At 37.2% G+C, this 1153433-nt stretch overlaps 11 protein-coding genes and 2 long non-coding RNA genes across 53 annotated transcripts; 4 read left to right on the top strand and 9 right to left on the bottom strand.

The window, feature by feature from the left end:
- Nucleotides 1–109745: 109745 nt before the first annotated feature.
- Nucleotides 109746–154512, bottom strand: LOC148052358 (uncharacterized). Of its 2 annotated transcripts, none has more exons than XR_015699027.1 (4): nucleotides 154468–154512; nucleotides 132808–132921; nucleotides 116137–116288; nucleotides 109746–110858 (listed from the first exon to the last, which is right to left on the bottom strand). It is a non-coding gene; the product is annotated as an uncharacterized LOC148052358 (long non-coding RNA). The 2 variants fall into 2 exon arrangements; XR_015699029.1 differs by lacking the exon at nucleotides 154468–154512 and adding an exon at nucleotides 154149–154367.
- A 3780-nt stretch (nucleotides 154513–158292) lies between these two features.
- Nucleotides 158293–234200, bottom strand: GRB14 (growth factor receptor bound protein 14). Of its 14 annotated transcripts, none has more exons than XR_015698640.1 (16): nucleotides 228753–234200; nucleotides 228210–228432; nucleotides 225494–225626; nucleotides 190410–190584; nucleotides 182307–182428; nucleotides 180257–180331; nucleotides 173537–173674; nucleotides 172388–172498; nucleotides 172102–172197; nucleotides 171438–171518; nucleotides 169089–169205; nucleotides 168936–168993; nucleotides 168759–168846; nucleotides 164881–164974; nucleotides 161799–162052; nucleotides 160680–160811 (listed from the first exon to the last, which is right to left on the bottom strand). XR_015698640.1 is itself a non-coding variant. In XM_087730617.1 (16 exons), the coding sequence occupies exons 2-15, from the start codon at nucleotides 228413–228415 to the stop codon at nucleotides 162579–162581; spliced, it is 1545 nt and encodes a 514-aa protein (XP_087586743.1). In that variant the 5' UTR covers nucleotides 228416–228432; nucleotides 228753–234200; the 3' UTR covers nucleotides 161951–162052; nucleotides 162536–162578. The 14 variants fall into 14 exon arrangements, 12 of the variants coding, with proteins under 12 accessions (XP_087586738.1, XP_087586740.1, XP_087586749.1 ...); XR_015698641.1 differs by lacking the exon at nucleotides 160680–160811 and adding an exon at nucleotides 162511–162629 and having other exon boundaries at nucleotides 161925–162052; XM_087730617.1 differs by lacking the exon at nucleotides 160680–160811 and adding an exon at nucleotides 162536–162629 and having other exon boundaries at nucleotides 161951–162052.
- A 14099-nt stretch (nucleotides 234201–248299) lies between these two features.
- On the bottom strand, nucleotides 248300–334683 carry COBLL1 (cordon-bleu WH2 repeat protein like 1). 5 transcript variants are annotated; one of them, XM_087730611.1, is made up of 14 exons: nucleotides 334379–334683; nucleotides 285264–285443; nucleotides 278285–278486; nucleotides 277100–277328; nucleotides 275363–275401; nucleotides 274388–274482; nucleotides 274021–274260; nucleotides 265112–265256; nucleotides 264432–264500; nucleotides 259380–259638; nucleotides 256684–256769; nucleotides 253668–255292; nucleotides 252869–253051; nucleotides 248300–250835 (listed from the first exon to the last, which is right to left on the bottom strand). In XM_087730611.1, the coding sequence occupies exons 1-14, from the start codon at nucleotides 334450–334452 to the stop codon at nucleotides 250749–250751; spliced, it is 3513 nt and encodes a 1170-aa protein (XP_087586737.1). In that variant the 5' UTR covers nucleotides 334453–334683; the 3' UTR covers nucleotides 248300–250748. The 5 variants fall into 5 exon arrangements, with proteins under 5 accessions (XP_087586737.1, XP_087586732.1, XP_087586733.1 ...); XM_087730606.1 differs by having other exon boundaries at nucleotides 334242–334420; XM_087730607.1 differs by having other exon boundaries at nucleotides 285264–285440; nucleotides 334242–334420.
- A 28792-nt stretch (nucleotides 334684–363475) lies between these two features.
- On the bottom strand, nucleotides 363476–388850 carry SLC38A11 (solute carrier family 38 member 11). The gene is made up of 12 exons (XM_087732987.1): nucleotides 388686–388850; nucleotides 386077–386194; nucleotides 385592–385666; nucleotides 383189–383323; nucleotides 381412–381477; nucleotides 379572–379678; nucleotides 378951–379030; nucleotides 370749–370819; nucleotides 369625–369786; nucleotides 367761–367873; nucleotides 366956–367087; nucleotides 363476–363831 (listed from the first exon to the last, which is right to left on the bottom strand). Exons 1-12 carry the CDS (start codon nucleotides 388728–388730, stop codon nucleotides 363586–363588), a joined length of 1350 nt encoding a protein of 449 aa, XP_087589113.1. The 5' UTR covers nucleotides 388731–388850; the 3' UTR covers nucleotides 363476–363585.
- Nucleotides 388851–431264: 42414 nt separating this feature from the next.
- LOC104009969 (sodium channel protein type 2 subunit alpha-like) lies at nucleotides 431265–510355 on the bottom strand. Of its 4 annotated transcripts, none has more exons than XM_087730450.1 (29): nucleotides 510125–510355; nucleotides 502040–502290; nucleotides 501212–501463; nucleotides 494511–494827; nucleotides 490769–490886; nucleotides 489779–489869; nucleotides 488115–488243; nucleotides 487513–487604; nucleotides 486195–486467; nucleotides 485829–485892; nucleotides 484804–484945; nucleotides 484445–484651; nucleotides 481278–481577; nucleotides 476841–477188; nucleotides 474894–475026; nucleotides 470998–471236; nucleotides 468089–468262; nucleotides 466502–466858; nucleotides 463967–464452; nucleotides 453792–453912; nucleotides 453052–453206; nucleotides 451834–452007; nucleotides 445585–445707; nucleotides 443313–443594; nucleotides 440091–440144; nucleotides 438690–438827; nucleotides 436877–436981; nucleotides 435488–435758; nucleotides 431265–434582 (listed from the first exon to the last, which is right to left on the bottom strand). In XM_087730450.1, exons 4-29 carry the CDS (start codon nucleotides 494775–494777, stop codon nucleotides 433390–433392), a joined length of 6036 nt encoding a protein of 2011 aa, XP_087586576.1. In that variant the 5' UTR covers nucleotides 494778–494827; nucleotides 501212–501463; nucleotides 502040–502290; nucleotides 510125–510355; the 3' UTR covers nucleotides 431265–433389. The 4 variants fall into 4 exon arrangements, with proteins under 4 accessions (XP_087586576.1, XP_087586572.1, XP_087586575.1 ...); XM_087730446.1 differs by lacking the exon at nucleotides 487513–487604 and adding an exon at nucleotides 487325–487416; XM_087730449.1 differs by lacking the exon at nucleotides 487513–487604 and adding an exon at nucleotides 487325–487416 and having other exon boundaries at nucleotides 494511–494786.
- A 9913-nt stretch (nucleotides 510356–520268) lies between these two features.
- Nucleotides 520269–603894, top strand: SCN2A (sodium voltage-gated channel alpha subunit 2). Of its 5 annotated transcripts, none has more exons than XM_087730550.1 (27): nucleotides 520269–520540; nucleotides 542107–542425; nucleotides 545571–545691; nucleotides 548230–548317; nucleotides 550066–550194; nucleotides 550861–550952; nucleotides 551866–552138; nucleotides 555690–555753; nucleotides 556320–556461; nucleotides 557305–557511; nucleotides 558927–559217; nucleotides 562424–562771; nucleotides 563799–563931; nucleotides 565586–565824; nucleotides 566786–566959; nucleotides 568682–569038; nucleotides 570655–571134; nucleotides 585564–585684; nucleotides 586055–586209; nucleotides 587191–587364; nucleotides 589515–589637; nucleotides 594074–594355; nucleotides 594891–594944; nucleotides 596004–596141; nucleotides 597864–597968; nucleotides 598989–599259; nucleotides 600558–603894. In XM_087730550.1, exons 2-27 carry the CDS (start codon nucleotides 542159–542161, stop codon nucleotides 601751–601753), a joined length of 6024 nt encoding a protein of 2007 aa, XP_087586676.1. In that variant the 5' UTR covers nucleotides 520269–520540; nucleotides 542107–542158; the 3' UTR covers nucleotides 601754–603894. The 5 variants fall into 5 exon arrangements, with proteins under 5 accessions (XP_087586676.1, XP_087586671.1, XP_087586677.1 ...); XM_087730545.1 differs by having other exon boundaries at nucleotides 562424–562804; XM_087730551.1 differs by lacking the exon at nucleotides 550861–550952 and adding an exon at nucleotides 550673–550764.
- A 2613-nt stretch (nucleotides 603895–606507) lies between these two features.
- CSRNP3 (cysteine and serine rich nuclear protein 3) lies at nucleotides 606508–721105 on the top strand. 8 transcript variants are annotated; one of them, XM_087732528.1, is made up of 7 exons: nucleotides 606508–606575; nucleotides 639742–639912; nucleotides 685975–686145; nucleotides 701811–702070; nucleotides 709094–709390; nucleotides 710945–712393; nucleotides 720589–721105. In XM_087732528.1, the coding sequence occupies exons 2-6, from the start codon at nucleotides 639765–639767 to the stop codon at nucleotides 711986–711988; spliced, it is 1920 nt and encodes a 639-aa protein (XP_087588654.1). In that variant the 5' UTR covers nucleotides 606508–606575; nucleotides 639742–639764; the 3' UTR covers nucleotides 711989–712393; nucleotides 720589–721105. The 8 variants fall into 8 exon arrangements, with proteins under 8 accessions (XP_087588654.1, XP_087588653.1, XP_087588652.1 ...); XM_087732527.1 differs by lacking the exon at nucleotides 606508–606575 and adding an exon at nucleotides 606700–606835; XM_087732526.1 differs by lacking the exon at nucleotides 606508–606575 and adding an exon at nucleotides 625436–625569.
- Nucleotides 721106–726131: 5026 nt separating this feature from the next.
- On the bottom strand, nucleotides 726132–753326 carry GALNT3 (polypeptide N-acetylgalactosaminyltransferase 3). 3 transcript variants are annotated; one of them, XM_087733305.1, is made up of 11 exons: nucleotides 753203–753326; nucleotides 744134–744732; nucleotides 742580–742752; nucleotides 741194–741343; nucleotides 740702–740936; nucleotides 739815–739932; nucleotides 739230–739430; nucleotides 737989–738120; nucleotides 736949–737050; nucleotides 734220–734372; nucleotides 726132–733735 (listed from the first exon to the last, which is right to left on the bottom strand). In XM_087733305.1, exons 2-11 carry the CDS (start codon nucleotides 744643–744645, stop codon nucleotides 733613–733615), a joined length of 1899 nt encoding a protein of 632 aa, XP_087589431.1. In that variant the 5' UTR covers nucleotides 744646–744732; nucleotides 753203–753326; the 3' UTR covers nucleotides 726132–733612. The 3 variants fall into 3 exon arrangements, with proteins under 3 accessions (XP_087589431.1, XP_087589432.1, XP_087589433.1); XM_087733306.1 differs by lacking the exon at nucleotides 736949–737050; XM_087733307.1 differs by lacking the exons at nucleotides 726132–733735; nucleotides 734220–734372 and adding an exon at nucleotides 736098–736545.
- A 741-nt stretch (nucleotides 753327–754067) lies between these two features.
- TTC21B (tetratricopeptide repeat domain 21B) lies at nucleotides 754068–799730 on the bottom strand. Of its 2 annotated transcripts, XM_087733695.1 has the most exons (29): nucleotides 799697–799730; nucleotides 799353–799482; nucleotides 798166–798276; nucleotides 796277–796443; nucleotides 793909–794031; nucleotides 792545–792702; nucleotides 792061–792145; nucleotides 790405–790503; nucleotides 789613–789805; nucleotides 788479–788576; nucleotides 787769–787969; nucleotides 785809–785938; nucleotides 785194–785351; nucleotides 783625–783849; nucleotides 782624–782862; nucleotides 782237–782309; nucleotides 781090–781200; nucleotides 777940–778078; nucleotides 776066–776172; nucleotides 773347–773535; nucleotides 770134–770244; nucleotides 768944–769025; nucleotides 768046–768196; nucleotides 767361–767522; nucleotides 766761–766956; nucleotides 764605–764829; nucleotides 761730–761850; nucleotides 759345–759412; nucleotides 754068–758379 (listed from the first exon to the last, which is right to left on the bottom strand). In XM_087733695.1, the coding sequence occupies exons 1-29, from the start codon at nucleotides 799715–799717 to the stop codon at nucleotides 758302–758304; spliced, it is 3951 nt and encodes a 1316-aa protein (XP_087589821.1). In that variant the 5' UTR covers nucleotides 799718–799730; the 3' UTR covers nucleotides 754068–758301. The 2 variants fall into 2 exon arrangements, with proteins under 2 accessions (XP_087589821.1, XP_087589822.1); XM_087733696.1 differs by lacking the exons at nucleotides 793909–794031; nucleotides 796277–796443; nucleotides 798166–798276; nucleotides 799353–799482; nucleotides 799697–799730 and having other exon boundaries at nucleotides 792494–792560.
- A 2283-nt stretch (nucleotides 799731–802013) lies between these two features.
- On the bottom strand, nucleotides 802014–906867 carry LOC104009974 (sodium channel protein type 1 subunit alpha). Of its 6 annotated transcripts, none has more exons than XM_087731664.1 (28): nucleotides 906375–906867; nucleotides 898122–898201; nucleotides 873156–873471; nucleotides 864526–864643; nucleotides 859573–859663; nucleotides 858639–858767; nucleotides 858029–858120; nucleotides 856650–856922; nucleotides 851092–851155; nucleotides 850352–850493; nucleotides 849990–850196; nucleotides 849115–849420; nucleotides 848001–848381; nucleotides 846684–846816; nucleotides 845583–845821; nucleotides 843112–843285; nucleotides 842137–842493; nucleotides 840947–841429; nucleotides 837618–837735; nucleotides 835959–836113; nucleotides 833144–833317; nucleotides 831848–831970; nucleotides 815800–816081; nucleotides 808566–808619; nucleotides 808086–808223; nucleotides 806280–806384; nucleotides 805633–805903; nucleotides 802014–805275 (listed from the first exon to the last, which is right to left on the bottom strand). In XM_087731664.1, the coding sequence occupies exons 3-28, from the start codon at nucleotides 873417–873419 to the stop codon at nucleotides 804107–804109; spliced, it is 6042 nt and encodes a 2013-aa protein (XP_087587790.1). In that variant the 5' UTR covers nucleotides 873420–873471; nucleotides 898122–898201; nucleotides 906375–906867; the 3' UTR covers nucleotides 802014–804106. The 6 variants fall into 6 exon arrangements, with proteins under 6 accessions (XP_087587790.1, XP_087587792.1, XP_087587786.1 ...); XM_087731666.1 differs by having other exon boundaries at nucleotides 848034–848381; XM_087731660.1 differs by lacking the exon at nucleotides 858029–858120 and adding an exon at nucleotides 857839–857930.
- LOC148052357 (uncharacterized) lies at nucleotides 906774–973386 on the top strand. Its single transcript, XR_015698770.1, has 7 exons — nucleotides 906774–906909; nucleotides 944111–944199; nucleotides 951401–951448; nucleotides 963636–963742; nucleotides 966610–966771; nucleotides 967894–967988; nucleotides 972659–973386. It is a non-coding gene; the product is annotated as an uncharacterized LOC148052357 (long non-coding RNA).
- Nucleotides 937377–1019915, bottom strand: LOC104009975 (sodium channel protein type 2 subunit alpha). Its single transcript, XM_087731667.1, has 27 exons — nucleotides 1019841–1019915; nucleotides 991531–991854; nucleotides 989099–989217; nucleotides 988692–988781; nucleotides 987673–987801; nucleotides 987134–987225; nucleotides 985843–986079; nucleotides 982176–982239; nucleotides 979649–979790; nucleotides 978583–978789; nucleotides 977415–977705; nucleotides 976392–976772; nucleotides 973393–973525; nucleotides 972344–972582; nucleotides 970339–970512; nucleotides 968805–969161; nucleotides 966413–966862; nucleotides 958124–958241; nucleotides 956065–956219; nucleotides 954659–954832; nucleotides 949578–949700; nucleotides 949029–949310; nucleotides 946509–946562; nucleotides 945559–945696; nucleotides 941981–942085; nucleotides 941298–941568; nucleotides 937377–940944 (listed from the first exon to the last, which is right to left on the bottom strand). The coding sequence occupies exons 2-27, from the start codon at nucleotides 991801–991803 to the stop codon at nucleotides 939761–939763; spliced, it is 5982 nt and encodes a 1993-aa protein (XP_087587793.1). The 5' UTR covers nucleotides 991804–991854; nucleotides 1019841–1019915; the 3' UTR covers nucleotides 937377–939760.
- Nucleotides 1019916–1097989: 78074 nt separating this feature from the next.
- Nucleotides 1097990–1139100, top strand: XIRP2 (xin actin binding repeat containing 2). The gene is made up of 9 exons (XM_009462079.2): nucleotides 1097990–1098283; nucleotides 1115062–1115215; nucleotides 1119708–1119865; nucleotides 1122710–1122853; nucleotides 1128876–1128983; nucleotides 1129306–1129378; nucleotides 1130053–1130183; nucleotides 1136470–1136603; nucleotides 1137510–1139100. Exons 1-9 carry the CDS (start codon nucleotides 1097990–1097992, stop codon nucleotides 1139098–1139100), a joined length of 2787 nt encoding a protein of 928 aa, XP_009460354.2.
- The last annotated feature ends 14333 nt before the right edge of the window (nucleotides 1139101–1153433 follow it).

The following is a 1153433-nucleotide window of genomic DNA, read 5'->3' as shown; positions in this document are numbered from 1 at the left end:
TCACTAGGCAGTAGAGGATCACCAGCATCCATCTTTCAAAAGAGACATACAACTGAGGCCACTCAGGGCCATTAAAGATCCCATGGTACTTTTGCAAGAGCAAAAATAACAATGCCAGCGTCTTGGCCAAATTCCAGCCTCTTTAATTGCATTCTGTCCATCTATATTCCCTCCTTAGTTTCAGCTGGAAAAATTAGCCACCATTTTCCACTATCTTATTAATCTTTTAATGTAGAATTAATTATAACAAAAAGACTATAAGCACAAAATATCGACACAGTTATAATGAGAGTATCTTTGCTCTCCATAAAAAACAGAAAATGCACCCCTCTTTTCACAGTAAAAGTGTACATGATTAGCACACCAAAAGTAACCATATAACTATGTTCCATTTTTAAAAGAGAATAGCCAAAATATGTCTAAATTACAACAACAAAAAAAAAACCAAACACCAAAAAAAAACACAATAAAAAGAAACAACCAGAAAGAACCCCCAAACAATACAGTAGCATTATGAAATAATTACTACCTTTACTACCTTTACCAAGTATCTTCCCCACCTAGCACAGTCTGGACAAGCTCTCCATTACTATTCACCATCAGGAACTTCCTAGAAGTCTTGGCCACTGGGATTGATTATGTACCTTTTGGAGTTGGAGACAGGACTATAAGGTGTCCAGCTACCTTGAGGGCCTCTACCTAGACTCCTAGCAGATGATTGGTCTAGAAGGACAGATAGTTATTTTTCAGTTTCCCCACTTAAAATAATGTATCAGCTGATGCAAACATTCCAAAGGGGGAAAAAAAAAGGCCGGAGATTTTGAGACATTTTAGTAAACATTTTTGAAACACTGCTACTGTCTAAGCTATACATACAGAGCTCTAGGGGAGGACACCACATGGTTTTAATGTGGGATCATTCTAAAATGGTGCTCTTTAGGTCGATCTAGGCACTTAGGTATTATCAATTAATGTAAGCCATATCCTAAAATATAACTTAATCCAAGTAATTTATAATGGATAAAAAAAGATGACCCTTCTGCTTCTTGAGGACACTAAAAATCTAGACAACATCTTCATAGTTTTGTCTTAAGAAAACAGACACCTTAAATGCCTTCCTTTCCATGGTATGGAGTTTAACATATCATAGAGGAGACAGTGGCCTGAGAAGATTGATGGTCTCATCCAGGTGGTACACAGCTTTGAGTAACAATTTGGGATAAAGGCGCAGGATAACTATGTCTCTGTGGAATACAGCGAAAGGGGGTTCAACCATGAAAGCTTACAACTCACTCACTCTTCTAGCAGATGTGATTGTGATTAAAAAGGTTGTTGATGGCAACAAATAAAAAGAAGAGCACTCTAGGGGGCCCAGAGAGCAAGTCCATTAACTTCATCAGCACTAGATTGAGTTCCCATCTCAGTATAGTCTTAGGAAACAGTGAAATTACATTTACCCATCCTAATTGTGGGATTCACTGAAAGTGTAGGGTGATGGGTAGAGAATTCATAGCTACAAATAAGGTCATGTTGGTATCTTTCTGTAGAAATAATTCAGTCATTTGCAGATCATATTAGGTCAAGTCACTCATGGTACTATAATCAAAGCTACAGACTGGAGAGCTTCTGAGTGATGATACATGACAGGAGATTTTTTTCAAGAGCCAAGAGATCTGAAAGGAGAGAGAAAAACTAGAGAGGATCTTGCAATAAGTTCAACTGACCAAAGAGCCACTATTGTTTAGTTGAGCTCAGGGCAATCTTTATATTGTCTGGGCTCTGTTTTGCCTCTTCAGAAGTGGCAAAGTCCCTCATTTGCTAAGACATGTAACAGTGAAAAGTTGATATTTGGGAATACCTAGAAAGTAATAATTCATCAATGATAGGGAGTAGCCCAGATGACTTCAGAAGCTTTTTCCTTCAGTCTTCATGATAATTTGGGATTAAAAGCAATACCTTACTTTAAAAAGTAAGGTATTGTTAGATATTATGGGTATTATTTTCACTCTGAGGTAGCAATACTGATTCAATACCAAAGTTCTGCTGCTCAGATCATCTGCGAAGTTCAACCATCCTGGAAGGCATCATATCTGCAGTGTTTCTTTCTTGGCATTGAGAGGCAGAACAAGCAACTGAGTTTCTGTCTTATTCCTGAATTTCTCCTGATGGTATATTGCTATATGAGCTGTACTCATTACACACCACATATAAGATGTTTCTTCATGAGCAGCCCACTCTAGCACACACATGCACATTTCTCTTGAATCCCTGACATACATGACTACATTCTTTGAGCCTCAGTGCTGGAATAAACATGTGCAAATGATGACTGATGATTTCACTAGCTACAGAAAATATTTGAATACTCTCTTTACTCCTAAGATTTTTTTTTTCAAAGCAGACAGCTATTTCCACACATATTTGCAAGAAAAATTGGAAGCCTAATGTTCTATTAAAAACTTTTTTCAGTGAACAGAAGTGGAGGTAACTTTCATCAGGCAGCCCCCAATGCTGTATATACAGCATGCAGAAAGTAATTTTAAACAATATGGGGAAAATTCTTTCATTAATATAGCAATACTTTTTTAAATGCCCAGAAAATCTTTTTAATTTTTTTGTGTTAAATTTTTTAGATGCTATACCTATCCAAGTTCTCAGGATAACTCTGCCATCACTCTTGTGACAAGAATATTCTTTTAAGTATTTCATCTCTCCCACAGAACATTTAATTGCTTTTACGCTTTGTTTGTGCAAGATGTACAGACAGGGAAAGTTGAAAATGTGTTCAGAGACTCCAGTAAAACTCTTTGTTACACGTCACTGTTGAATGCATGATTTAAACAAATAGATAAATACACTTCTTAGTCTAATCTTTTACAGTTATCCCAATCCTGTAACAAGGAAAGACCAAATAATTTTCAGGCAAATGTATGCCCTTTCAGCACAGGTACTACTAAGCACTGGAAAACACCTGGTGCCCTCTTGCTCCCTGGTACCATTTTTTTCAGCAACTAATTATCCTTAATAATTTGCATTGAGTAGGAAGAACTGTTTGAATTCATTTAAAAAAAAAATGCTCTTTGCAAAGGATATCTCAAAATTCAGCATGTCCTGTCCTGTAGATTCAAATTAAAGAGCTTATAACAGTTACCCCTCCATGGCTTACCCAAACAAGAAATCTCTACCTATCAAATCTAGGTAGTAGGTTTTAGACAGATAAAATAAATCTAGCAGTTTAATCTAATTTATGAATCTACATAATTACGAATAACTGAAGGAAGTTAAAAGGAGAAAATTCCAAATGAATGGTAGAGTGCAGACCAATTCCCAGGTAAAGCAGTACACACCCAATGGCTTGCCACAAATTAAATCTGACTGGAAAAAAAACCACTAAAAAAAATTACTCTTCTGGCAAGAAATAGAGGTGATGATCTAGCACCTCCTATGAGCCCATGATTAATTGCCAAAAAAGCCCTTTACATATTAATAACTTTCTTTTTTTGATTCTCTTGAAATGTGCTTGGCTATTGAAAACAGAGATGTTTTCAATGTCGTAATAAAAAATAAAAAAAAAAAAAAAGTGGTCCTCTCCAAGGAAAGTATATTTCATAATTAGAAAGCCAGCTTTAGCCTCATTTCTACTTTGGGGGTCAGCCTGGATGACACAAGTGGCCATTTCTGGCTGGACTATCTACAAATACGTAATTGGAGTGTAAATTATTTTCACTATATAAATAGCTCCTGATGATATCACAATTTGTAAATACTGCAGTTTGTTTTCCCAGAAGCAGCTTTGTGCTAGTTGACAGTTCTGAAAAGTTTTTGCATTTGATTATGCTGTTTTCCCCTTTATAGCTCAATAGGAAATCATATGCCATGTGCCCAGTATGAATTGGGTCTGCTTTTCCAAATGCTCTGTTACATCCATGACACATAAGTGCCTTTAACATCCTTGGGTGAGAAAGCAAGCTGCTTGCACACATACTTATTATTTTTAAGTCTTTATTTTTATGTAGCTGCAATAGTGTATTTCACAGCTGGCTGATGAAGCACACTAGAATTATTTGGAATTCCTTAGTGCTCCTTAAAAGGCAATTAAACTGAAAATAGAAATGACCGCATGTGGTCAGGTGCATTTCTGCTACTGTATTACTCACACTGTTGCCAGCAGAATGTTTAAAGACAGCTTGTACCAGCATACGCTGGTGCAGCTGTGCTAATGGCTTTCCAAACTTCACTACTCAAACTTGCCCTAGAGAAACCTTAACAATGTATCTGTTTACTAAGATTTTTCCATTAACCTTTCCAATATCATGGCATCTTTCTAACTTGTTTAGTGATTATAATAACAATATGCTGTATAGTCTATATGCAAAGACCTTTAAATGCACACACAAAGTATTCTAGCAATATTCTGTCCTTCTTGAGTAGTAAAATAGTATCAACAAATGGCTTGGAAGGAGAATATCCTCCTTTTCTAAGTACAGAATACATTGAACTTAAACGCATCACAGAAAAGGCTAGAAAATCCTGTGCTGAGATACTCCAGAAGTTGGCACAACATACGGTGAGATGAAATGGGATGAGTCTCTGGGGTAATGTGGTCCCTCAGAGAGAAATCATCTTCTGTTACCGTGTAAAAATTGCCTTTTCTTGAAAGACTAGAGAACGTTATATCCACCTCCCTTCATCCTCAAGAAGAGACAAAACTGTTACTATTTCCCTGTCTATTCCTTAGGCAAAAATACACAAGAACAAGAGCTTACCAAGGAGCCAACCAGAAGGGAGGGCATCTTACAGAAGGGAGTGTAAGATACTATACATCCATACAAAGTACTACATTCAATATAAACATTTTCTTCCTCGCGCCTATAGAAAAAGCAAGGGAGGAGGAATAAAGATACATAGAATTTATTTACCGATGTGAATATTGTTAAAGTGATGCTCGGTTATAGAAAAGTCTTCTAGAAATGATAAATGTTCTCTCTCTATGTAGCAGTTTTTGGAGAAACATCTGTAGAATCCAACTGAGTTAGATCTTATCCAGTTCTGTAAGACTTGTCATAGGGAAGAAATGGAAGCATCTAGGCTGACATAACCATGCAAACTAGTGGGGTGATCTCTGGGACAAAGAGAGCACTGGTCATGGATGGAAAGCTGCCTCTTCCAGAGGAGGAGCAATGGGTCCAGGTGCAGGGACAAAGCCGCAGTTTGAGATTTGAGGTCTAGATCAGGAAACCCAAGGAGCACCTCCCTCCACGCACGGATGCTGCAGAGGTGGCCAGGCTGCCAGAGGAAGGGAGGAAAATGACCCAAGTCTCAGTTACAGGAGTGAGAACTATGGCTTGGCAAAGTAAAACACAGCTGAAACAAGAACTAAAGCTGTGATGTATCAGTTTGAAGTTTTGTTTCTAAGTTTCTGCACTGAAACTGCCATTGTTGAAAAGTCATATTATATTTGCTTATCTACACATAAAAGTCTTGTTAAGGTTAATGAGAATTCCTGTTAGATAGATGATAACAGACTTTTTCATTATTAGTACAGAACCAAAATGTTTTCCCATGTTTCAGGATTAGAAAGCAGTAGGTGTCCTGAATTCTAGCTCTCTGAAAAGTCTCATGAGAAGTTCATATATTTAGATCAGCAGCAATGTGGAAGGCTTCAGTTAATCATATTTTGGTCCTAACTGCAACCCAGATTAATTGGAAATACAATAAAAATAGCCTGTTTGAGGATAGGGTGAGGCACTGAGCAGATAGATTTATCACATCTTTTTTTTATTTTCCTTATTATTTAGATCCAGATTCTTTCTAGATTTTTTTTAAGCTGCAATATCAAATGGCATTTATCTAGGCATTTTAAAATCATGCCAAGATAAAAGCTAATCTTTTTGTAATCAGTATGCAGAGAAGAGAAGCAGTAGTAAAGCAGTTGCTGCATGTTTGCTGACAAAATATTTAATCCAAACATTTAATTTCAATCTGCCACTGTTCTCAGTTGGTATAATTACTTTAAGCAAATATCATGTAGGAAGGAACAGAAAATAGTCTCGGCTACTGAAATGTAAATAATAAAACATAATCATAATCAAATGTTTAAAGCCATATAATTCCATTTTAGGAACATTTCTGTGGACTATTTTAAATGTTTAAGTGATTTTAAATTATTTCTGACGTAATGGCCTATGATACTGCCTATATTGGCGAGCAGTGGAAAAGGTTTAATTCTCTCATCTGTTCATACACATCATACTTCAAAGATACTACAGTGAAATTGCACTGCAGTCCATGGAAAATTGTAGACTTTTGCTTTTCATGTCAATGAATATTAAAACCAATACAAATTTAAGGCAGTGATCATCACAGGTTTTTGTGCTTTTTAATCAAATTAATATAAACAATTTGTGTCACTATTTTAAGCTTACTTGCAACCTGATTAGCTCAGACATAGGGCAAAAGAGGCCTCAATTTTTAGGCTACAATTTTGCAGCAAATTTTCTATTTTCTGGAAAATCAGGGACTTAAAAATACCACTCCACCCCAAAAGCCACTTTGATTTTCTACAAGAAGTTAATCAATCCACCAAAAGTCTTATGGCCCTACAAAGTGTTAAGAATGTGAATAAGGCTAATTTCATTGATGACTAATTCTGTTCTTGTAGTTTTCCACATTCTTGAATCTATTACAATGCTTGTATATAGCACTGACGGGATTTTAGACTCTGTTCTAGAAGTTATATAGCTTGTAATACTTAAATACAATATACAGCTGCAAACCAGATGTATGAGTCATTCAACACACAAAAAAAAAACCAGAAAAAATCTTTCTCAAAGTGTTACTCTTTAGCGCTATTCTCTAGTGAGTAAAATTTACTTTTGTGCAGACGATCGTCACAAAGGAAGAGCAGAACTCAAGTCCCGCTTAAACCCTGATTTGCAGATTATCGGGGAAAATTGCAATTACTTTGACTACAAGGTTTTTAGATTTTTTACATTTTGTAAAAAAAAAAAAAAATCAGTTTAATCTCATGTGTCTTAAACATATGAGGAAAATTATTACAGTGATCAGAGGGGCCAGAGGAAAGAGTAGAAGAATCTTTGCTGCATCTAATTGACTGCAATGTTTTTTAATGAAGATCTGTACTATATTTTAGTTTTAAAGTTTGATCCCCAAAGTAACTTGCCTTCCCATCACTGCTTATCCTCTTCAAAGACTTCCTCTAGAACAGAAACAAGCAAGGGGGTTACTGTGGACTACAGAAGACCATTGAAAATCAGTCCCCTCCTTTCCTTCAGCAGCTCAGGCCAGTCCATAGCTCTTGCACATCCTTGCAGACTGGGTACGGGGGAACCAGGCTCAATACTTGCGCTGCCAATTCCCAGCCACGCTACCAGTCTCTCAGTTCACCTAGACACATAGCACTGTTTGCATGTATAGGAGGTGAGAGAGAAAACATTTTTAGTAGTGATGTTGAGAGAGAGGCATTTTTGTTTGTTTCTGTACATAGCAAAAGCACAACTTCATTTCAAAGCAAAATGACGGATGTCCTTAATTTGTTACTCATGAACTGTATGAGCAGATGAGATAATCCAAACCAGAGAGGTTATCCAGACTAACTAGATATAACAAGGAAATCAGAAACAATCCAGAAAAAAGAAATGCTGCGAAGTAAACTAAGCAGGATCCAAAGACACTCTTAGAGCCATGTAATCTCTAACATAATTACAACAATATTTCTTTGACGTGAAGTTACAATTTTGTTTACTTCTTAAACAGACTTGCTTGTATTACAGGTCAAGCACACATATCAAAAACAGCTGGCTTTTGAGCAGTGATTTCTGTTACTTCTCAGGTTTGTTTACATGGCTAAACAGGTAGTGCTCATCTCTCCTTCCTAAACCCAGTACAAAATAAAAGCAGTGTAGCAGGGAGGAGGAAGGCACAAGCTGACAATGGCAGGCAGAGTTCTTTATTTATTGCTCCCAGCAGGTGTCAGATGCCGCAGTTTCTTTACAACCATCAACACCCTGGGGCTTTTTAGTTCCACATATAAGACAAGGAAGATGGGGGATGGCAACTAACCTCAAGGGATTAGGTACCTGAATCCTATCCCAACTACTAGCAGACTCCAGCTGTGTTTAAATGTTTTTTGAAGAATTTCTGATGTTCAGTGGTTGCTGATTACTTCCAGATTTTAATTCTACACCAGTGGAGATCTGCTACAAAGAGTTTAGCAGTTGTTGTTAAAAATTGCAATTGCACCAAAGAAATGTCTTCTTTAAAACCAGTTTCAAAAATATTACAGCAGTGTTTAAAAAAAAAAAAGAGAGATAAACCTACAGACTCTTCACAGTGAAAGGAGAATGAAGCATAGTGTGGGGGAAGGGAGGAGAGAGGGCAGGGAAGAAAACTGGGATCATATTAGCTTTAAGGCCTTCTCAAATTTTCCTTGTAAATGTTACGGTGATATTTTAATCTTCACAGGGAGGATTTAGATAAATGTTCTATTGACAACATTTTCTTTCTGTTGAGCTTACCTAATTTAAACTTCAATCTGAGGCATGTTTGGGCCTTTCCTCCATTATTACATATCGATATAAAAGTGTGTATATTTAGATATATCTTGTATTTGAGTAAGTTGGGTCAATTTGGATATTATAAAATGAAATAAGATTTTTTTAACACACACACACAAAATCAAATTTTGTTCTCAGCTGCATACATCTTTCTAGTAAGTCAGAGGACATTCAGTGAGTTGCACGAAGATAAGTTTCATGAATCTGAGCTGCTTAGTCTAGAAAACTACCTGTCACGTGAGTTTCCTTCAGCTTCTTAGGGAATGAAAAGAATAATCACCATATTTATATCTAAAGACTTCATTGTTTCATCAACAAAGGAGGCTGGTTAAGGAGAGAAAAGCCTTCAAAGAAATAATGTAACATATATAAGTACCTTTTGCATATTTCTCCACTGAATTTAAGACAAGTTTTGAACACAATTCAATAAAAGGGAAAGAAAGACTGCTTTCTTTGTAAGGGGTGGGTTTTTTTTGTTTTCAGGCGTGTACATAGTTTTAAATAGCAGTCAAGTCTAAACCAGACATTTTTAATAGTAGAAGAATTTAGAAGACTTATTCTTTCCACCAATTTTTTTTTAAATGGAAGTGCAAAATTCATCAGGCCAAGTTCCTTCCCATAAAGAGGAAAAGGGGAAGGGAAAAGTGGAGAATGAGAAATGGGGAAAGCCAAAAAAGAGATAAACTAATGGGAGATTTTCCAATACTATGCTACATTCTTAAGCAAGTGTGAAGATCCTTAAAATCTTAGTAGTAAGACAAAAGCACACAAACTAAAAATCACTTCATCTTCAGAAGTGTTTACCATGTTTACATAGACACTATTCACATAGCAGAGTTCAATTCTGACATGAACATCTTTTAGTTTTGCAAATATCCAGATGCAAAGCGATACAGAAGCCTACATCTTTATAGCAAGCTCTGGGATGCTACAAAAATAAATTATTTGAGCAGGTTATAGCCTAAGCAGCAAAAGCCAGATAGTAATGCATATTCACACAGTGCAAACCAGACAAAATGTCTTTCACGGCATTGAGGTTTTTTGGCAGCCTTTTGGCAGTACAAATTGAACGTGGGAATAGATTTCAAATCTTTTCAGATCCAAAATGCAATGAATCTGAATGTACAGGCTCCTGATGCATCAGTAGCATTATTAACTATTATCTTATTATGACATATGCATTCATTAGAGAGGAGTTGTTCTGATTCTCTGTGAAATAATTTTCTGATGGCGAGCTGTATTTGTAGCACTAACTCTTGGCAGCACGCAACATACCACAGCTGGCATTGTCCAAGAAGGGATTATTTCATTCCACTACATCATATCACAACCGACTGTACCTCGTAGTACAAATGCAACCTTGTCATTGCAATTTGTCACACTTTTTTGTGTGCATTATAGCTCACTGAAGTCTCATCTCCTGTGCTGAATAGCCCACTGCCATATAATACACGACACTGTAATGAAAAAGGCAAGATCCCAACCAGGGAGATATTGGTCATAGCTGCCATTACAGAGCTGGCTGTCTCCCAGATCATGCATGTTCTAGAACTGCATCCGGAGCTCGAGCAGAGGACAGTTTTGCTGCCACCACCATGCATCTGCTGTCCTATTTGCTGCTCGCTGCTTAGTTACCCAAGAAGCCAATATACAACTGAAAACAACAAAACCTGTATCCCCATTCCCATCCTTGTCCACCTTTTCTCCCAATTAAAATCACCTCTGTAGGATCAAGACATGTAAAGATCAAAATGAGAAGGCAGGAATAGTTAGGCCTGGTCACCTGGGAAGTGGCTGGGAGACGGCACACGACACAAAGTGTGAGGTGCCCACTTCTTCTTGGGGGCCCCTTTCAAGCCCTGCCCTGCAGCCAGGGTGAAAACCCAGCCTCCACTATGCATTGAGTTAAATTATAACTATGCTGGGGGGTGGCTGTTTAACCAAGACTCAGTTCTTAGTTTAACTTGCACTGTAGATGGATATTAAAACAGTGTAAAAACAACATACAGCAAGAAAAGGGGTAGAGGTGGGGGGCTCCTTGGGATTTTCCCAAAGCCATGAGTTCCCCTCCAGTTTCCCATCCTACCGCTCTCTCCTGCTATAATGCCTGATGCTACGCAGCTGCGTTGCCTTGACCACTGTTTTTCATAATGGCGAGTACTGTCTCATTGTTTCCTTATATTATCCCTGTTCATCCATCCTTTGTGTACACGTGTAAACCTTAGACTTACACCGTAGGTTTTCCTGTGCAGTGACTGTCTTTGTTACACGTTTGTAAAGTGCTTCACTCAAAGAGTCCATGGCCTATACATGCTAATGTCATAAAATTATAAGAATAGGAGGCAGGTTACTTAGAGGGAAGTGCAGGAATTTTTCAAACAGGTATGTGCAAATCAGGAAAAAAACAGTGAAAAATTCTTGATAGTTAGCAGACTAAGTGAAATACATGACTGAGCAATTGCTTATTGTATTATTTTATATCATTGTGAGAAATCTTTTAACAAGCTTCCCCACTCAAGAATTATTTCCATCTCGTTAACATGGAAGCTAACACAAAAGTTTCAATTTTGTGTAGGATATCAAAAAATTCAGCCAGCACAGCCAAATAATGCACAGCAGGGAAACATTTGAGATAAAACTAAAGTGTAATTCCTGCTATTTCTAACATACCTAATGAATGCATTTTAATACAGCAGCACAGTAGAGATTGAGATTTCTTGAATCGTAGACACACAGAAAATGTTTGTATGTAAAAAATTTTATTCATGTCCTACTGCCTCTGATTTTCTAGCAAAACAAAAATTTTACAATACATTTAGCACTACACAGTAAAATATTCTGCTTCACAATGTTAAAGTGTTTCTGTTGCTCTTAACAAGCCCAACAGGTGCTTTCTATCGGTGAGAACTTACTTTCTAATCCTCAAAATACAGGGTATTTCAGATTCAGATCATACTACTTGGCAGATTTCACAACACCCTTTCTGTACAGAATGCTTTCCAAAGCCAAATTTCAGCTCATTGTCAAAAGATGGATGCAGTACGATAACTCACAAAAGAACTTCATAAATGCTCTGAATGATACAGTTAATTTGACCCCACATGACACGTTTTGCAAGACATCCCCCCCTCCCTGCCTGCATAGTGCTCCCTATTCCTTGGCAAATTCAGAGAGTCTTGAGCTAATCACTTCACAGTTATCTCTGAATCCATCACAGGGCCAGGCTGCAAAGGACTTGTCAGGGCGCTGTGTTTTCCTTCTTCATTCTGCTTCCTTTTAAGTTAGTAGTAGCACTTTACAACAGATGAACATCAATTAATAGTAAATTACAATGGGATTCATGTGGGATCACATATTATAACCTCCTTGATGCCAAAACCTTTCACAATGATGAATGTTTTACAGTGAATACCAAACACACTTATAATGATTTTGCCATTTCCTGAAAAGTGTTGCCAATCTACCTTTCATTCCAAAGAAGCTGCACATCTTTATCTGTTTGAAAATACGAACTTTTGCTCATGAGATCTACACAAAGGCTCTTTTATGTAGGTCAAAGGATGCTTCCCCCATGCCCATTTAATATGTTTTCTGTGAAGTTCTGTGTGCTGCCCTTAGGGCCATGCACATGCTGGCGATATGCATGCAAGTTGCACAGCAAGTTCTTCCTCCCCCCACGCCAGAATCGTAATATCTACAGTTCCACCTGCCCTCTAATGAAATCGTGTACCTCCATTTATTTCTCAAGCATTTTTAAGTGTCACACATACAGTAAACCACTGCTTTATGAATAGGTCCCTAAGACAAGGACACAGTTTACAAGGAACTTAGCATTTCAGCTATTTTCATCTTGACAATGACTGACATGTCTCTCAGAGAATATTATATATTTAGAGTACTTTTGAAGGCGCTGTACTTAAGAAACATGTCTCATCAATTGGATGAACTACTGAACTAAGACTTAAATGTTTAAAGAAGGGTCAAAAAGGCACCCTGCTACAAAAGTGTGCAACCTACACCTGACTAATATCAGAGCAGAAATCCACACGCTGAATAACTTTTGCAAGTTTTCTTTCCGTTTAAAAAAATCTTATACTTTATCTCTGAATATTTATCAGACCTGAAACTGAAGTCTTAACAAAGTAAAAGCCAAACTCCAAGGGAAAAAAAAAAAAAAAAGAAAAAAAATAACACCACATTCTTCATAAACTTCATGAGAATTTCCTCAACACATGCATCTCCATTTATACAACAGATCAAGGAAGGCTAGAATCCAATTTCAAATCAAATAACCTCCATATCGATGTGTGGTGTAGTTGACGGTGCACTCTCATCAACTCTGTGCTTTCTGGTGGGTAATGTGCACAATATAACTTAGAGTAGCCATTTGGCAGAAAACTGCTGTAGTCAAATTGAAATAGCCTTTAGTACCTTGGTTAAAATGGAGAGCCATAATGTATGCTTGTCATTTGATGAAAAATAGTGCCTTTAAATTAAGAAAAAAGAATTTCCCATGAAGATACGATGCAGCGCAATGACACAGATGTCAGGATCTTATTTAAAACTGTAAAGGCACAGGGCAGCACAGAGGCACAATTTGTTAGGAAACACAAGACCATGTGCCAGTGACCAGAGATTTGCTGCTGGATTCTTGTCATAAAGGTAGTGAGAAAATGTGAGTTACCTACAGGTAATTGCTCGCTCCTCAAGGGAAGTGACAGCTTTAAACTGATATCACAATACAGAACAAACATATATCTCACCAAAAGATGTAATGACCATATTTGATCACATGATACAACTAGAGCAGCCTGATGGGACATCATACATTTAAGAAAAGTACAGTTGTTTTTAAAGCAATGAAATATATCTGTTGGTCCACATAAATAAGGGGTCAGTTAATATAAACAAAAATTCCCACCAAAAGTATATTAAGGATGAGATTTAAAACCACTGAGGGTCATGGAAAAATCTTCCACTTGCATCAACAGATTCTTTCAAATGTCCAGCTATTTCACTCAAATAAATCACATGGCTAAATCAGGGCTCTGAAACAGCAGTCTTAAATAAGAACCTTAGGAGTTTCAAGAAGCTGAAATTGTCTTTTCTCTTCCTAAGCAAGCAGCATGCTGGGCTGTTACCATCAGTATCTCAGCTAGTAGGTTGAAGACAGCGATTCGTCCCCTGTCCTAGGTACTCATTAAGGCACCCCTGAACAGCCCAGCCAGCTTTGGTTCTCCAGTACCAAAAGATGTTGGTGAATTTGAGGGAGTCCAGCAGAGGCCACCAACACAGGCAGGGACTCGGAGCACATGGCCTGTGAGGAGAGGCTGAGGGGCTGGGGCTTGTTCAGCCTGGAGAGGAGGTGGCTTTGGGGGGACCTCACAGCAGCCCCCTCTGCCAGTGGGGAGGTTAGCTGGTTCCAGATCCAGGTTCCTTACTGAGGCTGAGGCAGGAGAATGAGACTAAAGTGTCACAGATTAAATCAGGAGACCAGATATAATGAAAAGAAAAATCATTAAAAGGATAATTAGGGACTGGAACAGGTTTCCCAAGACAAGTTGTGGAATCTCTGTCCTTGGGGAGTTTCACGGCTCAACTGACCAAAGCCCCACAGCCAGTGTTGCTCCTGCTTCAAGCAGAGGTTGGACTAGATGACCTCCTGAGGTGTCCCCCAGCCTGACCTAAAAAAGAAGCACAGCGACACAGAGATAGTTTCCTTTTATTATGTGACAGCAGACATGTTAGGGAAACTACAGTGATAAAACCAAATAATAGCTGTTTGTTTTGTTTAAAAATCAGCATTCACTGCTGAAATTTATAAGGCCTTTAAGAAGTTTGTATGTTAAACACTTGCACTTTCCACTTTGCTAACAGTGCTGGTATGAGAACATATGAAATTTGAAAATCTGTGTTAATTCAGTGAAAATCTGTGTTAATTCAATGCCATATGGCTATGGGCATTCATCCAAGAAACTGGCATCTAAACAAATGATAAGAAGAGGTTTCCAGATTTGAAGGTTCAGTGGAGAATCCAGTTGACTAGCTGCTTAAAGACTCAATACCAGAGAGTATCAGAAGTAAATTAACCTTGTATGGGTCCTCCTCCCTGTCTTTACTTTGGGAAAGGTCCTCTCTCACTCCTGATGGCAACAGCAACTCCAGAAGTGTTTGCAGGGGTTTTCATGCCTCCCTGTCTCCCTAACACTCTCTGAGAAAGGATTATGTTCTTCCTCCACCTCACCCAAAACAATGGCAGGAAGCAAGACAGTAAAAGGCAACAGCGTACCGGCCAGTGCTACATAATTTTCTGAATTTCCCCACCCAGGATGCCAGAATGCAAAAGGAGCAGAATAACACTACCCAGCACTACTGGGAGAAATGACTGCTAACTGCCAGAAATAATCAGAAGAGGATGAATTTGAAGGAAGAACGAATATTCCATGGTCCACAATAGCATTTTATGTGATCTAAATGTTAGGCAAAGTTTTGTCAACTATTAACAGTGACCAATACAGGAGGCCACCAACACCACATTAGAACCAGGCAGGATTTAAGTGAGGACCAAGAACTGTATGACATTACCTTGCTTTTACTTTTCCCTGGTCAAGTTTAAAGAAGCTGCTTAAGAACATGTGAGCAAAAGCATAAGCTGGTGTGCACATATACACAGGAAAGATAAAGGATATGGTAAATCAACAAAAACTGTGGTTTTTTCTTCAGATTAATAATTCTGTCGCTGTATGGTGAATCTGACTAGAAAGTCTAACTGGAAGCAAAAAAAGATACCAAGCTATATCAAAGCTGTACAAGTACTATTTTTGATAATGTAACAGAGTAACCAGAAAACCTACAAACTTCCAGATTCTGTCTTCAGGAACAGCAAATAAGTGGTCCGACTGGATCCGATGGGATTAATCAGCATGTGAAAAATCTCTCCTCTGTGCATCTGAAGGATTAGAACTCTAATTTAGCCATTTCACAGGAAAACAATTCCCTCTGCATAAGTGGTTTTGGCAAAGATGTGGTATTACTTTATTTTAATTAATATATTTTAGAATTTTGATTCTTGACTCCCTGCTGGAGATGTATGAACATTTTAAAGACTTGTCAGACTTTTCAAAATTCATGTTCTCGTTTAAGCTTCTATAACTATTAGCGATGGAGATTTTTATCTGAATCAGTTTGTTCATTACTAACCGCTAAGAGATGTTAGAGACGAAATACGCCTGTGATCTTAGATAAAAGTATTCTGTGCTGTTCACAGTTAACTCAATCACTCAAAGAGTCGCATCAGACCAAGTCAATACATGATGGGAAATCTCCAGAGAAAGGTCTCTGTGAAAAGTGGTGTTGGTAAGAAAGTATGTAACATTTTTGTCTTCAGAGTCAGTAGTGACTCAGTATCTGGCAGAACAGAATTGCTCAAACGCATTGTCACAACACCTAAAACCAAGGTTCTGACCCTTTCTCAAAATAAAATATCCTCTAGATCTTTTCTTAATAATAGGAGGTTATCCATGATCTCCTGACCAGATTACATGCATAGAACTTTTTACTTAATTAAATGTAAACTGTAATATATCACTGTATATCCTAAATATATAGAATTTACACATGGGCCAAATTCTTGTTCTTCAACTAAATCTAATTTTCACTGGAAAAAGTGAAATTCTTCTTACTGATTTTACTGATAGTGTGACCTGTTTGTCTGAGAAAACTTAGTACATATCCTGGCCCCTAGGTTTCCTCCTTACAAGAACAGTACAAATAGCAATAGTAAAATAGGTAGGGAGTTAATTATTACCTAGCTATTTCATCTGTACTACAGAATTAATTAAAATAATTGTAATTTTATCTACTACTTGTTTTCTTCTCACAATCAAAATTTAGGAAGTCTTTATAAAGGTGAACAAAAATTCAGAGTAGGAAAACATAAATATTAACAACAAAACAGATAGTGAACTCTTGTGCAATATATATACTACCAAAGCTTCAGAAATTTACATTAAAAAAAGTGATCCTTTGACATACAGCAAAGACTACTGTAAAAGATGTTACAGAACAGGACTATGACTGCAAAATTATCTACTTTGTATTAGGTGTTAATAAAAAGAATTCAAAGTAAAGGACAACTAGAAGTATTAAAAGAAAAACAAGACATTTCTATTCATTTATCAGAAAATAATATACAAAGGTATTCCTATGAATAGAAGATCTATAGAATAGGAATTCTCTTAAAAGAGAAAAACCTCATTACAAATCCCAAATATTATAACAGAATATAATTTTTGTTACAGGGAGTAGGAAGAAACATTATTGGGTCCATGATTATTAGTTAGCATGTTAATGAAAAGCAACATTGAATAACATTTAATATGCTGAATTCACTAGGAGTTAGGTACCTGAATATCTTTCAAATGTAGCAGTAAATACAGTGATTCTATCAGCCAAAACTCTTATAAGCAGGAGAAAGGGGAAAAAAGAAGGAAAAAAAAAACCCAAACCTTGCTCTTTTTGCAATATTTCCTTAAATTGTCTTATCATGAATCACAAGTTGAATTCAAACCAATTTTATTGGCAATTCAGACAGGGAAAAAAAAAAAAATCACACTTGTCTGGCCCTGTACTTGGTAGTGGGCAAAGCTTAGGGGAGCATACAGCACTGCATGTGAAGCAATCACATATTATCTAGAGGATTCTCGTCTTTCAGGCTGCGTGAGGTACATGTGAAATTCCATTACAGAGTTTGCATCTCCATCATTTATTATCTACAGAGACAGACTGACATTTCTTGCAATCGGGGAGGAAAATACTGTGCGAATAACAACTCAATTATGTCTTAAAATTAAGTTTGAGAGAGAAGTTTGTGCACTGTACAGCTCATCCAAGTACTTTTTCAGAGCCTCCTAGCTCTGAGAAAGCAAATTGTAAGAGGATATTGTGAAACAGAATGTAGATAAATATGAAAAATCCTAATGAAGCTGAAAGGTACATTGTATATTTTAAAACATATTTAGTCATTAAATGTCTTCCTTAGAAGAGAAACAAATTAAGAGATTTCACTAAGATGTTGGGGGAATAGAGACTTGATAGAGGGAGTTTCAGAGGAGGATATCTTATGTGTCTGAGTCACGCAGTTTTCAAGCAGCACGTCCTCCTTTCTTTAATTACTTGTTCCAGAATAGCAATCACAGAAACTTTATAATTTTATTGGGAAAAAATCAGTGCAGTCTCACTTAACTAGAGCTATACAAAAATTTTAATTTTAATTTAGTACTTTATTTCCTTTTAATATTTAAAGGGATAATGTTAGGTTTAATTAAGAAAAAAAAAGGAGGGGAAAGAAAGTATTATGATATTTACTTTCTGTTGTAAAAATAGCCCCAAAACAGTAGCTGGTACCCTTTCTGAAAACACTTGTCACTATTACATGGGAACAACACGCAGCTTCTGAGTGGGCTAGAAGTGCCGTTCCATCGTTCATATGTGACGAAAACCCAAATTCCTCAGAACTTAGCATTCTGCACAATTGCTTTGTACCCTACCACCAGCAGAGCCAGATTTGAGAGAAGATTGTACCCAGTGCAATCCATCAGAGGGGGATTCCAATTGCACTGAACAACTGCAGCTGTTCTGATGCCACCACAGGCAAAGGCTGAACCAGCTTATTCTGACTCTGTGAAAACTATTGAAATGTCACAAAACCGGTCCATGCTCTGATACTTATTAGAGCAGAGACAGTAACTGTACTTTGCTGCTGCAAGTATCCCTCAGTTTCGTTTTGGCACTGTGTTACTCTGTGTTCTGTACTTTCATTTATCACTGATGTGTGAATAAGTGCTAAATGAAATTGCTCTTTTTAACACAGGACAAAACTGGGGCCTGGAATTGGACAGGGGGGTCTGTCAGTGGCAACATACCCTCAAGAGTCTTGAAGGAGTTTGCGCTGTTCGTCTCTCCCTAAAATTTGTGAACGGGCAGGCAGACAGCATCACTCCTCAAAAACAGTGGCTTCAAGTCCTGGTTCATCACTGGGCCAAGCCTGGCTATTCCACCAACAGCAGATCTGCTGCCTGCACTAGACTCCTCTGATGCCTGCGTACAGGGAAGGCAAGGGTAGGACTATATCGGGGGAAAAGGAGAGCAGACATCCTTGCTTCCATTTCCTACTGAATGATCTCATAGAAATAGCAGATCTGAGCTCAAAATTTGCAAAGCACTCCAGCAGAAGTAAGTGATTTTCAGCAGAAAGAAGAGAAAAAGCATTTTAGATGCTGCGCTAGACTCTTCTAATTCTTGGCTACTGCGTAGCCAAAGCTTGTTTATTAACACGTCATCTGGTTGATTCCACATTCCAGTTACTTGTCATTAGTGAGAGGCTAACTAAGATTAAAGACTAGGGATTTCAGCAGCTGTGATTTGGTGGTTGGGTTTTGTGGGTTTTTTTTTCAGTTTCTTGTTTGGTTTGGGGGGGGTTTGTTTGTCTTAGCTATGGAAAGGTTTGAAAAGCTAAATGAAATGTGACATGCTTACTAGAGAAACTTTGATTTAGCCAGCAAGAAAGTGTGGCAAGGACTGTATCTGCTATATCATCATGTGTTTTCTGTTTGGCATTGGCAATAAGCAAACCAAAAAAATAAAACATATTTACAACAACTGAAAAGAAAACTATGAATAGAGAAATTACCATACCAGTGGAAATGATCTGCTCTCACATTGTGAGACCAGCTGTTCTAGTCTTCATCATTTGTACATTTGCTGTACGAAGGGTGAATATACCCCATTATTGGAGCTGTGCACAACCTAGCCTGACCTAAATGCCAAGAAATAAGCAAGTGAGAGTGAAGCATCAGTGGTAAATTGGAATCTAAGGCCTTTTGTGCTTGTTAAATGGTGGAATGATTATAATTGGAAAAAGTGATGTGCATTAGTTCTGAGTGAATGTACAAGAAATGACAAGCGTGTAACTTAATGATTACTTCACAACACCCAGGACTGCCTTCTAGTCTTGCACCGAGAGGCTCAGCCCTACAGCAGAGAAAACTGCATGTCTTCTCCCACTATTCATGGGCATCCTTCACAGGTCACATGGAAATAACCCTGAAGTGATAAGTCTTGGTTTAGGAAGTCTGCTGCTTAAGCTTGTATAAGTCATTGTGACAGAGCGGTTTTTTCTCTCTCCACAAACCTTTGTCTGTATTAGTAGCAACTGGGCAGAGTCCAGCTTTAAATGAAAACATACACTCATTGTTTATTCTCACAGGTAGTAAGTACATTAGCAGAACTTTTGCCAATCAACATCCGTTAGACTTATTCGATTATACACCATTTCTGATATGATTATTTTTCACATTTCCATTCTGTAGATCACCATGATGGTAGCAAAAAACCAGGAAAAAGTTTATCCAAACATATAATGAATAATTTCAAGTGAAAAAGAAAAATAATACTTAATAATTACAGATTAATTAAACCTCTTTTTACAGATGGCAGAAATTATTTCCCGGGATATTAGAAATTCAGTACAATTAATTCTTCTTCATGTTAAAATAACTCCTGTCTAGGAAAAGTGTTGCCAAGCATTTCCTGGATGATAGGCATGTGCTTTATGGCAGGCTCATATAAAGATTCAGGGTTAAATGCTCAATGAAAATGTATGCTACATAAATCTACACACAAAAGTGGCGGGCAAAGTGTCAAGAAGCAATCATCTCCAAAGTCAGTTTACCCTCACAACAGGGACCTTGTCACGGTCAGAGTTAAACAGGCTCTGGATAAGACTGAACTTCTGTCTGCATGAAACAGTCAGAACTGGGGAGTTTACCAGGAAATGGGAACTTCACAATTAAGCAATATAATTAAACACTCTGATTCTAGTTACTTTTCACAGTGAAGCACTTGAAGTATCCATATTCCCAAGTAATTAAGACCTGTTTTTAATTAAATGGAAACTTGCAATCCCTTTCTACATCACTAGGTGGGGTCCATTGGAAACCGATGCGAAAGCTTAGCCTAGGAAGTATTTCCTTGGCATGCTGTGATGATAGAGACCTCAGTATTATATAAAAATGTAAAAGGTGATCTTTAAAAAATTAAATTACTAATAGAACATCCTTAATCTCGTTTAATACAGATATTGAAGCTTTCATAAGTCAAGAGGTAGCCGAATACTGTAGACATTTTACAGATGTCCAAAATTAAGTCAGAGTCTGAACGATTGGTACAAGCAACACATGCATGAGTCCCCAGAACCCTCAAGTCCCACAAAAGGACTTGTGACAACTCTTAATGTTTTGCCAACTCTCACAACAGACGAAAACACAGTCCTATTTCTATAAAAAGTCTTTCTTGTTTCTATGGTGGAATGTCTCAGGAACCAGGGCAAGTTCAGAAGTCAAGAGTAACTACTGCCTTCACACTTCTTACTTCAGATATGTCAACATTTCAGGACAGCCCAGAGGTTCCCGGGTTTGCCCTGTGCCTTCCCATGCAATGTTTGCAAAGATGGACCATCAGGGAAAGAACTATTCTCCCTCCTTCTCTTTCATTAGTAATGTTCATTTGAATATGATTTACTGTGGAAAAGGATGTTAATAAGAAATGCTTTTTTACATTTATTAGTGGAGAGATTGCCTGACAGTTGGGAAGGAGAATGTATTATAAAGACGATAGTGCAGGTAATATCCTGTATATTGAGTCTAATCACCCATTTAAAGTTAAAACAGGAGTTGTTAAGAATATAGTGAATCACACTCTAATGATTAGTGATGAGAATCACCTAGATAATGAAATTGGTATTGAGAAACAGATTTTTCAGCAGGATGATTATCCTGCAAGATTGATTAAAAGGATAATTGTAGAACAATGTAACCTTTTCCATAATTATAGCACTGAACTTGTTTAAAGCCATTTGTCATAACAGTGTGGCTCTGCCGTATCACAAAGAGACTGACCACTGATTAACATGATATTTATTACCTTCTAGGAAAGTGAGGTATTGCCACACCTGTACAAGGTGGTTTTAATATCTCTGCATCAAAAGTTAAGGATAGAGTAAACCCACTGCAAGTATTCAGAGCTATAAAATTCCAAGTGGTTGCACATTTCCTGATTGTTAAATCTTGAGGATGAGTTTTCCGTCCCTTTTGCTGTGAGATCCCATGAGACTAACACTATAGCACTCTTTCACTTGTACTGGCATGTTTACGAGACCAGACTGCTTTTCAACAGTTGGCACAGCAAAAGAAAACATCAGACAGCTTTAAAATTGTACTCAAAGAACTTCCAAAAGCAAAAGATCTGCAGCTGGAAAAGCTAAAAGTTCCAGTGTGTGAGATATAGCTACAGGAAAAAAAAAAAAAAAACAAAACCAAAAACCCCACAATTTTTTTTTTAATCTTTCAATGAGAAGTTTTAATTAGCTGCAGTGAGAAATTCCCTAAGATTTTAAACAAATTTCTGGCATTCTTCACAACAGCATGAAATCTTTCAAAATTTTAGTTACACATTCAAATAGTAATGTGTTAATATGGAAGAATCTCCTCGTGACTAAGAATGATGAAGTTGGGTAGCCGGCTTCCCAAAGGAAACAAGTATGATGCTGCTGACACCAATGTGGGCTACAGCATTCAAGGGACAGAAACAAAATACCTAGTATCCACAAGTCAACTTTGTATGTTTTCTCCATAGACTGGATTTTTTCAGACAATGCTGTCTGTTTACAGATAAGTTTCTCCCTTAGCTTTGTTATGAGAGAAGTGCTTAGGTTCACTAGTCCATGTGAGGACATTCAAAAGTATGAAACAGAACCCACAGCTTCACATGAGACAACACTTACAGGATGTGTATGAGAAATACTCTCAGACAGATTAAATGGCTGTGAGTTAAAATGCAACCAGAGAGTCACAGGGAAGGACTTCCAGCTAATCATCTAGTCCAGTCTCCTGTCTCAAGCAGACATACCAGTAGCAATGCCAGAACAAGCCATGTTTCCAAAACCTCCATGAATGGAAATTCCCCAGCCTATCTGGATAACCAGCACCAGCACTTTGATATCTTCCTAGCGAAAACATTTCAACTAAGTATCCCTTCTTTAACCATCTGGCATTATGGAGAAGGGTTTGGCTCTGCTGTCTTGTCTCTCCCTAGTTGTAGGATGCTGCTGCTTCAGCTCTCAGTTCCCTCTTTGCCAGCCTAAACAAGCCCAGCCCCCTCAACCTCTCATCTTAGGTCAAGAACAACAGACCCTTTGCTTCTTGTGGGTCTGCTGGATCATCTCTACTTTCTCAATATTTTTCTTGCACAAGGGCAGCCCAAAACTGGACACAGTATACCAGATGATGCCCAGCCTGTGCCAGGTAGAGGCGAGTAATAATCTCCATCTGCTAGCCGTACTTCTCCTAGTGTAGTGAAGGGTGCAGCTTACATTATTTACAACGAGCACACACTGTTGGTATCCACCATATTCCCAGGGCTGTTAGGCATTCAGTCAGTTTCCAGTCTGTACTGTCACATGGAGTTACTTCTCCTCAAGCACAGAACCATTAAAGTTTTTGGGGTTTCTGTCAGCCCACTCTCCCAGTTCCTCAGTTTAACTCAACTGAGTTATGGGATATCAACCCCTATCCCTCACTTAGTGTCCTCTGCAAATTTGCTGGGGCTGAGTTTTACCTCATCATCCAGGTCGCTAATGAAGACACTGAACTCTGCCAGCCCCAGTATCAACCCTCAAGGTCATACAGAGGTTTCATCTTAAAGTTTGATATATTGTTCCTTTTTCTTAAATTTCTAATTTGAGATAAGCTGAACACTCTGTGGTATCATAAAGCACATTTTATCATTAAAAAATGTGTTAAGAATCTACAGATTGGTCAGGTGTGGAGTGATGGAGGAGGGGAGAAATTTCTTGTTAACTCTCTGTTTTGGTCAGGCAGCCCTAACTATCAGAGATGCAATGGTTTTCAGCTATGAATAATATTGTCCTCTCTAAGAGGCTCAGATCAAATAAATACAATGCTTGGCAATAAGACTAATAATACATTATTATTGGGCTACTATATTTCAAATTTTTAGACACCACTCTGTGCTAATATATTTCAATTCACGTGTCAGTAGATTTGATGGAGAGGAGCATATACAGGCTGAGAAGTTCTTCATTCTCCTCATGTGCTTGTAGCCTGTAGAATAATAACTATGGGAATCCACCATCTGGTGAACATATGTAAGATTTGACTCAGCCCAGGGGTAGGACAATAAGTGGCCTACTTCAGGTGAGTAACTGTAGCCCCTCTTATCTGCCTGAGGTAATGAAGGATTCCTTCCCTCCTCAGGTGGTAGGCAATAGTTCATTAGGGGGCCAGCAAGAGGCTTTATTTATTTTAACTCACCTAGGGCTCTTGCATTCATTTGCAGAAGCCAGCGGCAGCAATTCCAAACACTAATGAGTAATGACATGGCAGGAGGAAATATGTGGCACACAGTCAGTGTGTGGCTCCACAACATTTGAGTAGGTGCTGAGCTAAGAAGAACAGCCTGACAGCAGGGGCTCCTGCAAGACCTCCCACTAGAGCCGTCCAATGGATGCTGCTGGAGCAGGAGCAGCCCCTACCACCAGGTAAAGCTATCAAATGCGTTTGTGTTACAGAGGGGTAAAAGATGACATAGGTCAGCAGGAAACCAAAATAAAAATAAAAAGGCATATTAGTGCATGCCTAATTATGGCCAAACCACATCACTCATAGCCTAAATATAACTCATTGATTTCCTCTCTCACCTTTGGACACAGAACACAAATTAACTAAACAGACAAAAAATTAATTTTCCAATCAGTTTTTCCAACACAATCCATTCCAGGCATGTGCATTTGCTAACTTCACATTGGGAGTGTCTGGCATCGCATGGCAGGAGGCAAAGGCACAACCTATTCCACTGTTCACAAAGAGAAAGATTTCTTGAAGGGCTGGCTGCTGAAAGAGAGGACTCTGATACGAGGTAGTGGAGGCTGAATTAAAACCCGGGGCAAGGTAGCCTTTTTGCTTATATTACTTTGTGTGATTCATATTTATAATGATTCCCTCCTGCTGAAAAGGCCTGGCTGCCTGTTGTTTCTGCTCAGTCATCCCCATCAGTTTTACAGATGGATTTTACTGGAGTGGGAGAATTAGAGCAAGAACATGATTGTTATTGTTTCACAGTTGATGAAGAACGACAGTAGAAAAGTAGTTAAGAAATCTTATTTTGTTGTCATCTTTGCTGTGTGAAATTTTACACACCTACCTCAGACAGTGGGCAAAACCTTGCCTTAAGGTTTTCATTATGTTTCTCAAGGGACGAGTGAAATTACTTGGTTTTCACTCTTTCGGGGTATCTGCTTCAAAGGTTAAAATACAATGGAGCTTCCCTGAATTTTCTCTGTGTAGACACAGATAGCTCTGCACAGACAACAGCACAAAGATAGAGAGATCCATAAAACTGACATTTATTTTTTAAAACGTGTGTGTGCCAATGGAGGTTCATTTCTCCTGAAGCAGATGTGTGAAAAATATTGCATGTCTTTTGTAGAACAAAAGTGAGAATTAATTTCAAAGCTCTGACAGATCTAAAAAAACCTAATATTATAATTTGTTGAGGAAAATCATCCAACAGCAGATTCAGACAATGTGAAAAAATACACAGCACGTATTTGGGCTGAAGATCTTATACTGCTTTACAACTTTGGTTCTATTGTCACTTATAATAAAATCAGGGGGAAAGACCTTGAGAGATAAGCTGCTTATTTATTTGTTCCTGAAGCTTTGATAGCATGTAGGTTGCTGTGTGATCTTTACAAACTCAGAGGTGCTAAGCACAGCTTGTTTTTGAAAGTCAACACCAGCAAGAGACAGACTTTTTGTAATAACACCCGGTGAGCTGTGGCACTTGTATACTCATATATTTGTCTGTGCCAAATCCTTACCTACTCTACATTAACAGAGCTCTTTTGACTTCATGCTGGGGATCTGGACCAGTATCCATTTCTTGAATATGTATATCCAACTAGGACAGACATACTTGAGAGGATATTGCTCATCCTCACACTAACCAGACAACTCCAAATACCTTTAAAATAGAAATAAAAATAGTAATCTCTTCCTTTTCCCAAATCTCACAGGATAGAGGCTGATCAGATGAGAAAATACAGGATTTCTTTGTCTGCCCCCTTTTTTTTTTTTTTTTGAGGATCTAAAGGAACAGGTAGATGGTCTTGGAGGAAATTATTGAGAAAAAGAGTCAAAGAAATGAATTTGTCAATTGCCCTAATTCCACATGCAAACTGACCTCAGATAACCCACACTCAAAAAGGAAACACCATTTTAAATAAATCCTGCAATAATCCTCATTGACAGCACACGCAAAATCAGGTAGAGGATTTATTGGGAAAAGGGGATTTGGGGTAAACTTTTCCTTGCATTATCCTACATTATTGCTGATTTGCAGTGTGTGTTTGTAGATGATTCAGATGCAGAAGTCTGAAAGCAACCCTACACCTGAGCCAATTTTACCTCTCCCAGGACAGATCCCATGGCCCAAGGGGGCTCTCCCTTGACTCCTTGGCTTTGCCCTACTAGAGGGTTATGACACGATTCTAGAAGAAGTTCACTCTCGCAGAAGGTTGTTATCTTACAGGAAGGAAGGGATGACACCAAACTGCTGCAACTAGTCTGTAGAGAGCTGGAAATATCAGGATAAGGTACTGATATATACGTGTATGACTTTCACAATTCACTGGTATGATGAGCTGTGATGATCAAGAAGGTTGGGAATACCACAGCCTAACATATGCCTTTTCCTTTTCATTTTTAAATTGCCCCATTTTCCCACTTTTCTCCCCACTTTTTCCTCTCTTCTACTCTGTGCACCACATTCTGAACTACATCGCAGCCCAAATACATGCTATTCATGCTTGAAGCCCCACCCAAGCAATGGATAAACTGGAGGGTAACACGCTGTTTCTATACCAAAGGCAGTTTGACACACTGCACCATGCAGGCTGTTAATTTTTACTTTTCTGTCCTATGAGGAAAATAGTGATTTAGTTGTATAGTGGAGACGCAGTTATCCAGGAGGAAAGCACTTATACTGATGACATCAAGCACTGGCATAAATGCACATCAACCACTGTTTCTGCTTTAAAATGATTTTTTTGGACTCAGTTGGCAGGGTAATATTTTCTTGTTTTTCTTTTCTTTGTGAGTCTGTGATAGATTTCACAACAACAAAGCAATTCTGTAGCACTTTTATAGCCAATGAATTGAGGAAAATGAGGGGTCCTGTCCATTAGTTCATTTTAAGTCCAGAGTACTGGCAGAATGGCAAGTATGGGAAAAAAGGTATGAAAAAACCCACACCCCATAATACAGAAAACTTTCTGTAACATTCCATAATAAAGAAAACTAGCTGTCCACATAGTTGCACAAGAATTTCCTACTGCAGAACACCCATAGTACATTTCCATCGACAATGCCACCTCCCATATATGCTGAAGGCGATATGAAACACACAAATGTGACTTCTAGGGAAAATTCCTCCAAAACCTAACCTGTAAATTCTACATTTTAAGTCCTGAAGTTTATGCTCCCACTGTCTTCCTTTCTGTTATAAACTTGTGTGGTCTGTTGTACATGTAAATAAATATACCTTTCTTAGCAGTGGCAATGAGTTCCACTGTTTCAGATATATATATATACACACACATATATATATTTAACAAACATTTTCTCCTATTTTAAATTTTCCATTGTTCATTTTAATTGAATATTCCTTTCCTATTAAGACATAAGATGCTCCTCACAAAAGTATACAACACAAAGGGTGATCTAAAAAGAGACATGTACTTAAAAGAGTTTTATTGTACATACCTTTTCCATGTCTCTTCTTATTTCTATTCTGTGCTCAGTCAACAACTAATGTTTTTCTCTCTTTCCCTATGTAAGCATGTTTCAACTAAACTTTAAATTGTGCATTTCTGTAGACCCTCTATTCTTTTCATTATTTATACCAGGACCCAAATGACCAGATCTGAACATAGTAATCTAAATGAGACAGAAAGTACGCTTTTAGCATGGATTTCTAACTTTTTCTGGTGTTATTCCACATTCCATTCCACGTGCTTCCTAACAAGAGGGAGGTGACTGAGCAGTCCCCTCCAATCATATGCTAATTCCTGCACTGATACCATGAACTAGAATGTGTATGAATAGTTCTTTTATCTGTCCTCTTTTGAAAGAGTATTTGTTTTGTTTATGAGCAATATAGTCCATCTGATACACCAATGTCTGTTGTTCTGATTTTTCTTTTTCTCTTTCGTGAAATTCTCCACAACCATGTTTCTGGAAGTGACTGACCAACAGAATTTTGTATCATGCAACAAAATTTGACTTTATTAATTACTGTATGTGCTTTTGTTTTACTTATTCCATCTGCTTATTTTTGCAGCTCATTAAAAAATATTATTAAATTTAATAGAGAAACTTGAGGCACTTCTTACCCATTTTCCTAGCATGAAAACCTTCCAGCTAATTGTTGATTCATAATAATACTTTGTCTTTCTGCAAATATCTTAGTTTCTTCTTCAACAAACTAACTTTGATGAACAGGTCTTAAGAGTTCGCTTAACATTTCTATAAGGCCAAATTTCATGTTTGTGAAATCCCCTAGAGCTTGAGATTTGAATTTTCAAATGCTAGATAATTGAATGGCGCAGCTTACATTTTATTTAGGCCTACATGAGCCCCTGGCAGTGACTTTGAGAAAAGAGCCCACAGATTCCCTGTCGGTGTATCACTGTTTGCCTCAACATGTTGGGAGCACTCAGCAGTGGCTATTCCCTTATGACAAACTGTCATGCAATTAAAAGAAAATACAAAAATTACCAAAAGGAAAATGTTAATATTTCAAAATCTCATGTCAGAGGAAGTATGGTTAACCAGTCTGTGCATGCTTTTTACAAACTGTTATTTAGAAATAATTGTATTAAAGAGATTGTTCGAGTCTTTTCTTTTAGCGTTAAACTCAGCATGACCATGTGTGAAACGATCCATCAGATTTCATCAAAGTTAGGAATCCCATATGGCTTTTATTGCCACAGTTTAAAACTTCCTATGATTCAAAATACGTCTACGCTGTTCCTAAAGAAATACTTGAGCTAGATTACAACTTGCTTGTTTGGTGTAGGTAGCACAAAACCTACCTGAGAAGACAGATGAAGGTTTAGGCTTTGTGTCACATGGGAAGATCGTTGTTACCAGACCTAACAGCAGGTCCTGGGCTAGTTCATGTGAAACTGAGCCCAGGCTGGGTCGATATATCTGAGCTCCTTCTTTGATGGTAACATCAGCCTACCTTTTGTGAGCCCTAAGTGTAAATAATTGTTAAGGTACTGAAATAGCCCATGAATTCCGGTTATTGCCTGTGTACGGATACATACACTTTACAAACAAGTAAAACAAGTATTTCTAAATATTCAACACATTTCTTTTTTGTACCCAAATTGAATTTTTTTTTTCAGTTCTGTTTAATGACTATTCTTTTCAAAGGAAACCTGTTCTTAAAACCTCAAATGGGTTTCAGTGTTTTCAGCTTAATATTTAGATCTTTAAACCTCCATATCTGAAGAACTTTATAAGCTGCACTTGAAACCTGATTTTTTTTCTTTTTTTAATTTCTCTTCCATGTCACAACTTCCAGGATTTTTGTGAGAAAATACACCCTTTCAGGAGATGTTCCTGAGTATGTTTTATTTCCTACCTAGTTTTGTCAGAGTGTAATATTCTACAATACACTATGAGTACATACGTATTCTACAATACAGTATGAATGCCAGCCATTTGAGATCCAAGTCTTTCAAAGGTGGCAAAGATCTAGAATAAAGGACATAAGAAACTCCAGTCAATAATTCAGGCATTACAACTTAAAATGTTGCAAGACTGTCATTCATTTAGTGAAAAAAACTTTCAGATAAACTCACTTTTACATCTCTTCTTCAAAAAGTCTTAATCATATTTTCCAACACCAACGAAGTAATAGAAGCATTTCTTACTTAAACATATTACTTACATTCTGTAAGTAACTTAGAATCAAATTAGTAGTAATTGAAAGGACTGAATATTGCATCCATGAAAATGGCTGTACTTAATATAGCTTATATCAGACTGACAATACGTTTGCTCACTTGCGCTTTCTCAAGGAACATTTATCATACAAAATCATATACTAGAACAAAAGAATATCCTCTTCACTTCCTGAAGTGCTGTCCAAAGTACAAAATAACATAAATGAGAATTCAAATGTTTTCTTGGCACCAGTTTTTCAGATTATATAATAGTATCCCTTGTGTTTCAGAAAATGGCAACTACAATTGGCATGGGATGTTAAAAAAAGAATATGTGAAAGATGCTGACATACCTGTTCTGATCCAAGTTGTGCATTTTTTCAGCATGCTTCAGTGAAATGTGATATGGACAAGTTACTCTTAAGATGAAAAGGTCTTCAAATAAATAATGCATGTAAATTTCACGTTTTACAGTAATGGTTTGCATTTTATTTTATAAAACAGAAGTATTAATAACATTTTGTTTCAGTACATAAAATTATAATAAACTATTTTCACTCTTCTACCATTGGTATTTATCTCTTCATCAAAATTTAGGGGAATAAGATCAGATATTAGATGGCCATTCTCCAGACAGAACAATGAATATGACACAATTAATTAATAATTCATTAGATTATGATATGATTAAAGGTGAACTAGAATAACAATAATCTTTAAGACTGCCTGTTGTAAATCAACTGATTTCCAGGGGAAAAAAATTTAAAAACCTCCAGCAGTAATTACGAAAAACATGTTTTCAACGTTTGTAAAATAGTAAAACAGGGTGCCAAAGAAACCACAAATATAAAATGACAAGATTGCCATTAACTTCAGATTATGTAGTATTTAAAAGACCTTTCAAATATCATTTATTTACAATAATCTCTCTTATGTTAGTACACAAAATTAGGAGACCAGAGTCCTATTTTCCACAGACTACCTGAAAAACACAAGAAAATTGCCTAATATCTCTTGTGCCTCCATTTCTAGTTTCTTATCTGAAAATGAGGATGATACCTAAGTGCTACCTTTACAAAGGTGTTAGGAGGGTTAGATAAGTACCATCTATAAAGCCCTTGGAGATCCTGAGATGAAAAGCTCTGTAAAACGCAAGAAAAGCTCTATATAAGTGCAATATTATTACTGTAGTTCTTACTATGTTTATTTGTTTACTCTCCTCTAGAGAACATAATGATTCTGAAGAGATTTACATTTGAACTTTGTAAGAATTCTGTTATCTGTCTTTAGAATTGCTCTGAAGGGCTCTGTAGACGAAAGGTAAATGCTCACAAAAGCACACTCAAATCTTCCCGAGGATCCCATCCTGCAAGATATTCAGTGTCTCTTGAGCAGCGCGGAGCACTCTCAGCTGACTGCACTCATCAGGTTGCAAAACTTGGATTTCAGGTGCCATCATTGCTATGAACAAGAATCCCAGCACAAACATAATTCTGTATTTCTTTTTCATTTGCTTGTTCGACTCTCATGGATCAGGTGAGCAGATATAGTTATCGAGTCCACTGCCTCGGTGCCCAGCAGAATACTGATGTACTCAGCAAAGTACAAGCAGCAGGTCTTTTTCTCTTTACTGTCATTGATGCTGCAAACCATCATGGAGAAAAAAATGCCCACGTGTCACTGGAGGTATTTTTTTCATTGCTGGACATTGTGGACAGATTGAACATCCAACTGCCTTATGTCCTTTTTCCCTTTGACTTCTGAAAAAAAAACTTAAGGACATTCAAACAGTTCTATGTGGCCTTTTAATGCTATTCCTATCCTGAAGAATGAGAGCGTGGAAAGTGGGACATGGATAAGAAGGAAGGATAAATAAGTAGGAAAGGAAGCTGGCATCAACTTAAACATAAAATTAAGAGAGTCAAAACTTTTCAACAAGGACATGCTATTTTAGAGCCTAGTCTGGTAGCCTTTAACCAGATATTTCCTGAGGCAGCAATGGAAGCAAAAGGACTTCCAAAAAAAACCTAACTGGAGCACTTATGGGAAAGGAAGAAAAATGTTATTTTTGGTCTTGAGAGGGAATCTCCGAATACTTTGCACACTGTGAAAATCATTGCTCTGAGTTTTACTTAAAGAGAAAATTGCTCATTTCTAAGGTTCAGTAAACGAACATAATTGAGGGGCTTTTTCTTCTCCATTTCCATGGAGAATGAGGCTGTTTTGAAACAAATGAATCATAGGTATAACAGACTTTCAATTGTACAGAAAAAAACTGTAGGTAGTCTTCTGAGTTTTCTCTTCAAAAATATCTTTGGGAAGAATGCTACCTATCTTGGAAAAGTAGTTGTATCAGAAGATATCGTCCACGCTAAGAGCAGAGTCCAGGACACTGTGTTACCTGGAGGATCAGGGAAGATGGGCAAAATGTGTCTCAGCAGCCTTGTTTTTGTTTGGATTTTTTGTTTGTTTGTTTTGTTTTGTTTTCCTTCGTTTTTTTCTTCCATTATTCACATTGGCAAGAGGGTATTTCTATGTCTTAGGGCAGCCCAAGAAAATGGAAAAAAGTTTCTTGCCACACTTAAGCTGCATTTTAGGCCTTGAGAGTATTCACCTATAAGGAAAACTCCTTTTAGGGCAGTCTTGGCTCAACAATGCTCTAATTTGTGCCCTATACATTGTTATGCTCTGTTTAATGTCTGGTAGATCAAGGATGTATGGGGAAGTGGAGTAAATGAAGCTTGCAACAGGCAGTAAAACAAAAAATGGTCATAATTCAAGATTATTACTATTAGAAAATTGCTATTAAAAGTTGGATTTTTAAAAATAACTTGTGACTTCATTACATTTAGTGTTTGCTTTAAGTTCAACTTGCTATAGTCTTCTTCAGCTTCTTTCAGACTTATCTTTGGTAAGTGAGTGCTTCCTAAAATCCACTGCTTTGCTGCGAGTTATTTTTTCCACATCTCCATTGGTCATTTTTTCCACATATATTCTCATTTTACTGTGAGAAAGGATAATAAAAATTGAAAGGAAACAAAAGGAAAAAAAAAAAAAACCAAACCAAACCTTATATTGGTTTTCTTTATTTCCTTAGGACATAGATGATAGTGGATAAGAAATATGGAAAGTGAAGTCATTCCAGACAGTCAAAAAATGCTATTCAGTCAGTAAATCGGGAAGATACACAGCCAGGTGAATGGTATCTCATATGTATCAACATGAAACCTCTGCAGTGAAAACTGGCAATATTGTTAAGTTGGTCCTTAAAATTAGAAGCATCTATATTTATCAAGTTTATATGTGGTTAAAATGTCTGATTTAAGAAAAATATATAGTTGACAATAACAGAGTAATTACAGTCACCGCTTCAATCTGGCTGTATAAATCATCATGATTCAACCTACAGTAGTAATAAAAATAAATTATATTGGTTTTGGTTCATTACTGCTGATCTAATAAAATGCAATGAATTAAAAAAAATTCCTGAGTGAAATAGTCTCATAAAAATAAAAATTTACTAATGGCTTCTTAACAACTTATGCGAATGCAATACAAAAGAATTGTATTTTTAATAAAAATCACCTTTTGGTAAGAAATTATTTTAATTTTATTCCAGTTCTCATAATAATTTTGTCCAACAAGTGTTTTCCCTCAGAGACTGCCTCTTCTCCATAATTCAGATTTCACTGATTTAGTAAATGAGACAGGAGGGGGAGTTTATTGATATAAAAATTTAATTAACAAGATTCATTCTCAGAAAAAGTTGTAGGGTCAGGTGAAATGATACTACTCAGGTCAGAAAATGGAGAAAACTGTGAAATGTCCATATAAAATATCTCCAAGCAAGTTTCTTCTCTACACGTCCCTGTACAAGTAGACTTTGAACAGTACTGCCCACTACTATTATCTTTTCGCATCCTATCAGGAGAAAAACAACTTTATTTATTTTCCCCACCAAACTCACAAGGCAACTGCAAGAAATTAATGTATAGCTCTTTTGAACAAGTCTCCCTCATTAACTAGACCCATTAACTCTCTGCTGTGATATAAAATTTGCAGGCACATTCAGGTGCTATAACACCAGCTTTAGGTGAGATTACTCATTCAAATGTTTTCTTTAAATCCTGCATCAGACCAAGCTGTCTGAATACGTCTGTTTGATGAACAGCACGGTGGCCATATCAGCCTGCAAGGAGTAAGGCCTGTGCCCAGATACAGTCACCCAGAGCTTTGCACCAATTTCAGCAAAGCTAAGATGTTTTGCTAAGAATCAAGCCCTCCACTCCTGGTGCTGGCAGGAGTAGGCCAGATTATCAATCCATTAAAAAATAATATTGAAGTTAAACTCTAGAGGTTTTCCCACTCAATACAGTATCAGGAGCTGGTAACAGAGCGTTCAGATGTTTCAGTTACATTGGAAAGCAGTATGCAAATTGCCTTTCTGATGTTCCTTTATAAACCACGTCACTGTTACAAGAAACAGCTTTTATTTTATCTACATGTCAAGACTCCACTTAAGTATTCCAGAAGCGCATAATCATGCTTTGAATATAGCTGGAAGTTTGCTACCGTCTGTAGAAACGGCTCCAAAATGTAAGTATTCATTTCCAGAACTCAGCTGCAAAACCAGAAATCACAGATGATAATCTAAGCCCCCAGTGGGAGAGGATATTATGAATTATTTTGGCACTTCATAATCATTGCTAAGTAGTAATGTACATTCAGTAAACATCACTAACATTCTTAATTAAAAAAATCAAATTAGTTGACAAATTTTTGGTTAAAGGATAAAATAGTCTAATGAGATAATGTTATGGAGAGATGCCAAAAATATTTGTGGGTCTGTAGAAGACAAAACCACTAAAGCACCAGAGCATTTAGAATTAGTTGGAGACTTAAATTTTTGTGGAGGAAATGAATTGTTCATTTCCTGCAAGGAAAGATTTAGAGAACCTCCGGATTCAGCTAAAGCAGAGGATCAGTCTGAGCTCTGTAACCACGGATTTCTATATGTCTGGAACAAGCTATTTCCCAGTCCCTCACTGACACCTAGTCAAGGATGAGGGAAAGATCGGCAAACAGCAGAAAGGGGAATAAAAGCAAGTGTTTAGGAGACCAGTAAGAAATCTAAGTCGGTGTAACAGGCGAACCCGTGCAGAGCTCAGCAAAATCTCTCTCACTGCCAGATGATGTGCATGCAGGACTGGGCACCAAACCTGTTACCCATTAGTACCAGAAGCAGTTTCATTATATCTGCCATGGTAAACGGTATCACATTTTGATTTCTGAAAGCACAAAGAAGGTATAAAAACTCTCTGAATATTCTGTATGAGTCCCACAATTTACTGGAAGATTCAAAGTTAAAATGAGAGATACCCCATTCAGATGGCCATTGCAATAACTGCTGTATATCACATATACTGTGTATGAAAAATCAGGGAATTGCAGTCATTAAACAACAGAAGAAAAGGGCAGAAAATTTACTGGAAAGAATAGTTTTTCACTAATGGTGGAGCAGTTACTCTCTGCAAACTCTAAATACCTTGATAGCCCTGGGTAAGGTTTTATAGAGAGAAGAGAGGGATTTTCAGGGAATGAGTAACTGTCATTCAGTAGGATATGTCCCATTTGTATTTTTTCTTAAGAATAGTAAGATATCAAAATTTACCAAGGGAGTGCACCGTTAAATTGTGAAGGCCCATTCTCTCAAACACCTCGCATTGTTCTTACACAAACATGGATAGGTCATATAGCATAAGAATAAGTTTTTCTTTAAGAATCCAAATTTGCTCGCATTTAGAAATGCTCACGTATCTTAGCAGTAAACTACAAAATCTACAAAACCACAGCATATTCTGGGTATACGAACACTTACTTTGCTGTTTAATAGAGAAAACAGAAGTGTTGGAAGCAACAGGATCAAGGGAATTAGAGGAAATGCTCATTAAAACAAATTTAAAAGGTCTAATGATTAAAATATTGATTAATTAGCCAAACATTGATTAAGTCACACTTTATCAACTACAAAGGTTCTAATTACTGCACCATTATTCCATAGATTGACCTGTTCTGTCTTGTCACTTACGATGAAGAACAATTTTTATTAAGTGGGTTTTGGATTTTTGACCTGTAAAATTTTAATAGGGAGTGCAAAGAGGGTGTCGTGTGTGGTTTGGCATTTTAGTCACTGAGGGACTCATAGTTACTGTCTCTACTTAACCAAAGGCACAGAAGTACAAGAGGGATGTGAATACTCAGGGATTAAAGCCCCCGCCCCCAACTTCCCAATCATGAGAGAGATGCATTTGAAACTGCTCTAAGTCTGCTTCAGTGAAAGGAGAAGTTGTATGATGCTGAACTGTAACGATGAATAACAACAAAATGTTTAAATGGGGTACCAGGATATTGACCAGCCAAATCCTGTTTGCTAAGATACACAATAATTTAACAGGGAAGTATAAAATGAGAACCTCTTCTTAATTTTTTGTACCTACTCCAAAGCAACCCAGCCTACCCTGGAAATGTAACCCTTTCATCATAAAAAAAAAAAAAAAAAAAAAAGAGCAGTAGCAGTCAAGACCAAATAGTAGTCATAGTAGTTCATCTACCAAAATATTTCCTGCTACAGCAACCTAGGTCTCAGAAAACTGCCTCACACTTGAAAAATATTCTCCAGAAAATTTATGGATGTCTCACATAAGACTATCTTGCTGATTTCAATAACTGTCCATTTAAATCTGTTGATGTAGCGTTTAAACCTTGCTTCACAAAAGAAAGAGGCTAATACACACACAGGGTTACACTCTCAATATAACTGTCTGAAAGTGATGGTCTGGATTTACTCCTGATGAGATCAGCTCTAAGGCCAGAAAGCAGATTTATAGTGTGAACATAAATGAGCATGGAGGAGGGAGACCTTTTTGATCATACATATGCTTGTCAGGCAAAATGTGCTCAAGACCTCATTGCCAAATAAGCAACAGCAAGTGAGCCCCTTGCAGCCAGAGGAAAATGACATCAGGAGGACAACTCTAACAGATGCACCAGGCTGACGAGTTCAATAGCCAAACCCTGGTAAAGGGCCAGGAAAAAACTGGCACTCAGGTGCTAACACAGGGGCTGGGCTATATTTCCTTCAGCCTAAACTTACGGGTCTCACAGAGGGGCAACAGTTTAGAAATAGCTGTATCATTCTTCAGCAGCTTAAAGGAAAAAGAGGAGCTAGCACCATGCCAAGGTCTGAAATATCCTACTACCTTAGCTTCTGCATATTGAGGAAATAACTGCTTCACACAGATAGTGGTACTCAACAGCAACTGAGGAATTAACACTGTAGTAAACAGGTAGATGTCCTTGGCCTTTCCACTCCATCCTTCTGTTACACTGTCTATTTTAACCAAAACAATTCCTTTACTTCTACCGTCCACAGCAGCAAAATAAAAACTGCTTCATTTCCATTATACACCATATGGCCTCCTGATCTGCCTTCTCGATTTTTTTACACCAGAAAAGCTGTTACATTTATAATACAATTATAACTTAAATCCACAAAGACAGTTTACAGCATAATCAGACAAGTCTGCCTCTGTGTTATCCTGCTATGCCAAGGTTTATGGGTTTTCTCAGATTACTCAATGAGAGGAAAAAAAAAAAAAGGAAAAAAAAACCCACCACTTTCTTCAGAACCCTCCTCCCTTCCTGCATTTATACCTACCCAAGCTTGCATCAATACAGTAAAAAATTCCATGTAGTTAAGCTAAGTTACCGTGCTCTTCACTCCTCCCAGAAGCGACACCAAGAGGCACAGGGGTTTAATGCCTACCATAGCGCAAGTCAAATCATGGACTTGCTTTCAGTGTTGCACATGGAGAACAGACTCAGCTGTGGCAGGCGATGACACCAGGTGGGAGAATGGTCCTGAGGCACCACAAGAAGGTTCATCTCAACAGAGCCCCCAGGCCTCAGAGTCCAGCCCTGGCTGGACATGCAGTCTCTCCCCATCCACACAGGTCTTCTCAACCCCTGTCATACCATGCTTGGGATTGTGGCAGCCAGTGAGGCAAAACAGCTTCCTCGTGAGGTTCACAGCACTGCACCACCACTCCTGACTTGCCTTTTTCCCTTCAGGGTACGACTTCCCAAGGCTAATATTACTTCATGTTACTTGTAAAGGATAGTTTGTGTGCGTGTGTTATTGCTTTTATGCTTTGAGAAGGCAATAGAACAATTTGCCCTGGCAGTGATGCAGCACTTCCTCTCACTAAGAACACAAGAATATGATCCTAACTGGAAAGAGACACAATAAAACAAGGGTTTAACAAAGCGTCCCTTTGCCATCACGATGGGATTTGCAGTCCATAAGGTTGATTTTATTGTAACAACAAAGTGCAACTATTGCTTCAGTGTCACAGCAAATATCCAGAGTCACATGTGTGCAATATTAAAAACTTAAATCCCACAATTTAATGAAATATTACCTACTACTTACAGGTAGCTCCAACCTACAAGCCTTTACAGAGTTTTTGCAAGCTGTGATAGTATACTGAATGTATACCAAATTTAAGATACTACTAATGCACCAGTAAAGCACAGAAAAACTGTAGTGAGCAATCAGCAAGACAACTTATCTGCCTAAGGGTGCTTCCAAAGCAGAAATATTAGTTCTTGTTTCCGAGAGTAACAGAGAAGGCTGTAAAAAATGCCTTAGTAACAAGGAACCTTTTGATCATCAGTGATAGTGAGAAAACCTTTGTAAGATTTAATTTTATTTATTTCTTTTAAAGATTCTTGACTTCTCTGCTCCATGACGACCTTGACTACTTACTGTTAAAATTTTACTTCCTTCCACTTCCTCTGCTGCCCCCTTCCCCAAGAGTACATTCTTTGTATTCTTTACCTCATGATTTTTAAGATAACCTATTCTCCTGCTCTTCTATTTAGCAAGTGCCTTCCTAATTAAATAAGTTGTTCTCCCCTCTATCCCCAAAAGCATATTAACAATGAAATACTGGTGAGTAATGTGAACAGTAAGTACTTTAAGGCAGAACCTATTTTTTTTTTTTGAGCGTTTAGTCCAAAAAGATCCCATTCTTGTGTGATCCTTAGATACTATTGCTAAACGTGACACTAACGATAGTGATGCTTCTACAAATACGTATTAACTTTCTCTATTAAGGTGTATCTCCCTGTCCAAAACCACTCAACTATATCCCATTATGAACGTTATTGGTATCATTTTAGAAAAAAATGCAAGTGATACTGATTTACACAATCTAATAGGTAACAAAAATGCTGCAAACACATATTTCTGGCTATATTTCACAAGTTATCAGAGTGATTTCAGACAAATTGTGCTTAAAAATGTAAATCGAGGTAGCTCTACTGGTTTAATCCAGAGCAATTATTTTACAGGCAAATAACAGAATCCGTGAATTGTTCAGCCACAGTTGGAAACTGTCTTGTAAATTCATGTTTGCATTTCGATCAGTATTGTTTCCATTTCCTCTACAAAAGGGCTGCTAGAAGAAAACCTGTAGACGAAGGCAATGTAAGCTTGCATTGCATACCATGAGATTGGTACAGGGTCTAGGACTTCCCATTCAGCCAGGACTGATGCTTCCATTTCCTGAGCATAGGGCAGGACAGGCATCACCTGGCTTTCAGCTCAGGAAAATACACACACACACATATATATATACACATACATATACATATTTGATACGATCCAGAAATTATGGCTGCAGACTCCTTTCCCACCTCCCAAAAATTACCCCAAGTGGTAATGACCCCCTGCAGAGTAATAGCTGCCCAGAATATAGTTGAAAGCAGAGTATCTCCAGTTCCTTTTCACATGTTCTTTATCTAACTCCATTGCCTCTACTAACCACTACATCAGACATGGAAAACTTTGGGCACGTTTGAGATGACTTGAATATAAAAATGACAATTCTTTTTCCTGTGTACAGATGCACTATTTTAGATTTTAAATACTAACTTAGAAAGGCATGTTTCTGTTTTGCATTCTAATTATTTAAGAGTCTATGGCTTTGTTCCTGTCACATTTGGTTCAAGTATGCTATGCGATTCTTAATATTGATTTTCTTGAACATTCTAGACATTTTGTATGTTTTAGAAAATGGTTTGTATCTCATGCATGATTAGGGAGATTTAGTTCCTGGAAGAAAATAGTTCAAGCCCTTCTTTTTAAAAATAGGCACATGCAAAAGCAGCATTTACACGTGTCTCTTCAAGCAGACCCTGGTGAAACATAGTCACAGAGAATGAAGTTGATCCCTGTGTGTAGTGAGAACATAAAGCTTATGCACCACTTAAGTCTTTAAAATAGGGTTTAAGTAGGAGTTAAGCGTATTTTTTTCAGGCACTCTTCATGGGGTAAAATTTACCAACAGAAGGCCTGAATAACTTGAGCAGAGGGCAGTGGGGGCCACACAAAAGGAAGGAGTAGGGAATCATGCTTCAACATGGTAACTGTTGATAAAGGTCAGCTTCCTACTGACAATAAAGTGCACTCGCTGTATTTATCTGGCAGATCCCTGTGACAATGGCTGGTAATCTATGGATAGCTTTTTAGAAGGGTCTGAGCAGCAGTCTGCGCTCAGCATTCCTATTATTCTCTAAAAAGTTTCTGTATTCAGTGCTTATTTCCCCCAAACAATACAGTAAAGTAGGAGCATCAGGAGCCCATAAAATGATATGCAGTAAAAATATAAGATCTAAAATAAGTTCTTAACAAAGCATAAATTTTAAGTTTTAAGTTGTGTGGCTGGTAGTGCCTAAAATCATATTTCCTCCATTGTCAGTGGGGAATTTTCCCTTGAGACAAAAATCACATAATCACTCAGAATAGATGTTGCAATCATCTGCCCAAAAATATCTGCAGGAACTAACAGAAAAAAAACAACAAAACGAGCTAAGAAAACACAAACTGATCAAACCGTGTTCTGGTTTAGACACAAATCGGCAATAGTTAGGCTATTTGCCACCATAAGCTAAATGACATGGCTCCTTTGACTTATGCCACGGGTTTTATGGTTTTTTGCTCACAGTTGACTTAAATCATCTTTAACTCTGAACTCTCTAGCTTTTATCAGTTTGCATCATAACCTTAGTGTTATTCAGGTTTATTTTTTTAGCGTGTACATGTACCCACCCACTCACATACACACACACACAGACAGAGAAAAATAAGGAAATTTTTATCATTATAGTATTTTGGCAGCATAATGGGAATAGACAGCAACTACTTTGTGTTACAAATTTGAATGTGAAATTTCAGAAAACCTCCTTGCATTAAAAATGAATTAACTGTGTGATTATTAATTGTGCATATTCCAATCCCTTTGTGCTGTACTGCATGTTTCTTGAATCTCATTTGAATCCTTTGGCTAAGTAATGTGTCAAGGGGGGTGCTAGCCTGAATGCCTGAGTTATTTAAAAAGCAGGACAGCACTTCCAGATTAGAATACCAATGAGTGGGGTTAAAAAGGCTCTACTGTAGTTGGAGGGCAGCTCTCAGTCTGAGTAGTACCTGAAAGGACCTCTATGGACTAATTTTCAGAATCACATTGTAATGTGGGCTCATGTCAATCATCAGAACAGACAGCTTCATCCCATGATATAAACTAGTTATACATTCAAGAGCTGCCAGAGGATCTTCATTAAAAAGGGACTTAGCATTAAAAGAAGAAGGTTGTTTTATTATAATACTTCAAACACAGTTTTTTGTTTTATATGTTCTCAGAAATCTTTTTTGTTCTTCTTCACAGTATCAAAAAAGTGCCACAGAAGAAGCAAAAACATTAAATATTCCAATTTTTAATGGGAATCAAGGTAGCTTTCTGGTTTAAGGCATTAAAAATCATATACATTTTTCTAAATATATTCATGTCTTTGAATAACAAAAAGAAGTCTCTAGATGTAATAGGAGGATGTTTTTAATCTTTTGTGAGAAGGGATTTGCAGAGCTGACTACTCAAGGTACAATATCTACTGGCAAAGTATATCAGTGAGAGCTTTATACATATAAATTTGTATAAAACCTTTGGGCTATCCACAAGCTTCCAGATACCAGTTAGATATTACAATCCATGTCATTAAAATTTAATATGATTGTGTTAAGAAGAAAACATTAACAATATCCGTGTAAGTAAATCATTGACACAGTAATCTAGTATTTCAAGAAACCTTAACAGGGGTTTATTAAAAAATAAATAGATAAATGTATCTATTTACCTATATGGGTGTCATTTCAAAGAACCTGATTTAAATATAATTTCGCAAGTCATGCAACTTCTTCAAAATAGCTGGGAGTATTTTGATCTAAAATCGCTGTTGCCTACCTACTTCATACCAGGATAAATAGTTTATAGGAATCTAATTGAAATGAGAAGGTCTTCCTTTATGAGGAGAATACAGCATCTAGTCTAATATGTTTTCTGATCTGTCTTTTTAAGCTATAGTACTTATATTCTGCATGAAGGCCTGAGAAAAGATCTCCATTTGTTTGTTGGTTTTTTTCTAATCAGCTCGACAATCATCAAATATAAGACACATTCTTAGCAACAGTAATACTGAGCATTTCATTGTACAGTGCTTTCCATTTTCTATTATTACCGTCACAATTATTAGCTAATCAATTATTAACAAGTTAATGAGTTTTCCTATTGCCTTCATTATCATAATATCTAACACCTCTCAAACATTTAAGAATTCCACATCTGAACAGCCTGTGAAGCAGGAAATACTGTCACCCCCATTTTAGAGATGGGAGACTGAGGCACAAAGGTTCTCATTCCTGTATTCATGTTTTATAAAAATGGTAGCATTAAAAGGTAATGGGATTGCTTTCAAAACAGTTATTCTAGTCATCATTGACAAGAAGATTAAGAAACCTAGCACAAAGAGATTTAAGTAAATTTAACAAGGTTACAGAGGAATCAAACTCTTAATTAAAACTGAGATATTCTTGTCTCCTATTTCTCTGGACAGACTACTAGACTTTCTATATTTATTTTTCATGTAAATCAGTTATGAAGGGTTATAACAGTAACAGTACATGATATGATATATGATAATACAATATATTGCATTTTTCAGTGATTCTCTTCAGACATTTCTCTGGAAGCAGTATCATTAAAAATGAGTTTCAAGAGCTTAGAAAACCCTCCTGGTGAGTGAGCTCTAGCAAACTCACATGAACCCAGAGATATCTTAATTAAAGTCTTTCTGATGTTTAAAGATAAAACAGACATAACAATCCTTGCTCTTTTGGGTTCTTAAAAGAACTCTTTTGAGGCCACCTTCTCTCTCTCTCTCTGCCATGCTGAAGCCTTGAATTACACATAAACACGCACAAAATATCCACCTCAAAAAACACTCTACAGAATGAGAGCACGACAATTACTTTGAAGTGCTAGCACCTTTGCTAGCCCCCGTCCTTGGAGCAGTTAGCAGTTCAATCTTTGATTCGGCCTTTATCACTGCCTAACAGGTAAATGGCGTTCCAATCTTAAGCCCAAAGTACACACATTTGGAGGACTTGTTCAGCATAGTTCAAATCTCTGGCACAGAGCTCTTTACAGCACTATCAAAACCAAGAAATTAAGGGAACAATGAAAGCCTGCATTGCTGCAACAGATTATATATAAAGAAATACACGGTGGAAATAAATAGGATTGTAAAGGTCTCGCACACAAAAATACTCAGTGGGACTGTAATTGCTGCCAACCATCTGTTGGGCGTCCATAGCTCTCACTAAACTTGTGGAATTTCCAAAGATACTCTGTACCTCACAAGATCAAGCCTTATATTAACAACATCTCATACTGAGCATGCTTTACGAGTACCTTCCAAAATGGTACAACAGTTGACAATATCAATCTTGTTTACGTTATTTGGATCTACAGAGGGTATTGCAAGATGCCTCATGTCTCAGCAGATGTCTCTGTCTCTGCAGAATTATAAAAGAAAGCCTGCTGCAGGGCTAGTCCAACTTTCTATCTTCGGTTTTTGGAAAGCTACTATGCATTGTGTAATTTTATATTGCTTGCAGGAATTTCCAGACTTTATTCTAGATGATACTGCTTATTTATTACAAATTGAATTTTTATTTTTGTTAAACCATGCAGATGTGTGATAGATTCCCATCAAATTCAATATCTGATCACCCTTGGCACCTCATTTGAGGTGCAATATATTCTGTCCATTTTCTTCCTTTATGCTCATGCTCACCTTGTCCATCTTTCCCCCATTTTTTATATACTTATTACACCAACTTGGAGGCTTCAGCACCTTTTTACATATACAAGACCTTTTGCAGGTGACTTCCAAAGGGGAAGCTGTACTTGTAGTTCAAGATTAAACACTAATCTTTTTTATTTATATTTGGTTTACATTTACATTGTAAAATGTTTATACTGAAGATAAAACTTACAATGCCATCAATCTGTCATCCATGAAACATGTGATGCAGTCTCTCTACTTATGGAAAGAGGCGAGACGCAGGTACACAAAGCAACTATTTTGGACCCAGTGAACAATTCTGGAGACAAAGGACTTAGTATCTTTGATGTCACCAGATTATAAGAAATGGTCTTCTAATTTTAGCTGTCAGTGTCTTAATGTTTTCAGAGTTCTATTTAGCAGTTTATATTGGCACCTGCAGTTGAAAGCATGTGGAAAAAATACATCCTTAAAGTAAAAAAAATATAAGTTATGCAATCCATCAAGTCTCGGGCTCCATGTAGAGTGAGCACTTAGTGAGACTTGAATGAAAGGAGATTATCAGAATCCTTTGGAAGGGGAGTATTGACACTGCTCAGAGCACAACACTGGAAAAGGCCTATATGTTAATAAAACGGCAAAATCTTCAACTGCTTCTCTGTGCAACAGTAATTTACCTAAGATTTGACTAAGTCGATGGGTTTCACAGACAGACTGTAACAGACAGCCACAAACCGCAGGTTCCCTGGTGCATGCTGGTGCCCAGTAAGAAATGATTTGCTACAGAGACCAAAAGCTTCTTTGAGGGAAATAAAGGCAAAAAGTGAATCCAGGACAACCAAATGAGATACAGGCAACACCTTGAGGTAAAAAAAAATCTGACAGGCCTGTTAGGTCCTGAGTAGTCTCAGCTAGCGCTTGGTTCTATCCAAAAATGATTGAGAAACAGATAAAGACACTATAACATCCATGCTATAGTAGTAGGCATTTCTCAATTTTTCAAGAGCACCTATGGCAGCATTAGTAAACTGCCACTTTTCACTGCTTATTGCAAATAAAAGCAGCTTTTGTCAAAACAGCCTCAAAGAAAGTGGCAAGCTGACAATTCCAGAAATGAAGGTTCCAGTTCTCAGGTTGCTGAGAATTCTTAACACCCTTCGACAGCAGCTAAAAAGATACATGTAATATTATATGACTATTATTTAACCAGTATTTTGTATTGTAGAATATAGAACGTTCCACATTTCATATATGAGATTGAGAGACTGCTGTTAAAATTATCTTCATAGAACATGAAATTAGCAGAAAGAAATAAATATGACTAAAACAGTTATATCCAGTTATACAAAAGCTCCAAAATAAAATATGTTGATGCAGAATTGATCTTAAATTTTTATGTCTGAATTCAGTCAAATTTTCATCAAGAAACAAAACTTCAAATCACTCATCTTCTCAGAAAAGCCGCTAAAGCTTCCAAAGACATGTGTTTTCTAAACAGTGATAGACACTTCAGTAGCTGGAAATATCTTTGTTTTTAAGTAAGCAGCCTACTTTGTCTACAAATGGTTTAAAGGGTTTTTGAGAAACATTAGGAAATTAATCATCTGAATGAAGCTGCTTTAAGAAAAAAAAAAAATAGGGGAAAAAAGAATGTTTGACCATATTTCTTACATTGTTGTTCCGCTTCACACTATTTAGGGAGTATTGAGTTTCCTCCATACTTCCTCATTTATTCAAATTTAATATGTTTTAGCGTTCTTGATACTATGCTTTACTACTTTGAGCCTATTGCTGCATTTCCACCAAATCCTCTTCTGTGTCCTCTTTTGGAAAATCTTTAGAAAAGCTGTGACAGCAAAAGAGGGGAAAAAAGAAAAAGAAAAAAAAAAAAAGAAAACCCAGTCTTGCAGATCTTAGACTATTTTTTTTCAAAGGCATGTAGCCATCACCACACCAGAGCACCTCACACAGGTTTTTATTTTTTTCAGAAAATGCTTTAACACCAGGATTTGATGTCTAGTCTCTGCTTCACAGGCATATCTCTTTAAAGGAGACTTTCCTCTCTGTCATTAATGTGTAAGTCAGTCAGTCAGACCTTTTTAATAAGCAGTTGAAGAGCCACTATCTTTAGCACATGAAACTAACAAAAGCCTCATTAGTCAAATGAACAAAGAATAGTTTGAATATCAATGTATTATTTTAGAGGAAAGCCTCCTCCAAGAGAATCTCAATGCAACCCTTTTTACTGGAGTTTCTCGCGTCCAAATTTTAATGCTCTGGACCCTACCTATGAAAAATTGATGAGCAAAAAAAGCTGTTAAAAGACGACATCCATTGCATGTCATTTTTACAATGTGTCACTGTATTCGACAATAATTCAAAAAAAAAAAAAAAAGGAGTGTTCTCTACTTCTTAAAACTTGTCCAACGCAACTTTTTTTTCTGCTGTGTCAGTGATCTGTTGCACAAATAACCTTGCATCAATTAGCAAGGTTATTTAAATGAGCTCTGAGCAGCAGAAGGGTTTTTATGTCAAAGTTTTTACATCAAAACTATACAAAATTCAATAAAAATCTCCTGTTCTTGTCACAAGCATAGAGTAAAATCTCTATTTGGAATGTCTATAAGCAATCTGGAAAAAAGTCACAAACATTCCATATAAAGATTTCATGAAACTAAATTCAGAGACAACAGCACACCAGATCCTTAATTATTTATTGAAAGAAAGGAGAAAAATCTGAGCAATTATTCCACAGAGATAGTGCACGATGTGTTTTGTTTATACACTAGAAGGTATCATTTATCCACTTTTGTCAAGAAATGCTCACAAAACACACTGGAAGTTCTATACAGCATAAACATACAGAAGGTTCCCACAGAAACAAGCAATTTTGGTACCATACACCTTTTGTTTCATGTGTCCTAGACTTACCATGCAAATAACAGACAACTCAATGATAATATATTATTTTTTATTGGATGGCATAATTAAAAAATATATGTGGATCCATCTGTTTCCAGCCAGAGATGTTACAATAATTGATTCTTAGACAATCTTGCAGTAAATCACAGACATGTGATACCTGGCATACCTGTCTATTAAAATCCTGCAGAACGTAATCAGCATGTTTCTCTTAAAATGTAGCACTATTCTCCAGACAATATTCTGTCTCAAAACAGCACTGTGAATAAATTCATACTGAAAGTGAGGACAAAAAGCTGCAAATAGATGTAAAATGCAAGGTTGGATAATAATTATAATTAAAAAGTTAAGACACTCGGGGGAATGAAAGTGTAATAACGATCCATCTAGATGTGTTGTTAGGCACTAAAATTACAAGTGCTTTCAACCTCCAAAGTGTGCCTTTAAGGCATATTAACATAGGTTGAAGAGTTTTGTCTTGATTCTGTGACATGGAACAGCAAAGATTAGTAGCAAATCTTGCAGGTACAGGACGAAAGTAGATGAAATTTGTTGTCATATCTGACTATTACAGCAAGTCCATAGCAAGATGCAGACACAGAGAAAAGAGAAAGGAAAAAAATCTAAACTGATTCTAGAAACAAATACTAAGAATGAGAAATTACACAGTTCTTTCTTTTGTTAAAGTAACAAAAGTGTTGACTAGAGAACTTTCAGGCAAAACACATTGGAATTAAGGAATGCTTCTGATACAGAATTGCAGAAAAGCCTGCCCTGTAAAGGTCAAGAAAATATAGCACTAACAGTGGCTAGAGAACCGGCTTGGATATCTGATACAAAGGTTACTTGTGGGGACGTAGGGAGTTGATAAGTGGGATGATGCTGTGAGCATTAGAATTTACACCGTTGGGGGTTTTTTGGTTGCATTTTTGGTTGTTTTTTTTTTTTTCTCCTTTCTGTATTGATGACCTGGCAGAAGAAATGTGAAGAAAGGTGAGACAGTTTTTGCTGACACAAAAATGGGGTGGGGGAGTCAGTCAATACAAAAGTGAAGAGCAATATAGGTCAGAAAGTCTTAGGACAAACTAGGAGTCTGAATGGATAAAAATTAGTTCCAAAAGTCACCATAAAAATCATAAAATAATGAAGCAAGAGATGAGAAACATGAGATCAAAATTAATCTCCTTTGCACAGAATGCTATAGGAATATGATAAAATACAATGTACCAGCTTTTAGAGTATTATATGCATCACTGGTCATGTTGCAGTGATTCACCATGGTGAAAAGGCAAAACAAATTCTGAACTGGATAAGCAGCAGACGTCAGTCAAGGAAAGCACTCCATAATGAGCAAACGATACAGCCAGTGTGGAATAAGACCAGTAAGTCATCACCTCAGTAAAGAAAGAATAATTTAGAGTTGCTGAGCATACAACAAAGGAGAGCAACCTTACATGGTAAGACTGGGATGTGGAAAGCTTGATTATTTATCAAGCTAAGGGAAATTTTGTGGCTTTTTTTTCAAAAGCGAAGGCCATTAAGAGGAAACTCTATTAAGGTACACACACAATCCTGAAGGGAACAGAAAGGAGAGATGCTGCAGGCTATCTGAGCTGGTGTTAAATAGAAGTACAAGGGGTTATGAACTTAAGCTGGGGGAAGAATCAGACACTAAAAGAATTTAGGTAGAGTTTTCTTGCACTGCTGCCCTTAGTGGAAAAACCTACCAAGGCCAGACATTGTAATAAGCAGTATACAAAAGGAAATATTGGACAAGGAGGAATAAAGTATGTTGTGGTGTGACTGTCCATTTAAAGCACTATGGCAGCTCCAGGAGGGTTTTTTGCCCTCGATCTGTCAGAAACTTTCCTAACTTTCCAAAAGTTTTAAGGCATTTAGTTGCCTTTAGGGAAAAAAGTAATTAAATGGGCCCAAATGCTTGAATTCCTAGCACATGATTCAAAAATATAAACGTATGATACCAATATTGCCATGCACCATGTAATACAAACCATAGAATAAACAACATATTATACTAATTCATTTGCTGATGGTAAGTGCCAGGATAGAAAGTACTAGAGACTGGGAACTCCTCATTCTTAGAACAGGTACAGCTCAAGGACTGACAGGTTAAAAAAAAAAAAAAAAGAAAAATCTCTTAAGTTCATATTCATTTGAGGTTAAGAATACAACCTCCGCTTTCTTACCCAAACTTTCCTAGGTACCAGGACAGGCTCAAGGTCATGCCAATGCTATTGAATTCAGGACAGAGAGAATCTATTCACAAAGTACCAACAAAAAACCAATCAGATAGAGGACAGCACCTTTTGATTACTACCAACACATAATTAATTTAAACCTAAGGGAGACTGGCAAATGCTCTAAAGTCAAATATTAGATCCTTCTCTAAGTTTCCTCCCTCGCAGAGACAAATCTTTTTAACATCTCAGTTTTTGCTAAAGCTACTTCTGAAATACTTTGCATTTTTGTGTTTTCACAGCCCTCTTCTCCAAAGACTCTTACAGCCATGCCCCCTTCCTCCTTCCTAGAACATTTTCTCTAAGACAAAACATTGCATTTGAACTGAAACTACCTAATAGGGCACTTGAAAACAAAATAACAATCCTTAACAGACTTGGGCTGTTTTACAAACTTCTGCTTTTTCTCATTATTTTCCCTTACATACACCCACTCTGTGTGGCAGCACTGTTAACTTGCTTTTCTCTTTGGCCAGTTTGGTTACACCGGACATTTTGTTCGCTTCCCCTGACATGCAAATAGTCAGAGTGCCCTCCTACATTGGCAGCTGGGCATTAATGTGGACTTCACACTTCCCTCCTGCTAATGTTTGTGATATCCCCTTATCTAAATATCCTCACATAGACAGTACTGGAGCCTGCTGGAAGATACTGAGGTACGTAGATCTTTGGGCTAACACAGTAAAGCTGCTCTTATGTTTTCACATATGCCAGGGAATTCCTTTTGTTTTACTACAATATTTCAGAAATCAAACAATTATTATACAAACACATTTTTAACATTGCATTTCATCGACTTCTTACAGCATTACACAGGGATTGAACTTAATGTGGGTGGATTTGAAAATCAGAGAGCTTGATCTGTTCACACAGAGCATTTTGCAAACAGGACTGACAATTCAGAAACATATTTTCATTTTAGAGCAAAAGCCAGGCTAACAAGAAAGCACCCGTGCTTTATGGCCTCTCTTTAAAATAGGACTATTTTATCCCAGAAACCTACTGCCTGAAAAACATATAAAATACATACTTTTTATAATCCATTTAAAAGGAAAATGACCTTTGTACCCATATTAAGACACATAGGCATTCAAATACAAATTAAAGTTTTGTTACTGACTTCAGTAAAACCATTGTTTGTTACAGGTGCAATTAACTGCTGCTAAATACCACATCTCAGGACCACCCACAAAATCATGTGTTTAGAGATTGTTAAGCCTGAGCTTTACAATTCATATGCTCCAACTTAACATCGGAAGTTTGAGTTCTTACCTTTGGACATACTTCATTATTATTACAGTAATGCATTAACTATTTGCTCCTAACAAATGACAAACTGGCAGGTTTGACACAGTGCAATGCTGAAGAGCACAAGTGACTATTTTTCTTAACCACCAACTACAAAAAAAAAAAAACCACCAAGTTTTGAAGAGGAAAATGCACTCCCTAAACATTTCAAAGTACAGAAAATTGTCTTTGTCTATTATCTCATTGATTTTTTGAACAGCAAGGCTGTCAGGAGGCCACTGAAGAGCCTTCTTCAATCTTTTAGCAGTTTACCCACATGATCGCAAAATACTTTCATTTCCTAAGTCAATTTGGTTAAAAACTCACTTTGCTAACAAGTCATTTAGAGACAGATCTTGGTTTAAAAGAAGTGTTTAAAAATACACTAACCAGACAGCATATATTAAGTAATAAAAATGTACACCGCACACAGTTAAACAATGCCTATTTTGTTTTCTGTTCTACAATAATTTTTAAAATACTTAGCACAATTTTAACGGATCTCTCACAAAGATGTTACATTTTAAATGTAATTAACAAACTGGACTAGTCTTTCAATAACTTTGAGCTTTTAACTCCCCCCCCTTGAAAAGATAACTCCTTGATGATTCTTTGCACACTCAGTTTCATACTACCAACAAGAACTTGCTTAAGAAGGTCTTTAAAAAAAAAAAAAGAGACATTCATTAGAAGCTGGACTAAGATCTCAGATTCATTTCACACAGACCACAGCATGGATCTACTTAATGGTTACTTTAGTTCTCTATAGACAGATTCCAACCTATTCAAAAGGGTTTCATACCTCATTATCATTTATCTAAGCACTCCATTACCATCGAATTTACCTTCACCATATCAAGTAGAGCTCAGAATTAAGAAGGTTTAGTTACAAAAATGCCAAGAGCAGAAAGCTGACACATGCTATGCATATCGTAATGAATGACCTACTTTAAAACATGCCTATATGTTAGTTCCCACACCATTTTGCTGGTTATTTTCCACAGAAATTTTTGAGTCCTTAATTAAGCAAGGAGAAAGCCAAAGGCATGGGTTCATTTGCAAGGAACTTGTAGATGGCTGGCTGGTGAGTGTTTCTGTAAAACAGAGAGAGCAAAGGAGAATGTGTGCAATGTACTGAGGCAAATGGAAGAAGGCTCATCTTAAAAAAAAAAAAAAAAAAAAAAGTCCATCTCACTGAATTACAGCACTATAGTTCTCTAACATTTGTATATGCATAAGTGACAGTTGCAGTCTATTCATCTGTGTAAAAAAAAAAAAACAAACCAAAACAAAAAAACAACAAAAAAATCCCCAAACCAAACGTATTTGAATTTCAGATGTTAAACAAAAATCACTTATCTTCGCAGTTTACATAACTTTTGGGGTAGGTTTTGCTGTATACTGAGGGCATACCTTCCAACAAACTGGGTGTTGCGTTTCTGAGATTTTATCAATATCAGATTTTTACATAAGTATCATCTAAACTGTTACATTTAAAAATGATTTAGCAAAGAAAGCAGCTTATAGCATTTTGAGATGGTTTTTCAGACTGATGGGGCCATTATGCATTGCACAATTGTGCAGCTTGGTTGCTACTGCCAGAATGAACTTCCAAAAGCAGTTATAGTTTAAAACTTTACTTTCAAATTTATTTCACACTTTAGCTTTGAGAGGAAGTGTGTTTCTCTATATGAACTCTCAGACGGCTATGCTGAGCAAACTAGGTGTTTCTTCCTTTCAAGTTAAACCCTTTAGATTACTTTAACACAGTTCTTTGTGGTTTAATTTATCATATGTTCTGGCACCATTTATCACTAAATGCAGGATGATGAAGAAATGGCTCTATTAAAATGGAATAACTACTGAATTAAAAAGCTGTTAAATGAGTTGGAGTGCGGACTCCTGTTAACAATATGTGGGAAGGGTGTTTGGCTGAAATAAATTACTTTCACAGTAATAATTTGAGAAGTGCACCTTTGGAGAAACATGTTCAAAAATTCACATCTTTATTTCCTGACTAAAATCACATTCACCACTAATAATATTTTTAAATTAGCTTCACAGCTAAGGTGAGGAAAAATTTAGTCTCAAATACTTTGGTTCAAAACTAAAATACTTTTTATTTTAAAAAGTATGAATGGCAGTTTTAAAAACATACATGCAAAATAAAATAGATGATTCCAATTAAGATATATTTCTCATGCTCACCCTTAACTTTCTGAAAATACTTTTACAATCTTTCAATGTAGTCTGCCATATAAACTTGTAAATAATATATAGCCCTGTAATTCAGAGTAGTCTGCACTGTAACTCTGAAAAAAAGTAAACAGCCAACTACCTAATGAGTTGAGATATACTTTCATTTTATTGATTGCAATGGAAAATGTAGGTAAGAGAAAGTACTGAATAGATATTCAGTAAGTCCATACTAATTGACATAAACTGTTTCAGATATAAAAGTACTTTTTTTTTTTTTTAATTCTAAAAGAAATTCAGTTGGACACAACAACTTATAGCATTTATTATTAACAAAGTATTTGCCAAAGCCCAGTTCCAAACAACTATTTAGCATTGTAGATCACTACATTCTTATTCTGGTGCTTAATCAACCCATTTCTTGTGGTTAACAACAGCATTTATTCAACCCTTATTAGGAAATTATTTAGCTCAATAAAAGGAAGTGTCTATCCATCACTCAAGCCCCTCTCCTGCACTGATTGATTTCACTGGAAGCAAAAATAATTTCCCAGAACTCACGTGCATCATTTTTTCCCCTTTGAAATGACCTCCTGAGGGATATCTTATAGTCACAGAGTGGCATCTTTATGGTTTTAATTGCAGATTTTATTGTATTTCTATGATGTCTTACTAAAAAGCTGCATTCTGGCTTAGTTTTCAGGCTCTACTGTGGCACAGAGTAGAGAAATGGTTATAACACACAACTCTCTGTCCACACACAATACTGACAAAGTTGACAAAGATCACGCACAAGATGACAAAGCAGAGGCATGTCATGATTACACACTCCCAGACATTTTTAAAAAAGCTAACCATCCTATGCAAATCAGCATGAACAACAAAAACCCATAACGGCCAAAATAGCCACTGTATTTAGTACAAGGCAATATATTTACACTAAAATGGAAGATTATGTTACCTGAATATTAGACAGTCTTATACAACAGACAGTAATTTAGTGATTGCAAGAACCACTCAACACTCCTAAAGAAAAACCAAATAGAGGGCCTTTTCACTTCTCCTCAAAAAATGAAAATGATTGTTAAGTTTACCTCAAACTATTGTGTACTTTATGTACCAGAACTACACAGGCCACAAAGAACACAAAGATTCCTATTTGGTTTTAGACTTGGTTGGCAGAAAAACTCATTTTTACCTCCAAAGGCTGTGTGATTGCCGGGCCTGTTGTGAAATCCAGGGCAGAACTATATACATTAACCTTTACACTCGCCCTTCATAGTCATCTGCATATATACCATCTTGCTTCTTTTTGCATGTAGAAGAACAGAAGGAGTAAGAATAGTAGTGCAGTGACCCACTTTCGTACATCCTTCTTTAGCTTTGATATAATATACTGCAATTTTTTTTCCTACACTAACTGAAGGCCCCTCCATGCTTGTATACATTCATCTTGTACTCTCCTTTGTCCACACGTTACTGTGAACTGTGGTCATCCGGTTCAGCACAGTAGCTAATTCTGCCCACCGTCGTTCCTTTACTGGCTAACTCTCCATCAATCTGCTTAGGCTGGAATTAATACAGAAGAAAAAAAGATCATAGTTTCTTTTCAAAGCACTGTTGAAGTTCAAAGGGTTTTGGGTTTTTTGGGGGGGGCTTTTTTTTTTTTTCCCAGAAAATTATAAAACTGGAAAGTTAAGAACAAGTGAATGCTGCCTGCAGTTGGAAATCGTATTTAAGAATGAAAGATACATCCCATACAGTACTTTCCAGCATGACACTGTGGATAAATTGAAGTATGAATTTAATCTCAAATGTTTGGAGGGTTTTTTTTAACCAATAATCTGTAGATAATTTAGCTTAATTTCCTTTATATCTAGTAAGCAGTTGTTGCATATTATAAAATATATCTGATAAAAACTTACTTCTTGGAAGTTTTACCACATTTTTAACACAGCATATAAATATAATTTTTACTTTCCTAAGCTCTTGCCAAATATTGCCTGAATATTTTATATGTGTTTTTTTTCCCCTCATACCCTCTTCTCTCTCAACTTTGACAGATATCTTCCAGTGTAAACAGAAATACAGTAAATCTCAATCTTTCCCAGTCAAAATCACATATTGCAATTTGAACAAATGTATCTTTATTGCTACTCATTGTATACCATGCAACATGGCCACTCTCCGAAATGCACAGGAAATTAAAGGGTTTACTGCTTTGAAATGATATTTTAAACAAATACTAGTGAGTCTGTCTGTCCCAGCAGTAACTTCAGAACTTATCAACTGATTATCATCAAATTTAGTTTAGAGATAAAGGTTTCAGAGGAATTCAGTTTCCTATTTGTATGATAGGAAAAGGTGGCCAGACAGAGAAAAATCATCTCTTCAGAGTACAGGAGGACAAAGCTGCAGGAGGAGCCAAGATGCCAGTCAGCTCCCAAGGCTCCAAGAGAGAGAATTGCCACCCCCAGCTGCACAGTGCATTGCAGTGGGAGCTCATGACCAGCCCTGAAATACAGACCAGGTCCCAGAAGTTCCAGTGCTCACATAGCCACACAGTAAGCTCTGATGCCCTTTCCTTAAAATAAATAATTAAATAAAATAGAATAAAGTTGCTGTTCTACCTGTTCTCTTCTATTTGGCTCTGGCGATTCCTGCAGATTCAAAGTGGATTTAAGGAATAATTATAAAAATGACTGTCAATTCATCAACACTGAAACCAGAACTCTCAAATCCTAAACCCATTTAGCACAAATGCTTAGAATGGAGGAGCTTTTACAAACGCTCTACTAGGCATAATCAAACATCTTAAGCAGGAATAACCAGAGTAAGCTACTGAACTGAGGTAGCAATGAAATGGGAGAATGTCCAGTTTCACAGCAGGTAATTGTTTTAAGTAAAATTCTTTGAAGGATATATTTTCATTTAAAAAAAACCCAAACAAGTATTCACCAACTTTTTATTTCTTTAAACTTTCCCTTATAAAGGTCTCATTTTCTTTAAGATACACACAACATTTCTTTGCACTTAAACTAGTCATCTTGATTTCTTTTTTTCAGAGTTTTCAGTCATTTTTTATTTGGGTTTCTTTTTTCATAGATTTAGCTGTATTTTTTCATATTTGGGGGAAAAAAAATTCCAAAGAAAAAAACACTCTATTGACAAAGAATCCAAAAGACCCTAACAGCTTTGAATGAACACAGCTCTTTAATAGTTAATATTCCATCCATTTAATATCTCTAATTATTTTCCCTCTGCAGCTTTGATGGGTAGTTATAGCCTGGAATAAAAACACTGTGGTAAGGACAACTGCACAGCAAGGTTAAGTGCCTTCTTGTCTTCAGTACCAATAATTACCTTTAAACAAAAAAAAAAAAAAAAAAAGCTGTTTTCAGGTTTGACAGTTAATTTACTAATGAGTATGTGGACCCAATTTATAATCAAGTAATATTGACCAGAAATAATCCTGCATTGGTACTCATCTGAATTATTTTATTGTTCCAGTCTCCTATTAAATAAATTGGAAAGGATTAATTTTACAAGATGGATTGTCAGAGGCTGCTGCATAAACTAGATGCGTGTCAGCACTAAATTTAATTATTGATCACAATACAATAGTGCTGAGTATTCCAATCCCCAAACAGCTTCCAGTAACTATCAGCAGATTCCAAATATAGAAACTGAAGGAAAAAAATTTGATTGCAGATGACTACATTTTAAAATAAATAAATAATTCATTAGCACCCAATAAAAATTTAATTTTAAAGTACAATTCAGATCACTCACTAGAACGTATAACAAGTAATCAGAAAATGAAAGTGCCTCCCTTCGAGTGACAAACTAATGAAGTAGTATGATGTTCTTTTGAGTGGGGGATTCCTATGATTCCCCAGTTCTGGAAGAGAAATTATATTTGGAAATGGAGGTTAGTTGGAGCAGAGTCCCTCATTACAACCCTTCTTGTTGCAAAACAAATGCAAATATTGCAGAACGTATAGCAGAACACTGTACTTATGGAAACATATCACAGGAAAGAGATAAGGATGCATCTTTGGAAAGAAACCCATTTTCCAGCTCTTATTGTGTTCCCTAACTGAAGAAAGCAGTCTAAAATGACAATCACAGTGCTTTCTAGAAGTAGTCAGTAGTGGATAGATTTTCTTTTCATTTTAGAAAGTTCAGAAGATGCACATGAGAAATGGCTAGCTGTTTGAGATTTTGCATCTAGTCCTTAAAATCTCTCAGCACAAAACACAGAGGTACGGCCTAATGAAACACTGTTGAGTTACTTTGTGAAGAGTTCTAATTCCAGAGTAACAAGCGACGATCAGAGCTATCTTAGATATAGGAATAAGGAGGTCTAGCAGCAGGAAAGAAGGCAACAGCGTACAATTATTTTTCTTTTAAACACAATGTCAAATAGTAATATAATATTGGTATGGTCATTGAAAAGCAATTTTACCAGCTTTATTCTATGGAGTTACTGTTTAAATTCATAGACTTTATTAATTTTCATATAAATAATAGTAATGAAGCCAGCATTTTTCTAGTGAATTTTTAACATGCATCCTGACAACATTTCAACTTCCTCTGACCTTTTAAACAATTCTTTCATAACATATCTCTGCTTAGCTTACAGAAAAATTAATTTTCCAAGCCAGCATCAAATATCATGTTGTACAGACAGTCTGAGGCCACTTTAACATTATCATCATAAACATAATAGGAACTCCAAGCTAATTTGAAGATTATTCCAAAAATAAACAAGCCCTTCCAAAATTACAATATTTTTTCAAAGCAGCTACAAAGTTTTAACTTTTACTCACTGAAACACAGATCAATGTTAACTCATAAATCTGGGCTTCATCCAACACCTATTGAAGTCAATAAAATTGCCCCCTTGACTTAACCATGTGCTGGATCATGTCCTTTGTGACAATTATAACACGCCTGCCAAATGTTACATCCCCAGACCAGGAGTATTTTAAATTGAGCATTAAAAGTTTTTATTAAACTTTTGCTATAATCCAAAAGCCCAAACACAGTTTGCCACTAAGCCCTGCTCCTGGAGAGTCTCCCAGGAGCACTAAACTCTTCTGATGAGTCTAAAAGAGCGCTTGGCACGTTCACTGGTTTTAACAAGGTCTGTGACTGCCTTTGGCAGCCATTGAGTACCTTTCAGCATAACCTGCTCTAACACATAGCCATGCTAGGTTAGGAGTATTCCACTAACTCAGAGAAATGAATTCCTTCAAAAAAATCTCAAGTTATTACAAACTTCCTTAATGTATGCCCTAAAGCCAATTCGAAGCTTAAAAGCAACATTGTACGGGCCTTTACACACACAGCCACTTTAATCTGGGAAAAGACATGGGTTCTCAGCCATTCCTCATGATACTGAAGCCTGGATACAAGGTAGACAAAATCCTTTCGATTTTGAGGTACTAATAACAGAAGAGATTCCAGTCCATTCAATTCCCTTCTCCAGCTACAGCAAGTTGTGGACATGCTAGCATTTAAACCAATGTCAGCATTTAAAAAAAAAAAAAGACAAAAAAAAACCCAAAACCACATAACAAAAAAACCTTAGCGACCTCAAAACTGAGTTACAGAGGATGAAGGCTAGAGAGCTAAGAGAATCTTTTATGTATGTCTAAGCATTCAGGAACATATTTTGAGTTATAAATTATATTATTTTCAAATATAGAAGGTATTTTTTTTAAATTGTCTTCTCTAGAAAGCATGATTTCTCAAGATGGTTAAGTAGTCAGTTGAAATAGATTAAAGCGTCCCTCCTATCATCTCACCCTTAGCATTCCTGTAAAGACCTAAGCACTTACTCAATTTTAAGCACATATGCTGTCCAGTGAGGGGAAAAAAAGGACTATCATTTGCTTAAAGATAGTGTATGAACCTTTGCTATATTAAAAACAAAGTCTTTTGAAGTCTCAGTAGCATTTTCCAAACACTGTAAAACAACTTTTAGAAAGGCAGTTTTCACCTCAACTCAGTTCACTCAGTGCACATGCAAAGGAAATCTGTTTATATCCCAAGAGATTCACAACACACAAAATAATTATTCACTGACAAGACTGTAATTTAAACCTCACAGATGAAGGGGGGAACGAAAGGCAGATGTTTTCAGCAGGAACTATATGGGAAAAACAGTCCACAATCAATATTATTCTTTCATATTACTATTTCAATAATGCCTAGAGGCTGACAAATGTAAGGGAATTATCATGATAGGTCTGTGTTTACAATTCCCTAAGTCCACCCTATGATACTCTGGCCTGGAAAACCTCCATAGCTGTTGTGCCACCCAGCTCCTTATTCCTCTGCCTGTCATCTTCTGATTGAATGGATGCCTCTAACACAGCAAAAAATCTCTGTGGCTTTCCTCCACAGTAGTTCCATCATGGGTGAAAACCATCTTTTTATTTTTCATCATCCCAGTAGCTCCTGTGAGATTTGAACCAGCAGATGAAGGAGCTTTGCTTCACGACACTTACTGCCTGCCCATTGGGCTACAGACTGTTGAACTTCTGCCAGTTAGACAAATATTTTTGTTGTTATAGATAAAAACTGGACTTCTACTGCCCTTCACAATCTTGGTGGCCAAGTAGGAAGCGATGGTGCCATGGGCTGAAGAGTTATAGTGATGTCTTTAACCCCCCGCATTGGGGTTGTAGGAAAAAAAAAGGTCTGAATTACAACTCAAGCAATAAGTGTTTAGCAATTATTGGACAATAACCTACTAATGAAGATTTGGCATCTCTCCAGAAAGGCGATTTTAACATTTGCTGAGGTTCTGAGCCTAGTCACTGGCTTAGAGGCATATGGAAAGGACTGCACCACTAAACATGGAAGCAGTCACGGTGTAAACCAGCAAAGAGGGAGCCCTGCAGCCAGTACTGCAGTATGTGATGGAGTCCCCACCCTGCCTCAGGCAGTGCTGGTGAGAAAGGCACATCACTGCCTATCATGAATTGCTAATAGGGAAGGTTATCAACCCTTTCTTCCCCCAATAAATACAGATTTGAATCCACAACTAATATGTATCACGCAATTTCATGAAGGTTATTCAACAATTTGAAGCAGAATACAGCTATTTCTGATTTCTTTTTAAAAAACCAAACTATGTATATGAGAAGCTTCCTTTCACAAATGACAGAATGATGGGAGATAATATATATAATGCTTTAATTTGTAAATGTCAAATCTAAATTTGTGAATCTGTTAATTTGTAAAAACTGTAAAATAGCAGCAGTTGTATAGATCAGATAAAAACAAGAAGGCACTTAATATAATAAAATATATATCTGTTCAAAATCAGGTTCACATTATGAGAATTTACTTTTACCTTAGATTCAAGTCTTATTTTCAACTCAGAAAGAAATAGCCACATTTAAACTACTTTTTCCCTACAAACCACCCAGAAAGGCATACTATTAATGTGCTTGAAAAAATAATAGTCATTGCTTGTAAATATCCTGTAAACATTTTAGTCTGCCCAACCATGAAAAGCAAGAACTTCAAATATTTTCACATAAAATTAAATGGTCAAAATTTCAGCCCATACAGCTCAAACCTGAAAACCAGTGTTGACTTTTATCATTGCTCTCACTCAAAACAAAGCACCTTTAAGGAAAAAAGAATGAAAGTGGTAACTTTCACCTTTACCATAATCAAGGGCACCAAATGAATGGCTTTGCAGGGGCTCCAAGAATGGTAAAATTGGCCTTACCAAGTTTTTTATTCTCTATACCTCTTTATTTTTCTCTTCAAATATGAACAAACTAAAAAATCCTACATGGAGGAAAATGAGGAAATCCACCCAGAGAGAGTCATGGAGAGCAGCTTAGAGTTAAATAATGGAACAGCTTTGTGGTTACCATTCACACAGCTCTCGGAGTCGGGGCTATCAGGCAATGAAGTAGAATAATGAAGCTACTCCTTCAGATAAGAGATCAGCTTTATAAATATGATCTTTTGTACAGCAGCTGTAGGAGAACTGTACACTTGAAAATAAGCTTGTCATATCTCTGAGAGTAGGTGAAGTGGTTCGGGTTTGTGTATGCTTATGAGTTTCTGGGAACATTAGTAATTTTATAGAAATAAAAACAGAACAAAGAAATTCTTTAGGAGAGAAAGCTGTCTAGCGTACACAAGCTGGTGGCTGAATACATACATACGTGGTCAGCGCTAGTTATATGCATGTGACTTGAGAACAGGGCTGACAACCTTCATTTCCAAAAGCACAGGGCATCTTTTTGCTTACATGGTAGAAACATTCCTTCTATAACAGCAGCATAGGGGTATATCCTTTTTCTGAGCTAGCACTAGGCTAAGAGGGCAATACCTAATGAAATACATAAATAGATCCGACATCCTGTCCACGAGGGACCACTGGGCAGTAGCAAACACACAAAATATCACGTTATGTGCTCAGACATTTTGTGTATATGCAGCATGCAGACATTTGCCAAGTGGTAATACTAGAATGATATTTGCACACATACTGAGCAATATGTTTTTATTCCTGCTTGTGCCATATAAATAAATTCCTAAGAAATAGTGAGAACCAGTTCTTGAAATTTTTGATGTGGATTAATACATAACTCTTTAAAATCTTATCACGCAAAGTCTACTGCACAACTGTTTATTTTTTTTTCAGGGCAGGGAGTATTTGTTTTCTGTTTTGGTTGGCTATTTTTGTTAGTTTAAAAAAATGACTCTGCATTCCCCCAGTTTCTGATATATGCTTTTTGTTTTTCTTGTAACACTACTGCAGTTCTTTTATTGCTATTAAGCACAAAAAAACCCAAATTATTGAAATAAACTTTTACGTTATTAAGAAAAAATATTTTTCTTCTATCACTGCTATCCAATACCAGTGGAGTAAGCTCATCACAGTGATTCTCAGTTCACAGATTTAAAATTCAATTTTAGGATAACAAGGTTTTCCTTCTTCTGCCACCACAACTCTGAAATCGATGTTGGTGCTGCAGGTGGCAGAAGCCACGTGAACAGCAAAGCCACAAGCACTGTCTACACATAAGGTGGCAGGGAGTCTAGAAGGAGCATCAGCAGAAGAAGTGCGTGATATGGGTAGGGGGCTTTAAAAAAGCTTTAAGAAACTAGGAACCAATTTTGCAGACACAAAGAGGAGAACGTTATGGATCAAGTGTAAAAATCATGAGGCTTCGGATATGGAGAAACAACTGGCAGTTGGAAAAATACACTAAGTTACTGCGTGGGAAGAACAGATGTGGTCCAGGGGCTAGACATTAGACAGATTTAAGGAGACACAGATCCTGTGCCTTTTCTTCTACCATTGACTTGCTGACTGATTTTAGAGAAAAACAGTCCATTCTTATGTGCGCTCATTTCCTTCTCTTGTTCACCTCACCTACTTGGATAATAAATTCTCCCATGACAAAGACTGCCTTTTCTTGCATATTTGTGCAGAACCTAGTGAGATTTCAGTATCTTCACAGACACTCTGAAGTGGAACTATAATATAAATGATACAAAATAATAACGTCAACTACACAAAAAAGTTACATTTCCCATTATCTTTTTTATTATTGCCTAAGAGACATGAAATATTTTGTGAGTAAACAAGTAAAAAAAAGAGTAAATTTTAGATCTTAATGCAATAAATAAGATCTACTCCACTGCATAAATAAATTTTAATTTATATTACAAAACAAATACAGAGTATGTTTTATACATTTAAGGAAAAATTTTAAAGGCTTCTTTGACTTTCAGTGGAAAACTAGCATGCATCTCTTGTGTCTCTAAAAATGTTCTGTATCTAGTTTTGAAGAAAGAGACAGAGAAACCATGTCTGAAGAAAACAACTGTAAAAACACCTCTACAATAGTGCTGCCTTTTCTGTTATTTCAGTGCTTCACCACACTCTCCAATACTTTCATCATGTACTTCATAACATTTTAAATAAATTGATACAAAGCAACAAAACTTCAGAAGTAACTACAGTCATTGAATAATTATGAGATCAATGCACCATTCAGCAATTCTGAGAACACAAACGACCTTGCAGAACGGATCTCCGCTAGCACAGAGCAAGTGCAGTGCCATGAAAAAAAAGAAAAATAAACAAATAAAAGGGGAGGAAAAAAACCCAGTGGAAAAAAAGCAACCCAAATCTGAGTGAATCCCCTGCATATGCTTCCTCCCCCTGGCTCTGAGTAAGGGCTAACCAGGGGAAGCAGAAGAACAGAGGAACAAAATTATGTAGTGGGATCTACAGCCCCTATCTTTTCTACCTTACTTTCTATACTAGAAGGTTTCATCAAACTGGCTTCATCCAGACTGTCACCCTTTTCCTCTTCTCCTCCTCTCCTCAACACCACCTCTTTTCTCTTTCCCTATAGTCACTCTGGATTTCCTCTCTTCTCCCCAAATAGTCTCTTTTTCTTCATTCTGCTCATCTTGATTGGCCATCCCTTTTTTTCCCCCAGACCTTTTAGGACACTTAACCCATAACCTTTTTCCTTACCCTTCTCTGCTCTTTCATGGTCCCTTTCAAAGTGAACTGAAGCTGCTGCATCACTGATGAACAGTTGGTGAGGTTGCCTCTTTCTCTCCTATGCAAAGCAGCACTCACAGCAATAAGGGGAAGTAGGCAAGAAAAAAAAGTGTGCAGATGCAAGGACAGCTGCGAGGAGTGAAACTGGTATGTGGAGGCTAGAGGGAAACAAGAGAAGGTAGAGCTGGCAAGAGAAGGAATTTAGGCCAAGCCAAAGGGATTTGGAGAAAAGATCAAGAAAAGAGAGCTAAAAGCAAAAGGGATAGCTCACTATCATCCCACATTCATGTCAGAGGAAAATGTATAGGAACTGAAAGAAAAGGAGACCAAATCAGAAAAACTACTCTCATTCTTAGGCGGGGGGGAGGGGGGGGGACGACGACGGGGGATGGGACACGGGACACCAAACAAACAGAAACCCCACACACACAAGGGAAAACTAGCCCAATGACCAGAAAGAGAATAGAAAAAACAGTGAGAAAAAAAAAGATGATACAAAATACTGGGAGTGAAAGAAAGACATTATTAAACAACTGAGCAAGAGTAAACAAGAACAACAAAGAACAATTGTTAAAAACTATTCAAAGGTGAAAATACTGTTTTCCCACCTTTATCTTCCCGTTATTTTTTCCATCTTGAAAGCCAAAGAAGGAGAAAGGAAGGAGTGCAACAAGGAACCTGGAAAGAGATGTGGGAGCAGTTGTCTCTCACATCCGTGACAACCATCCTGACTTGTAGCAAAGACTTTTTCTGTGTTAATGACCCATATGGTCACTACATGGGCAAGGGCTGAGGAGCACAGATGGACTGGAAAGACAAGACTCTGAATGCGGTGATAAGGACTTTTTTCTTTTTAATTTTGAAAAATAGTTGCCATTGTTAATGTTTGTAGTTTAGTAGTTCTTTCGGCATCACTGCCACATGCATCAAATTATCACATCTTTTGTTAACAGAAATACTTTTCAGAAACAACTGGAAAACAAAATTTGTTTTTGCATTAAGCAGCTTTTTCTAGCTCTGAAACTTGACACATGGGTTTGTTTTAAAGGTTAACCATATTTTAATTAATACTTGGTATTAAACCTGAAAGGAAAGGGGAAGCAACAGTCTGTCTCTCCACTTGCCAGTGGAAATGGTGACATAAAACCAGAAAGCAACCCGCCCCCAAAATAGAACAGATTATAACAGGAAGGAGTTGATAGAAAGCTATTTCCTTACCCTGATAGAACTTTCAAGATTTTTTTTTTTATTATCAGACTGTTTCTGATTCCCAAATCAGAAATATAAAAACAACTTTTTTCCTAAAAAACGACAAAACGAATCAAATTTACCTACTTGAAGTGTTCGTTGTTTTAACAATCTGAAATATCTAGCTTGGTTTTGGTTTTTTACTAGTTTGTCTTTTTAAACAATATATAATTTTTAACCCAAACTGAATTTTTTCTTGACAAAATAAGCCATTTTCTCCCCACAAAAATGAGAATGAGAAATTAAAACTGATCCTTTGTCACAAATCTGTTTGAGTTCAGCAAAATGCCATTTTCCAACAAATTTTAAATACAATTTTTGGCCAAGAATGCTCTTTCTCGATTGCTACTTCATCTCACGTGAAGATGTCCAACAGTTATTTACTAGAGAGTAGATGATGGTGCTCTGAGAAGGAGTGTCACACACTTCAGCACACAAGAACTTGTCCTGCTAACAAGTCAGTTTACCTGTCTGCTAAGGGAGTGTGTTTGCAGATCATCTCCTGCACTTAGCTGCCTGCAAAACACCCACATTCATTACATACTACAAAAATATGCTTCTGTTCCCAAAGGCTGCAGTGATGCAATCCTGACATTAACTTAAACTATGTCTACCTTACACACAGAAGCAGTTCAGTATATTTCAACTCTACACAACATAGTTTTAACAAATTCATAATCCATCATTCATTTTCTACTGTGGAGACTCTGTATTCTCTAGCCTGTCTTTTATATTCTGTTCCCCCATCCTTACTGCATTCTATTCGTTCAGTTTATCTTTTTATATTTACTATATGTGAGAATTATTCAAACAAGGGAAAAATAAAGACACTTTTAGCAATGATTTCTATTCTTTACATAATGTTCTGAAAGGTTCCACATGACAATGCTGGCAGATGTTGATGCATGCAACGTTTTAGCTAAGCCAATGATTGACAGGTACACCATTATTTCTGCAATCTGGACTGACTGTTACACAGAGTAAATGCTAATCCTTATCCATTCAGTTGTTTCTTCACATTATTCATTTTTTTTCCCTCCAGTGTAGGAATGACTTGTTTGTTGCACTCCTAATCCCATGCCTTTGTGCCAATGGACACCAGACTGCAATGAATACACCTGGTCAACTATTCTCTGATGAGACTATGGAAACGATATCCATTGTAGCAAATGCCCGCTAGTAAAAGCCATGATGTGTGACTCATGGGGAGCCAAAGAACAATTCTCCTAGCTTCAATTAATTGAGCTATACCTAGAGATTTTGTGTGCTTATGTAGGTATCTCATTTTATCAAGACTGCTTTGCATGCAGAAGAGATGCCTCACAATATATACCTATACTCTAGCCTGTGTTAAATTAGGTCCTCTACTATATGCATGCTCAGGAGATGGAAGACTTTTTCTGAGTTTAATTGGATGTTAGCTTCTGAGTGTTCCAAGGAGTGAATTGTGGGGGGCTTTGATGCCATGGCACATAAGGTTGGATTAGCAATAAGAAGTGAGCATATTCTGAGTAAGCTATCCAAGAAATGCATTTGCAGCAGGAAAATTACCTTGGGACAACCAAAAGCAAATCTGGAAGGGGTTTTGATTTGACAATATTTTTCATCTTAAGTTCTGCCCTGAACAAGTCAGTTTCGTGTAGCACAACAGAGAGAAAGCTAAGTTTAACAAGTTGTATAAGACTAACTAATTTACAGAAGGTAAAATCTGTGACAAGAAATTCTTACACTAAGTGTTGTCAGGACTTTTATGCAGAAGTCAGAGACATGCATTATAACCATTGTCAAACAAACAGACAAAAAAGTGGTGCATAGATGACGATCCCATTCCATTCTTTGTTTCTAAATTTTGGTACTCCTGTGAAAAGGGTGAGCTGAATTGACAACAGGTCTTGGACCTGGGCAGTTTTCACCTCCCACTGTTACTCTTTTGAGCTTGGGTTCCTTGTGTTTTGTTTTACAGGTAAGGAAGAAAGTGACAAATTCAACAGACTAGAAGCAAAACTATGAAGACCACATTTTGTATGGTATTCTTGTCTAATCATTGTAACTGCAGCTCTAAGGAAAATCTGTCCTTTTTACCTACTGTGCAGAAAGCCCAAATTTTCAATTATTTTAATGAATCAAATATTTTATGTTTTTGCTATACTTTATGACAATTATCTATCCTACAGAACATTACAGAATAATGGCCAAAAGACAAACACATTGCACCTTGTTGGGTCCTCATCTGCTCCAAAGGAAATAGAGGCTATTCCAGCTTCTTTTAGACTTGATAGAAACATACAATGCCTATGAGGTTAAGGGATACTGCAAAAGGAAATCAATGGCAGACTGCCAAACAGTATTTGCAATATTAGGAGATGTATCCATGCACTGGGTAATCTAAACATTACAAACTTAAAGATAAAGTTCATTTGCTCACTAAACCATAAGAAATATATCAGTACGTCTTTCTGAAGGAAAACATTTCCAGTAAAAATGTTGGTGAGTTATTCTGTGACACTGCTTTACAGATTCTGATTTTGCTCCTTGATCCAACATGCTACTTGCCCACTGATAAATTATGGTTTGATGTTTAGGGTAGTATACTAGTTAACAGGTTACAAAATGAGATAAGTTGTATTACCTCTTTTGATATGTTTTGAAGTGCCTCTTCAAAACAGAATATTTGGCTGTGTCTAGAAATAGTTAATACAACAAGCTGAACTACTTTGCAGGGGGTACATTTAGCACGTATGATTATATTTTCTCCCAGAGCATGGATCTGGTAAGTTGTAGATTCAGCATGTAGGTAAAATTTTGAGACTAATTCAGCAAAAAAGTTCCCAGCATAGTGTGTACAAAAATCATGTAAACCTCAGATAAACAGACTGTCTTCAAAATTAGATGATCTAGGCAGCATTCCAGAGCATAATTGTAGTGCCATGAACCTGAAGTGGCCCTGAAGAGAGAGATTCTTTGACCAGCAGTTAAATCTGTAACAATCCTTTGAGAAACTTTGATTCAGTGGGGTAAGAAAAGAGAGCAGCCACCTGGCAGATGGCAAGTTGAGTTGACTGCAAAGCAAATTTCTACTAATGCTGAATGACAGCATACTTTAAGATTTAAAAGATAAAGGATGTTTATAATCAAAACCTGCATTGTACATATCTGCCAGGTGTCATGGGGTTTGATAGTTGGCATTATTAGAGTAGATGTCGTCAATCCAGCAGCTGGATTAGAAGCTGAGACCAACATTCGCAGCAGCCCAAACTGTGTTGTTGGCTTGCCCCTGAAACCCATGCAATTGTTGGAGTTCTTGTTTCTCCTGTCGTTAAAAGTAATCCTGACAGTAAATAAACTGGTGGTTAAAAAAATCCTTTTTCTTCCTAAAAGAGCCCTGAAATGATTGCCTGAAGATGGGTGTCCTTCAATAGATATGTCCTCTAGAACAAATTTTCTAGCAAAGTTCTCAGAAATAAAAGCAACTCTGTATGATCAGTGACCATCTAGAGTTGCCAAGGAATAAAGCAATCCATGACTGCTATGAAAAGCCATCACAGTTATCCTCACCATGCCCCAAGCAGAGGAATGCCTATATAATTGTGGAATACATCACTGAGATCTAACCCATCAATATTTCTATAGCTTTGAAATAAATGAAGGTTAGTTTGAAAGCTTTCAGACGTTCTTAATGGGGAGGCTGATCTGCTCTGGAATGATGTCTCCCGGGCTTTTAAGTGAGCCAATACCTGCTAAATATTTCATAGTCCAAATCTCTGTTAAAGGAGGAACAGATCCAGGTACCTCTTTACCATGTTTCTGAATTTCTCAGGTGTTAGTTCAAGACTGTGAAATGGACTCCCCTAGAAACCACAAACTATTACAAGCCACATCATCCTCTTTCCCAAGGGAAAGCCCCATTTCTTTACCTTCGTGTTTTTGATATAAAAGCATAGCAACACGTACAGCTGATGACAAACTGTATTTGATAGTACTGTCCTTAGTAGTTTCCTAACTACTAGCTGTGATTTAGCTAACTGAAAGCTGCAAGAGGGGTCTGTCTCAGTTCTTGCAATTCACCATCTTTATTGGGCAGAGATCTGAAGTTTATTTTTTGCACTGTCAGTAAAACAGGTAATATATTCAAAGCTTTTCATCAGCATCACATACACTGTCCAATTGCCAGGCAAATGAGAGAGAGTAGCCAAGGTCTGCCATAGGCCTTCACCATAAGAAAGTGATATTTGCCAGTTTTTTTGCAGAACGCACAAAGCTTGAGACCTTCCCTTCTATAGGGAACATTATGTCAATGCCCAGAGCACCTGCAGACAGAGAAAGAGGACATTTCCTGCTGAAGATGGTGATGGAGTCACCTGTGCTATTTTATGTGATGCCAGTTAGTTTCTGCCTCTCAGTGCTTCTGCATGACTGTCAGCGAGTCACTAACATAGCTGCATTGCACACTGTGTTACTCATCCCTGGATTTTGAGTCCAGGGAAGGAAATCAGATTTCAAATGAAGTTTAAAGTAAAGTATGATGTGGAAAAAATAGAGTCCCCAGCATGAGCCTTATGGTGCATACCAACAGACCCCTTAATTCCTCACAGCTCTTAACCTTTTGGTACCCTACTTTGAACTTCTGTAAAACTAGGATGCTGACCTGCTTCGTGGGTGGGTGATTATAACACTGAATTAATATTTGTAAACTACTGCGATACATTTGAATGAAAAATGTAGAACTGCAAAGAATGATGATTATGATGAACCTTCAATTCTTTTTTAAGTTGGTCCATCTGTCATTATAAACCATCTTGAAGTACGCTATTATTCAAAAAACTTAAAATTTGTTGTGTAATACTAGTTATCAAGACAGGCCACTGTTTTAACTTAGCAAGTAGCTAAAGGAAAAAAACTTCATTTATACTTTACAGTCCTTTTCTATTTATATGGCTTTTATACCATGGTAAATGGTACAGCTGTTCTATAAGATACCCTGTATTGTTATATAGAAGAACTTCAGATTTAACCTGACCTACTCAGAATGGATATCTACACTACAGTATGTTATGAGACCTTTGTGATAGTTCTTTGATAATTTTTTGCAGACCTCCATTAGAAACATGGAAAAGCTACTTCAAGAGTGCACACTTACAGCTTACTGTTTACCTATACACTCATAAGATCAAAACCCCTGGTCTTACTGTTTTTGTTAACAAGGAGCACTAAAAGTCTTCCCACATACTGAGTTTTGGTTTCCATTTTACAATCTGAGATGACAGACGGCACAAAAATGATGAGAAAACTGTGGGGAGGCTTCCAGAAGATTGATTCTCTCATCAGCTGATTCTTTTCTAGTTAGTCTTTTATTGACTACAAAGGTATAGCCAATGCAGAAAAGGAAAACCGGACTGCCCTGTTTAATCCTAAGGGCATTGGCAAAAGGTGATCACTTTTTGAGAAAACAGAGGCCTACAAGGAAATCAGCACACTGTATGAGCCGTTAAGCTGATTTAAACACACAGGGGATGCCTGGGGTTGAGCTCAAGATCTCTGAGGTGTGAGATGAGAATGAAACTATTGCACAGACTAATATTACTGAGCTTTAGTAGCAGGTGGTATAGTTGATCAGTCAGGAACCTGTCACTTGGAGAATAGGCCAATAGATCTGAGAGACATGAAAAATCCGTCGTTTTTCCCCCCCTCTTCCTCACCAAGAAGAAAAATATTGCAATTGTGAACTTTAGCAATTACTGGCTAAAACTTTTCACAGTTTATGCAGTTATAAGTAATAGGCAGAACCAAAATATAGTCACAGAGCACACACTGGCAGAATGTACAAAAAAATTTAAAATTACATTATAAGCATTTGTATCCACAATTGCAATAACACTGTCTGCAATTCTGACACGTCGGATTCCAACAGAAACCATGATCAGATGACAGAAAAAGAATTTCACATAGGAATATATGATGCCCTAAGCACAGTGATATTTACTTTGTATTAAAATCTGTACTTTATCTTCTGAAACACATATCACAGCACCTATATTGTGTGCACTCTTCGAGGCTGTTCATGCCAACTTTAGGGAACTTGCAATGGTTTCTGGTATGTGCTTCTCCAGCATACAAGAGCAACCATTGAATGGGTGAAAGTTAATGCCTGCATGTTTCTAGGATTAACAGACTTTTCACCATGTTTTCCGCATATATTGCATTATTCTTTGATTCAGAACTCAATTTTCCTGCCCTTTTTCCCATGTTATCTTCACTCTCCTACAAATTTTCAGATAAAAACCTATTACTGCTAATTGGTAAGCAATATAAAAGTGTCAAACCTAAGCAAGGCAGACAAAAAAATCTTTCACATTCCATAGGCCCAAATTTCAGGTGTCTTCTTGCATAAGCACATGTGTAGATGCACTTCTGATAAATGAAAAACTTGTTCATGGATTAGTTGGTTTTAAAATTTCAGCATACAAGTGTACATCATTGGTGTATCTTAACAACAACTGGCTGACGTTAATAACCAAAATAATTGCAAGTTCTTTGAAGCTCATATTTCAAAATCCAGCATCTATAGATATTAGGAGAACTTGTATAATCTGTGAATAATTAATCTTGACATTCAAAAGTACGATACCACAAATCAAACAGCTATTAAGTACATAAAATCCAAGGTTAAATATTTCAAATATATTTTTTTTTTATGGAGACACATAATTCAAACTCTCTCAAATAAAAGAAATGTGGACACTATACAAACATCTGGTACACCAGTTACAAATGCACAAACATTTCAGATTCATTTTTAACTCAGTGCGTTAGTCTGGCTGAGATAAATTGCATGCAAGGCAGATTATCCCGTGAGAAAAAGTTGCCCTCTAAACTGCATTTAACAGAGTACATCAATGACTATCTTCCAAAACTGTCAAAAATTTGGAAGAACATAGTGTAGCTTTCCTGGATGATATTGTGGAATATTGTAATTCTACATGATAGAGGTCACCATACAGCAGCTACCACTAGCCAACTGAATTAGCTGCAGGACAGAACTTTTCAGATAAGTTTCTTGACCAGAAAATTTCATATAAGGTCAGATTTCTGTCACTACACTTGAATGTCATGTTGCCTAATTTCACAATCAAACATGTAAAGCACAGTTACTTACCATAACTTTAGTTAGCTTATTAAATTTGCTACTGCTGTTTCAACTAAAACTACACACCTTTTGTTCTGAACTGAATTTTGACTACATGCATAACAGGTATTAGCTTAAGGTCTTCATACAGAGAGAATCATGTCTTCAATCTTTCTCGTAAGTAAAGCGCCAAGCACACTGCCAGGCTAAGAGAAATATGTTTATTTTAAATTACTACTAGCATGAAAACAAACAGCATTAACCATAACTCTGTACCACCTCTGACTTGATAGGAAATACCTTCACTCTTATAAAAACAGAAGAAAACTCACAAACTGAGATAGCAAGAACTACCAGAGAGAACACTCATGCTCTGAGTCCATCTCCAAAGCTGCTGCCTTTTTGGGTCTTAGAGTCAGCAGTAAGCACTTTTTAAGATTATGCTTATGGAATCACTGATTTCTGGAAGGATGTTAGGGTAGAGCCCTAACTAGATAAAATTTTGCACGTATTATATCAGTACATCGTACTAAGTGCTTCAAATAAACTGAAAAACCAAACACGTGTCACACAATATGTCACTATCAACTTGCTATAAGAAAGATTCATATGAAACTATGTGTCATCAATATGTTGTTTCCCAAAAATAATAATTTATGGGTACATTTTTCAGAGAATGACTGAAGGTTTCTCTCTTCATACATTTAAATCTGAATCAAGCAAACTGCAGAAATTTACATTGACGAAGGGATGGGATTACCTGACTCTTGTATTTTTTTTTTTCGTCTCGTTGTTTCAAAATTAGCTCAACTGCCCATATATTTGGACTCTGTATATGATGCAATAACTAGCTTGGTGCCAATATAGCTTTTTAGACATGGATAGGGAACATTTTCCGAGAACAATACTAGAAACACAGGCGCTTCAAAATATAAAGCATATAAAACTTAATTTCTTTCTAGCTGTTATCTTCCTTAGAAGATGGTATTGCTTTTTAGACTATCCAGGCAAAACCATACCTGAAACCTTCCAAAAGAATGAAGGTCTTATGAAATCCACAAAGATGACAGATAAACTGCAGAAGTGTATCAGATAGGTATAACCAAGTACATGTACCCAAAATACGTTGGTAAATCCCTGTGATGTCTTCAAACCCACACAAAATAGTTTGGTTTTGAGAGCGGAAAACTGTGACAAGACAACCAATGCAACCTGTATTATTGGTCTCCTTAGCTTTGCCCCAACTGAAAGTTGTCTTCCAGTTGATCATTTTTTTTTTGTATAGTTCATACTATGCTTGCATGTTTACAATGAGCCTCGTATCGTGATCAACCATCTAAGTAAACTTTGTAAAGGAAAAGAATGCTATTTTTCCTAAGACTGTAGCATGTAAGTATTTTACTTCACTGAAGAACAGGTTACTGATCCATTCTGGTACACTAGGTGCTATGCCAACCTCTTTCTTTGTGGTGCATGTCGTTTGCATTTGTTACAGTCAGTAAGTGCAGAACTTGGGTTTTTATCTTATATCTTCACCACTAGAGATTCCTGTTCAGTCACTGATATGCAGCTCAGGATAGCATCCCTCTGAGTGGCACTGTAGAATAAACTATACATAAAAAGCAGGTAGATGACTAAAACTCACATTTCAGAAGTAGAAAGTAGTCTTTCACTATCAGACCGGGGGAAACCTACTGTCTTCCTTTAAGGTTTTCCTTAACTACCAGCCATTTTCTTCTAACTCCCTCCCCACAAAGATTAATTTACAACAATTCTGTGTTTGCAGATTCTCCCATTAGAGATGGTGCGTAACTTGTGCATGTATATCTGATGGCAAACCCGTATCTGCACAAACTCAGGTTATTAAAGTGAAGTTGTAGGGTTGCTTCCGTTCCCACTGCCGCATTTTGGGCTTCCCCCTCACCCATCCCCTGGTGCATAATGCCTTTTTTCAAAAGATTAAGAAAAACCCTTCCTGATCATTGCTCAGTCCTCAGAACAGAGGTGTCAGAACAAAATTCTCCACCCCCTAACCTTGATCTTAGTGTATGTTTTATCCTACCCCTTCATGACAATGACACCAACATTAAAAGAGAACAAAAAAGGAGCAGTAGCAGCAAGAACGTTGAAGAACTTAATGATATAAAGATTGTTAAGAGAGACAAAACACACCACCTTTTTTCTCGCCCCCCCCCCCCCGCCGCCCCCCAGGAAATATGACAATTATTTCAGCAGGTTCAAGATGTTAACCTCATTTTATAACCTTAAAGGTGATGACAAAATACACATCTTCAACAATGATAACAATACACACATATATGTATAAAGCATTTATATTTTTGTAAAGCAAGATTTACTCCTAAAAAAGTAAACTCCATATTAACTCGCTCCCCCTCCCAACACAAACTTGTGAAAACAGGTGAATGACACATCCTTTTCTTGTCTGTGTACAATAACAACACGTCAATTTTAAGGCCTAGAATAACCCATAATTATTTATTTTTCTTTTCTTGTCCTTTAAGATAGTCCATGTTTTGGCTGGTCACTGATGACCCCTCCTTGCCACGGCACAAGTTGCTGAGGCTGTGAAAGCACGCAGGAGTAACCAGCCAATGACATTACAGAACAATGAGAAGGTCAAAGTTGCATTGCATATTGCCGTCCTTCCTCAAGCACTGCACACGGCATCCAAAGGGGAAAAATTAACCCTTTACTCATGCTCCCTTATCCTATTTCTTATTACTTAAGTAAAATAGAGCAGGATGTCCTGCTAAGCCAGAGCAAGCAAAGAAGGATAAAATTCTCAGGAAAAGGTGGTTATAATTAAGGGTATTGCTTGCCCCCTCATTCTGCCTTTTGTGTAAAAAAAAAAAAAAAAAAAAGAATCCAAAAGTTGCTAGTGAGGAGGACATGGAAGTGTCTTTTGTTATCCAAAGAAATGAACTATAGTTTTCATCCCACTAGGGGTTTCCACAGTAAATGGAGCTTTTCTTTCTTTCGGCCTTATTTTAACATTTCTCAGACTGACAAGCTGTTATAAGCACCAAGTTATCTTCTATTGGAACCGCACCAAGGAAAAAAGTCCTATCTTTATCCCTCAAGACAAAAAGAATTAATTTTAACGTAAAAGCAAAAAACGATGCAAGTAGGGAAACCATCAAATACTGATTTTCAATACAGGCATAGCAAGAGCTTATAAAAATGCTGTGCGTAATTTATTTTCATATTCACACATATGCATATAGATATACATGAATAAATTGTATATCATATATGCATATATGTTTGTGTGTATTTCATAGGTTCAAATAAAGTGATTGCTGTGCTTTTCTACTTAAATTCCAGGCATCTGATATTAGTTTCTTAAGTTAATGAGCCTGCACCTTATCTTACTGCCCATATTGTGTATGTTTTGCAAGCTGCCAGCTGTGCATCAGAGCTGCCTCATGATGTTCATGTTTGCTTATAGGCAAAAAAATTGAACAAGCATTTCTTAAGAACCCTGAAATTTACAAAGTAATAAAAGAAATACCCCTTATTTTCTGGTATCTTTGCTACTTATTCTATATTCATTCTGCAATTTTTTTTTTTTTTTTTAATAAAAGAAAAATGGCCAGAATTAGCTATGCTTTCATTGGAGGGAAAAAAAAAAAATTTAGACTCACAGATTCACAGGCCTGATGCAAAGACTCCTTCCCCCATGATATAAGCAAAACTGAGTCAGGCCAGGCAGCTGCTGGCTGGTAGGGCACTACAGCCAAGGAAATAATTCCATCTGAGAGTTCCCCAGCTGAATGGAGAAGCTAACCAAGGACAGTGGGAGCCAGAAAAGGAGGAATGAAGAGACATAAAACACCCCCCCAGAGAAATGTCTTTTGTCAATTCTCCTTAAGCTTAGCTCTTTCATATTTTTCCCCACTGCCAAGATTAGCACAATATACATATACACATATTTTCAGCTACAACAGTATCAGGAAGAAAGCACAAAAGCAGCTATTTGCATAGCTTTAAAATGACACCACTCCTGTTACTGTTAACAGGATTTACGCATTCAGAGGCTTTCCCACCCAGCTAAATGGAAACTTTTCGTTCATTTCATATTTGAGTCAACAGGAGCTCTCTATTTCCATCCGGATTTCTGTTTGAGAAAGAGAATTCAATAATCACTTCCACTTCTCAAAATTTGACTTGCTTGGGGAGTAACATATTTCACTTTTGATAGAAAAATAAAATATCACCAGTGTTCCATTATTATAAATTGTCATGGCACAGGATGAGAAAGTAGGGTTTATGTACAGTCTATACCTTTTAGTAATAGTTTTATATGTGAATTGTTTATTCAAATTTGGGTAGTTTAAACACAGAATTGAAAGAAATAACCAAGCACTTGTAGAGGATATTAGTACTATGGTCAAATGCTCTGAGACAAAGAGCTATAAATTTGTGAGCCATCTTTCAAAAAAAAAAAAAAAAAAGAACAAAACCCAGAGCTAATTAGTATTTATAATAAATAAAATCACTCCTACATGCCAGTTGCTCATCTGGAAGAATGTTACCACTGCTCCAACTGCAGAAAAGGCTATATGTTAGATGTTTTGCTTTAGTTGTAATGGGGGGGGAGGGGATGGGGGGAAGATTCATTAGAAATAAAGGCAAGAGGATAATCAGGTGCAGAAAAAAATGCACTGGCCCTTTGTGCTCTAACTTTTTTTCCTACTCACATATCCACCATTGATTTCCAGTATGGAGAAAATGGAGAACTCTGGTCTTTTTTTTTGTTTTCATTGCTCTGAATGTACTAACCAAGGATCAGAAGACCCACCACTGACTTTAGTGTTTGGATTATGCCATAAGAGCAGCATTTAGTTTCTCATAGCTTTAGGTGTGATATGCAGAATGAGAAAGAGATAATGGGATACACTTGCTTTTGCATTATGTCCCCCTTGGTGTCTGCAATTTCATGAGTAAGCTGATTGTCCTTTATGTATTACAATTCTTAGAGAAAAGCAGAAAATATATATTAATTATGCTGGTGCCTATTGGATAAGCTTTTCTGAATGAGCGTTCACACTCCTTGCTGAGGGAAGCAATCTAGACAAATTAGAAAGAGGCAGTAATCAGCACAGGTTGGCCCAGTTCCAGAGCTAGGTGACATGGCCAAAACACAATAAAACAAAACTACCAAGTTAACCTCACAGTAATTTTAGCAACATTAGAGAGTCTTCAGCTGAGGTGCACTGACACTAAGTGGAGGTTATTGAATTTTAATTTCTTTCTTTAATAAAACGTATCTAAATTCATCATCCCTGAATAGCAAAACATATCAATAGCCAACTAGAAGATCATGCACAAAAGACAAAAGATCACACTTCTCAAAGTCTGAGAGGCTTTATGCATACTCGTGCCACATTCTTCAATCTTCAAAGGAGGTCATTCATATAAATTCAGTAAAGACAGTAATGTGTGAATCTGATGCTACCCTGACCCCTCTTTCCACCTTCGAAAGCAACTCTAAAAGCTTAAACGGTAAAATTCAAGCAAAAAGGCACCTCCACTGCTGCCAAACAGATAGATAGCCTATGCCTGAACTCAATTTACAAAACAGAGACATCACTGTATGTTAGCCACTTTAATAGATTCAAGTTTATTTTCAGAATATACACCTACCTTCAGCAAACTGCAAAGCACAAACAGAATAAAAATGCTGAGAGAGACAGCGACCGATAAGTAAAACAGACAACTGAAAGAACAAAATTAACAAATCACAATAATTATTTTATTTTCATAGCAAAGGAGAAGGTTTTCCTTCAGAATTTGCCACAGCAGGACCAACAATAATGCTTGTAAATCTACTAATCCAGAAGAAAAAAAAAAAAAAAATATATATATATTGGACTTGTTCGTGCACATTATATTGCAGAAACCTGTCAGGAGCTCCGATATAGTCACCCTCAGGTCTAATTCCATTGTATCAAATGAAACACTACAAGCATTCATACAAGACTAACCCTACTCAAGAAACATCAAGAAAAACTTATAGTACTGTAGGTGTCTGGGCTTAAGTGTTGCTAGAACAGTAACAAGCTGCAAGCAATCTATGAATCTAGAAATGGCAGTAAGTAGGATTGCTTTCAGTTTATGAGCTGGTAAGCCTGTTTCATGGAGCAGTTCACAGTGACTGACAGTTAAAACATTGGATCATCCAGTAGTGCTTGTGCTACATGCCAAGAGGCATGGGGCCATGAAAACTGATGAAACTAAAACACACCAAAAAAAAAAAAAATTACGGCAAATGTTCATTTGATGTAGCCACCTTTAGAGAAGATGAGCAAGAGTTGGAGAAATAGTTCTATGCCATAAGTATCACTAGAAGGGAGCATACAATAAAAGTAAGGAAAATGTTTCTGACTGGTTACTAAAACTGTGGAAACACTAGCAACAATCGCTTGTTGGTACTAAACAACCCGCTCTCCCCCTCAAAACATCTCAAAAGTCTCAGGCTGCTATTTTTGCTACTTTCTTGGAATTGATTTTTCTTCTTTTCCTTGGAATTAATTGCAAGTTAAATTCAAGGTAGAGAATCTTTTCAGAGAAAATCTTTTTGGTGCTTCTTTGTGCCATAGAAGAATTCGTTTGACATATTCTAATGTGCTTAATTTTGAAGGCAGTCAATATTCTTTGCGATCATTTCATGAGTGGAACAACACAATGATCTCTAAGTATAAAGAGGGGAATTTCTGCTCTCCCTACTGCCTGAAACAAGCAAGGTGCAAAAGGATAGAATGGTGAGTCACATTTCTTTCCATTCACTCAATAAATCAAATGCAGAGATGAAAACACACAGAAGATATTAAGACTAAACTTGAAAGAGTTATTGATGAAAATATCTCCAGAAAATGGAGAGGAAGGAAGTGCTCTACATTATTGTAAATGGATGCTAGCAGCAAACTTGGCTAGGAATATTTTCATCAGTGTTATGTATAAACTGTACTGGAACAAGACAGAATAAAAAATGGAATACTAAAAAGAAAAAAAAGATCTATATAAGTCTTAATTATTTTAATTCCTATTATATCCAGTTTACCAAAGAAACTCAAGGAAGAACGACTCTGAACTGAGTTTATATTCTCTTACTTAAAGCTGATTACCAGTTTGGTATTGGGACATCATGATTTTAAGATTACTTAATACACACAGAAATTTTAAAGGACAACATTCCCCAGTGGCTTGCATATTCTTTAAGGAGGATATTAACCCCTACACAAAGGTCTGGTAAAAACTTTCTCTCCCATTTTGGTCCACCAAGTCAGGCATAAATACAGAACAAATTTCATGCAGACTTGCTGCACAGATATAAATTTCCCTAAATAAAATTTATGTCTATCTGGCATTTAGCTGAACATCATCTCTTCTTCATTTTTCTTTCTTGCACAAATTAGAAGAAATTGCTTTAGAAAAAACTAGGAAGAGGCAAAAAAAGATATCAGTAAGAGAAAATTCCAGCCTGAATGTGCTGAAATCTTAGAAATCAAGTTCAACTAAATTAGAATAAGCTCTAAGGCATGAGAGGTGAAATGGTTTATTCCACTAAATCCAGGATGACAGGAAGAGAGTCATGAGGATAGACAAGATGAGTAGAGTCATTTTTCTGTTGGAGCACAGCACAGATAAAATGATTTCTTTAAAGGACATTTTTTTAACATTGTCAGTTTCTTCTTAAAAGTCCTGGTTTTGCTTGGAAATGTATCCTTTCCTCTAGATTAATCAAGCTTCTCTAAATTAAGCCTTCAATGTACTAATATATGGGGAGAAAAAAAAGGCTTTTGATGGTCCCTATCAGCAACAACACAAGATAAGCCACAAGATCTGCTGTCTGTACCAAGTCCTCTCCTGTTTCTTTAAATTACCAAGCTGTTTTCCTTACTTATAAGATAAGCATGCAAATTCTTGGAGCACAATACCTCAAGAATGCAGAATATATAAATTTTGGCATTCAATTGGGAACATGTCTTCAGGAAAGAAGAATAAAGCTGTCACCATTACATAAGGTTTGTTCATGCTCTTGCAGGCAGAAGGAGACTGGTTTAGAACAAGTCCTTTGTTGCTATATAGTATCATGGAAATTTTGAAGGTTGAGAAGAACTGTCTCTTTTGTTCCCAACCTCTGCCTAAATCTGGAATTTTTAGGAAAAACTGAAGAACCTCCTTCCCAAAATGAAATTTCACTACTTCTTTAAGAATGTATACTATACAATTTAGCTGGCTCACATAAAGTACTGTTAGGGATATTTATTAACTAAATAACTGAAAGTTATTTACATTTTAATACCAATGTAGTTACATATGAAGGGAATAGCATCACACTGCATTCAAGATCCTAAAGAGCCTGAAGAAAAAATTGGACCACTAATAGAAAGCCTTCTTGTAATATAAACCAACAGGAAAGCCAGCTACATGCAGCTCAGAAGCAGTACTTGCACTGGACTTCTGCAAAAGTGGAAAAATTTTGCATCCTTCAAAAAAAAGAAAAAGTTCATACCCATCTCTATTCCTCATAATGCAGTTAAGGTAGTACACTGTAAAGGATTAGCAATATATATGGATACCAAATCCAGATTTTTACTGAAACTCTAGATTTTTTACATAGAGCCTTACTAGACAAACAAAAGCGAACATCTTGTGAAAGTCAGCAATTCAAAATTTTCAGTTGGTTTGACTGAATTGCATCCAAATACCTGTAGACAGGCATATGCACACCCAGGTATTCTACATGCAGGAATTATTAAGGCCTAGGACTACATCTTTCAAAATGTAGACTACTATTTTTGTGTGATGTGTTGCACATTACTGAAATCCAAGAGAAATATTTTAAATAACAATTCAAATACTCTTTCACTGATTATTTGGAGATGAAATTATTGCTTACGGAAGGAGCTGCTCAATTATTCCTAAAACCCTTTTCTGAGAGGAGAAAGAGGAGAGGCAAAAAAGGTAGAAGATTTTTTTTTTTTTTCATGAAAATTCCTCATTTTTCTTGTATCCTAATATTTCTAGTAATGGATCACATCAGCAGTTCAGTAGTATTTCTACAGTAAGAGAGAGCAAGCATCATTTTCTGCTCTTGACAAGCTCCCCCTTAAATGTGCCTCTTAGATGTGATGCCCTATGTCACCGCCTAGCTCTGTGCAGCCTCTGTTTCCATGGCTGCTTTTAAAGGTTTTAAAGCCTCCTTTTCACCTGGAAATGTAAATTAGGAAACTCTATCAGGAGGATTGCCTAGTAAGTATTTTTAATCAAAAACTAAATTTTAGGGGATACATTTATAGCAAGCTTCCCTTAATACAACCCAAAAAAGTTGCAAGCACATCAGTTTTTCACACATAAAAACTGCATTTGTGTGAATAAACAGGGCAATTTGCAAACGTTAACTTGACCAGTCATCTGGTTTGTGTGTACAAATGCAGATTTGCTGTGTGTGTAGTGCCTGAGCTAGCAAATTTCCATGCAGAAGTATAGAAACATCAGTAGTTCTGTAGTCAGATTGTTAAGCAAAAGTAAAAACATTTCAAAACCAGTCTTTCACATTAAAGAACAAAAAGATTCCCACAAAAAATGACATAAGGTTCAATAGGATTTATCAGTTCAACAATACCCTATTGTGAACCCGTATCTTCCAGAACTGCCAGAAACTAGGATCTTAAAAACAAAACTTGAAATGAATGCATTCAAGAGTAGAAAAAAAGTGAAAAATAAATAACGATGCACAAGATTGTCTATCCTGTTGGCTGAAAAACATCACTGAACTCTAATATGTTTAATGGATAATCGGTTTGTAGCACAGGGTGTAGCATAAATTTACAGACTATGGTATGAAACCAGCTCTGAAATTGTTACAATTATGGAATACCAAAGTAGAATGGCTTCCACAGTGCCTTCAAGCACCCACTCTCCAGCCTGAGCTCCTTTCAACACCTAAACCAAACCTATAGGGCTAGATCACTACCGCGGTGCTTGTCCTTTAGTAGTAATACATGCATCGCACATACATCCAGCACCCACATGCTGATGCATGAACATGTTCCCAGAAAAAACAAAAACAAACAAACAAAAAAAACCAACCAAAAAACCAAACAAACACAAAACATCACACATGAGTGAGCTACAATCATGTAAGATTCCTTTAAGTATCCAAGGAGTTGCTGAACCCTGGACCTACACCAAATTATATCATCTTCTGACCCTAATTGTCACAGTGATAAGCTGCTTGGGCAATAGCAGCAGTTTGAGTTTGTCCCAAGTCATATAGCATCAGTTGGAGGGATTGGCTCTTGAAGAGAGCTGTGGCTTAAAAAGCTGATGGAGCTTTTCATACACTCACTGAACATCAACTGTTCAAATGCCCTCAAAGGATGCGCTCCTGAGTCTCGTGGCATTTGGCCAAAAGCAGCAGGGTTCTCTATCAGCAGCAATGAGAGGGAGTAAACTTTTCTCCAAAATGGGAACTGATGTCAAAAACCAGCCAGTCCTCTAGGATAAGACAGGCAATTTCAGTGGCATATGTCTCAGCTAATTCTGATCTTTCAAACACTGGCTAAAGTTATGGGGCAATATCTGTGGAAATCTAACCTCTCAAGGACACATGCATAGGGAAACAGATGGCTTGCAACAGACTGTTTAATCCCTAATCAAATAACAGAATCAGCACTTCAGAATGACTGCTTATATAGACACTTTTGTTAGTGAGTGTGGCCTACAGACAGGCAGCTTATGCAACAAGACCCCCAGAAAAGCTTATACGATATAGTAACAAAATCTAGAAGTTCAACATCTTAAAAAGCAATTTTCTAAAAGTACGCTATAGTTATAAACAAATCATCTGGTCTTTTCTGGGACAATTGACTTAATTTTATATATTAACTTTTATTAGTATAAATAGTATTTTAAAATATGTAAGTAGTAAGCATTTTACTTATTCCTACCTCCTTCATAAAGAGCCGTTAAGCCTCAAAACTTGTCATTTTTATCATCTTCTGAAACCAGTAAAAATCAGCTGATGGAAAGTGATCAAAGAAGAAACCAAACCAAAAAAAAAATTATTTTCTTAACCTTTAAAAGAATTTCATGTCACAAAATGGCACACTAGAAAGCCCAGAAAGCACAGAGCATAAGAACAGCTCAAGAAGCAATATACTCCTGAGAACATACTGTTGAGAAAAACAACAGCTTCACTACCGCGTGAAACTCAGCATCTCTGACATTACTGAATGTAATCTTAGAAACACACCAAAAGAATTAGCTGTTTGCTTACATGAATATCGGAGGGGAAAAAAGTGTTCATTTTACATCCTAGTATTTGATATTAATATTGAAATGTTTAAAAATATTTTATTTATTTGACTACTGAAATAATAATGAAATCCTCAAAGACCCCAGGTCACCTGCCTGCTGTATAACTGCTCACCAGTGAAGCCAGCTCACCCTGGGAGGTGCAAGTACCTCTCCAGCAGCACATGACTGCACCAGGCTCTGTACTTGCCTTTACCCAATGCACCTTCAGTTCTAAATCCTCACCATTATGAGCATCTCATACTTTAAATATTACCACTCTTACCACAACTCGTATCTTCTAAAGCATGAAGTCAGTCTGTTGCCTAGTAAAAATCCTGAGAAACTAAGAAACATTTTAAAAGCTAACCTATAGAACCAACAACTGCATTATGTTGTTGTTGAATTTCAACTTGTTTGGTGTTGAGCACAATGAAGCAATGGATCTTATCCCTAGAAATCTATACCTTCAATTTAAGGGGCCGGGAGCTGCTTTGTTTATCTCAAGATCAGGCCCATAATTTATTGTGTTAGAATTCAGTGAAGGTCCATGGTAGAAGTATGTGCGATTCATGTCTGGGATGACCTTTTTAGTCAACAGGAAGATATAATCTAAATATCTTTAAAACAGTTTAGTGCATGAGGAATCCTGTGATTGGCAGCCACCAAGCAAACTGAATCCCATATCCTTCTAAATAAGCACTGAACTGATTTGTCCAGCTGCAGTGATTCCATGATGGCAACAAACTATTGTAGCGTATTGTGTATAAAACAGACATCCATTCATAATTTTGGGAGATTGTATCATTACTGACAAGAAGAAGGTCTAATTCCTGAATTGCGGAAACATTTTATTGTTCCAAAACTCCCCTTTTAAGAGTTGCATTTTCTTTTTTCGAGTTCCTTCCTGAAAACTATTGCATGGTGTTACTGAGTCATCTCAAAAGCAGGAACACTTCAGCAGTGAACAAATCATATATAAATAATGTAGATCAATAATTTTCAACATGTGGTCTGCAGACTCTTTGGGTTCACGCAACCTTGCTATGAAAAGCAAGCCTACTGCAGTAAGTTAACCTTTGCTGCACAGAGATACATGCCTCCACTGAAAAGTACTAAGGGATCCACAAATCAAAAAGGTTATAAGCCACTGATGTAAGTAATCTGTAAGCAGTTTTAATGCTTTGTAGATTATAAATGCCATTTCCATTTACTATTTAAACAAAATGTAGAGACTTAGGGCCTTGCTAACTTATACAATGGAAATATTGAAAATTCAGAGTATGATTGTACCAAACTGTCAGCTGATTTAGCCTAATAACGCTCTGATGAAGTAAAAACCTAAAATTTTGCACCTGTTCTAGTTTTGCACAGCCCTTCATAGCTTAGCTCCCTTGATATATTACTTTTTCATTCTTGTTAGTGACAAACAAAAGCAGCAGAGCAAAAAAAGATATTTTAGTACAGCTAGGAAAAAGAGATTATCTTTGAAGAAATCAATAGAATTAAATTCTGACAAAAAGCATATAGAATCAGTGAGCCTGTTAAATATAGACAACACTGACAAATAAACAGTCTATATTATTTGAAGAGCTTATGGGTTTCCTCCCCCCCAGTACTATTGAAACGATGTCCTTATCTCAAGTACTTTTCACATATCAGAGAAGTGGTAAATTTCACAAAGCCTGCACTAATGTTTTGCATTTCCATTCCAAGTGAAATGCACTTCAGTAAGTAAACATGAGTATTCAATAAAACTGTTGCTAGAGACAATAGGGAAAAAAAAAAAACCTGTTTCAAAATACATCGATAAGTAAATCATTCTAAAAGCATTGGATAACATTGTGAAACACTGAAGAGCCGAGTCACTCAAAGCTGAGATTAGGGTTAGTACAATTTTTAGTACTCAGGTTTGGGTTTTGGGTTGGGTTTTTTTTTTGTTGTTTTTTTTTTTCCCCCCAATCCTCATTATGCTTGACAAACATAAAACAAGATGTTTGTATTATAATATTTTATAATTCTGTAGATACTTAAGTGCATCAATTGAGAATAATCAAATCCCTCTTAAGGACTGAGAGCATACTAAACAGCATGCACATATTCTTTTTCAAATGTTTCACACAGTTGGGGTGCGTGGGGTGGGGGAGGGCAGGGGGGTGACTCACTTAAGAAATGTTTTGCATGATTTTGCCAGCCCTGAAATTCATAGTGGGTTGGGTTTGAGCACCTCAGGATTTCTATTCTCGGAACTTATTAGAAATTCATAGACAAAGTAACTTCTCCTCTTACTGGAGTACAGCACAGGGGGTCACCATCAAGAACCATGGCCTCTGTATTCTAGTCACTAATTTAAAAATATGTCATGACTTCGCAAATGGTGTATGCACATGCCTAACTTCACATGCTACCAGATAGTCTCACTGGATTCAGCAAGGCCATCTACAGTAAGTTAAAAACAAGCAAGTTTTTAAGGCTTGGTGCTGTAAAGACCTACATATTCTCTAAGATGATGCAAATGAAGAAACAAACAAGGTGAAGAGTGTTAATTCATTCATTAGAGTCTTAATTTATCCCCTAACCTATTTCTACCCTTTCTTCACCAAGACTTATCTGCTAAACATCTTACACAATGAATATTTTTAAATGGAGTTGAATAGCTATGCATAATCTTTCCATACCAATGTACTTCATGTGAATCTTCTGAGATAGCAATTGTCTTACATAAAGTTTACAAAAATTGGAAGGGGATTTGTGACAGTGGAGGAAGAGCTTCTGATGGCAGAGTGTCTCAGCAGAGACAAAGAACAACATGGGCTGGTTCAGTGTTGGTGTGTTGTTTTCTGGAACAAGCATTTAGATCCTGGGTCTCATTTCTAATCCATCCCTCTGAATGGGACTATTATTCTTGACCTTTTCACTGTAGAATTCCTGATAAATTATATGTGGTAGGTAGGCAGGAAAGAAGAGCCCTTAGAGTAAGATTAATTTTAAACATATTAAAAAAAAAAAACCAAACCACACACACACACAAAAAAAACCCCAAGGAGATGACAAATGCAGTTTGCTGAGCACCAGCCCGCGTTGTTCTCTTAAATAGTCATGTTCCGCATCACACTTCTGCATGCTGCCCCAGCTACTGCTTCTGAGACACCACCATATTCAGCCCTTGGCAAAATGATACATGGCAGTGGTCTATATTTGTATCTCAGTAGCAAGGTCCTCAACTATAAAAATCCTGGTTAATCAAAGATAATAAAAACAAGATGTAACACGTGTCCTGCGGTAGAGAGAAGTCAAGCAGGACACTGTTGTTTCTCACTATCTTAAAAACCAATGGTCAGATGCCCTCAATCAAGGCAGAGGTCAGTCTTAGAGCAAGTTTGACTTTTTTCATTGTGTCTCAAATTTTTCATTTCTTCTGTCTCCCTGATTTAAAGTTTGAGGCAGTTTTTTTCATCCTTTTACCCGTTTCTTCCAGACAATCCACATTTTGACAGACTAACTTATTGAGTGTAATCAGTTTTATGTTTATCAAGCAAAACCTTCTAAATACACCAGCCAGTAATCTTCACTGTGGTCTGCCAGTCAGATTCAGTCTTCAAAAATCACTTTAATCAGATTTTTCCATTTCTCTTCAGTGCTCCCATCAAATTACGTTTGAATGGACTCTGCAGGTCATATGGACTAAGTTGAGCCATATGTGAGAAGGAAGAAAAAGATGGGTAATTTGTCTAATGTCACTCTTCCAGCTAAAGAAGGGGTACATTTGAAAATGGTCCAGCAATCTACAACTGCTGAAAATATCCTTATTCTGTAAAAAGCTTAAAAACATTTGCAAATAACAACAAAATGCTAGTAGTTACTCTTATTTTACCAAAACGCTGAGACTCTCACCAACTTAGGCTGATTATAAATGCATCCAAATTATAGCTTGTCCCCTTGTTTCTTAGGGCTGAGTAACCAGGGGAAATGACTCAGGGAACACTTAACACAAAAACCTAGGGACTAAGATACTTTATCCAAAATTTCTCATTCTACAAATACTTCTGTAATGTTCAGTAAAAATCTACTTTCTACAGAAGTTCCTTTCAAATATTTTCTTACATATAAATGAACTTTGGTTCTATTAAAGGGTGGTTGGCAAAATCCTCTATGACCATACCATTTATGTCTGTGGTATAATTTCTACCATCCAGCCTATTCTAGATTGTTTCAATAAATCTACTTTCTGCATTCAGAAAACTGGCTGCTGTGTACTCTTCTCAGGTACCTGGAACTATGGGTGCTGTAGACTTTCAGCTTCCTCAGAAATTACATTCTCATTCTTCAGCCCCTGCCATAGTAATGATTTTTTGTTTGCTTTTTACTGTAAACAGGCAATTTTCACTTTCCTTTTTTTTTTTTTTTAAACTGCCGAAAATAATCATGAAAATTTTATCATAAAGCTCTGGTTACTGGTATGTCTTAAAATAGGATAAAAAATAATTTTTGGCTCTCTTTATCCCTTTAAATGGCAGTGTATTTTTGGGGGCAGAAAGATAATAGGAATAACACAGGAATGCTTGGCATTCAGGTTGCTTGTTTTTCTAAAATTGTTTACTTAATGCTTCTCCCCCATCCCTTGGGTATAGTTCTTGCCAAGACGTATAGATTTATATTCACTCTATTTTTCAGTGCAACTTTTGGAAAGCTAACACGTACAGTATGCACTAAGAGCAACTTCTAAGCTGCAGGCAGAATAAAACAAATCCAAAAAGTAAATGTACCTTTGAAGAAAATTGTTGAGTGGATTTAAGTTACAACAATAAATAATAAAGTCTCTCTGAAAGCTAGAGAAGCACATGTGTCCTCTTCATTGATTTTATCACTTCATCACACACAACAAATCTGTGTCAACATGAGTGGCAAGTCTCTGAGGTAAAAAATGTACAAGTCAAGGCCATAAAAGCAGACCACATGCTTAGGAATTTGTCTATTGTAACCATAATGAGGTGGCCTGCTGTCTCTAAGGAGACAATTCATGATACAGCATATGCCCAGAGAGAAGTGAAAGACTATTTTATGAATCCGATACAGTCATCTGTAAGTCAATGAAGATTCAATTTCTTAAAGAGACAGAGAGGAACAAAGCATTCATGTGAAGAGCAGAGTCACGAATAACCTGTTTATATGTAACTAGATATTGCCCTGCAACAATACTATAAGCTACTAGAATCAGCACAGCTACTCATGTAAGTAAAGATTAATCATGTAGTCCTTCAAGAGGAGGCCTTTGATGCATAACATGATCTACTCTATTTACATAAATAGCATTTTTCAGCACTCTATTAATCTTGACAGTACTTCAGAGGGGCTGCCAATATTAAAACCCATTTTCTGGAACATACTGAGGAATAAAAAGGCAAAGCAATTTCTTCATGTTTATACTGTGCCTTACTTCTCTTCTACAATACAAAACTCACTTTGGGTGACCAAACTACGCTATGACCACTGTACGACGCATACAGCATTAAAGTGCAAAAGGAAGCTGCAGCCTCAAAACCGCTGAAAATTAGGGTATTATTTACAGAAGTCTGCTCAGAGAGGTGTAAGCTGCCCCATTTCACCACAATGATTGCTAATAATGAAAAAAAAATTTCTTTATGGAGAATTACCGATCATCTGAAATGACATTTCATGTGTTTAATGGGGTGGGAGAGGGACAGAGAACTGAATGTAGTGTTTTAACAAACCTTTTATTTTGGAAACAGGAGGCAAGGAAGGGAAGAACTGATTTAAGAAAGTAAGAACTGCAGGAGAAAGAGGCGTGTTTGAATGTCCTATGGGAATGGAACACATAGTAGAAAATAAGTTTCTTACATTTTGCTCCTCAGCAGACAAAAGGTACTCTCTTTTAAAAGACAGGCAATGGTGAAAGGGTTTTTTAATCATTATTTTTCCTACAGGAAGTTATGCAGTAATGTAACAAGTTCTGTTCCCACATTCGGAGATTTTGTTTCAAATCCTGTGAATGGAGTTCATGGGTATAGAGGACTCTCCTGGAAGTTTACATAAAGTATCCAATATCTTTAGTCAGCTCCTTGCTTTCTTCTTTCTCCCCGCTGGTAGAGTGTCACACAAAACAGCATTTTGGATTCTTCAGTAGTCATTCATGTAAGCACATTTAGTTATAAAAGTTATTTCCAAATGCTTTCTCTCACGTATGCAGTTGAGAGAAGCAATACCAATATCAACTGAGTAGTTGATTATGGATTTATAGACTATAAATGTGAGGGCATATGGTAAGACTCCAAAATGGATATCAAATGTTCACACAGCCTCACACAGATCATGAAGTGAAGTGTAAAATAGGACACAAGTGACTTGGATACAGTCATTTAGCATCTGCTCCAGATGTATTAAATCAGGTTGGACATTACACAGTAGCATGATACAGACACAGACAAGCAACCACACACATAAGACAGCTTGATTATGTCCTAGCCAAAAATGAACTATCATGCAGGAGACCTGGATTACATGACAGGCATTCCCTCTCCATGATGCTAGTATTAGGTGGAACAAAAATGTGTGTCGCTCCTGAATGTTATATCCATAGTCCGTATCTTTACTTCCTTACAAGTAGAAAACCTGTTTCCTATGCATAGCACCTAGTGTAATGTATGCATCAACAGTAACTCAACATACTTGCTGTTGAGAGATACAGTTGATCATAAAATGTAAATCAAAGTAAAGCCAAGAGCAGGCACCTTAAACCCCTGAAGTTTTCTTCACTTCACCTGGACACCAAAACTGTGCCTTTGACAAGCACAATCACTTTCTTGGAAAAGGATGCATTGACAGCATATCCAATTTAAAGATCTAGAGCCTTCACGTAAGAAACAATCATCACTCAAAATATAAAGGGAAGGGGCGGGAGATGCTGCTTTCTGATGCAGTTTTACCTTAAGGCTTATTACAAACAAGCCAGAAGCAAAGGAAAGAATTGATTACATGAAGCAAAGGTAGCAGCATCAGTACTGTTCTTGGCAGAGAGTAGACAGTAATCATTAACATAATTTACATGAACTGTCTGGGGGTAAGTCAGAATTTCTGTAGCTTACAAAACTGGATGGCACACAGTAATGCTAAATAGAAGTGCTGGTTCTTGAGGGGTTGGGGGGAGCATTTAGTATGCCGCATGTTTGTTCACATTAGTCTCTGTAGTCCAGGCAGATGGATGTCAGTCTCTCTCTCTCTCTCTCTCACACACCCCCACATTAGCAAGGCAGAAAAAAAGAATATTTTACTTCAGTGCTGTAAGTTTACTCTTGCCACCTGTTTTTACCATTACCAATTAAAATTGATTGTTTTCTTATCACAGGTAGTTAATAATTTGGTTGCTTTGAATCTACTCTCTCAAATTATCTAAACTTGGGGACTGAGGTATTCACCAAGTCAAAACAAGTATCAATAAGATGTAGAGCAAGAATTCAGGGGACTCCAAAATGCAGAACCAGTACTGCTAGGCTTGACTGAAAAAAAAAAAAAAAAAAAAAAAAAAAATCTTCTTTGTCTTGTGATAGTCATCTTTTTGCTTTCCTCTCCAGCCTCTTTTCACCTACTGTTCTTTTGTTTCCCTGTTCTCCAATTTTCTCCTTTTTGGTTCTATTCTCTTATTTTTTGAATAGTTGTGTGTTCTCACTTTGTAGTTCCCACTCCTGTTTCTTCATCCAGCACAAGTTAAATGGTTCCATTTTTCAGCACGAAATGAGCTGATACAAAGTCAGTTCAGGGTGTTGTCACAATTTAAGGGATTAGTAACAAAGAAAACGAGAGAAGACTGGTCACAAGTGCTGCTGCCTAGCCCCGTGGATGTGTGGTAGCCCCTTGTGAACATCACTGTCAGCTTTAAAACCCATAGAGCCGTTATTAATCTGAATCACAAGAACACATTTTCACTGTTGAAAGAAATGCTGTCTTCTTCACCTATTTTTGTCCATCTGCTCTCCATGTGCTTCTGACTAATACTGGCCAAGCTGCAGATAGAGAAAATACCATCTTCTGCAGAATCCAAACATAAGGTAACTGATTCATAATTCTTTGGCTATGACCTAATATATAGAACTCAATCCTCAGCTGTCTCCAGCCTTTAACAAAAGCTTTCAAAGAGCCATCAGAACAAAACAACTGAAATGTAGGTCTGAGGGACCAATCCAAACAGTGTTTCATTGAATATTAAAAAAAATAGTAAATACTTTTCCAATAAGAATTGGCAATATCAGTAGATTTTCTAGTATCTTACAGGTTGTTCTTGAATATTTGAGAGACTGAAGGATATTAATGAAAAACTTTGAATTGCAGAAGTTTCATGACTCTTACCATGAATTAAATTTTATTCTATTAAATAATGTAATTTGCTACTTATTTGTTATACTCATGTTCAGAATTTCAAACTAGCCCATTACAGAGCAGAACAGGTATCACATTACTTCAGTGAAAAATCATGCACTATGAAAAAGAGCACAAGGTTGATGTGAACAATTTACAGGAAAGCACAGACTGAAATTTGTTTACATAGTCATTTTTTTCCAACCCTCCAGTCCATCTACAAATACTGTGTTTGTTAATTTATTTATTGCATACTTTTAGAATACTTCTATTATGCTTCTATAAACTTACTCATCTTGGTTAAAAGGTTAACATTTAATTACATAAAGCAATTTTTCCCTCCACACAGAAATTTTATTAAAAGACAAGCAGAGTTGGAGTGTGGTGGATCTTACATTACAAAATGATGAAGAAGTTGGAAGCTTCAATGTTTGCTTAGAAGTGCATCTTCGTTATATCCGATGTTGTTAAGAGCAAGTTCTGCTCTAATTAAGCTTCATCCTTGCTTGTCCAATTGCTTTTGCTCATGGATGCATACCAATTTGTATATTATAAAGAATCTTCTATTGATTCTATAAAGTTGACAATTTGCCTAATGGAGGGCAAGAATAATTTGTGACTGCAACTTTCCTTCCTTTCCAGAGTGTGCCTCTACAGAATTTGCAGATGACGTATGATCAGTGCACATTAGGTTCAGAATGAAAACATTTGTCAGCCGGATATCTAATGGCCCATTTTGCAGTGAATAGCTGATGTTCAAAATCTGCCAGTTTTCATGGGTCTTTTAATTACAGCTTTGACGGGTAAGGTTCAGTTTACCTCATATATTTACCTAACAGGTACAAAAGGCCTGAAGTCTTTTTTACTCTTATGTTCACCTTGCAAAGCTTAAATTTGTAGAAGCTAATCAAACATATTTCCTTTCCAATAAGACTGACAACTAGAGGTCAGAGGCAGAACTTCTATACCTAAAGCTTGAAATACTAGACTGAATTGAACACCTGAAACCCAAAGGACTGGATTAAATGCAGAGAAAAGATGGTTTAGCAATTTTTCTTTCACCTATTTAGAAAGGCAGACTCACGCATCAGTCACGTGATGTACGTGTAAGCCTGTACCCATTCAGTTTTCAGCACTACTGAGTACTGTATTAAAAAAGCCCACACTTCTCCAATTCTGGTGACTCTTTTCCCCTCATATATTATCATGCAGGAAAAGGATTTAAAATGGATTCAACACTACAGTAGAATTTCCTGGTTTGGATGCTATTTATTAATATCTGAGAACAGCACACTGAAAAAAATTCTTTTTAGAGAGGTAAGAAGGCAATTCACTGTCCTCACCTCATCTTTTAATTGAGCACAATTAAGCTGCTATGTTGCTTAAGCAAATCCAAAATCTCAGCATTTAATTTGTTTAATTATCTATGAAGTATCTTCACAAAGATTCAACCATTTGTGTTTCTCTGTCTCACAGAAAATATTTCAAAAATGGAAATACAGAGGCAGAGATTTTATGTTGTGTTAGATGCTGTCAAAGAGGTCTCTCTTTCTCTCCCTTTCTCTGTTGTTTCCAGCCATCCTTCTCTCCGTTCTCCTTTGTTTGCTAAAGTAGCTTACTGACTGTAATAAAGGGAGCCCAAGTGTCAGCTTGAGACTGCCAGGAAAACTAACATTCACATAAACCATTTTTTCCACTTTTGTTAAGCTGCTTATCAAAAGAACTCTCCCTCTCTCTCTCTCTCTCTTTTACTCTCTCTCGTCTTCTGTCCTTTTTAGGATATCTTTCTAATTTTATTGAGACTCCTCTGTTAAGGCAGAGCACTATAGTTCAGTAACTATAGGAAAGTGAACCCAAAAGAGCCAGCTTGAGACTACCACAAACCATTTTTACTTCTTATGTTAACATTTCATCTCAAAGGACTCTTTTCTCTCTCTGTCAGTTGCAAGGCATCTCTTTGTCTCTATTGTGCTTACTGTGCTAAGGTGCCTCATTGACTGGAGTGAAGTGAACTCAAGCATGCCAACTTGAGGCTGGCACACATTTTTTAATTTGGTTGAAGTTACACCCTAAGGGACTCAGTTTCTGAGCAGCAATGCTCCTCTCCCCCCCACCCCATGCCTACTCCACTGAGGTAACTCTAAGATATATTTGCTGTAATAATGTTTTCTATATTATACATTTAATTTGACAGAATTTAACAGATCATATCCCTGCAGAGGTCATTCAAGGATATTTCTTTTACTTCTCACCACCTTGTAGAGAATGTGGGATACTGAAGTAAAGTGAATACCAAATTGCCAAACATACACATGGCTCCTTACCTGCCAAATAGCTTAGGAAAACTTAACAGTAAGGCCTGTTTTTAAGAGAAATACTTCTGAAAATAAGAGACCCAAACCTTTTTCCTTTTTTGCTGGGAAAAAAGACCTACCCAAAAGCCCCACTTTAGCCTGTGAAGTTTCATGTCAACTGAAATAATCAGTATATATTTCTAAGCTAAGTCCTAATCACTTTAGTTTGACCTTTTTATAGTATCCCTCATTCCGTTGAGGATTTACTTTTGGTGACAATCTAATGATTAAATGTAAAACAACTAAGATGAGATCAATTATGGCAACCAAACTCTTATCCCTGGGTGGAAAGATGCAAGTCTAAAGACGAGGACTAAAACTGACTAGACTGCAAATTCCCAGGATGGAGTTTAAACCAGCTGCTGTTGACACAACTAGCAATCCTTCAGCACCCAAATGTTTCACTGGAAAAACAACACAGAAGGAGGAATCCAGTATGCAATATTTGCCATCTTTTTTTTGTTTGTTTTCAGTGATGTCCTTAACCTGCTTTCTATGTCTTTCACAATTTCTGACAATTTTCCGTTAGCTCAATTTAACATTTTTCTCACTCTTCTGTATTGCTAAAATAAGTCATTCAGTTTTGAATTGGAAAACAAGAAGTTTTTGATAACACTGAGCGTATCTTTCAGTTTGTTGTAGCTAAAACCCTACACATTGCTGGCAAGAAAGATCTATGTGTCTTAATTCCAAAGTGCAACAAAAAGAAGCTTGTTTACTTTTGCACAGGTCTGAGATTAACAATCAACTTACTCTATGACAAAACTGAGCTGCAAAATTAAAAGCCAATAATATTACTCAGAAAAATCTGTACTACTTTTCCTTTTTTTTTCTTTTTTTAAATGTCTGTAGATCATGCTAAAATTTCAGAAACATTTGTAATGTTGACAACAACCACTGCCAGTAACAAATGACCATAAACACATGCCACTTAATTGTGAATGCAGCAGAAATTTTGCATAGATGTTTTACAAGCTTTCAAACACAGTTTGCCTCCAATTAAAAAAAAAAAAAAAAAAGAAAATTTCTTTCTAAAAGTTCCTTGGCTTTTAGAGAAAATATTATGATTTCAGGGCACACAAAAGTTAATACCACTTCTTGTCCACTATACCCGAAAGCAGCATTGAGTACAGAAGTTATTTCATTTTTAAGTCATTACCAATAAAACCCTTAATCTTTGTTGCTACACTAGGGGCCTTTCCTTATATCCTTTTCCTGAATACACCACTGTGCAATGGTGCTAGATTCACTGAACATCAGCCCAAGAGAGCAGCATTAAAAAGGTAGGTCCTTCCGTATCAAAAGGGCTTAGTTTTTCCATAGTACATTTGGGACTCATTCTATTCGTCTTCTAGTTTCGGAAGCTTTAGAGTTCAGTCAAGTCTACATTTTTAGGTTTTACTCTCGTACTATTTAAGAAAAAAAAAAAAAGCTGATTGTTCATATATAATCCCATTCCTATAGAAGTTGAGGCTTTCAGAAAGGAAAAAAAAAAATCCTCCCCTGCCTTCCCCCTGCCCCCCCCAAAAAAAAATTAAAAAACAAAACAAAACAAAAAAAACAAATATTGCGAAATCTGTGAAACAGAAGATCAGAAGAAAGGACGGAAGTCAGCCACATCTTCTATGAAGAACAGTACAGCACCCCTTTTCTACAGCTAAGAGATGGAAAGCATGCAAGTTACCCTAAAGGAAAAGAATCAGGAGAAAGGTGTAAGTTTAAAGTACCAGATCTAAAAATTAATAAAGGAGAAGGGAGTAAATATCATAGAATCATAGAATTGTCTAGGTTGGAAAAGACCCTTAAGATCATCGAGTCCAACCGTTAACCTAGCACTGCCAAGTCCACCACTAAACCATGTCCTCAAGCACCACGTCTACACATCTTTTAAATACCTCCAGGGATGGGGACTCAACCACTTCCCTGGGCAGCCTGTTCCAGTGCCTGACTACCCTTTCGGTGAATAAATTTTTCCTAATATCCAACCTAAACTTCCCCTGGCGCAGCTTGAGGCCGTTTCCTCTCGTCCTATCACTTGTTACTAGGGAGAAGAGACTGACCCCCACCTTGCTACAACCTCCTTTCAGGTAGTTGTAGAGAGCAATAAGGTCTCCCCTCAGGCTCCTCTTCTCCAGGCTAAACCCCAGCTCCCTCAGCTGCTCCTCATAAGACTTGTTCTCTAGACCCTTCACCAACTTTGTTGCCTTTCTTTGGACATGCTCCAGCACCTCGATATCCTTCTTGTAGGGAGGGGCCTAAAACTGAAAACAGTACTCGAGGTGCAGCCTCACCAGTGCTGAGTACAGGGGCACTATCACCTCCCTGGTCCTGCTGGCCACACTATTCCTGATACAGGCCAGGATGCCATCGGCCCTCTTGGCCACCTGGGCACACTGCTGGCTCATGTTCAGCTGGCTGTCAACCAACACCCCCAGGTCCTGTTCCGCCAGGCAGATCTCCAGCCGCTCCTCCCCAAGCCTGCAGCGTTGCATGGGGTGGTTGTGACCCAAGTGCAGGACCCGGCACTTAGCCTTATTAAATCTCATAGAGTTGGCCCTGGCTCAATGATCCACCCTGTCCAAGTCCCTCTGTCTTATGTCTTGTAAACTTTCAGAAAGTTTGATTTTCAGATCATGCTCTAATTGAAAACACTCTTTGCTACGTCAGTGCTTATTAACAAAACTGAAAACTACAATTTCCTGAATAGTTGAAGCCAGGGACACACAAAACAAGCAAACAAAACCCCAGAAAACCCACACCCAGCCATGACCAAACAGTGACTAACAACAGGGCTGGTGGCAATTTTCTAGAAAATCTAATATGATCCAGGTACATAAAAACTTAGCACAGAGTTTCAAGAACCTAGCTAATGTTGCCAACAACTACTTGCAAATAGTAAATTAACTGTAAAAAACACACATCATCTGATTGTAAACAGAATAACCATTTTATATAGATACTTCATGAATTTTAATAACCAGTTTAAGTCTTTAATTCTCATACGTCAACCAAAGTACCCAAAGTCACTAGTCTTCACGAAGTTCTTCAGGGGGAAAAAAAAAAAAGAAAAAAAAAAAGCATCACAATTCCTGTGTAAGTCCATGGGCATTCTGCCATTGTTCTTGGTAGAATTACCTTTCGTTAGTGTTTTGAGAGACTCTTAGTTGCAGAGACAGGCATTTTCTGATTTTGGAGTAAAGAAACGTTTACCTCGCATTGCGCCAGCAGAAAAGCCAAGTTTCACAAGCTGTAACAAGGTAAATCAAGTATGAATATTCCTTGTGACAAAGCAAATCAGTCTCCTGGATGAAATGACTGGATGTGCCCTTTTAAGTAATATCTTGCATAGGTTCATAGGCCACAAGAAGCTTTCTGAGAACTTTTTGAGCTCCCTTCCCTTTTAAAATTAGTTAACAATCATTTACTATTTACCTGCAGGAAACTAAATCAAATGTTAAAATGCTCTAAGCCTCCAAACCTGTCTCTGGCAAACAGCAAAATAAATACAACTGACCAATTTCAGTCAGATTTCTTTGGCAATTTTTCAAAGACAGGAAGAAGCATGACATGAGTACTCTGCCAGGCCTCATGTGTCTCTGTGAATATTCTGTAAACAAAAGCACTTCAGCGCATCCCCAATCAAAGTCATACCAGCTGTTGTTCTTCCTGCACTTATTCTCTGCGGTGAAAGGGAAGACAAAAATCATACTGCCTGGACAAGAAAGGAAAAAAAAGAAAAAAAAAAAAGGCAAAACAACACACATCAGGGAGAAAGGATATTGATGGCTATCTCAAAAAAGAAAAATTTGCTTTTCAGCGGGCATTTCGATACCTTCATAAAGAAGGGCCACGATGACGATGATGGTGCCATAAAAATAAAACTGTATCAAGCTAGAACTTTCATTTCCTTTTGACTCATGCAATTTTACCAGATTTCTGTAAAGTTCACAGCGCTTCAGGAAACAACAGAAAGACACATTAACTCTGCAGTAGTTCATAGAAACTTTCTATGAGATAGAAAATGTATTCATGTTGAAAATATTGAGTCACTAAGCCCTTAGACTGCATTCCAAAAGTCTACCAGAAACATTTCAATCAAGAGTGCGAGTATGTGACAGCCAGGCCATTTGGGCTAAAAAGCATTGTGCAGAATTATGTTGGCGAATCTAGTGCCCTCTAAATGACCTCATATTATGGCCATAGTATTAAGTCATGGAGAAACCTGTAAGTAAGATGAATATTTTTTTTTTCCTTAAAAAAAAAAAAAAAAAAGGAAAGGGAAAACTCAAGTTCCCAGTAAGAATGCTAAATTACCCCCTCTCCCAATGGAATGCTTCACTTTCATTTCCAAGTAGCAGTAAGCCTATTGACCCCCACGGTGTTATCCTTTTCACTGCTCTTGCAGTACTTTCTTTAATCTCTTGGATCAAAGATTGGTCAATAAAAATCATCTCTGCTTTTGTGGGGAGCAAACAAACTGCACTGAGTCCTATGATAATTGTAAATCTTCACTAAAATCCCTGAGAAAAAAATAAAAAAAAACAACAAAAAACCCAGAAACCACAAAACACACATATGTTGACATTAACTTTGCAACTGGAAATGTTTGTGTTTGTTTTGTTCTATATTAAATGTTCTGAATGATTTTATTTTGAATCAGTTGTTATTGTTTTATATTCTTTTATACTCATTGCATTCTTTACTTAAGTAATTTTAGGCCTTGAAAAACTAAAGCTAAATTATGTTTATACCCTGTTATACAATATTTCTAATCAATTGGTTTAAGTCCTAATTATAGAAAAACCTCTGAGTCCTCCACAAAGGTTAAAAGATTGGACAGTATTTTAACAACAGAAATATTTGTTGAGACAGTTTTCAACAGCCTCCAGACTATATGGCATCCAAGGGCTTTGTGTTACACCTTAGGTATCAAATCTAATGAGAATCTGAGCCAGAAGAAGAAAAAGAAAATAAAAACAAAGACCCCAACAGAATTTTTTGCTGGAAAAAAATCATCCAGAGGTATTATCTCCTTGCTACTTTAGCTTATAACCTAACTCATTTTTTAATTCTCTTTCAACTTTAACCTATGCCTCCTATGTGCAGCATCCATATCCTGACCTTATTATTCCAGAGTATTTCTAATATCCATCAGCTTCCTTGTCATTTAAACAGAACAGAAGTGATTTCTGTTTAGCAGAAAACTCCTTAAAGTCATTCATAATCACTGATCACTGCATCTTCATCTGCCCTGGACTCCCTGATGAATCCAGAGCATTTCCCTCCTCCTGAGTCTCAAGAAAAACACAGACTGTGGATTGCCCTGGTGATCCAGCTGTGACACAGGTGCAACTTTGAGTGTTTCCACCAGGTCCCCCATCCCAAGACAAAAGCTTGAAAGTATGTACATTACCTACATCATGCCTCGCTATTGCATTTTTATTGTCATCCCCAAACTGCCCTCTTACCTCACCTATGAGCTGTTCAAACCCACATTGCTACCAAGAAGTCTCCCCATTTCACTCACTGTATTTGCCTGCCCTCAGACAGGTTGTCTGCAAAGCTGCTAATAGATTCTCAGTCCAGCACTTTTCACTAGTAGCTCTAGTAAAAAACAATGCATATGCCCAGAACGTTTTAGTCATAACAAGAGAGAAATTCCAGTGTGCTGGGCTACATCTTCTCAGAGCAGGGATCCCAGACTTGAACCCTGATTTCAGGGAGACTTAAGCCAGGTCTTAACTGTGCTATAAATCATGTCCTTGCTTATCAGCAATTTCCTACTTTATTTTAGAGCTCTACACCATTTTTTGGCTCACATTGAAAATAGACCGGAAGATTCAATGGTGAAGGGGACTGTTTTCTTATTTGTTCTATGTGGTGCCTTGCATGCACTCTGGAGTGATGTAAAATAACACAGGAGGCTAAATACCACCCATAAATACTGAACTATAATTATTTTCTCAAACATTTATTACAAGGTCAAAAGTTATTCTACTAGTGCATTAATTTGAAAAAACAGAGCTACACTTCCAAACCCAGATCCCTCAGTTGAAGATGCTAAGGCTAAGAGAACAGCTTGTGTCCGCACATCATACCCCTGTGTTAAGGATCATGGAGATGCACTCTGCAAATCAGCTTTGGCCCTTTGGTTCCCAGGGAGAGCCAAAGGTGTTCAGAGGACAGGCAAAGCTTAGGTGAATCCAGATTAGCCTAAAACATAAAGGGCAATCTTGCATTTCCTGCATGAACAAATTGCCCATTATTTTATTTAAAAAACTTTGAGCATGCAAGTAATGTGCAGCTAGGTTTCTTGCCCAAACCCTGAACAGTTCCACCCCCCCCCCCCCATCAAGGGAAAACATTTTATTACTTGGAAAAAAGATCAAAAAAGTAATTTTTAAGCACCTAGGAATTAACAGATTGCTACTGAAGAAACAACCTTTTGTTCTAAGATGTAGAAAGGGAGCCTGCTGGATGTTTCCACAATAATGTCAGTGATATTAGTGCACAGAGAAGCTAACAAAAGGCAGCCATGCTGTCTGCTGCAGCACCAGAAATGGAGCAAAATACAGTAAGGTGAGGGGAAAAAAAAGCAGAACAAGCTAATTTCAAGATCATTTTCAAAAACAGATTAAAAAAATATGAAAATAGAAATTGATACTTTTAGGATGGGCTAAGCTGACACCGATTTAGTTACATTGTTACAGTAACCTCAGAAAAACATTTCTTTGTTTAGAGGGACTTCATCATGATTCAAAAATAGTACATAATTTATATTTTTTCCTGAATCTCAGTGCATCTGACACATATATCACACACAGCACAAAGCATAGACAAACACACATCTATCGATATATTCTTACTGTTACACCATTTATAAGATTTCCCATACATGATAACAGCTACTCATTTAAAATATCATGGTTTGATTTTGTTTTTTAAATAAAGCACTCAGATACTAAAAATGGAATACTTCATATAGAAAATAGGTTGCTATTCTCTAAAATTGCCTCTAATGTTAGCTGAATATTAATAAAATCCATAAACCATTAGTACATTATAGCTGCTTTGTTCTGAATTACATAGACCTTTTATGTTTATTCCTCAGTGAAAATGCATAAAAAAAAAGAAATCCTCTCTAATTGTGCTCTCTGAAGATAGCTGGTAAAATCATTTCTAGCAGCAATAAATCAATTGTAGTATTAAAATGACCTGCCAGGTGCATCTTCTGGGTATCAGACTAATTAAGGGAATGTATTAATTGCAACTATTCATCAACACCACCAATGTTGTTAGGTAACCCTTACAATGAATCTTTTTACCATATTATCTAGCAATGAAACTGCAGTTTGACCAAATATAAGGGACTGAACAAAAAAAAAAAATTTAAACCACTATGCACAGCTTTCTTCATTATATCACTTTGATCCCAATTCTTTGCTAGTAAATTAACCAAACGCAAGAAGGTATAATTATATGTGCATATGTAATTTATACATATACATATCTCTATTTCAGTAAAGACTTTCACAAGGTTTCAGAGAGTGATGTGGGTTTTTTTCCTCTCCCCCAAATATAATATAATGATATAAATTCATATGCATTTTCTGTAGCTATGAGCCAAATGTGACCAAATTTGGATCATCATACAGGCCTTCACTGGAAAAGACCGTTTACTTCTGAAAGCATGGTTTACTAGTATCTTCATTATTTTTCCACCTGGACTTCCTTATCACTTTAATCGATACATTCTTATAAATGCAGATAACATAATTCCAGTCTGCTGTTTTGTATGGGTTGCTGGTTCTCCCGGTGTTACCTTCCTTGCTAAAAATAAAAGCTGTTCTTCAAACTTCTAATATGTTTTATCACCTTCTTCCACAAGCAAAAATTCTGGATTGCACAATAACTTCATACATTTCAGGCAAAATGCTGGAAGCTGCAGGATGCAGTAAAACTCCCACCATACCAATTTCTCTGCCTTGCTTTTTAGTTTAGAAGAATAGGAAAGGGATATGATGATAGGCTGACAGAGGGGAAAACACATACATGTCTGAGTTCAATTAGCAAAAATTCAGAGAGAATAGTAAATACGCACACCAAATCTAAAAGACGTGAGGACGAAATTTGGCCCCCCATGTCAAAGTTCACATTCCTCTCCCCAGCGTTATGTAAGCACTCCTATCTAGGAGGCTGATTCCTGTTGACTCGCTCTATTCTACACCTTTTGGGTATTTCTAAGTCACCCTGGTATCTAAGCACTAAAAATAGTTAGGTATAACTATGGCTTTTCCATTGCCACGCCCATGACTATCACCATCATTCTCTGTCCCAGGTGAACCAGAGATTAAGTAGCACCTGTAGATACATAGGAGGTCATTATTGTGCCCAGACAAAATTTTACAAAAATTTTCTCTGCTGCCTGTATTTCCATAGATGGGCAGTGAGACAGTGAAACCAGTCATACTTTGCACATTTGGTCATTTGTCTATAAACCAGTGCTTGCACACTTATACTATAACAAGAATGCCTTGGTTTTACTCAAAACAGGAGGGGCTGGAGGAGACTTCATAACCCTGTGGCTCCTGCTCAAGCTTTTGCAAAATTACTTGAGTCCTACTTCTGCAGAAAACCAAGAGAATTATGCACCATGTCCTCAAGGCTACAGTACTAAATATAGGTAATCAAAGCTAGAAGCAAGATCCAGAAACACCAGCATTACAGTGCAGATGTCCTGGCAGCAGCTTCCCAGATGACTTTAAGCCAAGTGCCCAGTGCCAGGCAGAGAGCACGCCAGGTACTGGGGCTCATGGTAGCCAGCCTGTTCAGCGCCCACGGCCATGCGCAGCACCATCAGGACGCTCCTCTTCACACACAGCTCTGCAAATGCGCCGCAGCCCTGACCTTCAACACTGCTTATTGTGGTTTTGAATGTTTCTTGAACAGCGACTGCCAGAATTGTCAAAATGAATGAAATTGAGAGAAAATAGAACCACAGTGAAAAACACTCGATTCATTTTTATTTATGACTCAAAATAAGAATACACACCTTCTTACTTTTAAAGTCTGTCAGATAAAGTAATTTTAAAATGATGTAGATGATTCACAATCAGCGATGAATTTTAAAGCCAGCCACCTGTCTCCAGCTTGTGTCAATATGTCTGAAGAAATGCTCTCAATCGCCTTTGGTATTCAAAGAGTTAGAAATAGAAGTTCACAAGTAAGATATTGTTCCTGTCTTTCCCTTCACTACCCAGACTGCTTTCTGATCTTCCTTTTGTCCTCAATCCGTTCCTTATCCCTTTCACCTCTCTTTCTCACTCTCACTCCGTCCCCTTGATCCATCAGACACAGCCAAGCTATCTGACACCTATGCCTTAAAGTAATTTTGGACAGAAGCAAAATGCCCTAGAATCCTTAGTAATCCTCCTCAGATCCATGTACTGAGCCCCGGTTTGGCTCTTTTATAGCCACAAACAGTCTTTCAGCTAGCTAGCCTGGAAACTGAAAGCTGTTTCAGTAACAGACGAAGGACAACAAGTCCTGAAAGAAAATGAGCCTGCTCAGGAAGTTAAAGAAAAAAGGAAAAAAAAAAAAAAAAAGAAGAAATATCTTTTTCAGCGTTAACATTGATATAAGCTAGAATGAACAAACTGATCAATAAATGAACATTAAGGAACTCTCTAACTATAGGAGGTAAATGGGCAGACAGTGAGTTCATGGGGGCAGGATCTGTCCTTTCCTTGCAGTTGTATACACTCCATGTCCTGGTACAAGACAATGGTTTATAAATACTGGTGGTTTTGTGAATTATTGAAACAGCTACAGCATTCTGTAAGCCCATAGAATAATGTCTTTCACCCCTTATCATTCCCTATTGAGTCAAAGTGTAGTTTTTGACATACCAGAGTGAGATTTTTCTTTGTCCTTTTCCAGTACAACTAAATTGAAAGCCATATGGAATTCAGAGAGGTAAATAAAAAATAAAACACAAAAATCAATAGACTACTGCCAAAACCCTGTGGATCGTACTAAAGTCAGAGTTAAATTACCTTTCATGACTAAGCAAGAATCTAGAAAAACTGAAAAGACTACTTGTACCACACTGAGTTACGGAGCTGCTCTCCCCCAGGCTTGGGGTGTACCAGCACTTACACTCCTCCGGTACAAAAGGTAGATTTCAGTGACAAGCTGCGTGTCCTAAAGCTATCTCATCTTTAAAAGGAAAAAAATATTTGACAAACTTATACTTCTCAGTGTGGGAATGTAGCAGTTCCTTCACTTTGCAGTCTAATACAAGGCCTTGTTGTCTCTCCACTTTCTAATCTTTTCATAGAATCATTTATGTTGGCAAAGACCCTTCAGAAGCCAACACTCCGAGCAAAACAAAACCATTGGATGCATCCAGGGAACATAATATGTGATGAAGAGCAATGAAGGATCATCTTAAAATTATGATTATTTGTACTAAAAGAATGTGGGGGATTTTGGGAAGGGGGGATGAAGGAGGAAAGAGAAGAGGAAACTGAGGAGCCAGAAGCTGCTTCTTTCTACCAAGGCCCATCAGACTTTGGCAAGTAATAGGATGCGGAGCCAGATACCATGCACAGACTATCTCAGGGTAAGGGCTTAATTCTTCCTCAGCTCTGCCTTGTTGTTCCCATGGTAAATCCCCAGGGACAACGGATCAGAAGACTGGCATCAGACTTACTTTAGCATAATGAGGAGCAGAACTTGGCATCGAGTTGTAGCAAATACAGTCAGATGAACTAATTGCCGACATGTCTATCTGCTGACGATGTTAGATTTTTGCAAGTTAAAAACAGAAGCTCACCCATTCTCTGCAATTTAAGTGATCAGCTGTTTCTAAATCTACTAATTGGTATTTCTCTGCAATAAAACAAATTAAAAAAAGATACTGTATGAAACTTCTTTTTAAGGAAAAAAAAAAATCATCACTGAAGGAAGTGGAACATACCTGTTACTAAGAGATATGATACAGACATGGCCAGCCCCTCTCCTTCCCCCAAAGAAGCAATTTACAACAGTGAGAGGATGTAAGTCAGGGGATCAAACACAAGAGAAGTTTAAAAGCAGGTTTTGGCTGCAACAGTGATGCAACCTAATGGGGGCAAGAACAACTTAATGCCACACAAATCCATTTTTCTGGTAGGGCCGTAAGGCTCTGAGGCAGCCTGACAGCTGATTCCACCTCTCTGGGATGTCAGTAGGCAATGCTTTTTAGAAAAGCACAGCCCAGACTTAAGAAGCTTTACTCACTCTTACTTCCTCATGATGAGTTGCAGTATGTGCCACATCAAGAGGCAAAGACTTTCAAGCATTGCCATGTCCAGTGCTCCTAGCATTAAGCTCTTAAAAAAGACTGGTTTTTTTCCTGAAAATCCTGCTTCTAAACTCCATTTTTGTTTACAAAAAATGGAAAAAGAAAAAGATTGGGTAATATAAGCTTAGCAAATTAAAGAAAAACACACTACCACAAAATCATCATCACAAAAGTCACAAGATTAGACAAGTTCATGATTTTGGAAATAACTGATTTTTGACTGCTTTAGTCTGGCAATAATGGCTATTTGAGAACCTAACGTGAGGCACATAATTTTCTGTTCATATCTGTATGTTCCCCTATAATTAACAGAAAAAGTTTAGGAAGAGCGTATATGAATTTCTGTTTTGCTTTATTTTGCCAAAACAGGCATGGTCAAGCAGGAACTTGACCTTAACTTTTGTGGATGGCTGACTTCAAAACACATTTGCTTAGTCTGCTTTACAATAGTCATTAGCTTATTCTCCAGTACTATAAGTAACGAGGTAAAATTTTTAGTCACAGCCACTCTAGACATCCTCCAATATAAATGGCACATAGGTACTTCTTTTCCAAGGTTCAGTGCTATGTGATAGTACAGAAATCGGGTATCCCTGTTTTAGCTCTTGCCTACAATCTAGTCAGTCAAGATACATGTACAAAGACATCAAAATATCCATAATCTTGCACTCACTAATATACCCTATACTCTGTTTTATTAAAAAGGCATTTGGCCTTATACACTTTGTCCACAACAGCAGCAGATCCACTACAAAGCAACAACAAAATCCATAGCTATAATCTGACTGTATCGGCATACCAGCTTCCAGCCATTAGCAATAACTGAGTTTACTAGTTTGTTTCTCTTCCTCTACCTTAGTTAGAAAAGAAAAAAGCTTTTTTTTTTTTCCCCTCTAAAACCTATCCGTCAATTCCAAAAGCATCTCCTCCTTACCATGTTTGTTCCAATAGACTGTTGTTCTCTTTACTCCACTATTCTTCTCCTATACAGTTATATTTTAAAAGCAGCAGTTGCTTTCTTCTAAGTTTTATATAGATTTTTGTCTTTTACTTATGGCAGTGCTTTATCTTTAATATAGTTGTAGGACACACCACATTTTGCCCCATTTTCACATTTTCATTTTGTAGCTGCTCTTTTTTCTGAGAAGTGTCATGCTTCATAGCAATTTTTTAAACAAATGCATGAAATCTAACAAAGTTTTAATTCATTAATAAATGTGATTGACAGATATATCACATAATACAGGTATAAGACAACTGCCAATCTGCAAAAAAATTCTGTTGCTAATAATGAACCATTATTTAATGCTATTACATCGCTGAAAAATTCTAAACAAACATTTTATTTAAGCATATTTAAGATGGCTGGACCTCTTTTAGCGAAACAGCCATCTGTCTTCCATTGCATGTGTAGCTATGAAAAACAATTGTTCAGGACTTCAGTGGCCTTGCCCAGTGCACGAGTCAAGCCGATTTTTGCTGAATCAGGGTCTTAGTTCTAAATGATACCAATTTTTCTTTTCACACTTCAGATCTCCTCTTTAAAAAAAAAAAATAAAATTATCTGTTCAGAAACACTGGAATAGTAGAACCTCTGTCAGTGAATTTGAGAGAGAGAGAGAGAGAGATCTACTTTTGTCAGAAGTTTCCAGTAGAGTTCCTCTGGTTAAAACTCATTAGTCTTAAAAAATAAAATGGAAACACAGAATTCCTGTGATGAAGAATAATAAGCCAACTATTAGATTAGCAGCATAGTAACTTCCATATGCTAGAAAATATTTACAGTATCATCCTGTACTGTTAGTTTTCACTCCTATGATAACAGAAAATTATCTGCGAGGGGCATGGCACAAATTCCTTCATATTTTTTTTCCACTTTGGAGAAAAGTACATCAGAATTATCATGTCAGACAACTAAGAGTTTCTGTAATGACAAATGTCTTTTTGAAATATTCTGGGCCACAGAAGCTGAGAAAGTATGGCAATTTTGAATGGTCTTTATTTTCTTATTAAATCCTAAAGGACTGTTGGTGTTTGTGTTTCCTATTTCCTATAAAAATATCTTTTTATCATGAAAAAAAAGAATATTTTGCTAAAGGAAATTCTTACAACAATAATGGTACTAGTCCATTATAAAAACTTAACTTTACACAGTATGTTTTATTACTAAAACAATATATTGCCACTGAAGTAAATTATTATTCTCTCAGTTCTTTTTAGTTGACACAACACTGTCATTAGAAATCTTGTTTCCATGTTAATGTATCACTAGAGATACAGCTATCTCTTCATGTAAGTTGTATATACACTTATATCCATACATTTCATTCAAACTACAACTAAGCATAAATGCATTTGTATTCTTGCCTTTTGTCCTTTTCATCCTTATTTTCCTCAGTAGTCCAAACAATTGAGAATTGCACATTTCATCTGTTGCTAGTGCCTCAATAATTATGATGGAGCTATAAAGGAAATGATACACTCCGCGGATGATTAAATCAGCCTAAACATTCTACTCTCATGATTCATTGTGGCATGAATGAAGACACCATATTCTTAGTCTTATGTCTGTCCTGCTAATTTTCCTTAGCTTCATTATTTTTTTTGCCTGGTATCTTTGACCCTTCTTTTGCTTCTCCCCATCATCTGTCTTTCTCTTTTTTCTTCTAATTAGGCCACTTCTTTTTTTCTGTCCTTCTTGCTCCAGGTATACTCCTGTCCCTGCTCTCACCTCTTTTCCACATTATCTTGTTCTAAGCACAATACCAATGCCACTTTCCCCCCCCCCCCCCCCCCTTTCTGATTTGTGAGTGTCTTTCTTTCCTCTGCCCCTGCCCAGGCTTCCTACCCCCTGCCTAAGCTTTTCGTTTCTCCTCTATTATGAGGTATGGTCTCTCTTATATTTCTAGCCCTAAAGTTCACTGAGCTTTTGGGAAGAGAAAACTACAGCTGTGGTGAAACAACATAGGTTTGTCCAAAACTACTGCTGGCAATTCAATTCAGTTATCAGCTTTGTTTGTTCTCAAGTAATACTATAATTTCCCTAATTACTGGAAATTTAGAAATTAAATTAAATAAAAACATTAAAAAAACCCCACCAAGACAAATCTCTTGAGGAAAGACACTTACAGAAATCCTTTTGCCAGGAGTTTCACAGACTGCCTACGCTGTGTGGTTGCTTTTTAGAGGATTATAACACAGTAAAGCTCAACAGAAATTGCTAGACTTAAGTGATGTAGATTGAAGCATCTCTACTAACAACAAAACTGCACTAACGTAATCCAGGTGAAGAGCTAGTTCTTAAAGTATATAGTTGTATGGTTATAACCCTCATGTGTAATATACACCCTCTACATCTATTCAGTTCAGCTTTTCTGACACTTAATATTTCAAATCAAGGAGAATTTTATTACATTATTTTGTTTGCAGTACTACATAAAGTGTAAGAAGACTGAGGAAAGTGATGATCAATTGGCAGTCATTTGCAAAGACCTTACATAAAAGCACACCAAGGAAGAAATGCCGCAATAGTACATTCAGTCTCATACTTAGTCTGTCTTGAAGTATGCTGCATTAAAGGCTATTGTAACATTATCAGTACTTACATTCTTTTGTAAACCAAAATTACACACCTGCACAATGCTCCTTACAGAACACCCTCTTTTTCAAGACAACTCTTGAAACTAAATGTAGACACTTCTATAAATCTTTTCCGATTTGACTCCTACATTTTAATTTTCTTGTAGCCTTCTAATTTATATTTTATAAAGACATTCCTATTTCTACTGCCATATTGAGAATATTATCTTCTATCTATACATCTTTTCAGCAGGAACACCCATTGCTACAATACCCTCTACTGCGTTATATCTTGCTACAAAACAAAAAGACAGGGAGATTCTTCTGGAAAATTAAGTAATCATAAATTACTATTAGATTGATGGATTCTTTTAAATGCTGCCTTTAGCCTTCTTTTTGTTTTGCCTAAGGGAAGAAGATAGAAATAGGCCTTTGCAAAATAATCTGTAAAGTCAAACAGAGTTTTGTTGGATTAATAGCTTCACAATTTAGTATCTTTTCCTTCTTTTCTTGACTAAAAATATATTACTTGGCAATATTTCCAAAACTAGGTATTCATATATCCAAACAGAAGCTGCCAGTTCTCAGAACTATTAAACACCTAAAGAAATCTTAATGATCATATGGAATACATTGAAAAGAGTCTAGCAGTTCCTCAGGCATAAAAGGTTTATTTGGGCATCTAATTTTAGGCATCCAATATTAGAAGTTTTGAGGTGTAGAAATTATGGTAAACTTTACAGGGAAAAACATACCTGGGCATAAATATATTAAGGACTGCACAGAAACCATTACAGTCATTACAGTTACGGTCTGCCACTCTTCATATTCAGTAGAAACATACTTGAAAGCAATTCAAAAGAGATAAATTGCAAAATGTGAGAAAGAATGAAGAATCTAGACTTTACTAAAAAATGGCATAAACCAGCATAATGTTAATGAAGAAACAATATCTAACATACAAATTCTGAAAGGACTTTATTAAAGACTGAGAAGCAAATACATAAGATGTTTGACTGCTTCTGAATGCTCTACACCGGATGAAGTTTTGCATTGACCCATAAATTAGAAGCAGAATTTGAAATCTCACATTGCACTAGTCTAGTTGATGCACTAGATTTCCACTTTAGGAAAACTGTTAGCACAAGCTCTGAAAAAAATTATATTCCATTCACTGCCCCTATATATTTTAGAGTCACTTTAAGATAAATAGTGCTGTGATAAGAGGAAAAAAGAAAAAGCATTAGCACTTGCATTTCAGCAAAACTATTTTATTCTGAAAAGTTCTGCAGAAATTACACTATGCCAGTGATATTTAATTGTAACATAAAAATTAAACACCATTTACTTGATATAAAATTGGGATAGTATGCAAATTAAGTAAGTTTCAATTCATGTCTTCTTACTCACATCTGTTGGCAGTTTAAATAGTTTTAGTGTCATTAATTGTTATAAAAGTGCAAGATTTGCTGTATGCTTGCCACTTAGGACCAAAGGCACAGAAGTCTAATTGAACTAAGTAATTAGTAATTTGTCATTTCCTATTGTCAGCAATTACTTTCCATTAGAAATCCTCACTGAAAATTCTAATTTGAAGTGAGGTTTGCATTTTATTGCTGTCCATCCAAATTAGTTTAAAATTGACAGCTACATTTTCATTTAAAAATTTAAAGATATTAAATATGCTTGAAGACACTGAAGCATATTCTGCTCCATGTGTAGTTGCGATAACGTATCTGGACTCAAAAGAATGAGAAGGAAAATCCAAAATACTTCTTTCTTTTCTTCAATTACGAAGTATGTATCGGCATTACATAGTAGGACACGTCACACTCTTGCTCATGCGAATAGTCCCCTTAATTGGCAGTTTAAATGAGTAACACAGAGTATGAAACACAAAATTAGATAAGGATTCATTGGATTTCTTATTCACTTTTACACAGGGACTCAGAAATAGGTATTGAAGTTGCAGGTGTAACAGGAATAGAACTGTGTATTTTTCATGCCTTGTCCTAGAGTATTTTCCTTGTGGTTTTACTGCAAGAGCAATTATTCTTTTGTTATTTTTCAGACTTGTTAAAGCAATCAGCACTGTCCAGTTGCAAATGCTCGGCGTGCAGCACGAGGCAGCACTTGGGAGGGCAGGAGTGCTGCAAGTTCCTCAAAAACGCACAGGGCTGATTAGCCATGAGGAGGTAGAGATTTATAATTAAGACACGTCAAACCAATATGTACTATCAGGGCTCATAACATGAAACTGCCTAGCAAGCAGCAACTTGGTGCCTCATAAAATGCTTCTGCTGCCCAGTCTGATCCAGTCCTGAAAGTAGGGGACAACTGGATATCCCAAAGGGCAAAGTGGTTCAACTTCAGTCTGTTGGCAGAAAGGCAAAAATAATAATCATATAAACTCACCACTGTCCCAGAGATCTTTGGCAACCAAGTTACAAATCTGAAAGCATAGAGCATGGGGTTTTATTGTTTTTAATGTAAAAAAATGCTCAAACCCCAAAATAAGATCATGCTTAGTGCCAGTTGACAAACATTTCAACACCAAAGCTAAGAGTTTAGCAGAGATTCATACTAAATGAGTTCAGAAGATACCAATTGGGTATCAGTTGCTATCCACTTGTAAGTAAGCCTCTCATAAAAACACATACAGAAGATAAAAGGTATATGATAAGTTTTCACCATAAAATGAGGGGAGGGAATTTGATGTATAAAGAGTTGGCCAAGTGTGTAGTGATATTTTAATATATTAATTTATAGAATTAGAAAACTATTAAGACCAGAAGACAACAGAATTGCACAATTGTATGTCTAATAATAGAACTGTTATTAGAGGTAGTAGCAAGCACATTTGCACTTCAACTGCAGTTCTATGGTATACTGCCATCTTTCTTTTTCTTAATTTATGTGATACAATAATTAACCTTTAAATCTAGCAATGGTGATGAATTTCCCTTCAACAGTTATTCTACATTCATATTTCCTGAAAGCACACATCTTTCACTGAAACTCTCTCTGATAACTAGTTAATACACATCACAGATTACTAGCACTCTATATTAAGCACACATTAATTACTGTTAATTTAGAACATAATTCCTATGAAGAAACATACCCACATGCTTACAAAATCTCATCACAATTAATGCTATGAAAAAGAAAAGCAAAGAATTCTAACGATTCATCGCTAATAAATAACAGGCATTGTCCACAATACTTTTATAGCTGAAGTAGACTGTACAAGGGAATCTCTCAGGCAGTATCATAGGCCTCTTTCCTTAAACTGATTTAAGCACTACATTGACTAGGAACAGATTTGTTCCCTATTTGGGGGAAGGACAGGGGAAGACGGTAAAAAAGAAAACAGAAGGGGAAAAGGTCAACTGGACTCTCAACACAAGTCCACTGGACTGGCAGAAACCTCAATCCACCCCCACCCTCCTGCCACGTTCCACTGCAATCAGTTTTACTTCATACTGTATTGGTAGGAGCTGATTATAATTAGATGTTTGATACATATTAAAGAAAAAACTGATCTCCAAATGCATAGACTGCTTCCTAATTATGTGTTTCCTAATTCCGTGGGGTATTCAAAGCTAGGGTTTGGAGGTATTTTCAGAATAATAAAGATAGTAGGTATATTGCAAACCGTTTTTCTGCCATTTCTGCAGCTGTGTTTAATTGCCAATAAGGCACTGAACAAAACAGAGAATTAAATTAAAAGTTCAATAAACACTGATCAATATTCTTGTAAATACCAAGTCTATAAAATGATCTTCTCTTTAAATGTAGTTATACTACAGGTACCGTGTAGATGATCCTCATTTGAATTTCTTGTGTTGAAAGTCTAGTTAAATTTCTTTCCAGTAAAAACATTCTAAATCTAGGAATGCTGTCAAAAAAATTATAAACCTGCCTTTATTCTTAAACTGTTGCTGTCTTCTGATTTCGCATTAGCTCACAATCAGCTGAATAAAGAAGTCATCTTCTGTCTAACATGTAAATAAATCATCAGCTTCAGTTACTTTACCACTAGCTGTTTGTCATTCAGAAAAATAATGGTTAATCAATGACTAATCAATGAAGATGTGTAACGTATTAGTTTGCAGTCCTTCATCATCCTATTTTCCTCAATTGCCTGGGGGTTTGTGTTCAGTACTTACAGAATCGATTACAATTGTGAGTGATCATTCAGCTCATGTTGAGAGCTGTCAGCTGTGCTTTCTGCTAGGAGTTTTTACCCTCCTGTTTAATACGAGATGCTAATATTTAGCTGCATCTGACAAGCTAGACACCATAGTAGAAAATTTTATAAGTGCTTAAGTAACTAATTGCAACACTACATGTCACTTGATGAAACTAAACTTTTCCTGACTTCACAATAATCATAAGCATTACTGGCTTGCTGTGGAAAATTAAAGGAAAATAGCTGTCTGCTTGAGTCTGATCATGCCTGCAGGGAAGGTCTAAGAAAGGCAACTGACAATGATGCCTTTGTGCATAACTACAGGGGGAAAACAGATAATTCTTCAATTTTCATATAAACTGACATTCTTCACCATATGACATTCATGTGCGCGCTCAATTTCCTACTAGAGCCACTAGAAAAGTTGGACCCACAGACTTTTGATACACAACAACATAAATGAGTAACAAAGGTTTCTATAACGAAAGTAATGTTACACTGCTTGACAAGACTGTTTGCTTTGAAGCAGATTTAAGCTTGTCACCAACATAAGGAGAAAAGATTGGCTGTTGTTCCCACACACACGTCAAATATATTACTACCAATGTATAGGTTTATTCACTTTAATTATCGTTTTCATACTTCTCTTAGAAAATGCATGTCAGTGGTAGTCACAGGGTGTGATGGTGGAAACTAATAATTGTTAATGTATTTCATTAAACATTTAGAACTGAGCAGTATTGATTAAAACGGCAATGTGGAAGTGCTCATTTCTAGTAGTTTTAGCTCCAACAGCTCCCTCTTGTGATTGAAAAGTCAAAGCTCCCTTGCCTAAACTGAGCTACATTTGGATGTCATGCTGAGCTTACCGGCACTCTTTCCATAGCCAGTATTAAGAAAAAGAGGGAGAGAGAAGTTGCCTTACCAGAAAATCATGCTAATATATCTTTTTAACTTAAAACATTGCAATGTAATTCAATAATCAATGTTAATATCCAAATTTAATCTAGAAAATTAAAAAAGACTCATTTCTCCATTAATTTAAGGAATATAACTCACCTAAGAATTATTTTAATATTGTAGGGTTTTGCTCAGTTGCCTTATTTTTAGCTGATGTGATAGGCAAGGAAGATAGCAATAGATTTCAGGAAACAAGCGCTTTCCTACCACAGAGGCTAAAAGCTGCACTGATAACCCATGGTACTGAAAATAATCAGTGCCTGGTTTTTACATAGTGCACAAGAACGGTCCAAACACATCCTCTAATTCAAAACAATAAAGTGACCCATTTAAAATAGCTACAAAGCATTACTGTAGCAATTATTACCTTGCTACAGAGAAGAGCATTCCCAGCATTAAATCTTATTGTATTTCTATGTTTTTGTCCCTCATCTGCATTGGAAATAAAATCACCTTCTACAAAAGAATAGGTATTCAGAACTTTTTTGTTTTATATACAGACAGATTGATATAGACCACCAATTTTTAACATGATCAGAGAAACTGCTAGTGTATTTTCGTATCGCTACATACAGCAAAAATAAAACCAATTAGCTATTAGTTATGAGCCTAGTACTAGACAAATAAAAATACAAAGCCTACAAGTTATGTGTAGCAACAACCTCCCTACCATCAAATAACAAGAAAATATTGTAAAGGAGTACAACTTCATGTAGCTGTGTAGTCACATTATGCACAACAGTTGTAAAAGCATGACAACAATCATTATATTTAGCCTCCATTTTGAAAGAAACTGGTGTTTTAATTTAAGATCACTTAGCCAAGCTGCCCCCAAGGATCTGAATAAAATTCCTACTGGTAGCTTGGTTGTTTTCCCCCTAAAGCTTCCTATAGTACACAGAAATATTTAGACATGGTCAATTCATCTTAACAACATCTTGAACACCCACCCCAGCTCCCAGCCCTTCAGAATGACAACACAAATAATTGCTCTGAAATCACAAAGTAAAGGAAACAACACTTTAAATCATGGATGGCATTTTTAGTGCAAACTCCTATTTTTTCTCATTCCTTAAGTTCCTGTCAAAGACTCAAAGAACACAAATAGGCAAAACGGATTCATTCCCTCTCAGTTATTTGGCGTCTACAGAATATTTTGTTGGACCAGTTAAGATGAGAACAAAAACACTTCTCTGCTTATATCAAGTTCATACTCTGAATTACCTTGCTTTGTCAGCTGACACTTTTTCTTTTGGTCTGGAAGGCCCCAGCTCATGGTAATACTATTATCAATAACAGCCAGAGTATAGTGACTATGTGTGACTAAAATCTTCTCATTTATGACTCTGCTAGCCAAACTGTGTTCTGACATCTCATGAAAATACATTTCTAACATACTTTTCTTGAGTGAAATTGCTGATCTTGTGTTTAAAATGAAACATTTACACCAAAACATCTAAGCAATCGTATTACATAAGTAAAAAAGACAAAAGCGCTAATTTTATCCAAACATTTGATAAGAAAAGTCTTATGAACTATTATATGATTCCTGATGCACAGACATTTTTCTTTTTTTTTTCCCCCCTTTTTTAAAAAGATATAATCACTAAAACAATGACAAATGAAAGACTCAGAAAAGGTTATGACTTGACAAAGTAACATTTTTAAAACTTGGACACCAATCAAATTGATATAAGCATCAGTGATGCAACACTTTCTGACACTAAAGTCTTTACCACTGTCTAAAATATATAGAATAGCCTATTGTGATTGCTTAATGTCAACTTTTGTTCATAAGCTCTTTCATAAAAGTGAAACAGGGAAAAATGATTTAAAAGCAGTTCAATTTGTCTATTTACCTTAATCTTTAACTATTCCCATATGTCTTAGCTACATGATGTATGACTCGCCATAAACCAATTTTTCAAAGATATACAAGACAGAAAAAAGTCAGGCTCCTAACCTTTTATGCACTGAACTTTCATAGACAGCTGGCAAAACAAAACACTTCTAGGCTTCAGAAAAATCTAAAAGGTTATTTTGCTCTCCTGCTTTTATGAAACATTTGCATCTGTTAAATAAGATACAGTTGAAATATTTCATCATGGCAAACAATCTCAAGGGAGAAAGATCTTTTTAAAATTTGAATTAAACTAAAAAGTTGATATCTGCTATTTTAATAGAACAATTAGACTTCCATTTGGGAAGCAAACACTAGAGTTGTGCGCTCTTTTCTGAAAACCAGCCTGTGACGCCATATGAATCCTGACATTAAAAATTGCAAGTGGTGTAATCGCACTTTATGGTCATATGCATAACTCAAGGTGCTTAGTCTAATGACTGTTTTTTTATGTATTTAGTAGTAATGCTCACTTTGATATGCATCAGTCTGAAGCACAGGGCAATGTGACGCACACTTTTGCTTTAGTTTAGCAAGACCTTCACTGGCAATTTAGAAAATAAGAAACACTCTGCAGAATAGAAGTGTCTGACTTACCTAAAATGGTTGGTAGACCGGAGCAAGGTGGAGATGTGTTAATTAGCAGGAAGTTTTTGTTCCATCCAAGAAGTCGCAGCACAGGATCCATTTGGGCATTGTGAGTAAGCAGGGTACCAGGTAGGATTATTCAGAAATTTATTACTCCCACTCTAAAAAAAATTAAAAACAAGAACAGAGAATGAAATATGCATAGGTGGAAATGCGTTTAGTGTTCTTTTATACAATAAAAAACATTTGTAATTCTGTGTACTGTGGTAAACCAATTAAGAAATATAGTCTTCAATTTATATTAAAAAATGTCTTTCATAATTTTTGTTTCAATTTTAAATATTTAAATGAACTTCTACATTAAAGGACAGAGTTGTGAACTTCATAACTCAAGACAGTTTCTCATATCAACAGGAGCTAAAGCTTTTCAGTAAGTTTAGCAACATACATACTGTCTGTAATTTAGCATCACTATGCATTTCAAACACATTTGATGTCAGAGGCAGACCAGGTAGAGATATCTGACAATGGAGGGGGTGGGCTGTGTGTAAGTTTTCTAAGATTGTATTTTCAGAAACCTCACTGTCATAAAATCTGTTTGTGCTAAAACAAAACAAAGTACAAAACAAAGTACATATATGGGGGGGGGGGGGGGGAGATGGACCACAAAGCACCTTTTAAACTTACAACTTTAGAGAAAGAAAAATAGTTTTAATCCAGAATACATATTTATATATATATATATATTTTCTGAATCCTAGAATTAAAAAAGACTTTTTTAAACTTCAAGTAAGCTTGAGAAACTGACTGCAGATCATGTATACAACGTAGGGTCAATGCTGTATTGAATTTCTAGACCATTTTCAGACTACCTTCTGGCAATGGAAGCATTTTGACCACTGACACTCCCTATGGGTATATCTGACTATCCTGGTACAATGCACCATTCCCCATTATTGAATCTACAACAAACTGCTGTAGGTTATTCATTGATTGAGTGTTTAAGTATATTCTTTGGGAGCAAATGGAGAATGAAATCTGTAAACAATCACGCACACAAAATCAGCAGAATTCTTCACTCGGATATGGTTTTCAGTTTCAGCACTTAATTATCTGTATTCTTTGATAAAAACTCTGTCACTTTAAATGAAGATGCACAGGAATTTTGCTTTTAAAAGACAAACCAAGCTACAACGTGGAGCCGCACATTTTATCTCAAAGAAAAATTAAGCCATCATTGGCCAATATGACTACATAGGGACATAAGGTTTAAGCACATCTGCCATACTTTATGCTAACATCTTTATCTAGATCAATTACAATATGCACTATCACTGTTAAATAACCAATATAGATGCAGACTGCAGCTCTATAATATTCCTAATGGAGGTTAGAACAGATATTAAGAGCTACATTTTCATAAGCTCAAGCAGTAATTGTGTGTGCTTGTACGCCTGTGCATATCTTCAATCAAGCTGTATTTTGATATCACGGTGGGAAAATGTTCCTTTTTCCACTTTAACCAGTGCAAAAACCTCTTTCATTCTCATATGTGTATATGTATATGAGTTCATTTGTATAGTTTGTCTGCCACTATGTATTTATAGCTATTACTGAATGAGTGGTTCATACAGTACTAGGGAGCTAAAAAAAACCCCATAAGACATTTGAAGCTTACTTTATCATAATTTCCACCTTTGATTTAAAAAAAAAAAATACAAAAAGGGGTCATCCTGAGAACATATACAAATGATATGATTTCAGCTTGAGAAAACTGTATTTGTATGTGTCACATTTCTTAAATTTTTAAGATTAATTTTACTGTAAATCTACAATGCAGCTTTATTATTCCTTCCCATACTCACTGAAAAACTGTAACTACAATATCATTACTTTCTATTTCAAAATAGCACCCAAATGCCAGGGATACAGGAGTCTTCGTCATGTAAAGTCTTTTCCATACATGTAGCAAAGATTTAACTGTGCTCCAAAGAACTCAAAGCTGAGTAGTTTGGAGCAAAGCACACACCAACAACATGTTGAAAATAACTTTTTTGCTCTATGAACTGAACTTCAAACTACGTTATGATTCTGTTACACTGAAGTATTGAAGAAGGAGGGTAACCTGAATGCTCTGTGCACTAAGACATTACAATGTAAGTTGAGCATAGACTAGGTTAAAAAAATAGTGTTTGATCTGTCTATAAGCCACCTAGGTATGCATATTCACAGACAAGAAAATATTAGGGTGCAGCACAACAGAACTCCACAGGTATCTTAATTTAAGCATTTTAGCTGCACATGCGCTGCAAAACAACACTCCCCTGTGCCTGCTGGCATGCAGACACATGTGTGGCTGTGTTCAGACTGGAGGTTGGAGTGAGGTCTTCAGCAGGGTCCCCTTGGAGAGAACCTTAAGTTCACAGTCAATCCAGAAGGATTCAGTTTAGACAATCAGGGAGTAAGACTGCAAGTTGCACCATGGAGAGCATCTGTTCTGCAACTCAGACGCTCCCAATAGGCACTTTTGAGCGGACGCTCAAGTGTGTTATTAAATTGTGGTAAGGTATCAATTTTTCCTCTGCTGTCTGACGAGGTTCAAATGCATGCCTCCTACCTCCCCAGGGGGCAGCTCAGCCATCTGCCAGTAACCCCAGCCTATGCTTTCCCTTCCGCTTTAGTGGAATCATGCACGCATACTTGATAGGCTAGTCTGGGACTGGGCAGATTCACATTCAGAAATCCAACAGTACCAGCCTCTAGATGCTTGCCTAATTCCATAGATGTCCAAAGCCATGCCCAGGAATGGCATTCAGTTGCATCCCGTTACAAGTACTTTTGTAGGACTCCTAGAGTATTTTGTCTGGTCTCCAGCTGCCGCTTCAGAAACATGCAGATTTCCTATAGTACATCTTCTGGCCACATGCAAATATGTTGAATGGTCCAAGACTGTATGAAACAGCACAAAGAATCTACACTTTGACACAACCTACACTTAAGCCAGCAGTAGCCCATAAGGTTCCCAGGGCGTCTCAGATACCAGAAACAGTCTAACCATATTAGCTTTCTTGAGATGTGATGATGAGCACAGCCAGGGTAGCCACAGATAATACGGTTTCATTTTTTTAGCCTGTAGTTCAGGTATCTCTTCACAACATTCATTGGACTATGGAGTCTTAGTCTCTTGTTCTGCTTCTAAATACACCCAGAAGAATCTTATTCTTGAGCACTGAACAACCATGTATTCCTATTAGCCCACCAGGAAGCTGCTTTTATGAATGAGATTTCATGCACTTTGTATGAAACAGTTAACAGGTAAAACACAAATAGTCACTCGACCAAGAAGCAGAGCACAGATTTCCCATTCCTAGCAGAGTGCCCCAGCCAGGAGTCCTGCTTGTTCCCTTCAGGCCAACACATCTTTTCTGCAAAGAAGGAGGGGAAGAGCAACCTAGATATAGTATAAGATAGTGAGGCTTCTTGCTGAAAAAAAGAGGTATGGGTTTGAACCTGATGTAGGTTCAAGTCTCTGCCAGTCTGACCGATGCTCCTTCTACTGAAGACCTCATACCAGTGGACAGAAATTCCTTTCAGGAAAGGAATATCCTGTTTTGCTTTTTGTAAAGAAACCACACCAAGGACCAAACACCAAAAGATAACTTAAGGTTATAAAGATCACATAGAGGTAGATGTTCAAGTTCTGAAAAATTAATGCAGTGCTTCAATACCTCTTGTAGTCATGATTTATTGACTAATTTAGATAGTCACCTTATAAGTGTCTTTGCATAAAAGAGATCAGTAAATCTGATGGTTTACACTATCAGTAAATCTCTATCAGTCAGAGAAGCCAAAGTAGAGGTTTCATGTCGCAAATGAGGCCCCTAGATGTCAGGTATTGCTACATCCAGTGTCATAACAGCTATACTGTGACCCTTTAAGGGCACGTATACCTGCAGGTCCAAACACACAACTAACTGTGTAGGCTATACAGAGGACTTGGAAGCACTTTAAACCTCACCTTGAATCTCTTGTGGCTGACTAACTTCATGTTAATTCTGTTATGTCATAGGGCTTCCTTTGGAAACCTTTGGAAATAAGGGCTTATATCATCATGGGAGTTTTCATAATACTTCAAAGCAAGGCAATCACAAAAACATATAGCAACAAGAAGAGTAAAAGTTCGGGGGTTTTGTTAGGTTGTTTTTTTCATAATCAATAAATTCTATGGCAATGGTAACTATGCTTCCTTTGTAAGCTCATCTTGTAAGGTTAGGCAAATCTAATAACAGCAGTATTTAAAAAAAAAAGTCACTCTAAAGTTTTGCATTCTTTTATTTTAGCTGGTAGATGAAAAAGAGAAAAAGGAATTTCTTCCTCTGCACACTAAACATGTACCACAAAGCAAACTATCTTCATAAAGAATTTTTCCTTTGGGACAGTTCTCTGCACATATGTATCTTTAAATTATATTAACATGGAACAACTAGGACATTCAGCACCTTTCTGCACAAAAATCTATTATGTTCTATTTCCCATCCTGAGGAAGACATTAAGACTGCATGTAATCACCTTGTCACTGTTCCATTTTAAGTGTGCTCAGAACTTGTGTTGTAAACTCCCAAAAGTGGGGCTTAGTCATTTGATAGCAGACATTTTACTCCAAGTCTAGTTTGTTGATTTGTTGAAAGAAATTGGCTCTGCTGCAATATTCATTTCAAAGTTGTTTTGTTTTAAACACAGGGATCACTTTATGTGTGATTACATCAAAAGGGCCACATGAGAGAAGTCTGAGCCCATTTGGGTGAGCAAGTTGAAATCTGGCAGGGATGCAGCGCTTGCCATTAAGGCTGCACTGGGAAGAACTCACAATCAGGAAGTGCAAGGCTTGAGATTGCACACACTACATGAGCTCTGCTCCCTGATACGTGTGTATTACAACACAGTCTTGAAATATATGGTCACTTTCTTTTTCAGTCATGATAGGTACTTTCTATAGGTAAACGTGTGTAGCATCCTATGTTACATATTCCAGGCAGAGAAAGTCCTCTAGAACATCCACAACACACATGTACAATAAGGAATATCATTCTAGAACATAGCAAACCAAGAGCAAAAAACTGTTTTACGCTTTCATTCTGCCAAATGCCTAGTTACCTGTTCCCACCTTTTTTGTTGCACCTAAGGGAGTCCTCACTGACAGCTGAAAAGAAATTTGTACTGTGGTTGCTACTTAAGTCCATAAGCTTGCCACAGAGGAGAAAGACTTACATCTTTAGGGCATACCACTGCCACTGCTGAAAATACGTTACTAGGATCATCCCAGGTTTTACCAAGCATGTGTTAGTAGGCACTGTTTTAGGAACTATGGGGTAAAGGAAAAACAGATTAAGTTTGCTTTTCACAAATAGTCATAGTCAAGAGGGAGACAATTATTATTTTGCTTTCCCTTTTTGGGACAAAAAGAATGCATGATACACAGAACACTCTCTGAAGATTATTTATTCAGGGGTCTGGCTTGAATCCCTAGTACCTAGAAGTTACCCCCCACCTTCTCTTTCTCATCAAGGAAAGCTTCTTCAGTTCCAATTATTGTGAGCTGGAATTTTATCTATTCTGTAAAATTCTGTAGTAAGAAAGGCTGAAGAAACAAATTTTTTGATAACGCTGTGTTACTGCTTCTACTATGAAACTTAAGGGGGAATGGCAGAAGCATGCAGGGCAACTTGCAAGAATCCTGGTGAATCATGGAATCGTTTAGGTTGGAAAAGACCCTTAAGACCAAGTCCAACTGTTAACCTAACACTACCAAGTCCAACACTAAAAATGGTGATATATGAATAGTCTCTGCCTGGACAACGGTTAAAGTCTCACATTTGGGAGATAAGACCTGAGAATTAAGTAAGAATACCCTCAGAGTTCTATACCAGGAAACCCAAAGAGCGAAACACCTCAGAAACAGCCTTTTGAAAGAATTGAGCTCTGATCCACTCAAACCCCAATAAGAACAATTTCCTTCTTAGGAAAGTATTTGAAGAGAAAAAAATGACAGATAAGAGGGAAGATTTCTATATTTTTTGAAACTTTATTACTTCCAATTAGTAGATTTTCTGGGCACAAGATAGTTTCTTAATAATCTAAGACTCTTTTCTGCGTTAAAGGTTTCTTGATCTTGCACCTTGACAGATTCAAAAGGCCCAAAATAGAAGCAATACAAGCATATATCTTATATCTTTAAGTGTTATGTGGTACTAAAGGAGAAAAGTAATTTTAGAAGCTAGACTATGACACCTGAGTACAATAAAGTGACTCCTGAAGGTGCTACATTTCCTTTGTATAGAGTATAAATGAGGTAAGTGCATATTTTTTTTTACATCACAGCTCAGAAAATAACTGTTGATCTAGAACAGCTGGAAAAAATTAGTTATTGACACATCAGTTTAGAAAAGGCTTAATACAGAAGGACAAGGAAAGATGCTGATGTTAAACATGCAACTAACAGAATGACGCTTATTGCAAATTTAATTACCTAATATGTATATCTGAAAGTTGTCTGAAAATAATCACTGACGACTTATTGTAGTTACTGAAAAATTAGCAGCTCCAACTGCTAAGGATGAGAAAGGCTGGCAGGGGCAATGCTTGCTGCTGTCAGAACGAAGGGAGAAGCTGGTGGGAACATAGGCACATTTTGGTTAACTAAAGTAGGATTATTGCTAAGGTATCTGGTGCAGATGGTAGGTAAATAGTCAGTTCTGATGGTGGATAAGAGCTAGGAATAGCATCTGGTAGACCCTGAAGAACTTTCTCTTCTTCCTTCTTCCAATAATTCTGCTACTTCCAAGTTAGAAAGAAAAAGACAAGTATGTCTAATATGGTGGGGAATCCAGAAGAGAAATATAAGGCCACCTGATTGTTGCTTGCAAAATTGACCTTTTACTAACCTGTGAGAAACTAGCCAAAGTAAACAGACTTTGCCCGTAGCCAGCTGAATGCACAAGGTGAGCAGGGATGCCTGTGATTGATAAAACATACAACACTTGGAAGCCCTGGAGCAGAGCGACTAATCCATGAAATACAAACCTGAAGACAGACAGACAGAAAAAAAAGCCTCCCAGACCAGACTTCGAGCTCCTCCCAAGCATGAGATCTGTATAAGTTTTATCCCATACCTTTTGATGAAAAACGGCTCTGATGATGGCATATCTACATTGTTGTCACAGAAGTACCTACCCACATAAGAACCACCAGCCACCAAATTAGCTTGGTCAAGGCCAAAAAGGCAACATAAAAGTCAGCAAGAGCTATTTTAGTCTCCCCCCAAAATACTCGAATACTTCTGTATTAATGTCAGCTAAAAAAAAAAATCATTGAAAATTAAACATAAACAGGAAATTATATATATGCTACTAAGTACAGAAGTCAAGTTTAATTATGTTTAGGCTGCTTGGTTCAAATGTTGCTTCCAGACATCAGATAACACAATTTAGAAATCAGGAAGTCTAGATTGTGATTACATTTACCCCATATAAATAGTTGCAAAATTTCATTAGAACTATTTAAATGGAAGTGTGATTGCTGTTACAATAATTCATTCTTATCTATTGCTTTCATTACCTAAATAATCTCCAAATGCCAAGGCATAAGACAATGCCCACAGTCATACCACAGGATTGTCTTGTTCCCCTTTCCATTGACTAGGATATGCATTTATCCTTGTTAGGATTAGCAGAAACGAACAAGGGTTGCATAACACAATCTTACCTTGCCTTATTTTTTTCAACTGTAGCATAAATAAGGTCATCTCCTCTGTAACGCAGAGGCTGGGCATGGAGAAGAGCCCATTTAACAGTTTTCCTTAATTTATGAAATTAAATTGGGGCCCTTTCTATCCCATCACTCTCCAGCAAAAGGGAGCCCAGAAGGGGAAGAATCGTAAATTTGCAAATCAGATTGAAAGGGTGTTTGATTTCTTAGGGATCTGAGCTAGACACTGTCACTTAGGAGAAAAAAAAAAATTCCTTATGAGTGATCTACTGCACAGCAGGACTTTGGTTGTGGTTACTTGCAACCTGCTCCCTGACAGCTACTCATCCATTCTGTGCTCAGTGAGTCTCGGAGCAGAAGGAAACGCTGTCCTGAATGCTTGCTGTTAAAATTAAACTGTTCTTAACAAAACAAGTGGACATCAAGCATCCAGCCCTATAAAAACATACACAAGAGTCACTTGGCTCCTTCAAATGCTGTTTAAAGTACACTGAATTTCTGATCAGCAGATTATTTTTCTTCATACAGGCACAACTGCAAAGGGAGCATTTGTTTGAAATCGATCTCCCCAGTGCAGGTTTTAATGTGTTGTTAAACTCAGCCATTTAAACCAGAACCAGTGAAATAAAACTCTGATGACTCTTGAAGAATTTAAGATTAATGCAGAAGGAAATTACCTTGCCTAGTCATGCCTACTTTTATTAGTACCCTGCAGTTGTGTTTCATTTTGGACATGGCAAAAGTATGATTTGAAAGTCAAGAAGGCAACTTCTTGTATTTAATTATTGAACACAGAACAATGCTAAAGCTGCATTTTCAAAGTTTGTGGTGTTGTGTTTTGCAAGTTTTATTTAACAAAACTGCAGTCATGGCAATAAAACATTATGTCTTCCCATGATCATGCTGAGAAATGACATGTGTATTTTTGAATACATATGTCCAGCAATCATTATACCAGCATTGCAGAATTTGACAATTTGCTGCTTCTTCTCTTATTTTTAGATTGGATTTTTTTTTTTTTTTTAATACAGTGAAACAGATGCAGTCTTCAAACATTCCAGTAGGTTCCACTGAGCACACACAAGAGTACAAACTTTAGATTATTCCTGGCGTATTACTTTCAATTTTTATTGTAGTATGTGGTTTTAAGTAGAGAGCTAGTTTCAGCTTATGGTGAAGCTGGTTTTATTTATAAGGCTACAGCGTACAGGGAATTCATTAGCAAAACGGCAAAACAAACTAGACCAACTGGGTTAGAGAAGTTCTTAAACATTTATTGAGTTCTTCAGATGAACTGTACTCCCCTTGGCACATCCCAGCACACCATGTGAACTTCTCCCCAGTTCTCTGCTCATGAGAGCTACACAGCTATACTCTTGTGCAAATGTTTCACTGCCTAATCATTAGCTACATAGCTCAAAAGATATCCAACATATGAATTAATTTGATTTTAAATGAGATACCTTTCTGCTGCTCACTTAGGCCTGCCTTTAAATGCAAAGCTGAATTGAATGAAGCAATTTTGTCACCCCCTTACACTCTTGTCCTTTCCCTACCCACAAAAGTAAGCCTCCACAAAACGCTGTATCAAAATACATGTATACTAAATAGCAACAAGCTGGTGGAAGGAAGTACACTGGTGAGAAACACTGAAGAACAACAATTCTTATTTTAGCATTGGTGAATATACAGGGACAATACAAGAATGGGATTTGGTGCTTCATGATTATATTGATCACATGACCAAGAACTGGAAGAAACAGACCAAGTAGCACTATTAGATTTCTAAATATTTCCTAAATATTCTTTTCTTCCTTTTCTGGCCATAAGGAAAAAAAAGGAAAATATAAACTTTACAGAAAAGAGGAGCAAACATTCTTAAAAGTACTTTAAACTCTTCATAAAGAAACAGGAGACAAATAGTAAAAATCCTCTGAAGTACAAAATGCTTTCATCATGAAAGAAGCTATTACATGCTGAGATTCAAACTTCAACTATGAATTACGCAGAACTCCTTTTAGCTATTTGTGTGCGTGCAAGTGTTTAGCCCAAGGTCGACTGCTCTGTAGAGAGCTAAGCAAATGGTGACTGCCTGAGTCTATGCTTAAACCTGTCTGGTCCCCACTGAAGGTCTTTACAGCACTCAGCATCACCAGACAGTATTTTTGGGAAGAAAATGAAGAGTAGATTTTCCATTTGAAAACAGCAAAGATTTTTAGGAAGGCAGAATGTAATTACTGAAGCTGGAATTTGGCCAGGTCATTGGCATTAACTTTCCTCCTCTTGCAAAAAGAAAAGTGCCATGAAGTCTTTAATGACCACAGGTGGTCAGGACCTTGAATTTGCATCTTGTCTGAAAGACCTGAAGTGTGTTATGCAAGTATGCATGGAAAAAAAAAAAAAAAAAAGTCTTGAGCTGTCAAAAAGGGTAATTCTTCTAGTTAAATTTAAATGTCAAGAGACTTAAAAAAAAAAAAAAATCTAGCACAGTCTGATCCCTGAACCCCTAAACTCAGTGAGCACTTTTCATTAAGTAACTAAAAGGAATAAACAAAAACAAATTTGAGAAGTTTTGATTTTATGTCCCAGAAATTTTACATGTCTGTCTTCGCTGCAGATTAGACCTTCATCTGAATAAAGGAAGCAAGAACACCAGCAATTTATTAAATCCAGATTCTTGGGGGGGGGGGCGAGGCGGGGGGGAGGAGGAACAGAGGGAGCTAGAGAAAGAGAAAACACTGCAACACTTGAGCATATATTATGAGGGATAAAGAGGAAGGCAGTTATCATACTGATAATTTATTTTTATATTCAAAGCCATTCACTTGGAGGCAGGGGGAGGGAAAAGCTGTGGGATTTTTCAGTTGCTTTATTCAACAAATCACAAGGTGTAACTGAGCATGACACATCATTGCAATGCCCAGTCAACCTCTAAATGATAAACCAATCCAGTCTGCTGACCAACGGGCACTTGCCTCAGGGCTAGGAGAAGGGACTCAAACTCTTGGAAACAGATTTTCAAACAAGAGCAAGGCTGATCCTTAGCTTTTTTTCCTGCCATCACCTGGAAGACGTATTTACTGATATTCACCATTTTCTAGTACACCAGAGTCCTGAGCCGAAAAAGGCCATTAGATCAGTAACTAGCATTCAGACTTTAGCAAGGGATCTGTCACACCAGAAGTGCCTGAAAGCATTAGAGGTATGACATAGTTTGGCACCACAAGCCACTCTCATCCTATCTGTGCTGGAGAAGACAACAGTCAGCAGTTCCAGATTACTCCATGACAGTCATCGCCTCTTGTTCTCACCAAGAGAGAGGACTGAACACACACTGGAGTCTTCACCTCAAGAGGCAGCTGTGACACACCAAAGCAATTCCTGCCCCCAAACTCTGGCAGCAGTAGGGACACGAAAGTTTTCTTCTCCACAGCTCCCTTTGGGATCAGCCCTTCCTCTCCCTCTAATAAGAGCCAGCCATGTCCTTCTTCTCAGTAGTACAGGACAGTGCCAGAGCTTGTGCTTACAAAGACAACATAGGAGTGGAGGTAAGCAGGTGCCTGGTGGAAAAATAATTAATACACATTCTGAGGAAATGGCAAGGGATGGATTCAGATACCCTGGGAGAATGAAAGTAAAGAAGAAAGAAACTTGTTCCCCCAACAACTGTATCCATCTCAGGACCTCAAAACCAGCCCTTCTCTCCAACTCTTCCTCAAAACCTGTCCCTGCCATCGCCAAAAGTATTTAAGTTCTGTTTATACCACAAAAGTCTTATGTCAGCTGAACATCTGATACATCAGTCTTCAGGACTTAAAAATTGTGTACAATTAAATCTACATGCAACTTCAGCTTTATTGTGGAATGATTTCAGAAACATTTGCTGCAATTCTCCATTTGCCTGCTTTCAGCCTTTTGCCAATATTGAAGACTCCCCTTCCCTCTTGCTGCTTGCTCTTAAACTCTTGCCATGTCTAATATTTCATTTGCATAGCCAAACTATATGTAACTACAATGGGTTGGGTTTTTTTAAAACTCATCTTCAAAAGTCAGTTCCACACACATATCCCCAACAAGATTTTTTTTTTCTTTATCCAAACTCCCCTTGGTTTGTTACTGTAAAGTGGCTAGGATTGGATGGCAAGAACGGCTAGATTTTACCACTACTTTGGCCTGAGTAATTAGATAATTCCTAGGTTCTTGAAGATAACTTCTTTACTTCTCTTTCTGGTCATATTTTTTTCTTAGCAGCCATCAGGCTTATTACACAGAACATAATCCCATCCCTTTGAACACAGTAGGAGGAAATCAGACAAGGAAAGTATATTTCTTCATAGTGGAAGACTTCCTACCGAAACAAAAAAGTTTATCCCTGTTCAGCTGATAGAAACAGGCTATGCTGTTGCATCTGTAGGCTTGGGGTTTTTTTTCCCTCCTATATTTACACACTACTGCATATAGCTGCAATTAAACTGAATTTGCACTGCTTACCTGTGGCATGAGAAAGGCTCTCTACACCACAGTTCATGTGCAGTCCTGGACAGCAGCTGATTTGCTTAGCCAACAGTTACATCTCCATTCAGACATCATTAAACAAGCATTTAATCATTCCCTCCTGCAGCCTGTCAGAAGGCAGCTTGCACAACCAATAACTCTTGGGAGATGTCGCGATTGTACTGCCAAGGGTTGGGCAACACTTACTGATGTGAAACAGTGCTAAACTTTGTGGTGTTTCTGCTTATCTGTGTGATATCTAAGTATTTCTAGGGTTCCTGCCATTGCAGCATGTAAGCCTATACTTAAAAGCTTCTCTCTGTACTCTGAAAAATTATGTTCAATCTACAACAGGCAGGAAACAGCCAAAAGCACTGAAAGCACAGCAGGACAGGGTTGGGGACATCAAAGGAGCAACAGTTGTGTCACCAGCCAGGTTAGCAGAGCCAGCAGGGAAGCTGCACAGAGGATAGAGGACATTAGATGTAATGAATTTCAAATTTTGAAAAGTACTATAAAAATTCAAAATCAGACAGATATAGTACAGTTTGAACAAAACTAAAAAAACCCAAATATACCACAGAGAGGAGGGACAAGTATTTCAGAAAAAGAAAATAGGAAGAGTTAAACAATGCAGGCTGTGGTGAACAAAGAACAGCATGCAGCATTTATCTAGGCACGCTAATAGCGTCACAGTATTACCAGTTATGGTCAGGATATCCAGAAGCAAAATTTCCCTCAGCTCACACACAAGACTAAACACTCAGGAGAAGATCCAAGTCTCCAAATATACTTATGCACCTCTGTTCACTAACAGTGGTGCTGTTGTACTCATGATGTTCTACAGTTGTAAGTAGAGGAGATGACCCTTCCTTGGAAACGATTTTAATCAAACCACATAAAATTTGATTTTTAACAATGGTGAGAAGACAGACAAGTTTCCAAGCACAGAAGCCCTTCTTCAGGTGTTTTGACTTGTTTCTAAGTTGAGAGCTATTACTCTAAGTTTCATTTGATTAATTTGGAAGAGGAGATGATCTAATCCCTCTAACAGTTTCTCTTCAATAACAGTTTCTGAAACAACAGCATCAAAAGCACAGTCTACCCAAGCTGCAAAAACATAAAAACCTGAAGACCTACTGCACAAAAGTCCCAGGCCTCCAAACACATCAAAAATTGCCAGAGGACAAAGACAGGCTCTCAAACACTGCCTCACTTGCTCTCAGAACACCTTGATCAACCCAAGGACACCTTGCAGATACTCCTTCAACCCAGACTCTTGGGACTTTCCTAAATCCTCTAGGAGATGCATGGCTCCTTCAAAGATGTACTATGTACATACTCAAGATAAAGAAGCACCCAATACATCTATATCCTAGACTGTCATCTACCAGCCTTCCTTAAAACCTCATTAAGCATTACAATTTATACTAGAGAAGATCACACCTCTTCACTTACAGTAGAAGATTCTGCTTTTAAGTCTTCAAACCCCATAAGTATAAAGCAAAACCCATCACTGGAATCAAATACCCCACAAGTCATCCTTTACCTAATGGAAGCAGGCAATCACAGAGCAGTCAAGACAGAAGATGGCCATTAATTGCCATACATACATCATGCTAAAATTATTTATGCCTCTTAAAAAGCTATGTATGGTTTCAGCTAATTCCTGACAACTACTGTGAACCCAAATGTGAATACAGAACTGATAAAAGGGACAGAAATACTAATAATTACTGCAGAATATTGTTGACAAAAGAACCATTCCATATCTAACTTCTCAGCCCTGAAGTGAGGAAAAGCTGAAGAAACAAGAAAGAGACAAGACCAGAACTAACATTCATAGCTCTATAGTAACAACTGTAGTGACAAAACAAAGTGATAATGTTTTTTTGGACTATTTCAGTTTATTCACTAACCTTCTACCCCCAAATATTGCCTTAACGCTCCATAAATGATAATTATCTGTCTCTTTCTCTGTGTCACAGGGGTTAATGACCTTGTCACCCCTCTCCTTGTTAATACTTCCCCTTTGCTCCACAGGTCCAATCACCTTTTCTTTCAAATTGCCTAATAGATGAACATAATCAAGTTAAGCTCAGAGCAATTGTTCTCAACCTATATTTAATTTTGAAGGTTTTTTGTTTCTATTTCAGATACTAAGAATTGCTTTGTGTTCAAAATCTTATTTGTCCCTCCCCTCCAACCCTGCAACTGTACCAGTTGTTTTCTTATCAGTCTTATCAAACAGCTTGAGATAGGGAATAAAATTCATTCAAACTAACCAAAAAAGCTGAAAACCATAACGTTACCTTACTTAAGCCTTCCGGTATGTGGAAACTTTATCTAAAGAGTCAATTTATATCTGTAACCTGAAGTTCTGGAAGAAGAGATGGGAGAGCACCACAGTTTTCTGTAGTTACTTTTTTCTAGATCAATAAAACAAAAGCTAAGAACAAGATGTATCTAATGCAATGATAATAGCTCTAAGTCTGATGCAGAGTCCCACGTTAAGAAAACTCCCTCCCCCTCAATCTCCAAACCAAATTTATCATGGCTGCAGCAGCAGGCTTTATGCCAAGCAAAACACAATTTTCCAAGTGTCAGTTGTACACAGCTATGGCTTTAAAAAAAAAAAAAAGATAAGCTTAAACCTTTTTCCACCTTATTTGCAATGAAACTTGAGCTCCTAAGGTATCACAGCTCATTCAAAATGATTGATAAAGTTTCTGTTGATGTCAGACTCTACTTTAAGCCAAGCCATCAGAGACACAGACCTTTCCTTCCAAGTACAGAGAACTGATGGCCAACTAATGTTAAGAGTCCCTCTCCTGCATACTGTTTCAATGTTGGGCCATCAGGCACACTGTGACAGGATAATTCAGTGATGGGGTCCAAAGAATCAAGCTGAATTTTGCAAGTCCTAATACACACTACTATCTGCTGGAAAGATGCATGCGCTCTGTAATATCAGTGGCTCCTTGGTAATAAAACCACTGAAGACTTTAAGTATCACTTTGAAGTTAATCATTGTATCAGCTACTCATTTTGGAGTTTTATTTTTCCCTTCAAACTGGCACTGATATTTCAGGTCCTTTCCCCATACAAAGTGAGTCAAGTTATACATTTGTCATACTTTACAGTTATATACTTAAACAGCATATATTTTAATAGTTAGGCCAAGATTATCAACAAACCACTCCAAATCACTTCTGCAGCTTTCAATTTTAAATGCCCTGGAAAGAAAAGTAGCTATTTTGCAGCTGAGGCAAGACTGATCTATTGCTTCCTTCCTCCCTCAATACTTTGGGTCTATTTTATTTCTGCTGGAAGCAACTATCGATTTATGTTTGCCAACTTGCTTGTCACTGACTAGGCATCCTCACATAAGCACACCAAGCTATCCAAGAGCTGTAGTATCCCTGCTTTCCATCTCTCAACATGCTTGTAATTGAAGCTGCCAATAGTACTGAATTTTATGGTTTTCGATGGCAGCTATACCAGCAGCAAGAGAGAAACCACCAAACTCTGTTCAGCACCTGCAATATCAATAAGGTCTGAACTCAGGTCTCCTAAGGTGAAAGGAGAGTGTATCAAGCCCACCATGCCACCTAGCCCTCAGTGTATTAAGATATTAATTAGTCACTTTCCTTATTATTCAGTCAAAATATGCTGGATTGAAACAAATTAGATTTTTAGCACATATTTCACACATTGGATCAAGTCTTGCAAGGGTTTTCTTTTATTATTTATAAGATCATGTGCTGTCTTCCTGCTGCAAATGAGATGGTCTGCATGAGGAAAAAGGTAAAAGAAAAGCAGAGAAATGAAAATCAGATATTCCCTAATGATATTTAAAAATAGAAATTTTGCTACTGTTACATACAGCATGTTCCATCTTTTGAGATTTAATGGCTCTCTTGTGGTTTAATGGAGAATTACTTTCAGTAATTGATTATTAAAATTTAAAATTGCTAACCATCTTCATTATTAGATGAGCGAACATGTTATCCTTGTAATTAAAAAAGCTTGAGATTCACTTTCATCCTGTTGACAGAATGGGCAGATAAGCTCAGCACTCCAGTGTGATGGTTTCAGGGTTCTTGTTTGACAAAAATAGCCAGCAAGTTATTTGATGATGAAAATACAGAACATCCACAGAGACTGAGCAAAAAAATAATGAACAAAGATAAAATAATAATAAAAAGCCCTACAAACTAATTGAAGTTTTCAGTCCAAACTATCATAGGCAGAATGCATAGAGTATTTTCCAGTGAATTTCAGTTGAGTTTAAGAAAAAAAGAAAAGAAAAATATATGTTATATATTTGTAACACAAATGATGTGCATGTGATACATTGGAAATTTTTTTCTAGATGCAGGGCTGTTTTCACCTTTTGGAATTCAGTGTTGGACTTCTTACCTGCAGTTGTACAGAAACATGTCTGGGATGAGCCTGAAGACTACCATCTTTCCCCTTAAGCAAGCCTTACAGCTGAATGAAGGGAAGTAGAGAGACCTGGTACCTTCAGTCATCCTAGATCGTAAGGAAGGAGAACCAATTTTAAGATAACCTCTTAAGCAAAAGCCAAAGAGCTGAGGGTTTGCACAAGAAAAGTAATTCTTCAGCCTTTCTGTTGAGACCACCACCAACATTTTAGGTCCTAATTTTAATACCATGGGCAGAACACAAGAAAAATGAAAAAAAAAAAAAAAAGAAAATATATATGCTTAATACAAAATTTTAAATTTAAAAAGTGTACCACCTTTCTGGAACTGTCTGCATTATGCTGCCAGTTCCCACACTTTACAAAATGATACAGGGTCATCAAAAGCTCAAGACTCTTATACAGCAGCAGAGCTTCAATCAGCCTGAAAATTATTGTTTCATCCTATGTATTTAATAGTAGTTTCTTTGCCAAAGACATCACTTGCATGAATCTATGAGTGTATTTTCTCCAGTTTGTTCAGCGAGATGAGAAAATTACCACCTACATTACTTATCCTGAAAAGCACAAAGAAGCTTCCAAAATATATTGCAAAGATGTTGAAGAACAATTTTCCCATTGTAATTGAGTAGAAAAATATGCTCTTTTTGCCACCACATTGTGTGATCTTTCTAATGAAATGGTAATACCAGTGTCAAATCATGGTGCACTATGTCAGGAGCACAGTCCACAAGCCCTGGCATATTTCTAAACACATTCTCCTGGCTATTCCAGGTTCTGTTTTCTTCCACTTAGTTCTTGCTCAAGACAGTTCTTTTCACCTCCGCCCAAAGCATAGGAATGCTACTTACTGTATGTATATGTCAGCATAGGTTGCACCGCCTCAGCACAATGCAACGTCAGATTGAGAATAATTAACGGCAGGCATTGACATATCATTCACCAGTAACACCCCGGGATGTAATGTCAATAATACTTTCAAAATATGCCATGGAGAGAAATCCCAAATCCTTAGAGTATGCTCCAATACATAGTGTATAAAGTAGTACCAGTTTTCCTCAATATAACTACTAGCAAATGAAGAACAGTTAATATATTAACTGTAAAATATATACTGTATTACTTTCCAGTGCTAAAATATGTTCATGTTTGTTACTGTATCCCGAGTGGCTTAACCATAAGCAGTCTTTCTAGGCACTATTGCTGCACTAATTAGTGCTTAAAGGTGTATTATATTGCATCCCTAGTCTAATGCTACAAGAATTATGCAAGAGGGGCGCTAAACTATAGTTTGAATCACAAAGTAGGATCAAATAAACAAAGCTCTCTAACTTCCGTGCACCTACAAATCTCTATTAGCTAAAATGTATTAGTAAAACACAAAATACAGAGCTGTCAATATCTGGTGACAGAGCCCCTTTCTGATCCCATGTCTGTAGGACTAGAGAAACATCCTTTAAGGATCCATTCTTCTATTTACATTATCCCAATGAGACAAAAAGATTTTAAAGAATTTTCTTATTTGAAAGGAAAAAATGAGTATGGTTTTCCTGTCTAACAGGATGCAAGACGTACATAGCCATTCAAAAAACCTATAGTTTGTTTTTAAACATAGACAAGCTGAAGCTTAAAGTGTGATGGGTTATGATTTCATGTGGCTCCTGTTACACATATAGCTCTGAAGATTACCTACATTTTACACAGATCTTAGTTTCTCTTCATCCTCCAAACTGCAAAAGTATTTCCATTAGAAATAACAGAATCACAGAACAAATCAGAATGGATTGCAATGAAGGAAGAGTTCACTATTTCAAACTTTCCTGCAGGAATCATTTTGCATTTTTATTCATCCCTTATTTGAACATTAGACACCTTGAGACTCACTGGCAGGTAACAAAATTCCAAAGTTAAATTATTTCTGAGAGCGAGTACTGTAGACTTAGGACCAGGGAATTACAAATTGAGATGCCGATAGGATTATTCACAGGGACAGAACCAGAAAACTGTATCTTTAATTATAAAAATCAAGATCTCCCTGAGGTTTCAAAAGTTATGTGAAAACTGTTTGTACATACCTGTGATATTCCACAATGTTAACAACTCCACTGTCCATTTTACTTCACTGCACCTGCACTTCACGCAAGCTATTTAACGCCTTAGCAGTGCAAGGATGAGGACCAGCTTCCACCCTCTTTCGTCACAGGCAAATCCATGTCAAAGGTATGCTAATGCTAAAGACATGGATGGGTTTGGGAACATTAAAAAAAGAAATCCTGAATAGCTCTGTTTTCAGTTTCAACCCGTGAGGCATGCAGCGAGCGGAATACTGGCAGACATGAGCAAGGTCTTAAGAGATACAGCTACTTTTGCACACTCAAAATATCATCAGATTACCTGTTAGTCTTGGATTACAGCTGAGATTAAGGTTAAACAAAAGGATGTGAAAAATAAGATTTGTTGATTCATTTGGGCAGGCTTTCATGGATAGCAGGAATTATTTTGTAGACTTCCAATGGATTATGCTTCCTTTTGGTCCTGTACTGTTCAGTTATGAAGGCTTGGAGAGATGGGTGTTGAATGCACTACATTTGGTAATCTCCAAATAGTCCCACAACAAGTACTGTGGGGGGTAGGGGGTGGAGGGAAGCAGGAAAGGGCCAGGTGGAAGCAAGTCTCAAAAGCTTTGTATAAGTAGTAATCCCAGTATGGTCCAGAGAGCCTAAAAGCTGAGTTAAAGAAGATGGGGAAAGAAAAGGGCAATTTATGTTTGCTGTAATCTTCCCTCTCCTTTAAGGGCATTGGATTCCTGGTAAGCAAGCTCTACCATAAGCAGTGCCAGCATGAAGCATCTTTTCATGTGTCTAGATGTAGAGATCGTAACTCTCAGATTTGTTCTGGGAGAAGACTGGGGAGATTGAACGCTCCAAAAAGGTACAGATATAGTTTGGCAGAAGAGCCTCAAGATCCAACTATCCATGATATGCAGTCACACAAAGCTAGTGCAAATATCCATACAATCACATGACTATATAGAGCACATGTAAAAATCAAAACCCTGTGCAGGCTTGTGCTTTTCTTAAGTGACTCATCACATTCTCCTGTATGAAAACACTAAACCCCTTAAACTTCACCAAAGGATCTATTTCCATAAGACAGTTATTAAAATTACAGATTGTTCTAATTCAGTATGTCATTAACTAATGTTGTTGTGGCTAGATTACAAACCCGTTGTCACCCCCACATATGATACACTGGATATCGGTTGGATGTTTGGCTCTGTGCCTGGTTACAGCATGGGAGATCTAAACCTTCAAAGCTGGCCTTGTGTCCCTCTTCCCTCCTGAGAGGGTTTCTCCTTGTCCTTACATGGCTTCGCTGTGCTCTTATTATAGAGACAGAATACCTAAAATGTAGTGCAAAGACAAGTAGATCTCTATCAGCAAGGACAGAGTAGAAATGAACTAATCGGGCAACATATTTTTTCCAGAAGCCTATTAGTGTTAAACTCACATCTTCCTGCACTTACATTATATAACGTACATGCAATGCTTATGCATGCAGGAAACCCTTTTTCCTCTCCTTGTTTTGGTAACTGCACGCTCAGTCTTGGGTCCAACATGCATGACCCTGCCCAAACTGACTTCCATTCCACTAATATTCTAAACGACTAGCTTAGAGTAAGTAACTTATTGGATTTTATAGTTTTATATACAACAAGACAGCAAAAAGAACTAATGGTTTTCCTTCTCAAGTGAATCAGCTGAAATTACCTGTAATTTAACATGGATGTTTCTTTAACCAAGATGCAGAGAAAAAATTTGATTCTTAAGCTTGCTTAGAAGCAGTATCAGAATTCTACTTGTACTGACTACAAAAAGCTGGTTTTATATTTTAAAGAAAACTTTAAAAAATACAGAAGCATTTACAATGGAAAATTCTACATTAAGTTTCATAGAGAAAAACACAAACGTATAAAAGCAGGGAATTTACTTTCAACTCTAATTAGAATCTCAGAGCACCAAGAGAATACCAAAGAACCCCACCACACCAAAAACCGCATACATCATCTTTTTTGCTTCTTCTGGATGCAGATGAAATCTGATACTAGTGACACTTGTACTATTATTATATATTGTTAAACATTACCATTATAATTTTTCATTCATATCTACATTAATTCAGGTAATGAAAGAATCTATCACATGGCGATTAACACTTCATTTACAAAAGGATGCACAAGTGCTTAGGTACTGCATTTGGAAAGGGTCATTTAAGACATTAGTATGTTTTTCAATAGCTTAACTACCAAGACATATCAAATTCACATTACAGCTGAAGTACCAGTTTGAATATTGTCCCAAAAAGATAAAAGGGGAAAGGTGGAGTACTTTGAAGGCTTTTTTTCCAGATGGTGCCAGTGACACAGACAGATATGATACAATCTTATTCTACTGACACCTTTCAAATAAGCCTGAAAAATCGCATTAAAATTAATTTGGTAATTTTGTTAAAAACTAATAACTTCAGCTGATAATTATAAGAAGCCACCACAGAACATTTTTCTCCCTATCAAGCTATAGTCTGTATGTGCTCTAGATTTAGAAGCCTATGCCACAACCTGTGCAAGTACAGTAAAGCAAAGTATCACCAACTGAACATAAGACTTCATTAAGAGAGGCTTGCTTTAGTTTTATGATAAACTATTAAGTGATTGAAAATTTTACAGTTATCTTCACCCAGAAAGTTTCTGATAGGCTTTTCCTTTCTGTTATTGTAACCATGACAATTGCTAACTATAATATAGCTATCCATTTTAAAATATCTTCATTAACATAAAGAGTATCAACTTCAGCCAATTTTGGTCTTGCTGCAGGGAGTACAGCCTTCAAAAGATTGATAACTATCTCAGCTAACTAAATTTTCATGCCATAGGAAACCAAACAATTGGTTTACTGATGCATTCAGCGAACAGGATTTATGAAATTCCCTCAGTCAGGTTTTTCCATTGCTTTAAATCTATACCTGCTCAACTTGCAGGATCTGCTTTAGCTTGCTAAACTCCTGCAAATCCAGTTCTATTACAGTGCCAGAGGGATTTATATGTGGGTTTGCTTTTATAAACCACAGGCTGAAGACAAGCGGTGTTTGACACCTATCAGAAAGCAACCCAGTCTGGCACACTGATGACCATGAATCAGAAGTGGGCAGATTTACTGACAGACACAGGGAGCCTTCTCAGGGTGTGTGGAGCTTCAGTCAGTCACCCACCCCCACCACCTCCAGGGAACTCAAAGCTCCACAAGACCAGTACTACAGCACTCATGCACCCTGGGGCAGGGGACAAGTCAAGCCTCTGAACCCAAAAAGCAGCTCTAGAAGTTCCTGACTTCCATCAGCTCCCTGACTTCCTGCTACCACTGAGCAAGGAACTCTGCTTAACCCTACCAAAGACATCGGGATATCAGGTCCTTCTCCAAATCATTACTGAGCTGCAAAAAGGAGTCTCTTGGGTCTTAGATCAAAGTACCACAAAGTCCTCTATCCTACATGCTCCCATCCCTCTGCTTTTGTTCTCCTTTCCCAGCAGAAGAGAGTCAATGGTCCTTAGCTGGCAGTCAGCTCCTGTTTAACTAAGTTGTTCATGAGCAAGAAACATAAGCTACTAGCAACACTTGGATTTTGTGAAGGTACCAAGCACCACTGCAGTGAGATGTCTCCAAATAACCAATTCTAGTTTGGTTGTTTTAGCAGAAGAAAGAGGTGGAAATAAGTAACTAAAAATAATTAAAAACAAATTAAATACACTTAGGTAAGTCCTGAAACAAAGAATACCAAGTACACTCATATCAACACTTTGCTAATTAAGCAGTAAATCCACCAACTGTACAGTAATTAACTAGCATCTAGCCCACAAGGTTTAAACAAGTTTTTCCCTCTTAAAATAAACAGAAAACCTGATGTACATGGATACACAAACAAAATATTCTTAGCTCTATAGAAATCATACAACATACTATCAGAAAGTGTGCAAACTGAAGACCGAGTCTGATAGCATGCCTAAAGCATAGCATTTGCCTCCACGGGAAGCAAGATGATGGGTGTACAGATGTGCAGAATCTGACCAACATGGTTTAGGTATCAGATATCATTTCATGGGAGGCACAGTGAAAGCAACAGTTTTTATTTGCTGTCTCTGCTGAAAATATTTTTTTCCCCTCTCCACAATATTTTAGGAACCTTGTCACCATTCCTTTTTGCACAGAATCAATGAATGAGTTTTGTTTGTGGTTTGTTTTGTTTGTGGGGGTTTGGGAGGGGTTTTTTGGTTGGGCAGGGTTGTTTTGCGGGGTTTTGCTGGGGTGTTGTGGGGTTTTTGTTTGTTTTTGTTTTTTTGTTTTTTGTTTTTTTTTTTTTTTTAATTCAGAGTGGTCACACACACACACATAACTCACCACCTTGGGAGCCACATACCCTTCATGACAAAGTGTTCTTGGACGAACAGAACCACATGGTAGCCCTCATTGAGGGCCACAGGGAAGAGTAGTTAAACTATGGTTACGTTAACTAAAAACACAGTGCATTGCAAATAATTTGTTTTCTATTGCTTATACAAGTTACATTTTTTCCACTCCGTACATTTGCACACGTACTGTGATTGCAACATCTAAACTGTTGTATACAGTTTAGCACTCAAAGCTTATAACTTAAGGAGCATGACAAATCATAAATATACACAGAATACTGAGAATATTAACCATCACTACAAAAAAAATCTGTGCAATGATTATAAAAGTATGCTGACCTCTGAATTTGTGGCTATTGTTTAGTCATGGACTTTACAAGCATTTTGTTGTTGCTTTATATCATACCAAATAGTTTAGGTTACAGATTTCTGGTTTCTCAGTCCTGCCTTTGCAAAAAACAGTGCTGAAAGCCTGTAGCCTGTCTCAGACTGCAGACCAGCAGCAGAGTACGTTACAGTTCCCTGCTGTGCTCAACACACTGATGTGAGAAGTGTAAGAGAACAAGGACAAAGCTTTGCCTCTCCAGCTCTGACAGCTCTGGAGTGCCCCATATAACAGCCAAGGCAGCAGGGCTTTTATTTAGCTAGACCAACCTAGAACCTAGAGTACCAACTGTCCAGAAAAAGGACACCATCTCTCATTAACTAAGAAAATGAATTGAACTATCATGTTTTATTCGGAGCCAAAGCAGTGCAGAAAAGCAATTCAGTGGCTGCCAGGAAGAAATAAGTGCTGCTTCCAAAAGATTGGGTAAAGAATTGCAATTTTAACAATTGTCTTGTCTTTTGGGGGGGGGGGGGGGAGAGAAACAACAGACAAACATTTTAGCATTGTAAATATGTGTCTTATTACACACACACGTTAAAAGCTGCCAGCTCAAATGGGATGTTTTCCCCTTTCTGAAGGATTTTGAAAGAGACACCATTTTGATTAAAACCCAGGGGAAAGTTGAAGTCGTAAGAGCAAAGGGAACAGGTCCTGCTCAGAACACTGAAAAACAAAGATCCTGTTGTTCATAACTGCTCTGATCCCAGGTCACGTTAGCTTTTTGTGGCATTAGACAACGGCTGCTTAAAAACTGTCTTTCTGCAGTCCAGGGGACAAAAACACAGCAGTGTAGATCATTACTTTTCTGATAACGCTAAAAAACCTAGGGTACAGTCGAGCTGCTAATAAAGCCTGCAAAAGCCATTTTCCTCACACCCCACATACTCTGCTGGTGTGTCTTCAAGGCAGAGTTATTCCTTTTTAATCATGTATTACCTGTTAGGAGCTCTTCGTCAAAAGATTCCCAGCCTCTCTTCCTTTGCTGTGTAGGAGGTAGCTATCACCCAGTCTTTTAGCTTTCTCCCTCAATTCCTGCAGAAAAATCTCACCCTCCAATCCTTGAGTCACAAGTGTCCCTCTCTGCTCAGGGACCGTCACCACCTATCTTCTCTTGTCTGGTTGCCCAGCATATTTGATTCTCTCTCTGTTGAGGTAGAGCTGAACAGAGTCTTTTACACCTGCCTCCTTAGGGCTAGCAAGACACGGGGCTCAGCCAACCAGGAAGGTTTCTAGGCTTCTCTTCCGCTTGATGAAAAGGAAGTTGTTCCATAACAGCTGCTTAAGTAAGTATTACTAAAGCTTATGATCCTTTTGGATCTTCACACCACTTTTACAGATTTTCATCAGTAAACCAAGTACAGATCTGTGACCTTCCTCCAGTCTTTCCTACACTGGAATTTCAAGTGCAATAATTGCCACATTTTGTTTCAATAGGATTTTTACTGCTATTAAATTTAAACCAAGTATGAGTTGCAAATTGCTTCTAGCCTAGGGCAGACACATCTTACTCCAGGGCTTAATATTTTATTTGACCCTAGTTTGACTTCATATCAGGATCTACAAGACTAATCAGACGGGTAGCTTCAAAGAAGCTTCAGGCATTAGCTTTTTAGGCCTTTTCCTTAGAAATTGTTCCTCTAAGAACAACCACAACACAAATAGTAGTCAGTGTAAGAACAACAGGGCAACTGTTTCCACAAGCTTTTCCTTTTCTTCCAAATAGGAACACAAGATTCAAAGACCTGCAAGTCCTCTATATACGTCAGTGACCTTATCTAAGAAATGTTACACGTAAGGCAGTAACACAGGTACTGTGAGGTAGAATACCAACGAGCACAAGCAGCTTAATATGTGCAATACTCAATTTATCCTCTTCAGGAATTCTGACCTCCTACAAACAGAGTCAAGAACAAACCCAGACTGCACCTATAATAAATACGCCTATAAGCAGCAATAGTCATATTTTGCATTTACAGTAAACTCTTTAATGGATGCAGATACACAGCACTTAAAAAGTCTGAAAGCTTGGGATCTTCTTGTTCAGTTCATTGCTTAGCATCTGAAAGGGCTAGAGGGAATCTTTCCCCTACACATTTTTGACCTTTTTGCCAAAATTCATATACTTAGTATCTTATGTACTGTGATAGATGAAGCTGCTTTTTCACCTCTGTTTGCAAGCCATCCCTAAAACTCATGACATTATTAACCTCTGTTTTTCAGCATCTAATAGATGTCACCAAAAAAACAGTTTTAATAAATGCATCCTGAAACTTTCGGTTTGGAGCTAAGGTACCATATGTGAAAAGGAAAAATAATGATAAGTGATAAATGGGATAAAGATTTTAGGGAAATTTTATTGTATTTAATTAATCTACCATTTTTACTAAGTTGCTTTCAAGTGAAATGGCTTTTTACCAACTCCTTTTGAAAAGGTTAGAAGGGTATTCCCTGAGCTACAATCATTAGCATATAGATGTCTCTAAGTGTTAATTTCTGTTTTCACTGAATGAATGTAATTTAAAATGAGGCCCTTTCAAATCAGTTAACTTTGGCCATTTGAGAAAGATAAGAAAAACGGACTCAAGCATGAACCCCAGCAAAACTTGCTTCTTAAGGATAAATATATGTCACTATTTAAGAGTCTCCATTGCCACATGCTGCAAGTGATAGATTTCAGGAAAATTATGGGAAAGGGTGGGTGCTGGGATTAAAGTCCTACCACTAGATGATAGAATCCATTAATAGGGTTAACAATAAAAAAATAAATATAAAAATAACCCTTCTTTTTTTGTTAAGAGAGTTGAAAACCAGCCTAGAAATTAGAGTTGTGGCAATTAGTTTTATACCTACAGCAAAACTCAATGAATTTCTTCTTTTTCAGTTTTATGAAACAAAGGAAGAATAATTTAGGAGCTGATCCAACTCCTAAATTAATGAATGGTATACCAACTATCATCATTAGCTGGATCAGGCTGAGGAGTGTTTTGAAGTTTTCTTTTTAAAATAACCTAATACAGGTTCAGTATGATGTACAATGAACCTCTGACACAGCTGTCCTTCCAGGCATGCCACACTCCCCAAGAAAAGAGCGTTTCTCTTCAGCAGATCTCCAGCATATATACACTCTATAACATAGTTAATATAGACAGAGAATATTTGTAGTTAAACATGTCTCATTCTCCATCGTAAAATCATATCCGCACCAGATCATAACTTTCCTGAAGTTACATTTTTCTCAAAGTGATCATTTCTTGCTCAAATATCTTTTAACTCATGAGAGGGGAAAAAAAAAAAAAAAAAAAGGAGAAGAAACAACCAGCCAACTTCAGTCTTGGAGAACATGTTTTCTCATAAGAAATATGAAATTTGGGCAAATGAGTCACCCTAACCTACAGAAATTCCACCTGTTCTGGCAAAGCTACAAGGCTTTTGATTATATTTAGTTTGCACATACTGAAATGATCATTGCCATATTTCAGCAAAGTCCTCAGAAAGTGTGTTTGCTCTGAACATACCAGAATCTGGAGAAGTTAGACCCAAGACACACTTTTCTTGGCAGCAGGAAATTCCTAAGTTGTGGCAGACACTAGAAAGGAAACCAGGAAGACCGTTCTTTGTTTTTACCCATACAAGATAGCATTCTATTAGGGAAAGGAACAATGCAATAATCAGAAATTCAAAAACAAGAGTCAGTAAGAGGAAAGACTAATGCCTTCTCAGCCCTCTTTCCACAAAGAGAAAGCAACAGCAGCCAGAAAACTGAGTCTGACAGATGAAAGTTGAAGAGACAGAAAGTCAGACCATGAATACATCACACACATCAAAAATATGAATCAAAAAGATCCCCCAAACCCAGGTTCTACATTCTTGTTAATCAAGAGATTAATAGTATTCTCCTAAGTTACACCTTTCTGCTACTTCAACAAGTTGCTCTATTAAGTGAAGATTCATACTGTAGGATATACTAGATGGATTGGCCAAGAGGGAAGTCAATACTGTTCCCTACTTCATAATCAAAATCAACCAATTATACTGAAATAGCATTTAGGTTGCAAAGTCAACATTCAACAGGGAGGAAACATTACCTTAAACAAGCACTAACAATTACACATGCGACCAACCTACTGTTTTGAGTTCAAATGAAGTTGTCTTCCTGAGAAACATAATGTCAGTGCAAGTTTTCCCCTCTAAATACTCTAGTCAATGTGTTTCAGCCATGCTCAAGATCGGTTCTCTTGCCTCAGCCTTCCCTCTCCTCTACCAACAGCCAAAAGGCAGGCCAGCTGACATCAGCTGTAGTATGGACAAGTCTATTGGGACTTAGACTAAGAGCAGCAACATGGTATATGAAATAAATTGAACAGATGGTAACATTCAGATTTGATATTCTTTTTTACCCCAGCCACTTTTCTGCATCAGACTTGCTTGAAATATGCCAATTATGCAAACCCTGGAAATGAGCTTTATACTCTTTGAAAAAACATACGTACACAATCCAATCTAATATTGTAGCATCAAATATATAAACAGACCAGCCCCTAGCTGGTATTGCTATGAATGCTTGCTAATAAATCCAGCTTGTTTAAATAAGTCATGCAGTGGCACTGCAGGTACTTCACTCTCTGCTCTTGTATACGAATTGGCCACAGAGGGAGGGTTTTCCCACTCACAGAATTCTTCATAACATTTCCCAAATTTATGCTATGTAGGAACATTATCTACACTGCATATTGGCTTCAACAGCCCTGTTCTATGGATAAGAAGCATTTACGTGTAAAAGGCTGAGTGGAAGTTATGAAATCACCTTCCACAGTTATGAGCATATCTATGCCATCCTTTGCTCAGTGCTTTAAACAAATTCTAAATTAGAGTTTTATTTTGGTTTCAATTTGGGAAGATATTCAGGAAAAGCATGATATACTTTTGACCCTTATTTAAATCCCTGAGATGCTATTTTGCTTTTTAATTTTTTCTACATATAGTTCCCATACAGTTTCAAAAAAGTTCAATAGCTAAATTTCTTCACATCATCTCTTCCACAACAAAAATGTAAGCATGTTTTTAACAGAGCTGTAATAAAAAATGCCATCATATTCTGTATTATTTGCAAGGCCCTTCATGTAAGCAGAATCCTTGTGCTCTGTTCTTAGTGTGTATGAAATGTGCACAGTCTTTAGAAATGCAGATAATCAAAAAAAGAGCCACTAGGGAAACAAAGTAATAACATTAGCTAATGCCACACAGTAATGTTTATTTAACAAATCTGTGTTGCATGCCTGACATTTCCCCTGGCATCAATTTATTTTGTTTTGCTTTTCTCTGATAGCAGCACAAATGCATTTAAAATGTAAACTTATTTTACACCTACCAAAGTGTATACACAATATAATAAAAACATATACATCTTTTTTAATATCTTGTGGGAATACATACTGGAGATGTGCAGAAAGCCTAACAGCCAAAGTAAACGATCTAGATTATGGAAAATGTTCATTTTTAGCTTTCCCAATAGCTACTAAAACTGCAATTGTCAGTGCACTGTACATCACTGCATTATGTTATTTATAAAGTGCCACAATGTGACAAAATGATGCTATCCATCAGGACCCAATCTTAACTGAAAGTGGCAGGGGAAGTGGAGTGGATGGAAAGATATCTTTGCAGTCCATTCAAACTGGCAGTTTGGAATAGTTACAAATAGCAATTTTCAGAAGTTTAATTTACTGGTCATTTGTAAAAGTGTACACAAACGATTCTAAGAACCAAATTAGAAGAAAAAGTTTCTACTTTCAAACTTCTCTGCAACCAAGCTACTGCTTGCTCCACTTTCCTCCCAACCAAATATCATACCATATCATTCATGCCACTCTTGCTTTCTTCATTAGAGTCCTAGATTTGTCAGCCTTTCTTTTCAGGATCTGTACCTTTCTTCACTCAGAAAGCCAGCCCAGCCAGCTGTCTCCAAGAAATCCTCTTTAATTTCCCTTTTCTTTGTTGTCCAGCAGTCTTTTATCTTTGCTGCCTCACTGGACTTTTTCAGAACACTGAAATCCCAAATTTTAGGTCTTCTTTACTAAAAAACTCAAGTTATGTCAGAGAAGACCAAGGACAACATCGGACAACACACCAGGCAGGAGGACATCATCTCTCTCATACACCCACGTACTACTTTCCCAGTAACTAAATTTTTTTTGAAAATAGAGAAATAAAAGAGTGTCATTATAATTCAAAATAACGAGAAAGAATAACCCTAAGCATGCACATGCAATAACTGCCTACAAGTTAGGTACTACCACTCCAGAAATGTCAGTTCAATGCTCAGCAGAGGTCAGAAAACTGCAGAGAAGCAGAGTATTAAAACCTGCAAAGAAGGAAAACAAGAATAAAAAAACCTGCAAAGAAGGAAAACAAGAATAAAAAAATAAAAATAAAATAAAATCTCAAAACATGGTGTGACTTCATAAATCCAAATACACACAGATCTTTCACTCTGAGTACAGCTTGATAACCTCATTAAAGGAAAGCAGAGAGTTCAGAAAAGCACAAGAATCATGCGGAATATAGAAAACATCCAAAAGGGAGAGTTCAACTCTTCAACTAGTCTCTCTCCCAGCAATGGAGAGTTACACCCCCATCTATGAAGTAACAAATGGTGAGGTAAAGGCGATGATGAGTCACCTGCTCACTACTTGTACTTATAAACATCTGGTAAGCATACCAAGCAGCATGTTTAAAAACCCACAAAGAACACCTTCTGCATAACGAGAAGTACAACCCTTTGCCTGAGAGGTGGTGGAACTCAAGAGCATAAATGGGACCAAACAGAGTTCATGGTGCAGTAATGACTAATTAAGAACAGACAAGATGCAAGCTGCTGTAAGGATGTTCTCTAGTGACAGACCAGTTGCAGAAGGATGCTCAACAGGGAGGGTCCCTCCATATAGTTCCTGTCTCCTATTCCCTCTCCCAGCATTTACAATTGACCACTGGTAGGAAGAGAACATTAAGTCCATTTGACTTAAATTAATTTGGAGACATTACCAAAAATCATAATGATCATTTCCCCACCCTGCCCAGTATTTTGGGGATGAGGGGAAGAGAAATCCTTACTCTCAAAGTGCTGTTCCTAAAGGCAAAGGGTATTCATTTTTTCAAATGGTTTAATCTCATTTCTTCAATGCTCCATTTTGCTTTCTCCATATCTCACACACAACCAGTCAGCCTGCATTTCCACCTCTGGCAATCATTAGCAGTTTTTCAGGTGCAGGAATTTGGGGCAGAAGGTTTCACAGGAGAGAGGATACATCAAAATTATTCTTGATCCAAAGGAAATTATAGCCTTCAACTAACCTGCATGGGCCCATACCTCCAGTTACAAGCCAAAGTATTCAGGAATTGAAGAATGAAAGTAAGTTGACTGGAAAAGGAGGTTTAACAAGAAACTGTACACATGTAGGTAGTTTTGACTAGACTATGAAATTAATACTGCAAGGTTTATGTTTTGTTAAATTGTCCTTAAGAATAAGGCCTGGATAAAGAAGCTATTTTATAACATGAGAGTCTTACCGCTATTGATGCAGCAGAATCTGGAAGGATACGCTAGGATATGCTGCCATATGGTCATATTTGCTCAGTTGCCCAGTTCCATCTATTTTGTTCTCCAATACAAGAGCAGCTTGTGTTGCACACAAAAAAAAACATTAAATGAAAAGGTATTCTTCTAGGTATAATGCATCATTTAAAAATCTGTTAGCCCAGATATAAATATCACTGTTTACGTATTTGACTGGTAAGTCCTTTACCTGGCATAAAAACAGAATGTGAGTGCTTACCCAAAGACATAATGTGTTTTGCATTACAAAAAAAAAAATTTTTTTAAAAGTCTGTATGCAATAATAGTCAAAGCTCAATGCAACTAAATGTACTAATAGCACATTGATATATTTGGTACACTGCTATTCGCTGTTAGTATGTACACAGTACGTAGGTTATACTTAAGAATATTTCCTGCTGGGTACCATTAATATGACACTTGAACAAGTTCTATGCGATTATTTTGAGTCGGTCATCTTAAAAACAGTTTAGCTAATGTCCAACGAAAGGCAAACAACTGAAAACACACCTCTTTATCTGACCCCAGCGTATCACACCAGCACAATTCTTTTCCTTCTATCACCAGGATCAACACTGAGTATATTGGCAGATATCTCAATTACAAAAGTTGAAGACACCTTCAATGTCAGGCACCTAGTTCTTTGGTACCCTCTTCCACAGTTTCATGTATGCTTGCTCTCTATTACCTCTGCAGAAAACTTATCTTGTTCAGTCAGCAGAGGAAAACTGAAAATCTTACACAAGTAAGAATTTTAGTCACTATATTTATTCCACATTCAGCAGCTTGATATAATGAACCTTTATCATTCCTTCTAAAGATGTTTTTTCCAGCACAAATACTGGGCAATGTAGAAGTGTTTATGTCAGACTAATGCATTACTGGGTGTAGTCTACATTGCTTGCTTTCTCTTCTTCAGCACCAGCGTTGTTTATCCTCATATAGCATCACTCTAATCCTTTCTCTGCCACAACCGTTTTTTCCTAAACTCTTAGTTGCCCTTGTCTAGGTCTGTTATTGGCTCTATCCCAAGTTCAAAAACCTTGAAAAGTTACAGGCAGAGTTACAGTTACATGAACTTTCCTATTGGAAGTCCATGGTGTAATCATTATATGATTTTGCAAGCGTCGGCTGTAGAGAATGTGCCAAAGCTGCTACTCCTTGAAGCCTCACTTTTTCTTGGGTTTCTGCTATGTAAAGCATCTCCTCTGCATATATGAATCCTTTGGTTTGGATGCATAAGGTTGTTTTTTTTAATGTTACTCATTGCCTAAAAAAGATTTTTATACACTCATATTGAGGGTTGTTTCCCTGCCCCTGCTTATGCCAAAGATACCAGAATGCATTACAAAACATAAAACCAAGGCAGGACTCTAATTCAATACACAGGAAAGTAGTAAAGCCCTCAGACTGACAGAGAACTGCTGCTGACACACTTGATTTAGATAAGAAATTTACTCTTACTCCTCTTCCCACTACCCACAAATAGCATACACATATATTATCAGGGACATGAAAATCTGTTTGAGACCACTAATTAGAAATAAAGAAGTACTTTGCACAAACATTCTTCTTTACCAGATGGTTTCCACTAATATTCACTAATAAAAAGCCTGTCTGAGGCACTTTATGTTCAGTTAGATTGGAGGAGGCCAGAAACAGCACAACTATGTCAGCAATTAATTTCATTAGAAAGATTCTGTGTCAGTTCTGTCCAGGAACTCCGTAGTTTTTATAACTTCCTTTACTCTGTGCAGATTTCACTTCTGCAATGCAACATACCTGACAACCTTTCTGTAGCAAAACTGTATTTTTGGGCTGTTAAAACAAAGTCTTAAATAGAATCTTATCAATATTTGAACATGCATGTATTAATGTGAATCCTTGAGTATTCACCTCATAGTTCTACCTCAGTCTTCTATTTATTATCAAAGTAAACATACTATCTACCTATCAAAAGTTTTGACCCACTGTACTATGACAGAGTTCAGTCAACATATCAAAATATTTATCATAAATACTGTTTCTATTGGCAAGGTACTGATTTATCTCAAGTGTCAAAGCTCATCAAATGATTTTTGGCAACAGTCCTTTGTCTCTCCTGTTCCTTATTACATCACCACTCAGACAGGAAGTCAGAGGAATGTATTGTCTATGAAAAATATTTTAACTCAAGTAATAGGGAAAACAACACAGCCCTGGCCATTTGTCAGAAAAGCTAAGGTAACATACACATTTAAGCATGAAATGCAATCCCTTCCCAAGCAAATATAAAGTATTATCATGTAAAACCTAGAAGCTATGTGCTAAATATGACAAAATACAAGTAATCAGATTGTACATACACATTTTGGATATGAACAGTAGCCACAAAAATCCCTACCTACTCAAAAAAAAAGAGGGGCACCCCCCCAAAAAAAAAAAAAAAAAAAAATCACACTATGTTTCTTAACACCCAAGAACCATTCCAACCCAAGGTCTTGTCCCTTGCTCAGCTCTTCTCAGTCACCTGATGACTTTTTGCCATCTTCCCATGTTCTTTGTGGTGGGATTTCTCATTACTGATCTTTAAAATTATTCTAGCTTCTGAATATCATCTTATCTCCATCTCCACCCACACAGAGCAGACCAAGTGAATCGTTCCTCCTCCTTCCTCCCACACTGATGAGAAAAGAAACCTGAGGTCACAAGTCGTTGTTTCTTGTTCCTCAGAGTCTGTATCCACAGGCAGAGTACTCAAGTCTCTCTGTACCAATCATGCTTCTTCAAACTGGGTTAATATTAAGTCCCTACTTTACCAAAACCAACTTAAATATGCATGTACCTTGAATGCACTCTGACAGAAACATACTGAAAGAAGAGATTGTCCGAGATCTTCTTGTGCTCGCTGTGAAGAATTTATTATGTATCCAGGTACAGCACGAATAGAACAGGAGAACCTCTTCACCAAGACTAGTGTTGGAGCCAAGAGATTTAAACTCACATCACTACTCACAAGAAACAGAGGTTCTTTGCAAGAATACTGTACAGAGGTACAGTCTATGGACAGGTCATTTTGTTTCTTTAATGAGGAAAAGAATGGCACTATTGAGCTTATTTGACACTTTGAGTCATTATGTAATGTGTGCATTTTTAAAAATAATCATCTGCATTATGAAGTTTGTGACATCACGAAAGATTCTTTAAAGTACTTTTTAAACTGTCCCAGTTAGATATGTGAAAAGAAACTATAAAAAATCAGAATGAAAGAACAATTCTTAAATTAGTACAAGGGCAGAGCAACAGCTTTTTTCAAAAATGGCTTTTATGCTGAACATGTTTGCAGTTTTCAAATTTATGGGTGTAGCTGTCAACATGTATATTCACTTTTAGAATATCGTCCTGGCTTAATGAGGTCTCCTGGAATGATTTCTTTTAATAAAAAGTTAACATGCTTACATATCTGGTTTCCACCTTTCTACTTTAAAAAAAAAAAAATCTACACTACTCTTTAGCAGAGAGATCACAGCAAAGTTTACTTTAAAACTTTACAGTGCATTCAACTACTTCCACACTTCAAAGTCAGGCAGCTTCCAATGAAACGTTCAAGTAACAATTGTTATAGCTAACCCTTAACAAGTATAGATCCATATCCTCAGCATAAGAACCCTAAGCCAGAAAAAAGTCACAAGACAATTGCATTTTAGTTACAACTACATGCCGTCAGCAAATGGTGCCACATTACTAAATAGAAATAGGACTTCTTACTAGTCTCTCCATCTTTGGTCAAGCCCCATAACTGCGGCACATACCATGCATCTACCTCACTTCTTTCCATCTCACCATCTCTCCGCCTGTCTCCAGTTTATGCTGTTGCTTCTGCTAGACAGAGTATAAGAAGATTAGATTCAGAAAGCAAACACATACACACACCCCCTCAGAACAAGACTTCCCCTTCAACATCAGGCTACTGAGTGAGGAGTTCAGAGTTATTCAGTAAAAATATTGGTGTTTCACTAGCTCAGAATTGCTCCATGAGACTCCACACGTGACTGACAAGAGTTGGTGACAATTTTCAAATTCATACACATCTCTGCAAGAATGCCTCATAAACAGATTAAGACTTCACCCCCACCCAAAGCAGCTGAAGTAGTTGTTCTTCTCTAATGTCTTCCCTTCCATTTCATCTTCTCATTCACTCTTCCACTTTTTAGTGTTTCTCAGGGTTGAAACTGCCACAGTCTACTTGGCTAAACTGCCATAGTTCTCTAGCTTTTACTTGGAGCTCACTTCCTCTAACCTCTTCATCATCACAGCTCTCTTCTTCAGGATCTCTCCATTTGTTTCGTTTTTCTTGTCTTGAGCTACCCACAACGAGTCTGATATGCCATAAATACAAAACACTTCACTGTAAAGACGTTGAGCTACCTCAAGCCCGATTTCTTTGTCTGTAAAACCTAGTAATAGCAGAATTTCTCCACCACCACATTTCTTTGTGGGGAATCTGTACAACATCAAATGCATTTTTCTGCTACTGTGATGACTTCGAAAGCATCCTGAACAGTCCATGTGAATTAATCCATTCAGTATCATGCTTTCAGCACTAGATTCATCAACTGTAGATACAGAACCAACGCTGCTTCCAGATTACATCAAAAACTTGTTAAAAAGAACTGCAAACCAACAATGCTCTTCATAGAAAAGAGGAAAATACCCTCTTCTTTATAAAGACTAAATTCTAGGAAGATAAATGACTGACCAAAAAAATATTTCAAAGAGAAAGATGAATTTCTGCAAGTAATAAAAAGATAATCTAGAAAGAATTATATACAGAGGGAAAGAAAAAGCTGAAAGCCTAGAAGAATATCAATAGTTAAAGTTCTTGCAGCTCCTTGGATCAACGTGATTGCAAAAGCACGTTCATTCTTCCCCGTGTCTCTAAATTCATGCTGAGTGATATGGCCTTATTTCAAGGGGAAGTAGGAGCAGAAGTGGAACACACGCTCCTGCAGACAAAGGAGCATTTCACTTCATCACAGAACAACCTAGAATTCCTTTGTTGCAAACCCCCATTATCTTAAGCAAAGGGGTAATACAACTCAGCTGTACTTCTTTGCCATGGGGAGGCCCTTTTAAGGGCCACCTGTACTGCTGATACTCTTTGAATTAGTGTGTTTTATTTCTAGCAAAGAAATAGAAACAATTAGATCATTCTCATAATGCTTTTTAGTTCCTAACTCTACAGTGCTGAGAAATGATGAACTTTTTCTTCAAACATATCATACACCTTCCACTTTCACAAGGCCAAGGCCACTTCAATTACAGATCCCTACTCCAAATCCTTTCTTGTAAAGGAGGCTTTGGGGTTCTTTTCAGCTGTTTGGGTTTTTTTGCTTGTGGTTTTTTTTTTTTTTTGTGTGGTTTTTTTTTGTTTGTTTGTTTTTGGGGTTTTTTGTGTGTGTGTTTTTTCTTAATCACACAATACAGGATAATAAGTGCAAATAGCATTATCAATGTAAAGAGGCAAAACATTCTTAATTTTTAGTTCAACTTCATATACTGCTCTTCATTTCCCTCAAAACCAGAAACGGATATTGTTCAGTCACAGTGAACCCAGTGACCACAGCCCATCATTAAATATAATATCAGCTACAATTTCCACTTCAGCACCAACTGAAGTATCACCTTATTACACTTTGTGAATTTCCACAAGCCCTCCAAGTTATTTTTGACGTCTTTGACTCTGATCCTGCCAACACTTACACACATTATCTCAAGCATACTGAAATCCATAGCATTATGCACAGCACACAAACAAGTGCATGCATCATTTCAGAAATGAGGACTTCATTAATTGTTCAGTACAGAAGCAAACCCTTTCAGATGTAACGTGTACAGGTTAGGAAAAATCACTCCAATAGCATATCTATTGTTATTCCAAGTGTTAATATCTCTTAAAATTCCTTCCTTACCCTTCCATCCTCCTACACATATCACCTCCTTTACATTCTCCTTAAATGCCTAAAAATAACTAACTATGCATATGGTCTGAGCACCACAGCCCTATACCGTGTAACTGGGGAGAAAGTATTTTAGTTTGAATAGCTGACCTCACATCCATCATCAGAAGAGATTTTTTCCATGAGTTATTTCCCAGAACTTAAACATTTAGCATAGGCTGTAGATTCACCAGTTGCAGAGTTCTGCACAATTTAACAGAATAAGTTTTTTGGTTAAAAAATACCACAACAAACTACAAATAAACAAATAAAAAAACCCAACCTGTGAAAACTTCATGCATTTTTTTCCTCCCACCTGCATCCTCTCGCCTTGTAAAAAGATTTGAAATTGTGTATTTCCTTTCCCTCAGTTTAAGGATTTTTCTTCACATTAGAAAGTTTTTGCTGACATTAAAAACCAATCTAAACTCATGATCCCACTTGGGAGCACATCAGCCTACCCCATATTCAAGAATGAAAGACTAAGGACTCATTCTGTTGTTCAGCTTCAGCCACAAGGAGAAAAGCAGGAGGCACCTCATTCAATGTCCTCTCAATTTTTTCTACCAACTTCCTTACCCTAGTTAATGCTCTTTCCTCTGCTCCTTCTCTTTCCCCAAGCAGGTAGCCGGCATAATAGAAGGGGAAGCTGAAATACATTTGTGAAAAGTGGTATTTCAACTTAGCTCAGAGCAAGAGGAAAGCAAGAATGGAAAGTTGTACATCTGAGTCAATGCATCTCCTAGAGAACTGGAAAAACGCTTCCAGGACTGCGCTCTGCTAAGGAAGTTCCTAGGTCACAGTTTAATTTCACACCATCAAAGAGGCACGCCTGCTACTTTGGATAAAGAACAACCATTTTTACTTAGACTTACCCTCCACAGTGCGATCCTAGCCATGCAAGTTCAGCAGTGATGGGAAGACAAACACCTTCCTTAGGTCTTACTCTAGAAAAGGCTGCACTCCAGTTCTGCTGCCTACTATGGCCAGGGTTAGAAACATGCACTGCACTTCACATAACTGAAGCCTAAAGAATACTACGTAGAGCTCAGCACTTGAAAATAAAGGCACTCTAATTTATAAACAGAACAGAAAAAAAAAAGGGCAACACAACAGGTACCTGACAACCTCCCCTCGTACTTTCCCCTCCCTACCTCAAGCCCCTAATCTTAAAAAATAAACAACTTCACTCACTGTTCATGCTGACCTCAATTTGATGCATAACATGCCTTCTTTAAGCACACACCTACTAGTTAAACCCAGAGCACACATGTTTATTAAGGGGAACTCATTAGCTCTAACAATCTCCAGCTGGTGGGGCTCATCCCTTTCCAGGAGGCAAAGGGCACAGTAGCAGCTCCTGGGCTGCTCCCACCCTGCTTTGCACAGGGCCCTTAGGAGAAGCTGGGGCAGGTCCTCACCTTCCTTCAAGCCTCATCTACAGCAACTCACTGCCATGGGGTGCCTGGGACCATTGGCCATGGCTGGAGGCAGGGCTGGAAGGAGAGGGAGAGAAAAGTGAGCTTTGGCTCTCCCTGCTGCAGAGTGCAGTGCCTGAGGGGTGCTGCCTACCACCTACCCTACCTGCTGCGCTGGGCACCGGTGCAGAGGGACGGCAGCACACAGCTCACCCCGAAAGCCTCCCCCACACCCCCAGCCTGTTCCAGCTCCCAGCACATAGCCAGGTTGCCTCCTGTACCCTCTCACAGAGGTGTTACAAAACACTTAACACGTCACATGTGCCCGCATATGAGCAGATGCCAAAAGCTGTGCCAGCTGGCCCAGCGGGCTCCTTCCATGCCACAGCTGGTGCCTGCTGCCTTTGCTCTCCAGGCCACTCCTGTGCTGCCACAAGGGTCTGCTTCTCTCAGGGAGATGGAAAGCAAAAAGCCAGGCCCTGGGATTGCCTCCCTACTCCCTTAATGGGCAATAAAGTAATTTATTTTCTTTCCCCAATGGGAGGGGAGGACAGGCCCATCTCCTCCAGAGCCAGCCCTGCAGGTTCAACAGCATCAGGCTGCTCCCGCTCACCCTGGGCTCCAGAGGGTCCCACCTGCCCCCACCCCCAAATCTGCCTAACTGCTGCCTTGAGCACAGCTGTGAGGACACAGGCTCTTCCCACCACCCGCCTCGCACGCAGGCACACCACCTCGAAAAACTGGTGTGGGGGACAGTCCCTGTTTTGGAAACTTTGGCTGGCATTTGCCACGCTGCCCGGCAGGTCCCTGGTGGCATTAATGTACCCGAGCGGTTTGATGGAGACCCCAGGGTTACTCACATGCCTAAAATCCAGCACATGCTTAAACATTGTTGAAATCACATCTTGATATGGTTTAGTTTTTAACCATAAAGTTTAGGGGAATCGTCTGTATTATCAGCGTTAATCGCATAAAGTTCTGTTTTGAAAATACGACTCACTAGTGGATAGAGTTTTCCCAAATTGCTTAAAAGATTAATAAAATAATCAACTTAGCAGAGGGGAAAAAAACCACAAACTATTCCTGTAAGGAAATCACTTTATTGCCTATACATGCGAATGAGCTGTTTTAATACTCAGGTTCACTGCCTCCTCTGCATTTAATCTCTTCTCTTTTATGTCCTACTCTGATTTTTTTTAAAAGACTTTCAGGCTTTTTTAAAATTAATTATACAAATCATTAGTATTAAAAAGGTAATATAATGGTTTCAAGAACAAGCTTCACAGACTATCTGCATATTTAATCATCTCTGCTAATAAATTTTTAATCATTCATTGAGTTCAGGTTCTTGTCTTGAAGCTTAACTTGATAACAAACCTAGCAACTGGTAGAACTAATTGGTACAGAGTAAGTGAATAATTTATAAGAGGAAAAAGCACTGGGTGTTCTGGAGATGTGCAGAGACCACAAGTCACAGATATTTCTGGGAGGAAGCAGGAAAACAGCGGCTGATTACAGGAATTTTGTGATACACTGCTGACATCCAGAGGCCAACAGTCAATACTGTTCACATATGTGAGCCAGGCTGTAAAGCGCACTGTAAAGCTAGATTCATTAAGTTTTAAATATTCATGCATTTCATTAAAGTTAACATTAATTGCACTACCATACACATTGATTATGCATAGACCGTAAGTGTTTAACCTCTGAAAGCTTGCAAGTATATTCAAGTAATGGGGTATGTCCCATCTTCGATGATTTCGGTGAAAGCTTCAGCTACGAAGCTGAAATGAGAAATGGAATGCATTACAGTGCTAAGGAACGGTAGTTTGAAATATCAGGACAGTAACAAAAATAATTATTTTACTAACCAAACAGAAATGCTGATGTAAGCTGTAACTTGCTTAGTATTTTTCTAAACTAAAGTAACAAAGGTAACAAAAATTACGTATAAGATTTCTTCCTGACAAGTGCTAGACTGATTTGCAAGCTTCATCTATTAAATAGGCTAAAAAGTTAAAATAAATTAATCTGTGGCTGAATGGCCTCTATATAGATGAAGATGACTAGCTTTAAACAATGTAACAACAAAAAAAAAGGCTATTCTCTTGAAATAAGCTGATTTATGTCTTAAAATTAGACATCCAAACCCACTTACAGTACAGTATAATTCTACCTCCAGGGAAGCACAAAATGCTACAATTCTTAAACCAGGATGTAACAGAAAGCATTTGACAGAAATTCAATTATCCTTGAAAGATCCCACTTGTAGTTAGTTACGTATGTAATCCTCTTTTATTTAATGGGTTAAAGCTCTCTTTCAAAACATTTAGTTTGATGAACTGAAGACTTGCTACATGTCAAAAAATTCATTAAGTGACTTAATAAGATTGTTAAGTAAAAACACTCAGAAGTTAAAAAATGTCATTTAATGCTGCCCATGCAACCTTAATTCTGGCCGCGTATGTATATGCATTATGAAACACCAGTGAATTAACTTTTAATCTCCTTTGAGCCAAAATGATTTTAAGATTGGAAACTAAGGCACAAAGGGCGTGCCAACAAATACAATGCTGAGCTTTAGAGCAATCGCTGCTAGCTCACAGCTTGCAGAGCATACCCCTGCAGGGCTAACTACCCCAGATAGAAAGATGGGCTTGTATAAGTTACACTGCTTCTGGTACCTCTGCATGGCAAGCTTAGTTGTCTCTTCCTTGGCACTGCACTGCACTACACAGATACACTCACAGAAGTCTAAAATTTTAAATGTGAAGAAAGTATGAAGTGTTTTTCAAATATCATGCTTCAAACCTAGGTGCTTTGACACGGATTTTCCATCAAGAAGTTTAAGACTGTAGATTCTGGCCTCCTCAAAATAAAGGTTAAAACATATCACTTCCTTATGTATTAAAAAAAGCCCTCTGCAAACAATACCAATTTCAATTATTATTTTTTTTTAAAATCAGTTCTTAAATCCTCTGCGAGATAGATATAAAATTGTCCACATTTTGCAGAGAAGCAAACGGTTGGAGACAGATAGACTGGTTTGCCCAAAATAGTACTGATTTCTCCCCGAGCTGTTAACAACTCCTGATTAGCCAATTTTCTTTGTGAAGGTGGGCACCAAAGAAGTGTACTATTCCTAATTAGAAGCCACAGCTAACACACTGAAATTCTGTTTAAACAGCATTGCCTACACCCTCAAAGAACTTTGTGGTCAGACATATCCTGGGTGGTATCATAAAAAACCTTGTCATTTTTCTGACAAGAAAATACTGGCTGCTAGCAAGGATCTTGCAAGTCATGTATCAACCACCTGTACCATTTAGCATGTTTTAAAGTAGTCTGGGATATCAAATAGTTTTGTTTTGTTTGTTTTGGGGGTGGTGGTGTTTGTTTTTTTGTTTTTACACATTAAGACTACCTCCTTCATGCTTCTTCCTCCAGTAATACTTAAACAAAGAGGTAGCCTGCTAAGTCATTTAAACACCAAACTAGATTTTATTAATTTTACTGGTTTGGTTTTTATGGCACAGTCACAACCAACCATACAGTTCAGGAAAGGTATGCACATTTGTAAAAAACAGATTTTGTATTCTCAGCAAGATTTCAGTTTAGAGAGCTGTCAAAATGCAGGAGGCAACATTTTACAGAGTAAGAATGCTTTGAATACTTGCCAGTTAGAAACTTTCAAATGTCCAAAACCCATGCTCATTAAGCAATACTTCATTTTACTTGGGGTTGTTTTGATGTTGTTTTTTGTTTTTTTTTTTCAATTTCACTTGTGAAAAAACCTGAAAAAGCAGGCAAAGATTCTTGATGGTTGATGTCTCTCCACTACATGACATAATCTCCACATTCTCTTTTCTTTTCTGATAGGCCCAAAGGTGACAGGTACTCACTCACGGAGCAGTTAGCTTCTCTATCAAGTATGATAGCAAATACATAAATACAAATAAAAATTATGGCAAGGCTTTCATATGTCCAAGTAGAAATGGACTACAGTAGACAATTCATTTCGTTTGTTAGAAGATGATCAAAAAAGCAGGGATGCAGAGGAGAATGTTTCTCCTTGTGCCATACCAATCTCCAGAATAACAATAGGCCTGAGAAGTAATCGCATTATTAAACTAAATCTGAAGAGGTTTTAATTAAAACTATATTTTTGTAATTACAATTTGAAATTATATTTGAGGTTTAAGAGTTAAATTTATTAGACTGTGAAGAGTTTTACAAGGCATTCCTAATGTAATGAGCTTAGGCACCACATATGTTGCATCTTTGGTACACGTTATGAAGAGTTGCTTTTTTAATGAGCTTTAAAAACTGTATTTGCATACCAGAGGAAAAGGTCAGTAATGTGTGGATCAAGTCAGTAAATTAAGTATCACAGTATTATGTTATTATGATTGCCTTCCACAGACACACAATAACAAAACCATAGGCTACAGTTACCATACTATTCTAACGCTTCCATCTACATGACCTTGTCGGCTTACACACGCTGGCGCTGCTGTGCCCTGGGTCCCATCTTACTCCGTTCCTTGCCCAGGCCTCCTTCACCTTCTCTCCCCACCAACTCCTATCGCAGAACAGCCGATACGTCTGACAGTCAGAGAATCAAAGCAAGCACAGGAAAGAAGGGCTGCATGCAGTGTGATGGTCCATCTCCAAGCACTACCTTGCACTCCAGCGTTCACCTCCAGTAAAGATACCCAGGGCCAGGTCCTGAACCTGTATAACAAGATCAAATCTATTGGACAGCAAAGCATCAGGACAGGGACACCTCTTTCAATCCAAACCCCATTCCACTCGAGCCTTTGTTCAAGGATGCAGCTGTATCATCTCTCTTTCAAAACACAGATACCGAAAGTATTTCAAATGCTATGGTCCAAAATTTGACTCAGTCTACCGTAACAGGTCTTCTGAGTTGCGATGTTACATGTTTGGTAATCTCTAAAGACTGGTTGACTGGTAGCTATATTGAAATTTTTATTCTGTGATAAATAATAAAATAAGCTAGGAACTGACTGCAAATACACTCACACCAGGTTTTCAACAAAGAGTACAGTTCACTGGATTTACCTTTATTTTTAAGTACTCTAAGTATTTGTAACTATTGTAAATTTGTACATATTATAACGTTACCTTTAGTTTTTAAGGCAAATTGAAGTTGATTCCCTCCCCAACTCTGCAACAATACACAGTACTTCACAGGTCTCTCTCCCCCTCTCTCTGTATGTGAGACTGCAGTTATGCACTAAACCACATTATGCACTACATGAAACTTTATGCATGTTTATGCGTATCACAGCCAAGTAAGTGACACTCCAGCTCTGTATAAAGATGTAGATTTAGTCATTAGATTAAAAAAATCCTTTAAAATACTACAACAGTAATAGCACAACTCAATACAACTTATCAGTTATAAGCAGTTTTAATGGTTTTTCACTTTTTGTATATGATAATCCCCAAAGTAGCATTCAAAAATAGAGTGCAAAATATTTATTCATTTTATTTACAAATAAAATGTGCAGTTCAGCTTCTTATCCTCACCACAGTAAATGTTATTCTTCTATGTGATGAACAGAAATTATGAGAAACATTTGAAGAGACAAAAAGTTCATTTTAAACCTAAGAACAAAGATCTTCCCTTCAGTTATATTTTTGTAGAACTTACACAATATTATTTTTTTTAAAATTGTTTTCAGTTGGAAAGAAAAAAAAACAAAGTCCAAGACAACACTAAAGAATTACATAGGAAAGAATGTTTTTTTAAAACAATAAAGTTAATTTGACTGTGACAATCACAATGCAAAGTTCTTATCTTTATAGAACGTATATTTTTTTGCAGCTAAAACATAGAATCTTTACAATGTAATACTTTTTCCCTTCTTGCTCTACAAATTGCCTTTAGGGGAAAAAGTATTCTGGTATCTTCCTTTTCCTCTGACGAAACAACAGATGCTTTGGTTAAAGAGCAATTCGTGCGCAATAGTGTTTTAACTTGCAAGGCAGTACTCCTTTATTAAGTTGGTAGAATTCCACTAGCTGGATGAGATCAGTAAATCTGGTATGACCATCATCAAGGGTATAGAAAAGCTTCCCATCATCTTCCAACTGTAAAAATGGAAAAACAACATAGAATAAAATCCTCTTTTGCTATGGTAATTCTTCCCAATCGAAATACTTGTTTGAGAAGTCTTCTTGTAGACCAAGATATTCCTAATACAGTGATCATTCACAGCAAGATCAAAAATAAATAACAGAAAAATAATGCATTCTTTAACTTCCCTTTTAAGTTAGGTACATGCCTAAAAGGAAAGAACAGTTAAATAAGTATAGGAATATTCTTTCTGCACTAACAATATTACTTTATGCCTTTGCTTTGGATGATAGCTGGAGTTAATATGAACACTGAGTTTTTACAGAGTGACAAGAAACAACCAAGTTTCAACATACTCATAGATTTCAACCTTTGCTCCATTCATATTCTGTGTAACTGCTACGTTTTATATCACTTATTTTGTAAGGTACAATGAGGCTACACACTAGTGCATTGGTGTACTGGATGATATGTGCTATACAAGAAACTGCCCATCACAAAGTAACATGCTTGATGTAGTAATATGTTCTTTGCTGTAGGAGAAAGAACTGCTGCAGCTCCAAACGCATGTATCAGCATAGATACAGGAGAGAAAGAAGAAACTGCAAAACATACTTTGAAAGATTACTTTTGACTTTTAGATGCTTAAAAATTTAGTCAGTGTTTCCCTGTTCTAGGTTACTGAACGTCAACTCTTGCACAATTTGTATTGCATTGGTGACTATATACTTTCTCGATTTATTTCCTCTACTGCTGATACGTCTAATATCAAGAAGCTTCAATGCAATAGTGACTAATTAGTATTAATTAATGCAAATAGAGGGGGGAAAAACCTATTTAAACAATTTTAAAAAAGGGAAAAAAGATACAAGACTGAAAGAGTAGTGAACAGAAGATCCTGAAGTAGGGCTAGCATAGAGTAGCAGATGGTGTGCTAAGGAAAGATGCAACTATCCTCCTTGAGTACAGGGGAAGGGAGAAGATATAATTAGCTCTCTTACCTGTAATTAAGATTTCTCATCTGAAGCAGCTGTTGAACTGCTTATGACTCCTGGTCATTCTACCCCTTTCTACCATGTCTGGAAGTAGTTTGTAATTTCTTTGTTCTCAGACTTTGGTCAATCCAGGTCAAACACTGCTAGTTAAGGAATTACCACTGTGTGCATGTGCAAATTCCTGTGCTCCAGCCAAGAACCTGAAAATGGATTATCATCCATTGGGCTTCCCTTATGCATGCAATTTTCCTGCCAACACACTGAAGACAAGGAAGAGTTGACAATTGAGATGTCTGTTGACGAGGATTTCATCTTTAGCTTATTTTTCCCCATCCAAGTTAATCCCAAACCTTGAAGTGAATACCAGACAGATTGCTAATTCTACAGCAATCAATATTTTGCAAAGTAAAAATTCATATCAAAGTTATGTTGCCCAGGAACCTAACACCTTCTGCAAGCTAAGAAGGCTGTTATGAGAGAACATTTATTGGAAAAAGACAGCCCCAGAAATGTATATCAATTCTTCTTCTTTTGCATGGACTACAGAACAGCTAATTTCAGGATACACTACACTGAAGTTAACTTGTATCAGCTCAGAGCAGTAAGGCTGAAAAATACATTTAAGCTATCAAGTTCTCCAGTTTTCACAGTATGGGATCCCAAATGTATCCCAAAGGTTTTCTTTTCAACTTTTTACAACCAGTTCCCTGACACCCACCTGCTATACCTGTTGTACATGTTACCTATGTTAACATGATGCACCTGTTAATGTGGGGGAAGCTTGAATTAGCAGCCTGCATGCCCTATCTGAGAGGAGACATTTGAACCTGAAGCAACCTAAAATGTAAGAGAAAAATAATTCATTTAGAGATGGAATGATTTTTAACTTGTAAAGAGACCCTCTAAATGTCATTTATTTATTTAGTAGGAAAGTTCATCTTCTCTTCCCAATGACTGGAAAAAGGCAAGAATTTAGAGGAACAGTAGGATGTGAAGTTCAAAAAGGTAACCTTGATCTCCAACTAATAAGCTACCAACTTACTGCAATAACACAAATTGCCTTGTTTCTTAGAAAATGGTAACTTCATTTAGAAGATCAACAGCAACTGGAAGCAAAATCTTTCCCCCCTCAAAAAATACTTTCCTGCATTCCTTAGAGAGTATTGTTCCAGAAAAAACAGAGCATGCAGTAAGTCAGGGCATTGAGAAAGGCATGAGGGGTACTGAATGTGACTGGAAATTAAATGACAGAAAGGAATTGAAATACGACTATGTTTGGGGAACTAACAGTTTCCATACTCTCTCTCTGGATTAAGTTGTTCTCCATACAGGTTTATTTTCTGGTAATTAGCATAGGATAAATTGCTCTACTTTAAAAACAATTAAAAATTTTTCCTTCAAATAAGGTTTTGCACTTGAAGTGGTACAGGTCTTCTTAGACCACCAGCATGGAAATACTGACACAAGTTTGTAGAAAATCTATGTCAAAATAAAGAATTTCTCGTTCCTACAAAGAACCTACAACAGAAGAGCAAGGTTTTAGCATGCGTGTATACGATTAACTCCTCAAATGCACTGCTCACATCTGCAGAATAACATTAGAATTGACTGGATAATTTTTTTGAAGGGAAGAAGAGAATCATCCAGCTCAGAGGAAGGTGAAGATAACTGCAGCTTCCCGCTACATCTGGTCTTAGAGAAGAGAGGGTCTGTTTCTTGATAAGGAAAGAAAAAAGTGGTCTCTTAAATTTGAGAGTTAAATGACATCCCAATGAAGTAGAATCATATAGTATTTGTACAAGTTCAGAAGGTTTTCTATACCACACAACAGTTCTCCCAAAGTAAATACGAGAAGCAACCACAGTCAATAGAAGCACAGAGATCTTACACCTGAGATTCTGATCACAGAGCTTATGCTCATGCTCACATGGGATCCAGGCCATAGCTATCACTTTTAGATGAAGGACTGCTCCATTGTTTTCACCTAACACAATGAAAATCCTGGGCAATTCTTTTAACAAGCATTGATTCATTCCTTTCCTCCTCCCAAATAATGCTTCTGTTTTATTCTACAGGAACTTTTTTAGGGGAGGATATCAGCTACAAGCCCTAGGTAATGCATACAGAAATTTGGTGAACAATTATAGGGATCACCAGATCAGAAACAAAAAAAAATATGCCACTACACTCATTTCTACTGAGAAAGAGCAGGATCTCCTAGAAACTTCAGTAGAAAGAAACATGGAGGCCAGAGTATTATGTGGTCTGGAAGAAAGGTTCTTGAGAAGAGAGAAGAAAAATCTACAGGTCTGCTCAGTTATGTCAGGCATCTGTGGCTAAAACACATAATGCTAAAGTGTTTCTCATTTCAACAGAAGCAGCCTGTAAAAAAAAAACCAGTATAAACCACCTCTAGAGGGAGTGGAAGGGATGGGGAAAGCTAGCCGCTCTGGCAGGAGAATTGGATGATATCTTCAACGAAAACTGATGGAAATATGATTTCAATTCAGAAAATTTCAGTTTACCTAAAAGTAGCTGGACTAAACAAGGATATCAATTTTTTGCTAAAATTGTCCCCCTGAAGAACACCTGGACATGAATATACCACAATAACATCAATCAAGAAGAGAGGTCAGCAAAAACTGTTTGACTCCAACTATTGAGAGAAACTCTACTGAACAGATGAGTCAGTCAGATACACACACACACACGGTGTAGGCAGCCCACCTAAACAGATGATTAAAAAGAAATTGTGCACGTACTGAAAAATGAAAAGGCAATATGACCTTTATTAATACATGATTTTTCATGCCATCAGGGTTGCTTCTATTCCAGTTCAAATAGATTTGTCTATTTTTTCAAGACACTTTTTAGGATTTCATAATACTAGTCAAGCTTTATAACAAATCAAACAGCAAAGCTCAAAAATGTTCAACTCTACTCAAGAATACTAATTATTTTTAGGGATACAGGTATTATGTTTACATCTTCCACATAATGGCAAAAGAAAAAAAACAGCAATATTCTACCACAATTATTCAATTGTTTTATTTTACAACTGTATATATAAACTCAAAAATTTACTTACTGGTACAATTTGAAAATGCTTTATTTTTAATCCATGACTCAATGACAATACAAATGTTTTGGGGTTACTTTGGCTGTCACGTACCAGGAATACCCTAAAAGAGATTGAAAATTTTCACAGTAAGATCACCCTGGAAAGCCTTTTGTAAACGTCCAGTTACAACTGTTGTAAATTCATTACAGAAGTGTAAGTGAAAAGCAAAAATAATATTAATTACGTAAGTTATGCTTTTAATCAGTATTTCTTTGCAAATGTGTCACTGGAAATACTTTTTCTTAAATTCTTCTTCACCTTCTCTTATTATGTGAAAAATATGCATTCTCAAAATGAATGACACTAGGCACTAGTTTTTACACTGCATAGAATTACAATGCATCTCTTTAGACAGAAAAGCACCCTCAAAGTTTGTGCTTTGAACAAAATTTTTCTTTGGACTCTGGCAGTTACCTAAACCACAAGTGTTATAGGGAAAACTTACAAGGTAGTTCAACAGGAAGTTTACCGAAAAGGTAATGCAAGACATACCAGAAGGATTTTCACATCTGGCCAATATTCATAAATGCACAGTCACTTCTGCCCATCAGCAAAATTCCCACTGAGACAGAGCTACACTCTGCTCACTTTATGGCATCATTATTCAAATCACAACACTCTCCATGGCCAACAGTGTCACTGCAGCTAGTTCACTGATAACTTTTTCCAGCCAGGTTATGGGCAGACATAATTTTGCCATAATCCTGGTAAAATAATCCGGTACAGGTAAAGGATGATTACCAATAAGAGACAGCTTTCATTGAATAACTGGGTTTGGGACAGTGGCAGAGAACAGTTTGGAGGACAGAGGGAAGCACTTGAGTCACAGCTTTGTAGTGGAGAGAGTCTGAACTGTTTGTACTGTGCAGGTCTGGAACAGACATAGCTAACCAATGTACCGAAGATGGGAAACAGAGGGACAGCCATGGGCAAGCATGCTCCTCTTTCAGGACACAAAAGAAACCGGCAAAATGGACTTGCAGGTATCAACCATGTGAGCACTCGTGGCCACCTACTTTTGCCCAACCACATACCAGGAATTAGAGTGCAACTATTATATGAAAAGAAAGGATTTCAGGAGAAGAAAGCAGACAAAGGCTTACAGTGGATTCTCACTGACTAATGACATGGGTCCAAACCACTAATTTCATCCTCAAAGTTTTTAAGAGTTCTATTTTTACAAAGTAAGAAAATACCTGGAATTAAGAAATTTGGAGTCCATCATCATTAACATCTCTATCAAAATCCCCATCCACTCTAATTAGTAGCTCTGATACTAATTCAGTTATTAAAGAGGGATAATTGCCAACTCAGCATACGGCTTGTAAGAGCACATGGCAAGCATAAGGACAAGTAAGAGTTCTCAATAGACTCGGGCTCTCCTAACAAGCTCTCTCTCACCACCTAGTGGCCTTTCACCCTCTCCAGGACATGAATGAAATTTTTCAGAGCACAGTTAGATCCTTTGCATAAACTTAAATCTTTTATATGTTTGTCATTAAGGAGCAGCATTTTATTTCATTCAAAAAAATGACACTATAAGAATGTGACACTTTGCAGATATCCAAAATGGGGTCTCTACACCCAAATACTGGGATCCGCATTAAACAATATACAAAGTAATCACATTGGGTAGGAAAGAAAATACAGGTTGATTAGGATTTATGTTCCCATTCATCAGTTATTTTGAAGTCCATTTTCTTACTTTTTTCCTTGTTTTAACAGCAAAGATAAGCAACATTTGTCCTCCTTTCACATAAAAAGATCTTTACTCTTTTCTAACCTTATCATAATAGATCTACTTTAGTTGTCAAAGAACCTTTAAAAAGATCACTTCATTATGAAGAAAAGGTTGTAGTTCACAGAATCTTAGAAATGCTGGTTGGAAGGGAGCTTTTTAGACATGCTGGATGACTCCAAACAACTGCTCCTTCATAAACTTATAAGGAACTCTGAATGACCAGTTGCATTTTGTCATGGGCCTTTTGGTAATGCTTTTACCCCATTCATCAATCAGATGCCGATCTGTTTGCAATCCTGTCAACCATTTATCACTGAAAAGTCTTCAAATGTCCTTTAGGGAGTAAAGTACGAAATCTACAATATTGCTACATAAACTTCTTTAGGAAAGTTGGTTTTACACCAGAACAGTAGATCCAAAAACTTTATTCCTTCATAGCACACCTTAAGATTGTTGCTGTCCTGTTATTGGGTTATTCAAATACTGAGACTACTGTAGATCCTTTATATAATAGTCCCTTTATCTTCTATAAGCCATCATGAACAGCATATTTGTTGGTACATATGGTATTACAGAGGTCCTACCACCTCTGTCATATATGCAAGAGATCTCCCTGCTTGGGATCACCTTAAAAGGCTCAACGTGGATTATTTTCTCCGCCCTACCCCCAGAAACTAAAATCTTATTATTCCCATGAAAAACTTCTATATTTCTGGTGATAATACATTCTTTCAGCCCGTCAAAAAGCACAGCATTTGTCACATGCTGTAATGTATTCATGACTTCATTGTAACTCCTGAGTATCTATCTGACAGCATATGAGCGCTCATTGTACCATGTTCTAATCAATTCTAGACAGTCCACACAAGAGTATCATCCTCACCAAAACCACAATGCATATCTATGAATAGATCCAAGAATATAACATAAACAACACTGTACTAAACTAATGTTAGCAAGGTATTCACTTTCTCATCTCAAACACCATTGCTATTTACTCATCAAATCTACTGGGTTTCATTTAACAGTATGTGTGTGTACCCGCTGAAATGCACTGGAAGATTCATCAGCCCTAGAATGACATACTGCTCACAAATACATGTTGGCTTCACCCCCGTGTCCCGTCCCTCTCATGTAACAAATGCAAAAATGAATGCAGAGTGCAGAAGCAGTTTCAGGATGATTAGCTGGGATTAAAAACAGGATGCCTGAAATAATTAAAAAATAGAAGAAAAAATACAAAAGGAGAAGTCCAATGAGCCATCCTTGCCGAGTATGACTCTTTTTGTCTCCCTATCCTTCCCGTCTCTTTTTTTTTTTTTTCCTAGAGCCCTTTCTGCAGATGTAGAAAACATTATTACAACGTATTTAATCTAAAACTGCAGGAATTTAACCAGTAATCTGATATTACAGGTATGTAACTGGAAACAGACTCAGAGAAACTGAGAGTTTTATGAAATTACTCGTTGAATGAAGGAGGCCTAAGTTTACATTTAATACAGGAGTAAGGACAAAACTACGGAAATCAAAAACAGGAGGATTTGAACATAAAATAACTACTTGTTTTGTAATTTTTTTAAATTAACATTTAAATGAGAGAAAACCAAAAGTGAATAGTCTTATCCTAATGTTTATTGTTTACCATTAAGGGATAATACAATTTTTAGTCATTTCATGAGGAAAAGCATACTTTTTTTCAATGGCTGTCTCTGCACAGTTCCTCTTAGAATAAGCTTAGTCAATGTTTTCAGGCTTTCTTTCATTCTTTCATCACTAATAAGAGATACAAAAGACACTGGTGCCAAAGTTGACAGTTCCCAGAGAATATTGTGCAAATACAGACCTCAAGTGCCTGGCTCTGAGCAGACATAAGTAATCTGTCAGTGACAGAATCGAAGTGTTAGATCACCACTTTATTGCTTCCAAAAGATATAAAATAGAAACCAACTGATCCCCAGATAGCCCTATATAAAAGAACTTCTATTTCTATTAGCTAAGTGCAAAATCTTCCTTCCTCCATCTCCCCCCCCCAACAAGTAGTACATGAAAATAGCAGTTATTGACTAGAAATGTGTTTCAGAAGTTATGTAAAGAATTAACTTACCCATCTACAAGTCCATGCTGCAAAATAAGTCTCTGAGCCTCTTCTCTAGAGATTTTATGATGAAACCATGACTGAGATCTGTGTATAGCTATAGAAATAAAGATCTTTAAAAAACATTTTGCCTTTATTGAAAGAACCAGCTATTATTTCTTTCGCAATGAATTAACTCACACTTACCCACGTTAGACATGTCAATAGGACTACCATGTGAGTTGAGTCGTAGACACCCTCTCCTCTGTATGAGAGAGAAGTAAAAACATGATTTCAATGCTTTTTTTGTTTAAAAAACAATCAGAAAATACTATTCTGATAAAGCAAAGGTGTTTATACCCGCCATGCTAATCCTTCTTCAACTGCAACTGAAAGGGCTTCTGTTGGATTTTCTATAATTCTGCTTCTGTGTCCTGAGAAATCCATTGCTACTAAAGAATTTTCTGAAATGCTTCTCTGCAACAAAGAAAAATAAATTTAGTTTGTTCATTTTTTTTAAAGATTCATCATTTAAAAGTGAGCTTCTGAGAAAAGATTATGTTTTGTAAGTGCTGTTCCAAGTATCTGCAGTGTTTCCCATCAGAGCCAAACTCATTTTACCCTAGGGAGCATTTGTAATTCCAGTTTGCTGCTGCAAAGCTCAGTTTTACAGTCTGGCAAGACAGATCATCTTTTTGCATGACTGCAATGGATGATAAATACATCACTTTACCATAAAATCTATTTATATTTTTAACTATAACTAGCCCTTTGCATGTCAAAACAAGTCAGGAAAATGTTATTAAGTTGTCCAAGTAACCGAAAAAAGACAAAATACAAAATTCTTATACATAACCATCAAATTAACAAAGATTTGAAATATTTTACTATATGTCACAAATTTGTATCTTTTCTATATAAACTTTCACTCAAAGTTCACCATATTTAAGCACTGAAAACAGTCATTATCTATGGAGTTTAACTTCCTTTTAATATATCCCTTCTAACTCTTATCACAGATGCGACAACTGTAGGATCTGTTATAAAATAATGCTTTTTTCTCCCAGTGAAGATCAAGTTTGTAAAAACAGAATAAAAAGCATTGAAGTTTGACAAAATAGTCTTAAAACTCACCAAAATACTTCTCAGAAACCAAGGTTTACAAAATCAAGTTTAATACAGATTGTAATGGTTCAAATGTTGGCAAGCACTGGAATATCAAATAATTAAAGGAACATTCTATAAGTTAAAGTAACATCTGGACCAAGAGAGGCCCAGATTTCTGTTAGGGTTAGCAAAGCTTCCCAGTCCAAAACCAAAGCAGCTCTGTTTTGTTCCTTTTTGGTTACAAGCATGAATATAACTAGAAATGGAAGACAGCAATTCTGTAGTTCACTGTAATTCTTAACACTGTAGTCTAAGGTCTGCCTGAGTAACTGTAACCTGTAAAGAACTTTGTAAAAGTAAAAAAGCAAGGGCAAAATAAGAGAAAATGTTTGCCTCTAGGAGAGTGGAGGGAACTCCTTGTAGCTGACATGGTTGTGAGTTACTGAGGGATGTGAAACATGAAAGTGGTTCCCCTACGAACTATGTTCATTAGCCTGTGCACTCAATTCCCAAGTTTATCCAATTTGCTGTTTAATTCATGAATTATACACAAGTAGAAAAACAGTGCCATGCTTAATACTGGTTATAGATTCTGCCTGTGTTAGAAGCTACATGAGCTAAAATGCACGCAAGTGTAAGAGGAGAGAGAATCAGTAATGGCTCCCAGATCCATTATAAAAGCAGCAGCTGGCTATTGCAACAGCTTCACATAACAGAAAGGAAAGACACGTCAGTGTATTAAGCACAGTTTTGAAGCCATGCTTATTAGCAATATCACTGAAAACTATTTTTGTGAATACCTATAATAGCAAATACATATTTTAGGCATTTTAACAGCAAAAATAAAAATAAAGATCAAAAAATCCACCATAAAAATCACTGTCACAAGTCCCAGCAACAAGTAATTTTTATCCAATTTAGCCAACAAAAAACACAGAAGTGACATAAGTCATCCATGAAAACGTCTGAAATCAAATGACTCACAAAGAACTGGGATACCATAAGATATTAAAGAAAAGGACAACCTGCTCCAACCCCAACTATCTGACTGAGGAGATGGACACAGCATCTAGTATAGGCTGTTGTTCCTCCAAAACCCAGTTCTGCCAAATTATGGTTTTCCTCTGAAGTCCAGTCAGTATTACAAGAGCTGAAATTCATCTTAAGTACTTAACATTTTATATTAAAAAAAAAAGTATTACTGTGTACTGAAAAGGATTTGTTATAGCTTTCTTATTCACCATTTACAGAATGCGTAACCTTAAACGCTTTGCTTCTTTTTTAATGCATTTCTAGTTCTGCTGCTCTGTTTTCAAAATCCTCTTTCCATTCTTTTTGACGGTGGTAAGCCAATGAACTCCCAAAATATTGGAGATTTGAGAAAGTGAAAAAGCCTGTTAACTGGTCTGAACTACCCGATTTGTATTAAGCAAGTAAATGAATCAATTAGCTCTCCAGTCAACCCTGACAGCCCTAAAGTTTTCCGCGAGCATTTGCAAAGATTTGCAGGATCAGGTCAGTGGTATAACAGACACAAGTTATTTAAAAATAGCATGATGGCAGAAACAATGTATTTATTCATGGAGCTACTGTGGGACATACCATAGGTGTTATATTCAAAGGGCTGCAGCCACTTCTACCTTGATATGGTTGCATGTAATTCTGATACAGCTGCATCCCATACTAAAACCAGAAAATAACATGGTTAGCATTTTAAATTATAAACCTAAGCCAAGTAATTTATTTTTCCAGATGTAAAAGATAACACATGCTTTTCTTTCCCATTAAAAACCAGGGACAAATGCTGTTAGGATAAGGAAATGCACAACATCGTCATTGTTGCTGCTGCCTTTATAAATGTAGGCTCTGCATTAAATACTACCCATTTAATACACCAACTGACCTATTCCTATTTTGTCACAAACAGATACATTTTAAAAACATACTAAAGTTCCCTTCTTGCGTATTCTTGTAGCTTTATTCAACGTTACTCAACAATCTCACTGAATTCAACATGGTTACATATAAGCATATGCTTAATGTTAAGTTTAAGTATTAGCAGGAATTAGCTTCAAGACATCATCCCATCCCCTACAATGATTCCAGTAATTTGGTCTGTTGGGATGAAGAAAAATAAGCTTTCAGAGTACAAAATTGATATTGCTATCGCATGGGAACCTAGAATTACGTTACTTCTCTGCCACACAGTAACAAAACTTCACATAGTAAACTTAAGCAAGAAGTTAACTCCCCACAGAAAAATTACCTTAAGCAACCTAACTGCTGTCATCCAACAGGTCCTACTTTGTTCATCATCTGCACAGAGCTGTTTCAGGTCTCTGGTTCCTCCTGATTTGTTAGGCTAGAAGGCCACAGCACATTTTTTTAGCATTAATGCATATCTTGAAGATAATACCTGTTGAAATAAAAGCCACTAATTCTCCTATTTTATAATAGACAACTGAATATTGCTTTCAAAAACCTTAAAGAAACTTAAGCTTACCTAAAAACTGTGGCTTGCTTTAATATGTATCAGAATAATAAGCTTGTACCTTAAAGCAGAATCCATAGTTTGTTGGTGCTCCAGAAATCTTTTTGCCTGTCAAAGACATGTACATATCACTATTGCTGAATTCACAGAAAAACTGCAGATGCCTTGGCTCCTAAAAAGAAGAGCAATGTAATACAATTAGACTATTTTTAGCCAGCCTCTCCAGATAAGAAACTCAGAAGAGTATAGTAGTTATCCTGTTCCAAAATACAATGTTACATACTGCAGTTTTAACTGTGACATCATGAAATTTAGAAAGAGACGACTCAACATTAATTTTATAATGCAGAGAAAAAACACCTCAAACTAGTCAAAGAGTTCATTCTTCTAGAGAGGGAGAAAAACCAAAGTACAAGTGATATCATTCCTGGGAAAACATCCACTAAATTCAAGCCACAATAATATTAGAGTGGGAGTCAAGTTTTGAGAGCAGTATGCATTTCAAACATCAAAATAAAATATACTTTCATAAGCTGAAAAACAACATACTGTAATTATTACTGTCCAGTACGATTTCTAACCATTATCTCCATCCTCTAAGGTTAATTAAGTCAAGGAAGCAAACAAAAGAAATTTGCTGAAGGATACAAAACCAGCTCAATGAATACTCTGGTAGTTAACACAGAAAATTCAGAACAAGAAAAAACATTGTTTTAAGTGGTTCATGTAAAAGTTGTCTCAACTCCAGTGTATCCTGTTTAACATAATCAGGTTTAAAGTACTGCCATCAAAAAGTTGAACTAGTAAAATGAAAAACTGTCCAGTGACAAAATTTGAGAACTGTCAAAATCTTCCTGTAAAATCCTTTTATACATAGGTTTTTGTTTATTTTAGATAATGAAGTGTTATGTCCACCTTTCAGAGCATCTACATATACTTCAGAATTTTAACTACTATTTGAAAATTCATTTTAAAAGGGCACTCTTTAACTGATAGGAAAAATATTTTCTATCTTCTGTTTCTATGACAATACTTTCCCAATTTTATATCTCAATACCTCTCTAGATTTTGTCTACAATAAATAGATTTTTCCCCCTTTTTATCACTATAAGTTGAAATTCAAATTTTGGTTATCATTACAACAAATGATAAATACACATTTGCTCTAACTTCATAGCTCTCTCTGCCCCCCCGCCCCCCCTTCTCTTACCTTAGATGTACCTTTAGTGGAAAAATAAAGGCCAGATCTTCTCAAAAGAAAGTACAATTTTTTCCATGATTTTTTTCCCTGCTCCTTTGCATGCAAATAACCATGAATCTCAGGATACGTGCTGGAGCTTAGGAACATCTGAAACAAAATATCAGACATGCAATTTTCTTTTCATCTGAAACCACCTTTCTGTTTCATTAACATACTCAGACAGGACTAAGGGGAATAAACCCCTAAATCCACTATCACACCACAGTAATTCAGTTAGATTGCATCTAATCCCATTAAGAGCACCTCTGATTTAAGACATGTAGAATGTTACACAACTCCAAGGTATGCTAAGCAAGTTACACATTTATATGGAACATATGGTTTGAAATGAGAGCATTAGTTATGCAATATGTTGACTTCAGCAACAAAACCAGTGTAAGAAGTTCTGATCCCATGCCTCAGACCCTATTTATATAAAACTGCAAATCAATGCTACCAAAAGAAGGAAAAAAAAGGCCATCACTCCCCCCTCCTGTGTTACAAACCAGATAAGGGAACTGATCTGAGTTAAAATTAATTCAGCAAACAAATCACAAAATCTGAATCACAAAACCATGCAGGTCAGGCAGATATTACCATTTTCAAAAGGAGGGAACAAAGGCCTCAGGACCTGAAGTGGTGCTTAAGCAGGAGCTTTAGGAGCTTTAGTTGAAGCAAAAATAGGAGAGGCTGGGCCAGTCACCAAGACAGCTCCTGTCTGTGCTCAAGGTCACGTGGCAGAGAGTATTGAAAAAAAGCTGCATCAGGAGGAAGGAAAGAGGACTTAAAAGTCTGAGAGATCAGCCATTTTGCCTCCAGAACTGCAAGAAAAAGGTGCGCACCCTCACAAGCCATAGAAAAGGCAGAATGATATGGTTAGACAGAAAAGGTAACTAATGCACTGAGAGAAGCTAACTGACGCACTGCCTCTACTCAAGGTATTCAATGGCTTCTCTTTAGCCGTTTCAACCAGACATCGTCGGAGTGCAACACAGCTGTTATCTTGCTAAGACCAAGTACACAGTTTTACTCAGACTGCAAGAGCTGGCAACTGTGGTAACGTTATTCTAATTCCATGTAATGCATTCAGTTTTATTACTCTTCTTCCAATAAAACTACTCAGAACTATGACTCACATCTAAACAGACTAACCTATTCTTCACATTCCATATATGCAAAGGAATCTGTGTTGTTACCAAGCTCTTCAAGGAACCCTGCCCCAGACTGGCCTGCAGAATCATGAATACTATCTAGGCTTATATAGAGGTAGGGAACAAGGGATTTTCTGGTTGATATCTGCAGCTTTCGTGGCTGCATTTTCCTCCTGTCCACTGCCACTTCCAGAAAATCTGATTTGAGGACACAAAGCAACAGATTACCAGGCAAGAGACAGACTGGGCAGTACCAGACTGCAGCAAAATGATGAAATGAACATGATTTTGGAAGTACACCAAGTTCTTTGGCCACTAAACAACGCAGTCCAACCAAGATACACAAGGTTTCTTTCACTTTTATTGTCTTCCTACCTTGCAGCCAGATGCATGACTGTACCACCTGTAGACCAACCTGAACTAATTAAATTCAGCTGGTGTGAATGCAGTAATATGGGCAGGCTTCATTTCACAGAGGAGTGCCCTAGCCCACAAGTAGGAATGCATTATGAATAGCTTCACCGCTATTCACCTGAATAGTTAAATTACAGTAGGACTAGGTACATCTATCTACATGCGCTGCTGGCACACAGCTGTGTGCAAATGCAGTTTAAGCTGTTTCAGCCACACTGAAGCAGACGGGTATGTCCTGGCAGGTGTTCCAGCCTGTTAATCTTCCCATTTGCCATGTATTAACAGGTTCACTGATGGCGAATATAAAGGCTAAATTGAAAAAGTATTTTAACACCATAAACAAAGTCAAATGGAAGCTTTAGGAAAATCTAAAAGAGTCAATGTATGTAAAACCAAAAAAGCATCCTTTCAGGCTTTAGTATCTCTGCTGAAGATGAAAGGAGTGGCTGGCTCCCAGCCTGCACAAGTGTCTTCCCCAGGATTTCTGCCATAAGAGCTTCAAACCAGAAGCGCTGTCATGAAAAATGCTTTTCTTACTCAGCAGAGCAAACTGGAGGAGCAATACAAAGCTCAGCTTCAACAGTCACTGTTGTACCCATGCTATCAATTAAAATAAAGTAGCAATAATGCTAGGAAAAAGGCAATCCTAGATCCATCTTTTTCTTTCTAAGACAGCTGAGGACTGTATGAGACAATATAACATGAACGAGCTGCAGTCAAAACCATTAACTGTCACAAAGAATGAGCAGTAAAAATACTTCAGAGAGAGAACTGAATGTCTGTAATAAACACCTAAAACTAAAGATAGTAGAGAAGAGAACTTCCTTGGGTTTTTTTGTTGCAGGTTGGCTTTGGTGGTGTTTTTTTGTTTTTTTTTTTAATGGAGGTACATGCAAGTTTATTATAGGGGGGATGAATCACTGTTTATGCAGATAAGAAGTAACCAAAATAGGACAAAAATAAGAAAAGTCCTTAATGTAGGAAGAAGAAGTGGGGAGAGTTAAATGATGGTATGCTGCAGACAGGGATTATTGGTCACACAATATGCAGAAATAAGCTCTCCCCCATGCAGTGAAATATACAACATGATATGTAGGGTGGTGTCAAATGTCACCATGGCTTTCAGATACTAATATAGGACAGCATCAAGGACTCGATTACGATTTGATTAGCTGTAAAACCAACCAATTTAAAACTAATCTGAACAAAACCCAAAGCAAATAAACATCTTTTGTTGGGGGGGGGAAAAAAGAATCAAATCAATCAACAAGTGAAAAAAACAACAGAACAGGAAGAACATTGCACCGTCTCAGATGAATATAATAATAAAAAACACAGAAATACTCGATGTCACTGAATGCAATAAAGATTGAGAGTTGCACTCCTAACTATACAGCTTATTTGTCTGCACCTTCCACATTTTCAATGAAAGAATGGCTGCAGCAGCAGAGACAACAACATTTGCTAAGGTGGACGATTCTCGAGCACTTACACACTATTTTGGAGTTCAAGAAGCCATCTTTTTCATAAGAGACTGTGAATCAAGTTTGAATGTGATGACTGATTTCTTCAAAGATGTGATGACAGCTGGCCATGATCCAACCAATGCTACTGGGAATGAGCAGGATTTTCCCCTGAACCTGCTGATAAATTTTGGGGGCACCAAGGAATTCCAGTGAAGAACCGCTACTGATTCTCAGTTTGTCTCCTATAGACTTCAGTCAATCTGAGGGGCTTAGACGGGGAGAAAGGCCAGCAAAACCTGGAGTGGAAGATGGGGAAAGGCAACGGGCAGACTAGAACATGTCTAGGAGATTGACAAGAGACTGAAATTCAGCGCATGGCTATTTCAGCCTGAAGACTGGAACGGAGTCAGATGAGAAACTGGTCAGGGAAAGAGGGACTTGCTGTGGCAGAGAACTTAAAGAAATGAAAGCTTGAATCTTAAATCTGTGAAGGCAGAGAATGGGAACAAGTAAGAACATGGGCCAAGAGATGGCAATGGGGAAAGGGCAGAAGGAAAAGACGCTATCAGTAATTCTACCTTTCACAATATTATGAGTGTTTGTCTTGGTAATCCTGTTCTGTCTTTAACTTAATTTTTTGCATATATAACATTTATCTTTTTTGTTTATTTAGGAAAGACATCTGCTCCCTTCTTTAGTACATTCTACATCAGGTGCAAGTTTTTTTCATTGCTCTGGAAGATGGCTTGGACATGTGCTATCTACAATAGCTTTTTTTAATATATTCACATTACACATAAAAAGCTATTAGAAGGAAACAGCCAAATTGGTCAATACAAGACTTGAACTCTGAACTTCAAGTCTACCTACAGAACCTGAATATCAACTGCATCTATTAAACAATAAGGAAGAGCAGGGGGAATAGGTCTATTCTTAAAGCAAAACTGGAAAAAAAAGTGTAATTACCCAAGTAATTTCAACCTTCTATTTTGAAGACGTCACTGTTAAATTTAAAACATTGATAGACATACTGCAGAGTGAAAAAAATTCTGCTACAAATACAATTAAAGGTTAAAAAAACAGAATTACAAAATCAGAGAAATGTTATTCACAAACAAAAAGAAAATGAAAGAAACCTAGGATAAAATTTTTACCTTTCAAAGTAATTAAAAAAAAAAATTATTGACTTCAGTGAAGCTACGATTTCACCTACTAACTCAGAAGGACTCAATTCTGTCAATACTATCTATGCCATGCAGTCTCTTCATTGGAAATGCTGTCATGAATAAGAATACAAAAGGATCTAGTACGTAGGTGAATTCATGTAAAATAAGAGCTGCTCCAATAAGCAGACGATGTTTTAAACAAGTCACAAGCCCCATTTAAAACTACTTTCCACAACAATTTCACATCTAATTAGACCAAGTGAATTAATTTGTTGCCCACCTATGAAAGTTGCTAATTCTCAACAAACAAACAAACAAACAAACAACACACCCCAAAATCTGAAAATAATAGACTATTCCATTACTACGGGGAGAGGCCTCAGATTAAAATCTTCAAACTACGTTCATTTTTGACATGTTTTAAAGCATCCAATTTGCAAAAATAACCTAAAGCAAGTTCCAAATGATCCATACTGCCTACTGCTAGACCTGTAAATAGAGTGTTGTGTCTCAGAGCAGCCATACTCCAATCAATACAGTGAGGCACTTTTTTTAGGCTAAAGATCGTCATGGCAGAGATTAAACCTCTTTCTTGGGTATACATAGACATTTGGTATATGTCAGACCTAGTAATTTTACTTAGCACATGCTAAATGGATAGGCGACAGGTAAATTTTATTTTTGTTTTGAGGCTATTTAGATGCTCTGATTTAAAGTCATCAGCCAAAATAATCGCTCTTTCACTTTCAATGAAAGTCAAGAAAAACATACTTGAAAAACATTTTACTTGCTTACAGCTCAATCCACAAAAAGCTATAAAAATATCAGAAGTGATTTTTTAATCATCTGTAAGCACTGAGTTGTTAAAACTAATATCTCTCTTGATACTTGACCAACCACATCACAAATAATAATGCAAGCCCATTAACTTGTCTTAATGAAAGTTTCCAAGGAAGTAGTTACACACTGTAAACAATTTACCCAACCGCTTCTGCTGAAATGTGCAGAACAGCTGCACAATCCACAAAGGTATTCTCTACTTTGTGCCTAATAAGTTTTATTCGACAAAATACAATTAAACAGACAATAAAACACAAAATAGCAACAGAGGAGAGTTTGTAACAAATTTTTCAAGCTATCAAAATGGGATGTAACTATATATATTTAGAATGAGTCTTAATCTTACCCACAAGCTCTGCACACGTTCTACATATCACAACATGGGCTTAAGGAAGTTCTGTGCAAGAATATATGGCAAACAGTTCCATTATGAATGTCTTTTTATTATTTTTTCAAATGACCAAATTAAATTTGCAAGCAAAAAATATTAAGTTCTATTAACACAGGGGACAAGATTTTCTAAATTAAATGTTCATGTTAGACTGCAAAATCTATTTGCTATTTAGGTAGCAAAAGTGAATCAATTTTCATCAGATATGCAGCACCTTTTGAGATTACAAAGTTTTTATTCAGGTTTGTAAAAATTATTTACAGAACCTAGCATGTGTCAACTAAATTTGATTTGAAACATTTTTTACTATATTTGGGATAATCTTAACCTCCTGACTAACATCCACTTCTATAAGGATATAACTATTTAACACAGAAGAATGTTTTGATAATTAGTTCTTTAACATTTTTCATTTACTGGTAGATGCTAAGGTAGAATTTATTATACAGATGCAAAAAAAAAAAATAAATTGTAATTTCTATATTTCTTTTAGTTCTATCTTAAATATCTTGTGTTATTATCTTGCCTTTCCAATCATTCTTTATCCCCAAAACTCACACATAGGGTTGTTGTCTTAAGACCAGTGAAAGTTCTTCTATTAATTAATTTTTCTAGTGACAAGCAAACGAGTGATGTCTATGTTTCCACCTTTATTACTCATTTATCCCCTCTTTGAGAAGTAAGACGATGATCCCCGATACAGTCATTCTGTGAAATTATTCCCACTGTAAATTAAAATCTTGTGTCCACTTAAAAGATGACTAACACTGAGTGACCTACCATATATTTTTTTTGAGGCTACAGTAGCCTTCAAGCTAACAAATCATACTAGTCAGTCTAAATTTTCTACTCATGCAGTTTAACCATTTAACTCTTTTTTATATCCATTTGTATCGCATTCCCAGTTCCTCAATATTCTACCAAGGCCTGCTGTTAAGTATGTGTTGAGTACTGTACCTTTTTAAGGAAACACGGTCTTTCACCTGAAATAACCAATAAAGGTATTAACCTTTTTTACTACATTTTGTCTGGTTTGGCACCCCTTGATTCTGAAAGAATATGCAAGTTTCCAAGTGTGGGCATATAATAACTGTCTGGAAGGGACACATCATATCTCATAAGGAAGAAAAAGTATTAACCATGTTTTGAGTTATTCAAAACCTAGCAACAGATCCAAGAGTGACAAAGAGCTATGCTCACACAACACAGACAGCAGGAAATTCTGAGCTATGCTGTCTCGTCTTCATTCAAAGATTACATACCTGTAATATCCCAGAGTGGCTTACAGCTGCATTGGTCTCACTTGGAAAAGATATCATATGATCTGGAAAAAAGCTCTGTAACAACAATAACTTGTATCAAAGTTCCATAAAAATAAATATAAAACTTGCTATCTCTTTTGGACATACAGTTAAAGTTCTCAGCGCAGTGCAAGACACTGCGGATTCTTTGATCCAATAATTTAAGCTTACCTTAATATCACTCCTAAATTTGTGACATCCTATATATTATTTTCTGGAAAACTTAGAATTTTGAGAAAACATCAATGGTTTCTGGAAGCAATGGGGTTTCAAACACCAGTGCAAGTCATACTGCAGTACTTGGCCCTTAGCGCTGTCTTTCTAGCAGTAATTTCTATTGCTGTTGACATATAAGCTTGCCTGGGGCTTCAATACGCTATAAAGTAGGGAGGATATACACCAAGATGCTGAAAAATCTATTGTTTTCTATTGTTTTTATTACACTAGAAACCCAGTAAAATATTTCAGAATAGCTTCCATTAATAGAGAACAAGTTCTCTCAGTTGTTTTTTTTTTAATTGTCCATATTGTATGATATGAATATGAATTAATATCAAAATCTGACTACATCAATATGGTGTGCTTAAGAAGTCCATATTTAAAGTGCCAATTTCATTATCAAGGAAAGCTCAAGAGGTAATTTATGGGTCAGCTGCAGCTGGGGAGCTCAATATAGTCATGCAGATATGAACCAGCCAAGAGTTTGACCATTACTAATAACGTTTTCTCAAGGCTTGGACAAATCTGAAGCTAATATTCCCTTGACCATCCAATGTCCACTGATTTTCATTTTTAATAAAACTGAACTACCGGTAGGGTTAATTCCTATCAACTTATTTCTGATAAAGCATTCTTCCTACACCTGGGACCAGAGTACCTAAAAGAATGACTCAACAGGAAGAGTAAGGACTCTGATTAGCCACAGCTGCTGACGCTAGCCATAGCTGCATGTCTGCCACACTCCACAGCTGGTTCCACTCACTGGTTAACCAATACACAAACATACTTATTCTTTGAAAGCTTCTCTACTAACTGTAGACCATCTCAAGCTTACAATTTTTCACTACTGCAATGATATCTCCATGTCAGGGGAGTACATGATTTGCCCAGAGAAACACAAGTGGAGCAAGAATAAAAACCCCTCAGATCTCTTATATCTTTTGGTATCTTAATATTTACCTTTTCATCCTTTTCACAGGTAGATAATTTGAGTTCCCTTCCACTTTTCACCTTTCAAGTCCTCATACATTTCTGCTATTTCTCCCTTTGACATCTGAAACAAGCTGGCTTTATAAGAGACAGCGTTAGGAGTGATCCAAAATACACCATGCATTTGAGCAACCAGATGGTGAGTTTCTCCTGCTGAGCCAGGACTGCTTCCACGGCTTTTGCCATCAGCCAAGGTCTGAATCAGCAGCATTAACCTTTGGCAACATCCTTGAGTTACGAGTTGTCTCTGCTCTCTTTACATTCCTTACATACACTAACTTTGGCTTCACTTTCACTTACTCCTAATAGGTTATGTCTGCTCATGGCCTTTTGTGTCAGTTGTCATTTAGCTGCAGCTGTGAGAAGCTGCCATTGGGCAGCACTGGGCCATAACATTCGATTTTGACTTTAAAATAAAATCATCTTTGCTACAGATGCCCCTCCTCACACTGCTTCATTTTATATTTTGTTGTCACTTCATGGAAACCTCACTCAATTTCAAAAATTTTGTTTTGTCGTAGGTCCACGTGCAAACTTCCAATAAAATTAAACCCATGTCTGCCCCCCTCACCCAAAAAAAAAAAAGTATTAACATGGATGTTTTACAATTGCTACAAAGGGACCGGCCAACAGTTACACACACTACAATATATTCCTATATCCCATATATTCCCTCCCAGTTATTCCTTTTGACTCATGTTACACTAACAGCTTTACACTGTGCCTATCTGTGTGTAACAGAAAAGACTATTTTGCAGCAACAGCAATTGCACCACTTCATAGATATAACGTTAGGACTTACCAGTGGATTTTTAAAAAACTCATACTTGGCATAATTTTTTCTAAAATACAGTTTGTTTTCCTCTTCCATTACCCAATTTGACTGGACTTCCATCACTAATTCATGGTCCTCTATAGCTCTTCCTGTAAAAAACCCAAACAAATTAAAAAAAAAGTGACACATAACCTGCACCTAAGAGCCTAGGAGTAGAATATGAAAACACCAAAGTCAGAAAATAAAAATATTATTAAATTAAATTAATCTGCATGAATACAAAACATGAAACAAGCAATCTGAAACAGTCCGTTAATCAGGTCTACGTTACATCAAGTTACTGTTCCACCTTAGTAGGGCCCAACTTCTGAGGTAGGTCACACGTGGGGTTTTTTGCTCATGTTTTGTGGTTTTCTATTACAGGGGCAGCTGAGGGCTTTATTCCATTTCATAGCCCTGCAGAAACCAGGAACTGCTGTGTGACACATGGGACAGCAGGCAGCAGACCACTTTAACCATTCACTCAGCCTGTCTGGGGTGTCAGGAATGTCTTTCTAACTCTCCTTTCTCTAATGCATCATTCGTAAAGTGAAAGTTATCTGTAATATAGAAAAGCATTAATTTGTTGTCTTCTCCTCAGGTCCCTACTATGGCCTGAAGCACTTCTGAAACTGCAAATGAACTTAGGGCATTTCAGTGTTTTAATGTTTTTGCACAAACCAGGGATCATGAGAATTTTAGCAGCCGTAGAACTAGCATATGCAACAGGAATGGTAAAAGTAAGCCATGAAAAAAACTAAAAAAGAAAACGAAACAAAAAAAAAAACCTACAAAGTGAATCCTAATGTGTAGTTTGGCTTTGCAGTGGGGTGAGGGGAAGAAAAGGCAAAGAATTCAGTTATTCGTACCACAGCAGTGGCGTTCAGAATTGGTATTATCACTGCTTTAGAATGCTTCTGCTGCTCAGATTCGTAAGTGAATTTTTCGATTTTACAGCAATATGAAATGCACTTAGAGGAAAGATATAGAACTTTCCTGTAGATGAGTTGTGTATGTTTACATATTGCATACTCTGAGTAATGCAATGGGACTACTCATAGTGCAGGAAGTTAAGCATAAATCCTGAAAGACTATGGATAATTTCTGTACAATATCACTTCTACTGACTTTTTTTTTTTTTTAATAAACTTCAGCAGCTTATGAAATCATGTTACAAAAAAAGGATGAACATACTTTCAAATGAGTATACAGTTTTTGTGGCCACTTGTACTTTGTTGTGGACTGAAACTAATGAGAACAAGACGGAGTTGAACAAAGTTGTAGATTTCATTTAAATGATCATTAGCACCTCCAAATTTAAATTACACTCCAACAATGAGTTACAGGTTAAGAATAGGTTTGAGATCTAAACTTATGTCTCCCTGCCAATTACAGGGTTTTAATATCTAATTCTGATCATGGTTTCAAAGGGAAAAGGCAATTAAAAATATATTATAAAAACCATGTAACTCACGATTTTCAGATCACATTTTCTACACTTCCTTGCATTATCACACGGGAACTTATGATAAACTTTAAATTAATGTTGATGCTCTCATATAACTGCCTGTTGTTAGAAACTTTATAAAAAATCATAACAGATTAAAGAATAGTATAGATTTTTTAAAAAAACTTAATTAGGCATAACATGAAATTAATATAAATGGTAAATCCTTTAAAGTGGTCCTGGCTAAACGAAGAGCCTAACTTTCATAAAGTGTAGCACGCACAACATTCTAAGAGATAAAAATCAAACCTCAAATTTGAAATCATTAAAGCCTCTTTAGAACTACAGCATCTTTTTATTGATCTTCTCTTGCCACCTCTTTCGCCAGTCACTGCTTCATGCTTCTGCACTGTCCAATCTGGTGGGTAAGAGCCTTATTGTAGCCTGCAAATCTATAAGCTGCTTCTGGAAGTTTCCAGCTAGCAAATTTAGAGACAACACACTCATACAGCTAAATTTCACCCCAGTAAGAAAATATCAAGCTCACAACTAGCAGAAGACAAAGCACTCTCATGATCTACAGATCAAGTAGGGAAAAGTTAAACTTCCATTGAATTTATCTCATTCTTCGTTAAATTTAGCTCATTCTTGAGCTTATAAATCAGAGATTACGGATGCCACATGAAACTCACATTTTGTAACCAGATCAAGTGAAGCAAATAAAAACATAAAGCAATTCAGAAAACAAAAAATACCCCAAAAATACTGAAAGAAAAGTGATCATTTTAAAATCTTGTACAGGCTGCTTTACTCCAAAACACATTCTTCAGATGCAGGAGTAAAGAGACACTAAAGAACTGAAGCTCTTACTCAAAACCAGCATTTCTTTTTCCTTTCAATTTTATAGAGAGAAAATGCTCCTCTGGGATGACATTTAAAACTTAAATGCTTGGCATTGTGACATTTAAGAAAATACCATTTCCTCAAGACTTACTTCTTGGTACAAAAATAAGACATTCTGCATCACCCCAGTGGATGGATAAGGATGCTGTTAATTCTTTACTTTTAAGGCGTCACAACACGGAGTATTTTACAATTGATTCAACTTTCTTGAAGGAACAGAAACACTGAGTTAGTGCCCTCCAAAACACAGCCCTGTAATCAAATCCCTAAATGTTGCCATGAAAAAGCTGCACTTGGGTTTAGTTAGATCATTTTTTCTCTTCCAGCTAGACTGGAGAGTTTCTACCTTTCTCTCTACCCTCTCACTACTATTACTATCTCTAATGTGAGGAGCACCTGCTACAGTCCAAAACAGTCTCCTGAACTATGGGAAGTAACTAAAGCACATGAAAGAAGATCTAATACTGAAGTGCATGACAGAAAACATTTCAAATAGCCTCCTCTCTTGCCACCCAGAGTGGGAAAAAAATTTAAACTAAATAAAAAACAGAGAAGCCATTGCCCCATACTACTGCACAGACAGTGCTTTGTGAGCCTTCCCGCAGGCTACCTAAAAGAATGCAGATAGTGAAATCAAAATGAGGAGCCCTAGAGCACGTCTATTGAGCTGTAGAAGCAAATGAAGAACTGTTTACAGCCAACACAAAGATTTCTCACTAGAAAATGAAAAATTTCAGGATGAAGACAGTGTTTTCCTTGAAAAGGAGAACACCTACAGAAAACTGATCTGTTTTCACAGCCTGCCCTGTACAGGGGAATTGCAGTGGAAGTATGGGACTCCAACACTAAGGTACCTGGTGGTAGGGATGATATGGCATCATTCAAATCTCGGCATACCTCAGCTGCCTTCAATAATCTTAGACAAGGTGAAAAACATCCAAGAATTTCTTTGAATTCAATAGCTTGGGACAAAAAGGACACATACCAGAAGCACACAGTTCTGAAATATATTGCAATTTATAGTGCTGTAATAATCATCGTACTTCCGATATTTGAAATAGAGCCCAGGCTACTGCAAAACTTTGGAGGTAGGTAGGAAGGCTGAGCATCCGGGTGGTGAGGCTATGGCAACGGGCTGTGCGCAGCATGGGTGCCCCAAAGGAGGCAGATGGGGTGCACCCACCGGGAAGTGGCACGGGTGGAGGAACCATCTCACCTGCCCACTCACCCCGAGTCAACACCACCTGGTCAGCACTTGCCATGCAATGCAGTGAGGACACGACCATGCTTAATGTTCAACAATATAGTTCCATGCTAAAGGTCATACAGGTTTGTGAAAACAGAAATATACAATCCTCGTTCTATGCTTTCTTTTGGGTGGGATTTTTTTTTCTTTTTTAACCTTCACATGCAGATACCTCCACACAGCAATGAAGGCACACTCCAGTGCTGTAATTAACATCTGTCCTAGAATCATAGAATCCTTTAGGTTGGAAAAGACCCTTAAGATCATTGAGTCCAACCATTAACCTATCACTGCCAAGTCCACCACTAAACCGCGTCCCTAAGAACCACATCTACACATCTTTTAAATACCACCAGGGATGGGGACTCAACCACTTCCCTGGGCAGCCTGTTCCAATGCCTGACTACCTTTTCAGGGAAGAAGCTTTTCCTAATATCCAATCTAAACCTCTCCTGGCGCAGCTTGAGGCCATTTCCTCTTGTCCTATTGCTTGTTACTTGGGAGAAGAGGCTGACCCCCACCTTGCTACAACCTCTTTTCAGGTAGTTGTAGAGAGCGGTAAGGTCTCCCCTCAGCCTCCTCTTCTCCAGGCTAAACAACCCCAGCTCCCTCAGCCGCTCCTCATAAGACTTGTGCTCTAGACCCTTCACCAGCTTTGTTGCCCTTCTTTGGACACGCTCCAGCACCTCAATGTCCTTCTTGTAGGGAGGGGCCCAAAACTGAACACAGTGCTCGAGGTGCGGCCTCACCAGTGCCGAGTACAGGGGCACTATCACCTCCCTGGTCCTGCTGGCCACACTATTCCTGATACAAGCCAGGATGCTGTTGGCCCTCTTGGCCACCTGAGCACACTGCTGGCTCATGTTCAGGCAGCTGTTGACCAACACCCCCAGGTCCTTTTCTGCCAGGCAGCTCTCCAGTCACTCTACCCCAAGCCTGTAGCGTTGCATGGGGTTGTTGTGACTCAAGTGCAGGACCCGGCACTGAGCCTTGTTGAACCTCATACAGTTGGCCTCGGCCCATTGATCCAGCCTGTCCAGGTCCCTCTGCAGGGCCTTCCTACCCTCCAGCAGGTCAACACTCCTGCCCAACTTAGTGTCATCTGCAAACTTACTGAGGGTGCACTTGATCCCCTCATCCAGATCATCGATAAAGATACTGAAGAGGACTGGCCCTAGTACTGAGCCCTGGGGAACACCACTTGTGGTCTTGAATAAAAGGAGAACACTGTGCTCAGCTCACTAAGATTCATGCAATCATATCTAATTCAGGAATATTCAGACAGCTGTTAGGTATTAAAGAAAATGTTCACTAATTGATGAATTAATTATTAATCCCCATCATACTGGAATTTACACAGACACACACTCACTTACAGTACTTCTCCTTTCTGTAACCATTCATTTAACTTGGAAGCAGAAAAAGACTGTCCAGATTTCCTTAGGTAAAACATACAACAGAATAAGAAATAGCAAACAGTACAAAACTAAATAATCATTTGAAAAATATTTGTTCATGCTACTCATCCAGTGCTTAAGAATATACTTAATGCAAGTCAAGATCAGTATGTTAAACCTTTCAAACAAAACCAGATCTAACAGTATCATAAAAATAAATCCATTACTATTCAGTATTATTAAAAAAAAAAAAAAAAAAAAAAAAGGCCTCTCAAGTTGTTCCTCTCCTTGGCTAGTAATGTTGAATTGCCATCCTCGTCATCTAGGAAATAATTTTATTTTAAAAATGAACAATTCACCTTTTTCTAAAACTCTGCCCAAAGCAGCTGGAGCAATCAGAAGACTGTATGGTGAATGCAGGTCTTCAGACCTGCACGCCAGCAATTTTGAGAATTTCAGAATCTTAGGAAAAGCAATTTCACTAATGATTTGACATTGAAATCTTTCAAGAAATCCTTCAGACTGAAGCACTATTTGACAAAAAATGTATCACGCAAATAAATAAACCTGGAGAAACAATGCCACTATTGTTCTGGCATGGTTTGTCAAAAGTGTCTTCTTCAATAGTTACTACACTACTTAAACACCAGCCACACTATAAAATACAGAAAACACTTCTACTATTTATATAGTAGTGTTGTCTAAAGCCATTTTTATACCTCCTCTTCTGTAGCAGTCAGTCATTTACAGCCTCGACCCAGATTTAACTCTGACCTTACTCTGAGCTGGAAGCATCTTACAACTGATACATTCAGTGCAAAAGGTTATAAATATCTTTGAAATGTTACAAAGCAAGAAAAAAAAATTGAAAAACGTTTGTGGCTGCCTTCATAGGATAAAGGAGCAGAAAAGGGCAGAAAACAGTTTTAGCTTTTGTAGTTCATCTTTAAAATATGGCTGTTAAACATAATACAGTCAAGCTTATTTTACACAAATGCATGAGTCCAGATTCCCTAGATACATACACAGGACAGGAGTTTAACAATAGCTTTTAGCCATATAAATATATATAAATATCCATGGGGGGTGTGTGTATGGGGGTGTTTGGTTTTTTGTTGGTGGTGTGGTTTTTTTTAAATCAACAGTACTGGAATTACCAGGTACCACTTGCAGTCTCTTCTGAGAATTAAGGACTCCAAGGAGTTTTCTATGTATTTTAATGCAGGAAGGCCCCCAAAATGTCCTCTTTCTCAAGCCACACTTTGCACTAGCAGCTGGAACTGCCCTTGAGGTTGCAGAAGAAGTACTACCTTTGGTAAATTTAGCACAGTGCCAAAGTTCAAGAATAATATGGAAACTTTGAGTGACATGAAATTAAAATGAGATTTTTTTTATGGCATTTGTCTTCTAGTGGATTTTTCTGATATAAGTCCCTATCAAAACCAAACACAATACAGTACTGAAATGTAGTGCTGTAAAAAGAAGTAAGATTGTCTGACGAGAGTATCAGTTCAATACTACATCCTAGCAGTGTGCTTCTAAACTCATCTTTTGCTGAGTGAAGTCTTTCCTGTGTTCTGCATTTTTTACATCTCTGCAAACATCCCCTTTCTCCCTGTCCTGCTTTTGGCTGGGATAGAGTTAATTTTCTTCCTAGTAGCTGGTATAGTGCTGTGTTTTGGATTTAGGATGAGAATAATGTTGATAACACACTGATGGTTTAGTTGTTGCTAAGTAGTGCTTACACTAGCGTCAAGGACTTCTTCAGCTTCCCGTGCTCTGGCGGGTGCACAAGCAGCCAGGAGGGGGCACAGCCAGGACAGCTGACCCAGACTGGCCACAGGGCTGTTCCATACCATATGGCGTCACGCTCAGTATATAAACTGGGGGAGTTGGCCGGGGGGGCATCAATTGCTGCTCAGGGACTGGCTTGGCATTGGTCGGCAGGTGGTGAGTGGCTGCATCACTTGTTTTTCCTGGGTTTTGTTTCGCTCTCTCTCTCTCCCCCTCGTTGTTTTCCTTTTCATTACAATATTATTATTATTATTATTATTATTATTATTATTATTATTATTATTATTATTATTATCATCATCATCATCATCATCATCATCATCATCATATTTTATTTCAAATATTAAACTGTTCTTATCTCAACCCACGAGTTTTCTTACTTTTGGTCTTCAGACTCTCTTGTGGTGCTTGGTTGTTGACTGCGGCTAAACCATGAGGCTCCCTATATTTAATTTTTTTAATGTGTTTTTATACTGCAAAATTACATCTATACACTACAAAAAGGAACAAAGACCAGAAGTTTAAATTATAGTTGTAATCTGAAACCTCAGATTACACCTTTTAAACTGTATAATAGAAAAAGAGGTTTTTTACTACACTAGACGAACACTGATGATGCGGAAGGAGTTCAGAGCGTTTCGTTTCCAGAAACTTAAAATACTGAGCATAAAGTCACTTCAACACAGTTCACTGGTCCATAACTAGAAGTTTAGAAGAATGGTTTTGCTTTGCTTTTTAAGTAGTGCTGTCCCAGAGTTCACAATGAATCTAGCCAAGCTGATTGTATTGAAGGAAAACACTGACAGCCTACTTTGATGTTGTTTCTGAAGACTTAAGTCCTGTTGTCCAGATAGAATAGCACTGTGTAACTGCCTTCTGTCCCTGATGTCAGAGATTTCACTCAGGTGTGTTGGGAACAACAAAAATTTTATTTGCAATGAAAATAACCCAACTCTTGCTAGAGATAAGCAGGAAATACCAGTAAAAGAGGAAGAACTGCCAAAGAAAAGCAAGGAAGAATGAGGAAGAATTTGCAGCGAGAACCTTAATGGTCAGCATCTTCCAAATCATTCTTACAGATGCAGATCAAGCAGTGTGAGGCAAATGTACTATGACAAAATGTACTTCTATAGCTACGCTTCCAAAAAAGAGAAACAGAAGCAACAAACTCCTACAAGAATAAATTCACACAAGCCCTCCCATCATTTTGCTTCCAAGCCTTTCTATTACAATTGTACTTCTATGTGAAAACGAAAACCAAACACCTTATTTACTGCCATACCATTGTATAGTATTAGTCTTACCTAAACCTGTGTGGGTAAGTTGTTCAAATAGAGTCCAGCTGTGGTCATCAATATAGTGGTTCTTCAATATCAACAGCTGACATACATCCCTGGCTGTTATATCACTTGGTACTTCCAAAGCTCTGCTAGTATCATCTTCACTATACACTTTAATTACCTGCAATAAATAAAAAAGCTAAAATATCCGTAAGTTTAATCTTTGATTCAGTTAGTCCAAATACGTTCCTGTCTGAGCTTCATGACTGAGACAAGAACGTATACACATAGGACGCAATACTAAAGAGAGCCATTTATCTGTAGTGCAATAGTGTAATTGAGGAAAAAACAGCCGAGCAAAGCACATCCCACTTCGAAATTTGGTTACTGGACATCCCTTGCCACAGGACACTGGACAGATTGGTTCATTCACTTTACAAAAATGGTAATGGAGAGGTAAATAAACCCGGTGAAACTGTATGTTCTTATATAAGCTAAAGAAGAAACCACAGAGGATAAACAATGAAACTCAAGAACTCTATGACTGCAGCACTGTAGAAAGATTTGATAAAGTTAGAGTTAGCTCAGAGAACAGCAAACAAATTTGAGATGCTCACAATTCTACAGACAATAAAAACAGGAGATGCTACAGAGCTGCTTCAAATTTTGACAAGCAAGAACTGGAACTATGAGTAAAAAAAAGGCATATATTTACATACATAAAGAATCCAAAACACCATACATCATATGAGGACCAGGAAAGTAAATAAAATGTTCTAGAAGATGTACATGCAAAAAAGCTTATCACAAAGTAGACAATTTTTATCATGTTTTATCTCAGTAGTTTTTCCAAGTATCTTCATTCTATTACGTATGTTGCGGGGGGGAAGGAGGCAATATAAACTCTCATGACTTATCCTTGTCATTTTCACTTTCAAATTTCAGTTAAAAATTTCTTTTTCAACATTGATGCACATTTTAGAGTCCAGAAGAATAGGTATCCATTAAGTTCTTGAAGAGGTGGAGCTAAACCTGCTTATTCTTAGTTTCAGATGGAGAGGCTGAGGAAGTCTTGTTGCATACTGACTGTTTGAAAGAAGGCATGACCATTTAGGTGTTTTTTTCTGTATTTTCTTTCTGTGAAGGAGAATGAATCAAATGAATCAGATGAATCAGTGGATTGGATGGAATTGATGCAAATCACTAGTGCTCTGTCTTCATAAGCTCTGCACAGTGACTAATCCCATTAAAGTCAACACAGAAGGGGTTTTTTTTGTATACAAGTAGAAAATAATTTCATATTCCTCACAGCAGTCAAGAAACTCAATACTCTGTTAGATTGCCTCTATTTCTCACTTTTAAAAAGTAGACAAAACACAAAAAGTGAAAAATATTGAGGCTCCTGACACAATGATCAACTCTTATCTGTGGTACTGTGTGTTGGAATAGTAACATAGTTCCCATAGAGATTAAAGCACAGACGGCCTTGTTCATCTCCAAAAAGTGCTTTTTCTCTATAGAACTACATATACAGCAGTTCTGTTAAAAACTTTGGCCCAACATATTAAATCAGCATGAAGTCCACAACGATTTGCTTTAATATTTCAGCTAATAAATGATGACAGCTCAAGAGTTCCACACGAGGTTCAGCCACCCTTGCCACGACACCAATCTCCAGTATATGGCAAACATTAAAATCATGCTTCTAAAGTGGTGAAAATCTCTCTCTGCTCGTGAATTAACCATCCCAAAGCAGAGCATTCCAGGGGAAACAGGCAGACCTTGGAGAAAGTCAATCCAAAGTTTCCACAGGCCTAAGCTACAGCCCAGTACTTACATTTAATACAAAAGGCATAAAGAACACATCGATATTGAATTGAATAATCAATACTGCCAAAGCAGCCATGGTTGATGGCTATGGGTGGTTTTATAAGATGTCTGTGCTTTGGTAGCGTTCCCACTGCTAAGCAAATGAGACTGGTAGCAACGCAGCCTGCTTGCAGTAGGGTCTTGTTCCATACACCCAACTTACTCAAACTCCTACTCCAGTCACACAGAAATGATGTTCTGCAGTTCAGGATAAACTGCCATGAATTATTTAAATTCCTGCAGTATTTACAAGGATTCAAAGACGAAATTCAAGGAGGTGTCTGGCAGGGCGCACTGTGAATGGGACGGAGGGCTATACAGGTGAGCAGACAAAACAGCATCCCATCACCTTAAAACAAGTCCTATTCTGGGCAGCACTGAAGGTCAGGGACAGCTTCATTAGCCTCTCCAGTAAGTCTGTGTCAGGCTGAATCTAAAAGATTTTACAGGCTGAAGAGCCAGAAAGGAGACAGTACAGAAGGCGAAAGGAAGGCCTTAAAGTGACTTTCCTAGTATTGGACTAGATGATCATTGTAGGTCCCTTCCAACCAATATATTCTATTTCTCAATATTCTTGCAATAAAGCCAGGGTGAGAATCCACACCAGTGTCCTGGCTAGGGACCCTGCCAGCACATACTAGCAACTACAGTTTTCTCCAGGTACTCATTGGGTTAGGTAGTGTGCTTATTTTACAGCAAGGGCACGTACAGCCCATGCTGAGGCCCTTGATGGACGATTTTTACAGAAATTCTCTTTAAAAGGTTTACAAGTAGCAGTGCAGATGACTACACTCTTATTGCTGAAGAAATAGAAAAAGACTTTTTAAAATGCTGAAGAAAGCAACACAAGTCATGATAATGAGCTGCCTGCGGCCATTCAACTCAGGGAGTGGGAAGCCTTGGAGGTGGCCTTGGACTACAGAAGCACAGCTAAAACAAAACAAAACAAAACAACACAACGAAAAAGCAACAGGAAAAAAATGCAGAGTTTATATTCTCTGTCAGTATTCTCACTCAGCTTTCTCAGTATAGGGAAATAAATGCTGTGCAAGTGTAGGACAACGGATCACCCCAGCTCCCAGCTGTGACGCACTACCTTATAAAACACAAATGCTGTGCCTTTTTCCTCTTCCTTGCAAAAAGGATTCAAATACAGCAAGAGACAACAGACAGGCAATCGCCTAACAGACCCTTCTCAACTTCTGTTACAGCTTTAGTTTAATGACTTTAATGTGATGGTATAAATTTCTGTTGTGTTTGAAGGAAAGCCTCTTGCAGGATTTGCTGGGAATGTATTTGTTCCAAGGGGAGTGGATCACATGAAAAAGGATAAATTCAAAATCCCATTTTTCCTTGGAAATACGTTGCAATAAATACTTTTCTTCCCAGAAGCAGAGGATGCTCCAAGAATTAAAGGGTGGCTGGATTATGCTAAAGATGCAGTTATGCTGACCTCCTATAGAGATGAGGAAGCTTGAGTGACCATTTCTTTATTCTTATTAGCTGTTATCATCATGCATTGGGCTGGCCAGTCATCCCCACTCTCTTCCATTTTTTCTCCTGAAAATTTGTCTAAGAAGTAGCACACAACAAAAGAGTTGCTAATTGAGAACAAGTTGTCATTACAGTTTTCATTACCATACACTCTCAAGCTTTGTTCTAAAGCAAGCTATTTAACTTCCCTTGACTACACCTATTAGTAGACAGTTAGAAAAAGTTGCCTCAGTAGTGCTCAAATCTTCTTCTTTCCTGTCTAGTTTATAAATACAAGGAGATTTTAGTTCTTCCCAAGATCAGAAAAAGAGATATCTCAATAGCTTCTATTTACACCACTGGAAGTAAGAAATTAGCAGTTCCAAGATCTTCTTATAAGAGGAAAGCACCAAGCTGAGCATGACAAGCATCAATTATTTTCATTGCCCATGGGAGCAGGCAAGGAGGGACAGCTTTCCTACGTGTCCTCTTTCCATTTTCAATAAATTAAAAATCAGCCAAGATCCCAGAAGTATGTGTAATGCATCTTTATTCCTCAAAAAAATTATTTTGATAAGAAATGCTGCTTCAAAATAAAATACATTATTGTTTGTATTTCACTAATCATCTGAACTCAGAATGTAAAATCAATGTTGACAAATATAACCTAGTATTTAACACAGAAAAGGAAAAAGGAGACCCTAGCTTTTATACTAAAAAATAATCAGAAGGAGCAAAAAAATCAGAAACTCTTTAAAAGAATAAGTAAAAGAGCACATAAGGTAATCAGCGTGGGAGGAGGGAGGAGCAAGAGAAGGCTGGACTCTACTCCCCCGAGTCTTCTTCCACGCTCAACCGTCATCTCCACTACAATAATTAAATAATGTGTTTCATAGACTTTTTAAGAGAGGGTGTCCAAGTCTGATTCTTCAGAATCTTTAAGCCATCTGTTTTGGAAGTTCCAATCTGCAGAAACAGCACAAACATATGGAAAGACCATACCCTGCACTGAGGAATTTCAAATTTCAAACTAAGTCCTGACGTGTGAAAAAAGCCAGGTAGATCCAACAGAAAAAGAACCACTCATCATATGGAGTCCATATTTAGGTGCCTACATCAAAATGACCTGACATTTACATGATTTTTAATGCTCCTGTGTAGCCATTAAGACAGTGGATGGTCAGGACCTTTAAAAAAAAAAAAAAAAATCAGGCCACTTTTATTTAGAAAGATACAAGCACCTAACTTTAGCTTATCTTTTCTACAATTATTTTTCCCCCATGAATAAAACATCGCACATTTTGTACTTACATTACAATTTCAGTCACATTTATGTTAAATACACAGTTATTGTATGCAAAATGAGGCCTTAAAAAGTCTTACACTCCAGGGTGCCATACTTCCCCTGAGATCCTGCCTGATACTGTGCTAACCTCTGTCTTTAGTGTTAACTAACAGGCTATTTGCCTGAAGCATTTGTTCTCCAACTTCCAACCTTGCCCCCTGCTAGACAAAGTTTTTTGCTTATTGATATTGGCAGAGGGTAGGGGAATTTGGAGTGTATTTGAACTACAATGGAAGCATTTGGAAATTTCTAGCATTTTGAGCTATTTTATGACTTCTAGAAATAGTCTGTCTTGTTTTTAGAGAGAATCAGCAAAATTCTGCGTTCATAAAAATATTTAAGGGCAGGTTAACTCACAACTAGTTAAAAACAAAAGCGTGTTAGTAAAGTTTACTGTCTTCATTATCAGGTGTGAATGCAAGACTTTCAGGATTCTCAGCTTGCAGAAATCTGCATCTGTCATTAAAAAAAAAAAAAAAAAGTGCGCACAATGATAAACTGTAGCTGCTCATTGTAAAGCAACTATGTTCTCAATTGCCACAACAAGAGCTTTAAAAAATTTGTCCTGTACATGTCCCTGCAAGGAATGAACACAGAGAACTGAAGCACAGGCACAAAACAACAGAGGATTCACTAATATTTTAGGCACCCAAATCCAAAATGGTGGTCACTAAGCCTGTGAACCTCTCTTCTGAAGGATGGTTCACAAGGCACCACAAGTTTTCCACACAGGCTTGTCTATGTATATAATTGGGCAGGTAGGAACTGTCACCCAGTGATTAGGTACAATTAGCTGGAAGCCTATCCATGGGGGAAGAAGGCCAATCTGAGTTCCAGCATGCAATCCAAAAAACAAATTTATGTAAAATACAGATCCCAGTGAATCCTGACTTCTTATTTGGAACACAGCATAGCTTCAAGAGGCAGAAGGAACACTGCTACCACATAGAAAAATATACGGGATATATACATACAGTAGCTTAGGTGACACCAGCATTAGACTTAAAATCTCTGTCATGCACAGACTCCCTGTATTCCTGTCAACTGCAGGAAGGGAAATTTTAAGATCCTGTTGCCAGCAACATCTTCTATTCTATGGCTCCAATATTCAAGAATACCTTGCTTTCTTCTCAAGGTACAAAACAGAAAATTTATAAAAAACAGCCAAAATAGGCAGACTGGTCACTTCAGAAGTGACATGAAATGAAATGAAACTGTCATCTTCTTCAATAGGACAATCAAGGCTATTAAAGAAAAGTTAAGCACCTTGTACGGTTTGTGAAGCCATATATTGAAGACTTGGGAGATCACTTTAAAGAAACTGAAGGTAAGCCAAGTCACTGACTACAAGGACAGCAAACATCAAAGAATGAAGTAGTTGCCCGAAGAAGGTAGAGCTGTTCTTCCAAGTGACGAAAAGTGAACTTTGCATACACTTACCTATTATTAACAGATTGAAGTATGGTCCCACAAGCACTAAAAGATACAAACCCACTAATAATCAATTATGTCTGTCTGGCAATGAAACCAAAGTGCCAAGAAAGGATGAGCAAAGTCTAGGAAAATTGCCTACCTTTCCTACCACAACCTAGAAAAATCTCATATTGTTTCCAAAATCTAACTATTTTTAAAATAACATTTCAAAGAGCAAAAATAATGTCAATTTCCAGCCTTTATTTAAATATAAGACCACTGACAAGAACAATTTCTCTAGCAATTCTTGAATTTGTTGACTCAAAACACAATGAATTTTTTTAGACCTAAATATTCTGTTAGAAGATATTAAAAAAAAAGTTTAATTTCACGGTAACAGTGTGCGCACACTATCAACTAAAACAATTTCTATTCATTTTCTGCAGTAGTCTTCTAATAAGTTTACTACGGCACTATGGCAACTGTCTATATTATACAACCCATACAGTCACTCCCCTCCCCCAGACTCTTAGTATGGCCCTACCTAATCCAGCACAAGATTGACCACCCCATGAATGGAAAAATCACACATAAAAAAGGAACTAAATAGCAATATGAAGAAGTAACAAAAAATATTTGAGATGATTACCTACAGGCAAAAAAGGTCCAATTCTTAGTTTTGAAATATGTATTTGCCACCCAACTTTGGGCAAGTCAGTATTAGTCCCTCAGTTTCCTTTTTGTAAAACGGGGCAGGGGAACCGAAATCTGTTTCTGTACAGCAGGGTAACAGATTGAACTCATTAAGATTTGTAAAGCACTTAGACTTGCTCATATGACTACTGCTTTAGATGTGTAAATATGTCGTATTATAAAAAGGAAGGTTAAATTATGCAGATCTCCAAATTATAATAAGCTATGTGCAAAAATACACCAGCAAAGTTCTTTCAAACGAAGGTTATGACAATCACATTATAATGTTACAAAAAATGGCAGAATGAGGACAATGCTGACATGCAATCATTTCAAAGACAACGTCAGTAAAACTGAAGAGAAACAAGGTTTGAAAGACAACAGGAAAGTTAAAATATAAATATCATTATTTAATCGTGAATTTGATACATTCACTTTTTCAATATTGGTCAACAGAAGCAAAATATAGTTATGAATAGTAATAAAATAGTTACGGAAGATTTCATTTCTCTGTATAAAACTGAACAAAACGCAAGGTCTAGAGAAAGCAACTTCCATGCTTTGGACAATTAACTCATAGTACAACTACTCTTAGAGCAGCAAGTGAGATTATTGTTAACTATACGATAACTATAATTATATGATACTTTGCTCAAAAAGTTACTATTGGAGAATTAAAGAACAACAGCTACATTGTGAAGTTCAACATACTGTAAGTAAGAATTGCAGTAATAAACAACATGTAGATGAAACATAGAAAGTGAAAGATTTATCACCATCAACACCTATTACTACAACAAAGGACCAAATCAGGAGAAAGAAATGCAAAGGGATCTGCAGAAGTAAAAAACACAGTAAAGTCCTTAAAAAGAATGCACATTATTTATAAAGAAAGGTGGGGGTGGATGGGGTAATTTATTTAAATAGAGAGTCTCAAATTATTCTGCCTTACCAGAGATCTTTTTCAGACTATGGAGATTCCAAACAAAAGCAGCTAAAGAGGCATTTCAAGTACAACTGGTAAGATGTGTATGAATAACTAGAAAGCTATGAGGAAATTTATACATCTTTAGCAAAAATTTCAAATAATACGATTCTATGAAATAGCAGAAATGAAAGAAAATTAGCAGGTTTGCTAGATGATTAAGCAGTCAAAGGATCACTTATACAAGATAAACACACTGCAGAGCAGCTAAATGATTTATTTGCATTAATTATTCACAACAGATATGGAAGAATATGTTCCCAGATCTGCTCTTTACAGGTGAAATAAAATTGCCAGTTTAAAAAGAGGTGACACTGGAAATGAAGAGGCAAAAACCAAATAGTTAACAGAAGCTTATACAGTCTAAAATTTAAAGAAACTTAAATGGCAAACCTCAGTCTATCCTACCATTAAAAGAAATGGAGGCTTAGGCTCCATCTATTACTTCATCTGACGTGTACAGGGTATAAACTTCTGTTCAGTCCTGAGAAAAAGGAAAAGCCCAAGGGCTATTGTGGCAGATGAATTTTAGGCTGTTGCATTGTGAATTTGTAAGCCACTGTTGCCAGGCAGGTAGGTAAGAATCTACTAACATTACTTCAATTTGTCTCTTCCTAGAAGAAAATTCACTCTTAAATTTATGAAAACTTTTCCCCATCTTGTTTAGAGTAATCATCATACTTCTGAAAAATCTTAGTGGGGTAATGCAGTTCACGTTGATTGGTATCAATAACTTTTCCCAAGTCCTTTAAAAGAAGGGCTATTATGAAGATTAAATAGTCATGGAGTAAGAGACTGCAAAACAAAGATAAACTTGGAATGAACGGTTCATTTTTAGAACAGCTGGCTATAGTCAAGTAATTTCAGACTCTTACTCATACTAACCTTTACATCAGAATGGAGAACCCGTGTCTTACAAGCCATGATAAAAATAAGTCTTAGTTATTTTTCATTACATTATTGAGTAATGCTAAGTCTGTACGTTAACATCTGACACAAAGGTATTTGAAAAACCTCTTGGGCCTGGGAAAGGTAAAAGGTTCCCTAGTCCTGGAATATTATACATATTTTTCTATGTACCAGTTACTTAACAGACAGCTAATCAAATGTAGGTCACTTCTGAACCTCAGTGCACAGTACACGTGGATCCCCGGTTAATCTAAACCCAGTACACAGACATGTAGTTCTCAATTAGGAAGACAAGAGAGTTTTACATCTTCCTATCCACTAAAAATAAATAAATAAATGATGATGACAATCCAGTGAAACTTGGGTAAAACTCTTTAAGCAAGGGAAAGTAATTGTAAAACTCACTGGAGAACACAACATAACCCAATTTCTGAACAAGTACACAAGCTATTCTCCCTTCTAGCCACACATCACCACTTCTTAGTGTCAGAATCACCATGCTCTTTCATATAGTTCAGCATGTCCAACCAATACAGCTCACAGTACAAAGCTTACGTTATTCAGGCCAAATGTACATGCTTTATTACCATTATCTTCACTCGGAGCTACCTTAATATTTCTCACAAAATCCATAGAAAACTGCTAAAATAACTAGCAAAGTACAAAACTCATCGTGGTAGTGGCTAAAAGTTTCATATTTTGCCCCAAACCAAGTCCTTTATGGTAAAAGTTCAAGCCTTATTGTTTGATTTAAAGAGATCAATATTCAGACTGGACTTGATTATTGCAATAAGGTTAATAAGCATGTACTTTCACACGAACTTTTCTTCATGAAAATTTAGTTTAGTGCAGGCAAACAGCTTATTAGCCCTACTAGTAAACTTACGTTATTTAGTATCTTCAGTCCTTTGCTTCCACACTGCCTGCTAAGTCTTAACTTTACATAGCTTTTATATATTTAATAGTAATACACAGCTTTACATTTTACTATATACAATAGCAACATTCAGAACGCACTTAGCATATATTGATGGAAAAATATCCAGTTAGACTAAGTGGACTTAAAAAGAGGGATGGGATGGAAAAATCATGCTAGAGGATTCAAAGAATCTGACTTGAAGGAGGAATTTCAGTATTTCATTTTAAAAAGTTTGTGAAATAGAAAATGAACAGAAAATGAAAAAAGTTCCCAGTGCACCAGTGTTCTTTATCCCCCGAACAAGAAATATGGTAGAAATTATCCACATACTATTCTACTTTCCCAAGAAGTCATGGATGAAGATCAGGACAGAAAGAAATTTCAATATAAAGTCACTAAAAGACACTTCTGGGTTTTGTTTTCTGTGTACAACGAAGTTAAGGGCAGAATGTTATCAGCCTCATGTTTGAATAACTTGTCCCTATTTATGTCAAAGCGCTAACATTATTTAAATGAGGCTTTCTGTATTTAATAGTGCAGTTTGTCCAACATATCCTTCGCTTGTCAGAGATAAATAGAATGCTGTGTTCCGGCACAAGAGAAAGCAAATCTGTTACTGCCACGTTCTGGCTGCACTCTATGTTTCTGAAGAGATACCAGCTATAAAAAGAAGTACCTATTGTTTCTACCAGGTTTTTGACACTATGTTGCTGGTTTCTCAGTAAACCAGATCTCTTGCTGAAGCTCAGGAAGACCAAATCTCTGAATAACACCATTAAGAGACCAGTTAGATTCCCATTCCCTTTGCAGCAGTCCTAAAATAAAATTTTTAAATTTAAAAAAGAAAAAATTTCATAAAACGTTCTTTCACTTTTACAATTTTATACAGAAGTTCTGGCTTGAAATACCACACAGCTTCAAAGCAAAGAATGCCTTTGTCATCACCTTTATCACCTACGTATTCACATGGAGGTCACTAGAGGAGAAAAGAATGTAGACTCTGTAAGACTAAGCAAAGTTTAGATTTTTAGCTAAAGAAGGCACAGTTTGGAAATTTCTCGGAATTTCTGGAGTGGTACAAGGAATGTCTAGAGCAAATACGACAAAGGCTATCTAGGTTAACCCAGTGTAATAAATAGTTGTTTTAGAATGCTGAAGCACTTTGCCATTTGGTGTAGACCAAAACCCCCGCTTTGCTGGGTCAGACTACAACACCCTTCCAGGCCAGCACTGTCTCTGGGTATCTGTTTCTAGTCACTGATGGTATACAACAGCAAGGTTTAACTGCTGTAGAATAGTTGTTCTGACAGAACATTTTATCCCTCAGCACTTTTCAACTTGTCTTTCCTTTCATTCACATAGCATTGTTCCCTCTGGCCAAAGCATAAAATCCAAATAAAGAGTAAATCCTGCAATAAAGCTAGTAAGTGTACTCAAACCATGTAAAACCTTCAACTGTACACTGTCATGTTATTACAGATTTGTCAGCAAGTTTTGCTGACAAATCCAAACTACTACAGGAACAGAAAAAAAGACCAGGAGCACCTGGGCATGGAAATCAGACCCTGTAATTGTCGGCAAAAATGTCATAGTCATCTAATGCATGAGATGCTCACTAAAACAAGTGAACAAAGTGGAACAAAAAGATAATGTTAAGTGGATGATGTAGTAATAAGGAGAGACTAATCATTTCAGAATTTCAGTGTATTTTGACATATTTACCTCTAACCATTTTTTCTAAAATGGAAATTAGGTATGTAGACTGAACAGCCTTCAGTCATACGGGAAAACTGAGAAGTCAGTAGCACATTTCTCATCTCTACACATGCTGTGATACCCTACATTCAGAGGTCTTCTGGGTTGTCTGGCTGCTGCTTCTCTTCCCCACACACAAGCCATGTTCACATCATCATAAATGTATTTTATTTGTGTTATGATCATCCTAAAAGTCTCATCAAAAAAATTTGGATACCCAAAAGGATGGTGACAGACACCAATCCAACAAGTTACAATCAACAGGACCAAAGGAAAAATTACAACATTGAGGGCTTGCATACGCAGCTGGCAGATAATTTGATGAGCTAGATAAATCTGGCTGTCAAGCTAATACAAGACAAGCAGAGGGCTCCAATTTGTATTCAGTCTAGATATCATTTAATTGCTAACCTCTTGGAGAAGTGAATTAACTGGTTCAGAAAAGCAGTCTAAGTGGTCTAAGAAAAAAGCACGATGTTATGTTCGGGCAAAGGTCGGAGGTGGAAATGATACAATATGCAACAAGAATGATGAAATGAAGATTGTGAAGAAATCAGAGTATGCTGAGGAATCAGGGAAAAAAGAGGATTCCAGTAGGAAATAAAGGAAAAGCATTAAGTGTGTCAACTGAACACTTCCTCCCAGGCCTCAGTCCTTCCTAAGAATTTTAGTGGTGCCAAACAGAAAAGGTATCAGCAAAGACACAAATAGCAGGAAGCTGTAACCTCAGGGATGTGCAAGGCATGGGAAAGAAAGGAACCAAAGATGTCTCTCCAAGTTAACATTTTTGATGCCCAAACATGTGTATTGGTAGAGATATAAGTCAGCAGTCCAAGACAGCCATTAGGATCTGCCAGAGAGAGGAGATGACATATGTTATGAGAAATATGATGAAATATGATTATGAGAGCCTATCAACTCTGGCTCAAGAAACTAGATATGTATTTGTGGAAAGTGTGACTTGGGAGTCTGACTCGCCTTGCTTTGTACTGTTCCCTAGGCACCCATTATGTGCTGTACTGTGCCAGAATAAATCTGTTCTCATATAACTGCTTTAAACTATGAAAAAGAGGTTGCCTTGAAATAACGTAATCATAAACAAAGGGTTGAAAGCAACTGAATAAGGGCAACTTCAAAAAAGAAACTTTAGGAAGTCACTACCAAGTGTAAGAGACTAAGATGGACTGGAACCAGGGTAAAATTTCCAGTTTTACAATAGAATTATATTGGTTCAGAAGTTTTGATCATATAGTCATAACTTCTTTTTTAGGTCCTTAAGGCAGCTGGTGTTTTGTTGGATTGGTCCTGCCTCTGTTCCTGACCCACCGGCAGAAAAACAAGGAGTGGGGCAGCACAGGACATGGCCAATACTCATAGCAACAGCATGAAAATGAGGAAGAAAGAGAGCTAAAATATGAATAATTCCTGGGTGCACAGTGATGAATTTTCTTTTTATACATTAGTATATCTTCAATTTATCCAAAGAAAAAAAAAAATCTTCTAATTTTTAAGGTACTTGCTTATGTATCGTAGCATGTTGAAAATAACACATACTGAAGACATGTAAGTAAGGGAAATATGATTTTTTTGCACAGGACTGACGCCAACACCTTGTGTGCAGTTTGTTGAGTTTCTCCCTCCCTGCAGCAATGCAGCATAATCAGTATGGGGTTTACTACCAGTAGAAATAACTATTCAGCAATAGCTCTTGATATACTTCAAGGCTAGATAACACAAGTCTGAAGGTCAAGTTCTGACTTCTTGAAGCCTAATTTATTCAAGAGGAGACTAAAGTACTAGAGCTAGAAAATGGCCAAGCACTTTCTTCAATTGATGAAAAAGCTGGGTTTTTTCCAAAGGATTTCTGCCAACAGAAAAGGATTATGAACAGAGTAGGGCACTAAACACTGCCAATTTCCTTGGTTACTGTATGAAGAATGTTAGATGTTCAAAGAAGGCAAGAAGAAACTGAAAAACATATCAAAGATTTTTCAAGATCTGAAGACAGAGAGGAGACAGAGTGCAACATTAATTGTGCCACTAAACCTTGTCAAACTATACAAGGGACAAGTAATGACCAAGTGTATTAAACCATTGAGATTTTAAAAGACTTTTTAAAAAGCTCTGTACGCTTATTACTCACTCTCTCATACACACACACACACACGCCTATCTACCTTTCATGGCAACTATACAGCATAGTGCTATACATTTTAAATTCCAAGATCGTTGACAATTTTGTGTACAAAATATTCTGTAAAATTTGATTGCTTGTAGAGACTGGAATGTCACAGGATAGAAAAAACCTCCCTCTCCACCCCAGTAGCCAAACCATAGGGATTGCTGAAGTTAGTTCCATTTTGATTTCATTTGTACATGTGGGATCATTTTTATACACAATAAAAATGGTAGGAAGCTTTACTGGTTTCATGTTATTCAAGCAGGAAATACGACTGGCCAGCCGGTATATGACTGTTACACCAGAATCCATTTTTAGGTGCCTGCTTGAGTATAAAGAGTACATATTCAAAGCAAAAATTGGTCCCAGCACCCTTCTCAAGTAAGATCTAGATTTATTTGGCCACCGTCATCAGGGAGGGGAAAAGCCCTGCAATACCTTCCCCTGAGGAGGCCCTGTCAAGTAGCTCTGTCCTGAACAGTCCCTGGACCTAACCAGATCTCTTCCACAATGACAGAAAATGCTAGTCTGCCACCCTCCTTCTTTCCTATGATCCACAAACTGAATCTCTAGCATCACCTCAGCCTCTATCATGAGTAGGTAATTTAGTATCTGCAAGTACAGTACGACAGATGACTGAATTCTAGGCAGTTCACGCATCTTTTCATACCATGAAAGTTGCATGCTCTCTCAAACAAGTATCTGAGGGAGACACTTACAAAACTAGTTTCACAAGTTTTTATGTATTATCAAGAAGAAGTAAAAATTCCAGATCTCCCCAAACAAAATCCAGCTATCTTAGCACATGTTAAATACATAAAGGTGGCAAGACCTTTCCTTGAGCCTACATACTAGCTTAGCCTTCTAGCAATTTTAAACATAAACTTCTTCCAAAAAACACACCACCAGTCTCCTGAATTCAGTTTCCCATATATATTCCTCTTCCTCAGCCTTCCTCAACTCTTGTTCTGACTCAAAACCTTTACTATTTGTATCAAACTCTGCAGATCTAGTAGCAGCATATCCTGATGCTTTTTCCTAGTAATTATTTCTAAGATCTAATTCTATACTGAATTTCCAGCCAGGCCCATCTTACTGCTTTACCTGTGGTCATCCCCATTATCTTCTCTCAGATCCCTCAATAAGTCAGGAAACAAAACATTCCATTAAGAATAAGACCTTAGAGTGATTAAAATAATTCACCTCAACCACCACAGTTTTTCTGACCACTGTTCCTAAAGTGTTTAAAGCACTCTCAAGTCCATCCCCCACTTAAACCTCTCATCTGTCTTCAAATCTCTGTGGGATGTTACCCTTTCTTTTACTTTATTATTGCATTTATTATGTTACTTATTATTGTATTCCCGTTATTTTTATCACTGTACAAAAGACAAAGAGGGCACGGGTGTTGTTTATGCATCATTAAATGACTATTTTTCAAACTGTCCTTACGAAGAGATGTTTCATACATGAATGCCTGCAGTTATTTTGTAAAAGGTATCCATTTAATGACACCATTATCATGTCACTTAAAGTGCCTTATGTAAAATTCCTGGATTAGCACATTGGCCTTTCATCTCAGGGAACCCAAATGCAAAACCGAAAAATTACTTTCATGCTCTTAGCCTTGCAGACAGACATTACTAATTCTCAGTACAATTTGGCTTAAGTGACCATTTTTTCTTGGGGGAGGGGCGAGTGTTGATTAAAGCAGCGTGTGATTTCAGGCCAGAAAAATAGATGGAATAAAGATGCAAGAGAATCTTGAAATTTGCATGCTTACACCAGTCCTAGATTTGAGCAATCTAAACCACATCCTCATTTTCTAATCAATATTTCTTCCATTTCAAAGACACTATGCAATCTCTTCAAGAATCACTGGAAACCATTCAGCTGCAATACATACCTACCGCCTATGTACACAGGGCTTTTTAACACTGTGACCTAGTATGCTATGAAGTTCCCAGCTGCTGTGGAAAAAACTACGACTCTCACTGTTTATACATCTTGCATCCAACATCAGGTGTGTAAGTACTCTTCCACTTATCACATAACAAGCCTAGTAGACTTGTGGGTGTTTACCTTGAATAAACGATTGGTCTCTAACTGACTGTAAAACAATGTTTTGAACGCATTGTGGCCTTTTAAATCTAATTACTTAAAACATTTTTAGAGGAGTACAAAGTTACTCATACAAAAGATAAAGAAGACATTTACTCTGTGTTGGATTAATTATATGTCTAGCCTATATACACACTATAAATCTGGTTTTAATAGTATTCAATATGCATAATTCCCCACGCTTATTAAGCAAGTCTTTTTTCCGCCTGTGCTAAAAGACCCCTTGGAATGTAAACGAGGCCCTGTATCTTTAGTTAAAAATATATTACTTAAGAATAAAACACGTCAACTGTGATAAGTATTTCATATCAGATTTTAAAACAGAAAGAAGCATGAAATAACTTTGGACAAAGCGTATGAGATACTTGGAATGAAAATGAGAAAAACCCATGTATTCAAGAAACTGGCACAACAGCCAGATTAGCATATTGATAATGCAAAATTTTACCTTTTGTGAGGGAGGGAAAAAAAGGAAGGAAAAAAAAGACTTGCAATTTTTGCAGTACCATAATTAAACTTGACTTCTTAGGCAATTACCCATTCCATGAATTTAAGAAATAATCATTGGAGATGATCGATAGCCTAAAATAATACTTTATGAGCTAATGCTTAAGTTTCTCTTGATGATGCAGTGCTAACATAACTTTTTTTACATTTCCAGGTCCTCCTTGCATTGCAAAAGTAGAAGTTGCACTACTTTAAGTCAAAGGTGATGTCTAAGGTTCTAAAGTCCATGAGAAACAAAACAAATTTACACATGCACATGCATGCACAAATGTTACCCCTCACAAGCAAGATTCTTTCTTGCCTGCCTTCCTGCCTTCCCTCCCTGCAGTATTCCAGTTCCAGAAATTAGGGTATTGCTACAGAAATAACAAAAGCAGCTTCTGAGTAGAGAGCAGAGACCCTTTCAGGAGGAATTCTACATGCATAGATACAAACATCACAAGCGTAAACAGGACTATTAAATTTGGCATACAGTGAGCCCTCAGTGAGGGCACATGCCGTTGAGAATTTTTGCAACCGTGTGTAACCCAATACCTACCTACAGCAACATCCTGTGCTGCTTCCTCCTCCTGCTTCCATCATTTTTATTTTGGGCTTACAAAGCGCACAGATAAAGAGAAGCAAAGCCAATAACTCTTTGACAGCTAATTCAATAGTAGTGTGAAAATATGTGTGTTTTAAAACAGGAGAGAATGCACAGAAAACGATCTTACTCACCGTGCATTTGTCAAAAGAGAAAAACCCTTAAGTTTCCTCGGAGAATGATGCTCACTTCTCAACAGCAAAAAAAGAAAAGCAATCCATTAAAATATACCATACAGTTAAAACTGAGTTTCCTAGCCTTCTGAAAGCCAGATTGAGCAAAGTTACACATCCCTCCCCTCCCACATGGCTTGAAGCACTGCTGTGTGCATACCAGGAGTCCAATGCAACTACATGCTGCAAGAACAAAGACCTGCATCTCCTAACATACAAATAACCAAAGAACAGCCAAAAATAAAAATAAAAAATAAAAAATAATAAAAATAAAAATACCTATGACAACCGAAGATTTGAGACTGGGTGGGGTGTTAGGGGGAGGGAGAGAGGAAGGGGAGGGAACCACAGGATTGAGAGGATGAGAGCTGAGAGGTTAAACATAAAACACAATTTTTAAAAGAGTATTTTTGAGGAGTGTAACTGAGATATACTAAATTGTTAGGACAAAACTGTAAGAGCACATCTTGCACACATCCAAATCTGAAAGGGAAGTTACTATACCAGAAAAAGTAGTATATGATCATGTAATTAAGACAGTAGTATAATCTAATCAGTACCAATCAATCACACTAAAATTGTATGTTCACAGGCTCTCCCTCCAACTCAAACAATGAAGTTATCTGAAAGAATACCATACATCCCAAATCAATAAGAGCTAAGTGTTCATATACTACTTTAGACCCATTGGGCTTATGCCATAAGAAGTATATGCTGTGTCCTGTGTAAATTGCTCATGAGAACCATTTAATACTGTAGCAATATCTCAGTGAGATTTCATTTTTCACACTGCTGGTATATTAAAAGCCTCTGAGTAAGAGAAGAGTCTATTAACAGTGACTCAGGCACATTCTGCAGCAATGAATTTTTGAAAAATATCTACACATTTACAAAATAAATTGAACTAATGAATTACGTACAGTTTGTTTGAACTAACTTCTTAGAAGTTAATACATCTGGCTTAGCAGAGAGTCATATTTCCATACTTCACTTCTGTGTGTATTTTTAACTTCATAGATACCCCCCATGCATAGCGTTACAGCAGGCAACCCTCGTGCACATAGGCGTAATGATCTTGCATTGCTTCCACTTTTTAGCAAGGTAACAAAAAAAGGCAAGCTACAGTGGCTACAGAGAAACACTGTACAGTGTTACCCTGATTTCCAAAATACATCATGGACCATCCACTATTAAAGGTGTTAGCCAGAAAGGGTGAGGAAAAAGTATGTTGTGTTTAAGGCTGATCCAAACCCTGTGGAAGCAGACTCCAATAATCCTCCACTAAGAACAGTACCTTAGCCTTCTACAGAGGCACATTTTGATGTACTGACACTTTACATTCAAAAACTACATTAATCTGTAAGCAAAATTGATTTCTTGCACAAGGTACAGAATTATAGTAAGAGAAAAAAGCACAGTAAAAAATATTCAATTATGTACACACATATATTTACGCATATTATGTAAACATATATTTCACATAATGAAATAAAACAATCTACATTTATTAGAAAATAAATTCTTATTACACTAGAGAAGTAAAAAAATTAGGTGAAAAATTAAATATAGCCCTGTTTATTTTAAACATTCTTTATTTACACTAAGCAAATGTATTACCAACCCATACTAAAATCAGAATTACAAGACTGATTTAAATGCCATACCCATTTCTGCAGAGTTACTGGAATAACTGCAGACAATGTTACTCTTCTTGAAGACACACTCATGTCTGCTTTTCACAGAACTCATCAACCTTCATCCAGGTGATATAACATGAAGCAAAGTAGTTAGCAATGTTCCGTGAAGTCTAACTTCTCATAACCCAAATATTGCAGAGTCAGTGCAAAGAAAAGACTAAGGATGTAGTAAATGTCACTCTGTTTATGTGAATCCAATCCTACTCAAAGCCAATTACAGAAGACACTGGGGTAGGACTAACTAAAAATCAACCAACCAAAGAGCTTGAAAACTTGTCTTCTGTCCTTGAAAAGGCCCACACTGATATCTCTGGCTATAAAAGCAAGCAGAACAACATGCATTTCTATCACTCAGAACCCTGCCTTCACTGTCAAAACAAAAACAAAAACCAAATCATTAAAGACTGTATTCTAGCACTTTACACTGCGTGGTTATAGCGGTGTTGGGTTTTTTTCCTGGCTTTTTCCAGCAAACAAAATATTCTTGAGTGCTTCTGATCTTAGGGTTCCAGAAAAATAGCTGATCATAAGAATAGAGGCACTGAATCCATGGAGTTTAATTCTATGATTCTTAACTATCTTTATTCAAAGCAGCAGCAAAACTCCCCTTATATTTAAAGTAATGCAATTTGTACCTCTGCAACGCAACAAAGGCCTGAAAATGTGGCACATGTAATGTTACAAGTGAGTGGAATTTAAGACTGTTTTATGAACTCAGGTTGTTTATCACCCCACTCACATATTTACTTTACGTGTCAAATATCTGCATAACAAGTCTGGTTTCATTAACGTGGTTCTACTAAGGAAACCAGGGTTTTTTCTTTCCTTCTTTGCCAAAAAGGGTAAGATTTTATATTGTTTATATGATAAGGCAAGCTATAATCTTTTTTTTAAGGTCTCGTAACGTGCTTAATAGCAGAAAAACAGTTTTCTGTTTTTAAGCAGCATGAGTAAGCAATAATCCTGTTGTAAACCAAATTATTAAACAGATGTTAGAACGGTGATATTGGATATTTCTTTTATAACTCTTGAACAAGCAGTTAACATCAGAAACACTGCTTGCCATAGGTGAAGACCGCAGACATTCTGCAAAAATTATTTCTATTAAGTATTCATAACATCTCCAACAATAATGTATCAGATATGCAGACTACTGTAGTTTCATAGAAAGTTACTGCAAGTGTATTATTTAGCACGCATCTGATGTGTATGTCCTAGAAGCATTCAGAACTGGCTTAGCAAATATTACAATAAACCACGCTAAAATTCACTAGATGGTATTGACAGCGTTTTTCCCCTCAGTAATTGGATATAAGCACACTCTGTAGTAATCCCAAAATGTCTAGAAAAAAATCTCATCTCCAGGACATAAGAAACAGTATACTGGCAAGTTAAAGATAAACAACATGATTTCATGTAATTTTCTGCTTTAAGAGTTTTCTAAGTGGCAAAAACTACATAACGAGTCACTGGCACCAGTAAGATACTTCAGAATCCATGGATTCAAAGCACCTATTTTCATGCTAAATTACTTTCCTGAAATCCTAAAATCAGTAGGGCTTTGGTAAATTCTGTTGATGAACAAGAAGAACAAACACTGTAAATACAAAAAGAATACAGTTCCCTACCAAAAACTAAAACCTGCAACGCACTGGCATTTTACCTGCAGCTCTCAAATAGTAATAAAATACTGCCAAGGAATAGGAAGTAAAGACAAATATTTTCCTAAACTTTCAAAACCTGTTGTCCTTGATTGAGACATTCAGGGTGGAAAAAACCTGAAAAGAAAGTGATGCCAAGTCACAAAGAGAATTTGTTTGGAGACAGACATTTGATCCTTGTTCAGTTAGCTTTAAAACAAGAGCTTTTAATAAAGCTATAAAACCAGTTAAAATACAGTAGATATTAGCCATTTCCTTGGCTCAATAATAAAGGTTCAGTTTTAACTTTAACTCATTTCACATTGAGTCTATAGCAGCAACAGATGCACAGCAACTAATCTAGGTTTAAGGTATTATATTTATTTACTTTTATTTTTCTCTCTTAAGCTCCAGTCCAAAATCCTTATGACTGTTTTAAGAAATCAAAAGAATAAAAAACTATTCTAGAGATCAAGTTTAAAGTGTTAATTCTGTAACATTTGGAATGAACATCCTTTTCTACTAGAGATAGCTATGATAAATGTCAAGTGTTTGCAATTAGGTTTTTACCTTTCAGGCACAAAGTTTTTATTTCCTATGGGAGCATGTTCTCAAAATTCTATAATACAGCTTCAAAATTTTGCTGTAAGATTCAGAAAAGAACTTGTGATACCAGAGCCTGATCCTGTAGGCATTTTGCTCCCAGGAGTATTAGACATGCATATGTTTGCAGCACCAGAATAAAAAACTCCCTGTACAATCTTTTTTCCTTGTATCTTATGGAAAACTGTTTGGGAAACAGTAACTGTAAATCTCAGTGCATTGCATTAGTGGCTTTATTGGGAAAGAAACAAAAATAACCCGAGCCATTTTTCCTTACCCCTGGGCACTGAAGGTCTTTGGCTCTTGAAAAGCACGTGCAACTTTTTATTCTATGAATAATACTGACCTATTTGTCTGCAAGGTGAAGCAGAGGATTATTTTCGTCAGTGAGACTATCAGTATTGTATCTTCTCCAGCCAGATATACAGACCAGACCTATTTAAGCAAACACTTAAGTGTTGTGTTTGACTTTGTAATAAAAATCCAATCTTCAGATCTGATTTGATTTTAAACAAAAATACTACAGTAATTTACTTATACTAATGAAAGTACACATCAGTTGCACCCAAGAGTACTAAAGATGACATTGAGGAATACCTTCATCTCTTAAATTTCACTAACACCGATTTAATAAAATAAAATAAAACAAAATAAATGACACTTCAACTTCTAAGTGTAAGCCTTGTACAATCACTTCACCATCTGAAAGCCAAGAGGAGTTGTGTTGATAAATGTGAGATACAGAAAAGCTTTGAAAGCCAATTATGCCTTCAAGGAAACATATATAATCACTTTTTTATCTACAGGTAAAGGATTTGACTTGTCCATGGCAGGTTTGCAAAGAATTTTCCTGGTGCTGGTAGACAGGAAGGAGATCAGATCCAGCTCACTTGCCTGAGAGTTCTGTAAAATGAATATGTTCATGCAGCTTTTCACTCCTATTTTTGTCACTAAGCTACCAGATACAGTTCTGAAAACACTGTGCAGATACTTTCTAGATACTTCAAAATATAAACCACTTCTACTTCTTGCCACTAAAGAAAGCATGACTAAATTGAGTGGGCAAGAATTGAAAAGCTCTTAGTAAGAGTTAGTATCTCCAAGTAAGGGTTTTATAACAACATATGGAATAGAGATACCCTGCTAGTAGAGGAAGGTCAGTGATGTACTTAAGGCACTGGATATGGAGTCACAACAGCTGATCTATTCCTGGCTCTGCCAGACACAACGCAGGAATGTGGGCATTTATAGGTAACGAGCAAATCAGACTCAGCTTTTGCTTCTGTAGATGAAAAAAAAAACAACAAAACAAAACCTAGAGAATATAAATTCATTAAGGTTTATAAAAAACTTTGATGTTATTTTTTGTACTTGCTTTTTTCTTTAGGCTAAGGCAGAAGATTATTCCACAAGACCAACATTAAGTCAGGTAAGTTATTTGTGGTACCACCTTCACGTCCTTGACAGAGCGCTCCCCTCTGCCTGGCACAGGCGGTCACTTTGTATCTTTACCAGAAGAACAGTCAGTTAATAACCATCAACATGACTGTGGAAACACATACAGGGTTATTTTTTGCATAGGTACATTTGCATATGTTTGGCAAATAGCTATTTTTTTTTTAAAACCACCCCACAAAAGAAAGGTTTCAAAGTGATTGAGTGAGTTGTTGTCTTTCTATCGTATAGTCCTTTATACAAAGAAATGTAACAAGGTCTTATTCCTCAAAGAGAACATACAGTACACCCTCTTAGAGGGTTGATAATGATGGATTCCCATGCAGAAATAGTTGCACTAAAATAGACTATATTACCTGTAAAGAACATACATACTATAACATACCGAGGAACTTCACAATGAAGTTTGAGCCATCATGACCTCTCTTCTTCTGTCTCTTCATACAATTATCCACCTATTAAATGCTTCTATTTTAAGAGACTAATGCACCACAAAAAAAGAACCAGCACAATTAATAGTTTCCAGCTCTTCCTCTGCTAACCTTTCCAGGGATGAGCGAGGCATTACAAACAACACACCATGCTGGAGCACTTTAACGGTAAAGCAAGATAACCCTGGATCCCAAACCCTACACTGAAAAGCCATCTCCAACTACGTCACTTGACAGTTCTCAGCAGATCGCTGTCCTTTTGCTGGCCAAGAAACATGTATCACATGAACTCTGCAACTCCTTCTTTTAAATGTTGTCCTTGAATTACTAATCCATGTGTCAGCTTCCTTCTTCCCCCTGGTTATAGCTATGATATAACTGGGTCAAACTGACCCTTAAACATTCTTAAAACAAGATTCTTGGATAAAAAATCTCAGCAACTGTACTTTCTGACAGTCAAGATTACAGGCTCGTTGTATTAGAAAAAAAATTTGTTATCAAGTGTTAGTTTTCCACAGGAAAATATGTTTAATAATACACATAGAACCAAAGCAAACAGACACACAGGTTGCAGGAAGAAAGCGAGTGGACAAAGACACATAAGGCAGCTTCTTAGTGCCACAGCTGAATCACCGGCTTCAGTTTTACTGTCTCCATACATTTGTCTTCTGAAGGAGCTAGTTTCGTTTGAGAAAAAGAACTCTTTCTCATGTTAGTATTTCTGTTACACAGAAATCAATCAACACCACCAGTCAGTCAAGCAAGTACAGAAGCTCCACAAACCATGTATTTTCCTCACTGTACGTTGAGACTGCTTGGACTGAACCAGTAACGCGTTTTATCTCGGAATCACAACAGTATATATTCTCCTAAATCTTATTTAGAGGAGTCTATATGAATAATTTCCCAGGTCATGATTTTTGTACTTAGGTAAGTACAACCCCTACTTCAGAACTGTAATGCTGCTGGAATAGTTTAGGAAGAGATTAAAAGAGATTCATTTAAGGTTTGTACCAATGTATAAGCCCCAAATACAAAGACTGGGAGTATTTTTTCATCACTTCTCTACAATATCTCTATAGAAAAAGCCTAGACCTACTCAGTCCTTCCCTCTCCGCTTACATACTGCTTATTTGCAGTTATTCTACAAATGCCCCTCCTTTGGGCCTGAAAATCTGAGTAGTTTCTGGTTTATAAACTCATTCAGGATTTGGGAAGCCTCCATCCCAGAAGAAAAATAACACCCAACCACGATGAGTTCATTATTCAGCTGTTCCAAAAAACTCTTACTTTAGAATATCTTATGTATTCTACATGGATTAGTTGACACAGAAGTTACACAGTCCAATTTTCCATAAAGTCTATTCCTTATGGAAGTTTTTGCCCGCTACTGCTGAAGTATTAATAGGAACATTACAAGATTGACATTATCTTTCATACCAACGAGTCTTCTACCAGTTTGCCCAATGCCTGCTAAAAAAGAACAAAGTTACAAAACCCCTACTGGATACTTAACTTACTTCAAAAATGTATTAATGCTTAATCTTCAATGTTATCTCAAGGGCAGAAGTACAAAAGATAAAGTACAAAACTTTCTAAGAAGTAACTTAAGAGGAATCCTTTTCCAAAATCCTTTCAACTCCTGATCTTACATTAAGGAAAAAAAAAATAAAAACCCACACCAAAACCCACCGCATATGCTTTTCATGGTTGCTCCTCATTTCCATGAATGAGAAGGATACTATCCTAAGATCATACTAATGAGTAGTTATGTGGACATGGGTAAAAATGAATCTCATTGCCCAGTGAGTTGCCCAGAGGAGACAACACACAAACCTCCTTTGAAAGCTCCATGTTCTGAAGTGACCTGAATACAATAAACTCAAAGTAATTTACTATTACAAAAGTGACTAATCATGGACCAGAGCCTATCAGAATACTGCCAATTAAAACTTTTAGCTGTGAAGTATATCTCTTTTTTCAGAATTATTAGTTATAAAAACACTAGGAAGAGCCAGCTTTGCTCCATTTAGGGCAATGACTTGCTAACCAGATCACTTCAAATTGAGGAAAGGATTTAAACCTTCATCTTCAGCATCACCAGCAAGACGCTTAATCTTCAACTCTGTAAATCACTTCTTTTTCCCTATTTGAGAAGTCTAAATGACCTTGCTCTCTCCCAGGTCTGTCCTAACCGAGCAATTCATATTTTACCTAGAAAATTAACATCTTAATACAAATCTTAACACATCACTACAGCAGAAGTAAAACAGCTTTCCAGGACAATCTGAAATTAGACAGCTGTTACCTCCTGAACAAGACACACAAACACCCCATACTCTGAGAAAATTTCAAAGAAGAAAATCACTTTAAAATATAATGTAATGAGAACAATCAGATATTAAGTGCAACCAGTCAAAAGAACAGATATAGAAACTTAGTTAAAGTATGAAAATCAGGATATGGACACTTTTGCTTTAGCCCTAATGAGTAATTATTGTACTAGACAGAAAGTAGGCAGATCCTGTCTGCTTACCAAAATGGAAGATACTATTCCTGTATCCTAATGCTACAACGCACTAATCAGAGAGGGGCTGATGTTGGAGAAAAGCCTAATAATGAAAATCACACCAGCCTGGAAAAAATCTCTTACCAGATTATTCATCTCCCGTCCAATGATTATGGAAAGGTTCACATTGCAAGAAAAATGGCAAAAGCTGAACACAGCTCTAAATTTCACAGTATCAAAGAGCACAATGCAGTTTTCCATCCTTGTCAATTCTCCTCACAAACTTGTGGGTCTTACACACACTCCTTGCAAAGCTGCTCAGCTGCCTATTTTCACAATCAATAGGTTCAAAAATTGAAAAAGCATACTGATAACGAAGTTCTGTCAATTGAGTTATAAGAAAACCTTCATATTGCATGGGCTTCCTTGCCACTACATAGCAGTTAAATTCTAGTGATCATGAGAAGAAATTCTTGCAAACTTCCAGCCTGTTTCTCCACAGTTGATACCATTTCTGTGCCATTATCAAGTGCTTGCAGCTGCTCATAAACTCCACGTCTTAATGTAATCAGTAACAGGAGTTATCATAACACAACTAATATAAAAAGGCTATTTATAGCCTAAGAATGTACTCATTGAAAAATCCAATTCTGATCACAAGGCAATCTACTGTATCTTGTTTTCCTGGTGATACAATATCAAGTTAAGAAGCAAACAGATAGACATACCAGTATGCAGCATGTGCATATATACCAGAAATAGGCAGGAACTATCCATCAGTATCCTAATTAGAAGCACAGGCATACCTCTAAGATAACCGATATACATTTCTCTCTCTCTCGAGACTTAAGTATTAAATATAATGTACACTATTGGGCTAAAATATGAGCTGATTAGCTGCAAATGAATGTTCTGTGACTGAAACAGGAGAAAAGTTCATGCTGTTACTAGAGCAGAGAGGTCTAATTTCTTCTCCCTCTTAATTCCTCCTCCCACAGCTGCCCTTCTTGGAAAATTGTCTTTGGCCTGATTAGCATTTTTTTTTCAATCTTCCCATTTGAGGTGACTCCCATCAGGACTCTAACATGAGAGACACACTTAAGTATGCCGTCTTGAAGGTTTCCCTTTATCTTCAGTCCCAAATTAAAGGCAGTCATAAAGGCATGAACTCCCTCAGAAGCAGCAGCTTTAAACATGTTGAAGACAAACAAGGAGAACATGGCCAGAGGTCAACCGTCATCTCCCACTTATCATTGCAGGATCTCACCACTTGCTAGAGATATATCCCATCTTGTTAAGAGAAATAATCAGCTGCTAGAAAAGTTTGGAACCCCTGAGCCCTGAAATCCCCAACTGGAAGCTGTATCTGTTCTTGCCTCTGCACCCCACCCCCACCCCCCCGCAAAAGAGATCAACATCAGTGATCAGTAACAGGATTCTGATGCCCTTCCCCTGCCTGGCCACCGTGGTTCCTGCTATGCAGGTACCAAACAGAAGACTAGTCTTATCCTAAAGATACTCATCTAAGTAATCTGCAGATGTCAAGACACGGATATCAGTTGTCCGCTACTATACTGTATGAAATAGGGTGGTGAGAAAGGTGAGAGATCTCAGGTTTATTGTCAGTTTCTATACTTTTTCTTACGCAAGGGAAACTTGGTCCTGAAAGCACAGGCAAGTAAAGCATGGAAGGGATGTAAGGAGTCAACTTAAAACATGAGGAGTCCTTTTTCTATCCAAATAGTCCCATATCCAATTGGTCCAATTTCCATTACAATTCTAGCTAGATCTCTTAAATACATTGGCGCAGCATAAAGATTACCACTGCAAAGAGTTAAGAATATCATGAAGCAAAAACTAGGGGAAAAAAACCCCAAACAATACTGTGTTAGTGGCTCTGGAATTATCATGTGAAGGAACAAGTAAGTCCTCAGCTATCTATTGTAAATAACTTACAAGAAGATACACATGTATAATCAATATAAAATTGTTTTACCAAACACAAATATCTAAGACTATACTATATGCATGTTCAAGTTAATTCCTCCTGGTGAAAACTAACCAGGTTTAATGTTGATGTTTATGTAGAGGTATGTTTTGTTTGTGTAAAATCTAAATTATTCTTATTGTGACAACATTTACACACAGAAGTAGGATGGGGATATTCCTCTGCTTGTTTCTATAGTTCTCAAGTTCTTACTTGAATAGATAATAACTCTCAGGACATCAGAAATGCAACAATCCAAGGATATCCTAAAAACCGCACCAAAACTCCTAACAGAAACTGATGCAAGTTTGAGCTCCATTCTTCAGTTAATGCCCCAACACATAACAAATTTTTACTAGGATAAAATAATAAAATTTCTGACCATCTTATGTTAGTTCAAGTACTGTAAAATGTATGGTAAACTACTTGGTATTTTCTCCATCTGTTGCACAGCTTTTAATTCAAAGGAGGTGAAAGTTGTAAACCTTCAATAAGAAACATCTAAGTTGCCAGCTTTACCAAACCTGTAGCGTTTCAGGTAATTTAACTATTCATCATTGACTACTCTCATCTCATTCAATACTACGCAACTATTAAATTGTTTACGTTATAAAAATAGCAGAACATGAAATAAAGCAGATGTTCACAATACAGGTCAATGAGATGACAAAAGTAGAGCACAACAGGACGACACAGGTTTTATAAGACCAGAAAAGAAAGTTGAAGAAAAACAACATGGAGACAAAACACAAGAAATAATACAAAAATACATAAGACTCAGTCTCATTTTTATCTGGTTGAAAATGAAAACTGCTGTGGCTACAAAAAAAGAAAATTATCTATGGAGCTCTCATACACATGCGGACATGAGCTTTAATTCTCAATGTACATGCTTAAAAGCACTGTCATTTAAGTCTTTTAAAAAGATTGTAAAAACCAATCCTTTGGGGAATAGAGAATCTCTCAGTACTTTGGGAGGAGTACTGCTTCAAAAAGCAACAGAATTTGGGTCTTCTAGTTTAATAATGCCTTTATACAGCAATCCACATAATTTCTTCAGTATGAATCATAATGTTAATCTAGAATAAATTATACAAATTATGAATGTTACTAAAAACTATTCTGATTGACCTAGACTGTGTGTCCCTGGAATTCAGATGGGAATATTTCTCTGTTCTGATCAAAAGACAGTTCAGACAGTGGTCCGTAAAGGGAAGATGTCAATAGCATTCTGTTGTTACAATACTGACGGCTTGCATGCCCCACTTATCATAGTATCACTTACTGACAATGCCCCCAGTGAGAAGCCACCTGGAAAAAGATCTGTCAATAAAATGTTTATTTAATCATGGATCTGTCTATGGCAGGTACGGAGCTTCTACAAAATGATCTAAACTTCTCAGTTCACCAGCCTAACCCGAAACAAATGCACCCATCCCTGGGAACAATTATGAATAAGAACAGTGTTAGTATCTATCACATCTCATTCCCTTCTGAAAAGTATGAGGATTCAAGCTCCATTCATCAGAGTTCAATCTTTTAAAGCCAAACTCAATAAAACTGAGTTATTAAAAGTGACTCAGCAACATTAGAGAAGTTCCCTGCAGTTTCAGCTGGCTTTAACTGTCAAGTCTCTTGTATATTCAAAGAAATTGAGACTGCTTTTATAATTATCTGCTGTAGCCACCTCATAATTACATAGTACTATAGAGGTGTCACGAGACCAAAATACCAGGTAGTCAGCGCAAAATTCAAGAGATGAATATTAAAGAACCGCTTTTTGGAGAACCAAGGTTTCCAAATTTACAGAGAAGGTTTTCTACACAAAGAATTAGATCTACTGCAATGTACCAGATGTTTCTTGTTCCAAATATAACTTCCCAAATGGCAGAGAAGAGGCAGTTTCTTGTATTGAGAAAACAGTCCTACCAGAAAAGATAAGAAACTTCAGTTTTGACTTTCAGGCTGATGAAGCCCAAAACAATCAAAATCAAAAGGATGATTAAAATCATTCTAATTTGACAAACATTGGCAAAACGTCTACCAGAATCTTTGACAGTACTGATGATTATTTTTACTTTATATAGCTACAAATAGTAAAAATTTAAGCCTAACATTTGCCTGATGTAAGTGAATTAAACAGTGAGCTTGCAGAGGCAATATCTTAGTAACGGGAAAAGTTAGAATGACCTTGTTTTCTTGCTCATTAGAAAGGGAAAAAAAAAAAAAAAAAACCAACCATGCTGTTTTTGTGGTTAGAATGTTTAGAGTCTTTGCTTGGGTTGTTTTTGGACAGTAACAAAGTACAAGGTTAATTTGTAATAGCATTGAAGGTTGATGTGAAGTTTGACAGAAAGCAATTTATTTTCTCCATAAGAAAGATACACTAATGAATGAACCAATGTAAAGAAGATAAAGTAAAATATAAAAAGAAAAAGAAAAGACACAAACAGGTGATTACTCTGAAGTTTCCCCAGGCTGATATATCAGACAGCTTGTGCTAGGCCACCTCAATATAAACCAGGCAATATTCCTTATTGCTAAAATGAGAAATTGTTCAAATCTGCCTCCTGATTTTTACCTATATAGACCTGTGACTTTCTGCCACAGTGTTAAGGTGATTGGTCAAAGCACAAATGTACATGCATTAAAATGGAAAGTTTTAACAGGGCTCTAAATAATTTTATTCTAATGGAATAGCAATAAATCTTTCCTTGGTGGGAGGGTACAGCCATTTAAATGAAGAACAGAGCACAGGAAGTGGAGCAGAAGACCACCAGATGAGACACCATAAAAAGGAATCCAACTGAATCAAGTCTTATATTAAAGACTTCACGTAAAAATCTTGAGCTCTTTATGTTGGTTCTGTATAGGATGTTTTTTCTGTTAATCTGTAAACTGGTTGGAAAGACTTTTTCCCTTCCCTTCTGCTTTTCAAACTCTAAGTCTTTTTTGTGCAATTTAAGGGGAAGACATAAGAAAAACAGATATATGTTTAGGAGCTGGAAGGAAAAAAGATTGAGAACTGATAAAGGAGGATATGTGCAACACTCTCCAACCTGGAAAGAAAGCTGGGAAGAAACAGACAGACTGGAATTACAGAGTAAATTTAACTAATGCATCTTCTAGTTGGAAGAGATATTTCAACCCTTAGAAATTGCTTGCAAATTCATGAATTATTACATTTCAATAAAAAAAATCCTTTCATTTTTGCATTGTTTAAAAGTCAAGAGCAAACAGGTATTTCAGCCAAAAAATCTGTCATGAAAAAGTCTAAGTACCAGATACTTAGCCATTTATGTCCGCTAATAGAATTATGTGCAAAATTTTGAAGAATGAGGTTTCAAGTGGGTACACTAGGAGACTCTGAACTATAGCTGTAAAAAAAATAAATGGTACTCTAATTACAACAGTCAATACTCAATATTATTCATAAACTTAGAATAGCACACACTTAAAGACACATCTGCTCTTTGACATAAAGTTCCTCTCAGTTCTTCTTTGCCAAAGAGCTTTACATTAAAATCTTTGTTAATGTAAAAAGAGAAGTGATGTTCCACTACAATCAAATGTGTATTTGAGGTCTCTTTATACAATTGATTTCCTGGAAAGAACATTGTGGGAGTATATTTGGATTCTAAATGATAAAAATATCTACTTGTTTAGAACATCAAGAAAGACAAAAGAGGCAAGATAAAATTCCAAAGAGTTGAGTGTTCTTCACCTTGAGATTTACTTGAGTTTTATTTTTGCACTTCTAATTTAATTTAAAGAAACAAGGCACTAATTACCTTGAACTACTTTTGTGATGAAACACTTTTTGGCTTATCCTTGAGCAGGGCAAGAACTGTCACTCCAGTGCAAATGATTCAGGTTTTGTTTTCAGAAAGACTTAAAAAGTAAGCTTTCATAAAACTATAGTAACCTCTTTTTAGTTCATTTCACCAAAGAAAACCAAAAGTATACTAAAGAACAGATCATATTTTCTTACAGTTAACATTTTTCCCTACTAATATCCATTTTGATCACAATTAGAGACAACAGTACAAAGCATTTAATAATTTCAGTTTCTTGTCACTTCTTAGAGAACACAGACTCCGAGACACAATTAGATTTTCCACACAAGTTCACATACTCTACCTAATAACAGCAAATGATCGATCCCTCAGAGAAAGGCAACATTTCCCACCATGAACCTAGCTCACCATACTGTGTTGGACATGAAGGGAAAGCTGGGGTTTTTTGCCTTTTCAGATGAAAGTCTTCCACCCTGAAGCATAAAATTCAGTTTATCTGAACATATGTAAATATAACATTGTTCATGCCAAAAGCACCCAACTCCCTCCTACATTTCTTCCAAGGATACCAAACTTGATGATTTCTTACAGAACGCATTACGCAATCCACAAAGTGGCCTTGCCATCCATACGTTCAGCTGCTGATTTCACTTCCACATTATTCCCTTGAGGATGAGGACATTAAATACATAATCCCACTCCCACTTGTGAAACGTCTCAAAGTTCCACCTTCCCAAACACGGGTGTGACAGTGTAACACCAGCTCCACAGGGTCACCTCCATGAAATGCTCCACTGAGAACAGGTCATCTGGGGCACAAGTCTGCATGTTCTCAGCAGCTCAATGCAGGTCTGTCCTTTCCATTCTCCCAGCTCCCAGTCCTCCCTCTAGGATAATAAAATTTGTCACTATACTGACTCTATACTTTTACTCCTTATTTTGATCCCCATCATTCCCCCTCTCTGCATTTTTTAACTTAAAAGAGAAAAAAATAGTCAACATTGCCTCTTACAGAAAGTTTGTTCTAATTACTGTTAATGCGTCGCGATTATGAGTCTGTGAGGATATAACACAAAACTCTTCCAAACTGACGGGGGGGGGGGGGGGGGAGGTGGAGGAGATGGACAGCTGTCTTGATGAGGCAGACCAAATAACGTTCAGACACACAGATGTCCTACTTCCCAAGCACAGGGGCAACTCACTATTCTGCTACGCGGCTTTCACCAATTTGCTTTTATAAACTTAAAAATAAGTTAACCCCACAAACAGACATGCTGTTCAAGCAGCATGTTCAATGTTTTGAGAGGCTTATGATAAAAGATCATCAGAAGACAGTAAGAACTTCAGCTTAGAAAAACACGAATTCAAAATAATGTTAATAATCTATTCAGAAGAGGAAAGATTTCAGATGTCACAGGTGCTATGAATAAGAGAGTAGATATTTGTGACAACTTCTTTTTTCCCTGGAAGTGGAAAATCTTTTCTGGAGAGAAAAACAAGACAGAAGAGGCATAACTACTTTTTTTTTTTTCTTTTAGTAACACCTATTTTGATAATAGTTACCTACTACACTGCTAAATTCACTCTGTAATTTTTCTTTATTATGCCTGAAACTAAAAGCACAGCAGAAAAAGAAACTAAATCAGAAAGAAATAAAAGAAGAATCACTGAAAACATATGCAGATCATCAGAGAGGCAACAGAAAAAATTCTGGCAGCTGTCAACACTATAAAAAAAAAGCGTAGCTGGTTTCTCTTAAGAGTTAGGAAACTATCAAACTGTAACAGTAATATTCATGACCTTGGAGGCTACATTCAATTAAATCTTTGTATATGGATTAGGTATTTGCAGACAGAGCTGTTACAAAGTTGGGAAAATAAGAACACAGGGTGGAAACATGACATTTCCAAGCCTCAACAGCTAACTGTGGGAAGTCAAAGTCACAGCCAGTTCACTTCTCCTCTTTGCACACCTGCTTCACAATCCCTCTCTCTCCTTTTTAAACCTAAGTGATTTTATAAACGTATTAGAAGACTTCAACCTGAATTTCAAAGATAAAAGTTTAACTCAACAGTTGCCATTTGGCCTTAACCCTTAATAACTTTAGATGAAGAATGTAAGAACAGTCATGCTGAGTCTGACAAAAGGTCTGCTTAGCCCAGTACCATTTCTCCTGCAGTGGCCATAAATGGATACCTAGGTGAAAGGCTTATGACAGAAACCATGGTCTTGTTAAAATGCCTCCAGAAAATAACAGGAAGACTCCTCTCAATTTTTCTGGTAACTGGAAAATGGATCAGGCCCTCCATAGACACTATGATTATTTTAGCTCACTTCTGTCAGTAAACCAGTTGTTCTTGATCCTGCTTTTACCAGAGAGAGCACTACGTTCTTAAATGGAAAACCAGGAGAAATGGAAGGACTGTGAGCAGAAATTGTCGCAAAAGGTATGACAAGAGCATTTGTGAAGAAACAGAAGTGAAATCAGTGAAGCTATGAACTTCAGCTTCTGAGAGACTGAAGCTAACACTTAGCTGGCTTAACTGATCAAGCCAGTCAGTAATTTTAAACATGACAGGCCACAAAAGCAGACAGTTGACCTTTGTGTCTTAAGTCATGCTTGGGAAATCTACTTTCGAGTTGCAAGCACAAAGATTACCACAATGAGTGCAATTTAAGCCAGCAACATGAGTAATTTAAACTAATTTTTTTTAAGTGTGACTTCTAGTCCTTATGTTCTGAAAGATAATGTTATCAATTCAGTGTTTTTCCTGCCTCTGCAAAGACAGCCAATACTTCCACCTTGCCAAAAAACGAAACTAGCGCAATTTTACCCCATTGCATTAGCAATGTTTAGATACACAGTGACCAGAAATGCTTCAGATTAGTATTGCGGTTGTAGGAAAGAACGAAAAGCAATAAAAGTAGTCCAGAAAGACACCATAGCTATTTTTAGAGAACACGCAAAATATGGCAAGATAGAATCAGTGCAGTTTCCCAAACACATACATGTTTTTCACTGGAGAAGGAGGGAGAAGGTTCCTCCTTAAGGTGCCGGCCAAGACTTTGGTAGTAAAGTTCTCTGGCAGGTGCACAGAAACAGCCATGGCTGGTCAGCATTAGAAAAGTTAATACAACTACAAGAAACTTCAACTTCCAGGCAGTTTCTTAATGTAAATCTAAAATCTGAATAAGTAGCAGCAGTGAAAGTTCTTACACCTCCAATATCACCCCTAAAACTGTTAAGACAGGGATCTTGCAGACCACCAAAAAAGAGAATGTGAAGGAGGTGGTGCCCTTAATCCCACAGGTGTTCCTTGTCAGAACTCTTTTCAGTCTCAAGAACAGAAAAGAGAAATGAGACAGGTAAGCTTTCAAAGAGTGAAACAGATCTACACCAGTCATCTCCATTAATTGGAAACTCTTCCTCTTTAACCTCTACCCCTGCTCAGGTTAACAAAGACATTGTGTATGAACAATACTGAGACAGAGCACTGCCAGGTCTGTCTGCCCACACAGAACTTCCCTTGGCTTACAGTTTAAGGTATTTATGGAAATACAGCAACATCAGCCATACACAGATAAACAAACATGCATATAAAATACAGCCATGTACACAGAATTTGCTCCTTCCCCATCAATTTCAGTTTTATTCAATTATCCTAGCAAAATTAGACCTTCAGACAAAAGAAGCTGCTCAGTGACTGCTAAAACCCTCCATGTTATAGCACTGATGACAGTAATTGGAGGTGGGGAGGAAGGGAAGAAAGAAATTAACGTCTCATTTAAGGACATAAAGTACTGCCTGCCTGCCCCTGGTTCTGCTTTACCCAAAAAATTTGCAGTGTCACATGTAGACTCTGCGAAAGAACAGTCACGTCTTAAGTCACAGATTGTGCAACCTCATTTCCTACAACCATCGATGACCTACAGAGAAAATTTCACCAAATTACAGAAATATGGAACACCTTTATTAGAAAAATAACTTAATAGGTAACTGGGCTTTTCCTCAAGCTTTCATGAAACCAATTTAGAATTTGTCAAATAATAATTTATAAATCTTACCTGCTTTTTTCTTGAAGTTGCCTTGGGCAACAGACTGGCTGACAAAACTGATGTAAACGGAGAGCAACACAGCTCGGGAAAAGGATTTGGAATTGACGGGATCTCCAAAATACTGTCATCTTTCTTTTTTCTCCTATTTCAACAAAATACATAATATCAAGCAATAATTGTAACAACTGCTGTTAAAATTGCAATATCCAACCACAATGCATGAAATACTAAGGCGCTAATACCATGATACTTCCTGGTTGCAGCAATTAGCTTTTTTGTACAGTTATTTTTTTTTAATCAGTAGGCTGAATCTATTAACATCCAGTGCTTAACACTACTTGAAATCAATCCAAGTATTCAGCTCTGAATATAAAGTTGTTTGAGTATGTGTAAGTCTTTGCAGAGTAAGAGCACAGATATATTTATATTGGCTCCTAAAGACATTAGTAAATATTTTGTTGTCCCTGTGTTCATGCCATTCCCTGTGTACACATATTACAACAGTGGATGCATGTAACTTCTCAGTAACACTTCCTGAGTACATCACAACTGTATTTTAAACAAATGGAAAAACTTTCCCCCCCCCCCGAATCAGGAGTCAAAGTGACTGACAAGACAAAATAGTGCAAAGAAATACACTCATTTCTCTTTTTAATTGCTTTTGTATTTGAATCTCCATAGCTCCATCATAAAATCAATGTCTCAGTAGTTTCTGGCTACTTAAATCTGATTGTCTTGCAAATATCACCAAGCAGCATTTATAATAGTGAAGATAATCGCTACTGCACTTGCTGAAGAGCTCAGTTATGCACTGGTTTAAAGCATCACATGAATAATGTGGTTGTTTAGACTGCTAAGTATGTTACCAGCATTATGTGGTTTTCTCACGTAAAATATTGAACAGCACTTTGTCTACTTGATTTGGAGAGCAGTACCCAAAGCACCCCAAGTATTTCAGTCTGCCAACATATAATCAGATTTTTCAACATGTGTGAGTTGATGGCTCCAAGCTTAATATTTAACTTTAGTACCTTAACTATTGTCATTCCAGATTTCACATGCTAATTGGTACAAAGTGGGGAAAACCATCATAGTAAGGTAATTATGCAGAAGGAAGATGCTTTACTTTCTGGAAATCCTCACCAAACATTCATTTGAAGTGATATTTAGCATTAAGAAGGAGTGAAAAATCCTGTATGCAGTATTTTTAGATTTTCTAAACTTCAGTCTACCAAAACTGATCAGACGCTTCATGAAAAACCTAGCTCACAGTTTCCTTTACTAAGAATAGAGACCAATGCCTTTAAGAACAGCCTGAGAGGTAACAAATACAGGGTGCACATCACTGACAGCAATTACAGTGGCATCGCTAACGGTGAAGCGGTTTCTCTCACGAACATCATAAGACAGAGACTGCAATGAGAAAGTAGTGGCTCGGTTCAGTTTGACAAGGCAGGCTCGGCAACGTCGTCTCTTTTCACCTCAAACTGGGAAACCTCAAAAAAAAAAAAAAAAAAAAAAAAAAAAAAAAAAAAAGAGGGGGGAGACGCATCCGCGGCGGAGGGAAGTGTCTGCATGGCCGGGAAACAACTTTTGAGTTCCAGGGAGGAGCGGGCCGGCCCCGGGCCAGGCCGCCCCCCTCCTACCGCTTCGCCCCCTCCCCAAACCGCCGCTACCAAGCCGCAGGGCGCCCGCACCCTCAGGCCCCGCGCTCCCGCCCGCAGGACGCCGGCCAGCCCCTAGACGGCAGCAGGCGGGCCCTCGAGGGAGCGGGCAGGGCTGGCGGCGCCCGCCCGGGCTCCGGCCTTACCTGTCGGGGGGCGAGGGCGGCGGATGCCCCCCGGGAGGCCGGGGAAGCGGGCAGGGAGAGCCCGCCGCGCCGCGGAGGCTGCCGCCCGCGGGCTCCGCCGCCCGCCCTGCGCCGGGCGGCACACCGGGCAGCGGGGCGGCCATCGGCGGCGGCGACGTCCTGGCTGGGCGGCCGCCCGCGGGGGAAGCACGTCGGCGAGCGGCCCCGGCGCTGCCGGGCGGAGGCTGCTCTCCGCTCCCGCTGCGGAGGAGGCGGGGGGGGGGGGGGAGCGCCGCCCGGGCGGCGAGCGGCACCGAACGCCTTCCCCGGCACACGTGCGCGGGCGGCGGCGGGGGCGGGCGGCCGCCGGCTCCGCGCTGCGACGGGGAGGCAGCGCGGGGCGGGCGGGGAGCGAGCTGTGCCCTCCCGGCTGCCTCCGCCACGCCGGGGCGGGGGGAGCCCTTCGCTCCGCTCCCAGGCGGCAGGGCGAGGCGGGCCCCGGCAGGTGCGCGGCCCCGGGACGCGAGGCCGCGGTGTCTGCCGGCCGGCTCGGGGCGTCGGGCCGGGCCTGGCAGCGGGGTCGGGGCGGCTGAGGGGAGAGGGCGCCGGCGTTGTCTCCTCAGGAGGCGGCGCGTGGCCGCCCCGCCGAGCGGCCCACAACGGCCCAGCGGGCCCCGGGCGCTGCCCGCCGTGTGCTTCGGCCCCTTCGCTGGCGCGAGGGTCCCTGCGCCGGGCCTGGCCGGTGACCTCCTGCCCCGGCCGCCGCCGGCACCCCGCGCAGCGCGGCCCAGCCGCGCACCGCCGCAGGGGCCTGGCGCTTGCCTGAGCGCCTGACGAATCATTAACTAAGGTGCCCCATCGCTGTGTGAGGTCGGGAATTTATGGTTATGCCCTTGGAGAAACCAGGAATGAACAAGGCCGGGGGACGGACATTACCTTTGTGCCAGACAGGCAGCTCGTGGGGAGGCTTGGGTTCCCAGCTGGGTCGAGGACTCGCGCTCAGCCGAAGCTCCAACAAGAGCGGAAAGTGGAAAGGTTTTTCTCGTGCCTTGGGCTCTTCCACAGCAGCCTGCGCCGCTGAGGCGGCCAGCTCCTGCCCTGCTCTGTGTGCACAAAATCCTATGTGGCAATTCCATGGCCATCCTTACCAGCGTTCATCCTGTTGCAAAATAAAAATACCCCTTCCCTGTACGAAGAACAGTTCGACGGCAGCAGAGTGGGTAAAACCCTGTAAGTCAGTCAATTTTATAGAAAGTCAAATAATGAAAGCCCAGCCCCTGGTAGAAACAGCTGTATTTAGAAACCTGACTGTACTTGGCGTACGCAGGGGCAGTACCTGAGATGTCAGACTGGTGAAAATACAGAACGTTTTAGGACGTGTGCTTTGCTCTTTTCCTGAACCCACCGAAGAAATCCTCACACACAAGCCAAAATTTCAATTCTGGAGGAAGATTTTTCTGACATAGAAGCAATACTCACAGTTTTCATTTTGGCTGAGTCACAGCTGATTTTGCAGGACGTTTATTTTCAATGAAATGAAGGATTTCTTGTCCTCTGAACAGCTCATTCTCTGTTATGCTGACAGCAGAAGTGCAAGTCCGAGTTGATTAACAGTTCTTATATACGGAGACTGGCAAACATTCTGGAATTTTACAGTCTCAGATGATTGACTGGATTTGCTTGTTGTTTGCAAACAGCTATCTTTTTACACAATTGGACAGACCAGACCACTGTTTTTTGCCTAGTTGATTTACTGGCATAAATGTGGCATGTTAAACCTCACTGTCTTCAAAAGAATAGAAGGAAGGACAACTGGTGTAGGTGCTCTAGGTAGAAAACTGAGGTCGGGAAGAGATAAAAACCTTCAAGTGGCAATCATATGCTGATGTCAGTCAGCATTTTAAAAGTTCAGCCACAAAAAGAAAACATGTTTTTACTTTTCACCCAGTCTTTGCAACTTGTTACATCGCTGCAACCTGACATACATGGTACGTTTTTGAGTCTTAGGCTTAGTCATGTAATTGTTTTAAAATGGCAGGCAAATAAAAAACACAATTAGAAGGAATATTAGCAAACAAATTAAATACTTCTGTGTTTGAAAATAACTTTGCTGGGATTCTAATGAGTCATGACAGCAAAAATGCCACTTGTAGGAAAGATCAATAAAAAATGTACCGCTATTATAATTTCACTTGAATGTAGTAATTTAAGAAACAAATTGACTTAAATTTTTTTTTTTTCTACTTCTCATAGTCTGTCCTGATGCTTGCTGCTTTCAGTGCTTTCTGTGGGAATAGCATTGTATGAGAAAAATACAGTCATTGGAAAATGGAGGCACAGAAAGACCTATGTGATTGTTCCAGTGTAACACTGGAAACGTTGTGCAGGTGAGAATGTGAAACTTAAAAGTTTCTCCTGACTTACTGTCTCTCCTTGCAAACAACCGTAAGGGTAAAAAGGATTGCCTGAGCTTGGCTAAAGATATCTGAGAGCATTTGACCTAGACTCTGTTCAAATGCAACCTTTTTTAACTCTTTCTTTGAACAAGTACAAACCCAGTAATCTGTGGACAATTAATAGTGTTGATATTAAAAGGCTAGCAGATTTCTGCTAAGTCCTGACACCAAAATACTTGCTGAGCTGTGTGACTTGGCTTCCTTTTTATCATAAATACACCTAAGCTGCCTAGTCTGTTTTTTGATACTTGCTGTGTTTCTGCAGCACAGTGGTCCTTGTTCCAAGACATACATTTCCCTAAAACTAAATTTCTGGGCATTCTTCAATCCTCAACTCAGTAGTTTTGTTTTCTCTTTTAATTTAATCTTTCTTAGCCCTAATCAGGTCCAGGTGTTTATCAAGTAAAATTAAAAATATATACTGAGAAATACCCCAATGCATTCAAGCTATTCAGTATGCACCCCACTTCCAGAAAATCAAGCTCTCCAGTTCTCAAAAGCTTGTGCGCTATTTAGAACCACTGCACTTGATTAATGTGACAAGATTATGCCTTTAATTAGAGTAAACTTTCACAGTTATTACTGACAAAGTGAAGGTTTAAAAAATCCAAACTATCTGTGATTATCTCTGAAAACTGTAGAGGGGTTTTGTTGGATTTTTTTTATTTCACCCTTCCACCCATACCCCCTTGCTTTTATCAAGATACTTTCAGTGTGGTTTTGTATGTATAATGGCTTCTCCATAAAAAGCTTCACTATAATTTCTTAAAGATGGTTCCACTAAGAGAACTAATATCATACCTTTACACCATCTTCTGTCATAGCCACAGTAGCAGAGAAAAGAATTATCTCTATTGAAGTACTAGATTGAAGCCACAGAAGTACCTAGTTTTTCCAGTGCAAGGCTAAGTCTTGTCACCCAATACAATGTTTTCTCTACAAGCACCCCAAAACAAATTGCATCAAATGTAATGATACAGAGGATGACCTTAAGGAAAAACAAAAAAGTGATTTGTCCAGTAGAAAAGGCATGCCCCAAGATATAAGCCTGAATTTGTAATTTATGTGTATTTATTATCTCAATGTACTTAGACTATGTTGAGCACATATTACTGTCCTGATACAACGAGCTGTGCATTCTTGCTCTTTCCTGAGCATTTCAAAAGCCCACTTTTAACTTTGAAAACTGGCCCATCTGTTTGGGCAGTACTTCATGAGAGCCAAATTTATCCAATGAGCACAAGTAGAGAGATCACTAGCTTACTTCTTGGCAGTAGTGCATAACTCTCTGAAAATTATCTGTGGTTGAATGTTTTGTGAGGAGTCTTGCTATTATTATAGCTCACATTGAATGTTAAGTTTAGAATTACTGTTAAAATGTGTATCTTTTATTGCAGATAAGGGAAAGGTTCCAAGGGATTAAATCAGTACCGCCAGTCTCAGTCATTTCCAGAAGCTGCTTTTCAACTTAATCTGAAACTGCCTCTGTGTGCACAGAGCACAGCACAGTAACACTCTGGTGTTTCCCCTGACTTATTTTTCCTTTTCTGCACTTACTATCAAGAAGCAGATTTGCACTGTCTTTTCTGTTATTGTTTGGGTTGGGCTTGGGATTTTTTTACCTGTTGAAAAGCATGAATACTTTAGTGTACTTTGGTAAGAAACTTGAGTAGAGGGATGGATTTTATTGCTAGCTTTGACAACAGTGTTTGCTATTTCAATAGCAAGTTGTGTGATTCCCTGTGACGGCTTTGTCCTCAGCCCAGAACATCCCCCTGCTGGAAGTTTGCCTTGAACTGTAACAGAAGAACAGAATTAAATTCTGTGCGGGATTTTGAGAATGATACCCTTCAAATCGATCAAGTCAAATCAAGAACTTACGATTTCTGAAAGGTCACTGTAGCTAAAAACAAATAAATAGGTTCAGCATCGCGTTGACTGGATGGCATATAGTGCCTGTGAGATGCAGGTCAGACAACGTGACATACTGGCTTCTGCTCCTTCACGCTAAGGCTGCATGAAATCAATCAATCAGCAGTGTCTATAATAAACTGTGTATTAGGTGATGCGATCTGCACTGGCCAACCTTGAGCTTCTATAAGGCATAAAGTTCCTTCCTAGAGAGAACTGTAATAGTCCAGGGTGAATATTACATATGTATGGAATACAGTGGCGAGGTCTTCATCTAATGGGTCTAAATCTACCGGACTAGATGTCATCTTCTGGGTTGTTATGGCTGAATGAACCGCATGGTATACTTATGCAGTTATTTGTGGAAGTGAATTGACGAGTCTCAGGGAACTGATTTAGCAGTGGCAAATATTTATAATGATAGTATTGTAATGGAAGAAACATTTTTCTTTTAATACATTTCTCTGTTCTTATTAATCCCTTATAAATATTTGTGATAATTAATGCTTTATTAGTTCCTCTGAAATAACTGCTGTGAAGAGTGGACAACTTTAAACATCACATCAGTGATAAAATATTTAGAAAAATTAAAGAGGCAATGTTTCACAACAGCAGACTACTGCTACTACTTTTTACAGCCCTTTTTCTGGAACTCCACCTTACACAAAGAACAAATTTCTGACCTTATATACTTTCACAGTACTGCACACAAACATGTAATTATTATGGCGGGAAGGGTGCAGGTGACTATGCTATCTGGTACTCCTTGTGTTTATCCAGCAAACAGAAGTCCGGTTTCCATAATCTGAGTTGTTGGGAAAACAGATTCAAGATCCTTTAACACTAGTCATTTTGTAGAGTGGGAAACAAAATACAAGCATTTAAAAAAAAAACAAACCACAAGAAATGTAGAGCTAAAATGTCTTCTCACAAACAGCCACACCACTTATAAGTCTCAGCCATTTCTGAGCTGCTGCCAAGGACACTGAAGCAATAGTACCAGACAAAGCACAGTAAGAATCTCCACGTATATGCAAAGAGGAAGGGAGATGTAGAGTTATTTTGGGCAAAAAGAAACAACATACCTGGTCAGACTCAAGGCAGGCAGCATTCCACTTTTGTTATCAGAGTACAAGGCTGATACATGAAATTTAAAGACAAAATGAATTCTGTATTTTGAAAAATTGATGTATAGAGATTTGTTTGCCTAAATGCAGGCATCTAATATCAATTTAGATACCTAGATACCTCCCTAAGATGGCATGGGTTTCCCGTTGATCTGATGTCACATGTGACAGCCCGGTGTGGATGTTTCAGATATCCTTGGACATTAAATATGGCACTAGACACTTGTATTTAGGTGCCTGAATTTCACTCATGTTGTCTCTTTTCTGCTTCTGTAACGTGCAGCTCACAATAGACTATCCATGACTTCAGGAAACAAAATTAAAGTCCAGTAACTTCAGGCCTATTGCATTGTGAAATTGGGTTTTGGAAGGTTTCATTAGATCGAAGGAGATTTTTCTCTAATTCTGGGAATAGTAAGAAATTAAAATGTAATTCTATGCATATCTGCATACATGTGAGAAGAGGAAGAATTTTTCTCTTCCAAAATCACTAGAAGAACGTAGCCCAGATTTGCACCCCCAAATTTGCACCAGCCCTGACTGAGCAAAGCAATTGCCAAATCAGTCTACCTGTGCATGTGCAATTTGGAATGCCTTGAAAATGGGCTCTGAAATGGAAAGCTCTGCTGAACCTTAATGACAGAGTAATTACGTTCCTCCCAAATGACAGAAAGTAAAATAAACAAATGCTTATCTGGCCAGCTGGAATTCCTAAGGTAGTAGCACTGTATGATAACATATCTGCCACCATTTTAATACATCACCTGGTAGGACATTTAGTACCCTTTGGAATGAATTAATCCCACAGGGTTTAGACAGAGAAGGGGCATTTTCTCTGTCTCAAGAGTTTTTCCAAGAAATCTATATTCAGGGAATGAGGTATTCAATAAAGCTTTGAAAAACCAACCTACCGTTCATGTTTTAAAAGCATTGTGCTGACTACTTGGAAGTTATTATATTAAAAGGTTATTAATGCAAATGTCTAATTCAGGAACCCTATCTAACAATGACAATCTCAGCACATATTATGAACCTAATTATCACAACATCAGTGCACCTAACATTTTAATGTATTTATTCCCTTCATATGGATGAGTAAATGTTTGCATCTTTATGTGCCTGAACATGTTTAAAAATTAACCCTAAGTGGGTATTCAGAGTACCTGACTTCAGACACTATACCAGGTTAGACTGGCCATTTAACATAGAGGCATAGAACTTCCATGGGGAGAAACAGAAGACTCCAGAGGTCAACTAAAAAACACAGAGGGGTTTTAGTGCTGACAGCCATCCCAGAATAACTTTTTGTTTCCTCTGACTACATGGGAAACCTAGGGAGAACTGTCTTCTGATTTAAGCATCTCAGTTAGCTGTTGAAAATTAGACAATGCAATTAATTTGCTAAGTGATTTTCTCAAGATGTAATGGAATTTGTGGCTGAGTAAGGAATGCAAACTCTGAGTCCAAAATTAGTACTCTAACAATCAGGCTGTCCTTCTTTGTAACTATAATGAAGGTTTCTTGTTTCTAAAAATAAAAAAGGTAAAATGTATTAATACTTCAGTACTCCTGACAATAAGTCAGCTTTAAATCTGGTCCAAAAGGTGATTTTCCTTTGAGCTGAAGAAAAAAGTACCTTCTCCTTTGATTTCATGTTTACTGAAGCTGTGTTCTGTGAGTTGTTTAGCAGCTACTCCACTTCATTTAAAAAGTGATTTTTTTTTCCTAATAGTCCTAATTTTACCATGACAAATAGAACAATTTTATAACACTGAATGCAAGCAACCTTCTAGTTCACTTTTGTGTATTTATGAAGGAGACATGACACAATACGTGAATAATAACATACAAGATAATTCCAGACAATTGTGTTACACACAGCGACCCTGTAAATTCTACTTAAAAGTCAAAAAGTCTTACAAAATTTTCCCTTGGGGTGGGAGGGAAAATGAGAAAAATGCTGGCTACTGAACAAGTTCATAAATAATTTGCACCTGACTTCAAAGAAATTTAACATCTGATGTATCTGAAGCATTTGGGAAGCAGGAGTACAAACTGAGATCACATCTAAAATTAGGAAAACTGTTATAGCCACGCAACCCTTTTAAATTCAACCTTCAGTGTTCTCTGTCAGTTCCATAAATTTAGCTCAATCCATTGTACTTGTCAGAGAATTCAAATATGAGAAAGCAATACACTTTTTTTATAAAACAATAGCAATGCAGTTTTCAGACTTCTAACCCACTTGAACTTTCATCCTATCATCCAAGAAGAACTACCGGACTAATACGTTCCCTTCTCATAAAGTCCAGGTTTTGTAACTCCACACTAGACACAAAAGTTGGTATTCTTTCTCATGACTGGATTTCTGTGCTACTGGATCACGCAAGATGATATACCCATTCCACAGAAGGAATGAGCACACGGTCCCATTTCTGTCAAATTAGCCACAGCACAAGATAAAGAATCTGTAGCAGCTTTATGTTTCTGTGTTGACTTTATGCAGGCTGTGGGAGAACAGGCAATATCTGATCTGGCAAAAAGCCTACTGGTAAAAATTCAACCCATTGAAAATCTCTTTAACAAATCTGAACTAACAAAGTGAGTTTGAGGATTCTTCTTCCTGTGGCAACTCTTCAAGGCCTCAAGCCCATTTTAGCATGTTGTCAAGCCATAGCCTCAGAGCCAATACCAAGCCTCTGACCAAGAAATCACATTAGAGCCAGAATGCGTCGCTGAAGGTGATACATGAAACTTCCTAACTGATAAATTGTACTTTGTGAAAGTGTCAGATGGTGCCTTAACTAAATTCCAATTCGGATGCCGCCAGCCTGCATGGTTTTAGTTGGAGAGGTTACTTTGCACTGTAGCTGGAGGTAGCCCGTTGAATATTGCATTCGGTCCGAATGTAATTGCAGTTTAGCAAGGGGTGAAGAGAGTTAATTGTTGCATGGGCTAAGTTTTGCTTCATTGCAACTTGGATTCAGGCGAAAATGGATGTACAGTTTTAACAGTATTTTGAGTTTCTGTGGGGAGTAAGAGGCCACCATCTAAATATGAGGCTTCCAAACATTCTGCTTTCAAAGTGGCTTCAAAAGAAAGGTATATTCCAATCTCTTTTATTAGCACAGTCCCTTCAGAACCTTTCTCCTTTTATTTATGCGAAGGGAAAATCTACCATTAAGTGATTTGTTAAGACTTTAAAAACCCATTCCATTTTCTACAGATAGTTTGGCTGGCTCTCAAGCAAGAACGTAGGCTTCTATTATAACATATTGGGAGCTTTTAGAACCAAAGCAATTCATAATAAATTTATTCAAATTGACACATTTCTGGTTACAATGTCTTCATTATTTCTTCAGAGTTATGAAACATGAATTATATCACTGTAACCACAAGACTAGTCAAGGAAATCTAATTTGCCGTGAAGTCTGTTTGTACAGTCATCATGTAGCTCGAGGCATACATTCGATTATTTTCTTATACTGTTTCTTATATTGGTGTTATTCCAAAGGCTATAGTGGTATTATAACCTCATTACATCTAATTTTGAAAAATATTCTTACACGGCAGGCTCTAAAAATATATAGCCACATAACAAATTAGAAATAATTACATCACTAAAATCTATTAAGCATACATTGAAGAGAAGTGTATTTCAGATTATTTCATATATTTCAAACACTTTCTGTTTAAACAGTACATGCATTTTATCATCATAGCCAGTAAGCTAGCCAATATTTTATTCAATTCAAGTTAAAGCTGAATTAAATTCCTGAATCATGAGAACGGAATCATTAAAACGATCAACACAAACCAAAAAAGGACTTTTTAAAGCAAAATGAAAAGGTTCTCCATAAGTATCTTTTCTCTCTTATACTTCGTTTATTAAATTCTTCTAACAAGAATGAAGTGAATTATAATTAAAAAAAAAGAAGCTGATAGCCTCTTTTACAGCTTCTTAGGATGGAAAGATTTTTTTCTCTCTCATTTTGCTGTCAGAAATGAAAGCCTGAGCTGCAATTATTAAAGGTCTGAATTTGCATTTTTCAGCAATCCAGAGAAATGAGAGCAGCTATTGTTATGATCATTATCATTATAAAGTTCTTTGTCTGTAGATCTTCTAACAAACTTGTTGGTCAGCTGTTTGTTAGATGCCTTGCCAGTTATCAGATAATCTCATAGTAGATCAAAAAGAACAGCAAATTAAAATGATAGCTTTGTATACTCACAGATGGTAAATTCTCTATAAACGAAAGCAACTGGATGCAGTGCCTAGTGCTAGAAGCTAATGCAGGAAATTTGCAGAAGCTAAAAATATATTGATGGATTTGTTTGTAAATAGCTGATAGGATCTTGTCTCCAAACCTGGTTCTCTTTCCCCCCAGTCCTTCTTGTTGAGACAGCTGGACTAGACAACCTCTCAGAATTAAAAACTCCCCTAAGCCAAGACCTCTCCAGCTTACTGTATTTTGAACAGCTATTTGAGGAAGAATGTTAAAGACAAAAAGACTCTTGATAAGACCTTGCTGGCCTGAACTACCAGGGAGAAGGACCAACTTGAGAGAACAGAGAATGCAAAATCCCTTCTGGAGTAGTAGAAGAGGGTGTCTTCTCTGCTAAAAGTCAGACAAGTTCAGTTGGCTCTTCAGGTAACTGAGCTGATTGAGTAAAATAGGCAACCCCAGTCTTATTCTACGAATGAATCTTTACAGGCCTGCCTTGGAACATCTCCAAAGCCACCTCAAGCAGACACCCACTGAAATGGTGTCAGGAGCTTATCTGCTAGAAGTACCTGACAGGAAAAAGTAAAAGCCAAGCAGAAGTTTACTGTTCCTAGGGAGGTTGGGAGGATGTGTATTTTATTTCCAGTTTTCCCTTACAAAGTGTATTTACTTGTATTATTTTTCACTGTGATCAGATATGTGCATATCCCTAGTCTTCATGTGAAGCCAGTCTGGAAAGACGAGTCTCACATAGCATCCTCTGATGAGTCTCTGCCCTGTTTCATTCCAAATTCTGTTGCTGCAGCAGTTGCTGTGGAAGACTTCAGTGGAGGGCCGCAGCTACAGACAGTCTTCTTGTCACCGGCAGCCTTTTACAGAGCCTTCACCCCAGGGCCTGTGCAACCAACTGCCCGTGTTCAGTGTGTTACAAGGGAGAACAGGAGCGATCAAGTGAGGTAGTGGGTCCTCATGCTTTTGTTTTGGAAGTGAGACAAGATTATATTCCTCTGCACAGGCTGTTAGGTAATCAACACCATGGGAATAGGTGTTTGCTTCCTTGTCCTGCACGGAATGGGAAAACAGCTGAAAGACAGTATCTGCATTTGGTGGAGGTTCCCTCACCACCTCTTTGGCTACCTCTGGCAGACTGGTGGCATGGTCACTCTTCAGAAGCTCTTGGTCCACCTTGCTGTGTTATATAGGCACTGCAAGTGACTCATGGATGTGCTAGAAGGGCCTCCCAAATACATGAGAGGTGGTGTGACACCGCGGTGAGGCAGGCATTATGCAGAACTCTTCTGAGTCTGCTGCATAGATGTAGACAAAGTCCTCTGACCTGAAAAGGTCTTCTGAACTGCTTGGCAGCAGTCATATAGACCAGTTGAGGTATTGTCATTCTTTCCAGAGTTCAGGGAATTAATGCATTTCCAGTGTCCGGCGGCTGCACAACTAGGGGAACAGAAATAATTTAAGAGGTACCGCAATTTGTTTTCATACTAGGATTCCATTTTTTAGGGAGTAATAGTGAGAATATATCAAATTGTTGACCCTTTGCAATCAGGCTTCAACATAAATTAACTGTTGTGTAAAAAACTGAATTTAATGTTTACAGTGCAATTTGTCACCGAAATGGAGGCTCAATTAGAGTCTCAATGATTTACTAAAGACATTTTAAACATAATGTCCAAACAATGCTACATAAATTAAACATGATGTAATTGAGTGTAACACTAAGTGGCTCATCACTGTTGATTCATGTGGAAATCAGAGAAATTTTACTGATCATTATGCATTCATTCAGTATTAATGTAGATACCATATGTGCTTCCATAGGGATTCTACTGTTACTCAGCATTCATTAAGTTTTAATGTACCATTAAAAAGGCATCCAAAGACCCATATAAAAATGGTGCCACAAAGGTAGTGCATTTAAAGAGAGTTAAAGAAACATGTTTCACTTTAACATTGCAATACAACATAAGGTAATAATGAATCAGCAGAAATAGTTCAGGAGAAAACACTGTGCTTGATTGCAGGCCAGACTAGAAAGAATATCTGAACTAAAGGCAATACATTCTCCATGTTCTAGATTTCTGGACAGCTACCTGTATTTGTAGGCAAAAGTGCTCATTATGCAAGTACATGGTCTTGATTCAACTGATGCTTTACAGCAACCTTCAGCATAGTGATTGACTACAGTGAAAATTTGATCTTAAAAAAGGGGAGAGGGAGTACAACTCATGGCCATATTGCCTACTGCATTCAGTTTGGTGGATGGGGATTGAAGGGGGATGAGAAAACCACAGCAGTCTTAATAACGCCCACAGCTCCCTCCTTTTCCTGCTAGACCTGGTGTGCATCTGCAAGCAAAATGTTTTTCCAGGGGTGAACTCTAGCATATCTCAAGTATTACATTGCTGTAGCTCCTTCCATTCAGGGGCATACTTTCCATCAGAGCCAGCTGTCAAGACCCTAAGCACATCCTCCCTTGTCTTGTGGGTTTGGCTCTCTGAGCTCAAGGCCAGGCCACTGCAGCTGGTAACCTTGGGAAGAGCTCTTCAGACAGCTCGGCGGGGAGGCTGTAGTCAGGGCTGTTCCCTTGCTAGGGAGCTGCTCTTGATCTGAGGCTCTAATGCTTTGTCCCCACTTGAACTACGGTTCCTGCTGCATCCATGCCTGTGTCTGGCCATGGACCTGCTGGTCTGCACCCAGAGCCACAGACGTCTCCTCCTCACTATGGACTTGTCTGGTAATCTGGACTCTTGGCTGACCCTAGCTGCTGTCTCGTGGATGCTGACTTACACCACTGGGTTCTGACTTGCCATCCCTTTGGGAGCAACAGCTTTTGGTGCTCAGGTGGGAGGTAGCATAAATGTTTCCTTCACCAGGGTTTTTTTGTTGTTGTTGTTAAGCTTCTTCATTTCTTATCTCACTGTTGGAAATCTTATATATTTATGCCTTCATAACTTCTTGGGAAAATTGCTAATGGATGAATTAGATCAGATGAGCTATTCTAATCAAACATAGTATGTCAGTAGGAATTTCTATTGAAATCCACTATCAGAAAAATGGATTGAAATTTCACATGTAAAGGTGGCACATTTTAGCTGCCAAAACATCTCATTATTTTAAGTTGAAACTAATGAATAACTATCACAGTAAACTGAGCATCCTATGTATCATATCCTCAAGTGTTTAAACTCTTTTTTTTCACTGGCCAGAGAACTGAAAAGATCATCTGTGAATCAGATGATCAAATCTGTAAATAAATAGGACTTAGCAAGGTTCTATTCAGCTGGATATTTAGTACTTTAGAAGTGTGACACACAAACTTCTCTCGGACTCTTGATCTTGTACAGAAGATAGGTGTTATCCTGCAGGTCACTCGCTATGGCAAACAGCTGCAAAAGGAGACAGATTTGAAAAATAAATGTGGCTAAGAGAAAATATCCTCTTCCCAAGATATTGAGAGAAGTGAATCATAAGGCATGCTCTATATCTTTGTTTTGACAAACCTCAATGACATCTAGCAGATAAAAAGGCAAAAGTGTACATGTCTCAAATGCCTATGGTACAACCCCTTACATTATGTAAAGACATGAGTAGCATGGAGAGCATGAATGGGGATTGATGAGTTAATGTCTCTTTCAGAGAAAGAATAGGAGAGGATAAAATTAAGCTAGCAAGTGGAAGTTCACAACAAACAAAAAAATGGTTCTTCAGATAGTGTGTCATTAAGTCAAGGAACTCCTTGTCACACAGTACTGCCACTGCTCAAAGTTTACAGCAGTTGAAAGAATGAGTAGCCAAGTTCTTGTTCAAGAAGACTATGAAATACATAGAAATCATCTTCACTTAGGCATTCTCAGAGCAAGAAATTGCTGAAGGTTGAGCATACCTGGGGTAAGTATTACTTTGTGTGTTTTATAATCTTATGTTTTTCCCTAGGCATGAATTTTTGATCATTGACAAAAGCCAGGTAACAGGCTAAATGAACCTTCAGTTTGACCCAGTACAGCCATTCTTCCATTATGCTCTAAAGCTGGAACAGACTATTGCTTGAAGATACAATGATTAATCACTTGCCTTGGTGTAGCAACTTTTTTTGTGTTGAAACATGGTTATGTCATCCCAATCAGTCTTCCTTTTTTTTTTTTTTTTTTTTACACTAAACCAACTTCATTCCTTTAATCTTTCTTGACATGTTTTCTAAAGGTCTTATAACTCGTTTTATTCTCTCTCTTGCCCAAATTGCCTTCCACCTTTAGATTATCAATCTAAAGAGTCAGAATACAATCTAAAATATCTGCTGCTTTTAACTGCTGTTTTTTTGCACCCCCCACCCCCCCCGAGACAAAATCGTTCCTGCTGGGTTGCAGCTTGATTTCTGCTATGTTGTTTTCCCCACTGATGATCAAGCAACTTACATTTCACATCACCACCAAATTATGTTTTTAAATTCATGTAATAGTTACACAAGAAAAGACTCACCTACTTCCTTTCCCTGACAATATGGTCTAGCAGACCCTTCCTTACCTCTCTTTTCAGCCTTTTATCTTTAGTGGACACCAAAGAATATGCCTTTTACATCTACTGAACTTCCAAACACACCTGACAGCCTAGAATATTTTTTTTTATTTTGAAAATTCTCATTTTTTAAAAAGGCATTAATAGCAGACACAGTTTGAATAAAAAAAAAAATTAAACCCACCATTTCCAGGTAGAGCCCTGAAGCCCACTTCCCGCAAACCTCCCTCTCTCAGGGTCCCTTGTCCTGATGGGCCAGCCCCAGGTGAACTCTGTGCATACAGCTCATGCCTGTGTCTCCTGATAACTTCTGGTAGAGCTCTCTCACACAGCTATGTGCAAGAGAGTTACCATACAGTTATCAGCAGCTACACAAACTGTAATGCTCTCCTTCTCCTACCCCTCCGTCAACTTGGTAAAGGGAGACTCAGGTAAACAGTGTCTCTATCAGAGACTTTTCTGTCCTCAGCACTCCAGAGATGGTTAAAACATGCCAGCTCTAAGAGCTGAGGCCACCAGCAGCTCGACTGCCTGTTGGCTGCCTCCCAACAGACCTTCTGACCATTCAAGAATTGACCCTAGCAGTACTGCAGCTTTTCATAAGGGTTAACAGTATGCTAACCCTTGAAAGTGAGGCCCCAACTGTGCAGCTGTCTGGGTGCCCATCTTTCTCCCAGTCCTCCACAATTTAAAAAGGAAGTAATCTGCAATCCATTTCTTCAGCTTTTGCTTCATCTCTTTGTATCGCTTAGGTACTGGAGTTCAGAATTACAGCAGCTTGGCACATACACTGTAGGGACTTACTTGCTTGGTACGTGCACTTTGCAGCTGCAGGTGTCCCCCGGTGTGATCCACATTTGTGTGGCCAAATACACTTCAGTTTGCAGAACAAGTGTTTAATTAGCTTTTAGCATTTAAAGAAATGGAACAGCGTCTGCTGATGGGATCTATCATGCTGTTTAACGAAGGTGACCAATTGCAGCTCTCTCCGCATTCCTTCCCCTGTCTCCCTGTTTAGTTTGAGTGTTTCATTTAGAAAATTGCAATCAGCCTAACCATTTTAAAGATGATTTTCACTGTATTTTTGATAAATCAGAGCTATATAAAGCCTTAAGCAACTGTGAAATAAATTCATTTGTCCTTGCTTTACCACTTCAGATTAAGTGTGACTGTAGCCATCACGTCTTAGTTCTCACTCAGGATCACACAGGAGAAAAAAAAAGGGCGTAAACAAAACAGGCAGACACACACATATAGCTGGGGGGAAATTATGAAATTCTGAGTCCAACAATAGCTTATTAATTATTTTTTCAACTAGAAATATATTAACCATTAGTAAGTACACTAGTGGTTAATGTACACCAGCACTAGTACACTAAGTACACTAGTAGTTGCAAATAGCCACTGTTGGCCAGATTTATTCTTTAACAGCTGTTGCAACTGCAGGTTCTGTGGACTTAATTCTCCCCCTGCCCTGAGCTGACAGTATGCTTCAACTCTTTTACTCCTCTGGGTGTTCCCTATCACATACGCAAGCCCATTCTTTAACATTCCCATTCTTTTAACCATTCTGTCACTTGTGAAAATTTCCTTGTCTGTACTGCACTTTAGTGTGTTCCTGTTGCTCTGGCTAGGATGGTTATCAAATACCACAGGCTAAGCAAGGTCAGCCCTGCTTAGTACTCAGGGAGAAGACTTTAAACAAGTGTCATTACCCTCTGTGCGGTACCGGAGAGGGTGCTGCATTAGCTGGTATTTTGCTTTTTGACTTACTGTGTTACAGATTGGTAAACAGTACTAGAAAACTCTGCTGCATTAAAATTCACTTACTTTTAAAAAACAGGACAGAAAAGGAGGACTAAGAGCTCTGTTCAGTCACTAGACATGACAAAGTCAGTTCTGTAGAGGTGGAAACATCAGCTCTCCAGCCATACTGTATTCTAAGTGTGTGTGTGTGTATATATTCTCCATACCCAACTTCCCTTTGACACTTGCAAAATACTGTTTTACAACACTTCGTTACAGTCTACACCTGATAAGTACAAAACAATTATTCACAAGTACAAACAACTATTCACAAACTTCAGTTTCAGTATTTCAAATCATTCCAGTACTTATTTGAACAAAAAACTCTCACCTGTAGGCTTCTTTAAAGTACTCGCATAACCTGATGTTTTATCATTTTAGTTAAACCTCACTATTTATAATACATCACTAATTCTATGTCTTTCCCTTCCCTCCCTCTGCTTCTGTATCAGCTTACTTCAAAATTAACACAATTTTCTGATAGGTATGTTGATGGAGTACACACTTTTTTTCCATTATTAGCTGTAGCAGTTCAGGTATCTAATACCCACATGAAAATAAGGTGCAACCCTCTAACCCTATGTAGTGGTAATACTATGTAACCTCATGCAGTAATCTCTGCATCAAGCCTATAATTTGTGATCAAGTTAAACCTCAATTCATATACAGAACATAAATAATGAGTAAACCTAAGTTTCTGTGGGAAGTTACCTTTAATGGTTAATTAATTTCTTTCATATTAGTAAAGTTGACTTCCTTATGCAAGTTACAGAGCAGCACTTACTCTCGCATTAGTGTCAGCAGCACACAATGTTCTCGTTCATAAATCAGAGCGGGCTTGAATTTACATCTTAAAAATGACCGAAGACTGTTGTAAAGGAGCCATGACTACTAAAACAGGAACAGCTTAATATTTGAAGAATCACTGACACAGTATAGACATCCTCAGGTGCTATTCTAGTCCATTTAATAAGGGAATGCCTCTAATCAAAGCCACTGTATACCTTAAGTGACAGAATTTCATTAATGAATAAAGTGATTAGGTCCACCTAATTATATACTGTTAAACATCTGGGGATCCTTCATGCTTAAAGATGTCAAAACATTTTAACAATTGCACATTTTTTCAACATTTAAGTTCAATATGAAATTCAGATTAAAATAAATCTAAATAGAGACTTAAAACTATAAAAAGGTGATGCCCCGTTGCTTTGATGTTCTCTGAGCATGGCAACAGCAGAAGCAGAACCCCCTATACTGACAATTGCTCTATTTTTGAAGTTTAACTTGAAACTTTGAAGACTGATGGAATATTTAATGAGCATTTCTTGGCACACTACAAATTCTTATCTTCACAGTAAACTGAGATATAGAAGACTTTTACAGATTTACAGTTCACATAACCTGATGCAACTAGATACCACAGCTGCATAAAAATGCAGACAAATCATAAGATTAAATCTGTGAGTGTTTGATAGCTATGTAAATACTTTTGAATATTCCACATGGTGATCTATCTCCATTTTTTGCCACTAAATAACTAAGGGAATATGATATTAATTCATATGAGGCACATAGTTAGGTATACTATGAAGAATCATGCCAATCCAATGAAATCAAAGATTAAGGCTTTGAATTTTAGATATTTCAGTTTATTCTCTCCAATGGAAGGAACAAGGGAATGGTCCATCAGCAAGTTGTGGGGTTTTTCTGGAGGAGTTCAACTACGTTGATCTTCAAGCTTCCCCTCCCTCACCCCAACTTTCCCCACCTCTCGATGCCCACTTTGTACTGAGAGAGAGCTGGGTCACTATTAAACCGAATAAGAAAATAATGCCACCTTACATTTCACGTAAGATGAGACGAGAGTGTATTCTTCAGAAATGCCTAGTCTTCCACTCTGATTGAATAAGTTTTCTTCAGCCTCTTCATCTATTTTACCAGTTGCTCTGAGGCGTATTCAACTGATGAAGGAGAAACCTAAGAATTAGCTTCCCACCCTACCCCTAAACACTTGTTTTAAGCATTGTTTGGGAATGCCCATGCACTCATGGAAACTAATGCTTTAGAAATCGCCAAGCAGATCATTTGTTGAAACAGAAGACAGTTCTTCACGTGCAGCAGCTGATATCAACAAAACAGCTACGAAAAATTCTCACTATACAATCACAAACTGGTAACCAGTAAACATCACTGGCATTTGTGTATAATCACATTGGCTGTAGTATGTTATTGGCACAAGACCATTCTTGAAGTTTGAGAAGTTCACAGAGGAATTAGCAACTTACATCCAAATCCAACTCTTTCAGATTCTTTTTGGCACTGGAGTTGTATCTATTTCTGTTGGAGATGACACAGTCCTTGTTATTTCCAGGCCCTAAGTTATATGTGCGTAGTCACTCTGAAATAACGATTACCAATAGATGTAGTTAAAATTTCCTAAGAGTTTTAGTGTCCTTTTCAAATACAGTTGTTTCTCCCTTTCCTAATGCTAAGAGATTTTCTTTCATTGCTATATTAGCAAATGCAGAACAATGCCTGTCCTGCACAGGATTGCATTTTCATCGTTGTACTGATTACATGAATGGGGATCACAAGTTACCAGGCTTTCAGAGTTAAGCTTTTCGTTTCTGGCTTGTACCCATGCGTTCCAAAATGGTACAATATTTGTAGAACCCCGAAGCCAAAACAGAAATCATAAAATATGAAAGGTGAGGGAAGAAGCAGCACTTCCTATTGTAAGACACTGATGAATACTAAATTCATTCAACATCTTCCACTGAGAAGCAAGTGAAGTCATACCCTCAACTGATAATTTGCCTGTAGATTACTCCTTTGTGCATTAAACAGGGGAGGAGCAGAAATATCCTTCTGCCTGTCCTCACAGAAGTGGGGATTCTCCAGATCAAGAAAAGCAGAACTCCTCTTCTTTTTCTCTACCTCATCCCCTCTCCTTCACCCTCCCATTAATTTTATTCTCTTAAGTGTCTTGAATAATTTAGGAATAGCTAAGTCCATTGACAGTTTTAGTGGTCTTTCCAGGGTGGTGGAGGAAGGGGGGAAGGAAGTGTTCATCTACTCCTCTTTCACTTAAACACTAGCTGTTGTACTGTTATGTGAATGTGAGGTTTAATACAGCTAAAAAAGAGAAAATTATACATCTCTTCCAAATCTGCTCCTGAAGACATACACACACCAAAAATGTTAAGGTGTTAAGTGCTTGTGTTAACAGGCAGGAACAGCTGACAAAAAATAATGCAGCATTGCGATAGATTCTTGACACACGGTTCCTGTGTTAGTTACCATGTCACGTAGTTCTTGCAAGGAAGACAAAACAAAATGAAGTATTTTTTGAAAGTGTAGTATTCCGTTACTTGCAAATTTCACGTCATTTTACAAGGACGCCTTCCCTCTCACAAAGCTACCTAATGAGAAATTTAAAAGAAAAAAAAAAAATCCAGCTTACCTGTGATTTTCAATTGGGTTGTATAAAATAATCCACATAAAAAGCTTCCTTTTCAATTAAAAGCTGTGAAGCATTTCCATTGGTATTGCTACAATCTTGCTGAATCATTGAAATAGACTTTGTAAGAAATCTGTCTGTAACAAGTGATGCTTCAGATTCAGCTATCCAGTCAGCAGCCAAGCTGAACACAACACTGCAGCTTCAGAACCTCAGACCATTCACAGCACCCAAAAACAGTTGTCGTACCTGTGAAGATGGCAGCTCCGGTCCAAACACACTACTTTGACTTCAGCCTCATATTCTGTTAATGCGGACATAGACAATTAAATTAAGACACATTCTCCCTTCTGCAAAGAGCTCTATTTGCTTGGCTACGAACCCATCAACTTAGTCATTTACAGTTACTCTTCAATCTAGTTGTAGTTGTCCAACACCTGATAGATGGACTCTGGCCAAGCATTACTTTCAAGGATGTACACCCTACTGCTCAACAGCATCTTTTCTTTGTTTCTATTTAACAGAATTCTTTCAACTTTCTCTGCAACTGTGTATTAAAACAGGATTCTAAGCAGCTCCAACTGAAAATGTTTGCTTTGGCTGATAACAGGTGCCTGTACAAACTTAAAATTAAAAGCATTAGCTGCTCTCATGTCATATTCTCATCCTTTACCTGGTATGTGTGATCCCATGCCTCTTGGTCCATATCCACATCATTTTAATGTCTTCCTTGCTCTTAGAGATGTTCATGTTGTATGCTACAATATGCTAGGGCACAAACCACAAGTAGCTGGGAAAAACTAGGGCACTGCTTACTAAACACACTTCCCAAAAATAGAGACATCCAGTGGTTTAACATCGTTCAGCTGCAAGTATCTCTTGCCTTGGCCTTAGAATCTCTAGTCACAACAATATTCCCAAGTATTACCTGGTCATGCTCTCCCAGCGAAACTGCTCCCTTCTCCAGGTACATCTGTAGTCTTAATTTTACTCTTCTGTAGAATAAATAAAAATGATATCATCTATAATAACTAACGAGATCATTTTTACTATCTCCTTTTTTCTAGCCCTCCTTTACTTATAAAGTCCTGTGGTCTGAGATGGACCAAGATCCCACTGCGCTACCTGAGTATCTGCTGCTTCTTCAAAGAACTCGTGACAGTAAGTCATATATTGGGGTCTGCTATTTTGTCTGCACAATTACACTGATGTTCATTTACTGCAATATCGTGACTTTCCTTCCTTAAACATTATGACTGCCATTCAAAAGCAGCAAGGGGATTGTAAGTGGTATGGCATAACTAGTTGCCTTCTGTTGGAAGACATCTGTAGTACAGGTTGCCCAAACTGTACGTATTCTTGGGCCAAAAAAAAGTCTGTTTTCCCTCATGTAAGGCATCCACAACAAAAATTTACTGCTAACTTGGGCTTGCAGTTGCTAGAAACACTTACTCATTACTTGAGCAGAAATGTTTTCCTGTTTGAACAATGAATAAACACGTCAAGTTAATCAACAGGAGTTTTTCTGGTAGAATTTAATACAAGAGTACAAGAAAAACTGAGTCTCTAGATATACAATAGCAAGATTTTAAAATGTCTTACATATATATGTCAGAAGAAAGGGGAAAGAGAAAGTTTTGCTAAACAATATTGCTAGCTAGTAACAGAAAATCTCATTGAAGAGTTTCACAGTGCTATTGTGTGTAGACATTTCAGTTAATTATCAAGCGAGTTCAGTTACAAAGACAAGAAACCCTAAAATTCAAGCAAGGTGGTTTTAGTTTTAATCTCTGTTACATATGATGATATTTGCCTTCAGGAGTTCACATAAGAGGGTAATGTACTTTTAACATACGGGACTAAGGAACATACAGTAGTATAGCTCTGTAGTCAAAACCAAAGAAAACAACAACAAAGCAAGGTTATTTGATCTTTCTCCCAAACCAGAATAATTGGACTCCACCGATTTGGTTGAAATAGTGAAATGTCACGTAGACTTGTATTACCACAGATGGAGATGAAATTAGTCCTATGAAGTAACTTTAGTCACCTTCGCAGAGAATACAAAGGTTTGAGAAAAAACATGTAACCCCCTCCCATCCAAATTACAAACAAGGAGGTTCCTTTTGCAGTGCAGCTTCTCCGTGGCAGTTACAGATCAGCATGTCGTATAGGAATGCTTAAAACATGGCCTTCAAAGATCACAGTGAACACAGACACTAGAATCCTGGAAGAGTTACAATTTTCAATTCTGTCCCTCAAGACACGGTGAAATCTAGCATGTAAGCCCCAGTTAGAAACTAGAAAAACCCCTACCTCTTCCACCTCACCATTTTCAAGTGAAGGAGGAAGCATTCTTTTGCAATCAGACCCTGAAACAGATCTTTTCAACTACCATGTGGGTTCCCCCTGCCCTTGGAATTAGCCCTTGCTTGGAGGCAAGAACAAGGTGGAGAAGGAAGTGGTAATACACATTGAGAGGGGACTACGATACAGGAGAGAAAACGAGAGAACAGCAGTGAACAAATGTTCATCAGCTCTCTTTATGAATTTTTATTTACTAAAATGTTCCTTGAAGGGTTTCAGCATTAAGTTAACACTGTTATTTGTAATCAATAATTGACTCTGTACTAGAAAAGTAATGAGACCTCTTTGAGATTATTGCACAAAAACCTGGCAGCAAACCATTAATAACCCTTTGAAATGCACACATAGATCAGTTTCTGAAACTGAGTTACAGAATGTCTCTAAAGTACAAAATAAATATATTGTTAAAGAATAGAAACTAAATACAATTACTTTTATTTAAATCAAGTCCAGCAAGAAAATATTTTAATATGGCAAATACCCCAGCACTTGCTGCATGCATCCATAATCTAGCTATTTTGTCATTAGCATGATCATATTTCCACCCCTCTCCCCAACATGTATAATCTTGACAAAAAATGGAAAAAGGGTAAAATATAACATGAAGCATTTTCTTTTAATATATATTCCCATTTTTGTATTTAATGCGTAATCTATAAATCAGATGTAAGAATGCTTTGTGTGTTATTGTGATGTTTTAAGAATAAAATATTTTACATTAATATGTCCAAAGCAGTTCATTCTTTAGTCGTACTTCCAGTGGAAAAAAAGTCTTCTAGTTCATTAAGTATCAAAACTGGAATTTGCATTTTATCAGTAAGTGACTATATGCTGATGACTACTTTAAAATATATCTAGTTCACAAAAAGTATTGCTTCTCTGAGTGCTAGGTACATACTATATACAGGTAGTCAAGAGTAGATGAGAAACGTCATGTAGTGCTACTATTCAGAAAAGTTTTTAAGTAGTACAAATAATTTATGTCCTGATTTTTTTTGTGTGTGTGCTACCAGGAAAAAATTAAAGGAGATTGAAAAAATCAAAATACTTATCCCAACTACTCTCAGCTGAAGGAACAAAACCATCAATTTTTTAAAGAGAAAAAGTATTGCATATAATTAAGATTTTCTACTAATTACAAATTAAATTTGAACAAAGTAATATGGAGGCAGCATGTGGTAGATTTAAATTCATACAATCTGTTAAAGTAATACACAATTGAAAATTAATGATCTAAAATTCTTAGATTGCTTTAAATCTAATTTCAGCATAGTGCTACATATTGTTCAGTCTTGAAGGCTAAAATCAAGGATTTTTGAATCTCATTGTAACATAAGCAAAGCTCATCTGCACCTTCTCTTAAACCTTTTTAGCAGCATAGTTGGCTTTATAAAGAGAAAAAGGCAAAATATTACCATAATTTACATATTCTAATAATCTTTCCAAGTCATCAAAGGACCCAGCTTGAAATTCCTATAACAATTGACAAAAATATATTAACATATACTTGCATTTACACTTTCAAAAGTTTGTAGTTAGTATTAAGTTGGCCTATGAAGCAGTAGTAAAGTGCAAAATATTTGGTATATCATCTAGTGATTAGCTTTTGCTTCTGTGGAATACAAATGAGTAAGCCTGGCTCTTCCATTGACAGATATGGTGTTTGACGGAGGACCAACCTGGAGGCAAGGGGGGGGGGGGGGGAAAAGAGGAAAAAAAATTAAAAAGAAATATTAACCTAACTTTTCATATTCTTCTCTCTGTAGTACATTACACAGTATTACTTCAAGGAAACAGAAATGCTGTTACTTCAGTTAGCATTTTTCTGATCGCAATGAGAGACCTCCTATATGATTTCTGAAGAAAGCACATATGCTACAGAAGTGGAAATGTAAGAAATTACTTAAAAACATATTTTATCCTATCTAAAAATTCCATGTATGACTATTCAAAACATGCATAATTTTTAGTTTTTCTCCAGACCTGGTTGCAGAGAAATACTTGAAAACACATCACTAAACCAAACACTTTTTATTAAATATTGAATAGAGCTGATATCTAACAAAATCTTCTAACCCTTCTTTATACCATGGTAATGTTTCTTTTATCAGGAGCAAACTGTAACTTCTAGGATAGCAAAGACCTGATTTTCAGGGGAGCTGCGTAAACCAACAACTCCAATTGGAGCTCATGGGAGCTGTGGATGCTCCACAGGCATGCAAACCACATACCACAGCACACAGTTTACTAAACACAATGAAAACATTCTGAAGACAAAGATGGTTAAAAAGAAACCTCACTTGACCCATTTTAGGTTAGTAATTACTGAGGGCCCTACTGAACAGAAAAGACCAGCAACACCAAAGGCCACAGATCTCAGCATTGCATACTCATAACTTACTAAGTAAAACGGGAAAAAATAAAGAATTTGGCTAGTGGGATCAGCATTTTATTTTTTTAATGATTCCCTCACAGAGCTGAAAGAAGGGAGAGTATGGTAAGAGGTAAAAAGAGAAACAAGCACCTGACAGACCTCTTTCACAATTCAAATGGATCAGGCTATTATTCCTTTTATTGAGTGCAGCGCCAATAGTGGAAGCTATGAGGTGAATGCATTTAAAAAATCCTCTCAATACTGGAAATCACTTTTGGGTGCTAGTAAGCTATTGATACAAAACGCTTCATTTCTCCATTTGTCCTACTACTGCCAGTTCTCCATATTAAACGTAAAATGAGACCATGTTTTTATTAAATTTGCTATAGGCCAAAACCCCTCTTTCTGCTGTGAGACATACCTGTACCACAGCATATGTGCTCTGGGTAAGAGTGAAAAGAACAGCATGTACAGTTTGCTGTTTGGCAACATTTCAGTGGGTTCTTCACTGCATTTTTCTGTGTGTGTTTCAGGTTTTTTCTGAAGCCTGTTTCAGGTTTCTGTGTTGCAGAATGCTTTTCTTTATGCTTACAGCATCTTCATTATTATAATTTCTCCTTAAAAAGTATAGCCCTCTCCTCACCCCCAGCCTCAACAGATACTATACTGAGAAAAGACATCTCCCACCTACAGAAGAGAAAGGGAGGGGAAAAAGGACTTCAGTCATCATCTCTCTCTTCTTCCCCATGCCATTCTTGACCCATACACTCTTTATCAGTCTAGGTACAAATCTACCCTGAGAACATTTCTACTAGAAAAGAACGAATAACCACATAATGAAGTTTTTCTTTGTTTTCTTTCTAGTACAAATAGACTTCTTGAATTTTGAAAAGCACGTTATGAACTTTCTTTTTAAAAAGTTATAAGCTACTGTGCCAACAACCATGCCTATGCATATTTCCCACAGAATCATAAAACAAAGTTCACACACTATGCAAAATAAATAAAGTTCAGTATTATTCAGAATGTAATCATGCATGGGAGGAAAAAAACACCTTAATAAAAATATATACAAACAAAATCCAAACAATATTTCTGGTAGCACAGATAGATTTGACCTCTAAGTGACTCTGAAAAATACAGCATTTGCTTAATCTTATCCTGTTTTTAAAGTGGCTGTAGTTAGTGACATGTGGTTAGAAGTAATACTATGGTGTGTTACATACCATAGGAAGATTCAGTTTCCCAGAAAGGTTACGAGCATGTCAGGCATTAATATGGTAATTTTGAAGGAATTACCATGAGTTCATTGTTATGGATGCAATGATGAAAACTCACCCTTTTCAATTTGGCAGCAGCTTCTCCAGAGCGGATTGCGGCCAGCAAGCTCTGGTGGATCTGTTCCGGGTCAGAGCGTTGGAACGTCGTCGTGGTTTGTCTCTTAGTGACAGGGGATGGGTGGTCAGTGGAAGCACCTGACTGCACCTGACTCTTCTGCTCACTGTTCACAGTGCTGCCTTTCTATAAAGGGAGGACGTGGGAGGAAAAACAAAACAAACCCTTTTAATCTGAATTAGTCATAAATAGAAAACTTAGTCAACCTGGCACAAGGCTGCAGTGCTAGTATTTGCTTCATTCAAGGTTTCAGAGATCAGCAACATTTCCACTATAGCATAGTTTCTCCCTCAGATAATTATGACAGCAACATTTTATACCCCCGTTCAAGTGTGTTTGCACCACAACCATTTGAAGCCAAACTGATCACACTACTCAGAATTAAACTTAAGAAATCAATGCACAGAACCATAAAGAACACATCATAAGCACTCACAACATAAAAACAGGTATACACAGCATAAATGATTCTATTTAATTTACTGTTCTTCAAAGTAGGGGATGCTAATTATGGCAAGAAATAATTATTTCCAATAATCTGAATGAGGTTGTTTTCAACTCAACATTCCCTGTTTTCCTGTATTGCATTATGATGCTGTGCTACGGCTAGACACCACAAGGTGTTTACACTGTATGAATACAGCGCTTTCTGATCAGGGAGCCGTTCAGAGACTAGCCTCTAGACTAGTCACACTAGATGACAGTGGATCAACAGTCAACCAATATTAGAAATAAAGTTTACCTTATCCATTAGGCTATTTGGTGACCCTCCTGTTATGCTCTGTAAGGAAGGGTTTTTCACTTGAGGCACAGAGGTAGCTGAGGAGAATTCAGCTGCCGAAGCAGCAGAGCAGGGTTCACCAGGAGATTCCTGTCTCGGTGCCTGGCTAGTGATTGTACGCGTCTTATTGAATGATTGTGACCTTTTGACTGCGGATGAGACAGCAAGAGCAAAAGGGGATGGTCTCGAACTGGAGTACGGCTTTGGAACTGCAAAAGTTCTCAGAGTTCTTAGGTTCAACGGTGCTGGTGGACAGGAGGGAAAACCCAAAGGTTTATTGCTTTTAACAGGAGAAGTGGAGGATTCAATTTTTTTTCCATCATCAACTTTTTCTTCATCTGCTGGAGGAGAGGAAGTACTTGTTTTATGTAAAGACAAAGAAGTTAGATCGGGTGATGAGATTTTTTTTTCCATCTCTGTATTTTTAGCTTCATTTTGAACAGAATTAGGAGCACAAACGGTACTTCTGGCAATTGCAGATGTTACATAATGACCTGAAGCTCTTCGTTGCATCTGCAGATAAAAAGAACTAGGCTTCGTTGTAGGACTTAATGCATTTGACTTGTCCTGAGTCTCAGAAGAAGTGTTTGAATTATCCATGCTTAGCATCAGTGGGACACGCTGTTTGGAAGACTCTGTTTCCATCCGATTGCTCTCAGTAGTCATCTCAGCTCCGGATGTCACAACATGTTCAGAAATGCTGTTCGCTCTGCGCAGCAGATCATTTGCTGCTGCAGGTTCATTTTGTGAACCAACTTGTAAGTGACCCACACTTTTTGGAGGACGAGAAATTTCAGCTTGCACTATGAATTCTTTGGGGTCTTCATGTTTCAGAGAGTTTTCCGAAGTAGGTACCTCTTGATCCTTATAATCTGATGAAATTTCTGATTCCCAGCTCTTCATTATTTCTACGGATTTTGGAGGCACTATTTTATAAGTAGTCATTCCAATTTTTGGTATGTAATCTCTTGTAATTTCATTAGCGGGCTTGGGTTTAGGTTTGGTGTCCTGTCTATAAAGAGGGTAACCTTTTAGAGCAGAGCCATCTGGCATATTCGCAGTTGTTTCTGGTGAAGCAAAAGTACTGCCATTTAAACAAATGTGACTCTGATCTTTTATGGGAATTACTTTTTCATGGGTAACTTCTTGTCTCTCAAGATTTTGTTCTGTTGAAGTATCTTCATCCTTTTGTGTTGCATGCATCACTTGAAGAAGGGGGTTGTTTGTATCTGTATTGTGTTGAGGGACCAATCCTCTGAATGTGGATGATTCACAACCTTGAGGAACAGTAGTTTCTTTCTGTGTAGTCCTTCCCAAATTGCTATCCAATGGACCTGTCTGGATTGCAACATCCTGAGTTTTTACTGTGTCCGAGATGGTTTGATTGGTTTTCTGATCTTGCTTTTCTGGAATCAGTTGAGGATAATTCCTATGACTTACAGAGATGTCATTTTTACATGCCTGGCAGTTTGATAGTCTGTCAGCTTCAAGCTTGTTATTTTCTCTAAAATCTGCTGTTCTGGTTTCGGCTGTCTGAAGTTCTTTCCCTTCTTCTGTTGTTGGAAGGAGTTTTGTATCGCTGTAATCTTTAAGTTAAAGAGAAATTCATACAAATTAATACAGATGCCACAAAGATTCAACCTTCCCCTTACATCATGAAGCCCCGCATCCAATGTATTTAACTAGAAGGACTGGCTCCTCACCGATATTAAAATTTTCCTTAACACTTACTTTTAAAAGCTATTTAAAGATATACTTATCTTTGACTAATATTGCCAAATAACAGTATTCTAACTCAGGTATTCTTCCTTAATTAACAGGTACTGGTGCCATGCATCAATTTAATAGAAAAATCTATTCTAGAATACTTTTAAAAGTGCTAATGAATTTCAGTTGATTATATAGACGTCAGTGACTCCAGAGCCCAAGGACTATTCAATATTCAGTTATATGCAATTTTTATTTAGTTCCACACCTTTGTGGCTTCTCTTCTTTAGTTTTAGCATTACATGTGTTATTTGTCAACCACACCTGATGTATTTATAGAAGGAAACAATTGGAAAACATATGGGCAAAAGCAATTTTCCAACTTTATTTTTCTATTTCTGTTTAGCAGGTCTGATAATTCAATTTTCTACCCCTAGAGGAAACACATGTAGTCCTCCCCAAAATACAGGAATATCTGGGTCAAATTGTTTTAAATACAATACTGGGAAAACTTAAATTCTTTAGGAATAATCATTTGGGGTGGTATTTTGGAAAAAAAAAAAACGTCTCTCCTCATTTCAGATATGTTATAAAATGGCAGTTAAAACTTATGTCCCACATAAGCAGGACTCATGCAGTATGCTGTTATGATTTATAAACAGAAGTGCACTGAATATAAAAGACTATAGAAGGCCTAATATATAAATCTGAAAATCAGTGTCGCAAAAGGGTAAAATAAATCAGTCAGGTCACTAAATCCACAGAAAAATTTACGATCCATTAGATCACAGGATGTCATCATTTCTTTTCAAATCAGCATGTCTCTTTGTTCTATTCGTGTTTAAAAATATTTGCATTTTCATGCAGAACACTCATGCTAATTTCGTAAGCAAAGACCAACCGATGGCCTCTCTTTCCCCGCTGCGGTGCGGTGCCCATGTCACACCATGTGGCAGGATAACCTCTGTGTCCAGCCTTCCCTCTCCTCAGCACTGCTCCCCCCATACCGCCCTACAACAGTGCGATGCGGCTTTCACTACTGCTATAGGAAGTAATAAAAAAATATTAAAAATAAAAACCCAAAAAAACAAAACTGCAGTCCATTCTTGTCACCTCATCTCAAGGAGGATACACCAGAGCTAGAGAAGTATAACGAAAATAATCTGATGATAGATTCAAGAGTTGACTGTATTGTAATTTTTTTCAAAGGAATAGAAAAGTTCTCTTCAACCTTGTTTTGAAGTATTAGAAATGAGTGGGAACTACTCACCATCATTTTTATTTTGATCCAAAACTCTAAGCTTCCTGTCTTTTTCAAATGCAGCTTGCTCACTGCTTATCTTAGTCTGTGGTCCTCTGCAAAGCACAACAGTACATTAAATATGCTGGTATCATTCATTTCAGTAAACACAAGAAACGATGCAAGAGAACTGGCAATATTCTCCAAACACAGATGGACAAAATAGAATCACTCTGCCAAACACTGGAGTACTCAACAGAATAATTATTTTATTTTTTTAAAACAAGAGGAAATGCTGCTATGATATTTTATCAAAATGACATGCAGCTTCACTCTCTTCTGTGTAAGCAGATGATCAGTTTTCCTTTCCCTTCTCCCCCTCCATTTGTTTACTTGTGCCGTTTGAACAAGCCCCTTTCCAATAACAACTCCATTTCAGTGAAGCCACAACGGTGATGCTTTATCATTCATATAACAGTGTTCTTAGTGTGAAGTGTTCCGACACCCCCGACATTTAAACCGTGTCCTTGATTTTGTCCCCAACACGATACGCAGGAAGCTGCACGAGACGCTGACTGCATATGAACATATGAACTGTGCAGTACAGACTTTTCAAAACAGTAATGAAAAATTTTCTGTCCCTTTCAAGACATACCTTGAGAACAACAAAGAAACGTGCATCAAACATGTTACTTGCATACTAAACATTTTGCAAATGCATATAATTTCTGTCCTCAGATCACGGGGGAAAAGAGAACTGCACAAATGCTGAATAAACCCCTCATCTTTTTGGGGGGAAATATTAAGCCCTTGGCTTAAAAAGCTAAACGAAAAGAGGCCAAAATACTTAAAATTTCTCTTTAAAAGAATTATTAGAACTTCAAACTTACATCCCTGTTTAAGATACTTTTATTTTCTGTAATTACAAATACTGGCATTATGAAAATTCCAATTCATTTGCCACATCAAATGTATTAGTTGTCAGGGACCGGTGCCTTGGGCTGAAACATCTGCTCTGAATCATTTAAAATGATAAATTCCTCAATAACCATCCATCCTCATGTTGCTTGTACAGTCCAAAATATACTGTAAGTGTCCAATAAACCACTAAACAGGAGCATACGCTCTCAAAATTATTGTTGGAAGAAAGTTAAAGCTCAGTCCTGTGCTCCGTACTCTTGCTTATCTTCATTCCCTTGAACACAGCTGAGAGACTGAACTACAAACTATTCACAACAGACTGAACTGTTTTAAAAAAAAAAACAACAAACAAAAAACACACACCAAAAAACAACCCCAAAAAACCCAACCAAAAGCCACAGAACACCACAGAGTGTCATTAGAGAAATCAGTGGTTTTGACTGGAATATTACACATGTCCCTGGTTTGATTAAAACCACTTCTTCAAAGTAACTAGATCTTATACAAAAGTTATTAATTATCAAAAAGTTTCAAGAAATATAATGTTAGAGAAACCCTAGTCCTCATTCTGGAATCCCTGTGATATTTCAGGAAAGAAAGGATTGCCAAGCTCTAACGTTAGAGCCCAGTGCATGCTGGATGATACTTGCCAGGATTATAGGCCATGAAAGGCTATTACAAGGCTATTACAAGTTGGGGGGGGGGGGGGGGGGGGGGGGGAAGAAAAGAAACATCCCCTGGCAATTAGGCAAACTGCCCCAATAACACCGGTCTGATAATCTACAAGTTCAAGACAACTCAAAAACAACATTTGGCTGATCCTCCTCCTCGTAGATCCCCATAGAGCAGACACACCCAAGCAACTGGCAGAGTATTTGTCAGGACAGAGCACCAGAGATTTTTGCAAAGCCCCATTTGGTCTTGGGCTGACAAAAAAGACCTTTGAAATACAAGTCAAAGCTCTCCATGCTACCTTGAAAGTTCTTGGCTACTAGAGCATTCACACATTTTGGCTTCAGTACAATAACTGAAATAGGTCTTTCAATTTAAATTGGGAAGAGTAGCCAGTTTAGCTGCCCCAGGGAACGGAGAAATAGTGAATTACATTAACACAATGGGACTTCTCTGGACAATCAACATTTATTTCAAGCAGGCACTAACTCATGTTGGAAACCTGCTGAGTCAGGTAGTTTAACAAACATGCTGAAGGGCAGCATCACCAGAAGGGAAAAAGAGCGGTTAAGGAAACTAATGTGTTTATTCTTTAAGAAGGCAGAGTTAACTTGTTTTCCTGAGAGCGGATGGATCGAGTCAGGTCAAGACAACTGGCTAACATATAAGGCAAAGACAAAAGAAAAATTAAAACCAAAACAAATATGCAAGCAATAGATAACTGTGCCCGGAAGAACAGAAATGGCCGATCTACCTGTTTTTCCCCAACTGTAAGAATGAATTTGTAAATTCTCATTTTACTAATCAATCCAAATTTTTTCACAGCACGCTGCTCTAGTAAATATGCTGGGTATTTTAGAGCTGGCTTCAGCTTTTCTGGGGTCCGGCTGCTTAAGTAGTAAGGAAAAGGAGGCTTAAACAAAACAGCCTGCAGAACACTTTGTCATTTTTGTTTAAAAGCTTCATGAATTACTGTGCACAGAAGAGTGCTACAATGAAAGCTAAGCATATTAAGCTCAATCCTCTCTCACAATTCTCTATTCTGTGCTCCACAATGAAACAGCACTCTACGTTTTATTTGCCTCCCCCATTCCCTCCCCAATGCTCCTTTCTTTGTCACAAAACGTACTTACTTGCCATCTGTTCTCATATTTTCTTGTTTCTCTTCCTTGAAGCTTTGTGAGTTGTCTACAGAAACACTGCCAGGAACGGGAGCTGATGAAGCAGGATCATTTTTTTCAGTTTCCAGTGGTACCTCAGCAGAGCTGAAGGCTGCAGTAACCTCTCCTATCCCGAGAGAGGTATTTGTACTTTCACTGTCCTCTCTCTGTTGCACACTCATCTCTTCCCTTTCATCAATTTCTTCCAGGTTGTATTCTGAGCTCCTTACACCTACACTCACAGAAAGGAAAAAAAACAAACAAACAAAAAAACCAAAAAGACAAAACAAAACAAAAAACAAAACAACCCACAACTCAATGCAGGGTGCAGATACAAAGGGACTGGTGAAGTCAGTGTAAGTAGTTTGAAGAAGGAAAACTGAGACTTCTCTTCATAATTCAGGTAAAAAAAAAAAAAATGCATTCAGAGTTTTAACTTCACAGTATTTTCTGATTCTTTCCAATTCTCTCTTTTTACACGTAAGAATATGCTCATTGCCTTGCTACTGTCAATCTGTTTCTGCATCTGTAACTACTGTATAACATTCTCCTTGTTTAACCCAAGTACTGGATTGGGATAGATCAAAATATATTTAACAATATCATAATCCCAAATTTTGTGGAGGTAGACAGTTTATTTTACCCAGATTTCTTAATACTTCCATTAGCTGTCCAATGAGGTTTAAAATACACGGTTCCTTTATATCAGAGTAGGTATGTTAAAGAACTAAAGAGCAACTCAAATCTCAGTTTTGCCCATGGTTTGAACAAGTTTGCTCACCACTATAAAAAATTTCACATAATTATTAAGCGTATTAAAACATAGTTAGAAGTGTCTTGTGCAGTGCCCTGTGTTGCAGTAGAAGTGCACAAAAATAAAGTACATAGAAAAGTGTTAACCCATAAAAATAATTATGTTTTCAGCTAGAGCATAGTTAAACCAAAAGGTTTAGTTACTGGATTAGGACACACGTAAGTCACTGTACCTGAAGTTAAACTAATAAATCCACCTAATAAATGTGATCAACGTGTCATAGCGCTGAATGTGGAGGTCATTTAGATCCCCAGGGAAAGGAGGGCAAGACTGCAAAGTGGTGCAGGTGAGCTCCTTCCATGTGATTTAAGCACAGGTGCATACCAATATGTCACACTGGTATTAAAGGGACTCCTTAAGAATTTACTATTAGTAAGGGCCTTCTCTTCCTTTTCCCCCCTGCCAAGTCCTTTCATCTTCATCTAGGGAAAAGTCATGCCAGCAGCCTAATACTCTGGGAGATGATTTTAGTGATAGCAGTACGATTTTATGTGTGCAAAGATAAATAAATATGTCACAAGGCACAAGCAAAGCATAACAGAACGTGGGCAAACATCAAACCTGCTGAGGCTATTCCACAGCCCATAACCAGCTCTCAAGAACAGTCTCCGTCACCGATGAGAACTATTACGCTGTGGGCCTGAGCCGTCAACAGCCACAGGAACAAAAACTAAGACCTTCCGTCTAAATACTCTGTGGAAACCTGAATTATGCAACAAAGCACAGCCAGGACTTCTGACAAGACAAATGGAAGCATTCTGGAGTTGCTATGGCTTCATGCCCAGCCACTGCTGTCATCTCTGTCGCTCTTCCTCTGGAGAGAAGTATAATAAAGGCTGAGTTGTATCTATACTGATAGGATGGAAACTTTGCTTGGGTTGGTAGGAGACATTGCTGACATCCCTGCCATGTGAAAGTCTGTCCTTTGCTGTCTCAGGAACACTTCCAAGCTTTGGAATGGACTAACCTGGCCTACAAATGTGTAACGCCAAAAAAACCAACCCTCACACTTTGGAAAAAGTGTTCTACGTGATTTGTCAGCATAGTATCAGCCTTGCTTGGAGTTAATTTCAACTTGTAGTTTTTCACCTGTTACTGGATCTCGTTCCAGACCTGGGCCACCGCTGCTGCAGCAGAATAAAGTCTGAATGCATTTGATACATGAACAACATTTAATAGCCATCCTTCGCTTACATCATGCAGTTAGCTCCCCAGAGGAACAGTTCAGATTTTATGACTTGTTTCCAAATACTCAGTTTAGAGTTTTTATATGCAACATATTGCTAGGAAGTACTTATGGCAATACTGGCTAAATACTGTTGCCTTATTGCTTATATACTCTATATTTAAGTACATATATAATATAAATTGCATTTTTGTCTGTGTATAATTTCCTCTCTATGAACATTAGTCATTGAGTTTTAATTAGCCCTAAGAGAACATTGTTAAAACCTACAGGATAGCATCATGAAGACATACCTGATAAGGTGACTGACATATCAACTGCAAGTCTCCTTTGAGTCAGTAAGGATACTGTTTGCACAAGAGCGAATAGGCTGACACTGCTCTGTGAGCCATTCTGCTTGTAAGCACCAAAGCCAGAAAGCCTGACTACATCATGCAAATCTGCCAGTGGTTTTGCTCTTGGCTCTACAGTCCTTAAAAAGGTTCTTAAGAGATACTGTAACCAAGAAGATTATATCAAGGGATTTGTTTAATGAGAAATTATTTAAAAATCTGTAACTTTAAACTTATTTTTTTTAAAAACACCATTTCACCCTCTTCCCTAGAAAAAAAGACTGAGCATTAATTAAGCTTTGGGAAGGGGAACAAAAATCATAATTGAGAAAAAAAATTGTTGTTTATAATTCCAAATGTTCAAATTAATTCTCTCTAAATGTTTATTCTAGTAGACGTATGCCTTCAAACTACTTTTGTCAAGGTACAGTCTGTTTTTACACCATGGGAAAACTGTCGTTTCCCAACAGAAATGTTGCCTATTCCAAACTGATGTACACGTCCGTTAGCTATGCACTGCTTAGGCACCAAGTAACATTTATTGAACATTTGCAGTGGGTCATTACAGGGCAGAAGGTAACACTATATTTGCTAAAGTAGCAATGCTTAAGGGAACTCCTTTGGGAATGCCAGTCACAGCTGAACAAAAACTCACAATGCTTCCAGAAGCCCGACAATCAAAGCAGTATTGATCCAAATGGAAGGAACTACTGAGTTTATGCAAAGTTAAATTATGTTCAACTTAGCAATTAAAGATATACTGAACTATTTTATCTATTTAAAACAATACCCAAACCTGCATAATCTTCAGGCTTGGAATAGGACAAGTGTACTGCAATTATTTTGCCACAGGTGAATATTGATTCTCACAGCATGATGGGCTTTGCTAAAAGGACTCTTTACAAATAGGCCTCAGGACAGTTTCAGAGATGCCACCAGAGAGCAGCAGTATCCCATGAGAAAAAGAAAAAAAGGGCAATGAAGCTGTCCTATGTGACTTGTCTCTACATTTAAAAAAATGCATTGCATTAAGTCTTCAGCATAAAGACAGCAGCAGCAGGACTAGAGAATGAAGACTGTCACTAAGTGCAGAAGTAAATCCTAGGGCTCACCACAGAGTGTTCTAAGCCCAGTGAAGATGGCTGCATTTTTCTATTTCTTTCCATTACAGCTTAAATTAAAATATTTAATTACAAAACTCAAATGCCTCAAGCAGAGGTTCCTAAATCTATGGAAAAGCAAACAAGCCATTTCTATGAAGTTCAGGGCTGATTATTTATGCAGCACTTGGGACATTACAGTCATGGGAAATGCAGAAATTCTAGCATGGATCTACCATCTTAAGATAGAAACAAGCTCAAGAAAACAAAAAAAACCTTGATTTTAAATCACAGAATGGTAACTTTGCTCATCATCTTAGACCCATCACATGTAGATAAATACAGTTTTCAACACAGAAAATTAAAGTACTAATAAACGTCAAGAGCCATTCACTTAGAAGTGACTACCCTCCATCTGCTACAACAACTAGGAAAAGGAAAGGTTACAGCTTCACTACGTGTTCAACCTCAGACTGCACAGTAGAGGTTCGTACTTCCCATTTATTAAGTTACATATTATTGCTATTAATGGCCTTTTCTGACAATTTATTTAAATTGCCCTAAGCACAAAGCAAGCCCAAATTTACTGATTACTGATCTTCCCCCCCCCCCGCCAGAAACCTAGGATGGCAAGTGACTTTTTCAACTCTTATTGTGGTTCATTTGTGTTTTACCACTCCAACCAATTTGATTGGCATCCCGAATAAAATAGCTGGAAAATTACTTAAGAGTCCCCGTCAACTAGCACAGAAACTGAGTGTTTAGCCTTATATAATGCCACTGGCAGTCCACATGCTCAGTGTTTATATATTTCATTCTTAGTGAAATACATTCAAATGTGATTTTTCCAGACTGCACTGGCACTGATGATTCTAAAAGCTTTTAAAATTTTAGAAGACTCCTAGATGCCATATCTTGTATCTGAATCCTACAATCTGATGCTTACAAACAACAGTACTTAACAGTACAAATTGCATAAATTAAAAAAGTATTATGTTCAGCAGCTAAAGAATTATATTTTAAACAGCTGCACATTCATATAACACATTTTTTCCATAGCACCCAACGAATGATTTTATTTAATGTATAAACAACTATTTATGCATACAGTTTATATTTAGAACTTATGTTTTTAAAGGCTGTTCAGATGCAAACCAAAAGGCAGGCACCGATTTGCTCCTACCCCTAGGTTATGCAGGTCAAGAGCAGACAAGGAGGGGTTCTGAAAACAAGACTGGGCTTTAGCTTTTGAAAGGCTTGTTATGAGGTATACAAAAATCACAGAAGTTCTGGCTTGTTCTTATCTACAGCTTGTGGGGGAGGAAGGAAAACAGGGACAATGTTTAGTTTATTAAATGTAAAGCACAGAGACCAATACAAAATATATTGTATGTGTTTCTGTAGACAGTAAAGATAAAAAAATCTTTATTTTAGAAAGCCATATTTGTACTTCAAAGGAAAACTTAATTGATCTGAAGTGTTAAAATTAGTTCTATGTATAGGGCACATGTATAGTACAGGAATTTATTACTATGCATTATCATAGTTTACTATGAAATAAATTTTATCAATGCATTTGGAAAAAGAACTAACCTGTTTCAGATGGCATTTCGGTGGCTCTTTCTTCCACTTTAGTAGGGGCTGATTCTGTTGGCTCTGTTACTGCAAAAAGTCAAGTAACAAGCTTTCGTATTGCCTCTCAATTTCTGCACCAACAAAAGTTCTAGATAAAATGCTAAATTGTGATCTTACAGACTGGCGAGTTCTTCAAGAAATGCACCTTCTCTTAAGCAACCAGTGCTCGTTGTCACATTTCCCAGATACTTTAATCTCAACTCTGAGGTATTTTTGAACCAAAGAGAATTGAATTTTTGTTCAAACAGAAGAATTACAAAAGAACAAATCTTTCTCTAAAATTCTTCTTCTCAGTCCATTTCCTATTAAACCTTCTCTGATCTAGAGAAGCTCATCTTTTCTCCCCACCCCAAGCTGTCCATCTGATTAACATAAAAACAATCGCTATAGTTAACCTAACTATAATTAATTTGCTATTTTCTGCTTTTTCCTGATCAGCATGCCTTAAAACCTGCCTACTTTCTCACACTACATGAGCTAATCTCATAAAGTAGTATTACCACTCCTTACAATCTGAAGATGTTTGGCACTCGTATTTTTACTTGAAGGTCTTATCTCATAAGGTGGCATTTCTTTAATGTTTGGCCAAATTGCCATACTTTCTGTTGCCTCCCAATTAAACAGCATAAGAAGATTACCAGTCTCATTATTGCTTTCACTTTGATCTTCTGGTGCTCTAGAGGGTGGTGAGGGTGCTTTGCGCTTCGTCCTCCGTAGAGAGGAGTTCACGGAAGCGGTGTCACTGAGCGGCAGAGAACCTTGCCGTACTAACCCCAGAGGGGCCTGAAAGGGACACGGGGGTGGGGGGAGAAGATTATTAGCAATGAAAGAAAAACAGCAAAATAGCTCTAGTAATTATTCTCCAAAAGTATTTATAATATACAGTTGGGAAAGAGAGAGTATATACCTATTACCAAACATATTATGTTTCTCATATTAATTCTTCTGAGGAGTAGTTTTCCAAAAAAACCCCAAACAAACAAACAAACATACAAAAAAAAGAAATAAAGAAGATTTTCTAGAGTAATTGAATATATTCACAGTGGTACAAGATACAGCAGTAAAAAAAAAAAAAAAATCAGTTGTTACATATAGTATAAAAGATAATTTACATTTTCTTTGATGCCTGCAGGCTATTCTACAAACCCCAAATAATTCTTTTCTAAAAGTAGCTAAAAATCACTGTGGAAAGAAGCTTCAACAACACCCCACTGCAATGACATGACACTTTTCCTTCTCCATTCCTTCAACAGCAGTCCTAATTGGGCTGTATACATAATTATTAGGATTTTTTTTCTCTACTAGAAATACTTGAACTTTTATAGAAATTTTTTGAATGCCAGCTTTCAAAACTTATCTTGGAAAGTACAACTGTCTTATAATCATAATACTTACTGAAGTTAAATTGTAATAAGTTGTAATAGCAATAATTATAATACCTACTGATGTTAAATTGTAATAATGTCCTCATTATTGTAGCAAAAGACAAAAAATGTTCTAATTTCACAAATAATCGAAACCATTAAAAAATGGACAAAGGCTACCTACTGAAGACTTCATCGTTTTATGATATAGCAGTCCAATTGCATTTTAAATTGTTTTTAAAATACATTGTGTCTCAAAAAGACAGTGGCTGTAAATTTGCCTGCCGCTCTTAACTGCAGTTTGCCTTATGCTGTAGAAACCTTGTATTTCCACATCTGTTAGAATGAGAACATTGAGGATCCCAGCAATAAAGGAGTGTATCTTGGCATTAGACACAGCTGCCTGTTTCTGTAGTAATTCTGATCCCTGTCACTTGTCTATTTACAATATAATAAAATCCAGCAGTGACATTCATTTCTTTCTAGAAGGATCCACACAGCAACTGGATGTGGGGTCATCTTCAAGAGAACTTCTCGGTGCTTCAATTAAGCAGCCCACTTCACAAAGCAGAATATGGAGGAACAGAGACGGCTTAAATACACCTAGAAATTTTTGTTTCGCTGACAATCCTTTCAAAAACATCACTGACAACAGAATTGTTGACTGTGTCAATATCCATGGAATAAGATGCTTATCGTTTAGAAAGCTACCACCAAAGACACATCCTACGATAAGGGGGATATTAAAGACCAAAAGCTAGAGTATTTGGTTGTACACAATCAAAACTATAAAGAAAATTCCTCACAAGAGAAAAGATACTGGCACAAGATGTCTGTGAAGCAGTGTTTGGCAGCTCCTGTTAGACCTCCATAGAACACCTGCATGAATGAACTGGGACGTTGAAAACCATCCTCTGAGCTACCCTGGGCATACTCAGTCGTCTGTTTTGTCCCACCTCGATGTCAGGTATATCCCTTCAATATCTTGCTGCACTGTAAGGAGCAACGCTGTCCAAAACGCTCATGCAATTCTTCTACCTATCACTTTAATGCCAAAGTAAGCAACTCAAACCTTTTACAGCAAAGCAGGACTCAGGGTTTTAAGGAGAAAAAACAAAGCACAAGGTGAAATGTTCTTTTAAGAACAGCAGAGGATACGGACATAGCACTCCACTCCTAATTAAAAATACCTGCATGTGTGAATAGTTTTTAAACAAGTCAGTTTCCAGATTAAAACGTCACACAACAAAAATCACTTTATGCTTCTATAGTTCCTTATTCATGGTTCCCAAATAGTTCTACAAGAAAATGAATGAATAGTATTCAGCATCTGAATTCATGCAGGAGGGGATGTCAAATATAGTATTATTTCCCCAAATGAGGCTTTTTGTATTGTTAAATCATTTTCCTCCTTGTTGTTGGGCAGTTCTGTTTTTCTCCTCTTTGGTAGCTGCAGCCCCTCCACTCTGCGCACAGACACTGTTGCTCTGTTCAAAGCTCTGCACCCTCATCTGCTTCGCACAGGCTCCCTCAGCTGACTTGGCTGGCACAGAGTTCTGCGCACACTCGCTCAGCTCAACAGATGTCACCAGAGTTCCCTCCTGCACAGAAAGACTATGTGTGTAGGGGGGAAAATAATGTTCTCGGCATAAGAGCACAAATGCTACTAGAAGATTTTTATAAGCCTTTCTACTGCCCTTTGCATCCAAAGAAACAAACGATTTGCAAAGAGAGATTTCGAGAAAGTACTAAATGTTCCAGTTAAGGTTCAAGTGTTGAACAGATTTTCTCAGGAATTATTCAACATATGAATATTAAGAGCTTTCAAATCCTAACAAAGGCTGTAATGTGAAAATAGTACTTTAAACAGATGGAAAAAAAATAAAATAATGTTATTAAGATGTATCTGACAAAATTTTGGAATATACATCTGGGTGTTCATGTGTCATACCAACTGCCAATGATAACTGTGCTTTATCAGTTACATTTAATAAAAATCATGCTAGAATTGCTACAGTAATTAACCGTGCTTCTGCAGAAACACCAGTGAACTCTGTCATAACTTCCACAACATATGCAGGAGTTCCACTTTTAACACTGTACACCCTCCTCATCTTGGAACAAGCAAGGCTGGACATGAAGCTTTTTAGCCTCAAATACGTACAGACAAATGTGGCACCAAATCCCACGCCACGCCAAGCAGAGACTTGTAGAGGCCAGTGCTTCCCAAGTTCCAGCCTCTGTAAGCAGTGGCAGACATGGTGCCTGGTCCTTCTTAGCATTTCAAAAAGCAAAGGAAAGGTCATTAAGCCACAGTAATTTTGCAGCTGGAATGGAATGCAAAAAAAAAAACCAAAACAAAACAAAAGGACTTGGGAAAGAACGTAGTGCTAGTGGAGCATTTCAGTGTGCTGGACAGCATACCTCGCACCAAGGGTCACTATGTACACGTCTTCATACCACCAGTACCTCTTTTGCGCCACAGATAACCAGGTTTAACAGAAGATATATAGGCGACTAGGATATCAAAGCACATTGTTAGTCATATTGCTAGTATTTCTTTCTTCCCTTTGTACAAGTATGCAGCAAACGTATGCCCAAGGAGTAACAGGAAAAAGAAAATTATATTTGCTCTTGCAATGATTAATGCACTCAATTTCTATTACGTTGACTTAAGCTTCCCAAACTACTTAAACATAGCCAACATACTATAGAGGAAGTAGTGTACCTCCGACCTACTGGAAAGGACAGACATACAGAATATATTTGTAGAAACTCAGCTGGTGTTATTCTGTCCAAACAGCTGACATTACTATTCTCTCCTACATACTTGCTGGCACAGAAGTAAATACAATAAAGGGACAATTTGGTATCCTGAAAAGTAGATGTATGCCATGTTCACCACCAATTCTGAATGATATCAGAATTGTACCAAATGATCTTCATGCAGACTTCAGCAAGAGCAAACAGGCAGGCCTGAGCATTGGCTTCTCCCAGGTAACACTGGCTCTATTCGAGACCTCCCTGATGTTCGTAGTGCTCACTGCATCACTGCCCAACTTCTCCTTTAAAGGGCTAGCCATCAAGTTTCAGGCAACTGAGCCTCTCGTGTAACTCCTTAAGCATGGAGCTCATCCCTCCCAGAAATCTTAAGTAAGCTGTTCCATGACAGTGGCTAATAAATCTTTTCAGATATACTTCATGGTTTAGTTGCTTCCGTCCCTCCCCCCATTCTCCCATCTTTTCCTTCCCTTTCTTTTCTAAGGGGTAAGCTGGAGATTTCAATTTCTTTAGGAGTTAGGGTTGTGTAAATATAAGCAAGCTATATTTCTACAGTTGAGAAGCTTCTATCCATCATTTAAAACTGTAAATGTTTTGACTGAAAATCTCCACTTAATTGTTGCTACCCAAGCATAGTTTATGTGTGCTCCTTTACAATAACAGAAGACACTGTAAGAAGACAAACATTCATGGGATAAAATGAAGCTCTCGCAGTCTAGTTTTTATAAATAAAGCATTAGGAAGAAAATCAGCAATGGCATTTTAGACATAATCAAGTGCCAAAAGAAATTTTCTTTTAAAGAAGCGTTATTACTAGAAAATTGCATCCACTTTTATGAAAGCTGTGAAGATACACATACCGCATTATACAGCAGCACTTTGCAAAAACCCTCGAGAGTCCTCTCTACTTGCAAGTGTATTTAAACTTGCTAGTGCTAAACATACTTCTGGCAAGAGCCATCTTGCCCAAAATTAGAACTGACAAATAAATGAGGGATTTCAATGTTGGAGACTAACACGCTCATTTCCAATCTGATTTAACATAGAAATTTGCTGGACAAACATTAACTATTTAAGCTTACTAGTCACCTTCTGAGTCTCATATAGAATGAGCAAATCATGCTACATAATAACTTGCAAAAGTTACCCTTACATCCATTGTACTGATTTCTCCCCTAAAAATAGGAACATATCTCCACAAACTAATTCTATAATCGCTCTGAAATTGAGGCAGAAAAAATTCCAACTCTCATACCAGAATGTAACTGCTCATATAAAGAGAAAGCAGTTTCTTTTTTAGGGGAAAAGAAGTCGAGAAGCTGTAGGAGGTAAACATTAAAACCCTTTTTCATACTGTGAGAAATTGGACTACAATACACTGTGAATCTGAAGAAAGACAACAGTGAGAACACTGTTCCCTTAAAGTTGGCTCATTTCACTGTTTTCTGATGTTACTACTTTGGCATGTTTCTATCAAAACCAGGCAAACAGTTTATCCAGGCAAAACTGACATTTCACTTTGTCTTCCTTGTGGACGTTACAAAAGAGATTTGTCCACAGTAAGGCACATGCAGAAGGTCATCCTGGTCCACAGAAGAAATAAAGTACGTAGCCAGTCTGCCAAATAAACTGAAGGGCAGGCTTCAGAACTTAGGCGTTCTTAAAAGCCATATGATTTGCAAGGAAATGCTTCTTGTAAGGCAAAAGCAGATAAACAGTAACCCTTAAGAAAAAAAAAAAGTATATCCTAAGTAAATTAACTTAATGGGACACTGCAATAGCAGTGAAACTCCCAGACATACTGAATAGGCCAGCAAACACACCAATCAGGCTGGTGAGCAACCCGAAAAAGACTTTAAATCCTACCAGCACGATGCACATTTTCAACAGCGGAGAATATGAGAGACCAAATTCTTATATTGTTCACAGTGAAATAATTGTGGTCTAGTGTGACCATTGCACTTGCTGCATACCGAGAACTGACTTGGATTAAACGGAGTATAAATTGGTCACTTTGGGTTGAGAAAACATTAATGCACATGATACAGATGATGAAATGCTGTGCAACCATCAAAACTGACTTTGTTCTACAATGCTTATAGGTTTCATTTCAAATTCTGTATTTAGAATGTCAATTCTTGGAATAAAGACTGATTCTTACTAGGTATTTAAATAGTGCCCAATTTCATTTATAAAGTTGCAAATCCTGTAAACGACATTTTTGTTTAAATAAAATTATTTTACTTTGTCCCTCACTTAGCACCTGCTCTTTTTAAGGGAACTGTCCTTTATTTTACAGTTAAGTGAAACCAGAAGTATCAATAGCTGGAGATACCTTTTTCTTTATTTTAGAGACTTCAGTGGAAGCTCTGAGAAACAAGCTTCCAAATCTTCCCCTTGCCAGCATTACTCAAGCAGTGCCTGATCACACAGCAAAAACAAGTACTACTTGTTTTCTGTTAGTGATGAAGCCCTATTGTGTTTTTTCTGTTCTCCTAATTATGTGCATACAGGTTTGAAAATCAAGAGTCTGATGCACCCATGTGAAACAGAAACGTCTAAGTTGGAAAGGACCTTTGGAGATCATTTGGTCCAACCTTCTGTTGAACACAGGGTGTTAGCTTAGGTTATTGCAGGAACCTGTCAATACACAGCTTGGGTATTTCTGGTGAGGGAGCTTCTACCACTTCTCTTGAGCGACCTGTTCCAATGGTCAATTGCTCTCATAGTGATTCGTTTTCCTCTTGCATCTGAATGGAATTTCCTCTGAAGCACCTAGTGCCCATTGGCCCTCATCCTGTCACCACGCATCCTCGTGAAGAGTATACCTCTACTTTTCCTGTAACGCTTTCTAGGTTACCAGAAGAATGCGATTAGATCCCATCTGAGCCTTCTTTTCGCTGGGACATTTACGTTCTCCAACCTTTAAACATCATGGTAGCCCTCCACTGGACTCTTGCCTGTATTTAATCTCTATCTTGAACTGCAGGAACCAAATCTGGACATAGTAGTACACTGGATTCAAGGTGGATCACGTAGCCAGACCCCAGCCTCTATCGGTGCTTGGGATTACTCCATTCTAGATAGAGAATTTCACGTGCACCTTTTTTAAACCTCATGCAGTTCCAGCCTGTCACTGTCTCCCTGAATGGTGGCTCTTCTGGAGTACCTACCTCTCCACCCAGTTTGGTGTCAATTTCAAGTTTGTTGAGGGTGCATTCAATTCCATCATCTGGGATGTTTATAAAAGATATTTAACAGTATTGGCCATACTACTAACTCCTCAGGAACTCCACCTGACAACCAGTCTGACTTTGAGCCATTAACCACCACCATTTGAGCTGTAGCCAGTTTTTTGTCCTACCTGTCTAGTCCACACCGTCCTAGCTTTTCAACAAAAAAAAATATTGTGGTAGACTGTGACAAACACCTTGCTAAAATAAAGGTATATGACCTCATCCTTCATCCTTGGACTTCTGCTTGCCTCTAACTTACAAAAGCCTCTCTTGTTATTCTTGACATCTCCTGCCGCTTCAAGCTTCAGGCTTGCCTTTGCATTGCTAACTGCATCTCTGCGTGTCTAAGAAGTATCTCTGTATTTCTTTTGGGGAATTGCTCTGTCCCCTTTCCATCCCTCACATGCTTATTTTTGCACTTGAGCTCTCTCAGCAGCACATTTAAATGGGACTGTTTATTTTTATGCCTACTCCTTTTCCCACTTAGGGGAATGGACCACTCTTGTGCTGCAGGAAGGCTGTCTCTGAAAATATCTCAGCACTCTTCCAAGGAGCAGCTTTATCCTCCAAGGAAGTCTCTTATAGGATCCCTCCTAAGAGTTCCCTGATCAAGTTGAGCAATATGTACTAGGCAGTCCAAATTCATCCATTAGATGATATTTATTGGAAAGTAGATATTAAAAAGACAAAATATTTTACATGAATTAATAAAATTCAAAGCACAGAGCAAATATTTGCCCACATTCAAGTCCCAAGCTCTCCATTACCTGATAAATCACTGTGCAATCAAATCTGAATGAAACAGAAGTCATCTTAAAAAACACATGCCAAAGGCTTTTAAGTTCTAAGGGAGCTGCACAAAGTAGTACAAAATGGAAAATACACACAAAAATATAACTTAATCTGGACTTCTGTCCTTTCTTCATGAGCTATTCAACTTCAGTCAAATCACTTCAGATGAATAAGAAACGTCAGTACAAAATAATAAATCTAAGCAATTTTGTTGAGTGACAGATCCTAGCCCAGCAGTCATACATTACTGTTAGACATAATAGGATATGAATCATTTAAAGCGTGTTGACATTAATAAGTTATTTTCAAAAAATTTGAATTCAATTAAAAGACAAACATGATGAGGTAAAAAAAAGATCATGACTTTTTTTCCCCCACAAAGTTCCTTTTATCAAAATACAGAAAGAAACCTTTGTCTTCTTCAAATGATAAAGCTTTTCAGCAGGACACAATACACAAATTCAGAACTTCTGTTAAACAGTGCTCTCTTGTGGTTCTGTGCATCAATGAAAGAGTAAATCAGTGAATAAAAATAAAGGAAGTCACAGTTTGAAATCTCTTCTCTCTGCGTCTAACACAAAATTAATCCCTCGGACTTGTATTTCATTTAGTTCTGCATTTTATTTTTCTAGCATGCCAATAACCTCATTTATTAAAGCCCACCTTTAGATACTGCATTCAAAGCGAAGTATGAAATAAAAAAAAAAAAAAAAAGACAATTTTAGCCTTGATCTTTAATTGGAATTCACAATTGACAATACGTGCAATACCTAATGCATCAGTTCCCCCAAATTCTGTTGGCAGACTTTCTGCACCACACGGGATATATAGGTTACTTAAATATGTAGCCCATATCTCATAGCTTCAATTAAATACATCCCTATTTGATTAAAATAAAACCTTACTTCAACTTGCTGGGAGCACAGGAACTTTAAGACTACCTCCCAAGATTTCCACCTTTTTCTAGTAATGTAATGTAAAGAACAAACCACTCTATCGCATGTAACTACAACATTAAAAATGACTGGAAATACCAAAACATCAATTACTAGATATGATAGAGTGAGACAATGTTATCACATTTAAATATATAAACTATTCATCAAAGAGAACAAAAAGGTGCTCACAGTATCAACTTATATAAGTTGGTTTTGCCTTTTCAAAATTACAGCTGCTACTTTGGATACAGGATATAAAGTTTAAAAGGAACGCATCTTTTAATTTATGTAGTTATTTTCAAACTAAAATTTTTAAAAGCAAGTACTACACCTTTATTTCCCATTTATTTCAAGCCTCAGCAGATATTAACAGGGTTATCAGGATTATTATGTCTAAACTTCTTGATTTAAGAGAAGCGAAGCAAATGTAACTAACCTGTTCATTCCTATTAAGGCTGTTAGATTTCACAACGTCAGATGCCGGTCTGACTTGGGCTTGTGCAAGTTCCTGGGGAGCACTCTGAGAATTTGGCATAGGCGGTAAAGGAGCTCTCCGTTTCTTCGGCATTTCAGATGGCAGAGTGTTTGAATCATACTGCTTGCTAACAGTATTAGATCTCGTGATAAATGTTGGCCTGGGCTTGCTCATCAATGGAGTTGCTGGGGCACTGGCAGCCTTGGGGTGCGGGGGAAGAAAAAAAAAAATATCCAAGTTACTTATACTTTCTGGAAAACAGCCAACAGTATTGATTGGTCAATATGAATGTTTCTAGAAGTTTTGCTTATACAAAGTTACATCTTACTTGTTCTCTTTTCTTCTTGCTTCGTTGAAAAAAGCTGAAAAAACCTTTGTTTTCTTTCTCCTTCAGAACATCTAAGTTTTCAGATTGGTAGGAGCCTAAAATAGAAAACAATAGTTCTAGATGTTATTTATTGCACAGATTATTTCTCCTGCATTCTTACTATTTCACTGTCTGTCATAAGCCTCCTGGAAGGATATACAAAACGCATTGTAAATCACCTATACTAATAGTTTTTCTAAATGCTGCAAAATGAACAGGCTTCCTACCATCCCTGTTCTTCCTGTCTTTCTCAGAACTCAGAATAGATGAGTTTCAGCTGCTTTTAATATCCCCAACACTTAATCCAGCCCACCCAATTGTCATATGTTATGGTTCACATCACAAAGGCTGTAAAAGGGAAGAAGAGGATCAGCCTCTCCAGCTCTGAATTCCTAACAGTTTAAATTCATGGCGAAGTGTGAAGTGGGACAAGTCAGGCACAAGCCTGCACATGGTATGACGATGGAGAACGATCACTTGAACACCTGATGGGTGCTGCACACGTAACTGCAGGGCAGTCATAGCAAAGACAGGCAAGTCCATTCTGGTATCTTGCAGAATTTATCCTCCTTACATTGTTTTATTCATGCAGACAAATTGTAAATCTAAAGGTTGTCTCCTTTTAATTTTTACTAGATTTTACTTTCTTAAAGAAATCCCATTGAATGCAAATGCAATAAGCAACACTATGGGCTCTTGGTACAAGTATCAATATAAACATGACTGTAAATTTAATCAATTGATCCAGGGTAAAACTATACAGAAATACTTTATATATAGCTGGGTATATCGACTTCTGTGTTACCTTTCAAAATATGCATTTATGATAGGACAAAGATAATTACTCATGTCACAGTTAAGCAGATGTTATAATAGAAGCGGATGGTAATGTCACTTAAGTGCAACAGTTTCACCGCCTATTTCAGTAAATCGTACCTTGCAAAGACGGTAAATTTAAATCAACTGGTGATGTGGCTACAGAAAGACAAAAAGAAAGACAGAAAATGTGAATCTGAATGAAGGATGCAGTTATAAGTTACAAACACAGAAAGCCAAGCCGAACCTTCAACATTAGGAAAAAGTAACTGAGTACTTTCCTGAACTAAAAGGATGTGTATCTTTACTACCTAAATGCTATAAGCCATTTAAGAAATTGAGCCTGAACAACACAGACTGGAATCTTGTAAATACAGAGAGAGAATCCACTTATATTTCTGAAGGAAAGAGGAAAACTAGTATATAGAATAGTTTGCTCTGTAAGTTTTGGATTGTCAGGCAGTCCAAACTTAGAAAACCAAGAGGAATGTATAACTAAAATATAATCTGAATAAAATAAGATTTGACTTTAAATTCTATGAAGTAAAGGTATACCTCACCATTTTCTTTCATAAAGAAAGCTGAAAATTCAGAGCTTTGACGTTGTCTGCAAAACTGAAATGCTGAACTACTTTATGTCAAAATAACTGAAGTATATCTAAATTTCCTAGTGAGGCACTGCCTTGTAGAAAGTGTATATGGCCTCATATTCTCTCCTAAGGATTTTTGGCTGTTGATTCAAGTGAAGCACATGTCATACTGTGCAAAAGGCAGCTCTGCCAGTCTGTAGATGTTGTCTGTAGCCAGACAACAAACAAGACAATGCACTATGGGCGCATGTAGTCCAAGTAACATGTTTAGGCAAGTAAAAATATGTTGTTCTCCAGTGAAGAAGAGAGATAATTCATTTTTTCTTTCTCCATGGGAAAATGATCTATTTTCCAAATCTGTCATTCTCCTCTTCCTCAAGATAACTGGCCTTTGGGAAGTAATTGAGAGAACTCTTGAAACCAAACGATAAGGTTACTGTACTTAGGTAGAAGGGGGGAAAAGACACAAACAAACAAAAAACCAACAACAAAACCCGCCAAGTTTTAGGGCAGAAAGTAAAACAAGCAAATAGAACAGTGGTCAAGAACAGGAATGAGCCAATATTACTGCATTCTATATTGAGGTAAAATCTCCTGTGAGAAACGCCTGAAACAGAACAAACCACACTGTACAGAATTTTTAATCACAGTACAATAAACCCTTCATGAAAAAGGTAGGCTTACAGCTGAAGTTAAAACCAAGCATAGGAACGTCCATACAAATATAAGGAAGTTAGTTCATAGTGTCCCAGTTGGACCATGATTAAAAAGAGAATTATTATTCCTTCACAATCTATAAAATTAGCAAACAGCACCCAGAAATATACATAAACACCATCAGAATATTCTAACACTTTTAAAATTTGAAATTATTTTTAAAACAAAACTAAATTTCTTTAATGTTCCTGTTCTTTTCAGCTCGTCATGATTCTATGCCTTTTCTATGAGCTAAGGGAACTACAGTGTTGTTGGACTTTTTGGGGAAGGGGTGGGGGAAGGAAAGGAAGGGGTTGTTTTTAAGTGATGATTTGTACTTACCCACCTTTGCTGGTACCTAATGCTTTGTTAGAAAATAAAAGCTTTATATAGCACTTCTCAAACATAAGTACAGGTAAACTTGTCCCAGTTTCAATTTTGTGGAAGACTAATGAAATATATACTGAATTGCTAGAAATTAATTTCTTCATAAGTAAAAAACCCAACAAAGCATATACATCACTGAAATACTAATCTTTTCTGTAACTGCAATTTACAAAAGTTATCTTACCTCGACTGATATCCATGGCATATAATTCTCTTAGTCCAAGGTCATTAAGAGATTTTGTCACATCAAGGGGTTCTTGAGACTGGTAATTCTTCAACAGCAGTGTGTGTGAAGGATCAAACTCACATTTACTACAGATAATCGGTATGAGTTCTTGAAGGGGTGAATGTGGACTAACTCTTACTACCGTCTTCTGTGTCTTCTTGTAGTTTATCACTACCCTTACTGTTTGCTAAAGAGAAGAAAGTTCCAATAAATACCAGCACAAATTCTGAAACAACTGGCATTTTTATAACAGGCTTACAGTAATCACAGGAATTTTCCTTATGGCCAACTTCACCAACATTATCAATTCAGTAACATTACAAGAGAAACTAAGAACTAATTTGCGACTCCCTTCTACTGAAGAAGGGAACACATGAAACAGTCTGCTCCTCCTTCAGCATCTGTCATTTGCCTTCCAGCAGGGTACCTGCCTGGAGCCAGAGGCCCTAGGAGGTTACCTCAGGCAGCTGCAGAAGCCAGCCAATGAGCCACGAATGCGTGCATGCGTGCACGTGCATAGGAGGAAGGTAAAAGGGCAGCAGAAGAGCTCCCCTGGCCCTGCGCAAGTGCTTTAGATAAATTTAGAAACAGTGTTTTTCTATACAGCAGACAAGGTCCAAGGAAGGATTTAGACAACACCCAGAAATGGCTTTAGTACTTCTAAAAGCTCCTGCCTTCTTAAGGGTATATAAAAAAAGTCAAGTAACAACAAAGTAGTACAGTATGTATTAAACTAAAATGACCATACAATCAGAAGGGCATATATATCACAGCATGACAGATGGTACAAGTTGTTGATCTTCAGTTTGTGGAAGGCTGTATACAGCCATACTTGCATACCTGCAGAATTTATCATATTCTGCATACCTGCAGAATTTATCAAAAGGACAGTAAGGCATGGGATTTCAAATAATATCATAATGTTTCCTTCTTTCGGCAGCAAAGACATTTGCTGCAACAAATGGAGATATATTTTAACTAAGAGGAGGTTACGAAGAACGTGGAGCCAAGCATTTCACAGGGGTGCATGGTGAGAGGATGAGACAACAGGAAAAGCTGAAACAGGAGGCTGAGCTATCTGCGCAACTTGTTGAATACAATAGTGCTTCTAATATCTGAATACACTTCAATTTTAGTTCTCACCTCTGGTATAACTGGAGCAGGTTTCTTCTTATCCATTTGTTTTGGCTTTACAATCACCTTTTCCACTTCAAGCATTCCCACTGGTGTGTTGGGTTTGAATTTAATCTGGCTGTTTTCTGCTGATACCAGCTCTATAGTATAACTTGACGGATTTAAATGATACTGTGCACAGAGAAAGATCAGCAAGTCCATCATGGGCTTCCTGTAAAAGACAAATGGAACTGTCACAACAGATGACAATTAAGCAGGCTATAACAAAATGTGCTGCTAAACATTTAACCCAAGTCATCCTTTCCCTTCCATGACTAAATAATTACTGCCAGACACCAACTTTAAATATCTTCAACATCAAAAAAAAAAAAAAAAAAAAAAAAGCCAACACCCCCCCCCCAAAACAAAAAAAAAACCAACCAAAAAAACAAAACACTAAAGAGAAAATGAAACCAGCTTGCACAGAAGCATGCCAAGCACTTGAGCAAGGGAGGAAATTTTTGCTTGTGTGAAGTGATGCTTTTCCTGAGGTCAGCAGGGAGATGTGGATTAGCCACCTCATTTGACATTTAATGGGAACTGTAGCAGTGGTGATAAATGCCCTGCTATTCATTAAGAACAGTTTCCTTCCAAAGCTTGAAATTTTAATATCCATTCTGAGGTTACAAGGGAATTTATTTTCAGAAATTCTGAGCATGAGCCATTTGGAGGAAGCAGGAGGAATGAAGTTTGAGTAAGTCACATTTTAAGGATGTCTTGCATTAGGGATCCCAAAATGAGAGCCAGGTTTTTAATACAGACAGAGGGAAAGAAGCTAAATGACAATATAGTAGTTGAATGCCATTTCTTGAGCAGCTCTGTGTGATGCCACAGATGCCCTTTTCACAATGAACTATGGCAAACCAAATTTTTCGTATGTAGTCACTAACCGTATGTCCTTGTTCTCGCAGTACTCAAAGGAGAACATGCAGAACCGCACATTAAGATAGGCTGAACATTCTCAGTTGGTACTGGAATATATTTATTAAAGTTGTACTTTAAACAGAAGTGTCATAGAAGTTTAAATAGACCAAAGGTAAGGAGAGTATCCTAACTTTGCATGTTACAGCAACTGAATAAGGTTACAGTACTATCAGGTCACTGGAACTGGTCATTCCTCAATAATTTTTAGAGTTGGGTAATCATCTGTAAGGAGCATTTCATTTTGATTCTGATGCCCTCGGCATCTCTCAGTTACAGCTACAAACAGGGAAATCCATCACCTGCTCTGTCTCACAAGGATATTATGAAAAGAATTTAAAAGTCTGTGAAGCAATCAAGTGCCACATTGAAAAGAACACTGAAGTTTCTAAAAGAAAATTAATATAGGGTTTGGCTGGTATGGCTTTATCAGAAACCTTAAATTCTAGATGTAATCTCATAACAGATGCAAGTATTCTGGTAGCATAGCCAAATGTGGAAATAGATAGCTTCTACAAAGAGCCATCAAGCTAAGCAGAATTCTACATAATATAGAGATCGTGAATACATTTATTAAGTAGGAAGTTAAAACAGACTTTTCATATGACATGGTTCTGTAAAAAGAATTAAGAATGACTCCATGTTAGAAATTACTGTGAACACTGTTTTTTTCCCACCCTTTAATTAACCCTACAATATCATTCCTGTTTTCACTTGGTCTTAAAGAACAAGTGTTCCTTAAGCAAACCGTCTTCTGATTTCTAGAAGCAGGGCCGGACTCGCTGGTGCATACGCTGCATTTCCAGAAGACGGAAACAGTTTGAAAGCTGACAGATATAGTTACTGAAGACCTATTACTTTTTTTTTCCCCCAGAGGAAAGTTTCTGCCTGCTTCAGTCGCAGGAGAATACTTGCTTCAGGAGACAAAGGCAGGAGGAAGAATAAAACCAAAAAACATGCAGAAATGATGCTCCAAGGTGTCAAAAAGCAGCTATCAGGTGGTCTGAAGAGGTATAGAAGAATGTAATATACTCCTGTGCCTTCATCTAGATGATATGTATCACCCTGAGGAATACCATGGGAAATGCATTGAGCACTGCAGAAAAATAGCTATTCCTCCCTTTTCACATAGCTAAACCAGAGTGTTTATTTCAATTCTTCTCTTGCATGTATCACAACCTGCTCCAATTAGAAGAAAGAAGGAACTACTCTGTTTCTTGTACTTCTAACCCATAATAGAACAAGTACACCCATCTCACTCTAATAAGAAAAGAGCCGCAAATGCAAATCATGTCATTCCCCCATTTCACTGGGGGCAGGGCAGGGGAGGGGAGGAGGGAGCCAGAGGAGACAGCAGACACTACTTCTCTAGTGACCTTTCTGGTTATCAGCCTATGCAATAAGTTACCCATTACTTTTTTTTCTGGTGCATTTTTATACACTGACTAGCTTTAAAAGCTGCCCTTCCTCTGGCCTTCAGTTATTGGAGAAGGGTAAGAACACCAAAGACAACCAGGACGAGAATTCACAAGCAAAAATCGCAGAAAGCCGTCCTATGGAAATGCACCACCACGACAGGGGCAAGCCCTCACGTTAACCAGAGTCACAAGAAGTGACAGAATGATAAGTGAGAAACAAAGCTGCTCACAAACAACAGACAGGTACATGCAAATTAGTACACGAAAACAGTGATTCAATGCAAATTTGCTTTCCATTGGTACTTCCAGAAATGACCTGCTTGACTGGAGGATGCTAGACTCTAAGTCCCCCCCTTCCCTGGGAGGGCAAGACACCTTCAACAACTGCTTTAGACAGATATTCCTACAGTGATAAAAAAACCAATCTTTTTTTGTAATCACACCCTCCAAAACTTGTAAAACTACTTTTGCTAAAGCCTTCAAGTATTGCAGGTAGAGGAATACATATATGACAGTAAATTTAACCGCTTCCATAAATAACGTTCAGTAAAACTCCAAGAAGTGGCCATCAGCTGTCTCAGAGTACACCATCTGCTTATTCTCCTTTATCTAATTTCAGTAAAATCTTTATTTGCAACTTCTTTAACTTCATCACATTACTTCGTTTTCTGGAAATGTATCGAACCATGTTATGTTTGTAACCACCAGTGAAAGGTGTCACTTCAAAACACTGGATCAAGCATTTAAAGGAAAAATGGATCAAGTTTCTACACTCCTCTCCAAACATGAGGGCTAGAAACTTGCTACGTTAAAAAAAAAAAAAAAAAGAAAGAAGTTGAGATTCTTACACGATCAGACTTTAGGAACAAGGTCTTCCTGTCATGAGACTCACAGTAAGCACCACTGAACAAACAAAACTCTGTTAGTAACGACCAAAAGTATTGTGAGGTAGGGGATGGAACGGAAAAGAAGAGGAAGAGTGAGAAACCTAGATACAGTTTGGCATTCTATAGATCTCTGATTACTTAAACCTATAGCTTCATGGCCTTTCTTCCACAAATATTTGCTAATCCTATTCTCTAAAGAGAAAAAGACATTTGTTTTCATGGAGAACAACAAAAACACACCAAAACCCCCAGAATTTGTTACTAACAAATGTAAGTACAATAGGTTTTGAAAAGTAGGGCAACGCCACAAAGCTTGTTATTCACTAGCTAGCTATACAGGGTAAACCAACAGTTTATTAAGAATACCCTAATGACTGAAAATACTCAAGAACGGATCAAATGGAAACTCACAAAGGACTCTAAGAAATCAAATTCAGCAAAGCTAAGGTCTCTCTGAAAGGTGTCTGAAACTGAAGCCCTAAACATGCTGCCCTGCAAAACTCTGTTTGACACACCATTTCCAAATAAAATGCATGTCACTATCATACTGGCCCTTGAAATCTCTAAGTTACTACTGATGCATACAACTGAAACTAATTCTTCAATTTCAAGAAAACTTGTCAAACTCTGCATTTCGTCCTTGTGGGAAAACAAAACCCTAACTTAAAATTATCAGGCTGCTAAATAAAATAGTTCTTCAAGTTATTTTTTTTTCTTCTTTGGCTGCAGAAAATTCTTCAGTCCTATGCTGTATTTAGAACCAACAGAGAACATTCAGAAACTTCACTCTGAAAAACATTCCAATAAAGGGGGGAGAAGCTCCACTCCTTCCTTCCTCTGAGCAGCGTACCTCAACTTCCTCCCACTCGCTGCTCTCGCCACGTTTTCCGGGGGGTTTTGTCTGTTTGTTTATTTTTAAAGAACTGTTTGCCCAGACCCCTCTGCAGGAATCCTGGTGATAGGAGACTGCAAATGCCACTGTCAGATTCTGAACAGATGAACTGAATCACTATCACCAACTACTACAAAACACAAATTGGTGTCTAGGCTTAAATAAGAGAATCCACCCATGCCTGAAGTTTTGGAATGAGCTATTTCAGTCCTCCTTCCTTTTCTCAGTCTCTCAGTTTTTTGCTTTAATTGCCTATAGAAAAAGCCAAGGATGAAAAATTATTCTCTCTTGTAATCTTTTTCTCTAAAACCCCTTTTGGATTTCATTCTGATCCTCTTCTGCCTACTTCTTCTCACTCAGGATATTTCTCTATGTCACATCTTGCTTTGTTCTACACAGCTCTTGCTATCCACCATGCCAAAGCAGGGATCAAACCAACCCAACTTCATCTGAGAATGGTAGGGAAGTTTCTTCTCGTGGACTAAGGCATTTGAGCACATGGCTGTACAAAGTCACAGTTTTGCTTTTTCCAGTATGAGATTTAAAAAGATGTTCTCTCCTCAGGAGTTTTGAAGCTGCTCATCTCTGATTATGAACAGGAAAGAGACAAATTAGCAATTTATCTGTTTATGTCATTTCTAGAGGGATCTTAACTATTTGTCCACAAAATACGACTATCAAGACAGAGCAAAACTAGAAGAAAAGATAGTTTGAGGTATATTTCACAGTGGACTGCAGGTCCTGCACAGTATCTCCCCTCATTCTGAGTAAGCCTAGCAGTGCTAAGACAAGTTCTTGTTTGCAAGAGAGCCATTTATGAAATCAATCACATACAGTATCTTGATTGAGGAAAAAAAAAAAAACCAAAACAAAACAGTAACTCTGGGATAATAAAACTGATTGGAAAATGCGTGCGCTTCCTGATAAGCCTGTGAGGCCTGTCTTGAACACTCAGTAATTATACACAATGTAATTTGAAGTGAAGATACAGGCAACATTCCTTTTTGGCACTTTGTTATGCGCAAAGCAAGGTAGAGGGCACATGGTACTCATAAGTGTGGACAAAGGGAGTGGAAAGAAGAAAGAGAAGTGCCTGACAGTGTACACATGGAGTCTCACCTTTAAGAAATTTTAAAGACAGAGGAAGGCACCATATTTACAGACGGCAATATTCCTTGCTGTAAGCAAGCTAGCGAGAACACCATAAAGCATCATAGTAGTCACCAATTATTTCAGAAAATCTCTTCTGAGAAATATAACCTCAGATTTAAGTTATCCTGAAAATCACATGGAGTCCGAGTCGGGGGGGGGTGGGTGGGTCCACAAAACTTCATCCATTGCAGCTCTGGTGAACAAGCTCGTATTTGATGTCTAAGCAACGACCTCATGAACTCTAGCAACTGACAAAGTGTGCAAACAGACTGGAGCCACAAAAGTCTTTATCTCTCATTAAGAAGTGAAGTAGGTGTAACTACACATTTACATTACCTGGTTTAAATAAATAAATAAATAAATAAATAAATAAATAAATAAATAAATAAATCTGACCACTTGCTTTGAGTAGTGGACACTGGTAATACACTAACACAAGCACAACATACAAATAGTTTCTATATTTCAGCTTAGAAAAGCAACAAACTTGCATCCTAATTGTTCTGATCCATAAAAAGCCTTGCATAGGAGCCTTCTTAGTAGACCTGCTATGATAATTAATATAACATTTTAAGTACCAGGATTTATGATTTCAAATCACTAGTCAATGTTGAGGTCTTTCTGAACTAAAGGTGACTTGAGAGTTATATGCACAATCTATACTACCAATTAGCAGACTGAAATATGTATTTCAAATTAAAACCAGCTTAAGCAAAATATAATTGTTAAAAAAACAAAAAGTTTTCCAAAGCTGTAGCTAGAAACTATTTCTTTGAAGCATTATAGATTTTGTCTGAAATGATGACACTTTTTTTTATAGACTACTAGCAGTCCTAGGTAGTAGTGCTGAGCATGTGCTGAACACATGACTTTGTACCCAAATAGCATGCGGTAACTCATTTTTAAGTCTAACAAGGAAAACTTATTTGGGAAGATTCAGTGACTCATACAAACCAGTATTTTTCTAGAGATTTGCAGTGACTAAAAAGAACAACAGGTATGGCTATGCATCCTGATAGGTGCCATAGAGAATTTCTGAATCTCGAAAACGAGTCTTCCCAAAAGGTAGGTAAATGTACAAAGTATATGTTTCCACACCTACCCAAAAATCGTAGTAGAATCATAGAATGATTTAGGTTGGAAGAGACCTGTAAGATCATAGAGTCCAACCATTAACCTAGCACTGCCAAGTCCACCACTAAACCACGTCCCTAAGAACCACGTCTACCCGTCTTTTAAGTACCTCCAGGGACAGAGACTCAACCACTTCCCTGGGCAGCCTGTTCCAATGCCTGACTACCCTTTCGGTGAAGAAATTTTTCCTAATATCCTATCTAAACCTCCCCTAGCACAGCTTGAGGCCATCTCCTCTCATCCTATTGCTTGTTACTTGGGAGAAGAGACCGACCCCCACCTCGCTACTCTTTCAGGTAGTTGTAGAGACCAATGAGGTCTCCCCTCAGGCTCCTCTTCTCCACGCTAAACAACCCCAGTTCCCTCAGCCGCTCCTCATAAGACCTGTGCTCTAGAGCCTTCACCAGCTTCGTTGCCTTTCTTTGGGCACACTCAATGTTCAGGCTTACACAACTCATGTATTTTACTGAATGATTAAAACCTGGATGAAGGTTGAAGTAAACTACAGCAAGAAAATTAAACAAGTGTCATTCTGTGTAACTTACCTCCCATTAACTGTAGTATACTTGATCACGTCTCCTGGCAGGACCACTGATAGTTCAATATCTTTATCAATTACATTCTCTTTCTGTTCCATGATGAAGTTGGCTGATGCCGTGTCATCAAATGGAGAAACAGCAATGGGTTTTGTTTCAGGTGGAGGAGGCGGCGCTTTAGATTTTCTTCTGAAATAAATGTATAAAAATTAAAAGTCAAGTACGCATTTATACATATGATTCCATACTGGCAAACTAACAAGTCTCAGAACAGGAATGAACCACACTTAATTCTTTTCACTCAGACTGTATAAGTGATATGTGCAAGGAAGGGATGAGAGAATATTTTAAACATACGATCATTGGTGATAGAAGATACAACAGGCTAAGGTATCTATCGTATTACAAAAAAAAAAAAAAAACAAACCAAAACTATAAACACCAAGCCCAAAACAAAATGGCTTTTTTAATATACATTAAGAAATTATTTACTTTTTTTCTCCCTTGAGTTGTGCAAAGGACCCTATTTGTGCGTTCTCCAGACAGATTTACTGGATAAGTATAAACAGAAATACTGTACTATGCAGTATGAAGCCAAGTTGCACTGACAGTACGTTTAATATATAGGATGGATAGGCAAGGGAATAATCACACTTTTCCTCTCCAAATTTTTCTTTTGATTAAAATTATTCAAACAAATCCTACCAGCCCTAGTCTATTTACTTCTATACAGTAATAAAATAGCAGTATAACCAATACTACTGCATCGTAATATTTATTGACATTTGAGTCACAATATGCTCTCGTATTTTCCCTTCACATATGCTGATTTCCTATCTTAATTTTCTCACTATCCTTTCCCATCTTAGTGACAAGCCAATGTACTCTTGAATGAAAAGAGTAATCACTAAGTAAGTTTCACTTATTTCACTTTAAAAAAAAAAAAAATCCAAAATGGTATAAAAGGAAAATTCTCAACATCTCTTAATATATTTATGTTACAGTAAATTCTGAAGGCAGGACTCTCATGTCCTACAACATATAGTCCAGCATCCCCTTTCATTCAAATAACTTTCCATAATTCACCTATATTGTCACAAGGAAAAGATACTATTATTAAGAATTTCACCATTAGAAACAAAAGCAAAACACACTGTGGAGATGCATTACCTCATGAGAGCTTTTTAATTTCTTATAAACATTCTTTTAAAAAGCCTGAATGAAGCCACATTCACAGAAAGTTAAAATACATTTCAAACATAATACACAAAGGTTCCAAAAATATGCTTGCAATTTAGATTCTGGAGCTGTACCGAAGTTTGTTTACTTTAAACGTAACCAAAGAAATTAACTTCTATAATTGTCCTACAGAATTAAAACAAAAGATCTATTGTACAACAATTAGAAACACACAACTTTCTTGGGAAAACAAAGTTTAAAGTCACTCACAAGGAAGAACAAACAAGGTCCAGAGCAGCACTGCAAAAGACGACTGTACAATGAGACTTCACATGACCGATCTGTTGCTGAAAGTGCTTAGAGTTTTGAACTTCAGAACTCCGTGCTGAATAATTAACTATTCACAGCCTCTCAGAGCTCATCGGGAGTACTCACAGACCTCCAAAGGCGCTGAATGAGGATCCACCGTCAAAACTTCTACCTCCTCTCTGTTAATGTTTTAAATTAGTTTTGGCGCACTCTGCGTACAATTTGAGACATGTGGTGTTAGCTGCAAATTTAACTTTGGTCTCTACAGCAACTCGCCCGAGTTGTTTCTGGGTTATGTGAACGTTGCAAAAATGTATGAATCAAACTTCTTTTTACTCCTCCCCCACTTTTTTTTTTTGTTTGCATGATTTTTAGCTTTCGTGTAACTGCCAAAAAGAAATTATTAGCCAATACAGAACATCAATACAACCATTAAAAAAAAAAAACAACCTCACCCTATGACGTTATTAATACCAAAAAAAAATCCAAACCTGAAGTGAAGCAGTACTGCATTTCCCCTTCTATACTCATTCTTACATTTAAGTGACTTCAAATGATAGTTAAATGATATTTATCGCAACTGAACTCAGAATTTAATCCTTGAAGACTACACGCCACAGAAAGATTTGTTTGCAAATGCTAGTGGACTCTATTTTCCTTTAAGCAGATGAATGTAGTTTCATTGCTGGAACTCTGCTATCACTAGAGAGTGCTCAATCACACACAACAATAAATGCACAGTCCACATCAGGAAAGCGGCTTTATTTACACAGTGTCTAACTTACACTGTAAAGAGCTAGAAGTGATAAAACACTCTTCTCAAAACTTGTGTGCAACAGCTATATAGATGAAGTTCTATGTATTTATATGCACACGTGGGGTCAGTCAGGCTAACGAGGTTGGCTGAATCCCCACATCCACCACTGCAGAGCTAGGTACCCTACCCATCTTTAGCACATAGGCATGTTCTTTGTGGTTAGTTATGCTTACGTTTCCCACCCCACACAAAGGAGGCAAAATCTCCAAGTATACCTTCTCAGAAGTTACGCCAGGTTTTTGGCAACCTTTTATTAAACAACAGGGATCCCAATACTTCCATTTTCTGTTTCCAGCTGCCGCCTCTTTTTTCCTGCATTTTTCACCAATTCGCTCATCTGTCATTCTTGGGCCAAAGTATTTACATCTGGTCTTACAGCTTTTTTGTTTCTTGAGTTTGTGTCTCTGCCTTGCCACAGGAGAGGCTGCCTGACAGGTAAGGGAAGCCCTGCACTCCCAGTGCCCCACAGCTGGTATTGGGCAGCAAGAACAATTCCAGTTACCATGATTACACCTACAAATCGAAAAGCAGCAAGTGACAGGATGGTAAAAAAGGGGTACTTTTAACCTACAAACCCTCCCCCCCTCTTTTGCACTATGGGGCCTCCAAGAAGCTGACACAGGTGATTTCTCTCACAAAGGCATCCTCCACACGCCATTTTAATCAAACACCAAAAAGTAAAACTGGCATTATCCAAGTAACTCCAAGTCTACGCCATCATTTTAAACACTTAGCCATTGTAAAGAACAAACAAACAAAAGCCCAGTTTTCTCTTGCCTCTTCAGATCTAACAGGTACTCAGCAAACCAGGAGAGCTGCTGTTTTTTAACAAATTTGCTAAAAAGACAGAGAGAGTGGTTAAGGTAGTTTCTTCTCCTGAAAAGAAGAAACCCCTTGATTTTTAGTAAGACAAAATACAACCATAACAAAGAGAATAAATTCCCAATCATATAAAAGTAATCTTTTAGAGGTCAGAAAAAAGGTGGTTGGTAAATGGTCTCACTCACAGCACCTTTCATGTTTAGATAGTTTCCAGATGTGCTAGGAGCTAAGCAGACCTATTCTAATTTTCAAAGTAAACATTAGAAGGAGTTAGAACAACCAAAAACATGCTCTTTATTTTCATGGCTACTATAGAACTAAAAGCTGTGGGAAGAATAAGTACAGCTTATTTAGCTATGACATAGAGGGAGCTGAAAGAGAAATTTTAACCAAATAAGGCCACAACTCATAATAAGAACTCCTCTGGAAACTGTGCTAGTATCGAACACCATCCAAGTCCTCACTCCTTCCTTGTCTCCAGCCCCATCAACTGACTGACCTTCCCTACACCAAACATTAAAACTGCCAATCTCAACTCATCTGAAGGGATGTGTTCCCCATTGTTCATCACCACATAACCAATTCCAGCTACCTATTACACTGCAACAGCTTGAATGTCATCTGCCGTTTAATCAATTGCTTACAAAGCAGGAAAGAAAGAAAGAAAAAAAATAATAATAATAAAAAAAAAAAAATCTTTCTTCTCTGTTTTTTCCTAGCCCCGGAAAAGGCAGCCAGAGGGATGCCCGCAACGCTCTCACAGGGTCCCACAAACACAAGCTGGTGCACCCTGGGCAGAGTTTGTATTCCCCTTGTTACCACTGCACCTGGAGCCCACTGCTTATACCAAGTCTTTCAGCTAGCCCTCATCTTGTGAGATTATATTGTTCCCAAGAGAATTGATTCATATCTCCTAGAAATTTAAATTTCTGAAGTCCCACCTGCAATTCCCACCAGTCTTTGTGACAGAACACAGTTCCTGTAAAGATATTAAAGAATTCTTTCAGCCAAATGCAGATAGAAGACTTCATCATTTTGTTAAGAAAAACAATACATCTTTTAAAATCAAATGCAAGGCCACTAAGTCAACATTTTACGTGCTTCAGATCCCACTTCTACAGAATAAAGTGTCATTGCTGTATCTCAACATATTTCCTGTTTGCCAAAAAAAAAAAATTATAGTGTCAGTGATCTGAATGTGTGGAAGCCCTTTTTAAAATAAAGGTCTGGCACAGTAAATAAATAAAGCATCTATTTATTTGATTTTCAAAAAGTTGCTATTCGAAAATTACAAGCAGTGTATTTTTAACTATCAATAACTGGAGAAAGGCATTTTAAAATAATGAGAAATAGTTGAACTGACAGTGACCGGGATATTCCAGTCATCACCAGCACTTCCTTTCAATAAGGATCCCTTTCCCCCAAAAAATGGATAAAAAAAAAAAAAAAGAAATCATCTATCTGCTAGATTTGTGCACTGCCAAAGGCTAGAGCATAAAAAATCCACCTCTTCAAATCTTGATATCAAAGAATATTAGTGTTTACAGCACTTCCCATTTTGAACACAATTACATGAGACAGTATACAAAGACAGCTTCGTAGCCCTCTCACTTAAGTTATTTTGGATCTAACCTCCAACACCAGAACCATCTTTCAAGTCTTCTATAGCAATCACCTAGGACAGGAAAGGTCATAAGGGACCTCACCTGCAATTCAGTCATCTCTCAGATACTGAAAAACTTCATTAAACATAGTACAATAAAAACCTTCTACTGCACAACAGACAGACTTAAGTTTGTTAATTTGACTTATGGCACCACAAAGAATACTGGTTTATACAAAGAGCAACTACACTTTTTTTTATATCAAACTTTACAAAATTATATATGCCAAAACTACAAGCAGCACTTCATTTTATTTTCACTCTAAGTCAGAAAAGGATCTAGCTCTACTAAGATCGTGTCATGAGAAGAAAAAGGCTACTGCAATAAAGTTTCTTCTAGAGCCTTTCTTGCCTTTGACCTCTTACCCCAAGAAATTTTATTATAACTTTCTCATTATTACAATAATGCTGCTCCACTGCTACACCATAGTAGCAGACACCCGAAACCTTGCACATTATCTGCTCAACCAAGAAACAGTTGAACAAGAGTTTAGGCCTACATTAAGTACCTTAATTGATTTGCTTACAACGATACATCAGTTTTGGCCAACAGGTATACAAAATATTTAAGCCCCTAATTTCGCCTATAAGCATTCCCAGCCCAATACTCACAGAACAAATCTGTCTTCTGCACTAAGCAAAGATCATGAAAGTACCAACTTTTTTCCTGTTTATTCAGTTCCCTCTTCAGGCATATGGTTTCACAGCATCACCACTACACATCTTCAAGATCAAACACTACTTGCTAGGAAAAAGCTTGGAGACAATTGCTGCATTACTATCTGATTCTGCTCATCATAGTCCAGCAAATGACTGAAGTTACCAATGCAAGTCACTCAAAAAATCATTGCTGTATGTTTCAGGGCATATGTACAGATAATCTCTCTTTTTTAAAAAAAAAAAGAGGAGGGGAAGTATTTCATAAGACATAAATGTTCGGTAATCCACATTTTAAAGTTAGTTTGCAAGCTGGAGCTCCCAAATTTGGACTTGATAATTACATAATCAATCACATGAAAAATGGAGTATCTTACAATAGTGTCTATTGTCTACGGGCCAGTCCGAAACGCCAGTTTCATCTGCAGTATAATTATGGGTGATACTTTTGTTTTCTTTCCTTTAGTGAAATGCAGCTCGATTTTCATTTTCATTGTTCTTAATCTGAACACTAACAATCGCATTGACATATCTATTCCACATGGAGTATTTTTCTTTTAGCTTGAGAACTGGAATACACAGCTTTTCTTGTTATAGTAGCTACAGAGATGCTGTAAAGCCACTCTGTGTAACCTTGTGATAGACTGAAATGAAAATACTCAAAAACAGGACCATTACTCTTCCCACCCCTAGACCCCTACCCCCCGCCCCCCAAATAGCCTATATATGAGCACAGGATTTATCTTCTATGCACGTGAAGCTTTTTTTCCTTTCTATGATCTGATACTTGGCATCTAGTCTCTTAAAGCAAAAAAAAAAAAAAAAAAAAAAAATCTTCCAGAGATCAGTGAAAACACAGAATTTAACAATTAGTAGTGTGTAATAACGTATATATTTTCTTTAGAGATTTCATTAAAAAAAATGTATTTAAAAACAAAACCTTAACAGCTAACATCCTACAATAATTGAGTTTCTATTTTCCTGTGTGCTATTAGCAAAGAGCAGAAAATTCCTGAGTCCCTAAATTACCTGTTCATCATTATGTGGAAACATTGCATGCTATCAGTTAAAGTCAACAGTGTCATAGTACACATAGCTACAACAGCATACGTACGTGTTTATTGCAAGCACACATCTTAACATTTTGCAATATTTGATGGTAAGTCCACTTGCTAGCACATCTTTAAAATGATATTTATTTCATACCACAACACAAGGTTATCTGTTTTTCTCATTTTCAGAGAGACTTCTCTTTCACATTTTGGATTTACCCATTCCCATTCTGGCTTCTTTCAGCTCAAGTCTGAAGCTGACAGAAAAAGAATCGACTGGAAGTCCTTTGCTTTACACTGCCCAATGAGTTGGAACTGTTCTCACAAAAACACACTTTTAGCTTTTTCCAAGAACGGAAAAGGCTATTTTGCTTATAAGCTTCTAGAGATTCTCCCCCTTAGTGACTGTTATGCTCAGAAAATTGAAGTGAGAACATCACCTGTAACTATCTACACTACATTTTAACCACCATTCACTGCTGTTTGCTGCATCCTACCTCCTCCATACACATTTCTAACAAGTTGCTTGAAACAAATTCTAGAATTTTTTCAGTCACTTAAAGTTTTAGATCAAGAAGTCAAAAATTATGCTATAGTTGTATCAAAACACTCCCTGCACAGCTGTATTATTCTTGTGATTCAGCAACTGAATTTAATACTAACTAGTATCAGCAAATGCCTATGTAGTTTAATCTTCAGTAAGAACAAGGACTCACAAAATCCTCCTGCCACAGAAAGTACAGTTGCTTGTATACAACACGTTTTATGTTATGGCACACTTATTAGCAAGTTACAGTTCACTGCTTAGATTCCCTGATCAGAGCTTGGAATGGGAAATCCCTAAATTTACTTACCTTCTGCTACCTTTACAGTTGCATTGTCCCCATTTTAGCTCTAATACTCCTCCAAATAAGACTGCAAGTCATCAGTCAATCTAATGGAGAACAATGATTGCAGAAAAGGAGTACCTCCAGATGAAAGAAAACCTCTGACATAAAGAATGTCAAATAAACCATTCAGAGACTAATATAACATCTGAACTCCTTCTTCTATTTACTTCAGAGTCACTCTGTTAGTTCTGGATGTTCAGTGCTGGTTTGCCCACAAGTTGCTACGAAACAGAATTCATACCATGACCATCCCATAGCGGGAAATGGGCACTGCGCAGCAGAGGCATGTGAAATAACCAAGACATTTCCTTGAATCTTTACAGCCTGCTAAGCGCATAAGGCTATGAAGGCAAACTCCCCAAACTGTCAACAGGTAGACTTTGCTCCTCAAGAACAGAGTTCCCACCTTGAGGTGAGCATGAAGATACAAAAGTGAGGCAACTCCTGAAAACTACCCTTAGTGGAGTCTAGGGTTTACAGCAGAAGCCCATGCAACGGATCAAGTTAAGTGGCTGCCGTTTGAGAATGTGTGTCGTTTCTTCAGGTAAAGTTACTGTCTACCGGTAGAGCCCATCGTGTGTTTGAGTCTTGCACCGAGAAGACTAAGACAAACGAACATCTGAACAGGAAAAAAGGCTCAGATAAACTGGGAAAGCAAACCACAACAACGTGCAAGGAGATCAAGAACCAAGCTTGAAATAAACTATAAACTAGAGAAACTAAGCAAACCAACCAAACAAAAAACCCAAAGTGCTGAAAATGTGAAGGAAAAACCAGAAACTGCTTTTTCCTGGTCATTGTAAATCTGTCATAAAGACGATTGAACTGAAGAGTCCAGACATCTCACCTCAAACAAGTATTACAGAATGGCAGATACCAAAAGCATCACAACCACTCCCAGCTTTGCCTCACCTTTTTGTAATACATGAAATAGGTATACAATCATTAGACCCAGCATGAATCATACCCTTGCTTCAGATCTATGGCTGTATGTACACACCATCAAAACTTCTTTGTTCCTCCCTTCTTACATAAAACAGTCTCAATTTTTCTTATGCAAGGAAATTAAACACTGAAGGTAGTCTTGAATGGCATATTCAATTTTTCCTTTCCATTCCAGCACTGCTTGCCAAGAATCTAAAACCAAAAAAAATTTGCAAACCTGATAATATTGTGTCTTCCTCTGGACATTGATTATTTCCACATAACTCCATCTGAATCACAGAAAATAGACTCCTCAGCAGTACGTTGCTTTCTTCTCTAATGCTGCAATACATTGTCCACGTTCATCTTTTAATGGAAGTCTTAAAACAATATAGTTTTCTTAATCGCAGTCCTTAAGACCAGACAACTTCTGGCACATGACAGAAAAGCTATTCCAAAACACTAAGATTTGTTCTGTGTATTAGAAGACTTACAGTTTTATTTTTAAAGTATCAGCAGACCATAATGAGCAGTTTCCCACCCTCTGACTGAATGTTCCAACTTCCTACTTAGGTCTGTGGCTGATGTTTTGTAAGAAGAGAGACCCACATGGGACTGAAAACACAAAATTCATCTAAAAACTATTCTCATTTCATTCCTAATGGAGCTTTTTCACCACGTCTGGCATTCTCACACACAGATTAACCTGAAAACTTTTAACATTTATCTGAAGACTTCCACTGAGTCTCTAACTTGCCATCACCTCTACTTCTACCTAAATCACGCTCAAAGAACAGTCTGTTGTTGCTCATGAAAAGCACCTCTCTTTTTGGTGGAACTTAAAATAATAATTTTTAACTGGAGTTTGGCTAGTTGAAATGTCACATTCTATTCATCTTGACTAAGTTATTACCAGACACACAAGTTTCTACACAAAATTTGGGTTGCCAGAAGTGCTGAAAAAAAGGTTACTTTTAAGTTAAACATACTGTAGTATTCTAATATTTATCCTTAACATTAAGCAGTCCAAGTATTTGCTGTACCAGCCTCATGGCATCTATATAGAGTGCCTATCAGCCTTGATACTAGGCTTTCATCTCTAGATCAATATCACTGTTTGATACACAGTCTATCTCTTTATTTCTACAATAAAAGCACCAGCTGGATGTTAAGATCAAGGTATGGATCAATGAGAGTCAAGCACTGTCCATTCTTAGGTTATCTCTTCAGGCTAGGCTTATGATACATGTAGGACAAAATAAAGGAAAAATATTTGCTGTACCTGCTCCATAGAGAAATATGAGCTTTCATGTTCTAAACTCATCCTCTTAGTTATTTGGGGAAGATTCCGAGGCTATATTGTATGGATAGTGTCTAGCAGGTGGCTCAATAGGTACCAAAAACCACAAAGTTCAGAAACACATTTTAGGTTCAATTTCCAGGTAGAGGAACAAACATGAACAATTTGTAAATCTTTTGTGATAATGGGGTATTTCACAGTGCACTTCTCTATACAGATTCCCAAGGCTGAAAGAAGACCAATATTGCAAATAATACTGGTATTTTAAAAATATTACATAAGAATAAGATGGTACTAGAAATGAGGCACTGAGTAAACAGCTCTCTCAACATAAAAATGTGTTATGCAACTGATATACCAACTGACATGCCAGTAGTAAGGGTACGGGTGATAAGATTATTAATAAACTGATCTTTGAAAATTATCGCTATGAGTTTACTCAGTGAAGTTCCAGCAAACAACAAATTATCTGCAGATGTTCTCTTACTTATTCCTATATTCAGATGACTGCTACAATGAAAGCAAAAAATGTAAAATACCTATGTTTCCACTCTCTTTCCATAAATAAATTGCATCAAGAAAATGAGGCATCCCTGGAATCAAGACACATTTTCAAAGCTCTTGCTAGAGAAAAGTTTGTCCTAGTCAATGGGATGTGTGGAATCCCCCCCTAACTAGCCTCATAGCTCTGAAGAAAAGAATTTTTTTAAAAAAGTCTTATCCTAGAGAGAAATAAATCACAGGACTGGGATGGTAACCATGACAGTAAGGTGAAAGCTTAATGGAATCTTCGGACGTTTGGTTCACACTAAAAGCAAGAAAGCAGCAAATGAATCCTCCAGTTCCCTCCAGACCATTTGGAACAGACACTTGCCCGTCTGATTGTCTGTCCCCATGGCAGTGGCAGTCTTGAAAACAGAAGAGACTGTATTCGAGCCATAATTCATGCAAAGTTTTCTCTTATTACAAGGAAAAAGGGGAGATTCAGAGGCAAGGTAAACACAAATCTCTATGGTACGGGCATGTTTTTAATTGTACCCCTCTTAGCATTAAAGGGGCACCAACTCCAGTATAAGCCTATGTACCGTAATTAAGTCAAGTACAAATTTAAAACTTTTCTAGAAAAATGATTCATTCATTGCTGTTCAAGCCAAATTATAACTATTATTATGATGACATTCTCAAGCTCACTTAAAACATATGACAGACTACCCAACTCCTGAGCACAGCCAGCCACTGACTTAGTGTTGTCTTACACCATGCAAGAAAACATAGTCAGCTCCTCTCTAGGCATAAGAATTGCCTCGCTGTTAGGAAGACAGACAAGAGCTCAGAATCCTAGCATGCAACAGAGGATAAAAAAATACTTTATGCTATAAATTAGCATAAAGTTTATTGTTATTATTATTATTATTATTATTACTGAGGAATTAGACATTTGTTCTGATACAAAAGTTCCTTTACAGCACATTCTGTTGTGCCAGAAGAAGTATTTTTCTCCTAAAAAAAAAAGTAAATAAAAAAACAAACAAAAAAGAAGAGGTGGAGTGGAAAACTAGTTCCAATGACACTACTTCTAAGGAGATTAAGAACTTAAGACTTCTGAAGTAAATAGAACTAACACAAAATACAAATACAAACTTGGCATGTCCATGTGCAACATACCTCTGCAGTAAGCAGATACTTATATCTATTTGCAATCTTTTCACAAAGTATCAAATGCAAAAAATAACCCAGATTTACTACCAAAAGAAAGTCCAAAAGATTTGAATGACATTCAAAACTATTACAACTTCATATGACTCACTTAGCCTTTATTATATTTACAGTTGTGAAAACAGCCTGACAGAAAGGAAGGAGAGCAGAGAAGAGAAAGCAGTAAATCTGTAACAGTAATTGAGTAATATATAACTGGCTGAATAAACAGGAAAAGAAAACAAAGAGCAGCTTGAACTGAAAGGGGGAGCTTAACCTTTGATACACTAATAAATCTAACAAATGCTTAAAACTCAAGCAAACGTATGTTACCTCCACTAGGAACAAACCCTCAAATCTTTTTCAAGAACTGCTATAAAAGGATGCTCATACAGATGTTTTTCTCCCATGACCAGTAAGAAAAGTTCAATTAAGGGCTCTCAAATAGAGCAAAACCTGAATCTGCCCTTCTGGCCGTTATCTCCTAGTCATGAAAGCAGGTATAACACCACTGTCTTTTCAAAGCCTGCAGATGAAACACCTAGCTCTGCTCATGACTTTTTCAGCTGCTATTCTGAACATCAATAGAGGTACGAATTGTCAATTTATCTGAGCTTTGCTGCTGCTGCTTTTCTCTCCTGTTCAAAATCGTGTTTTAGAAGTAACACTGGAGGCAGGCACTGGATGGACTTAGAGGTTGGGAAAGGTACGGAAAAGAAAAGCAGAGCCACACAGCAGCCAGGAAAGAGGCTAATACGGATCCTTCCCTTTTTCCTCACATACACACATGCCTCAAATACAGGTATATGGGCGTAGGTGTGAGTGGGTAACATAAAATAATGCAGGACAGCAGCTAGGAAGCTCTGCAGTAACAACAGGGAAGACAAACTTTACTCCCTCATCCTTTTAGTGGCTATAAAAGGTTGGGTTCAACTGCGACAGTCCCATTTCCCAGCTGAAGGTTCAGATACAAGAAGAATTGAGCCAAGCACAGTGATGCGACTTTGGAAAGCACTGCAGCTGATTTCTGGTTTTTATGCAGGTGTTCGGAACAGAACAAGCTTTTTCCCTTGTAGAAAGCTCTTCAGCCAACAGCAGCCTTCTCTTAGCAGTTATGTCCTTCGGTTACCTAAGTTTGGTAAAACATACCAATGTTGCAATGTTTTGTACATTTGCATAACCAAGAAATAGGAGGGTTTAGTAAATTGGAGAACCGACATGATATTAAGCATTGGAAGAGAATGGGAAGCAGGTAAAGTTTCCTATCCTAAGCAAGAAGCTTAAAAAGCATATCTATATACACAGATGCTATGTGACACATGAAGAATGGACAGAGAGTTCCTACACAGACAACCATGTCAGCAAACAAGGCATCCTAGTTCATTACAGGGAAGAAAATGAAAGAGAAAAAAGTTAAGTTCAGGATAAGAAATTGTATTTTAAAAAGCATTTTCTTTACTAGATTGCAAGAGAAGCATCTCAGCAGTTAATATCCTGAAAGCTAGGATGTAATAAAGAAGTTCCTCCTGAAGTATGAACAACGCAGCTTTAGTTCCCCAAACAGAAGCACTGAGCATCTCGGGCTAACACTCCTTGCAAAACTAAGAAGAAATGCTTTGAGTATCTACCTGCCACCAGATTCTTCTGCTCATCTTTCACAGCTTCTTCCTCCTCACTCACTCCACTCCCTGCATCCTCCTCAGAAACCAAAGTACGAAACCCTCTTACCTTCAGGAACAGGGTTGCATTTACTACCTCCTCAAATGTCAGCGCTGCTGCTGGAGCCCAAGCCTAATCTCTTATGCACTGTGTGAGGGGAGATGGGTGGTAGGAAGCACAGCCAGAGGTCCTATCCCAGCTCTCTTCATAGCATTAGCCTGACCAGCCGTTTTCATAGCCTCCTTTGCTGCCGCTGACAGCGGAAGCTCCCTCCCCTTTGCCCTAGTTCAACTAAAACTCGCTCACTGGTTGGCAATTCAGGGCCCCAGATGAACGCTACGATCTCCTACCCAAACTCATCCCCATCTACATACAGGAGCTGTCATTAGCCCCCTTCTCTGCTTTCTTCTGCACGCTCAAAATCCCCTAGGTCCATTTCTCACTCAACTCTTGCAACAGGCAAGGAAGGAAGAAGATATTTCTTCAAAGAGAGCTGGCTCCCTGCATGATAGTGGTAACACCAAAGGTATGTTGGATGACCTATTACTTCCATTAGAAGGCTTCTGCTCCTTCTGAAAAAGGGTACAGGACTTCAGCATTAACCACAAAGTGGGAAAAAATTCTTTAGGAAAGGGAGAAGCATACTTCTTACTAACCTTTGTAACGATTATAATCAACAGCAGCAGTCTGCTCTGGGGAATGTAACTTCCCTGTACAACTATGCTGAGGAATAATTTGCTGTTACTACTATGCTTCACTCCTGTATTCACCCCCTCATCCTTTTCAAATTCCACAAGTTTACACCCAGTATTTTTTGCTGCTGAGTTTTTAACATATTAACATATGATTCAGTGCCAGAAGCATACTGACTTTTACAAGAAATTCAACTGAACAAGATTTCTTAAATTTTTCCTTTGTTGCTGTAAGCAAAGTGCATCTTGGCATTGTGCAGTTAATTAGGTATTTAGTCTATTTATGTATTACAAAATTGTTTTAATGCTTTCCATGATAAATGAAAGTGATATATAATACTCAAGGAATACACAGAATACAGAGCAAGGACTCTACTATATTAAACACTAAAGGCATTGACATTTACAAGTTACTACAAACAACAAGTGTTTTTCTGCCAAACAAAATTTTAGATCAAAATCAGATGAAAGACAATCAAAGTCAGAAAAGTCTTACAGTCTGCATGAAATAACAACATTCCTCATTCAAAATAATCTCAATAACCTCATTTGAACTTCTAGGCCCCAATCATCAACTTCAAGTAAAATACGGAACAGCTTCTATACCCAGAAATGCACCACTGACATTTCAGTAGTCCATCCACATGGAGATATTTACAGATCTTTATACACCCTCATCTTTGAGCCACACACAGGATAAAAAAAAAGCTTTTGTACCTTGTACCGGAAGAATTACATACTTTCTCTGAAAAGAGGACAACAGATGTTAATTCTTTCTTTTCACAGGCCTATGTTTGAGTTCTTACAATTTATGTACTGCCCTACACCCAAATTCTGCCTTCCCTCAAAGAGCAATGACTTAAATGCTGCAGCAGATATATAATAATTGGTAAATTATTTTTCCTCACAGCAGGTGTTAGGACAAGTTCAACAAAACAAGCAAGGAAATGCTGTGTAAATACCAACATTTGCATCCTTAGTCTTGCAAAATATGCGTCACTTTACATCAACAAACACTTCCAGAATTCCCATTTACACCAACCAGAACAGTTCTGTGGGTCAAAGTGTCACCCATGTATAGCAAACGAAATTCGTGTTAGTATGACACTCCCCAGTAAGATAACACAAGTATTACTTTGAAGCCATTCTGCTGATCATCTAAACAAGGAGAGGGAAGAAGAATAGCTAAGATTGATTAAACTACTTTTCTGCCTACCTCCAAGATAACACAGGTTTTTCTTCTCCATTAAAATCAAGTGAATTTCTTCCAATAGCATATGTAGGTAGAAGGGACGGCGTGTGCGTGTGCATGGCAAGCTCACTGTTGTTCCCTTCTGCTGCTGGTGACATCAGTAAGCCTACCTATTTATAATCCTACCACCTGACCAAACAGCCGACAGAGTGCATCTAGAGATTTGTACAGCCATTAATCCTGACATATCTACTTCAGCCAATTCAAAAAGAGAGTATTAAGTAGCTTTGTTATGCCTTCTGTGGCTTTACACCATAAAAAGAACCCAATCCTGTTTTCCGTGCCCCTTTTATTTTTGCAAGACAAGTTTAATGGGAAGTTTTAGAATCGGGACTCTTCCTTCCCTCCATGCTTTTTAGTGTTCCCTATTACTCTGTAAGATACCCAACTGAACAGTTCAGGTGAGCAAATTTTAGTGAGCAGTGGAATACTTAAGGCAGCAGAGGCAAATACTCATTTACATGCAGTTAATTTGATCATCAGTACTACCTACAAAATTATTGAAGCTTAAGATCTTGACGAATCAATTTTGCAAACAAAAGTACAATATTTATGCTATCAGGAAAACAAAAAACAACTTTGCAGTGTTTCAAGTAGGATAATTTACAGAAGCATGACCTCATTGTCCATTAAAAACAAAAGTTGCTTAAAAGCAATTCTTGACACAGTTGCCTCTTCCCAAAGTCAAACCTAGTGCATACAGCCATGTGAGGACTGCTTACAGTGAAGTCTGCCCAGAGAACGGGAAGGAATGCAGTCAGCGAACTCTTTTGAGCAAGCGCTGTCATCAATGGCAACAACCTGCAGGTTCCTATCATTGGTAAATGTTGCTTCTAGATCTGTATCAGGCCACAGAGTGTTTTGAAGTGGCTTGTGTACCACTTCACTGAGAGGATAACATCTGTGTGAGTGCATGCGTGCTGAGTGAACAACATTACTGACAACTCCTTATCAAGCCTCTCTTACCTGAGAAGTCCTATCACCAGCATTCATCCCCCATTATGTCAGACAAAACAAAAATCTAAGTCGGTTTTATCTAATGTGTGTCAGGTTGAATGAAACAGTCGGATCAATCATTGGTTGGGTTCCAACTCAACTGCACTCTGCAACCAAACTTCAAGAGCTAACACTACAAAGAACAGAAATCCCTGAAGCAATTTTAATTGCTTGAAAAGCTGGGGACAGCGATAATGCAGATGCAGCCAGACTTACACAACTAGACTGCCAGTAGTAACAAGTTTCAGTGCAGACAGGGTATCAGTGTTGTCTAAAATACCAACACATTCCCTATGGCTAGTATGTCCTACACAGGACAAAACATTCGGGAATTCCACTTGGAGGCATTAATTACTATCTGGGTCTAAGCGCTGTAGCTAGAAATATTCAATTAATATTCACAATAGTAAAATATCTGATTTTTTTTTTTTTTTTTAGTCCTACTGGTATCTTGCGGTACTAAATTTTACATACTGTTTATCTACTTAGCAATTCCCTTCTTATGGCTTTCACATATTAAGCAGAAAATTTATCACGGTTGAAAAATCATGTGGTTTTCATTCAGGGAGTCACCAATGGAATTTAATGCTATCGACCACGATAAGCAAGTGCCTAACAGTTCAGATAACCTGAAAGGGAAGAAAGGAAATGTTTTCCATTTCTACAAGTACGTACCTGGCTATTTCCCCTGCATCTCACGGAGGTTACTTCTACTTTTTCTCCTCACTGATATCACTCAGCATAGGCTACTAGTATTTTTGATTTTTTAAGTTCCTAGAACACTTGTGAAAGGTAAAATGTTGAGAATTTTAAAAGACGGGGTGGGAGGGAAGCTTAGACAGGGTATTAGGGGGGAAAAAAAAAAAATCTAAGGGAATGGAATTAAAATGTTTTGTTAGAATTTCTTTAGGATTGGAATTTTAAAATGCTTCTCGTTTTTCCATAAAGCATCTACTTAAACTACTCATCTTGGCATTGCTGTATTAGCAAACATTATCTAAAAAGGAAACATCAACTGACTAGTATCAGCAGCAAGAGGGAATGCATGTGAATGGATCATAAACGTGGCATTTATTTCTCTCTTGTCTGTATGCTTTAAAAGAAGTAAACAATCTAATTTTGCTAAATACAATGACACTATAGTGCTAACTACAAAACACCTTCTAAGGAGGTCCCTCTATAGGTCACATTTTTGGTATAGATGTTTCATGTTCTTTAATCCACAGAATTGTTTCCAAGATCAAAAGGATATGAAGACTTGCATATACTAGTGAGGGCAGTAAAACAAAAGCTTCCCAATACTCATTTTTAGATCTTTAATACCTTCAGATTCACTCGTCTGTGATTACCCAGAGCACTGAGTATTTCTGCATTGGGAAAAAAAAACAAAACAAAACAAGCAAAAACCCCCAGCAACTCCAAAAGCCCAATAGGCTGTTGGAACTCAACGGATGCGTGTCAGTTATCTGCATATGGAAAAGCTGGTCAGAATTATTATCTGTTTTTTAAAAGTCCCCAATAGGGACATATCTGTGAAGCTGAGAGCTCTTTGAACCTATTGTCTCTATTGTTATAAGCAAAAGACTGTTTTTTAAAACTATCTGATATTTCATCTAACCCTAAAATAGTAATGATTATTTTTTTAAAATAATATCCATGAGAAACTAAAGTCTGAAAGCAGCAAGAATAGCAGGAAACCTGGATTACTAGGCCAAGAATAGGCATTCTTCCAGATTAAATTCCTGCTTTATTAAATACTCTATTTCTTCAGTTGCTTTGTACCTACTGAGATGACATCTCATCTGTGATGGATCAACACAGTCAAGTCTCCAGGGAAAGGCAAATAGTTTTGTTCTATCAAAAAGAACTGGAGAAGAGAGCATAGACAAGAGGCTTCCAAATGGCTTGGAAGCAGACCAAGAACTTGTTTTTTCTTATGCAAGTGACACATCAACAAGGAAAGTTGATCATAGATAATATAATCACTCAACATTAAGGGGGACTTAATTATTTTTCCATTATTTAACATTTGGTTTAAGGATTACATACAGCATTATTAGACAATTCTGTTGCATGTTGTCTTTTCACTTACTTGGAACAGTTAGAACACAAGAAATTGGCACATGTACAAATGGTAAACCTAACAACAGGAGGGCCGAGAGACCACATCATTATATCGCTTATGTGAAAGCCATATCCCACCTTTGACCATTCCTGTTGATCCTCTCTGAACCTTCTCCAGTTCTACTATATCCTTTTGGAGATAACAGAAATCAGAACTGTGCATTGTATTGTCATTCTAGATTTATACAGTGACATAATCATGTTTTCTCTTGTCTTCTCTATTCCTTTACTAATACATGACAAACCGATTCATACTAAATTTATCTAAAGTGAATTTAATCTCATTTTATTATCCATTTATTTTTGTAAAATCCTTCTGCAAGTCTTCAGAGTCACGTCTCCTTTAATTACCACAAATAATAACTTTACTGTCACCAAAATGCCACCTCACTATTCAGACACTTTTCTAGATTATTAACATGTTGAACTAAGAGTTCCAGCACAGATCCCTGAGGAACTCCAAGGTGGCCTCCCTTCAACTTCATAGTAGACCATTTCCCACACATCTGTTCTTATTTTGGGGCAAATTATTTAGCCATGCAAGGTCTACTGTCTTATACCATGTTTGTTTAGTTTTCCTAAAAGACTTTAGGTTAGAAGCAGAAGCCTTTTGAACGACCAGAAAGACCACATCAGCTGGCTTTTCCTCATCCGTTTGGTCAGCACACCACTTAGATTCTTTTTATATTTTTACAGCATTAAGACATTTACATTGTAGATATACTGCTGTATTGAAGAGTTCCTCATTTTATTCTAACTGTGCTTATTGCATCAGTCTGCAGAGAAACACATTTTGTTCATAAGTTCAGCAACCAAATTTATAATTCTATAGTACAGAACACTAAGGTAGTAATTAAGACTAAAAGCTTAAAAGACTGAAGTACACCAAAGCTGTACTACTTGCTGTGCAAATTCAGGACAAAAAGAGAGTGCCTACTCAGAAAACTTTTGGGGACAAAAGGACAAGCCCGTATTTCGGGCTGCCTGCCCACAGTGTGACTTCCCCTAAACTGCTGCACGACCCTTCCACCTTTCTATCTCAGTTACAACCTTTTATCCTCATTTTCACATCATAGATCACTCCTCTCTCTACTCAGCACTAAAGGTAATATGCAAACATTAGCACATTTTATGACCTTACTGAGTCATATTTCATTTCAGCTGCTAAGGATCTGCCTCACTATCCCACAGCTGCTTTAGTATTTTCTTCTGTGCCAACTCTCTTCCCGAGAGCAATTTTTGTAACTTTTTCCATGGGACCACCACCTTCTCACCCAAGGCTCTACCTGCATCATACCTTCAAACATCTGACAATTAAGAATCCATAATATTTCTTGGTAAGTGCATGGTAATACATTTCAACTTCCCTACTTTTTAAGGTCAAAGAGAACCACAAATCAAGGGACTTGGGAAAGTTTGTATGGATTAAGCTCTATAGAGGAACACAAGGGTTAAGGTAAAAGGAGCAGCAAAAAACCCAGCGAATGATGACAGTAAAATGCTTCATTTCATGCTCAGTATTCAGAGAAAGAGAGAATACTAATAGATGTTGTCCAGAAGTTTTTATTTACTTAAAACCAAAAAGAACTGTATATTGCAAGACAATCCTCACCTTCTGAGTTTTGGTGGTTCAGACATGTTTGAGAGAATATGACACTGAAACTGCGGGGTCATTAATTGCCCAGAAATTACCGTTTCGGAAAGTCAGCACCTCTTCCTCCCCAAATATTGAAGTTAAAAGATAGAAATTGTAAACTAAACAAAACATATCATTTAAGGAGTAAATGACACATTACTACAGTGGTGGTACTGCCATGACACTCGTGGTTGCCACAAGTAAAATATAAGAAATAAGAGACAACTGGGGTTGTAAATTGGGGGATTTTTTTTCCTAATATTTTTCACGTCAACTTGATATGGCTAGGTAACAGATGGTATATTATGTTTTTCCTGCTTTGACACAATTTAAAAACAAGCTACAGATGGCTATAATGAAATCCTCATTAACACACTTATATTTTCACAGTTTAGTATAGCAATAATGAAACTTTCAGGTCTGGAATTTCCTGTTGGTTAAGTAGTGGTTAGGGTAATAGCCCGAGGAAGTGCACAACCCAAAAAGTTTCCTTATTGTTTAATCATATAATTACTATATTCATATTTCTGGGAAAGCTCTCAAGACAGACTTAATGTCACAGTAAAGCTACCTTTATAATCCTCCCTCTGTGAAACAACTGTATTATTTTATTTAGCAGAGTGTGTAGGCAGGAAAGCCATGAACAGGCCTCATTCAGCTGCCTCTGGGAAGTTTCAGCTTGCTTTTATTTTAGAGATACCAACTTATACTTACAGAATTCTTCAAATACACATTACACCAAACGCTCTACAGAACAGCTAGGATCAACAACTCTTGGCCTATTGCTACAATGTTACCATAAAATCATTGATTAATTTTTAAATCCCAGTTGATAATCCTCCACAAAAGCTTGAAATATGACATATGCTTAGCAGCACACCAAGATATCACTAAATCAGGGATCTAGAAAGAGAAAAAAAAAAAAAAAAAAAAGGATCACCACAAATCTTGTACTCAGGTTGTTTCCACAAATGACACTGCTACTGTAACACAAACAGGCATGACGCTAGCTGTAAGTGAAACAATATGATTAAAATAGCAGTGAAGGATGTGGTATTCACAGCTAAAAGCCCTCTGGGGTTTAGTAATCCACACACTAGTTACTGATGACACTACATCTTCATTACTGTGTTCCTTGTGCTACAAGATTAAAGCTGCACTGAATAGCCATGCCCACGCTCCAGTCGTGCCTCCACTGGGTGGTACAGGCGTATCCCCAGACAACTGATACCTGCACTGGTGCTGTGGCACAAGAAAACTGGTAGCTTGGCAGAACCAGGTCCCAAAATATTATTGAATGGTGTTGTTGGGTTTTGTGGTTTTTTAACTGCCACCACCAAAAATTTACACTGAGAAAATGCAGTGCTCTTGTACGAGCAGTAACATACTGAGTTACCAGGGAAAGACTAATGGAAACACCGTACCGCTTTTTGAAGTGCTAGAGGTTCAAAAGAGGATAGCTACTGCCAAGCCATCTTGAAAGGAAGATAATGTGGAAAACTTGTGACTGAAGTTACATATTTAAAGAGAGACAGCATCCAACTATTTAAAAGTTGTAATGCTAAAAATATCTTTTAAGCCCCCAAACTCACTTATGACAGAGAACTGCAGGGAAAGAGAATTTGGATTTTCTAACAAACACCTTATTATTTAACAAACACATCATTATTATGACTATTCTGTTAAGATTCTGGAGCCCTCCCATTTCTTCACAATTTATTTAGACAACATTAAGGAGAACTGAAACAGTATTATCTTCCTTAACCAGCGGAAGCAGGAGCCACACACAACAAAGAGTTTCTGGAACACTAAATGTCACTATGGGATTCAACAATCAAATGTACTCAAAAACAAACAACTGAAAAAACACACAATGTTTTTGGAGATCTGAGAATTACAGTTCCAAACAGTTACCGTGCTTCCTTAAATCACTCTCAGAGGCCTAGAAAGTTAATCAAAAAATGACAGAAAATAAAGCTCCCACAGTGATTTTCTTCTGGAAAACACCATGCTTTAATTCAGAAACCTTCAGATTCAGTTTCACATACAAGTTTTCATAATCATACCTATTCCTTGACAGAATAGTCTGTACTTCGACGGATCTTTTTATGGCACTGTTGCTCTAAGGAATTTAGATGTAGCTTTAGCAAGAAGTTGAACAAGTTTCTTGTTCTGAATGCTTACACACAGCATAATGCTGTTTTTAAAAACCTGTACCTCTGGTCAAGTTTAGTGACACTCACTCTTCTCCTCCCAAAACAAAAAGTTAAAAATAATTGCAATGTTTCATTACTAAACAGTTTGTGAAGCAAGGACATCTTGCGTTTACTTCATCCAGCACTCACTCACTCCATTCTTCAGAACTGCATATCTCGTGGTGTTGTCTTGGTCTTTTGAGTTCCTGTGCTTATCAGATGATAAATTAGAAAAAAAAAAATGAAAAGAAAAAAGAACAAAAGCATACATTATACTATAGTTACAAACTTTGTCATGCAAGTTTCAGGTACTTCCTCAAAGTGAAGTAAACACGAGACAATGGAAAAGTTATACAGTTAATCACATTGGGATCGATACTAAAATCTGTAATGAAAAGCCCTCTCCTTTTTAATGATGACATGAAATAATTGAGATCAGAGTTCGTTTTACAGGAGCTGAAACTGATTTACAGGAGGGCCTTTGTCCCAAAGGGGTAAGAAGCTGTCTGGGGAGTAAAAGCCCACAGTTGCAAAGATGGCACGTGGGAAGGAACATGCCTCAGGTTCCCTGCTACCCATAAGAAAGGAATGAGGAAGAAAAATACAGTGTTCTTTCTTACTTAATATGCACACACACAAACTCCTTACTTCAGATAAGCACATATCTTTGGAATCAGTATCACGGACAACTAAACTGGGAGTGTACCACACCAACTTCTGGAAGGGGCGGCCAGTCATGCTTGGGGATTCTCTATCGCATTCAAACGAAGAAAGCTCAAATCAACAAAGTTGAAAAGAAGGAAATATGCCTTCCAAAATACAGACTTCATTCTAGATATAGCAGAGACAGTACGGTACCATTAACGAAACAGTTTAAAATATCTCCAAGAAGACCAAATGTAACAGGCTAGCACCCTGAAAGTGCTATTTGCGCCATTATGATTTAAAATTAAAAAAAAAAAAAAAAAAAAGATTGGTTTTGCCTGCTTCAAACCATAATTCTAGAGTAATATTCAGAAGTGCAAGTGCTCCAGTCATACTCAATGTCTATTATACATGTTATAGTATTGGTGAATTTACTTTTTTTATTTTATTTTTACAGAATCTACAATATAATCCTAGAAAAATGCTCCTGCCGTGAGCTATCGGGGGGGCGGGGGGGGGGCGGGGGGGAGAGGATGTATTTTACCTTGGCAAAAATTGACAGAACTCATGTTTCATCTTCCACCATTCTAATATTTTGCTGGAACACCCACTTGAATGTAGAAACCCTCCTTGCACTACCTCAACAGTAGCTCATAGGCTCCTTGAAATTGCTACTAGATAAACCAGATATTCTAGAAACTAGGTACAACACCCTATATTGCATGGGTGTACAGCTCATCACACATGCTATACTGTCTGTGCAGCCTGTCTCCTCTGTGCAACAGTACAAAACAGATGCTTAACAAAATTCTGTATATTAAAACACCCCAAGTTCTTATAAGCTCTCCACAGAGCATGACTTTCAGCTTGATTTTCTACCTACTCAGAAAAGATTAAAAAAAGAAGTGATATATTCAAACACTTCCATTTGTGTGGAGTACAAATACTGAAATCCTATCAAACGAAAAAGTTTACAAAGAACAAAATGAATGAAAGCAGGAGGAAAGAAGAAATGCCAACAGCACAGTTTAATGAAGCTGAGTCCTCCTGGACCAAAAAAAAAAAAAAAAAAAAAAAGAGAGAGAGAGAGAAAAAGGGGAATATTTACTCATGCAGTAAGAGGCCTCTTATGCCATAGTAAGTTCACAAGTGTTTCTATGTGTCTTGTCTTGATGTGCTGCTAAAAAACCATTACATTATTGTAGAGTGATATACCAGCCACAGAACATTTGGTCTGCTTACCTGATATTATCTGTTTTTAAACTTAGGCATACAATACACCAAGTTTTTTGATTCAGTGTTTTACTTTAGCCCTGTAACCTTTGCAAGCCTTCAACAGAAAGGCAAACAGTTAGGGTAGGTGGCTATTTCTGGCATTCTTTTTCCTATCAATCAGTCGTAGATAGACACAGCATATCACAGAACTCAAGGAACAGCATGTATCAACACTGAGGTTTTTTGTTTGGGTTTTTGATTTGTTTTGTTTTCCCCTCCCCTTGTGAACTGTTTGTAAAAACCAAAAAGCATCTTCTCATAAAGCTTCCTAAAGAGAGAAAGTGTCACATTACCTCATCTACAAAAAATTTTTAAATTTTATTTTAAAGAAAGATACAGACAAAAGTACCTACTAAAAAGATATGGAAGGGCATACAGCATGGTCATGAATTTCACTTTCACAACAGCGAGCACGATTCTCTTTCTCGATGAAATAAAGTGCCATCACAGACACCAACAGGCTTTTATTCACAATGCTGAAGTCTTACCAGAACTTGAATTATACGGTATACAATTTTTTAAACGTATTTTCCTAAAATAAAATTGCAGTCTTTTTGTGATCTATGGAATGAAGTGAGACGTTTTGGTAGCCAAAATTCTACTACAGGAAGGACTCAAGCCGGGACCTGTGATACACAAGAATGTACATGCACACGTACATTTCAACATTTTGGTTTCCCTTTTAAGAAAGAGTAATCAGAATTGTCCATGACTTACATCTGAGTCATTTGAAAAACATCCACTGAACAAAACACAAGATCTAAAGTAAAATGAAGTTGTTCCTTCCATTGCAACTTATAGCAGCCTGAAGAGATTCTGCAATAACTACCTTAAATCACAGACACTTTAGTTTACACATCCCCAATACTGCAGAAGCCTGATTTGTGGTAGAAAGAGCAAACAAGCTTCCTAAATAAAGATGAGTAATCAAAAACTTCTCCATTACTTTCCCTCACATCCACTTCTTCTACCTTTGATTGTTCCTACCTGGAAATCCAGGCTTCCAAAAGGATGTATTTAACTGCTAGTATTAAACCACTCAAAACAGTTTTATGAAAATAAAGTACAGTCTTTCAACTGTTTCTTTGTAAGCCTTTTGGTCATCATTTTGCTTAGATACACACTGCATTTATATTAAATATAATTAAAAAAACCGCTACACTTCTTGTCAAAGTATGGAAATCCTTCTGCCAACACTAGAAGAAGAAAACTCTGCATTTGTAATTCTCACTATTTAAGACTTTCCAACTCCACATAACAAACAGTGCAACCTACAGGTATGGACTATAGTATCAGGTATTTCTGCTGCTGGCCTTAAGATTCTGCAAGAACTCAGACCCCACATTCACACACCTCTACTTACAGTTTACAAGCAAGATACATGACTTCAGAAAAAGACATATTTGCCTTCTAGAAAACACCAAGTATAATTTCTATAATTAGGACACAAATGTGAACATAAGCACCTGCTTATCAGAGAAAGCCTATACACATTAAATCTACAGCTTGATACTTACCATGCTCTCACATTTAACATTCCTGTCACAGAAAAATACAAAGCCCTCAATGAAGACGCCAAAGCTCAGAGGTGTCTGAACAACACATGCCGAGGCTTTGCTAGCCCAGACTCGATTTGTCCCCTTAGTCACTCGTCCTGCCTCCGCACAGCACAAGTAGCTCTGGGGCAGGCAGCAAGCGCTCTGTGAAAGCAAGGAAACCAAGGCAGCACGATTATTAAAATAAGTACCTTTGTAGCAAGAAAATACTGAAAGCACGTTCAAAGCATTACAACAGAAACTCTTACAACATTAAAAGCACCAATTTTAAATGCTCAAGAATGTAAGCAGACACCGTCCTTGGACAGGAGAGTGGCAGGTCAGCTTTTTGGTACATTGGGGCGAGGTGGCGGGCTGTGGTGGCAAACCCAGGGACCAGCTGCTGACGCTCCTGTGTTGAGCGATGATGTCGGTGCTGCCACCTAAGCAGAAGGGGCAAGAGAGGTGGTTCTGTTCCCTGCCAGAATGGCAGGAAGAAAATACAGATAAGTAAAACCCTGCCTTTCATCCAGAGATGTTAGTAAGACTAAGCTGGCTGTGAAGAAGAAAACAGATTCTGCTCTCTGAGGCAGGCCAGGCAGGTGAAGTGCTGAGAAGTTCCTTCCTGTATGCTTGGCATGGAAATATCCTCAACGCTGTATTACTTCCTATACCTGAAAACCACAGTCCTAAACCTGCAGGTACTTACCCCACCAAGATTTGAGCGACTCTTTAAAATGGTGCAAGGCAAAGCACAACATATCCCTCAAAGCATAATGCTACTTTAAGAACAAAGTCTCTCTGACATCCTTCAATTAAAGTCAACAAAAATGCAGATGTCTGGCATGCAAAATAATATCAACTATCTCCATAAGAAACGTTATGTCCACCTAGACAATCTAATTTTAAAATGAAACCATCTTCCTAGAAAACTGACTCCCTGGAAATAAACTATATGCATACGCAGCATGGCTGGAACAGATGAGACCAATTAACGTGCTCCTTCAAGTTATTGCTATGAATTGGCACATTTTGTTGCTTTCCAGCTCCAATGTGATCTCTCGTTTTCAATGTCCAAACCAGCTATTGCTTAGGGATTTGATGCGGTGGGTGAATGAACCGGTATTGCTCAGAAATCCTCTTGCTGGTTCTCCATCTAAGCAAGTTTCAGCCGGGACAAATAATGCTGCCTCACAGAAGTCAGGCAAAGAAATGGGCTATACTATCCTGGTTAGACCAGGTCTGCAGCCAGGAGTACAGACATTTTAGAAGTTCACAAGTAATCTTCCCGCTGGGGATGAGGGAACAGAAACTGGTTAGTTTAAAAGAAGCCATGAAAAAAAAAAGCCACGGGGTGGCACTGCAGGTAGGCTATATTTTGAAACTGCTTGGCTTCTTACTTTTTTTCAGGCAAATCAGAGCATATCTAATCCATCTGTATAAAACAGAAGACTGGTTCATTAGCTTTTCCTCAAGCATTGTATTGTCCAGCAACAAATATCCCTAGAATATAAATCACATCCTAAAAGCAGTACTCTACTGCAGAGATATCGGGGTATAAATTCATTAAACGGTATTTAAGAGCATAACACAAGAATGCTATTGTAAAGATGCTCTAAGACTTGATGCATATTTTGGGTTTGTCAGATAATTTTGAAATAATTTTAGAAAAAATCTTCATAAAGCTTGTGCATTTTCATACAAAAGCTAAAGAATTTTCTTTGTACCATGACTTTTTATCAATATTGAGGTGGCAAAAATCTCTAAACAGTTCTCTCTTCCTCTGAAAGGAAGGACAGTATTAACTTCTGAGAAAGCAAATGAAAGCCTGGGAAAAAGTCTTAATACTGCACTCAACACTGTCACACCCTTTTAAAACATTTTCCTTCTCATGTGTAAAAGAATCATCCATCATTTCAGCCAAAAAAGACGACTTAGTATAGCAATATTTCAAAGCTAGACTTAGCAGTCTATTTAATCTGCTTTGTTGGCTTCTTCTCTCCCAAATTTCAAATCCCTGTCACTTGAGTTAAAAGCCAAAACATTTGGAAGAAAAGCTATTCCTGTTCAATTAGTGAAGAAACTGATTTTCAAAGATTTGGAGGTCATCCAGGATTGCAACAGTTACTTTCCCCTTTATAAAACAAAAGGTTCCTTCAAGGTATAAACCTGATATTTCAGTAAATTCTAAGCTAACAGATAATATATGACTATGCACGACCATTTTAGTCACCTGAAGTCCTAAGTCATTTTAAGTTTTCAGTTTGAAAGTATGATCAGCAACAGTCTTCCTTGTCAATGTTTCTAGTAATAAATGAAAATAAGAAAAAAGTTGTATTTTAGTTCAGTTGCATCATATTACAAACTAGAACGCCAACTCATCTGCTGTCATTTTTCTTACCCCAGCGGGCAAGAATTCTAAAAAACAGAAAGTTTTATTCCCTAAGACAGAACTTCAAGTGGATTGGTAATTATTTCAACTGCCAAGTAATTATAAACCATTCTTTCTGCTACAGGATTGCTCCTTGTATTTCTTAAACTGTTTGTATACGGAGATTATTTTGCTATTAGACAGCATTAATATATTGGCACAGAAATATGCCAATATAGCAGTGACTTTAACATTCGATAAGGCAGATGATTATGTAACAGTATTGATTTCCAAAGCTATACAAATTTGTTTTGAGCATACTATTTACCTATTTTGCTGACTCTTATCCTAAAGCACTCTACATTCTAATAATCAGTTTCAGAACATGTGCCTGACAAATACTAAAATAACAAGTTAGTGACCTGGTAAAATAAATTGATTTTGGTACCAAAAACTCAGTGCCTGGAGTCAGTATTTCTTAAAAACCATATATTTAATAGAAAAGTATTTAAGACTCCCCAAAAAATCCCACCAACCAACAACAAAACTCAAAGGAAACTACTTATTACTGAAAAGATCTAGCTATTATTATTTCCTCTGCTTGGGTTCGGAGAGCAAGGACTTCTGCTGAAGTGTTTGCCTGTAGACACTGAGTGACGATACTTACAACACTTCATATGATAACTTCCAGTTCATCAATTATGTAAACTGTAACATTGTTTACATACAACACAACAAGGTCACGTGCTGATGCAACTACTGGAAGTGAGCTCCATTAATTCTAAATAAAATAAACTATTTAAGTTAAAAATAGACACACTAGATGCAATCTGATGGTGATTCAAATAGGTTTTCTGTCCACCTCTGTTGCCACCTATACCATTATTAATAGAAAGCTAAACGGAACTGTACAAATTTGGGAAGTAGGTACTTTGCTCATCAAGGCCATATCCTTAACAGTACGGCCTCTGAGAAAGCTGTGTACAATGAGATATATGGAGGAAGTAACTAGCACATCTTCTATTTGAGTTCTGTTTTCTTCTGCTTTTTAATTTCCATACTTAAAGCAGAGTAGTGTTCATAGTTAATCTGTACATATTCTGCACAGGTTTGAAATAATGCCTCAGGATGGCACTAGGAACCCTATGCAATTAAATTGCTAATTTTGCTAATCATATTGCTAATAATCAAATTGCTAATCATAATTTCAAAACTGGACAATGCAATAAGCTTCCATAGTTGGTCATTAATAACTTGAACAGCACTTGGTCTATGATACGGTATTACAGAATTTTTCAATTCTAGATGAGAGGTTACAAACACCCCCCCCCCCCCAAGAAAAAAAAAATTCAAATACTAAAATTTTAACTCACAAAAATCAAATACCAAAAAAAGGATTCTGCCAATTCTAGTCCTGTCTCACCCACTGTAGAACAACAACAAAAAAACAAAACGAACCCCTATGTTTTCACATCTCAAGTATCCAAGAACTTCGTATCTATTTATTTATGCAGATGACTAAGAAGTTCCCTTCGTTTTTCAAATATCCTAGAACGGAAGTATTTGTTCAAGAACATAAAGAACAGAAATTAAAAACGGCTGCATAGCTTTTGTCACTGCAACGCAAAACATTTATATCCAATTCTTAACAACTGCAGTGTCACACAATCTTACGCTCTTCCTCAAAAGCGCAATCAATATGTAGCCCAAATTTCTATACAACCCACAGGAATTTAGATATAAGAAAACAAATTTAAAAAAGCAACACCCCCCCCCCCCAACAACTATTCCTAGTCAGCACTGTGAGACACATTCTTACATTCCCATGGAAAGTTAACAGTACAAGGAGCATGGCCACATGTTCCCCTGAGGCCATGCACAACTGAACTATTGGACAAAGAACAAGTTCTGGTCCCCATCACTTGCACATACACATAGATCATGGGAACTCATTTTCTCTGGGTCACTTGGCTACACAGCCGTGTGTGTGTCATTTGTTTTTAGAACACAAATGTCTTCCTTTAAACGAACAACCAATTACTGCAAGATCAAAAAAAAAGAAAATCCAGAAAAGACAAAAATATCTGTATTGCTAGTATAGTATGCTTCACAGCATAAGCTAAAAACATATGCAAAACTCCTATTTCACTGAACAGTACAAGAGTATCTTATGAATACAAATTCTGCCCAATTAAAAACTTAACAGTTTAGGCAGGTGACTATTTTCATCAGATCACTCCCAGGAGGAGTCCAAAAATTACGTTGCAGAAGCCCCCTCACACTATGACAATCTTGTCTCTGTCTCTTGCTGACATATGACTAAAACTTATGCTAACTTTCTGCATTTTTCTAGGGGGAATAAATTTATTTTATCATCTACTTAAGAGAGAGATTAATAACAGTTATCAAGATTATCTAATGGATCAAAACTGTATTTCCACTCCTGGATTTCTACTCAGTTTTAAAATGTAGCCTGCATACATGAAGACTTCTTTAATGATTTCAGTAGAACTGGGGAGTGAATGTGCATGGAAAACTGATGTAATCATGTAACTGCAGCTACCATAATATGTAAGTGGTTTTGCGTTGAAAGTGCTAGGACAGCCACAAATTAAGTTTATTAGACAAAGTTGGTCTAATATTGACTCAACCATACAGATAGTGATCAGAAAAATAGGCTACGGCTTTATTTGTCACTTCAGGTATGTACGGAGGACCAAACAAGCTGTGACTTATGGCTAGGAGATACCAAAATTCACCTGTCAAACTAGGGATTACAGTAGGTAAAGACAAAGGAAGCAGACTGCGTGATTCTGGATGCCTTTGCCACCCTCCTCATCTTTATAAGGTCCACCAACCCTTCACCATCTTCTATATCTAAGGACCAGCCATTGACTACACAACCTCACTGGACCCCACCGCTAATCACAGTATGAATTACTAGACCACACCTTCTAACTACTCACCAACAGCCTGGCTCAATCTGTTTTCTAAACAAAAAAGAAAACTAACATGGCTAAATAATGTTTGTTCATAAAACACCTCACACCAGTGCACTATTTCTGTGTGTGTAGTCACATGGTTTCTCAAGCTCACCATCATTTTTAGTCTTATAATCCTATTTTCTGCATATTTGCTGATGTGAAACAACAGGGTTGGATGGGGGATACATCTGTCACAGTAACATCGCAGACTATGTGAGACATTTTTTTTAGACCATAAGTTTAAGTATGATCCAGCAGCCTTTAAAAATATTCTATAATATTAGCTTTCTGGGGTCAAAAGTGGCTAATAAGGATACCAAGCGGCTGTCAAAAGCAAAGAATCATAACAACGGCGTAAGCTTCTGAGAAAACTGCAAGACAAATTTTACAGCTAGGCCGAGTTATCATTTCTCTATCTTTTTACTGGCCTTTTTTGGCCCCAATTACATGGCTGCATAACTTTATCACAACTGATGCTAAGTGATGCAGCTATGTGACTGGTGAAGGAAAAGAGAGAATCATAGAACCATTTAGGTTGGAAAAGACCCGTACGATCACTGAGTCCAACCATAAACCTAACACTGCCAAGTCCTCACCTTCTTCATTGGAGGGGCGAAACCGTCTCTTCAGGTTGGCCACTCCTGTTCATGTTCCTTTGATTTTTTTTAAATAAGAAAAAGAAGAAAGGAAATCATCCCCACATGCTCATAATGGGCAAACCCACAACAGCCCGCTGGATAACACTGGCTAGAAGTCCCAGCCTTCCATGCTGCTTACATGAGGGGGCTGGATATGAACAAGAACACAAACTGAAACTAGAAGGAACAATCCTTCTGCTCTTCTTGAGCCTATGTGAAGCTCCACACTGTGGTCAGTGACAGCTGTCACCACAGATTCCTGGAGAAGAATATGTACATTGAGCATACTGGTTTGTGTACTTGGAATTCAAGACACTTAGCTTTCTTTAGAAGCTGTGTTAAGCAAAGTATGTATCAGAATTAATTTAATGTTTGGCGGCTTATTTCTACTGTTGGAAACTACCAACACTGACAACATATACAATACTGTTATCTGAAAATATGCAGAACTTGTAAGATTAAGCTCTAGAAAACAAAGGAAAATGCTTGAATCAAACACTGTCAGTGAGTATACATGTACGTGTAAGCATATGTAAATCAACAGAACCAGTCAAATGAGTAAACAGCAATTCTAGTAGTTACAGTTAGATCCTTTCACCTGCAAAACATACTCTTGCTTATATGCCACAAACAAATGTGGATGAATGAATGGATAGCTTAATTTCATTAGCACAATGAAACACAATTCCATATATTCACCAATAATAAGGCTCGGTATTGTTACGTCTGGTCTTCTAACCAGAATTTAAGATTAGTCTGACTTAGTAGCAGGAGAGCCCAGTCTCAAGATGTACAGTGGAACTTGTTTATGATACTAGCCTGAAGTTTTTTGGCTTTTTTAAAAACATGTAAGTACATTGCAAAACTACACTGTAAAACTCAAGACAGTAGAAACTGAAACTAGCTGGCTGTTTGCCAAGACAGAGCAGACCCTTTCCTACATTCTGGAAAAGGTACATACAAGCTTAGGTGCCAGAGGATCCAGTTACAGGCCTTGGTACCCCATCCTGTTTTATCATGTAGCTCTTTCTGAAGAATCTGAGTATTTTATAGCCAAAATCAAATCTGAAACTCCCACTTATGGAAGCTCAAGGGATGTAAATCATCTCCTTCCTTTCTGGGCATCCTCTGCCTTCGAATGTGAAACTATTATGTTCACATCAGACCAAATTACCAAGTCTAGATATTTAAAGTCACATTAAGCTGATAACATTGCAATCAACCCTTTCAATTCTTTGATATGCCAGTTTTACCTCCTGCCAGTCTTCTTTATTTCCAATGAAATTATAATAATATAATACAATATAAAGAAACAAACAAAGCAGATCTCAAAACTATCACTGTTATTTCACTGGATTTGCTGTATGTGATTAAGCTTAAAAGCAAGTTGAGTGATCTCTTATACTTACTACTATTTCAGTATTGCACTAACTGCAGCAAGAATCCTTACACCAGCAGACCAAATTAAAATAGAAGTTGAGGTATATCAGCTGGGACTATGAAATGCTATGGTATAATGCAAATATTCTACCTAAAAGGCAATTAGCCAAAACAGATCAGATAAATAAAAATTGGCTCAGGTTAGAGTACCTTCCAGCAAATACACTTGAACTTTTTCTGATGACAAAGCCAACATTTAACAATAGGAACCAGTGGTACCCCTGACTGTTGAAGCTTAAAGCCTTCCACGAAGCACCAGAGATGCTGTGAAAAACATGCTCCTTATGGAGTTTTTTAATCTTTTTATTTATTTTTATTACTGAGGATCTTTGCATGTCAAAACAGAAGCTTCATTAGTGAAAGAATTCATCAGAATTGATCAGCTTCTTACACTTAATTTCTTCTTGATTTAATTCCCACGATAGCAGTTATTTTTCTGTTAATTGTAAGGTCAAAGAGGACCTCATGGAAGCAATAAGCAGCAGGAACTAAACAAACAGAAGACCGGATCTTTAATGCAAATGTGTTTCCTGGAGGAAAGGAGTAAATCAGTGCAGATAATGTAGTACAGAAGCAGGAACAAAGTTTAAAAAAAAATAAAAATCACATGTTCTAAAACAATCTGTTCAGAAGATTTCTCACTGGAACATAAGTAGCTCTTCAAAACCAGTGCCCTGCGGAGGAATTTACATGCTTGCCAAGGTTTAAGTTACTAATCAAAAGCAACAGCTATTTGCTTTGTGGATGAAAAGTTGTGATACTTGTTCAAAAATTTAAAAAACCAAACCAAACAAAAAAATTACAATCATTTTAAGGTACAACACAACCTACACAATGAGAACTCTCTGTATGAGTGTGCACCTGAGACAAGAACTCCAGAATACATCCCCCTTCATTAGAACTTTTAAGAAAAATAACACTGGCAGTATAATTAAGAGGCCTTCAGAGTACCGGACCAGTTCAACTAATGCTTAATGCTTTTCAAATCCAGCAGTTACAAGGTCACATCAGAGTAATTCCACAGCATCTCTCCTGATAACCACACTTCTGGCCTGCTAAAGAACACCACGAGTTTATATGAACAGCTAGAATTTAAAATTTATCTTTAATGACCATAGGGTGTGACTACTTAAAAGTTATATGCATTTTTCAAAATCACTGGTCTACCCTAAATCATTTCCTAACCTTATTTGATGAACCGCTGCTACAGACACCAAGACATCTGATAACTACCAAATATGTTGTCAAATTCATTAGTTTCTGGCCCCAGAAAAGGTTCTCCCTCCATAGAAATTACATATCTTTACACGTAATATCGTATTCTCCCAAGTACATCCGATATAACTTGATCCGTACTACAGAACTCATTGTGTTTCAACAAAAAGACTTCACTCCTGATTAATTCCTACAACTGTTTAGTACAGACATGAAACAAATTCAGTATTGTAAGACTTCTTCCTCCTATTCCACCCCTGTGAAAAAGCAGAAAGAAGCAGATTAGTGAGGCCCTGTTCCTTAAGAAATACATCCATTAATTGATATTGTCATACAGTTACATCCCAGTTTTAAATCTAAAGTTATTATGTCAGCATTTATGTTAAAAATAATGGAAAGTGCTCCAATAGGTATCCCCTCAGAGCATCTCACCTCCAGTACTTTTGACTGAATAGTTTTCTAGTGTACACAAATAATGTGTACACAAGTGTGATTTAGAAAACAGCTCAAACACCAGGAGTGTAGCTTGTTTAACCTAATACAACCAGTTCTCTCAACTGTAACAATTTATAAGAGTAATGAGTAATGTTCCAAAATAACAGCACTATTTAGCACTTTAAAGAAGTTGCTATTTCAAATGTGCTACCAGCTGAACAACAAGACTGAAATGCCTTTTTGGAACATTATATTATAGACATATTTTTCCTTAGGTATTACGATGACTTATTACATAAGCCTGAACAGCTCCTGCAACATCCTTCTCTCACAGAACTTCAGGGAAACATAGATAAGCAATAGTAAATAAAAGAAGAGTCATTCTGAATATCAAACTTCATAAAAAAAATAAATTTGAAAGATTAATTTATAATTCAGTATAAAGCAAAATCAGTATCAAAACAATACTAAGTTTATTCTGTAAAGCCTTCAAAAGTGAAGCATATCTGTTTTCTCTTACAGTTCTGCATAACTGACTCACCATTGTCGTCTTCTCACTTTCTTATCAGACTCCTTGTTCCTCTACCCTGTAGGCATCAGCAGCATGAACTGGTTTCAAATCTGATTCACGGTCAGGAGTTTTACTGCAGGAAGGCTAACTCTGCACTTGACTACAAATACTAAGAGGCTGACAACTCTCTACTAACCAGTGTAAACTGCTATGCTAAAATCACTCTACCAAAATAGTTCCGGTTTTGAGGACTTATCCCAAAAAATTTTCTGTAAAAACACAGGTAATATTACAGGAACATCAATTTAACCTTTATCCATATACTTATTGTTGTTGTTGTGCCTAAGAGAAACTTCCTTGTATTTCTCAAATAACAATCTAGGCTATCCTACAGTGTACTACAGATCTACCGTGGTGGTTGGACTAGATGATGGTCCCTTCCAATCCAAACAATTCTACAATTCTATGATTTCCCTGAAGAGAAAAATAAAGTGGTGGAAACCAGAAAAGTAATTCGACATACATGTAGTGCTTAGAAGCATAAAAACTATTACATTAATTTTAAAAACAAAATTAAAGGCAACACCATTCTAGCTGGCATTGAGGAACAGTAGAACAGTACATTGAGTGCAGCAGGGGCAGAGGAGCGCTTTAAAAGACCTTACGAGAATAAACAAAAAACGGCTTAGCCTATCAAACAAAAATTTAAAGGGGCTATAAGTGAACTCTTAAAAAAAAAACAAAAAAAACCAAAAAAAAAACCAACCAAACAGTTAGGAGAAGGAAAGGTCAGACATTAGCAAGGGAAGAAAGCCACCTGGCCATTTCCAGATAACATGACTAAGTGGACACAACTTGAACTGGCAGGGTTTAACAGGTACTGGAGAAACAACCCATATCCTCCTCAGTAAGCCACCTTTGGCTTGAATATAGGAAAGGGGTTTTCTATTTGTATAATCTAAGGAACCATAAAGCGATAAAAATAACCACATTCTGTTTGTCCTGTTGAATAGGAGATTAAAATAACTGGCAATGTTTTAAGTCATGCACTAGAGGTGGATTCACCAGGTCACAATTGGAAAAGGAGAACTGCCAGTCCTTGATAAGCATGGCAATTACCATTCTTTTATATACAGAACTACTCTAAGGGAGTACAGCTTCCTTACACAGCAATAATAGCATATCCTTTGATTTATACAGTAGTCCTCCAGCAACACAACCAACATCCTGTTTTCATCTTAAAGTACAGCTGGGCAGTTTGTCTACGGGCTTTATTTATCAGAGTTCCTCTGAGTCCCTTCTCATTATGAAAAACAGCACCCTCCAATTTAGCAGCATTTTATCTTCCTGGTTCTTTCCTTCTGAAAATTCCAATATGGTACCTACCTGATCTACAGAGTATATAGATGTATACTAAGTGCTTTGAAACAGTGTGACTGAAGTTTATAAATATTAACTAAAAAAAGTAACACACTTCTCCCACCCAAGAAGTCATGTAACGGCACCCAGGAAAATTCAGAGAAAAAAGGATTTTCTTACTTCATGGCTTTCAGAGGAAAGGACAGAAATACTGCTCGAATGATCTAAACTGTAAAATCTCACAAAGCCCTTAAAACATACACACAAATTCCTGAGATCTGAAACAGTCTCTAAAAGTTCTCCCTGGATTTAGAAGTTTTCCCTGAATATAACAGAGAATCTCTGTAAAATGCCTAAAAGAATGTATGTATGAAAAATTTTTATTAGACACCTCTCAAACTATTTAATAATAATCTCCAAGTATTTAATAATTCTGTATCATGTGTTATCACAATAGTCTGAATCCTGTCAGAAATCCAGTGTTTTCCACATTCCTACCCATGAAAGTAACCAGCCAAATAGCATTTTGAATGATTTAGATGCTCATGCTCTGTAACCATGCAGTAACTCATGAACATGCCATTCACATGTTGTCACACTTTAGAAATAGAAAGACCAAGAGTGCTTAACTGTTAACCACTGTACTTGCTCAAAACAGTTTTAGAAGAAATTGTTGCTTGTTGAATACATTAAATCACTAAAAACTTACAAAATGCAGAATGTATTGCTAGTTATATCCACGAGACATGCACATTTTTTACCAATTTATCTTCAAGCAAGTGGTAAGCACCATGCCAGCAGAATGTCAGTGGAAACAAAAAGGCAATTACTAATACCAATATAGGGCAAACTTCTTAATTAGAAACTAATGACCCTGATTCAAGAGCACTAGAGAGCCTTGAATTTGTCTACACTGGCCAAAGAAGGCCTGGGGTGGGGTGGGCGGTGGGGGTGAAAGGGGAAGGATAGGCAAAATTACCACCAACACAGCTACACCAATAGAAGCTTCAGCGACAAGGTGTGTAGATCAGAACATCACCTAGACCAGAGCTTCTACTCTTGTCTGTAGTGGTAGGAGCTAGGTCAGGGACAAGCTGCAGATAGTTCATTTGCTAAACTTTCTCCAAAATTTATCCCGATTTCCCCAAACTTCACTGCAGTAGATCAGTGCTTCACAGAATGCTGTTATAAAACTAAAGTTAACATGCTGAAAAACAGAGCAGGTAATCAATCTGGAAAAACATTCATCGGCAGCTATCTACACAGATGACAGAAGCAGAAAGAGACACAAACAAGACAGCGCTAAAATTTAGCTGCAAACTCTGTGAAATTGAAAAGTTCACCCCCACTTTACTGAGTAAAACTGTAAGCGCCAGTAACCTGAACCCAATCAACGTCTTCTAAGTGCCCCATTTTCTCTCTCCCAGTAAGGGTTGGGTTTCGAACGCCACTCAAAGGAGGAAATCCATGGAGAGAACTCTGGCTTCATATCGGAGAAAAGATTCGAGTTGTGGCTAATGGCGATCCGGCTGTTCTTTTGACACACATGAAACAACAACCAGAATTTTTAGAATTTTTGTTACATAGATATAAAGTCACTACCGTAGTGCTGCTAGCTTAAAGAAGAAAGGCTCTCTTTAGATCTAGAAATTCAAAGCTGACACTTCAAAAACATCTCCAAACTAAAAGAATATCCTAAGGTGAATACGGGCAAGGGAAAAGGGCCTAAAGCAACAAAAGCCTTGCTTAAACTTAAAAAGAGAAAAAGGAATTACCTCAGAATTTTGTGATTACAAACAGCTTATCACTGACTTCTTCTAACTGAAGAAAAGGACATAAAGAAGCTGCAACAAACTCTACCAGCTCAACAGCAGCAGCAAACCTACTCAGTTCAGAAGACACTTAAACTTCCTCCCACCTAGATTGTCCATAAGGGGGAGAGAGAGGTATGCAACCGTTGTTAATTTTTCTACCACTATCAAAAAAACCAAAACAAACAAACAAACAAAGGGTGGGGGGTGGGAATAGTGAATCGCCATATCCAGCGCCAGATCTCTGAATGAATCAGTCTTTCTCATAAAGAGTCACCAAACCACTTCTTTCTAACTGCCACTTAAATATTTAACTGAAAATATTTGTTAATTTAAGCCACAAATAAATACAACGGTACAAAATACTGGTACAGTTATGTCAGTTTGAGGATGTGATTCACGTTTTCTAACAGAACTCATTTAACTGTCAGAAGCCAGAAGTTTTTTAATGGGTTGAGCTTAATGATTGAATTTTCACAATTTCAACAAATGCTATGCTATGTTTAGCTATCCCTTCCTATCTTTGATAAAGCATCACATGCACTTTTACAAACAGACTGGAGATCTTTCTACCACACTGAGCATTTATTCACATGATACCACAAACTGACTCAAGGAAACACTTACTCTCAGTGTATGACTGAGATGTGAAACGTGATGTGACAGGATGTGAGAAAGACCAATAACTGTAGATAGAGTTTTCCAGAGCTCATTGGGGTTTTATTTTATTTTTAAATGAAAGTTGAAAACTCATAAAACGGTTACTTCTAATCTTGGAGCTTTTGTTCACAGGTAACAGAAGAACTCTTTACATATTCAACCATTTTTCCTTTTTGAGAGCATGTTGCTGGCAAATGAACTGCACACTTCTCAATTAATCAGCGTAGGATTTTGCAAGGGTATTTCTATCTTAAGTTGCTAAAGTTCTTCCAAGTGGCTCTGACAAACATTTGTTTACAAAATAAACAATTCACTAGGCACTTCATTTCCTACTACAGATCTCTGCACCACGAACAGGAAAAGGCAGCATCAGCTTGTCAGAGTACAGACAGATTTCATTCAGCAAATGTGAAAGAAAATCCAGAAGTTCTTCTCTAGCGGAGACAGCATGCAGGACATCTGTCTCTTCTGCAGAAAGGCAGAGCTTTTGACTGACACCATATAGATCGTTCCACAAGACCACTCAGTCAGGGTACCAAGTAATTTTAAAATATCTCCATCTACAGTCAACACGTATAAAATACTGCCTGGCACTGTATAGGATGAAATTTCAGCATTTATGTTATGTGTCATTATTTCCAAACATTCTCAATTCTACCATAAAAACTTATTCTGGATTAAGTGCTGCCTGTAAACCCATTAGCTGGCAGGCTTTACATATCAGAACTACAGAATCCAGGAAAATTTTTTGGTAAGTAAAAGCAGGAAGAAAAAAAAAAAAAAAAAAAAAAGAGAAGCCTTTAAGCAGTATCTTAAAGAACACCATCAGAAAGAAAAAATGAGAACCGATTGATTTGTTTGAATATTTCTAAAACTATCATAGCACCAAACTGCATTTTTCTTCTAAAATAAATCATTGTGTATTTTTATAGTTTCATTTCACATTTACAATTCATTGCATTTCCTTACTTCTCCTTTATTCATTTGAGATTTACGGATAAAGAGGCATTACAGCAGTGTATTTTGGGAGAAAGACTGGAAAGTTTGTAAGAATGTTTGGGCAGTGGAAATATGAGAACAGTCAAAGATGCTTAGAAATAAGACAGAGATTCCAACAGTTCAGACAATGATGTCAGATCCTTATTACTTTTCCAAAATAAGCTGCTTCAGATTCTCTCCTATCCCCCTCACTATTGACAATCAGCTCTGAAGGAGTACTTATAAAATGCTTTGGTTTTTCCATACCTTCTAGATTTTCACCTTGCTTTTCTATAAAAGTGAACAAGCATTGCCTGGTGTGTTGAGACTATTTCAGTAATACCTACGGGGGGGGGGGGGGGGCAGGCACGGCAGGGCATATGTGCCCTACACTGCAGAAGAACAATCAAAACAAAATCCAAAAGTTACCTAGATTTCAAAATCCTCTGATCCCTGTACATATGACTTGGAAGAAAAACAGACCCCTCTCCTCACCCCGCAAAAAAACCAACTAACAAGAAACAGAAGCATTAAGGAACTGAAGGTATAAAGACACATCTGACCCAGTTCCATCAGTTCATTTCTACAACAAATGTCCTGATAACCTGTCATGCAGACATCAAATTAAATATATCTAATTCTGAGGAAGGACAGTATATAATACATTAAGAAAATTAATGCTACTGGCCCAACAAAGTCATAAGTAAACTCTGAGTTAGTTGAAAGGAGAAAAATAATAAAATAAATCCTATTTCATGGCTCTAGCTATCACTGCTCCTCAAGATCTCAGCTCCAAGTCCTGCAATGTCTAAGGCATCACTCAGATGTAGATGAGTCAGCAGACAAGAACAGCAACTTCAAAGACAGCCAATGATCCCTCTTTGAAGTGCCATATGAAAGGGCCTGGGAAGCCCTTCTCCCCTTAAACACTGTAGTGAAAATACTCTCCATGCCCACGTAAGTACAAGGGAATAAGATGCATTAACCTAGGTAAAATGTGATGCATAATATTTAAACACAAAGCCACATTTAGAAAAAGAAGAATCTATAGTTTCAGGGTGAAGTCAGAGGAAGAGAAATCAGAATGGGACACAGGTAAAAAATAACAGATGGAAGGACCAAGCTGAAGGTCCAGGTTCTTTTTAAATCTCAAAATTTAAAAGAATGCACAAGAACAGAATCAAAAAAGCTAAAAGCAGAAGGACTCTATGAAAGAGTTTAAGGACAGGGTCATACATTGCAAAATAGTCTAAGCTTCCCAATGTTTAAAACCAGAACAGTTAAGGTGCCTTAGGAACTGTTATAATTCTTCAAAGTTCCTAAGCATGATCTACGAGAAAGGCTTTTAGAAAAGAAGCAGTAGCACATTGAAGTTTAAGATTCAGCAAAACAGGACTTTCTCCAAATAGTGAGTACTTTAAAAAATGAATGAGGTAAAAATAGCTCAAGGAGGGTGCCAAGGATGGAATTAGTGAGGCTACTTTGTAGCGTGGGTGGAAGGAGAGGATCAAAATTGCAGGCAAGGGGAAGTGAGACACCATGAATCAGAAACCAGCAGAGGATACAGACAAGTTTATGTCTGGAGACTTCATAGAGTAAACAGAGAAAGCAATAACTCTTAAGGAACGAAAGTTTAGGAACCTAGGGACAACTTTCAACACATAGCAGTACTGATTTTTGAGGAAGTAAAAGTTTCTGAATTTAAAAAAAAAAAAATAATTGTCAAAGCCCAGATTTCCGTCATGGCTTGAATTTCTGATTTCACACAAACTCCTGAAAATCATCAGAAATTCCACCTCTGGAAATTCTACCTACTACAAAATCACCGTCAACTAACTAATGCCTTGCTTGTCTTGCAAACTAAAGAACTAAAAAAAAACATACATCCATGCAACTAGTTTCTATGCTCTCAAAGCCAGAATCGTTTCATATTTAATTCTGCACAACACGCATTTTTAATTAAAAGAACAAAAGGTTTAAGTCCATAGCTAGTAGTGAAGAAGGATGTACTTCATTTTTGCCTGAAGGGGTTACAACCCAGCACAGTGAGTTGTAAACATTTGTTTTCTCAACTTTGTTACTAACAGACATTTTGGCTCCTCTATTTTTTTTACTAGATCCAGAGACAAAACGTTGTTCCTCCCAAGTAAAAAATGCTTTCAACCTTGCTGTGACAAGGACAGTTAAACAACAGATACCTCAGCAGATTATCTTCTACCTGCAGTATTACATCCAATTGTTTTGTCAGTCTAGTGTGACAGTACAGAAGGACTGTACTAGGTTTTACAAAGGTCAAGAGCAATACAATGATACTTAAACACATGGTAAAATAGTAAACGACAAAACCCAAACTTGACACATTATTCTTCCCTATTGCCCTCCTAATTACCTTGAGACCTACACATAGAAAGTTATCTGGGCAATAATAACACAAAGTTTCCACTGCTACCCTGCTGATGGTCCCATATACTGGAACATTCTTATTTAACTCACTTTATTCAGCAAAGCTCCCAGCACATCAAACTGGGGTGGGGGGAAAAGGCAAACTGGATGCAACATATAATAAAAAAACAATTTATTTTATGAAAATTACAGAAAAAGCAGTCCCTCCAGGCAACTTTGTCAATAATATGTTTGTATTATAGGGACAACTGAAAGAGATGCTTATGCCTTTCCCATAGCAAAACACTTAAAAGTTACCTGCTAAAAACCCATGTACAGAGCCTTAGTCTTTGGAAGAAAATGCATCTGAAGGTCAGACATGAAAGCCAGGTAAAATACCAAAAGGGAAAATTTATTCCCAACAGGAAACAAGGCCCAATAAATCAATATTCAGGAATATTAAATTGAAAGGGGATTTGATTTTGAAGAAAAATACCCATGTTTCTAATGCTGATATTTTGAGATGGAGTGGTGGGGTTTTTTTTAATTAAGACAGTATCACTTTGCAGGAAAGATGTAGGGCAAAGAACAAAATCTGTACCATTGTTGGTATTTCAGAAAAATTCAAGCTCACAACATTTCTTGTTTAGCACAGAGTAATTGCTTGCATTGTTTGGGGAGAAGGAGAGGTCTGTTTGTTTGGTTTTAAATAAGATTGATCTATGTTTTCCAAACCAAGTAGTTAGACTTCCAGAATAGAAATAAAATCCAAAGAAACGTGCAGAGAGCATTTTTAAAATACAGCTAAGAAAGTACAGCTTGGAAACTGTATCTTCAATGAAAACCTCTGTAGAACTAAAGCTTCCAACAAAACCAATGCTTTCTCACAGAAGAAAGTTTATGCCTAGCTAAAAATATTCCTGTGCTCTATTTTCTTTAACTGAAAATAGCAATCCTGACAACCCTAGTCTTGCAGCACAGTCGACATATATGCAAGCTCCCCAGGGAAACATTTCATAGAGATTAGGGGATCCATCCTTTAACCATCTACAGCACTCTGATCATTTACAACCACCCAAAGATACATATAAACGTACATGCCCCTTCTGAACTGGATAACCTCCCAGCAAATAAAAAACAAATCCAGGAATCCTCAATTCTGTAAAGATTCCCATGGTATTCCACTTCTGATGCATAAAGTGTTTCTTAAACTATGAAAAAAAATGCATGTTTATCCACTAGTCCATCACCATGCAGATTTTAACTCAGAACGCACCTACTGGAACTCCAGTTAGTAAATGTTTAAGTTTACTTTCATACAAAGAATTGCAGTTTTAACTGTGGGATCTTACCTTAGGAGAGAATTCAGGTGAAACCTCAAGTTTTTAATTGCTTGTTACAGCTCAAAACAGCATGGGGTGGTTTTCCCCCTTGAACTCTCCATTGTTGCATGCTGCACAGTCAGTTTCCTCTTCATTGTGCTAATGCTGGGCACGGCCACAGAACTCTACAGGAGTCTAGGAGCCAACATCTCGGCTTCTTGTCATCCTCTAATGCCCTGACGTCAGCTCTCTGAGTTTTAGAGCAGTACATAGTGACAGCAAATACTCACAGTAAAGAGCAACTCTTTCTCAAACAGCAGGCAGCTACGTGAACTTAAGTCAGAGTAGCAGGTCAGCTGTTGGGGAAGCAAGTGAGAGCCAGGTGAAAAGAAAGCACACAAGCAGATCTGTTTTAACTTGCAAGCAGCCATAAAAAAGAACACCCAGCATTCCTTGTATCCACTCCATTAACAGAGCAACTCCTCATGTTGACTTGTTAATTTCTAGGAAAAAAAAATATTTAGTTGAGCAGGCATGAACATTGTTACAACTCCCATGGCTGGCTGGATAATTTGCTCCCAACACACATAAAACTACAACAGCAGCAGCTAGAAACAACAGCAATCAAGCTAGAAAAACTTGCATGCTTAGAAACTTTCTTCCAAGCTACAGTCAAGAAAGTCAGAAGCAGTACCGGACTTCATGAAGGGAGACCTATTTAGATGTTGCCAGGTTGCAGGAGAAAACATTTATTTGTGACTTTAAAATATTCCTAGTGAGTTAATTTCTCTGTCAGATGACAGGAATCCTGTAAAGATCTCCAGTTTCCTCTGGAATCTAAGCTTTTGGTCCCCTACAAAAGACGCCTTTTGGGCTCTTTTCTTCTTCCACCCAACACAGATGCGCCTACCCAACACAAACAGTGATCTTCAGGTTTACATAAACACTGTAATCACCTTCAAAGTTCACAAAAAAAATCCAGTAACAATAGAAAGAAAAAAACCTACCCTAAGATAACACTGAAACCCACCTTCCAGTCTCAAGCACTTTTTCCCCTCACTTGCTTTTGATACCTCACTAACGACTAGCTCTCACTTTTCCTTTTCGCAGGATACCATCACACTTGGACAAAGCTTTGAAATAACTCTGCTGATTTCTCTATTTGTGTATTACCCTCCCACACATTTTTTCACCCTAGTATCCACATTCCTCAACCCCCTAATGTTTCCTTGATCTCATTCCCACAGCAACACACTCCAACAGTGAACATTACCACTGACTACTCGATAGGCACCCAGCTATGACTTCAGACTTGACAAAGTTTGAGTAATCAAACCAGCTTTTAAATACAATGTTCAGTTCATGGCACCACTGTGTCATGCAACTATTTGACGTTGCCTTGGTTAAGGCAGATCCATTAACAAGAACAATATAATGACCTCAAGAAGTATTATGTGTATGTTCAGAACTCAGTTGTCAAATTACCCCCTGGAATGATTAGCATTCAAGTGGCTCCTGATAGGGATTCACCCACAAAGTAGCTAACTCCACGTTTCAAATGGCCAGCAAACTCTACCGTCACAAATTCTCAAAGTTCTTTCCATTTTGTTATTCCTCAATTTGTTGATCTTTATCAGGGTCATGGGGGTGAGAAATAAATGAGCTATTTATCTTGAAGTCTTCAGTCTGAGAGATAAAGCACATCTAAGATTGGACTACTTGTTAGACCCATGCCAGCCCAACTTCTGATCCTAGATAGTGCTACCATTTAGTATCACAAGCCCAAAAGGTCTTGCATTTATTCATAAATATACGTATACAATAACGCAGTATACAGAGCAATAGCAACAGCTAATTCGTTGCAAGATAAAAATGTAGTTTCGGCCCTGACCTAAATTTCACCAAACTGAGCAAATTTAGACACACACACCCCAATCTGCTGCTGTGGCTTGGCAACAGAATGATTGGTTTGAAGCTATTGCTACATTTTCTGTCCCATCCCACGCTCCACAACAAGGAGGACTTTCATTCATACTTGAACAAACCTGTGGCTCTGTTGTGAACTGACTCAACCAACAACGTGAAAGGGAGGCAGAGAGCTCAAAACAGTATTCTAAGCTTAATGCCAGGCACTTCTCAACACTGAGCCACAGCTGATGTCTCCAGAGATCCATTATCTGAAATGATTTGATAAAAACTCAACGGTTACACACACAAGAGAAAAGTTACATTTCTTGTTCTTTCTGAAAACATCTCTCACTTCCCCAGCCAGCCCTAACCATGTGAAAAAGCCTTCTCTCCTGTTCCTCTTATCAAACTTTTCAAATACATTCACCAGGCCAAGCAATCAGGGAATGAGAGCACGAAGGCACACACGAGGAGTGTTTCTGGCAGTAATCTAACCAAAGCTTACAATACAGTTCTTCATTGTAAAAGCCTGTGTCAACTAGTGAAATCTACTTGGTAATGTAAAAATTTATTTACTCCAGGGCACAGGATTGCTATCCAGCAACAGCAGGAAAATTGTGTTCAAGAGGCAGGATACCAACCACAGACACTTTTTTATTTTTTTTAAAGTATTAAAACACACATTTTCCTATCATCCCGTAACACAGCCAATACATAAAGCCAATTCAGCTCTGTGATGAACAGGAGCAGACTGTGTCAACTGGCCTGGCAGGAGCACAGCGTCATGAGTGCTGCTCAGACTCAAGGCAAGATAGATGAGCTATAAAATGCCTTAAAAGTAGGTCCAGCCAAGTTTCTTCTCCTACCAGAAGAAACTATGTGTCATGTCCAGCCGGTTACTGGGCACACCTCCTATTCACCATATTCCAAAAAAATCCCAGCCAGTTACCAGGCACACCTCCTATTCACCATATTAAAAAAAAAAAAAAAATCCATCAGAAGCTGTTTTTAAAAATCTTTACTGATTTACTTTGACTGGATGGTGAGAATAACACTGGCATACACCCCTGCATTTTTCCCCCAAATTCAAACAAATATTTTTATCCACAACCAGTTTTAATAACCAGTTTTTGAACAGGAAAGCATAATCCCGCATGCAAAAACATTGTCTTCCAGGATATAATTACAGGATCCTTTCCCAAACCTTGTCCTCATAGAACTGATAACAAAATTCCATATTGAAGAGCCACAAATGATTCAGTTACATAGAAGTTCCAAGGCTAAATAAACATCAATGCTTGAAAACTCAGAAAACACCTTCAACACCTCTATCCTTCTTGGCAGTTAGCATAAATAGGCTTTCCAAGCTGTGAAAAATTATCAGTAATTACACCACATAACTTCAAACAGTGATTTAAGAACACACTTACTGGGAAACAATTGTCAGCTGTGGATTAACAACATTCTCCACATGGCCAGACAGGTGAAGAAGAGATATAATGCAGTATCATATCACTTGGTAATTCATTTAAAGAAAATTGCTATTTCACCTGAAATTCTTCCCAGATTGCACAATTTTTCCTATCATCTCCAAGAGAGAACCGCAGTACTGCTTACTATTCAAAAACGTATCTGTGGATCATTTTCAGTAAACTGGGAGTTGGCATTTTTTTTCCCTCAAATCCAGCATTGGGATGAGCAAATGAGACCATCTTCAGGAAATAATTAAGACTGCCAATAAAGAACTCCTGTTGTAACAAGAAAGGAATGGTAAACTGATTTCTTAAGTACCAAATTACATGGGAACAGCTGATAAAAGGCCTGAAAAAAATATCTGCAGGGCTAACGAAAATAAGCACTGCTGTTAGCTACACGTCTTTCAAAACTGAGACGTGAATGCTGACAGATGCTTGAAGTCACATTAAGGGAACAGACTACTTTTCCTGACTTAGAGAAGTCAAGCAGCAGCCAAAATTCACTACAACCAACAGCTTTACAGCAGGCGATAGGCCCCGAGAAGCTGTCAGACCAACCAAAACTTTAATTGTGCCTTTTTTCTTGTTTTCATGTTCCTGCCCACAAGTAAAACCGAGGACCTTCAGGACACACTGTTTTAGTCACTTCCTAACCTGGTATCATGCTCTACTATCATACGCTCAGTCCTTTCAACTGTGCTTACGTCCCCAGAGTCTTAAAAATGCAGTAATTATCTATACTGTAATTATACCTTCTACACTGATTAACAATATAAACTTCATTTCTCAATGGCCATACATAAATGTGGAATTGCCACAAGGCCCTAAGTGAATAAATACCCCTCCTCTACGAGCCTTCTGTATTCCCTATGGTCATGATGTCAAACTGATCTGATTGCTACTGCAAATACTACAGTAAATTACCATCAACTGCACCTGTTTATCTTGTATTCACTTGGTCAGAAATCCAATGAATCCATTTTTGCATATGATACGGAAGCTGCAAGAAAGTCTTGGTGTTAAAAAATACACTCACCATGTATTTTGTCCCTTCTATTTACAGATAACTCCAGCAGTCTTGTCAGTATTTTGAATCTCTCAAGTTCCTACTGAAGTTATTGAGTGAATGAATTTTCTTCAAACATACCTCACCACCTAACTCAAACAGAAGTCCCCCTCCTCCTGATCTACAACTGGGGTAGTTTTACTTAATTTAAAAATACGTTCTTTAAAGTTACATCTTCTGACAGATTATAAGCAATTCGTGAGAGGAGCCTAACATTTAAAAACAAACCAACTCTTTTACTTCTCCCAACAGATGCTGCTTGTTTATTTTTTTTCTCTTCCAACACGGGCAGTTACCAAAGCACCGAGAAGCGCCCAGCTCTCCCACGCCGCTACCACCGCTCTTACGCAGAGAAGTGGGAGTTGACACACGCGCCCCTTACAGATGGTCACACTGGTAAAGTTCGCGTTTCAGGGATTTCACAGAGGAGCCGATCCCGACACCGGAGTGCTCCCCGACAGGTACTGCACTAGCGGTTTCTGGCAATACCGCAGCCCGCCAGAGGTACCGGGACGGCGACGCCGGCAGGCAGGTCACGGCTCGTCCCTGGGGGAATGCCCCCGGCGAGGGCTGGCGGTACGGCCCGCACACGCCCGCCGCTGCTCCGCCAGGCAGCGCCGAGGAGGGCGCCGGCGACCCGACGGATTGTCCCGCAGCCCCGTCCCGCCGCAGAGCCCGCCTTCAGCCTGGGCGGCCAGCCGCGATTCCGTCGAGGCGCGGGAGACGGCGCCCAGCCCGCCTGCTCCCGCCGCGCCGGCAGCCGTTTAACGGTCGCGCTGCTCCATCCGCCTCCCCGCTGCCGGCTCGGCTCGGCTGAGGAGCCGCCGTCCCGCGCGGAGCTTCCGCCTCGCTCCCTCCGCCGCCGAGGGCAGGGAAGGGGCGCCCGCACCGGCCCCCGGCGCTGGGGAGCCGCCTCTCGCCCCTGGTCGCCTCCCAAACGCCGCATCGCACAGCCGGACGCGCACGGCGCCGGCCTCCCCGCCCCGAGCTGCCCCCTCGCACCGCAGCTCACCCCTCACCTCACCCGCCCTCGCACACGGCCCGGCGTGACCGCGGTTCCCCGCTGGAGCCGGGGGGCGCCTGAGCCTCCCACCCCTGCGGAGAGCCGTGCTTACCCTGAGGGCGGTGGGGCGGCCGCCTGCGGAGCGCGGCCGTCCATGCCGGCGGCTGGGCGAGCGCAGGTCGGCTCTCGGGGCAGGGCGGGCGCAAGCGCTGGGACCCGCCCGCACAGCGCCTCGGCTCCCCGCCTCACCTGCTCGGGGCGGGCTGAGGAAGGCGGCCCCGCTCTGCCGCCCCCAGCGCCGCCTTGCCCCCGAGCCCGGGCATTCCCCGCTGTTTACAGCGCGGCCATGGGGCGCCTTCGCGGGGCGGCGGCCACGCACACGGCTCCGCTGAGCTGCCTGCGCCGGGGCGGCCGCTCGCTGAACCACAGCGGAGGGGGGTAAAACCACAAAAGCAAAAAAAAAAAAAAGGCCAACCAAAAACAAAAACAACAACAAAAAAAAAACTTTGCGGCGAGAAACCTGAAACGCGGAACCTTCCCTGCTCCGGCACTCGCGGAGAAACAGAGACTCCCTGTTCCCGTCCCAGCTCCTCCCTCTCTCCCTCTCTCGCTGCCCGCCCGCCCGCCTCCACACGCCCGGCTCTCCCTCCAGCGGCGGACCGACGCCCGGCCGCTACCGGGACGCCGCTCGGCCTCGGCCCCGGCCGCGGGCTGCCAGCGGCCAGCGGGGGCAGGGCCTCTCCTCTCGGCTGGAATTTTCCTCTCCCCGAGCGAAGCGTCCCGGCGGCCGCCTCGGGCTCAGCCTTTCCCCATTCCAGCCACCAGGGCGCGGGGCGAAATCCCTACAGGTGGGGAGAGCCAGGCGGGGAGACCGGGGCAGGGGCGGCGGTGCCCCCCCGCGGGGGCACCCAGCGCCCTCAGGCCAACGGTTCTGCTCCGCGATCAAAGCCAGGCCGCCCTGCGCCCGTTGCCGAGCGCGCCGGGGACTTGTCCCGGCTGAGGGCGCTGAAGTTTGCTTGCGGTGGTCCCCCGCAGCCCTCGTCCCTGCCCGCCGGCGGGCGGCCTCCGCCCCGGGGCGGGCAGCGGCGCGTCCCGCGGGTGCCTGCGGCCGCCGAGCTGGCTGCAGCGGCCGAAGCACGGCGTGGCCTACTCGTGTCACGGGGAGCTAACCACCGGTGCTAAGAGTGGTTTCAGCTACATCTTCGGCTTGCTCTTTGGGCGTGACGGCACCTCAGTTGTTTCTGTGTGACAAGCTGCTCCTTTGCAATATCTAGTGAGCAGATCTGGCAGTACGTGCTACGTAGCCGTCTCAGCCCGCAGCACCTTTCCGGCTGTGCCGTGGCATCAGGAGATGATATTGCATAGTAAAATACAACTCTCTATGCAGGTAATATTTTGGCCAGCACTTAACAGAAGTTGAAAAATAGCTAACAACAAAGCATTTATACCTTTTTTTTTCCATAGGGAAAAAGGAGAACATTGCATTCTAGTATCAATGTCCTTTTTCTGCCTAGTTCTAAGATTACATAGCTGGAAAAAAAGATTATAATCGACCGTTCTGTGTTAATATTATTCATAATATGGCCATTGTCTCGTATAACACTGTATATAGTATAATAAAGATATTGTACTTTAATAACATTTTGCTTCTCCCTGCGTGCCCTTCTCATTTGTACTGTCCTTCTTCAAAAAGATTTTCTGCTGCTTTTACTTTCTGCTTCTTCAGTAGAGGTTAAATAACCCTGAAGCTGCCTGTTTTGACAGACCCTAGAGGTTGTTCACACCCTGAATAACCACATGCCATTATCAGGCACACCCTATTAATCTGTGTACGTTTCTTAAACCAAAAAATTAATCACTGATGAGTCAGGTGGATTTTCCATCGTCCAGTTTTCAAAGAGATGGTGTTGAACAAATTGATCAACAAGAAGAATCTGAAGAACAATCCCACTGAAGACCTTATGTAAGTCTTCGACCCTTCTTCTCTTTTGACAGTCCACTTTCTTTTCTCACGCTCCTCAAATTGTTTGGCAACTTCCTAGGTTAAGATGAAGGCTGACAAATAAGTCCTTTGTATGTTGACTGTTCCTGCAGTAAGGGTAGGGTAACTTTCTGCATTCAGAGCATAGCCTCAGTTTAAGTACAAAAGAACTTCATGTTTCCAACCAGCTACTTCTTGGGTGAAACCATTAAGCGACTGCATCTGCTAAATAGTAAAGAACCTCACATGTTGCAAAGGTGTGAGATGATTCAACACTACAGTGCTCTTTCAACTGAGCTGAAGACCATCATAATTGGAATAATTACAGAAGTTGGTGTGAAGTTGTCATCCCTTCTAATCGGCTTTGCTGGACCACCAACAGATAAGGAACTGTTGTACCATTCTCTTTAAAATCTCATTTTTGGCAAGTACTAATGCCATGAAGATTGCAATCTATTGAATAGCTCACATGGGCTAATAATAGAAACTCAGCAATGCCAGGGAGAAAAGGGACATCAGGGAAATAACCTAAAAAGATTTGTTAGTGGTGGCAATTTCCAATAGACTGGGGAATTAGCTAAAAAAGCAGTTCACTGAATAACGCCAGTCTCACTTAAGAGGGGAGAGGTTATGCTTATCTTCTTACACTACCACTTCTCTTGTTCAAATCTCGGTTGTTAACCAAACATGTCTGAAATGCTGATCACTAGAAACACTGTAGGCTCTAAACTTGAGTGCCTGCAGACCATGTTCTGCAGTGACAGTTTTATGATGACTAGACTTAAATTAGTACGTTTTATGAGATACTGGAGATACCTTTGTCGTAGGGATCTCAGTTTTTAAAAACAAATTCTGGACTCCTGTGGCACTTTATTTTTTAACAATAGAAAATCAGTTCTGTGTTCGAGTTTCATAAGATGTTAACAGAGTCAAACTCTCTTTTTTTATTTTTCTATTTTTACAAAGTTCACAACTTTGTCCTGAACTCAAAATGTTACTCATATAAAGCAAATGTAACTCATACACGATAAAGAGAAGGCTGCAAGAGGGAATACCAAGTAAATGGGCTATAAATACACTATTCATGTCTCTCCAATTGAACAGTCAAAACAAGGAACATTTAAAGAAAAGTTCCCTAGCTTTTTCAAGCTGATCTGCGAAGATATCATTGTAGCAGTTACCGAAGTGGCAGGTTATTAATTGCACAGTTGCAATAATGTCATCCTTTGTCTATGGTTTGAGGTAAAACAATCATTTAGCTGGAGGCATTCATCCGGGTGACAAGTCGGCACCCCCTGCACTCAGTAAATGTACTTGGTGCCATTGTATATTCAGTATCAATGTTTGCAGATTAATACCCCGTTCTGATTACTGTTAGCATAACCTTCAAGTTACGCTTGCAGTGAGAACTGTTAATTCCAACTGCTATTTGAAGGAGAACCTCTATCGTAGGGAGAGACTTGGAGTTCCAGGCAGCTTACTAAGTATGGGGTTTTCATACAAGTTAAATTACTAAAAAGAAAGTCCTGCCTGTTCTGAAAAAGCAGTAATATCCCATGGCATTTTTCAGAACAGTCAGGAGTTGTCCTAGATGGCTTTGGGAAAATGTCCGTGCCTCCACCCCCGCCGTAGGATAGTGCTTGTGGCTGCTCTCCTCTGTTCAAGAGGGTGCCAGAAATGTGGAATACAAATATTTTGGGATGAAAGATGCTGCAGAAATGTAACAGACCATATGATTTCAAACAGGTATGCCCATTATTGCCTGTGGTGAAAGCTATTAGAAGTGTTAACAGACCACAGGAGTCTTCCGATATTTTTCACTATGGTAAAGGTCTGTTCACAAGGTCTTTCTTTTTAAATTTATTCATATACAACAGCGTATTAGTGGCATTTTGTGATATAAGGATGTGACCTGAATGCTCTCTTAATGTAGTGTTGTACATAGAAAATCATACTGTATCACACAGTAGTTGTTTTGAATAATATTGTGCAATGTAGGTGTGAAATAGAATATGGAATTGAAGGGTGTCTTCCTTGTTAAATTAATTTTATGATGCATAATTAAAATATATTAGAAAGCTGAGCTGTTTTATTCTGCCAGTATAGCAGACATGATAAAAATCAGGTTTTTACCCTTATAGTATAAATATAAACCAAGGAATTATTATACGAGTTGCTTTTGTTTAAATGAAAACTAAATCGGTATGTAATTTTTTTCTACAGAGCAGGCAATCCGCTTACATCGCGTCCTGTTGAACAGTTGCCTTTTCTGCGTTTGCATTCCAGCATGTGGGTGAGGTTTTGGGAAGCATGCGCACACATGCATATAGCCACTGAAAGTATTGCTGTAGGCACAGGGACAGGTTTTTGTGCCCATCTAAACTGTGCGCTTAATGGAAGAACACTATAGACGTCTCATCTCTAAATACACAAGAGGAATAGTAAGCATTTTGTTAACACCTTTTTTCTAAGGAGCTCAGGGAGCATTTCTAAATAGTAAAATGTTACCACCATAAAGAAGTTAAAATTTTTATTTTTATTTCTATTTCTCATGTTAAATAACCTCAGTGCCTGGAGATTACACAATTTGCTAAAATCACCGCTAGTTAACAGCACGACTGGGATACCACTACTTTATATCAAAACTAGTTGTATTCTCTGCTCTCACCAGCAGAAGATCTTAAACAAAATTGGATTACAATAATAAATGGCATCTGTCTGGGTGGACCCTACATTTTTCATTACATGGAAAATTATAAAACTGGTTTTAAAATGAGTAGGCTCAAAATTTGCATCAGAGATTTACCAAGTAGGGCACTGATACATGGATTTGATAAACATCTGAGCATAAAGACATCCTATGCAATGCATTGATGGATTTATATTCAGTTTATGGTAGGGCTACTGATTTTTTAAAATTAGAATAGAACAGAATAGTTCAGTTGGGAGGGACCTACAACCATCGTCGCATCCAACTGCCTGACCATGAAGAATGACTTATCTCCTCTTACACAAGGCAAAAGTAGAAAATTGTTCAAGTTAGGACTGTCCTATCTATGTGACCCAAAGTAATATTAAAATTACCCTACAGCTGGGTTTGTACTGGCGTACTGCTTTGCAAGGGAGTCCAATTACAGTAACTGAAGTGTCACAGACTCTGCTAACCTAAATAGGATTACACAGGTAGTACCATTTAGTCTTTGTGTTTAATGTTATATTTTAATAATTTATGTGTAGGTCATATCTATGCTGGCCACCTACACAAAGACAGGTTTCACCCTGCGAAGGAGATGGATCACATTATTCTAAATTGTAAGCAATGAAGTTGTCTGTTGAACACTTTGCCTGATAGATGAACTACGAATACGACTACAAAAAGGTACCCCATATACTGTCAGATATAGGACTAAGTAGTTTTTGCCTTTTATAGAGGTTTTTCCCAATAGTTGCTACTACATTTAATAGTAAATGCAGGGTCAGATCCAAAAATATTTTCTTCTTTCATGAATACTGTCCCAAATATATTTTGCTCCTGCGTACATTACAGGCATTTACGTTCTTAGAGATACATCGTCCTTTTGCATCATATTTAAGATTAGCATGATACTATGATGCATTTCCATTGCTACCATTCTGGTTTTCCTCTGCTAGTGTTTTATTTTTGCCTTTGGATCATCAAGGTAAATGTTTTACCACATTACATGTCATGATTTGTAAGTTATTTTGCTTGTTGAACAGTATTTTTGGGAATGCATTAAATAACAATTAGTGAGGTATTCATGTGGAATAATTTTGCACTTGAGTAATATTAGAAAGCTTCAGATGATGCGGAGCAGTGAGTGATTTAAGCTATAGAATCACATATGCCCTGAAGTATCCCGTTGCAATGTTAATTATTTTTTAAAACAGCTTTGTCTAATGCTTTCAACTCACGTTAACCACAATAGCTGCAATAAAGGACAGGTAACAGTGAATTTAAATGTTAATCTTACCTAGGGTTTAAAAGAAACTACAAGTTCACTAAATTGCTATCATGCACTAAATTTACAAATTATGAATGTTCATCTATAACTAGGAAAGTATGCTGTGCAAAAATCCTCAACACTGAAGTCTGTAAAGTCTAAACACTAAAAAATAGTTATGAAGAAAAACACCTTTGGAAAAAAATAGATTCATAATATTTGTTCAAGTGATTAGTAATGCATTAGCTTATGTCTTATTGTATCATAAAATAACACTAGAAGAAACATAATCTCCTTTTTCTATTAGAAAAGTACACTTAGATCCAGAAGAGATTTGGGAATTTCTTCAACAGAGATACAGAAAATGTAGCAATAGCTAAGCTATCAGTAGAGGAGTTATCTTAGGTCCTGAAAGCTATATTGCTATGGTTGTACTGTATCATGAAAGCAAGATATATTAGCCCAGGAGAAGCTTTATGCTGCAGAAATTTGTATCTCTTGGTACTTCAGCTAGCTCGCTCAGAACTAGCTTGGGTAACTTCACAGGGCTCAGGCTTTCTGGACATCCTCTGAGGCACTCCATACATTTAGGTGGAATCTAGTGCCGTATGTTAAGATGCTTTTGAAGCATGGAGAGGGAGTTAAATACTTAACTTGGATGTTACGAAATGCATGATTAGACAACTGAATAAATGGGGAGGAGAGAGGGAAGAGGCACTCCTCCTCTGGGACGCTAACAAGAGAAGAGATGCTGCTCTGTGTGCAGCATGCTTATTCAGGTATGCTTTAGGGACCTACTGCTGGAACGGACCCCACATCCGAGCTCCAAAGGGAAGTACTTATCTTGTCTGTTTTAAACACAAGATGGTACTGAGATGTTCAGCACAGACAGATTCAAGATAATTCTCGTCACGTGAATTGTAGGGACCTGGAGAAATCTATTTGTCAAAAAAAGAGGCTCATCCCACCTTCAAATGGTGGCAGTTTCAAGAATACCACTCTGGACCAAGTTCCATTCAAGTCGCACTGTAGGCACATATGCCACTTCATAGATCCAGTGCTCTAAGCTTTTAGAAAGCTCTTTTTTTTTTTTTTCCAATAAACATTTGAATAAAAGTTATGAACAGATACTTATATAAAGGCTTCAGTCAGAGTACCCGGCTGAGTTTGCCAACTGTGATAATTCCCACAACCTTTTCAAAGACAATTTCCAAGTACGTCACTTATTGCTATGATTCTAAGAAGCAAGAATGAACACAGATGGGAGCTCAAGGCTGTGAACTCCAGCTGAATTTGGCTTTATGTCTAGTATTTGCCTAATCAGGGGGAGATGAAACATTAGTTGCAGAAATTCTTTGAGGTCTTCAGCTGAAAATTATTATTGATCTGAGTTTGAGAGTTTGCATAAATAATTTCAAGTCATTTCAAAGCCCAGCTTTGACTTTTCTTTTCTGCAGTTTCCCAGTGTCTCCTTACAGAATTACCTCGTTAGTGAGCATCTATGTGTAGTCAACACAGCTTGTGCAGACATGTCAAAGACAGTTTGAAACTAGCAGCTGCGTGAAGCTCAGCATGGGCTAACAACTCATTTTCAGAGCCAGGTTTCCTGGAGAATGTAGAAGCTTAATTCTTTATATCTTTGGCTATGCCTAGCAGCAGCACACAGGACAGGATAGCTCAAGGGTAGCACAAGTATATTCTCTGGTATGTATGCACCAGTATATATATATCACTGTGTCTGCCCTGTAAACAAAAAATTGTAATGAAGCAGCAATGTAGTCTCACACATAACAATAAGCCCATGGCAACACAGACTGAGAAATCTGTCTAGCCTTTGTGTGTGTTGTATAAAAGCATAACTTGTATGCATACCTATTTGCTATTGATTTACCAAACTGCAGTGTATATATTTAGCATCTTGAAAGGCTTCTAATTTAAGCAGTTAAGTGTTAGGTAAGTTTAATTTTATTTAAGAACTATATCGATCATTTTCTAGCACTAGTTTTCCCATTTCTTTAATTGAGGAATTGTGTCCATACACCATGGAATCACTCTTACTGGCATCAGAGCTGCTGTTATTCTTTTTTCCCTCCAAATGGCTAGCTAAAGTCACTGTTTACTATCCACTGATTGTGGCACGGCTTGGAAAGTTTCATTCGTATCTTGATACAGTCAGGAGGGAAAAAAAAAGGCTTAACAATCTAGTGTGGTTTTGTTTACTATGGCATAAAAACAAATATAATGATGCTTAGAGTTCTCACATGCTAATTACTATGTGTACATGCAGCAGTTTACGTTGCTTTTTACTATACACTAACATCTATTAATTCACTCTAGTTAAGTACTGTGTACTAATCAGAGACAACGGTTGCATGAAATTGTCCACATATTTTCATTAAAAATAAAGTAAAAAAATAAACAAGCTAGGCTAGATCTTTAAATGCTCCATATGGAACCAGCAAACAGAAATGCCCTTAGCTCAACCAATTTGACTTGGGCATTAGACCAGATTTAGAAGACTTGCAATGTTTTATGCATAGCAGCACAATTGCACAATTAAAAGATTTGAAGATTCAACTTTTAAGTAGCTCGTTAAAGGTATTTTCACCTTTTACTTTGAAAAGAAAAACCCAACTAAATACAGCAAAAAGCTTTTGATCAGTCAGTCCCACTCCATGACCAATGTGCGGCTCCAGTGTCACACATTTATGCCAGGAGATGTGAAATTGCCATCGTCATTCTGTACTGGAGCCATAGGCCACTCAGCTGCTATAACAGCACTACAGCTATTTCTGACTTTGTGGAATGGGGCCAGTGTTCTTCCCAGAAATAAAGGTTAGAAAATGAAAAGAGCACCAGTTTTATCTCCCCTATCTCTTCCTGGAGAAGACTGGGCAAGTTAATGGAAAAGTAATCCAGCAAGAGTTATTAAATACAAAGCACTATCTCTGGCTCAGGAAGTTCCTGAACCACAGATTGCTTGATAATAGGAATATTTGTGGAAGTATATATGCTTTCCCTTCGTTTATAGTGTTCCCTCAACATGCAGTTTTGGACATTGTCTGAGACAGGATACCAGGCTAGATAAGACTTTTGGTCTGACATAGAGAGGCCATTCTTATGTTCTGAGGTTCTTTAGATATATTTGGAGCTCTGACGTTAAAACAAAAAGACCTCATTTTTTAATAAAGGTAAAGGAGTGCTACAGATGTCTGTGGTTTCTTTGAACCTGCTGTAATTATTATTTCAAGTTTTTGCCTTCAGTCTTATTTTTTACATTGTAATGCACCACACCTTTCAAGCATTAGGCACTGAAAGAGCTGGTAAAGGCAGTTTGGTGGTGTTAGAAGGTAAATTACAGCTCTGCTGAATGTCTTGCTTGGGTATTGACTTTAGGAGCTCTATGTAAAGTGGCGATGCTGAATGGCCGTATTAACAACTCTGAGGCCACTCTGTGTGAAAGTGACAGCACTGGGACAAGGAGATGTTTTATCTTTCTCTAGCAGTGTATGAAATGCTTATTGACCTGGTTGAACTTTAAAAGTCAGCCCATTATAGTCAGATACAAGTTCTTGGGCTTCATTCCAGGCTAAGATTCCCAAAGATAAACATGTCTATGCTAATTAAATACATCAGAGTCTATTTAGGCCAAACAGTTAAAGAGAAAAGATTGAAACAGTGTTGAGCTGCCCAGATGCAGAAGCAGGAGAAAATAAGGGGAAATAAAGAGTCACCCTAAATGGTTTGTACTCTTTTTTTTTATTTTACGCCTCATGAAACTGCATTTGAGAAATTAGCAGCTGTAGACTCTGGTCAACATGATATCAATTTGGATTGAGTCACACAATCATTTTTCAAGTGAACTAACTCTTGTCTCTTGATTTTACAGACAGAACCCTGCTGCATAACCTGTTTTAAGTAATTCAAGATGCACCTTAGGAAATCCTTGGCCCAAGGGCAGAAAATTTTTGAAACATTTAAAGTGAAAGAAAAAGAACAGGGAGATAAAGATGCACGGTGGCTCAGGAGATAGATTCCTGTGAGGGCAGAAGGGAATTGTTTTAAAACATAGACAGTGATTATCGACGTTAAAAGGAAACATGACAATTTTCAGCATCAAATATGAAGACTGAGATGAGAGGAAGAGAACCAAGAGGTAAAAATGTCCGGCAAGGCCAGACTACATGGAGGTACAGGAACAGATTCGTGGCACAAGTAAAAATAATGTTCTTGGGCTGGACAGATGGTTAACCTCAAATACTGAGCCTTTAATCCCCAAGTCACTCTGTCCTCTCTAGATGAGAGTGACTACTAGGCTAGACTGTATAACTATCTGTCATAATGTCTAGCAAATAAACTATTCCTTTTTTTTTTTTTTTACTTTTTCAAGCCACCTTTTTTCCACTTCACATGCCACTGATTAAAAAAAAGATGCAGAGTGCATAAAGAAAAGTGCAGTACGAATGTTGCCATGATTTCATCCTTAGTTAAAAGTGAGAGAGTTTAATGCTGATACTCTTCAAGGTCTGCACTCCAATGACTTTGATCAACTGTCTCAGACATCTTAGACTGAGTCAGGGAATCAGATTTGTTACTGTCTTCATGTATGAAAAGAACAGAAGCAAAGTGATGCAGCTTCATCAAGTAACTCATTTCTATGTAAACTTGAAAGGTAGTGAATGTGAATCTGAATTTAGGTCTTTCAAACTGAAATGGCAGAGACAACTAAATTTCTCATTATCTAGACTACTGCAATTTTTGGTCGGAATTACTGAACATAAAATGAAATTATTTTTGCCCACGTTTTTCAATAAAATAACAGATTTTTATTCCTTCTTATGATAAAAATATCTGTTACAGAATAAATCTGTAGCTGACAAAAAGTAAACTCTAGTTCATAAAGATTTAAACCACTGATAATTAACCCGAATACATCTTTATTCAGTTGATATGATGCTTATGAATTGCAAATCAGACTAAATGTATGTTCTGTTGAAAACAAAGCAAAAAATAAAAGTGAATCTGTTGTATTCTAAGAGTCAAGGAATCACAGAAACATGTATTGCTTCTCTACTAAAACATAAAAGAAATTACTCTCTACAAAGAAAAGAACCGAATCTACTGGTTCACCAGTGCAGAAGAGTCAGACACCATGGATAAACTCCAACTTACTGGCTTCAGGGGCAAGATCCTTTGTGATTCTTAGGGCTGCAAATTTACCTGATGTTTCAAGGTTCAAGCATAGGTGTTTTCAAGGTTTTGCTTCTTCGTACCATTCAGGTAAGAAGTCTAATTTTTAAAAGGTCACAGATATGTAAGTCCCCATTTATCTTTAAATTAGTTCACAAAAGCGGGTAAAAGACAGGACTTAGGGATCACTTAGATGGGGAATAATGAGGAAGAGGGAATTATCTTAAACTATTTTAAATGTATGTGGAAGCTTTTCCATTTTTTTCTTTTTCCTAATAAATTTTATTATTATGGACAACATGTACCTTGCTTTATACATGATGTAATACTATCTTGTATACTTTTTCTGTTATTAAGACTTCTAGTCCTGATGCTACTTACAGCAGTTTTTTTCATGCATAGTTTATGACTGAGACTTAAATCAGAAACCTGTTCACCTGCACAAGGCAGACAGCTGGAAACTTCTGTCCTGTCTTCTGAGTGAATTTGTACCGGGATTTCCATCTGTGCTATGGATGTGCCTGGAAGGGTACCAATAACAATTACTGATCATTGCAAAGATCATCCCTAACTGATGGCTCTTTCAATGTCATTTTTGAACACATTCCACAGTTTTCTCTAAGTTCAGGGAGAGACTTGAACGACAGTGCTGAAGGAGAGAAAAAGCCAGGAGGCAGATTTCAGAGCAACAATTTTGTAATATATTGAAGTCCTATCCTTACATATGTCCATTTTTCTAGTTTTAACTGAGTCTCTCTCTTAACTCCAAATTAAATCACGAGATATATTCTGAAAGTTACTTCTGTGAAAGAATCCTAGACATCTGGGGCCTATGATAAGAAAAGAAGCACTTTGCAATCTTCAGCAAAATAGAAAATGGGGGAGATAGTGAGGGCAGTGTTCAGAATTCATTATCACAGCCACCGTGAAGAGAATCTTCTCTTAAGAGCTGTAGCAATTACATGTAGCTAACTGTTACAAACAGGAATCTAAGTTGTATACAGGTCCTTATAAAAAGACTAAAACCAGGAAGCTTTCTCTGATGACTGTGCAAGTCAAATATCATCCAGGTAAAAAACAAGAGTACAGCACAGAAAAGGTATCCAAGTTCAGTATGATATGACAGAGAACACCAGGAATCTGTAGTGTGCTTAAGTCATGACAACTTTAACCTGATGCTGGGAAGAAGAAAGTGAAATAATATTTCTTAAATCCCTCCATGCAACACAGCTTACTCCTCGTGTTTATCCAGCAAACCTGCTTTTCCAGAGATCTCTCCAGGTTGCTCCAGATACCAGCGGGTATCACACATTGCAAAATGCCATAGTAGACAGCAATCTGATTAGAACTGTAGCATTTCATTTGCAAACAGTCTACTTCAGTTACAGATTAACAGAAAGGATTTAATTTATTGAAGGAGAAAATTAGTAGCTGGTAAAAGCAAGGTATGAAAAAAGGCATGCTGGAATTTACAGGAAAAACCTCAGGATCCGATTGTAGTGTATGTTTTAGTTTTTGCATACAGCTTATCACTTTTATGTGAGAAGTCTCCTCAAGACCAAATATACTTTCCAGAAATTATTAATGGTTTCACCTTGTCCAGTAAAAAAACACAGCAATTTTACTGATTTGTAAAAGTCAGCTAAACACCTCTTAAGTCAGGCCTCAAATTTACACAGTAGGCATGACAAAAAATGGGACCTATCTGGAATAGTGGAATTAAAATCTAATCTGTTAAACTTTTTGTGATTGCCACCATGGAACTGGTGGTAAAGGAATGGGGTGGTAATGCCTTTTCCCACTTCTGCTAGAAATCTCGCTCCTTATCTGCTTCAGGATCTACTTCACCAGCAGATCCTGCTTGAATAGTACTCGTGTTTAATCTGCAGTACATGAAACAGAAAAGAGGAATAATAAGATAGGTAGAATCCCCTGCCAAACTTAGAACAAATGGCAAGTTCCAACAACTCCTCCCGCCCGTCCATTCGCTACCCAGAGGCATACAAAAGTCAGGTAAGTGTTGCAATTTAATCTCTTTAGCAACATCTGACCTGGCAGACCTAAGAGTATTTTTTGTATTCCCATACCTAGATATGTGCAGTAGGCATCACAAGCCTAATGTACTAGAATATTATAGAGTCCATTGTAAGGTTGGGGGGGATCCTACAGAAAGAGAATTCTATGTCAGCCAGCAAGAAAAACTTTCCTGAATTTCTTCCACCTGGCAATCACTGTAACCCTAGTCACTTTTCAAATTGTTAAGGCTCATAAACTATTTTACTGGAAGTGTGAATAAGCAGAAAGGCCTCTGTATTAAAAATATGATTGAAAGCAGCAGTCTTAGCACACCATCTGCAGTGATTGCACTCAAATATTTATTATGTAAGTTCCACTAAGGAATAATCAATAAGCTTTGTCAGAGAGCTGATGAGAGTTCAGAGGAGAAAGCTGTGTGTCAAGCAGCTTGTGACAGTATAAAGAGACTACAGAAATATATGCATCCAAGGGGAGAGCTGTCAGGCACTTAGAAGTCGGAATATAGCATTCAGTCACTCTCAGTTTCATGAATACACACTGGATTATTACATGAAAGGAAACTGCAGTTCTAGCGATACTGTGTTCTGCAATACAGGTGCGTCTGCTGCCAAGGATGACCTTCCTGACAAGCACCTTATCCTCATCTCAGTGCCCTGGATTCTGTGATATACTTCACAGTCACTTTGACATAATGAATACAGCCTTCCTCAGAATATTGTCTTATGGCTTGTGATAAGAATGAAGGCCCAAAAGTAGAATGACTAGTCCCACAAAGAGGCAGAAACTCCTCTTGTTCCTCTCTCTCTGTTTCTTAAAGCTCTATTCTCAACTGTTATAGACTGCTAACTTTCTAACCGCCATCTTCTCTTCCAGAGGCATCTAAGGACCAACAACTATCTCATTAATAGGATCTCAAGTGTTCTGTTTCTGTCACCTTGTTTCTTGTGCTGGTTTTGGCTGGGGTAGAGTTAATTTTCTTCATAGTAGCTAGTATGGGGCTATGTTTTGGATTTGTGCTGAAAATAGCGCTGATAACACAGGGATGTTTTCATTACTGCTGAGCAGTGCTTACACAGAGTCAAGGCCTTTTCTGCTTCTCATGCCGCCCCACCAGTGAGTAGGCTAGGGGTGCACAAGAAGCTGGGAGGGGACACAGCTGGGACAGCTGACCCCAACTGACCAAAGGGCTATTCCATACCATATGACCTCATGCTCAGCATATAAATCTGCAGGAAGAAGAAGGAAGGGGGGGGACGTTCGGCGTGATGGCGTTTGTCTTCCCAAGTAACCGTTACGCGTGACGGAGCCATGCTTTCCTGGAGATGGCTGAACACCTGCCTGCCAATGACAAGTAGTGAATGAATTCCTTGTTTTGCTTTGCTTGCGTGCATGGCTTTTGCTTTACCTATTAAACTGCCTTTTTCTAAACCCACGAGTTTTCTCACTTTTACTCTTCCGATTCTCTCCCCCATCCCACCGGGGGTGGGAGAGGGGGGAGTGAGCAAGCGGCTGTGGGGTTAAACCACCACACTTGTGCAGACTAATACTGCCCTGCCAGTGTTTGTTCAGCAGTTGCCATTGTCTGATACAATGGGCCTGGGTTACCATTTCTCAGACCTGTTCTTCCAGCTAGTCTACATTCCTTGCCCTCTCCACTTCCAGGATGGGGAGATCCTTTATGAAGATACTTCCTAAGCCTCCCAAAGGGGCGTGCTCCCTCTTCAAGAAAACAACAATAATCACTTTCATAATAAATTTAAAACTGAAAGAGATGCTTTGAAAAATATTTTGATTAATAGCCCTGATATAATGATCTTTTTCCTCTTATGCCTCTTGGTTCCAAGAAAATAAAATACCACCTTTCTACACTCTAGCTTGATTTCATTATGTCTTTTCCAAAATGTTCGTATTTGCAGCTTTTGCTGCTCTCTGCAAGTTCAGTGCAGGCTCTGTGGAGTAGCTTTATTGAAAAGGAGTTTAAGAGTTTAGCACTGTGCACAAACTAAGTGTAAAAATTTATTAAAATGCAAAGGGCTAGAAATTAGTAATAACAATAATTTTAGAAACTTTATAACTAAAATGAAAAAGTAGTTCAGCAAGCAAAATGGTATTTTTGTTTAGGAAAATTTCTGACCATCTCTTACATCTCATCTCACAACCACATTTTTCAGCTGTTTCATATATACCCAGCTATAGGTTCTCAGAGTCTTTACAGAAGGCAGGTATGCTCAGTAAACCAAGTATCACAAAGCTCCTGATTCATGCACCCTTAACTGAGATAACCATAAATAATCCCTTGAATTCACTGTTAACTGGAGAGGAATGATGTACTGAATAGTATGAATGCCCTCTGCAGGTAGAACGAGAAACCGCTATAATCCTGGGATTTATTTCAGTTTGTCTATTAAGTAGGTACTAAATAAAAAAGTCTATTAGCCTGTACTGACATTGTCTGGAAATTGTAAATGGTACACTGGTATCTCCCTGATATCGTTGACAGACAGTTGATAATCTATCAGAGACTTTTCACCCGTCATAAAAGCAGGCTGTGTCTATACTGCTGAATTATATAGGAACATGGAGCAAGATTGAACCCTGCACTCTTGTTCATCAATGCTGCTTAACTGTTACAACATTCCCGGCATGGTTTGACTGTACCAACTAGCATTCTTTCCCATACCCTCTGTATGACTCCATCTATGAGTGTTTGAGTCCCATGAGCTGCTGCTGCACATCCTTCACATAATTTTAATTTTGAGCTGAAAAACTCTCTCTCTCTCTCTCTCTCTCTCTTACACACACACACACACAAACATGCACACACAAATTATGCCTAGAGCCATAGTAGTACTCTATTTTGTCCAGAGGACATCAAGGGCCAACTGATATGTATTGTGGATATAACCAGTTCTGTGCCATTTGGCCTCTGATCTAGAGACCAGTCCCCTCTCTCTAAAGCCTCAATAACCTACTGCAAGAGCCAGGTTTTGAGGTAATTCATACTGCATTTTCCTGAAGGGCCAGTCTAGTGTGGGGGACACCATACGTTAGGTAACCCACAAGCATCAGGTTAAAATAGCTTCCTGTTGAAGCTATTATCAAAACAGATGCTAAACCATCAGGCTTATATAGGCCTGCTCTGAGCCTACCTCTGTCTCTCTCCACTACATGTTGCCAGAAGTTTCCAAGCCTCTGTCACAGGGATCTCCTGTTCTCCACTGAAAAACAGCAGTCAGCAACTATTGCATGCCTGAACTCCATGACATTCAGCCCCATGACCTCCATCTCAGCACATCCATGCTGGTTTTCCGATTGGCTGAGTCTACTGTGGATGAGATCAACAAAAATATAAATATATGCACTCAGTTTAAGAGAAGAATGATCTCATCCCCTAGCCAAAGATGAATGTGAATAAAACTGTTTGAAGACTATTATGAATTCAGAGCAGGAAACAAGGCTTTTAAACACACTCTTTACTGGAATAAGAGGACTGATGGACACCATGTGGAGCGCAGTAAATGTCATATGCAACAAGAGTAACAAAGCAACGAAAGTATGAAAAATCAAAAACCAGAAAGGATGGCAGTGTGACAAAGAAAAATCTATGGCCATGCTTAATTTTAATAGTCACCATCATCCTTGTTATTTCCAAATGAGCTCCTGACCACTTCCATGAGAACACGCCCAAAACATCTTGCTTCGGGGTAGATGCACTCTAACGAATGGCCTTGATTTCAAGCTGCACATGAGCTGCAGTTCTGACTTCATATGCAGTACAGAGTTAATAGCTGCATGCAAAGACTCTAGCTGTATAGATAAATGACTTGCTTGTATTTTTCCCTAACTCTGCCATGGAAGCTCAGGTAACACATACAGTCCACAAAATTAATGTACACCATTACAATGCTTGTCTGTTCACTAAAAACATGAACAAATTACTTCATTCCTATATTTGAGAAAGCAAAGAGAGGTGTTCTACATACAGGAGCTTAAGCTGCCAACAGAATAAGAACAGAGGAGCAGAAAACTGTTTGATCAGCTTTGCGTTGAAAGACATGTCACAGCACACGTAACTTCCAAACTGGATTATTGTGACACTGGCAGTTACGAAAATACCTTTCTTTTTCTGTTCATGCCTACAGCATACTTGAAAGTCAGTCAGTCTCCATATATATGGCTTTGGACTTGCTGGGTAGTCTGATTCATTCTCAGTCTATCAAAGATCTTAAGTCATAGTTAAGGTCCACGAAAATCACATTGTATGTATGCTTACACAGTTTTGAATTGAATCCTAATTTACATTTTAGTAATTTCATTTTTTCCTGCTGGAAATGCAGCAGTCTCAGTAGTTTACAGCAGAAAACCTAACACCGAGACACGCTTCTCACGGATGCTGCAGGTGTGCGAAGCACTGAGGATTATACGGAGCAACTGTAAGAGCTGTGATTATTTGAAAAATGCTTTTTTGAAGGTCCTATATTAATGCCTCTCCTTTTATGTGCAACCTAACAGAGAGCAGATAAATCTTTACTTTTTTTCCCCGAGGCATCTGTTGAAACACTAATGGAAAGTTTATCTTTAAGAGTAAGTCTGTAACAATGGGCACAGCAGCAAGAGACAAAGACAGGTACCTTGTTTTATTTGCACACTATGTAAATTGCTTTTTTTTGGCAAGGTTTTCCTGTTAATAAACTGCATCTTCTCCATTCTAAAGAATGTGTGGGTGCTTTTGGTTTTGGTTTTTGTGTGTGCGTGTATGCACACATATAATTTCTACCTCCTAAACTCCACTGTAGTGCATACTTTACTTGCATTTTCCTGGAATTTACATAACCCAAAATTTGTTACTTGCCATGTAATCCTTACATTAATTGTGAGTTCTGTAGCTGTCTCCCCCGATACACACGTTAGCACTATATACAGCCCTGTCCTGCCAAAGACCAGTCTAATTCATTCTTCCTTCACAAGATGCTACCATCAGTATACCATTTGTCACATTTTTGATTCTTTGTCAAATCTCTCTCTTCTTTCCAGTACAGCTACCTCAAGGCACTAACTGCCAATGTTCAGCTTTCACTATTCAAACAAAGCTTCATTAACTTGCCAATACATGTAATTAAAAACAGACCATACACCTTAGGTGGGGTTTACCAAAGCTCCCAAGCTAGGTTCCTTTTCACATTCTGTTGCATCAACTGAAGTGGGTATTAAGGTGTCTGCAAGTGAAATATCCAAGAAAGCAGGGACTTGAAAGCTGGCAGCTGTCAAAGTACCTGGGCATATCATTCGCAGCATCTAGAATATAGCATGTCAACAGGTTGTCACAGCCGCAGACTGAGACTTAACAGGATGGCAGAGCATGTTAAGTTTACTGCATTTTAACACAGGCCAATGCTTGCTTTGTGAATATGAAATTAACATTTGATTTTCTGATTTGCAGAAGGTTTTATGTTAATATATTGTGTATAACATTCCAAAGGCTCTTAAGATTACTGGTGTATCTTTGCAGCCTAACTTCAGTTCAAGCAGGTACTTTTTCTACTTTTCTTTAATTTAAGAACTGTCCTCTGCAGCTTCCATCGCCCCTCCAAATATCATTACAATTATTCTTAAATCTACAAGGCAAAAAAATCAGTCTGATTAGGAGGAAAGCAAGAGTTTTAAGATAAAACTGTTAACATTTGAACTGAAATTAAGTAATATAATAAGATGAATGGTGAAATTAAAACCAGCAATTATTGGTAGAAGAACACTAGTAAGGATTCGGACGTTGATTTCCAAGAAGTGTTGGGTATTCTGTTCTTCCATCCTTATTCGCATTTCCATTTAATTAAGAAATGTGTGTAATAACCATTCTATAAAGGATAAAAAAGAAAAATAAATGAATTGAAAATGCACCATCACAACTCAGTTATGCTGAGGTTAATTTTTTAGCACCATCTGCTGGTCTGCTTCTAAAACAACAACCAAATTTCTTAACTGCTGGCAACATCTAGATACGTATCAAGTGTGTATTGACTTATCACTTATTTTGTTAGATATTTATTAAAAGTTCCATGAGTCATGCATTATCATCATACTAGAGGAAATAACAGAATTCATGTAATAACGGACGGCTATAGAGGAGATGTGTTGGAAAGGTTAAAATAACTGCTCTGTGGTTAACATAGGTTGAGATAAGCCTGTCACAGTGATGTTTTTAAGCTGAGAAGGTTTCTAAAGTACACTGAAAGTGAAAGCAACTTGGCCACTGTTCTCATCTTAACGTACCATATGTCACCCCTACCACAACTGTTGTCAAGCAAGGAAAGAAGAGATATCACTGCCATCTTTTATTTCTTGCAGATTCTCAGATACTACTGGAAAGAGCTGTAGAGAAATCTACAAAGACAGAACGCCACCCTTAAATGTATCATCATGATTACTTCTTGCTCACCTCTTGCTCCTAGCAATACAGTGCCATCTGCTTTTCTTATCTTTCTCCTTACTCCATTCCAGAGAGAGAAAGACCTAACATTTCTACTAGGACAAGATGACAAGGTCCCATGTTAGGACCCTGGATTCTGACAGGTTTAACTATTAGCAAATCTGGAGCCTTATTCTTTTCTCCTTCTCCCTAGAGCACTAACTAAATATTTGCTTAATTTTGCACTTACCAAAATATTTTGTAACATAAGAAATCTGTACTTGCTTGCTGATAAAGATACTAAATTTATTTCGAGCTTGAATTGCCTTCTAACGTCCAGTTTAGAAGAGAGCATTTGAATCTTGCCACTTCCTTCCCACACTTCTGACAAATATACTTAAATACCACACACACGTAATGAACTAAGGTATTTTTTAAATACCAATTAATTTAAATAAAAATTAGTTTCAGTATCAAACTGAAGGTACAATCTCCAAGGCCTAGATATAAAATGCTGGTCCATTGATATGCTGAACAGTTATTTAATTGAGTATTGAATTATTGAATAGTCACTAACAATTATAAATTGAATTATGAATTTATTCATATTCCACAATTGCTTTGTCTACTGCCCAGAATATTGTAGTCAATCTGGGTACGTTCTGTGTAATGGTCAATATTTCACAGTAGAGTGTTATCAGAGTAAAATCTTGATTCCTACAATATTCCAAAAAACCACTTAAACCTTTTTTCTTTTTTCATGTTGAAGAAAATAGGACTGCTGCTGCATTTTTAGTTAATCATATATGTTCAGGACTGAGACTTTGGAGCCCTGTGGAGGCTCACAAAAATTTAAATCCAACTTGTTAGTCTTGATCAAGATGTTTCTAAAAAGAGAAAGTGCAATGAATTCTTAATACCCATTAGCAATTTGCAGGAGTCCCAAGGGTAGAGTTTTATTTGCAAGAATACTGATAGTAGAGTTAGTCCAAAAGTGAAGATCCTGGAATAACATAAATAGAAATGTTTCTGCAATTCCTTTAGTATTGCAATTAAGACATTATTTTTGCATTTGCAAAACAGCAGTTTAACGGTGCCTAGTGCTCTTTTTTTTTTTTCTAAAAGGGGTAGGTATACTATGAGGAAAATATATAAACAACTTTTTATTTATCATTGTTCTATAGAGAAGGAAAGTTAACGAAAAAATTTTAACACACAGTTTATCTGGTTGCCTGGTTGTATCTAGTTCTCTTCATCTTTTCACACTAACAACTTCTTTCTCTTGGGTCACAGTGATATTCTTCATAAACTTGTACCAGTCCCATGATACTCTGTCTAGCGCCTAGTGACATCCTGATGCATGGGGTCTGTTATAATTCTACACTGGCACCATCCGACTTATAGGAAATGGCTAGAAGCTGTTGCGCAAGTTACTAAATCTCATCATAAGCAATAATTACTTGTAAAACATTCTTACCTCAACAATTTAAAACATTTAAAAATACAGTCCGACGAAATGTAGTTTACATTGTTAAAATACTGATGAGTTCCAAGTGAGTTCCCAGCTTATATCTAACTATAGCACAAACAGCACAATGTTGGGGGGTTTTTGGCTCTAGTTTTGGAAGCATTAACCATCAGTTGGCAGTATTTGCAAATTTTCAACAAAGTTCCTTCCTCAGTTCCAGGAGGCTCCTCTTTTGATGCCCTACTAAAGTTTCAGGATGTTTTTCTTGTTGCATCCTGCTTTGGTTCCAAGATATAAGCCCTCCTGGAAGCCCCCTACAAGTTTCACAGTCTTCCAAGGAAAAAAATCACAATAGAATGTCCACCTAAGGAAGAACTGCATCCTAATAAAAGAAGCTGGGAACAGACTACCAGCAATTAATACTATAAAGTAGCATGCAACAGAACTTGGAGAATCTTTTAGAGCTAATTCTGCTCTAAGAAGTCCACAGTTCTTTCCTGTTATAAATTGAGTTATTAACAATAAATTGAGTTATTAACAGTATTCCTCTCTATTAAAGAAATCTTGCATTTTAAATGCTTATATTGATTTCCTCATTCAGCTGACATTTAATAGCAGCAGATGCTACCAAAGTGGAAGACTAGTTTCAGGTTTACTTGCATCTTTCTGCATTTCCCTGACTTTTTAGTCAATAGTTACAGTGGACTTCAGACTAGACGGAGGTGATTGATCAACTCAATTCCAAAACCTTGAATTTGTTTACAGCAAGCAGAATTGTCAGTATCTTTACCGTTGGTATTCTTAGGCAATACAAGATTGGGTATTGCAGAAAGCAAAATAACAAGCTCCCTGTGCCATGTTATCTTTATTTTTCATGTGGAAGAACTGATAGAGGGTCTCTTGTCCAGTTTCACAATGAAGTGATATAGGGTCTCTTGAAGTATAATGGCGTGGGTCTTCAGTGCACCTGCAGCATCTGCAGGATCGACAGCTACACCATTCCCTCTGTCAAAGCTTCTCCTGCTCTCGTGTCTCTGCCTACAAAGTTAGGATACTGATCCAGCTCACTCACTCTCATGGTCTTTCCCTATTACAGTGCCCTGTAAACCACTTAATGCAATAGACTGGGAACACAGGGCTGAAGGGAGAATTACGAGGAAGAAATGATTGATGCCCACTGGTTTTATAGCTGAACCTAAATTAAGAAAACTGGCAGTGCTTCACACCTCTAGGATCTAGCTCGCCTTCCTCTCTCCAACATGCTAGTTTAAGACTGCTGCATCCACATGCTTTTCCCACAGTTGTGGCAAGCCCAACAGAGCCTACCAGCAATGATTTTATATGCCACCAATTATATATTTGCATTTCACCATTGAGGCCTACCCTTCTTTTATAAAACCTGGATTAAATTACATCTGATTTCTGAAAGAATGAAAATGTCAATTATCCGATGGTAACTGGGTAACTTCACACTTGTCCCACCTCTCCAGGTAAGCTTCGTGATGGTTTATGAAGTCTCTGGAAGGACCAGCACTCTATAAACTGTTGTGATAATCAGATTTCTGCACAAAATGGGCTACACCATAATCTTTTTGTATAGTTTAAAAATTACTATCTTTTTTTTCAACCCACTGCCCAGTCATTGGATGGGAACAGATTTAATATATACTGTTAAATATATGAATGGAGTCTAAAAGCATCATTTGTCTCACACTGCAGGCAGATCAGCACTGTTACAAATGTTTGGTGCCAGCGTACAGCATGCCGCTCATTTAAAATGCTGTAAAACACCGTGTTATGGTATTGTCTTATTTATATCTTACCTCCTTCAAAATTTAATTTTAGGGATTTATCTCTTCTCTGGAAGACAGCTAGCTACATAGTCCTGGGAAGGTAATAATCCTTCTGTGAAAACTCATGTTATTTTAAGACATCTATTATTCTGTAGTAGGCCAATGCCAAGAATTTTAATTTAAAGAAAAATAGATGGAAGAGAAAAAAGACTTTGCGCTTCACACATCAGAGCACTGAGCTGGGATATAAAAGGACCTGATTCAAAAGACAATCCCTTCTGTGAAAAAATAAAACAGAAAAAATGGAAAGAGAAGGAGCAAATGAGCAAAAGTGAATTTATGTGACCTGAACATTGTTTAAATAAGTTCATGTTTTATCATCTCTTCAGTTTTTTTTTTTAATGTGAGTGCCTAGTCAAGTGACTTCTTCAGTCAAACCGCGTAGGAAGATATTTGTATTCTCTTCTTCTCAGCTAACGTATCTCTTACAATATGATAGAAAAGAGCCTGAAACTTACTTGCTGAAGTTCATTAGAAACATTTATTTTCTATGATATATAAAGGTAGGATGATAGGAAAAAGCTAGTGCTCAGGGAGAGAGTGCTCTCAGGGAGAGAGTTTTAAATATAAGTCCCTGTAATCATGTAACTTTTTTTCCCTGTATCTTAATAATTTAAATTTTATCCAAGCAGTCAGTTTTGGCTTTAAAAGAAAATACTTGTCTTTTGCCCTCAAAATTATCTTTCCAAATGAGTTGATATGAAAGAAGGCCAAAATTAGACAGTTCTCACTTCATCAAATGTCACATGACCCCAGCCATGCCTCCTTTCATGAGCTAATTAGTGTTCCAAGAGGGCCAGGACTGCCCTGTATTTAAACATATTCTGCATAATAGGCAGGGTACTGCTTTTTCACAGGAGTTCTCATGCAGCACTACAAACACTAGAATAACTATTAACCGCTTTGGCTACATAAATACGGTATTTGACACCTGTGTCCTTTTCAGAAAAGCCACAAAATGCAGTAAACCAAGTATGGAGACACCTTCTAGGACTTTTTTCCTCCCAAAATATTTGAACCAAAAATAAAAGCAAAGGGATCCTCTGTCACCCAGTGACATATTTATGTTACTCATTCATGATAGGGAGAAAATATGATAGAAAAACAGCACAATATGGCCAAAGTATAATTACTGCTTAAGTTACTACAGCACCTAGGAGGCCTTGTCATCAATCAGAAGCCACTGTACTAAGCAGTATATGAACACAGAAAAAAAATAAGATAGCCCCTGCCTCTAGAAACACAACTCATGAGAGATGCTGTTCTGGTTTTGGCTGGGATAGAGTTAATTTTCTTCCTAGTAGCTGGTATAGTGCTGTGTTTCAGATTTAGGATAAGAATAATGTGGATAACACACTGATGGTTTAGTTGTTGCTATGTAGTGCTTACACTAGTGTCAAGGACTTTTCAGCTTCCCATGCTCTGCCGGGTGCACAAGAAGCTGGGAGGGGGCACAGCCAGGACAGCTGACCCAGACTGGCCACAGGGCTGTTCCATACCATATGGCGTCACGCTCAGTATATAAACTGGGGGGAGCTGGCCAGGGGGCATCAATTGCTGCTCAGGGACTGGCTTGGCATTGGTCAGCAGGTGGTGAGTGGCTGCATCACTTGTTTTTCCTGGATTTTGTTCTTCTCTTTGTTGTTGTTTTCCTTTTCGCTAGAATTTTTCTTTTTTTTTTTAATTATTAAACTGTTCTTATCTCAACCCATGAGTTTTCTTACTTTTGCCCTTCCAATTCTCTCCCCCATCCCACCGGGAGGGGGCGGGTAAGTGAGCGGCTGTGTGGCGCTTAGTTGCTGGCTGGGGTTAAACCACGACAGACACGTACAACACAACCACCGCAAAATCTCAGTCACTCAGTCTTGGCAAGACAGCAGTATCACCACTGTCAGTTCTTTTGCTGCCATCAAGACACCAGTGAAGAGTCAAAGGAAAATAGGAGGAAACTGAAGCAGGCTGCGTGGAATTGTTTCAGTATAGAGTCTTCTACTTGCTATAGCTGAGTCTGCCAAGTGTCCCGCTTGTGGCAGACATACGCTTCCCACTGAAAGCTGATTTGCCTGATCCCACCTAATGCAAGTTTTACAGAATGACATCTGTAATTTATTCCTACGCTGTCTAATAGTAATTTTCACTTAGTTTCTAACTTTTTTTTTTGTCTTCAGCTCATTACTTCAGTACCTGTATGAATTCAGTAAGTCCATGAATTTTATTGGGAATTTCCAGTGTTTAGTGGCCATTGTCTCCTTTAGATAACAACATGTGAAAATGCAGACCCTCCTGAAGTTTTCTTGAATGCCTGCTGTATGTGATTTTGGAATTCTAGAGAGCAACTATAGATTTTCCATATGGTATTGTCTTATGAAGCACCTAGAATAAACATTTAGCTGGGAGGGAACAGAAAAATAAGCAGACAGAGGAATAAACAAATAATCTAATTTCTTTCCATGAAGAGTTTTGAGTCAAATGTTGAATTTGTACTAAGCACGTACCTGAATCTCATCTTCTCCAATAGCACCAAATGACAGCTTCTACTTATTTCCTTCACTGGCCTGAATTCAAATCCTTTACTTTGTAGAATTTATGCCAATTCTAAAAAAAAATCCAAACAACAAATGTTGCAACATAGTTTCTAGGCTGAAACTCAATAATTACTTTTTAAAATTAGATCTTCATGTAGCAGAACTACTATAAAAATATAAACCTTCTGTGCATTATGTTTGGGTTTTGATTTCTCCCTCCTTCCTGCTATGGGAATCGGTTCAATCTCATGTTTTGCACTCACAATACATTTGTTTAGTCTGCCACTTTTTTTGTCTTTCTCCCTAACTCCCATACAGCGTACACACTAGAGTCCAAATAAATCCTCACACTACATTTTTGTTTGCTACTGAGTCACAAATACTGAATAGTTTCTCTACTAAATAGATGATAGATCTACTAAACAGATCTATCAGATCCAGATAACGTGTGTGATATGAGATTTTAAGTGTGAAAAATACATAGAATTATGTCCACTTACCAAACCTGAGCCATTCTGTCCCCCCTCCATAGAGAAACTTGAGGAGGAAGGAAAATTCTCTAGGGAGTCCACTATAGTACATGTGGTTTGCTCATCTGACAAACTTTCAGAGAGAAAATATTTTGTGGAAGTCTGTGATTGCTCTAAAAAGTTAGAAACTGTCTGCTTAGCTCCTGTAAGAATGGTAATTGTACATCTGGTGTCCTGAAATGCCTTCTCAGCTGGAGAGAGGAACATGGAAGAAATAGCGAGTCATTCTCCCAGCTTTTGATGTGAAAACTCTGCCAGCAAGTGCTTGTGGAACATTGCTGTTCTCTCTCTGCCTGGACTCCGTGAAGTCCTGTCACCACAGAGCATTTGGAGTTCCAGCACTCCTTCCACTTTTGTGCACAGCACACCTCTGCTTGATGTACTACTGCAGCAGTAAGATCCTGCACATGCTGAGGCCAGTGAGAGCACCCGAATGGATTTTACAAAGCTAGAACAAACCCCAGTCTGCACTGTTAACAACCCAAGATAAAAATCTGAAAAGATACCGAGATGAAAAAGAAAACTTTATTATACTGAAATAGAAAGAGCCAGAGGTTGTGATTTGTTCAGTAGTTAAGCAATTCTAAATACCTCTAGCTTACCAACAAAACCTGCTTTGTACCTACAAATATAAAGTGTATACTCTTCACTGCAAAAGTCTGTCCAAGAGTATAACACAGGTAGTAACTAGTTTTCATTCATTCTCAGTGAGCTGCCTTAAAACTACCAGATTGTAAATTGCTGCTTTTGCCTTATTTTTTTAGTCACAGAAAGGCACTTCTGCTTGAAGCTTCAAGTAAGTATATTTGCTAGTAGTTCTTTAGTGTGGTTGTACTTTCTTTGCTGTAATGTTTCCTTTTAAGTTTACGTATCTTTCTTTTCTATTGCATCAAGACTACCTACTGCCATATTTATAACAGCTTTATTTTTATATCCTTAAATGCTTTTTGTATTGCTTTTGATGATAGCCACAACTCTATTTTTGGGAGTCTTAACTGTTTCCAAAAAACATTGACTATCACAATTTTTATTATGAAATAAAGAGGTGCTTCTTTCTCTATTCAGACCTCCTAGGTCCTAAGAAAGCATATATCAGGTTATTATTATTTGCCATTTCAATAAATGTAAGTTACACTATGCAATACTGGAAAGGAAGGAACCATAGCTTCCATAAAGCCATTAGCCAAATAGCAGTTAACTTTAAATTCTGGCATCCATGATGTCTGACTTCCCTTTTTCAGTATATTTATGGCTGGGAGAGCCCCGTCGTCACCTAGCAAATTCATGAATGAAAACCACTGAGCATATGATTGCATGAATGCGATTAGTTTTGGCAAAAGAAGCTTTTAAGAGCAAAAGAAGCTTTATCAGCAATGAAAACATTTAACTGACTATTACTACCTCAGACTTTACACTTTTCAAATTATGAAGCATCATGAAACAAATTTTCTTTAAATCTGCATTTATAAAGTAGAAAGGCATAGAAACACTTGTCCTTCATAAAGGGAATGTAAACACGATTTAACATTGACATAGCCTCAGTAGAATCTTTAAGTTGAACAGGCAATACTACAATGCATCCTATAAATTATTCCATTGACCCTCTAATGCAAGAATAGCTTATAATTAATACTTGAAACAGGGTAACATACTTCAACAAAAGAAATTAAAAAAAAAATCAGGAAAAAAAGAACAGAAAAGCTCATGAGAGATTTCCGATTCATCAGAAAGATCTCATCAGCTGTCATGAGGAAATATTATTTAACTCCATTTGGCATAGAAGGGGAATCCATCCAGTGACTACTCAACCACAGCTAAGACAAAATCAGCTACTGCTGGATCTAAACTGGTGAAAAATATTCTCCAGGTACCTGGACAGCAGATAAATTATCACCCTCAAAGTTGACTCTATGAAGGGAAATTAACGCAGAATAACACTTCCAGTTCTCTCTAATAGCTTAACTTAAAGAGCTTAACTTAGTTAATAGCTTAGTTAACTTAGTTAATAGCTTAACTTAAAGAGAAACAAACAAAACAAACAAAAAACCCTCACCACCCCTAAAAAACTCAATACTTAAAACATTTATTATGAATGCACTGCTTTTAAGAAGTGTGTTATTCTTATGAGTATTATCATCAACTAGTGACCCTTTCTTAAAGATCTATTTAGCTAGAATTCTTGAATGAAATAGCTTTGTCATGTAGGATGAACTGGACAAAAACCATCACCACCTCATTTAGCAGCATAAAAATAGAGTAGCATTATACATCTAGTCGTCAAAGAATGGTTTGCAAAAGGAACCACAATGATCATAACAATACAAAAACTAACTCAAATTACACAGTTTGATTTGATAACAAAACATTTTCAAAATCCCAGCACTGATATAAAGGATACTCATATTACTCATTCTCAACTTCAAATTACTCATATTCTGTAGGCATATGTGTGTGCGCGTATATTTTTATATATACAGATGTATATATGTACATATACACACACACACATATATATGAATCCTTAATGTTAAATGAATTTTGGAGAACATAAGAAATCACCAAAATTTAACAAACCATGACAAAATCAATAGCCATATATTGAAAAGAATCAGAGGACTAGAATGATAACCAAGTTTAGAATGTTTTCTTACAGAATTTGCTCAAGCTGCACATGCTTGGCATATAGCAATGTTTCAATCCAGTCTCAGAAATAATAAATAGGGTTATAAACGTAAGATGTGTTTGTTACGCATGTAATTTTCTTCTCTGTCAATCTTGAAATTTTTACAAAGGCCGTTTACTTGCATCTTTTTAAATTCCCTTGTGTGAATTTATTCATGCAAAGTCTTTTAATTAGAAGACCACAAATTGTAACAGTTACAGTTGAATTATATCAGTTACAGTTCAGTCAGAATACAAAAGTGCCCTTGACTCAAGACCCAGTACAAGGGACGTTTTCAGCACTAAAGGACAGTTATTGCAAAATCAAAGACAGAATTAATAAGGGTCTTTCAATTTAACAGCAGAAGTTTAATACACAGAGAGAGACCCAGACATGTTTTTCAGGACTTCAAAAAAAAAAAACAACCAACCCATACTATAGTGTGCTAATAAATATACATTAAAAGATTATAAAATTAATAAAAACTAAATGACAGCAATGAAACATGGGAGATGTTTACATTCCTAAACATTTCATTTATAGCTTTTAAGCAGCATTGCAGACTAAGTTAAAAAAATGCAGCCCTTTTTGATAGGTTTGCAAGTTATTCAAGTAATGTCTACTGAAAGGCACCTCTGAGAATTTCTGTTTCAACGGCTAAAACTTAAGTCTTATCTGGAAAAGGATGGCAGCATAAAACCAAGTATGTAAATACAGTTATACAGTTTAAAATTCTTAGTGCATATCAAACCATAAAAGCTCTTTGTTCCACTCTCCTTTAAACTGGCATGTATGTCTTGCTGCAAGATGTATCTGATCTAGTCTGGAGATTGGTGTGCTACCTATGGTGGAAGCGTACTGTTGTGAAAAGAAACATTACTAGAGAAGCAGTAAAACATTTCTTTTCCATGGCTACATTCTTGGGGATGCAAGATAGTCAAAACGAACCCAACTGTCATCACTAGCACACCGACAGCAAGAACCAGGCAGGACATGAGGTTATCTGAATGGTTCCATCGCTCTTTGGACAGCCTTAGATAACACGCTGTTGGGATGATAAAAACAAGTGGGGTAGCACTCAGAACTCCCTGTGTGTGGGAAAGAACAATAGAAAAAACCCTCATAAGCATGTATATTTAGATGTGAAGAACAAAAACCTAAATTTTTAAATGACTGTGATTAGATTGATGCAACAGTAAAGCCAGAGAATAGAGGCCTTTCCCAGTGTTGCTATCTGGAAAACTTTCTTTTCAAAGTCACAAATAACTTGCAAAAATATCTGTAAAACTATTTGAGATAATTCAGATTTATTTAAATGCTTTTGCTTTGCTGATACAGAATAATATTTTATGTTGCAAGTACTATTAAATCTGATTACCAGAAGTTTCTCAGCTTCAGAAGCACAGTAAAAGTTCAAACATAATAGTTCTGCAATACTGCAACTGACTTAAAATATTTTAAGATCATTCCATGTAGGAGTCTAGATATAATACTGCCTTAAAGAAAAAAAAGCAGAAACATCATGTAGCAGTTCAAAGAATTCTGATCAATTTCTACATTTATGACCTGATTTAGGTTGACTTCCCTATGGAAGCAAAGCTCCCTTTGAGAAAGTAAACCCCTCCTCTCTTATTAAAAATTCAGCTCCTCTTTAAATGCTCTCTTAGATAGGGACAGATAAAAAGCACCTGCTTAAATGCTTTTTATAGTAAAGCCACTGCAGATTAACGTATGAGTTACATGCCAAAAGAGAGCATTTTTATGCAGAAATTTTGAACATTTACTTTGCTGCATACTCAACAAACACTATGTTTCAGCTTAATTATGGTGAGGTAGTAATACAGCCTACTGAGTATCTTTGCATCATTGTTTGTACAAACTTTTTATGGTAGAACCTGTTATCAGTGATCAGTACAGACATCAAAAGTAGGTACATCCACAAAGTATCTTCTTCATAAAATTCAAGACTCTGAAGTATGTGAAGCAACACAAATCAGCATCCCAGTAAAAGAACAGCACAGCAAAACCCCTGGACCCTTGACTCCCGTAGGACAGAACGGTCTCCCTGGGGAATTACCACAGGGCAAACACAATGGCTTGTGTTTTGTTTTAAACCCAGAAAGCAAGAAAAAGTAAGCAGAGTCAGAGAAACAGCAGCAAATGCCATCTCTGGTGAAGAGCCAAAAGACAGCTCTTCTGCGGGACAGAAAGCCTGCTGAGAAGATAGATCATCTTTTTTTCACATGTGAAGACTCTGCCTATTCATTTTTCTCTGCTTGTGGATATCAAGACTGAACAATTTTTCTAAGCACAATGATTACATCCAATAAATACATACAGCTGTATTGTCAAATTCTCTCTTTAAAAGGGGAAAAAAAACCCACAAGATATGAGCTACCCACTCAAATGCCTGGCTATCAGCTTCTATTTGTAACTGAATCAAGCTATCAGCTTGACTATTCAGTAATTGCTTAGGCCTCTCTGAGTAAAGACATGGCATTGATGGAATGTTTGCTTTTGAGTGATTATTTTAAAACAATTTAATTCCAAATAGGAATCACACATATTTATTCATGCTAGAAAGACTCACTGGCAGTTCTCTGGTGTAAATCTATTCTTAACATGTTATACCATATCATAAATGTAAAATACATATACATATATAGACATACATGGGCACACATAGTTAGTTAGGTTCATTATACCAGTATTCAGATATTTGGCCAGAATAGGCATGTATGTATGTATGCAAACATTTAAATACTTTTATTGGTGTGTAGATACACACACAGGTGAATGTTCTGCATTTGTAATGTAAAAAGAGAGGGGAAAAAAAGACGGAAAAGAAATTACCAACAGATGCTAGGAATGAGAGATTTTAATGGAGACATGCATCTTGACCAAACCAATAGCAAAATTGTTTATTTTGAACTTGTTATAATTTGGAAAGGATTAACTGAGAAGAAACTATGTAGGTAATTATTTTAAATAGAGGGTAATTGGAATATTCAGACCTGTTCTAGAATACTAGTGCAAGCATGACCTGCTAAATCACTTCTACAAAATCACTCAGTACTGCTTGGTTAGCAGATGAACTGCCCTGTGGATCAGAACAGTGTACATATATCATAATGTACATACAAATATATGTATCATGTAGCATAAAGAACAACTCAATGAATGCACAGACAGGGACGTAAGGAGGCAATTCTAAAATATTTCTATAAAGAAGCAAAGGCTGCCCTTAAAAAGTTCTCTCTACCTTCTAACTTTCATATCCTGGAGTATGATATTTCCACATCTGCATTATTTATTAAACATAGGTGACCTGACATTGAAGGTAAACTGTTAAGACAAACAATGTTTATCATAAATGTAGATTGGATTTATTTTTTTTTTTTTAATATTTCCTTCAATTAAATGTACATTCTGTGCCAAAACAGACTGCCTTCATCTGGGAAGTCTACTTTGCTAACTTGTAGTCTAGGACTCCAATAGACTACATGGCAGTTCCAGCCAACCAAAAAAGTTACATAAATGTGTTAAAACTGGTTCAAGTCAATAAGTGCCATGTGTGGCCTGCCTGGTAAGCTCCATCTCTGCTATGAGGCGATACCAGACGCAGGAGTGTTTGCTGGCAAATAAAGCAGTTTCCTCCTAAAAATCATACACTCAGGTTATGAAATTACTCAGTTTTGCTCCCTGTTAAGCCCAAAGCAGGGAAATATTCCAGCTACTATCTCTGTGGTCTCACTACTACTGGTTCTTTCTTTCTCCCCCCAGGCCCCGCTTTGTTTTTTGCCCCTTTGGCACAAGGCAGTCATTAGGATCTCTCCCAGTGTTTAGTAATCGGCCAATATCATCAGAAGCAGGGATTAGAGACAGAAATGCTAGATTCACTCCTGCAACACAGTTGAGTATTTTAGTGATTTCCACTGCCGTTTAAATACATTTGGTAAGTCACAGCCACTTGCCGTATCTCCAGAACTGTTCTAAAAGCCCTCCCCAACCATAGGAACTTCACTTCCTGAACTTCCTTTCTCCTTTAATTATCCAATTTTGAACCAGTGACTAATTCCCTTTTTCCTACTAACACTTCTACTGACTACTATGACAAATTACATAAGATTTTCAGTAGAGCTGTGGATTTTTCAGAGTTCTGTTTTATAAAAAAGTGATTTATTAAATCAAAGAGTATACAGGTTCACTTACATTTAGCTCTAAAACTATTCCAAGGCAATCATACACTAATGATACACCAGTCGCCACAGCAATAACAGTTACTGTCACAACAATGTGGAAAACTGTTGAGAGGTTCCCATGGAAAAACACATTGGCAATCACCTGAAACAGAACCGCAATTTTAAACCTTGATTTTGCCCTTTATGCTAACAAACAGCTTGTTCCAATTCTTCTAACCTTATGAAACTAAAACAATGGGTAAGAATACACAGACTGAACTTTACCTATCTTGCTTCAAGAAAACATCTTCATCCACTTCCACAAATAACTCGTAACAAGCATTACTAAAATTGCAGAACACTTGCAAGACTGACTTAGTTATACCTGCAGGATTTAGGGTATACTTACTTTCTTCTCATTTGCCCACTACAGAATAAAAAGCACTTACAATTATTCATTGAACAGATGGATTTCCAAGATGGAGATACTTTTACAAAGCAAAACTAGTAAGCACGGTAAGTAGGCTATTTTCGACTATTCTCAACATAACAACAGTGACATTTATGCCAGACTTCGAATTTTAAGCAGTCCTGATATTATTAAGTAATTGTTAATATAATATTGGATAATATTATAATAAATGTAATACAACATTTTATTGCCAGAATCTAAACAGTACAACTAGTACCTCATAGTCATCGCATGCAGCAGGATAGGATATGCTGATATTTATTACACATCAACCACTGACTTCAGCTACAATATGTATTAATAATGTGAGAATATTATTAATATGTATCAACATTGTTAAAGGGAGAATGTAATAAATGCTTACCTCTCTGGTCACAAAACATTCAAGGGGGAAGGTCAGAATTACCGTAACTCCATAACAAAACCTTCCAAATGTAGCAAGGTTGTCATCTCTACAGTAGTTTTCAAATATATCTCCTGAGGCATAGCAAAACATCAATTAGTTTAAACTTAGTGTCATTTGCCTATTTGCAAACTGAAGTGTAAGTTACTGGAGTAATTGAGACCTTCTGATCCCCTCTCCTGACACATATCAAGAGACTGTAGTTACAGTCACAAATTACATCCAGCAGGAATTTTCACCCTATCCTGCTAGAAGCAGTGTTTTTATTTCAAGTAGCATTTATCTTTCAAAAATATTTTAACATACACGCATTAGAGTTTGTCATCTGTTATCTTCCCCTTAGCACAGATTTTATACAAGATGCTGGTGTTTGTTTAAATACATGTGACAGATTCAGAAAGAAAGCTTCTATATAAAAGATACATTTCCTTTATAAATGTAATTCCTAGAACAACAACAATCACACAAGGAAGATCAGGGAGTTACCTCTGGAGAACTGCATTTCCCTGATAGTATCTAATCATAGCTGGTAAGCTGCAGTGAAGAATTTCAAATATTGTGACCCTGAAAACTCATTATAAACATACGGATTATTACCTAGCAAATCTGCTTACATCTAACAACAAAAGCATTGCTAGAGAATTCAAATTATCATCTTGCTTATTGTTTACCACAAAGAATCTCAAATAATGATCTCTGAGGCACAAGAGGCACTGCAAGACAGTGATCAGATGATGTACCAGGTCTTTTCTACCCAATTACTATACTATCTTATGATTTTCTACTTTTAGGATCACAATGGCACTGAAGAAGCAATAAAGTGTACTTTACAGAAAACAGCCAAAACATTTTGACAGGGGAGACAGAAGGTAAGAAGGAACCTGCTTACAGTAGAGTCATATGCTGAGGGACAGCTGCAGTCAGAGCTTTCCATACTTGAAATATCTCAGCCAGCTTGCACTTAGTCTAGCTACAGTTGCATCTAGGACAGTAAGTTATTCTGCATAAAGAGCACTGGAGGCAGGAAAAAAGGAGGACAGATCAACCAGTAACCTCCATCCTACAATTCCTCTGTTCTCAACTACACGCTGCTGCTCACCAGGAATGGAAAAAGCTTGGAAGCCTTCTCCTACAATTTGGACCAGCACTAGTAAATAACAGAAAATCTGCTTGCTTATGAAATGTGTACTTTTCCTGAACAAGCTAATGCACTGACCAAATTTATGTCTTGTTCTTCTGAAAGCACCTTTTCCACTTCAACAAAATGATGTTAAATAGTATGATATAACATTGATTACACATATTTATACATATATGTATATCCATATACACACAAACGTGACAGTAGGATTAGTTACAGCAGAACATCTGTTATAAAGATAGGAAATATCTCTAAGTCAGAGCTAGGATGCTCTATTAGCACAGACAGGAAAAGATACAGGAGAATGTACAGAAATATATGCCAGGCACCCTGTAGAAAAATCAAGGCCATTTTTATTCTTACTGCTCTCTGCTAGTGGACCATGTGGCTAAATTACAGGTGTTTACAACTCAGAAGTATTTTGATTAGGGAAGTATTCATAGGGGACTTTCACTGGTGAAGCTTAAACTTGGGAATCTGACACCTATTAGCACGTAGCTGACACCTTTGTATCCTGTTTTGGTTGTTGGGTAACTACAAGGAATATCCTAACTATTTCTGTCCAAATATAGTATGATTTTGGCATTTTTATGATCACTAAGATATTAACAGCAAAAGTCAGACAGAAAGGTGGAAATAAAAGAATTACAGCAAGCACTAAAAATGAGGGATCAAGAAGTTTACCTTCTGTGTATCCTGTAAAAGTCATATATCCACATGCAGCGAACACTACACTGATAACCACAGCGAGTGAGACTGACACATGTGTGACTCGAGACCAGTTCTTTAATGTGGGTTTTTCCAGAGACCCATATATTAAAAAGCTGTTATGGTTGCAGATGAATGCTGAAACACACATAACAGTTAAAGCAAATGTATGAATTCATGCATATGCATATATGCATATAAAATTTATGGAGTTAATATTCCAAGGTAGAAGAGACACAGCACAGTTTGAATCCACTCATTATTACATACAAACATTGATCCTGCAATGAGTGGCAAAGATAAATGGCTTGAACTTTTACTTACTTATTTGATGAAGGTTTATATTCATCCTGAGATGATTCTGATTACATTACCCTAAAATGCCACACCATTTCCCACCCTCCTCACCTCTATTCCACCTCTATTTCCTCTTCCTGCTCTTCTTCTGCTTCAGAACCCAACAGCAGTTTTGAGATTTTTTTTTAAAAACCACAGAGCCATTTGCTACTTTCAGACTTCCTGTGACATCCATTTTAGGCAGCAGCAAGCATTGGGAGGCCTCAGATTATCACAGCATTAACAAGAAGTAATATACCAGATCCTCTAGGCAGGAACAGATTTTAGAATGAGGATAACGGAGGTGAGCTGAGACTCACCTGAATGGTTCATTGTGAGAAATGGGAAGCAACATGCACTCTCTAGCAAATGCACACATTGCAGTCTAAGATTTTTCTGGTACAGGTTATCCAAGACAATGCAGAACAATCACAGCCTCCTCAGTTTATCAGTCAGACCAACCCTATCGGTGCAGGTGTTTTAAGATGACCTGGACAGTTGAGCTCAATTCATGTGCCACACCACTGTCTCTGCTACAGTGGCAACAGCCTCTGGGGCCAGATGGGCAATGGATGGGGATAATGGCTTAAACCGTAACAATTAAATTCACCTATGGATGACTCAAAATCACTTCATTTTTTTCTAAACCAGCTTAACATGAATATAAAAAAATACAATTTAAAATATGCAATTTCTAGGTCCAAAATATTAAATAATTTCTTACAGTTGATCTGAATATTGAAAATATTAAAAAAATTACTTACCAAATGACATCACCCCAACGGCTTGTACTGCATTTGATTTTGCAAATATCCATGCATTTTCTGATTTGGGTCTAAAACAGACATTTGTTTTAATAGATTATCCTCTTCTCAACTATCAGTTATTAAAACAAATTTAAAACACTATGCTTTAACACAGAACTGCTAGTCAGATCTCCAGAACTCTCTGAAGCAGGCCACAGTGTTCATCAACAATAAGTTGAAACTAGGGAGATACCCTTCTCCCCTCCTTTGTTTTGATGAAAGTATTTCTGTAACCAGTTTTTACAGCCAAAAATGTCGACCTGTTTCAGTGACCAGTTTTGTAAATAAACTCAAGTCATTATATACCAAGAAACACCAACAGGGAAAGTAAAAGCTGTTACTGATTCTGACTAAGGTTATCTCAACCCAAAATCTCTTCTGACTATTTAGAGGCAATTTCTTCCTTTGAATTTGCACATGTAAACCATGCAGTCTAGAGAGATTTTTTTTCCTAGGCTATAAATCATATGAGGCAGTTTGCCTTTCTTTACACCTGTTCCAACTATTCCTCATAGTAAAGGGATTCTGCTAGTTCCCAAAGGAGTGATAAAATACAGTGCAAGAGAGTACAGGGAGACTTTTATAATGAGGCAAGAATGTAATATCCCCCACATCTGCTCCTCTAAGATATGCCCGCAATTTTGGATCTGTGGTAATTGTAATTCTTAGAGGAGGACCACAGAAAACTATCAACAAACTGTTAAAATCCATTTGATGCATGAACTTCCTCTCTGAATAAAGAACCAAAACGAAGGAAAGGAGAAGGACACAAAGCACGCTTTTCCAGAACTACAATTTGCTAAAAATATCAAATTAAATTCACAAGCCAGTTGAACATTATATTTGTAATATTAAAGCACAAACAAAGGAACAGTACAGAGAAGCTTGCTCTTAAAAAGTTGGCTGCTGCTAACTTTGATTGCTCTGTTTTATTTAGAGGGAAAGCTGCTGCCACCTGAGGCCTTAACTGCTGTTTTCCTACTGTCCTAGAAAGCAGTGTGGCACTCAGGCAGCTTTGTGAAGGGAACAATGGCAGCTTTGTCTCCCCCTCTATCTGGTGACAAGTAGCTGGTTTTGACAGTGTAGGGGCATATGCTATGTACGCTAGGTTTCACTGCTTTCAAATGTTTAAACTCCATCCCCACCTGCTAAAAAGAAAAAAAAAAAAGATAAAAATGATGTTGCTGTTTCCCCTTTCAGAACTCACATCTTACTATTTCATGAGAGCTCAAATAGTCAATCCTTCCTTTTCTATATTAAAAAAACAGATTGAGCATCTAATGCACATTCAGTTCAGACTTAGAGCAACTTTTCAGCTCTTAAGCTGCGGCTGCTAAGCTTAACTTTGAAACGAACAGAACCTGAGAATCAAAATCAAGTTCAGTTTTTTGTACTTAGATGCAGTATCTTGTCTTGACTACTATAACATACTGCTTCTAGTCGTAAGCAGATGAATATGGCCCTCCTAAAGCATTCTCAGACTCAGCATGTAGATGTAATAAATACTATGGATGAAACAGAGATATCTGGCATTTGTCTTGTGAAATAGGAGTTACAACCCGCTATAGCTGCTGTAGCTTCCCTTAACTTGATGCCACTGATTTCAAATCACTAGAGGTGTCTGTGGACAATTCATAATTTTGAATGTACTATTTTTCAGAAAAACATTCACATCTGATTAGGAAAAAAATCAATAATATTCAAAAATAAAAATAGAATATAGAAAGCTAACATTACAACTGTTCCATTCCATAACCACTAGAGGTCAGCTTTGATACCAAACACAGAATGAAAATTTGTTTTATTATCCTTTGACAACAGGATTTGTGAAAGTCTCCTTACCCCTTCTCTATTAATAATTAACACTTAGATTATCTAATACCCTATAAACCAAAATATTTTTGAAATGCATAAAGAATGCTTTTGTCTGAAACATTTAATTTCTGTGAAAATGGTACATCCTGTGCAACAGTATAGCTATATTATAAGCTCCTATAAGCAGGGATTTAAAAAATGGAACGTAGAAAGCATGTGAACTTCAGTTGCAACATTTTCAATGAAGCGGACAAATAATCAATTAAAAAAAAATATATTACAGGAGCTAGTTTTCCCCCTGCACAGTGTTAGCTTATGCACTAGCAATATGCAACAGACCAAAATACAGCTTTGTGTTACAGATGAATGACAAATCAGATTAGGATTATTATTTGGGGAGGGAGGAATCCAAAAGAACAAAATCCTGCTTATTTAGCAGCATAAGAAGATAAAGTCCTTCCATTCTAGTTGCGGAATGAAGGAAGAATTTCAGATCCGTGATTTGAACACTACCAGCAGACTGCAATGTCATACAATGCATGTTGGTAGAGATGACATATGCAAGAGTATACGACTATTTCTTACAGTAAGTCATATACTGCTGCATGTGTTTCCAAAAACATTTTCATACCTTGGGAATAGAGGGATCTCGCACAGATGTGATACGTAAACTAAGAAGTGAAAGCAACACAGTAAGAAATTTCATTTCTAAGCATTCAGAACTAACAGTCAACAGCTCTAGAGTTCTGACCATACAACAACAAATCACCCCCAAGTCCAGTCTGCAGGACATACAGACTTATGCAAAGCTTCTGGAAAAGGGTACAGGTGACATGAAAAAGTGTCTATATAAAATAAGACTTCAGACTGGGAAAGAGAAAATTGTGTCCTGACAGTAAAAGTAGCTGTTAGTTATGGAAGAGCCATACAGTGAATAATCACTGAAAATGACTCACAGGACAAAGGGCACCTAATGGAAATACCAAGTGTCAAGATAAACATACATACATTCATACAAATATATGCGTCTGTGTAGACAGATGCATACATAGGCTGAAACACTCTATCACAAGAACAGCAGGTAGCACTATACCTATTCTGCTTTTTCAACCCCGCTGCTACTGTTCAAGATTTTTTTTTTTTTTTTTTTGAGAAGGGCCTTTGTTCTGACCAGTTTGACCTACATTCTTGTGAGGAATTGTTAGGGGAAGATTTTAACTGCTGCTCATACAAGAATAGCAGTAGCTGCTAATATCCATGAATGACAAAACCAGCTAGCTCACTGCTCCTCACTCAGCATATAAAAACACAGGCTATGCCTGGATGAACACGAAGGGGTTTTTTTGTGCTGGAGAAGTAGTTAGATGAAACACAATGAAAGTTAACAGAAGAACTACATTTGTGATACTAAATGCATTTGTTGAGAGTTGTACTGTCTATCATACCTAGTAAAAGTTGTAACAAAAAGTAGGAGAGGTAATATAACTGTGATTCTTGGGGAAAAAAAAAAAAAAAAAAGGAATAAAAGGACATTCCAAGGGAGATTCCAAACAGGAAAAAGTCTCAGCTGAAAGAGAACAGCAAGACAGACTGACAATTAGAACTGTCTGTAGGAAGTAGTGAAGCCTAGTAATGAAGAAAGCCTAGAGGTTAAGAAAATAACTCTCCTCAGTCTTCAGTATACTTACGGCAAAGTATAGCATAATAAACATGCTAATGAGTTCAGAAAAGTTTTGACAATATTCATGTTTATTTACATAAGAACAGGGAAAAATGAAAAGAACAAATGAATCAGGCAAAGGTTAAGACCTCCTAACAGGGTAACAGACATTTCACACCCAGATCATGAGTAAGAGTTGGACAAATTCATTTGGCAGTCTAAACTAGCATATCTTCTTCTTCTTGTAAAACATTTACAGTGTAATATTCCCCATCCATGCTATGCAAATATCTTTTCTGTCATTTATGTAGAAATGCTGCCAAATATAATACAGCAGCAGAGTGCATCAGAAGCAAAGTATCCTTAAGGAGGGCAAGAGAAACATATGTCCCTGATCTCAACCCAGCTTGCAGGTATGAAACACTGACTGGAAAAAAAACCCAGTTAATTTCTAGAGAGGAAGCAAAGTCATATGTTTGACAGGGGACCTATATGTTGGAATGAGCAAAAGACTTCCATTGTTTTGGACTGAAGATCAGTCCAGTTTGCACCAAGTTTAGGTGCAAACTGGCAGTTATCAAAATAATCCAGGAACACACGGCAGATTAATTCAGGTTTAATTCAATGATTTAGACATTTAGGAAACTAATTGTAAAATTTCAATTCAGCTCTATTCTAAGGTAAAATACCCTTTTAGTTTTTGTTTAAACTTTAGAAGTTTAAAGATACTGAAAAAGTTTATAGATGCTGAATACAACTTCAATCAATATAACAGAAAGAAAATGAGTAAGGCCACATGAGCATTGAATTTTATATTAATCAAAGTCATCTTGGTTGTTAAAGAACACAGATGAGACAAAGCTATATGTCATCCCCACTTAGTTACAGCTGCTTTAACTCATCTTTCTTCCTTAATGAACTACTTAGCAGTTCTGTAAATATACGGTAGCTTAGGTTTTATTTTTTTAATTTCATCACACATTAAAGTTTATCTTTGCTTACTATTGGATTATTTATATGAAGGAAAGAATCAACTTTCTACTTTCAAGTTATTTTCCTGAACACTTGGTGTTTCATCCCTGTGATCAGCTGCCAGTTGAGTAATTCTCACATCCTATTTATGTGTAGCAGATGCTCTTGAAGTTTTTCCAAGAGATTTATGTATTATGCAGACACTGACATCATGACATTCTTTCCAAAAGAACACCAAATTAAAATGATCCATCTTTATAAGCTACAGAAAATATTGCTTTTTACAGCAATGAAAGTTTCGGCTTTGAAATATGAAGTTATTTTATGCAATATTAACATACTGCATATTTACAGTTTGAGATAGTTCTAACCCATTGTTTTTGATCACAGTAGAAAAATACCCAGCTATAAGCAGGTGGAAATAAAGGAACGAACAGATCGTCAAAATGTATTTTTATCCATCTCAAACTATTGAGAGTAAACTCTGGGTCCAGAATACTGGATTTTATCTGCAGGCTCATTGGATGATATTAATCAAAAGCAAAACAACAACAAAAGTACCTCAGTTTCATATTTGTCATAAGAGGAAATAAATTAAACCAAATAATCCCTCATCATAAATACATTTTTATTTTTCTCCTGAGAACTAACAAGAAAATAACATTCCTATAATGTCCCTGGACAACCCGCTCCACTCCCGAAGCAACTAAAAAAAGTAAATAAAATAAAAATGCAACACTCCAAAGACTTATAATTGCTGGTTTTCAGCCTACAGTTTCAAGCACATCAAATCACGAAAAACAGTAATAACGTCGTTGTTTTGCTGATGGTCTAACACATTGTGGAAAGTTTCTAGGAAAGATAATATTCTCTGTTGTCCAAATAACAGATATAATTTTCAACTAGAACATGAATTGCATTTAAGCAAAAAGACAGTTTTTTTATTCCCAGATAATCTTATACCTCTCAAAGGGAAGCAATCTTCACTTTGAAAAATCGAAAGGTAACTGAAAACTCGTTACTACTCAGAGAGTAATTATCAAAGTGGGAAGATATCTGAATGGGATTCCAGTGGAACCTGACCTGAGCCCAGCCCTTTTGAATGTATTCAGCAGTAACTTGAATGATGGAACAAAAAGCAAGAAGCACCCTTAACAGAAAGCATGAAATGAGCAGTTAACACAAGCATGCTAGAGAACAGGGTGAAAAAAGAAAAATCATAAATATGCCCCCAAATGGAGAAATCATCTGATAAAGCAGTATTCAATTCTGTAATGACAAATTCTACAGTTGTGCAGGGGAAAAAAGGCTTCATGAGAACAGGGCAGGAGGGAACAAGCAAAAACAACCCAAACTTCAGAAGAACACAGTAAAAGAAAGGAAAAATTGCCAGCTCACAGTTCTGCAGAGAAGGGCTTGTGCTTCTGTCAGACTGCAAACTCAAGGCATGTCTACAATGTCATGTTATTTTCCAGAGAGGCAAACATCAAACTAGGTTATATAAACAGGAGCGTGGCAGTCCCCAAAAGATGCAGTTGAAAGGAACCTCAAGACACTTTGCATGTAAGATACATCAGTCTTTCTTCTTTGCTCCTCAGTGGAAATACCACAGGCAGTTGGGGCACCACAGTATCTCTTTAATTTACAAAGAACTTAAGGCAGCCATTGAGAATGTTCAGTAGCACAGGAAATGACAAGAGAAACACTAAAGCAACTGCGTTTGTTTAGTCTATAGAAAGGATCACCAAAGGGGGACAGGATACAGCTCTTTACAGGTGTTTTTTAAGCATTTGAAAAAGAATGAACAGTTTGCTGCCCATATCCACTGCGGTTAGGCCAAGAAGCCATCAACATGAAATACAGTAAAAGAGACATACGATACACATGTAGAAAGAATTCATAAGAAAAGGCTAGTTAAGAACTGGAATAGGAAATCAGGGAATTGCCAACAACAAACTAGACAATCACCTGTCATCAATGACAAGTATACAATCAGTTCTGCTGTGTAAGAACGGTAGGGATTAAATATTCTCTCTTGGTCCCATCAAGCCTTTATCTAGAATTGTACAAGTTCTTTTCCTATATGACAGATCTGAGGACTGTGTTTCATAATCACAATTTTTTAAAATCTCTGAATACTTCAACTTCTATTTTATTTTAATAAGGATTCACAGTAAATGCATTATTTACTTGTTTCACTTGTGATAATACTATGATGGGACCCATTTTAAATATATTAGCGTTCTTTATTCTCATTGCAAAAAAAGAGATGGCATACCATTATACCACTAACAAAATATTAGGAGAGGTTTTTAATAATTAAAGTATATGTCTGTTTCTAACTCTGAAATGCAAATAGTACAAACAGTCCTTGATAAAACGTTTGTGAGGCAAAAAGTTCTGATTAAGAGTTTACCAACTTGCTAGATGCATTTTTGAAAACAAGAAGTGTAAAGGCAAAAATGGAAGTCTCTAAAGAATTAAAAAGTAAAACTTCAAGAATCACTCAAAACCCAACATTACTTATTGTAAGAAAAAAATAAAGCCATGCATTCCATAATTTTCAGTGCATCACAAATGTTGAGAAGAAATGTTACCATAGTAACAAGGTCATCGGTAACCATTATATATAGCTTCTTCCTTTTTTGACTGGGGATTTTGAGATTACCCTTTCAAATACGCCTTTACCAGACACCATGGAAAACATGCGGCTTCAGAAAGATGGGGGGGGGCGGGGGGGCATCCCACACTGTTCTGAGCGCACCACTTTAGGGATGATAGACATCACCATCTCATACAACTTCAGAAACTGCTATTCTAGCCATCTTGAATGGATGCCCCCGTATCACAGCAGTAAGACAAATGAACAATTATGCGTAACACTGCTGAAACAATCATGGTGGAAGAATCCACTTCTTACAGAAACATTAGAAATACTATATAAAACTATTCCAATAAATAAAAAAGCACATTCAGAAATAGAGTTTGTCATCTTTATTAATATATCTTCACATTTAAAGGACAAGGAAAAAGACAGACCTTCTGGGCCATAAAGGAAAGATAATAGATTCATAATACTTTCTTGCAATACAGTGATAAAAATATTGCCACAACACATATTCATGTGTACTAAATTGTCTAGAACACTCTAATGTGCAATATTAAATACTACTCGTATGAGTATGAGCGCTGGAAAACAGTTTTGCATGCTTCTACTGTTGTTTTCTCAAATGACAGAATAAAGTTTTTATTATTGTGTTCTCTTTTTTCCTTTTCATTATTTGCATTCAATTTTTATTATGAAATCATTGTATTAACAGAAAAAGAAATATTCCTAAGATACTATCTATTTTAAGATTGTCAATATAGGCCATCTGGCAATAATGGACAAAATTAAAGACTTCTCAAGTGACAGACAACCTCACATGCCCATTCAGGAGCCACCTATTAGCCACGTCACCCACAATTTCCAATTAATTTGTAGTTTTTTTGAGACTTTTCCTAAATTTGCTTATGTGCAAGAGAAGAAATAAAAAGGATAAAGTACGTTTTAGCAGTTCATTTTGTATTACTATTAATATAGATTTATTTTTTCAATTATCTGTCTCTCCCAAAACAGCCATGTTCCAAAGCTATGCAGATATATGTAATAGTGAAATAACAGATTACATATGATGAAAAATTCACTTTGTGGCAAGTGTAAGAATACTCACATTTGTGGACTGAATGTTACTGTTCTCACCATCACAATAATCAGGATGACAATGGTTAAAATCAGAGAAATAAGAGATACCTGTAAAGGTAAAAATACGAATTCAGTCAGTGAGCTGCTGAAAGGTTGTCCTCTTAGCAGCATAATGTACTTTTTTTTTAAAGAATAATTAACAACCAAGTAAAGTTCTAAATATCGCATGTCAAACATCTATAATTAGAAAGCTTGTCCTATATCATCATATTTTAATTTGTTATTCTTTTTGAGTAACTAGCCAATTGCAACTATTTGTCTAATTTTAAGTGATATTCCTATTTAAACATTGCTAATCAACAGTGTTCAGCATTTCAAGACCAGGCCTATATCACCCAGTGCTTTACAAGATTTGAGTTCTACTAGCAGTAAATGGAAAAATTCCAGTGATTCATATGGAGACCAAAGTTTTGCCTAAACTATTCCAAGTTTTCTGATATTTCTTGGGACAGAAGACAGTCTGAACTTCTGAAATATTTAACATGCACTACCCAGATGTAATTGAGTTCAAATACATTGTTATGACTGGCACTTATTTTCTAATGGCATAAGAAATGTAAACCAAATATCAAATGCTATTATGATTTACCTTTCCCAGTTTTGCTATGTCTCGATATAAAGATATAGGCAAGGTAAAGATGATGGTGGTAAGAAGAATTATGAAGTGACGGTCAGTAAGCACATTATCTGGTCCAACTAAAGCGAAAAAGAAAATAATTTATTTCTCTAAGAGACTGACATAAGGAACAGCTTAGTTATATTTGAAAGGCTAGGCGTAACAAACGCTGATGTTGACCAGGCTTTTATCCCCTTTATTCAAGCGAAGTAACACTGAAATAAAGACTAGGCATTAACTAACCTTGAGGAAGCCATACACAGCATGTGAATAATCACAAGAATTCTGCAAATTCAAACCAAATGCATAACATATGGGATATATTATACTTCGGAAGTCTGGCATTTCTACATATAGATTAGTATTAATTTCTTTCACCATGCCTGGGTCAATGTTGGCAGACTGCAAGTAAAACATTCTACGACTTCTTTCTGCCATTTACTCTTCAGGATTTTTTGACACTGTGTGTTGACATCAATTACTGTGCTGTTGAAGATAAGCAAATCCTTAAAGAACAATCCTAAAATGAGTTAATTTTGAGGTTTCTTTTGAGCACCTCCTTTCTTCCTGTCAGCTGGCTTCCACTTGCAAACTACAGATTACCATGTGAAGGCAACAATAATATTCCCTGCAATCAGTGGGATTTATTTGTACAACTGGTGGTTTTTTTCAAGCCAATGACAACTTAAAATACAGCATATCTCAGTTTCAGTCAGGCTACCATGAATCATGGGCTTGAATGAAAGCTTGCTGAATAATTATGACCAGAAAGTGACTAGCAATTGACATTGAAAGTCTGTGTTCAGTTCCCTCTATTCTATGTGAGATTATAATAAAGCATATATATTATATGCTTTCCCACCTCTTTCCAGGCAGGTATTCTACCAGCTAGGTGAAAAGGTGTACCATGCTGGAAGTTCCTCCTATTAAAGAAGCTGTATTGTATATAAATTATTAGATATTTGCTGTCGCTATCAACCTGATTCACAAAACAAGAGAGTGTGACAGTTAAGACTGCATCCACACTTTGCAGGCTTCACCTGCTGAAAATTATAGTGCTCCTGTGGAAATCAAACAGTTCATACAAATACTAATTTCCACTTCATTGCAGACATGTTCTTTTTAGTTTAATTTGCCAGTGAAGAATGTTTTAACTTAGCTGGCTTTGCCTTAAAGTAGATGGCAAACATGCACACAAACTGCTCCGCTGATTCTGCTGTGAAAACTTACAGCAGAGGAAGAGTAACAAGTAACAATTAAAAAGCTCAAAATGCCACATCTGGTTTTGCAGTGAATATCTAAGAGAACTGAAAGTTACATATGCAGTTCATGACCAACTATTACAGATATGCTTACGTAAGCATTAAATCCATTATATTATTTGCAAGTCATCCAGAATTATTCACTAGATAAAGTGTAGTTTCAGTATTAAAATGATTATTATGGGAAATACCTAGAAAAGATGACAAAATATGATGACCTTGTAAATATACCACTGTGGAAGACTCCTTCTATTTGCTTCGTATTTCATTGAAGCCTGTGGTCTCTTCGCTAAGTTCAATGATAACCAAGGACTAGGATTCATAGTTTTTATTTGAGAAAGACTTACTAAAAAAACAAAACAAAACAAAACACAAAAAACCACTCACACAAATACGCTTCAAGTTCTTAACTTGAACTATATTTAAGAGTAATTTAGAAACAAAGTAACAGATAGAACTTCAGACTGACATAGGATGCTAACCCTAAATACTTATGCTGTATTCCTATCCAATAAATTTTCTCCATTCTGAATGTTTCAAATGCATCTTACCTCCAGGAATTCTCTGAAAAACTTTAGTTAAAGTGTCTCCTGTTATTATGTTGTAACTGATCATAGCTTAAAGAAAATAAAATTTTTTGTTAGTACAAGTTAAATATGAAATATTTCATAAACATTTAATAGACATATTTTGTAGACTTCAGGATTATATGCCACTATCCCTCTTGTATGAATTCTGGCTAGCATCAACATTTTTTAAGTTTCGGATTTAAAACAAAATTTTAAAAAATTCTTTAATGGTCCCCTTTTTTTTTTTTTTTAAACAGGTACAACCTAAGCAAGAATCCAGTCTGATAAGCAAGGCTGTTGTGCTGATTTGCCGTATAAACTTACTTCAGAAGAGGAAAAAAAGGCTTTTTAAAATTGTTTGTTTCTAACAGCAATTCTTTGTCAGTTTATTTTCAAATTCTTGTTTCTATTTAGTAAAGTTCCTGTGTTAGTCTAATAATCAGTCCTGCAATCAAATGCATAGGACTTCCTAGCTCATGTAAAAAGTTAGCAAAATCTTTAAACCAGAAGAAAGGAGGAGAAAATAGATGAAGATATCAGATATGGACTTCCCTTCCTTCCTCTCATTAATAAGAACTGTAGCCTTAACATTCATATTTCGTTCTTATCTTATTCTACACTAGAAGTGTGTATATGTATGCATGTGTGTGTATACATATACACAAAATATATTTATATACTTATGTGGTCTTCACCATTTAGACAGCATAAATATAGGTATTGACCTTAACTAATGCATAAATATTCACTTTTGTGAAATTGTAAGTCATTAACACTACTTATAGAAATAAATTCAAGGACATACATATGCATAACTAGTTCCATAGTAAGGACTGAGATCTTTACAATTCTTTTCCATATTCTCTATGAAGTAGTAATTACACTCTTTTTTAAGTCAACATGTGCAACATTGTTGCCTGCAATAACAGTAACTTGACTCCTTTAAAAATCTCAGCTACTTGTAGTAAATTCAGACTGATTATTCCCAAAGTAAGAATTTTGATCTGGGACTCTGTGGTCACCAAGTCCAGACTCTTGGTATCTCAAGTCACCACCTCCTGCAGCCCCATGTGTGAAAATATCAAGCTTATTTAAGATTTGATTTAATTATGTTACTACTGTAGGAGACTGATTCGAATATCACTTTATTTTAAACTTACGGTCTAATTAATTCGTGCCCAGATTATACCTGTTCTTTACTATTTCTTCTTCAAAGGGGTCTTGACTGCCCAATTTTCTAGTAGCTCATTGGGTATGAGGCTGAATTAATGCTTTTGAAGAGCAATGACAGCACATAATATTCAAGATCTGATCAGTGGCTTCTCCAATGACAGTAATACTACATCTTTGGAAAAAATATTAATTCAGTACACTCCTAAAGTGTACAAAAAGTGAACAAAAGTTTCCTTTTGTTTCAGGCACATCAGTTCTGTGCTCTGTTACTCATTCTAGAACAGAATCTCTGCTTTGCTATTTCTCATAGCTACTTTTGTCATTAATTTTTAGGTGTGTGATCATGAATTTCTCTGCTATTACATTTCAGCTCACTTCTATTATTCTGGTCCTCCAATTCATTGAATTCTTCCTCAGTCATTCTTCAGAACATACCAAGTAATTTTTAATTTTTTCTTTATAGGAAAGAGGCATATACAGCATATTCTTTACAGAGTTCTTAATGCTTAACCAGTGAAAGAATAAGGTAATGTGAAAAAGCTTGTTATTTCTAACACTTAAACATTAACATTTTATGTGATCTTACCAATAAATGGATATAAAAATTGAAGAGTTGAAAGAATTAGATAACCTACAAGACCGTATGTTTTTCTGACCAGCTCTTGATAGGTGTTGGTACTGGAGAGGTTTCCTCCTTTGATCAGTAATATAATGGAAAAATCTGTTAAAATATAAAATTACTGTTAAAGACAGTATGAACCAACTTGTGGTTGGTTACTGCTCATCTTTTTCACTCCTTAAAAAAAACAAGTCTGTAAAAAGGAAACCAGTGGCAGTGGGAAGAGCAGGGATAAGAAATCTCACAAAGGATCTCAGTTCACCAAGATCAGCAGTTATAGGCTCATATTGGAAGGAAACTCCAGCTTTCCTGATTAGGGACAGCAAAACCAGACTCATTTTCATTGGTTTTCAGTATGGTGAAAGGGAACGAGAACTGTCACAAGCACCAAAAAAGGAAAATTCAATTAAAAACGCAGAGGGCTCCTGAATGAATGAAGCATTTGATTATATCCTGAAAGGGGGTAACATGCGAGGACTGCCTGTGTCATGGTGCTAGAACTCCCAATCACTTTACTCAGCTATTTATCTAAGTTTGTGAAAGATAAAGCCTGGTTAGTATTTTGTGTCTTCTCCACTGTTTACAATAAAATATTATAAACATTTTTATTGGATACTTTTAAAATAAAACATGTGCAAAAAGTGATTTATCTGGAAAACCATGAAGCAATGTGCCTTGAAACAGAGCTGATGTAACAGGTGGAATACTCTCCCAGAAACTTTTTATGAAGAACTGTTCAAAATACTGCTGTTACGTCAAGCTATGCTTTAGTATTCATTTGAGCACCATGGGATTTTCCAGTCCAGATTAGTTACAGCGCAGAATTTATTAGAATTACCTTAGTGCAGATGTCTTGACAGGTAGTACCTAGACCTCGTCTATTCCTCATCTGGCTTTCACTTAGCTTGTAATCTATGCTGCAATAGGAACAGTTCCTTTCTGTGAACAGTATTGGTGTTTATTATCTTCTGAGAATGACTAAAATTCAGAAATTTTCACAGTCTTTACAAAGGAGATTTCTACCACTTTTTAATGTGAAAGCCAATCCAGAGATTCCCATGAGCATATGCAATTCTTACACAATATATACTCACACTATAATTGGGAGCAGACAAAAGCAGAGATACAGAAGGGTTCATTATTAATTGTGTTGCGTACTGAGCTGATCTTGTACAAGAAATATTACGTCTTTGTAGCAAGGGATCTTAGACCCACAAAACTTGAAAAAGATTTATCATTAAATGATCTAAAATTGTATTTGTCTGTCAATCTAGGACTACACCCACTATAATTCAAAAACATCCCCCAAAATGAAACACAGTGAGAAATGCTGAATAACAGCTATTTGCCAATTATTCAGTAAAAACTATGGAAAATAAATGCTAATGTTACATACTTAGCCTGTACTTTAGATGCTACAAGTCCAAAAGTTCTAACTATAGTTATAATTTCCTTGTGCAAGATATATTGAGCCACATCCTTAACATAATAAAATGCTGAGTTTAATTCACAGGTTCTGGGCCTATGGCTATAAAGTCTTCAAAATACTTAGAAATGCAAAGGACAAATTAAACTCCCTACAGAAAAGTAACTGAAATTTCTGAGCTATGTTTATGTTATGATTTCATGAATGTATTTTGCCATCAGACATAAAGAAAATTTTCCATTCATAAGGAACGTATTCCTTATGTTACATTGCTCTCCAGTCAAACCTTGATCATTTATGCAGACCCTTAAATGATATTTTTAGCAATGAAAAGCATCAACTGCTGCTCAGCATATGGGTAACAGAATCTGTGCCATTCATGTTGACTTGGTTTGTTGTTTTCAGACGAATCCACAGTGTCTTTACAAAAATTCTGCTTTGATGCCAATAGATTTACTTATGTTTATTTACCACACAATTTCAAAACTTGTCCCTTTTTGACAGTAAATCCATTTTTTTGGATGAATGATAATTAAATAGAATATTCAAAATCATATTACAACCAAAGGTTTTCATTCTGCGGTATATTTTTAAAAAGTGATATACAACCCACTCAAAGATCATTCTCTTAATTAGGATAAAAACAGTGGACTAAACAGGTGATTATGAGACACAAATAAGAGCAGTTCTTCCAAATGTCACCTTGACCTAGCCTAAGAAACTAGGCTTTACGAAAATAAAATACATACAAAAAGCACCTTTATATGTTATACAGTATAATTCTCTACTTTTACTAATCTGCTCAAGGGATTAGTGAGGCAAGGAAAAAAATTGTCATTTTTATTGTCATAGATATACTCATTTAAGGTATCACTAAGCTCAAGATCGGCTAAAACACTGCAAGACTAATTTTCACTTTACAACAGAAACTGCTTTTAGAGTACCTGTGATATAGGCAACCACAAATAAAAGCAATACTCCTAGTGGAAAACCAGCTTCCTTCATTGAATATGGCAATCCTGTAAATAAGAAAAGGAGAGATCATAGAAGAACCCTTCCAATACTTATTAGTCATGACCAAAACAAATATTCAGATTTTAAAAAAATGCTATCAATCTCCCGAATTGGACCAGCATGCTTAATAACCTCAGAAAGATCATTTTTAGTGGACAAAATGTTGTATGGGTGTGAAGTTCAGTCAGCACCTGCCCAACCAGTTCTCTCTGATCATTATGGCAAAGAGGCTATAGGGTATTTATCACTGTGAGACGTGATCTCAGCTGACACCTCTGCATTTTTGCATAGCAAGCAAATAAAAATCTTTAGGAGCAGCAGCAGAAAGTAAGACAACAGTGTTATTCTCCAAACTGCATAGTCATGCATATACAAACAAGGCTGAATGCAGGATAGTTAAGAAAAGTATACTTACCTATAACACCTGATCCTATAATAGAGTTGATAATATTAAATCCAGCCGATGCCAGATCACTGTTTCCTCCTTTTTTACTGGGCTTACTAACAAGGGCTGTTTGGTCATCTGTTTCGACCTATTTCAGGAAGACAATGATACCATGATACATGAGAAAAACAGGTGAGAATGAGGATTTTACACATAGTCTATTCAAGATCAAAAAAAATTGTCATAGACTCAGATTTGTAGAGGTATTTTGATAACTAAATCCCATTTTTTTCAGTGAGAAATCAAAGGGGTGTTGGGCATCTAATTCCTGTATAAGTCTGACCCATAATCTTCTGTAATTAATTATTCTGTGAAAAAAAGTAAGTGGAAGGACAGAAATGTATATAAACTCAGAGGCAGGCTGTTAAACAAGGAGCTTGTTTATGTTCTTAGTCATGTTCCAAAGGCAGAAATATGAATCAAGTATTTTTGAAAATATTTTGACTAATATGACTGGCCAGCAAAAATAGGCCCCTGAACCAGGGGAATGAAATCAATTTCAAGAGTTACTAGTAAAGTATGCCAACATCTGAAGATGCTCTAATTCAAGTTTTATCCAGCATTTTAAATATTTCTGTGTCATCCAATGGTTTAGTTCATTAAGAATAGTTAACACCACTATAAAATTGGCTAGTCCCAGAAAGTTTCTGTGGGAAGGCCTGGTACAAACCAAAGTTCAAAGCACAATTTGTAGCCAGTAGCTTCAAAAATTAATGTTCTTATCTTCAAAAAGCATTTCTTCATAAGCATGCAGTGGTCCTCTTCTCAGATCACCACTCTGCTGTCAGAGAACACTGCAGAATCATTCATTAGAAGGCCAGTATTTTAAATGAAGTCGTGTAATTTAAAAGAGGAACATGCATTTAACGAAGAAAATGCCTGCCTGTGTTCTACAAAAGCAAAACATTGTGTACTTACCATGAAAATAAAACCACTATTACATGGATGCAGGAGCCTATTTAAGATATATAGCAGGTAGTACAAACTCAGATGCTTGTCACTAATACCCCTGGAAAAAAAATTCAATGACTGATAAATCTAAGTCATCTGTAGATAGTAGTATAAGCTGACAAGCATAAGAGTGCCTCAAGGAGGGCTACATATTTAAGTGGAACCTCTAATCGTTAAGCATAGTAACATAAAAAGAGTAATACTGGCTCAGATCAAAGGCCAGTATAGCCTGATATCCCATTTCTGAGAACAGCCATGGAAGGCGCCTAGGGAAGAGTATAAGAACATGAAAAATAGATAGTTAGCAAATAACTTTCCTGTCCCAGCTTTCATCAATTTGCATATCCCAGACTTCCCAAAGCAGATATGGTCTTGGTGCATCACATCCCTTAATTGAATTTGCTCCTTGAATTTGCCCCTTTTTTGAAGATACGCATATTTTTAGCAACTGCAACATGGCAATAAATGCCACATCTTAATTACACGTCATATGAAGAGACAGGGTACTCTTCTTTGTTCTGAATCTACCATTAAATAATTCCATTTGGTGTCTCAAAAATTTTTCTATCACCACAGACAAATCAACCACTGTTTCCTACTTATCTTCTCCACATCACATGCAGTTTTATAGGTAACATTCTCCCTCAGATGCTTCTCATCTAGATTTACAGGTGCTACATTTTATTTCACTACTGATTTGAGCAGCAGAAGCATCACTGTCATTCTCTCCTGAAATTTTAATGCTCTGATACTTACAGCACAGTACACATGAAATCACACTGAACTAGAACAGTCCAGTTCCCTCTTTTCAGTTGCTACAAGAAAATGAACACAATGTGCATTGTACAGCTCAAAGACTCTGACATGAACCCTGGTCCCTTCCCCGCTTGGAAGAGACACATTTGAATTGGTAAAAAGGTCGAGAAAGGGCAACAGAAATTGTGACACAGGTGAAATGGCTCCTGTGTGAAGACTAGCTGTCTTGAAGGTGCCCCTGGAGTGCAGACAGGGGAGGGAATGCCTGTTGGGAGGTGTGCTAGCAAGATATGCAACGTGGAACGCTGCAGCAGAGGTGAACGGGATGCATTTGCCTCTCGTAGGGTCCTCTCCCAGCGTCTGGCTGCAGGCCATGAGACAGCCAGGGCCACCCGGTATCATATTGATAGCAGCGGGCCCACCAGGAGATACGGTGCTCAAGTTCTGGTCCTCAAGCAAGACTGAATTTTAGCTGTGCCAAGCAGCCACAGTTTTCCTACCTCACAGTAAGGTCCCTGAGATTGCTTTTTTTTCCCTGCATGGCACCTATGAGGTTTTCTTCCTCATATGAATTAGGGGGAAACCGAACACATGAAAAAGCCATAGCTGCTGTCAGCTCATCAGCACAGCCGGGGAGCCGGGCTGAAAAGGCGACCCGCCCGGGACGCCTCACGCAGCTGGTCGCTATAAAGCCCGCCAAAAGCGGCCGCGGCGCCCCTCAAACGCTCACCCCCACCCCCCCACCTCCTCCCAGCATCTCCGCGACGACGGGCCGAGGAAAGTAAAGTCAGGTAAATGCCAGCAGGCTAGCCGAGCTGCGGAGAGCCTCCCATCTCACCCATCCCTGCCGCCACCAATCTCAGCCCCGGTACCTGGTGAGCAGCGGCCGGCAGCGGCTCCGGCCCGCCGCGCTCCATCGCCGGCTGCCGCGGGGGAGGTGCGGCGCTTCCCTCACAGCGCCGCTGAGCTGCTGCGGGCTGCCTCTGCTGCCTGAGCCCCGCAGGCCTCGGGAGAAGCAGGGGAGGGAGCAGAGCGGCGCGGCGAGCAGGCTCTCCTGCTCCTCCCGGGCGGGCGGGGAGCGGTGGCAGGTGGGCTCAGAAGGGTCCCGCGGCACCTCCAGGGCTTTCGGAAAGACTTGAGCTTATGGGCCTGGCTCGGCGGCGCCCTGCCTGGCACCGTGTCTGCACACAGACCTGTTGAGTCAGGGTCGGGTGCTGGGAAGAGTGCCGGCGCCTCGGGTGGGCGGGCGGCCGGGCGCCGCCTCGGGGCTGTGAGGCGGCGGCTTCGGGCGCCCTGGCGTGAGGGGGGTGGCGGCCCCTCCTCCGGTCGGTCCTTCGTTTGAGACTTTCCAGAAAGTAAGCACTTCTGCCTTGTGTATGAGATTCCGAGTTTACAAAGTACTTATTTATCCTGAATGCACGAGGAAAGCTTTCTCTGTAGGGTGTGCAGTGAAAACTGGCTCCAATGTCATAGTTGCTTATTTGTTGTTGCTTTTCAATATCGATGTTATTTATGAGGCCTCGCTACTGCAATAATTGGTTTTTTTCTACTCGGGGAGGGCAAGCTACCGTAGAGAGTGCTAAGTCAGGAAAACGTGAATAAATCAGATAAAGACCATACTGGGGTTACAGTGAAAGTATAGAAAGAGGCCAAACTAACTAAAAGATGCAAAATTACAGTGCTGAAAGTTTAGAGTCTGTAGACACCTCAGTTATCTTGAGCTGAGACCAGCAGTCTCCAGCAGAAACATGCTTTGTAAACATAGAGCAAGCCACACAAAGAAATGTACATCTTAAACAAAAACGTGTAGGAAGTAGTAAGCAGTAATAAAAAAATTGGAGACAGTCATTCATTTTGTGAAGTATTACTAGATGTAAAATTTAGGGTCTACAAGAGTAAAAAAATAACTTTGGGAACTTATTCCAATTACTGGAGGGCCCCATCAATAAAATGTGGATCCAGAATTTTCAACAAGATTAAATCATTATGGGGAACAAAACCTGAGAGATGACAACTAAACAGCAGAAGAAAATAGAGCATGCTAATTTCCTTTATATAGTCTTAAGAACTCTTACATTTGATAATACTTTACTGGGGTAAACTGCAGTGCTTAAAGGAGTGCATATGCAGTGCATCGGTAATTTGTCCTTAAAGATCTATGATGCATATGATTTAATATGGAGAACAAAGTGCACATAAAGACCATATATGACATTTTTGTTCAATAGCTTAAGCACATTAACTTCAGCGCCTTCAAAAAAAATCTCTAATCAACTCCATGACAAACTACAAGCTGACATGCATTCTTGTGTGACCAGTCAGATGACATGACTCAGCAGAGAAAATTGTAGAGGCCTAAGGTACAGGGAAAGTTCCTGTGATTTAGTATCAACATTATTTTTTTTCTTGAAATGTACAAAGAATTCTGTGTAAAAACAGGGAATTAAGCTGTTTTAAAGCTGAATGTAATAAAGTGTATAGTAGGTTTTCATGACAGTATTCTACCAGAGTCTGTATATTTAAGTACTGTAGCAACTTCCTCGCAAAGACTTTTTATCTAACAGCCATGTGCTTTACAATCGTGCCTCTGAGTTCTGCGATTTTATTCTAATTCCAGTTTGGAGCATGCATTTGTTACCTCAGAAAATAACTTCTGTTTTGTGCAAATGCTTTCTCCTATATGTCCTTCTTATTAATCAGATACATTCTTCATGCATTTATTTGACGCAAATTAAGTCAAGCTCCTGCTATGCAGCTCTTAACATGTGAGGGGGCCGGTGCCTGAACGTGGCACCCACTTATTTAAGAGTCCTAGAATTTTACTTGTATCAGTCATACTGGCATGATTCCAAGCAGTGTTTGTAAACTTAAAAGCTTTAGTTCAGTACACTAGCAGCGAATTACGGAAAGGAATTGGCACTTCCCAAAAGATTGTGTAGAGGGTCTTTTTCCTGTACTATGAGAGTAGTCTTTGATCACTTGGATTGCTCTGCGTTCCTTGCTGTGCTTTGGGATGTGGTTATTGTGTGAAAAGCTTAGCAGTGGTTTTAATCTTAGCAATGAGACTATAGTACATTGTGAATAAAATTACAGGGTGCACTGAAAGTCCATAATCCGGTGTTTGCATTATGTTCTTTTGGAGTTTGCTGCAGGACAGTTTGTACAATTGTTTACTCCTGTGGTTGTGGTGGAGGGCCAAGCTCTGAAGGATACCAACACAGTTAAACCACAGGGGTAGGGCAATTACAAAAAAAGAAGGCATCTTCCAAAAAGAAAGACACAAAGGAAGTTGCGTCCAAATAAGGAAACAGAAAGGATCATAAATCTTTGAAACGTGGAAACACATTAAGGCAGGCTAAAATGAGTTAGAGCAACAACCAGCAAAAGGGAATCAATACTAGTAACTTTAGTATTTATGAGCAGAAACCCTGCAAGAGAATCCTGAGGATCCACAGAGAATCAAGGTTGGGTGGGAAGAGCAATCATGATAAAACTAGAGCAGAGAAAGTACGGAGGTTTTTTTGTTCACTGGAGAGTATCTTGGGAAGAATTCCACAGCAGAACTCTTTCCATATGGAGGACCAGACAGAGAATATGCCTTAAACTGAATTATCAATAGAGTGAACGGAAAAGATAAGCTATAATGATTTGGGATGATCAGATGTATTAATCTTGGAATCCTAAATGAATTTGTAGCTGGGGAAAGGGGAGTGCTAAGTTTTTGCTTAATATCAGTGGTACTAAGCGGTATTGGAAAATGGCGAATGTGACATAAATATGACTGCTTAAAAGGACTCCAGAAATTATGAAACTACATACCAATATGCCTGACATCTCCACTGGGCAAGGTAGTAGAAACTATAATAAATAATAGGATAAGATAGCACTGAGCTGTGTTGGCAGAGCTTTGTGGAGAAGCCTGCACTGTTACAGCTTTTGCTTTGCTAGTGTTACTGCTTGAGAACTGAATTTCTAAATGCCAATAAAAATGCTGTCATCTTTCACGAGCATTAAATGTATTAAAGCAAACAAGGTATTAAAAAAACAGAGAAAACTCAATACTATAAGCTCTTTGTGTACTCTAAGGATGTGGTCTAGATCATCTGAAAACATGAGATAAAAGGTGTAAGAAAGATTAGACACAAAGCAGGCCTAGAAAAAGAAAAGCCATGTGATGCAAATTGACAAACATAAGAGAGATTTCATTTCTTTTTATCTCTTTCTTTAAATGAATGAATAAAACAGAAAAAAATGAGCATTTGGGGGGGGGGGGGAATTGTTTAAATCACATGACACTTTAATGTCAGACTTTAGTCCTTCCTGAAAAGGTCAGTAAATTTTTACTTTTTAATAGTGTCTTTCTCCATGAGGCAAACATTAAAAAAGAACTACTGTTTTCAACAGTAAATTAATTTATAGAATCATAGAATTGTTAAGGTTGGAAAAGACCTTTAAGATCATCGAGTCCAACCGTTAACCTATCACTGCCAAGTCCACCACTAAACCATGTACTCAAGCACCATGTCTACCCATCTTTTAAGTACCTCCAGGGACAGAGACTCAACCACTTCCCTGGGCAGCCTGTTCCAGTGCCTGACTACCCTTTCAGTGAAGAAGTTTTTCCTAATATCCAACCTAAACTTCCCCTGGAGCACCTTGAGGCCGTTTCCTCTCATCCTATCACTTGTTACTAGGGAGAAGAGACTGACCCCCCACCTTGCTACAACCTCCTTTCAGGTAGTTGTAGAGAGCAATAAGATCTCCCCTCAGCCTCCTCTTCTCCAAACTAAACAACCCCAGTTCCCTCAGCTGCTCCTCATAAGACTTGTGCTCTAGACCCTTCACCAACTTCGTTGCCCTTCTTTGGACACGATCCAGCACTTCGATGTCCTTCTTGTAGGGAGGGGCCCAAAACTGAACACAGTACTCCAGATGCGGCCTCACCAGTGCCGTGTACAGGGGCACTATCACCTCCCTGGTCCTGCTGGCCACACTATTCCTGATACAGGCCAGGCTGCCATTGGCCCTCTTGGCCACCTGAGCACACTGCTGGCTCAAGTTCAGGTGGCTGTCAACCAAAAGGACCTGGGGGGGTCCTTTTCTGCCAGGCAGCTCTCCAGCCACTCCTCCCCAAGCCTGTAGCGTTGCATGGGGTGGTTGTGACCCAAGTGCAGGACCTGGCACTGAGCCTTGTTGAATCTCATACAGTTGGCCCTGGCCCATCGATCCAGCCTGTCCAGGTCGCAAACTTACTGAGGGTGCACTCAATCCCCTCATCCAGATCATTAATGAAGATATTGAACGGGACCAGCCCCAACACTGAGCCCTGGGGAACGCACTTGTGACCAGACACCAGCTGGATTTGACTCCATTCACCACCACTCTCTGGGCTTGGCCAGCTCCTCTGCTAGCTCCCTCAGTATCCTTGGGTAGATCCCATGTGGCCCCATGGACTTGTGAGCATCCAGGTGGAGGAGCAGGTTGGTGACTGCCACCTCTTCAACAGCTGGGGCTCCATTCGGCATCCTATCTCCTTCTCCCAGCTCAGGGGCCTGAAAACCCTGAGGATGACCAGTCTGACTATTAAAGACTGAGGCAAAGAAGGCATTAAGTACCTCAGCCTTCTCCTCATCCTTTGTGGCAATGTTTCCCTCTGCATCCAACAAAGGATGGAGATTCTCCCTGGCCCTCCTTTTGTCGCTGATATATTTGTAAAAACATTTAGCTGTAACATACCTAATAGTCTGCCTGTAAGAGTGATTATGGATCACTTTTTAAAAAGATTTTGCTGAGAAATAAGCCTTTGTGATGTATGGAATGAAAACTGCCCAGCTTAATCAGGCACCCTGCAAGGACAGTCAGGACTACAGGGGAATGCAACCTCCTAATGTTACAGTTGTAAGCTGTCTGTTTGTGTTGCTTAGTTGATGAGCTTAATAAACACCGAGCACCTAGTCTCCACCAGGAGTATATACAGCATTAGAGAAACTATGTAAAAGAATTACAGTTTGAGGAAAATGTTTGTTTACACTCTAAAAGTTCTAACCTGGCCTTCATAAGAACCTGCAGTCTTTGTGAAGTTAGTGGACAAATGCTGAACAACTGAGCTGGAAGTTAACCAGTACAGCTTTTCCTCTCCTATGAGTTGTAGCTATGATAATTTCTTTCTCTAACATGGAGTCTTTAAACATATAGGTGATAAATCTTGCGTAGGCAGTGTTGGTAACCTTTTGTTGATGGTTCTCATTGTGCATTCTGGGTCTTCAGGCTTTTGTGATAATGAAGATTTTCTGCTTCATGTATAACATGCCCTGCACAGCTGTGGTCAAAAGAAGCATCTGGAGGGGAAAAAAATCTCAAACTGCAACTGGATCTGCCTTACTAGTTGGTTGTGACAAATACACTATTTGTTTAATTTAAATCTCACACAAACCCAGCTAAATAAGAGAATTTGAAGCTTTACATATGATTTTTTTTCTTATGGCAAGTTTGAAATGTAAACTTGTCATTTCTTTCTAACTCATTAATTCGTGGGATCTGTATCTGGGAAAATCAAAACCAAAATTCTTCTGGTTCAAAATAGCCCCAGTGAAGCCCAGAGGGCAGGCATGCTGGTGTGGGAGAGCAGTACTAAGAACTCCTGACTGTGAATTTGGAACTGCCTTGCTGTGTTACTCCCTATAACTTTACAGCTAAACTGTATGAGCCCAAAAAGAACTAGTTATCTGCTTTCCTAGATGTTTTGTTCATTTTTCTTAGAACTTGGACTTTTTTTTCCCCCTTTGTGTACTTTTGACTTCCAGTAGCTCTACTGTTGATTATTTACTATAACTGAGAAAGTAAATAAGAGAATAAATGGTTGCTTCATATTCAGATGACTCTAGGTGAACAGGATGTGAGTGCAGCTAAATGTGCTTGTACTTAGCTAAGGGTTTAGGATTGAAGTTAATATCACACTTTTACCTGCTGGACCACCTATATTGGGGAAAAAAAGAGATGCTGAAAATGGAAACTAGTTACGTCTGCTTGATTGTTTACCTGGGTATGAGTTAGAATTTGAATGAGAAGTTGTAAGAATTGGGATTTGCTTGAAGTGTTGCTGTAGCAGGTCTGGATATTTCTTTTTGTGCTGCTTGACCAGATTTAAAGGAGTAGGAGAAAGCAGGTAAAGTGTGGCCCTTCACCACTTGAAAAAAATCTTTCATCCTCAGTCTGAATAGATCCGACTTTCTTACAAATCATAACAATAGTAGTGAATTGTTATGCCATGTGTCTCAAACTTGTTGCCTATGTAAACATACAATATAGTATGGTTATGAAATTTATGTTATTAATGTAGGTGGAAATCTTTCTCAGGGATCATTGCATCTGGCTAATTCCCTCTCCGTCTGAGTGTTGGGTACGTAGAGATCTGTAAATTGTGAGAAAGATTAATGAAATTGCCTGGTCTACAAGAAACTTGTTTTCCATACCCCTACACTATGATCCTGAATGTACAAAGGAGAGCATTGAGGGCACTGATTTAATAGTACAAAGTTTGCAAACTTTATTTACTAGGGCTGTTGGGTTATAGGAAAGTTTGATATTTCTACAGTTCTAATATAGAACTTAATATAAAATCTGCAAGTGGGGAAAAAACCACTCTAAAAAGGGTACTTTGAACTGTGAACTGATTGTGAAATTTTCACAAACAGAACTTTTTAACAAATGCCTAAAACCTGTCACATTTTGCTTACAGGAATGCAGCAAAATATCTGGGGGAAGAGAAAGTATGAAAAAAATCTTTCCCTCTCTTCCTATCCCCCAGAGTAAGCGTGCCAGCTTTCACTGAGCCTGGTGCCAGGAATGTGGAAGAACAAACTGTGTGGTCGGGTAGCAGCGAGCAAGGCATATGAGAGAAACAGGGTCTATGTAGCCCTGAGGACTTGATAAATTGGGATGAAGTTGGGAACCATTTGGAAGAGTGTTGGGATTGATGAGTTACATTCTGCAAAGACAAACTGGTGAGGCGAAATGTCAATCAGTTTAGAATTTTTTCCTCCCATTTTACTTGCTATTTCACGCCAAAATTATCAGTTATATCTGGAATTGGAAGTAGATGGTAACAGCCATTGTTTTCCACAAACCAGCCAGGTTTGTAGGAAAGGAATGTTCTTGAGAAGACTTTTACAGTTTCTTCTGCAATGGTTTTAGTCTCTCAAAAGCCAAGGTAAGATTTTTTTTTTTTCCAATGTTTTCAGCCAGGTCTACAAAAAAGTATAAACAAACTATCTCAATATGCCTCATATTCATCAGATAAATTTTTATACTGGTAGCTGGTGGGGAAGGTTGACTAGTTGTTAGGAAAAAATATTAAAGCCATTTTAATTCATGAAGACATAAAAGAACCGATTTAGGTAACTGCCTGAAGCTGTCGCCATAATAAAACCAGCTTACTCAGTTATGTCACTCCGTGCCCCTTCAGTGTTGACTAAATGGAGACAATGGTATTTGGCTGCAGTCTTGGGTTAAGTAGGCTGGCTTACCCTGCTTCTCCATTAGAGGCTTTGGCTTTTAGTATCTACTATCTTTTTTCTCTTATTCTGGATCTTACAGTTTTATTTTATAACTTCTCTGTTCTTCTTCATACACGTTCATGTTACTGTAAGCCCTTAATGTCAGAATAATTTTTTCCTAGGTGGTAGAGATTGCTGTTCTGCTAATGTTCAAAGGAATTATAATGTACAGTGTATAGCATAGGTTGCTTACTGAATGTGCAATAGCAGATAAATGGGTGTTGTCATGAGGAGTTGAACTGTGGGGTCTTCAGGCTTTTTATTTAAATTTCTCTTCTGACTACCAGATTATAGACATAAAAAAATAATACTATAGAATTATTTTAGATTAAAGAATATAGACATAATAAAGACAAGTAGGAGACCTGGAGGCAAGAGAGTAAGGTGCAAGTGACTGATAACATGCTAGCCAGCAGCCAGCCTGAAGACATTCAGTGTTCAGGGAATGAAAGGTAAGGGCACAGAGATGTGTTTGGTGGGCACGTATTTATGTATAAAGGGTGTTTTTGTGAAGTGTGATAAATTTCTTTGCTACATGCATAGTTTTGATTTATGCTGAGTGTAATGGCATTGTGGTTACCAGTTGGTTAGCTAATTGCTTCAGTTCTCTTTCTGAACTGTAGTGGAAGCTGGTGATGCTGCGAGTGCTGGTATCCTGCTGGGTGTTCATGATTCACTGATGTCATGAAGCCATGTGCAATCCTAGAGCTTTTCCTATAGTATTTCTCCAGTACCTTTCAGATCCTATACAGAAATAAATAGAACAAGTTGCTTTGATTACTACTTAGGTGCTTCTGTTTTCGAAGGATTAAAACTAGTGTTAGTGTATTCATTTCTGTTACTAGCACTTGCTATTTTGGTCCTGCTTTTCTGTGTTTTAATCCTTGAATGTCTTCAGAACGAATACTAATCAATGTCATGATTCCCTTGCTTTTTAGGGAATCTCTCTTCTGTGTTTTCTGAGGTGGAAGGTGAACTGAATGTATACTTGTAGTAGCTTAAAAAATGCTGCCTTTAATGTGATAAGCTATGGGCTTATTTGGAAAAATAAGGTCAATTTACTCAGTATTTTTCTTCTAGTTAAGAATACAATATACTTTGAGTATAAAAAGACCCTTTTTTCTCATATTTTGATATGCATATCCCTTGTATCCCTAATACACAATATTAATTCTTTCCTGAAGTTCTTTGCTAATGTTTTTAATTCCTCTTTGCAGACCTGAGTGGTTCTTACTCAGGTATGTACTCATACAGGTCATTTCTGAGCTATATTGCGATGAACTCACCCAGCAAGGCTTAAGGAGCACAGCTTTTTGCTGGCCCTTGGAATTATGCATTACTACAGTCCTCCATGCTTCCACTGCAATTTGGCATTGAAAGACTGTATTGTTAAGGTATGATGTTAAAAGTCAGTTGCTCGTAAACGATGTGTTTTGTCCTGCAGGCACTAGGGGGCAATATTTGACTTCTTTTAGTTGCGTACTGCAAAGCGCTAACGAACCGCTATAGGCTATCGACGTGCGTAGCTTGATGTAGGTGGTATCTGGTAAGCGCTGAAATCGGTGTCAGGATTCTCACTTCAATTACTGCTTATACAGGCCCTGGTGGAAAAGTTTTCCATAAACACAATGACAATTGAAAACAAATGGTGAAAACTGCGCCTGAACTCAGAATCCATTGTGGGCACTTAGACACGTTCAAAAAGATTTGTCAGGGATGGAAAATAAAATCAAGCGATACTGTTCCAATTCTTTCTCTCACAAGAGAGTATCATATTATAAAAACATGACAAAAATTAAGTACAGTAAGCGATAACTGTCTCAGAGATTAGTCAAACTCCTCCTGCCTTTTATTGGCTTGTTCTTAACAGTCTTAGTAACTTGGCATTCCTTACAACTGTTCGGCCATTTGTAAGTCTTGATCATTTTCAAGCTCATGTTTCTCTTTGTTTCTATGCAGAGGGTAAGGAGATAAGGTGTTGCAAATCTGATGAAGAAAGTTGGTGTTTAAATCAAGCTACATAAGTATTTAAGATGTTTACAGTGTAAAATGTTACAGGCAATAAACAGATTATAGTTTATTTATGAGGTGCTAAGTGACTGAACTCTTTTGCTATGCTTTTGGAAACTGTGAACTCCCCATAAGTTTTTGCTTGTTTGTTACTTTAAAATCTGATTTATAGATAGAATATTAATGATGAAAACTTGGACAAGGTGAAGTCAATGGCGTAACTCCTAAATGCTCTATGGTATTGTATGAATATAGCATAAGAGCTAACCAATTACATACACCTGTAGGATGTAATGGATTATTTTGTTATGCTTCTTGTGTGGTTTTGTTACTTGTATATCTGACGGAATTGTTTGTATGTGTAAAGTCCTGTAGTAGGCTTTACAGTAATGCAGGTTTGGAGGGGGTTAGTAAGTGAAAGACTGATGTGTTTTGAGAAGGAGTAGAAGAACAGGTAGCTTTTGTTTTGCCAAAAGGGCTAGCAAGGGGAAAGAGGGAGAAAACTAGAAATGGAGTGTGGGAACTGATGATTTTAAAATGGTAGGACAAAAAGAAGTAGGAGGCAATCGGGCTTGTCAAATGCTGTTTTGCTAATGACTTCCCTGCCATTTAGTTTCTCTTTTGATTGTGTTTGCAGCCTCTCAGATCTTTCTCTCAGAAGTATTTTCTGATTTGCCAGTCATAAAGTTTTATCTTGGTTAGGTGATTAAGTGCTTCCCAATCACCATTCAATTTGTATTCATATCTGATTGCTCATTTTAACCCTAAATGAATACATTTCATTGTGAAAGGCAGCCAAGGAGTTTTTGGCAACAGTTCTTGATTTTATTTTGGAGTGAGGTTGAAGAGCTACATGCAAATATGGCTTCCTTATTTGTTCATTATTATAAATAAAGAGAAGTGAAGAAAGAGGAAGGGTCTCAAGAGGAAAGAAAAAAAAAATCTAGCAGATTTCCAATGTGTTGTCAATATGTCCATTTAAAGTTCAGTGAAACAGTAAATCTCTTTTAAAGTATCTACTCGATATCCAAGGGATTTGGTTAACATATAGAGAGCAATGTTTAGTCAAATATACTGCTGCTGCTATGTAGGGGCTCCACATAATCGAATACAGAGATTTTTCCATTAGCAGTAGGATGTGGATGTGCCTTACAAATATCTGTTCTGTGTCAAAGCGTAAATGACAGATGGTATCAGTGACACCTTAGTTCTGTCTCCTACTTCAAAATAGACTTGCTGGCAATTAATTCAGACTAGGAGTGAATTAAATTTGGTTATCTATTTTTTTTCCGTTAGTTAATACTTAGTATTTTTAGCATTTCCAACTCGTTAGTTTGTTAACATTTGGCAGAATGAATCCTGACCCATGACTGGGGCTCCTACCCATTAAGGTAGTATGATGAATAAGATCAAATCAAAAAGTTGCATTCAGCATTCCGTTTAATTAGCAGCATGGAACAGCAGTAAGAATATATATCAGTATTTTCCAAAACACTGAAAGAATTAGGAATGAGAAAGATTGTATTTTCAGAAAGGTATCCCTGATTTCAGCATAATCTGCTCTTATGATGTTGAACATGCAGTACACTTTCTCTGTGCGTGTGTTCTCTATTGCTAAAATGAGGATAATGTTTTCCATTTTGCAGAACTATTGTGAAGAAAATTCTATTAATATTTTTCCTCAGATATTAATGTGATAGATACTATAGAAAATGCTACAGGAAAACAACCACCCCAAAAAACTGTTAGCTTGATTTGAATTTGAAAAAAAGTGTATTTTCAGTAAGAAGTTAAAGAATAAATTCCCTTATAGCCATGAGCTGAATTTATTTCACTTTTGATCCATTTGGAGGGTGACTTATGTAGGAAGAAATCTGAGAGAAGTTAGAAGTTGCTAATGTGGAGCCTGCATGAAGTTGCTAAAAAGGAAAGCTATGTAGGAAGAGCCAATAATTTTCATTCCTATCTTTGGACTTGGATTAATGCCCAGAATAGTGACAAATACAACGTCACTGGGGAAAGACTAAGAATCATCTCCATTGGCAATAACAACTAACTAAAGGAATGGATAACTGCATACAATTATAACAATAAAGTATTTGCTAATAAAAACAATCTTTTTCTATTTTCAGTACGGATAACTGACAAGAGACTTTTTTAACACTCAAAGTAGTATTTTCAATGGGGCGAAGAAAAGGAAATGTTGACAACTGTGTGTCTGTGCAACTGTGTGAATATATGCATGATATATATACACATACCTATTTTCAACAGAGAAATTCAGCTGAAGGTATTACAAAATACTGTCTCCCTCCCAAGGCCAAAAACATAGTTCCTCTAGGTGAGTTATTGAAGAGGCACCTTTTTGAAGAGCTTGGCATACAAGGTGCATTGTTTACCTGAGAACATCTCTTTGATACATGTAGGGGTGGCATGTAATATGATAGTTGTATTTATTTAATTTGTCTTCTCTGTCATTTGATCTTTGTTTAAAAAAAAAAAAAAGAAAGTACGTACAGACACACTCTGGTTTACGTGTTAAGTACTTCCCACACATTTTAGTCCCATATTGCTATTCCTTCAGAAGCCTGAATTTACCCTCTGCTCCTCAAGAAACACTGCCTTATCTGCACCCCCTTTTCTGCCTTCCATCAGAAGACCTACAGAAAAACCTCCTTGTGCTGTCTGAGTGATAATATCCTTGCGGAAAATGGTAACGGACTTTTTTGGCTGTCTTTGGAGCCTGAGGGAATAACTGTGGTCCCTGTAGTTCTCACCACCCTTATTCAAAATTCAAATCATTCTTTCTGTCTCATTTGCGGGTAAAGTATTTGTGACTGTAAAATGTAATGGCTCTGACTGTGTCTTTTGGAAGGGTTTAGGAAAGTGAGGCTCTGGCAAAAGACTAACAAAAAGAGGGCCAAATGGAGCAAAAGGGTAGTATTTTGTAATAAATGATTTTTAAAGTTTTTTTGGTCTTTTGTTATTGTCGTTTTTTTTTTTTTAACATGGTTACATATATGGAAAAGGGAAGCAGGTCATACCAGCTAGGTCTGTGTATGGAACAAGATGTTGCTATAGTACTGCATGAACAAAAGTTCCCCTTGTGTACTGAGATATTAGTTGTGTTAAGTTTGGGTTTTTTGGCTTCCTTGTAGTGCTTTTGAACCACGGTTGGTCTAAAAGGAATGTAGACTTGTAAGAAGCCCACTGCTAAAACGTCAAGAAACAAGACATGGGATTTGAGCAGTAGACATATTTTTCTTATCAAATGGAGAATTTACTTACAGAGATGTCAGCTTTTAAGTATTCCTGCTGCTGTAGTATTCTCTGACCTTATGACTTTCCTTATTTCTGAACATTGTTACTCTCTTAGGAAAGAGATAAATTATAGATGATCGAGGGTCTATTCAGGTTGGGTCTATGTTGAAAGACCAGCTGAATCCAGTTCATGCTTAGTATAACAAAGGTAGTCTTCCAACACCCACTCCTTTATTATATGAAAGTATGCTAATGCACACATGTTTCTAAAGTTAAATACATTATTTTTGAAGTCCTTGTATATTTTGCACTTTTTTCCTAGTGAATATAAAATTCGATTGTGACTATTGAGACAATTTAATTTTCTATAAAGAATTTCACAGTCTTACCTCTTCTATTTGGGGCACTCCCTACTATGCATGTGGAGTAAAATTGAGTAAAATATAGTAAATAATTTGAGTAAAATATAGTAAATATGAAGTTTTAAAATAAAAAAAACAACATTTGTATTTACGGGAATAATTTTCACTATATGATTAAGTATTTTAGGCAATTTAACATATCTGCCATGCTTTTACATATAAAGAGGCAGTATTATTTAAGGCAAAACCAGAGATATATATGCATATGTATATTTTTATACTAGAACCAAGGCTTAATAGGTACCTGGCTTAGTACTAGCTGGTAGAGAGATCTACTTTTGGGCTGAAAGACTGCAGTAGCTCAAACTAGTGACATTGCTGGGGAGGTAAAGACATGTTTGAAATATTAACTGGTATGAAATATCTTGTTGAAGCTTGTTGTTGACACACATTCTTCAACAACAACAAGAGTCTGTTTGCAAGCAGAAATAGGAACATGTGATGAGACAGCTAAGCAAAATACAGTTCTCCATATTATGTGCGGTTGCTAAGGATATAACCCTATCAGTGATATCTCATTTTAGGAGTTCAGAGAATGAATAATAGCTCTATGACTAACTATTAATGATATGGAGTGAAAAAGAAGCACTGTTGGGTAACAGAAGGTAGAATCATTTTACTATATGCAGTGATGAACATTACCTTGCACAAACAGTACAGCCTTGAAGTAGGGTGGGTGGAGGTGCAGCTGGGTGGGAGGCAGAAAAGAGGATTGAGCGAATATGATTTATGGGTGAGAAATACAATCCTGTAAATAAATTTTAACATTAGAAATTTAACACTAGAGATGCTGCAGACTGGGCTTTGAGTTTCCAGGTGCTCCCTGCTTTCAGTTTTGGATTAATGACACTGTTATTTCCACAGCAACCGTTAGTGACATTGCAGAAAAGGCTGCAGCTAGAGTTTCCATTGTTAGATATAGTTATGGATTACTGCTGTTGTAGTTCTAACTATTTAAGATGATCCTCCATCAATTCCTTTCCTCTTTTCCTCGCTACGTGTTTTTACTAACATAACATATGCAAATAAGCATGTACTCTGTATAACTGAAAACTAGCTGAATGGCCTTGCCCAGGCTTTCCAAATGTTGTTTCTTGGCATAGCTGTAGAGAGATCCTATTATTTAAATGCTTTTAAAGATGATTTTAAGATTACTCGTGCTACCTTAAAAACATAAGCACAACTGATTATAAAATTGGAAACGTCTGCACGATCCAGGTAATGGCCAGCAGGTTATTGGCACAGTTCACCAGATTTGTTTCAGAAATGCATTAATGTGGTCACAGTCATTATAGGCAGAATAAGCACAGATCTGCTTAAAGCCAAGAAATACACATTGCTATGAAGGAGTTGAATGTCTTGCTTCCTGTTAGAGCCAAGAGATGGAATTGCATACTGAGTTACAGCAGGTTATTTCCACTTAAAATCAAAATACTTTTTTCATTATTATTCTATGAAAAATTATTATTGAACCAGAATATGGTATTCAAAGCTTGTCTGACTGCTTGCTCTTCTGTCAGTTTTATTTGCAAAATAAATATTTAGTAGTCCTGATCTACAGTGCCAGTTCTGAAAAGAACACTTGCAGATGTGTTAAATCCATTTTTCTTGCTGAATCGTCCAGCAGCAGCAAATTAAGGCCAAGGAGTTCTCTCCCATGCATGCAACTGCTATGTCACTCCTTTCCCGTTGTGCATCTCTGTACTGAAGAAACCGCATACTATTTGAACAAGTCATCTTGAGCTGTTGCATTACCAGACTAGCTCACCAGAGTGCAGTGTAGGGGCAGGCTGAAAGGATGTCGTAGCCAAGAATTGAAACATAACTGATATAGTAAGTCTAATTAAGTGGAAGAGCCTCAACAGTTTCTTTACAAATAATGAGAAACAGATTTAAAACTATCTCAGTAGGTATTATACACGAGCAATGTTCTTTTCAGTGTTATTTTTTTTATCTGTCTCTAATTTGTATTTTGTGTATGTATTTGTATACTTTTTTTAAAAAAAAAAAGTTACTTCATTCTGTTTTTCTTCTCAAATTGTAAGATATTTCAGTCACAACTTCCATAGATATTTTGCAGCTATCTGGGTGTTTCAATACATTCCGCTGCATTACATTTTTTAAATTGATGTTTAATAATGTAAGCGAATATTTATTTTACTGAAGATGAACATAATCTACAAAGCAAATATCTAACACGATACATTTTAAAAACACTTTCTTGTGGGCTTTGTTTTGAATAGCTGTTTCTGAGAATTTTATTTCCTTTAAAGTAACAGCAGCTTTTGTATGTACAGCATTTTAAGGTGTTAAGTCATTTAATGAAGTACTGCAACACATCTAGTACATGCATAGATATAAATACTTTGAGTGGGCAGAGAAGAACGCCCAGCTAAATGCATGTGCAAAATGCATGCTACAATATTGATCACATCACTTAACATCTATGCATAGCAAGGAACCAGTTTATACAATATGACTCTAGTTATTGGGCAGCCTTGGCTCCAGAAGTATAGCTCACACACTATTTTCTATATTATTCTCTATATTTTCTATATTATTCTCTATGCCATGAGCTAGACGAAGGACCTTTTGAGTAGTACATCTTTGATAGCAGAACTCTGCTTAGTATTGTAGAAGCTGACCTAGTGTAATCCAGTTTCTGAGTTTGGTCCTTCCTGAGCTGCCTGACAGCACTTAAGGCATGGAGGATTTAAAAAAACTATATATTTTTACGAGGCTATTTCTTAGTTTGTTACTTAATTTCTCCATTTCTCCCTCACATCCCCAACCTAAAGGACCAGTGAGTGGTGTTGGTGATTTTTTGTGGTGGTGTGGTTTTGTGGTTGCGGTATCTTTTTTTTTTTTTTTCTTTTTCTTTTTCAATTGAGCTTGCCTTTAGATGGATTTGGTCTAAAGGCCACTCGATGGGAGTTAACTCTAGTGACATAGACCTCAATGGTGTTGCAGCTCCTGAACTTACCTGCAGAAAATCCCGATACCAGAAAAGTGATGTCAGTAGCTTCAAGTATTCCTCTGGATAGTGGTCTTAAAATACATCAGTGACTGTGCATGAACTAAAATGTGGGATTATGAATAGTAAGACTCTTTGGTCTCATGGCAAGGGTCCCGTAGCCTATGGAGTTGGAATTCAAGCATGTTCCCCACATGCTTTACTAGCAGTTCTAAGTGGAAAAAATGGTTTGTGACAGAATTTAACAGCAGTTTTGCTTTCAGAAGAAAAGGGTCTTACAATTTTGGCTTCCTGTTGTGATACTTATATCAAAAACAAAATCCAGCATAACCTCCTTATATAATACAAGGCCAATAATGGTACAAACAGTGATAATGTTTTAGCTTTTATATGCTGCCCAACATTTGAGATGTTTGTTTTCAAACACTTACTCTGCTTCCAGATCTGTACATGTTTATGGAGACCTAGTTCTGTCAAAAGGGAAACGGTGATAAAATATGCATAGTATTGTTAATAGTACAAAGATAGCATGGTATAAAAACATCTTTAGAAATTAGTGCCACAGATTGAGGACACAGTGACTTAAACCTGCCTTTAGTCTCTATTTTAAATCCGTGTGCTCTCAGGCTTTGTAGTATGCAGATTTCTGCTCCATTTTGCTGCAGAAAGTTCTTTTGACTGCAGATGGTCAAATAGAAGAACTGTATTCACAAGTTATTTAATTGATAGCATGTGTATTAATATTTATGGAATTTGTTGAACCAAGAAAAAATATAAATAATGAATTTGAAGCAAACAAACCAAAGTTTTCTTATGTTAATTGCTGAAGAATAACGTTATAGCACAAAGTTCAGCTGGAGCCAAGTCACTAATTGGTGTGTACCGCAGGGATTGATACTGGGGCCAGTACTGTTTAATCTCTTTGTTAATAACCTGGTGATGGGGCAGAGTGCCCTCTCAGCAAATTTGCAGGCAGTACAGAAATGGTGAGGAGTTACTACATAATACTATACACCAAGTGGTTGTGCTGCCATTCACATGGACCTTGACAGGCTGGAGAATTGAGCAGAGAGGAATCTCATGATGTTCATTAAAGGGCAGTGCCAAGTCCTGCCGGTACATGCTGGGGGCCAAGTGGCTGGAAAGCAGCTCTGCAGAGTGGGATGTTGGGGTCCTGGTGGACAATAAGTTGAACATGAGCCAGCAAAGCACCCTCACAGCAAAGAAAGCCAACAGCATCCTGGGCTGCATTAGGAAGAGCACTGCCAGCAGGCTGAGGCAGGTGGTCCTTTTCTTATGTATTCAGCATTGGTGAGGTCATATCTGGAGTACCATGTCCACTCCTGGGCTCCCCAGTGTGAGAAATATGTGGACTTCCTGGAGTGAGTCCATAGAAGGAACACAAAGATCATCAAGGGACTGGAGCACCCATCACACGAAAAGAGGCTGAGAGAACTGGGACTTTCAGTCTGGAGAAGAGAAGGCTCAGCAGGGATCATCTTATGTGTATGAGTACCTGCTGGGAGAGAATGAAGAAGAGGGAGCTAGACTCTTGTCAGTAGTGCCTACTGATAGAAGAAGTGGTGATGGACACAAATTAAAACACTTGAAATTCCCTCTGAACAAGAGAAAAACCTTTTTTACTGTGAGGATGATCAAACACTGGAATGGGTTGCCTGGAGAGGTTGTGGAGTGTCTATTTGTGGAGATATTCAAAAGCCATCTGGACATGGTCCTGCACAAGCTGGTCTGGGTGACCCTGCTTGGCACAAGGGAGTTGGACTAGATGATCTCAAAAGGTCCCTTCAAACCTAAACAATTCTGTGATTTCTCTTACCTTCACATAATATGGTGGAAAAAAAGTTATCACAATGTCTGTATATGTACAGAAATGTCAGGCGGTTGTGCTTAATGAGATTGAAATGTGGAAAGAAGCTGTGGTGGAGTCCATCGCTGGAGCAGCAATGCATCCTGTGCTCATGTACTTCCCAATAAACTTGTTGAATTGTGCTTAGACCAGTGGATTCTGATATCTTTCCCACCGTGACTTTACTGCTCCATACAGATCCATGAAAGAAATTTTCCAGTTTCAGTTTTCATAGGTCCAGTCTGTCAGCAGTGGATAGGAAATGTTCATCTGGCAATGAGGTGTGACAGTAAAAGGAATGGCCTAATAAAATGTTTGCACAACACCATTTTCACTTAATTTAAGCAGCTTTGATGGAAACATTTACAGAAAATCTGAGATATTTAATACATTGAGAAATTCAAAAGTGAGAACTATACTAGTCATAACAGCTGGGTGAGCGCTATAACATCGTTTCTTTGCTTTCAAGCCTATAGATCTCAGGTTGTCTCTTTTTCAGATTTCAAAGGCCCGTTCTTACTGAGATAGGTAAAAACATATAGTAAACATAATTTTGTTAAAAGTTTTTATTCCTCAGCACCAACTCAGATAAGATTTTATGGTGTATGAAAATTTTTATCTAAAACCTGATTTTTACCATTATATTTATGAAAATGCTTTTATTCTTTTTGCTAGGCTTTTCTGCCTAGTTGTAAGCATGTACAAAGTGTCAGTTTTCTGCTATAGTAGATAGAAATTTTCTGCACTTGTAATCTACTGCCAGTAGTGCAGCTACTGGCAGTAGATAATGTTTTAAGCATTTGCATCAGTGAGCACATTTTACAGGCACTTTGAGCTATCCTACCATGCATTTGAAGGAAACATTGTGTCTCTTTTGACCACAAATTGAATTTACTTGCAGGTCTCCATTTTATAAAATATAAAAAGATGTTCAGTTTCTGCCAAATTCAGCTTTGTCTTTTAAATTCTCTCTTCTTCAGTTAAGCTGAAAGGCATTTTGAATCAGGAAAATCCTTCTTGCTTTCCTGTCAAAAAATGAGGTGAAATTTGGGAGATGAATATTTGGGGGGACAGGGAGGGAGCTGGAGAATTGTTTTTAAGTAAAAACCATGATATGCTGTAAAAACTAAGAAATCAACTTAGTTTATACAAGCATCTGAAAACAATAATTTATAGTGCAATATAACATCCACCTCTGCAGACACAGAGAAGGTCCTACGTGTATGAAATTCCCTGCGTATCTTGGTGTAGCCAGGTCTTTAGTCTACTGGGATCAACGTTCATGTTGATTGTAGTTTCTACCTTTGCCAGCAGTGATTAGCAAGACTTTCAAAAACTAGAAACTTAGTGGACTGCTGAGAAGTAAATTAATGTTCATAATTTTGATCAATATGGAATTTAACTAGATTCAAATCTTTAAACTGTTTTATAATTTTAGTAAGATTTCACTCATCTAGTTTACCCTTCAATAGTTGTGTCCCATTTCAGTACGGTTAATTCTGAAATGTGTAGTGAATGAACCTTTCAGTTTCACCAGAAATAGTCTGCATTCACAAACAGGTAGAATTCAAACCTAGAAGTTGCTGGGAATCAAGTATTGCTTTTGTTTCACAAGATAATTTTGTCTCCCCCCCCCCCCTTTTTTTTTTTTAATTAAATTATTCAAACCAACTCTTTTCTACTGCCCCATTAGGTGCTGCATCCTGAATAGTGAAGTTCTGGCAGGTCTGGTGCTGAGTGCCATTCACCTTCTTCTCCCATTAAAACTGACAAGGAACAAATATACCAAGAAAGGAGGAGTTTAGGGATATGTAGAAGTGATGCAGCTCATGATGCGCTTCAGCAAAGTAAGTTAATTTTGGTTTATTTTCAGAGGCTATCACTAATAACTTCTTTTTTTACAGAGACTTTTTAAATTGTGTGCAAGCAACACTTGTTCAGGTCTAAGAAACAGAAAAAAGGGAATGTTAGCCTGGAGGGGGGGAAGTGGGGATGTTGGAATTCTGTGAATTCCTGGAATATGTTAAAGTTTAGACAGTGATTTTTGTCATGTACTAGGATGCTGCAGAATGTTTTGGTTTTTTAACTATCTTTGTCAGACAAATCTGTATGCAAAATGGTGCTTTTTGTTTATGAAGATTTATTCTTTGAAAAAACCCATTTTGAGCATTGATTTGTTTTTCACTGTAAAAGGCCTAGCTTCCCTTTCAGTAAGTAAGCAGACAGAGCATGCTTCCTGTGGGTACTGATATATATATATATATATATATATATAAAAATATAAAATCTTAAAAAGGTTGGCTGGATATTCATGTAAATAAAACGGAGGGAGAAGGAACTTACCCTGGTGGAGGTCAAGTATATAAGCAGTCAGAAAATTTCATGAAGAAATTGTTCCCCTTTTTAGTATTGAGTTCATTTAAATACATTGAGTGAGTAGATCTTGTAAACCTGTTTACAGTGTAAGCGTCCTTTCAGGAAACATAATTTAGATATAACGGGAATGAAACACTGGTGTCAGTGTAGCTTTGCTCTATTTGCTGGACTAGAATAGCTAAATAGAAAGTTAAGTGCATACTAGGATAATACAAAGTGTAAGGACTTTTCAACAGTTAATTATATTAATTTCTTTCCTTGTTAGTTGAATTATTTTGTAGATGATGTCATATGAAAACATTTCCAATAGGTTATTGTTTAATTCTGTAATTTAACTAAATGTTTTCTTGCTATAAATGACTAAATTTGCTGACCCTCCCAAAAGGGTTGTCTGTTACTTAAAGGGGAGTAACATTTTTTGATTTACAAAATCATGAACATAAAAATGCAGAATAAGAATGTAACAGAATATTTTATTTTTGCAGATGTCCCCACAGCAAACTAGAATTTAAATATTTTTTGAAAGTACTAAAACTTATTCGCACAAAATTCTGAAAATGTGTCTTAAATAGTGGCCAAATAACATAAGCTTTTATAAAATATCAGAAGTACTATAAAGCTGTATTTGATGATAATATAGACACATGTTACAAAAAGTGCTTTGCTTGTGTTGAAGATGGGGAGGAGACAATTAGATTTGAAATCTCTGTAGAACTTCTGTACTAACTTAATTCAAATTATTTTAAGGCCACAGAGTATCAACGTCAATTTTGAATTATGTTTTCATTTTAGGGCTTTTTTCCCATCTTCCAATGAAGTAATTTAACCTAACTGTAAAATAAGGGATCTTTTTTTTTTTTCTCCTCTGTGATTTAGGAATATTGGGAGGAAATATTTAACAGAACTATGAAAACTTTCTTCACTGCTTAATTAATTTCATTTTTATTTTGTCTTTATCATTCAGAGATGCAATAATAATAAGAAACATAGCTTTTTGAAGTCTTGTTGATTCAGAATTCTTTTTCCTAATACTAAGGTATTCTGTAATACCAAGTCAGTCAGACTTCTCATGTATTTCAATCAGTCAGACTTCTCATGTATTTCCCCTGTAGTGCTAAACCATGGGTGATTAGATGGAGAAATCCTTCAAATTTTCTGTGTAGTTCTCCATTTCAGGATAGAATATTATTTATTCCAGTTCCTTCATGATAGCAAAGGAGCGTATACCTCTAAGAAGGTTATAATACTATTGCAGCTCGCTTAGGGACTCTTACTCAGTTCTTGTAAAACTTGAATCTTTTTGTATATTTTTTCCCATGAGTCCATTTTCCTATACACCATATTTAGAACAGTCTGCATCTAACTCAGCGCAGGTTCGGATATATCAATGTGACTCAAGGACATACCTTGCCAAATGTATTGCATCATGTGTGTATCTAAAGTGGTTTTCAATGGAAACTTACAAAAAATACTCCTTTCTGCTGAATGAAAATCAATAAATGATAAGACCAAAAGCCCTGGACAGATAAATGAGTCTTCCTTTGAAGACTTCTCTCTTTTGGGAGCTGTAGAGGTAATTTTTAGCTATATCCTCCATCTGTTTGTTTAGCTGATACCTTTTCAGAAATATTCTATAAATCATTAAAAATAAATATATACCCAATGTTTTACAGCTCTGATGCCAGTGTTATATATATTGGACATTCTGTTTTATTGTTATTTTTTAGTCTCTTTACCAGTGTGCTTTGGCTAATGCTAATTTCGATGTTTATAAATCTGAGGCATCCTTCCTGTTTTGAATAATTCCTGTCCTACAGACTTTGAAAATAAATGCTTAATCACTTTCCCTTTTAAATGTTCCCCATCTATTGAGTGACTTCTTCATTATTGTCCAGGAACTGGGTGAAAGAGGCAAATTTTCAGCATCACTCTTATTATCACTGAAAACATGCTGATAAGAATTATTTCCATTCTCTGTTATGATTATCTGAAGAAATTTTTTTCTTGTCTCTTAGAATTTGCAGAAGCCAGTAGGTCATTTAAATCATTAATAGTGAATAGGAGAAGGGTATTTGAAATGGGTTATATGTGAATTGTTTCTTTTGCAACTTCAGTTCTTGAATTAGGAAGAAAAAGTCTGTTTAAAGTATCATTTAAAGGCACAATAAATGTTTGATCAATTTTGATACAATAAAGAATTATTTGCATGGTCTAATTTCTTATTTATATGCTAAAAATAAAATACATGGAGATTTGGACTCCAGTGAAAGAGTATTTTGTTTCCTTTTCTTAGGGTATTTTTCTTCTTTATCAGGTTGATTACAGGTACCAGTCAAATCTAAAATACGGGCATTAGAATTAGTTCCTATGTACTTTGAAATTATTCAGCAAAAATGTTATAGTAGTAAGCACCCTGGAGGCTGGGGAATGTCACCAAATAGTTATTCAGTATTCAGCCTTAGAGGTACTTTGTGTTTGTTTCTACATGTAAATTTTCCAGCTTAGCATTTTTAAAGCAGCACATCACATCAACATTAAAAAAAAATGTGCCACCTGTTTCTGAGAGAGAGGCAACAGCAAACAGGCAGTGGGCAGAGCTCAGAGATAAAAGGAGAGCTGGTGGTGGTAGAGGGTAAAGAAGGGAGAATCCAGAGCTAAATATCCTGTCAGCTTTTACTTTTAGAATGTGTCCTAATAATTTAGAAATAATATGATCATGATGCAAAACATAGGTGTTTGTATTCAATATTAAAACACAATCACAATTTAGTGAGTTTTTAGTAAACAGTAACTAAACAAATGGCTTTCCTGGTTTTTGTGTGCCACGTAAGGTAGTCTAGTGGCATCAGAAGTTTATGGGTCCATGTCTTAGAGCGGTTAGTGATTGCTTTCCCCGCTTCTTAGAGCACTAGTGGTCTATTTTTATGCTGCTCACCCTGTATCTAAGCCTGTCCTCCCTCTCTCCATATCCTGTAGGGCTTGTAAGGTTCCTGTCCTAAGAAGATTTATTTGTGTAATGCTATATAAAAGTAAGTTTTTTGTGTGTGTGGTACAGTTGAGCAACCTCAAGATTAACTTGCTGAAAATATATGGAGCTGCCAAGCATCATTAAAATTTTTAACATATCCCTTTTTTATAGCTAGATAGAACTTTTGGATCTGATTCTTACACCCCTGAAGTTGCTTAAGTCAGTTGTTTGCTTTAAAAAGGTGCATTTCACTCTGGAAATTCTGAGTTTAAAATTCTTTAGCTTATAGAATTTAACTGCTTGTCACTTCAGTTAAAAAAGAGGTCTGATTTAATTTTTTTATGGAGCAAGATCTGTTCACCTCCTCACATGTGTTTTTTCAGTACCTTAAGAAATCTTTGCAAAATCTTTTGCTTTCCTTGATAAATAGCATCTGTATGTGAAATTAATATGTATCATATGACTTGTGATGCCTTTTTTCTCAGGACCTTCTAATCTTTTGTCAAATTGAGTTTTGCAATGTAGATTTTTAATACACATGCTTAACTTTTATACTCTGAGAATGAAACTACCAGTAAAGTTGACTCCATGTGGTGTCTCCAGACTGTAGCAGAAAGTGAGTGTTCACCTGCTAAAGTTCCCAGCTCTAATGTAAAGAGAATAGGGAGAAAATAAAAGGACCATGTCAACAATCTGTCAGCTAACCCAGTAAACAGAGATGGAAATGTCAGCAGCTTATCTGCCAGGAGGGATGAATCACTCATCCCCCTGTCTGGAGAGAATCAGGATGGAGTGAACTGGCTTGCGAGACCATCTGCCCAGAGGTGCTGTCCTACAAGGGAAACAGTCTGCTGGCTAATAGGTTCCAGGATGCTAACCTGTAATCGTTTCTCAGGTGGTACCATAAGCAAATGAATTACAGAAGAGAATGAGGGAACGGTAGAAAGAAATCCAAACATGTCACACTAAGGCAGAATTCTTCAATAACAAGAAGTATGCGATTTAAAGAAATATCTTTTAAGATATAAAGCTGTACTAATGGTGAAAGGATATTGGAGTCAGGCAATTTGAATTCCAATGTATGTAATTTCAGGTGGTGATAATACAGTGAATCCAAGGGGAAGTTTGAATGAATTTTTTTTTCTTAAACTTCTAATTCTTGTTATTTTCTAATTCTTGTTATTTCCTATTTCTTGAAGGGGTTATGATTCTAGTATTTTATCTAGTATTCTGGTAATAACTCTAATAATTCCTCCCCAGGAGATTAAAAGAAGGTATATAAATCATACTTAAAGAAAAGTGATTTTACAGAGCTGTAGCTCAGACTTTTTGTATGCAAGTATTCTACAAGAATTCTGAGATTCTGTATTAGGCTTTGCATCTATTACTAGATTGTGATATTGAAGAGAATAGTGTGCAAACCATATTCTCTCATAACACTTTACGTCTTAAAAATGTAAAAGGCATCTCTTTTGCATGTAAGAATATGTTATTATCATAACATATCATAATATTATCATATTATCTAGGTAATCACATTGCTTCAGTATTCAGTTGTACATAGTTAGTACATGAAGTATAGTTTTCACTCTTCATTATTTAAGATCTAAAATTGTTCCTTCATACTCTTTTTGGTTTTTGTCTTTCAGTTTGTCAACTTTTTTTTTCTCGAGTGAGTATGCCAGAATGCAATGCAAGATTATGTTCCAGTCTGTGATAAAGATGCCTATGTTACTGGTGGCCAAAACCAGCCACATAGGATCTGAATGTGAATTCTCCCTTGTATTAGTAGCATCTCACTTACATTTACCTTTGGATACCTGCAATTTACATAGATATAATCGATTTCAGACCCTATACAGATTTCTTTTTTCCTAGTAATTTTTTTTGGTCTCAGAATATCATATAAGCCTATTAAAAGGCTTCTGCAAGGCATTTGATGTCAACACAGTTACTTTGATCAAATAAACCTGTATTAAGAAAAAAGTGGTGTTTGGCAAGACTTAGTTCTCCTAAAGCTGTTCTGATGCTCATTAGTTATTCTAGCATCTCTAATTCTAAACCGATTGCAGTTTTTACCTTCCATTCTATGTTTTTACCCAGGATTGGTGTCAAAGTAACCAGTGTGTATTTACATGGCTGTTCTCTTTCATCCTATGAAAATACTTTATATTAGTAAGAGAAAAAGGTCAAAGAAGGTTGTAATTAAAAGTAAAGAAATCAGGACAATTCGAAGAGTGAATTTAAGAGAAATGTAAGGGTCAGAAAGTACATAAATGTACAGTGAGGAAATACCAATACTGAAATTTCTGCACTAATGGCAACCTCAGCCTCTGTTCTTCTATGTTCTTTTAGTGCACCTGAGATCAGATATTTATATAGCCAGATAATTTATTTGTATATTGAATAATCTTTGAGCTTTTAAATGTAAGTTCACAAAGAATGGCAACATATACTTAATTTTAGAGAAGATTTAATTGCCTGTGACCACTCTATTTCCCATCCTTCATCTTTAAATTATCAGTTATTTCTCTTATGAATGCCATAGTCCATGGAAGCAGAAATCTTAAGCATTCATAGTATCGTGCGCTTGTCTGTAGGAGGCCAGATTTTGTCATCAAAATAGTTTATATGCCTTACATAAAATAAATATTTTCATGGAAAAAGTCTAAAACACTTGTTTATGTAGATGTTAAAGTGTGTTTGTGTAAGTGACATTTGGACTCTTAATGCAGAATAAAGTAAAGAAAGTATGTAACAGTCTTGGGCAAAGGTCTGAAGTTCTGCAGGGGAGCTGGTAACAGAATATAGTCCTTTTGACTTCAGCATTCGTGCTTTAACTAAAAAGCCATCCTTTGGAGCAGTGACAGGGATGGAGCTGAATTTGCTCAGAGTTGTTTGTTAATATAACATAGAATAATTTCTGGCACCTTTGTCTTCCAGAACATTTTTCAGGATGCAGAGGTATAAATTACTTAGGTTCTTTAGCTTCCATGAAAAATGGGTGCTGTAATGTCCCTTGGTCCTTTGACAGTTTTTCCTGTGTTTCCCTGTGTTTGCCTGGTTTACAGGCTCTTTAGAACAGAAATTGTTTTGGTTTGTGTATCGCTTTTCAGCTTGTAATAAATAACAAGTTCAATAAATAACAGTAAATCTATTCTGAAGTGCATAGTTAAATAATAACAGATGCAAATGCAATGGAAAAAAATTACAAATAGAATAAAGCAGGAATAAGTTTGCCTATGTAAATACTTACTGAGTTTAAAAGTCACCTTTCATGTGAAGTGTTTCTCTGTTGCAAGTTGAGTGCCTGGATTTTTAATTAATTCCATACAAAAATATACAGGTCACTTTGTTCATCAGCTCAGAGCTTATTTCTTACTTGAAGAACGTTCTGTGGAATTACACTTCCTTTACATGGTTTATGATTTGAAAGGAATTACCCACCCAAGTCTCCTGAAATGTTTACTCCTGCTATTCTTGTATATTTCTGCCTGTGTTCTAGTATCTGTCTGATTTGTTTTATTCTCAAAGAATATGACTGTTAATTATCCTCTGTTATTTTGAATTCTGGTGTGACTTTGTATTGAGCATTAGTTAATGTGTAACTGTGTTTTCACAGAAATTCAAGGAAAGTAAGAGTTTGTTCTTTCACACTTGTTTAAATTTTAATTGCCTTTTCAAGTAACAAACAAGCTTCAAGCTAAGACTTGCAGATGTTGGAAACTAGGTCATCTTGTTTATGTACAAACTCTGCTTGCTGTACTGCAGAGTGATGGTCTATAAAAACAAATTAGAAGGATTTTCCTAGGATTAGGCAAGTCAATAAGAATGTTCGAGTATCCTTACTGCATCCTGCCATGAACTAACCATTATTTTTTACTAGTTATTCACCTATTATAAGTCTCTTTTTTACTTACTTTGAGTTACTACCATCAGACTCTGGCTGAGTAATTTTTAAGGAGATTCTTCACTGAAAATGTAACCCATGGAATCAAAATATGACTGATATTTAACCAGGATTGATTCAGTGCTTTCCATAATTTGGTCTCCTTTGTAGGGTAACCTCACACAGAACTGGTCATGAAGAGAACAGGATCATGCCTGATTACATAGTCATACCATCTTTTTTACCATAAGATTTTCTTGAAATGTGGTGACATAAAGCTGTTTCCTTCCTTCACCTCATGTTAGTCATACCATATCCCCAGTAAGCCATTCAGTTTGCTAAAGTGATGCATAAACAGGCTAATAGTTCTTGTCCTCACTGCAAAACCTTATTATTTAACCATTAGTCAGAAGTATGAGGGTAAGTGGTAAAATGCTGCCATCACAACTGGTTATATGGAGACTAAACATGAAAATGATGTTTAGTGTCATGGCGGCAGTTTATACTTAGCTTGTGCTCTTTTTTAGATTTGAGCTGCCATTTGTTGAGAGAGAGTAAAAATTTCAGGATCGCGTGTGGTAAACTAGGGTAAACACTCAAAAGGCATGGTGAGATTTCTGAAAATTTTACTCTCCCATATCTATGCTGCCTGTTCACAGCCAGTATCATCAGTGAACTGATTCTAGTGAGTTAAAATGCAACCTGGTTTCCTAATGAAGACCTACTTGCAGTTCAGTTTTGTTTTCTTTTTCTGAATCTCTTGCCTCTTTATGGCAATAATAAGAAAGGTATTAAGAAAATTTTATCAGATTTCAGTGCTTTTTTATGTCAGCTTGGTAAATAGCACAATAGTGCTTCATTTACTCCTGTTAGTTTCCAGTCTTGTTCAGAACAAAAATGCAAAGTTTTATGAGAACTGGAAGTGAGAAAATTGTTAATGTTTTATTAGTCTTAAGTGTTCCGTATTATTTCTCTCAGACACTGTAAATGAGTGGAGTGCTCATGCCAAAAGCCATATTAATGCCAACCTAAGAGACTGAGCGTTTGTCTCTGTGACATACCTTTCTTTTGCATTTGTCACCTTTTTATTACTCAGAAATGGTATAGGAATAGATATACTAGAATCTTACTGCAGTGCTTGGTAGGTTGAGTGTATTGTCCACATGAAAGGCTTATTATCTCTCCGTTTCCCTGCTTCCTCCAGTTCTTCTTGCTATCTTCCCATCTGCTTCTATTTTAGAAACACATGAATATATGTAAGTAGATGATCTTGTACAATTTGTGATTTATTTAGTGATTCCTTCGCTTTCTGATAGTGTGTGGGGTTTACTCAAAGCATTAGCACTTCAAACTCAGTGAGGTGATAGAACAGAAATGGAGGAAGTTGGCTTTGTTATTTAGAACATTGCTTCACTTGGAAAAGTCATTTTATTATTTAAGATGAAATTTGTAAAAATGACTAGGCTAGGTTGATAGTGTTCTGTTTTTCACTGGATGACTGGGTTTTTAACAAAGCCTTTTCTTCATGGCAAATGGATAGCTCCTTTAAAACTAAATAACTAAAAAATGAAAAAGGTCCTGTTTTCATCTGAAATTTCCAGTGTTTCAATGCGAGTAATACTGTAGTGACTAAATAATTAGCATTTTTGATGCCACTGCTTTCACTTTTCTGTGTACGATGGGTTCTTTGACTTCACTGTATAGTCTGCTGTGCATACTGAATCTTACTCTCCCTTCTTTCCCTCACTTCACCATGAGGGAAGAAATAACATTTCATAGTTATTTTATTCATCACTCCTTTACAGATCAAGACCTATTACAAAGAAAAGCTTGAGGCAAAGTGCACGTTCAATAGCAGCCATGTGACTCAACTGTCCAAGGATTAAAACAGAATTTAACCCTTGCTAAGCATTTTATCGAAGCTTTAATCTGTGTCTTTTATTCATTTACGCACAAATCTCAAGTGCATCACTTGAGTAACTATGCAGTGCAGTCTGTACAAATGTTATAAAGTAATTTGATAGGATGTGTAAAGTGGAGCAATAATCTCTTCATCGCATTGTCTCATTCTGAATTATTAAAACAACTACACAGAAGTTGTTGATAATACTGACTGCGTATGTGTTACCTACCAGATGCTAGATTGGAACTGTAGGTACAGGTGATATCTTTTCTTGGAACAATTAGTACAGTTAGCAAAGTGGCATTTCATCACAGAAGCCCTTTTTTTGGATCTGAAATAGAAACAACAAACTTCAAAATTAAATACCGTTGAGAATAATTTGTCTCAGATTATATGAGAAAGGAGGTAGCTGGTTCCTATGTAGTGTGCAGCAGAGAGAGAGGATATAAGCAGGGAAGAGAGGTGCCAAGATGATCATTTACTTGGGGAGAGCGATAGGTAAATTATAGCCTGTGAGATAAGAACGTGTTTCAATCAGAGTCTGTAGAGAAGCCAGAAATAACTTAGCTTGACCTTCAAATTCTGTTTCTGGAATTTGAATTTGGAAGGGAACAGAAACAAACAGAACAACACAACTTAGCGAATTATTTACTTAAGTTTACTCAATTTGCAACCTGAGTAAACACAATATATCAGAGAAGCACTGATGCAACAATGCTATTTTAGTGCAATTTTAAAGACATTTTCTTCAAAGGATGTTTGCAGTTATTCAAGTTGATCTGAAACATCTTTTCATGTATTGTGTGTTATTTTTTTTCAAATAAAATACAAGACTCTTGAATAGGATGGGGGTTTTGGTTTGGTTTTTTTGCTTGTTTGGTTTTTTGGGTTTTTTTGTTTTTTGTTTTTTTTTTCTACTGTTCTGGCAGAGATATTCTTGATGGCATTTGTCCTCTTATAATACAGTTGGCTTGCTTTAGAGACTATGTATCCTGAGTATGTGTATCACACACAGACCCCCTGAAGTTCTTTGAAATCAAAGTAGTTAATGACAGTGTATTATGTGTTGTACTGTAATTCTTACTGCTGATGCTATTTGCAGAATATCTGCTTTTTGGGCTAAAACTAGCTAACTGCATGAAGCATCTGGGTTTTTCCTTTCCAGCTGTAGTGGTATTATTTATTCCTTTTCTCAGATATTCATGATGTTTTGTAAAAGGCATTAAATTAGAAAAGTCATTCACCGTGTTCTGTTTTGATACAGCTGTTCAGATTTTACTAGTGTTGTTACACTGGCTTGTTAATAGCTGATTTTGTTTCAGAATTCTTTTTTGGCATCAGTTTCATACCTTTTCTCCTTTTTAAAAAAAAAATAGAAAATTAAAAGAATTATTTTTTTCTGAATAATTTGCCTATTCTGTGTGCCGGATGTTGTCAAGCACATTGTCTCTAGAATAGCTCTGCAATATGTAAAAGTGTTTGGGAGAAGGAACTGGTATTTTTGTAGCTCATCAGTATTAGAACTTACTGAAACTGCAGTATCTCTTGATGAAAATGTATCTATGAGGTATACGGTATGACTCCATGATTTGTATAGCACTGGCTCAATACTATTTGCAGAAGGAAAAAACCACAAAAACCACATAGTGTACTGAAGATAGCTATTTTGGAGGTTATTTCTCTTCTTTTGATTAATACAAAACTGAACTCACTACTTGTTTGCCATGGCAGCTATCTCTTGATGAACCTGTTCCCTTATCTGTATGAGTCACTCTTGACAGGTGTGATCTGACTTGTCCTAAATGGTGTAGAAACATCCTTACACCCTCCGATGGGTAGGCATGAGGCATGATCACATATAGGTGGCAAGGAGAACAGAATCCCTACATTCAGGTTACAGATTCAGATTTAATGTCTGTTTTGACCATGGGAAGACACCCATACAATCTCTAGTACTCATAAATGAGACATTGTTGTCAGTTTTGTCTGTGTAACGCTGCTGAATCCTTGTATATGAAATTCTCTGAACTGCTTTTTGTATATGTATATAGAATACATGCACATAATAAGGAAAGACAAAGTTGTAGATAACTGAAGAAATTGATTTCATTTGATATTCAGTGTCATTGTGTGAAGCATTTTTAGACTATATTTATATTCAGATATCACACCAAAATCAGTGTAGGATGCCATGACTGGTACAGAGAGATGGTAAGAATTTTTATTCAAAATCACATCCCATATCTAGAATTTCAATTTGCAAACAATACTTAAGTTTAAAGTGAACTGAACAAAAGTCTTGGCAGTAATTACCCTTAAAGATTAGTAGCTCAAAATCCATGTCTTAGTTTTGTGGCAGACTTCTATTTCTGATGATATTTAAGTGAAATTAAGCAATGCCCCATGATGTAACTGATACAACACTCAAAGTGTAGCAGAAACAATCCAGGTGGATTGTACAAATAAATTACAAATTATACATTTTCTGCTGTGTCTGTGTCATATCTGAATTTGTATATCTCTTATAATACTTTCATTTGTAAAGTGGAAAAAGACGTTCTCATCTTTGACCTGATGAGTATAATCGTTTGCATGGGTAACGCAGAATTTTGACTCAACAGGCTACGAGGCTAGTCTGCCACGAAAATACTTAATGTCATCATTAAATCAAGCATATTATTATATTGGCCTGTCCCACCCCCTCCTCCGAATCGGCTACACTGGAGGTGAGAGGTGACCCAAAAGAGGTATTCTGCTGATCTTCTTTTCCCCGTGACATAGTTTTTATACCCAGCCAGATTCATTCAAGGACTCAAAACCAGAAGCATATCTGCAATACCTTTTTGTCTATCTACTGCTAGGATTGTTATCTTTGTCTGGGTAAACAGCCAAAAGCTCTGCAGACTTTTTTTCTCAACCTGAAAATACATCCCAAATGTTCATTACAAAATGATTTTTTTTCTCTTTTGAATAGCAGTTTTTTTGTTTAGAGGGACGTAATAAACTATCGAGTTATACTTTCTATTGCTGTTTCTTTGACCTTTTTCTCACTTTCTTGAGGAAGCTGGCTATTTTGCTTTAGCTAGCCCATAAAATTCCAGGTTTCTAACCCAAGAATGAAGTTAATTCCTCAGTCCTGCTTAAGAAAAAATTGAATCTCTTCCAAGATACTTATACAAGTGACACGCATCATGGCTCTAAAAATGGTGGTTTAAAACGCTATTTGCCCATAATTTGAGCCCATTTAATTGTTTTTATTAAAGCACTCTTAACTACTTTTTGCTAAGACATAACCATAGTTTTGACTTCTGATTGTTCAAAAAGTGAAATATATTAGATGCATGTCATCTCTGTACTAGAGTCTTACTCCTATCTAGTAGAAATACTCCTATGAAAGCACCACAGAAGACTTAGAGCTTTGCAAATAGTCATTATGATCAAGATGAGGAAAAGTGTCTTAATGAAGGATTATATTGAAATAAATTTTCTGTGTGTAAAGATGAATCAATGTTTTACTGTTAATTTTATACACAGTTTCCACAAGTCATGACTAGAGAGAGATTTTCATTAGAATGAAAACAAATAATAATGCACGTGAAGTGTGATAGCAGTTTGGGAGTTCCTGCCAGGGACCAAGATTTCATGATGCTATTGAAATTAGTCACCAGTTACACTAATGTAATTTCGTGACATTGTTTTGTACCAATGTAACAATATTCCACACAGGAAGGAAAAAAGGGCTGTTTGCATTTTAGAGCAATATTTAAGCACATTTGAGAATGTATTTTTTTCTTTGATGGTCATAACTTGCTGACAGTTATATATATGGGCAAACCCTTTTGATGGACCCCATTTGGACTTTACCTTTGCATTGATGCTTGCTCCATGCCACATCCAATTTAACTGGCAGCCAAAGCAGTAACAAAGTTGTCACTCGGCAACTCATGAAAGTGTACTTTACAACTTGTGTTAAGATTGAATGCAGTAGTTGTTCCAGGTGGATTTAATTTATTAAGATAAGTTTATTAGCCAAAAATAAAACCTAAGTCTCGTACAGCTAGATAAAATTCACTGCTAGGTTTTGATTCCATTTCACATTGACAAGATGACAAGTTTTCTTGACTGATCTTTCTTCCTGTGTTTGGAAGAAAGAGTCTGACTTGTTTTTTTCTTTTTTGAATTACACTAATTTTTGATGTTGTTAAGTCATTATTTGTAACTGTATTGTTAATTTTTCAGAGTGACCAAGAGTCTAGCCTAGAGTGTCTGCCTAACTAGAATTAGTCCTATATCTTGGGCAATATTGCTCTGTGGTTACTACTTTAGGACATACAATACTCATTGTGTATGTCTTACCTATCAGATAGTAGATTGTATTTGTATCTCCCATTTTTCACTCAGAAATCTTTTACGGTCTGCTCCTAGGCAGTAAATATACAAATACAAGATACTAATTTGTCTGTAATAAATCGTATAGTAGATATTAAAAAACAGTGTATTGTGGTATATACCCACAAGATGGCAGATTAACTTTAGCATACGTGACCATCAGCATTTGCTGAATTTTGTTTTTAGACGTGAAGCCTTAATGTTTTATTGATGCCAGAAAGCCTCTGCCTACCTGTAAATGGGAATATGTTGGAAAGAGAGTGACTATAGGCAGAGCACATAAGCACCTCCCCTTTGTGCAGTGGTAAGGATTAGTCAAAATTGAACCAATAACGTATCTGAGAACATTGAACCACTCTTTTCATTCTTCCTAACTTCATCAAAACTCTGCCTTCTCTGCTAACCAAAAAGACAAAATGTTTACTGTTTACAAATGATGTAGGAAGGGATGGAAGAATATCTTCCCCACTGAAAGAAGTCGTCCACAGTGATGGGAAAGACAGCACATGTGAATGGATCCATAGGAGCTCTAAGTGTCCAGTAGCTCCTGCCCACCTAGGGAAATAGAGGTCCAACCCCATTCAGTGCCACAACCTCTGGAAAATCTACATATGGTCTCTGATGGTAAATCTAAACCACAAGATGGAGAATTCTGCAGCTTGCCTTTTAGTCCTCACCCTCCAGTCACCCATTTCAGGGAACCTGTTGAACACTGAAAATCCTTACCAGCCTGCATTTCTTTCCTGGGGAAACGCAGTGCACTGGGAAGAAAGAGTAGATACTCAACTGTGTCTTGCCCAGTGTAAGGTCAAGCTAAGGTAGGGGCATGCACCCACATCTGAGAGCTGTGAGGTACTGCCTAATTCCACAATGCACATATAACCTATGAGATAAGAAGTTGTTCCTCTGTTGCCATTCTGTTTAGGCTGTCTCCTATCTGTGCTGGGGTGCATTTTGCCTGCTTAGTTCATTATTTATACTGTTTACTTCTTTCCTTCACCGTGGTAGTAGTTTAGCCAGTTTGTGATTTTTGGTCAGCTGATGCTTAGAGTCTCATAAACTGGCAAAATGCTGCAAGCTGGACACTGGTAACTGCAGGCAAACAGTATATAATAATCTGCCTGCATTTCACCTGGAATAAAAGCGACATGTAGTAACAATTGCCCACTGTAAAATGTGTTTCTGTAATGCCTGCATTTTAGACTTTTGGGCATAAAGCATCCCTTTTATGATTTTATGTTCAAAATTGCATTTTGAAGAATGTGAAACGTCCCTTCATGTAAATTTTCAAGCCACTGTTTGTTTTATTGATTCATTTTCATAAGCCTTTATTAATAAATCTGGAACTTTCTTCAGGTTTTATTCTTTGAGGACTGTTTTCATTTTCTTTGGTTTCTGTTAGGATTGGGTTATTTGGAAATGTGCTGTATGCATTTGGCAGCAGCAAAACAAAGCTTTGTATTCTGGCTCATCGCCTCAGTTGCAGGGGCAGACAGGTGGTGATGTCCTGTCACCATGACTACATACAGCCCTTAGGGAGGGCTCTTGTAAGATGATAGTAATTCCTGAATGGGGGGAAGGGCATCAAGATATACTCCTCCTAGCTATGGGTTCTTTTGTATGGGTTGCACTTGATTACACGCCTACCCTGTCACCTGCGTGTGTGCTCCCTGAAATGCAGGAATCGGAAAGAATACATCACTACAGACAGCATGACAGGGGCTGCTCACATTTAACATTTGAAGTCTTTACGTGGAATAGAAAGGCAAAAGGACGATTACAGTCAGGCTGCCTGAGCTTCTGCATTGTATTGATCGGAGGTTTTCCCAGAGTTAGGCACTTCAGAAGGAAAGGTATACCTGTGTGAGGTGAAAGCTGGTTAATATGGCAGCGGTTTAGGGCATTCGTCTGAACGGGAAGGGAGGGCTCTGTGGCTGTGACCACATCTAGTGATAGAAAGTGATGGGAAGTGTTAATGAAAGTAAATGGAAAAAGTCCTTCAGCTCTGTCTTCCCTTGGTGTGCCCCAGCAATTTAGGTAAGCAGAATTAAGAAGCTGGACTGTGCCTAGCACACACAGACCACCAGCCTTCACTTGTGAAAGAGGTCTAATAGCATTTTCAGTGATTAAATGTGGTTTGACCTTGTTGATGTCATAGCTGAAAAATGGGATTGCCTCATCTTTGGCTTCAGATTTGAGCGACTCAAAAAGTGCCACCTAGTGAATTGCCACTACATGCTTTTCTGTGGCCTGACCTGGCACGGCCTTGTTTAAACATCTGAGATCTGCAAAGACTGCAGCTGGAGTGGGTGTTGCTGCAGGATACTTGTCATTTCGATTCCACTCCTTTGCAGCAGTGCAGGTAAACATGTCTGCTACTGGAGGAAGTAATGTGTTTGAGTAAGGAGAGAGAAACGAGAGGGGGGTAAGAGAGTTAAAAAACATAAACTGAAAAACAGTAAAGGACTGTCAGACTTGAAGGGAGAGAACAAGATAAATGAAAGCTGACCTTGTAGTTCAGAAGGGATTTTTTTGTTGTTTACATGACTGAAATTTTACTTTAAGGGCCATGCAGCTGTCATTCTGTATGTCTGCATGTAATACCTGGTGAAGATGAATTGTGGAAAAGAGTTTGTAATCTGTGATGTTACTAATATTATTCAGTGTTGGAATTTTCAGCCTAAAGTTCAGCCAGGAATGCTGTACACATACAACAGGAAGGTCTGCCTGATTCAAATTTAATGTGGGCTGACAGGAATAAGGAGTGTATAGTGCATGAGGAGAGTAAAGATGGGAAGAAATGCTGCCTTTTTAATGCAGAATTAATTAGAGAGAATTGGCTAAATGGAAGAAAAGACTCCAGATATTACTTCCTTGAAGCATGTAAGTCCCCGTGGTGAGTGAATGAGAGTTACCACCTGGATCTTAGTTTCCCAAGTGAAGAGACTCTCTGTTTTCGGTGATGTGGAGGAGTGCGGGAGCAGTGGTGAGCTGCGGAGAACGATCGGTCTCCTTTGTACTCCAGCTTCAGATGCAGCAGTTCCTTCAGTCTGCTGTTTGCTCGTAATGATTTGGGAACAGAAAGCATCAGTGACCTAGAAAATATAGAAGTACCATTTTACTGTGAAATATTTACAATCTCTAGCTTCAGTTAGACAAATTCTGCAGAATGATGAATTGGGAGCAGCCATGCTAGTAAACTGCATTGTCTTCCAAAATTGTCAGTCTCATATTTTAATCTGAAGTACAACAAGGACCATTCTTGTATATACATACAATCTGTGAAATAGAAGTAGAATGGTTAGAGCAAGAAATACAGGCTTGCAAAATTGCTTTGAAAATTTTCTAGCCCAGCCATCAAATTGCCCTGCCTGCTCCATTGGCAATTAAATACCATAAATCACCTAGCTAAAAAACATTACTTGTTCTGGGCAAGTATTCTGAGACTAAGAAAATGGGGTGGGGGGTGGGGGGGTGGGGGCTTTGTATTTCAGTTACCTGCTAAGTTTTAGGACTTGTTCTCGCATGTCAATCATAAAGACATACAATGTGTCAACATCAGAGTTCTGATGAATTCAGACCATGGTATGCAAAAATAATCATGCTGGGTCTGGGAACTGAGAATTCCCCTATAGGGCTGTCCACTGGGGTCCAAGTACCCCTTAAGGCTCTTTGCACTCAGTATGTATTTCCATGTATATGGCCGGCAAGTGGGATGTTCCTGCATTTCCCCATTTGGAACTCTTGAAATTCTTGTGCTGTGTATCAGAAACCCAGAGGGCATGAGCAGAGGATGCAGGTAATTTAAATACCACTGCTGCCTTTCGGCATTTCCTATTGCACAACTTGGATGAACCAGATAATTTGTTCTCATCTTTGGAAGAAAAGGAAAAAAAAAAAAGAAAAAAGTGTGCTAAATGGAGCAGTTACAGGTTTTTATGTCTAAAACCTATAAAATTGAAAATACACGTGTAAATTAAGCATTTAAAAATATAGAATCTGCGTTAAAATGCTGCATTATGAAACTAAGATAACAGTAAAATAAAAATCATTGCTTGTCCTCATTTCTGCACAAACTCTGCAACACATGAATTAAGGATGTGCCTGGTGCAGATGGGAGATGTTAGTAACATCCTTTCTACACAGCGCACATTCATGGAAGTAGCATATGCTCTGCCAGTTTTGTCCCTTGTCACTTTCAGCGTTTGAAAAGAATGTGCTGTTCCCTGGTGCCTGGAGTTGCAGTAGCAAAATCCCGTCCAAAGAATAAATGATACCTATGATGTGTGTCCCACATGTTTGGATCTGACTATGCCAATTACAGCTACCATCCCTTTTTTCTTCTGTATCTTTTTGTGCTTATGTATTTCATTTAATGTTTCTTAGTTGAGAGAGAGAATTTATACAGCTTTCCCATTGCATACTTTCACATGCTTCTCAGATCTTTCTGTGCTTATTTGCATGAAGAGGTAGGATAAGGCCTTTGGTATTCAGCAGAGACAAAAAGCTGTTATTTTTTCTGGGTCAATCAATTTCCTTCCTTAGATCAGAGCTGGGATCTCTGAAGTGTACACCAGAACTGAGCTTCCTGCAGAGTCGTGAAATTAGACCCATCACTGTCATCCCCCTGTAATAGCAACAAGAGAAAAAATGTGAAGAAGAGTAAATTTTTGTGGCTGTTGAACTCAGTCAATCAGTTCCCGTTCTCTGGGAAAGAAACTCATAATACAACCACTTACAGTGTTTGTATGACATAATTAAAAAAACTGTGTGTGTTATCTTTGAATATAGCTGCTATTATATGCCATGTTGTTAAACTACTTCTTTTGGTTTGCTGGATTTGATATTGCTGCATTAGACTGAGGGAAAAAAACCAGCATGACCCACTTTGATTTAGGATGGCCGATTTCACTCATTAAGACTGTACTTTGCTTGTACTTTGCTGTAAGCACATACCTGGGGCTATGCCTTCTGAAAGCAAACCCGACATTTCTACATTAGGAGGCTGGTGGGGCAGAGTGTGATCCAGGTACAGGCTGTAAGGGTTTTAGAATAGAGTAAATAACTCTCTGATACTGAAATTCTCATGAGAGGCTTATAGTTTTATAAAAAAACAGGAATGCCATGTAAGGTCTGGTAAATGTTTTTTGTATCTTTTATATGGATTTCCTATAAGAACGAAGAATACCTTTTAGGGCTGGTACCATTTTTCCCCTTACCCTTTAATGCAGGTTATGAGAAAAAACATTAAATGGCTTTTATTATACAGGAAATGTACTTGAAGTGTAGAATGCTTGGGAACGGATGCCTGCTTTACTGCTATAAATTGTTCATGACACGTCTTTTCTTATATGCATCAAACATAGCACTTGCTGCAGAGATGCATGTGATTTCTCTTCTCTCCTGAGAGATGGTAATTGGCTTCAGTTTACTTAGGCTGCTGCAGTACAATTTATTTTCTTAGCTTAGCTGAGGCTCATGTTGCAGCATGTTTTCTTCTATTAGGGTGAAGTATTTAATTTGTAAAGTGGTGGAGAGTATGCGTTGCGTTGCGAAGACAAAGCACGTCCCTGCTCTGTGGTGTTTAGTGGAAACGGGTCACAGCACTCCCCCATCCCCCTTTACCTTATCCTATCTTGTTATTAAATTGTACATGAACTAATCATGATCTTTTAGAAAACATCCATTGTAACTAGCTCAGTAATTTGAACACATGACTAATGAACTGTGGTTACTATTTGCTTTGTCTGTTTATAGTGAAGTATTTCTGTGGTTTTCAGCCTCAGTCACATGGTGTTATTTCTCTTTTCTGAGTCTTATCTCTGTCTGGATAATCAAACATTCTTCAAACAGGCAACAAATAGAAAATAATGAAAACTTATTTTAAGTATAAGGTTTTGTTGTTAGTTCAGTGATCTCTTTTCCTGCTCAAATTTCTTTATGTTTTTTCAAATTTATCTATCTGGATGAAGAACTAAAGAGATGAACATAAAAATCACAACAAATGGCATTTCAAGACAGTTAAGCTCTTCAATGTAAAAATATTCACACAATTGTAACAATTCATGTAGCAATAATAATGATGTAACATGTAAGTCAGATACTGGAGATGAACCCTCTTGAGTGAGGGCTTTCCTGATTTTATTAATTCCTATCATAATTTTACCTTCTAAATGATTGACTTTTTTTTTCCTCAATAAAGTACAGTATGCAATTCATAATGGACTAAGAAGTGCTGAGTACTCAGTTTCCTTTAATGGATTAATGAATTCCACGGTAAATACATTTGACTACCGGGGATCCTAACGTGCCATAATGGCAGTCCCGGTTATCGTTATTGTGGCCAGTCTGCTCCTTCTTGGAAGAAAAGTTTTGGTTTGTTTGGTTTGGGGTTTTTTTGGTTTGGTTTTTTGTTTGTTTGGGGTTTTTTTTGCCACCACATGCTGAGCTTTCCTCTTTTGCTCCTTTGGTAATATTACTTCAGTGAAGAATTAGCTTCAGTTAATTCTGCAAGCTCATTACTCTTTTATGACTGTGCACATGTTAGTACTGCTGCATTAGCTCATGTGAGGCATTAGGGCTTCTGGGAACACTTCCTTGGGAACAGCATTAAGCTGTGCTGCCCTGTGAATTAATTTGCGATGTACTGAATAAGAATATGTCTCCTTTCTGGGCATCCATGTGGAAATTTTTTAATCTAAAAACTCATTAAATAAAAGCAGTGAGTAATGAACTTATAGTATGAGAGTGACCTACCTCTACTGTCAGCATTACTAATACTCTCATTTTGGCAATACGTGACAGGTAAGAGGTTTAATACATAGTGGAAGGCATTTTGTCTGTGGTTGGAAACATTGAAAATTCCCCTGTTCATGCACATGGATCAGTATAGTCATACAACAAGGATCTTAGTAGCCAATAAGGGATCCTTCTTTGCTGACTGGAAACTGTGGAGAGGGACTACAAGCACAATGTAGTAGGAATATGAAACCATGCTTGACTGGGATAACCATCACTACTGGCTTGCCTAGTAGCATGTAGGGAGTTCTTTCAAGTGGCATTTCTGTTCAAATGCTCTGGAAGCATAGGAGAGGAGTGTGTAACGTGAGATTTAAACTATAGAAACTCTCTTGATTTCTGTGAAAAAAGGAATAGGTAGAAGGGAAGAGGAAGTTCACAGAAGCAGCAAAAGGTAACTAGGAGGACGTACGTGGCCTCAAAGCAGTGAGCCGGTTTCCAGCCCAGGTTAAACCAAGACCCTCAGCCATTCCTGCTGGTCCAGGCCAAAAGCACTGTCAATGTTTTCCTACATACAGTGCTTGGTAATGAAGCTGGGTACAGTAATCTTACTTTTACAGAGTGCTGTAAGAGACTCCAGGTTCCTGCAAATGAACGATGAACTGTCATTCCTCATCAGAACACTTGCCAACCTGTTCACAGAGCAGAAGTTCTGCAGATTTTATGGGCTGTTTTGAACAGGTAATAAGAATAGATATGAGTACAAAGCAATTGTTAGATGTGAAGTCAGGGACCAAAGAAGCAGAAGAGCTCCAAAAATCTCTGGAAGTAAATTGAATCATTTATGAGGTTAGATAAGGTGGTCACAGGAGTGGTGGAATAAATAATGTACATAACTTTGACTTCAAGGATTTACATATTGACATTAAGATCATGTGATTAGAGGATTCTCTAATTTGGGCCTGGAGGCCAGGTACTTGTAAGGATGCCCAGACAACTGTGGAAGGCCATGTCTTGAGCTTTAACCCTGTATTCTAAGAGGGCCAGGGACCAGCTCCAGGAACTAACAGTATGAGCAGGCTAGACAATTCTGTGTGTTCTTGGTAAGGCATTTTTTCTGGTGCAGGTAAAGCCATTCCTGTAAGCAAATATGACTTCCCTATTGCATGGTACACCAACTCAGAGATTCTGCTGCAGTGACTGCTGATGCTCATCATACTAGAGATCTTAATAGATTGTAGTGTTAGAATATTCCATCAGTTATTTCATGGCTTTCCAAGCAATTTAATATTTGGGCAAAATATGGCTAGTATGGCGTAATATCCACAGATGAAGAAAACACTGAAAACATGCCAGTGAGAAAACTCCAGAAATATTCTACTTACTGATAATTTTGAAATATAATATTTAAATTCAATAAGATAATATTGTGTTTCAATGTACTGTATCTTTCTGCCCTTGAACAGCAGGAAGACATCCATTGTAAGTCAGAAGTTACTGTGTGACATCCGGATATTATGGCTATGAACACTACTTAACACAGCTGAATTTCAGTGTGGTCCCTTTCTTGTGAGATCAAGTGAAATGGTATTTATTACTTTTGAGAATTACTGGAATAGAAAGAATCACTGTACAATTAAAAACAACTTCTATCTGTTTGCAATGAGCCCTTTGGCTGAATGTTATACGGGACCAAACAGAGGAACTTTGTTGGAGAGTTTGTTTGCGTATTTAAGGCTCATAAAGTGTGGGCAGCTTTGGTAGCAGCAATGTGGCAAACTAAAACAATACCTTAGATACTGAGCAGTGCCTTTATGGTTCGGAAGCGCTCTTGAGGTTTGACAGAAAGGCTGTTGGGGCAGAATGTGTAGACGTCCCTTGTTATCCCCAGACAGTATGCTGGTGACAAAGAAGTAGAAATTAATGGGGTGTGGTCAAAGTTCTCAGATTTTTTTAAAGAATTGTTTTACATAAAAAAAGTTAAAATATGAAGAATAAGGTATTTAGCTCTAGTGATAAAGAAAGCATTCTTTATTTGTACCAAAGCCAGTTTTTACCTTGCTTTAACCAAGAGAAAGACAGAGACAAAGAAAACCAAATACAATAAAAAATGAAATCTTTATTTTTTGGCTCATTTGTAATATTGTTTACATTGTTTATGATAATAACAATTTCCTGCATGCATTTCACCAACACATTACAAGTCAAAAGCATTTGTAAAAGAAATATTCTACATTTAATGTTAGCTTGTGTATGAAACACAAAATGTCCTGATGTCCTTGATTATACAAATGTGCCATTTTGTTCTTGGGAAATATTGTGGATCCTATTTGTACAAGTCTAGTGCAGCATGATTCAAAAAGAATAAGAATAGGCTATGTAAACAGACACTGCAAGATAGCAAGGATTTCATGAACAATGAGACTATCTTGAACTTCTGATGCAAACAGTGCTAGAAATTCTCACATTCCCCTAATACTTTCCTTGCTATGTCCTGTTACCAGATATAACTATTTGGAAACAAGCTGGGTTCCAGATTTACACAATTTACTTCACATTGAAATATATGCAAATATAATATTAAAACAAGATAGTCTACAAATACTCACTTTTTTTCTCATAGTGTGATGATGCCAGTTTGAAATTACCGTGGTTAGAAAGTAAGCCAAGTGAATGAGGAAAGAAATATAAGAAACAGTGATCTAAACTTGAAGACACTTTTCTTATATACAAAACTGTTGCCAAATGGTATTTCTTTACATTATTTATATATGCTAACCACATTTCCAACAGGTTAAACAGTTTGCAATATGGCCTGTACAGTCTGATTCTACACCATATAGTAGCCACTTCAAATTTAAAATGCAAAACTAAAGAAGCTCATAAATAGCTGCAAACTATTGCTTAATGATTTGAAAGAATGAGGTCTGGTTGGACAATTTGATTCACTTCACTACTGACACATGGCTTCCTATAGTGGAGACTGGGGACAGTGGAAGGAGCAAGGTACAGCAGCAAAAGCATTGACATGCATCAGTGATACTCTCCAAACTGTCTATAATGACACAGAATACAGCACGTCCTGTTGAGCTCTTGCAAATTACCCATACTGTGGTACATATCTGATGCAATTCAATGTGGCAAAGCCATTTAATTCTATGCTTAAATATGCACGACAGTATACCGTTAATATTTACGTGGAAAAGGGTATTTTATTGATTCATTGGATGTTGGACATAATGAGAGAAGACGGTAATTAAAGAACAGTCTAGGAAAAAAATTGAGCTGTTTAAAAAAAAAGAAAACAAAAGAGTTCCCAGGTATATTTTGGTGAAGCTATTTTGCCAGTGCAGAAACACCACAATATTTTTTAAGCTGTGAATATTTTAACAAAAACAAGAACTTGTTCATGTTTAATGATTTGCATAAAAATAAGTCATTGCAGATTCCTGTAAATTAGCGGAGACTTTCCAGGCACATTAATCTGGATGCACATAATCTGGATGCAGTCATACAAGTAGTCAGAACGCCTCAAATTTAAGAGCAACCCTGAAACATTGCGTTCTTAAAATCTTTAGCTTTGCGCAATGTCATATTTTTATTTACGTATGATTGACAAGTGCAGCATGCCTATGCAGATCACTTCTATCTGTACATTATAGAGATTCTGAGAGTAGAACACCTGGTCCTCATACCTCTTTCCCCAACATAAAACCTATTACAAAAATAGTCACATATAATAGTAAACAACTTGTGAATTAAAAAATGATAAATACACTAATACTGATTTTGTAAAAATATGACAAATGTAGCAGTTGCATTACAAACAGTGAAGAGAATTACTGTTCTACGTGTTTTGCAGTACGTGAAACAAAAAAGTATCGCTTTGCACTCATTTCATGCTCCATGTTCTCTGTGGAGCCACTTTTTCCCCTCATCCTTAGCAGTGTCAGCTGTAGTGAAAACAGTAACCTCTTGTCAAGTTTGTTACCCCGATTCACAGGGTCAGTTTGATGATAAAGGTTCACTGTTTTGTTATAGGCACTGACCTTAAGTATATATATAACGTATATATACGCACACACACGCGCGCGCGCACACACACACACACATGTATATGTGTAAAAACTGTCAGTTTGGCATAAACCTCCTGCAGGAGTCCAGTTGATGCTTCATTCTCAAAGACTGTAAACAAGTTGTCCCACAAGCAGAAGTCTTAGATCTTTATTTTTTATTTTCCCTGACATCTTTACCTTTGTAGTTCTTTTCTGCTTTATCTTTTACATATTTTTCTTTGTCTGGCTTTGTTACACTGTCATAAGAAGGTGGGGAAGTTGTAGAGGAACTCTCATCCGTTTTTTCTGGAGTGGAGTTCCCATTTAGTTTATCAATAATTATCTCCTTTATAACTGGTCCATCTCCTTCTTTGTTTTTATTTCTGTTATATATGCTAGACACTTTTTTAACTTTTTGCCTTAAAAGGTAATGCCTGTAAGCACGCTGAATAATGACAGCAGATACTTCCTCCTGTTTTCGCTTTAATGTGGTTGTAATTGGTTCATAGGAGACCTTTGAAGGATTGGCTGCCATAAACCGATCTTCCATCTGTATTCTGAGGGCATCCATCTCCCCGCTTTCCCCCAAAACACGCTTTGTGAAAGCAAACAAGATGTCAAGGCAGTGAATTCTGTCACCGCTTACCATGGGCAGATCCATTGCAATAAGCTGGACTTTGTTTGGTTTTGCTATAAGAAGAGGAGGATCTAACGAAGCTGCAAAATCTGATAGCTTACTGTATTCTATGAATTGTGTTGCATCGGGATCAAACTTCTCCCAGACTTCATAGAACATCTCAAAGTCATCCTCACTCAAGGGTTCAGCGCTTTCTTCAGTAGCAACACTGAAGTTCTCCAAAATCACAGCAATGTACATGTTCACCACTACCAGAAATGATATGATAATGTAGCTGACAAAGAAGAAAATCCCAACGGAAGGGTTGCCGCAGTCACCTTTCACAGAGCTCCCCGGATGATCTTTATGGGGGTCGCAGTCTGGCTCCCCACTGTTAAGAATTGGGGCTAGCAAACCATCCCAGCCAGCAGATGTGGTAATCTGAAACAGGCAGATCATGCTGTTGCCAAACGTTTCAAAGTTGAACATGTCATCGATCCCAACTTCCCTCTTAACGTAGGCAAAGTTGGACATGCCAAATATCGCATAGATAAACATGACCAGGAAGAGCAGCAGGCCAATGTTGAACAAAGCAGGAAGAGACATCATCAACGCAAAAAGCAGAGTGCGGATTCCCTTAGCGCCTTTAATGAGACGCAGGATTCGACCGATTCTGGCAAGTCGGATGACTCTGAATAGTGTGGGGGATACAAAATATTTCTCAATCATCTCAGCTAAGAACATACCTAGAGAGAAAAAGTGTATATTTAAAATATAATTTTAAATTTATTCATTCATTACCTATAGAAAGATTTATTTATTGCTGTCTCCAAAATAATCTATATAGGGAGTCTATGTTACAGCAAAACATCATACAAGTTATTACGTTTTATTGAAAGGTGTTAAGGTGAAAGCACCTTCCTCACGTTGAAATGCTACCTAGGAGAAGGGAAATAAGTAAAAGAAAGAAGACTGCTTATGGCAAGGTAGCTAGTGTCTGTCTAAGCTATCAGTTATTCTTAAACATCCTGGAAAGAGAAATCTCTGTCTTAAATATAATTAGTTCTAGAAGCTGAGCCTATTACCACTGTCTTTTATGAAGGACTGTATTGGCTTAATTTCTGCAAATTAGTGATTTTTTTTACCTGAGGATCCACACTGTATCAGCACAGCCTCTCTGAGGTGTATCACTCTTTAAGACTTAAGTTTTGTCACACAACTAATTTGCACCTCGGACAGTCATTAACTTTTAGTTCACAGAAATCTAAATATTCACCAAGACCTTAGTTAGCAAAAGCAATTAAAAATCTCACCCCCTTCACATACTTTTCAGTTTTAGTACTGAAAGTAAATTTGTCGTTAGTTCACATATACCACTAAACATTCCTTTTTATATTTGTACATGTTAATCTAATGTGCCAAATAGTTCCTTTATGTCTTTTGAGGTGGATGATAACAGTGAATGTAAAGGGAGAGATAAAAATCTTACGTGCAACGTTTCATACATTGTATGCTATAAAGTATGAAGATCTGAATCAACATGTAAGTCTCATAGGAAACAGAAAATTTCATATTCAGTATCATAACATTCTTGAAACAAATGTTCCCTTTTCCTTCCACTAGTTCTTTCTTGAAAGGGAATTGCTCTTACCTACTATGGAGAGAATCACAACCACAAAATCAAAAATATTCCAGCCTATAGTAAAGTAGTAATGGCGAAGTGAAATCAATTTCAGGACGCATTCTCCAGTGAAAAGGATAATGAACACAAGATTAATCCGGGATAAAATTGTTTCCATTTCTTTACTCTGGTCATCTGTTTCTACCATCATTGTGACCATATTAAGGCAGATAAGTATCATGATGCTGATGTCAAATACTTGTTTAGTTACAAAATCAAAGACCATGCCTTGGAATTTGTTCTGCAAAAACAAAGACGGAATACAGTTTATACTCTGAAAATTTTTGTCTTTACAAATGCCAAATGGGAAAGCAAGTCCCTACAAGATTTAGGAGTGCAGAGCAAGACCCATTCACAATACATCTGTTAATATACACCAAACCCATGCTGGTTTGTGTCTCATCCTGTTAGAGTGGATCAAGAAGTGTACCACTGTTGGCTGAAGGGACGGGAAGGGAAACAATGCAATAATAATAGTAATAACATTGACAATTGATATTATTGGTGTAAAAAGGCTGGTATAACTCGATACCCAGCAAGAGTACCACCCAAATAGAAACTCATTTTCTTGTCTTTATTCTTAGCTGGTTTTAGAACACTAACCCTCAGAGATGTCTCTCTCTTCCTTAAACTAATTGTACTTGGTGAGATCGTTGGACCACTGAAAGTGCATGTCTCAAACACACCATGACTGCATGACTGCAATATCCTAGTTTTCCTTTAGTACTTAGCTAAATGTTTATTGCCATGTGTCTCTCCTTAGAAAGACTGTTTTTAACCACTTGGTGCATAAGGTGCAACAAGTATTTTATTTTTTCCAACCACTGTAGGAGTTCAGTAAATAACAGAGTAGTTTCTTATCTTAGAGACAAATTTATCCTAGTTTATGCTTTACTCCCTAGGGCATTCTTTTATTCTGTAAGATTATCTGTGTCTGTCTCTTTCACATTAGGTGACCACTGCCCCCTTCTGTCTTCAGCAGCAAGGGCCAGTGCATCCCCATTTCCTACAAATTCTCTGGGAGGAGAAAAAACAGCAAATGAAGTTTATCTGTGGGTAACAAGAACCTATAAATGATCCAATCAACTATACTTTTCTAGGATTTAGGCAGGGAATTATGAAATTCATCACATTAACCTTATTCAATCCTACAGTTCATACTTCAGAGTGTATGTTTCTAAATGAAACATGAACGATCTAGTCCACTGAACTAAAAAAAGGGGGACAAATTCTATCTTTACAAGAAAATAAATGGAAAAAATATTTTCTTTCCAGACATATAACCTTTTCTCCTTGGCTAAAATCATATTTCCAAATGAGTATTTAATATTAGAGGTATTAAAGTCAAATCACTCTTACCACTGGCCTCGGTATAGGTTTCTGTGGCTTTTTGGATCCCAGTTTTTTCATTGCATTGTAATATTTCTTCTGTTCTTCTGTCATAAATATATCCTGACCTCCAAAGTAAAGAAATAATATCAAAGCTGATTACTATCATGTCCACACAGAAAACAATAACTACAGCATATCTCTCTGTAATATAATATTACAGTTATATTTGATTTATATAACAAAAGTGATTTTTTCAGGTATTTATAGTGTGGATGCTCATATGCATTCCTAACATACAAAAATCCCCCTTACTTGTGCCTCGTCAGGCTGACAGTTGAGTTTTTCCAGTGTCTTCATGCTCACTTTTGCTGATATGGCTAAAATGGTTCTTACTGTACTGATGCTATTAAATAACTTGCTGATTAGGATATGTTTAGTGCATAGGAGCCCAACTGGTGCCTTTCATGTCCTAAATTCTAGATAGACTTTTAGGATTACAGCTAGCTAGGTCTAAAAGTGGGGTAACTTTGAGGGACAGGTTGTGTCAAGGGAGAGTATTTGGGTCTAATCTGAGGGTTTTAATGACAGCAAAAAAGATCATCTTTGATATAAACTTAAGAAAAGTAATCCAAATCATGCCATAGCAAATTCTTAATTAAAACACCTTGACTAACTCAAATTAGCCTTTGTTTGCAGATGCAAATGCTGCCAGTCAGATGTGCAACTGACTGACTGAATTTCAGTATAAAATAAATAGTGCTTATTGATGAGTCTGAACTAAGTCAGATGGAAAGCCAATGTCAAAGTCACTGTCTGCTAAACTGGATATCAAAGCCCAAGGCATGCCATAATTGATAGAAACTGAGGAAGTAGCCCCAGATGCGTTTACGGCTCTTTTAAGAAGCTAAAGAGTATTTTCACAAGGAAAAATTTCTGTCGTTCACAATTGATGTTTACCATAGATTCTGTTTGGAACTGCTGCTTTTTATTTGGTGATCGGATAAAACCAGATCATATGAAACTGCTTTTTCACAGCATACAAAGATTTAGAATGATCCTGAGGTTCTAGTTCTTTTTGCAGTTGAAGGCTAAGAATTGTGAGGCTTCAAAATATTTTAAATGTGATTATTTGTACTTTTAAAGTTATTTTAAGTAAAACTATATGCATTATCAATATAATTATTTTAAAAATACTTCTATGTCAAATGTATACAGAAAAAAATATCCTTCCTTTTATACCATTGCTTTCTTACTGCTAATAAATTATAGATTGTATTTGTGTCTAACAAGTTCATCTCATTTCTCATAAAAGTGTTAGAAAAACAGAGCTCTTTTGTACACATTTTTACTTTTGTCTTTAAGCCTAATTGTGTGAGGTTTATTGGACTCACTCTTAACCCACTGTTTAACCAGTCTGCAGAACTATTATCTGTTGTATGAACACAGTGCGATATTGTATCTTCATTAAGTGTCAACAGTTTATAAGATTAATTAAAATTAATTTATCATAATTCTTTAAAGTTAATTAAAAAAGAAACTCTCCTATGGCAGATACTATTACATCTAATCAAAAGAATAATGCACATTCCCTTTTGCGTCTCTTACACAATTTGCCAATTATTATGAACCGACTCATGATGTGTCCCTCTTCACTTGTCAAAATGATGAAATACAAAGGTCATATCTCATTCACAGATTTAACAAAGATTATGTTAAAAAAGAGACATTTTTATTCAAGGACTTGTAACAACTTTTGATTTTTATTAGCTTTACCTAAATAAGTTATTAATTTATTATAGCTAATAATTTATAGCACTATGGAAACATTTTAAATACTTATCTTCTTTTTTTGTTGGTTGAAGTTGTCTATAATGACACCAATGAAAAGGTTCAAGGTAAAGAATGATCCAAATATGATAAAGATGACAAAATAAAGGTACATATACAAGTTGTCCTCATACTTAGGTTGATCTTCTACCTACAAAATATTATAAATTTTATTACCCATGAGAATACTAGATGTAAAAACCAATGTATATAATTTATGATAGGTATATGCTATCTCAGCTAGAAAAGCTATAAACTGCACTCAGTTATTAACAATACCCAACATGTCCATTCCAATCAATATTTGGAGAACTGGAAGCTGACAGAATGATTACTCATATGGAATTTTAAAGTAAATGTGCACACAGATATGTTTATGTATGTACATATACACAAAGTTGCTCGTACAGAAGGAAGAAGCAATGTGGGACTGAGAGCAGTCATTAGTACTTAAAATTTTAACAGCACAAATCTAAATATTTTATATTGTGTTCAGTATATTTTCATGCAACAGAATCAATCAATTTTAGTATCACCTACATCTCCCTGGAACTCTTTCGGTCTTACATGAATGTTCTTACATCCAGCTAAGAACAGATGCTTTCAATAAATTTCTAGTGAGTACATGTTTTGTGAAATCCATTAAATTGAGGCAAATTTCTAAGGAGAATTTTGTTAATGTCTCAATTCTTCCGGATTCCACATCTCAATGTCTGCACCTCTGGTGCACAATGTGCTAGAGTGTAGAAATGCTGAAGTTAATGAAACAGGATATATAGTACTCTGAGAGACAAATATCACTGTGTGATGACAGGTGTCACTAATGTGACTATAACCTAGGTTGTATAGAACTAGTTCACGCATCTGTGTTGCACTTTCTTGTGCAAGTTAAACATAGTTTTAGTTTTGTAGCCCAGATAAAATTCTAATCCCTAGAAAATTTAACAAATGATCTTCAACCTTAAAATCTAATTGCACTTAAATAGCTAGATAACGTAAGTGCCTAACCTAAAGAAACAATGAAATGCACAGTTACAAATTATAAAACAAGATTAATATATTCAACATGTAATAATTACATTATATAATCTTATATTAATTCATTCTCGTGATTACCAAAAGAAGTGGTTAAAAAACCTCTTTGTTTTTTTCATTAACGTTAACTTTTCCAAAAAAAGTCCAGTTAAGTTAATTTATTTGGCTAAACAGAAGGAAGTGGGATTAATTCTTTCCACTACAAATTCTAAGATTCATGAAGTTACATAAAAGTTCTGTTCTAGGCTAAATGTATCTAGAAAAAATATGTATTGGTGCTGATTATAATTCTTAATGTTATTGTATGTGTAGCTGTTTAAATTCTATACACTATATCAGAAAATAACCAGTGAATGATCTTTGAAAGTCTTAGACTTACATCTCGTGAATCAACAGCAGCATACATAATATCCATCCATCCTTTGAAAGTAGCCTAGAAATAAAATACAGTTGTTTATCTTCCCTATAAAAATTCACAATGTGGAAAATAACTAGGTCACAGCATTTTGACCTTAACTTTTAATAAAATCGTACTTAAATTAATAAACCACATCTAATAACACAGGCATAATAAAATATTTTTCATAATACTAGGGTTTTTGTGAAATTATTTTTAGGTGTTCCAAAAATATTAAAAATCGGGCTCTGAAGGTCTCAGCAAGGGCACAGTGTTTGGAGCTGCAGATGCTCACTTTGCAGATCAAGAATGGTAGACGCAGATAGACATTAGTGCTGGACATGTTCAGGTAGAATCTACTAGAATCACTCATGGTGACAGCCATTTTATCAAGTTTACAGCATGAATTGATGGAGTCAGTAATACAGCTTCTGGACAGATACCGACATGCTTCTGAATGTTTTTGCTATGGCTAAACTGCCATGGTATTTTTAGAAACGTTTTAATCCCACATAACTAAAAGGAACAGACTCTGTTCATAATCAAAATATACATTGGTTCTTGAGGGATAAGATTTAAAGACCAAGAAGTGAACTCTGAAAGAGCTGTGATTAGCTTTTATAAAACTTTGGGCTGAGTTCCTCTAGAGACTTTGTCTAGGTAGACTAAAGAGTAAAAAAGATCTGCCATCATTGCTCTAGGGAGGTGATTTTCATGGACATGGAATGTCCGCTTTCTGAGGAACACCAAAGGGTTGGTGTGACATGATAGTTGAAGGTGTGAACGCCTGCTCGCTAGCTAGATTTTTCAAGCTTACTCACAATAACGAAAAAAAAGAGCTAAAAAGCCTGTGAAATGAACAGATAAAGAGCATCTCTCCTGAGGAGATTCAGGAGAACAACCATCCCAAGGAGTATATTTGCATCTGTGCTTGCCAGAAGTGAGCTCTGGTACTTTGGTACAGCTGCTAGTTTTCACAGCAGAAAACCTGCACTCCAGGAGTGTTCATATCCTCTTGAATCTTGCAGTGCAATACAAATCTACTAAGAAGGTATGCTTGGAGCCAGGCTTCATAGATCTTTCTGGCTCAGTTGACAATTGACAGCTATTATTTGGTGCACTTTGCATAGCACCATTAGAAGAGGAGCAGAGTGTGATAGGAGCAATAAATACGGAAGAGTGGAGAGAGAATGTTAATGGAGACAATCAGCTTAAGAGGTGACATGATACGTGCTCAAGGATCCCTTAATCTCTGCAGGAGAAGTAAAGGGTGGAAGAGAATATTTGAAAAGGAAAATAATGAAAAATCAGAACAAAAAGAAATAAGAGAAGAAGAACGAAAGGTCCACAGTAGTGATGTAGTAGTAATTAAAGACCAATACTGTCTGGATGGGTGACACGGATGGCATTCAGGCACAGCTTCAAGAGACTAGAAATTTTCCTTACACATCTTCAGAGGCAAGTATTGGTAATAAGATGGTTGGTTCACTTTAATCTCTCGTACAAGGATAGCAATGAGATCGAAAGTCAGACAATTAGAATCATCATTCAATACTACTGCTCAGCACATGAGAGTCACATTGCCTTTAGAGGCAAAACATTTTAAGCCAGGTAGTTAATTTGAGCATCAAGGTCAGCTAGGGATACTGCTCCAGAATAAAAGGGACAAGCATATCATTCTTAGATAACTTGGTGATACCAGAGCAGTAACAATCCCGTGACATTTCTGACATCTTTTCATAGAGTGAAGCTGTATGCCAAGTTATAGACAAGTGGTTCTATAGAGCTCAATCATCTATGCATAATTGCTTGCTTTCTTGCTTGTGTTTTGGGTCAGATATCAGCTATCAGAAGCTCCATTCTAAGCCAAGGAGCCTGTAAAGAGCTAAGGTCTTTATTTCTCTGGCATAAGTAAAAGGTAAGCTCAGTACCTAGAACAAAGAGGTTTCTGTATCACAGTGCATAGGAAAAAGACTTCAAGAGGAAATACAATTTACAGACTTTGTATAAGTAGCAGTAATTAATAGAATGAATATGCTATGCAACACAATAACATCTAATACTTCACAAGTATAATACTATAAGCAACATAGTATTTATTTAGTATATTATAATGACTCTTTAACAAGCATTAATGGAATATGATAGTTATAAATCATGAGTATTTTTTGTGATAAAATATTTTACATTTTCCTATTTTACCCACAGTTTAATGTCTTTGTAGTTTCATGTGCTTCTTAATGAAATATATTAATTTTAATAGCAAGTGCTGTTTATCTGCAAACATCAAGAGAAAGTGTTATATGATTAATCAGACCTAATACTCAATTAGGATCAGTAACTATGCGTATTCTTCCTGTGGGCAGCTCCTACTTCTCTCGGAGGATTTCAGAACTCTTACACAAGTATTATCATAATAAAGAATTGGCTACATGAAACATTGGGTGCCCCAATCTCAGATCTTGCATTATTTATGATTCCTTCCCTAAAGCCACTTCCAGGTCTGGAAAATGAAGCCCTTATTAAACAAATATCTGCACTGGAGACAGCAGGTTGATATATTTTTATTTTTACCATCTACCTTACAAACTGATTCCTTAAATGAGTATAGACATGAAGAAAAATCCACTCTACCTTGACCAGGCTGTTGACAAAAGAAAAATTATTTCAGAGTGCCAAAAGTGCCTAGATTAATTGTTTTTGACTGTGAAAGATGTTGCAGTGGATGTGTAATGATACCTAGGAACAGATTATGTGGGAGGCATTGGCGGTAGTTGCTCACTTCAGACCAGACAGTCAGTTAGTATGTCTGCCCTCTTGTAAGCTGCTGTCTGCCCTCCTGTCTTAGAAGATAACTGAGCTCATAAAGGAGAGGAGAGACCTTTTTAATAATTAGAGGAACCTCTGAGCCTTGTCCACCATGGCTGAAGTTTATGTTGTGCACCACTAAAAAGATTATTGTACCTTTTTCACTTGTTATTTTCACATTATTATCATCATGATGAGACTGCATTCCTTAGCCTTGGAATGGAAAGTTACTCTACTATCATTAATACAAAAATTACAGGTAACAATGCAATAGAGTTGTGTAAGCTGTACATCATTGCTATGAAGAAATTATTCCTCTACTTAACAGTCTTAACTTGCCCATTTTTCCTAGACTTCTTTAAAAAACGCAAAAACAAAACATATAAATTTACTTACTACTTGAAGCAGAGCAAGATATCCAGCTCCTACATTATCAAAGTTTACTTTCACATTTTTCCATCGGGCACTTTGATTGTTTTTTATGAGTTCCTCACACTGAGTGTAATTGTTGACATCACTGACATCAAACATCTCACCAGTTGTGGTGTTGACACAGTGATAGAATTTGCCAGCAAACAGATTTACTCCCATGATGCTGAAGATGAGCCAGAATATCAGACAAACCAGCAATACATTCATGATAGATGGAATTGCTCCTACAAGGGCATTTACAACCACCTAGTGTACAAATTAGACAAAATAGCCACTTAGTTTATGAACAGAAAAATAAAAATACTTTAAAAATGTTAAAACAGTATTAATATGGAATGGACAGTTAAAATATTACATTAAAAATCTAAGAGGGAAACATTATTTAAGGTTCAATAAAATCACTAATGAGATTGCAAAAAGCAAAAAATAAAATTATATGGAAACCAAGACGATGCAAAAGTATGAAAAAAACTCCAAAAGCAAAAGAAAACCTGTTAGTAGCAAGATGGATTCTTAGAATTTGTGTGCTCTAGAGAAAAAGAGAGAAATAAATGTTAAATTCCAACAATACAAAACAAAATCTATAAATAGAAAATAAATCCAGAAAAGATCAAAGAATGATGATGTGGAAGACTGAATAAAAATGTCTGCATGTAAAATTATCATTACTAATGACTTTTTTCTCAGAAACTTTATGTATATATTGGCACCAGTGTACTTTAGCATCTACATACAACGTAACATATTTAAGTACATCTTATTTAGTTTTTATTAACAGCATCTGCTGTTAAGCCTTGGTTTTAAATTGCCTGGCTCACTATAGTTGCTCTTACACTTATCCATTAGGGTTTTCTTTAATTGGCTGCATTTAATACAATTGAGCTATTCTATATGGGCAAGTGGCAGTAAAAGATCAGATGAAATCCCTTGACAGAAATTTTCTTTTACTTACTTATTGTGATTGAACTAAAAGAAAACTGCAGATATTCAGACAATAATTTTCTACCAAATCAGTAGAGACTGCGGTAGGTTTCTGGGTATGGGTTTGAAAATAGTAATATTTTTCAATGCACTATTTTGACTGAAAGTAGTCTAAGATCAATAGAGATTTTGCCCATTTATTAGATAGGGACTTATGTGTTGTTTGCAATGCAAGTCATGTAAAACATAGTGGTGATGGCAATATGCCACAGGACACCCCCCCTACACTGGCTAGTGTGGCCACCTGTAGAATATCAGCAGCCTCAAGGCAGACAGGAACCACACTACTTAGTTGGAAACTTAAGACCTATGACCAAACAATAAACACGTATTGCAGCATCTGGGTATTTTGAGGTGACAGATTAAAAGGAGATTTCTCAATAACATTACTATGTTAATTTTTTATGCATCATTTTTTCCAGGAAATAGCATAGCCTGCATTTTCAGCAGACAGCTTGTAATAGGTTGGTTGGGGTATTTTTGTCAGATTGGCAGAATAGGAAAATAATAATTTCCTAAACAGGAAGGATTTAGCTGTGTAGGAGGAGAGGTAGATGCATTCGTATGAAGTAAAGGACACTAGCTGAGAAAATTATTTCCCATCTCTCCCCTTCTGTACTTCCTACCCCATCCTTATTTCAGGTATCTGTTCAGAGAACCTTTCCCTAATACTACAGCATTTATCGTGAGATTTTTTTCTCCAGGCAGGAGACAGGGAGCCACAGGGAGGCTTTAGTTTCTGGTGTGCACTGTTGTCAGCTTCTTCACCTTGTTTTGTTTTGTTTTGTTTTGTTTTGTTTTGTTTTGTTTTGTTTTGTTTTGTTTTGTTTTCTGGCTAATGCTGTTCCATCTTGAACCACTGACAAACTAACAGAGAATAGAAGTTAGCTACAGAAATTTATAAAATAAAGTCCCAGCTAAATTGGAGAAAAAACCACAACCATCCGTTCTAAAATTTCTCACATCCTTTAACTTTTCTATATAGGTCCATAAATCAACAGAAATTTTAACAGTTGGGGGGCTGGGATAACACAACTATGCAGCAGTGAGCAGGCAAGTTTAATGAGGTCGAGGTCTAATCTCCAAATGTAAGATGTACACAAATCTTGTGTATAAGGACATGTTGGAAGGCCTTTTTTCCACACATTTTTGCGTGCATTCCCATTCTGGAGTTCCTTGCAGAAGGCATGAGTGTCACACTTCTACAGTATTTTTTGTACGCATACATCATTCAGACTCATTCATTTTATCTCACCCTCATTCCTTCAAATCGTGACAAGGCTCTTAAAGGTCTTAAAGCTCTTAATGTCCGAAGTGATTTAATGGCACCAAGTTCAGAATAGCCCAAAGCATTGGCTATTAAACTAACCAATGAGACCTATAAAAATACAGAAAAAATATTATTATAAAAATTGTTCTATACTGTTTATTTAAAAAGAATACAGATTCAATCAACAGAAGGATCAATGGTGACAAGTGGAAGAACAGCATTCTTGCTTATAGTGACACTGGAGGCCCAATCCCACAATTTTCATACTTGCTGGAAAGGCAAGAGGTCATATGAAGGCATGTCTGAAAAAGGAATATATGCTATTAAATGTCCATTATAGCTGGATAGGGTTTAACAGCAGATGGAAGCGCACTGTCAAAGGGTATAATTTTCAGAAATATTTAAAGACAAAATAGCCATACTTTCAGTAACTTCATTAAGGTTCAACCTTCCAAGCAATATAAAATTCTGAATACATTAGGGTAGTTTATTAACTACTGACAATATTATTAATATGTATAATCACTAATAAAATGCTAAATAATGTAGTGGTTAATTAGGTTTTGTTATAAATATTACTTCTAAGTCAAACACTTAGATCATAGCAACAACAGCCAGGGTATCTATGAGATAAATATTGACAGAGGTGGGACTTCCTCACTTGCCTGACAACACTCTCAATAATTTTTTTTCTCTTCTAAGTATAGGAAAATATTATGGGATAGATATTAACAGATGCTAGCATTATAACAGTAAGTGCTTTATTATCTACAACTGTAGTGAGCTCCTGATTCACATTACCGGGATTTTATTACAAGCCAGTCCACTTCAGGAAGGAGCAATTAATTTGCTTCTCCAATGGAGCTGAGTTTTAAACAGTGTTAATGTGAAAGAACTTAATTTACTTACTTTGAGCAGTTTTGGAGACAGGAGTGGGGAAATATCATACGTTACTCATATTTTATTCAGTTCTACCACCAAAAGCATAGAAGACACATAAATGAACACAGACATATTTCAGTCCTTGAAAAAATCCCTCAAATGTTCATTTCTGTACCTCAGTCTCAAGAGTTCTTCAAATAATTGGCTGTACAGAAATAGGCATTCACCGATAATGGTGGTAAGATTTTGCCCATTGTATGAAAAGCTGGTTTCCTATGTTACTTGTATCCATAAAGAACAATTAGATGACTCGCAAACACAAGAATGACAAGATCATGTCTCAAAAGGACAGTCTGAGAGCAGATAGAAATCAATTATTCATTATTATGTTGCTATGTATATTAATCTAACAGAAAAGAGTATTTTGGTGAATTCCTATCGCTGTACTTTTCAACTGGATTACATGTCAGGATGTAATTCTTTTTATCAAAGGAAAGGCTTATTTTGTTGCTGTAATGGATACGTTTGTAAAGGAACTCACTGTGATTTAGAAGCATATTAAGAAGGTCCTCTGTAACTGAAGTCTGTTCACTTACAAGAGAGAACATTATTGTTTCTCCCATTAATTATTCTCATTGATTGTTATTAATAATTGTCATCAATACAATTTATTTGTCCTGTGATTCTACAGTAAGAATGTTCTTTTTTATCCTTAGCCACTCTTAATATATTACAGAGATAACAAGAAGTGGAATTCTCTGGTTTTTTGATAGAATATTCATTGATTCACTCACATCAAGAAGATACCCAGACATGACAATAAACTTTAGTGTAAAGATAGCACATTTTACAGATTAAAAATAAACTGTGATATATATATTAAAAAAATATGTCTCTCACTGGGAGAGCAAGACATCTCTTTTAAAGTTGAACTCACATTAATGGCTCCTTCATTTTATACTTTTCTCCCCAAACTAGCACTGTGCCTTAGCTGTCTTTTGCAAACAAGACTCCATACCAGCTAGTTGTGTAGCTGTAGCTCCTGTAACTTCAGTGGCACTGTGTATATTGGCAGTTTTTAGGTTCTGATTGTAAGCCATTCTCCAGCCTAGCTTGTGCTTTCCATTTCAATCTATTTGCAGCTTTCTTACCATGGTGCTAGTGCTCTTACATCATAAACCTGAAGTTGTTTCACAGAGAAATACTTCATCTATTATAAACAACACTTTTTCCTCTGAAGGACAGTTCAAGTGAGAGGCTTGGCATTCTCTGATATTAATTCTATTGTATATACCGCATACATATAGACAGCTGTTCTGTACTGCTCTGGTTTTCTCAGTCTTCTTAGTTTGGTCTTCTGTCATCTGTTCCTCCTGTTTTGTTGCTAGTAGGTGAGAAAATAAACTTCTCTGTACACTGATAAATAGATAAATTACTTTCTTTTGAGACAGGAATGCATGCAGATGCAGTAATTTTAAGAAATTAAAATGAACTCAAAATGCTGAAAAGAATTTTGACATTCATCTTCTAAAACTGGAGGGTTGTGTGTCCACATTTTTGTGTACAGATCTTCTAATGTAGACTATCTGTTGCAAAAAATGTTTTGAAACTTAGCAGTCACAGTTAGCCCTGCTCAAGGTCTTCAGTCAGGGTTGTCATCTGAGCCAGATCATTGCTCATACAGCTCCACATTGAGTTTCTTTCTATTTAGGCCTAAAATGTTAATCCATATGAATTCTGTGTTTCTTGCTGGGGTGGCTAATTTACGTGGTTTGATTCCAGGTCCTCCGTGGCATATGGCCCTCCTCACTTCCAACACTGCTTATCTGATCTTTCATGTAGTTTAAGTGTTCAGATATTACACTTAATTAGGAATAAAAATAAACTGCAAGATTTGGAAAAAAAAAATTCAAAGATTTTTCCTTCTAATGAGAAGTTAACAATTTTTTTTTATTTTTGAAAAACAGATACTATAGTATCAGTTTTCCGGGCAGGCATTTTTGACACTCTCAGAGACAGGACACTGGACCAGTGCGGCCTTTCTTATGCCTTACATAGCCTTTCTTATGTTATGGTCCTATGGTAAGATAATATCAATTTTTCTCTATGTACTTGGTGAATGACTCTTAATTTGTGGTATTTTACTGTCAAATATTCAAAATTCATTTTGTTTAGACGCATAATTGCTAGCGATGATTCTGTTCCCTAACTCACTGAACAAGAGCCTTAGGTTTCATGCATATATCATCTGAATACCCCTTTGAATTAATTAATTAATTTCATTAATTTCTAGATTATCCAATGTTATCATAGCATACTATATTAGGATAAACATAAAGACTTATGTGACTGCCTAGGAAGAAAAAGTGACGATCTCTTTTTGTATCTCATTTCCCAGCACATCAATATTCTCATCTTCTTATTTCTTCTTATTTTTATTATGAAGTTGTCAGGGCAGCAGTTGCCTCTCACTCTGTGCATACAGCATTTAGTATATTACTATAATGTGACCCTGATCTTTTCCAGAATATTGCTGCTGAGTTAATTGTTCTGAAAAGCTAATGAAAAGGCTGAGAGCACAGTTTAATTAAATTACTTTAAGTGTTTTAACAAATAAGCATGAAACATTTTTAGCTATATGAAGAAATATTACATAAGCCATCAATATGCATATAAGCCATTTAATGTACTATACAACAAGCCCAATTGGAGGGTTGTTTTGCTACATTTAATTGTTCAAAAACTGTACCCATTGGAATTTTATCAGTCATGGGCAACTTCAGGAAGGTCAAAGATTTCATTCCACTTACAGATTCATTATTGCCCCACAGCATTTGGCAAATACATGATTTGTTTTAAATGTTACATATTTCCACTTCATTCAAGTACAACTTATTAACACAATCATTTAGAAATAAAATGCCTATGCCAAATAATAGGACTACCTTATAAAGTTTAAAAATATACAGCATAAAACAGTATCCATTTAAGATTATCTAAGATTACATATCATAGCAGAAAACTATACAAACAAATTTAATAAGTGACAAACTCATTGGGTATTCCCAGATTCCCTGTCTCCTTCCCTGATGTCCTGTCTCCTAGCCTTGTAGGTGGCAAAGAGAACTTAGAGTCACTACAGCTGTACATCAAAACCTAGACATAATAAACTCATGACAGATAGCTTCTGGAAAAAGAGGTAAGAGCAAAACCCAAGGTACAGGATGACATGCTCTATAGCATCTAGTTGTACTGGATTAAGATATGACTGTCTCAAGGCTTCACTGGATACTTCTGCCAGAATTAGTCTCCCCCAAAAAAGCAAATATGTCCCTGCTTCTCAGCTGCCTGCATCCAAAATTCAGTCTCTTAGCTTAAACCACTGATAAATGTGTGTGTTTGAACTAATTTACCAGATTGTGATTTTGGATAGATAAGGCACTCCACCCAAGTATCTGCTCCTTGCTGCAGATATTGTTGCATCCAGCAGAAGAGTGGGGCGTAGAGATGGCATGATAAGGTCTTAAACTGAGGTAGCCAGATATACCAAGAGTCATCTGTCGTGACAGAGGTGAAAATTGCCATTTCTTTGTGTAATTTTTGAAATCTAATTTGGTCATTATCACTGAAGTAACTATGGCTATTTCTCACAGTGAGAGACTCAGGTACGTTAAGATACTAAAGGTCAAAGCCCTAACAGACTATCAGTGTTTACTCTTGAATAATTTTAGAGGATGGAATTAAACAATTTTATTAACTTTAGTCACTTCAATGAAGAAGGTCTCACTGGTATTCTCACTGGGATAATGCCACTGAATCACACCTGTTTAAACTGCCTGTTAAAGCAGTGTCGATTCTCTCCTTTTCTATAGGAAGATAACATAAGTTATATATCTTTCAAGTGCTGTCTGGTGGTGCTAAAGGAATTGCTTATGCACAGTAAGACATTTTTTACAACTTTCTGGAACATTGAATATAAATCTTCAAAAGTAGAAGGTTCCAATTTCATTTAGTCATGCTTTTGCTTATAAAATTAAAAATTATGGGTAAAAATTTGCAAAATAAGCTGCTTTATTTATGATTGTGTTCTTTGTAATTCTGAGAGCCTGCTCAGATAACAGCATCTCTGAGTCAACTATTATTAAGAAACCATGCAGTATGGCTTAGAATAATCTGTTTAGGTTTATGTTACAAAAAGAATAATTAAAACATGAGTTGTAGTTTATCTAAAAAAAAATCCATTCTTAACATAATCCTGGAAGGGGGCATCTGTCTTCTGCACTAACATCCTCTTAAGAAAACCATTCACACTGCTCCATTCTAGTGTAGATTTTCAGGACAGAGCTAGAGATTAACAGTATAACAAAACTAACTTGGGCAGGTTAAAAAAAAGAGAAGGTCTTCCATTTTGAGTTATGGGCCAATCTAGCAAGGTTTTTTTTTTTTTCCTCTGGGAGTCACAAATCCGATACATTTCTATTATATATTCATAAGAAATAAGTATTTATGGGACCAGGATTTATGTAAACTTCTCAAGAAATACAGTAGCTTGGGCACAAATTACTATAAATGCGCATTTGCCCTGAGATGCCATCTCTCAGTTCCACACGGAGGACATGTATAGCCAGTGAACTGGGTCAGATAATGTGTGAAGGCAAGAGACCAAAATATTCTGGGAGTAAAACCAGCTTTGATCCCTTCTGACAATATAAGCAAGGCCTTTGCTCAGAAGTATATCACGCTGGGAACACAGCCAAGAAACCTTGTATTCTCTTCTATCATAAACGCTGCCAAGTCATAGCTAATTTAACTATTGCAGATTGTCAACCTATTAAAACTAATTAATTTTTAGACTAAATAGCCACTGTCTTTCTGTTTTACTGAAAATGATAATAGGATAGTTTTGGGGGATGAAGTTCTGAGAACTCAGATGAAATCTGGACCAAATGTATTGTTTCACTTCCAAAGCTGCAATGTTTGTAGAAGAAACTTGCACTATGTAGTGTATTATTTGCTAAGGAATAGGGTGGTGTGGTCAGAGTCCATTAAAAATAGCATGTTTCAAAATTAATTGTTTTCCTCATAAAATCTCAAGTTTGATACATCCTGGCAACAAAATTATTAACCATGAAGAATGAACAAACTGATGGCCAGCCATCCTTTTCCTTCTGGCACATAAATGCACTTTAAGTAACACATCCAGATCACTGCAGGCTATCACTAATGCAGTATAGCTATACAATGTGAATTATTTTTGCCTGTTTATAAGAAGATTACTTAGTAGTAATGAGTTTTACAACATAATGGACTTTACTGTAGTGAATTTTACAATATTAAAGACTGTGTACTTACATCAACAATCAGGAAGTCCAGCCAGCACCAAGCATTAGTAAAATATATTTGAAAACCATATGCTACCCATTTTAAAAGCATTTCCAAAATGAAAATATATGTAAAAACTTTGTCAGCATATTCCAGCATAGTCTTGATCGTTTTGCGCTGTTCAATATATATATCTTCAAAAGCCTATGAAAAAAATATATCCAGGTATTACTAATGTTTCACAGAACATACATGATAAAAATAAGTAATAAATAATAAAAAATAAGTAGGTCAGAGCTAATCTTTCCCCTTGTTCTTCTGCATCCTCTTATTTTACATATTTCCCATCTTTAACCGTACTACAGACTGGAGCAACTTGTTTGTATTCTGCCCTGTCTGGAGTTGAATATATATATATATATATATATATATATGTCCTATTTTCCTAATGAATGAAGAAATAAACTCAAAGCATGAATTTTCGTCTGCTGTGGTATTAAGAAACTTTCACATACACACACAAAGAAACCCCTTTCTTATACAAAATCTGTTCCAGAGATGTATATTCCATTCTAGAAAGCAGTTAGGGAGATTACATTTCTATGCTCTATCAATCAAACTTATGTCTAAAACTAAAAATAAAGAGCAATGTATTTGCTAGAATGTACAGTATGCACATTGATACTGTAGCAAATGTTCAAGTTGAGTAAAGCTGGAAAAGTGGGTAATGTAATCTTGTTGGAAAATGGTTGTTAGGTGTAATTTGCCGTCACACTCTTCCCTATCTCCTGCCTCCAAAAAAGGAACAGAATGAAGTAATTATTGCATTTTTTATATGGTCTTTCGTAAGCAGAATCCAAGAAGTGGCTGAGCCTAGAGGGAATTAAGGACTTAAAATCATACATTTAGCTATATACTCACAGTTAACAACGGTCCTCTGTACTCAAATCTCTTGATGAACATGCTGGAAATTGGCAGGCAATTTAAATCTTGGGTAGCTATGCTGGCTTAAATAAAATTGTGCCAGCTTTACAGTGGTAAACCAAAAGTATTACTAAAAAAGAGCATGTGAAATTTAACAAACTTTTTCAAATTTGGGCCAAGTTTCATTCTATCCTGAAATGATGGAATGCAGGTAGTTTTATACAGCTCCAAGCAAAACAAGCTTTCTGAAGCAAATTTGAATTTTGCTGTTGCTTCTAAGGAGATTTCTAAATATTTCACCGTCTGCAATTTTTTTGTACTTACTAGTGCTCCACTGCTGAGGAGAATCATGAAGACAATGAAAGTCTCAAACCAGTTGTGCTCAACTATGCTGTAGCAGGTTTTTCTAAGATTCCACCAAATTTTTCCTTTGCCATCCTCTATACTTACTTGACAACATGGAAATTTCTGCACACACCCTGCATTAGATTAAGAGATATTAGGATCCAAACGCAAATTATTTCAAAGTCAATATTTACCATGGTATCAACATGTTAGAAGCTTTAACAAATTTTATAATAATTTTTTAAATTAAACAAAGGAATCCTCTTTTATAGGATGCTAAATATCTGAATTTAGATAAGTAATTTGGAGAGAAACCAGACAATAGTAGACATAATCACGAGTAAACTCAATCCAAAAAACTTTGATGTTTTTGACTGTTGGCATGTAACTGCTCCATTTGTTGACGGAGCCTCACAAAAATTACTTTGTTCCAAATTTCAAGGGCTCTTTCAAATAACTGAAAAGCATTTTAAGAATAGAAAAGTTAATGCAGCTTCTTGGTTACAAGATGTATGCAGTGGCCAGGCAGATAAAGTTACTCAAAGCCTAGGGAAACCTTTTTTGGCATCTGATTTCCAGCATTCTAGGCTGGGAGTATTTTCTTTCGATTGTTGAGGTCATGAAGGTCCACCAGATTTGAAAGTCTCAAGAACTTAAATATGCCTAGTAATAATGCCATTTTACTAATACATCTCTTAAGTCAACAGTTATTCTACAACCTTCTGTAAAACAGGCTTCTGGTTCAAGAGCTTCTTCACTTTCAATTTCTGCTTGCTCGCCCTCTCCAGGAGGAGCAATATCAACTGTGCTGCCTTCTGATGAACTGGTTGCATTTAGTTTCTGCAAGTAAAGTTCCACAGAACAATTTTTTCTCATTAGATACATATTCTGTAAAAGATGATACTGAATCAAATCATGCCAGTCTCTGACTTTTGAAGAACACTAAATTTATACTGATAAATATGCATCACCATAAGTAAAAACATAGTAATGACATGTACATTGTATTGTTCTGTTTCCCAGTTTATCTTCTTACAGGGAACAATTAAATATAATTTGGCTACTAACCTGATCCACGTATAAGACTTCTGAAGTATTCTCAGTAGTATTAAAACTGGAGAGCTTGCATGTACCGCACTCTCAAGTTATTTCATTTTCTTTACTATACTGGATTACACTGAAAATGTGTCTTAGTTTTCCCAGCGAAATGAACTAACAGAAAGGTCCACACATATCTTCATGTCCACTACAGATGGTGTTTTCACAAACATACACCATATCTGGATTAAAAAGTTGTAAATTTAATGGCATGTAATGGCAAATTTCTGCACAATTTAATTTTTGCAGAAAGCACAAGTTACCAGATCCGAAATATCTTCTTTGCATTCCAGTCTCCTGTGCATATTGAGAGACCTCCTGAGATCCTTTCTATCCCAAATATTTCTATCATTCTACTACTTTTGTGTACAGAGAAGTACTCTAGTCCTTCCTACGGTAAAAGCACTTCTAGGTCTGAAAACTGCAAGAACTGGAGAGTGATATAAAGCAACTGAAATTAAGTAACTTTTTACAAAGTACATTGAAATTTGGATCAGGTCAAGCTGTTTATCAGTCATGCAAGACTGCCCATAATTTTGTCCTTTTAAGAAAGCATATTTTGAAAGGACAAACCTGCTAAAGATGCACACAACTAATGCAATAACTGGACATAGAGTTTGTAACTTGTTTTCAGCTGTCAATACTCTTTGCATCTTTAATTGCTTTCATCCGAAAGACATTGTCTTTTACTGTGAAATAAGGCTTGTAATCAGAAAGCAACATTAAAAAAACCATGGCAGTGAAATACTTCTTGTTTATACCATGTAGCAGTAATACATAGGAGTTTCGAGGGAGATCTAGAATGCACCTCTAACTTAAATACTTTAAATTGTACAGGCACCAATTACTTTTCACATTTAGTTTTCAAGACAGTGACATTTTTATAATATTAAAAAAAATACTGTTCAGATGATTTGAATGATTTTGCAATAAATAATAATAACTTTTTAAGGAGGCATTTCCATGTATTCGCTTCTTCAGAGACGCTGCTGCAAATTAATACTAGTTATTTAACTCTTCAGTTAAAACCCAGTCCCTTCAGGAAAATGCATTGGGAGCTAAGGGCTTTTTTCTGCCAGAAATTAAGTAAATGGCACATATGTCTTTATATAATTTGGTAAGCAATTCTTTCCTCATATTCAACTCTTGCATGAGATGAATGAAGTTTAAAAAAAAATCAGGTTGGGTGATGAATAATTTCAGGGTTAAGTTTCAAGAAGCTGCCCTTCACACACACATGCAAATGTGGTCAATATAGGGTCACTCAGACCTCAGGTTTCATGGCTGTTACTGCACTGTGGCCAAAAATAAAGGACTTGTCACATAATAGAAAACAGTTCTGACAAGCATACAGGTATGAGTTCAAAAACATTCTTTCTCTTTTTAAATATCATGATCTGTCATACATGGAAAATCATGCTGGCAAATGTGAAAGGATTTGGATAAATACATTGAGATTTGGATGTTTCCAATGGTTAATTTTTGCTTAGTAAACATGTTAAAATATCATATTTCCTTTTTCATACTGCACTTCCTCTATGATTCCCAAAATTTATATATGTAAAATAGTTACAGCCCTATTGCCTCTAAATGGAATATTTTTATTAGTGATCATGTAGACCAGTAAGTCTGAAATAAAATACTATGTACCTCATATAGTGAGAATATTTTAAACTTTGCTTTCTGTATTACATTTACAGACCATAATGCACATTAATGTACACTCTATTAAGCATTATTAGCACACCACCTTATTATCCACATATAAGGCTCTCTTTTAAAAAGGAAATAAGATTTGTGAATTAACTCTCTTATTATATATCATTGTAATATAAAGAAATAAGAAGTCTGAAACCTGTCACTGAAATTATAGGCAGTTTCTTCATTAAATAAAAATCAAATATTGTGAAAATAATAATCTATCACATTCAAGTTAGGAAAATTAAAACTAATTCATGGCCTGATCCATCATCATTAAATCAATTACTGACTTAATAGTAGCAAGATAAAGGTTCATAGTAAGCGTCAATTATTAATCTATATGAGTGCCAATTAAAAGGCAGTCAATTTTTTAACTGCATCTTCCCATGTAAACTCTGTTGCAGATAGTCCTGTCAGCATAGTTGCTAAAAACCAAGTGGCAGAAGTGCAATTTGTAATCAGTACAAACAAAACCTACTATAATTCTCTTCATTATTTTTCACGTAAAGCATACTGTTCGTTATTTTTCAAATAGTCTCAAACAATTGCATTACAAAAAAACCTCATTAAGTCAATAAAACTCCTCTTCTTCGCTTCAAGACCGTAAATTAGGAAAGAATCATTGCATTTCAAATAAGGTGACTTTAATGATCTTTTTTTTCTAGTGGTAAAACTAATAGGAAACTCAAGATACATGATGGATTAACACAATCTTCTTTTCACCTCATAAATGTGATTATCAGCCTCTAGAACACGCCATGCCCTGTAAATACTTATTTGCATCTTCAGTGATAACACATTTTCCTTTACAAGGATACATTTGAAAGCAATTGCTTATGATGCAGCATTCTCAAGGCCTGAATCAGCAAAACAACATGCTTGACTAGAGCAGAAGCCTGAGCAATACTGTGGAAATCACACACAAAAATAAAATAAAAAAATAAGACTACCTCAGTGGGATTATATTTTTCTGAAAATAGTATTATAAATATCATTGTATAGGATATAACACAAAAAAATGCTTTATCACCAACCCAAATACTTGGTTAATATATGTATAATCAGCCTTCATACTGTCCTTTCAGAGCAGTGCATCTTGTTTCAACAGCTTAGGTCATTAAAACAAGCTTTGACCAACAGCATGTTAATGTGCCCATTTACAAGAAAATGCATTCACTTAAGACCCGGTCTTGCTCTCATTTGATTTTTTTCTAGATTTCAATAAGAGCAAGAGCAGGCTACTAAAATTTTAAGCTTTACAAACGGCTTCATGATTCAAGTGACAATAAAATAAAGGGATTCAGCCATTACAAATTGCCTTTGGTAATTCAGCCATATGGTTTTATCCTTTGAATCTTGAAAGCTGCACTGTAATCGAGTGACAAAATATAAAATAATGGGGACCAATGATTCCAAAGTGATTCTAAAGTGACTTTAAATCTCAGATCTTATGATATTTGACTTTTATATAGTATTAAGAAAACCACTTTAAAAATCTCTTTCCATAGAGTTTTATTTGATGTTTGAAGCATATCTTGGTTTAAAATTTAATCAGTAAAATCTGAGAATTTTCAGAACACACACCAACATTAATTTCTGTTGTCATCCCTGGACAATTTATAGTATGATATCATATAGGCAGATCATACTACACTATAATCAATGGTATAAAATGAACCATTTAGTTATCTTTTTGAAGCCAGTGAGACTCTGCCTGAAGGAAACAGCTCTGAATCCTGCTATAGGACTGAAATCTCAATCCCAAGAAAATTTTGACATCTGGTTTTACTGGGATAATTTGACCTCCTTAGTTTCATGTTACTTTGGCTACTGTGCAATATTTGCTGTCCCTGTTCCTGAAGGCTCTGCCAATTATGCATCAATGAAGATTATACCTGCCTATAATGAAAAAAAGCCACTAGGGTAAATACACATGGAATTTTACAAAAATGATGCCAACTACTCCATGGTCTTTCTAATTTACACCAAGTAAAGTCCCCCAACACAGTCACAGACTGCTACCGCGAAACACACTCCAAAATACCACTATTTATGAAGGAGTTTAAAGTTTAAAAAAAGAGTATTTGTAAAATGCTTTGCTTCAGGAGTTTTTTAGGGGGAGTTATTTGCTAAGTATAATTTTAGCAGTTATGAAACTGTTTGCTCTGCTTACAGTTTATAAATCTCAAGATATGCACTGCCCAAATGAATATAGTATGTAGTTTGTAGCATCTTGAAGATTTGCATTACAGTGCATTGTAGTTTTAAAAGTATAACAGTGTAATTTTTATGCAAGTAGCTACTGCAATAGTTTAAATGTTATTCATGAAGGAGCTGAAGTTGTGGCAGTACTCGTTACATAAATCACTTAACACATTTCATTAAATATTTACATTTATAAGGGCTGAATCAAAAAGGGTTGTTTTTATTTTTTAAAAACTATGCATGCTCCCTTTTTCTTTGTCCTCTTTAACGTATAACATTCCAGTACTTTTACGATCCATACTTCAAAACCTGTAGAGCATGCAGTTATTGCTAAAGACTATTAAAATATCCAGAAAAATCATTAGCAGAGTTAAAAAATGTATGTCGGGGTTGCCAATCCCGCCTGACCATGCTGTGATGTGAGTCCCATGACTCAGCAGAGAGCAGCTGTGCATGTTTCTACTGTCTTGCAATGGATAGGGAAGGTACATAGCTGAATAGCATGCAGGCCAGTCAAAATCCATTAAAAAGTGATTATATATATATATACATATATATGTATAACTTGCTTAGGTAACCTGTGTGAAAGTGGTGACACGTTGCTCTACCTGGTTAAAAAGCACCAGAGCTGCATTCTTGATTGCTCCAGCTTGGTTTTACCCCTGTGAGAAGTAAGAATGGTAGGTAGTGAAGTTCAAGACACAGGATCTCTAGTTTTCCTCTTTTTGGAATCTCTAATTCAAACATGGCTTTAGCACAATTAAAACATAGTTATTAAATATTTTATGATCAACTGGCAAAAAGGGAAATACATACAACCTGAAGTGTTCAACAAACTTTTCTACGGAACTTGGTAGTTTATTTTAGAGAAATAAGAAATGCAGAAGCTAGACCTAATAATCCACACTCTGAAATTGTGATTCATAAATAAAAATACAATTAATTAAATTAATAAAGACATGGTTAGCAGATTTGGAAAGTATTCCAGTATTTATATAGTGCTTAATGCATATTAATGAAAATTTTAAGGGTTTTTTTCATTTAATATTCTAGTCTTCATTTAACTATGTGATTATCTGTTTTATTTGCAAAAAATGCACGTACAGTAAGCAAAATACTTTGAAGATGTATGTCTTCCCGTTCCTCCTTCATCCTCTAATAATGGTGGTAGAACTTATAGATCTCAATGAAAATAAACTTCCTTAGTTTCTGTTCAAATTAAATGTGAGGAAGTATCATATTGTGTAAGTTTCTAGTTTAGATTTAGTATGCTGTATACTTCTGACTCTATAATCTCTCTCCAACTGTTTCAAAAGAGGATTGGATCAGTGTCTGGACAGTGGCCCATCAGTGTATCCAGAGATGTGGTTTCATTCATTAGTTGTCCACAGCTAGTCCATAACTTAAAGAATCTGTGACTTTTGAAGATACTGTCCCAGAATTGGTCAGTTTTAGAAAAGGGGAATTTAGATTGTTGGGTATTTTAAAAGAAATCTGATAAAAAGTCATTCAACAAATTGATCAAATCACTACTGGGTATGTTTTGGCTAAGAAATGTATTGCAACCCAATGGCAATGCTTAACTTTTGGGAATGCAATAACTGTGTTCCTGTCTTTTTACTTCACCCAGTCACAAAGGCACGAGTGAAGCCAATCAGAAAACTGAAATTATTTCTTTTTTTGAAAATTCAGTGGATTAGATGATAATTTCAGAAGTTATTGAGCAGCCTTACTGCTCCAATCTGCATTTGTACTTGCTGTACATATACTGTAGATAGAAAGGCTTTTGGAATTCTGAATGATAGAGGCCTGTAGGTATATGTATTTCTTTAGCTGTGAAATAAGCTTTCCATAACTGATTAATACCTTTGAAATTATTTTTCCGTGTTGAAGTCCAAAACTTTATTCATAAAGTTGTGATTCAGGTATAATGAACAGTTGTTAAGTGGTACGGAAATACAATAGTTAGGAGTCTTATATTTGGTAAGATTAACATAGTCCATTCATTTCGCTGATTAGCAGGCATATTTTATAATAGAAACAGCATCCATAATGCTAACTTTAAAAAACACTGAATTATCCCCTTTAGTTGCTTCTAATTTTCTTATTATCTTCAAAGTTAATTATCTTGAGTATCTTATTTTCAGAGCAGAAATCTGTTATTTCTGATGGTTATTTTATTGGGTATTGCACCTCTATTTTCTGATGGTAGATATTAAAAAAATCCTTCTTCAAAGTATCAAAAAATGCTCACTTCTTTCACATACTTTCAGCAAACTATTACTCTAAAGCAGTGGGTAACCTTAAAATCTAATGAATGTTATTATTCTGTTTCATCCAAAATGAGACTTCCCCAAATTTCTAGTGATATGTATTAGAAAGATCTTGTTTAGGTCTGGAACTTGCAACCAGGTTCCAGAATAGGTTCTGGCAGATTTAGGAAGTTATTAACTCGCAAATTAATTAGAAAGTGTTTTTATGAAAGGGGAAAAAAAAAAAGGAACCAGCCTTCCAAAAGAAACTTGGTGGCTAGAGTAATTTTGTACCATAGTATATCTGATAATAAAAATAGGAAAAATTACAATTTGTTCCTTACTCACCCACAGTTACAATTTCTATAGTAATTACCTGCTCTTGGCACATTCCTCAGGGGCACACAGCCCCTGCCCCACTTCTAGCATGACCTGTTATTGCTGACAGACTTTAAATAATCATTCTGCTCTTAACATCAGTGACAGTGAGTAAGACACCAGAAAAAAATGGTTCATTTTACAGTTCCTGTGCACATCTAGCTTCCCACAGCTCTGTTGTTAAAGAAAACGTTATTAAAGGGGACACCTCCTGGGGGTATTTTAAGTGCTAAGTACTGCCCAGGTAAGGCAGGGAAACTTCTGCCCCATCTCTTACCCTCCTTTTGCAGACCAGGCCTTCTCCTAGCAGGAGTGTTGTCTCAGTAGCATCCCTTGAGAGGCAAAATAAAGCACATGATGGTGTACTGTTCTAGAGAGGCAACTTAAACACTGCACCAATATACTCTCTATCTTCCTCAAAAGACAATCAGAAGGTAGCAAAAGATTCAACAGTACTGTTGACTTGGTAGGAGACAATTGGGAATCTTCACAAATTCCTGTCACACGTCAGAACATCTGCTCATAGATTACGAAAGCAGGTGGATTTTTATACGCACAATAAAAGAAAGCACTTTATCCTTTCCCTAAAAATCATCCAGAATGAATGGAATAAGGAATCCAGAATGGAAACTGCAATTAATATAGAATTCACAATTTTCAGGGCACTGGTAAGAAATTCCTGTCTTATTAGATACCGTTCACAATATGCACACTTGCACTGTACGAATACATGTCAAATAGTTAAACGCTGAACAGTTGTGCGTGAGCAGAACTTGAGGGAAGTGCTATTGCGCCAGCTTCGCAATGGTAGTGATTATTACATTCTATGGAAATCTTGAGGCTCCACAGAAGTCCTAGACTTATCCTATCCCCATTGAAAATTTCTCCACAATTTCTTAATATAAACACCATCCTTCATTTACTGGCGGATTTCCCACAGTCACCTGAAATTTTCACTTTCAAATTGCTTATACAGACTTTTGGATTTGATTACTCTTCCTGAAGACATATGGATACATCCAAAGGCCATAAAAAAGGCAAAATGCCTTTTGATTTTTTATGGTCCTGAAACTTCAGGATGGCCTTAGAAGAAAAAAGCATGATGCCTGAACCAAGCAAAGGTGGGAATGAACAGAGCAATTGACTTGTGAAAGTCAGCTTGAAATCGGTATCATTCAGAATTTCTCAGCACAACAAGGCCTTTTACTCCATTTTCTTGGGGTGTACTTACATCATGTATTCACTTGGAAAGCAGAGGAGTTTCTGCCTTTGCATTGCATTTTGTTTTGTCCTCAGCTGTTCTGATAGAATATATGGCAGTACACTGTAAACTGAACCATTCAATCTATCTTAAAGAAGAAACAAACAAATAATACCTATGGGATGATGTTATTTAACTTACACCACTCCAGTGATACGCCTTATAGTACAGACCCACAAGCACTGTAGCAGAGAAAGTGGTAAGGACTGCCAGGGGATCAGGAGCCAGGTGTGGATGGGAACTTCCCAAGCCAGCTCTCTGCTGGGGCTAACATGCCACATAACCACACATTTAGCATCTGCACAGCTTATAAGCCTCCCAGCTTCCTAATGCATATTACAAACTTTTTTAAAAGTAACATATTCAGGAAACTTTTAGGCATATAACTTCATAAGATGGAGTTACTAGGAAGGCACTCATCGCTGTATTTATCAAAACTAACCACAAGGAAAGCAGAAAACTTATAGTAAAATGTCATTTTCAAGAACATCAGAATATATGAAAAGACTTGGAAGAATTTGCTAAAGGTTCATTGGAAAAGACAATTAACTTTTATTAGATCAGCTCACATGAAAAATAGTTAACTCTCAGACCCAGAGTCACTCTGAAAGCTTTTTTTTAATACTAGTTGATCTCATAAATTATATCACTTTACACTTCCCGTATCTCTTATATTCTTAAATTGTCATGGATAAGCACTACTGCTATACTATCTTATACATCTGCATTGAAAACATCTCATGACTGAGCAACTCAGTCAGATGATAGAATATCTTGTTCTTAATCTTACAATTGTTAGCAGAGTAACCTTTGCAGTTGCAAATAAATACACACTCTTTATGTTCCTTTATGTTCTTTAGCAAAAAAAAAACATTAACTGGATCATGGCTATCCATTAAAGCTATGTGGTATAGTTTGGTATTGCTGAGGAATACAGCATTATTTCAAATATGGCAGCTATACAGCTATGATACAGTCATGAATGCAGGGCTTCTTTATAGAAGAGCTTTCTTTATGGTAAACAAACCCTTATGTATTAATGAGTTATCACACAACATCATAGTTTCTAATCTAACTGAAAACATACTTATCCATGGTTTCTGATCCCTTAAACCTCACAGTTCCTACATTTCTAATGGCATTGAATATAATTATATTCTGCTAATGCATTTATTAGCTTGTCATTGATCATTAATCCAACATACAAAGTTTTCCTTGAATACCATTATCAGCTGTTCATGATCACTTCTGGTATTTGAGCCACTTATATTTTGAGGCACATGGCTTCTGTTTTTTACACCAACTTCTGTCTCTTTGCACAATAACAATAGCATAAGGCTTTCAAATAAACTGTTTCCACATGCATCTATATTTCATCTATATTCTGCTCTCCAGGATAACTTGAGGTACTGCTTTACCATGACATTGATTGGTATCTGGATTACTTCAATTCAGCCAGCCATAATCTCTGAACCCAAAATCTGTATGAATATTACAAAACTTTTTAAATAATCCAGAATATATCACTGATTTATGATGTCTCAGGGTTCATTTTTAGAACTACCCTAAATATAGGAAAAAATATTTTTTCTCCACTTATATTTGTTTGGGTATGCAAAGCTGTATACTTTTGATTGTTCCTTAGCCTTCTACTCTTATTCCATAAATCCTGATTGCGTTACAGGTACTACAGAAAGAATGCTTTATGAAATGTGCGCTAGTCCTACAACCTCATAAAATTGTGAAAGAAATAATCGTATTTAAAATGATACATCTTCCAAATGTTAATAAACAGAGTATTAAAAATGTAAACTCTAAGGACCCCCTAGTATACCATCACATGGGGTAATTTTTTTCTTGAATTATAATTACATAAAATAATAAAATATAAAATATATTTACATGCAGTAAGACAGTTTTTAAACAATTCTAAATATGTAATTAAGAAATACGTAAATGCATGACTACAATTTAATTGTTAAGATACGAAAAATCCTACCTGTTTGCTTTCTTCCATATCAGATTCGCTGCTAAATTCTTCTGTATTTAAATTTTCAAAATCTGATTCTCCAACCGCAATTGGTACTGTCACAGTGAGGCCTGGGTTGTTTATGAATGACATGTAATCGTTTTCATCGATTACGTATTTTTCCACACTGCTGCCTGTGCCTACACCACTGGTGGTTCCATTCCCATCTTTAAGATAATTCAGATCTTTGCTTATTTCAACAGCAGTGTGATTGGAAATGCAGCTGTCTTTCTTGTTGTTTAGCTCTTCAAGTGCTTTGATTTCCTCTAAAGCTTTCTGCTTTCTAATGAAGGCTTTTTGGATGAACTCCTGTATCTTTTTTTTAACATAATCTATTCCCTTCTGAATCCTTGCCACAGCAATCTGGAGATTGTTCATTTCATTATCATCGTCAGTAGCAGCAAGGTTGTCTGAACTAAATGAGCTCAGCAGCAAGGCCAGAAATAGGTTTAATACCTAAAAGATGAGAGAATACAGAATATGTAAATACATACATATAAGAAGTGAGTACTTTTACAGGAAACTGTTGAATAGCAAACATTGTTTTGAAAAACAACATTCACTCATTTTAGACAACCATATAGCACCTTAAATTACGAAAGATGTCCTTACTTGTTTTGATCAGTATTCAGTCAGAAGATGAAAACAGACAAGCTAATACCTAAATATTTAAACTTTTGATCTTTGTTTGAAGCAGCATGGTTGCTTAGACTTTAAAATAAAAAAAAAGGTTACAAAAATTCTAGCTATACACATTCATCAGAGGTTTGAAAGGCTTCTGTCTAAGTCTCTTAAGATCACTTGGAATTTATGTAGAATTAAATAAACATGATTCATAAAATTAGATGGGTTTCTCTGATGCAGATATTTTAGAAACTTGTATTAGTTAATGCTATAATAACCTACTTATACTTTCTAACTACTATTTGGAAGATTATACCATGAGACTGTGACATTCTGTTAGTTCTGGGCTTGTCTCTTAAATTCTATGAAGCTTATCATAAAAGGATAAAAGGAATATTTAAAAATTAATTTTACACTTTAATCTCAATTATTTATAATAATACTGTATTATTTGTAATTGGATATTTTTCCTTTTTCACTTGGCAAAAAATGAAAATTTTGTTTGCTCTTATGTAGGAATTTAAAATAAAATGGACTTCTTTCATCAGCAGGTAACAATCTTATCACCAGTATTGACTGGGAACTGTGGTTTATTTTTTCAGACTTCAGACATCACTATTGTTGTTTTAATGTAATCTCCTATAAGCTGTAGCTATTTCACTAAAGCTTACAAGCAATTAATCATTTCATACTTTCAGTCTGATATACTACCAGGCATCAAAAGTTGTCATGATATGGCAAAATGGCATAAATAAACTTCCCCATTGTTAAATGTGTTAGGTCTCTCTTTTGTACTCTCTCTGAGATTTAATTCTGCAGACTTTCACAATTCCAGAAAAGAACCTTGAAGGTAAAAAGGCACTTGGAAGAAAACAATATGAATCTCAAGCAGTATTTCTATGCTGAAGCTTATGCTCAAAAAATAGTAGAGCAGGTTACTGATCATAAATAACTTTCTGGGGCTCTGCACATTTCTGCTGATACAGTGTCAAGATTGCAAGGTCATGTAAATGACTAGGATACAAACATTCTGAATTCTATTTTATAAAATTTAAATCATGTTAAAATATGTCACTAAAGGAAGAGAGTTTTGACAGGTAATATAGTTTTTAGGCACATCAGAATGAACTGCAAAGATAACAGTAAAAGAAATTTAAAAATAAAAGTGTAAATGGTGCATTCCAATTATAACATTGATTTCTAAGAAGTTCTCTCCAATTCAATATTTATCAATTGAACCTTTGGCATTTTAATTTGTCAGCTTGAATTAAAATTTTTCTATAAAGGTTTCTTTTATAATTTTGAGTTAGAAGCTTTCAAACACATTTTTAGGATGGATGTCCAGTCACTCTGTATTTAGTTTTTGCTTTTTACACCTAAACAGGCCAAAAAGTTCAGTACTTAAATTTAAGATACTCTATACAAGAATAGCTACATTATACTTTATTTTTATTAAGTCAGAAGTATTAGTGCTGGAATTAGCTGTAGTGGGTGTAAGAAAGTTTGTCAGATTTTTTTTCTCCGAAGAAGCAGCTGCCTAGGAGCTGGTGCAGTATAAGCTTTATTATTTCAAGAGTAGTTAGGAAGACATCTGGATTTAAACAGCACTTCTAAATTACCTGCAGCACTCCCATGATAGGGTGCTTGATTTGGCATTTTGGTGTATTCCTAAATTCCTGTACACATAGTGAGAGTACTTCAGTGTATGGAAATGAGGGAAAAGGGGGAGAAGGGAATCATCATATGTTTTTACCCAAAATCTAGCACATTCAGATTTATTTTTTTAATTCTGAACAGAATTATGACAAACATTCTCATTGCCTAGCTGTAAGTTGTGTACATTTTGCATTAGAGTTAACGTCCAAAATGTTCGTCACGTACCACTAGGTTTCCAATCACCATGACCAGCATGAAAACAATAAGGCACATGGTTTGGCCTGCAACCTCCATGCAGTCCCACATCGTTTCTATCCATTCGCCACACAGCACTCGGAATACAATCAGGAAAGAGTGGAAAAAATCATGCATGTGCCAGCGTGGAAGCACGCAGTCACTGGAGATCTTGCAGACACATTCCTTGTAGCTTTTCCCAAACAGCTGCATCCCAACCACAGCGAAAATGAACACAATGATGGCCAGCACCAGGGTCAGATTTCCCAAAGCCCCCACTGAGTTGCCAATGATCTTAATCAGCATATTTAGAGTTGGCCAAGATTTTGCTAACTTAAAAACTCGGAGCTGAAAAACAAAAACAGAGAGGAATCACTAGTGGTAGTTAAGAAATAGAAGCTAGGTCCAAGTTGCTTAGCAGAGCATATCAATTTCCATAGATTAATTTGTTCTTCAGTAGGAACATCTTGTTATTTTAATGGCAAGCAGGGAGCATGGGGTATTTGCCTAAACTGCAGTGTTCAGCATTTCATCTTAGTGATGCACATAGGAAACCCCCCATAATTTTTGTTTGTACCACGTTTGATTTTAATATTTTTAAACATCCACTTACAGATAATTACTGAACAATTCGTAAAGACATTTTAGAAGCTTGTACTCTTTTATTCACTTTCACTACACCCTCTTTGCTGTCTTGGTTCCACATTTCCCTCAGCACCGCATTACGACTTCCAGCCTTAGAGGACAATTTTTGAAGCAACAATTTGATACTGATATTGTGATGTCCATTCAAGTTATAAACACTAACTTAAATATAACATTCAGTAACCAAACTATGGTATGTGAAGTTGGGTACCATTGCGACTGGTGCTAATAAACTAAGTCACTACCTCCTGTTCTATATATTAGGAGATAATCTAGGTTTTCTAGTAATGTGATAACTACTAGTAATACAGACTTTTAAATCATGAATTTTGTGCCTCTAGTAAACATACCTATAAATTAGTTTGTGTACAATACTAATTGTTATAAAAAAGACATTTCTAGTAGAAGCTCAATAATATTTCAATTTAACTGTTATCCTAAAGTCAGATTGTTATGACTCTGTTATATGTAATGGAGTTACTAAATGTTTATTCTCGGTGCCCATTAAAATTATGAGTAACACAAAGTAATGTTCACAATATAAAGACTAAAAATGTTATGATTCTTTATGCTGGTGGCAATATGTATGTTTTTACAAATATTCAGCTTTGATGAATCTTAATGAAAACAGTATAACGAAGATTTACAAAATTCTCAAAAGGTAGCAGTTAGTCTTATGCTGGCAAAGGGTATCAGTAGGATAGGATATCAATAGGATAATTTGATACCAAAAGATATTAAAGGATGTAAACTGACAACACCTTAAACTTGTATTTATCATGTATGGCTTGCAAATTAGACATATATGAAAAATAGTATGAGGCATTTAAGTATATAATATATCTTTACAATACTGGTAATTATTACAGACATCAGCCCATCTTTTTCAAGTGAGACAATCGCATGCAAATATCTAATTATCAAGGTATTTACCAATCTGAATGACCGAAGAACAGATAATCCTTCCACATTTGCAAGACCAAGCTCCATTAAACTAAGGCTAACGATAATACCATCAAAAATATTCCAGCCTTCTTGGAAATAATAATAAGGGTCCATGGCAATTATCTTTAGTACCATTTCTGCTGTGAATATCCCAGTGAATACCTAAAACAAAATGTAATTAATTAGTTGAATTGTTATGAGAAATTTATATACCTGAATAAGTTTTTCTAATCCAGCTTGAGTTCTCATACCTGTTAATTGTACCTGTTACTATAAAAAACAGCTGATTGCTATCTCCAAGTGGCATCTAAACACTAAACACTGAAAACTGATAATTAAAAACAAATTACTAAATCAGGACAGATATAGGAAGGGAGAGGACTGATGAACCTATAAAAAGTTATTCACCAGTCAGCAGCTCAGCTCCGGTTCATATATGACTGATATGTGCTGAACTATCCATCCAGCAGATGATGCAATATGATCTGGTATTTTCAGTCCTGTTTCTAGAGGATAGTCCCAGTAAAGCAAAAGAAGACTTGACAGCAATTTTTTTCCTTGCTCACGGTCTAAACAAAAGTGTTAGAAGAAACTCTCTAAGGTCAGAGTCTAAGGACAGACTCTCTAAGGTCTGTCTTTTAGGTCAGAGTTAAGAGTATGGGTGGAATAGACAGGGGAAATTGGAGTTTCTTGCATTGGGCAGTCATCAGTGGTTTGTGCAGCATAATAAAGAAGTTTTGGAGCATAATGCAAGACCACTAAAAACATATGAATATTCTGCACAACACCCAAAGGATATCCTAGATGATCCAAAAGTCTGCTAAAGTACAGAAACGTACTCTGCCATTGCCTTGTGATAGTTCTTTACCCAGCTTGCTCTCAGTCTTCCTACAGCAAGTTTTATGGATGCAAAGCTGACTTTTTACAACACTATATAACTACACTCATGATTACCTTTTAATTTAAGAAGATTAGGAGGTGGATATAATGCTGTCGAAACATTCCCATTGTCAAAGTGTAAATATTAACATTTTTAAAAGTGTATACTTTTAAGAAAATAGAAATATAGCAAGAAACACTAAGCTATTAAATTGATATATGAGAGATGTTACCATATAATCAGAAGAATGTAACGGGTATTGCTATGTGTGGTAAGGAGAACGCAACAAAGAAGATTATTCTTGACAAAATTGTCATATTTGTCGAAATAATTGAAAAAAAAAGCAATTAAAATAATTTAATTTTAAAATATTTCATTTTAAAACCCATTTCATTCACAAACTACTTTTTCTTGAGCATAACTGCATCCCCAAATACACAAAAATACATTTTAACAGAAGTAAACTCAAGTTTTCTTATAATTACTTAAGACTTTTGAATACTGAATGAATTTTAGTATTATGAAAATTAATCATTGCATTTTAGAACTATTTTTACGTCCTCATTAAAATGCTACAGAAAAGGCAGAGTCATATTTGTCATATTTAATTTATCCTCAAACAGACCGTGATGTCACAAGCAAAGAGTAAGTTAACATATTTTGAATGGAAATCACAAAATTAAGGTTAATAGATTAATACAGTGAGGAACAGAGAATTTAACTGAAACCACAGGGAAAGTATTCACTGCACATACATAGTCCTTATTAAGGATACTAGATTGTTACAAAGGTAGTTAAAAATATGACTGCTGCTAGTTTAGAGTAAAAAAAAATAAAAATATGAGATGGGAAAAGGCAGAAGACCTTGTAAGTATAAATGTTTGGAGAGAAATAATTCTAACAATATGACAGACCAACCTTTTAAAATACAATATTCTGTAATCTGTGATGAATATAAGAATATGCCAGCAATTAGATCTTTATCAAGGAGAAAGGAAACTGTAATGCACACAAGAACACGTAGGTAGTAAGTTCAATTTTAGTTCTATTTTTTAAAAAAGTCATAGAAGGATGTATTACCAGTACCTATAAAGAAAATGTTTAGACTTTAAAACATACTCTGACTGAGTATTACTGCTCCATTTAAATATTAGCAGATTTTTCAAAACTAGTCTTTTTGAATGATTAGTTCAGAACTCTTGGCTGGTTTTGATTTTCAGGACTGCATGCTGTGTGAGTCTATCCAGACCTCTCCTGCGTAAACTATTGGTAGTTACGTGAGCTGGCAAAAAATTAAAAATGTATGAATCTTCTTCTGAAACAAACACTTGCAAGGTTCAGTCCTCTGCTTCCTGAGCATTGGAAGCAAATAGAGAGGAACAGACAAGAGCATTTAAGTGTTATGCCGCATTTAGGTATCTGCTCAGAAAAGGATCAGGTTAAAATCGGGAAAGGCATCACTAATAAACTTACAGATACAAGGTGCTTTTTGTTAGCGAATAAATAATAATCTTCTAGTTTATTAAGTGTTTTTTAGTTACCTAAAGTGACAAGGACTTACTGCTAACAAGAAATATGCCTTTCTTGGAAATGTGCTTTCACTGTAGTGTAACTGAAAAAAATTCAAAAAGAGATTGATATCTGAATATTTCATCAATTTCTTACAGAAGAAAAATATTTTCTGTGATGGAATATCAGTACCATGGTAAAAATTACATACTCTATCTTAACATTTTAAAGAAAAAAACCAAGGTAGACCTCAAGATATCTGACAATCCAGTGAAGACTGCACTTCCACACATATTCAGTTATTTCATTATAGTAGTTACAAAATAGATTCATGAAAGTTAAAGGCTCCAGCAAAAATCACTTTATCTATGAAAATCATATATACAGTTTCTAAACTGATTACAAAAACCAACCTGGAAGAAATTTAAAACCAATGCAATGCACTTATGCATTTCTTCTTTTAGAAAATGGTAGTTTTACACCAAGTAGTGCATGACAAACCACTTACCAGGTTCCCCACCGAAAGGACACTGCTAAACTGTTCTGTCATTGGGTAATGTTCCATGGCCATAAACAAGGTGTTTAAAACAATGCAAATAGTTATAGCAAGATCAACAAATGGATCCATCACAACTAAATTGACGATGTGTTTTACTTTTAACCATGGACTCCAACAATCCCAGATCAAGAAAGTATTTGCAAATCTGTACCAGCATGGTGGGCATTTCTGTCTGGATTCTTCGAGCTCTGAAAAAAAACAGAAAAAAATTAACAAATAACGAATATTCAAATTATATCCTCTAGAAGTTCTTGTTTAGAATATGTAAAAAGATTAAATCATTCAAACAGACAGCTCACACTAACATGGGATTTCCCTCACCTATGTGTAGCCATCTTAAAATTAAGCATCTAATTTATTTAAGCTCCTCTACAACCAGTGGACAGTGAAGTTATCTCTAAAGCGTGAATCATCTCAGACATCTATCTAAAGAGAGAAATGGGTTTGTCTCTTTCCCATGACAGTAAGGAGAATCTAGACATTTAGTTTAGGTTAGTTGACTTGCTTACAGCAGATGTCTTAATTTTGGATATTAAAAGTTAACATGACTCCATTGTCAGTGAGTTTATTATTTCTATAAGCTTCATAAAATATAAAATTTTTGTGTTAAGTATGTAACGTGTACATATTTTGATTTGAGCTACTAAAAGTATTATATTTGCTACTACACTGAACCACTACAGTAACAGATAAATGACTTGGTGTGCATATCTATCATTGTTTATTTGAATCAATATTTTTAATATACAGAATGCCTGTTTTCTTATTTTAAAAATTATCATTTGACTTTGTTTGAAAATGTCTTGTACAACTGCAGTGTCTATCAATTGAGAAACAGAACAACAGTGTTAGTATTAGGAGAACAACTCTGCTCACATTAGAATCTTTACAAACTATTTTTTCTCCATTTCACTGTCAATATTGTGAAAGTTACAGAAGAATACTAACTTCCTCTGAATTAATAATAGCAAGAATGAATGTCTAATGTGATGGGATGTTTGAGGACAGCCCAGAAGGAAGACTGATATTTGCTTAAGTGAGAAATACTTAGACTACAAAATATTTAAGAAATGGCCACAACAGTTTCGATAACATTTCTACATAGCGGCATCAACCCAAATCTGAAATTTGCCAGTTTTCAGACATCCCTTAGAGCACAGGGAGGTCTCCATCATCATGACACTTATGGGTGATTTTGCTAAAATAGCAAACATGCTGTTTTACAGTATTTGCTAATAAGGATTTAGTGCTAAACTACACTTCGAGGACGAGTGGATTGATTTTTGCCTCTAATATTGTCCTATATGGGTGGAATTACGGGAAGTTAAAAGGTCAGTTGCTACAGCTCTCAAACTCACTGAAACTCACAAGCTCTCCCATTACATGAGACTGTAGCTTCCAGGCAGAAAAGGGTATCATAAGTAGTGAAAGTCTTCTATAATCTTTATAAACCATAACAAAGACAGTGCTTCCAAAGGAATATATGGATTGGGCAGAATAACCACATTTCTGAACATGTAACTCAGAATGCTGAGAGGTAGGATGGGACTGGCCTTGGACAAAAGTGGCCACTCACACTGGACACTGAGTTGGAACAGAAGAATCCATTGCTTGCACTAGCAACTTCTGAAATAATGGAAACCGGATGTGAGTAGGAGGTGACTATCAGGACAATATAGTTTAAATTGACATTTTTTTTTCTGGCCAGAAGAACGGAAGGACAAACTATTCAGCTGGAGGAAGAAAGCAGCACCCTCTAAGGAGATATCCTCTCTACCTGGGAGGAGAACTAAGAATTGCACACTGAGAATCAAGACATACCAACAGTTCACGCTTGCAATAAAGTAGGAAGATATACTCAGAAAGATACATGTTTGTGAGGATGGTTTGTGAATACTTGTTGGTTGTGGTGAATGGAGTCAAATCCAGCTGGCAGCAAGTGGTGTTCCCCAGGGCTCAGTACTGGGGCCAGTCCTGTTCAATATCTTTATCGATGATCTGGATGAGGGGATCGAGTGCACCCTCAGTAAGTTTGCAGATGACACCAAGCTGGGCAGGAGTGTTGATCTGCTGGAGGGTAGGAAGGCCCTGCAGAGGGACCTGGACAGGCTGGATCAATGGGCCAAGGCCAACTGTATGAGGTTCAACAAGGCTCAGTGCCGGGTCCTGCACTTGGGTCACAACAACCCCATGCAACGCTACAGGCTTGGGGAGGAGTGGCTGGAGAGCTGCCTGGCAGAAAAAGACCTGCGGGTGTTGGTTGACAGCTGCCTGAACATGAGCCAGCAGTGTGCTCAGGTGGCCAAGAGGGCCAACAGCATCCTGGCCTGTATCAGGAATAGTGTGGCCAGCAGGACCAGGGAGGTGGTAGCGCCCCTGTACTCGGCACTTCTGAGGCTGCACCTGGAGTACTGTGTTCAGTTTTGGGCCCCTCCCTACAAGAAGGACATCGAGGTACTACTGTGTGTCCAAGGAAGGGCAATGAAGATGGTGAAGGGTCTAGAGCACAAGTCTTAGGAGAAGCGGCTGAGGGAACTGGGGTTGCTTAGTTTGGAGAAGAGGAGGCTGAGGGGAGACTTTATTGCTCTCTACAACTACCTGAAAGAAGGTTGTAGCAAGGTGGGGGTCAGTCTCTTCTCCCTAGTAACAAGTGATAGGATGAGAGGAAACGGCCTCAAGGTGCTCCAGGGGAAGTTTAGGTTGGATATTAGGAAAAACTTCTTCACTGAAAGGGTAGTCAGGCACTGGAACAGGCTGCCCAGGGAAGTGGTTGAGTCTCTGTCCCTGGAGGTATTTAAAAGATGTGTAGATGTGGTGCTTGAGTACATGGTTTAGTGGTGGACTTGGCAGTGATAGGTTGATGGTTGGACTCAATGATCTTAAGGGTCTTTTCCAACCTTAATGATTCTATGATTCTATGATTCTACTTTTAGAAGAAAATAAGCGATAAAAGCCTTATATTTCTGACTACAATTAGTTTGGGATCTATTTGTTTATCTGAGAGCAAAGGGCTTCAGAACTCACTTTAAAAAGTATATTTCAATTCTGATTTAAAGTAATCTTAAGAACACTGCAAATTTTCTTGGTAATTTCTTGTCCTTTTAGAATGTGTTGAAAGACATCCACAGGGTTTATCTGACTATAACAGCTGTCACACTGTGCCAGTATCCAGTATATAGATCCTTTAAGCTTACAAAAATATTTTAGTGGCATATGTATGAAGTGTGAGTGTTCTCAGTTTCCATTAAATAAGCAAAACAATTCCAACGATGTATGCTTTTTCATAGAGTAAATACAGTATTTTTTTATCTTTGATGTACTTACCTAGGAAAGTTTAAGAAATGCTTAAGGAACGCAGTTCATGTGCATTGGCATGGGTTGATTACAGTTGGTTGTTTTCTTTAAAACTATGTCTTTTTCATTCCAATTTCCTATTGTCTATCCTTGGATTTTAAGCCTAAGGGAAATGACTATTCTAGCACATCACTGCCTTTACCATAGCAATTCCTGTGTATCTATCTTAATTTATTTTTCCTGTTGATGTCTTATAGGAAGAAAATCCCTGTGTTCTCTGTTTGGGGCTCTGGCAATCCCCTAGCTATGATTATTTTGCCTCTGTCCACTCAATAGAGTAATATTTTGGAAGGCGTCAGAAAAAATAAATGACTAAGCATTTAGAATGTGTAAATTATCTTAGAAATGGTGAAAAGCCTTTTGTATCTGATGTTCAGAGATTTCACATGTCCAGTTTTACATTTACAACAGAAATTATGTAAATAATTGCTCTGTACATGTAATTAGCAGAAATTCACTGAACTGCCTGTCAGAAAAAATGCATCAAATACCTTCCATTGTATTTGTAAGTATGCTGGCTATACTCATTGCTCTTTGTCTTGCAGCAGAATCTTCCAGCATTTCCATGGAAATTTGATAAGAACTCAGTCTTCTTTTTCTTATTTCTGTTTCTGTAGTGGTGCCCTGTAAATGAAATACTGAGAAATTAAACCATCCTTTTCAACAGCCAATTAACGATATTTACTGTATAAATATTGTAGTGATAAAATCAGCTTTGTGCAGCATACTAGACTTTTCTTACACACTAAACATTTCTGTTCCTGTAGGAATTTCTTTGTTTTTTATTGAGGAACTCAGTGGGAATTTTGTACAGTGCTACAAATAATCACCCGGGGGACACAATTCCAAGGCAATGTGGGATCAGAAGTGCTTCTCATTTAAATGATTGAGTGAACAAAATTTTTGCTAGGTATCTTTTTGCTAGTGATTATTATTATTCTTTCAGGAAACAATGATCAAAGTTGAAACCTGTCACCTTGATTTCCAGCAGCTAGTCATGTTAAATAATTAAAGTGTGAGTACAGAAAAAAGCGAACTATTATTTAAGAAAGTAACTCTGATACAAGAAACATGAGTATAATTCTAGGAATTAATTATCTCTCTAATACTGTGTACTGCATTCCTAACCTGATAAGTGTGGTTAGAAGATTTTATATAAGAAAAAAAATCACATCTTATTTAATATTTCTTCTACCTAATTTTCACCCACTGCAATGCTTATGCAGAATTTGTGATATATTCTTGCAATGAATATGCAAGTCCTCTCTGTTTTGTATGGCTTCTAATTATCTTTTCAAAGCAATAATACCTGGCTCTGATTCAAAGGTGCCTAACGTGTCACTACTCTGTAGCATGTAGGTGTCCTTACAGTTGCTTTGCTTTTCTTCTGGAGTGTGGCCTAGGGATCTAAACACAGGAGTGGGATTAAAAAGTTCCTAAATCTTGGTTCCTGCTGTACCACTGATTCTGTGATTCATGGAAACCACTCACTCTTTTTCTCATTATTCTGTCCCCATCCAGACAAAGAATGAAAAAGTCTGCAGAACTCATAAGGGATTTCAAGGTTATCTTAGTGTGAAGATGAAAAAAACATTTTTGAGCATTCACTAGTACTATTTCTTTAGAGAAGAGTTCAGTTAAAAGGCTAAATCTTTCTTCAAGTGAACGTATTTCTGAAATAGAACTATATACGCATAACCTCTGAGGTAATCTGATTGAATTTCTGGTATGAAAGTCTGTGTCAAGATAGGAGAGAAACAAACATAAAAAGAAATGTGTAATAGTAGTAATGAAATCTCAATACTTATTTATAATGAAAATATTTTTCAGGTTAAATATAGTGCTATTATAGCCGCCAAAATACCATACTGAATCCACATTAAAATACTATGTATGAGATAGCTTGCTTTTTTTAAATTTGAAAGAACATCTTAGCTTACAGAAGTCTGAAACTGAGACTGAAATGTAATGTAATTGGAACGGTACATGGGAACTGTACGTATTTTTCTCAAGAAAGTCATGAGAAAAAAAAATCTTCAAGATTAATTCAGTAGGGGGCATTTCTATTAACTATCATGGGAGTAGTAACTGCATTCTGCTTAATTTTGCAGGTGTTTTCCTATACATATTTCCAAGTTTATCCTTAGTTATATATCAAATGTCTACCTTTGTTGATGAGGTGAAACTATATACAAATTGTCAAATTCAATTTATGTTTTTTTCTTTCTATGTGCTGAAGGCAAGGAGAATACAATACTTTACTGAGGCTCAGACATAGGAGGTTGAGGACTTTCTTTCTCTTATGTTCTCTTATTTAGAAACTATTGCAAGTTCATTCCCATAGCTCTAAGAAATGATCGGGCATGCAGAGGTGAGCAGTAAGAAAAAATTCTGTGCCTGAACCAAACTGCAACAATTACTAGTTTACTTATAATTACCTCTGGTATAAGCTGACCAGTAGGTGAAGTTAGAGTTGAAGGTCCTCCAACCAAGGAAACTACTCCATTGCAATCCACAGTGCTGTGCATCTTCCCATTTACTGGAAGGGCTGGTACCATTCTAGATGACACACTTGCCTGACTAATATTACTGTTGCGCCGTTCTCCGTGTCGATTTGGAACAAAGAGAGAATCTCTTCTGCTCTCATTGTCTTCAAGAGTGCTGTGCTCATCATCAGCAAAGTCATTTTCAGATCCTATATCCTTTGCACGACCTCTGAAACTGAAAATGCTTGTTTTGCTGTTGCGCCTTGGTGAGAACAGGGAACCACGAATGCTTAGCAAAGACTGTAAAAGATTTAAAACAAAACAAAACAAAACAGCATTAGAACTGAAGTTCAAAGAATAGTCACAGTGCTGGAGGAAGGATAGTCACTTTTTTCTACAATAGTATCAGTGTGTCCATTAGGGGAATGTGCTTATTAGGGGACCTGAAGTAGAGGGGAAAAAATCTTTTTAAGGTAATGTAGCAGGTCTGAGGAAAAGTTGCGCAGAAGACATAAGGGTGGGCAGTTTTGAGCAAAGAAGGCAGGTTGAATTGGTATGGGTCCATGACTGTGCTGGAGACAGTTCTCAACATCATTACCAGAGTTTTGCAGGTATTTGCCTTTTATTCCTTCTTCTATTAGAGGACAGAGTTAAAATCTTTTACTTTTCTTCCCTTCTTCATCCCCTGGATTCCTAGGGATAACAACTGATAACGCTCACCAATCGTTGTTTTCTATTCTATTTGCTAGAGGCAGAAGTGGTCTTAAGTTTGGTATTAAATTCAGTCTAAGTTGATGTAAAGAACTTGTCTGCTCTCTTCACAATAGGCTCAATAATGTAGGAACAACATACACAGTACTCTAAAACTAGAAGACAGAGGCAACAGCTTGGGGAAGCTCTGGAGGTACAGTGTGAACGTGACTAGTAGCACTCTTGGACGTAGCACTCTGGGGGCTATAGCAGGCTGCACACCTACTGGAAGGTACCACTTGGGCATCAGGCAGCTCAAAGCAAGCATTCACCAGGGACACAGTTACCTAAAGATATCCTCTTACAAATGAGAAAAATAAATCAGTGGTTGTTGGTAATTCATCTTTTAATTACAGTAGAAGCTGGTTAACGGAATGTTCTTCTCCCTTGCTACATATTTTATTAACAGCATTCATGAATAAATAACAAGAGTACTAATTGTGGAAAAAAGGAACCTTGCATTAGGCTTTCTTCAATTCTGCATTTGTACAAATCTTCGCATCTTGGTACATCAAAAACCTGGTTTGAGATGATTTTCAATTTTTCACTAGTTTTGAAGGTGGGAAGTGCTCATATGTAATAGCAGTGTTTTTAACCCCAGGATAATTAAAGTGAAAACTGCACTATGGTATATAAGCCTATAATAATACTGTGAAAACCAAACACTGAATATATACATATATCAATCCATATGTATCTCTGTATATGCATACTCAGATTTATACAGACACACACACAATGTGTGTGCCGAACTGGTAGTACTGCCTGTTATGAAGGCCGGCAGGTGTTTACCATTATCAGATGCACTTTTGCTGCTCTTACAGCTACACCACATTTTAATAATTTGGGCTGAAATTTTCTATGCTGGCTGTCAGCCTCAGGCTGAGTTACTTGAAGAATATCAGCCAAATGGTTTTGCTAACCCATTTATGTAAACTTGGCTGGAGAAAAAGTGCTGTTTTGCTTATGCTGAAAGATAATTTTATCTAAAAAAAAAGCTCTAGCTGCTATAGAGCATGACACCGAATTCTGACAAAGTGGTAAACTAATTACTGCACCCTTTGTACGTTTCTTTGTAAATGTATTTGGCCAACCTACAGTCCTTCGAAAAATAACACGCTCACTAGGTTTCATCTGGCTACCACTGCTACCCTTGTTTTTTTAGAGAATGTTTCCATGGCTGCTATGTTTTGTTTGTAGTCCAGTCTTTCCAATATGTGTTATCATGCTCTGAGCACAGCTAAATGGATCAGGCCCCTCAGGGATTTGGGAGGAGTAATGCCTGCTCTGCACATCCCTGCTGGATTCAGACAAAAGATATAAGCCAAAATGGCTGCAATTCTAACACATGTAGAGGCAGAAATGTATGTATGTGTCTACATGCTCCTGGAAAGTCAGGTCTGAAAGGAAAGCTTGGCTTTTCTTGCAGGCTGCATCATTCATTTGCACATGGAATATTGTGTCAAAGGACAAAACCTCTCCAGGGACCGCGTGGGCAGATTATCTCCCCTTACCATTCTACCACGCTGTTTCATGCTCTGCCACCCTGCTTCACCAGGGAGCTAACTGCACGGCTAGCAAGACAAACCAGCTCTTCCTTTGCCAGTTCTACTGCCCGTAATCCTTCCACTCTGGCAGCTCAGTTTTATTTCAGTTATATGGAGGCAACCTTTGCCCCAAAGCACTTTTGCAACTGCAAAAACAATTACCAAGACAGTCTTTAATTAATAAATTATCCTCGTACAAGACACGTACAATATTTGTTTTCACTTGATTTTAATGAGTTTTAATTAATTATTTCTGCAATATGAATTCACATTTAATTTTAATGTTACCAAAAGTAATTTGAAATCCCTTGCTTTCCTAAGCTTCTTAAGTTTCTGTGGAAGTTTCACAGTTCTTCGCAACAATTGATAGGGTGAATGCTTTCTGAGAGATTCAGAGTGTGAACAAATACATGCAACAATGTTTTACTCTATGTTAATAAAGCTACAGAAAGTTTATTATCTGTGGAATCTCTTTGTCTCTAATTCTTCTCCCCTTAGTATACATGCTTCTGTATTAAGTATTTTTTCTGTGCACCAAAAAATGTATTTAATATAAGCATAATATATTCCTTAATCAGTCTCTTCACCAGAAGCATATAAAAGAGCATCAGGGAATTTAGACTAGACAATGGAGAGGCCTGTTATCAAGTAGTTAAAGCACAGGAGTAGCAGTCAGAAGTTCCTTTCTGCTCAGACTTTGTCAGTGACTCTTCTTTAGTGTGGTCAAGTCACTCGCCATCCTCATCTATGAGGTACAGACATATATATATATCTCTAAGTGAGGCGGGACTGTGCAGTCTAAGATGAGATCTTTGGCTGCAGCTCCTTTGTATCAGCGTGACTCAAAGCCCATTCCAATTAAGGCAAGATTTTTTGGAGCAGCTTTGGCCCAAAACTAATAGTACACTTTATTAAATTGGAAATACACTTCTATAATATTACTCAAAGGAGTTGATATAGGTTTAATAATTTGTTTTTCCTACATTTTATATATTTCTTATCCAGAGAACAACATGGTCATTCTTCTTAATTATAATAAACATTACTTCACTTTCTTAGAAATGCAAATGTATCTTTTTCAGACCAGGCATCATCCCTTATACTTGACTAATTACTGAGGCTTTGTCTCAAATTAAGCTTTCCTCCCCTCAGTGCATATACTTCAGCGTGAAGGATTTCTGCCACTGAATCTCATATTTTTTATGAGTCTGTAAACTAACACACTTGATATGAACATTAAATAGAATAAACATTGGTAGTTAAGCATGGGTAGTATGGGTAGGTAAATGTCATCTGTTGTCTGAGACCAGACATGATCATTTTGAAGAGATGTATTTTGAGTGATTTTTCTACAAATACCATAACTGTGTGTAGACTTGAAATGAGCAAACGTATCCTTAAGCGACGGAAGAGATCCTCTGATTTAAGGTAGCAGAGCTTTGAAGTTTGGAGTAAATGATTTCCAGAGGTGCTTCCTAAACTATTTTTTTCTATGATTGCAATGATTCTTCATCTTGTATAATGAATTTCTAATGCAAAAGAACAGCATGACTAAATTCTTACAAATATAAAGCCCAAACGATCCCTATATATTTTGTCTTTATTGTGGAGTACTAGAGCTACTTTTCTCGTTATCTACCATTTAAAGAAGCTAATTAAGGAAAACAATAGAAACTAATGGTAGTGTGGAATTTCCTATGCAGGGTATTTTGATGATGTGGTCTCCTAAAAACCCCCACATATTTGTATAGTTTTGAAATGGATGCAGAACAGAGAACCTATGGTTGATTAATGCAAATATATGAGTACTATATCAAAGAGTCTTTGATTCTTTCTCCAATCTACCAGATATCAGAAATACATTTTCAGAAATGTTTTAATTAAGTTTACAATTATCCTTGGTATGTTCTTTTTATCTCTTTGTTAATAGAATGGGTCAAACCATACCAAACTGTAACACTGTTAACGGTACTACCACTGTTTTTTCCTTCACTCACCTTTTACATAACTTCCAATATGTAAAGCTGCTGTAATGTGAGTCAAAACCAAATTAGAGTAGACATACATGATTTAATAAAAAAGAGTGCTGTACCTGGTGAGGAGATGTGAACCTTTTTTCATATGTCAGTTGACTTCCTTCTGTGGAGAAGCGGAAACTTTTCCTTCTGATACTGTCTTCTGACTCGGACTTGGGGAACTTGTCAATATCTCCTTTGTCCTCTGCTTCAGACATTTCTTTCTGCCTTCTTTTCTTCCTTCTGTTTCTTCTTTCTTTAGCACTCTTTGAGCTCAACTTTGATGCTTCTGAAGAACTTTCCAAGAGTTCTCCTAATCCCCCTACACCACTGAAATCTCTTGATGCAACTGATGCTGCTGCTACTGCTGCTGTTGCCTGTCAGGTTACAAAGGAAGGTATTCTTAGTAGGCCAAAAATGAACAATTTTATAGGCTTTTATCAACTGTTTTTATTATTACTGTGGTAATACTGCTGGTTGTACACCTTTGAGTATGCAAATAAACACAAACAAATTGAACTGAAGATAAACTATTGAGTTGTATAGCTCCTCATTGTCTACTAGCATGAGCTACTTCAAGCATCGATTTCAGCAGAACAATAGCATCACTATTCCTTAAAGACTTGCCACACGAGACACTGGTCTAAAATTAAGGTAGTCAGAAAAGTATAAACATGGTGCTTTTTCATGTGTTTCAGACCTGCTTCCCCATTTTCTCTCGCAAAAAGCCCCACATCATGCTCTAATTCAGCTGATCCCCTCTGAGTCCTGAAAGAGAAAACTGATCCCTAACATCCACCATATGAGTTAATGTATCATAACCCAACTTGCAGCCTGCAAGTGGTTGAATCCAGCCTTTCGTCACTGTCTCCACAGCAAGGACACTCCCCTCACTTTCCTTCTACCTTCACTGGCAACAGGCACACCCTCTAGACAAGTCTTCAAGCCCTACCTCCCTCTTCAAGTTTCCCCTCCCGCATTTCCCACTGTAGCAGCACTCTGGGTCTTTGTTATAGATACACAAAGGTACACTTATTGCCTGTTGCTGCTGCAGCCAGAGAGAAGAAAAAGTTTAGCTTTCTTCTCTGATGGAAAGGGATGAGATGACTTACTGGAGTGAAGAGCCATCCCAAAACTCAGGACCAGTATCTTCAACCACAGTGGTCACAGTGATTTGGTTCATTAGGGAAACTGGCTCATTTAGTCATCAAATAAAGGAAGAACTGAGAGTGTGTCCAGTACAGTTCCTAGAAAGAACTGTCTGGGAGATTGCTATGAAATTCTGCAGTGGAAAATATGTTTGGGAAGATGATAGGCAGCTGTGAGGTTAGACAAAAGGGTGATGTGATAAATGGCAGGAGACTAGGGTTATATAACAAAGATGACTAGTAATTATCCGGCAAAACATGTTATATTCAATGCCAAGTATTTCAGGAATTATGAGATATCTCTCTACAGCAGGAAAGGATAGTTTGAGAGCTCATAGTATGAATTAATGGCTTTCTGCACCACAATATGCAACACGTGCTATGCAAGTTGACTTGATACACACTTTTCCTGCTAAATGGAGTATTAAAAGGATTCTGAAGTGTTTATCAATTAAAAAAAGTGATATTAAAAATTTTGTCATATTGGTTTCAGAATATTGTCCTTCGAATGCTCTAACAGAAACAAAGGCAGAGGATGCTGAGTCATCACCCATCTACTTCATAATACTAACACTAGAGGTCAAACAAGTGGAGCAATCCAAAGACCACTGTGATGATTTAGGTTTGTGGATGAATAGGTTCAGTGTCAAGGGAGTGAAGGGATGGGTCCCACACCCATTTTCTGTCTCAGCAACCAATTCAACAGCTCAGCGATCCACTTTGTAATGCATACTTTCTGCTTTCACATACAAAAGGGATCTTGACTGTAATACTGCTTGTCTTATAATGAATTGAGTGGTCATTCATTTAAAAAAGGAACGACTTTCCAGGGCCTTTATCCAACCTTCCTTGTAGTCTCTGTTTCATATGGTTCTATTCTTCTTCCTATTTCTGGATCAGCTTCATCTCTGTCCCCACTGTCAAACACACAAACATCTAGAAAAGCCTCCTGATATCTTTTGTTATAATGTGATTTAGTGCCTTTCATGGATGAAAATGTCAGATTTGTTAAAAAAAAAAAAGTATTCTTTGCTGATATTTAAGTGTCTTTTAATTTGAATTTTGTAGGATTCTGCTTTTTCTTTAGTGATTTGGAAGTGAAAAGGTTTAATAACTAAAATAGAGATATACTAATTAGATTTCACAGGTCATGCATAAAGCTTTCTTTTCAAGAAAAAGATGAAGAGTTTCACTTTCTATTAGCACTTTATAGAATCATTCTAACTTAGTGAAAGTAGCTGTAAAATACTACTAAAACTATAGTTTCATAGAAGATTCTAATTTGCTAGCATTTTGTAAACATTGTCCTGTTGAAAATGACTCTACACCAGATGAAAAACAATAGAAAATCAGTCCAGAAATTAGACAGACGTCTGACTCACGGAGCTGAATTCCTGCATATATTTTATTTTCCGATAAGAAAACCTCACACAAAAGTATCTATTAAAATGTCTTTTTCTCATAAGACATTAAATAATTTTCTTCTCTTTTCAAAGAAAACAAAGATTACTTTAAAAGAATTCTGAAGTAATACCTTTGTTACAAATATTGCTAGTATGTTCTAAGGATATATAAACTTCTGATTGACTTCAGTATGCTTGAATTAGGGACATGCTTAAATACCTTGCTGGATAGACACCTAAATGAACACTGATTACAATCCTTCTCTCTATTTTCTGAATATTGGGGAAGAACTATTAAGTACAGCAAGCCCAGAAATTCTCACTCAGACCGTAAACCAGAAGTAATGTCACTAGACTTTTTTCATGCTGTTCATAAGACCTGTAATATAAAAGCAGCATGAACTATGACTACTTAAAGTCAGGTTTCTAGGACACTCTTACCACAAATATTTTATTTTTACAGTCTTTTGGTGAACTTAGTAGCATTCTTTTCTGTACCATTAGCTTGCTTTTTTGCTATTTGGTTAGTTCCTGATTTTCATTGGCTATTTCCACTTTTATAACTTGCGTGGTAAACAAGACTTTTTTCTTCCTGCAATTCATTGCACAATTTTTACATGTTCTAATTCATAAAAGATTATTATGCTTGCCTTAAGAATAAGGCTGTTCAGAAAGTACAATTTCCATCATTACCTGAGCTTCTTCTTGTTGCTTCTTCAGTTGTTCCAGCATCTGTTGAAATTCTGCCTCTTTCTGCTCTGCTTCTTCCATGGTTGCTTGATTCTGTTCTTCGTAGGCCATGGCAACCACAGCCAGGATCAAGTTGATCAGATAGAAAGAGCCCAGAAAGATCACCAGAACAAAAAATATCATGTATGTCTTCCCAGCAGCACGTAGCGTCTAGGGAGTAGAAGGCATATCTATATATTATTCCACCACTTATCTTTGTTACCGCAACAGCATTATGCTTTCAGCTCATGTACAAATAAGCCTATTTACATAATTTTGTATGTCACCTACAGTTTACTTTTTATGTCATAAAAATTTCTTACCAACTGATACAGGTTTTCCCAGAAGTCCTGAGTCATTAGCCGAAAGAGTGACAAAAAAGCCCAGCTGAAGGTGTCGAAACTTGTGTAACCATAGTTGGGGTTTCTACCAGCTTTCACACATATATATCCCTCTGGACACTGCCTATGTGAAAACCAAACAGGTTGTACTTAGTCATAATTTTTATTTCCTTCCGGAACATATTTATTATCTTTTGGAACAATATGCATTATTTGTCCACAGGAAATCCATGAATTACAATTAAATTCATTCAGAAAAAAAAGTCCTAAGGAATGAACTAATAAGAGAGTAAATGAAAGATATCCTTTCCATTCATTCACTGGTTGAAATGACCTAAATATTTAAATTCTCCTCAGTCACATTTTGCAAATAAAATTTTTATTCCAGATGAATAATTTCCTGGAAGAAATAATTGCTAAAATGTTGTTAAGGTTACAGACAGATTAAACAACATTATTAGCTAAATCCAATTACACTGTTAGGGTTCTCCCACATAATGCTGAGATTTTTTTTTTTTAATAAGCTTCTTGACTGTTGCCAGTTAGGTATCGGAGTTAAGCTAACAGTTCTAGGCTCATAATTGGGCACGTGTGTATGGCAGACTTTGCCAGTAATGAAAAAGAGTTAGCCTTGATAAAAAAGATTCATCTTGAACTATGAAGTCACTACTGCGCTTTCCTAATATTTTACGTGTTCTCTTTCTCAGTTCTAACCTTTGCTTTCATCCTATTTTCTTCAATCAGTACATCTCCAAAACAGAGTTTACAAGAGTTCAGATTTTATCATTAACACCAACATCATTTCCCAATCAAGCAGGAAGAAAGGCTGTTAATGAGTATTTTGTTTAGCCAGAGAGTAAAATACTTTGACTTAAATAAGAAATCATTGTTTAGCAGCAAAACTCTGTGAGTTCTGTAACACTGTTAAATATGGAGTTGCAACAGAGAGGTTTCATGTTATTGCTTTTTCTACAGAACATAACAGAGGATTTTTGAAAGGGTCTTACCCCGCATCAGAGCTATTACCACAAAGTAGGGCATCTCTTTGTCCTTCCAGAATGTAAAAATGAGCTGTGTAGAAAGCATTAGAAATATATGTGAATAAATGAAATGAACCTGAAAGTATTACAAAGTAAAATAAAAATAAATTATAATAAAATCAAAGTGGCTAGCTGCTGATCACTTTGTAGTTTGTTTAGGAACCTTTCTGGTTATTGTACTTGTTTATTGTATTTGATCTCTGTCGGTCAGTGACTGTAAGCAGTTATGCATAAGGCAGAAATATAAACCGTTCAATATTCTTTTTTTGATCACAGATAGTTACATACTATAGCCACAAATATATTAAAAATAGTTATATCAGTCATTCTTACTTTCATCCTCAATGTAATCCTTCCAGTTAAATGTGCTCACTGTCATATTAACAAATGTACCATTTTCATCCATTGTGCTATTAAAGTAGGAAATAACAGTTGTTTCAAAAGTAGAATTGTCTGGAGGCCACTGCAGGCATTTATTCCTCAAGTTGCCCATGAACAGCTGCAGCCCTATTAGTGCAAATACACTCAGACAAAACACAGTCAGGATCATAACATCTGAGAGCTTCTTCACAGACTGAATTAGGGCTCCTACAATAGTCTTTAGGCCTGCAAAGAGAAAAGATCCATAGATTTATCAAAGAGTATCTTTGTCCTTCCCATATAATTAAGATGTCATGCAGACACTTAAAAGAAATTATTTTTTATTTCTCAAAAAGTAAAGCTTCATGAGCAGCCTCAGAGCTTGTGAAGATGAATGAAAGAAAAAGCTTTTTTTATGAATATGCCATGTACATATATTCCAATAAACCGAATATATAATGTTATTCTCAAACAGGAAATTTTATCAATCATGCTTTCCTGTTATAGATTTGATTTTATTTCTTAATTTTTCTCTGCATTTAATATTCAGCCAATAATTCAGTTTCCAGTTAATATTAAACATGACTTCACAACAGTATGAAGATAGTATGAGATAGAATTGCAAGTACTTTTGAAGAAAAAAAAATCATTTGCATTTGATAAATTTTCCTGTGCAATATTTATCTCCTTTTTGGTAGCTTTTTTGTTGTTACTTGGTTGTCTTTAAGACTAACGTCAATTTTAAGTGGTAAAATAAAGGAAAAAATTCAAAATCAAGGAAGCCATAACGCTAAAGCTTTTTTAATGTAAAAGAGACAACTTGTTGTAATAAAATGCAGAAAAACAAAGCAAAATAACCCATAGGCCTCATATTTTATGTTTCATGCAAGAATCTGTTAAACTCAAAGGCTGATTTTGCAAAATAAAAGAAGCTAATGCTGGAAGGGCAAAGAATCATAATCCAGGCTTATGATCCATCCCTTTTTTTTTTTTTTTTTTTTTTTTGGCAACACAAGCAGCAAACAGCAAGACTTATACTCAAAAGAAGTGAATTCGACTTCAATGGAATGAAAGTCAGCCTCGGTGTTTAACCTCGCTCTCACCTGGAATGACTGATATTGTTTTCAAAGCTCGGAGAACTCTGAATGTTCTCAACGCTGAGACATTGCCCAGGTCCACAAACTCTGTCACATATCTGTAATAGGGGAGTTCACACACAAACACAATGACAGCACACAAATAACAGTTGGAGATACGAGGGGCCTAACACCTTACACCAACTACTTCTTACCTGGAATTACAGAAATAGTTTTCAAAGCTCTCAATACTCTGAAAGTTCGAAGAGCTGAAACATTGCCTAGGTTTACAAATTCTGTTACATACCTGTAGGATTAAATCACAGTTATTCAGAATTGAGGCAGAGCTTATACTAATTATGTGGGTCTTCAAAACCTCTGTGGCAATATTAGCAATCATACTTCAAAATTTACCTGTCTCTTCAGTACACCTTGCTTTTCTAATTGTTTATTTTCGTCAATTTTGCTTAAATTTCATTGAAGTGAAACTCACTGATTTGTATTTGAACAGCTAATGAAACTAATTAGCTTGTAATAGGACGGTGACATGAAGTCAAAGGGATGGCTTCCATTCTGGTGAGGAGAAAAATGTAGGACATGAAATTAGCGTCCCTCAGCAGTAATTACACTAGTGGCTGACACTCCGTGCTGGCTCCTGCCATATTTTACTTTGATTTATGAGTACTAAAATGTGTGATACAGTGTCTGCCTTCACAGGTTGCAGAAATTAAATACTTTTAAATCAATATATTAATTATAATAATATTTGCCACTAATTTCATGCCCTAAAAGCTTAAAAAGTTCTTGAACCACTTACGCCATTAAAATGACACTGAAGTCAAGCCAGTTCCACGGGTCTCGCAGAAAAGTAAAACCTTCTAAGCAGAAGCCCCTTGCAAGAATTTTGATAAGTGATTCAAAGGTGTAAATTCCAGTGAAGGTGTACCTGAAAAGCATCAAAGCAGGAATAATGGATTTTCGCATACTTATGCTTATAGACAGTGCCATTCTTTATCAAAGATGACTTACTAGAAAAGAAAAGAAAAATTATTTAGAGGTGAAAGGAAGAAATCGTTAACTTAACTTGCCCCAAACACTTAAGAATGTAATTGTTGTTCAGTAGATGAAATTTGAACCTGACACATATATGCTATTCATTTTCTAAAAGGTTGATTTAACCTCAGTTTTTGTGCTTGCAAATAATTTCAGACTCTAATATTTATAGATACACTTCAGACTTTTATATTTATACGTACATTCTCTGGCACTCACAGGGCTGCCTCTGTGCTTGCATTCACAAATCAGGTAGATGTCTAAGTGTTACAAAAAATGAAGACTTTTTTATTTCAAAATCAGAGAGTTTTGTGAAAATCAGTTCTGGATAATAACTATACTCATGCCTATAATACAGGTTTATTTCATAAATAATCATTAAATATAAGAAAGCATGCCCAGACTCTTATTCTTGAAGATGTGGAGCATGATTACCAATTTACCTGGTGTGGGAACAGCTGTTCATTTAAAAACATAGAATAGTCAGTTATAACCAGTGTAATTCAGGGACTTCCTGAGACCCACATGGGTCTGTGTGGACCTCCAGAATAAAGAAAATCTACCTACAGACCCTACTGCTCTCCTTTCAGACTCTCAGCAACCCTAACAAGCCATAGTCACGGTTGAGCATACTGGGAACACATGAATACTGGTGCAGTTTCTAAATACAGCATTTAGAGTAAGATTCCTTAATGCAGTGAAAGAAATAGAAATCAATAATGGCTGTTGGAGAACGTGAGGGAATGAAAGAAACCACAAGCAGTTAGAACTAGGTTTTTCATGAGTAATATTATTTCAAAGAAAAACATAATATTTCAAAGGCAAATGTGTATCTGCATTTTGTTAGAGAACAAATCTGCATGTATACCCATGAACAAGAAGGAGAAGCAGAGATACTTTGTTGTTTCCTTACTTCTATGAACTCTTTGTTGCTCCTTCATAGGCAAGGCCCTTTCCTCAGCAGTTCGAGCTTCTCGTGGTTTGGGTGTTGTGTGTGCTTGCTGTGGCTGGCACTTGTAATTCACATCAGTGAGCCACGATGAATGTCCCACTGTGCTACGATCATGGATACTCAAGCAATATATGGCTGGCCTCACCAATGACACACAACGATTTTACATGTGCGCCTGAAGTTCTGGAGCTCCTTTTCCAATTTACAGTTTAGAACACCCAAGGACAAGAGCTCGTGTTCGTACTTCACAGTGGAAGTTCAGATATCCCTCAGACATAATTTTAAAGAACAAGGCATTACGCTTGAAGTATTTAAATTATCCAGGAGGAAAGCAGAAAGATATTGATGATCTCAGGAAATCTAATTCTTCATGACTCTGGAAAAGCCCATTCCATGCAACTTTCCAAAAATGCTTCTTGTTTGGAGCCACACTAAAACAAAGTAGTAAAAATGAAGAAGTAAAATGTTTAACTTACTCTACATTCTTTGTCCAGTCTGGAGGGTTACTCATGGTCATAAATACACAGTTGGTCAAAATAGTGCACATGATAAGCATGCTGAATAATGTAGATTATAGTCAAGGGATGTAACTCAGAAAAACATGACAGTTTTATAACACTGAAATAATTAAAAATATTAAGTGTATAAAAATATGTACAAATAACATGATATTCTAAATACAATTTGAAAATAAAACTTTGCACATAATTTTATCTATTTTAAATGATATGCCATCTGGCATGTTATAGTGCACTTACTGTAAAACAATGCATTACTTTTATAGTTATGGCAGGTTTAGAATTTAAATGAAACTGAAACACATCCTTAAGTCTGTAAAAATATGAAATGAGTACCCAGACATAATTACTCATTGAAGCCAGGGGGATCTTTCTAAAAGATCTTTAGGCAGAGGCTGGTTGTTTATGCCTAAGCTGTTCTTTGGACATGATTGAAATATATTTGAAAATATTCTCTTTTATTCTGACCTGGATCTTTTGTAGGATGCCTACCCCAATGCTGAAAACACAATGCTGAAAAAGTATGCCTGAAAAAGCAGCTCTTTACTCATGCTCTTTTGTCCTTGCTAAGTGAGTCTAGTTCATGAATAGTACTACTGGTCTTGGTAAAAGTGTGACCTTAGATATGTTCAAGTGCAATGGTTTGTTACTAATTTGGCCTTAGCTGCAGGGCTTAGTATGGGATCAGGTCTCCATTTGTATATAAAGCCTGATATTTAAACTCTGACAGCTTTAGGTGGTTCAGCAAAGAATCCTCTTGGTAGGAATGAAGATCATACTGCAATTCACATGTGGTATTGCGGCTTTTTAAGTGTGATCAGCATAGGTTTAGTTAGCATAGTACACCCACATGGACATAATTTGTATATCCTTATGAAAAGTATTATTTCAGTAATTAAATAGTTTTAAATGGCAACCCTTAAATCAACATTAGGAAAAAAGGATATGAATGTACCAAAATCTTGATAGCAATTTTTCTGATGGGATTAAAAGGAGTTAAGATGTACAAGGCAGATGTGGCACTGAATCGGAAAATTGCCTTTCCCTTATTCAATACTATGAAAGTCTGCAAAAAAGAAATACAAAATTAAAATATGATGTTGACTACATAAATGTCTTTACCTCCTTCTAAAGTATTCCATTCTTCACCTAGGAGGTTCAAGATCTGTTCTACTGTCTACCTGTGGTAGGAAAATAACTGATTTATATGAATACAGTGGATTAAGCCTTCCACAGCCAATTCCCCAATTTGCTAAATTTCTGAATTCTGATATTACTAAAATTGGTGGGAATCATCAGTACTAATGACAGTTTATCAATAATAGCAAAATGCAGCATTTCATCACTAAAATATTTTCGATTTTATTTCTAACGAAGTCTTTGATTAAAGTCAGAGTTTCAAATTAATCAAATACTTTCTACCTTGTGCAAACACTGACAAAACCAAAACAGCAAAAGGGCAATTCTAAACGCCATTTTGTATTGGGAACAAATACTTGACAGAATTATATACACATATATATGGTGACAAGGACAAACACCTGTCACTAAACAATTAACCATAATTTTAAAATAATTTTGCTTTCATTTTAGATTTTTAAATACTACCAATATAAATTATATATGTCTTCTAAAAATGTATTTGTGAAAAAATAAAAGGGGTGAATAAATTGCCAGCTGACATTCTGAGAAGTCTGAGACAAATGTACACCAGAATTTGGTATCTTACAACAACAAATCTTTTCTTCAAAAAAATGCTGTTTTCATTTTTAACTATATGCTCTTATTTTCCCTATATGTGAGCACCAAATGTAGGTAGTTATTATCATTTAAAATTTGACCTGATAAACCTACAGTTCGTGTTCACTTTCATTCTGTTCCTGTTGGCGGTCATCGCCTAAGTGTTTTCATTTTTATTCCAAGTGTATTTGTGTGTGAGCTTTACTTGCATCTTTGGTGCTGTCTGAAATTTCTTCAGGACATGACTATTCTTCATGCCTTTTGCTCTTTGTCGATGGTAATGGCTCTGCTTTGTGTTACCATAATAGAGTCTTTGTTACGCTCTCAGCAGAGCTATATAGTATCACTGTTCTCCATGTTGATTTCCATTCTCCGTAAAAACTTGGCTGTGATCAGAAAAACGCTGCCCTCTCCGTGGCCTTTGCTGCCTATCTGGTCTGCTGTCTCTGGGAGAGAAAGCAAACCACTCTACAGTGGGGAAGAAGACAGGTAAAGGAGTGTTGCTGGTGCCTGTTCACAGAACGATATCGAGCGTAGCACTGAGGATGACAGTGAATGGACTCACACTCATTGGCATTTCCCTCTGCCCTACGGTCCTTCACCCAGCTAGAAATGGTAGAAAGATGTTGCCTGTCCCAAGGTTGCTGCTGCAGCAGAGCCTGAAGACAGACTCCAGTTCACATATGATTTTCTCTGCATTGACAAGTCGATGATTAAGAGTAGTTTCTGCTGCAAACTGGAGGAGGGATGACTAATTCTAGTTCATCATTTAAGATGTCCATTTGTTTTCTGTTGAGCCCATTAGGCTGGTACGTAACATAAATACAGATGTCACCTGTGACAAAAGATTCTGCAGTTTACTAATTACTCTCATAGACTAACAAGTCCATCAGTAGCCTGAGTTTTTACACTTTTGTTCCAAAAAGTCTGACTACTTTTTCTGATCATTGGAGGTTAGAAAGCATACTTCAGTACTTCTCAGGTTTTCTGATACTTCATTTGTAGAAGACTTGTTTAGAAAACTGTAGTCCCAAACTTATTTATGCAACTTTATTCCTGAATTGGTTTGCAGCTAGTCAGAAAAAGAGCTTAGTGCACACAATTATATTATAAGTAAGAATCTGCATGGAACTGTTGATATAACCAAAACCATATAAATGAAAATAGCCCTTGGCAACAGTCCCTCTCTGAGCTTTCATTTCTTTAAATTTCCTTAATAATGTTAATATTTGCATTATCTACAGCACTGTTTATTTAACTTTGGCAACTGTTAGGTTATGCAATTACATATGGATTCTGCTTTATTTTCCGTTCCTATTACTGAAGTCATAATTTTTAAACCAGTTTTGTGAACCAAAGGCAACCACAAATTTAGCCACAAAATTGAGAGCACTATTGGCATGATTTTTTCCTAACAACAACAACAACAACAATCTTTCTTTACCGCTTAAAATATTTTATGTCTTCCTTTTTTTATAGTTGCTCAATATCAACTTTCTTATCTGGATGGCAGCCTGGAATGCCTCAAGCTGTCATCAGAGCAACTGTGTCCGTTTCCTCCTCTGTTTCAGAGAGATGAGGAAAGATAATCCCAAGCACTTGTCCATAAAACACCTTCTGCATTTTTTAATTTATGGTTATTATCCACAGCTTCATCTTCCTTCACCCTCCTTACCCACAACCCTTTGCAGGTCTATCAGGAACTGGGAGAACATCTCGAAAAGGAGCATGCAGAAATAAGCACATAGAGAGTACAGAGGAGAACCTGCTCTTACTGTCAGCTGTACCTTTTACTGTGCAGGATATAAGGTATTTTTAACTATTCCCAGGCTGGACTATTTCAGATCTTGGAGGAATTTAACACAGTCTACAACTAATCCCAGCTACAGAGGTGTACTTGTTTATTCCTTGTCTTTCTCTTAAGTCATATAATGGTAGTCTGTTTCCAGATTTTATGTATCATTGCTACAAGACCAAAAACCATATACTCTGCTGCAGATCCTGACTTTTAAAAAGGTCAAGGGGCAAACATTTTACTTGAATGGATCTGTTTGAACTAGTCTTTCTATCTCCAAGCCCCTGGCTTGCAGATCATGTGAAAATGAGGACTTTGTATGACTGTGCAAATCAGAAGGGGAAATACACCTCTTTTAGGAGTTTAAATTCTTCATGGAGCACAACTATGCTATGAATGGTCCAGTTGTGCTATAGCCTCACACATGTAACTCAGGCATATTACGTTTCTCTCATGATACGTAACTCTGCTCTGCTCTTCCTGCATGAAAACTCTCAATTAGTCTTCAAAACAACAAAAATGTCTTTTTTCGATTCCTTCCTCGAAACCTAGCTTTTCTGTGGTGTCTGCCACAGACTTCTAATTGACAGCTGTGCAGCAGAGAACTATCATAGCAATCCCAAGCACCTTAAGCAACAGTTTTCATTGTGGTAGTTTTATATGACCCAAGATTTACACAGTCCTATATGCTACCTATATATGTAGATATGTTTTTACATACACACATAGATATATGTTTACATATGTTATATAGCTATAACAGAAGCAAAGAATACAGTTACAGTCCTTTATCTCACTAACTTGGATGGATGCTACCTGATTATCTACAACCATCTCCACTGCAAAATCATGCTTGGAACACCTCATTTGTCATATCCAGTCTTACTGTTACATTGAAATCAGGAAAATTTTGTCATGTTCTCAAGTTCAGGCAAGCTCAAGGAAGCTTATCTTCCTTACACTGAGGTAAATAACAAGTACCTCAACGGAAGCTGAAGGATTCACATAGAAGAGCATAAATCAGTTCTGTTAGATGAAAGAATGTTTCTGTATATTTAGTGGCTTGATATAACTATCTAACCATCATATTTTGTGATCAAACTTTTGTAATGTAGAAAATTATATTCTCTTTTGTGCAATAGATTATTCACTCACTTTTTTATTGATATAATATGGGTCCAGGTCTTCCAAAGGTTCAGATACCATTCCTGGAGGTATGTCACCGTAAATAAATGGCAGTGTCTTTCCTGCCTCCAAGTCACTGTTTGGTTTTGGACCATTTTCATCATCATCATCTGTATGTTCTTGCTTGGGCTTTTTAGCTTTTTCTTCTGCAGAACGCTTTTCAATAGCTGCGAGAGACTCTCTAGTAAAATAGCGGAAACTTTCAGGTCCTGGTGGTACCAGCAGTGCCTGTGCCATGTTTTCATCCTGCAAATTTAATTACTTTTAGCCTCTTGCATAAGAATGACCTATAAAAGGAAATCAGATAATTTAGGAAAACTAGATTGTACCAACAGCAAAAAAACCCCAACATTTGCTCAGAAATGCTTTCCAGGCCTGAAATAGAAGCAGCATATTTCAAAGCTGAATAAGAGTTAAAAGCAACTGCTCAGAATTTATTTAGGTATTTTATAAATTATTTTTCAGCTTTTTCCTGCTGGTCTAGAAAAAGACACTACTTCTGCCCACAAACACTGCTTTGCCTATGTCCTTAGACTTTCCCAATTAGAGCAAAATACTGGCACAATTTTTTTAACAGTGTATCTTTTTTTAACAGCAAATATAAATGCATATTTTATGAAGTACTCTTGAAAATTGTAAACCTATATTTTACTAGTTAATACATTTTATCTTCCTATATTTTTTCAAGTATCAGTAATCCAACTTTATAAAGTAAATACTTTCATTAAATGAAAAAAGTTTTTGTACAATTAACGCTGTTTATATGACAGCAACTGAATTATGGGAGGAACAAGCGCAATTCTTTCTTACTGACAGTTTACTGTGCTGAAGGTTAATGTTGGATACCAAAGCAGGTTAGGTTGCGTTTATTGACTGCCTGTGAGCTGTGAATCAAAACCACAAGCCTTTTAAGTAAAAGGAAACAGGATGTACAATCAAGACCATGTGGGAAAAGAATGCTGCTCCTGATTTTCTGCAAGGCAAGTGTCATAATATTATTTCAGACTAAAACTAGTTTGAAATTTAAGACTCCGGTTCCCTATGAATGTCTTTGGTGCCAGTGCTGGTTGATGTAGTCTATTCTGCTTTTTCCTGCTGTCTGCACCAAACTCTCCACTGTACAACACGTCTCCTTATGAAGCCCTGCAATGCATTGGCTGAAAGTAATGTTTTTTTCTTTCTTCCAAGTCCTGCTGCAGCAGGATCAGTTGCTTAAACTGATGCACTGTACAGCACAGTGGAGAGGTTTGAATGGCTGGAGGGAGGGAATGGCAGAAGGAAGGCAGATCTGATTAAGGAGCAGTGCCAACAAGTAAGAAATGATAGCCTTATTTGACGCCTACTTTGCAAAAGTTTGTGGCATAGTGTAGTAATACTTCTAATTATGAAAACCAATTTTTAAGAGTAAGTTTCAGTGCCTGAAATGAGTTCTAATTGTGTTTTCTGTACATGAAGCCAGGTAGCCTTCCCTACATTACCTCATGAATGTGCAACACCTGTATTCTGGAGTCATCACATCTAGATTTGACACATAATATTGTATTCGTTTGCATTCATTCAATAGTCTTTCTTCTAAAGCTTCTTGCCTGTCTGGAGTAGTTTGTAGAAATCGCACACACACACAAAGCGTCACAGTAATGATCTTATGAAATAATGGATTTCTTTTCAGATGACCCCCCCAAAAATCAAATCCTGTATGAAGGCAGAGGGGGATGTTTAAAAGTGCTTGAAGAATCTACAATAGAAAACTGGAGGAAAGAAATGAGACTGCATATTCCTAAATCTGAATTACCAATCCAATGACATGGTGGCTAAACCTGCTCCTGTGCCACCTCAAGTATTTATCTCCGGAGTGGGTTTACAGCACAGCATCAGTGTGTACAAGCAGCACTGAGATCACTGAAATAATTTAGTCGGTAGATTATAACACCAAGCATCTAAGTAGTATAAGACCAGGACCGAGGTACCTGAGCACAAATTCATAAATAAAATATATTGTAATGTAGACATGGAGAAAGCTTTTCTCAAGGAAGAGCCTGGACAACCATGAGTTAATGTAATGTGTAGAATCACAGAGATCCCAGAGGGGCTGGAGGTACTGATGCAGTATAAACTGATAAATAAATTGTTAAGCCAGCCAAAGTCTCCAGCAAGCAACCTTACCACATGTTGCTATACTGAAACTTCTGTGACTAATTTTCAGTTTGTACAAGATGGAAGACTTTGCTGATACTTGTTTTTTATTAATGTAACTCCCAATTATAAGGTTCCTAAACTCAAAATTGTCCTTTATTTGAGAATTAAAAGCACACACATTCTCTGGATACAGTCTACACTCCTTTGATTATTGCTTTTGCCCATCCAGGATTAATAAACTAAGAGATGTTTGAGGTTTCCCTTTGGTCTTTCTGAATAATTGATTCCTTTATTACACGTTTTACAGGTCTGTGATTCAAGCTGTTGACCTAGGTGCCTTTTCTATGAAACCAGTCTTAAAATGTGCACCCTCCTAGAGTCATCAGTGGGTCCATCTTCTCTTTATAGTTCAGTGCATTTGGTTAGGCTGCTTTTCATCCGTTAACAGTTACTGTTATGAATGCTATAACAAAATACATTGTCCTCACTAGAAATATACGTATTTGTATTGCTAGAAGTCCACGAAGGAGCCAATGAATGACTGGGAAAAGTAATATTAGCAGACTTGGGGTTTCACTGTGTTTCTCAGACAGTCATAAAACATGTTTTAAAAAAGTTTTCTTGACAAGTTGGAAACATCACTTGAGTCCTGCCTCCACTACTGTCTAGTGCAATTATATCTTTCATGGCTGCTCCTATTACACAAGAAGTCTCTCCCTATACTAAATATACCTCAAGTGTTTTCATTCAGATTACAGAGATTAATAGAACAACACACAAATATGTGATTACTGTTGCTATACATGCAGTAGTTTAACAGAACAATGAAAGAAAAGTAATTCTGTTCCTGGCACTGAGCCCTGAACAAGCTGTTAGCAACCCTTGAACTATGAACCACTTGGTTTTTAGTGATAGCTTCCCTCTTCTTCCTTCACTGGTTTTAAAATTGCTTGTTATCCTGTGACTAAACTGCCAGGACATGAATGATACTGGGCAGAATTCAGACAAAGAAAGAATTCTGTCTATCTAATAATTTCAGAATAGCTTTCATTAAAAAACTATCTTTAAAGGAATAGTCTCAAAAATACATGTCAGATCTGAGTGGTCCAAGCCCCTCAGTACATGATACTGCTCAGGGAAAAGAATTTCAAGTGTTTGAAATACAGTTTGGGCCTAGATACCATATGTATAGTGGTCTACAGTTCAATAGATTTCACTGGAAAGAATAAGCTCCAATTTATTAAAGACATGCTTTTGCTAAATAAATCCATTTAGTTGCATTTGAGCATTGCATTCCATAAATCCTTATCCAGTTTTCCTTCAGTCCCTTCCTTTAAATAATAAGATTGAACAATAAACACTATCCATATGTTCTTAATTTTATGGATATTTTAGTTATTTATATTATGTCTATGGATAACTTGTTAAATTTTATTTTTGAATATCATTATCTTCTCATCATTTACACAGAAGATGACTCAGAAAGTAAGTGAAATATCTATGCTAACATTGTCAAATTAATTTTTGTGTGTCTCTGAAAAAGCCAGAAGTGTCCTGAAGTATCTATTCTTATAATATCTTAAATCAGGCAAATGGTAAAAGTGAAAGTATCTGTGTAAGAACCAGGCAGATACTATGTTTATTTATTAAAATCATAAAGTTATCTAACAGGTTATTCACATTCTGCGTGAAACAATCCACATGCACCCTTCAAAATTTTCAAGGTGGAGAAATAACAAACCATGCAGTTTTCTTATGGGCTGGATTTTTTCTTTTACAACACTGGTATTAGAATTATTTTCCTGCTAAAACCTTGAAAAAGCTGACTACCGAGATTTTCGTTCCATTAAAACTGAAACACTGGCACACAAACATGTATTTGATTAGAGTTGGAATAAGCGCGAGGCTAGCAAATGGAATCTGTAAAATGACCAAATACCATAATTTTTTTATGCTAATCTTTTATTTGAGAGGCTGTAATTTGGGAATAATATCTTCCTTTGTGCCAAGCACAGCAATAGCTTCTCAAATGCTAAAATCTGGATTAAAAACTCTGCTCTAAATCACTCATGTTAATAAGACTAGCTGTCTCACATTAGGCCAGTAAAGATATTTGTCCAAATCAAAAAGGTGGGGCTCCCATGGAAGGAGAAACAGAAACAACAGGGTTAGTGGCACCACTTCAGCACCAGCTAGAGATTATTTTCTGCAGCTTTAGAAGTAAAAAGTGTAGCTCTTCTGTGCTGATGTCGTCAGAAAATTACCTCAACTCAAACTACCACTGTCCTGAGGAGGAAAGGAGTACAGAGGGAGTGCATGCAGGAAGATTCTAAAGAAATGAGTCATCCTAACTCCCTCTCTTAGTATTTGGGAAGTTGTTTTGCAAAATTCTGGTGTTCTTTTTCTGGAAGTGAAGTGATGTTTAGGTTACTATGCTCTGATGAAATTCCAAATTGGCTAATGCTGCGTTCGATTTACCCTAAAAATAAAAGGATGGATAAATATTAGTTTGTTGTGAAGACAATCTAAAATGAAATCTTTTTATTGAAATTTCTCATGCATTTGTGCACAGAGGTTAATTTCACAAAGAAAAACCTATACTGTTATGTGCTGAAATGCTTTGAAGTATTTTTTTACAGCTATAGATTATCTTTTTGTAACTGACATTTACCTTGTTTTTCCTGGCATGTTTACACTATTTTTTAGTGCTTTAAAAATATTTGAATAAGAAATAGAACTCCAAAAAGAAAAAGAGACCCCCAAACTGTCACTGTTGTAATTCAAACTGGTAAATGCAATGTAATGCAGAGTTAATGGAGATATCTAAAGAGATATCCAGTCAAAACTATCCATGGGTCCTAAGCCAAGGAATCCATGAATGTTGGTTCCACAAAAGTAGGTATTTCCAAGGAAAGGAGTGACTTCCTCAAAGCTGAAAATAGCCTCCAGCATTTAGCACCTGCTCAGAACCTGCCTCTTCTTTAAACTGTAATCTACTAGTTTAAACTATGATAATTTGTGTTTACAGGTCCTAACTGACTAATATGTAGGATTTGTTTTCCTTTTTTCCATTCCTTCCAACATTTATCATTCAGCTATTGTGTCATTTTCCTTAGACTATTATTTATCTGTAGCAATGACTGTCATTTTTGTCTGGATTTGTACAGTCAGCCTCAGCAGCCTGCAGGCATTAGTGTTATGTAACTATTTAAAATAAAAATAATGAAATCACCACCAGGTATTTATTAATAAAATTAATAAATCACAGAAGACAAAAATACTTACTTGTTATGAGAATACAAAAACAACTAATAAGGGTGTGTAACAGAAATAATATTTCCTTAACAAAACCTTACCTTAAGAAGATTTAGAATGGGGTAGTGATAAGTGGCTGAATATGAATTGGGAGTTCACATTGGCTGAAACCTGACCAAAAAGAACAGTAAATACAGGAAACACTAAGGAATTAATACTAACGTGGATCTTCAGGGATGTTACCTGCAATTTTGTTTAATATCCTCAGTAGTGACTTGCAATAAGGTGTGAAAGTACGTTAACTAAATCTTAAGAACCTCTACCTCAACAAAAGAAAGTACTGTAAGAGTTTGGAAATCTGGGCAGAATATAATGCATGAGGTTAAATCTGACTGGTGAAAGACTAGGCTGATGGGAGAATACTCAAACCAGATTAGATTAGGGACTGGAAAGCAATCTCAGACCTGTCTGAAAGATTCAGAAGCTGCTTCTCGGGATGTCTTTGGACACTGCTCTCTCTCACCAAGACACTGCTATGGATAATCTTTCCTCCTGCTTATTTGCCTTTTTGTACCCACTGCCATTCCACACTCATCTCTTTTCTCCCCTCTCTACCTCACTGCAACATTTGCTTTTGAATTAATTTGTTCCTATTTCTTCTCTTCTCCTACCTAGGAGTGGAAATAGTGGCTTAGGATTCTTACATCAAGGCTAACATATGCTGTACCTAGTAAACTAGAGTAATCAAAAATAGGTAAGTTATGTAAAGAAATGAACCTGGATTCCTCAGATATGTACCTTCAAGTTGTAGAACGCCCAAAATAAATCATTTGAACTATTTATTTATAAAAATTGACAAAAACCTCTAGGAATTCTTTAAATGCAGGCCTGCCTTATATTTTCTTTAACACCATAAGTTGCCTCTGAGAAGGTGTGAAAGGAGATCAAGTGTGAATACTTAAGTATTGGAGAAACCTGAAGAAGGCCAAATGAAAACCCTATGCAATTTAAGAGGAAGGGTGTCTTTCTTAGCCCATCAACCTAGTTGCAATACAATACTTAATTAATGTTTTGCAAAAACCTTCCAATGTTAAAGATCCTTACATTCTAATGGAAAATAGCTGCAATACATGTAACACAAATTTCTACAGCTAGACCTCATTAAAGATGATAGTTTCATTTTCCTACTGATATTTTAGTGAAGACATATAGCACTATAGCAAATGGCCATCTTATGAAGTCAAACATTATTTCTGGATGAGAAGAAAAGATGGTCTTACCTTTATTTTTCTAAGACATGCCAAATCTCAGAATTTAGCCACTGGATCTTTTGCTATCATGAAAACAAAAAGGCTGCATTTCTAGCAGAAAATGGAATTGGTGAGAAAAGTTTCTCCTTGGGAGCTGAAGCTTCTTCAAGACTGAAGTTTCTTCAAGACTCTCTCATTCTTTGTTCCTGTGTCCAAAGCTTCTCAAAATTAATTGTAGTAGACAAAGATAAGTACATATTCCCATAGACACATTTTTCCAACCTAAGAGCAAAGAGATGTAGGAAAAACAGGATGGAACATGGGTTAGTCCACAAAACCTAACACAGCCCAAAAGTACATTTAAGAATATCCTTTAAGTGATATGAGTTTCAAAAATTCCATTTATTCTTTTAACTAAAAGGGAAAAATGGGTCTTGTTGAGATCACTGCATGACTAGTGAAGTCTTTAATAGACAGAGGGTAACTGTGACCAGGCTAACAGGAGTGTTCTCATCTGTGGCTTAGGGAACTGCACAGTGTATCATTACTCCCCACTGGATTTACTGTCTTCAACCAGGAACAGAAGTTAATTCAGCCTATATTTGCATGAAAATATGGATACTTCTGCATGCCATTTATCTTAAAGAATGTTGGTATAAGTGTTTTTCTTTGTGTGACAAAATTTTTCTTCCATCTCAAGCAATGTAATATCAGAAAAAGATTATTTCTTCCCCGGGTTCTTCAATTTAAAGATTGCATCATTACAAGAGCTGACCAAAGGCTGGCTGTGGCTTCCTCAGTCTTCAAAGCTTTCATAATCTGAGTATCTAGTTCATTAAATATAAACAGTCTACTTACAGCTTGCAAACTTTAGTCTTCAGCCATTGAGATTGAGCTGAGATGTCTTTGAGACATTTATTCTCATTTGGACCAGATATATTTCTGGATCTTTTCGTACTATTTTTATGTTGTTGTTATTTTGGTTTTATTCCTATAGAAGAAAAGAAAAAGAAGACATCCCTCTCTTTTAGGTCTCGGCTCCTGCCAAAGCACCCCTTAATAATACTTTTCTCCAAATGTAGTGAGGTTGAGCAGCCACTGTGGAAACTCTGTGGATAAAATAAAGAAATTCTGTGTAGACACAGATCGGGTCAAAGAGAACACAAAAGGTGGGAAAACAGAACATGAAAGCTTTCTACTAGGCCACTGCTTCTCTTATTTATAAAGATAGAAGATCTCCAAGTACTCCTACAGAAAATGCATTTAAAATACTAACCTAGAATTTACCTAGTACTAGTTACTATTAATCTAGAATTACATTTTCACAAAGATACAATAAGTGGTGCCACAATTACAGCTTCTATTTCTTTAATTATGTAACATAAAGTCATTCTGACGATTGCTAACAGCAAACTCTTTCAATGTGCTGGTCATTTTGAGTCAGGGACTGATTCAGCACATCTTACTGTGATGAGTCACTACTGGAGAGGCTCCACTGAAGACATCTGAAAGCTGTGTCTCCAGTAGGACCCTCAGGGGATCGTGACTTTCATACTGCCACCAATGATACTTATCCACCAATGCATATTTTCCATTGAATGCAGCTTTCCCTGGGGGTACATAGGGGATTTCCCCATCCCTTTGCCTATTGGGTACATCTGGATTCTGCCTCTGAAGCAACATTGTGGCTGAAATCTGATCTCATGGTCAGATACAGTGCAAATAAGCAAAAGGTGTAAGTGCTGCTGCTTGCAGGCTTTAAAATAATATGAAAGGGATACTATAGCTTCCTAATAAAAGACTAATGACTAATAGTAAGCATTCATATGACATTTATTTTCAAAAGAGAGGGTGTAACTTCTATCCAGTTAAAATATTTGCCAGTTTGCAAAATATTGAGGAAATAATCTTTAATGTGCGTTGAGGAATTAGTCTTTAATGTGATAATTGTTAATAACACTAGCAGTGCAGGTAATTTCAATAAATCTATATTTTGAATTAGAGCACGAGGCAGTCACAGAGAACCTTTTTTCACATGTAACCCTATCACCTAGTATCCGCCTCCCTATTTATTATATCCCATGCATGTTTGTACTGGCTGTATCTCCAATGGATAAGGGATGCAGCTTTGTATCTACTAATGCTATACATTATGGTAGTATAGTAGTATCAATTGTATCAATTTGTCCTGAATTTATAATAGGCCTAGGCCATGTCAGAGTAATTCCATTACAGAATTTCAATTAATAACTCACCTCATATAGTTTTAAGCATTTTTTTCTGTACAATGCAAATATTTGCAAAACATTGAAAAATGTTTTACTTTTTTTTTAATCCAGTGTCTTTGATTCTTACCCCAAGACTAGAAATTTTTCATAGGCAGGTCCAGATTATACAGTTTTACTGTAGCTGAAGGCAATGACAGAGAATTATTTTGGCTGATACGTTGACCAAAATCGTTTTTATTTGGGATAGATTATCCTGATTCAGCTTCCAAGAGAGAATCATAGATAAAATCTCAGGCCTAGTGAGTGGTGATTCCTGATGGACAGACTATATATATTCTTTCCTGTGGGACTCCTTCCTGAACTCTTCTGTCTATATGGCATCAGCATTTATTTAAGACTGGTTGAAGTATGCTTCGAATTCTGAGACATGATATTGCTTCAAAAAAAGGTTCAAACTATATCCTCATACAGTTGAGCTCCCTTTCAATGTAATGATGAGCTGGAAAAGATAGCTGCATATTATTATCACATTGTCCCATGGCGAAATGTGTTGATTCCATCTGAAATGTGATTTAGAAAAGAAATGGGGCTATTCAAAAGTAGACACTCTTATAAAGACCATTATAGGACGATACACCAGTGATGGCTTTAACTAAGTGAAATCTCATGTTAGAGACAAATGCCAGACAATGAATGGAAATCTCGGGCAGTTATACGGATAATTGAAGTGTTAAGTGGTTATAAAAATCTTAACCCGATTTTAAATGAAGAAGCAACAGCATTATCCACAAAACTACTTGTCCAGATTCAGAATTATTTGTTTCATGTTCCCCATATTCTAGATTCAACTAATTCCTAATCCTTTTTGTAATGAAAATTTAAATGTGCTGACAAGTGAAACATTGGAACACATACCAGTATCCACTGCAGAGGTGTTAAAGAAGTCACAATAAAATATCAGTTAGCAATATCTAAATACATTGCAGTATCGCTTTTCTTTGTAAAAAAAAAAAAAAAAAAGAAAGCTCTGTTTTTGAAGGAATACTCTTTTCTAAATTTTTCTATGGAAACTTATGAAAATGCATTTGCAACACAAAATACTGCTTATGAACCTAAAAAGAAATAACAAACTAAACTCAGAAAATGAACTGAATCATTAGGAACCATGCAGCTGGAACACTTACTTTCCTAGTCTTACTTAGCCCCGGAAACTAATCAATACAAAATATGAAAGAATAAACTTTGTATAGCACAAGATTAATGGATTGCATTTAGACTTTGACAGTTGTCTAGGAAACTGAAAGGGAAAAAATTGGAACTTCTGGCTGAGAGGCTTACACACAATTCTCGGCTGAATGTGATCGTTACTACACAAGGAGGAAAATGCACAGAAAGTCAACATGAAAATAGAGTGCTTTATACCTGTGGTTTAACACAGACTATGAAAAATGTACATGGATTTTTTCAAGGTGTTCATTCAGGCATCATGGAAGTGCCTAATAAAACTTAACCAAGCCCTAAGTTTGGAATGTTTTCCAAATGGATTGTGGAAGTAAGACTTTGATCTAGTCACTACATGTGTGTAATAAATCTAAAGGAGCACAGCCTATGAGGTACAAGTTCTACCACCTCTTTAAAAGGTGTCTCTTATAATGTTGAAATTTAAGTATGTCAACTAAATATTGTACTAATAAAAGGCCTTTAGCTTTAAGTAATATACACTACAGAATGATAGCTAGTGTTATAGCAGCTACCAGAATTCTTCCTGTTCCAGTATTCTTCCTATTATAACACAAACTAAAGCAACTTGATATGCAGGAAAAACATGGCAAGTAACTTAAACTGGTGTTAGTAAAACCTCTCAGGAAGACTCCTTTAATACTCAGTTACAGCTTCACTCGGTAGGAAGAAATTCCTTCCTAACACAGGTTGAATTTTTTTAATATTGATTTTGGTCTGAACTTCTGTCTCAGGTCAGACTTCTTCATATGAACATTTTGGCCTTAAATATTAGTGACAGGTTTTTTCTTCAGACATTTCATCTGAATGAAGGTAAACATTAGGATTGCCCTCTCCATTCTTTCAGTTCAATCTGACCTTGGACTCTTGGGCCCTTTTGAGATTAACTACTTATTTCTGCCATCAAGTTTATTTAATTTAGACCTAAAATAACGTTATAAATGGATTGCCTTTCTTACTGTAAACCCTAGTGCTTTTGCTTTCATCTGTCGTACACAAGTTTTGCAGTTGATTGGGCTTTAAGTTAAAATAAAGTGAAACAGAATTTAAAAAAAAAAGATTCAAAGCTGTTTGTGATGAGTGTAATTTGCTTTGCTCCTTGATGGGTGTAAGAGTGCAAGTTAGGCATATGTCTTCACTCATCATTTAAAAGTGCTCTCTCTGTGTAACATAAAAGTTATCACAGAAAACTTGAATTTTTGGACACAGTTTAGCTTTAGGGAATTCTTTTCATCTAAAGAGTGCCTTTCAATGGAGAACACACTCAAGTATCTGTTTAAATAAGAACAATTTATCTGTGGTTAAAAATCTCTGTCTTTGACTATGAAGTTAGGTTAACTTTTATAAAATGTATAGGGCTTCTTCATTCCTTCATTCTTAAAATAAATTATGCTAAAAGACCAGAAACATTGCTCCCCTCTCATACCAAAAAGGAGAGCCTAATATTAAATAAGCAATGTCTAATTTAAGCATAAATCATCAACAAATGGAAATTGCCTGCTATGTCTCTCTATCCAAAGATCTTCCTGTTAAGTGGTTATACTAGAGCATAGTAAAGGGTATCACAGAGCCAGTAGTACTGATACTCTTCCAAGCCATTTTCCATATTGGCATCTGTGATATCCTTTCAGATTTACTAGGGTCCCTCATACTTTCATTCAGGAAATCCTACAAAGAAAGGAATATGAGGATGTGCCTGATGCAGTGCAGGTCAGCTGCATGTGCTCTTCAGCTGATGTATACATATATATATATACATATACATACATATATACATACATACACATATACATATACATACATATATACATGTGTAGTAACTTCAACACATGTGAAACACATCAGCTTTGCTGAGCAGGTAGCTCAACAGTACAGCATGTATGCAATCAATATATCTGGGATCTGCCAGACTCACTGCATATGGACTACACAGTCAATATATACATATTCAAAATGTGATCATTTGATAAGGATATATGACATCCATCAAGTTGGTGGATCAAGTCAGGAATCCAGAGAAGTAGCAGGAAAAACAATTCCAGGTTGAAAAAGGGACCTGTGCACATGGTAGCTCTATGATTAAACTTGCCTAAGTAAAACTACTCAGTAAGAAGCAATCAATAACAATGAAGAATGAATGACTAGACAAATAATTAATCTGAGCATAAATAACCTTTTCCTTAATGTTTTTACATGTGAAAGAGCCTCATAAAAGCTTAAGCTCTTTAATTAATTTTTAACTTTTTTGTTGCATTTTTTACTGTAAAACACATCCCATGATCTGTCTTAGTTGGTAGAGTAACTGAACAGTAGTTTTTTGTAGGAAGACCTTACCAAGACTGGTGACCATTTTAAAGTTTAGCAACAATTTGAAATGGCAGTTTTGGGGTGGGTTGGCTGGTGCTTTTGGTTTGGTTCTTTTTTTTTTTTTTAACAGAAATCATTTTGGGATGGGTAATGAAAAAATGAGAGACCAGATACTCTTGTGACCTAGAATTTAACTTTGTTACTCCTGTTTAGGATTGCAGTGACAGTACGCACACATTATGGTTACTCAAGAGCATATGGTGCTCCTACTCTATATTTATATTTTGAAGTAATACAGTCCCTGCCTGAACTGCTCTTATCCCCAGTCCCTCTGCTTTACCTTGTCATAAGACAAGGAAACTCAAGCAATAACATTGTCGCAATAATATACTACGGATTGCAGTTGTCCATAAAGAAAATTTTGATGAAAGCAGATGAACTGGTTGTAAGATACCAGCTCCCATATCAAGGTCCTATGGGAGGGCAATCAATACCAACCTTAGAGACAGATGCCATTGGCAATGTGCTTCAGAGCTTTTAATCAGGAGTGGTAGCTGTATTGAGTAACAGCAGCTTTCCACTGCGGAGGATGCAGTTTCCTATAGATGGATTTTATGGTGGTTGACACTTGATTTGATGGGCTTACTGAAGCCACAGCTCAGACTGTGTACATTTGTTCTGTAAACAGTCTGGACTAGTGAGCATCAATTTTATTACAATATTTTAAACCTTTTATTTGTTCAAGTGAGGATGAAAAAACAATATTTCCTGCAAATGGCAACAGTATATATTACTGATTAACAGCAATAAGGTAAAAAAATATAGAAGAGTTACACTGTGTGGCAATTAAGATAATTAGACTTTTGAAAGTCAAGTTTCTAAATTCTAACTAGAATTTTCTGATAAAGAACAGAGTAACTGTAACTTCCTGAACTTACTGTCAACAGTCATTTTCAGAGGTCAACAAATAGATCATCTTAACAAATACAGTACCAAATATCAGAAACTTGCATTTATTTTCCCTTAAGTTTAACTCGAGCAGAATTCAAGCAATTTTTTCATTTGTCACCTTATGGCAAGAACAGCATATGGGTAAAAAGGGCCAGGATTTGCACTTTTGAGAACAAGGTCACAACTTTCTTGCCTTTTACAAAGAACTCTCTTAGCATCTACTATTCTCTGATCCACCAAAAGTTGTGGAACTCCAGCAATGTAATTAATACATAGCATACACATAGCATATTATACAGGGCTGAGAATGTCAGCAGCAGAAGAAAATGGATACCATCAGTCAGAAAGTTCCATCTTACATCCCACCATCCTTTTTGCTTCTAAAATCCTTAGTCTTCTCAGGGCAAATAAATTTATCTCCACTCCTCATCTTCATAAGGTACAAGTTAACTTATCTAATACTATCTAATGAAGAAAAAGAGGTGAAAACACAAAATGTGTCATCAGCATATTGATTAAAAACCCCATACTTTCTATACTTTCTCCTTTCCCTTGATCCCTCCCCACTCCAAGTTACCTGACAATAAAGGGAAATGACCAAATTCTCACTCTGACAGAATCTGAGAGGGCACAAGGGAATTGTTTCATGTTCTCCAACGAAAACGGGAAAGTCTCTACCTCTGCTAGCATCTAGTATTATCTAAAGAGAACTTTACAATACTGAGCTTAATTGGCACAGCTAAGAAAATCAGTATGGGCACTTAACTTCTGCTCATTAGAGGGAAAAATCATAAGCTAACAACACAAGCACAATTTCTATAAATATCAAGGCCTAACAAACAACATGTCTGTTTAACAGGTGCTATGAAGCTTCGAATTACTTCAGCAGCTCACATTTTAGTCTTGAACAATCTTTTCTCCCAAAATGGAGATGTGTAAAAGAGCAAAAATTAAATATTAAACTGTTAGAGTTAAAAAGTCTTCTTCTGCAACTGTTTTCTTGACAAATCAGTTATGAAACCACAAACGTGATATGTTTTTAAAACAAACATCATCATTATTATTGTTCGTTTATTTTGAAGTTACACAAGGATGCCACAGGCGCATTGATTTGGCACCATAAAAAATACAAATTAAAAACTTCATTCTTTCATATCACTACTTCAGGTACAGGCCTCACTTGCTACTCTGAGTACCACCTGAGACCCAGTCCTGCTTTCTTTTTCGTATATGGATTGAGATGGTCATATGAAACAGTGGGCTTCTTATTCTGTTGTATGGGGTTTTGGCATTTTTTTATTTCTACTGTTTTCTCTTGGAAATAATTTCCAAATTAATACTATGATAGCATATATAGTTTTAATATGAACATGTGTCTGTAGAACCACTACTGAAAAAAGAATTCACGTATCAAAGTGATCTTCAATAGATATTTTCCTTTTACCTTTAATAACTGACTGCTTTAATTATTACTAATAACAATGAATGAGACAATAGATAAATGGAGAATAACATGAAATATAATAATTCTTGTGCTGATTTCTTCAAACAGTCCTATTAAGAAGCACATATTAAGCTAGACAGTAATGTCATAGACAAAATGTGAACTGTATCATCGGTGTGGACCTCTGGTTAATTAACAGTTGGTGAGCCCTTTCTCTCATGCACACAGACACACAACCATGCAAAAAATGGCACAGAGAGAAAATATTTCCTTACATATCTTTTACAAAATCTAGCTAATAAGGGAATCTCTTCAAATACCATACATATATATATTGAAAATAGCAGTAACTAACCACATAGATTTTATTCCTGGATCATCAGAATCTGAGATGCTGAGAATCTTGTGAGACCTGGTGTTCCTGAGCCTGCATATCACCAGATTTTTCTTCTTAGGAAACAAGGTCACTTCTATAAAATGCTAGGAATTAATTTAGTATACCTTGATTATAAAATGATCTGATTTTGCAAGTAAGACTACTGCATTGCAACATCACATTAAGACTAAGAGGCCAGATATCAGATTTAACGAGGTTAAAATGAAAAAATCACACCATCATCACAATCAGTCAGTACAAAATGGCTTTGAATTCCCCATTCCATCTTTGACTCTACCTTAACAGCAAACCAGAGGGTACAATCCGATTCTGAAATGTGGAAAAGATCATATTGCTAAGATTTATTATGGGTACAATTAAATGTTTTGCCAGCTTACCTGATTGAAAGAGAATGACAAATCACTGCAAAGCCCAGCATCCAAAAATAATATGATAATATATGTCTCCTCCTGAAATAGTCCAGATTTCCAACCACAATGCTTTACAAATTAATTATCATTTCTGTATTCTCAGTGGAAAAGAAAACACAGAGACCTTTCCAGAATCCTCTCTGATTCTGCCTCCGCTTCCTGTTCTCAGTCTCACTCTATGGTACCCAACATATATCAGAAAACAGCTTATTAGGAGAGGGGGGGTGAAGGGTGGGGGAACGGAGGGGGAGAAGAAGTGAAAAAAATGCAGCACCTAACGTGGCAGCTCCACCTACTGGTAAAGATAATGAATACGTACAAAGCGTCAGTTTATGAGGCATCTTCAGCCCAGTTTATTCTGACCTACGCTTCAAACAGCTCCTGTGTAGTAAGTTCCTCCAGGCAAGAAGCAGAACGGACCAACAAAACCACACTGATTATTGAATAACCCTTTTAAAGACTTTTTCTTAAAATAATTAAATTTAAAAACAGTTGTCTGTATACATTCAGCAGGGCATTTAGTTTTAAATGTGCTGTTTCCTTTAAAAACCCATGGGAAGAGAGGAATGTGTAAATAAGAGAGCACAGACACTGACTGCACCCCTAACTGGTGTATGCTGAACTTGCTGATGATCTTTATACTGTCTTATTCCTTAAATACTACCACGCACTTTTGGCATCATGTTCATTTCTTTTATGCGCGTAAAATGTACTATGCTTATGTAAAACAGCATAGCTCAAAGTTTTTTCCTTAGACAGGATTCCTGGGCATGTGCAGATTTACATCTGCTTACCTAGGATTCCTTTGGCCATTCTGGGAAGAATTACTAGAGCAGTGGCTCCAACATCGCCTGGTCCATGGGCAACAGTACTGAGTGAATAATGTGCTTCAGGCAGCATATTATTTTGTCCTGCATGTCAGTTTGAGGAGTATTGTGTCTGTGGAAAGCAAGATGTAGAAATGCTGAGCAATGTCAGCAAGTGTGTGCAATATATTGACTTATAGCCTTGGGTTACAGACCACTACAGTTCCCAACTAATTTAAAATCAAGCTACCAGCTTTGTTCAGTCATGTGGGATTTAATGAACAAACGTTATTCCTCAAAACAAGAAAAAGGAGTATAAGAGACAATGAATATTTTGCTATCCGGTAGCTCCTGTACTTTCTTTAAGTACCTCTTCAGTAGTGGCTAGAGACAGCCCCATTCTCTGTCCCACTGGTCACATACTTTGTTTTGGAAGCGAGGACTCCAGGGCAGCCAGCACCTATCCAGCCTCATGGCCGCTACTGAACCACAGCTACGCAAAGCAGCAGTAATGGTGACAACTGCCTACAACTGATATCCCTTATCTCTATCATACAGATATCTCTATTTAAATTAGCATACTTAAACCACGATCCCTAGGCATTTGTGTCCATTTGTGAGTAGTCCTGTTTATTTCAGTTAAACTTGCTGCGTGCTTGACAGATATAAATACCAAATTCCTGAATTTGGCTAATAACAGCAAACACAAATACATTTTCAGAGGATGCATGTATTCTGTATGTAAATAATAATCTCTGTAAATTAAGTGAAAGAGATGTTCCCCCAGCTTGCAAATGCAGCTGCATTACTTTCCTTGTTTGTTTTTGTAAAACACACAGGGACACTCCTGGTCACCCTGTTCAAGCAAATCCCCCCTTCATTTCCAAGAGACTTTGAGGGTGTGAACATATACCACAGTTTTATAAGAAAAAAAAAGTTGTTCTCCCTTTGCTTTTAATATTTACATTTTGAAACTTTCAGAACTTAAGAAGGAATATATTTTTAATAAAAATGTTCATTGTCTCTAAAGCATTGGTTTTGCTTTCATAGGATTATGTTGCTTGGTCCATGAATGAACAGAAGCTGGTGTCTTGATTTTAAACTGCTTAGGAACATTGTTTTGCAACCGTATTGTGTTTTGAAAATGAAACCAGTCCTTGGATAGGACTTTCCTTTGCTTACGTGCTGCATTTCTTTTATTTATTATTTTTAATCTTAAAAATTTTTCTTTGGAAGGTTTCTTTAGAAAGTCTTTATATCACAGTCCAAATGCAATCATCATCTAGTAACATCCTAGTTAAGGGTGGGTTATACTTCTTGCATCTGTTTCTCCTGGAAAAATAAAAAAATTCTAATCTACATAACAAATTGTTTCAACCTCATAAAAAATAGGAAACACAGTCCTTAATACCAGCAGTGTAATTCCAACAGAAAAGGGTGTATAAAATGCAGTTTTGAACCTGAGCTGTTTCAGAGATTTGATTCTCTGATAAGATTTATAACAGCGTAGTCTTAGAAAAAGTAATTTTTCTGTGCTGATGTTCCCAAAGATGGTTAGATTAATGTCATATTACTAGAGAACCCTCAGTCCTGCTTTTTTGTGGTAGTGCCCTTATATTGATTGCAATCTTCTGTGAGGTACCCACTGGCACAATGACTATACATAATGTATTCTTCTATACTAAGGCAGCCTTCTCATAGGTGTAGGATAGAGAAATCTTGTGTCACTGATTCAAACAGTTCAATTATCAACCCTCATACTAAAAAAAAAATCCAGAAAATAAAAGTTTTGTTTGTAGAGATGATCATGCCACACAAAGTCATAGTAAGTATTCATTTATGAATAAAGCTCATATATGGCTCATATTCTTCTTTAATCAATGTACAGGATTGCCTGTATAGTGATTCAAATTCATTTAAACCAGTCAGAGTCTTTGATTTACTGAAGCAGAGTTTGAATCATGTTCTTATTAATTCCTCAGCACTTTTTAAATCTATCAGTGGAACAACAGGGCAGAAACAAATAACTATGCAATATGCATAAATATACACTGATACTATAAATACATCAAACCATCTATATGGAGCAAACACTCCCCCACACACCTGAATTTTTATACATGAAAATTTCATTTAAAAAAATGATCTTTCACCACAAATCTATATAAAATGTATAAATGCGATACATACTATGTATAGCAAATGTATACATAACTGTGTATACAAAATCTCTCTCCCTCCTTTCCTCTGCCTCACTAGATCCCACTGAATAGTCAACTGCCAGATCTGAAAATCAGAAGTGGTCATTTAAAAGACAACAACAACAAATAGACTGCTTTGACAAAAGTAATTTATAACAATGCCAGCCTGGCACTTGTTTCAATTTAAATTATTAGTACAACTTTTAGTGAATAATCACTGAAAGTTCATTTCAGAAATTACATTTAAAAATGTAACTTGAAAAGCCCTGACATTTCTAAATAATCTGTTTGTCTGGGAATCCTGCCCCAGGTGCAGTTATGCTGTTATGCTCTCAGTAATGAGTGAATAAATGCAAAGCTATTCAGTCACTTTTAACTAAGCAGCTGGAACAGAAATGTTGAAGTATCTTAGTTGCAAAAGAGAAAAATAATTTTGAAGTGTTAAACATGAATGAATACAGCCCCTGTATGAAGTCTCATATAAGGGCAAGCCCTGTACATAGCTCACATGTAACTTCTCAGAAATGCAGTCATCAGCTTGTTTTAACATCAAATATTTTGTTTGATTAACACCATTATTTTGGGACAATAATTCTCTTCAGTAATTCTCAGGCACTTTTGTGAACACTATACATTATACTACTCATAATTTGTCAAATTAACACATACTTAAAAGCACCAAAATATAAGACGTGCTTTCATATCTATTCCTTTGACTACTTACCTGTAGTAGCCTTTGAAAGTAACCTGAACTGCAGTATTTGGCTGTGTGATGGATCTGACTTTAATTCAAGTTCAAGACTGGCTGATATAAGTGTATAAATGTATTTTTCCACCTTTGGTTTCTTTCTTTTTTTCTCCTTTTTGTCTCTAGAGTGCAGAATAAAAAAAAATGCTTTTAATAAATTTTGTCCCAGAGTTACTAAAGCATATTTACAAGCCATGGACCTGCCATAGTGGCTTTCCAGCTAATAATCTGCACTTTTGCTTGAGTATCTATTTTTATTTGACTCCCGCTTAGGGTGGTAAGCAAAATTTAGGGAAGGCAATACACTCAGCTGCCATGGAAGAATCTGGTCTAACTTTTAAGGATGATCAGTGGTAGGCTTGCAAAGGAGTTTTGACAGTTTCTTTTTATTCAAAAACTTGTAGGTTGCACATGTGGAATTTCAAAACTGGGAAAGAAAATACAAAATGTGGCAAGCAGTCAAATGCTATAGAACAGAACTGCAGAACTTCCTGGGATAAAGAGGAGCCTGAGGATATGCCTCAACTCCATGTCCTTCCTGTATCATCAGTAATAACATAATATTCTGTTTGTGTAGGATCACTTAAAAGTATAAGGACTTGATAGTAACTTAAATCTTTGGCTGCTAAAATATTTTAACAGGCCATGGAGGGTACTATCTGAAAAATTATCTGCTTTAAGGTATTCATAATAATATCATAATAAAGATATGCAATCAGCAATCTGTACTTGAATGGTTGTAGCTTTCAATAATAATACAAAATTATTTTAACATTAATGTTACTAAATAATAGTTAGACCCCTCCTATTCTTGTAGAAAAACAATACAAAGGCCATACCCAAATGGCCTCAGAAAATGCGGTCCCAATAATTCCATCGTTTTAGTAAAAATGAATTAAAAATAAGTCTCAAAGCATAAACCACCCCGACCACCTTCCAGAAGTGCCTAAGTGCTTCCAAAATATTGACCTCTAGTTACAACTTTCCTGTCATTCACATGAACTACAATCACAATTATAAAATTATTGTGAGTTGAACAAAATGTACACAACAATCACAGCTTAGAAATGTCTTCAAATATTCACATTATATATACAGTATATATATAGACACACACACTTTGTGTATCTATAGAGAAAGAGTAAGGATCTTGTGTATCTGCCTTTTCAATAAATAAGATCATGTGAGACTGATATCTGTTTAGTCCAGTGGTCTATCAGTGGCCAGTACCACAGGCTTCTAAGTTCAAGATAATTAGCAGCAGACAATAGTGAAAAAACTGGTCAATAAAAAGATTTTTTTCTCACGCCAGTGACCCTCAAGCTAGAGGTGGGTCTAGCTGGCACACTGCTTGGCTGCAGGAGCTCCACAGCTAACTTGGTGTTGTTAATTACTTAGTGAGAGAGCTGTTGAAAAGTTTCATAGGTTAATTGGAAAGATGTAGCTTTCCCACCATATAGGTCCTAGATGTTTCTGTCCTCTAGCATGTAGCAGGCACTGCCTCTGCTGCCACTACAGAAGTAGTCTGGGAATTTCTGGGTGCTAGGAGCAACATTCCTTCTAATCTTGTTAGTCTTGCATGAGAAGACTTTTTATTTTATGTCTATTTCAGCATAAGACAGGAGTGTCATAGAAGGCAACTAATTCACAAGGAAATACTTTTCTGCATGACATATAATATACCTTAAGAACTTACAGATATACAGGCCAAAAGCCTAGGAGGATTCTGAAAAACACTAGATACTTATGTGAGTAATAAGAGCTAGAACAGGGAGCAGGTACTGACTCAGATAATAAGGATTCAGTGTCTAAGGCTTCGAAGCTTCTTGTGTAACTTCCAGAACATAATGTATGTTTGTATCTCCGTTCCTCATCTATGGAATGGGGATAATAATTCCTGACTTCAGAAGAGGCTATAGGATAAATTAATTTTGTTAGCCAATCGTGCTGTAGAGAACAAGACCGAAGAGGTATTTTAATATTCCCTGTAATGTCCAAAGAGGCCAGCCAGGCCTAGGAAGCTATTATTTTAGGCACTATATATTCACAGGACACAGACCATGTTCAAAAGAATCTACTATATATGTATATGACAAGACAAATAAATAAAGACGAAATGCAAGCAAGCACTTTCAGAGTGAACAAATACAATTTCAGACAGACAGATTTTAAGAGGTGGACAAATGAATTAAATGATACCTCAGCAACGAGTGCAGTAGTGCTCTCAGAGCTAGTAACAAAATCTAATAATGTTCTCCCAGGACACCTATAAACACAGAGATTGCATTCATATGTTTTCATTCCATTTATTGCTACTGAGTCATGTGGTTTAATTGGTCAGATGAAAGGTAATCATCACTTGGAGAGAGGGGAGGTTTTGTTAAGCAAACCTCAAGTTATGATTTATTTATTTGCTAGTCTTTTAAAGCTGGAATGCCTAGAAGAATTGCTCTGTTTAATAACATATGCTTGCCAAGTTGATTTTGCATTAGAAAGTTTCTCTGCATCTCACAGTATGCCTAGCAGTTATCTGCACTGAAATAGTACCTTTATAATTAAACTGTGAAATGTACTACGCTGAGAGAGATTATACAAAATTTCAAACAATTTACTCTAATACGTTAAAGAAAAATAACTTTACCTTGATTTGCTTTTGGCCGAGAATGATAAAGATACAGAACATGTAAACTGTTTGGTGCATTGAATCGTGAAGCAAGCACAAGTTAATGCCTTAATGGTTCTGACTATAGGCATACTAATGTCTCAGAGAGCAAAGATGGAAGTGATACGTACTTTCAAAAACTGTTGTACACATTCCTTTTCAAATCTGTCTTCACCGTTGGTCATTAAAAGTGGCTTCAGTATTAGCCCCAGGCAGGCAAGAAATGACTGTCTTTACATTTTGAAAATATTATGAATGTGATTTAAAATATTCCCTTCTTCAAAAGTAATTATCAAGACCAAATAGTTGTCATTACATAGAAAAATGTTCAGAAATTTTTTTAAATTCCAAATCTGTCTTTCTTCTTAGGCGGAGGCAAAAAACTAGCAGCCTGCACTAATGCACCTCAGATACAAAGATTTTAGATATGAAAACAATGTAACAGAATTAAAAGATTGATGACGTTTAGTAGTCACCGGGGTAATATCTGTTAAAATAACTCTGGAACAGGGAAAGAATGTGCTTCATATTTAGAATCATCTTAAAGATCAGTTTCACTTCAATGAATAATTTGCAAAGGTGACTCTCAGACTTTAAAGGCAAGAATGATAGGCCTTATGATTTCATCGGAACTAAATAACAAAGGCTGATAACTTTTGATTGAGATTCATTTATGTCTTTTAATAAGACAGATGACACATCAAGGAACCTCGAACCTGTTCACTCTGCAGACCTGTCTTTTGCCTTAGCAATTTACAGATTCAGGTCTAGAGTTTGAGAGTTAAGAGATTTATGGATAAAAAAGACAAAAAGGAAAAGTAAGGGTTCTAAATACATGAAATAGCTATTTCTTTGAGGCATGTAAAGGACAGGCGTAGGTAAGTGTCTGTTGGCCAGAATAGCTACTGGCATTGCTCCTCAGGCTTAACATCCCATGCGCTGTGGAAACTGGAGTTTGACCTTTTGCTCCATCTCTTCTGGGTAAATGTTTTTGCCTGATTTAATAGAATGGTTATTTTTTATGCAGATGACCGTTGGCCATGCTCTGAGAGGCAAAGAGAAATTTCTGGTAGAAACGAGCTCTATCAGCATGGTTGGATAAGCAGAAAGATTCTTCTAGCTATCCTAGTTTTAAGACACTTAAAAAAAAATTAGGAAATGAGAATGGTTCAATGGATATTTGTTTTCATTCCTATATAATTACTATTAATATGATTAATAAAACCATGAATAAACCATGTCTGTAGGTGTTGTTGGAGAGCTTTAGCAGATTTATAATTAGCTCTGAGAGATTTACTGGAATTTGTTGATTCTCACAGTGGTCTTCTGAATTTTTCATAGAAAAACTCTATTTTCTCACGTACTTGTAACTGGGCAAGTCTGTGCCACTGACAAATGCAGTTTTTGTAAGAAAATGTAAACTTAGAAAATTCCTGTGAATTTCAGCAGTTAATTTTTTATTCTCTTTGACTTGTCGTGGCATTTTATTGTGGTATATGTGAGATATTATCATATCTCATTTTTATTATACTCTTCACAGAGGATACAGAAAAGTAAAGCTAGCTTTGCCAATGAGCTTTACCATTAAGATGTAATTGTCATATACCTACAGATTAAAGAAGTGAGCGAGTGATAGACTGAAGAAGGATTAAGATTACAGAATAAAAAAAAGAATAAAAGTTTCTCTGACTTTGGGAGAGAGAGACAATAGCGTTTATAATGGAGCTGAAATGCATGTTTCTTCCCAGTACTCTAACTAAATGGTTACTCTACAGCTAAGAATTATATATTAGTATTATTATAAGTAATAAAGATTCATACAATCTTCAAATCTCTTGTAATACTTTTATCTCACTTTTCATATTTCAAATTTTATTAATTCAAATGATTTTTTTATATAGCATAGAAATTCTTGTTTGGTTTATGAAGTAGGTTAAATTAATACTCTAAATTTTAATGTTACGTATTCCAATGAGATGATTGTTTTGCAAAAAGTACATTCAATAAATGACTTAATTAAAGCAGGCTTTAGAATATCAGCTTCACCAGTTTAGGCCTATAGTAGGCCTATATTCATTCATGGTGCATTTCCATATTTACACAAAGTTGTCAAAGTCTATTCAAAGGTATTTCATGTTCCATGCACTTTGGACGCTGGCCATCTTGAAGTGCAAGGTCTTCGTGGAGCGGCAAGAAGAGTTTCAGCACCACGGACAGCGCCCAGCCCCTCGCCCTTGAGGCGCAGCTCTAGAAGTTGGTGAAAATTGTCTATACTTTTCAGTGAAATCATTTTTCACGGTATAAATATTATTTTTTATATCACATAGTACTTTAGAGCAAAATTTCCTTAAAACAACGTCAAATGGGAGTGTACTTTTTTGTGACAATAGGATTTCTGAAACACTCAGTCCATGCTTGCACAATAGGTATTTTGACCTATTATTATCATTACTTGAACTATTTTAGTACTTTGGAATGCTTTCATGGTCCAGGATCCCATTGTAGGGATGGAACAAGCATAGAAATTGATCTTTTCCCTGAAGAACTGACACTCCAAGGGTTTGTGATAACCGTGATGAATGGTTTAAGCTGATACAAATATGAGCTGCTACTGAAAGGGGGAGTCTCTCCAGCAACTTCCCTGTGTTGACGTTAGTGATTTTTGTGATGAGTTAGATCATGGATCCTACTAAAAATTCCATGGTTTTCATCTAAATCCACTCCTAGTTAACTCTTGCACTTTTTCCTCCCCCAAGCCCCATGTTTTGGTGCGATGAAATTTTCCTCCACAGCTGAGAATTCTTGAGCCAGCCCTGCATGCAGGTGGCTGGTAGCTGTTTGATGTGGCAGCACAGGTGTAAATGACAGAAAGTTTTGAGATAAAAGTAGACACACTCAGCTATACAGCATTCCAGTATAAGGCATCCTTTAGTAACAGTAAATCTAACATTGCTATCACGGGGATCGTAGCTAGAGGCAACTGTGGTGAGGCAGTCAACTTGAATATTAGTCTTTTATAACTAATAGTATCCAGAGTACCAAAGAGCAGTTTCAAGATGCTATAGAATACAGACGAGAGCCTTGGACGAAAATAAGTGAAACAGATCACCATAAGAACGCTTTATTGAGCAATAGTGTAATAGTCCTGGCTAAATCCAAGCATCCATTCCTTTTGTCTTATGTAACTTTTTTTTTTCCTCTGGCTTTCAATAAAGATATAAATGTAATTTATATTTTGCAGAATCAATAATCAAAGGGGGAAAAAGTAGGCACTCTTATTTTCTACTGTTTTGTAGTGGTGGATTCTGAATAAAGAATGACTTCTTTATTTTTAAACATAACGTGCATTAGTACCTAGTAAAATAAAGATATCTGGCAGAACCTTGAGTTTTCTGCAATTATTTGTATACAGATGTATCCAAATACTTACTTCATTACTAAGACAAACCGTTGTGCAGTTTAAATCTCCAACCAATATTCAAAAATATATAAGCATTCATTAGTCCTAACCTACTTACTTTATTGTAAAGCTGTAGAATCAAGGGCTAATATGCGATTTAAACCAAGTACAGTCGTTTTGATAGGGTGTTAAGAATCCAGCTGAGCTCATTTCCTTGCCAGTAGGTGGAGCTAGCACGTAATACGCTGCCTCCTTGTTTCCTCCTCCTCATCTCTTCCCCCCCTCCCTCTTTTTTTCGCCACAACCAATTTTCTGATCGATGCTGGGATTCAAAGAGTGAATCTCAGAACAGGAAGCAGGCGAAGAGACTACGGAATACTGCAGAGGTTCCTTTGTTGCTTTGATGGGGAGGTTCTTTCTTCATTTCTTTCCTGTTTCATTTCAGTGAAATTAAGAGTTTACAAGCTTCTTTGCCCAGGAACCCGAACCTGCAGCAGAAGGAACCTCATCATCTACAAGTGTATGGATATTTCTTATGCCATGATTTGTAATTCTCTTTTAATCAGGTAAGACAACGTGATATTTAATTAAAATGCTTAGGCAACAAATTCCAGTTGTTTTGTACCAAGATTCCTCTCTTGTGGTGCCACACCTAGTATTCAATTAATATTAATAGAGCAAGAGGAGAGGAAATAATAGCCATCTTTGCCACTGCATGGATTTTTCATAGTATTTAATTAGGTCTTAACACAATAATAAAAAATGTTGGTCTTTTGAGTTCTCTGGTCCTATGGGTTTTTAAGATTGTACGTTTATAATTAGAAGTTCTTTTGAGTTTGTATTTTTCATCCTAATTGTGGTAATTTGCTGCTGTTGTTTTGAAGTGGTCATCCACAAGTGTTTTCTTTTTCTACTGGAGGTTATATTGGTGCTGTATCCAGAATACAAATTGGAGTGTATTTTAAAGCATATGAATACATCCCTGGGATTGCCCAGTTTTAATGCAGAAATGTGCTGTTGCTTCTTTATACCATCCTCAGTCAGAAGCTTTCTTTACTTCCTAAATTCATCATTTTTTTTCTGTGAGGTACAGGAGATTTACAGGATTCTCCCCTCCCTCCTCTCCCAAAACAGCCTCTCCTTGATGGAAGACAGAATGGAGGACTTGTCTGTGACTAAACATGGTTTTGCACTACTGCAAATATCATATGAAACACATGTGTTTTGTGAATCGTTTTATAGATATAAAAGAATGAATTTTTATTGTAAAAACCTCATTCCATATTGCATGAGAAACAAAAATATTCTTTTCATTATTTTTTCAGATGCATGATACACACTGAGAGAGACAGCAGAATGACTCAGGAGGTGGGAAGCTCATGCAGCACCCCCTGACTCTTCTTTCAAATCTTCTATTTTTATTCTTACCTCCCCTTAATTACAGCAATAATTTATTTAGTCAGGAAAAACAACGTAGAAATGCATTGACTTACACAGTCACAGGTCAGAGAAAGGGTTTGATAGCCAGTATGTGAGAAAAAAAGAATGTGTGATGAATTTAAACGCATTTTGCTCTCTGTTATAAGGTGATAAGTAGGAAAGCACTGAATCAAAATTTTCACACACCTGTGTAAAGGTAAACTTTTTTTTTTTAGCAGTGATTACTGAAGCAACAGAAAATTGCCTGTTGGGATTTGAATGCTAGATGCTGCCTTGGCTTTAGGTGATTCCTTAGATATATGTGAAACGTTAAGAAGGTTCACACGCATTCTTGCCATCTATGCATGTTGCCTGCTTAGTTGTATTTTTCTGATCAATGTTTACAATATGTATATATGGGTATGGCTCAGCCATTGTAGTGCCTGAAGATATCTTCACTAGATGGTAAATGATCATCCATTCTTCAGCAGAAATGGAGAAAACATGAATAATAGCAACCAAATGATCTGCAGTTTCTTCCAGTGACAAATGCATTAAATAAATTATGCTCTCTTATGTCTATAGGCCCCAATTCAACAACACACAGGCATGTCAATGGGATGACTCACATTCTTAATATTAGACAAGTGGATAAGTACCTGGCTCTGTTCTCTTGATTTTTAAACTGCAATGTTCAGGGAGACAATAACTTTTTTTTTTAATCACAGAGATTTTGCAGTGTTCATAAAATGCAGTTAGTAGGCCAAACTAGCATATAGCTTCAAAGACAAGCTATAGATTTACTCTTACATTTAAAAAATAAAAAGAAAATCCACTGAGTTGTTACAAGCCTTAAAGGAAAATATTGAAGCTGAATTCTTTCTTACAGATTTTGAGTACATTAATTGTGAACATTAGTCTTTGGGAAATTGAAACACATAAATGGCCATATCATATCAAAGCGTGATCCAGTTACCTTTCAGTAGCAATGGCTAAAGTCAGATGTTTCTGGAGGAGTTCAAGAGAAAGTTGACCCTAAGAGAAAGCTGGCCCTCCCTACCTTTTGTGAAACTTAATTTTAGGGGATAGGGGATATTTAAGCCTTCTTGTTATTTTTCTTCATCTGAATTACTCTAATTGAAGTGTACTCTGTACACATATAAGCATCAGATCTCCGCAGCAGAGACCAGCAGACCCACTCTGCAGCCAGAGCAAGAGCCCAGCAGCAGTTACGCTGCCAGTGCTCCTTGCTCGATTTCTTCATCACAGACCTTGATGAATGGATTTGCTGGGTGACTACCTGCAGCCCTGCTTTACCCTCAAGTAGCCCCTAAACTCCCCCCCTGAGGGGACAGAGAGGACACTGAAATCTAATATAGCCTATCTGCTTGAATCGTACTAGGTACCAACAAATGCAACCGTAATCCCTCCTTATGCATTGAGCTCTCGGATGGAGCATGAAAATCACAAACAAGATTTTTACTGTGTTGCTTCCATTGTTTTAAGGGCTCACACACACTCGCACCAACTTCTCCAGAGGATGATGTGGATCCTTTGCAGCGGCAGACCCTGGTCCTGTACCCCCCCAGAGTGGGGGCAGCCTCTCGTCCATCAGAGCCCCCCTGTTCCTCTCTTCGCCCTCAGCCTCAGCTTGCTGAGCAGGCGTCGGGGAGCCCAGAGGCCTCCTTTCTAGAGGCTTCCTGAAGCCACTCGAAAGAATCCATTTCTTGTCCCTCCTCTCCTCTCACTGACACCTACCAGTCTGAGAAATGCTGGGTTAAAAGACATTTCTGCCAGTGATGGCCTGAATCTCCTAGTCTTCTCTTATTGTCTTTGAAAGACAAATAATGTACCTGATTTCAAAGAGGTGTTAACGAGGGGAGGCAAGTGATGTTGTGAATGACTAAATACCGTAAGGATAAGAATCATTAAAAAAGCTAAGGAGGAAACTAATAATTCTGTAATCACTGCATGTTTGGGAAGATATGCAGTAAAGAAGGTTTGGGGCCATAATACTGAAAGAGGACAATTTAAAGAAACATTGAATAACTGTATTCATGTTATTCAATTCAAATTCCTATTGCTTCCCAGCTTGCAACTTTAGCTCTTTTATTTCTGCTCCTGAACCTACTGTTGTACTTTTTTCTACCCTTACCTCCAATTTAAGTGAGGCTTCTTCCTCTTTCTGCCTCTTACTGGTTTGGAAGCAGCAGAAGGGATTTGCTTCTGCTCCTAGTTTCAGCATTTGATGCCTCAGCATCTATCGTTATCAATTGCACCGAAGGGGCTGCTAATGCTAAGCAGAAATACAGTCAACATGTGTCAGCTCTGTAAGTATTTATTGCGAGCTGCTAAGAAGCTTTTTCTGAGCATATTTAGAAATTATTTTAGAGAAGTGCTGAATGGCCAGATTTCAATAAATTTAAACAGGAACAACAAAATGCAAACTCTTACATTGCCTGAGCAGCCTACTTGATAAAATTCAGAGTAAACAGATTGTAGCAAAATTTCTCAAAAAAAAAAAAAAAAAAAGGCTGGAAATACACTCTAATGCTGCAGTATTATCAACATATTCATTAAATAGGCACAAAAATAGTTTTTAATCTTCCTATTAAAAAAACCAACAACATAGATTCATTGTTCTTACCTTTTGGTTTTTAAACTTTTAGATTAGTGAAATAACACTTCCAAACTCTTCCCAATAAGCAGACTACAAATGTAGTTTTTCTATTAAATGGTGAACTTTTTGTTTTTATAAGCATTCAAGCTGAAAGAAATAACAAGTATCATGAGGACACATGGATCCGCATTGTCAAGTTAAGCTTTTCTTTCTAACTCATTGAAAGAAGTATCTCACCATTTATAGTGTCATTAAAGAAAGAAATCAGGATGAGGCCAACAGCATAAACAAATTCAGTCTCAACAATTAAGGTTTGGCAAAGCTGAAGGGATTGGAAAGAGATTCTCATGATGGAAACTCTTAAGCAAGGAAAACTCTGTCAGCTCCATTCATACTATATAGAAAACAGTGCAAAAAATATTTAGAAATCAACAATAAGTTATTTTTTAGGTGTTTCTATCTGAAGTTCAGTGGTTGTTTCTATATGATGTTTTCTTGGGTTTTGTGTAATTGTGATCACAGTTGCTTCTTGATTCTTAGCTCAGCTTCCCTTCAATGTGGGCAGAATCTGATTCTGGCCAGATGAATTCTTCTTTTGACCTGCTAATGCTAGCCAGTTCTCACTCACCATCTTTCCAGAGATCCTCACAGGTACCTCCCATTACGTGGTGAAAATGCAGACCTCCCCCATCAAGAAAGAGGATCATGTTCAATAACGTAACGATTGCTCCATGCAGTATATAGTTACCTTACATGGACAAACTGAAAACATATAACATTAGCAGGCATGCATTTTAGAACGATGGATGTCCAGGTTTTGAACATAGAGCAAGTAGTCTTCTCGTGGTCCAACGTGGACCTGTCATATGACAGAAGATGCCTGATTTTTGTGCCACGTGGTGCTGCTTGTCTGGTCTTAAATGGAGTTGTAACATACAGCTTTTGAGTACATTTAGAAGATGTCAAATGACCCAATTCAGCCAAAAAAACTGTGTACCATTCAACCCCGCAGTAAAAAGCATGACTGCAGTAGGTTTAGCCAGCTCCCAGCTTAGTCCTTTGGTTTCAAAGGCATGGGTGATATTTATACATTATTTTTTTTCTACACCATCCTCACCATGTCTCACCCTCCTCAGTGTAACAGCAAATCCTCAGCAGAATTTGACCCCAATGTAGTTTTGTTTGATGATAAATGTAAATGACTCACTCTGAAATTAGGAGTCTGACTCAAGTTCTCTAAAGCAATACACCGTGTTCTAGACTCACCCATTTGTCTCGGTAGGATCACAGATATATTAGGAGCCAGATTCCACATATGTATGCAAAATGGAGTCAGATGCATGCAGAAAAATTTGACAGTCTCTGATCTCGAGAAGAATAGTGGCCAGAGTTTAATGCATTGTAAACTGCACACAGATAGAGCAAGGTCAGAAAGAAGTGTCCTTTCCCTAGACACCGTGGTCTGAATTGGCTGTTTCAAGATGAGTTCAATACACAGGTGCCAACAAAAAGAAGGCTGAAGTAGCACCCAAGTACCTAAACAGACCATGTACTTATAAGGAAGCGTATGGCAAATTTCTGTACAACCACAACTATTATGAAATGAGAACTCTGCCCAGGATATTTGAAATTTCACAGCCTATCTCTAAGTATATTCATTGTATTTTGTTTATTAGTAAATATTTGTACCAAATGCAAACCAGTGGAAAATCCTACCTCTTGGGCCACAAGGCAAGCTTTGTTAGATCAGTTTTCCCCACTGGAAGTCTCTGGAGAGGTTATTCTAACTGGGACTGTGGCATGCAAGGTCATATCACAAGAGTATAACAGGTGTATTTGTAGAGTGTGTGAGCTCCATATGTTTTCTCTTTACTGAGAGCCAATAATGAAACCATGGAAACTGAAAGATAAGTACTGATACCAGGCAGAATGAAAAAATCTTCCATCTGTAGTTGCGTTAACCTGAAAGTGGACATGGGGCAATCACTGCACGATTGTTTCCAGATTGAGACTTCAGTGATGGCTGCACAAACATCCTGATGGCAAATGCATTCGCAGAGGTTTGATTTTGCAGTGCAGGGGCACGTTTCCATTTTGTAGACTGGGAAGTACCACAAAAGTGCTGACAGTAGACAGCTTCCTAGGTACCACGACAACACTGCTGAAAAATTATCCTAGTGAAGCAATGAGATTATGCATTGAAAATACTGGGGTGCAGGATGAGCTAACAGTTTATTTTAATCTGCCTTCTGGAAAATACTAACAGACAAAATGGAAAGTGCCCAATTTCTCTGTCAGTAGCAATGGTAAGATGCAAATCTTAAAGTTATTAAGGAAATCAATTTGATTAGGAAGCAATAGACTGTAAGTGTTACCGGGCCATATTTATGAGAGTCACTTTTCAATAGAGTAACATTTTACATCTTGCAAACAGTTTGCTTTTGTAGTTTTGTTGGCTAAACATAGGCAACAGTCAGAACCTTTTCAAGAGTTATTGTTTCAAATGACTTTTTTTACAATATTTTCAGTTAGTTAACATATAAAGCGCTCCACAGCCTTTACAACATTTGTGACTGTAAAAAGATATTTGTGCTTTTTCCAGCTGTAGTTTTTATGAATTACATGATCTTTGCTCTGAAGCAAAGCTTTGCCCTCTAAGCCAAGCTGAAGGCAGGTTAGCCTTCACACAGAGAAATCTGTTACTCCATTCCACCAGTATCCTTCAGGAAAAAAAAATTATTACATTTGAATGTAAGCCTCAGGGTATGAAGATGATGACCTTTAATATTATATAGGACACTTGGGTGCTATTACTCATGCTGATATCTTGCTCTGTGGAGTGGCAGAGGCTGGGAACCCAGAAGCATTCTCTGTTGCAGGGAAAGGGATTATATTGCTTTTCTCGGTATTGACCTCACTTCCAAATCAGTTTAAGGATTCACACATTCTCAAAATAATCTGTCCTTAGTGAGAAAGAAGATGGATATGATGCAGAAATTAAGTGAGCTGGTATAAATTTTGTAAAGATGGGTGAACAGCTCTGAAACTGTGACAAGGAAAGGAAATATCCCCTGGGGATCTAGAGAAGAGAGAATGATGGGGGGAAAGCAATCAAATGTAGGAGGGGGGGGGGAAGAGAAATTTTAGGAGGGTATACAAATTCAGATCATACAAGAAAAAAGCAGAATCCATTGTAAAGCAAATACTGAAACCCGTATCCATGTTCCTGTATGGAGGTGAGAGGCGTGGCATGCATGGCTCCAGTGGGAAGATCTCCTCACGGTGGTATAGCTCCAGGTCGCAGGTGATACTGTGAGCAAGGAACGTTTCCAAGAACTCTTTGGGGAGCTCTTGTATTCCCTCTAATCAGAACCAGTTTTGCTGGCTCAAACATAGTGGGAAAGGAAAAACTCTCCTGAGGAGGTTTTCAACATCTGCTCCCTTGCTTTATTCACATGTACCAACAAATGCAAATGGCATATACTCAAAGAAAATTTACAATTAGGAAATGATTCTGAACTGGAGTAAATTATCAAACTCCGCTGAACAAATCGCAGTTCCAAATCACCCAGCTATAATGGGCTGCTGTTGTATTTTAGCCTAGACTTTTGTAGATTACCCTGAGCAATCCTTCTTTTCCCTGTAGTTATAAAATGATACTATAATGAACAAGCCTCCCCTCCTTTTTTTTTTTTTTTTTTTAAAGTTACCTTGAAAGTAAATCTGCTTTTTCAAAGACAGTGACTGAACTTTACAGCTGTTGGTTCTCTGTGGATTGTTTCATAAGTCTTTCCCCTCTTATGAAAAAATTGAGGAGCTAAAATAGATTAGTTTGGGGCAGATACATGGTGTAACTGTTCAGCTTTCCATTTCTGGCACATTCCCATACTTAAAAGAAGAAGTGGCACAGAAGTTTTCTTAACTTCACTACCCAGGAAAGTGATTATAAAGTAAGGCACCCATTTTATTGCAATAATACTTTGCCATCAGGTAACTTACTAAGGGATTCTCATGAATTTGGCATTCTAAAAAGGTATGCTCCAGCCGAGGCTCATGTTAAATCAGGGGACTGTTATAAGCCAGACGGTGCAGAATGTCAGAATAAACACTCATAACGATCTCCTCTGATCCTACGTTTATGAATCTGTGTTGCTCCCTCAGGCCTTTCAAGTTTCTTGATGGAATAGTGATATTACCTTTCTGCTCTTACTTAACTGCATATATCTGTCATATGTACTTTGTCCCTCAGGATACCTTGATCCATAAAGATGTTTTTATAGTGTTCAGAATATTCTCAATTAATGTCTTGAGATGACAGTTAGGTTATCGGGACACTATAAAAGGCAAGCAGAAATTGGGCCTGGCAAGCTGTTTCAGGTTTTTTTTTTAATGGCATTTCTATTTAATTGTGGGCCAATTAACTACTCGGTTTCCTTTCAGATAAAAAAATCTTCTGAATTTAATAGAGTTGTTTAATGCTTCCTAATGTTGTATATCTGACTGAGCTTTTCATTACCCAGAGAAACACACACGCTGGTCAGGTCACCAGGGAGCAGTGGTGATGTTTGCTGTCTTCCTTTGCATGGGAGGCGGGGGGGATGAAGCTGTAGCTCTTAAGGTTTCCAATGATTCCTGTATGATGGTCTGGGAAATGCTGCGTAACCATTTGGTTGTGTTCTGCACAAGTCACCAACCATATTATTCATCATGGGATCTAATTTCATGCTGCTTGGTTTAATTCTTCCTTTTTGGTTGCCAAATTTTGAATATACATCCAGCCTTAAATGCCTCACACTGGTGACATCTTCATTTAAAAGACTTACTTACTTAATCAACTGTAGAGATGCCTGTAGTGTGAAGTTTTGGACAGTTGGCAGAACTGTAATAAATCATAACTATTAGCATTACAGTAATTAATATATATGCTAAGTACTACAACAGGAATATTCAGTCCTCACCCTGCCTCTGTTAATGTGTATCAGTATGCAAACCACATACATTTTGATACGTCATTCTGTCTCCAAAACCACGCGTGGTTCTGTTTCTCAAAATGGAAAGTGGGAATAATGTCAATAGGTGCAAAGTAAGTGGCTGATGGTTAATAAAGAGGTGATGGAAGTACAAGGTTCCACTAAATATTTCACATTTTAAAAAATCACATTAAAAGTATGTTTGTAAGTGGCAGGGTTGAGCAGTCAGTTATGGGACACTGAATTAAGGCTGTCTTTACATTCTGGAAATCAGACATATGATTTGTAGCCACCTGTGAGAAGAGCAATTAGAGTGAATTGGTTGCCATCATATCAGAGTACTGAGTAGGATTCATCTCATCTCTCTCCCTTTATAGTCAGTGGAGAGAAACAGGCACTTCTAGGGCACAACTTGCCTCATCTTAAGGTAGATACCTAAAATAGGTCAGAAGAATTGCCTTTTAAAGGACCCATTTTTCTCCAGTGAATATGAAAGAAGTTCAGATTGGCTTAGATGCAGATGCCTACAGATACAGACATCTGACACCAGGGAAGGTGAATCCTACTCGTGACACAGACAGAGGTAACATCCAGTTCTCCAAGACAGCATACAGACCTTCCACAAAGGACAGTACTTTTTGCCGACATAGTTATCACCCTTTTTCCCTTTCCTGCTAGTCACTTCTCCCAATCCACGTGCAGCACCAATGAATCAAGGAAGTCTCCAAAACAAATCTCACTGCTTTTAAAAGCTTGGCCAGTGAAGATAGTGAATGTTGCATTATAGTATCTACTGACAAATGGACCAGAAGTAAGGCAGATCTCAATTCTAGCATATGCTGTCATTTCAGTCCTTCTTCCTGCAGTAATAGGTGTTTTTATTGGAGTGTTTGTACACAATTGTAGGGAGACCACATTGCTACCCATACGAACAATTAGGAGTTATTGAATGTATGTTTACACATACTTCACAGACCTCTGAACTTGTCATCTTTGTAGTTCTCTATAAACTCATTTTCAGATCTTATTGTCTATCCTTCCAAATAATTCCAGTCCAGTTATGTTAGCTTTTTATTCCCTCTCTTGTCCATTCAGTCCAAGCTTTTTTCTTTGTCCTATCTTGGCTTGCCCCACTATACTGGCTTCCCCCTTTCCCCCCTCCCTTTTCCTTCACTTTTTCCCAGCCTGGTCTCCTGTGAGGTCAAACTGATCAACCTAGACGATTTTATTGGTCGTAATAATCTACAAGTCTTTGAGCTTCTCTTGTCTGTCCAACCAGCCTCAAGGACTACTACAATTAATTTTGAGACAATCTCTTTATCCAGGCAGACAGTTCTTCCACATTTCATTTCCCTGGAGGCTTTTTCTGCTGCCAGTCTTCAATCCCAGATATGTCTCCCTTTCTTCCTACCTCCCTCCTTTTCCTTCTGTATTTTTTTTTTTTAATAACCAACGCATAGGATCATTAAGAACGCAAAGATGAAAGCCTTCCCACTCTTAGGTCAGCACAATCCACGAAGACACAGACTTCAGCTGAAGGAAAATCCCCTCAGCTGGACACTGAAACATTAACAGTAAAGGCATTATCTCTGGAATTCGCACCTTTAAACCTCTGGGGTGTTCTTCCAAATATATGCAAACTAATTTTCCAAATTTTTCAAGTCTGGGCAAGTATTATAGATATCACTCCAACAGAAAAGTCCAAAATTCAGAATGCTGTTCTGCAAAAAGTTCTGCAAGACTTCATGTTCATGCTTTGAAAATTGGCAGCTATAAAATTTAAAAGAGAACTATATGTCCGTAGCTTTTTCTTGGAAATAGTCGCATCATTTGAGTTGAAGCTTCCCTCCAAAAATCAACCTGAGAAAAAAATGGAAAATTTTAGCCCCAGTGCTTGAAGTGTGGTGTACTCAAGCAAGGGAAAGAAGGGAGGTGGGGGAGGAGGAAAACAGGACAGGTCAGGCATCTCAGTAATAAACAGTACCGCCAGCCCCATCTGTAATTGTCATGAAACATGACAACCCGTAACTAGTAGCTGGCTTGGACCCATCTGCACTCTATCCCTAAGGATATAGTAACAACTGCTAACCCATAAACCATCATAAGACTAAAAGAATATTTAAAAGTAAATATGGGACCTCATCTATGACTTAATTTCCAGAATCACTGAAACCACTTTTCTTCTGGCTTATTTGAAGTGGCACTTCCCTGAAATAAAGCCAGCTCTTCCATTCCAGTGGCAAAGGGAATCTGGTGGAGACAACGCACGGGGAAGGGAGTTGTGCATTTTAGTTGTGCTTTTTGCTGTTTCTATCTGCTTTGGAGACCTTGGTGTGTTTCCAGGTTCAGCTGCATAGTAGGACACACAAGTAGGGGCATGAGTAGTGCTGATGAGGAAATGCAGTCTGTGGCATTCTGCCCTTGGAGGCTGATGGATATCCAGGGAGTTAATGCTTCTTTCAAGCTGCATTAACTCCTGCAGGATCCCCTCGGCAGCTGGTGCTGTGCAGCTGCGGGGAGCCCGTTGGCAGCAGCGCAGTTCCCGGGGGAAAATTCTCATATGTCATCCATGGAGATGTTTGTTTCCCCCATGTGGGATGGTCCTCACGCTTTCCATGTCTATTGCATTTTGGTTTTAGAAATAAGTTCCTCAAGAGGCAGTTGTGTTTGTTACTAATAAACTAACTTTGCAATTGCAGGCCTATTTAGAGAATGCTCAGATTCAGATTCTCTTTGTTTATTTTGCAAAGTTATAAATTAGATACGTGCCTCCTGACACTCTCTCACATATACCAAACCTAAACTCAGGGTTATTTGGCATGTGGTGGGGAGGTTATTTTTTCTTAAAAAACATACCAACAGCTTGAAATAAGGACAAAGTCTTTTAAAAGCTGAGATGATGTAAAAACTGTCCCAGCAGCCCACTCCCCATGTCCGTTTCTATGGTTTTACAGTCACCATTTCCTATTTAAAAAAAAAAACAAAAAAAAAAACAAAAAAACAAACACCCCCACATGAAGAAGGGGAATTGGCTGACTGCAGACAGTAAGCAGCATGGCTGAGTATCTGTACCCAATACGGATGATAAACAAACTTAAGAGAAGGAGGGATGATGATCCCCCGGTTCCATCCCACCTTGGTGGTAGAGCCTGGATTTGGCACCATCCCTGCTCAGCTCCTGGGACAGAGGGGACCCCGCTTGCCAGGGCTCCAGCCTCTGTCCGGGCTGGGGCTGGCCCAGGGCCTCAGCTGTTCCTCCGTGTTGGCTCTGAAAGGCGGGTTCACCTCATCCCCGTGGCGTGAGGCCCCCTTCTCCACAGCAAACCCCCATTCCGCTCTCTGTAACCCGCCGCTATCTACCCTACGCTAAATGCTTGCTCTTTTCCGCCCCTCCTGCTTTTCCCGTTTGATTAGGTCCTGCTGAAGCAGGCAGGGGAACCTTTCCTTCTGGGAAAAATGATCTGCCTGGAGCAGGTTTGAACGGGGAGCCTCCGCAGCCCGCGGGCGGCGGCGGCGCTCCCCTGCGCTGCGCTGTCTGCCAGGCCGCAGCGCGGGTGCCGCAGCCGCCGGGCCGGTTGCTAGGCAACCTCCCCCCCCCCCGCTCCCCTCGGCGCCGCTCTGTGCCGGCCCCGCCGCCATTGCAGAGCCGCGTCCCTTCACAACGCAACAGCTTCCCCGTCCCTCTCCCCACCCGGCTTTTCACTCCGTGTCGTCGTCTCGAGCGATATCGCACTGCCCGTCTTCCCTTGTTGTAGTCCGGTGTGGCAACGGGAGGTGCCGAGGCCCAGGGCGGAGGCTCGGCTGCCGCACCTGAGGCGTCCGGGGGCGGGCTGGGGGGTGGCACCCCGGGTGGGCTCGGCACTGCGGCCTGCGCTCCGCCCTGCCTTCCCCCTCCTCTTTCCGCAACGCCCATGTCACCTGCCGGTTGGCTCTGCCAGGTTAAAAGGAGCGGGTCGAAGTGGTTTGGGTTGAAGTGGAAGCTGGCTGCAGCAGTTTGCTGAGGTGAGAGGGTCCTTGGCCCTTTGTCCTTGACGTGAGGGGAGTTTGGCCCAGCTTCGCTGTCAGAGCCTGACCTGGGCTTATGTAAGCAATAACTGAAAAAGCTCGGGTTTGTTCATAGATTGTGTTTGCAATAGAAGTCAATAAGATGCTATAAAAGTGGAAATGCACAGTGTTTTCCATGATCGCTTGCCAGTAGGAATCACAATTTATGTTGTTCGTCCAAAATTGCTAGGTAGTTGTTAGGGGGATATTAAAATCTCCTATCTACCTGGTGTCTTTTATCCAAAAGGATATAAATTATATATGACTGAACTTTCTGTAGCCATGCTGTAGTTAAGATTAATGGAGATTTCATTCTAAGCATCTTTGCATAATGCCCATACTGGGAATGTTAAACTCAGGGTTCTGGTTTGTCAAGAAAGAAATCACAGCATGTTTTATTAACAGCATAAGTAGTCAGCACATTCTCCTATTCAGGCATCTGGAAATATCTAGCTCATCCCATACATATGGCACTTCTGTTATCATTACATCTTTGAATTGTATAGTCACTCTCCCCACACAAACACACTAAAAATGGATATATCTCTAGCCTGACACTTATTTATACAATAATGTACTTGTGGGGATACATTTCTCACATAGGATATCAGGGCAAAGAGCGATTTGATGAAAAGCCCACCTCAGCTACATGGTTGAAAGGCCTTACTTAACCAGCTTTATTAGGGATTTGGTGAATGCTCTTCTCACATTACTTTGTCTCCAATGTTGCTGTTTGCTTTGGAGACAGACAGTATATTTCTCTTTTTGTAAAGGGACACTTGAACTGTTGTTTTGAATCTTTCTCAGGTGTGAGTTGCCCTTTGTTTGTTGCTCTGGTCATGGAGCACCAGAGGAGCTCATCTGAGTCTGGCAGAAAGCTTATTTCACTGTATACAAAAAAAAAGTTAAGAATGGTATTTTCATCAAGTGAAAACCCCAAATTGTCTAATGCTAGAAAGAAGGACTTAAGGGCCTCTTATCTGGAAAAACAACAAAAAAAGCTTTTTTGTTCACTGACATTTGATTGAAATTGTTCAGAGACCATTTCTGATGAGGAAAATGGAGGATGTAACTATAACCAAATGCAAGTCATTGCCAGTTATTGCCTGACTGTAAGTAAAGATAATGATCAACTGATTTTTACCAATGTATTTTTCATACATCCTTGGAGTACATCTTGCCATAGCCCTATGGGCAGTACCCTGAAATAAGTTTTAAAGAGGATGAGAAAACTGGTTTGAAGGAACCCCCAAACTTTCCCAATAGAGGTCTTTCCATACCTATCTTCACCTTAGATGATCCTTGCCGCACATTTTGCATAAAATGCTGTCCTGATGTCATGATGTCCATGTTGAAAGGCAGAGGGTGATCCTGATCTTGGAAGAGCAGTCCTGAGGCTGCTGTAACGGAATGCAAGCCCAATTTGATGCCTAGATTTACTAGTGTTTGGGCATTGTAATAAACCTTTTTGCTTTTTTATACTGCCTATACTGAGTTCTATACCAGGTAAAAGATCTGCGCTAATATTTGTTGACTGTACAATTGTTAGAGCTCTGTTCAGCTGCAGCATTCAAGCACTGAAGATCCATTTATTCATACTCTGGTGCCTTAAGCCCTATTGAGCTTTGCAGTTAGGAGAAGCACTAAAATTTGGAAGACACTATAGATAGCTAGTCCTTTGCACTCTAAAAGTGAGGGCACAGAGTAGCCTCTTAAATTCTTTTCTGTAGTGTGACGGATTAGCTCTTTGATCTGGCTGAAATGCAGCCACTTGTTTGTAGTTTTCAGCCAGACTGGTGAGCTGATCTGGCTAAAATGCAGAGGTGCAGAAGTGCTCAAGCCAGCACAGTGGGAAATGACTAGGGTGAGGGTGGGTGGAGAATGGAGCTGTCCCTTCTGACAGCACCATCTCATATTGGCTTAAGATTTTCAGTAACTGCATTTTCAAAGGTGACTTGCTAGTTATACATCCATTTAAAATATTGGACAATGTGTAGGAAGATGTATTTTTATATAGCTCTTCTAAGAGCCGTTTGGAAAAATTTGTTGTATAGAAACACCTACTGTGCAAATCTCACGATTCAGCACATAGATACTGTATGAAGAGATCTCTGTCAGAGCTCTGACTACTGAACATACAATGCAGCATAGTATGAAACACGCAAACCGCAAGCACAGGAAAATTGATTTTTATTTGCTGTCTACTAATTTCAGCAGTGGAGTGGTGAGACCATAAATCTTGGCAGAGATACTACACCAGCTGTAAACCTTCCACCTTCAGACAGGGCAATCAGATGTTATACAATCTTTCATGCAGTGCCATGGGTGCTGACACATCCAGAAGGGCTATAGCCCTTTGAAACAGAACAGTTTTTTTTTCCCAGCATTTATTTTACCCATGTGTAGGAATAGCAGGGAAGTGAGGTGTCAGTAAGAGAAACGACTATGAAATGGCTCTTTTAAACTTGATTGTTTTAATTTCTTTTTGTCAGACTAGGGGAAAAAGAAAATACTGGAAGGAGAGAGACATGAGTAAAGAGAAACTGGGGGCACCTCTCTCCTATTTCACACCAACGCTTCCTTAGGCACTCTCATCTCTTTCTCTGTAAAGAAGTCCTTGGGACTTTCCTGCATGTGGTGTCACTTGTTTCTATCCTGCACCCCACTGACTCTTCCAAGAACTTCCTCAGCCAACAGTGACTGAAATGAAAACCCCTTGCTTTTCTGGTTCTCTGTATATAAACAATAAGCTCTTGCTCCCTTGAGGCCTGCGGAGAAACGCAACAGATGGAGCAGCACAAAACAATGAGAAACCTACACTAACTAAGTCCCCAGAACAGTGATGGCCTGTTACAAGCTTCTTGATTCTCATCCTGATCAGTTTTGCTACAAATCTAACACTCATCACTGATCTTTCTTTTACAAGGCCTAGCCTTTCTTAAAGCCCTTGAACAATTGTGGTGTGTCTACTCTGTTCACTCTCTATTTTCACTGGTAAAAGGTTTTCCTAACAAATCCCTCTTGCTGCAGTTTAACCCCGCAGCCTCTTTGCCTATATGCCAGATAAAAAGAAAACAAATTCCTCCTCTTCCTTGGAGGAGCTTTCTAGATATATAAAGACTGTCACCGTGTCTTCCATCAATCTTTTCAAAGTAAAATTAAGACAGAAAGAACTCAAATAAATCCCACGATTCCTTGGATGTTTTCTCATAAGTTATGTTTTTATCACTGTGGTCTGAATTCTTTCCAGGTGGCCCTCATATTTTTTGAAATGTAATACCCAAGTTGGACGTACTGCTTCAAACAGAAGAGTAGAAGGTCATTTCACAAGTTTATAAATCCCAAGTACTTGCCTTTTTTTTTTTTTTTTTTTTTTGTAAAACTCACAGTTTTCACTCATGCTTGGTTTGTGATGCAGTAAGTACTCTAGATCTTTTCCTGCAGAGCTATCGGTGGGGTTTTGTTCCTCATCCTGTAATTTTTCAGTTACTTATTCTTGCCTAAACAGAAAACTTAGAACTTGTATCTCTTGAATTGCATCATTTTTTGAGACCATTTTGTTATTTGCCAGGACATGTTAAATTCTAATACTGTCCTCCTGTTTATCTGTAGCCCCTCCAAGTTTCATGTCATCTGCAAAGCTAGCAAACCTGTTTTTCAGTCATCTAGATCACCATGAATAATTTAGTAGTATAGTGTTTTAAGTAGCATGGGGGGAAGAGGTGACAGGAATTTCTTTAGATACAGTGTATTTGATTAAATGTATACTATTCACAAGATGAAAAAGCTCCTTTTTCCCTCTTCTACCCCCTTTGCTCTTTAAATGCAAAAAATACTATTTCATTTTAGAGTATAAACTTCAGGGTTTTTTAAAGATTAAAGTTCTTAGAGTAGTATTAACATATTTTGCAAACTACAGCAAATACCACAGTAACCTACGCTTTGGTCTAGGTTGCTCGTCACCATTATAATTTTGGGACAGATTTTATTTAAAATTTAATTAATTGTTTCAGGAAAGAAAGTGGAAATATGCCAATGTAATTTGCTCCTATCACAAAGTTGGGAGGCATTGTCAAAGAAGGAGCAAGCTATTATACAGAGAGGACTAGATGAGCTCAATGACTGGTGTTACTGGAATGAGATGAAATTCAGAACTGTAAATGAAAAGTCATGCACTTAGGGACAGTTCTAATATAGTACAGGAGCACACAGCTGGAGAGTAGAAGGATCACAGAACCACAGAATGACAACAAGTTGCCACTTGCGTATTTTAATGCTCCGCTTCAACATTGAACAAAGACAGTTAATTTTTACAGATTTCTGAGGAGAAGCTGGTAATCTGTTTTCCTTCTGATTTTATTAATCAGGATTGTCTGTAGATGAAGGGCTCCTAGACAGCCAGGAAAAGACTCAGAAGTTTCTCTCAGCTCTGTCCTGTCAAAAATCATTCACCCTCATGTAGAGTTTCTTTACATATGACACTGAACAGTTCTTCAACTCTGCCCTTTATATGGGCCATAAGTGTTTTTGCCAAATGAGTAAAAGACAAAGTCCACTTCAAGCTTTCAGATGTGCCATAGTAGTGGGAAGGTGGATACCACTGGTGATAAAATTATTCATAAAATGTACCCATGGCTGTAGGTAGGAAGTTAGACAGCAGTCAGATGTTACCTATTACCAGAATTATTCTTATTCCATGTTTATATTTCAGGTAAATTTTGACCGTGTTTGAACAATAGTTTTTAAATATAGGTTATGTTGAGTTGGTTTTTGATTGATATTTACTATTTGATTTGATCATTTTCCCTTCCTATCTCTACTAATTTTATCTGTTACATTTTGTCGTGGTTTAACCCCAGCCAGCAACTAAGCGCCACACAGCCGCTCACTCACCCCCCCATGACGGGATGGGGGAGAGAATCGGAAGAGTAAAAGTGAGAAAACTCATGGGTTGAGATAAAGACAGTTTAATAGGGAAAGCAAAAGCCGCACATGCAAGCAAAGCAAACCAAGAAATTCATTCACTGCTTCCCATCAGCAGGCAGGTGTTCAGCCATCCCCAGGAAAGCAGGGCTCCATCACGCATAACGGTTACTTGGGAAGACAAATGCCATCAAGCCGAACGTGTCCCCCTTCCTTCTTCTTCCCCCAGTTTATATACTGAGCATGACGCCATACGGTATGGCATAGCCCTGTGGCCAGTCTGGGTCAGCTGTCCTGGCTGTGCTCCCTCCCAGCTTCTTGTGCACCTGGCAGAGCAGGGGAAGCTGAAAAGTCCTTGACACTAGTGTAAACACTATTCAGCAAGAACCAAAACATGAGTGTGTTATCAACATTATTCTCATCCTAAATCCAAAACACAGCACTATACCAGCTACCCTGAAGAAAATTAACTCTATCCCAGCTGAAACCAGGACAATTTACTATTCCTATGTACTATCTAATTATTCGAATATATTTTAAGGATTGTTACTAGCTTCTCTAGAGGTAGTACCGTGGTCTCCTCTTTAGAAGTATATATATATCTCTTTTAGACTGCAAAGATCATATTGCATTTCCTGCCTATTCTGTCTCTCTAAAATACTTGTTTTTTCACCTTACAGCCTAGCAAGACTGTAGACCCAAGCATCTAAGGCAATGGGGTACAATGTCCCATTGGCTATTTCCTTTTTGTCTTTACTTTTCACTGTCCCTCCTAACGCTATGCATGTAGCTTGTATAGCACTGGTGGAAATCAAATTGAGATTTTAGGTAATTTCAGACCCATACAATAAGAAACAAATAATCAGACACTTTAACTTAATATACTATTAATGGGAGAATGAAGCTCCTTTTCTATATTGTGTGAATTAGCCCAGCTTTTCAGGTACTTGGTTTATTGTAACTTCCATAAGCAGCTGCATAAAGGCATATGTACATATCCACACATATAAATAATCAAAACACTTTTGTAGTTAGAAGCTCCTTTACCCCTTCTGTGAATCTCTCTCATAATCCTCTTATTTTGAGACTGCAGAGCAGCTCCCAGTAAACCACAGTCCTAATTAGAGCCAGCCAGAAGTTTTCATCCAAAGCTTTTTAACAAAAATATTGGTTACATGGAATTGTTCACAAAATTTCTATTGATTTCATTTAATCATTTGTGAAATTAGAAAGCCCTGTCAAATAAAAAACTTTTCTAAAAAGGCTTTTAACATTATTTTAAAATATTGTGATTACACAATGTTTAAATGATTCAAAACCAAATCAATACTTCTGATGTGGTTAAATTATATTTCTCATTCGACACATTTTTTCTTAGCTGCTGAAAATTTCAAAAGCACTGTTTTGATCCAGTCAAGCTGTTCATTCCCTCACCAAAGAACCAAATTATCAATATTTGTCCCTCTCGTCATTGTCCTTTTTTCAAAGCCACAGTGGCGTTTCTTCAGCTACTGTATTCTTTCCTTCTCCAACCTTTCTCGCTTTAGAATGACCCTTTGCTTTTTATTGCTTTCCACAGCTTCTATAGTCGTCTTCACAGCTGAAGGAAAGGAGATGGCGGAGGGACAGAAGTAAATGACTGCCTAAAGGTCTGAATCTATAGATACAGGAATGTGTTGCTTGAAAGTTTGAAAGAGATTTGGGTACATGTGAGAGCAGGAGGGAAGGGCACCAGGTCGATGATGGGGAAAGAGAGAGCCTAAAAAAGTGATATTAGTGCAGTGAGACAAAAAGTATGAAAATCAGTAAGCACAGAAAATACAGAGAAAGCAGGAGAGTGAAAAGAAGTAGGACGGCATTTAGGTGGGGTGATGCCCAAAGATGATGTCTTATTGATTTGCCACATGGGAGGGGCTTGCAGTGCTCCTGATCATCCAGTCTTTCTCCCTGCTACAGTGGGTGATTTCTGACCAGGAATTCACCACTGCAGTGAACACTCAAAACTGCCATCCTTCCCTCTCATTGCTGGCTTTCCTGGATTTAGAAAGAATACACATCAAATACATTGTAACAATTTATTTTAGAAAACTGATACAAGCTATAGCTTAAAATAATCCAGACTGCCGGTAATCCAGTCTCAGCAACTGCTTTGGTTGTACACTGTCTGTGCAACCTCCATTTTTCTATTTCTCTTACTTTGCTCTCCCTCCTACTTTCTTTCTGTGTCACCTTCACAGTTTTAACAGCTATGGTCTCATCAGCAGTAGCTGCTATATATTCAAAAGAATTTTTGAGAATCCTGAGACCTGGCTGGTTATATAAAATCGTGTATTTTAGTCCCAGAGTCTCAGTTTAAGCAAGTGTTCCAGCATGCAAAAATTCTTTACCATTTCTGACAAGAATTTATGGCTGTATAGCAATACCATCTAGTGGCAGTAAGAGTTGTAGCACTTAGTAGGCTCGCACAGGAAATGCCAGATTTGACTTCAATAACCAGGATCCTTCAGCAGGAAGTTAGGTGTGGTCTGTAGAAGGAGAATTTGGGGAAAAAAAAAAAAAAAAAAAAAGAAAAAATAAAAAAAAAAAGAAAAAGGAAAAGACATGATGGAATTTTAGCTGCAGTCTTCCTTGGTGCCATTCCAAACCCACATAAGTGCAAGATTCTCCACTGGTAATGAATTTTTAATTTTTTCCTGCAGTATTACAACAGGATTATGCCTTTTTTTTTTTTTTCCTCCTGTAATTAACAATAAAATCTAAGAGGATTCTGCAGCAGGACCACTTTCATTTTGCTAATTAACCCTTCTGCTGCTACTAGGCAGTGCAGCTTCCAGCAGCAGTTTGCTACAGACCGTCCATGACAGAATGCACCAGGTGCATTTGCCTGCAATGGAAGAGCATGCTCATAGGGAGACCTGCAGGAGTTGGGATGCGTGTGGATGTCTGTGTAGGTGTAAATGGCTGTGTGCATATGGTTGAAAAGAGGAGAAAGCATCGTGTTGCAGTTTATTTAGCAAGCTTCAAAAATATGAATTTGTTGCAGCTGTCCTGGAATATATGTATCTAGCGAGACAGTAAAATAGGATCATGCTGATTGTATTCTATCTATTGTGTAATTTTAATTTGATAATTGTTTCTTGGGTATATTGTCATACTCAGAAGTTGTTACTTTTTATTGCATTTGCTATATTTTTAATGTGCTTACTCAGGAGAAGGACTCTTGAGAAAAATTCTTGAAGGCTACGCCAGAGATCCCGTTTATGATTTCAGAACAAAGTATTTGCATTGGGAATATTTTCCACTTGTTCTTTTTAACTGAACTGTCTGGAGACATTAAGAAGAGATGGTTTGTCTCTTGTTAGTGAAAATTGTGAAAAATATATGCAATTGATATGGTATCAGATGTAAAAGACCTAAGTGCAGTATGTAATGATTAAAGATCATTTTTGTTTAATCCAGCAATTCTTCCAGTGCACAGTGTGTTGCCAGGCAGGGGCTCTGAATACAGGTGCTTATGCCTGAGTCTTGTTTCCTGAGCTGGCAACTCTGCAAAGGCAGCATATTTGTACCCGAAGAGTGCTTTCAACTGATCCCTATGGCCTTACATGGCAGTAGTGGATTCTAGGAGTCATTTCTGGTCCTTCTAGCTAGAGGGAGGGTTGGTCCAAGGTGCAGCTTTCAGGATAATAAGGAGGTGAATTGTCTGGAGTCCCACTCCTCAACACCAAACCAGGAATGCTTCAGAACTGTTGACTCCTCACACTGAATGTGGTGGAAAATATCTCCTACTTTATTCACTGGAATGCATAGCATTACCCTTGATAAAGGCAAGAAGATGTTATTATATTGTATGTGACTTTTTTTATACAGTCTATAAAATTGGCAATCTATCGTCACAAGCACTAAGTGAATTTTAAACTAAATGTTTTAAGAATTGATGCCTTCAAGACAACTCTAAGAAGCCAGCTGCAAAGGAAAATGGTTTGTCTTGAAATAAAAACAAATTAAAAAATCCATGTCACAGCAGCCTCATCTTGGATGATAGTTACTGAATGTAACAAGATGTCCCACAGAAAATTATATGAAGGTACATTCCTTTACATTGTTTGTAGCTATTTGTGTTGCTCTAAATTTTTTCTGTTTTTTATATTTTTAGCACTTTTTTGTGAGAGAGGCTAAACAGTAATTAAGAGGTGCAGGATGAAAAGATGGCACAATCAGTGCTGGTACCACCAGGACCTGACAGCTTCCGCTATTTCACAAGAGAATCACTTGCAGCTATTGAGCAGCGTGTCAATGAAGAAAAAGCTAAAAAATCCAAACAAGAACGCAAAGATGATGATGATGAAGATGGCCCAAAGCCCAATAGCGACTTGGAGGCAGGAAAGACACTGCCGTTTATTTATGGCGACATACCTCCAGGAATGGTGTCCGAGCCCTTGGAAGACCTGGACCCATATTATATCAATAAAAAAGTGAGTGTGTTATATATTTCTATCAGACCTTAAGAAGATTAAAATATAAGGAACCATCTCACAGACATAGTACTTCCAGTATTTTGGACCCTGTCTTTAGGTATAATACATTCCCCCAGCAGCTGATTTCATTGGCAGAAATCTCAATTGTAAGAACGGAAGTTAGTAATGAAAGTTTGTGAGACCTGGTATGTAGGTAGAGATGCCTTTAGGTTTATTTTAATATACCTGGTATTTTACTAAAATTTGTAACTTTCAATGTTTTACACACAGGAGAATTGAAGAAGTAGCACAGGGGTTATCTTTAGAATTATTTTATTAATTGCTGTATTATAGATGTGAAAGGCGCAGATCTTCACTATAAAACCCATCTCAAAGGTAGCTAGACACCTTCTCACTAGCTTTCTTTACTCTCACGTGGAAAGCCTAGTTTGCATTCTCTTGTTGCTGGGAAGGATAGGGAAGTATGCAAATGTAATTTCTCAGGATATGCCGAAGATCTTCCTCTTCCATTTTGTGCTCAATAGAGGCATCATATATCCCATTTAGACAGTCTGGGTGAAAAATTTTTCATATCCAGATTTATATTGTTCTATGATTGCTATCAAAGAGGAGGCGTTTAAAAGAGGGAAATAAATAAAGAGGAGGTAGGAATTCCTCTTGGAGTGTCAACAGAATGTTATGTAATTTTAAAAATATTTTATAGAGATGTTCCTTTTTTAAAAAATAAAACCTCGTATTTTCTTTTTGTTTAAAGTAACAACAACAACTGTTGTGGCCAAGCACAGAAGTGCTGAACTTTACACTTTTGACCAGATGGCCTTGGGTTTCCTCCAGAATTCCAGTCCCTCAGATTTTGGCATCATATATATTGCACCATCATTATTCTACTAGTAAAGAAAAATTCTTTTATTTTTGTGTCTTCATAATTTTTTTCTCATGCTTTCTATTCTTTCCTGTGGAAAATAGCTAATGAATAAAAACAAGTGAATTTAAAAAAAAAAAAAAAAGAAAGCAAAAAAACTACTTCAAAGAAAAAGGAAGAAAGCACCCAAGAATTGTTAGGAGTCAAACTTCAACTAAGTAAAAAAATACAAATGAAGATATTTCCTGCAAGAATTAGGGGTATGACTCATCACTAATATGTTGAAACAGTAACAATATAGGCATACCGTGATAAAATAAAGAGAGACAACAGCTTTAAAAAAACTAGCTGTACCTTAAATGCTCATTGCAGAATTTCTAAAACTCAATTCATGCTATGGAGAGTCATGAGTTAAATTTAAAAACAAGGTTTTCAATTAAATATTGTGTTCTGCTCCCTTTACTCAAGTGATTTACGCTGTTGAAGTCTGGAAGTAAGGGAAATGGAATTTGGGTCAAAGTGCTGATCCCTTTCCTTCCTTCTTTCCCAGTTCTGCAGTAGTAAAATATCTAAATTCAGTGCTGGAAATCCTAAAGTTAGCACATGTATTATCATGCTTTGGAAACTAGAAAAGTAATTCTGCAATGAACTGTGGACACAAAGTAAAATCCTGCTGAATTGCTTGTTCCTGATTGAGAAATGCATAGCAGTTGTCTTGATCTTTTCCAAAAGCATAGTGGTTTCTAGTGGGAGACATAAGACTCCAAACTATACGTGCATTGCAATCATAATTTCTCCTATTATTTTTCTTGATGTTCTTTGCATATCTTTGAACATCCTTCTTTAAGTCAGGCTCCATTTTAATTTTTTATTGTGTCTTGATGAGTCAGCATCGCACAAATGATGCTTCATCAGAGGTTTTCTCAAAGTAAAGGGAACAGAAAACATTTGAAAAACTCTAATTTGAAGGCAGGTTTTCTTGAACTCCAGGAAGAATAGTAATAGAGTTGAAAAGCAATGGTAGCAAAGATAGTACCTTATAGACCAATACTTTCTCCTCTACAATAAAGGACCAAAGTATGGCTTGAGAATTAATGGGCATCTGGGAATGCAAATATGTTCAGTTTGGAAGAGCTGAAATTTATGATTTCAGGCAGGGGGAGGCATTGTGTATTCAGGATTACAGCTGCTGTATTTGGCACACCTGCTCAGAAAGTAGAGCATAATCTTTACAAATGCTGCCCTCTGATTCCAGCTGAGGCAGATCATGGCTCCTGGCAGTGCTCCAGGTTTCCATGGCTTATGTTCCCTTTGGACTTTTTGGGGCTGCCACAATGCTAGTTAGATCCACTTACCTTCAACGAGCATGAACTTTCACCCATGTGTAGAAAGAAGAGATGACAGAAATAGATAGGAATTTCCCTAAATGTATGGAAATCTAAATAATTTTAAAACTTACTGCGTGTTAAATAAAGGCTTTATTCTTCTTTATTTCCCAGGTTTTAAGAAAACTATTACATTTATAGATGCTTTTTTAAATGTTGGCAGTATGCATGAGTTATTGCTGAAACTGTGGAGACAGTGAAAATACATGGATTATTGAATTCTGTATTAGGTAAAAGTAAAGCATGACGTAAGAAAAATAGACAGAATTGCAGGTATGAAACTCTCATAAGAAATAGTTAAAAAGAGAAGCAATATGTTATTCTTAGAGTACAGAGAAAACTATCCAGTACATTAGTGTTATGTTGAAAAACTAGTTATTGAACACTCTCAATTTCCTTATTTTCATGAAGATCACTCCTCAAATCTAGATCACTTTGTAGTACTATTGTCGTAGTACTTTGATGTGATAATTAATGCTGGTTATTTGGTTCAGGGAATGTTGAAGTTTTGATAGCTCTCATTTTTTTTAAAGTTATGTACATCAGTGTATATATTATAAGGTACAAAAGTATACTAATTATTGAAATATTACGTACATTTGTACCGTATATACCTGTCTTTGTTTTCTAGCTAGCAATATCAGGATTACTTATGATTTCTAAATAAACTTATTCAAATGTTTTCATGCAATTATATTTGTAGTAATTTGACTGGACTGTACTATGTGTGAACTGGACAAGGGGATTGTGATTCTGGGGGAGGTGTAAGTGGAAGAAGATTTTAACCAAATATGATTAATGATTAAATGAAAGTGGTTCTGGGTTTGAACTTATAACTTGTTTGTAACATGGTATCTTTTAAATGCTGTTTTTCATTCTGTGTTTCTTTTTCCAGACCTTTATAGTATTGAATAAAGGGAAGGCAATATTCCGATTCAGTGCCACCTCTGCCCTGTACATGTTAACTCCTTTCAATCCTCTTAGAAAAATAGCTATTAAGATTTTGGTACATTCATATCCTTTTCAAGTGGTTAGTCTAAAACTGTAGTGAATCAGATGTTACTTAGTATTTAAATCATTCTCTGGCACATGTCCCAGGATCAGTATGATCTATAGTCCTTTGTCCCTCTTCTCTCTACTATTTCTGTCTTCTGTTCTTTTTCTTATTCCCTTTTTACAGTTGTTGCCATTGCTGGATCTTAATATAGTAATATCAGAAGCCAGACAACCAGTCATAGTCCTTTGCAATTTCTTCCTGTGTCTTTTTTCTTCCCCCACCTATTTTTTCCCTTCCCTCTTATTTTTCCTATAAGCATCACATCTTTTTTTGTCTTTTCCCCTCCTCCACATTTTTCATAAACTGCAGATGTAGTGCTCAAAATACTTTCAGTTCTTCACTGACACTTTGTGTTAAAAATCCAGTCTTTGATCCCAGGTTTGTGCTTCCATGAATATTTAGTGAAAATATGGTTTCATTATTCCTTTTCATTTTCTGATACAGATCACAATTGCAGAAGGATAGGTTGATAAAGCAGCTTAGGTTTCTTGTTTTATTATACATTCTCAGTCCTATATGTATCTTACATGTCCATTTTATTTCTTGATCATTGTTGCATTATGCACTCATAATCCTGTAGATGTTTTAATTTCAGTCTTCAAGTATGTCGTGAGATTTCCACATTGCAGATAGAGATTTGCAAAGCTAAATCATCATAATGACTTACCTATTATTTTGTCTTTTTCAGTGTTTTGATAGCTGACTATAGTAGACATCCCACTGGTCTGATCCCAAATGCTGATATGAGCAATGAGGGCATTGACTTCAGCAAGTCTGCTTACTTAAGGAACAGATACAAATTGTTGCACACTTACATTTTACAAGAGTCTAACATAAGCACACTGAAAGCAGTTTTGTGTAGCATTACATATAGGGATCCTAAGACCATGTGCAATAAATCTTGAAAGGATTTTTTAAAATCTTGGTATAATGGAAATCTGATAATTACAATGGTTCTTATGTGCTGGATGTTGTTGTCAACGGCTAGCCTACAAATGACTTCAGAATCAGTCATGATATTACATAGTCTGTTTTGTATTTGCTTGCTACAGGTGTCACTACAAATAATTATTTGTCAATTATATGACACTCCTTAGCATGTTATAGAGCATTATTCAATTACGTGGAATAATGGAAGATTATGGGACGGAGATGGTGGTGAAGAGCTAGAGTCACCAAAGTCAGAATGTCAAAAAATGTTTAAAATTGTGGGAAGGTATATTCTAGTTATTTCTCTACTGATGAAAGAATAGTGAGGATTTGCAACTCTGAGAAGACATTTCATCAAAAAGGATTTTGAAAGCCTATGTAAAATACAGGCTTGTGAAACACTCTTATAAGACATTCTTTTTTATGTTTTTTAAAATACCTTTCTTTCTCTTCTGCTCTGTTCATATATGAATTATATAGTGAGAAGCTAGATTCTGAGTAAAGGATTTGAAATATATTTACTGAGCAGAAAACCCGAAGAATTGTTGAGTGTAATGCCACAGTTGTTTGACAGTTCAGAAGGCAGAAGTATTTACTGTCACGTGAAGTTTTTTCCATTAATGCAAAGAAAACTTTGTGAGGGGAACCTCACAGTACTTCCCACCCCTTGGATTTCGATTTAGGAGCACTGTGTGAACCTGCACTTTAGTTACGGAAGCTAAAGCTCTTCTCAAAATCGAGCTTTATCCTTTTTATAGTTTTAGGTGATGGTGCCATCACGTGGACATTTTGTGCTTCATCTATATGGTTTTCATTTTGGTGTTTCTATTTTCATTTCTAAGAAGAATGTCATCAGTCCTGAGAGTGAAAGGTTGTAGATGAAGAGCAGTTCTGTTAAAATCAATGAAGTTATTTATGAATTGGACCTGTTCTGGAATTCTTTTTAGATTTCTTTTTTTGAGAATATAATGTGCCTTCCCCTCCATCAATATTTATATTACAAAAGCCATACATAAAGCAAACAGTAATAAAATAATTTTCCCCCTAAAATTTCCCTATGCTCTCTCCTACTATGTGATAACTAGATTTCAATATATGTATTATAATGATAAGCAAAAATGATGATACATGCCAAAATTTATGGTGAAACATAAAAGAAGAAAAGTGAACAAAATATATTTTTCACTGTTTTGTATACGAGGTAGATCAGATTTGTCTAGATCATCCAAAACAAATGCTTTTTGTGTTATTCCACTAAATTAGAAGCTACTACTTCAAACTTCCACATTTTCAGTCAAAAGAAAAAGTAATCTAAGGTCTTAAAATTAAGCCCTGGGTTTTTTTAATATCTTTTAGATTTTCTAATTTTTAGTAAGTGATTGTTCTGTCTTAGCTAGGAAGCAGTGACTATGGAAGCTTTAACATATTCAGGGCTTTTCCCTGAGTGTTAATGGAGCAGGGGAGGAATAAATAGCTCCTGATAGTGGAAATCTGCAAAAGCAGCATGTTATTTGATACTCTTTTTATGAGATTTTCTGGCTTACATTCCTTAACTCTTAACTTACATTATTCAGCATGCTTATCATGTGCACTATTTTGACCAACTGTGTGTTTATGACCATGAGTAATCCTCCAGACTGGACAAAGAATGTAGAGTAAGTTAAATGGATTTTCTTTGAATAATATTCAGTAATCTGAAATAAACTGCTGTAAATTATTTTGTATTAGGATGGCATCCACTAGCAGCAGCTACCTTGTTGGCATATCCTTTCAACAGCTATTCTGATGCTACTTGCTTCTGTGTAATATTAAATACATATATTTTACAACACTTCCCTCATTACAAGTTGTTCGATGTCCATCCTCGGCAGCACTAGATGGGGAATGTAAGAAGAGAAGCTAGTCTTATGACCATGCAAAAAAGTGGATTATAAATATTTTCCACTGCATTCTGTGTCATGTCTGTGCAAGAATGTGGGGAAATACACTCTTCCATCTCTATTGCAATAACCGTTACAGATGAAGGGATCATCTAATGGATGGCTATGTTCGCCATAGTGCAGCTTTCCTTTACCAAAGACAGTCTAACAATGGAAAGCTTGTATGAACAATAAGCTATTAAAAAAGTGGTTTAAGTGGTTGGCTATTCTTTTCATAGGAAGAGAAAAGGTCCAATATGATGTCAACTACTTGGCGCTGATATACAATTGGTACATATTTTGTGATAGTTCCAAGGCTGTAGACCACAGTGTGAAACAGTGCTCTTCATGGTGCTTCATTTTTGCAATAGCATTTTATGCTTCTGCTGCTTCTTCATTCCTAACTGCTTTGGATGATTTGTACCTGTTTAATCTTCAGTAATCAAAAGTGAAATCATAGGGCTATTAAAGTCAGTGGAGGCATTCTCATTCTGAGTTCAATATGAACATACATGTATTCAGGATGTCTAGCATATAGTAAACATTTATGAATAAAGATAGCTAGCTTGAATATTTCTTCATGTCAGTATATTGTGCCGTTTAGATATACAACAGAAGTCCTTCTCATCTGTTGAGTAAAGTTGTGCAGGCAAGAAATTTTCGGTTTAGTAATTGAACTGAAAAAATTCACATTGGAAAATTGGTTTAAGGTTGGCTCAAGCCTGAAAGCCTTTCAAGCCTTTTAAGCAGTTTAATTTGAATTCTTTTCCATTAAAGATATAAATGAAACTAAATTTCAAGATGACATCATTTAGAGATAGAAAATTGAAATTACTCAGAATGCCAGAATTAAATATTTTTACTTTTTACATTTCAACCACATTTTTTAGTCAAAATGAGTAGGTGAATTTTATTGGCATTTGTAAATATTTTTGGTTGTTCTTGCACAGGATTTGGATCTGAAAACACTCGTTTCATTCCAGTACTATGCCTGTCTTGCTGAAGGTGAAGTACTGGATCCACCTACTCTGTAACATAAAGTCGATGAGGGCTGATGAGGGTTGGCATGTTGCCAGCTCATGATACTAAGCAACATATCAGCATAAAAATAACATTGAAGAAAGAAATTTTTAATCTGGAAGCAACTTCTGAAATCCTAACGTAATCCACCCGTGTGTTTGGTTATAACATGGATTCAGATTGGACATAAACATGCACCAATGAAGTAACCGGGAATTTTGCAGCTGTCTCGTTGGTATAGATTATAGAAGTTGAACTTAAGCTAAAGGTTGTCATTTAGTCTTGTAATCATAATTTGATACCTCCTTCTTCCTTATGGTACAAATTCTGCAGATGTTTAAAGTTGGCTGTAACTTCCATTAAATTCTTATGCCACTTAAAGAAAAGATGACAATAAAGCAACTAGAGAGCATAATGTGTAATGTATGTGTTTCTATAAACTCTGTCTTGCGTATTTTCCTCAGATACACATTCACTGGAATTTATACCTTTGAATCACTTATTAAAATTCTTGCAAGAGGCTTCTGTTTAGAAGATTTTACATTTCTTCGAGACCCATGGAATTGGCTAGATTTCACTGTCATTACATTTGCGTAAGTCTACTTTTTTTTTTTTTTAATCTTTCTGATAGCATGAAATTAGTGACTAAAAATTGCCTCATATTTTGTCAGCCAGAACATTTGGAGCCTGGACTTCCTGCGGTTTCAATATGTTTCTTCTACCTCTTTTACACATTTTAGTGTTTCTAACTAAGCATGTGCTGCAGAGGCCAGCATGGTGTGCCAGCTCCTTAGGATTGTGAATGCCATCAGCCCGAACTGTTCATATCCTGTCTCCTTTCTGCATACCAGAATTAAAGGAATCCTTTTGACTTCCTGCTATAAGCTGACCAAATTAAGTTTCAAACATCAAGTCAATGTGGTTTATTTTGATAAAACTTAATTTTATGGTCAGAAGCATATTTATAACACAGGCAAAATACAGCGAACGGTGAAGAGGTCTTGATCAAAGACCCAAGCAAACAGGATAAAATCTGCCTCAATTCTGAGTAACTGTGATTTAATTCTACAGGTATGTAACAGAATTTGTAAACCTAGGCAATGTTTCAGCTCTTCGAACTTTCAGAGTATTGAGAGCTTTGAAAACTATTTCTGTAATTCCAGGTAAGAAGTAGTTGGTGTAAGGTGTTAGGCCCCTCGTATCTCCAACTGTTATTTGTGTGCTGTCATTGTGTTTGTGTGTGAACTCCCCTATTACAGATATGTGACAGAGTTTGTGGACCTGGGCAATGTCTCAGCGTTGAGAACATTCAGAGTTCTCCGAGCTTTGAAAACAATATCAGTCATTCCAGGTGAGAGCTAGGTTAAACACTGAGGCTGACTTTTGTTCCACAAAGGCTGTACTCACGTTTTTAAAGCATACGCCTTGTTTGCTACACATTGTTAACAAAATAAAAAAGCAGGAATCAAGACATGTAATTTTATTTAAATTGATTCTTGCTTTTCTTATATCAGTTGTATTTGCTCTTTCAAAAAAATCAGCCTTTGAGTTTAACAAATTCTTGCATGAGATATTTGCAGCAAACAGCCTATGTGATTTGCATCTTATGACATCAAGCTTTCCTTTATATGTTTTAAATATAAGTTAATTTTAAGCTTTCATACTGATGCAAATTTTGTCATTTATTGCAGGCACTTGATATAGCAACTTAATTCAGTTTTAAAAGTCACGTATAAAAAATTAAACTCTAAAGGATAGCATGGGCCATGCATGGGGTATTGTTTTAAAGATGTCTTTCTTCTCCAAACCATCACCCCTCTTATACTGTAAGAAGATTATTATGAGGATATAATTCAAATATGCACTTATACTGTCTTTATAATGGGTTTACTAATGCAGAATACTTTTAAAAAGGTTCATATAACAAAGGTTTGGGCAAGAAGCATCAGCAAAAGCAAACAATGCTTTTCTATGTAGGTTTGAGATATAGCATGAATTATAAAATCACTTGTTTTGGCATAAACAATGTGTTTGGTATTACCTACTTTTTATTTCTGTACACTATAAAATAAGCATAAACTTACAGCTTTTCATTCATCTTCACAAGTAATAAGGCTTTTCATGAAAATTATTGTATCACAAATATTAGACTCATTTAGTTGTCATTTTGCATGAAATCTTTATCTTGTCAGGAAAAATCACATGATTTTTTTGTGTGTTTAGTATCTGTTTAGCATCATAATAAAAATCTTTTCTTTTTGTAGGTTTGAAGACTATCGTGGGAGCCCTAATTCAGTCTGTGAAGAAGCTCTCAGATGTTATGATCCTGACTGTGTTTTGTCTGAGTGTATTTGCACTAATAGGGCTGCAGCTGTTCATGGGCAACTTGAGGAATAAATGCCTGCAGTGGCCTCCAGACAATTCTACTTTTGAAACAACTGTTATTTCCTACTTTAATAGCTCTATAGGTGAAAATGGTACATTTATTAATACAACAATGACAACATTTAACTGGGATGAGTACATCGAAGACAGAAGTAAGAGTTAATTATATCATCTACACTGATCTTCTAGATTTTGATTTTCTAGAAATTTTAAACAGATACAAAGGCATCGGTATCTTTCCATTGCAATTAAAATGGTGCAATCTGGCCAAGAGACATGAAAGCACTCATTTTGTGTAGTAAATAAAAGAAGAGTCATAATGTAGTTTAACATACTTATAATGTTGTACTTGGTACCAAAATATCCTTTTATCGAATATGACTTTTAGAGTAAATCCACATTGCAGCGCAAAGCAGAAATTTCCATGCTGGCTTCAAGCCTCCAGAAATAGTGTGACAGTCCTAATATGGGATCCGAAATCATATAGCTACATTAGTGCAAGATAAGGCCCAAAATCATAAATCCACATTTGAACGTCAGTTAGCTCATGAATCCTGCCATAGCATGTAAATGCAGCTGCGTTGTTTCTTCTGGAACTTGGTGAGTGTCTCTGCACCATACTACCTTGCACAACAGAGAGATGCCTTTATGAGAGTATTGGCAATTTATCGCATGCTTCTTATTCTAGGAAAATAAGAACTAGATTCCATATTACGTATCTTTTAATTTGTTTCTTATCTGTGGAAAATCAAGAAATTAGCATTTTGGTCTCCTTTGTACCTCCTAATACAGTGTTTTCACCATTTTAGGCAGTTAATGTCACTACTGTGTTAACAAAAGTTATTTTAAAATAATTCAGATAGAACTACTCTGAACATATCTATAGTATATTGCTATTCTGTCTCTCACAATGGTAAATAGCTTCAGTCTCTCCTGTTTATCTATGCAGTCTCTCCCATTTTTTTAGTGTATTTAGGGTTTTAACTTTGTAATTAGGCATAATCTTAGTTTTTTTATAAAGTCTGTATAAATTTTGTAACTGATGCCTGTATTACTAAAAGTTAGGAAACCTCCGTCAAACAGCTAAATGGTTTTGGATCCAAGTCTCATTGCCTTATAATCTTTTAATATACTTACCGTCTCAGCATGCTTATAGCATCATAGAAATGTCGTCTTGGAGAAGATTTTGAATGACAACCTATTCTTAAAAACATCTGAAAAATAGATTCCATTCCATCCCCCTTTAGCAACTTCTACTACTACATCACACAAATAGAAAGATCTTTCTAAATATCTGACCTAAATTTTCCTAATTTCAGATTGAATATATTACTACTTCTCCTGTGGACTTAGAAATAATATAATCATAGGCTACTTTATATTAGTCTTTATAATATTTAAAAATTGTTATCTTCTTTATTTCTGGTATTTTCTAAACCAAGCTTCTTTTCTGTTTTGCATTTTCTATATCTGTTTTAACTTTTTTTTTTTTTGACTGTTTCCAATCAGTCTGGGATTTTGCTTTTTCTTTTTTGTTTGGGTTTTTTGTTTTGGTTTTTGTTTGGGTTTGGTGTTTTGTTTTTTTTTAAATGAGATGCTCAAATCTGGTACTTATTCCTCTAATAAAGCTACGAATTAGAAGTAATTACCTAATGTGCCATATATGGAACATTCCTATTAACACATCTCAAATTACATCATTTTTATATCAGCACCCTATTGTTGATTCACAGTCAACTTGCAGTCCATGACAGTCACTGCATCTTTTTGTACAGCAGTGGCTGTGGCCAGATCCTATCTATTTTGCATTTACGTATTTGATTTTGCCTTGTCAACTGTAGCATTTTCCACTTGTCTCTGTTGAAATAAATCCAATTGCTTTTGGACCAGCTTGTCAGTTTGTAAAGGTCATTCTAAATTTCAATCATCTTCTCTCCTAGCTTGATGTCCTCAGAATACTTGATGTGTATTTTCTATTATTTCATGTCTTGAGTTGGTAATGAAACTTGTTATGAAAACCGTGTATAGCACAGATCCCTGGAGGATCTTCAGAAAGATGCCCTTCTGAATTGACATTGGGCCACTGGCAACTGCTCTCTGAGAATCTTTTTTCAAGTATTTTGTGATGATTCCAGCCAGAACATCTCTCCTTTGTTTGCTTATGAAAGTGTCATGTACTTGTACATGACAAAAAAAAGTACAAACTTGTACCCATGAGTGTTGTCCTGTTATTAAGTTGGCAGGAGACAGGAATCGTTTTATATATGGCATATTTTTTATAAACTCATATTGACTATTTTTATTACTTTATCATCTTTGTATTGAAAAATTTATTTATTTATTTATTTATTTATTTATTTATTTATTTATTTAAATTTAAATGTTTTCCAAAATAGGGGGCTGAGAGTTGAGCTGACTGGATAGTTGAACTGGATCCTCTGCTTACCAGAAGAGGGGCTGTGCCACATAAGAATATGAATTAGGCCCACAGACCATTTTGAAAATCCATTTTGGTGCCTATCTGCATCTTTAAACTTCTAAGCTTTTTAAGCAGGGGCCATGACTATGTGAGCACTGGAATGTCTAAAAATCCACTGTTTCCTTATCTGATATCTGAGAATAGATTGCAGATGCATAAATTATGCACAGAATCTCTCTCTCTCTCTTTAAAATAAGCAGATTTTATGCTGTCTCTATTGTATACTGGTGGTGACAGAGTAGAAGCTGTCAATAGGAACTGGTTGCAATTCCCTGCTTGTCTCTTTAGCATTAGCCCTCGGTTGGTTTATGCCAGCTAAGCTAGTCCATGCCAGCTGGCAGTGAATCTCAAGGAGCCATCTGCTTCCTGGGAACAGCCAGAACATACCTAATTTTGGCAACTTTAGCTTAATATGCCACCTGACCCAAAAATCTCCACTGGAGATTCCCATTTTACCGTAGGAATCCCAAACTAGGAATTGATGGCAAATTGGTTTTCCCTTTCTACTTCAAAGCAGAAAAAAGAAAAGATAAGAATGTGCCAGGGGCTTTTAAGACTTCCATCTCTTTAAATTGTCTTTTACTTCATTTTAATAGTTAGCCTATTAACAAAATACATATATACACTTCAAGTACATTCCTCTGCTATAGAATTTGGTGTACTAATTTTTTGTAATGTACAATAAAAGCTTGGTTTCTCCTTCAGCTGCTCAAGTCAAGATCCAGTTAGCAGTTTCTTTTGCATGTTGTGTTTTCATGCTGCAAAAATTTCAGTACTTTTTCAAGTAGTATTTGGATAAAATAGTATGTAATGAATAATAATAAATGAATAACACTAAATAGTATATATCAAAATGCATGATCAAAGGCAGGGAATTGCCCTCATCCTTTGTCTTGTTTTCCTGTATTTGTTCACTCATTTGCTGACATACACAATTTGGCAATCCACCCATTGTATCTCACTCATTTGGGTAGGTTACTGAGAATTAGCTGTACAACTACCTTTCTATTTTCTAAAGAAAGGCCAACTTCAAGACTCTATAGAAAGTCATTTTCCTGTCAAAATAGTATTTTCCATGCTTTTCTCATTCCTAATCATTATATAATGCAGTTAAGCTCTGCTTATTTCTTTAAAGTGTAAAAGTCTATATCATTGCTCAATTTCCATTAGGTATAAATGATGTCTTTCTCATCACCTTTTTCATTTATTTTTTTTAAAAACCAGATCATTTCTACTTCTTGGAAGGACAAAATGATGCTCTGCTGTGTGGCAATAGCTCAGATGCAGGGTAAGAAAACGGTCATAATTATTCATTATGCATCAAGAAAAAATAATTAGCTACTTAGAATAGTTCAGGTGGTCAACTTTAGTATCAACTGTACCGTAGAGTTGCAAATTACTGATGTTTTGCAATTGAAGCTCTACCTAAATATAACCATCTATGTGATTTAAGTTTACACAGGCACTTTCTTCAGCATCTTAGACTAATTTTGTAAAGGTAACCACATGAATGCTATGTGCATAAATGTTGCTGCCAGTTGCGGACAATTGTTGATCAACAGCCATGCTAGTTGACATTCTTCTCTTGTCCTGGTGGAGATGTGTTGATATGACAAATTGTGGGGAAGGGTAGATTATTATTAGTTATGTTATTAAAGCATTTAAATATCATTAGGAAATGGAATTAAAAATTGAAAACCAATAAGACATATTTTTATCTTAGGCACGTAAAATAAAATTTTACTTGTTCATAATTTCATTAGCAACTGGTACTCCTGAACAATTTTGTGATTTACTATAGCATATCGTAATTTAGAGTAGTTGTTAAAAATAGCATTTCCTCTTCTTTTGTAGTCAATGTCCAGAAGGATATATATGTGTGAAAGCTGGTAGAAACCCCAACTATGGCTACACAAGTTTTGATACATTCAGTTGGGCATTCTTGTCACTGTTTCGATTGATGACTCAGGACTTTTGGGAGAATCTTTACCAGCTGGTGAGGACTTATTAAAATAAACAGCACCATCACCAATACCATTACTACATAGTATTTGCATAGTTATTTTCATTCACGTGTCCCTAAGGTCTTTGGGACAGAAATCATCTTTTATTTCATATATGTAAGCTATCTAAAACAATAGAGGCCTTGTTTATGATTTAGGTTCCCATGTGCTACTCAAATACATAATAAGAAATAGCTGCTATTTTATGAAGGCGGTTAAGCGTTATTGTTCTTTTCACAAATGAGTAAATGAAATTAAGTTGTTAAAGTTTCTTACCCAAACATGCTGTAAATAGATGCCAGTTAAATTGATTTGCAGTCTAGTACAAATATGTTGTCATATAGGGTCATATATATGTTGTCATATAAGGTTACATCTTGTCCCTGAACTACACATACCCTTAAACTGAAGGACAGCGATGTTGTGCAGCATAACATTTTGTATACTGCACTGTCTTTGTGGCATTGTAGTTTGGGACTGATGAGACAAGAAGGTAAGATGCTGATTAGTGGCCCCACTACTGTTATATTTAAAGGCTATAATATAGACATATAGTGGGGGCAGCAATTGCTACTACAGATTCTCATTGGCAGAAGTTCTGAAGTATTCAAGGTACAGAATCTTATTTACCTTGACCACAGTAAACACAAAACTTGGATTTTTGCACATGTAGCCAGAATATAATACTATTTGTATATGGAAAAAGTAACTAAATAATCTTGTGCTAACACAAAGCAATTTTTTAATGTATTTCTAGATTATAACACAGATGCTACCATATTATGCAACCGTATTTAAAAGTCTGCTAAAAATGGGTATTATCTCTTTTTCCCCAGACACTGCGTGCTGCTGGGAAAACATACATGATATTTTTTGTTTTGGTCATTTTCCTGGGTTCTTTCTACTTAATTAACTTGATCCTGGCTGTGGTTGCCATGGCCTATGAAGAACAGAATCAAGCAACCATGGAAGAAGCAGAACAGAAAGAAGCAGAATTTCAGCAAATGCTGGAACAACTGAAAAAGCAACAGGAAGAAGCTCAGGTATCCCTGTAAAGTAAAATTCCTTCTTCCATTCATGATTGTGATCAGATGCAGTATGTCCGCATATGAGAATAATTTTACTCCCCTACTCCTAACAATATATTACCTCCAGTCTTATAAATTCCTTCGTTTTGCAAACAATCTTTAATCTTTTCCATTGCACTGTTTCTGCTGGCTTGAGTGAACCTGCTGATTTGTGACAAAAATTATAATCAATAAGCAAAAATACTCACTTTTCAAATTCGAGATGGAAATTAACTTTTTTACTGAACACTTGAACAAGTTGCCCAGAGTGCTTGTGGAATCACCATCCTTGGAGATAATCAAAAGCCATCTGGAAATGGTCCTGGGCAACATGCTTTAGGTGACTCTTTCTGTGCTGGCGAGTTGGACATGATGACCTCCAGAGGTTCCTTTCCAACCTCAACCATTCTGTGATTCTGTGAAATGGAGATGGAGATGGAGGTGTGGGGGGAAAAAAAAATCCGGAATTCTGCTTATTTAAGTAACAGAAGCAAAACTATTGTAGGTGCTATGGGAGAAATATTTTGCTTCAGCTACTTTTGGCTTTTTCTACTCCTTCCTCAGCTCTCGCAGCAGAAAGCCATAATGTTCCAGGTTTAAAGAAAACTGGAAAAAGTGGAGAAACTGGTGGCACAGACATCATGATTACATACTGCTTTGAAATTCCTTTTCATTTTTTGAAGACGCTGAAATCTTTAATAGGATAATTGATAATGTCTGCTTGGCATGTGGCCACATAGAGCAGAAGTTGAACTATGTCTTCCATGTAAGCGCATGACTGAAGTCAGCAATAGGTTTTTTTTTTGTTTGGTTGGTTAATTGGTTTGTGTTTGGTTTTTTTTTTACTTGTAAATGAATGTTAATCAAATACTCTACAAATATTCGAAACTTCAAACAGAAACAGCTCTCTAATAGCCTGCAATTTAAGTCAAATATCTGATTATGATTTGCAACTGAGATAAACGTTACACCAGATCTTTAATAGACTAGAGAGTATTCAAAATCCAGCAAAATGGTGTAGGAAAGTGTTGTTTCCTGTTAACAGCGATATTTCCTGCTGTTTGAGCCTTGTTTCCTTACTTTTGCATAGTATTTCAGGTGAAAAATTCATTGCAAAATATTGCTCCACTAAAACAGATGCTTGTTAACTTGGTTTTCTGACAGCACAGTTTTCCCTTGGGCTGCTCTAACTCCTGGTTTATGGAGCAGTGGCAAATTATGGCTCCTGTGGTATTTCACAAATTATACTTCTTATGATATGCTGGGTTCAGTGAAGTGGGATCACTGCTTTTATTTCAAAATCTCTGTTTTTTTAAGAACGGTAATACATTTAAAACAGTGGTGTGTGTTTGTATACGTGTTGTAAATTGCATATATGCTTGTACGTATAGGCAGCAGCAGCAGCTGCAGCAGCTGACTCAAGAGATTATAGTGGAGTAGGTGGAGTAGGTGGATTCTCCGAAAGTTCTTCTGAGGCATCAAAACTGAGCTCAAAGAGTGCTAAAGAGAGGAGGAATAGAAGAAAGAAGAAAAAGCAAAAAGAACAATCTGAAGGCGAGGAGAAGGATGGGGAAGAATTTCACAAATCTGAATCAGAGGACAGCATCAAAAGGAAAGGTTTCCGATTTTCCATTGAGGGGAATAGACTGACATACGAAAAGAGATTCTCTTCCCCACACCAGGTACCATAGTATTATTACCTCTTAAACACCTTTGTTGTCTACGCATCGTATAAACAAAAGCCTGTAAAGTAGTTTGGTTAATTCTTGCAAAAAATACACAGATTCTTTAATATCTTAAATCAAAGTATGACCAAGTTAATCATTTCTGCCAAAGATGAAACTGTAAGAATTTGAGAGATTTTGTTTTTATTCTGAATTTATATGTGAAAAATCAAAATAATGTGTATTAATTAAAATGAGTTGTATTTCAAGTTTCTTAATGAAAATGGACCTATCTCCCCATCAAGATGGATGTATTCAGCATGATCAGTGGCTTCAAAATTTGGTGCACACTTACAAAGGAATTTCATGTTTTAAATGAAAAAAGTACTAAATCTGGGATGCAAAAAGCCCAGTAGAAATTGCATAAATGTTCATGTGAAATTTGACAAATTAATTGATGTGAGACCATTAATTGTGTTATCTTAAAGAAGGTGGAAATATCTGTGGCAACGTGTCCTTGCATGTGTTCTCTTACATTGAAACACCAGTGACTCAGAGTGCCATCTGCATCTCCCATCCAGACATTTATTTCATTTGATAGTTTTGTCATGTTATCTATCCCTTCTACAGTTTTCAGAGCTCATCTTCATTTGCCCACTTCCAACCCTCCCCTCAGAACTTCAAGTCCAGATCTCACATCCATTCTGTCCTTTTTCTGCCCCTTTGTGTGCCTCAGTATGCTTCTTCCTTTTATCCCCACCTTCTTGATTCTCCCTTGTCTTTATGACTTGCTTTCTCCCTCTTTTTAGTCACTATTACTAAACTCATTCTTTACTTTTTAATCCTCCTCTATTACTGTTTCTAGAAAGCCTGTTTCATACCTAAATAGATCATGAGCATCCATATTCTCTTCATGTGTCACTTCCTCCAGCTCCCATTCTTGAAAAAGCTCAGACCTCTTCATCCAATATTTTCTTATTAAGGACTGTCCTCCTTAGACCAGGGTGTGGTGGGAATATAATGTTTCAAGCTTCCTATTTCTACCAAGTTAACTCCTCCTTCCACTTACTTTGTAACGTACTTCTTTTTTTAATAGTACTGCTACCTCCGCCCCCCCCCTCCCCCCCCCCCGCCTTGGTCTACCACCATTTTATGTTATTAACTGTCTAACTAGTCTCTGTAAGACCTCATTGCTGAATTTAGTTAGTTCATGATTCATTCTATTCCTTATACAAATTTTCACACCTATATCCATTGACTTCAACTTCATGTTGAAGACCCATCTGATCCCTGAGGTGCATATTCTTGCTTGTGTCTTCATTCAATCTGCAGCCTTATTCAACTGCAGCTCAATTCATCCATCTTGTAAGAAATTAAGCATTCCTCATACAACTTGCTTCTCTTACCTTTTCATCTCCAAGTTCATTTACAGCTGTTTACTATGACAGCCTAGCAATCCCCTCCCCTCTGGTTTTCCAACCCTAGTTCCTTTTTACTCTGGGCTCTAGCCACTAAACAGAAATTCCACTCACCAGTTTTTAATAACCTTTTTGTAGACAAAACCCAGGTTTATACCTCATCTTTGACATTTTCCTTGACATTTCACTTGCCTTCAATATAACTGGCTATTATGTTCTTCTTGAAAACGTATTCTTCCTAACATTCATGATTTTGTCTCCTCTCAATTCTCCTGGTTTAGTTGTGCTTTAGAAGATCCTTTTACCCCTTTGACAGTTTTCTAAGGGATTTCCACAAGGCCTTTTGCTATTTCCCTTCTCTCTCTTTCTTTTTTCTTTTTTTGTTTTTTTAACTCTACTCTGAATCCACAATTGTGAATCATTTTTAACTTGAACCTCTTTCCATGTCCCAATTACTGCTGTATTCATCAAGAATGTTGTTGCAAAGAGCACTAACCTATCTCATTGCTTTTACCTAATCTGCTAGTAAACATATCTACCTAAAGATATTTTTATAATACCATAAAACATACGTGCCTAAAGTTCTTCCCAACCCACCTTGTCTACTTACAGTCAAGTCCCAGCTTTGACTGACCCATGCCAGCATCCATAACCTCCTGTTAAATTTTCAAACTAGTTTCTTTGAGCTCTTTCTGGTATGCTGCCCCTCATGCTTGGAAGAAGCTCCCATGAGTTTCCACAGACCACTTCATTGCTTTCCTCAAATCCCTCTTTAAAACTCTCTTTTACCATGCTGCCTACAGAAAGCTTGACAGGGAAGTGACTTCAGGTGAGCTAAGACCACTGTTTATCATACCCATCAATTTTGCCTCCTTGTATTCCCTCTTTTTGTATCCATCTGTTGTGTTACACTTAGATGATAAGTTCTTTGCAGAGTGCCTTTTTGTTCTGCATTTTGCAGTACCTAGAACAATGGGGCTCAGGTCCATAAAGATAAGTTGCAGAAGAGAAATAAAGACACTGCTTTGTTATGTATCATCTCTGCTATTCATAGAGGGTTTGGGTGAAATCAGGTACTAATGCTAATCAATCAAGTCAAACGAATAACTGATATGAATTAAAGTTAAGAACATGTACAATTATTTGCAAGATGAGAGCATTATTTTGATTCCAATCCTGAAAAGATCCTGCCATAGCAGAGCATTTGCTCACATGAGTAAACTGATGAAGATTAGTGAGACTGTTCATACAAAATTACAGGCATATCTTTGCATATTCAGGATAGCTAAGACTTTAAAAAAGAAATAAAAACCTTATTGTGGCCTACGTGACTAGTATCTGAAAAACATGTATGTTTTTTAAACTAGGCAGTATTTGGGAGCTACCTCTGTGTGCAGACTGAGTCACAGGAAATTTGCCTAAAATTTTATTTATACAGCCTGTCAGAATAATGCCAACCTGGGTTAAATAGTGTCTAGATGTCCTTACTCAGTTTATGAACAGTTGGTAATAAAACAGGCAGAATGGCAGAGGAAACAATTCTGTCAAGCAGTTTCTTTTACTCTAATTAAACCAATTGATTTCATATATCCAAAGTAGTAAAATAACTAGTCTTTGTCTGTCACTTACGTGCTCTTTGTTTACTATCCAAAAGGGAGTGTATTTGGGGGGGGCTGTACCAGTTCATTTCTTTGTAGATGACCTTACTCTTTAAGACGTATTAACACTGTGGTTTTTTCCCCTGTATGAAAACATTATATTTGAAAGTATTTTCAGCTGATAATCATTGTTTTTATTTGCCTGCAGTCTTTGCTGAGCATTCGTGGCTCCCTGTTTTCCCCAAGGCGCAATAGCAGAACAAGTCTTTTCAGCTTCAGAGGTCGAGCAAAGGATGTAGGATCAGAAAATGACTTTGCTGATGATGAGCACAGCACTTTTGAAGACAATGAGAGCAGAAGAGATTCTCTCTTTGTTCCTCATAGACATGGTGAACGGCGCAACAGTAACATTAGTCAGGCCAGTAGGTCATCCAGGACAGTACCTCCACTTCCAGCAAATGGGAAGATGCACAGCACTGTGGATTGCAATGGAGTAGTTTCTTTAGTCGGTGGGCCGCCAGCTCTGACGTCACCTACTGGACAGCTTCTGCCAGAGGTGATGATTGATAAAGCAGCCACTGCTAGCAATGTAAGGAAGTCTGCAATAGCTCAGGCATGATGTCCTCTCCCTGTATGATCAACTACTGTTTCTACAAAATTTAGTCACTTGGGAATTATTCCCTTTCTGGCCAAGCTGTGAATGCTCCTTTCATATATTCCAGTTATAAGCCAAAGTAGGAACTGAAAATATATGCTAATTTGCTGGGAATTAACAGAATAGCATAGTAAAGCATTGAATAAATATAGTATGTGTAGTCTTACAGCCATTGATTCATTATGCTAACTGAAGACTTAACTGGAAGATTCTGTATTCGTATATCAGACAGGATATCAAAATGAAAAAAATTATAAATTAACTATATTTGCTTAATGGAATATATTAAATGAGTATTTAACTTCCTGCTGACTGTATATGAAACTTTTGATTTAACACTGATAGTACAACTTACATGGGTTGCGATAGTGTTCCTGTCACATAGTTAATTTTTCTAGGGTTTTTTTTTTTTGGAGATGTCAACATTTTAAAATATTTTTTTCTTTTCTATTGTTTGAAAAAGTGTGCTAGGAAATTGATAATTTATTCTAAATTAAGAGTTATCTTAAGAAAATGCACTTACTCTTTGTGCTTTTACTGCTAGCTGTGTGGGCTGTGCATTTTCATGTTTAGAAAAAGACTTCACTGCCTAATTAGAAAGATATTTAAGGCAGAGCTCATTGACAAGCATTGTGGAACTTTTTAGAGTCTAAAAACTGTTTATAGTCTAAAATCTGTTTTTATGTCTTAGCCCTGTTTCAGCAAAATACTTAAAAACATATTCTTTAAGCACAAGAGCAATCCTACTGATGTATTTGACTATTTGCTATATACAAAGTTAGGCATACATTAGTCTGTTGCAAAATCACAACATAAATGGAGCATGGTGCAGGACAGCGAGTGTTTTAAACCATTATACTTTTATAATAATCTACAGTGTTATTACATGAACAATCAATAGGCTATTTTATCAGTGTTTTATTTTCAGGGCACTACTACAGAAACTGACTTAAGAAAGAGGCGGTCGAGTTCTTATCATGTTCCTATGGACTACCTAACAGATCCTAGTGCAAGGCAAAGAGCAATGAGTATAGCCAGCATGCTTACAAACACAATGGAAGGTATGTAACAGAATTTTGTATGACAATGCCATGAAGTGCTATTAAATGTATGATACATTAAGTAGTAGTGGTGTTTTAAGGCAGATATTTCAGCCTAAAGGATACAGGCAAGATGAGATTTGTATATAGAGGTAGTATTTTTTTTAAAGATGGACTGATGTGTTTGGAAAAGCAGTCAAGCTTTCAATATACTAATAGGTTTGAGGTGGAAGCAGCAAACTTTCAAGTTAAATGCAAGCAGAAAGGAATTGATCACTGCAGTGTTTCTCTAGAGAAGTTATGTTTTGGGGTAAAAGCTCTTTTTAGATTAATGAAACAGCTATGCTTCTTGCAGTAGAACAATCCCTTTCTACCGATTCACCAGACATGCTGTTTCACAAAGGAATGATCATGTTGTTCTTTCTGTAAGGCTAAATACAATGAATCTGAATCATGGAATTAAGCAACTACTTGTAAGAAAGGGCAAAACATTACTTTGAGCCTTAAATGACTATGCCCAAAATAGCAAATGGAAAGGTAATAACGAGCAGTTTTGCACATGTGGACCATAATACTGTCTAAATAGTTGTCTGACTTCAGGTTTGTTCTACATGTTTATCTTTCATGAGGAAAATTTTAAATATTTTATTCATTCTATGTACAGAATCATAGAATGGCTTGGGTTGGGAGGGACTTTAAAGATCACCCATTTCCAACCCCCCTGCCATAGGCAGGGACCCCTTCCACTAGATCAGGTTGCTCAAAGCCCCGTCCAACCTGGCCTTGAACATTTCCAGGGAGGGGGCATCCACAACTTCTCTGGGCAACCTGTTCCAGTATCTCACCACCCGCACAGTAAAGAATTTCTTCCTAGTATCTAATCTAAATCTACCCTCTTTCAGTTTAAAACTTACCCCCCATCCTATCACTACACTCCCTGATAGAGTCCCTCCCAGTCTTTCCTGTAGGCTCCCTTTAAGTACTGGAAGGCTGCTACAAGGTCTGCTCAGAGCCTTCTCTTCTCTAGGCTAAAACAACCCCAACCCTCTCAGCCTGTCCTTATATGGGAGGTGCCCCAGTGCCCTGATCGTCTTCATGGCCCTCCTCTGGACCCGCTCCAATAGGTCCATGTCTGTCTTATGCTGGGGACCCCAGAGCTGAACATAGTACTCCAGATGGGGTCTCATGACAGCGGAGCAGAGTGGAGAACCACCTCCCTTGAGGTGCTGGCCATACTTCTTTTGATGCAGCCTAGGACGAGATTGGCTTTCTGGGCCGTGAGCGCACATTGCCGGCTCATATTCAGTTTTTCATTCACCAATACCCCCAAGTCTTTCTCCGCAGGGCTGTTCTCAATCCACTCATAGCCCAGCCTGTGTGCCAGATTTCTAAGACAAATATCTATTTTGCATCCTATGTAGCATTTGCTTGTGAATGGTTATTTTATCTATTGAATATTTAGTATTTCTACATCGAATTTAAAACATAGTGGGACAGATTATTTTTAATTGTAATTTCTTTTGACTGACAGTAGCCTTGGTTTCAAAGGGTCTACAATATCAACATAGTTTATCAACAGTACCTTTGAAAACAGCATTTAGGCCTCAAGGAAATACCCAGGTGATACTGCAATAGAGAAATATGTTTAAAATGTTATTTTCATTTTTCTCTCTAGAACTAGAAGAATCCAGACAGAAATGCCCACCATGCTGGTATAAATTTGCTAACACTTGCTTGATTTGGGACTGCTGTACTCCCTGGCTGAAAGTCAAACATATTGTAAATTTGATTGTGATGGACCCATTTGTTGATCTGGCCATTACTATCTGCATTGTCCTAAACACCCTGTTCATGGCCATGGAGCACTATCCGATGACAGAACAATTTAGTGGTGTGCTTTCAGTAGGAAACCTTGTAAGTCTTTCATGGTGTACCATGTGTGTCAAATGCATTTTTCTTAAATAATTCTTCTGTGACCTATGTACATATGTTTAACAGAAAATGTTGACTAGATATTTATAGGCTTGGGATGGTTGAATTTAAATTTAAGCTGTACTGAATCCCTCTTTGTTGACATTTGTGGATTTCACTACTCTTGCTTTATGGAGCAAAAGATAGTAAGATTTATTGAGTCAATATGCATTTTGATTTTTAAAACCTTCAGCTTCTGTCATTGAAGCTGATTAAAGAATTATTAGATTCTAATATTAAAATATTAGAATTTATCTAATATTTTTTCTTGGATGGATACTTACAAATCATAAGAACTTTCAGTTCCATTCCCACACCTGTTCCGCTCCTCACTAGCACCTCCTGAGGTCCTGGGTGTTGAGGGAATTGTAGAGGGGAAGGACCCAGCAAGCATGGCAGATATACTGCAACTCTGCAGGAAATGCTGAAGTGGCATGACAGTGCCTTCCGCAGGTCATCCTGAAGAAGAATAGTTCTGCTCAACTTTCAGTATAGTTTTTTTTCTTAATAAAATAATTGTCCCTCTCATAAACCAATCTTTATCCCTAGAAGCAAAAAGATGTCCCAAGGGCAAAGATGAGATCTAAGAAGGAAAAACTGAGCATTAAAATCAGGAGAGATTCCGTGTATCGGTATTTATACATGCATATTAGCAGGCTGGATAAAAACCATATTTTTCCCATGTACCTTTTTTTCTTTGGAAACCCAACACTGTGATGCATATGTAAGCTTCAAATCTGAATTTAATTCCTAACCTCAATGTATGGCAATATAGAGAAGCTATTCAGACTTATCATGGATTGCTTGCTGAAGATACAACTTACCAAAAGTTGATACCATTAGTTTTATTTTTTTAAAATATTTTCTCATTAAACTGGAGTAAGAAACTGTATTTTCCTTGCAGGTGTTTACTGGAATTTTCACAGCAGAAATGTTTCTCAAGATAATTGCCATGGATCCTTACTATTATTTCCAAGAGGGCTGGAATATTTTTGATGGTTTTATTGTGAGTCTTAGTTTAATGGAGCTTGGCCTTGCAAATGTAGAAGGATTATCTGTCCTTCGATCATTCCGATTGGTAAATATACTAATAAAATATGTTTCTATGTTATATTTTTGTATTTGTGCATTATGTTGTGCATTTTTCATTTGTACATTATATATTTGGCTAAGACAGAAGATCATTTCATAACTTACAAAATACTAAATTGCATACCCACTAGATGGCATGTGTCTATGATGTCGAGTTTGTTTTACATATTATCTTAGTAACGTCTATTTCTTCTTCAAGACGTTGTCAACATAAATTCTGTTCTTGCAGTGAGTATGCTTTAAGGATTACCTGTTTTTAATAGCAGTATCTCTTAGAGTCTTTTTCGCCCTAGATGAGGGAATAAAAAATGCAAGAGCCACAGGCCCTCACTACCTGTGACTGAAGATTAGTAAATTGCTTGGTAAATAACTGATTAGTTAATAAAAGTTTATTGACAGTTTTAGCTGATAGACTTCCATTACCAGTTTGCTTACATAGTTAGTTTTAGAAGAGAGTAGTGTTGAGATTTTTCTTTTGATAGGGATTTTTCATCACTACCATCCTTCTCCTTACCATCCTCTGCAAGAGTCCATCTGCTGTCTAACAGCTTTTCTGTTTGGAATTCACTACAGTATCTCTGTCTGTTATTGGATATCTCTGTCATGAATAGGAACTTGAAAAACCCTGGTCTTGCTGAAGACTAGGCTAGCATGCAAGTTGATGTTCAAATCCTCTTCTGAAAAGACCTACACAGTAAAAGACATGAAGCTAGAGTTCCTAGTCATCAAGCTCAACTGTTGCCTTAAATAAAGCAAAAAATATTTAACTTTATTTAAAAGTTAAATAACTCCCCTTTAAAAAAAGAGAGGGTTTAAATTCATCCATTTGCTGGTTCTCTGTGTAGCATTATATTGCATTTTGCCCAAAGTCTAATATTTGGATTGACTTTTCCCTCAGTAACAGAATTCTGTTCTTAACTTTGCATCTATATATTTTATATCTCATCCAATGAAATAATATTTAGATTTAGATTCCTTTTAGTATTCTCCTCTTTCAATTGTCTGAACACTTGCTATATCTTTCTGAATAATTTCATTTTTGTCTGCTTCAAGTTGTACTGTAATATAACACTTTCCTTTGTCTGTTTTTCTCAATGTTGTATGACAAACTTTGTAAGACACATTATGCTTATTTTAAATGACAGAAAAGATATTGTTAAAGATACTTGTGAGTAACTTGTATGCCTGTCATTAACAACTCTAGCTTGTTTCTCTTTCTAGGAAAACCATTTCTTCCATCTCTCTGCCAATGAAGATGAAAGAGATCTGGAAGTGTCTATACACTTACAATCCTCTTAAACTGATCACATTTCACATGTGCTAGTTTATTTTTAGTAATATTCTCTTAGAGTTAACTGAAGGAGAAAGACTGTTTTGTCCAACTTGTCCAACAAGTACAACTTGTTTATAGATATTTAAAGTCACCAAAAGAGGCAAAGTCTGAATTGGAGACTTTGTGATAATTGCAATGTAATTGAAATGAGCATAGAGACAGTATTTTTGACTTCTTATGACTTAAATCATGACTTAAGACTGCTGATGTCTAGTATTGTACAAAGAACTGGAAACACAGATTTTGTAACTAAAGTTTCTAAAGGTCACATGAGACATGATTTAGACACAGGGTAACTGAAATATGAAATGTATAGCAATAATTTCATTACAATTAGTAACATGAATAACTGTATACTATTCTTCTGTTTTGCAGCTTCGAGTTTTCAAATTGGCAAAATCTTGGCCAACTCTAAATATGCTGATTAAGATTATTGGCAACTCAGTGGGGGCTTTGGGAAATCTGACCCTGGTGCTGGCCATCATTGTGTTCATTTTCGCTGTGGTTGGGATGCAGCTGTTTGGGAAAAGCTACAAGGAATGTGTCTGCAAGATCTCTAGCGACTGTGAACTTCCACGCTGGCACATGCATGACTTTTTCCACTCTTTCTTGATTGTGTTTCGAGTGCTGTGTGGAGAATGGATAGAAACGATGTGGGACTGCATGGAGGTTGCAGGCCAAACTATGTGCCTTACAGTCTTCATGATGGTCATGGTGATTGGAAACCTAGTGGTATGTAATCAGTGGGGATTTTTTTAAAACTATTAGAACATATTTCCTATTTTTCATGATTTACAAATCAGAGATGAAGACTGAAGAAGGACTTTAGGAGAATGTGTAATTCATTTGCCCTTTCTCTAAACCAGGTTCAAATATACCTTGATCATTTACGAAAAATGTTTGTCTACCTTTTCTTTATATCTTCAGTAAGCTTATAACCTCTTTAGTAAGATCAGTGCTGAATTATGCTTGTAGTTAAAAATGCCTTTAAAAAAAAAATCTAACTTAAATCATCTTTTACAGCCAATTAAACTGACTGGTCTCAATAGTGATGGAAAACAGTTGGTCTTCATGACAACATTTATATTACTTAAAGGCTTACTGTTTCCACTTTCAGTCTTTCTGAAACAAAATAAGCCTAGCTGTTCAATTTTTTCTTATAGGTGATGATTTCTAAACTACTTATCCCTTTTGCTACTGGCCTCTGAATTCCTCCAAGCAGCATTTTGGATAGAGACAAAAGTACTGAATAATGTGGAATAATTATACTTCCATGTCTTACACCCAGCATTCCTTGTGATACATTCCCAAATGACGCATGAAATTTCTGCACCAGCATTGCTTTCCTGATGTAGCCTATATGCCCTTTTCTGCAGTGCTTCCACCTTGCCAGTTTTCACACCTTCTGTATATGTACTTTTCATTTTTTGTAACCAATATTTCCACAATAGTACTTCAGCATTAAATGCCCTATTGATTTTGAATCATTTCACCAGTTTACCATGGTTATGCCTAATGGTAATTCTTTCTTGTTGAGTGCTAGCATCCCTTCTCTTTTATGGTATCATCCACGAATCTTATAAATATGCTTATCCACAGGCATAAATACCAAGTTTAACTGGACTAATGTGGGACTCCTGTGATATACCTTCTAAAATATTCTGCAAGTTTGAACAGAAAGAATTGACAAGTATAATTTAAATATTATTTTTAATCAGTTTTGCACATAGTCTGTCGTAATTACGTGTAGTCCAAATTTCTCGTGTTTGTAAAATGTCATCCAAGAAAGCCTGAAATAGTTTCCTAAAATTGAGATATATCACATCTGTGGACTCGTTATCTCTTACCTAGTTTTCCTCCCCAGAACAAAAATAGACTGATACATTCTTGGCAAATATATAAGTTTATTATATTCTGCATTAGAGACACTGAAACTATGGTGTGTTGAACTGTAGAAGATGAGTCTGCCTGCATTCCCCTCGCCTGTGAACACTACAGCAGATGTAGCTTGCATAAATTACTACATCATATTGTATCCTGCCTCCTTATATCATTCTCCATTTTGAGCAGCAGACCTGGACTACTTCCAGTGTGGAGGAAAAAGTCAAGGAACAGCTCAGATTTTCACCTATATTAGTCAAGTTAAACAAGCTAAAAATGTTTTTGGCAAATTATAATAAAATATGGGGGACAGGGACTATGGACTGGAAAGAATAGCAGAAATGTGGGTTGAAATAAAGTGCTAGCTGTGAAATAAAAAATATGTCATATTGAACAACCCATAATGGAATTACTTTTATGACTTAAAAATAAGACATCCAGTATATTTTCTCCTTACTGTCTTTTAGGTACTCAACCTCTTTTTGGCCTTGCTGCTGAGCTCATTTAGTTCAGACAACCTTGCTGCTACAGACGATGATAATGAAATGAACAATCTACAGATTGCTGTGGCAAGGATTCAGAAGGGAATAGATTATGTGAAGAGAAAAGTGCGTGAATTCATCCAAAAAGCCTTTGTTAGAAAGCAGAAAGTTTTAGATGAAATCAAACCTCTTGAAGACCTAAACAACAAAAAAGACAGCTGTATTTCCAACCACACAATAGTAGACATAGGTAAAAACCTTGCCTATCTTAAAGAAGGGAATGGAACTACCAGTGGCATAGGCAGCAGCGTGGAAAAATATGTTGTTGATGAAAGTGATTACATGTCATTCATAAACAACCCAAGTCTCACTGTGACAGTGCCAATTGCTGTTGGGGAATCAGATTTTGAAAATTTAAATACAGAGGAGTTCAGCAGTGAGTCAGACCTGGAAGAAAGCAAAGAGGTAAGACTATTTCTATATTTAAAATACCCTGATACTTTTCTTTTTTTCTGAAGGTTACTAGTGTTGAATTCAAATCTCTGTTTAATTCCTGTATAACAGTGTATACAAATTTGTAATGGTATTTAAGGTAAATTGATGTAAGGTTGAAGATTTTGAATGAGATGGTAGGACAGTATTGCATTTACAGTAATAATCAAGATGCATAAGACAATTTTTTAGAAAATTAATATTTTTATTCTGTTTTATTTCCTTAAATCATTAACAAGAAAATGAACCAATTTAATAGCCCTGGATACCAAAAGTCTTACAAAATGGGGTGTGTGTGCAAGTTTCTCCATGCTTATTTCATCAGTGCCGTTTATTTACTCTTTTGTCTGCTTTCTGGAGTGCCTCCTGTCAAGTTAACAGTTCATTCGGATGCTTTTAACCTTTTTGATATAGTCTAAATACATTTAGATACATCATAACTACATTTGAATACCGGACTACTGTCACTAAATGATTTCATATAAATCACTAATAATCCATCTGATAGTAGCAGAACCACTGGAGAAGTGAAGTAATGGCCTTATGGTAAAAAAGTTATGAAGCTTTATATCTCAATATAAGATCCTTTCATACGGTTACCCATTGTCATTTTTAAAGCTTTACGATATTGGAGTCTGTTACCTACTGTAACCGGAATAAAATGTACCTCTTTCTGGCACAATGTGGTGCCAAATGGACAAATCTGAGCCAGCACTTAGTGAATTACAGTGGATGCCGAAGCCATTATTATTGTGTTAACCCAGTGCTCTGTCCTGCACAATTGTACATGGTGGAGGCACACCACCTCAGGTGGAGTAAGTCTATGCTGTGCTTAGTTCACTCAGAATTAGCATGGGTATTTTTGAACAGTACTGCATGCTATGGTGTAGACATAAACTACCCTAAAAGTTTTCATAAGTAATTGCCTCGCGCTTGAATCTGAGGGCATAAATGTGGATAAGATTATAGTAATTCTCACCCTGAGATCCTTTTTTGTACAGACTGCATCACACATTTAGTCATATTTTCTTGTTTCTTATCAGGAATGTCTTTATTGTTCTTTTAAAAATATTTCTTTTTTGCAGGTTGTTTGAATTAGTATTTATCTTACTCTTCAAAACCATGACTTGGGTGTAGAACAAAGCAGAAGTTGTTGTAGTTTAACCTTTAATTATCCTGTGTTATGGAGAGGGTGATTATATGAAAGTTTCTTGGTCTGAATGTAGGATTTTCGTTGATTCTATTCTATCTTTGTACATATGATAAGAAAAAGAATCTTCTTCAGGGACCTTTACACCACACAGGGCTAGTGCATTGTTCTGTCCTTCCATTCTTCTGGTGTTCCATTGTTCTATCATCCCATTGTTCTATCATCCCATTGTTAACTGTTTCAAAACTTACTGCTGCCAAAGGAGCAGCAAATTCTGCTGCTAATCTGGTCAAATGCCACCTATCAGTGAGATCATCCATAATGATTACATATGACAGTAATGGCACAAGTTATTTTTCTGTCTTTTTGTAGATCACGTCGTTTCTTGGTATAGGCCTGGTCCTTCTGGGTTTGTTCTTTTTTTCCCACTAATCATGTTAAAGTCCATCTACCACTTTCAGCCTTTTCCCTGTTTAGCAACTAGTGATAGCCAGAGGATGTACTGAAAGTTTGGGAATAAAGTGTCTTAAGTTAAAGTTCAGTACTAGGAAACAGAATACTTTGGATTTCTTCATCACAAAATATTTATTGCTATCTTGGTGGAGTAACAAATACTGTCATTCTGTGTTGTCTGTAAAGTTAGTATAGTATTTCTATCAGTTTCAAGGGTGCTGTCAACCTAAACCTATCCTTTTCCATAAAACGTTCTAAATGCCTCAATTGGAAAGTGTGAAGAAGATACTATTAGTTTATTCTGCAGATATATTGTGACTGGCAATAATGCGTCCGATGATATTACTGCATGAATGACACTAAAAGAAAATCTTCTGACACAAATACAGTCTGAGATGTTGACTGTGAAGTCCCAGTACAATCAGAATTATGCAGTCAGGAAAACTCTTCTCTCTTCACTTCTTATTTGAGCTCCCACCCATTTCAGATTAATTCTGGTAATGTTACTGATTCTGATACTACCACTACTCATAGTAGTAGTAAACCATGTTTTAATTTGTCCTATGTAGTTTTCCTGTGCTTGTTCTTTTTTAAAGGTTATGAAGTTATGTATGTATTATCTGAAGTTTTATCAAAATAGATTATAGCTCTGATAATTTTTAATTGGCAACTTCTCTGCAGAAGTAATTTGGAAATGTAATTGGATTCTACTAATTTAAATACTATATGTCATTGAAATGACTGAGAAAGAAGTAATTTAAATATTTTCATTAGTGATTATTAGATTAATTAGCTGCTGAAGTCTGTTTTTAAAAATGTCATCACAGGACTGTTCTGTACTAGTGGATTATTCTCCATTTCTTATGCTGAAGCTACAATTGTTGTGCAGAAAATAATTTGTGATTCATTGAACAGTGGTAGTAAGAAGGAACATGATTTTTGGTAGTGTCTAATGATTAAGGCATCTGTTTTGAGAAAGAAATCTTTCCCTGCTATAAAATCTGTTTACCACTTTTTAACAGTCAATAGTCAGTGGCTAAAATGCAGAAACTGCCTTGAAATAGGGACTGAAACCTGAATTTCCCATATGAATTCCCTGATCACCAACATTCTCCCTTTTGCTTCTTTTTGTAGTCCCCTCAATCTTTAACTATTTACTGCACAAGACCATTACGTTAGTAGAAGAGATGGAGGATGTACCTTAGTCAAACTTACAGGCTGGTGATTAGCAGGACAGAGTATGACCACAATGACAATGGTGCATCTGTTTCTTCATTGTATAACAGGATGGTACGACTGCTGACTGTCTTCATTAGCCAAATCTTTCCTTTTCCCAATGGAAGGACCAAATTGGGTTATTCTACAAGGTGACAAAAATATTGATTTGAATTCCTATAGGGAAAATTTTAAAGTGGATTATCCCACATTTGAGACATGAGCTCCAGTCATTAAACTTACACTATAAAAGAAAGGCTTTCTCCTCTGGATACAATATTTAAAGGAAAACAGTGTCCTCACTGCATTCTTGGAGGCACTTAATCCTGTAATTGTGTGTGTTAATCATGCTTCAGGAACTGTAAACTGATCAGGTGATAAGACAAAGAAATGCACATTCAGTCAGGAATAAGCTAGTGGCAGGCAGTTTTGACTGGTCAAGCCTGAAACTCTTCTGAGCATATTCAGGATCAAAATTTCTTACTCTTGCAGAAGTTGAAGGTAAAAAATTGAAGGGAAATGTTTACAAATTTTGGGCACCTTCAAGAGAGACACAGCAGTTAAGCAAAGACATTGTGAGCATACTTCTTATTTAAGTGCCTAAATTTCAAACAGATGTTAACCACGAAAGTGCATTTTTTTATCTTAATCCTAGTTCCTAGCCTTCACTAGATAATTCTTATCCAACATGGTTTTTGATATAGAGAAGAGTGATGGCTTATTCGTCACATGACCAACACTCTTGTCCATGAAAATGATCCATAGTAAAAGAAGGCATTTTTGTAATTAAAAAGTGACTACAAATGTTTTTTTGTTCGAGGCTTCCTCTTTTTTGTCATGCCATAATGTGCCTCGCATTTCTACCCTCTTATTTTTTCCCATTTATACGATTCTGCTGTTGCTGAGTGTTGGTCTGTCAGTCACTTCATTGCTTATACCATGAATTAGAAGAGCTGAAGTTAGAAACTGCCACCAAACCACGTTCAATTAGCAGTACTCCAAATGAAAAGCAGCTTAGGCATCCGTGTACTCTGCACAAGATAGCCAGATGCTAATCAGTGTGTGTCTGTGTGCTTTTGTTTTTCTCTATGTATATACACATGCATACACGTATTCACTGTGGTATAGGGCAATAAGCTGAATTTCTACAAAGTAATTATAAATTATTAGAAAGTTTTAATTAGGTATATTAGTGTTTGTTGAATTCTTTATTATAACATACATTTTTCCAGTATTTTGATGGAAATATTAAATAGATTATGCCTTTCTAGAAACAATACATACAATATTGTACATGCTAGTAAGTGTGAATTTACAAGGAATTTTCTAGAAAATTGCCTAAAACCTAAACCAGAATTAATTATGAGAAAATTGTGTCCATAAGAATGCTAGTGGGGGAATACAATGTAATAAGGAAATTAGAGAACAAAACCTAAATAAAACTTTACCGTAGAAGTAGGACCATTAACAAATATGGGGCCATTGTCCTATACATAAAGGTTCGTGGACCTCAGCTGCATCACTGCTATCCAGCATAGAAGCTATAAAAATAATTTTTCCTTTTTAGGTCCTTAAGTACTACGGGGATGGTTTATATAGAAAATTTTGTAGTGCATGTATAGCTGTGTAATAATCAGAATTTTATGCTAAGTGTAACTTTTAGGCTAGTAATTACACCAAAATATACCAAGTTACAAGATATTTTTAAATGCCTTGAAAAATATGGGATCTCCTAATGCTGTTGCAGACACCTTAATAATGTATATTTTACTTTAAGCAGTATTCAGCGCAAAAAAAAGCAGAGGTGCTGTGTCCTGAACTTCATTTCCTACCATTCTTACTTCTCACAGGAGTAGAACCAAGCTGGATCAGTCAAGCGGGCAGCTCTGGTGCCTTTTAGCGAGGCAGAGCATCGTGTCACCAATTTTACACAGGTTACCTAAGCAAGTTATACATCTATATGTATATACTATATAATCACTTTTTAATGGATATTGACTGGCCTGCATGCTCTTCAGCTATGATCCTGTCCCATTCATTGCAATAAAGTATTTTATTCATTTCAATAAAGTACAAACATGCACAGCTGCTCTCTGCTGAGTCACGGGACTCGCATCACAGCATGGTCAGGCGAGATCGGCAGCCCCAATATTTCTGTGGTTCAGATGCTATACTTTCCATGATATTTAATAGTATTTTGCAGTGCATGCTATGTACCTTTCCCAATCTTGATGGTAAAGTTTTCAGGATTCTGTTTCTGAAGGGCTTTCTTTCCTTTCGAAGGAAGACAATATGTAACATGTAAGCTATGTTTCTCATCAGAAGCTTATATAAATCCATCTGTAAATTGTGTTGATAATGAAAGGCTGCTAGCTGTTTTGGAAAACTTTCATACTATTGTATTTTAGCTTATAATGGAGGTAACTTGCAAACTCATGATAGTCACATTTATTTTTCACATTTTTTTTCTTCTACATGCTTTTCTTAAGTACTTGTATAAGCATTTAGTTATTTTGGAGATTAATATGCGGTACTTGAAGAAACATTAAGCATGAAATTAATTTAATTTCCACAGTCAAAGCATGTGCCCATCATATGGTTAAAAAAGCTCATCCAAAACTGATATTTGGCTGGTCAAACATTCAGAGATCAGTTCTGCTCTTACTTACGCCCACACTTACAAGTGTAGAGGTGCAAAGAGAAAACTGATAGCAAGATCTGGCCCAATTCAGTCTTACCACAGCTCTTTAATTTATGCTCACAAATTGACTACCTCCCCAAACATCTAAAATTGTCTGCCCTGAGAAACTTAAACTTATTCTCATCTTATCAGTAACAAATAAAGTTCAGCAGTCTAGTAAATAAGCTACTGATTTTGGACAAAAAGGACCCCAGCTTCAGTATGATTTACATCTTACCTGTTAAACATTACCATAATATTTACAACACCATAGCTGTATGATGCTGCTTTCAGTTTGGTAAATCAGTGGAGTTAAAATAGACTTATTGCATAGCTTTTTGTCTCATATTTTGTAAGGAATCATTTATCTGATAAGTCATATTTTGATTTAAAAATATTCATTATCCAAAATCCTTTGACACTGAAGAATTTAGGCTTTCAATTGTTTCTGAATTGGTCACATCATATCGGCATATTGTGATTCATAGTGGGTGATAATAAGTTGTTAATATTAGAGTTAATTGGAGTTCACTTAATTAATCTTTACAAACAGCAGTCCCTTGCTCTGTTTCAGAAATATCCTTTCACTATTGCTTGTGTGAATTAAAGAGCCTTTTTAAGTAGCTTCCAGTGGGAGTGCTTTTCCAAATATTTCCACTGCTACTTACAATGCTTTTCCTTTCATCCAACATTCTTGCAAATATTTTCATTTATCAAATGTTCATAAATAAGTAGATCAAAGGAATTATGAATAGCAATAAAGTACAGAGTGGACTATAATTTAGGGATCCTGTTTTTTTGCAGTATTTGCAAACAATCATAGAATGATAGAATCCTAGAATTGTTTAGGTTGGAAACGATTTTTAAGATCATCACGTCCAACCGTTAACCTAGCACTGCCAGTCCACCACTAAACCATGTCCCTAAGCACCACATCTACACCTCTACACATCTTTTAAATATGTCCAGGGATGGGGACTCAACCATCTCCCTGAGCAGTCTGTTCCAGTGCCTGACTACCCTTTCAGTGAAGAAGTTTTTCCTAATATCCAACCTAAACCTCCCCTGGAGCACCTTGAGGCCATTTCCTCTCATCCTGTCACTTGTTATTTGGCAGAAGAGACCGACCCCCACCTCGCTACAACCTCCTTTCAGGTAATTGTAGAGAGTGATAAGGTCTCCCCTCAGCCTCCTCTTCTCCAAACTAAGCAACCCCAGCTCCCTCAGCTGCTCCTCATAAGACTTGTGCTCCAGACCCTTCACCATCTTCGTTGCCCTTCTTTGGACACGCTCCAGCACCTCAATGTCCTTCTTGTAGGGAGGGGCCCAAAACTGAACACAGGACTCGAGGTGCAGCCTCACCAGTGCCAAGTACAGGGGCACTATCACCTCCCTGGTCCTGCTGGCCACACTATTCCTGATACAAGCCAGGATGCTGTTGGCCTTCTTGGCCACCTGGGCACACTGCTGGCTCATATTCAGCCAGCTGTCGACCAACACCCCCAGGTCCTTTTCTGCCAGACAGCTTTCCAGCCACTCCTCCGCAAGCCTGCAGCGTTGCATGGGGTTGTTGTGACCCAGGTGCAGGACCTGGCACTTGGCCTTGTTGAACCTCATACAGTTGGCCTTGGCCCATCGATCCAGCCTGTCCAGATCCCTCTGTAGGGCCTTCCTACCCTCCAGCAGAGCAACACTCCCAGCCAACTTGATGTCATCTGCAAACTTACTAGAGAGCGCACTCGATCCCCTCATCCAGATCGTTGATAAAGATATTAAACAGAACTGGCCCCAGTACTGAGCCTTGGGGAACACCACTTGTGACCGGCTGCCAACTGGATTTAATTCCATTCACCACAACTCTTTGGGCCTGGCCATCCAGCCAGTTTTTTACCCAGCAAAGAATACACCCATCGAAGCCATGAGCAGCCAGCTTCTCCGAGAGAATGCTGTGGGAAATGGTGTCAAAGGCCTTACTAAAGTCTAGGTAGACAACCTCCACAGCCTTTCCCTCATCCACTAAGCAGGTCACCTTGTCATAGAAGGAGATCAGGTTAGGAAAGCAGGACCTGCCTTTCATAAACCCATGCTGACTGGGCCAGATCACCTGGTTGTCCTGTACATGCCGTGTGATGGCACTCCGGATGATCTGCTCCATAGCCTTCCCTGGTACCAAGGTCAGGCTGACAGGCCTGTAGTTTCCTGGATCCTCCTTCCAAACCTTCTTGTAGATGGGCGTCACATTTGCTAATTTCCAGTCTACTGGGACCTCCCTGGTTAGCCAGGACTGCTGATAGATGATGGAAAGTGGCTTGGTGAGCACCTCCACCACTCCCTTGGGTGGACCTCATCTGGCCCCATAGACTCGTGTGTGTCTAAGTGGTGTAGCAGGTCGCTAACCATTTCCCCTTGGATTATGGGGCCTTCATTCTGTTCTCAGTCCCTGTCTTCCAGCTCAGGGGGCTGAGTGCCCCAAGAACAACTGGTCTGACTATTAAACACCAAGGGAAAGAAGACATTAAGTACCTCAGCCTTTTCCACATCCTTTGTCATTATGTTTCCCCCCGCATCCACTAAAGGATGGAGATTCTCCTTAGCCCTCCTTTTGTTGCTAATGTCTTTTACCAAAGTAGCCAGATTAAGTTCTAGCTGGGCTTTGGCCCTTCTAATTTTCTCCCTGCTTAACCTAACAAGATCCTTGTAGTCTTCCTGAGTTGCCTGCCCCTTCTTCCAAAGGTCATAAACTCTCCTTTTTTTCCTGAGTTCCTGCCAAAGCTCTCTGTTCAGCCAGGCTGGTCGTCTTCCCTGCTGTCTTGTCTTTCAGCACATGGGGACAGCCTGCTCCTGCTCCTTTAAGATTCCCTTCTTGAAGAATATCCAGCCTTCCTGGACTCCTTTGCCCTTCAGGATTGCCTCCCAAGGGACTCTGTCAACCAAGCTCCTAAACAGGCCAAAGTCTGCCCTCTGAAAGTCCAAGGTAGCAGTTTTGTTGACCCCCCTCCTTACTTCTCCAAGAATTGAAAGCTCTATCATTTCATTATCACTATGCCCAAGATGGCCTCCAACCATGACATCACCCACTAGGCCTTCTCTGTCCACAAACAAGAGGTCCAGTGGGGTGCCTTCCCTAGTTGGCTCCCTCACCAGCTGTGGCAGGCAGTTATCTTCCACACCCTCCAGGAACCTCCTAGACTGTTTCCTCTCCACTGTATTGTATTCCCAGCAGGCATCTGGTAAGTTGAAGTCCCCCATGAGAACAAGGGCTAGTGATCATGAGACTTCTCCCAGCTGCTTATAGAATACTTCATCTGCCTCTTCGTCCTGGTTGGGTGGTCTATAACAGACTCCCACCATGATATCTGCCTTGTTGGCCTTCCCCCTGATTCTTACCCATAAACACTCAACCCTATCGTCATCATCATTAAGTTCTAGACAATCAAAACATTCCCTAACATACAGGGCTACCCCACCACCTCTCCTTCCTTGCCTATCCCTTCTGAAGAGTTTATAGCCATCCATTGCAGCACTCCAGATGTGCGAGTCATCCCACCATGTTTCCGTGATGGCAGCTATATCATAGCTTTCCTGCTGCACAATGACTTCCAGCTCCTCCTGTTTGCTGCCCATGCTGTGTGCATTGGTGTAGATGCACTTCAGTTGGGCTATTGATCCCACCACGTTTTTGGGGGTAGGAGCCCTAACTCCTCTGTGACCATTCTCAGGTGTTTCCGTGGTTTCTAACAAACACATCAATAACCAATCATCTTTGCTGCTGCATGGATCTCCATCTCCTGCCTCCACTGAGATGGCAGACCAAAGGACCTCGCCAGCACACCTGTTTCTTCCCTCATCCTTCCTGCAACTGGAAGGATAGAGAACACTACTTGGGCTCCTGATCCCTTAACCAGTTGTCCCAAGGCCCTGAAGTCTCTCTTGATTGCCCTTGGACTTCTTGTTGGAACTTCATTGCTGCCTACCTGAAAAATCAATAATGGATAACAATCTGAGGGCCATACCAGGGTAGGAAGTTTTTTCTTCACATCTTTAACCAGGGCCCCAGGGAGGCAGCAGACTTCCCTGAGAAGTAGTTTCAGTCTGCATATTGGGCCTTCTGTTCCCTTCAGAAGGGAGTCTCCTATGACAATGACCTATCTTTTTTTCTTTATGGAAGCAGTTTTGATGCAGGGCATAGGCCAACTTAACCTCGGCAACACCTCCAAGCTAGATGAACCATCGTCCTCGTTGTTGTTCAGTTCCACTTGCAGAGCCTCATACCTATTATGCAAGGGCACCTGGGAAGGTGGGGCAGTCACAGAGGAGACTGACCTGCTGCGCCAGGCAGGAACTTGTTGCCGTTGCCCCCTATCCCTTAAGTCACTGTGTTCAGGCAGGTGGAGAGACGATAGGGAATCCTCTGTATCATGCGTCGTGTCTGCCTGTTGGGCCTGTCTCAGGGAAGGTAGGGTGTGATTCCAGTAGTCAATCTCTCTCTTGCACTCCCTGATACTCCTCAACCTACTCACCTCATCATCACAGAATTGTTTTGCTTTGATTTACAATGATTTGGGTTTTTTTAACTGATAGAATTACTATGCCTGACTGTATAAGCACTAGAAACAGTGACATCCAGATTTCACTTAATTACCCCAGTGGAACCACAATGATATTTACCACTTGGACAATTTTATAGGCGATATAGCTGTACTGAAAAAGACTGGATAAGTTTGGATATAATATTGCCATTTATATCACAGAACATCTCATTCTCATACTGACAGCCACACAGCACTGAGAAAATAAAAACAATATAATTTCCATTACTTAATATTTTCACGGGTATTTGGGAAGAAAGGAAATTAAAAACAAAACCAAAAAGCTTGTTTCTCTTGGCGCCATCTTCCTGCTTATGTCTGTTCTGCTCTTTGCTCCTTCAGTCCCTTAAATTATGATTTCAACAGCTATTAGTGGCATCCTGGCTGATCATGAAATTTCAGGCTTTGTTAAAAATGTTAAACTAAGAGCTGTTCAGCTACTCTCAGATAATCATCTTGGAAATAAATAAAGAAATAAATGATAGAAGCTCAAAGTGGCCTGGCTGTAAGTGAAGCAGAATTGTATGAATCTATGAGATGTTGTCGAGGTTCAGAAAGTAATTATGTCAAAAACTTCCTGACCTAATCTTGGCTGCTGCTTTTTGCAATGCTGCTCTGATAGGCAAGCTGCTTTCCACTTTCAATTTCTATCTTGAAAGCTAAACTAAAATCTGTATCTCATACTGTACTGTATTGCTGACTAAAGCATGACTGGCAATGCTGTTAGTAGATGTGATCTAAGAGATATCTAAATCTCTATGATAATTAGTATATTGCTGCTTTAGAACCTTGTAAGTACTTTTGTCCCCTTATTGTCTTCTGTGAAAAGGAGATGGAGCATGCACATTCTGAGATTTTGAAAAGTAGATTTCTCTGAGAATAATTTCCTTAGCATACTATTCAGAAAAAATCTAGCATCGTAACTCTCGAAGTATGTCTAATACTTGACCCTGATAAATCTCTCATAATCTGGGTGACTGAATACTTTTGCAACCTAGAACCATGGTATAAAAAAGGCTTAAAAAAGACTTACTATTATATCAAACACAACATTTGGGTTTGAGGATTATCTTGTTTCCACAGATTCATTTTTTTTAAAAAAGCTGTATACATGTTAAATATATAACATTGCCTAAATCCAGTTTTTGTAATGCTTGTGAGCCGAGAAGAATTTATCAGGTATAAAGGTAAATTTGAGATAAGTTAAGGTAAAAAACTGGGACATAGACTACATAGCTAACATATCAGGGTCTGCAATTAGGGGTAGTCTAGCTACCCAGCTGGATTCCATATGTGTGAACACAGTAAGTGGTAGAAAAAGTCTTCTTGTGTATTAAAGCATATGGACAAAACATAATCAGCAATAACATGGTCCATTCCCAGGTGATTCTGTGTTGAACACATAGAAATCAGTACAACATCCCTGGGTCAGTTGCTTTATACCAGAACAGAAGTTTGCTGTGGAAATGTGTGATTGTTACTGAAAAGTTTTCCTAGCATACTGAACTTAATTGATTTGGTAAATTCTTAAGATGTTGTATCGTAAAACCTTCCTAGCTGTTTGTAATGTATAATTTTATAAATATTGTATAGAATGCCATACAATACCTGCAATATTAAAAATAACAAAGAAACAAAGAAAAAAATAAGTAATTATTTCTGTTGAAAATTTTTAATTTTTTCTTCCCCAAATGATACTGAATTATTACAGATTGAATTTATTGAATAATTTTTATAATATGCTTCTTCATATACTGATTGGGTTGGAGCTAAATTCAGGTATAATAGAACAGCATGCTAAGGAAATACTCTGTTACATCAACAGAAGAGTAACTGAATTCTCAGTGGGATAAGGCATTTAATTGCTGTGTTTCAAGTAGCTGCTGTTGATTTAATTTAGGATTTTTCTGTTTAGCTTAACTCCTGTGATTATTATTACAGCTCTTTAAAAGAAGCGTACCAGGTTTTCAGTGAGAAGAGACTTGTAAGATACAACTCACCATACATACCACACCACATAAATAAAGATGGCTTTCTGATGTTCCTGATAATTGACTGTTCTACTGTATCATTTTCTACCTTTTCTACCTGATCTTTTTGATCTCTCCTTATAGTGGATATCTCTAATCTTCCATCTTGAGTTAACTGTTAGTCTTATGCAATTTCAGTAATAGGAATTCATTACCCCTTCTTAAAATTAACATGTGCTGATTAAACTAACTGCGTAATATCTGAGTTACTGAACTCTTCATTTTCCTGTAAAAGAATGGACAGTAGGTCTTTCAAATTTATGGTTTAACCAGTTCATAATTTTTGTTTGCTCTGCTACTACTACAGCATTCTGCTAGAAATGCTGTCCAGATCGGAATGATGCAAGCAACATTTTAAGAAAACTCTACATAATACAAACAGATAGCCACTTCTCAGTTTAAAAATTATTTACTGTATTGTATTGATAAACGTTATTTTTTAATACTATACATAAATTTCTTTGGAATGTACCTTGCATTTATGGTATTTCTGGCCTTTCCTCAAACTGATGATTGACTTCCACTGGTGTTTAAATGCTGTGGTCCTTACTTGAGGACTACAGTATTCATCCCATACTTTCCAGTCTCTCCATTTTAGAGGCAGTATTCCACAATGACCAAACTGCCATGCATTATCTATAATTTGAATATGTTGCAATGGGAAATTTGTAAATAATGATCTGCAGAAAAGTGTCCATCCATGTCTTTGTACATTTGACCTAACTCATAGATTCTAAAGCTCATGCACAAACATGAGACATGAATATGTAAACGGGGATTTTCAAAGAAACATAAAGGAAATGGATGTGCAGAGATCAGTGAAATTACATGTGTAATATACCCTACAATAAATGTTTCTATTTGTTTGGTCTTCCTCTAAAATGTGGGCTATAGTGTACCGTGGTACACAGAAATCAAAGCTAAGCCTATGTCAAAATCACAACATGATATATTGTCAGTGTGATTCGATAAAATCAGAGTGGGGGAGAAAGGAAGTAATCTTTTTGTTTGAAGAACATACTTAATATTGTCTGCAATGTAAAATTCCATTAAAGTCTTATGGTACTTTCTGTATTCACATACTAACATTGTTTACATTTCCTTTACAAAAACTATATAGAATTTGGAGCTTCTCAAACATGTTTTAAAGGAATAATGCCTCTAACTTAAGTTTTAAATGTCAGCAAAGATATATCTTTAATGTTACCATGGACCATATCTCTGTCTAATATTAATTCCCTATAGACTGTATTCTAAATCTGCTTACATCATTCCCTTTATAAAATTAGCTACTTATCAATGCAGCCATTTTACTGATGTTATACTCCACATAGTGATAACATTAGAAGAGTCATAGAATGCCATGATCAAACTACTTTTACTTATTATAGTACTCATATTTGTCTGTTGCCAACATAATGTGATGGTGTGAAAGAATAATTTTGAAGATTTGGATTATGTTATCAATATGATTGATTGGTGCAGTATTGTTTTATGACAGTATTGTTCTAAAAGCATTTGTTTTCACTTTAGTCCTCCAAAAATAAAGATTTTTTTGGCTTTTATAGTAATTGGACATGTATGTGTACTGTACCAAAGTAATAAGTAGTTTCAAAATGCACAATAAATTCAGAAAATGCATTGGCAAGTGAGAATGCAAAATATCAGCTACTGCTCTTAAAGTAATGTGCTGCTCTTTTGGAAATAGAGAGACCTAAACTATCCTATACAACTCATAACATGTGTTTTCATGTCAATGATAATGAAAAGTTTATATTCAAACTTTTTAGATTTTACAGACTTTATAGAATAACATTTACTTGAGACATGAAAATACATCTGTGCAGCTTGCTGTTGGTTTGGTCATGACGTTGGAAAATTATTTGTATTAACACATACCATCTGAAGTGTAATCTAAAATGCAGCCACATGATTGGAATAATTAAACAGTACAAAGTGTGGAAGGCACCCATTCCTAACTTACTGAAATTTCATTTCAGAATTCTTATGTGTGGCTCAGAATAGTAGTCTAATAATTTCAGCAATTCCTTGTATGAAAATATCAAAATATTTTCAATAGGGAAAATGCACATGATGTAGTTTCTAATCTTGTGACCTCACCTGTAGTAGAGCAATTTGGCATTACAGATTGTAGATAAGAAATTATTTTAATGTCGGAGCACGGAATACATGCAAAATATTTTGGTATGCATTTCAAACATGAACTTCTATTTAAAATAAATAAAATTGAAAAAAAAAAAACCTATGTGGGGTTTCATTCACAGAAATTAAACGCATCCAGTTCATCAGAAGGCAGCACAGTTGATATCGGACTACCTCCTGAAGGGGAACAGCCAGAAGCAGAACCTGAAGAAGCTCTGGAGCCAGAGGCTTGTTTTACAGAAGGTAGGTGAAGGAAAATATATGCGAGGTGATTAGACCTAACTGTGTGGATTTGGGCTGGATTCTATTTTTATTCAAACCAAGAAGAAGCTTTGTGATTATAGTTGTGTTTTCTGTTTGTATTAGTAACACCTTCAGAGGTACTGCCATAGAGGTACTGTTCTCACACTCTCTCTCTCTCTCCTTGGAAGGTATTACAAGCATTACAGAGCTCTAACTTCAAGTATTGAAACAAAAATCCTCAAATAGGAGATACTTATTTACAAGCATCTATTGCAGTAGTACTGAAATAAGCCAAATTACTTCTGTTCATTGTGATTCCTAATAAATATTTACCTTATTCTGACATCTCAAAATTTATTATTGCACTTAGGCTGTGTGCGGAGATTCAAATGCTGTCAAGTCAGCGTAGAAGATGGGAAAGGGAAAATCTGGTGGAATCTTAGGAAAACCTGCTATAAGATTGTTGAACACAACTGGTTTGAGACCTTCATTGTCTTCATGATTCTTCTTAGCAGCGGTGCTCTGGTAAATTCAATGTGGAACTATTGTGTCTATTTTAAGCAAAAAGCATTTAGAATTACAGTTAATTATATAGCTGTAGGTAACATATCAGAATTTAATATCCAATTCATAAATGTTCTAATGTTGACATATGTCAACAAGTATTTGATGTGTATTGTAGGATATGTGAGAGTTTGCTCACAGGCTATGAGACAAATTGGCAAGTTCAAAATTTAGTGTTAATGGAAATAAGAAATTAGTTATATCAGATTGGTATTCACATGTCTTCATATTGATGATAATAGCTTTTTTTTGTCTTATACATATTTAAAATAAACCACAGCTGAGCTAGGAACTTATCAACAGCAACCTGAATTGTCAAATTGCGATGTAAGGTGCCAGCATGATTCCGTCAGGTATTTTACCAGATTGATGTTAAATCAGGTGCGCTGAGTAAGTACTGAAGTAATTAGTTCCTCATAGCAGGAGCAAAATATAGTGTACTTGCTACGCTTGGGTCAATGCAGAGTGATTCACTGTCAATGTAGACATTTTCTTTTGAAAAGAGTTACTAATCTCTGTTCAGGATTGCTTTGTGCGTTAGTGTGTATAGTTTGGTTTCAATTATTAGTTCCTCAAAAATTCTGTATCACAGAGTCATTATTAAATCCCTCATACAATTTTTAATAAAAGTTGTAGCTACCACAAAGGAAATCCTTATGTCAATAAGACATTGCTATCCATGGAAAAGAATGAAAATGAGATTTGGAGGATGGTATTACAGTAAGTTTTGTGGATCAGTGTTCAGCTCAGCTGACAGCTGAATATTGTGTTTGGACCCAGCTTTATGAAAAGACTACAGTATGGCATGAAAGCAAAAGCTGTGCTTGAGGGAAGGATATATGCCCTATCATCACATGTATCTTTCCAATTCAATTTCTTTTTTGGCTACTATATACCACACTGCAAGACATTTAATTATATCTTCAAAAATCTTTTTCACAGGCATTTGAAGATATATACATAGAGCAACGTAAAACTATCAAGACCATGCTGGAATATGCTGACAAAGTTTTTACTTATATCTTCATTCTGGAAATGCTTTTAAAATGGGTGGCTTATGGCTTTCAAACCTATTTCACTAATGCGTGGTGCTGGCTGGACTTCCTGATTGTTGATGTATGTATTCTTTTTCATGTCTTGTATGACAGGCTCTAAAAATCAGAATATTATGTTTTCAGAATAAGCTTTCTGTTCTATTCAACGGAAACTCTATTTTAAAACTGTTGTTGTGGTATGGTTGTTAATTCTGTTCAGAAAAGAAAAAAAATTTAGATATACTTATTCCTCTAGAGATGTTTTGTTGATATTCTCTAGTTTTATGAAGTTGTAATGCTTTATTGAAATGATGTTTTTACTTTTTTTTCTTTGCGGTGTGGAAAGGATGCTGTTCATCCTCTTCAGTTTTTCCTGTATATGGAATTTAAATATTTCAAAGCAATTTTTTTAAAGGTTTCTAACATTCTAATCAGTTACTCTAAGTGTCATGTCACTTGCTCTGTGTAATATGGAAGGAAAATACTGCTAGGAACTCTCAGTTCCATTGTACTATTCAGTACTCTTGCACTTTTCACTGCATCACATGGGGAACCTTAAAGAGACACTTGGAGAACTGCAGATGAGCTCCCTTAGAATGGGTTCTCAAATGATTTTCAAAAGGCTGCACCACCAAGGAGTAGACACACATTGTCTGAAGGAGACCTAGTGAGAAGTGCATTATAATTTCAAGTCTACATCCTCAACAATGTATGCACAGTACTGGGCAGCATAAATGGAAATCTACAGATCTTTAACCATATAGCAGACATTCATTTCCCTTCCATCCCCAATAGCCTGACTACATCTGTCTGTGCTAATAGGGCATCTCTCAGTTCCACATATGTAATTCCCATGGAATGCAAGGTAAGAATGTGTCGAGTCACTTGTTCACTCATTCCAAAAAGCAGTAGAATTCTGTAGAAATCACTGTGTATCTCCCTAAAACTACAATGACATGATATACCATGAAGTCTTTACTATACAGAACCTGGAAAACATTATAACTTTTAAATCTATACCAGCATTGCAGATCCTGTGATAGAACATGACTATATGAACACTTAGTATTCTGTGGTTGAGTCTGTACCCTTGTAAAACATTTATTGGCTCAATCATCAGATGTGTAAATTACCATGACCAGTAGAGCTTTACAGAGACCCTGTGGACAATACATTACACTGTCATTATATGTGTATTGTATTTATCAACAAATATTTAATTCTTATTCGATAATCTGTAGTTTAGTTACTTCTGTGAACTTTATAAATAACTTTATTAGTTTTTCATGGCAATCTTACTCTGGTGCAATTTTTTTCATGGAAAAAATTAATCTCTGAAGCATTTTTTTTTACTCTTTACTCGGAGGATTGAGATAATGAAGCAAAAAGATTAATTTGGGAATGACAGAATTAAGAGAGAACAGGAAGGATGGAAGGGAAGGGCTTTAAATGGAAGGAAACAGAAGATGGTTTGGGTTTTTTTCTTTACTAGAGCCACTCCTTCCCAATGGTTTACTATGAATACATTTCTAAGGATTATTGATGAAAGATAATTGTATTATTTATTTTACAGCTATTCTAGTTTATTTACTCATCTGCCTGCAGACCAGACCAGCGTTATGCAAGCCAGAATTGATGAAGTGGTTAAAGGAGTCACAGGGAATGTAATGAAGTGTGGATATGCCTAACAATGAAGCTTCTACCATTGTCTAACAAACAGTTGGTTATCAGTCTTGATTAGTCTGGTTAAATCTGAACAGCACTGGTAGCTATGGCTGTTGAATAAGATTTTCTGGACACTAGAAAGTTACATTTGACCAAAGGCCAGGTCTGGATGTGGTTTTTGAAAGCTTTTACATTCTCATCAAGTTCTGAAGATGTCATGGGAAGTCCTAAATTGACCATTCCAATTCACCCAACTTTTGGGAGTTTTCTTTTTGCATGTGACTTCATTTTTCTTTAAATACCACCAAATGTTGACTGGTTTATGTGAATTTAGAAGGCATTTTTATACCATTCTACCAACATGATTTCATCAACAGGTACCTAGAATATACTTTTATTCTACTTTGTCTGACTTGAAAGATCTTTCTGCATTATAGAGGGATTCCTGGAGAAAGAGGTCCAGCCTTGAATCTTCTTGAGAAGTTCAGGGCACACATCATTCCCACCATATGTATTGAAAGCATATACAGGATGAATGAGCAATATTGCCTTTCTGTTTTTGTGTAGGTCTCTTTGGTTAGCTTAACAGCTAATGCCTTGGGCTACTCAGAACTTGGTGCGATTAAATCCCTTAGGACACTAAGAGCTTTGAGACCTCTAAGAGCCTTGTCGCGATTTGAAGGGATGAGGGTAAGACAAAATGAAAGAATCTGAAATAATGCATGCATACATAGAAAAAATGCATGCAGAATAATCAACGACAAATCCATGCAGAAATGCTACACTATCATCCTATATATTTTACATTTATCATTAACATATAAGCAAAAGGCTTCATCTGCTTATATGAATTCATGTGTTATTGCACACATTGTTGCACTTATTTAGGCTCCTTGGCCTTTCACCCTATTTCATATTTTCCTGGAGGGCCCAAGGATTTATCAACTGCATGGATCTATGCAATGCCACTACAAAACTGAATTTATCCCATACAAATACAACCTACTATAGTCAGAATAGTTTTAAAAAAACAATACTTCCTTATAAAAGTATGTGCGCATATACACACGTATATAATCACATGTGTATTTCACACAAGTACAGAATATCATGCGCAGTCTATCAAATATCTTTTAACCTACTATTCTGTAAACATTAATTGGGAATTTCTGTTACAGTTCAAAAGTTTTGTAATGAATTCCTATGTTAATAAGTAAATTGGCAGCATTAAAATACCTTCTCTCTTTCAGATTAGGACTATTGCATTCTATTTAAGACAACTTTTCTAGTATATTAAAGATGGAACTGGCTTTATGATTTCTGGCCTGAATTGGTTGCTTACTGCTTTCCATATTGATTGTAAAATGTTGATTATAATCTATAGAGCACTAAGCAGCCTGAAAACATATCAGAAGACTTTTGCTGACAGAGTTGGATATATTTGAGAAGTTACTGTCCCCAGCTGTTTGTTATCACCATATCAGTTACCACAGCTGAGACCCTCAGCTGCTCAACTGGGCTCTCTCAGTCTATCCCAGTGCAAAGTCAGATTGATTAGTTTAGATCACTTCTTTAGTGCACTGAAATGGACAAAGACCTTATGTATTCTGCTATTCTACATTAAAGCTCTAGAAATGTTTCTCTTAGTTGTAGTCAACAACTGGAGATGGTAGATATTTGTAGCTCCAGCCACAAGATGTCTGACTTACGCTAGTAAGTACATTAGTAAGTACATTAGTATCTCACTAAAAAACGCATTAGCTGTTGGGGTTTTTTTATGAGAATGATTAGCAAAAAACTGAATACAAAATATTACAAATTTTATATGCACAGAAGTTGCTTAAATGACAACTTAATGTGGCAAGGAAAAAACAATCACTTTGTCATGAAGGTTTATGTGTAATTGTCAATCCCATAACTTCCATGCTGGTGTAAACTTTACCTACTTTGATCCTGATCTGCTTTGTAAAATATCCAGATAAGGAGGAGATTTATGACTTTAGCAAAAGATATAACAAAAAGTAGTGGATGAAGTTAGATAACTTCAGATTAGAAATGTGACCTATATTTTTATTAGTTAGGCAATTAACCACTGAAATTTTCCTATGGATATAATGAATTTTGCCTTATTTAAAGTAATTAATTTCAGGCTTAATATCTTTAAAGATACAGTAGCTCAAGTTGGTGAAGAAATTAGTATGAGAAGATTTTAAGGTCTGATACTTGGAAATTCAAGATGTCTGTTCATAACATAGTAATTTCACTGGTGTTTAACATCTGTGAACTGAAAGGATGACAATATAGTGTGGTGCATATATTTGCATAGCCATTTAAAATTACTTCCAGTGAGCATTATACTTCCTATATACAAGCAAGAAATTCCATTCTACACATCTAAAATTTTTAACTACCATACTATTCTCTAGGATCAGGACTTGTGCGTGCCCAAATTAATAATTAATAGAAAACATTGCCCCTATGGAAAACATGATGTTTCCCTTGCATCTTCCCTACTATCGCTAGGGGAAATACACTTTAATTTGCACTTGGGACTTCATGGAAGTAGCCTGTGGGAGTATAATTAATCTGTCTGTGCTCTGTCCCAAGCAGTATCACTCACTGCTGTATGGTGCTAGGCCCATCCTACCTTTTTTTTAACCAGTAAACAACGCTTTTAATGTCTTTCTAGTGCTTTCCCTATTTTCACTTGCTGTCAGGCCTTGCCCTCTTTTCTCACACGCCTACTACCAATGGAAGCTAGGAGGTGTCTGGATCAGTGTTTCCAGTGATGCTCAACAGCATGTTTTGAGTGTCTTCAAATGATTCATATTACAAGCTGGTCCTCCTATAGCTTCAGGACTCAGACTAAAACCAGAGAAAGTAGGTCAGCTGTAGAAATGCAGCAATTAAAGAAAGAAGAACATGACTGGACCTGCATCTGTAGCAGAAAGGGGAACAGAATTCTCGGGTGTAATGAGACTGAAAGCTCGAGGACAAATGTTTTCACCTCATTAACTATCCCTTTATATCTCAATAATTATTCCTGATGGATGATATCATTACATTTAAGAAATCTACTTATATTTTTAAGTAGAAGAATTGAGATAACTTTAAATAAAAATACTGTAAAAATAAGAACTAATATATATTTGGAAAATATTCCTGAATTGGGAAAAAATGATGCGGCATTTATTATTCCAGTCAAACTTCCCACTAAAATCAGTGAGTTCGTGGATTTCCAATTTAAACTAATTCAGCATTATTATTAAACTATTAATTTTTTTAGGTCAAACTACTCCTCATGGCCTTCCACAGTCATGTCATTGTCAAAGCTGAGAGTACAGGTCTGTCAAAATAAAATGGCACTGTTGAAATAGTCAGAAGAGATGTATCCATTAGTCAGGGAATCCTCTCTTCCTGGCTGATGAGTGATAAAATGCTATATTATTTTTGCTTATTGATTTATAGCAGGTATTGCTAAGGAGATTTTTAGTATGAGTAATAAACTATTTTGATTGTTTTTTAATTTCCCCATTAGTAATAAACATTTGTTACAACATCTGATTTAAAATATGTGGCAAAAAAAAGCATGGAAGATTTGGACTTCATCCACCATTCTGTGCTTTTATAAAGTCCCAGAGTAATTTACATTGAAAGGAACCTCATTTGGTCCATCTCCTAAATTTAACATAACAACAATTTTGTTGAAGTCCTATAGGATCTTGAATATTGTCCAAAGTATGTATCACCCCAAAGAGGTATTGTTTTGGCAGGAATGGAGCCCTGAAAGTACAACAAGTATTGTTCCTTTCCTTCAGCCCAAGTCTACTATTTGGTATACATGGTGGTGGTTCATCACCTACTCTAACATTCAAAGGTTTTATTTTCTATTCTGTAAAATGGCAAGGAATGAAAGCTGACCTACCTAGATGACTAATTTTACAAGTAATTGATTCTATGGAACCTATTAATTGTATATGTAAATGTAATGCTAAAATATTTTACAGGCTTAAGCTATGTATTTGTATTTCAAATAGAAACAAATAGCATAGTGTGCTAGAGGATCTGTTGTAGTACCTACATTATGTAAACTAAATGAATTATAAATAATATCATGTATGTAACACCTAATGTCCTTCATTTTAAAAACAAAATCTTCATTAGGTTCTAAGGATCCGATTCAGTTGTTTTGGCAAAATTGGCAGCGGTGCTCCATAGTTACTAAATTTTATATTGTTAGACTTACTTACAAACAGATTTAAAATAGGAGATAACTAATTTAGCAGTTCATCAATTCAATCATTAAATAAATCATTCTCATTCATAACGGACCTACTTTCTCCCTAATTTTATTTTCTTTACTATTTTATTTTTATTCTGGCATGTTTTTAATCATCGTTCATCATCATAAATGAACTCATTTTCATATTTTTCTTTCCTGAAGCCTGATTTTCCCCAAAATTAATTTGGGAATTAAATCAAGTCTTTTCCTTCTTCAAGTCTTATCTGTCACTTGCCTAAACACTACCAGCTCTTCTGTGTTGAGATACTCAGCTCATTTCCTGGTTTGAATGTGTCTGCTTTTCTGGTTTTATATATAACCATTCAAATGAACATGCATACAGCCCTGCATTTTCTTTTATTTAAAAGAAGTCTTAAAATTACTTTCAATTAAAAATTTGCTCAGTAATGTTGATTTGGACTGTTTATCCAGTAAACATGTAATAGAAAAAAGTTTGTTGTGTTTGATGCAATCAGTCATTAGAAATATTATGGATGTGGTTTTGCAGACACACATTAAGTAAATATTCTAAAAAGAATTAATAAATGCTGATCTTTTTCTGTTTGATTTTTTTTTAGTTTGTTTTACCTGTTCGTTCTTCTTTTTCCCATTCTTTTAAGCTACCGTTTGCTACTGTTTGTATGTTTTTCCTTCTAATTAAGTTGACACTTTGTCCTTCCTCTACACTGCTTTCCTTTCTTGTTACTCTCAACAATTAAAAAAGTGTAACACAGATATTAGAATTAAAATAGGGTGTTACATTTAAGAAAGGCTGATGAAGCATTGTAAGATACTGGTGCCTGTGTTCTTACACTGTCTCTCTTTGATTTCGTTTGTACTCTAGGTGGTTGTGAATGCCCTCTTAGGAGCGATTCCATCCATTATGAATGTGCTTCTTGTTTGCCTTATATTCTGGCTGATCTTCAGTATCATGGGAGTAAATCTATTTGCTGGAAAATTTTACTACTGTGTTAACACTACAACTGATGAGAGATTTGATATCAGCCAAATCAACAACTATAGTCAATGTGAGGAGCTCATAAAAAACAACGAAACTGCCCGATGGAAGAATGTGAAAGTTAATTTTGATAATGTAGGCCTTGGTTATCTTTCTCTGCTCCAAGTGGTAAGTCACCACTCCTTAATTTCTATTTCTATATCTCTGTTGTTTTCTTGTAACAGTAAAAAGTAATTTTTCATTGTTTCTTTCATTTAGAAATCTTGTCTCTCACTTCTTGGTTTGGAATTGTAAAGTGTGGGATAAATGCGTGATTCTACAGAAATAATACAAAGCATAGAGGCTATGCTGACTATGAGAAAAAATATGTAATTCAAACCTAATTCACCTTAGCTGCATTGAATCTATATCAAGTACACCTACTTTGCTCATACACAGAAAATAACTTTTATATCAGATAATAATTGATAATAATTGATAAACATTCTTAATAGATGCTGTGTCCTCTGCAGTCAGATATTAGAATTTGCTTGCAATTCTCGTGTATGAATAAAACATACAATAGAAGGCAAGAGTCACCTATTAACTGTGCTCATGTTTATGATGAGCACTAAAGACACTTAGTCTTCAGCTCTTAAACAATGTTTCTGACAAGCCATTTTCCAGGAAAAGCATGAGGTAAACACCAGTGTTCTGTTTATAGGCTACGTTTAAAGGATGGATGGATATCATGTACGCAGCTGTGGATTCTCGTAATGTAAGTATAGTCCCTTGACTCCATTCGTTTTGACTGTATGAGCTCCAAGATTTAAGAATGTAATTTTAACATCTTTCAGAAATAACAGTAAAAATGAGAGAACAAGGAGTTGTTATCATTTTGTAGTTAAAGAAAATGGAAACCATAGGAAAAATACAAGAGGCAAAGAAAGCAGAGGAGCAGTCCTAAAGGATTCCATGTTCTCTATGGTGCCATTGGACCAAAATTCCTCAGTTCCACAGCAGACTTAACTATTGCCATGAAATGCCTTTTCCTCCTCTCATTATGTGCATTGAGGCATTATTTACATTTGGAAACCGGTACCAACATACAGCTTAGAGATGATTTTTTGTAACACTGACCTTTTTTTAAAGTTGAGACTTTCACTGTGCTCTGCAAGCCACCTGACTCCTTTCTTCAGGGCACAGTTCCTGTTCTTAACTCGGCCTGTGCATTTTCTTACCCTTTTGCCTTCCCCTTGCTCCCTTGGTGCAAGTTGTCCTCTAGTTCTAAGTAGACAACTGAATAAACTATACTGGTAAAGCTCCAGCTCTTTTGGTAAGCTACACTCACAGCGGGAGGCCTGTTGTAGTATAGTAAATGTGCATAGCTGTACCAAGAAAACATGCTTACTCTAAACATGGCTTGGATGCCTCTCTTCCATAATCCACGGCAGTTTCCTAAGCGCCTATACCAGTGAAAGCTTCACAAGCCCACATCAGGGGCCTCCCAAGAGATATGCAGAGCTGGTGTTCCTGGTTGTCTATAGACTCAGACAGATGGTACTATACTAGTTTAAACCAATTGTCTCTTCAGTATTTATTCTACACTCATACAGGCCAGTTACATTTTTAAAAATGAAATATCAAGTTTGATAGCAAAGTAAGTTCTTTGTCAAGAATGTAACTTTATAGATTGAAGGTCAGTGGGATGGATATGTGGGAACTTGACCATAAGAAGTAAAGACTGGAGTGACAGAGCCCTATATTCTATCCTGCAGATACTTGATTCTGTGCTCACAGTTAAACTAAGGCTTTAGTTTCTATGCCTTTTTTTCAGGTTTTGGATCAGCCTAAGTATGAAGATAACCTGTACATGTATCTTTACTTTGTCATCTTTATCATCTTTGGATCATTCTTTACCTTGAACCTTTTCATTGGTGTCATCATAGACAATTTCAACCAGCAGAAAAAGAAGATAAGTACTTCATCATTGTTCTGAACAGAAGGCTAAAAAAATGCTTATTTTTGGTCCACACACAATAAATTTATTAATAAAATATTTTTTTGTTTTATGATTGTCGTGGTTTAACCCCAGCTGGCAACTAAGCACTGCACAGCAGCTCGCTCACTCCCCCCATAGTGGGGTAGGGGAGAGAAACGGAAGAGTAAAAGGGAGAAAATTCATGGGTTGAGATAAAGACAGTTTAATAGGGAAAGCAAAAGCCACGCACACAAGCAAAGCAAAACAAGGAATTCATTCACTACTTCCCACCAGCAGGCAGGTGTTCAGCCATCTCCAGGAAAGCAGGGCTCCATCCCATGTAACAGTTTCTTGGGAAGACAAACACCATCACTCTGAATGTCCCCCCCTTCCTCCTTCTTCCCCCAGCTTTCTATGCTGAGCATGACGTCATATGGTATGGAATAGCCCTTTGGTCAGTTGGGGTCAGCTGTCCTGGCTGTGTCCCCTCCCAGCTTCTTGTGCACCCCCAGGCAGCTCGCTGGTGGAGTGGGGTGAGAAGCAGAAAAGGCCTTGACTCTGTGTAAGCACTGCTCAGCAGTAACAAAAACATCCCTGAGTTATCAACAGTTTTCAGCACAAATCCAAATCATAGCCCCATACTAGCTACTATGAAGAATATTAACTCTATCCCAGCCAAAACCAGAACAATGATAAATTAATGTGCTCTGCATATTAAATACGCTAAATTATTAAAGCTTACAATTTGGCTTGATGAGGGTTTGATGGACAAGTGACAACATATGTCTGTCCATGGTTAGTGAAATACCCAATGTCATCTTTGTAAAGATGTGGATTTGGGGATGGAGTCTGTAATAGACTCATAAAAAGGTTACCCATTGAAATAGCTAAATGTAGCTATAAAAACTCTTAGCTATACTACCTCCATGTCTCAGAGCTCAACAGTGTAGATTTCTGAACTCTAATAATAAACATTGTATTATCTTTATTTGTACTGTCTTTAGTCTTCATATTTCATCAATGCTGCCTCAAAAGTTATCAGAGTTTCAGCTGCAGAACTTAACTAAAGTATCTGTCTACACAAAGTGTTATTGGAGTGGTGGAAGTGCTGTTGGATCCATGTGCTGAAACGGGTGGAGATGGAGAGAAACTGGCTTTTTTTTTCCTACTCATTCCACATAGTAGTTCCAGGATCTCCTGCTTCAAGTCCTGCCCCAGTGGAGGGATAAGAAGATGTTGTGAAATACGGGTGTCTGGATACCTTCTAATTATCCTTTGGTATCATAGATGTCAGTTCTGAAATTTTGCCAAAATTTAGTCTAGAGGAAAAACAAGAGAGGGGGATTGGAATATTTTATTAGTTTGTGTCTCTGTAATAACTGATGGAATTTAGCAGAACAAAGAAAAAGCACGTCTCCCTCCTCTGTACCTCCCCTCTCCCCAATGAAAAGCAGAGGTCTACCACAAACAATGCAAGTTCAAGAGCCTGTCAAAAAAACCCTAAACATTAAGAGTGGAATACGTAAAGCAATTCTTCTGTTACCAAAGTACTAATAATCATGATAAAAGGGGATTTTTATGTCTGTCCTAACTTTATCCTGAGAAAAACTTTTTCTGAGAATGTGAACAAGAGTGATTATTACTATTAAGTATCTTTGTTTATAAGTAACCAATAGAGATATGTGATTGTAACCAGTTTTTGTCTCTCTGGTTTACTTTGGAGGTCAAGATATTTTTATGACAGAAGAACAGAAGAAATACTACAATGCAATGAAAAAATTGGGTTCAAAGAAACCACAAAAGCCTATACCTCGACCAGCAGTAAGAATAACAATCTTTTCTGTTATTTTTACCTTCATTTAAAAATGGGATTGTTTCAATTATGCCTTAGGCTGAATTAAGTTGTAAGCTAAAAAAACAAGTGATATAAGAAAAGACTTATTCATCTGAAATCTAATTTTTTCTCTTTTGTCATCTGAATATGTAGGACTCTTCCCTTTCCTTTTTTCCCCCCTCATTTTTTCTCTGCTGATGGCAATGACATTTTACGTAGCATTTTTTCAAAACACTGGTTTGACTAGAACAATTAAATGTGGCAGTGTATTTGTCAAAATAGGCTTTTTCAATCACCAAGGAAGACTCTGAAACTGCTGTATGGGGGGCAAGTTACCACATCATTGCCTGAAAAAAAGTCCTTTTGCCCCTCACATTCCTGTTGCACAATCCATACAATGGTTTGCTGTCCTGAGCTGGGCTACGCTAGCACTACAAAGAAGGGTTTGGCTGGGGCAGAGAATGATTCCAGCTCTGCAGTTCTACTTCGGATTGTGGAACCTGCTGTGGCCAGTCCAGCCATCAGCAAATTCTCTATAGCTGAAAAATGGAAGATATTGTTTTAAAGGTGGCAAGAAGAGCACTGAACTCAGGGCTTGAAAACTTTCTAAGTTTTCTGGCAAATGAAGTGCTTTTAACTCTTGGCCTGCTCACATCCCCCCCCCCCCCCCTTATTTTTTTTTCAAATTTTGCCAAGCTAAGCACTCAGTTAATAGCCTGTGTCACAAAAGGTTACAGTGAACTAGTTCAGGGTGGCAAAGTCTCCTTTGCAACTTTAAAAAATGCATCATGCATATTTTGAAATCATCCCTTTAATGCTTGTAAACACATCAGTTGCATTTCTATTTAATTTGTGTTTACATGTACAAACTGGAAAATTCATACAAATGGAGAACTCCATGGAAGACATGAGATACCTTTTATACTAGATTTAGATAATTTGTAGCCATTTTGAAAAAGAAATTTTACCCAATGCATATTATAATAAATCTTATTTTTCACCCCCAGAACAAATTCCAAGGCATGGTCTTTGATTTTGTAACAAAACAAGCATTCGATATCAGTATCATGATACTTATCTGCCTTAACATGGTCACAATGATGGTAGAAACAGATGATCAGAGTGAAGACATGGAAAACATTTTATATTGGATTAACCTGGTGTTTATTGTACTTTTCACTGGAGAATGTGTCCTGAAATTGATTTCACTTCGCCATTACTACTTCACTATAGGCTGGAATATTTTTGACTTTGTGGTTGTCATTCTCTCCATAGTAGGTAAGAACAATTCATTTTTATGAAATGGCTAATTCTGTGCAAACTGAAACATTTTTGGCATGTAAAGTCTATTTATATTTTGGTTCAGCATTGTCTCTAGAAAGTGTGACCACAATTTTTCTTTCTTCTGATTTCATATTATCCATAAAATAACTGAACAGTGTGGTAAGAAATTTTTTAGCATTAGGTTTCATACACTCTCACTTTTCTATTAGTTGAAATTAGATCTTTATTCTGAATTCAGTAGAAATTTCTCAGCACAAAAACAAACCCATACATGAAAGGCAATTTTGATATAGACTAACAGTGGCAGTTGCAGGAAAAGAGTCCAGCAATCCCAAATTCACGAGCAAAATCTGTGTGGTACTTTTGTTAGGCTAGCATGCAAGCACCCAGACAGCAGAGTAAAACCCTTCGCTGACTTCACAGTTTTGTTTGATCCCAAGAGGTTTTATGCCTGAGTTAAGAGTGAGCAACCGGAGAAGCAGAGCTGAAGACAATGTAGTAATAAATACATGGCTCCACTAATCTTTGTTTTATCTAGAGCAGAAAACCTGAAAGAACTTGAGTAAAAATTCTGTCATTTTAACTTCTCCGCACTCCTTAATATGTAAATCGGTTTTGTCATTTTTGTATGGAAACAGGATGTAGTTATTTTTCTGCTTTGAGGCACATAATATAATGCTCAATTCTTCTACTCCTCAGTGAGTTCTGAGAAGCCTTTTTATTATCAGTTTGTTTATGTTTGGAATTGCTGTGTCATTAATACTAAACTTGTGGTCATGTTATTTCATGTGTGATTAAGAAGTTGTAGTTCTCTTCAAGCATACAAGTTTTCTTTGAATACCATACCTTGATTACACGGCATTTTAATACTACTATAAATATGATCTTTCTTTGGATTAACTGAGATTATTTTTGTTACAGTTAAACAGAAAGCTATTCTTCTGGTCTCAGCATTTGCTAGTCTACATACATTAGTTATCGGTTTGTTCTAAAAAAGATTGATGTGTATTTGTGTGTCTGTTTGCATACATAGTCATATAATTAATACTTAGAAATGTCATTGATGCAGTTTTTCATTATCCTGCAAATTACTTCAGAAATTCTATTGGTATTTATGGGTTGCCAAAGCATACCAAACTGTAAAGGTTTTGTAAAACAACTGAATGACTAATTTCTAAAATCTGTTCAAATATCCTATTCTTCTTAAAGTTCTACAATGTTTGTAGGCTGTCTGTAGGAGTGGTTTTTAAATGTAATAATATTCTTTACTAATTTAAATTGTTTTTCAACAGGTATGTTCTTAGCTGAGATGATTGAGAAATATTTTGTATCCCCCACACTATTCAGAGTCATCCGACTTGCCAGAATCGGTCGAATCCTGCGTCTCATTAAAGGCGCTAAGGGAATCCGCACTCTGCTTTTTGCGTTGATGATGTCTCTTCCTGCTTTGTTCAACATTGGCCTGCTGCTTTTCCTGGTCATGTTTATCTATGCGATATTTGGCATGTCCAACTTTGCCTACGTTAAGAGGGAAGTTGGGATCGATGACATGTTCAACTTTGAAACGTTTGGCAACAGCATGATCTGCCTGTTTCAAATTACCACATCTGCTGGCTGGGATGGTTTGCTAGCCCCAATTCTTAACAGTGGGGAGCCAGACTGTGACCCCCATAAAGATCATCCGGGGAGCTCTGTGAAAGGTGACTGCGGCAACCCTTCCGTTGGGATTTTCTTCTTTGTCAGCTACATTATCATATCATTTCTGGTAGTGGTGAACATGTACATTGCTGTGATTTTGGAGAACTTCAGTGTTGCTACTGAAGAAAGCGCTGAACCCTTGAGTGAGGATGACTTTGAGATGTTCTATGAAGTCTGGGAGAAGTTTGATCCCGATGCAACACAATTCATAGAGTTCAGTAAGCTATCAGATTTTGCAGCTTCGTTAGATCCTCCTCTTCTTATAGCAAAACCAAACAAAGTCCAGCTTATTGCAATGGATCTGCCCATGGTAAGCGGTGACAGAATTCACTGCCTTGACATCTTGTTTGCTTTCACAAAGCGTGTTTTGGGGGAAAGCGGGGAGATGGATGCCCTCAGAATACAGATGGAAGATCGGTTTATGGCAGCCAATCCTTCAAAGGTCTCCTATGAACCAATTACAACCACATTAAAGCGAAAACAGGAGGAAGTATCTGCTGTCATTATTCAGCGTGCTTTCAGACGTCATCTTTTAAGGCAAAAAGTCAAAAAAGTTTCATGTATATTTAATCAGGATAAAGGTAAAGATGAGGATGATCTGCCCATGAAAGAAGATATGATTATGGATAAACTAAATGAGAACTCTACTCCAGAAAAAACAGATATGACCCCATCCACAACCTCCCCACCATCCTATGATAGTGTAACAAAGCCAGACAAGGATAAATATGAAAAAGACAAATCAGAAAAAGAAGATAAAGGTAAAGACAGCAGGGAAAGTAAAAAGTAACACAGAATTCTGTTTGTGATAAACTGTTTACAGCCTGAGAAAGTATGTATTTGTGTCAACAGGACTCCTGTAGGAGGTACATGCCAAACTGACAGTTTTTACATATATAAATATATATATAATTATATATATATATATAAAAGGTCAGTGCCTATAACAAGACAGTGACCCCTCGTCATCAAACTGCAACTCTGTAAAACAGGGTAACATCTTGACAGGAGGTTGTTGTTTTTATTACCAGCTGACACTGCTGAAGAGAAGATAAAATGGCCAATCAGACTGTAGGGACCAGTTAAAAAAAAAGGTGCGAACCTATGAATCTCTGTGTTTAACATGAAACACGCAGTACAAAAATTGTATCCACTGTTTGCATTTCAACAGCCACATTTGCCATATTTTTACAAAAATCAGTGTTGGTGAACTTATCATTTTTTAATTCACAGGTTGTTTACTATTATATGTGACTATTTTTGTAAATGGGTTTTATGTTGGGGAAGGGGGTATGAGAACCAGGTGTTCTACTCTCGGATTCTCTATAATGTACAGACAGAAGTGATTTGCATGAAGGCATGCTGCACTTGTAGTTCATGCATGGAAAAACATGACGTCGCACAAAGCAGCAGAGTCTGACTACTTCCATGTTTCAGGGTGGCTCTATATTTTGAGGTGCTTAATAAGAGTATCCATCTAGTATCTCATCCAGACAAATCTCAATGTGCCTGTAAAGTCCCATAGAGTCTACAATAATAGAACAGATGTTTTATTTTTTCATAAATCATTTAACTGTAGTTGAACGAACTCTGCATAAAAAATTTACTGAGGGACATAGAGTCCATTTTTAAGTACTCTTCTGTAGAAAACAGCTCACCTGAACTTAGGAAATTGAATTTACCAAAAACCCACAAAACTTAAGGATTATGAAGTTGTTCTGCTTCACCCTGCAGTATCATTTAGCCATCTTCTGCTCTCGGCAAGGTTGACATTGTATGTGTTGATTAAAAACGTACCGTCTATGTAAATAGTTATTTTATCCCGTGGTGCATGTTTGAGCAAACAAATAATGACCTGTGCACAATATTTATTGCATCAAATATGTACCACAATAAGTGTAGTTTGCAAGCTTTCAACAGCTAATATGAAGTATTCTGTACCATTATAGATAGTTTGGAAGCTATCACTGATGCATGTTTATCTTGCCTTTGCTGCTGTAATTTTACTCCTTCCACTGTTAAAAGTCTAATATGGGAAGCCATATCTCAGTGGTTAAGTGAAACAAATTGTTCAATCGGTCATCATTCTTTCATGACATCAAGCAATAGTTTGCAGCTATTTAAGAGCTTCTTGCTTTGCATTCTGAAATTTTAAGTGACTACTGTACGGTATATAGTCAGACTGTACAGGATATGTTGCAAACTGCTTAATCTGTTGAAAAATACATGGATAGAATTTTCTAAGAAAATATAAATATTGTAAAAAATACCATTTTATTTTATTTTTCAGCATTTTGTACATGAATAAGAAATGAGAATTATCTTCAGGTTGATGTCACTGTCACTTTTGTTACTTTCTATCCATAGCACTTTTTAATTCAAGAACTTCACAAAATAAGAAACAAAGGAAAGAATGAGGTAGCTTTAGGTTTCTGCTTTTTTATTAGTACTGTATTTTTGCACACATTTTAATGTGAAATAAGTTTCAAACGGAGTCCAAAATGCACTTGCTTCCAAATAGATATAACTTGTAATTGAAATGTGGTGGGGAAGATTTGTTTAAAATTCTAGCACTGCCTGCATCAGAAGTTTCAAGGTAGTCTTTTTATTCATGAAATCTTTACCGGTGTTTGTTTACATAGACTATTCTTATTCTTGTTGATTCATGCTGCACTAGAACTGTTCTAAATATAATATGGGATCCACGATGTTTTTTTTTCCACAGGAATTGAATAGCAAACTTGTATAATTGATCACATCAGGATATTTTGTGTTTCTTACACAAGCAAAAATTCGATGTTGACTCCTCCTTTTACAAAAATATTGACTTGTGTGTCGGTGAACTGCATGCAGGAAAATGCTATTACCATAAAGAACAGTAAACCACATTACAGTTGAGCCAAAAGAATAAAGACTTCATTTTTTATTGTATTTAATTGTTCTGTCTTTGTTTTCATCACTAAAACCTATTGGCTATCAAGAGGTGCTATGAAAATAAAATACGAATCTATAAAATGTTAGAAATAAGTAGTGATTAAAACTCATTATGATAACAGATTTGCAAAAAGTAAAAAACTGAAGCCATATGCATTCAGAAAGATCTTTAATATGCTTTGCACTTACACTCTTCAGGTTATTAATCCTATTTAAAACTATTCTATAGTAGGATAATGTTTGTGTGTACACGATGCTTAAACCCCTTTTCATGTCAGGTATTCTGAGACAACTAGAAAAACAGATGTTAAAGAAACTATCTAGCTATCAAGGCTGCAAACCAGTATGTATAATTTCAATGATATTTTACATTTGAAGTGAAGAATTATCTTTGTGTTCTATGAAAAATTTTCTTTGCTACATAATTTGTAAAATATTTATAATTTATTATTTTGCTTTAAGACATGAGGGGTAGAAGTCAGCAGAAACTGCTGGAAGTTTTGGTAAAGCATCAAATTTGTAGGGTTTTTTTCATCTCAGGGTGCCGAATGCAATTATGATGTGAAAAATACTATGATTTTAAACTTCTGTGGTGAATTTACAGACAGTACTTTTCACTGTCAGGGAGCTGGCATACACATCGAGCGATGTGTGCGTGCCCATGGAAGGGCTGATACCAGAATGCAGAAGGTAGGTGTAGAACAGGCATTGCAGAAGTGGTGGCAGTGGAACTGAGAAGAATTTTGAATTTTGGGGGAAATATAAGTATTCATTGTGTCAGTCTTGTCATGTAAATTACCTAATCTATCTCCACTTTACAGAATCCCTCATGAGATGCTTGGAAGTATGTTGGAAAAATGCCTGGTATCAAAGTATTTCTTTTTCCCCTAGCAGGGCTTCCTATATTTTGAGACAAAAAGCAGTTTCCTGATAATTTGAAGGACCAGAAATTGTCATTAGGCTTTCTTTTGACTATGACATATGACTATCTATCTTCTCAATGCATTAAAATGAGATTTCATTTACATTGGTGCAAAGTCATCTGTGATCCTGTAAAACATGCTAAAAATGGTTCTGAATAAAATAGCATTTGTGACACTGAAAGCAGTAAAGGAAAATTTTTAGGTAGCAATCATATTTGAGCACTATTTCTACAAAGAAATTTCCTCTGTTGTAAATGTGAAGTAATGCCTTGAAGGTAGGATACAACTGAACAAATTCAAAGCTAAGGAAAACATGAACAAACTCTAATAACCAGCATAGATGTGCAGACATATCTCTCTAGAGTATCAGGAAACCCAGCCATACCCAATCACGTATGTGATGTGTAAGTCCTAGCTTTGGGTGTGGACCCCAGACGAGGAGAAACACTTCCAAATGGAGCAGTAGGATGGTGCTCTTCATCTCTTCCCTCAAGAGTTTTCAACTGCTAATGGTCTGTTGAGATCGTTTACTCCTAAAATGAGTATTGCTGTACTAATGTAGCAAGCTCTTGGGCTGCAGTGTTGCAATGAGATTTTTTATCTCTGCCTATGAAAAAACAGTTATCAAGGTCTAAGATATGAAGAGATGAGGGAATCTAAAATTCTGCGATTTAAGGACCAAAGTTATGGCTGGCTGGTTGGTTTTGTGGAGGAAAAGGTATTGAAGAAAATGCAGATGCATATAATATATTTGTATGAATTAGACCATTCAGAAAATAATCAGTATGCTTCTTGCAGGGATTTATACTTGACAGAAAACTAGTACAATTAAAAAAAAAAATTAAATACCTCAAAACTGAGAAGCAGGTATGTTTTTGCTTGCCCCCCCCCTTTTTTTTTACATATCTGTAGATTTACAAAACCCACCTGCTAACACCGTGAAAACCAATGACGCACAGGTTTATCCACCACAGCAATCTCCTGCATTTTACCCACTCGGTTACGGAAGGACCCCTGCTTTCCCCCTCCCGCCCTGCGGCCATCGGGCCCGGACCGCGAGGAGCGAGGGTTCCACTCGCCCCACGGGCCTTCCCTTGCTGCTGCTGACGAAGCCGCAGCGAGCGCTCCCTGAGGCTGGGCTCCCCTGCGCCCCCTCCCGCCTCAGAGGCGAGCGGCACGGAGCGGGCGGTGGCCGCTCGACCCTTCCCCGCTGCCCGCCGGCGCGCAGCTCCCGCGGCCGGGCGCTGCGGGGCGGCCACCGGCCCCGCGGCACAGCGCCGCTGCCCGGCCGCTCCGCGCGGTGCGCCTCGGCCGGCGCCGCCCAGTCCTCCGCTCGGCCGGCGAGCGCGGCGCGGCGCGGCATGGAGCGGCGGGCAGGGGCTGTCTCCCGGGCGGGCAGGTAGCGAGCGGCCGCTCCGAGCCCGGCCGCCATCGGCTGCCTCCGGACCCGCCCGCGTCTGCAGCCGCCGGGGCCGGGTAAGGGGAGCGGGGGGAACGGCGGAGCGGTGGCGGGCGGCGAGGGCGGGGCGTGCCGCCGGCGGGCTGGGCGCTGCCGATCTCCTGCGGGAGACCGCGAGCGGCAGGCGGGGGCCGCGCGGCGCGGCGCGGCACGGCACGTCAGCGAGCGGCGCGGGAAGGCGTTGCGCGGCGGCCGCGGCCCAACGGCTGGCGAGGGCGGCCCGGGAGGGTGGCGAGCGGCCGCCTCGGCCCGGCGGCAGGTGAGGGTGGCGAGCGGCCGCCCCGGCCCGGCGGCAGGTGAGGGCGGCCCGGGAGGGTGGCGAGGGGGCCGCCCCAGCCCGGCGGCAGGTGAGGGCGGCGCGGGGGAGGCGGCGGCCTTCGGGAGCCGCTGGGTGTCAGCCAGCCCCAGAGCTCGGGAAGCGCCGCTTGCAGGGCCCTCCGCTGGCGATGGAGGGCCGGGGGCCAGGCGTTCCCGTTACTTGTGTTATTCATAACTGCCAGCGTAGGACCGAGTAACCTGGGCGGTGGCAGGATTAGTTGAAATACCAGTTTTTCAGGTGAGGACCCGTAAGCGCGTTGGGTGTTTCTTACCGCGGAGGAGGCTGTGGAGCCGTTGTTAGCCGGGGAGCTGAGGGTTTCTTAGTGAGGAAGAGAACAAGCTCCACTAGTACATGGGTTTGTAAGTTGCCCAGAGAGAGCAGTGGTCTGCAAATCAAAGATTTACTGGATGCTCGCCTATAAAACTGCCCTTCCTGGTGTTTCTGACACCTGAGGGGTGAGGCGAGGTGGCCTGCAGCACCCCTTTGGGGCTCTGTGGGTTTTAGCTGTCCCTGGGTGCTGCAGGTGCCCCAGCACCTTCGCTCCCAGCTGTGCCGTGTGGGTCAGAGTCCCTTGGTGGAAGCAGGTCTGCCATGCTGCGCCAGACTGGGGAACGGGAGTGCTGGCGTGCAGGTGGGTGTCCAAGCCTGCCCGCCTCGCTGCACGGGTGGTTGCAGAGCAGCGCGAGGGCGGCTGGTGATGGACGGTGTAGTCACAGCTGTCTGCTGGGACGGTGGAATAAATGGGAAATGTTTCATGAGGTTTCTGTGTACTCTGTGGTTCTGGATAAATCCTGTGCTGCTGTGAGACTGTGCTAGTCCTGTGTGAGAAACTATGTTCTGGATCTGCTTAGCGCAGCAAACTCTGGAGCAACAGATACCACCAGTTCTTTCTTTGCCTGAAACACCTGGTCTAAGCAGGCAGGAAAGACACACTGTTGGGCAGGGGCAGTGGCTGGCACAGACTGGTAGAGCTAAGGAATAAACAGGTGGCTTCAGGATGAAAGACATGCTCAGTTTCCCATGTTCTTTCACTCATACTGGTGAACGGTACCCACCTGATTTTGCAGTGTTCTCAGTGAGGATGTGTTTGACTGGGGGAAGATTCGTTAACTAAAGTCCACCACAAATGATTGCACATCCACCTTTGTCGCCTTTGTTTCATCAGCGTGCAAACTGGAGAATGGATTTTTTTACATAGTATGTGTGGAAAAAATAAAGCTGTATGAAGTTTGTAAATTTTGATATCTTTACTCTGGCAGTGGTAAAGTAAAAAAAGACAAAAGGGCCAAAGATGCTAGAGTGGCATACCCTAGGGTGACTCCAGGAGAGCTGTGCTGTTTAGTCTTATCAGAGGAAAGCAAGCTATAGTAATAGTGATCTCTAAAATACCGCTTTTAAAAATTGACTATAAGGAAAGGTCTGGCCTTTCTGTATGTCTGTTCTTATCTGTGGTTTCTGTTTTAATGTTATTTTTGTGTTTATTGTTTGAAGCATAGTTCAGGCTAGCCCAGCAACATACCTCACTAGTTGAGGGTGAGTCACTAAAAATCTCATCTATCATTTGTTTAAGATAAAGAATGCAATAAAGAGCAGGAAAAGCAGAGAGCTCACAGAGGTTGTTTCTGTTTATCTTTCTTTGTGACTAAGCATCCTTTATTTTAAAATGTTCTTGGATATCTTAGCTCTTTAGATCTGTCTACCTTTTATCATGAAATAAGCAGAACTTTCTGCAGCATGTGGTATAAGTTTGGTTGAACCTAGAGAAATCTATTTGTAACTTGAGTTAGGTGGTCTCAGATTCCTGGAATATAAAGCACTTGAAGGTAAGCTGGCTTCTTCACTCTGTGGGGACCCTTACTTGGCATAATAGACTGAGAAGTGTTTGCAGCATGCAGTGTTGCCTTACTGTGAATTTATCATCGTTACATGTCTTATGCCTTGCTGTTTAGATTTTGGATTCTGTCAGGTCGTTCTAATGACAATTTAAAATTATTTCCTGCCTCTGTGATTGCATAGCAACGACTGGGGGGGGGGGGGGGATAAGCAATAAACAACTGCAGGAGGTTGTAATTGTGGTGTTAGAACACACATCCACTATTGTAAATTGTCGTACTTTGGAAACAAATGGCCTTGTAGAGAGGCTACAGATTAGAATACAGCCTGGTTTGGTATTTGTCACGCTGGTAGTACAGTAGTAGAAGCAGCAGCTTGCTTTAGCCACAGACAGATGTTACAGCACTAATGTGACACATCGATCTATTTGTTCAAAGTGGAGAGGAGGGTGAATGGCGCTGAACTGTGGTTTGGTTTCTTTTCTAAACAGCTAAATATAAATAGGGGAATCATCTACAGGTGGTTGATGGTGACTAACTTAGAGAAACAGTGAGCCAAAGGAAGAGGGGAGTTGGATGTCGCTGGCAGCAAAGATGTCTGCCTAACACTTGTGTGAATGTGAGAAATGCAGAGCATCCATGTTACTGAAATGATGACTCATCAGGTAGATGCAGTGTTAAGTGAAGGACTGATATATGCAGATAAAATGATCTAGAAGGTTAAATACTGTCATGAGTTTACTATTTGTATTATACTTTGTTGTGTTATATTAGTTACTTTCTTACTCCACAGCCCGTTTTCCTCACCAGTCACCTCTGAGGAAAAGACGCTTGTATTTTTGCTAATTCTAAAAACTTGTCAAATGAATAATGCCACTCTATTATGAATATAAAATATTACCTTTAAAAGTATTGCACACTTAACTGTTTCACTTCGTTGTTGTAAATTGCTTGACTTTTTGAGACCGATTTTAAATAAATTTGCAATTTTTGCAAGCCATATTAAAGATGCAGGTGTCGCACACAACACACACCCCCACCCCCAATCATCCTTTTTACTGTATGGCTTTGACAGGTTAAAAAAAAAAAGCCTGTTGCATTTCCCAGGTGAGTGCATTCCCCATTGGAAGTGCCTTCCATTGCTCTGAATATCCTCAGTTATTTGAGGATTTGTCCAAGCGTTTCACAAGACCTGCGCAGTTCTGCGCCAGAGTATGTAGGCTAGGTCAAAAAGGAGAGTGGGCATGGCTGACTTGTAGGTAGCCGCCCTAATCTGTGTTCCAGGGAGGGCAATGAAAAGAAGAGTTAATCAAAACTAATTGGTTTCAGTGGTACTACGTTCTGTATAATGTGCTGCCTGATAAGCAAGTGTTGATAGAACAGATAAAAAAGTATGCATTTAAGAACAGATAAAAAAGAATGTATTTCTTAATTAACGGTTCAGCAGAGCCATCTGGAACCATGAACCAGTCTGCAGATAAGACTTGTACTTAGTTTCCAAGGTTTCTTTTTGAAGTTTGTCATAATCTGATACTTAAGTAGTTACAGTGTTAAAAGAAAAATGTATTTTGTTAAAAGAAAAATGTATTTAAAAATATATATTGAGACTGCTGTGACATGCAAAAGCGATTTTTGCAGATACTTTTCTGCAAAAGTGTTTTCTCCGGAGTTCTTCCCAACTTCATTGTTGTGTTACAAATCAGCATATGGCCTAGAGGTCACATCATTTTAACAGCATTGCTATGTAGTACTTTTCATGTGGTGTTCTCAAAACATTTTATATCATATATATATTTGACATGAAAATAAATCTAGCACCTCTAGAAGATTATAATGGGGTGCTGAAAAGAGTATGTTTGACAGTATGAATTCCATGTTATTACGTGGACTCTTTGATCAGTGTGTTGGTTGTTTTTTTTTTTTTTATTCACACTTCTGGGAACTGTTTGTGTTCACGTGGGAATTGCATGCCTCTAGGTTTGACACTGATTTTTCACTTTGCTTTGAAGTGCCAACAGCTTTCTCAAAAGGCATGATATTCTGTTTTAGGAATCAAATGTTACTTTTTGTTACCTGGGGGTTACACAGATCCAAAGGGCAAATTGCATGTATAACTAACCTTGAAATATTGTTTTAAACAATTGTATTATGTCTTGCTTTACACAGTCTGTCTTATGCAATATTCTTTTTTTGTGTGCTTCTCATCAAGTGTCTTAGTCTTTTGTTTGTTTTTTTTTTTTCCTTTTGAAATATCTGCTTATTGTCCTATGTGTAGATGGACCGAGCAATGTAAATCATTAATGCACACTTTGTACCAAGTATATCTGGAAAAGACATATACACAAGTTGGTATTCTTGCATTGTATATAGTACATCTTAAACACTAAGTTGCTTACTTTATTTTGTATAAACTATATATATATATATATGAGATCTAACTGTAACTATATATGAGATCTAACTATATATATAGATCTAAACTATATCTATATATACATGAGAGAGAGATGAGATCAGGTTTTAGTGAAAATTGGCAAAATATGTTTGGAAGGAGAGTTTGTGGAAGTAAGATTTGAGGAAGCGTTTTGTTTTCAAGTTGAAAATACCCAAGCATTTTTATATGAAAACCTGGACTACGGGTAATTTCCCAGCAGACATGTTTCTGTTACAGCCTTGCTATGTCATGACTGGCTTTTTTTGCAGTTCCCATGGCAACAAGGATTTTTGATCTGCAAAGCAGAATACTGTATATGGTTTGAGGGGGTATCAATTTTCTTTATTACAGAAGAAATTTTGATCCATGAAAGCTGATTAGGCACACCGCTGTCCGTGTCGTCCGCCCCCCCCCCCCCAATCCCTCCTCTTAATAATCTGTGTTTTGCCTGTAAGATAACACGTAAATGTGAATTCCTACTTGACAAGAATACAGTTACCTGTTCTGATTTTTGACTTAGTATAAGAGATGGTGGAAAATCTGTAAAGCCTTACTGTAGTGATAGCATGGAAAACGTGTCATCTTCCAGCTGGTCTTGACAAACAGGAGGCTGTTGTATAAGCGTATAAATTTGCATGTGTATATATTTGTGAATGTGTGTATAAGAAGTAACGAGAGTTAAAGTTGCTTAGGATTTGTGTTGGCTTCTGCTAATGTTTACTTTGACTTGGACTTGTTTCCAAGATGCATTCATAAAATATCTACTTTTTAAATGGACTTAAACACTTTTAACTAAAGACTCTCAAAATACTGTACCTGATTCACAAACTAACATTTGCTATCAGTGGCAATAATCTCGTGTGGTTTTGTGTGTGTGTGTCTATCCCTCACCTTCTCAGGTGAATGCATGGGAGGTATGGGATGTTTGGGATGTATCCTTAACCAAATAGTTATAGGAGAAGCCTTGATAGAGAACCTATGCTTAGGGCATGGGTCATTTTTTCTAAATTGGATAGGTTTTCTTTGTTGTTGTTGTTTTTTCTTTTTGAGCACTTGTTCCAAAAAAAAGAAGCCAGTTCAGATTTGTCAAGTTCCCTCCACCCCCCCATTAGTTTCTTTTCTTTTTTTTCTCCTCTTTTTTTTTTTTTTTTGATAACTGGTAAAAAAGAAAATGGGAATGATGTAGTTACTGAAACAAACAGCATAGGTAAACTAGTCAATTACTGTTTATGTTGTAAAAGCCTCTGAATAGTACAACTAAGAAAGATACCTTCATGACATCTGAAAGGCAATTTAGGGATGCATTAAAAACAAATTCGGAGAATGAAGTCTGCTGCCAGTGGCCTGCTGGTCTTCATGTGGTTTGGGCGGGGAGACCTCTGTCTCCCTCTGCCACTGTGGCCACATGCACAGGTAGGATTATTATGGAATCATGAAAATGAAAAAACACTACATTGATCTCTGCAACTGAAGCTACTCATCCAAAGACATGCAGTTCTTCTGGAGAGGTATTGTACAGGAGTAGGGCAACCTAGTATTTAGGTAATAACTTCATCCAAATACCCGTTAGTAAAAGATTTTTTCACTAGTGCTGTCACCTGTCTATGTCATAGGTGTGACAAAATAACTTGCATATACGTGAGAGAGAAATTGAGCTTCACACCCATATCCAGGCATGATACCCTGGGTGCATTGAAGTGTGCGACAGTGTCATGGTTTAAGCCCAGCCAGCAACTAAGCGCCACACAGCCGCTCACTCGCTCTCCTCCCAGTGGGGGAGAGAATCGGAGGATTAGAAGTGAGAAAACTCATGGGTTAAGATAAAGGCAGTTTAATAGGTAAAGCAAAAGCCGTGCGTGCAAGCAAAGCAAAGCAAGGAATTTCATTCACTACTTCCCATCGGCAGGCAGGTGTTCAGCCATCTCCAGGAAAGCAGGGCTCCATCATGCATAACGGTTACTTGGGAAGACAAACGCCATCAAGCTGAACGTCCCCCCTTCCTCCTTCTTCCCCCAGTTTATATACTGAGCATGACGCCATACGGTATGGCACAGCCCTTTGGCCAGTCTGGGTCAGCTGTCCTGGCTGTGCCCCTTCCCAGCTTCTTGGACACCAGGCAGAGCATGGGAAGCTGAAAAGTCCTTGACACTAGTGTAAACACTACTCAGCAAGAACCAAAACATGAGTGTGTTATCAACATTATTCTCATCCTAAATCCAAAACACAGCACTATACCAGCTACTAGGAAGAAAATTAACTCTATCCCAGCTGAAACCAGGACAGACAGTATCAGTTGTTTCAAGTGAAGCTAGAAGTTCTGAAATGACTAAATTGTTTCTTGGTTGGTTTTTTTTTTTTTTTTGCCACCTACCCGTCCTCTAGGAGGTGGATTGAACACAGTAGGTGCATGTAGTTTAGACCTTTGTGTCACCCTTCTCATGAAGAACAACTTTCAAGTCAGTTCACTTCTAATATTGGAAAAAAGCTTACAACCTGCAGTAGTGTGTCATTCAGAATGCTGTATGTGATTCTGGAGCATCCTTATGTTTGGGAATTCAAGAAAATAAAGGTATGAAAACTGGAATTTTGAACACGGGTCTGCAAAGATTTACGGTGCCTGATAGCATCTGGCAGTGTGTTGCATACCACCTCCTCCCTCGCCTCCCAACAGAACCTCAACCCATTTGCAAGAGCTTGAAGGTTTATTTTGATATTCATTTTTCTGGCTTTGCTTGTAATACTAGGCAGTGCAGTTTTTCACTGAATAATAATTTGTCCAGTGCTCCCTGAGAATTCAAGAGAAAAGATAGTTGCTAGCTTGGGCTTTACACTTGAGAAATGTGCAAAGTTTAGGAGAAGGGATCCCTTAAATGCAATGAAAGAATAAGAAGAGTTGTGAGTTGTGATGTCAGATGTTTTCCTTTGTACATGGAGAGAATGTGGGGCTGGTGATTCTGTGTGAATCTGGATGAATAGGTCAAACAGCTAGCTTCTGTATCTCTGCTGAGACGCATTAGGAGGAGTGACAATGCGATGACATAATCACTGACCCCAGATTGTTCTCAGCTATAAATCCTCTGGTTGCAATCTCCGCTGTTCCTCAGCATGTGCTGTTCACGTTTAAGGGCTTTTCAGATCATCTCCATCACCATCTGCTACATAATGGAAACAAAACAATTGTGCTTTGTGTGAAGCCAGCTGACTCCCCGAGTGGAGATGGAGGTTTGCAAAATACATCTCGTGTCCGAGGACTTGTTTGTCTGGTTGGTCTCATTGTCATTTTATTTTTCATCCATAATGACAGCCTAGTGACTAGTGCACAGTATGTCATAGTGGCTCATTTACAGGGACATGCATGTTTTTTGAGCAGGTCAGGTACTGCATAAGTATGTTCTCATGCTTGCGTACAAGAAATACTGCACATCCTAATGTCTCTCTGATTAGAAGAAGGGAAACATAATCCACATGTGAAACATCTTGTTGGCCTGAATATGTTGGTAACGTTTGTCCTGCATGGGCAATGAGAAGATAAGCAACAGGATTTTTTAACTGCAAGTATTCACTAGGTGTCAGTGCATGATCACACCGAACTGATGTTCTTGCTGAGTTCTTTGATGATCGTGGTACCTCCCTTATGAATAGGGATTTTAAAGAAAATTCCGACTTTTGTCTCCGGGATGTAGTGTGGATTAAATTTAACTAATGATTAAAAGTAATTAATTCAGTCTTGTTTTTAGGAACAGTCTGATAAAAATGCTGATTTTAAAAAACCCAATGCGTTTTGTGCTTAATAAAGCTAATTGAAAGACTTAGAATAGCCCCTGTGTTGATCATTATCTGGTTTTCTTGCCAATATCTGCTGATCCTGGGTGTGACTAAAATTCCTATTAAGATGAGGAGAAATTACAGTTTTCATAGTGATACATTATCTGTAACACAAACACATTCACTTAATTATTTGCAAAACTATTGTTTTCTTTAAGGGATGTAAAAGATCAAGTCTGTAAATGTCAGTTGAAGTGGAGGAAAACCCAATGAATATAGCTAAGAAAATCTTGTTCTCTTGCCATATCGTGTCACTAGAACGAAATATCGTATTTATTAGAGCATCTTGTATTACTTGCATCTCAATATTAATTTAATACTATTTGCTGGTACCCTAAGAGAAGTGTTAAAACTCGTGCTAATAGATAAGTTAGTTTGGTTACAAATACATGCTTTTTCACTCATGCTTAACACTATGTTGCTACATATTCAGTATATAGCAGAAATACTGATGTGATTGCTTGATGGCGGACCCTTCAGTATTTTCCCTATTGTTGTAGCTGCATATGAAGACCATCTTTGGTGCCATCTTTGTTTATTCATACCACTTAACTGTCACATAGAGACTGTCTGATCATCAGACAAAGGCATGTTTCTTCCACCCCGGTGTCTGTCCAGTTACATCATGCAATGACATTTAAGCACTGCGTCTCTCATCATAGGACACAGCTACCTGCCTGGCCAGATTTTAAGACAAATTCTGATCGAGCTTGTGTAAGAAGGTCCATAAGAGATGCAGTAGGAAGACTGTAGAGATTAAAATAAACCACTGTCTAACATACAGCTCTCCCTTACAGAGACATACTGAATATAAACACATATAACAAGTTCAAAATCTAGGAGAGCTTGAGTGACTTCTCGTTGCATATGACTCTGACTTTGTATCTCTGAACGTTGAATGAAAGCCCATTCTCCAGCTTCAATTGCTCATTAACTTCACCAGAATTATTATCTATTCACAATGATGCAAAAGAGAGCAGATTCTGTCACTGTCTTAAAAATTGTTCCTAACTAAGGCTTAACAATTCATGTATAAGAAATGCTGATTTTCGTTTTTAATGACAACTTTGGGATTCTTCCAGGACCTCTCTTCAGAAGTTGATCTGTCTGAAAAGAGCTCTCTCTGCCCAGTGACAAATTTTTATCTTCCCTTGTTTGACATGTCTTGAGAAATTTGTTTAAAATAATTCCTGATGCTTGCTTTCTACTGTCCTGCTTTTCATTGCCAACCGTGACATTCTGTTGGTATGGTTCCTTTGAAGTTCATGATTCCGCTAAGCATTTTCCTGCAGGCCTACTGCTGAAGGTGGTTAAAAAGGCATTTGTAACTCAGGAAATCAATTTGATGGTTCCCTGTGGCTGCAACTTTTAAAGTAATACATACTGTGTTTTAGCATAGAAAATATAGCTCGTGTCTGTGCAAAATATGCAAAGAGAAATCCAGTCATTCTGCATTTCACTGGGGTTTCCACCTTGCTGCGATGGACATACTAGCACAGCAGGATGTCTGAATTTCTGAGCTGCTTTAGAGTATAGGCAGCTGCATGCACTGAGAATCCAAAGTACTGATCCCTCTTCTATGGGTGGACTCTTAACATAATAGGATTTTCTCTTTTACCAATGATAGACATGTACTTGTTTATTGTAGTTAAGAGTGCTTCCTAATAAAGTGAGAGACTTGGTTACTGTTCTTTCCTTAGCCTGAAAGTGTTCAAATCCACACCTGCATCTTCCAGAAATGTACCACAATTGACAAGCTATAAAATAATTTGGGGAAGACAGTGCTAAGCGGGGGTCTATCTTTTCTTTTGGGTGACGTTGGACAAAAAGGGACGTAACACTGTAACCTGATATATGGTCATTCAGTTGTGTGGAGGGATATCTGGGCTTTCTTGTTCACAAGATTGTTTTGGAAATAGGGACTAGACTCCTGTTCCCTCCCAAGTGAGTGTTCTCTTCTAGAACTCTTTTGCAAATCTGTATGTGAAGACACAGGTGGATTGTTTGCAGAACACTGTTTCCTTTGGTGTGACTGAAGTTCACATCGCTTGGGGAACGAGTACACTTTATCAGCAAAACTGTACATTGACATTTTGAACTCCGCCTTAGCTATGTCAGAGCAAAAAGGTGGACAGTGACCTTGTTGCAAGAAGCATGACAAATAAGACACCTGCTGAATTTCTGAAAAGGCAACTGATCTTTCATATAATTTCTTTAGGGTTTTTTCCCCCTCTTTTTTTTTTTTTTTTTTAATAGCTCTACTGTTTACAGGCTTTATATTTGTTTACTTTTCATTCAATAGCTTAATTTAATGCTGTACTGTTCATCTGTTAAGATTAAAGATCTTTAATGTTTGTGGCATGTACAATGGTGAATTTTACCTTAAAGAGCCAGTTATGGGTTAAAAAAAAAAAATACACACTAGAAAAATCATAAATGGAACAGGTGAAAGAATGGCTCCCAGAAAGCAGTAGTATTGAAAGGCTGGTAAGTACTGGTTAGTTACACGTCCTTACGGACTGGACGTGATTTCCTCAGATGCTCCCTTTCCCTGTCTGTTTTGGTGAGCTATGCATTGGCAGCACTGGGGAAAAACAATGAATACGATCAACAGCAACAGTGCACAGCCTTTCTTAAAAGTATGTGCGGGGTAAAGGAGGAGATCCTTCTTCAAAGACTTCTGGAATTAAAATTTGCACAAGTGTATTTAAAAATGTAGTACTTGTATTGGTAGAAATGTAAAGCAATGTTATGTTTGGTTTGTTTATTTTTTTACCAGAAACTATTTTATGAAAAAAAAATATGTTTTGTTCTTGTACAACGTACTTGAGGACCAGATTCACCATTTGGTCCCTTCTCTTTGATCACTGTTTGCCATATGGATGTGCAGAAAATCCAAAATCTGAGTCAGAAGAAGGGTGACTCAGATATTAGTGTAGCCTCATGAGCTCTCTGGTAATGTACATGGACTGATTGTGGGCGGTCTCCCAATATTAACTGTGCCTGAGTATAAGGCTGCTTTTAAGTGAATGCGACCAATGTGAGGCTGAGGACAGGGTAGCTGTAGAGTCATGCATGAAGCTGGGCTGGGTGGAGAGAGCAGAAAGTTGTAGGGAAAAAGCAAATTAAGAGGGCTAGGACACTGGTTGAAATCAGGATGGTAGCACACAGGGCAAAATTTATCAGATAAAAATTAAGCTGATTTTTAATTTTTTTCTTTGAAAAGTGAGAGATGCCCACAATGCTAACTTGGGGTCAGCATCAAATGTTTGGAGGAAATCTATTTTGGTATTATTCCTGTTCTTAATTTTTTCCACCTTTCCTGTCTGAATTAGATGTTTGTAACTAACTGCAGTATATATTCAGCTTCACACATTTGTTTTTGGACTTTTTATTATGTCGTAGTACTCCATGCAATGCCAATTTCTGAAAGAACTACTAAAGACTGTCAAAAAAGGGAAAAAAATCATGGTATCTGTTTGTTATTAAGTAACTTCCAAGAACGTTTTAATACACACACATGCACATATGATCTCAAATCAAATTTCAAGCATTTTCTCTAAATGTAGGTTCAGCAACAACATCTATGGGAGTCAATTACCATGGGCATTCCATGTAAACCGGGCTTGCTTTTGAGTAGGAATTTTGATGCCATATAGGTATTAAAGACTGATGTTGTAGTTCCTTCATCAATAAAATCCCTTATTCATAGTACTAAAAGAGAGGGGGCTGGGGAAATACATCTTATACTTTCCATGTATGGTCTTTGGTATTTATTAAAGTAATTATTAATAAAAGAATTAAAATCTCCAGGCAACCTGGGACATGTGGAAGCATATTTTTTTTGGGGGGGCATCTTTATGCATAATTGCCAGCTAGGTCAGAACTGGCTTGACTCAAGCTTAAAGGTTTCATCAAGTCGGTGCATTAGTAGAGGAAGAAGGAATATAAATAAAAGAAGAAACTTGTCTAACCTGCAAAATAAGCAGAAAGAAAAAGAACCCTTATTAATCTTTCAGGTACTCAGCTGTGGTGACTTAAGTGAGATCTCATAAGGCGCCTGTCATAGCAGTGAAAAGTGGTATTCCTCCCTGACCTAGCTGTCAGTCTGTGTCTGTGTTCCTTCTAAAAGGGGTAGTACCTCATCTTTTTTCTTACTGTGCTGTGCCAGCATTATGCTCCTTACTGGAGCAGATATGGCTGAAAACCAAGAATTTTTTTTTACAGCTAATAAAAACTAGGTTAGTAAACTTGTTCAGATTTGCTTAATTTTGCCTTTCAGTAATGAAGTCTAGATCATGGTTCAAAAGAACTTGTTTTTAAAGTCTGATGTTTAAGGTTTGTGTACTGTTCCTTATTTATGAGAAGCTGATTCCTGATTTTGGGAAGAACTTACCTGACTTGGTATGTAAATAATTAGAATTGGAAATAATTTTCATGCTAGAAAGCTGCTTTGTAAGATAGTCACAGATGAATTAATGGAAATCCATGTACATTCTTGTGCAGAAGTTCTTTGCTTACCTTTTCTCTCTTTTGTGTCCTATATTTTACCACTTTTGAGTTCACTGAAGGCAGGTGACTGTGCTCTTGAGTTGATTGAAGGAATATAAATGGATGTTGGTAAGTGGGTGGGAGTCTGAGGAAGTTGAAATTTATGTAACTTGCATTTCTAAGAGGTGAAAATTAGTCTGCGTTGAATACGTTTCTCAATTTTGCTCTGTTCTCATGCAGTGCTATTTTCATGGAGGTTTCTGGTGTTTTTTTAAGAGGAGAGGAGAATTTGTTTTGGTTTTGCTTCGTTTTGTTTATCAAGAAGTAAAAAAAAACTTAGGTATTGTAACAGGGGTGCTGCATTACTGCTTCTCTTAAAACTAAGGAAGGAACTAATTGGCTCTGCTTTTGGCCTTCAGCTGCACAACAAGAAGTGTAGTGGGGGGTTTTTTGTTTGTTTGTTTGTTTGTTTTTTTCCTCCTCACTGTCTTAGAATAGTTTTTACAGCTTCTTGATAGATAATTCCTCCTAAAGTAGAATGTAGTCAAGTTTCAGATCCACTGACCAGTATGGTCGCTTTCTAGCATGTCTTGTGCCATATGAAAAGGGCTTGGTTTGTTACTGTTTTAAACTGGAACACTGTTCGGCACAGCTGCTTCAGAGACAGCAGTCTCTTCTAGGCTCTATTAAAGAGTAAAAATGTATGAATGCTGTGGTAAAGTAATCCTATTCTTCTTTCCTGAAGCAGTTTCGATTTTCAAACTACAGGGTGATGTGTTTTCACTGTGCATTGCCCATAATTATCCAGCTTCTTCTCCAACCTGAACAGTCATCCCTTCAGGCTTCATTAAATGCAGTCAGTAGGGCATTGAAGCCAATATAGCTTGTTGTATGACTTCTGCATTTTAATATGTTGCTATTTCTGACTGGTTCTGGTTTGCTCAGAGACTCATGGAAACTGTATCACACAGGTCTTATTTGATAGCTTCTCGCTATTTAAACCTCAGACTACTGGAAGCAGTAGTCGGGTGCCTGCTCAGGTACTACATGCCTTGAGAGATTTCTAAGGCTCGTAAATGATGACATCTGTCCACCATTTGTGAGAAAGAAACCTCAATTCTGCATTTGTTTTCAGTCATAAATCATAAGTAATTTCCTTGCAATGGCAGCAGCTTCAAATTAAGGAAACCTCGGCCTGGATTTCATAATTAAACATCAGTGGGTTCCAATTCTTTTGACCACACAGGATTTTTCCAGGCAGCAGCCCTGAGTGCGCACCAGTAAGCCATATACAGTTCATTCATCACTTTCTTCTTTTTTTCTCTCTCAGTGTTTACTCTGCTTGGGGACCATGCTGGCACATTTCTTAATGACAGTGGATGCTGAGTTGCTGCATGGAATTGGCAGTGGCCGTGAAATTCAGATAGTCATGTTGCTGCCTTACAAGCTTGGTCCATCCCCCTTCAAGGATCTTTCCAGACATGTAGGATGCTGAGAAACAAGGTGTTACAATGTCTCTCTCCGTTCAGGAGATCTAGTAGATCTAAAGGGTGAAATGTGACATATCTTCCTTGGATCTTGCTAGCAGAATGGTGAATAACATCGTTATTTCTAGACTATGTGTGAGAAATGTGTTCTGAGGTCCTAGTAACAATCTTTCAGGAGAGCGATTATGCTGTAGGACATCTGACCTCTTCCAGCATTAATAGGTGAGGTGATAGCTCTTTTGCTCCTGAGCTGGACAGTAGCCACTATTTTTCTTAGGCAAATGCCTGATGCTGCAGTCAGTAACCTGGTGAACAAACTGTTAACAGTCTCAAATGTGTGCCTGTAGCTTTCTCTGAATATCAAGCTCCACCTATGTCTTCATTAAGCAGTAGGTTAGAGCTGATCTCACGCTTGACAGAAGAGATCTACAGTAATTGGTTTCTAATGAAGGACTACGTGACGAACTGTCACAAAGTTATGTAACCTGGGGATAGCCGCTGGGAATCTCACGCTGTGTGAATGCCTGTGTGGGTTATCCAGTGGAGATCGAGAGGTGTTACTTACCAGTAATCGGAGTTCTTTGAGATACATACATCTATGAGTACCTTTTGCCCCCAGCCATCGATTCCTTTTCCTTCTCTCCTACTTGCAGAGATATGCATTTCAGAAGAAACTAAAATGGTGCAGAAGGTGCTACCCAGTATCCTGAACAAGAGCGGGCGGGAAATCAGCATATCCTATAGTAGATTGCAGGAAAAAAAAGTGGTCTAGTCATGAAGTGAATGTATGTGTGAACCATAGGGAACTACAGTGAGTGATGAGCTCTCTTCACTATCTCGTGCCCCCCCCCCCCTTTTTTCCCCCCTAAAATCTGAAATAAAGGCCACTAATGGAAAACTGGATGCAGAACTTAAAAAATCGAGTATCTTCTTTGATATCGAACACTGTTGCAAACGGGTTTTAGTATTGATTTAGCTTTAAAGAATTTTAACTCCTCTGCCTTTGAGTAAGTAAATCCTTCATGGTTCTAGGAAGGAAACTGGTATGTGCACTGAAGAAGCAAGTATGGGCCAGATATGGGATAGAATAAAGGAGAGACAGAGGAAAATAATGTGATAAAATAGAACAGCTGCAAATATTTTTTTTATTAAAAAAAAAAGTAAAAAAAAAAAGCATACGGCCTACAGAGAAAGATAACTGGACTATGCATAGAGCCTACCAAGGGAGGGGAGTGGAACAGTTAACTCTGCTAAAGGAAGAGGCTGAAAGCAGATATCAAGTTTAGTTTTAGCTCTGTATGTTATGAAATACAAGAGATTTGTTTGAGGTTCAGATTATTTACTAAGCTGTGTCAGTTCATCTTTACAATCAAGGTTGTCTAAAGCATTAAGGTAAACACAGGTTTTATTTGTTTTTTCCCTGAGTGTGGAAGTGTGTATGGTTTAATCACCATCATAAATAACTTGTACTATATGAGCGTCATTTTGCTTGTCTCCTGCGGGTCTGTGCAGCACCTTTCAACTTTGTGTCCACCATAGCTTATCATTAACTCTGGAGTGGGAAGTAAAAATCTTGGCTGATAAGCCTGGATGTTACAAGGAGCTGTGAGTTGCAAGTGAAACCTGAACCAGAATCCATGAATGGTTTGTAATGAACCAAACCAAGTCGGGAACTGCCTTCAGCCCTGATAGCATAGCTGTATAGATTCAGTCAAAGGACACTGGCAGCCTTGCAGTTTCTGATTTCATCTTACTTATATTCTTTTAATTTCCTTGGTCAGTACCATTATATGGTAAGGCAGAGTGGATTACTGAGATGTAATTTATCTATACGTTCTAAATTTTTTCTCTGAAACTTTTTTCAGGAAGGAGGTGATCCGGCAGCATATTATCCTTCCATAAAGGAATTGTCAAAAGAAGCTTCTGAGAAAATGGAAGCAAATATTTTAGTAGCAACAGACATAATCAGGGAAAGGAGAAGTGAATAAAGTCATTGCAGGAATCTGCTTCCTGATGAAGCCCTCCTTTTGTCCAATGTAATAACTCTGGAGAAAAAAGTTAAAATGTATGTTGTAAGGAGTATTAAGTATAGAGAAGTTTAAAAAAAAAAAAAAAAAAGCTGAAATAGCCAAATGAATAGAAGCGCACCCACCGATCACTTGAGTCACAGCAGGGATGAGGTACAAACCTGGACTCAAAAAGGACCCAATTTGCCTTTCTCCATTTCTGTGTATATGTGATTAATTAGTCCAATAACAGCACTTTGGAGCCGGAAAGCATTGTTAGGACTTTGCAGGTGCTGGCTCTGGAAAGGAACGGTTGGGTTCAGGCGCCATGCCAGGGAGCGGCCAGGGCAGCAGGCAGCTCGGAAGGGGCAGGTGAGCCAGAAGCCGAGGGTGGCCCAACAGTACCGAGCGGGTCAGGCCCAGGCATGGCCACCAGGCTGAGTCAGGAGCCCAGTGGTCCGGCCTGTAGTGGAGAGCCAGGTCTGAGGCCCCCTGAGGCGGGTGGTAAGGTCTGTGGTCAGCCTCAGGGTGTGGGTCAAGGAGGTGCCTGTGGCAGAGTGGTAGCATAGCTCGGGCAGGGGCCAAGGGCAACAGGCTGAACCTAAAAGCAGCGTCCTGGCAAGGGGTGGGCAGGCCCACAGTGGGGCTGCTGCTCCCTTGCTCTTTCAAGGCCACCAACTGTGCTGCCTGTAAGTTGGCCTTGCGCCCAGGCAGCCAAACCCCCCACCCGGCACAGGGGAATGTCCTCAGCACCCTGACGTACTAGCAGAAGTGAATTTCATATATTTAAAATGCATTTATCAAGTAAATGACTTAATTTATGATGTGTGAAGCAGGGCAAATTTCACGAGGGCTGTCTGAATGTTATGCAGAATTCTGCAGAAACTGGCAAGTGTAGGTTACAGAGATTGCACAGACGCCACTCTGCTGGGGAGGCTTGTGTGTGCAATGCTTATAAAGTGCAGGGGCAACAGCAGCCTACTTCATGATAATCATTTTTTGTAGCAAGGCTATTTGTGTTTTGTTTTAGGAACACTGACTGTATTAGAGTTGCTTCATTCTGGGACTATTTTAGAGGTGCTGGGTTTTTTGTTGTCAATAACCTCCTTTTCTTCATAGTAGATTTTGCAAGGCATTCCAATTTACTTGTTTGTACTGCCCATTTCTCTGTGATTAGTTACTCTAATAATGCTTCAGGGCTGCAACAGTGTTGCACCTTGCATCTCATTGAAAAGATTTTTATTAAATCCCGTTGCGAGACTACAATTCTGTATGTCCGTGTGACTCCCTCAGCAGTCAGGGTGGTTGAGAGACGAAGCCTTGGTGCTCAACTCCAAATTTCTTTCTGCAGATAAAAAAGAAAATACGGTGGAAGATGTCTTCCAGCCAGTCGCTTACAAGGGCAGAATGTCTGTTTAGATTTTCCTTAGCATTCCCCACAGTTCCTTCCCACTAAAGAAAATTGTATTGTTTGTCTGGATTTGAAACCTAATAGTTACTTTAGTTTTTTAATGCTTGCAGGAATGGATTTCCATTTTTCTAGGCATCTAGGAAGAGGTTTTATGTTAAACTAAGGTAATTTGGTTAAAAATACACCTACTTTACTTAAGACAGAATCTGAATGTTATGCACAGGATCCACTGGCAGTTCGTTATGATAAGACTGACAGCTAATTTTTTCAGAAGCTAAAACAGCTATTACTTTATAGTGAAAGTATGCTAATTGGTATAGTCTTGCTGTGGTTACAGATCAATAATTCTGTGAAGAGGATAGATGCTTTTATTTAAAGGAATTCACAGTTAATTTTATTGGAAAGCCATAGCTGAAGATTGAAATTTGTAAACACAGAGGTATTTGTCAGCTTCTGCTGTGTAACGTTTTCCTTTCAAGGGGAAATCCTGGAGTACAAATGCTTTGATGTGGCAGTAAACCTTACCTTAGCTAAGACTGAAGACTCATTCTTGGTTTTGATTGTAGTTTTAATTAAACTGTCATAAAATAAATCTGATGCTGTTGTCTTTAGCTGAGCTGATACCTGATTTATATGGATATATAGAAAATAAAAATTCACTGATCTTAGAAAACATTTTTTCAACTAGATTTAAGAGGCTACAAATAGACATAATTGTATATTTGAGGTGCACGGATTGAAAATTGTTCACATAGTCATTTTTTGCATTTGAATTCCTATTTAGGTAGAAAGTTTTGTGTGGACAAAGTTCACGCAGCACATTGGATTTTGGCTACTGTATTATAAATACAGTAAAATAAATGCATACGCACCAGTTATACAGGTAGAGCTTTATACAGGTAGAACTTCAAGAAGACTTATCTAGTAATTATTCTTTTTCAGGTATTTTATAAATACTGCTTCAAACAGAAAGAAAATTTATTTAGTTGGAAATTACTAGCATCTATCTCTGAATTATTCTAATTTGCATTGCAATTTCAGATTCTTGCTTTCTATAAAAGCACCACTGTTATTGTGATAATCACAAAATTTCTTAAATACACAGCAGCACTCTTCGCTGAAAGGAACTAAAAGGGAGAATTGCTATTCTCTAGTGGAGCTGAAGGTTATTAATAGAGAGACTTATTTTTTTGTCTTTAAATTTTGTCATTACCTTCCAGTACAGAGCATCCTCACTGATTACTAAGTAGCTCATTAAAGCTGTTTTTTAGATGTGCTTTTTGGTTTTGTTTTCTTCTTGCTGTTTTCCCATTTTGCTAGCATGCAGATGGGGGTGGGGAATGGGAAATAAGGGAGAGAGCATGTTCCAGAGGATGCCAGGATGACTTCAGTTATTGGATGACTGCTGTCTGATGGATGGAAAAAGGAGGAGTAAACCTTTCAGTCTGCACTGACGGAGCTGAAACACAGAAACCCAATTTACAGGTAAGGGTGAAAAAATTCCTGTTCTGAATAGCTGGTTTTGATCCTTGCCACAACATTTCCTGGGTATAAAAAATGCACATGCAAGCATCTTACTGTTTGTTCCTCATTAATGACTTTGAAGCAGCTTTTCAGGTTGTTATTTCTCCTGCCTAGGAGGGTTCAACCAATGTGAGATCCATAGACAGTGAAATCATAGGCATGCCTGATGCTATCTGACAACTTTCTCATGTGACAGTGTAGGCATTGTATCTCATTGATGCTGAAGTTGTTCAATAAGCTGTAGGAAGAGAGGTCTTTTGTGTGATGGAAATACTTGCTGTTGAAAATACAGTGTGTGCTACCAGCAGGAAAATAGTGCTGGAAGATCTAAAAATGTTTTCTTTGAGTTTGAATAGGAAAAGGACTTAAAAATGAACTGCTTTTAAAACCGTATGTGTTTTATTTAGTGTTGAACATACAGTAAGAATGGCTCCTCAGAACAACTCTTAAAGGGGTTTTGTGGATTTTTGCATTATTTTTAGGTTTGGAATGAATGTGCTTTATAATTCAGTAATCAAGTTATCTTTGTCATAAAGAAAAAACATGATGCATATAATTAAATTACGTGTACAAGACAGATAACTGCTGTGGGTACTACAAGATTTATGTACCAGTTTTAATACACTGTTGAAATAGCTTGTATGGAACCTGTTCTGCTGAGCTTATGTGTTACCAGCGGCTGTGAGTTCACAGGCACTGGGGATGGCAAGTAGAAAATAGAAATACAGAAAATAGATTTGTTTATCAAGCCATGTTATTTGAGGATATAGGACTACAGGCAGAAGTCCTGGCCCCACTGAAAGAATTGGAGATTTTGATATTGGCCTCACTGGGGCAAGGATTTAAACGTGTCAGCTCTCTATTGACTTATTTCTACATTTTATCTGTAGCAAATAATTGTTATACCACAGGATGCTGTTTTTCTGATTTGAAGCAGAAATCTTCATTGAAATAAATTAATTGTGATTACAAATTGTTGCCAACATATAGGTGTGATTTTTTTTCTTTTTTTTAAAAAAGAGCAATCAGACATTTGCATTACTTCGCATTAGTGATGGAAATAGCACTATGGTGGGAAATAATTTGTTTTAGATAACTGTATATTGGGTGTATTTAATCTCTTGAGTGCCTGCAGTAGCTCCTTTAAGATAATTAAGTAACTGCTATAAATTTCTAATGTGACCTTTTTTCTGGAATTTCTTGAAGTTAATTATAATATATTATTAAGAAATATCTAATCTATAAGCAATTATCAGTATATATGTGTTATGGAGGAGGTTCCTTTTTAAAATAATGTACAGCAGTTGTTAATTCTCATGACATTTGTCCGTGTCTTTTGAATGCTGTATTCTAAATTAATCCATTGACAGAAAAACTGGGAATGTTATTTGTGAACAAATAGTTTTTAATAAGTTAATTGTTCATCTTTGTACTGCATTGAAAATATAATAATAGGATTATTTAGTTGTCACAGTCCATTTATACACTACTGAAATAAAGGAAAAGATTAGAAGCTTTCTGCTTGGTTTGAGAGTATATAGTCATAAAATATATTTATAAAAGCTAAAATACAGTAATTCAGTTTTAGCAGATTTCAGAGATTAAAATTCGTGAACGCATTTATCCATTTTTGCTGTATTCACTGAGAGTGAATGCCCTTAGAGCAGACCCAAAATTATTAAAAAGTGATGTTATTTAAAGAAAAACTGGACAAGGTCAACAAAACTCTTACTGAGTACTAAAGAGGACTAGAAGAAGCTGTGTCTTCTGTCTGCTTATTTATACACCTTACCAGCTGCAAGCATCTGGAGTGGTGTGCTTTTCTCCTAGCTGTTTCTTCAGAGAATAGAGCCTGATATGTTTGCTAAACAAGCAATCAATCAAAAAAATTAATAACTTACAGCAAATGTCAGTGATTCACAAAATTATTCTAAAAGACTGATAAACTATCTTTTTTTATACTGGAATGTGAACACTGGTAAATAATACTGACTGAAAAATAGATGAGTTGCATCCTAACATTTGTTGTCTGTAGGAAATGGTTATCTATCTGAAAGCATAAGCACAACTGTTAAATTACCATCTTAAATCTATGTATTCCAATCACTTCTCTTTTTCCCCCTCAAATGAGATATCTGACTCAAAGCAGCTCCAGTAACAGAGAGGAGTTGATGAAAACAGAGATCTAGTTCCACATGTATTTAAATTATTCTGTCTCCTTGGAAACGCCGCTGCTGCAGATGGATTTGGCTTTTGGTGGCTAAAAATATCTACCGCTTAATAGTGACAGCATGAAAGATACTGAATAAAACTACTGTGTTGTCATGTTCCCTAATGATTCAGGTATTCTACGTGAACTCCAGATTTGCATTTTCTGTCCAGTATTCCCTATCAGCTGCTGCCAGCACTCACCAGCTCGGTGGAAATGAGATAAGCTCATTAGCCTTGCTTGCAGACCCTACTGAGAAGGGAGCATGTGAGTGGGAGGTAGGATAGCTGAAGAGTTTGAAAGCAGGTAGAAAGTTGGAAAAAAAAGTTCGCGGTGGTGGTGCGGGTATGTGCTGTGTGATATTTGAGGACACAGGCTTATTCCTGGTGAAGTCAATGGTAGGAAGAGTATGCTTAAGCCCTGCCTTTGTAAGTTAACAATTTGTAAATAAAAGGTGGTCTTTTTATTTGTTGCAGAATCTTTAGTGAACGCTTGCTTAGCAGTTGTATGTGTAGGTGATCATAAATATCTCGCAAACCATTCTAAGTCAAATATTAAATTACTTTAAACAAAAGCCAAACCCTAAATTACTGAAGAACTTGTTGTAAGCAAGAAATAGCATTGCATTACTTAGCATTACTAAGAAAGATCATCCTTTAAAGAATTAATTCTTTTCGATTAAGAAAGTCTAGCCACTACTTTTTTTCTTTAGTATTTATACCCTCCACATATCACAACTTCTTTTGTTGTTAGCTGGTATTCAGTATATCTGAAAAATACCACTTCTGTTTTTTTGATCTCTCCATTTCTGTTGGATGGCTTCCTGCTTGTGCCCAGAGAACAGAACAAATGACAAACATTTCATAGAATCATTTAGGTTGGAAAAGACATTTAAGGTCATCAAGTCGAACTGTTAACCTAGCACCGCCAAGTCCACCACTAAACCATGTCCCTAAGCGTCACATCTACACATCTTTTAAATACCTCCAGGGATGGGGACTCAACCACTTCCCTGGGCAGCCTGTTCCAGTGCTTGTCAACCCTTTTGATGAAGGAATTTTCCTAATATCCAACCTAAACCTGCCCTGGTGCAACTTGAGGCCATTTCTTCTTGTCCTATCACTTGTTACTTGGGAGAAGAGACCGACCCCCACCTCGCTACAACCTCCTTTCAGGTAATTGTAGAGAGCAGTAAGGTCTCCCCTCAGCCTCCTCTTCTCCAGACTAAACAACCCCAGCTCCCTCAGCCGCTCCTCATAAGACTTGTGCTCTAGACCCTTCACCAGCTTCATTGCCCTTCTTTGGACACGTTGTAGTACCTCGATGTCCTTCTTGCAGGGAGGAGCCCAAAACTGAACACAGTACTCGAGGTGTGGCCTCACCAGTGCCAAGTACAGGGGCACTATCACCTCCCTGGTCCTGCTGGCCACACTATTTCTGATACAAGCCAGGATGCTGTTGGCCCTCTTGGCCACCTGAGCACACTGCTGGCTCATATTAAGCCAGCTGTCGACCAACACCCCCAGGTCCTTTTCTGCCAGACAGCTTTCCAGCCACTCCTCTGCAAGCCTGCAGCGTTGCATGGGGTTGTTGTGACCCAGGTGCAGGACCTGGCACTTGGCCTTGTTGAACCTCATACAGTTGGCCTTGGCCCATCGATCCAGCCTGTCCAGATCCCTCTGTAGGGCCTTCCTACCCTCCAGCAGATCAACGCTTCCACCCAACTTGGTGTCGTCTGCAAACTTACTGAGGGTGCACTCGATCCCCTCATCTAGGTCATTGATAAAGATATTGGAACAGGCCTGGCCCCAGTACTGAGCCCTGGGGAACACCACTTGTGACCGGCCGCCAACTGGATTTCCTCAGTGCAGCATGGTAGGCTAAATACACCTGGTTTATTCTTTTGTTTTGTTGGTATATATGTGAGTTGTTGTAGCATAGATCAAAATTGCCGATTAATTTTCCATTATTAGATGATGCATTTTTCCTGTTCTGCAGTGTCTCAAAGGCAACATTAAAATATTACAAGGTATTGTTACACATATAAATAATTAATCCTCTGCAAATTAATACTAAAATCCATTTTTAGCTGACAACACAAATAACAAAGGTCATTTAAATTAAAAGTTGAATACTTGGTTTTGATTAATTGAAATGAGTAAGAGGAAAGGATCTGGTATCTTTCATTCTATAAGAGACTATTAACATATTAATAAGACAGATTATTAAATGGATTATAGAAACTTTTCTGTGAGGACAATAAAATTTAATCATAGCAGGCCTTCTTATTGAGAATAATTTGTTTTGTATTAAGATGAACAAACCTGGGTTGCTTTAATTTTAAAGACCCCTTTCCTGTTGTATGTAATTTAAGATCCCATGGAGAAAATAAGTAAATCTAAACATTGTTTGAGGAAGTAAAGGTAGGATAAGTTGCTGGAAGTAGCATCTCTGTATTTTACAGTGGTAGTCAAGTTGTGCCAATTTGACATGACATGAATCCTTTGATTTTTGGATATAGAAGCAGAAGTTCTCATCTGCTGAAAATAGTAATGAAAAAGTTTGTTGCACATTGCCTGTCATTATGTCTAGGTTGTGGAATATAGTGATGATAACATGGAGAAAGTACTGCTTTTTTGTCTTGTTTTTTATAACAAGTTGCAGGCAGATGAGCTGAGGTTTCTGCCAGGCTAGGTTTTTCTAGCAATTTTCAGCATTATTTGGTCATGCCTGAAGAGAGTTCTGTGTTATACAGCTAATATCAGACCACGTAGGTGAAGACAGACTATCTTACCACATTTGTCACTCTCCAAAAAAAACCCCAAACTATCCATTCATCTTGTTTCTAATCTCCTAAGATCAGACATTTTTAATCTTGTCACATATAAATGGTACCATTATTGTCAATAATTATGGCAAGAGCAAGGTATGAAGGATTTGGTCCTTTGTTAGCTAAAATTTGCAGGTACACTCCCCTATCCCCCGTCAGACACACGCACACGCCCCTCCATACATAAGCGGTTAAGCTGGAAGTGTTTGCGCCTGTCTTTTCAGATAGAAGAGGAAAACCTAGTTCAGAGTTACTTTTGCAAGTATGTTCCAGTACGTTTTTGTGTCACAAGTTCATATTGTACTTCTTGGAGATCAGATGTTCTGGTTTTGGGTTTTTTTTGGTGTTTTGTGGGGTTTTTTTCTTGGTGGCTTTTGTTTTTTGAAACTCTGTTAAACACTACAGATTTCAGAGGAGAGAATGGCTAACCCTGCGTTGAGATGCAGACACCATGGGGCAGAAGGGGAGAGCTGTAGAATTCATGCTCTGTGCTGGCTTTGATGGCAATGGTGAAGGAGCAGCCAGGCTGTGTGTTAAATAGCATGCAACAGGGAGCCGAGTAGAATGTATCAGGGCTGTAGAGGTATGAAGGCCCCTTTGGCATCTACCGGTCTTGACTGTGCTTTGCTGTGCTTTGGCTGGAACATGCTGAGATATACATGATATCCTACCGTGTTGTGCAGTTCCTCTGTAGGCAGTGCACAAGGTTGATGTCCATGAAAGAACAGTGTGGAAGGTCAGTACTGAAACAGTACAAAGACAGGTTGCAGTGTGCCAATTAATATTACTACCTAGGCTAATCTAGGCAAAATTTATATTAAAGACCATTTATTTCCAGCACTCTGTAAGTTGATGGCATTTCCAGTCTCCACTACAGAGCTGGACCCTACTGCCATTCTTGTAGCTGGGAGCAACATAATGCAAAGCTGCTGTGCCAAAAACATGCTGAAAACACTGCTGCCAGTCTCAGAACCTCACTTCAGTTGCTGGGGAGGGGCTAAGCAGGCCAAATGTTCTCTGTCCTTTTGCAGAGAGGTGCAATAAGGATGTGTTGTTAGTATGCTGTTTCCCATATAGCAGATGGACCAGTTCTTCCCATCACCTGCATGCTCACTCTTCTCTAACAGGCTGTGTATCTGTAGAAGTCAGTAGGACTGGTGGCAGCGTTTTTCTGTTTTCACATTTCAATTTTAGGAAGACTTGTGACATCTCCTGGCCAGAGCTCTGCTGCAAGCAATCCTGTAATACAGTCTAAAATGTAGTAAGTCTTTTCTGGGAGCCCGCATGCAAACTTAAAAATTTCTTCTGGGATGCAGATACTTCTGTCTGTAGTGGAGGCCAAATACATTGCACCGTGATTTTTTTTTTTCTTCAAACAGAAGCAAGAGAAAATCTTCCACAGAGATTTTGGGTGAAGAGATTTTAATTGATGAAATTTTATCATCAAAGCTTAAAACCTAGAAGAGAAGTGGCCAGTATAAGGTCTTCAGCAGTGTTACCTGAAGACTTTGGAAAGGGCTTCATGACAGGCCCAGCTAGAAGTGTTCTAGATGACTTAGATGGAGTTTAGGCATTATGAACCTGAGTTTGTAACCTACCTTCAGCATGACTTTCTCCTGAATCTCGTTTGCCTATAGGGCTCAGTGTCATTTATGCATCTTTCACTCTTGTAGAAGCAGTTCTTGCTGCAGCAAGCTTAGAAAATTGTTACAAATTAAACAAGCTCAAACTAAACAGCTTGTGTGGGCAAATCTCATCTTGACAGGAAAGCCCTCTCGCTGAATGCCTCTGAATCCCCTTCTACTAGGTTGCACCTTTGTCATTGGAGACCTGAATGCTAAACTCCTGGATGCCTGGTTGAATTATCATTGCCTCTTACTCATCTCATTTTGCTCTCTGGGGAGCATGCTGAGAGAAGACTTAGGAGAACTAGCCTTGAATTTTCTTCTGTTGGCTGAATTATACAAGCGTTTCATTTAACTGTTGACATCAGTTGATGTAGCTAAGAATTGAACTTAGGCATCAGAAGGCCATTTCATTGCTGCTGTGTGTGAGAGTTTTATGTTGGATGATGGAGAGGGGGATATTTACATGCTTGGTGCATGTAGGACCTTATGAGATGCTTCTGGAGGACTAAGGGAGCCATATCTACCACCATTGCATCTGTACTGTGTGTAGAGACAGGAGGTGAGCATATGTCAACATCCTTTCTGCATTCTAAATTCATTGCCAGTGGAGCTAGTTGGTGTGTGTTAGAGTGTACAACAATACGTAGGCAGTCTAGAAGATTAGTGGATTAGTACTCAAGTGTGAAATCAGGAGTGCTGTAAAGTGATGGTATAGAAACCCTGCAAAGAGCAGACTTGGCAGGATTTGGCTTGCAATGTCAGAACAGATTCCCCAGGTTGAATTGCGCAGCCTTATCTTGCAGGATTTACTTAGTGCTATGGATTTAGCTAGACTGAAGCAAACAAGCAGAGAAAGACTTTTCCTAGTTTATGTCTGTGTAACTTGACCACTGCTGTAAGCACAAATTTATGAGTAAGATTATACTAATGGTATTCCCTGTGCCTATACAAAGCAGTGTCTTAAGTGGAATTAGCTTGCTATGTGTTTTTAATTTTTGCAGATTGTAGTTGTGAAACTATCAGAGCCTACCTCTGGCAACTGGTACTTGTGATTAGAGCTGCCAAATACAGCAAAACATGTATTGCAAACATTAATTTGAATTCTGAACAGCTGTTTGATTCATGTTCATGTACCTCTGTTGTTCACTGTTTGCAAGCATTCATGCAAATGGATTTTTGTCTGCGTTAATGCCGTCCTTTACATGAATAGTCATTTTCACAAGCAAATGATATTCTTTGTGTGAGTGATGTTGTCACTGTAGATGCTTTTGGGTTTGACTCTTCCCACCCATTTAAAACTGTTAGTTACACAAAGAGCAAAATAATTAAGTGCAATATGTGGAACCAAGCAAACACCTTGATTAGTTCACAACCGTCTCTGCTGCTGACGTTTATTCAGCAGGTAAGAAAAATGTCTTTAAAAAACATCAAGCTTTGTTTGCAAGCTAAGAAAAAGACCTAAATTCAAAAAGAATATTAATCACAACAAATAATTCAAACGTCTCTGCTTGTGAGCATCAGTATTCATGATTTAACTGTGAAATTATTTGCCAAGTCTCCCTAGCATTTTATAGTACATGCTGACTGCCCAGTGGGTGGGAGTTGTTTGTGATGAGTACTTTGCAGTGATGTTTTATGTGTAACATCTGTTTTCTGCATCCTCCTGTTCAGTTTGCAGTCATTTGCATAGAGGTGTTTTTTGTTTGGAAGCAAATCTGTATTGCTACTACAGACTTTGTCTAAATTTTTCTGTACTTTCAGTTGCTACATTTGAGACAAGGCAAAATGCAGTGTGATTCATAGGTCAAGTCTTTGTTTGATGCCTGCCTTTTTGTTTTGATTTTCAGATAAGAATTTTTATCCAGGTAGGTTTTATCATGGTATGTGATCAGCTCTCAAGAAGAAATTATTACAAAATAAGGTTTCATAAATGAATGAAAGAAGCAATTAATGAGGGTTTTTTTTTTTTCCTCTAAACGGCAGTGTGTTCTTGGACTTTCTCTTGTTTTTCCTGAACTTTAGTCAATAACTGGTTCCTATAGTGAGGCTTTGCTCTAAATAATGAGGATACATAATCTGAGGCAGGGTCCTATTTTATTATTTCATATCTGGTTTGTTACGCTTACTGCAGAGGGTATGTACTTGATGTTTATGTCTTCACAGGTGTGTTCCATACCTGTTCAATTTCCCATGTGATATTGTATGAGCTGTATACTGTAGTGCTGAATTTTGCAAAAACAGTCATGTATTTGAAGATTTTGAGCAGGATGAAAATGTCTTTCGATTTGTCTTTGTCACTGCACAAGATTTTTTTCAATTCCCTATTTCCACATTGCAGCTTGTTGTCTGTTTTATTAGTGTCTTTTAGCACATTTCAAAGCAATAGCTGATGTGCAAGTTAGGAGAAATGCTTTTGCCTCTCCCTATAGTGCCTATCCAGTCTGGTCCTGGTGCTTTTGTTTTGTGAATTATTTTGTTGTTTTACTTTTTTCTGTCCATGGGTGTCAGTGAAACACTGAGGGTATGGCAACCTCAAGTTAGGTTTTGTAGAGCAAGTCTGGCAGTGTATGTTATGGAGCAGAAGCTTCTCCTGGGAGCACAGGTAATGCATGGTCACCCCTCCCTTCCACTCACACAGTAATTCTAGCACCACTCTGTTGGGGCTTTTCACTGGGATTTGGAGATACCTGCTTTCTAAAGGATTGCTGCAATGAGATTGTTAGCATGGTTTTCTAAAATTTCCAGCCTTTTCAGGTACAAGAGAAAATGAATGCAGCCAGGCTTTTACATTATTTTACTTTGTAGGTTCCAGGTAGTATTGTGACTGTTTTAAATATATCCCCTGCATTTACATGGGATTTTTGTCTTCTAGTAATAACATGTTGCCTCTGAACTTTTAAAATGTGTGGTGCCTGCCAATTATCTGGCATCGTAGCAAGGCAAAGCTGGTTGCTATGGAGCTTTGAGGACTTGCTTCGCCAGTCAGCCTACCTGCAGCTAGAGAACTGGTTAAATGATCTCTTTGTGGCAGTAGTTTCTTCAGGGTGGAGGAAAACTAGGAAAGAAAGGAAGAAAAATGGATGGGGGGGTGTTTCAGAAAGATATATCCTTCTCCCAGCCCACATCCATCATCTGCTTCTGCTGTGGCAAGTTGCCATTTCCTTGAAGAATCCTTAACTGTGTCAGGCAATTGGTGTTTGACCGGGAGCTCACAACAATGCGTGTAGCTGATCTTCCTTGCTTTAATACTGTCCCCTCTGTTGCAACTTTGTTTTCCTTTGCTGTGGATTAATGCCACGTTAGCATGGTGAGGAGCGTGGCAGAGGATGATGTATCACATCGCTGTGCCGGGATTTTTTGTTGTGAAGGATACATCAACAAACAGGAAAGCTTCCAGTGCCTGTGTGTTACGCAGTTGTGTGAATCAGCAGGATGCTGCTCCAAATCAATCTTAGCTGCTAGACAGCTATTTAATAATTATCCAGAAAGGTTTGTTTCTAAATGAATTCTCAAGCCAACTTTCTCCCGTTCTCACCTAAACTGGCAGTTTGATGTAGCAGTTCTCTAACTGTAGCTGGTGGTTGTTTTTCAGAGTTTGCCTCTGAAGGCTGGACCTCATTGGTGTCCTACTGGAAGTCCAAGAATACTGACTTACCGCTCTGTGTGTTTATTTTTCTTAGTCGCGTGATGTTGTTTGGTTCCTATAGTCAGTCATGGACTTTTGTGTACAGGATTCTATGCAGAAATACGCACATTTGCTCATTTTTCTTCAGAATATACATATTGCTATAGTACTTCCGTGTGTTTGAGATTATTCCCGTCTTAAATGATGTACTCTCTTGCGTGCCAGAAGTGACTTCTTTGTTATCAAAATTGTACCACCATGTAGTTATATTACCCTTATGATTCCTGTTATCAGATAGGAGGTTTATTTATAGTTTTGTTTTCCACTCATGTATTGAAAATTTGACTTGTGTGATTCTTTGGTGCCTTGTCTCCTAAACCTGTAGAGTCTTCAGTTCAGATGAGGTTGGATTTGGATTTCTTTGTGACTGTGATTGCTTCAGTTTGATTCCCCAAAATCTGAAATTACTGATTCAGTCGTAGCTATGGTGCAGGAAAAAAACCCGACAATTCAATTCGTTCCCTGCCCTGTTTCCCTGGTTCTGGACTTAGGGCAGCTGCAGAGATATCACAAACTTCATGGCCTCATTGCTGTTAGAAGTTTGACTGTTGCTTTTTCCTGTTGGTCTCTGTCTTCCACTGGGATGTATCACATCACCAACAGAGAGTGCAAAATAATGCTTTCATAAACAGTATTGGGTTGTGTGTCACCATGATTATTATCTCCTAGCTCCTGGAGATGTGGATCTCACTCGGGTACTACAGGATGCCTATGTAAACAAGGCGTGGGTTAAATGTATCAGATAGAACGTGCCCCATGTACTACTGTGCAGATGTGCCTCTTTCTGAAGAATATTGGCTTATGGAGCAGCAGCTGTTTATACAGATGTTATTCTAAAGGGATCTCCTGCTGGTACATCGTCTGTACAAACAGTTTTAGATACTCTTTAATCTATCTCTGGGATAGTCAAGCTCTTGAGTAATGGAAGTGTCTCCCTTCCCCTGTGTCGTGTTTTCCTGGGGAGACTTGATACTAGAGAGACTAGAATCAACAGATCTCAGGCAAGTGGCAACACCTAAAATTTATGACGACTACTTTGTCAAACAACCTTCTTGATAAACTTCCTGGAAGAGATTCAGAACAAAAATTGGGCAACAATGATACTAAATATATATAATGGATAACTATGCCTTCTTTGTGTTGTGGTGACAGGTTCTGCAGTATTCCCATACCTCCTGGCTTGCCTTGATCAGCTAGCTGGGTATAGAGCTAAGCTGCATGCTGCTTCCAAGGATCCCGGGAATCATTTGTTATGGATCATTACATAAATCTTCTTAATGAAATGGCTTTGCTGCTACCAGGTTGTGACACTTGGTGCAAATGTAGGCTATGCTAAATGCAAGCAAATTTAAAACCCTTTGGTGTGAGAAATACTTGTTTCTGCTACTAGCTGTAAACAGTTCTGGCTATTGAGACTCTCACTATCTGCAACGATTTTACTGATGTGCAAGATGCATGTTAGTTATCTAGTCGCTGTGTAGTATACTTGCAGAAGACAATGTCTGACATAAGGGCTTTTGTCTGGAAATCATCTCAGGCTATGAAATTATTTCTTGCTCTCTGACGGTCTGCACACTAGTGATGGTTGTGGCTATTAGGTTTGCCTTGCAGTGCAGTTATGACTGAGGTTCTTTGGACCTGGAACTTCATGACTCCTGTAGCCACAATTTCAATGGGCTTCGATGTGGATTTGACCTAGGTCTCGCTTGTACGACAAACTCTTTGTCAGACCATTTCTCACTCTCTTCACCGAGATGTTTGAGTGTAAGCATTTTCTTTCTCACACTCCAGCTGCTTCTTTACCCTCTTCTGCAGTCAAGCTATAATCCTGTGGTTTTGATATTGCAGGCTGTTGCCATGGAAATAATGGTGATTTCACAATTTCAGTGCTGTAAGCACTGCAGGAGGCAATGGAAAAGGTGGTTGGCAAAAGATACAGCGAGGACGTGGGGGACAGTTCAGAGCAGTTGTTTCTGAACCTGTTTTTTGGGGGGGTTCTGCCCCTCTCTATTATTGTGGGTTTTCAGTGTGTGTGTGCGCGCGTGTTCTTTTTTTTCTCTCTCTTTCTCTCTCTGGTAAATGGGATTTTATTAAAGGTTGATGCTTAACAATTTCATATATTCTTACATTTTTTTGCAAAGGTTATTACATATTGATGCTAAATGCTCCTTTCCTTGTCCTCATAATAAAAATACAATGCTTTCTTTGCAGTTTATAGTAATTCATTTTTGGACAAAAGGGCAAAAGTTGAGATCTAAGCACATTATGTTTAAGTCATGTCTTTAGCTTAAAGAAATCCCTTTCAGGAAAACAGTTTTTTCATAAATAGTAAAACAAGCTGAGAACATTGACAGGCATATGCATTTAAAGCTGTCTGTGTGACTGACAGTATTAAAACCTAATATATTCGTTATTTAATTTTTAGTGTGCTCTGCATACAGACAAGTTTGGTGCTGAAGATCATCATATGCAGCATCTGTTCTTAGCATTATGTCACGATTCCACATCTATCTGAAATCTTTTCTCTAAATTAGACACATCCATAAAGGTAGAATGAAACTTAGTGGAGGAAATCAACTTTGTCATAAAATGAATTGAATTGGCAGCTTAACAAGCTCAAGGCAAGTGGCATTCAGAAGAATGAGAATTTTTGATACTGTATGCTTGAAAACATCAAGCAGCAGCCTTTTTTCCCCAGCTATTTACAGCAACATTCCACTGATCAGTGTAGTCAGAGAGTAGATATTATCTGTAACTTTTAAATTAAGATCTTAGAATTAATTTTCAGTCTTCAGTAGGATGTAATCAGTAACGATGGTGACAGTAAACATTAAGATCTCTTTTTAATTAAAGATAGAGGAAAAAATTGTTTCAGCCTGTCAGATGCATTAAAATGATGTAGGAATTGCTTTAAAAATATTTTGATCTTTTTCTGCTTGGTGTTCCGTAAATGGAGATAAGATGTTCAGCTGTTACATATGAAAGGGAAACAATAAGGAATGTTCAACGTGACTCTGGCTTTGTTGGGCAGTGTTATTAGGAAGCCAAGTTCATAAGGATACATTTTTTGATACTTTACTTGTGTGTATGGAAATAGTCTACATGTGTGCTAGTACTCATATCTAAATTTCACAAAAGCTCTGCAAGAAATTTCTGCATATGACAAGATGAGCCAGAACTGTGTCTGCAGGACCTGGCCTGAAAAGATGCAAAGTATCTTATGCTTTCAAATCTAATTGAGAATGTGGGCATTTGAGAGTACTGAGTAGTACATAAATCAGACCTTTAAAATAAATAAAAAGAGAGAACATTTTCTTTCTGAACTATATTTATTAGCGAATGCTGATTTTCGTCATGTAATGTTTCTTGGTGCCAAGTAAGTTTTAAAGTGTTGTATAAAGGTGTGTTTCTCCTGAATTATATTGGATTATATGTATTTTATTCTTGGCCCAAATTTGCTGCATAACTGAAATATTCATAATTTTTTATGCATGAGATTGGTTATAGAATTGTTCTGCACTGGTAGAATACAGGTAGCATTTACTTTCTCTCTTAAGAAGAAAAGACTGCCCCTAAGAAAGTCAGCGAGATGATGAATACACTCATGATAAGTATTTTTGAGTCCTTCCTGGGAAAGTTGTTTAATACTCTTGGTAAGGAGCCGTTTAGCTACAGGTAGTAGTACCTGATTGATATATGAACTCTTCCATGATAAATAAATTTGAAGACCTGGACAGCAGGCAGGTGTTTCAGTGCCTCATTGCTTCTGTTCCTGTTACAGGTGCATGTGACAGCATTGCAGCGATGAGTGGAATTTTAAAGAGGAAGTTTGAAGAAGTTGATGGCACCTCACCTTGTTCCTGTGTGTGGGAATCAGATGATGACATTTCTAGCAGTGAAAGTGCTGACAGTGGCAGTAATGTCCATCCATCCACTTCTAATCATTTTACTCGTAAGTACTAAAGTGGTGTGTAAGGCATGATGCTCCTTTTTACACAAGCTAAGAAAGGTTCATTTTACTTGGAAGAAATACAGTGTAGGCAATCTGCTTTTATTTTGAGCATTTTTCTGTTTTATTACATTTAAATGTTGACACTGTGAGGAAGTACTTTTTTTGAAAAAGAACTATTTCCTCTGGTAGTTGTTTTTTATGTAAAAATTCGTATGTCGGAGTGAGTTTCAGGGGAAACTCCACTTTTATACTACATCATTTACATCTAGATAGTGTGAAATGTTTTAAGTGTATAGGAGAACATCTTCCATTTTGGGTGATGATTTGGGGGAAGAAGGAAAATCGGCAGTAACAAACCTTGAAGGCCAGTGCTTCTGCTTGACTCTGTTCAGAGTTGAGAGTAGCCTACACGATCTGTGTCAGAATAGCTGATCTCTCTGATCATTCATCCTGCCACCTAAGCCAATGCAACCTCAGTCCTTTTCTTCCATGCATTGCAGGAGTAAACAGAGGAAGAAATGTGTAATTCTTCCTGAGAAGATGTTAGATTCGTATTTGATGTCTCCATGAGACACTTGAAGAACAGAAATCCTTTTCTTGTTCCAACCAGCTGAACGTGAATAGTTAATTTACAGCATATTTTTCTTTTGACTTCTTGGGTTGAGGTTACCAGTTACTAAACTCACATAATTTGTGGAATCTAAATAAAGCCTCATATCTGCAGTAAACATGTGTAAATGAGTAGCAGTAAGTGATCTGGACTTTATCTGACAATTCATGTGTAGCAGCTAGAAGGGTGTCTCCTTTTTTTTTTAATTGTCTGTCTAATAAAGCTAGGTTAGAGCTATTTGTTACTTACAGCTGGCAGTAGGGTTAGCGTAGTTCCTTATCTGAAAAGGAAATAAAACTTCTCTGGGTAAAAGGACACTTCTGTACCGCTTTCTCTTTGAGTGGACTTTTCAAAAGCACACTGAGGACTTGGATGTCCAGCTGAGGGTGGTGGTGAAGGGGTTGTACTCTGCCTCGAGGAGGCACCACAGGAGACTGTCCTGAAACCTGTCCTGCTTAACATCTTTATCAATCACCTGAAGGAGGTGACACAGTGATTTGCATCAAGTTTGCAGAGAACCACATTGAGGGGAAGAGTTGATGCCCTTAAGGGAAAAGCTGCCATTCAGAGGGACCTAGGCAGGCTGGAGGAACAGGCTGACAGGAGACACAGAAAATTCAGCAAAGACAAATGCAGAGTTGTGTACCTGGGAAGGAAGACCCCCGGCAATGATACAGGCTGCCAGCTGGGGAGCAGCTCTGCAGAAAAGGCACTGGGGGCCTTGGCAGACAGGCAGCAAGATGAAGGTGAGCCAGCAGTGTGCCCTGGCAGCCAAGACGGGCAACGGCCGCCTGGGCTGTATGAACAGAAGCACAGCTAGCAGGGCGAGGCAAGTGACTATTCTCCTCAGCTCAGCGCTCATTAGAGTGTACCTAGAATATTGTGTCCAGGCTTGGCCCACCCAGTGCAAGAAAGACATTGATAAAGTGGAGCAAGCTCAGCAGAGGGTCACCAAGGTCATGAGGGGGCTGGAACATTCACCCTGTGAGGAGAGGCTGGGGGACCTGATGCTGTTCAGCCTGGAGAAGGGCAGGCTGTGAGGGGACCCAGCAGAAACCGTGCAGTACCTATGAGGAGCTTATGCAGAACGTAGGCAGGCTCTTCCCAGTGGTCTGTGATGGGAGGGTGAGAGACAGTGGATGTAGATTGAAACGAGAGATGTTCCAACTGAATGTAAGGAGAAACTTTTCACCATGAGGACAGCCGGGCACTGGAACAGGTTGCCCAGGGAGGCTGTGTAGTCTCTGTCCCTGCAGGTTCTCAAGACCTGACTGGCTAAAGCTGTGAGCAGCCTGGTCTGATACCTTAGTTGACCTTGCTTTGAGCAGGAGGTTGGACTACAGACCTGCTGAAGTCCTTTCCAACCTGAATTATTTTGTAGCTTTATGGCTTGTGTGCATCAGAGATTCAGAGAGAGCCGAAGTAGCACTGCTTGTTCTTGTGCCAGAACCGGGTTCACTGGTAAGCAGAGAGTGGTAGCAGCAAGCGTGTGTCCAGAAGCAGTTTGACCAGTGCTGTGAAACCTCGACTAGACTGCTTTTGGGCCTGTTCTGATAAGTCTGCAGGGAACTGTGTTCTGCTTCATCAATTTACTAGCTCAAGTGTTGGCTACCTCTGGGATCTATTTGCCACTTTCCGCTGCCAAATGTGTGTGTACATCCCATGTTCTGATTTGGTACTTCCAGTTTTGCTGCCTCACCTCTGTGAGTGCAGATGGCAGCCAGTACTGAGTGGTTTTGAAAAGCCCAGGTTTTCTGTAGGTGCCTTGCTGAATTTAGAGTGCTAGTGGGAAGAACAAAGACTGGGATGATTCGAGAGATGGGTAGATGTGAGATGTCCCCTCCCCAACTCATTACTCTGCTTTGATTGTGTTGGAGGCTCTTGCTGTTGGCTCTTGAACTTGAACTCTCCAAATTTAGCAATGGGATTTTCAGCCTGGAATTTCTTCCACTTGGCAGCGTGCCAGTGCTTTTGTCTACTGAATAAGCTTCAGGGCATGATGCAGATACATTTATTTTGCTTAGCTTTCACTTGTTTTCCATTTTTATGTGTCTTTTGGTTTGGTGGTTTTTTTTTTTTTTGGTTGGTTGGTTTTTTATCCCACTTACATTGTTTCATTCTTGACAAAGCCACAAACTATTTGCTCATGTTTCTGTAGGCAATGGCAGTGCTTTTTTAATGCAGCTCAGTCTAGGTAAGTACTTGTAAGATTTTTGTGGAAAACCCAAAACATCCTTGACTGCTACAACAGCAGACTTTATAAATCACAAAGTAAATAAACCAGTTCAAGTGTTTTCGTAAAGCAGAAATAAACAACGAAGATTGAATTTAAGGAGCTTGGCTCTCCATAGTTGAATCTTGTACAATTTAGAGGCATCAAAATAGAAGCCATATCTACTTCTTTTTACAGTGGTGTTCATATAGGGTGGTGAAGAATCAGACCTATGTAATATTTCGTGTAAATTAGCTGAGGAACTTCTGGCTGTTTTCCTGTTTGTTACCTCAAAGAAAATTAGGCAATTCCTATATAACAGTTTTATTTTTCCAATTTTACTAGCACCCACTGTTTTTTTGGAAGTATACTTTTATGTTTTTCTGGGGAGAATGAGTTTATTGGAGTGATCACTGCAACAGATTACTACTTACTAAAGGTTTTTGAGAGGATCTGGTATTGCATATTTTGTATCAGAACTCATTTCTTTTCAATCAGATACTGGCAGTAGTGGTTTGCAGATTCCTGCCCTTTGCTATTATTTTCTGTTGGTTATCAGCTTCTGCAAAAACCAAATGACAGATTTATTAACAGTCCAAAATCCCTAGATAGAAAACGGAAATCAATAAGAATATTTGCAAATAAAGATTATTTGTGTGAGAAAGTTGCAGGACTGGGTTGCGTAATGTTTGAATATGGGGCAAAACAAGAAAACATGCCTTGCTGCTGCAGACAACTGTGTCCTCACTAGCATATGTTATAGCATAACAGCAGGCTTTTAGAATATGTAAGACGTTTGCTCTAGCCTCATCCGAGATCAGTGTCAAATTCTTTCCTCAGCCCACTTTATGCAGTAATGTGTTTATTCTGTATACATGTTCCCTGAAGTCTGGGCTCCTACTGTGTGCCCAAAGCCACTCTGCTGTTCAGAAAAATCTAAAAAGATTCATATAAATTATTCTCACTCTTCTTTATCAATACATGAGCAGATTCATTGCTTCTCCAAGAGACTGCTGAGACACACAACAGCAATCTAAAAATCCTCTATTATGCCATGAGCTCCTGTAATCCCCGTCAGTACACAGTAATTCTTTGTGATAGTGGAATGTAATATTATAACAGTATTTTATAAGCTGCATGTAGATTAGGACTGTTGTTAATTATTAATACTTAACATTTTACATTAATACTTACATTTTTTTCCCTGTGATACCATTTTTTATTAAAAAATAAAATTTGGGCATATCCAAATCAGTTAAATGATTACAATAACATTATATTGCTTTTCATTTCCTCAATGGCATCTGTGGAAATGAATGTGCCTTTTTTAATTAAAAAAAAGATATAGGTCTGTGTGCATGTGTACACATGTGTGCATATATTTATAGCTTGACAAAAGCATAACTATATGTGTGTAATATACGTAATTTGAAAAAGCATATATATGTGTTTGTGTACATACATATGTACAAGTACAGCAAATGTGGTAATGGCATACAGAAATGTTGAGTGATATTTTAAATGTAAAGTTTGTGCCAGAATGCCACAGAACTTAAGACTGAGAAGCTACAGGGTTTTATACATGTTGTTGACTAGGGTCTCAGTCACGGTAACTGAAGAAATAAATCTGTCTCTCTCACCCTACGGTTTAGGGATTTGTGTGAATCAGGCACTTGTTTTCTAAGAAGCAGCCTGCACAATATATGCAGGAAACAAATTAGTTCATGCCATTCTTTTTAAGGAGAGGTGATTTGTGGTTGTTTCTTTTTCTTGAAGAAAGTTTACTATTTCACTCCTGGATTGTGTGCTAATCATTTTACTGGAATCAGGATTTCACTTTGTTTTAAATCAGAACTTTTTTCTAAACTCATGGTTAGGGAACTTGACAGGTGAATTTGTGCTGGCCCAAACTTCTCAGGTGCAACTGGAAAGTTTCTCTAATTTATGTCAGCTAACCTTCTGTGAATTGCTGAAGCGTGTTACAGACCAACTATGCTCACCCCTGCTGTTAAGTGTCATTCTTAAGCAAGGTGGGGAGTGGGGGTGGTAGTGTCAGTGAAGCTTTTAACAGGTCTGGAAACCGTTAGATACAATCACGATAAAACAGTTTTATATTTAAGATAATTCTGGGAAAGCATAGGGAACACCAGTACCCATTTGCTCTCTATTCAGAATATGTGTACCTACTTATTTGAAAGAATAAATTAAAGCTACGGAGTGAAAATATGTCTTAAGGAAACTAGCTGAAAACCAAAAACAGTTGTTTAAATGTCTCCATAAAACTCAATTCTCAGGGCTTCTGAGATTTCTTTTTTTTTTTTTTTTTTTTTAAAGATCTGAATACTTCCACATTGCTGCTTTTCATATTATTCATGGTTAAGCTACTCAGTTTGCTCACCCGCAGTGAGGCCAGCCCAACAATATTCCTGTGTATTATGTTTATTTTCTTATCAGCAGGATGGTGTCTGCTTAAAGGGCAAATGGTTGCAGTAAGCCAGTCCTGTCAGTCCGTAATTATGAAGTGTCAAGTGGTTCCAGTAAGAGGCAGGAAGAACTCTGGTGTGTGGAGTTGGTCTCTGATTTGGCCCTGGGAGATGGAGAGCGAGAGGCTCTTGTAGCCTTTGTTAGTCAAGAGTAGAGTTTTATTTTATTGAGTTTCACATTGTAGGGAAAGAACCTGAAATAATGTTTGGCATGGAGCTGGACCACCGTGGGTTGGGGCAGAGGCCTGCAGATTATAATTTTTTTTCTGAATGGCATATGTAAGAGACAGAAACTAATGGCAATATAGATTTTTTTTTTTTTTTTTAAAGTGATTTGCCTCAGTTTGAAATGCCAAAAATGGGGTCTCGGGAACGCTGAGAACACTGATCAAAAGTCCCTCCAGGGTATCTCAGACGTGTAATCAAAGAAATTCAGTCCCCTTAAGCAGAGGCTTGTGCTGAATGTTCTGGGAAGAGTCTGTCTGCCGTTAATGTAGCAGGAGTAATAAATACTATTACTTTCCAGACTCTGGCCAGATTATTAAAAACAGTAGTCATACCTGTTGTTATAAAATTCTTTGTTAGATTTGGGGAACTGCTTGGCTCCCTAGTTAAATTCACTGAAGCGTTTCCAGCATGAAAACCTGAGCCAGCAGACATTTTCTATTATCCTGTTGTTATGTCATGACTGACTTCAGTTTTTACAGTTTCTATGACAACCGTGATTTTTGATTGGTAAAGAATAAAGTGCTAAAAGATTTTTTTTTTTTTTTTTTGGACTGTACAGTATTTTTCCATCAAAGGAGTAGAGTGAAAACATCAAGATGCTTTTTGCTAATCAGTATTGTAATTGAATTGCTGCCTAAATGTAGATACCTGTTTGTGGCAGACTCCACATACACTAATTTTTCAGATAGAACAGATGAGAAAATAGCGCTATTACAGTTGCCAAATAACTTTCTGGAAAATTAATGATAATTTATACTTACAATTTAAGACATTCTTATTTTCCAAATCACGTAGATATTTACATTCCCATGTTAACCCTTAAAGAAATGTACTTATCAAGACATGGCTCACAGCAACACACCAGGTTGTTTTCTGAGATTCTTTGGCAATTTTTGCAGGTCGTCAGCAAAATGGTACTTGGGAACTAATGATGGAATTTCATCAGGTGGGAGTCGAAAAAAAAAAGAGAGAGGAACAAGAACGTGACTTGCTGGATTATGAGAGAGTGGAGTCAGAATGCACAGGTGAACAATTAGTGGTTACTGGGGAAATACAGAGAGGAGCTAATAAAGAGCTGATGAGGGTGGGAAGACAGCTTGTTGACCATGTCATGTATGAAGGAAAAGAGAGAAGGAAGCTCCCTGAGACAAGAGGAGCTTGACAAGCATCAGGGTGTTTTTCAGTAAGAGCAAGAAAGCAGTGGTAACAGATTTTACTTGGTAAATATGTCAGTTTGCAGAATGGGCTACAGATTGGCTGGCTCATAACTGGGAAAAGAGGGAGGGCTAATGAACAGAATGAGAATGAGCCAGCTTATCAAGATCAAAGGAATTTACTGCTCCAGCAGTTTGCAAATTCTTAGTCAGTGAAAATGACTCATCCTCTTTCACTACATTGATGTGTGTGGAACATATTTCAAAAACACATCAGAAAATTACTGGGAAATGTTGATTAGGATTCTATAGCGCTTCCGGATCTGTTCTGCGTTTATTAGTTAGAGAAAAGCACCTTGCACTAAGAGCGGATGTATAAATCCTGGTCCGTAGTCAGCAGGTCTGGAACCATCTTTTGCAGGCAAATCTGGGATCCCCAGTTCAGAATGACACTAACACGATGCGTGAAATGATACTTGCTGATCGGCCCTTGTCTGTGAGGTTTGCTAAAAGTTAAACAGGATGGTTGGATTTTGTCTTTGATTTGTGATGCAGAATAAAAATTAGATTCACAATTGGAGTAGTATACCAAGTCGAGTCTTAGCCACTAGTTTTAGACATTTTATAGCAGTTGATGTCTTTAGATGCCATTACAATATGCAAAATAATTTTAATAACTTTACAGTCTAATTTATAGACGTAGAATGTGAAGTTTCTTTTTTCTCACCTGTGACGTGCAGGCAATTTTAGAAACACAAAATCATGATGAGCATGGCTTTCTTGATAAAGAGGAATTTACCTAAGCCCAAAGTCTTTAAAATCCTTTCAGAAGTTCTTTTCAGCTAGCTTGGATTTGAACTAGTCTTACCCAACATCCTTTTCTGGAGAAGCCATAAGGTTGGGATGTAGATGGGCTTTAATTTAGTGAAGGCTTGTCCATGGTCTTTGGCAAATAATATCAGAGTTTAAAAATGTATTTCTAAGTGTAAAAACCTTAGATGTCTTGGGCACTAAAAGTAGCTGGCCTGCTCTTCAGACATGAAGAAACATTATGACAACATTTGGATACCAGTGAAAGCTGTGGGTGGCGTGATACCATTATGTTAGCTTCTGTAGGGAAATCATTGATGAATCAAATCATAAAGGAAGGAAAAATGGATTTTTCTGTTACCAGTTGATAACTTATAATAGCTTCATTTTTGTCTGAAAAATTTTCTTCATGCTTGCTTTCTCAAGACTGCTCTATCCTAACACTAACTTTTATTCCTAGTGAGAGTCCCAAAGGCTCTTCAGCAGCTTTCTTTGAATTTTCTTTATGTGCTCTTAGAAAGCAAATGAAGCTTCAGAAAGACTCTTGTAATATCCTCTCTTCTTATCTAGTGCCATGTTTTGTTTCATACATTTAGTACATATTCTGCATTTTATACTGGTCTATAGCTTTTTGCTACCAGTCTTTAAAGATGGCTTTAAAGATGTTTTGAAATTTAAAACCAAGTTAGAATTAGTGCTTTTAATAAATTATATTGTCTTCCTGTCCATTACTATAAACTTTATAACTAATTTCAGTATGTACCACCCTCAGTACATGAGCCATTGGGTAGTGTTTTCTCCTCGCTGAATGCTGCTCTGCTCTTTGCTCACACAAGCAATTGACTTAGCAGTAGGCACGACTGAGGGGAGTTTAACATCAGGAGGGGAGTTTAACATCAGGAGGGGAGTTTAACATCAGGAGGACAGCAACATAAAGGTGCAGGTTCTACTAGTAGTGGATCTTCTTTTAGAGGTTCCTTCCATTGAGTGGCTTGTTCTCGCTCAAAGGTTTTTTCCCTATCCATTGATACAGCTTCCAAATCTGTTGTTCGTGTGACCATGCTGTAAGAGATCTTAAGTCTCTAGCAGTGAGCTGGGAACAGCCTTCTGTGTGGTTTTTTTTGTGTGTGTGTGTTTTTTGTTTTGGTTTGTTGGGTTTTTTGTTTGTTGTTTTTTGTTTTTTTAATAGACTAGCAGTTGTGCTTGCAAAGCAGAATTAACAAGGATGAACTTAGGAGTTTTATCTTTTCTTGGTACTTCGTGATGAAACTCTTTTCTAATGCTTACAAGAAAGATGCAACTGCATCTTCTTATCTGTGTTTTCGGTATTATCAGCCTTCAGTGATGAAGAGTTTTATATTCTGATTTTTATTATGTCATTGGTATTGTACTAGGGCTTTTTGGCCCTATTGGGCCTAGACTTGGACCTGCTTAAGATGAAGGCCTGTATCTGCATACAGGAAATACAGACTTCCTCAAATAATTTACAGTCTTACAAGGCAGCAAGCATATAGAAAACTGTAGGGAGGAATGGATCCGTGGAAATTACTGACCTGTGAGCAAAAATTTAAAGAACTTTGAAACATTAGGGAAAAAGACAAGTATTCTGCCTTCTGAAGGCTGTATTTGCTTCTTACTTTCTTCTTCCTCTGTAGACCAGCTTTATCTTCCACATGTATTATAGTCTTGCTGTTTGCTGAGATGTTCTGGTGCTCATGGCAGTCCACTGGTGTGCACCAAGCATGAAGTGTATTGAAGATCCTGATCCTTACAGAAATATAAGGAAACCGAGTATCAGTCCTCCCCAAATACCATGGTGACATTTTCAGCAGCTCTGGTTAGGAGAATATACACAAGCTATTATTTCTTTGGAATTTGCTAATTCAGTGAAGTAAAAACAGTTACATGGAGTATTTGATTTTTTGCTAAAGCTCTGATGGAAACCAGACAGCTTTCTCAAACTTTCTCTGTTCCATGACAGCTTGTCTGTTTGGCTTCCCAACAATCTTTCTGTGGTGTCTTGTGTTCATCTACCAGTGGTTTTGAGCTTGCAAGAGTTTAAAGCAAGTGAGGGGATATGATTCTTCATTGATGCTATTCAACGCTACTGATTATCATCTGTTCACTAAATATGTAGCATTTTTGGTGTTTTGATTGCATTTGTGAATACTGATGCTACCCTACCACAATGTATTTGTAGCACTGATAGCATTAAGGCGTGTGGGTAGCATCCAGACCTCGAAGCTTATATTTCAGAGTTTTCGTAATACCTGTAAAAAAAAAAAAAGAGATAAGTAGCTGGTTTAGTCTGAACTCACATAATAGTGAAATGACTCTGTTCTAAAGGGGAAAACCAGTTAGCAGTTGTCAAGGACATTGACTTGTCCTGTTATTTCCCAGTTCACTATCAAAGCCAATTAGAGTCTTTTTGTAATGTGGAGTCTTTTGTATTTTAATGAATTCATCATCAACTATGTATGTCCCAGAGTAATAGTGGTGAGAAAGGGATTTTCACCATCAGACTGACTGAAGACTATACCGCTTCCTCCCAAGTGAGGCTTTAACTGTTGTTATCTCTGGCTCCAGCGTTGTTACATGACTGGGTTTCACTGTGTGCTTGTGTGCAAAATAATAATATGCCAACCCATTAACTCCCACTTGTAATGAATGTACTGAATACACCATCACAGAACTTGCTGTGTGCTTATCAAAGACAGCTTAACCTAATGTGAGTGCTTTCTGAACTGCTGCATTACTGATGTTTGGTGGGTTGCTCTGTATAAATATTTTTCTTATTTGCAACTTCTTGTAAAGTTGATTTGTCTCCATTTTGGAGACTTCAGGCTTGAGATGCAGAGAGAGAGTCCATTTTTAGTACTGAGAACTAGTTTTCTGTATGTTTCCAAATGGTTAGCTGAGTAGTTCAGCTACACAAGGATATTAAGGGATACTTTTGAAAATGTTAAAGCAGGAGTTATGTTTGGAAGTAAACTAATGGCGATTCCAAGCACTTCTTTCTCTCTTTCTTATTTTAACTGAGGCATGGCTGTATTTATACATCACCTGCTAGCAAAGAAAGCAGCCATAGGCAGTGGTCATCTGTAGAGCTATAGTTCAGCAGTGGTTACTATGGAAACTGTAGATGACCTACATTTTAGCAAAAAGTGGTAAAGTTTCTGTGATTTTTTTTTTTTTTAAATGAAGCCCACTTATTGATTTCTACTACTGTTTATCATCTTTTACACATTGTTTTACTCAAGTAGTATTCTTAGTTTTGAGTGATTAGTGTGGAATGGACACAAGAATCTTGGAGCAGAGATACCATTTCATTGTTACACTACTATTTAAAATTAGTAGAAATTGTTAACTTTGCTGTCATGTCTAATTGGATGTCCTTAAGAAGAAGGTAACACAATTTAATTAATTACAGTGTGTATTATAATAATGTGTTATTTATATAGCTACCAGTGTATGGTCTATAATGGCTTTCAGTGGAAAGGCTCGTTCTTGTGAATTTTTCTGTTTGACTAACATTACAAGTCAGTAGGCTGCTGTATGAGTAAAGTTACTCAAACTATTGGACTTCAGAGTAAGCGTCAAAAATGCTTCTGGCTTTAGTAAATTCAGCTTGTCATTGCCTTTAAGAAAGTGAGAATTTTCTCAAAAAAAAAAGAGCATGTACTGCAGACATTGTTAGAGAAAAGAGCAGCCAGAAGAGAGGACAATGTGTGATATTTGAAATAAAGCTTGAGTTGGCATTTTAAATACACATTTCTCACAGTGAGATTAACACAGAAGGGTAAGTGTTGGGCTAGAGCATGTGCCTAAGGAAGTCATTAAATGTTGTGATTTGTCTAGAACTTCGGCTTGCAAATGAGCCAGGCCTGGATTTTCAGAAAATTTTGTTAAAACAGGTTCTCGGAGAAAGGATTTACGTTTAATGTTTTTTATTTGGGTGGCTTTGTTGGTATTTAGATAAAAACCCTGTTCTACTTTGAATTGTTTATTGTACTTTGTAATGTGAAGGAATCTGTAATTTCACAGAAATTACGGGCAGAGAGAAGCTAAAATATAGACTTGTTTGGGACCAAATATATTTTTCATTACTTCATGGACCACTTGCTACTTACTGAACCCCCTCTCATAGCCATCAGAGTCTATCATGACGTTTGGTGGGACTACTAGAGGCTGAGGTGGGACTACACAGATCCATCACTGCCCATATGGGCAACGAAGTTGGTGAAGGGTCTAGAGCACAAGTCTTATTAGAAGTGGCTGAGGGAGCTGGGGTTGTTTAGTCTGGAGAAGAGGAGGCTGAGGGGAGACCTTCTTGCTCCCTACAATCACCTGAAAGGAGGTTGTAGTGAGGTGGGGGTTGGTCTCTTCTCCCAAGTAACAAGTGATAGGACGAGAGGAAATGGCCTCAAGGTGCTCCAGGGGAAGTTTAGGTTGGGTATTAGGAAAAAATTCTTCACCGAAAGGGTAGTCAGGCATTGGAACAGGTTGCCCAGGGAAGTGGTTGAGTCTCCATCCCTGGAGGTATTTAAAAGACGGGTAGACATGGTGCTTGAGGACATGGTTTAGCAGTGGACTTGGCAGTGCTAGGTTAATCGTTGGACTTGATGATCTTAAGGGTCTTTTCCAACCTTAATGATTCTATGATTCTATATTTGCAGTCATTCCTCACCGTTCACATCTACAAGATCATATGCATCCTGCAGCTGATAATGGAACCACATCCTGATTGCTTCTATATTTCCCACTTTCTCTTCTCTGCCCACGCGTCCTTTGTAGCCCTGCTTATTGCTCTCAAGTTTATACAGCCTGCTCAGTTTGATCTATTTAAAGAACGGCTAGATGTGGTGCTCAAGGACATGGTATAGATGGACTTGGCAGTGTTAGGTTAACAGTTGGACTCGATGATCTTAAGGGTCTTTTCCAACCTTGGTGATTCTATGATCTATACTGTGTCGCATGCTACACTCCATCACATCAGTCATGTATTACTAGATTAGCTACCAACTCGTTTGTTTGCATACCTCAAAAAACACAACATTTTTTGTTATCTTCTTTCTTGCTCCAGAAAGCTTGAGTTGTATGCACTGTGTCTGTCTGTCCACACTGTGACACACGCAAACAGCAGCAGTATTGGCAAGAAATATTAATTACTTCTGTAAAACAGCCAGTACTAAATGCTTTTGGGAGTTGATCTAGTTTGCCTTCATGATGCAGACTTTAATTATCACCTAAACTTCCTCTATCATGATCAAAACCTTTGTTTTCCCAAATTATTTTGATCCTAAAAAATCTTAAGCATACCTTAAATAGAGAATGGCTCAATAGCAAGTGTTGCACCACTGATGCTTAAGATCATGGCAAAGGCAGCATGTAGGAGTTGTGAGCCCAGAGAGTCATGGCCTGTGCTGAAGGAGGATATGAAGTCACCAGAGGTCTAACTGGAGTCTGTACCAAAGCTGCTTCGTAATCACGTTGTTACGATCTAGCTGCGAGCACAAAATACCTTCCAGGCACATTTGAAGTGTCTCTCTACTGCTTCTGGCCGTAAGCCCGTCTCCAGCTGTGCTCAATTTTCAGTGCCACAGAAGAAGGTGAAAAATGATCAGTCAAACTCTAGAAACCAGATTCTACATTGAGAAATGTTGAAATGAATATTCCTTTGTGATCCTCTGCAAGTTGAGTTGAAATACTGACCCAAGATAAGATTTTCTGATATGTTATTTTAAAGCAGGATCACAAGTGTTAGGGGCCGGAATGGAAAGTGGCATGAACAGGCAGAACTGCCGCTGCCTTGTGCCACCAGTCCCTTCTCCCTTTATCACAGCCATGTCCGCAAGTGTGTAGTATGGATCAAATGTTTTTTTCAAAACCTATATCCAAAAATGTCTTTTAGAAAGATATTAAACCTTGCTTTAAGGACTTCAACAGATGGCAAGTCTGTCACCTGCCTTGGTAAGCAGGATTAATGTTTAATTGTCCTTGCTGTTACTGAATTTTGTTCTGTTCAGTGGAAGATGGGGAGGTTTTCAGACTCCCTGTTGTGTCAGAGCAGAAGTAGCTCCTGTGTACCAGAAACCAAATGTGCATACTGGCTACATGCTCAAAGGTTGTATGATCATTTATACTAAAAAGTCAGGTCTTCTCTTATGAAATATAAAATATTTTGTTAGTTAATAATTGTGTGCAATAATTAAATATTTTGATAAAATAACTTCTGTGGCTTACTCATGCATGTGACTCACATGCTGTTTTGAGTTTTTTTCCCCCCTAATATGGTAATCGGTTTCATTGCAAACAAACTGAATTTTCTGTTTGTTCTGTGAGTGTGCGTAAGGCATAGCTAATACTTTGACAGAAATTCTAAAAGTTTGTTGGTATCATTTTAACAGTAATGAGACATGAATTTCATTTTTTTAAGGACAGATTAAGGAAATGTCTACAGACTGAAAACATGATTTCAGAGGTCTAAAAATCTCCTGAGAGAAACTGGCGTTCTTTGAGATCACAAGGTCAGTAGTACAGTAGCAGTTATTCACGTGCATATATCAATACAATTATGCAGGCCCAATTTCAATTTTGTACCATTTGATGGTACAAAACATGATGTTATATTTTGTATCTCTGCAGAGATTTTATTAGCAATTTTAGAACAACATTGTTAAATTCCTATTTCCAGCTGCAAATTTATATTTAAAAATGCTTAAAATTCATGCTAAGAGCCATTGGATTAGTATACATCGGCAGCTTCCAATGTAATTAGATTTATACAGGAAAAATGTTCCTAACACGTTGCCTGTGTTTGCTGATTTGTTGACTTATCGCATATTTGCATCTTTCTTCACTTGCTTGCAAAAGTGCAACCTGTTTAATATTTTGGAAAAGGAAACACAAAGTTATCTGAAGAGGTACTTTCAAAGCTTGTATTTTAATTTGTCACATCGTGATGTGATTTATTTTTTCCAAAGACTGGAAGTAATGGATATGATTTATTCAGCCACAAAGAGCTAACCAACACATCTCAAGTAGTAAATGTATTCAGAGAACTGTGTGTGATCAGTATAATATTTTAATAACATCACAAAGTAATTTGAAATGCTTGATAAATAGCAAGAAAATGATGATAGCATCTTCTCTTGGATAACACGTTCATAATTTGTTGTAAGTTTTTTTGCTCAGATACTTGAAAACATGTATAATTGTTATCTTTTAGGTGTTTGTTATTAGAATGTTATTTTTAAATGCTACATGTACTGATGAAGGAAAAATCAGAAAGCACAAGTGTAGTTAACTCTTATCTTGAAGGATCTGTTTGGATTATGGCTTAACCGTGATGTGAATGCAAACATTAAGCCTGGCTTTTCATGTACGACTGTGGGTCTAAATGTGGTAGTATGCTGCTTATGTTACAGCATCGTGTGGACATGCATATGTAGGGCAATATTCCATGACCACAGAGTTACTGATCTCCTTTTCCTGTTTACCTTGTTGAATGGTTTTATAGCCTGACTCAAATGAACTTTTTATATGATTTCTTTTTACCTTATCTGGATTATCCTTATCACGCATTACTGAAGGTAATTGGCAATTGATTCTCTTTCAGTAGCTTAAGCCTTACATTATGTTGTGTCTGATTTTGATTATCTGATGAGTTTCTACAGTGAAGAGGAGGATGCACGCCGCTTAATGAAGGCTCACTTGGCCCAACTTTCCTGATCTTTAGCGTATAAGTGAAGATGAATTCATTAGATTTTTCGCATAATATTCATTTAAGAAAGAATAACACTTTCGATATTGAAATATTTTTCTTTTGCTATACTCAAGTGATGTGAAGTGTGTTCCTGTTACTTGTGTGCTTAGCATGCAGTAAGGTGGAACTATAATGAAGAAAAAAAACCCAGAAAAACAGTACTGCTGACTTAAGAGGTGGTCCATTAAGTTAGGTTGTTAAATGCTGCAGGAAAACTTTGCAAACGATCCTTGGTGTTACCCTTGTTCCAGTGCTGGGTGCAATTAAAAATGTGATTTAGCAAGGTGATAGACCAATATTCCTTTAATGGCTACATCAGAGATGGGGGTTGTGAGGAATTTTCAAGTACCAAGTAATTTACACTAAGGCAAGCTGAACAGCTCCCTGTTAATTTGTGCCCTTCTCTAGACAGATGGGATATATATGTAAAACTTTGAGAAGATCTTCAGAGGCGTGTTATGTTTGTGTTGCAGTATAATAATAACTTGAACTGTTTTTGAATTATGGTTATAAATAAATCTTGCAACATAAGGCTTAATCATACAGTCATTATTGAAGAAAAACTTTTGAAAATGAGGCTTAGTATCTACATGATAATGCTGTATGTGTAACTTTCTTTTCAGGGTTCTGGTGGATTTTTTTTTTTTTTTTCTTCCCACACCCCCTTCCACCCCTTGGCTTCATTAACTGTTAATGAGGTTTAGAGATCAGAGGAGGCTTGGCCAGGACTCACTAGTAATAACAAATCTGTAAAAAGGTTTGGCAATTAATAAATATGCAAACACATAGAATCCTTTGTATCGTTCCTCCAGAGCATAACCCTGGTGATCACCAAAACCAATGCACTAAGTTCTGTTCTGTCAACAAACTGTAACATAATTTTACATTAAAATTCATTTTAATTCAAATCTTAATATTTATATAAAAGGAAAAATATATTAGGATTTTTCAAAGTACATGATTTAGGAATCTAAGCCTCTTTTAATAGAATGAAGGCTTGTCATTCAGTTGTGCACTTTTATCAAATTTCTGTAAATTAACATTGTGTCACATTGTTCAGTCTTTTGGTAAGAGTAATATTTTAGAGCTCAAAGGTATTTTAAAGGAACCAGTGTTTAACATAACGTCAGTTTACTAGATAATACTTGCCCTGATCTTGCTTATCATATTTTAGGATTTATTGTTTTGTTGAAAATGGAAATAAGGAAAAAAAAAAATCCTGCAAAGCAACCTAGACAAAATGCAAACAGTGGAACTGTTTGCAAAATGCAGTTGCACGTGATAGGTAAGCCCCACGCTACCATTTCACGTGGAAAATCTGTGTTGCAGACTCAGTGAGTTGAACTTTTGGAGTCGCTTCCAAAACATTTATGAAGAAGAAAGATTGTTATCTGCTTTTGTAGAGGTAATATCCAGGAGAGCCTTTCACTCCCTGCCAAATCTGTGGATAAAGAAAAGGACCTTAAGCAACCCCCATAGAGGAGCCCCTGGTTCTTGTAGCAGTCTGAACTCCTAGGCCTCGTGTCTGCTAGTAACGCACAGCCACTGGGTATAGGCTTTTGTGTTCTCATTCATTGCCATGAATAAACATTTAGATAAGAAGACAGCCTTCTCCCTCCTGTTTTTCTAATTCTCACAATAAGGCATGTAGGAGGAGAGCATGTGATTCTTGACTTACCATGTGATTTGATAAGAATCTTAGACTTGTTCAAAAATTGCCTTTTTAATAAACAAAATGCTTCATTTATTTCAGTAAGCATGAAAACATGCATCAGATTTTCTGGAATTAATTTCTTAGATGCCTAAATGTTACTGAACTTGCAAAACTTGTTGATACAATTGTACCTAAATTCTGGGTCATCATCAGACACTGGAAGACAGTTACTGCCTACTACTAATTCCTGATTATATCTGCTATCTTAATCCTGCAGTGTGAAACCAAGCTTTTGTCATATTGTTCTGATCCGAGACGTGGAGGAAGGATAAGAGTTCCCACCCCTACCCCACTTCTCCCTCTGCTACTTGGAATTAGGTTTCTGGACTATGTAAGAGATCAGTTGAAAGGAGTTTCCTTTTCCAGGGTTTATTTAGTAAATAACATAAGTAACCTATCTAATACATGCGATAATAGCATAAATAACTAACATGATAACAGAAGTTATCTTTCTTTTTTTTTGATGTTTTTTTCTCCTTGCCCTTCCTTTTGTGAAGGGGGATTTTGTTCTATGCCCTTTTTAAATGGCAGGTTAACTGCTGTAGCTAATTCACAGGAATAAGCAAATTCCAAAACAAGGACAAGCTGGGAAAATTAATAATTTAACCTCAGACAGGTGGGATCTGCACAGAATTACAATGAAAAGTTTTTGCAAAGGCTTTTGTCTTAACCAGTTAAGTTTAAAGTAGCTTTAGAAGTGTTTATTCTGCAGCTGTTTCAAGACAGACTACAGTCTGACAGTTCAAGCGTCTTGTCACTTCTGTGCCTTCTTCCTCGGGCAGTAACCTATGTTTTCCATGCTTTGTGGACACCCCCCTTACACCTCCCTTCCCATACAGTGTCACAACAGCCTCCACTTAATTTCTCCCTGTGGATCGGCCCTCCTCAGAATTGTCAACAGTCATCACAGCCTCAAAAGAGCAAGTCTATTAAGGCATATGCTTTGATGCATCAAGCAAAGCAATTTTTCCATTTCTGGAGTGGTTTCCCCTCTCTGTATGTTACTGGGTTTGAATTTCTCTTTCATTTACAGGACAGACAAATGATAGAAATTTCTGCATACTTGTAAGATGACAAATAAAATTTTGATGAAACAGGTTTTGCCTCTACCATACGTAAGAGGGAGGAATTGCTAGCTGATAACAATTCTGCTTCCCCCCGTCCCCCAGGTCCAAACACAAGGTGATCTCTGGCTAACAACAAAGGGGGGGAAAAAAACAAACCCACAAAAAACCAACCCCAAAACAAAAACCAAACCAAAACCTATCTACAACTCTTGAAATGACTCTGCATTTACAAGGTCAGGATAGGGATGGGGATGAAAAATGTACATATTCAAATCTGAATCCACTGTCTTAAATGGGGGGGAGCGAAGAGAGAGCATAAATCACTAATCTAATTGTGCTGGAACAGCTGCCCAGATACAGCAACTGTGAAGTCTGGAGTAGAAACCTGATTAAGTTGTTTATTAACCACTGTGTCATCTAACTTAGCTCTATGTGCTATATCGCTCTATCTGGATCCAGTGGCTGCTTTAAGACATTTTAGCTGGTGGGGATAAACCCCTGTGAGAGTTACTGCGCAAATGCAGTATATACATCCTCCTCCGTGGTGCTGGCTTGGTGCTAGCATGTGTACTCACTTAGCACCAGAGAGATGTGAGACATGCAGAGACTTACCGAAGGCTGTAAATTTCTGAAGGGGATGATCCCCGCTATCACAACTGCAACAGTTTTCCCATGCCAGGATGCATAAAACTGCAGGACAACTGTACAGAGGTTATTTCAGGAACAAATGGCATAGTCTTATTTTTAAAAAGGACATAATTTAATTTTATGTGACGGTGCCTGCATTTTAACACAGAGCATAATAAAGGCTGAACCCTTTGGCTGAGGTCAGCCTATCTACTAGTGTCTTCTTTTAGGAATAGTTAAGCGTATAAAGAAAAACTTTTCTCTTCCCTTAAAAATTTTCCAGTGGTTCAGGACAAGAGTTTTTAATCAGAAATCACAATATATGGGAACATGGAAGATTTATGTGCCTATAAATTCCCTCATAGCACTTTTCTCCCTAGAAGTTAGAAATACAGAATAAAGAGATAAAAAGGCATGTGTCCTGTGTTCCAGCTCGGAGAACAACTGCTGCAAAATTTCTCTTGCAGTACTAGGGGTTTGTATTGTAAGTTGTGGGGCTGTGGTTTCCATTCTGAGAGTTTTGCTCAGATACCAGTATTAGCTAAAAAGAATTATTTACTGGGGATGTCAAAACCCAATACTTAGAGAGCAAAATTAATTTATATGTTTTGTACTTATTATGTAAGCTATAAAAATGCATGAGTTGTCCATTTCAGGACTGGGAACCAGTTTAAAAACCCTAAGTAATTCCACTGGAGAAGGGGTGTATTATGTAAAGAATAAGCACTTTCATAGTATCTCTACCCTTTTGTCTGTGAAGGTACAGATTTTGTTGATAATATGATGTAGTGTTTGAAATGAGACACGGGGACTTCAGAGGCTTGTATTCTAGGCTCTAGAGTTTCCCTCCTTTGGGAATTCGAAGAATTCATTAAGTAAATCTGGCCAGGAGAGATTAAAGCCCTCTTTTAGCAAGGTGCTTAAGTTATATTCATGTTTAATGGGAATAACTGTGCTGGGACCACTGGTTTTTAATATCTGTTCTCATTCAAATGGGGCCTTAAAAATCCAACCATCTAAAATTACAGCAGAATAAATGGTTAAGGATACTGATGAACAATTTCAAAAAAGCATATTATTCACACTTAAATATTTTAACAATCTATTTCTCCCTACCTCTGTTTCTTCATCATCATCCCTATTATCATTTTGATTGTTTGAAAAGCATTATAATTCAGTGGTCCAGTTTAGTACTTAAGTAAGTCCTAGACACATTCTTGTTCTTTCTAATCCATCAAGAGTACCCAACAGCTCCTTTATTTTCTTTATAGCAGTCTAATGAGGTCAGAAAGGTCTGAAGAAACGAGCAAGAAAGGTCAGAATGGCTTATGCATGGGTCCTTTTCTGTAGGCTGATATTCAGCATGCTGGGAATGGGTCAGGCTCTGCTGTTTGGATTGTGCGGTGAAATAATGACAAGACCAATTTGACAAGTAGTCTTCATTATCCTTTCCCGCAGAATGTATTTCCATGACTAGAGCAATTAGTAGGGATTATCTTTGAGAAGAGAAATAAATGGCTTTTAACTGTTTTGTGTGTACTAAAATAATGCTAGATGGTTTAAATTTTTCCTATCTGAAGAATTTTTTTTTTGTAAATTTAAGTGACAGGACATCACCCTGTATCAAAAGAAACAGTACTTTCCCATCCACTTACTGCTATTACTCAGAAATAGAATTGTAAAGTTTATATCAGGCTTACATTTTCAGACTTGCTGCTATAATTTCCTTTTTTTTTACTTTGTGATTATCAGCAGTGCAAAATAACTACTGATTGATTTTCTTCCTCTAATTATTTTGACTTGTTCAATGAGACAGATTCTCTCTAACCGGTGGTCTTGAAGCATACCTTTTACTTTTAATCAGTAAGAGTGCAATTGTAGCATAAGTAACAATAAGATGTTGTTTGAATATTTTTTTTTCATATGGAGAAGCTAGGCATGGAGTAGTTAAACTGCTCAAGGTCTCACAAAATTACTCATTAAAAATGGCTTTCAGGGTTTTAACTGTTCATGGAAACTGTTTTCAGGTCTCTGCTGCCAGTCCAATGCTAGCAGGTAGATAGGTTGTCCATTTTACAATCCAGAGAAAAGTTTTGAATTATCACCATTAGTTAAAGTATTAATAACACCTGTATAGTGCAAATAACAGTTGTGTAGCAATTAATAAGTGCTTGGTAGTTTCTTTGTAGTATTTTTCTAATAAGAATGCGTGGTATTTGTTGCTAGTTTTTATTCCTACTGTTGAATTGTACACAATCAGGCTATGGCTTGAGTCCTCGTTGGTTACCCACTGTGCAGTAAAAATTCCCCTACATTGTATTTGACACTTAATGTGTACGTGGGCCTCTGAATTTTTGGCTTTGTTTTCTGAAGATTTGGCTTTGGCTGATGACTGGGTGTTGGATAGAGGGTTGCAGTGCTCCTACCACTAGCAGACTCACCTTGTACGCTTAGATTGAACAAAACACTGGATGTGTGGACAGGCAGGAATTTTCACTCCAGTTCTGGTTCAGGCTAGGTTTGACTCAGCTGTCACCCTATCTAGTATTTTGGGTTTTGGCTTTCCCCACCCCCATCCATAGAAGTCTGAGCTCATTGGTATATTTTCAACAAATTCTCTGATTTTGTGGAGTAAAGTGATACCTTTCATATTTTACACTTTTTGCTCGGTGCACATTACACTTTGTGAATTTTGTCTCTGAGTTTGCTGGAGGGTTTGGATGCAAGGGAATTGCTTTTCATTACTTTTTTAATGGATAAAATTATGCTGCTAGCAAATATTGGCAGTCAGTGTCATAGCATGGTATTTCTGGTATTCTCATTCAGTTACTTTAGGACCCATGTACCTTATTTTCTGCATATATACATTAGCTACAAATGTATTTCCTAGATCTCAAAAGAAACATTTCTGCCTCATCTTCCACAACCCGTCTTCAAGAGTTTACCACGTTTCATCTTCTGAAATGTTGGCTTGCCTGTGCTTTTTTCCACTCTTGGTTCTTCTATTCCTCTAATTGCTACTCAGTTTATTTTTAAAAAGGCACTTTGTTTATTCCTTCCCCGTCCTACAACTTTCTATACAGTTATATTTTTAGTGGCCTTTTCATTTCCATCTGTACTTTTTCTGTCTAATCCAAGGGAAAAAAAAAAGTTTATTTATGATATCTATGCTAACAATAGATGTATCCCTCTCAGAGTTTTACTATAAGACCGTTTTCCAGTGAGTAGTTTGTCTCTCCTCCAAGATAGTTAACTGAACTCAGCTGTGAAGCAAAAAATCTTATGCAAATTTTTTAGCATTTTCCATCCCAAGTATCAGTAAATCCTGGCCTTAACAAATGCTTTCTTATTGTGTTCTTATGTGTATCTAATGCTGCTTCAAAGGTGATGTTACTTTGACCTGCTGATGCATCTCTCCGTATCCCCTTCAGCATCACACTTTTTTTACTATCATAAATGTATATTCTTTGCCTCTGTTTCATGAAATACAGGCAAGTTCTTCTTGATCTTTTCCTCTCCACTTACCTGTCAGCATTCATTAAAATGGGTAACTTTTAAAATTTTCAACTCCCGTGCTGTTTCTAATGTTTTGGAGCAGTTCCTGCAAATGTATTTCATTGTTTTTTTAAATGTTTTGTAGAACTCACCTTTATCATTATGTGTATAAAATTTTCAGTTGGCATGTAAAAATAACTGTTTGGAGATGACCAGTGGTATCTTTTTGTTTTCTCTGCAGTCCTAGCTCTTTGAATCCACCTTTGTTTCCTGATTGACATTTAAGATATTTAGCTTCTAAGGCTGTGTATCAGAGAACGTTTTAAGGCTATATATCAGGCTATATATAGCTTTTAAGGCTGTTAATGCTGTCATTATTGTGGTATGATAATCTAAGGATAACCACCAGGCGATGTTTGTGGGGAAATTAGTGTTTTTTAATTAGATTAACTTCTACAGTTAGAAAAATAGACAGACTTCTGTGTGTATGACCCCTTTCTCATGTCCTCAAAGGGTTCAGTTCTCCTAGTCATCTCAGCTTGTCTACTTAAAGATACTGCTTTTCTCTGCAAACTCTGCCTCTGTCATTGCTTGACACGCTGAATGTCATGACAAGACTAGCAATTGTTGATCTGGGTCTATTCCAGTATGATTATAAGTGTAATTTTTTTAAGAGTTGTTTGCAACTGCAGGAAAAGAATAAGAAGATCAGCACAGAGTATGTACCAGTTTGCTGTTTTAAGTATGTTACAAGCTAAATATGACATCTCTTCAGGAATTCTCACGGTACTGGAGATAATGAGAAAACTGCAGGATACACAATGCACACTTATGAACTCTTTGCCATTGTAAATGGCACAAAATATGTTTTCTGCATGTAAATGGGGCCATTCCTGTCTCTCAATCCAAGACATCCAGGGCAGTGAGAATGTCTTTTGCTCTGGAAAAGTAGAACAGTTGGCCCTGACAAATCTTTATTTCTTGAAATCTTAAATAGCTGAAGTCTGCATTTACAATCCTGTATCCTGGAGACTCACATAACCACTACTGACAGCAGACTTAGGGCAGAAGGAGAACAGTTCCAGGCAGGCAGCTAGAGCAGTGGTAGGGTCACTGAAATCCACCCACCCCAGGAGATGGAACGAGACAGCCAGGGACCTTGGCTTCCTGCTCTTCAGTCACAAAACTGGTGAGTTACTCTCTGAGCTTGGAGCTGTTGATCTGGTAAAAGTCTCTTAACACCAAATGACAGCTGGTGCTGCCAGCCTGCACCTTTGCTGTAACCTGGAAGGTCAAAACAGACACGTTGACTACACTCTTTCTAAATATCTGACAAGACTAGTATTATCTCCACTTATTATAGCAGAAATAAACAGGGTCCTCGTGTTCCTAAAAGGAAAAATATTGTGACAGAGACAATATTATCCTCAGCGCTTAAAGATGTGGAGCCAAAGGGATAAATTTGGTTAAGAAACCACATTCAATGCAGGGATGCCAAAAATCACACTGAGGTGGTAATTGCTTCTTTTCTGCAACATAGGAAACACTCAGATGATGCAGCTTCCTATCAGGTGATATCAGTGGTCCCTACAGTCCAAGTTTTGTCTGTGCCATAAGTTGGTGAGCCTTATTCAAAATACTTGAATATAATCCTGGTTAGAAGTGGGTTTGTTTTTTTTTAATCTATTCACTGGAAGACATGTCAAATAATGATTGTTTAAAAAAAAAAAAACAAAAAACCCCCAAAAAACCCAAAACTTTCCTCCACTGAAAGTACACCAACACAACATAAGAGGCTGAAAAATCTGCCGTCTTTAGGGACTGTAGCCTGACATACTCAACCCATGGCTATTGTTGGGGTGATAAGTGTATCTACTTAATACCGTGAACAAAAATCTAACTGGAACATTAAGTCCTGCAGCTGGTAGGTATCAAGCAGTTTAAATAAAAAAAAAAAAAAAATCATGAAGTTTTCTGAAATGCTGAAATCTTGAAAGATAAAAATGCTCTAATAAAAGTCTTTGTTTAGTCCTGATGCCTTTTAGTTAGAACGGTTAGATAAAACAGTCACTTGATTACCGCTTCTACAAAAGAACTTCCAAGCTTGAGCATGTTGCAGAAATGTTGATCCTTGCGCAAGTTTCAGGGCATGTTATCCTTTTAGTCTCAGAATGTTAGACTGAAAACAGTGTGTGTTTGAACATCAATTGAAAACTGTGTAATCAAATTGTAAATTAGCAGTCCATTTTGATCATTGAAGTCATGGATTTATACCCGTGCATCCTAGAACTGTCCACTGATTTTCTATATGCATGTGGTTATTTAAACATTGCTAATCGATCTTCTTCCCATATGAAAGAAATGGCAGTCAGTGTTTCTTAGAAAGCGTATTTCTGAATTGGAGGGGCTTACTTGCTGAAGCTTTAGAACATTAGAATGACATAGTAAACAGTTTGCTGTAACAGTATAGTGGTTCAGGTTTTAACTTGATGAAAATCTTTTATATATGCTATGAAATTTATTTTGGATGCTAAAATATATGATAGGATTTTTCATTTAATTTCTTCAACACTGATTTCAGGGGAAGTGAAATCATTGTGGTGTTTTCAGGGAATCTCCTGCAAAATACTTTTACTTTCTTAATGTACTCTGCTGTCATGGAACATATAGGGGAAAAATGTGTTGTATTCTGCTGGTAGAGAAGACTCAAGATAAGCAATAAAATTCCCAGTGCTGTGCTGATGTTATCAGTGATGCTGGTACACAAACGAAGTAAATAAAAATTATTTTCAAGCTCTGCTGGATACATATAAGGGAAAGAAATCAATGCTGGCCAAATGGAAATGGACAGAATTATTAAAGAAGAATCAGTTTCTAGGCTTTAAAGGTTCTTTGAGACTGAAAAGTTACCATACAACCTAGAATTCAGTGTCCTTTTAAGCTTTCAAAGACAGATCTAAGGTGGTATGTGGGATGTACAAAGGTGGGAAGAAGTGTGGCAGTGGATTCACTTTCTGTGGAATGAGATCCTAAACTGATGTTTAGCAATTCAAGGCAGATACCTTATTTTAGAATTTAGGTATCTTCTTGTCTATAAGAATGAAAGTCCACTACGTTTTTTATTCTTAGTGCATTGAAAATGTCTTGTGTTGTAAGTTGGGATGCTTCATAAACTAACTGCTATAAAATGTAAACATGTTTACGTTGCTGCTTAGATCTGTCTGTGTGTCTATTATATTTTTATGTCTGTCTCTGCTCAAATTAAAAGACTTGTGTTTATGGTAGACAGGAACAAATTCAAAGATTGTAAGATGAAAGATTAATCTTCCAATGGAAGATAAAAACTAAAGAGCTTGTCTGCTCTACTGTGGAAATCATGAAAGCGAGGAATGCAGCAATGTTGCTGGTTACAGTGGTACTTTAGAAAGTGCTGTTGACAACAGGTCCAGTAAGGAAAGATGGTCTGCTTCCTCCTGACTGGATTTTACTCCTGTTTTAACTGTGTTGACTCAGTAAACTTCTTTTTGGTTTACTGTGGTATAAGGGGAACCAGAAGAACCACATAGTTGGAGAAAAAGAAAAATAGAAAATACTAGCTGTCATGCTTGCTTCAAAAATCTCGTAATTTTATTTATTTTTAAGCTTTTGCTGGTCAACAGCCAAGTGAAATTTGCAAGTTGGGAAACGGTACTATGAGAAAAGGTGTGCTTAGTAACCAAGCAAGAGAAGAGGGATGGAGTCAGGACTATGTCAGTTAATTAAAAACGAAAAAGCGCCTTTGTTTCTTCTGTTTATGTCTTGCAATTTCTAACTGCACCAAGCATAGCTCTGTGTAGTTCTGAATTACTCCCCGGCATGGATCATGTTGCTATGTCTGAGCTGTCATGGAAACTGGCTGGAGCAAAGCTGGCTTATGAACCACGGACAAGACAGCACAGGCAATCTCTCTTCTTAAAGTATCTGCCTTCTAAGTAGGTTTTTTTTTTTCCTTTTTTTAACAACAAGCAGTTTGCTCTTTAAAATAGAACTTTGTTTTATTGGAGAAACTCCATGCTCTGCTGGCATTTTGGACGTTGCATAAGGCCAATGATGGCTGTATCAAGCATTACAGCAACACAAAATTAATTGCTTTCATTATTCATATCATCTACCGCAACAGCAGTCGAGAGATTCTTTTCCCGCTTGCTATACGCCTCTTAGTACCTTAATTTGTGTGCCGAAGTTAATACGTTCTTTGGTTTTGGTAGTTAACCAGCAGTTTTGAGAAAGGTTGTGGAAGGACAAAGAAACCCGGTATGTTTACTACAGAGGAGTATTTTTGTTTGTGTACAGTAACTCTGCTAATGCATAGTACCATTCAGTGGTATTTTCTGAAAGGAAGTGTGCTTTCCTCTGAGATATCACCCTGGTGAGAAGGTTTGTTTTATCTTAGAAAAATGCAGGTATTGTAAGATGTGTCATTAACAACAAGGTTTTTTTCAAGAGGTGTTGTGCTAAAAATCATTAGGAAGTGGTATGCTGTTGTATAGCTCATAGTATGTGTAAAGAGAATTCACGGTTACTGTGTGGCTGCTTTGCACCACATGATTTAAGAAGTTGCTCGTGGTCAAGGAGATACTTTTTAAAGATAGTCAGAAAGAAAGGAAACTATACACGGTGTCCTTCAAATTGGCATGACAGGGCAAATGTGCCAGAAGTAGGAGTGAAGGGTGGCACTGGCAGCCTTACATTGACATGCTAGGGGTCACTGTATGAAGCTGGGAGATGAGACTGCTAAGGTGCCAGAAATCAGAACAGCTTCTCAGAGGCCTGTTCTTCGGTTATAAGCTGCTTTCTCCGTCCATCTGTTGAGCTGACGATGTCTTCTTACCTTTCAAATAGATTCTGTCTGTTTTCCTGCATTTCACTGACTAGACTCTTATTTCAAAATATGGTTGTACTTCTTTGTTGAAAATGTCATTTAGGAATGAGTAAGTTTTTCATATTTGTGTAATTCAGGAACCCAAAGTATATTATTGTCTGGCATGCTACTGAAATCCATCAAGCCCCAGTATTTGGAACTGAGTAGTTCATGTGGTGCTACTTGAAGATAGTTTAGCTGCGGCTGTGATGTATCCAGAGAAAGCAAAACATTTGGGGCCAGGGTGAGGAAATTTGTTTGATTAAATTATATTTGGTCTGGAAAGAAGTATGTGGAATTTATACTTAAGATTATCCTACCCCAGTGTTACTGACGGTAACTTCAGATGGAGAGCTTTAATTAATATTACACCTTTTTCTCTCATAGACATGCATTTTTAATTCTGTAGAACAACTTCTGTAATGGTAGAGTTCCATGGGAAGTTTGCAGCTGTGCCTCATCCTGAGCTCAAATTAGAGGAGTTTGCATGGCCAACATTTATAGATCTTACCAAAGGAGTGATCGCAAACCAGCTACTTCCAAACCTGAAAGCCAATGCTGAGGCATTTGGAGTTGCTGCTGCTGTAGCTCATAAAATGCAAACCATGGCGTGCGAACCATGCTGGTTCCAAGAGCTGGAGTAGAGCATGTGTGGTTCACTGAACATGTTTCATAAATCCTGGACTTCAGATCTTTTTTGGTGCTAGACTGCTAAAGAGAGTTTCAGCAGTTTCTTTTTCTCAGGTGGTGTGGAAGTTGTTGCATTTCTGGTGTACTTGGAGAAACAGCTCTTGCACTTTATTGCAAGGTACAGCATTCAGCCCTTTAGAATAACAAGGCATTGAGTGCAAGTTGCTCCTTTTTGTTCCATGAAATTGAATGGTGCTGTCCCAACAATTGTTTTGATTCATATCTGATTCATCCAACTGTGATACAGGATACTGAACAGCAGATTAAGCTCAATACCTAACAAAGTAATTTAGTTGTATAAGGTGGGAATGATTTGAAGTTCAAATCATAGGCATAGTCGGTTTTGTGATATATGGCTGGTTTTGGGTTGTTGCTGTGGGTTTTGGGGGGGGGGGGGGTTTGGGTTTGTTTGTTTGCTTGTGTTTTGTTTTTTTTAATTCTGTGCAAGATCCATATTTCAGTGTGTGTAACCTGTATAGAAATACTCAAGTTTAAATGCATGTAATGTAGAATAAACCAGGCCTTACGTAATTATTCCTTACTAATGATGGAGATGATTCAGAGTCCAAATTTCCTTAGTCAGTGCCCTTTTGCCTTAGCTTCTGTGGAATGGGAAAGCATAAGCATGTTCCTGTGAATTGCTTTTCCTACAAAGCAGATGTGGGATCTGACAGTTTACCCTTATTTACAATTTGTCAGCAGGTTCTTGATTTTGTTTTCATTTGGATTCACAATGAACTTTTTATTAGAGAAGAGAGAGCCCTTGCTTACCTCGACTCCCGTGGGAGACCTTGGGTGGAAGAGACTGCTAAGCTTTTGCATATCATTCTCCCAGTATTGTTTCAAAGAGAGGTGAATTTGGATTCTCCTGAAGAAGTCCTGTCTGTTACAGGAGGGGTACCAGAAAGTATTGTCTCATTTGGAGCTCTTCCTACTACGGAGTGACAAGGGAGGTCTGGGTTCTGGCTACTGTGAAACTCTTGGGTGATCTTTAACTCCTTTCATGGTGGTAAAAAGGCACTTCCTCAATAGTATGTTTGGGCAGAAATTCAACAAAATGGCTCTGACAAAGACTTCCTTCTATTTAGTAAACCTGTAAGAAGAGAGTATGGGATGGAATATAATTTAGCTACCTAAAAATGTCAAGTTGGAATTAGGAAATCCCAAATTCTACTATGGAGGATTGAAGCTTCCCTCCTCCTCCTCCCCCCCCCCCCCAAAGAACTGATTAACTGAGGCTGCCTTTTGTACAGCATGAAGACTGCTTGCTGCTATTGTCTCCTGCAGAAACAGCACTTTTCTGCTAACTGGTTTAACTGTATCGTGTCCTTGAACATGTTTTTCTCTAATGTCCTTTCAGGATTTGAGAAGTGCTCCATAGCATATATAACGACACCCAGAAAATGTGACAATAGTACTCTCTTCCTGATCTGTTTTTGTTCATTCCATCTGCCAAACATTTGTTTTTTCTTTTTTCCCCTAGTGCTACTGCAGCAAAAATGCCTGCCTTTTGTTTATGTCTTCCTACACTAGCATCGTGACATCATCAATGATATCGCCAGGGGAAAAAAATATGCATAGCTGTAGCTAAACCAGCTGTTCGTTAGCAACCCATCTAGTCTGCTTTCGTTTTTTCTCATTAATGTATACGCAGTAGTGTTTCCTGCTTAAGAGATGTAGAAGGTTCTCAGCCACGAACCATCTGCTCGGTCCGTGTCTTTGGGTGGATAAAAATGGTGGCACTTTAAAATACACTCATTCTTGATAATGGAATTTTTTTATTAAACAAAATGAATGTGAAAATCTAGAAGATATTCATCCCTGGACTTAGTTGTGGGTAATTCTGAATCCTTTACTACCCATCTTTTATAATTCAGTGTAATCTCAGAGACTGCTTATCAAGTGTTAGAAAACCTTGATAATACACAATGAGCAGGATGCCAAGAACAATAAAGAAAACAGGGAGTTTTGTCATTGATTTGCATGACGACACAGTAAAGCACATGAATCTCTGTTCATCACGCTTGTCCCTTCTTCCATGCAAATGAGCGGCAAAACTTCCACTGACTTCCATAGGAGCAGAATAATGGCAACAATGAGCAACAAGCTGTCATTTATTCTAATGAGGGAGATCTTAAATAGAATAAGTAGGTATTTCATTTGTGGAATGTTAATGTTCTTTTTGCCATCTTATATTTTCAAAATGCTATGAATTATTCCAGAGATAATTGACTATTTCATAGAATAGCTGCATCTTTGCAATGTTAATATTATGGTTAATTACGTGTTCAGTACCAGTTTTCAGGGTGGAGAAGAGATGTTCATTTATCATCGCTAGCTCTATGTTAAGAGTTTTACATTAGAATATTCTGGGAATTCACTCTGCAGTAGGAGTTAAGCTATCTCCAAATATTCCAAAATGGATCCCCAATACTGATAATGTATCAGTGGAAAAAAATCATTAAATATTTTTATGTAAGTGCTTTTTTAATTTTGAATGTAGATATTCACTTATTCCAGTATAAAATGCTTAGGTAAATATTAAGTTTTCAACCGATATAAAACGTTATTTAAATTTTGTGTTTAAAAAAAACCCAACAAAACCCAAACCAACCAACCCCCCCCCCCCCCAAAAAAAAACCCCAAAACAAAAAACCCTGAGTATCACCAGCTATTATCAAGAGATTAGACTTCATTGTACTATATAATTTGTCATTTGGATTTGAGACTAATCCTTGCTCAAATGGCCAATTCTTATTCACCTGAGTAGTCTCACTGAAACCAGCAAAACTAATTTTATGACCAAAGATTATAGGATAATGCCCTTGACTGATGAGACAAATTTAAATCAAGGGGCTGCTATTTAGGAACAATTTTTCATTCAGAAGCTCGTCCTCTACGTAAAGGGTAAACACTGGCAGATTAAGTGTTGGCAAAATATTACCTCTTCGGAATATTAATTTCAGTGTGTGCTGGATGTGGAGCGATGCAGACAATGCACAGTTTTTGCCACTCCCCGCAAGAAAAAAATTGCTTGTCACAACTCTCTTGAATTTCTACTTGAACCTGTGTTACAATGGGAGTAATAATAAAAAGCAAAAAGTTGAGGGGATTTCCATAACGACTGCTTTCTTAATGAGGTAAAGAAGCTTTCGAATTTGTTATTCCTTCCTCATAGTAGACCTCAGCTGATAAAAATATCCATAGCCGGTGAAATCAGTGGCGTGCCTGGCTTTCTCAGACAAAACTCCCATGTGATCCCGCAGGCAGCCTCAGTGAGCCCGAAGCTGCACAGCAAGCAGTAGGTAATGAGTCTTTGTGCGGAGCGAAGCTCTTGTGGCTGAACAATAAAGCATATGGTACCAGCAATAAAACACAGTGCTGGGAAATTGAAGAAGATTCTGCTGGAACTGGGAAGACAGTGAATATGTCAAACGTTATAAAATGATGATCAATCTGGTTTGGTTCCTAATTAATAAAAACAGTGCATGGATTGGAAAAACAGCAATTTGAACAGGTCAGTTGTTTTATAGATTCTTCACACACTTCAGTATTTTAAATATAAGCGGGGTTTTTGCTGTTTCCTTATTATTAGTAAAGCCAGGGTTTTTTTGCATTTTGTAAGGTGGGATTGGAAGGATGCACATCAATGTGATACCAAGCTAAATAAATTGTGTAAGTTTTCTGATCAGATTCATTGTAAAAATGTTTTTACTATTATTCCTATGCAATTCAAACTTCAATTGTGCATGAAAAACGGGTAGCAAGTAAAATTAAATTTATGCTAGATGGGTCATTTACCAATATCATAAAATATTTAGTAACAACAATCTATTATTCTGCTATGTATTCGAGACTAATTCTTTCTCAGTAGGAAATTTGCGGTGTCTGTGTTTGGTTAAAAAGAATATAACATTGGAGCATCTCTAGCAGTGCGCTTGCATTTGGGTTTTTTTCCCTCCATGTTTTCCTTGGATAATTTTGAAAGTGGGGTTTTGTGTTATTTTTTTAATACAATTGTATACACGGAGGAATGATACATTATAACCCTCTGCATTTATTGCACTCTAATATTAATGCAAAATATGTTGTTATTTTTCAAGCAAGTATTTATTTCTCACAGTAGTTCTTAGTTAATTATACATAATATTTTATTTTTTGAAAACTGCCCCTGAAGATTGTAGTGGCCTGTGTTTGTCTTACAGAGGACAGACGGTTAATTTCTCCGTCATATCACATCACATAGAAATTAACCATGTAAAACTTTTTATCCATAAATCTCTTTACACTAGTGTTTTTCTTCCTTCTCCAGCACTCAGAAATCATGAACTAGATATGCTGGAAATGCCTCAAAGAAATAGATCCGTTGATTTTTGGAGAATATTTCAGCAGTAGCGAGATTGAGCCCTTGAAAAGCGATTGGGGAAATAAGGAAACAAAACGTAGAGACCAGGATGTCATTTTCATGTGAACTTACGATTTCCACTCAGAAATGTTCTTTATAAATACCGATTTGAACGGTTTAAGAGCATTTATTTTGTTCCTGTGTAAATACGGGTACTAAAGCTCGGTACAGGCAGCGGGCAGAGGTTTGGTTGGGTGAAGGGCCCGTCGCTGGTACGCGCGCTGCCGTGCCGGCACTGCCCGCCGCCGCTGTAGATGCGCCCGCGTTATATCGGTACAGTTTTACTATTGTGTCTGTGCGTGATGCTAATTCGCGTGGGTGAGCCGAACCAAGCTGTGCATAAAGTAGACCCATCGCCTTCCCCCTGCCCTCGTTAATTGCAAAAAGGGAAAAAGGAGAAGGAAGCCCGGGCTCTGGCTGCAGAGCCGGGGGGGATGCGGGTCTCCTTGGAGACCGCGGCGGCGGGCTGGCTCGCGCCCGTTCTCGGGCGGGGGGCGGCGGTAGGCGCGGGCGCTGCCGCCGGGCAGGGGCAGGAGCGGGGGCCCGCGGCCCCGGCCGCGCTGCGGGCTGGGGAGGCGGGGGGGGGGAGGGGGGGCCGCCGCTGCCCCTGCGGGCCGCCGTCCCGGCGGGCTGCGCCCGGCATGCCCTGCGGCGGGGGCGGGGCCATGGAAATGAGGGGGCGGGGCGGGCGCGATGGCGGGCGCCGTTCCGCCGCCCGCGGCCGGCGCTGCCTCCAGGTAGGGCGGCGGGGGGCGGCGGGGCGGGCGGCACACGGCGGGGGCCGCTGCGGCCGCGGGAGAGCGGCGTTTGTGCGGTGCCCCGGCCGAAACCCGCCCGCTTTGTTGTGCCTCGGCTGAAACGGCGCACGGCGGCGGAGCGCCGGGGCTCGGCCCTCGCTCGCTCTTCTGGGGCTCTCCGGGGGCGCGGTGCAGAGCAAGAGCCGCTCTTGCAGAGGTCTGTGCGTGGCTCTTCTTCGGCAGGGGGCCGTTTCGCCCACGCTCTTTTAGGTTCAGAAATTCGGTGTGTCTTTAAGTGCAGAATTTTCCAGTTATAAATATGACTAAAACACCGGTGAAGGTGCTTTGCAGTCACTGTATTAAAACATTTCTCCTACAAAAACTAATTCTGTAGAAAAAGACAGCTATAGCTTGGCAGCGCTCTGAAAACAGGCTTGTCCGTGTTTTAGACAATAGATTTGAAAGGATGCATTAAAGTATTTGTTTCATCGTACTTCGTGTATGCAACTCGCAGTTTGTTTAATGGAGAACACTGGTGAAATTGTAGTAACACCTGCGGTATTTACCGTCAGATTGGATGAGATACACTGAACGCGTCACTCTACGCTAATTTAAACGGAGAAAGTAAAGCAGCATATAGTCATGCAATTATCATATAATTACCATATTGGTCTAAAATGAGTACTGCGGATTTTAAGTTTGGATTTATGAGGCAGTTAGGTACTTACAGTAAGTATGTACTTAGATAAAATTAACAGCGTGCACTAAACTAACAATAGGAACGTCCCTGTGGAACAGCATTCCCACTGCTGTAATGGAGTCACAACTTTGAAATACACCTGCCGTTTCCATGTGGGCACACCGGAAACAAAGAACCAAACGTCTTTCCTGTGGATCAGGCACTTCATGTTCTAAAGCGCTCCCAGTATAAAGTAATTAAAGAACTTTAAAGGAAAAAACCCGAAGAATTTCTGAGTCAAACAGGTGTTCTGTGTTGCTGCCAATTTACAGTAATTCTGAAATACACTTTTTCCCCTATCTAAACTCCACTGAAGCTATGGTTTAAATAAACATTTTGTGCTGCAATTTGAATGCCGGGTGTTGAGCTCCTTTAAGCATCAGAAATAGAACCAAATCTTTCTGCATGCATCAGGCGTTTTGGAGACAGAGACGTGATTCTGATCTCCTGTATTACTGAAGTTCAGCGTTAATTCTACTAGTCTTAATTTACTTCTAGATCTGAGAAGCCTGAGTCTGGCGTGTAATGTTTTGGTTTGAGCAGGCACAATGTTTATTGTGTATCTTAGATATTTGGTCTCATTTGTTTATTGGAATGAGGAATTAACTTTTGTTGAAAAATGCATTGATTTGGACAGATGCAATAGTTGAATAATTATGTTTAATATTAATTGAAGACATACAAGTCATGGTTTAGGGTACATAATAGCAAATGTTTGGAAATTCATTCCAAAGCTTAAATATTTTTCCCAAAATAGCAACAGATGATTATGCCATCTAAAACTCTTACTTGCTCTTCAAAGGTACTTCTAGTAACTGAACGTGAAGTTTAGGGTTTTTTTTTCCTCCCTGAGCAAGCAGATGGAAGATCGTGCTGAAGTGAGGCAGGTATAATCTATTGCAAGATTGGTAAAGCTGTCTGAAAGATAGATTTACATGTAGTCTGTCAGTACGTGTCTTCGTCCTTGCTCTGAACCAGTTACGATGCTGAGAAAAACTGGATTGTAAACATGCCATTCCCTCAGCAAAACATCAGCAAACACCATCACATCTTTAAAATGTTGATGCTATTTGAAGTCCTGCGGGTGAGTTTTGATCACTGTTGCTTCATTGCTCTTTTGTAGGTTTTTTTTTGACCCTGAGAAACAGATTGAATGTAGATAAAAGACAGATATGACTCATCTACAAATGCACACAAGCCAAAAGTATTTGCTAGGTTAAAACAGCTCTGGGATAAATAGCATGGCTTTAATTTCTTCATCTCTCCGCAAATATGGGTACAGTATTCTAATGAAACCTGCGATAAATGGGAGTTGTCAATAATTGGTAATAAAAAAAAAAAATCTAGAAAATTGTGGGCTTTTTTGGCTTTCAGATTTACATATAATTCTCTCCAACAGCTCCTCTTTGTCTAGTCTTATCCCCCATCCCAAAAAAGTTTGCATTTCGAGGACCTCTGCTGCGGTTCTCCATTGCTTCATATCTTTTTTTCCACGATGAAATAGGGAAAATGGGAAAAAAAACCAACCCATAAATGTCTATCACCATAAAAATTGGGTGGAAAAATCTGCTTAATGTGTAAGTTGTCTAAAAGCGAAATTAGGGATAAAAGGCAGAGGAGCTGCTTGAGTTTTTCAGGTTTTTGTATGTTTAAATGCAAAAATATAAGAAAGGATATTTCTTAAACTTAACATTCAGAAGCATCGGACGACTTGCATTTAGGCTTTCTGATGAAAAGATAGATGGCTTTTGGTTACTACTTCATAAATCATTTCATGAAATATTTAACTGGATGTCCTGGTTCAGTTTGGGGGTGGTTAGTATCCTGCTCTTTCATAAGCAATAGGGATTTGCATATTTATTTTATTGTCTAGTGTGAAGTAGGAAATATGGGCTACATGGTATGGAGCCTGACCCTCATCAGTCTTTCTGAGGAATGTGGGCAGGAACTAGAAGATCATTTACTGATTGTAGCTTCACCATCCCGGGTAGTCCTTGGATTTTGATGTGGAAATGCAATCAAGTGATACTGTTACGTCGGGTAAGGCTGCAGAGTAAATAAGCCTCTGTGGTAACTGTAGCTTTCATTAGCGTGCTGCCTGTTGGAGGGCAGCGAGAGAAATTTGGGGTCATGTTACATTTATTTATTTCATACTGGTAAATCATTTCTGTGCGTGCCTATAAATAAGTCATGTTTTTCATCTGTGCTGCAAATCAGGATAAATTGGTCTATGTTGAGCTCTATGCTGCTGCAGCTATTCCGGTGTCCGTACCTCAGCTCCCTGGTCCAAAGCTGGCCTGGGGATCTCTAACACCCTGCGACAAAAGTGCTGCTGCTGGAAGCAGCGGGAGCTGCTGTGGCGTCCCTGCAGCCGCTGTCGCACGGCCACCCGAGCTGTGGAAGGAGAGGCTGGCAGACCCGCACCGGGGCTTGTGGTTCCCAGCTGGGGGTCGCAGCTGGGGGAAGAGGGCTGCTTTTTCAAACCCGTCTCCATGGGCTGCCTGTGAGTGGGGGCCGGGGCTCCTCCTCCGGTGCCCGTGGGCATCTCCCACCTGAGGAGCAGCTGGCTGGCGCTTCTGGGAGGATGAAATGGGCTGGCATTGCCGCGGCTTCGGGAGGAGGTTGGGGTTTTTTTGAAGAGGGATCTGAATTTGATAATGAACTTCTCAGTGATTTCAAATCTGTTCTTTATTATAATTGAACAAAGTTGCCTTTTAAGGTAGCATGAATATGTTAAAAAAGTAAGCTGGATTGCAGATGTTTTCAGTTGTACTTCCTAAGCGATAGCAATCTCTAGTAAATGCCATTTGTGTGGGGGTGAAAGAGTAAACAAAAAAAATGTTGAAAGCCACAAAATGTATTTATTCATTGTTTTTAGTGTGGATAACAAATGATGGCACTGCTTACTTCCAACATGAGCTGTGACAGCTGAGCAGGCTATTCTCAAGCAAACATTTTTGTCTTCGTGTATTTTATTACGGGGGGGAGGGAAACCCCATGGCTCTGGGGGGACCTGGCGTGCTTGCAGAGCTGCCCTTGTTTTGCTCCCTTGTAGTACCAGAGTCTGCATTGAACCGTTCACTTTCAGAGTAGCTCAAGGTTTAACTTTGTAGCTTTCAATTAAGTCTCTCAGTTGTTTACTGTTATGCCCTCCTCACCCACTCTTATTTCTAAACAAACATCTTCTAACAGTAAAATGGAAAAGTGAAAATTGCAGAGTATTAACCTTCTCATCTCAGCTCCCCTGGAAAAGACAGAATAAGCGGAGATTTGATAAAGCAAAATATCATAAAATATATCAAATAAAAAAAAAAATACCTCGGGTTGAAAGTGGAAGCCACGTAGCCTCATAGCAGTGCTTTTCAGGGGAGCGTAGGGCAGATAATTAATTTGGTCTCAGCAGAGTCCTCTGGCTGAGATGTCGTTGAATGGTCATAAGGTGCTTACAAGTCAGGCAATGCTATGGGAATGGGCTAGCTGCTTAGTTTCTATTCATCACTGTCTCGGTGACAAGAGTGCCTTGGGAATTGGATGAGTACATACTTGTTATTAGACCTGCAGCTCTTCTGTCAGCCTTCTGGAAGAGTTTTCAGCTTTGAATTATAAAGTGAACTGAAAGGGATTTTTAGACATGCTTATTATGATGCCAAGTCGCTACAGCCATAAACTCCAGATTTTCTTTAGTATTACAAAAAAGGGAAGAGAGTCAATGTTCAATTTTAAGACAATCAGGATCTAATTTTAGGTCGGTTTTATTGTGGTCTATAGCTTTACACATTCATGTTGTGATAACACCATATACCCTTCCTTCGTGTGCCTTTGTGTTGAGTACACAAGGTGCGCACGCACAGGTGAGTAAGGACCTATGTGTAATTTTTGCTGGCCAAAAGTATGAAGTTACTGTTGGAAAGATTGGCTGGCATTGAATATGCACTTTAAAGGTCCTACCTTTTTGAAGTTGTTAGTTGCAGAATTTACTGAGAAGACTACTGGCTTACAGAGAAATGTTTTAGTTTATTGATTATGCATGTTTTGTCTCTTCATAAAAATCCACCATCTCATTCTGTGATGCTGTGGTCACTAAATTTGGGAATTTGAAATCTTAGTATAGCTGATCTTTTTGGCCGGTTTCTTGAAGAAATTAGGCTTATGCAGTTATGCTTTCTCTATGCCTATCATATTGTGCGATATGTCTATCATGTTTTCCTTTTTTTTTTTTTTTTTAACCCATTACCTCATTTCAGCTGAGCTTGAAAGAGAAGTAGTAGATCTTCTTCAAGTATTGTGCAAATGGGTGGTGAGATGGAAAAGAGAGAGACTTAGTTCACACCAGTGAAAAAAAGGTTGCACTATGACTAAATCCCTGATTATCAAAGTAACCACATAGAGGAATGCACTAAACATCGCAACGCTGGGGAAGACCATCAGTGAACCAAATCCCCTACTGTGCCTCAGGTAATCCCATCCAGGAGACGCAAATCTATAAAGAATCAAATTCCATTTGTTTCTCAGAATATTTTTTTGTAAACTTGAAATTAAATTCTACTTGTATTTTCTAGCTGATAACTGAGTAGCTTATTTTTACCTTGTCTTGTTCTTAGAAGAGAGGAGGTGAATTCTCAACACTCTATATATGTGTCAGTGGCAGGAGGAATCTTATCAGTTGTTGTATTGTATAAATACACTATTTCCTGCATTCAGTAGTTTGTTGTTCATGTTACGAGGGGTTTTTTGGTGAATTTGCCCCATCAGCATTTATTGTTGAAATCATATTATTGCTAAAAATCTTCAGGGTTTTGTAAATAAACATATTGGTTTTCCCAGTTGAATAGATACACCAGGTCTGGTGAAAAGTCAAAAAGCAAATAATAGAAACAAATATTAATTTTACGTCTTTTAGTTTTAAGTGTCATTTTTTGTGGGCCTGGATGCCTACTTAGGACTGTCTTGGGTGTGCATTAAACCTGCAGATTGTAACATTGTATGTTGGTTGTGCATTGGTCTTGATTTAGATAGAAAGCTTGAATTATTACAGCCATAAAGCTATTTTTGAAGATAGTAGTTTCAAAACATCACAGCCTTCCAGTAGATATTAATAATTTATATTTTCCAGTACGAATAGTTTTATTGACTCTATTCTCCAGGGAAAAAGATGCACTTAAACATCTTTTTACTAATTTTGGCATCAATTGAGGCCAAGCCTTGAATGAAGTCATGATTTTACTCTCATGCCATGGAGCTATATTTATTTCATTGGTGGCAGTTGAATGTTGGCTCCTGCTGACCAAAATTATTTTTGTTTATAGGGGCCTGTTTCATACACTCCTCCTCAAATATTTCTGCTAAAGAAAATAATAGGTTTTCTGGTATTTTTGAGCTGCTGTTTAGTTTCTACTATTTTTTTTCAGCTTCCCAGTAGAAAAAAGCTACAGAGTAACCTCTTCAAGAAGTGTTTTGGGCTACCAGAGATGCCAGTCTATCACCAAGTTGCTACTAATAGCTGCGCCAAATATTTATTTGGTGTCTTAAAGATGCACACAACCCTGTGAGGGTATTAGAGAATTGGGTTAATGATGTTCTTTCTAATTTTAACATTTATTACAACAATAAAAACAAGATGTTATAGGAGATTTTTATGGTTTTGGTGTTTAAAAAAAGAGAAAAGAAAAAGGAAAAAATGAAAAGCCCATCAACCCAAAAATCTTTTGATTGTTTGCTTGTAAGTTGTTAGATGCAAAGAACCAAGCTCATACTCTTAAGTTTTAAATGACTTGTTACTGAAGTTGGAAGAACGTGATCTGACCATTGTCGTATCAGGGGCTCCACACCAGTTTTCGTATTCTCCCTTGCTGAAAACGTGGAGGCTCCTGGAGCTCCCAGGTCTGTGTCAGTGCTTGCATAGGAGAAGGTATTCCTGCAGCTGTGCCTTTTCTTGGGTGGATGTGACAAGACAAAGGCATCGGGTTGGACAAAATCATCTGCCAAGCTGGAATTTGAACGCTGAATTAAGGAGAGGAAAGTTGAAGCAGTCTCCATTAGGGAACGTGCTGAGCATGCCTATTGTATAACGCTGCAGCAATACTAACACGCAAATGGCTGCTGGCTGTGCACAGGCAGTTCTTTAATATCTCAGGATTTAGTGCATAATAAGCTAAGACCATTTTTTCATGCTACCTATGCGATGAATTCTTATTAGCAGTATTTGTTAAGGCATATTAAACATCTACATTAAACATGTATACATAATTAAATTTTACCAGTGTGTGACAAAAGAAAACCTATGTTAGCAGAGCAACACAATTTGCAGAGCTAAGCAATGAATAATTCGCAAATAGCATAATTTTTGCAATCATATGACCCTTTACTGTGTATTTATTTTGATATCCAAAGCAATGTATATTTACACTTCAGAGATGCCTGTTAAAACTAAGAATACGTTTTGCAAGGGTACTGCAAATGGTCTAACTGTATTAGGGCAGCATTCTGCTTCACAAATGAGTTCTGCTGAGAAGCTGGGTATATTAATACAACTGATCTGCTTCTGCTGATCGTGCTGGCTTGTTCAAAGTGCGCTGAGCTAATGCAAATCCTTAGCTATATATTCAGATACATAGCATAGATGAATATCTGCTGCATGGTAACACTCAACTTCCAGGACACCTGTATTTTTTTATACCTGCTTTGTTTACCTTCTTTATAATTGGCCTCCAGTGATCCTGACAGCACATGGCTTTGCTATTTCATTTATATTTCTCTTAAACAGTGAAGGAAACTTGAAACTCACTGGTTTTGGATCACAGTCCAACTTCTGTAGGAAAGGAGGTTTTTTTATAACCTTTTACTTAAGCCTTCAATCCCTTCTCACCTCTTTTTCTCTCTCCAGTTTTACCTCTTCCATTGTACTATTATTCAGTCCTTATTGTCATTCTCAAAAACCGACTAATTTAGGCAATTTTTCACGTGTTTAGGCATGTCTTTGATATTTGAGAGATTTCTCCACTAAAAATTTCAAGTCTTTTCCTTAAAGTTCTTGGGAGTGAGAGTGCTTTTCAACCACTGTAGTTGCAAGATTTTTTTAAATTATTATTATTTTTTAACACAGATAAAACAGTTTGTCTCTTTCCACTTTTTAAATCTTTTTGCGAAATTTAAACATACGTGAAGGTACGTATGAAACTTGCAAAGGAGAACAGAGAAAATGGGCAAAAAGTGAGAGAATAAGAGCAAGCTCTTCATGTTCCCCTTTCCAGAAGAACATATTTAGAGGTCAGAATAGCCAGCATAATTGATTCCTGCCAGAGGCGGTATGAATTTATATCTTTACCCTTGACTTGACTTTTAGCCTATATTTATTTAGCCATTTAAATTGTTGTAGCCATTTCTTTTGACCATCCCCTTGGCAGTCTCGTTGTTGACATTTACACTTCACGTCCTCCGCATTTGAAGTCATAATGGCTGGAAATATTTTTGAAAGAAAGCATGGAGGCTACAACTAAATACTGTCACTCCAATTCCAAGTGTTAATGCTTTCTCAGTTAAAGCAAGCATTGTGTAGTCTAAGGTGTATTTCCTCATAGGGAAGTTCCAACTAAATATTGAAAGTGTAATCTTGACATTACGTTAGCTGTGATATGCAAACTTAATGTTTTAAAGATGTAATTAAGGGTGGTAAGAGAGCCGAGTTGATTTTAAGGTGGCCAGAAGATAAATTAAAGGAATCCAATTGCCTTTTGTTGAAGGGGAGAGGGATCAGAAAAAGAATTTTGAAAATGAACAGGCCAAGCTATCATTCCCCCAGAGACCCTATTATTTAATACATCTGCTTTGTTTTTCAAACGTTTCCTTTTAAAGTGTTTTAGAATTGATCAGAATCCCATTGTGTTTGAAGACAAGGCAAAATTACCGTGCCAGCAGAGCTCGTTTACTGATGCAGAGGTCCAGTAACATACTGTAGGGAGGAGCGTGTGTTCCCTAGCAGTGGCAAGATGGCTGTAAAATACCCTGGCCTTCCAATGACTCTCTGTGAGCAGAAATACTTTTTTTTTTTTTTAATCTAGTAAGGATAGGCTGTGGTCATTGAGGACCACAGGTCTTTTACTTCTGAGTAGAATTTCAGGATTAGTCCCTAAGTCACATCCCTTAATGAAATAGGAAGCAAGGCAATTAGAGGTTAGATGCTTGAGAGTTAAATGTTTTAATCCCCAGCATCCAGGCAGTTACCCTTCAGCATGGAACCACAGCTCAGCTGCTTGCTGTCGAAGCTCCCTATGGTCCACAGCCACAGTCCAGTGCCCGCTCCTGAAGGCAGGCGCATAAACCTTCCCTTTCAAGAACAGGGCATAGGTCACTCTTCCTCTTAAAACATCTTTCTTGTAAAGATCTGCTGCTGAGTGGGTTTCCTGTAATTTACACAGTAGTTTAACACCTAAGGAACTCACCAAGATGCTGGAGAGCTCAATCTGTTGTTCAGTAATTGCTGCCTCTAAGCTATAGCTTAGCAGAGAGCACCCTAGTCCTTTGCTTAGGTGGAAACCGTTTCACTGTATAGAAAATAATGCCAAGATTCGTAGTCCGAAGAGAGTGTGTACAGGTGGCATGCCAAGTGTTGTGCTGTATTAACCAGCCTTCGGGTACATAAACAGTCACTCATGGGTTTGGGCCTGGCCCAACCTTTCCGTCCCTTTTCCTTCTCAGCATGCTCTGCACTCATACTCCGTTTTCCTTTTGTTCATAGACACCTTGCTTGGAAGAACACCAAGTTTCAGGCTCCCAGGGGAACCTGGTCATGAAGTTATTCAGGCATCTCAAATCTCTGTAACTTCTGGGTGTGTGCAGAAGCTGCCTTTATGCTGGGGGAACTTCAGAGTGAGAAAGTGCGACCCTGGACGAGCTCAGATGCCTTTGAAGAAGACAGTTTGGTGGCAGATGGGCAGAGCCTTCTAGGAGAGGGGTTTTGATTTGAGGACCGGTCAAAGACAAAGGCATTGGAGTCATTTAAAAGTTACTGGTTTCTCAGTTGTAAGCAGCTGTTTCTCAGTCAACAGACAATAATCAACCATTTGTATGCCCCTGTGCCCTTGCAGGGGGTGGACCAAGCAGGTGTAACTGTGACTGGTGGCCGTACTGTGTTTCGTGGCAACGCGTACCTGTTGAGATTGCGCACCACACCCCCTGCTTTTGTTTTCTGGCCCTAGGGAATCTGGGACCAGTTCCCAGAGCAGACTCAAGATGACTGTATCAGGGACCAGTGCTCCCTGTACGTTACTCTCAAGAGTTGGATACCCTCTGATGGAAATCCCTGTCTTGTTCTGGAAATCATTAACTTAGAATTGGGAAGGATCTGTTTGAACAGTAACTGAGTGCACAAGTGTTTTCAGACCTGCATGGTTTTTTGCTCACTTTCTCTTCCTTGTTCTGGCTGATGAACACTTCAGTTACCACATGAAAAGTGGAATAGTGTCAGTGAGAGGCTGTGCTGCGCTGGGGACTTCCCCAGAGCAGGCTGGTAAGGGTTGCACAGCTGTGAGACTGGGAGCGTAGGCAGGAAAGCGCCGGGTGCTTTCCGGCAACTGCAGCAGTTGGACAGACTCCTCAGCTTTGGGATGAGTAACTCGATGCTGCAGTTCCATTTGCGTCTCCCATCGCCATTCCCTCCCTGCACACCCCCCCAAGTATGAAGGCATTTCCCAATTCCGTACAGGATCAGCAGGTGCGCTGCACCTCCCTTGTAATATAATCGCTGTTGGCGATTGAAACGGGAATATCACTATAAAACAGCAAGAAGACCTCAGTGACTTCTCTTCAGCTATGTCCACTTTGTGGGGAATACCTGTATGTGTGGAGTTCTATCTAGTACAGCCTGCTGCTAGACACTGGTGCGCTTCTGCTGCTGTTTACTGTCCAGAATATTGCAAAGACTGAAACTACTGTGATTTTGAAGGGTCTGTGGCTATGGTTTCAGGAGATGTGTTTTATTGTGGGTTTTTTCCCCCAATAAACTAATATGAAACTTGTTGCCTCAGGAGAGCAAGTCAGATGAATGTAGAAGAGGCTGTGCACTGTTGTATAGCAACATTTCAGCCTTATGCTTAGGGGAAATTGACTGCAAGGATGAGGAAGCAGAGACAGGTATCTGCAGCGGTTGTGGCTGGATTTCTCATCCCATTGCTTTCCGCTGAAGCGTTAAATACTGAGTACTGCTGGAAACAGGATATTAAACTTGGTGCAATCATGTATGTACTTCTCAGAGCTTTTGCTTCCTAAAAGGTGAATGAACTCCCTTATTATAAAACTTCTGTTCTAGTCCTTGTAATTAAATAATATCACAAAAATGTTACATAATGTATCTGTAATTTCTAGTTCTGACTTACAAAGGCAAGTTTAAACCTGCCCATGACTCCCTCATGCTGTGCCTAGGAGCTGGCAGACAACGTAAAATGCCTTGTCAGCAAAGCAGAACAAGTAATTAGAACTAACTTTATATTGCACTTGGTCTTCAGTGCCAGGATTTCCTATAGACAGACTTCAATGTTTGCTGAATTATGATTTTGAATTAGTCCTGCAGACTCTGTAACCTGGTGAGCCCATCAATTTTTTAAAATTTTGGTTTTTTGTAACACTCAGCTTCATATACCCACCCTTATCCTTTTCTAGCTTCGTATCGGGCCAAAAGTTGGTTGCAAACCTCTTCGCACTGTGACTTTGTTTTTTCTAGGAAGGAAACTGGTGCTGGGGCTTGAAGGGAGCTATAGGATGCATAGGAGACGTTGAAACTACTTGGTACTAGACCAAGTGTGAGCAAAGATACCAGAGAATCTACTGGAGTGCTGTGCTTACAGGGTCAGAACATATCCGTTACATCACTGAGACTATCTCTGTATTAATTAAAAAGATAAAAAGATGCAGGCTAAGGACAGTGTTCTCTGGCTTCTGCTGCCAAGTGGCAGGGTACGGTTCTTGTCCACAGTGGTTAAACTGTTAGCCCTCTGCCAAAACCCGGGTGCCCTCATCCAGCCTGCTTGCTGGGAATGGTTCTGGCACCTGCTTCATCCTGCGTTATACAGGAGAGCGCGAGGTGGCCCGGGCCAAAACTCTGAAATGTGCTAATTGTTGAACAGTATGGCCAGTACTGGAGTCTCTGCCTTAACCTTGTCTTACTTCCTATTAGTCATTTAGCCCAGCATATGTTAGCTTCCTGACAGATTTTTTTTTTTTTTTTTTTAACATATAACCACAGAAATATTGGTTGGAACTGGGCTCTGGAGCTTATCTAGTCCAGCTTCCTGGGTGCAGCAGAATGCAGCTGGCTTGGAATTAACAAGTGCTAAAGGTAGCTGCAGGGATTTAAAAAGTTCTGTTTCAGTGAGGAATGCAATTTTTTTTTCTCGCTTTCAGTGGCGTTTGGCAGAACCCTGTGGTAAGCCCATAGCGCTAGGTTGTGTGTCCTACTCGGTGAGTCCAGCATGTCATCAATCCTAGACAAAGTTTTTGCCTGGATAAGTATCAGCACTGCTTGCCTCTGCAGTGCTGCGGGTGGCATGGTGGCAGCTGCGTGTCCTCTGAGCAAGCTCTAGCTGTCCTTGATCTCTCCTCACTTAGTTAAGGGTACACTTTCTCCTTAATTACCTGCAATTCATGTTATATTTCTACCTCTGCTGCTAAATTTCTGCTTGAATACTTTGCTTTATAATTGGCATCTCATTTCTTAATGTGGGAAGGAGAGAGTTTGGGAGGCAATTGGTGTCTCTGACTGGAGTGGGGAATTTCTGAATTCCAGGCGTGTATTGAGCACTAAATTGGCATATGGTCTTTGTGACTTTGTTGTCTTTTATCTGTCTGAGTATTGGAATTATCAGATGGATTTCTTATAGGGGTGATGTGAACACTGATTAGATCACATATATTTGGCAATAGGAACTGTAGTGTTCAGAATGATTTCTTCTTATTTAATTTCATCCCTGATTGTGAACATTTTTTCCTTGTTTGAAATTTCACAACGTAACCTAGAAATCAGGGATGCTGTTGACATCAAAATGGGAAAAATACTCCCTGAAAGCAATCTGTTACACATTATTCTAGCAAAATAACCATCTCCATACATGTCAAGTTAGAATATGACTTTTGATGTTTTTTTTTTCTTTCCTATTGCTTCACCGTCTCCTAGTTAATTATATCTAATTTCATACTAAATCATTATTCAAGACCAGAAGCGGCGACTTATTGGTATTTCTAAGTAAAAGTGATTTTGGAGATTGCTGGATGGGGCTCTGAGCAACCTGATCTAGTTGAAGATGTCCCTGCCCATTGCAGGGGGGATGGACTAGATGACCTTTAAAGGTCCCTTCCATCCCGAAGCTTTCTATGATTCTGACTGCATACTGTGCAGTTGGATGTTTCAGTGCCTCATTGCCTCTGTTCCTGTTACAGGTGCATGTGACAGCATTGCAGCGATGAGTGGAATTTTAAAGAGGAAGTTTGAAGAAGTTGATGGCTCCTCACCTTGTTCCTCTGTGCGGGAATCGGATGATGACATTTCTAGCAGTGAAAGTGCTGACAGTGGTGATAGTGTCAATCCATCCACTTCTAATCATTTTACCCGTAAGTACTAAAGGGGTGTATCTAAATAATTCTTCCTGTTCCTCAAAATAAAATAAATTTTATGGTTAGATGATTGAACATGATGATTTTAAATTGAACAGATGATAAAATGGACTCTCTGCGGTGTTCAGTTCGTGACTCGCTCAAAATGACTTGGCAAACTTGCACCCCTTTGCCTTCTTGTTAACTACATAAAACTATTTGTCGCTGTAAAAATTTGAAGTCACTTGGAAGCCCCTGCCTATTTGCTATTTGAATTATGTAGCTGTTTGTAGTTAACATTGGGAGTTGTGCTTAAGGTTTTTTAAACAGGTACTGTAGGGAAGGTGCTTTAGGTAAGTTTGTTTATTTTCCTTAGATACGTGTAGTGCAGCTGCCAGTTGTCTGCAGTATTGTATTGGTGAGAGTTCTTCTCCAAGGAAAATAATAAGCTTTCTTTTATTTGGAGTTGAGGAACATTGTGTTTGGGACTCATTCTTGCAATAGTTTCTATTCTTCATGTAGGGAAGGGTGTCTCTGTACTAGGCAATGGTTTTGTGTACAGATAAGAATTTGGTTTTAAGTTAGCAAAGCTATATGTGCAGCATATATATCTAGGAAGAATGAATTTATGGTTTGTCTTCGTGGTTTATGATATTTGTTTTAGGTGGTTATACTGTTTTAATAGTGAAATGCGTGTTTTAAAAAGCAGGGGTTTGCCTCCTTCAACTCTGTTGCATATAGATATCCCCACTGGAGTTAGTGGCTATAAAGCTGTTTTCTTAAGACTGTGGGCCAAGGAGTAGGTGAGGCTCCTCATCACTGCCCATACACAATGTGATCCTTATGTGGTTTAGACTGCGCCCAGAAATCATGTTTGTAGTGTGTGATATGAATGTTCTTGGAACTGATTCGCCTACCAAATGCTGCTGTGCAGTTTGAGCTAGGGTTTGGATGTGAGGGTCCAAATCCTCTTGGCTCTAGTATGGAATACTCCTGTGCAAAGGGTTACACAGGCACAACTTTTCAAATGTGTTTACACGTAACAATCTTGATGTGGTATATTATATTTAAGATGCAATACTAGTAGGGGATCTATTTTATTGAAATACTACAAAGGAGTAAGTGACCCAGTAAATCTCTTTGGTAGTACTAAGAAATAGCTTGGTGACAATATTATCTGCATGCTGATCTTTTAACTTTTGCATCTGTTTAAGGACTTAGATGATTATTCATCATAGACTGAAAGCTGTGCTTTTACATCAAACAGTCATTGCCACCCACATAGAAGACAGCAATTTTATTGTGAATACATAGATAATACAAAGAAGGCTTGTAATTCAGGGGAGAAACTTGGAAGTTGTAATACATGCATGTAACAATAAGCTTTGATTGTAATTGACACAATAAATAATTCAGTTTTTGAATAAAATCTGTAAGGGAAACTATAGCATTTCAGTGTTACGATTAATGATCCATATAACTGAGATATTTGTGGCCAGAGTAATAGATGCTTGCCTGTGCATGCACTCACACACACATATGTAGAAGTTGTACATACTACATTTTTTTAAATACATATATATATGTATCAGTCCGCAATATGGAAATAGAAAAGTAAATTGTTGCCTGTGCATTGATACTACTTTTTAAAAAGTATTGTCTTTAATATAGATGCAGCAGCCTAAATTCCAAGAAATCAATACAGAATAATCCCAGTATTATATAAGGCTGGTTTGGGAAGACGCAAATTGAACAGGTGGCCTTGGTGCTGCATTTGAATAGGCAAATCTCAAGGTCCTCAGGGAAAAGACTTTTGGAGACTAGTTTCTGTGCCACTGGAACGTGACATCTTTCAGTGTCTAGCATCGCTCTTACTGTAGTGCAGTGTACTTGGAGGGGCTTGATAAAGGTGATAATTTTTTAGTGGTAAGAAAATAGAGGATGTTGATGCTCAGATGAAGTCTAGAATGGAAAGGCGGTTTTATCCCTACCGAATTACTTGCGTCTTGCAGCCAGACTCTCTTCCAGCGTGCATCATTGTTTTGTAACTTTACCAAGGGCACTTCATGTTGCACCTGATGGGGAAGTCAGATTTTGTTGATTTATTATTAAAATGCTGCAAGTGAGATTTTTGCACCTTCTTCTTTCTTAATATTAAAGCATATCAGTTACTTCTATGTTTACATAATGGACATTACCAACTGAGCAGTGTTAGAAAACTCACTTAGCTAGCCTTAGGTACATCTGCTATGTGTAAGGGCAACTCTGCACTAAAAAGGTGAGTCTTAGTAATGATGTATGATAGCGAAAGTTAGTATGTGTTTGCAATAAAAATTAATCATGTTTATATTTAAAATAAATGCAAAGGAGTAAAGATACTTGACAAATGCTGAAAGATGGTTTTAACTTGATAACTGACTACCTCTAGAAAAAACAGGGGGTTTGTTGAGATTGGATTTTTATTTTGTTTTATTCTTCTTGCATTTTCTTGAGTCTTCATGTGCTTTGATTCTGGAAGGAATGTTTTAATTGGACAACTGGTGAAATTTTCATACACACAGGATTTGTTTTCATTTTGGTTTGTATCGGTTGGTATCAGTTTTGTGTGTGATGTTGGATGCTCTTCAGGACAGGAGCACTTTTCTTTGTATGTACTTAGATTTTTTTTTTTTAACTTCCAGATTTTTTAAACAATGTTATTTGAAAAAGCATATTTTGAGTTCTAGGCAGTGATAAAAAATGAACTGATCCTACTGAGGTACTTGGCCCTGTCTTGTCAAAGCAGAATATGTAGAAATTGTCAGTGTTCATATCTGATGAATACAGGTGTCTTACAGAGCTACTAAGTGATGCTCACTTGAAAACTACATGCAGATGTGTTGCACAATAACAAAACTGTTAACCACGTACATTGAAAGGTGTTTTGTTCATTCTTTAAACACATTTGTCTCCGAAATGAAAAGATAAGAGCTTTCCTATGTTGAATGTTTGAATCCGTACTTTCAAGTGCATACGGAAAGGAAGAGTTCTGTGAGACTTTTTCAGTAAAGAGAGTGAAAAGAGCCAGTGCAGAAGGGCGGCTGGCCAGATCCCTTGCCTCTGTTACACGCCTGAGTACCTCCTTGGTGGGGGTTATCTTTCTAAGCCATTTCCTGATGCTTTGTACCATTTTCTTTTCTCTTCTGTGAGACACTGTCTGATCCTGTGTACTGTCTTCCTTCTGGTCCATTTTCATGTAAGTAAATGTTCAGTACACACTGAACATTTATTACATTTTTTACCTCCAAATTATTATTACACAACGTTCAGTACACACTCTTTTGCTGACTGGGAATGTGCGGGTTGTGGGTTACCTGTAGTCAACACTGAGATCTATATGTTGATTCTTTACCTGAGCTTTTAAAAAACCCTGACACGGCCCTCTAAGTCTTATTTTTCCTTTCTAGTGTACCTGACAAAGAGAGAATTTTTTAATCACTTGTAGCTACAACTCTTTCAATGCTTCAGCAAGCAGGCAGTTTGTGTATAAATCTATCTGGAATAGCTGATGCATCTCAGTATTTACACAACCCTTGAAACAATATGTGTTGGGTCAGATAAACAGCAACCTTTCAGCTCTCCTGCTCCATTAGCCTTAAGGTCAGTATAACCTGCCAGCTAAATGAGGCACACAGCTGCTGTGGATCGTTCAGGTGGGGCAGAACCACCAGAAGATAGCTTTGATGTCAGCAATTAACCCTGTAGTGTGATGGCAGAAAAGACATGACTGAGATGTCCCTAAGTGCTATCCATTGTGACTACTACACAGGGATAAGTACAGTTTCTTTAACAATATATCCGTTTAAATAAATCAAGACAGCAATAACAACAACAAAAATCCCTAGCCTAAGTTACAGGCGTTTTTTTCTGAGTCAGGAAATTAAATTACAGTCCATAAAGCATAGACAACTGTCACCAGGTTCATAACCAAAAAAAAAAAAAAACGTAGTATTTTCTTGGTCAGGTCTGTGTGTATATACATCTGCACATTTTTAAATCTCTTATCAAATGGTGACGGATTGCCTTCATTACCACTGGCAGATATAATCACTACCATCTTTTTTACTTTTCTCAGTCTCTTGGGGTCATTTCAGTTTGATTCAGCAGGCCGTTAGTCACACCGCAGATTTACCTTAATGGATGCCAAAGCATATTACTAACCAGTCCATGTACCTGTCCCATTTCATGGCCTCTCCTCCATATCAGAAAGAGGGGTGTTCATCTTCAAGTAGCAGTCCAAGCATGCATATGCAGTATTAGTCAGGACTGAGAATACTTTTTCCCTTTTTCCTTAGAGGTACATGAAATACAGCGCGGGAGCACACCCAGTGCCATTTCAGCTCCTCTAAATTGCCCTGTTGAGCTAGGGCACCCCGCGGCTGCGTTTCATCGGCTCCACAGCCAGTTGTCTTTGGCACTGCCGGTCCGGACGTCAGTACAGCGCCCCGACAGTTCCTGCGGCTGTGTGTGCTGGGTTCCACGCTCCAGCGCAGGTGGTGGGGATTCTCCCTGCCCTACGGAGGTACCTGCCCCTAAGGCTTGATCTGTTTTTCCAATAAAGAAAAATATCCACGTTTAAGTTGCCGACTTGCATGCAATTGAAAGACATGGAAGACCTCATCAAGTCCTGTCTTTTGCACTTTGGTGCTAGTAAAAAATCCCCATACCACATTAATTACAGATGCATCTCTTAAGAAACATACTTAGAGGAGCTGCTGCTTTCCTCTGCCATTTCAACTTCAGCATAGTGTAGCTGAAGCTTTCCGAGTAATGCCTTTATTGCAGAGGCTTCTCCACCTGCAGAGGGAGGGAAAATCTCCAGCACCAGCTCATCTGACAGGATCAACAGGAGGTAGAGCCATCGCACAGTCTAGCTGATATCCTCCATCAATTATCTGTATCTTGCCATTAACACTATCGCTGTCATTAGCAAGGTTATCCTGCAGGACAGGTCCTGTCGTTCTGCTAATCAGGATACTGTCTTTCAGAGTATTGGATGCCTTAGGTTCGTTATGAATGTGGCTGGTCAGTAAGGGTTCTGAGAAAACCCTTCCGTCTCTTGCCGTCTTTTGGTTTTACCGTTAAAGATAACGAGGAATTTGAAAATACAAATAAATCCCCATTGCACTTCTTTCCATACGCCCTTAAAAGTACTGTTTTGAATATTCTAGAGTTGCTAACATATTGAGATTGCCTCATCTACGTGGCCATGCAGAACTCGGAAGAAGGTATCAAATCTTTTGAAATCCTTAGGAAGGTCTAGCTTGTCTTAAATTATCTTTTTGTGAAGGATAAAGTTTTATTTGGTGTGAGGTCAATAGCAGAAAGCATTACCTGAGCTTTGAGCTTAAGCTGTGAGTTTAATTGCTGGTTAATGATAGAAATCTAAATGAGTTAAAGTGGTGATGCTGGCTTATTATGGGAAAACACTTAGAAGGTGTAGCTAAATGCAGGCATTCTTTTTTCATGACATCTTGTAATTATTTATATTGCTTGCAACCAGGCTTGGAATTTCCTTGAATGAGGAATACGTTCTTGTCATTATTTGTTGACTCATGTTACGAAATGCAAACAGGTTGAGAGATTCTCCTTTTTGATTTTAAAATAAGTCGGCTCATCTGGGCAGTAAAAACGGAGACATGCAAAGCAAGTCACTGAAATGTATTGCAATGTCTTGGCTCAAGTACTCATACAGAATGATGGGGCAGGGTATGCCACGACAGGATCTTGCCTGCTGTCTTTCATCTGGAATAATGACTATTGTAGAGGGAGTTTTTAAAAAATGTAAAGAGGGGCTAGAAGGCAGGCTCCCACTGGTTTTTAGAAGGATTTGTGGAACTAATTCTACTTCTGTATTTTTAGAAAGGTTTTCTCCTATAAATTAGTGCATTTCGTGTACTGTACAGAGGGACAGCTTTTGCCTTACATGATGTTTTTGTTGGCTTAGATAACATAAACAATTTTTTTTTTGTTGAAGATGTTCATGACAGATACGCAAAGTATGTTTGCAAATGCAAAGCCACAGACAGCTAAATGGGTAGTTGTATTTGTATCAAATGGCTATTCACCCCAGTCACCCATAAGATGGGACAAAGGATTGCCTGTAGTGTTTTAGGAGAGTTCAGCAAATATAGTTGTTATGCATGGGTGTTCTGCAAGGATCGGTGGTAGCGGCTTTCCTCCTCACACTGTTCGAAGCTGGGGCCAAGGTCAGAAATAACCATCTACGAAACAGCAGCTGGCATTTAGAGTAAATGGTGAGGCAGAGAGCAGTTAACCGTCGCCACTTCTCCCTGCAGGCTGATCGTATTTGTGGAATGGAGAAACTGGACTAGCATGATGAATGTCACAGAAAAGCATTCTGGAGATAGAGGGTGCTGAGGAAGTAAACTTAAAGCTTTCACTGAAATTTTAGCAGTAAAGTTCCAGCTATTAGCACGCATCCCAAGAATTTAACATTTCTGTGAGATTTTAGACAAAACTCTGACAGTGAGGGAAAATGTTTAACTAAAGTACAAATGAAAAACCTCTCCTATTCATGTCAAACTTGTCTTGTGAGCTAGTATTTTTCAAAAACCTTTTCAAATGTGACATACATAAATGTAGCATTAGGCAAGCATTCCCATCGAGCCCCTCCTGTAAGGTGAATTTAGCTTTGGCTTTACCCAAGAGGAAGGTACCAGAAGGATGGAGCAGCGAAATGCTACTAGGGTAGGTGTCGCTGTTCCACAGCATTGTCCCTGTCCTGTCTAATTTCCACTACTCTATTTACGCCTCTCTGAGTCTGCAGTTCCTTTCAAAACTTCCAGGTTTGAATTTATTTTAGAAAATGCCTCCCTGCCCTCAAGCCCACATGTTTCTTTGGGAGGGTATATTGTATATCCAGCATTTGTATATTCAGCATTTCCTCTTAATGTGGATTTCCAGCATGTAGGAAAAGTGTTTCATCATTCAGCGTTTAAAATTTGTAACTGTAGTGTATGGAGACTCTTAGAAAAATATCTTTTGGGAGGCAATGGGATAGAAGGAGAGGTGGGAGACATAGGTAGAAGCAGTTTCTGGAGTATGACCTTTTCCCAAGTTTTTGTTTTCTATGAAGATTGTGAAGGAAGCTGGCTTTTATAAGCGATGTTCTGACCTGGATTACCATGATGGATTAGGCTTTGCTCTTCTGCGGTGTTAGACTTGATGAAACACTGCGTGGGAAAGTCGTGGAGCAGGTGGAGAATGGTGTTAATCCTTCTTGCCATAGTGGTTTATATGGCACTAAGAGTATGTAAAAAGCAGACAAATGGGTAGTAGAGTATAAGAAAAGCAGCGTTTCCTCTGGGCTGAGATAGAGCTTTAATCCAAAAGGCTGCTTCATACACATTTTTTTCCAGCCTTTTGAAATTTTCATATGCCTAAGATATTTCTGCCCTAGTGACAATGAATTGCTTTGCCCTCATTGATGCAAGAGTGCTAGTAATCTGCCGGGTAGCCATATGGTTCACATTTATTTTAATGTGTCTTCGACATCAGGAGAATAGCTGAGACAGCAGAAGAAAGTGCTTATGTCTTGGAGTTCAGCCAGAACTGAGATTATTTATGTTTTGTAATCAAAGAACTACCAGTTTTCTCAGTAAAAAATGTTTGAAAAACGTGATGGGCTAAAGATGTCGTTCCTATCAGGATTTTGTAAAACTAGGAAGCAGGCTTTGCATTTCAGAGATGAATACAGCTGCAGCGGGATCTCTTCCCCAGTGGGGAGGTCTGTTTTGGCCACTAAACAGGCAGAAGGAAACGCTCTGTCTTTCACTGGTTTCACACTGCTGTAGCTCCGCTGCCCAGAGAGCAACGTCAGGATGTTCAAAGGCAAACGAAAAGTGCAGATGTATACTGCGTTATATGTATGTGAGAGCAGTTGAGGAAAACTTCGTTTCAGTCTGCCAGCACATTATTATTGTTGCTTGCCTATTTCATCAGTTATAATTTATTCATATGCAAATGAGACTTGGATGTTTCTTATAAGGATACACTTGACTGCTAGTGTAAATATTGATTTTCCCCTTTGGAAAATTACTTTTCTTGGGATTTGGGAGTTCAATGGGCCCATGATGACATCTGTTACCAAGACATAAGAAATATATTACGAACAAATACAATAAACACTGAATTTTTCAAATGTGGAAAGAGTTGGGAGGGTTGTCTTTCATTTTTCACAAATTCACAAATAGATAAATGATGGTTATTCTCAGGGGAGAGAGCAGAAAATACAGCTTGAGGTGGAGGAGGAAGGGGCACCAGAAGCAGCTGCAGAACTTCTTACCAGCCGCGGGAGGAGGCAGTGGCTGGAGGTGCTGGGTGCGGGTGGCACCCGCCAGTGTCTTCGCCTGACGCCTCTGTGGGCTGGGGTCTTCCTGGCGCGGTCGGTTCCTGTGGGTGGGAAGGGCTGGCAGATAAAGAGCTCACCCCCGGGTGCAGGGGTCAGTCGGAATCTCCTCTGCTTCTAGCTTTCCACTCCCCGCTTTGAGAATACCTCGGTGTGGGGTAGGGAGAGGAAAGAAGGGGGCACAATTTCAGAAGTTAGAGAGCTGCTGATACATAGCTTTGAATAACCTGTGGAAAATGAGCGAGTAATAAAATTCTTCAATCTCCCAATAATACATAAAATGAAAAATAATTTTTTCTTGCAATACAGAAGGTAAGTGCAAAAAATCTTATGATGAGCCTGTTGGTAGGAATAAGGTGATGGCAACCATTATTTGAAACTAACTTAGCAGCAGGACTTGGTTTCTTCCATATAACTACAACACTAAGGAGGCAGTCTCTAGCCATAGTGTTCTAGTTACATTAAAATATATTATGAAAATATTGACACTAATTTGTTACAAATCTGTGTATTGCTACATCTTTTTTCACCCTTGTCTATTCACACATTCCTCTAGGTATATGTTTAAACTTTTCTGCCATGTGAATTGCTTCATTCTCTTTACTTAACTGTTAATGAACGAAGGCCCTTCTTTATTCTCTAACCTCACGTGACTTGAATGACTCTCCTTTTTCTTACCTTCTTTGTTGAGGAGTCTTTTTCCAAACCCAGAAACTATTTCCTCACTTACTGTGTGTGTTTGGTGACAGAATTCCACCACAGATCAATGCTTTGTACAACATACTTTAGCCAGGATGAATCTGACAGGGAAGTTTTATTGTCAAACCGCTCTTCGTAATATTTGTCCTTCTCCCATTAATCGTCATTGTGACGGAGATCTATGGGACACAGCAGCCTAAGCGAGAAAGAACAGCAGCCATGGAAGCTATTCTACAGAACAGTTTTATTTTTTAAGGCTGCTGTTATTTTCATGAGCGCTCTATTTTTTTTTTTTTTTACATTGATACATTCTTCAGTTTTGACTTTAAAGGGTTTTTTTTAGAGTATCTTTGAAAAATGAATTAGTGGGGCCTCCTGTTTCATGCAGACATATGGGACACACTGTCTGGAAAAATCCATTTAATGCACTTGATCAAGTACCTATAAGCTTAAAAAAAACCTAAGGAACACTTAGTCTTTCTGGAAGAGGATCCATAAACCATCTTGTATGCCACTACTGTTAGCCACTGAGTGATAAAAATTGTGCTTTTTGTTTTGATAGATAAAATGTTACCCTTTTAAATTGCAACCATTTTAATAAAAATGATGGTAATAAAAGTTATGACTTAGTGTCCCGATGTAGGAGATGGTCCTCAACTATGTGTATAATTTACCACCTATGGAACAACCATAATGATGTTTGTGTGTTTATTCTATTTTTAATCTTTTGACAGTTGATCTCCCTGTGTCTGGTAAACCCCAGGTTGGGTAAGACAGGCTTACCCAGTCAAGCCTTAATCTGTGTAATTTGGAGGGGTGGCGGTGGGGGGCAGTGGTAAGCTGTAGAAAAAGGTTGTCTTGAATTAGACAAAGCTTGTTTCATGTCAGTGTGCAGCCTTATGAATAAATCACTGAAATCTCAATTTCTTGAATGACTGCTAGACAGTTACCTCTATTCAGTACTACAGTCGATGACTGAAAAAGGGCCTTACTGAAATATTGAAAACTGAAGAGCTATAATAAAGAAACTTCATACCTAGCATTTAGTCATTGCGCCATTCTGCAGGTCTCTGGCTTGCCATACAGGCGTTCTTAAATTTTGGAAACCTTAGAGATTCCTTGTGTGTTCAATAGCCAGAGAAGTGCATAAACCAGGAATTGTGCATAAAGAGAAATGGCAGAAGTATCATATGTAGTCATGAAATAAATTATAACTGCTGTGGATAAAGAGAATTGTTACGAGGGAGAGAGTTTAGTAACTGAGAAAAAGATGAATAAATGCATCCTACTGTGTGTGCGTGCAGGCACATCATGAGCGAAGATAGCAAAAGGGTGAGCACAAAGAGCAGGTTGTGTTTCCAGGATGTGTTAACCATGCTTGGGTTAAACAATTGTTTGCTGTTAAAGGTTTTCCTTTAATTCTTTTGGCCTCACCTTTAGGAATGTTGTTTACAGACGACTGCCAGTTTTGCCTTAAATGGTCTGTGGTGCAGACGACCTGTGCTGGGGCCGTTAGCTCGGGTTGTGTGCTGCATGGATGGGGCTGTGCTGTGTCCAGATGCGGCCCTGAATGTGCAGCAGCTGCTTTTGCATGGCACGGAGCTGGTAAGCCTCCAGGACCTGACTTAACTCCATGAGGAGGCAGGCCAGTTGAAAGCAGGTTATTAAAGTGGGCTTTGCTCTGCTAAACCCAGAAACTGAGCCACTCAAATGTCAAATGCCAAAAACCAAAATTTCAGCAGTTGATATTATTTCAGCTGAGGAATTCTGACAGTCCTGTTTGAAGATATCTATGTCTGAAGACCATGTTCAGATATAGTGACCTTTTCTGAGAGATAGGTCTGTAGCAGTAATTATGTTCTCAACAGTATCATCTTTCCCTCTGATTATACATATATTTTATGCATTACAATACTTATGTATCTGTCAAAAATATTTAATTCCATATAATCTTGAAACATGGAACTAAAAATTATATTGTTTAAATACATGAGAATGGACTATTTTTTTCCTTCCATGGAATATATCAATCTTGTAGTATATAAATGTGTTAAAGATGATGTGTGATCCATAGGACAGTTTTAGGTGATGGTGAATATTCCTGTTCCCTCTGGCATCCTCACTCGCCAGGAACTGCTAGACCCAAGGTGGTGGCGTTCGTTTTCAAAAACCACCCTCTAGTTCCTGTTGACAGTGCGTGTCCAGTAGCTGCTACAACAGCCCAGCTCTGCCTAGCAGGCTCTGCCTGGAGTCGATATCACCCTTTTTGCACGGAACAGATGATAGGGGCATCCACTGGTAGCACTTGTTGCACAGGCAGATGGCACAGAAATACTTTTTTGAGACTGGCCAAGCAAGGAAGCTGTTACTAGATCTCTTCTGGGAAAGTGTGGTGTTTACACTCTTTGGGTGAATTTTTAGGTTAGGAGCTTTTGCTTCCCTGCAAAACCTTTGAAACTGGCTCCACAGAGGCATGCAGGCCTTGCACAATCTGTGTCCCTCATTCTGAAAGGAACTTACTAATTGATTAATGTCAGTAAATTTTGACTGGGCATATGCTCATGCTTTCCGATATATCAGAAAATATGTATTTGGTATGTCCTTCTGCTCTGTCTTGAGTTAAGCAGTGTCCTTAGCAGTAATTACAACTGATTTGAATGTACTATGTGCATGCAAAACAACATACGCCCCTGACTCTTGATAAGATGATCTGAGAATCTGAGTTCTGGTTGGCTTGAAGCAAAAGGACTGAATGAGTTATAGAGCACTTTGTCCCTGATGTTGAAAAATGTTCAGCATTTCCATTCAGTATCTAATAATAATTTTTTTAGGTCATGTTAAGGCAGCACTCTGCTCAGAGATTTTAGGAGGTGTAGTAGAGGAAGAACACGGTGCCTTTGCAGTACCGACTGTGCTTCATTTCGTGTCCATGGTTACTGAGGTCGTCGCAATTCTCCAGTCCCCTCACTGACATCTCTAATCTGTGCTTTGGGGTAATCAAATAAAATCCTGTAAGAGTTTGCAGTTCCTGCCTGATCTGTTCTTGTAAACAACATTCTCATAAATATGAATATATTCTGACTACTTCCTAGCAGTAACATAGAAGAGATGACTATAGAGTTATTCACAGAGCCTTAGCTCTTCCCTTTAATGAGCTCTTGTGTGAGACAGAAGCAAACCCAAAAGATAATATGTGTTTCAGAAAAAAATAGGCACGTGTAATCTAAGGGCTCTGAATGTTTACATGCTTGTTTACTTACACAGATTATCATATAATTTGTCTGACTCGGAACTATAACGTTAATAAATAAACCCATGAACTTTAATGACATTTACAACAAATGCATGTCAGCTCTCACGCTGTCTTCAACCCAGTTGTTTAGTGCTGGATTTCTAGTGCTGGTGGTGTTGCAGTTACATTATGCCAGCATTTTCTTGAAGTTCATCTTAATTCTATTTTAACACAGTTTTTGTCAGTGATATATTAAAAAAACCCAAACAAACAACTCTGATGGTGTGGCATTGATAATTTAATTGCTAAAAGTGATAAGAACTATAAAAAAGTTGAAGAAATGCATTAATGGGTTCTTTAAGACAGCTCATGACAACTACAATCTTACTGAGAGAGACTACTGACCAAATTTTTAGGCATAAATGTACAGCTATGTATGGAAATCATGTTCTAAATTTTGACAGCACACACATGGACAGCCCCACCCCTCCCCAGAAATCCACATAGTGGAAAAGCTTATTCATGTAATCTAGTTTTTATCATAGATGACCTTCTTTTTTTCAGCTGGAAGTAATTAGATCGCAGAGTCTTCTGCCTAGCTTCATTTAACTATTAATATTAGTGTATAGCGTGTGAATAAAACTTAAGGTTAATTTCTGTATGTACAGAAAGTAGTATGAAAGTAGTATGACTTCCATAAAGAGATAGACAGACTTAAAAAAATGGAAGGACTTTTATTGCAGCATTTGGTATTCCTGCCAGTAAGCAGCCGTGTCAGGGGTTCCATAACTAAGGTCTAAAACAAATTACTATAAACATAGACCTTATCTGGCAGATACTGAAGTTTACAGGTGAAGATTCAAAGGCATTCACTAGCTTGTGCAATTTATAGGTACAATTACCTTCTATTTCCACATGAAGCATATATATATTTTTAAGATTAACCTTCTATCTTTTCTTCCCTTTAATATTTTACTATAGTTTTATCTCTCGTTCCGTTTGTGGCTGGTTCTTTTACTTGGTAAAAAAGCTGCTTGCCCTTCAGTAGCTGTCAATATTTCTTCCAAAATAGAGGCAAGATCCAGTTGAGATCCAGTAACATCAATACTGTTATATCAGAAATTGGATACATCCCAGAATGGTTTAGATACCTCCTTCAGCAGAAGCAGGATTTTTTTAATATGCACATTCCTGTGTGTAAGAGCACATAGGCAGCGAAGGTTCTGACTCAGAGTATTTGCTTTCATGCTAAATTGAAAGAGAATGTCACAATATCAAAATTACCCCATCTTCCAAACTCTAAAAATTTGGTTTTGTTAAAGATAGTTTTGTTTTGAAACTGTGGCATATACGAAGAAGCCCCCAGTACATTAAAACAATTTTCAATATCATGCAAAATTGACACACCCCTATCAACTAGTCTCTTCTGACAAAGTAACCCTCTTCCCCCACTCAAAGCTTCCTGTAAGTATTTTTGACAGGCTCTGTCGATACGAGATTTGCTTCAATTTGGATATAAGTTTAAACATGCCTAATGTAACAGAATTTGTCTTTTGATTCCTCTGTGTACATCCTACACCTTTTTTGGAACACCCTTCACTGGGAGCATGGAAGTGAATATAGGACCCGAGTTTATTTATCTGTTCTATATTTTTAATCTAACATACCTGCAGCATATCTGAAGAAGTGCATGTTACTTATATAGTAAACCATATTTTCAGCTGCTTGTCAGTATTTAGGAAAAAGAATACTATTTCAATGCTTTACTGAACGCCAGATAGTTTTATGGTTATGTCAGTAGGGCATACTGTCTGTAATTTGGTTACAGGACTGTATTTTCTAATATACTTGTTTTTCATATAGTTCAGTACATTATGCTGTTTTTTGGACTGAATTACTTCATGTAAAAGTTTGAGGGTTTTACATTTGTGGTGATTAACATTTCACTACATAATAATGTTAGAGAATGAACTATGTTTTAACTGTGACAATAAACCAGACCTGTTACGAAACCGAAGCTGAAGGCCAAGTGCTTCCAGTCTGTGGAGATGGTGCAGTTTTAGGTTAGCAGTGTACATCATGTTGCTCTTACTGCTTTTATAGAATGGCTCCAAGGCTTTTGAGAGTGGTCAGGCACCTTTTAAATCATTTTACTGCCTGAATTCTGGCAGTTAGGTCTCTCGTTCACACCTGCCCAATTGTGGCCTGTAAACTGCAAAGCAATGACTTATTATCTACATTCTCAACATCCTATTGCCATTTTGCAATAAATCAAATAAATCAGGCTCTTCATCTTAGAAATCAAGGAGTGTCTCTTATCTTTCTCTAATGGTTGTGTCCTGTCTCTCTCTTTTTTCCTCTAAAGGCTCACCACTGTTAGCAGTGAGAAACAATGATCGGAAGGAGTTACTAAATATCTGTAGAAAAAAGAACAATATTTAACAGCTAAAATTTGGCAGTTGTTTTTAAACAAATCCACTTCATATGATACTGCATACATGTCTAAGAAAAAATGAGCACAGTGTGAGGGGAACCAGAAAAGAATTAGAAAAGACTAGATTTAATTTTTTGTCAAAATTCTACACATTAGAATATATACATGCACACCCACGCATGTATTCAGTGGATGGCAGCAGAAAGAAGGATGAAGGTAAAGAAAAAGGAAATGGTTCTGATTGTTAATCAGCATTATTCCCATATTATTCTGTGATGATGATGATATGAATTTCTGAGACGGTCTGAAACACTAAACATATTGCCTTCATAGTTTTTCTAACACTAATTTCTCTCCTTTTAGATTATAAGAGATAGGAATCTTTTCTGCCAATGTAATCCAATGCTTTAAAGGTGTAGTTATAGATCTCTACAGCTAAGCCTTGCTGACAGAATAGTAACGGTGTATATAGACCTGTGAGAGACGTGGGTCTGCTGTTCCCCTCACCGCTGTCACACGCAACGTTGTTTTGTTCGCAGGGTTTTGAAGAGGAGCAAGTCAGTGGATCGCTGTCTGTGAGGTGGCACTGTGAAAGAAGTTCCTTTTGCTGGGATTTATTTCCTTCCTTGGTAAAAGGATAAAACATTTTTATAATGCTATGGGAAAACACGACTGTCCTGGCCAAGAGCTTCTCTTCTGAAGTAGACAATAGTGTTCATGTTTGTAGCGGTTTGTAATGGCTTCTAGGTTTGCATATGCAGTAAATATTTCTAATGTTATGTCCTCATTTAGGCTGCACACCTCTGAACTTTACATAAGTATGGTTAAGGTAAATGGAACGACACAAGTGACGAATTTGCTATATGACTGTAAGTTATCATTCATACTGTAATCTGCATCTGTTCTAGCTTCTTCAATCCTGAAGAGAGAGAAGCGGAAGAGAACAAAAAATGTCCATTTTAACTGTGTTACTGTGTATTACTTCACGAGAAGGCAAGGCTTCACCAGTGTTCCCAGCCAAGGGGGAAGCACACTGGGAATGTCTACTCGCCACAACAGTGTGCGCCAGTACACACTTGGAGAGTTTGCGATGGAACAGGAGAGGCTTCACCGAGAGATGTTAAGAGAGCATTTAAGGGAGGAAAAACTCAATTCCCTAAAATTAAAGGTAAAAAATTATTCAAGACTTTGATCCCTGCCTTATATGTTTAAATGAGCAGCGTCAGAGCTATATGGGCCCAATGGGTGTATTTTAAACAAAACCATTTCCTTTCTGTCATTCCATTTTCAATCAAACCAATGGCATTTTTTTTTTATTTTACTGAAGACATATTTTTGTTTGATATCACCAAGTGCTGCTGTAGCTCTTATCGATGTGTACCTCAGAGCGCTTTACAGGGAGGTTGTCGTTTACTCTGTTTTCTACAGAGACGAAAACAGGCAGAGGGTGGTGAAAGGTAGCCTTGAACAGGGCGTGCAGCGGAAGTCTGGAAGTGCCAGGAAGAGAATGAGTCTCCTGAGCCCTTGCACGGTGCCCTGTTAGACAAGGGAATGGGAACGTCCTAAGTACAGAAAGTGAAAGAGCTTATTTTCTTGGCCAACTTGAGCGAATTTGGCAAAAAGTAAGAAACAGTAATACTAAAAATGTTTTCTTTTTTCAGTGTACCAATTTCTACGACCGTGTGTCTTTAATATTTCACCAAAGGATGTCTGTGTTAACAAAGAAATGTGTCAGAGAAATTAACTGGCTGTATCAGTTTAGCTAGTCAGAACAAATCTTGGCTACAGTTTTTTGAAGGTGTCTTTTTAAATATAGCCTAAGAGAGGAAAGAAACTGTGTGCTTGAGTAGAGGAGGATGGAGAAGGGGATTGTGTTCTTGGAAGTGTCCCTTCTGCCTCTAAAACGGATGGCAAAACTTCTGGTTTTGTTGCAGTTTTGTAGTGGATGAAACACTGCCTGAATAATGGCTTGTGTGACACGTACTTTGGGCTCTTTTTCAGATGAATCCTGTAATTAAAAGTGAACAATATTTAGAACTGTAACTGAACTGTGCTCCATAGCCCCTTCTTTCGTGATATTGTGTCTCTGTTTCAGATACTACTACAGTTGTCCAGAGCAAACTGGCACCCTCCGAGTTTAAGAAATGCCTTTCAGCATTTTTCCCATAGAATGTACTATGTTCATGAGTTCTGTGTCTGACCTCCTGAAGAAGTGTGTATGACCCTCATTATTGTAATTACTTTTTTCAATCTCCTAATTGTTTTTTATTTGAATAGCTAAATAGATTCTTAAATAGTTCATAAAATTTTAACTGTCATAATGAAAGCAAACATAAAACCACTCAGGACGAAGGCAAATTAAAGACCAGTATTTGGACAGGTTTGAAACCAAAGGCTAGAGTGTTAGTGACTGACCACTAGTTAGAGATTACACCTCTAAACATCTCGCATCACAGGCTCTTCAGAGCATCAAGTGTGAGTTGAGCTGTGTCAGTGTAGCCAATGACTCTGTGTAGATCCCTTGGCTGACTGCCAGGAATCGGCTCAAAGAGAGGAATCCCCGGGGGTATATTTCACTTTTCCTTTTCTTTTTGTAGGTAGAAAGTAAATCAAGAAAAAAATCACAGATCCTGTTTACCTCTAAAGATTGGATGGGACCTTTTAGCCTGCATTGGTGTGGAACAGAGCTTGGCTCTGTGCTTTCGTAATTCTCTTCTTGGCTTCTGGGATGGATCTCCTTTCTTCATTAACTTACTTTACTCCAGCCCACTCTTTTTTGGGGATGTAGACTCTACTTTCTGCTCCTCTTCCAAATATGACGTGTTCTTTCATCTCCCTGGTCACTTGGTTGAGTGGATGATAATCTTTACTGTGACTGTTAAGTTCCTGCAAAATCTCTTTATAAGTATTCAGTGAATAATGACAGCCTGATTTGCATTCCTCCCTCTGTCCTAATTTTAATTGTTTCCTTTTACCAAGTAGAAAAGTCCTTTCCCCTGCCCTTAATTCAACAGTGGTGGGATTCTTTCTTCATTGCTCCTCAGCAGTTGATGTGGGAGTAGTTTACTAGCATGTTCTGAGACGGGTAAGCTGACTCCAAAGTTTCAATTCAAATATTAAGAAATTGTGGTTAGGTCTTCAGAATCCTGAGAATGGCGTAAAAATGGTAATGCCTCACTAGGGTTAAATCTTTTGCTAGAGTGAAGTATTTCTCTTCACTCTAGAGCATATATAAAAACATAGGGAACAGAAAACTTCCTTCCTGAACTAGTCCATCAAACTAAGCTAGGTTGCATCCCTGATTATACACTTGGGGTAGAAAAATAAACAAACGAAACCACTTTCCCTCCCAAAAGCAAACGCAGGACTCGCCAAATGATAGTGAAGAGTCGCTGTACAGCACTGAGCATGTTTTATTTGCTTAAGACAGCTGGGCCTTGCTGATTTCCCATTATAGGGATGGGAGAGCTGCTTGGTCATTCCCATGGTTTCTGAATGAACACAAAAACGAAACTCTGTAGAGTTCTGAGGTGACAATGTCAGCGATTGTGATCTTTAATGAAAATGTACTAATTAGGATTTTCATCTAAATTACTGTACATCTGCATGGAAAAATGAAGAAAATGGGAAAATGAAGTAGGGCAAAGTTTGCTCAAAAGGTTTTTTTCTGTTTGAAAACCATTATGAAAACAGAAAGTAACATTTTCAGTGTGGTTTTTAATTTCAGTTTCCCTGTTTTTTTAGTTTTTTGCATTGGATTAAAATATGCAAGTCCGTAGGTAGAAAGCATTCTGGCTTGTAGAATTTGTTAAAAAAACAGAAATACGGGAATATATTGGAATTGAGTATCCATAATATTAGGTACTGTTTATTATTTTACTTGCTAAGAGTGAAGAGCCAAATAGGAAACTTCTCTTAATTAAAAGCAGGTAAAGACTTCAAAATCATCTTCAAGTCACTTTAGCCATTTAGCACCAGCACTTTGGTGTAAACACTGCTGACAGTGGCATAAACACTCGCTAGCAGCGGAGCGTGAAAATTCTAATGGCAATTTGGACATAAAAGCCACCTTGTCAAGATGAAAGGCACGAGGTAGGCTTCACTTTGATACATTGTCCTTTGAGAAAACATTATGAGTAAGCACAATAAATTAGCTGGAAGAGTCCTTCTTGCTTACTCATAACGTCTCCTCAAATTAAGATCTATTCAATTGATTAGCATGACCCTAGTGATGTTAAGGCTCTGGGGTCTATGGACACAGTTGGTTTCCTTTGTGGGAAATTGTAAGGAATAATTTCCAGCTAGGGCAGGCAAAGGCGTCTAACCTAAATTTTTAACGTTTTATGGAGTTGAAGTGAATTTTACCCAAAGGCTTCACATATTCGTTGGCCCTTGCCTTATTCCATTGTTATGACATTAACCTTTAGCTTTATGAGAGAAATTCTACCCATCTACATATCGAGTTTAATTCAGATGAGCAATATTATGACAATCAAGAGAACTTAACGTTCCCCTGAAGTTCTGTATTGGCAAATGTGTTTGATGGTTCTTGATAATCTTCCTCCCTCTGTAGTTACCCAATTACTTGTTTGAGAAATGTCCAGATCTTTCATTTTATTAATTCATTTGTTCTTTGTGTGACAAACTGGAGAAAAAAACTCAGAGGAGACAAGAAGGAAGTCATCCAGCAAAGGAGTCAGGAGCTAGGGTGCTTTGAAATGGCAGACTGCTGTCTAATCCCACTTGATGCCCAGGCGTTTGAATTTGCAGCCTGCTGGATGCGTACAGTATTCCCCGCCCGACTGGAGGCCGTTCCTTAATGCTCTACTGCTGTGTAGCAAAGCAGTTAAGATTTGCAGGAGGAGGAGGAGAAATACGTGACAGACTCGCTATGGTTCTGTAGGTGCCTTTGTGAGCTGAGCAGTTACAGCATTCACCTCATGGGTAAGAGCCCTGAAACTTAATTTTTATTAAATAGTAATTCAATAAATTACTAACATGATTACAGAAGCAAGGATTAGAATTCTTCCCCTTCCCCAGTTTCAAACTTAAATTAAATAACAATTAAAGGCAATTAAATAACAGTGATCTGCTTAAGGAGTGGTTTGAGCCTTGTGTATTTAAAACTAGAGAAATCACAGTTCTTCGGTAGGTCATTCTCCTATTATATAAAGAAAAGAAAGCAAAGAAACATAAATGCACTGTACTTAGTTGTACCTAGCTAACAAAAAAAATGAAAAATATAAAAAAAAAAAAAAATCAAGAATGCCATTCTGGATTTGAACATTCAGGCTGCATTGCATGTACAGTGGAGTATTCCCTCCCACTAGCGTCAGACAGCTAATTCAAGATGCATTTGATTACTCTGTGGATTTACTGTCTCTCACCGTAGAGTATACAGAAAAAGGATGACTTCTAATGTTGTCTTTCCTACCTTACTGAACTAATACGTTGAAATACCTGGTGTAAATAATATCTCCGTTGCCCCAGGGCCAGGCAGAAGTGATGAAGGAGCTGTTACCCCTTTTCCTAGCCCCTGTAAAGTGAATGCGTAATAGAAAATAGAGTAAGGATGTTTTGAAAATGCCTGCATTTAATATGAAGAAAGAGCTGGAAGTATATGCACATAAAGGGATTTGAATGTTATAGGGATAACAGACATGGTAAATAAACTGAAACATGAGATAGGCACTGAAGGCTGCAGTTACAGAGAAAGATGGAGAATACATTGAAAAGAGAAGGAAACAATAATGCCTCTAAAGTGGAGTTGTGGGAGCGGCAGAACACCTCTGCCTGAACCAAGTGTGGTGCTGAATTGCTAAGAAGAGATGAGTACTGATCTGCGGGGAATTTTCCTTTGCGCAGGGTACTGCGTACACACACACTGTGTGTAAGGACTACCAGTCATCACTCTGCGGCTCTTCTCCTTCAAAGGGAAGAGTGTTGCTTTTAACCTGACTTTACAAGGCAGGAATAATCGGGGTTTTCTTCTGTGCTTGTCTTACACAGGTGTTACAAACACAAAACTGCAATTACAGAAAAGAGTAAGCAGTCAGTAGGAGTTCACCGTTGAGTAATTCAGTAATGCCATAAATGACAGTTACAATCTGAAAGATGGTGGAAAGGACAAACTGTTAATATAAATGGGAAAAGGAAACGGTTGGGACTATAATAAAAGCAGAAATAGTTGGAATGGATAAGATGCAGGACTGCTTTCTTACACGTAAGAAACGTAGCTAGATGGAGATGACAGGATTGAGTAGCAGAAAAAAGAGGAGTTACCTTTATGGTGATAATTGTTACATGTCTAAACATTGAAATGCACAAGGAACAGGCAATGGTAGTTATGACTTCAGTATTTTATCTGTATGTAAAACTGGTGCCCAAAAACTTATTTGGGATAACAGGCCAAGCTGAAATTTTCTGTGAGTAAATAAGGCAAAACAGAGAAAGAATTTGAAAGGCTATTTTTCTGTAGGTAAGAAACATTCCAGTTATGTTGACTGGGGGCCGTTTTTCTGAGGTCACAGTGATGCCCATGGTGAGACTGTTAACGCAAATGAGACTTGAGCCTTCACCGGTGTATAATTATCACATAGTTGCACCATGTTTTATTTACAGAAGTATGAGACCAGGTGCTTGGCTAGTGTAAATCAGCGGCCTCATCAATTGAGAACATTACATAGAGCAGGCTGAACATGGGGAATCTTTTGTTTGTTTGTTTGTTTTTTCATTTTAAGCAAAATTATTTCGTAGAACAATAATACAAGAAAAAGGATTTATTATTTGACAAAATAAATCATATAACTGCACTTGCCTCACATTTGCTATGTAGTACAATACTCAATCTGAGTAACTTGAGATTGAGAAAATACATTTTTTGGAGTGAGTGTGTCATCATCTCGCTGAATTTTTTTTTTAAATTTGCTATTCTTTTGATTCTCAAGCAATTTTCTCTGTAGAAGAACTTTTATAAACCCTGTAGCTGTGTTATCTGGCAGATATAACCAGTGAGCTCTACCATGGGTGGGAAAATTTAACCTTACTTCAGTGCGGTACATTTATTTTTCTTTTCTCCTTGCATATATACACCCCTTTCTATATGAGATGAGTTACAGGAGTGTGGTACAGAAGTGTGCTATCTTATGAAAGTGGCACTGGATGTTTGTGCTTGATGGCCATTTAATTTTGAAACAATTTCTGAAAGGTTTGAGAGCTGGGCTGTGCTTAGGTAATAACACAGTGCCAGGATACTTCTGTCTATAGAGGCTCAAAAATTCATATCCCTAGGAAAGGAGCTCTAAAACCTTTCTCAAGATCTTCCACAAGAGGTTACAACTTATTTCCTTTTTTTCTAAGTTTATTCATTCATTAACTACCTAAGAAGAATCTGGACTGGTTAGTGAAATACTAAAATGTGTGACAGCACAAAGCTAACCGGGTTATTTTTGGGACCACAGAGGACTAGAAGGAACTTCAGAAGAGCTATATGCATCAGCACCATGAAATACATTGCAAATAAACGTGCAAGTAATGTAGGTAGGAAGGGGCAAAAATTAAGTGACTTCCAGGCTTAAAATCGTCAACTCAAGAAGCAAATACAGGCATCTGCCCAAACGATTAAGTGGAAATACTGCTTTGTGACCTCAGCTGTACAAATATCAAACAACTCGTCAGGCTAAAGAGGAACAGGATGGCGAATAGTACATAAAATACACCATTTTACCAATCTGCGAGGCATTGTAATCTGAAACAGTGTTGGTGGTATAATGACTATCTCAATAGGGATACTGAAGAATTTCAGAGAGCCCAGAGACAGGAACTAGAATCAATTAAGGGCTCAGAAATTATCTTATGAAACAATATAGAAAAGACTAGAATTTTAGAAAGGCATGAGGTCTGGCAAACAATGACAAATGATAAGGGACATAAAGAACAGATAAAAAATTAGAAATTTAGAAAAAAATTAGTTTTATGGCGAACGTGAAACTAAAAAAGTGCATTTAATTCACACGCTAAATGTGAAAGAACTGCCATCTGTAATCATATTCTGGAACGTATGGCAGTCATGCAGCATTTTTACATACAGCTTTCCACATTCATAACGCGTTACACATATTTACATCTATGGCACATATACATATATGTGTGAGTATAATTTAAGGACTTTGCTAATTGTTCTATGGAACAGATGACAAAGAATGGTACAGTGGAATCTGAAGAAGCGAATACGCTGACGCTGGATGACATTTCTGATGACGATATTGATCTAGACAACACTGAAGTAGATGAGTACTTCTTCCTACAACCTCTGCCGACAAAAAAGCGAAGGGCATTGCTGCGAGCTTCTGGAGTGAAGAAGATTGATGTGGAAGAAAAACACGAGCTGCGGGCCATCCGCCTGTCCAGAGAGGATTGTGGCTGTGACTGCCGTGTGTTCTGTGATCCAGAAACTTGCACTTGCAGTCTTGCAGGCATAAAATGTCAGGTAAATGTCTATGTTATTGTCGTTATTTAACTATCAAGGGAAGGGGGAAGGGAGGGTGTGCGCACACATGCATGTACGTTTTGTTGTTGAAGTTATAACTACTGGAAATTAATTAAGTTAATTATTAAATGGTAACACTTGTGGATCTCAAACCATTTTTTTAAGGCCCAGATTTAACAGTATATAGTGTGCAATACAAACAATCTTCTTCAACATCTTTATTTTATGATTGGCTTAGGCACATACATTGTTTAGTTGGGGTTTTTTTTTTTTGGTTCTTATACAAATATTCTGCTCTTCATATTCCTCTTCTGCCTTTATCTAAATGTGCAGATGCAGACAACAGAAGAATCAGTAGCCTGCAGATTTCAGAAGGGATATTACCTTTTATTTTAGAGACAATTCACTTTTTGTCCAAATGTGAATTACAGTTCAAACTTAGTGAGAAACAGTAAATGAAACTCTGTGGTACCGTCCTTTATTTAACATGCATGATGCTTAAAATGCATGCATGATACATTTGCATGTAGGCAAATACATGTATAAAAAAATACATCTGCTAAAACAGCAGGTAGTCTTTCCTCTGCAGACTGAAAAGGTATTTTCTATTGTACATTTACATAGTGTCCTATGGACAGCTGTAAACGTCCCAAAATGTTCCCTAAAATATGTTTCCACTAACTCTCCTGAGTCGCTGTTATACAGCTGAGTTGATTTCTTCCTGAATGCATTTTTCATCATTTCTTAAATCCAAGCTAAACTTTCTCTGCTATTATAAATAATATATTCCCTTTGCTGTTCCTGTTTTCATCTTCACGTGTGGGGAAGATGAACAAGATGATTGTGTTACATGGTTCTCCTCTGCATCATATTCGATGTTTAGGTATTATAGTGTAGATGAAAATCATAGACCTTAAGCTATCTAATAATTGAACTATCCGACTTGTGGACTCAGTCACATTTTTAGAAATTTAAGATGGCTATTATTAGACATATATGAGTTCTGCCCACAGTCTGTTGAGTTTACAATATTGCATTGGCAGTTGACCGGAATATCTTTTAAAATGTACTTGAGTTTTTATTCCTACTTTCTGTGGTCAGGTGTCCGCATTGGCCACTTTATAAAGGTTTTTGCATATAATTCATTCTCTTTCAGTAGGTTTCTAGTTTCCATGATTTTTATCAAACATTAAGACTCTTCCTGGTAATGCATTTGCCTGGATTTGAACACAACATGCCGTAAAGCTGTAGCAGATCCAGAAATAGAAAAACTACCTATTTTTTGTTCCACTGTGGCATGCTTTCACCTATGGAACAGAAACTTATTTTTCCTACTCTGCAATATTGTTGCGTGTATGGGTCCCTTACTGTTCCTATCAGTAGCGCTAAATTCCAGGGCTAACCCTCTCCACTGTTGTTAGCTTCCACTGTTCTTACAGGTACTTCTCAAGATGAATCCCACTTTGCTATTGTATTGCTCTAGGCTGCCTAGGTTCTGTCATATCACCAGGCTTATGCTACATATTGTTAATCTGTATTCTTTTTTTTTAAAAGGTGGATCGTATGTCTTTTCCATGCGGTTGCACTAAAGAAGGGTGTAGCAATACAGCAGGTAGAATTGAATTTAATCCTATCCGTGTACGGACTCACTTTTTGCACACAATAATGAAACTTGAATTGGAGAAAAACAGAGAGCAGCAAGTTCCAGCACTAAATGGCTGCCACAGTGAGCTAAGTGCACACACTAGTTCTATGAGTCCAGGACCCCATCCGGTTGAATATTCAATTGCAGAAAATTTTGAGATTGAAACTGAACCTCCGGCTGCGGTTATGCATTCTCAGTCAGCCGAGGACTTGGACTGCCCAGGGGAAGAGGAGGAAGAGGAAGATGGGAGTAGCTTTTGTAGTGGAGTTACAGATTCTAGCACACAGAGTTTAGCCCCTAGTGAATCAGATGATGATGAAGAGGAAGAGGAAGATGAGGAGGAAGATGAGGAGGAAGAAAAAGCAGATGATTTTGTAGAAAGCATGGGCTCCCATGCTGATATGGTGCCTCTTCCTTCTGTCCTTTGCTACTCTGATGGAACCGCTGTGCATGAAAACCACTCTAAAAATGCCTCATACTATACTAACTCTTCAAATCTGTATTACCAAATAGAGAACCATGTTGCTGGCACTGCTAACCAGATCGGTGAGACTTACTCAGAAAGGGATGCTGTCAAGAACGGCAGTCTTTCTCTGGTGCCTTACAACATGACTTCAGAACAGTTTGTTGACTACGCACGGCAATCAGAGGAAACTTTTAGCAGCCCTCATTACCCTTCTGCAAACCCCTCAGTGATTGTTTGCTGCTCATCTTCTGAAGGTGATAGCAGTGCTCCATGTAACAGTTTATACACTGAGCATAGGCCAAGTCACCCTCAAGTGGAATTTCACTCATACTTGAAAGGTCCTTCTCAAGATGGCTTTGTTTCAGCTTTGAATGGCGACAGTCGCGTACAAGAGCACCCTGCTGAGAATTCACTAAACCTCCCAGAAAAGAGCAGACTGCACGAAGAGTGCATCAAATCACCAGTGGTAGAAACGGTACCTGTTTAATAGGAAAGTTATTCTAGGACTGACTTCCTGTATTAAAATGCACTCACATTGGATTTCCTAGAATCTTACTTTTTTAAGAGGTGGTCGACACTTGGACTATAGTCAATGTTCCAGACACATTTTGTTTTCTCAAGCTACACTGGCAGCGGTATTGCACAAAAACAGTTCATGTAAAGATTTAAATAAAAATAATCAAACTCTCTTTTGATAAAAATAAAACGCGTAAGTAAAATACACACCCAACATATTTCAAAGTAGCCTACCTATCCACGTATGTGAAACCTGCCAAGCTATCTGAATCAAAGCTTCGTGTTTTTGATTGTCGGGCCTGTGCAAGATTGTTAAAAATGATACTTTGAAATAATCATGTTTAGAGTCCTAATTTTCAACATATCTGAGAAGATGGTAAGTTTAATGTAAAAGTAACTACTGTACAAAAAAGTTTTAATTGTTCTGTACTGTATGTATTTTATTTATGGTAGTTTAGTGCTCATGTTTTGGTAAACATGAACAGCATGTTCATTTGAGCAGAAGATCCATAGCTAGTTACAAAGAGCATGTCCACTTTTCATCTGGAGTACCACGTATTCTTCCTTTTTTTTTTATTTTTAATTTTTTTTTTTAAATACCATTTCTGGTAAATTATCTTGAAACGCATTTTTAGAGTGTACTATTTTCTCTTTTACTGTTCTTGACAAACAGAAGAGTCAGAAAGGGGGCATTTACATCTTCTAGAAAGGTGAAGGTAGACAATCCTCTGTTAAAATGAAAGCCAGTGGCATTCCAGAACTAGTACCCCCTCCCCAAAGAAAAATGATCTTGTATATAATGGCAAAGCAGTAGCTTAAGCTTGCACAGCACCTTTTAGCCCAACAAACATTCAGATACTTATGCACTTTAGTGCCATTTTGCAGTACTGTATTAACTGCGGGAACTGTGAACTATTTTGGACAAATGCCATAGCTCCAGACTCTGAGGTGTATGTAAGATCTTAAAACTCATTGTAACAAAACCCGTACATTTTTCCCAAGCCAGTTTATGAATATGTCAGTAGGTAATTTACAAAAGCAGAGTCTTGCTGATCAAAGTTTAAATGAAGCATGGGAAAAAATGTGGAAGTATCTAGGTTTCCTAAATATTCAGCAGTTTTTATGAAATATGAGACTGGCGTTTGTGGACTTCTAATCATATCTCAGATTTACAGAGTCATTTGGTCTAATTAGGAACCAGTAGACTCAGTGAGGAAGCATAGCTTCAGAAATTTTATGTCTGCTAAAGTTTGCAAGCAAAATAGCACATGCATCTCATGGATATCTGTTACCCTGGACTCCGTTTGTTTTTAAATGAAATGGGAATTAAAATACCTGCTGTATCTCAACCTTTAATTTATTAACCAACCTTGCTTTCTTCTCGAAAAGGAGGTATAGGAACCTGCTTTTCTCTACACTGATAATTCTACACTGCCTTATTTTGATTTCAAAATCTATTTTAACATTTTTGTTCTTCTAATCCTGAAATTTTATTTATTATACATCAAGTGGGTTGAAGCGTAGACCTGTCTTGTTTGTCAAAATAGGGATCAGCATCTTAGTTTTTATCTGTGTCAAATCTAGATGGTTAACAGTATGCATGTAAACACAGTGTAAATTTTAGCTCTGTAACAGTGACTCTTCTGGTTAGAAGCTCTTTCCAACATCATGTACAGTACTCCAGTAGAAAAACTGCCAGATTTAAAATATGCTTTTTAAAAAAATAAGCTGACTTAATTGTTTTTATATGAAATCTGGGCAAAGTGATTTCTCATTTTTATGCTAAATTAGCAAAATATTTTTACTCCATGTAGTAGCTGGAAAGGTTTTTTATTTACTTGTTTCCACAAGAAGTCCTACATGTTTTATATGAATTGCGTTGAAAAGTCTTAGTTCTCTAGGGACTGGATTCCACACTTGCATCGTATTCCATCTCCTGGGAGAGGGCAGTCATGTTGGTTATCTGGCTCAGTGGCTCCTTAGCCTCTGTTCCCCTTAGTCACAGAACACTCTAGTCTCTTTCTCTAAAGGCTGAGTAGCCAGGTAAGCGCATGTATTCTTCAGTTCTATATAGCAAATACCCATCTTTATTTTTAAAGATAAACATGTTAATTCATAAAAAAGTTCTGCATCTAAGGATACTATTATTCTGTTCAAGGTATTCTGTGGGCAAATGTAACAAGTCTCTGTGAATATAGGCATCTTGCGTTAACGGCAGGCTTAAATTTGACACCCTTGCTCAACACCAGCACCAAAAGCACAAATCCTTTCTACTTGAGCTGGGACAGCAGCTGTGAATCAGTAGCAGCTTTTTAACCTCAGAGTGTGTTGGCTACTGGAGAATCATGCACACTTCACCAGGGTATTTCTCTCAGGGGAAAGTTAAAAGAAATAGTTTGTTTCATTGTTCACCCCCTTACTGAGCAATAAGCAATTATTTTCTTAGCCCCTGTGCTTTCACATGAAAAATATAATTAATAACATTAGCAAGCACAGTAAGTGATTAACTTTATAAAATACATCTCAGCTAGCTTTAAAATACTGAGATAATGGATATTTAATATTTCCATTGGCACAGGCTTCAGACCCCAGGCCTCCTTAATGTTAGCATCTGTATAAACTTCTGAGTACTTAGATGTATACATTCCAAGCCACTGGGGCATCGGGGGTGAATACAGCCAAGTTCTCTACAGCTTGCAGCATAGGATAACAACCAGTAGCTTGTACTAGGTAGAGTAGAGAAGGCAGTGACTAGATAAAGAACTTGGCGCAACAGTATTTTCCCTTGCTTAAAGCAGCTAATTCCTGGAAGTCAAAAAGTAAAATGCGCAAAATAAAGATTTGCGTTGAAAAAAATATTCTTAACTCCCTGGTGATAACATAGTCAGTCATACCTTTCTTTTGATCCGATCTGATATTTTGTGATCAAGATTTGATCTCAGGATACAAAGTAAACAAATCTTGTTTAGTTCTTGCAACAAGTTACAAAGTCAAGTCTGTTTATAATTCACGGACATTTCCTGGTAGCGATACTGATATCATCCACAGGCCTTCTAACAGAGAGAAACTCATACTGAGGGAAAAAACCCAGAAACCTCTTTTTTCAATATAGGCTAAACCTGTTCCCCAAACAATTGCATGCCAGCAAATAACAAAGCGAAAGCCCTTTCTAGCTTGTATAAGTTGACTACAGTGGGAAAAAAAATAGTCACAGCTCTGACCAAAACAGGTAGGCTAATTTAACTGTGAAATCTGCAGTAGGCTGTAGAAATCAGGAGAGAGTCAAGGTTCCCACCCCTTGACTTTCATGTTTTGTTTAGAAGAAAAAAGTACTCATATAAGGAAAAATAAACTTAAATCATGGGGCGGAAAATGTTTTAATGTTATTTTTCAGGCTAGTATATAATAATATATGATATGCCCCATTTCCCAGTTGGTTAATATTCCTGTTGATAACGAGTCCTTTAATTTTGGGTAAGCTTATTTCTGTGTGATAAAAGTGTTCTGTTACTAAATGATAAAGAGCAGTATTTGCTTCTGTATCGACACAGTCTATTATTTGTGGAAATGTTTACTTTACTGATAGTTGTATCAGCTTTATTTCCCAAGGTATCTGGCTACTGATAATCACTCCTAAGAAGCCAGGTAATCAATTGGTAGATAGTTTACAATTACACTACATAGTTCAGAAAAATGAGTCATAACAAAAACATTTCCCTCTGTTAAAATAAAACAGAATTTTCACACAGAAGATCACTGGAACAGCACCTAAGACTGGATGCCTTTTTTCCTGTAACGTGAACTTTGCCTCTCTTGGAAAAAATGCATTGTTAAAGTTTATATATAAGCTTTAACTGACTTAGACATAAAATTAGAACTTTTCTGGCAAAATTGCAGCAATTGCAATTGTTTCCTAAGAGCTATAACTCATGTCCACTGGAATGTCCTTTAAAAAATTAAAAGCACAGTACTGACCACAGTAAAAGTTTCTGATATTTCTTTCCTTTCTAAAAAAAAAAAAAAATTCTTTGATGAGCTGTATGCCATTTAGATCAGAAAGTTCTAGATTTGTAAAGTTTTACTATTTTTCATTTACATAAGTTCCTTCTAGTGAATCATAGTTTGAGTTGACATACATTTATTTTGAGGCCACGGATTATGCTGTTATAGTAATCATCACTTGCTATGAATATGGTTCAGCCTGCTCACTGCTCTGTTAACTGATGCTAATACCATCTAGTATTCATGGTGGTGTTACTCACTGGATTGCTAATTGATCCGGATCCAGTTTCTAATCTTGTCTGGGTGTTGTATTTCAGTAAACGTGCTAACAAACTGACCATGTAGCATTCCCTGCCTCACAATCAGGAGGGTATCTGTCTTCACGAAACACAGCTAGTTTGTCAAAGATTGTATACATACATTGGTATGCAAAACAGAACATGGATTATATTTTTTAATATTTCAGATGTTCTTGACTCTCTGATAGAAATGTGATATACTGGATAGAGAGTATTGGGCTCAGACAGAGGAGACCTGGGTTCTCTTGGCTTTGCCTTTGTCCCGCTGTGTCACTTCCATTCTCTATGCTCTGGTTTGTAAGGTACTTGGAGATATTGTGATAAAAAAATAATTCTACAGAACAGGCAAAATACCTTATTGTTCCTCTTGTTTTGGCATCGTAACTAAAATTTTTGTACTGCAAAGTCAGTCACTTGCCCAGTAAAGTCCAATCCAGCTCAGAAGTGAACAGAAATTTTATCACTAACGTGAAACATGGCAAAAGCAAGCTATCCTTTCCATGGACTGGATTAATGAGCAAAAGTTCAACAATAAATTTCGCAGTGAAAATTAGAATAAAAGCTGTGTTGAATACACAACATTTACTTGTTGAGTGCTTAACATTTGAGCAGCAGGATTGTAGTTTGCCTGCAGCACCATACTTGGCAGCAACAGGCAGTCTTTACTCCCCTGCACATTGTCTTCTTTTGCCAGCTGAATTCTCTCAGTTGAAACTCCTTGTCTAGGCTGCTCCTGTAGCGAAGCAGGTGCCCCTACTCAGAGCTAAAGCAAGAGAGACCCATGATATTGTTTTAAAAGGCATTTGCTAAATAAGAAACTCCTGTGTTACAGCTCATGAGTTGTATAAACTCATGTTCATTGTGCCAGTTGTTTAATTTCTTGAAGCAGTCAGGAACAGGGACAGAAAAGGAGGATATGGGAAATCCTTAGTGTTTAGGGGTGTTACACTTCCCCACTGGGGCTAAAGAGTAATTCTATCATCTACTTCAGTATGGTTGCAGAACATTTGATGTAAAATACTTAGAAAAACTAGAATTAACTCAGAGAATATATTCTATAGAATTTATTTCTAAAATACTAAATCTGATTACTATTTTTTTAAAATGGTATAAAGCTACTGTTATTTTCAAAACAGAGTCTAGTTCATTAACATGTTCCTTGGTATGAGAAATCTCAGCATTTTCCTTTTCAATGTTTCCAAATTTTTTAGAAATGTTCCTTAATTTTGCTGTTCTCTGTAATCGCTCCCCATGTGCAAATTATTAATTGTCCATTTTCTCCAAGAAGTATGAAATCCAAAGCACGAACATTGTGAAGTGATGAACAAGTGCGGTTTAGTTGTAAAGATGTCTGAGTGAACACACGCTCGAGTTCTTCATAAGTGCTTCCTGTTCACTGTCGCTTCCCACTCCTAAATCAGAGGCAGCTTTTAATTTTGTTGCTAATAAATGTGCCAGTGTACTGTTTTCACTTAAGGAGGAAAGTTATAACATCCTTGAGAACTTTCTGCTACCCTAATGGCTGATACCAAGATTTTTACTTTTTATAAGAACATCCAATTCATGAAACATCTGTTTTGCATCCTTAGTCTTTTCTTTTTAGTTCCTTCCTCCCTTCGTCTTAGTGTCTGGGAAAGGTCTGTCGTACAGTAAGGTTTTTCATTAAGATCGAGCACGAGGGCAACTCTAGTGTCCTCTGTGCTATCTATCCTTTGTTGTGCTAAAAGAGTTAATTTTATTTTTCAGTTAACATTAGCATGTAGCTGGATTGGAGCTGTGGTGAAAAACAGTCCCCCATTGGCTCTGAATATGAGAGGCATGAGGGAGCGATCCCAGTGGGGGTCTATAGACTCTCCCTTTTCATACACAAAAACAAACAGGATGGAAACCTACCCTACAGGCTGCAGAGATGTGGTAGGGGATCCTCCTTGTCTCCTGAGGCATGCAGATCCAGGGGAAGAGTGTCATTCTTGATACAGCACAGCCCAGTACGAGATGAAAATCCAAGATCAGGGAAAGCAGAAAACCATCACCTAGAGGAACAAAAAGTTTCCTTCAAACTACTGTTATGATTTTTTTTTCCTTTTTTTCTATTATAAGTAATAAATAATAAATTAAACCCACCCTTTTATAAGATAGAAGTGAATTAGATCTTAAAAAGGAAAAATTTAAATGTGTATTGCTCTACTGCTGTATAGTCTTTATGGTTAGGAGGATACCCTCTACACAGAAGGTCCCACTGTCTGGAGAACCGTATTCATGATGCTCTGTATTGCTACTTCTCAATTGAGAAGGCTATAGTCCTTCATCCAAGACTGGGGGGGCGGGGAACGACGGGGGACGGACAAGAAAAAAAAAAGTCAGAAGGCAAACTTCATTTATTTGTTCAATTATCTTAATTTGCATCTTAGCAATGACACTTTAGTTTTACGTAGGTATTTTATGAATAAATGTCAAATAGAACCAACCCAAAAGAAGTTTGCCTCGCATGTATGTTCTTCTCTAACTGTGCACTTTCCAACAAGCCGTGAAGACTGGATTAACTTTTCTCAATGGACAGGAAATATGGTGGAAGATACAAATAAACACCACTGTTCTAACACAAGGGTCAAGATAATCCTTTGCCTTGAGGCATGGGTGGATACACTCTGGAGTGAGTGAGGGAAAGGTGGAAAGGGCAATTTAGAGGAAAAGAAGGATGAAGGCAAGAGGTAGATTGATGAGGACAATTTTTTCTTCTGAAAGGCAAAAGAAAACACTATATATGGAAAAAGGAAGGAAAAATTGAAATTAAGATATCCCCAGAGCAAGAATGGAAAAGTATATGCATGTTCAGTACAAGCTTGGCCATGTTAGATCATAATATTAATTGTTATTTAACGTATTTTAAAACAAACATGAACTCAGTGCAAACAGGAAATGTCGTTTTGTCCGTACCAGTTGTATACAGGCAGCCATTAAATAAAAGACTTGACTTATCCAAAACCATGGGGTAAAAACTGCAACACAAAGCAACACCTAGAAGCGTTGCTACCATGTCTTTTCTTTGCCTACATCAACTGCGAAGTCATGTTCAATATCATCTTAGTTAACTGCTCCCAGGCACAGGTTCTAATGTAACCTGTTTCTCAGATAACAAGAGACAATAAAAGCAAAGAAGAAATCCTTTTTATTAGCGTTTTAGCTTGGGGGTTTCAAATGAGAGTTAGTACATTATGGCAACTAATTCTTTTAGGTTTCTCCATTTAAAGATGTTCTTAAGAACGAAATTTTGGGTTGGATGATGGGTGAAGGTCAGCCTTGCTGGGGTACTGAGGGATGACTGTAAAGAACCAGCCATCCATTTGTGAGTCTCCGATATATGGATTAAGCCCAAGTTTTCAGCTTCTTGAAAAGATGGTGTCATTATGTGCGCTGGCAGCTGGTTCTCTTAAAACAAAACCAGAAGCAAGCATGCTGTTTTTTCAACTCATTTCACACAAATACCACCACTTCAGTTCAATGTAATGTAATGCCCATGTAAACAATGCTTACCTACTGGGTTCTTCTTTTAATTGACTGATTGTAGGCACTTCTATGGAAATACGTCTGAAGTGTAGTTTGTGAAACATGTTAAAAAAGTGTTTGATGTAAAATAAGCGCTAGACATTTAACAGTGCAAAAATAGTCAAAAATCTGTAGATTACAAATCCGTTCCTAAGAGCCTCAGCCTGTAATATTGTCTTAGTAAAGTCGATCTTTTAAGTTAAACTGCATTCTGGTGTAATAACCTTTTACAAATAAAATTATTAATACAAATGTACTGATTAATACCTGTTAACATAAAACATGACAATTGGTTATTTTGATTTGTTTCCATCTCCAGCTAATAGATAGCAATTTTGTAAAAAACACAAACAAAACCAACACTTACTACATTTTTTTTTTAATGTTGAAAGTGTTTTCATTGTTTTAACAAATACAAACTACATAACATTTACACTGTCTAGTCCAGCCCTGTCTTTTAGGAGGTTCATCTCTCTCTGTATATAGATTTCCCCATAAGAATATAAAATTGCTTTTGAAGTTTTTGTTGGCAAGTGGTAAATAATACACCACGACATGGATTCAAAAGCACTTAACTTGATGGTCTTTCAGACATGTAATTGATTCAAATGGGACTAGTAAAATTGTGGTGTAATTGCAGCCATTTGTTTAAAATTTGTACATTAATTCTAACTGTACTAATTTTTGAGAAAAATAATTAAGTACTTAAAATTTTCCATTACAGATGATCTTGCATACTAAAATTATGGAGATCTCAACAGTAAAGCAACATATTTAATTGGACTGCTGCTTTTAAACTGTTCGAAGAAGCAAAGGGAAAGTTCATCTTAAAATCTGTACATGGAAATAATTTTAAGCTTCATGAACTACACGTTTCCTTAATTTCCTTTCTTTTTTTTTTAAAAAAGTTGTAACATCAAAGATGCCAAAGGGTAAGATAAGCTACAATAATATTCAACAGAACTTAACTTAGACCTTATGTTGTAATAATTTATTCAAATTAACTGTATTCTTCTGTATTTATATTTTCGGTATTTATTATGAATGATATGGAATTTGATGTATTTATTGTGGCTTATTACTGCAGTGTATATATTACAAAAATGAGCATTTTTAAGTCTTAACATTAGGTTTTTTGTTAATTAGTGGCACTTGTATCGGCTGTATTTTTATTATATATTGTACAATATATATTGTCCATTTGTTTGCAATGAAGTAAAACAGGTTTCTACGTTACATCATGGCTGCCAGCGCATTGTGCATCTTATTTCTACTATGCAGTCACTAGACCTTGCTCTCTCATCTAACAGAGCCAGAATTAGTGCTGCACATCCTCCGCCAGACCTGCAGAGCCTCTGAAGATGCTCTCTGAAATTTCAAGCATTTCTTCCATTCCTCATAGCCTGATAGCCTAAAGAGAAACAGTTTCAGGTTTGGGGTTTTTTTGGTTTGGTTTGGTTTGGGTTTTTTTTATTTAATCAGCATACAAATATTTAAGAAATGAACAGAAATGCTTTGTTAGGTATCTCTTGTTTGCCCTCTAATGATACTACTGCTTACGCTTTTCTTTGGCCAATGGAATAAACTACATAATTCATCTGCACCTGTCAAGGTGAATTTAATAATTTTGGTTATAAGTTAATGAAAGAATCATTCTCAACAGCTGTTGGAAAAAAAAAATTTTGCAACAGCTCTCTCTGGTGGACAATTTGCAGTAATTTTATACAACAAATTATTTCAAAAACTGCTGATCAACATTGCTCCATTATGAAAATTAATAACAATCACAGGTTTCTGCCATTTTTTTATTCTGATATTTATTAAAATGGAGCTGTACATTTGTAAAAGGTAAGTTGTCCTTAAGTGTGCATTAATGACAAATTACATATGGCTAAATTACTTTAAAAAAATGTATAAAGATCAGATGTTGTTCTCTAGGTTATAAAAAAAATTCTCACAGGACTTAAGGTAGCATTTGTTTTTAATTTGTTAGGAGTTACACAGAATAAAATAGATAAACAGCTGCTATCAGACTGCTTTTTGCATTGCTGTGAAGTATGGCTAACTGCTGCTCCAGGGCTTGCTAAGCCATACTGACACAAAAAAATTGTGTAAAACAGCTTTCAACACTAGTGTTCTACTTCAAGACATCAGGATGCCAGTTCAGAAGTAAGAAGTAAGGTTCAGTTTTTAGTTGATCCATTAGTAGTACTCACGTAATTCTATACTCACCCTAGTGTAAATTGGCAATTACTCCTGAGGGTGACGAAACAAAATCCTCAGGTATGGTGAGCTGGCGAAGTCGCACTGCAGTTAAGGGTGTCATAACCAGGTAGAGCCACGAAGGACCAGTGGGGCCTCTTGTTCATGGGCAGGAGTTGCCCAGAGCCACAGGCCCTGAAGTCCTGGAACATTTAGGACCTGCTTTGTCCTGCTGGGAGTAAGGCTGAGCTGTCCTTGCCTGAAATTAAGCCTTCTTCAGCACTTGTGGTTACTTTCCTGGATATATACGAGAGCATGGCGAGATGGAGGTTAACACTGATTTCTAGCTTTTCTGGCAGCCTTCAGTAGTTTACATAGCCATCTGATTGATTGATGTATGAATTTTTACATGCTGTATATGTAATATTATTTCTTTTTTTTTTCCCTCTCCGTGGGGGAAGAGAAGAGCATAATACCATTGCTGAAAGTGCTTTAAATTAAAAAAAAAAAAAAAAAAAAAGCCAGTAACAGAGCCAGAGAACTGCCTGGAACAAACTCTGATTTTCAGCATGCCACTTATGTGAATGTTAACGACATCCAGAAGAGCTGTAGATAATGTGAGGCACTTGAAGATGTTTTAGTTGGTTTTTAGACATGCAATCCAGCATTTAAAAAAAAAAAAAATCTTCAATTTAATTTATTAGCTTAGAGGAGATTTACATGTTTCAGTGTGTACTGTGACCATGATGTCTGCAGGACAAAAAGACATTTGCTGAAGGAACAAAGCTAAATATTTTCAACAGACATTTCAGCAGAAATCTCCCGCTAACAAGAGAGAAAGGAGTTCTTGAAGGAGGGTGACATGATACAAAGTGAGTGTAGCCCAAGGGAAAAAAATTCAACTGATTTTAAGCTGGTTAAGGTATGGTGATCTAGAACTTTGGACTACTTTCACTATAAATGAATTATTTCTCTATTATGTCATTACTAGAGAGTGTTTTGGATTATGCAACAAATATTTCTTGGTTTCTGATATTAAAATGGGATTTAGCTTGCACGAGCTTTTGTTCGTACGGCTTAGTTTTATATGCACACCACAAAATGCGCTATGTAGGCAGAGTACAGAAACCATTTTTTATTTTCACATTTGTGTTTAACTGGTTTGAGTGCTACAAGCTGTGGATAATGGCAAACCAGTCTTTGTGGAAGAGATCTTCCACTTACTTATACTGGAAATCACCATGCAAAAAGCATTTTTAGTTCTGTTTCTTGTAGCATTTCCCTTGGGCTTTTGACTCCAGTCCCAAGCAACTGTTTGAAATGCACACTGGAGCCTCACATTACCTTTTTGGCCACACCTCTGCCTCTTCCTTCCCTTTCACGTCAAAGGCACAGGCTGCCCCTTATCTCGCTTGGCCTTTGTGTGGCTCCATTTTTCCCCAAACCCCATCCCTTCTTGCTCCAAGCTGCTGCCAACAATTAGGGCTTCTTCTGCTTTAGCTCATGGCAGAGCTAAAGCAGAAGCCCAGTTTTTAGGCAGGCCCAGCCAACCCACAGAAACCAATTTTTGTTCCACAGCCAGCAAAAACATTGCAAGTCTACACTTTAACCACAGGCCTTGAGTAAGTCAATAGGTGGCCTTCAGATCTTAATTTCCAGTTTTCTAGACAGGGAGGTAGTAGCCATGATTTGCCCTGAGCTCACTAGCTTACTCTTTCCCTTATTCCTTTTTCCTCTCTTGTTACACATTCCAGTCCCTTTTGAAAATATACACAAGAGCTCTTGGATTAACAGTCAGGCAAGTATTTTCAGTGAATGTTTCCTGGTCCTAGAGTAGCACAGTTCAACATTTTAGGTAAGTAAAAGTGTGCTGTGTCACTGTGAACTGCTGTCCCCTGTTAAATTACAAATCTTATCATCTCATAGAAATCATTTAACTTCAAAGCAAAGGTTGATACTAAAGCAAAGATTTTTGTTTAGATGCAAGGTAGTCTATGTGGACAAATGGTATTTTACTGAACACCTTTAGAAGCAATTATACCAACAACAAGTGACAAAAATGTATACAATTGTCTTCCTTGGCAACAGACCCAGTAGCTGGCAGCCTGTCAACTGACCAGTTATCAGTCACAAGGCATGTGATGATTTCTCTGATAGCATACCCCTTGTCAACCACTTACCTTTTTCCTGACAGCACTGCATGTTTGAAGTATGGAAAATTTAGCCAAATGGAGAAGAAAGCATCTAGACTTCTCAGACCTATATAATCTAGGAGGCACTGAGGCACTCTAAAAGAATCACTAATTCAGTGAACTTTGGTGAAAGTCATCATTAAGAAACCTCAGCAGCACTTTACGATTTTAACCGTGGAGCTCTTCCTTAAAGCGCCCACATGTATTTCCTGTGTGAATGCCATTTCTGACAATATCCTTGCCACCACTGATACCAGATTCCTTGCTACTTCACTTTTCCATCTTTTCCTCAAACTCTCACTGCCCTTCACTTGCACTGCTGTCCCACACTCAATCCTAGAGGAACCTGTCCCCTACTTCTTGCTTTTCCTCCCACATCTCTTTCTCCCTAACATTTCTCATAGTCAGTTTTCCAAGTGCACTCAGTCCTTAACCACCCAGCTTTCTGCCTTTGTCGTTGCTTTCCAATGTTATGTTCCTGTCCTTCAGGCTCCATCAGTTTTTCCTTCCATCAGATGGGCAGAAGGCCCCTTCTTCTCAAGATCTGAATGTGCCAGAAAATTATTCTCTCTTCCTTATACACAAGTTAACTAACACCTGCTAGGTGTAACCTACCTTTCTTCTGCAGTTGTCCTCACCAGCCATTTGCACACAGCACAGACTGTTTATATTCCATCATGCAAGTTACTATGTTTTCACTTTCGTCATTTACCAGTTTGAAATGTCTCCCCATCTCCTACACATTCCCCAGGACTTACTGCTAGTTGCAGTGGTTTCAGGCCTCACTCATACTGACTGAACCTGGATGGAACTTTGACTACATACAGCTGTAGCACTGCTAAGTTTCACAAACCACAAATTCACCTAAGTAGATCATTCTTTCTGCAACTGCATTGCCAAGACATTACCAACCATACTATTGGTTGATACTGGACTATTACACAGTGGGCTGTATGTCTTTCATACAGCATTTCAGACTGCTAGAGACTTCTACCTTTCTGCTTATTTTGAGCCAAAAAAAAAAAGAGCTAAGAGAAGAAGGGAAACAAACTTGGTGATAACAGAAGACTGGGGAGGACAGCCCCCCAAGTTCCCACTTTAGGACCTGAGTTTTCTTCCACTTAACTTCTGTCCTCCCCCTAAGCCTCTTTCCTGGACAAATTCTGTTCTCTTTGCTGTTATCCTTTCCATCACCCTATCCTTCATACTACTGCAGGCACTCCCTTCTTATACCAGACATTACCATATGTATTTCTCCTTCATGAACCCATGCATCAGATATTCCTTCCTGGAAGTTCAACACCTACTAACTTTAGCCACAATATTTAAGACATTACTGGCAAGACAGGACTTACCTTTGGCTGTCTTTAGAGTCTAGTAGTATTAAGTACAAAATGATAATTTAGTACATAAAGTATTCCATTGTGTAGGCTTGAAAAAAAAATACAATAATCACGATTGATTAAGCAGCTGTGAAAATGTTTAGCCTTATCTCGACACAATAGCTAGAGTTGGTCAAGAATGACAAGAAAGAATAATGATTTGTTAAAACCAAAGCATTTTTACAGAAATTGTACTGGCTTCAGAGAACATTCAGTAAAACATCAGTAGAAAGAACCAGTGTTTCTTGCTAATTCACCGTATATGTTTATTAGAGAGCCAAGATTTTTAAGATCTGCCGAGCAATCCCATTAACTATGCTAACTAGGGAATAGAGGTCCTGGTTGCTTTCACCACTTCAGTGGGTGGTCTTAAAGGATCCAGACCCCCTACAAATGCAAAAATCAGGTCAAGGAATCCTGGGGAACCAGAAACAGAGCAGATGCCTGATAGGCTCCAGTTAAGGAAAAAAAAATCATTTCAAAAATAAAAATGGGCATTTCCAGCAGAAATTTTATTAATTACATTTAAAAAAGCAATGTCATGAGAAAGTACATTCTAACAAGCCAAAAAAACCTCAGTGTGTCACATATGTATTAACCTATGGCTGTTGAGTCCCCCAAACCCTGTCTGGCTGTCTTACCTTCCATAGGCTCCTATTTTTGCCAAAAAAAAATGCACTTAAGCCTTTGAAATTATGCTATTGCGTCCAGTGGCACCAACATTCTGGCTGACTTCCTAAACAGAGCTAAGGAGAAAACAGATATTGAGAATCTGAAAATCAGGTTATCTTTGCATTTAAACTGACATAAGCCAGCATGAAAACCATTCTGATTGTAGCAGTGGCTTCCTTTTGCCCCAAAATAGGTGGATGATTAAGATTGCTCATGGTAAAGAGAAGAAGGCAGAGACAGTGATGTCCACTTAAAAGTTGGGAGGTTAAAGGAACTGTCAGGAGGGAGGCAAAAAAAAAGCTAGTGGGATAGTCACATTCAAAAGAGGAACTACTTGATTCTCATCCCTCTCTACATACTTTGGAGCAGTCTAACAGTAGCGACATACTACTAGCAGCAGTTTGTATCACTGCTTTTGAGTTGTGTTGAGTCAACTTATTACAGTCCAGAATTCAGCTGTTTAATGAAGGGAGACAGTTCTCCAGTCACTCTGTTACTTTGATCTGATAACTAGTTCTACCTGAAAGACTGAGAGGATCCTTTTGAAACCCACCAAATCAGAATGGATTTCACATTCCCAAGATGATGCCAAACCTGCCTCAATCAGGTAGGCCACATCATAGTGCCTCAGCCATCAATTGACATCTTCCACAATTAGTCAGTCTTATCTTAGGACAGAACTGAGAATAAAATTTCACATACAGCATCCGGGAACGTAATATTTTATGGCAGCATATTTGTTTTGAGGTCATTATCCCTAGGAAATTCTCCACTCTTAGCAAAAAGCTTTCCCTGTGCTTTGTGTACTCCAGCACAATGCAGCATGAGAAATACACCAGGGAGAAAGCACCAGATTTTTTTTAAAATAAACCATAACTAGCCATTTTAATGTGCATCATTTAAGTATAATATAATGAAGTACTATATAATAAGTATTATTAAATGAAGTGTTTGAAAAGTAGATCAAATACATATCTAAAAAGGGAAGCCAGGATATATAGTTTTAGTAATAAAGTGACAAAAGTTGATGTGTCACGTCAGCCATCTTCTAGTTAAGTTGCAGACAGAAAGAATACCAAATGAGAATAAAGGCATTTTCATATTAAAAACAAACAAACAAACAAACAAACACCAATACGAAGTTTTAATTCCAGTTGACACCCCTTCAAAGTTTGGTTTTGGTATTGCCCTGAGCTGTAACCCAGAGAGAAGAAAAATAATGATTTGACATGCAAATCATAGATTAAAATGAGAAAAGAGGAAACTAAATTAGGAACAGCAATAAAAACCCTACAAAATTAAAATATTAAGTGAACAAGGGTACTATTTGAAATGTCTGTCTTTGAGATTAATTTTTTGTAGGGTTGCTGGCTCTAGCAGTAAATACCACTTTAGCAACATAAACATTATTCATTAAAAAATTCTTATTCCTTACCCACAAGCTTTTTTATTCTTGAACTCCTCTATCCTATGTAACAGATGCAGTACCTGTCAGAAAATACAGCATTTCTATTTTTTATTTTGCACAGAGCTGAATTGTCATTTCCTAGCTTTTCAGTGTGTGAATATAATGTTGATCTGATTCTAAACAACTTTCAAATGCAATTTCCCATCCTAAAACCAATCAGCCAGAACCTCCATCATGTAAAACTATTTCATGAGGAAGACGGTTGGGCAGAAATATCACATTGACTTTTTAGGGGATTTTACTTTCGTTTGCTGAGCCTGGGAACACCAGTGTGTAATTTTAGTCTCTGTATGGAATGCTGTACAGTTTTAAATCATTGTATCCATTCCCCCAAAAAAACAAAGGGCACCCAGTCTAGACAGCTCTTTCCTCATCCATCTAGCTCCTTCTTATTCTGATTTTCTTTTATTCTTCTGGTTTCTAACCCCTTGATAATGCTTTACTTTTGAAAGATTTTTTCTTCCTTTAAAAAATGGTAATCTTGTATTAATTTCTCCCTCAGACTGTGGAGAAACTGAACAAGACATGCTAAAGTTATTATTGCTACCCCTTATAAAATATAAATTCAAGTTAACATTTACCTTATAAAGGACAGAATCAGATATTGTAGATTTAACTTTAAAAATATACTTTTCAAAAACTTCTAAGAGGGCAACCTAAAGTGAAGGTTAATGTTTATAATGCAGCAAAGTTTTTAAATAAAAATCCGTTATTTTTTTTAACATCATAATATTAATCTGCTACTTGAAATATTATTGTGCTATTGACACAAGTGCGGTTTTGGACAGTACATTTTAGCAATGAAATCCCTACTTGAAGAATTCAGGAGGTACGTTAAAATACAGAAAAGAAAAGATTACATTTCCCTTCCTTGGAACGTTTGATAGAAAGTACAACCCTGAAGGAGATCCGTGCACAAGAAGTTCAAAGGACTGGCTATAGTTCTGACAAGTCAGCCACTGAATCAAGCCCTCTACATCTCAATCTAATATTATAATACCGATCAGATGCATAAGACTATATAATACTCATTCCCAAAATGTGGGAGATTATTCTTTAAAAGGAAGTAGTGTCCACAAGTTCTTTCAGTTTCATGTATTTCTCAGTTAGAGTAATTCATCATATTTAAAGAAATGTATACAGCAAAACATAAAATACAGAGAAGTTAGTATTGCATTGCAGAATGTACCATAATTACTCAAGAGAATCATGCTGGTGGAATAAGTTATGCCAAGGAGAACATTTGCTTCTGTCCTCTAAAAAAAAAAAGAAAAGTGAAATAGTTTACTTTTCAGGAAAAATTGAAGACTGATGCCAGAAAAGCACAGAGAAGGTGCACAATAACTAATACTTGAACTGCTTGCAATTTTTCTTACTGCTGCTTTGTTATTACTTTTGAAAAAGGAATCTTTAAAAAATATAATTCATTTTCTAAAAAAAATATTTTCTAAATGTCCGGTCATATTTACAGATGTCCTATTGCTCTTCTAAAATTTTATGATATCTGTATACACACACACACACACATATATGCATACTTGGAAGTACAATACTGAATGTAGACACGGAAGTTAATTTCAGACCTTCGAACAGAATAGAACAAAAAGAGTCACTTAATGTCTTCCTCTGTTTATAGATCTGCTTCCCTCTTTTCTGGCAGGTAGTAGGGAGTCCAAGTAAGACTGAATTGCTCTTGTACTAAGTACTGCAAAAATACAGACTAAAATGTCACTCATAGTTTAAAGAAGACATAGTAAACGTATAAAAAAAAGAGTAGAGTGTTTGCAATAGTAGCAATGGTTGAAAAGCCTGTGTTCAAGTGCCTTATGAATTTTGGACTATTGACCTATATTAGGCCAGAAAAGAACCTCAAAAATGAAAGGAAAATATTAAAGACCATTTTAAATCACAGAGTAAATTTTCCCCTTCCACAGCTAGAACTGAACACAAAATATAATAAGGAGGTGACCTGCTATACCTTATCTTCGTAGAAAACAGAGTGACAAGTACATATATTGCTATACCTGCTATAACATGCTCTTAGATTACCAAATAGAAAAACAAAAAAGACAGAGTGGACCTCCTGTAGCACTGAACTCCTGCTCATGAAGAGATTCCGACCTCCAAGTGCAATAGAACCCTTGTTTCCTTGCAATTTAAATTCTATGCAAGTTTTGAATGTTATCTCTAAAAAGAAAAACTGGTAATAAGTAGATAAATTATGTTTCATATATGCCAATTCCAATCTGACAAGTTTGTAAGAGAAACAGGTTGCACAAAGAAATTACCCTTTAGTGGTATTAAAAATAATATCATGCATTTGCTGTATGACGCAAACTAGGAACTAAAGAACTCAAGTCCTTTCAAACAGTTATGCTAAATACCTTTTCTTCTAGAACAGGTTCCTTGAACACTTGGTTTCCATTTCATACCTGAGGGTCAACACAGCACAGCTGCTATGTAATCTCCCATCCTCTATGCATGTTTATTGAACAATTTCCTCGTTGACCTGCATCCTATTTTTCCTCAACTCTTCCAGTTTGTCAAAGGCATTTGTTACCCTTCCAATATTGGTTTGATCTGCAAAAGTAACAGGAATACTTTGTATTCCATTACTGAATTATGGAAATATTTATCAGAGGGCACAGGCAGATCTTGGTGCAATACCATTCGATACAGCCTTCCAGTTTCACAGTGGCATTAATAACCCTTCCCAGTACAGTCTTTTCAACACTTTATGTCCACACTATAGCAAGTTATTTTAAGTCACACAGGTTTAACCTCATAGGACATTATCACAGATGTCACCAAATGCCTTACAGAAGCCGAGACATGACTCAAAGGCATGATTTTCAAACCAGAACAGAAACTAGCTTAAGTTAATGCTTCTGACAAATTCTTGCTGGTCTTGCTTATTCACTTGTTGTCTTTTAGATAACTTAGAACTACTGAAAGGATTACTTCTTGCTTTTCTTCAGATGCTGAACTCATTAGTCAGGTACTGTCAAATTAACCAAAAATAGGCTCCCTCCCCGCATTAGAAATAAAAAAAACCCCACAACATCATCCATCCATCCACGAGACTCTATAGATAAATCAGCATTTATCTGTAATGATATTAATTATTTACCAGGACAAAAGGACAAATTTAATATAAGTGTATTTTGTCCTGGTCAACCTTTAATACCCACCCTTTCAAACTTACTCTCAGCTTTATATTTGATCATGCAGCCAAATATTTTTCTTTGTCTTCACTTTAAAAATTTGAAATTTTTTTCCTTCTGGCATCTGTGACTTTTTCCTTAATCTCCCTCCTCATATGAGTACAGTACTTAAAGGAAATACTAAGTGTTACTAGCTGCATCTAACTAGGCCTAATCTCAACTAGGCTCAACTTTCCACTGTTATGTGCACTTTTCTTGAGATTCAGATCATTAAAGAGTTCATTATTAAGCTGGTTGCTGTTACACCTCCTATTTTCTTCCATTTGAATAGCTGCTATAGATGTTCAACACAATTCTTTCAATAGCCTGCGAAGTCTAAGTACCTTTTTACCTTTGACATTTCCCATCCCTACTTAATAACAACACTGGCACTTCTAGTCCACAGTAAGTCTTTTCCTTGTCTTTATTCTGCTGCTTCCTTCCCTTCCTAGAAGTTTATTATTTTAATTTCATAGCCATTTTCCTGCCATATCATAATACATGCAAATTTAAGGTTATTTTCAAACCTCCATAATTTGCATAAACCAATTAAGTCTTCTCCAAATCAGAATATAAAATTTTATTATGAAATAGAGTTTACCGTATTAAAGTGCAATTTTATGTGACCTTAGATGCTTCAAGGGTGGGATGGTCATTAATCTCACATTCATACCCTGAAGCAGACATTTTCAAGTAAGCATACATCTCTGTTCCTAAAGAGGACATTTCTTGTGCAGAAGAGCTACCTTTGTTAAAGAAGGCCTGAAATAATCACAGTCAGAAAATGGGCATGATTGGTGATTGCAATGGAAGACTAACTGGAGGGTGTTTAACAACTGTGCATCCAGTAAAATAACCAAAGAAAAAGCCAACCGTATCTTGGGCTGCATCAAAAGAAGCGTGACCAGCAGGTCCAGGGATGTGATTCTGCCCCTCTGCTCCGCTCTCATGAAACCCTACCTGGAGTACTGCGTCTAGCTCTGGAGTCCTCAGCACAGGAAAGACATGGACCTGTTAGAGTGGGTCCAGAGGAGGGACACAAAAAGCATTGGAGGGATGGGACTCCTCCTGTAGGAGGACAGGCTGAGAGAGCTGGGGCTGTTCAGCCTGGAGAAGAGAAGGCTCTGGGGAGACCTTATTGCAGCCTTTCAATACTTAAAGGGGGCTTATAAGAAAGATGGGAACAGACTTTTTTGTAGGGCCTGTTGTGGTGGGACAAGGGGTAATGGTTTTAAACTAAAAGAGAGTAGATTTAGAGTAGATACAAGAAAGAAATTTTTTACAATGAGGGTGGTGAAACACCGGAACAGGTTGCCCAGAGGTGGTAGATGCCCTATCCCTGGAAACATTCAAGGTCAGGCTGGACGTGGCTCTGAGCAACCTGATCTAGTTGAAGATGTCCCTGGTCATTGCAGGAGGGGCTGGATGAGATGACCTTTAAAGGTCCCTTTCAACCCAGACTATTCTAGGATTCTGTGATATAAATTTTCAAATACTTAATAAAAGGAAGGCTATTTATGAAGTCATAGCTCTACATGACCTATTGAAGTACACTTGTGAATGCTTACAAGAATACAATATTTCATTAAAAGAGCTAGCAGAACAGTTAGGAAGGCCAAGGTCTCACTTGGACTGATAAAACTGGGGTCAGTCCTTTGTAAAAGGGGAAACAGCAACAAGAAAAAAAAAAAACACAACATGCAAGTGCTTGTACAAGAAATTATGTACAGATAACATTAGAAACCTGTTAGGTAAACATTGCATAAAATCACTAAAAGGTAGAAAAAAAAGTGGGATTAGTAGATAACGTGTAACTTAAAAGCAATATGAACAAAATGCTGAAAAAATATGTTAATGTTAAGCAGCTCAAAATTCTATTACAATCTAACTTTGTCATAAATTTTAAAGTTCATGAAATATAAAAAACCTATACAAAAAGTTTTGGCTAAATAAAAGGAGATTAATATCTGAATAAGTAGATTTTCCATTAAAATAATCATACATACATATTTCAGTGAGAAATTTTTTTTCTTCTACAAAAGAAGAATTGACTTGCTAAAAGCCGAGCACAGTGTGGGAGCCTATTTGGCTTTAACCTGAAGATCAAATATTTAATTTTTCAAGTGCGGGAACTTAAAAAATACTGAGAAAGATTCACTGAGTAAAGTAAATGATTAAAAAAAATAAATGAAGTCAACCAATTGAGCATAAAAATATACATATAAAGCATCTTGGGTTTTAGACAGTATACAATAATTTCTCAAAACTCTGAAGAGAAAACTACTCTTCTTCAAAAGTACTTACAATATGTGGAAAAACAATATACATATGGTCCCCAAGGTGAAAAAGGACTATAGGATCCATGAACATATAAACATATAAAGTCTTATCATAGAAATATTGTAAACATTTTTCTTAATTGTGACCTCAATCATCTTTGGTATAACAGACTCCTAGGAAATCTCTGATGACACATTTTATATCCAACTTAAATAAGAGGAAAAGAAACTGTTTAAACATTTTGCATTTAAAGTATGCATCACGTAAAAATGCAGTATACATATATGATCACAGTTTAGAATGGATCTTTTCTTTTAATAAAATGCTCCTGGCCTATAAATATAAAATTTTAATTGTTCTGGCCAAAGATCCACTTCTGGAAGGGGTCTGATGGATTACAGGATGCCAAGCTCGGATGTTCTCCATTTCCTGTAAGGCACATATGTAGTGCTGCATTGTACAGAGTTTGATCCTAAAGTGGGTAAAAAAGGAGGGAAAAAAAGAAAGTGAACAAACAAGGAGCATGCTATTTCCCCCTACTCTTCTTTTTTTGCCAAGTTCATTGTTGTTAAAAAGAGTAAGGCCATACAGGTAGTGCAGAGGGGGGCCTAGCTAATGAATATGAGTAGTTATGCAAGTGCCAACTTGTATTGGTAGGAAATTTTTAAAAAATATTTTATAAGATACAAAACATTTGGATGACTTCCAGGTGGATGCCCAGACATGCACACTAAAGGATATCAACTGTTTTTGTAAGTGACATTTAGTGAAATCATCAACTTTTTATCTGGTAACTGAAAGCTGATATTATCTATGTTTTCCTCCCAGAAATAAACTTACTCCTTTTTGGCTTCAGAGTTGTGTTTCATTGGGGTTTTCTCTTTTATTGGAAATCAAAAATTAACTTATGTAAAAGATCACTGATAAGATGCCGATTCACTGCACAGTCTAAATACCTTTTGATGCAGCCATTGCTCTTCTTCAACAGCAAAGGTTTTCTGGCCTTTGTAGTTACATTCATGAAGCTGCACAGGTCCTTTAGAAGCATGCAGACAAAGCTCCTTCTGAATGTTATGTCGAATTTCATGGTGTGCAGAATATTCAAAGTACTATTTAAATAATTTTTAAAAAAATCAGTAAATGAATACAAACAAGAGCATTAAACTAAATTAACTCTTCTTTTGTTATTCAACAATTTGAGACTACAGAATCATTTTTCGGATTTTTAGCATACACACTTTAAAAATGTTTACAAAACTAAAAGCATTTTTTAATACTAATGCAATGGAATATATTTAGAAGTACTTAAATGTTTAAGTTGCAAATGACACTTGGTACATACACATTATGATGCAAAATCTCATTACTTGCTCCCCCAGGAATCATAAATAATTCAAGGAGACAAACTGAAGAGTAGAGAGAGTTGCATGGATAACTTAAATTTTGGCATTTCGTAACTTTAAACATTTTTACTCAATTTTTGTTGCTGGATTTTGTTTTTTCTTAGAGCAACAGAAACCAGAAATTCATCACACGGAACAATACTCATTGCCATACGTCAGCTTTTGCTGCTTGGTCTAAACAATAAATGCTAATAATACGATGCTGTTATGTTCTCTTATGAGCTAGCCATTAGAAAAATAATACAAGCATGTATTTTGTGAGAGAATTTTACCATTATTTCCTGACAGCAGAGTACTCCTAAGGCTCAGGAATCCTAGGCTATAATTCAGGTCTTAACAGGGATTTAATTCTAACAGTTACAGACACAGCTGTCCTTTTATACCTCTCATCCTACCCTACCATCCTGGTCTCTTCCTTTTTCCCCTCATTAAACAGCAGAGTTCCTATCATTACATCTCATTACCACTGTTTCTTGGCTCCATATGTCAGCCATATCTTTCCTTTGACTATTAAGACCAGGCTCAGTTAGCTCCCTGTGGCTTTCAACTATCTGTCCAATTGGTCAGCTTCTGCCTCCTCACTGCCTTGGCATCAATGGGAATAACGCTGAGGGACAAACAAGCATCTCACTCTTAAGTCTCTGCGCCCAACATTACTCCTTGAAACAGGTACCGATAGGAGTGACCTGCTTAGTCACTTAGCTCTCAGACATAATAATTTACTCTAAATCTGTTAATCTGACTTAATCTGTTCTGATTTATCTTTTGAACTCCAAAATCTCTGCGAGCTCTGAAAATACGACTTGAAAGCTAGGTTTAAAACTTTATTAATTTTGGTTATTGAGATGCTATTGTTCCCAGCCCCAGAATATTCTAAAAAGAAAGAATGATAAACAATTGATGTACAACTCTGAAAACTAGGTTCTCTCTTCCACTGCCTTCTCCTATCTCAAATATATGGATGAAGAAGACAGGTAGCATGGAAAATTTCAGCCTACGCTGCTAAAGTCTGGTAAAGAACATAACACAACTGAAAACAGAGTACTGTAATGCGAAGAGTTAAGTAAGCAAATATGCCCTTCTCTCGAGCATTACCAGCACAACCTGTATTAAAATTCTCAGAAGGCTAGCATTTAAGGGATTCAAATTGTTATTTTATGGCCGGAGGAAAACCAAAAAACACAACACTTGAAAGCATAGTTTTAGTACAGTCCAAGATAATTTAGCGAGAGATGACAATAGAAGCATACAGCAGATCTCTTAAGACAATATCTTGGTACAGTCTTCCCACATTAATGACTGTGACAATGTGAAAAGGCCAATATAGTATTAACCCACAACAGAATAAAAAAAAAAAAAAAGAAGTTCAGTACTGTAAGGAGCTAACGTAACAGGGTAGTTAATCTAGACAGTATTCCATGGCTTTTAAGACTGAAGATTTTACTTAAAAAAAAAAATTAAAACTATATTCTAACAAAAACTTTTAAACCTTTGTTGACCTTTAGTTATTAAGGATCTACAGTTAATACACTTTATTCCCCAAATAACTCTTTAAGGCAACAGAGAATTGTTCATTTCTGGACAGGGAAGATGTTACTTTTATTACTATTACAGTAGTGCCTGAAGTATCTGACATCTATGGCAAGTCATACTGTAGAAGAAACAGAGCACCATTCCTGCCTCCAAGAGCTATGCATCAAAGAGAGCTCTTCTTGGACAAATTCAATCATATTATTCACTTGCATTAGCCAGTACAGGAGAGACCACTTTGACCTCACATTATGAGGCTGCAAGCATGATAGGGAAGGTGGCTCAGGCCTGGCCACTTGGTCTCCCATTGGCCGGATTCCCGCCAACATCTTCCTTGACAGTGCAAGTCCTGGTGGCAGAGAAAGAAGCAACAGGAGGAAGCATAAGGAAAGGGAGAATTAAGAAGACAACACTTACAAGAAAGTAGTAAGGGTAGAATGAAAAGGTTTTGCACAGAAAGGAGAGATCAAGTGAAGCAGTGCAATTGTGTTAAAAATCTGAATCTGTATGCTGAACATAAAATGTTAGAAGTGGGACACAACATGAAGAGCAGTATGAAATTTTCCTTGAACAATATATATAGGAATTAACTCTCAAAAAAAGAGAGAGAGAGAGAGAAATTCCATATTAAAAATGAAATTCCATATTAAAAATGAAATTCCATATTAAAAATCTCTAAAAGAAATGAAAAACTTTAATAAGGTAAAGTTACAGCTGAACAGATCATAAAAATCAGGTATCAAATATTTTACCTGATTTCCTCCAAGTCCATGACAAGAATACATAATCAATGGTTTGCCACCATGGTTATTTTCACCAACATCCAGACACATGCGGTTACCTATGTTTTTTAACTAAAGAAAGGGTGTTATCAAAAAAAAAAAAAAAAAAAAAAGAAAGCAGCTCAGTGGGGATGACAAAAAATTAAACTGTCTCACTTGCGTGCAAAACTCACCTTTGGCTTAACAACAATTACAGCTGTTAGTTCATTTTTACCTTCTGCTATGCTCAAATCTAAAAATCCCGGCCTCAGAGTTAATATTTTCTTACCAAAAGCCTAGTAACTACATTATGGTTGTCTACAACCACACACTGTGAATTATTAGGCTACTGGTACACAAGGTTACTGTTATTCAAATTACAATTTGAACAAATACACATCAAATATTCAAAATTGGAGGAAGGGGAAGTGCTAAACATTGCTAAACATTCACATTCACCTCAAGCTAAGAATTACCAGTTGTTTAGTATTTTGTTGGCTTTAGCAATACAATGTCTAAGAAGTTACTTGGCAATGCAATGGTCTTCAAAAAAATTTATGTATAACTATAAACACACATTTTCCTCATCACAAACCTAATTCTGAGAAGCAAACAGCTGTCCAGTTTTCCTCATTAACATGAACTAAAAATTCTCTCAGATTTCTTACTATATAAAGTTAAATTTACCTTGATAATTCAAGAAAACTCTGACTACTGGCTTAGCAATCTTGTGTTGTTTTTAACCGTTAGTGATGGGCAGAAAGTTGCTTATCTTAACAAGTTGCAAGATCCCGTTAAGCAAGGCTACTGTTAGTTATTAAGAAGCTTTGCTTAAATTTCATATCACCATTGACAAAGCTACAAAATATTCAAATAGCAAGGTATGCAGAAGAGATTCTTTGTCCAGAAGAGTAACAGAAAACCCTAGAGCAATTAATGATAGCTGAAATGTAAATGCTATGGCTAAGGTAGCACAAAAGATTAGCAAACTTCCTGGATTATGGAAGACTACAGAAAATAATTAAACTTACATATCCAGAAAACAAAGGATTCAGGTCTGGCACATATGCTTCTGGATAAACGTTACTGAGATACCAAGTAAAATTTTTACACTGCAGACGCTGCTTTAAATCAAGTCTTTTTGAGATGTCTCCAAATGTTTTCTGTTAGAGAAAGGGAAGTAAGGAAGGATGGAAGAGAAATATACTAATGTTACTAATATCAATTTTGTACATACAAATCTGTGATATTCTGTATTATACCATTAAACAAGTTCTAAGCTTCATTTGTTGCTTTTTTTTTTTTTTTTTTTTTTTAATACTGTACTACTATGGTTACTGCTGTTTGGTTTTCAGGATCATAACAGCACTGACATCCCTGCAGCATTTCAAAGCACATGCAAGAAAAATACATTGCAACATGGCAAGAATAGGTGTCCTTAGTCCCAAGAGGGTTTTAACACAGTGCCATGAAGTGGGAAAGTACAAACAAGACCATACTGATGACCGCTATAAAGCTAACTGATCTCACTAAAAAGAGTGAGCTGAAATAATGAATTAGATTAATTAAATAATTAGCATAATAATCAGTACAATGCAGAATCTCCCAGACAAAATTCAGTTGTCTAGCTGCTAAACATGCTTAGGAAATCTAATGCTATTAGTGATACAATATTCATAAAAATTTATCATATAAAGGGAGAAAAAACAGCTTCTTGAAGAAAACTCTAGATTCCATCTGGTGAAAGATGAAAGTCCCAGAAAACTTACAAAAATAAATAAACTAACAACCCAAATGCCTGAACTTAACTTTAGTTTTTAAGCAGATAGAGACAGGATAGATATCTATCATTGAATAAGCTTTATTTTGCAGCTGAAGGAAAACAGAACCTGCTTTTTAAGTAAAAATACTAAGCAACTTGAGACTAATGAGACATCATGTTTCTCACTCCAAGTTAGTTTGCATTTTCTGTGCTCAGCAGCTTTTCTCGCGCTCTTCTGGTAGTTCCGGTAGCTGTTCAATGCAAACAACCCAGGATTTTAGAGGATGTATAAAAAAAGCCCTACCAATCAAAAAACCCCACCGCACAAAACAACACTATCACCACCCATAAGTTTTTCATGTTTGTTGGGGCCACAGCATTAAGCAAATTGAACTCTGTCTTTTTGTTAAAATATCTAAAATCCTTACATACTTTGTCAATAAATAACTTTTGCTCACCAAAACTTTCAACGCAGCAAGTGTGATTTCTAATACCACCACCACCACCTACTTGTTTCACAATTTTTGCTGCCTCTGTGTTTCTTCGGTAAAATATTTCTTTATATTCATCCATCCAGACTTCTGCAAGGCGGACTTGATTACGTGTGATCACTTGCGTACCTTTTGGGAAAGTATGGGGGGACTTGCTGCGAAAGACGTGGCCAACAACAGAGCAAGGCATGATCTCCAACTGTCCACCACATTGCCATACCTAATAATAACATTTTTAGTGTAAGTGCACTTCAATTAGAATTAAGAGGGTGGAAAAAAAAATTCAGCAACGTTATTGTTCATCAGAAAAAAACCCAAACCACTTGCAAGAGTGCATGTATCAGGCATACCATAAGTGAATTTCCTAATCAGGTAAACCCTGGAAATGTACATTTCAGCTATCAACCCTGAACACATTTAAAAAAAAAAAAAAATCAGTTCAGTGATCATGTTTGTATTTTATTTCATAGGTCATTACTAATTAATTTTCCATATCCTAGTTGGCTGATTCAGCAGAGAAGTCAAGATCTAATGCTAATTTGTCCTTAAAAATCCTGTACACTGTCAGTACAGAGACCACTGCTAAATAAGTAGCTAAACTTACTCTGAAAGACATTTCTATATTTTCACCTCCCCATATTTCCATTTCTTCATCGTAGCTTCCAATGTGTTTGAAGTAGTCTTTTGATATTGAAAAGAGACCTCCAGCAAAAGTAGGTGTTCTGCAACAAGAGAAATTACTGAGGAAGACAGAATTCAAATAGGTAGTCTTTTTAAAATATAGATGCAGAGACATGGTATAACTGTTCTAGGAAGTTTTCATGCATTTGTCAGTGTTTCACTGCATTGATACATTTTCCTGGCATAGATAATACTTCAAGCAATTAAATCTGCCCACATCGAGTCTCATTTGACAGTTTTATTTTCGTTTATTAACAACTGGTTTAGATTAATGTCTGCTGGTATAAAAGAAAGCATCAAGAAAAATAACCTATTTTCCCTGTATGGAGGATATCAAGCAAAGTTATTACTCCTCCAGATGAGTAACCTGTCTGCAGTCAAAGCATGTACAATTATCATCAAATGCACCACTGTAACGGTCCAGTATTTTGGTGCTCTGAACCTTTGTTGTCATCCTTTCAAGGGTGATGAATGAGGAGCCAGAATCTGTGGTACTGTCTCTGAAAAGAACTGTTTATAATCCTTCTCTGCCTCCTACCCCTGATGAAAAAAATATATAGAAATTGCTTATTATGCTCCTAGTGTATGTAGAAAAAAGGTAATGCAGAGCAATTAACGTCTTAAGGAGGCTATATTTTTACAAAAGCTTTAGAATTTACAATGTGGTTCTTAAAGTATGACAAAAACTATCTAAGATGCTAAGACTTCTGATCATACTCATCTGAAGAACTGGTTCATTTACTAACTGCTGTTCATAACAAAAAAACACGACAACTGAAGGATTTAAAATATTATTCAAATTATGTTTACCTAATTGGATAGGTTTCATCTTTTCTTCTTTTATTTTCATGTTTAGGAAGAGACTCCCATCCAAATGACAAACTCCAATCAAAATTTCCTCTGTTGTGGCTATGCCCGTAAGGAGATGGTTTACTGAATTCAAAAGTATTGAGATCTATAGAAGCAATATCAGGACTTACAACAGCGACAGGGTTCTCAGCTATTCTTGCCAATAATGGCTCTAGCCAGCCATAAAAGCATTCACCTATGGAGAAAATGTGAACAAGCACTGAATTTTTACTTGGCTATAAAATAGTACACAGGGAATATTTTAACATGCCCACAGCAAGCCAATACGCACTGCTTTTAAAGAGCATTGCTAAATATACTTTCAATAATATAAAATAGCAATAGGAAGGATGATACATTAGTAAAGTTCATAATTCATAAAAAATCTGCAATGTTAAATCAAAGACAATAGCGTTATAAACCAGACTTGGCACAGTTAGAGGTTACACTTACAATGAGCATCCAGAAAGGTAAGGGTCTCTCCTGTTGCTACTGAAGCTCCCAACAACCGTGCAGTGATTAGACCTTTCCTTTCCTTTTGACGGACTACTTTAACTATTTGAAATTGTTTCACATATTCATCTAGTTTATCATGCAAGTATTCTACAAAGAGAAATCAGTTTCAGGATATTCAGTGTATATACATGCCACTGCCTAAAATTTTACATTATTTAACTAACAGGATAAACAATTCACACTAATCCCAGGAATGATCTCAACGTCAAAGCAGTAAACAATTCCTGACTCTTGAACCTTATTTTTAGGGACTGAGTTTTGTTGGGGGTCGGGGCATAGGAAGAGGTGACTGGCAGAGAACAGGGGATGGAACACTAAAAATATTCTAAAAGAGAAAGGACATGTGTTAGTACATCTCTTCTGCAGTATTAACAGTTTGAATATCAATTCAAAATCCATTTTCAAAGCAAACAGATCATGTACCTACTTACTCAAGTTATCTGCAGAACATGCAAATTTTTTCCTTAATGACGACATATTTTACACACAGTTTTCAAAGGCTACAATATTTACAACAGCAACAGAAGCTATACAAAAAGCTTTAAATGTGCAAAATTTGAGAAATAGCCCCACATCCCTCATTAAACATCCCACATCATCTTCTTTCCTCTGCCCATCCTCAGCATTAAACTGTACTACCGAACATACTTCACATCCAAGTCTGTCAGTATACTAAATACAGACTTGCAAAAAGTGTGAATACATTAATACAAGCATGTATGTATAGACATGTTCATCTAAAGTTAAGCATATAAAGTTTTTTGAACTTGCATTTGTGATCATACTCAGTATACATTCAATTATTTTTGGCAGTCAGCTTGCGTATTGAAGATTATTTTTCCATTAAATAATTTTACTTTCTAGGAAAGACAGTGCCCTTCATATTAATGAAATTAATTTGCATAAAGACAATGTCTATGATAAAATGCAAATTGCTACAATCATTAGCCGATTTACCCTTGGATACTTTGTTCTATAAACTGTAATTGGTTTGAAGTACAAATTACAGACCTACTTGTCGTGCAACCAGTTATGCAGTTTAAGCAGTACCAGAATTGGAATAATCAGAAATAGGGTTTAAAAACCTTTTAAGGTTTTTTAAGAGGACAAGAATTTCATATTTGACTACAGCCTCATGAAAAAAAGATGAAGAGAACTATTTTATAAAAAAAGACAAGAACAAACCCACTTAGAATACCATTATACATGTTAATAGTGGTAAAGAGATATCCCCTTTTAACCAATTTATCTGCAATCCTAACATGTCTTAAATTTAAAAAAAAAAAAAAGAAAAAATCAAGAGAAAATAGAAAGACTTCTTACCATCTACACTGGCATCATCCACCAAAATAATCTCCTTTAGCAATATGGCAGGAGATGTATACATCACGCTGTGAACCGTTCTGAGCAGAGTGGACCATGCTTCATTATGAAAAACTATTATAACACTTGTGGTTGGCAATGGCGGGCAACGCTTAAACTTTTGTTCAATACATCTACAGATCAGAAAGTGTCAAGTGTTACAAGATGGACAAAAAGATCTGACTCAAACTCTTAAGAGAGAAACTTCTCTTTCTAGTACAAAGCTTTGTAAGTATGGACATTAAGTATTTCAGCTTCTCCACTTTCTATCCCAGTTTTGGAACACAAAGGCAGGTGCTCCAACTGGATAAGTTGTACAAAATTTTCTTAAAAAATACGATGAATAAGAATTCCACTTGAACAACTGACTCAGTTCTGTTTCTGTCTCACAAACATTTAAGTACATTTCATATAGCATCCAGGTCTTCTTCAGAAAAAAATACATTATTCTATTGACAGCAGCAAATACTGAGTTGCAAAATCAGACTTTATGTCACCATTGCTGTTGAAACCCAAAAAAAACCAAAGAAGAATATTTATTAGAAGAATGCAGAGTTTGCAAGGAAAAATAGAACAGATTGAATTCAGAACTTCAAAATTCTGTAGAAATACCGTATAATCCTTAGGGCAGCATATCCCATTCAACGTAAGCAATTTTAAACCCACAGTTTTTCAAGACCGATGTATTCTGAACATAACTTTAAATCCAATTGCAAGTCAAGATGACAAGACAACACTTCTGTATTCATAAGCTGCACACTTACTATTTATTGCCTGTCAACTTTAGAGACTGGAAGACTCCCCAAGGTAATTATCACAGCCATTGCCTCACAAAGTACACAGGCAAAAACTCACCAGTTATGCTCTAGCAAAGGTTATTGTGAGCTGCACCATGTGTAATGTGATGTTCATACTACCCACAGCAGCTCAGTAAGGTTAGTCACTTCTGATACAGATAGCTGAGAACTTATAATCTGACACTGAGAGAGACTGCTTATAACCAAAACGCAAGTCCTACAGACTTCACTAACAAAATTTTTCAATACTACAAGATGGCCGAGATGTTCCATTGCCTTGTGCAACAGTTTACAATTCCTAATTTATTAAATTATGCTGGTGGTTTTATTAACACTGCATACTAAAAAAAAAAAAAAAGGGCGGGGAACAGTGTTTACATTGGGAAAAAGTTTAAACCACATTTTTAGCTTTATTCTAAGTAAAACTTAGCAGGCTTCCAGAAAGTCACTCAGAAAGTGTAGCTTAAAGGCAAAAGCAGAAAACCTTATTTAAATATAGTTACTTTGAATTCAAAACCATGAAAGAAGTGAGCATTTCTAAACATTCTTGGCTTTGGCACTGTGGATCATTGTGTACAGCCAATCATTATGTATAGCTAGGAGACTTCCCTAAACTATCACCTAAGGCTGAACTCAAATCACTTTGCAGTGATTTCTGACATTTGCAGACATTTCTGACAAGTTTTTCAACTATCAGGACATACACATTTCAACGTACTCAGGAGGTCGAGTGTCTGGTCCAAGATCTCGATGTAAAGAAATCCTATCACTTGCAAATGCATTAAAACAGTGTTTTTCTTCTCCACGCTGTTTTTCTTTCTGCTCTTCTGAATTTAAGTTGATGGTTTTAAATGCTTTACCAGAAGCTCCAGGAGCATTAGGATCTTGAAGGGGTCGATCTAGAAAGGGTTTTAGTTCCACTGCAGTATAGTGTCCTGGCAAACAGTGTCTCCCTCCAGGAATCTTAGTTTGCCTAACGGGTGCTTTTATCTGCATTTTTGGCTTTGCACCTTTGATGTTGTTCACAGCATTTAACACAAGACCCAATACATGACTTTTCTTTCCAACAACTGGCTCAATCCCTGCTTCATCTTTAAAATCTTGAACACCCACTTCTCTTTGTAATAAAAATAAAAATACCAGAAAGACAAACACGATAATGCTAAATTTCCAAAGTTTCCAGTGAAAAAATAAGTTCTTGAATAGTTTAGGTGTTTTTTTCAAAGCCATTCTAATTTTAAAAATTTATCAGAAGAGAAAAGTTTCTGTGAATTATGTTCTTCAAATAAGTCACAGCATTTCTTGAAATTATAACACCTGTAAATTAAAACAAAAAGTATAATTTTAGACATCTAGTGTATTCAACAATGTAAAACCATATGAAATTAATAGGCAGGAATTAATTCACAACTCCCAACTGTCAAACATTACGTGTCCATCACTTAAAGATACGTCAAACCTATCTATAAGATACCCAAGATGCACTTTCCTTGGTTTTTGGTTTGCCTTTTGTTTTAATACACTTCAAATAGAAAAACCAGACAGCATGCATACCACTAAGAATAAAACACTATTTCTACACAATGCCATTACTACACATTAATTTTCTTCCAAATCTTGAAAATTGAGTTGTTTAAATTAGAGGAAAATGTTGTTTTAAGTATTCCAGAAACAGGAAATTTTCGTTCAGCGATGAGAGAGAAGAAAAACGGATGGAACCAATACGGTAAGTTAAAGTTGCATGTAAGAAAGATCCACATAAAAAGTGAACTATAAAGGCAGAAAGGTCTTCTCAGTCAACTTATTTCAACAATTTGCAAATTTCCAATATTTAAAGAAAAATCCATTTCAAGATTAGACTTAAGTAATCAGACTTCCAAGTGGGAAGCTTTTAGATCAATTTAGTTATCTAGTATACATTTTCAATGCAGATTTAATACAGGTAATTTGGAGTAGGTTAATTTAGCCTGAGGATCAAGTAATCATTCTATATGTTTTTTCATTCACTTCTACTGCATTTTCTGGCATGTGCTGCTGCAACTCATCAAGAGAACATGTCAAAGAGCTCTCCTCTTTCAGGAACTCTGCCACTATTTTTTTCACAGACAAGCAATTACTCAGTGGCTTTCAAAGATGGGGAACTATGAAAAACATTTGAGGACTACCAGAATCGAAGTGATTTGAATTAAAGTCTCTCTGCAAAATTAGCAGTTTACAAGAAGGGGAAAAATAGCAACCAGCCTGAATTCAAAACACAGCTTTATTTCTGTGTAAGTTGCATATATGTGAACTGCAAAAAGAAATAAGCAGCACCTAGATAAAAGCCACAGTTAATTCCCACTTGCTAACTACTGACCACAGAATTGCAAAAAAACCTACTTTTCTATTTCACCCTTTGAAATACAAATAGATCCTGCATTTCTTAATTGGAATACCATATACTCAGGAAGAGTTATATGTTATAAAAAAACAGAAAAAAACCTCACCTGGTTTCCTTCAAGAATTTGCAGGACAAGTTAAGCATCCAGACTTGTTCACATTATAGTTTATTTCAAAGCCTATGTCAGCTTTTTTTAACAAACTTATACATTCAAACCACAGTAGTTTTGTCATAGAGTTATTGTTACAAGAATGCAGAGGGGAAGCTCATTACAGCATTGCCATACCGATACTAAAAGGTGCCAAAAACATGCTTCACAAGGCTCACAAAATTTCCAAGAAAACCCATTAAAAAAAAAAAAATCCAGTCCGTTTCTGTCTCACACATTATTTTCCCATTTTTCTTTAGTACTGAAAAACCTGTAGTACAATACCGATACCTATACATCGCAAAACTAAGAATAAAAACTTTCTTTCATGGTGAAAGGATTGCAACCAATTTACCAAACTGACAGATTAAAAACATGCCTTGTTTTCTCACAATGTCTGGTGGGTTGGTCTTGGCTGGCTGCCAGACAGCCACCCAGCCACTCTCGCACTCCCCCTCCTCAACATGTCAGCAGGGAGAAAATAAGATGGAAAAACACATGGCTCAAGATAAGGACAGTGTGATCACTTACCAATTACTGTCATGGGGAAAGCAGACTCAAAGATGATGAATTTAATTTATTGCCAATTAAAAACAGAGTAAGATGGTGAAAGACAAAGACGAAACTAAAACCACCTCCCCAGGCTCTACTTCACTCCTTCAACTCTTCTATCTCCTTTCTCCCAAGTGTTGTAGACGGGTTGTGGTCAGCTCATAACACAACTCTGCTGCTCTTTCCTCTTCACACCTTTTCCCTCCTCCAACATGAATCCTCTCCGCAGGGTACAGTACTTCAGCAAAAACTGCTCCAGCCTGGTCACCCACAGGTCGCAGTCCTGCCAGGATCTTGCTCCTGCATGGGCTCTCCATAGGCTACAGCTTCCTTCAGGGCATATCCACCTGCTCCAGCATGGGGTCCTCCATGGGCTGCAGTGTGGATATCTGATCTGGCATGGTCCTCCATGGGCTGCACAGAAATACCTTCTTCACTGTGGTCTTCTCCACGGGCTGCATGGGAATCTCTGCTCCGGTGACTGGAACACCTCCTCCCCTCCTTGTTCACTAACCTTGGTGTCTGCAGGGTTGTTTCTCTCACATTTTTCTCACTCCTCTCTCTCACAGCTGCTGTGCTGCATTTCTTACCCTTTCTTAAATATGTTATCACAGAAGCACCACCTGCTACACTGTGTGGCTCAGCTTTGGCCAGCAGTGGGTCTGTTTTGGAGCTGGCAGGAAACGGCTGTGTCCAGCACGGGGGTGTTGCGAGAAACAAAACAAAGGATATTACTCAGCCTCTGTAGATAGTTAATAAGACATGGCCCCGGGAAAAGGAAAAGGATGGCACCATAGAACAGCCAGACTCCAAGATAAGCATAAAGGGGACAAAACCGCTGATAAGACCAAGGAGAATCACTTGAACTACGAGTGAACTATCCTAATTAACAGAGTAAAAAAACGGCCCTCGGGTAAGGAAAGTCCCCTACCAACAAAGCCCCTTCCTCACGGAATATACACAGTAAAAAGGGAGGACGCTGTAACTTTAAGTGGAGACGAGGCATCGCAAGAACCAACGGGAATGAGGGTGACTAAGTGTAACTGTAAAAGTACTGATAACTGTTGCTCCGAATGTAGAAACGTTGACCATGTGTTAGGCAAGGTGTGCTAACTTTGTGGAGTTACCACCGAGCACCCGTCTCCGCGCAGACATGAAATAAACAAACATCTCGACTCTCTGTGTTAGTCGGCTCTTTGCACACCGGGTGAAGAACCCCGATTTTGGGGTCAACAGGGGCAGCCCCTGGTCTCTTCTGACAGAGGCCACCCCCGAAGTTATACCCGCCTCCCAACCTTGCCATGCAAATGCGATACACAATCTAAGACACTAAGCATATGCACAGATCAGCACCCAGCAAAGAGACTGTAACTTGTAAAACTACCATTGCTAAATCTGCAAGGGCTCTGCCTGAGCCTACAGCCTCTGCAACCTCTTAACCAGAAATGTTTTTGTAACACCATAAAAAAGAAAATCGCGTTACTATTTCTCACTGCACCATGCACAAACACATATGATGTTAGTAAATCTTAAAGCTTACGAATCAATAAGCGATATAAATATATCTTCCTCAAATAGAAAAAAGAAAACACATCTTTTTTATATTTGAGGTACTTAATATTATGAGAAAGGTCTGGCAACTTCTTTATCTCACAAGCAGTCATGAAGCATAGTCAATCAGGCAAACACCTGGGGCATTAGCACTGGTTGGCTGGTTGATTTGTTTCCAAACATTGTTGCCTTCAAGTTTCTTTTATATCACTAAACAAGCAACAAAGTTCTCCAGCTTCCATCAGGCCTCGTCCTCTTGGTAAAGAGACTTAAATTTGTCCATGATAAGAGAAAGGTTAAGCATTAATGAACACGATGGTATAAAATATGCCATGAAAAGAGAGGTTAAAGTTAATTCTATATAGCAGCATTGACTGTTTTACACTGAAATTATGCTTAAATTTGAGAACACAGACTACATTGTCCAAAGAACTTTTGTCATGAAAGCTGTATCTTTCCTTAGGGTTTTTACCAGGATAATTTTGTAGTCAGAAATAAAATCTTTATTCCTCACAAATACCTCACACATTTTTATTGCATAGCAATGTCAGTAAGCACAGACCAAGCTACTGTTCCATCCTCCAGGATATGCTGAAGAAATAGTGGCATGATTAAACTCCCTGAGGTGACTGTTCCATTCATTAGTGTTATTTCCACTAATAGTAGTCTGGATTCTTACAGCACTTTGAATTAATTAGCCCTAAATATCAGAAGTTGGATTTTAGGGATTTTTTTTAAGAAGAAAATAACCAGAAAACTAGTATGTACTACAAAAGCCTTCTAAAAAGTGCCAAAAGGCAGCTGCCACACTACTTCAAACCACATCACATGGGGAGTGTGCAAATGCAATACACAGTCTATGTTACATTATGCCACCCACTAACTCTGATGTCAGACTGTCTGCAAAAACTCTGGCTTACAAGAAAGCCTCACTACAGTAGCCAACATGTAGACAACTCTGACTTTTTGTTAGCTTGGTCTGAACAAGACTGTAGACAATAATTTTTTAAAAAATATTAAAATGTCAAGATAACCCAAACCAGCAGAAATTCTTTCAGACCATGCCAGTGGGGGAAATTTCTTGGAATTAGTATCAACAATATACTTGATCTCAGTTTTTTCAATAAAACTCTTTTAAAATCAACTTTTGTTTTATCTGAATGATAAAGAGGGTTCTAATATTTCTTGAGAATGTTGCTTATGGAACATTAAGAAATACTAAACATTAAATAAAAAATACTTAAGAAAAAAATTAAAGAAAAATAGGAAAAAGTAACCTTAAGAATGATTCTAATCACAGCTATTTAACTACACAACTTTGCTTCACCCTTAATCTCCTTTCTTCTGTAACTCCAGAATACAGTCTCATTAAAAATCTTGCCTGTTTTTTCTTATTATCTAAGTATACAATCCCTTCATCAAGACCTTAATGTTCCCTTAATCAGAAAGTGGGTGTGTGAATAGAAACAGTGAACAAATTCTTTACAAAAAAAAAGACCTCAGGCTCATGATCAATTGTTCTTACCAAATTAGCAAAAGTCTGCCAAAGATACATGATTACATACGTTGGGATACTTTACCTGTAAGAAGTGGTACTTTCACCACTGCTATTTCTGAATCTAAAATTCTAGGCAGGCTTTTTGTTTTCTTTGCATGAATACCAATATAGATGTTACTAAAACATTAGCTACTGAAATAATCATTTTGGTAAGTGATATTCTAGTCTTCTACCACCATGGAAATTGAGGTTTTTTTCTACCAGGTTGGGGGGACAAATCACTGAACAAAACTATTTCCACTTCCTAGAAGTACATCCCAGAAGAACATCTACTTGCATTGCCACTTCTTCTGACAGACTAAGAAAAGTGAACATTTCATACAGGTTTAGCTGAATATGGAATACAAAGGCTCTCCACACAATCAAGAAGATTCAAAAGCACTTCAGAACTTGGGGAAAATGAAAACAGTTGCTTAAGTATACCAAACTGTGCTGCTGTCTACAAGAATATTAGCACTTGGCTTAAATAAAGGAACAAATTATAAAACGAAATGTACAGAAGTTAAAGATTAAGGCTTCACTTGAAAAGGAGAAACAGAATCAGCTAGCCAGTTTCTATCTCTACACTTGCAACAAAAGATACTTGCCTATCTGTTCCACTAAGAATTCCTACTGAATACACTCCTAGATAGGGCACACATACCTAAAAGAAAGAGATTCACAAACCCCAGATACTGTTCCTCTAGGTACATTCTTTGAAGCTCAGCCAGTGGAAATGTGGTTCTACTCCTGGAAAAAAGTAAGTTGTAAGAGGAATACTGAATGTATTCAGTTCCTGGGTCTTAGTTTTAGAAACATTAAGGGCGTAGATTATTCTAGCAAAGACTGGACTTAATCTGCCCCAGTGATGATTACAGAAAAATCAGATAATGTAACTGGGTGATAACACAATAGGCTGAAGAAATTCAGAGCAGCAGCAGCCCAGAACACCTGGCTGAAATACAACTTTGTAAACTATCTTCTTCAGCAGTTTCTGAGATTAAAAAAATAAATACAACCACAACAAAACTCCTTCTCTGTATTCTAATGGAAGTGCTTCCAAAAACTCTTTCAAAATTAGCACTACTACTATTTTTCTACAGCAAAGCACTGTACATGATAGGCAGAGATATAGTTCCCTGTGACAACAGATACTATATTAAAAGTACACAGTAACCATATATTACAAAAAAATATTTATGGCTTATTTTTACAGTCCTGGGACTATAAACATGCACTGAAATCAACTTAAATTTAAATTGCACTCCACTCTGCAGCTTCCTTTTTTTCTTGGCCAGATTGGTTTGGGCCTCTGTTAAAATCATTTTAGACTGTCCCTAAAAATGCCGTAATGACAAGTGACCACCATAGCAGCTGTAAAGTGCTGTTTTAACTTAGAAGGATTAGTGCCTGATTTTCACTTAAGTACCAGAAAATAATCTCTGGATCATAACCAAGGGGGTTTTTTGTTTGTTTTTCGGATTGTAGTGATGTTTCTAAGATAACAAAAGCATCTGAGTATTAAGTGCAGGGCTTGAAATCACTGTTTTACACCCTAATTAGCCTTGAACTTTTAAGTTGTTTAAATGATGAGTGTAAAGCAAAGCAAGTCTCCTCATGGATTTTTTGAGATTTACTGAGGCTTATTGGGTCAGTGACTGCTAAATTTATCTTTGTCAGAATCTCCCAAAGGTGTCTTCACTTTCCTCCTCTCCCCACTTTTTTTTTTCCAGCTACATTTCACTGCTGAATAATCTCACCTAACAACAAACGGTCATTTGACTATAGAATTTAATTGCTAAGTCACTGTCAGTAGTTTTGTGACATGATTGTTCATAAGCAGAACTATTTCCTATAGCACATGATATCTGCAAATCTTAGGAAAAATCAGACAATAGTAAGACAGACAGCAAGTGAATAAAGTCATGCTTTACATGAGTGGACAAAATCTAGCACTTCATGGTCTAGAAACTTGAGGCACTTTCAAATCTTCTAGAAGATAAGCACAGAAATGAGCAGATTAGGAGAAACTCATCAGTGCTGGCAGGCACCTGATCAGCAGTTCATATTATGAACACGATTCTCTATGTTGATTCCAAAGAAAGGGGAAGCCCTGCAGTAGATATCAGCTCTCAGAACAAACAGACCAGGCAGCAAATTCATGCAAAGCAAAAAGGAATGTCTCAAAGCAATGCTGTTTGTCACCTAGAACCACAGACTTTGGGGAAATGTCACGCAGAGGGTAACTATACCTTGTTCCTACTTTGACAGAAGGCAAGATATCCAAGCTGCCACTGGTATTGCCCCACCCAAAAAAAGGAGCAAAGTTAAATGGCAATAGCAGTTACGAGGAGGAGGAAAACTGGTTTTCTGCTCCTTCCCACAGTGCAACAAAAATAGTAATTTGGGCTCTCTGTAACTAACTTAATTTTTACTTTGCTATGTTATTGAGAAGCCTTGAGATGATAGTAGAAGATGCCAAACTGACCAGGCCACTGAGCAAACCAAGTTAAAAAAAGAAACCAAAAGCCGTAAGTTGGTTGTTCTGTCTCAGTCTTGAACTCGGTCGCTTGGCTCAGTAGCATGGCACTCGTTTTAGTCAAGACTGACTAGATCAATATAATTTATAATGTTTTAAACAAAAGATGTTGTTCGTAACAGAAAACTAACATGCAAAACACTGCTGAATACTTACATAAATTTCATATTTCCAGTAAGATATTTTTTATTTAACTAATAGAAACATTTATTAATAAATACTTCTTATACAAGCATATTTTACACAAAGTTAGAAAAAAAAATCCATGAAACTAAGGTTATCTATGTTACAATTCATTTTTCCTATCAGTTCTCCAGAGTCAAGAAAATATATGTAAGTACCATCGCCTGCCGTGTGGACGTAAGACTAACTGTCGGAGAAAAGAGACAATCTAGTAACTTAAAAGCACTTCACATAGGATGAAATATACCAGAGGAAGCTGGCAACTTCCACAAAGAAACTATCGCCCTGCTGTTATCAAATCAATGCGGTACTGTGGACAAACACTTGGGCGGGATCAGTACGTGCCAAGAGAGACACCTCCCTCAGTCAATACTTCGGTTTGGACAGTGCATCCGGCTGGTGGCCAGCACTTCCCGGAGACCTGTTTGCCCAGCTGCCAGGCAGCAGCGCCCTTCTCCGCAGCCGGAGCTCCTCGCCCCGTTTCACGTTTGCCCAGAGGGGGACACGCAGGGCCGGGCTGTCCCCGGCCCCCTGGAAGGCCCCTGGGGCTGGCTGCGCTGGTGGGATTTGAGGGGATCGCATGTGGGGCGTGTGCGTGTGAGAACGTGCGTGGCTGGGGGGAGTGCGTGCGAGGGAGTGCCTGAGGGGGAGCCTCCGGGCAGGCCCCAGCCCCACGTCTGCCCCAGGACCTCTTCTTCATGTCAGGGCTCCCTCCCGCCTGTCGTACCCCGCGCCGCGCCGGGCGCACCCGGACAGCTGCCGGCCAACGGAGGAGAAGCGGCACCGGGCGCTGCCCCGCCGCCGGCCGCAGCCCCTCTCCGAGGAGGAGCGGAGCAGCGCGGCGGCGGGGGTCTTGAGGCCAGCGGGCTCCCCCCTCCCCGCGGCTCCCCCACTCACCTCGTCCGGCGGGAGGAAGACGACGCGCGAGCGGCCGCAGGCAGCGGGAGAGCCCGGCGCCCTCCGCCGCCTCCGCCCCGGCCGGGAGGCCGCCCGCCCACGGCGCGAGGAGGCTGAAGCCGGGCCGGCTGCTACGGTTTCCGCTCAGCGGCCGCCAGGTGCGCGCGGGGGGGGGCGGGCGGCCCTGCGCCTGCGCACGGCCCCGCCCTCACCTGGCGCCCAGGTGCGCGAGGCAGCTGCCGCCGGCGGGCTGCGGGGGCCGCACGCGGCGGCGGCGGCGGGCGGGGGCGGGGGGATGCGCGCGCGCCGGCCGGGGCCCTGCGCTGGCCCGGGGGAAGGGGGAGCCGAGAGACCCGCGGCGGCGGCGGCGGGAAGGCGGACAGGGGCCTGGAGGAGAGCGGGAGCTGCGGCTGAGAGAAGCCAAGAGCACGGCCGCTTTTGGAGCGGGCGGCTTTGCTCATCCCTCTTCGCCTCCTGTACCCGAAGGAAAATGTGATTTTTAGACAATTACATAATGCACACCGCAGCGGGGCACGGCCCTCGATGCATGCTTTAACGTCCAAATTACAGACTGCATTTTAAGCATCACCGCAGGCGGCTGTGATTTTTTTCTTCAATCACCTAAGCGTTATGTCGTGTCAGATGTGGTTGACCAAGCACTCCCAGCTCATGTTGCTGGGAAACAGAACACAAAATCCCTTAGAGGTGAGATCAGAGGTTGAGGGAAAGGATATCACACTGAGTTCCCTTCCTTTACAACGCAAAGTTGCCTGGAGGAACAGATATAAAATCACTTTTTTTATAGAAGCAGGGTTTAATTTGGCAAAAAACCAAAAGTAATAATCCCACAAAGTTTGTTCCTATCTTCCCTTAATACAGCATAGACTCTCCCTTTCCTCCTCCTTTCAAATAAAAGCAGCGCAATCCCAGTCTCAGCCCCCCACTTCAAAGTTGATTTCTCTCAGGTTGCTGAACTGCAGGTAGCTAAATTTGCTCAGCAAATACACGGCGAGTTGGCAGCAGTTATATTGATTCTACAGCAGTGACAAAAATGTTAATACCAGTATTTTATGATGGAATTCATCTTCCCCAGGATAACTTAATGAAGATTTAGACCAGAATTAATCACAATTAATATGTACTATATTTCTAGCATGTTAAAATCCTTCCTTATGCCTTTAAAGTTGAGGCATGAACTGTAGCAAGTACTACATCACCCAAGACATGCATAGCCAACAAACTTTTCGTAGCACAAAATTCAAGTCAGGCAAAGTTCTAGTGTGAACATTTTAAAAGCTGCTGTTTTCCAGAATAGAGCCTGCATTAACAGGCATACTGACTCCTTAAAAAAAAAAAAAAAAAGTACTTCAGAACAAGATTTAGACCATTCACTTAGCTCCTCTTTTAGCAAGCACCATGTCACATAATTACCAAACCAAGTTTTAGCAGAGATAAAAGCATGTGATTTTTGCAGTAATGATCCAATTCTAAACATTTTAAGGCAGGTCAATGTTTCAAAAAAAAAAAAAAGTTCAGATTTCATTGCAAGATGAAGCAAGAGGTAAACCAGAGTAAACGAAGCCAGAAATCAAAATCACAGTTGTAAGGAGCCTAAACTGACAAAACAGTGATCTTAAAGTGTCATAGTCACTAGCTGATGGAGAAGTACTTGCTACTGACATTTTTCCTTAATTTCTTATTTTTTCCTGTTCAGTATTGTATAGGGTACACACTAATGAGTTCTTTATTATCAACTTCTGAAAAGCCAGAATCCACCCCCACCATCACAACTTCCCAGAAATGTCTCCTGGATCACTTTCAAAGATAATTCGTTCAGAAAATTTTCAACAAATTCTCTAACACTATAAACTGTTTAAACTATTATGTTTGTAAAGCTACTCACTCATCTAATGTCTAATAAGATTAAGGTTTAGGTTACTAAACCAGAGCTGCCTGATTCATGTGCCTTTCTAAAAACTGCTGTAGCCACATTTGAGAAATGACTTGCAATAGTCAAACCTAGTCCAAAACCAGGGGGAAAAACTGCAATTTACTTCTAGTCTATTTTTCTGTAAGAGTCTTGCTAGTTTAGTTATTTTAGCTAATTATACTAATTATTTCACCTAATGACTTTCTAGACCATCTTTCTAGTATTGGTACAAATTTTAAAAAAAAGCAGTAGGGAATTAGAACAAAAGTATTTAGTACGCTGTTAGCAAAAGTGTTTACGTATCTTCAAGAAGATACTCTAGGCATTCTGTACCTGCAGGGGAAAGGGAGGCAAGAGAGGAGAGGAAGAGACACCTATGGCTTCTGTTGCTATAGCCACAAGATGCTTAGACTTCCAGTTTCAATGAATGAATCAATAGAAACCACAGCTTCACTCTCCTCTTTTATTCACCAAAGGCAAAACTGGAAGATGGGTTGCTAAGCAACACTGCACTAAAGACTGCAGCTCTTTGAAATTAGCATTACTGACTCCCTTCCATCCCAGGAGTCTCTTCCATTCAAAACCATTTATTAAGAAAGGGGCTAAAAAAGCACTACCAGGACACACATTTTTAAAATAAGAAACTGTAAAAGCAGAAGGAAAGCTGAAATCAACACACTCAATTAGTTGGAGTAAAGAGAAATGAAACAATACCTTTCCTTCTACAGAGAAAGTAAACAAAGATTTAGCAAGGACAGAAAAACTTAAATTGCCCCATATAAACCAAAAGGGAAATGGAAAGGCCATTTATTTCTTCTGGGAATACTATATTAAAGCAAGATTTTCTCTAAAGGACTATTTATAGTCACCATGTTTTTTTTTACCTGAAGTCCCAAGATGTGCCTCATTTGCACTCTTCTTTTAAACACCTCATCCATAAAAAGACACTAGTGGCTAGATATGCTCAAGATAGCTAATAGGGAATTCAGAAATCTTTTACCTGCATGGCGTACAAATAAATAAAGCTCTTCACCAAAAGTTAGCCACAAAAAGCTCAAAGTCTCAGTTCAGTTTCTATCAACTAATTTCTGTATCTTATCATTGTCATAACCTGATCTGTTACCCATCTTACAAAAGGGTAATGTGCATCTTATAATCATGGTAAAAACAAACTAAAGTAGATGTAGATGCACATTAGTCTTGCCTTTTTTGAAAACATCTTGCATGTATTGACATAAACCCACCTATTTTTATTCTAAACTTCAGCTAAATGTTATTCCAATGCTATTGAGGAAGGAAAACCACATTGATCCTGTATGAATAGAGCTGTGTACAAAGAAATACTGTTTTACTAGAAACTGCCTTGATAAGGCCTATGTACTTATTCTTTTAGCAGTGGGGAAAACACCCAAAACTGCATAGTTTAGGAATTCAGTCTACTGATCCCAACAGCCCAGCTCCCTTATAGCTCCCCCCAGCCTCAGCACTTTCCAGATCCTTCCATGTTCCTCATTCCACTCCCATACCATCATTTTTTCCCCCCAATCTCCTAAATCTTCTTCCTCAGAGCTGCACAACTTGCAGGCAAAAAACAGGGAGCCTGTACTGTGCCTGGTACAGTTATGTACCCACTGCCTGCCAGTGCTCAGACAGAAGGGATAAGGCTACAGCATAAGTTTCAAGGATCCCTAGGGAAGAAGAGGCTGCTTATTTGGATCTTCTCTCAATTCTAATATTCACACAAATCTTGTAGAAGTGTTATAGTCCTGAGACACACCTATTAATTTTAACTTAGCTGACCAACAGCTCAAAAATTACTGGAATGCAGAGCCTGGAAACCACCAGCAGGTAGCATCATTGTGTAAGTGATGCATGTCAATCTATTCAGGAAACAAGGCTATAAAGTTACCCAAGATACAGCACCCAGTTATTGATAAGCAAGATTAGATATGATTGTAAACAGGCTTCCTTTTGTAGCCTTAACATTCAGTTGTCGTAAAAAAGAAACCCAAAAATCAAATGAAAGTGACTTTACACAACGTCAACATGAAAAGCTAAAATGACCTAACAAGGAAACTGAAACTGGTTATTTTAAGAAACTTAATCGCTAGTATTAAAAATTCTCTTTTCATGCCAAAACATTACTTTTCTAGTCAAATACATACAACATCAAGTGCTGTTTGAAAATCAACTACAGCAGTGTAACAGTGTTTTTTGTTAGGCATTTGCTCTTTCAAAAATTCTGCATCACTGAAAAAAATCTGATCCTTCTCCTTCCTCTCATTCATGACATGCTATTGCTCCCTTAAAGATCCACAGGTATATTCTGTACGAGACAAGATCATAATCCCCTGTAATCAAAATGATTTCTTCAGAAAGCTGTTTTATATGGAGTAAACAATATGAGTGGTAACTTCTGCACATATGGCTGTACCCTCTACACATACAATGTTGAAAGACTAAACACTTCCAATTACAAATGTCAAACATTTCCCTTCATGGAAATCTGACAGGTGGATAATAGAGAGCATGAGTAGAAAATAAATTCTGTGCAAGCTTTGCATGCTCTATAAAAGCCTTTACTGAGTATTTACATAAGTTCTTAATTTTAAATATTAGATTTTCATTAAAAATGTAAATTTCATTATGAACAATGTATATAGCTTGTTTTTCAAGATTAAAAAAATAAAGTGTGCTTATAATATATGTAAAAACAAAAACCCATACTTTAGAAATACACCTCTAGTAATAAAGATTACACTGTAATTATGGATAAATGGTTTACACAAATTGAAATCCAGCATCTTAACAATGCACCTGCACTACATAGAATAGGCTGTTGTTTTGAGTGCTATTTCAAAGGGACAAAACAAAATACTGAGTTATATGCTTTAAAACATTTTTACAATGCTGATGACGCTTTTTTATGATGCTGGATGACACTTTACATAGCACAAGTGTAAGCAGTATTCTCTCCTGAATGAGAGTAAATACAACTTCTTTCAGGGCTGCACATTTTTCTTGAAAATAATCCAGATCTCTAGTATAATTAAGTTAATCATATTCACAATACTTTTGTGCTGCTATGGTCTCTGTCACTGCAGTATTTCATTCGTAGTTTCCGAAGTCAGATTAAACAAGTCCACGAGCCATACAAAAAAAAAAAAATTCATGTTCTTAGTGATGCACGGGCCTTGTCAAGTATTTCCTTTCTGATCTTTGGATAGTTTGGATGTGCTTCAAGGACCTGTCAAAAGACAAAACAACCCAAAAGTTCTGTGTCTAAAGGAAAAGGAAAGAATACTGTGTTTGGTTATCCCCCTCATCACTGAGCTTACATTCTAAAACTAAAATAACAAACATGACAAGTTTGTTTTAAGAATGCATAAATATTTAACTGTGGCTAGAGGCTACCATGTATGGAGATCAAGAACAGCTTTATCAAAGACACCTTTGCTTCCCTTTCATGCTGCCCTGTCACCTCGGCGCGAAAGACACAGGGGTCAAGGGCTAAAGCCTCTGGGTCACTTGAAATGCATGCATTCAGAACAGTGACCTCTGGAGACATTTCCGAGGTTTTAAGTATATTTTCTCTGCAATGATAAACTGCTCTTACATTTTCACTCCTCAGGCTCTTTCTTACTATACTCTACCCTCTTCATCTTCCCAATTCCCTCCTCTCCCTTATCCTTCCATTCAATTTGTCCTTTCTAGTTATCTTTAATTCCCCTCAAAAAAGCAAATCTAATTTATTTCTTTACTAATACTAACAATTATTAATTCATAATGTTCACTCTGCTTCTGTAATAGTAGCCCTTCCTCTTATTCTGCATCTGCTCTATTTATGTTTGGACCATACAAAGATAATACTGGAAGTTACTTTCCAACAGTGTCTTCTGATATTAACATTTGATTAATTTCTTCAGCTATTCTTCTATATGGATTTACCAAGTTGCAACCACAGGGTCAAAAGAAGGTGCTGCCATTCAAATATTCTTTCACATATGATAGCCAGCCACTTTATATGGTGGCCAGGGAGTTCAGGATAAAGCAGATTATGTAGAAGATAATTAATTTAATCAAACTTATTAATTAGGGCATCTTTCTGACATTGAGCCATATATTTTAGAAATTTAAACTCAAAAAAAGGATCATTATGTAAAAGAATGTTGCTACAATAGACAGAATATTAAGTACATATAAAAATTCTACCTTGTGACAAACATCGATTGCATCAACATATCTCTTTCCTTTCAGGTAATTGAAAGCCAGCTTGTATCCTGTTAGTAAAAGGGGAAAAAAAAGGCAACAATTTGAGTTTCTGGATTTAATAATGAAAATATCACATTCAAATTAATTTGTCACCATACGTCTCTAAAGTTAGTATGTTTGTTTTCTAGTATTCTCTCATCTAAGCCTATAAAGATCAAAATTTCTACTGAAAGTCACTTCAAGTAGTAAATAAAAGTTCTTTACACACTGATATCTATGTTTGAATCAAAAGGAAACATTATTCTGGACAGCATGTGTTACTACAGGAAATAAATAATGGTTGTCCTCTTTCAGTTACTATGGTACCCCTCAGAGTTTCTCACTGTGACTTAAAACATACTGTTGCTCTGTAAAGGCAATTCCATTATTAAAGGACAAAAGAAGAAAAAAAAAAATCAGGAGAGCAATAACAAACTAAGGAATTAAAATGCTATTCTGTTCCACTGATTAAAAAAGGTCACATGGAATACCTAAGTTGCATAGCAACATGTCAGGCTGATACTTTCAACATAGAAGCTATAGCTCAAGTATATCAGCCTGGACAGAGATCAGGACTGCTGAAAAAAGCTTATAAGCATGCAATTTCCAAAATTCAAAATTTTAAATCTTTCATTTATGAACTTATCCTCACTAGCAAATGAGTATGAGGGATCCAATACCAGTTTATGCAGTTTGGCTTGCCAGATGCAGTTTGTCTGCTTGAATCGTTTTAGTTTTAATGTATGACAGCTCTCACAATGCTGTATGCAAAACTAGAAAACAATGTGCACATAGTACCTTCAATATCATACTCTCACTTTTTGTATGCAAGATTGTTCCACAGTTTAATTTCATTATGGCATTCTCCTGTCTAGACACCAAATGATTTTGTAATTTGTTCAATTCCTACCTTGTAGAGGGTTTCAAAATAGCAAAATAAAAGTCTCGATCTACATTCTCTACACGCTCAAGAAATCACATGTTTTGACACACCGTTTTACTATTAAAACTTCTTTCTAATACATTTTATTTGATCAACAACTGTAATATCTTAGCCAAGACATTCACGGGTCAGTCTACAGGAACACGAACAACTAGTAAAATTACTGCATCCAAATTCATACTTTGACATCTAGAGATTTTCCCATAACACCTAAGTCAGTTTTCTATCAGTCCTTTTTATTTCTGTTTTGACATCCGAGTCTTCCTTCTGCTTTAACCCTCCTAGTTTTTTGACTCACAGTACATAGGGTAACATCTAGTTTTGGTAATCCATCCATGCATATGCATTTTTGCATCTTTAACTGTGTTATAAAAGAAGGAGCTAAACCACAAAACATTTAGTTCCATTAATAAAACACTACTTTAAGCTACAGATCATATTAGATAAAATAATGAACCAAACTATTGCAGCATCCTGGAGTTACAGTTAAAGAAACAAAATATATGGCAGTTCATATGCATAACAGTTACAATCTGGTTAAAACACCACTGTTTTTCCAGTTGATGCCAAAGGCTATCTCACCCTAATGCTAAAAAAACGTAGGGCACAAAAAAAGACCACAGGTTAAAGACTGAAAGAAGTACGTATTTTTGAGGGACCCAAAGCACAGCCCAAAACCTGGAATAGAATTTGTGTAAGCCACCAGCCTTGGGACCTAGAGACAGGCTCTAGGTGTTGAGTAAGAGAGCATTGTATCCTATGTATCCATTTCATAAAGGGTTTCCTACGGTAAAATAGTCTAAAAATGTGACAGTTCAGTGTAGACTTCAAGTAAACGCCCAAACTAGAACTTGAACAGTATCCCAAGTTTTCATTTAACCATGTTTTTTAAAACAGATATATTTCAAGATATTTAAATAATTTGTTTTTTAAAATCCTTACTCATGTATATAAACCCTTATCCATATAAGTAGATAATTTATCTGATTATCAAAATGAAATAATTAAATCAATGATCTGCCACCATCAGATACATACTGGGTATTATAAAAGGTTCTCTACTATAGACAGTACATACTGCATTACTATAAATATATCATTAAAAATTAATGCTGTACTTACAGAGAAAGTTGTTCACAAAGAGCAAACTAAAACTGGTTTCAGACCAAACCTTGTACTAAAACAGTAAGCAGGAACTTCTGAAGTATCATAAAGCTGCTACCTCTTGCCACCAGGGCTTTCCAAGTGACTCTTAAAAACCACAGATGTTTAAAGGTGTACTTATGTGAGGAAAACCAGTGATTATCTCTGTGGAAAATTAAAAACAGTCTTGCCAGCAAAGGGTAGCTGTTTCATTCCTACTGTAGTGCCTGAAATCATACATATAGGTTGTATATACATGCCTATTGTTGGATTCGTTTGGTTTCCGTATTTCCAGGCCATCTCGTAATTTATTGCTGCATCCTTATATGCTTGTTCCTTTTCCATTATGTATCCCATGTATTCATAAGCCTTGCAGCATGACTGCAAAATATAAATACTCATTCAAAATTTTATTTAGGTAAGCTTATATATAATACTGACAGCTTAATTGCTTAAATACTTCAAATCTGTACAACTGGAAAGCATAAGTGATACTTGTACTAACTTTGATGACAAGATAGTCTTGATTTTAAACATCTGTAATACATATCACTTATATGAAATTCTGCACAGAGACTTCCTAAGTTACTCTGAGTCAAGTATAGAGTTCATCACAGCGGACACTGCAACTACTCCTTCAAAAATGTTTAGAGCCTCCAGGAATCCTGTAGATACCTCCCCTCAGTTAATAATAACCCTATGTCAGCCGCATTTCAAGTCCAGCTGGAAAGTGTTGCATCTTCCACAAATATTGTTTCTTTCACTTTTTCTTAAAAAGGTATTTTCACAGCCTTATTTTTGGAAACTGTTTTGCATTGTAGTTCTCCCCTTAAAGCTAAAGGGCAGACACAAATATCCTGAAGGGAACACCAACCATTAAATATTTCATTTTGTATAACTCCAAGTGGCAAGTTACAAGCATCTGAAAAACAGGTTCCAAAAACTATTAAGCACTAGATGAAAGTATTAGCCTTGCTTATGTTACACATACATTTAAGTCAATTTAATGCCATAATAAAAGTTATTACAAAAGATACAGTAATTCATACAGAAATCTTACATTCTATATGTAAAGCAGAAAAAAATTACGAAAATAAGCAAAACTAACTTACTCTGAACAGCTTATATTCATGCTGCCAATAGGTCAAATATTTGAGAAAAAAATTAAGCTTTTCTGAAAATGTGCACCTTGTTTACATAGGCAGAGCAAAGAAATGCTGATACATAAATTACATTCTATCTTTAATGTCACTATTTCCAATTAAGCTTCCAAAATCTACTGATGAAAAGCTTTCAAATCACAGCATACTGGGATAAGCAGTATAGGAATGCCTGGAAGATGAGGATAAAAATATACTCCCCTTCTCATTTGTGATAAACAGAGTTCAAAATCAAGAGGAGTAATCAGTAAGAAACCCCAATTTCATAGAAACAATCTGTTCATTGGGATCTTACTAACCAAACCTAAGACTTAAAATCAAAACAAACCCCTATTAGAAGATACTAGGCTTTTGTGAAATTTTCACTCAACATATTTACTTAAATTGTTTATATAGATCCACATCATTCAATTCTTACTGCTAAAAACAATCCTAAAAACTAATTGATCACAATAACATGTTTTCTTAATCTAATCAAATCTTCCAAATTGGAGAATACCAGGCAAAACATTGTCTTGTGAATTAATAAGATATTCTAAGATGTAAAATATTCAATATCTATTTGTGTAGTACAATTCCTGCTTAGCTGCTTTGCATGCAAGTTGGAAAAAAGTCAGTATCTTTACTGTGCTGTTTTGTTAAGAAACTGGAGTTGCAGATGTCTAATTTGCCATCCTCCTTCCTATCAAGCAGAGCTTGTTTATTTAAGTCCCTCAGGGGTCTCCAACTTTTTAGAAGAAAACAAATTACTTGGCAGGCTAATGTAGACTATGTTTTTAGAGATGCTTGGGAATTTCTGCAACAAAGTGTCGTTTGTGGTATGCACCTGCTCAACAGACCATCTATTTCAAGATATGTCTTATTTTAGGAGATGACTCACATTTATCCTCCAGGGGTATGGATCTTGCAACTTCCCTGGGCCATCTGGACAAGTGTGTAACTGACCTTAAGGTAGAATTTTTTCTTAACTAAATTCAAACTCATTTTCTGTAAAAATCAAATTGAGTACAGCCTATTTTAAGGGGCATCTCTGCAGAAGTACATAATACCATTATACCAAGAACTGTTGTAGCTGCTTAATTTTCTATTTAGAAATAAAAAGAGTACAAGTTCAAAAAGAGTCTACCTCTCAAGGAGGTTGCAGGAATGTGACTGAATAATGAACCTTACCTTCTATACTGATGAATTCAGAAAAAGAAATACACATCATCAGGTCCTTTTCTAAGCCAAATCTGTGCGCTATAAACAGTATCCTGAACCTGCAGCATAGTATCTATGGAAGACTAGCCTATTGGATGTGCCTCATGCAAAGGAAAGTGAAGTGCATACGTGGAAAAATGTGATCAGCAAAAAGGGACAAAGTGCAAAAAATAACCACAAAAACTAAGATCTGTGCCTGTTCCTATAGTCAAAGGAGAGTATTGGGAAGTTTGCCTGCTCAGAAACCCTGAGGTAAAAACATTAGAGCTTGTCCCCAGACAATCTACCAGACAGTATCTTCACAGCAGAGGATTAATACTAGCATTAAAAAAGAAAATCCTGTATAGTAGCAGGCTTATGAACATAAATGTTTAAAAACATATTTTAAGATATCAAGATAACATCTCTGAATAAATGCAGCAAATATCCAAAATTTATACGACTACATCTTCATCAGGTTTGCAAGACTCAGTAAAATGCATCTCTGACACTCCATAAACACCTTAAGCTCCCAGCAACACCACAGCTAAAACTTGCATAACTTATTCTATAATATGAATAAAAATGACTAAGCAGCATTCACAGGTTTGCTTACTACCCTCCAGTGTAAAGTTACTGGTTTCCTGGCTTGTTTTGGTCTACTTCTCCTTGATAAGTGAAATACCAGGCAACTGGAAAAAATACATTTCGAAATCATGTTTCAGAGGAAAACTAAACATTTAGACGAATTAAAACAGAAGGTTACTAAGATTACTTCTACTGTGCAGTCACTTACCCTGTTATGACGAAGGCATCGTTTTAATAATTCACCCGCCATATCATATTTTGCAGATTGAATATATATATCTGCAAGCAGAAGCCAACTCTTTTCAAACTCCTCGGCATCAATGGGATTCCAGCTCATTTTTGAAATCCGTTTTAACTGATTTCTGGCTCGTGGAGTCTGTTTCAAGATCATGTAGGCTGTGGCCATTCCCAAAAGTGCTGGTATATGATCCTTCTGCAATAAAAAGCATAAGTGACTCCTTGGTGCTTTTTTATTTTTCTTTTAACTTTTTTTTAAAATAAGACTTTCACCAGGTATTTGAAAACTAAACCAAAAGCTAAATCTCAGGAAATAAAGATAGAACATCCAATCTTACAAACATGTTTTCCATCTAGTGATATGATCATTTCTGTAAGACTAATCATGATAAACACCCATGTTAAATAATTAAGAGGCTGAATATAAGTTTGGACTCAAAACAATCTTCTTCAGGCTCAGGAAACATTGAAAGTATCTGCAGGTATTTCATCTCAACAAGAAACATTCTGGTACTACCAAGATCTATCCTTTTGATACACAAATAAATACTTCAGATAGAAACTGAACTCACTTGAAGTTACAATACAAGTGGTATTTTCTACTTTTACAAGTGCTTGTCAAATGTCAACAACAGGGACACCAATTCCTATTATTAGGTGTACAGCTCCTAAAAATCTAAGTCTAAACTGCCTGTATCCAAAAGCTGTGTATAACAAACAGGATTCTTAAAAGCCATGATTTTATACAAGAGCCTCAAGCAAGCAGTAAGGAGTGCAGGAGCAAGTGTGATTTTTAAAAATCCTGCCTTTATTAGCACAGGATATAGATGAGAATGGGGCTCATACCCCAAAACTGCTTCCTAAATGCAGAGAGTAGTTCTATCAGCAAATAACTTAAAAGCTTCTTTCTTCCTCTCAGTGCTCCTGCCTCACTATTCGTATTCTGCCTCTACACCTTGTTGTAGGGTTGTGCTGTAAATAGGCTTGCCAGAGTGGGTTAAAAAAAAAATAAAAATGGCCCCACCAAAAGCCCCTCTTCCACATAATGATCAGCTCATCCCCCCTCTCCTTCAATAGTCACATCTAGCATGGATCAATAACTTCAGGCACTTTAACCTTCTGTCACATTGCACTCTTTCAAAACGGAGCTCAGGAGAAGGGAGGAGACCCCTTTTTCCTCTAATAGCCAAGGCAAGAGCATTTACCTAGAAGTTACCCAAAGAGGGAATCGACTCAGTTCTCTTAGTCTGAAGAGATTAAAACTGTATATTTTATGCGACCCTGGAGAGAAGACTCATTAGACTGGACCATTCTTCCTGCTGGAATTGTGTCACTATGTGAAAAACATTCAATATTCACAGGACCCCAGATCAATTCTGAGCAGGACTGGGAAGCCAGGACTGGAGGCAGAAGGACACTTTGTGATTCTCACAACTGCCTTACACAGAAGATAAGCATCAGTATACCCAGCTCAGCCAAGAAGCAGTGTAGCACTCCGGTAATAGGTAGTAGTAACTTCAGTATTTCTTGGCATTCTGATGGACTAAATGCATCTACACATGCTTAAATAAAATCTGTTGAAAGGTGCTGGTAACAAGAGCATCTGTTATTAATCATAAAGCTAATGACTACAAGTATCCGTAAAATAACAAAAATTTCCATCATAAGGATGAATTTTAAGCAAATGGATAATCTGGCTCTGGAATCTAAATTCTGTCAAATTGCCATGAACTACATGAAGGCAGCTTATATTTAATCAGTTTTGCTTACAGAATGAAGGCACTGTATAGCGTTATATCATCAGACACTGCTGGCAAGACTGGGAACTAAAAAGCAAATCCAGCAACTCAAACCAAATAGCCTATTCACATTTCAGTAACTGGCAATATTAGCATATAGTTGAGTTATAAATTTGCAATCCAATTGAAAACTTCTAAAAGATGTTATTTCAGCATGTTTTTTTTTCAAATTTTCTATAAAATATGCTTTAATAGGAAGAAAAAATAATCCTTAGAACTAATAGCACTAACACATGCCACTATTCCTGAATGTAAACTGTGAGACTAGTTGAAAAAAAATGTAGTAAGTGTGAAACAGAAGACTGAAGAAGTGAGACAGGTTACTAACCTCAGCCACTATTATTTCAGTGAAAGTGTTCAATGCTCGTTCAACACTTGATTTTTGTTTGGTTGCCATGAGACAATAATTTTCCATGATCTGCAGTTGAATGTGACCCTGAATGGTCTGAGGCTTGAGTTCCCTCAGAAGATTTTCTGCTGTTCTTACAGCCAACTGCACAGACTCCTGCTTCTCTGTTGAATTACTGTTATCAGAAAGAAAGAGTTTGTAAAAGCTTATTTGTTTAACATATACCAAAGTAATTTCAAGTTAGTAGTGATTCCATGCTAAAGGCATGCCATTTTGTACAAGATGACTCTGTAATATCGGCATTCTACATTGATTCTCTTCTGTCACAACAGCAGTTCCAACCTAACAAGCTGTTTTTAACACTGCAAGTGACCAGATTCCAGATAAAATCTTCTATATTTTCTGCCTGAGACTGACTTATTACAGACTAGGATGGTCTCTCACAATATAGTAAGTAGAATATTCAAAGCATTAGATGAGCTCAAAGTTCTAGCAATTTAAATTAAGGCACATTATTAAGGGGCGGCAGAGGAAGGGGATGACAGAAGAACCCAAAAGACATTTATTTCATTCACTTACCCTATGTCAGCATCCAGATTTTCAAAGACTTCACCCCCCACAATTTCATTATCTGGGTTCAAACAAATTTCAATCATGTTGTAGGCTGCATTCTGTCCCCAGTCACTGTCCTTTCGAGCTTTATTAAAATGCCGGAGTGCATCATTTGGTTCACCTGTATACCTAGACAGATAATTAAAATATTTAAAGCTAGGCAAGTAAAATTCACTGCCCCAAATCCCACCCAAATCCCAAGAAGAAACCCAAGCATTTAAAAACAAACAAACAAAAAAACAGATGACACTTGCACACACTGATAATGCAAAGTCTGAACAGCACACATACTGTTGCAAGGAATTTGTTTTTGCAGACTAAGATCAGTTTGATAAATTCTAAAATTTGAAAATAAATAATATTATATTATTGAACCAGCAAGAATACCCCTTTTAACAAGCAGGAAAAATGAAAGATGTATGTGAGACAGATAAAATAGCTTAATTTCCAAGAGAAGCTTATTGGGAAGTATTTCAGAAGAGAAAATGAGATCTTTCCTAAATCCCAGCACCTTAAGTAATTAGGAAAGTAGTACTATATTACTTATCACACTATAAGTAGCACCTTTGAATGATAATGGATGACAAGAAAGTTAATTTAAATTATGTACTACATAATCAAATAAACCTTATCTTATTATATTTGCAAGTACCAAAGATACAGTCCTTTGCAGTAGTGAAAGCCTGGTTCAAGCTTGGTTCTGGAAGAATGTTTTTCAGCCATTAAAAGAAATCTTGGGACTTCTTCTAGCTTCCCAGCTCTTCTCAAGAGATCAATTAATCGCGAGAGGGTTACATAGTTATCTAAACACACAAATAATTAGGACATTGTAATTCTAGTTATTTGCTGTACAAATATCTTAAAGAAAATAAAGAGCCTGCCTTGTTTTTTCACACACAAAACCGATATATGGTGTAATACATAAGTCATATTACATAGTAACCACAGATACAAGAATGAAGGTATCAAGTGATACTTGCAATACTTCTAAAAAAACCTGTATATAGATAAGTATAGTTGCACTTCACTTCCAAAAGCATTCAAACAAAAACATTTGCTGTACTCTCATGACTTCATTCACAAAGTCCACTAAAAAGCTTTACATTCATTATAGTATTATTTTTAACAGATTTAAGTAGCTTTCTCTAGTAATTTCTAAATTGCTAAAAGAAACTTAGCCCTGTCCGAGACAAGTTTCCTTTATTAACCTCGAAATAAAATGCTAGCTTTGTGTTCATGCACTTGATATCTTAAACACAAGAGAAAGTGCTTTACAGTTACAAGTAAATAACGCCCTAGCTATATTTGGCTTGAGGTAAACAATGCACATTGCAACGTAAATTACTGTATCTGCAAGAAATAATTTTCACATCTTCCCTTACAATAACTATGTTTTTACATACAGTAGTGGTCTTTGGTTTTAGTATCCATTACATTACAAATAGCACATTTCTTTTTAATCATACAAAGTACTTTTTAGATATTTATGCCTCTCTCTCATTAGAACTATGTACCAGAAACAATTAAAAATATCACTGCTGAATATTCACCTGGCTTGCGTTCTAGAAGCTGCTGGAAATGAAAGACAGCTTGTTCATAATCTTGCTTCCTGAACATGAGATCAGCCATCATCTACAATATTGACCAGTTTAGAGAAAACAAAACAAGATATTATAAATTGTGGTTTATAATGAACTCTAGTTCTTTAAAGTGGGGAGTGGAAACTATAGCTTTAAATTGCTGCAGGAATTGCACAAGTAGTAAACTGAGTTGGGTCTTTCATTACTCTCGGGAAAGTAAACACTCTCTATATACAGACACACAGGATAATAATGAGCAGGTACAGGCTCATATGTCAATTTTTTGCTTAAGGTAAATATTAAAAGAAAAACAAAACACCTCATGTACCTTTCAAATATATTTGTTTTTACTTGTATAGTTTTACTCCTAATTTTATTTCCCATAAATGCAGATTAAGCATATAGAAAAGCAAAGTTAGTTTAAAGTGGAAGTAAAACGAATTATTTCATTTCAGTTTCTCTCCACTGAGGGGTAGCTAACAAAGAGCAGATTTAATAACATATATTAAGAATGCTATTACCCCTGTCCTTGCACCATACTAGGATAAATTCCAGATGTTAGACTGCTGTGAGAAAATAAATTATTCCTGTCTTAAAATCATTTTGCTCCTAATGTGTTCAAGTGAAAGCTGCTCAGTCTGTCGACCTTTTAAGCCAAGTAGTATACAAATCCTGTACAGAGAATCTGTAGCTGTGAATAAGAAATGGTTAAGTAGGAATGTGATTAACTATGATTGTGTAAGCATGTGAAACCACCTTAAGTACAGGGTTCTTTTCTTCTGGAAGTTTTTTTAGATACTTGCTTTAATATTACTATGGTGGAAAAATAACTTCTTCCCTGACCATTAGTCAACTGTTAATAGAACATGCATTAAGCCATGCTTTAGTCAATCTTGCAACTACTACTTTTTCCTCTACTAGTACTTTTAAAGACACATTTTTGCATTTAGATAAAACAAAGGCAACGATTGCTAGAAACTTCATATTGAATCATTATCCAGCATAAACAGAAAAACATTTTGTTGCAATGGATTTTTCATGGGTTTTTTGAAATGGGAAGCTGTAGGCTTTCTTAAGAGTAGTATTTTATGGATCCATCACATTGCAGACACACAAACCTCAAAGAACTTCTGATACAGGATTAGCATAATAGCACATACCATCGTTGCTGCTTCATTATCTTGGTCGTTCTTCAGTAGTAAGGAGCACTGATGTTGACAGGCATCAGTATCATCTTGTGCAAGATATAAACGTGCAAGTTCCAACATTGCCTGTAGATTAAAATATTTAACTATATGTAATTCAAAGATTAAAGAAAGCTGGTTCAGTTCTACGAGTATTAACCTGAGATTTCAGAGCCTCAGGAAAAAATTATTTCTCTTCTAAAGAGAGCACTTTCTCTGTTGTTTCCTGTGGGCTCTTGATCAAGTAATTTAATTCATTTCCATTCCCTCACCTTTAAAACAGATAAAACTTTTCTTCTTCAGAGGGATATTCTGGAGGCACATTGAAAACAGCTGCTTAGATAGTATTGCTCTGAAGACTACAGTATTTTGGTAAGAACAATTTTCTTGGGAGAAATGTAAACACAAGTAGTTTTAAATTCAGTGACAGAAGCAAATACCTCATTAACATTCACCAATTAGTTTTGGACTATAAGCAAATTCCAGCAGAAACAGTTTTCTTATTTGCATTTCCAAACCTACCACATTAAGACCATGTGTGGATCCATTTCTGGGAAGCAACTGCAGAATAAATATTAACAAACCAAAATGTACATAAGCATGCATCCTTAAGGCTGAAGTCCCATCATAGACTATTCTGAATAAAATGCCACAGGAAAGTTTATAAACACAAGAGTTGCCACAGATTTAATCAAGTTCCCATTGAAGTGAACAGGAGTGAAACCAATCACAAAGTAAAATTAGCAGCAGACAAACAGTAAGCAATGTCACTCCTGCTTAATTTTAAATAGTGTTTTGATTTTGTTTTTAAAAAGGAGGCATTTATAATTGCATTGCAATTCTCTTTCTGGTTACACTTGCAAAAGGCACTGCTGAATCAAAATAGTGTTTTGAACATCCTGTTCAGGATATGAAGGCTACTTGCATAATATTTAACAACTGTTTTCTTCCTACTTCCTGTTATTTACATATTCAAACATATACAATATAATTCTGAAACAGAAAGGCAGGTGGGTAAGCATTAAAATGATATGGAGATAGCACCCATGTAAGAATTTTAATTATGAAAGCTTTCTTCAAGCCACTGTTCTTATGGGCGTAACACAGTGGAAGATCAAAAAGCACTCTGCTAGTCAAGGAACACTTCCTGCCTTGGGCAGGTCAGAGAAGAATGCCAGTTAAACTGGACTTCTATACTAGATTCTAGTGACAGGAAACGGTCTCTAAATTTTCAACCCCAACCCAAAAAACAATGATACTGTGAAATGATTTGCTTGATGCAGTCTGTGATCCACTTCAAGTCTGGATCTGGAAACTGCATTGCCTCTTACCTGGTCAGAGAAATGAGGTAGGGTATTACCTACCAGATTTAACCAGTTTTGATGTAAAACAAAACAACACAACACAACACAAAACCCTTATGACATGTACTGCAATCTCTTCACATTTAGCTGAATTATTTGTTTAATGCAACATTTCAGATCTGTTTTGGGTTACTTTGGCTAGAATACAAGAGATTTTGTTCTGATGAAACAAGGTACAGATAGCTTCAAAGGAATTTCCAATACTTCCATATGTAATTGTAAGGAAAATACCCATTTCTTGATGTCTTCACAGAGCTTGGGTATTTAACAGCTCAAATTTATATTTTGTAATCTAAAAGAATTCAATTCCAACCTTGTACTAGCAATGTTTTTAAAAATGAAGGGAAGAAAACAAGTTCAAATCTACTGAAACTGTAGAAATAGAGTGAAATGACTCATTTATACTAGTTGTGGGTAACCAAAAGTATTTTGCTTTCAGTACACTCAGCAGGGAACAAGCTCTTAATCAGAAATGCAGTCTTAGATTTTCTAAGATGTCATTGTATTCTGTGTTGCTAGCAAAATAAGATTAAAGCAAAGATCTCCAGTAAGTGCATCTAACAGAGATATTCAGTACCAACATCAGTGCATAGCATATCTTCTAACAATGGGAATCTCTCAATAGTATGATTTTAGCAACAATTGAAGGGAAATGCTATGCTGGTATTTCAGTACCGGTGTGAAAGAAAAAAAGATTAAGGCTTTGATACTGAATTACTGGGATGGCATACCACAAAAGCCATAGCTGTACCTGTACAGGCAGTCTCCTGGCTCTTAATGATAGAATGGGGAAGTCACCCTATTTAAATATTTTAAGCTTGTTTTTATTCATCTCCCAGTTTATTTTTCTTCTCCTTCATAATTCTTACAAGATGCCTTGAGGAAAGCCTGTCTCAAAGATGCTGAAGTTGTAAGCTTTAGGAAGGACCTACATTCTTGAAACCACAACACACAAGTTCAAGTATTAAAACCAGGTGAGACGCTGATAATTTAGCAGCTGGTGAATCTGACAACTGTGCAATAAGCAGCAGTAAAATAAGAAGTCTTCACATACACCTAAATATACAACACACTTATGCTAGAAAATCGTGGAAATTTGACAAAAAATATATTTATTAATTTTTAATCTAAAAACCCACTAAAGTTCACACTTAATTTTGGTGCTCATTATAAATTTCTTAGCCTTTCACTTCTCCCTCTCTTATCTCTAAAACCCAGGGCTATGAAAGTAGAAGAAGGAAGAGGGGGATAAAAATAAGCTCAAATTTACCAGCATTTATCAACAGGCAGACTTGTGGGAAAGACACAGTGCAGGGAAGAGAGAAGCAGTGCAATAATCACTGCTCAACATCATCAACATTTTATGACTAAAATCAGAATCCTACAAAGTCCAGATAAAAGTCTAAAACTGCTAAGACAGATACAGAAGAGACAGGAATTGTCTGAACTGACTGAAATCACTGGAACTTCATTCCAGAAGATAGGCAACAAGCAAGATAGAAACAATCGCTATTATTACCATGCTGTACCTTACACATCCTCAACTGGTACATGAAGACAGGCTCACTGTATGATCTAATGGACAACTCAGAGTGCATGCAGACCACCACTTCCATCAGGAGCTTGTGTAAGAGACAGAAATTAGCAGTACATACAATTATTTTATCATGATAAGCGATGAAGGGGAGAAAGTTCAAGGCTCTATGTATCTCAAAGTAGAAAAAATTGTAAATATACTTCAACACTGTGAATAATAGAAAAATGTACTGCTAGCTAGCAAAACTGAACAAAAAAACAATGCAAAACAGTCAGAGGGAGAACTGACCTTGTTATCTGTTTCACAGTGAACAAGAGCTTCTTTGTAAAATTTAATTGCTTTTTCATAGTTTCGCTGGGCTGTAGAATGTTTTGCAATCTCAGCACAAATTTCAGCTGCTAACTGTTTCTGTGCAGGAACTGCATCCAGCTGTTCTATTTGAGTCCGTTTAAGCACTCTGGCTTGTAATTCCCGAGCCTTGTGTGGGGAAAGGAGTGAAGAGTCAAAAATTTTCAAAGGAATGAATTTTACATTATCTACTTTAAAATAATGTAATTATATTTTTAAAAGGTTCTATAAGCATACTATGTGTTTTATAGATGATAACCCCCAAATAACAAAAAAGCAGGTAAAAATGTCTTGGCTATAAAAAAACTTCAATGAAAACAAGCAAAACAAAACAACCCCCCCCAATATTTTTCCCTCAACAACTTGTCTCAAACTGCTTCACTTCCCCAAAATTCACATTAAAAACATACTGAAAAGCAACCTAGCATTCAACACTTTCAAGGAGATGGAATCCCAACATACTTTTCCTAAAATACTGCTGATGACAACTGCATGCCAATCCAATAATGTATAACCCACACTTTATAGAACATTAGAGATAATCATACATACAGTATTTTGTGAAACATAAGGAACAGGACATTAAAGCAAAAAGACAGGGAGGGATCCAGTTTAACCCTTGTGTACTTGAAGAAAAGGGTGGTATGAACAAGCTTATTTAATATATCATCTAAGGAATATTTAGGTCAAATACATTCATTTGAATAAAGATGACTCATTTTTATTGGTCTAAATTTCCCCCATATTTCTGTGCCTTGCATTATTTATAACTAACCTCTTCCCCAATTCAAATGGTTATGTTCCAATTTATAACTACTAGCAGAGCTGTAATCACAAAAAATGCTGGTGTAGGATATCATTGAACAAAGCCTCATTATTAAAGAGAAAAGTAATGCTTTTGCACACAAGCCCTATAGTCTTGCTTAGAAGAATTTTGTCATCATCTCCCTGGGCTCCCGCTAAGAACTTCCTTAGTGTCAGAGCTACCTTCCTACAAAAAAAAATATTCAATAGAAGTATTACATGCCTTTTTCCTTTTTTTTTTTTTTTTTCCTTAAAATTAAGCTTTTGATAAGGTCTATAAACAAGACCTCAAAGGCCAAAACTCAGAAGGTGTACTTAACTCCTTTGTTAAGCACAGAAAACTCAGCAGATCCTTCAAATTTTATTTTCTGAAGTCCTTCATTTAGGGAGTGATTAAGAAAAGTCTAGCAGAAGCACAGCGGTAGAGCTCTTTGTTAACAGCAGATGCCCCAAAAGAGGGCAGATAAGGAAATAGCTATGCCCAATTCTGATCATGCCTGATCAGTTTTCTTTGATTTCAACTAGAATTCTAGCCAATTAACGCACAAGAGATTCCCTCTTTGTGCTCAAGCAGTTTATTAACTATCTTAACATTGAAATAAAGTCTCAGAGCAGCTGCTTTGCTCATTTAAAAGTTCACAAGTTGAAGAGAAGGAAGCACTAATATTATTCTGCTTCTTCCTGCCCCCTTACCATTTTGCCTAGCAGGGAAGGAGAATTAAAACACAAAGTAAAATCTGGGGGGAACTTCTAACATCACTCTGAAAACCAAGGGAAGAAATCTGTTTAAGAAGAGGCAATAACATGACAGAGAAGTTATAATAATCTGAAATAATCAAAATACAGGTGGTTTTGTGTAAACGAATGTGGCAGCGAAAGGAGACGGAGCAGGAAAAGATTTCAAAGAGAACAGGTACAAGGAAGGACAGTTTTGAGGGCAGTAACAAAAACTACAACAAAAGAAAAACAGGGGAGAGAGACAAACACAAAGCTTTTGAAATGTGATATAGTGAGAAACCTGAAAGAACCAAAGTATAGAAAAGAGAGGTGGACTGCTCTGGGGGAAATTTACTAAAGGAGAATGGGGGAAAAAGTACATTATAAGAAAAAAAGAAGTAAGAATTTAACAACATAAAATAGCAATATCAGTAGGATTTTAACTCTTATGTACAATTATCTTTCTAACCAATGTGCATAATTTACTTTTCTTGCTGGTCAGAAGATGCTACCAAGGCTTACTGTTTCTCTAACAGCGTGGAGGTATAATGGAAGAGAATGTACTGACCTAACCTCTTGCTCAACCTTTTTGTTGAGAAAGCATCTTCTAAATGGATTAAATTCTCTCTCGCTTCCACCTTTGTTCTTTCAAGCCTCAGTCTGAGTGATAATATTCAAGTCCAGAATGAACAGATCTTATTATTGCCATTTAAAATAAACAGCAGTACAACAAAATGACAGGTAGCCATTGAAAGGTGTTCCAGATTGTTCTATGAGTGGTGTTCAGTGCTGAGCTACAGATACGTAACCTAGCTGTCTCCATAGCCAATTTTGTTTTCACCTGCTCTGTTAAAACTATGCTCCACACACAAATGAAGGCATAGTAAAAATGCAGGCTTCCAGTAAAAGCCTGCAACGTGATCTAAAATTCAGATAACACTGCTCACAAAAAGCTTAGACTTTCTAAGCACTTATGTTCGTTACATTTCACACCAGTCACTGGTGCTTTATCCCTACCATGTATGCATTTTCCTCGTTCACAAAAATAATATGGTTAGAATCTGGGATAAAAGTGAAACTAGGGATAAAAGTGAGGACATTGAAAGCTTTCATAGGTTTTTTTTTTTCCCCCCTTTACCTGTTGTAGTGAAACAATAGCTTCATCAATCTTTTCCATTTTGCTGTAAATTTTTGCCAGAAGCACTTGGTAACGTCCATCTTCCATCAGAGAAGACAATTCATTAACTATAAGAATTACATTAAACATACATGATTCTTTTAAGAACTGATCCTGGTAAAGTCAAAGAAAGATGAAGCTCTCTACATACTCCAGCCAAGAGCTTAAGTGAAAAGTTCACAGCTCAATCTTATGTATTTAGGATTGTGATTTGACTCAGTATGTTGGTAGTGGGCAGAGTAAACATTACAACCTACAAACAGAGTGAGATTTAAGGCCAAAGACATTGAAAGATGAGAAAGTAATACAAAAAAAATTGACTGTCTATTTTACTTGCATTCTCAGAAATATGAGAAAAAAGCTTTTGATTTAAGTGGACAGGAAATACAGTCTGTCCTGACATTTCTCATCTAAATCCTCTTCAAAGTCAATGAAAAATGTTTGAATTGAATCGATGAGTGTTACACCCAAAAAGAATTAAATTGCTTGATGAAATTTCTAGTCAGACCTCAAACTACCTTTCTTTTGCTAGAGTCTGGAACAGACATGAATACAAACAGTTATTTAACTAAATATTTCAGTATCTACTCAAAAAGCAGCAAGCTACTTTTGAATAATGGTTAAAATATATATGCATAAAATAATATTTGAAGAATACAAGTTCTCCCTGGCTTGTATTCATTTTAATCTATTGACAAAGTGGTATCTTGAGCACAGTTCCACATTAAAACATAAAAGCCACCAAATTCCATGTTTTATCAAAATTTAAAAAAAAATATAAAAGTATATTGAGCTATGCTCTATTAGCAAACTGTCTTCAAAGTGCTGTAATTGTGACATGCTATTCTAAATCAGAGATTAGGCCATGTAGCCAATCATGTAAGATCATTCCCTCCAGTACATTTCCCACATTTCATTTTTCTTTCACAAATGAAGGATATTTTAGCATTTCTAAAAAAAGAAAAAACTGTATTTACTGCTGATTTATCTTTCCACACTAGAAGATCAAGCTGTCTTGAGCATGATTATTAAATTAGCCAGATCCTCAAAGGCTTAACTAAGACAGGAATATAACATTAAATCAGAAGATTTTTTCAGTAAGAAGTAAACAAGACAGAAAACCAGCACTCCCCTGCACAGTATGAAAGACCAGTCAAATAGCGACATAAGAAAAACTTACAGAAGGGACGTGCAATAAAATTTGATAATACTAACTGTTTCTGTATTCAGATAGCCACAAAAGTTAACAAACATAATTAAACCACTGCAAAAATATTTCCTTAATTAAGGGTATAGCTCAATAGCTCACACTAAACACCTTAAAACTTCTTATTTGCCTTTTAACAAAAACAAGGGAAAAAATCCAGAAGTTTTAGCTTTGTAAGTGCATACTCCTAACATGTAAAAGAGGGTCCTAAGAGACACCTTCAACCTGTTCAACCTCTTTGCTCTGAAGGATAGTGGGTAGCATTTACCACCTGAACAACCGTTCCCTAACAGCAGGAATGACTCATCAAGTATAGACTTGATCAACTCAGAATCAGAACATTTGTTAGCTCAGAAGAGAAACAACCTTGCATGTGTGGAGCTCTGCTATTGTATTTACTGACTTCACCTACCACAGGTGTTCCAAGTTTAAAAGGCCTCACAAAAGCACCTTTGAATGTAAGTGAAATTTATTTTAGAGTGCATTTCTCATTTATCACTTAATAGCTTCCTGTGTTTTACAGTTCAAAAGAAGTTTACATGGAACTTGTTTATTCCTTAGAATCACGCAGAAACCACAAACAACAGTAGAAATTGTACGTTTTGCTGTAAATTAATAACATTCCTACCAGGCTCATGATCTAAAGCTTGCTGAAGTACTTTTTCTGCCTTTTCATACTGTTTCAGCTTCATTAAAAGCTCAGCCAAATCATAGCAAAGGAAATTCTGTTGACCGCTTCTCAATGCAGCCTCATAGTAACTGATTGCCTAAAAGGAAGAAACAAAAATCTGAGTATTATTTGAAGACAAATCTTAAGGACAACACCCTTGCTTGATAAGCATGCATTTACATAGCCTAACCACATTATCACATTCTGGTTTTGACAGGATCACTGGCAATTAAACTACATTTTCATTAGGTACTGAAGTTGTACAATTCCAGCCAGACTGGAGTTATAAAGTTCTGTTTTACTGTATACAAAGGACAAATTTTTCCAAAGTCTACCTGCCAAACATGAAGATAAAAGAAGTAACGAAAAGTTTAAAAATATCAACTAAGCATAATCTAATAGAAAGGAGTCTTTTCTCTTTGCATTTTTATACATAAGAACTGACAATCATATCAATTAAAAAAAGTCAAATATTTACTCAAGAAAAAACCCCCCAATATTCTAGATCAATAAACTATTACTCCATAAGTTTACCAAAAAAACCCACTTCAAAATACCAACTTAAATAGTCTTGAAATAGAATGTTACTTCTCCAAGTAAAGGGAAAAATTAGAACGGGAATTATATTGAAAAGTTACATTTCCAAAGTTACTGTGAAATATTTTATAACTTGTATTGTTTTAAAATAGAACATGTTTAAACATGCATAATAATGCACATATCAGGCAGGTTACCTGTTTAGGCTTAAGGATTCTAAGGATAATATAGCTGAAGCCTCAAAATGAAAAATCAAAGCCCATAAAACACCCATCACCACGTAGATTACAAGCTTTCCTATAGCAACTCTAGGAACCCTCACAGTACATTCAGTCTGAAGTATCATGAAGCAAGATAGGAATCAGATACTGAGCTGCTTGTAATAGTGACCTGAACAGAAGCAAGTGAAAATTCTAACATTGCAAACACAAAACACAATTTGGAGACACCCTCCAGTAGTTTGAGGTTGCCCAAACAAAATAATTTGCTCCTACAAGTTTTCCCCAAACATTTTCTTCTGTTTTTCCTACAGTAAGTTAAAGTCTCTATTACTACTCTCCTAGCCAATGTTAAAGCTAGGAGATGTAACACGACTGGGTCAATGGAGAAGTAATTAAACATCGTTTTGGAGTGCAGGCCCAAAACCATATAAACTGCAAGTCACCAGAACTACTATTCACCAGATTTGTATCCACCAACGTGTAACTGTGCCTTTGGCCAGGTATTTTGAAGGGGATCTACAAACTTACTTTCAGGATAAAAAACTGTTTAGTGCTTTAAAGTGAAAGGCTTCTTTCTACCTGACCTGAAAACAGTGAAAGTACAGTTGACTTATCACATTGCACATATACAAGAACCACATCACAAATAGAAAAACTGTATATTCCCTGGAACAACACACTGAATATTTCACATTCATTGTGATAAGAAAGAAATCTGTAGTGTCATTTCTATGCCATAGAACTCCCCAGTCACTGCTTGGTAACTTGCTTGGTCATTAATTGCCTTACTGAAAAAAAAAAAAAAAAAAATCTAGAATAGACATTCCCAAAAGATGGAGAACCTTTGGGTTTACTCCACAGACCTAACACCATGTTTATCCTTAGGCAACCTCCTGGCACAATTTTAATAAACATGCATCTTTAAACAAGTAAGATGATGGCATATTAGTACATTGCTTGAAAGAGTTCATGCAGTATCACTTATCTAAGCTGGTAATACACAAATTCAGACTGGAACCTTCAATCAGTATTAAGCCTGACCCTCATCCCAAGTGACGATGGGAGTACTAATAGTCCTGTCCTGAATCCAAGGCAGGAAATACATTTCACAGAATCATAGAATGGCTTGGGTTGGGAGGGACTTTAAAGATCACCCAGTTCTAACCCCCCTGCCACAGGCAGGGACCCCTTCCACTAGATCAGGTTGCTCAAAGCCCCATCCAACCTGGCCTCGAACATTTCCAGGGAGGGGGCATCCACAACTTCTCTGGGCAACCTGTTCCAGTATCTCACCACCCGCACAGTAAAGAATTTCTTCCTAATATCTAATCTAAATCTACCCTCTTTCGGTTTAAAACCATTACCCCTCGTCTTATCACTACACTCACTGATAAAGAGTCCCTCCCCATCTTTCCTGTAGGCTCCCTTTAAGTACTGGAAGGCTGCTATAAGGTCTGCCCAGAGACTTCTCTTCTCTAGGCTAAACAACCTCAACCCTCTCAGCCTGTCCTCACAGGGGAGGTGCTCCAGCCCCCTGGTCATATTTGTAGCCCTCCTCTTAAGTTCCTCCAGGTCCAAGACAGATAGATACACCATTATTTGAAATAACTTCCATAAGTACAGAGGAAGATTGTGCTAAGCATTTATGGAAGAGGTGCTGCCCAAACAAAGCACAAAGCCATTTTTCTTACTTGATCTCCCAGGCACTTTGTGTACCTGTTTACTGTTTGTTATTTCAATACAAGGGACTAGAAAAAAGAGCAGATACTGAAAATTAGGAAGTTGGCACTGATTCCTCTGCAATTTAGACTTGTTTATCAGCTATGTCAAAGCCACTCGTACAGAAGGGACATGCCAGCTTGGGAAGATGTTGGCTTCCTCCAAAAAAGACATGAGAAACTCTCAGCTTCTTTCACAGCACATATGCAGAATACTGTATGCACAGAACAGTTAAGTCTTTTTGGCAACATGGAGGCTATTTAAGAACATTGTATTAAAAGGCTCAGTGAGATGTAAACAAAACATAAAAGACCCAAGTTCAAGATTCCTGTATGTAAGCACTAAAGGTACAATCACACCATTTCCCCAGCGTTACAGCCCTGCTTGCTTCCTTCCCAGGCTGTCCCAAAATACTTTCTTCTCTTCCCTGGCCTGTGCAAGGGCCACAGAGCGACTGATCAGATATTTTCAAGGGGATCTACAAACTTACTTTCAGGATAAAAAGTCTGTATAGCGCTTAAAGTGAAGTGCTTCTTCTACCCAACCTGAAAACAAAAAATCAGGCAACGCCCCCATGTTGACAATAATGGACACAATACTTAATTAGCCCAATACAGTACTTATAGAATACCTTTGAATAGTTATGCGTTTTGATGAGGGCTTTCCCAATTTTACTTGCTAAAGCTGGATCTTTTGGATTTTTCTTCAAGGCCTGCTCGTAGACTTCTATGGCTTCATCAGGCTTCAACAGTAAGAGATAAAAACAAAGAAGTCAAGGATTAAGATAAAAAGTGTTTGAAGAAAACAAAATCTGATAACACCTCCAGGAATGACTGCCAAGTACTACTGGTTCACAAGCTACAATACTTCTGAGAGAAAAATGGTCACTATGAAATTGCAGGAAGAGCAAAGCTCACGTGAATTTACATTTCCGTGCTAAAACAGAATGCGGAGAGAACTTGGCAAACAAATGAGTTTGAATTAACCTGATTTTTTCTACTGAAATTTCTCTACTACTATTTTCACTATTTAACAAACTTATGCAAACTTATTACTGTGTTGGACGATCATCCGTTTCTCTCCTCCAGCCATATTACAGCAAATCTAAACAATTTCCCTTTTGCTTTATAATTCTTCATTGATGAAAAAACTACACACAAACATTAATAAGTAATCAACCATTAATCACCTACAGATCTCCAAACTAGTAATCTAAACTATTAGTTGCATGTCCTAACCCTAGCTATTCTTTGAAAACATGAATTTAAATGTGTATCCTTCAAATTCCTATGTCCACTTGACTACACTGTCTTCTACAAATACTGAATAACATTTCCAGTTATTCAAGAAAGCAAAGGATGTAAAAAATGTATAGGAATTCAATAATTTACATTTTTAAAATAAAACTTCCAGTATGAGAACTAAATTACCCAGAATTATTCTAAGCTTCAGAACTCCTGTAAACATCTCCAACTTCTTTCTGAATTTAACTTAACTCTCACTTTAGATTTTTGTTAGTCTTATGGGTCAGTGTTCTTCTAGAGAAAATTCTCTCCTTGACTTTCACCCAGTCAGTTATTAGAAGAAATACACTTTCAACAGCTTTTTCTTTGAGCTTAGAACAGTTACATTTGTAGCCAGTAATTATGTTTTTTACATCCTAAAGCAGTTTCTGTTTGCCAACTACTAATCAATAAGAGTCAGCATGCTACATTGTCTCAACTTGCCAAAGTCAACAAGTGACTCAATCATTCTATTCATCTCTAGCAAGCACTTACCTCTTGAATATTCATGTATGCATCACCAAGAAGAAGAAAAGCATGAGCACTTGGCAGTTTTTCTACTAGGTCTCTGGAAACAGAAGACAGAACCTTGCTCAATATTTAACATGTCAATACTGGTATCTAAACAACAACAAATAGGGCCCAACAATTTTATCCTTTGCAGATTTTAGTTTTTATTTCTGGAAATAAAACAAAAGAATCTGAGACATCTTTCCAGAGTAGGACTTCCAATTACTGTTTTAAATGTTACAACACTTACTCAAATGAATTCATTATGTCACTAAATATTTCTCACTTATAGTAGTAGAACAGGAAAAAATGAGCTCACCATGCTACCATTAAGCATTTAGGAAAATATGTACACACATCACAAACTTTTACCTATAGCAGCCAGCATATAACTTCTTATCTTTCCTGTACTGAAGATAAATATCTGCCATTTTTTCTTTAGCTTGTACAAAGTACGGCTGTTCAGGTGTAATATTTCGGAGCATAGTCAAGGCTTGTTCAACATCTCCTTGAGCAATTGCCAGATCTGCGTTTGCAATCACAACTCTTAGTTCCTCAGGAGTTCCAGAAAATTCATTAATGGCGTCTTGCAGTATTATAGCAGCTTCATGCTGCAAATAATAAACCCAATAGAATTAATGTATATCCTGTTGTTCAACAGTCAAAAATAAAGGCATCATAAGCAACAAAACCCACAAAAAACCCAAACCATAGTATCCATTTGTTTTGCTAAAACATTAAAAATGTTTTGTTTTGTTTTTCCTGTTGATTTTGTAAATAAAATTTGTGATATGAAATACCAGAAAAAGTTTTAGTAGAGAAAATAACATTTGCATTGCATATATACAAGGAGATGCTCAAAATTCAACTGGACAATGCCTTTAGCACCTTGCTCTAACAGGTCTTGCTTTGAGCAGGATGACCTCCAGAGGTTGCGTCCAACTATACGATTGTATAGCTTCTCTTATATTCTTATACATATGTAGTGTCCTACTGTTCATAAGATACAGCTGATAGTAAGGATGCTGCTACACAAAGGGCACGATCCAAAAATATTTCTAAGAGCATTCTCACAGCAAAACAAGAATCTACATGCCAGCACATGAACATCAACAGTATCTCCTCCTCAAAATTAAAAGGGGTTTTGTACCCTCAAAATTGAGCACCTGAAAGTAGGTTCTCCCCCCCGCACAATTTAAGGTACAAGCTGTCAAGTCAGATATTAACATCTTGGAAATTTTACCAAGGAAATCCTCTTGGTAAACGAAGTGATGGTTTTCTATTCTGAGCTAATGAGGATAGATGCTTCTGCTAATGGGAAGAGGAAGTTTTTTTCAGGTATGTATTACGTCTTAACAAGTTTGCCATCTTACCGGTTCTCCATTCAAACAATGAGCTTCTACTAACTCTAGGAAGACAGACACACGATCACTTGCATCAATTTCAATTCTTTTTCCTTTAGTTTTTGAGGAAGCTGCAGGTTTTCTCATTCCAGGTAAGTTCTTTGCCATCTGTAAGGTCTTAATAGCTTCTGATAATTCTCCCATCTTCTTCTGGATTTGGGCCTTAATTAAGTGATAAACAGGATGTTCTCTCACCTAATAAAATATAACGAGATAAGGAGTTTCCAAATTTTACTTTATGCATAGTATTCAAACCCCTTGAAAGAAGATTTTTTTTTTTAAATATTGACCTCAGTTCCTTCTTTCCTCCAAATATATCCAATTTCAATTTCAGTAATTTACTTATGAAAAATTAGAATTTTCAAAGAGTATACAAACTAGTAATTAAGTACGTTTTTAACTAAAAAAGAAAACCTATTAAATGAGATGGGACTTTGGGATAGAAAAACATTTGTTACAGCATTATTTGAAACTAGACTGAATTCTAACAGATTTTAAGCATCTCCCACACTACTGTATGCACACTTCATTAGGCTATTAATTAGAAGCAGTATACAATCATTATTTGGCACAAGTCCTGCCTGCCATTTCTCCACCTTCTTAAAACATACTTCACATGAAAAGGAAATGTCGATAAGGGAAACGTAACTGTGTACAAAGTTGCAAGCATCTCAGTGTCTCCTAAGTAGGTAGTTAATCGTCAGCTTTCTTGCATCACTTGGAGGAAGGAACCAAGATGGGAGCATGCATGCAAGGAAATGGTAGTTTTTCACTTTTCAGCTAAGCTCTGTCAAGAGACTTCACACAACTCAGACCTAATAAGAGCTGTGTAGAGTGTTTCCAATTCAATGTTAATCATACTTAAAGTTCCACTGATGTAAACAAATAAAAAATCCCATACTGCAATGTGTTAGCCTCAAGAAATAAAACTGGTGAGGACCACTGCAAAATAGTGAGTTTTCAAATACAGTGCTTAATTTACCAAATTTGCTCCTGAAGGGTCAGAAAAGATGGACGAAGATGTGACATTAATGGAAGAGAGCACAGAATATGGCTACTCTTTTAGAATTTAGAGTGCTTAATGCAGCATGAATTGTCAAGAGGTAACTACAGACCCCTTCTTATCCCCTCATGCATCTGTGCATATCGTCATTAGCAATTGTACACCTGTGCAAAAAGTCCAGAAACAACATTATATCACTCTTCACGTCCTTCTATGCTGTCTTTTAAAGACTGTTGCAAGGTCAGTCTGAATTACAAATTCTGTTTATATAACATGTTTTTAATATTTATGTAAGAATTTGAGAAAAAGCTACCATTTCTTTCTTTTGTATTTCCAAACAATTCCGATATGTTGTAATAAGGTATTAGTTTTGTCTTTGTGGTCATTTCTTTGATAAATATTCAGATACCATGTTCATATAAACATTTAGATACTAAATTTGTAGTGGAAGAGTCAAAAAGTTCAGTTTAAAAAATAACCATACAACTTCAGAGGATTGACTGAACAAAATGGTTTCATTCTTTTGTCCAACTCACCTCAAAATTGTAGCTCAGACAAAGTTCCAAGGATTGAGAACATAGTTTAGTATTGTTTTGAGCCAAATACACCTGGGCCATCAGTAAGTGTGCATCTGCGTAAGAAGGATTCCTTTCAAGACAGTAATGTAGATTACTATGGGCTGCTTCAATATCCCCTAGGAAGTTAAAAAAGGGAAAGTGAAAAAGAAGTTGATATGAAATACAGAGGTTCAATATACAGCATTTATTAATTATTCACCAATTTTATAATTTTTTGAAAATAAACATGGAGCTTTTAGTGAATAAACTCATATACAAAGTATTATGTGGCTATGAAAAGAAATCAAATCAGCTCAAAGGTAAGATATCTTCCCATTGTTCCATCTGTGAATCATTCAAAAGTGATCTTTTTTGGAAGCGATAGATTAAAAAATACCATATTTATGTGTCTGTATAATTAAGATACGCTCATACAAATCGCAAAGAAAGGCAGCGCAAATGTTCTTCACTTAGCTGTAATGCAGTGTTCTGCAGTGAAAGAAAAATATTCATTATGATTTAGAAGTATGAAATTAATTTTTTATATTAAGAAAACTAAAGAGGTGGCTAGCTAACCATTTATATAACTATTACCTGACAAGTATTTCACTTTTGCAATTAAAAAGACAGCTTGTTGAAGACCAGGCACAGTTTTTACCACAGTTTCAAGAACAGAAGCACAGTGCTTGAGAAGTGGTGAAGGAGACTGCCCAGGACTTGCAGGCTAGGAGTAAAAAAAAAAATAAAAAAATAAAAACCACCCAAACAAACAAAAACCAACACTTCAGTTGACAGGTTTTGGACTTAGATTTCACTCTAAGTCTGAGCTTCACTTTAAACCGAGATGAGCAATAGCAAAGCATTGTTATTTTCTTCAGCCCAAGAAGCTGAAAGCTGTCATTGAGAAGAAACAAAAATGTTTTAAATTTAAGAGGGCAACTTCTTGATATCAGCAGGACACAAGACAGCCTCACGGACTTCAAGGATGATAAAATGCTTTAGACCTGACATAAGCTGAAGAGTCAGTCCATAAACATTTGGCGACCTACTCTGAATTACCATGCCAACTCATCCAACACAATAGTAACATGAACTAAATTTCAAGAGAGCTGACGTTGCAATGAAAGACCAGAAGGGTGAGAAGAAAAAGTTCTGCTCCTGTCCCTCCTACCCTCATTCCACACCACAGAACATATCCATGCTGCTAGCAACAAACTGAAAATAGCAGCTGAGAAGTAGCTACTTTCATGTAAATTGCTAGTACAATGTACCACATTTTAGTTGCTCATTATCAGAAACATTGTTCATTTCCCTCTATTACTTTAGCTAATTGCCAACTGTTATATATAAAAAAGGAAAAGGCAACCTAAAGATCCTTCTGTTCACAGCTAACATTTCCACAGGACCCATGCCCTGGGGAAGCAGCAATCCTCCACTATCAAACTAGAAGCCTCCACCACCTGGCTAAACTCCTCACTTTCTAATAATACAAACTCTTTTTTGCAATAAAGAAATAATGAAACTTCAGGAAAAGCCTATCTTTTCTTTTACAAATCTTTCTACAGACAATAGTTCATGAAAACCAGTTTGCACTCCAAATTAAAAACCATCATAGCCATTAGGTACTTCTGGAATACACCCCAGAGAAGTCTTTAAACAAGACACTACTTCGTAGAAAACAAGACACTTATTATTTATCTCCATCTGTGACATGAAATTGTCATTGCTACTGATGTTTTAGGCTTTCATACATTACCATTTCATTATAGATGGTAGGACAGATCATAACAATGGAAAACTACTTGTTTGCCTGTTAGATTTTAAAACTGTACATAAACAAGTATTTATGGGAAGGTTCTATAATTAGACTAGAAATCTGCTAATGACAGGATAACAAGAGTCAGCTCCCAGCTATTTCAGAAGAATAATCTAATTAAGGAAGATGCTATTTAAAGAAACTTTTAAATGTGTTTCTTCAGCTTTAGAGGTGTCAGGTCCCCCTTCAATTTATTAAGTTCTACATGCCTTTGTTGCCAAAACTAGCACAAGCAAATTCAGTCACAGAAAATCAGCCATTTAAGTAAGTAATATTTTTCTTTGGAAGTAGTATTCCATTGATTTTCACCAACAGACAAAAGAAATTGAAATAAAGAAAGAACATATGTATATTGAAGATACCCTGAGCTGACAAAAATATTTCAAGAATAGAATTGTCAGTGTGAACATCCTAGTTTCATATTGAGATAGCTCTATTCACTGCTTTGTTACAGTTTCCTGATCAAAAGAGATACTAAAAAAGTACAAGTACTCACACACAGCGCATTACACATATATCCCAAGTTTTCTCAGGTGTCATTATTGCAGTTTGCCCACTTCACAGAAGATGTATTTTCATAGTTTGTTTAAATAGTGGTGTAATATCTTAAGACATACTTTTACTTCAAATAAATTGACATTTTAAGAGGGAAAATTTTTAAGTTTTTGCTTCATGATCTCGAAATGAAACCCAAGAATAATTTCCAGTTTCAGACCCATGTGATCTACAGCTGCTTACCTGTGCTGGGCAAAAATTAAGATATTCCCTAACGATTTCTAGCAAGAAATCGGGGTTTAGTTTTTCAAAATATTCCACACCAAGAGGAAAACCATGCAAAGATGAAAAGTGAGTATCCAGAACATCATTCAACAAGGCAATAACTTCTTCTTGTCTCCTATGTTTTTTCATAGCTAGGACTGCACGCAAGAAAGATAATTCCTATAGGAAAAGAAAGAAATAAAACATTCTTCATATTCCAGATACACTCATCTGTTACTCACACAATGCTACATAATTATTAATGTTAGCTATTTCTTCTTTCTATTTAGGGATACTGTAAGATATTTAGTATGTTCACTGTAAATGACACTGATGATTATTATATCAATGCATTCCTTTAATTTGTACAAGCACCTCTACATTTTTCTGAGCACAACATCCTGAAAATAATTAATATCCTTCCCTTCCTGACATTTTAAACTTACCTTCAGAGATAAAGCACTGCAGGAAGGCAATGATGTTTTTGCTCTGCAAGCAAACAGCCTTGTGTTGCAAAGTGAGGCACCACATTAACTTAGATTGATAGGAAGAAAAACTGAAATTTAGATTTAATAGTACTCCATTAAGAATGCTTTGCTCAAGTGACTGAAATATAGAACATGAAGTAGCTAGTAGACCGCAATTCAGATTGTAATTAAAGTATTTTAATGAAGGAAGATGTCTCCTACCCCAGATTTCCCAATGGACTGTTGAATTTCATTAAGAAACTCCAACTGCTGCTCTGCATCTTCTAATTGCCCTTGTATTAGCTGACAACGGATAATTCCTGTAACATATTTAAACATTTTATTGCAGATTCGTCTTCCTAGTCAAGCACATGCTTTGTTTTCCAGAATTAACTTTTTCTCTTCTCAATCTCTTCATAAAGTGGTGATACAAGAAGAAATAATAGCGCAAGTCTTATAGTAATGCAGATTTTATGTACTTAGAAATACCTAGGATAGATGATACACAATTGATACCTTCATATATGCAATGCTATAAAGCAGTTTCATGGAAAGATCTCATCCCTTATACTACAAAGTTAAAACCAGCAAATCTTCAACTGGTTCTAGACTAAGTAGAAGCACCATAAAGTTTGGCTTCTAAATTCAGAACAAGTACAAGAAGCAAAATGAAATTAAAGAAAAAAAACAAACCCACAACAAAACCACACACCCCCCCAGCCACACACACAAACTACTCCTACCCTCTAAATATTTCGTACTGTTTGAAGTTTCAAATTAGAAGGCAATGGCATAGTCAAGGAGAAAAAATGCAGGGGAAAATCTGTGAAGCAAGTATGCCATGTTTACTCTCCATTTTCCTGGCAGCAATTGGACGTTATCAAAAGTAATTTTTTTTTTTAAAGAACATAACATGTACATCAAAAGTATCAGATGTTTTGACTTGATTATGTTTTTCAATCTAATTCAGACATGTATGTAGCCATGGATGTCTTGTTCTATCAACTGCCCTTGAATTTTTTATTTTTGTAGCGCCTAAGAGTTTTCTAGTTCTTAGGCACTACAGAAATTTAAAAAAAAAAAATACAGCTACATCTCTGTCCTTACCATTACTTGGAGAGTTCTACTTTAATAGAGAAAGTTTCACTTTTCAAAAGGAAGACCAAAAGACATATCCAGTAAGGAGAAACTGTTGCTACAAGGAAGACAGCATAACATGAATCAGGAAGTACCGCCCAATGCTTCTGTTCTAATAGTTTTAGATTTTCCTAGTAGCAGTAGTAGGAAAACTTGATCAAAAAAGCATCATCTGTGTCTTAAGACCAGTAAAACCCAAAAGAAAGTGTAAGACCTTACCAGTTAGCGCAGAAACGCTTGTTTCATCAAGTGTCATAGCAGTCTTGTACCATTTTAAAGCTTCTTTCACTTTCCCTTGTAAAATCATTTGGTAGCCAAGTTCAGTAGCAAATTCTGCATTGTCAGGTGCCAAATCAGATGCTCTTTCAACTAAGGTTTGTGCATGTTGAAGGATGAGTTGGTTCCGGCCACACTAATGGTAAGAATAATCTTTAAACCTCAAGTTTTTCTTATTTTTCAGATTCCCTTAGAAAAAACACACTGAATATTCCTGTAGCAGGTGACACAACATCATCTCATATAAGACTAATATAATCTGTAGTAATTCTATAAAAATTGTGACATTAAAGTGTGCTGGATTCAAACATAAGTATAAAATACCATACAATAAGGAATAGTTGATAGTTGCTTTGAATGCTTCCTTAAAATGATTCTCATAAATACGAAGATTAAAGAAACCTTCAGTTTCAAGGCTATGTGATTAACCTTGTCACTTTCCTACATTGAGAATATGGTTGGTGGACATTTGCGCATATTTTCATTGGAAACCTGTTTCTCATTTAAAAGCAAGCAGTAAAAACATTTTTGGAATGAGATGGCTTAAGTATTGTAATTCATACTGAATGTAAAGCTTTAAAAATGTAGTTACCAAAGGGTACACAAGGTAATCGATTTCAATTGTCTGCAATCTACGTTTTAGTAGAGATTTAACATCTGTCTACTGAAAATAAAACAAAGAACAGGATATATAGATAGTTGCATGCTGCTTCAGAAAAAAAAAAGCATACTCACTGTTCTACTGAAAGCTAAAGCCATTTTATAGAAGAGCTGCGAATTATGTGGTTCTAACCTGTCCAGTGCTTTAATTAGGTCTCCCAGTCTTGCTGAAGCCTTGGAGAAAGAGAGGTAACATAATAAGTAATAGAAAGAATGAACAGATGAGGACATTTGAACAGTTTTCACTATAAACTAGTCACATATTTTACTATGCAATAATATCTTGAAATTTAAACTCAGATGTTTTCAGGGCTAGGAGTTAGATTTATTTTGGAATTCCTACAAAAATACTTTGGAATAGTAAAGCAACAATAAAGTAGATCATGTGTCCTCTATACACGCTCTAAAGTGAAAGACTTGAGCTGAATCTCATATAACAGAAGAGTCCCATAAAGCCAGATAGTCTGAGGAATCCGATCTGTCAATCTTGTTCGGGCTTCAGCATGATACAGAAACACGTGCTCAAAACCAAAGCACTTCCAGATGCTCAGACTTTTAACATCGCGGTTTCTCAAATCACCTAAGGTACTTCAGACATTTCTGGGGTTACAATAATAAGCTACACAGAGTTTTTTGGTATGATTTGAGATGCAGACACCTGAATCATGTTTAAGTCTCATCAGGTTTAATTTTTTCCTAGACATGGGTCTTAGTCACATGTGACATTTTACCCCAGAAACCTTTGTTTACACCCTACCACATCCAGCAAGTTTCATTCCTGGACAGCTTTACTGAATTGGAGTCTGCAATTGTTACTGTTTCTCCATATTTCCTAAGATTGTGCATAAATAAGACTCAAATTTGATTATAAGTACACTAATGACTAAAGAGTTCTTTGCAATAACTAAAAATGTGTTAAACAACCTAAAACCTATTTTCCTCTAAAACTTGAAAAAACCTACAAAACACTGAAAACACTTTACCTTTTGGGCCAAATCTCCACTTAAATTATACCAGCCTTTTTGCATAACAAGAAAAAGATATTTTAAAATATTTAATGATTTTTCATGACAATTTAGATAATGTATTTTAAAGTATTTCCTGAAAAGTGGCACAAGCACTATATGTACAAAATACATGCATGTATCCCTGTGTAGAAAAGGATCTTGGGAGTAGAAGGAAAAGTTAGAGAATTCTTAGAGCTTAAAAAACCCCCAGTAATCATCAAAAAAAGGTGAACAAAGCACAGGTTATACAACCTAACATCGCAGACTATTGTTAAGTGACTATGACGCTTTTCCAAAAAATTATCGCTACAACACCTCATTATTTCCCTTATTTCAATTAATAAAATACTTAAAATTAATGGAAGGTTTACAATAGCTTATTAATTTATCAGAAGAGCATTTAAGCAATAAAAGATTGCTTTGATGATTTAAAACAACATGATTCAATTAACTGTCCAGAAGAGACTTCCATTTGGCTTGATTCCTGTTCTCAGGGAAGAGGGAGGTACAAAATTATGTTTCCCTTGACATCCAGAAAACACCACAACAATAAGCTAGATCAGCCATTTGAGTCAGAATAGGTGAATATACCTCTTACCTGTAGATAAGTAGTGTAGCACAGGACCAGACAAAGTATACGAGAAGACAGAAAGAAGATAGTGCATGTAGCACCTAGTCCCTACAAAGGCTGTGTTATGCTCAGTCTGCTAATAAAAAGACTCACCTCAGATATATTTCCTTCCCTGCACAAATAATGCAGGGCCTCCATTCTTATGGCTTCTAAATTGAGGGCATCTTTCTGCAATAGTCTAAAGACAAACAAAAGGTGAATGTAATGAAACAAAAACAAAACTTTTGTTCAATCATCCATTTTATCCTAAAAGGGGAATAAAATAACCTGTATTGCAGTGTCACTTTAAGTTATAGTGCTCAACGGAAAGCACAGCTTTGTTACTTCATGCCTATCTCAAAAAAGGTCCTCTTCCATCCAAAATGGATTCACATATTGATGTAGTATCCTCACAGAATTACAAGGCTGGGTTCTAATAAAACTTCATTTAGTTCAGTTTTTTAAAAAAAAAAAACCTCATTTAACTAATGCAAATTCATTAAAAATTAATGGAAACCTAACTACTTCTGTTTCAAAGCATTCTTACAGTGTGAGCATGGCAAGAACACAATTAGCGGTGTGCTACTTCATACTCAACCTATGTGCCGTTTCAACTGCCTGCTCCCAGTCCTGCAAGGCTAGTTGTAGCTTCATTTTCTTTATGAAAGCAGGAATGAAGTTTGGGAAGTTTGCAATTATCTGGTTCACGGTTTCCAGAGCTCCTGAATAATTCTGTCGGACCTCAAAATACTGTGCCTAATGGAAGGGAGAGAAGTCACATCAAAAGCCTGTACACTCACATAGGTGAGAAGACTCAGTTCTTTCATACAGAAATCAGGAAAAAGAGCTAGTGAGAGAAAAATCTTTAAGTCATATTTTTACTTCATCATCAACCACAACTAGAGATACTGCAACAATCAAATAGCAAAAGATGACGTGTAAAAGCTGGTATGTGGTAAGCACTCTATAACAAAGGTAATTGCAGCATTTACAAGTTACTAGTCAGTTATAAGCAAGAAAAAGAGAGAGATATGTAACTGAAGAGTAAAATTGTCTTATTAGGTTTCAAATAACTTTGCATAAAGCATCTCACAATTTTAGGATATTGAATACAACCCACAGATTAAGCAGTTTTTCAAGCCCTGAGGTATGTACCATCTGAAAACCACACTCAGTAGGTCACTTGTTGTTGTTGTTGCCAAAATTAACAATTTTTTAATAAAGCAATTTACAGGATACTCCGAATAGAAAACAACTTCAGAAATATCAAGTATCACAGTTTTAAATTAATTCAAGTACAAAACAATTTAGGGCTTAAATTCTCTATTTTGCTTTGATGTTTAAATTTACTTACCACATTCCAGGTGACTGTGTGCATGCCATTTTATTTCATATTTTTGAGATAGAAATGGTGCAAACATAATAGTTTCTGAGAGTTAATTTCTTAAGCCATAACAAGATAGCTGTCTGTCTAAAATCTAATTGCAGTAACTAGATTTGAGATATACCGGTAATTGAACTCAACAGTCCACATATAGCCAAGCACACATGCCTAACCAAATACCATTCTGCACACTCTCCTGAACTTTCGTCTTCTGATTTTCATGGAACAATTTTTTTCTGCATTTAGTTTTAGAATATTAAACAAACATTACATTAATGAGTAACAATGTCTGTGATACAAACAAGTAGTACATTCTGAAACAGAGAAATGTGTAAAGAAAACAATTCGTGCCACTCCCTTAATGAAATATAATCAAAATGAACACTTGAAACAGACTAGTGATGATTAAAAAAAAGTGTTAGCAATGTTAATAGATGATCACACTACAATGTTTAACTACTACTTTTCTTGCCATGGCACACAGCAGTTATGTAGACAACTCTTCTCAGCATCTCTCTAATCACTTTACAAGATCAATACAACATTTAGGAAGTGTTAAAGTCATGAAGTAAACTTACTTTACCAAGAAGAGCAAAAACATCATTGCCTTCCTGCAATGCTTCATCAAAATATTTCACAGCTTTTTTAATGTGAGTTTCTTTCCCACAGGTGAGATCAAGCCATGCTTTCAAAATCAACCCCTGTAAACAAAATATAAATTGGAATTCTTCACTAACTAGGTCGTAAAAAAAGTACACTAGATACAGTAATAAGTAGAAATAACCTAAAAATAAAATAGGACTTAAAATGAAAGTATCTATTTTTAACTATTTAAAATCTATATTTAAAATATAACCAGTCTTTAGCATAACCTAAAATATTAGTAATTCATTCCAGCATTAATCAAATAGTATATTTACTTACAGGATTAAAAGAAAACAATGACATTGAACTAGTCTAACATTCTAAGCAGGCAGAACAAAACCTCACAGAAGTGATCGCATAAGACTATAAGAATATTTTCTGCAAACATTTTTTCAGAATATTTTCTTAAGATTTTATTTGTATCAGACAACAAGAAACTTATGGGGTGCTGAAAAAGGAGAAACTTGGGTTTTCTTCTTCTACTGTCAGATTAAAAAGAAAAATCTGTGTGTGAAGGGCAAAGATATTTCCCAAATCCCTAACAGTATTATAAAAAAATATAGCACTTAAAATTATTTAATTACAAGTAATAATTCCTTCAATGAAAAGACACATTTCACCTTTTAAAAATTCTATTTTTCTTATGTATTCCAGACATTTATAGCTTAAGTAAATTAAATCTATTTTCAAGTGCTGGATTATTTAACCAAATTATAATTTCCATCAAAACAAAAATTTAAAGTATAAAATTGTAATACAAAATTAAATGAGTCATGTATTTAAAACTCAAAGGTTAGTAGAAGAGCCATATTTTGTAATTGCTAACAATCAGGGTCACGATTTTGTTATGCAACAGAAACTGGCTGAAATTCATATCCTCAAGCATTTTAAAGAAAATGGGAGGTATTTTACTTCTATATAAGGAGTACCTAAAGTATTTTATCAAAATGAACTGTATATACTAAGCAAATAATGTTTCACTGAGCTCAAGCATCCCTAACCACCTCCCAATAAATCTGAAGTATACATAACTTTGTACTGTCAAACTAGGAAAACAGATAAGTGAACTTAGAAAAAGGGAAAACTATTTATTTTCTATATATTTAAATGCTAATGTATGTTTTTATGTACATGTCCCTCTGTAAAAAAGGAAAATTAATTATTTCAAACTCATTAAATACTTCAGCTGGAAATGTTTCCTACTAAGCAACATTCCCAAATAGTATGTCGTAAAAACAAAAATAAGCAAACAAAAACCCACTACTATGATTTCAATAAGCAGAGTCATAAACACTGCTAGTTTACCAAAATGGCATATCCTCAGTCTTTTTAGAAATTAATGTATTAATGCTTTGTGATGTCCTTAATTATTTCTTCATTAGTAAAAAATCAGCCAGTAATTAAAAATAACTACCAATTTTTATTAATGATCAGTGATACTTCAAAAGCTAAGCCATTACTTAAATTCATAATGTAATTTCAGATATTAATGTTTAGAATAGTTACAGATTTCTAATTCACATAATATCATGTAAACCACAAAACTGTAGATTACAGATTGAGAAATGTACTGAACCACACAGAGGAACAATTCAGAAACAACATTTGTGTTTAATACTACTGTCATAAGAGAACAATTATGCATTCAATTTTAACAGCTCTGCCTTGAAGACATCTAACTATAGAAAAAAAAAAAAAAAAACTTTTTGTTTTTTCTGTCCTTGAATTCAAGCCAATACCTCCTTTAAAAAAAAAGAAAAATAACACAGTAAGTTTTCACAAACCTCTTTAATCTTTAAAGATTTTAGTGAATTTTGATATCTGTATATAAACGCAGAAGACATTCCTACATACAACACTTACACAGATTTAAAAATAAATTACATTCAGTAAAACCCTAGGCAAATTTTGCCTTTAACAACTACTGAAAATTTAAATCCCCAATCCTCTGGGTATTTTTGAATCGTCATATTCAAAACAGACGTCTCCCTCTAGTGAGACTATCACGCTTAGTTTTTTGCTAGGAATTATGATGCTCAGTATCAAGTAGCAAAATTGGCATAACTGCATATTATTTCCATTGGTCAATGCGGACCTTTCATTTATTAAGTGAAAATGAATACTTAGCAGACAAAAAAGTAATAATGGGAATTCTACTCAGCCCTGTCAAATTTATGACATTAAGAAAAGCAAGTATTAGAACACAAAACAGATAATTAAAGGAAACCTCCAAATAGCATTGGTGTAATAAGTCTACAGTATACATGGTCGTATTACTATTTTACATAGGAAAAAAATTACCTCTTTACCACCACCAGAAACTTTGATCATTCTATCAACATATTCACGGGCTTTGTCCTCACGACCAAGATGCCACAAAAATAAGCCAGCAAAGTACAGAGCTTGCTGTCCTGCTGTTTTACGTTGCTCCTTCATTTTTGCATCCAACTCTAGAATAGCGTCTCGATCTGAAAAGAATTTGTTCAGAGCTTTTGTTGATAGCATCTCAAAATATTACAACAGAGCAGCACATAAGCCAAGGGCTTCCAAAGCAAACATTGTTTTCTGTATTATATATTGATAAATGCACAGGCAATCCCTCCCAGTTAAAAATATTAATCAGGTACAGATGTAAAAGACAGAAGAGGTTTCCCATCAACATAGCCATTTGTGCAAGATCCCCACTATTTCTTAAACCTTAGATCTGTAGCTGAGACCCCTGCCAGATAAACGGAAACTTGACAATAAGGTTTATGCTTATAACAATGTCTGCCAAACAGTTAACTGTAAAGCAGCCCTAAAATGCTGAACACAAGATGATTTAGCTACAGAATTGCTGGAAAATGTGTGATGTGTTTCTTAACACTAAAGCTCAGTTTCTTACATCCTCGTTATTGTCAGTTGCTCTCATCAGGTTAATCCCACAGAGAAATTTCACTTGGTGTGTGGGACTTACTGCCAAATATTTTCTTTTACCCACATTCATTTCTGGTCCTTTTTTAGGAGCCATTAAAATCAGTTGTCTGATTCTTACTGCCATGACTTTCTCAGAGAGTCTTGAAATGCATGATAGTTTTGCAGCCCTACAGTATTAATCCTCAGGGGCTCAAATAAGAGTGATGTCATTAGTCACAGCTGTTTCACATCATACTGCTTAACAAGGCTGTCAATGACAGTTATAAATCTGCAGTCAGGAACATACCAGGGCAATAGTTTAATGACAACTCGGTTTACCTGATAAACCAACTGTGTTTGAGAATATAATTCTTAGCAAAATAATCCCAGTTTTTAGATTAGAGAAAGGAATACCAACATTCACAAAATTCTTTTCTCGATTTGTAAGGTCAGAGTAACTTGGAAGATAAAAATGGCATGGCTTTAATGACGACTTAAATTGCAGCTCTGCTCAAAAGAACCAATATCAGGAAAGAGCGAAGAACAATCATAGAATCATAGAATGCTTTGGGATGGAAGGAACCTTTAAAGGTCATCTAGTCCATCCCCCCTGCAATTGGCAGGGACATCTACAACTAGATCAGGTTGCTCAGAACCCCATCCAGCCTGGCCTTGAATGTTTCCAAGGATGGGGCATCTACTACTACTCTGGGCAACCCGCTCCAGTGTTTCACTGCCCTCATTGTGAAAGATTTCTTCCTTATACCTAGTCTGAAGCCATCCTCCTTTAGTTTAAAACCATTACCCCCCTGTCCTGTCGCAGCAGGCCCTGCTAAAAAGACTATCCCCATCTCTCTTGTAGGCCCCCTTTCATTATTGAAAGACTGCAATAAGGTCTTCCCACAGCCTTCTCTTCCCCAGGCTGAACCACCCCAGCTCTTCCAGCCTTTCCTCATAGGAGAGGTGCTCCATCCCTCTGACCATTTTTGTGGCCCAACAATCACAAGAAGCTTGATTTTTTTTTTTTTCCCATAAAAGATTTTTTTGTCATGGTAGATAAGTCAGATTTTTTTTTTTAGTGTTTTATTTTAACATTCAGTCTTACTCTTCACAGTTTTGTGTTTTGGTATTTTTGTTTACAATCTTGATAAGTGTCACTCAATTCAGTACTAGATACCATGTCAAATGCAAAGCTGGAGTATACCTTTTTAAATTAGGCAGAATTAGTCTACAACTCTCAGACGTTAACACACAGCTGTTTAAAATATGAAGCAGTATCGTCTTAATGAGCATACCTGGATTAGGGCTCTTTTTATGGGCATAAATCAGAGCCATCATTGTACAAAGTGACACCTCCTGCTTGTTTTTAATAGACTCCAGCTGTCGAATACCCTCTTGGATGTCACCTAGTGAAAACAAGCACACAATAGGCTATAACATTTTTCAAGACAGAGAATATCAGCATCAAAACCTCAATCTGACTTAAATTTTTCCCTCAGTTTTTTCTTCTGTGTTTTTGATAACACTGTCTTCATAACTTCCTTCGTTATTCACACATCCATTTTCACTTGTTTGCGCAAGTCTTTTAAACAGACACAAGAAAGAAAAAAAGCATCTCAATGCAGAGAACACGAAAGGAGTTATGTGCTAGTTCTGCCAACCATCATAAAGATGAAAATCATCTTTATTATTTGTTTTATACAGGGCATTGAGCAGGAGCTTTGTGCTCTTCTTTCTTTACATAGCCAGGATTTTTAGCCTTGTTTGTGTCAATCTTTTGAACATCAACAGAAGAGACAACATCTTGAAAAATAGGAACATACAATTGTAAAACAAACAAAAAGAGTCAGGGAGTTTGGGAACAGATACACCACCTCAAAATCTTTTGAATCCTTCCTAGCCCCCTGCCACAGCCCTCCCCTGCTTTGGATTACTTCTTAGTATTCTGTGACATCCTTGATTTAGCTAAATAAACTTCTCAAAACGGTTTAACGTACACAAAGATCCTCCCAGTAGGTATTAGCTGCCAGCTCCTCTGGGGCAGGCAGATACAACTAAGTGAGATACAGTTGCATTGAAAGGGAGAAATATTAGCCAGAACAAGCAAATTTATCTTTGTGATACAATGCAAGGGCCATTTGGGCAGAGCTCAAATTTCCTCCAAGGAACCCGTTTACCTGACCCACGTTCATGTAACCATTAAAAAAAACCCAAAAAACAAAAAAACAAACCTCATTATTTCTCACTTCAGCACTATATGGTCTAGATCAATTTCATTCAAACTGCAGGGAGGGTCTGGGAGGGGGCAGTGATAGATCATGAAATACTGGTAATCTTCCCAACATGGAAAACATTCTATTCAGACTGTGTAACATTGCTTTCTTTCTGTGTACTAGACTAATGACTGAATTCTGTGACGCACGGAAGCCCAGGGCGGCGGCAGGCCAGGAAAACAGCAACCAGCTCCCCAGCCCCACATTACCTGCCCTCAGGGCGCCGTAGGCCCGGTAGAAAAGGAACACCGGATCGCTGCCCAGCCGCCCCAGCGCCTCATCCGCCGCAGCCCGGACGTGGTGGAAGTAGCCTTCTTGGCAGTAATAATTGAGCAGAGCCTGCGGGAGAGGCGACCTCGGTTCACTCGTGCAAACGCTTCACCCCGGGACGGCAGCAGACCGCGCCGACCGTCCCCGACCGACCCCGTCTGGCCGCTCGCCCTCCTGCCCCAGGCTCCACCACCTCTCCTGCGGCTCGCCGGCCTCAGCCCCTGCGCAGCCCCACGCCCGCGGAGAGGCCCGGAGCGGGACTGCGCCCGGCGGCAGCGCCCACCTGTTGCACCTCAGCGTCCATGGTTGCTACCCAGCGCCGCTGAGGGGGGGCCTCCGGAAGGGCGAGGGAGAGCCTGGCAGCACGCTGCCATTGGCTGGCTAGCAGGAGCACCTGCTGCCATTGGCTGGCTAGCAGGAGCGCCCACTGCCATTGGCTCGGCGGGAAAGGAGGCGGGAAAGACACGGGAAGAAAAACTTGTGGAAAACGCCGGAAAGTGTCTGGCGGCCCATTGGGCTCTGGGGAGATGGGGGCGGGACCACCCGGGCGGGAGGTCCCGTGCCATTGGGTGCGAGGGGCAGGGGGAGGGGTTTGAGCACACCTTGGCGGGCGGTGCTGGTGGGGGTGTGCGGCGCCCCCTGTCGGCGGGGACGGGCGGCCTCGCGGGCTCTCCCTCAAGAGTGCCTACACCAGTTGGTCTGTCACTGCCTGAACGCTGAATGGAAAGCTTCGAGAATTTGTTTATTTTCTTGCTTTTTGGGGACTGGACATACGACTAAGTGTCCCACACTCCATCTGTTTCATAATATATCTCAATACTGAGCACTTCAAGTTATGTGAGGCTTCTCTGTACAGATGAAATAGCAATGGGATAAAATGAAATACAGAAAGTTCTCTTCTTTTTTTCTCTTTCTTTCCTCCTAGGGAATTACAGAGTTGCAAAGACCAGTAAAATTCAGGTTTTCCCCTAGAGGTGAAAGCATCCTCAGTCATTTCTAGACACCAGAAGCAACCATTGCTAAGTAACATTCCTTTAGAACGGTTGTGGTGCCAATCCAACATGAAAACCGTCAATAATACCATTTAGTACAAGAAGGTGAACCCATCTTGCACTGAATTAGTAGGTGAAGCCGATTCTTCTAGCGGAGAGCGCTCAGAGCAAGCTTTCCTAACGAATTCACCACACATGGCACTACTCCATTACGCACTTCTCATACCCAGCATCAGGAAGGTGCCAAAGAAGTAGTATGTAGGCATATTCATTTTTCCTTGTTGGCCAAGATGATCCTCAAAATTTCCTGTTATGTTTAACTGATGCTCCACTTGTTCTGAAGTAACATTTCAGCTTCTGTAACAATGAAAACCTAAAATAGGTATGAGAAATGAGTATTTTTGTGTGGCCATGACCAGTGATCTGCAGTGACAGTGGCATAGTTCTCATTTGTCTCAAAACTATTTCCTTGAGAAAAGCAAAGTTTAAAAAGCTGTGTATAGAATATTAGGAAATATTGTTCAATTTACTGCCTTATTTTTGAAGTAGTCTATTTTTCCTGTCAGTTTGTGGATAATTTACATACTTTTTAAGGTAACCTTTTGAGACATATTTTGTCTACATGTTAATCTGAAAATACTTCTCTTTTCATTTTGATACTTACACTTTTCTATCAAAGTTTTAGACCTTTTTTTCATAATGCATTTCAGAACAATTTGAAGGAGAAACGTTTTCCTCCCTTGAAAGATTTATGATGAATTTCAGGGAAGATGCTATGAAATTTTATTTCTGCATTAGCAACTGAGCAAGCATACGGAATACAATTGCTCATAAACTGGTTTTATACTAGGTTCAGTATTCACCTCTGAGTGTTTTCATTGTAAATTGTAGGGGAATGAAATATAAAATTATGTAAGCGTGTAAAATGAACATTTTCAGAAATTCACTGAAGCAATTGGTAAGGAATAACTGACAGGCCCACTTTCCAGCTGCATTTGCAATTTTCCATATCAGTATCCACAAACGATAGCTTCTCGGAACATGGTGCTTCCAGAGAGATTCTTAAAAATTCCTGAGGAAAAGACTAATGGTTATTCACTCTGACGCTGATTCACCTTTTTCAGAAATGCACTTGAATATGAGATGTTTTGTAGCCTATTTGAGAATAGTAACTAGCAAGAATAAACTGGTTCTCATAATCCAAGCTGGGGACTCTCATGTATCTAGTACTACTTTCAATCCTCACTTTCTCTTTGTAAACTCATGAATGCTCAGTTCTCATTCCTGTAAATGCTCTGAGCCACCTGGGGCACACTCAGGACAGCTCTGGTATTTGATGGTTGAGTACCCCACTGCATGGAGCTGCTGCATGAACTCCTGAAGTTACTCAGGGCAGTACTATGGATACATGCAGAATCATCATGCTCAGTGTCTAACACGCATTGAATTAGAAATTCCTAGTTGGTGACTAACAAGCAACTCCCAAGGATTTGCTTACATGGAAAAACAGTATAGCTGGCTGTAAAGGTTTTCAGTATCCTCTCATTCTGCGGTTTTAGAAGCATGCCCTTTTTATATTAATGTCAGACTATAAAGACAAAAGGAACATACAATAAAAAATGTAATCTTTATTATTTTGGCGCATTAATAATGTTCTTTAGCATCAGTTAGGGTAATAGTAGCATTTTCCTGCATGCAGTTCACTAATACAGTATTAGTCAATAATTTTAATAAAAGTAATCTATATTTAATTTTCCTGTGTAAGAAACATAAAATGTCCTGATGTGTTGGATTATACAATTTTGCTACTTTCTCTTTGTGAAAAAATATTGTGGACCCAAGATAACATTTAGAACTGTTCTAGTGCAACATGAATCAAAAACAATCTGTGAGTAAATATGAGAAAAGATTAAGAATTCTGTGAAAGAAAGGTTGTATCTGAAAACTTATGATGCAGGCACTGCTTAGACATTCAATTTGAACTTTACACCATTTCCCAACTGCAAAAAAACTTAATTTTTAGAAGCAAATTATGAACTTATTTCACAGAAAGTATTGACATGTTTGCAAATATTGTAAAAAATAAGAACCTACAGCTATCCATTCTCTTAATTATATCTCGTTCTCTGGAGTTTTTCTGTGAAAAAGAGCTATGGACAGAAATTAACAAAAATGGTGTGACATCAACCTGAAGATAAAATTCAGTTCTTGTTTTATGTACATAATGCTGAAAAATAAAATAAAATGATTTTTACAGTATTTATATTTGCTTATAAAATTCTAACGTTATTTTCAACAGGTTTAGTAGTTTTCAACATGTCTGTACAGTTTGGATATACACTATATGCTTTTCACTGAAAATTCGAAAACATAAAACAAATAAGCTCCTAAATAGCTGCAAAATATTGCTTAATGGTATGGAGGAATGAGGTCTTGTTGAGTAGTTTATTTCATTTAGCTCTGATGTATGGCTTCCCATATTTAACAATCCCAGACAGTCAAAGGAACAGCAGCATAGGCAATATAAACATGCACTGATAGCATCCAAACTATCTATAATGGTAGATAATACGTAATTTTACCTGTTGAATGCTTGCACACTACACTTATTGTGGTACATATTTGATGCAATAAATGTGCTTAGGTCATTATCTGTTTGCTCAAACATGCACCACAGGTTAAAAATGACTATTTACATCGCAGAGGGCTTTTCATTAACATGTACAACAACATCAGCCTTACTGAGAGCTGAAGATGGCTAAACAATACTGCAGGATAAAGCAGAACAACTTTATAAAGGTCTCTTTTTGATCAGTTTGGAGGGCTGAGGCAGATTCATTTTGTATTTGTAATGCAGAAAGACATTTGACAAAGACAAATTCTGCGACTCCAGACCTAGAAAGAAGTTTGCACTTTCTGAAACTTAATGGTCTGTGCAAAAAATAATCCATCTCTACTGTTCTTGTGAGTTATAGGGGACTTTACAGGCATACCAAGACTTGTTTGGATGTGATACACCATGAATACATCAATTAAGCACCTCAAAATCTGTTATTCCTTTCCAGAAGCACAGCGCTAAAAAAATCTGTTGTTCTTTGTGACTTAATGTTATTTTCATGCATGATCTATAAGTGCAGCATGCCTTCATGCAAATAATTTCTGTGTGTATAGTAGTTGTATAATAGAACACCTGGCCCTTGTACCTGTAAAGGTGTACTTCATCCCCTTCCCCAACAGAAGCCCCATTTACAAAAATAGTCACATATAATAAACAACATATGAATAAAAATAAGATGAATCCACCAACACAGATTTTGTAAAAATATGACGTATGTGGCAGTTGAAATGCAAACAGTGGATACAGTTACCGTATTGTTTTATGCTAAACACACAAATACTTGGTTTGCACCCCTTTAACTGGTCCCTACAGTCTGAGCAGCCACTTTTTCTCTCCTCTTCAGCAGTGTCAGCTGGTAGTGAGAACAGTAACCTCCTGTCAAGGTTGTTTCCCCATGTCACAGACAGAGTCACTGACGAGGGGTCACTGTCTTTTAATAGGCACTGACCTTTAATTTACAGTATATTTGTAAAAATTGTCAGTTTGGCATAGACCTCCAGCAGGAGTCCTGTTGACACAAACACATGATCCTTACAGTCTATGAACTATCTTGCACATAGATGATTTTGCTTGCTATTTGCTTTTATTTCTGAACATCTTTATCTTCCTTTTCATGCTTTTCTTTGACTGGCCTTGTTACACGATCGTAAGACGGTGGACAAACTGCTGTTGATGCGGTTATATCGGTTTTCTCTGTAAATGAGTTTTCATTTAACTTATCAATAAGGATTTCATCTTTCATACCCTGACCAGCCCCTCCTTCGGTTTTGTTTTTGTTATAGATAAAGGAAGCTTGTTTTACTGTTCGTTTTAAAAGGTGACGTCTATAAGCCCGTTGAATAATAACAGCAGATACTTCCTCCTGTTTTCTTTTTAGCGTGGTTGTAATTGGTTCATAGGAAGCTTTTGAAGGATTGGATGCCATAAACCGATCTTCCATCTGTATTCTGAGGGCATCCATCTCCCCACTTTCCCCCAAAACACGCTTTGTGAAAGCAAACAAGATGTCAAGGCAGTGAATTCTGTCACCGCTTACCATGGGCAGATCCATTGCAATAAGCTGGACTTTGTTTGGTTTGGGTAGATGAAGAGGAGGCTCAAGCGCTGCTGCAAAATCAGACAATTTCTCAAATTCCATGAATTGTGTTGCATCGGGATCAAACTTCTCCCAGACTTCATAGAACATCTCAAAGTCATCCTCGCTCAAGGGTTCAGCGCTTTCTTCAGTAGCAACACCAAAGTTCTCCAAAATCACAGCAATGTACATGTTCACCACTACCAGAAATGATATGATAATGTAGCTGACAAAGAAGAAAATCCCAACAGAAGGGTTGCCGCAGTCACCTTTTACAGAGCTCCCTGGATGAGCTTTGTTAGGGTCACAGTCTGGCTCCCCACTGTTAAGAATTGGGGCTAGCAAACCATCCCAGCCAGCAGATGTGGTAATTTGAAACAGGCAGATCATGCTGTTGCCAAAAGTTTCAAAGTTGAACATGTCATCTATACCAGCTTCCCGCTTAACGTAGGCAAAGTTGGACATGCCAAATATCGCATAGATAAACATGACCAGGAAGAGCAGCAGGCCAATGTTGAACAAAGCAGGAAGAGACATCATCAACGCAAAAAGCAGAGTGCGGATTCCCTTAGCGCCTTTAATGAGACGCAGGATTCGACCGATTCTGGCAAGTCGGATGACTCTGAATAGTGTGGGGGATACAAAATACTTTTCAATCATCTCGGCTAAAAACATGCCTAAAACAGAAAACAATAAAACCAAGATACATTACCACTTAATCTCCATATCATAGTACAAATTTAGAAAAACAGTTTTAAAATTGGTGGTTCCATGTAACAATTAAAGATATTCTGTAGATTCCACTTGCATAATATCTGTTATACCAGTTATACTTAATATTTGCAGGTGCAATATATGTTGAATGATTATAACAGTTTTGATGGTTGGATTAGGTAAATTATTAGATAAAATGAAAAGTTGCATGTCTTAGTTGTAAACCTTGCAATGGCAAAAGCCAACCATATAGCTCTATTCGAGTAAAAGTTCACCTCATAATCATTTTACCCTCTTTTATTTTAATAAATGAGCCTTACCTACTATTGAGAGAATGACAACTACAAAATCAAAAATGTTCCAGCCTATAGTGAAATAGTAATGGCGAAGTGAAATTAATTTCAGGACACATTCTCCAGTGAAAAGGACAATGAACACCAGGTTTATCCAGTATAAAATATTTTCCATTTCTTTACTCTGGTCATCAGTTTCTACCATCATGGTAACCATGTTAAGACAAATAAGAATCATGATGCTGATGTCAAATACTTGCTGTGTCACAAAATCAAAGACCATGCCTTGGAATTTGTTCTGAGGAGAAAAAAAGAAAAAAAACAAACATCCAATATAAACGGTGGGGTTTTTTTCTTTTCCTGTTAGAAGAAAGTAGAAAAATACATGCAGTAAAGCCTATGAGACTTCAATAAAAATGTAACTAGTGATCTTATGTAGTCAAATTAAAGTGAATGCAACAGCTTAGTTCAGTCTCCTTTGTTTGTATATTCATACATAAAATGGTTGCAAGGGAAAAATATTTTTTTTTACTGTGTTTTGATTTTCCATTTTTGCTGACTGATACACTAGGTAATGATAATTTTCACATGGGCATATTTCGGCTCTCTATGTATCAATTAAAACTGAGCTGTTTGGCAATAGCTATTGGTCTGATGCATATAAATAATTTTACCCCTGGTCTTGGTATAGGTTTTTGTGGTTTTTTGGATCCCAGCTTTTTCATTGCATTGTAGTATTTCTTCTGCTCTTCTGTCATAAATATGTCTTGACCTCCAAAGTAAAAACATGAAATCAAAACTGGTTATAATCACATTTATATGTAGTGTTGAAAAAACTCTTAAAGAGAAATTCTATTTATTTATTTGTTTGTTTATTTAATGGAAATCAAGAAGACTGAATTGGGAAAAATCTCTTAGCTATCAAATGCAGCTGTCTGCAATCTAAGTATTTAGTCCAGAAGTTGTCTGGACATCCAATACTGCATCTCACAAAAATGGTACTGCAGCATTTTTCTACAGTTACTTTCCTTGAACTCCGAGAAATCCTTTTCAGTACCTCTTTTCTTTTAGAGGAAGAGATACAGTAAACAGCATCTGAGATAAGCTGAAATAGTCTGGGCTGCTCAGTACTGTCACTTCTGAACTGCAATTTTATTGAAACAAAGGAAGCAGACAAAGTCAGGTTTTCAGTACATGAATGTATTAGTGCTTTACATATCTCTAGTTTAGCAATCACAACATTAGCATTGGGACTCAAAGTCTTCAAGGTTTTTGAGAAGGTGGATTATCAGACTTTGCAGAAACTGAGCTGAAGCACTCTTGATACTGTTAACAGCAAAATGCTCTCTTTTAAGTCTTTTATCTTTATTAGCTTCCATGTTCAATGAAGTTCTGATTAGCAAAAGCCAGAACTGGCCTTTGGAGTCTGACAGTGAAGATAAAGAGAGAATTACGGGTCTTTTACGGCAACCTAACCAAAATCCACTGCCCATAGTAACTTTCTTGTAGAGACAGCTTGAATGAAAACCCATCAGACTCCACATACCTCTTGAAGTAATTTTTTCCTGGATAAAAGATACTTGCAGACATCCAATTCCGGGAATGTCTATGAGCACATAGGACTGGATGCAACCCTTTTGTGGATAAGTGTTTGGGAAGCTTGAAGACATGGGAGTGCATGCACCGTATGCTGGACAGGCTGCCTAACCATATACCTCTAGGCCCCCAGCATTTACAGCTTCCAAAAATCTTACTTAGCGTTCTCTCATTAGTAACATAAACCCACAGAAGGTGATGAAGTCCAGTAAGGTAAAAGTTAAACTACTAATTCATAGCTGCTTTTGTCCTTTAGCTTTCATTACCTTATCTATTTACAGAAAATAATTTTAAAGATGAGCATCTGATACTCAGACCATCTATATCAGTGAGATTATCTACATCTGCACTGTGAAACAATAAAAAAAGGCCCTGACATAGTTACAAACCACTCCTGTTCTGTATAGTTTCAGATCGTTCAGTGCCACAAAGTAGAACTTGAATACTTGGGATCATTAAGACAGCATCTGTAGTAGTGGGATGAAATAATGCTTTATTTTTCATAACCAGGTAGCTATTCTTTTTTGTGCTGATAGAAGCACTACAAATCAAGAATAAAAAAATCAAGAAATTATGAGTGCTTTAATGTAGAGGCCTAAATCAGGGGTTTGATCATGTAAGATTTCATGAAGTTTAGGTATGGAAAAGCAGACGACTTAAGGAATACTAAACTGGACATTGAAAACAGAAGGGTCTGTCCCATTCACTACAATGTAAAATCTTATGACCTCAATGCATACTACATCTTGGTAAGATTTTATATCCTAATATACTTCAGCTTTTTCAATTTTGAACAAACCTTGGGTGGACATTCCATATATCATGCATCTGCAAAAATGCAATATTTTAGAATATATTTAGAGGAGAAATGAGACAATACTTATCTTCTTTTTTTGCTGATTGAAGTTATCAATAATGACACCAATGAACAGGTTCAGGGTGAAAAAAGACCCAAAAATGATAAAGATGACAAAATACAAATACATGTACAGGTTGTCTTCATACTTGGGTTGCTGTAATACCTAGGGAAAAAAGTGTGAAATATCATTCCTAAGATTTCATGTGAAAATTTCAACTGAACAAGTGGCAACCTTAGGCTAAATGTTCTTAATATTTTGTGTTTGGACAATACTCCTGTCACTTACATGAATGTATTTTTTCCATTCCATCTATTACTGACAGCATCTGGCAGTTTGCATTCAGTTTTCCACAATTTGTTACAGCAGAATCTCATATTAGTTAATTTAATTTTGTTTCATTCTATTGTTTGGTTATTAATTGCTTTTGGAAGATATATAAATACACACTTGTTGATAGACAGACCTCAAGAAAAAAAGATAATTTAAAATATTTGCAGTACTTACATCTCTTGAGTCAATAGCTGCATACATAATATCCATCCAGCCTTTAAATGTAGCCTGTAAACAGTACACACCTGTTTAAGCATAAAGCTTGAAGACAATTCATATAATTATTTCCAGCAACTGAGTACAGCATGAGGAATAATTAGCATACCATAAGATTTCTAATTAATTTTGTCTCTTGGCTTTCTTCACAGCTGCTCATCGGATACATTGCAGTGTATCCCCCTATTTTGTCTCTATATGAACATTTTAAGCAGTAAGCTTAATTAACTGATTTCTAACTAATTATCACAAATGATAGAATGCAGTATCATTTTAGTGGACTAAATGTTCATCAAATCATGTCAACTGCAAAGGCTATGTACAGCTGAGAAATAGCCTTATGTAACTGAGTTGCCACCAATGAAGACTGATGTGTAGTCCCTCCTGCTCAAATCAGTCAGAAAGGTGGCAACCAAAGGGAACCAAAAATTTGATCAGCTCGGAAAAGGTATTTTCCTATCAAGCAGAATTTTGATTTTTCTCTACTTTGAAAGACTTTACCTGATTTAGTAATTCTATTTTCACTTAAAATATATTGTATTGTGTTTTACAGAGGCTAGATGCCTCAGATATGTTCTCAGATAAACTGGTAAGAGGATGTGTTTTATGTGCATCGAAGATTTAATATGCCTCATAGATGGCAGCATTGTAGTGAACTTTTATAGCTGTTTCCTTAGCCCAAAATCTGTAAATTTTTATATTTGACAGTGAGGTGTAGAATGCTTCATGCAAGCGTTCAAAACAGAAAGTAATTTTCTCTGTTGCAGCAACTACTTCTCTTTTGACTAGGCAACATCTCCAAGTGGAAATCACTCAGTTTTTAATCCAGTTGTGCCCAGAATAAAACAAAGAAGTGAGATAGTTCTCTGTCATTTAATCCCTATTATAATTTTGCTAAACAAGGCTGCAGATCATTGGTTCCTCCATATTCCTTGCCATAGAGACCAGTTGCAGAAACAAGTCAGGAGTGGAACAGTCTTCATCCATGGTTATTGCTGTGTCTCCATCATCTTGAGGTTTTATTTCTAGTGGAGGTTTCAAAAAGGCTTTGCTTATGCAGCATACAAAGCAGCTGGCATCATCCTGAAGTGAACTTAAAATGAGAAGGAATTATTTCCTTAAAGGAAAAGAGGTCCCTTACACTTTTGAAACAGTGCAATACTAAAAAGACCATGATTATCCTGAGATGCAAATCCAGTATGCAACAACTTTCACATCTCGGGGCCAACACAGGAAATATGAAGTTCAAGTAACTTACAGTACAATGGTGAAATCAAAATGTAGTATCAGAGGACCAATAAAACAACAATAAATCTGAAACAAGGAGAAGTCTCAGCTGAAGAATTTAAAGTCCTTGTGGAATATGTGGACTGCAAGGGATGAGATGATGTAGGATCAGCTCTCTTTATTTAATTCCTAATATATGTTTAATTTGTTCTCAAAGACTTTTAATGATGGACATTCCACAACCTCATAAAAACCATTTATTCTGGCACTTGTCTTTATTGCTTCCTAATATCTAAATCCTTCTGTTGCCATTTAAGACTGTCACTTGTCATAATCATTACATATCTGGAGAACAGAGTACTAATCATCCTTTGTGGAGCACCTTTTACTTATTTGCAAACTGTTTGTGCTGCCTTTCTTCTTTAGGCAGTGATCACTGTTCCTTCAATATAGATCTTGTTTTCCAGAACTCTGATCATTCTCATTATTTTCCTCTGAGCTCTCTTCCACCATTTCATCTCTTGAAATGGTAACCAAAACTGGACTCAGTATTTCAGCTGAGGTCTTACAAGGCCTAAATAGGGCAGGATGATTACTTCACGCCATACAGGCACTACTTTTGTTTCTGTCGTGGTACATGATTTGCATTTTTTGGAATGTCGTAACTTAGGTTGAAATCAGCACTTCAACCTGAACCACTAAATGCAAATAATGAGCATACTTTTACATCAGAAAGATGATACAAATTATGGAGTGGCTCTTCTACAGTGTGTGCTGTTGCCTCAGATTCAGACACATGATGATCCTTGCATATCATCCTCCAAGCAAAGTGGAATTACTGGTTTTTGTAAATTTATTGGTGTAGCCTATACTAACTAGAGTGAATGGAAAAAAAGTAGACTAATTTTAAAATATTAAGCTTCACCATCATCAGTAAAGTACTCCATTATAAATGGACAGTACCTTTCAGCTAGTGCTAGGAAAAAGATCTGAAGAACTGAGCAGTTGTATGCTTATTATTATTATTAAAAAGGCAACTTGAAAAGAGTGTGGGGGTGGAAAAATATAAATATAACATATTACTATCTTGCAGTTCAAAATATCAGAAGTAAAATGTGTATTTTCCACAATGAGTTTCACAAAACCATAAGATATTACCATTATTGAAGAAATGAAGGAAAAAAAAATTAAAACCTAATTAAAATTAAGTAATTTTAATAGTAAAATATCCTCCCTCATCATATTATTTGTTTTATTCCAAATCCCTCCTGGAAATCAGTAGGAATCAGTGAATATAATCATCATTATGCAAAACCATTTACACTAGTTGAGAACTTAGCTGTTAGAAAACGGATTCTTAATGCTCAAAGCAGAAGCATCAGTTCAGTAGGAGAACTTGTAATTTTTTAATATGTTGCCTGAACAATAGCAAATAATGGAACTGGAGGTTTACTTCAAGACATCACATTTAGTGAAAAAGAGTTATTTTACTGCATTCAGTAGAAGCTTAGGCCTGCTTAAGTTAGGCTTAAATTAATCTGCAAGACATTTTCTTTAATAGAAATAAGGTATTATTTGGGCATTTGTGCATACTGAATAGAAAATAACATATGACTAAGAAATATGACTAAGAGATCAAATCCTTAGTTTCCTTTTTGTATATTCAAATATAAAAGTATGTTGTATATTCCCAGTGACACTAAATCAGGAGTAATTCATTGATTTCAAAGATTACAGCAGTGTAACTGAAATGAGCATCTGTTCCAAATGTTTTTTTCCCCAAGGAAATCTGAAAGACATATATTCAAATGCAGATTCAAATGTAGTTAGAAAAACCAACAAAACAAAAATCCCCTAATCTACTTTACTATTGTTAAAACTATGTAGACGTAGACTATTTTCCCTGATGAATAATGTCTAATGAAGTTATAAGTAACGCTGGAATTTCACCACTCCATTTCTTTACCAGAAATAACCACCAGGAAGATTCACATTCCCTTTTGGAGATACAATAGCATCTTGCTTTTAAAATACTAATCTGCTGGAACTTTGAAGCCATCCTGATCTTACAGGCCTAGAATTCAGCTTCTGATTGTTTTACTCTACACGTAACAAGATGTGTTTTCTTATTTATATTAGTAACAGCAGAATAATATAACATTGTGCTTTGAGACCCGCTGCTTTGCCACATTTTATCCTGGTAAGCAGGGTACACGCTTACCAGCAGGATAAAACCAGGCCTTCAGGAGATTTACTTACCAAAGAATCCAAACACTAGGTTCAAGCTAAAAAGGCATAAAGCCATAAAATTATCAGGGCAGATGCCATATCTCTTTGTGTACACCAACCTCTTCCTCTTCACTCACTGATGCATGAAAATTGTGAAAGGAATTTCTCCAGCAGATCTGTCTCTGCTTTGATGCTTTTCTTTAGGGACAGAGAAATACTCAAACAAGTTCAGACCGAGAAATGAAAAAAGTTCGCAGATCCACATAGACCAAAATGAGCTACGCTGGATCATAGAAGAAAAAATCTTATAGAGTGTGTACTTATATGACTGATAGCATGAATATTTACACTCCAACTTCAAATTATGTAAGAATTTCGGAAAATAGTCTCTGATCAACAAAGTCTATAAAACTTGGTTATATCAACAGCATATATTGTTAGCCTGTCTTTTTGGGCTGAAAGGATTATAACGTTGCTATCACTACTAAAGATTTTCCACACACACCCCTCCCCCAAAACAAAAAAAAATACTATATGCAAACCAAAAATTAGTTTATGTCCTTTTCTTAGGTCCCTCATTCCAGAAATTCATTCCTCATCACCATCAAGGAAACTCAAGAAAGAGCTTCTCAGAGAGTTCTTTTTGCTTAAAGAGCCACTGCCACACATTTCCAATCTATTTTTTGAGCCTAGAATATTCCTTTCTGAAATTATTCCACTTCTTGTGAGTATTTATATGAGAAATATCTATGTTTCTTTTCTATATTATTCTTTAAAAAGAGGGTATTTTTCTGCAATGAACAGACCCATATACTACCAGAAAAGGCTTTTCATGATTCAAAACAAAAATTGTTCATGGGACTCATTTGTGTCTTTCCCAGAATAATGGGAATTTCCTGGTCCTCAGTGCCAGGGTCTCGAGTTCTTTTGGCTTGTTTTCATTTGGATTTTTTTGGGCATGAAAATAGTACTACTTCCAGTAGTATTCACTCCAGATAGAAAACTTCAGTGATGCAGAAAATAAAGATTTATGTTGTATTACCTATAACCCAGAAAAGCTGAAGGGATTTACAGTATTCTTCTTTGACTGGCTTAAAGGGCATGAGTCAGAGGGTAGAATGGAGGATGGAAATAATACTGGATTGTAAGAGGCAGCTTTTTGTAGTTAGTTTCTAGCTTTCTGAAAAAGGGACCTTGTATCTGTAATTCATGCATTGGTACTTATCACTGAGGTTGTCATTAGAAAAATGACATTGAACTCTATGGAGTTATTTTCTCAGATCCATCACAACCTAAACAAAAGTCTGTGCCTGAGGTTGTTAAGGTGGAGAACCAAATGACTTCAGTAGACTTTTCAACTCATCTTTAAGATGTTAAAAAGGCCATTAATGTTCACATTGGGTGCACAGAAAGCATATCCACTTGCACCATGATTTTTTATTCCAATTTTTCAGGCTTAATACCTTATTTTGGGCCAAATACTCATGTTTCAATAGCTTTACCTTTTTTTCTAACATAGTAATGGATACCTCTAATTAATTCTTAGTATTTACTCATCTTTACTATTACTACAAGCTGATTAGGAAGGGTAGGAAAATCTAGGATTATGACATACCTATTCACTTCTCATGTTTCTTCTGAACATGATGGCTTTAGAATCCTGTTCTAGATTCTCATCAAAAGTACTTTATATATCAAATAGAAAATCACTTTATAAATATCTTCTTTGATTGAGAAAGTGATATAAGAGTCTCAAACATTTATGAATTGTGGCCTTTCTTGTGTTCTTGAAGGTGAAAAAAACCATAGATTCTGCATATTTTAAAGCATTAGCTGAAAATCAAGCCAATATTTTGCTTTCTCTGCCCTAGGGCTTTTATCATTCCATAACTCCAAAATCACTACTAGCAGCTTACTTACCACACCCTAAAAGATGCAGAGCCAAGTGTCTGTTTTGTGGAATGACAGAAATGCCCCATTTTTTTCTGGCCTGTCAAACAAAAAAATCTCTTCATGCTTTTACAAGCATTTTAGTAATACAGAAAAAATAAGTAGTGTTGTCACTGACATTCTACTCACACAGAAAAAAATCCATCCATTAGGCAAGCCTTTGATATCAGTGCAAAATCTCTGTATGGTAGATAATGCAAAAACCACTGGCTTGTCCTCCCATGAGACCTAGGTCCTGCTGTGGTAGGTTTAGATTAATTTTTCCTTTGGAAGCATGGGAACAATTGGAAAATTTCTCCCAATTTGCCTCCTAGAACAATCCAATAATTTAAGAATCTAAGTCTTCATATAAAAAACACTTGTTGCTTTTCAGTGAAGAGAATATGGAATAAGCTATGCATAGCCGGGACACTGAAATACGTATGACTGGCAGTAGCTGAGGGGTGGTTACTGTGGCCACAAAGCCAGGAAAAAATGTGCCTTGTGTTATCCCTGTCCCAGAATAGACTAGGTTACGACTGGAAGAAGAGTTGCAAACCACTTGGAAAGAGTTTTGTTGATGTCTTGTTTCTCCTGAACATGTGTAATAAAGCATTCTGCCCCCCCAACCCCAAAGGGGATTCTAGGCCAGTGGATTTCAAAAATAAGACAGAGAAAATAAATATTTAAAGTCTTTCTATTATAATCCAATTTTGTTATCAAAATCAAATTGTATTCAGTAGTTTATTTCATTAATACTCCTGGTTCCTCTCTGCTCTTTCCTGATGTGACAGTAAAGTAAATAATTAATCATAGTGAAATTTAAATTGTCAGAGTTATCAGTCACACAGGTGAGACACTATATTAGCTGGGAGAGGCAGTTCCCAATGCTCAGAACTATTGTTTTAGACCCTGTACAGGAGCATGTCAATACCACAGCATCATGTTAACGATTTGTATTATTGAGATTTCTTATGCCAACATAAAATTCAGAAACTTATTTAAAAACTGTAAAAATGAAAACTAAGATTCTGCAGAATTAGACAGTAACCGCAAAAAAAACATAGAGGTTGCTGACTGCACACAACATAGGTTAGAGTCCAGCATTTTCTTGACTAAAGCTGGGTCAGGTTGTTAGTTACTCCAAAATACAAAGATAGTGAGTGTTGTGAGGACACAATTTTTGATAGTGAAGGCATAACCTTATAGTATCTTTCTGCATATTATTTTCTTCCTTCTTTTCTTCCCTCAGTTTTTGCTAAATAAACTCCAGTAGGTGCTTATGCACAGAAATAGCAGGGAAAATTTTTCAGATGTTATAGTATCTAATGATATTTTTCTTTTCCTATTTCTCTTCTGAATGAGAAATTGCTTCTTAGATCACATAAGTCTGCACTGGTGGCAGCCACATCACTGAGATGGGATTTCCTACCTGGAGTTCTTCTCTGTGACTTAATCACACCAATGCAGATTTTGGTTTTTCAGCAACAGTAAAACTTCAAGTATTCAGATAGCTGAATACCATTCCTAGGTACTTCTAGAAACTTTTAAAGTCAGAAGGTGCTGGAGGACTCAGGGAGTTATAGATAGGAAGAATAGCACTTGTTCTGTCAGATGTCGTAAAAATTCTTTATTCATCTTAGTAGGCTCTACTTGCTGCTTACTATGAAAAGAGTAATCAGTGCAGCGGTATTACTAAGTCACAGATAAAAATCATCAGGTAAATATGTTTTCTGTCTTTGTTGCTAGAATTGCTTTTCACTATTACATATAAACAGTAAGAGGTATATAAAGAGTGATCACTTACTACTTGAAGTAAAGAAAGATACCCAAATCCTACATTATCAAAGTTTACTTTCACGTTTTTCCATCGGGCACTTTGATTGTTTTTTATGAGTTCCTCGCACTGACTAAAATTGTTGATTTGGTCGACTTCAAACCTTTCATCAGTGGTGGTGTTAACACAGTAGTAGAACTTCCCAGCAAACAGATTTACTCCCATGATGCTGAAAATTAGCCAGAATATAAGACAAACGAGAAGCACGTTCATGATGGATGGAATTGCTCCTAAAAGGGCATTCACAACCACCTAGTACACAAATACAGGGGAAAAAAGAAAAGAGTGTAAGAATATTTACAGTGATAAAGGTTTGTATACTGTTTTACCAATGCTTAAGAAATGCTTGTTCAGAAACTAGTACTATAAATGTTAAAGCAGTACGTTAATAACTGTAGCATTGCACTGTTCTTTTAAATACTTAACATTAGAACATGTAATGAAAGGAAAATAAGTGACAAAATTAAAATAATTAACAGAAAAACAAAAGAGAAAACCTGGTGGTAGTAAGATGAAGCCTGACACTGATGTGTTCTATATAAAAAAGACAAACATGTTAAATATAAATACAGACATAATAAAAATGCATCAAATTATAGCTTAAAAATGTTTAAAGAAAAATGGCAGCCTGTAGATTTGATCAACATAGCTTTGAAATTTAAGCTGAAAACACAAACGCCATGAATCTAGAAACTAAGCTCTACATTAAAAGGATTATGCAGGAATTAAATACGTATCTTTGTTGCCTTATTGTTCCATGCAAGATTATAACAAAGATTAATTTCTTTGTATAGAAAAGCAAGACAAATTTGCAATATGTGTCTACTTGAATCAACATAATTTATTTCAAGCTCCAGTCTTATTGTTTCATGTATTGAGTTTAAGTCAGTAATACCCTTCATTTATCTAAAGAAGGACATATATCAAGCACATATTTAGGGGTTTTGATTTTGCATTTTAAATTACTTTTGGCCAGTTGCCTTCACAGCCCCTTGCAGCAAAATGTCAATAATTACTTATGTAGATAAAAAGTGTATTCTTCTGATATATACAGTAATTAATCACATGTGTCTGTCAGAGCTATGAAAACTTTTGTGATATTTGTTTGGCTAATAGCTGAGCAATCATTTCTCCTTAAGTATCCAATACCAGATCTTATTTACAAGTTATATTTTATTTTAAATTTTACTTTTTTTCTCTGTAAAACTTTTAGGACCTTGTAGGAAAGTAAAATAAAATATATAGTAGGGCTCTGATTCTCAGTAATCCAATTCCTGCGGTAAGACAGGAAAGGATTGGCATGGATACTTGGGGTGTATTAAGGTATCTTAGCCCATCTTTGTTCCCTGCTTTCTGCAACTTAGAGGGATCTTCCCCACTACCAATATAATTCTGAGCAAGCTTAGAGCTGCTCAATCTTACTACCTGTATTTCACAGCCTCTTGAAGGCCTTTGGAAGCGGAGTATTGTGGTTGTGTTACTCGTCACTCAGCACCCTCCTCCTCCCAAATGTTATGGCCAGGAATTAGGACCTGTTTAGAGATCTTAGGTAGAAGATGTTATTTTCAGGGCATATTTTCTTCTCGTTTTAAGGGCCTCCTCCATTGCCAGATAGTAAAAACGGGACCTTTCTGTAACTGACAATTATCCCTATCTTTTATAAAACCATGATTTTTTTCAAATTTATTTTTTCTTGGTGGCTTCTATTTTTGGTGATAACTTTAAAGGAAGCATGCCTGCTTCTTGAGTTTTCTATTATAGAAAATGTGAAGTATCTAGCTGATGCATGCATAAGCTAGCCATTTAAAAAAAACGTTTAAAAAGTCTAACAAGGTCCCAGTAATATTCTGAAGATAAGAAACCATTTTCAAAGGAGTGAGGAAAATGGTTTTTTACTGTCCTGTGGGGAGAAGAAATCTGTTGCTACTTAGCTTGATGGAACTGAGAACAACATAAAAATTAGGAATGCAATGATTCTGGAATTTATTCCAAGTCTGACCTGATCTATGACACTGTATTATGCTATTGCTGCTTTGAAATTCTAGGCCAGCTAGTGCTTATCTTTTTCTTTTTTTTTTCTTCACCCATAAAAATGTTCTGGATGTGTTATACTGATTGAATTCCTCTGTTTAATCTTGGTGAAAAACCTGAAAATAAAGTTGTCAAGAAAGAAAGATGGGGATTTAGTCCTGCAACTTAAATAAATTAAGGTTACAGGTGCTCACACGAAGAGTGATTTTGTATGAATTGAGTGCCTGTAGCAGTTACCTTTTTAACAACCCTGAGATCCATTGGACCACAGCACAGATCCAGAACAGGCAGCAGAATACTAACAGCTACAGTAATTGTTACAACAATTGTGAATTGATAATAGTTGTAGAAAGAAAGATTTCTACAAAATGCCATCAGCGTGTCTCGCATCTTTAGATGAACAGGTAATGCAGTCTTGCTACTGAGACTGCCAAAAGATCAGCCACATCTTCTTGAATAAGAAGTGAACAGCTTCCAGCAACTGTTCCAACAACGGTTCCAACAACTTATTTCATATAGGTCACTGAAAATCCATCAAATGGTAACAATTTTTGGTCACTACTGACCTGGCCTGGATGCGAACTGGTGACCTAGAGATGAAAGGCTCTGTATCCTATTACCAACCCCTTGAGCTATCCAGTCCCCCTGGAAGGTTTTTTAAGAAAAGAAGAAAAGAAAATTAAAACTTTTAGAAGTTGTTTTCTGTTTGCATTTTGTTTTTGTTTGATTTTTGATTTTTTTTTTCCCCACCAGTGTTGAGCCTTTGCCCTATCGTATTTAAAATGTAAAACTGCATTTTTACATGGTGGTCAGATGCTCAGCTGACTTTAAAGTCCACCTTAGGAGGGAGTCTTTAATTTCTTCAACACATACAGTTGGAGGCAATTGTTTTATCAGTGGTTTTTTCCATTTACTTTTTTTCGTATTTGCTTTGGGAATAGCTGAGGTATATCAGGATAACCAGGACATTATTTTACATAATATGTATCCAAGATAGCACTCATACATACACACATGACACCTACGCACATAAGTTACAGCAAATGGACAGAAAAGAAGTGAGAACCAATTGAAAATTGAACTGAATGCAGAAAGTAAAATTGTGAATCTCGTATTGTTGAAAAGAGTCTGTAGTGGGTTAAAAGAATGTTGGCAACTACAGCTCTTATTTTTGCTTGTTCTTCAAATCTAGATCAGATGTATGTGATTCTAAACGTATTTTTTATTTTAAAAGGGGCTGTTCTTTTGGGCCTATTTTCTGTTGTTCCTTGATACAGAATATAATGCCAATAAATTGGAAAAAGGTGTTTGCAGAGTTGTTTGTTTGTTTAAATTACCTATGCGTTTCCTCAAGGTCGGGATGTTGTTGGTCAGGCTGACTCTGGTGAGCAAGCTGCAAAACCCCAAGCTGATTCTGCTTGTTCACCTTCCTATAGCTTCAGGTAGGTGGAATAGCAGTAAGTGCAAGTGAGAAGCAACACCTGACACCTATAGACAAATGGGCTCTAGACTATTTTACATCTTAGTTGATATTCATCCAGGAAAGAAAAAATCATTGTGGGAAGCAATGTCTCCTCTAGAAGAAAGCAGTATTTCATATACATACACAATTTTTTCAAGTTTACCTTTTCATAACATTTATCTTCCAACATCATATATATATGTAAGATAAAAGAATTACTGCAATGTTAATTGTCTTATCTTCTGGCTGATATGACATTATGTCAATACAAATTAGCAGTCCAGCTGATTTTTGTTGTTGCTGTTTATATCTTTTTCTTGAACAACTGTCCAAAGAAGACAGCAAAATGGAACTGGAAAAAAAAAAAATTCAGTTTTGCTACCAGAGCTGTGCATATGTATACAATGAGGATTGTGCAAAATACCAGCTTGTTCCTGCTGTATGAGTAGAATACAAGGAAGCTTTACTAGATTCAATCTTGCTGTGGGACACATACCTGAAACACATAGTGAGATATAAATGTATTATAGTTCCCACAGCAAAATAGCTTCAATAGATCCTGGCACCTGAGCAGCCACGGGCTTTCCAGGAGTTCCTACATTGGATCTGACTAATGGATATTTCAGGGCCTCCCGAAATCTGTAAACAAACCAGGAACAATCTTCAGTAGTACTTATCCATTTTTTCCATAACTTTTGCAGCTTCTGTGAAGAAGTTCCAAACTCTGTCCCTGGTGTAAATGAGGAGGAAGTTACCATCTTTGGGATGGAAAGGAAGATTATAGGATTATGTCTGGAACATTCTTCCTACTTAAAATGACAAAGTACTTTATTTGTCTCCACTTCAGAAGTTGTCAACTTCAAAATTTTAGGCTTAAACAGGAAAAGTTTCCCAAAGATTTGATGTGCCAGACCTTGTATCAGAGTCCTTTGAAGGAGTCAGTCAAAGGATATAGAGGTTATTTAACTGTTACCTCATAATTTTTTCTGCATGTACATGCTCACGTAAGATTCACGTACACAAGCACAGAAAGCCAAATAATTTTTACTTCACTGGGACCTTTATGGATTAAATCAAACCTTATCTTCTATGCATGCTATATGGCCCTAACAAACATAAGACATGTTGCTCCTATACTCTATTCCTTGATAGGTGGGAAAGCCTCAGAAAGCCTTCAGGAACTCCAAGGAAGAAGAACAAATTGTGGACTTGAATACATATGTCCAAAAAAATGAATAGTTTCTTTCTCTTTAAGTGACTATCTGTCTAGTCACACAGTCGTAGCCTTCAGATGGTGCTTGTTACAAAAAGCCATTCACCTCTCTCTTAGCAGTACAAAGATTGAAGAGCCAGTTGTTCAAAGACAGCAGCATGCAGAGGGAGTTTGACAATAGCATACGTAGCATAAGCCACATTAGAGCAAAACAGGAAAATTCGTTCTTGACTCAAATGAAACACTGACACTGCCTTGGGCAGGATTTGAGAGTAAGCTATGACTATTGCTTTGTCTTGAACAAGTATGAGCTAAGAACATCTGCCACAAGATCATTATCTCCCCTGCTCAACTGGCCAAAGTCCAGATGTACACAAAGCTTCCAGAGAGAGCATTTGCACTGAAAGATGAAGAAGGGAACAAGTAGCCATTGGTTTAGATTCTTGGTCCCCCACAGAGCTAAGATTACTGGAATGAGCAGGTAGGTATGCCATAAGTGGACAGGAATGGAGGCTCAGGTGACACACATGATCTGAGTTTAGCATTTCCTTATAGTGAAGGACTTTGAGAACATCACACAAGGAAGGCTAGAAGATGCTGAAACCACACTGACTTGACCAGGTGGTGGATATCAGGTAACAGACAGGTGTATTCTCTCTTAAATTGTGGAGGAGTTGAGGCAAGGGAGGAAAAGACATAAGGAATACGGTAACTTTCCCAGTCAGGGGATCAAAAGAGCATCTGAGGGAGACCATGAAGAAAGCCCATACCTGAATCAAAAAGATTAGCACTATTTGATAGTCCAAGGCAAGGAATAATTGGAACAAACCTCTGTCTTGAGAATTATCATCCCTTGCTCTTTGCATTCATAAATCAACAGCTATAAGAGAACCAGTGCATCAGCTGATTTATTTGTGTTATGGCAGCATAAGCATACCACTGGACCTTCACAGGCCAAGCACCAACACAGTGAGATCAGCTGTCCAGCAGCTTGAATTCAATGTATGGCTCTCCTTCACCTACTTTTAACTGATAGCTTTTCCGCTATCACTGGATTCTATATCATAGGTACACTATGCATTTTCTAGTTTACCCATCATGAAGCATGGGCACATGTTCCTATCAGAAAAGTCAGAAATATATAATAGGAACTTCTCTATATGCAAATAATGGTATTTTCCAAAGACTGGTGCTTACAAAAATAGACAGATGCTCATAAGGTGACATGCAATCAAAAAATTTCTTATGCAAACCAAATTTAAGAGAGATATGCACCCATTCTGCTCTTTTATGTCCATGTGATAGGAAGGAAGACCCCTACATCAAAGAAGTAAAAAGAAAAAAAAAAAAAAAAAAAAAAAGAAACCAACCCCAAACCCCCCAAAACCCTGAATTTTGCTAATTGCACAGCAAAACTAAATCCAAAATATCAACTGCCCTATTGACAAACCCTTTTGAAAGGTAATTATAAATGCAAAGGTAGGTAGTATAGAGCAAAAGGTTCCCAAGAATTCTTTAGAGTACCTTCCCCAAAAAATACTTGAATGGCTCCTCAGTCCCCAGGGATGAAATTAATCTCATAATTGTAGCTGTGAAGAATGGGGAAATTATTGCACAGTATCTCTTGGTGAGCTTTGCACACTTTGGGGATCATAGGTGGCTTTGAGTTTATGAGATGGCAGTTTCTGGCATTTCACTACTAAAACTGTATACAAAAAGATAATCTGGAGCCTTGTAGATATGCAGTGTGATGTAAAACATGGCACTAGATTTCTAGAAGAGAAGTACCTTAAGAAACGTGCAATTCCTTCAATTTTCTCATTTGGTTTGTCAGGTAAAAAGAGGAAATGCGCGGACCTGCAGGGTAATCAGTGGTGATAAAGTCTTAATCAACAAACAAAATCAACAGAAAAAAAATCTCAGCAAATACAATTTTCATCAATTATGAGATCATCCACCAGTGCAGTGATGAAATTTTCTACTATCCGAGTTTGTGCAAAGATTAACAAGGGTGAAGGTGAGCTTAAACATTTAAATAATTCAGATTAAAGTTGTGAAATCCTTAAAATAATTCAGTTGGAAGATGCCCAGCTGATGATAACTATTTGAGTTAATTTTCATCGTGAGAGCATCTTGTGACAGACATCACCGAGATCATGATCAGCCATGTGGTATCCCTAAGTGTAAACAATCTATAACAAAATAGGTCTAATTCTTTCTCATAGGCAGAGGTTTTTAACTGGGTAGGAGATGGGTTTGAACTTGTGAAACAGTGAATTATAGCTGTTAAAATCAAGTCAAGATTTCTGCTGATATTTTACTCCAAATACAATGATTTATACATAAGTATACACATGCATGTACAAGAAAACATTTTTTTTTCCCTTTTTAAACCTATCAGCTACCATCTAAAAATCAAACCTCATGTAATTCCTTTTCATCCTGAACGGTTTAGAACAAGTTATAAAGTTGAAGGGACCAGCACTTGAATGGCAAAACAGGGATTTCATCTGAATTTCTGCTGTTTTAAAATTCCCCAAAGCCTGAAAATTCAAAGTATTATTTTCTTACTCAGTAAACATGACACTTGGGAGCAACTTGTTTTCCTAAAATAGAAAAAGAAATAATAATAAAAAAAAAATCACTGAGAAATAATTTATCAAGAATCACAGATTTTTTTCAAGGCATAGTATACATGTAATATAAACATCTTGTACCAGTAGTGTAGTACACACTCTGTGTGTTTACAGTCCCTGCTGGAAAGCAGGCACCATTTTGTTTCTGCAATGTCATGTGAAAGCAGCGCCTTCAGTCCTGTAGTCCCTTCCCGCATGTGACCTGCGAGTGTTGGTAAGGCAGCAGGAGGCTCAGCATGACAGAAGTGGTTGGGGCAGTCCCTTTGTTCTGGCAAACATACAAAATAATAACAAAAACGCTGTAATAATGGCTTCCTGTTCTCCCTGGTAGTAAAAAACAGATGATGAAAACTGCCTTTCTCTGAAGTTAGAGGAGCCACTTCTACAAGTCATAACACAGCAGAAAGTCAATGGGATCGGAGGAAATGGGTATGGGGCTTAAATTAGGAGAAGCTATGTCAGTTGGAAATGTTCCTCTCACAAAAGCAACGGAGGTACCAGACCTGTGGGCCAGCAGACAGTATACAAACACTGCCCAGTGCAGAGGATTAAGACTGATCCTCAGTGGCAGCTTTGGGATCTTTGCTTCAGTTGCTTGGTGTGAGGTTTGGAGGTACCCATGAAGGAAGATAACTGATGATGTGGGACAGGAAAAATACAAGTGCAAGGTCCTGCACATGGGTCGGGGCAATGCCTGGTATCAATACAGGCTGGGGGATGAAGGGATTGAGAGCAGCCCTGAGGAGAAGGACTTGGGAGTACTGATAGATGAAAAGCTGGACACGAGCCGGCAGTGTGCTCTCGCAGCCCAGAAAGCCGACTATATCCTGGGCCGCATGAGAAGAAGCATGGCCAGCAGGTCGAGGGAGGTGATTCTGACCCTCTACTCTGCTCTGGTGAGACCCCACCTGGAGTACTGCATCCAGCTCTGGGGTTCTCAGTACAAGAAGGACATGGACCTGTTGAAGCGGGTCCAGAGGAGGGCCACAAAAATGATCAGAGGGATGGAACACGTCTCATGAGGAAAGGCTGAAAGAGCTGGGGCTGTTCAGCCTGGAGAAGAGAAGGCTGCAGGGAGACCTTATTGCAGCCTTTCAATACTTAAAGAGGGCTTATAAGAAAGATGGGGACAGACTTTTTAGCAGGGCCAATAGTGATAGGACAAGGGATAGTGGTTTTAAACTACAAGAGGGTAGATTCAGACTAGATATAAGGAAGAAATTTTTTACAATGAGGGTAGTGAAACACTGGAACGGCTTGCCCAGAGGTGGGTGGTAGATACCCCATCCTTGGAAACACTCAAGGACAGGCTAGATGGGGTTCTGAGCAACCTGATCTAGTTGTAGATGTCCCTGCCAATTGCAGGGGGGATAGACTAGATGACCTTTAAAGGTCCCTTCCATCCCAAAGCTTTCTATGATTCTATGATTCTGTGATTCCCACACAAGATACCCTGTCTCATCTGAGTGTATCCATGGAGTTTGATGGAAGAGGGATGTCAGGTATGGATATATAAGGATATATAAGGATTGTATTATTATTATTATTATTATTATTATTATTATTATTATTATTATTATTAGGATTATATTATTGTTATTATTATATTCTTTATGTTGAAGGGATAAAGTATATGTACATTCCCATAGCAGTAGTGTAGTTGGGAACTTTTATTCAAAGATAATACAAAAAATTTATCACATTTTTCCAATGTTTATATCAGGTAGTAAAACATCTAACAATGCAACCTAGCAGATGATGACTGAATGGGGGAGGGAGAAAGGGAGAGGAGGAAGACAGAGAGAGAGAGATTGTGATAATACTTTTACTTGCCAATACATACTTTAACAGTACACCTCAAAACTACATATTTTCTCATTGAGTAGCTTGGAATGGGTACACTGGGAAGAAGCATGCTGCATATGCTTGATGATCAGCTATGAACTGGCTTTAGAGACAACAGAGGATGAGAATTAAATATTTCTCTGAGAGAAAGTGCAACCTACTTGACATGATCCAAATAATGATTCCAGGGAGGAACTATGGTGAATCTAAAAATGCAGATTCATCCAAGTTATTCAAATGTCTTCATTTTCAATTAATTACTCCTCTCTATTTTATCTCAATGGACTTCTTGTGAGAAACTCTCATAACTTTGTCCCACAAAGAGAAATCAGGGTGCTGCACCATGTTAGTGTGCATGTGTGATCTATAATCCACTAATTATGTTCCACTGTTCCAGTATTTACCTCACTGTAAAAAAAAACAAAACAAAACAAATAAACAAACAAATCAAATACCCCCGCCTCCCCCCAAAAAAAAATCAAAAAGAAAAAACACAAACCTCCCCAAAACCCCTTATATCAAATAAGAATTTCCCATAACCCAACTTGTGTTCGTCGCCTCTTGTTATCACTGTGCACATCTGAGAAGAGTCTGGCTTTGTCTTTTCTCTATCATCCAACCAAAATTAGAGGTGCCTTATGGATTTTGCCATTAAGAAGTGCACAGTAAAAGAACTAGAATATTGCCGCCTTTGCTACACAGTTTGCTTTAATGCCATGTATGTACATACAATTTATTCTTAACTACATGACCTAAGATTATATAAGCCCAGAATTAAATAACATTTAGAAAATGTTTAGAAAAGTTAGAAGCAGAGGAAAAAATAAAAGTGAAATCTTATTCTAGCAAACTAATGCTTATCCTTAATTCAGGATCACTACAAAGTAGCAAATAGGAAGTATGTAAAAGTAAATGATGAAAGTGAGAATATTATTTAAATAAAGTAAAAAGCACAACAGGTTATTTCATGAAAGAAATGAATGCATTTTGTCAGAGTGTTAGAACTGGCATGACAAGAACCTCACATGAAACAATTGAAAAAATTTGAGTATTTATGACAAGGTTTTCAATTTTTAAGTAAAATGAAGACTGTATTGGGAATACAGGATGAAGATTATTAGAAAACTACCATTTAAAGCAGCAACTGTAAAGAAAAATTTGGATTTAACTGAGAGTATGCAAAGAGAAGACAGGCAGATGGAAAGAATTGGAGAGACCTGACAAGGAGGTACAACTAAACCTTACTCTTAACAGTAATGAACAACTAAAGTTGAAGCAAGACATAAAAGATCTCAGAGGAAAAGAAAATCACTCCCTTAACAATTGCAGTCTTTTCAACTTTTCCTTAATTGTTATTGTACAAGTACAGCTGACTGAGGAATGCTTCCGATAGAGGATTTTATCTTCAAAGAAAGCAAAATACTTCCTCAAACACTTAACGCGCAAACTATTTTCATAACACTTTGTGCTGGAAAAATTTCATGCTATTGGGTGGTGAGTTTATATCTTGGAATTCTAGCATTGTTAGCAGGGACGTTCGACTGGGTGATCTCAGGAGGTCCCTTCTAACCTCCATGATTCTGCAGTTCCGTCCTAGCTTTGATAAGACAATTTAGCTTCATTAAAGTAGCAACAGAAGCATTTCTTATTCACGTAAGTCTATTAAAAGCAAGCTACACTGCTGGATTTAACAAAACATTGGAGTTCCCGGAGCAGCTTTGATTCTGTTTCTCAGCAGAAATCTAGAATACGACAAACTACTTTTGAAGACAACATAGAAGAAAAGACATAATTTCACATACTGTGTGATGAAATACAATAGTTATCTGCCAAGCAATTAATGATATGGCTGCCTTTGTCTGAGAAGACCTGGTAAATATTGTAAACACACAAGAGCACAAATTCAGAGTAATTATTTGCTATGGGAACAATATCTTCGAATTTCACTGGATGCAGTGAAAAAACCCCCAACTTTTTGCTCTTCCTGTTGTGTAAATGAAATGTTATTGACCTTCATGTGTTCTTTGACATTTTTAATTAAAATGTAAATTATATTATGTCTCTCATTCAAATTTCATTAAATTTTGATCCTAAAAGTAAGGATTTTCTTCCAGATACAACAAACACAAATCCAGACAAAAATCATATCCATTTCAATTATATGAGAAGCTCCTTCAAAAGTTCTCTTCTAATTGTAGAATTACAGTCTCAGAAAAGTCTCAAAATACTAAGATATTTCCTGTATGATTTATGAACATGTGTACAGAGAGTCTTCTTACATCGAAGTTTATAAATTAGTATTTGTCTTTCAGGAGACATAACACTTCTAATAGACTTTCCTTAAAACTCAAAGGTAATGAATAAGATCACAGTCCTCAAAAAATCCTTCAAAGTGCATAATCTTTTGATCAACAAAATATATTCCTCTATATTTAAGAGAAAGTGGTAGAAGGTAATGAATTCAGTTTCTTGAGAGCGAATACCTAATTCTTAACTGTAAGATAAGATGCTAAATTTACAGTGAATGCTGTTTATGTTGATACACCATTTACACTGAAGCTATAAAAAACCTTGCACTAATGATACCTTCCTACAACCCTTGCAAGGGTTGTAGTCTAAGAACTGGATTTTTCTAAGGATCTGACAGTGAATGAAAATTTTTTTATATCATTGACATGTCTCCTGCAGGACATTTCTAAACTCCAAGAAAGATTCTACAAAAATAATACTGGTATTGGCATTTTATAAAAATTAAAAAAGCTAGTTTCCAACACAGGCCAAAGACAACTGAATTCAGATTCCAGGAAAGGATTATGTATGTTATATGGTGTCTCATGTTACCTATATACACTTGGAGAGGTTTACTTAATGTAACATATAGGGGTTTAAAAATTATGCAAAAATTCAAACTGCAATTATATAAATATCTTTAGTTGTGACTATTCAGATCATAGTGTTTTGGGGTGTGCTTAGTGTATTACAAGTAATGTTCAAAACTATCTATGGGATATTTTTGAATGTATGTACCTATAAATTGAGTAACAGAGTAAAGCACAGATCTTTGCAAAACAATGCAAAAGCCAGATTCGAATTTTTAAAGAAAGTCATTTTTTATCTCAGTTAAATAAGCATCCAAAAATCTAAAAATAGCTGAGGTACCTTTCTCCTGCAAAAAGAACTCAGATAACTCTAAATAACAATACTGATTTTCTCAAAAGTTTTCATGTTATTTCTGTAACATCAGAAATGTCAAAGGATTATTTCCAAAGATTTAAAGCAATTAAGAAGGGGGTGTAGGGTGAATATATATAACCTACTTTTGCTCCTAGTGGGATTCTTAAATAAGATTGTCTCTCCTTCTAACCCTAAACACACAATGTAGTGATTAGTCACACTGTAATCATTAAGGGTAGAAAAGGGGGAAATACTGTACCCATAATACAGATAAGGGGAGGAACCAGTGGTCCACCCCATCCAATCTGAAGAAAGGTTATCCTATATGAAATAGAAATACATAGCCTGTTATTAGTTGTGAATCTGTAATGACAGACACTTGATGTTATAACTCAACCATATGAGAAATGTTTCTTTCCTACTAATGAAGTTTGGCGCATTCTTGAAAATGCCTCATTATCGCTTTCCTGGTAAGGGAATCTAAGGAATAGCCATTGAATTTTAGAGGATATTTAAGACATCAGATACTCTAATTTAGTTTTACAAGTTATGAAATTGGACTGGAAATTTGAAATACAGTAAATGTTTAAAGCCATCAGCCAGAAATATGCATAAGGCATGCAAAACTGAAAGTGCAAGTGGATTTCAGATTGTTTGCTGCCTTCTACTATTTCTCTAATAAATAAATCAAGCACGGCATGACATGCTTTATTTTGTGAAATTAGACACAAATGCATGCTTTATTGTCACTTAATTCTCTAACTCAGCAAAGCAATGTCTACTCAGTATTCTACATTTACAAGTAGCATACCAATTCAGGACTAGCGCAAAAGCATTATATTGCAAGTACTGAAAAGCTAAACAAAAAGCAATGGGTATATTCAAATCTCAGTTTGCAGATACTTCTGCTCAGTATGTACACTAATTGAGATGAGAATATAGACCCTAAGACAGAAATTTAAATTAAATTAAAGCAATTGTTTACTTTGCCTTCCAGCAACTGTGTGGAGTTGGTTTCAGATTCACTATAAAAAGTATTAAAATTTCTCAGAATTCAGTATACTAGCATATTATAAGTGCCTTTAATATGGCAAAACTCACTTCTGTGCTCAAAGCAAGCGTAGGCTATGGACCACTTGTACCCTATTTTGGTGATTCATATATCTTATATTCACTTTAGAAAGAGAATTTATCCCATTTATGAAACAGTGTAATTACGAAATTAAGTTCTAACTACAGAGTACAACTGTAGACTTTTAAGAATATCACTTAAAAAGTTAAGTATGTTTCATATTCAGGGATAACAGAGTAGTTATTAGTATTTACTGACTATGTAAAATGGCATATTCCAATTCACCAGAATGGTAAACTTATTTAAGAAAAAGATTGATTTAAAGTAGCTGAGAACTTAGCTGATTATTTTGCAAAATGATGCAAAGCTTTTTACATACAGAGACTTCTGTGGAATACATATGATCTCTTATATTTTCAAGGCAAAATTTGTACAGTTTTGAACAAGGGGGTAATCATTAAAATTACAAATACATGCCAAATAAAAACTCAGCTTGTTTTGTCACAGCTCAGTATAAGTATAAGCATTATAAGAAAACAATGAGGGTTGATTTATTTTTACTTTCTGTTGGCAGATAAAACAATCTGGTTTTATGGAGTTTTATGAGATGAACTCAGTTTCTGAGAAGACTGTAATTTGACTATAGTCTTATCATGAGCTGGTCAATTATTTGTTATTTGAATCTTTTTACTGTTCGTGAGTCATTCATAAAGCAATGCTACTATCTGTCAGTGAGCCGTTGTGAATACTTGCCAAGTTCTTTGGAAAAAACATTTTCAGAAGTACATGTAACTAATAGTAAAGGCCTGTACAGTTGGCCAGTCAAATTTGCTAAGTGACTGGAATCAGGTACTTCATTGATTATCATTAATATTGGAGGACAGAGCTGAAACCTTTTTTGCTTTTCCAGGCTTGTCTGTGATTCCTACACAGTCAGTTGCTCATGAGTTATTCATGTTATGTATCAAATTCTATCATATGATTGGGCTTCTGGCATAGTTTCATAGTTATTCACTGAGAAATAAGGGAAAGCAGTAAATAGATTTCAAATAACAGGTACTTTTCTGTAAGCATGAATATCCCAAATCTTTTAAATGGAAAATTTACTAAGGCACTCATGTAAGGATACAGAAAAATGGAATAAAACATTTGGCAATCAATTTTGACATTATCTTTCTAGAAATTATCTGTTTTTTCCAATGTCACCTAAAATGCTGCATTTCTTGTCCCTGTGCAACTTCTAGACTGGTCTCCCAGTCCTCCTGCAGCTGACGAGAACATTATTTAAAAAGTAAAGCTGACAGCAATTTCCCAATGTTTCTCTGCACAAAACCACATTTATCTGAATGTTCATGAACAGTAAGTACAAAGAAAGACAAAGAGAAAATGGCTAAATCAAATAGTCGTTCCAAACTTAAATGAAAATTCGTACATTCTGTAGTACTTGACCAGCTCTTACCCTGCTGAATATAAATTCATGAATTTCAAATGAAGAGAAAACTGTTAAGTCAGTTTGCTATGTGAAATTGAAATTTATTAATCTAGTAAGCATTGGTTAGCAATATTTTTTTCTGATGCATTCTGAAGTAGAGATATGTAGCCTGATGAATACAATTTCAGGAACAGAATTCTAAGCCTCAATTTGACTTGATTAAGCTTTGATTTGTATCTAAAGGTTGTTCAGATAGTATATTCCAGGCTATTCCACTGGTTTGTAATTGACTTGAAATTCATTAGCACATTGTTTCCTCTTATGTTTCCATGAAGTAGCAAAAAGCATTCTCTTAAAACATATTTTAATGACATGCATATAGAGTTAGTTTGTATTCAGTGGCTTTAAGGAACAGAAGGTATAAACAAAGGAAAAAATAAGTTAAAATGCTGTCTTGAGTGAGATGAATAGTAAGCAGGGCCTCTAAGTTACTCAGAATAAGTAAGAAATAACCTTATATACATTGTATTGAATATTGACTAGAGATTTGTTGAAATAAGAAAAGCATTTACTTTACAAAAAGAATAATTTCATAAAGAAATCAAATAACTTGATTTGTTTTTAAAGTCAGCCAAACTCAGCATTAGATTTAAACCACTAGCGGGTATGAATATGTCTCTAGTACCATCTAGTAATATTCAGTGGAGTTAGACCAAAGGTGGTTTATCAAATAAGAAGAAAAATGAAGGATTTCAACTGGTAACAGAAAATATCTTTATTAACTAATGTTAAATTAGATTCCTGTATAAATATTGTGATATGTTTATCAGTAAAAAATTAATAAAATCTTGTTACATCTTATTCATTATTAAGCATCTGTTAAGAGAGTTCATAGTTGGTTATTTCAAAGCCTTATATGGAAAACTCCTGAGATTGGCTAGAAAGTAAAGTAACCTTAATGAATGTAATTTCTATGTGATACTGCATATGGGTTTAGGTGAATTGATGAAGCTTTTTGCTTATCTGTTAGTAAAAGATATGCAATAGATAAAAAGATAGTGCAGCCTTTCTGCATGGACTTGTCATTCCTTATTCTGCATGCATGGATTCTTTCTATGCATGCATAGTTTCAGATTCTTTCATGTTGTCTTACCCTCATGCCTTCAAATCGTGACAAAGCTCTTAGAGGTCTCAAAGCTCTTAGTGTCCTAAGGGACTTAATGGCACCAAGTTCAGAGTAACCCAATGCATTTGCTGTTAAGCTAACCAAAGAGACCTATATGAAAACAGGAAAGTAAGAATTATTATATCGTACATACTAATTTACATACCATAGATGTGAGATATAAACTTCTTTAGAAGAATCTAATTTTGGACCACTTTCTTCAGGAATAGGAAATCTTTTAAATAAAAAAAAAGTAGTAACATGAAAGAAGAGTAGCATAGGTGAATAAACAAACAAAAATCTCGCAAGGTAACAATATCTGGAAACATTAATACTTCTGAATTTCGTATTTTGCTAGTGATTTGAGGGCATTTAAAACTACAAAAAACAAATTAAATTAATCTCTCCTTTTTACCAATTTAGGTATTGCTCTCACTTTTCTTTGTTTTACAATGCTGTTGGGATCAGTAATTATAGCTGATAATGCCCATTTGATTGCCCGCAACTGAAAGGGAAATGATTGAAGCCTGTTTTGAATTAACAGATGGGTCACAGAGCAACATTGCTCATCTGGAAATTGGTAGAAAGGATTATTTTTTTCTATATTCAGTTACACTGACTAATTCTTTTGCCCGACTACTGAATTTATATGCTCTACAGGTTGACATTAACCTGGATTATGCTGTTTCTTAAAGACCTTATAAGAACAGTTCCATAGGCAGCAGGTATAATAAATTCTCATATCTACAGGCCTTTATGTATTCTGTGTCCCTACATTACCTCAGTGAGAAATACCATATTCTCTACATTTATTATGGCTCCTGTCCAAAATTCAGTCATATACTGAAATTTGTGGACATGATGTTAATTTTCTTGCCAGAGGAGTTCTAATCCAGATGAGTGTCTGATGTCTGGTGGACCAGACACCTATCTAAATGCTGCATTCAACTTAGACCACAGCAGAGGGGAAAGCGGGTCTGAAGGTGGGAATGAGCTGTCAGGGGCAGAACAGAGGACAGCGCTACCTCTTTCAACAACAGTGCTGGGATAAACCCTTTAAGTGCTTGCAGGGCTGCCATGTGAGGTTCTTTTGTTAGCAGGAGAACATCTGGTCTTTCTTAACTCTGTGGTATGGGAAAGCACTGTTTTAAGTGTAAAGTGAAAGACAGAGAAATATGGAATTTTTCCATCTACCTTACTTTTTAAATTGAAAAGTAAACTAGAGCAAGTAATTAAAAAAATAAGATAAATATAAAAGTAACACCTAGGAAATATACTACATACATCAACAATCAGGAAGTCCAGCCAGCACCAGGCATTAGTAAAGTATGTTTGATAGCCATAGGCCACCCACTTCAGCAGCATTTCCAGAATGAAGATGTAAGTGAAGACCTTGTCAGCATATTCCAGCATGGTCTTGATAGTTTTGCGCTGTTCAATATATATGTCTTCAAAAGCCTACGGATAAATGCATTCAAAGACATTTGTTGTTCCCTTTTGTTACTGCATATACTTCATGTTGTAACAAAAAAAAAGGGAATTAAAAAAGGAAACAAACTTTCTTCAAGAAAAGGCATGGGAGTGTCACTTCTATCGGATGTCTCCTTTTCTGCTAACACGGTATATACCTAGTTTTCCCCTATGGAACTATATTTTCCAGCTCACAGGAGGGAGAAGCAGATATTACACAGCAACCACTTCACTGGTCAGAGAGTTTTATTTATTTGTTTATTGCTGATGGTGAATTATTCTTCTGAGATCATTTTCAGCGCTCACAAAGAGCACTGATTCTGCAGAGTGGTGTGCCTGAACTGAATTCTACTGACATCATTTGGTTTGTATGTAGGTAGATCCATTTTCAGAATCCAGAGCCATAGCTGTAAAGTTTTCAGGACAATGACAATACAATTGATCTTGTGTTTTTAAGTCCTGTTGCTTTTTGAAAATTTTAAGTAATAAATCATAAAACAAGTTCTTCCTTTCTTGAAATAAGTATTTATTTATCTAAATCAAATACACACTTTACTGTATTATTCACATTTTATGAGATGCATAAAATTTCTGAGATCCTTGCAATGTTATTTACACTTTTTGCATGTTTTCATTTTTAGACATTTGAAAAAAGTATAGCTTCTGCTTTTCAGAAATTCTTCCTGTCCTCCAAGAAATTTTCCCTTTAATTGCTTTTAAATTTTAATTATGCTATTATTTCTTGCTGAGAACACTTGATTTTATTGGATTGAAAGAACTGGAATGATCTGCTAGCTTGCAAAGCTTTGGATATCTATTGATACTAACATTCATTTTTAGTCAGCCTGCTTTTGAATCACTTCACATCTGTCAGTTCAAATGATTAGTGTTTGTCTATCAATCATTGAATTAACATCTGTGTATCAGTAATTTTGGATACTTAGATCAGGCACTATGGTACCTGACACTCATATGTAATCACTAACAACATTAGCTCACAAAACTGGGAAGAGCTAACACATATCATTTCCTCCTTATAGGTGGGAGCATGCCAGAGGCTAAGCTAGCAATGCTCTTGGCAGCTCGAAGTGTGTCTGCTCCCTGCCTGATGCCCCCGGGGGGGGGTTTGCAGGCAGCCTGCAGTGTGCCTGTGCCTGCCAGATTTCCTGGCTGTAAGGGCAGTGAGACTCGTCTGGAGCGTGGCCTTGGGGTGAACGTTGGGATACAGTACTGACAGGTCCAAAGAGGCCTTTTCACTATCACAAAGGCAAATGAAGGCAGAACAGAATCTCGCATCTCCAGAGGCTTGGGCTAATCCCTGGTCTCTGAAGCGTTTTCACAAAATAAATGTTCTGTGGATGACACACACCTTTTAGTTTCACAAGCATGAGATGCTAACACTGTTGGATCTCATCTCAAACTTCCTCTAAATACAATGGAAATTCACCTTTATCAGATCTCTTGCCAGTTTTCTCCACTTGGTAGGAGTCTTTTGTTATTTCGAGCATTTTAAATCATAGGGAAGGTATCACAGGATGTTGAGTAAAAGCTGCTTATTTGATGGTTATGTTATTATTAGATCAAACAAAAGCAGAATGATTCTTAAAGATTTAACCAAAACTGATGATAGGTATCATCATAAACTCCTAACCATTAATGGTATTTTAAAGTGTTGGGAGTGGTCTAAAGAGTTTATAATACAATTTTGCAACACAATTTTGTTTTATGATATAGGAACTTCAGTAATTTACCAAAGGGTAATTGCATCTACCGGAGCAGATGCTAGATATACTCTACATTATCTCAAGGCAAGTAGTTTGCCTAAGAAACTTCAGCTCAGTATGTATCCAGGCTCACCTTTATTTAAGAATTCCTCTCCAATTTCTTTATTCTTTGTCATTATTTGTGCTTCTGAAATAAAGTATTATTGGTATGTTTTGTTTCTTTTATTATTAGAGATTTATATTATGGTTGGCTTCTTTTTATTCTGCCCTCACATACTTGTTAACCTTAAAGCAAATTCATGTTTTTACAGATATCCCTTTAGTCTACATGAGTATAAGTCAGTAGAAGATGACTTAAAAGCATAAATAATAAATTCTTATTCTTAGAAGTGAATAGTTACAAACACACAGTCTTAATCTTTCTTGCTGTTCTAGCACGTAGCATTTATAAGACTGTATAAGCCAGCTCTGGATCTTGCAAGGTATTGTGAGCTGTTTATGCCATTACAGTTACTTCCAAACTCTTCTTTTTTCATCAGTTACGGTTCCTTTCCCTGAGTTATATCAGTAAACAGCACTAAAACTAGAGAGCAAACTCAAATAAGAAAGTTAAATATGTTCTCTTCTTCACATGTTGTCCCTCTCCCTGTTTCAGGTGTATCACTACTGCTTTCAGCAAAGGAGTTAAGCTCTCTCTAATCAATTATGTCTGGTTTTTTTTCCGACACATTGTTGAGAAGGGACTTTTTCCACCATTCTTTCAAAGGCCTGACTAAAATTTAGTCCTGTCATTTGAATTGTGTGTTCTTTCTGGTGGAGAAAACTAAGTTAAAACAATGTTTGAAGAGCCAACTTTTAATGAGTTTCTTGACAACATTGTGACACTCTGTTCATGTTTTACTTACCAGAGCTCCACTACTGAGGAGAATCATAAAGACAATGAAAGTCTCAAACCAGTTGTGTTCGACAATCTTGAAGCAGGTTTTTCTAAGGTTCCACCACTGCTTTCCTCTCCCTTCTTCTATACTTACTTGACAGCACTTGAACCTTCGTACACAGCCTTTAAAACAGTGTATGTATTGAGTGGGGGGAGAAAAAAAGATATTTTGTTGAATTGCATTAATTTTGGTTATGCATTCTGTTAGTGATACAATGCTACCTTTCCAGAAGCTGTGCTATTTAGTAAAAACCCAACAGATTTTCACCTAGATGACCTTCTTTTTCTCCAAAGCAAGAAAAAATTTAACACTAGGACAACTGGAATTTACAATTAAATGAACAAGTGAGAAAAAGTATTTCTCAGTTATCCAGAACTAAGTGCTCAGTACAGTGCACACAAAAAGATAAAAGTCCATGGAACATGAAGCCAAATTACAAAATACAAAGCCTGAGTAAAAATATACAAACTCATCCAAATGCATAGTAGGTTTATATAGTAAGATATGGGCAAGTGTTATTAAATTATACTTTCTTTTGTTTAGGATACTAAATTCAGACAATATGTTCTATTTATTGTATGAAAAAATTCTAAGCCTCCTGAGTTCTGAGCTTTTCAGTACAAGCTAACTTCTCTAACTTGTGCCCTTAATTTATTTAAGCTTTTATGATTTAGCTGCTGACTTGATTTTGTTTCTTTTTTCATTTAGGTAGAAAAATACAAGTAATCAGCAGTGGTATTTTCTTTGCCAAATCCAAGTCTGTTACAGTACTACTTCTTACTAGTTCAGTGTAAATTTCTGAAGAAATGTCTGTTATCATGTCCAGAAATAACCCAACCCCAGCACTGACAGTAGCATTCATTTTCCAAACTCTAAATCTAACTTTTGCTTACAGATACCAAAAATGGCATTTGTATCCTTACCTTACTGTTTTAAACCTATTCCTTTCCCCACCTCCTTTACATGCACACATCCATAAGGCTTCTCACAAGGAAATGCCTTTGCAAATAAGGTTTATGACCAGTTTCTTGTTTTATTGAGTTGTGTAAAAGGGCCAATAGAATGGAGAATGAAAGATGAATGAGTCCACCAGGTGAGACTGTTCTTGCCCTAGGTGGCACACAAAGGCTCTTCCTTCTCTTTTTGCCAATTTGTAGAAGGTTCATTTAACATTTTGGACAAAACCATCCAGGTGCAGTTTTTGTTCACCACTCAACAGCTCTTTCAGTAATGTATACTTTATAAAGCACTTTGATAGGTATCTATGAAGAGTGGTATGAAAATAGTGTGTTATTTTATTATCTAGGAGACTGTAACTAAACTCAGTACAGCAGTTCATACCAAAATAAAGCTTTCAGTAATATATTTTTCTTATTTTAAAAATAATGATAAATTTCTGATAAAATGTTTTCTTAATTGTTTATCTGATACATAGTATATTTGTGGCATCAGTATCCATATGGTAAATGATGGTCTAAAAGTACTACCGCTAATAATCATAGTTTAAACATTAACAAAAGCATAATTCAATACATAAATATTAATACTTAGTTTAAATAGATAATTATTCCATATCTCATGACTCCATATCTCATGAAGTATTATTAGTATTTTTGTTCCAAACACCTTCTGTAAAGCAGGCCTCTGGCTCCTGGGCTTCTTCAGGTTCAGCTTCTGGTTGCTCTTCTGCAGGAAGTCCAATATCAACTGTGCTACCTTCGGATGAACTAGACAAATTTAACTTCTGTAAAGGAAAAAAAAAAAAAGCATCACAAATGCACAGTAAATATTTTTAAGGCAAATATTAGTTGTTTTCAGAATAAGTAAATAATTCTGCCATGTTTTTGAATGTTCTAGTTTTCAACATAAGTAAATTGCTCATAAACATATGTGAAATTTGTGCAATCTTTGGGTTTCCATTGTATGGATCAATAACTAGAGAGTGTATCAATCAGTGATAGATAAGGCTTTAAACAAAATTATTTTTTAAACTGAAAAATACGAATGATAATGCTAAGCCTGCAAAGATTTATGACCACACTAGCCATAAGCGGCAATGATCTCTTGACCTACATAGAAATAATGAAACTTAAATATATATGCAGGAATCTCTAGCGTCTACTGAAAAGCAGGTAAAAGCCTAAATATAACTATATAAATGAGGTGCGAGCTCAGAGGAATGAGGGAAAAAAGCACTGATCAGCAGAGAAGGCTATACTTTAGAGGTCAGCAAGTCCAGATTAAAATTGCTGAAAGTCTAGCTCAGAGTGAAGTAGAAGCTGCATACAATAAGGCTTGATATTGAAGACAAAAAAAATCCCCAAACCCTAACAACAAAACTCTTACTAAAGCAGTAGCTGGTTCATTTTTCAGTAACAAGTCTGGGACTCATTGACATTGAGTTGCATAGCGCTTAATAAAATTTGTAGTACTTTAAGTAGCCAGTTCTTAGTTAATTTCATCTTGTGGTGACTATAGAGATTGGAAGAACCATGTTTCAGCTTTATCAGGAAAATGGGTTGATGTATCCAGTTTCGGGCTCTGTCATTATTTGTCACAAGAACCAATTTATAGAGGTTTTTTTTTCCAAATTACATTACAGAGTTGGCTCTCTGATGTTTTTACAAAAATATTGTATACTTCTAGTAATCCAATTTTCACAAATCATCCTTTGCAGTATGATTTACCACTTTTCAAAATAATTTTGAAAATACTTTTCAAAACTTTTCCAAAGCTTTTTCATTTTTGGAAAAAAACCTTTTAATTCTATTTCTCTATTTTCTTCTAAGAAGCAGATTTTCTGTAATATTACTGTCAGCTACTATTTGCACACTAAAATTAAGCTCTTTGAAATTAACAGTGTAATTTATAATTTTAAAGATGATTAATTTGTTACTTTGCTAAGGGAGAAAAGAGTACTCAGCTGAAAAACGAAACCAAACAAACCAAGCAAACAAACAACCCCCCCAATGAAACCCCCTGCTTTTAGAGCTGACCGAATCAGCAAAAAAGGATCCTGGCCAGCACTGTAAAACTCCAGGAATGGTGCTGAAAAACTCAGTATGGTCTGAAGCCAGCTGGAACTCGCTTGTTTCTACTCGCTTGTTTCTTCTTGTTACTTCTACTGAGAAGTAGAGAATCCATACAGTCTTGTCTAAGTGGGCTCTCATCAAAAACTCAGCTAATTCAAAGGCTCTGCTGTTCTAGTGTTTATAATTTTCTTTTCTACAGTCCCATCATACTAACAGTCAATATAAAGTATGGAGTTGGACTCAAATCCAAAACAGAACTGCTGGATGGATTTTCCATGGAAAACTACACAATAACAGAGCTGCTCTTTCATAAGCTTCTGCAGGAAGTCAGAAATGTCGTAGTACTTTCTCAATGGGACAAAAGGATACCCTGGTCCTACAGGTAGCAACACCTTTACAGAAAGCTTTCCTAAACCAAATCTGTTCCCCCTTGGTCAGTCATAAACGAGCTTGAGTCACTCCATTTGCCTGCCTGCTCTATGATGGGTTAGAAGACGGACTGGACTGGCCAGCATTAAGGTGGTTGTAGGGAGAGCAGATGACCAGTTACTGATTTTCTCCAATGGATCTTCATTTAAGTGTTGTTTTATTTAGAAATTCTTCATGCTGGGCTAAGTTCATCATGTGGTCAAATACATTCTTGTAACCTTTATTGTGGCAGCATTCAGAAGCTTGAGTCAAAGCCAAATTATAAGACATTTTGGCTAATATTTAACAGGAAAAGAAATATGAATGTTTCAGGTATTAATTGGGAAACAGGAACAACATTGTCTCTGAAATAGGTTGCCATGGGGAGAGGCTGTTTTGTGCAGGTCTCCTTTCTCGGGGGAGGATCCAAAGATTGCACTTAGTTTAACATGGGGTTTTTGTTGAGAACACTAGAGGGCTTATGCACACTGAAGTGAGGGCAGTACAGAATTCAGCTAGCCTAAAATTAGGTGTCTGAAGTACTGTTAGCAATACAACAGTGGCGGGGGAAGATGAGCTATCCCACAAAGAAACTGGATTGCTACAGGCATGGAAACTAGCTAGTTTAAGGTTGAGGGTTCCTCAAGTCAGAAAATTAATTTTGTTAAGTGTCTGAAAAGATAATTTTCTGATTTGACTAAAATGTCAACAAACTAAGTCACTGAGGATGTAGTTGTTTTGCAAATTATGTTATCAAATCAATTTAAACAATTTTGTTAAAATAGGCACAGGCAAAAAATAATGTAAAGGAACAGTTATAGCCTTAATATGTTTTTTTTTTAAATACAGTTCTCAACAAAGGCTTTGTATATATAGTCTGCTTTGGCATTCCCTTAGCAACATGAGATATTTTCATCTGTTGATACTATTTTTCAGTTTTAACAACTAAGTGAATTTGAAGTATATGGAAGAGTCTATGGTTAAAACTTCTTTTTATGGCAATCTAGGTCTAGAAGAGCTGACAATTTTAAAATCCAAAAGAATTCCAGTGTCTAAAGGAAATACATAAACTACCTCTATATTTTCTGGTTTATACCTGCTCACAAAAAAATCCTGTAGAGGGCGATTTTTTGAGTGGCAAAGAGATGTGTGACACTTCTCAGGGGATCCTTGTTACAGGAGGCAAAAAAAAGGTTCTGGTGAAATAAGGCTGTAGCTAAGGCACTGCCCTGCTCTGCCAGTTGTTGCAACTACCATATGGACAATAAACAGTTCTTATGGATTAGTTTGGTCTCCCATTGCCTGGCCTCTTGTCTCCTCTTGGAGACAGTAATTTTTTAACCTTTTCTCACACTTTTGTTCATCAAGAATTAAACCCTCCTTTATACACTCTTTTATGCCCATGTACAAAGAAGTGTCAAAATAAATGATCAAGAACTGAATACACTGGCTTATGCTGAAAAAAAGAAAAAATACTCAAAAGATCAGAGAGAAATGCACAAAATATCTAAATACCTCTTTGCTTTCTTCCAGGTCTGATTCACTACTAAATTCCTCTGTGTTTAGATTTTCAAAGTCAGATTCACCCACAGCAATGGGCACTGTCACGGTGAGGCTTGGGTTGTTTATGAATGACATGTAATCACTTTCGTCAATTATGTATTTTTCCACACTGCTACCTGTGCCTATGCCACTAGTTGTTCCATTCACATCTTTAATATAGTCATGATCCTTGCTTAGTTCCACAGTTGTATGGTTAGAAATACAGCTATTTTTGTTGTTCAAATCTTCAAGTGGTTTGATTTCGTCTAAAGCTTTTTGTTTTTTAACAAAAGCTTTTTGGATGAATTCGCGTGCTTTTCTTTTCACGTAATCTATGCCCTTCTGCATTCTTGCTACAGCAATTTGGAGATTATTCATTTCATTGTCATCATCTGTCACAGCAAGGTTGTCTGCACTAAATGAGCTCAAGAGCAAGGCCAAAAATAGGTTCAGGACCTGCAGAAAGATTAAAAAAGGACATTCTAGACTTTATCCCAACAAAGAACATTTCTTTTATTAAAAATTGTCATATTAGTGACATTGAAGACTGAAATCCCAATAATTCACCATAACCAAAGAAAAGCACCCTCAAAACTTTTTCTCTGCTCCATACAAACCTGAGCTTTTTAAATTTTGCTTAGGTGCTGTTCACTATTCAAAAATATTCCTACAACTGACTAATATCTGTAAATGTGTTTTTAAATCCCCACAGTATATAAATATTTTGGGACAAAATCTTATAATCTAAAAATGGAGATAACAGATTTGCTATTCAGCATCATTTAAAAGTTTAACTTATCCCATCACACAGCAGAAATTATATTATTTAGGTGACTAATCATATGGGATAAATAATAAAAAAATCCACAGCAAATGGTTTATAAAGAGCACATAAACTAAAATTATCTGAAGCACAAAATATTTACAAAGAGCCAAAAGACAAATTAGGAATGTGACTAAGTGCTCACTCTAACATTCTTAAGATTTTGATATTGCAGAATACTTTGTTCTCAATCCAAAAAAGCTCTTAAGCTTAACTTTAAGCATCGCTTGAAACCACCTGCGTAAGTGCTTTGTTGAAGCAGAGCCAGAGCACTTAGTTGCTTCAGGATTGAGCCCACTCTATTGCCAAATAATTTTTTGCTAATGCTTTGATTACATACCACTAGATTTCCAATCACCATGACCATCATGAAGACAGTAAGGCACATGGCTTGGCCAGCAACCTCCATGCAGTCCCACATCGTTTCTATCCATTCTCCACACAACACTCGAAATACGATCAAAAAAGAGTGAAAGAAATCTTGCATGTGCCAGCGTGGAAGTACACAGTCGCTTGCGATTTTGCAGACACATTCCTTGTAGTTTTTCCCAAAAAGCTGCATCCCAACCACAGCGAAAATGAACACAATGATGGCCAGCACCAGGGTCAGATTGCCCAGAGCTCCCACTGAGTTGCCAATAATTTTTATCAGCATATTTAGAGTTGGCCAAGATTTTGCCAATTTGAAAACTCGTAACTGGAAGAAAAGAAAAATATTGTTAGGACAACTAGCAAGAAAGACACCAAGATATTTTAAAGTTTATTTGTGGAAGGATATTACTGCAAAATATGCACTGAGTATGACTGTTCAGAGGGTATCCTCTTGTCTAAAAGCATGAAGATGGAAGGTTCAGTCAAAAAAGTTTTGTGAAGTTAGAGCTTGATATCCTCAAAGCATAATTTTTACTGAAGGCCAAAGAAGCTAGTGGTCATATTAGATGGAATTTCAAATCTAGGGTTGATCTGTTAAAGTCACCTGGGCTACTTCTGTACTGGTATTTGTAGAGCAGATCTATTCCTGTGATGCCAATCAGAGCACAATACACCTAGTGAGTTGATTTGTTGCTGCATAGCAGGATGTTTAAAGTGTGTATATACAATAAATACATTGGAAATAGGCCCAGAGCACCCATTGCTATCTATTTGTCTGGATCTCTATCAAGTCCCATTGAAGACAGTAAGGTACCACAAGTAACAAGGATTTGTACTAAAGAGACATCAGAATCAGTATCCTGTCAAACATCAAGCAAATTTTTAAGGCAAAAAATATTATTTTAATGAAGTCCCATTGAAAAATCAGTGCAATTGTATTTACCAATCTGAATGATCGAAGAACTGAGAGTCCTTCCACATCTGCAAGACCAAGCTCAACCAAGCTAAGGGTTACAATAAAGCCATCAAAAATATTCCAGCCTTCCTGGAAATAATAGTAAGGATCCATTGCAATTATCTTGAGAAACATTTCTGCTGTGAAGATTCCAGTGAAGACCTGAATTCAAAATGCAGTTTGTTATTTCATTGTGAAATACAATATTACAGATTTAGCTGTTGTCTAGGTTTTTAATTCAAGTTACATATCTGCAATGTCTTATCCAAAACTGATACTTAAAAATAGTTCAGTGTACTGTAGTGATTTATTATGCCCACCTTCCCTTAACAAGTGCCGTACAAATCAAGTAATTTTTTCAATTAATTAAATTTTATACCAAACAAATTACATAAACTTCTGTTTTATAACATTTATAATCCAATTTCAACTCTATCAGGATATGGACTTTCTCATGTACTGTACAAACAATATCCCAAATTTGATTTTCACAACATAAAACAGAATGCTTTCCAAGAAATTACATGGTATAACATCTTTCTTGGTATACTAATTACATTATACAGCAGCATGAATGAGGCCAAATCTAAGACTCCAGAGGGAGAGCTCCTTTGCTGGTATAACCTGCCATAATCCCATTCAGTTCAACAGAGATACGATTATTTATAGCAGATGGGGATCTACTGAGATACAACAATTTGCTGAAGCTGAGGAACTTCTACCTGGGTGCTGCCAGTAAGTTTTAGTGAAGTCGATTGGCTCAATCACTTTAATGTCAGGAATGAAAGAGCATTTAAGAATGCATTTTGAACATGATCATGGGATGTTATGCTGAATGAAATAGGAATCATAGTTAGGAGCCACCAAGGTAGTGACCCTGAGTAGCTTTGAGAAGTCTTAGAAGAGTTTCCTGTATGATACGAATGTACTAAAGCTACCATTAAAGGCTGTCTGAGCCCTGGTCTGAAATACTTTCTTTTTTGGTTTTGATAACCCATTTTCAAGCAAGCTGAACAGAAAATGGGACAGCTAAAGAGAATAATATAACTGGGATAATCAGGAGACGGACAAGAAGAATCTGACTTGCTCTGCCTAGGAACACCAATGCTCAAGATAGATTTTATTACAGACTTTAAATACAATCCAGATATAAACACTGGAGAGGGAAAGGTTACTATTTTTTAAGCTACAGGATTAGAACAACTGAGGAAGAGGTAGGAATGAATAAGTACAGTTTGAAACACTGACTTGTTTCCTAATGATCGGGATGATGAGGTTCTCAAGGAGCTTTAAAGTGGAACTACTAGAGCAGGCGAACCCTGAGAGCCTCTGTATTGCAGAAGGGATTTATGTCAGGGAGCCTAAGACTGGAAGAGCATGGTGCTTATAGCCAGGTTCTCTCACACTCCCTTTGTAGTCTGATGCACATCAAGTTTTATATGGCATTTTCTTGGTTGGAAAACAAACCGATAAAATGCTACAATGCAAGATTTTACATTTTACTAGGAATCTCAGATTCATAGTTTCTCTTAAGTATATGAAAACCAGCAATGCATTTATGTATTAATTCTCCCTTTTAAATCCTGTGGTTATTTACATGATCTGAGATATTTTTTCCTCATTACAAAACAAGGATTATTAAAAATCCCATTATAAGAAATCAATTCTTAAAATAAGAGACAAAGTAGGACTGCAGCTGCAGATACTTCTAAGTGATCAAACCTGTCAGTTCAAAAGCATCAGAACTCCAAAAAATTAACTCCTGAATTCTTTAATAATTTATCTTTTTGAAGTAGAAGGGAGAAAATATAGTTGACAACACAAGGAAAAGATATCTTACTAATTATCTGATGATAAAAAAATATAAAAACTATAAGAGGAAAAAACACTGCAGGATATTTTTCTTAGTTTTACATAAGTATATAAAGAAAATAATCCACATATCCACATAAAGAGTCTTTTACAGAAGAAAGTTCTAGAAATGCTTTTAAATGGCTCTTTTAGGTATTGTAAACCTGTGCTCAGGAAACAGAGCAATTAAAAACACATTCATAATTTAAAGATATGTATTGTATTGATTGAAAAAGTAACACTACGCTTATTTGCATAGTGTCTTTTTTATGGAAGTAATGCATTTCCTGGTTTAGTAGTTAGACAAATCATCTTCTGTTTAAGATGGACTTTACTTAATGTAGCATTGGAGCTGTTTTTTAAATTTTTAATTTGGCTTAGCTGAACACTGCAATATATTGATTTTACAGTATCCAAAGTTACAGGAGCCAGGGTTGACAGTGAAATTTCAAAAAATGTTCTGATAGAGTCATATCTGTAGGCCAATAAATGTCCAATAAATCTACTTGCTAAAGAATAATTTTTAAAAAGCCATTAAAACTCCTTTTTTCAGCTATTTCAGATATACTTCCTTCCAAATCATGAACATAAAAACCCAACAGACTTACCAGATTTCCAACTGAAAGTACGTTATTGAATTCATCAGTCATTGGATAATGTTCCATGGCCATAAAGAGTGTATTTAAAACAATGCAAATTGTAATAGCCAGGTCAACAAACGGGTCCATTACCACTAAGTTGACGATATGTTTTACTTTTAACCAATGTGGACTGCAGTCCCAGATCAAGAAAATATTTGCAAATTTATACCAACATGGTGGGCATTTCTGTCTTGATTCTTCAAGTTCTGTGGGAAAAGAAAGTTCATACAGGTAACTATGTGATTGCTCTAACATTCCTCAATCCTGTACGAAGTGTACCACCCAAGTTGTCAATCTAAACTGGTACTGATTAACCTCCTATAAGCATGCCCCTTATACTTTTTCACAGGGCTTTTCAAGAAAGTTTTTAAAAATTGCTATCAAATGTATTTATTTTGTTCAAAGCTTATCTATCAAGCACAACTTCTTTGTATTCCAATCACTATTCCAATCAGTATCAATTTATGCATTGATTTGTATTATGTTTTTTATTGTTCCTTGATTACACTTCAACCTGTTCCTCCCAATTACTGTTCTATTATGTAAATAATTTTATTTTGAAATTTGTGGTGTTTAGGTAAAAATGTTCAATATAATTTCATTCCTAGTTCAAGAAAAAACATTTTTATCACCTAGAATAACACTTCTTTAAAGACTAACTGAATAAATATAACTGCTAAAAACACGTATATATTTTAACAATGGTTGCATATATTGAAAAATGTTCAGTGGCCTTTTTGTGCCCAGTAATATATTTTTAATTAATATGCATAAGCATTCACTCAGTTATGACCATCAAACATAACTCTGTTGTCCTGATGACCACATTAGGTCGACGGTGGCAAAACAATGAGATAGAAATGCTTACTTATGTAGTAACTTTAATGCTTACTTGTGTAATAGCCTTAATGAATAAAAAGCTTTGATTTTACTGATAAATATGTGTTGGTTTGTGGGATGGTATCTATTAATTAAGATATTTTAAATCAGTTTTTAAGTTTCAACTCAAATTTTCAGAAGTCCATTGAAAAAACAGGTATTAAAAATTAAGCTATGCATAGCACACACCTTCCACAGTGTTTGTGAGGATGCTAGCAATACTCATGGCTCTTTCCCTTAAAGCTGGATCTTCTAGGAAGTCCATAGAAACATGGAAAGAGCTTGATATTCTCTTCCTCATTTCTGTTTCTGTAGTGGTGCCCTATAAGAGAACAAGAATAGGTGAGACCATGTTGGAGTAATAAGATAAACAAATACTATATAGAACCCTGTTATTAATGTCTTAGCTCAGACACGTGCTTCGTGCACTTCAGTTTTTATCACGTCAGACTTTTATTACTTCTTAGTATCTTTTAAATAATTTTTAAAAGATAGGCAATAGTTACCTACCGTTCAAGACTGAGAGTTTATTTATTTAACTTATGCATTTTTTTCCTTCAAGCTATGAAAAATAATTTAAACAAATGGAAAAGGATTGAGTTCAAAATATTGTATAAAATTTTGGCAAACTGTGATTTTTTTCCTTGCTCCTGCTGACAGAATATTCTGGGGTTTGTAATATAATAGTCTTTTCCCCTAGGCGAACTGTAGCAAGTAAGAAAAGTCTGACTTCCTCATGCTTCCTCATGCTAGTATTTTTTTAGTAATGTGAGTAGACAACTTTGAACTAAGCAAGAAATTTTTTTGAGGCATCTTCTCTTACCTTGTATATGGTAAGAGAATGGCAGCAATATGTGCTGCACATATGTTCATACAGACATTTGTATTTTTGGAAGTATGTATTGAAATGTGATCTTCCAATGAATTATTTGTTATCTACACTACAGAACTCCACCAGCAACGGATGGAAAATATATAGGAATGAGAAATAAATTACAATAAAAAATTGACAACTTCCTTACATTTTTAATGGGGCTGATAAAGAAGAATGTTATCAAAATTAACTAATAACGCTAATTTTGATAAAGTGGTAATAGCAGTGTCATATTGATTGCAGTTATATGATAACATTTTTGTATACTCTTTTCAGTTGTATAGTAACTACGATTTTGCAGCCCATAGCCAGCCAGACCTTTAGATCAGCAACAGTAAAGTATAGCACAATAATACAGTAAAGCATAGTGCTTTTACGAATGTGTAAGTAAGTTAATATTTTATTATTTGGAAACTGCAAATTGCAGTTGTTAGTTATGAGAATATTTGTAAGTAAATGCTTAGGTTGCAAACCTATCTTAGCTGTTTTATTTATTAAAGATTTTACAAGATGCAGGAGCATTCACAGCTTGACCAACCAGGAAGCATTGCCAAGGGTTCCATTCTGTAGAAAACACTGGCTGGTGCAGTAAGAAAAGGCCACGATGCCTAAGCTATTTAAAACTTTCTTACATTGTCATCAGTAGCTGGTTTATCTATTATCACCTCTGGCAGAAGCTGTCCAACAGGCGATGTAGGAACAGATGGTCCACCAACCAGGGAAACCACCCCATTGCAATCCACAGTGCTGTGCATCTTCCCATTCACTGGAAACACTGCCAGCATCCTGGATGACCTACTGGCCTGACTAATGTTACTGTTGCGCCGTTCACCATGTCTGCGCGGCACAAAGAGAGAATCTCTTCTGCTATCATTGTCTTCAAAAGTGCTGTGCTCATCATCAGCAAAGTCATTTTCTGATCCTATATCCTTTGCTCTACCTCTGAAGCTGAAAAGACTTGTTCTGCTGTTGCGTCTTGGAGAAAACAGGGAGCCTCGAATGCTCAGCAAAGACTGCAGGTAAACAAAATTCGTAATTATTAGCTGAAACCTTCAAACTTAGCATTGTTATTAGGATAGCATAGGGGTTTTTTTCTTATATGAGAGTAACCATTTTTCCCAGAAGCTAAATGCTGCTGTGAAATTTTTTGTATGTACTTCATTATATTTATATTTTACAGATAGAAATACCACTGTTCATGGATTCTTAAGACAAAACCAATTTTGAGCACACCTTTCTCATAATGTCAGTTAGAGTTGCTGAGTAGAGTAGTTACACAATATCCATCAAGCAAAAAAGGGAGTCTATACATGCGCATTCTTTCATGAGTGCAGCATCCTGCACATTTTGAACCAACATCCAAACGTCATTGAAGTAGGAGGAAAATTTGAGGCTGTCATAGTGGAAAAATACTCCAGTATTTTAATAAGTCTAGATAATATATAATCAGTCTAAAAAAACCCCACAGAATCAATCAGAGAATATCTTAATATTATTTTTAAACAATCCTATTACAAGAATAGAGATATGAGGCTACATTTAATTTTCTGGGTTTTTTTACAAGACAATCTAGCAGCTACAGCACTTTCTCTCAAGCACTAGCAACAATAGTTTAATGAAAATCTCAGTGTTTCCTTTCTTTAGGCAGTAGGGTCTTATTACAGTACCAGGAAGACTAAAGTAGTTTTGTAACAGCCTATGATGCTTTAAATGTATGCTTCTACTGAAAATAACTATATGCAATACCTGATGTGGAGAAGAATACTTCTTTTCATATGTCAGTCTGTTGCCTTCAATAGATAATCGGAAACCTTTCCTTCTGATGCTTTCTTCTGATTCAGACTTGTGAAATTCATCTTCATCTTTTTCCTCTCCTCCAGACTGTTCTTTCTGTTTTCTTTTTTTCCTTCTATTTCTCCTCTCTTTTGCACTCTTTGAGCTCAATTTTGATGCCTCTGAGGAACTTTCTGAGACCCCTCCTGCTTCTCCTGCAGCACTGGGCTCCCTGGACTCCGCGGATGCTGTTACTGCTGCTGCTGCCACTGCTGCTGCCTGCCATGTTGCAGAATGAATTTGTGTCACTGAGCACATCACAACATTGTGGGTTTTTTAAATTTACTTATACAGAATTTCTAGTCCAAATGCCCTGGATCTTAACACTTTCCATAGGTTATCCTCTCCCTAGTTTTTTTCTCATTTTTATTACTCAGTTGACTCAAGAAATGTGTTGGTCATAGCCTTCTTCCATCTTTCATGAGTAGTTTTTAAATGCAGAAGTCTAACAGACTGTATTAATGACACAAGACTAAGAAAAACATATTGAATAATGTATACCTAGTTTTGAATATTCCTTCTTGATTATGGCTGGATGGTTCAAAGTACAATGTCTTTAGTGCAGAATAGAAAATCTCTGAGGTAGCTCAATTGTTGAAAGCCCAACAGGGTGTTGTATAACTCCAAATTCAGAAAGCATAAGGTGAATATAACGGTTGGACTTGATGACCTAAAGGTTGGACCTGATGATCTCAGAGGTCTTCTCCAACCTTAATGATTCTATGATTCTAATATCTCTAGTAAAATTACTTCCATACCCTTCTGCATTACTACAGCATAAATTATACCTGAGCTGCTTCTTGTTGCTTCTTCAGTTGTTCCAGCATCTGTTGAAATTCTGCCTCTTTCTGTTCTGCTTCTTCCATGGTCGCTTGATTCTGTTCTTCATAGGCCATGGCAACCACAGCCAAGATCAAGTTGATCAGGTAGAAAGAACCCAGAAAAATCACCAGAACAAAAAATATCATGTATGTTTTCCCAGCAGCACGCAGTGTCTGGAAATAAGAATACATTTATAAGCAAAAATAGATTAACAAAAGTTCTGTTTTTCATATTGTTAAGATTAAGATAACATAAGAAAATTAATTGTAGGCCTCTTGCATTATTGGTACAAACATATTTAGTCTATTTAGCATTAAAAAGTTCTCACCAACTGATAAAGGTTTTCCCAGAAGTCTTGAGTCATCAAGCGAAATAGTGACAAGAAAGCCCAGCTGAAGGTGTCAAAACTTGTGTAGCCATAGTTGGGGTTTCTACCAGCTTTCACGCATGTATATCCTTCTGGACACTGCCTACAAAGACAAACTGGGTGTTACCTTATATAGTTATTTTAGTAATATCACCTGGAATGTCCAGGAGAAGATTTGTTTAGTTAATCAGACTAGAAACAATAGCCGTTCTGATTTTTAATACAAAATTATTTCAAAGGACACTAGAAAAATTAAGCAGGAAAGGCACATAAAAATTAGTGTCAAAAGTTTAATCTAAGCTTCTAAAACATAATATTCCAAATAATTTCTTTAATTATTAATGTTGTAACATTAACATCAATGTCAGTGTTTTCTACTGTCTGAGCCTGTTAGTACTCAGATGTGCAGCTGCAAATGCAGAATAACATGCGTTTTCCAGCTGCTATGTCTGTTACTTCTCATCCAGGCAGGAGCTACACTAATACTAAATTACTGATTCATTCATGCAAAGACTAAGCTCATCTAACTGATCCACTGAGCTCTGACCAGGAACCCAAATCATCAGTCCAGTGTAAAATCCTAGTATTTCTTACGTGAAAGAAAGTGGTCACTCAAAATATAGCCCCCCTCCAACTGCACATCTAAAGAATGTGGATCTAATTTGTACACAGTGCAATAATATGATGAAATTTGGTCTTACCCAGCATCAGAACTATTTCCGCAAAGCAGAGCATCATTTTGCCCTTCCAGAAAATAAAAATGACCTGTTTAGAAAAAAATTTTAAAAAAATTATAAAATTCTGAATATGAAAGCTTTCTTACAGCTCTATGAAATAAATAGTCCCACTCTAAAAGTGTTAAGGTGATTTCAGATGCCATAACTTTAGAGTAGATGACACTATGAATTGCAGTAAGTGCTATCACTCACAGCACTTACTATTAAAACGCCAAAATATACTAAAAATCCTGTCAAATGCTGCTGGATGTAGATGAAAGTACAACTCTCCCTTCAGTCTGATCACTGAACTAAATCACACTTCGTGAAATTACATTGTACAGTTATTTATTATAATAATTAAATTGTATCTGAAAAAAATATACTGATAATTTATTTCAAACTTTCTGATCAGTATTGCCAAGGGTTCCAGTTTCTCATTTACAAACACTAGCGACAGTTAACTAATATGGGAGCTCTGCAAAAAAACACCCAGCTGCCAATGGCTCTAACTGTTACAGGTGCATGCACACTGCAATTAGCCCGCTGATTGGTATGAAGGCCCTGGTATACATCTAAATTTAACTCAGGAAGAATTACTGCAACAGTCACCGACTTGTGTAGGTAGGATTTTAAGAGTATATGATGATATTGATCCCCTTAGGAAAGAGAAATTGGCTAAGTTCCACCAAATCGCCCTGTAGCCAACCATCCCATAATCTGTATAGTAATCCTGTATTTAAAGGACATTTTAGACAGTTTAAACAACAAAGACATTGACCTGTCTATTCTTAGAATAATAAAGAGATGATGTGCAAAATGTTGTGCTTATTAAGATTCAATTTGACCATATCCTTAAGTGCTTTTCTTTTTCCCCTCAAAGCAGATGCCTACAGTTGCTAAGCTCTCGGTTTTGGAAGAATTATGCCAGGAGGAGCTTCCTCCTGTAGTAACCATCTCCCATTTGGTCATAGGCTTAAGGGCACAATTTACACAGGGTCAGACCACGTAGCCCAGGATCCCATTTCTGATGGAGACCAAAACCGTTGCCTCAGGATGTCTGTAAGGACAGGGCAGGGACATGATGACACTTCCCTAAGCACCTCCCCAGCTTCCAATACTTCTGAAGCACAGCAGCATCAGAGTTAAGGTGGTACCTTTTTTGCTTCCTGAGAAGATTTAAACCCCCCATTGGATTTCTTTTCCATTGAACTGGCCTGTTAGATTCCCTTAAAATGATCTCATTTGAAATGCTACCAGCGCAGCTGAATTTAAACTTGACTGTGGCTATGCCGGCTGTGCTGCCCAAGCTGGCTTACTACAGAAACTAATGAATTCTGAGCCTGAGGAGGTGTCACAAGCTACTGGCTCAGCACATTGATTTGCTGCAGGAGGGACATGGTACCCCCGCCAGCTGCATCTCTCCATCCTGTGAGTGAAATTCACCATTTGGAAAAGTTAGGTTTTAAGCTCTATGTAGACCTTGTTCTGACACTCTGTGAAGGACTCAGTTTCAGTGTCTAATGATATACCTACGTATTACAGGGTAAGTGCACAACCCTGTGTGCGGCTGCTGTCATTCTGGGCTGGTATGCATTGCAGAACTGCACTTTGCTGAAACACAGCGGTAAATAGTAAAGTTAGCTGACATGATGCTGACCACAGCTGACCCCTGTGAGGCAAATCTTATTTTGCATTATGTCAGCTAATCATGATTAAAACATGCTGGAACATAGCAGCTGGTTGGGAAGAATGCAAACCTGACTTGATATAGCTTACATGGAGCAGTCAGTCACGATCAGTACTGCATCAGCTGAGCTGAACCACTAAAATAGGGTCTGTATTCAAGTTCTGTGGTTCAGACAAGATGTGCTCTGTAAGCACGCTGTACTTGCTAGCTCCACAGGCAATAATGGCCACCCAGGCTTTCTCTGAGTGCACTGACACAACCATGACAAATGCTCAAAATATTATCATGATAGGAAAATTTTTATAACAACACAAGCTGAGTGGTGTAAGCGTGTGACCCTAACTAGATGCAAAATTCTGAATTGTATTTTACCAAAGTAATGTGAAAAGCCCCTCACTACATCAAAGGTATATGTTTGGCTCCCCTTTATTTGATTGGGAAATGGGAAAAAATCCCTGGTAGGTGAGCACTTTACTTCAAAGAATTTACAGTTGTTTGGGTAAACCTAGGGTAATGACTGAGAATAATTGTTATTTCACAAAATAGATTGTGAGATGTTATTTCCCAGAAAAATTTGCTTATGGCAAGCTTGCCAAGATAAATTTAAATTTATCTAGTATTAATTTGATCAGATTTGGTATGTTGGAAAAAGAAAAAGGAAAAAAAAAGAGTGCTTGACTCATTAATGCCAGGAGTGCTTACATAAAGTTTCTCTAAATGGTATTTTCAAAAATGAACTCAGTGGCAAAATTAGGGCTTACATGCCTTTTTTGCATAGTATACACAACTGTTGGCATTAAAACTTTTTTAATTCCTACAAAAGACAGTGCCATTGCACGCTCTGAGCTCCAGGTAAGTCCCTTCTTATTGCCCTGTGACACAGCTGGTTTAAAAACCATTTCTGTATTCTGTCTGCCCACCTGGAAGAAGAGAGAAGGAAGCTGTGAGAAGATAATTTTTCTCTTTGAAACTGCTGATAAGCAAGGACAAGCTTATTAATTTCATAAGAAGACTCATAATTTCATTATAAATTTCATAATACATACAAAATCCTGTGTAAATATACCGAAGGGTCAAGTAGCCATTCAATAAAGTATTTTCTGTAACTAATTCAATTCAGCTTTGTTTTTCAAGGGGCTTCAAGTCTTCTTTAAATCAAATAAAATCAGAGCTTGAGTTTATAGATTCTTGGTTAAAAAGACAGAAAATTAAGTTTGACCTTGAAGTTTAGGTCTTCATTAGGAGACTTTGCTTCGACTTTGTATACCCTGTGACATGGGTTCTTCATGAATTCACATGTTCAAGTAAAGTAGGTTTCACAAAAAGATTGCATCTTGATTTAAGAAAATCAGATGGAAATCCATCAGAGTCATTGATCAGCTGTGTGATCACAGTTGGAAGCTGTCTTCTGTTTGAAATTTGTCTGGCTTTGACTTGCAGCTGTTGAACCTTTCACTGCTAGATCAAAGATATGTCTGTGATGAAATTTCTGTTCCCATGAGGTTTTTCTCAACTGTGATCAAATCACCCCTTAAACCTTCCTTTTGATATGCTAAGTAGGTTGAGTGCCTGGTCTATCTTGGTAAAAAGCATGCTTTCCAACCCTTTAATCATTCTGTTCTTTTCTGAACATCCTCCAATTTTTCAACATTCTGTCTAAATTGAACTTTATATAGTATTCCAATAGCAACTGCAGTAGTGCTAAATACAGGGGTAATACTGCCTTCCTGGTCAATAATTTATTTATACGAACAGGATACTATTTAGCTTTTTGGCTGCAGAGTTTTAGCCTTAATTTGTCAGATTCCTGGCTGCTCCACAGTGCCTTAGGTGCCTTAGCCTCTGTATTGTTAAGGGCTTTCCAATCGCATTTCTATGTCCTGCCTCTCAGTTGCAGCTCTGCAACCTTTCACATAAGCTGCTGTGGCAGTGTTTTCCAGAGCCTCTGTTTTTTCCTTTGTTCTTATGCTGTTTTTTATGTTGCTGTTATTCTCATGACATTACACCTGCAAACACATTGTTGCAGCAGGTACTCATGGGAAGCAATTGTCTCTGGTGTGAGATTCACCCCTCTTTTTCCCCCTTTTTCCTACTCCTTGCTTGTAGCTTTTGCTTTATATTAGGTAACCTAATAACTTGCGTGTATGAGCTTAAAAACCAACCAGCCTTGCAGCACCCGCCCTGATCAAAGCGCGTTCCAATTAGCGCTAGTAGCACTGTAAGCAGGAACAACCTGTAGGGAGTTTGAGGAGATGCTAATGAAAAATACATGGTTGCTATGGGAAAAGTATTATGGAGTGATCACTGCTGCACTGGAAAGGATACCCAGGGGAGGAGAGTCACCTGAGGACCCCACCACTTCTCTTCACAGCTGGCTGCTGTGATCAGTTTTCCCTTTCCCCTTCCCTTTTCTTCCTCTCTCTCCCCTTTAGTTCTTATTTTTCTCCAAAAGTAACTGTCACTGTTAGAGATGATGTATGCCATCGACTACAGTCTTTATGCCTGTGAATCTGTCTCAACATGAATTGTACAGCATTGATTTTTAGGATAGGGAGCTTGGGTTTATAACCTCACATTTAACTGTACTGAAATGTATTTCTTTATCTATTCTCAGTTTGCCAGACTGCTCTGTATCAGCAAAACTGGTTGGAAAATCATACTTCAGGAAATTATTAAAATGGAAAGATGCATCAAAACAACTTCTGAAGAGGTTTCTCTGAGATTGCTGCTATTCAAGGTTTTAACTAATCTAGATGATGGAAGAACGCTTATCAAATTTGCAAATGATACTGATCTGATAAGGGTGGTGGTGAGTTTGAGGAAACAATTACAATTTAAAAGATCCAGGACAGTTGGAGAGATGGTCTGAAAAAATAGGGTGCTGTTCAAGCTAGAACAATGAACTGGGAAAATACAAAGTGGGAACTCAATGAGGTAAAAGTCTGTAAAAGGTTCAGGAGGCAGATAGGCCACAAGCTGAACAGGATTTAACGATGTTACAATTGTAAACAACACCAAGTCTGAGCCTAGGATATATAAAACAGAAGTATAAGTTGCTATGCTACCACATAATCCTTCTCTCCTTAGTATGCCTCATGTGGAGGAGAAATGCCTAGATGTGGGTACTGCACTTTAAGAAGGATGTTTACGAACAAGAAAGGATACAGATGAGAGATGAAGATCTAGAAAATAAATTGTAGGAGAAAACGTTTAATGATCTGGGTTGCTTAGCGTACAAAAAGACGACTGAAAGAGGAGACGACAGGGCATGGCAACATAAGAACAGTCTCTAAATACCTCAGAGACAGTGATTAATAACAGGGAATAATTTGGTTTTGACACCTGGGGTGAAGTTGGTAAGAACAATGAGCTTAAATTGCAGCAGGAAATTTTGTTAGACCTTAAAAAAACCCTGTCTAATAATAAGGATAGTGAAACACAGGAATGGGTAGATGGTGAAAATCCTGAGGACTCCATCACTGGAGTCCTCACTGAATGTCAGAAGTCTCTGACATCTGTCAGAAATGACATAGCAGTCTGTTGCTGATCTTGCTTTGGAGTATGGGAATGGAAAATGTTTAAGACTAGTAAGTAATTTTAAGAACTCCTTTGGACCTCTTTCTGTCTCAGGGGAGATGTGGATTTGGCAGAGGGAGCTGAGAAAAAGAGCTGTATCAAGTAGAGAGACCATATTCCTTGTTCCCTCTTCCATGCCTACCTTTGGAGCAGATCTATGAGAGAGAGAAAACACTTCTCCTGCTCCATCTTAACTAAATGTATCATCCTTTCCCCTCCTTATTTGTGGGAACTGGACGCAAATCACTTCAATAATAATTATGCTGACAATACTTACTTTCATCTTCAATGTATCCCTTCCAGTCAAATGGAGCCACTGTTGAATTAACCAATGTACCATTTTCACCTATGGTGCTGTTTAGCTGGGAAGTAATATTTGTTTCCAGAGTAAAATTTTCTGGAGGCCACTGCAGGCATTTATTCCTCAAGTTGCCCATGAACAGCTGCAGCCCTATTAGTGCAAATACACTCAGACAAAACACAGTCAGGATCATAACATCCGAGAGCTTCTTCACAGATTGAATTAGGGCTCCCACGATAGTCTTCAAGCCTGCAAATGCAAAGGAATTTTTATTCTGATGTTCAAAACTTTTTTAAAGCATAGAAATAACAGTGTGTCCCAGTAAAGTTATAGATTTCATGCAGAAGCCCAAATAAATGATTGTAATGTCTGTGAAATAACATTTTTGTGAAGAGCTTTTTCACTTGCGAGAATGAATAAATAGCTGAAATTTATGTTCATTTGAAACTGTGAATGGAATGAGTTGCATATATTTCCAAACACTTGTTTTAATGCTAAAACAAGTGACTTTTTAAATTCATGCTCTACATGAATCTCACATAAAAGTCTTCTTTCTTTTTATTTGTCAATACCTCTTGCCCCAAACCTTTGCTACTATCAGTTTTATAACATACTAGATTTAGAAGACAGTAGTAAAAAGCCTGTTCAACAATAAATAGGATTAGAATTTAATGCTATAAAACTGGAAATGGTTTGGAAAATCGTAGAATTTTAAGATAATAAATCCCCCATGCAATGTCCATGCTATTCTTTATTATCTTATTCCTTCATCTTCTTCTTAAGTCAACATTTCAAACAGTTCTACTTTTTAGACACAAATATTCACAACAGATACCACATAACGTCATGTAGGTAAGATACACATGGGTAGGAAAACTTCAGGGTTACTGATACTCGTTGAATGTGGAGAAGAAAGCTTGACATCATACGATGCAAACCACACACGCTGTGTACTGCAATGTCTCATGCAAGAATCTGTTAAACTCAAAGGCTGATTTCAAAAGGAAAGAGCTCATGTTAAAAAGCAATGAATCAGAGATTTCAGAGAATTCTAATATCTTCCGATTCCTGCTTTTTTGTGGAAAGAAATAAGACTTATGTTTAAAAAATATGAATTCTGTTTCAGTGAATTAAAGTCAGCCTCAGTGTTTAACCTAGCTCTCACCTGGAATGACTGATATTGTTTTCAAAGCTCGGAGAACTCTGAATGTTCTCAACGCTGAGACATTGCCCAGGTCCACAAACTCTGTCACATATCTGTAATAGGGGAGTTCACACACAAACACAATGACAGGATAAAAAGGAACAGTTGGGAGGTACAAGGGGCCTAACACCTTACACCAGTTACTTCTTACCTGGGATTACAGAAATAGTTTTCAAAGCTCTCAATACTCTGAAAGTTCGAAGAGCTGAAACATTGCCTAGGTTTACAAATTCTGTTACATACCTGTAGGATTAAATCACAGTTATTCAGAATTTAGGCAAAGTTTATGCTACTTACTTGGGTCTTTCATCAAGACCGCTTTGGCGTTTTTAGCAAAAAATTAAATAGCAACAGTCAGAGGTTTACCTTTCACTGCAGTTTGCCTTGCATTAATATGCTTTCAGAGCCTTCAGTTACATTAAATGTCTCTGAAGTGAATCGCAGTGATTTAACTTTGAAAGCCTAAAATTTATCTAGACTAGATCGGTAAGTTTGGAGAATGAAGTCAAAGGGATGCTCCTTTTCTGCTCAGAGAAAAAAATGCAGGACATGAAATTAGCCTCTCTAATACTAGCTGTACTAATGGCTTCTGCAGTATTTATGTTTACATCAAAATATGCATATTAGAATGTGAAAATTGTTTTAGACAAAAATAAATCTATAAGAGAATTTCCATTTAACAAAATTGATATGTATCGATACTAATTTCATGCCCTTTTTGCCCTTCACTTTCAAAGAAAAAGCAAAAAACAAAAACTTACGCAAAGGTAATGACGGTGAAATCAAGCCAGTTCCATGGATCTCGAAGAAAAGTAAAATCTTCTAAGCAAAAGCCCCTTGCAATGATTTTTATGAGTGATTCAAACGTGTAAATTCCCGTGAACGTATACCTGGGAAATATAGGAAAATTTAATCAAAATAAGTAACAACATTTTACATTGGTATTCTGATAGAAACCCGATGATCAAATGAAAGAGTTTTTTATTTTGAAAGTGGAAAAGAAATACAGTAAATAAACAATTTATTCTAAAATGCATTATACTCATCATATATACTTGTGTATTTACATGCATTAGTTGTGACATGCTGTTGAAGTACAGTAGTCCTTATCTTGTACATAAATCAAAATAGATAAATCCATCAAGTAAATGACATATATTAAAAATTTATTGGTGACACTCAGTTTAAAAGTATGCAACACTAGATCCATTACTATTAACCAAGAAAGTTGTGAGCGTAAGTTACTGGATACTGTCTAATCACTGACATCTAAACCATCTAGCATTGATGCTAAAAAGGGAAGAATGCAAGCATGCACTGAATTCTCATTTTAGGAATACTTTTGCTTATATGCTGTCCTTAGCTGATGTGTACAAATAGATGGCCATGTTTCTGCTATTAATGCAGTGGTGTAAAGGAGGGGTAGAAACATTGAGTACATGCTAAGCCATGAAGATGAGAGAAAACTAGTGGAATCTCAGTAGAATACTATCTGTAAACAACTTTCATTTTTTCTACCCGATCATTCTACTAGAAGGAGATTTAAATAATTATTCAACGTTTCTACATAGTTTAGAGAGGAAATAGTAGTAGTGTCTCATGGTAGTTCCTGCCAGCACACATGACTGCAGTTACTGGCATGCTGACTCGTAGAGGAACAGTCAAAGATATCTTTAAGTAGCATATGCAACTTACTCTACATTCTTTGTCCAGTCCGGAGGGTTACTCATGGTCATAAATACACAGTTGGTCAAAATAGTGCACATGATAAGCATGCTGAATAATGTAGATATAGTTAAGGAAAACACAATAGTAATTCATACAATATCACATCAGCCATATATCTTAAGTACAGTAAAATAGTGCCCCTTACACAAATCTTTTAGACTTTGGTAACCATTGCACATAAATTTTGATTAACCTGGTAGCTTTCACTTTAGCACATTAAACTTTAATATTAGTCTTGATTTGCTGATGTTCTGATGTTGATTTGCTGATGTCCTCATGTTTTGTTTTCAGCTGATACTGAAAGGTGAAGGAAACAGCTCTCACATGCCTGGGAGGTAACGTGAGATGAGTACAGTCAAAATTGAAATAACTTGCAGAAGAATACTGTTTCACTTAAATACATGACATGACTGAATAAGCATTAGTCTTTCACTTCTACAATTTTGGTATTAACCTCAACAGCTGGCATATGAAGGTAAAAAAAGTTTATCCTGTTTACCATGAGTCAGAGCTGTAGAGAAAGCACACACCACCCCAGCACCCAGCACAGCCAGTCTGTCAAGAACACAGAACAAAACAGAATACTGTTTCTAATTGCTGAAATGATTGTATTCCATGTTTCCCTGTCACTAGCTTAGCATGTCAGTGAAATAGAAATCCACAGAGAGCTCACAGATTAAGGTGAATAATTTTCCAGTATTATTTTTGGGCTCTCTCAAAACATGTTAGCAGAAAAAGAAGCATCTCTTGTTCTACCAATGCTGTAATTTGAAAATGGTTCAATAGTAACTTGTGGTCAATTGCTTGAAACACATGGAAAACTGGTGAAGATTAGAATGAAAAATAATTTTTATATAAAGTTCCAGCAAGGAACAATTAGGTATTCTGGGATTATGAAACACAGACTAACAGCTCAAAGGGGTTTGTGGTAGGGAGGTGGTACTGTCCACTGCAGCTTCATTACACCCAATGCGATGTTCTTGGTTTACAAGATCACTGGCTCTACAAACAGTGTGGTCCTTCCCTTTTCGTGGCAAGCAAGTAAACTCGATTGTTCAAACATTTGGAAATACTGAAGTAACCAAACTAGACCAAAACCTGACTCCAAATGGCCACATGATGGCAGCAAAAAATAAGAACCACTACACCTTCATGCGAAATGGTTAACTCAACTCTAATCTTTCCTCTAGTCGCATCAACATAACTGGCAAAGAAGCTAGCTTAAACTGAGGAAATACGTTTACAGATAAACTTGTATATAAGAGCCCAAGATTTTTAATTTTTTTTTTCTTTAATCAAGTAGATAGCATTTTGGGGGGTATATTTTTATGCCACAGACAAAAAAAAAACAAACCCAAAAAAACAACCCTTCACTCTAGGTGAAGGAGGAATAGAAGAAGTAACATCTCAGCCTAAGCTTGGCAGAAAATTGGTGCAAACATTAAGATCATCGCTTACAGATGCTGAACAATTAAAACTCGAGCATATCTTTTCAAGTAAACATTCAAATCACAGGGAAGGATTTATCTGTCTGATTCCCATAGATGGGTGGGTGACCTTTGTCTAAATGCCTGGCCAAGCAGTGAATATTGTGATGCCTTTCATTAAGTGACTTAACTAATTTTGAAGATCATGTTGTCATACAAGACCTGTACAGTAAAAATCATTGTTCAGTGGCTTAGAAAAAATTATTAGAATGCCTTACAATGCTTGTCTTCACAGTCCACAGACAGCTCTAAAGGGTCTGACTTAATATAATGGGGAAATTCCTTTAAATAAAGAGAATCCATTTTGGGAGTTGAAGAACTTGGAGATGCCTGGCTGCAGCTTCAGTAGTCTCATGAAACAGTTAGAGGAGTGGAATATCCTCTTAGGAGAGCTGAGGTTTTATCCCTATGCAGTGTATTATGTGTTTACAGCTAGGTATCATTCATAACAAAGATCACAGGTGGATCCTTGCACATTGCTCACTCTGTACGTAACTCGCCACATCTGTGGGCTGCATGGCAAAAGTGCTGTTCACTTTCAAAGAGAGCAGATGCTCAATAAGGGCTAACATACTTTGAAATCTACACTCCGGCCATGCTTTCCCTTATGGGAATCTCAAACATAACTGACACATTCAACATCTGTGCCTCTCTTCCTTCTTCTCCCACATTTTGAGTATTTGATTTACAACCTTGACGTTCCCTTAATTTACTATTTTATGTTCTATAATAATTCAGCTATACACATAGGTAAACAATTCTGATACATGATGACTTCTTCATGGAAATGTACTGTCTTTTTCATGCCGTTCCCATATAGGCAAGCAGTAGGGTTAGAGGCACTGTAGAGCCTTAAGCCAATCAATTACTGAAGCAACTGAAGTCTTTTATCGCCTGTGTGGACTTGGTGGAAGATGAAGACTGGAAAAACCACATGTTGCCAATTGGTTTGCCAGATACCTGCTGGCAGTCAGGCCACACTGAGTAACACTGTAATTTCAGCTTCCAAAGGCTAGCACAGGGGTACTTAGCAGGCACCACATTTTCTCTAGAGCATCTCCCTGTTCCTTTCTAACACTCCTTGCACTCTGCAGCTCCAGGCACTGCTACCTCCCTTTTTTGTCTGCTCAATCCCCCCACCTATTCTTACATTTTCATACTATTAATTGCCAAAGTCTGGCCATCTCCCATCACTCTTGTGTTGCCCCATCAGTTCCACACTCTACCTTATCTTGACTCAGGCAGCCAAAAGGGTGGAAAAAAAAGGCAGAATACCAGGAGGTGAGTCAGCAGAGCATGAGAGAGAAATTCATGCTGTTACCAGTTCCTGTATCTAGTATTACAATAGGTCCTGGCAGTGAGGAAGAATAATTGCAGGGCAAGTCTCTGAGCACTGGGAAGAGACACACTCTGTTTCTTTGCAGGGGGAGAAACATCTGACCACGTGCCTGGACACATGTGATCAGAGTGCCCTATGCAGAGGTTCAGAGAATTTGGAGGATGTACAGATGAAGGTTTTCAAGCCAATGTGCTGATTTCATTGTGCTCAACGCGCATCATTCACACTGAAAGTGAAAGGCACAGTTCTGTTACAAAGGCCAAAATGCCAAACACCCACCTCAAAACAGGAGGACAGTAGAGCTTATTGATAAAAGTCAGAAGATTATTAAAAATAATAAGCAACATTATCCCCTAATCTTTTTCCTATAGGTGGCGAACCTTGTATAAGCAGCTGAAATCTAAACTGCATTATGGAACATATTACATGGTTCTTAGTTAAACACACACATATTTGCAGTGTTTGTACTATACTGAATTTAAAAAAAAAAAAAAAAGAAAAAAAAAGAACCTATGCATCTATTCTTACGTTTAAGATAAAAAAATAAAAAAACCCTATGTCTATATCTAAAATAAAAATAGCCCATCCCATAGTTGGCTGGTTGGAAAAGAAATCAGTCCATATAGTGAAAGGAAACCTCTTCCTGTAATAGAGCTAAATTACATGTTCACACAATCAGTTAATAGATAGAAGGAAAAAGATTGGAATTGCATATTGTTTATTAGAATTGCTTTTGTTCTGACTGCCATCAAGACCAGCTGGATACTCTTTGAACACAATTAGGAGGAACTTAAAACCAAAACCAAACTCAGTAATCAGTATGCCAATAAAAAACATTACCCACATCTAACACAGATGCAGGGTTGGAAGGTATTGTAAATCAGTCTATAACTTGAATGGATGAGCATTCATTAGAGGCTTCAATCTGACAGTATTTGGCTGTGTTTTCTCACCATCACCACCACCATGTCTGTAGGTGTCTGTCAGGTCCCTTAGCTACTGTCCCCATATGCTCCCTGACTCCTCTCCAGATGCCTTCCTCCCCTTCTCTCACTGCTTTAACTTCCAGGGAGCTCGGAGGAAAAGGTCATCTCAGTCAGCAGCAATCAGTCTTGTTTCTTCCTTTTTCCAAAGACCTAGAAGATTCTGCCAGCAGTCTCTAATAGTAAGGCTTCTGCCTTTGACTAACTGTTCAATTTTAAAGGTCCTAATGTCACACTGAAGTTTTCATTTGGTGACTACTTTTCCCAGTCTTGGGGTTTTGCAAGAAAAGTGCACCAAAACCTCACCTGCTAGAAATTCCCATCAACCTGTTATGAACATCAGGCGCCAATCCCACATGCCAGTCTAAAACTTTACCTTGTGCACCATCCCATCAGCTATGGTCCCCCAATCTGTCCACCATCTGCATATACAGATGCTTTGCAAACTGCCTGCAGGACTGCTGCCTGTGCTTTCTGGCAATATATTAAATTTGGCAGAGGCTTATGGTGCAACTGGGCAGGTTTGGGAATGTGAGATTCAGTATGCATGAACCAGGCTTCCAGGCACGCTGCTGCAACAGACTATAAAGCTGGTCTTGAAGATGGCCTCAGAAGGAGCCCTAAAAGGCAATATAAATGTACCCTCGAGCTAGCTGTTCCTGAGCAATTGCATATCTGCCTAATTGTTTGCAAAACTGAGAGCTCTTCTGGAATTTGTGAGCACAAACTGCCTTTTTTTTTAAAAAAAAAAAAGATGCAATTATTTTATGAATAGGCTTCATAGCACAAAAAAGAATCTGGGACACAAAAACTTTCAATGTTAAAATAAATCTGAAGAAACTTTTCTGAAAATTGGTCAAGATGGTTTCTTAAATCCATCTGCAGATTTGTACAGCAGAAGTATTGAAATTCAACAGAACAGCTAAAATGCATCTATATGATATATACATATTTTCTAGTATTTATAAAACCTTACCATAAGTCTTCCACTGTAAAATAAAAATAAAATTAACAGCCTACAAAAACCTTTATTTGTAATGAAATAGAAAGAGTTATGAGTTTTCTTAATTTCAGTGTGTAACACTTTGAACCACCATTGAAAAAGGATATGAATGTACCAAAATTTTAATAGCTATTTTTCTAAGAGGATTGAAGGGAGTTAAAATGTACAGGGCAGAGGTGGCACTGAATCGGAAGATTGCCTTCCCTTTATTCAATACTATAAAGGTCTGAAAAAGAAAAAGAAAAGACATTTTATAAGTATGTATTCACTGTGGATGCTAATTTTAAAACTGTTCCTAGTGACCAATCAACAAATTTTTAACTTTTTAAATCCTTAATACACAAAAAACATGACTCAGTTTTTGAAATAAAACTTACTTCCAGTACTTACCTGATGTACTTGACATATGAAAATATAATTTTAAATATAGAACATTCAATTCATTAATGTTTTTATAATACTTCTTCATAAAACAACCTCAGTATTGTACTGGTACATTTACATGATGCGTTTCTTGTAAAAAAAGGTGCAGAAATGATTAACTAAAATTATAATTTTATTTATGTTTTCCCATAGAAAACTCTCTCTTCCTGTTGAAATACCATAAGCAGGGAAACCTTACCTGCGGATGTTAATGATGTGTTAGTAAGAGAAAACCTTATAGAAACTGATTTAATAGACTACCCACCTGTTTGTTTTTTTTTTTTTTTTTGTTCTAGTCTGTTTCTTGGTCTTTGTGCTAAGGAGGGAGGGAAATAGCAGTAACACATATAGCCATGTTTAGGTAGATCTCTGAGGACTGTGGGCATCTGACAGAGAAGAGCAAGAGATACATCCCAGATGACCTCCCTGCACAAATGTGGTTTGCAGGTGTGAAACTTTCCCAGAACATACATACTTGTTAAATTTAAATTTTAACAGCTAAAGAGCCTAGCAAGTTTAGAGAAACTTAAAGGCATGCAAACCTTACTTCAGAGAATTGTAGAAAGCTCTGTAGGCTGAAAGCTTGTCTGTTTTTCTCAAATAAATCTGTAAGCCAAATATAAATGGTATGAGAGCAAACTATACAAACATTGCTTTGCTTCCACCTTAGGCCATCATAGCTGTAACAGCATTGACACTACAGCATGGGAAATGTGGACTGTCAGATTTCTTTGTGGCACTAAGGTGCTCTTCAGCTGCAAGATCAATCCGAAAAACACTGCAGAAGGAAGGCTCAGTAACTCAAAAGAAAGCTGCATGCAGTGGAAGGGATGATGCAAGGATTATAGCCTAAATTCAAACTGAATTAAAGGTATTGAAGAATCTGCCCAAGAGAAATGTCCAAAATTGCTTTTTTTGTTTTGTTTTGTTTTGTCAGAGTTGTCTATTTCGTAAACAAGCTATGATAAAACCTCCTTGGTTTTCGTTACATTGCTGACAAAGTGAGCTGTAAACTAGAAAGCCAGTGGAAGTGTGGGAAAGGGTATGTTGGTCTCTTCTGGCGTCCATGACATCGAGCACCGCTTCAAGACTGTAAGCAAGTGGATTACAAGGCTATTTCTGGGAAGGCTGGCAGACAGAGAAAATATGCCAAGAATGTTCAAGAAGGACGATTCTTCAGTCTTCTTAGATATGGGAAGCTTAGTATGTATGGACCAGGAAGCACAGATACAAATCTCTAGGAGCACCCAGGAGGTGGAGAGAGATGTGGAGATGAGGGTTTCCATCGGTCTGTGACAGATACCAAGTACTGAAGGCAGAAGAGAAGTGGGGATTAAGCCCTGAGGAAAAGCTGTCCCAATCCCAACTCATTGGCTAGCTTCTTCCCTGAGCTGTCTCTCTGTCATAGCTCTGCATGGCACACCTTCCTATACAGACCAAAGCCCTTAAGAGTAAGGGACATAACAGTGAGACTTTATATTGTCTTGAGTACAAACTCAAGATGTGTAGGAATGGTATAAGATACATATTTGATTTTCCTGCTTCTGCACAGAAATGGAGAAACTGCATATGAAACTGAGGACAGTGGGAGAAAGCATGAGCTAATGTTTCCAAATTACACTTCCAGTTATGGATTACAGATAACAACAACCTTCAAAGTGTAACTGCAGGTAACCTGACCTTAAATGAAGATTTTATTTTAAATACTGAAGCAACCAAGCAGATGAATGATTTTTTGGCACAATGTTTTAAAGCCTCACGCCACAAGAGGGAAGGTGAGTTTCCCCTCCCAGGCCTGTCCCCAGCTCCCAGGACTCAGCTCAGAAGCCTCCAGTTCACCCTCTTGGCTTTTGTAGCTATGAGGTAGTTGAAAAAATGTATTAAAAATCACTCCCTACTACCTTTGTATCTAAGTCTACACCACCTATGTTTAGTCAACCTACATTTCTTAAAAAATCTTTGAATACAAGCATATTAAACATACATCTCTTTTCTAACATGCCTTATGGAAAATAACAGCATGCTGGCAGAGCTCCAGTTTCAGTTGGAAGCTGCTGCTATTTTAGCTGTTCTACTTTCTGCTGCCCTGCATAAGCAGAACCAACAAGACATAAATTCCCTACCTCACTTTTAATGTTTCACTCAAACCTCTTTGTGATTGGAGCCTTCAGAATGACTTCGTTGGTCCTCTGACTTCTTGCCTTAAACATGAACTAAAATTATATCTTATCTCTGAAGAAGAATTTTCATAAAAAAATACAGATAACAGCTGATATCCAATCCCTGTGTAAGCTTCCCTCCCTGGTAAGCCTGCTATATCTCACTCCAGTCTCAACCTAGATGCAAGCCAATGTGTAGGCAGTGTGGATGAACATGAAGTATTGTACTCAAAGCTGTCAGGACAAAGACATACACTGAGAAAAGCTAAATAAATTCTAAAAAAATTGTAAGATTAATGTTCATATATGAAGGATTCTGTATACTTTTTAGCGCTTAGGTTTTATAAAGTGCTTTAATCGTTTTATAAAGGCAGGAAACCAAAGTATTTGAGTGTGAATATAAATTCAAAGAAGTCCCTCATTTGCCGCTTTTGTATCTGTAACCTGGATCCCAGTTCTGTAATTTCTGCCATATTTGATATAAACCCAGAAGCTGCATTCTTAGCAGGGCAAAGAAGGAGAAGGAGTTTTTTGAGAAGATGCAGCTAAGAGGGAAGAAGAGTCCACACCAAACAGAGATACATTCTCCGAGAACCAATTGGGACAAAGAGTTCCCAAAACCTTATTTCTCCTCTCCTTCCTCCCAGTTAGCTTTAAACATAGTTTCTGGAAGGCTACATTTAGCAGGCTGACTGCTACTCCATTGCATTTCCACTTCTTACAGTTAAATAAACACCATCTACAACCTCATAGGATCTTCTGAAAGGCAAGAGGTGACATATTGTTGAGCTGGGTCCTTAGCTTCTCGGCAAAAGCCCCAGGGGCAGCTAGAACAAGAGACTCATGGCATATTGGAAGTTGGCATCTCTTGTTTTTGTGGTTATCTTTTGAAACCATGTTTTCTAGCAAGACCTTAATTTTTTGCTTTGCTAGAACGTTTCACTTAAAAATTCTTTAACTTACAACTATCAAAAATGTCTAATATCACTAGTTCATTCACCTTTTCTGATGTAATGAAGTTAAGTAGAGCAATTTTACAGAATTTTTTTGTTTCTGCAACCCAAGACAAGTCTGGAAATCCCAGGAGCTAGTGGTTTGGTCAGATTAGGGACTGATATTACCAAGTGCCAGGACAAAAAGAGGCACCTTTTCTGACAGACACTGTTCAACATCCTTCTGGCAAGAGACAGGGCATGGAGTGGCAACCAACAATGCTGTATCTGTATTACAGCAGGAGGAAAGTGAAGTAAGACCCATTTAGTTCCACTTATTCTTTCCCTCCTCTTTAATGTAACAGCCTAGGTTCAAGAGAAAATAGCCAGCCCTTAAAGTATGAAACCAAGTGGACCAGATTTTGATGCATGCCTGCAGGTCAGGATCTTAGGGGGTTCTAGCTGATCCTTTCTCTATGGACAGTGATGTGAACCTCCTTGATCCTTTGTGATGGCAGCTTGAGCATGAAGAGGCAGTCACTATTATACTGGGAACACACAGATTTGCACTTACACAGAAGTGGAACGCAAAAAATGGGTAAAGTCCAAGTTCATTTTTACTCAATTTTGGATTAAAAAAAAAGAAGCATTGCAACCATTTAGGATGCTAAACTTCACTGTTCTAAAGACCGGCATTATTGACCACCACGGTCAGCAGCATTGTATTATAATAAAATCATAAGAATATAAAAACAGATATTGCATTATATTATAATAAAATAATTATGTTCCAAGGGTACAGTTGCTGGTATTCAGGCTATGTGTGATACAGTGTAAATCAATAATACTATTAGGTCTGTAAATTTGCCATAATGGGCTGTTCTGTTGTCAAACAGTGGTTGTCAATTTTTTCCTTTTCCTTTTCCTTTCAACTTCAGATTAATATTGGGCATGAATATGTCCTCTTTGGGTGTAGCTTTTGCATAGAAGCCTAGTTACAAAACCATAAAACTAGCACACTTCTCTGTTTTTGTTTCTCTTAACAGGTATTCCCCATTTTTAACTTTTCATCTCAGGGCTACGTTATCCACAAGCTAAGGCTCTCGCACCAGCTCAACACATTTATTTATTCCTGTCTTATTCTGTATTAAACTATCAAATCACGGCATGCACAAACTTATGGCTTCAAAAAAAGTCCCAAAGATGAAATGTAAAACACTCTACATGATGTTTCAACATTCAATGCATGCAAAAATACAGTGAACTCATTCAATCTTGCTACAAAAATAGGAAGAAAAGCCTCAGCAACTGGAATGCAATACTTGCATATGAGGCAAATGATGCATGATTTCACTCATGACTCAAATTTGGAATAAAAAAGATATTCCTAAAATTCTTGTACAGATTTTCTGAATAAACACTGTGAACACATTCATTAGTATCGTTTGATCAGTGCTGTAAGTAACCATTTCTATTCCTTATTTGAAAGTTTGTAAGCCAAACTGATATAGTTTCTGTCGATAAATCAGGTATGCAGCAATCTTAATAGAGGTGTGAAGCAACAGTGGCATCTGTTAATCCATAGACTTGTCCTAACCCTTTCTTGCAAAAAAGTATTTTCCTTCATTCTAGTGTTTTTCATTAGATCCGTATCATTTCAGATAGATGCTTCCCCAGGCAGAAATATAAAATCTCTAGCCATCGTGCAGCAGTTGTCAGAATGTCAGACATTGGGATAGGGTGTGCTGATTGACTCCTTGGCTTTACAAGGTGGAATTCAGAGAGGGATAAAGAGAAAGCCAAAATGTTAAATGGTACAGAGGTAAATCCATTGAGCATTAAGAGTCCTTCACGTCTTCCTGGAGATGTTCACTTCTGCTTCAGGCTTTTCTCAAACTGTTTCTCCTTCTGACACTTGCAGGAGCATCAACTGCTACCAATACTCTCAAAAGACAAGTGAAACAAGATAGAAGTCTATCCAGAATTCACATACAGCTAGATAAGAAAATCTAGGAATTAGATATTTTAAAGTCAAATTACTGATGTAAAATTGAAATAGATGTTGGATTTCTGTTAGGAAAGTCTATTTTCATCCTACTGAAGGAAGAAAAAATGGAGAGAACTGTAGTGGATGAGAAATTTTTCTTGTCTTTGACTGACAGGGCTGTTTCTATTCCTGTCCTGTAGAAACATAGAATTGTCTAGGTTGGAAAAGACCTTCAAGATCATCAAGTCCAACCATTAACCTAGCACTGCCAAGTCCACCACTAAACCATGTCCTCAAGCACCACATCTACACATCTTTTAAATACCTCCAGGCATGGGAACTCAATCACCTCCCTGGACAGTCTGTTCCAGTGCCTGACTACCCTTTCAGTGAAGAAATTTTTCCTAATATCCAACCTAAACCTCCCCTGGAGCAACTTAAGGCCATTTCCTCTCATCCTGTCACTTGTTATTTGGCAGAAGAGACCGACCCCCACCTCGCTACAACCTCCTTTCAGGTAGTTATAGAGAGCAATAAGGTCTCCCCTCAGCCTCCTCTTCTCCAGGCTAAACAACCCCAGTTCCCTCAGCTGCTCCTCATAAGACTTGTGCTCTAGACTTGGCCACACTATTCCTGATACAAGCAAGGATGCCATTGGCCTTCTTGGCCACCTGGGCACACCGCTGGCTCATATTCAGCCAGCTGCTGACCAACACCCCCAGGTCCTTTTCTGCCAGGCAGCTCTTCAGCCACTCCTCCCCAAGCCTGTAGCGTTGCATGGGGTTGTTGTGACCCAGGTGCAGGACCTGGCACTTAGCCTTGTTGAACCTCATACAGTTGGCCTTGGCCCATCGATCCAGCCTGTCCAGATCCCTCTGTAGGGCGTTCCTACCCTCCAGCAGAGCAACACTCCCAGCCAACTTGATGTCATCTGCAAACTTACTAGAGAGTGCACTCGATCCCCTCATCCAGATCATTGATAGATATTAAACAGGCCTGGCCCCAGTACTGAGCCCTGGGGAACACCACTTGTGACTCGCTGCCAACTGGATTTAACTCCATTCACCACAACTCTTTGGGCCTGGCCATCCAGCTGGTTTTTTACCCAGCAAAGAATATACTTGTCCAAGCCATGAGCAGCCAGCTTCTCCGAGAGAATGCTGTGGGAAATGGTGTCAAAGGCCTTACTAAAGTCTAGGTAGACAACCTCCACAGCCTTTCCCTCATCCACTAAGCGGGTCACCTTGTCATAGAAGGAGATCAGGTTAGGAAAGCAGGACCTGCCTTTCGTAAACCCATGTTGACTGGGCCTGATCCCCTGGTTGTCCCACACATGCCGTGTGATGGCACTCAGGATGATCTGCTCCATAACCTTCCCTGGCACCGAGGTCAGGCTGACAGGTCTGTAGTTTCCCAGATCCTCCTTCTGGCCCTTCTTGTAGATGGGTGTCACATTCGCTAAGAAGATTAAAGCACGTGCATAGAGAGGATGTGTGGACTTCAGCACAAAGAAGAGAATCCCAGCGGATATGTGACTCACCTGTAGAAGTTATTTAGTGTGCAAATAAAAAGATTCTTCCTTTCAAATACTACAGAAACTTCATTGAATAGTTCAGCTGGTTTTTTCTTGCAACTCTATCATCAGACCTGGCTGATGTAGTAAGTTTTCAGCTCCACCTGTGAAGGGACTGAAAGGATCTTCCATTTCTAAGGACCCTAGAAGCGTACCTGTGGGTCATACCTAGCATGTATCTGTTTTCATTGTAAGACACACAAGATCAACTGATTTGACTACAAAGGTCCAGGATGAGCTGTGGGCAGGTAGGGATATAATTACATGTGATTTTGTGTGATAAACAGACACAATTAGTACAGAACTCTACAAGGCCTGCTTTTATAGAAATGCATCTTTTATCTTTGTAAAAGTAGAACTGTGATTTAAAGATAAATCTTCATACACTGTGAATGGCAGATAAAGGCTCTTTCAGAGGCATCAAATAATAAAGCCAAAAATATTGTTCTTTCACATAGTATTTTCTCTCTTGTCAAAATAGGACTCATAAATCACATGATTTGCACTTTGTGCAAATCAAAATAACTCCTGTCTTGATATTTATAGAGTTTTCATAATCACAGTATCTAATAATTAAAGTATCACCCAAGCTAGCTATAAACCGTGAACCTTTTCTGCTTTGTATGGGTTGTGAACAGAATCATCCTGAAAGTATTGCAGAGCTGTTCAAGGCCAGTTCCACCATAAAATTTAAAATCAGTTTTACACTCTCTTTATGATATTTTCTTCTTATCCATGTGTTCCTCTATTGATTCCATAAATTTCCTAAGAATTTGCTATCAAAGCAGATTTCTGGGAACAAAATGTGCTATGCATTGGTTCATGCTGTCAGTTTTAAACCTGAAGAACCTTTGAAAAAGCGTGGTGTGGTGGTGTACTCAGATTCAATGTATCTTCACTTTTTTAAAGTTTGCAAAGTATGTAATCTATTATGTATACACACATTTGTATAGGGATTATATATTGCTTATAATCAAAGATAACATACTATGTTTCAGCTTTGATATAAATGTTTCTTTGATATAAATTCAATAAATTCAATCAAAGGAATAAATTTTGATGTAAGTTAAAAGAAAAGGATGAAAGGTTAGTAACCACTAAGGATGATGGATTCTGTCCTGTACCGTAGAGGACAGTGGGCACTTTGCTAATGATTTAGAGAGCAGTAAATAGAAGCCAAGATTTTCACACTATTTATACCCTGCTACATCCATTGTACAACCATATTATACAACCAGTCATAATGTTACATTTATTGCCAATTTGATTAATTTAATGTTAAAAATAATATTACTGCAAAATTCCTCCATATGTAAAGCAGGAGGACCAGTGTGCCAATTGCACACAAGGGTAAATGTGTTCTAAAAAAAACATTAGCTAAATTAACTTTTTATAACTAGAAGATACTAAATATTTATTTATTAACTTTCTGGAAGGTAGAATGTGTATGTATCACTGGCATCAAATGTTTTCTGCTCTTGTTGTATACCTAGACCTTTTAGCAGTGCTCAACCATTTTCACGTTATTAGAATGACATTTTCCTACTCAGTTGCCAATTAACAGACTGAAGTAACAAGCTATATTACCCACTGGACGGAAGTGAAACGAACATGATAAAGCACGCCAAATGCTGGCATATGAACAGGATTGATATTAGACTCACTTTTTTATTGATGTAATATGGGTCCATGTCTTCCAAGGGCTCAGACACCATTCCTGGAGGTATGTCGCCGTATATAAATGGAAGAGTTTTTCCTGCCTCCAAATCACTGTTTGGCTTTGGCCCATTTTCATCATCATCTTTACGATCTTGTTTAGAATTCTTAGCTTTTTCTGCAGCAATGCGTTGTTCAATAGCTGCGAGAGACTCTCTAGTGAAGTATTGGAAGCTGTCTGGTCCTGGTGGTACAAGCACTGACTGCTCCATCTTTTCATCCTGCACATTTTAATTACCATTTATTCTTCTGCATAGGAAAATACTAAAAGAAAGCAGAAAATAAAATTCAAACAAACGTTAAAATCATCAAGTAAGAAAGATACAACGTTTATTTTTAAATCCTTTTTTTTTATGCTATGTTGGGATGTTCAAATACAAATATTGAAAAATATGTAAAATAAAGTAAGAAGTTTAGCTGGTGATTTGACCTTTGTAAGAGGCACTTGCATGGTTCTTATGCTAGTTATATAAACTGCAATAATTTCTCAACTCTAGGACTATAATGGTGTTTTACTCCAAATAAGCAAAAGCATGATACTTAAGAACAATCAGATACATTCTTTCCTTATAACTCTAATTATCTTAAAATCACCTCACATTCCTCTGGAATCAGTCAGGATTATATTGGTAACTATAAAGAGCACAGTTCATCAGACCTAATGCAGAAATTTCCACTGAGTTCAGCAAGAGTATCAGAAAACAAGCACTGTAGAATCAGAATTTCTATTAAACAAATAAAAATCAACTCTGCATGTTATGAGGTAGTAAAGTTGTGATTCCAAGTAAGTTTTTGTATAGGTAGTTATTCTAGAAAATAAGAAGAACAACTGCTTATTTTTATTTCAATTTAACTGTTACTATATATCTGGCTCTTTATTCAATAGCTGTAACTGGATAATTTTGGAAGTCTTCTAATAACATATTTAAGTATATATTGCAACTGAGAAAATAAACCCGACAAAAATAATAAAAAAAAAAAGAATGCCTGTTAAAACTATGGATCTGGCATCTTCTATGCCGCTGAATAATTTTCTGATGACATGAGACATACAGATGAAATGTGTATTTGCGCACACAATGGCACATATATCCTTCATGCCTAAATGTAAAGAGATATTTGCAGTCTCCACCCATTGCTGGGGTCTTTGGAAATGATCAGTCAGCCTTTCAGGAGATTTAAGGGTCAATGCCGGTCAGTACTCAATGAAATAAGCTAGAGATATGGAATTACAGAGAAGTAAGAATACAAGAGATGGCTGGGAGGAATCATATTAAAACAAATGAAAAGGTGACAAACAAAACCAGGAATTATGGAAAGAAGCTGAAAAAGATAAGGAAAATAGAGCAAAAAATGGAAACAAGAGGAGACCATAAATGAATGTAGAAAGAATTAGGGGAGAAAGTGAAGAATGTGAAAAGAAAAAAATAGAAAGACTGGAAGATTAGCAGTATAAAAATGCAGAGATGAAAACAAAGAAAAATAGAAAAGTAGGTGGAAGAACAGAATACTGGGAAAGGAGTAGGAAGGGAAGCAAACATAGATAGGGTTAAACTTTCTATTAAGGAAAAGTCAATAAGGAGAATAAGAAATTGGATAAGAAATAAAGGGAGAAGAAAGAAAAACATAGCTGGGAAATAAAAGAGAAGGTCACTAAAATATATTAAGTAATAAACCCCAAATCCTCTAGATCATTAATGCCAGGATGAGCACAAACATCTTAATCACACATACGTATTGAGTAGCGGTATATAGTGGATAAAATAAGAAAGAGGGGTCAAAGTGCTTATGGGGTCTATAACCCCAATTTTCTTGATTTCTCAGAAAAATTAAAAAAAACATATTTCACCTGGATGTATAGAATCATCACCCACAATCAGAGGGATGACTTCTAAAGAATTGAGGTGGCAGATTTGTCACTGTAAAGAATTAAAGGGAGCTAATCTCCTACCTAACAAAACACAAAGTATTGATCCATGCAGAGTGTAGACTCATGCCAAAAACAGTTCTCTAAAGCTTTCCCTTCTTCCTAATCCTGAAAGGAATCGGAATCATCCTGTTCTCTCTCCATTAGGGGGCAAAAGGATATAAGAACGTACCTCAACCAACAAGGATTTTAAATCTCTTCCTCTACATCGAGATCACCCTCCAGACATTCCCCAGCTCCCTGTTTTGTGGTTCTGTTTACCTCTGGGAACTGACTCTTCAGTCTCTTAACTACTGAACACTTATAAAATCAGTTTGTACACTCTGACATTATTTCTTAATGTTCAATCACACCTTGTGAATCCCTTGTGATTCCTTCTTGGGAAAGAAGAAAAAAAAAATACTAGCCACAACACTGTCCTTGCTGATTCCCAAACTGATCCCCATAAGTGGCAACATAATTTGGGAAAGAGATCTCATACTAAGCCACTATTCAAATATTATGGGAGCCAGAGCTCTAGGTAGATACTACTTGCGCTGTGGGCTTCAGGGAGATGCAGAGACTCAAGAGAGAGAGGTGGGCTCTCTTCTCTGCTCAGCTTATTTGACAAAGGAAGGGATGAAGGCCTCTTCTCTTCTCTCTTCTCTCAGCATAGGTATAATCCCCATGGGCACTAGCAAATGAGGATACACAGCCATGTCTCTGAGACCCAGGAGGCCGGTTTTTCTCTTTGCCGTTTTTCCTTTGAAAATTCTCTTCATTCTCCAAAAGCCCCACTGTACACAGCACTTGGTGTTCCCTGCCGTGGTGGCCAGCGAGGGCACAGCAAGCCAAACAAGTCGTGGTGCAGTGGGGGGGGAGGTGCTGGACAGTAGCAAGGACAATCTCATGTTTTGAAGAGGAAGGAAATGGACAGCCAGCAAGCAGTCAGCAAAGATGAGCTCTGAAACCCTGTGGTGCTCTGTCAGGATCATCTTTTAGCTCAGCTGAGTGTCCTGAACTGGCACTCAGAACAAGGAGGTAAGCCTGCAGGATTTGCATGCAGGTGCACAGAAACAAGCTACTTCATAGCCATTAGTTACGTTGCAAAAACATTTGATTCAGCTACTGTGTTTACATACTGAGTTTAAAAGCAGCAAATGCTGTGGGATTTTCTAATACCACCTGTATTTTTTCTGTGGAAAGGAACATTACATTATTTTTCTATAATTAATCCTAGAATGTTCTCATGTCTGTCAAATGTACACGGAGCTAGCCAGATATACACCTTTAGATGTATCTAAACATATGTAGGCTGTACCTAACAAAATGTTTCAGGAGAATTTATGAAGATTAAATACTTTTTATCCTCTACTTAACAGATTAGAGGATGATATTCCAGATACATTTTCCTCTTCCTCATGCATTTCCATGATTATAAGTCTTCAGAATTGCAAATAGAAGTCTTCTACAAATTTAAAAGTCAATATTAAATACATACAGAGTTCAATACACTCTTAATCCCAAAACACTTTCATCTGTCATATCACGGTGGTTAACTGAAAGGTTTGTATTTCCTTTATTATAGTCGGTGAATTTATTCTCACTTATCTGTGTAGGGGATGGATAACAATTGATACCAGGCCAGTTAATCAACTGATATCCTGATTTTATCAAGTGATTTATTAAATATTAATTGAATAACTACAGATTGTTTACACGATGCAAATGGACTTTTTTTTTTCTTTAGCATAGCACTGGTAATTCAACAGAGGAAAGAATATAAGAATACACAAAATGTGTTTTGTGTAGCAGTTCTTTCCTACTCTCCTGGAGTGAATGAGATTTTTTTCCCTTCTTCAACTCCAATTGTGTTTGAGTGACTTTCTTATGAGCAGTGTATCAGTAGGCAAAACATTTCAAATTTTGGAGAATAAGGTACTCGGAACATTTGAGAAGAGAATCATTCTGTTTCTTCTGAAATTTCCCAGGCAAAATATATTCATATATACTTTGTAGTATACATTGTTGTAAGCCAGATAATTCCAGAGCACACTCAATATACTCTGTGTGCATGGACCATCCGTAAACCACATGCAGAATAAGTCTGAAGCTATTCAGCTGCATCTGTGTAATTGCACAATGCATAGTTGATCTTCTCATGCATATTAAGTCTGAAGCATCCAGAACTATGCTGGATTAGCTATGCATGCACTGACCATCTGGGCAATACACATGCATTTGGTTCGGCACTTCCCTGACGGATGTGATCTACTGTACACCTTGCGTAGTTGTAGATCTACACATACTTAGAGAAAAACTCAGGCTGTCAAATACCCACAGAGTTTCTGCAAATTTCTAGAGTCTTCAAATTTCACCTAAATAAATTTTCTAGGCAAAATAAAGGGACATGTTGGCAAATAGATGGAGAGATGGTGCCTTGTCTAGCAGTGATTCCAAACCAGTTGCACACTAGCCTTTGAAGAAGTCAATTAGATGATACATAACTCTCTGAAAAAAAGACAGGTTTGAACAAGAAGATTATTTCCTAACCTGATAAGCATCTGGTTTACTGTTAGCTTTCATATTCTTCATGCTTTCATAACAACTAGTGACAAGGTTTTCTGGAGAGTTTGGTCAGGAGGACCTTAGCATGCATGTAGAACTACAGTACTGCAAATACCTAAACTTTAGCAAGCTAATTTCTTTATATTATCCATACGCTTAAATCTAAAACTGTAACATGCTTTAAAGTTTGATCTTCTGTGACAACACCCATGAATTAAAATTAACTTCCATTTGCCACAGAATATAATGAATGTTGAGATGTTGACGTTCCAATGGACCCTATGTGTTAGAAATTTGATTGTAACAGACCAGTTCCAACAATGTTTGTGGTACAACAGGTCTGGTTCAGCTTTATACTTTCACCTGCATAAACACCTATATAAAGCCTTCCATGATCACCTTTATATCCGAATGCTGAAATCAAACCTGATCTCTAAAAAACAATCTTTTTCCTGCCTCTCCCTCTTGCCTTTTCCTGCCCTCCCTCCTTCAGGTGCTAAGAGTCTCAGCAATATAACTTTTAATATTAGCCAGCATTTAATTTTACTCAATTAGCATAGCAATATGATTAACATAAAAAAGCTATAGCTTCTCAGATTTACCATATAGCAATGTGTCATGTTTTCTAGAACATACTACATAGATGTTCAGTTTCTTCTATGGTTAACACCGCAGGTGCTAAGTGATGTGAACATGTGTTTCTAATGTACAGACAAAATGAATAGGCCAGAATGGTATTTTTGCTCTTCTGTTGGCCTAGTCATGTCACACACTGATAAACACGTGACAGGCATGAACTACAGAATATGCTCTAGGGAATAACTAGACAATAATTTATGTTCTTTACTTTCGTAGGTAAAACTTTGCATACATTGGAAATAGTAGTGAATTAATACTTATGCCTCCCCTGCCCCACTTTTTTTGTTATATTCTTCAGTTTCTGAATTTGGTGAAAGGCTATTGAGACTAGATTTGTACACTGCTACATGATACAATTTGAGATAGTGCAGCTCTGGTTTGCTGGATGTGAATGTGCATCCAAGATGAAGTGGAAAGAAAGATGAGTGCAAAAGGGAATGCATGTGAATCTTTCAGCAAATACACTGCACATTCTTTTGCCCTGCTACTTGCAGAATTAATGACTCACAGGGCTCTTCATTATATACATCACAAAATATGATTTGTTACACTTGGTGATGTAAGAAATAAGTCATCTCTCACCATTAATAGAAAATAAAAATGACACTAAATCAAATCAAATATTAAGAAATTAGCACATGAAACAGGACACTTTTCACTGCCTGGTTAATCTCCCTTTGAATTTCAGGAAGGCATCCTTAAATCTCTGTACAGACTGCTGTTTCCTTGTACTTTCCACCACTGTGAAACTGATTGCTGAGGGAAAACTCAGGCAAGATAATTCTGCTAGAGTAAGCAGAATTTAACCTTTGCCCTTCACTTTGACCTTGCCCTGTGACACACATTATGTTTTTGCTTTTGGCATAAACTAACAAATCAGTTCTATTAAAAATCATGCATCTTACTATTTTGAAGAAGCATCAGAGTGGCAAACAGTAGCATTAATTATTTGAAGTGCTCTAGGTGCAATGATGTAACATTGGTAACTTCATTTTTATAGAGAGACTAACTAGGTATTAGCGAGGTTATCAGTGATATGCACAGGGAACGTCAACTAATAGACCACAGCTACTACAGAATAAAGATAAAGCAGTGAATCTACATGTAAACTCACAGAGCCCAAACCTCTATGTTATATTACTTCTCATTGTATAGTGGCACAGTCTCTCATTATTTTTGATTTATCAATTACTCATTATGATTCTTGTCTTCAGAATACGGAATAAATATAAATTACCTTCCTCAAAGTGTGGATTTGTGGGAGGAGAGGAAGGAAGGTATGGGCAACTACTGCAGTTTTGTATGTGAGGCCTTAGCTAAGGAGAAACCCTTGTTCCTTTCTTCACAGAACCGAGCCTGTATCTGGCCTGTTTATCCCTATTTTAGAGTTACTACAGGTAGCAAAGGTAGGTAGGGTATCCAAAGCAACACACTTGGCAGAAAGACAGAAATCAGATGAGAATATCAGGACTATGCAACTTTTTATGACTCCCTGTAGCTCATATATAAAATTAAATTTAATTCTCATGAACAGCTTTATAAGGGAAACATGCATATTACCAGACTGATAATAGGATTCTCCCTTATCTTTTTTCACCATCTTCTTGGTGTTCCTTCTTGGCATGGATAACACAGATCTGGGCACAAGGACTTGCTTGCATTAGATTACTTGGACTTGGCTAACTATATTTATTTAAGGCATATTAATTTTAAATAAAGAGTAGTTACATTAATACTGCAGACATCAGAATAGGGTACACACATACGCACTGAGCTATAAATGAATTCTCTGAAATACTGGAAGCAATCAAATACCGTATACTAGCTCAAGGGAAAGTCTCTGCTTTGCAGCTAGATATTTCCATTACCTAAGCTGATACACAAGTAAGGTTATTGGCACAGGGAAAGAGTCACAGAAGGGGAGAGACGAGGAGAGAGGATGACTATTTAGTTTGCCACAGAGTTGCAAACAGCCACGGGTAGCTATGTGATTTAAGAAGGCAGTCTAGGCTGCCCAACAGCCAGAAAGCAGAACAGGCAGAGAAAGGAAACACAGCTAATGTCTATGATATCCACGCTGTTGTATAATTGCTTAGCTTACATCTCATTACATGAGTATCTATGCTTAACTCCCTCATCAGCTCCAGGGAATTCAAAGCCACATTTTCCATCAATCAGCAAAACTCTTACACTACCACAGGCAACAGACCATCTGATCTCTCTTTGCAGTGCTCTGCCATCACTATGCAGGAATGAATTCAAGATTAATGGGATAGAAAGAAAGCCCATAAGAAAACATGAACTTGGCATCTTAATGGTAAGCCTTCATTTGGGAAGGCAATCGTGGCTTCTGATCCCTGCTCCTAGAGCTATTTCTCTACTATATCTAACAAATTCACTTGAGAAGAGTCCGTTGAAAATCGCCGGAGGTGTATTCATAGCTGTGAAGAAAAAATTTAGGAATACCTTTGGGAAAAGAGGGTTTAGTTATAGTTTTCACTCCCAATTAATTTCTTCCATTCAGGAAGAAAATAAAAGCCTCAGTTTTGAAAAATAAAACAAAATAAAACAAAATAAAACAAGTCAACCCTCTCCAAACAAAATAACTGAGAAAAACCCCCATGTCAGGAAAACAAGAATGCTCCCTGCGAGCTATCTGTACTAGGAACTGTTGTCCACTGCAGTCAAAGCAGACGTTTGTGTAGCTACAGCCTTTTTTCCCCCTAACACCTAGATTCTTAGTTCTATCCTTGTTTCTTGGTTAGAGTAAATCAGAAGATCACATGATGTGGACACAGTATTTTATTCATCACTACTAGTTATATATGTATATATATATATATGTATCCGTTGTTGATATTGCTATTCTCATTATATTTTTAAATTTAAGTAATGTATCTCTAAACCAAAATATAGCTATTATGCTTTGCTTTAGATTAAAAATAGCTGGCTTGTTTCTGCTTACTGCTTTGCTAGCTTAATTCCATTAACTGCAACCAAGTCACTTCGGCTTTAGAAAGCTGAAAAAAACAAATTTAGTTATGCCGTTCTATAGAAAGAAAAAAATATTTTAATGGGACAAGTCACAATGCATCTGCATTTCTACTCCATCTGAGCAAATATATTTAATAGGTTAGAACTACTGGATTGCTACCAAGCTGAATGAATTCCATGCTTACTGTGTTTCTGCAGTGTATCTTGTGCAGCAAATGACTGCAGTACAGAGTAGCAATCTTTCTGCTTTCTTTCATTTCATCAGAGCAGGGACCCTTTCTATTGGCATTCTATATTAATAATTCAATATTAATTTTCTCAAGCAATGTCTAAAACATGTTTCTATTTGCCTTAGCAAACATAATGGCACCTTTCTTTGGTTAAAAAAATAAACAAAGCAATGTAGGCTATGCAGTGTAAATTATGTAATGCCACTGATTCATTTTACATTAAGGTAAAATTTAATTTAAGACAAGATTTAAGTTCTGGTTTTGGCATATTACCACACTTGAGAAACAAGAAATAAAAGCTGATAGAAAACAGATTGCTCCATACCCTGGAATGATGTCAAATCTGCAGAGCTAACAAACTCAGAGAGATCTCCGTACTCAAAAAAGTTACTAAATTATGACTTTTGTGGGTTGCTTAACCCCATTAACAACATTCTGGTGAACAGCAAGCACTGATTTCACTCTTGAGGTTCCCCTGAGTCGAGGAAGCGGATGTGGGGACAACAGGAACATATTTAACACACAAGATAATGGGAAAAAATCAACTGTAATTAAGGAAACAAAAAGAATTGCTGGTTTGCAAGTAAAATGGTGGGACTGCTATGAAGTGATAAAAAAACCCAAAACTGTAGAAGCTTGTAAATACTTTTTGTACTGCACAGGAAACCCAGACACCATACGAAGGGCAGAAGAGTTGAGTTTCAGCTTTCTCCAATTAAATATTAGAAATAAGTTTTCATACTTTATCCCCTTGCTTTCACCCACTGTGCACTCAAGGCATGCTTCAGCACATGCTTGTGCATGGTGCAGAGAGGAGGCAGTAACAGCCCCACTGCTCTGTTTTAGAAGCAGGGTGTTATATGCTAAGTCAGTGCAGTGCAGCACCCAAAGTGAGCAATCCATCTCACAAATTGTCTTTGAAAGGAGGGAGTGCTCAAGGAATGGGAGATGCTCAAACCACAAACCAACTCTGCAGCCTAGGAACTGCTATCGCCACTGCATGACTTCTGTATAGCTCCTATGTTCATCATCCCCTCCTGCAGCATTCTGACTGTCTTAGGTTCTGTGAGATGCAACAAATACATGGGCTACATGTGAAGCAAGTGTTTGTCAAAATAATTTGTGTGCTGTATGCTAAAGTCATGTAACATATAACACATGCCTGTAAACACATGGCATTCTCATTGCTGTTTATGTGAGCAATGCAATGTATCCTTTTTTATTGGCCACTTCTGATCCTGCTAAGGCCACATATCTACAGTTCTCCCCACATGTCCCTCTGCAGTTTTGTGATTCTGAACTCATAAATGAGCAATCATTTTATCAACAGTAAGAGGATTCTGCTATTTGTTAGAAGGTTGCTTTCAATGTATTAATAATTTGCTAATAATAATGTGGCTTATTACTAACTGATTAACAATTTCTCTTTACAGTAGCATAATTAGTGTCTCTTCTTGCAAACAGAGCTTTATTTAACTTCATAAACTATTTTATATATACAGGTAGGTCTCAAAATTTCTTACAATGAATGAAAAAGTCACATCACTGCTGTAAAGAAACTTCTTCCAAAACACAGACCTGGTCAAAAAAAAAAAAAAAACCCAAATAAACAACTCTCACTTATTTCCTGATTAGTTTTGAACTGATTTTCCACAAAATTTGAATTCACAATGTTAGTCCAATGTCATTTTGGAAAGTTCTCATTAAGTGGACATTCATGAGGCCATTATGTTTCAATCTTGTGTCCAGGCATGGCTATACATGATGGTAGTCTTGAGACCTGACAGTACTCAAACCCTGACACCTTGTGGCCTAGAGGTAGTATAGTTGCACAGTTAATTTAGTCTATCGAGTATTAGATAAAGTAATTTGCACCAACATCCAAGAATTATTGCTGCTAGTAATCAAGCAAGCAAGCACATTAGAGCTAGTTTCCGTGTCTCTGCCTTCTTTTGCAATTGAGGTGAGGTACCCCCCGTAGGTTACACATTGGCTTGATAAGTCTCTCTAGCACATCTCTTAGGCAAAGACTACTTTTCCTACAAATAGCACTTACGGTTCAGCAGCCATCCCAAAATCCCAGCACCAGTGCGTATTCCCACACTCATCGTGTCTCAACAGATTCATCCCAAAGCTCATACTTCTGACAATGGTGTGCAGCTCACCACTTAGAAAAGCAGCAGCTGAAGCATGTGATTCAGAAAAGCAGCATTTGAAGCAAGCAACACAGTGACTTTGTAGAAGTCCTTGATAGAGTTATGCTTTACTCTGAACAGAGTAAAAGACATAAAACCAAAAGTAAAAAGTACTAAAACACTCCTCCATTACTACTTCTCTGAATTTCCTAGTAATTCTTAGCTTAAGCTTTGGGGTTTGGTCTGAGTCATTTAAGCTGTCTCTCACACAAGGCTTCTCTCAAAATGCTCAAAGAGAACCTCTTGCTTTTACTACTCCCACCTCCTGCATCAGGAGACCACCTGGTCATCCCCATCAGCTTATCAAAATCCATCCACTAATTTGGTGTTTAGTTATCATACCACTTAGCAGAATGAGTTTTCTTGATCAGCTCCCATTCACAAACATGTCATGTGATTACATCTCAATTGTTTTACTGAAGCGATGCTATGACCAAGGCTAAAGGTCCGATTTACTTTCTGCTTGCACTGTTTCCCTGTGGAGTAGCCTGGAAGCTGGCTGTGGGGTGACCCAGCTGGCAAGCCCACAGAAAATTGCTAAAAATATGTTAAATCTAGATGACATTAAAAGGTGTGTTGACTTCTGTGTAGATGGAACGCAGACATATTTACCTACCCCATCCATCCATATCTGCCCTTGAGATCCTCCACACAGCTGATGCTGGGCAGAGGTAAGGTCCTACATTCACTCCTAGAGGATGTCTAGGCATTTGCAAGAAGCCTGAATTCAGTTCGCTAGTCTTGCTGAGCACTAGCTTCCACCTAGAGTTTCACATAGATACTTCATAACTTGTAAAAGCGTTTTGTATAGACATGGAACGTCTTAGCCCACAAAGCATGAATTAAAACATAATATTTGTAATTATAAGGGTTTAGGCATAAAAAGAAGGAAGTATCTCAGAATAACAAGCTGTAATGCATAATTCTAAGTGATCACAGTATTTAAGAGATCCAGCTGAACTGGGCTTTGTGTAGAAAAGATTCCCTACTCATTTCTAAAAATTTATTCCAGCAGGGTTTTTATTCTCATTTATTTCCCCCAGTGTTTAGCTTGTTTTGAGATCTAAAAAGGTCCTACATTATATTTTCAGTTGCATAAAGGGGAAAAAATAATCTTGAAAATTCCTAGAAGCAATGAAATAGTTTTTGCTATTAAATGGTTAACTACAAGCAGCAGCAACAGCATCTTCTGCCTCTATGACACCCTAAGCAATGCCTTATTGTAAAAAGCTTCAGATGTGCAGAGAAAGGCAGAGACTGGGAATTAGTATTTCTGCAGAAGCAGTGGTTTGGAAGCCACTGAATGACGCTTGTTAGCCACACTGACTTCTATTTAAAAGCAAAGGTTTCACCTTTTTTTTTTTTTCTTTTGAGGTGCTGGTGAGTTTCTAGTCATTTAATATTTTATATTCTAACCCTACAACTAATGTTCAGGATGTTAATTTGATTTTTGAAAATATAGGAATATAAAAATATAATAAATAATCCAGTCAAAAGCTAGACGTGATAAAATTATAGGCTATGAAATCTAGTGGTGTTGGGATTTGGGAGTTTTCTGGGTTTTTTTTAATCCTGTATTTGGTCAAGAAGAAAAATTAGAGAAATGTTCTTCTTTAAAATAAATAAGAATATATTATGTGGAGAGACTGTAAATGTTTAGCAGCCCAGAACACTTAAAAATTTATGAACTTAATGCTATTAAGTGTACTGAGAAAACAGACAAACTGTATATTGCAGGTGACAACAAAGTTAAAAAATAGCAGAACTAAGGGAATATCACTGGATACCATGTGATATTTAGAAACAGAAAACCATTAATCAGAAATTTCTGAAATATAGCTATATACTTTAAAATGGCATAAATGGTAACATTTTGCAGCAACACACTCAGTCATTCAAATTCTGAGCCACTTCTGGTACTTTCCTGAAGACCAAATCATCTACTAAAAAGCAAGTGACATTTACTTTATGAAATATAGTACTGAGCTATGAGGTTAAAAATATAATTGTAGTGCACATTTAGTGATTATTTTGCAAAGAAAGCATTCTCAAATATGGGTACAGAAATATTAAAAGGAAAGAAGTTTGAGATCTGCAGTTCCTATGGATATCATTCAGTGCACATCAAATGTGCAGTTAAACTATGTTAATGAAGCTAATGAAGTAATAAAATATTCAATAATTTTAAAGGTTTCTACCTTGCATTCTATCTTGAATTGAAACTGATAAGTTACAAGGTCTGTATCATGTGAATCTGTTCATGTGGATCCACCTGTAAGCTGAGAACTCAAATAGGAGAAGCAACATGGTATAGTGAAGACCACAGTAAATAATAGCAGATCTGACTAATGGCAAACCACATCTCTTTCAGCCTCAGCTTTTCTGCTGGGGAAATAACAGTTTACCCATTTTAAAGGATTTTTGATTGGTGATTAAAATACTTTCAGCTATTCTTCTCATTCAAAACCACACATTTGTCTTTTTAATGACTGAAAGTACTCTTACGTTTGTGATTGGAACTGCTTCTTGATGTTCTAAATTGTCATTTTTAATGTTGTAACAGTGGTTAAAGTGTTTTGGAATGTTTTTTCTGAATAGTAATTTTTAGTTTATAGTAGTAAGTTAGAATGTCTTCTGGTATTTTGGCATTGGGTGTCCAGGGCAATATCTTAAATAGTTTGAAGATAAATGATAAGATTAGTCATTGTTGTCCCATAACTCTTTACTCTGCTAATAGCGTGAAAGCTAATTCTAGCCCTACTAGATGAGAGAAAGCTTCAACCACTCAAACTCCCAGAGTCAGGTATCGATTTACAATACACTCAGCTGAGAAACAAGGCAGTGAGGCATTCCTCAGCACGTCACTCTTCTTGTCTGATCAATGCCTCTGAAGACAGGGCACCATTTCGTACCAGACTCTGAGAGCTGAATAATGTTTCTGCAGGCGTCATATATACAACCTAGGTGCATTTGTATAAACAAGCATACAGTGAGAAGCCAAAGTAGGAAACTTCATTTTTTAAAACCGTTTGTCAATGCGCTTGAGAGGGCACCTCAATGGAAATAAGTGGCCTACATAAAGATAAGAATATCCAGTTATGAGAAGCAAGTCTTTAGTATGTGAACAATGAACATATTGTCAGAGAAGAGATCGATGCAATGTGTAAGTCATGGCTCTAAGGAATGGAAAGACGTTTAAGTCATGCACAATTAAGAAGCTTAGAAGTGATTGTGTTACATTGATTATGAGGCAAGAACAAATTGAGGACTTAATATTTGTAAGTGGAAATGATATCAAACTTAATGTGTTTTTGAGGAAAAAACCTATGAAAAGTACAGATATTTTCAGGGCTTAGCAATTTTGAGTAGGAGTTGGTTTGTTATGCCTCTTTATCCAGTTTTCCATATTCATCACTCTTAAAATTCTTGGTTTTCTCTATGATTTAAAATTGAATCAGGATGTATGTTTGTAATGTAACAGATGAACTCTTGATCCTAGTGAAGCTGTTCTCAAAACATGCTGTTGACTTCATTCATGCAGGTAAGTTTTATTACCTAATTGATATATTTGATTTATATCTTGAAGAAGAATTCTGATTTGTGCTAGGTAAAAATGTAATTTCAACTTCAACTCTTTTACCTCTACCTTAAAGTAGAGGCACATTAACCTGGAGGAATACTTCCCTTTAGTTTTTTTTTTTTTTTTTTTTACATACTGGAATTTTACCAGCTGACTTTCGTATGTGCTAAAAAGATGCAGTTTCTTTTTCTGAACTTATTTTCATATTTCAGTGCTGTAGGACTAATGCATAAAAAAATACAAGTGAGAGAGATTTGTATTAATAAATTAATAAAAGTACAACTGCAAATCATGTAAATATACATATCATCCATCATTCAATAATTACTTATTAAAAATTTTGTAGAATGTTTATAAATTCATTATGATGGAGGTCCTCTTTTGTTACTTATCGTGCAAATTATTACTCATACTTTAACTTGTTTGACAGTAAAATGCTTTTTACATTATGACATACAATGTCATACAACATATAATGTCATTGGAAATATTTGCTATAGAACAGCGATTCTCAAAGGGAGAAAGGTTGAGGATGGGGACAGGGATTTATCCTGGGGAAAGTAATAAAAAAGGGTATGAAAATTTCATCAAAATTTTTGATCTCCCTTCCTCTCTTCTTACTTTTCTTGCTCAAACTTTTTTTCCTCCATGAAATCTTTTCAGCTTTCTGTCAAGCCCATGGAAGACTTGAACTTAACATTGTCCTTAAGTAAACGAGTCCTAGGGAGTGAGATGCAAGTGTGCTTCCTCCCTGCACATCCTCTCCAGCGCTCCTAGGCAGCTGGGCTTGCTGTAAGCTGAGTGCTACATGGGGAGTGTTTTGGTCTCGATAGGATCGTGACTGGGTTTTTTAGGTATGTGGTAGTGAAGTTAGGCTTTCTGCTGGGCTGGGTGATGAGGGAGTTCTTGGGTGAACTACTGGAGAAGCTTGGAGCAAGCCAGCAAGTAGGGAGATGTGAATGTATCCAAAATATTCCAAAACCAAAAAAGGTCAAGATGAAAACTGTTACCACTGTAAAAGACAGCTAAAGACAGATGAGAGTGTAGAGCAAGAGGCATGTTTTCAGTGAGAACACAACGATCTGATACATAACAGATGGCCAAAGCATAAGACTGTGAATAGGTACCTTACACAGCCTGTCCCCTTAGTGACTATGCCCCCTAAGAAGAAAGGACCTCAGTGAAAATGTGTGATATATTACAGTATCAAATCTTAAGATTTTGAAATATGAGCATATAGGTTTATCAGCAGCATTATGAAATTTTAAGATTATGTTTAATTTTACTACTTATTTTTCTCAGGCTACATCTGTACTATATTTGACAGCGTGCAGCCAGAACTTCATTCTGTCACAAGCTGCTCCTGAGGCAATATGCACCTCTCTGTACTGTCTCTTATAAGAAGTCTTTCTGGATTTGGGAGGTGGGTTGCTTGCAGATCTCCAAGTTTGAAGCAGCAGATAGCTGAGCTTTTCTAGGAAGATGTCTCTCTCGAGTTATTTTTGTTCTTGTGCCCTGAATAGCAGACAGCCAAGATGTGTTCACACTGCAGGTAAATGGGTTTACACACCTTTGAAGATTACCTTTTCAGAATAGCATCAGAGCTATTGAAACCACGTGGGCCTTGCTGAAAGCAGACAGAATGGATGGCTGTAGCTATTTTGGTCTCCAAGCTCCCTTCAGAAACATCCTATTTATCCTATATGCGGTCCAATTGACCTAAGTTTTAATTATTTCAGACTTCCTTCCACTGCCATTGCTGGTGTAAGCGTTTTCAGTTTCTAGGTGGAGTGATTCATCCCAGTCTATGAGTGCTTAACACAGCAGCTTGGCACATGAGAAGCTAGCAACCAAGCCTAAGGGCTGCTGGGGTTAGTGGTGTCTGTGCTACTAGTAGTCATGATAACTCTGACACTTACATGTGTCAAATGTCCTCATCTAAGTTTTGGAGCCAGACTATGTCTAAATCTTACTCTACTTTCCCCCCCTCCTCATCCATATCTAAGATACAGTCTTAGCCATCCACAAGGCTATTACTGTCAAAGAGTGTCTGTTTTCCATCATGCTTACAAAGAAACAAGAAAGTTTCTCTGGCCTTATCAAACAAAACCTGCCCACATCAAGGGTGTTTTTCTAACTAGTTGCTTAGGCTATGTTATCCTGCTGTATAAGTTCTCAGAAAATAGATGACTGGTTTCCTCTCAGAGGGCCTTTGCAGCCTTTCTTCGTTATCTGAAATTCCATTTTGTAGATGTTAACTCCATTGTTGAAATTTTCAATTTGCATTAACATTGTTCTTTCGAAGACAATTCCCAGTCACATTTAGGAGACACAAATATCTGCAAAGCTCCCTCATTATCCTCCTTTTAACCTCTTCTTTTTCAAGATACCTTTCAAAACTCTTCAGTGGTAGCTCAGCTACCGAAGCTACTCCTTCACCTTAAAGGTCTTCTTTCTCTCTGCACCATCTGAGCATTTTTCCTTATACTTAGATTGTATGCTGGTTGGGGCAGTGACTCCTTTTCTCTCTGTGTTTGAATAGCACATACAGCTAGGGGTCCTAGATTCCATATATGAATGCCTGCCTATTATAGGCATACAAAAATATCCATAGGTATGCAAGGCAACAGGTAATGTTGGACACAAACCAAAATAGAACAATTTGCAGGTAAGAATCTGGAATATAAGAGGTGTTAAAGTTCAAAATTATGTACTTTAGAGGGGTAATATGAAGGAGGTTGCATTCAGAACTAGAGACCAACAGAGCCAGAAAGCAGGAGGTTTTTAAGAACAAAGTTACTGAAACTTCCAGCAGTAAAAAATATGCCCTACAACACTGCAATACGGTATTTTAACTGAGACAACACATCAATGTCTCAAAAAAAAAAAAAATCATTCTTGTTTTAATCCCCCAAAGCAGTTAATAATTACTGCTTCAGGAAAGCCACCTGAATTAGAAGCATTACACAGAGAAAAACAGACCTGCAGACATCTAAATAGAAGGGAAAATTGCTTACTGTGTGGACTTCAGAATAATGCTAATCACAGTTTCACTACCCACAGCCATTATTTAGCCATCTTCACAATCTTTTCTCACATAAAAGAGAGCAAATGGCTCATATTTCATATCTGGAATTTATCTGAACAGACAGCTAAAGGCATAAGCCATCCTTTTCCAAAGTGCTAAGCAATCAAGAATTCACACAAAAGTCAATATGAAATTCTTGTCACTCTGTTTTGAGACATTGTATTTTTTGCCTAAGCACCTAAATATAGACTTAAATACATAAGCTTACACCTATCTTATGAAATTTCAGCCTTATATCATAGTCAATCTTGCTTTAATCACAGGAGAGAAAAAAAACTATTGCCAGAACCGACCAGTTTCCTGCATTTCAGAACCCTACAAAGCATATAACCCTGAAAAATAAATGTCACTGCTGAGACATCCATAGAAATGTTATGTGCAAAGAGGTCAAAGAAAAAGGGAGAGAAAATTTTGCATAAAACACTTATTACTACTAGACAGTTAAATAGTACTTGATGTACTGAAGACAGATCTGTTTCAGAACAGAGAAATAGCTTTTAAAAACAAAAAAATGAATGTTTGCTACTCCCCTGCATTTCTTTAAATTAATTGATTCATATTTTCCCAGCTTTTTTTTTTTTTTTATTTTTCCCCATGAAACTCAATCTAGCTAGCTATTATCTAAGAATTAGGCATGCAGACATAAGAGAGGGGGTACTGTATCAGCTACTTCACTTTCTCTTGTTAGCATGGCTCATCATTTATCATTCTCTACTCTTGAGCAGTATGCATTTTTGTTTCTCCCAGCAGAGCCACTAAAAATTATTTAGTGCTGGTTCAGGATTAATCTCAGCTTAGACTTCACAGATGTATAGAAACCTGTCTTGAGGGGAAAGTAGAGGGCAAGTCTGAGGTCAATGCCCACAAGTGACAGACTCACAGCCAGCCTGTGCAGCAGCTAGGCAGCATGTAACCTAGAGTCAAAACTACCAGACATACTGTCTAAAAGATATGAGAATTTCTTTTACCAGGCTGCAGCCCTAGAACTCCCATAAACTGTAAGAATCCTTGGGACTGGCATTACATATAACAATTAGTGATTTAAAAACAAAAAACAAAACCAAAAAACAAAAAAATGTGTACGCCCTTCGAAGTTGTTGCTCATTTTCAACTCATTGTAGTGATAACCTAAGCAAACGTGGTTATCAGCAAACCAAAGGAGACAATGGTTCTTTCTAGGTTGGATTGAAGTTTGTGTGTGAAACAAAATGGTAGCGCCACTGCTACCAGTGTTGCAGAAAAACATTTTCAAAAAATAATTCCAAAATAAAAACCAAAAATACTATTTGAATAAAAGTAATCTTCAATTGGAATTCTACTTAAAAGTTACTCAAAGTAATTAAGTTTTTTCTAATCTCATTGCACATGTATATCAATAAAGCTGTAAACTTCCGTCTACTATATGTCCCACTCATGAACTATGACAATGTTTTCACTTCAGAGCAAGTATAATCCTCATACCTGGGGATGCAAGACTGTATCTACATTAGCATTTCCAAATTTTCTATTTATATTTCTATTAATAGAAATATTTTATAATTTTATATATTTTATATATATTATATATATTTTATAATTTCTATTTTATCTCTATTTCTATTTCTAATCTCATTTTTTGTATTTTGGTGCCTAGTTGCTCCTTATTGCAGATGAATAGGCTACTGACATCCTCCACCCTGCACTCCTGGGATGTGGTTTTGTATTACACAATCACAGGCTCACAGACTGGCTGAGGTGGAAAGGCACCTCTGGAGATAGGCTTTTGTATTAGAATAAAGATATTTTGCAACATTTTCTCACACATTTATAGGCCAGGTGGGTGCAAATTCTGCTTCGACAAAATGTTGCAGGCAGTTTTATATTTGCCTATCAAAAAACAGACAGCAAATGAGACAGAAACATCCTGGAATAACATCTGGCAAGCCTTCCTCATCTAGGTGTGTCAGTAAATACAGTTCTACAAAGCTCCCCGGTCCCAGAAAACAGTGCTATGGAGTAAAGTATACTATTTTGCAGCAGATTTTAAGTATGTTTGATATATTTTCCTTTTCTCAGACCCTATATATGTCTTGCCCATCATTTGCTAAACAAAATCAATTTAGTTTGCCATTAAATAGGAATGTGTTTTTAATGATTCATGTACACTGGTTTTCATGTATTTGGAATTATTCAAAAGAAATAAAACAAGTTTTGGTTTGAATTAAGTCCAGTTTGGCATCTGATTTAGCAAGATACTTTCTAAGTTGGTATTGCATTTCTTGTGAGTATTGATTAACAATCATCTTCTACGCTACAATTTAAATTTTTTAATTTGTACTAAAGTTAAACAGCCTATCTGAAGATGTGTCCCTCCATAACATTGACTTTCATGGAAGAAAAAGAAACTATACATGTCAAATTTATTTTTTTCCAACTATGAACTGTTCCTAAAGGACACTCAAGACAATATTGTGCTCTTTCCTTTGCAACTGTTAATTCAGAAGATAAAATATTTTATATTTACTCGATTAACATGTTATTCCAGTTGGTGAATTTATTTAGCTTATTCTAAAGCCATACTCTAAAAAAAAAATAAATCTGCACAATAAAATGTTATTACCTCTTTCTAAGTAAATATATACATATTTAATTATATATATTTACATTTATATTTTTGTTTGCTCTGTAGCTTAGAAGCCAATGCATTAATCAATGTTAAGAAATACTCCTGGATCTGGGGACACAATCACCTCTCTTGGTAAAAAAGAGGTACAATTTTCATTTGTTTTAGTTTGTAGTTCCCCAAGGAGTTTGGGGACATGGCTCAAGAGTTAGCTCGCATCAGAAGGCATACCCTGTTGACAGGGTGCATACAGCCACCAGGTTTTTAAGGACAAGACCCTTTGCAGACACAGGGTATCTCAATGCCAGTTAGCCTTGGCATAGACGGAGCCAAAATGACTAAGAAAATTTTTATTGTAATACATCGATCATTTTCCTTGGAGTGCAAATCTTTGTTTCAGATACAATATTTTATTAATTCAGAGTAGTAGATTTGTAATAAATCTACTATTTTGAGACAATATTTTGTGACAATATTTTGAGACAATATTTTGAGACAATATGAAGTCCTGAAAACATAGTAAAGGAAATAGTCTATTTCCCCCAGTGTGTGTGTAAAGAGAAAATAAGTGGAGCTGAAAGCAATAATACTCAGTTGTGAGGTTTCTAGATAACTTTTGGATCACATAGTTAATGTTTAAGAAAAAAATGAATAAAAAATTGTTGGATAACTTCTTTTTCAATTCAGCACTGTTAATGTAGCCAGTATGGATCTCTGAAAAGTTCTCTGTCTCTATCCATCACTGCACATTTCAGGTGATATATTTGGCATTATTTAGGCTTTCGTTTCAGAAAATAAATTTATCAGATTAGGTTTCTCAGCTGTGAAAAATACTGAACATTAACATAAAATATAAAACATTGACATGGCTCTGGTATGGTCACTTTATTTAACCAGCTTTTGAAGTGTCCTAGTTCTCTCTGCTGAAGATAAACTATCAATTTAAAAAGTCTTTTAATTAAATGTATAGTATTCTCCTGACAATAAGCAAAAATGTATCAGATTTGCCAAATATCCTTTTCTTACCCCTTTTATTCACATACTTGCTATGGTTAATGAGTAAAGCCTACTTAATCTAAAAGAAACACTAAGAAATTAAATAAGAACGTATTTTCTGTTCTTTCTAGATCTATTTGAAGTGTTTCAGAGTGTATATTTATCAAGAGATACTTGATAAAACTTGATAAAACCTGTAGAATAAATGTTTTGACAGGATGCTTATATACTTTAAGAAAATCCTAATGAAGATAGCTTTTAGGAGGTCCATTTTGGACCCCATATAATTTATGATATACTTTTCTTTAAGTCTGTTGTACCTCAGATATCTATTTTTTGTAGACTCACAGAGACCACCTGGCTCATCTCCCTGCCCAAGGCAAGATGGCTGTACCTATTTCCCAACAGATGTTTCATCTAACCTCTTCCTACAGACCTTCATGACAAATTTCACAGCTTCCCCTGACACTCTTTTGCAGCTCTTCACTGTCCTCTCTATTAGAAAGTTTCTCCCTGTATCTCATCTGGATGAGCCCATTTCTTCAGTCTTCACTTCCTGTCCCACCCACTATGGATGTAAAGAACAGAATCCATCTTCAGTATTCAGCTTCTAATGATCCGCCAGCCTTCTCTCTTCTGTTTTCATCTCTAGACCTGCTCCAGAAATCCTGCAAAGCTACTGAAAGCGCTCTGCTGAGACACTCCTAGGAGGAGCAACTATCATCTTCCTCAGAAATATCTCAGTCACAATTTCCTCTTGGCAAATAAATTCAACAATAATTTGAAACAAAACAGTTAGACACTTTAACTCATTACAGAAAATGAAAGATCTCACTCTGAAGGAAACACCATTAAAGAGTAACTAGAAAATGGAGTCCAGGGAGGGATGAGAGGATGGAAGCATTGCAGGTAAATACATCTGGAACACAGTCAAGTCATCGGCTTAAAATGCACTTAAATAACCAAGCATTTGAAAGCTTCCTTTCAGATACATTTCTTCAGTTAAGAAGTACTGTAGTTGCTGCTTAGTTTTGCCATCTTTGACCAATACCACTATTAAATAAAGCCTATTTGTACCTCACAAGCCTCTATATTTATTCCTAAATTTTTCTTTCTGACCTTGACAGGATTTGGGTTTTTTTGGGTTTTGTTTTGTTTTGTTTTACCAGGAGGATGATCTTCAGTGTTTTGAATTGTATTATGAAATAATTTTAAAAAGCCAATGCTGGTAGAAAATTAGAGAATCTGTTTAAGGAGTAGGAGAAAGATGAAAAAGAATGATCTGCATGTTTACAAGGTACTGAAATATATTACCAAGATAGAAGGCATGAGATGGGATAAAGCTTGAAAGCACAAACTGAGCAGGATGTTTCTGAGACCAAAAATAGAGGGGTTATGTCTTTTTTTTCTCAGAGACTTGTGAAAAAAGAGGAAATCAATAAATAGAAGGATGGAAATGTTTTAAAATAAAGCACTGGAAAGATGGTCAGAGATGCATTGGCCACTGCTGAGACAGAAAGCAATGGAAACTTGTATTCAGAAAAAGCAACATAATGAGAAGGCCCCAGCACAAAGAGGAAGAAGAAAGTGAGCTGGGGCTGATAAATGCCAACAAGCAATAGAATGGTGGCTGAGTCAGAAATGTGTTTTTTCAAGTGATATTTAATATGGCAGGAAAGGGAACTACCCAGAATTTTGGTAATAAGTGCAAAATAAAACCAATTATTGTTGTCAGAGCTAAATAGCACGTTAGAAGAATGTGAAAGGGGGCCTGGAACCACACACACTGGTGGAAATGGAAGAGACAGAACTGATGAAAAAATAATCAGTAAAAGACAGGAAACCTGAGAACACTGGACACCCATGTATTCAGTAAGACATCACAGTTATTTTTAAAATAAATATTACTAATATTCAATAAAAAGAGATCAGTACATTTTACAGAAATTGGACTAACCCCACTATGGAAAGGGCGATGATTTCTGAGTCTGCGTTTCTCATTTAACTAATTACTTCACTGATACCAAACTTGCAGTTGTTTCCATCCAACTTTTATATGTTTTCATGGATAAGAATCTACGAAGAATAAACTTACAACTAGAAAAATGGAAGTAATGTGTCATAACTACTGAGCTTTGGGAGAAACATTTGGAGAACTTGCATGATACTCCCCATTTCCCTACAATATTAGGTTCAGTAAGAAATATCAGCTGTAGCTTTCAATAGTTAAAATTTACTCAAAGGTTCCCTTAATTTCTGTTTCAGAATATTTCAGCTTTATGATTTTTTTCTCTTTGAGCAATTCGATCTCTTAAGTGCTCTAAAACATTATGCTAAAAATAGGCTAATGGTATTCCTTATCTAGCATGCCTTACTGACAGCATAACATTTTTTTCCCTCAGTTTACAAGCGTGAATATATATTGCTTAATTTTTAATTTAGTTTATCTTCTGTTGTATTCATTTTGGCATCAACAGAAAATCTACAGGTCAAATACAGGTCTCTTACTCTTGTGGAATCCCACAGCCTCATATATATGTCGTCTGTCTTCAACGGAGAAAAAGAAGGTAGAATATGTTCCTGCTATTGGAAGAGAATCAACAAATCTCTTCATGATGTTTAGCCCAAAAGACCCGACACCTAACATGTTTTCCCACAGGTGAGTTGGTACTGGAGTTCAGAAAATTAATAAAATTAAAGAAAAGACATTAGTCCAGAAGAGTATCACAGTTCTAAACACACACACAGAAATTAGAGCAAGATTTCTGCTCCTTTTTGAAACAAATTTGCAAAGAAGTACACACTTCTCCTGATTACTGCCAGAATATTTCTCATAACCAAGAGCAGGAAAACCCTCACACTTTAATCTCAGTTCTTCAATTTAAGGCAGTCAGAAATGATAGAGAAGGATCAGTAAAATACCATTTAAGGGACAAAATCCAATGCTAAGCTTTGTGGGATTGTCCCCTAAATATATCTGCTTCTGTCATTAATGTACAAAACTCTTACAGTAGAATTCACATGTTGGAAGGCTGTGGTGTGATACGGATAGTAGAAGTGATGTCATCCTTAAAAGTCAACAATCAGCTGTCCTTTAAAATGCTTGGCATTGAGATAGTACGTTGAAGAGTTGAGTCATATTCATAGATGTTCTAAAGGTTTTCTAGTTCAAGGCCACCTTCATTTTAAAAATGAAATAATCTGTCATTTATTTTAGCTTCCTAACTATCTCGGTTGTTCACATTTACAACTTCTGAAACTTCAAAGCAAGTTTAGGTTATAATATGACAATTTCAATGTAGATTTCAGTGATCAATAATAAAGTACCCTTGCTCTTGATATAAAGTATTGTTTCAAACACCTGATAGGATATATTATTCCATTATATACATTCATCTGTATAATTTTCCTGTAAGCCATTATTTTAAAATTATTTATTTCTGGTACAAGATACTATGCAAATTGCTGTTGTTTTCCCAGAATTTCCCTTGAATTGTACTGATTATACTGTGCCTTATGCAAGAAAAACTTGACATTCCTTGAGGCAGGCTAAAGCTCTTACTTCCCCCTTCCCCAATCATTGATACTTTCTTTAAAATAAGGAAAACTTTTTGTGACTGCCTGGCAAACAGGACAATCAGTTTAAGGCTGCCTGTCTCTAACTTGCTTTCTTGTGTCTAAATACTTCAGCAAATATTCAAGATCACACAAACCAGGCTCAACAGAATAAACTAACGGCGTGTCAGTCTTGACAGCAATCATCCTGTTATTGTTTCACATTAGGTTCTCAGAGTTATTTTTAGTGCAGCCTTTTTTCCTTTGTACTTTATATTAACACATCGGTCAAGCCTGAAAAACACAATAGAAAAGTAGGTGCACTTCAAGAATGCAACACTAACGTCAGCCAGTATAGCTCAGGAGTTTGACACCATAGCTATGAAATAAGCATTTCATAATTGAACAGGTTTTCAACAAGGACAGAAAACACCAATCCATTTTCAAATACTGCAGAATGAGCAACAACAACTTTTTCAAAGTGGAGATGAAGGGCGGGTGGTTGAACAGACAGCCCAATCCCAGATAAATTAGTTCAGTGGGAGTCTTTTAAGCACATACCTCAGACAAGCAGCAGAGAAGAAATCCATTTTAGAAAAGATGCTGAAAGAACTTGATGTCCACCTGGCAATTTTCTTGTGCTGTTTGAAAAAGCAAGACGGTTCAGATTATGAACCGAGTTATATCTACAGCATTACAACCAGTCCTGGTCAGCATGTAAATGAAAGCAAGGGCTTCTGGCAGTGTACCTGATCAGAAAGACTAAGAGCAGAGGGAGATAGAGGAAAAAAAGCCCTTTCTTCCTTCGGTAAACCTCAAACATTTGTCTGAAGCATTTAGCCTTAAAGCCGAGCTTCTCTGTGGGAAGGAAAACTGTACGCTCCTGCAATGCTAGGATTTTGACCAGACCATTGCTTGCTTTAGCCCTTAATATGTTTTCCATGTGAAGGAACATGACCTCTGTTAACTTCTAAACAGTTCAGGGGGAAAATCTTTAATAATAATTTAACACCACCCCTCCCAATAAACTGGCAAACACCCAAAAATATAAGGCCAGTGAAATCCATCTTGTAACAAAATGCTGTGCTGTCAAAAAGACCTGACTGTAGCTTTTGAAACATTTTTGAAAACACCAAAATTGGATTTTGCTCCTCAATTACATGCTTAACAATAACTACAAAGCACACATTCAGAAATGATTAAAAAAAAAAAAAAGGGGGGGGGGAGACATGGGGAGACCCCATGCAGACATCTAACATAAATGAACTAAGGTCTAGGATTTAACATCTTGCTGGCTTACCTGATAAAACATTAATTTCAAATGTATTATGAGGAGAAAAAAAAACACAAAAAACACCAAACCCCAAGAGATAGTGATGATGAAATGCTTGAAAGGCTCTCTAATAAACTTGTTCAGATTCCCAGTTCCAAAAGATTACCAAGTATTTATAAATTGCTGCATCCTCATTGGGAAGAAAAAAAAAAAAAAGGACCTCTGCAGTATCCTCGCTGCTTCATTCTCGGCTTCCTCTTCTGAGGCTCACCCTACGGTACCTAATACAGATCAGCAAATAGCAGGCGGGGGAAAGAAAAAAAAAAAAAAAAAAAAAAGAAAAAAGAGGGGGGATGGGAGGAGAAGGAAGAGAGACAGAGAGGAGGGTGAAGAAAGAAAAAAAAAGGGGAAAAAAAGGTATTGAGCCATTACCTTAAAGGACAGCCCCATCTACCGGCAAAAGAAATGAACCGGCTTTTTAAAAAGATTGCTTTTTAAAAGATTTTCTGACTTAAACGGCCCTGAAAATCTACAGTCCCATGTTCCTTCAGCAAGGAACAAAGGGCAGGGCTTGCACTGAGAAGTAGATTTCTTTATCCAATGTTAAACGAGTAAAAGTTTTCATTAATTTTCATTTCTTTTCTATTAATTACTTGTCTCTGAAACATGAGAAGGAAATAGTCTGGGTAAGGGTGATCTGTTATGAAAGCACCAGAAACCTTTCCAGGTCACCCCCTGCCATGCCACAACTAAATGCTGTCCCCTGTCTCGTTTTACATCTCCCCACTGAGCAGTGGTGGTAGATTCAACATCTTCAGTCATTGGTTCAATAAAAAAAAAAAAAAAAAAAAAAAAAAAAAAAAAAGGTTCCTGTGCCAGAGTCCATATATTACAGACTGCATTGCTAATCACGCAGTACACGACTACCACAGATAGATACAGACAGATCCATACATTCCTGTGTATTCAGATGACAGCTGCGCAGCCAAATCTGGAACTTAGACAAAAAGTGTTCCTTTTTAAATTTCAGACTGCTAAGTAACAGTAACTGCTAATACAACAAACTCCAGCTGCATTGGATCAGCCTCAGTTTGTGCTAAATCAGACAGCATTATATATTTCTCATTCTGCTTTCCTGACCAAAATAAAAGGAAAAAAAAAAAAAGTGGAGCTGTGATGGTCATCAGCAAAACCTTGAAAACCCTAGTTTCAGCCATGCTGGAGGGGGTGGGTGCAGTATGGTAGGAAAGGAAAGAGGCAATGACTAGGAAGGTGAGAGGTGTACAGAAGGGTCAAAAATGATACTGCATTTCTTTCATTCTGTAATACAATTTTGGCATGTAAAGATATAAGAAAACAAACGTAATTAATACCTGTATGCAATAAGGCTGTCATCTATGATATAAAAGATACTTAACACGTTAACCTGTGATTCAATGACCCCAGGCAGCTATAATGAATTTGATCCCCTAGAGTCCATTCCAGTATTGTTCTGATATTTTCTTTTTAAAAATTTTTACACCATGAGGTTTTGGCTGCTTAAATTTTGCTTGAATCCAAGCTATATGAAGCTGGATTTCTCCACCTCCCAGTGGTGGCCTGACATGCTTGGCCCTTCACAACAAACACTTGGAATCTCTCAGTATAATACTGAATTTTCAAGCATTTATCAATACAAAACATTACGAACAACTGTTCTAACAATGAAATATAATCTCATAAATTTCTAAATGTTTTGTCTGCAAATATTTCAGTGATTAAAAGAACACAGCAAGCAACCTTATGACATTAAATATTTAGTTAAAACACACCATAATATATTCATATACTAATACTCAAATGCTGACATACAAACGGCAAGACGAAGCTGGATGCAACCATGCAACCTGTGTCCTTTCAATGTGCCTGAGCACTGATTTAGAAAGACTTCACGTGCTTTCATGTTTCGCTGCTGCCATGATCACCAGTTTTGAACTTAGCTTTTCTGCTGGCACTACTGGTTGGCTGCTAAATAGCTCAGACAGATCCTCACTACCCAAATGCAGTTCAATTCTATGACCTTGAGGTAGAAAGTTCTATAAACCATTATCTTATTATTATCAGCTGGTAACAGCACTTCAACTGTTTCATTCTTATTTAGGTATAATTGTAAATGCTGAGTTATATTTTTTTCATGCATTTGCAAAGTTCTTCGGGGTCATGAAGAACATTTGCAGGTGACAAATTGCTTTGTAGTCCTAGTAACACTGCTAACTCAGAATCACCCTTAAAATTTTAAATACTAAACAGATGTTCAGATACTATTGCTGATGCCAATTGATCATTCCCAGAAATCTTTTGGTTCCTGGATGTTTCTGGAAATGATGAATGGCTTGGTGTTTATAAATACAAATTTATCACTAGGTTAAAAGGCAGAATATTTACTCCTCAGCTTGAAGTTTTAATATGAGTTCCTCCAGTCGTTGGTACAGTCTGGGCATGTTTGACATTTTACAGGCATAGCTCCTGTAAAATGTTGCATTATGAAATAAACACCACAAAAGAAAACAATAAACTAGGAATCTGGATAGCTTAAACAATATACGCTGGCTAGTAAAAATCTTTGAGATGCCTCAGGTACCTACAGTTCTAGTCCTGAACATAACACAGAACACACGAAATTTCTCCCCAGCCTAACCATAATTTTAATATATTATGAAAGCATACAGTTTTCAATAATCTTAAAACATCCTTCTTTAAGCATCAGTAGAGGTTCAACATAGGATGCTTAATATGACCACTGACTTTGAGAAATCTCCAAGTATCATTAACAGAATACTGAAAGCTTTTTTTAAGCAGCATTTCTCATGGCTCAGATTTCACTGGTCACACTGGTATAACCAGGTACTCAAGTTCAGCTCCACCAGCTTACAATGTCAGGAAAATTGATAGGGTTTGTGGTTATCTTAACAAGCTCCTTTGGTGGCTTCTTGAACCATCCCATATGGGGTTTGAGAGAGGAGACTTTATCAACACAATAGCAACTTCTTTCCAACTGCTAAAGAGCTAAATCCCTTGAATTCTTACATTTTTAATGTTTTAAACTTATACATTGCACCACAATTGCAGAAAACAAAAAAGGTGTAGATTTCTCAATCACAGCTGCTCCAACTCTAAGATAAATGGAAAGTTAGTAAATAAAACACGGTCTCCCTTCCCTCTCCCCCCCAAAATCCAACTTGCCTTCTTTATTGTCTCTAAACAAATAGGACACTGCTAATAGCTAGTAAAATAATTTTCAAAACCAAACAGATCTAGGATACTCATTGCATTTACTTTGGAAATTTTTGACCACTTCTTCCTGCAGGTATGTTGACAGCTTCTCCCATCCTGAGTGCCCGAGGAGCGATCATCTTCATGGGCATTGGCTGAAGCAACCATCCAACAGGCCCAAAGGAGAGCAAATCCACGCCCTGCACAGCAGGGACACAGTTGCCAGGCAAACTTCCACTGCAGCCTTGAGCTTGCAGTCTTGCAGATTTCAGATTCTGCAGACCTGGTAACTTTGTGTTAATGGAGATTTGTGGTTCACTTCCCCTCATACAAATTTTGACCAGTCCTACTCTTGGCTCTGCCTCAGGAATACTGTCCAAATGTTTAAGCACAGTGGTGAAGAACAGCCTAGTAAGTTTTTGGCTCAAGTGCCACAAACTGCCCACCCTTAGTGATCATCAGGCACTGGAAGATTCTGGTCTTCTTCAGCACATGAAAGGATTCATCTGAAGTCCTTCTCTGTTGATCCTCTGCAGCACATTTCCCTTTCTGAAAGGGACCTATAATGAACTCTAGCTGAATAAAAAGAGAATGTAGTTCTTTTTGTCACTATCCTGTTCCATCATTTGTTCTGCAAACATTATAGTTCTGTACAATCTAGAGGAACCTTTGAAATTAACCTTAGAAGCTTAGATGTTCAGCCATGGCAGTAAACCATGCAAGCAACAATGCAGAAGAGTGTGTTCTACATATACAATGAATACAGTGTTAAGAGCAATATATATACACATATATTTTTAATGACAGTGTCTGAGGTACATTTTATTTATCAAAACATTCAGAAATCCCCCTTGATTCTGTACAGTATCTCTTTCTAGTGTTCTAGGAATGAATTCTGTGAATTGCAGTGGGTGTGGAAAACAGGTAATGGAGTAATTCATCTAATATATAAGGAATGAGCCATCCAAGATCCTCCATGGACAAGCAGGAGAACACAATAATCCAAGGGGCTTTTTCTCTTTCTAAACTTGTGAACCAATTGTACTGCAGACACAGAAGAGCTATACAAGCAGTTAAGGATAGAAAAACATCATCAGGGAGAACCAGGACCTGGAAAAATGACATGGACTGTAGCAACACAGAACAGATGATCTCATCCAGCCAGTTTCAATGAAAATTGAGGAAAATCTCTGAATAAAAAGAATAATAACTTTTTGCGCAAAGAACAGAGCACATATGCCAGCTTCTAAACAGATATCTTCAGAATAGATATAGCCCATTTCTACAGCAACAGAATTTTGTCACATTTGGAATGTTTCTGTGTACTAGATGCAAATAAAAGTTGGCAGTTCTGGACAGTGAAAGATCTGCATTTGTGAGCCCAAACTTACCTGGAAAGCTTGTGAAATATACTATTACAGTCCTACATTTAGATGTTATATGAGATAAACTAAAACATAGATGTTTGTAGTCTTTCTTTTTCAATTTAGCGCTAACTTAGCATGATTGTCATCAGAATATATATCTCAACAACTCAATTAAAATGGGCAGATAAAATCTGAGATATAAATTTCTTTATAGAACCTAATAGTCTAATGTATACTCCTATACTTTGGTTACGTTATGACTTACAAAAACTGGTCTCACGATTGTTTAATGCTAAACACATTATTCTAAAATAATTTAATTCACACACTTTCATATTGTTTCCATGCTCCTCAGTTTTAGTGACATTTCCATGGCTATGAAGAGGGCACAGAAACTCCCCTACAGGACAGAAAACTCTAGTACTGTGAGGAGAATTGAAAAGTTTGTCAGAAACTGAAGCTGCATGTTGTGATGTGAAGGAATATGCAGAATATTGAAAGCAACCTACTGATGTAGCCGTGGGATTGGACAATTCCAGTAAACCACAGGAAAATACCAGGAGGAGGCACTGACCAGTAATGGCCCATATCCTGCATTGTGGTGGGTTCAAAGCATACCTTACAGCTCAGATTCAATTTCTCGGACCCAAAGTGATATACCAGAATATAGGATATATAAATACACATATGAAACACCATTTTCTAACACTTTGTATCCTACTGAAGCATTTGCAGCTTGCTATGCTGAGAAGTACTCTGCATGCCCTTCTATGAACCATGACGCAAAAAATAAAAATAACACTTCCAGAAAACCACCACACATTTAAAGACAATAAGTCTTTTTGTTTTTCTTCTAATTGAATAGATAGGTTATTAATACTCTTTAAGCCTGTAAGAAAATACCTCAAGCACCCACACTTGAAATGGGATGGAACACAGTGTACCCATATATAACAGCATAACTATTTTAGAACACTTCAGGCAGCAAGAAAAAAAGAATCTGAAGTACATCATTACAATAATGCGTGGTACTTAGCAGTTTTGTTCGAAGTTCCTATACTATGCTATTATTTTATCAGTTTGTTTGCAAGGCATACTTCCATATTTTGAAGTATAAAACGGTACCTATAAAGTATTATACAATGTAATATACTGCATTGCAACAGAGGTCTTTCCAAGATACCAAAAATGAGTTACATTTTCTTGAACCTAACTTCTTTCACAATGTAATTAATGAAGGCACCAACCTGGTATTTCTACTAAATCACAGCACAGACCTACATGACTGTCATTAAAAAAAAAAAAAAAGTAATTAGTAACTGGTAAGGTAAGACCATGATGAAGAGGCAACTGACTGCTTGGCAGTTCTTTTCCAGAGAAAGAGAGCTTTGAAAGATGATAAGAAAATGATAAAACAATTCACCTCATTTACAAACAAGTGTTGAAATTAAATTCTATCAGTGATTTCTAGAACAGTGTGAAGAACCACTAATTTCTAGTGGGGGGAAAAAAAACACATTCAAAGGATTTCCACTCTTCCTATCAAAATTAGTTTTAATCTGATATTAATACATAATCTTATATCAATATTCAATCTTACTTTGATTTAAGAAAGGGAGCTTGGTATTTATTCTTGGAGTGAATAGTTACCTATTAGACATGAGAATTCTGTAAATGCCATATTGTCAATAGACAATAATTTTGCATTTTTAATTTTCTGTTTTGACACTCATTAAAATAATTCAATACAAACATCACTATTTTTAAGTTAATATATTAAATGAAATCTTGGTAGTAAGCTGTTAAATATAACTCAATACAATGCTGACCAAATCTTCTCTCAGGTATTTTTACTATAATTTCCTCTATATTTTTGAATTCATGAGTGTATCTTAAATGTGTATTATTTAATTTTTACAAAGTGCTAACTCCCACAAAGTAGACTCACAGTACCACGAGACAGAAGAAAGTTGCTGTCCAAGGTACTGTACATAAACACGAGTTTTCCAATTAATCTCTCAAATGCATTAAAAATATTTTCAAATTTATTATATAGCAATTGCCCCTAGCAAGCAAGCTAGCCTTGTTGAAATTCCCTACATGATACTGCAGTATCAGTGTTATGCTGTTACTTTCCAGGGCCTCTTCTGCTGCATTCCAGTATAATCAGACGTTCCAGCACCTGACAATACTCAGTATGTATAATTCATTTAAGGACAAACCTGTTCTATGTTTTGTTGCAGATTGATTTTCAGCAGGGTGTAAATACAAAAAATTTCTTTGAATTCTACATGGTGCATGAAAAAAAGCTACTGTCTAATATAAATCTAGCTAACATGTACTGTTCTGCAGAGCAGTCACTAAATGTAATTTTATCTGCAGTATTCACCTTACATATTTCAGAAGCATATAGATTCATGCATTCATGCAGTAAATAGCGAATAGCATCCTGTATTTAATTGCTACTTCAAAAAATAACCAAAGAGTGCAAGAAAATTAAATACAATTTTTTTTCATTTTGTTTTGTTTAATAAAAGCAGCATATTTGTAATTTTCAAGGCTAAAACAATGCAACAGCCAGGAACTGCAGTAAACCTCTCAGAGCTAATAGCTATATCCAATAATGCTTTCCCACACCACCTTCAAGCAAATGGATTTCATTCACTGCTTAATCAGTCAAATTAACAATAATCCCCATATGGTTAGAAAAGATGTTTGTTAAACAAACCCAATTTATGATTTATTTATTTGTAAAGTGTCTTAAAGCTGAGATGCCTAGAAGAAGTACTACTCTGTTATTTCAATCATGCTGAGAGAGCTGGTTTAACCTAGCAAATTCTCTCTGCAATTCACAGCATGGCTGACAGCTATCTGCATAGAAAAATAGCACAGTAGCCATTTAAATCATGCAAAAATATTTACCCGAGAAGATGTAGCAAAGATCAGGATCCAGCTTCCAGACCCCATGAAGCATGAAGCTGAGGGAGAAATCCAGTAGCTTGCTCAGGCCAGCAGTTTCTCTCCTACACTTGACCTAGACTGCCTTACATAATGAGGAATCAGTGCTGTATCCTGTGTGGAGGAGCAAGCTGAATGTCATCACTGGCAGAAGTAGGGAGAACTGGCAGCAGGCAGGCTGGTAGTTAGCATGGAGATCACGAAGTCTGCTTTCCCTGAGTGTTCTGGGAGAAAACACAAGAACAGCTCAGAAATGCTGGTGTCATTCCTCCCCTGGAACGAATGACAGGAAGGAGCGAGGGTGTTTGTTACAAACGTGAGGCAGACAGCAAGTGCTAAAGCTGCATCTGTACCTACTATCAAGGTAACAGTGTTCCTGTCACACAGTGCCTAGAGGACCGCATAACTACAGCTAACAGGAGAGCAACAGCAAGGCAAAGTAAGGAAGGAGAGGCACAGACTGCTGCTGCATACATTTGTCTATATATTACTCATTGTGGTGAGTAGAAGAAAAGCAATGGTATAAGATAAAATACTGGGATTAATTTCCAAAGGGAAGTGCTATTCCCTTAAACAAATCTTACTGCATGCAAGTTAGTTTCTGGAAAAATAACCATTTGCTACCTGTTTTACCTGGTGTTACAGGGGTTAAAGTGCTTGTATTACAGAGATTTTGATATTTTCAAGAAAATGATGGGTAAGACACATTCCTGGTTGTGAAGATGTTTACAGTCATTTCTGGTATTTCTTTGCTATTTTTTGGAGAGAAGCTTTAGGATATTTCTTAGTTTATTATTGTTTGGGTCATATTAACACTTCCTCTGTGGAGGGTACAAGACATGAAACAATTACCCAGGCTTAGCCAGCACTTGGAAACCTACACAGCTTTGTTGTTTACAAAAAGCAGCTTTATATTAATTAAAATCACTGCATATAATGTGTATTCCATATTTTATTTCATTTGAATACTTGATTAGTAAGTAAAGAGCCTTAAATACTGATACTGCATATACAAATTACTCTTGAATGAATATTTTGAGTTATATAGTTTCTCCTTACAAAAGAAGGCAAAGGTTTCACTAAGATGGGGCATCTTAAGTTTTCTAGTTATATTTGAGACAACTTAATTAGGTACGACCAAGAGTAACTGCAACTGGACACAAATTCCTAATGTCACAGATCAATATGACTTGATAATGAATATAGTAACTGAGAGAGAAAGAAAGTGTCATTTAATAATACTTAATGCCCCATTTTATGAAAGTACTTCTATATTTGATGGTCCTTCTTGTTTAAATTAAATGGGTTTGGGTGAGTGAGTGAAATAATGGACATAATTTTCAATACGGCTCTGAAACTTGCCAAGTTAAAATCCTGGGCTGCATTAAATAAAAGAGGAAAGAGGAACTCAGCAACAACATTGCAGCAACATCAAAAGACAGGTCACTAAACTCATTGAAAGTTTTAGTATCAATGTGGAACATTGGCTGGGTTTTACAGAAGTCAGCCTAGGTACAAGAACTATTACGCTTAGTTATGCCCTTCGCAGAGTAAACATGATTTGAGCTCTGATCTCAGATGGGAGAATCAAGATGAAGGTGAAAGGGACAAAAATAACCCTTTTTTAAAATAAAATCTATTTAAATTATTACTTCTCTTTTATAGATAAGCATATGATGACTTTTCTAACAAATTTGATCATGTTAAAAAAATATACTTGAGTGTCACTGGTTTTTGAAATACATGTTTTCCTAGCCCTTTGCTGAATGATTTTCTTTTTGCTTTCTTGAAAAAATGAAGGGAAAAAAAAAAGAAAAAAAAAAAAGAAAAAAGACAGGATCAGAAGCATTTGGTAGAAAAGGTTGATCACTAATAACTCAGGATATATGAGCTGTAGGTCTGAAGTATATTATGGAAACAAAAAAAAAAATGCAAGGTAAATATCATTTGAGAATGATTTTTTAAACAGTTGTTGCTGCATTTGAAATCAATAACTTTTTATCCAATCAGTGCAATTTATTTATACCACATCAGCAAATAATTTTAAAAATATCTCGGTGCATTTATTGTTTCACGTATTGGTGTTGACTGTTAATGAGGAGTCCCTATTAAACCTTTATATAATTTATATGTGCCAACCTCTACTTTCAGTGTTTTAAGTGTTAAATAAAAGTATTTGCTTACAAGAAAACTATTTACATACTGGACCCTGGTTAATCAAGAGTTGAAAATATCATGACCTGTATTAGGCTATAAGAGCATACAACAATAGTTTAAGGTGCAAAAGGTTGGCAATTCATGGCACTCAAAACAGCAAAGCAGCCAAACTACTCATCTAAAGCCAGCTCAGATGCCTCCACAGCCATGGCATGGCTAGTACATCACCAGGATAATTTGCCTACAGATAACCAAAAGTTGACTGCATCAGGTAGAAAAATAAATAAAGTTTATAGGTAAACTATAGGTAAACCAACCCAATACACAGAAAGTCAGTACAAAATGCTACCTAAATGAACAGGATAGCAAACTTGACTGTCAGCATTGCAAAGGCAGTATGTAGTTTGCTTGATGTTACAGTTCAGGCAAACTTGTCTAAGTTTGATACAGCTGATTCCATCTTTGGGCAAAATGATGAACTAGAAATTCCTTCAAAGGTTTTCCAGCCTTCTTTTCTATGATATTGCCTATAAACTGTATGTCCAATTGCAGAACGATGACTGTCTCATTATACTCTTTTGTCATGAGGATAAGTAAATTCAAAGTATTCATTTGTAAACATTAAGTTATTGTCATTCAGAATATGCCTGCAAGCCATAGTTTTTGTCTGGAGCGTAAAAACTGTTTACTTCTCTTAGCCAACTTGTTCTTCCACTGAGCCACAAAACTTTTTGGTTTACAATAGTTCTTATAAGCATTTTTGCTCTAGATGAACTTGGTCTAATCTGCTGGCAAGTCAAGACTAAACACAAATTGATACAGAAACTGCTGACATGTAGGACTCAGTGAAAGACTGTTTCTGAGCAGGCTGCACCGATAATGTCAGTAGTAGAGTCTAATGCTTGACAGTGGTAAGAAAATAAGTCAAGTTCATAATGACTCTCAACTACCAGATTAATTATTCTGATGCCCCAGCAGTTAGAAAGATTTCTGTCAAAGTAAATAGAGTAAATGCATTAAAAAAAAAAATCTTTAAAAAATTGTTTTCTTTTGCAAATGACTGTAGAACAAAGCTGCTGATTGGAAAAGAAGAATGTGTTAGACTACCCCTCAAGTAAGGACAGAGATGAAAATATGAATGTTTGAGAGTTTAATGTGAGGAGTACAAAACAATCTAGATTTTTGCTATACCTGTCTTATGAAGATAATGCTGGTGATGTTTTACAGCAGACTGTAAGCCTATGAAACAAGTTCTGGAATTTTTCTTTTATGGAAAATTTGGCAGTAGACATTAACAATGCTTATCACTAAATTATCCTTACTGTCTGAGTTTATGTCCACAAGGTTTTTTCTATTCCATGCTGAAATGAAGGAAGCAGTATCTCATAGACATTATTCCTGCCAACAACCTTGAGTAAACAGGACGATTTTTTTTTAGACACCTTGCTCTTAAGATGCCTTGCACATAAATAAATCATTACTTGAGGTTTGCTCATACTAAGATAGATTCCATTTGGGATCTGATGAAACATTAAAATGTTCTGGTATCGCTGCCTGGAGAGATGTCTACAATATCTTGAGGTGCAGGTTTTTGGTTTTTTCCGTCCTTCTCTGACCTTGCTTTCTTTTCTCAAAATAATTTCTCCCTTGTGTTCCTGAACAACTTTCACAAGTGATTCACGCTGAAATGTGTAAACAGTGGCTCAGAATCTTCAAAAAATAAAACCCAATACCAAATGGAACCCTGTATTTAGATCTGATATCACATACTCTTATAAATGATGGGGGGGAGGTTTCCACATATGAGTCTTTTACCCAAGTCTTACTGAAGACTGTGCTACTTCTGTTAGCAAAAACAATAAAGGCATACCTCATATCTCCTTTTTGAAACAGGTAGCAAAAGTTTCTGATTTGTTTCTTTGAGCATTACCTAGCAGCTCAAGACCTAAATTTACTCTACATGTATTTTTTTTATTGTTTGACCCAGTCATATCACAATGAAGATCATTGGAGACTAGTCAAAGGGGAAGATTTTTCTCCTTTAGTTGACTAGACTTCCTGGAGTGTCTGACTGATGTCAATATTCAAATAGGCAGAAGTACAACTCTAAATATTCTTTTATTCTTAAATGATACCTTACCAATCTTGCAACTGCATTAAAGAGCATTTTAAAAAGTAGTAGTATTTCCAAACATCTTAAATTGTATGTTTTAGATGTAAGATGTGTCAGTGCTTTCAAGTCTCCTTTCCTTAGTATTCTACAATATTTAGTACAAGGTCCCTGATTTTCCTCCAAATGATCAAGTATTCCAGCAATGATAGGTGAGCACTGAATTCTCCAATTCAGTGAAACGCCTCAAATAGGTATCACTAATTTTGTACACATATGCAGTTTATGATATTTAACGTTATACCTTATCCTAGAAAACAACTGAAAAATTATAACCCAAATAAGCATAAAAACTTTCTACAATTAAACTATGAACATTGAGTAGGTCAAGGTCACAGTAATCTTAATATTCATGGACTGTTCTTTGCCTTCTCTTTGGTATCTTTTCCTCTTCAATAAAACTAGCTACGATAACCTTTTTAATTCCTTTCCGAGATTTTTTGTAAGATTTATAGGGCTGCCTATTATACCTCCAAGAGTGCCTATAAACTGATTTCCCAAGCCACTATTTTTGTACTTATCTCATAAAAAACCCCATCTGCTGTTTTGCATATTAATGCTAAAAGAGAATGTCAAAAATAGGAGGAAAGAAAGAAGTCAAAATTAAAAAGCAGTTAATTAAGCATTCAATAAATATGCCTATTTATTTTGAGTAAATGAATGATCTTTATCAACTGAAAATAATCAGTTCTGGCAGGCTTTTTTGTTGAATTGTCTTCTGTCAATTATTCCAGGATGTTGAATTTAGATTTTTTTAGCATCTCCCTAAACTAGTTTTTATGAGCTGAAGAGCAAGAAACAATACACACTTAGTTTTGGAGACGAAGTTGTTTAAGTTATAAGTCATCCATGAAAACATTTCTAGAAATTGTAGTAGTAGTACCTTGAACTCCAAGCCATGAGTTATTGATGCCTAAGAACAACGTCAGGCAAAACATGTTTATGGTTCAGCATAATAAATGTACCATTAGCACTAAAAGCAATAAGGCACTTTTTTTCTTTTTTTTCTTTTTTTTTTTCTTTTTTCCCCCAAACCCTCCTAAATAGCCCACAGCATGCATAATTTGTGATATTGATTCAACACAGACGCAGAACTGCCTAACACAAAATCCTGAAAGACCTACTGCAATGAAAAAGTTCATAAGACTGCTCATCCCCTCTAGCAACACATGAAGATACAACCAGTACTGACTTTTAGCTAGAAGGCATAAATTCATCACTTCAATTTCATTCTGAATCCAAGTAGCTTATTTTTGTCTTTCTTCAGTTGACATGAGGCCTGGACCTGTCAAACAAATGATATTTAGCCTTCATTAGGTTTTAATCTCTTTTCAATTCTTTGAAATGTCAAGACTTCTAGAAAAAAAAAATCAGATTTGGTTCTTTATAGAAAAGTGATACATTTTATGTTTTGTTTTGCCAGAAATTTTAGAAATATGCTTAATAACTGCAGGGTACCAAAGGCGTGGGTGACCTGTTAAATGCTTTCAAAAGATCTATTTGGTTCCCACCAAAGAATATGTTCCAGCTCCTGGATTCTGTTCCTTTTATTTCCGTTGTTTGGATGCTTCCAGGAAATAACACAGATTCTCTTTCTTGCTTTTCTTCTCAAGAGGTTCCTAGTCACTTGGGCATAGCTTACAATGTAAGAGCTCACAATTGCTTAAAAAAGAAGCCTGTGTCTCTAGCAGCTATTCAGGTCTCTAGCATCTGTAGCTGTTTTCCATAGAGGACTTTTACTGAGCAGTAATCAAAGCTTTTCAGGCTATATGTATTCCACACCCAAACTTTAGACTTGCACACTACAAGCACTCAAAGGTAAAAGACCATACAGCCGTCACACTATCCAGAGAGTTAAATGTGGATGATGCACAGGTGTCTAGGTCAGAGCATGCTTCTGTCTTCAGTTCTCCTCCACCAACCCAGGGGTAAAGACTAGTAAGCATGAGACAAGTCTTTCAGGCCAACATCTTTGACCTAAATACGGAACATGCATTCAGTGCTGAGACACACAGTGGTCCAACATGCCAGATCTTCCAAATCTTTGTAAATTGAGGGTAGTCCCTTGCAGAGCAGGAAGATTCAGGGTGCTCTCAGTTATATTCTGCAGCTCCCAGGTTCTAAGGTTCTCCAGTTCGGTCCTTGGCTAACTGATATGCAGTGTATTATTTATTTATATAGCAAGATATATCCTTGCCAAGACTCTTTATATACTTAGTTTTGCATACACATCTCACTTACAGTTTAAGTGCTCCCATGTCCAATGCTGAGCATAGAAGCACTACATATAAGCCTTAAAAAAGATTTGAACACCATCTCATCTAAAGAAACTTCAGTAACTCCTAAATGCCTTTTTTTTTTTTTTTTTAAACATTTGTTTTACCTGTCAGACTAAGTATTTCTTTGGCCACTATTAGTTGATCTTTCATTTAAGTATACTCTCAATTAAAAACAATTAACACAAGAATTGTATAATCAGCAATAGTATTTTGAAGCTTACAGGAAGAGGGTCATAAAACTCTGTTGTTTTTTAAAAGATACATTTTTTCCTCATCTTGCTCATCTTTTTGATGCAGCTGTCTCTTTTTCCTTCCCTTATGTGGGAAAGTAAACTGAATGTCCTTGTAAGCCACTGTGACTTGCTGTCAGGCAGAGTGAAAAAAATTAACCATAAACTGACGAAAGCAGTGCATAAAATGCCTTGTCTTTTAAAGACATTAGTTGTTTATGTTAATCTCTTTTGGACTGATTCCACGGTGTAAAACAATGAGATCTCACAAAAATCTATTGCAGAAGTTCCCCTTTCTTCAGGCACTCCTAGTGAGTCATTCTTCAAGATTCAGCTATAGCTATACTCAAATCACTAAGTTTTTAGAGGTCAATGAGGGAAAATACTTTTCTCTCCCTAATTTTTCCAGGCCATCTCAGATGAATTCAGCAAATTCTATTCTTTATGGCACTTTAATGAAACAAAATCCTTTACTCCAGCATATTCTTCAATGGTTTTTAATTTTTATTGGAAGCTGTGGCAATGTGACCTTAGGAAAGACATGTCTCTACTCTCCATTCTTCAGTCACTTACGGTGCAGTATTGGAATGCCTATCACAGTCCTGTCAGAGACCATGTTCCTCCCAGAACCAGTATCTCAATTTATGTCAGCTTTGAATCATGGCCTTGCAAAATGCAGATTTTGGTCTCCTTGTGTCTAAAGGTGGACTTGCAAAGGAAATCAAGCAATTCAAATCTATCTGTTCTCTTGCCTAGGAACAACGGGCTGAAGCCACCAGATCTAAATAGAGTCATTTGGGAAAGAGATTGAGCTATCTGTCACAAGACATGTGAAGATTCCTGTGGTACTCAAATAGAAACATTAATAGGACTTTCAGCCTATAACCACAGCTCTGTGGTCTTGAACCTTCCTCCAGGATTTCTGTTATGATTCACCAGCTTCCTGGAAACAGTGGGGTTTCCACTGAACTTTTCATATCCCCTCCTCCAAGGCCAAGAGAGCAGGATCAAGTAATTTTTTATTTTTCCCCTTTTAACATAGGATTTCTGTGAGGACACTAATTATATAATTGCTGCTTCCCTAACCGTAAGCCTAAGCAGAGTTACTCTGATATTGGTTGTAGGATTATATTTATATTTTCCTTCTACACCCTCTGCCCCACTTTGTTACTCTGAGACTGCTAGAGTAGTTACGTCAGTCTAGAATTGGAACAGTATGTTACAATCTGCCATTGCTGAGAGCTAATCTTCAGCATTTTCAACAGCAATATAGAAATGAATGCTAATCCCCGATGACTTTGCTCAGTTGCAGCCACTTTCAGATAGGGAAGTAATTTTAAGCAAAAAAAGTTGGAAAATATAAGCAACATTGTTTCATAGAACTTCGGGCCTCCTGAGCTAGAATGCTCAGTCTGAGCTTCATTCCACTAGATTTAGCTCAGTTACGTTTCTAATGAAACCATGATTTATTTATTTTGACTGAAATCAGGAGGAGATGAAATAATTGGGTGACAAAGGCCACAGAACGAAGAGAAAGAAATGCTGCAAATGCCTCTATGGGCAAGTGATTGCTAGGTGAAATGTATCAAGATGTCCTGTGCTGCAGAAGAGAGGAAGGGAAAAGTCCTTGAAAACCTTTCTCTGCTGAGCTGAACTGTAGCCCCAAGCTCGACAACCATTTTTAGAGCTGAGTTCATGAGGAAGATACAGCTGGCTCATTCCCACTAGTCCTTCAGACTACAGGTATATTCCAAAAACTACCTCATCCCCAGTGGCTAATTTATACTTCCTCAAAGCAATTCAGAGAAAAAAGAATAAACAGAATACAGCTGACTAATTTATGCATCAGGGAGAAGTGTTTCATGACCTCTAAAGGACATAATTTGATTATAATATTCTTAAAGCAGAACTGTTCCTATTAGTCATAGGAAAATACTCTTTTAAGATGAAGGGAAAAGAGGAATTGCTAAGTTAACAAATTCCAAGATGGAAGTGAACGGTTTAAATTTTATTTGTTCTGAATCCGAATTAAAGTCCCAGACCAGTTCTATGTACGTCCACTGCCTTTTGTATCAGCTGTTCCAACACTTATCTACAATAAACTGCATTTTACAAGGTGAACTCACCTACTATCAACTGGTGGTTGTTAGGTAATATTATTCCATTGTCAGACACGCTGGGAAGTCCCAGTGTAATTTCTTCTCCAGCAGTCATGCATGCTTCTTAATTTTCTTTTCAGGAAGTTCATAAGCTGAGTTCTTTAAGCCTGTCCCTCAAAACACTTTTGTGGGTCTCCCACAATCTGTTAGCAGAACTTCAAAATCTTTCTTGAACAAAAGGCAGAATATACTAAAGAAATCTCATCGGTACAACATGTCCCAACTCATACCACGCTCATGTCCCTGCTTCAACTTGCTGCTCCCCATTCCAGTCATCACAGGATCACATTGGTATTTTTTCCTAGACCACTCACTTTGAGGTGGTTTTGGCTTTTAAATTTTTCATTCTTGTTTCATTTGAAAATGAACTTTCTTATCCTATATGCTGAAGTCCCAATTGTTGTGCCTTGCATTTGACTATATTCAAATATAGTGTTTCCAATGCAAATTTTTAAATGAGACTACCCAGCTTGCCCTGAAATAGCAACCTTGTTAACCTTGTTCTTTTTTCATGTCATCTGCAAACTTTACTACCAAAATCCTTATGGTATTTTTTGCATAACTGATAATACTAATTACATCAAATAAAGAACTTATTCATAGAGGGCTCTTCCTAGAAACAATACCACTCAGTTACATCTCCCCATTAATACTATTTTAAAATCTATCAGCCCAGGTTGTAGCCCACTAAATATATTCTCTATTACTCCCAAATAATGTAAGTGTTTAATGAATGCATGATACTTAGTGCCTTAAAAAAAACCCTAACTATGCTTCTACATTTGCCTTTTTAAATAGATCTATGATCTTGTCAAAAAAAGGAATAATTTGACAAGATTTATCTTTGTGCTGATTACCATAATTACCACTTTAGCCTCTAATTTTTTTGTTGCTCGAGTCCAAAAATTTTCACTATTTTACTTGGAATTGACATCCATGTAACAAATCAATAGTTCTTCAAAATGCCGTTTCTAGTGTCTATAAATTTGGAGTAAGAAAGATTGGCAGTCCTCCAGTGCTCTGAATGTCACATTTTCTGAGGTTTGCTGTTAGTTATGCTAACAATAAGGAATATTACTATTGTTCATCAAGCCTTCACTGATTAATCTCATTTATTTCAACTTTTGATATACAGTAAAAAAATGGAGTCCATGCCTGATATGTCAACAGAGAGCATTCAGAATACCAAAGATAAAATTATGTATTGTTGCTCTCCTTTTCTTCTCATTTGTGCTAATAATGCTTATCTTTCTTTCTTCTGCAACTCCAGTAAAATGCAATCTACCCTTAACAGTCACAAGGACTACTGTTAGTGCTGTGAATACTGAGTGTGCATTCACATGTTTACCTTTGGTCCATACTGAAAATCCTCACAAAATACTCTCAAACCTTTTTTTAATATAATTTGAGCCCATATCTTTATAGAGACAAACTTTTGGGGGTCACATCACTTCCTGTGCTGACTGCATGCCACCCCATTAGGAATGGTATAACTGCCTTAAGTGAAACATGGCAGTTTCTTAAGATGACAATAGTAGGAAATTATTTTCTGTACTTTTAACAATCTTTTAACTGAGATTTGAAATGGGAAATAGGGAGCAGCAGCAGGCCTGTGCAAGTCATAACATGGCTAAGACATGACTTGATAATTTGGAGTGCAATGATTCTCTACTCTTCCAGTTGTATTTGTGTTGCTATTTATTTTGTTAACATTTCAACTTTTAAAAATTTTCATTACTAATAATTTTTGAACAGAAGAGTTCTTTTCCGATCTGTCTAACTTTGGGAAAAATTATGCAAAAGTATTGTTCTGGATGTATTACAAAAGCCTGAAAACTAAATGTTTTGGACATTGCCACCATAAGCAGTAGATGGTGAAGTTTGTCAATGCAATTGAATTATAATTGAAACGTTTTTTGGTGCATCCCAAGAGCTGCAGAAGAGCAGCAAGTTTTTTTTTTTAATTTCCTCAAGTCCAACACACAACCAGGGGGTGCCACAAAAATGCTCCAAAACACGTAAAACTACTCAGAACAGTATAAAAGGTGGTCTTCTTTCCTAGGTGGCATCACACTACAAAGCACAGTTCCTCTAACAATTTCATTTGCATCAGTAATGTTTACCTTGATTCAAATGCCTATCTGCCGTGCTTTGAATCATAGAATCATTTAGGTTGGAAAAGACCTTCAAGATCATCGAGTCCAACCGTTAACCTAGCACTGCCAAGTCCACCACTAAACTACAGCCCTAAGCACCACATCTACACATCTTTTAAATACCTCCAGGCATGGGGACTCAACCACTTCCCTGGGCAGCCTTTTCCAGTGTCTGACTACCCTTTCAGTGAAGAAATTTTTCCTAATATCCAACCTAAACCTGCCCTGGTGCAACTTGAGGCCATTTGCTCTCATTCTATCACTTGTTACTTGGGAGAAGAGACGGACCCCCCACCTCGCTACAACCTCCTTTCAGGTAGTTGTACAGAGCAATAAGGTCTCCCCTCAGCCTCCTCTTCTCCAGACTAGACAACCCCAGCTCCCTCAGCCACTCCTCGTAAGGCTTGTGCTCTAGACCCTTCACCAGCTTCATTGTCCTTCTCTGGAGGTGCTCCAGCACCTCGATGTCCTTCTTGTAGGGAGGGGCCCAAAACTGAACACACTATTCGAGGTGCAGCCTCACCAGTGCCGAGTACAGGGGGACGATCACTTCCCTAGTCCTGCTGGCCACACTATTTCTGATACAAGCCAGGATGCTTTGCATACTTTGCTTTTGCATACTTTATATTCAACAGGAGCCTGAAGTCTTAGAATCACCAGTTTCTTTGGCTAGGAATAGCCATTAGCATACATTAAGCTTATGGAACATTTCCAAGATTCCTTCAGCATGCTCCTGGGAATAGCTTCCTCCTATTCCCAGATATCTTTGCAGTCTATCTGTTATAAATATATAACTGCTAGAGAAAGAGGATTCACACAGTCTCTGGATGAATGGTGAGTAATAGACAACTTAATGCAGGTTCTTGTGGTGCTGAGAATTCATCGTTTATGTAGATTGGAATTTCTTGCCTGCAGAGACAAGGAACTCTGCATAGCTATTCTATGCCAAGACCTATTGATCTTAATTTCTTATTGAACAGAAACAGGAGGGAGTTGAAATAATTATAGACATATAATGTGGCAATCTCCCAAAGGATCTTAAGGTTGTAAAAACTACTAGAAAAATAATTACCAAAGATGGTTTAGATAATTTTCAACCAAAATCCTGCAAGCAAAGTGCAGAACAAATGATTACATTTGTGAAAGAAAATAAAATAATGATCTTTAGAGAGATAATAAAACCTTTAGTCTATAACACTATCGGGCCTATTGAAACACTTAGCAGTGGGGAAAAATTGGATTCCCCAAATAAATCTTTTTTTTGAAAAACAGAATAAATAGCTGAATAAAACGCAGTATATACTATAGTAGAAAATTTTAACATTTAAACCTTAGAGTTGTATTGATGTTGGTAAATTAAAATTCCTGAGTTTATTATTAAAAAATACCTTTGCATAAAACTTGTATGAGTTTTTCTGCATGGGTGAGTCTCAGTTTTCAGCTGTGTTTTGAAGGTTTTGCTATTTAAGTGTTAATTGCTTCTTGAGGTATTCCTAGTGTGCATCTGTGTGAAGCTACCTACTGTTACTGCTGCATTTACCTTTCGGGATTGCAATTGCAGGCTGAAGTCTGAAGCCATTACAAGCATGATTTTCATATTATTATTTTTTTCTACAATTTGGCAGAAAAGAGCACAATGATTTTCAGTAATGAAAGTGAATGAAATGTGGTTACTTGCTTACATTACCAATTCTTTTAACCAGTACAGCTGGGCACCTACTATGTTTGGGAGCAGACATTCCAAGTTGAGCAAATTATTCCTTTTTACAAGGCATTATCAAATAACAAGCTTTTGCAAAAGCTTTTTTTTCTATTTTTTTTTTCATGTGACAGGTAGTCACATCTAGATAGCTATTTCTCTGTCGCCCTATGCTTATGTGTAACAGTTCAGGATTACAAAGCCTGATTTCCCTGCAGATGCTGTAGTATAGGAACAGAAGAACTGAGAAAGCATTTCTACAACCTTACCTCTTGGTGTTTCCTTGCCTTTACCCAAATGATTTGGAGATAAAACCTGCCTAAGCCATATCCAGATAACGTAGCATAGGAGATATGCTGGGAATGGGAACTCTTTTGATCATGAGAAATAAGAACTGATCAGAAACAAAGAAATTTTGTGCAGCTACAATAACGGCATATGTGTGTCCTCTGTATAGGAGAGTCTCTAGAGGAAAGCATATATGCATGCTGTGTTACTTACCATAATAATTTCTTCATCTTTCACATGTGCCTGGTATCTATATTTCTGTTTTCAAGGAGATTGAAGCATTATATATTCCAGTAATTTGAAAATCAAAGCAAAGGAAGTTTCAGAAGATCTTAGCCTATTGTTATTCAAAATCTCAGTCAGCAAATATAAAGTACTTGGGTTGATGGACCATTATGCCCAAAGTTGTTTTCTCTAACGATTTTGATGTATAAATATCAGTGGAATTTAAAAAACATATTTGTGTGTTGGAATGAAGCCTAGGCCTAATTTTACAAATTGCCACCTTTTAGAGAATTCAAAACTCTTTTTCCAGCAGTCTGTAGATGTTGATTGCCTTTCAGTGCTCTGTCTAAATGGTTACAACTAAAGTAAGATTAATTCCCCTCACTTTCCATTTATGGTGCTCAGATGGTATCCAGAATACTTAATTCTAAAATTGACTACACAGTCAAGAGCTTCAAACATGGGGAGTACGTTCAAGTATCTATGTTTCCATCATTACATTGAAGTTTTCTTTAGTATTCAGTATCTAAGCTAGTTTTGCCTAAATTTGCTGACAAGTGTCTGAAATATTGATCCTACACCTCTTATTTGCTTCTGTGGCCTGTTCTAATGCACTTTCAGAGTTTAATCATTTTTTTTTCTTCAGTTGATCACCTCCCATTAGCCATATTTTAAAAGAAGCTAAACTTGGATCAGCTTGGTATTCCTCCTGGCCTATTCCTTAAAACAAATATGAATTTGTCAAGATCCCCTTGGACCACACTTATTGCAAAGTACATGTTGATATTTGTGATGCTTTTAGATTATTTAGAATAGATTATTGATATATAGATTTGAATACCTCTCTGTAAAAGGGTCTGAATGTTACAGAAAGGATTGTAATATCAGTGAGGAATATCTGGTATCCTGAACTGAAAAGTGAAATCATAGTGAGCTGAGTGGCTGTGTCTGGATTTTTCTGAATTGTACTTACCCAATTTCAGCTGCCACTGGCATCTGTAGGTCTTCCATTTGGGAATTTGATGAGTGGATGGTGACTAGGCAGCTCTGATTTAACAGAAGGAACAAGGTACCAACAGGGAAGAGATTTAGAACAGTATACATGGAGTATCTGTTTGGCTAGCACTTATTATCTCAAGATGCTCTAAGTTCCTATATACTGAACAGGAGGAAGTTGACCAGCTCCAAACACCTACCACCTCTCTTGGAAGACAGTCTCTCTTTTTTAGGGGCAGCGCTCCCATAGTCCTGACAAGCTCTAGGCAGTGGCTCACTGGGTTAACTTCAGTGGGACCTGTATGCAGCCAAGCCAGGAGCCTTCCAACTCATTTGTTCTGACCTGGTACCTCAACTGCTCTCCAGTTAGGAGCCCCAGACTGACCACTTCCAATCTCCCTTTTTTTTATCTCATTATAATCTGCTGTCCAATTAGAACAGCTGACTCATTCATAGACCAGCCTACTACAAGTAAAACATACAGTATTCAGAAACAATTGCAGACGTGCTTTGTGTTTGTCATGACTGGATCACATTTTTTCTTCTATCTCTATTTATTTAAAGAATATTTTTATTTCTCTCTTTCTCTGCATGCTTCAGGTCACCCACTTCCTCTTGCCTGTTCTTTCCTTCCATTTTATCATTTCTTTTTAGTTACAAAATTCCCCCTCATCCACCCACATCTTAACATTTAGCACTTTGCTACTAGTTATGAAGCCTTCCAAAAACTGGTGACTATGCTTGGGATTCTGGAATGAATGGGATGGAACAAGTATACCTGTGGACATAAAAAAACCAAATGTGTCATGTACTAATTCTCACCCGAGAGGAAAACACATACAAATAAAGTCATACACATTCAATTTATAGTATGCAGGGCAGTGTATATATCTTCTTTCTTCAAGAGGATGCCACCTTTGCTTAACCTATTAATTTCCCCTTTTTTTCCCCCTAGCAAAATCATAAAACTTCCTGCCTTATGGCGAAGGGAACACAGACTAGACAGAGGCCTTTCCAAGTAACATTATGCCTCTCCTGCTATTCAGTATGCATCAACTCTGGTTTGTCTTGCCATCCAGAGATTCGTTTTTTTTCCTCTTGAGGAGATTAACATGAAATTTGATAGCTTTCAAAAATGGTTTGAAACCTCAAATAAGAAATAAGAGCAGTTGGGACCAATTGTTCGGAGCAGTGAAATCTGTCACACTGCATATAGCCAAGCATGCTGTGACAGTTCTTTCACTCTGAACTGGGTAATGTGAAAGTCAGTAAAGAAATGTTACGTAACCTGCCTTGAAGCCCATGTTATCTGAGTTTTAGAGAACTTGAACAAAACACAGAGAAAACTGTATTTGTTGTATAGGAAAAGAATGAGTTAGTTCTGCTTAACTTCTAAAGTAAGCTCCTCCAGGCAGGGACTGTATCTTTGTACTTTTTGCAATATCAAGTGTGCTGCAAGCACTTAACAATTAATAATGAATACTAAGTAAATGCAAAGCTTGTGAGAGGTGCCAGACTGACATCTCTGGAGAATTCTCCTGTCTATTTATATAGAGAACAGGCAGAGCAGCAATGCAGGCTTGTTTACACTGCCCCACAAATCACTAATGCATTTCACATAGGCCGCTGAATGACGGTCAAATGGTAACTGCTCACAATCACTAAAATCCTAAGAGATTTAAACTGCTGGCTTCATATTGTAAAGCTGGAAGTGGGGGTTGTATCTCATTATCAATCACCAGAATGAAGTAGCATCCTTTATTTTTAATTGCAATAACACTACTCCAGTAAATAAAAGTTTTGTTAGGTACACCAAAAAATATTGCAAGTAGGATTAGAGGAACCGCTATTTGCCAGATGTCTGTTTATATGCCATAAGTGAGTTAAAATAACTTGCATGCATTTTAGCCCTATAATTTTTATTTTATTTAGCGTGTGTCACCATTTTCTGAGATGCTGAGGAACAAAGGCATAGTATAACTGGCAGCAGGTAAAATTCTTAGCTAATATCTAATCATCCTCTTTGAATTTCCCTTTTAAAATACTGATATGAAAAGCTTTTTAAAGAAAACCTGAACAAAGTAGAAGAATACTTCATTCAGTGTTGTACTTACCAGTAATTCTTTGGATGGCAGAGACAGGAGACAGGAGAAACCTCTTCATGCTGTGCAGAATTAAAAAAAAAAAAAAAAAAAAAAAAAAAAAAAAGATTTTGTATGAAATTATTTCCCTGTGTCTACACCATCCCACAGAACAACAGGTTCACCTTCACATCTGTCGCTTTGTAATTAGTAAAGCAGCAGCAAATCAGGCTTATCTCTATTACAGCCACCAAACTCAAAACACTGCCTTTCTCATTAACCAAATAATGGGAAAAATGGGAGTAGTAGGGTAGCATTCTGTAATGGCACTCGTCTTTTTTTGCATTGAGGCCAAGACAGAGCAGGTGTTGAGGCAGGTAAATACCATCAATCTGACTGAAATGAACTCCTGCGGACCTACTCCCACATGTCTGTGGACTCTGAGTGTAACAGATTCAGGCACAGAATGGCACAAATGCATTTAGGTCTAACTGTCACCAAATGTTGAAGGCACGTAGGTTGTCTAGACACTGGCTTTTAGGAAAAGATGTTGCACTGCTTACTGCCCCCCCACCCCACCCCATAGCTGTCACTTCTGGAGAACAAGCCTTTTTTATAACACAGAACTCTTTGACTCAGGCTCCCTGAACCCTGCATGCCTCCCTCCCCATAAGGCAGGTAGAAATGAACTCTCCTACAGTTGATTTGCTATGTTGGTTTATAATTATCAATAACATGAGGGTCAAAGTAATGTCCGTCTGCTTTCTTTGCAGGCTGATAACTTCGCACTTTGCTCAATAATCCTGTAGCAACCACAGTAGTGAATGACTTCACCCACTACACAGCCATCAGCCTGCAGTTCTTTTGCTGCCATTCTTGGCTATTCCTCAAGTTACCATGCACTAGCATTTCATTTGATAGTACATGTAATCTGTCCTCTAATTTTGCCCTGAAAAAAATCACCAAAATGCCACTAATAGGCACCTGTCTATCATTCACCTTGAAATAATAAATTCACAGACACTATTCTGTTTTTGTTGTGCTCCCCTTTACTCCCAAAAATATCGTGACAGTGAATATTAGCTTTTTTTTTTTTTTTAATATTGAAGTTCATTATTCGATTGGTTTATGTTCCGCACTTGGAACAAAACCCCCAAAAGCTAAAGCTAAAAGCTACCAATGTCTGTTCCTACAAATGCAGTCAATAGCACTAGCAGGTTTTTTATTATTTGTTACAATAACATAGTTACTTTCCTGAATCTATGTAGTGAAGAAGACATCGTTTTAGCCAGTTCATACCTCTGGACTTCATCATGTTAATTTGTGCTCATAAGCCTTGAAGGAAGCAGGAGTTTATTGAATTTCTCAATATTCTCTTAAAAAGCATCAGCAAAATCACTGGATTTCTGAGAGCACAAACTGCAAAATCTGCTGTCCTAACACCACCTGCAAACCACTGGCAGAGCATGCTGGCTGCCTGCTTTAGAAATTTACCCCCCTGCTCAGCAAGCATGCTGCAGAACTCATCCAGTCTCTCTCCATTTTAGCCCCCAAAATCTTGGTACATTTACTGAGCCTGGCATCCAAGTGAGATTTTTTTCCATTTTATTAGCATTTGTGGAGAGACAGGTGAGATCTAATTTTAAAGCCTTCAGTCTAATTTTTTTGCCATACTCAGGAATCCTGGCAGAGAGCCCAAAGATGAGGGAGGAAGATTCTATTCATTCGTAGAGGAGTACTGCTTTGATTAAATCTTTTAAAGCTAAGAAAATATATTTTTATTCCCTTACTAGTTTAAGAGGCATATGTAGTTACTAGATATATGTATGAATTAGGTTTATCAATTATTTTCAGATGCATGACTTAGATATTCATATCAGAAACAGTGTTTTTTCAAAGAAGCGAATTTATGCATGTTCTTTATCAAAAGGTTTATTGCTGCTAAAAGCTGAATTTCTTAAATTTAATGCTTGATAAGGATTTTGAGGGAGAAAGAATTTCTCACAGTTGCTCACAAATGATAGATAACTCTATCAGATTGACTTAAAAAATCACCATCTGAGAATCCTTGCATTCAGCTTAGGTACAATCTGCTTCCTGCTGGCATGACTCAGGTTGGCAGGTTGAGGCAGCCAAAAGTGATAAAAAGCCATTAGAGATGGGGTGGCAAGATGCTAAAAAGAAAAACACCTCACGGGACATTACATCTTAATATTATTATCTGTCCTGTCAGACATCAAGAAATGATTAAAAAAATACAAATCCCTAATTTTGACTCTAAATACCTTAAGTATTACTGTAGAAATAAATAACAATAATAATAAAAAAATCAACTATATGGTAATAAATGTGTACACAGCCTATTTTATAAAAAAAAGTCATGGAGGCATTTTGCTTCATAGAAAGATCTCTGAAATTCAAAGAGTTATCTTTAATTGAATAAAAACTTCTTAAAAAAAATCTCTTCTGATCCCTAGAAAACACGGCTATGGCAAAGATAGTTATGCATGATGCACTTCCAAATTATGCAAATCCTGAGGAGGAAATCATATTAATCCCCAGATTCTATGCATTCTTCACTAATCATTTCTTATGCACGCTCAAAATCCAGAAAGAAACCCAACCTAACACTTTTTTTTTTTAAATGAAACTAAAAATTCACAGATCTTCATGGAATAAATAATACAGGGAGACGCAACTTGAAAGTGAAAGTAAATTCACTGAATGGATGACATCTTATCCCTGACCCTGGATTTTATACAACTACCACAGACCAACGTTATCACATCAGTTGTCTATGGTAGTTGCTCCCAGACATTTTGTAGCTGAGCCGCAATGATGGGTTCTCCTCCTGCCTCACTAGGTCACTGCCTCTGCCTTAACCCACACACCCTGCTGCCATCTCACTGTCCCCCTGCCAAGGTACCTTTTCATGTCAGACAAAAGTAGAGTTGTATATACTACAATTAAGTAATAGAGGAATTCCTCTGCTTGGGAACTGGAGCAAAGTCCTCTTCTTCTAAAATGGAAGTAGCCTGTGTTGGCTTTACCTACCTCTACGCCCCTGTAAACCTTCATTGTCAGAAACCAGCAGTTTTGGAAACTGGAATAACCAGAATGAGCACATCTTAAGAGGTGGCACTATGTATTGTTTATGGACTGCATTGTAGTCATACTTTTGTCTAATTATTTGTGGCAAGATTGGGTAAGGAGAGGTAACTCCCAAGAAGGGCTATAAATGATCCAGGTTTAAAAATCATCACTCAGAAGTAAGTGAAGTTGATTGGCTCCACTACTTTTAGTTCTCTTATGGGTAGACAAAATGACTGGCTGATAAATCAGTAGATGCACAGGCAGTAGTCCACTTTGGAGGTGACAAATATAGGAATTACTGTGACTAAAATGCTGAAGGAACGAGAAAGTAGTTTTCTGGCTAGACAAAACTTTGAAGAAAATAATTCCTGTACTGAAAGTAAAATGATTGAAAGACACAATTAAGAAATTTTGCATCATGCATTTGAGGCTATAAAACTAGCTGCAGCAGAAGGCATGGAAAATAAAGCTATGTAAGCAAAAGCTACTCCTGAGTACACTTTAATTATTGTGATTAAACTTAGAGAAGAACATAAGAGCTGCTATGAGGGGACATCTATATTGCTGACATAGCTTATAACAGTACAGTACTAGACAATAGTGTTTTTTTAAATAATCTTCTTAACAGGAACAGAAAGTTAAATAATAAACTGAAACTTGAAATATTAGGTGCCCACAGACAAGTTGTTCATTAGTCATACAGCACAAAAGTTCTAATACAATGGTGTTGAGTTTCCAAGTTTCCGTAAATTTCTTCTGGATTTTTTGTTTGCTTGTTTTTTGTGGTTTGGTTTTGGGCTTGGGTTTTTTTTTTTCTTCTTTTTTTTTTATGAGCATCAGTTTATAAATCAGAAATTATGGTCGAGATAAATCATTGAGAAAAATATAACAACACACCATATTAGTTGATGTTTAATTTACGAGTCAGCAAGCATTCGCATACAGGCAAAGATAGTATGTGGCTGGATTTTGAGTAGTATACAGCAATCATGCTCCTGGGAATCACAGGGTCATCAGAGGATGGTGAGGCAGGTTAACTAGTGATACCTAACTTCTGGCCTCTGCTGAGCTGTGGACTCAGTGGGAGCTGCTGCTTCACATCTTGGCAAAATCCTGCTGATGAGCAGCCCCTCACTACTTTGAAGCAGCACCTTCTGGAGCCCATTTTGTTTCTCCTAGTGGATTTAACTGGTAACTGGGTACCATTTTAAATAAAAGAGCTCAAAATAAATTAATCATACACCAATTTCAAGCCAAATAGCATTTTGAGAATTTTGATTAATATTATCTTTGTTGATATGAAAAATTTCTATTTTGGCAAAATGGATTTAATACACAGAGTAAAGTTCAGTGGAGATAAAAGTGGAACTTTCATCCATATTACAAAAGTGAAAAGCTACCAATTTTAGTTAACAAGTTTCTTGTTTTTAAGAACAGACTATGTCAAGGGTATAGAGTATTGCAAACTGAACATACACAGCTTTGTGTTTGACCTACATTGACATTTCAACATAGGACACCATGGGGTCTGAATCCTGATTTTTAATTCTCATAATATAGATGTTTTCTTGTTTACATTGTAATTTTATTTCTCTTCTAGGTGGAAAGAAAAACATCAAGGCTTTAGCTTGAGGGACCACCATGAGATATCCAAAGCCATAGTTTCACAAATACCAAATTAGCACAAAAGGGCATTGCTTGCTGCTGCCTACATCCCTTCTTTCTAACACAAGCAGTTGTACAGCCATACAGTGAATTGAATAGGGAAAATTATCTAGGTTAAAGACAAACTTTTTTTGTTCTCACTGAGTTTTTAGTTCTCCAATCTAGTCTGTTGTAGGGCAACACAAATGGTTGTGCTAACCTAGGGGGAAGGAAAGGGCAAGGCTTCTTCTTTCACTTACATTGCCCGCTTATGGCACTTAAATATGTTTGTGAAACTATGGCCTAATTTAGACCTTCTATTTGACAATTAGTAAGGATGAGACACTTTCAGAGATGTCAGCTGTCAGAAGTGCTACTGAAACAAAAATCACAGTGAGTCACCAGCACCAGATCTTACTCACCAAAGAGTTCTCAAAAATATTAAGGAGGGAAAGAGAAAGCCACAGATATATAAAATACACCCACTTAAATGAAATGATGACTGTATGATAACCAACTTTATAAAAGTTATGGCTGTCAGTATTACTCATACTATATTCACACTGAATCAGGAGATTCAAGATTAATACATTACATTTCAAGGAAGGAAACTGGAATACTGGAAAATAATTTGATGAAAGTCTATAAAATAAGAGAATAATTTTGCATTGATAACATGCAAGGAATGATGTTTTCTTCTTAAATCACTCAACTTAAGGAAAATTCACTTATTTGGTAAGATTTGACCCTAACTTCTCTGTGTTCTATTCGCTGTCTAGCAGCTGTGTTAATAAGTCTCTTATATAAACCCTGAACATTAAAACTACCTAACAGCACTATAACAAATTCTTTTCAAAAACACTTTGATAAGACTTTCCCAGAATGCCTTTCATGACTGCATTGTGAAAGAACTGTTAAATTGACAGTGTATCCTAGCAGATTTCTCAAGCCACTTATAATATTCTTCAGTTATATTGGAATATAAATGTCCCCATGTTTTTAATCTGCTTTGAAAGGCCAGAACAATTCTGGAGTTTCTAAAAGTATTAAGGGACAGCGCTGATAAAACCAATGAGGTGACCCAACTCATCTCCTAGCTAAGAACAACTAAGATTAGGATAGGGTAGTGATATGGAATGCTAACTGAAATACACTGCACTATCTGTGATAGTAATAATTAATCATGACACATGTCAATGTAATTGATAGTAATAGATCTAGATTATTTTAAACGAATTTGCAGTAATCCCTTAATACATAAACTGATCAGATGCAGCCAGAAACTCCTGAGCATGCATGTTTTATAAATACAAAGAAAGCTGTGCAATTGCTCAATTCCCCTTATCCTAAAGAATCCCCTCACTGAAATAAAGTTGAAAAATTTTCATATTTTTGGTGGACTCATGATTTTATTACATCGTTTTTCTTAATGCTGAATTAAACAGTGGATTGTCCATAATACTAATCACAAACCAGTTCAGCTAATTCAGTCTTTGCCAGTCTGGAACAGCAGTTACTGCCCAGCTTCATTTTGTTCCTTTCCTTTGTCTTTATCCCTACTCTGCCCACCTCCTTGTGAGCTTTGTGAACTGAGTTGCTTCTCCTCTTCCTTTCCATCTCTTCCCTTATTTCCCTCACCTCACACTCTGGTAAACAGAAGAGGGGTAGAAGATCAGAAAACTGTGATGGAGAAATCCCACCTCATCCACAACAGAGTTTGCCAGTTCTGCACTCAAGGCTTTCACCACAGCGTGCAGGGTGGAGAAATAACTTGTTAACTGTTGTGGTTTCACAAATAGGCATATTGAAGGATTAAGATGCTGTGCTCTTGTTTGTGGTGTGCTGAAAGACAGAATTTTCTACCTGCTCGGTAACTACCATGACTTATCCAGTGCATCTGCAATGAACAGGCTGCGAAGAATCAGAAAGCAATAGATTGGTCAGTCTCTTATTCAGGGAATCAGCTAAACCTTACATTAGCTTGGTAATACATTTGGTAGCTGTTGGGCATTAAAGGTGCCTCAAGGTTTCTCACCACCAGAACAGTCAGCAGCCAGTGATCTCCAAGGAAGGTTTTCCAGATCAGTATCTCAGCTGTGCTCAGAAAGACTAGAAATTTAGATTAGGCTCTGCCAGATTCTACTTCTTAAATTTTTTTAATACACTTAGTGCTGTATAGATTAGCAAGATTTTAGAAAAGTCATTAGGCACCATGAGAAAACTTTTGAAGTGTTAGAGAAGTTCGTAACTGAAATTGCCTTGATATTTAACTATACTCTTGAAACTGTTAAGAAAATGCAGTCAAACCTAAGGAAACTCTCACAAGTTTATGAATAAACCAGATACTTTCCAAAAGTCCTTATCACTTTCATTAGATGGGACATGTTTTAAAAGGATAGAACCAACTTATCTATATGAAAAAAATATGTACAAGCAGGAAGTAAGGTGGTTTGCAGTCTCTAAGTATGAACTATTATCTGCTTCTGCTTACAGTTAAACAGGACATTTTAAGGTAGTATTTTTGTCATGTTTCAAAGTTTTAAAAAATCACTTCTAGAGTGTCTTCTATCGCCATGAGGGAGGGCTGAGTACTGTGCAACTGCTTTTCAAAGAATATATACACAAAGTTATAGTTTTATGTGGAATACAATTACCTATAAAACCTAAAAGACTTCAACTTGTCTCTAATTTATTCTTCTAAATAACAGTTGTCTTTCTTAATTCTTTCACATTTATTCTAATTGCTGTTGAAATCTGTTTGCTAATGGGGTTACCTACCACGATTTGCTGGTGCTGTCATAGGTGAAATACCTGCTACAGCTGATCCAATTACTCTTCAGCTCCACTGTTGGAACCATCTGCTGCAATAAATCGATTTCTGGTCTTCCTGCTTGAAAGGCAACTCTTCTCTCTTCCAGACTGGGAATAGAGCAGGAAAGAGAAGGAAGAGAGGTGGAGACTGCACTATACTCTGCTGGACCTGCCTTAAAGCCAGAAGGGAAAAGAACCTATGTCTAGAGGAACAGGTTTAGGCTCTTAGATGTGGCATTAAAGGTAAATGTATTGACCCCTTCATATCAAATGAGTGCTACATGAATTTTGAAAGTGTTAATTTTTTTTTCAACTGTTAGACATGCATCTCAAAAATTCAGTAATTCTTTACCTGTGGAGAAGAGTAGTATCAGAATTGCGGAAGATAGAGAATTTACATTAAATAATTTAATCTATCGTTTGGTTCAATTACAGTTGGCTTTCTAAGATATCTTTTCACTGGACTTGATATCCTAAAACCAAAACCTGGGGACTAAGAAAGAATTTGGGCATCTGAAATAGGATTTGAGATGCAGCATGCTATGGTATACCAACACCTACTTTCTCCAAAAACAGACTACTCACTGAGCATTTGAACAAAAAGTGCTATATCTTGCTTGAATTCCTTGTTCAACCAAAGGGACATGCATTTCAAATGCATCTCACCTATACAAACAGAAACTTAGAGCAGAAGTCTATGAAAAAATTCATACAATCAAATTCATACATTCAATGACACATTTCAGATTAAATTCTTACACTGGACCCTGATGACTGCTTTTGGTTTTTTGGTTTTGTGTGTTAAAATACTTTAAAATATTTCCTTTACTAGTCTTTTGAACCTTACACCACCTACGCACATCTGCTGCCCTTGCCTTTATAGATAAAGCACTTCCATAAAAGTGAGTAGGAATTTCTGAATTCTTAATTTTTAAACTTTGTTATATGAGTAGACCTGAGCCTCATGAGAAGTTTTAATATTCACTTTTGTTCAAGCATCTCCATTTCTCCTGGGCTTTAATCAGGTGGTTGTCCTCTAAAGAATTCTACCACTCTGAGATAAGGGAGAGAAATAAGAAGTCAATAGATTGTATTTTAACATTCTTCCAGTTTTTACTTTTTTCCTTTTTAGCAAAAAAGTAAGTTTTCACATATTCTTTCTCTAGATTTGTTATGAATGCACAGACACCAGGTTCTCAAAAATATCTCAATATAGTTGCTATTTTTGATCTCCCTAATTAATCAAACCTTAGACCTGGCTTCCCAGACTTCAGGGGAATAATTTTTAAACATTCAGACATTTCCAGTACATGTGAAATCACTATCAGTGATAAAAGGTAAAAGTCAGGAAACTAGGCAAGACAGTAGAACCAGGCTGTACGCATAAGCCAGTATCTAACTAATGTGATGACAACACACAAATTGTCTTAGTCTTGACCATCATGGACAGCACAGTGTCAAAATCAATTGCTGGTGCAAACCAACATACTTTAAAGAAACATTATCAAAATAAATATTAGCAAAATTAGAATAATATCTAAAAGCAATAAACACCTCTTTCCAGTATGTGGCACATAATTCTATCCCCTGAGAAGTTACTGGTAAAGATTTTGAAAAGAGCCATCGATAAAAAAAATGAAATCCCTTATCTAAGAAATCTTAGTTTTGAAAGAGTCCTAATCATCAGTTGGTGAAAGAATAACAGTGACAACTGTAGATATTAGAAAAAGAACAGTACAGCTTCTGTACACCTTAACTGTCTATTTATTTTACTAAGAGGCAGTTCTAAAATACTGCCTTGGAAAGATGAATCTCACGTACTTGAATTAATTGCTTTCATTTCTCCTCTTATATTGTCAGAGAATTGATAATAAATCAAGAAAGTACACTGAAATGAAGCTATTAGAGGTGCTATATTTTATGTGGAAAACCTATGGATTTTAATGATTTATAATCTTGCAGAAATCCACAATTTATATACAAGAACAGGAAGTCTTAATACAAGAAAAGCTTGAAAGTGGGGTTATTTTTTTGGGTTTACAGTAATGCTGGTAAGCTAAAAGCAATAAATTCTCCCAATATTTGGCAGTTGTCAATGAAATTTGTTTTTAAATTTCTATTAGTAACTCACAGAATAGGCATAGTATTGTTAGTTAATCTGGGTTATCATGCCAATGACATGGCAATCTAACCTTGGTAGTCCAAGTCCATGCAAACTCAACATTACCCTGTCCTTCAGAAATAAAAATATTAAAATAATAAAAAATAAAAATATTTTATTTTACTTCATCATATGTTTTTAAAAGGAGTTCATTCACACCACTTCAGTCCAAATTGTCATGTGAAATCTTCATGCCATGCGAAGGAATTGACAATAGAACAGGGAAAGAGAAGCTGGAGTACGAGTAGGTACCAAGTAACTTGGAAAAGTCCTGCATGCCCTCCTATTACACCTTTTCCCCTTTGCTTTTTCTTTAGAAAATTGAGGTGATTTTTACACTCTAAAATGATTAAAGAAGTTTATATAATAATAGACATGAATAAACAGGGTAGATACACATAGATACGCTTTGGATATTAACAGACATGTAAAGTATTTTTTGATCCTAGGTTTTAGTATGAAGTTTTCTCTCTGATCACAGAAGCAAAACAGATTTACTTGTGCCAGGACAACCATTTCTAATCGTATTCTGCTGCAGATTTTTCTCACTGCCATGTTCTTCAGTACAACCTTTTAGTTTTAGAGTGCATCAACTTCCAAATAACTTCAGCAAAAGATTTTATGTTAATAACCTTTCAGTAATATCTGCACTGTAATTTCCTTTCCTGTCCTCAGTTCCTCTATGTACCTTTTGAAATTTCCTGTGTTTGAAGCTCTCCTTATATGGGGTAGAATTCAATTGTGAAATAAAGGTTTTAATCCTAAAATACAAGCAGAAAAATCATGTTAACATTGTATTATGTTTTCTCCATATCTGCCATTGGTTACTATCCTTTCAACACAAACATTCTCACTTCCTTGTTCTTTTAATTTTCATACAAAAAATAACAAAATTCTAAAACATTGTTGCAACACGGCAGATAGATAATGAAATTTTAAGTAAATGCTTCTCAAATAAATGAGAAAGCAAGAGCAGTAAAGCTGGTGAGTTCACAGTGCTCTTGAGCATCATTCCCAAAATAGTGTTTTTTTTTTTTTTTTGGATGTACATGCAGCTCCAGATAGAGGCTATCAGGAGCCTGCATTTATCTGCCTACCTATTCATCACCACATAAATCACATCCAATTTCCAATCTTATACAGTTAGAGCATGAGCAGTTGCTTTCCATCTATACAAATAAATATACTAGTATTTGCAGCAACGCTGTATGAACCTTTATACATCACATTTGACAGCCATCAAGAAGTTAAGACAAGAGAAAGGTTACAGGGATTTGCAATGCCTATTACTGGAGAGAGTATTTTAACTTTTTGCCTGCCTGAGACCATGAACAGATCATCGCTGGCGTAGTCCAGTTTGCCTTATGTGGTGGATGCAGATGCAGTATTTACTAAACATTATATACAGATATTAATGCAAGTATTGCTGCAGAATATGGGCATAAAGCTACTGTATAGTCTTGCAATCAAAAAGTACCACATGACAGCGGTTGCTATGGTATCTGCAAGCATGACATTTTCATAAAGCAATACTGTAAATAGCAATACAGCATGTAATTCTCTGACCATTTTTGAACATGAATGTTAAAGAAACTTACTACTTTGAAAATGAAAACAGGTCATTACATTCTGTTTCAGATATACATTTTCTGAAAAACAAATTGTGGGATTTTTAATCAGCTGTCAGATTCTACAAAGATTATTATCAAGATTGCTGCTAAAGTAACATGCTTTTAAGACAATAGAAAATGCAAATGCAGAGCATGCCTGGCACTGCTGGTTTTGATTGTTATAAATTGTTTGTGAAGTGTCATTCCTTATTTTCATCAAAAGCTTTTCTTGCAGCAGAGATCATGTGTGCTTCGGCATGCAATTTTCCCTCTCCAGACGAAAGAGAATGTGCCGCAGTTTACGTTGCTTGGGTTATACTGCAGTATGATTTTTTTTTTTTTTTTAAGGCAAGCACTAGGATATGTCTGTTTCACTGTGCAACAGCTCCCACTGATCAGTAAGAAAAAATAAAATATGCTAAGTAACAGAGACTGCATGCTATATCACATAGATAAAACCTAGCTGTGCTCAGAGAATAAAAGAGATGGGTACCATCCCCCACTGAAAACGATGTTGCTAATGCAGAGGTTTGTGAGCCATTAAATATTCCTACACTGCAGATATTTCAGATTATTTCTCCTAATGCATTATAAAGCTAGGTAAGCCTTTCTGAATATATACTATAGAATGAGTACCTAAGAATTTTCTATGTCCAAAAAAAAAAAAAATGTATTTTTAATAATACTTCATGTTATTTATGACTGTTTGCCATGAAAATAAGACAGATATAGATACTTTCATACATGATTCTTTGAGAAGGTTGGGGCTGTTTCATAGGTGCACCGTAGAATTAAATGAATAATGCCTATTAATATAAGCAAAGCTAAAGCTATCTGTGGAATTCCCCAGTCCATCATTACCCTTCAGCTGTATTCTAGTAAGCTCAGATAAGTGTGGCAGTTCTTATCCAGAGGTGACACCACATTGGTTATAGGGCCACATGCCCTACAGGGTACAGAACCCAAATCCAAAAACTGCTGGTCCAGTCACAAAAGTATTACCAACAAAGCTATCTTCACACAACCAGCTGAATTATCGTGTTGTACCCTCATTAGTTCACTAGAAGAAAACAAGTATAAAATCTATAAATTCTTTAGAAAGCTATAAGCTATCCCCTGTGCCTGTAATTGCAATTTGTATTTCTTGATTCTTTCTGTGGCTGAAGACACCAGGCACAGTACCATGATCATCTGGCAGGGGTTTGTGCCCTCTACTGGATGCAGTCAGGCTTAGCCATTTATTAGAAATCCTGTGCTGCTAACAGCTAGAGGAGAGATGCTCTTTTACCAAATCTGATGTATTTATGGTACTCAGCAACATAATTTTCTGCTTAAAAATAATACAAACAACCCCCAGAACATATTTCAGGCATCTTTACAGAAAAAAGTGAATGAGCAATATCCTATCTCTCCCCCCGCAATCTTTCCCTTTTATATTTTTACAAGTAATTTTGCATGCTGGATGCACAGGAAGCCTTGTCCTTAGAAGTGAAACAGAGTTTTGTTATGGAGTTGAGCAAGGCCAAGATTTGAAAAAAAACATATTTTTTCCCCTTTTATGTTCTAATATAGTTGGGGGGGCGGAGGGGGGGGGGTTGATGGCACCTTCATAAAATAAAATACGCTTACATTCCTGGGTGGGTAAGAGATACTAAAGCAAGCTTGTTTCTGAGAAAAATTTAAGGGAGCCTTTCTTATTAATTTTTCATTCTCTGTGAACTATACCAGTAAGAGAGTGCAGTGTCCTCATGTTCTAGGAATTTTGCTTAATGCTTTGCATACCGATATATGACTGACCCATTATGCTGAAACAGCTGTCCTATCAACATTAAAACATGACTGTAATTTATACCTGCAGGTTAAGGAGGAAGACTGCAAGTCAACTGTGTCTTCCATAAAGGCAAATAACTTCCAGGTATACTGGAATAATTTCAAAGAAATATAAAAGGATACAAGTTTATTCAAATATATACACTTGAAATCTGTAAATATATTACTCTTTTTGCAAAGGACCAAAAAGTTTAGAAATTGAGTCAACAAAAATGAAGCGTGACTTTAGTTAGATTATGGTTTCAATAAACATAACTTTAACAATGGAAATTTTATAGGGTAAAATGATTTTATAAATGACCTCATATAATTCTGCACACTACTAAATTTGAAGAAAAATTATTAGATACACATTTCATGCTTATTCCACATAGAATTTTTAACTATGTACTTACCCAGCACTGACTTAAACAATTTTGTTCTTCAAGCAGCAATTCAAGAGTATGACCAAGATTTTTTAAAGCATTTACATTATTGCATCGTGTAATTATTGTTAGCATCTAAGATAGTAAAACAGTAACTATTCTGGATTTAAAAAAAAAAAAGTTTTAATTCAAATCAGATACAGTTACTAAAAACATACACATTGTCCTTCAAAGCACAGTATACTTGAGTTTTTTTTCCTGTTGGCTATATTGGCTCAAGTATACAGCAGCTACTGTTCACAACAGAAATGAGCATGGAAAAAAAAAAAAGCATTAATTCCTCCATGCACAGGTCCACCTGCCCCCACCCTGCCCCATATCCTACCACCTGTATGTAGTAACCTCTTGCCAGGGAGCATGCCTGTTAGACTGTAAAGGCATCAGTTACCTGAAGACAGCTGTGGGGTGGCCATTAACATCTCTAACAGGTCTTTTTCTCTTCTCTTGGCAAGCATGGGTTTCTTAAGGGAGAATGGGATTCAAGTGACTCTGTTATCCCCTTGTGGGGCTATTTTGGTGACAGATCCCAGACCACCCACCCCAGGGTAAGCAGTATCTGCTGGATCCACTGCTCAGCAAGAATGTGGAGACAGCCTCCATTGGACTGGGCCACCAGAGGACACCACTGGAGCTCTTCCTGGGCAACTTGTAAAAATCTGACAGAAAACCACATAGTTGGAATGCGATTCTTTTCTCAATTCTAGAAAAACTTCTCTGGTCAAGACAACATAAGCATTTCATTTCATCTGATGGTGACAAGTTGCTATTGATCTACGTCATAAAGCAACATGTGATCTAGATATCTAAAACATATCGCCTCATTGCTAAAGTGGTTCTCCCTTAATTTTACCAACTATTACTTGTTAATCTGTATAAACTTCATACAATAAAACCACAAAGACTAAAACAAGTACATAAAAAGGTTATCTTTATTCTTTTGGGTTGTTAGCAATGTAGTTATTTCTGGTAAAACAACCTCCTGCATGCAGTTCATCAGTACACTATGAGGAAATAGTTTCTATAAAAGCAGGAACCCACCTATAATCTAGTTCTTTTGTAAGAAATGCAAGGTGTTCCACTGCCCATTGCACAAGTACACTATTCATTCTCATGAAGAAAGATTTTGAAGAACAAATTATATCTGAAGCACTTCTACTGCAGTACAAATCAACAAGAAAAGCAGACAGTGTGAGACTAACACTGGGGAAAAGCAATGTTTCTGTGACTAAGATTACCCTGAAAATTGACAGACAGGATTATAATTTCAAAAGAAACCCTTCTATCTTGTTTCACATACAAAGACCTACCTACTGATCAGAAAAAGAACCATATTGTCCATTTCTTTTAAAATTATTCCTTATTAAAACATTTTATATAATTAGCAGAAACTTGCAATTACCAATTCACACTGTGTCTTAGGCTTCCCAACAGTAAAGTGTCACAGATAGACGGCAATAAAAATTACTAACAACATGAAGATATCTGTAGTTTTTTATAATAAGTACAAAATGTTACAAAATAAAACTATTTTCAAAATAACAAGAATAGACCAATAGATATATATTATAAAAGTTTTTTTCTAGCCCCACATTTTAAGCAATATATTTGTCCTGTGCAGTTTGGTTATTTACTGCATATTTGCTGATTACAAAACTCAAACAAAATAAAATCTACAACAGCAGCAAACTATTGCTTACTGGTATGAGGGATGATGGTCTCATCGAACAGTTTTTTTCTTTTTACCACTCACATGTCTTCCCATCTTAGACTTTAACAGCTGTAGGATAATAGCAGCAAGCATGCATCAGTTAAAGCTTCCCAATTATTTGGAGTATTACAGAATATATCATATTATCTATTGAAATGTTATAAGCTACACTTAAAAGGGTACATATTTGACACAATAAATACAGTACTTAGGTCATTGTCTCTTTGTTCAAACAGGTACCACTGTGTAAAACAATTGATTAAATAACAAAGGATATTTTACTTACATACATAGTGTCGGCTTTGATGATAAAGTCATCTAAACCACAATGCAGGACAAAGCTCATTTAAGTACATCTTTTTGGTCATCTCAGCTTTCTACAGAAGATTGCATTACATACAGTGGAGACCTGACTAAAGTGCCATGGGGTGTCAAAACGACCTCTGATGTACATATTTTGTGTCTCTGGCATGACCCATTCTTCCAAAGTATGGAAATTTAAGCCTGAGGTATACATTAAGGTAGTAGTTGTCCCCAAAGGTACTTTGCTATCAATTTATACACATACCTTTGATTATTGTCCTAAGTGGGATATATTCATGTGAAATAAGAAGTGTAGAAGCAGACTTTGTATGGAAGCTACTCATGAAATGACAGGGTCTACAGTTAAAAAAAAGAAAAAAAGACTACCACTTTTTTTATTTCAGTAATTCCCTGTAGGCATTCGTAGCTTTTCTGTGAAAAGAACTGTTTAAATCTCTCAGGAATTACGAGATATATTGGACTCTGAAAGTAACTATGTTTTTTTCATAGTTTCATGTTTTTCAAAACAGGAGTTGTGTGTGTAGCGTCATTTATTTAAATCACTGTATCTGAAATGGACTGTGTAATAAATTAAGAATTACTAAAAAGTATTAAACATAAGTATATTAAAACCAAGAGAGTAAACTACCAACCTCTTTTCTGTGAAAATTATTCCCTTGTTTTGTTTTCTGATAAATTCTCTATCTATACTCTGTTCTTTTTTATCATTTCCTATTGATTTGATCTAGATCTTGAGGTTCAATAATCTGGAACCTTGTTTTTCTGCTTTTAGAAGTGGTTTGAGGAGAACTACGTTCACATTATGATGCCATAATTATGTATTCCTGACATCTGTGTTCCTCTGCAAGAGTATTTAGGATTTTTCTCAGCACAGAAGAATTACAAATAGCAGTATGTGAATGAAAGCAAATGAGATCACAACAAATTTTGACACACATAGAACATACACAGGATATGAAATGTACACAGTGGATACACTTATTCCACAAAAATACAGACTTATTAGGACTGGTAACTTTGCACTCCATTAACGGTTCTTACAGTCAAAGCAGAAATTTTGTTTCTCCTCTCCATTAGTGCCAGCTGATAATAAAAATTATTCTTCCAGCGAGGTTGTTTCCCTGTTACAGATTGAGAGTTTGCTAGTGAAGGGTCATTGTCTTGGTACAGGCACTGATTGTAGCAGTGGGTAAATACATAAAAACTTGTAATTTTGGCATAATCCTCCAATAAGACTGCTATTGAAAAAAATGTCATCTTCTCAAGCCTGTGAACATTCCTCATGGACAACCTCTTTGTGTCTTTTACTTTTTATTTCCTTTTCTGTCTTTCCCCTTGTCTTCTTTTTCTGATTTGTCATCTTCATATTTTTCTTTTTCTCGTTTTGTTACACTATCATAAGAAGGCGGTGATGTGGTGGATGCACACATATCCATTTTCTCTGGAGGTGAATTTTCACTTAGCTTATCAATAATCATATCTTTTTTGATAAGCAGATCAACCCCATCCTTTCGATACATAAAAGAAAGTTTCTTTACTGACTGTCTTAAAAGATAACGTCTATAAGCACGCTGAATGATACTAGCGGACACTTCCTCCTGTTTTCTTTTTAATGTAGTTGTAATGGGTTCATAGGAGACTTTTGAAGGATTGGCTGCCATAAACCGATCTTCCATCTGTATTCTAAGGGCATCCATCTCATCACTTTCCCCCAAAACACGCTTTGTGAAAGCAAACAAGATGTCAAGGCAGTGAATTCTGTCACCACTTACCATGGGCAGATCCATTCCAATAAGTTGAATTGTGTTTGGTTTTGGTATATTAAGAGGAGGATCCAGAGAAGCTGCAAAATCAGACAATTTGCTATATTCTATGAATTGTGTTGCATCTGGATCATATTTTTCCCAAACCTCATAGAACATCTCAAAGTCATCCTCGCTCAAGGGTTCAGCGCTTTCTTCAGTAGCAACACCAAAGTTCTCCAAAATCACAGCAATGTACATGTTCACCACTACCAGAAATGATATGATAATGTAGCTGACAAAGAAGAAAATCCCAACAGAAGGGTTGCCGCAGTCACCTTTCACAGAGCTCCCCGGATGATCTTTATGGGGGTCGCAGTCTGGCTCCCCACTGTTAAGAATTGGGGCTAGCAAACCATCCCAGCCAGCAGATGTGGTAATTTGAAACAGGCAGATCATGCTGTTGCCAAACGTTTCAAAGTTGAACATGTCATCTATACCAGCTTCCCTCTTAACGTAGGCAAAGTTGGACATGCCAAATATTGCATAGATAAACATGACCAGGAAGAGCAGCAGGCCAATGTTGAACAAAGCAGGAAGAGACATCATCAACGCAAAAAGCAGAGTCCGGATTCCCTTAGCGCCTTTAATGAGACGCAGGATTCGACCGATTCTGGCAAGTCGTACAACTCTGAACAAAGTCGGGGACACAAAGTACTTTTCAATCACCTTAGCTAGAAACATACCTGTGAAACATAAAAGGGTAACATTTTATCACAGATTACATTTTCCACAACAAAGTATGAATAAAGAACAACTCTACCTATGGGATTAGTGGAAATTATAATTGGAGATAAATTTTATCTGCTATGAGTAATTTTAGCTTTTTTCCCAGCACTCTTAAAAAAAAAACAAAAAAAAAAACTGAAAAGAATATTAAAATTGATATAGAATTATTAAGAAAGTTACTGCTCTAAAGTATGCTTTTCATTTCCTAAATAATCATTTACTCTAATATGCAAAACTTGACAGAGATAAAGCATTTGATAATTTGATACATGTCTTGTTATATTTCATTTTGAATATAAGAATTTCTTACCTACTATTGAAAGAATAACAACCACAAAATCAAAAATATTCCAGCCAATGGTGAAGTAATAATAACGGAGTGAGAACAGTTTGAGGACACATTCTCCCGTGAAAAGGACAACAAAGACCAAGTTAATCCAGTATAAAATATTTTGCATCAGTTCACCCTGGTCATCTGTTTCTATCATCATGGTGACCATGTTAAGACAGATGAGAACCATAATGGTGATGTCAAATGCTTGCTTTGTTACGATATCAAACACCAGACCCTGCAATTTGTTCTGAGGGGAGAAAAAAGAAAAGGTGCTAGTATCTTGTATGTGATGAACATCCTTTTCCTCCCTTCCATTTCCTTCTTCCACCCCCAAAATATACAACCAAGCAAAAGGCTGAAAAATCTAAGAAAAGCACCGTCCAGTAACTTCTTTATTTGCCAGCTCTAAGTTTTCCCCTCAAAACCCAACAGGCTTCTATTTCTTCAGATTTTTTGATTCTCTACTTCCTCAGGCATAACAAATATGAGAGATTCTTCCTGCAGAACAGAAATATGTACATGTTTCAATTTGGAAGGAAGGGCTAACTTGAATTAGGCCTAAACCTTTTTAGAGTTAAGGGAGAAATTTTTTTATATTTAATGTACTGCTGCAATTTCTTCCCAAATGTAGATGATACAGGCATAGCACACATTCTTACCGCTGGTCTAGGTATCGGTTTTTGTGGTTTCTTGGATCCCAGCTTCTTCATTGCATTGTAGTATTTCTTTTGTTCTTCTGTCATGAAAATGTCTTGACCTCCGAGGTAAAATAATAAAAATAGAACTGATTACAGCCAAGCCTTTAGATTCATTAATTCACAGCACTGCAGAACACAGTTTTTATGAATCATGTATTTATTCTTATACATTATTACCAAAACCAAAACATAGTAATTATATCAGAGATTGTTAAAATATCTGACAAGTCTTGATAGAAAAATAAAACAAATTAAGGAACAGAGAAAAAAAACAGAACTTCTATCTCTTTGTTATTAAAAAAAAATACATACCTGATTAATTCAATTAAATATTTACAAAAAAACTTGTTAAAATATACATTCCAGAGATACCTATAAATCTAACATCATAAACTCCACACTGTAAATCAATCAACCAGAAAAAAAAGTTTCAAAAGTAGAAAGATTCACCAAGAGCTGATATGCCTTCAGGGAAATCATATGAGAAAAAAGAATTTACTGATGTTATTTTTCAGGATACACGTTTTATCATGTGAGTACAGGTATCTGAGTTCAGATAGGGTTTTGCCACAATAATATTTCCACAGTGTATATGAGGCTTGATCATCCTCCTACATTGTACAGAGATCATCGGAAGCATGGCCTTACTCTGGACTTTCTTGCCTGAATAAGAGGACAGCAGTCTGAGTAAAAGGGTATCTAGACTGGTATGTGTAATACACATATGGAAACACCTGTCAGAAATACAATTTATGTTGACAAGTAACTTCTTTTTCTTCTTTCATGCATTTGTTTGTAAGTACATTCCAGGTATGCATGATGCCAAAGCAGTGACATTTGGAAACAAATTTCAGAGTCACAGGTGATCCTGTGACTTGGTCACACTGACTTTGTCAAATGCAGTGTCAATCTTATTGAGAAAGTAATGATGAATCTGGATGAAAATGTGTTTGAGTCTTTCAGCTGTGGCTACATATAGACACGAAGATTTACAAGTCAAAAGAGATCATGTTTAGCATGCCCTCCTCATAAGCCAAATATTCAAGTAAAATTCAGTTCTTAGAGAGTAAGGGTCTTGGAAGAAAACCAAGAAATTAATTTGCTGATTATTGTGGAAATGTGATGTGACTCTGTCAGGAGATTTTACCCAGCAAGGAAAAAAAAAAAAAAAGCTATAAAGGAACTGGCATTGAACTGGGCATTTCTTCTGCTGCCTCATTGACATAATGGCTATCAAGAGTGAACAAGTCATCATTGTCTCAGTGTGCTGTCCATAGGGAGAATAGTGGTCTCAAGATAAGATACACCTTATGTGCCTTTGAGGACCATAATAGGAATTTGACAACTAGTGGAACATTTTTTTTCCCCATGGGACCTAACGTAATAAAAGTAGGACACACATAGGGACCAAAGAAATGCACACAGTTTAGCTACTTGCAACACGAGGTCTTTCCAATTCATATCCCAACAACATTGCCCAAAATGGAAAGATCTCAGTGGTGTGAAGACAGAACAAAGACAAGAAAAATACTGCTGGGTAGCCACACACTGCATGATCTGCACATTTCTGTGAGCACGGGTGCATCTATAAATTCAAAACACAGGTAATTAATGTTTGCTAATTTGCTACACGAAACTAAAGAATAGGATGTAGACAGAATTTTCCCCAGCCTAATTGTTGTCCTTTGTGATATCTGCAGTATTTTACTTTCTTGGTGACAGTTACAACAGCTACAAATGTACAAGGGGTGTATAACACACTGCCAGAAAAAGCCCTTTAGCAGGAACCCTTCTCTGCCTTCTGAATCATAACGACTACAGTAGACAGTATCTGCCAAGTGAACTTAATAGAATTTATAATCACCTTATTACTGAGTAAGATCACCTTGTTACATACAGACTGCCAAAAACGGCAATAGCATGTATATAACCTTCGTCTTCCTCTCCAAGGATAAGAAACTGAACTACCTTCCTCTTAAGTACTGGAAGCCCCTGATGTTTATTGCAAGGGACGTGCAAACACCTTGGAGGATGAAGACGTCATCAGGTTTAGAACCACAAACTCATCCTTTCTATTATGTGGGTCTGCAGGTAAGAGACTCAAAGGATCTGAAGAAGCAACATATGAAGCTGCATACTCCAATCTCAAGTGTAAAGATTTACTGGAAGTTTCCACTGCAGTAAGTCTAGCAGTATCTTTTCTCAGCACAATGAATCAAACTTGATAAACCATCTAGAATCACAAATGAAGAAATCATGTACTGCCTTGCTATTACTTAGCTCACTTTTTAAAAAAAATCTATATTTCAGTATGATTCTGCTCCAAATGTGTACAGAAAAATAAGACTATTGTAGACCTTAGACAGCATTTATAGTTTAAATAGCAAGTAGAATTTAATTTGCCATCATAGTCTGCATTTTTATCTATTTAAATGCTCCTGGAGTTCTTGACACAATCCTGTGTTCATTTGAATAATAGAAACAATTTCAGTTGAAAAGAAAAATTACAAATTTTCAAACATCAACAATTTTCTTTCTCTTGCTGCTGTGGTTTCACCCCAGTAGGCAACTTGGCACCACACAGCCGCTTGCTCACCCTCCCCACCCCCAGTGGGATGGGGGAGAGGATGGGGGGGGGGGTGTTGCACAACGCAATTGCTCACCACCTACTGACCAATGCCCAGATGGTCCCTGAGCAGTGATCACTGTCCCCCAGCCAGCTCCCCCAGTTTATATACTGGGCATGATGTCATATGGTATGGAATAGCCCTTTGGCCAGTCTGGGTCAGCTGTCCTGGCTGTGCCCCCTCCCAGCTTCTTGTGCACCCAGCAGAGCATGGGAAGCTGAAAAGTCCTTGACTAGTGTAAGCACTACTTAGCAACAACTAAAACATCAGTGTGTTAGGAACATTATTCTCATCCTAAATCCAAAACACAGCACTATACCAGCTACCAGGAAGAAAATTAACTCTATCCCAGCCCAAACCAGGACACTTGCAAATTCAGTACTAACTCATGAGACAGTTTCCCAACTCTCTCTAATCTTACAATGCAGAGCAGTAGTTCTAGCATTCAGCTTGTCTGTATTAGTCTCTGTAATTGAGAAGGCCTTCACAGTACTGCTATACATTATCTGTTTATCAATTTTTATATTTGAAGTTTTTCATGTCCTCTTCTTCCCTGTCATCTATTTGCTTGAATTAAGTCATCTGCATTTTCACATAGCTTTGTCGCAGCACTGTAAGGGTAGGCGAAAAGCAATACATAACTTTCTGATGTACAACATATCATTGGGCTGTACAGGGACGTGGAGAACACTCAGACACTCTGTGTAAGTTTAAATTACTTCAAATGCCTTAAAAAGCAAAAACTATTATTTCATTATTTTGAATAGAATAAAATGAAATCTTAACAGCTGATTTCTCTTTTTTCTTTCTATTACTATGAGAAATTTCAGACACTCATATTTATCCTTGCATACATTTGCTGAATGCTCAATAACAATGAAGTGTTGTGAAAATGAAACACGTGATACTTATCTTCTTTTTTTGTTGGTTGAAGTTATCTATGATGACACCAATGAATAAGTTTAGGGTGAAAAACGATCCAAAGATGATAAAGGCAACAAAGTAAATATACATGTACAGGTTGTCCTCATACTTGGGCTGTTTCCCTGTCTATGCAACATAGAAAAACAGCAACACATCACAAATAACAGTTAAGACAAATTACAGAATACAGAGCAGAAACAGAAGTTGCATCCACCTGGACAGCAACTCCTTGACAAGGGGGGAAAAAAACAGCTGTTTTGGAGCATACCCTACACTGGCCTTATCTTTGAACCTGAAAATCTATTTAATACAGGTGTCTATAATTGCACACACAGACCTGCCATTCCTCCCCTTCCTGTCTGCCAATTCCTCTCTAATGACATCTGATGTTTCATGTAATTCCTACTAAATTTGACAGAGGTGTGCAAATCTCAAAAGCAAGTCAGTTCCTATGGACTTTGTGCAAATCAGGAACTGGATAGAGGAGAGATGCAAACACATAACAGCATTAACAAAAAACCAGGCAAAATTCAGCCATTTTATTTTTTGACATGGGTAGAGTCTGCAGCTCTGTATTAGCTATTGCAGGTGATGTCACTTCATTATTTAGGTTATTTTTGGAGACACATGTAAAACTTTTTTCCTAATCTGTATGACCTCAGTGACATAAATTAATAGGAAAACAGATTTCATTAGTTTTGTTATTTACAGATGACTTATTAAATTACCAATACTTTATGTAATCTACTGCTACATTTTTTTTAACCTATTAAAAGTATATGCACTTAACTACTTTATAGTGCATAGATTTATATCAAAAATTTATCATGGTTTAAAGTTTTTATTCTTTATATGTTACTTTATTTCAACTGCCATTCAAGAAGCATTACATAAATCTTAAATTTGTTTTCACTTAGTAAATTTTATATTGCACTCACTTCTCTAGAATCAACCGCAGCATACATGATGTCCATCCATCCTTTAAACGTTGCCTAAAAACAAAGTTTGTTAATATTTTCTATCAAAGCTCCATTTTTGTAAACATTCTAAATAAGACACTGTCTTTAGCAATATATTTGCACCCACAGAAATGAAGAGGAATAGTAAAAGTCTGGTAAGACACAAGTGAAGTATTTACTGTGGAATTCTTCCCCCTAATACTTAAACACTGAATAAATTCTAATCTTCATGCAAATTCATATAAACTCTATGTGGAATGAGTTGTAATCAATATCTGAGCATAACAGAAAGACTGCAGTTTATAACAAGGCTCTCAGTTCTAACTTTCTGACTACCGAAAAACTGGAGGAAGACTCCAAAAATCAGATACCATGGGCTGGCATTTTTCAGACAGAATACGCAAATAGTCCTAGAAGAAACTCCAGAAAATAAGTAGTCCCAAGAAATCTTAAGAAAATAATAGAATCATAGAATGGTTTGGCTTGGAAGGGACCTTTAGAGGTTATGTAGGCCAACCCCTCTGCCATGGGCAGGGACATCTTTCACTACATCACACATTTCCAGTGATGGGGCATCCACAACTTCTCTGGGCAACTTGTTCCAGTGTCTCACCACCTTATCATTAAAAAAAAAAAAAAAAAAAAAAAAAATCTACCTCATATCCAATCTAAATCTACCCTCTTCCAGTTTAAAACTGTTGCCCCTTGTCCTGTCACTACAGGCCTTGGGAAAAATTTTCTCTCTGTCTTCCTTATAAGCCCCCTTTACATATTGAAAGGCCACAATAAGGTCCCCCTGGAGCCTTCTCTTCTCCAGGCTGAACAATCCCAACTCCCTCAGCCTTTCCTCATAGGAGAGGTGTTCCAGCCCTCTGATCTTTTCTTGGCCCTCCTCTGGACCTGCTCTAAGACGTCCAATGTGTTTCTTGTACTGGTGGGGTCTCATGAGAGTGGAGCGGATGGGGAGAATTGCCTCCCTCAATCTGTTGGCCACGCCTCTTGTAATGCAGCCCAGGATATGATTGGCTTTCTGGGCTGCAAGCGCACATTGCCGGCTCATGTCCAGTTTTTTGTCCAGTATTCCCAAGTCCTTCTCTGCGGGGCTCCTCTCAATCCATTCATCTTCCAGTCTGTACTGACACTGGGGATTGCCCTGACCCAGGTGTAGGACCTTGCACGCGGTCTTGTTGAACTTCATGAGGTTCACATGGGCCCACTCCTCAAGCCTGCCAAGGTCCCTCAGGATGGCATCCCATCCCTCTAAGCGTATCAACTGCACCACTCAGCTTGGTGTCATCTGCAAACTGCAGATGTGCACTGAGGGTGCACTCAATCCCACTATGTCATTGATGAAGCTATTAAATAGCATTGGTCCCGGTGCAGACCCTTGAGAGACACCACTTGTTACTGGTTTCCACTTGGACGTTAAGCCGCTGACTGTAAATCTTTGGACACAGCCATCCAGCCAATTCCTTATCCACCTAGCAGGCCTTCCATCAAACCTACTCCTGTGATCTATGATATGAAGTAAAAACAAGGTATGAATGGCATGTTTACCGGAAACATTACATAGCTGAACCATTCTATGGAAGGCATGTTACAAAAGCTAAAAGCATTGCTGTCCTGTACACTGGTAATTTATGCAATTGCCTAGTGCTATTTAGCAATAGCTACTATTACTCCCTGGAGCAATCAGATGGTAGCCTGCCAGCACAATACTGACTACTAAATACTACCAGTTGGAAATTTTTAAAGACAGAATAATTACCAAGTACTTATGAGCACAAATATTTTCCCAGAAGCAGCTTGTCAAGCGAACCCAATTAGGAATATATGTTTCTGTCCTATTGGCTCCAACTTACAGATGCTGCCTCTAAAAAAAGGCTTGTGGTTAGAAATCTAGCACTAGTAAATTCCGCAACTGCTCATCTAGAGTTTAAAAACAAGCTAAAAATTACCTCCAAAAAACCCAGCTGACAATATTAGACATTGACTGGAGTGGGACTAGGAGGAATAATAAAAAGGGAAAGAAGAGAAAGGAAAAAGTGAATTTAAAAACTTTTTCTAAATCAATAGTTGGCTCTTTTCTTGCATGAAGATCAGATGAGCCCTAGAATCTATCTATTTGACTACCATGGTAAAAATCTAAGTCAACATGCCTCAACAGATCAAGTATATAAAAGAAAATTAATCCCAGCTGCATTTTTTTTACTAGATACTGTATTTCTGTAGAACGTGAAAAGGTACTAGCAGTTGGGTGCAAAGAAACTTTATATGCATCTGGTAGATAATAGATATTGCTTCTCTTCCAAAATGGCCACAGAATGTATCAGATTTTTACCATAAGCAATATTAATTAGCTTCATAGAACACAATTATAAAATCAAATCCCATATCCATTCATATATTGTAAAATAACACTGAAACTTGTGGAATTAAACGTTACTGCTACAAAATATAAAGCTGGAAAAATTAAATTATCAAAATCTATACACTTACTACTTGAAGCAGTGAAAGATAACCAGCTCCAACATTATCAAAGTTTACTTTCACATTTTGCCACCGGACATCCATAGCAGTGTTTGTAAGATTTTCACATGCAGTTACATCATTGACTTTCTCTGGTGAGAATGGCTCACCAGTCGTGGTGTTAACACAGCGATAGAACTTGCCAGCAAACAAATTTACTCCCATGATGCTGAAAATTAGCCAGAATGTAAGACAAACCAGAAGTACATTCATAATGGATGGGATTGCTCCAGTAAGAGCATTCACAACCACCTAGTAAATAAACACAGAAAAAAAACTCTTTAAAAATAGCATGTAGAGCAGTAAAAAGATTACTTTTTTTCCAAATATAGCAAAAGATTTAATGTAAACATTAAAATACATTGAAGTAATGACAACAGAAAAGGAATAACACGTGATACAGTCAAACACGTTACTGTTAGCCTTGAAAACAGACATACAGTTCAGTGTTCCTCCATGATTTTATAATTAGGCATATTTTTATGGATCTGCTTTACAGACTATTTCTTTTTTTCTTACCCTCATGCCTTCAAAGCGTGACAAAGCTCTTAGAGGTCTCAAAGCTCTTAATGTTCGGAGGGATTTAATTGCACCGAGTTCTGAGAAACCAAGGGCATAAGCTACCAAGCTAACCAAGGAGACCTAGAGGAAACAAAACAAAACAAAAGAACGTGTTTTTTTTTTAATGCCTCACAATACAAATGTAATGCCTAGAGGAAGAAAACTTTGATCTGGATATCATAAAAAAGTTCATAAGGACCCTAAGCTTCTAGCAAGAACAAATAGAAAAGGACAAAAAAATTTAAAAATTAATAGAATGTTGCGTGTAAATTTAAGAACAGTTTAAACAATAACAGTCATTAATCTCTGGAATTTTCATCACAAACAGAGGGATAGTTAGAAGAATGCACATCATATCTGCGCAAAATGAAGGGCAATTTGGTCAAAAAGAATTTGAATAAAAGCTCATCTTCCCAATAAACTCAGCCAAAGCCTGAAATGTACTGAAAACTTAATCCCATTCTACATGACACGTTACACTACTAGATAGCGCTCTACTACAGATGCATTATTATAGTCATGACAAAATGTGAGCCAGCAGCATTTGCTTCTGCTAATTTACACTTAGAATAATTCACATAATAACAGATATATGAATAACTAGTAATTCATATTGCCTGCAGATGATGACAGACTTAGAAGTGGTACTCCTAACTGTACGATAGACACAAAGAAATACCAATGTCAATACAATTACCTAAAAGCAATACACTCAAATGCATAGAACAATAGACAGCACTTTCCTGGGGAGTTATGACAGAGTTAGTAATTTAATTGTGAGCTATGGATTGTTGTCCTTTCCGACTACTGCAATCTGGATATTTAAAAATCATAATATCAAGTACCAGAAGAAAACCTATGTTTACCTCCATTTGGCAAAGAGCACTGTTTCCAGTGTTTGAAGTTCAAAACTGAAGTTAAAAATTCTAAGTCCAAGAATGATCAAGAAGCTGGCAGATACGTTTTCGAGTTATCTGCCTTAGAGTATCAAAATGGGTTAAAGAATGGCACATTACAAAATACACAGACAATGAGGAAAAACTGGCTAATTTTTTTGTCTTTTAAATGCAGCATGCAATGTTTTAATAAAATCAGGGGTGAGTTTAAAAAAATCAAGATGCGATGTTTTTTGTAAATCACACAAACTGTATAAAACCAAATTAACTCAGTGCAATATATGAAATACAAGTTAGTGATCACTACACTGCCTTATCATGGATAACTATATACTTGTATTTATGAAATAACCCATCTAAAACTTCAGATAATTCAGCTGCTGAAGTAACTATAATTAAGCCATGCAGTTCAAGAGAAGAAAATTTCATTAAAAAAAAAGGAAAAAAGAAACCAAGGAGAAGACCCAGGAAAAGAACACATTCACTGAGTGGAATGACCTTCGTTTATGCCACCAATCTGATTTCCTATACAAACTCAACTATAATACTCAGTTTCAGAAGACTGTTCCTTCTTTAAATGCAAATGCTAGACAAACATTTAGAATAGAAAGCATTAATCTATATGAATCCATCAAGACCTTAAGATCATTATGCCTTACTTTTATAATTCTAGAGAAGATACAGAGAAAATCTGTTTCAAGTATTCCTGTCAGATAACCATATTTTCTTAGATAACGCAGTTATGATATTTGCATATTTGCATTGCAAGAAATCCTCTTCCTGCAAGATTAGCACATCTCTACTTAATGACGCTGTAATTTTATCTTTCTTTGGAAACTAAAATACAATTTAACATATTGCTTTTTTCTGCTTGCTTTTTTGGAGGGGAGAAAGGAGAGGGAGGATAGTTCATCTCACCACACAGCGCTGATGGTAATTAAAGCTTAATTTTTTTGGCACCATTTCTGGATGTGTGTGCATGTGCATGCAAACACTTTTTTTTTTTTTTTTAAATAAATAATTTCCTCCTCTTCCTTATGCATGATCACGGTTTGGACAACTCCTGATACCAGCTCTGAACTTTCTTCCACATATAAAAGTGCTAACTGTAACGTTTCTGTGATATAAAATTAGAAAATAATATTATATACTTGCATCAATACAGTAAATTCAAAGGACATATTGTAACAAAAAGAAGGGGAAATGTAAAAAATACACTAATGATAGATGTGAGACAGAATCCATCCTCAGCGTCATTTCAACTTTCTGTTCTTGTAACTTCCAAATAGGGCATTTGCAGAAAAGCACATTGTTAACGTGAGGTGGAAACATCTTACTTTGGATTTGTTAAACTGCTTGTGTTTTGGACAATTAATGTGCCTTGAGATTAACTTCCTCCTTTAACATTATTACTCTTGCAGAAGAGAGGGTCTAACCCATAAGAATTTTTGAAACCTTCAGTACAGCTGGATTAACAGCTCAAAAGCTGGTTGTCCTGCTGTTTTCTGGTAAGACTCAATGATTTGTGTCCTCACCGAGTCTTCCACTCCAGATGGCTGTCTCCTGTTGCATTTACACATGAGGAAGCCTTATGCAGATTTCTTTCCTCTAAGGGTAGTTCAAGCAAGCTGTTGAACACTACACAATCCCATGTTTGTTCTTTTTCGTTATACCCTTTGAACTTGCACATGGAAACCTGAGCAAAACCAGCATTTGTACTTGTTTTGGGGCTAACTATCCTTTTCTGGAAACATTGTGAAAACCACAATGGGTAAGAATTTATGTTTGTATGTTATAAGTTCTTTCCCAAACAGGGGCCAGCTGGAGAGTTTACACCAATCGGTACAGAACAGTTTACCTAAAGAGATCCTATAAAATGTTGCCTCACTGTGCAACGCTTAATTAGACTGGTCCTGGTATGGCAAATTTGTTATAGGTTTACATGGATAAAGGCGTAGGACAGGAAGATAAAGCAAAGACAGATTCAAACTATCAGCAGCACACTGCCTGTTACCTAAACCAACAGACAAAATGCCAGCAGCAAGAGAAAGAGTTAAAGTTGCTTGCTACTAGCTGAAAACAATAACAAGTAAATTTGGCAATAAAGTCAGAAAAAGCTAAGCAGACCAGCACTGACTTTTTCAGGGAGATGGGCGGGGGAAGGGGAGGAGGGGGTTTACAATACAGGTGGTCAAACACTGGAAACAAATTGCCAAGTAAGGTGGCAGAATCTCCATTCAAAACTGGGTATTACCCTGAGCAACCTAATCTAACCTTGAGGTCAGAGCTAAGTTGTAAGCTGGCCCTGCTTTCAGCACGGAGCTACACCAGAAAACCTCCAAAGGTGCCTTCGAGCCTAAATTATTCTATGATTTGCCACCATAGGATCATAAGATACAGGCATTCCAAGCAAGAGTTTAAGATAGCTACATGAAAGCACTGAAATCACTGAAAATAGGAATAGCCCATACCTATCCATATGGAGATACGGTATGCTTTAGTAAAAAGAATTTATCTTAAACACAATTCAAGACCAACCTTTCACAATACAGGCTTGTACAAAAATACATCCATCTAGACGATTACTGCTGATTTCCCATTCATTATAAAATTGTCATACTTTTTCATTTAACATTTGAGTTACAATTAAAAAAAAAAATCAGAAGTCTATACCATCCATAAAGAAAGTGAATATATAAAAAAATAATAATATCTTCAGCCTCACTCAAAGACAGTCTTAACTTATTTTCCTTTGCCTTGTTGAGAGGATCTTGTTTTGCAGAATTTAATCTTAAGGAAAGGGGACAACTTCTTATACTTCCTAAGTTTCTTAGAGATCAATACATCAGTTCTGGAAATACACATTGACTTTATACTTTGTATAAGTATAAATTGGGTGTTTGCAACAGAAGGAATGAAGAGGACATGAAAGGAGACAGCTAAAAATTGCATTTCCCAGAGAAAACATATGTTGTATCTCATTTCACTGAGTTAGCCCATTTGCTCAGAATGGGCATTCTACGCCCCTGCCCCATAACTGATGCTAAAAAGAGAAGCACAGTTAAATGAGAAAGACAGGTAACAAACACTACTTGCACCTTTCCCTCCAAAAAAGTATTTTAAAAAGAGCATTAGGTAGGTTTCAATTCTATTGGTAGGGGACAAAACTTCTGTACTAAATCCCAGATTCCATCTGATTAATAGACCCCTGTCCATTTGTTGAATTTCCGCTCAAATGTCTATGCAAAGAGAAAGAACTCCTTTATAAGAACATACCATGCAATGTCACTAATTTCACTAATTTCTTTGGAGTGCAATTTCAACACTACTTTTTATTCTAATTGTTGAAAAACATTAATTCTGTCACCTAAAACCTGGCTTTTTTTCTGTTATAAGAATTCAGAGAGGCAACAAGAGGCATTCTCTATGATTGGAGACAGAGCCAAACAAAACCAAAATAATTTCAGCCTCTGAAAAGGAATCTTTAGAAAGTCATGGGACAACGAAAAGTGGAAGAGTTGCACTGAAATTAGCCTTGCAGCCTAGTACACAGTGAGCGCCATAACAATCAAAATGAGGACTGCAAATGAACGATTCCCACCTTTTTATATTGATCCATCAGTCATCAACTTTTCATTTTCCTCAATCCTTCTCTTTACTCCAGTTGCTGCCTCCTTGCCCACCCCCCCCAGCCTCTTCTTTTGCTGTCATCTTGATTTCCTGATACCATTCTCCCCTGCAGTTCTTTCCCAGTGAGTCATTAAGTCCAGGATCAACTGTCCTACCCCAACCCCATGTGCTCACTTAAATTTCCCTTGCCTTTCTGTGTCTGCTTCCTCCTTGTTCTCTGTCACCAAATCCATAAGACTGAAGTTCAATCAGCTGATAGTCCTCGCTCACTGGTTGGGACCCAGTGCAGTAAAACACAGACAGAACACATGGAGTCAATGATAGCATAAATATAAAGGCAGATTTAGTTACTCACTGAATAATTACAATGGAATCTTATTCACTGGTATGTCATTTTCTGTTCTTTTAAACCCAATTTATATTCTCATTGTATATATATGTATGAGATTGGAGTTACATAAAAGGACCTGCCTAAACAACAGAAATAGGTTACTTAGAAAGTATAGTACCTACATCAACAATCAGGAAGTCCAGCCAGCACCAAGCATTAGTGAAATAAGTTTGAAAACCATAGGCCACCCATTTTAACACCATTTCCAGAATAAAGATGTAAGTGAAGATTTTATCAGCATATTCCAGCATGATTTTTATAGTCTTGCGCTGTTCAATATATATATCTTCAAAAGCCTGTGAAGAATGGATTGCATATAAGTCAGATATTCATAGGTCTTTGCAAACTACAAATTAAGCCAAAAGAACTGAATTAAAAATGGTGAAGTAAAATCACTTGCAGCTTTAGATGTTTTACCTTGAAAAGCCAGCATGAGCAGAGACTACAATTTCATTTTTTCTCAGTTTTAGATTTTATCATCGCCTGATAATGGAATTACAATATAATGACTCAAGTTGCCAAAAAGGTTTTTAGAAATTTCAATAACAGCCAACACAGAATTACAGTTTGTCATCCTGAAAAGCCCAGTCAAGCTCAGTCAGAAGGCAGTCTCCCAATTATAATAAATTAAACTAACAAAAGAGAATAATGAGCTACAGTGACCAAATACCATGTTGCTGCTGATCTTTGTCAAATTCCAATATTGTGTGTTGGTGGAAAGGTCTTGGTAGTGGGAGGCTGCAGGGGTGGCCACTGCAAGAAGAGGCCAGGGGCTGCCCTGTGCTGGCTCCACAATGGACCACAGGAAGCAGCGGAGCCCATCAGTGAAGCTGGTGGTGCCTTTGGGAAAACATATTTAAGAAAGGGCAAAACACCACACGGCAGTATGGGGATGGAAGAAAAAAGTGAGAGAAACTACCCTGCAAACACCAAGGTCAGAGAAGAACGAAGGGGCATGGTGCTTCAGGTGCCAGAGCAGAGATAATGACAGTATATACCAAATCCTATGTCAATCAACAACCTAAAAGAAGCCAGTACTTAGTAGCTGTGTGAAGGACTAAATGTCACTAAGAATAGTATAAAGGAATTCAAGGATTCCTATGTAACAGTCTAGAAATACTGAAACTAAAACTAAAGCAAGAACATGATGAGTTCAGTATCTATACTGCTTTTGGGGACAATTTCGATTTAAAGTAGAATAATCATTCCCGTTACTGCATATAATCAATTTTGCATGATTCTTATAATTTCTTAGCAAGATTTTTAGTGTAATCCTTTTCATAAGCAACCTCACACACACGTATCACCTTGTTTTCATCAAAAATTCATCTGCAGAATGTTATCTGACAGAAGAATTTTAATGACTTATTTTATATGTATTACCCAAAATATTCTGGGAATTTAGTTCCAAGCTCTCTTTCAAGCCAACTTTGTATTTTTTTCTTAATGAACACAGACGTGTTATAATGCTGTCTTTCAGAAAACGTTTTTTATAGGCACTGTTTCTGTGGGTGCAAGCTCTACTTACCAGAGCACCACTGCTGAGAAGAATCATGAAGACAATGAATGTTTCAAACCAGTTGTGTTCCACTATCTTGTAGCAGGTTTTTCGAAGGTTCCACCAGATTCTTCCTTTTGTGCTTTCCATACTGCCTTTACAGCATTTAAACTTCCGTATACAGCCTAATAATACAAACAATGACAAATTGTTATATGGTAGAATTTTCATTATCCTGAAAAAGCAAAATCATGCTTAACTAGCTCCTGTTTCATGAGGTAGTCAGCTCTTCAAATTACTGCATGCCACTTAAAGCATCCTTACCTTCTCGATTTGTTACTTTGGATGTAGGAAAACTTGCATGTACAGAATTTTTCTACTACCTTGATGCTACATCAAGCTTAGAATCAAAAAGAGTCATCTAATTAAGCTAATTTTCATTTAGAAACACATTTTTTAAAGTTATTTTTATTTATATATAGATAGACAAAGAGCATATGAGAATATTCAGGAAGTAGAAACAAAGAGCATAAACACATAGCAACTTTCACATGAGCTAGTTCAGCAGCTTCTTTTAAAAATACTTTTGTCTCTCAGCTAAGGTTCAAATAAATCACACAGATGTAATCACCTTTTATTTTATTATACTGAGGAACGACCTCTGCTTCAAGGGCTGACTAGAATACCTCTTTCATGACATCAACAACTCATTTAACTGGAGATTATGGGAGTTTTTCCATGTGGTACAGATTTGTGGCAACCATCCACAGAATTCCGCCTCACCTTGGAGAGCTCCCTACCTTATCATGAGGCCTCAAGGCACAGTTTTCAATGAACCTCAGTATCTGCCTGGCTAATAGTAGTCTCCTTATTTCTTTAAAAATTATTAATCACACAGAAACATAACCAAGTTTAAACGATTTTAATGGGTCCCAAAGGCAGTATTCTAGTTTCCCTGTGAGTGTCATTAAGTTCATATGTTACAAGTAAATTACGCTATATTTCATCAGCTCGGATAAAACAGCTACTGCTGTGAAAAGAATGATTTACCGTACCTTCAACTACTCAAAATGCCTACATTGTGGAAAAATTAATCTTATGCCCAAGGATTGATAGACATCACATAATATAAGGATAAGGAAGAACTGTAATATAATGTGAAATTATTTGAGAAGTGTACTCCTTTTTTTTAATCAACAGCTTGATATATTCAATATCGCCACACATTCCAAAACAATTTTGTTTTTTTAAAGATGAGTGAAATAATATTTCAAAGGACAAGAGTCCTAGCCTAAGTGAAAGGTGTCTTCATAACAGTAAATCAAAAAGCACGGATAGGAGAGTTAATCCTGGAGCATATTTTGTTTTGAATGGTTTTAATCATGACTTAAAAGGAAAGTGAAATCTGTAATATCACAAAAATGGGAAATACATTCCTATACAGTAAATTTCAGTAGGATATAGCTATACAGAACTAAAATAAATGGCAAGTTCTAAGAACATGCAAGTATGCTCTTAAGACTTCTTTACTTGAATAAAAACATAGGATCTCATTCACCTGTTGCATCCCACATTATATTTATGCATCCCCTCCCCCCATTAATGGTGTAATGTTAAGATAATAACTCTATTATTTGAGTGAGACTTTCCAAGATCTGAATCATCCACTGGATTGCTTTCTAGCGCTATGAAGAGACCATGGGTAATCACATGATTCTGCTTTAAATGTCTCAGTGGAGTGAACCTGGTGCAGGGTTTGGTCTCGCAGATTTCACTATTAAATGTCATTTAAATCAACAGGATTACTGATTGCTGAGAATCAGTTTATAGAATTGTGCTTAGTGTTTATTTACAAATATTATCAATGATCACACACACACATATTTAACTTTGCATCAAACAAATGGCTCCACGGACTTCAGTATAACTGCCTACAACAAGCAAAATTAATCATATCATAAGACTTGACAAACTAGGATCTGGGACTGCTGTAGCAAATAGCTTCCTTGAACTGCCAATGCTTGTTGAAAACAACCAAAATGTAATTGCTAACCCCAAATTTTGTTTCCATACCTTCTGTAAAACATACCTTCTGTAAAGCACGCCTGTAGCTCTGATGCTTTTTCTGGTTCAGTTTCAGCTTTTTCTTCTCCAAAGAGAGCTAAATTAACTGTACTTCCTTCAGATGAGCTAGAAAAATTTAGCTTCTGAAAATAAAATTTGAGAACAGTTATACATTATTAATATTTCCATTTTTAGAACTGTAATTAACTTTAAGCATGCAACACGGTGTGCAAGTAATAATAAGAACAAAATTTGTCACCAGAAATACACACAAACATCCACATATAGCAGTCAATGCTGTTGAAATGTGCATAAATCATCCACTTTCTACCTAGAGATTGCAAGGCGTATCATATAATCTTTCATGGAATTTCAATATTTCTGGTCTAAATATAGTACAGTGTTATCATTCATCAAAGTTAACTACTATCAAGTAGATTTTCTGATGCATATTCTATTTATTTTGTTTTCTACTAGTATTTTCTTACTATCATTTCTCTTGCTACATTTTAAACCAATACCAGTTATTCTGTATACTTTGTAGCTACTTTCATTAGAGCAGCCATCTCAACCTCAAGACAGTAAATCCTGGCAGCAAAATACTTTAAATTGTGAACTGCCAGGATAAACTGTCCAAGGGAGAAAACGTAGCAGATTTTTCAGGACTGATTTTAATTCAGTGCCTATTATTCATAATATAAAGGAAATGAATTATCAGTTATTTTTCACTGGCATCTTAAACATCAGTATGATGCAAGCTAATCACTTATGGCATATATGACAATTTATAATAAAATTTGGTCACCTTTGAACACAGATAATTTAGTTATTTTTTTGTCTTAGGATCATTCTTATGTCCTAGATTAGAAAATGCTAAAGCAAAATCAGGATTAATATGAAACCTTGTTTCAGATGTGAATTTGAACATTACCCTCAACACATTCATAAAACAAATTAAGCCTGCCCTATCTTAACCCATAATTATCACTACCATATGAACACCTTTTATCTTTTTTCATATATACTGATAAGTTTCAAAAAGGAAAAAGTATGATAAATACATTTCAACTGGCATTAATTTGCATTCTGTTTTGCCAATGCACATATGTATTACATTGTGCATTCTGAAACTACCCATTAATCTGGTACACATACCTGTACAGTCAACACCCAGAAAGAAAGGATTTTGTTTTGTTTTAATAATTAAGATTACCTAAGTCACATCAGTATGAAAAAAAATTCTAATAAAGGAATAAGTTTTAATTTATTTTTTACTTTGTAATCTGCATGTGTATTGCAAAAATCCATAGTCTGGAGATTTTAAAGGAAGATGCGGTATCCTGTACACTTAATCTGAGTATGAGTACCAAACTAAGTCAAAGTAGTTTTGGTCACAGCATTCTCTGACATTTTACAATGTTATTATCAAGAAGTATATAACATCAGTAATGAAATCACACAACTATATGTCTGTAGGGAATGATGTCAGCACACTTTGTAAAACAGCCTCGGTTTTACAGAATTAACACCATTTTCATTAATTTAGCTAAACTTGCATGATTAAGAGACATTTAAGGTATAAAAGAGACAAGTTACAGGCACTATCCAATCAAGCTACATTTACACTTCAACTGCGAAATGTGAAAGGACAAAATTATTTCAGGTATTAAACAAATATTTTTTTTTTGCTATGTTTGTGAAAGAAGACAGAGACTTTAATAAGAAAAAGTAACCCAGCGTTCTGCATTAACTTTCATTAAAAATGATTCAATAATATTGCCTACTTTGCTACTACTTTAGAAACTGATTATCTGGAATAGAACTCCCAAATTACTCATATTTAATGTAAACACCTCTTTTCATTTTTAGTGGCATTAGCTTTAAAATATCAATATTCACAGCAAACATCTTTTCCTATCACTAATTCTACTGAACCTGAGGATAGCACTATGTACCTCCATCATTTTATTAATATGCTGCTTTCATCATTCCATGACATAGCACATATATTGCAAAATGTTGCAGCAATGGTGGGTAAACTGAAATAATGAATTGAATTATAAATCAAATTACTAATTTAAAAAGTATATATATTTTTAAGAGTCAGGAAGTTTTGTGTCATATTGGTTTTAATTTTTATTAGCAATATGAATAACCTGGGTCATTTGAACTGTAAGCTACTTAGTACACCGTTTGAGCAGATGACATGAATTCAACTGAAAGTATACAGATTTTTATGAATTAACAACATTAAAAGATGAACAACCATAAACGGAAAAGAAACTGAAAAGAATCAATGTGTTTAGAACATGAAGTTACATATTTAATATATGGTAGAAGAATCAGAGATTAGAGAATTTTTTTATTTTTAGTTAAGAAAGCAATTTTCTTGACTCTAGAAATCAAATTAGAGGCTCAATGAACAAAGGACAGGTAGCCTGATTCCCTCTTTCTTTTAAGGACAGTGTAGGATATAATCCTGTGCTTGAAGAGTTACAGATTTAATTAAACATTGGTTCTCTTTTTCATGTGGGGCGCTCATATTTTTCATTAAGATGAAGGTATCAAACAACAAAAAAAGCAGACAGTAAAAAGCAATATGCATAGAAGAGTTCCCTGTTCTAATTAAAAATTCAGTTAGTTTCTTTGCTATGTACAAAGTTTGCAGAGATCTAACTAATTTTGTGAATCACTCCAGGAACAGGACTTTTAGGAAAGACAGAAATGTTCATCCTTCACCTTCCAGGGCATGTTCAAAATTTACCAAACTAAGGTAAGAAGGCCTCATTGTATATACACTAAGCACTGGATTGAATGGGTCAACTCAGGTACTCAAAAGTTGATTAGCTTCCTTCACATTTGCAAATCAGCAGCTAAAACATTTTTGTTAGAGAAAATTCTTTCAATATAATATCTTTTTTCTTTTTCACTGTTGGCAGTGAAAAGCTACCCAGATTTTGAACACATTATTTTTTTCATTACAAATATCTACTGTACTGTTATAAGGTCAAAATTTGGAGCTCATCATCTTTCTTTTTTCCTGAAGGGGTCAAAGTATGATGGCACAAATGCTTGCAAGAATAATGTCACTACTACAAATTGTCCCACTGAAGCCACTTAGGATTGCTTGAGGTAATTAGTAAAGAGTCAATCTTCAGTGAAGCATCATTTTAAAAATAATAAATGAAAGTGTACACAAAATTGCAGATAATGACTTTAAAAAAACCTCTGTAATAAGAGCTAATAATAAGTAGGCGCCTGATTATTCACATGATGCAATCTACTGTGCATTCCACTTACAAGTCATTCACATTTTGATATTCAAATAGTAAAGGAGAATCTGATATGTTTCCCAACCTCCAAAGCAAAGAACAAACATACCAGCAATGCAGCTGATAATACGAGGAATAAAAGGGAAACATCGTCTTGTGTAATTAAAAAAAAAAACAAAACAAACCCACAGGAAGACTGTGCTACATAATCTCATCTCATTTGCTAAAGGTGTCTGTCTGTCTCTCTCTCTCTCTCTCTCTGTTTTCTTTTTAATTTAAGTAGACTGAGTCTCTTTCTGCTGGAGAAGGAGGTAAACAACTGCAGTGAAGTGTGAAAGATGATTGTTGATAACAGCGCTTTGCAGAGTATGTTCAGGAGCCTCTTAGAAAAGAGGATCCAAAAACATTACTATGTAGAAATGCAACAGAAAACCTTAGCACACCCGCGTTACACTGCTTATATTCCATCAATTGAATATTTTCCTGCTTAATCAGATCTATTTTCAGCAGGAAATACTTCTTCAATAAAAACAATCTCATTTTTCCATTTAGTCTCAACTATTAATTAAACAACAAAAAGGACACAAAGCACATTTTTTGTAATCATCATCTTTACTACATCAGCTTGACTTATCACTGAGTATGGTACTGTTCAGTGTAAACACAGTTAGCAAACCCACTGTTATTGAGATCTTTTTGTTTATCTTTTTTGAATGAATAAAAGTAAGTGTGTCTATAAATAAGCCTTGCAAATTATTTACCTTTTAAAGAAACCAAAGGTATTGTCCATAGAAAATACTTAGGGTTTTTTCACCAAACTAAACCCAAAACCTACCTCCCCTTCTCTACGTAACTTAGAAAAAAAATGGCATGCATATCTATTAAAAAAAAAAGGCATCACCTTATTATGCAAAGAAGGTTACAGTAAGACAATGTGACATCCAAATGAAAAAGATTCAAGTATTTTTCAGTCAAATGATTACAAGCCCCTGGTTTACTATTTTTCATGCTGTTCTACACCTGTCCAGATTCATGACAGCAGAAGCTTGAAGCAGGAGTAGTGTAACATAAATCAGAATCATCCCCCCATACTTAGCACCAGTAGGATGGGATACTACCACATTCTAGTGTCCCCTACTTAAGTGCCTTTTCTAAAATGGTTTGGAAAAATGCTTAGAAAGATATTTTTCCATTCCATCTTTCTGAATAGCTTACAGGCCCCCTGGGCACAAAGTGAGACCTGAAATATTTCCAATATATAATACGGTGCAAAAGAATACATGAAAGATAATGCAGGATTCCACAACAAAACCACGGGAACAAAATTTGTATTTGGAAAAGGAATACCTCAATGACCCCTGGACCTCAATGACCTCAATGGCAAGGAGCAGAACTGCCTAGCTATTCAGAAGAGATCATCAGGAATAAGAAACATAGCTTGGTACAATTAAGGTTTGTTTTACAGTTCCAGAGTTCCTGAGTTTAGAGCTTTGGGAGGGTACTAGGTTCCTATTTTGTCTTTTTAACAATTGTCTTAATCTTAGCCTTATCCTGGATTTTCCTAATTTTTATATTTCTTTCTTGCTTGAACTTCCTTATTTATATTGTTTTAAAACACCCAGATTTATTTAGACACCTACACAGAATCCTACATAGAATTTTTGCTTGAAATTATGTTCTATGTCTGTCTTTCTAAAAATAAAGCAGCTGGATTAAGTTCACAAGGAAACAATTACTGACGATGAAGAGAAAAACTGATATAAATGATTCCCTAACTTCCAGTCTTACAGACATACAGAAACTTCGTGAGTAGAATATAACTGAATTATTACCTCCATATTAAAAAAGACTATGCATATGTATAAAAAAAAAAAGATATGGATTGTTCCTAAGAGCATATCTTTCATCCTACATTTTAGCTTCTCTTCTATGAGAAAACTAGAATGTAAATTATAAAAACATTGAGAACAAACATGAAACAATTTATGTCAAAAGATATAAATATATTAGCATACAAGTAATTGTACATATGTAATATGGTTATGCCACGGAAGTAGTACAGAAAATATCAAAGATGTAACAAGGAGAGAGGAACATGTTGGGGTTGCCCACAACCATGCTGTGACGTGAGTCATGGGACTCAGCTTACAGAGCGGCTGTGCATGTTTCCACTACATTGCAATGGATGGGGAAAAATATATTGTAGCTGAGTAGCATGCAGGCCAATCAATCTCAAAAGTGATCATATATGTATGATTTGTTTAGGTAACCTGTGTAAACGTGCTGACACGTTGCTCTGCCTGGTTAAAAAGCACCAGATCTGCATTCTTGACTGATCCAGCTTGATTTTACTCCTGTGAGAAGTAAGAATGGTACGCAATGAAGTTAAAACACGGTACCCTTTACATTGTTTGAGTTCTGGAAAGAGCAGAAGTATGGATTCCTACTTATTTAAAAACGTGTTTTCTAGATATGTCACACATTTGCAAAACATAGTATTCATAGCTGTTGATTAGAGCTTTAAGCATATCCAAGACATACTGAAAGAGGTAATATTAGCAGAATATCTGAAGCTCGTAGATGTATATTGGACTTGGGCCTGAACTTAAAAAAACCCCACAAACAAACAAACAAACCCCTCCCCCCCAAAAAAAAAAACCCAAGCCAAGAAGACAGACAGACACACCCACACTATGTATATTACAGCTTTAAGCATCTTCTAAATGATAGCAATTAGACCTTTAAAATAACAGAAATATATTTTTTCCTGCATTTCATTTTCAAGGTTATTCCTGGTCTTCACTAGATACCAAATACGTATCTAGAATACACTTTTAGAAAGAAGCCACAGGCAAAACAAAACAAAAAATATCAATCATACCAGGTCAAACACGAAAACTTCTGGGTAAGCAATTTTTCCCAGCATCATTAGCTTTTTTAACTGCATGACTTAAGAAAAAAAAAAAAAAAAAAAAAAGGTTTCAAACAGTTTAAGGTGCATTATGGATTTTAACAGATACATAGCAATATAAAAATGAAAACCCATGCCTAGCAATAAACTTGTAATTTCCTCAATTACCTCACATCTGTCTTTTACTAGTCTTCTGGTGTAAATCTAATCTCACTTCTCAATAATGACTTCTCAAAGGCTTATCAAATAACATAGCTATCTAACAGCTCCAATATAAACTGCTCCCACTTAAAGAGGAAGTCTGAAAGAAAGAGCTGAAGTAATCTACAAAATGAAAGACAATCTCCTTACTGATTATGAACTAGTGTACATGAAACGCTTTTTTGTTGTTAATTTACGTATCTCCTATGGTTGTCTTTCAACTACGCCAATCCCTAGCCACTTTTCCAAATCTGAGTTAGTTAAAATGAATACTAGGTAATAGTATCTTGTAAACAGCTAATGCTGATGTTTAATCTTGAATATCAGAGCTGAGAAGGCATAGATTTTGTTATCCAGTTCTTAAATATAAAATAGTGAAGAACCAGGTGTCTTCAATTGCTGAATAATTTTCAGGTAAGGGTTAGATTTAACACAGTTATCAGAGCAAGAGTAAATTACCTGGATTCATCAGATATTCCTCCAACAAAACCAAGTTTTATTAAAACACACTAAGGCCAGTATCCTTTATTCAGATTAATAATACATAAAAGATGTAGCAGCTGCTCAGCAGACATTATAGCTTCCTTACAAAGCACAGTTAATACTTTAAAGCAAGTTATGAATATTGTTTGCTTTGCTTTTAAGAAGCCTCTTAGTAATCTAAAGTCTTCTCAACTGAGAGGTCAACATAATATATGGAGTAACAGAACCTCCAAAAACAGATGGAACAAACGAAGTGTCAGGAAACAAGCTACTGAAATAATAAATGACTGTAATACTATTGAACACTGCACTCTACAATAAAAGAAACACCTAAAGAGTCACCTTATTACACCTTTCAAACTTAAGCTGAATTTAACTATACTTTGCTAGAACAAACTTATTTTCTAAAATTTGGAAAGAATATGGGCAAATTCATTGCCAGATCAAAACAAAACAATCAAAAACCTAAAAAGTCCATAACCAATCAAATAAAAAAACCCCAAAACCCCAAAAGAAAACAAAACAATCCAGACAAAGCAATCCAGGCTGGAGTACGGCTGTCTGCACAAGCAGTGACAGTCCATTAACATCATCGTGTCTTCAGGGCCAGGGGAGTTGATACCAGACACAGTCTGCACTGGAGTCACAGCATAGCAATCTGAATTTTCAAAGTATCTCAGTATCCTGCTGAAATCCATGACTTTGCTTCCCCCTCTCAGTCTGCAGCTGCTGACAAATGACTACTTTCCTAAAGCAGACCCAGTTTAAGGTCAGGCAGTTGTCTTTGAAGTGACTGGTTCAAAGCTCCCACAAACAAGCAAGAAACTAATATTTTTTCATTCAGTAATTTAATTTTTTCTCGTAATTTTTAGTAGACATATTCACCTTATAATACTGCCATTATTCCCTTCCCCAATCATTTCAACTTCAGAACTCAAAAACTGTCGTTATTGCCCTCATTAGCCTGAGTTAGCACCTCTGTTAGATTATTCAGTATAAATAATGCTGATTTCTGTAGAATTCAGTGAGCTTTAAAAATCAGATGCAAAGGGTATTAATATTCTTTATTAACATCTCTTCTAATCTTTTTAAATAGCAGTTTACTTTCATCCTTACTTCACGGAAATATTATGATTATATACAAAAAACCATGTCTTTTGTCTGTGTTTATTCTGTACACATATACTAGTTTGTCTATCCAACTAAAAATTTGGAAAAGTTTGTTTTCCAAAACCCTTTTATAAATGGGTTCGTATATGTTTATACAGTTCTGCCTGGATTTCCTACTCTCTTTAGCTCCACTTTCTCCCTTCAGTTTATTCACTCAGTACAGTCCAACAATCTCAAATCACAATCGCTTCCTATTTCTAAGCAGGAAGAGCCATACTATGAAAGAATACAATTGGTATAATTCATTCATACAAAATATAAAATATTTACATCTTACCTCCTTGCTTTCCTCCAAATCTGAGTCACTGCTAAACTCTTCTGTATTTAGATGTTCAAAATCAGATTCTCCAACAGCTATTGGTACTGTAACAGTAAGGTTCGGGTTGTTTATGAATGATGTATAATCACTGCCACCTATAATACTGGTCATTCCATTCTCATTTTTGTGATAATTTGTATCTCTCCTTATTTCAGCAACGGTACAGTTGGAAATGCAATGGTCTCTCTCATTCAACTGATCTGTTGCTGTTCTTCGATTTACAACAGCTTGTTTCCTCAAACAAGACTTTTGGACACATTCACTTGCTTTTTTCTTCACATAATCTATTCCCTTCTGAATTCTTGCAACAGCAATCTGTAAGTTGTTCATTTCGTTATCATCCTCTGTAGGAGAAAGGCTGTCTGAACTAAATGAACTCAGCAGCAAGGCCAGAAAAAGGTTCAATACCTTTAAAAAAAAAAAAGACAATACAGCTGAATTTTCTCACTTAATTTTTCATTCATATGCTGCTTCTATCACCCATTATGAACTTAGGCTTCATGTTTTCCTTTGCTGTTTATGATTCTGGAAATTACACGGTAAATAAAGTGTAAATGCAATTTAAGCACAACACCTGCCCTATACCCCAATGCAGGGTTTTCTGTGGTTTTGCATTGCTGGATGACTATGAAGACACTTGTAAATTCTTTTCCTGCTCATGTTTGTAGAAGGTCAGAAATTAATGATTCTTTGGCACTGACTGAACAGATCCAAAATGTTTACTTCTCTGGCCTAGGGAAGCACTCTGCAACAGCAGACAGAGCTGATCTGTGCAGAAAACAGCTTTCTTAAACACTGGTCCAAACTCACACAAATATTTTGCTGTATGCGACTTAAAAAACGTGAAGCACACCCTGTCTCCTAACCCCCAAGTCATCCTCTTCCAACGGCAAGACAAAACATAGAGTAGATACCAGTTATACAAGCCCAGAGTTTACCAGGAGCTGAAATGGTATTAGGATAGCCAAAGCAGCAGGGTACCAGCTCCTAAAGCCTCTTAAAGCTCTTCTCTGCAGCTTTGAAGACAAGAGGGGAAAACTATGTGTTGGAAACACAGAAAGACAACTGGATAACAGAGCCCTGAACATACAGCAGAGATTGTCTACTCATGTAAGAAATTCTACTAGAGCTACAGCATAAAATCAGAATACAGTAAATACTGTGAAAAAATGCACAGAGGTGGATACTTCATTCCACAAAGTTCCACCTTCTGGTTTAGAAAACTAGTTAAGGAGGATGTTTTGTTTGGTCAACCAATTTCACAGTTCTTTTCATTATAAGACAATAGATTTGTAAAAAATCCTGGAGCAAGTGGCTGTGCCACTAGAAGTAATGCATGGCTGGTTTAAAGATAATTAGCTTATTCTTGTTGTTAGGTATTTTATGCCTAAAGAATGCCTCCAGGATGGCTAATTTAAAATCTCTTTTGCTACTGACAGCTGCCTAAAGAAAAGATGTAGAATAATAAAGGAAGACTCAGTAAGCAATGAGAAAAGCAGAGCAAAAGGTGGAACAATGAAGGCCTCAAATACTGGTGAGTTAATAAATATAAAACATATTTTAAAAGACAAATTTACACATGGTAATGTACAAACTGGTACAGATCTGATGCTTTCCTCTGAAAGAGAAAAAGAAGATACAATACAAACTGCTTTAAAAGTGTATGTAAAAAGCACTTAAGAAATAGAAAGCAAAAAGGTGAAGAGGTGAAAGAAAACATTAAGTATTTGAATCTGTTTTTTCTGCAGAACTACTGCCTTCCAATTCACATTTCCTCACTCCATTTGTGTAAAAAGTTGGCTGTGCAGCAAGCGGGGATCAAAATGGCTTAAATTTCAGAGCCTAAGACTGTTAAAGCAGTCTTTTAGACAGGAGAGAGCAGACAAAGTAAAAAAAAAAAAAACAACAAACAACCTGGTTATGTGTGATTGGAGGTGATGCCTCAATCAGTTAGGGAGAAAAGGCCCAGCTATGTTCTCTTCTGCAAACAGCAAACTCCCATCCTGGGAGCATAACACTTGCGGTGCCTTTGCTCTTCTCTCTCTCTCTCTCTCTCTAGGTAACCAGGAGTAGTCCACAAAAACCTGAACATACAATGCTTCTCTCTCTCACCCATATTCTCTGAATTGCACTCCAGACCCCTGAGGCAGCTTATCCTCCAAGCTAAGGATTCTATATAGGATCAGAGATCTAACAAACAGAAAACTCTATTTCAGAACCCATACTTGTAACAAATTCAAAATCCTAAAAAACATATTTAAATAACACATTTAATAATGCTTAAAAACCTCATTACTGGTTCTGTTTCCATTCTTTCTCAATGAATTCTCAAATTATTTTGTCCACATACCACTAGATTTCCAATCACCATAACCATCATGAAGACAGTAAGGCACATGGGCTGGCCTGCAACTTCCATGCAGTCCCACATCGTTTCTATCCATTCTCCACACAGCACTCGAAACACAATCAAGAAAGAGTGGAAAAAGTCATGCATGTGCCAGCGTGGAAGTTCACAGTTCTTAGAGATCTTGCAGACACATTCCTTGTAGCTTTTCCCAAACAGCTGCATCCCAACCACAGCGAAAATGAACACAATGATGGCCAGCACCAGGGTCAAATTCCCCAGAGCCCCCACTGAGTTGCCAATAATTTTTATCAGCATATTTAGAGTTGGCCAAGATTTTGCCAATTTGAAAACTCGCAACTGAAAAACAAAAATACAGAGACGTTATTTGCAGTAGTTACAAAAACACTATAGAAATAAACAACAGATTATGAACTACTGACTCTCAGCAATAACAAAAAGAAGAAATTTCAATATGTGTCCAACAACCATAACTTACACAGAAATAGGAGTTTCATAAAATCCACACTTTTAAAGCTTAATAAATTTTAGACTTTGCTCTTTTTTTGTGTAGCATATCTGTATTCTTTTCTACATGAAAGAAACAGCACACTGGTTGAATTTGTTCAGATAGTGAATTCTGAACATGGCATACATCTCAACCATTATGTGCAGAAACAAATTAAAAAAAAAAAAAAACCAAACAATAAAGCTCAACAGGATTCTAGTGAAGGAAAATAAAGGATTCTGAAATCCTTGAAGAATGGAGTCTTCCAAAAGAACACTGCCTCCAACAAATTTAAAACGGATCAGACAGACCCACAGTCTGGAAATAAAAGCCAAATACAAGCCCTAAGTCAAGCATTTCAACTTATGAAGGGGAAAAAGTATAATTCACACTCTTTCGTACCCATAACCCACCCAAAATAAAAAAGGTATTAAACATTTTTTGTTTTCAGATAAAAACAAAATGGAAATGCAAAATGGAAAGAGACCACAGGGAAAGAATGTCTCATAGCTCATTTCTCATTTTTAAAATAAACATATTTTTTCTAATAAAATAAAGCATTCCTTTTTTTGCCAAGGGGGAAAAGAAAAATCAATCTTTTTTAAATTGAAAAAAATATTAATTTTATAATTCATATATTTTAGAAGAACCTTCTAGTCTTTTTGCAATTTCCAGATATGGAAGGAGACAGAAGACTACAAATGTTTTATTTATTTATATTTCTCAATATGTGCTAAATAAATTGTACACTTCACTGTGCTTTACCCATCCATGTTAAAACAATTACAATAAAATTATAGCTCTTTCCCTTGAAAAAATACTTAGTTGCTTCTGAACTATAAAACGACACACACTATTCAGTGATAATATAAATAATTTTGTAAAACATGCTTGCAGAGATATCCTGTGATACTTAGCAAAAAAAATACATAATATTACTAAAAAGTGTCTTATTTATGTAAGTACAGTTAAAATACAAATATAATGCATTAATTAATGCAGATATATTATTAACACTAATTTATTTACCAATCTGAATGATCGGAGAACGGATAATCCATCCACATTTGACAGAAAAAGCTCCACCAAACTAAGGGTAACTATAAAACTATCGAAAATATTCCAGCCAACTTGGAAATAATAAAAAGGATGCATGGCAATTATCTTGAGAACCATTTCTGCTGCAAAAATTCCAGTAAAAACCTGAAGGAAGAACATTTATTGTTACTTTATAGATGAGTATGAGTAAGTTGAACCAGCAGGTAAAGAACAACTTAAGTAAGAAGTAACAACCCTCTTACAGCAGGATGTCAGTAAGGAAATTCTCACAAGCTGAACGTCACAGAGAAGATAAGTGGCAACATCAAAATGAGCTGTAGCATATCTCTGTTAACTTTAGTTAAACTCGAGATGCATTTAGTAACTAGTGAAGAGTAAACTATTCCTAACAGGCCTCCTGTTTGCTCCTCATATCTGGCATCCATCTAATTAAAGGAACTTTCCTCAGCAAGGTAATAACAGTTGCTCTTGCCACAGCAGAAGCTGCTTTAACAAACGTGTGTGGAAAAATATGAATTGGTCATAAATTAGAGAGTGATGTGCTATTAAATGAAGTCTTCATGAGAACTCACAGATACAGTAAGCGTATCTCCTCTTTCTAGCTGCCAAAAAAAAAAGGCCAATTGTGCTGAGGCTCATGTTTGAAGTAAAACTCCTTTCTGCCTCTGAATGCCTCTGATGCCTTCTGAAGGAGAAGGCAAATGTCTCTGAAAAAGGGAGTAAATTCATTGTATTTACTGTAGATGTATGAACATCAGTATCTACAGAACTGCATAAATTATTATCTTTTATTAGAAAGATGAACAAACTTTAAAAAAAATCAGGAGCATTTGGCAGTCTTTAAAAGATAGTGCTACACAGTCCAAAAAGCAAGAACTCAACCACTGAAACTACACCTGTATTATAGTGGTATTTTAGCTGACTGGGAGTAAACATAAATTCTTATCAGCACGAAGGTACACTTACACTCATACAGCTCAAAATTAGATTAATATTAAGCTACTTCATTGCATATGAAAGGAAAAAAATGGTTGTGTTTCCTGGGTAAAGCACGCAGGCATGATCATAAGACAATCCTCTGCAACAGCTATTGATCCTCACCTATTCATCTTCCCTGCCTTTTTCCTCAAATACATCCTGAATCTATTTTAAACAGCAACATGACATGATTATCTTCCACAGACAGTGATCTCTGACTCCAGGTTAAGGCAAAAACATTGAACTATGTTTGTATTGGCTAAAAATATCAGCATACAATTTAAACATTGACACATTAACAACTCTGGATTTAACCTGAATATGTTCCCAACATGTCTCGAATTTCATATATTCTAATAATCAAATTAGTTTATTCTTTTGCTACATCATAATCACCAGAATTACCACTTACAATAAGCATAAGTTAAGAAGTATAGCCGATAACATTATCTGTATTATTGCCATTATAAAACAAACCAACCAACCACCCCAAACCCCACCCCAAACTGTGTCCACTAGGGAACAAAACCCAACTGTCTCAACAGACACTCTTGGAATAAGTCACACATTCTTTGCCTTCCAAATTGTTATGGACCAATCAAAGCAACATTCTTCATGGAAATACAAAAATAACATAAAAGTAACAGTGCAAAATAATAATCCAAAATAACATCCAACTCCTCTTGTGTTATCAGTGATACTTACAATAGAAAGGATGTAATTTGGCTCCTACTTTTTTGTAATACTAAACAAAAACAAGTCAGATTTCTTTCGGTTTCATGCCATTCAAACTCTGGTTGTTGAAAACTCTATTTGTAGAAATTTGAATATAGAAATCAAACTCTTAAATACAACATATATCAAAATATATTTTTAGACTATTTTTAGTACAATTAAACCTTTCACATTTATTTTATGGAACGATAATAAAAGTAATTCTATTTCAAAGAGAAACCAGGTTCCAAGTGTATCTAGTTACGCAGTTTAATGGACTTACCTGATTTCCTATTTTAAGTACATTATTGAATTCAGGAGTCATTGGATAATGTTCCATAGCCATAAACAGCGTGTTTAAAATTATGCAAACAGTGATAGCCAGATCAACAAATGGATCCATTACAATAAATTCAACTACATTCTTTACTTTTAACCAGGGCTCCCAACAATTCCAAATTAAGAAAGTGCGGGCGAACTTATACCAGCAAGGTGGACATTTTTGCCTGGATTCTTCAAGTTCTAGGAAAAAAAGAAATGTATAGTGATCAAGTTTTGGAGAAAAGAAAGATAAATTTTTGTTTATCTGCTTTTTCAGGTTTTAATCCTTACCCCTGGAACCATTAAGGATGTTTGGAGGAACCTCCTCAGATTTCCAGGAACTTAACTTATTGTTGCTGACTGAAAAGGTTTTAGAAGAAAAACTTCAAGAGTTTTCAGCTAATAATTGAAAAAGTTGCCTATTTTTAATATCATACAATCTTGTTTTAAAAATACATTTACGCGTACATTTAGGGACAGTTTTCTCAGTAAAACTTCCAACTTCAGAGTTCTCTCAAATGTGTAATTATTTATTTTCAGGAAAAAATAAGATTCATTTCACCATGAATAGGTTTCTGAAAACTATTCAAGCTTTTTCAAGAATTTCACTAATAATAATTTAACTGTTCCAAATAATCCTACTACAAATTTCCTTCTCCATATTAACTAAGGCCTGGCCTTTAGTTTTCTGTAACTTTTTTACAGTATAGTTAGTGGAAAATTTATCACAAGGCATTTCTTCCAATAATGGTATTGCTGAACATGAATAACTAGTATAAAACACATACACATTATCTATTTTAACTACAATGTGTTTCTTAGTTTAGCCTGCTTATCAGATTCCTTCATTTCTTTTTTCACTAGGTACATGCACTTCTGTTCTATTATTCAGTATATGTATTTGCTACGGCTACATATTTTTTGTCTTCTGTATGTGCACTGTGATACAACACCTTCCAGCAAGTCAAAGACTACGTCAAAAAAGTTCACGCATCTGCAGTTACAACGCACCTTCCATTGTATTTGTGATAATGCCAGCTATACTCATGGCTCTTTGCCTTAAATTAGGATCCTCCAGCAACTCCATTGGTATTTGATATGAACTTGTACGCCTCTTTTTTATTTCTATTTCTGTAGTAGTGCTCTATTAAAAAAAAAAAAAAGGCACGCAAATTAAATTCAACTTTCGAAATACTGCAAAACAGGTATCAGAAAGACTCTTTAGTTTCAATTAATTCATAATATATAAAGCTTTTTATTTAAGCATTGTTACATCAGATTTTTTTCCGTTATATGTATAACATAAGCCTAGTATTTTTTTAAATTACTATTTTCAAGTTATACTTCTGAATACTGTTAATACTTATAAAATACTAAAAAAAGATTTTGATATTTGGTTCCCAGATTACCATTCCATTATAGTTAACTACTATTAACTCCACATTAGACAAGGAAATTTTGGAGGAGGCCATAGCCAAGGAAACAAACCAAGATCGTTGCAGCACTGGAATCAGCAAAATTCCCAGTTCCCAGTTCCATGCTTTCTCTACCAATATTTCACTTCTAAATGAGTTCAATCACAAGATACTTCTAAGAAGTGATTTAGGCTAGGAAGTTTTCTGCAATAACAATTATTCTTTAAAAGTAATTTTTATAGATCAGTCTTGATCTCTATACCAATTCAAAACTAATTTAAAGGATATCTTTTACATTGAATAGCTATCATCTCTGACTTATTTTGTGTTTCAGCTGAAGAAACAAAAGACCACCAACTTCATTGACCCAAAAATGAATACTTGTTTTAAAGTATTTTATTAAAAAAATTTGAAAGCTGTGTTATAGTTGTGTCATTGAACACACCTCAATTATCCCTGGAAATCTTCAAGGCCAGGCTGGATGGGGCTTTGAGCAACCTGGTCGAGTAGAAGGTTTCCCTGCCTGTGGCAGGGGGTTTGGAACCAGATGATCTCTAAGGTTCCTTCCAACCCAAACCATTCTATGATTCTATGATAAAGAAGTTTTGAATGTATTCTCTTTTGAATGTATTCTTTCATTCTCCTGGAGAAGCTGGCTGCTCATGGCTTGCATAAGCGCACTGTACGCTGGGTTAAAAACTGGCTGGACAGCCGAGCCCAGAGAGTGGTGGTGAATGGAGTCAAATCCAGTTGGCAGCCAGTCACAAGTGGTGTTCCCCAGGGCTCAGTACTGGGGCCGGTCCTGTTCAACATCTTCATTGATGATCTGGATGAGGGGATTGAGTGCACCCTCAGTAAGTTTGCAGATGACACCAAGTTGGGTGGAAGCGTTGATCTGCTGGAGGGTAGCAAGGCTCTACAGAGGGATCTGGACAGGCTGGATCGATGGGCCGAGGCCAGCTGTATGAGGTTCAACAAGGCCAAGTGCTGGGTTCTGCACTTGGGTCACAACAACCCCATGCAATGCTACAGGGTAGGGGAAGAGTGGCTGGAGAGCTGTCTGGCAGAAAAGGACCTGGGGGTGTTGGTCGACAGCCGGCTGAATACGAGCCAGCAGTGTGCCCAGGTGCCCAAAGCAGCCAACAGCATCCTGGCCTGTATCAGGAATAGTGTGGCCAGCAGGACCAGGGAGGTGACAGTGCCCCTGTACTCAGCACTGGTGAGGCCGCACCTCGAGCACTGTGTTCAGTTTTGGGCCCCTCCCTACAAGAAGGACATAGAGGTGCTGGAGCACCTCCAGAGAAGGGCAACGAAGCTGGTGAAGGGTCTAGAGCACAAGTCTTATGAGGAGCAGCTGAGGGAGCTGGGGTTGTTTAGCCTGGAGAAGAGGATGCTCAGGGGAGACTTTATTGCTCTCTACAACTACCTGAAAGGAGGTTGTAGCGAGGTGGGGGTTGGTCTCTTCTCCCAAGTAACAAGTGATGGAATGAGAGGAAATGGCCTCAAGCTGCACCAGGGGAAGTTTAGGTTGGATATTAGCAAAAGCTTCTTCACCGAAAGGGTAGTCAGGCACTGGAACAGGCTGCCCAGGGAAGTGGTTGAGTCTCCATCCTTGGAGGTATTTAAAAGATGGGTAGACATGGTGCTTGAGGACATGGTTTAGTGGTGGCCTTAGCAGTGATAGGTTAACGGTTGGACTCGATGATCTTAAGGCTCTTTTCCAACCTTAACGATTCTATGATTCTATGTATGAGCATGGGTAGATTTATTTTTCAGTAAATTAAATAAATGCATGACAACAAAAGTATAATAAACTGCTAGAAGATTATAACTGTAAGGAATCTGGCTGATGTACTTTCAGATGCTGTGACCTGTCTAAAAATTTTTGTTTCAAAAAAAGGTTTCTAGGAAAAAACATGCAACAGATCCCTCTGCTCCATTCCTAAAGCAGACTGAGGGAAAAGGGGAAACTGACCAGAGGGAGAAATGGATGAATTTGCATGTACCTTTTTTTTTTTTTTCTTTAATTATACTCTAATCCCTAGGCAGTGAGAAACTCAGATCATCTCTGAGACCCAGGAGAAAAAAAGCTTTCAGAGCTTCTAAAATATCAACATAATCTTAAAGGCTACGCTACATTTGCACAATACCAAATATATGGACGGGGGAAAAAAGTAGAACCAGCAGATTACTGATAGAGAATTAGGAAATACATGTAAAGGAAGGCTAAAACCATAAAGAAAGAAAAAAATCAAAATAACATAATAATATGCAGAATGTTTAGAAAGCTGAGCACCCTATTTTGGATTCTAAAACAGATTTAGCAATGGAACATTACTAATTTGATTCACTATGCAGGTGCATGCATATTCTTGCTCTGCGGGTATATAAAAATGTGCTACTTTGTTCTCTTTCACTTTCATGCTTCAGACTCTCACTTTTGAGTGAATCACCATAAACGCATTTCATTACAGTAAGATACGCAACAGCATTCACAACTTCTCAACGATTTTCAAAGCACTTCAATCCATTAAAACATTGTCTGGTGCAATAAAGAAAGGTCACGAAACCTGGAGTAATTTAAAACTTCCTTACATTGTCATCAGTTGTCGGTTTATCTATTATCACTTCTGGCAGAAGCTGTCCAGTAGGCGACAATAGACTTGGTGGTCCATCCACTAAGGAAACCACTCCATTGCAATCTACAGCACTGTGCATCTTCCCATTCACTGGAAACAACATCAGCTTTCTTGATGATCTACTGGCCTGACTAATATTACTACTGCGCCGTTCACTGTGTCTGCGTGGCAAAAAGAGAGAACCTCTTCTGCTCCCGTTATCCTCAAACGTGCTGTGCTCATCATCAGCAAAGTCATTTTCAGATCCTCTCTCTCTTCCGTATTCTCTAAAACTGAAAAGACTTGTTCTGCTACTACGTCTCGGAGAAAACAGGGAGCCACGAACACTCAATAAAGACTGCAAAGGAAACAAACAAAATGACCAGCTGAAGATTATAAATATACAAAATGCATGTCTATGTATTAAAAAAATAATAATTTGTATTCCCCAGGAATCTGGCAATGTTATTTTTAACACAGTGCCTTAGGCAGATTTCAGGCACATGCACTAGAGATGACAGTCATTTCAATGGGTAAATTTACAGTATACCTAAAACAATTATTGGAGAAAAAAAATGAACATAGTAGTTTCCATCTCTGTATTAAAGAGAAAAATCAAGACTTCTGGAAATTCTAATGATCTACATAGATCATGCATTATGTTAAAAGATATCAAATACTCTTAGTCTTCTACATTGATACATTATACTCAAGTTTTCCTTTTATGAATTAAAAAGGGATTTCTATTTCACATTAACTAGGCAAATGCAATGCTGCTGTGCATATTAAGACCCACCAGATCCTAAACAGTAAAATGAGAGAGATCAAAACACTTGTTTAGGTACACTCTAGAAACTAATATCAACAGTAAGTCGGTATTTAAAATAACACACCATTATTTTTCCTTGGTTGTATTATTTTGCAAAGTTGCAGTAAAGTTTGTTGGATATTATAGTTATCTCACAAACCCCAAAAATGACAACTGCACTATTCGCAGTACCTGGTGGGGTGATGTGAATGGCTTCCCATAAGCAAGTCTGTTCCCTTCGAAAGAAAAACGGAAACCTTTCCTTCTGATACTGCCATCTGATTCAGATTTTGGAAGATTTTCATCCTTCATGCCATCCTCTTCTCCAGAGAGCTCCTTCTGCCTTCTTTTCTTCCTTCTATTTCTCCTTTCTTTGGCACTTTTTGAGCTAAGCTTGGACGCTTCTGAAGAACTATCTGAGGGTCCACCAATCCCACTTTCACCACTGTACTCGGTCATCTCTGCTGCAGCTGCTGCTATTGCCTGCCACAGCAATTATTTAATGTGAGGCTTTACAAATCACACCATTTTTTAAAGAAAGCTATAGACCTTGTTCCTAAGATTTATATCAAATTACTTCTAGATGTGTGACAAAAGCCTAGATAGATTTGTGCAAAATTTCAAATGGAATTCTTTAATATGAGTTAAAATAAAAGGGCAGTTATGGAAGTTGCTGTTCGAACAGGGTTCTACTTTGCATCTATATCATGGAGTCAGCCCACACTGTGTACGGCGTTGTGCCAATTGTGCTAATTGTTCATCAGAAAACACTTGAAAATTAATGAATTTATTAATTAGAGTGAATGCAATTGCAAACAAAAGAGCTAAACATAGTCATGCTTCAGTTTGTATTAATTTAGTAAACTAATTTTAACTGTTATTGTAAGTAACAGCTTCCTTAACCCGCTCTTCGGAATAAACTTTGGGGTTCTACTTCCAGTTTTTGATTCACTGGTGATAACACAAGTAGCAAAAATTAGTCAGAAATTTATGGATAAAAATATTTTAAACTCTGATCAACGCTTGACAAGTATTTCACAAGTATTGCAATTATTTATAAGCTGAGAATTTGGAACATCATCATGATTACTAGATACTACCCCTAGATAAGAAATATTTATTTTAAAATTATGATTCTGATTTGGGGAGTACTTTTTGTTCTTAGTCCAGAAATCATTAATGCTTTAGACATTATACATTTAAAGCAATCAAAAGCCATAGAGAAAGCAGTCTAAAGTATTGTGAGGTACGTAACAGAATGGTGCTTTTTTTTTAATATGTTAATTTAATTATTGGTTTTGGTTTGAATGAATAGCATGCAAAGGAATATACTAAAGCTCAAACTCTTGTTACAAAATACCTGAGCTTCTTCCTGCTGCTTCCTCAACTGATCAAGCATCTGCTGCAAGTCTGCCTCCCTCTGTTCAGCTTCAACCATAGTTGCTTGATTTTGTTCTTCATAGGCCATGGCAACCACAGCCAAAATCAGGTTAATCAAATAGAAGGAACCCAGAAAAATGACCAGAACAAAAAATATCATGTATGTTTTGCCAACAGCTCGTAGCGTCTATAGGAGAAGAAGAGAAATGATCCATCTGGTGAAGACATGCATCAGTTCTGCAGTTCACAAGCATTTACTGAATTTGAAAAGTGCAAAACTATTACTGAGTTGTTCTTCCTTCTGTAATAAGATCATACAAGCTTTCTGAATTACAAAGTAATCAAAATAAAGGGAGCATTCATGTATGTGAAAAACATGTTTAAGGATCATGCTGCTTTGAGACAAATCTCTTTTAACACCTAATAATCTTGACAAGTATGTGGGATCAGAGTAGTTAATGTAAATCACACATCACAGGCTGGATGCTTAGTATGCTTATCGTGTACTAGCATGCCTTCCCCTTGAAATAACCAAAAGAATTAAAGATTGCACAATTGATTAAATAACTGAAAGATAATATTTGTTATAATTAACAGATTTTCACACACCATATAATGAAAAGCTATGGTAAGAAAAGTAATTTATATCAAGACATGCATTCTTAGTTATCAAAAACAGGATTCAAAGTACAGAAATTAAGATTCAGATTTTGCTGTCACAGGGTATTTTATACAATTATATACAATTTAAACTCACTATTAAAATTTTTGAAAATAAGATCTTATCATGAGGCACAAAATGAAACATACACTATAAAAATTAAATAAAAGATCAAAAAAACCTCAGATGCCTCTTCAGAAATCATGTGAAATTCTGCAGCAAGTGCCCACGTCTAATTCTGCAACTGAATTTGCTGTCTTTCATAAATACTGTTCATTTTCAATTGCTAACAATAGCAATGGCATGTAATATAAATATGAATGGTCTTTCCATGTTTGATTTGGGGCCAGTAAGACATTAACCACAATTTTTACTATACACTCACCAGCTGATAAAGATTTTCCCAGTAGTCCTGTGTCATCAGTCGAAATAGTGACAAGAAAGCCCAACTGAATGTGTCAAAGCTAGTATATCCATAGTTAGGGTTTCTACCAGCTTTCACACAGATAAAGTCTTCTGGACATTTACTAGAAGGAAAAAAAGGAAGAAAAAAAAAGTAAAGCAATGCATACAAAAAAATCATATAACATTAAAATTGTTTTTAAATTATTGTACCTTGAGCTTCTAATGAAAGTTCATTAGGTCTAATCCGTGAAGGGGGCTGCTATTTGTAGCTTACAACATTTTAAAAATTAGTGAGGAAAAGAGTGTTCTTCAAAAAGAGCCAGAAAAGAGCAAATAAGTAAACAAAAATCTTTCTTCCTACCATCTTTCACCATTATACACAAAATAAAACTTATTCCCAAGTTTGTTATTACCTCTGCAGATACCTCTTCAATGGAAACAATGTATTTACACAGAGATTCCATAAGGTGAATACTTCCATGCAAAAAAAAAAAAGCAAGTCAGTATACATATTTCATGCTGAATTTTGTCTGTCAGCAGGGCTGGCATACCAGACTTCTTGGTTTCTTCAGGTTTGTGAATTAGTCAAGTCAAATCAACAAATTCTACCAATTCCTCAACAGCAAATAACCATCATAGTGATACTTTTATCTCCTGAAACTGTGCATTTCAGTTTTGATGGTAAGTGATCCAATCTTAATATCAACTGCAGGCACACTGTTTCAGTTATGATTCCATTATTGAAGGGTAGAAGAGGTTCCTGACTCCAAAACCTCCACAGAAAGCCACTATAAAGATTTCTTTTCATATATGTGCGTGTATATTAGATGCATACTTACACACACACATAGAATTATCTCATAGTTACTTACATATATACACAAAATGCTTCCAAAAAAAGATTTAAGTATACCTGTTTAAAAGACATAACCAACCAAAACCAAGGGATGGACTAATATATCATTAGAATACAGAATTATGTGCTTTTGTTACAAAGAACTGTCACAATGTGGTGGGTTGACCCTGGCTGGATGCCAAGTGCCCACCAAAGCCGCTCTATCACTCCCTTCCTCAGTTGGATAGGGGAGAGAAAATGTAATGAAAGGCTCGTGGGTTGAGATAAGGACAGGGAGAGATCATTGATCAGTTAACATCACGGGCAAAACAAACTCAATGAAATTAGTTTATTACCAATCCAATCACAGTAGGGTAATGAGAAAATAAAAACTAAATCTTAAAACACTTTCCCCCCACCCCTCCCTTTTTCCCGGGCTTAACTTTCCTCCCGATTTCTCTACCTCCTCCCCCACAGTGGCGCAGGAGGACAGGGAATGGGGGTTGCAGTCAGTTCACCACACATTGTCTCTGCCACTCCTTCCTCCTCAGGGGGAGGACTCCTCACACTCTTCCCCTGCTCCAGAATGGGGTCTCTCCCATGGGAGACAGTCCTCCACAAACTTCTCCAATGTCAGTCCTTCCCACAGGCTGCAGTTCTCCACAAACTGCTCCAGCATGGGTCCCTTCCATAGGGTACAATCCTTCAGGAAGAGACTGCTCTGGCATGGGTCCCCCGCGGGGTCACAGGTCCTGCCAGCAAACCTGCTCCAGTGTGGGCTCCTCTCCCCACTGGTCCACAGGTCCTGCCAGGATCCTGCTCCAGCACAGGCTTCCCACGGGGTCACAGCCTCCTTCAGGCATCCACCTGCTCCACCGTTACCCTCCATGGGCTGCAGGGGGACAACGTGCCTCACCATGGTGTTCACCATGGGCTGCAGGGGAATCTCTGCTCTGGCACCTGGAGCACCTCCTGCCCCTCCTTCTTCACTGACCTTGGCGTCTGCAGAGTTTTCTCTCACATATTCTCACTCCTCTCTCCGGCTGCAGATGCACAGATTGTTTGGTTGTTTTTTTATTCCTTCTTAAATATGTTATTACAGAGGCGTTACAACCATTGCTGATTGGCTCAGCCTTGGCCAGCGGCAGGTCCATCTTGGAGCCGGCTGGCAATGGCTCTGTCAGACATAGGGGAAGCTTCTAGCAGCTTCTCACAGAAGCTGCCCCTCTAGCCCCCCTGCTACCAAAACCTTGCCACACAAACCCAAGACACACAAAGAGAGAGCAAGACAGTGCCATGCATGCAGTCCACAGACAGAAGAATCCTGAAGATGTCTTCCCAAAAGTTGGTCATAAGTCCCAGTGCCCCATGCCTATTTTAGAGACGAGAAATGGCATGAAACCCATGATAAAGTATGTTCTGAAGTCATTGATAATGCAATATCTACCTGCTGAAATGGAATTTTCTAGTTATGTAAGAGTTTTTAAAAGAAAGTTACAGTGAAGTATTTTCTCACTTAACATTTTTACTCATTCAAGTGCTTACTTACTATGAACCATAACCACATATTATTGACTGTGAAGTTAGGTAGCTAAATTAGCTTTTTAAGTTTAGAGTGATATTTTTTACATTTGGTTTAGACAGGTAGTATGTAATTTTCAGTGTACCTTACCCTGCATCTGAGCTATTGCCACAAAGCAGATAATCCTTTCTTCCTTCTATGCGGTAGAAATGACCTAAAGAAAAAATAGGAAGTGACATGATTATAAATGGAAGGAGTATTTTTTTTTTGTGTGAGGATGAACCTATGTTCAAGTTATCATGGTTTGAATGTTCATAATCTCCCATTCATGTTTTCCCAATAATGGGTTCAAATACTGGCACATCCATACTGGTAAGTACAGTTGCAAAATTATAGAATGAAATAAAAACACGATGTAAAAATAAAATCCTAGAACAATGATTAGAACAACATAAACTGCATATTCTCTTCTTGAGTCATAGCAAGCACCAAATATCCTTCCAAAATCTGATGTTCAATAAATGACAGAAAGAAAACACAAAGCTTAAAACTCCTTCACTTATTCAGTAGGTAGATTGTAATCAGACAATTAAAGCCTATCTTATTTAACATGGAACTATTTACAATGGCTGGCTAACAGTTTTGAAGTCAGAGCAACATTAACTAGCATATCCTGTGACTGAAAATATGAAGGTAGCACTTAAAAGGAAGATGGATGTTCCAGTGACAATGTTATAACAGCTGCTGTACTCTAAACAACTTTACAGAGTTTTTCTTTTCATTATAAGGTGGTAGCCTTCAGAAAAAAAGGAAGATATTTTGTTATTAATGATTAACAACTGTGCTGTCCTTAAAAAAAAAAGAAGAAAAAAAAGAATACAGATAGAAAGATGATAACAAATTGGGGAAGAAGTTGATATGAGTGAGGGCAGACCCCATTCAGAGGGACCTAGGCAGGCTGGAGGAATGGGCTGACAGGAGACACAGAAAATTCGGCAAAGACAAATGCAGAGTTGTGTACCTGGGAAGGAAGATCCCCAGCAATGATACGGGCTGGGAGCTGACTGGCTGGGGAGCAGCTCTGCAGAAAAGGCACTGGGGGCCTTGGCAGACAGGCAGCAAGATGAAGGTGAGCCAGCAGTGTGCCCTGGCAGCCACGACGGGCAACGGCCGCCTGGGCTGTATGAACAGAAGCACAGCTAGCAGGGCGAGGCAAGTGACTATTCTCCTCAGCTCAGCGCTCATTAGAGTGTACCTACAATATTGTGTCCAGGCTTGGCCCCCCCAGTGCAAGAAAGACATTGATAAAGTGGAGCAAGTTCAGCAGAGGGTCACCAAGGTCATGAGGAGGCTGGAACATTCACCCTGTGAGGAGAGGCTGGGGGACCTGACGCTGTTCAGCCTGGAGAAGTGTATGTAGGCTGTGAGGGGAGCTGGTAGAAAGCATCCAGCAACTACAAGGAGGTTATCAAGGGGACAGAGCCAGGTTCTTCTCACTGGTGGGTGGCAGGAGAATGACAGACAAGGGGCATAATTTGAAACAAGAGAGGTTCCGACTGGTTATCAGAAGAAACTTTTCACCATGAGGATAGTCAGGCACTGAGATCTGGAAAAGAGAGAGAGATCTGGAAAAAAACCTTATCCCAACTAAACTAATCTTCTGCCATCCACAATTAATATCCTCAATGTACCATTCAAGCTGACTTGGTTTTCACAGGGTAAAACACTATTGTAGTATTTAAATAGTGAGAAACAGGTCACAGGATGAAGAATATACGAAGACAGGAGGATTCTAAACCAAACACTTAAATCAAATATAGCGATGCCAAAATCCTACCATTCAAGAACAGTACTTACACAATATTAGAAAAATTATAACCTTATTACTTCCATAGTATCTTTAGTGCTGGCCAAAACTCTAAATGTTCAGATACTGATCTAAATGCCAGGTGCCAACACTTTGACATGTGGATCCAAGACCTGTGCATATCTTTTCAAAAAGTGAATCTGGCCTTGTTCCTTAATAAATGAAAATGCACACATGTTAAGAAAAGCCACTAGAGGGTATCACACTCAGTCACAGCTGACCAGCATATGATAGGCTGAAAGAAATATTAGGAGGATCCACAACTGAGCCCAGTGAAATTATAATGCAACTGACACATACGAATGATTAAGAACAGGTTATATGAGAAAGGAGGAATACAAACACAACTAGATGGAACTGCCTTGCCTGCATCAGCACTCTGTAGAGACTCCCAGCAAAGTCAACAGTTGGACCATAGGAAGCAACTGACATTCTGGAAGATTTTAGTTCTGTCTTTTAGTTTTAGATTGCTACTTAGTGGGAAATGGAAATAGAGAATCTGTATACTGTACTTGAAAAGAGAATTCACAAGTGTTTTACAGCATATAAGCTATCAGCCAAAACTGCCCACAAAGCTGATTAATAGCACTATCACCACACCATTTTCACATCCCTTCTTAGGCAAATAGCTAAATGATAGATTGGACAGAAAATGTAAATAAAGTCACAGAATTTCCAGAACTTTAACAATTCAGAACTATAGAAAGAAAATCTGAAAATACAGGAAAGAGCAGAGAACTTTAATGTCCATTTTTACATAAGTAAGGAAATATGACTCATCAAAACTCAGCCTATAACAACTGTATTTCCTTTTACTTTTGGGTCAGTGAGGAGGAAAGCTAGCATCCATTATTGTACCAATTTCTTTTTACTTAAATACACTACTTTTAATATTAATTACCGAGCAATATCCTGTAAATCCATTTCCAGCACAAACACAAACATAAATATGAATCAAATTTTTGGCAATTAAAAGTTGTTATACTACATCTCATGGTTCACAGTGTATTACAACTTTACTGGTGCTATCACTTAAAATGACACAAATAAAAAAAATAATCTGTGTGTTTCTGAACGAGCCTGAATGTTACCACTTCAGTCTACAGAGATTAAGACTGTTGGAAAAATATCTAGACAAAGATGTCTGTCAGCCCCCTTAGTAACAATAGGTCCTACAGACTAATACCATCTCCTTCCCCACCAGAATCTCTATTTGCCTAGTGAGTTCTTTATTTCACAGAGCGCAACTGGTTTCTTACCTCTACCTAATAATAAAAGTACATCTTCATCAGGAAATCTCTGATATTTATCTAGTGTTTCTCTGTCTTATTTATAACCTAAAGATACAAGGGAAGGCTAAGAGAACTGGTTTTGTTCAGCCTTGAGAACGCTAAGGGCGGGGCAGGGGAGGGGTGGGGGGGCAGAATGAAAGACTGTAATGGAGATGGAGCTTGACTCTTCTCAGAGGTGCACACTGGAAGGGTAAGAGGCAACTAGCAAAAGTCTGAGCATGGGAAATTCTGAATTGATATTGATATTAAAAAAGTTACTGTGAGATTGGTCAAACACTGGAACAGGCTGCCCAAAGAGGCTGTGGTGTCTTAGCCCTTGGAGATACTAAAAACTTGACTGGACATGGAACTGAGCAGTCTGCTCTAACTGGACCTGCAGCTGAGCAGCAGTTGGTCTGGACCACTGTGGAGATCCTGTCCAACCTGCATGATTCTGTGATTCTAAAACCAGCCTAACCCTATACATACGTTTCTAAGTGCAGCTAACGGAAAGAACAATCATGTCAGCGTGAGTTTGGGATGCAGTACATAAAAATCCCTACTCTTTGTCATCCTATTTAATTGATTTTTATCTTTAGCCTGTAGTATGAAACAGTAACCTTGCATGCAGGTGCGTTTATACACAAAAATTTTAGCAAGTTACAACAGCATTTCTTACTTTCATTCTCAATGTACGCCGTCCAATCAAACACTGTACCATTGAAGTACGGCGCTATGTATTCTTCAAAAGATGTTGAATTTTCTGATGGCCAGAACAAGCATTTATTCTTCAAATTGCCCATGAACAGCTGCAGTCCTATTAGTGCAAATACACTCAGGCAAAATACAGTCAAAATCATTACATCCGAGAGCTTCTTCACAGACTGAATTAAGGCTCCAACAATAGTCTTCAAGCCTGCAAACAAAGGCAGATTTTTATTATAATATCAAATATTTACCTAAGCTAAAATGCAATGTGAACTACTCCAACACACTATTAAATATCATGCACAGCTTCACAAAAATAGTCTTAAAATATTTTCCAAAGGAAAAAGGCACCAATAACTCTCATCGTTCCTGACAAATCAATTTGAAATATGAATGGGAATGAATGGTACACATTCCAAAGCACCCGCTCTTCAAATGAAGAAGTAACTTTTTATTCATGCTCTCTATACATGTAAATTACATGTAAAGAAAATTGTTATTTTTCTTTTTGATGCCTCTTGCTCCAAACCTTTGCCAGTGTTCTATTCCAATACACAATATATTGGTTCTATAACAGCAAACAAAACCAGAACACAATTGCATTGTAGTAGAAATTTTAATGATTGCATTCTATTGCATCCTATTCAACTGGAGGTGGGGTTTGGTGAAGACAGGCATCTTAAGGTAATAAATACAACATGCAATTCCCATGCTACTCTTCATTATCTTATTCCTTTGTCAGAGATTCAAATTTTACAACAGACTGAAATTTTCAAACCCAAACGTCTTTGATAAATAGTAACATTCACATTAGTAAGAGAAAAATGAAAAGAATTAATTTTGATCCTTAATGTGGGAGAGAAAGTTTGACATCATGAAATGGAAATATACACAGGCTATGCAATTCAATTTCTCATGCAAGAATGTATTAAACACTGAGGCTGAGTATTTTAGAGAATTAGAAAAGGGAATCAAATTGAAGTTAAGACTAAAACCTGGATGCTTCTGTTAAAAATATGAGTTCAGCTTCTGTGGAATTTCAGTCAGCCTCAGCGTTTAACCTAGCTCTCACCTGGAATGACTGATATTGTTTTCAAAGCTCGGAGAACTCTGAATGTTCTCAACGCTGAGACATTGCCCAGGTCCACAAACTCTGTCACATATCTGTAGTGAGGGATTCCACACACAAACACAATGACAGCACACACAAAATTAAACAGAGGTGATGTAGAGGGCTGCCATTTTACACAGTTACTTCTTACCTGGGATTACAGAAATAGTTTTCAAAGCTCTCAATACTCTGAAAGTTCGAAGAGCTGAAACATTGCCTAGGTTTACAAATTCTGTTATATACCTGTAGGATTAAATCACAGTTATTCAGAATTAAGGTAGAGTGTATACTACTTACCTGGACGTGTAAGCCAGACTATTTTTTTTTGGAAGGGGCAACTTTAAATGAAAGACTTGCATTCAGAATTTCCTGTTTCAATTAAGTTTTCCTAAGAAACACACCCTTACATATTTCCATTGAATGCAAATTAAAAATGAAATGGATTTCCCTAATCTTATTGTTTAAATACTATTTAAAATTGATTGTTCAGTGGTAACTTCTCTTTTGTACTGTGGGATAGTCCATTAATTGTGCTGTGTGCTACATTAGTGTAAAATATTAAAATGGAAAAAGCTGAAACACAATTCAACTACCATTCATTTTAAATGAGCTAAGGTAACCCAAACAAATTATTACAAGTTCAAAAAAAGTTCTAAGTGATATTTTACTTAAAAAAAATTATATACTTACGCAAAGGAAATGACAACAAAATCAAGCCAGTTCCAGGGGTCACGAAGGCAAGTAAAATCATTTATACAAAAGCCTCTTGCAAGGATTTTTACCAGAAATTCAAAAGTATAAATTCCTGTGAAAGTGTACCTATGAAAAAACATTCAAGCAAAAGTTAAAGATTGTTGTTCAGTGACACAACACCACAGGCATAAAGGAAAATCACTCAAAAACAGTGGTTAGCACATGCACTGTAATAGCAGTTCCAAACTCACATAAACTATGACTGTTTTCCCACCATTCTTCTGCAAGAGAATTGGATTTATTTATTTATTTATCTGAAACATGTTTTTGCAGTTTCTGGCATGTAAGATTTTGAAATTTCAGCACAAAAAATAATAATATTCATGACTAACATGAAGAAAATACTTTTGCTCAAATAAAAATTTCAGCATGGTTGCCATGTCAGAAATAAAATCCATGGCTAAGTGAAACCTAGTGTTTACTAAAGATACTTGATGGCTGACCAGGTAGACTTGAGAATGTCAAACAATAATCCTCAGCAGAGGTACTTTCTTTAATGTGTGTCCCATTTTTATATTTTGTTACACAAAATAAAGGTGCTTCATAGGAGCTACAGAAAGCATCTTCCACGCTGAAAAGCAGTAGTTTCAGGTTGGATGCTATTTCCTTCTTTTTTTTTTTTCCTTTTTTTTTTTTTCTTTTTTTTTTTCTTTTTTAATAAAAATGCTAAAGGAACAGCTTAAGAGGGAGAATGCATAAAAACATTACTTGTACAAACATTCTGAACAAGAGTATCAATCAGAGTTTTGGTCCAAGTAAAAAGTTAACATTATCGCAGCTTCTTTCCTTCCTAGAGCTTGCAGGTCTATGCTTCTTTGAGTTGCAGCTAGGATCAAACTCCAGGCTCAAAAAAGAATACTGGTATTACAGACAAGGGTAAGTAAAACTACATGGTCTAATATACCTTTTCATTTTTAAACCACTTAAAAATTATTAGCTAATTTAAGTATACTTACTCTACATTCTTTGTCCACTCTGGAAGGTTACTCCATGTCATAAATACACAGTTTGTCAAAATAGTGAGCATAATGAGCATGCTGAACAATGTAGTTGTAGTTAAGGAACATACTCTTTTTTAATGCTGAATTTGCATCACACAAAACATGAGGAATTGACCTGGCTATAGAATAGTGACAACATATATGATACAAATCAGTTTACTGTCACTAGCGATGTCATAAATAATGCAAAGATGTTTCACAATAATGATGGCTATACCACTAATTCTGTAATCTAGGTATACATACTGTGCATCTCTTCCTCTGAATTTCATCAGAAGGTTAGTGACAAATCTTAGCTCTGATTCATTTCGAGAGAAAGAATTAAGTGCAGGAACACATAACGAACGACTTGAAAAGGATATGAATGAACCAAAATCTTAATTGCTATTCTTCTAATAATATTGAAAGGAGATAACAGGTACAAGGCAGGTGTGGCACTGAACCTGAAGATTGTCTTCCCTTTATTCAACACTATAAATGTCTTTAAAAAAAACAAAAGGGGGCAGGATAGGAAATAGGAAATTAAGGATACATGTTAGAAACTTTGCCATAAATAGAGCCTGCACTTACACAGGTGTAAGCAGCCAAATTTATTTTCAGTAGAATTACACAAGCAAATATCAGATTCTAAATTTTCACGAGCAATGAAAACTAAGCAACATACATTTTTTGTCTCTGTTCATTTAAACAAAATCTGTATTTCAGCATTTTCCAGGATTATGTAATTACCTTAAAAATATAATTAAAAATTTTTCATTTTTAACATTAAAAATTAATCCAGCTATATTACTTGCACTTCAGATCAAAGCTGGCAATGCAAAACAAAGCACCTAGTTAACCATTTTTGTACACTTATGAGCAACTATTTAACCATTTCAGCACTTTGAAACTGCTTCTGAGGTGAGACATCCTTGGCTTTTAAAGGCTTTACTGTCTTTATTGCCTGTGCAGTTATCACTAGTACCATTTATGCAACCGTTTTTGATTTTGACCAGGACACACAATGAAAATGTCATCTAGTGAACGCTTAATTCAATCTACATCTTATTATTATTGTCCCAAAAGGCTAATATCCGGAAATATGCAGGTTTTAGCATTGAATCTTTCTGTAATATTTCTGTTTTCTAATGATACGCTCTTGTAAAAGAAATCAATGATTTGACAGTAGCATTCATGAAGTTGAAACAATAAAAACTAAAAAAACTACATCTGATTATTGGTTTTCAACATTCTGTACTAGAAAAAAACACTGCTTTAACTTAGTTGCTTCTTACAGAGATAATATAGCTCTTTAGGCACTTATTTACAAGCAAAATACTAATCTGTTGGTTATCCAGTACTTCAGTTCAAGAACCTGTTATATGTTTTTAATTCAACAAGTATTTTATTGATTTACACAATAAAATAACCCCTCACTGCCTTTTTAATGCAAGCTCAATTTTGCTTTCATTCTGAACATCATTCCACTTCTCATGCCTATATAAAACCATCTCTTCTTAATCTGTACTTGCCAAAGTCATCGCCCTTGCTCTTTTCTCCTTTTGTTATCTATAAAAGAAATTGAGTTGCATTACAGTACATATACATATAAATTTAGATTTTGTCTTCAGGTCTATATTGGGCCTATTACACAGACCCAATATTGAAACCCAAAGTACACAGTTTTAGTCTTTACACTCAGTCCCATGTAAGTCAACGTGGGGCTACTCACATGAATATTATTTTTATACTGCTTTGCTGAACTGCTACTGAGCCACAAATCCTCTTTTACATTAAACAAAAACACAGCATTAATATAAAATTTCTTGGAAAACGTTGTATCCACACAGATGTAAAGTGATTCTAAGAGGAATGACGCAGAGACTTTCAAGAACTTCCTTGCTCTGTAACATACTATTATTGAGGGCATATGACTTCGAATTGTCCTACCAGTGTACTGTCTTCATGTTCCTCACAGGGCAGTGTGGGGAGGGATTACTCACTGGGGAACTGGAATTGATGATTAAAATCATCAGGATAAAATCATCATTAATAACAATGATTAATATCATCAGGAAAAACGTAACTGGCCAGAAAAATCAAATCCTCCCCTTATGACTCAGAACAGTTGCAGTGGTCCTGAAGCAAACTCTAGCATAATGAAGTCATATCTGTGACACAAGCTGTTACCAATCCACAGAGATCACATTACATGAAGCTGGCAATATGTGATAATAATAATAATTTTGTTTTTACTTATGTCCCTCCCTAGTCAAATAGAGTTTAACATTTAACTTTTTGTAAAAAGAATATTTCTATGAGATTTCAAGGAATGTTTGACAGTCAATTGTTTTGGCAGATGACTGAACAAGTACTTTGTCCAAAGACTACCCTGCTGAACTAGATCCCAGGTACTGTCTATATCTCCTAGAAACCCCAGGAACAGAGTAGCCAGACAGAGCGGAAGTTTTCAAATGCTTCAGCATTCAATCAGATTTGAAGAGATTAAAGGATATCTAATGCAAAATCCACTAACTCAAAATATCACCATAAGGAAATCTTAGACATTAAAAGAACAGCTCTTTTTTTTAAAAAAAAAAAAAAACACCAACAAAAAAACACCAATAAAAAACCCCCTGCAACTTAAACGAAAGAGTTACAGTCATATTTATAGTGTGTTCAAAATAGTTAACATGATATCACATACTGCATAATACTTTCAACCAGGGCTTCTGACTACATTCACACCAGAGCATTTATCACTTTACAGTTCAACAGGAGTGTTCTAATTACACTCTTAATATAAAACACTTACTTTTTTATTGATATAATATGGATCCAGGTCCTCCAGGGGCTCAGACACCATTCCTGGAGGAATATCACCATAAATAAATGGCAGCGTCTTTCCTGCCTCCAAGTCATTACTTGGCTTTGGGTGATTTTCTTCATGACCACCATCATCTTTATGGTCGTCTTTGCCACATTGAGATGCTTCATCAGCAATACGTTTTTCAATAGCTGCAAGAGATTCTTTGGTGAAATAGAAGAAGCTGTCAGGTCCTGGTGGTACCAGCATTGCCTGTGCCATCTTTTCATTCTGCAAACTTTAAATGCTTTTAGGCTCTTGTGCAAGAAGATCCTAGAACATGAGAAAAAAAGAAACAGAAAATAGAGGGCAACAGCAACAAAAATTCCCACATGAAAGCTTTTGGTATAGTTGTCATCTGCCTCTTTTCTAATTCTAAAGCACTGCAGCAAGAAGTATTTGAATTAATTGTCAGATACTTAATAGAAAATTAGCTACCTTAGCTTTCCTAAAGTAACGACATGGCAAACAGATACAAGTTATGAGGTAAAGAAAAAAATGAAAGAGGGAAGAAAAAAAAAGATCAAATTTGCAAATAGTTTGTCAACTCAGGTTAATACAAACCAACAAGAAAAAAGGAAAAACATTCTCGCTTTCCCTAGCCTAAACATTAAGTTAAAACACACCTTACTGTGAAAAAGTAAGAAGCGTGTTAACACAGCTATGTACTGCAGTCAATGGTTACAAGTTCTAACATAGGGATTTATACATCAAGTTGACACAGTACCTTAAAAAAAAAACCTTGCAACTTATATTACAAAAGTAGAAAGAAAAAAACATGCTCTTGCTATTACTCTTAATTTCTGATGGCAACGCTACTCCACCTGGTGGCTTATACTATGCTTGCTAAACTAATGTTTATATTATACTATTAAACAGGTACTACATAAACACATTCTATATTTAAAGTCATTTGCACAAGTAGAAAGCAATTGGGCTGAAGTTTAGTCTTTCCCTTTTTGGCTTTCCTGACTTGCATCTTCCTGATTTTTAATTGTACCTTTGGTGCTGCTATGCTCCATAATTAAGAAAGTCAGGATGGATGAAGGGTTTTAGATTTATAGAAAAAACATGGCATACTCTCCCCAAAGTTACAGTACTCTCTCTGAGGCCAGATATATTTTCAAAAGACCTAAAAATAATAAATTGATTAAATTACAACAAACAATAAGTTTTCAATCGATCACTTCGTTCTAGGTTTCTATTTTCTACAGTGAGAGTGCAGTTAACACCATGGGCACAGTATCTTCAGAATAAACCAATGTTACGAACAGAGACAAAATGGCATCCAGTCCTGCTTGCTGACATCAGTAAGTGTTGGAGCCTTTGTCAACACAACATTGTGGTGGGTTGATCTTGGCTGGCTACCAGACTCCCAGCCAGCTGCTCTCTCACTCCTATACCTCAAAAGGAAGCGGGGCCAGGGAGAATAAAGTGAAAAGGCACATGCATCAAGATAAAGACAGGGAGATCACTTACCAATTATTGTCATGGGCAAAACAGAATCAACTTGGGGAAAAATAATTTTTTGCCAATTAAAAATACATTTGGCTGGTGAGAAACAAAGACAAAACCTAAAAGAACTTCCCCTCCCTTCCCCCTTTTTTCCAGGCTCAACTTCACCCCTTCATTCTCAACTCCTATACCTCCTCCCTCTCCCAATGGCACAGGGAGGATGGAGAATGGGGGGCTGGGGTCAGATCACTGCTGTTCTTCTCTGCTACTCCTTTCTCCTCACATTTTTCTCCTGCTCCAGCGTAGGTCCTTCCCACAGGCTGCAGGGCTTCAGGATATGCCTGCTCCAACACGGGCTTTCCATGTGCCACAGTTCCTTCAAGGAATATCCAACTGCTCCAGCGTAGGCTGCAGTGTGGATAACCTCCTGCATGCTCCTCCATGGGCTGCAGGGAAATACCTGCTTCACCATAGCCTGTCCCACAGGCCTCCGGGGAATCTCTGCTCCAGCGCCTGGAGCCCCTCCTCCCCCTCCTTCTTCACTGACCTTGGTGTTCGCAGGGCTGTTTCTCACACTTTTTTCCTCACACTGATATGTGGCGTTTTGCCCTTTTTTGGATGCGTTTTCCCACAGGTGCCACCATCTTGGCTGAGGGGCTCAGTGGTACCCTGCAGTGGGTCCGCTGGAGCCAGCTATGCCAGGCACTGGGCAGCCCCAGCCTCTCCTCACAGAGGCTGCCCCTGCAGCCCCCCCCACCAAAACGGCTGGTGCCACAGACATCCAATACAGAAATATTGTGAATGCTGTTCAGGGTGCTGTGAGGCCTAATTCCCAAGAGGAAAAAAATCTGAAGCAGATTTAGACAAGTTGCTCCATCTGCTATAGACTTCTACCACCAAAAATGTCAAGACTGATCCTGTTCTACCCAGGAGGCAAGAGTTGGCTAAAGACATAACGTTTTTCTGATCACAGTGTGAGCTCAATAGTAGGGGTGTGCTGGGAAGGAAAAAAATGGATGACATTTTTTCACTAAGTAGAACAGCTCTGAAGTCAATTAAAACATGACACCATGAATCCCAGAAATCTGCCTCTTCTAGGTCAACTTTTAGGTGACTTTTAGGTCAACTTAACGTTAATTGAGGAAATTTTCTATTTTTTAACAGTTTTCCAGCAGAAACTAAATTCTTACCGACATGCAACCTAACGTTACACAAGCCATCTCTTCCTCAAAATTAGCCACTCAAGGGTATGCACAGAATTCAAATCCCTGCTCTTTCAGCTGAGGTACAACAGCTTCTGACTCCTTAGCAAATACTCTTTACCACGATAAAAGACACAAAAAAAGGGGTCTTTGCACAGGCTAGTAAAGAGATGAGAAATTTCATAATAAATAGCTATAGAAATGAACTGTTTTTCATGTCAGCCACAAAGCACTTTAGGAAAACAGAGAAATGTGTGGCCCGAGAATGCCAAGTCTTCCCTTATTTATTAAAAAATGAATAATTTCATCCGTGCCATCTTAAAGTGATTCACCATTCTCAAATGAAAGGTTTGATTGTTATTTAGCCTTCTCCAGCAAATCTTTCTCAAATCTATAGCACCAGTGACCCTGAAGATCTGCCCAGTCACACCTGGACTAAGAACCAGCTGTGTCTCAAAAGGTACTTTTCTTCAGAAGCTTGACGACATCTGTGGCTCTAAATACCCAGGGAACATGCACCAGCAAAAAAGGGAGAGAGATCTGTCTTAAAAGAAAGTACACCAGGATCCTTTTTCATAAGCTTCATTTTTATCTAAGAACTAAAGTAAGTAATGCAGGTATTATTTGGTGCCCTTAGGTGATTTATTTAGCTTACAACTCTGTTTTTCAGAAATAAAATGGGAGGGGTATTATCTGCTTCTTTACTTGTAAGCTGAAAATTCACAAGGATTTCCTCAGTGCGAGCAGCCATGTCTATTTAATTTTTTTTTTTAAGTCAAGGAACGTTCTTACTAGCAGGGGCTTTTTCCTACACCAAGGTGGTAGCAGTATTAATTAGTAGGTTTTCCCAAAAAAAACCCATTCCTATATGGTATATTAACCAATACTGTATGTGTTGTAACAGATTCTGAGGACTGCAGTTATATAAAATTTGCCTTTTCTGTATTGAGTGATGCAAACTCCAGTTAATATACATGCAGCTACATGTAATCAGTCTACACACAGTTATTATCTAAAATGGTTAGATAGTTGCACAAACTCTTTTAGAGTCTGAAGAGAAGAGAGAGCAAGATTTACAGCCATTAGAACAACTTCTATCTTAAAACCAAATAAAACAGGAGCTGTACACATGGTGCTGCCCTATTACAGTCACGCTGCACTTTATGGACTAAATACGATACAGGTTTTTCAGCACATCTACACACCACTGACCAGTCCACCATGCCTACGAACAAGCAGGGGCATACTTGGCAGTCTAAGAAATACTTAAGCAACTTTGTGTTTTGATGACTACCTTCAGAAACAAAACAGGCAGAAACAAACATGTCAACAAAAAGAAAGGGGAGACATTTTTGGATAAGACAAAAATACACTACAGCGTTCCGCTAGTCTTTTGGATGATGTTCTCATTACTTGGAGAAAGACTTTACAAAACTTCAAAAATAGTTTTCTAGTCAACTTTGTGAATGTAGACTCGGAAGGTCACTAACTGTTATGTCTGTCTATGTATTTAGGCTAAATTTACTCTTTAAAAGTCTATAATATGTAAAACTAAAAGTTCATGACTGTTCATTTTACCAAATACCACTCCGGCCTTATGGCAGTTTTTCTGAGTTGTTACAGATGTTATCAGAACAAAAACCAATCTTTCTGCTTGCATGTTCATATTCCACTGGTTTATTCAGCAAGGCTTAAGTGGTATCCTTCAGGCTGAGATGAACTCCAGTATTTCTCTCTAGAGACGCCATAGTCAATGACTGCAGCACATCTCTCAGCGTTAACATCAAACAGAAAACGGTTCTTTTCCAATACATAACAGTAATCTCTTCTATTAATGATTTACTCTAGCAGCCTAATCACAGCTCTTGCTTGGAAAAAAACCCACACCTATTAAACACATATTGAATTACAGTTCAGTGATCATATTTTCTTGTAATGACTTTTTTAAAGTACTGCAAATATATAAACTCTGTAGCACTGTGGAGCAAACTGATGCCACTTACATCATTACGTCATGGAAATCAGTTTATCCAAGAAAGAAATTGAGTGAAAAAAAATTATGAAGATGGATGGATTGGTTTAATGACTTAAATGTCTTCCCTCTCTTTTCTGCAATCTTGATGGCTTCTGTATTATGAACTAAGAGGTAATAACAAATCAAATCAGAAAACAAGAAAGAATGTGAATCCTGAAGAAACCAAAACTGACACCCCTCCCCCTAAAAAGGGTCCTTCTGAAAGCTTCCACCACCACCACCCCTCAAAAAAATCCCAACATTAAAAAATCCACCAACAGTAAAAAAAAAAAACCACAACACAAAGAAACCTGTTTTCTCAGCTTACTATTAAGAAATAGGCTTCTAATTCAACATGGATATATTGTGCATGTAAGCCTGAATGGAGAGTCTCTCCATTACGCAGGACAGAAAAAGCAAGTTATAAATGAAAGGTTATAGACAACTGCTGCATACCACTGATTATCTAGTAGCACAGCACTAGAAGGGTCCTCCTGGGTCCAGGGACAAGCCAATAACAACATGATACTAATGTAAACATTAATATATTCTAATGGAATACGGTTGAATAAGCAAGAATAATTTTCAAATGATCTTTTAAAATATATTTTTAATATGCATACAAAGAAAAGCATCCAGGTCATGTTTATGTCGTTTTAGAAACAGTACATCTCTTTTACTACTCCATTTTCTACATTTGACATGTAAATAGATTGCTGTTCCAATACATTCTCCACCAAGTTGTATTAAATCTAGTCCTATATTGCGGATAGCAGTTTGAGGTTTTGAGCTTGAGAACACTGGGCTAAAAAAAAAAATATGAACACATTGTTTATATTTTCTACAGGAATCTACAAATGTTTATTTTAACATTTACAAAAATAATGGTCAAGCTTAGACCCAAACCATACAGCAACAAACCCTCAGTACTGAGGAAATGTGTTTCCCATACAGACACAGTATATTTATCTTCATATTTTTCAGAGTTAGAAACAACACATCTGCTCTTACTACTCTATATTCCATAACATAATGATTAATTTTTACAATATTATTTTCAATGCTCTCTGTACTATGGTACATTTCATAGTGCTATTTGAAAAACTTGAATAAGGTTTTCAGCATACTAAAGAAGTCAGGTGAAATTACTAAGTCTCAATAACCATACAAGTCTCACATGTATGAAAATTAATTACAAATAAGAAGCTGCTACCATGACAGTCAGGTGAAGATGTACAGTGAAATTCAATTGGGCAAATGATCAAATTTGATGAGTCATAAGCAAACCTACACATATTTTCTTTGCTATGCTCTTTTTTGTGCATGTGTATGCACAAATGAATATGGCTTTTTTTTCAGGGATATTGAATTTTACTATAGAAATTAAGACTTACATTATTAACTACTATATTGTCATTATTCAATGATGCAGACTTCAGACTGTTACAGCTTCTACAGAAAATAAGCTGGTTTTACCCCTGCTACTTTAATATTACTATTCTGTGATTGCCTGCAAAACAAGAATCTGGCTATAATACAAATCCAGAAAGTTCTTGGGAAAACAGGTTAATCTAGAAAGCATCTGCTCTAATCAACAATGAAAAATCTAGTGTTCTTCTTTCTCCTCTCACATAATTTCCTGTGTAGATGCTAACAGTACATACACTCTTCGTCCACTTATAATGCTAAACATCAATAAGAACTAAAACATTTCTGAATTATTAATTGCTCTGAGACTGAATAAATTAGACCTATGGTACATTTCACTCCTGCTACTTCTCGGCAGGAGACTGTGGCAATAAAACAGGACTAAGTGGGACAACTCATTTTGAACAAAAGATTTTGCCGTGTCTTTCACTTATAAGTTGTTTCTTTCTCTACAGCTTGCTCATGAAAATCATTTTAAAGCCTAAAACAAGCACCTATGGAAGACAGACTGAATTTCTGTTTGGTTCTAGGGATTCAACTTCTTATATGCAACTCACCTTACATGACCTGTATCTTTTCCAAAGTTATTCCAAACTAGCTATTTTCAATTCAATAACTTCTGATATCAATGTATAAATTTATAGTAATACTCAGAAGATACCTGAAAAATATTAATATTGCAGGAAAGGAAAATGTTTAAAAGGTAGCGGATGCTACAGTTGATTTTAAAAAAGAAAATTTCTTTAATATAAGTCTACTTTTAGAATCTGCAACCACTTAGGCAAACTGATTTGCCTCTTCCCTTTATGTCAGAAAATGTATTCATCAAGTGCAGATCCAGGAAATTCGGTCCGCACAAACAAGCAATCCAATCACTGATATATCAAACAGAAAATCTGGAATAGAGCCAATACATAGCAAATACAGAACTGTGAAGGTGTTTTATTGCTGGCAAGGTAACGAAAACCAGTGAAAAACATGATTTACATTGTCAGAAATGTGACATGCACATATTTTTATTCTAGCAAGTGTGATATTTTTGTCATTCACATGAGTGACGACTATGACATTTTTCCAGACCACAGAAATACTTCTCAAAATTTCAAAACCCAGCTTATAGTTAAGTCCGAATAAGTCATGTAGCCAAGTCCCTGGATAATAATCCTAATTTGAACCTTCCTCAAACTGTTAATTCCTTTTACAACCTAAAGACAAGTTTATATCAGATTTGCTCCTACACTAAGGCTATTCTTCACTTCAGTGGCCAGTCAGCCACTGGTTCTTCCTACTTTCATGTATTTGCAGTAAAAATTCTCATCTCCTAAATTTTCATTTGGTGATATGAGTTCAGCGAACCTTCTCTCTGAATGAAATAGATTATACCAGTCACTGAAACTTTTTATATTTTTTGTGTTTATGTTACTTTGTGGGACAGATTTGCTTTTATAAATCGTGGTGTTCTGTCTTGCAAGGTTTCATTATCAATGTGTTGGGTTTTTTTTCTCAGTTCTCCAGATTCCTCCTGCAATTTGCTGCTGCATTTATGTGTCATTAAACCAGTTTATATCAAATAAGGCTTTATGTAGTTTCCAACACAAAGCACTGATAATGAGTGCTGGGTGACCTTTGCTCCAAAACACTTTCCTTTTGTGACACCAAAGATGATGACATCAAGTTATGACCTTTACCTTTACAAGTTTGGATAATTTTTCTGTATAAATTCATAGCAAAGACAACCATCAAAGCTTTTAAATACTATTTCTATCTGTGGATTTAAATAAGCATGCATCTAACTCCTTGTTTTGATGCTTAGAAGATAAACAGAAAAATTAAATATCTCCATGGATACCACATGATAACATACTGTAGCTGCTTAGAGATTAAGCTATGAAACAATACTCTCTACATGTATTTTCAAATAATCATGGTACTTGCACAGTGTTGAGTTTCCTTGTATTCATTAGCTGAAAGAGAGTACAAAGGAAGGGCAACCACCACACAGGATAAATTTATTTTCTTCACACAGAGTACTTATTACCCAATAATTGTGTTCAGTTACAAAACTGAATACATCACTTAAACTCGCTTTAGCTGTATGAACTCTTTGGGGTGTAACTGCCAGATTCCCCAAATTATAATCCAAAATGTATTTTATCCAGAAATCATATGGACTTCATCTTGTATCATTTAAATCCTGTAAGTTTTTGCACCAAGAGAAGTTAGTGAAAACACAGGGAAAAAGAACTTTTATTCTTGTACTACAGAGAAAATAAAGTTTTAGAAGAGGCAGTTTTAGCAGGATGTTTAAAAGGAAATTGAAAACAGTTCTTCAGGAGGGTGTCTGTTTCCTTAAGCATTCAAATTTAAAGGAAGGAATAAAAATGTTTAAAAAAAGACAAAACTCCAATTTAAAAAAAAAAAAGATTTTTTCAGAACTACTTACTCTGGCCTCACTTACAGAACAAGACCTCGAAGGTACAAAAAAACCAAGAATGGCAATGACAACATTGCAAGTTGCTTTTCAGAGTTAGATTTCTTTTACATTACAGATTTGCTGCAGTGATTCCAAGAAGTCAATAAATAACACTTTCAGAAAAGAAGAAAGTACTACAGCAATTCTAGATTAAATTTTCAGAAGCTCTCTGGCTCAGATTTCACCTTCACTGAATGAATGCCAGCTGAAAAAGAAAAGCGCATATCCTTGAAATGAAATTGTGAAGAAAAGAATTGCCACAATAGGCAGAAGTATTGCTTTAAAATGTTCTGCCTACATAAAATCCAGACATTTATTAAATTCTTACAGATTGCAGTCATGGCACCATCACCAGCACTTGTGCTCACTTCACATTTTCTTGAATAATGCAATTTTTAAAATGAGAAAAACAAACAAACAAACAAACAAACAACTTTTTGCTTGAAAAGAATATTTTCCAGGAATAATCTTTCCTTTTTGGGGAACTGGAAAGAAGTAAAAATGAGTTGGTTGTGTTTTGTTTTTTGTTTGGTTTTTTTTTTGTTTTTTTCCCAAATGGGATCCCGACAAAGCTGTGTGGTCCTTAGCAGGACTCTGATCCACAGAGTAAGAGCTTAATATTCACATACATGTACAAGAAAATCCAGAAATTGCACTACTAGAAATTGGAAAAGTGTTTCTTTCAAGTTCACAAGTTCATTTATTATCTGTCAAGTGCTACGTTAGAACAAACTTAAGAACCAGAATTTGGTCCAAGTTCTTCAGTCAAGAGTTCTTATTTGATTTAGCATATATATGAGAACTGAAGCTTTTAACATAATATCTAAAACTGATTATGCAGATCCTCCTTGCATAATGGACCACTTATTGGAAGGCGCTCAGCTACTCTGCCTTCTCGCACGGCAGAATAAGCATAATCGTATACAGCATTATGTTACATGACTAACGTTAAATTAGTTTTAACAAAAGCCCCTCGCAACTTCCATTAACATATGAAAGAGATTAAAAAAAACCTCAATTATGTTTGAAGTGGTTAAGGTCTCCCAAACAGTCTTTGTTATCAAGAGTGAACATTTACAAAGAAACTACATTTGGAAATTATAAACCTGGAGACAATCAGTATAATATTTCTTTTCTGAATTAATGGGGGAATGATAACTTTCACAAGAAGTGAATTTGCTTTGTATTACAGTTGCATATAAAACCAGGATAATATATTTTAACGTATTAAGTGACGTGCTTGGAGAAGGACATGTTAAATGAAAAGCTGAGGCATTTTTTCATACATAAAATGCAAACTTCCTGCAAAATAAAATGGACAAGGAGATAAGATACATAACATTTGGCCTAACATCTACATTCTGTTGAGAGACGCCTCACTGCAAAACCACACCCGTGATACTTCTCTATGTTAAATATATTCATGTTGAGTTCAAAATCTAAGATAGCTTTAAGCTTCTGTGCAAACTGTAGTGTTGTCAGAGATCTTTTTCACTATTGTTTTGTGAAATGAAAACCAAAGGAGAAAAAAAAAGCCATGGCTACTCTACCAGTCCTATGTCCAGTGCTACATTATTGGAGAAAGTTTCAGTTAAATCTCCCAAAAATCAGGGCTGTGAATGAAGGCAATGGACTGAAAACACTGTTTAAGACTGAAACATTAATGAATCAGAGGCTCTTCCCAAAAACTGTGTGACAAAAAGCTGAGCATCAGAAATCTCTAGGCATCAGTCAACCTTACAGTGAATTACCACCTTTAACAAAATCACACAGAGAAGGCCAGTGTTATACTGCTCCCAAAGGCAACCAGCCCATCAAACCAAAGCAGTTCTGAAATACCTGCACTTCACTCAGAGCTTTAATTCTGGGGAAGAGTACCTACAAACATGGTAGTCGGATTATTTTAAACAGCTTAGACAAAAGGAACATGCATTTCCTCTTGCATATAGAAATTTCTATACATTTCTACAGGTAAGAATTTTCTGGTGTCACAGCACAGAGCAGCAGTATCTGAAATAACAAATCTAGTGATCTCTGCATCCAAACAATTATTATCACACAAAAGGTTTACGACTTCCCACGTAAGGATAGTATTTCACCTGAAACAGGTCACTGCTTTAAATTACCCATATTCTGCTTTTCTTCAGACAAAAACACAGAATTTTTTGCCTCCAGTAGCTGGAACTTCATATCTATATAATGCAAGCAAGCAAGGGATTATCTTTCTAAACAAATATATGATCTACCTGAAATTTTAAATGACTTGAACTTCTAAACGAGTCTCCTCTGACAGAGAAGAACCTAACATTAAGTAAATTTAGGAGGAGGAGTTAGGTCATGCTGTACACCATGTCAGCCAACATGCTGCAGTGAATGAAAGGAGGTGAGCCTATCTCAACTACCTGCATTCAATCCTTAAACAAAAGGGCATTTCAGGTTAATCTATATGATACACTAGTCTAACTAAAGCCTGGCAAGACCATTACATCAAACATCGAATGAGTTTTCAATAACCTATTTTCTTGATTAACTATTTTTTTCCTTGTTATACAGTGGTACTGCTAATGGCCATGTCCTTTTATGATCAAATGAATTTTTCCATTGCTCTCTATAACTACCTGAAAGGAGGTTGTAGTGAGGTGGGGGTCGGTCTCTTCTCCCTAGTTACGAGTGACAGAACGAGAGGAAACGGCCTCAAGCTGCGCCAGGGGAGGTTTAGGTTGGGTATTAGGAAAAACTTCTTCACCAAGAGGGTGGTCAAGCATTGGAACAGGCTGCCCAGGGAAGTGGTTGAGTCTCCATCCCTGGAGGTATTTAAAGAACAGATAGATGTGGTGCTTGAGGACATGGTATAGATGGACTTGGCAATGATAGGTTAACAGTTGGACTCGATGATCTTAAGGGTCTTTTCCAACCTTAACGATTCTATGATTAATCATCAAAAATTTACTGGGGTCCACAGAGCTGACTAAAACAACAATATAGCTTTTCTTGGTTTTGTTTATAAGAGACACATGTTCCTCACATTGTTAACAATGTATTATTATCATACTAAAACCTACAGAGCTCTGCCCGTAACCCTGGAAGACAATCTACATTTACTGATTGGTTGTTCTTACCAATCATTAGATAAAAAGACATTACACAGGAGGAACTGAACATACCAAATAGAAGCAAAATGCCTCAGATAAATTAGTTATTCCATTAAGGGTGCTATTTGAGAAAGAATTCTTGAAGGCATATGGCTGAGCCTCTGCACTGGCACATGGGGGAACCCCCACATCCAACAGAACTGCTGTCAGTAGTTACTAGGATACATCAAGACGAACCTCTGTTTTTTTGAAGGCAACTCACTGGATTTTGTGAAATTTATCAGTTTTTAGGAAGAAGGATAATTCTTGGAATCAGTCATAGCTACAAAAGACACTAAACATTTACTAGAGAAATAACTTATACCAAGATTTTGACAGAAAAACCCAACAACAATTTCAGATTCAGTTCTCTGTGTCTCATAAAAATGAATAGATAAACCTCCCTTTAAAGATTTTTTCCCTGCAAGTTAAAGGATTTAGGGCTGGGAGGAAGGAAAGAAGTTGAGAGCTTCTTTTGCCTTTTTGTAGCTAGGTGCTGGAATTTTCACAGTGAATCCATTGCTGATCCATCAAAATATATCCTTTCAAAGTTCATTTACTATACAGAGAGACTGCCTCAGCAGCAAATCAGAACTGCTCCACAATTTGTTCAGACCTCATAATTTAGTATTAATGAATTATTAATACAGTAATAAATTACATGCACACAATATTACAAAGTACATAAGCACTGTGCACAGCAAAGAAACTGCACACATCCAGGTACATGGGATTTTTCATTAGTTTGGCTCTTAAAAGCACAGAATCAAAAAGTCATATGTTAAGGCACGTACATCAGAATCCTCCATGTAAATTACTCAAAGTTTGTACATGAAACTTGGACATTGCAGAAGCATCTCCAAGTGATTTATTCCAGCTCATGCAGATGTAGCACTTGCTATAAATTTTTTAGACTTTAGACTGTGACACGGCTCAAAGTTTTGTTATCATCATTCCAATAACTTTACTGTAAAATTGATTGAAAAATAAAATTATCTTGAATGCTTTACCTCTATCGGATTAAAGTCAATGTGCTGGGATCCCTATGACTGACTGTACCAAGACCATCATTACATCAATGAAGCTTTCATTAATGCAGAAAGCATTATTGTGAATTATGACCGATTTCATGAAAGTTAAAAGAAAACATTGGACTTGTTTTTTCCACACAGGGAACATGTATGCCATATCTGAAGTAGAAGATTTAGTTTATTTGAACTGCAGCTAGAGAAGAAAAAAAATATGTCAATTTCTGACAAAATTTTTGGTATTGTATTTATAATCAGTTATGTAAAATAAGATTACAGAAATCAGAGAATAAAAAAAGGTTGGGAGGCACCTTTGGAAATCAGATAGTCCAAACTCCAGCTCAAAACGAGGCTAAGGTTGCCTACCTTATATTGCCTACACTAAGAACTCAGTAGGTTCAAGGAGTCAGTTCCAGGTTGCTTCCCCATGCCCCTCCACTGGGTCTCTCCAGGATCTCCCAAGATGCCTTAGTAAATCCTCCACCCACCGTATTCCAACCTGCTCCTCATGCAAGCCCAGGCTTCTTTTATCAGCTCTCTATTAGTCCTCAGCACCATCTGCCCCTCCAGCTTTCTGGCTTGTGTTCTACCAGGTGGAACTCTGGAATATATGCCGCAGGTTTTTGCTGGTCTGTTATCAAATTCTCCTTTCCGTTTTTCTGCTTAAGTATTGGGCCATCACTAACATAAGTCACCACTGCAAAGCAACAGCAATACATGATGTCAAACTAGTGCAGCTCCCAAAAAACTGCAGCTGAAAGCTTCCCTCCTGAACAACGAAAATGAATTAGGAACTGAAAGAAAATGAGCTCTTTAAGCTACCCCAAATCAAGGTTTAAAAAACAGAAGACTTTTTTATATTAGGAAAGTCCTCTTCAATAATAATTAGAAAAAAAAAAAAAAGCACAGAAAATGTTACAAAAACTAACAAGAAACAAGTTAATAACATACTGCAGAACCCAAACCTATGTTTCACTGGACTTGAAACAGTAAAAAATAAAGTTCTCAAATTCTTGAAATGTACACAGACCCCGGTTTTCATCTATCCAAAAGCTCAGAACATTATTGTTTCCTTTAGGCCACAGCAGCAAAGCACATGTCTACTTATAATACAAAATACATTTTTCCATTAACTGAAAACTGCTAAAATCCTGAAGCAATATTTATTTGCAAGTTTATTTGCTGCTATGAATAAAATTGTCATGACATAATAAACATCATGAGATTTTTATTAGATGTTTCTAATGACTATTTTAAAAATTAGTTATTTTGTTGCGCTTTGATTTTCCATGTAGTAAATGAGGAGTTCTCTAAAATGGTCAGCGAGCATAACTGAACAGACACATCACTTGAAAGATTCAAGACAGCAAATGTGTTTTGGTAGTGCTTTGTCACAAGCTTTATAGCCTGCAAACACCAATTGCGTCAGGTTTTCACCCTCAAATGTTGGAAAAGAATAATGTATTTTTTTCTTTTCACAAATAAAAGAATACAGGAGAGAAGGAGGGGAGAAAAAAAGCAATTACACACACACCACACCCCCACACCCCCCCAAGTAAATATACAGAAGGTGAAAACTGGCTACAGAACGTAAGAGACATAAAGCAAGGAGTACAGCCAGACCTTTTTCAGTTCCTTCCTCTGGCCAGACAGGCTCCCTATACCTCACTTAATGGGCTCATTAGTGTAATCTGAGTCTACTTTTTGTGCCTGTCTAATTTCCTAGTGAGGCTCAGCTGCTGTTCTGCAAATGGATACAGGCTGGGCGTGATCAGTAAAACCTGGCTCGGGTTATAGTGATACGGAGGCAAAATTCCCAACTCCATTCTACATCTTTGTGCAAACACCCTGAAATGGAAAATTGCATCAGCATACATCATCGCAGAGATGTATGGCAGGATGTTCTTCTTGAAAAGGTTCGCTTGTCAGGTTCAAAAAGGATTTAGCACCTCCAGTATATTACTGAATTTTTATATGATTTGGAAAACACCTGTTTACTCATGACATCCATTAAAAAGCCACAGAAGCAGAATAAGCCTGTAAAATTGACATGAGAGTTCAATATCAATTATTCCTTTCAGTTCAACAGCCTAAAATGCAGTGCTGTGTTGCTACAAGAGATTTTGAGGCTGTCAACCACATGGCAAAGTTCACTATCTCCTTCCCAATGAACAGGAGAGGATGAGAAGAAAGAGAAAATTCTCAACACCATGATGGGAAATCACAGGAGATAAAGACCAAAGCAGACATGTAAGAGAAACTTCATTCTCATGACAGAGCCTTGCTAACCTACTTCCAGCTAAAAGTTCTGTCTACAGTAATGAGACATTTTGGAGTGACACTAATGCCACTGTTTATACTACATCCAATCTATAGATAGAAAGCTTTACTTTCTAAATATTTGAATCTGCACTGAAAAAGAAAATCCAACAAACTGCAGAACAAATGCAGTTTTTAATGCCATTTTTTAATAAATCATCAGCAAGAAAATACTAGCATGCTTTAAGAGCTTCATATTCAGTTCTTCACAGAGGAGTGCCCTCAGAATAGCTGTGTCCCCTATGTAAAGCCAGAACACAGGAGCTGGATGAAACTTTTATCCATGATGCTGGTTTTCCTGATGTCCTGCCTGGAGGTAACTGAATTATGGGAACAGAACAGCGATTGCCACCAAAACCTTCAGAATCTTGACAATGTAGGGTCTTAGAAAGGACTGGAATGAAAGAAAAGCTCCCTTATTTGGCAATCTCAGTTACCCTTTTTCTTTCCCCTGACCCACTAAGGTAGTATAAAGTCTGTTTATATAAACTGCACCCCAAAACAAACATGCATGAGTAGATGTATTTATGAAATAAGGAAATACAAGTATTACTAATTTCCTAAGCTTGTAAAGCAGTTCATATGAAAACTGCCAAATAGTAAGAATATCACACAAACACAGAAGTGCTTGCTAGCCTGTTAGTAAAAAGATCTTGTTTTAGCCACAGTTGAAATATTTGAATTCACAGTTAAGCCTTAACACGACCTAGGCTTTGAAGTTTCTGGGATTTTGGTAACATCTGAAAAGAATGTTTTTTGACATTTAGTCCTGGGTGATCTATTTAGATAGTTCATTCCAAGATAAAAATGATAGCTAGCTTTTTCTCCAGAAACTGCAGCCTGGCCTCAGTTATGATTTAGTAATTAATTAATTATATAATTTTTGCAACAGAAAATGAAAGCACTTCCAGAGTTGAACAAGAAAACAGATATTCACAGATGTATAGGAACATGAATTGATATACAAGAGGCAGGAATTTGCAGCAGACCAAGCCCGGAAACCAACTCTGAATTAGCGGGTCTATAAGCCAAGTAACTTTTTTAAAAGCCTAAAATATAAGACAAAATGGAATACATGGAATAACTATTTGTATATATTGTAATATTACCTTTTTTAGTTTGAATTTAAATCAGTATTTTGAATCAAAGCCTATTGAACACAGCCTTTGACTTTACTAAAATTTTATATCAAGCAGGAACTGTTGATTAAACTCGGAAATAGATTATTTTCTCCTCTTTCTACAGTATTTTACTATTATTGATGATAAACATATTTAAAAAAAGAAAAAAATCACAGATTCCACTCCAGCTTTACCGTCAAAAAGCAGTATGATCTACAAACAAAAATATAGCAAATATAAGGGAATGAATCTTGTCATCTGTATATTCTGTCCTGACCAATTCAATTAATACAGCACACTAATATTAAAGATTCACTTACATTTGCGTACATTTCTGCGAGTTTACAAAACCCACTACTTTTTATAAATACGAACACTAACGTAAGACTGTGCCTTCTCTTTGACACTGTAGCTTTGGAATATCCACAGGAATGCCCATCAAGCAAAGGTGCCAGGAGGGTACAGACAAATCAAAGTGTGCTAAAGATTCAAAGAAACTCCTCCAGCTGAAGCAGAAAATATGTACAGGAAAGATACACATGTTAGCTAAACACCAGTGTAGAAACATGCAGAACACTGTAACAGATTACAAACAGCAGAGCCATTAGAATGGGCATAATGGAACGAGAGGAACCATTGCTGGCCTTTTTCTTCATGCCAAATTCATCACAAAAAAAGAAAAACAGGCACACCTGTCATCATTGTTTTTAGCCCAAATGTTAACCAAACTATTCCCACTATTATGCCAGTGGCTGAAGCAAAGAGATAGGAAGCATTTCCTTTGTTTTTTTCTACACTTTCTAACAGTCAGACCTATTTCACTACAGAATTGCTTTCTATCACAAGTAAAAGACAAAGGGAAAAAAGATTTTGAAAGAAACTTAGAAAACAGCTTGCTTGAATTGGAAGTGACAGAAAATGTTATGGTAAGACTTGGATAAAAACCCCAGGTCTCCTTCACAAACAAATAAGCCCTGCATTTGTTACGCTCCATATGTTTTCCTCAGTTTTGTTCAGGGATGTAATTCTTTTTAAAAGAAAATTTTTCTCTATGACCACCGAGTCTTTTCTGTAAACAATGCTAATTCACTTAGTCTTTATTAGTCATTTTCAGACATTCATGTGATCATAAGCCAGAACACTGGAACTTCAAGGCAGCTTTGGCAGTAGTTTTCTCTGGGGCTTGAATCCAAAAGCCTTTATATTTTCTGAAGTATCTGTCCTCCCTCATCCCTTTTACTTCTTGGCTTTCTATTTTACTTGGCTCTATACTGTGAGACAGGTCTGCACTAAAATTTATCTGACAGTACATCCAGTTGGCAAGGATACAACAGGAAACCTTTCCCCACTTGCACAAAACCCACGTCACTGAAGACTCTAAAGGACACCTGGAAACCATCTCTCATGTTTTCATTTACTTTGCTTATTTACTCGCTTTTGAAAAATTACTCCTGTTCTAAATTGTGTAAACAACAATTATGGACTACAAAAAATTAACTGGGTTAGATTAAGTTATGCTAAAACAAAACTCCAAAGTTAATGCTACCCTTGCATCTGCAGGGGAAATGATGAACAAATAAACAGATATGACAGTATCCTCTAAAAGAAAACAAAACCTGAATGCAAAAGGAAACACAAACCTGAAGTAGTAATTTAATTTCATAATTATTTTCTTTCCACTGAAAATGTTTTGCCCTCCACATTTAAATCTGGAATTTCAAAATCAAGGTTGCACTGGCTGATATTGATTGCCAGCTGATATATGAATAAGAAGCAGCAGTAAAACACTATACCACATTGGATTGTTGAAAAATATTGAAATATTGATAGTTATTGATGAAGGTTTACTGTTGATAATATTAGAATCAAACCAGGGCGATACATTCTGCAACCAATTTCCCTGATTAAGAGTCTAATTTAAAGGATGTCACTGCTATGTGCAATGAGAAACAACTTTCAGCAATTAAGTATAAGAGATTCTTGAAGATCAGCGAGAAAAGGATCAACTTCTGTGAGCTACTTCATGATAATCTGTAGACAAAGATAAATGTATTGTTCTGGTGCAATCCACTCTTCTGGTCATTGACAACATAAAAAGAATTCAAAAGAAAATTATTTTTTTCACCTCATACTAATACAAGAGATATCCATATTTTCCCAAACGTGCTCAAACATTCAATGATTAAGACTAAGGAAACAAAGTTGATAGTTTTATTGACCTAGCTCTTGATAAATTCTGAAATATTCAAAATGTTTGCAATCATTGTATCAGCTGCATGACTACATTAAAAAAAAAATCTGCCAAGTTCACACTGTATTATCAGGGTATGATAGAAGAAAACAACCATAGAAATGTGTCTGCTAATAATACCTATTCAAAAGTCACAGAACCATCAACTGGCTTGGAACCACCGATTTCCCCTGCCTTGAACCCAACGATTCACAACCCTTCTGAACAAGGCTACCTGGCACTTGGTGTGGTTCAGCAAGTCAGGTTGGACAGGGCTTTGCGCAACCTGATCCAGTGAAAGATATTCCTGCCTGTCTATGATGACAGGCCTGTCCTGCCTGAAAGATGTCCCTGTTTCCAATACAGAGAGGTAAATACACTTTTGATCATTACAGGCCCCACCTCACACACATGAAAGCACTTCACAGAGTCCCACTGTTATTAACACAGCATGATCAGCAAAGGAAATATCCAAATTGATTTCCCTGATAGTTACCAGTGTTTGTTCATTATCAAATCTAGAGTCATTAGGAATACTTCCAGAAATAACACCTGTTAATCATTTACTTTGCAGCACAAAGCACCAGATGAATATAGGCAACCTACAGGCTGATCTTTGAAAATAAAGCTACGGCAACGGTAACTAAAAGGTAACTAAGCATATAGGGGACAGACATTCCCCCAATTCTTCCAACTCATATTTGCAACGGAAAAAGAAGGCTATATCACAGCGTGCCTTTAAAAAACTGATGATTTAGAGGAACATAAAGTGATATTCCAGATAAAGGATTACTGGTAAGACGACAGGTACTTCATTCCATAATACTGGATCAAATTCATTCCTCATACAATTTTGTCATTTTAAGGGAGGCTCTAGAATCACCCTAAGGCGAATATGCAATTGAATGAAAGGGTCTCGCTATAAAATCTGGAGTAAATGTGTAGTAAAACAAGCAATTTTAGGGCTTTTTTTGCAACATTTGAAGCAATGACAAGGGCTTGAGAGGCCGTATCTCCTCCCCAACCCCTACATCAAAGCTGAGAGAGCAGAGGGCAAACTGCGTATATGCAAAAGCTCTTGGGTGAATTCAAACATGAAATTTAAAGGAAATATTAGAAATCATCATAACATGCTTTCTTCATGTGAAAATATTCTTAAAATTAAACACTTGTATTATAAACAGCTTTTAAAAACTCATTCATCTGTGAAGATTTCAAACATACACTTCAGAAGGTTCAGCAACATAGCATTTGCTGTCATGCATCTTGACATCAAAGTACTGTATTATTGGCTCCCTGTATTGACTACCATTGCTTAACTTGTATGCACATTTATAAATTTTGTATGCAGGAGAAAATAAACAGTGTCAAATTCAGAATGAGAAGTGCCAAAACTCAACCCCATGTTTCTCTGCTGCCCCAGTGGATTGAAGACATTTTTTTAGATGGCCTTGTAAAAAAAACAAACAAACAAACAAAAAAAACCAAACGAAGAAACCCCACCAAAAAACAATGAAGTGCAATTTGGTACATGGACTGATCAATTGTTCCTTGATGTAGGCACACAACTTTTCTTAATATGCATGCAGTAGTACATAGTTCCCTAGAAACAAGGCAGTCTTTGCCCTGAAGTGCTACCTTGCTGCAGAAAGCAGCGATTATATTGCACGACTGCAATATAATTAAAACAGAATTGCTAGACATTCACAGAAAACATTTATTAAAAAAGCAGTATATGAAGTGCAGCAGTTGGTTTAAAAAAGTAATTCCTTTTCACCACCATTTTCTTTTTCAGGCAAAAAGAAAGCAGCTGCTTGAGACCAGACCACGGCAGCCATGGTACTTTATCAGCACTGTGGAATGACACTCAGCTTCAAAACCTTCCGTGTTCCTTCCTTCCCAGTCATACAGTAGGAATAAATAATTTAATCCAGCACTCATTAGGAGAGGGGAATAGCCTATTAGTCTGTGCCTGCATTCCTTCCCCCTCACTTCCTTGCATCTCTTACAACTCCAGATGAGGTGGAAGTATATGTCTTTCTTTTTATTTGTGTATTTTATAGCTTAGCCAAAAACCAGCTCTACGAGCATAAGAAAAACCACAAACTTCTGAGTATCTTCAAATTCACACACAGCTTTCTAAAATTAAAAGCAAGTAAAGAACCAGTATAAACAGAATGCTACAATTTTTGGAAAAGAACCAGAAAATTCATACTGCATAAGAAACTAGAAGAATGGCACTAAAACAATACCACTTCTAGAAAACCAGTTACCAGAGACTTCTTCAATCCCCAAAATTAAACACCCATCTCCTTCTAAAAGATACCTGTGAGCGCACATCCCTGTAATGCAAAACCATTAAAAAGGCAGTGGGTTTTGTGGCTAGCTTGTTTGCTGGTAAGCACCTTTACATTTCTTAAATTACTTACAAAGTACCAAGCTACTGTCATTTGACACATTCGACAAAGATGGGAGGAACATTGTCCTCAATCTGACTGACCAGGGGCAGATTCTAAACAGAAAAACTTAACGATCATCTTCATTTATTATTTCCATTTGAGCTGGACTAGAATCCTCGTAAACAACAAATACAAATGGAGTAGCAACGAGTGACCTTGTTGGACACGCTTGTCCCACTTCTAGAGTTTTAACATAAATGTTTTAGCAATGTAAAAGCTTGAGAAACAGAAAAAGATATCAGTACTGCTCTCAAACACACAATACACCTGTGTTTGGCCCTAGAAATGATGACATTTGCTTAAAAGAATGGAAGTTGCTATTCTGAGGCTTATAAATGCTTGATGCCATTTGCCTTCTGTTTTATCTGCCTCTGTGACTCAGTTGCCACACTGTCAGCCACTTCTCTAAAAAACAATCATCACTCCCTGAAGAACTAGAAATTTACTTATTTACTTTTTTCTTACAGTGAAAGCTAATGGTATGGTACGAGGCTGGAAAAAAAAAAAAAAAAAACACAAAAAAACCCCCCACACACACAAAAAACCACACCTCAAAACACAAACCCTAAAAAACACTTCACCACACAAGAACTTGAGATTCATTTCTAGAATAGAGTGACTTTGGTTTCAGTGCAGAAGACCCCACTTCTATATCTATGTCCTTCAGCGAAATCATGAGATAATTGTTCAGCATATCCATGCAGTACTATTTAATTTTAAAATAATTCCTATTATTTGTCATCTTAGAGCTGTCAAATCAATTTTTTTTAGATTAATAGAAACACTTTCTCACCCTCTGCATGCCTTTAAATTATTAGGTAAATGTTTTAATCTTGTGGGCCACTGGTCCATTTGGCCCTGCGTCCAACTCCAAGAAATCCACAAAAAGTAAAGCATTATGCAACAGAAAGTGCATAATTTACAACAGTCTAGAAAAGCAGTATTTCTGAAAAGCTCTGGAAAATTTTTGGAATTCACAAAACAAAAAGGTGGAAAAGCACAAGGCTACGATAATTTCTGTACTCTCTTTTCACAATAGATAAAACTTCTCGGAAAGCAAGTGTCTAAAGACTTCGCCAAGAATTGACTCAACTGTCTCCAGCAGAAAACAAGAGACACTCTTAGTTTCATAGTGCCTCACCAAAGTCCATTTCAAGCTTCTGACCTTCTCTAAATTATCATCTCAGATATATCGGTGCACGTTTCATGAAAACAGTATGTGTCTTAACCCTAGATAGAAAACCACTGTGATTATTTAGAAATAAAATAAACACAAATACTTTTGCTAATAAGTGCAGATCATCACAAATCCAATCTTTGTTTACTTAGTGCAGCAAAGCATCTGGAAGTCATTATTTTATTCCTTTTCATCATCCATGAAGTAGTACATCATCACTACATGGAAGGAAAAAACTCTGCTTCAATTCAGAGAAAGGACAAAGACACAGCAAGATGAAAATAAAATGTGCCTCTAGGGATCGGGAGACGGAAGGAGAGTAAAAGAAAGACAGACAAAATAAGTGATCATGTCTATTTGGTGTTCCAGACAAATGGACTCTTCTTTCATTCAATTTATTAAATCTAATTAAGAAAATAATATTTTTAAGCCACAGAAACGGCTACAAAATATCATTAAATATCATCTCTGAAACTTCATTAAGTATTAATCACAAGTATCTACACCCTGAAAGCTTTAAATCACGTCTTCTCTATGACAATCTTTGTCTCACAAAAAAGAACTGAAAATTGATACATCACTTGAAGGACATACAACAGGTTTAAGTCTTTAAGATTATAAAGGTAAAAAAGCATAGCAGTTCTTGTTGTTTTTACTTAGTTATATATTCTTTAAAAGTCCTCCAAGGCATCACTCTAATTCTGAAATATCTTTTCCTACCTAAAACTGAGGGTCATGTTATTAATGAAGTGAATAATCTGAGAGTAAGGTGAGGTCTCTTTTTGTAGAAAGAGCTGTATACTCTTTTTAACATGGGAAAATACAGTAAATCCTTCTTACAAATACATCAGTTAGCCTGCAAAGAGAAAAATAAGCTTCCGAGAATTAGGATCTATTCTTGAATCCAAACGCAAGTTAATTAAGATATTTTTCTTAATAAATGTGGTATAAAATATAGAGTTCAAAATTATCTAACACAATGGTCCACTACATCATGTAGTTACATCCTTTGAAATCTCATACACAGGCTACAGAAGAAACACAGGCTGTGTTGATCCAGAATTTTGAATCCAACAGTGACAGGACCGACTGCAGGCAGAGGTCAAGCAAGCTACTATCTTATATCCTCTAAGAAAGACCATGAGATCAACAGAAGTTCAACACAACCCATCACCACCACTGCTCTACACAAAAGCTGGAGTCCAAGTCCCAAGACAGAAGTACTGTGACAGAAAAGGAATTGTATTTTTACTGGATAGCAAAGAAGAAAAAATAGATTACACCATGAAAATCGGTGTCTCCTGCCCCAAAAGTGGCTCTATTCCTGGATGAGATCCCTCAGTCTTTCAAGTTTTGATGGATTGGTAAGGAAGGCCGTCACCTTCACAGCACCCTTAAGATGAGATTACTCCAAATATGAAGTTCCTTCATCCCCACTGCTCTTTCTATAGCCATGTTTACCTAAACAGTGCCTCCACGTATTGTTTTCCTCAGTAAGTATCACCTCACTATGACTGTTTTTAGAGCCCCACCCCTTCCTTTCTCTTTCCTTAGTTGGCCTGTATGTATTCAAAGACAACCAATGCTAGAAGTACTCTATCTGGTAATTTCAGCTCCTGAATAATGACCCTCCCCTTCCCCCACCAATTATCTAGTTAGGAAAAAAAAAATAAATTTAAAACACTCTGTGCACCAGATAAATAAATCCAGTAGAACTTGTAGCAAACCAGAAGTTTTTTCAACAAAATGCTGGGAAGCCTTTATAAACACATTGTAGCTACACAATATATTGTAACTGCTTTCCTCTGCCTCTGACTATACTGATTTAATCTGGCTATACGTATTAAAAACTCTGAAGGTACCACATACTTCAAATCATCAAATTTATTTCAAATCCTTTGAGGTTTTCTGCCTGAATATAAACCTTGCTGTAAGAGAGAGGTTCCCAGATAGAACCAGGGAGAGCAATCATCGCAGTGGGTGGAGGCAGCAGCGTGAGAACAAGTCAGAAGGGCAGGGTGGAGACACAAGGGTGGTTAGAATTACTAAGGGAAAGAAAACAAATGCAGCAAATGCAGTAGGAAGGCAAGGATGCAGCCTTTATACAATCTGTTACAGCCTACCCACTGATCTAGAAGTTACTTATACACAGTAAAAATATTTGGGCAAAACAATTCTCAGGGATGTTGTAAATATTCCAAGACATACATTATACATTCAGGAAACCTGGTGATATATTAATGAACACAATAGGATTTCAAATTGCATACTTAAGGCACAGAAAACCCCTTGTCAACGACACTGTAGCAAGGTAAATCAGTATCTATAAAAGTTTTGTAAAGTTATATGCACCTTAAAATGAGATCAAAGTGGGTTTCAAGATTGTGTTTGCTATTTTGTTATTTTTCCTCCATAATATCTTCTCACTGTATTATCTACTCATTTTCATACTAGGATAATCTGTACAGTAAATCATAGTTGTTCAGATACAAAGCCAAACAGTGAGACAAATGCAAAGGGTTTGCCTAGTTTTTTCCAGGAACTCAGGCAGCAAGACTCGGTGGGCTCTCAGGAGTACCCACAGGACAGACCAAAAATTGAGACAACCTGCCTGCTGCTGCTTTGCGTGCAGCATAAATGGCATCAGATCTCTGTACCCTGGCAAGCGCGCTGGGCACAGTACCAGTCCCTATGGCACCCCAGCGCTGCCGGCCCCTGGATGCAAGGAACAGCCGCTAGGGAATATGTGCTCCAGCCCGTCTGCAGAAGGAGGGAACGCTGCAAGGGCACAGAGGGACACTTTACGTCTCTTGGCTACTCAGGCCACTCTGTCTTGGATATGGGAATTTTAAACAAGAATTTTATCTCCAAAAGTTCAGGACAACATTGGATAATGATTCTGCAAATGCATCACCGGAGAAAGATACCATTTCAGGCTAAAAGAAGAATAAACTAGATCTATACATCAATAATCTTATCAACAGAATATTAACCCAAGAGAATCAACTAAACGTGTAGATATAGGAGTGACTCCCGTTTAGTATCTGTCACAAACATGTCACAAAAGTGTGTATTCTCAAAGAGGCTTGCTGGAGCATTGTGATTGTTTTCCCTCACTTAACTTGTTGAACTGCAAGCAAAAAAATTTCATGTGTGACTTTCAAAGAAAAGTCCAATTTTGACATAGAAAGAAATTGACAGAACTTCTATGGAAATAACTGTATCAAACTTACCTGCTCACATATGAAAATATATTCACATTTTTGTTGCGGGCTTTTTTTTCCAGAATGCAACAATTGCATGCAAGATGATTTAATTTTTCTTTTAAACTTCTGCTTTGCTACTGAATTTCTATGGTGGATTTCTTCCAAGACTTTATTCATACTGAACTTATTACATCGCATGGGAAAATGCAACCTGTATTTAGAAATGTGAGAAAGGGTTTATCTCCTATCTGGAAATCAACTAGTTAACAGTGACAAAAACCTTAACAAGAGGAACAAGACAATTAACGGGAAATGTTCCCTGGTAACAGACCAAGGTGCTTTGGACACAAGTGCTTCAACCAGCACGATCACTCAATGTTGAGAATGACTCAACTCTCTCTAAGGAGCATGACATCTGTGATTATTACTGATAAATACATCCTTGTCCTGAGCTGAGTTTACAATTTATTTCAACAGGAGGGAAAAATCTTTTTGAAGATTAAATTATACCAGTTTTCTCTCTGTGTGTTCTGGATTGTATGCACATACACAGTCCCAAAGGACGTGCTGCAGAAGGCATCCAACTTAGTGTCCCTGTAAAAAAAAAACTAAAGGAGGACATATGTGCTTAAAGGATTGCATCCAGGGATAGTCTGTTTCCTTGGGCTGGAATAAGGTGGAATGTCTTCTACATGCTGTCACTGCTTATTAGTAGTAAATATGTAGCAACAATGAATTAGATTTGCTTATATGAAAAAAACAGTTTATCCTTTCAGCATTACCTCAAAACTTCATCTTTGCCTCAAACAAGAGAAATGAGTTTTAAAATAAAATATTGAAGGCAAAAACTGTCCATATCAATATCGTACTGCCGGTAATAAAACCTTAGATTAACAAAATCTATTTAAAAGCCCGGGAATTTGTTCACATCTCATACTACTTATCTGCACTCTGCATTTCTTTTAATGTGTGTAATTTTAAAATCAACAATCTGTTTCACTCATTTCCATTTCTCTCTGTTGAACTTCAGCTGCAAACACTGAATAATGTTTTAAATATGAAAGGGGCAATGCTTGCTTTTGTGTGTCTTAGGCATAACATAAAAGTATCAATGCCTAAGATTTAGGCAAATCTTGTCTTTTCATCAAATCTGTGTTGGTATAAACTTCAGCTAAATACATCTTCAGAAGACCATTTCATAAACATAGTATTTTTAAAAATATGTAAGAAAGAAAAAAACCCAACCAAACAAACAAGAGCCTAGATGAAACTACCCTCTTGAATCCCTAACACAAACATGTGACGGGGATGGAGCATGGGTGAAGATGACATTAAACCCCTTGGACTGGCTGATGGCCAACCCGGCCCTCGGCAAATCCTGCAGCACCCTGTGCACGCCTCTGACTGCCTTGACCCTCAGTGTGCGATGCGACACACACAACAGAGCTCTGCCTTCCCACCCTGACACACCCTTTTCCATCAGGACCGACCAAGGAGCCGCTGTGTTTCTCACAGAGATCAGAGCCAACATAAAGGACGGATTCTTCCTGCCTGCCTGCAGCAGCTGCGTTTGGCATACGACGACGACGATGTAGCAACTGATCAGATTCTAATAAAAAGTAGATTTTTCAGTCCACTTAGAAGCTAGGAGACATTTCCCCACACACACATTACTGACATGAAAATGGCAGTGTCAGAACCGCCTTTCAGTCCATATGAAAATTCACACCTTAATAGTGCTGTGCTGCTATGCATCAAATGGTAAACATGTCATTGCAGCAATTCATCTTACGAAATACTAAGGTTTTTTGGGTTTTTTGTTGCCAACTCCCACACATATATTTGCTCTAAAACAAGTTCAACTGGGGGAGGGGGGAATCAAATTTTCCCTTCCACTACTTAATTTTGCTTTTTGCATCCCACTCAAACTAAAGTCTTTTTAATATATTCCAGAAACAATAAGATTTTTTGGTAACAAAGAAACATTACATAGATTGGAGTCCTCAAGTTAAATGGCAAAATCTGAATTTATGTGAGTAGGGGGAAAGTGTACTGAAATTAATTTTCTTGATGAAAAACTTCCCACTGCATGACTTTTCATAAAGCCACCATGTGTTTTTGTCTAAGCGTTGCTCCCATCATTCGTTTTCCTACCAAGATTTTTTTTGAGGTTGAAGCAGTACCACTCATGTCAAAAGCACGAAGTGCCCTTTTCTAAATTACCACTCTTTGTATACAAGTCATGACAAACCAATTTGGATAGACAAAATAACTTTGTTCTACCCAGAGTACAAGATGGGATGCAAGAAGTTTAGAGTTAAGGTAACAAGGCACATAAGAATGATTAATGCATTGGGGTTTCATTTTCTGCACAAACACCCAGCAGATGAGGCTGCCCGGGATGAGAACATGCTGTTCTTCATAGCTTTTCCTGTTGCTCCCTCTCTGTGCGCGTCTTCCATCTTTCTACAGATGTGGTCACCACTGCTTAGCAACCAAGGGGACATGATGGCACCGAAGAAAATCCTCCATCTAGAGCTCACCCTGCTCCACCTCCACAGCTGCAAACTATCTTTCATGGCAAATTAAGAAGAATACGTTTTCCTTGCTGCCTCGGAGATACCAAGTGGGACCTCAGACGTAGCTTGGTGTGAGCTGAATTTTCTTTCCTCGGTGGGTGTATGGGGGAGAATTTAACAAGCTGGAGACCAGGAGAACCTAAGACTTGCCAGTAGAACAGCTCCCCAAATGCTAATACCAGTTCAAACAAACAAACAAACAAACAAACAAACAAACAAACAAACAAACACAGAAAAAGCCAGATACCACGATGATGGGGAAGAGAAGAGCAACAGAAAGACAAGGGAATCAACCGAATACACCACCTCCTTTCACCCAGTGCTCCAGCCGCCCTCCAGGGCGAGGCGATGAGGGTGCAGAGGGACCGGCGAGCGGCAGCTAAGAGCAAAGTCCGCGCAAAACCCCGCCAACAAGACGGCGGAAAGAAAATACTCACTTCTCCCATGCCACAGGTAGGTGCTGTCCCCGCGCTGCCGGGCGCCCGCCGCCTCCCCGCCGCCGGGGCCGTCTCCGTCTCCCCCGCTCCGCGCCGCAGCCACCGCCCCCGCCAGCCCAGCGGCCGCGCCCGCCGCCGCCGCAGCGCCCCCTCGCGGAGGCCGCGGGCCGGGCGGGGCCGGAGGGTGCGGCCGCGCCGTGGCGCAGCCACCGTGGCGAGGGAGCGGGGGGAGCGGGGAGGGCGGCGGGGCCGCGGCGGCGCCCGGAGGGGAGGGGGCCGGTGCCCGGGACGGGGGCTGCCCGGCCGTGGGTGCGGGGCCATCCCGCTGCCGCCTGCCCCGACCGCCGGCTGCTCCTGGGAGTCCCCCGGAGACGGCGGCCCCGAGGGGCGCAGGCAGCGGGGGCCGGGGGCGTACCGCCGGGGCGGGGGAGAGCGAGGGGCGCGGCGCCCGGCCGCAGCTCTGCCGCGGAGAGTGCGGGCAGCAGCTCCCCGCCCGCTCACGCTCCTTCGGGTGCGGCGGCGTGGGGCGCTTCTCTCCCCCGTGCGGGCGTGGGTCGTTGCGCGTAGCCGCAAAGCCAAAGTACTTCTTCGTCGCCGTTCTCGTCTGCTCTTCTTCATGCATGTTCAGTGCCAAACGGGTTGCCGGGTGGAAGTCATTCCGTGGTGTCCTTGGGCTTTAACATTATTAGTGTGTCTCATGAGCTTTTAAAAATATTTAGGTGCGTTTTTCCACTGATGGCTAATTGCAGTACCTTTTGAAAATCTCTTGGAAAGCAAGAAATGAAAAATAAGCTAGTCTGCAGCCCAGTGCGAGAAGAGGTGTTCTATGGGTTATTTTACTAAAGGAAGCGCCTCAGAGTTGTGTCTTGCCCAGATGATAAAAATGTCCTCCTTGCTTTTGGGTGCGGACACAGACAATAGTTCTGTACAGATTTTAGGGGAAAATAGGCACCTGAGGAGCACTATGCGTTCAGGCTCCACAGCTCTATTTCCTACAACGTGTATCTAAAAGCCTCACGGATAGCTAGCTGCCACCAGAACCGCAGCTGTGCTTAGCCCCTAAGTGAAAACGCTGGCACACCTAGGCTCCTCGGCACTTTCACCATCAGCGCTTCATATTCCTGAAGGCCTCCTGCTGCGGCCTGGGTGCCTTGTGTGCCCCGATCCCCATCCTGATGTTCTTAGGACCTCAGTGGATCTAGAAGGCTGCATAAATTAGTCATGTCTGTGGTCACAGCATAACATAAGACCATGAAAAGTCACTGGAAATATTTTTAATTCCCTGCTGCTTCAGAGCAGGGAAGGGCAACATAGGATAGTTTTGATGTCAGAGTATGAAAATTCAGCATGTACCTGTCACAACAGAATAATAATTAAGTAATAGCAATTGTTTTCATCATCTTTAGAAATAAATCTTCACCTTCTTTAGAACTAAGAAAAATCCATTAACGAAGTCCACAGGCATAAATCTGAAAATGTTCTTATGTCATGTTTGGTACGAGGCCCCAGCCACGTGGACCCTGCAGGAAACAGTATCCATATTGTCCTGCCCGACTGCCAGAAACCAGCTTCTTGATTGTGTCTAGTTTTCTCTTCATTTTAAATAAATAAATAAATAATTGAAAATGGCACTTATTCCCTGCAGTATAGTAACAGGACTTGATGGCTTCAGTCTGGTTGCTCCGAACGACATACGTTCTAAGAAGCTGTAATTCAGCACAGGAGACAGTGTTACCTGACTTTGGTGACTACAAATGAAACCCTTTAGATGGGTGTATGCATTTGAAGTTGAATGTTAAACTGGAAGAGATCACACGCAGAGGGAGAACTGCCTTTTTATTTTCTCTCCTCTCTCAAAAGGCTACTCAGATAAAGGGTTTTTTTCCACTTTTTACTATGTTCTTTTAAGTTGTTTCCAATTCTTTTTCTTTTCCTTATCATTTTGACATTTTAGTGTGGATGTACATTTGCTTTTTGAATGCTTTGGCTATGTTGAAATCTGGAATATTTCAGTATCCAATGTTACTGGAGTAGTTGCGTTTGTCTTCGGGACAAGACAGGCCTGTGATATTCCAGATAATGATGATTATGTAGTTGGCTAAGAATGACAGTGCTTTTAAAAATTACTGTGCGTTATATAACCAATAGATTTCCTTATGACACAGAATGCTAAATTAATATTAAATAATTTGTTACATTAAATTGAAATAGGTCATTCAAAAGCGTCCCCACACAGCTGTGGCGTTTTTCATCTGTTTATATAACTTCTACTGCAGCGGGATCTGGATTCACTACTAGGCTGTGATTGCTCAGTACTAGTTGCACAGACAGTGAGTACAGACTACAGCTAATTTACTTATTTGGTCCCTGTGTTCACATAGACAAAGTCTTAGTCACACCCCATAATAATAATAAAGCCATTATTACTGTTTAATACAAGTAATAGGATCATAACTGTAATAGCTAATTAATAAGTGAAAAGTGATGGAGTTTATCAGATGGTACAACCTGTTTCCAAGGGAGAAGAGAGAGTGAATTGCAATAGTTAATATTGTAGCACCACTCAGTGTTTGAAGTGGATATAGCTTTGTAATCGGTACTTTTCTTAACAGCTGCATTGCCACCTGAAGAAACACAGTGATTGTACTATTTGTAATCTCATTAATCCTATACACATGGCAATGTGCAGCTTACTTTCGGTATACCATGAGAGGAATAAAGCATGGATACAAATGTGTGCTGAATATAAACATATTGGAAGAAAAATGTCTAGTACCTATCTTGATATAAATGAGCCAAATGGAAGTATAAACGGAATGGAAATCACTACAGTTTGTTACTGGCATCTTTTCTCTAAAAGCTAAGAAAGAATTTTTGACCCATTTAGTTCTTTAGCTCCTTATCTACTTTCCTACTTACAATAGATCATTCTGAAGAACAGAACAGACTTACCCTCTGCCTACGCTTCCTGCCAAATAACATTATAGCAGATAATGCATTACTGTGCTAACTTTTCATTCATGGACATGATTAGCAAGGAGACGGTTGATAATTGGCTTCAGAAAGTCTAGCCTCTTGCATCATATTTCCAGCTTGGCACTGGGCCGTGTTAAAGTCACAATGCTTGTATTAATGTGACTGTTTTGTCACAAGGATTGGATCTATGTGAAATTAAAATGATCCTATTTTCTTCTCCAGCAATCCTTGTTTCTGTCAGTCATGAAATATTGCTGTCTCAGGAGCTGCTTCACTGGTGTTTCTGCAGAGCCAAGATCCGCAGCTTCCTCAATGCTTTTCAGCAGTCAGAAACTATTTTTCTTTGGATTTTTTTTAATATGTACTTATATTAATCTTCCCTTCCTCTTAGCCAATAGTTGTCATTTTTCTTTAAAAATGGTACCGTCAGACTTCACTGCTTAGACTGTCCAGTTAGGTGTTCCTTTCTGGCAGTCTACCTTCTCCTGGCTTTTCTTTGCTGTAGTGCCTCCTGTATTTTAAGATAAGCCATTCAGATGGCACCCTAGAGGAGAATTGTCATGTGTGTGAACTCATTCTGCCATGGCAGTGGTCTAAGAATTCGACATCAAATTCAATGCAAGATGGTTTTTGATGGTATGAGTCAATATTAGTATAGAAAACACACATGCCAAAATACGCAGTATATAAAAGTACCATGTCATGAGACACTGCTGGCAGCAGCCCCACGAAATACAGGTCTAGCTTCAGCTGCTTCTGAAGTGCTGTTGCATCAAACCGCCTACTAATTGTAGAAGGTAATGTGTTGCTGGCTCTGTGATTCCTCTGCTCTTCCACAGTATATCTGCCATTGGCTTCTGCCGCAGAACTAGTGGACTACTATCACTGAGGTGTTAAGATCTTTCAAAATCTGCTAATGAACTAGAATATGGCTATGAAATTATCTAACTTTAAAAAATGCTGGAAAAGTAAAGAACAGTAAAAATTTGCAATTAAAACTTCTTGTGTAGTACATCCATTTCAGTTTAAGCAAAAATGAATTTCTTGCTGTGCAAAGCAACATAGAAGCAGTATCTGAAAGGTCTCACTGAGCTGCAGTGTCGCTGGGCTCAGAGGCTATACAGAAAACACTGCTTCGAGACAGTGAGTTGAATTAAGGGGATTAATGTACTGCTTTTACTCTTTCACCCTCTTCAACAGCCCACCAACAGTGGTGTCGTGGTTTAACCCCAGCCAGCAACTGAGCACCACACAGCTGCTCACTCACCCCCCCATGATGGGATAGGGGAGAGAATCAGAAGAGTAAAAGTGAGAAAACTCGTGGGTTGAGATAAAGGCAGTTTAATAGGGAAAGCAAAAGCCATGCACGCAAGCAAAGCAAAACAAGAAATTCATTCACTGCTTCCCATCGGCAGGCAGGTGTTCAGCCATCCCCAGGAAAGCAGGGCGCCATCACATGTAACAGTTACGTGGGAAGACAAACACCATCAAGCCGAACGTCCCCCCCTTCCTTCTTCTTCCCCCAGTTTATATACTGGGCATGACGTCATATGGTATGGAATAGCCCTGTGGCCAGTCTGGGTCAGCTGTCCTAGCTGTGCCCCCTCCCAGCTTCTTGTGCACCTGGCAGAGCATGGGAAGCTGAAAAGTCCTTAACTAGTGTAAGCACTACTTAGCAACAACAAAACATCACTGTGTTATCATCATTATTCTCACACTAAATCCAAACCACAGCACTATACCAGCTACTAGGAAGAAAATTAACTCTATCCCAGCTGAAACCAGGACAGGTGGTCTACTTCTTGCTGAAGACTTGCATATTGTTGGGTTTTTTTTCCTCTCATTTTAGTGGAATTCACAAATTAGTCATCCACAAATACAACTCGTTTACAGAAGGTTGAATTCAACTTCTTGTTGACTATAAAAAGTTTTAAAGAAAATTAGTATTTCTAAAACACCTTTTGTATTGCTTTTTTTTGTCTCCATATGAGTCATTGAGCCAACACCATAGGGAGATCAAACTAATGATTTAGCGCAAAATCTCACTGGATTACTCAACTCTTGCAACATTTGATTATCAGTTTTACATTTCAAACACATTCTTTTGCCACTTCATTATAAATATCAGAACAGGTGAAGTGGATGGAAAAATGTATTTTGTAGAAGTGTCATAACTTGTACTTTAGCCACGTATTTGAAGACTGGATCCCATTCTGCCTGTTTGAAGCAGAGCCATTATGATCGGTAATCTTAAATACCTGCAGACCCACCAGTTCTTACAGACAAGCTCAACAGACAGTTCTTCAGCCATTTACCATCACGCGTCTTTTCCAGATTTCAAATTATTTGTTCTATTATTTTCTTACCCTCTTCCAGTTTGTTAACTCTTTCAGCTGTGGGGGCAGTAGAACTGTTTTCCACAAATGGTCTCACTAAAAATGCATTTGTTTGTTAGAGTAACTCCAACTGCAGCTTTCTGTTTCCCTTCTTATAAAGCAAAAGGTAAAATGTCCTACACAGTGATAAGCAACAAAAAATACATCATCAGTGATTTAAAGAGCTCCTCAGGCAATTCCTTTTACTCTTGGACACAAGATTTAGATCTTTAGTTATTAAAAAGATACAAGCTTACTTTCAATGTTCAATATTTTCAATGTTACCAGTGAATACAGATATTTAAAGATGTTTAAGCCTTGGTTAAGCAATTCATTAGCACACTAACATCTAAACTATTCTGCTTAATTTTGAATCATAATAGAAATATTAATACAGTCTTTCTGTATCACGACTGATTAGTTTGGCCTGCATTATAGTGTCAGATCTCACCTGGATATGACTTGGATTTTGCATGTATCTTTCCAGTCACATTATCTTGACACGTCCACATGAAAAAACTTATGCATTGTTGCACATGCCATTATCCCTGTGAGGACGGAATATGAAAGACTGGAAAGTTGTGGATAGCTGAAAAATATTAATAGTATTTTAATTGTCATTTAAAATGCACTTTTAAGTAGAAAGAAAACAAAGAAATATATTTTTAACAATAAATATGTTTTTAGTAGGAAATGAAGAAAATACTTCTACTTATAAAATGGTTTGCCTAAGTCTTCCTTTCACAACAACATCAATGTAAGCATTTATCTCAGTTTCCAACATGAAAACACACACAGTAATACAGATAAAGTTGGATATACTTCACATATATGAAAAGTATACCTGTATTCTGACTTAAACCCTAAATAATTGTTATATTGAAAATGAATGTGGACAGAGATTAGGTGCTTTTAAAAAAATATTTATTTAAATCAAGTCTTTCCCCAGCTATTCACATTTCTTAAGTCTTTTTTTCCCATAAGTTGACTAATTTTTCTCTCCATCAGTTTTAATTGTACTAGCACAATTTCTATCTGTGATTGAAAGAGCAATCCAATTGTTGTTAAGTCGAAGGCAAAATTGCCCTAAAGAGAAAGATTTTCATAGAAGCATACTATGAAGAAACTAAGTGCTTATTTCAAAGAAAGTTGCTACTTTCTAAATTACATGTTTTATTACTTGTCCACCTACTGTAGTTTATTGACTGTCCACTATGTTGATTTTTAAAGAAAACCATGTCTACTAATCACATGAAAAAAAAATCTTGAAAACTTTAACAAGACTTTGTACCCACAATCTCCGTAAGAGGGCACCCTTATCTAACAGCTGAATTTTATACAAAAAATAAAATATAAAAAAATAAAAAGGCCTTTCTAAAAGCTTTATGAGGGGAGAAGACCCTGTGGAGAGTTTAGTGAGAGGCAAAGCTATTAAATTATCTTAATTGGCATTTTAGTGCTGATAAAGCAAGTCTAACTTAAAGCATGCATTAACTCTATAGTGATGTTTTCCTAAAACAACTCTGTTGAAATTTCCTCATAGTCTAAAGGTTAAAATAATGTCATTAGGTCATCAGAATTACAAAGCTTTTTTAGCATTGTCTGGTAAAATACGTTTATTTAACCAAGACAGGCTTGCTAGGAGGAGCAACAGAGTCTACCTAACACATCCTCAAGCAAAAACATTCCCCCACCCGCTTTGTTTTATCTTCTGTCTCACCACAGTAAGGTCAGGTTTTGTAATTTTGTTGATAGGGAGCCAATATTCACAAGAGTGTTAGCTACTATGTCTAGTTCAACTACTACTGATACGTCTGTGATGATGTAAGTGATAACATGTACATGGTAAACAGTCTGTAAACAGTAGATAAAATTATTTCATTTATAAATTGTAATCTTTAAATTGCCATGAAGATGTCTATCCATTTGCTAGTGTGTCCAGAAGGAAGGAATGCCATTTAAAAGTGTCAGAAATGTACTTACATTATGTGGGTGTCGGCTGCAAAAAACTATTGCCCTGCCAAGAAATTGTAACGTTTTCACTCATCTGCTCCCCTACTACTGACAACAAAACAATTTCCATTTACAAAAAAATTGCACTGGTTCTAACTTCCTCTGTTGACCCTTACATATTCTAGGTTTCTCTTCTGTTACCAAGATACCTAAGATAGAGTTTGGGTACAGTAGATTGGACTGGTAGTAGGATACTTGTTTCAAAAGCATTTTTAAGATACCGCTTTTGATTGCGTTGTAGCCAGGAGGAAGACTGTTGGTGTTTTTAGACATTAAAGCAGTCTGGCTGAGTCTCTTTCCTGGAAAACCATGGTTTGGAACAAGAAATTGAAATTTAGGCAGGGCAGACTGTTTCTAAAGGTCCACTGAAATTATATTAACAGCAGATTTTTTAAGCAGCAGCTTTGCATACTTTGTATATGGCCACTGAAAATTTGTAGCTGTAACTGCTCTGCATTTTTTTCAAAGCAGACTGTAGGTCTCATTTCATCCACTCAGAAACTGAAAAAAAAGCAAAGCAAGTTGCTCTCTGAAAATGGGAGTCTTAGCAATTTGCCAGGTATCGCACTAGAAATTTGTGCCAGCAGCAGACAGAAAAATCCAGTTCCGCAGGGTAGCATTCAAGTACTCTGCAGAAGCCTTCTCCCTCTTTCTGCAGTACCTGCCATCATCCACTCCACATTGCCAGCTTCTACGATACTTTTCACCGCTTTAATATAACTTAGTTATATAATATATATTAAAATGTCATACATTGTCATACATTAAGTACAAGTTTGGTTATCTTTTTTGCATGTTTTGTTCTGTTGTTTTAAAAACTGAGGTAATGAAACAATGGTTGTTAATCATACATTGAATCAGAGGACTAGGATTATCTAAATAGAGTGGTTGGGATCTAATTTGTGCACAGCTACTTAACAGCTGCTTTTGAAAAGTATTGCTGAAGTTTTGCTTTAAGTGGATGAACTGTACAGATTGATTTAATGACCTGAGGAGTTCCAGAAAACCTTTGTCCTCCATTTCACACATACCTCTACAGCCTTTCTGTCAACCCCTTGGAACTTAAACACAAATAAATTACATTATCACTCATCATCCCCAGAACATTTTTACTTGCAGTAATGGTTGAAAGAAGATTGAGGAACACTGTCATACAGAAAATGCACTTTGCTTAAAAAGATAGGGCTACCGAATCTTTAACAAAGATGGTTATTATTTAAATATTAACCCACCATTAAATTGCACTATATACCAAAAAATAGAAGTTATCTTTTAAAGAATTTGTTTTAAAAAACTCTTTTGCTGGATTCACTTCAATTTCTCATTTTACTAGTTCTGAAGACATCACACATTTTCAAAAGGCAAAATATGTGTGAAATATGGTTATGTTTGGAATGGGGAACTTAATGCAGCAGTAAGATGGTCATATCTAAGACATGTTTAACAAGATGAAGAGGATTCCAGAGTACACCTTTCACAAGTCACTGATTTCATGTTTATGCAGAGTACTATAAGGGGAATGGCAACGTAACCCAAATAGGGGCCACTAAATTTCAGTTTGTGCAGTTGTCAGAAAAAAAGAATACTGGTGGCCATCATATTTATGCAGAAGGGAAATAATCACCCGAAGGGCTTCACCATCAGACCTTAAGCTATCTACACACTGGTTTTGCACCCTTAGAAAGAGATTTGCCTCCCCTTAACTCCTAAAGGAATATTTTTAATAATAATTTTCAAATACTGACCTGTTAAGAGTATTTCACGAGACCAGCTGCCCTTCTTGGGATGATTCTGGGGCGCAGAGAGTGGTCTGACAGCTACATGAGTTGCTGGCATTTACATCAGTTTGCTCCCCAGCATTTCGAAAAGCAATGTGCCTGCTGCAGCACTGTGCATGCTCAGCATGAGAAAGAGCTGGGCACTCCACAGAAAAGATGGCAGTTCCACATGGTATGCTGCTGTGCATTTCTTGTCTGCATGTTCTGCCTGTTACGTAGGTCTCCCTAGGAGGTACCAGATTTGCTGCGCAAACTCAACACAGCAAACCTGTTCAGACCAGTGGGACTGGGCTTCTGCAGTGAGCACAGCTGTAAGACACAGGCTGCAGCGTGCCATCTTTCCAGTATACTGGCAGAAGCTGAAGTACTCTTCCCAGAAAGGTTGAGCACGGTTAGTTTCCAGCAACAGATTTGTTTATATGAAGGAGGCAGGGGGTTTTAGTTGTTTGTTGTTTTTTTTTTCCCATGGACCCTTAGTTTAAGTACGTTTTTTCCCACTCAGGTGTGGTCTTAGCAGAGGCAGTTTGAACAGACCTTCTAAACAGGCATTTCAGACTGTTTCAGAACAAAAATTTCTTTATGTGCTTGCAAACTGTGTCTTGTGCATTGTCTGGCTTTCTTTTGTAGTTAGTTTTGACTACAAATAACCAGGGACTAACCTTCCCTGTCCCCAGATTTAATGTCTTTAAGATCAGACATCATTTGTTGTTATCATCTCCTGAGTACAGTAACGCAAATGGGCAGAATCCCTGGAATAATGAGACAGGCACATGCTTAGCAATAAGATAACATGAATTGCTAATAGGAGAAGATTAGGTACAGCTCCCTTTTGGCTAGTGCTGTTCCTTCTAGCCAGATGGGTTTTTCTTCCACTTTCCTCAGGTTATGATCTCAGGATTACTCTTTGAGTCTGAAGTTGTCCTCCTCTGAGAGGACCTACTCCTTGTTTGGGACCTGTCTATGTCACACGTGCAGAAACACACAAAGCAAACAACTCTGATGCAGTGGTTTGGCTCAGTACACCGGTAAAAAATCTCTCCCCTCTCAGGTATTTTTAGAGGATGAAAACCATTAGAGAAAGGACATATGTTGGCCTCCCTTTCAGAAAGAAGGATAGGAGGCTAGGTAGAAATGCCCCCAACACCCATTCCAAGGGCATAAGACATGCCCTGTTCTGACATGGGAAATTGTCACAAATTTCTACTGATCAATGAAAAGTATTTACCAGCATTTCCTATATGTAACACTGAAGGCAAGACAAGTTATACCATGCCTTTGTTACCAAACCAGTAAACATGTTGACAAACCCACTGTATATTAGGTCATATCCAGTGTTATGTACAAACGTACACTTTTTTTTTCCTGATTTTGCAAATCTATAGTTACATATGCCCACTGCATTTCTGTTACTTTCCTTAAAGTGAAGTCTGATCTGTAGCCATTGTCTCATCTATCTCCCTGTACACTCAGATTCTGATCTTAGTTACAGATGTAGCTGCACTGAAGAGTACATTATTACTCCTAATTTATGTAGCGTAGCTAACTTTTAAGAAGAGACTTCAGCCATTCCTATGAAATACCAAGGGGAACCTCTCTGAATCTGAATCACTCCCTGGACCACTTTTGTTGAATAGCAGTAGTTCAAAGGAAAACATCACTGATTTAAGAAGAATAAAATGAAAAAAAATGAAAGTGATTTCCATGCCTTAAGTCACAGACATAATTCACAAGAGAGGAAACTTTAAACATCCTATATAAATAGAATGGTAAAGGTATTGAAAACTGCTTTTAAATGAGAATGAAGGTAAAGTTGGATGATTTGACCTTGAATTGTAGATTAATTTTTGATCATAATTTTTAGTGTCACAGATTATTTTTTATCTGTTTTCAGAAGATGCAGGTTGTCTCTGCTGAATTTTAGGAATAAAATTACCTATTTCCAAAGCAGAACAGTTTTCATTCAAGCTAATATCTTACTTAAGGATTATTAATTCCAATAGCTGCAATTTACTGCCAGGAAATGTCAGGAACTTCATGTCCCTGCTGTGTTAAGCTGAGCAGCAGTTTCTTTAGATGCCTGTTTTACCTTTTCTCACTTTTAATTTTTTTTTTTTTTTTTTTTTTTAAGCAGAGTACTATTAACTACTTTTTTCTGCCTCAAACTTTACTTGGCCTGATTTCTTTCTCACATTCTGCTCTCATTAGACCAAGATGCGTATCAGTTATTTTAAATGGCCCAAATACAATAGAAGTGAAAATTGGAACCATTCAACACACAACTCTATTTGGTAGAGAAAACTGGCACTGATATTTATACATGTGTATTTGTTCCCTTAATTCTGAGACTATCACCTTTTCTAGACTGGTTGACAAGTTTTCCCTCTTCGCCATATGCATACATAATATACAAGCTAGGGGTGTCCTTTCAGTATCAAAAATAAGTAAGTTTTAGGGAACTTTGAGTTTTTAAGGAGTATTTAAACTATGAAAAAATATGTGCGATGCAAGAATAAGGCTAGCAGCAATTGACAGCCGAGACTGGAGAATCAGTAGTAGCTGACATACTGTATTTTGTTCCCTTCTGTGTATTTTAGTTCCATCATTTTCCTTGTTACGCCGTTATGAAAAATATATGACCATTAACACCTGGTAGACAACCACATGTGTAATACAGTATTTACATTAGCAGGACATGAATACCAATAGTCTAACAAACTTACTGCTACTAGTACTATAACTATGAAACAAATTGCTTATTATACAGGGTTTTTGTTTCACTTTCACTCAAGAAGAAACAATTCCGAAGAACATGCAAAAAACTCAAGTTACCCACGATGCCAACAGACAGCAATTGATAATCTACTTCATTTACTTTTATCTCCACAGAGCTTTTAGTAGTCATGGAAGGCATTGAACTGATTTTCCTGGAGATAGAAAACTCTGATTTACAGCAAAGCAAGCTTTCCTTATCTCCAGGATAAAGGATAAGGGGGGACCTTGGGGAGGCATATAGTCAGTCTCAATAGTCACTCATTCTAACCAGAGATCAAAGATATAAATGGTGATGGTGCTTTTTGTGTCCACTGGAAGCTGACCTACATTGCAAAAGTAGTGGTACTACATTTCTCAATGCAGCAGCAGGTTGCAGTGATTATCCCATCTATCTTTAATGTTACCTTGAGTGCTTCCACGTATGCATTACAGCTGACAAGAGTACAACAGCAGGGCCATAAGGAGAATGTCAATAATCATAAAAAGCCAAATTTGACCTACTTACCCAGAGATGAGTAGCATCCTATTTTCAAGCAGCAAAAATGGATGACATGCCTTATCTACATAAGGAAGACAGGTAAAAATAACAGGAACTTGATAGGTGAGCTGAAAGGACTGCTATAAAATTTGAATGTGGAGGAAGGTGAGAGAATGAAGACAGTGAAGAGGTAGCCCCTCCCTTGGCTTATGACTTTCCTCTCTCCAGCACTGAACATTAAAAATTCTCACTTTGTTCCACTCTATTCAGGCAGTAGGACAAGAAGCCATATGGCAGGGTGCTTGACTAAACAGTGCCTGTGAGGCTTTACTGACCAATAGCATCTGCCAAGTGTGAACTTTACCTTCCCTTATGTGCCTGTCAGGTATACTATATTACATATTGACAAGACTAATTATTCTTATCACACCACTAGATACACACGTTGATGGCACAACCATGCTGCTTCTAACAAGGCTAAAGCACAACTGTGATATTTTTGTTTGTTCGTTTTTTGCGCTAATTGTTCCAGCTCATTCAATATTATCAAGATAGAGTATTCACCTTCATAGAACAGATCTAAGCTTTCATCTGTACAGCATCACTCCTTGCTTTTAGGGATTCTCAGCCACTGGAAATCCTGACAAGTACACTCATTTACTATTAACCTGGTCTTACACTTTCAGAGAGGAGCATACAAGTAGATGAAGAGCAGACTCGCAGGCCATGAGACAAAAAGGGTTCCCACATTAAAGGAACCAAGAGCAACCAAGTCTGTTTCATGAAATGATTATGATTTTAAAGGCCTAAGTGTAGGAGAGTTGTGAGCTGGTTTGAGTTTTCTGCTAGTAACTGCAAGCTGAAACTCTTGAGGAAACTTAATGAGACACTATTTCTTAGCAGTCATTCTCTAGTAGGAATTTACTTTTCAGCAGGGACTTTCTAGTCTAGCTTTTGTTTCAGAGGCTGAAACCAAACAGAAAAAATGGAACATTTGTGCTATGAATATAAGGACAATTAGATCTTCAAAAGGGATTGCTGTGTTGCAGGAGAGCCTTTTACCTGAGCATCCAGATTAATATCAAAGGATTTTGATCACTGAGATACAGTTAGCTGAAGCCAGATCTTTTTTTTTTTGTTTTCTTGTACAGAAAGTTGCATTCAAGCATTCTGAACAGAACAGTAATAATCTTTGATCTGTTTTGTGAACTTCTGTCACACACAAATCAGAGTTCCCTTACTGGTACTAGATGATAAATTCCTTTGATCAGTGAAACTATTATTTTCGCAGAGAGAACTATACACATTTATAAGAACATAAAACTAAACAATATCACTTACTTATCATGCTTTCAATACAGTAGGAAAATTTGATTACATCACGAAAGAAAGAACAAGTTGTAGTACTTTGTCAGAAGGCAAACTGTATGGAGCAAGTTTGAAGGGACAAACCAAGAGGAAGACTGGAAGGAAAAGGAAAGAGTAATACACAAGATTTGTTTTTGTAGGAAATAGAAGAGATGAGTAATCAAAAAAAAAAAAAATCCATGTAATTGGGAGCCTTTTCGAGAGCACACTTGAAGAAGAGTTCAAAATAGATCTGGTCAGACTTTTCAAATTTCATTCTGCTGGGAATGTTTTCATTCTGAATCAACGGGAAAACCCAGAAATTCTGAAGCTTCCCATGGGTAGGAAATTGAGGCTGTCTGATTTCATCCCATCCCATCCTATCTCATCTTTGGAGCTCCTTCTACTGATTTGATTCCTGGGACCCATGAAAATCTACTAGCGGAGTTTCTGATCCTGGAAAAAACGCACTATTGAGCTCTTAGTATGGCTGTGATCCCTAATCTGCAGAACACTGCGTCTACAACTACAACCACATCACAAGGAAGAGTGCTAAAACATCTGCTTTGAAGAAGGCACCCTAGAAATGGAGAAAAAAAGATTAAGACGAGGCCAAGGATACAAGAGTCTTCACTCTAAGATCATGGCAGCAGGAATCCTCCAAGCAGTAAAAGTTCTGGTTCAAGCTTCTGTACTAGAAAAGTTCTTGAGTTTTTGCAGTAACTTTAAGTAGTGGTACATACAGAATCTGCTGAGCAAACAGAATGCAAATCTACCTACAGATTTACCAAATAAGACCTGGAACAAAGCAAAAGCCCCCAATCTCTGCAGAAAATAGTACAACTTAATTGACTCTCAGTCAATAAACATAATATAATCACCAGTTCTGTTACAATGGCCTCAGAAGATAGGATTAACCAGTTTCTTAGGAGCCATATTATTTATCACATTTTGATTATGAGATTTCCCCCTCCAGCAATTCAGGCTGCATAACATCCACTGTCTGTTTAACCAGAATGGACTATCTGATGATGGATACTTTTAAACTGAGTTAAATTGACTGTGCAGCTGTTTAAACACTGAAGTGACTGCTTAAGCCATTATTGCCAGAGGTACTGCATTCTGAATCAAACTCTAACTAGGAAAGAAGTTGTGTCTTTCACATGATTTTCATGAAACATACATACTGAGACTGAGTTACAGGGTAGGTACCTCTATAAAAATGATCTGTAGAAAAATTATTTAAAAATTATACATTTTAAGTCTCTTTCGGATAACATTTTTCCCAGGGTTTCCAGGTCTCTGTTACGAATTTTCATAATGCCTATATTGGAAATTTAAGGAACGTGATCTACTTGGAAAGAAAAAAAAGTAAATTAAGCAACAACAAAAATACTAGATTTTACCCTGCTTATGATGTGACATTCTTCTAAAACAGTAATGGGCAAGGTGCTTTGACAATTTCTTTGTGTTGTTTGCAGAAAGCAGAACTATTTTGAAGCAAACCCAGTCTTCACTGAAAAGCATTCATGTTGGTTGATATTTCTTATGAAAAAAATCAAAGTTAAAAACTCTGTTTAATTTGCTTAGAGCATAAAGAACAGAATTATGAAAAGTTTCAGCACAAACTTCTCAGCATTTCTAATGTTTTGAACTTCACCCTGGAAATTCTAGATGTCATTTGTGATCTTTCCTTTTTCTTGTTCTTTTTTTTTTTTTTTAAAGCCAACCTTGACTTCACATTGCATTACCTGGTGATTATGTTCAAATATCTTGTGGAGGAAGGCTGCTAAAGTAGCTTTTACCCTCCTTTCTCCCACAGTAGTTCTTCCATTATGCCTTACATAGCAAGGCCACTTCTGTCATGTCACTTGACATGTAGTGAAATAACCCGACAAGGGAATCTTGCAAGAGAAAGAAGAAACTAGGAAGACCAGTCTTCTCCTTTGAAGTCAGGACTAAACTCACAGCCAGCTAAGAAAACAGCCTCTGTATTAAGTTTAGCAATACTATTAACAGCATGTATTCTTGAAAACAACTCAGAACAAATGCTGGGTTTATTACCTTCATATTCCTCACAGGAACATAATGATACAGAATTCATTCCCCTACTCTCTGATATAAATGATGACCCTCCATTAATCTTTCAGTTTTACAAGTGTTTCTGCATATGGGTAAACTGCACAATGCTGTTTCTCTGGGAAAATTATAGTTTAAATAATAATGAAACAGCATTTTATAAAAGATATATTCTCTTGATTTGTTTTACTGTCATGAAATGGCTGACTACATGGAAAATATATGCACGGTTTGACAAATTGCTCTCCTATTTCAAAAAATGTAACTGTTATTCTTTCTGATTATTGCAGTAACAAATATCTTTGCTTTTAATCAGCAGGGGTTATCTAGGGTTTAGCTATAAGGACAATAAATGGACATATAGAAATCAACTTTCTAGAGCAGCTTTGTAAATATTCAGTATTTAAATAACACCTTGTTTAGATTAAATAGTTTGGAATATAAATGAAAATCTCTAATATGGCATCTGCATAAAAACTAGTATTCTTGCCTACAAAGTATATATCCTCATTTCTTTTTTTTTTTTTTTGAGACTTGAATTCACTAAAATACAGTACAATTATAAGTAATGAATATTAAAGATAATATTGACAATTTCAAGTTTGAAACTGACAAATTTCAAAATTTGTCAAATTGTCAAATTATCAATTTGTCTAATTTGAAATTGACAAATTGTTTCTTATTGGTGGCATGGTCAAATGGTTGTGATGTGAGATACACAAAGTACTTTGTATTCATTGTGTACTTGGTCGTGCACCATAACTTCAAGTGGACAAAATGGCACCTCGAGATGACTGAAATATTAAGATCTGCAATGAAAATTGAATAAATTTATAAAACTTACAGTGCCAGTCTCATCATATTATGAGAAAAGAATAAATTAATATTGTGCCATTTCTTTCTCCCCTTCCAATTTTTGTCACAATAATGAGGTGTAATAGTCTTTAATATACAGAATTGGTAGGATGCTAGTCAGAGGCTTTTATGAAAAATGAGGTAAGAAAAAGCCCATCGTAGGCTTTGGCTTGAATTAGCATTTTGAGATCTCATATAGTATGTTGGAATATGGTGGTACCTTGTCACAATAATAGTTGTGAGAATGACAGATATCACAGACAACACTAATTTGGTTCTTCTTGCATTCTATAAAGATGATAAGAATGGCAATGTTTTGGGGGGCAAAGAAAAAAGAACCTGTTTATAGATGTCAGACCTTTCAGCCTTGCAATCTGCTTAAATCCCATAAAGAGCCAAAGCAGACCAAAAGAAACTGCTTTGAAATGAGATAAATAGTACAGCAGAAGTCTTAACAGCTTTTCAGAAACACACAAAACAGCTGCGATTTGGTACATAATACTAATGGTGCACTATTGACTCCCAGCTGCAGAGCAGACAGATGGCAGCATACGGCCATACATTTGTGAAATGAAGTAAAATTTCAAGACTGACCTGCTGAACTAGGATCCCAGGGGCTCACAGATATTCCATACAAGTTTGACAGGGTGTCTCACCATGGCTTCATGGCCTACTTACAGGAAAAAAAAAAATTTTTAAAAGCTGTCTTTACTGGTACCTTTAGAGAATAAAAATATAGGTAACTGGAGAACAGATTGCAAGAATGAATGATAAACCTGACATAAAACAAAAATGCTGTTTATAATACCCCAGATATATAAGCACAAAGATATATTTGCTATTATATTTTTTTAAGTAGGATATCTGTCTGCATATGGTCTTACAAAAAACAGTTACAAATGTAGACTAATGTATAGTTTCAGTTTGAATTAATACATTTAAAGGGTTGTTTTATTTTAAAACTTTTGACTGTTGATACTCATACACGTGCAGATTTCCAGTAATTCAGCACATCACACATCTAAAACAGGTATTATATTCATTCTGGTGACTTTCCAAACAAGCAGGACATGTGCAAGCATGTTTAGGAACATCACACGAGGCTGTTGGTCTCCAGTAGAATTTTGGCAAGAACTTGCCACAGAAACTATTGATAACTGCTATATGAGCAGAAGCAATACTTCATGGCAAAAAAATTAACTTTCATTCTGACAGCAGAACCCTCACTGTTTAGAAATTACTTGAATACACGAGGTTCACAGTGTAAAGCAGATGAAGAATAAAAAATGAAAATGACAAAATTTAGGTCATTGTCCATCTACGAAACAAATACATGACTTGAAGAAATACATCACCACTTACTGGAAGATTCCTCACTTCATGGCCTGCCTAAGAAGAAAGTTCATGCTGGTATAGCTAGAGAGGAATGATCTCTGCAGTAAGGATTTCCCAGCAGAAGCTGTAAGGTATAGGAGGGATAAGGAGGGGGCTATAGTTCTAAAAATCTATGGGTTGACATGGAAATAGTTATCGTGTGTTGTCAAAAGACTATCATCTGACTGGAGAAGTAGGGAGGGCATTGATGGGTTGTCCTCCCTCTGTTACTACCTAAGTCCAGTTACACAAAATCCATGCAGGAAGATAGAAGAAAAGGATAAAATTCAGTTGTTTGTGCAAGTATTGTTTACTTTGCACAGAAATTTTCCTTCATATGCCCAGATTACTTTGGTTCAAAATGACTGAGTTTCACAAACCCAAGGGTGTTATTTCTATCTAGTATAAGAAAGCATCCTGTAAACTGCAGACCAATGTAACATTTGCTTCTGTGAACATGTATGCAGAAGGTGTTCCTCTAAGATTATTATTTATCAAGGAGTTTTCATATTGTAGTCCCCTTTTTTGTCACCATCTAACCCAGCACTCAGTCTCTTCTCCAATTTAGTCTGGGAATAGCTGGAAAAATGAATTCCATCTGCCTTCTTCAAGGGAGTCCTTGTCTTCAGTAGGACAAGTAGCGTGGGGAATTTGCTCAACTTTGCTACATCGTGAAAGACCACAAAGTAGATCAGATACTTTCTCTTCATAGCAGTCAACAACAAATGTTTAAAAGCATGACTTCCTTTCTCCTGCAGCTGTTAGAAAGATTAGTGGGGCCTCCAGCAATATAAGACATAGGGTATTAAGCTCCATGTTAGAGTGTATTGATGCAAGAAAGTTGTCCTGCATAAAGGCTGTGTCACCCAGAGAACACAAGGTAAAAAAATTAAGATGCATATTATTTTAAATGCATATTATTTAAAAAAAAAAAAAACAAACCAATCTTAAAGGAAGAAAACCTTTTAAACCTTCAATCTTAAAAAAAAAAAAAAGCTGAAAAAAAGACAGTCACAGACTCCCCAAAAGCATCCTTCTTAAAGACCAGTCCTTGCCTGGGGAAGGAATTCTCAAACCTGCATTTTCAAGTCTTGGATGCACAGCTTCATGGGTTAGACAGAATTCAGTCTTGCTGAGCAAGCAAGCAAGTCAATAAGAAAAGATTCCTGTGGTCACCAGCAGATGAAAATGTGAAAAGTTTTGAAAGAGACAAAGAACCAAGTTTCCACAAAGAAGGGAGTCCCTGAGTCAATCATCATATGTAAGGGATAGGCTATGGAAATATGGGTGAAAGCATATTGCTAGCACCTTTATTTTCAGGCTATTTCTGAAGGATATTAAGAAATACTGTTCACTAGAGTTTTCTGCCCTCCTCCCAGTGATATTTTCAACCCATTGACTAATCTCAGCCAGATTTGATCAAAGTAGACCTGTTAGCTACTAACAAGTTTCAGGCAACTAACAGGTATGCAGAAGGGATAGATGTTATTATTGCCCTCAGCGAGAGAAAGACTGAAGTCTGGGCACAAGAGTTGTTAGACACCAGAGCATCCAGATGGGACAGAACTGTTACAAATATTTAGTTAAAGTCTGTATCTCATACAAAGGCAAAAAGAATATAGAAAGTCTTAATAAGTTAATCTCCATTATTTCCAGTATTCAGAAAAACTACTGGAAATGTCCTTTTGACGTTATACAGCTTTTTTATATATTGAAAATGGTTTACATGGCAATAGAGATGTAAGTATTCACATAAAATAATCACAATTTTTCAGATAATTCAGATTTGCACAGATGGAGTGCAAGATGAAACAGACAGACTGAGATTCCTCTTCTGAGAGGAATCTTCACAAAAAGAAAGACAACTAGAAATATTATTTTCTGTTCCATCTTCCATCGGTTCTGGTTTCAGCCCAGTGACCTGGCTGTCTCTTTAGGCACTTAACTCATTCCTGTAAATATATTCTGGTTTATTGAGCATGGAAGAAAAGAGAAGAAAGGCTCTATATGACCTGTTGCTACAGCTGTGTAACAATTAAGAGGAAGAAAATTGGATTTCAAATCCACAGACTACAGTGGTTTACAGCTATTGTGCTGTTTAGCAGATTGTCTTCAGGAACAGACCTGTTCCATGTTTTTGGATGTCAGGATTAAATTACTTTTATTGCTTTGGGAATCTTCATCCTTGGACGTTGTGCAACTGTTTCATGCTTGCATAAGGTTTGGAATGAGTCCTGAGCTAATTAATCACCATGGTGTCATTTAAACTATCCAGTTGAATTTAATGCTAACTAAAGGCTTTGCCAATCTGTTTGCCAGAATGCATGCAAAACACAGGTAGCAATGTCAGCAGCTGGATTCCTGTATCTCATTAGTTCATGGGTTGGTTATATTTTTAAGCTCATTTTTTTTAGCTCATGATTTACATTATAGGAATCAAAAGACATTTCATCAAGTACTTTGCTTCCAAGTTCTGCTATTCAAGTTGCCCTTCCTAAGTCAGGTTTTTCAACGGTAACTGCTGTTGCCTTCTGCTTCCCACAGACATGTAGCACAGCTAGTTTGCTTTTCAAAGCTTTTCCAGCTGAGCATGGGGTTCTGAAAACTCTTCATAAATGGAAGTGTAGTGTTTCTCAGGCTACTCTCTCCTACTGACAGAAGCATGCTTGGAAGAAATCACTCTTTGTGGCTATCCTGATTTCCAAATTGGACATGGGTGGCCAGTTCTATTCAAATACACCTCTGAAATCAATGTGACTCCTCTTTCCTCATCTTTTAAATAGACATAAACTCTGAACTGCAGGACGGGCAATCTAAATACACAGTGAAATGGGTTTAGATGGTAGGAAGAATTCAGCTGAGGCTCCTCCAGTATTACCATAAAGGCATAGGCATTTGCCTCATAGCAGCATATACTCAAAAACTGTTACACAGATTGATGTAATCTATGTTCATTTCTACAGCAGTAGTAATTACATCTTTGTGAATTCTTGCCTTTTACTAATGGCATGACTTCAGGGAGATAAAGCAGGCAAGGTAGAGAGGTAGGGAAGCTGCCTGTATCTCCAGAATTGCAAAGGAGATGGCATGGACATACACAGAGGTGAAATAATGTGACAGAACAGAAAGAAATGCAAACCTATTAGAGCATTAGTTGGATTAGTCATTAAAATTATTCATAGTCTGTCCTATTTCTATCAGCATATCTGTGTAAATGAGGGATAGAAAGATGGTCAGATTTTTCTACAACAGAGTTTGTACATTCACTTCCCAAATATCCTTTCTTCAGGCCAGTTGCACCAGCATAGCGGGGGGGGACTTTATTTTCCTTTGCAGTAGGCGAATATGGAATTGGTCAAGGTGACTCTTTAGATAGAGCTGGAATTCTTTAGCATACATCTGATAAAGTGCATAGTATAAAACAATTTCAATGTCATTTCTCAGCTGGCTGCTAAATTATTTCTGCCAATCAGACTAATGAATGCACTGGGTTACACTTGTAGTCCTTATTTATATAGTTAGATTTAGAATCGCCCTCATAATCCTCCTTTAAATTAATCCCCATTTATGTCCTCATTTTAATTGCATATCTCACAGATGCCTATTTTGTATTTAAGACAGCAATCCAAAAATGAACCATCAAGGAAGCGATAGCACAGAAAGAACATTTCACAAGAGACTATTTTGAAACATATTAGAGTGAAAATACAAAAGCGAATTTTTTCATGGTGTAGCTATCATGCTGTAATTCCTGCATGAATTGAAGTCTGAAGCAGCCTCTAAATGCTCTGTGCCGTGAACTACCCTAGTTCTCTTAGGAGGGTAATGCAGCGGTTCAGAATAACACTGCAATATCTTTGCTTAACTTCTTATGGTCATCCATAAAAATGTTTAAATAATAAAGTATATTTTAAAGTAATTGTGCTGATGTGTCAGAAGAGGATAACATTACCTAAGAATTCTACCAAATCCCTGAAGCTGGATATGCATATAAGCCAGGAGACTTTCAAATCTCACAGGCCTGTTCCTTGAGTTTGATTGATGAGCATGGCTGCAGTGGCAGTCATGCAGTGGCAGGCTACACAAGCTGTCTGAGCAGCATGACAGAGCAGCACATCCTGGAGGGACTGGGTCACCTGCACAAAAACTAAAGTGGTGCTTGCTGCCTGATTTTTGTCCCTGCGGTCATCATCATGATAACATGCATTTTTTTAAAACAGTAACCTTTTTGGAGAGAAGCAACATACATATTTACATGTATAGTGAAGAACTTTTGTCCCACAGGTTATTTCGGGTACTTTGATACACCTTATTTGCTTGTTACTGTTCCTACTTGATGGCATTTCATTATCTGTCTGGCCATACTGAAACACTGCTGCCACCTTTTGAAATTCTCTTAACTGTAGGCATCTTCTTCTACAGGTTCGTGTCCAAAGCATTTTGTACTTGAGACGGTAGTATGAGTCTTACATCTATATTTATGAATGAAGGCATGATGGTATAATACCTGTGCAACCATTTTGTTTGTAGCAGAAATGCTAGTATGTAAACTACAGGACAAAGACATAAATTTAAAATGAAAACAAAGGACTGAATTATTTGGATAGTTACAGCACGTATTACTGCCCTAAGGAAGTGGGGTACAATGAAGACGACTGCTTTCCTTCCTTTAACGATAATAACGTTATAATATCATTTTAAAATGGTAGAATCACTCAGCAAGTTTTGTTCTTCTGGCTGTGTCAGCTTTTTCAGTGCTTTAGCCTGAAAGCTATTTTTACAATGTATTTAAGTGAAGAGGCTGAGTGATGAAGACTGTAGATGAATCGGAAGACAGACTAACAAATGTATTTTTCCTGACTGAGTAGTCACCTATAGTATTTGGTTGTATTTTACTTTATATCCCCTAAAGAGTTTCATATAGCTAGACTGGATTCATTCTTTTTTTCTGTCTGCATTCTTAGAGTAAGTTGACACAGTCTCCTCATGTTTTTGGCAACAGTTCTAAAGTGACCTAACATTTTCAAGATATATGAAAAAATACAATTCACATTTTGCACATTTCTTGAATATTTTTCCAGTGAATGAGAATTTCCCAGTATACTTTCCCCATCCCAGTTTAATAGGAGAAATATTTTCTCCAGAATATAACTTTTTAGCCTGCAAAGTATAACCATATTTTAGATTTTGTCTTATTTTATGTTTGGAAACAAATAATACTATGTAAGCCATCCTCATCTTTCAAAATTCAGGCTATCATCCTGGATAATTATATCATTCTGATTATCATACTATCTAAGAATCTGTTTAATAGTAAAAGCAATTATAGACTACTCATTTGAAAAATAGTAATTAAAAATTCAGTTAGAAAAACTAGTGAGATACAAACTCTTAATTTCTCATGGATTTATTTTTTTAATTATTATTCCCCTAGCTTTATAGTTTGGTAGTCACAGAAATATTGTAATTACTGTCAGTGTCCAAAAAAGCATTTTTAAGTACTTTCTTGAAACTGAAAATCATTGTTTGTACCTCAAAAATTTGCAAAGGAAGATGAAGAATGAATGCAATGATTCAGAAGTTATTTAATATTCACTTGTGATATTTTGGCTATCAGCAGGAGATGCTTCCAAATTAGTAAGGGCATTTCATAGTTCTTTTGCAAAAGTGCACACTTTCGATTTTAAAGATTCAACATATTTGTGAACAGTGGTAATTTAAAATAACCTTTCTGTTTCAAATCATCCATATTAATTTCATATCTAATGTTGCATGTGTCTTAACCTTAAAGTAATGGCTGTTGACAGAAGAGCTGTAGAACATCTGAAGAAAACATAAAGCCATCAGGGGAATGTTTTTAGGCTCAGGCTTAGACTGTGCTTCATAACTATATTTGCCTCCATTAACTGTACTGGGTTTCAGAGGAATCCACTTAATGTGGCAGTGTGTCCTACTAACTAAAATGCCTAATCACAAAAAAGAAAAAAAATACAACCTCTAAGGCACCAAGAGATAGGGTTTATGCTTAAGATGAGCTCTTCATTTTCCTGTACGTAAAACTGGCATTTACATGCAAACTTACTACAAAGATATTTTGTGAGACTCAATATCTCAGTATCTTGGGTGGAAGAGGATATAGAATTATCATAAGATAATATTAATACATCTATATAAGGTATTACACTGGTAATAATGTCCAAGCTGTAAAGCTGTATTAGGTTGTGTTTTAACCATCTAAGGAAAAATTAAACACGAACAATTAGATAAAACTTTGATCCCATAGAGAACAGACTGACTGATCCTAAATTATACTGTACTGTGTAGTAGCATCAGAGCAACAATAAATCCCTGCTGTTTGACTACACTGAAGCTCAGCAGCATTACCTAACATATCTGTTTCTGTCCCTAGTACATCAGTAATGGTTGGCTCAGTGTTGCCATCAGAAGAAAGGTACCAGAGCTGCAAAAAAGATTTTTACCTGAACAGCCTGATTATATCAGGATTTGAATGCCTGTTCTTCCCAACAAAATGCTGGATTTGTCAGGAGAGAACCATATCAAATGATGGGCAGAAATGTGTATATGTACCTGTGCAGTTGACCTGGAATAGCAAAACATATAAACAATAATTTGTAACTGTAACTATCACAGAGAGTAGATAGCAGCTGAAATTTTAAAAAGGCATACTAGAACCCTGACAGCAGTCTTAGAGAAGATATCCAAGGAGGTTTGCAGAATCCCATTTTATGCTTTTACTTGCAAGAAGTATGAACACAGAGATTAAAAGCTGGCATGTTTCATCTTCCCTCCAACCTGACCAGGGCTAATGGAATTCTGGCTATCGATAAAACAAAAGGGTGATTGAATTTTGGCACTCTTCTTGTGAGAGTGAATAATAAAACAAAAACCTTCATCTTTGACCATGTTCCAGGAGAAACTCCCCCTGCATTTTATGTTAAATTAATATTTTATGTCATTCCATTTAAAAATTGGTGATACACACTATCATTTGGTAATAATAATTTCATTTCAATTTGATTAGATGTGCTTCAGCTTATTGTCATATTCATTAACTACATTTACTGCAATGGGAGTGTAATGCTAATCTGGTTGTTTGGATTAATTTCCCACAGTCAAACAACGTGGAAAGAAGTTAAGTGCTCTTTCTGGGTTTTATAGATATGTAATTCAAGGAAATCTAGTTCTGAATCAAAAGTGTGAACTTGAGATTACCGTCCCTGCTGTTAACATGGGTATAAAAAAAAAGAAGTTCCAACAAAGTGCCAGGCTGATGGTACTTACCATTACTTATCATGATTCACAAATTGATTTTCTGGCCTTACATATCTTTAAAAACCAGTTGGGCTTTTTAAATACCATCATTTTTCATAAGCTGATGAGTAAGACTGAGATTTAGAGCCTCCCAGCAAACATTCCTGCCACGATCCAATTCTCAAAAGAACACATTTACAATATGAATTCCTCAATTTTGTTTTTCTGCTGTACATTGTTTGTGAAAATCTTCAAGACTCCCAGGAGCGTTCTTTTCCTGTATTTCTGTATTCACATGAAGATTCTCACCCTTCAGCATTTGTTTTGCAACTGAAGCTAATAGGACTTTCCTTTCTAAGTACATGGGGAATATGTATCTGCATCACAAATTATGTCAGTGATTTTATTTTTCAGTCAAAATACGAGTAAAACTGATCATAGGATAACCTTCTCCCATCCTTTTGACAACTTCTGCTTAAATTTGTCTTGATTCAGAATACAGACTGACATTACAATGAAGTTAAATATTATAGGTGGCCCCAGACCCATCTACAAAACCACACATGAATCCTAGGCTACTCAAGATTCAGTACTGCATGTACAGGCTTGAAATACCGCATGCCTGGGTGAAGGAGCACCTTAAGGAGAACCTCATGTACCTCAATATCTTATGATCTTAAATGCTCAGCTCAAAAACCTCATAGGAAAACAGTACCTTCCCAGTCTGAACTAGCCATGATCTTACCAGAGGGTCACTCTGAAGGACTCTCAAAACTTAAGAGTCACTATTTAAATGTTGATTACCTTGAACATAGGTATTTCTGTGTTGAACTGAGAAAAAATAGCACAGAAAATATAAACAAAGGATGTTTGGCTAACAAGATGTAATGTTTACCAAAAAAGCTAAACATCATCAAAACCATTCTTGTGAATTCTCACTCAAACAGTAATTATTCCTGAGCTTGCAAAAAGGGCTTTAAAAATTATTAAAACTATTTTAAGAACCAAATGCTGATAAGAAAGTTTAATTTTAGACAAACAAGCCCTAATAGGAAACAGTGGCAAGTTGTCTATTGATAATTTATATTTTAATTACAAATTGACTTCACCAAAATGTAATCTGATATTTTCAGAGAAGAGCACTATAGGGCTCTTATTACTTTTATTACAAAGCAGCACCTACATAACCTCTTTTTACAGGCATGTGCCCTTACTCAACCACCGACTGCCACAAGGTGTCCTCTCTCAGTAATTGTTCTCTAATAGAGCCAGGGAATAGCACTCCTCTTTCAAATGGATTTTTTCCATTAAATTACAATCTCAATCTCTGAATTTAAGTGACTCTTTTTCCTCTATTATACTCATTTAATTCTACTATGCAGGTGTTTGAAAGTGATTTGGAAAAATACTTAGATGTCTGAACATCTGGAAATAAAGGTTATGCATTGCCATGTTACCATTGTATGGTAATGTATAAGATTAAAAAATGCACAGCTATAGCTTTGTAGATTCTGTGGAGTTTAAGATTTTAAACGAAGGCATCAAACACCTTATTAATAAAGGGGTCACCAGAAGTTCAGATTTGCTATAACAGTTTTTTTTCAGATAGCCATCACTGCATTGATGATACTTTGCCTCTGTTGGGAAGGTTTTCTACTCAGCCAGGAGAGCCAGTAGTCTTCCACGCCTCTGCTTCTTTTTGTTGTTGTTTCAGTATTTATCTAAGTTCAAACTGTGCAAAGCGTGCTGGGTCTGAGTGCTCACTGTTTACTTTGATACCCCTGTTTGAACAGTTGAGGCCCTATTCTTTTCCCAAACCTCTAGGGATCTCACAAAGTAAGCATTGCTCAGGACTCTTTTACTTAAAATTATATCCTACCTAATAAATTCAATGATTACGCAGAATGGATCAAGCATGCTAGGAAGGTTCTTTACCAACCAAGATTCAGTGCAAGTAGAAAAGGAACAAAGGGGAAAGAGATATAATGGAAAAATCTGTAGGGCTTTTAGTGAAGGCAAACAAGAATTCATCCAAATTCTTATTCTAGCCACAGTCTGTTCCCAGTGGTATCGAAGAGGGGAGAGTGGGAAAAGAGAGATCAAATGTCTCTAAGAATATACATTAAGGAGAAAAATTATCCGTGCACATCAGGCCTACTAACAGCAAGAGTAATATAATTTTTTAATATAGGCCTTGCTATTTAGATTAAAATTACTCTTCTGCGTCACTCTGCAAAAGACACCCAGTAGAGGCTGTAAAAAAAAAAAATACAGTTATTTCTTCCTGTCCCATCCATTTTAAGCCCACTGGCCAACAGGACAGAAAGACTACTAAAAGTACATGTGAACTCATAGTTGTTCTTTGGTGTTTAAAAGAAATATATCCTGAATCAAATTTCTCCTTTATGAATTTAGCTAAATGAATGCCATAGGGACTGAGGGCAAGAGTGAACCCACAAATAAGCAGCTTCCTAGCTTCTGGTGGGCCCAATGACTTATAGCATTATCTTTCAAGTTACAGAAAATTAAGCTTTGAGTTATAGCATTTCCTTCACAGTCATTAACAGGTGTTTGTATTTTGAGTTTAAACTGCACTGTTTAATGTAATAAAGAGAGTACTTCAGTTTTTCCACTGTCAGGGGACAGCACTAAGACATTTTCTTAGGCCTCCCGTGTATTGAATTGTCTAGGGTGCAAAATGGAGATTACTACCTACCGTTGTAAAGGGATCTTGGGATGCTAAGTGGCAAAACAGCAAATCTAGGGGCTTTAAGGTCCTGAAGCCTGTTGCGTAATAGAGTCACTCTGACACCATTGTTACTGTTATTACAAAAGTCAGAACCATCCTGCATGTCAAGACCAGTCTTCTACCTAGACTTAGAAAATTACATTTGGTTGTATAAAGGTTCTGAACAGCAGCCATACAATTTACTAGAGGATGGAAAGAAGTATCTAAAACTAGCAGCAGACCCATTGCGATCATTTGTCTATGTAGATAGGCTACAGAGCTGGTTCCTTAAAAATGAGGATCGTGTCCTGTAACGTCAGATATGGATCTTTGCTGCTGTGCTTTGCTTTCCAAGTTTGTTCTGTGTAGCCAACATCAAGCAGTGCCTCATTCTGTTGGTTTGCGGGTAACAGGTTGAAATATTAACGTGTGGAAAAGTCAAACCTTCAAGAAAAAATCAAGCATATTGAAGGCTCTTGTCTCACGTCACTTTCTCAGTTATTCTGTACCTTACGAAACAGTGTCCCTTTGTCAAATTTTTTGTGTTGCTTCATATGTCTGTATCTTGAAAATTTCAAAGGCGTTTGAATAGTAATACACAATGATCAGATAGACATCTGTCAAGCCCAGACATACCAGAAGCAATGATTTCCTGTGGCTGGTTTGGGACAGGGTGATTGATCAGATATTCTCTTTTGCTGTGACCTCCTGTAGAAGTCACAAGCAGAGTGTTTGCAGACTACATCTGCTTATCCATCCTCAGCCAAATTCGCATCTCTTAAACTTCAGAACAGTCCTATATGCATAACAAAGAAAGCTACCATGGTAATGCTGGGAATAAGAACAGCCATCTTTTTCTAGTAACAATATCACAAATATATTGCAAAAGTAATTCCAACACTTGAGCCAATATTATATCATTAAGTATCAAGTGCAGGATTTTCAGTTCTTCCTCACTCTGGCAAAGCTTTTAAAAATCTTATCCAACATATCTCATTTTTTACAGTCTTTTTCTCCTTGCCAGTATTGTTCCAAATATGACTCATAAAGTGTGTTTGCATAGTATTGGGGTTTTGTTTTTATTTTTTTACGTGCGAGGTGGAACCAAATGCTTTAATTCTAAAAAAATTAACTATTAAAAATGTGACTCACTAAAACCTGAAGCTCTTAAGCACTTCAAAAATAGCTCATATAATACTTTGGACATTAGAGGCTATGGGAGTCAAACGTTATTTGTCATTTACCTTAGCGGTAATATGTCAGGTGTCTAATATTTGCCAATACTGAAAGAATGTGTGTCCAGGCTACTACCCTTAGCGAGGCTGTCATTCAGCCATTCATTTGGGCATATCTCTAATTTTAGACATGGACCCACTGAACCCAACTCTTGCTTGAAGACAGCAATGTAATTCAAGACCTTGCTGAATCAGAACCCAGAAGAGGTTCGTTTCAATCTAGAAGGGCAGCCATTAGAGAGACTCTAGTTTAAACCACTTACAAATAAGAATTTTAACATATTTACATCCCTTCTGTACTTCTTGTACCTAGAGACAAATGATCCTCGAGATACAGACTCCAGCATATTGGAGCCCAAAACATTAGCCTACTTGCCCAAAGTCATGCTTCAATTCAGTGGCAGAAACAGGAGAAAATCTGGTTTCTCAATTAATATCTGTGAAATAACACCATCTCCTTTTCTGTTATCCTTCCATTTCTGTTCTCTCCTGTCACTCCCTCCCACCCCTTTCTCCTGCAATAAGATTAAATGAAAATCATACAGAAAGGTCAAGGACAGAGGGTTTTGTTACTGATACTTAGAAAGGGTTTACAGTTAAGTACTGACAAGTACAGTCAGAAGTCATCCAGCTATATTCTCTTCCCTAAAAAAGAAAAAGATGAAGCATCCACCAGAAAATACATGCTATGGCCTTAGTATATCCCATCAGTGATAGGCTATTAAAACAGTAACGTAATATACTACCCTTCATTACTATCCTTTGTTTCACTAAACATTTGTTTCACATCTATCAAACCCCTCAGTATTACTTTCTATTTTATATCATACTTAGTATTCCTGGAAAAAATAATCTATTGCTCATTGGTATGGCATATGGCACAGTCAATAGAAAAATAAAATTGCTGGATATTTTACTTCTTTATGGGCTGTGTTTGCCTCCATTTCTTTTTCTGCAGCTGTATTCACAGGCTTTGTACTCACAATATCACGACTGCTGTGTTTACAGTGTTGCTCTCTAGAGTACTTACTTTTCTTTGTTGGTCTCTCTGGATTCTTTAATGGATCTGATTGATCAGAGGACAATAGAGCTGACACTTTAATTCAGCACTACCCAGTCTATGCTTCTGCAATTCCTTAGAGTGCACTGAAATTCCAAAACATCCTACTTTTAATTAAAACAAACCCCCAAACATGTAAATTTGGCTCTAAAAATATCCAGCTTTCTTGTTCTCAGGTTTTGAATGTTTCTGAAAACAGGAAGGGGGAGAAAGGAAATACTAGTTTTAAAAAAACACACACACTATCAAATCAATATTATTGTTCAGCCATACTACAAAGGAAATTTAAGGGAGGATTTTGAATGAAACAAGGATCAGATGTTCACATTCTCCACAAATGAACTTCCCGATTCCACCTAACCACAAAAATCTCATGCGATAAAACCACCCTCTTAATCAGGCACAGATCTGGGAAAAAAAGGAAGTGTTAGCAAGCTGAGCAGGTTTTGTCCAGGTTGAAAAAAAAGCTCCACATGGTCCTAGTAGCCTCAAACTCTGCAATCGTCATGCAATAACTTCCTGTGTCACAGAAGCATCCAGGAACTTGAGAGTGGGGAATGGCTGGCCATTTATGACAAATGCAGTCTTGATCCAATTCCATCTGATATTAACAGTGAAATCACAATTTCTTTTAATGCTGAAGGAAATCCTCCACAACTTCGTCTATTAAAGAAAAAATAAGTCCTCCCTAAAAGTATATATGTAACATTTTACAATACTCCTTCAGACTTCCAAATATATAACCTAATATAACTTACATAGCCTTAATAAAATATATTAAAATATCTATTACACAAATGCATGTTACATCAATTAAAGCCATGATACATAATTGGTTGGATGTTTCATCTTTATTAAGTTGTGGTTTTCATTACAAACCTACCCAAATTTATCATATTTGATGCCTTTGCAATGTTTGTCTTTTTTTAAACAAGAATTTTCTCCCAATCTCGGGTATCTTGTAACGTCCTGTTGTGAAGAACTTTACATGATTCCTTCGATAATTTCATGAGTCTAGTTAAGGCATTTATTAACACTTGTTAAGAAGGTAATAATTCCAATACTGTGGAATTGCCATGTTTTCTCTTGAGAACCAGAGAGGTCCCAGCTATAAAACTTCCCCTATCCCTGGAGCAACAGGACTGCAACATTGCCCTGGAGAGTTTAGGCTGGAATTTTTAATCCTGCAGGGAATCAATGTCTTTATTCTTGCTTTAGACATTCAGACTGACTAATTAATAAAAAATAGAATCTGGACTATGACCTGGCAACAGAAGTTTTTCATTTTATATCTAGCTTTCAGATTGCTGTTATCACAATGCATATTGCAGTTTCAGTAACACTTACTATGGATTGCCTACAGTCAGTACCTGATTATGTCTAATCTTCTCTAAACAAAAGGTTTTTCCTAAGAAAGCTGTAGTAATGTAAACTATGCTTTTTCACGTACATAGTTTTTTTGAGGAGATTTAAAATACTGAAAGGACTATCAGGGGCATTCTAATTAACCCTGAAAGCATGAAAATGGGAGGTGAAACACTTTAAACCACTTGTAAACACAGGATATAATCAGATTATTTTTTTTAAGCTTGGATGTCCTCTCTGGAAATCTGCACTGCCTTAGAATGTGCATTTGTTGAAAATTATTACTGGTGTTGCTAGACTGTCTTGTCTGAAGAAATGCTCTCTCCTGTACTATTTTGTTTACAAATGATGTCAATGGAGTGCACAGCTGTTTGAATAATACTGTAGACCTAATGGATATGAATTTGCTCTCTCACTGAAGAAAATGGGAGTAAATATGCCAAGGCATAAAAACATGTTGGTTTCAAATAAGTTTAAGGGCACACTCAGGGCAATATAGTGTTTTTTAATAAAGATATCAATGTGGTCAATAAATAATAAGATATTAAATCTTAAATTCACTCTAAGGTACATAGCACCTGTTTTTAAAAATAAATGAATTGAGCACAGAATTGTGGCACAGTTGAGATAAATTTCAGGAGGAAAGATGACTTGTGCTGATGCACTGGACTGGGATTTGAACGTTCTTGGATCTGTTCCCAGCTCTGCCCTCAACTTCACCTAGAGCCACATGCGCTTCTTTAGTTAACATTGCAAAGGTATTTAGATATTTGAAGATGCAAAAAGATGTCTACTAAAGTTTTGAAAACACTTAACTACACTAGGCAATTATATCCTCTTGACTTTGAATTGGAGACCTGATCTCAAATGTGGCCTGTACATAAATGATAAATAGCATAAAGTCCTTGTTCAGACAATACCTTGCCTAAGACTCAAACTGATCACCACAACTCAGCAACTGAATCACAAAGTCAACACCTCCTCACTCCCTGGGGACAGTTCACTTTCAGTAACTGACAGAATTTGAGTTGCTATGATTTAGGGCACAGTTAGCCATCTGTAGGTCTTCTGAAGATTTCCTTCCCCTCCACCTCCCATGGTCACTAAGTAGAGAATTTTGAATGGATATATGCCCTTTGGCTACCAGAATAAATCCCATCATTTAACTATGGATATCAGTTTCTGGCTGAGGTTTCTTCATCCTTTTCTTTCCCCTCAGTATTGCTAGAAGACAAATGTATTAGTGTTTTCTGAAGAGATTCTAACTGGATCAGACAGTGTCATAAGAAAATTGTGAGCAGAATCATTTGTCATGCTAAGGCTAGATGTATTCTATGAGAAAACAGAATGCAATTTCTTCTCTGTATAAATAATTGGAAATTCAGAAACATTTTCATTTTATTGTTTAATCACATAAAGATTCTAATTAGTGCAGATCACTGAAACCCGTGATCTTCTTACACCGTTTGGAAAATCCACTGACAATAAGACTCTTTCATCTTCCTTACGTTCCTGGTTAAATGATTTAAAATCAATCTAAGTAACGGAATAGATAGGAGTTATACTCTAACCTAAAGTCTGTCAAGCTCTAGAACTTAAGGTCCAGAAGAGGGAGTAATTCCCAGAGACAATCTAGTGGGAATAATGTATAAGTTTATCTTCAGGACAAGTGTGATAGCTTGTGCAGGATATCTTAGCTGCTTTAATCAAAGACTTTCTATGTAGCCAATGCACTAGGCTACACCTGAAGTAAAATGGAGGAGGATGAGAACAGCAGAGGATAGAAACTACAGCTATTGATATGATAAGCTCAGGATGGGCAACTCCACTGGACAAATACACTGTGTATGTTGATGTACTGGCTGCTTTCCAAGATTGGTGCAAAATAGAGTGCCCTTGCAGCCCTGAAATAACACACAAAGTCCACATCAGTGGATCGAAGTCCTCAGGCACAGCATAAAATTAATTTGGAACTAACAGATAGTCATGGGTAAAGGAATAGGGGATATGAAATATTTAAGCACTCATTTCCACCTCATGGAGGCTAAGTGTAAGCTATTCTGCTCACTAAAAATCTCTGGCTTCCAATTATATATGAAAAGTCTCATCATTGCCCTTGCAGAAGTCATGAAAGAATCCCCAGGTGCAAAGCACCAGCCAGAGTGGTTTTCCAACAGCTTCACAGGCAGAATTCTTGGCCTTCAAGTGCTCTTCAGATCACAAACTGATTTCCCCCTAACTAAATCTCATTGTCAAGTATTCTTGATAATGGTTTCATGCGTTACAGCAGTGGAGTACAGGTGCAGGCCCTAAAACACTGAATACTCATAATACTGAATACTCATAAGCGTCCAGTACTATTTACAACATTGCAAGCTCACCATACTCTTCATGAGTGTCTACCATCAACAACATACTACACTGTGAATGCCACAGGGGAGAAGAAATAGTTTACTGTTAGGGGTTTAGGGGTTAGGTTTTCAACACACATGGATATATTATTGCAGTAAAATCTCAGGAAGACATTAAGAAGCTGGGGGGCGGGGGGGGGTGGGAATGAAGATTTCCACTACTGGATATCTTACAGTCATTTTTAGGCATGCTGCTAACACAACAGTATTTGTTACAAATTCTTGCACAATGCAACGGGACAGTTAGTAGGAGTAGAAACTATCCCTGAATAGTCACTGGCTCAAAAAATAGTTTGTATGTAAAAATATGATGACACTCGGTATCATAAGAGAAGCAAGCTGTAGAGGTAGTAGCTAAAAATTTAATTTATGGGATCATATATTGTTCATGAGGCAAGGCAAAATAAGGGAATGTAGTAGAAGATGGTTTGAAGAATTTCAGAAATATTTTCTGACTCTGGAAAGGCAGTCAGCTATATTGGAAGGAAGTTCATTCAAACTGGATGATAAAATGGCAGAGAGAATATAACATGTTTGAAATGTGAAGGAATTTGATATTTTGATGAATGCATACTTAAGCTGCATGTATATTTTAGCAATATAGCTTGGAAAAAGTATCATGTTTGTGGAAGTCAATTAAGTTGCTGGATTTTTTTGATCTGGGGAAAATTTCAGAAATTAATCCATCAGGTTGGTCCCTTGGTATTCTCAATAGTCAAATCCCATCAGACGTGTTAAAACTGAACTGTAGTAAAATAGTGTGAATTTGGAATAATATAAGTGAACACTGTGTATTTAGACTGTTTTATCTGCAGAGAATTTGTTCTTGCTGAAATTCCAACCATGCTGAAACTATCTGCTCTGATACCTTCTGCCAAAGTAGAATCTGCTGACTTTCTGTAAGGAATCAAGTCATATGTGGCACCTAAAACTTCTTACGCTGTAAAAGGAGGAAAAGGCTTTCTTAGAACCACTGGATGTACATCACAACTCGCATTACAACAAGATTTAGTAAAATGAAAGCAGATGAAGCCAGAAATATGGTGTTATTGAACAGAATGGCTCTGATCACTTCTTGGGTGACTAAGTCACATGAAAATGAAAGTATTTGGACAGCTCCTCAAATGACCATAAAATCCTATTTCCACCCACTCAGCAAGCAAGCAAATGTTTCCAAGTGTCCTGGAGGACATACTTGTAATATATGACAATACATGTGCCCACTTACACTGGTAGGCTACAAGAAAATCCTGTATTTTTTATCACAGTCATTTAGAGAAGGTAGAACACCTTTTAAGCAGAAAATACCACAGTTATATACACAACATACTTCATATACCACCTTTTTCCTGACCCAAGGTTAATACTATCCTTTGATCAGAAATCCTGAAACAAACATAAAAACAGCTGGACTGGAACACTGCAAAGCAAAAGCTGAGTCTTTCAAAGCCACTGAAAATATAAACACAATAACCTTTAATTTCAGTAGATAAAATTGACCTTTGAAAATTTCGGCAGAGAAGATTTCCCCTACATCTTTCCAAAACATACATAAGCATCAATTAAAGTTTTGAGCTGCTTAAAAGATAATTCAGGGTTTAGTTTAAAATTTTGTTGGGTCAGCTGGTGTGGATGAGAGCCATCACATCTTTTTCTAGGAAAGTAGAATGGCGATGTTTTTCTTTCTATCATCCTCCCCTTTCAATTAAAACATTTTACTGATGATTTCTAGATACAAATAGAGTTTCCAAATAAGCAACTGAATTTAACGACTTCTCATGTTTAGAAAGGAACTGCAGCCTTCACACTTGAATGGGTATTCTATAGGAGTTTCTACAAGGGTTCTGTTAGCAACAAAGCAACATTAATGGAAATATACCTCCAGAAAAAAACAAAACAAAACAAACCTGTCAATCTCTAATTTATGCATGTTTAAACAAGCACAGTTTTACAGTTGGAGTCAATTTTGAAATTGCAAGAGTTTGCACATACTCCTAGCCTGTCTGGAATTACTGTAGCTATAATATAAAATGATCAAAAGAGACATGAAATGAACATTGAGACAGAAAGTTCAAATGATTGAATCTCTTTCTGAAAACCAAAATTAGAAATACCTCTCCTTCATTCAGTAATAATCTAAAATAACTCACAAGAAGGTTGGGAAAGAGCACAGGAAGAAATCTTAAAATCATGATGACTGAATGGAAGTGAAAGCAAATAATTGCTCAAAGATCCAACTCAGTTTAAAAAGTTAGTCTCATTATTTCATTAAAAGTTTATGCAAAAGGTAAAAATATTAGTTTAAAATAGATACAACTTGCAAAACAGAAAATGCCTTTAGATAATAGCAAAATATTTTAAAACCACCAGAATATTTACACTAAAATCGAATGTTTATCCTTTAAAATACTGTTGTAACCTTTGAAAGGAGTCATGGCTCCAGTTCTCCTTAGTGGGTAGGACACAACAAAACTTTCACGGTATATGATCACAGTATATATACTTGTGCCGCTATGCAGTCACAAATGCTGCCTGTGGGGATCTAACTCCACACTGTATGGGTACAGGGCTATTCATTTTAATTATTCTCACTCCAGATTCATGAGAAGAAAGCCTGCAGTTCACTGCAAATTTATTTATGCCTAGTGGCTTGCTCATAGGAACACTGTAAAAATGTTCAACACATCTGATAAAAATGTAGAAAAGGAGAATGTGTGTGCATCTACCTCATGGTTTCCTCTAGGAAAAAAAAAAGGACAGTCTCAACTCAGAACTTCTGTCTTTATACAGTTAGAAGATCTGATTCCCCTCTCATTGAACAGGTAGCTGATAACCACAAGCCACTATTCCACAGGCATTCATAATCACTTTAATTCCATTTTTACTTTCACATAGTTGCTACAGTCATGTGAAGAGTACACTGCTGTGAGGTCACTCACTGCGTGACACTTTGCTTTTAAATTCTTGGGAAATATTTGTTGCAGACCCACACAACAATCTCCCACAGGCCATAGAAACACCTATGCTAAACATCAGGCAGGATGGGCAGGGGTGTGTGTGTGTTTAACGTTTGCCTTTGTCGATATAACCATGCTCTGTAAAGATGATTCTCAATTCGAGAGTGATATTCCTAGTAGTGTAAACCAGGGGAAAAGCTGTTTCAAACATCTACCATAGTATCTAGGATGTCAGGACTGTATAACCTCAGGGAGTCCCACTGTTGCCAAGCCCATGGCCACATCTAAATTCAATAAAGTGGGACAAATTGCTGTAGCCGTAATAATTGTTAATGGAAAAGGATGCCCTAGTGAGAGTACATTAATACATTGAGATGATATATCACTGCATTCTGGGAAGCAGTTACCAAAACAGATATGGTCAAGGAACTTGTATGCTCCCAAATACTACACAAATCATCCCAAATGTTGGGATGATACTTGCATATAAACACATACATATTGTCTGTATACAAAATAAATGAATAATTAAAATAGGTAAAGAAAACAGACTAAGCTGTTTGTTTTGCCATTTAAAACAACAGGCTTACACAGTGCAATGAAATATTTATTCACCATGTTTTCCTCTTGCTGATCTATTTTTCTGGATTGATTACCTCTGAAAGCTTTCCTGACATGAGCTTTTGTACGCTGACAAAAGGGAGGTGAAGCAAAGCATCTTGATTAGCTACAATGCAGATCAGCGTCTAGTCAAGCTTACCAGACCAGGAAGAACAGAGAGCATGTGGTCAGAAGACTGCATCTATCATAAGTTATGTTTTATGGGGAAGAGTAATCCACCCTCACATTTTCGTAGAAAAACTAGCAGATAACACTTACAGCTGAGCTTTTAAATTGGCTGGCTCAGTTCTTTTGAGAAATAGTAACAGAAAGAGCAGTTAGATTTGATGATTGTCATGCAAGCTGTAATTTTCATAACAATTAATGTGCTGCCTCCTAATCAGTGGGTTTCAAACAAGAGCCATGCCTTGAACCATGCCTGGATTCCTAAGGTCACCTGCCATTAGCAAACTTTGATTATACTCGACTGCAACTATATCAGTGCACATTGTCTGTTCAAGTGTCCCTGAAAAAATATACTTTTTAACAAAAACTCACAGAAAGGTTCTTATGACTATCTACTGAACTTAAAAGGCAAATAGACTTGCTGAACTGCTTCTGCATAGTATATTAACATCCTCCAAGGCAGTATAATATGAATATACCACTTGCTTACACTGTGCATGAAGATGGAAAAAAGATGTATCTATAACAGCCACAACTGTTAAGCTGCTATTTTAACCAGTGCTAACCAGGCACTTAATCTGTGCATCACTAGCTTCCTTTCCAGTTGAACCCACTTAATTTTTAGTAACTGTTCTGACACAGATTATCATAAGTAGTTATGTGTTACCTGCCAGTGAAATAAATGAGACCCCTTTATTTCCATGTAAAGTTATACTGTCATTTGACAAACTAAGTCCAAAGTACACATGGAGGTTTATTATATATATATATATTATTGTCATACAGTTACAAATCTCTTAGGATTTCAAAAATTTGTTTCTTCTTCTTTTTTTGCTTTGTAGGCAAAATGTAGTGAAAACAGTATTTTTCTAACAAAATAACCCTTTACTGAAATTGTAGTTTCATGGGTTTACTATTTCCTTATTTATGGAAAACATGTAAGTACTATTAAAAATTATTACTGAATCCTCTAAGAAGTCCACACTGACTCCCAACAATAAGCTTCATCAACTAGCTATATTATTCAATAAAAAAGAAAAAAAAACACAAAAACCCAAATAAAAATATGACAGATTTGCATATATATTACAGATGTGTTCCATTAGAGGCAAAAAATTCGTGCTGTCTAACATGAGAAGATTACCATTACAATGACAATCCTTGGTAACTACAGAGTCTGCATATGTCAGTGCCAACTAATTGCTGAACAACTTAGCGGGGACCTGGAGAGGTTTTTAGGCCTGATCAGTCTCTACAGTGATCTTGAATCTTTTGCGCCAGCCACAGATCACGTAATTTAGCTGCCTTACAATGACTCCAATTTATGCTGTGACATGGAAGACACCACAGCCCGAAGGCAGAAAGGTGAAAGGGTGACAGCATCTGTTTTATGCACCTTGTTCTAACACTCCTCAGCTGCGATTAAAATTGGGATCTAGCAATCACTAAATAAACTGTTGTTCTCTGAATATACTACATACTGTCATAAAACCCTTAAATAATTCTTATTTGCTACAAAAACAGCAATCCTGTCCTAACTTTAACTCTGCTTACAATTACCCATGTAGTAATGTATCTTGGATGAATTATCAAATATGACTGTGAATGAAATGCCAGACTTGGACTGATGAATAGTAGATACTTAAGTTGGATTATATACCATAGGATTTGTATAATGTGTGCAGTAATTTCCTCCCTGCACAAGAAGTACCCTGCAAATGCCACAAAGGACTGATAAGCCCTTCTGCATCAGTTGTGTTTCAATCAACATGGTCCTTATATCTAGTGGTGTGTATTTTATACATTCTGATTGTTTGTTTGTTTGCTTGTTTGTTTTTTTAATAACAAGGGAAGTGTTTTTCTGTATTATGCCTCCCTGGGCCACTTGCATGGGAAGAAAACAATGTGGGGAGGCTTGAGGACTCCAAACAGTTTGCTCAAAGGCTACTTCCTACCATCCAATAAAAAATAAGTATCATTACTCCAGCTGTGCTCTCTCTCCGGATAATTACAAACAGGATTCATTGTGTCCTCTGTATTACACTATCCATGAAGATAAGGACCGTGAAAATTCAGTGGCTGACACCTACTCCCTTTTGCCAAATTGGAAAGATGACTTGAGCATGCTCCTGCCAGCATCAGTCATCTCAGATCTGTATACTCAAGTACTACAAACCTTGCAAATATCTGCTCCTTTGCTGTATAGTAAATAATTCTTATTAGGTACCTATAATTCTTTTACAAAATAATTTATAAAATCCTTAACTTTTATTACACACAGGATAATTTGCAAAAAATGCAAAGAATTCATTAATTCTTAATAGTATTAGTAGCAGAAGTTTAAATGGAATACTACAGGTTTGTAATTCATAACACAATTAAATACCAAGTAAAGAAGTTGCTAGGTTTTTTTACTTTTTGACTATTACATTTTTCACTATTAATTTGAAATCTATAGGGATTTCAGCTGAACGAATGTGTACTCACTGCTTGATAACTCTATTTGACAGCTTGTATCATGCAAAATGTATCAAAATAGTTTTCTTATTACAAGACAAAACACATGGATTTTTCCTTTCTGCATCCTTAGGATAAATGCAAAATTGAGAGTTTAAGAGACATGCAGCACAGGGTAAGGATGAGGTTGAGAATGATACCAGACTTGTCAAAGCATCAGTGGAAGGGTCACAGGGGTCATCTAAGCTCTTCCACCAAAGTGCCTAATTCAAATTCTAGTGCTCAGCGAAGTCGAAGTCTATTATTCCATTCATGTTTCTATGAATATTACAGTCCCTTGTACATGATAATTTGGCTTCAAAGCTTCCCACTAAGGTGAAGAGAGGAAATGCACACCTGACCTGATGCTATTGCAGTTTGTGGCTGAAAAAAAGCACTTCAGCAAACCACTTATGATATGTGTATTTAACATTTCCTAATGCTACTTTGCCATTAGTAATTTTTAGCAATTGATCCCTAACAATAGGAATAGACTCTTTTAAGTTACATTCCTTACTACCGGTAAAACAACCTAAAAACACAGGTTAACTGCCGTTGTCATCAATACATCAGTTCCGTTCATATGTGTGTACTGCCACAAGCAGAAAGGACAGAAGCTTGAAGGTCAGAGTACAGGGAAGCCCAAAGGAAATTAATGTCAAATTTCTATCCATGCTGCTAGGACCATAGGAGATTACAGTCTGAACAATGTTATCTTGTTACTGCATTATGAACAGTTGCAAATATTCTACATAAAATGCTACACCTTTGCAACTCATTTGGTTTTGAAACCAATGATTTCAGCGACAATTTATGATGTCTAGTGAAAAGCAACTAATACTTAAAATGATTATTTAAGGAAAAAAAAAAAAATCAGTGTGCAGTACAGACCTTTAGATAGGCTTCTTTCTCCACACATCCTTAAGGCCACAAGTTATTTTCATGCTTTTGAGAGTGTTCAATATATTTCAGAGAAGTACAGGGACACTGCAGCTACACAGTGTTTTCACCAATAGCAGCCTCCAAGAGAAAAAGCCAACAAATGAGCCAATGATAAATATTTTATTTTCTAGCTGAGCTGCAAACTCTGAATTCATCCCAAATCATCCAAAATGTTGACCTTTGCAAGCTGTGAGTGACATACAATCTGGAAAAAAAAAAAAAGTAAAAAACCCCTATGCTTTAGGAATCTGAGCAGAACCAGAATGTTAGAGCACTTCCTCTGGTTATCAAATTGCACTTCTTCCACTGCAGATGTGAGAACTTATGGATTTTGCCAGGAATACAAACAGAAGCTGCCTTGGCAACTGCAGTTTCACATGGGCAGGGGAAGTTTCTCTCCTGAGTGAAAAGATAACGGGATTCTACGTTAAGTTTTATTATCTGATTTATTATATATATATCATTATAAATATGATTTATTATATCACTGCTCTGTCCCTCCACTGTAAAACAGGCGGTAACAAAACATCACACACATATTCAATATGGTCATGGTACAAATATAACAGATGACAGTAAATAGCCCTCACACATCTGTCTTAGCACTTGGGACTTTATCAGAAAGAATCTAGAGTAGGAGCAGAAGTCTATACTGCTGAACCATGTAAACACGTAACCCCTATGAAGTCTTTGCACACAATCTAATTTTACGTTTCCAGAAATCTTCATTTTCTGGAAGTATTTGTGCAAAAGACAACACAAAGGCCCTGCATTAATTACAAAATTAGGCAGTATTGTGTGTTTCGTCCATTTTGAAAGCTGTACTACTAAGATGAAGAATCTGTTATTAGAATGCTTTGTAGCTCTGCTGTTAGGAATGAGTTAGAGAAAAATTTCACATATAAAGCTCACAATGACATTTTTCCTATACCAAAATTTAATTTAAGAGGGATATGCTGCATTTTAATAAAACATCTCACAGATCTCAAGTATATTTTCATGGTTCTCTAGGGAAAATGGAACAAATTGTATTTTACATCCACTGAAGTTCTCTTGCTGATGCTTTAAGATACATTTTCTGGGTTTTTTTGAGTGCCATAGTATTTACATTTTCAAATTATCTGCCAATCTACATTCTCAGTTGTTACTCCTGTTATGACTATTTTCTCTTTTTACCATATGTATGTTCACTATTTACTATATTGTTAAAGGTACTTTGAAAGGCACTCTATGACTGAGCATCTAATCCAGGAAGAAGTTATGTGTTGATATGTTCCCTGATCATTTTCCCAGGGAAAGAATAGATCATTGATTAGATTACTTTCCACACTGTTTACATATTATATGGCTCGGTTTAGCCTTAGATTTCATAACTGGTTTTGTACAAAGTATTTTTATGTAGAAGGCTCTAACTAATGTGTTTTCCTGTCAGGGAAGACCTTTAACATCACTTTCTGACTTCTAATTATGAACCAGGAACTGGGTATGACAAAACAGGATTAACACCCAACTATTTAATTGAAACCCCAAAATCCAGGGTACACTTCACTGCACGAGACAGAATGACAAGGTATTCTTCTGTCCTAATTTTCTCCATTCAGGAATGGCAGAGATATAAGAACTGTATACTTATCACAGAGCTAAAATCATTCCATAAACATAAGGTGAAAAAAGTCAGACTCAACTCACTGGAATTATAATCTGCAGGTAAGCTGAATTTCCTGAGCCACCTCAGCTTTAGCATCCTCAGCATCTCAAAAATGAGAAGCTTCATTATTATCACACTTGTAAAAGAGATGGGGAGGGGGGAAGGGAGGATGAGAAAAAAAACCCCAAACATCTGTATAATAAATAATAACAATCCCGTCTTTACTTGACGTAAGATCTCACGTACGATATTGTACCAAATTCTCATTATCCTTGACAGTTCCTTCTGCCATTGCAGTTCACCACCAGATAATTTAGCACTTCCAGGTAAACTCTGCCAAAGCACCTGTCTGACAAGTTCTCTGCATAATTGTTAATAATTCATATATTAAAGAAACAAAAAAAGTTCAAACAAGCCAATTTCATGTCAATGTTAAGATAAACAGAACTTTTCTAAGTAATTGTACAGCTTTTTTGACTACAGTTTAATGATGCTCATGTAGAAAGTATGCCTTGTGTTATACACGACATCACAGAAAATGACCATCATGGTCTCTCCTTAAAATCATCAAATCTAAGAATACTTCAGTGAAGATGCTCCAATGTGCAGCCATAAAAAACAGCTAGAATTTCAAACACAAAACTTGCCTGCAAAAGTTGTTCAAGGCTAACTGTTAATGATGTATTCTGCTTAACCAAACATTTAAAAGCACAGAAAGGGAGAGTTAATATCCCAGTTGCCCCACCTTGCCCAAATATAACACTCTTAAAATAGAGCTAAATAAGTTCTTTGCATCGCAGTCTTTTTGTGGTGTGAATAATATGTTATGTCATCACCCAGAAGTCCCTTCCCTGAATCCTCACTCAGTTGTGGCTCTAGGAGGAGACTAAGTCTGGACGTTCTCTCATTGTACATATGGAGTCTTGCCCATGACAAAGAAATGCATTCTTAGCTTTGGTGTTCTTGAAAGGGTATCACCCAACACAACCCCAAGAATATCACTACTAAGACTGACAAAAAACTTTACGTGGATTTTTTAGTATCATTATTCAATACTTCATACTTTCCTTTTATATTGTTATTCCAACATATTCAGATATTCAGTTAAAATGAAAGTTATATTTTAATAACTAGTAGTTGTAAAATATTATTTCTGACAGTTACATAGAATACCTTACAATTATGCTTCACAACTTTAGTTAGGGTTCTTGGTCCTAGGCTACCTAGGATATGCTAGGTATTAGAGAAATGGCAGGTAAGCCACCCTGCCCAGCAAAGCTGCTTGTCTGCAATTCTGACCAGATAAAATGGATGGCTAAATAGACAAATAGAAATAGGATGGATGGCAAGTGACTGCAAAAATGAGTGTATCTGCAGACATTAGCAAGGCTAGAACAGGGCAGAAACAGCCACAAATCTCATGGGCATGGTGTTAAGATTGACCAGTCCTGAATGGAAACGCAGACTCTTTTGAAAGCATTCTTTTTGAAAATCACTTTGCTTTTACCATTGAAGTAACTGTGTTCTGGAGGTAAGGTAGTTGCATTGCCATGAAATATGCATTTATATTTGACAAGGAAAATGCATTTCTCATGCAGCTTGTACACCTTATTTGGTGTCTCTCAACAATTCAGTTCATTGCTTTTTAAGTAGCTGAACTTTCTAAAAGACGCAACAGGTGACTTCAGTGTTGCTTATTAGCAACTAGAACAAACTTCTGCCACAAATTCTTCAATTTTGTTTTTAAAATGTTTTCTTTTTTCTTTTCAATAAATACGAGAGTGTGTTATCACTCCAATTTAAACATAAAAGGTGAGATATACTGTAGAATCAGTAACAGTGCATGAAAAATCTTCTAGGTAATGATCCAAAACTTACTAAAATTAACAGGAGAGCTTCCTGGTGCTCAGCTGCAAACGTATGTGCACATCTAAATTTAGTCTCTGACTCACTGGCACATCTGAGTGATTATTTTGTTACTGGTGTTGCATTTACAACCGTATGAACTTAAAGACTACATTAATATTGAACTGGTGATGCCCTTCAACATATTGGAGCAAGTTGCTGAACCCAGCACTCCTGCTGAACTAAACATAACAGTTTATGACTGTTCACCAAACCTGAAGATGCACCATTAAATACGTATTAAGTGCAATTGATTAATTAACTAGTGTGCTTGCAGCATATAATATGTGTTATACTTAAGTAAAAGACAATATTTTACCTTGCTTGATGATGTGGTTTGACTATTGTCTTCACTGAAGAACAGACACGTATTAACAAGCTCCCATGGTAGAATTCAGGTACTGCTGAAGGGTAACTGAAGATCAGAGAAGTGTACCCCTAACTGGAGGGACTAGTAGAAAGTATATTACTGCCCAGATGTAAATGGGAACTCCCAAATAACTGGATGGCCCAAGTGATACATTAAACTTTTAGAAATATTTCAAACTGAACAGACTAAAGAAATTAATATAATATTTTAAAAGAAGATACACAGCAGGAAAACACTTGTAAAAAGCAATACAAGCAGAGGGAATATTACAAAGATATAATGTAAGAAAAGCTATACAGAAAAACACCCTCTGCAGATGAGACAGATGATTTCAGTCTGCAAGACAAAAAAGGAAATAAATTGTATCAGGAAAAGTATACAGAGATCAGGTTGATATAAATTGATGTACATTAAGCAATTAACTGTAGCGATCAGATTTGTATCTTGTGGTCTCTTGTCAGAAATGGACAAAAATGAGACAGTTACATTTCTGTAGATTCAAGGAAGAATTCAGTTGACTAAAATGCCTTGTGAATTCTGCTGGAAAGGAAAGTGTAGCGTAAGAGCACTCAGGAGATTCACAGACAACAGTGACATGTGAACATGAGAAGTCACTGGTTCATTGTCTGCACCAGAAGACTATTTGGTTTGTCCAATGGAAAATCCAGTGGAAATTAAGTATCGCGCAGCAGGATAAGTTGCAAAGGGAGATTCTGCTTCACAATTACTTTGTTTATCATTCAACTTAAGGTAACTCACAAAAACAGTATCTAATTTAGACTAAATATGTATGAAAAGCAAATCAAGGACATTACTGTGTCTGTAGAAAGGAAACAGTCCTTGCAAACAGAAACAGAAGAAGGAAAATATTAAGGAATTCATATAGCTGAGCACTTTGCAAAAAAATGCTCACTGTGAATTGCATATGGATATCTGGTTTTATGACTGGAAAACTGATCTTGAAACTCCAGAAAAAAAATTTCATGTCATTAATTTTAAATTCAAAGCAATATTGAAAAGAATTGTATGAAGATCAATAAATAACTATAATTATTGAGGAAAACTATGAATAAAACATTAAATTGCAGGCTGTAAGCCTCTAGGCACTTTGCACCATTAAATATATTTCTATTTTTATATCTCGGCTCTCTCTGAAAAAAGGAAGAAAATGAAGAACTTTAAAAGAAAATGATGATTCTTTTACTGAAAGAAAAAGAACCTTGAACACCTTCTTTGTTATGAATAAAAATTACATTGAAATGAAAGTCAGCTTCGAATACCATATTATTTAAGTAGAATAGAGCAGGAATTTGTTCAACAAGAGAGAAATTGCAGGGTAAACTATTTCCAATATAGCATGTACATTTTTGGGTACAATACATAGATTCTGATGTACCAAGTTTTCTGAACATTGGCATACAAAAATATACCTCAAGAAGGTAAAAATTGTTCCTAGAGATTCAACTGAAGCAGCAATTACAAACAATTACTTTCTCTTCTTGTCTTCTTGTCGGGAGCTCGTGGTCCCTTGAAAATATAGTTTGAAGGTCTCTCTGATTTGTAGATTAATTAGATGAGAAAAATGTATGATCTTTTGATGCTTTCCAGTTTACAGTTGCTGCATAGACCAAATAACTAAAAGGTTTTTCTGTAAGAATATATGTTGTATACTATCTAAAATAAATTGTAACTGAATTTTGTGTATTTTTGGTGTAAACCTTTTTTTGGTATAATTTCGTGTCATTTCATTATGTAATGACTATTGCTTCAATGAGTTTGATGTCAGTGCAGGACTTCTGTTATAAAGGTATGTGGTGTAAACTGCATTAAACACAGAACTACTTCCGCTTCATAATGTAAACAATGTTTTGTTTCTTCTTCTTCATTTCAATGGTTCTGTTTAAACATACCTATGTCTTTTGTTACAGTGAAGGGTTTCTACTTTCTGATTCTTGTTAAAAGCCAAAGACTTTTCTCTGCCTTTTAAATTTGTGAACTCATTTGTTTTTAACTTACTAAGTAGTCATTTCCTTCCATTCAGTATGCCTTTTTTCAAACATTTATTTTGCAAGTATTTAGTTGGTGCCATTGCAAGTTTCTGTCAGGTGGTCTGCATCACTGGCCTTGCATTGTCTTAATTACTAACATCCAAGCATTGGTCACATGCTTCCAAAAACCACTAGGCTGCACACGCCTCAGTATGAACTTGATACTGTGCAGTGTAGCAGCACTCTTCCTCTAATGCAGCAAGACAAAATAATCATGTGCTTGTTTTTTTAATATGAAAGTAGTTCTACAGGTGAATTAGCCATATATTTAAAATCAAGTACAAGGGAGAGAAGTCTACAACATACACACCACATTATTATATTTACTATTAATTATTGTGAGATCTAGGTATGTGTTTTAATTTTCAGCTTTTTCAGATTCCGTATTTGTCAAAGCTAATGATACCCCTATATTGAATTCAGTAGACTCCCTAATTGTCAATAACTGACAAAGGAAGCTACAGGTTTTGTTTCACAAATGAGACACTCTTCTATGTTTGTTTACTGATAGAAAGTTGACTGCACTGTTACTGAACCAAAAATACTGACTGGATGGCATAAATACAAAAATAATCATACTTTCAAAGGCCAGTTACACACTATTTGCTTGTAACTTGTGAGGATCATCAGGCCAAGCCAGAAATGTTTTAAGTTCAGCTCTTGAAACAGAAAATGGATATTAAAAATGTTGGACAGGATGATCATTGAACTCATTCTCACTTCATGCACAACATGCGTTACATGTATTCCCAACATCCAATGAGTAAAGTAATACTGAAAAAAGCCTAAAAAACTACCATTTGCCAAAGGAAGAGAGCAGGAGAGATCCAGAATACTGACAAATCCTCGAACTGTCATGGATCAAATGAAAGGTCTGTCAAGTTTATTTTTCTGCTTCACACAGTGGCCAAAAGATGACTAAGGAAGACTGGAAAGAAGGAAAGAAAACAGTCTTTAAAGGTATTAAAAAAAAAAAAAAAATCTCAGCAAGAACTGAACCTCTTTGACTAAGGATTTATTCAACTGTTTAACTACAGTTTGAAATAATTTTCTGAGTCAAATGTCATAATATAGAGATTAAAAATTAACAGTGGAATCTGAAAGCAATCTCTAGCCAATGTCAAACTTTTGTCGAACTTTTGTTTTGTGCAATGACCAACAACTCAAAAAATACAAGACAAAGAGGGAAAAATAGTAAATTTTGTCAGTTGTTTTTTTTTTTTAATTGCACCTTCATTTAGGGGACTAAGATTTTAAATATTCCATAGGTGTGGCTAAATACTCCAAAATACAAAACACCTGGTAGGACTGTGTGGTAGTAGAGCAGTGTTTATAAATGTAGGTAGTAACAGCCAAGTTACTACCTACATAAGTGACAGGTTTATCACTGAGCCAATGCTAAACACTGAATAGTGCTAGGAAAAAAAGTATTGTCTAATTAAAGGGACCATAAGGCTTTAAGAACTGATCTTAAAATACAAGAGAAACAGCAGAAGTGATTCATGTTACGCCAAACCTATTTCTGCATAATTAACATTTAAAAAAATATTTTCACAGTAATTTAACTATTTGACTATTTTAGTATTAAAAGAAATTATATGTCTACTGCTATACCAGTTTTGATCAGCATAAAATAGCAATTTTTAATGAATCCTTGCATTCTTCTACAGCAGAGAAAAGCTAATGCCACTAAGACAGCACCAAAGTAGGAAAAAAAACAGTATTTTGAAAAGTTACTAACTCTGAGGGTGACTAAAATTGTTTGTGTAACAGTATCTATAGTGCACTGTAGGCAAAAATAGTAGCACTAGAAAAATGATCACTGTTTCAGAACGTACACGCTAACTACTGCATGGACAAAATGCCCTTTATAATGACTGACACTTCTCTAGCCTCTGTTGTGCCAGTGTTGATACTGCACTAGAAGGTAAGTGCAGTGAGCCCTTTAGATCTGCAAGCGAGCCTCACAGAAGACAGATAAGCTGCCTCAAATGTCGATTTTCAACTTCTAATAGCTTCACTGTCTCCCAAACCATGGACAACCTGACCTAGTGATTTAACTAAGTGCTCCCTCTGCAGTCTTTAGCAACACAGAAGACATTGTCATGATAATATATTTACAAGTTCAGTCAGAAATAAACAGGACAGCAGCGTGATGGACAGTTTATCAGACAGAAAACAGTAGTCTTCTGCACCTGCTCCCCATAACTGTTATCCCTGCCTTATGAGGTAACATGCAGTATTATTTCATTTCCTATTTCCACATTCACACTAAGCTGTCATCAAAAGTGTATCAATGGTGCTACACCTCTAGAAATCCATTGTGCATAGGCCCCTGCAACATGTAGTGTGAGGCCATTTTTATATGCCTCTTTGGTCTCCTTGTGCTCAAAAGAAAAAACTCTTTTGAAAATTACTCCGAAATTCTTTTGAGCACAAGGAGACCAAAGAGGCATACGGAAATGGCCTGATACTACATGTTGTAAAAGAAATTCCTGTGCTCCAAAGAGCTCAACAGTTGTACTTGTACATGACTGCAAGCTACACGAGGAAGTGGCACGTTTGTTACCCTGCATTCCCCCTTTCAGGTCAGGCACATAGTGAGGACGCAAAGTAACTTGCATTCTAATATACTATCTTATTTAAAAAAAAAAAAAAACAAACTTCATTTTCAAAGCAAATTTTTCTGGATTTGAAACATCTTCCTGGATGTTTAAGGTATAATTCTGGGGAAGCAGAAAGTGAAGATATCCTTTATTATCTGGTTATTAATTTTTCTGAAGGCATGATTCCATCAACACCTCCAACATCTGTTTATAACGGTATACATTATTGAGGTCTCTGCATGCAAGTGATGTAATTTTACTATCTTGCATTTCAAATCAAAATGTGCATTCTAAATTTCCACAGTTTAATTGTAGTATTCTCTTCATAATTATTTGCAAAATCATTGTGCTTTGTTTCTTCAGGGGAAAAGTCTAGGAAAACACCTCTCTTCTTTTTAAGCTTAGTGATTAAAGAAACCATGTAAACTATATTTCTTCATCTTTTCTGTTGTCAGAGTGTGCTGACCATCTGGAGGTTTTTTTCTGAATTGACAGATATTATATCTGTTGATCACATACCTTTAAGCACTATGCCTTTGAAAAGAAAGGAAACCAGAAACCCAAAGTGTGGCTTGCCTCAGAAAAAAAATTTGGATATATAATCTAAAATAAACTTTGGCTCAAGTGAAATCACATAACACATTAGCAAAAAAATGTAACACATTAGCAAACCTACATATTAAAACGTATGCTGATTAACAGAGATTAATAGAACATTCACCTAACCCGCAGTATATTTCAAAAGGAAGGGTTTTTTTTTTAGAAATAACTGCTAAGATTCAAGTTCAAGCATGTTATATTTGGCATGAGTCACTCAACAGGTCCTTACTTGGTTTAATAATTGGGATGTGTATTTGTCTTCAAAGACAAATTAAAACACAATGCTTGTAAAACTATAGGCAGATTTTTTGTGATGGAAATTTCTAATTAAGGTATCATTAATGGGACAGGACAGTTCAGCCACCTGAGGTACAAAATGAATTATATACAAAATGATTTGCCATCTTACCAAATCTTACCAAAGCTGAGTCACTGAGCCAAATAACAGGTCTTCCAATGCATCGTTCCATGCAGCACTTTAAAGTGCTTCTCTTTTCACTGGAGTTTGCCAAATTGCTAAGCTACACAAACACTCGTAGCTTGAATATAGCCACATATGAAGGGAAAAAAATATTTCAGACTATAAACTGATAACTTCTGTACAAGAAGGTAAATTTTTTTCCCAAATAGTGCTACAATGACAAGTTCCAGTAACTGGCCTTCGGTCTCTAAAGTCAAATTTCATTGCTAAACAACTTAGCTGGGTCCCAGACCAGTGTTCCAAAGACCCTTCCTTCCCTCCTTTCCTTCCCTTTCTTTCCTCTCAAAGGCTTAAAACCAAACCTGTTGGACATGTGATTCAGAAACAAAACAAAAAAGAAGCAAATATATTTAAACCTGAATTTAACCTCATAATGCTGCTCTCAGGATCACCATTAATCATATCACACATCAACAGTATAAGACAAATTGAACACAAATCTATTTAGTAACTGCAAGAAATATTTAAACTGTTGGTATAATATGAAAGATGAGATTAACTTATATTTTAGCAGTAAGAGAAGGAAAACACCTGCAAACAAGAACCAATTTTAGGTTGAATAGATATGCAAACATCTTGCACATTTCATTTTTATAGAAGATGTAAATAGAAAATCTAAAAGTCCCCTTTCCTTCAGATTTTTACACATGGTACTTTCAGGTTGCCTCTTAGTGTGCCCCAGCTTCTATTATTAATGAATATGAAAGAGTATGGGAATCCTGCACATTAAAATGTTACAACAGTTTTAGAAACTGCATTCCAGACTCAGCTTTTCTCTCTGATAAATGTCTTTGTTCTTTACAGGTGAGTTCCAATGTGATGTGCCCATAGTGTATAACTCCCACTGTAAGACCTCAGTGAGAATGGATGAGTCATGATGCCTTCATTGCTCCCTAATCCCATTATCCATCTATATCTCCTCTACCTACCTGAATGGGTTTATTACCCTCCTGATAGATTCACTCAGAAGCAGGAAATCAGCCTAGAAATCAGCACAACTGTAACAAACGTCTTATAATTTATCAGCTACCTAAATTATCAGCGACCCTGTTCCTAGTGACTCTTGAAATTTGCCAAATAATAACTTCATAACTTGGTGAATTTCAAGCAGATAAGTGGAATAGATCTAAACTTTTACTTCCTCCTCCATGAATTTCCCCATATATTTCCTATAGATACATCACATCATCTATTATTCTTTGTTTTTTCTAATTCCCTAAAAATTTCTGGTTTTATACAAGAAACATACAGGTACAGATGCATATACAAACATACATGTACATGCATATCAAATGTTCATTTTATTTACATGAATATTTGTGTGAGGAGTTCTCACGCGCCCAGATGCATGCATAGTATTAAACTTTTATCACTTTGTTTTGTCAGATGCATCTTGTTAGAACACATACCTTGTTCTTGCAGAGGTCAGACTGAGCTTCCATCATCTTCCTTTTTTTCTACAGAAGAAGAAGAAGAGTTTTCCATTAGGACTTCTTGGCCCAAGCCAATAGTGCATGTACAAGAAGTGGCATTTTTCTGCAGATCTCCATTGACTTTCTCTTTCACAGTCTTCAGCTCAGACCACAAGATTTTCTAGCGTCATGTGCAACTTTATCTCTCTGGGAACACAATTGTCTTGGAGCTATTTAAAAAAGAAAATATTTCTGTTCATATTTCTAGTAGTTTGGACTTTTGGAGGTTTTTTGGGGGGTGTTCTTTTGGGGCTTTTTTTGTTTGCTTTGTGGGGTTGGTTGGTTTGTTTGTTAGTTGGTTGGTTTTGGGTTTGTTTTTTTTTTTTTACAATTAGAAAATTGGCAATTTTATTTACCAGGGAATAAAATCATTCTGTATTTCTAGAGGTATTTTAACCTTCACTTCAATGCCATTTCTCATTCAAAATCACTGTGTGGTTAAAATATACATTCTTTTATTTAGCTGGTAGATTGACATTTTTACGTACAATGGATTGCTCACTTTATCATCTTATAATGATAGAAAAGTAACTGAAAAATTTACTTTATCAGGACACCTCATGAGAGACAGAGCTACATATACTTAACTTTTTTTTTTTAATTTTAAAAAGATTTTAATTGTCTTGACCCAACAATCAAAGAAGAATTAAGCTAATTATCCAAGACACTTCAGTTCCTGAGCAGTAATTGGAGGACAAACAGCATGTATATTTAATATCAGCATGCCAAAAAGCAGTACCTGGGCTTTAATAATTAGCACCATGAATTAACAGTGAATTCTCCATACACAAAATAACTGCAGTCTGTTGTGTGCCTATAAAAAAGTATCCTAACCAGAAAAGCGTCAAAATTTCAGATGAGGAATTAGAGAAGGGTGCCTCTTGTCCTTGCTTTCAGAATGCACATTTACTTTCTGTTTCAGCTCTAAAATAATAATTAATTGAAGAAATACTTTGTGATGATTACTGTTATAGAGGGAGCAAAACAAGAGGAACAAGCAAAAAGAGAGATGGCATACAGAAGCTGATTCACAGACAGGTCATTGTGTTCAGTGTTTCTTGTTTGCTGTAGTGTTCGGTGTGTTGCTTGTCTGCTGTTCCTTGACAGCAGAAATACTTTGTATACCAACTTCTGATTAGCATGAGTAAAAATATAGCATTAATTCCCAGAGGGCTGTTAGACATTCAAGGAGAGCAGGCAACTGATCATAAAAACCACAGCAGACAATAAATGAGCAGATCTCCAAGTATTTCCAAAAGTGCCAAGTGACACTTGGCAAGTGACATAGTATCTAACTTCACAATATACATCTGACTGATGTTTTTGCATTGCCAAAACCAGGCAACAGTTCACTCATATAAATAGCATTTTCTACTTTAGTAGATTCTTACAGTACTTCTACTATAGCCAATTCAAACCACCTTATATCTTAAATATACCTCAGCTGTCCAAGAAGATTTCCACCGTATCTTGTAAAAATACCTTTAATTTTCATTATGATCCTTCTGATACTGAAGTAGTACCTGCCTACAATAAATCAACATTGGAGCTCAAATGTCCTTAAATACAGTAGAATCCAACGCCATGTGCATATTTTCTCAGACGACATGAAGACAATTGGCACTGAGTTTACAGAACACCATAATTGATGGATAAGCCCAGATGGCTGGAGAACAGGTTCACTAAGGCCATTTATATCAGACAGCACAGGGGTCTCAAATCATGTAAAAATGATTCTTGGTAACAACCACACAGATGGTCCTCTCTCTCTCAGGGTCCAAAAGGATAAGGAAAAAAAATATAACTTGCAGCAGCCCTCAGATGTCTACAAAACACACCAGAGAGGAGAGAAGAGGAAGGGGAAAAGGCAATCCCTTGCAACCACAGAACAAGTGCAAGATCTTCATCACTCCCATTTTTCCTTATAGCTTGAGTACCAGAATGGGTAGGGAGCAAGAAGCAAAGCAGTGGTATAAAAGTCTTTAATCCTCTTTTCCTAGTAGGAATCCAAACTGGTAGTCAAAACAGTAATGCTGCTAAGTTGGAGGAACTACAGAGGCATCACATCAGACAGTCAAAATAAATCCACTATGTTTTGACACACTGCATAAATTATGTCCTCTTATGTACTACCCCAGAAGGATGATAAAGAAAAATACGTTAAACCTGAAGCCAAGTCTCTAATATCTCTGGAGTACTCTGCAACATCATCCCACTTGGCATATTCACCAGGGAGATGAGTGAAATCTCCACGGTGATCTAATACAGCTGTTCACTTGACACTTTTAAGGTAAATTCCTGAACTTCAGTTCAGTTCAGGTTTTTGTCACTGAAAGCCTGGAGGCTGCTTTAGTAAAGAGCAGTTTCTAAGATAACTAAACTCAAAGCTCAGCTAATTGAAAATGTCTTAATCAATCAAAAATTTGGTCCAACAAATAAACTGGTACATTCCTCTAAAGGCAACGATATGGTTAGCCTGACAACCCCAACAATGAATTTGTCAATAACTCATAAAACGTTACACAGTATTAAGCAAGCTGGTGGAGCTCTGGCAATAAAGTTGTGTTGGACCAGCTCCTTTCTGTACATGCCTGGATTTACTTCCAAACAAGATAGCACAAAATGCATCAAATATATATACAAGAATAAAAAGCTCAGTCTTCCCAGTTTGTCTGGATCTCTTTGTGTTGCTCTGGTCACATGGAGACCAGAAACCAACCCAATTTCCCCAGCTGAGAACTTCCTTATGACTGCAGAACTGGTACAGAGCCCCTCTGGCAGACACAAAGCTGGCAATTTTACTCCAGCTCCCAGCCCCAGTACAGGAAACACAAGGGGCACTGTTGGGCTTTCTCTCTTCTCTGTTGACAGGCAGCTATTTAGAGGCCAGTTGGAAGAGTTTAGAATAGACTGCTCTAAACTATAGTGGGTTGGCATAAAACTGGGCGGTGAATAAAATGGGACTGCAGAGCTCAAATATTCATTTTTTTGCTCAGTCTGGCCCCATTAGTTATCACATATCCTATTTTTTGCTCATTCAATCTCTTTTCCTGCTGCAGTTTCCAAGATTTTCCAAGCCCTTTGCTTTCTGAGAAGATGAGAATTTGATACTGGATTACCACAGAAGGTCTTCATTACTGTGAATTTTCAAGTTATCTTCATTCAAAGAACAAATATTAATAAGGAAAAGAGATTAGGTGGCCCCTTAAATCACCATGTTGGAGCTTTAAGCTTACTCAAGCCAAGCAAACTCGGAGAATACTTTTTTTAGCTAGCTTTAATAATTTTCACATCTTTTCTCAGTTTTTGACTCTACATGCTGAACTCTTCCCCCTCTTTCTGCCAGAACACTGCTTGGCTTGTAGACTGGCAGTTATGTACAACTATGGTCTGTACTGCATCCTTCAAGTAGATGCTTACTGTCTTTTTTAACTCCTTAACAGTTAGATTGTTTTCTAACTTGCAATTTTGATGCTACATGGCTGGCAATGCAATATGATTCTTTTGCACCAAGCTTCTTTTTCCTCAATGCTCTCAATTTTCCTAAAAAGCTGTTAGTACAATGCCAGTCTCCATGCAAATTAGAAGAGACTGAAAAATTTCTGTGGGTGGAGGACATGTTATAATAATATATTCAACCCTAACGTGGGAGTAACAACTGTGCTTTGCCATTAATCATAGCTTGGAACCACACCTATCAGACAATAACTTTATGCACAAACATTATCCTCTTCAACACCAGAGTATTGTAGAAACAGTAACTGGTTAATCCTCACAGCGCCACTTCCAACATGTGATTGGGCATTAACGTTATTCCTATTCTACAGAGAAAGAATTGAAGCCATGTTTCTAAAGCATGCTACATTAGAAGATGCGATCTGCCTGTGGCAGCAAAGCACTTCATGCAGACTACACTCACTGTGCTGGTACCTAAGCTAGCTCTAAGAGAATCACCTCACGGTTGTCTAGAACATCGTCACTGTCAGCCCAGGCTAAGAGTCAAAAAGACAATGCTTTCTGAATTTAGTAACTGCACATGGAAAAATAAATATAGCAACAATTATTCCTATGTAGATAGAGCACGCTGGTGCCCCCCATTATCTGCAAGGTAATCACACCATTTAAGCAAATGCTAATTTCAGCAAAACTTACTTAGATATTGATTTATTTTAAATTTTATTAATTTCTGAGTAATTGTTCGTAAATTACTTGCCTAAAACTATTACTAATAGACCTTCATAAGCAAAGTTTGCATTAGGCTTCTCTGGTTCTGCACACTCTTCAGTTGGGTACCCACTGGTGTACTTCATAACTATAGCAATAAGAACTGAGTCTTCGGTGTTTTCCAAGTGTATGTGAAAAATCAGCCCTTACCTAAGCTGGTTCCCTGGAAAACTCTGATGTTTCAGGTAAAGATCCACTTGTAAATGTGCTCTATTCTGTTGCAGTTATACCTCTGCCACATGACAAAAAAACATAAAATGTCTGCCATACTCCATGCTTTAGATAAGATGCTTATCAAGAACATGCACACACAGAAAGAAGCAGGCAGAAGAAATCATTAGGAAATACACTCTACTTCTGTTCGTTTAAGCTGAAACATACAGTCTGCGGTATCCTCTTCATGTGGCAAGTAGCCATTTCAGGTACTACTTTTCCATGAACAGACCCCCCTTCTCCTTCAAAGGAGCTTAATATCTTTCTCTGGTAAGGAGGAAAGAAAGTGAAGGAGTTAAGGAGTAAGAGAAAAAGGCCAACAATTAAAGAAGGGAAGGAGAAAGAGTGAAAGATGTGCACAGAGCATGTCATTGAACATCGAGGGGCAGCTGCTCTGCAAGGGAAGGTGAGCTGGGAACAAGCACCGTAGTAAGGCTGGCATGAGGAACTTCACCAACGAGAGCCAGGATGTAAAGCAGCAAACCTGGGTCAGGGCCAGAGATGATGGTCAGGGTTAGACACAGTCCCAATCACCCAGCAAGTCTGTAGTGATTAGACAGGACTGTTCCTTGCCAGGAAACTAAAACTGGTTTAAATCTACCCTAGATGATGTAACAGTGGAATTATCTGCTTATGAAACAAGAAATGCCTTTCCCCTTCTGCTGACCAGAAGACAGAACTTCTTTACCTTAGAGAAGAGACTGGCCACTCTAACACATGCTGCCATCATGCACAAAGCAGAACACTGCTATCACACTGAGGGCAATGCTAACATAGCAGGGAAAATGCAGTTCCTACAGTGAACGAAAATACACGTATATCAAGCACAGGAAGATCTGGGCTATCACTTTAATGTGATTCTGGTTTCCTGTCTATGGAGTCAGCCTCAACATCCTGTTTTTTTAATAAAAATCTTATATTTGTAAGAGCCAGGATTTTCAGGGTCTTGTTTCAAAGCCTATGTGGATAGTTATTATCCAGAAAAAATTATGTGGATGGAAAAGCCAAAGTAAAGTCCAAGATCTCATCCTGGAACCCTTACAAGAGGGTTAAATTAAATAGGGATAACGTAAACAAAACCAGGTTATCAGAATTTTTATTTGCTGACATGAAGGACAATTAAGAAAGAATAAAGGATGTAAAAAAGACAGTATTTGAAATACCTACCCAAGCAGCATTCTTACTGTACAGATGATCTGAAATCAAATAACAGCAAAAAAAGAAAAAAGACCCTTTAAGACATTATTAATGCTACCTAATTACACTGACTCATACTAGACCGACAAATCCATTAGAAATACTTAATAAGAACAGATAAAACGAGTTTCTTCTATACTTAATTCCATACACGCATTTAAGGCTGCCCTAAGCCCTTCATGAAACTTAATGGCGTCTTTTAGCCCTTTCCTATTCAATTTATTAAAAATTGGAGAGCTTAAATGTGAAAATCTGTATTAATGATATATTAAGACTGCAGAGTTATATGAAATAAATCAGAAATAGTTATTTCTCAAATATACAATCCGATGATCTTGACATGACATTACTTTTTGCTGTGTGATACAACTCTACCTGTACATATATAATAACATTACTATCCTAAGAATCAGACATTTTGAACTTTCTGGCTTCCAAAGGCAATCTGAGTCCTTACCATTGCATTAATACAGACTTTAGACTCCTTTAATTATTATCTTCTTTAGACCAGAATGAAGGAAAATATCTTGACCTATGTTTGAAGAGACAAAATAGCATGAGAGAGAGAACTTTTGCTGCAGGCTTTTACCTGATTTCTGTTTTTAAGGGACAGTTAAAATACTCAAAGTAAACGCAGGAGAGCCATTATTATAGAAGCAGAGGCTGTAGAAGAACCACTCAGCTTGATATCAGCGAAGGTAAAATGCAAGTAGAGCTGGACAGGAGGATTTTATGTTGAACATGTAGGTAGACAGGAACATCTGGAAGGAGAAAAGACTATACAAGAGTTAATGAGACTGCCACACATTATTTTTCCTAGGCAGTGAGTATCATAGGTAAAAAGTCTGAACTGCCACAAGAGGAGCAGAAACTGTCTGCAGAAGTCATGACTCCTAGAATGCTGACAATAGTAAAATTTTGCTAGAGGCACTTCTGTAATTTAGTGTTTGTTTTGCTTTGGGTGGATGGGGGGCGGGGGGGGGGGACGGGGACGGGACAATAAGAATGAAGGGATATTTTATCTCTGCACCGAAAATGCATTCAACTTTCTAAACAGGCATATACTTTAGCCCTACCATTCTTTGCTGTTTACAAGAAAGCTAGCAGATGAGAGAAATTACAGAATCCCACAGCACTGACAGCTGTCTGTCTCTTAACTCATTAATTGACTTTCTCTTCTTGGTCCCTATTCTCCATATTTGAACAGTTCCTATTGTCCTTTTCACCTTTTTTTTTTTCTTTTTTTCCCCTCCTTGTTAAACTGTATTTTCCTAAATTACTTATTTTTCCAACTAATATCATTTTTCCAGACAAGATGGTTTGACATTGCTTTTTGTATTACAAACAAACATTTTCCTTGTTGACACAGAGACAACCCCAGAGCTAATGACTCCTTTGGTGAAGTAAGGATGATTAATGCTGACCAGAAGATAGAATGTTTTCCTCTCACTCCCCTGAATTTATATCAGGCTCTATGTGGATAAATAGATAATTAATATTTCAATAGAAACAAACCCATAATTTCTAAATCCAGATGGCTTTTAAGTATTACCTACATGTATATGTGAGGTGAACTTTTTCCTTTTTTTGAGTTCTTCATAAAGCAAGGACACAATCTAAAAACTTTTCTAAAAGACAAAGTTTTCAATAATGTAATACTGGATACGGTGTAGGGTTCAAGTTTATTATCCACATGAGATCCATAACCTGTGAATACAGTACTGTTAAATAATGTCATTCTTCCCATAAAGTATATATTTTCCAGCTGGGTGCAAGTTAAAATAGTTCGATATTTATGTTCTTGTAAGACTGAAGTGCAGATGGACGTAAAATTTGTCATGGAGCCCAGAAAAAAAGAAGTCTCCAGGTGGCTTTTTTCTACCACAGCAGTCACGTACAATTCAATACGTGTTCCAGAGCATTTAGTTCTTCTAAAAACAGTGTCAGCAAAATTTCTGGGTCTCTCTCATGAATATTTTAAAAATTTTAATCAGGGTGAAACATGAATGTTCTTTAGCAAGAAGGCTGCATCTCACTGCTGAAGGATTAGCAAGTGAACAGCACAGAGCTGTAGATAAGTAGATTCTAGCAATACTTTTATTGCATACCTAACTGGATCAACGTTTTACTAATAGGGTTAAATTTGAAGCATTCAAGGAGCTTCAAAATCCTGACATTTTAGGGTCTTGCACAGAAAACATACACATTGCTGACATCTCAAGTGATCTGCTGATGGTAGAGCTCAAGGGCACTGTCAGAAATCTGTACTACAATGTTGTTGCCTGAAGGATATCTCTCACTTTCAACAACTCTGGGAGCTATTTCAGAGAATTCCTGGAGTCTCTGAAAAATGAGAGATTTCACAAAAATGAAAGCACTGTAATTTAGAAAAATAATTTTATAGTTCTAATTGAAAAAGCACCTGTTACACCTCATGTGTTTAACATAAACCTGCTGCTAAGGATGTTGACAAGTCCAGCACACAATGAGCACACAACAAGTAGCGGGGCTTATGCAGAGCATAATGTATGATATGCACAACTCTTCCAGAGCAGTATAATATTCTATTTCTTATCACTGTACAGCAGTTACTAATGTCAATAACAGCAGCATTATTAAAAAATGTTGCTGTGGCACACAGAATCTTATGATTCCTATTTTTTAACTAAAAAAAAAAAACCAACCACCCTCTTTTCCTCAGTGTCTTTTCCCCTAAGGGACATTAAAGTCAAATTTTGAATTTATGCTATGCTGTCCTTCTCTCCCACTAAATTATCTAAATATGGGAGCTCAAATTGAGAATTCTTTTTTTCTTGAAAAGACTCTACACATAACCAGTTTTCAGATTTTTTCTTTTATGTAATTTTTATGTATCTTAATTTTCCTAATGTGACAAATATGAAAAAAAAATTGACACTACCTATCCATTGATAAAATGGAAAACAGATACTGCAGGCAATTTTTTTTCTGTTTGTGCATCTCTCATATGAAACTAACCAGAATTTTTTTAGCAATCACATGCTAATGGCGTGCTTACATTATAAATAAGTTGAATAACAATGCCTGTAAAAAGACTGGTCCCCAGATTTCACATTTCATCAGTCTCATTTCATGATTTTTTTTTTTTTTTTAAACAACAGCAAATCCCAGAAACTCCAAGGAGACTTATAGCACTTTTGCATCAGGCTTTTTACAAACATTACAGAAACACAATCTCCAGGGCAGAGAGCTTATAATCAAACACTCTGTGCCTAGAGGATTTGGGTACACACACTGTAAGTGGCCCAACTGCTGTCAAGCCTGGTAAACAAAGTACTTATTCAGATGGATATAAACAGACTTGATTACAGTTTCACTGAACTAATTTTAAACCACTCAAACTCTCTGCATTTAAAAGCAGAGAAGTTCTGGGCCGACAACAATCCCAGCTTCCCAACAGCTTTGCAGATGCGGGTGTTTTGGGAGACATTGGTAACAGAACGGCTTCAGCATGAGGCGCTGGGGCCTGTACACATGGCAGGGGATGAGGTGCTCTGTTCCCAGGGCCTTCATGGTTTAGCTCTTACAAGGAAGGATATGTCATTTATACCAAAACTTTTAGCCAAATACCAAATCAGTCTCCAGTCTGGCTGGAAAATATACATTAAAAACCAAACAAACAATCCTTATAGAAAAAGCCTTCCACACCTCTCAAAGACATGGGGAATGACGCTGTCAAAAGCGGCGGCCTCCCTATATGTGGGGACTGGGGCTTCCCTCCTGGCGTGCCGCTGCCTGTGTGGGTAGGGGCGGCCGGTCTTGCCAGCCGGTCACCAGAAGAGACATGGGTTATGATGGAGAACAAAATGGTGGCTCCCTGCCACAAAATGGTGGCACCTTGCCATAAAATGGCAGACCCATGTGTAAGTAGGGGAAGGACCTTCCAGATCTAATATATTTTGGGTGAGCTGGTAGGGTTTTTTTTTCATTTAAAAATCTGTACCTCTTTGATCGCCAGTTTGGACTATGCCCCTACTAAGGCAAATGTTGGTCACACAAATACTGGACTAGGAGTACATAATACAAATTACCAAATGCACCTGAAAATATTGCATATTAATGCCTTAGCTCTCTTTCTTTTTTAACAGCTTTATTCTGTTACATAAGACAGACTTTTAAATAAAAGTTCTTAAGAGAAATGCTCTGGTGTATTCTCCCTGACACAGTCCTCAGGTAGCTACACATCCCAGCCTGTGAACAACTTGGCTGGGTAACATGATGCCTTGAGCTAAAAAGACATACTGACAGAATTATTAGTCTTTCCTTATTAGTATTTTCCATATTAGTCTCCTTGTTGAAAAAGTGTTCTGAACAAAAACTTTATTAGAGAAACCAAGGAAATAATTTGTAAGTATTCTGTAATAGGTTTGTGTGAATGCCAACATTATTTTATTTTTCCAATAAATAAAATAGGGACTGTAGAAATAAATAAATAAAATAGGCATTGTGGTAGGGACTGCCCACTACAGTTAACAACATTTAGGAGACACACTGAAAGTACACCTGCCCCAGAACGATACTGCCGCTACTCTGTACAGTTTAGGAAGGCAAGGAAGGGCCAGAAGAGAAGCTCTGAGATAAATTAATCAGATGCACACTAAAAATCCCAATTCTGATATTAAACACTTCTTGGATGATTTTTAAGGTGTCCTTTGAATACCAAAAGTAATGCCAATGTCTGAAATGATGTCCCCGTGCACTCTAAACAACAGTCCTTGAATTTTAAAAGAATTCTGAATCCTGGCAGGACCACTGGCTCCACTGTGGTTATTAACACACTGCAGAAAACTTATCACTTCCTTGTAAAATATTTTTCCTCCATGAAAGCAAATGCAGAGCGGGAGTTGAAAGCAAAGATACCATGGACTGGCAGTAAAAATGTCAATAAGCAGATTGTGAACCTCTGCACACAAAAAAGAGTTCACTCATCCAAGCAATTTTAACTCAAGCTTATATAGTCACTCCACTGAGTCATTCATCAGAAAATTTTTCTATTCAGAAGTGGAGACAAAGTATCAAGAGTAACATAGGCTTTTTTCTTCTCCTCGCGGTCCATCCGCCCCCCCCCCCCCCCCCCCCCCAAAGAAAAGGGACACCAGCATACTGGAGAGATTTCAAAAAAAGAGCAGGAAAAATCATTAAACACTTGGAAAGGAACTAATTTCTGAGAAAAATGTAACAACATACCTAGCAGCTTGTAGTCTTGCTAAAGGATGAATGAGAAGATACATAACAGACAGTCAGCATGTACTGGACAAATTTAAGTAACAGTGATAACGTATTTAGAAGCTGTATTGCAAGAAGTAAGAAAATACAGCTGAAAAAAAAAAAGATTTCAATTGGATACATAACTCTGAGGTGGGAGGTCTTATGGAAAATCAATGAGACTGTGCATATTGTTTCATGACCAGGTTAAACGAGCATAAAAAAGTTCTGCTGAAAGGACAGGCCCACAATTCCCTCTACCCCAAGTCCCCAAAGAAATATCCATTCTGTGTAAGCAGACCAGAGAGCACTCTTATGTCTTCTAATGTAGGCTCTAGACATATGTCATGCCCTAGATCTACCATCTCCTGTTATTGCTGTCTTTTTCTTGTAGAGGCTGGGGAGGCTGCTCTGTAGGGGCCATGGAGCACATGCTCTTTCTCCCTTCCCAGCACCTTCCTTATCTTGTGGTTATACAGAATGAATATTTCTTTGGTGAGCTAACAAAAGTCAATTGGCCATCATTTTGATTAGCAATCACAAAAGAATATGTCTTCTTAAGTGAAGAGGTAAGAAGTCTTTGTGCTGCTGTATTAAAAGACAGAATGCAAAATTTATGGTTGCCTTTCTTGACAATAAGAACACATCAGGCTTAACTCAGAGAGGAGTATAAGCAGCTACTTACTTGAGTTATAAATGAAACTCATTCAGAAACAATATCCTACATCATTTCACATACTGGAAAACAGGTCCTCCGTTAAAGCAATGGCAGCATAACACCTATACTATGACTTATGATGAAACTATGCAATGAGGAAGAAGGTTCTGAAAGGAGGGAAAATACCTCATTGAGGCAGGAAAGTGAAATTGCAGTGGCATTTAAATCTTGAAATGTCTTTCCACAGCAAATTTAATGGAAAGACCTAGAAGAAAATGAACAAATAATAATCTCACCACCACCATCTAGAAGGTGTACACCACAAACCTTGTTTCTTCCAGTGAGGCAGCCTCAGTAATGAAGCAAATTAAACCAGATGCCTTGGTGCCTGAGGAAACATTCCTCTTAAGGGGTAGGGTGGTGGGGTTGCTCTGGTTCTAGAGAAAAGCCAGTTACCATTAAACCTTGTTGAAAGAAGTACTATGGCATCCCATGGATATGGTAAAATTCGTAATTTCATTTGGCATAAAGAGCCAGGGATAGAGTCAAAGCGAAGACAAGTTAGTAGCCCACACATTTAGCCACAAGAATGTGGGTAAGTCAGTTCAAGGCTCACAAGAGTAGTCTCCAGGCAAAAACAAAACAAAACAAACAAAAAAACCCAACCCTTGTTAAAATGTCTTACTCATGTTAGTACTTCAAGTTGCACACAAAGAGTCAGCCTGCTTTTAAATGACATTTTCAATAAAAAGCATTTTACTTCTATATGAAAGATCATCTTAACAAGCATTCATACTGAATCAACCTGAGCTTTTAGATGTACATTCCTAAGTTGCAGTTGCAGTGTGAGCAATGTGACTACCCAACTTCTAAATAAAATAAAGGAACAGTTTGCTTCAGATAGAAATAAAAGAAAGGATTTTATTGATTTTACAATTCTCATGGTCACATTTAACAACCAGACCAAGCCAATAAAAAGGACAATCTCTTCAACCATTCTGTCCTTATTATAAGGTCTACTCCCCCGCTCTGCTGGGACAAGAAAGGAAAACAGTGCACTAGAAGGGCTCCACAAACTGTTCAAAGAAAGCTGAGAATATTTAATGTCTTCTTTTTATTGTTGGATTTGTAAACTTATGTTTCTGGGCACAACATAGATTAAGAAAGAGGCATAAATAAAAATGTAAGTTATGTTTTATTTCCCAGTGCTGCTCTTTACCACTTACCTATATCTCATCCATGAAAGTGGAAATTTTATGGGAAGAGAGACAGAAAGCTAAATAAAACCCACCAGCAACAACAACAGAACAAATTAATGATTTGTATGTGTTTTACTCAGCATTGCTTGATGTATGCTTTTCATTGACTCTAAATGTCAGGATTTTAACTCTGTTTCCAGCATCTTATCACTGTAGGGCTATAAAGTCCTACTGAACAAGGACTCTGAAGAGTTGATTTAGCTATGGCTTTTTCTGTTCAGTTATGTGATGTCATGTTCACTCCTTAGTAGAACTTGTCGAGGTTAAAAATTACTTGCATTGTTGTTATCTTCATTGATAATGTTATTTGAAATGTCTTCCTTCCTTCAATTTTTCCTTCTAAAAGCCCCATTACATGTGCTTGTTACTCTGACCTGTAGAATGTGTCATAATCACTCCCTGAAAACTTCTTGCCAAGTTTCTTTCACAAGATTCAGTCATTTCCTACAACCTACTGACTCTGTACACATAAATGAAAACAGAACAGTACAATATGGATGCATCTGAATGCAAATGTAACAATCTGAAAAATAATATTGTGTTTTGCTCTAGCTTAATTTTGACTTGAAGTGTGTCATAAAAACCATCTGGAAAGATGATATCTCCTTTTTTTTCCCCCTGCTGTACTCAGCAGTACATCTGAGAAAGTATCAAGAAATGCTTTGTTCTCTCTTCAGAGTTTTAGACAGTATTAGCACTATCTCTTTCCAGGAGAAAAACAATTTATTTCTGCTACTATTAGTAATGAAATCTCTTCCACTGTAAGGGTGAGAAGTGTAGCCCAAAGACAAGAAGATGACAGAAGCAAGCAGTCAAGCTCATTTCTTGATGCAGAGGAAAAGAGATTTATTTGTATGAGATACTGAATGCTGTCATCTCCTTCTGATAGTGCTCTTGCAAATCCAGTGGAGGCAAAGGACAGAGAGGGGTTCCTTGCAGAACAGCAGGGCAGCAGGTAAAGGTAGCCTGCAGTGCTGTTTCAAGTAGACCGTAGCAACTGCATTCGTAAGACTGAAAAAGAAGTAAAGCAGTAGACCAAAGCTGTTCCAGACTATTTTGAAACCTAAAAGCTGTCAGCAATCCTGAATACTTAAATCCTTTAAATAACAGCTGTTTTTTCCAAGTCAGTGTTTGCCAATCCTGAGGCTACAAACTTGACTAAAGTATCCTAATTCTTGCCTCCAGTTTCTACGGTAAGGCTTATCTTTGTTAAGCTTATTACTTTGGAAAAGGGCTGTAGTTTTCTGACACATCTAGTGGAAGAGCAGATGAGAGTTATCTGAACTTTCTCAGCAGCTTCTCTTTCAGAATGCCCTTTAATATCATACTCTTTAAAGTAAATTTTTAGAAAATCCACTGCTAGTACAAAGCAACTGGACTGGCTCTGCAGTTATATGTTGAAAATAATAATTATTTCAAAGGTTTAAAAAAAGAGAACACATAATTTACTCTATCTGAAAACTGTGTAAGTTGATGTGCATTTGAATGAAGTAAAAAAAAAGAAAAAAAAAACATCTCAACGGTTGATATCTCCTCCTCAATTCTCTGCACACCTAAAAGAATCACTGCACTTGGAAGAATATGTTGAAGAATATGTGCAAGGAGTGTTTGGAGTTCAGGAGGTTTTAGAGCATGCAGCTGTCCCTTTTAACTTCAGAGCATGCTTTCATTTATTCTTGTTCTTAAATTTTAAAGATTTTTAAGAAAAATCCAAACCTGAAACTTAACAACTCCACAACTGTTCCTAAAGGTCCCACTCCCACAGCTATTTTTCTTCTCTAAAAGCAAGAGATATTTTGCTTAAGTCTCTTTGTTTGTGTGGAGGGTGCATTTGAGGGTTTTTGTGCCTTACTGTTCTTCACAGTAGTGAAATTACATCTTTCTGTAGTATCAGTTATCGTTGAGTGTACTAATATCAGACTGCCCTCACATATCAGATATAGGATTTTTATTCATTCTACTTAGTGTAGTATCAGTATTTTCAAAACTGTAAAAACTTATTCATTATGCTTTCTTATTAAGATGCCTGCTCCCCAATTAATCACCTAGAACCTGTAAATCAGGGTTCAACCATTCTGAATTATGAAGATGTATTCATAACAATGCACAGAAAGTGCAAGAATCTTATATGAACCCTCAAAAATAGATACTGAAGATAACTGAAAAGATGATAGTGCAACCAGGAGAATCCCAACTTTGACAGAAGAATTTTTCAGTATAAATGTAATCTCAGGTCCATTTTTATATAGATTCATTATTTGTTAGATCCTCCAGTGTATGAACTGGTGAATCTTTGAGGTACGTAAGCAAGAATGTGTCAATCAGAGAAGAGAATTTCTGTCTGTCTTAACTCACTTGCAATTGTCTTTCTCCTCAACCTTTTGCAATCACTTGTAAACAGAGATGTGCAGACATTTACAGCAATATCCTATTCTATAAGGTCCCATAGTAAGTACATCTAACAGCACAGGTTCAGGGATATATGTCTCACATTTTATTTACTTCCCTGTTTTAGTGGGTTTTGTAAGGCCTGTTGCTTACACACCAAAATAACAACATCACAGAACCTATTTGTGCCTCTTGGGCATAAGACTCCATTGAAAATAAGTTATATCTTACTCCAGCACTCCTGCTGTTTTGTGGAGGAACAAAAGCAAAAGAAAAAAGAAAAACAAAAAAAAAATCTCCCCCTGATAACCCCCACCCTACCTCATCATGTAGTTAGCAGAGAGCAAAGGAAGACCCCAGTCACTACTATGGACGCTCTCAAGCCTTCTCATTCTCACCTTAAATCCCCAGTGGAGAGACAAAAAGATTAATTAGGTGTAAAAGAGAGGAAAAATTAATAACCTTGTACATCTTATTTCAGAAGATACCATTCTGAAGTAGTCCATACCAAGATTTTACCTTCTCATCATAAGTCAGAAGATATTTCCCTATGTTTAACTGTAGTGGCAGCAAAAGGAGATCAGATTACCTACCTTTTATATCAGTCAACACTAAGATAAAAATATCTCACTCGTAATACAAGCATGGTCAACAATGGATATGCCTTCTCTGTATCATTAATTTTTTGCTTAACGTTTTAAGTATCTTTTGCCATGTGCAGTCACTATACTAGTCAGGTTATATACCATTTTTTTGTGCACTGAGTATCTCAAAGTACTGCTTCAGCCTTTCAGCACTTGCTTTCTTCCTTGACTTTGTCTTTAGGGTCTGTCTTGATAACTAATACTTCATTCAGTTCATTTTTCTCTTGCTCGGATGTTGTCCTATGCAACTTGGATTAGCCTTAGTCTTTGTACTCAGTTTTTGCGAGTTGCTTAGGTCAGCTCAGGGCCTGTCCACGTGCTTGGTTTGATCTCTGCTTCCCTCAACAAACTGGGACCATTCTCACCTCTGTTTCATACACAGTATCAAATCTGAAATCATCCAATCATTTTCAGATCGTTTAATACTGTCAAAGTGGACATCCAAGGCTGCATATGCCAACTGTCTTGACTGATTCCAGCATGCACGACTCTATAACACACTGAAGCTCCCACGTGCTGTTGCTCTCTCAAATGCTTTTTCTTGCCTGTATGCACATAGGCCACAAAGCAAGAAAATAACATTTACAATCAAACAAGAAAAGAATGACCCTGTGTACCACATCAGAGTAAAAGGAAGAAAGGTAAATTTAGTATTGCTCAGAAAGCAAGTACTGAACTACAGGGAGAACAAACGCAAGATGCCTATACTTCCAGGAGATATTCCTATGTTCATGATAATAATGTGATGTAATAATAATGAATATTCATATATTCACAATAATCATCATTGCTCCACTGAAACCTTTGTTTTCCTATATGAAGGCATATGGCAAACACTACCTATTAGAAGAACAGAAATAATTTAAACAATATACTTTAATAACACTGTATTTCATGTGGAAAACTTGACCAGAAGTCCTTCTCATGATAGTCTCGGAAAGATAGTAAACATAACTGAAATATTCTTGTTTTGTGATCCCTCAGTATGAAGCTCCTTGGTGGCCTTGATACAGCAGTATAATGCAAAAATCCATCATGCTGAAAAGAATGTCATATGGCATTTCGCCAGTCATTCTTGAGAGTTGTAAAGAGCAAGACTAAGGCATCCTAAATATTTGTCTCTATAATGGAGGGTGAGTGATTAAGCACAGTGATCTTTGCTCTTTACAGTTAGAGTGGTGACCATCCACTGTCATCAGCTGTGTTTTTAATGGATGCCACTGTCCCTTGAAATCACATAAGAGTTATTTTAGGTGAATTATAATAATGGAATGATTATTAACATACTTCTAACACATTCTTACCAACAAGCTAGCCAGCTGCAATTTTTCCATTTGAAAATAACTGACCAATTAAAGAGTTATCCAATTTGAGTGAATCACGCCATAATCCTGGGAATTTCACCCAGACATTTAATGCATGTTGTTGAGGCTTACTCTGTTCATGCATTCACAAAATGATACTGCTTTCTGTGCTGATTCATATATTCCCGCCAAGATGAAGCCGTAACAGTTACATGTGGCTGCAATTCAGAGGTCCCAGAACACTGGCTAAAGTGACAAGGTTATAAAATCCTTACTTCCATTTCACTGGCTTGATCTGTGCAGAAAAAAAGCAGACTCCTATTCTGAAATACATTGTCTAACTCAGTAATAATTATTTAAACTCAAGCAACAGGTCTTTGGTTAAAACTCAACATTGAAACCTTTCTTCTGCGCCCTCCCCCTGCAATGTATTCCCAAGGACTCTTATTAGCTGTCAGCCGTATACAAATATAGAACAGAAGGTACCCTAATGTAGACAGCTAACGTGCATCCCTGGATCACCTTTTAACATATCCATGAGCACTAAGTTGCTTTATTAATTCCAGTTACGTCATTATAATTGCAAACTTCTGACTTCTTTTCCTGATCCTCTCTCTATAGGAGCAAAGAGGTCTGCATAGGATTTCTCTCCGAATTTCCCATTTACAAAGAACAGGTTAACCAGAAAAAGCCACTTCCAGAGGACTGTAGTGTACATCAAATAGCCTCACAATGACTGTGCTTTAAGTAACTTATCAGCAATGATGATAAGCAGAGAGTGATCAAGTAAATTCTCATTTTAAAACAGAGGTCAAATAAAAAAAAATGTTTAGAAGACATTAAACAGATTTTCTAAAGCAAAAGCTAAATGCAATAAATTCCTCTATAGTTACAGCAGTTAGACTGTTCAGTTAGAAGAGACACTTTACCAGTATATATGAGCATTATACTAGTTCACAAGGACAGAACTGGGGGAGTTGGTGTGAATTATGGAGGTGTAGAAATGAGATGGATGAGCCTCAGGACAGGGATTTCATGCTCAGCAATATTTGCCATGGGCTTTCTGAACCTTCAGTTTAAAACACACCATGAAACAAAGGGCCTAATTCTCTGTTGCCTTGTAGTATTTAGCCAAGATCAAACTTGAGAGGGGAAAAAAACCTGCATGGTGATTTGGCAGTCCCATGTACCAACTACGTAGAAATATAAATAACTGTCAAGGGCAGGATAGAGGAGATTCTGCACACAGATTTAACCACCTTTCATTAAATGCTAGACTGAAGCATGGGTCATGTATAATCAACTTGCAGCATAGTAAGTTTTATTCCAGTATAAGCTTTGTTACTGTTTCAAAGGTAAGGCGGAAAACCAGTATGTTGTAGGGTTTTTAAATGACACTGTTATTTTGTACATTTCATGGCCCGCAGTTTTTAAAGTAAGATTTCACGTCATTTTTATGAGTTACAAAACATGTGGCACAAGAGTGGATGCAACAGGGTACCCTTAGTATACCCTGTACTTAGCTGAGCAGTCCTTTAAACCTTCTACTGGACAAGGAGGTTTAGCCTGAAAGTCAGAAAAGTCTCCATTGTACTACAGAAAGAGGGAAAGAAAAACAAATGTAAATCAAAGAAAACCAAGCATGGCACACCAGAGTGGTTGCACACTTCTGCCCAGTTGGCTGTAAGAGAGAACCTGAACTTAGCCAAGTAGTTGAGAGTAACAATGAAAAACAGGTGCTGCCTATGTTTGGGTATTTTTATTATCTACTGAATAGTCTACCCAAAAACATGTCACTAAGGACACCGGACACCGAGTCATTTGGGGACAGGTTACAGACCAGGTTCTGTCCCTCCGTGCTTCTGGCCGGTCTCTTTGGAAAAGGAGTTCTGGGAGGCCAGGTTGGTTGTGCTGACTTGCACGTGCCCACCCATGGAGATGCTGGCCCAGCAGCCCCGCAATTTGGCTGTGTTTGCCCACAGTGGCGATGGGCAGGTCAGAAGGCAGCACCTCTTGCCTGCAGTCTTTACTTGCCAATATGTGATCATAACAGATGTGGACTGAGGACTCTCTCAAAGATAAGTAAAAGACATGTAAATTAGGAATAGACACAGCTGTATATGAGAAGAAAAAAACGAGGTAGGACTAGAGGACCTACAGAGGTCCCTGCCAACCAAAATTATTCTGCAACTCTAAACTGGGCCATGAAAAGAGTTTGTAAACATTCACTCTTGCTGTTCATATATCTGGTGTCAGAGGCACTGAGTGTTGCTTAAAAGGATTTTGAAGCAACAGTCAGAATTGAATAAAGGGCTAAATACTAGAAGTACATTTTAAATTATTTATAGTTTGTAATACAAATGCTGGTGTGTCATAACCATTCAATTTTCCTAGCACTTAAGATTAGGTGAAAGAGGACTTTTTAAGTGGAAGCTATATGCCTGCAAGTATTTGTGTCTGACTTTCCACAAACACGTAACAAGGGATGGAAATGCACAGCTTACCATTAGTGGAAAGTGATGCTTCTCAGCATTTGTCATATAATTACCATTCTCTATTAAAAGGTAAAGAGATGTCAGCGCTGCCTTTATAAGATGCTTGGCTCATGCATCAGATTCTAAGGTTTGGTTTTTTTTTTTAAACTGAGCAGGAGTATCTTCCTCAATTGCCCAGTTACCTGCACTTAACAAGTTTTAAGATTTAAAATTATTCATATTATATGTATTTCCTTCTTTGAATTAATTTGTTCTATATTGTCCACTAAGCAGTATAGATTGGAACGCTAGCACCCATGCTACGGTAATTCCCTTGATGGGAAAAATAGCTACAAAGGTCAAAAGCTTCTAGAGATTAAGCTAAACAATTTGATTACAGATTTGGGGCAGGAGGAGAGGGGGAGAAAAAAGAAAAAGTAACAGCCCTGTAACATAGCAGATAACAGAATGAAGGGGAAAGGAAGATCTTTGAAAATCCTTCTGCCTTTTTTTCCTGTATGATTTATAATATGTACTTTTGGTCCACAATGAAACCCTTGAAAAGCAGTTATGTTTATTATTTAGAAAACCAGCTGCATTGGAATGTGGTATCGTTACGTGGTCTAAATGATACTGAACGGACATAGTACTTCCTTATCCGTTTGACTTATGACTTATCAATTGTATTTTTTCTCCAAACCTTTCCTAAGTACTTAAGAACCAACTGCTTTTTACTGGAAGGTGCTTTGTTTCCTGCCAAAGAGCACTGAAACAAAAGCTGCCGCCTCCAGCCTTTGCCACTGCTAAGCAGTGTAAGGTGAGCACACACAGCACAGCCAGAGGTATGGCAGAAAGCATACTTTACCTCCATGCCTCACTAAATAATACATTGGCAAGGCAAGCACGCAAGAGATTTGGTGTCTTGTAACTACTATCAGACGTGTGTCTACCAAGCCTCATGTTCGTTAGTCAAATGAGACCAATGAGTTAGAGAACGTTTAAATTTGTCTTCCTTTAAACAGGCACACAATGAGTGCAGCGGAGTCCCAACTGGAAAACTTTACTGAGAACACCACAACGGTAAGATAAGCTCAGTATAAATACGCAATTTTAATGCCTTTTTTTTTTTTAAATAGGCTGTCTAGTGTGGGGCCTGATACTACTCATGTAATAAATGACAATGAGGGGATAAAAGGAAAAAAAAAAATAAGCATGTCTTTCCTCAAGTCCCATGAATATGAATAATGCACTTTCTAGTCCTCTCTTATGAGATGAGCAAACGTGTTGTTTTTGCTGGTAAGATATGAGAATTAAGTGTTCCAGTGTGATTTACCTCAAAATACTGGAACCCTGTTACATTTGCTAGGGTCTGCCATAATTTAGAGTTGAAACAACATGTCTTAAAGTTGTATTATTTAGCTATGCATATAGCTAAATATCTATATCAGGATAAAGGTTGGCATGTTAAATGACAGCCCAAATTAATCTATTTTCTCAAAATATGACTAGGAATTTGGAAGTGCTTTACATTTTGTAGTAATCAAGAACTATTTTAGCTCTTTTCATAAACTTGTCTGAGCTGCTTTTGTTAACAAGTGTCTGAAATGTAAATGAAGAAATGTTACAGATACTTGAGGCTCTGCTTACCTGCAGAAGAAACTGCAAGCTTTTCAAGCAGCAGTGTCCGAAATGTGCACCTAGCTATCATGTGCACATTTAAAGAGTCCTTAGGGTAGAAGAGATTATTTAGTAAAATGGCCAGAGAATATTGCAGTTGGACAAGATGATTGTTGTAGATCCCTTCTAACTGAACTGTTTTATTTTATTATTGAGTAGATTTAGAGGAGAACTTAGGCAGCTACTGGTGCTCTCTTTCATTGCCCTGCCTCCCTTCCCAGTATTGCCATAAACTAAGGGATCAGCTGCTTTTTGTTCTGTAGCCTCCCCTGGATCCTGGGGATTGTTCTTCAGTGGTTTGGAACACGCATTGGGTTGAATGAGATACAGTCTTCATTTGCAACCTGTTGGTGCTTCTCTCATAATTTATCCCAAGATGGCCTATGGATCCTCATGCCAGGGATTCCTGACAGTGCAGATTAACTGGAACCAGATGTCCAGGGTGGGATAGAAGGGGAGCTGTCAGAATAAAGAGCTGGATGAAGTAGTATGGGAGATCATGGAAAGGACTTCTCAAATCCTTTCCTCAAAAGATTTTTGGTTTGGGTTTTGGTTTTTTTGTTGGATTGGTTTTTGTTTTGTTTTTCTTTAATGGAGAAAGAAATCTAGCTCAATATTCAATGGCAAATGGCAGCTGTTTGACAACAGACTGTTTTCTACTGTTAGGAGAGAACTCACCAGTACAATATGCATGATTATATCATTCCATGGGGATACAGGTAAATGAACAAAGCAACACTATTCACAAATAGTTCTACAAATAAACCGTATCAGTTTACTATTTTTACAATTTCTATTTACTTGTTTGCTAGTGCCAAATGAAAGAGTTTACATGTAAGAAACATTTAAGATAGCAAGAATATGATGAAAATGCAGGTAGCCATTTTGGCAAAGGAATACACAGCAGAACTGACACAGTTTTTCTCAACAGCTCTTGTAATTACTTGTATGAATATATTCACCTACCAATTGAATAAATAGTCTGCCAACAGTAGAAGAGGGCTTATCTCATTTACAGAGCAAGAAGAAAAATACCATTTCAATGATCCTACTGTGAAGACAGATTTATCAACAACTTTAGGTTTAAAAAAAACCCTGAAATTTACCGGATATCTGCAGTTCATGAGTCTACAAAATCTACAGGCCTTCCTATAGCTTTTTGCTCAGGAAAAGTATACATTTATCAGATTTATTACATGCAATGAAGAATTACCATAGGCCTCTCAAAATGAGTGGGAGAGAGATCCAAAAGATCCCAGAGAAGAAACACAAAAAAAGTAAAACCTACAGTTTGATTGCAGTGTTTGAGTGCTGTACTATCACTGGCCTCATAAAACAAACACATTCATGCAAAAGGTTTATAGGTAGCATTCACAAAGAACTACTTTTGAAGGATATATAGCATTTTAGGTGGTTCCTTAACAAAAATTCCACCATCAATTTCTGCCTGAATGATTGCTCCCTAGCTAACTTTATTTGGTACTGCAGTCTTCCTCTCTCCAACACATCACTTTTGGCCACAGAAGCACACTTGAGTCTCCCAAACCAAGGAAAATGAGAGGACAATGCTCCCCGCAGAGTTTTAACCTGGCTGAAACCTTTATCCTGTCACATTGATAACTTTTTTTTAAATATGTTGTTCATTTTTATGGGCTGTTATTTGACTCTTATGAGCGGAGGTTTGGTGCAATACGACTGAAAACATAAGTGTAACAGACTAAGTTCTGCCTTGCCACAAGTCCCATATATAGGCAGGCTCCTATTCTGCAGCTCTTGGAAAGAGGATAGTCACAGACCCACAGATGTGAATTTGCCTGCAATTTCAGCAAATTGGATAGCGTAATAAGTTTATTGTCATTATGAGAGAATAAATCAAGATAAGTTTGAGGGAGAAGTGAATAGGCCAGAGGACAACCATAGCCAGATAGCTGAGAGCTAAAAATAGCAGACACAAAAGAAAAAAAGAAGATACTTGATAAAAGCAACAATATCTGTTCTCCCCTTCACTTAAATAAGATAATTTTACAGATGGCCAGTAAAAGATAAAACTACAGTCAGCAGAGGTGGTATAAAATGATAATAGTGATTTAGGTCAAAGTCCAAATCTGTGCTTTTCTTATTTCCTCTATTTTCTTCCTACATTTTCATAAAGGCTAAGGCTCTACAAAGCTCAGGAAACGATTAAAATAACTGTCAATTTTAGATATGCAGTATTAATCAAATATTTTACTTGAAATAAATTTCCATTAGTATTCTACAGTGATTTAAACTACCGCGAACAGGTAGGGAAGGAAATTAGAGGATCAGAGAGAGTTTTGGAGACAGCAGTAATAAAATGTGAAAACCTCAAATGACCTCTAGGACACACCAGATTCTGGTTTGGGTTTTTGAAACCCCCCCACACCCCAAGCAAGCTTCAGAGAGAGAGACTTTCATTAAAATATATCTTTAGGAAGTGGCTTAAAGTAAGGTTTGGGGCTACATTAAAATTTATTCCTGACACAAATGCAGATGTTACAATGAAATCTCTCTTTTGGGGAGGGGGGGAAGTGCAGTAAATCACCAACTTCATAAACAGTTGAATCTCCACACAATTTCACCTCATACAAGCCAATTCATGCCTGCGAACAAAGCAAATGTGTTTGTTTTATCTGTCATCTAGAAGCCATAGGTCCCACACTAGTGGAGGGTAAAAGAAGCTACCATTCTTAGTTAAATCTATTTTGAGAGCTGCAAGGGAGAAGGAGGTGAACTCCAGACTATTTTTGAATGATGGCATAACATCTATCCTGAAAACCACTGAAACCAACAAAAGGACCCACTAACAATGAAGCAAAACATAGGAGAATGTGGATATTGCATAAGCAGACTCACCTGAATCAGGAAAAGCCTGCTTCACAGTCTAGAGTCAATCCTTAGATGCAGTGTAAATCAGGAGTATTTCCAACATACAGCTATGAGTTAGGTTGAACATTCTCGTGACTAGTGAATTTAACAGCTGTTCTTCATTTTGGGTTAAAAGTCAGACTCATTTAAGATCTTTGATGGAACCAGACAGCTTAGAACAACAGGCACCTGTGGGAGGGGAAGGAAGGGTGTTACCCTTTTGCTTGCAGGAAGGGGAGGGCATGGGAGACAGCTTGCATCAGTCAAGGGGAACTAGCATGACATTAGCCATAGTCACAACCCAGTACTGCCAAAAAGCTAAAGGAGAGACAAGTCTTGGGCCAATTTCTTGCTGGAAAGAAGGTGAAAGCTGTGAGCCAAGAAACTCTTTCCTGTTTTGTTAAAGGAAGGCGGACCTTGAGTTTGTTTTCAAAAATATTCTTGGAGTGCATCAAATACCCAGTGTTTCTCCTGTGTTTTTTCCTCCTAAGCAAAATATTACAGACCACACTAATTCTGGTTAAAAATTGACTCAAAAAACCCCAAGCCAAACTCCCAACAATGCAGATTTAAGCTCAATCAAACGTAAGCATGTTAAAGGACAGTTAAACACATAACAAACTCTCTTGCCAAGAAGGGAGGGGCTAACAAATGGAGATTTTAGCTAGTAGTTGGGTCTCAGTTCTTGTTATCATTTCTTTCTCTTTACTGTTTTAAATGCATATTCTTTCTACTCAAACTCATTTTGAAGCCAAGGTGAAAATTTACATTCAAGTATTTGCTACAGGGCAGAAAACCTCAAAATCAAACCTCTTAGGAGCTGATTTCAGGACACAGGTAGCAGATTTCAGCAATTGGTGCAAAATGATAGAATGGCAATTTTCCTTCCTAAGCATACTACAAGAAAGATGGAATAAGCCTTTGTAAGAACACAGTCAACTGATCAGAAAGCTTTGATATCAGTGCTTAGTAATTTACCTGCCAGAAGAGCTATGGGTGCAATTAGGAGCACTGTACTGGGATGTGTTTCCAGACTATCCAAGTACTCTCACAGCTAACGCAGTAGCCTTTCTGTCTCCCGGCTGCATTAAAATGCTGTGTGTCGCTCTACAATACCGACAGCTGTATCAAATCTAAAAGAAACCAGCAGTCACCTGTCACAACACCTTTCAGTGCACCACACACTGATTACCAGGCACTCATTCATTAGCCCCACTTTGTTTGAAATTCTCCCTAATTGTGTGCTTGCTGCTTTTCCATTCATGATAGACAGCAATTCTGCTGGCAAGCTTAAGAACAAAATATCTGAACACCACCCTTAATTCACTGTCTAATTAATATATTCCTGCTGTATGAACACACTGAACCCTTTTACCGACTCTTACTGGATCTGGTCTTACTTTCCATTGGGAAGTGACTTCTGTCCTAGCTGCCAGTCTGTGCCCTGGCCTGTCCCACGACCCGCAAGGGCTCTCGAGCCACCCCCACGGTGGCCTCTGCTGGCACAGTGCCGCCTGTCTCTGACCCCAGGAACATGTTTCATTGGCAGGGCATGCTGGAGCTGGCAGACTTGCCCCTGCAGACAGGCTCCGTGGAGCTCCTCAAGCAGAGATGGGAGTCCGCCAATGCTACAAGACCTGGCCCGACGCTCCGGTGCTCACCAGCACCACAGTCCCTGGTGCTGGGTAATATCAGCTGCAGCAGCACTGTGGAGAAAGTGCCAGCAGACAGCAGAAGGGCACATGTGTTCAAGGAGGAGACCCTAGGTGGCCCTCAGCAGATCGAGCATTTCCCCATCACTGTGGAGGAGCTCCGGAGCCACTTTGAGGCCCTGGGTGGCAAGAAGGTAAGTGCCTGGGCTGGGCAGACACCTTGAGGGAATGGAGATGGGCCCCAGGGCTGCAGGGCAGTTTCCCCAGCCTCACATCAGTCTCCTGTGCCCTGCTGGGGATGGGCAGCACCAGCCACAGCTCCTGTGGATGTCCTATGGACAATTTAGATCATATGTTAATACTAAGTTTTGTATAGCTCTCCTTATTCCATAACATTATTGGTCTGGATCATTTTAATGGTTGTTGACTGGTGCTATCTGCCAACCTGTCAGGTAAGTTAATGTGCAATTGTGCTTGGCCAGTGCTTCTTAGGGGGGGAGAAAAACAAGATATTATGGCCCTAGAGAAGAATTCCCAAACAAAACTATTTACAAACACTCTAAAACTTTCTGAAGCAATTGCTTCTTATTTGTAGAGTAGTATTGACGCCGTTCACCCATTGGCTTTCGCTGGCATAATGTGACAGGCCTGGACAAATTGCAACCTTTATTTGTCATCAGATTTTTGTCTGAGAAATGTTTGCTGAAAAGGTAATTCATAATCTTAATTAGGGCAACTTCATTCGGTTTTGTGGCTAAAAAGTCTTTCACCATGCTTTACCTCTTCTGTGTGAAAACTAAAATGCCCCTGCAGGTTTTGGTTGCTGATGGAATATTTTATACCTTCCACATGGTAATTCCTCACTTCTTGTTCAGTTAGCAGGTTAAAAAAAATACATAAATAAATAAAAAAATCCCCTTTGAATAATTTTTAGCCCACTTCTCAATCAAAGATATACTAAAACATGATGTCTCAACTCTGTGTTCTACCACCTTCTAACTGCTCCAGGATAACTCTGCCAGTCCATGTAGTCAGTCAATTACCCATTTAATTGTAATGCCCAGAGTGATTTAAACATGGTTTTCTAGAAACCAGAGTTCAGAGTAACGCATGCTGACCATGATATAATTCATACACAAAATCCTGCTATTAAAAGATACTAGAAAGCTTTTTTTATGTGAACAGTAAAATAAAAATTCATGTGATTCATGAAAAATCTTTTCACTGGCTTTAGATACATAACACAAAAAGTATCAGGTACCAATAAAATAAAGGTTAAAACTTTATGGGATTATTGAGCACTTTAATGACCATATAAAATAGTCATAGACTGCTGCTAAGTGGCATACTCAAACAGTTTTAAGGTGGAGACATTTTTGGTTGATCTAACTTAGTCATTTTTTAATAATAGCAAAATAAACTTTTTTTTCCTCTGAAGAAGTACATTCAGTATTGCAGACATGATCATTCTTGTAGGAGCAAATTGGTTCTTTTTTAATCTTATTGATAGGAAGAGCTCCTTATTGAGTGAGAAAGAATAATTTTTTGGACTTAAACAGCATTCTTTACTTGACAGGATTGCAGACCTCTATTTAAACAATACCAAGAAAGTAAAAGAACTCCTTACTCCCGGTCTCAGAACTGTTACACCAATTAAATATTACTTTGTTAGGGTTTCTTTGCAAAATTTGCTCCTGTTCCACCTGCAAATGCTTTGAATTCACATGCACCTTAGAATCTGACCACTAGTAGTATTATTTCACTGATATACTTCATAAAGTTATTTCCAAGTATATCTCTTTTTGCTAGGTGCTCCTCCAAGTGAAAATTTATCATTTCTGATACAAAAGGGAAGCAATGGCTCAGTAAAAAGAGTGGGAGACGGGGGAAAAAGAGTCAAGGAAGTGTTACTTTCCTCTTCCTTATCATTTGTTTGCCAAGAGCACTGCATATGAAATGTATTTGAGTAGAGCTCTAGTTAAAATCAATTTTTTTCTCCGGCTAGCCAGAAGTGAAAAAAAGAGGTGTACTCTCTACAGAGCACGCCTTCTTGTTAAGTCACTGAAAGTCATGCAGGAATTGCAACTTAAGATCAGTATCTTGCGAAGAATATTGAAAAGTAGATGGTGCTTATAAACTGGGAAGTGACGAGGGGTGGAAAAGCATGAGGAACAGGCCCTTTTTTCAGAATTCAAGTGGAAAAGCTTGAATTCTGTTATCCTGTTCAGGCAGCTGTCTTAGGAAATAAGATTTATATTGCCTTTGAGGATTTATTTCCCCAGCATTGTAAAACATCGTGTCGTTTCCAAGATACAATCAATATGAAATGTAGAAAAATGGAATCTGCATCATAGAAGACTTTCACAATGTAACCATTACTTCAACATTTTTACTGAAAAACAAAAATTTGAAAGTGAGCCTACAAAAAACGTAGGCATTCATACCAAGCGTTTCTGATGCTGAAGAAGAATGGATAATTAAACTCGGGTCATTCACTTACAAATCTTGGCAACACAGACCACAAGCAGGACTGACGAGGTTTCAAAAAAAATCTGTGAACTCCATAGTCATAGGAGTTTTGTGAAAGGATAGATTATTTCAGTAATATGAAAAGTTGGAGCCAAACTGACGCTGGTGCATCATCTGTGTCCAAGATCTAATGGCACAAAAAATATGTAGAAATTACTGATTCCTCCACTGGAAATAGTGAATAAGCATGAAAAATATAAAATAACCTGAGATAAATAGGACTTACAGCAATCTCAGGCTTTGCATGTATAAAGCCTGAACTTTGTATCATATTTTAAATTAATATACTGAAGGTATTTAAAGGTGCATATTAAGCATTTGATGTGTATCTGGTTAATGATAAGGACCCTAGATGTTAGCGGTGACAAAGACATTTATTAATATTAATGAATGTTAAGTATTTTAGTAGTTGAATATTACACCACAAGATAAGATACTTGTAATGAAAAACAATAGCAATTTAGTATGCCTTCAGAAATACATTTTGACTATAGTTCTATCAAGTAATCAGTGATAAAAGAAAACACTTATATTGCAATATAATGCAAGGCTATGCAAAGGTTTTAGAAAACTGATTGGCTGAAAGAGATTGAATCTTAAACATAGTACATTTCCACAGGCAGGAGGAGTGAAGGATGGGGAATAAGCTGATGCATTTTCCTTGCATTTTTGTAGTGGTTTCACCCAGAAGCGATACAGAAGGTTAGAACAAAGTTAGAAATGGCTACATGTAAAACTAAGTCAAAGCCATAGAAATCACAGTGGAATTTTAAAAATTTAAACAAAATGTCTTTTAAGGCTCGGTGCCAACTACTATACTACAGTTACCTTATGCATAAATTAACATGCTCATTAGCTTTATGCTCAGAAAAAGACTGCCAACTATGGTAACCCTGCTTAAATGGACTATCTCTTGACTAACCAGACTTTCAAGACCAGAGCTCATCTTATTACATTATTCCATAGAAAAAATAGATTTTATTCTAAGAAGGCAAAATACCACTGATTAAAAATTCTAAAACCTCTCACTCAGGTTGCATTTCCATTGCAGTGCTGTTATTTGTATATGTACAAAATCAATAGAGAAGAATCAGGGCAAGTAAATAATGTTAAACCATGAAGTGACTTCTAAACAATTAGATCAATCATATAAAGAACCCTCTGCTGGCTCAAAAGTGAAAGACAGTATTATAGGCAGCTGCAAATGTATTTAGACTTTTGGCATATTTTTCTTCCTGGTGGCTACATGGTGAACTATGCCCAATCCTAATTATTTGAATGGAATTAACACTTCATATTGCAATAAGAAAATACAAAAAAGAGTAAATAGAGTCAGGGACTAAGTTTAATAATTTTGAAGCTAAATCACTTGGTGAAGTCAAATTACTTTTGCCTGAGTTTATCGAAGTGGAACTTGGATGTGTTTCCTTCTTAGGAGTATTAATAAGTTAATAATTAAGTCTGTTGCTGGAGCCTTTTAATGAAAGCCTATAGTATCAGGCCTGTCCATATCTTTCCATTATTTAGAAATAAACTGATGTCCCATTCTAATAAAATGGAAAGTATTTTCCCCTTTCCTATAGGAAAAACCTGCTTCTTAGGAAGTAATAATATATTAAAACATCAATTTACTGTATTGATGTATCACTCCCATGAAACAACTACTTCAGATTATTAGCACTCAAAGGCATTGGAATGTTAAATCAACAAAGGCCTGTGTTCGCTGGAAAGTGATTATGTATGTTTTTCTTAAAATATGTTAAAGCATCCCAACTGAGAAAGCAATTTCATGCTTACTTTTTAGAGAAACCTATTCAAAGAACTCATTAAAACCATTCATTTAAATAATCTGGTATATGTTCATTAAACTGTGTCCTTTGCAGAAAACATATGAACTGCTGCCAGAAAGTAAATGAAGGGAGCAGATGTTTAATGTAAAAGGTTAGACCTTCATTAAAATTGTTTAAACAAGCAGCATCTTTTTTCCTTTAACACTCTTAGAAACATTTATATTAATTTAGCAAAGCCATGTTATGCAGAAAAGAATGGAAACCCCGTGACAACTGTAGGTCAGTTTTGTACCCTGTTAGCACTTGCATTGTTTGTATTTTTGTTATGCATGAATGAAAGCGAATAGTGAGGAGTGCATGGGATGGCCAAACGATTACCCTTGCCGAAAAGCTTGATATTGACGGGAGTGCTGTATGGTCAGCCTTCTGGATTTTGGCTTCATCTCTCTCAGCTCATTCTTTTTGTGGCACAATGCATTACTCCCCTCTGTTTTCACAAACTTTTTTCTAACAGCAAAAGATTCCACAACAAGGAAAACCCACATTGTCTGTAGACTTGAATTGTAGATCATGGAAAAACAGGTTTGGTAAAAAATCACATTTATTTTTTTTTTTCCTTAAAGGAAAACTTTTCTTCTGTGCTTTTACCTTCTCAGTAAATATGTTGGCTCTTTACAGGTACCTTACAATTCATCTGAAGAAACAATCCTCCCACTTTGGTTATTCTTATTTAACTCATCTCTGAACTGGACTGGCTTTTCACAGTTTGGAAGACATGAAATTTTTGCCTTTCTAGAAACTGTACATGTTGACAGAGTTCTCACTGATCTCTACAATGTTTTATGCCAGGGAGAGCAGCTGTTCCGATGGTGGGAACAGAGCTTTCCAAAGCTCCTTTGTTCACAAACAGTCCCACGAACTATTGCAGTACAGTGTATATATCTATATATGCACATGCATACATATACATATGTATATATATATATAAAGGTCTTCTATAAAGTACTGCTGTTCCTTCCTCTTTTATCAGTGAATTGGCAGCAATTCACATTACATCCCAGTGTTATCACCTGCAGTTCTTCAGTTCTGAGCTGTTTCTTCTGTGTTGGTTACACCATTACACTTCCATTGTACATACGCCCAGAAGTAACTATTTTCTGGAGAGTGCACCTGCCTTCCTCAAGGTGTTACACAAAACTGGATTTGAAATCAGCACAAATGATTCACACTTGTGATAACTCAACATTTCAGACCTTCTTCTCCACCATGCTGCTGTTGTTAACTAGTTTCTCTAGTGGCCCGTGCCACTAGAGAAACTAGTTGCCTAATTATTAAGTAACTATGCTTAGGCCAAATATTTGAATGTTTTCCAAATAAAAAGTTATAATATTTTCCTTTAACAGACCCTCAGGAACCCTTTAATTCTTCTGCCCTCAATTCAGCTTTACCATTTTTTGTGCTTTATTTGGAGGTGTGTACAGGAGAGGAAACAATCTGTAATAGGATCTCACCTTAAAAGGGTAGAATCATCCACTTTTCCTCACAGTGAGAGATGTTAGTGTTTGAGCTACGGCAACAAGGAAGCGTGCTAGAAAAGAAGTAGGACAGATCAGTTGGAAAATTGAAACGTGTGTCACCCGTTCCTTATGAGAAATTGAATTTGGGTTTAATCTCATTTACATATAAAGTACTGTTGAGCAGGCCGCATTTTTATAAGGAACAGGATGGGATGGACTATAATCATATGCCCTCAACTAAACTTTCCAAAGGAAGTCTCCTTTGTACTGAGATTTAATAGATACATTTTCTGCTTTGCAATGTTCTCGTTGCTTACTGCTTATTCAGAATCCACGAAGATTCATCATGTGTCATGTGCTGCGGATGAGGGTGGCTTATTTTTAGGACCACTTGTCCTCAGCAAATTGCAATGATTTCAGGTGTGGGTCTCATTTTTGTCTCATGATTGTCTGGCTCTATTCCTTACCTTCTTTCTGTCCCACTCTTAAAAAGACTTCTTGCTTGGGTTTTTTTGGCTGTTGTATTTTTAATTTAAAGAGGCACTTTTCATCTGTTACAATGAGTCTTTTGTGGAGTACAATTAGCTAATAGAAAAAATGATTTTGACAGTGCATCAAACACTACTTCCTAGGATGACTGACTTCCCTGGGAAGGCAGTCTAAAAATCTGAAAGTTCTTTCTGGAACAGAGAAGCATTTAAATAGAAGCATTTAAAAAACACAAAGCACATTTTCTCTACAAGATTAAGTGCAAATTTTTTTTTAATGCTGTTGAATACAATCATACTTCCATCATTACAAGGGTATCCCTAAAAAGTTGCATATATACACAGCAGTTTAACAGATATTGTAAAAGTCTAGAAAGTGAGAAAAGTGCATAGCCAAGAAGACTTTTTAGTAATCATCATAGAATCATAGAATGTCCTGAGTTGGAAGGGACCCACAAGGATCATCTGACAGTTTTTGAGATATTTTCAGGACTTCTACCTGTATCACTGCAGATATGACGTTGTTTTGCCTTTTGGTCTTTCAGTAAATACCAGTGAAGTTAAAGAGAAATATTATTTTATTTTGGGCTAACTGAAGTTCTACAGCTGAGCCTGTAATTTGGAAATGGAGTAAACAGAGGAGAATCTCATTCACTTTAGGAAAACTTAAAGAACTAAAAGCATTGGGTTGGGTTTTTCTTTCAAAGTGCTAATACTGTAATATAAGGCTATTTGTAGTAGTAGAATAGAAATGTCTATGTGTGTTTCTACATGCAACATTGAAAAAGGCACCAATGAAAGAACACTAAGGTGTATGGAAAGAAATACAATGTTGTCTCATTTTGCTCTCTTCCTCTATTTTTGGGAGGATTTAGGGGAGTGTGAATTTTTTTTTTTTTACTTTTCACAGTGCACTGTAAGCTGTGGTGATTACAAGAAGAAATTAGATTTCGAAAGAACCTGACTAACTTCATTTTTTTAAGCTGTTAATTTTATTCTGAACAGATAGGAGGTTTGATATTTTTAATATTTCTTTAGGGCCTGATTTAGCAGAAATTACTTTTTTGTAAGTTCAGGATTATAGCACACTGACTAGTCATTGGCTCAAGTCTCCAGAAGGTGGAGAAAAGCAGAGAAGCTCTGCCTTCCATATGTGGATGCTATCTCTAATCTGACTGTGTGCTATTAAGCAAGCACACCAAGACAATGGAGAAATGAGGAAAATGACCCTTGGGGCTTCTTAGGAAAGGCAGTCACACACAAAAAAAAGTCCTTAAAGGGTTCTTCTTTCAAGATATGATCACTTAGAAATTACCCCGAAATTGGATGTTGTAGCAATAATCTTTAACATTTTACAGTCTGCAGAGATCAATAAAGTTAAAACCTTTTAACTTAGAGAGAAGTTCTATGTGATGTCCACTGAGTTTTTTACAGTTTGATCTTGAGGGTGAAGAACTGTGCTTTCTGGGTCATCAAAAAAATTACCTTTTCTCTTTCCAGACACATAAGCCAGTAAATACTTTGCTTTACCCAAGTCTATTTTTGTTGTGTGGTTTCCAACCTATTAGCCAGCGGCATCAGAGCTTGATAACTTCTGTGGGAAACTGACCATAAAGCACTTGGAAAGCCACAGCTCCTTTCCACGGTCAGTGGCCAGAAAATGACATTTGGAAAAGTATGTTTCATTTATAACATGTTCTTTAACTTCATCTCCACATTTAGTTTAATTTTAGTTTGCAATATTTTATAGACAATACTTCTTATCCTAAGTAACTTCTTAAGTATTTGTCACTTGTGGCAGAAAGCAACAAATCTTAAAACATTTTCACTGTCATTCTGTCTTCTGGTATTTGGAACAATTTACCAGCCTGTAGCATCTTAATCAATTCTTGAAGCATGAAAGTGATGTGGAAGCATGGGAAGTAAATATGGCCATTACTAGCATGTCCTGGGAAACAGCACTTGGAGGGAAACATAACATCTGGGTTAAGTTGAATAGGATAGAAATAAGCATGTGACATAAAGTCTGAGAAATCCACAGGTGGTGGTATGCAAGAGAGCGCAGATCCATAAATTAAAAAGGAGTGAAAGAGACATTACTTGCTGTTGCAGAGTACAATGTATATGTCAAATGAACAATTTCAAGTTAACAATCAAATAAGCACCTGCATGAAAACATACTCACAATTACTATCTATTTCAATAGGCCATAAATATGTAAAATAAAATCCCAATATGTCTATTCCTGTTATCCTTCCTCCAACCTGTATAACGTTTGTGAGAACAAACTGTTAACAATTCTGTTATTCTCTGACAATATCTAGTAGAAAGAGAAATGGACTCACCATGTATTCTGAAGTTGTTGTCATGAGGTTGAAGTAAATGGGTCCAAAATAACCATACTAAGGAGTTTCATGCTACTGTTCTGAATCTTCATGAAAGCAGAACAATTCCTGGGTTTTCAAAGAGAAGCACAGCATAGAATACTTTCCGTCTTTATACATCCAAGGCACAGGTAGTACCAGCATATGGGTAGGTGCCAATGTGGGCCATTATAGTACAGAAGGTACAAATGACCTACTGTATCAGCTGTCTTAATAGAAGAAATCCTTCAGGGATCCTTTTCACAAACAAGATCTCTCATGTGCTGCTGTTTGTGTTCCTTTAGCTCCGTGTCTTCTTCCTTTTGTCACGTCTTCTTTTTGCTCTGTTGTCTCTTTCAAAAAAACTTCTGTAAAGATGGGATCCTTTTGTAGATGTTTGCTGCCTAGATTTAAAGTAACATGGCATGTTATCTTAAAGCTGAGCAATCTCTAGGCATTTACCAAATGGGAAAGAAAAATGAAAAGAAAATACTATTGCCATACTTTAACCTTGGTTGTTTTTTTCTCTCTTCTGTGTCATGGCGTGATGATAGGTTTGTTTCAACTGTAAGACTTGATTAATAAGATTGGAATAGTAGATGTTACTCAGGATCAGGCAGTTCATGAACTTTGTATACCCAGGAGTGTTCAAGCTATGCATCGTCTTTCTCTGAAGCTGTTTATATGAAGTTCTGTCACAGCTAATAAATATCATTGCTGGACTATGGGTATGAAAATGGTCTAGTGATACTAGTTTTGAGAATCTCCCTAGTTATGCCCACTGTCTCAGAGTCTCTATCATTTACCCTAATTTATAGCTGATCTTGAATTCTCTGTAGCCACATTTCTTATATAATACCCTCTTTATACGCTCATTGTTAATCTTCCATTATAGAATATCTGTTTCATTTTCTCTTGTTACTAGTTTTCAAACATCAGCCCAGTATCTGACCAAAGAAAATGCTATTTCTTAAAAATATGGAATGCTGATAATAGATAATTTTACTAGCTTTTATAGATAGTAATATTGTGGGGAAAAAACTAATTTAAAAACATGCAATGAATATTAGATAAAAAAGCCTTTGCTTAAGATAATTAGTCAAGCCCATATAAGCATTGTATTAAAAAAAACCCCAAAACATCAAAAAAAGCAGTGGGGTAAATCTTAATCTAGTTCACTGAGAAAAAGTTGACAAGAGATTGTCTTAGTTAGACTAAGCCTGTGCATTTTTCTTTTTGCTCTTGCCTACCACAGAGGGATCTGCCTCAGTTGCATGAACAACTGAAGGAAAATGCTTCTTCTATCCTGCTTCTAAAAGTGGTATCAGTGGACTCTGGGAACTAGCATGCTCAGTATTACTGGAAAATTATTAGGCAATATTTTGGAAGGAAACAAAGTAGAGGGCTGAGGCAGAAGATTGGTGCATGTGAGAACGTGCAGCTAAAATAGACTGCCTACTAAGAACTAGAAATATTAGTCATTTTGTAAGTCATTTGCTTCCCCACTCTTCCAGTGCTTTTGTTTCTGCTTTGTTATTTTTGTTTTCTGTTTCACACCACAACATACTTCTAATAAATTCTAGCTATTTAAAATAATTACAAAAATCATGAAATGGCAAATGACTGTGGAAAATCACAACAGAAAGAATGTAAATGTCTGCAGCAATACTAGACACAAAATGATCATGTTAGAAAACTACTTTCAAAATCATTATTTTGTTTTTCTTAAAGGCAGAGACGCACACTGAGATATTTTAAGAACATTAAGAGGTCTAAACTGATATGCCTCTGAGTCTAAGTAAATTTCAGCAAGAGAGTGTGCAAAGAAAAGCATATATTGTCCGTGAATTTACAAGAAACAAACAAAAACCCCAACCCCACACATGCTCTCACGAAACCCCAAATAAACAGCAGTCCCATACCTGCAATTAACAGTAGCACTGATAAAATAATGGTTCTTAAATTTCCACTGTAAGGGTGAAAACACTGAGAGTTATAAAACTACACCCCTAAATATGCATTGCAAGAGAAGAAAAAGATAATGAAGAACCAAAGTATAAACTTAGAGCTGACACGGGAATTTAGTATACAGCAGTGTTCCTTTAACAATTGCAATGCAAAGAGGGTACTAAGTTTACTGTGGAAGCTTTAAATAAAACTTTATTGTTTTACCGGAGAAGGATTATTTACAAAAGTGTTGGGTTGTTTGTTTGGTTTTTTTTAATGTTGTGGTAAAACTTTTTTCCAATTACTTTGGAATTATTATATAAATAGAAAGGACAAGTTATCATGTTTGATTGAAATGTTTGGTATAAGTATATAAATAAAAAAGTGAAAAAAGCAAGAGGAGATAGAAGAGGAAAGCTACCTTGTTCAATTTTTGCTAGGTTTCAAATCTTAATTTGTGCCTCCTATGTGGTGAGATAGCATTTTATGCTGCCACAGGTCATGATTTTGGAAAAACAACTCTGACATTATTTTTGGTTACTAATCACACTGGTTTAGAAAACAGTTTCCTTGACTTGAACAAGCCTGAAAACTGTAACCTGTTACAAAGGTTACAAAGCGGGTTACAAAGCTATGCTGCCTGTACCCTCTCCAGTCTTTTGTTGCTGTTCTTTCTAATATATTTCATCTTAAACACAGCTGTCTCAGATTTGGACTTCTTATTCTGTATGTTTTGTTGGTAACGTATTGCCAGTGATTTATATAGACTTACAGTACCAACTTAGTATAAATTCTGTTTGATTTGTATGTGATTTTATTTCAATTTTCTTTAAAAAGCTGTAGTAAGATCTACTTCTACCAAGTTTTTTATTTTGCAGTTTTCATAAATTTTATCTTGATTTAGTTTTTTACAGATATTGTAGCTGGCCTACGTTAAATGATGTCAATCACTGCAGTGTCACATGCCTGAAAAAAGCTCATTAAAACATCTTTGGTCCCTGTCAAATTACACAACCATGGCCTCAGTTTCCTTATGTGCTTCTAAGACACACAACTATTTTGTCCTCCAAAGTCACCAGTGGAGATGGACCATTGCACTGTATTGGTGTAGGAAGGGAAGTTTCTGTAGCTACTGTATGTCCTATAGCTGTCTATTTAATCCATTGTCCAGTTGCTGATTTAGCACAAATATTCATTATCATACTGTGAAAACTGCTATAACATTTCAAATCAACATTATGCAATGAGCTGCATATAACTGATATTCCTTCCATGGGACAGAGTCTGAACAGCTCAATAATTTAATGTATGCCAAACGCTGTTAACAATTAAAAGAATTCCCCTTTTTAGCTCAGAGAATTAGGCCATTGCTTTTTAAGTAGTAAGACCAGGGACCCTGTATCAATTTTGCCATGGTGATAAATGGCAAATCAGTGGCAGTTTTGGTAATTAAGAGTGAAATCTATAGGCATTTCAAGGTAGAATTTAGTCCCTCAGTGTTTTTTCTTAGTGTTGGAGCCCCATTCTGAGATGGCAATTCTGCAGATAGATCTTCTTTTTCCTCAGGTTGACAACAAGCTCTTTTCAGGGCCTCTGTTCCGTGTATACAGCAGAGTTATTTTATACCCTTCCTCCAAATGAAAATACTGTCTCATTTTAAAACTGTCTGTAACAGCTGAAAAGGATAAGCATCTCTGGAGCTGGTCTGGGGATAAAATGAATGAGCAGGTTCCAGGCAGCCATAGGGGTTTTTTTAAAGCCTCTTGAGAAATTCTGTCTTAGTGAAGTGGTGCATTGCAGAGAATCAACCAAGAATCGTGGCTTTGTCTCAACAGTTTACTTACTGGCTTCATAGAGTTTATGCAGCAGGTGTTATTAGCACTCCTCTGTAATAGTTACTTTAGGGGGTTTGTCATCAATCTTAATAATGCCATCAGCGTTCCAGCAGATGGTAGACATGATTCCATGCACTCCCTGCTTCTAAATTGCACCAGAATGGATTTCCATCATAGTTTTAATTACAAATGAGAAATATATCAGAAACAGACTTCTCTCATGCTGGCATTTCCAAAGGCTTTTTCCAGGCAGGCCAGGACTATGGTGCTTTATCTTTTATTTTTTTATATTTCACTGAGATTGAGTGATTCACAGAAGATATTATCAGCTCGTTCAGCACTAGAATTAACCTCAAATCATTCCTGTGTACTCTCCAGCAAAGCACTCTCTTGTTTTGAATTGGAATTTGAGATGCCAGCTTTTTGTAAGCAATAGTAAACGTTAGGAGTTCAGCAAAGCGCTTAGACATTAAGTATAACTTGAATTGCTATTGAGAAAAATTATTTTAATTGCAACCCTCAAGTATTTAAAGTTACAATCACAATAAAGTGCATTGATGGATCAAGATTTTATGTAACTATTTTTAAAGCAACAGATTTGATTTCTAAACACTTATCCTACTGCTCCACTCATTTCCTACCTCATCATCCATTTATGGATTTATTATTTTCCTTTCAACCTATGCTTTTACCCTTTCTCTTTGGGCCTATTCCTTCTGCTCCTCTTTGTCATTTCTTACACATGCATTCTTTCAGTGGAGACCATAAATAAAATGAAAGTTAGGTGATAGCTAGTTTTCCTTTAGGTAGCACATGTAACAAAAGTAGGTAAGACATGATGGGATGGGGATGAGTGCATTTTTTTAATACACTTAGAAATATCTTTTAAAAAAAGATTAAATACTTTGAACATTAATAGTAGCTTTTGGCAATCTGTTTAATACACTGACTGCAAATTCCTCTTCCAATCCAAGGTAGTTCAATGTATGCAGAAAAGGTGGTAGTAATTTGGTAAATAGTTTTCCTCTATTTAAAACTTTATGTGATCTGGCTTACCGACTTTTAGATTAGTGCAGGACTGGATAGCAAGTGGAAAATCCACTATCTAAATGAAGCATAGTCACTCAGTAAGCCACTGAAATTGGAATCTTTATCGTTGGTATTTCTAAATGTAATGACTGCATATTCCTTGAAATTTGGCACTCCAGTGTTTTATTCTTTTCATCATGTCTAGAGTATGAGATCAGAACATAAAAATAGCTTCTTGTGTCACCTTTTTCTGAGAAGCCCATTCAAAAATAGAATATAATATCAGAACCAGTACGTAAAACTGAAGTAATTACATGATAGAAAGTTACTTAAATATAGACAGATTTCAACAAATTATGTCCAACAAAAAATGGAATAAATGCTGTTAAACAGGGTGCTCCACACAACAGTCTATGTCGCAATTGAATACCTGCTCCCACCAAGAACACACATATAGTTACAAAAGCTTGACATGAATTGAACGCTGCATTAATCAGAAAGAAAAAAAATTCTTCTTCTTTTAGTTTTCATTTGGCAACTTTTGCAAGATTTGCATATATTAGCCTTTAATTAAGCACCTCTTGGCACTACTTCTGTGCTTTTTTGATAAGTGGCATTTATGTTAATTCTGTCCTTATTAAGCAGATGTCTTTGCCATTCATTGTCATTAGGTTATCTGGGTAGATACCCCAATAAAACAGTATGCAAATTAAATTTATACCAATTAAAAGGAGTTTACGGTAATTGTAACACCTTCCAATAACTTTTTAACAGTAGGAAATACCATTTTCGGAGAATAAATCTGAGCTCTAGCACTTCAGCTGGATCAATAGTGCAAGCAAATCACCCTTCAGATGCCCCACTAAGACAGAGATGCCGTTTGCAAAATGGGGCTAGGGCAGCTGGAGACTGTCATGTGGGGGGCACTGCGATAGTGAAAGGGAAGAACAGAAGAGAATGCACATGGTCATAGAATTGGTTTGCTTAGAGCAAAAAGTTCTGCATGGTGCTAAGCATGCAGTTCTGCTGCCCCAGACCACCATCACTGTATATCAGAACAGCACCATCCTCACAGAGACCTTTAAATGGACCATTCACCTATACAGGGATTCACCATATCGGGGATTTAAAGAATATGGATTACTGCGGAACACTGTAGTAAAAGCTAAAACTAGCTACAAAAATAAGGAGAACTTAATTAGAAACAACTAAAAGAGAATTAATGTATTTAAAATTATAGATCCACTACAGTGTAAGTGTATTTTATGGATAAATATTTTAGCGGGGCCCCAAAATGTCTGTGTAATTATAGAGGAAAATATAGTTATTCTTTTTTCGCTACATTATTACAGGCAGCAGTACATAGAAATCACAAGACAAATTAACAAAGAGATTTGGAACAATAAACACCGGTCTCAAACTACTTAATATGAAGCTACAGTAAATTGCATTCAGTCACCTATAACAAAATGCTTCATGGGACTAGGATGACAAATTAATATCATGGCATAAAACTGAAAAGAGTATTCCTAGAATTGGTAATTGACATTGTTTACTGAAATCTCCAAATTACAAAAATACCGAATAAAAAACCCACTACAGTCTTGAAAAATGTGAATAATGCTTACTACAAAACCTAAGATTTAGACAAGTTTGCAGGTGGAAAAATCGAACGGTAAAGACAAATGGTAATATTTTATGTCTAAGCAATTTGTAAGTATTACCCCAGACTTCCAGTTTTATTTGACACATATGCTTTTCTAAACACAAGAAAATAAGCTGAATGAAAATACCTTCTGCCATAGTGGCCAACATCTCAGAAATGTGTCCATAAAATAATGAAAATCTCTTAAGTAGGGCCAATATTCCTGTAATTGATATTAAAATTGGTCAAAAAATACATTAATTTAAAAAAAAAAATCCTATTAAAATAAATGTCCGAAATACTAACTTATATGAATTTTATAAGTAATGGAATTGCTACTCTAGAGATGAAAATCTGAAAAAACATTATAGAAATATGCTACAAGTTAATAAAATTAATAGAGTTAAGAAAAATGCAAATCACATTTATACTGGTCCCTAGCTTGCAAGAATAAGAATAAGAAACTGTAAATTCTGAAGTGGTTTAGCTGTTACTGGTCACTACAGAAAAATGTAGTAGGAATATAAAAAAAGCCTAGATGATTTTGTTCTCAAAGATGCCAATGGTAGTTGAAAACACAGTGTATTTTGAGTTTCCCATTTTGTTCTAATACTGTAGAAGTTAGAACATCATTAAAGTGATTCTCTGGTGTTGACTGCTGAAAGCACACACAATGCTGTGGCAATATGATCCTGAGGCTGTTCTCATTTATGCTGGGTACTGGCTGGTTGCAGAACTGGAGAAGTAGGAGACAGACATGTTCAGGCTGATCTAACAGCATGCACAGCTGCATTTTTTTTATTTCTCCTCTCTCTCCCCCATCCTTCATTTCTCTTCTGCATAGCCATATCTGCATCACAGATTGTCCGTACCAGATTTCAGACATAATGGTCAGCTCTTCAGCTGTTTTAAACCAAAATGTCATAATTAATACTGGGTTGTAATTGTAACTGATCACTAACCCTGAAAAAGGGTACAAAATGAATGGCAGTTTGAAGCCATAGCCCTTCCCACACAAAACACCCTATTCATTTCAGCCACCTGCTGTCTCCTGATACCCTTGGCACATAAGTATCTCATTCCTCTCAGCATACCTATGTCGTGGCCAAGCTCTCTATCCTACCTGTGCTGCAGCTGCCCACCTGCACTGTCATGCCTGCATTGTAACCCAGCCTGGTCACAGAGTTTATCGTACTGGCACTGTGCCACCGTGTCATTTCTGAGTGGGATGTACAACCTGAAAGTATCTGACAGACTAGTGAGGAAGGGTACAAGGAAGTGTCACGGAGCAGAAAGACAGCTACTTTCTTCACTCCAGAAATCTTTCTCTTGCAATTACCCTCCAAAAATACTTTTCATAATAGCCAAGGAAAATATGCTGCTAACAGTAAAAACAATTAGAGAATAATTCAAATCAGTTTTAAACCAATTATCTCCTGTAAACCTGATAAATAAAAGGCAACAAACCCCACAGTATTGTTTAAGATCCCCTATACCACCTTTAAATCTAGCCTTGTTTAAGTTTTCCAGCGTGTTGATTGCACCTCCTGACCTATCTGCTAAAATCATCTACTCTATTCAAGATTACCTTTCAAGTTCAATTCCATGTAAGCAGTAGCAGCAGTGCTCTTTTGGGGGAGGGGCAGGGGGGAGAGACTGATGCAACAAGATAACTGATGATTGGCATTTTTTCTGAAAAAAGGGGTTTACAATACTCAAGCACCCCCTTCTAATCTGCTGCCTCTTCATATGCTCTCCTGCCCCCCAAAACCCACATCTGTTTCCTACCAATAGCTTTTAACACACATCCTCTTGATGTCTTCTAACAGGAAACAGAAAGTGAGAGAAGTTCACTTTCATCAACGTCGAAGAGTCAGCCTGGGAGACATTCTGTCATTTCTCTGAAGGAGTCTAGTGTGAAAAGAGGGAGAGCAATCTTTGAAAAGATGTCATCAAAAAATGGCCACAGCAACAGCTCCGAAGGTTAGCATTACCACGTTGATCTGATGTCTCGCTTTACTCTAAGGCAGTGGTCTCCAAACCTTTTTGATGGTGCACCCCTATCAGTAAAACATTTTTGAGCATGCACTCCCAATATTTGTATATGTTTTTTCCTTCTTCTTTTAGACTCTCCTAGTTCAAAGCCTTTCTTTTTCCTCTCTAACAAGAGAACAGAATCCTCCATTCCGTACCCACTTTGCCTCTGAGTCTAAATTGGGCACAGTATGTTTCAGAAGCATTTTTTGGTCCACCAGGAATAACAAAGAATATGAACTATGTAAAAATGCACAGTCAACAATTCATGGCTCTTAAAAATGAAGCTTTTTTCTAAAAATGTGACAGACCCATAGGGGATAATGTTTTTCTATGCTCCTGTGAGAGCCATAATACCCCATTTTGCATTCAGACAGTCTTATGAGAAGTAAATTCCCTATAGACTCATTTGAGTGTTTGAAAGCACTGGTGAAAACTCTTAAACTTCTAATAGCTGAAGTTAGGCACTGAAATCTGCAACTCTGCACTTGAATAAATATTCAGATCCTGAAAAATGTAAGATAATGCTGATCTATAGATTATTTCTCCCATCACTATGAGTTTTGAGTTTTCTATAACCAATGACAATATATGTCAATTTACTTCATTTTTTCAGCAAGAGCGATACCCTCAAACCACGAAAGTGCTATGGAACTTTTTTGCTAAATATTTCAGTTATGCCAAAATCTTCTTTCCCTAGAAGAGGTATCAAGCAACATTTACAGCAAGCTCTATGACTGAGTACCAACAACTTCTATTGTCTCCACTGAAAAACAATGAAGGCAATGCTTATACTGCTGTTCAACCTACCATGAAAACATGGAGAAGCCCATAAGGGATAGCTAATATAGTCATATCTTTGGAAAAAATGGCAGAAAGCCAGAATTCTCCAGTCCTATTATGCATGGAAGATTTGTCAAGCTCCGTTTCCTTTATAGAATTGATGGAACTTATCATTAATAAAAGAATTAAATTCTCTGAAATAGATAACATTGTATGAGTCCCATATGACAAAGGCAAACAGCTTTTTGTTGGCATACCTCACCTTGGTAAACATAAGGCTCATCTTACAAATTATTGCATCACAAGCCCACATTTATCTCTGAAAGATAAATAAGATCAGAAGATATTACACCTTTAAGTTCTCTTGAATGAGCAAAAGCTTAGAGCAAAATGAGCAAAATGAATGAGCAAAAGCTTAGATCATATAATCTCTCATACCACCACAAAGAGTTTCACATTATGTTATAAAACAACTAGCTTCTAAAGAGAGGGCATTGCCTGTTTTAAAGCTAACAAGAGAATAGTTTCTATTACCTTCACTCCCCAGGTGGCTAATAATATGTATCTATTAAAATGTTTTTTAAAACAGTCCATTAAATTCATTGGCCCCAAATCAGCAAGGAATTTAATCACATGTCTAACTTTAAGCACATGAGTATTCCCATTGCGTTTAATGAACATGCTTATGATTAGGTAGAATCCAAGAATCCCTTGTTGAATCAGAACAATACCCAGAAAGTTTTTAAACTCCTAAACGTTCTTGAAAATTAAAGCAATGGCTTATAAATATCATGCTGGTAGTAGTCTGTTACATAATTCAATCTGCCTTTAAATATGAACTGACACTGTTTGGCTATGGTGGACTATCACTCTGTGTTGCTGAAGCATACTTTCAACCTTTCCCTTGTTTTGGTTAGATTTGGTTTAATGTACAGACTTCTTACTTGAAGAACAGCAATTTTCTCTCTTCTGATTTCTACTTTCTCCGAAAACCTTTTTTTTTTCCTTCCAGCTGACTTTCACTGATTCTTACTGTTGCTATTATTCTTTCTTGAACTGTAGCAATTATTTTGTCTGTCATGATTATGTGCAATATGCAAATGTACTGCATGGGATAAGTGTAATAAAAAAGAAAATTATCCTCATGTAAGTTATGAGTAGGGTCAGGTAAAAATACTAAGAAACTCAGTATGTTTACACTGAAACCACTCTTCCATGCATGTCTGCATCTGTGTCTGATTTTTACTGAAGATTAGAGTTGCTTGTTATATTTGCTTGCTATATGTGGACCTTATGCCAGTTAAACACTTTTACAGTTAACATGCAGAAAGGCCAGATGTGCCTTGGAATTCTTCCCTGTTTGGTGGGATACCCCTTCCCTGGCACTATGTTCTGTAACAGGTGAACAGGTATCTTTTTGGAAAGTCTCTTTTGTTCCTGCATTTCATAATGTTGAAGAGAAAGAGTGGGTACTTCAAGAAAATGGGGAATTTTTTTATCTTTTGTGTTCTCAACCACTGCCTTAGTAAAACAATACAATAATCAAAAGTGAACCAACTTAGGTAAAAAGAAATGTGATTGACCGAGCACATGTTTTTGTAATGCATATATCTATAACAATATGTATTACAGTTAGGCTTCCAGAACAGAGCGTTGACTCTGGCAAATGCTATCCATGCCTCAGGCCCTAAAAACAATCACCAAGTTCCACCCTATACATGTGGGGATAAACCAGAATCAGTTGTGCCCCTCTACTTGCTCCAGGAAGGGATTCAGTGGAGCTAGTCTCCACTGGGTGGTGTATTTCAGGAGACCAAGAAATTTGTCTTAAAAATCAACAAAAAAAATTCCTAGGAGAGGATTTTGATTATTTTTTTCTTTCTAAAGAGAATGCCAGTTCTGTAAATGGTGTTGGTTTGCAATGAATGGTAGAAAAAGTAAGTGCACTCTAGTATGTCCTTGGTGTTTTATACGCACATTATGAGATAGCCCACAATGTACAAAGAGAAGTTGCTCATTTCTTAGCAAAATTATGGCAAGTGAGTTGATTTGCTTAATTTAATAAGTCTGCAAATCAGCAGCAAGATGAAAAAAGCATAAATGAATTGTACACAGTAAACATTATTTCAAAAAGAAACCCCAGTCCCGTGCTGCAACAAAGTGACAAAGCACACTCAGAATGAGGAAGACAGGGTGTCAGCAGTGCCAGAATATATAAGAATATAAGTAAACTGCCAATGGCTAGCAGAAAGCATACATCTGAAGCTTCCTCTTTGACTTTTCTTTCCTGTTTGGAAATGGATTTTAAGGTTTTAGTTTGGGTACCTACTGGCTTGAATTAAATACATAGAATAGGAGGACATGTCTACATTGTTTCTTCCTGCTCCCTTCTCTCCTTTTTCAGTCAGTAATTTCCTCAATAGTCAGTAATTCCCTCAACTTTGAGAAATACCAAGATATATCATGCTGGGGGGGAGGGGAGGGTGGGTTTTTGTGGGTTTTTTTGAGATAATTTGGTTCAGCTACAGCCTGTTTCTGTAATTTCAGAAAATACAATTGTTTAAAAAAAAAGCAATGCAGGTTGCAACAGATTTACTCTGTCCTATTATGCAAGGACAAGGAGAAATATAGATGGATTTAGGGAAGATCAGGGTGCAACAAGGATTAAAAAATTAGATTCTGGTGGCCTTACTAAAAATATATCTTCTTGAAATCTTAAAATTCTCTCCCCTCCCAAAAAGGAAGGGAGTGTCCTGGTTACTGAAACCCAGTGTCATTCAACCCAATTTTCCATGCACTGTAGAAAAACCTTGGCAGGACAAGAGGAATCTCCAGCCTGTAGGATTATATGAAACCTCTTTTGCCTCTCATCATAGACAAGAGAGATGCTCAGAACATACTTTTTTTCCCTTTGTCTGAGACAAGAAAGAAAAATATCTTTACACTAAATTTAAGGCATTTCTCTGGGTATATGGAATTCCTCTAATACAGTCATGTGAATGTAGAAAGCAGCAACAAAAAAACTCCTAGTGCTAGTAACTCAGTGCTGCTCTTTCAGGGGTACTCTGAACTACTATTCACACTGTGGCTGAACTGCAGATGCTTATAGATATGCCTATAACCTTCACACCTTGAAATAAGGTTAAAATTTAGTTAGTAGTTTAGATAATTTTCAATAAGATTTTAGTAGTACTAAACCAACTAAAACATACTGTAATGCAATATCAGCAAACAACTGAAATCTACAATCAACTTGGAACTGACTCTCTGTTAAGCAAATGAATACTATAATGTATAAAGCTAATTAGAACATAATGTATCTAATTATAATCGGTTATTTGTAGTACTTACAATGACTTTTTACAGTATAAAATAAAGCAAATGTAACAGTATCAAGAAAAATATAGTATGCTTGCTGTTAAAATTGTATGGGTTTTTTTTTTAAATTTTTTTTGTTATTTCCCCAGGGAATTTCCCCCAGTTTCAAAAACTTCATTGAATTAAATTTTTCTGTACTGAGTAAGTTCTAAATTGAAAATAAGATACAGTTGATAAAAAAGTTGATAATACTGCTCCTTTCTACTACTGCTTTTCTTTCAAGATTTGGAAAGAAGGTACCTGTCTCCTTCTTAGAAAATATGTCTGTTTGTACTTACAGTGGGTTCTCGCAAACCTGCAAGAGGACTACCTAAAGAGAGCACTCCCAGGGCTGATAACAGACTGCTGGATTTCCAGGAGACTGTCTCCTTGAAAGAAAGAATGGCTATGTACAAGGCTGCTGTGTCTGAGATAGAGAGTAGCAACTCCTTTGCTCATGTAAGATATCAATGGTTCCTTATCTTCTTAGCTCTGTGTTTGCTTTGCATAGTGACACATCCTACATTGTTTAGTTATACAAGCTGACTGATGGACCACTATGGGGATCAAAATCTGAAACCTAAATTACCAAATCTACTTAGCAAACGTATTGATGCATCAGCCTCTGTCTCTACTGAATGAGATTTTTCATGCTATATACCTTTGGTCATTTCACAATTCCCTTTAATTCATTGGAAGGACTGTTCTTTTTATTCCGCTGTTGCATGAACTGCATTTATTAGGACCGTAGGCTTGAGACAGATTAGCAACACAGTTATTCTTTCAGCTCATAATGACAAAACCCAGCAGTTTCTGCATTACTAAAAATATTACCAAATAATAAAATCATATTCAAAAGCACATTAAGTTTAGACCTCTTGCTGTTCAAACTAAAGAATTCGAAATTGCTGCATTTTACAATAGCAGCTCTATGAGACAAGGTGTATGAAAAAGTATTGTTTTGTAATAAAATTATTTTAAAATGGGAATTACATGAAAAAATATTTAGAAAAAACTTTTTAAATTTTGTTTTATTCATCTCTCTACCTGTCTATCAATAGGGATTAGGTATTTTACAGCAAAGTTTAGTATTATTACCAAGTAGCACATAATGTATTTGGCTAACAGAGCTTATAATCTCTTAAAATAGAGCATGCACCACACATTTAATTATCAGTCAGGAATATCTGAACATCTGGTCTTCAGATCTCAGCCAGAAAAATCAGGACAATCTGCCTCAGTTCTGCAGAAATACTAAGGGGTAAAAAGTGTATTTTTACCATATCTTAAAATGCTGCCTAGAAGTTGTAGCTCAATACCCTTGTACCAGGAAATGGAGGCATTATGCTGGCTTGCTACAGTGTTAGAATGACAACAGGCTTTGTTTACGCTAAACTTTCAGCACATGAGAAGAACACCTTTTTCTTACTGTAAACTAGGCCAGAGTAATTTCTGCAAATCAGAGAGCGTATCTGGCAAAAGAAGGACTACAATGCAGCTTTCACCAGCCAGCATCTTTGTCCATATGCAGGAAGAGCTGTATAAGGGTTCCCAGTCTTACCTGCACTTTGGTCTTGGGAGAAGTGGTCTGCAGCAGCTGAAGGGACCTCCTGGGTGCTTGGATAGCCCAGAAGCCACATAGTGAAAACAGGCACCAGCCACACTCACCGGAGTCCAAGTGTTTTCCAACCACCAAATTCCTGCCTGCTGACTTCCTTATTTCCTAATTGCTTGTGTGTATTTGGATCAGATTCCTGCAGTTCACCTGGCTGAGAAGGTTCCAATTCCTTACTCCTGCAATTGGAAACATTGCTGAAGTTAGTACTCTTTCTCAAAAAGAAACAAACCCTGTGAAGCCTGACCCAACCTAGCTGTATTGAGCACATAGGAACTACTTTATTTACACTCCCGAACTCCTTGCAATTTCTTTCTGAAATGGATGGTTGCCTGAAAAAGGAACTGTATGTCCGGTTCCATTAAAGGGAATAATACATTTTCTTAAAGTAACTGCATTTACCCCCTCTAAATATCTCCAGATGGCTGGCAAGGTGTGCCTGAAATGTTCATTCACTAAAATAATTACTTTTCACATTCACATATCCATGTACATATAGAATTGTGCCACCTTCATCACAAGGGAAAAAAAAAAATGTTTTTTATGATCTTCTTTCTTACTCATCAGGTGCAAGCACTAAACCTAAGTTTACTTAGTAACCTTCATTACAAGGCTATTTCTAATTATTGGGTGGTTTATTTTGTGCATACTGATTAATAAGCTCAAATGCTGAAAGCTTCATTCTAGTACCATCTAAGAGGTAACACATAGGGACAGAACTAGAACAGAGAGCCTGAGGGTGAGGGCACTCTTGTGACCTTCGGCACTGTTAGTAAAGAAAGATCATCTCACAAAGGCCTGCTTGAAGCTCTCTGTGTGATTTTCAACAATACCTATCGAAAAAATACAGAGAGGGCCAGGTGGCAACTCTGAATGCAACAGAACTCAGGATAGACAAGTAGAAGAGGGAACAGCAGAGAAGGATTGTTCTGGAAAGTGATTGATACTGACAATCAAGTAGATGGGACCTACTCCTTTTGGTGCTAAAGATTCAGGCCAAACATGCACATTTTTCAAATACACATTGGCCTTTAGTTCTCCAAATCACAATGTATGGCTCCTGTGCAGTGGCCTATGAACTTGCCAGAAACAGTATTTATAATTGTCTGAGTCATTCTTGCAAAGACAGAGTATTACATGGCTGAAAGTACATGGCTGAACCGCTGAGTCCTCAGACACTAGTTTAGCCAGAGATGAATATGCAGCTACACCAGCAGGATCTATTTCACACAAGTGAATTTAGCAACTAGTGTTAAATAAATTCTAGATTGCAAAATTCCAAAAGAACTTAATAATTTGCAGGCCCTAATTTTTGGTTGACAAGTAAAAGTCCTAAAATGGGCCAATGAGATTCAACAGTTAATGTTAACAGTATGTGTATGTTTTGTATTTTGATAACAACACCTGAAAAATAACTGTCTTATTACTGTATCTATTCTGAATGCTAATGTTAATTCATGTGTACTGTTAAAACAAGTAGGGTTTACAGATTATGTCAGTGGAAGTTGCCTATAAGAGGCTACAGACATAACCAACTGTCTCCAAATTTTCTATTTGAAATTTATAAGCACTACAGCATACTGTTATTAACTACTTTTAAAAAAGTCAGCTCGTAGAAGACATTTTAGAAGACGTATTTATACATTCTTAGTGCAAATGGAATAACTGGCCTTATTTTATCACTCTAGACTTCAGAGAAAACCAAGTTCTGTACTGTGCCTGGTGGCCTGGCAGCAGTGAGGAAACAATTTGAGAAAGTGCAGATGACCTCTTCACAAAAGACCTTTGCTCAGTACCAGCACCAGCACCAACACCAGCACAAATCTGTACAGGTAACAATAGCACTTTTAATACTAACAAATGAGGTATGCCCTGGTAGATAGCTAGAGGAAAAAATATGATTGTTTGCTTTACTGAAGAGTTTTCATTATGACTAAGACGTTTCCCTAATGTTCATACTCATAGAATTTTCTCTTTGAGGTATACTACAGGAATCATTTATATTTTTTATGCAGACAGACACTCAATATAGGCAATACTAGACTTACAGCAAATAGATGAGTAAAGCAGATTACTACCATAGCAGTATTTTATACTGAACCTTGTCTATGAGACTGTAATTCATTATCAAGTAACATGGTGATATTTTGCATATATTGCACTTGACGTGATGTTAAGCCATTCTCTTTCAAAAGGAGTTCCCTGCTTCCATTGAATTAAATCTAATCAAACCCCTAAACAGATCAAAAATTGCACAGAAGAACCCAGATGCTACATAAAAGTAGAACAAAGCAGCAGCTAAGTGTTGTTTTAGATAAAAGGTCTTTACATTTTAGTACTTCATTAGCATATAGCATGAAAAATTGTTGTAGGAGATAATGATTTTGGACTATGTAAAATCCCCTATAATAAAACACATTGCACAATCTGTCCTGTGCACTCTGAAAAACAGTAACAGCACAGTAAATTGCTTCACCATCCTGCACTTCTTGGAGAGATTTTTAAGCAATATTGCTCTCCAATTTTGTAGAACAGGACACATCAACATTCTGCCATAGGTTCATTTTCATGTTAAATAAGTATCATCGTATCTACCAGTCATCTCTCATTTCTTACACATTAATACCAATATCAACAATTTGCAGAGACAACAAGCAAAACTCCAGTTTGTAGGGGAGAAGACACAGTTTGTTGCAGATGTATTAAAGCATTTTTAACTAAGCAGAAAAATCCCACAGTTGGACATAATCATACTGTAGCATAATCCTTGCTAATAGGAAGTGTTATGCACATACTTTTCCGATGACATGGTGCAACCTAGCCGCCATTTATCTGGATGAAGAAATGCAGAACTATGTACAGAAATTATGTTACTTTTTCTCTTTTACTCAAACCAAATAATTTCATTTCTGTGATACGAAGATGCATTTTCCTTGGTCTAATAGTGACATCTAATTCTCCACAAAGCCACTATGATGGTTCCACTTCTTCAACAAAGATGTGACCTCTAAGCATACTTATCCATGTACTTGTCCTCTGTGGCTAGTTGAGGAGGCTCTCTCAAATCATCAGCCGAAATAGTCACGTTCACAGGAAATAAAATCACTCAGACTGTATGGAACAATCTTTAAATTTAGGTTAAATAACTTACTGCAAGACCATAAAATCCCATTTCTATCTAACGTAACTGCACTCTCATGGAAAATGGGATTATACACTTAGGTAGTTGAAAGATTATTCAAGGTCACTGAATCAATCCTGGGGCAAAACAGAGAAATCATGTAGTTTGAAGACAGATCTCCAGATCTGGATAAATTCAAACTATTAGTCCAAGTTAAATAAGGAAGTAATTAATTTTTTAAACAGTAATCAAAATAGCTGAACATTTTACTACATATTATTCAATTACTGCATAAGGAGTGCATGGCTTTTCATTCAAAATATTGGCATCAAATATGCAAATAATAACTATTTATCTTTCTGTTTTTCTTAGGCAGCAGCCATCACTCATAGTTCTCTCCATTGTAAGGGAGATCAGTTCCTTGTGAAAGGTGCCATATTACCAGCAGAATGCATTAAACTCTTCTCCAGAATGGCTAGCAGCAATTAAAACTGATCACAGATTTGCTATGTGCTCACAAACTCAACCAGAGTTTGTTTAGAAAGCTGGTCTTTAATTTGGCCACTGGCATTATAAGCACCTTTTAATTGTCAGCCACCAAGCTGAGAAAAGGTCATGAGCTTCAGTGTTATTGTTCTGCAAATGCCGGCCTGGAGTGGTTGCTACACCAGCTCAGCTAGCTAGCTGCTCAGACAAAGTCTCACTATCCAGTGCCAGACACAAGCTGTTTCTGGCAAGTGAGCTGAACCTCCTACATAGGAAGGATGAGTGGGATATATTTGAAGTATCTGATATTCACTCAACCACATGGTATCGTGTGTCAGGAATGACACAAGTATAGCTACACCTCCTTCATTGAGGGTCATTCCAGACAAATTTTCTAAGATTGATAGTGTAGTAATTGCTAATTTTCTAGCAGCTGCAGAGTATAAGACTGAATAATAGGACAGTGTTAGTGAATGGTGAAAACCTTACATTTTTATGAAAATCTCCCATATAGTGCCCAAAACACCCTAAGTATATACATACAACCAAGCAAGGCTGACAAATCACAGAGATGAAGTGCCGATAAGTGAAGTTCTTATAAGAAATTTCTGCAAGACTCTCACAGTACTGATGCACAGATGATACTATGATAAGAACATAAATAGGTAAAAAAGCATAGCTTTGAGGAAGAAATGAAGATCCATACCACGTAAATCATCACTCAGTCATTCTATTGTTACTAATTTTGTAACTGGAGCTTTAGGCTCACAGTTTACTTCCACTGCTGCCTAAAGGGAACTGCAAGTTTGTACATACCAATCATTTAGAACAGTAAGTTCTAAATATGCTAATACATAAATGATATTATATTAGCCAACTTCCCACAGAGCTTATATGATGACCATAATGTACAGTTCAACTAAAAGCAATCTGCTTCAAATGTGAGACAGTAAAAGGCTTTCTTGCGCTTGGACAAGCTTTTGGGCCATCTGATCCCCTTGAACAATACATACATACATAATTGTATACATGTTTTATGTACATATGCACATAACATAGCATACATATTCTGAGCCTCAAAGCAATTTTATTTTTGAAAGGGAAAGTATGTTTTGTCTGTTGTCAGAACAGAAGGAAACTGCAGAAATGTCAACACAAAAAAGCAAACCTTGGTCTAAAATACACAGAACAGTTACTGAAAATTCAAATCTTGGCACATTTTGCAATAAGAATTCTATCTAAATTATTGCAGTGCAGAGGCACTAAAATTGATGTATGGGCCACTAAAATATAAAATGCATATAGCAATTACAGTTCTCTTCAGTAACAGAATCTGAATGCCTACATAAAAATGCACTCCTTTAACAAAACATACACAGACTTATTCTCACATTTACATCTTTATTTTTAAATACTATTGTTTTAGGTTAGAATGACTTATTATCCAGAGACACATCAGGACACTATAGCCCTCTGTATTAAGTACCATACAGATATCCATGGGAAGGCCAGCAGCCCCCATAAAGGGTGACTTGAAACAAACGGAACAGAATGGAAGGCAATGGAAGTCTGAAATAAAAATAAAATGACCATAAGAAACCATTCATGACCTAGCAGCATGCCAACAATCATCCAGCTGACAGTGTTTTCTGAAGCTCACTCATGATACGGCATAGAATAAACAAAAAGTAATTGAAAGGTGATTCTTGGGCCACGGGAAAAGCAACCGTAATAGCTGTCTTTTCACTCCTGCCACCAAAAATGACTTTGAGTTCTCTGTCTGTCCTCCTCCCCTGCACAGCTGGAGGGGAGCTGTTCCCTCCTGACACCGTAATACCGGATCTGGTTGATTGAATAACTTTGCTTGATTTAATAACGCACAGTACGTCAGGAATTGTGTGTTCCACAGAAACAAATAAAGGGATCAAGTTCCCACAAGCATAACGCTTAACTAGTATTAAATCTAGATCATGATCTTTAGCCACAGTCCTGCATTGAAGGCACGACTTACCCTGCTTAATAAGATAAGAGCAACCTTATCCCATGCAGACCATCAAATAATTCTACAAAATATTCTCCAAAATCTATGGGGTCTACAAAACATGCCACAGAGTCTAATCGGGTAGAATAAATTAATCCTTCCTACAAGATAGCCTATCCTATATCCAACAGTTGGCCATTACAGAGGAGGGATGAAATCACAGGTCTTCCTGCTCTCCACTTGTTTGGAATAATAAACAAGCGGCATTTTACCCTCTGTCACTGGAATTTCAATTAGGCGTCTTGACAGACACACAAAACATGAGAACCTCCAAGTCCCTCTTCCTCCCTGCCTGCCCAGAGCAAGGCCATGTAATTATATTGTCAAAATCTGGCCCATAATGTTTAAGCTGCATTTCAGACAGCCATAGCTGTCGCATTAAACGATTATAATCTTTTGCAATATGGCAACTACTTCATAAGCAGTACCAAAGTTACAGCAATAAAGCAGTAGTGACATTCAGATTAGATTTGCTTCCTGACTACATTAAGCCTAATTATATTCCTTTTTAATACCCCACACCATTCAAAGGACACATAATGACTATCATGAACATATTTTGTGTCTCATGAATGAGCTTTTCCAGTAATGAGAGCTTGACTTACATATCTAAAACATGCACATTAGAACAGAAAAGAATATCTTAAATGAAAAAAGCATATATATGCATAAATATATTGAAGAGCACATCCATATAAAATGAAAAGGCATATTATACATACACCTACACGCAGTCATTAAACAGAGCATAGATGGAAAAATTTGCACTTCATTTTCTTTGAACTGCCTGTTTTCAACTTGGTATGGGGTTAGCTCTACATCTCCTCATGTTGTGTGGCTCTCTCACCACTGTTACACATACAGAATTTGGGAGCGTAAACCATGCTCTGACTTGCTCTCCTCAAGCCTCACCTCACTTTGACAGTTCAAACTTTGTGGTAGATAGGATTAATTTTGACACTGGTAATGCACTACAGCATTTACTGGGCCAGTAATCAGAAAATTTATTCCACCTTTTCTTCATATGATTTTAATTCATCTTAGAGTTGAAACGGATGATTTGGCAGCACAGAGGTGGAAGAGAATTCCTGAAGCCCGCGAAGGGGATGCACATTGTTTCTCTGCCATAGAACCTATGAGCCCTTACTTACAGCTCTCTGTTGCACTAGATGTATAGCAGCAATCTCAGAAACACAGTGCTGCCTCCATTCACATTCATGTTACATTGAACACTTGGGAAGCTCTTGCTGGAGGGACCAGAAGCTCCTTTCATTTGAAAGCTTATTATCAGTAGAAACTAACAGGCAAGCTTCCTTCTCACAAAGGAAAAAGAAAATGTTATTTGACATGAGTGAAATCATTTGCTAGATGTCTCTGTGTGCATGCTAGTGTGCAAGAGCACAGAACTGGTATCTTAATAATATCAATCCTTAGGATTTATTTCTTCTAATCACTAAATCTCAAAGTACTCCATGGACACAGGTAACGTGATGTAACATAGGTTCTGTGACAGGCTTTAAATATGAAAACAAATCACTGCCAGAATCTGGAGTCGAACTAAACAGATAACCTCAGAAATTAGTTTATACGGACATCTCGGACAGCGCTTTAAACTCTCAACGATATGCTCTGTTTATTACACTGCAGTTGTCAAGACTTGTAGATACAATGCTAGCCTGTATATTTTATAGGGTCTTCTGGTTAGCCTATAGCTCACATTTTTCACAACTGCAATTCAGCATGATTTTTGCATTGGAAGAGCTGTATAAACCATATGCAGGAAGTCAGCATCCCTTATATAGACATATTATTATACTTCCTTTTACAAAGTTGCATTAGCCTCAGCCCACTGACAGGTAACAAGTTGATGGCACAGCACATAAAGCCAGAACCAGTCTTCCTAGTCACCTTCATCCCCTTCCAATCTAATTATACATTGTACATATTCATGCAGCTTTCCATATCTGCTGGTCAAAATCTGGCTGCAGTAACAGAAATGACTTGACATCTTCTGTGTTATAAAAACACCTGTTCCAATTTTTATGGCAACAAATATCAATCATAACAACAACGGTACTCTGCTGTAAAATGACTGTTCTAGTTACACCACTTACATTAGAATTTATTTGTGAAAGCCCTTCATAGGAAAAAAAAAATCCAATTTACTATTAGCTGTTAACATGTGATTATTTTTATTTGTCTTTAGGAAACATCAAGCAGCAGTCAGCACACAGTACCAAGCAGCACCAGGGAAGCTGAGTGCAATGAAATGACCTCCAAAGAAAGTCAAATGGAAGCCTCTCAAACACAAGAGGTAACTATATCAAGTAATAATTATATCATTTGACAATTATACTGATGCTGATACATATCTTCTTTGCTTCTTCCTCCTTTACCACTTCGTACAGCAAGATCTGGATGTTCTGCTGATAGCCTCCCTCATTAGACAGTGCTTAATAATTTTTTAAAGGTGTTTTATTAAGTGTTTTTAATTTATTATTGTTTTAACATGGTAATTAATTAGGTTTCCATTCATATTTTTCTTTGATGTAACATTTTAAATACAGTTGCAAAAGTATGGAAAATTCTTACATATTGCACTAAATCCTATAGTAAAGTGAAGGTTTTGTGCACAGGTTTCTCATCGCGAGCAAGTTACTCATGAGATAAAAATGGCTTCTGCATTCATTCAGCACACTGATGAAACAGGTAAGAAGTGGCATGAGAATAAAGGCTCACAAATGAGCAATGGCAAATGTCTATTCACACAAATGCACTGCTCTTAGCATACAAACATGAAAATACACATCACTCCGAATTCTCAGCAAAGCACATTCATTGACTTCAATGGGACTTAAGAAATGAGTTTAGAATTTGGTATGGAGAGATGGCTTTTGCATAAGGAGGTGGTTTTAAATATGCGCTCAATTGCTTAAAAGAACTGGGGACTTGAAGAATTGTCTGAAAACACAGGCAAACACAAGCCCATGTATATATAAAACTGTGGATGAGAAAGGTTCAATTTAGGACTGAACTGAACAGCCCTGCAGAATATAACCGCAGTGTTAAGACACTGCTGTTGCTGCAGTTTAGTCCTGGTATTGGAATTCACACACTACATTCTCCCACAGACCCCAGTCAACCTTTAGCCCTACCACAGCACTCAGGTATGGCAAAATAGTAGGTGAGAGCATGTCCCTCAACAACTATTCTGTCATTCTCTCTATGGATTTCTGTTCACAATCAAGTGACTCTCCAGACTTCTGCAAGGCTAAGTGCAATTTTTCTAATGTAATAATGTTTTATAATTCACTGATAAAGTCAATTTCATAAAATGCAGGTTGGAGGAAAAATTATCTTTTTTATTCTTCTTCCCATTGCAGTAATCAATGCAGCTCAGAACGAACACCCAAAGACTGTAACAGAGATTTTAAAACAGCAGATTGAAAGGACAGCTCAGGAAAAGGCTGTTCACTCTGACAGAGAGACTGCAACACCTGCAAAAGAAGTGAAGGTCTGTGCTTTTAATAAGAGGGATCTTTATGCAAATTAGAAGTGGTGAAGTTAAGGTATTGGTCCGTTATGCAGTCCGAATTTCTATTTTGACTAATTGTAATTAAAAATGAAAGTGGTGGGAATATATGGACTTTAGGAATTAAGTGCACATAATGTAACATCAAGTACATTAGAAGGCTCAATGAGTGCTTACAGTATGTGACAAACACAATTAAAAGTAGACCTTTATAAAAACTTCTCCATTCCTGTCCTCCTCTGCTGAATACAGTCTCCTCTTTCCTTGTTTTGAATCTGTAAATATGTATAATTTCTGTCACCACAGATTCTCAGAAGCATAGAAAATGTCACTTTCAGAAGAAATGAAAATGAGCATAAGCCACAGCATAACGTTACATTATGCTTATAATGCAAAGTCTGCATTTGTTGCAGCAAAAAATCCAAGACCGCTCAATCATCATTTTGTGTTTTGTATGAATTCCACATTTCTTTTCACATATAATTCTATGGTGCAAATAGCACAGCTCTTAGTTCAAAAGATTGGTTTTATGCATTCTGAGCAATAGCTGATGGATTGTGTCTTTCCAGATCTTATTATAATCCCATTGCTTGGATCCTTGCAGAACTAGCTTTTGTGAAGAATAGAAAAATTGTTTTCTATGTTACTATACTTTAAAAAAAAAAAACAACCACTTTTGTTCCTTAAAGATAGAAAATACGTATCAGGAAATTACATTGCCTTCAACAGTTAGTTGCTACTACTTCAGCAAGCAGACTGCAGGAAACTTCTACACCAAGGTAAAAACAGGACGGAACTGCTACTTTTGCAATGATTTCCTCTAGATCCCATGAATATGGAAGAACAGAAAAGTTCTCCACTACTTATGCAAAAGCTCCATTGGAAATGACAGCAACTTCCCAGGCCACTGAATTGTCCAGCTCTCCAACAAAGCCCACTGTCTCCATAGATCTGTACCCAAAGCAAACCAATTTATGTGAACTAAGATGTTTATACAAACATTTCCACCCACAATTAAGAAAACACTTAGAGAAACATTACGTGAATGAGACTTCTAATATTTTATCTGGTGACTCAGCCTTTTGTTCTAATTAAAGATGACCCTCCAGACCCAGACAGACCTAGAAGCTTTGTAGACCAGGAAACCATTGCAGGTGGAAATGTGAAATACACAGCCTGGATGTTTCAGACCCAGCCTCTTGATGCACTGCCTGCACATGCTCCAGGCTCTGCAGGAACTATGGACAAGGCTCTTGCGCTAGTTAGAGCAGGTGTTCACGCAGTCACGTGGATGTTTGAAATGCAGCCATTGGACTCTAAGAATAAAATTTATCACGATGAGGAACAAACAACAGATGAAACTCACATCTGAGAAGTTTCTAGTGGTGCTGTAAAGACTGAGGCACATGCTGGAAGCACAAAACCTGGATAAACTTGGGCAGCTCTATCCAGTGGATGTCCTTAACTTGTTGCAGCTGCGGTCTAAGCTGGAAGAGCTTAAAGGAATTGTGAAAAGAAGCATAAAGCATTTTGAACCTCAGCCATTGCCTGTTACCAGAGACAACTTTGGTCAAAGACTGGAGAACGAAGCTGTCCATAAAGACGACACTGAAAAGAGGCACATCAGAATAGCACACTGGATGTTTGAAATGCAGCCTTTACCTGTGACCAACAAAGACCTGGTGGAAATTAAAGTGGTACATGGAATCTCAGTGGAGGAAAACATGAGTGGTGCTGTGCGCACGGCAAAACAGCTGAAACACAGCCTTGGCACACAGAGAATTCAGAGGAATTCAGTCCAGCTGAAACGTCATCACAAAAATCAAACAAACAAGATCAAAGTCCCACACAAGATGCAGCAGCCACAGCAAAGCACACTTTCTGATTCTGAATTTGATCATGATGGTAAGCAAGTAGTACAAAAATACGATGTAGGAATTCAAATAGATCTTCATAAAGACCAGGAGGCCGAGAAGCTGCAAACACAGGAACTGTTGTGAAAGCCTCTAGCTACTATCTCTTCCACCATTATGAGGATTAATGCTACGAGGGCTATCCTGAAGAATTATATAGAGCAAAATAAAAATAAAAATAGATACTAAAACAAAAATAGATATTAAAATTAAAATAGCATTACTGTTGTATTTGAGAAACATTAACATGCTAGAAAATGTGCACAGAATGCACCTGGCTTCTCATGCTTAGAATTAATGCAACATTTTCTTAATTGAGGTAAAATGTTTCCTGTATAAAACAGCTCTAGAGATAAAATAATGGTCATGTTTTGTGCACATCTGTTTTAAGTTTATTAAAGCACAAGATGTGACTTAAGACAAAGTGAACTACATTTCAGTGGGTTTCCTGTTTGAGTAAAATTACTGAAACGGTTTACAAATTAACATGCAATTTTAAAAATTTTTCTGCTGTTTCCTGCTGGGTGATTTTACCTGTTGATACACCCCTAGTCTGAATTAAGGCAGCAAATCCATTTACCTAATGTCAGAATCCAGGTTTCACATCACTAAGAAGTGGAGCCACTCATGTCCCTCAAAAAGCTGAGCTTGTTATTTGTTTCATACTGAAGTAAACTTTTAAAATATATGAAGTATATATACATGAATATTCATCTATGAATATGAAGTAAACATTGAAAATAAAACATGCCTTTATTCTCATGGTGCATGTGTTACTTAAAAATTATAATAAAATAGTATTTAGATTGCAAAGTTATGCATTTGAAACTTAGAAAATATTACATAGGCTACTGCATGATGGACATCAATGTTCTCCTTTTGTGCATCTATTTTGGGCACTGAATATGGATGGGATCCTGTAGGAAAACCAGATGTTACCATAGCTTTAGCCATTTGAAATACATGAACAGAATGCTGATGCTTGAACAGCAATGAAAATGGCAGAACAAAGCTAAACGCTCCTTTACCGGCATAACTCCTAAACAGAAAGCTCTGCTTTGGGTTTCCAAACTCTGTGCACACAGAAGAGAAGGGTGCTACCTCTGTTCATGCTAGAAGCAGAATTAAACATGAGTAGCTTGTGACCCTGTAAAATGAGGCACAGTCTGGCAGCTGTCCAACAAAATACTTGATGTGGTGGGTTGGCCCTGGCTGGCAGCAAAGCCCACACCCAGTCACCTGCTCCGTCGCTTGCTTGCTCCCCCACGGTGGGATGGGAGAAAGAATCAGAAGAGCAAAAATCAAGAAAACCTGTGGGTGGAGATAGAGCCAGTTTAACAGGTGAAGCAAAGCTGGGGCGTGAGCAGAGCAAAATTAAGGAAGTGATTCACTACTTCCCATCATCAGGCAGATATGTAGCCGTTTCCTGGAAAGCAAGGCCTCAACATGCACAACGGTTACTTGGGAAGACAAACGCCATAGCTCGGAATGTCGCCTCTTCCTCCTCCTTTCCCTCACCTTTTATTGCTGAGCACGATGTCATATGGTACGGAATATCCCTCTGGTCAGTTGGGGTCAGCTCTCTTGGTTGTGTCCTCTCTCAACTTCTTGTGCATCCCCAGCCTACTCGCTTGGGGCGGGGAGGAGGCTCACAGTAGGAGGAAGAAAAGGCCTCGATGCTGTGCAAGCACTGTGCAGCAATAGCTAAAACATTGGTGTGTTATCAACAATTTAGCCACAAATCCAAAACAGCACCGTATGAACTGCTATGAAGAAAATTAACTGCATCCCAGACAGACTCAGTATACTTAAGCGTGTTAAAAGTGAGTAGAAATACCCAGTACCAGTAGAATACTGAATTCTCTATATGATCAAGCCTCTGAATTTTGTTTTGGATCTCTTCTATCTGGTAAATATTGATGATCTCAAACAGTAGACCGGCCCTTCCCCCACTGATTTTGTAGGACCGTTCAAGTGTGGTGGGTTGACCTGCCAGACCCCCACCCAGCCACTCTCTCATTCCCCCTCCTCAACAAGACAAGGAGAGAAAATAGGATGAAAAAGCTCATGGGACAAAATAAGGACAGGGAGATCACTTACCAATTACTTCTACAGCCAAACTAGACTTGACGTGGGGAAAATTAATTTATTGCCAATTAAAATAGATTTAGATGGTGAGAAACAAAGACAAACACTAAAACACCTCCCCTCCTGCTCCCTTTTTCCCAGGCTCAATTTTACTTCTTCACTCCTGACTCTTCTACCTCCTCCCCCTGCCCCCAGCAGCACAGAGGGGATAGGGAATGGGCGGCTGGGGTCAGTCCGTACCAGTTCCTCTTTGCTGCTCCTTCCTCCTCACACTTTTCCCTTGATCCACTGTGGGCTCTCCACAGGCCATAGTTCCTTCTGAGAATACCCACTTGCTCCAGTGTGGTGTCCTCCACAGGCTGCAGGGAAATACCTGCTCCCCTGGTCTCCCTGACAGGCTGCAGGGGAATCTCTGCTGCGGCGCCTCTTCCCCTCCTTCTTCCCTGACCATGGTGTTCACAGGGTTGTTTCTCACACTTTTTTCCCTCAGTCCTTGCTGCACATGCAGCATTTTGCCCCTTCTTGAATTTGCCTTTCCCAGAGACGCCGCCAGCATGGCTGAGGGGCTCAGCTGTGCCCTGTGGTGGGTCCGCTGGCGCCAGCTAGAACTGGCTGCATCCAGCACGGGGCAGCCCGGGCCTCTCCTCACAGAGGCCGCCCCTGCAGCGCCCCAGCTACGAAAACCTTGCCACTGACACCCAATACATGATTAATTTTCATGAAGATGACTATTAGCTCCACTATTCAGTCCTGGAAGTTGCCTTGGGATAAACTTCCCTTAAATTCCCTCTTTCTCTTTGTTTTTCTCTTCTTGACTGTTGCCTCCTGAGGCACAACACTATCAACTATCCAACTAAATGAAGTATAACCTTCCAGTGACACAGTTTTCCAGGAGACCTGTCACCTTTCTTCACCCCTGCCAATTACCTTATCCCTTTCCGTGTCACAAAACTTGTGCCCTTCCTCTCCCATTCAGAATACTTTTGTACCTAAGAATATTAAGCTGAGTCCTTATGTTTGGCTCACGCCGCCAGCCACAAGCAGTCAGTGCCCAGCGAGGTGGGAGGCATAGCCGAACACTGCGCTCCACACCTGCGTCAGTCTGTTCGGAGAATAAGTTGAGGCTACGTTTGAGGCTTTCTATTTCATGACCAACAATTCTTTGGGGGATTTCTTTTTTGTTTTTACTGGTGGTTTATTCTTATTGCAAGTTCTACATTAGTTTGAAGATACTGAATTTCTCTTTCAACATTTTTCAACAGCTCTCATTATGGGCACTAGAGATACGTGGCAACTGAAGCTCTAGTTATAAAATCTACATCACTTCCTGTCTTGATTTGTGAATTGCTATAAAATCAATACCAGCAGGCAAACCAAAACCAGACAGAATGCTGGAAGGGGCCAAATCTTCTGCTGTCAAGGGGCATTACTGTTGTCAATGGAGATATTTTTATACAAGCAATTATTTGGTCCACCCTATTTGTATTTGTCTGCTAGTATGCTTTCAATAGAAATTCAGAAATCAAGACAGAAGAGCAGCATACATTTTTCCAAGCCCAACAGATTGCCCATTATTTCCTTCTGCCGCTTACTGGTATGAAATAAACTAGAGAACTAGTTTCCTTTATAATTAATTATACTTCATAAAAGAAAGGATTTGCTATAGTTAGCTAATATAATTGTAGCTAACTCAGTCTTAAAAATTAACTGAAGAAAGTATCAGGTCTGAAAATGAAAATTGTAAAAATCACAATTATGTCCCTAGCATATCTGGACCATATGAGCGTACAATCTGCAGGTTACCACAGAAATGGAGCTCCTTGATGTGCTTTTGGCATGATTAAGTAAAACTTCCTCATCAGAATTTCAAATATCTGCCCCCTGTTTATTGATCTCTAAATCACATTGTAGATTCAAAGATTATATATACATTGTACTCGATTCCACTTATACTAGTAAACTATCTTATCTCTTTTCACAAAATAAATAGTTATTACAAATAAATGGGAAATATTGTACCTGGTGTAGTGAAGTGAATAGTCCTTTCAAATGGATGGATTTCTGAAAAGGGAAAGGTGAGTAGTTTTTCACTTTTGAAGTATTACTGTTAGCTGAACAAAAATGAAGCCTGAAAATTGACAGCTGAGATACCAGTTAACGGATAAAGAAAACTACAGTTTTAACAAAACATACAGACTGATACAGTTAAAAATAAATCATAGTATGTGGCTTAAACTAACTCGTAACTTTTTAATATGTGGTTCTAGAAACTGCAGATTCAGGAAAATGAAACGTGCAGATTCTGTCAACAGAGAGTTTACCCAATGGAATGCCTAGTTGCTGACAAGCAGAATTTTCATAAATCGTGTTTCCGATGTCACCACTGTGGCAGTCAATTAAGGTAAGAAGTAACTGCACATTCACTCATAGAACTCTGCATTTGAATATAAATACAGCTGTTGAAATTATTTTCAACTGGGCTATTCAGCCTGTAGGATGTTGGGTTGACAGGGAAATAACCTGGGTTCCCCTTTTCTTCTCTGCTACTGACATCTGCACTGTACTGTGGAACAAGTCCTTTAAATTCTCTAAAGAACTGCTTCATCCCAGTACCTTCCAAATTCTTCTGCATATTACTTCCTACTGACTGTTCCAGACCTTCAGGAGAGCTCATGAACAGGAAGCAGTAGACATAGAAACTTGGGTGGAATTTCATAGAATAGAATCATCATAGAATCGTTAAGGTTGGAAAAGACCCTTAAGATCATCGAGTCCAACCGTCAACCTATCACTGCCAAGTCCATCTATACCATGTCTTCAAGCACCGTATCTAATTTAAGACATCTGAACACAGACCAAATTTTCTCTTGCTTTTCCTCATTTTCTCCTTCCTTTTCCTCATTCCTCCTTCCTTTTTTTGTAGAAAAATAGAGGATTCGGTCTCTAATATGATGAAGAAAAAGGCCCCAACAACCGCAAAGTGCTGTGGAACATTCCTATTTGAAGCTTATGCTGTGCAACAACTGAATAAGTTTATGTTCTTTCTTAAATCACAAAGCATGACTCTTTTCCTTCATTTTGACTTTGAAATTGTACGGGAATTCGCAGTTAAAGGTTTTAGATACTTTTCTCTGTGTGTGTGTGTGTGGTCAGTATTAGCCAATACATTGAATTTGCTCTCTTTTTGCTCTTCCTTTCTTTATATATACTGTCATGTAGGGGTACTTGAAATACCAAGTGAAGTATAAAATTCACGGTAGATTTATGATATGTGAAAGTATAAAACAAATTTTCTTCCATTCGGCAGCTTGGGAAATTACGCATCTCTTCATGGAAAAATATATTGTAAACCCCATTTTAAGCAACTTTTCAAATCAAAAGGAAATTATGATGAAGGTTTTGGACACAAGCAGCATAAAGAACTATGGAATTCTAAAGATCAGCGTAGCTCAGTTGGCCATATTCATGCTGAAGGAACAAATCCCATCAATAGTATACCTGTTGATCCTAAACCAATTACAGAAATTGATCAAGACTTGTACTCAGGTACTGAAGGTATTCATCCTGATATTTTGGATAATAATCTGAAAAAATCCACAGAAAGAGGTAAATTAAAGATGACATGGCCGCCTTCAACAGATGATGCAACACCTAAGAAAACATTTTCTATTGAAGAAGTGGCTAAAGTAAATAAGCCAAAGTGGCCCCCAGAAGGTTTTGCTCAAGAAGGTTCTAGTTTACAGACAAATAAACCTCTGGGCAGTAAAAAGGATCCTCAGAAAAAAAATGCTGTGGGAGAGCAAAATAAAAATGACACTGCAAATGCACAACAAAATCAACACTCATCCTTTAGCTCTCTGTCTGAAAAAGAAGCTACAAATATCTGTAAAGCAAAGAAAAATGAAGCAGGCAACAAGGGAAACGATGAGGAAGATGGGAATGTGCAAGATAAGCTGAATAAAACAGGAGGATCACAGAATAGGGAGGAAAGCGGAAAGGATATTAATGAAGGTGATAATGTAATTCTGCATAGTGCTGGGAAGGAGCGAGAGAAAAAAAATAATGAAATGGATGATTCAGAAGTTGTACAGGTTACTAACATTGATGATGCAACAGCACAAAAGAATCACAAAGAATTCAGCTTGAATAGCAATAACAATAACAATTATGCCACTTTTTCACATCTAATCATTTGTAGCCAGGAAACAACTCTCTCAGCTATGTCTAAGCCAATGACAGCATTAAACCATGCAATTCGCACTGTATCGCAGCATGCCTTTGCAAAGCTGGAAAATCAGTCTGGAAATGAAGAAATATTTGAGATGTATGAATCTCACAAGAGCTATTCTAGTGATACTGTAACTGTTTCATGGGATGAACAGAACTCAGAAGATGCAGATGCTGTTACCTCTAATAGTCTTGCTCCATTTAATAAAGATGCCACTTGTCAGAAGTCTTGTACTAATAGTACATTAGTTTTAAAGAAGGCAACTAATACAACATTCCCTGTTGATACTGAGTTGGTATGCATGGGAGAAGAATCAAAATATGACAAAAATTTAAATACTATTTTATCTGACACTCTGAAAACATCTTTTCTCAAAAAAGACAACCTGGTTTTAGACTGTGGTCTAATAGACTCTGTAGACTTAACTAAAAAGTCCTGCAGCCCATATTCAAAAGAACATGGGAATTATGATACAGAACTGAGTGATATTAATGCCTGTCAAAAAAGTGAAATAATCAAAGTGTCTAAGAATGACATAAACACAACCTCAGATTTACTGGGCTCAAGATACACAGCTGTTCCATCATTCCAAGATGAGAAAGTTAAGTTCAAACAGCTCACTGTAGAAGAGCAAATTAAAAGAAATAGAATCTATGATGAAAATGAATAAAACAGCTAAGTGATCAGCTACATCTGTCACTCATTATAAAGTATGCCGTAAATAGGTATTTCTTCAGTCCAGTTATTTTATAGTCCTTCTTGAAGAATATAATATCCAGAGATTACACATGAAAATTTGTATTACATACTGTCAATTACTCAGACTTTATTGACTTAGTTTATATTTAAGGCAATGAACATGCACAAAATAGAATTTTTCCAGTCTGTAATTAAAACAACTTGTCTCTCTACATTCCTGAACGTTGCAAGAAATATTTTACTACATGACTGTCCCGCATAAACATAATTCAATTTTACTGTTTATCATTTGTAACAAATTAAGATATGAAGCACCTGGTGTGCACAAAACAAGAAAAAATATTTCCATAGGTTTTTTTCTTATGTATTGGTATTATTGTAACTGAGATGTTCCTCCATGACATATTATGTACATTTGTTGTGTTAGCTCATATTAGAAGATCTGGGTTTTGGTTGAGGTTTTTTGGTTGGTTAGTTTTGTTTTGGTTTGTTTTGTTTTTTTCAATATTATGCAGTACTTAATTTGAAATGGACTCATTATTGAATAGTAACCACAACTGGTTGGTGAATAGTACTGTTTTGCTATATTCCTAGAGCCATACTATGGCGTTATATTGCATGACAGGAAAAAACAGTGTCAATTTTAACACAGGATAAAAGCATACATCCTAGGCAGAACCGGAACATTTGGGAACACTGGGTAATTAAGACTAGTGGTTGTTTCAGTAACTAATTCAAAGTCATTTTAACTGAAGCAGCTCTCCAGTTTCATATTTAAACCTGTACAAACTTAGGCAGATTTAGCACTTTTTTTTCCTTAACATGTTTATGGATTAACATTTGCTCTCTTAACACTATTCCAGCTTGCATGAAACAGCAACATATCATTTAACTGTTGACAATGCATAATAAAAAAGCACTTTACAAAAAAGTATTTTGTGAACTTTTTTTAATATGAATTTATACATATGATTTTCCTTAAACAGTTTGTGAAGTTCTTCGTGTGATAATTACTTTAAACTAAAGTGTTTTTCAGAGAGAAAGGCAAGGATAATCAAAATAGTTTTCAAAATAATTTCTGAAGTATCTGACAGAGACAGGTGTTTCAAGAAATTTACAGAAAAGACACGTTGATGTTAAAACATTTAGGAAATTGTTGTGCAGAGTTCTAGAACAACATACCTGCTGCACTACAACTCATTGCCCAAAGCCATGGGATTGTGGGTAAGTGGGATATCCACACAGGACGACTCTTCTATGCCTACACAGAAACAACTACAAAGTATAGACACATGAGAAAAGCTCTACATAGTATTTCTTCCACAAGAATACAAGAGAGTGAAGCCTCCTCTTTATGCATCATGCTTCACTCCTCTGAAGTATTCTCATGAAATGCAGAAATGCAGAAAAGACCCCTTAAAATGAATGTTCCTAGAAGAATAATTAGCGTTCATGCAAGGCACTCAGATACCACTGTATTTGGTAACTTTGTTAAAAAGCATTAGCCTATAAGCCACTGTGAACATTTAAAAATTATTTTGGCAAGATCTCTCTTCTTCCTCCCCCTTCCCCCATTTGTTTGTAACCATGATAAATTGTTTTTAAAAACTCAAGAGTTTAGTAAATAGATCTAAATGACTTTGTTTGCTTTTTTGAGTAGATAACACAATTAAAAACAACAACAAAATTCCTGCTAAGGCAACAAAAAAAATCTCAGAAAATGCAAGCCTGAAGAAAATCAATGGAATTTGTCTAAAATATTACTGCTCTACATGGACTAAACTTCTAAATCTCCCCCATTCCCCAAAATTTCTTATTAGGTATAAGATAAGTTTTAACTGTATTAGAAAAGAGGGTGAAATAGTAGGTGTTTGTTTATGTGCACATACATAGATGTGATCATATACAAGTTAATAATTCAAGTGAAAAGCCAATATCGTTGCAACATTTGTACCTGAAGTACAGTCCTGTGCCAATTTTCATTCTCCTGCATATTCTGATATATTTAAACTTGTATCCTACAATTTAGAGGAGTGAGAGAGATCAGTTATCATAATAAAAACTCATTTACACCAAGAAATTAATGCCTCTGAAAATATCCTTACAAAATACAGACCTTTTTGCTTCCCCTAAACAAAATAAAAACACCACCAAAAATGAGTCACAGAAAAAGCGCGTTCTTTTTGGCCAGCTAGAGAGGACTGAAATAAAGGCTTTGATGAAACAGTAGAAAAAAGCAGGACTACAGGGAAATTTTTATTCCCAGAGGGAATTATATGTAAAGTCAACATACATAAATGACATACCATATGGGGCAAATCTCCTTGGATATGCCATGATGAGGATTCTGCTTCGCATGGGACAGAGACAGAAGTGCAGAGCCTTCCTCTAGTGGATTCATTAGCTTTGCACTCTCTTCTCCCAGTGGGTGGCCTTTTTTCTTCCTCCAGTAGTGAGGATGAATGCTAAGGAAAAATTAAATGGTACTGCATAATTATTTCTTTGAAACACAAGGCAGGTGTCCCATCATACTGTCTTGGAGTTCTTACACAAATCATGACACCCTGTAAACCTGTTCTAGAAAACTAATAGCCATGGGTAATAAAAAATTGCAAAAAAATGTAAATTATTTGAAAAAAAATTGAAGTAGGACAGTTCTTCAGAACTTCAGCCAAAAGCTTAGAGCAGGAGTAATCAGAGACAAGATAAGGCTGGAACTCACCAAGATATGTGTTTGTCTTACTCCCTTTTCCATAGAAGGCAAAAGAGATGGGGAGAGGGTGTATGTCTGAGTCACCCTAATGTATACATACATTACCACTACGGAAGTCACACTCTGGAAAGAATGCATATAGCAACTGAAAGTGAGATTGGGATAAAAGCTGTAGCTAGTAAGTAGCAACCGCACAGACTTTCTTTAAATGAAATGCTAAATGAATAGTAACTCCTTAGCTGCCAAAACGCCTCATGCATTTTGGGGAAACCATACGGATTTACGGCAGCCAAGGAGCTGGTCTTTATGGTTTTAAAAGAACTAGCATCCATTAGAGCTGCACTTTTGTGAGAAAAAGTTGTTATTCTAAGTGTAAATATCTTTAAGTTAACCTCTAGGCTTTCTAAGTTTTAGTACCCGAATTTAAATAACCGGTCATCAGTTTGTAAAAGTCCCGCTCTGTGAGGAGAGGCTTCATGGCTCCTGAGAGGAATCATGGTACCGAACCCCCCATTCTCTCAGTGGGATAACTTCTAGGTTTCACCCCCTAGCTCATGGACAGGATATTTAGCAATGCCCAGGAACGGGACCTTACGGTCATGGAGGGCAGAGCTGCTCCATTTCCAGCACAGCTGCAGCCAAGCACTGTTCAACAGCAAAACTGCACTGACAAGTAGAAGTGAAATGAAACTTCTCTGCATCATTATTTAGTACAGGAGACTTGCAGTCTGCGAAGTCTGTTTTCACTAGGTATTATTGGCTAGTGAAGATGTTCTACTGCTTTTAGAACACAGCAGGGTTCATGTATTCTTCTATACTCAAAAGCACCAATTAAAGAGATTAAAGAGCCTTATTTAATGTCTTGTTAAGGAGCTTCTGAATTGCTGGGCCAGCACTGGACTTTAGAGGACTTCTAAATTTGCAGTCCCTGTGTAACCTCATTAACATAATTGGCACGAAGACTTACTTAGAGCTACTTAAATTGTTTTTATAGATGCAGCATATCAGCTGATCCCTTTGGAGTCTTTGTAGAGTCAGGGGCATCCTCAAAAATACAGAGGGACCTAAATAACACTTTTACTATACTGCTGAAGTGGACTCCTAGGTGAAGGACTTCTGAAAGCAAATGCTTGATTACTGCAAAAAGTGTACTTACCTTGTCTGCCTTCTGCAGAGCATTTATCTCCTTCATACCTATTAATAGGCATGCCTACATTAGTATCTTAAAAGACATAGTACTCAGCATGTACATTATAAGCAAGCTAAGGATCTAACTTACTCTAACACAGAACATTTCTTGCAAAATCCCTCCCATAAATAATTATAGTTCAGGCCTTATTTTCAAAGTGCAGGATAATTATCAAAATTACTTACATAAGATTTGGGTCATTTCAGTCAAGTATACCTCCAACTGTTAGGTATAATTGCAAAAACATTAACTACCCTGGGTACACTCACAACAAACAGGAAAACAGGAAGTCAAAAAGAGACAGATTAAAACCTTTGTCTCTTTTCATGCTTTCATCCATTAAGAGGCACCTAAGTTAAATCCTTTGGGTGAACTTCACTGACTTTCACGAGCAGCATTTCACCTTGTATCTGGGTTACATTTGATGATTTTGACATGAAAAGCATTTTAAAATGTTTTAAAGACAGGAACTGTGTTAAAATGGGCTTAGGAACATAATCAGACTGACCTTACTTTTGGGCTTTCTAAAATATTAAATGACAATTTAACCATGAAAGATCTGAATTTTCAGTACAGTCCTTAAACAAAAAATAAGGCAGCTGTGTACTGCTTCAGGAAAAGAGGTGAAAAATTCAAATTCTTACCTCTCCATGGACCTATTTCCTATACCTTCCCCACCTCCCCTCTCTTAGGGTAGTATGATGAAGAGAGTAAGAGAGAATAAAGTCTTCACATGTATTATGAATGTGGTTTTCATTAACTGAGTACATTACAATTTTATTAAAAACAGACATGAAAAATCTACTACACATTTGCAGCAGGTGATTTTCAAAATCTCATAATCTAGTTACATAAAACGAAACCCTCCTAGAAAAAACTCAAAGGGACATCTACGTGATGACAGCTAATTTCAAAACCACTTACCTTTTGGCTCTCGAGACTGTAACCATCACTATCAGTATCCACTTAAAATTACTTTTAGACTGATGTAATGATATGTGTGACAGATGCTGACAAGGAATAATTGTCTATCGCAACAGGTACCTGTGAAAGAGACATTCCTTCCCCACAGAAACTGCATATTCCAAACTGAAAAGAAGGCTGTTTTTCCAGTCACAATTTTTATTGTAGAAAAAAATTCACCAAATACTTCATTTCATGATAAAGAAATTCACCTCTCAACAAAAAAGGAAGATGGCTTTTCAGTACAAAAGGTGAAATAGTTAAAAACTTGTGGGTGAATGGAGGTATAGCTGTACCATGAAGGGACAGAATGGTAAAGAAAGTACTTCAAAGTTCAAGTTTGGTAAATTAGATTATGTCATCTTAATTGTAATACCGGTGCACATATTGTAACAAAAAGAATAACTAATCTATAAGAAATAGTCCCTTACCACGTAGAATATGCTTCCAGTTTCTCTCTGTGATCACAGTTAAGAGCTCTACAGGATATTAGGTAAAAAGGAAAAAATAGAAAGCTATGTATTCAGCATGTATAGCTGGACTCGAAAAGTAATTTTGCAGTTCCAATCTTAAGAGGTTTTGTACAGCTTTTCATAAAGCAATATTAGAGTGGAAATAGCACGTACACAGTGTCAGGTACTGTTTAGAATCTCTTTTTCTTTACTGCCCCCTATAAGCTGCTGTTCTAATTTGTCGGGATGGTACTCTTGTATTGAAGACTACAGATTGAGTCTTGGTGGCTTTGACTGAGGAAACTATTTTGCCAAAGTTTGCAGTGGTTTTTATGTGCCTGGAGAGAAGGTAATGAAAAGTAACTTCAACAGGCTCTGGCAGCTATCCATGCTGACAACATGCCACAAAACAGAAACAGCATGGACTCGGCTTCTTGCGCCAGAATGTGAAGCCCAAACTGTTTCCTTCAAAACAAAGTATTATGACAACAACCAAGAATACCTTTATATGTTCCTGGAAGCATCATGATATGAACATTTGGCTAATAATATACGGCAAACTATATTTGAAAATATTGATGTTATAAAGCAACATACTGCAGAGTTCTCTAGTATCTTAATTTTTTTTTTTTTTGTTAAAGAAAGTATACGTGCACTATAGACAGCAAGACAGGAAAATGAGGAAAAAAATGAATAGGGATAATTTGCCTTATTTGTGAAAGCCTGTGTAAGAAAACTCAGCTCTATAAAATTCTGCCAAATAGCTTCCAGCAAATTCGGTGAGGCTGGGATTAGGTCTCCAGACATTTATGTTCTGTGATGACATTTCAACACTACTGCAGCACTCCAGAAAACAAACCATTTTCTTTAACCAGCTACAGATTTCATCGTCACCTCCAAGAGACAGAGATGACATAGCAATAACGAGTATTATGTTTCCGTGCTCTGGCTATTTCCATTTGATAAAGTAGATTATTATGGTCAAATGTTGTGGCGGGACGGTGAAAAGAGCCATGAAGACAATCTGTATTTGCCAGTCCTCTGCCAGCCCCAGAACTGAGGAGAAACATACATGTCTTTATACAGTCACTCTTCTGCACCAAGTTCTGCATGAAATTCATCCAAAGTGAAGGACTTAATCAACACCATCTCCCAAATACCTAAGATGATAAATAACGTAAGAATCAAAACAAATTCCTTAAGTGCTTATGGCCTCCCTGATCAAAACGTATTTTTTTAATTTCTATAGTAACCACTGCAAAGACTAACCTGTTAGTTTTTGTCCTCTTAGGGAAAACTTCCTGTGACAACTTCATGTCTGTCCAGTAAACTTCTTGTATCATACTAAGGAACAGCTGTTTCACTGGGGATGTTCAATGCCATCAAACTATCACTGTATCTTGACAAAGGGACACTCAGTAACATTGTATGCATTTGTTTGCAGCTTAAGTTCAGGTGCTCACATTGCCCCTGTTAAGACACTAACTGGTGTCAGTCTGGAACTGGCTCCATCTAGAAACCCAAAAACAGGAAGGCAGAAAATAGAATTAACCATGGGGAATTTCTTTGTTGACACTGACTAAGAATATTGTGCTTGTATGGTGTCCTGTCTAGAAAAGGCCTTCTGAACTGATAAACAACCTGCATGTGAATGGAAGAAACCTGCACTCAGTGCCAGAGTGGAATTAGCATGATCCTCTTCAGTAGTTTCAAATTAACGTTCATTGAGAACTTGCTAGGAACGCTTTTTTTTCAAATGAAGACTTGGCTACACAGAGAAGGTGGCTAATGGATGAAACTCTGCACCTCCTGTGCCTTTACTGAGTTTATTCCACTTGTATGTACATGTGTTACTATATTTACTAATATCTATTCTATTATGGATTCATTATTATGTGACCATAATTTTTAAAAATTAATCATAATTCACAGGGTCATGAAATATAGTCAAATGGACATCCTTAATTTTACTATTTGCTAACATCTGAGGGCTTGATTTTGAAACTTTTATGTTCCTTTAATACATTTGCTGAAGACACACATACATATGTGCCAAATACAATTACAATGGTTGAGTACTGGAAATTCAGAATCTGGATCCACTTGAAAGTTCTGAAAACTGTTAAAGCCCAGCACCAAAATATCTTGCTTTTTGGACTGCTGGACTTTTAAGCTTTATAATATTTGGAGTAATTCCTCCCCTGATTCAAGTCTTGGAATAATAAAAAAATCTAGAATTTTCAAGAATTTTCTAGAATGATTCTTCTTTGACACACATTAAATGCTTTGGTGGAGCAGAAAAAATAAACCAATACCTGTCTGGAGTGGCTTCTGTAAATGACACACTCCTACTTGAGTAATATTATCCTGCTAAGCTGTGATGCTAAAATCCATGTTTTATTCTATCCCACACAGTAATGCATGTGTCTTAATTGTAGGAAAAGGTAATACCATTCTAGTAATAGTCTTGCACACTTGCCATTTAAAAAATGCTGTTTTCAATTTCTTATAATTTTGTCTAATGTTATCTATTTGTGTTGAAGCTTTCCACACATAGGAAATGACACAGACTGATTTCTTTTTAAAGCTTTACCAAAAAGGTTTCTTTCATTTCCAGGAAAACCATCTAGTAAGAGTACAGAGTTTCGCCCGTGCTAAAAAATATCTTCCAGCTGAGTAAACTTAAATCAGTCTAGTCCCTCAATTTTTCTATGGTTCTATTTTGACTACATTTGCAACATAGTTTTCAATTTTAACACCTCGCTTTATTTTTTTTATGGTACAGATCATGTGCTGGTGATATATAGCCAGGAGAATGCTTTTGTTAGGACTCCTTTCTGAATTGCTGCAGCAGCTAGAAGATACATAGGAGATTGTAATCAATAAGGCCTGAGGTCATATTTTTAATAATTCAATAAATCAAAATATTAAATAATTGTGTAAGTAGCAGGATTCGTCCCTTCTATGCTCTGAACGAGGTAAGAGTCCTAAGGAAAACACCATGCAATCACAAAATTAAAGACTATATCAGACAGCTTTCGAGTTCAGGCATTCTCACTTTCAAACTTAATGTTCTTTTAATGTAATATATGAGTATCATGTTTGTATGTATATAAATAGATAGATACTCATGTATACATAAGTAGAACCACAAGCAATCAGCAAATTACTGCAACACCAGCTGTGTATATATAGAACTATCAAGCTCAGTACCACTAAATTGCTTCATAATGTGGTGGCTTCACTCTTTTTCCCCTCATTCTTTCTATCCACATATTCCATTTTTCTTTTATCATTCCTCTACTTGCATTACAAGCTCTTTGGGGCTGAGACTATGGACAACTTTTTCTTCCAGATGATAAGCAAAAGCACATGGCCAAATACTCTTAACGTAGTTGTTCTGCCTTTACTTTGAATAAATTCTGGCAGTAATGTCCTCAGCCCCTTCCCAGGCAGACATCCTTATCTACACGGATGCCACTACAGAAACAGACATGTGTGAGTAATTTTTCTAAAGATGCTCTTCAATGAAAATAAGGGCAACACAACCAGGCCAGTGTGTCAGTCATAATATTGTACCAGTGATGAAAATTCCAACCTTTGCAGTGCTAGTACCAGGGGACGTGAATCCTGAATTCTGGTAGATGTGTCCTTTGAGAAAATGGAATTTAATGTCACGTCACATCCCTCTACTGGTCACATCCCCCTGCTGGCAAGCAAATCAGATGACATCTTTAACAGATGACACAGAACCAAGCTCTCTGGTTTATGAATAGCAATTGCCAAATCATCCTGCTAGAGCCTTAAGAAGAAAATTGCATGCAAAATTATAAAATAAGTGAAAACATTAATCATGATTAAACAGAACCACATTGATTTTTGCCAGCTGGATTCAGCCACTGACTGTAATGTGAAGGCTCTTCTCTCTTGGTTAACCCAGTTGAGAGCTGGATTAATTTTTTTTATAATTAATTTCTTAGGTAATTGTGCAAATGTTTGTCAAAACAGATGATCCACTACAAAATTAAATATGAGGTGGGGGACAATAAAATCTCTAATACATTAAAAACAAAGATAAAAATATCTAAATTGACTGGGCCAATGAATAAGAAAAAATGTTCTTTCTATGGCCTGGTCATTCATGCAAAGCAGAATTGCGTGGCTCTGAAAAAATGTTCCACCATCCATCCCTTCCTCAACACAAAAGGCCATCACTGTTCAAGGCAGTGGCAAAGAAATATATATTTATGAAGTCTTTAAATAGTTCTAAGTATATTCATTATATTCACAGTGACATTGCTATGAAGGACACTATATAAATGGAAGCTGTGCTTGCAACTGATCACTTTAGATAAACAAACGTCTTGAAGGACTTACCGAGCACACAAAGGAAGTTGCCTTGCTTTGTTTATGGGGACATTAGCTCTCTCCAGCTGACATAATACATGGTAGATAAAATAACGAAAGGAAATGCTTCTTCATCCAGTGTGAAATCAGATCACAATGAACTTCCAGAAGAGATCATGTGAGCAAACTCTTTGGGGCAAGAACCTTGTTTCCTTACTTGTCTATATAGCACCTAACACATAACAGTGATTTGCATCCCACAACATACATCTACATAATATTAACAAATGAGTTACCAAATGAGGCTGAATAACACTGGCAAATTGTAATGCATTTAAAAATAAATAATCAAATATTCCTCCCACAGATCTGTAAAGGCACTACTGCATCTATGCATCAGTTAAATATTCACACCCCACCAAAAGGGAGGAGTGAAATAATATTTATCTCTAAAAGGCTGTTTTACAGTTTGATGTAAAAGATCTCCTGATACACTGTGCCTCACAGAAGGGCGCAATTAATATGTTGTTTGCTTCTAACACCAACTGCCAATACACAGCCAGGACAGCTGACCCCAACTGACCGAAGAGATATTCCATGCCATATGACATCATGCTCAGCAATAAAAGCTGGGGAAAAGGAGAAGCTGGGGGGCCATTTGTGGTTACACAGTTTGTCTTCTGAAGCAATCACTGCATGTACTGAGGTCCTGCTTCCCAGGAAGTGGCCGGACATCGCCTGCCCATGGGAAGTAGTGAATCAGTTCTCTCTTTTACTTTGTGTGGGCTTTTTCCGTGGGCTACTTTACACGTGTGGGCTTTGCTTTTATTATTAAATTGCCTTTATCTCAACCCTCAAACTTGGCCATCATATTTCCTCCCCCGTCCTGCTAAGGAGGGGGGGAGAGAGCAACTGGGTGGTCATCTGGCAGCCAGCCAAGGTCAACCAACCACAGCAAGCAATATCCATAGTATTTTATAATTCTGAGGTTTTGACAGCCTATCACCATCCTGGAACTGGTTTTGTGTTTTCTGATACTCCTCCTGGACATCAAACCCATACTGCAGTTATTCCTCTTTGAAAGTTGGTCTGGGATACACTCACCTATTTAGTGCCCATACAGTTATTTCCTAGTAATCAAAAATATGACTCGCATCAGAAAACAGTAACAGGTAATGATGCAATTTATATATGTCTATAGGTAGAGCTTTCATCCGAAAAAAAGGGGAGCAGCGCATTAAGAGACACAGAAGACAGATGAATCAGTGGAGAAAAGACTAGATGAAGCAGGGAAAATCTGAAGATTTGATGTTTAGTATAATCAGTCTCCAGCTGGATGCACAGTTAATATCAAAACATAATACTAAGACTCCACTTACTGCTACCTACATTAGCAAAATATCAACTTCCAGTGAGGTGATTCTCTCCAAAACCAATAAATTTCTTATATATAAACAGATAGCAGAGAGATGAAAAAGTAAAATGCCTGCATGAAGTCATGAACAGAACAGGTGGAAACATCTTATAACTGGGAGCCCAAACCACTTTCTTTTATTGGGGAGCCACCTGGGGCCACAAAGACTTTCTGGATGGACATGGAGTAATTTCTCAAAGCATACACATTGTTAGGAAAAAGCAGAACCTCTCCTAAAACCCGAGGTTAAAACCAAAGGATATACAGCAACTGTGTTTCTTTTTTTTGGCGTTGAATTTCAGCCTAGTTCCTACTGTCTGCCCAGGTCCCCAACACCAGCACTTAGACCACAGCTCACACCTTGTTGGCAGTCTTAACAGCTAAAACAATGATTTAATAGGTGTGATTCCTGACTTCTGTCACCCCTAGAAGTCTGTTGATCCAGGACAGAAGGGACTCCTGCTGACAGAGCTGTATGGGGATCATATTTCTTACACTGTTTCTACTGTGAGTAAGAGTAGTTCAGCTCCTATACTTTCTGTTAGTACTTTTCAACAGTACTAGATTGTTTTTCAGAAACAACTGTAAAACTCTTCTGCCTTATGGGACTGAAGGCTAAATTACAGTTTTGTGGGCTAAACAAATCTTTGCAATTTTACTGGGATGCAAAAAAAAACCAAACAGTTTAGCAAGATACTAAGAGCTCTGCTAAATTTTGGAAAATGTTACATGTACTGTAAAGCACTTTAATGAACAGGCCCATATTTCAGGTGTGCTGCTTTCTCTTTCTCACATGTTTTCTGCTTTTAATTATTTGGTGCTTCTATACCTGTAACAACAAGTCTCCCTCTGAGAAGTTTTGTCTCATAAACAGGGTATTTAGCTGTTATGTGGTATATTGTCTTTCTATTTGGAACAAATTCTGTTTAGAGATCTTCAGCACTTCAGAAAAATTGTGTCAAGATATATTACTCTTTTTTTTTTTGCAGCTAAACTGCAGGCTTATCCTGGCAAGTAATGATTTAGTTACCATACACACTAAGCTGCGTATATGCTTGCGAAAAGCTACTATTGAACCTTAAAGGCTACTCTTCTAACATGAAAATACTGTTCAGACAGGATATCTGTATTTTTGTTTACATTTTTAGAGAAAGTTTAAAATATTAAAAATAATGACATTTATGTTCTAGTTACTATGAAAGAGATTCACTTATAAGGATTACTTTTCATATTTCCTTCTTCTTTATGGGAGTTACAAACTTGTAACTGTGCAATGCTTTAGTTAGTTCTGCAACACCTGTAAAACTGTCAACAGTAAATAAAGTATGTTTGTTGGGGTTTTTTTCCAAGATAAAGAAGATATGGCTGACATCAAATGTTAAAAAAACACCTCCTGCTTTAACAAAGAGTAAAAACAAAATTGTACTGTTTTATAAGTATAAAATACTATCATTAACACTGTACTTTCTCAAGGCTTGACGTGGCTCCTGAACTAATAAAACCAATTTGCTAGAAGAAAGACATCTTTAACTGAGCTATTGCACAGTGTCTAAACCCATAAGCATTTAAAACATTTCTTGTTATTTCCTTCCAAGCAAAAGTGGGTGTATTCAGTGTTCACACCGGACACAGCAAACTCAAATGTATCCTTGCCACCAAAAAAAAAAAAAAAGGTAAACAGTTGAGGAGTGGGAAGAAAAGAAATCTACCACTGTAGCAGATCAGTCTCACCCGAATAAAATTTGCATTAAAAGGTTGCTATGAAAGGAAAGAGCGTGACTTTCAGGTTGTTTAACAGTAGTAGCAGTTCTGAACTCAGCACAGATGAGGGTACCCACATCTGGTACAACTGAACAAGGAATTCTGCCCATAAATAGTATCCAATATTAGTATTAACAATAAATTCCTTCATTAAAACCTAACAAACATTTGCTTATGACCAGATTAACTTGAGATTTTATTTCATTTCAGCAACATTTCTAAAAAGACATGAAATATGATGGTAAGCCATTAGGAATTAATAAATCTCCACAGCCTTTTGAATCAGTGGATAATGCACAAAACTGGATAAAGGGCTTTTCTTGACAAGCAAATGCCAAAACAGTGGATAAAGACCAACAACACTGAAAAGAACCCAGTAGTGAAACACCTTTCTGAAATGTTTTCAAGTATTCTTCACCTGGATTTTTAGAGAAAGAGACTGGAAAAGAGGGAAGAGACATTTATTGTTAGTATAACTGAAACCTGAAGAGTCTAATAAGTATTAGTTAGAGAAAAAGAGTGATAATAATGCAGCTAAAGTTGTTGTACCCTTCTCCTGCTGTTACATCCACCCTTCCACTGCTCCTCTGGGTCCCCTGATCAGTTTCATTCTAGGTTAGGAGTGTGAGGGGGTGACAACAGCGACTCGTGAGCATTTGGAGTCCTTGGCCAGGAGAAGTACAATGTTCATATTTATGACTTTTTCCTCCTCTAGGATCCACTTCAGGTCATTTTTATCTTTGCTAACATGCTTTTCTACCTTTCTCTTTTTTCATTGGTCTGCAGCTGCAATTCTACACCTGAGTTTGCTATGTATGTTACCATTTAGGTACATTAGATATTATTTCTTTGTTAACCCCAAAACCATTTTTTTCTATCTGCAGGCCTGCATTTTTTTAACTGACCACGGGTAAGCCATTTATAGCCATAAGGTCTCCAGTACGAACCCTGCGCCCCTTCCCCTATCACCCTGTGCCAATATTCCGCTACGGTGCATCCTAGGTCTTCACTTCTTCAGGGCCTCTGCTACCCTGCCAGGCCTGTATACCTCTATGCTACATCACTGTGGTTGGTGTGCAAAAGACGTCATTCTACATAGAATAACAGCAATGCCAAACTATGGTTGTACCCCGTAAGCAACAGTTAGCCAGAGACACCTGGTCTACCCGTGAAACTGCTGCTACAGCTGAACCAGGTGGAACACAGGTGCAGGCAGGCCAGGCACAGCAAGCGGGACAAGCCTCAGTTCTGAGGCCTTGCAAACTCGGTCCGAACCTCGCGGCGCAGGGCCAGCCGTGGCGACAGAGGCTACCAGAGGCTCCCGCGTGGCCGAGGCGGGGCGGCGCAGCACACCCAGCCGCAGCGCAGCGCCGGCCGGCGAGGACGCGCTCCCCTGCCTACCGCGGCGACGCCAGGGCCCCTGCGGGGATGTTGCCGGCGGACACGGTTTCAGCCCAGCGGGATT

The sequence above is a fragment of the Nipponia nippon genome, unplaced genomic scaffold (assembly GCF_047370975.1).
Source record: "Nipponia nippon isolate SJK-2023a ecotype South Korea unplaced genomic scaffold, ASM4737097v1 scaffold_5, whole genome shotgun sequence".
NCBI classification, from domain to species: Eukaryota; Metazoa; Chordata; class Aves; order Pelecaniformes; family Threskiornithidae; genus Nipponia; species Nipponia nippon.
The sequence above is the reverse complement of the archived record's forward strand: the minus strand, read 5'-3'. Positions and strand labels throughout refer to the sequence as shown.

What these genes read in the sequence shown, in the direction of transcription:
- GRB14 (XM_087730612.1), bottom strand. Translation starts at nt 228,415, where the DNA reads ATGGCCATGGAATTGCCACATAGGATTTTGTGCACACAGAGCAGGGCA. An exon ending in GCCACTCTGGGATATTACAG is followed by an intron (nt 173,675 to 180,256) that starts GTATGTAATCTT and finishes ATTTTGTTTCAG; the next exon opens with ATGTTCCTAAGCTCCAGCAC. An exon ending in TATTGACATGTCTAACGTGG is followed by an intron (nt 168,847 to 168,935) that starts GTAAGTGTGAGT and finishes TTATTTCTATAG; the next exon opens with CTATACACAGATCTCAGTCA.
- COBLL1 (XM_087730611.1), bottom strand. Translation starts at nt 334,452, where the DNA reads ATGCCCGGGCTCGGGGGCAAGGCGGCGCTGGGGGCGGCAGAGCGGGGC. An exon ending in GCCTTAATAGGAATGAACAG is followed by an intron (nt 265,257 to 274,020) that starts GTTAGTTACATT and finishes TGTCCCTTTCAG; the next exon opens with GCCCCTCTGGGGTTAGTACG. An exon ending in CAAATAGCCTAATGGATAAG is followed by an intron (nt 253,052 to 253,667) that starts GTAAACTTTATT and finishes CTCCCTTTATAG; the next exon opens with AAAGGCAGCACTGTGAACAG.
- SLC38A11 (XM_087732987.1), bottom strand. Translation starts at nt 388,730, where the DNA reads ATGGAGCGCGGCGGGCCGGAGCCGCTGCCGGCCGCTGCTCACCAG. An exon ending in ATTTTTATATCCATTTATTG is followed by an intron (nt 381,478 to 383,188) that starts GTAAGATCACAT and finishes ATTTTCTTTAAG; the next exon opens with CTATGATCAGTTACAACATA. An exon ending in AATGTTTTGTGACCAGAGAG is followed by an intron (nt 367,088 to 367,760) that starts GTAAGCATTTAT and finishes GTTCTGTTTCAG; the next exon opens with GTGATTGCCAATGTGTTTTT.
- LOC104009969 (XM_087730450.1), bottom strand. Translation starts at nt 494,777, where the DNA reads ATGGCACAGGCACTGCTGGTACCACCAGGACCTGAAAGTTTCCGCTAT. An exon ending in GGTTCACATCTCCTCACCAG is followed by an intron (nt 477,189 to 481,277) that starts GTACAGCACTCT and finishes AATCTTTTACAG; the next exon opens with TCTTTGCTAAGCATTCGTGG. An exon ending in CTGGTCAGCTTATACCAGAG is followed by an intron (nt 475,027 to 476,840) that starts GTAATTATAAGT and finishes TTTCATTTACAG; the next exon opens with GGCACCACTACAGAAACAGA.
- SCN2A (XM_087730545.1), top strand. Translation starts at nt 542,159, where the DNA reads ATGGCACAATCAGTGCTGGTACCACCAGGACCTGACAGCTTCCGCTAT. An exon ending in TGGTGATTGGAAACCTAGTG is followed by an intron (nt 569,039 to 570,654) that starts GTATGTAATCAG and finishes ACTGTCTTTTAG; the next exon opens with GTACTCAACCTCTTTTTGGC. An exon ending in CAGCTGTGGATTCTCGTAAT is followed by an intron (nt 594,945 to 596,003) that starts GTAAGTATAGTC and finishes CCTTTTTTTCAG; the next exon opens with GTTTTGGATCAGCCTAAGTA.
- CSRNP3 (XM_087732528.1), top strand. Translation starts at nt 639,765, where the DNA reads ATGAGTGGAATTTTAAAGAGGAAGTTTGAAGAAGTTGATGGCACCTCA. An exon ending in CACTTCTAATCATTTTACCC is followed by an intron (nt 686,146 to 701,810) that starts GTAAGTACTAAA and finishes CATCTGTTCTAG; the next exon opens with CTTCTTCAATCCTGAAGAGA. An exon ending in TCAATTCCCTAAAATTAAAG is followed by an intron (nt 702,071 to 709,093) that starts GTAAAAAATTAT and finishes TCTATGGAACAG; the next exon opens with ATGACAAAGAATGGTACAGT.
- GALNT3 (XM_087733305.1), bottom strand. Translation starts at nt 744,645, where the DNA reads ATGGCTTTGAAAAAAACACCTAAACTATTCAAGAACTTATTTTTTCAC. An exon ending in GATGAAACCTATCCAATTAG is followed by an intron (nt 739,933 to 740,701) that starts GTAAACATAATT and finishes CTCTTGTTGCAG; the next exon opens with AACACCTACTTTTGCTGGAG. An exon ending in ATATAGAAATGTCTTTCAGA is followed by an intron (nt 739,431 to 739,814) that starts GTAAGTTTAGCT and finishes TGTTATTATTAG; the next exon opens with GTATGGCAATGTGGTGGACA.
- TTC21B (XM_087733695.1), bottom strand. Translation starts at nt 799,717, where the DNA reads ATGGACGCTGAGGTGCAACAG. An exon ending in ATAATGAAGCAGCAACGATG is followed by an intron (nt 769,026 to 770,133) that starts GTATGTGCTATT and finishes TCAATATTGTAG; the next exon opens with ATGATGGCTGATCTCATGTT. An exon ending in CTGAAATAATAGTGGCTGAG is followed by an intron (nt 764,830 to 766,760) that starts GTTAGTAACCTG and finishes TTTTTATTGCAG; the next exon opens with AAGGATCATATACCAGCACT.
- LOC104009974 (XM_087731664.1), bottom strand. Translation starts at nt 873,419, where the DNA reads ATGGAGCAGTCAGTGCTTGTACCACCAGGACCAGACAGCTTCCAATAC. An exon ending in TCCTCAGTAGTGGAGCTCTG is followed by an intron (nt 833,318 to 835,958) that starts GTAAGTAAAACA and finishes ATTTATCCGTAG; the next exon opens with GCTTTTGAAGACATATATAT. An exon ending in CAGCTATTGACTCAAGAGAT is followed by an intron (nt 808,224 to 808,565) that starts GTAAGTACTGCA and finishes TTTTTTCCCTAG; the next exon opens with GTATTACAGCAACCCAAGTA.
- LOC104009975 (XM_087731667.1), bottom strand. Translation starts at nt 991,803, where the DNA reads ATGGCACAGGCAATGCTGGTACCACCAGGACCTGACAGCTTCTTCTAT. An exon ending in GAGTGGACAAAGAATGTAGA is followed by an intron (nt 987,802 to 988,691) that starts GTAAGTATACTT and finishes GTTTTTTCATAG; the next exon opens with GTACACTTTCACAGGAATTT. An exon ending in CATTCACATCACCCCACCAG is followed by an intron (nt 976,773 to 977,414) that starts GTACTGCGAATA and finishes TTTCCTTTGCAG; the next exon opens with TCTTTATTGAGTGTTCGTGG.
- XIRP2 (XM_009462079.2), top strand. Translation starts at nt 1,097,990, where the DNA reads ATGCTGGAGCTGGCAGACTTGCCCCTGCAGACAGGCTCCGTGGAGCTC. An exon ending in ACCAGCACAAATCTGTACAG is followed by an intron (nt 1,122,854 to 1,128,875) that starts GTAACAATAGCA and finishes ATTTGTCTTTAG; the next exon opens with GAAACATCAAGCAGCAGTCA. An exon ending in CACCTGCAAAAGAAGTGAAG is followed by an intron (nt 1,130,184 to 1,136,469) that starts GTCTGTGCTTTT and finishes ATGTGGTTCTAG; the next exon opens with AAACTGCAGATTCAGGAAAA.